The sequence below is a fragment of the Aspergillus ochraceoroseus genome, assembly GCF_002846915.1.
Source record: "Aspergillus ochraceoroseus IBT 24754 chromosome Unknown P175scaffold_1, whole genome shotgun sequence".
NCBI classification, from domain to species: Eukaryota; Fungi; Ascomycota; class Eurotiomycetes; order Eurotiales; family Aspergillaceae; genus Aspergillus; species Aspergillus ochraceoroseus.
The window spans coordinates 3,240,043-4,263,015 of record NW_024468476.1 but is presented as its reverse complement, the minus strand read 5'-3'; the positions used below and the strand labels follow the sequence as shown (position 1 = coordinate 4,263,015).

The window sequence follows — 1,022,973 nt, the reverse complement described above, 5'->3', positions numbered from 1 at the left end:
TGATCAACCCTAGGGTATGTCGAAATTCTACCAAGTCACGCTGGACACACTCCTCCGCCATATGGAGTTCAACACCAGCTTAACGTCAATGACCAACGACGCCGTCCGGCCTGTTCTCCTGGCCTCTCCGGGGTTCGTGGCTGCCGGGTTTCAAAAATACATCCAGTCTGTCGCGACAACCAGCACGCCAGGGCTGAAACGCCTTCTCCCTAGTCTTGTTGTCGTCCACTCCGCTTCAGGATACCTCCACTCACTCACCGAGGTCCTACAATCGCCCACAGTCAAGGCGATGCTCTCCGACACCAAGCACGCCCGTGAGACCAAGCTCATGGACGAGTTTGAGGAGCAGCTGCGTAAGGAAACCAACAGAGCCACCTATGGTCCCCGAGAGGTCGAGTCCGCGGTGGATCAAGGCGCAGTAGGCAGGGGCGGAGGCGTGTTGATCATTTCAAACCGGCTGTTCCGGTCTCAGGACGTGACGGAGCGCAAGCGTTGGGTATCCCTCGTGGACCGAGTGCGCGACGTCGAAGGAGGTGAAGTGCGGGTGCTCAGCTCTGAGCATGAAAGTGGGAGACGATTAGATGGGTTGGGGGGGATTGCGGCGCTGCTAACATTTCCTATTACGGAAGAGGACGATATGGATTCAGATAGTGGCCAATAATCGAGTCTGTTCTGGAGGAGATTCCAACAATTATCTCATTTGTGCATCCTAGAAACAGGACCTTTAGCGTATTGTCAACAAGTATTGAACCCTCTGGAGTGCATGTCATACCTCAGCTAAGTATTACCTCAGTATACCCTTCGATGCATGTGACGTAGCGAATAGAATTATTATGATTGAAACTTGCAATATATCATATAGATGGAATGTATAGTTAGGGTTGTTAGGCGCTATACGGAGTATGTAGTCCCGATGCGATACGATGGCTGGCCAGGCCTTTGGAGCCCACGTCAGGAATCCAAATTCGAGCAGAGCAGAGCAGAGCAGAGAGGGACTGCACTGAGTTGATTAGTGTCCATGGAATGAAGATAAGCAATGTTATATACGGAGACATACTTTGTTTCGTTAGTTTTATTTATTTATTTTTTTTTTTCAGCTAGGATACATACTCTGTACTCCGTAAATGTGAGTTGGAATCGAATCCTCGCATTGTACTTCAGAGCGCCGAAAAAGTCTCCGAGTTGAATCCTTCCTAACTCCACTATCTAGGACATAAGGATTGCATGCATGCTGTTCAGTCAGACAACGAGAATTGGGTCTGCCGCCATGCCAAGGCGAAAGGAGAGCAAAACCGCGCTACTCTGACGACTGCGGGTGAGATTGAGCTTGGTGGCTTCGAGGGCTGGCGGCTTGCGGTTTGGTTGGCCAGGTTAATTTGTCATTCTGGAGATGGGCTTTCTGGTGGATTTGGAGTCAAGCACTAAGAAAAGGTGTGGAGCTTCCTATAGATAGCTATTAGCTACTACTCTAGTAGAACCCAAGTGGTTCCCGGCTTATTCTTTGGTGGATTTCGATTTGGTACTCTGTACAGAGGAATAATAGGTCTTTTTGGAGATGAGAATGGTTCAATGAAGGGTATATATATGTACGGATATGTGAAGGTGGTAAAAAGAAAGATAGTCCCAATAAATGTAAAGCAGAGAGTCCTAACCGCGCATGCAAAATGAGGAAGTAAAAAAGAATCCACCAAAATTGTGAGTTAGTCGTAGACTTGGAGAGAAAGAAAAGGAAGAAGTTAGGGAAATAGAAAGATACGGAAATGTAAAGGTAGTCTATAAAAAGACAAAAGAAGACAACAAGGCTATCATGTTGTAGTGCTAGCTTTCTCTCGGGGTGCTTTCAAAAGTGTCCGTCCTTGGGTTGGTTGAGGCTCAATTAATCGAGATTTTATCGATCGTTCTCGGTCGCGTTGTGAATCGATATATCGCAGTTGCTCTTCGCATTGCTCCGGCGTGTAGGAGCCAGAGGCTCCGAATTCTTTCATCTGGTAACTTGTGAGTCAAAAAATCCTATCCGCGTGCGCAAGCTACTCACCTTCTGGGCTATCAGACTGTATTTTTCTTGCTCCCAGTAATGTCTAGCCCGCATGAGAACGCGAATCTGGAACACTTGATTGTCAGCATCTCTGGTCACAGGGCAGCTGTTCTCGAGGTCGTCACGGTACACATACTCACATCGTTCTCGTCCCACCGCGCTAGCCGCTCTTTGCGCCTGCGCAGCTGTCGCATCTGTAGACGAGCCTCTGTGGCGTCTTTGTTGAACTTCTCACGGAACATCTCTCGGATGACTTTCCATGCCAAGTTTTGCTCTCGAAGTCTTTCTACAAAGGCATCTTCTTCTTCGGCTTGCGGGTCCCTCCGGCCGCGCCCGGGAGCCCGGGGTCGCTGGTGGGGATGGGGGTCAGGATGGCCCTGCAGTCGTTCTTGTTCTAGTCGCTGGAGGCCGTCAGGGTGGGGGAGGATTGAAACTGGAGGATCTCGCAATACGAGCTGCTTGGATCCTCGCCGCTGCCGTTTCCTTGATGGCGGAGGGGACAGAGTATCTTCTCTCAACCCGTATCCGCTAGGTCCGCTCTCTAGGCCGACGTCCAGATTTCGCGAGAAGTAGGTTGGATACGGTGTCGAAATTCCAAGTCCATGGGGAGGGACAGGCTCGCGGATAGAGTAATGATACTCTTGTGAGTGGTGACTGAGCACAGGACTGGGTCGGGTATGCGCATATGGGTTTTCCGCCAGACTGGATGGGGTTAAGATCGCAGCAGCTTGGTATATTGGTGTTGTTTGGTATGGATGCGTCACCGGCCCATAAGGGGACTGTAAGTCCTCCCGGAATTATATTAGCGGCGTAGATCAAGCTTTTCTTTCAGGCGGTTCGGTTCTCAAAAACGTACACTTTGAGCCTCCATCCATTGAGATGGCATATGCGAAAAGTATTCTTCCAAGCCCTCGCCGGGGTTGGAACCACTCTGGCTGAAAGACATTGGTCTGGAGTATTCACACGAAGTTTGGATCGAAACACTTGGTGAAACAAGCAGCAGGGGACGGCCAATGTAGGGTCGGCGGTAAAGAGTAAAGAATCAACGAATAGATGAGAGGAAAGTATAGTATAAGTTCCCTTTAAACCCTTGATCCCAAGAACTTCTGTTTTTATTCTGTTTTGCAAAGGGAGAAGAGTTTTATTTAAATGTTAATAGAACACCGCGTCACGAAATGCAGTAAAGTTAGTGATGGAATGACTCTCTCGCAGAAGAGCCCTGTGGGTTCATATACTACCTAGGTAGAGTAGAGAGTATCAGGAGAACTCGGAATGCCTTGTAAGGCAGGGACAGAGAGTCAAGGAGCTTTTCTTACAACAGGCTCAGAGAGCACGAAAATATGTGATAGACTGGCGCTGACCATCACCGTGCCACACAAAAGCGCTCTTAACCAGAGGTGTAGAATTGAAGATGAGTCTGCATTTAAGCGCCCAGCTTATCCCAGGGGACGGGGTCCGTTTTCTAAAGGGAGGAAAGAGGGTCATCGTGCATCGTTGTTCTCCATCTCATGGGGAGGGAAGTAAAATCTAGCCCCCAACTCTTTGGGGGCTCAGATTTTGCCTTTTTTTTTTTTTTTTTTTTTTTTCCCAGGCCCACTACGGCTGCTCATGGTCAAGGCAGCACTGATCGTAGTTCCGGAGCTCTGGATCTCCAGGGGGTGGGAACTGTAAGAGAGAATCTCCAGAACGAAACAGATTCGCCTGGGTGTTTAGCGGCCCGCACGATCCTAAAATCAAAGATGGTCGTTTGATTAGCGCTTAGTTAACAAAAGAGGGCAGCTAGACAGTCTTACCCAAAGGCCCTCGGATCATGATGACTACCTCTGCGCCGGAAAGCCCTCTAAAAAAAAAATATTTCGTAGGGGGCTGCTATAAAGGTGGGAAAAAATATAAGCGGGGTGGATAACCATGAGGTTGACATTTGACAAGCTGCCCCCAAAAACCGCAGTCCTCAGTCGGGGGTTTTTGTTTCATCTATTAAGAGTTGCTGTGGTGCACTGTGCATGCAGACTATACCTCCTTAGACTAGCAATTCATGGAAGCTTCTGGAGATAATGCAGTACATAGGTGCCTCTGAGATTATTGCGGCTGCCAAGTGAGACCTGTGAATTCCTACTTGGAGTTGGTTTTGCTATCCACACACACTACCTAGGTAATCTCGAAGGGTATTATTGATATTCCCTTGTCCTTTTCTTAGCGGCTGGATAATTGTACAAAATTCGCGACTTGGATGGGTTCTCTGGGCTATATCATCATGGGTGTCGGCTTGTCCGATCGCTTGGAGAAGAACCCCTAATCTGCACTGCTATCTGGTGTTGAATGCCAGAGAGTTGATTGTGTAACTTGAGATATATGTTTGATATCTGATGCCTCTGCACTGCATTATATTAGTATTAAGCGCACTGGGCTGTTGTGTCTCTGGCTGGCGAGGACATGGGATGGATTGGACGGATGGACGGATGGACGGATGGACGGATAGTATGAATCTCATATCTTGATCCTGTACGGTTCTCAGAGAAAGGAAAGCAATACCAGTTAATTGCTCTGCATTACTGGAAGGTTGGGCTTAACTTTTATATAATGTAAAAACAAGAACAGAGTTGAAATAAGCTACGGAAAGTGGAAATTGGAAGCAGACATCAGCTTATGTTGTGTTGTTATTATAAGGACTATGTAGTTGGTAAAGCGTGTTTTGATTACATTTTGCTGCCCCGGGTTCGAAACTGGCCTTCAACAACCATTCTGGAATTTTATTATTTTATTTTTATAGATCTTGTTCCCTATCTTTACAGAGAAATACGATTAATTCTGATTCTTTCCTCACACTGACTAGCCCCACTATAACTATGAATATGGACCTATACCCAATTGACCATGGATATTGACGCTAAAGATCCGAACCTTTCTGTAAGCACGCTGACACTGAAATGACGGCTCGGCTCGCTGATAGAATCAGACCGGTTTTCACCCCAGCGGCGGCCATGTTCGGCGTCATTCTACGGAGTAGCTGTACTCTAAGTCTCTAAATCCCGTGTGGATCACGATGACCCCCTCCTAGGATGAACGTGGATTAGCGTTGAAGGGGGACGCAGGATCAAACCATACATAAAAGAATTAGACGCCCGGGGCTGGCCACAAGAGCGAGTGAGCGACATAGCGACATACCTAGCCGGTGGGCGGAGGTCCCATCGCTAAGTCGTGGACCCAGCGAGAAGCAAGAAAAGAGAGAGTCAAGACAGACGAGGGACCACTCTTGGTCCGGCTTCCCCACCCGAACTACTCCGTAGGTACTACTAGTAGTTACTAGTTACTAGGAATTTCATGCAGTCATTCTTGCGACGACTGGGGAAAACCCAGCAAGTAGGAACTTACTCGGAGATGGGTTATCGGTATCCTAGGACCTAAGGTTCCTTCTGGATGTCTCCAACAAAAGCCACGTGTCTCCGGAATCAATGGTCAGTTACGCGCCAGATAAGACCAAAGATGGAGTATGGAGTACCGACCTAAAGTCCAAGCAGCTGGTCTCCAATCGACGCAAGTTGAGCTGGGAAGGCATTCTCGGCGCTTAGCACGGAGCAGAAAAGAAAAGTGATCATGGGTGCTTTGCTTTGTCTGGTCTTTTGATAGGATAATTAATACCTCCGTAATATCTTCCCTCCTGTGGGCGAATGATATTCCACCAGGATTTCCACACTATTGGCCAATATTAATCGGTATTAATAGTAACCGTCATCACTATGGGGAGGGGGATCCGAAGCTAGGAGAGAAACGGCGTATAAGCTACATACCTAGACACTACTATACAGAGTATACTAAAAAAAAAAAAAAAATCTTCTCAGGCCTAACCAAGCCTTCTTGATTTCCGCCGTCCCGAACAAGTCTAAAAAAAAATGAACAAGGCGGTTTTCCAACAGGCTGTGTTAATCATACCATAAATGGCCCCCCTTGTCTCCTCTTTTCTTTCTCCGTTACATCCCATCATAGCTTCATTATCTTGTTCCTCTTGCCTCTATCTCCTGCAAAATGACCGTGGCTATGCCTTGGCACACCAATGGCCCAGAGCAGATTTGAAACTACCGGTTTCCTCTCCTCCATTGCTTCATGATTATCACTCAAATCGCTTTCAATTTCAATGGCTTATCTGATGTTAATAGCTTACCCAGTTTCGGATCATCTCACTTTGAATCATTAGCCGCTTAGTCGCAACATGCATTCAGTTTCATCCCACCAGGTCCGTCATCAAAGGGCCGAGTTAGGGACCCCCGAAAGTACTGCACAGGTCTTTCTCCGTTGTAACCTTGGTCACTAACTCACAACCCATCGCCTTCGAATTACATAAACCGATTACTAGAAATATACCCCCTCACATGATGCCTGGGTGGGCAGGAAATTGAGCACAGATTATAGATCTGCCGTGGCATTGCTTGTCATGGGAGTTTCGGTAACCGCATCAGATGGGATCAATCACGGCTGCATGGCAGAGCCGGCAATATTCGCGACCTAGGCGGTCATCTGTATGGCGACATGTTCTTTTTAATGCCGGTCATCTTCCGAAAACCCGACTGTGTCGTCGTCTGTTGTCTGATTTCCGGAACTATGTTGGTTCTCTAATGTGTCGTCGGCCGAAACAGAGATCCCTCTCGCACCCCAGCGGTTATTCCTCGGTTGGTGCTCACTACCCCCGTGCTCCTCGCCTTGATCTGCCTCGTGAAGTCTTTGCTCTTCATCGTCTTCGCTCTGCCGCCGCCGGACATTGAATACCTTGTTCACGAGCCAGCTATTACGGAAATCCTCAGAATCCACCACTCCTCCATTACGGAGTTTCACGCGCTGGCGTGAGTAGTAAACCCATGCGAAATCAATGTAAAACGCTGTTTGGATGACACCGAACACGATAGATATCCAATCCACATAGTGCTCGGGACGAACGGCCCGGACGATCCAATTTATAATGTAAAGTCCTCGATAAGATCCCAACATTAGAAGATAGTACGAATCGATAACCGTAGGAACGGTAGTTTGCCGCAGGAGCAACAACTGCGGTAGAACACAGACAGATTCGAGGATAATCGAAAACGACCACATAGTCTATAAACAGGGCAGTCATGTCGTCAATAAGCTGTTTACAACAAGTCGTGGTCCAGAGAGCGTCACTTACATCTTCAAACCAGCGATGATCATATCCTTCACCGAGTACTGGGATCACGATGGGAGCCAGGACTAATGAAACAGCAACGGAGCCCAGTGCCATTTTCCAGGCCCTCTCCCTTTCACGGGTTCGAGGGAAAACTTTCATCATCAGGAATATGATATAAAATGAGGAAAAAATATAAAAGAATTTGAAAATCAAGAGATACGGGTCTTTCCACCCGCCGGGTCGAAGTAAGTTAAGATAGCGCGTGACAAACACTAAAGCATATAGCATCTGGGTAAGAAGCGAAACTCCTATAAAGCAGTCAAGTCGATTAGCAGGTATATAATCCGGCAGAACGGGTATGGGAGATCAAGACCTTCAGCGCTCCGATTTCGATGAATGGACCATATCAGAACACACTTGGAGCCGAAATGGGCGAGGTCCGCAATAATGCGAGGGATGGTGAAACCTGAGGAACTCATAGTGTATAGCAGTATCTAGATATATTATGCTCGAAAAATTAAAAATGGCCGAAAGAGCCAGATTTAGGCCGTCACCATCAAACGGTCAGGCGGAGCTGCTGGACTACCCAGGTGACCAACAACTTCCTCAATGATATATCTCAAGCTCCACGATAAGTATGGTGAGGGGTTCGATAAGAAAGATAATTCCCGAATCAAGGTGCCAGTAGAAGAAGATAACAGCTATGTTTTCAGAATCCAAGGAAACAACCGAGATGTTTGAGGTGAGGTTGGCAAGAAACGTAGTTTAAATAGGCGGTGGTCCGATAAACGCGGAAGGAAGCTTGGACTCGGTAGGTAGCAAGGAGGACAAAGAATGGTCGTTCGGGGCTGTTGGTGGCGGTAAGATGTAACAGGAATTGAAGAATGAAGTTGACGAGGAGGGAAAATCTCGTATCTAGGTTGCTCCGTTAAAACACCTCCCAAAGGTGCCTGCTAATCCTAGAGAGGCTGGAGGTGACGATACTCGAGACCTGTCCAGGATGCGAAGCTCCGGCGGTGCAGGGGCCGCGTGTCGGTCACGTGGATATTGACGTCAAAGGCGGTCTGGTCTGTATTGTTTTCATGATGGATCAAAATCAACACAAGATCAAATAATTCATTTTCAAAGTCCGGAACGGATGGTCTGGGATCCTGAACCCATGGAATCAAACTCACCTACTGGGGGGAAAATGAATTCTGGCGTTCTATCTACAAACCTCAACATCCACTGGGGATTACCCGGGTTGTCGCAAGAGCTTTAAACCATTCCCTACGGACAGAGGATGCGTTGTCAACTCAGCTCATAAAAGCATCTGGTCAGAATAATGTGACCTACGTTTGCATGTTGACTCTTCATGGTTGAGTGGGTGCGGTAGGCGGCATGCGGAACGAGCGAGAAGTAATGAAATATCAACAACATTTTATTCTTCGATTGACAGGACAGGCCTCAGCGCAAGATGGGAGGAAATCGTCTAGGTCCGTAAACTTCAAGAGGATATACAGGATCTTTAAGAGAATCAGGCTAATACGCAAGTTATACAATAGGGTCAAAGAGAGGAAGACAGAGCAAAACGAGCTTGAGAATGAACATACATGGACTGGATTTGATATATACTCCGAGCTCCATACCCACCAAATAACTTGTTGGACTATATGGACCAAGTATACCCGACCAACCTGGATCCTAACCATATCAAATCCAATCTTAAAGAAAGGTGGGGAGATCATACATTTCAGATTTATTTTATTGACTCCACGGCCGGAAATAGTTACGTAGGTATCGAGTAAACAATTACCCCGCTCCCATTGACCCCGTCCTAAACATCTGCCCATAGATCGATTTATTTTATTTTCCTTCTTCTTCCTCTTCTTCTTTTCTTCTTTTCTTCTTCTCCTTCTTCTGTTTGAACGCCAAGGTCAACCAAAGACTCCAGATGGCACTGCTCATGTCAGGTTGTAAACCTTTACACGGTCACCAGGTTCTGCTTCCCTCTCGCCATCAGCTTCCAAGTTGCTTGCTACGCCATACTAAGGATTAAATAGTTCGGATTCTATTACTTCTGTTGATCTCTAAGCTAGCTATTTTAACTCAGGATTGGTACAGTAAGAGGGCCTGATAAAGGTGAAAGGCATGGGTTGCAAGATGGATATATCCCTTCCAACGTCTAGATCTCGAGAATCCATCCGCCGATGAAAACATGGGCAGAAGGAGAAACATCTAGATCCAATCAAGGGAGTTATCGTCCTGCCCTTTCCTTTTCCTTTGTTTCCAGCTTGTTAGTGTGCAGAAACAAGACAAGATGCTGCTGAGGAGATGAGGAAAAAGCAAGCGTCATTCGGAGTCGACGGGATTGGGTGATTGTGTGTTTTTCTACCTACCTTAGCCTTGAACTGTCAGTACTTTAGCAGAAGATTAACTAACTACTGTTCTTTCTGTTTGTTTCTTTTTTTCTTTCCTCGTCTCCTCTAGTAAAACCAGGGGACTTCCCATCCGGACACTCTATATACTACATCCACTCTCCATACATCATCGATCCTTTATAATATCATTTCCCTATGATAAATGTGTAAAAGTATCGATTCCTGAACTCGTGCATCTTTTTTTATTTATTGTCTTCTTATTTATTTTATCCCCCCCCCCCCCTTTTATTTCTCTCTTTAATCTTCGAATAAAAAAAGAAAACAAGAATACAACAACACGACTTCCCCTCACCTCACACAAAATAGTCAGTTTCTCACTCTCATCATGAACTTCAATCAGTAAGCCTTTCTTCACACTCTGTCTGTCTTGACCAGAACGTCTTATCATGGTTTCTCCAGTACTCCTCCGTACTATTCTCAGCCTCTGTATCCTAAGACGCTAGAAAGGTCTTCTTGTGACTGTGCCTAAACCTGTTTATACTTATTCTGCTACCTCCCCCCTTTCCCCTCCCTCTTATTCATACTACTCTCCTCCCCTCCTCTTCGCCCTTTTCTACTTCTTCCTCTTTCCCCTCCCGCTCCCCTAGAAAGAAATCCCCCTCTTCTTCCGTCAAATCTCTGCCTCAAGTCTATCACCTCCATCTATTTACATACCTCCCTGTAACACTTTCATCCCAACTACCCTTTTACTCTAGTCCTTTTCATCCCCCTCCTGCAGTCACTACTTGCACGCTGTGGGATGCGCCCGTGTCATTGCCACTTTTTGGTGTAACCAGAAGTGTGCCTCCCGAGATTTAACAGGCCAATCTACGCAGACCGTTCTTGAGTGGCAGATTTGCTAATCTCCTAAGCATGTGTATCTACAGATGAGTTGACGCAGCGTGATTGGGAAAATTGCGCATCGTCCACTATGTCGTAAGTTCCTCCTTGTTCTCCCCTAGTCCATAGAAATCCCCAGCGCTCCACATCTCTCGATGGGGGCAGATACTCAGAACATTTATATGTATATATAATATATATATAATATATATATATATATACACTCTGATTCACAATTACCCTCTCTATATTTCCACTAGCATGTGCTCTCTGGGTATTGTCTTGCAAAGTAACTTGCCTTCACTTGTTCCTTGTACGGTTACTATTTCAAAAGTGACTGAATCTTGTGTTTTCTTTCCCCTCTATATCGCCGATCCAACTTCACTCTCACCCTAGCAATCTCTATTCGTCCTGTTTCGGCCATCTCACTGATTCTATTTTTCTTCTCTTCGCTTCCTCCCATCGTCAGGTCCCCTCCAACTTCCAAACGAATCAAGACCTCTATCCCTACCAACGCACAATCTCATCTTCTACCTCAACAAGTCCACCACCCTTTCCAAAGAGTGCCACCATTCGAGGGCATTCCTATGCCCCCAACTCAGATCCCCCCAGCGAATCCGCGTAAACGCCGCTCTTCTCCTTCACAGGGCTCCACAATAACAATGGCAGCACCCTTGACAGCTAACCCTGGAGATCCTGCACATGATCACGGAGCTGCGGCCCCTGAGACCACCCCCAGAAAGAAAGGACGAACCAATACTCCCTGGACTGCAGAGGAGGAGCAGAGATTGAAGACGATGCGTGATGCTGGCCGCAGCTGGAGTGAAATTGCCAAGGTTTGTGAGGTCCTAGCCTCTTCCAGTCTCCTTCCTCTCAATTTACTAATGGTGTTACAGACATTCCCTACTCGAACTGAGGGCAGTGTTAAGAAGCATTGGTATAAGGTAGGATCTACCCCAGAATTGTTGTGAAGTGAGCAGTTTACTGATATCGAGGCTTAGGATATGCACTATGCTGAGTTCGCAGAGGATGAGGTGAGCTTATATCCTCAACCCTAAATTCCCCTCGTAGAGGGTACCTAATTTTTACCTAGTCCATTGCCCTCCGGGAGGCAATTAAGGAATATGAGGCGAACAAATGGAAGGTCATTGGACAGAAAGTGGGAAAGCCAGCCAAGGTACTTGATCAAACGCGGACTTCGGGAACTACTTCTAACCTGCAGCTGCAAGGCGTGCGAGCAATATGCGAAAGAACATTTTAAGGATCTCTAGATATTCGACGACATTGATGATGTAACGACCAGTGCACGTTTTATGCATCTTCCCGGGCCTGTAGTGTCCGTTCTCGTAACCCATTTTTCCAGCACAGTTTACGAAGTCTTAGGCGAAAGGTTACCGGAGTTCGTTTTGTTTCTTCTTTTTCTTTTACGGGCTGTCTTCTTGTATCTCTTTCTATCTGCCGATTGCATTTTTTTTCCCCTGTCATTCCTCTTCTTCGCCTTCTATATCTTGCAATCATAGGTTGCGGCTTGGGTATAGTAATAGGATTAATGACAAGACCCATTGGTAATAGGCCACTGCTAAGACTATTTTACCCCTAGTAGATACCTTTGTTCCAAAACAACAAGAAAATAACCAGGGAGCTCAGTTATTCCCTCCATGTAATGCATGATGATGGGCATCACTAATTGGGGCGGAACGAGAGTTCAACCGTCGAGCGGCAAGCTAAAAACCATCACAACCCCTCCAAATTTTCTATCATTCCCCACCATGCAGTGTAGGGACCTTGTAATTCCAAGGTCAACCCAACGCCAGCGTTCTGTTCTCAGGTGAAATCACAAAACCCAATCCCCCCCAATGCTGGCTCTTGTTGAGAAACATTGCTAACTTTGGCACCGCATTGACATTCACAGGTCGCAGTTCTTATCTTCTAGTGTACTGCACCTCCCCCACCGACTCTATATACAAGGGATGGCTGTCATGACAACGAGTAGCGTGGAGTTGTCTATCGATCAAGGTATCTAGGTAACCTGTCTGCATGGAGACCGGTGTTCGACAACGGGGTGTCACAGCCTGGCCGTCGTTGTCGTTCTGAGATTATACGGTTGAACTTGATCTGGATAATTCCAGCGAAAGAACTCATGCGCGCTTTTCTACTCTTTCCCCCATAAAACTAGTACATCAATGCTAATCAAACTATTTTAGCATGCCTTCAGAAAACATGACCTCTGCTCTAGGCACAGCACCGGAGAAGGAGGCCCGGGTTCGCTCGGAGGGCCTGATGCTTCATGAGCCGCAAAATGAGGAGGGAGATACAGTCCATCGCTCATTTATCTCTTCACGGCTAGCCGCATGCACCAGGAAGTTTGAAAAACAACTTGTTGATTTCAGTCTCGAGACTCGCGGCATCGAACGGGTTCAAGAGCACGAGCGAATGACGAGACTATCCTGGGTTTCGTATCTACAGATTTTCTTGCTGTGGGTGTCCATCAATCTAGCCGCCAATAATATTACACTGGGCATGCTGGGGCCTGCAGTGTACGGGCTTAGCTTCTTGGACTCGTCACTCTGTGCGGTTCTTGGAGCCCTCATCGGTTCCACCCCGGCCGCTTGGATGGCAACCTGGGGTCCTGCCTCTGGAATCCGGACTATGGTATGTGGTGTTCGTGTTAGGCGACCAGTGATAACTTCTTGTTCTAACAATTAATAGGCGTTTGGGCGTTATACGATGGGATGGTGGCCTAGCAAACTCATTGTTATCCTAAACCTCATCCAGATGATCGGCTACTGTTTGATCAACTGCGTGGTCTGTGGGCAGATCCTGTCTGCCGTGTCATCGAATGGAAGTATGTCGGTGGCTGTTGGTAGGTTATCTGAGTTCCGAACCATCAATTAATCACTAATTAAGCAACAGGTATCGTGATTATCGCTGTTATAAGCTGGATTGTGGCAACCTTTGGAATTCGCGTATTCCATTACTATGAACGGTAAATGCTCCCGTTAAGTCTACCGACGACAAGATGCTGATCAAAACTAGATTTGCTTTTCTTCCCCAGCTCATTGTCATGTGTATCCTCTTTGGGGTGTCTTCTTCAAAATTTGATCTGTCCACAGTATCTGTAGGGGATCCTCGCACTGTAGTCGGCAACCGGTACGTTTTACATTAGATTCCACTGTAAAAATACTTACATACTAACACGGCCTTCAGCCTATCATTTTTTTCCCTCTGCGTTAGTGCTGCAATCACTTATACCCCACTGGCAGCAGACTTCTTCGTTTACTACCCCGAGCGCACCTCTAAGCTTAAGCTCTTCTCCCTCTCTCTCCTGGGCCTAAATATCTCATTCACTTTCGCCTTCCTATGCGGCATTGGGCTCGCATCCGGAATCACCGCGCACCCCGAATATGCCGCCGCCTACCTCCGCGGCCAAGGTGCCTTAATTGTCGAGGGCTTTGGCCCTCTCCACACCTTTGGCAGCTTCTGCTCCGTTATCACCGCCCTAGGTTTAATCGCTAACGCCGTCGCACCAACTTACTCCGCCGGGGTTGACTTCCAAGTTCTCGGCCGTCACGCTGAAAAAGTACCCCGTGCGGTCTGGAACACCTTAGGTGTGGTGATCTACACTGTTTGCGCACTTGCAGGACGCAGCCACCTCGCCGAGATCTTCACCAATTTCCTTGCCCTAATGGGCTACTGGGTCGCGATCTGGGTAGGCATCATTCTCGAGGAACGATTCATCTTCCGTGCCCGTAGCGGTTATAACTGGGCTGCGTGGGACGATCCGTCCAAGCATCCTCTCGGGATTGCGGCGCTTGTAGCGTTCTTGGTTGGTTGGGCCGGTGCGATTCTCTGCATGGCTCAGGTTTGGTATATAGGGCCTCTTGCGAAGTTGGTCGGTGATTATGGAGCTGACGTACGTCTCTTTCCCCACACCTCTTTCCCTTGTTTTTATATTAGCCTGTGGACTCTCAAGACTAATTGAGTGATTAGATGGGTAACTATGTTGGGTTCTCATGGGCAGCGTTGATTTATCCACCTCTTCGGTACTTCGAACTCTCGCGCTTCGGTCGGTAACATCGGGTTGAAAGAGAGTCGTACATCTGGATTTGCGTCTTCTAGAGTCGGTACTTCTAAGCGGATGGGGGAAACAAAGGATCCTTCCGAAAGGGTCCAGGTATATACAGTGGCAAATTTTACCGGGACATAGGCTATGATATTGTAATCTCCTTGGTACAATGAGCGCCTTGCTACGGAACTATAGTACCGTATAATCACAAATAAATAGATAAATATATATATATATATATATACTGGGCAAAGTAAAAGAACCACTCCATTCATCTTCAGCTATTCTACAGAGACAATGCAAGGATTCAACAACAAAATACAACCATATGAAATGTAAGCAGAGCACGAATGGCAGAACAACTGTCACTGCCTGCCAACAAGCCAACGAAGGCCAGGCCAAGTTGGGTGAAAGAGTGTTTTGTTTTGAGGACAGATTTAGCCACCCCAGCTTTGCATTACACTTTTGATACTTTGTCTAGATTCCATTCCAGCCAACCAATCACACAGACACAGACAACCTGACTTTCTTTGCACAAGAAAAATGGACCCAAAAAAGGGGGTGAGAGAGGGAGCAACCATGCCATTACCGTCGTCATACTATTTGCATAGATGATTTACCGGTACCAGTACTCAGGCTTGACGTAGTCGGCGAAGGTCTTGGGCTCCTCGTGAGGGGGGTGGTGGTGGCCGTGGTCGTGGTCGTCTATAGAAGTCAGCTACATTCTGCACTCATCTAACCAGAGAACAGGGGGGAAGTCAAAGAGAGAGAGGGAGAGAGAGGAGGGGCCTTACGGGAGTGAGCATCCTCAACGGGACCAATGTAGTTCAGCTTGACGACGTTACCGCACTCGCTGCAGCGTTCGACAGGGCGCTCACGGGAGACCTAGTTGAGGAGGATTAGGATTTTCTAAATACAAACAGTAGACTTTTGGACATACAGTGAGCCAGATGACCTGGTGAGAGTCTGCAGGGTATCCGGTGCAACCAGCGTACTGCTCGTCACCAGCACCATTGACGATGATAGGGTTCTCGAGGGTTCCTAAAGATTGCAATGTTAATAAGCTCCGCCCTTTCATGCTTTCCTCGCAGGGAGAGAAATGCATACCCTTCCTAGAAGCATCCAGAGGTCTCATATCGAAGATATCAATGCCCTGCATCTTTCCGACAAGTTCAAGGCGCTCAAGACCGGTAGACTGCTCGAGATCGCTAGGGATGGTACCGGACTTGGCACCAGGGGCAAACAAGTCATCTTCGGTCTTGATTTCTATTTATCCGAATAAAAAAAAAATTAGCAACCAGTTTCCCAATATCACATTACGTCGGCCAGTTCCCGGATATAGAAGATAAGCACGAAACGACGGGAACCGCCAATCACGCCAAAGAGCTGCCAATTACAACCCCCTTTGCATCAATGTCCAGCACAGCTGGCAACACCCTCCAGAATATGCAGTAGGTGACGAGAAAAAGACGAGGCGGGGGAGTGTAGGTACCGACCTTCGAAGGGAATGATCTTGCCCTCCTGCTTGGGCTGCCACTTGGACTGGTTGGCTAGAAACACGCAGATACAATGTTAGCCCTTTGCTTCCAGACAATATCTGTATGTATTAATAGGAATCCATGGCCCAGCCATGCTCAATTGGGTCCGTAAAGGGAATGGCATGATCGCCATATATCCTAGTTGATGGTTTTGCTTTGGGGGGAACCATTCACGTACAGCGGACGATGGAGGAGGAGAATGGGCGGACGGCGATGGCCCTGGCAGGGGCGCGCCTCGCAAGGGCGATGGCTGTGCGTTGGAAGAACATTGTCCTGCGTAGATGGGTACAATGACAGCAGACAAAGGCGTGGAGGTCAGGCAGAGAGGGAGTTTCGAGGTTGAGGTGAGTTTGAAGCCGCTTCGGCCCGTGGTCTGACGCTGGAGCGGCCACCGCCTTAGTCATCCGTGACTTGTGATTGGCTGTAGAGCTATTACGGCCTCCCGGAAAGACCCGTTTGGCATATTGCCTGATTCGGGCAGCTACATAGGGCTTAGGGCTTCGAGGGGGGTTCCGGATATCAGGCCATGTCATGTGCACGTGTTCCAGGTCGATCATACCATACCATAACTATCGTTTGCGCAGTTTATGCTCTACCATTTTACTCCTAACTAGGGTAATCGCTGGATTTTACCCAGCGCCCTCGATGAGAGTACCAGCTCATGACAGTCAGCTTTTTCACGGGCTAATAGATATATCATACAATTACCTTACATCAGCCGTCCGGTCTAGAGCTATCACTAGTAAAGCACCCATGTTCTCCAAAATACCCCTTTGTACAACCTGCCAAGGAAAGTAGGTCAAAGGGGTTGAAAAAAAAATAAATAAATAAGAAGTGAACAAGAGGGAAGAAGAATGGTAAGAAGGGAATGGAAGAGGGGAAAGGAAAAGAAAAAGAGAAAATAGTAATGTGGGAAATGAGCAAAGTCCGTATCCATCCATGAAAATTCCGTAACTTCATCCATTACAACCAACTCCCTTTAGAGCTGAGTTGCCTTCTCTCGACAAGCTGCTGGTGTGAAGCCATTGCCAACTTTTCCCGCAATGATACGCCAGCGATCATTTTCGTATTCCTGCATAGCGCGTTGCAGCCGTTGCACCTATCCATTGGGTTAGTATAATTGAGCTTTGCCGGGGAAACTGGACGATTGAGTGCGCGTGTAGTATAACATAGAATCATATCTCTTACCATTTCGTCACTCCAAGCCACGTCCTTGGCTTTCAATTTGGTGCAGTAACGAACCTGCAAGGTACCACTCGTTCGACCAGGAAAAAAGTCGGCAATTTGCTTCCACGTTAAATTTTTATTTTCTTTCAATTCCACTAATAAAGCATCTTCCTCCGGGGTAAACTTTAGTTTGGGGCCCCGCGGACGAGGAGCCGGGTCAGGCATCCCCGGTTGGCCCACGACACTCGGGGGACCAGAGGGCAGAGGCGATGACTCGACATTCATGCCGTGACGTTCCGTTGCCCGAAGCGACGCATGAGGGGGGAGATGGTGGTGGTGGTGATGTTGGGGGAGGGCCATGGAATCGGCTGGTCCGAAACTGTGGCTTTGCATCGGATGATGCTGGGATGGCTCACCATGCACTCCAAAGAGTATTTCAGGGGAATGGGTCGGTTCAGAAGTTGCATCTGGTGGAAGGACTGGTAACTGCCTGATCCCATGATCTGTGTTACCACCCTCTGGCTCGGTTTCGGAATGCGGTCTCTTCTTGCCACGCTGAACAGATGATGAGAGGTCGAAGTTGGCAGTCGGGTACTGCACCGGAAGCTGGCGTGGGAGCATTTGAGTCTGGTTGAGGACAACAGTTTGCGAGATATCATGGACTGGTGGCTGGGGTGTCGCGGCCGGGAGTACGGTCGCATTTGCATGATGCTGCTCAAATGCCGTGCCGTGCGAATTTCCTTGAGCAAAAGGAGTGTCCGTGTGTTTCGGGTGTTGAATATGTGGTTGCTGTGAATGGTAGACGAGCGTGCCTTCATGTTCCTCAGGTTTGCAGCTAGCATGTTGAGAGTAATCAATGGCATAGTCTCGATACGGATCCGCCAGCGTCGCGGACATACATCGGTACTGATAGAGCGTAGAAGCCCTGGCAGGCTACCGAGCTACTATCGAGATGGGTTTGAACAAAATGTGACGAATATATGTCAATAGCGATGTTTCTTGAGGGAGCCTAAAACGAGGGAATATATATGACGCCGATATTCTCTGGGGGGTTGAATCTAAACGATGTTGCTGTCTCGTCGTGTCGTGTCGTGGTCAGAATGATGATCGATGGGCTGCGACCGCCATGTACTGGACCAAAACCTGAAGCACCCCGGACTCGTTTTTAGCCCAAATCAAGACGGCACTCACGACTCTACCTCAACGTTAGAAGAAAATTGAAAAAAAAAAAACCCCCCAGAAGAGGTACAATATCGCAATAAGGTAATTGGACCGATAATAAACGGGATCACGGATTCGAAATGATAAAGAACAAAAACGAGAGGCAGGAATTCATCTGAAGGCAACAACACACGCTCCAGTTACCCTAATATAAGGCGAGGGCGGGAGAAGAGATGTGTGGAGAAGATGAGGGAGGGAGAGGGAAAGAAGGAGAGGAGGAGGAAGAAGAGGAAGAAGAGGAAGAAGGGAGAAAACAAAGAGTCTGCGCAAACGTTAGGGATAGTTTGTACTTACCGGGGTTTGCGACGGACTTTTCAAGTTCCAAAAATACTCACAGTATTCTTCACAAGGTGAAGGATGCACCCACCCCAAATGGAGTCCGAATTAGCCAGATCGGAGCGGGAAGGGCTGGGTTCGCTTTCTTGATCCGCAAAAACCAGCAGATCGAATTATCCAAACGGCTTGCTACCCGTATTCCCCGTTGCTTGAGAAAAATGCAGAGTTGATGGGGAAAGGGACAGGCGAAAGGGGGGAAACAAGATGAAAAGGGAAAACGCAAAAGAGAAGAGGTCAAGCCAGGGTCAGGATATATTGTGCTGCATAGAGTCAAAGTCCCTCCGCCGGTTTAGACATGGGCCCGTCAACAGCCAAAGACTGGAGAGGAAAGGTTCTGGAAAGCGACAAAGTATTCAGGGTATGGGCGAGACTTGAAGGAGGTACATCGCCAGAACCAGTGAGTTGCAGGTGGATAAAGAAGGACAAATCGCCCATTTGACGGATCTGCGTTCTGGTCAAGCTTAGCTTGTAAAGAGGACCAGAGTAGACAACGGTCTAGGATGCCACCAAAAGTGGTGATTTCTCAGAATCACATCCAGCCTACCCTCCTCCGGTGGATAAACGCCGAGGCATGGCAGCCGTGGAATAAAAAAATAAAAATTAAAGGCTGCAGGTTGAAACGCTCAGCAGGAGAAAAGAGTATCAGAGGGCATCTCCCTGGGCCAGATTTTCTTTGACACAATTCGCGATCAACAGGAAAGCGGGGGAGATCCAGCCCAATTCATACGCAAGCCTAACATAATCTAAAGTTAACTTATTGGATACGAACGTGGATGAGCAGGCTGGTGGATTTCGGAGTAAGGGAATCAAACCTGCGGCTGGGCGTGCTTTAACTAGCTCAGGAATCTCACCCCTGTCAGGACAAGGGCCTGTCGTACGTCGTCACAACAACTCCACCAAGCAGAGATGCTAGGAGTGGCTAATCGGAAGTACTTGTCGGCGAAACATCCACGACGGGAGGGGGGGCAATTAGGACTACTAGCGGAGGGTGCAAGACTTAGTTGCTCTTTTGGGGGGGGAGGGGGAAAGCATCCATGTTGCGAGGCAAGTTCCAGCCTTGCCCCCTCTTACCTCAAGGAGTTTCGGGCGACGCATCGGTCCTGGGTTGGACGGGGGAACTCCAAAACCATGAGGAGGTCGTCGCAGAGGTGACTACCGACTCCCGAGTGCGTACCCAACTTATCGAGATGGTAGCTGAAGGGCTAGGGAACGCCGTTGTGTGGTTCCGTCAACGATATCGCGCATGGCACATCGTAATGGGAGAGTCCAACAACCACCCCCGGTCTTTTGCCCTATTTCGACAATCATAAATAATTTTTCCTACTTTTTTTTGTTTTTTTCTTTTTTTTTTTCCCCTGAAGACTTGACAGGGAAGCCATGCCATGCCACCCAACCACTTCGCTACTGTAAATTTTCCATTTGGGTAACTGGCCCTCTGCCTGAGCCTCGGTCAACGTTTAATCGCGCGATGCCTTGGGGTTTAAAAAAAAAAAAAATAGAATCCTCCTTGATGAGGCCGGGAAACGGTCAGAGCAACAGACAGCAGAGGTTAGCGCCCGAGTATGCAAAAGCAGCAGTTGTGGCAGGAAACGATAAGAAGATGGGTTGCTCGAGCACCGCCCTATCCTTCTTTTCTGACTAGTCAAAGACTGGGACGTACGGAGCACAGTAACCTAAAGTGTATCACCACCCTCATTTCCACCCAAGGGCGAGCAAGAGATGCAGGTGGACAACGAGAAGGAGGCTTATACGTACTCCGTAAGCCCAAGCCCAAGTTGGCCAAGTAGCGCCGACAATGAACATCAGGAGATCGTATCTCGAAGACAAGACAGGATAAACCTATATCGTTATTGAAGGTCTACTCCGTAGAGACTTTCGAAATGTAAACCATCACGGTATCTTGTAGAGATACAGTCCATGCAAGTAATCATCCACCTTTTCCCAAATTTACCCTTCATTCCTTTCCCTTTCTGTTGCACGCCCATTTTTTTTTCCCCCATCTCGCTTTTAAGTTTCGTTCCGAAGTTAAGTCGATAACAGTGAAGCAATGGTGAAACAATCACACCCCCACGTCATTATGGTTGGCTGAAAGAAGAAAATGAAGCAGGCCCGATCGTCAGGGATTCAGAGCAAGCCCTGCTCAAATTGGGTACTAGGAGAAGAACCCATCGGATAAGACCGGAAACAACGGCGGGTAAGTTGTTGCTCGAAAGAGTAAGTGAAGAACGAGGATGGGAAAGAAAAGAAGAGGAGAAGGAGGAGTGTAGATGAAATGAAGAGGGAGAAAAAGAGCCGCCGCTGTCGGGAGCCGTTAATAGTGAGGGAAAATTCCCCACTAAAAACTCGACGCAGCAGCGTTTGCCATTTGGTGTTGATTCTTGCCTCCTTCATCTTACCTAGGTAGCTTTTCATTTACGGGGCTGCGAAGAGCTCCTCCTCATATGAGGATCAGTATCCTACCCAATGGTTGGTCAATGGATGAATTAACTGACAATATCTAAAACTAGTAGTACTATACATACTCCGTACAGATAATACCTAATAACCATGTGTTTCCATCTTCATAGTAATGCAGCACGCAGCTACCAGGTACGACATCATTCCTGCGTCCATAATACAACTTTGGGAATATCGTCATCTTAAAACAAATGCTAGACAAAGATTTTTTGCAACATTACTGCTGATTAAAGGGGGAAGACAAAAAGAAGAAGAGAGGGGGAAAAAAAACATAAACAACCCAACGCCCGCAGCTGTTCTCGCTTAAGCAAAGTTATCAGATCGATCAACCCAGATATCTTCCAATTCTGCAAAGTTCTGGAAGTGCAGTGGGCGGTGTTGATCATCGTAGAACCGTAGAGGCGTGTCAATCTTGACATACACCGGCCGTTTCTCAACACTTCCATACGCGCTTCCCATGAAGCTGTAGTTCCACACACTGTCCTCGGGGACGAGGAAATATCCACGGATTTTGTCACTCAGGAGTAATTGGCATTTCTCACCCATGCTGGTCGAGAATCCTTGCGGCTGGTCAGAAGTAGTATCCCGGTTCTCAGCTCCCCACTTGTAACCCTGGGGCGTCAGTCCCCATGCGGCGAGAGAGACGGATCCTGGTGTAAAGGACACGGTCATGGTGACCGTCTTCTTATCCCACGATGGATGAGCATTCATCAAGCGGGAATGCTGAGTCACATCCATCGCCGTCATGTACGGCGGCTCATTTCCGGAGATAGTATGGATCACACCCAAGGGCTCGAGGTTGTTTAGGTAATCATGCTGTGGGAGCTGTTGTGGTAGTTGCACCTCGCGAGTATTACCGACCTGGGGGATCATTACAATGGTTCGAATCTCCTTCACCTGATCGTTATCCGGCGGTGAGCTTCCGTATAGGTATCCTGCCACTTGCACCCGAAGATCGGCAATCATGATGAATCGCTTGAGGATGTTCTTAGGCATAATGTACGTGTAACCCTCATCTCGAATATCGTCCGAAGAAATGTAGATATTGTTTGATCTCGTCCGGAGATTAGATGTCGCAATCGCCCGGGTACGCCATTCAGTCTTAGATGCGAACGACTGTTGTTCATACTGAGACGTGGTGGTGACAATAATATCTTCACCACGCACGTTTTGTGTCTTCGTTGTCACAGCTGTGAGTTGCTTCTGTTCCTCCTGCTGCTTTTCGATCTCCGCTGCCTGTTGTCGCTGGAGCGAAGGTGCACTAATTTCCATGCCCAGAATGATATCTCGAACCTCACTGCTAGTCAAACTCTGAACGTTGACATTGTTCTTCTTGCCATAATCATTTAGAATCAAATCACGTAACTGCACTTCAACCTTCATCCAATCTTCATCAGACAGCGAGGGCCAGATGTGATGTTCAAGGGTGATAACGCTCTTATCCGGACGGAGGATGATCTTGGCCTTGTCGATGTTAACGTGAAGAGCACGGAGTATCAAAATTAAACGGGAGAAGGCGGTGTAAGGCGAGATCGTCTTCAGCCATTCATCATAGAGGTTGAAAAGGACCATCTGGGGCTCTGTCGCACGGAGTATTATGTCGGCCAACTTCTCAACCTTCATAGCAGCCTGGAAGGGTAGCTGAAGTTCCGAAGCACGGATAGAAATGTTGGGAAAATCCAGAAGGTGAACTTCAAGAGGATCAAGCAGACCTTTACGGGTGACGATAAGTTGTTTGGGCTGTTCTTCGACTGGCAGGGATCGAATGAGCGCCGCTACTTCTTCCGCAGTTTTCCACTTAGCCAGCTGACCCAGACGCTTCTGGCCAGCCCAGACACTAGTATGGATGATCTTCAAAAACAGCTGTCCGGTTCTGGGGTTGAAGATGAAGATAGCGCCGTTGATGGGCTTGGTGGTCAAGTTACCCTCGAAGGTTTTGTGAATAGTGACACGGTAGACGTTTGTATCATCAATGAACAACTGGATCTGAGGGCTAAAGAGCTCCGAGTAGTTCTGTGAGTTGAGGAACTCCTGGTTGCTCTCAGAGGCGTAGAGCTGCAGACCCTTGCGGATACGTTCTCTCAATACATACAGAGCAGGGTTGGCCTTCATCACCTTCGCCATCGCTTGCTGAATCAAGGTCTTCAACCCAGGGAAGTACTGGCCGTACGCCGAGTAGAGGTTGTAAGCAAGGTCAATTCCAACCATCAGACCCGTTGCAGATGGATAGATACTCATGCTGTCCGTTGTGTAGTCCAGGTACTTAGCACGGACATATCGTTCAATGTCGTGAGAATCGTAATCACCGTATCGTAGCTGCACATCGAGCCAGAATTTGTTTGTCGTAGTGGGCTCATACACGTCCTTGGTATCGAATAAGAGAGAGGGCCGGGTCACATTCCACTTGTTATTAGAAAAGAGGAGAATATCCGCGCACGAGCTATTCATCTTGTATGATTTACGCGGGTGAATAGTCTCCTTCTGGACAGCCTCAATACCCAGCTGCTCAAGCTCCTGGTCGAAGACCTGACATAAATCCATGACAACAGACTCGTGAATCTTTTGCCACAAGTGAGCACGGAAGATCTGAATTAAAGAGATCTTCAAGGTGGGAATCTTTCCGTGCAAGAAGATACCAGTAAGATCCAATTGCACCTGGAAACCAACATAAACGTTCGCACGGTTGATTGTTGGCGACCACCACAAAGTGAATCGACGGTTAGGAATTTGGTTCAAACCAGACCTCTGGGCATTCGTGAGCTTCTTAAATTTCATAGAGTCTTCAAAACCACTGTTATGTAAAACAAGGTAATCGTGCCGTAGGTAAAGTTGATCTTTGTCGACTCTAAAACCGGCCCACTCCGTAGTCTCGTTTTCGAGGGAAATGTCTTTGATCGTAAACCTGTGAGCTTGGGGCGTCAACTGCTCAACGCCTTGTTCGGGCAAGTCAAAGCTAGGAGATCTGAATAGTCGATACCGACTCAGTTCTTCAGGACTGAGGGCAGCGAACTCTTCGGCAGTCATTTCCACGGTGTCATAGCTTTCTGATGGTTCTGATGCGCTCTTTTCCCGGTGAAGAACGAGTATATGGTTTGGCGTCACTACAAGATCCTCTTTGTCCGCGCCGATTTTAATGCGATAGAGACGGTCTTTGCCATTCACGATGTTGAAAGCGCGACGAGGACCGCCGTCAGGACCAAGAAGTAAATCTCCCTCTCGGACATCCTGGACCTCAATTTCGCTACCATCGTATAACAGCAGCCGTGTTCCCTTAGCAAGACATGCTCTTTCCCAGAATAGACCTTCCCATGATGGGAAAGCAGTTGCTTTAAACAGGGTATGTTCGAGAATAGTTTCAACACCACCAAGTGCCTGGATAACGTCCGTACGGTAAGCATTCAAGTTCCACAGCTTGCCATCATGTCGTTGGCTAGTCCACCAGAAGGGATTACTCTTCATGAGCTGGTACTGCTTGAACTCGGCACGAAGACGGAAACCTTTGTCGAAGCTGAGTGTACTACGATCCTTCTGGAAAAGTGTGTTGATACGAGGCAGACCCCGGTCCCAGCTGTCCTCCAAGTCCTCTAGGGTAAGACGACGATTTTGTTGCTGGGCCTCCTGGCGCTTCTGGGAATACTCCATCCACACTCGCTGGGAGTCGATGAATTCGGCTTCCCAGGGAATGATGTAACGGAAGATATTCGGAATCAGGGTCTCCTCATCGTGAGACATACCCGATCGGAAATGGGTGATTCCTGTGTCTGTTTGCTTCGACCACCGCTTATCGCTAGCAGGGATAAGGATATGTGAGCCGGAAATCATACCCAAACCACCTAGCTCCTTGGGGGTATAGAAGACAGCGGGGGGGAAACGAGACGGCATCTTGGAGTTCAATCCGATCTTGACTCGAGTCTGAATCTTGGTCTCACACTTCACGATGGTGTCCAAGAGATTGACAGTGGAAACAGCAGCTTCACGGTAGTATGTGAAGAGCGCAATCAGCGCAGTGTTCCACTTGTTGGCAATTTTGGTGAAAGTGGTCGAGCCAGACGACATGAGGATCTGTCGAATGCGGTTGTTGAACTTCTGGATATCCTCCTCGGTCACTTGCAGGAACGCATGGGCTGTTCGCTCCTTTGTTGAGTTGTCAACCAGAGACCAAACACTATCCTTCACTGAAAACTCTTCGTTCTGGTTGCGACTCTTGGGAAGAATCCGAACCTCAAATCCAGACATAGAGAACAAAAGGTTAGGGTTATCCTTGCTATAAACGCTGGAAAAGGTATCATCCCAGTCGATGGTGGTGATAGATCTAGGCAGACGATTCTTGAGATCCCAGAAAACGGCACGACCCAGATTGACATCATGACGCATCAAGCGCATGCGGCAGTCGCGAGGCCAGCATTTTTTATTCTTATAACCGATCACATTCTCGAAGTTGGGGTCCGGGTTTTCAGTTAAGAACCGCTGGATCAGGTCACGAGATTCGTCCGCATTGAACCGGAAGAAGACCCAAATCTTGTCAACGTAGCGAGTGTACAGACGGATAGGATGTCTAGTCTCGGTCGCACGGTCCCTGAACTGCAAAAAGTCATTCGGGCTTTGGGGAGGGCCAGCCATTTCACTGGCTCTCTGCAAACCAAGAAGCAACAAGTCGATCATCAAGCCATAGTACTGGAACACGAAGCCGGAGAACTGAAGACCTCGAATCAACCCATAACTATTTGTGTGGTTCATATCCTTGTAGCTAAGCTGCACGTTGTTCTTGGAGGTGATGTAGTCCGCCAAGTTGTGGTCCATGATCAAGCGGAGCAGTCGGTTCAACAATGTAAGATCAATCTTCTCGTAGACCTTAGAAAGCTCCGTTTCAATCATCACGTTCGTTTCGCCATCAGCTGTCTCCCACACGTTGGATAGGTTGTTAATACCTTGAGCCCACTTATAGGTCAAGAGAGGAGGGACTTCGGAATCAGATGGCTTGATCCAGGCGGGGAAGAGGTGGCGCTGCTCAGCCTGGTACCAAAGATATTGATCGAGGTAGGCATCGGTAATCTTTTCAATGGGCTCGACATCGTACACTGGGTTGATGTTGTTGTAGTTGTCGTTCATATCGATTCCAACCTCCTTGAATGCGCGTTGAGTCAGAAGGAAACGCTTGATTCTAGCGAGTGTCGTTCCGGGGGAGTCATATGCCTGCTCAATAAGAGCCAATTCTTCACGCTGGCTCTGGTTAAGTCTACCTTTGACAGAGTACGATTCACGCAGACGTTCCAAAGCGAGAATCAAAATCTTAGTGTCGTGCTTATAAGAAACACTAGGGAAGGGAATTGGTGAGAACTTGCGTGACTCAAGCCAGTGTACCATTGTGGTATAGATGGCCACAGCTTCTTCAGACGACACATACGGTCCGTCCTTCAGATAGTTGTGCTGACGCTCTTGCTCAGACTTAAGCCACAGACGAGTCAGACGACCAAGATTCTTCTTGGCCACGGTCTTGTCGACTGTGGCACCACGGCGAATTCTTTCACGATTGTAGTGTGCAACAGAAATCCACCAGTCCGCCTTGCTCTTGACATAGCGAAGAATGATGTTTTCAATAGGTGCAGGGAGACCAGGAACCTTCCAAGGAATATTGCTCTTCCAACATCTCCAGGCTTCCGACAAATGCTGGAGGACAGTGTTAACTTTGTTCTGTTTGATGCCTTCAGGCATCATATCCATCAAATCCGCCATAACGGAAGCACGCAGTTCCAGATCAAAATGAGATTCCACGCGCTGCTTAGTGACCGTCTTGGCAACTCCCTTGCTGTGGCGACCTTCAAACTGACGAGAGAGCAAGTTCCCAAGCCATCTCTCGAGGAGAGGAATGATACCGCGCATGAAGAATAACCAGACACGCCATGCTGGCGCCCAGAAACCACAACCAGGGCCTTTACCGACTGGTCCAGAGTTGAAGCGGTAGTAGATCAAATGTTTCAGATCTTTACAAGACCGAATCTGGTGCATCAATTTATACTTGTAGCGATACATACCGGTCAGCTGTCCGACATGGTTGAACGCATAGAGAATACCATCAGCAAGCTGGAAGGCATCGATGTTGCCCAGGCGATATTGAACTTGAGCGTCGACAATTAGTTTGGTGAGACGCAAAATTTCTCGCATAAGGTGGAAAGCATTTCCAAAACGGGACTTCTTTCGCTCTTTGGTCGTCAAGGTCTTAACCGGCTTCAGATTGAAGTTGTAATCCAAATGCAAGTAGGTCAAGTTCTTGCGATGGATCAGAAGATTCAGCATGTTGAAACCTTGACGGCACACTTGCAGACCAGCCTCAACCCAGTCGATAGTTGTCTGCTGGAAGAACTTTGTCGACTTCAACGTCTTCAGCAAATCTTGCTTATTCTGAGCCTTGGGCTTCTTCTTGTGCAACTCGTTGAGCACGTAAGTCTTAAGAAGCTTCTGGTAAGACACGCGCACTTTGACAGGCTGGCCTTGAGGGCAGTGTTCTAAGTACCATTGCTTCACCAGCGGCACATCCTGCGCACGGATCATCTTTCCAGAGCGCTTGTTGAACGGATGAGGAGCCCACCAAAGAGAGATAGCCGAAGCAGTATCCGGTGTGTAAAGTTCCTCATCATTGAAAAAAGGCTCCACGTCCCCAGGAAGTTCAAAGTCATCTTCATTGTTTCCATATCCGAAAACCTCATCCTCAAGGCTGACAGTGACATTCTTGGGGGCAACGGAGCGGGAAGAGATAGGGTTGATTGCGGGGTCGAAGTAGAAGGCGGGGAGGTTAGGATCGCTTGTTGGGACATATACAACTTGGGGGTGAGAGTACCAAGAAATCTTAACGCTTCTTGGGAGGGTATTGTACAAAAAGGGGAATGCAACTCGGTATTCGGTTCGGATAGGTGCGCGGAAAATGATGCGGTCAATAGCGTTGAACTCGCTGAAATCTTCATCGTTAGGATCGATATCTTTATACAAAGGCTCGAAGCGAGGACCGCCAGGAATGGCGACGTTTAGTGCTTTGGCGGTAAAGAAACTGTTCAGGTCGAACATGTGGAAATAGTTCTGGTCGACGACATCACTCAGCAGCTGGTGACTCAAGCGGTAGAGGGTTGCCATTTGCGGAAGCGTCAAGTTCCATTTCCTATAGCTTGGACCGTTCACATGTGATGTATCAAGAAGTGGTCGATGGTCGTAAAACCATTCATAGACCGGGGCGTCTTCAGACTCATCGAGCTCCATCTGAATGGGTTCCAAAGGTTCGACATCTTCGATATTCTCCGACCAGGAGAGGGGCGGCTCCTCGTCATCGAAGGGAGGAAATCGCATTCGCTTAAAGTGCCGTCGGTCGCTCTTCTCTCTTCGCATACACACCCACATCGTTGCCCACTGGGCGTGGAAAATGGGCTCAACAACCCTTGGAGTCTCATTGACCAAAGTCAAGCAACCGTTCACATGGTATAAGACTTTCACTTCCCTGGTAGACTCCCACGGCATGGGCATGTTCTCCAACAGCTTCAAAACCGCATGGGGCATGAACTTGAGAGCACCCAGATAGCTGCGTTTCTCGTTGCTGAACTTTTTCTGCGATACATCACCGATATCCCTGACAATCTTTCGCAGATGCTCTGGGGGCATGTCGACCTTCTGCGTCTCGACAAAACCACCCTTCCTCTTCTCTCCAAACCGATTCCGTTGCGTTCGCAGCCATTCAGTCTTCTTTTGCGCGAACTTTGCGACGGTCGGGTCAGCTGGGGGTTGGTATCCTGGCGGCGGAGGAGCCATGGGCAGCGAAGGCGGCGCCGACGCACCCCAACCGGGCGGTGGAGGAGGAGGCAGCGATGCCATTGTGCTGAGTATTGATGGAAGAAAACAGCAGTCTTCCCGAATGGACGTAGCTGGCTAGTCGCGTCAAAAAATCACGTCACGAAAAAAAAGATCCTGGCCGACAGCCAAGTCATCAGCCAGGGTATCAAGGTCAGAAAGAAAGAAAGAAAAAAAAGGTGAACAAATCGCGTCGGAGGATGAAACCAAGGTCCTGAAGAAAGAATAACCCAACTCCTGGACGATCCCCTTCTCGCGACGGATGATGGAAGACGGTCTTTCTCAGATCTCTGCTCCTTTGCTCACAAGTCAAGCTTGCAAAGAGGTGGCGGCTCTGTCCATATTGTACTAGTCCGTATTGAGGTTAGTGTGTTCTCGCCAAATTTGCGCTAGCGCGACCTCCCAGGGCTCCGAAAGAAACCCACACAAATCCAGACGACTGCCAGAATTCTTCGAGGTTTAACGACGACAACCGACGACGACGCCATCTTCTTGACCAACGCTACAGAGGTTCAAGGACAGTCACAATGGCGAACAACAGATTGCAATACGTGAGTCTACATCAATATTTTTTTTATCGTCAACATGATGAATATGAAATACTAACTTATTTTTTTTCTCTCTTTCCACAGCGCCGCCGGAACCCGTACGTGCTCAAAATTTCCTTCCCTTGTGCCTCCATCTTTCCGACAGTCGTTATCTGCCTCTACGATTCAGTGATGCTATATGCGACTTGTCTGGAATGAAATGCGCTCTTTTAATCAAAATCTACATGATCAGGATATTGATGGAATTTTGTGAACAGGTACAACACACGGTCCAACAAGGTCCGCATCGTCAAGACCCCCGGTGGTGAGCTGCGATACCTCCACATCAAGAAGCAGGGAACTGCTCCTAAGTGCGGTGACTGCGGCATCAAGCTCCCTGGCGTGAGTTTCCCGAGTTTTCCTCCTTTTCAGTTGTGAATGGTGGTGGTTGTGCGGACAGAACGACGAAGCGAGGGGACGAAGAAAAAAATTTTGCTATCCCGCTCAAAAGTGAACCAAATAACTGATGGGATTTTTTTTTTCCTTGCAGATTCCCGCTCTCCGCCCCCGGGAATACTCCCAGATCTCCCGCCCCAAGAAGAATGTCAGCCGTGCCTACGGTGGTTCCCGCTGCGCTGGCTGCGTCAAGGACCGCATCGTTCGTGCTTTCCTGATTGAGGAGCAGAAGATCGTCAAGAAGGTCCTCAAGGAGTCTCAGGAGAAGGCTGCTAAGCGCTAAATTAGGAGTTGGATATAAAGCTCGGTGTTTTGTGTTTAGTGGAAAACAAATATGGAAAAATAAAATTCGCTGGGTATGGTTCTCTTTACAGTGATCAGAACGGCTGGCGCGACGATGTCGTAGCTTTTCAATGAAATTCCTTCTTCATGACACTCGTGTTCTTTACGTTCCCACTTCGTCTTTTACCTATATCGAATATCCGGCCTCGTATGTGAGCAGGGCCTGGCGCTCGCAGCAGTTGCGACATTTTATAACAACCAGCAAGCAATCACGCATTGGAAACAATCAGATTAGGTAGACACACGATTGCAATCCACCACATGAAACCCATCTACCCACTTCCCAGATACCCTGCGTATCTTCTTCACCCCAGCTCCAACCTAAAATCCTCGTGAGGCAAAAAAAAAAAAAAAAAAAAAAAATACCATCCCCTCAGCCATGCCATGCCAAGAACCCACCGTGCTCCATACTTCATACCAGTCAGCACCCAAATATAGTCCTACCTATTCTCACCTACAAAAGTACAAAGAGGTAGCCAGAATATGCTAACACACGCCTTACCTAGCTGCTCTCGTAGCAGGCATATCGCCAAAAAAAAGTACCGAATATCGTAAATACGGAACGGAAAAATACAGCAAGCAAAAAAAAAAAAAAGGAAAGGAAAGAAAGATGCCACCGGTGACAAAAAAAAAATGAACAATCCAAGACACACCCACACACCAAGGCACATATACATAGATACAGATAGATAGCATTACGAATCAGATTTCCTCGTTTCTCATATGCGTGGTCAGGAAAGAACCCCCCCCCCCGGTACATACTCTGTAGAAAGATAATTAAAGCATCAGAATACGAGACAACAGTGTTGGTGATTAACTGGAAGGGAAAAAAAAGGAAAGGAAAGGAAAGGAAAGGAAAGGAAAAGGCTGTGCAGGGATAACTAAAGTAGCAAATGAAGGCTTCTTCTATTGTCCGAAACAGGTTCATCGTCAGCTAGAGCTCTCCAGATTATTATTTTCCCTCCCCGGGGGGGAAGGGGGGGGGAGGGAGGTTTCTTTGGCAAATTCAAAGACCGCCGCCACCTTATACATACAGTCCAAAGTCTGTATGCGGAGTATAGTAGTTAGTAGTACCTAGTATGGAGGTACGACTCGAGCAAGTTGGATCGGTCGGTATCAAGTGTCACGGCCAACTTTTCGGCAAAAAAGCTGATAAATTATAGTTATGCATACCATATGATGGTACAGCAGTAGGTGATGATGATCCTCCACGGTGTTCAACTCCGTTAGGAAGAGGAGGAGTCTCTACGCCGGATTTCCGGGATTCCGTGGTTTTATTTCATATTCCTTTTCATACTCCGTTCCTTGGTCTTACCTTGATACTCCTAGTGAATCCGGGGGTTCCCAGTTTCTAGTGTGGGTTGGTCTTAGAATTCTGCAGCTCCTTGAGGCGTAGTAGTAGAGACTAGAACACCCTACTATTATTATGCGTAAGAGGACATGGCATCTCTGTCAGTACTGTTAAGTAACTCTCCCCGCTTCAACAAAGTGTGCAGTCGAGGGCCTGAGAAAAAGGTGTCTAGGTAGAGGTTCGTCGTAAGGTATGGTTTTATGTACATGCTTATTTCTTTTGACGGGCATACCGTTATCCTTTTTCCCTTTACTCTTGTTATGTGCCCCAGATCCGGGACATTACCTAGTAACTACTAGTAGTACTGTCGCTTTTACTTACGCTGTCTGTATATAGCTCAATCGGGAAGGAGACTCGACTGGGCAGCCTGGAGGAAGTGCAATTCAAATAATCACATCCTAAATATTACACACGCGCACCCCATAAAGACGACTCAGGAACTCAATCCCTGACCCATGTAACACCTCTGAGATCCTTTCCCCGGCGTGACTCATTACATAGACATCGGACTGACTGTGTACGAGATCTGTAGGTAACCTATGAAGCGGTGAGAGTTTACCTATCTATCTATCTACATTTCCAGATTCTCGGTGGGAAGAACAAGACAAAGGTATATCATTCCTATATCTATTTGGAAAATGCAAGCCCCCAGGTGCGGAATCCACTTGCTCGTGCTATGGAACAAAATCTGATCTATCAGCGGGCAAGGAATCGTCTCAAATCATTATATAGATGCTACAGCGTTGGCCCAGACGCCCAACACAACCCCAGGGCAGGGTCAGGTAGGTAAGGATCCCAAGAGAAGAAAATCTACGGGGATGGCATCATCACCATTGTCACTCCTCAGCGATATATGCACGTCGAACCCGAGTCACATCGGCGATTTCAATGGAGTAAAAGGTGGCGTCCACCCCCCGAGGGCAACCCAAGGCAACCCTCCCGGTTGGACTGGCGATATCGTGGCGCTTTTCGTGGCCTAGCAACTTGAACTATAATGGAATAAAAGTATAGTTTTCAAGAATACGGTGCTTGGAGCAGTTGATCAGTTGGAGGAAATGCAAATATATATATATATATATATATATATTCAGATCTGAGTTACTGTTACCAGTTACTCTGTGAGGAGACCCGTTCACCATAAAACCCTATTTCAATGTGAATATCAATAAATATCATCTAATCATTCATAGATATATACATACATATATATATTTTTTCTCTATACATTTATCCTAATTAAATCTATTTGATATAAAAATGGGTATAAAGTTCTGTTCTTTTAGAGTTTTAATTATAGATTCTCTCCGGCCGTCTTTACAGTATGCAAAACGGCACGGCCCGTTTACTAGTACATAGTACGCTCGACGGGAAACATAGAGTTTACATCCGAAAAAGAAAAGGAAAAAAACGACCTACTACTAGTCCTAGTAATGACGAAGATAATCGCACTTCTGCTTTAGTTGCACTAGTAGATGAAGTGAGAAGCACGTTGTGGGAGTCTAATTGCGGCAGTGGCGAAGCCAAATGAACCACACCGACGAGGCTTCTTCAGCTTTGAATTACTACTTATGTAGTACTCCGTACTTTTCGTGTCTCCGGGTACATCTTACTCCAGGATCGTTAGCAGCATATTCTAAGTAACTAGTTACAGTACATGACTTAGTCAGAGTACGAGAGTCGCGAGTCACGAGCTGGAGGAGATACGAGGAAATTTACTCCGGACGGGTGACATGACATGGCATTGTTTTCGCTTCTTCCTTCCTTCTTGTCTTACTCGTTGAAACCGTGGACATGTCAGGCCATTTCCGGTTCTATCTCCGTGTGGGATATCCTTAGAAGGATGACCGAAATCATGGAGGTGAAGAAGTCGTACCTAGTGGCAGAGGTTGGACATGACATGACCGGCTGGCGCTCCTGCTGCCCGCTCCCTCCGTCGTCCCTCTACATCGGCATACGAGGATGACCCATCATTGGATATGCAAATACTTCCTGATAGGTCAGAAGTATTCCATCCGATTGCAGGAGCTAACCTAGGTAGCTAGCTGACGGCGTGAAGCGCGAAGAGGACAGCGATCAGCCCCTCCTGCAGGCTGCCATTGACGCACTACATCCCTCAGCAGCAGCGTTAGGGTTGCGGGGGGGGGGCCGTCGCCTTTTTTTCTTTTCTTTTTTTTTTGTTTTTTGTTTTTTTTGTTTTTTTTTTTGTTTTTTTTTTCCCTCCCTAAAAAGGACGAGAGAAGGACGACAGTGAAGAGGGGGGAGGGGGAAAGGAAGAAGCGAGGAAAGGAACTGGAGGAACAAATGGTATTCTACGGAGCTGAGTGATCCCTCTTTTCTTTGTTTTCTTTGTTTCTTCCTTGTCTCTGCTTATGGGTGATCATGATCATGTCTTAGCTTGAAGGCTTTGTTTGGGGCTCTAGTGAAACATCGATCCAGATAACTATGGCCATACCAAGTACATATTTCCAGATGTCCATATTCTATAAGCCTGAACAAAGAGGCCCTCCTGAATGTAGATGCTAGATAATGCTCATCAGCGAGCCATGCCTACTGAGGTAGGTATATACTGTACTATACATAGCAATTCAGCCTGTATACTATATTTGGCAGGAGAGACAGTCCCTAAGTGAAGAACCAACCACTAGCAGTCTTATTCCTAAACAGCTATCGACTAACTAGGTATATAGCATGAGGGTTGGAAATTCTTCGGCTTACTATTGTGCTTCAGTCAGCCAGGTCTACCTTGCCAACAGCCATCCAACCGTCAGAGAATTGATCTTTGATTTTATTTTTATACCTTAATTATTATCATCTCCACCACTTGTTTCTCCTTCGTCGTCTGCCCAATCCGTACGTTCATCGATCACGAGGATTACAACCACAGTTGTTTCCTCCACTACACCCTCTTGATAGAGATCCCTGAGGAAGAACATGATTGGAACTTTCTCAATTTCCTCCAGTCCTAAAGTGGCAGAGGGGGCTTATATTTCCCGACCTATCCGGCTCACGATAAGCAAAGCTCACTGGACGCCTTGACCACTCCCTGGCTGGGAGAGGAGAACCTGGCTCGTTCACGAGGATCAGATAGGTCTGCAAGTCTGCAACTGATAACCGGTGATGAGGGTGAGGATGATGTGCTCCTCCCCGTCCCCGTCGAAGAGGAAACGAAATCATAACATTCCCTAGTATAGCAACCAAAACAATCCGGTCCGGTTCGAACCTAGTAATCCTCTGTCTGTCTACTTGGGTCGTAGCCAATTACTGCCTGCATAACATGCAGGAATGTCTCTTCTTCCCCCTGCACCCTCAGAGCCAGTAGTTTCCTCCCTATGGCTCCCAACCAGGTCGAAATTGGTGGCCTTGACCAGGACAGAATTGTTCTGAGAAGCGAATGGGAGGTGGCGACGACGACATGGTCAACAAAAATCGAGTACCCAGTAGGTAATAGTTAAAAGTGAGAGAGTAAGGTATGTATGTCTGCGCTTTACTTTGGAGATGGCCTGGGCTAGTACCAGCAATGACGAGAAAAGGACGAATTTCTCCTCATCTGCTGTCATGGATGGCATGGGTGGTAAGGTATTCGATGAACTATCATTTTTTTGCTAGGGTTCTGGTTGACCCAAGTGGCCTATCATCGATATCAGGGCATCGTCTCCTACTTACCTACCTAATCTTATGGTGATAGTACGAAGTAGGTATTATAGCTAGGTATTAATTATCCTTTTCCATGTTTTTTTTTCTTCTTTCTTTTTTCCCTTTGTCCGGTTTATTTTCTTTTATCTTCGTTTCTTTCGTTTCTTCTTCTTCTTCTTCTTCTTCTTCTTCTTCTTCTTTCACCGGTCAAGCTACACTTATCGCGGAATGCTCTTCCAATCGAGAATATAGCGAGAATCGGGAAAAATGAATGATGACGGAAAAAAAAAAAAAGGAAAAAAAAAGGAAAAAAAAAAGAATATCGGGGAGAATAGAAAATTTATGAAAAGAAATAAAAATAAATCATTTCGGAAATACTATCCTTGTCCGCCGTCTTAAGCGTTTTTCTTTTCTTTTTCTTTGTCTTTCTATTTATTTATCTTAACCCTGGTAGGAAGGAGAGTAAGTAAGCAAGTAAGTAGGCTCTGAAGTAATAAATAATAATAGTTAATAATAGTTAATAAATTGATAATAATAATAATAATAATAATAATAATAATAATAATAAAGAACATATCAAATAATAGCAGTCCATCGTAGACACTACGTTAAATAGTAATCAGGGCTACTACCTGTACATACATACAAAGACCTACTTCCCCTAATTATTCCGTACAACGTACATTCATCATCACCGTGTTGCCATCTCCATTCAGAGCTTTCTTTTCGTACAAGGGTGCGGGTTGTTTTCTATGTGGGTGAGCGTAATTGTATGTTCTTATAGCCCTCACTGAAGATCTGTTGAGATCTCGGGACCTGGGAACAAACCATTGGGGAATGAGGACATCCCATCCCATCCCACGAACCCAGCGTCGAACGCGAGGCAGTCTGGCCCCGGCCCCGCCATGTCGAAGAAACTAGGGGGGTCAGCACAACCAACGACATGGTCCAAATCAAAGAGCTCAGCTGAGACGATTGGCCCTCCTGGAGCATGGTAGGTTGATGGAGTCGACGTCGTTGTCCCCGTGGGCGGGTGCAGGTACTGGCCGTAGACGTTCTTCTGGAAATGCCGCTGCGAAGGTATTATTCGTTGACGGTACCGCTCTCTTCGTAATTCATCTTGGCTCATGCTACCTCGAAATCTGGCCGTGATTTTCGTAGCTTTCCCTCCTTTCGCCCCGGACCGCTGACGTTGAGGGGCCGGCGGATCCGAAGCCATTGACTTTTTGTAATTCGCCTGCTTTCTGTACCGGGTTGTAGATTGGATGCCGTTATTTACGGCCTCATCTGTCAAGCGCCAGAAATTGACAGCCTTCTTGCCGGGCATGGATTCCTCTCGGATAGCTTCAAACCCCTGTCATTTTTTTTTTTTTTGGGTTTCAGCAATTTATTCATTCATTCATCCACTCATCATAATCATCATGGTTGGGTTCCAAAAAAAGAAACAGAATAAAACATTAACATGAAAATAAAATAATCCCAGGCTGAATCTCAAAGAGGAAATCGGACATACCGCATTCATTGACAGGTTGTGTCGAATACTGTTCTGCCAACCCTTTGAGTTCCCGTCCTTCCCCTTGGCCGTATTTTTCTCGAACCACCCGTAAATACCCTGAAGTGGTAATTTCTTCCCGGGTGCTGTTCGAAGAGCTTCGTAGATTAGCTGAGAGTACGGGGGATCTGCATTCGCATCGTCTGCTTCATCCAGGTTCGGCCCCGGGTCCTCACGGTCAACCTCTTGCTTGATTGAGGGATACAACCTGTCCAGTGATGATGAATGATATGGTGAACTTGTCAAAGTGGGTGATGAAGATGATGACAGCATATTGGTGGTGCTGGTGGTGGTGGTGGAGGGGGGGGGATAGCTACTAGCTGTGGAGGATTCTGAGTGCGGGGGTTGGTGAGATCCCAACAGGTGTGAAGACTTGTAGAATGACTGTGTCCTGAGGCTGGGTGCCTGAACCCATTCCGATGAAGATAAACCCTTGTAATCAGGTATGCGTCGTGATTCGGGCTTCAATTGTCTCGAGCAGGAATAGTTGGATGCCATCGAGGATGTTGACCAGTCAAACAGGGCGTGGTCGTGGGAGCCCACTGTACGGGGTAACCCGTTGGGAATATGTTCAAATGACGACTGAGATGGAATGAGTGCGTAATTGAGAGCTGGCTCCATAGACCATGATTGCTGGTAAGCCATGGTTTCCTCTGGACTTTTGGAACCGGAGTCTGTCCAGTTGACAGTAATGAGACCAGATTCACGGCAACGGGGGTTGGCAGAACAAATGCTATCAAGGATGGAAGAAGAAGAAGGCAGCTCTGTCACTTTGGAGCTGCAATGGCGAGGCAATAGATCTCGGTTGAAAGAGATCTGGTGCAGTGGGGAGCCCCGAGAAGGATTGAAACGATCCATACCGTGCTGCTACCTAGTAGGCCAGCATGGATTACTTGGTCAGAAAGGTTGAGGATTAGAAGGTGGAGCTCTCAGAGTGACATCCAGAAAGTTGACTTTGAAGTAGACGGAAAGAAATATAAGACCTCAGAAGGAGCCAGGTCAATGCATTCCTCAAGAATTGTCAGGCTGGTTCATCAGGCAAGAAAAAGACAAGGCTGTGTATGTATGTATGTATGTAGATGAAGTTATTGAGAGGGGTTAAGGGTAGCCACCAAGAAAAATAAATAAATAAATAAAAAGCAACGAAAGAAATGAGAAAAGAAAAGAAAAGAAAAATACAAATAAATGAAATTCAAATAGAGAGAGAGAGAGAGAGAGACGAACACAAAAAAGCAACAACAAGAAGTAGATGTAAGTACCTAGTACCTGCTTGAAGCCTCCTACGTGTGACCACTTATTAAAAGGACATATAGTATCGACAGGAATAGCTCAGCTCAAGCCATCCTATTAAACCATTGCCAACACAGCGTAGAACCAGTAGTCCCTTTTTTTTTTTTTTTCTCTTCTCCCTGCAAACAGCCTGGAACCCCATCATGCATCTCTTAGGCCCGACAAACAAGCATCAGGGACTTCAGGATAGAGAAGGATGATGGTTTCTTTTTCCGTCGCTAAGAATACTAGATATAGTGAAACAGACAGGGCAGTTCTTCATCATTTTGGGGATGTTCTGGTGGGCGCTGCTTCATTTACCTACATGCGAAAACACCTTTCTCCAGGCCGTGGAACCGCGACCCTATGTATGGGCCAATCACCTCTTGAGGCTTCTCGTAAGAGCTGGATCTTGTACTACAGATGGGTCTGCGATGGGTCTGCTTTGTAGTTTACAATGCCTAGCGGACCGGGATTGAGTCGGTAACTGGTGGATGACGGACGCCTGCAGAGGGTCCCTCCTGGCTTCCATAATACTGGCTAGAGCTGAGAGAGGGTCAGGGTGCAGAATGCTTCTGGAACTAACCTTCGGACATCCTCCTGGGGTCCATCAAAGCCCCTTTGAATGCATCCTGCAGATATGAGGGCTTTCCGTTTCCCCGACCAGCCGGAACTCCAGAAAGACATGCAGGCCGCGGGTGACACTAGAAAATGGTCTCCTCATTCACTTCCCATGAAGGGGAGAACAATAAGAATGGAACAAGGTTGGTGCAAATAGAATCCATATGGCAAGAAGGCGGCAGCTTTCCGTGCACGTGACTAGACGCCGAAGCGCCAAAAAAAAAAAAAGTACAGCAAGTTCTGAGATGAGGAGTCGAAATAGGAAGGGAAACGTCGGGGATAGAGAGAGAGTAAAAGAGACGGAAATAAGCATTCTATATTTGCTCAACGCACGTGTTGAACCCTATCCCACGAGCCCTGGCCTGGTTCACGAAGCCTCTACTAGCCCGGTACCCAATCCTTTGGGAGATGGGGAATGTTTAATATTTCTAACCCAATCGCAATTCAGCCTTCCTTTCTTGCTGCGGCAAAGAAACGAGGAAAGTGATCACCCGGAACACACAAAGGCTGTAGCTACCGGTGTATTCTAGAGCCTCTCCATATGCTTTATGCGGCTCAGAGTGGGTGGGCTGGTGCTTAGGGTGATGCATGCTCTGGGCCACAAATAAGATTTGTCTCGCTTTATTTGCGATAATAAACCTGACGTTGTTAGCCCCTGGGGGGTCATAGAAACAGATGCAATGGGGGATAGTAAACTTACTCGCTTGAATTGGAAATGTAGTTGCAAAATCCCCTGGTTTGGTTAGCTAGTTTGATTTGGCATTTGGAAAAGATATTAGTCTAAAAACATACCTTGTCGAAAGTGCTCTTGAAGCCCCTCTCCCTTTTCGCACTATAATCCCACTCTTTGTCGACAATTCGGAATGCAATGTCTTGATATGGTGGTCCGGCCATAAATCGAATAAGGCAGGTGTCTTCTTCTCCAGCCGCGACAAAGGACTGACCCCGGCGTCTTCCATGTTCGCGTTCAATACGATATGTTGGGGCCTTTGCTTTGTCGATGAGGTCCGGATAGAAAATATTGAATTTGTAGCCTTGAACAACCTTTGGTGGTGGGTTATCGTGATCATAATGGGTCTGGTTGTATTTGTTCCATTCATAGCCCATCTGAACACGGTTGAAATACCGGGGTTTGCGAGGTCGGTACTTATTCGCCCACTGAGGTTTTGCGCCTGTGCTGATAGATTCTTCGCCTGTAAAGATCTCTTCGTTCTCGCTCACCCCCTTTGCTAGTTCTCTCTCATAGAGAGCTTTGGTTGCTTGCGAGAAATCCTCATTGGGTATTGAGGAAAATCGGTTCGAGGCGCTGGCAATAGGAGCATTTGGAGTACGGCTCACCACGGCAGCCGACAGCTTCTCTGCTTGCCGTTGCCGTAGAGGAACAAATCCCATTTTCAAGATTTTCCTACGTTCGCGAGCCTGAATATATCGTCAGAATCAATCCTATAGTGATCACAAGGCTGAATGAACGCACCACCTGGTCGAGGAAAGCGTCCTCGTCTATTACTTCATACGCCTTGTCCTCTGGGCGAATTTGCAGCAAAGGGTCGGGATCGAGCCCGCGAAACTCTTCTTCATCGATGGATTCGGTGTGTGCTTTGTTGCCACATACAACTGGTGCCAACAGAGCTAGCTTGGACCGCACAGACTCAGCTTCTTCACATTGCTGCTCGCGAAGACCGCGAACACGCTCATCTATCACGGCCTGGAAAACTTTCTTCACCTTCGCGCGGGCCTTCCAGACAGTGAGGCTGCGCAAGAGTTCCTCCCAGTAATCTGTATCGATCGGTTCGTTGGAATCCAGCTTCTTCCTGACCTGTACCTCGAGGGTTTGAAGCTGTTCGTATGATTTCGGACTCAGAAGCTTGTTAATGTCTGCGGCAACGGAATTCAGGGCACGTCCTTCGGGGGCGGAAATCTTCTGACGATCTTTGCAAATGACTTTCATCGTCTGCATAAGTTAAGAGTCAGTCAGCATACCATTCCTTGAAGACATGAAGATCTGAAGCTCGCTCACCTTCCAGAAATCTCTATTCTGAGAGTTAGTTTCCAGGCCCAAGAAAGTATCGATATCCTTCTCTAGATCGAGCAGTTGTGACGGGGACAGTCCCTCGAAAATGCCGTCAGGATCGACTAGGTCAAGCTCTGAATCCGCAATCTCGTCATCAAGCGGGTTTCTCGTAGGATCAATCACGCGTAGCGTCACAGTAAGCCAGTCGATCGGTTTTGCGCGCCCTTCCTTCACTCTGATTTCCGCTTTCTTTTTGGCCTGCTTGAGAACGAAGATATCCTCCTGCGCCACCCACTCACGCACCTGCTCGTCCTCCTGGAGCTGGTTGAGGCGCATCTGATCTTTCATTCCCCGAGCGTGGGATGGCGCCGATCTGCCATTTCCATCTCGCTCTCGCCATCTGCTGTTGTCATATCGTTGGTCTCGTTCGTCAGACCGTCGGGCAAACTTCTGCGAATGACTAGACTGTGGCGATCGGGACCGGTATCGCTTATTCGCTGATCTGTCTGGAATTTGCGACGACATTCTGACTCTTTAATGAGCTGTTTCCTCAGGGGATGCTATAGTATTTCGCGAGACGAGGTTGAAAGGGTTCGCGGGTAAAGAGAGGTGATCTGGAGAAGCTAGGAGACGATCCGAAGACGGAATGTTATACGGTCGGCAAACCTTCCCCCGGGATCATCTGTCCACTGCTGCCTCCATCGATGATCTGCTGCCTTACAAGAACGTCATAGTTTTTGTTTACTTGTCTTCCAGGACAAAAGCATTTCCCATCATCCAACCTACAAGGGCGGCAGTAACAATGCCTGAGAAATGGCAGAGACTACATCTCTCGAACCAGTGCTCCTTGCCCACGCTTCTGTTCAGATATTCCCCGACCGCGAGCGGGTATGAGTTCTACTTGACGGACCTCACCTATATCTGGTCCGAGAGCCTAAATCGCCGGGCTATTCTAATAAGAGCCGAGGAAGATGACACTACCATTGATCCAAGCGAAGACCTAGATCAATTTAAAGTTCTTCTACAGAAGATAGGAGATGCTCTAAACAATGACCCAGAAAGCACTACAACGCTCGATCACAAGACACCAGGAAATGCCCTGGAGCTTAATATAACGTCTAAACTGCCAGCTCCGCTGAAGCCCCTTGAATGGACATTATCCCTATCAAGGGAGGCGCAAAATTTTACCACTACGCACCTGCTTCTTCCCTTTCTCAAGGCTGAGGCTGACCGGGAGTCGCGCCAACAAACCCTTATAGAAGAGCTCCATAAGAAAGACTGGGCGCTTGGAAAGCTTTTCGACAAGATTGAAGGTATGGGCATCGATCTGAGTACGATATTCCCAGGGACGTCAGGTCTACGTGGTGCGCGAAAGGGCACATTGCTCGAACAAGCTACAAAACTTATCAAAGGGGTTGCGCCGTTCGACGAACAAGCTTGGCTTGACAAAGCCAACAAATCATCACCTGATTCCGGCCTGGCTGCCAACATCGTAGAATGCATTGGGGGGTCTGGAAATCCCCGGCAGCTAGATAGGCTAGCGCTTCCAGCAGATGAATGGTGGAAAGATGTTGTCATTCCTGAGAGCGTTACACTGTCTTTTGCATCGAAGGACGACAAAGAGCCTACAGAGAGTAAGACACCTGTAGACGCCATGGAAACGGATTCCGATGCAGGGACAGAGACAGAGGACGATGAATTCGAGGTATGTGAAATGTCCCTATATATTGGCTTCGCCCTAAACATCTTTGCTCCAGCGACAAGAAACACCCCCAAGGCTAAAGAAGCCCATTGAAACCGCGAAGAAACCCCCTTCGCCAAGAAAACATGCAGCAACAGAAACAGAAACAGACGACGATAACGAAGAAAACGAGAAAGAGATACCCCCGCCAGCCATGCAGCCAAAGCCGCAACTGCCTGCAGCAAAGACAAAGGGCCTGGGGACAATCGGGGGCAAAAAGCAGTCCAAACGGAAACAAGACACACCATCACCACCACTACGAACACAAACACACCAGCAACATTCTAAGCCCGATGTAAATTTAGATGACGATGCAACAACAGCAACAAATTCAGGATCAGATGACGAGCCCCCCGTTCCACTAAACCCAGTAACAACAAAGAAAGAGCCTCCTCCCAAATCAGTATCCAAAGGTTCACGCGGATTAGGGGTAATCGGTGGAAAGAAGAAGGAGTCACGACCCGAACCCGAATCTGAATCTGAGCATGTTCCTGAAGAGCCTCCTAGAAGGTTATCTCCCTCTCCACCACCAGCTTCCTCCGAGACTAGCAAAAGGAAACCATTGGGAAAGCTAGGCGTTATCGGTGGTAAGCGAGCCAAACACAGTCCGGGGCCTAGCTCGTCTACACCTGTACCTCCATCGCCGAAGAAAGAGGAAGACGAGGAAGGAGGAGAGGAGATAAAGCATAACCCTATGCCAGTTAGATCACCAGCTCCTGTGGAACAGAAGTTAAAAATGAAGGAAGAAACAGAGGAGGAGAGGGCAAATAGGAAACGAGAAGAATTGAAGAGACAGCTAGAGGCGAAGAGTAAGACTCTCGTGAAGAAGAAGAGGAGGTTCTAAGTCAGTGATCATTAGTTTTTTTTTTTTTTTTTTTTTTTTTTTTTCTCCTAGCAAGGGTTTTATTTATTTGGAGTTTACTGTTGGATATATCATTCGGGACATTGGTCTACTTATTAACTATATCTTAACCTTACATTATCTTCAATATAAATACATTTATGATACATAATATTATCTTTAAGAGTGATGGCTATGGTGATGGTTGTTATGGTTTGTAAATCCACATAATACTTCATGACTGCCGGCTATATATATACCTTACAGAGCACCACAAGTGTGCTGATATATTATTAGCATGTAAAGTGTTTAAAAAAAGTATAAGAAAATGAGAAAGCAGATTTCTCACTCAAGAAAATAATCAAGTGTTAACTCCACTCCCACAACCAAAGCTAGTCCGTGCAGAACCTGGTCTAGATGGTTTGCCCTGCTCACTAGGTGTAACAAGACGCACTTTTTTAGGCGACGACATCATATTGGAGGAAGGCGCACTAGGTCCGCCACTTCCGACAGTAGTGGTAGTAGAGGCGCTTCCAATTGCAGGGCCAACACCTAGCATTCCTCGGACTTTTTCGACAGCCTTGCTCTCTCCCCTAGTCCAAGTGTCACGCTTAACGAAGCCCACACCCGCTTTTCGGCTAGCAGAATCACGCCGTTTCGACTCTTCGAAGAGGAGGTTGCGGTTGTGCTCACGACGAGGGCCAGGGCCACAGTCGTGCATACATCCTGGGGTTGCACAGCCGCCTTCGCTGACAGCAATGTCCTTCAGCCATGTGCTTATGCACGCGAGATGTCCACCGTGGCCACATCCCTGGCACCAGGACCATAAAGTAGACCCTTTTGGTCGACTAGGTTGAAAGGTTTCCGGGTGCATGCCTTCAATGTGCTGGAGTTCGGATGCGGGGATGGGTTCTGTTTTAATAGAGGAGCGAGACGAGGAGACGAGGAGGGAGGTATCCTCTGAATCTGAGTCGTTGGATTGGGTAGCTCGCAAAACGCAGTGCTCTGCAACCCATTCTGGTGGCGGCTGAAGACTCATACAAATGGTGCACGGGTCTTGTGGGGTATCGCATCGATAACAGCGAGTATTATCGTTCTTGGGGTTCTCATAAGGCCGTTTACATGTAAAGCAGAACACATTCATATAAGTGTCTGCCTGGGCATAATCGTAGACTGCCGGATAGGACGGAACGCAAAGAAGTCGAAGCTCAGCGGCTTCCATGTACATCGATTGGCGTAAAAGGTGTTCATTATATACTTGGAAGATGGCTTCGCTCTCCTCATTCGGAAAAATGTTCTCACAGTCTTCAAACAGGACATGTAGTTTCTGGAGAAGATGTGCAGAGGATTGTACGTCAACATGGGTACTAGTGTGATAATGTCGGATTGCCTCTTTAAGGAGCATTTCAGCGCTCCAAGGGTTATTACCCCTCTGGTCGGAAGGAATGGGAATCGAGACATTAACAAGTCCATCAGCAACTCCGGGTAATGCAGGGACTGATGAACCATTAGATGCCCCAGGCTGAAAAGTACTTTCTGGAGTCTCCTGGGTTTGAATCTTTAGTGGAGTAGACTCTTTCAATAAAGGCGGAGGACTGGATGGTCTATCAAGGTGACGGCGATTCATTTTGTTTATATTTTCGCCGAAGAGTTCATCGCTCTGGATTTCTTCTTCTGCTATAGAACCAGAGGTAAGAATCGAGTCACTCCGAGTGCGGATGAGGTTATCATTCCTGGCTGCAACAATGTCGTGATCACTTCCTTCCTCACCATCCTCCAGCGCATGGTATGGTTTGGCTGCAGACGAGAACGATGTTCCCACTGATTTAGAAGGATGCGAACTGGCTGTCGATGCAGAAAACATTGGGAAACTCTCAGACGATTCGTGGCGATGAAGTCCAGGTTTCGACTCCGCATGTGATTCCAGAGATAGAAGCTTTTTAGGAAAGTGCTTGTAATCTCGAATCGCTGCTCTTTTATCTTCCATCTTTTGGTCAAATTCATCAACCTCTGATGTTTCCTTTGTCAAACGAAGGCGGTTGCGGACATGCCAATCTGCCCTACCAGCAATCGCTAGCGGTGCCGATCTTTGTTCCTCTTCAATCTCGGGCGGATTCAAGTCGCAAGGTGGATCTGATGGTGGGCTATCAGACAACGCACGCGCCCCTTCTTCGCTCTCATTCGATTCTCGGTGCTGAAATTGATGGACGGGGCGGGGCCCAATATCCGACATTGAAGACCAGTCGTTTGAGGTCATAGTACCACGATTAGAACTTAGAAGCGATGGCGGGAGCGGTTGAATATCACCAAGGCTATTTAAAGATGTCATCTGAGAATTGGAGCTGCCGTAAGATTCGGTTGGAGAATCTGGTAGGGGTCGAGCAAGCGGCGTTGTCATATTTGATGCGCTCTCTGGATCTGCCAATGCATGTTTGGGCGCTTCACACTCCATAACTCCCTTGAAAAGGCGACTTTTCATTTTGTCGTGCCTCGTGTCTTCCAAATTTCGCAGTTTTTCGGTCACTGCGCCGTCTTCAGAAGGCTTCTTTCTGAGATTGCGAGTGGTTTTTTCCGGTGATTGACAGAGCTCCCTTGCTCGGAGTTGGAGCTCTTGGATGATGGCATACTTTACAATCCGCCATGTCTGGGCCAGTTTCAGTAAAGAGATATTTTCAGCACTCGCTGCGTTGTGGTTTAACGAATCCAATAACAGGCGTAGAGGATCCGCCTGCATGCCATTAAACCTTCCACGAAGGAGAGGAGAATAGTGACGAGCAAGGTATTGAAAGGTTTCCCGATCCATCGTAGTTCCAGCAATGCTTCCCACTATTCCCATTTGTTGCTGTTCAAGAGGTTTAATCTTGGACAAAACTTTATCAAGAGGTAGGATTGGGATGAGGTCCGTCGCTGCCGGGGGAGTACTCCCAAGGGATTTGGATGTTCGAACACTATTAGACTTACTACGTCGAGATCGCATGGAAGCAAATGAGGGTTCATCAATGATGTCCTCCCCGGGGCTTTGGCTGAAAGCCTCACCACTACTATTCTCTTCTCCAGAGTGTCCGACAAATTCTGTGGTGCCGAGACCTGGTATGCTTCTTCTTGGGCGCTTTTGGGCGAAAGCAATGACCTCACCACTGGGACTCCACGCCACAGAGCATGTTGGTCGTTGATTGATCACTAGGGGAGCATAGCGAATATCTGTTTGTGTAAAAACACCGCCATCACCCACTGTCCACAGTAGATCTTTCGAGTGCCAAAGTAAATCAGTGGCTGAGGTGTCATATCGATCAAACTCCCGAAATGGGATGTGAGGTCTCCGAAGATCCCACAAGTGGATTCGTGGATCTTCCTTGTCATAAGAAGTTACAACTTGGGATGACTGCCAATCACCCGATCCCTCTGACTCCCTAGCCCATGAGGGTGGACGCCAGCGAACGTTGAGAACGGCTTGAGGCGTTCGGAACTGGAATGCGGGTTTTTGCCTGCGCTCTGCCGAAGACGAAAAATCCCAGACTTTGACTTGCCTATCCGTGCCACCACTAACAATATGCTTCCCATCCGGATGCCAATCTACTGAAAAGCAAGGTCTATCATGGGCAGTTATCCGCATCAAAGGGGCACTAGTTTTGCGACAATCCCACAACTGGACAGCACCACTATCTGTAGCCGTTGCGAACATGACTCCATCACTTGGAGACCACCTAACATCACGGACAGCATCACTATTACCGTTGTACTGCTCCTTACTCCCACATATGGCAACACCATGGTCTGTAGGGGCTGCTCGCAAATCCCACATCCGGATGGTAGCATCCTGACTGCCGGATAGAAGCCATGCTGGATGGTGTGGATTGAAAGCCAACCGATGGACCTGGCGGCTGTGTCCCTGAAACCTACAAAACTCCAGGCCGGTCCGGTGCAGATCATAGACGACGATGCGGCCATTGGCCACCGCGGTGGCGATGATCTGGTCATAGAGTCCATGTGACCACTTCACATCCTTTACTGTCAGCTGGTCCTTGTGGCGGGCGGAGAGACCGCTGACGACATGGTGAGTTGAGGAGTAGCTAATGATCGCATTGCGCAAGTTGTATTCTTCGGAGGAATGGTCAGGTAGGACCCGGATGGTTTTCAGGATCTCTTTCCCTCCAATAACTGCGTGTGTTCGTTGCGGAGAGATATCTAGGGCAGAAATAGATATGCCGGTCTTATGGGTGACCGTTTGTGACGCACCAGGCCTATGGACAAGGTTAGAAGAAGGTCATCAAACCTTCGCAGTCGAAACGGAGGGAAAGGATCCAATTGGAATCAATCCATGTCCAGTAAATTCGCGTTCCAAAGTGGGAGGTCCTTTCGCACTCTCCTTCTCACCCATATCACACACTCCATATCACAGGGAGGAAGGAGGTGGGTATGAGGAACGGAGCGGGGCAGAGAGGGGAAGGGGAGGAGGAGCAGGAGGAGCGAGGGGAATGGGGGATTATACAAAGACCTGGACCTGGTAGAACGGACAGCAGCAGCAGACAAGTCTGTGCGAACCCCCGAAGTGTGTGGACTAGGAGGCCGAGACCCCGAGAGAAAGGGCTGGGCAAATCTTGCGAGAGCACTGGCCGCGCGGTTGGAATACTTATTGTGGCCCTGTTGCACTGGGGCAGGCGGAGGGGGAGGTGGCGGCGCTGGGGATGAGCTGCCGCGAGTGGGCAACCGGGAGAGGTCGGACATGATTCCAGTATCAAGGCCTCCGAGGTCAGTCCATTCAGACTCAACCTAACGCAGCCCGAGGCTCCATGCTGTCGATTCGATGAAGATGAGCTTCCCCGAATGGACGACAAACGGCAAGATGTAGTCGAGGTGGGGAAGGGAAGGCGACCTGTTGACTTGACTTGTGCGGAGTGTGCGGAACAGTGTAACCAGTTGGTTAAAGGGAGAGAGGGAGGGGATTAGTCAGTGGCAGGATAAAACCGGGTAGGCATGTAAGTGGGAAGGTACTAAACCACTACCTATAACCTAATGTAATGATGGTGTCTTAAGGTAGGGGAGGAATGGACGAGATAGAAGAAAGTGGCGATTATTGGAGCTCGACGGTGGAAACTGGAAAGTGAAATTCGACGCGCGTGATCGATATGTCCAATCCGGGTTAGCGCTGTTTGGTTAATACGGTCGTAATACCAACCGATCCCAATATTGTTGCCAGCCAGACCGCGTAATTTTACGGAGTACTAAGTTTTGGGTGATGTTTGTATTTTGGACCTGTCCAGCTGATATATCAGAATCATCGTGATTTCATTTTGGTTTCCCCTGAAGAATCCCGAGTCAATTTTGATTGATGGTCAAAGGCCCAGTGATGTGTACAAACAGACGGAGAATCTGGCTGGATGAATGCAGGACAAACACACCAGATGAGAGGGGTGGGAATCCGTCATGCATGCAGCAACCCTCATGAAGAAGACGTTGGCTAAAGGCGGTGTAGAATCGAGGGGTTTTTGATCGTTATTATCGAGGATGAATGTATTCAGAGATTGTAGGAGGTATACCTACGGAGTAGTAAGTGCTAACTGGCAATAGTTTTCCCTATAAGAGGACGAGTATTCTTATGGTTCAAGACAAGATGATGCCCTATATCTACGCAACCTACCGGAAATGTTTTACGTTATCTGGAGCCTCGGGACTTTAGGTGGGACAGCAAAATCACGCATCAGAATGGATAGTTAGTTAGTACCTGGTATTGTTCATGATTTTATATCAGAGAACCACTTTTATATAGATATTATCTACCCTCTCTAGCCTACATATTCCAGATCCACTTTTCCCGAAAATTTCAATGCATTTTAATTTTAACCAGGGCCTCCGTGTTCTTGACCAATGATCCTGAGCATTGACTCGGCCAAGGCTTCAAATTTAAATAGATATCTTGACTGTGTATAGCTTCATTAGGGTACACCAAGCGATCGCTTCAAAAGCCATATTTTTGAGTGCTTAACGGATCCACATCTTTTCAAGATGTAGTGTTTATAAGTATAGGTATCCAATTTGAAACAATGTTCAAAACCTTGACCCAGAAAACACAAGGGAATACCTAATAATACAATTCGCAAGACCCCTGGAACTTGGAAGAGAAGTGCCATCAGCCACCGACGCAGGTGCTAAAGATAGCCCTCTCCACTCTTATGTAGGACCGAGGAATCAAGATTCATTCAGCTGGGTAAACCAAATCTGCTAACTAACTGGCTTTACAGCCTCTACCACTGAGAATTGATATCTGATCCTTAGTTTCAGCTGGCCAGTCTGACTGAGTATGATCGATCGGCCCAATCCCTATCGAGTGCATCTTAATGTGCCTTATTATGAATGTCAAAAATTTATTTTCTTATTCCTTCGGGGGGTAAATCCGGGTTCTTTTACATCTGAAGATAGCTATATATATATATATATATATTTTTTTTTTTTTCAATCTCTGGTTGCGTGACCTATGAACATTCTCTACCCAAATACTATCTTAGGTAGGTCTTTGGTTGCAAACTACTTTACATTCCAGTATCGTCGTTCTCGGTACCTCCTATACTAAACACCACTACCAGTAGTACTACTCTATCTTTAATCCATGCTTGTTGCTTTCCTGTTCTGTACAGAGTATGCTAGATTCGGATCCGCCCTGTACGGATCATAATGGAGTCTTCAAAGTGAGAGAATAACCAGCTGAACCGACAGAATTCTCCAAATCATGGCGATAATTTTAACACTATCATCATCACCTTGAGGCTTGAGAACTCAAACCGTATTGAACCCCTGTTCCAATTGGGCACTAATCCCACCCTCTAATCCACTTAGCCCTAAAGAAGTGGCCATCTAGTTCGGGGATTACTTGGTCTAAGATCCTGGTGTGTGAACAAACGACAGTAGTAGATACTCACGCACATACTCCCAAAGGTTTGAGGGTTCAACTTTTATTTAATATATATATATACATATATATATTACGAAAACTCAAATAAGTTGAAGTAATTCTGTAATTTTTTAAAGGTTGGAGGACAAATGGAAAACCTCCGATGAATTACATGGGGAAAATTCATGACTGCTGCAAGGAAAGAATCGGAAAACAGGCACATAATATAATAAATTGTGAAAATGCGGCTTGTTTTCACCCTCTCTCTTTTTTTTTTCTTTTTTGTTTCTTCTCTGTAACAGTTCACTAGTTATTATTTAACTATTTCTCATACATCATTACTACTACTCTTATTATTATTATTACCAGCAAAGCTTTTTTAGTGCAAGACTGAGCTTTGGGTCAAACTAGTCCATACCTACATAGGTAGTTGTTCTGGACTGTTCTGACTCCCTTCACACCGTCATTCTTCCTCCACTCCATACTGCCGGGACTGGGCCTCGTTAGCATTTTAATTATTTGTATTTCTCCATCGATCATTTCCTCTCTCTCTCTCTCCTTCTCTTTCTCTTCCTCATACTCTCTCCTTCTCTCCTGCCTCTTTTCTTGTCCCTGTCATCTCCCCCCTTTCTAAGACCATTCTCATATTCATCGATTATCCTCCTCTTGGGTAGTCAATTTGCCTTGATTCTTTCTCCCTCTCCTTCGCTGTATAGCCCTGGCTGTTATTTTTGCGCGTGCCTTTCTTCTCTTGTATTTATTGCATTACTGCTTTCTTTTTTTGCTTCTTGCTTTTGCTCCAATTCTTTTTTATCCTTCTCTTCAGTCCTTTTTTTGGATCAGATATATCTATCCCGTCAACAATAACTAATCCAGACGCGACGAAGAACAAGAGAAAGAAGCAGGGAAAAAAAAAACCTGTGCGAAAGGACTGCTCTTGTTACCCGTCCTCTGTCGATCCATCCAACCCCCCCCCCCCCCCAAAAACAAAACCGGCCTTGATTTAAACCTCCAGATTCCTGGTTCCTCCTTACGTCCCAGTCGTTTCCGATTGATCGCCCTATTCCTCCTTGTTTCCTACCGCGCCCTCCCAGTGATACTCGCTCTGAGCTGGATAAGACGGTCGCTGGGTCATGGAAGTACACTGATTGATGGTCTTTGCATATAGTAGGACCTTGAGGGAGGACTGTTCATGATGGGCCGCCATCACGTAATTCGAGACTTGCTGGATTACCTCCGTATTGGTTATCCAATTCTCCTGCTTGTTGTGTTTGTATCTTCCTTTGTGGCCAATTCTATTTTGACCGCCAGAAATGTGAATAAGAACCCCCGTGCATCGCCAACCGGTCCCGGGGGCCGTCCGCTTCCCAAGCGATCGAGGAGCAGTGTGGTCGTGGTAAAAGCGCCCCAGCAGTTTTCTCGAAATACCAAGTCGTGCTTCAAATGGCTTTCCTTTGCGATCTTGGTCACCCTCGTGGTCGATGCTGCTACTAATGTGGCTCATGTGATAATCGCCAGATCGGATCAATGGTGGTGCGGTCAAGCTGTCGTGGTATGGCTGCTTCCCCCCTCCCCCCCCCCCCCCCCCAACCGCTGCGTGGAGCGTGTATGAAAGAAATTGATACAGTAGCTGATGCTTGTTAGATCTACGTTGTGGGATCTTTTTTCGACTACGCAATTATTCTGGTCTCTTTATTGGATACGGATCCATCCCCGACATTTGCCCAGTTCGTCCCATGGGCAATTGCAGTACCCTTGGAATTTACAATCCTGGGACTTTCCCTTTCCATCTACTCGCGCGCGCACCACGAAACAGTGGTGGGAGACCCTACCGGTGGCCGTCTGCAGCCTGGTATTACTCCGTGGGAGTCCGTAGGGGTGGTGTCCAATGCCATCCGAATTTTGATTCTGCTGGCGTTGGTCATGCTATACACCTGCAATTCGCTGAGGGCCAAGTCGGTGGCGCATAAAGCGGCTCGTAATCATATTGATGGTCCCACCGAAACTACCGGACTCCTTGGTTCGCACGCGGAGAACGGAAATGGCGAGGCCTACGGTTCGACTTATGCCGCTCAGGGGAATCCCCAGCAAAACTCGAAGCCCACCGACCCGTGGGTGCGCCCAACAACCGTGCCGTCCACCAGCTGGTGGGAATACCTTAGTGGCTACTCCTTATTCTTCCCGTATCTTTGGCCATCCAAGTCCCGCCGGTTACAATTGGTTGTGGTCATCTGCTTCCTGCTGATCATCCTCCAACGTGTGGTTAATGTGCTCGTGCCTTATCAAGTGGGCGTCATCACCAACATCTTGTCCAAACAAGATGACGAATTTCGCGTCCCATGGTTTGACATCTGTCTGTATATCTTCTATCGCTGGTTGCAGGGCAACCAGGGCCTGATTGGATCCTTACGTTCCAGTTTGTGGATTCCTGTCAGCCAGTATTCGTACATGGAACTTTCTACTGCCGCCTTTGAACACGTGCACAGTCTTAGCCTGGACTTCCATCTCGGTAAGAAAACTGGCGAGGTCCTCTCTGCTCTCAGCAAGGGTAGCTCTATCAATACCTTCCTGGAGCAGGTTACCTTCCAAGTCGTCCCGATGTTGATTGATCTTTGTGTCGCAATCGTTTATTTCCTTGTTGCCCTTGATGCCTACTACGCTCTGGTCGTCACTATTGTCACCTTCTGCTATCTGTATGTGACCGTGCGTATGGCCCAATGGAGAGCAGAAATCCGGAGACAGATGGTAAATTCATCACGACAAGAAGACGCGGTGAAGTAAGTTTATTTCTCGCCTTGGCCTAATATTTCGATGTGCTCATATGATATACAACCAGGAACGATTCGATGGTCTCTTACGAAACAGTCAAATACTTCAACGCAGAGGACTACGAGTTTGGAAGATATCGCGGAGCGGTTGCAGATTTCCAGTCAGCAGAGTATCACGTTCTCTTCTCTCTCAACCTCATGAACACATCGCAGAATACCGTGTTCATGCTTGGCCTGCTGATTGCCTGTTTTATCGCTGCCTACCAGGTCTCGCTGGGCCAACGGAATGTAGGTCAATTTGTTTTGCTTCTCACTTACATGGCCCAATTGCAGGGCCCTCTCAACTTCTTCGGAACATTCTATCGCTCAATTCAATCGGCCCTGATCAATTCAGAGCGGCTGCTAGAGCTGTTTAGAGAGCAGCCTACCGTTCTTGATAGGCCTAGCGCCCGGCCACTTTCCCTCTGCAAGGGAGACATCAAGTTCGAGAATGTTGAGTTCTCCTATGATACCCGGAAACCGGCGTTGAACGGGCTGACTTTTCACTGCGAGCCCGGAACCACAACCGCGCTGGTCGGTGAATCTGGTGGAGGAAAGTCGACGGTTTTCCGTCTCCTTTTCAGGTTCTACAATGCCGAGAGAGGTCGTATTCAGGTCGATGGACATGATGTGGAAAGCATCACAATCGATTCTCTTAGGAGACATATCGGCGTTGTACCTCAGGATACCGTGCTCTTCAATGAGACTCTGATGTACAACCTGAAGTACGCGAACCAGAACGCTACTGATGACGATGTGTACGAGGCGTGCCGGGCTGCGAGTATTCACGACAAAATCATGTCATTCCCAGACGGATACAACACCAAGGTTGGTGAGCGTGGCCTTCGGCTCAGTGGTGGAGAGAAGCAGCGTGTGGCAATTGCGCGGACCATCCTCAAGAATCCACGAATCATCCTTCTGGACGAAGCTACTGCCGCTCTCGACACAGAGACGGAGGAGCACATTCAAGGCGCCTTGGCTACTCTTTCCCGTGGCCGAACTATGCTTGTCATCGCGCATCGACTAAGCACCATCACAACCGCCGACCGTATCTTGGTCTTGAGCGAGGGTCGGGTGGCAGAAAGTGGTACCCATGACCAACTGCTTGCAATGAAGGGCCGATATGCAAGCATGTGGCGGAAACAGATTCGTGCTCAACGAGCAGCGGCAGAAGCTCAAGTGCTTCAGGATCGGGCACAGCGATTGCGCAGTGCATCTACTACCGCTGTTGGTGACGACAGCTCTAGCCAGTCCGATGAGGACCCCAACAGCAATGCCGGTGCAAATGCAACCCGACAGACACAATTACACCGTCACTAGGGTCGCAAGTAGCCAAGGTAATACCACTGATTTCATCGTATCCTCTTGACGATGAAAGACTTATATTAGAATGGTGGGCGGGGGCGCTGATCTCGTAGATTTGAGCGGAGCTTTGGATTTTGCCTTGCGTTTTCTATTCCCCTCCCGACTATGCCACATTTTTTTTTATTACCCTTTCAGGCTCAAACGGCGTTCGGAGTGACTTGCGACTTTGGATTGACCTCTGCAGCAGGAGGTATGGCGTGCAAAATTCACTAGACCTGTTACGCTTGGAAAAATGATCGCCAGAGCATGACACTCGTCCATAGCATAGTACTTAATATAAAGGAGAATTTTCATGTTGCCAATTTTGTAAGCTGCTCGAAGAAGTCTTTCCAACTTTCGTTCAGCTTCCGCGAAGGCCTTTTGAAGGTTCTGTGTCTCAGGCGCTGAGGCACCCCGTAGCATTATTATTGTAAGGCGTTTGATTGGTGGAAACACAAACGCCTAGTTTCTCAGGCAGACAGCTTCTGCAATAATAATTAACTTGAATTGTTTCTCCAGATTCGCAGTTTTGCGACATCAAATACCGAACCCCCCATTGAATCATTGCATCAATATACCGGCGCTGTTCGTCTTCTCTCTCAATCGAAGCTATCACGACGAATATAGAGGAATCTCTTACCACACAATACAACGATGCACCCGCCATCTCTCCAGCTCCTCCGAGCTCTTCGAACCTCCGTCTTCCCTAACACAGCCAGAGCAACCACCCAGCTCTGCGCAAGTCTCCATCGATCTCCATGCCCACCTTTCAAAATCTCCCCGCTCCCTCTCCGGCACAGCAGCAACAATGCTCACCGTCCCACTCGCATGATTCCCCGAGCACACCCTGCAAAGCCACGCAGCCATGACCGTGGCCCGCCATCAAAGGAAGACACCCAAACAGATTTCGCTGCGTTGAATGTCCTGGGGAACATCCCTGCACCTACGACAGCCGTCGATGCCTGTCTGGACTCCGGATTCCATTTGGATAACGGAGTCAAGATTACCGGCGGCGATGGGGTGCTGCTTGTGGGTGGGGAGGCGTTTGCGTGGAAGCCCTGGGCTGGGAAAGAAGGCGGGAGGGATACAATGGTGAATAAGAAGGGGCAATTTGAGGTGGATGAGCAGGTTTGGGGAATCTTGGGGCTCGTGTGGCCTCGTCCAGGTAAGCTCCCCCTTCTCTTTTTACTTTCTGTTTTCATGTTGTGGTTGTTTTACGATGGGATTGCTGATGTGATATATGGGGAGTTAGATATGCTGATTATTGGGATGGGAGCTTCGGTTTTTCCTCTTTCGCCGGAGACGAGAAGACAGATTAATTCTCTGGGCGTGAGGGTTGAGGTGTTGGATACTAGGAATGCTGCTGCGCAGTTCAACTTGCTTGCTACCGAACGAGGAGTCTCTGAGATTGCTGCTGCCATGATTCCCATTGGGTGGAAAGGGAGGTAACCTGGGTTCATCTGTACCTGGGTTCGAAGAGTGATGGTGACTATTGGGCGTTTGTTTCCGGCGTATGCTAATCGTTATGTCGCTTTGTATACTATAACCTCAATCTCAACTTGTGTAATTCTATAAAACTGGCCATTCCTTCGATATTCTGCTGAACCCGAGACTTGATCGACGGTCGGATCGGCGTCCTCTCCCGTGCCAAGCAAATAGTCAGCTGCCTCTCTCGATTTCAGCTCCCAGGCAGGGCAGGGTGACCTCCCCTAAATCTCTCACTATTCCCCCTACCCCATTATCGCTGTACACTCTCTGTCATGGCGCGAGAAGAGCCTCTTTTGGCTCCGCGCCCCTCCTCCGATCATTCTTCTATCCGGAATGCTGAAGAAGAAGATGCCCTCTTGACCGGTGAGCGGACCAACCGTACCCCGCAACGTCGGGGGTGGTCATTCTGGAAGGAGGTCGGTCTCTTCGCCTGGGCCCTAATAGCAACCGCCGCTGTGATCGTCCTCGCCGTTGTATATCAGCATGAATCAAATCAGGCTGGGGAAAACTCCTGGGGCCCCTCTGAGAAACCGACTGGAAAACGAAACCTGATCTTCATGGTGTCGGACGGCATGGGCCCAACCAGTCTCACCATGACCCGGGGCTTCAAGCAGCTAACTCAGGGACTTGCTGCCGATGACATCCTCGTGTTAGACAATCACATCATCGGAACATCCAGAACAAGGTCCAGCTCGAGCCTGGTGACGGACTCGGCGGCTGGAGCCACGGCCTTCTCGTGCGGGTTTAAGAGTTACAATGGTGCGATCTCTGTGCTTCCGGATCACTCTCCCTGTGGAACAGTGCTCGAGGCAGCTGCTTTGGCCGGTTACAAGACTGGTCTAGTTGTGACCACTCGTATCACCGATGCCACCCCAGCATGCTTTGCGTCGCACGTGAATCTCCGACAGTACGAGGATCGCATCGCAGAGCAAGAGATCGGTGAACACCCGCTGGGCCGCGTGGTGGATCTTATTCTCGGTGGTGGTCGGTGTCATTTCCTGCCCAACACAACGAGCGGAAGCTGTCGCGGGGACGACCGCGACCTGGTAGCTATCGCCAAGGAGAAGGGGTTCAGCTACATTGACGATCGGGCTGGGTTCAATGCTCTCAATAACGGAAAGGAAGCCCAGCTTCCCCTGTTGGGTCTGCTCGCGGAAAAGGATATTCCGTTTGAGATCGACCGTCGCACCCAGGATGACGTGTACCCTTCGCTAGAAGAGATGGCGCGCACCGCATTGAAGATTCTCAGTGAGGCCACGGCCGACAGCGATAAGGGATTTTTTCTCATGATCGAGGGATCTCGGATCGACCACGCGGGGCACGGAAATGACCCCGCTGCGCAGGTTCGCGAAGTTCTCGCCTACGACAAGGCGTTCGCGGCTGTGCTTGAGTTCCTCGAACAGGATTCCACGCCAGGTGTGCTGGTTGGCACCTCTGACCACGAGACTGGTGGTCTGGCAGCAGCCCGTCAGCTGTCCAGCAATTACCCGCAGTACCTCTGGCTTCCTGGTGTGCTTGCTAATGCCAGCCACTCTGCCGAGTATGCCGGCCGCAAGCTCAATGCCTATCTCTCTTCGGAACCAAGCGCGTCCGCTCAGCGACAGTTCGCGCGGGAGCTGCTTGAAACGGCGCTGGGCGTGACCGATGCTACCGAATCTGAGGTGGACGCTTTGATCGACCGTAAAGTCGCCGGAGGACCCGCGTACGTTTTTGCAGATATCATCAGCCGAAGAGCTCAGATCGGATGGTCGACCCACGGACACTCAAGTATTTTTTTTTTTTTTTTTTCTTTTTCTCCCCATCCTCTCTCCCACAAATTCCCAACCCTAAACTAACAATATCCAGGTGTCGACGTCAACATCTACGCATCCTCCGTCAAAGACGCCTGGCGTCTACAAGGCAACCACGAAAACACCGAAGTCGGGAACTTCCTCGCCGACTACCTGGGTCTCGACATCGAAGCCGTGACCAAGCGTCTCCAAGAGTCAGCGTACTGGTCTTTCACCGACAAGTCCTCTGTTGCCGCAGAGTCCCCGGAAAAGTTTAGCTGGCTCGGCGATCCGCTTGGCGAGGATGTCCGCACCGAGGGGCTTGACACATACCACGGCGAGTTCAAGAAGCGTTCTACTGTCCCGGGGGTTGAAGGGCAGGATTGTGGTTGTGGCAGAACTCATTAACCGGATCCTTTCTCTTCTTTTTTTTTTTTTTTTTTTTCATTTTCTTTTCTGTGAGTTGGAATTTTCACACTTGGGCCCGGTTCATTGGTGTTTTGGAGTTTAGATTGCACATGTTATTACATATAAAGTAACAATAACATATAGTTAACGCACGTATGAAGATAATTAGAATCAGATCAGATCAGATCAGATCCTTTCCAAATACTATCTACTTTCTAGAAATGAGACAGGGTAAATCATGTAGGTGGTTTAGTCCCACGGAATATAAGAAGATTATCTACAGTATATTCAGGGATACGGAGGGTTCCTTGCTCGTACAGAGTAAACCGGGAAGTGGTGGTATCTGTTTGATGCATAATATACGGAGGATATCTTATTGGGATGAACGAAACGAGGATAGCGTAGTAGTAGGAGTAAGTATAATGTAGCAATACATAACTATAGCATAGTACAGAGTAGTTTGCAGTGACTCTCTCTCTCTCTCTTTTTTTTTCTTTTCTTTTCTTCCTTGATTTGTGAGAAGAAGAAAAAAAGGTAAGCTAGTGCTTGATATCCAGTAGAAACACCATTAATACTGAGCCTAGAGACCAAGTCTCAAACAATGCGAACAAGCTACGTTTCTTCCTTTGACTGTATTGAATGTGCTGGTTAATTGGTACTCTGGAAATGCCACAGATGCAGGTGATCCCTAGATCTAAACTACCTAGGTAGTATACGGTACTATTGTAGATATGAACAATTCATTCAGAACATATGCACATACATACTCCATCCCAACAGGGTATTAAGAATGGCCTATACTAGCCAGATAGCAATACGATTCCAGCGCAACAATTGCGCAATCATAAAAAAAAACAACATGAGGCATCCAAATCAATAATAAAAAAAAAATCAATCAGTTTCGCTGGTACCTGAGGATACCAGGGCCTTGCCAGGTATAGAACATAAAAGTAAGATGATAGGCCGAAATCGTATATTTAAATGGTAGCCAGCATTATGTTTTTGTCAAGGGGGCCAAGAAGAAAATAAAAATAAAAATAAATCCAAAAAAAAAAAAAAAATATTCAAGAAAGGAGAAGAGGGGTTAGCTTCACAGAGTAATCAGAACAACAAGCGCAACCAACACTGCAAAGAAGGAGCCTTTAAGCACCCGCTCGTTCTGCGAGGGAGCGGCACCGGTCTTGTCGCTGGTCGAGGTGGTTCCCTGGCTGAAGGATCCGGAGCTGGTGGTGCTGCTGGTCGAGCTGCTGGTGGAAGAGCTGTTGCCAGGCTCATTGCCAGTGCCGCTGCCGTTGTTCTGGGGGACGGTCGCCTCGGTGGACGAAGCGGAGCTGGAAGACGAAGAGTTGGTGCTGCTCTTGCTGGCACCGAGATCCATGTCCAAACCAGTGGCCCCGAAAGAAGCGAGCACAGTCTTGTTGTTGGTGATCTCAATCGAGCTTTCCAAACCATCTTCGTTGATGTAGACGTAAGCCTTGGAGCCGTCGACAGTGGCGTCAGAAGGAGGGTCGTAGCAATCCACGGTCATCTCGCCAAAGGTGGTATAGTAGTAGCCCTTCTCCTTGATATCCTCGGAATCCCAGTCGATCTCACCCCCGGCCCATTCAATGGTTCCCTCGGCGTTGCTGGCTTGACCAGCGGGCCACAGAGACAGCTGCATTCTGGAGGGGGTCTGGGGGTACATGTAACGGTTAGCAGTCTCGTTCCAAGTCGAAGCCTTGGTCAGAGTGCGGACGACGGTGCCATCGACGGACCAGTTGATCGCATCAGGGGTCCAGTCGATTTCGTAGGTGTGCCAGTCATCGAAGGTGTCTTTGACCGTAGTCTTGCCGCCATTGGTGTCTAGAACTGTGAATACATGTTGGTTAAAGAAGAAGACCTCGGGGAGACTTACAGTTCAGGACACCCTGGAAGTAGAAGTTGGTCTGAACCTGGTTCAGATTAGCACCCACCCACTCGTAGTCAATCTCGTCCTTGGTATCGGAAAGCAGGATGAAAGACGAAACCACACCCTGACCACGGCTGCTCTTGGCCTTGGCAGTGATCTTGCCATACCAGACATAGTGGTTATAAGCAAACAGAGTGCCAACGCTGTTCTTGGGCATAGTCAGGAGGAGGTTTCCATCTTCGATCTTCGGGGAGCCGCTGTAGACCCAATCGTACTTGGAGGCATTTCCGAGGTAAACGTCGTTGGAGGCAGCGCTGTCGAGATTGGCCCAGGAGCTAAAGGTCTTGCTTTCACAAATGGGGGCAGGAGTGCAGGAATCGAGGGAGTAGGACATCAGGGGATCACATCCACCCAGGCAGTAGGCACCAGTACCACATTGTCCGTAAACTAGAGGGGAGCAAATTAGGCCAAAGGATAGAGAGAGAAGAAAAAAAAAAAAAAAAAAAACGAAGGGGGATAGAGAAGGAAAAGGGATTCTTTACGAGAGCAGCAAGGATACTTCTCCGGGCAGTGTTCATCGGCACTGCAAGAGGGTGGGGTGAATGCCAAAGCCGACTTGGCAGCGAGGCCGACCAGGAGAAAAGTCGGAACAAAACGCATCATCATGGTGATGAAACGTAGGAGGTTATGGCGAGATCGTGCACGACACAAGAATCATGTACAAGGGGATAGATACCAAGAAGAAGTGGACTGGAGAAAGACGGAGAAGGGTCAGTTAAATTGCAATTACAGTCGTGGTGGGCCAGGATCAATAAATTTGGGAACTGGTGGTGCCCCGGCGCTTGATCCACTCAGGGGATTTCCGTTCTCGAATCTGTTGGGTGCCTTGAGCCGGACCAGAAGGATAATTGACAGGTACCCGATCAGGGACCCGGAAAATTGGCCGCAAAGGGTTCACGAGAGAATAGAGACATACAGAGGGATCCCAATAGAAGTCGCAGCAATTAATGAAGGACAGCGGGCAAAAGGAGAAAGACCTTTTTAAATCCCCGCGGAGAGAGAGAGAGAGAGAGAGAGACAGAGAGAGAGAGAGAGAGTCGCGAAAACGAGTGTATAAACGAAAGACCGAAATAGGAAGAAAAAGAAAAAGAACGAGGCAGCAGAAAGGAGACGAGGGAGAATAAAAATAATAAATACCTTTTGCAGCGAGTCTGGAGACAAAGCAAAAGTCGGGGGAACTACTGGAATTGTCACGGTATTACAACCATTCTATTATATGAATGAAAATCCAGCGCACTATACCATCCGGACTTTTATCCCTACCTATATATAATCATTCTTCTACCTGATCTTCTACCTGATTTATATCTGGCTTGCTTGCTTTCCCTTCTCTATCCAAAGTATTCTTCTCCCAGGAAGAAAGAATCCAAATCCTCAGTGTACCAGAATGTGTCCTGTAATATATGATACCAAGCATTTCCACCACCCTGTAATTCACTTGGGAATCCATTTTTAATCCATTTCAATCCCGTTGGGAAATGAAATGATTGGATCGTCTTGTCAAGTGGTAATTTATTATAATTAGGAAAAGTAACCATGTCTTACTTCCTTCCGCCACTTTGTCTTACTCGGTAGATTGATCCCTCAAGAGTCGTTTCCTATCGTCTGACAGAAACCCTTTTATCAGAGTAGAACCGTAGAACGTAATTGAATAATAATAATAATAATAATAATAATAGATGAATCCACTCTCTAATGAACCTTAATAGAGAGCCAAGTACTCTCTATAATTATCCTATCTTCGACATGAGGCTACGTGCGGCTCTCGGATCTCTCCCTGACTAAATGCATTTGTTAACAGATAGTTAACTAGTTAACGAGTTACATATAACTATAGGTCTGTATATAAAGCAAGGAGCACCTACTCACCTCATTTCACTCAACTCCACCCTTTCCAAGGGAACAAGTAAATATCACTCCCCAATTCATACATATCCTAGGGGGCATGTTAATATAAGCTCTCCTCCCCCTTCTTCAGCAACTGCAGGGCGCGCTGTGTGTATACTCGGAGATTTAGGTTCTACCTGGCCGGGTTTAAAAGACAAGGCTTCACTGCTAGTTCATAATAAGTTATATTATGACAATCTCCCCTCTTGTTTTTTCTTTTATCCATTTATCCAAGGTGAGACCTGATTAATATAGTGAGTAGTGAAACAAACTTGGGGATGTAAAGTACTAGATTCTTGGTAATCTTTGTTCATCCCATCCCTTGCACTGAATTATCAGTATACACTCATACGGAGAATACAGAGTATAAACCAACCCTAAGAAGACTTGACTGGGCTTGATTATGGCCGCTAATATCTAGTACCGAGTATGTACTGTGGAACAACAGAGTAAAGTCACCCCCTCCTCATAAACAGCCTGATATTTCCATACATAAAGTACCACAACGCCGGCCCCAGAGTCGCTGCCTTGCCTGTTTCTCCACAGATGAATGGGATCCTGATCGTGATGATGTCACATTGGTCCACTTATGCTGTCTCCTCCACTCACACAGTCTCATTGCACCCCCTGGTCTGTTGCTTCTCTGTCTCATATCATATTCTTGATTTTTTTTTTTTTTTTGTTATTTTTTAGGTGTTCTTGGGGGGGGGGGGGTTGATCTTCTTTTCATCCTTGACTGTAAATAAATTGTACATATCCCTTCCAATGAATACTCACTAAAGAAGAGTGCAGTGTAGGGGATACCCCAGCGCCATCCGCAGACACACAAATTTCCACCCCTAGCGGATGGCTCTTCTAGCCAAGTGCTTGGCAATGTTAGGGCGGTTCGTCTCTTTGACTAAAACCAGCTCCTTTTCACATGGGTCCGAGGAGAAGGTCACCGAAACACCACTGTAGACGTTACGACCCTCCTTCCATCTGTTGAACACTTCCAAAACCTTGCGAGCAACAATCGTGCTCGTGAACACGGCCGTCGCTAGAATCCATGTCAATATCACAGCCAAAGAACGGCTGCAGGGAACTCACCGTTACCAGAATTAAACACCCAAAGAAAGTCAATGTTTCCAGGGCCTGCTAGAGCACGGATATCGTGCTTCCACTTCTCGGGAGACATGTTGTCCGCAAAAAGTCTCTTCCTCGCAAAGGAGAGGCGGCGACGCTCTCTAATCGGCTGGTTCATCCGACGATGGTCTTCATTCCAATCGACGATCTCGGCCAGTTCAACGTGATAACCACACCCAAAACGTCCAAAGCCAAGCAGAGCTTCCATCTCTTGGTTGGATTTCAAAAATGCAAGCGCGTGGGACGCATGCTGGAAAATAACACGAGTTCTTTCGTTGGTTTCAATACGGATGTCCTGTAAAGGCCCCTCGTGAATACGAGTAGTGACAAATTGAACAACATCCTTGGAAATTCTTCCGTAAATGCGGATGATTCCTGCCTTTTCCTCAGGGATCTCCGGCAAACCCGGTGAGGTAAGAGGCATTCCAGGCTCTGTGGCCGACTCACCGCCGTCATCATCGCTATTCTGGCTCTTCTTAGATGCAGAACAAGATGTCATTGACAATGGTGACATGAACTGGGTTGCCTCAGAAGGGGGAGGGGCCTGAAGGCCGGAGTAGGAACTGGCAACTTGGGCCCAGCTTCCAGGCGGCCTAGTTGATGCATTGGCTGCTGGAATACGCTGCAGTTCTCCACTCATGATATTGGCAGTCTCTCTTTTGTCTTTCTCGACCTCGTTCATGAGAGCCATGACTGCCTGCTTCTGGATCACGTCACGAGAAACTGCCTGGTGGGGAATGATATGCTGATCCTGATCGACCTGCTGCTCGCGCTTAGTCCTAGTTTCGATCTCAAGGGTAATAGATAACGGAGTGGGGGCTTTTACTATATCGTCAAAGACAAAGTGGCTTGGAGGAATTTGTTCAATACCCTCAGAAAAAGCCTCGACAATCATAATGCTCAATTTTCCAATTTCATTTGCAGCCTGGTGCTGGTCATGCTTCCGAAGCTGTAGTATTCTCAACGCCACGCTCTTTTTAGAAGTTTTCCAAATCCTTACATGCGAAGAGATACGATTGAGATGACCCAAGGCGTCAGCCATGGCAGCGTCCATGGTATAGGCCATTTCAGGAAGTCAGGAGTTGAATTCGCCTGTTCTTGTCTCGAAAGTTCAACGGGGTAGGCGAATCACTCCCGTAAGAGTAATTGCGAAAAACCCTGTGTGTTTGACATTGATTGTTGTTAAATGTGTCTTTAACTAGGGAGCTTATGTTATTAAAAGAACCTCTTACCTTCAAAACTTGCCTCTAAGAAGGCCTGCACCTCTGGGATTGGAGAGATTGTGAGTGACAAGTGAGTTGACAAAGAGGGCCCCAGTACCAGGCTGGAATGAAGATAGAAATGGAGGGTAAACACAGTAACTGGCTCGATCAGCTTACAAATGGGAAAGTTTGGTGGGTGGATTAGAAGTCTTGCTTTGTAGTCTGCCTGTGACAAAGTTCTTTCCAATGGTAGGCTGTTCGCTAGACTGAAAGTAGTTGAGATCTCTCTTGAGATACCTTATAGAAGGCGAATATAAGATATAGGTGGAGGATGAGGGGACACACAAGTAGAAGAGGGAGAGGGGTAAGCTATCAATTAAAGAAATGGGAGAGAGAAGGTGAAGCAAGAAAAGAGCAAAGGAAAGTAGACAACTGCCTTGTCTGTCACCTGAGAGGAGGATGTGTCTGCAAGTGAATCCCCCATTCACTATCATTGCGCACTTTTTCTCCCCCAAACTACTTTTGTCACTCTTTTCCAGAGTACTCATGGGAATGAATCTTAGGTTTCTTTACCTTGACTATACTACCGGATTAATCAAGACAGGCCTGCCTCTTCACCGTGGCAGTGTATTTCAAGGCCACCAGGATTATCTTTGCATTCGCATAGAAGCAATCATAGCTTGAGATCAGGCCTAATCACCTACCAAGCATTCTTAGAATCCGAAAAGCCGAGTTATTGCTATGATTGCTTGTTGTCTTGTTTCAAATAGCTTCTTGACCTTCAGTTTTGCAAAAAGGAGCATAGTACAAGAAACCACAGAAGCTCCTTCAGATTATGAATATAAAAAGTACATTAGGACATATCTTCGTCGATTATAAGTTGCCAGCCAGTCAAGCAGATAGCGGGGGAAACTTCCGAACAAAGCTGCAAGAAAAACCCTCGTTAGCCAAAATCCGCACCTAACAACATTAACTGGATCTTAACTTACTGCGCAGGACACTCATATCCCGAAGGATTCTTATGCAAATAGAGCTGGTGGTACTCCTCTGCATCCCACCACTGGCCTGCAGGCACAATCTTAGTCGAAACAGGCTGCTTATACCACTCCTTGCTGACCTTCTCCGTAACATCCTCGGCGATCTTGAGCTGTTCGTCGCCGTGGGTGAAGATTGCACTGCGGTACTGAGTACCTACATCCCCTCCCTGGCGGTTTTCGGTCGTGGGGTCATGCATGCAGTAGAAGAATTCCAGAAGCGAGCGGTAGCTCACGACAGCGGGGTCAAAAGTGATCTGAAGTGCTTCGGCGTCTGTTGATTTTTTTTTTTAAACAAAAACGGTAAGAAAAGGATTTTTTTAGTTATTAAAAGAAGCATTTAATCACTTCTTTTACATATTTCTATCGCATAAAAAAAAGATAGGTGTACGTACGACCTGTGTTTCCGGTGCAAACTGCGCGATATGAGGGAGATGTAGTCTCGCCTCCGCAGTAGCCAACTTTCGCGTCCAACAGACCCTTACCGTTGCCGAATTCTTTGCGGAAAAGGTGTTCAACGCCCCAGAAGCAACCCGCTGCAACGGTCGCGGTATTTGTGTTGCTTGCCATGTTTCGAGCTGAAGATTGTGGTGTCAAAGTGAGGGTGGGAGAACTGGTGGAGAAAGAACGGAAAAAGCGTGAGAAGAAAGTAGAGCCAATTGCAGGTGCGGCGAAAGCCATAAAAATGGTTGCTAATGTACGTTTTTGGTCAGGCAGGATACAGCAGAGTTATATATATAAGGAATGCATAGGTTTAAAACTAAAGCTGCAGGAAGTTCTGGCCAAAATTGCGTGTCGCGAATTTGTCAGGGAGCTTTCCGCGAAATAGTTACTTTCCTCCCAGCGGCGTCATCCATAGCACTGACATAAGCTCCCCGCTCAGCTACGAAATAACATTCTTGGCTACTCCATGAGTCCGTACAAGAAACAATTTACAAATATAAGAAACAGGAAAAGAGATCGCTGGGCGAATGATGAATTGGTTCAGCGAATGGCCCAATATTGGGTAAAAGGTCCGAGGCAGGTCTGTTATTGTACACGTCCCGAAAAAGAATATGTCCCATACAAAAAAGAAACACCACCCATTCAACACCATCGCAGTTGATTATATCACTAATAGAGAGAACAAAAAAAAAAAAATTCAAACTGTGTTTCGCTACCTGAATGCTGACCCAGAAGTTGAGTAGAGACTCTCCGACACTCTGGCAACCTTGGGAGCTGCCAAAGCACTGAGTCGGAGAGCATCGCGACTGGTAAGGCTGATGTCCCGCGGCCGAATGTCCCCTCCAAATGTCGTGCGTCTTTGGGTATTTTTCATAATAGGGACAGTTCGAGGACCTAATACCGCTGGCTTGTTCTCGAACTCTTTGTCACCCTTCATTCGCCTTGCGTGGGCCGTAAACATGGTGTTTTCCGTAGGGGAACCGCCATAAGAAGCAGATGATGGGCTCCGGCGACGGTGGGCACGAAGAGCGGTTGCAGAGGCTCCAGTTCCGAACGATCCCCCAGATATGCGTCTCATTGCTGTGTTTATCCTAAGTGCGTCGTCTCTAGTTGCCTTCCAACCTTCTTTAGACTCTGACGCGGGGCTGCTTGAGTAACTACCGCTGGAAGTCCGAATCGCAATTCTCGAAGGTCGCTCTGCAGAAACACGATTTAAGAAACTGCTGTTCTCAATGTCACGAAGGGGCGAACCTTCGCGGTCAGAGAAGGGAATAGAGGTAGTTGGAGGGGCAGGGATCGGAGAGCTGCCAAGCTTCTTAGATAAAAATCCCGCCTTGAACCGATTGTTCTTCGGGATGTTCAGTGGCTGGTCTGATGGTGTGGGTACTGGAGATGAACCACCCAAGGGACTAAAATTTCGACTAGGCACTGGGATGCCACGCGGAACCGGAGATACCCTAGGCATTGGGAGTTCACCGGGACTACCATGATAAGAGGCTGGTGTAGCTGCAGGCTTCTGTGGAGTCTTTTGGATCTCAGTCAAAGTACCTTCTTGCTCATCGTCCCTCCACCGAACACTTCGCTTAGGGGGCTTCGCTTGAGTTTTCTTCGGAGAGAAACTGACACTCTTCCTTCCCGTGCCCATCTTGCGACGACGGGGAGACGTTCTTGTGGGCGATGTGGGAGCAGTTGAATTCAGTGTGATTGGAGCATTCAGCACCTTCGCTGGCGGGATGATTGCCAGGCTCAGTCGCTTTTTCTGCTTAGTTGGGCTGGATTTGATAGGACTGAAAGGTTGCGGGAAGGGCAAGCTGCTATCTGGTTTGACGACGTTCGATGCCACTGTGCTGCATGAATCCAGCATCTTCGTGAGAATCCGCTTCCCTGTCTCAACAGCCTCATCCGGGCTCAGGTGCATGATATTCTCGATTGCAGACGCGGTTTCGAACTGGGCTTGCAGTAGGAGCTGTACTGTGGCAGCTTCTCCCGCCTTTTCATGATCCGCGACTGTTGAAAGAGCCTCCCTTTCTGTATTTGCCTTCAAGAGCTCTGCCTCGCGTTTAATATTGGTAAAGTCACTGTTGTCGCTGATTTGAAATTCTTGAAGCTGACGTATGGCATTCTCAACAGCAGTATTCATCGCCCGATCCCAGGTATTCTTGGCCAGACGCTGGTGGTAGTGGTGTCTGCTGCTTTCTAGCTCCAGCAAGATTCCTTGGGCTGTTTTGCGGATGGCTTGGAGATTTGCCAAAGGCACTTCATTCTCGGAGTTTGCGGAGACGCTGTCAAATGCAGCTATCCATGAAGACAAAATACCGATCCTGCGGCTAATCTGTCTCAGTTTGATCATGTTATTCGTTCTTTCTTGTCTCTCTGGTAGGGAATGGTCATAGGCGTTTCGGATACGAGCAAGTCCTTCCCGCACGGCGACGTCCTTCTTCTCCGATTGTTTCTTGAATTTAGCAAACGCAAGCTTCTCGGAATCCTTCTGTTGTGCTTTGAGTTCGTTAATTAAGGCCATTTGTTCGTCAATTTTCACCAGGAAGTCCTTGACGTGACGGTTGACATTGAACACATTCCGCGTAACTTTGGTCTGGATGTTTTTAGCCCGGTTGGCATAGCGCAAAGTGTTCTGGGTTTCGTCGAAATGCTGGCTTGATGGACTGACACAGACAATCATCACAGTCTTGCAATTTCCACCAAGCGCAAACTTTAGCAGACGTGTTAATTTGGAGTTTCGATAAGGAACGTGATTTCGCTTTCGTGGGTCACAGAGTGCATTTATACAGCTTCCGAGAGCGAGGAGAGACTTGTTGATGTTTGCGCCTTCCAGCAATCTCTCGCCTCGATTATTTGTAGCGCTGGCACGCTCGCTTCCCGCGAGGTCAATAATACTGAGTGTTGCCATTGTGTGTGGTTCGTTGATATCGGCGTTCCGCTCTTTCTGTGCAACGTTGATTTGAAGAACGGCATGCGATCGTGAAGAAGTTGCGTTTGCCTCGGTCGGAGACATTGTACGGCATTCATTGCCCCTCATAATCATGTCCATCACCTGCTGTACCGTTTGGGGATGATGGCTCGATAACCCAGTTACCGAGACCGATTTATTTGAATCTTCACGAAGACTCAGACCTCCCTTGGTGCCTCCTGGGACTAGAAGGTCGCGAATTGTTTCATTGTAAATTTCCAGATATGAAAGTGATAGCTCTGTTTGCTTTTCCCCAGATCTTTCTTCAATACGCTCAAAGAGCTCTTGCAAGGTGAGGAAGATTATACCGGGTTGTTGCGCTGTGCCAGTGATAGTGTGTGTCTTTCCACATCCAGTGGCGCCATAAGCAAAAACGGTGGCATTGTATCCGTCGAGGACGCTGTCGAGAAGGTTGCGGGTTGTGGCTTCATAGACTTCTCCTTGTGTGGCATTTTGGTCAAATATCTTATCGAAGGCGAAGGTCTGATCTTTCACCCGTTTGCCGTTGGGGATGACGCTCTTGGAGAATTTGTGGACTGGGTTATCTTCGGGGGGGTCGAATACTCTATTGAAATGATCATCAGTCAAGACACTCATATCCGAAGCATTTACCACTATACTCACAGGCACCGATCATCAATGACCTTGATGATGGAGCGAAGGCCCTTCTGATTCAACTTCGGGGTAGGTGCTCCCGCCAAAGAGCCATCACCCAGAAACAGCGGCCCATCTTCGCACTTAGTGAGCTGTGCTGCTTCTCGGATCGTAAATGGCCGCACTCTAACTGCAACGGTGATGGACGAATTGTCACTTGAGGCACCCATAATGTCGTGTTCTGTCGAAATATGTTATACTTGGCGTAGGAGGGTGGTAAAAACCAGGGACCCTACGCGCCCTGTACCGTTTGTCGTGTCGATGGGGAAGTACAGAAGAAGAGAGAGAGAGAAGAGATAAGAAGTAAGAGCTGTCCGATGAGGAATGTTGACGGTGGGCCTTTTTCTCCTGAAAACCCCAAAGACTCTCCCTGCTACGCTACAGCGAAGGAAGAGTGGAGGCGTCAAGCCACTCAATTACTTGTTGACATCTTAGCTGGTTATCGGCCCCTCGTTGCTCGAGCAACAAGATGATGCGTGCGGATAAAAAAGCTCAGGTCGTGGCTTTTAGTTTACCTCTAGTGAGGTTCCTTGAACTAACTAGGATATCCCGTATATGTACTTGGAAATAATTATCGACACGCATATTGCCCACGCTGACCTGTTTCATCGCAGAGGTCCTTGGGAACTGCGGGAATTGACACATGCCTCTCCTCTTCATTATCCCTAGAGCTCTATTAAGTTTCTTCCTTGTGGGCTTATTATTTGTTTCAGAAATCAATAGCGATGGGCAGACACGTTCTTGCTTTCTTGCTCCTTACCGAAACACGTTTTCGCCTGGAGACTTTTACCGCTGTGGGGGGGAAATGATGAATATCCCTTACGTTTATACTTGTACTAGGCAATACCACGCTTAAACGGTCGGGCATAGCAGATTGAAGTAGCTACAGGCTCGTAAGGTCAAGTAATTAGGATGTTAGAGCAATAATGGGCCCCACGTATCTGATCGTTTCTTAAGGCAAAAAAGTTCAATGGACGTCTAAGGTGTGCCATTGCTGAAAACATTCAAGTGAATATCAAAACGCCACCCGGTGAATCTCAAGCCGTACACCGAAGAGAATAAACAAGAAGAGCGTAAACATATAAAGGATCAGAGGTAGAATCCATCCGAGAGACCGCTCCTAGCGCAGCTCTATGGCTCCTCTTCGTCATCTTCGAGGCGGGGGAGAATGACATCCCAACCCGGATCCTCTAATTCAAGATCGACAGAGTCCTCAGCTCTCGGTTTCCGGAATCTGAATGCAATAGACTGTCCATTATTGATATCTGCTGCCTTTAAACTGAGTGTCGCAGCTTTGTTTGCCCCTCCTCGCTTGGGAGCTTCATCGTCATCCAGTTGCAAGGCCTCAAGACTTGTCCATCCTTTATCCAGATCGTTCTTGTCCACTGCAACACCTAACTCGATCTCAGAGGGGTCTGCAGGTACTGTATCCCCGTTAATATCTTCCAGGCCGCGGGCTTGAAGGGCTTTTAGGAGCGCCTGTTTAGTGTTGGGGATTGTCTCGGAGGGCAAGAGCATCAAAAGCACAGTAATTCTGTGCTTTCTGAACAAGAGCGTCCAACTGCAAGGATCTGTCTGTGCGTTCAATGTATAACGGTTAGAAATATTACAAATCTTATAAATCGTAAAATAATGTTTAAGAGAGGGTGAGCTTACCATGGTGTTGATGTGGCTATCCTGTGCGCTGGGTAAAGGCTCGGGCGGGCTCCTCGGAGCTTTTGGTGGAAATAGAGTCGTCGGGGACCGGAGAGCGGGCGCCGCCTCCTTGGTCAGCATCGTAGATTTCATGAAGGCGCTCCGGTTTCAAACCAATCTTCGTCAACAAACCCTCAAAACGCCCAATCGAACTATTTACCCCCCCTCCCCCCCGGAGGAGTCTGTTCATCTCATTGAGTCTGTTCATCTCATTAAACTACCGTCCTCAATTCTATTCCATATCCACTTCCTTGCCCAGCGGATCTTCACGCCTTCTTTCCACGATGGAAGTTGAACAGCCGTCGGGGATGCATGCCCCAGAATCAACCACTTTGCTGAAGATAATTCACTGGGACAGATTCTTCGAATCTGAAGCACCTCCTAGACTTGGAATGGAGGTACGCCGGCGACTACCGTATACCACTTTGGCTGCCTTTTCCGTTGGAATGGCTGTCGGGTCGTCGCACGGAAGCAAAACAGCTGCCTATCGCTTTCGCGCTGAGAATGCGCATCGGTTCCCCACGACATCGACCGGATGGTTCCAGTATCACAAAACGAAGAACTACGTGTCCATAGTTGGAGGTGTCAAGGAGGGTATGAAAATGGGGCTCAAGCTTGGTGCTGGTGCATTAGCATTTTGTCTCTTCGAGGAGACTGTGGATTATGCCCGCCACGACCGGAGAGACTTCTTATCCACTGTTACGGCGGGATTGTCTTTCTCTGGTATCTACAGCTTGCTAGGTTAGTTTATTTTGACCTCTCACGTGCCTGTAAGGAAGGAAAAGCTGATGTTGGTGTCCTTAGCTCGTCATGACGTATACACTGCCGCACGTACGACAAAACTGGGATTGAAACTCAGTCTTGTCTACGGACTAATGCAGGACGCCCTGGAGTCCTTAAAGGGTAACCGACCTGCTTATGTTGATTTTATTCTGGGTAATCGCCGGTCAAATACGGGTGGGGAGGTTTGAGAAGTACATAAAATAAATACGCGGCATACTCCCCTGTTACGGATGGATGGGGTTGGCCCACATTGAGACTCTCATTGTTCTAAGCTGGTCAAACTTAGCAGCACAGGATATCTTACAAGGCCCTGCGGCGCAGTCTATGTTTGACTCTCGGGGCTGGAAAAGTCGGTTTGAGTTCAACGTTATCCCTCCTTCCATGCGGATTACATCAGATTTTCCTCTTTCAGCCATTTATCTCGCAATCAGTGGCCCCCCAAGGTCTAACTCTTTTTGAGGGCTTAGAACAACTGCCAAATAGGAGCGGTTTACGAAACAAAGCTAGAGACAACTCGGAATTATTAATGGAACAGGGACTGGGGACCGTCAGGACGAGAAACCAAGAGTTGGGAAGATACGAGCCTGGATCACAGAAGTCGCCTTTTTCTTTCTTTATTCCCTTTGACAGAAGTGCCGAAGGAGCAAGATGTCAGGTGACTGCGCCGTGACCTCCACAATCAGCTGCATGAAGTGTATTCTGTATTAAAGGAAGCATGGAGAATAATAATGATAGGTACTAAATTTCCAGATAGTTCCTGGATGAGGTGTTAGAAATGGCAGGTGCTATGCTATGTTGGGAAATGAATACTCTGCTTTTTATGCAAGGTGGATGGCGTACCCGGCCCAGTAATACTTAAGAAAGCAAGGGTCCTTACCTAGGTACCTAGGTAAACTTGATTTAATAGGCATTATAGGATGATGAGAGTCTTGCTCTGGTACTTTCATAGACAGTTTTGGCATAGATCAATCAATCTACTGCTGAGCTAGATATACATGATATACATAGGCATCGTGCACAGTTTAGGTGTAACTAGCCCAGGTTATCATTAGTTATATATTCTAGTATTAGGAGAGCTCGGAGAGTATTTAGCTTCAAAAACATAGCATAATCCTGGTCATTATACCAGGTAGGTCTTGATTCCCTCGTCGATACTGCTTTATTCTATATGGTCTGATCATGCAGGTCTGGGAGCTTGATTGTCTAGTGGCCACCCTTTGATACCCACTAAAACAAGCATTTATCTATGCGGCGATTCCTTCTGATCTGGGTCTCATCATGGCTACACTAGATATAAATATGCCTAAATGGAGCGGTTGATAATATCCAGGGATACTACTATATACACGAGCATCCGCCCCGGGTAGCCGCACCCTGAACTTGGAGTTATCAGTCCTACCCGGTCTATTCGGTCCTTAATAACCTGAAAAAATAACCTCGTGTCTCAAAGGAGTAGAGGGTTTGCTCGCTCACTTAAAGCGGCAACGTCCACATGAGATGGTTATAGAAATAGGTGCTGAGTCGTAGTCTTTTTTTTATTTTTTTTTTGGGCACGTTAAAAAAATAGCGATCTATTTGCAGGAGGGAAAAGAATATCCAAAGATAGCCCGAAGATGGTGCAGCCCCGAAACAGTCCAATGCAGGAGAAAATGCGAAATGGACCATTCCTACCCTAGCAAGTTTCTATACATTTTTCTCTTCTAGCCCAATAGAAATAAAGAAGGCTTCAAGAACCCATTCTGTAACCTTTCCCGGGTGATCTTTTGTCTTCCACCTACTGATAATAATAGTTAATAAGAATAATAAGCCTAACTAATATACTGGTAATATCCACGGACTCCGTAGAGGAGGGTTGAGGTGGGAGTAAATCCGATGATGATCTCAGGTTCTTTCTTTCAGCTTCTCTTCGTTCGCTTCCCTTCCTGCTACTGGATTCTTACTCTCTCGAAGTGGGAATGGGAAGAGAAAGACAGAGAACAGAAAGAGTAACAAAGGCAAAAGCCAACTGGACAAGGTCTCCTAGATAATGAGCAATTGGGTAGGCTGTGCTTTCTTTCTTTGAACTGCTTCTAGAAGCTATCCAGAACAATCTATTTGCAGATGGTTGTTCCTGTTACACTGCCAGATCCCCCACCATCGTTGCTGATTTGAAAACCACCTCCATCCACTTGGGATGATAAATTCCAAACAGCTTTGTTTCTTCTATTTCTGCTTCTTCTTCTCCTTCTTCTTCTTTCTCTTTTTAGTGCCATCTTCGACTTCTCCTAAAAATAATAATATTACTTTTATTATTTTTTTTGTTTTATCCGATACGCCTACTCAGTCCTGCTGCTTCTTCTTCTTCGTCTTCTTCGTCTTCTTCTTCTTCTTCTTCTCCTACATCCAAAACCCTTTTCTCCCACTGTTTGAATTTCTCCCGTGTTAGACTTTTCCCAACCCTTCGTTAATTTATCTACATTCGTCATTGACTTCTGACCAGCAAGATAGTAAAAGGTGCGGGTTGATAAGGCGGACAACCCTTGGTTCTTCTTCTTCACAGCAGCTGGCTCGGAACTTGGAACCATAGTACAGCTACCACTAACTACTACTCTTTAGCACGAATAAGCAGCACTGCTGGTGGAGCTCGGCAGCATTAAATTAATTATTGCCATTTGACGTGGGTGATCCCCGCTTCCAGAATCCAAAGGCATTCCAGAATTCGCTTTTGGTCGCTCTCTTGCTCAGGTTCTTCCTTCTCTTACTAACCCCCAGCAATGCTCTTGTCCAGCCCGCGACCTAAATTACTTCGGATCTCCGGTTTCCCTCCCGTTCATTGCCTTTTCTCGGTCGCATAGCTCACCGGTTTCTACCGCTCCAAATGTTTGTTCGTTATTGACCCTCCCCCGCGCCGTGGAACTGGGGATGCTCCTCTGAAGCTCCCGTGATTTCATTCTCGTCGACGTCATCGGCCCATTGCTCCTTTGCCCACGAACTGTATGCTGCTGCTGCGGACTCTCTTTGAAAATTTCACCCTCCTGTGAGCTGTTTTCCCTCAGACGGGACCACAATTTGTTCATCATGCGGCGTCATGGCAGGGCTAGTGGAGGGACCAAGGCTGTCACACCTATTTCCGACACGGTCTCGCTGATCCATTCATTCGACTCATTGACGAATCCCAATCGCCCCGTCCGCCCATCGCCATTGACATCCTCCAATATCCAAGCTTTACCTTTAGACCTCGTCGACCGACTCCGCTCCTTCCCTCTGTTTCAGTCTACCCCCGAGTCATTCCTGGTCGATATCGGACAGCATTTACGCCCACAGCTGTGCGCCCCAAACGACTATATCTTGACAGAGGGCGATGAGGCAAAGGCAATATACTGGCTGGTTCGAGGCGTCGTGTCTGTAACTTCCCGAGATGGCGAGAGTATATATGCGGAGCTTGAGCCAGGGGCCTTTTTTGGCGAGATAGGTGTTCTGATGGATCGTCCCCGTACCGCAACCATCATTGCTCGCACCAGATGCTTGCTGGTTGTATTGACCAAAGAGGACTTCCGGAATATCCTCCCACGTTTTCCTGAAGTGGAACAAGCTATTCGAGATGAAGCCCAGGAAAGGCTGATGATTCTAGAGAAAAAGAAAAAGGAGACTTCAAGCCCTGCGACCGATCTTAATCTTACCAACGCACCCCGAAGAGGCTCAAAACGGTTGAGGGAGACTTTCTCCCGAGACCTCTCTATCACTGAACAGGATGGCACAAGCCTAAGGTTCGCCAGCAAGAAGCGCAAATCCCCAAGTCCTGGACTGGCTGATGGAACTTCAAGTGCCTTGGCTAATGGCCTGGTGAACGTCCGACTTCTACTTAAGGAGTTACCCCTGTTCGCTGGTCTCCCACCTGATATCCTTCACTTCCTAGGCCTCAATTCGCAACCGCGGTCATTCCCACCCTTTACCGATATTATAAAACAAGACTCCCAAGATCGGGAGATTTATTTCATCGTGCGTGGAGAAGTCGAAGTTCTAGTCGAGAGAGGTGACACCACAAGACACGGGCATTCTCTCCCAAATACCATCGAACATCCCGGCTTTGAAGTTAAGGCACGCCTTAAGCAAGGCCAATATTTTGGCGAGGTGGTTAGCCTTTCCCTAGCCCCTCGCCGTACCGCAACGGTACGCTCAATCAGCGCGGTCGAATGTCTCATGATTAGCGGCGATGTGCTCGCGGAGTTCTGGGATAAATGTCCCCAGGGTGTCCGTGAGCAAATAGAAAACACTGCCAAAGAACGACTCAAGTCAGCATCCGATGGCGATGTCGTAATGTCGGAGGCGGGAGATACTGAGGGGGCGGGTAACGACGACGGCTTTACGATCAGGGCTGCTCGCCGGAAATCTATGCCCATTGTGACGCTCACTGAGACAGAATTAGACGCTTCTCACAAGCCGAACGGCATTGATGACCACACAGTATTACGGCCATCAGATCCGGACCCTTTCCTCAATGTTGGTTTGGATAATGTCCGGCTTCGAAGTCGACGAGGGTCTGTTGCTCCGCCGACGCCCGATGAGGTCTCTCGAGATCAACAACGTCCGCCGTCTTCATCCGAATCTCGTTCTACCAGCTCATCATTTCTCACTCTGCCTGATGCTCCATGTACCCCGGTTGCGCTGAAGGCCCAACGTGAACCGAGCGACGATAACCACGGAATTTTTCCCGACGGCATACTCCTAAGAGTCTTTCGGCATCTAGAGCTACATCATCTACTTCGCCTCCGGGCCGTCTCCCTCCACTGGTCAGAGATTCTCAACAAGTCGACAAATTTAGTCCACTATTTGGATTTGAGCGCATATAATCGGTGCATCACCGACGATGTCCTAGTGAAGGTTATTTGCCCTTTCATCGGCAACCGACCACGTTATATTGATATTAGCAACTGCTTTCACATTACAGATGAGGGATTCAATAATCTCGTCATTACATGTGGCGCCAACGTTGTGGCATGGAAGATGAAAAGCGTTTGGGACGTGACTGCATCTGCGATCCTCGAAATGGCCAGTAAGGCAAATGGTCTGCAGGAGGTAGACCTGAGTAATTGTCGAAAAGTCGGAGATACTCTCCTTGCACGAATTATTGGATGGGTTACTCCTGGGCCATACAAGCCCCCAGAGGAATCTGGAAAGACTGGCAAGGGGGCTATTAAGCCCACCATGCAGACCCCAGCTGGAACAGTGTTCGGTTGCCCAGAACTGAAACGACTGACCCTTTCTTACTGTAAGCATGTGACTGACAGGTCGATGCATCATATTGCGTCTCATGCTGCCTCTCGCATTGAACAAATGGATCTCACGCGGTGCACCACAATCACAGATCAAGGGTTTCAGTTCTGGGGGAACGCTCAATTCACTAATTTACGGAAACTTTGTTTGGCGGACTGCACTTACCTGACTGATAATGCTATTGTATATCTAACCAACGCTGCAAAACAACTACAGGAATTGGATTTGGTACGGAGCTCCATTTACTATCCCCCCGCCTTTTTTTTTTTTTTTCCGTCTCTGAAATGAGGTCGCTGACCACTGGAATTGAATTTCATAGTCATTTTGTTGCGCCTTATCCGACACAGCAACGGAAGTCCTTGCCCTTCAATGTTCCCAGTTGACTTATCTGAACATGTCGTTCTGTGGTTCTGCCATATCCGACCCCTCTCTACGCAGCATTGGACTCCATCTTTTGCACCTCAAACGGCTTTCTGTCCGAGGCTGCGTTCGAGTGACTGGTGCTGGAGTTGAGGCTGTCGCAGACGGTTGTACCCAGCTGGAATCTTTTGACGTGAGTCAATGCAAGAACTTGGTTCCTTGGCTCGAATCTGGTGGGGTCATGAAGTATGAAGACAGGATTTCCTTCGACACCGTTGCCGCGAATGGAAAGCTCTATCGATAATATTCGGATATCCATCTCCGCCTATCTCCTAAGCTCTCGCTCGCATAGTTGGCATCTTTCTGGCAGAACATATTGCGCGAGTCGAAGGCGATTATACGTCACTATATTTTGCAATAATATTATTTAATACCTCATTCCTCTACGGCTTTCTGGCTTTCCTCCGCCTTTACTACGATTCCCATTGCATTTTCCTTCCACGTTCTTTTGGTCTGCCCCGCTGGTTCTAAAAGTCTCTTGGAGTTGTGGCCCTTGTGTCGGCAGGTCTTGGTGCTTCCGACTGACGACCAACATGGGTGGTGTTGCTGCATCATCTTACATCTCAAGCGCATTCGTCTCGCGGTGTTTTCCCCTGAGTCATTCTCACTTTTTCGCAGTTGGGGGGTTGCTATCTTTTTACGATTTCCATCTAGGTACAGGAATTCGGGCATGGAAGGAGTTTGACTCTGAAACAGAGCATTATGGCAGCATGATTGTTTAAGGGCTAGGCTTGATGATATTCACATAGCATGTTGGAGCTGATGATATTTTCTTGCCATTTTTCTGTATCTTAGATTTCTACGTTTCTCCTTCCTTTCTTTGGACATTTGAGGATTGGAGACCGGCTCTTAGTGGTTATTTGGATTTTCCTTGAATCAGGACTTAGAATTAAATGAAACACCAAATCTTTTTGGGAACCCTGCAGTTCTTTGTGGGAATTTGTACCTGGGCTTGATCTAGTTTGCCCTTCTTTTTCAGTCTTTGTTATCACTAGGTACGCTCCATTACCTCCTTCGTGTTGAAAGATTGAAGCAATAAAGAAAAGGTATGTCACCCCTCTTATCATTATGCAGATGTTAACACTGTTCTTAGTTCTTCCACCTCTGTAGTCTCCTACTACATAGCGCTTTTTCTCTAACAATCCTCTTTCAACTTTCACCTTTACATATCCTTGCCTGCGTTAAACAATGGCGTATAGCTGTACAAGGGCCTTGCCCCAGGTGCTATTACATTATACTACAGCACACCTTTGTCTTCTCAGTTCTCTTCATTTACACTACCTCAAGACAATCCTCAATGCATTATCACTCTTTGATGGCTCTTTGATCTCAATAAATTACAATGAGATTGGGCATAGAGATGAGAATCTCTACTGAAAAATTCCTCTATTTAAGAGATGGTGTTTCCCCAAGAAGTTCGGTCTTCATTCCAATACCATCCCACAATCTTCATTGCCTCTCCATTGCTTCTCTACAGAACCTAAAGCTCTTCCAAAGTCATTGAATGCTCTCACAGCCTACTCAGCTTCCCTCGATACTAAGCAACATTATATCAAGCAAACAACATCAGGCTTATTTTGTGAGTTGAACAATATGCCTAGACGTAACTACGATCAGTTCATGGAGGGACAGAACAATGGCAAGAGTAGTAGCAGCAGTTCTGCGCAAGACAATGCTGCTAACACTACTCAGCAGGCCACAGGAGGTTCTGCTCAAGAAAACACTGCTAACACTGCTCAGCAGGCCGCAGGCACCGCCTCCAAAGCTCCCACTGCATCCAAAGCTCCCAAAGCATCCAAAGCATCCAAAACTCCCACCGCAGCTAAAGCTGCAGACGACCAGCCCCCCGCCAAGAAGCGTCGTCCGCGTCGAAAAAAGACCGACCCTGAACCTGACTTCTCAGATGTTATCAGACAACAATACCGGGACACTAATGGCCGAACCCCCGTAGCTTGTGATCGATGTAAAGTGAGTGTTTCCCCCTCCCCCAGATTGTGCATTTGTTTTCATACTTACTTCTTTTCAGATCACAAAAACGACCTGCGACTCCGGGGGTACTGGATGCAGACCTTGCAACACCAAGGGCGTGCCATGCAGAACAACTGACCGTGTCACTTTGCAGACTTGGACTCGTGGAGATCCTTCTCCGCAGAGACTACGATCTGAAAACACCAGACTGACAACTGAAAATGCTAGACTCACGACAGAAAATCGCAATCTAACGCGGCAAGTCAATGAGCTCCAGAGCCAGATTGAAAGATACAGAAACATGTTCCCTACAATGCCGGCAGTAAGTGATCCCCCCCAAAACCAAACCTCCCTTTGACAAGAGTAATTTCAATACTAACCCTCTTCTAGACAACTAGCGCCTTCAACAACTCAAATGTAAGTGCTGCCCTAGCCCCCAGTGCTTTCCAGAATCCCTCTATAGGTGCAAACCCATATACAATGCCCCCACGCACTTTAGCAAGCCGGAGGAACTTCGTCGACATTAACAGCGCTCCCACGACCCTTCCTACCTGGGCACAACCCCCACTCCAAACGGCCCAAGGACAAATCACCGCTGGTCCCTCGAGCAACTCACTAAACACGAACGCCGCCGCCGCCGCCGCCGAACAGGGTTTTTCGCAAATGCCATGGCCACCAACGCCCTTGGGCCAGCCCAGCCTGAGAGAGCTGCGTAGAGCCGACCCTAACTACCAGCAACCCATGATCCAAGCTACCTGGCCACCTGCTCAACTTCCCCAGACCCAAGCTCAAACCCAAGCTCAGGTAGGTCCCGCACTCACTACCACCGCAGCCACCGCGCCGGCAGCCCCTTCCGCATACAGCATTCTTTTCGGCGACCCCTCCAATGCGTTTGCTAATAATTACGGTGATCCGCAAGCAACCCAGAGCCAAGATTACAGTAGTATCCCCATGAATGATCCAGTCCTGAACTCTGTTTTCGATCTGAGCCATATACCGGACCCACCCGCGGATCCCGGAAATGCTGGCCTGAACCTCAATGATCTGAACCCAGCGATCCTGGCAACTACGGGTGCTGCCAGTAATACCTATACGGCTGGGTTCTTACAGCCGAATCAAGGACAAGGTGGTGATGGCGATCCTAATGCTAATGCTAATGCTAATGCTGATGATGATGATGATACACACTTTGGAGATCTAGCGTGGCATACGTAAGTTGTCTTTTTCTCTTTCTCTTTCCCTCTCGCTCTTGTTCTCTTGTCTTTCTTTCTTTACTTGCTTGCTTGTTTGTTGTGCTTTCACTGCTTCCTCCTCCTTCCCTTCTTTTTTATTTTCTGCCTTGATTGGTTTTGGCTCAATTTTGAGAGATTTAGGTGATTATTCCGTATATTGTTTCGCAAAGAGTGCGCTATCTTAGGCCTTTAAAAGGTTGTGTATGTATTATTTAGAGGAAGCATATTTTGCTAACCTAGATGGGTTTTGGTAAGGAATCCATATAGAGAACTAGAAGGGTAATCTGCATTTCATACCATACATAGATTTCATTCATTCATATTCACACTAAATAGGGGTATCCCAACTTGCTATAGGGAGTAGTATGTACTCCAATATTCAAAGTAAAGTAAAGCAAAGTAAGAAACCCCCCCCTCCCCCCCAACTGAATCCGGGAACTCCAAGAAAACTCTCCTCTATCTAGGGTGCAAAGGAGGGGGGAGGGAAGAGAAAGGAAACCCATGTCAAGAATTCCTAACTTTGTTACAACAGCAAATTCCTCTATTTTCGCACCATTCGCGGACGAAGCTAGCGCTGACTTCCCTGTCCTCATTTACAAGACTGAAACCCTCCGTGTTCAACCACGTAGTAAAATCCTCAAGGAAAATAGGGTCGTACATGAGGATTTTTTCCTGCCAGCTTGGCTGTGGGCTGTGGTTCCGGGCTGAGCTTTGTCGGGGCTGTGCACGTACAGCTTTGGCGATTTGTTTGCCTAGGTCAGGGAGCGGATTCTCGTGGCAGTTTGTCGTATCGGATAGAAAGGAATTGGATCTCGATTGAGATGTAGGTCTAGTCGGGATAGGGCTTGAGGGTACTGCGGAGGTTGGTAGTTTTTGCCTTGCTTGGGGTTGGGGGAGAAGTTTACTTTGGACTCTGCTTGGTGATGGGATTAGTTCTTCTTCTGAGTCTTGGATTTCGTCCACATCAATGAAGGATCGTGTGGGTTGTTGGGATTTCTCCGTTTCGAGAGTGAAGTTGGCTATAGGGCCACTAAGATTGATTGTGGTGAGACACATATCTCCTCCCCCCTTCGCCGGCAGTGAGGTCTTCGGTTGAGCTTGTGTCCTTGCCTTCTTTTGAGGAGCTCTAGGCTTTCGGACCCTTTTCTCCGCCTTTTCCGATTCGATGAGCTTAGATGCCAGTTCTGGGCCAGCAGGCTGGGTTTCCTGCGTATCTCGGTCTTCTTCCTGGGTGCTTGGTCCATGTTTGGCTACCCAGCATTTCTCGAGAATCTCAATCATCTTCTTGCGATTCTTTATCGCTTTTAAGCCATAGCGACTCACTTCCTTTGCGAGTTCTGGATCAGTGAAGCCGCTGTAATGAGGTATCGAGGGCTTGGTTGCGGCCTTGCGTTTACTACCTGTCTGCTTGATAATTTTCGTAGATGATACGGGCAATTCCTTGTCGATGGCGGTAGATGCTGAAGCCGCAGGTGCCTTTGCTGGAGGTATGTCGACCTTCTTATTATTATCGTTCATGTCTCCACCTTCGTTCTCTGTCTCTTCATAATGATCATTCCTCGGGGCAATTATCTCGAGGGCTTCAGGTGTTTTAACCAAATCCAAAACTTCGGCCTCAACGAGCAATCCTTCCGCATCCCTCGAGGCAAAAGACCACAGATTTCTAGGTGTCGTGAACCGCGATACCGTAGTGGAGGAAGGTTGGCCGAATCTTGTACTCTGGTTTAAGCGTGAACCAGTTGCAGATATCAATTCCCCCTCCGACTCTTGAATTGCGGTCTGCGTCTGCACTAGTAAAGTAGGGGAATCTTCCCTCTCCAGCTGGCTGCAGGTCCCAAAAATCAGGTCCTGGTCATCTAAGGACCTAACCGCTGCCTCGGGAGAAAGTACAATAGTTCTTGGGACTTTGAATTCTGCGTTTTGATTTGCTTTCTTTTTAGTCTTTCCACTGCGCGACCCCCGGCCTGTCGTATTCTTCCCAGCGACAGAGGTGTCCTCCGTCGCTGACTCCAGGCTCTCCGTAGATTCATTGTGGTATGCCGCTGTTACTCGCGCTGTCAGCGTCGTCAGCTTCTTGGCTCGCTTCATTGGCTTTTTCTCCTGTTTTGAGACTGCCGAAGGGCGCGTGTTTTCTCCGCCAACTCCATTATAAGGGATAATCCGGGAGTCCACAAGCTGCTCAAGATTCACCATTAGTTATCATACGACAAGCGAAGGGGAAAGGTCATTCGGTACCTCTATTCGCCTGCGCTTTGTCGGGTTGCTTTCCTCAAAAGTCTGACGATTTTTCCAAGTGCTGGAATTCCCATTATACTCATACTCTGAAACTAAAATACTGAGAGTGCCGCTCCCTCTTTCTGTACCGTCTTCGTCATCTAATTCGGCTACCGATTTGGTAGTTTCCTTTACCGGGGTCCAGTCCAACCGTCTTTTCAGTGCCGTCTCCAGTTGTAGACCATCTTTCTCCCAGTCATGTTCAGGTTCCTTGCTTGGACTTCGTCCGCGCGCCGGTTTCGAGGTTGCTTGTTCGTCAACTGCTTTAGCATGCGACTCCTTTGATTTTACTGTCCCAGATTTTGCAACCTTCCCGGTTATGGTTTTGTTCGTAAGTTTCTCGCGCTGGGGTCCAGCGTTAGTGCGCTTCTTCCTCGTGGTGTTGGGCTTCGTCAACGCTTTTTCTTTGTTCCCCGAAACAGATTCGTCAAAGACACCTGTGACAGACTGCGGTGCATTCTTATGTTTTCGACCCCTCCTTTGTGGTTTGTCCTCCGCAGGTGCTCCATCTATAATTCTGGCAGTGGGTTCCTCCACAGTCGTGTCTTGCGCATTCGATCCCGGTTTATCGGGCCTGGTTTGTCCTGTCGCGGCGAAAAATCTGGAGCGTGATGAAAATTCGAATAATTCGGACGGCGAAAGAACCGGAGACGAAGACTGACAGCGCGCAGAAAGTCGGAATGATGTCTCTGAATGTTCCAACGGTACTGGGGTGTGAATCGGTATGCGTTCTGGCGACGAGGAGAGGATAATCACATCGGCTGTGGGCTTCATTGTGGTGCGAGATGAGCTGCGATAACAATCGCGGTGAATATGTTCTTGACTTTTAAGTAACTCATGGGCAATTCATGCTGTTGCTGTAGGCTGTAAACTAGTCAAGATTCAATCAGTGTACACAGTAGAAAGGTCTCAGGTGCCAGAAAGCCGATAAGAAGGGATCAACTGGGGATCGGCCTTGGCAGAGTTGCAAGATTTCCTTTTTGGGAAGTACACTTCGGTGGGCTAGGCAACCGCAGGTATTTAATACTAGAACTCGACAGCGCAAATCATGGGGGTTTTATAGCTGAAGTATTTCATCCATGCCATATTATTCTAATACTGGTGTTTCTATGAATACTATAACACTTCTTTGCGCCTATTTACAGACCAGGCTGCTGGGAAAAGTGCAATCCAGTATAACCCAGCCATCTCATGGCCTCCCACGCGATGTAAACAAACGCTTTCCATTTATACAGCGTGGGAAAGCAACTAGAGGTATCTCGCGAGAATCTCCGATTCCAGCGTGAGTGGTTAAGCTGCTGTCGGACCTGTCTTGGCGCGATATCATGAGGGTTGGTGCGCGCAGCGGCACACCATGGCAGAATGGACAAAATATCTGGAAATATCTGTCTATACTGAGGCTGCAATCATGCTGCACCCCTCAATGCAATGGCTCCTAAAACAGAAAGTTCGAGTTGTCTTTCCCCGTTATTATGAGCACCGTTGGGCTGGTTCGAAGGAGCAGAAGGCAACGAGCCGAGCTTGTACGCTTTCTTGATTTTCGTAACATCGGAGAGGCTAGATAGGGATTCGTCGGTAAATGGCAGAGGAGAGCCCTGAACATGTTCCCTGAGATGCGAACTAATAGACTCATATGTGATATCCGGCGTCACGGAAACTTTTACAATAAGCAAGCTCTTCGTGGTATCTGTGATACCAAATTTCCGAAAAGAATCGGCGATCTATCGCACGTTAGTCTGAAGTACGGCATGCCGTCAGTTGCATTTCAACACACATTATTTGTTGGACTGAGTGAGAAGACAATTTCTGAGTGGATATTGCGCGACTTGAGACGTTCATTCAGGTAGTCATTGACTGCTCGGAAAACGGCAGAGAGCGCATGTGCCCTGGAGAGAATCTACATTAAGATGGTGAGCAGGATCCTAGAATCCAGAGATAATAATGTTACAACCATACCATGCTGGCATCAATAAATGCATATTCAAAGTCAGCATTAGCTGATAGAAGCTGCTGTCGTAAATACGGAGCATTCTGCACGTCACGATACAGCGCAACATGGACAGGCATCGAAGAGGGGAGGTGGGGTAGCTGGATGGTTTCTAAGAGTGAGGAAGACATTTTTCCAGATGCCTCTAGTATATTTTAATCTCGATAGCAAAACCCAGTCACTCCGGTTTTAAGTGAATTAGGCTCCGTGAAGACCGACGATATTTTTGGATATCCAGATTTCGAGACGCTTTTCCAAACCCCCGCGATGACGGAGTTAACCAGCCTAGGGCCGAAGAATGCCTTAGTCATTCAGCCCGCACGTGATGACGCTTCTCGAACGTTCGGGTTCCCGTAGTCAGGAAAATGATATCACTGACTGAGTTCCTCTTAAATACTTCCGGACTCCCGGCAGCCATCGCATCACAGCTTCGTTCTTTGTTCATCGATTATCCTGATCTCAAGGCCGTAGCCATGGCGTTCTTCTTACGACGCCCATTTGCCGTACCGACGGCTTTGCGTCAAGTCCCCAAAACTGCGAATACTGCTCGGTTCATCCACAGCTCTCCTTTCAAGCCCGTTCAGCCGAAGCCTCTGAGCCCCGCCTCTTCTTCCATCTTCGCAAAGTCCAAACAGAGCTTTCAGAATGCCTTCCGTCGCACATATATGCAACAGACCTATGGCCAGTCGCAGAGCGGTGATTTGACCCAGAAACTCATCTATGGTGCGGCTATTGTCGGTGGAACTATTCTCGCAACAAACTTCATTTTCAACCGGGAAACAAGAGAAGATGGTGGAATGCCTCAATATGAGCGCAGCTATCTGAACGAAACATTCATGCACACTGGACTTGGAATCGGAATTATCGGCATTGCCGCTCGAGCTCTGCACATGAACGGATGGTCCTACCGTCTGATGGCTGCCAACCCTTGGCTTGTTGCTGGTCTGGGCTTGGTCGCGAGCATCGGAACAATGTACGGAACTCTCTATACCTCGCCTGATAAGTAAGTCAAATATGCCCTTTCCCTAAAAAAAAAATAATAGATGAACCGAGTCCTAACAGTTCTCTAGCTACGTTGTGAAGTATGGTCTCTGGACTGGTTTCAACATCACTCAGGCTGCCCTTTTGTCTCCCCTGATGTTCATGCACCCAGCCTTGCTCGCTCGTGCCGGTCTTTACACTATTGGATTGATGGGTTCGATTGCTTTCGTCGGTGCCACCGCTAAGCAGGAGAAATACCTATACCTAGGCGCTCCTCTGCTCGCTGGTGTGACCATTGTCGCTCTCTCCGGCTTTGCGCCACTCGTTCTCCCCTCCACCGCCACCCGCGCCCTGATGTGGTCTGAGAAGATATGGCTTTACGGCGGTCTTGCTGTCTTCGGTGGCTTCACCCTGTATGATGTCCAGAAGATTCTGTACCACGCCCGCATGGCCCAGAGAGGTCTGGTCCGCAAAGACGTTGTCAACGAAAGCATCAGCCTCGAGTTGGATTTCATCAACATCTTCATCCGTATGGTCCAGATTCTGGGTATGCGAAGCCAGAACCGGAAGTAAAGAAACTCTAATATCTCTCTGAATCTGATGGTTTTTGGTGAACCATTCAGACCGGATTGCCTTTCTCCGAACGGCATGACTCTGGCTGGATGATATCATTGCTTATTTGCGTGGTTATTGGGGCGGTTGTATAAATGTGGTATAAGACTGGTGTATGGGCTTCCTTTCCATCGTTCAATTTCATAGGTAGAGTGAAGACCTGTGAATTTCCTGTTGTGGTTATCTTTGCCGCTGCCGCCGCTGCCATCATCATCGCCGTCATCGATCCCATTCTCGTGGAATCTCAGTTCTCCAACTAGCGGCCGATTGGTGCTCTGTCCTTGATCTTCCGGTCTTCTGCGCCCCAGATATATGTGGAGCACATAATGCTACAAGCACGGCTTTTTACTGTTGTGGTGTTTCTTGTGGAAGATTACCAAGCTCCAAGGCTGATATAGGCTTCACCGAATTCATGCTGTGTATCTAGTACTTACTCTACTCTCTATAGATAATACCCTATAAGGTGTTTAGAATAACCAATTTATTGGTGAAACATAATATACCACTTTCAGATCCAACGCGCGAGCAGGAGGATCAGGCTACTCTATATTAATTTTTCAGAGTATGAATATAACTCCAGGATAGACGGGTTGCGTAGGGACAGTAAAGATTGAATCTATTGTTCTATTTCCATCTACTTCCAACCGTTTCCAAAAGTTGCCTAGCGCCATGTGACCCACAGTATTTAATTCGCCAATTCGTTCTTAGGATTTTCATGTATCTTAAGCAACCTTTTCCATATCAATAGAATCCATCATCTTCATTAAGAATTTGACTTGACGTTCATCGTTATGAGCCCTCCTGAGGTTCTAATTTTGCTTCATTAGACCTTTAAAAACTCTTACCTCTGCATCATCAAGATCCTGGCACGAAAGGGAGCCCCCATATGTATTTGTTACCGCCGAGTGGGCACGGAGCGGAGCAAAAGACCACATTTTTATCGTTTAGGAAGAGAGCAAGGGCTCCATCGAAAAACAACCATTCAAGAAGAGTTTATTGGCCACTTTGGACGCAGATAAACACCCAAAATGACAAGCAATCCCTCGAATCCAGCTGTTGATGAACTTTTGACAGTACGAGTGGATCGACATGATCAAGCTACGAATATCAAAGAAGGCACATACAACCTGGACTCAATCATGGTATTGCAAAACCAAGAAGATCTACACGTTTGGCTTGTGTTTGTCAGGACAACATTGCGGATCCATGGCATGGAAGATCTCCTGGATTATGAAATTCCAAGGCCATCACAAGATAATCCAAAATACAGCATATGGGAAACATGCTCACTAAAGGTAGCAAATTGGCTGCTTACATCGATTAGCAAGGAATATGCAAAAAAAAATGTGTTTGGATCCTGCCCCACAGGTTTATGCGGATGAATTCCTACAAAAATTACAAAGGACAGTCGATGGTAGGAGTTGCTACCGATACAAGTATTGGAGAGAGATCATTGAGATACGGCGTCATGATTATGCTACCGTGGAGCAATATGTGACTGCAGTTGTACAAAAGACAATCATCACAAACAGGCTAGATATGCCTCTCACACCTTACCAAGCACTTGCAATTCTACTACGAGGAATTGAAGATGAATATGAAAGCTTCGTGGATCTGACGTATCATCGTTTGCCTGAAAATGCTGCCAAAGACCTTACATGGTCACAATTCTTCAACATATGCGGTGAAGTAAAGCAGAAAGCTCGATATATGCCAGCATCAAAAGGAAAGAATAATAGGCGTTCACGAACCCCACGAAAGCATTCTCCACCACAAAACATAAACCATTGAAAAGCATGCCGAATACTAGTTGACGCAATCCAGAAGATCCGGAGTGGATTGTCCATTTTGTGAAGGAAGCAATCAAGACTGGAGATGTTGGACTACGAATGATTGGAGGCGAAAACAATGTCGCAGATGGTTTTACTCAGCCACTTCCAACAGCTAACTAAATTCGATGAATTCGTCAATAGACTACGTTTTGAAGAGTTGGATATGAAGAGGAAGGTCAAATTGAATAACTTGTGTGCTGCTATGATGTTCACCATATTATAAGATAATCTTCACGTACCGGTGGAGATTGCATGCTAGCCTTACTATTGAACTTGTTCCCAGCCTATTTTGGCGGCAATTTGGTATCGATTGTTAATAAAGACATACAGTACAAAAGTGCTGCGGCTTATAATAGGACATGCGCTCTTCCTCAACTAGATCTGCCATTGGGAGTAACTTTGCCTGGAGGGGAAGGGTTTGTAGGGACCTAATAGACTGAATAATTCTTCTAAGATACATGGCTATAAAGAGATGAGCAAGTTACTTGCTGCCTACCTACTCTGGCGTTGTTGTGTTGTTGTGTTGAAAGCAGGGGGCCAACAAGTAACTTGTCATATAATTTCTGTATGCCCTACCAACAAATCAGATTGGCGTATGTTGATGCCCGTTAACACTGAAAGGCAGATTAAGGTACTTATGGTGCAGGCTCAAATATTAAATCCTGACTGACTGCAATCAACTGTAAGCGTACGAATTACTGTCCTGCATTAAGTTGGCTTATTCACATTTGATAACTGAGTAGAAAAACAGAAAAGTAATGCCAAAAGTCTGGGAGACTAGATCACGAATGAAATCAAACAACACAGTAAAGACCAACCCAATACTAACCACGACTCCTGAAGATCGCCCCGAGGAACCCAGCCCTCAGAGGACGTTGGAGTCGGCGACGGCGAAGACTGATTACGGACGAAATCCAGATACGTGACCTTCGCCGTCCCATAGCCACAAAGCCCACTCCCATACATCAAATTCACAGGGTACAGGACCCTCGGCTCACCTTTGTCCATCTCCAACCTCAGCTCACCCATATCATTCACTGTGTACGTGCGGCACGTAAACACATCAATAACCACATAGGAGGGCTGGTACCCGTTCATCATGCGGATTGTGTATTCCCCGCTCTTGCTTCCCTGCGTAGAGAGAACCATTACGATCTGTCGTCCCTCGCGGCCCTTGCGGAATCCCATTTCGCTGGGTCCCCGGTAAACGGGGTAGGTCTGGGTGTCGATGTAGTTGGGGTCGATTTGGATGGCATGCTTGCGCAGCCGGTTTAGGGTTTTGATCACGTTGTACAAGGGCGCGTCGGTGTTGTAGTTGGATAACCAGAGGGCTTCGCGGTTTTCGGGGTCATGAGCACCAGAGAAATGTTGTTCTTGGCCTTGGTAGACCATTGGAATACCATCGAAGAGGATTGTGAATGTCAAGATGTTTTTGGCAAGCTATAGTTTGTTTTCCGGTTAGTTTTTTTTTTTTTTTTTTCATCCGTACTGTTAAGGGTGAGGATGACGTACGTTCATGTCGTCTTGCATACTAGCAAACCTAGCAACATCGTGGTTCTCGGAAAATGTTGTGAGAGCCGTTACATTGGGACATGAATGTTTCATGACCTCGACTTCGTCGGGAAGTGTGCTTGTGTTGCCCTTTGTGAAAGCGTCCAGGAGAGCGAAGTAAATTGGATAATTCGGGACACTGGTGAGCTCCTTCTGGTAGCTGCAGACGATGTCAATTGACTTTTCGTATACTTCGCCTGTAATGAAAGCATTTGCGGCCTCTTGGAACTTGGGTAAGAAATCCGGTGTGACATGCTTTGCGGCGTCGAGACGAAGGCCATCGATCGAGTATGTTGATATCATATCTTGAATCCACTTGTTGAGCACCGACTGGACTTGTTCATCTTCGGTTTTCAGATCTGGGAGCGCAACGATATTATCCCCCGTCCAGCACTGCTGTGCCTCCGGGTAGTTGTTGTAGTCGTTAATCTTGCAGTATGGGTGGTAGTACTGTGGTCCATTGAAAGGCTTGAAGGTGGTATAGTTAACATCCGTTGCTGGATTTCCGCCATGGGTGATGTAGGCCATATTGTTAATGACAGTGTCTACCATGAGATACATGCCTCTGTCATGAAGAGCTCGACTTAGATCTAGTAGATCCTGATGGGTCCCAAAATGAGGATTCAGAGAGTATAAATCCTCGGCCCAGTAGCCATGATAAGCCTCGCCGTACGAGACTCGACCATCAATGTTCTTGATGATGGGAGAGATCATAACCGCATCGAATCCCATACCCTGGATGTAGTCAAGACGGCTGATCATCCCTCTCCATGTTCCGCCACAATAAAGGCCTTGGGTCGTGTTGCAAGCCTGGGTTGTGGATCCATCTGTACGTGCGAATCGATCAGTCATGGTTTGATAAACTGATCTTAACTTCCAGGCTTGTGTATCTGCTGCAAACACTGGGGTGGATAGAATCACGGAGAAGCTGGCACAAAGCCATAGTAGCAGTTGACGTTGGAAGGACATTATTGTCTGAATACAAATGATAACCCGGCCGAGAGGATAGATACTTTAGACAAATGAATGAGGAATGAAGCGTTAGGAAATGAGTGTTGACTTTGGAAATTTATTGCAATCTCTGCTCTAAAGAATGAGACAACAAATATAAACGAAAGGCTAGGTCTATTTTCTCGAGACCCCGGAGTAGTGTTGGTGTTGAAGGAGGGAGAGAAAACACTCTCATTCAATATTGAAGATGAAAAGAGCGACAGCCTGCTGTTTCAAACGCAAAGCCCATGAATTAAACGAGAGTATTAGATGCGAAAAAAGAGTCAAATTCAACACATTATGATAGATGAAAGTATCTCATCAGTCTCACATGAAGAGATAGACTGGGGTATGAAAAGTGGACGAGGAAAGGTAGAAGAGAAGACATCCAAGTCTATAAGACCCTCGAAACAACCAAGACGTGCCTATGTAGGGATATGACAATCCCTTATTGCAAAATTTCCAGGGCCAAATACGGAGTACTCCGTAGGTATAAATGAAATGAAAAGCTGTAAGCTTAATTTAAGAATCCCTATTCATGCAGAGAGGTGGAACATATACATATCTACCTATGTATTCTAGTTAAGGTAAACACACTTAAATATCAGGGTTTAATCAACACCAAAACCTGCAAATGCATGTCACACCATTATCTAGAAATTATCTTCTGGAAATACAAAGATTGTTTGATCTCCATGTCCAAGAATTAACTACTGCTTACCTTTGAGCGCAGGGATGAGTGTGGATAGTACACACCCCTACCAGATGCAAGGCGGGGACCAGACTAAATACTCTAGTTCAAATAATAAACCCAATATCTTCAACTGCTTAAACCCAGCCCATGTCTAGTTGGTTTCATCCTGGGGAAATGGTAAAATGGTGGGCACCATATCCCTTGCATAGGGATGTCCTAGGCACTGTTCGATAGAACGTTGAGGCGAAGATGATGAAGCATGCTGTGGATAAACACTGTATCAGGTGGTAGTACTCCTAGAATAAAGTCAGGATAGTGAATAATTGCTGCAAATGGCATATAAATCATGCTTTTATGTATTCCGGAAGAGATGGCTGTTTTTGCCCCAAGTCGGACTCAGGACGATCTAGAAAGACAGCTGTAAACCGAATGATCCGATTCTAATTCAGCAAATTGAACATCTTTGACATTACTGCTTCATGGTCCTCTGTATTTAGATTCTGTGAATCAGCCTAAAGCTACCTGCAGACGCCATATCATAATATTGCGCAGGAATAGCTCCAGGATTCATAAAATTAGACCAAACCATTCATTCCCTATCCATGCCATCGCCTTTTCAATAGTACTATCAGGAGACAAATATATGACATGCGCTTCGCAAACTTTCATATGTTGAACCAAATTACGCCATTGCAAACCATCCCAATTGCTTTTGTCGAAATTAGTATAGACCGTACAACATGCACACATGCAAAGACTCACAAATTCCATCAGGGTGTAGCCCGAATAGATCACCCCTGCAGTAGTTTCTTTCCCTCCTCCACCTTCTTCTTCTTCTTGTTCTTCTTCTCGTCTGCCAGGAACTGAATCACCTTTTCTTCTCCGGGAGTCGACTCAGGAGACGAAGCCTCCTTGTCAGGTATCAGGATACCTTCGAAAGCTTTCCAGTCCAAGCCTGCAACACATGGCGTCTTCTTCAGATGAACCATATGGCACCAGTTATCTCCTGTGATTCTCTCAAAGGTCTTGAGAATGAGTGCCACCGTTTTCCAGCCTTTAATTCGATCTGCCGGCAGAAGCAGCTCCAGGTGTTGCTGGGCCCAATCGCACAAGTAAAGATCGTTGTACAGGCGGCTGTTAGGGGGATCTGGCGAAAATCCATGGTACTTTTCTTTCACCCTCATTTTGCTTCCCTTCACAGCACAGGCTGAGCTGCGCATCCGGAAAGAAAGAAGCAGGGAGTTGTCCGGGAGTCCTTCCAGGTTCACAAAACGCATGTTCTTCAACTCGATCATAAGGCAAATGGTGTAGGACGCGCCACGGTACTTGGCGTCTTCTGTTATCTCGCGCAGGATCATGGTGTTCCCTATCAGATCAAAAACAACATCGAGCTGTGAACCTGGCTGGTCCAGACGGCAGAACTGCTCGGGATTGGACCCACGAAGAACAAGTTCAATCTTCGGGAATGGTTTCTTTGGGCGTGGGTGACAGAGACATTCAGGGTCGTCACTGTCTCGGAGCCAGTTTTGTGAGAAATTGGAGATATAGGTCCACGGTTGCTCTGGACTCACCACAACATGTTGAGGTTCTTATACTCGAGCAACGCTCGGCGTGAATATTGTCCTGTGCAGTCACAGTTTACAATTGAAACTCACGAATTGAAGAAACAGAATATTTATCTGTGCGTTCTCCCAAATCTCCGTGTTTGTATTCTCTTAATATTGGGGTGGCTAGTCTCTTCCCATTCACTACCTGCGCACTTTATAGCGTCCTATCTGAGTGCATAAACACCTATGTCGGAAATCTCCCTCAAAAAGTTTTTAGTGCCAAAGGGCAATGCTTCCATACTCACCCATTAGCTATAAATGTATCTGGATATCAACTATGAAGCATGCCAGCATAGTAAGTCATGTAAACCGACTCTGTTAAGGGTTTATTCTCTTGTACTTGGTAGCTTGAGGACAAACTCTCTCTCTCTATGATGTATGTATGAACCTGGGATATCTTCATGTTGTTCAAACGCCCCTCTACTCACTAGTTTGCCCGCTATCAATGTCCTGGGTGTGAATAAAACGTAATATATAGATGATGATATTGTATTTGTGGATGACTATCCCACTTAGAAAGCACGGAATAGCTGTAGGGACTGAGAATGGTACCTTTAATGCAGTATAGCAACTCTTTCTCTACTCTATCTTGGGTAAAAATATAGTGGACGTTTCCAACGTTTTGTGCCTGGGTAGTCAAGACTTGCATTTAACCTGCCATACGTAGTGTCTTTGTCCCATATCAAATATTTAGAGGTTAACATGATTTGAAGACCCGAATTTCTATTCTTACCTTACCTATATTCAGACGCAACATGTTTTTGGACTACTGTTTGAGCTATCATCTAGCCCTAATGAACCCTGGTGTTCATAGTTGTACCTGGCTGTGGAAGGACAACAAATTTACCACCCCACAAAAAGCTTCCCAAAAATCAATAAAAATCGATAAAAAAAAATCAGTGAATATCATCCATGATAGTACTTGTACTTGATACTTTACCGCTCTCAATTCCTCCTTCTGTTGTCGTGTCTTCTACTAAGAAACTGAGGTTGATACCAGTCGCTTACATAAGCACACCACCGGCTGGAAGCTTTGGAGATCCATCAATTCCATCGCGACAGACATTGAAGTAGCTCGCTCCAATCCGCCTCGCTCGTTTCCCACACACATCGTTCTACTCGCCAGTCAACTCTCCCTTGACATTCTTTGTCAATCACCGCTATAATGTCCGCAGAAATGGAAGTCGATCCCCCAATCTCGCAAGAGCTGGGCCCTGAAGAGCAGACTGGCAATGGTAGCTTTGACCCACGAACACAGGCTGGGGCGGTTGCCGTGCGAAGTATCGAAGGTTGGATTGTGATCGTGACCAACATCCACGAGGAAGCCTCTGAGGAGGACGTGACGGATCTTTTCGCAGAGTATGGTGAGATCAAGAACTTCAGCTTGAACCTGGATCGCCGAACAGGTTATGTGAAGGTAGGCTACTTTTTTTTTTTTCAATTTCAACTTTTCGGGCGGGGATACGTGGACCATTAAACGAATATCTGTTGTTCTTTGAGCGCCGCATCGTACAGTTACTAACACTGTAATTTCAGGGATATGCATTGATCGAGTATTCCACCCTCCCCGAAGCCTCTGAAGCCATCAAAGCCTTGAACGGATCCAAATTGCTCGACCAGACAATCCAGGTCGACTACGCATTCGTTCGACCACCTCCTTCCAACAAAGGAAAAGCCGCAGGACAGAGAGGCGGCCGTGGTGCTGCTGGCAGAAACCGCAGCAGGAGCCGTGATCGGAGTCGCAGCCCTGGTGCTGACGGTGAACGGGATTAAGCTACATTCATGACTTGACGGATCTGCGTTCTCTATCCAATAGACGCCATTGTGATATTGGATTGAAATTTGTGTCATTTTGTTTTCATTTCTGTCTCTTCAGCGTTTCTGCCTTTCATATCTTGTCTTGTCCTCACATGATTTACATTTGGCAGTTGGGGACATGAAAATGTTGGTTGTGACTCGACACCTCTAGACCTGCTCGATGGGTACCATGCGAAGGATCGAAGCGCTTGCAGCCGGCAGTATCTCTGGTCATGATCTGTGCAAGGCGTCTACCCGATGTTTGTGCGGATGACAGTACGGGAGAATATTTGTCGGCGTCGTGATTAATGAACGGTGTGGTATGATCCTCTCCCCCATGTCATTCATTGCATTACCAGTCTTTTACTGATACAGGGAATAGAAAAGCACCGATGTCTGATTCTCCAGAGATCTGATGTTATCTTGAAAGGGGGGGGGGGAAATAGTCTGCTAGTTTAATAACCCCCCACATGATTTATGCACTACAATACAAAGAGTCGTGTGATGGGGAGCTATGGCTTTTTCTCTTGCTTCTTTTTCGTCTGAATTTACACCCCCTTGTAAGTATATATGTGACATATTTTGTAGAGCGAACCAGCGTGACTTACCCCAGAGGTTCCATTCCTCCGGGATGTCCCCGCGATTTCTCGGGCTCATAAGGCGCTGGGCCGTCTAGATAATATCTTGTCACACGGAGGTATCATAAGACATTGACAAACCATACAGAGTAGAGTCGAAGTCTTGGGGGTTTAACGTTCACCATTCACTCCCAGGAGTGATGCATGAAGCCGTGTGATGCCACCATGTATAATACATGACACTCCAAGGGAACAGTTGACCTACTTCCTTTCCATTATTATAAATTACTAGAAGTTGGGAAGATTAGGCCTCATATTCTCTAGCCTACATAGTATGTGGGGTCAGGTGCCAACTGCATAGAAAAGCCCAAGAGACCCTTTTAGGGACCAGGAACTTTATCCCCGCTCTTTCTCCCTAACTGTATGCATGGCGCGTCCAGGGAATGCACAAAATATGTGAGATTCCCGGGTTTCCTCCATTGGATGCAGGCCGCCCTTCTTTTTATTTTTTTTATTTTTTCCCTCCCTATCCTCCTATTCTTGGTCTTTTTTTTTCTCGTCTGAAATTCTTCAGGACGCTCAAACAAACAAACAAACGAAACCTTCTCCCCTTCGCTGACGACATCGGCCGGTTTCCCCCAACTCAACAACGACGAGTTGGGTCGGGGGGGTAAATAAATCCGCAATGCTCTTCACAATGGCAGCATTGTTGTTGGCTCCTTGGAGTGTCTTATTCGTGGTGGTTTTCCTGGTGTCTGGGACCAATGCGCGGGCGCTGGTACAAGACCCTTCCCCGCCATTTTCTCTAAATGCCCAGGTCTCTCGCAACAGCGAACAATGGCCTCTCCCGGCAAACCAATTCGTCGCACAGACATTCCGTGACTTGAGACGTGCCCTCGATGTGATGCAGGATGATTACTTTGAGTTATGGCAGGGGACCTGGCCGACTGGGATCGATTGGACTCGCGCTGTCCTGGGGACGCATGTGTCGGCCACGCTCTCTGCATTGACTGCAAGCGCGGACGACTCATTGCTCTCAAGTCTGTTAGAAGACGCCGTTGAGGGCGGCCAGGGCCAATGGGGGATAACTCAGAACTCGATGGCGCTGGAGAATCTTGTCAATCACTACTTTGCGCACGTCATGGCATTCTACTTTGGAGAGGACGCGTTTGCACTGAGAACTCAAGCTTACGATGACATGATGTGGGTCGTGTTGGGCTGGTTGGAGAATATCAAATTTCAGGTTCTGCATTCGGACCTGCACTATGAAAATCCGGGACGACCCTGGCATGGGACGCAGTTCCGATCGCCGGCTGCGCATCGGGTCCGCGTGTTCTATGACCTTGCGTCTCAGGGGTGGGATACGGCTCTCTGCACTGGTGGCATGATCTGGAGTCCTTACTTGACTCCTTACAAGAATGCGATTACCAATGAGCTCTTCGTATCGTCCAGTATTGCGATGTATCTCTACTATCCCGGCGATGGGATTGACTCACCATTTATGGCTAGCCGTGAGGGCGAGCAATCGGCTGACGATCTACCACATAGCGCTGACTACTTACATACGGCCATTGAGGCGTACAGATGGCTGAAGGACTCCAACATGACGGGGCTGTTTGGGATGTATGCAGACGGGTTTCACGTCCGGGGTTGGAAAAGCGACAAACAGCCTGGGACGCGTAAATGTGACATCTTGAATACGATGGTGTACACGTATAATCAGGGAGTCATTCTGAGCGGACTGCGAGGCCTCTGGCTGGCCACTGGGACGGAGCAGTATCTCGATGATGGTCACGAGCTTGTTCGTAATGTCATGAGGGCGACGGGATGGCCCAATGTCTACGATCAACGGTGGATGGGATTGGGTCGTGCTGGTATTCTCGAAGATTCCTGTGATTCTAAAGGCGACTGCTCCCAGGATGGACAAACGTTTAAAGGAATCTTCTTCCATCATTTCGCCGAGTTCTGCCGACCAATACACCCGCACGAGGAGCGGTTCCTCCGCACGCAAGCTTGGGCGCAAAATGGATGGAAGCGTTCTTTTGGGTGGCACCAAACAAGGTGTAGCCATTACTATCAGTGGATTGAGCACAATGCGAACGCTGCTCTTGCCACGCGAAATGACGACGGCAAGTTCGGGATGTGGTGGGGAAGAAAGTATCGGGTGTTTGATCGTTCGCTCTCCCACGAGAGCCCATTGCCCCATGGGGCAACAGACTACCGTAACTACCCCGATTCGACAGGGCCGGCCTGGTGGTGGAAGAAAGCCTCGGAGCTGGCGTCCACGATGCCAGATGCGGACATCGAACACGGCCAACCAGAATACAACGATCGCGGCCGAGGACGCACTGTAGAAACCCAGTCTGGTGGCGTCGCCGTCTTGCGAGCCCTGTACCAATGGAAGGCGACGATATCTTTGTCGGCGGGGAGGAGGAGCTTGAGGTAGAAATACCGTGCAAGCAGTAGATTTCATTGCATACTTCTATACCGGAGTACTCCCATGCATTATACACCGTTGGGGATAGGCAATGTATTCTTACAGAGTCCACTCAGCATTGTTATCAAGGTATATATAACTATATAGTATTTTTAGCAAATACAGCGTACACTGCAACCACACGATTTTCTTTATCCCGGGTCTAAATTAGACCATACTGTATATACTGTATACTGAAAACAAGGAAAAAGGGGAGAAAAGAAATACTACTACATCGAGTTCGCTCGGTTCAACCTTCCATTTGAGAATCCTTCCAGCATGCTCTTATTCAAGCTCAGACGAGGAAATAACTACCGTGTCAAATCGGATATCCAGACTCAGGGAGGGAGGGGCACTTCCCGCATCCTGATCATCTCCGACCCTTCGCGGGACGAAGCAGAGAGAGAGAGAGAGAGCCAGTCAGCCGTGCTCCACTGATGATCATATCAATCTTGACCGACTCTCTGACATAACACAGTCACTCATTTACTCTCTCACTTACGAGAGAGAGAGAGAGAGAGAGAGAGAGAGAGAAAAGACAGTGGAGTCGCTTCCCGCGTTCTGGGCGGGAGGGGGTTCTTTTTCTTGTCCAGTCCAGTCCTTATTGCATCTTCCAATAGTTTCGGGGGTTTTTCTCGAAGCTCGATGAAGTACTAGTTAATCAAGATGGAGATAACTAGTTAGGTGTAGCCTGTAGGTAACGGAGGACGGAGTGCTCCGTAGATTAGGGTATCTTCTTCTTATACTCCGTACCTCCCTCATGAGAATCATAATTTGAATTAGGTTTCTTCACCGACTTTAATTTCGATTTTTTTTTTTTTAAGGTTGGCCTTATTCTATCACTAGGGGTAGTCTTGGAATCTTAAAAAAAAAAAATCTTAGATATAGGCATTCTTTTATTGGTAGTAAGTTGTTACTTGGGTACTCCGTAGTCCGTACAGGATGATAATATAAGAAGCAACTCAACTCGGGTGGGGTTGAATAAATAAATACCTTTTCTTTCAGAGCTTCCTCAGTCTACTAGACTAGTGGGAGGAGCTTTGGGCTTAGTTAACTTTACTCCGTACAGGAGTAGTTTCTGTCTGTGATTCGGACATTGAGAGGATAAGTGAAATAAAATGGGATACTGGTAGATACCAGACTTTATATCTTCAAGTTCTCACGGGATCCTACGTAGGTCTCCCTAGGTAAGGTACCTAAGGAAGTATCAAGTGATCATATCATGGCCGTATCAATCCAACAATACCTAACCAATCGATCACCTTTCGATGACATGGGCGAGGACAATCACACCAATGGAGAATTGCAGATCGGCAGTTCTTTATCATCCAACAGGGATCGTTTACTAACTACTCCGTACTAGGTAGTAATTACTGCAAGCCCAATTAGCATTCAGAATAAAAATATACTTCTTTTCCAAAGGTACCGTGGGTGAGCAGAAAATGGATGATGGATCGGTGGAGCAAAGAGCCAGTCACGCGGCTGACCCTGTGGTACCCTTACTTACGTATAGTTAACAGCATGATCATCATCAATCAATAATCTGGTACAGAGGACTAGCTCATAATACAGGTATCGTACGGTAATCTGAATTTCCCATCATACTTGAAAAACGGCGAATTCTCGGGTCTGTTCCGGTTCAAAACTTCAAACAAAGCCTGAAATGATCCATGATCGAACCTCTCAGGTATCAATTGGGAGCCGAGGGGGTGGAGTTTTAATTTGATTCCTTTTATTGCTTTTTTATTTATTGCTTTTTCAAACCTGCTTTTTTAATGGATAAATTCAATTTTCACGAGTTTGACAACTGTCATGTTGAGCCAAGTAAAAGGGTTCAACCATGGATGATTGATGGGTTTAACTGGTTCATCTTCAGGCTATCTGGATGTTGAAATCTGTGTTTCAACACTAATGCGGGGGTTAAGGAACACTCCCTGTTCTCACTTTCTTACTTTCTCTCTCTCTCTCTCTCTCTCTCAAATGTTGGTTGTTTAATACAGGTTGGCTCACTATGATGTTTCTTAACGGGAGGGTGGGTATCTGCACACGTAGGTACAACTACCTAGGTAAGAGAGTGGACTCGTGAGAAGTATATTTTCCATCTTCAATTCTTACTGAGGCAGACATTGGCCTTGTTGTCATCTGTATTAGTGTTCTAGGATGGGGGGGCTCAATGTACATTTTGAATGCGACTGCACCTTACAGCAAAACCAACCATGATTCCTGGTCCCTAGCGGTGGAGAGGCGGAATGCTCGACTTGCATATTTACCTAAAAAAAAAAAAAAAAAAAAAAAAGTATAACAACCTATCAAGGAATTCAAAACCAGTGACGTAGATCTGAATCACATGAGGTGGAAGAAACATGGAAGATTCTTTTTCTTCGCGCTGCCGGAGGAAATTGGAACATTGCCAGCCTGCCGACCTGCAAGTTTGGTGTCCACTACCTTTGTAGCATAAGTTAGCAAGTCGGTGACAATACCCACTTAGGTTTACTAGGTATCCAGTTAATACTCCGACTCAGTCAGTATCAGCCCCAACAACACCAATCAGAAATCGCAACCATGATGTGCTCATGCTCATCCCGAGTATGAACTGGCCCACTGGAACCGCAAGGGACACACCACCAGACGGGGGAAACGAACTATGAGAAATTTCTCTTTTCTTCCCCGAAGCCCTTGACCCATCCTGGGCCTTTTCATTGATCGAGATTTGGTACCCGCTATTTTGGGTCGGCTTTTTGATAGCTGCTGGCGGACGCCCCCCCCCCCCAAGTCCAAGAAAAAACGGTGCATACGTACCCTGTGCCCGGTGGACATACCCGGTAGTAACCTCGATACAATGCATTATTATCTTCCCGTATCTGGTGTCTCAAGAGTAAGAAAGAATTGTAAAAATTGCCTTTTTGATTTCCAATGATAATTAATTTTTCACAAGGATCGGCAGCTTGCATATCTTTCTCAGTTTCACCGTCATGATCAGTCGACCTGTTGACGGCGTAGGAATGGATCGCCCAGAGCCGTTTGCTTTTCTAGTGGGGTTGTTGGTTAATTCTTAAACAGAAGAAGGTATTGATATTCTGAAGTGGAAAAGCTCTCTCTCCCTGGAGCCCTTTGAATATACCTAGGTAACCTACAGTACTCACCTCTTGCCGCTTTTTGCTCACGGAGTAAATATGGGCCCTGGGCCTTACATAATCATCGAAATTGTTTAGTTAACTAACTAGTTAACTATGGAGCCTGACTGGCTGACTGAGCATAACCCCAATAAAATGCAACAGGCTAGGCCCGTCCAATGCTGTCCGTCCTTGATCAATGCTCTTCTTGTCCAATCCACGATACTGTTTCTACATAGTTGTAAAAAACAATCCAGCCCTCTATTTTTGGTTCTACATATCTAGTATCGATGTCAGGTCTTTTGCTGAATCTGGATGGACCTCGGGACAGATTCAAGGGTACTATGAAACTACCATGTTCCCAAGGTTTTTGATTGAGTCATTGGTACTTTATTCGAGTAATGAGCGTATCTCTACAACATCCAAGCGTCAACCGGAAATGTGTAGAAAGGGACGCAGCAACACTTTCACATTGTTCTCAATCAACCATCCGCAGCCTTCTCTTTCTTGCTTTCAGAGACAGCCTTCTGTGGGTTTCATTCCCTACATCTACACTATGTCCACTGTTACCGGTCTCCGGCGTATAATTCGCCGCTTTCTCGAACACAAGATTGACGCCCAAGACTTGACAAGAATCCTGGAGGCTCCTACGAAGCTCCCGCTGCTCGCAGTGACCTCGTTGAGTCTGCCAGATATCCAGAAGATCCTTGGTCTCACCCTGGTTGTGGATGATGAGTTGGACTTTGTTCCGCCTATCCCCGTCCCGCAAGATCTCAGTATGTTAGCCCGATGGATCGTACAAAAGAAATCAGCTAACCTCAGCTAGAACTCTGGTTGGAAAAGTCGGACCGCGCTCATGGCGCCAGCCGCGCAAACGAAGCTAGTATCCGCTGCAAGCTCAACCTCCTCCTTGTCTGCGCTCACGATCTGGTATCGTCGTCTTTACACAACTCCGCGAGTCCCTTGAACATTCAGATGGAACGTACCTGGGCGTATAGCCCTGTGAAATGGAAGGGGAAGACATGGATGCTGTCGGGGCGTCCCGACTATGGCATTTGGTATGGAGAGGAGGAAGACATCGACTTGAACGTTGTGATCATGGAGGCCAAGAGACCGAACAGTGGTACCGAAGGGATTCCGCCGGCGCTGGCATATATGGGTAAGTACCTCACGATATCGTCGCATAACACACTCTTAGTCTGACCTGTCAAAAGGGTGCGTCCACAAGCAGCGCAAAGATCTTGGCAAGACAGACACCACCGTCTACGGCATCTCCACTGATGCTATGAATTTCACGTTCATGAAGCTCGACAATGAGTCTCGGGTAAGTGCACCTCAATCGTGTCAGTGACCCTGATTCTAATGTTTACCAGTGGTCGGTCAAACCAGTCTGTGTTGTTGGAAATGGGTTCGAACAAGTGCTTGGTCTGCTAGTCTACCTGGTGAAGAAAGCGGCCTCGATGTCACCCGCCGCCTCCCAACGCACGTCTCGCCGGACAGAACAAGGATCAGGGGAGTCTAACCTGATCTTCGACCATGACCCTGAGATGGATGTTGAGATGGATGTTGAGATAGATGAATGATTTCGTCGCCGGAATCGTCTTCTTCCTCTTCTTCGCTGGTCGTTCTTTCCTCGCCGTCTTCATATCCTCTGTTTTGCTGCGTCTTCTACACCTTGCTACCTAGGTAGTATTACTTGATCAAAATACAAGTCTATTTTTCTAAACCATGACCCAATTCATAGATAATGAGCCCTACATCCACACATTCTCTACTTCTTTGATATCCAAATCCGTAGCCCAAAATCCGAAAGGAGTTGGTAGATGACAGGGTATTATATAGGTCAGGTTTGGCGAGCATAAACAGTGTTGTGGGCCCAAGTGCTCCTTTGGGTATGGACTGAGCGTGGACTGAGTGCTCAATAGATGCCCCGGGTCTATCACATGATATTACTGAGTCAGTCTAACTCAGTGAGACTCATAAAAGCGGCGGCAGCTAAGATAGGAAAGCCCCACCCGGCAGACGTTACTGAGGTACGTATAGCTACAGGTACGTAGACAAATAATGTTTCCGGAATCATAAGGCACTACTACCTCAGCTTCAAGGTGCCAGCCTCAATGAGAATTAATTTATTTTCGAATCTGAACCCTCTCTCCCCCGTCCGACGTTAGCGGATACAGTCATCGAAAGGATTCCTCCGACAACTCTATCGACATTGCGTGACCTCATCCGCCCCCTGAGCATGAGACCTTTATTTCAGCCACCCCGTAGCGGAGTTGGACTCGTTTAACACCCCATATTTTCATCCAGCGCCTCGGTAAAGTGGCGATATTCAGGGAGGGGAAAAAAAAAAAAAAAAAAGAAAAGAAACGGCCGAGAGGCTAAAGAAAGTGTCATTTTACATTTTTTTTTTTCCTTCGTCAGCCTCTTTTTAGGGTAACTAGTTAGTTAGTTAGTCGTTGTTCCTGGTTAGTTTGTTGAATAGTGTCGATGGCGGACCATGGCAACAGGATCACAATGCAATACCGAGAGAGTCAAGAGGGGGAATTTATGGGTCGAAAAAAAACTCAGCACCCTCCCTTCTCAGGCTTCTCTTCACTGTCAGGAAGTAGAATCTGTCCTCGCAGCCTTTGATCATCATATCTGTCACAGTCTTAGCGGTAGACGATGAGGATCACCATCATCATGTTTTCTCCGAGAGCCAGTCCTCGTTGGCTGAGTTTGTTGCCCCCCTCCCCCCTTCCAGCGGCTATCTTTTGGTTCTTTACTAAAGATGAGCATCGTCGAACCAAGGGGCTTACAATCCTGGTACAAACAGAATGGCTAACCGAACTCCGAACTGGGTGGAAAACGAACCCCTAAAACATCCCCGCCCACCGCCCACCAACCAACCGCAGAGAGTTTTTTTTTTTTTTTTTTTTTTTTTGGGCGTTCTTCACCGGAATGATATACAGAGTAAGAGAGAAGAAGAACATGGAATCAGAAAGAGAGGAAATTATTCATATTCAATCTATGGCTCTCTCATACATATCTTTTTGGACTGGATGATATCCTGATCCTAGGCTCGGAGTCAGTTATTCCAATCCATTCTTTCGTACCTTACGGGTACAAGCAATACGGGCGATAATCCGTTCCAGTGGCGGCCACGAGTCTGTTGAACCACCTACTTTGTTTTACACTAACCCTTAAAAGTGCAATCAGATGTCCATCTGTTTGTACCTGTTATACCGAATTTTATATTACCCTCTTTCTGCCCAAAGTACCAGAATACTCCTTAGTGCTTGCTGTAGGTAGTTACCAGATTTGTTGCTGATTACGGAGTACCAGACTTAGCAGGAGGCAGGGTAATTTTACCATTGGAACCCAGAAAATAGTAGTATTGGAAACTCGGCGGTATTATTACGATTTATACCTATTTTTTATTCTATTTTTTTATCTATTCTTCTTCTTCTTATTAGTATTATTTATCCTTCATTTTTATTTTATTCATTTTTATTATTCTTTTTTCTCTCATGAATATGAATATTTTAACACTATTATTTCTTAAATTATTCTGATGTTCCACCCATTTCACAGTACAGAGTATCATACCTATTACACATTGTTTCGCCTGTGAAGATGACAATCATTATTACCAATAGTTAGTTAGTTTAGTTAGTTAGTTAGTTAGTAGTGGCCAGTGACCACTGCCTTCCCTTTACTAGCAGCAGTAATTGGTAACTGTTACGATTCCCACCGCTACCACTGCTTTTCTCCTCTCTCTCTCCCTCCCTCTCTCTCTCTCTCTCTCCCTCTCTCTCTTCTTTGCTTTCTCCCTCTTAGTTGAATCGACTAGGATTCGCCATTGTAAAGCCTCCCGAGATTCTTTTCAGATCCTTCTTCTCCTCCTCTTGTTCCTCCTCCTCGGATTTCTTTTCCTCCCTCTTGAATAATACACCTCCCGTTTTCGGACACTATCGAGCTTGTCCCTAACCCACCTCTCCCCATCTCTCACCACACCAGGTACCGAAAACAAAAAACGAACAGAGGAAAAAAAAGGAAATAAAAAGAAAAGAAGAAAAGAGGACCTTCAGCAAAAAGCAGAGAGCGCTCATTCACAGCGTCATCGTCTGCAAATTCATTCCTTTGAATTGCTTTGTTCCAAGCATCCTTCCTCTATCAGTCACTTTCCCCAAGTTCGCTTAAAACGAATTCCCCCCCCTCCAATTCCGTCTTTTTCTCGCAAGCTCCCCTTCCCCTGGATCGCTCCAGCGTTCTTCTTGTCTATTTCTACTTTTCTTTTCCATCATTTTCTTTTTTTTTTTCGTTGTTTCCCTTTTTATTTGCGATTCTTTTATTTCCACCTTGGCTTAATTTCCTCCTCCTCCTCTTCTTCTTACCCCTGCTCTCTCTTACCAAGCCAAGCGTTGATTCGAAACAACCTGAACGCCGTTCCTCAAGTCACACCCTTTGGAGCCCATCCCGACAGCTACCTCCAGCGAAAACGCAGAAGATTCTTCATCTGAAGTGTTCGCTAGAGGTAGTTCTCGACCAACTGTGATCGTTTTACCCGACTTTGCATGTGGGAAATAACATATCAACATCTGGACATTAGGGTTTTCAACTGCAGTCTCAACCAAAGAACCAGTTGAAACTGAACCAAAAACGGCCTCTCTCCGCAGTAATATGGCGTCAGCGTCAGACTTGCATGGTTCTTCTCCGGTTCCGACCTTGCCCCAACCAAACGACAACGGTCGCGCTCATATGTCCTCCCTTTCCTCATCCTCATCCATCTCCGACACAGAAACAGAACGAAGGGGGCGCTCTGAACGCCCTCGCATGGCCAGTCGGAAACCTAGTGCTTCCATCCTGGTACCCCGAGATCACCCTGAAATTGAAATCGAAGAAGAAGAATTCCCACCCGACGACGCGCGAGCCATGAGTCCCCGCCGTAATTCCGCGGATTTGGAGCGACTGGGCAAGGAGGCCAGACAGACCCTCCAAGAGTACGTTCAGTCCACGCATTTGGTTTATTTTATTACCAAAATCATTTTCATGCTAATCTCGTTCAATCGGTTTAGACAAGCCAAAGCCTTGCAATCGTCTCTTCAAGCCCTTGCAGAACGTATAGAAGCGGTCAAATCCGATCATGACAAACTCGAAAGCGAGAACAAATTCCTTCAGGACTACATTGGGGGCCTTACTCGAAACATGACCAAGGGCGAGTTGACAAGGTCCAGCACCAAAGTGAAAAAGTCGCAGAAATAGCGCGAACGCGAATGTTACTATTACTCCGACTGTTAAACCCGGGCGCAGTCGGTGTCATTTTCCATTTCGATGAAAACGAAAAACGTCAACTCACATTTACGGGACATAATTACGCAATGCTGTCTTGGTTTTGTTTCCGCAGTCTTTTTCCGAGTGGCAATTCACAGTGTCTCAATGGTACGGAACAACCCGCGACTAAAGGAAGTACATATTCAACCAGATACGAGACCTATTATGGGGAGGGAAATTAGTTCCTGGGTTGTTGTCTCGTGTTAGGGAATCCATAAATGATATTCATGACATCTACAACACGTTACCTACCTGAAGGGGAAATTGGCAAAAGTGACATTATTTGCGTTTTCTGACCAGGATCGGTTCGTGAAAAAATCTCCCGACGGCGGTTGATTCGACACAGCCATACGAGTGAAACTTACCCAACCAACATTTTCACGACCCCTCGCTTTGTTTTATTAACCTGTCACCTCTTTTCTCTCTCTCTCTCTCTCTCTCTCTCTCTTTTTTTTTTTTTTCCCTACGCCCACCATATACAACGATTGTGACATCATTGCCCACTGTGTTGGCCACCCTGGAGTCAAATCGCCGGCCTTGGCGCACCTGCGTGACGATGATGACCAATCTGAGACCGCCTTCGCGATAATATGACACCTTCGCTGAGAGGCGTCAAATCTTCGACTGTTCATATTGATCCTTATTTTCCCCACCCACCTCTGCACGCGCTCATAACCCGCATGCACCCGCACCCCATCCTTGTTTCTCATTCCTCCTTTTTCTCTCTTCCATTCTACTGGCGGCCTGGTGTATTTTTGTGGCATAGCACACTCGGCGTTAGGATGCTTTTTTATTTTCACTGGGACCATTTATGTTATTAGACTCGGTTTGATTGATATCGGACACCGCACTGGGGCGCATCTGTTCTAATGGTCTTGCAAGCAAGCAGCAAAAACACAAACCAAAAAGGCGGGAAAGCATTTTCACGGAGCAGCCAAATCTTCATACGGTTTTTTTTTTCTTTCATCATCATCATCATCATCATCATCGACATTCCCCATCCTGATTTCACACTTACCGTCACCATCATCGTGTACATTGGAATCGTCCTGGTCTGACGATTCGGGTTGACATTTGTTTGGGCTCTGAAGACATTTGCTTTACCATACCCAGAAGCGAGCGGCTGATTCATAGGCATGAAATGACATTAAACATTTGAATATTACATTTTCCCGTAAATCAGTTGAGGGATGGTATGGAAGGAATCCACGAATATTGGATCTTAGATTAGAACCTCGGAGCATCCACTCTCCCGGGTCAACGACGACCAACGCCATGAACGCCATAAACGCCATACAGATTACCTAATAGTAGCTGGGCCAACTTCCCCAGACTCCTTAGTATCTCGATTCCTATGGGGTGCAAGGGACAAGGTACAGTTAGATGTGTTTAAGCTTAGTCTGTCTTACCTTATAATAGTAATAGTAGTTAGTTAGTTGATAGTGACTTATGTGAGTCAGCGCAGCCACAGTTAACTATTAACTAACTAGTTAACTAGTTAACTATATAACTAGTAGTACTAGCTAGTATGTACGGAGTTGTTGGGTATTTAATCTAGTTCTACTAAGCCACTAAGTAGAGGAGGAGGAGGAGTGCAGTAGTGGTGCAGCAGCAGCAGGCCTGGCTTGGAGGGGTTTTTTTTTTTTTTTTTTTTTATATGTACCTCTCTGCCTGCCCTGCCACTGTATAGTATTTCCCACTGAGGGTAATATATTCAAGATATATATATATATATATATATATATATATATATATATTATATAAAGAGAGAGAGAGAGAGAGAAAGCAGTCTTATACGTTATCACATACTGTAGTATGGTTATCGAGTCATTGTAACTCCGTAACTAACTAACTAACTAACTAACTAGCATTAGTAGTAGTAGTAGTAGTAGTAGTAGTAGTAGTATTAGTTTAGGTAGGTACATACTGTAGTTAACTACGGAGCGCACCTAACTAACTAACTAACTAACTATTGCTGGATGACTGACTCGTGTTGAATTGCCTCCTCCCTACTACTACTACTACTACTACTACTACTACTACTACTACTACTAGTATAGACCACAGAGTCCCTAGGATAGGATAGGATAGAATCATGGATTGATTCTTCTTTCTTTCTTGCTTTCTTTCTTTCTTTCTACCCGTATAGGCCTCCGCAACCAACCAACCAACCACGTAACTCGGCCAGGAAGTAATAAGTAATAATATATAATGTACCTCTCATCTACTACGTAGGCAGGTATGGTGAGGGAAATAATAATAATACACTGTTCCAGGTATATGTATGTATGTATATGACATGACCTAAAGAAATAAGAAAAGAATATCCTTTAATATATTGATATTGATATTGTGGATGTGGATGTGATGTGAATATGGATGTTGATGTTGACGAAATTAACGAGGCCGGTTAGATGGCATGCCATCTCATGTCATCTCATGTTCAAGGATAAAACACTCATCCTCGAATACTCGGCAGGCAGTGCCTAGATAGCATAAATTAGAAAGAATACGGCGCGTCCAGTCATTCAGCTGACCTGGTTTTCGCCCCTCCTGCGAACTGGTCTCTAAAGTCGACCTTGCCATCGGAGTTATACAGACAAGTAGTGAGGCTGGGTCAAGGGCCTGCCTGTCCTACCGTGGATCACATACGCGTACAGCCCCAAAAAATAGACAGATATATATATATAAATACTTCTACTTGCTAAGTTTACAGGATCTGGTGTATGAATTTCAACTTTCTTTGAAGCCACTGCCGGACTTGAGATCTAAACTCGAGCTAAGACGACAATCAACGCCGTATGTGGCACAAAAGGTGGAAAGACCAAGACATATTCATGGCATTAGTCAAGGCTTTGCGGAGGGGGGAAATTGGACTGGGGTAGTGGTGATTTGGAATAAGAGAAAGGTATTCTTTGGGTGGAGGCAATAGGCAAAAAGTAAATTAAAAAGAAACCAACGAATATATGAAATCGACGAACCACAGATGCAGAGACTGGGATCACGACCGTGCTACTGCCGAACATGGTAGAGGACATGAGGAGAGAGGGTCTAAAAGAGCGCCGCTACGATCCCTTCCCGTGACAGCCCATGACAGGCACTTGGGATAGGATAAATCGTGCATCTCCTTCGTTCCTCGTCCCGTCATCGCCACTCCGCCTCGTTCACTCTTGAGCGCAGCTTGCGTTCCACATGTCTTCTGCAATCCATGCTTGGACGCGAGGCCTCAAATCTCTTCCTTTACTCGGCGGGCTTCTCGGCCTCAGCAGGGGCCTCCTCCTTCTTGTCAGCAGCAGGAGCAGGCTCGGCCTCGGCCTCAGACGAGGTCCAGAGTGTCTATTTTCAGGTAAGCCTATGCCTCTTTAAACCCGGGGTGAATCATGTGGGTTCTTACCAAGTTATCTCTGAGGAGCTGCATGATGAGGGTGGAGTCCTTGTAGCTCTCCTCGCTCAGGGTATCGAGTTCTGCGATCAAGTTAGACTTCTTGTTATCACCCTCCAACTTTTCGAGAAAGGCCTGACGCAAAACGTACCAGCAATGGCGTCATCGAAAGCCAGCTTGGCGAGGTGGCAGGCCTGGTCGGGGGAGTTGAGGATCTCATAGTAGAAGACAGAGAAGTTCAGGGCCAAGCCAAGACGGATGGGGTGGGTAGGAGCAAGGTCGGTTTGAGCGACTTCAGTAGCACTCTTGTAAGCCTCGAGGGAAGCATCGGCAGCAGACTTGCGGCGATCGCCAATAGCGAACTCGGCGAGATAACGGTGGTAATCACCCTTCCTGAAAGGAGGCAAAAAAAAAAAAAAAAAGGGGGGTCAAGTCAGAGCCATATTTCGGCGGGCGCATTTCTTCGCAACAATGGAAACAACGTACATCTTGTGGTAGAAGACCTTAGACTCGCCGCTCTGGGCAGAGGGGATCAGGTGCTTGTCGAGAACGTCCAGGATGTCATCACAGATCTTGGCGAGTTCGGCCTCGATCTTCTGGCGGTACTCCTTGATGAGCGTAACCTGGGACTCGTTGCCCTTGGACTCTTCTTTTTGCTCAATCGAGGTGACGATTCTCCAGGACGCACGGCGGGCACCAATGACGTTCTTGTAGGCGACAGACAGAAGATTCCGCTCTTCAACGGTGAGCTCTATATCGGCGGAGGCGACAACCTTCATGTTCTCGACCATCTCTAGAAGTGACCTGTCAATACCAAGGCTGCTGCAGAACGAGCCAGGAAAAGAAAGGATAACGAACCCTCGTAGCGCTCAGCCTGCTCGGCGAGCTTAGCCAAGTAAACAGCATCTTCGTGACCCATTGTGAGAATATCTAATCCAAAACAACCCCCCGCAAAAAAAAGCCAGGGACAATGTTAGCGACAGTCGGTTTCAAATGAGTTCAGAGGGTTGTCTCGTGTTTCTGTGCCGGATATGGGGCTTTCCACAACGTGGGCGATAAAAAAAAATCAAGGGAAAGGATTAAGGGATAGGAGGGGGAAAAAGAGGGCCTAGAATGGAAAACCAAGTGAGGGGCAAAAATGCGGCTATCACAGGGCAAAACAAAAAGTGAGGCTGTGAAGTCAAGTGGGTTGAGCAACACGAAAGCCAACGCCAGCCCAGACTCTGCCTTGTGGTGGGAAAAGGGAGGTGGGAGGGGACCCCAGTCACACGGATGACGATGGCCAGATAACCCCCAAATTGACTATAGACCCAGTAGTGTTTGGCCCCTCCCGGTCGGTAAAAAGAAGAAAACAGGGTGCACTGTCGAGCATCGCGGTTTCTGGAAACAGAGATTCGAGAAAGGTTGAACTGCCGGACCTCCGCTCAGCCAGCTGTGAACAGCATCCGTCGCGGTTGGGGGGGGGTGAGCACAGTCTAGACTGAGAAGTCGTTGGGGGAGAACAGCAACAGGGAGCAATTCGGCCACATCATAGTGATTTGGATCTAGTCCAAGGAACCCAACCTGACTAGATAAAATGCCCAAGAGGAAATACAGAAAAAGAAGAAAAAAGAAAAAGAAAAGAAAGAAAAACAAAAACCCAGCGATGGAGATGGTCCGTCTTGAAAAGAAGGGGGGGGAGGGGGGGGATAGCTGGGAAGGACGGAGAGGGAGGAGGGGAAGATGGTGGAAGGGGGCAGAAAGGAAACTCTGTGAACTTACCTGACGTGAAGGGAATAAAAACAAGGAAGATTTGATGATGGAAAGGGAAGGGAATGAAAAGGAGGAGGAAGAGGAGGATGGAGAAGAAGAAGAGGAAGAGGAAGTGGAAGAGGAAGAGGAAGAAGAATGGAAGATGGTTAACTCAAAAGGAGAGAGAGAGAGAGATGGGAGGGGAAAGACAGACAGCAAGCAATTTACACTCTTTCTTCTATTTCTCTGACGGCTTCTGCCCACCACTCCTTTATAGTTACTGGATGGAATCTTCCTTTCTTTTCTGCGGCTGGTTTCATTTCAGACTCCTTATTGACTGGTTTTATTTGTACGGATTTATCTATCTGTCTAGATTGATTCTCATCATGGCTTGTTTTGTGTGTGTGTGTGTGTTGTGTGTGGTTCGGTGGGCCTCTCCAGCGTCATCCCTATTTCTACTCCGCCAATCGTCCCATTTCCCCCATTTATTGAGGAGATGAGCCTCTCTTGACAGAAGAAAGGGATGGATATATCTATCTTCTATTGATTAATATTGGTTTTTCTTCTTTCTTTCTATTTTTATCACTTGAAATCTCCTTTTTGAACATCCGAATTTCCTCGTCCAGGGTAATCTTGAAACGGGGAAATCCAGATCCTCCAGACCGTATTTGTGGTGCACTACTCCGTAGACACCTTTTCTTTTGATCCTAATATCACACTAATATTATTATATATAGATAGAGAGAGATATATAGAGATAGGTAGAGAGAGAGAGATATATATAGCCTCATTATTGCTGGACAACTATCACATGACCTCCAGCATTTCTGGTGTCGTCATTCGCGGGTCTCGACCAGGAAGCCGCATCCGTAAGTCTTTTCTTCCAACGTGGGACGGGAAGTACCTGGTAATTGCTGGAAGTCGCTATAGTGACGCTTGTACCTCCAAGTCAGCCCATAAAATCCCCCAATCTCTGTACAGTCAGCATCATATTAAATCGTACTAGTAAATAACTACCTGGTCATATTCTCCTCTCTCTCTCTCTCTCTCTCTCTCTCTCTCCCTTCCATTCTTTCCGTTCCTTCCATCAACATCTTTTTAATCTATTCTCTATTCTCGCCCATTCCCTTCACAATGCTTCGTCAATCCGTTACTAGGCCTCTGGCCGCGACAAACCGTCTCCTCGCCACCCGCTCCTTCTCTGCCCTGGCTCCTAGAATGGGTGCTGGCGATACCGGTGCTCCCCGAGCTGGCGGTGCACAGCACAGGTACGTTTTCTTTGCTCCCTTTTTCAATCCCATCCATCATCTACCGACCCAGACATGATGTCATCCCACAGCTATATGCCAATATACCATCCCAAAATCCAAAGCTAATAATTCTTCTTCCCCAACCCAGCGACCAGTTCACCAAGCGCGAAGCCGCCCAAGAAAACCTCTACATCTACGAAAAGGAAAAGGAAAAGTAACTACCCCCACCTGAAAACGAACCCAAGCTCGCAAGGGCGTCGCTGTAACAGTGCAATTGAATCCAATGCTAATGGAGACCCGGCAGGCTCCTCGGGATCAAGAAGAAGATCCAAGAGCAGCGCCAACATCTGGATGAATTGGACAAGCACATGTGCGTACTACGTACCCCCCCGTGAATCCTCATTTCTTACCCTGGAGCCTGGAGCTTCTCGACTCGGACTTGCTGACCATGTTCTGCTGTGCTTGTTAGTGATGAGTTGACCAAGGCACAAGGTGGAGAGCAGAACTAGGAGATTCTCTTGTATGGCTTAGTTTAAGGCTGCTTCTTCTTCTCCCTTTAGCTTTGTTGTTGAAATGAATGTACTCTTGTCCATATTTTTTCTTTCTTTTTTTTTTTTCGTATCGCGTTCCCTACAGTACCTACCTAGGTTTCTTTGGTGTATCTTGGATGTATTATTGTATTCTACATAATTCAGGTTCTCGAATTACCCTCGTTTCCATTCCTTGCTCAATACCTAACCTAATATGCGAAGGATTTGATTATCATGAGATCAGAATCCCAACGGCAGTCCAGAATGCAAGAGGGGAGGAAAAAAAAAAAAAAAAAAAAAAAAACCAGTGGCGATCAAATCAAGTACAACAATACATATCATTCCGTGGCTGGTGGTAATGCGCAAACCCTCCCATATTATCCTATCGCTCTCTTAAGACGAAATGCACAGGACCGGTCCATTCATTTTTACTTCGTCCTTCCTTCCTAATTACCGGCGCCCCATATAAGATCGGTAAAAGTCATCCGCAGCGCTCCCATTACCCATCCCCGAGGTGCTGAACCCATGTCCAAAACGCGACGACAGGGTCCGTCCTGCTTTCTGCGCAGTGCTAACCTTGGTCTGGAGCTCCGTGGTGCCTTGATCGATGGCCTGGAGCTGGGAGAGATGCGAATTGAGGATACGCACGATTTGAGAGATCTAGGCAAAATTGGGTTAAGGGACGGTTTTTTTTTTTTTTCTTCTTCTTTACCAAGGGGGGGACTCACCGGCTCATCGGCCTTACTGGTCTTGCTTAATGTTGCCGAGGCACTATTAACTTCTTCAATCATGCTTGAGAGGTCTTTGCCCATGTCATCGAGGCGTTCGGAGAGCTTCTCGGCCAGTTTGTAGCTGTTTTGCAATTAGTATGTGGATGGACTTTGATCGATAGAAATATTATCTGTGAGCGGTGTTACGTACGTTCGTTCACGTTCCTGATCAGGCCCCTGTAGACTCTCGCCAGGTCCAACTTGCTTAGACATCATCTCATCAACCTCGCGTTCGTAGCGGTCCAGCCACGAGCTCAGCTCTTCCTGCTGGCCCTCAACGGACGCAAGCTGGCGTTCAATCTCTTGAGTGGCACGTTCGGCATCTACCGTGCTTCCATAGAGCTTCTGAACCTTAGTACCATTCTCGACTAGCATCCGATCCCATTCAGCCACCTTCTCGGCCTGTTCTCGGAATTCCTTCTGATATTTCGTCAGATCTGTGGCCCATCGCGTGATGATCTCATCCATGGTCTTGTTCTTCAGGCGTGACTGGGCTGGAGGGGTAGGACCAGCCGTGGACGCGCCGAGAGTCGCGCCGCCAGCCGCAGTAGGCGCTGCCGCTGGCGCAGTGCCTGCGGTCGCGGTAGGAGTCAAAGTCGCAGGTCCCGTTGTTGTGGCCAGGGAAGGCTTAGCTGCTGTGGTGGTCGTGGCACCCGTAGCTGTGCTGGGGGCTGGTGTAGCAGAAGATGTAGCCCCCGCAGGCTTGTTAAACAGTCCACCTGCAGCGGGTGCAGGCTGCGTGGTCGGGGTTTCCGCAGGCTTGGAAGCGCCGAGTCCTCCAAAGAGGCCTCCAGAAGGAGCAGCTGCGGCGGGTGTTGATGACGGGGTAGCGGACGATGTCGTTCCACCAAGTGTAGGGAAGAGGGACTTCTGAGGGGTGGCGGAGGATGCGGCAGGCGAAGCTAGGGTCTGAGCGGTTGTGGTACCTGTAAGGGATGGGAATGCAGGCTTCGTCGCGGTAGCAGCACCAGAACCTAGAGTGCCAAAAAGCGAAGACGGTTGTGCGCCAGCAGCCGGGGCATTCCCAAACAGGGCTTTTGTAGTGCTGGCTGCGGTTGTCGCCGGTGTCGTCGATTCAGCTGGTTTGCTGGCGCCAGCATCGCCAAATAAGCCGCTACCAAGAGCAGGAGTCGAAGATGGTGTTGTTCCGAAAGCTGGTGTCTTCTCTGTAGCCGCACCCGGTTTGAAAAAACCGCCGCCAGTGGGCGCCGCGGCTCCTCCAAAGAGCGAGGGTGTGGAAGTCGCCGTGGACGTAGCCGCAGGCTGGGTTGTAGTCGAAAGTGTAGCTGATCCGAAAATGCCGCCCGGCTTCTGTGCTTGCGCCGCTTGTCCAAAGAGTGACTGTCCTTGCGCCGGAGCACCTCCCTGTGGAGGAGGGCCAGCGGGGGTGGTTGATGGCTGGCTACCGAACAGAGTGGTTGTACCGGATTGCGCAGGAGTGGTTGTAGTGTTGCCAAAAAGAGTACCTGCAGGCTTTGCTGCGCTACCAAACAGCCCGCTGGTGGCAGTCTGGCCGGAGGCGGGAGCTTCTGTCGACTGTTTGGGGGTTTGCGATGCAGCACCAAACAGGGATGATGGCTGCGCAGTAGAAGGTCCGGTTTTGCTCTGGTCTCCAAAGCTAAACGAAGGAGTGCTGCTACCAGCGCCAAAAGGCGAAGGGCCCTGACCCGTTGCAGAGCTGGTTCCGAAAAGGGTAGGCGTAGTAGTGCCACTGCTTGTGGTTGCTCCTACGTTCCCAAAAAGACCACCACCACCATTCGATCCAGTATTCGAAGTAGCACCAGCAGATCCGAACATGTTATTACCAGATGCCCCAGAAGAGGCCGGAGCTTTAAAGTTGAACATATTTGATGTGCGTTAGAGGACGAAAGGACAGGAATTAATCGACGGGGCAACCCTGAGGAAGGTAAAAAAAAAAGAGGAGATAAATAGAAGCGTCAGTCTAATTCGGGTCGGACTGTGGAAGATAGGGCGGGAGAGAAAAGACGAGAGCAAAAGCCACTTACTGCGCCCAGAGACAGAAAATCTGTTAATGCTCTGGCAAACAATTGTGAAGCTCCAGGCGAAGAATCACTAAACAACCCCGAATAATCGTCGTGCCAGAGGAAGTTTGTCGCGGCCCAGCAACCAATAATCCACGCTAAAGGCGGAAACGCGCTTATCGCGGCAGGCGGATATAAACAGACACCTCAGGCATACAGAATGGCTCCCGACGCCGCCTCAGGCGCTCAGGCCCCCTCCCATCTCCAGGCTCTCGAATCCGTCACCAGACGATCTGGATCATTCCAGGCTTCGTCTCCTCCTGCACCAGTGTCTCTCCTTTTTTTTTCCCACTGCTCCCTCCGGCTCCTACACTCCGTTGGACGTACCCCACGTCTACATGAGTTTCCTCAAAGTTTAGAACCATATTTACCCCTGATGTCGGAACGCTCCTCTCCTCCGTCCAACTCATACTTGGAGCCACCGAGGAAGAGCGTGGAGCTCGAAGACCCTGGAGCTCCTGACTGTGGTAGGGCTCCCACAACCTCTTCATTCCTACGGTTCAAAAAAAATTTAAGAACTAATTTCCTATCAGTCTCTAATAGTGATGACGAACATTTTTCAGACGCTAGCGAGGGAAATTCGCGTTCGTGTTCCCGCCCAGTGTCTGGTCGTGCGTCTCCTGTCCCCCGGACTAGGGTGGAGAAAGTCGACGATACTCCTTCACACGGCGACGTACCAGGGACCTCTGCCTACGAGAAAAGAGAGCAGGATGCTGTACCGGATGAAATTGAGGTGATCCCCGAAGGATCACGCAGTCGAAGCACTTCTATCGCGGGGCAGCGCCGGTCGTTAGGTCCGGGGGGCTCGTCCATCCCCCGGACCATGATAGAGAAGGTTGATCCGGATGAGCCAAGTTACGGCGATGTCCCTGGGACAGAAGCATACGAAAATCGAAAAGCAGATGCGGTTCCTGATATTGTCACAAGGACTCCCGAGGCCGGGAGTCGAGCAGTATCTCCCAGCAGGTCTAGCGAGACCAATACCACCAATATTCCTGTGCCAGAAACGCTAGTCTCTCAAGTAGGCTCTGCACTAGAAGAGGAGACCACGCTGTCAGGGCCACATGCTCACCGGAGACGGCTGAGTGATGCTGCACCAGATGCAACAGAAATAATCACAGATGCTCACGGTAAGCATTTCTGGGTTTTTTTTTTCCCCTATTGGGCACGAAGCTTCAGGAACGATTGACCAATTCAGATCTCGCACCTTCTGTACCGAATAGCCCCACGAATTCAAGTCACGTTCAGCGAAAATCAACCCTAACAGAGGACGACTTCTCCCAACCAGCAGGCGGAGATGACTTTGATGACTTCGAGGAAGGGCAAGATGACGACTTTGGAGACTTTGATGATGGTTTTCAAGAGCCAGACGAGGACCTTTCCGAACAGGAACCCATCAATATACAACCCGCTCAGCCCACTACACCCCCTTCGGTTGTAAGTATCTGCAACTTGCGTTCAAATAAATTGGATATTGATGTTGTATATTTCTCTAGCCACCACTAATAGAATTCCACACCATTCAATCGCTCTCGGACCTGTACACTACCCTAGACGAACCCCTTGACAGACTCTTCCCTGCCTCCAAAGACGCACTATCCAACACACCCGAAATCGAACCCATCTCGAACTCCTCCGCCATTTTCAACACCGAACGCTCTCTCTCCCTCTGGTCTCAACTGGTCGCCCCACCCCCGCTCCAGCCCCAAAACTGGGTCAAGTCTCGAATTCGCCGTCTCTTCCTCGTATCCCTAGGGGTCCCCGTCGACCTCGATGAGATCCTCCCAGCGTCTAAACAAAAGAAATTAATCCTCCCTTCCATCAACTTGGGCGGCCCAGATTCCACTGCCGCAGGCCCACACTGCCGCACCCACAGCGAAGCCCTGAAGGACCCCCAAAGCGGACCAAACAGTCCGCGCACCTCCAGCACCACCGCGCGCCAACGAACATCCCGCCGCCGCGAACCCTCCGCCCCACCGGAACTCGACCTCACAGCCGTCCAACGACTCTGCGCAACCACAGACGCGGCCCTCGACGGCTTTTCGGTCTCGGAACTCAAATCTCACGTCAAAGAATTAGAGCAGGTCACGCTCCGGGCCAGCGCCGTCCTCGAGTTCTGGCTAAAACTGCGCGACGGACTAGTAAGCGAAAAGGAAGCCTTTGAAGGGGTGATCGAAAACCTGGTCAACCATGCTCGACGTGTAAGGAAATGAAATGATAAAATAATCCAGATCTAATAATAACGAAATTAATTTTTTTATTTTTTTTTTTACCCCTTTCTTCTTTCTTCTCGTCCTGCCTTGAGATTTCTGGGGCTTTGGCTTTGAAATTTATAAGGAATTAATTATACCTAATCACCCAGTCATAATCTATAACTACAGTACTACTCGTAGTAGTTAGTACTCTTCTTGAGTGTTTCTCTCATCTATATATTGTATTGTATTGTATTTTTTTTTTTTTCTTACTTGATTTGATATGAAGAGCTTAACTACCCTACCTAGCTAGGTACACTACCTACCTACTTACATACTAACTACCATGAATAGATTCTCACTAGATAACCAGGTAGATAATTTGAGTTTGAATATTTCACAGTGTATATTTTCTGTAGCTGTTGAAACAGGGTTTTAAGTTGTTCGATACACATACACTGGATAAGTTGGAGAATAGTCACCTTGAAACGCGTAGCGGCTGTGCCTGTCCGGCAAGAGCGTAAATGCTAAATGAAATGAAGAAATGAAACGAATAGGTAACAAAAAAAAAATGCAATTGGATGGGGGTATCTCATAGAACAAAACCAAAAGCGCCTTGCAAACCCGCAGAGGAAAAAAAAAAAAAAGAAAAAAGAAGAAAAAAGAAATTACGAAAAAATGATGATGAAGATGGAAAAGAAAAGAACACCCGGAACCTAGGTCATCGATGCTTAGTCCAGAACAATGAGTGGGTTTAACTTCTCGGGCAAATCAATGTTTAGTCGATAGGAGGGAGGAAGAGGAGGAGGAGAAAAGGGGCGGTCCAAAGCTGCTGACTTCCGTTTCGACAAAAGAGGGGTTTCTTGCGCGGAGGATGGGAGGTGGTCTGCGTCGTCGGTCTTCAGCTCCCAAGACCCATCGGCTTTGATCTGAACAGCGCGTGCATCGTCGCTTCGGTTCATGCGCTCCACCTCAGAACGCACCGCCGCCAGGAACCCATCCATAATGAGATTGTGAGGTCGGGCATCCCGGCGGCAGATGGGGCATCGCCAGTCGGTTTCTACGGAGCGATCGCCCGATTTGAGGGCGCGGGTCTGCAGAAAGGTCTCGTGGTCGAAACATTCCCGATGCTCGCAGTGACGACCCCGGACCGGTACGGTGAAGAGGCGGGCCGTAAATGGATCCACAAGCGAAACCACAAGATAATCACTGACGATTTTCAAATCATCGTCGTCATTATCAGGGGGCCGAGTAGTCAGTCGCCTGCGGATTTGCTCTCGTGACTCCGCGGCCGGCAACGATTGAACGAGATTCTTGGCCTGAGAAAGGGAAGAATAGGTGAGAACCTCGACGGCGGCGGCATACGTGAGCTCGTTCTCCTCAGTGGGGCTCCGAATGAGGTGGACAGTGACACGGTTGACACCTTCCTGAAGATGCTGGGTCAGGTCCAGTGGGAGATCCCGGCCGTTGTGGATTTTCCGGCGAGGAAACAATTCCACGTCATTAATAAACACGTATATCACAGTGGGCCATACAGTCTCCGCCACGCACCAAGAATGTCCATCCACTTTGATGGCTGTGGGGGGTATCTTAATACACCGAAAACGATATATCTGGTTACCTTCCATCACAGTTTGCAGCATACGCCTCCCGGTGCCTAGGCTTTCAAGAGCCGGAAACCGTCCGGTCTCTTCTTTGGACAGCGAAAATTGCCAACGGAATATCGTGAGGTTCGGGCCCAACGGCTGTGGAGGCACTTTGAAGGAATCCGGGTATAGAAGCGACTTCGTCTCCGTCACCCCCGTCGGAGTGTGTGCAAGGATGCGGCGCACTGGATTCCGCAGATGAGCCTGGTGAAGGGCGACCTCGTTAGGGATTGGATTGGGATTCGCTACGACAACAGCCCCCGCGGGTGGTAGCAGCGGCGTTGACTGATGCTGCGGGTGGTGGTGGTGGTGGGTGTTTGAAGGATGTAAGGAGTGAGAATGCTGACCCCCATGGGCCACCATGCCTTGCGCTGCCGGTGCCGCTCTGGCATGGCTCATTCCGTCCGGTTGGGGGGCCTGAGAAGGGTGTTGGACTTGCTGTAGCGCGGACATCTCGCGGCCGGCTGGGTACGACGAGGTGGCCGCAGTTGCCATCGGGGGTGCGACTGGACTTGTATTCGGTGGTAAAGACGGCGGGGGCCGGGACAGCAAGGGCGCAAACGGACGACTGACCGAGGTTGGCGGCATAGCCCTCAAAGGGGGTGCCTCCGAGGAGGATACCTGGGCCGGTGGAGGGGGAAGATTCGGAGAAGCCAACCCCGGATTTTGGTGGGGCAAGTTTCCAGCCTTCTTCTTCTGGGAGGCGATGCTGGCGAGATACTTGGAGACAATTGCCTTGTTTTCAAGTTGCATCTGGTGGTCAGAGATTTGCTGTCCATAACGACGCTGAACGTTGGCCTGGTTTTGGGCGAAAATTGGTTGTAGGCCGCCCTCCACGTTGGCTCCGGGAATTCGTCTCGAGAGAGAAAGAAAAATGGTCAACTGCAGGACCGGGGACCTGACATTCAAGTCACGGATCATATCATCCACCAGGGGGGGGTACCCGCGGGCGAGCACATTCTGTTCAAACCAGGACCATTTGTCGGCAAAGTCGGACAGCAAATTCCCTACTTGGTCGAGGGCGCGCTGGTACGCGGGGAGAAGGAGCATCATCGGGTGCAGGGAAGATGGAAAGTGAATCGACCACCTCAAGAAGTCTTTTGACAGGAGGGAGTTATCCACGAGAAGATGGCGAAGGGTCGCCAAGCCCTCCGTGTGCCTGGGGGTCATCACCAGTAACTTGCGGACCTGGGACGGGGCACAGGAATTGAGACAGTAGATCTGGTGCAGGAAGAGGTATGTGAGATCCCGTTCCATACAGGCTTTGGACAGGAGTTGAATTCGCGGGTAATCCAACGAGTCCGCGAAACGGGTGCCATTTCTGTGGGTTCCGATGTACTGGTTCAAGTTGCCCCTCGCTCGCATGAAGAAATCCTCGTCCATGGATTCCGGGGTCCATGGCGGACGGGCGACGGGTGCTGTTGGGGGCAATGGATGGGCCGGAGGGGGGGTTGGAGCCGGCCCGGAAGCAGGATGATGTGAGTGGGAAAGGGGTGGTGGACACACCCTTCCTGGTACCTGGTCCTGGGGGGTATTGCTTGGTGAGGCAATCGATGCGGGAACCACCGGATTATTCTGAGACGGACTGTCCTGCCTGACCGGAGAGGATGGGAATGTTACTGCAGAGGGGCTGGCACGAACAACTCCATTCCGCTCAGTGGCAGTGGCAGTGGACGGACTAGTGTAGATTCTTGGAGAAGGCTGTGATGATGTGCCTGACTGTTGGTGATTCTGCTGCTGCTGCTGCGGTGGTTCTGCAGCAACGACGGGGGAGGATGAATCGACAGAACGTGTAGAGAGAGGAACCATCGCAGCTGGACGATGAATTGGGAGATTAGCAGAAATTGCAGCAGGATTATTGAGGGGAAGATTCCTGTTCAACATCCACGACTTGCGTGCGCCGCCTAGAAAAATGTGGGCGGTGGAGTTGGAATTATGGAAGACGCGAGCGACCGGATTAACTTGATTAGTAGGAGAATCCGGGGGAGGATTAGGAGAGTGGAGAGTCATTCTGAATCCACCAGGATTGATTTTAATTCAATAACACAATACCAGGTATGAAGTTGGGATGGTTGATGAAGGGTGGATGTTTGGATATTGAGGAGGAGGAGGAGGAGGAGGAGGGGTTAGAAGTCGACAAGAAGAAGAGAAAAGAAGAAGAGAAAGAAGAGAAGAAGAAAGCAATAGAATAGATTTATTTACCGTCCTTTCTTAGAATTGATTCACAATTCCCTGACTAGTAAAGAGTCTACTCAAGAATGTCCCCGATGGAAGACGTTTTCAATCTATGAATCCAAAACCCTGACAGTTGGCAATGATGAAGTTTTCTCTGTTGGCTCCAATCACCTCCCCTTAGATTGATGACCCTTTTCAAGTCTTGAACTGGTTATATTCTTTCTCTTCCTTTCTCTTCTTCTTCTTCTCTTCTTCTCTCTTCTTTTCTGTTGACTCTGGAATCTGGAATAAGCTCCCGCAGTGACGAACCCTTTTTTTTGATCAGAAATCGTCTAGACCTCTTTAGCGCCTCATCATTCTATCATCATTCTTCTTATTCTTCTTCTTGTTCTCATTCTTCTTATTCTATTCTTCTTATTCTCTTCTTCTCATTCTCTTCTTCATAGAGGTTCAGTACAGTTCAGTACACTTTCTTCCTCCTTTAACCACTAATTCATCTCCTTTCTTCCTTTTCCCCTCCTGCTTTCTTTCTCTCTCTCTCTCTCTCTCTCTCTCTCTCTCTCTCTCTTCCACTTGAATCTGATTACATTCCTCTCTATCCTTCCCTTGGGGTCGCTGCAAGTCAGCATCATGGCTCTCTTACCCCCCACACCTCGTGGATTTCATCAAGGGGATGATCTTTTAGTTATTCGTAAGTTCAACCATTTTCCTGCTTATCCTCAAGTCGCAGGATCTCCCCACACACATACACCCTGAACCTCCACTCCCGTCATCCCCCCCCCCCCCCTCTTTTAAAAAAGGAAATGTCTCACTCCATCTTCCTGATTGAAAATCGTCATTATCTCTCCCTTGGACTGATTTGTTCATAAAATTAGATGACTTCCTCGCGCGCGGTCCTGACGAGCTCACCCTCAAACGCGGTCAAAAAATTCTCTTAGTCGAGTTGGATGATGGCTTTGGAGATGGATGGTATCTGGGCAAAGATCTGAATACCGGCGTTACCGGTCTCTTCCCAGGAGGTATGTGGTATCCAGGACCCAGTTATCACGATCAGTCCACTAATGGGATTTCTGCTGCCGCGCAGTCTACACCACAAAGGCGCCAAACATTCCCGTCCGACCGCCCATTGACGTCGGAGACTCGGACTCTCTCCTGTCGAATGGCGAAGCAGAAGAAGAAGAAGAAGAAGAAGACCCTCGTACGGAGAAGAAGTCATCAATGGACTTCAAGGATTCAGTGTCCGCGCCCAGGAGTGAAGATTCTACGCCCCATGCGTCGAGACACGCGAGCATGAGCGATCTTCGCGCCTCTCCCGACATCGAAGAACCGGGAGCCCCTCCGTTCTTTTCGCCAAAACAGCAGCAGCGATCTAGTTCATCCCCTTTACCGGGCGCCAAGATGGCAGTCGATATACAGCAGACCATCCGACAAACCCTTGATCCCCATATCAACGGTCAAGACAGTCCCGTCATGAATGAAACCCTCAGTGTGATCGATGAGCATATCACGGATCTCAGCACTCCACGCCACAGTGTCACCGCTCATGACCAAAAAACCATCGCAAATGATTCCGCTAGCGAATATAGCAGTCACCTGGATCACCGCATGTCTTACATTAACGGTCATGAAACCGATGAGGAGGAGGAGGAGGAGGAGGGGGGCAAGAGGAGCATGACGAGGAGGGCAACCCGCCTCCGGAGGAGGAGGAAGTCCGGAATTGGACTCCAGTAGAAACCGCGAAACACCTACGGCACGTGGGGGTCGAAGAAAAGCACTGCGAGATCTTCGAAGAGCAGGAAATTGCCGGAGACGTGCTTTTGGACATGAACCAGGATTTCATCTTCATGAAGGAGTTTGATTTTGGGGTGATGGGTCGGCGATTGAAAACCTGGCACAAGATCAAGGCCTTCCAGGAGGAGGTTAAAGGCCTGAAAGAGGAGCAACAACGTCCCCTCAGTCGTACCGGTCAAACCGGTCCCCTTCGGCCTCGAATGCCGAATCTCAGGGGATCGGTCAGTGGTGCCCAGCATCCGCGACTGATCAGCAGCAGCAGCAGCAGCATGCCGAGCAGCAACCTGCAGAGCAACCCTAATTCTCCCCTCACCCCGCAGACGCCACCCGGCCCCTTTATGGATCATTCCCGACGACCATCGGCGGCGTCAATCCGGGAGATCAATCACTCCAGGCGCCATTCATCGTTGGACACCACCAGTCGATATTCAATTGCGGGCGACGGCTCCCCTCACTTTGTTGTCCCGCATCACCACAAGAAGAGCTCGTTTGATCGGGGCTGGACCATGTCGCGTGGAGCACAACCGCGCGGACCTCCCCGTCCAGGCACCGCTCTCGGCGCGTCCACGGCGGGATCCTTCAGTCATCATCAACCTGTGCGGGGATTGGAGTCAGCCATGGCCCTAGCAGACGAGTTGGATCGCGGATATTTCTCCGGCCCCGAAGTGGACACGCGAACGCAGCGCCGTTTCCTCCCCATCCGAACATCAGGAAACAGCAGCGCCCACTCCCTGCACTCGAATATCACCGATGAACAGCAGCTTCGAGGTACCCCACGGCATTCACGGATGAGCAGTGCGGAATCCATTCCCGATGATGCGCCACCGAGTAATGCGCGGAATCCCGCAGCCACCTTCCCTCTTCCCGCAGCCAAGGGCCGGTTGCGCAGTCTGAGCACCCGAGTCACTGAGCGCCGTCCACAACAATCCTCCTCCCGCACCAAACCGGGATTTTTTGCTTCCTTGGTTCCGTTGGTGGGAAAATCGGACCCGGACGGCGCGACGCGCTCGACCCCGCAACCCCTGCAGCAGATCAAAAATGCTGCACCCAAGTTTCGACGTGCGGTTGGCCTTCGCGCCATGTCGGATGTGATTGGCAAGGGGAACGATCCCTCGCCGCCCGTCCCAGCATCCCCTGTGCACGAGGGAGACCGTACCTCCTCCATCCGCACTGGATCCACCACTCCCTCGACATCGAAGAGCTCCGAAAGACACAGCACCGATGGGTCCGGGAAGGCTGTCGAAGGCGGGGGGGGCATTTCCTTGCCTCGCGCGCGACCCTCCCTCAAGGCAGCGGTGAAGTCCAAGAAGGACACGAGTGCCTACACGCGCGGACTGGAGAAAAAGTCGCCTCAGGAACAGATGGCGGGATGCGAGTTCTCCGGATGGATGAAGAAACGGTCCTCCAACCTGATGACGACATGGAAGCCCCGCCTGTTTGTCTTGCGAGGGCGTCGGCTTTCCTACTACTATTCCGAAAACGACACTGAAGAACGCGGCCTGATTGACATCACAGCCCATCGGGTGCTCCGCGCGGACAACGATCCCATTGTTGCCCTCCATGCCACCATCACCGGCGCCACAGTTTCGCCGTCCTCACCTGTCGGCGGCGATTCGGTTTCCGACAAAGGCTCAACTTCGGAATCCCAACGGGGAGGTCGGACGAGTGGGGAGGGATCATCATCATCATCGTCGTCGTCATCATTTTTCTTCAAGCTGGTGCCGCCCAAGACGGGTACCTCTCGCACGGTGCAGTTCACCAAACCTGCGATCCACTATTTCCAGGTGGACGGTATCCAAGACGGCCGACGATGGATGGCCGCACTGATGAAGGCCACCATTGAGCGGGACATGGACCTGCCCGTCGAAACCACGAATAAACAGCGAACCATCAGTCTCAAGGAAGCCCAGCTGATGAACCAGCGGCCACCCACCCTCATGACCGAGGCTGACTCGGCAGCGGACCACTCCTCTGCCCAACCAGTCCCCACGGATGACGCTGAGGGACGGGGTTTAATGATCCAGGGTCTCAATATCGACCAAGTCGAGAGTCCTGTGGAGATAGGGGACACGAACAACCAGAACAACTCCCTTGGGTGAGCTTGCTTGACAGGGGCGCCCTCACCTTTGCTCCCGAACTCTCTCCCCAGATCGGGGTGATAGATATAACTTGCTTTGATCCGTTGCTTTTTTTTTCAGTACATTTGCTCGGCTTCCTTTTTTTTTTTTTTTTTTTCCTCTCTTTCTTCTGGCGTTGAATGTGATATACCCCTTGTTCGGAAAATTTTTCTTTTCTCTTCTTTCTCTTATATAATATTTTGTTCTATTTTTGGGCTATTTTTCGGACTACTTGGCTGGTCGGATGATGTAGAAATTGTTTCGGCTGTGATGAATTGAAGCGCGGAAATTGGTGTACGACCTTTTATTTTCTTTTCTTTTGTTTTGTTTTTTTTTTTTGCTACCACGAAATCCTAGAATATTTTTGGCTCATTCGGTTTACTTGTCCTACTCCGTTCTCGTAGATCTAGAATTAAGATGTAGAATCGAATCCAGCAGGAACCAACCATATCCAAAAGAGAGGGTGTTGATCGACAACACAAAATCTACCAAAACCACACCACCAGAAGTGCACAGACGCTGCCTTGAGCTTCAACATCCCAACACGCAACATGAAGGGATAAAGTGATCAATATTGCTATTCCCGATTTCCCCGTCCTCCTTTCTCCCCTGAGTTTGGTTCTCAATGTCCCTTCACCACCTCCTCTCCCGCGTCCTCCTCATCCTGGTTCCCCTCGCCATCACCAGCACCACCTACCTCTACCTCTACCCCGTTTTCAATGGCTGCGCGCATCCTCTCCCCGTAGACGACGCAGACCAGGGCTCGCAACGCAGCGCCTTTCTCAATGCCTTCCGCGAGCACTTCGACCCCGAGTCCGCCCAGGAACCAGCGACCGTCCGCCTCCTTGTTCTCGCCGACCCGCAGCTCGAAGGAGACACGTCTCTGCCCCTCCCGGAATATGAATTTGGATTCCGAGTCCGCAAACACTGGAACGACACGGTGGGCTCTCTAAGGAACGCCTCGTTCCCGCTACATCTTGACGTGGTGCGCAGGACCGCCTCCACGGCCCTGTCCGAGTTTCTCACGGGAGATATCCCACGGGCCCTGAGCGCGATCCGCAAACGGGTCGATCTCCTCGGCAACGACTTCTACCTGGCGCATATCTACCGAACCCTGCACTGGTGGACTCGTCCCACGCATGTCACCGTGCTGGGCGACCTCCTGGGCAGCCAGTGGGTGACGGACGAGGAGTTCGACCGCCGCGGCCAACGATACTGGGAGCGCGTCTTCCCCGGCGGAGAACGAATCAGCGATGAAACCACCGCAACTGGCGCCGTGGGCTACGATGCCGCGGCCAATTCCTGGAAAACCACCACCCCCGCGGACGATCTGGAGGAACTGCGCCGATTCAATTCCTCCTGGACGAATCGCATTATCAACGTCGTGGGCAACCACGATATTGGATATGCGGGGGATGCGAGCCACGCCCGCATCCAGCGCTTCGAGCGGGTCTTTGGTCGCGTGAACTGGGATGTTCGATTCAGGCATCCTCCGCCGGCGAATGCCAGTACTGCTGTCTATACGGGCGCAGTGCCTACCTTGCATGTGATCAATCTGAATAGCTTGACGCTTGACGGACCGCCGTTTGACCCGGACATCCAGGCCCAGAGTTACCAGTACATCAACGATGTTATTTCGCACCGTTCGTATCCCGTTGAGGATCGCATGAGCTTTACGCTCCTTTTGACGCATGTTCCGTTGTACAAACGGGATGGTGTCTGCACGGACGGTCCCTATTTTACCTTCTTTGAGGAGGAGACGGAGGAGACGGATGAGAAGGAGGAGGGAGAGGACAAGGACAGGGAGGAGAAGGAGGAAGAGGAAGAGGAAGAGGAAGAGGAGACTCCACAGTTCAAGGTCGGTGGGCTCCGCGAGCAGAACCATCTCAGTGAGCATGCAAGCTCGAATGGTATTCTCCAGGGCATTTACGGCATGAGTGGTGACGAACATGCCCCCGCAGGTGGATGGGGACGGAGGGGGCTCATCCTCACAGGCCACGACCATACCGGCTGCGATGTTGTCCACTACGTGGATCGAAGCAAAGAGAATGACACTGACGAGGAGGAGGAGGAGGAGGAGTCCTCCTCCTCCTCCTCCAAGGAAGAAAAGGAAAAAGAAAATACTCCCGGTTGGGTCTGGAACGCGCGACGCTACAACGCTGCCGCCTCGGAATCCCGCCAGCCCGCCTCCACGCCGTCGATCCGCGAGATCACCCTGCGCTCCATGATGGGCGAGTACGGGGGCAACGCCGGCCTGCTGTCGCTTTGGTTTGACTACGAAGCTGTGCAGTGGAAATACGCCATGTCCTTGTGTCCGGCGGGCGTGCAGCATATCTGGTGGGCGGTGCATATTGTGGATCTTGTGGCGGTCGTTGGTCTAGGAGTGTATATTGCTGCTTTGGGATTTGGACAGACTACTCCTCCAGCTACTGTTATCGGTGTTGAGAAGGAAAAGAAAACTCAGTAGAGTGGGAACTGAAAGGGGATCATATATTTACTCAGTTTCATGTACATATATATATATATATATATATATATATGTATAATAATAATAATACACTACCAGTTCGGTTGGGTTATATATACTGTATATACTCCGTATACTTGATATAGACCGTTTACCTATAATGGACGCACTCTACTTTACTCGCTACATACTCTGTAATCTAAACAGAGTGCTTTATACCTGTCCCAAGTACCTAGCGGAGTAAAAAAAAAAAAAAAAAAAAAAAAAAAAATAATATACCATCGATCAGAAAAAGAACTCCGATAAGTAAATTCTAAGCGAAAGGAAAAAAAAAAAAACCATCCTAGGTTCAAGGGTTTGAATAGTTAGAAGAATTTCGTTTTCATTTTGTTCATAGTTATGGGCCATGCACCACCCAAAGGAGTAGTCGTTTTTTTTTTTCTCTTTTAAATTCCCGCTGGTATTCCTTCTATATCCTTCCCATGCATCCAATCCTGAATTAACTTGTTTACATGACAACACCGGAGTTGGAGGCAATACGCTGTGTTGGAAGATTAGATGAGCACTTGAATATGTGAAAGGGGGGGGGGGGGGACATACAGGCCAAAGCTCAGCAGCCTCCTTTCCGACAGGACCGGTGATGGCAGAACCCTTCATCTCACCCTTGGCGTTGACGATCTATAAGGGAATAAATATGTTAGTTTCTTTCCGTCCACTAAAAAAAAAAAAAAAAAGAAAACTCTTTGGAAGAAGAGACAAGGAAACGTACAACACCGGCATTGTCCTCAAAGTAGAGGTAAATGCCATCGGGACGGCGCCAGGGCTTGCTCTGGCGGACAACAACGGCAGGCATGACCTTCTTTCGCAGCTCGGGCTTTCCCTTCTTCACGGTGGCCATGATCATGTCACCGACACCGGCGGCGGGAAGACGGTTCAGACGCGCACCGATGCCCTTGACCGAGATGATGTACAGGTTTCGGGCACCGGAGTTGTCGCAGCAGTTGAGCACGGCGCCGCTATTTATTCCATTAGCTTTGATCTCGCTCTTTTCGGAGAGTAATTGGTGTAAGAGAATCAATCGGGTCCGGGGTTCGAATCGAAATTTTTTGATAGATAGATGGGTTGAAAGGAAATAAAGAAAAACGTACCAAGGCAGACCGAGCGTCATCTTCAGCTTGTTGCCGGCAAGACCACCACGACTGTAAGGGGAAAAAAAAAAAGATCAATTAGCCATGTTTTCTTTTCCAAGTGTGCAGAGCCAGAAATCAGAAATCAGATATGTGCATGTCGTGTGTCCGTTTCCTGTCGAAAAAAAAAAAAAATCTCTGAGCGGATATCGTAAAGTCCTAGTTCCCTCCTCTTCTCTCTCTCTCTCTCTCTGTGTGTGTGCGTGTGCGTGTGTCTGTCTATCTTTCTCTCTCCTCCCATGCGAAACGAATCCTACTCCTTCGTTGCTCCAGACTCCAAACTGAATTCGAATCCGAGTTCGTCGTGTATGGTCGAGTCGAGAGCCGAATCGCATAGAGAAGAGGTATGTATATTGCCGATATCACATATTCGATTCCACAAACTTGCACTTCAACGCAATCCAATCTGGCTCTGAACATTCAACATGAAAGCAAAAAACTCACCCTCTCTTAGACATCTTGGCTGGGTATTAGCGTAAACGGTGTCGGATAACTGGGGATGGGCGACAAAAGGGAGGCGACGAGAAGGTCGAGACAAGAGGTTGCTTTCCACTTGGGGTTTCTCAGTGCTTCTCGCTTAGTGTGTGTCGTGGTGTAAAATCTTGGCGGTGGCGTTTCATTGGCTGAGGGTGGGTGGGTGACTGTGCCCTAAGGCTTAGCCATTCTAGGATTAGTCTATCTTTATGCAAGCTGTATTATTTGTCAGCAGTGCATATATAACTAACTAAGTTAGGCAGTTATGGAGGTTGATGTACAGGTAAATAGATTATCATATGCATGCTCAACATAATACAGAATCAAAAATAAATATAGTATATCATTCTCGTCCTTCCATCCAGGTTGAAAGCGAAAATACTATAGAAAAAGAATGAGACCCCTCCCTGCGAAAGCAATACGTCTGCCCAAACACCATTGCCAGCCCGTTGCGCCAGGAACCCGAGAAAAAAACACCGCTGCAGTCACTGCTCGGCCTATTCCTCGCTCTTCGCCGCTGTTTCCGGCTGGGGTTCCGTGCTTGGCTCGTTGGATGTCTCCGGTGCCTCCTGCTCCGTTTTTACCGTCGCTGCTTCTTCCGCTCGGGGCTCCTCAGCCAGCACTGTCTCCGTGGCGACAGGCTTCTCTGCCTCAATTGGCTCGGCCTTGCTTGCTGCCCCCTCGGATCCCTTTTGATCATCACTCTCCTTTGGCTCGGATGGAGCTTTGTCTTGGGGTGTGGCTTCCCTCATAGAATTGTCCGGCGCTGGCGTGCCTTCGGCCGGCGTCTTCCCTTCCTCTTTTGCTTCGTTCACAGCAGGCGCTTTCTCCTGCTCCGGCTCCGGTGCGATATCGCCTGCATCTTCCATGGTTGTGTCTTCATCTATCGGTTTGGGAGACTCCAAGCGCGAAGCGGGCGCAGACGTAGGGGCGGGTTCTTTCTCATCCACCGCCATATCTGTGGCCTCTCGAACAGATGGATCTTCAGCCTTGGAAGATGCCTCCACAGCAGACGGAGTTTGTTGGGCCTCGCTCTCGGGCTCGGGGGCTTCTGTCATCTTTGCATCGCCGCCAGTGTCCATTTCCTCATCGGGAATCGACGAAGCATCCTGTGGAGTGGCCATACCACTTTCAACCCCGGAATCACCCACATCCAGCCGATAGTTAGCCTGATTCCTTCGCTTCAGATGCGCCGGTTTGCGGTGGATCCCGTTGGCAGCATTCTCGTCTTCATCTTCGCTGTCGCTGAGTTCGCCCGTCTTCTCGATGTATTGGTCGAAACGCCGTTGTGTGAAGCGCTTATCCTTATTCTCGTCCTCATCTAGATCATCCAAGATGGCTTCTGCTTCGTCGTCCATTCCCTCCACCAGAGACTCGCGGGGAACATCTGTCATCTGCACAGATGGCGCAAAGGCTGTCCGCTTGAGATTCTCGACAACCTGTGCGCGAATCTTATCAAGATAGTCTTTTGTGTTGGCATTATCCATATTTGATGGGCGCACATTTAGTTCGTAATCCGGAGCAAAGTACTGTGCCCTGTTAGCGCAGGCCCCCCCAAAAAGAGCTCAGACAAGTGCTCACCTCGTAGTAATCGTTATAAGGAAGATCTGACCCGAGCGTCTCCCCGACAAGTATGCCGGTCTCGAATGCCCAGGTTCGTGCCACGTTACGCATGGTGTATCCACCTCCTCCAAGGATCAGGGTCGGTAGATTGAAGCTCTTGACAAAGTTGACGCAGTTCGCGTGACCGCGCATACTAAGATTAAAGCATCCTAGGCGATCGCCGGAGAGACTGTCACCGCCACACTGGAGAACAACAGCCTCTGGTCGATACCACTCCATCACGCTCCTGATGACTGGCTCAAAAATGCTCTTGTACGAAATGTCATCAATGCCATCCCGGAGCGGGAAGTTAACAGCATAATGTTTGCCCTGCCCAACACCGATATCACGCAGTTCTCCGGTTCCAGGGAAATACTCGCCATACTTATGGAACGAAACGGTCATTACACGGTCTGTGGTATAGAACGCTTCCTCCACACCATCACCGTGGTGAACATCAATGTCAATATAAAGAACCCTTTGCTTAAAGCGCAACAATTCGAGAATGCCTAGGACAATGTCTGACCGCACTTGTTAGTAGGGAATGAAAAAAAGAAAAAGGTTCATCGTGGGCGCTTTTACCATTTACATAACAGAAACCACTGGCTTCGCTCTTTTTCGCATGATGAAGACCCCCAGCCCAGTTGACGGCGATATCGCATTTGTTACGGTTGAGCCGGGCCGCACCCTCCATACTACCTCCAGCACTGATACCACAGAACTCGAAGAGACCATCAAAGACGGGACAGTCATCTCCGACATTGTACTTGCTCTGTTCCTTTGCAAAAGAGTCCATATTATCGGGCGTAACCTTGGAAAGAAAGTCGATATATTCGTCCGTGTGGAATTGTGTCATCTCGTACTTGGAGGCGGGCTTCGCGCGCTGCAAGGGTTGATAATTAGCACCTTACCTCATATCGGGTGACTCTGGTAATCAAAGAGAAGAAAACTCACGTAAATTTCCATCTTCTTGTAAAGACCATAGTTCATCACCAGACTGTGTGTCATCCTTATGCGATGAGGCTTCATTGGGTGTCCCGACACATAGGCATAGTTTCCCACATCCGAGTCGTAGAAGTAGGCGACTCTCTTGCCGCGATCTCCAGCCCCATTCACAATGGGGTCCAAAGGAGGCCCTGAAGCCATCTTGGAGGCTGTTATAAAGAACTGTGCAGAGGCAAGCCTCACTGAAACCGAGGAGTCGTAGGGTCTTTCAAGCGCGGCGTTTTCTCGGGGGAGGAGATTCGGACAGAGGTCGGAACTTAGAGGGCGACACACACAATATTAAATAAAAAGGAGCTGCAATTATACGAATAAAGAGAAGCCGTCAAACCCAAGAACTCGGGAGCCGAAACCAGACGGATTGTGGAATTGGAGTGGGAAACGTCCCTCATGGAGCGGAGAGGATGAGATTCTAGAGGAGGGAAAGCGAAGGGGAGCCGAGCGAAAGGCGGCAAAGAACGCCAGAGCTGCGTCCATAAAGCCTCACCGCCTTCGTCAGCCTCTCAGCCTACGAGAAGGAGAAGCTCAACTCGTCGTCGTCCATCCTGGGCATCGCTCGATTCGATTCCCTTCCTCCATCTTCGTCTTTTCCCTCCCTCGCCTCCTCCACTCATCTTCGATCTGTGTTTCTGGAAGTTTACCACTTCCTCTCCATCTTTATCTTTTCATACTCTTCTTTAGACGCTACTCAACCTTACGCACCGACCACTTGGAGCTTCCCTCTAGGAAGTAGTCCTTCGTCCTTCTATCCACACCTCCGTTACTCAGACATTATCATCAACTATGGATAGGCTTAATCGAATGCTCCAGGCCGCACAGGGCATGGGCATGGGGAGCGCCGCGCCTGGTGGTGTGAGTCCACCAAATCTTATCTGACATGCCCACATCCCTCCTTGCTATCATCACAAGCTATCGGACCCTCAGAAGCCCAGTGATGTTGAGCCTTTATGCCTGCGGGAACGCGATATTTCAACAACCGTTGCTAATAAATTGATGGCATAGGATACCCCTAACCTAATTGATAACTCCGAGACTGTACACATTTCATCCCTCGCACTCCTGAAGATGTTAAGGCATGGTCGGGCCGGTGTGCCTATGGAGGTTATGGGTCTGATGCTCGGAGAATTTGTTGACGAATATACGGTGCGGGTGGTCGATGTATTTGCGATGCCTCAGAGCGGTACCGGTGTTAGTGTCGAGGCCGTTGATCCCGTCTTCCAAACTAGAATGATGGACATGCTCCGCCAAACTGGACGGTAAGGTCCGACAAAGCGGTTATATTGAGAATTTACTGAGAATATTTTGCCGGCATACAGACCGGAAACGGTGGTCGGCTGGTACCACTCCCATCCAGGATTCGGATGCTGGCTCTCATCCGTCGATATCAACACTCAGCAGTCATTCGAACAGCTTACCCCCCGTGCTGTTGCTGTCGTCGTCGACCCAATCCAGTCCGTAAAAGGCAAGGTCGTCATCGATGCCTTCCGTCTTATCCAACCTCAGACCGTCGTCATGGGCCAAGAACCCCGACAAACTACCTCTAATTTGGGTCATTTGAACAAGCCCTCGATCCAATCCCTTATTCACGGCCTAAACAGACACTACTACAGCATTGCTATCAACTACCGCAAGACCGGACTTGAGGAGAATATGCTGATGAACCTGCACAAGCACGTTTGGACTGAGGCATTGCAGATGCAGGATTTCCACGAGGAAGGCCAGCATAACGTCGACCGCATGAAGCAGCTCGTTAGCCTTGCTGAAGGCTACGAGAAACGGGTGAAGGAGGAGACAGAGCTTACTAAGGAGCAGTTGAAGACAAGATACGTCGGAAAGGTCGATCCTAAGAAGCGTAAGTTTCCCCGATATTCTTTTTTTTTTTTTTTAACTTATTCTCCCTCCCTCATGGCCTGATCGCTAATTATATTTTTATAGACATCGAAGATATGAGCCAGCAGCTGATTGAAGACAACATCGTTGCTGTATCACGGCAGATGATTGACAAGGAAGCCTCTGTGGCACGACTCTCGAACGGAAAAGGCCCTCAAAACGGTACAGGCATGGATGTAGATGAAGAGCTATAGCCCGTTTGTGCATTAATACCACCTAAACAAGATCGCAACGAAATATCTTGACTCCTAGAATTGATGTTCAGAACGAGTTCAATACCCTTTTGTCATGCATGACCTTGAAGTCTGTAGTATCTCGAAGACCTTTCGGACGTAGTTTGGGGGGGGACATTTTATTCCCTTGGGCGGTGGTAAAAATAATGGATAAGAATTGTCAAATAAATTCTCCAAGTCTAGCAAATCATCTATTGTTATCTAACACATGTAAGGTCATGTCAATAACTCATGGACGCAAGATCACTTCACTTCTTCAACCACGGAAGAGCTTCTTCGGGTTGGAACATCAGTTACTTGAAGGGTTCGCATCGTACTCGTAAGTCCGTAAACGACATTCTCGGCAATCATATCTTCCGTATCGTAATCGGTCCATCCTCGCTGAGGCCCCCATACGATGGTTTTACCAGCTGCCCTTGCCTCTTGTAGTAGACGCTTCATCAGCGCTCCGGTTTTACTGACAGATGGGAACCCGTCAAATTCCACATAGGTTAGACTCGGTAGCCTCTCCAGAATCTGCTGCAACAGCCTCCCTGCAAAGCCGGAATAAAAGTCCTCGGAGATACGAAACCCTTCAAACACCGGGTGGGAAGGGTCACATTCAATAAACACCTTAAGCAGGCGGATACGTGTCATTTCCTCCAGACCTAGCCCACGATTGACTTTCCATGAGGAAGGAGGGGCCGTCCAGCTGGATCCCAGGATCAGCTCAATAGTGCCGATCGCAGAGCGATAGTTGGTTGGTATTGACCTGATTGTTGGCATCCGGGAATAGTCTTGGACGGGGAAGATGCGAAAGGCTTGTGTGGCGTAGAAGAAATCAGCGGCTTCATTATGCATTCGCCGCGAAACAAGAAAAAGAGCGATCCGATGGGCCAACGGGGAACGAAGTGGATTCTTTGACGAAGCGCCTACATTGCCGTTGGTCTGCAGTGGTCTATTCCGGCGAGGACTGAACAGAAGAAAGCCATAAACGCGCAGCCGGATCTCAGAGGGCAGATCGAAAAATCGGAATGGTTCGACTGGACCAAGGTCCTTCTCCTCTTCTTCCTCCCAGGTCTCATCTTCGTCCTCGATGCCCCGTCGCTTCCGCTGAACAGCCTTCGATGGTAAGCCCTCAAGATGGACTTTTTCCAAGGCGTCTATGAGGGTAGCCATGTTGTCACAAGAGGGGGAAATTGTGACCTAAGGAATATTTATACGTTCAATGAATGATACGAAAGAGGTAGATGCTGAAACCGTTGTATTTTCTTTTTTTTTTTTTTTCTTTTCTGGTTTATATCATGCCATTATTGCACTAGAACAGAGATCGAAAGATTATTAGGACAGTACGCTCTCTAAAGGGGTAGCAAGCACCAGCCCACCACTTATCATGGAGAGAAAGAGATTTATATCCCACCAACGGGGCTGCAACTGCACAGAATTTCTTCGCTGCGGCTCTTGGGTGTGGGATAGAAGACAAGCTTCATTGGTCTCCCCAGCTAATACAACCCGGCATGCATATAAGAAAAAAGGCCTGAAGGGTCAAATTTGTGGACTGGGTTGCAACTTTCAAAATTGGAGAAAAAAAGAGAAAAGAAGCAAGGAAGAAAATGGGCGAAGGCGGGAAGAATTTAAATGGATGGAAAGTGCGCACTGGGTTTCGTTCGGCCCACCGTACAACTTGTTCCGATGATGAATCGAACCTCAACTTTTTCCGCGTCGCTCGAGCCCGAAGCCGTCTGTGCTTGATAATCTTGCCTCGACGGCTACACACGCATTCCCCTGTATTTCCCCCTTCGTAGTGAACTCGCTATCTGGAGCGGAGTTCACTTTGGCTCAGCAAACGCCCATTTTATTGTGCGGAGCATGAGTGCACTGTTTCCCGATACCTCTCTCTGTCCTTGATCTTTTTACTTCACACATCACCATGCTTCGCCGTGCCGTCCTGCCTCTGACGAGGCCCAACATCCTCCTCTCCACCCCTCGTGTATCAACAGTTCCGGCCTCTCATGCGCGATGGTATGCGAAGACCACCAAGCCCAAGGCTCCTTACAAGCTTCCCGATTCTGTGAAGCCCTCTAAGCCTGAATCCACCAAGCCCGTCCAGCAAGAACAATATACGTCGGAGCAGGCGGAGTTCGAGACAAAAGCGGATCCCCAGGCAAATACAGGATCGCAAACTTCCGATGCAGTGAGTTGAAATGGATTTTGACATTTAGGACATGAGAAATGAGGTTTATCTAACTGGAATATACCCTAGCCGGAACCTACACAGCCAACTCCCGAACAGGAACTGCCCCAGAGACCTCTCCCCGATCTAACACAGGGAATTCCCTCTACCCTTGCTGCGGAATTGGAGGCTCGTTCAAAGAAGCGTGGCTCCACGACATTGAACCTGACGGAAGATCCATCTCGCTCCGAAGAATACGGCGATGATGGCCGTGGCGATATCCCCAAGGATGGCTATGTTTCGTCTCTCGATCGTAAACGCGCTCGTATGGCCAACCTGATGTACGCCCTTTTCTTGCTTGGAGGTGTTGGGGGAATGGCTTACCTCGGACGTAACTGGGATACGGAAGAGGAGGAAAAGCTTCATGCTAGTGTCCCGTCGGGTTGGGGGTTCGGGTTGTGGTACAACCGCGTTAAGGCTCGCATGGGCGACATCACCAGTTATTACAAGGACCCTGCCTTCCCCACGCTGCTTCCCGATGAAGATCCCAACCTTCGCCAGCCCTACACCCTGGTGCTTAGTCTGGAAGACTTGCTTGTGCATAGCGAGTGGAGCCGTGAGCACGGATGGCGTGTGGCTAAACGACCCGGTGTCGACTACTTCCTTCGCTACCTTAACCAGTACTACGAGCTCGTCCTCTTCACCAGCGTGCCCAGCATGATGGCCGACCAGGTTCTCCGCAAGCTGGACCCCTACCGTATTATCCGTTGGCCATTGTTCAGGGAAGCTACTAGATACAGGGATGGAGAATACGTCAAGGTGCGCCCCTTGTGGACATTTATTTCTTTTTCTTTCTTTTTTTTTTTGGAGATTCGCTAACTTTGAATGCTTAGGATCTTTCGTACCTCAACCGTGATCTGTCCAAGGTCATTCTGATTGATACCAAGGAGGAACATGCCCGTCTGCAACCCGAAAACGCAATCATTCTCGACAAATGGAACGGTGATTCCAAAGACAAGACTTTGGTTGCGCTGATCCCGTTCCTGGAGTACATGGCCGGTATGGGTGTGGAAGATGTGCGCCCCGTCCTGAAGTCATTTGAAGGCGGCTCTATCCCCGTTGAATTCGCCAAGCGTGAGAAAGCCATGCGCGAGCGTTTCGAAAAGGAACTCGAAGAGGAGCAGAAAAAGCGCCCCAGGAGGGGAATGGGTAACCTTGCTTCTGCTCTGGGCCTGAAGTCCGGCCGCTCTGTTGATGGCGAACAGACTGCTTCCCAGGGTCTGCAGGAGGGCAAGATGCTCTGGGATCAGATCCGTGAGCGTGGTCAGAAGAACTACGAGATGATCGAGAAGGAGATCCGTGAGAATGGCGAGAAATGGCTGGCCGAGATGGCTGCTGAAGAGGAGAAGCTCCGACAAGAGCAGATGGAGAGTATGAAGGGCTCTCTTACAGGTATGTTTGGAGCTAGCGGCAAGAGCCAGTAATCCTTTTTTTTTTTTTTTTCCCTTTTGAGTGGGAAGGATACTCGTCACTCCATTTATATTCGTATACTCTCTCTCTCTCTCTCTCTCTCTCTTGTTCCTAATGTGCGCCTTGAGATGCTTCTTTTTCTTTCCTTAACGACAAATGGGGATGTGTATTAAATAGAGGGCTTCCTTTTTTTTTTGGCTACCAAGCATCACGGGTGACTGTAAAATAGCATTTGATTAATCATTGACATTGTATAAATTGCACAGATATTTTAATTGGAATGTGTGTATGTGTGTGTGTGTGTGGCTTTTCTAGGCAATTTATGACTTTATTTGTTCTGTAACTAAGTATAAAGGAATAGAGAAGAAAAAATGAGACAAGTTCTTTTTTTCCCCCCCTTATCATTTCATGTTGAATTAATGAGCTAGGCATACACTTCATAAAAAAAAAAAAAGAAATTCTGGGGTATATATATATGGAAATATAGAAATGTTAAATGATATATTTCAAACCATGTAGATAGATAGATAGATAGATAGATAGATATATAATATATCTTTCCTCCTCCCTTTCCGCTTTCCGGCCCGAGGAGAGAGGACTGGCTTTGAAATGGAGACTCGCAACCCAGCTAATCTAGCTCAGATTCACATCCTGGAACACCGAAACGTCCCAGATACCTGTCATATCGAATGGGAAACCATCCATCGTTCCGAAAGTTCCCGAGATGGACATCATATCATCGACGATATCGTTGTTCGTCTGGGTTTCGGGGAGGGAGATAGCCGCTGGGTTGACCAGTCGGGTATCTGGTTGTCCGATTACTCCATCGAGAGTTGGGGTATCCAGGTTGGTGGCGCTGCCGGTGAGTCGGTTGAGAAGCCGTTCGCAGTGGTCGAGGCACATGTCGGCGACGTCCCAGTCGTATTCCTCTCGGACGCGACGGAGGATTGAGCGGAAGTTTTCGACGTTGGCGAGACAGGAGCGGGCGACTTCGTTGTCAGAGGTTTCGAACGCGCAGCGGACGAGGAGGGTTGCGGTTGAGGTGAGATGGAATGCGCTATCTGGAGGAGGCGTTAGTCTTTGAGTGAACTGGGTTGGGGGGATGAGAAGGATGTACAGGGTAACCAAAACTCTTTGAAGTTCTCCTTTCGTAGGGATGAGATGAATTGTACGATTTCCTCAGCGGATTTCCGGCATTCCGTTTGGAAGTATCGACGAGCTTCGGGGTTGTCTGTTTCTGCATTGTTGACGTCCTTTTAGGGGGAGAGGTTGGTTAGAATTGGAGAGATGTTGGGTAGATTGATTGAGATCGGAACATACATTCAGTTCGACTCTTCCGACCAGTAGTTTCACAGCTAGGAACGCGAGGTGGAGACTGCTGATGCCTGATATGCGATCTTCCGAGCTGTCCGTAGGTGTTCTTAACCAGTCGGGGAGGGAATCCTCCCAAATATCTAGGTCTGTCCGGATTTGTCTCGCCTTCTTGGTGGTTTCGCGAGGAAATCGTTGTTGTAGGCCGTAGACGAGAGGCAACAGCTCCCCCAGAATTTCAGTCAACCGGCAGAGCGCGATATGACAATGAGCGGCTCTGACTCGCTCGGGAGTGCGGGAGGCTTGTGATATTAGGACTTCCACTGTGGGAAGAGGGACGTCGTATTGATTTTTGGAAATCTGAGGAGGAACTCCATGTCCGAAACTCCCCCTTCATCAAAGGAAGTCAGAATCAATCAGGAAAAGGGAGTTAGTTAACCCGGGGGAATCTTACCAACGATCGTGTATCACAACGGCCCACCATAGTCGGATACGGTGGTTTTTCTCCAGGCGGGATAGTTTCCAGTGGCTTGGGTCCCGATTCAAACCAAGACAGTGGGCCAAGGAGACCATTCGGCCACAGCTAATGGCATTACCGGTCATGGAAAATATCGGTCGTCCGGTCAAGTCAATGAGAGCTGCACTGATTGTAGAGAGCCCGGGAGCGGAAAACTCTTCGTGAAGAGCGGCTACTGTAAGGTTGACGGCATATCTGACATCTGGCTTGGGATGGCAGGCGAGTTTCGGAGTGTGTTTCCAGTAGACCAAAGACATGGAGTAGACCTGGCACAAAAGGGATGCTGGTGGTTCGGTAGGCGAGTCCGAAATATAAGCCTCCCAAAAGCTCTCCCCGTCGAATATCGGGAATGCTGCATTGAATCGATCTATGAACCTGGAAATCCTCGAGATAATTAGCATCTAGCTAGGGGTACCTTGCGAGCTGGATTGCACGGGACAGCGTACAGCCTGACGAGATCGTCCTTGAAGGGTCCAAGTATTTGCTCCAGGATTTCCTTCTGGTTTTCTCCTGGTGGGATTCCCACACGCATACCCTGTCTTCGCCGGGATACTGTGGTGTAAAGGATGGGCTTCCTTGGGTCGCTTGAGTAGACATTATACGGATGGCTTCTTGGTACCACCGACTTATTGGGCTGCTCCGGGGGCATGAACTTCTCAATCACCTGGGCGTCATCGGCAACGACAGGTCCGACAATAAACACGGATTCATTATGAGGGTCCTCAACTCCATGGCGTCTGGGCTCACTTCCGCGGCTGTCTCCTGTTGAATCGGAGCGATGAAGATCGGACGTATCGTCGCGGTGACGGGAAGAATGTGATGGAGAACCAGCTTCCGAAGTACGCTTGCGTTTCTGACCTGCGTGGAAGCTTCCCTCGGAGTGCCATCCTTTCGACTCCGGGCCGTGAGGAATGGGCAGCTCAGGCGGATTTTCCTCCTGGTAATGGCAATCGGCCCCCTGAACTCGACACAAAAGACACGATTGACCAGGGATATCGACAGTACATCGGGACTTGCGTTTCCGGCACAAATCACAGGCGCGCACCTTGTGTGACCTGTAAGGTCTTGCCCCCGCATTCAACGCTGGAGACGCAGGCTTCTGGGTAGAACTAGCCTTGACAGCTGCAGGAGGCATGGTGAGCCCCAAGGATGCTATCGCAATTGTCCAACACAGTCTGCATGAGTATGAAGGTGTTTCTAATAAAGAGACCTGTGCGTTATGAACCCCGATCCCGAGGTATCGGGGAACGGCGAAAGACGGAGAGACAAGAACGAGATGTATGACGGGGATCTCTGAAGAGGATCTGCAAGGGCTAGAAGCAATTTTCTTTCTTGCTTTATCTCTCTCTCTTTTTTTTTTTTTTTTTAAACCTTCGGGCTAGAACCGAGACCTAAGCTTCTTAGACCCTGGGGTAGTTGTTCGATCGAGCGGCATGGAAGCAGCTAATTTCGGTACGGAGTTACTGATCAGAATGTCGCATTCATTCTTTTCGCTGGACGAGCAGGGGTTGCGATGAAGCTGGTGAGCTCGTTTCCTGATTAGGATTTCTGTTGGATTAGCTGTCACGAGCCAACATCCAGCGTGCTCGATCTCTATCGTTTGACAAGAGGTCGCAATTGCGTTTCCTTTCGGCTTTGGAATTCTTCGACTCTCTCTTATCGCAATTTCGCAAATTCGCAAAAAGGCGGCGGGTTTGCTGAGTCAGCATCCTGGCCAACCACGTGTGTTGCCGGTCACGTTCTATTTTTAAATGTTCCTTCATTACTCCGTCCGGAGTACTGTACATCCATCTTCCATCTTCCATCTTCCATCTTCCATCTTCCTCCCTCATTCATCATCATATTCCTGCCTTTCTTTTTCTTAGTCTCCCGTCTTTTCCCGGAATCGTGTCGTGTTTATCTTTAGCGAGTTTGGGATTCTGCGGGGATGCTGTTTGGTATCCTCTCATTGTGCTCCACTCAACAACCAGGCTTAGCTTGAGTCCTTGACAACCAATAACTCTCCCTCTCTCTTACGCGCTTGGACAAGGTCAATGTTACAGCACGGCACAGCCACCGACCCAAGTCACTAGCGACCATCTCCGTCTTTTACAACTGTGCTGGGTCCCTTCAAGATCTTTCTTTGGGTGTTTCTGTGGAGTGATGACGATGACGACGACGACGATGATGATCGTATGCGATTGATCTCGGACATGTATCTATTCAGTTCGATGTAGCTTGAATGAACATGGAGGAGGATGTGCGTCTTCCTTGTGGGGAGCGGCTCGAGCTTGTCCAGCCTGATCCGATCCAAACCCAACAACCCGAGCGAAACGGGCCAAAGAAGAAGCATCCAGCTACTCCTGTTAGACAGACCACGACAGCGACAGCGACAACTCCATTCGGCCGTTTGCCTCGGACAGTCATTGAGTAGTAAGTTATTTTTTTTTTTTTTGACGTCCTCGGAGAACCTACAGCTGCTGCGGTAGCTAGGATATTTGCTGTCAATTCGGGCCATTGCGTGTGCCATTCGTTCCCCAAAGCAAAAGGGCTGTTTTAACTGGACCTACAGCATTCTCTTTGTTGTTGATGCAAGTGCTTTTGCATCTCTGTCCCTCCTGAACCGAAAATGGCGGCGCATCTCCGACTCATCTTTGCTCTACTCCCACCACTTATCCCAATGTCCCTCCTTTTCCCTATCGCAAAAGGCTACCGCGGGTCCGGCACAGCCTGATGATCTGGCACTCCTTAAACATACATTCTTCTCGGAGATAAGGCGCAATGGGTTTGATGTCTTTCTTCGACCTCACAGAACTCTAATTAAACTCATGTCGACTTCCATGAGCTCATCAACCGCGTTTCCACACGGCGAAGCATTCCGTTTCTCCTTCTCGCAGAATGCTCAACTCATTCTTTGCATCAGCTCGTCTAGGATTGTTGTGCTCGATGTTGCCTCGGACCTAGTTTCTGTCAGACACGAGCTCAAGACTTGGAGGCGACCGTTACATGCGACCATTTTGGATGATGGATCACTCCTTGCGGTTGCCTCTTCCACCCACAGAGTTAATATATATAGCTTATCAAATGCACAAGCGAAGCTCGTCCAGAATCTGAAGTTAAACGATGTCCCCCGCGCTTTAACCCTCTCTCCTAACGGTGGGGTTCTAGCAATTGCGTATAATGATATGGTTGAGGTATACGCTATCGGAGAAGGATTACTCGCAACTGAGCGAAGGGCCGTACGTTGCGCTGGTGTCGATTCGATTTCGTTCTCCTCCGATGGCGTGATTCTGCTGGGTTCCTCTGCTAACTGTGAGACGGGCAGTTTGGTGACCATAACTATTCCGTTTTATAGCGCGCAGGAGACTGATTTCTCCGGCAAAGAGGTTCAAATCCAGATGTGGACAACTCAAATCCTTTTCCCCGACATCGTTCAGGGCTACAGTCATGCTTGTTTGCTACCATTACATGCGGAGGGCGAGGGGAATTGGATTCTTGGCTTTGACAACCAGATTGGAGCATTCAGGGCTGTTGGGATAAGTAATGCAAACTCTGGTACCGCATACTTTACGAGCCCAGTGTCCGAGGACGGGTTTTATGAACAAGCCCCCATGATGCCAGCAACCTCCGACTACCAGGGTGAACTCATTGCGCTGGGATTTCAGAACTCTGGGCTTTGGGTGTATGGGGTTCCCGATCGACTGGATATTGCTCCTGTGGTGAGCAACACCGGGGACATGCAGCCCCTATCAAATTCTAGTCGAAGTCAAGCAGCGACAATGTCGGCTTTGGGGACGACCCTTGATCGGCTACAGCGCGTGGTTACCCGACCAAAAATTCTCATTCAAGGCCACAAGATGACGGACATGCCAGGCATTACTGCGGCCCGCTGGGTACGGCAGAGCCATTCTAGGGCCAGTCAGCGGAGGTTGGCGGCCGTAGCTCCTGGAGGAGTGGACCCTTCCACCATTGGTGAGGAAGATGTTCCTGTTGACGGCGGCCGCGTCCTTCTTTTAGATTTTGCCCGATCAGCAAAGAACGGAGCCACAACAGAAATCAACATTGAGATTGGAGAGGCAGAGCCTATGAACCTCCCTGAACCAAGCTCTAGTTTAGACACGGAGGTTGAACTGGAAAGAAGGAGAACTCGAGTCATTCGAGGACGTTCTACCGGTGTGACGTCGAGAGGAACCAGGGACTCGTACCCAGCTGCCAGTTCCAGCGCCCATGCGCGTCCTCGTAGGAATAGCGCTTACTTTTCCGCCACTTCAAGTGAACCTGGGGAGGCTGATGTGTCTGCGTTTCCCGAAAGCCCCTACGATAACACTCAACCACGATCTCAAGATACCCTACGGCGTGCTGCTACCGCGGCTGCAGCTAATCGCAGGCGAGAAAGGCTGCGCGAGGAACCGCGCCGTGTATTTGATGGCCAGCCCCCTCCCACAATGTTTCAGATCCCCCATGAAAGTGACGCGGATAATTGGGTCCCGCCACCTCCTCCTTATTCTAGAGAAGCTGATGCGCCTCTCCCAGAGTATCTCAGAAGGACTTTGATCCCTCAAGCACAAGCTCGCAGAACCGGAAATGCCTCCGGGTCTGTCCGAAGATCACTCTCTACCCGTATAGAAAACATGATGGCAGACTCTTCATCTCGCTCTTCCATATACCGACTGAACACGGTCACCGGTCCAAGAATAGCCTCACGTATGGGACGCCATTTAGGAGATTCTCCTGAAAATTTTGATAACCCGCGACGGCAAACCAGCTTCCTCGAAAGGAGAGACAACTCCACCACTCGTCAGCCCCAAACTCTTAGTGATATAAGCGAGCCGACTGTGCCTCTACCACAACCCCAACCTCCTGTAACCCCTCCCCTTATGGTGCAAAATATCACCGATCTACCAGTTGAACCGAACCCAGCAGTCCTTATATCGCCTTCTGCTCAAACGGGGTCACCTCCAATCCAACATAGTCCCGAGTCTCCCGCTCGGGCCAGCCCTATGAATGCTCGAACTTCCAGCAATGACCATTTGGGAGGCTGGCAACACCATCTACCGTCGATTCCTACAGCTCCTCTCATTATGGGTAACTACCTCTTTTCTGTATCCTCACCTGACCTTCAGTCCGAAAATACCCAACTGGTAGTTCCAGAGGCAATGCGAATTCCCCCAATGCGCCATGACTATATCCGACCAATTGATCGCCCTTCACAATCTCATGATATTAGGCCACCTGTGGCAACAATGCCACCTCGCCATCGTCGTGCTTCCACTGATCCCACCCACTCTAGCTCGCAGTCTGTCACCACCGACCAGTGGCGGAGGCGGATTGAGGATTGGAATGAGAGGACTATCTATGAGAGGAATAAGCGGAGAAGTAAATGCATCATAATGTAGGGCATTTCCTCTCGGGTTGCATACGTCATTCTCTCTCTCTCTCTCTCTCTCTCTCTCTCGCTTCTTGAATCTTTTTATTACATATGACCTTGGAATATACTTTCCTCCTGTTGCATGTACCCCAATGGACATACCTGTTGGATAGCAATGATACCAAGCGCTTAGCGTCTACGGATACCCATTTGGCGATCCCTCATTGTTCGCCCTTACTGTTTGATCTCAATTTGGGAATAGATTTCATTATTACCAAAAAAATGAATAACATGCTAGCTATGACATGGAACTGTTGCGCATCCTCATAGGATAGAGTATTATCAGAAATATAAAACGAAAAAGAAAAACAAAACCAATCATATCTTGTTTCTCAACAAAGGGCAAAGAATGCATCAAATGGTGTCTGTCTCCTTCGGTTCTTTCAACCACCACCACCGCATCCTCCTCCGCCGCCGCCGCACCCTCCGCTGCTGCCGCCGCCACCACCACCACAACCACCACCGCCTCCTCCCCCTCCGCATCCCCCTCCTCCCCCGCAAGATCCACCGCCACCTGAGCATCCACCAGCAGAGCCTCCCCCACAAGCTCCTCCCCTCCCAGCACAGCCACCAGCCGCAACTTGTCCCCCACAGGTTCCCGTACAGCAGTTACCATGCGATCCAGGGGTGAGACTCATGCAGCTTGGATCCGCAGCGTAGCTATCCGGGTGCACGCCAGGGTCACAGGTATAAGGGCCGTAGTAAGGGACATAGACCGGATACCCCCACACCATCGGGTAAGAAACAAAGGGGTCCCCCGAGCTTCCGTGATCAGGTGTAGACTTGCTGTCCTTACGATTGCGTTTTTCCTGGCGGCGGCGCTCTCTCTCGTAGTCGCTGCGGAGCTTGAGGAACTTGACCTGGTTCGGATCGACGCCGTCGGCGGGCAATTCCCTTGTTCGGACGGCGCTGTGGGCGGAGATGTGAGGGTTTTTGTTTGGGTCGGAGGAGACATCTGGGCGGTCGTGGAGATCGGAAGCCGCGTTGCGGGCTTTAGGTGTGGACATGGAGAAGATGTGGCTGCTTCGGAGGTCGGAAGCCCGAATGGCCTCGCAGTACCAGCAGGTGCATTCGCTGTAGATTCCGCCACCGGTGTATTTGCGGTACATTTTGCTGGTCCATTCAAAGCCATCGGAGAGTTTGACCTCGCTGACTTTGTCGTCGTGGTCGATGAAGATGGCGCGTTTCCCGGCGTCCTTCTGGGTCCGGTAGGTTGAAAATGTGTAGTATCGTTTGGGGTCGAGTTGGTGGGTGTGCCAGGCTAGGTCGACGTCGAGGGTGGGGACAGCCATACGTGTCGGGTTGGAAGACATAATTTGGAAGAAGACAGAGTACTTGCGGATGAGGCGGAGCATGGTCTCTCTCAGAGCCGGGGAGCGGAGCCAGTTGATATTGTCCATTTTCTGGATGAACGTGCCCTGCCGGACGACAGCTCCGACTAGATCGAGAGCGAAAAAGGAACTATTGTCCCAGTAACGAGACATCATTCGGCGGAAGGCGATACGCTCTCCTTTGTAGAGAGACAGTTGGGAGGAGCCGCTGTTGGCCTCAGACATGATCTTTTTGTCCTTGAGTAAGGTGTCCAGGTAGTCGCGCAGATGCCCTACACTAGGGCACATCTTGAGCTTGGGCTTGGTGTATTCCAATAGATCATGGCTAGCAGCGCGAATGATTCGATTGGGAAAGTCTCCTTGCTTGTTTTTCCGCTGTGGTTGGTGCCATGATGTGGGGACGCCTCGTATGTCATAGAGCGTTCCTGGCATCGGAAATTTGGAATTATACAATTTTTTGGCATCATCACGAAACTTCTTAACTCTCAAAATCCCATGATCGACCTTGAAGTCGCATTTAGGGCAATTGGCAACGAAGTTCTTGTCTGTGAAGCCATTCCAACTCTCGAAGGCTTGGTCAAGCGGAAGCGTTAATTTCCCGTCCGTCCAAGGCACCGAAAGCCAACGGTTGCATCCCGGACACCTTAAGGGCTTTCGAGGAAAGTCCTGTAGGTTATCCCATTTGTGGCCTGTCTTCACTTCAAAATGCATTGTGGCTTTGCTTCCGGGCTCGTAATTCAAAGTTTGGTCATTAATAGAAGCGTTGATAGCTTCCCATGGGAATCCACCGGACCAGAACTGTATATTTCCCTGTCGTATACAATCTTCTAGGAAAGCTCTAGGATTGAGCATATGTGCATGCCATACCATCAACACATCTGAAATCCCAGCCAATTAGCAACCCGAGACTTGAGTGGGGGTGAGCTTTGACTTACCCAAGGGAGGTAAAGTATCATGATGTAAAAAAATAGGGTGAGCGTTGGAAGCTATTGTGCTGTACGCACTTGTTCGAAGAAAATCTACCGTGGGGCGTGGAGATGATTTCAAGCAGTCCTTCCACCAAACGGTATAACGCTCCACGGCCTTGGCTGTAAAGACAGCCCATCGTTTTTCCTTTACCAAAGCCCATGCCTCGTTGATTTTGGACCCAAATATTTGTGGATCGGGGTCCGAGATATTGAATTGGTTTGGAACACTCGTTATAGCATCGCGTAGATCGGAGAGTGCTGCTAGAAATTTAAGATGCGCAATGCACTCATCCTGAGTGACTGTCGTATACTCTGCAGGGCCCGTATTTTGGGTTAGATTTAAGGGAGGAATACACGGCAACTGAGCTGTCTCTGCGATGGTGTATTCTGGGGGGTTTTCCCCAGAGAGCTTTCGCTCTGTTTTGATATCTGTGTTATCTTTCGATAAACCCATGATTGCAATAACTGATCATGAATGCATAATACTCCGTATGCCCTCGGGTCGGCTTTGGCGGAGCTGGGGGTTTCCCGCTTCTTTATAATGTTACGGCGTGTACGAAGTACGAGGATAGAAATGACCTCATGGAGCAAGCGATCACCTCTTAAAAGCCAACGGATTGAAAACGAGGGCCGTAGGCAAATCAATTCTCAGCTTTCATCGTCAACCGGGCAAGACACTGGTGCCCGGAACGAGGGACCGTCCCTGATGAAGTTAGACCCTGTGCGCCGCGCCTTGCAAAACGCAGCCACTGGGGCATCGGCTCGTATTACTGTACCAAGCCCTGTTCCTGTGCTGCTAAGCTTCTGCTTGTCCAAATAATGTGGATAATAAGCCCGGCGCCTGCAAAGGTGGGGGTACGGAAAACACAGCCCCCGAGCTGCTCCCCAGCCCTCCAGTTTGCAACTTCTATCGCTGTCACACCACCGTCAGACAAGTCAGGGATGCAGAGGAACTGCCTAGCGATCTTCAGGCATGTTTCTCCTGTTGATGGAGTGTCAGGCGCGAATCCTGATCTTCAGCGATTTTCTAGAAGGCATGGAAGCTTTCCGGAATGACCGGGTATCGGACAAGGGCGACAGTGGATACAGCATGAGGACGACGCAGCACGATCTGCAGGAGCATATAATTGGGTAGTTGAAATTATAGCGATACAATGTTATATTCACAGTAGAAGAACTGGTGGGCTCGGGCTAGTAGAAGACCCGGAGTGACAGTATATTCCGGATTCCGGATTCCTAAAGCAGCGACCGAGATTCTTAAACCGGCGAGAGGACGGTTATCATCACGTGTTCCTCCCACGTGACGTGACTCGGCCAGAGCAGCTCCTTTGCGCCCCCGCCATCAGTTCCAGAGCATCTTATACATTCCAGTTGACGAGTCGGACACAAGGTTAAAACCCCATTCCGATACATATAGAGAAAGAGAACTCCCGAGTTGCAACCTGCAACGTCGCTTGGATCCCAAGTGCTGATTGAAGTCTCTGCTCATTGCGGCTAGTGAACGTGTGACTCGCCTCACCGGGTACATTTTTTTTCTTCTTTTTTTCTTCCCCTCATTCTCTCTTTCTCTTGTATAACTTCACCCTCCAGTTGGATTCTCGACAAAATTGAACAATCGCTTTTATCGGTACCAAGGTTATTCGGATCTTAATTGGTCCTATTTCGTATCTCCCATCCGACTCAGTCTGGCGCCTTTCTCAGGATCGTCCAGTGGCATCGGAGACGGGGGGTTGCAGGGAAAAGCCGTTCAACTAAGTCCGCGGAATAATGCTTCTGCTGCCACCAGTCCCGTAATGGGAGGTCTCGGTCGTCCATCCGTTTCACCGGCCATCGGGTCTGATGGCGTGGGACAAGCCAGGAAGCGCAATGTTGGAATGGCGGGGCTGGATAGTTCCCCCGGCAGTGTGGATGATGTGGAAGAGGTTGAGAGTCGCGAGGAGAAGAAAAGGCAGCCTGTGAAGCGGGCCTGCAATGAATGCCGACAGCAGAAAGTGAGTAGGCGCTTGCATCCTCGTGTCACTGGGCACGATGCTGTTGTACCTCGCTTGACTGAGACTGACTTGGGTTTTTACCCTTTGGCAGTTACGATGCGACGTGATCCAAGATCCATGGGCAGATTGCTCTCGATGTCGTCGCCTCAAACTTGATTGCAAAATCGAATCAAATTTCAAACGGATTGGGAAGCGGAGTCGGAACGCGGAAATGGAACGGGAGATCATTGAGTTGAGGAAACAGATCGCTACCGCACACGCTGGGGGCCCCCCACAACCCCCATCGGCGCTTTCTACGGCTCAAGCAACTCCCAAGCAGGAGAGCTCTTCCAGTCAGGTTAGCCCGGCCGGAGTTTACCAAACACCTTCCGCCATGTCTACAGATCAATATATGGGCTCCCATGAGGCGGTTGCCTCGTTGCTTGACCTGCGCTCTGGGTTTGATGGGTCAAACTATATAAGGAATGGGAACCAGCATTTCAAGCGGATTGAGGATGTGGCAGTGGTACCTGAGAGGGTCACAGAACTGTTTGATCTGTAAGTCTGCTGGCGATGGCATAGAAATCTGGAACGCCTTTTATGCTAATCGGGTCTAGGTTCTTCACATACTATCACCCGTTCCTCCCTTTTCTGGATCGGGGTCAGTCGCCAGAGGATTATTACAACGTATCTCCGTTGCTATTCTGGACTATCATTAGTGTTGGTGCTCGAAGATATCGAACCGATTCCAACCTTCTCAATTCCCTCTCCGGCCCTGTCTCGCGATTGGTATGGAGTACGCTGGCAGACATCCCCCAGAGCTATCATGTTGTCAAGGCTCTCTGTTTGCTCTGTAGCTGGCCATTTCCCACCAGCAGCACCTCCACGGACCCGACCTTTATGTTGTGTGGCATGATGCTACAGGTCGCCATGCAGCTCGGGCTGCACCGCCCATCACATTCCCAGGACTTTAGCAAGTTTAGGGTGGAACTTATTGAAGAAGAGCTTAAGGATAAGGTCAGAACATGGGCTATTTGTAATATAGTCGCGCAACGGTATATATGCCTTCCATTTCATTCCTGCCCTTGAGATTGTCGGCTGACGCGATTATGTTCCAGTGTTGCAACCGGATATGGGCAACCGTCCTCTACGATGTACGACTGGACACTATCATCTAATGAGTCTATGGACCCGAACTTCAAGCTTCCGGATAGCATCAGGCACCGGCTTGATATTGAAAAGTTCTGTGACAAAGTCACCAAAGCGCTTTACACCAACCGCCGAGACCCCGTTGGATTATGCAGTGACCAGGAACGGTCTACCTTGATCTCCATTCTTTCCCGCGACTTGGATGAACTTGAGAATCATCTTAAGCCGCATAATGACGGTACGTTTTGCAAATAACCACTCTATGTTTCGTAACTCACTCGGCGCAGGCATCACCGATTTGTATCTACGCGCATCTAATCTCCACCTTCATCTTTCCGCTTTCTTCGACGATCCAACTGCAAAAGACTATCGCGAGCGACTTCTTTCTCTGTACCTTGCCACGACCTCATTCCTAGAAGCTGCCATGAAACTGCAGACCGAGGTCGGATTGGTTCTGTCATACACCCCGTACTACATCTATCAGATGATGGTCGCCGGAGGTTGTACGCTCCTGAAGCTTTGTAAGAGCTTTTTTGCGGCGCATATCGATATGGACTATACCAAAGGCCTCTTTAATCGCACTATCTGGGCCATTAGGGGCGTATCTGTGATATCCAATGATCTTCCTGAACGGCTCGCCGAAGTCTTGGCCCAGATGTGGAGGCTGGGAGGCGCACCGTCTCCGCAGCCACCGGTTGATGGCGCTGAAATGGATGACTCACTGATGCTCAAGGTGCGATGTCGTATGAGCATGTCGCTCTTATTTGACTCGGTGTGGCGATGGCGAGAGGATGCCCGAACCAAGGGCCGTAACATTGAAGGTAAGTTCCCGCGGAACAAAAGAATGAAGCAGGTCAGTGACTGGTGATGAACAGCGTACCTTAAAAACCCAACCAACCCGGATTCCAACACAGACTCCTCTGCTTCATCGTCCGTGGGGCCGATGCGCACGTCCCCTGGCATCGCTGGTGGAGATCCTAGCCTGGCGCCGGCTCCCTTACTTGGGCAAGCAAATCTCGGTGTGCAATCGGGCAATGGAGTCGCAGGACTGCCGAGCGGATTCATGGAACCGAATTACGAAGTGTTTGACCCCTTGAACTGGCTCCTCGACGGACTGGTGGACCTGCCTTATTCATATTCTCTGTCCGGGATGGAGGCACCAGGGATCGCGTAAATCGTACTAGACCTTTCCTTTTTATTCTCATGTTTTCTTGGCGTCATATTAAGGTGATGATGTGATTTTTGTACCACTATACCAACGGGATGTATACGACCACCACTGGGTCGGATTAGGCGCCAGGCGCGTGTTGGCTGAACTTTTTGAATTCTGTAGTTATATAGTTATATGATTGACGAATCATTCCTGACATATCCTGAGCTAGTACAGTATATTAGCGAAAATATTATAATGAGAAACAGATAACCCATTATGGGTTTAACCGTTTTAACTATCTATCGGAGTATCGGAGTACTTACTACCTGAAGCTGAACAGGAGAATCCCCACACAAACCCAAAGTACCTAGGTAGGTACGTCCTCCCCTATCTAACGAACAAACCACTCACTCACTCACTCACTCCTAGAAAAGAAAAGAAAAGAAAAGAAAAGAAAAGAAAAATGCCATTCCAATCCACAAAACCCAAATCCCACCTCCTAATCCCACGTAAACGTCCTCTCTCGTCTCCCTCCCACGCCCCTATCACCACCACCACCACAGCCACAACCGCGCAACCTGTCCTCCGCTCCACAAGACAGATGCAGTCCGAACAACGCAGGGCATCTCCCGACCAAGATCGGAACACGCAACCACGGCGCATCGAGGTGGATTTCTCTGCGGCGCCGCAGCCCTTTCTGGATCCGGCGCTTTGGGAGCGGATGCGGAAGGGCGAGGCGGAGGCCGGGCGGAAAAGGGAGCGGGAGCGGGAGAAAGAGAAGGAGCAAGAGAAGGAATATGGTGGGTTGGCTGTGAAGAGGAGGATTGGAGGGGGGATTCGATAGTTGATTTTTTTTTTTTTGTCTGTCTTGTCTTACTGGGTAGGAGAATATTTGGTTGGAGGGTAATTAATTGGATTATTACAGCATTGTTCAAAAACCTGTTCAAGAGGAGATCACATATCAACTGGAAAAAAAAAAAAAAAAAAAGTTATATCAGGCAGGCCTTGTTAATATGATACATAGATTTCATCATCATGGTCATCATTATGGTCATCATTTCTTTTCTTGATGTGTTGCTGTTTCTCGTTCTCGTTTCCTTCGTAAAGTCGTTATAATAATAGAGTAGAACCCAGAGTTATAAAAAAAAAAAAAAAAAAAAACCAAATCGCAACGCGCAAATGCCATCAAACAAATATCGTGTCAACACATGTAGAATCTAAAATTTAAATCATTTCTCGGGATCATCATTGAATCGCCCTGCGCACTTGAGTGCTGCAGTTCACCAAGACAGCCTCGCCTATGCTTTGCTTGAGCTTTTCGCGTCGAGCTTCACGTTTTGCCTCCGCGCGTTGCTGCATAGAATTTCGCATGCGTCGCCGGAGAGATCGGAGCATGCCAGAGCGGACCCGTCGCCGCCACCACGATACTGCGGGGAACTGTCGCTGATGCAGAGAGGACTGGGAATACAGCGCTTCCGGGCTGAAGATCCGACTCTCCACCAGAGTGCTTCTGTTCGCATGACGGTAAAGCGTTGAGCCATCGGACCGCCGCGTTGCAGCTAAGTGAGGGGAAATGGGAGGCCCCTCAAACACAATCCGCTTATGAGGCATTCCCAACGAGTTGCTAATGACCTGATCGGACTGCTCAGTTTTCTGGGGCTGAGGACCCATTTCGTCCGCGGGAGATCCGCCTTCAGGAGTCTCAGGCCAGAATCGGCGCGGGCGCCAGAATGGCTGCAGTCGACCGTCGATGTCCTCTCCAGCCTTGGGGTTTTTCGCCGATGTCAGGGAAAGAGACCGCACAAAAGAGTTGAAGGACTCGGACCGAGGTCGAGCGATCCGTCCCCGTCGCTTAGACGAAGGTCTACTGGTAGCGCCATCAGTCGCGTCCGCTTTCAGAGCTAGATCCGTGTCTGGCTCATATTTCAGAGGAAGCAATATGGCAACAGGAGGAAGCGGTGGTGGTGGTCGGGGATTCCTCAATGGAGAGTCCACGTCACGCTCGCGTTGCTGTGCAGGATCGGGGGTGCGTGGTTGGGCTGGGTTGGGCTGATGATGGTCCATCAAATGCATCCTTCCTTGCAGGCTCGACTGGACTTGCGGGTCAACAAGTAGTAGAGATTCATTGTTGTGTGGAAAAATCGCCACTGTCCTAGCCTCATCAATCTCAAATGGCCCCGGCGATGACGAAGGGATGGAATACTGCGTGAACGGCCCCGACGGAGGGCGCAAATGGGTCATATCTTCCACGCCGATCAAAATCGATTGGGTTTTCGAATTTTCTGCAGCATCAAGCCTCTCTCGTCCACGCGGATTGGGAACCACAGCGGGTTGTGCGGGCTCGGGAGGTTGTTGACGTTTGGTCTCCATTTCGATGGCCAGGGTATGGCTTCGGAGACTTACAGAGGTCAGAGAGGTAGTCCCAGAATTATTCTGGCTTGTCGGAGCGGACAACGATGAGCTTCGCGGAGGAATATATGGTCGATCAAAGCTACGGCCGCGACGGTCTGCTGCTACCTGAGTCATGCTGGCAAGTGGGTCAGACAAGGTACGTTTTCTCTGACGTGGAAGATCCAGGGATCCGCGTCGGCTGTTCGGGAGCGTTGGCACATGTCGACTGGACAGACGGGAGCGGCGGGACTTGGCCGGAGCGGTGCTGGTCGAATTCGAGGTGGCCTTGAGCGACGAACGTCGCTGCGGAATTACCACCACAGGGACCACGTCCACGGCCGGCTGCGGAGCACCCAAAGTTGAGCTCCCAGAAATGGAGATGTCCGAGACGATGCTCCTGCGGTTGTTCTCGGTGATACGAGCAGCTTTGTGGATAAGGCGGTGGTGCTGCAGGTCTGAACGCGACGTAATAGATGTCCGTTCGGATCGTGTAATGGGTGAGCTCACGGAGCGCAAGGACAGTCTCTTTTCTGTATGTCGCAGAGCCCGCCTCGCTGGCCGTGGAGTAGTATCGATAATTATAGCCTCAACTGTCGAAGACGTGGTGGACACACCCGACAACCGTCGAATGTCCTCGGGCCCTGTTGGTCCCGGTCGATCATCGGGCCAGCCGATTTGCTTGCGAAATTGATCCATCGCTGAATTGTCTTGCGAATCCTGCACTTGGGTAACACGTTCTCGCAGACCCTTTCTTCCACGCGTAGGACCCTCATCATCAGGCGCACCAACATCACTTAGATCGCGAGACCGCTTAGACGCGTCGCGAATAGGTTGAATAACCCGGGGGCCTGGGCCGCAGCCGCTGGAAGCTACTTGTCTGCGGGCGATCGCGATAGGCGAATTTTCCTCGTGCCCTTGCGCATAATTTTCCGTTGAAACTTCCGAGCGGGAGCATATTCGGGGAAAATTAGGAGGCTGGGTTTTCCGGGGTGTGGTCTCCCCTGATCCGGTATCACTACGCTCCAGGCCGCCGTTCCTTGGGATAGATATCTGCGTCGTCGAGCACGATAGCGATGGTACGGAACGACGAGGTGTCTCTGTTTCTGCATCGGAAATCATTTCACAGGCTGTCTGGAACGATTCCGCCCGCGAGGACGACGAGATGTACCCAAAGTGATTCAACTCAGATCGACTCGAAGCTAGCCCTCGTGGGGGAGTAGTCTCCGGGGTCGGGGGATGTGAGGGCTTTGATGGCGTGAGCATCGCAACCACAGACGACGAGGAAGCAGCCGCTTTTTGCATTGCGGTCCCGGTCGGAGAATCGTCCTGAGCGACACCGGGAGGGGTTAAAGGAAGAACAAGCACGGTTGTAAATGAAAGACCGTCTGAAGAGGTGCCATTTTGGCCCAGGGGAGATATTTGAGCGACCTGCGCATCTGGAATGGAATTTGAGCGTCGAGGGAGCAACTTGTGGGACTTGAACAAAAGGTGATCTGGATGTTCTGGCGAGGCGGGAGACGTGCCAGCGACCTCGACCCCGGGCATTTTTTTTTTATCGAGGACGCCCGACCGCGCACCGGGAGCCTAAGCAGATGAAGCTGAGAGAGAATGCCAGCTGGGTTGATGCTGTCACAATAAAAATAATCACGAGGGTTTAATTGGGGTAAGGATCATGACACCTAAGTGGTTTCACATGAGATTGGTCCAGGATGCAAGTTGACGAAGGCAAAGAATGTGTAGTTAGTGTCTTTCTTTTTTTGTAATTCCCAAGAAAAAAAAAACCAAATTCCTTGGTTTCTTTCTTTCTTTCTTCTTCTTTTCAGGAGGGAGGGGAAATTAGGGTGTTTGGCACTGAATGGGGATTTCCAGGCGAGGCGCAAGGATGGACGACGTTGATAGGAGCAGAAGCCGTCGGTAAGGTGCATCTCACGACGCAGCAGAGACTCTTGATCCAGACCAAGGGGGCTGAAAATAGAGAAGAGGATCCAGAGAAGGTCACTGGAACGGGTTGGATCTAGAATTCCTGATGACTGAGATGAGATCCAAGATGAGGGAAGGGATCTGATCTGATGTACAGCTGAGTTCTCGACTTCTCTTGTCAGGATGAGGTATTTCGAGATGCGAGTCACGGGACCCGGACGTGATGATAATGCAAGTATTTTCCAGAAGTCCTCTTAAGTTCTTTGTCAACATTGAGATTGGATAATTCAGTAGAACGGGAGAGATACCTAGGTAGTTTACCAAGTACTTGGTAAATGCTACCATCCTACGGTTGAATAGAGGAGTTGAAGTCTTTAATTAACTAGTTATACAATTCTAGGTATCCTGAGCTGAGTCATCCTGACATCGATCAAGATGTCAACGTCATCCGTAAAAGATGACATAAAAGGAGAATTGATGATGAATTATAGAAAAGAAGAAAGAAAGACAGAAAAGAAAGGAAGGATAAAATGACGTTGATATTCCACTACCTAAGTAACTAGTTAGTAGTTAGTTATTATTGATAGATTCCTAAGCTGTAGTGATCAACTACTCCGGGTTATTCACTTATTAGGGATTCTTCTGCCCCTCATCCACTACTTTTAAAGTCTTCTCTCTGTCTTTCCCTGTCTTTCTCTGTCTTCTCCCTCTACAACTAATAAGTAGGGGAAAAAAGAAATCCGATTCCCTCTCTGACTCGACGAAGTCAGTCTCCAATTTCGTCATTTTCGGCTCTCTTAAGGGAGAGAAAAAGAAGGGAAATTTTATTCAACACTAAAAACGCCCTCCATTCATCCAGCTTCACGTCATTCCTCACTTTCCCAGCTGTCCAGCGCAAGCTTCTTCTTCTTCTTCTTCTTCTTCCTCCTTCCCTCTTGTCTCTTGACTCTCTTTCTCTCCTCTCTCTTTCTCCTACCATCATCATCATCTTCTTTCCATCCTTAATAATATACCTATCACCCTCCTCCTCTTCTTCTCCTTCTCCCTTCATTCCTTTCTTTCTCTCTCTTCCTCACTCCTCCTCCCTCACAATGAGTACAATTCAAAGTCTAAAGAATTTCATACGTCATGGCAAACAAGCCCGTTTAGTCACTCCTCATGCCGAGCCGACCACCAACATCTCGACCATCCATGCTGAGCAACAGCGTCAACCTCATGGTTCCTACCCTCCCGCCGCGGGAAATTTAGATGCCATTGACAGCAAAATGGGAAACGGCCACACTCAGCAGTCCCAGAAATCCCCCGATGTCCCCGTCAAGAGGGTCCGGGAGGCCGAAATCGAGCAGATTATCGCCGAAGAGAAAAGCACCCGGTCCAAATTGCCCAAATACCCAGGTCTGGAACGCTGGATCCTCGTCGAGAAGATGGGCGACGGTGCCTTTAGCAACGTTTACCGGGCCAAGGATACCACAGGCGAATTTGACCAGGTGGCTATCAAGGTCGTTCGAAAATATGAAATGAACAGCACACAGGTAGGATAATGACCTTTTTCTTCTTTTTTTTTTTTTTTTTTTCCTTCACTCTTTCTCTCTTCCTCCTCATCTACTACCCAAATACCCTCCATCCATCTTGGTCGTCCTCCCGCCGTTATTCTCCTGGCTCTCTCTCTCTCTCTCGCTCTCTCTATCGAGCCATTTCGCCAATGTTTTTGATCTAGTCCGACGCCCATCTGCATCCCGAGTTCAAAAGGAAACCAAAAGCTGCAGAGGTGCGCCATCTCTTTTTTAGGTCCCTTGTTCCATCCAGCCGCCAGTCTATCCCAGATCCTGTTTCGTCGCCTACAGATTCTCCTTTCTCTCTTTTTTTTTTTGTGTCCCTCAAAGAACTCCCTGGCTAGCTGATTGATCCACTGACCCGTTATGTAGCGAGCCAACATCCTGAAAGAAGTTCAGATCATGCGACAAATCGACCACCCCAACGTCGTCAAATTGATTAGCTTTTCCGAATCCCGTCAATACTACTACATCGTACTCGAACTCTGTCCTGGCGGTGAACTATTCCACCAAATCGTCCGATTGACATACTTTAGTGAAGAACTTAGTCGCCATGTCATTATTCAGGTCGCCAAGGCAATCGAATATCTACATGAAACTTCGGGTGTGGTCCATCGGTACGTCACTTCTGTGCTGCTTCTCTTATCGTTGGTGTTATCCCATTTCAATGCTAACCCATACTGGCTTTGGCTTAGCGATATCAAACCCGAGAATCTCCTTTTCTACCCTACCGAATTCATCCCCTCGAAAACCCCCAAACCGCGCCAGCCCGGCGACGAAGACAAAGTGGACGAAGGCGAATTTCTCCCTGGCAAAGGTGCCGGCGGCATTGGCATCATCAAAATCGCCGACTTTGGCCTTTCCAAGGTTATTTGGGATAGTCAGACCATGACCCCGTGCGGAACGGTTGGCTATACCGCCCCCGAAATCGTGAAAGATGAGAGATACTCCAAGAGCGTAGATATGTGGGCTTTGGGCTGCGTGCTCTATACTTTGCTCTGCGGCTTCCCTCCTTTCTACGACGAAAGTATCCAAGTCTTGACAGAAAAGGTTGCCCGCGGCCAGTACACCTTCCTGTCACCGTGGTGGGATGATATCTCCAAGTCCGCCCAGGATTTGATCTCTCATTTGCTGACCGTCGACCCCGAAAAACGATACACCATTAAGCAGTTCCTAGCGCATCCTTGGATCCGCGAGACCAACGAAGAAACACAGGCAGCCGCCGACGCTCCTCCTCTAGCAACTCCGCTAGCTTCGCGCCAACTCCGCAACCCTCAATTAGATGCCGTGGCAGCAGACTTGGCCCCTTACCCCCCTGCAAGTGCTCGCCTTTTCGACCAGCCCTCCGCCGGCTTGGACCGTCCCATGGATTTCCGGTCCCCGGGCGCGATCAACTTGCGCGAGGTGTTCGATGTTGGTTATGCCGTCCACCGGCAGGAAGAAGAGGGCAAGCGACTCAAGGCCGGGCGTGGATTCCGGGGCACCAACCCTGCCTCTGCATTCCAATCGGCACTCAATCCGCTCAATGAGGACTACGGCGATGAAGAAGAACAGATTACTTACCAGCCCATTAATGAGGCCGAGTACCCTCCCACCAAGATTCAAAAGTCTTCCCAGAACGCCGCCGAGATTGCAGCCATGGAAGCTAAAATGCGAAGTACAAATCTTGGAGTGACCAGCCATGCGGCTCAAGTGCGGCAAGCCCACCAGCCTCGTCAGCAACAGGGTTACGGGCAACACAGCGCCGCTGTTGCAGCGGCCGCGAAGCAGAGTATCGCCCGCGGCGCCCGACAACCCTTTGAACTCAGCCTCGATAACGCAACTCTGCTAGAAAGGCGCGGCAGACGGCATCAAGAGCAATCAACTGCCTAAAATTTGTTTTTTTTTTTATCTTCGGAAGTGAATCATTAGATGTTAACACTAGAATATGGGGGGAACCTGTGAAATCGACGCCAAAAATGACATCTTCTGGCGCCAGAAACGGCCTTTCCACCCATAACTTTAGAATCGCGAGCCGGTGCCTGGCGTCCGCCCTCTACCTCCCCCCTCATTCTGAACCGCCAAGCTGTGTTAGTCAATTTTCTGAGCTGACGTTGGCGCTCGACTTGCAACACTTGTTCCCACGTCTCCGGCTCAGGCGGATAAGCACCAATCCTGGACCGATCCCATGCTTTGCGAGGAAACCGAGTCAGATGGGAACATTTTCGCGGTCTTGGGTGGCTCCTCCAAACTTCACCCGAAGACGATAGGAATCGCCGTGGTTGAACGGGCGGAAGTGGGATTACCCTTGATGAATGAAAGCCTGTGGTTGGGGGAATGATACGGAAATAGATATTATATTTAATCAAATCAGGCTACGTGTGGACGGACTATCTTGTGCTGAAGATCAAAGCAATTTACATGAACTTTGAATTGTTTAACTGTGATAAGATGTCACCAAGAAAGTACTGTTCCGTTGTATCATAAATATTCGCCGTCGTATTCACCCTCGGGCCATTGTACTCGGCAGTTCATCATCAACTAACGGTTGAAGTTTTACAGACATCCGTCTACTTAAGGATCTTTTGTCAGGGAGATATTTTCACCAGAGACCATGAACTCGTGATCTCTGTATTTCTATATCTGGATGGACTTGTTGCACTTATCACCATGCAGTAAATCATGGGGGAGGGAAATATGTCAAATATATAGTTAATAACAGTAATAATACCTTGAGAAAGTGTATATATATATATATATATATATCCGAAAAAAAAAAAAAAAAAAAAAAAAAAAGAAGAGAGTTCCATCCCCCAAATAACTACAAAGTTTGCTTCCCCCTCGTCTCAATCGGAAGCAAACACATGGCAAGAAACGCCGCCAGGATCAAGCCGCCAGAGGCATAGATCGGGGCATCGGGGTTACCACCACCACCACCACCACTACTGTAGACCGCGACAATCGGCGCACACAGCCCCGCGATGCGATTCAAACACCCCGCGATCCCGGTGCCCGTGCCGCGGTTCGGGGCGGGGAAGACCTCCGGGGTATAAGCGTAGAGGACGCCGTACATGACGTTCTGGAAGAAGGCCTCGAGACAGGTGCAGAGCAGCTGGACGCGGGGGTCCGCCGGGGAGGCGGCCGTGAAGCCGAAGAGCAGCACGCCGGTGGCCAGGGTCGCGAGGGCCAGGGTGCCCTTGCGGCCGCCGAGGGGCCGGTTGAGGTCGACGGTGTAGCGGGCGAGCAGGGGGCCCGGGACGCCGACGGCCGCGGCGATGGCGTAGTTGCGGTACACGGTTGAGGCGGGCTGCTGCGGCGAGGTTGAGCCGCCGGCGTTCTTGAGGTACTGGGGGAGGAAGGCGTTGAAGAGGGGGTAGCCCATTCCGATGGTGGTCCAGCAGAACCAGAGGATCGTTGCTGTTGGGGGGGGGGGGGGGGGAAGAGGAGAGGAGAGGTTAGGCCTAGGCTGATACTACCCGGAAGGAACTAGATAGATAGATAGATAGATAACTTAAGTAGGTCAGGAAAGAGACAGACATACTGGTGAGAGCGAGCTTCTTGGTTGCGAAGAGAGGCCGCACGCGCTCCAGAGAGAACTTGGCGAGGTGTCTCGACACTCTTTCCGTGGCGTTCAGCGGTTGATGATGATGATGATGATCGTGGGATTCCTCGGGATACCCGCCGATTTCGTTCAGGATTTCCGCCGTGAGCCACGTCTGGGTCTTGTTCTTGCAGGCGATCCCGTAGACCGCGGCGATGGCTTCGTCCTGGCGTCCGCGGGAAAGCAGGAACTTGGGCGATTCGTACAGATGGAAGAGGAAGAATCGGCAGATGAACATGGCAAGGGTCAGCGCGCCGAGCGTGAGCACGAGATATCTCCAGCCCATGTTTTGTTCTCTCGTGCATGGTCCCTCGGATGATGCGCAGGTGTAGTTGGGGATGAAGGCCCATGCCAACAAACTCCACACAATGTTAGATTTCCAAGATCCACTGGAGGGAAAGGCGACAAGCTGTGGAGATGTCAAACTCACCTAGCAATCAGATTACCCACTGGCCACCATACAGAAAGCATGGTCAAGAGGCTTCCCGACGCAAAAGGCAGAAACTCGAGGAAGAGAGCTCCATCCACGGGGAGGTTTCCACCGACTCCAAGACCCAGACAGGCATACAATGCACAAGTACTGCAAATGTGTTGTTTAGCAAGTCAGGCTATATACGGAGCATATAAGTAGTAGGCCAAAGAAAAAAAAAAAAAAAAAAAGAAACGCACCCGATCCAATTAGGGCTACCGCCAGCGGCCAGGCCAAATACACCGCAGATGAATAGAGTCAAGTTGAACGCTGGACGACGGCCGATGATATCGGAAGCAATCCCCCAGAATGAGGCCCCGATGCAAAGGCCCAAGAACAAGGCACAGGTGGTGAAACGAACCTGGGAATCCGAGACCCCAAATTCGAGCGACAGTTGGGGCAATGTGAGCGCCACACCCTATGTATGCGAAATTAGTACTAGCATTAGCATACTCGACGCTCGGGAATCAGCTGAATCGTACCTGCAGCCATAGACTACGTGTTCCCTTCGGATTAGCCCACGATTTCAAAATGGAAGACAAATCCATCCACGGTTCAACAACATACTTGTCTGCTAACCAGCCGAATCCGCAGAGAGCAAACAGCTCCCACTGGTAACGGCCCATGCCGATATCCTGAATCGCTCTGTTGATCACCTTCGCTTTGCCTGATCTCCAATCAGCAGCTCTCTACCTATTTGGGATTAAATAGAATCTCAGCGTTTGCATCAGGGGAACCATGGCATACGGTCATAGGCACTATCGTGGCCAGAGGCAGCAATATCCGACTCCACCTCGACACGCAGAGTTTCTAGGGTTAGATGGCCATGTTGGCTGTTACCGCCAGTCTTCTCATCGGCGGGTACTCTCTTTTCTAGCGCGGGATGTAAGGGCGCCGGCACATTAGAGAGGGGCACGACGACTCCGGATAAATCTTGATGCTCATTTTTGTGGAAGGGGTTGATTCCGAACGGCATCCTGAGCTGCTCGGGCTGACTTCAGGGCAAATTCTAGGAGAGGTTGAGTGTGTCCAGGGCGAGATGGCGAGGATATGCGATGTTAAAGAATGCGGGGGGTGGGGGGGGGGGGGTTTCACAGAGGTAATTGGGATGGCATATATAGTAGAGGAAAGAAAAAAAAAAAAAACAAAAATTATAATACAGACTACTAGGTAGCACTACCACACCAGGATGCGTCGGATGAGTCCACTTTGTTCGACACTCCCTCATTTGAACAGTGAAGGTATTTGAGCGTGGGAGACGATGATGGACTCTTAGGGTTCGTTCAGTTCATTTCAGTTTGGGAATTTGATATGGGATATGAGCTTCGAAGTCCCTGTGCGTTCAACCCCCAAATCCAATCTGATAACTTTCTACTTCCAACTAGAATGGAAAATATGAAAAATATGAAAATACTCCAGAATGTTAATCCGTATTCTGAAGGGGTTCCAACGACAGACCCCAATGCGGGTCATTGCGGTCCAACGACCAGCCGGAAACGATTTCTGCGCACCAAAGATTCTTCCTTGATTGGTCTTGGGTTGCAATTCTTAAGACATCTAAACTTGGCAGAGAGAGAAACCAGAGAGAGAGAAACCAGAGAGAGATCAGGGATGATTCAACGAGTTCACAGAGGGCTATTCGGATATTGATCTGTGGAATCCTTGACCAGCACACTAAGAAATAAGATCCGAATAGTCCTAAGCCAGGATGAAAAGCAAAGAGCATTAAAAGAGTAACTATAGAATGTAATCTAATAAGATTCCTAACTTCAGACAGGAGAGAGGGGGGGGGGTTACTTTGAGCTTCCGCATCCGGTCTACAGCAGTTGCAAACTTATACGGTCGATCCAAATGATCGTTAGATAATACCTACTACTTAGTTTAATATGGGAGAAATAACACATTATTATCTTCCGTACTTGTAGTCTTTAAGATATTTGACCAGAAGGGTTGAATGAATGTACATATACTCCGTAGTCCAATGACCTTCCTGATCCCGTCTAGTGCCAGAGCTGCTCCCACTCCATCCTCACCGCACACAAGCAACTCAAGCGAACACAAATCGAATTTCTTCTAGTTAACTAACGGTCGATGAATTACCAATCAAATTCTCTCTACTAGGATCCTAGACCCGAGAACGCATCCCCTCGGAATCCAAGTCCAAAAGAACGTGGCGTCCTTGTTTCCCACTGAGCCTCTAAAGTCCGTGTTGTAGGTGCGATCCCATCTCCTCGTTCATCAATGCTTGAGGCGAGAAGGCGTGGGAGAGAGAGATCGATGTTTGTGGAGGAGGGAAACAAGGTCAACCGCGGTCCAGCGTTATACTAACATGCCTCCAAACCTCAGACCTCTTTCTGACGACGTCCCTCCCGGGAACAAAGAGCAACATGGATCAAAGAAGGCTCCTTCCCCGCTTGTCTCCGTCTGTACTACGCCCATTCCGTCACCAGAGGAGCAAAGCCAGAATAGGGTCGATGAGAAAAGCACCCTTGATGGTGCAGATCCTAACTGCGGGGTGGTTTATATCAACCCCGACTTGTCGCTAATACACGACCCCAGCCTACCACATGAGGCCCAACCACCACTTGAACAAAGTCTTTACCGACCTTCATCTGGAGAGCCTCCGTCCCATGACTCGGTTCACCGAGTCCCTGTCAGTCGTGTGACAACCGATGCCGACGGAAACACCTATCCCGAAGGAGGACTCGAAGCATGGCTCGTGGTACTAGGAAGCTTTATGGGGCTTTTCGCCTCGCTGGGCCTGATAAACACCATTGGCTCTTTTCAAGCATACCTCCAGACCAATCAATTAAAGAACTACAGCTCTGGAAGTATAGCATGGATCTTTGGGATATTCGCCTTCCTCACTTTCTTTGGTGGGGTCCAAATCGGTCCTGTTTTTGACGCCAAAGGACCTCGACTTCTGGTTCTTATGGGCTCCGCCTTGGTAATGGTTATGGTAATTACCCTGGGATTTTGCACCCAGTACTGGCACTTTATTCTTTCAATTGGCATCGCTGGAGGCCTCGGGACGTCCTTAATCTTCACCCCCGCCATATCCGCTGTTGGCCACTTTTTCAACGCAAGACGTGGAGTCGCAACCGGCGTGGCGGCCACAGGTGGCTCCATGGGAGGTATTGCTTTCCCGCTCATTCTGGAGACCTTGTTCCCGAGGCTTGGGTGGGCATGGGCAACTCGAGTGGTTGCGCTGGTCTGCTTGGTTTCTCTCATCATCTCCTGCTTGTTGATCAAGTCGCGTCTGCCGAAAAAGCCTGCCTCCAAGGAGAATGTACTTCCCGATTTTCGAATCTTCCGAGACCCTGGGTTCGCTTTGACTACGGCTGGTATTTTCTTCATTGAGTGGGGTCTATTTATCCCCGTTAGCTACATCTCAACCTATGCCCTAGCCCATGGCGCCTCCGAAAAGCTATCTTATCAAGTGTTAGCCTTTCTTAACGTGGGCTCGGTCCTAGGAAGAGCAATTGCGGGATTCATCGCAGACTACGTAGGTCGATTCAATGCCCTCATCGCGACAGTAGCCCTCTGTCTTGTCTGCAACACGTGCCTTTGGCTTCCAGCCGGTAGCAGCCTCCCTGTTATCATCGTATATTGTGTCTTATTCGGGTTTGCAAGCGGAAGCAACATCAGTCTCACCCCAGTTTGCATCTCCCAGCTCTGCAAAATCGAGAACTACGGGAGATATTATGCCACAGCATATACCATTGTAAGCTTTGGGTATGTTGAGAATCTTCCTTTGCTGTTTACTACCATGCCATTCATAGCTAACCTGTGTCACGTTGTAGCACATTGACCGGCATGCCGATTGCAGGCGACATCCTCTCCCGCTGCAATGGAAATTACTGGGGCCTCATTACCTTTACAATCTGCTGCTATGCTGTCGGTCTTGTCTGCGTGACCTCCGCAAAGCTGGTCCACGTTGGCTGGCGCCGACCCTGGGTTGTTTACTAAAGCAGCATGGTATCGACTTTTCTCTAAACCATTTGGAATTCGTCCTTGATTACCATAATCCGGGCCTCATTCCGACTGTTGGGAACCCCCTCGCCAAAAAGTCAGACCTTAATTTTACGCAAAAGCCCAACCATTGACGAACCCTAAAACTCTACAGTTATAATTTCGGGAGCATTTTCAACGTCCGGTTGCAGGTGAGCTGGAGTGGAGTCAGTGAATAACCCAGATATATCACTTGCTCAAGAACAAATTAGATTAATATTAATTCATTCTGGAAGCTTGCCCTACACTTGATCATGCCTTATTGTTGGCAGTTCAACATCAATGAAATGTATGCCAGGCTCGGAGACCCGTCCCGACCTCACGTCTCGGAACTGACTCGCAGTTCGTATATTCCAGCAATTTATCGTCACGATGATGATGCACAAAAGTAACAGTATCCCTTTTCCGACGGGTCCAGATCACGAACCCGAAATTCCTAGAAGATCTCTTCGATATCAAAGTTTTCGCTTCGAAACTTGCACCTTGATGACATATATAAGCCCTCACTCACTAAGGGGTACATATACCGTTCCCTCATCTCTATTTGGCATCCATGAATCATTTCCCCCTAACTGTCTGGATGCTTTCCATTAAGCCTGTTATCCTTGACAGAAGCAACCAACATACATGATGCTTCCCTTTCATAATCTCTTCGCCCTCATCGTTACCTTATGGGCGATTCTACGCCAAGCAGAGGCTATCCCTCAATATCCGCGAGGGCAGAAACCAACAGAGACCACCGTTTCCACACCAGAGATTCCCCCATCTAGTGTACCCCCAGCCGGACCACCAGAGTCGTCGCCGTCTCTCAGCCCACCTGGTGTCCCACCTGGTGTCCCTCCTGGTGTCACAACCGGCGTGCCTCCTGGTGTTACCCCCGGTGTCCCGACTGGCGTTCCCCCTGGTGTATCTCCTGGCGTTCCAACCCCTGGTGTCCCAACTGGCGTGCCTCCTGGTGTATCTCCTGGCATCCCGACTGGGGTTCCACCTGGCGTCCCAACCCCCGGTGTCCCAACTGGCGTGCCTCCTGGTGTATCTCCCGGTGTCCCGACTGGCACTCCCCCCCATGTCTCTCCTGGTGTCCCGACTGGCGTTCCACCTGGCGTCCCAACCCCCGGTGTCCCAACTGGCGTGCCTCCTGGTGTATCTCCCGGTGTCCCGACTGGCGTTCCACCTGGCGTCCCAACCCCCGGTGTCCCAACTGGCGTGCCTCCTGGTGTATCTCCCGGTGTCCCAACTGGCACTCCCCCCCATGTATCTCCCGGTGTCCCGACTGGCACTCCCCCCCATGTCTCTCCCGGTGTCCCAACTGGCGTGCCTCCTGGCGTATCTCCCGGTGTCCCGACTGGCACTCCCCCCCATGTCTCTCCTGGTGTCCCAACTGGCGTGCCTCCTGGTGTATCTCCCGGTGTCCCGACTGGCACTCCCCCCCATGTATCTCCCGGTGTCCCGACTGGCACTCCCCCCCATGTATCTCCCGGTGTCCCGACTGGCACTCCCCCCCATGTCTCTCCCGGTGTCCCAACTGGCGTGCCTCCTGGCGTATCTCCCGGTGTCCCGACTGGCACTCCCCCCCATGTCTCTCCCGGTGTCCCAACTGGCGTTCCACCTGGTGTCCCTCCCATTCATACCACGATTTGCCCCCCATGTCCCCCTGAGCAAACGATCACGAGTACCATTACTGTCACTATATGTCCTACGGTACCTGGTGGTGGCGGTGGTGCTCCTGGAGGGGGAATTCCTAGCGGCCCTGGCGGTACTCCTGGTGGAGGGGTTCCCGGAGGCGGAGGCCCAGCAGGACCAAGCGGACCAAGCGGTACTCCAGGTGTCCCTGGTGGTGGTGGACCCTCTGGACCTGGTGGAGGAGGTCCAGGCGGTGCAGGGGGCCCAGGTGGCGGAGGTGGTCCAGGCGGAGCTGGTGGTCAGCCTGGTGGTGGTCAGCCTGGTGCAGGCGGTCCAGGCGGTGCAGGCGGTCCAGGTGGCGGAGGTGGTCCAGGCGGAGCTGGTGGTCAGCCTGGTGCAGGAGGTCCAGGCGGTGCAGGGGGTCCAGGTGGCGGAGGTGGTCCAGGCGGAGCTGGTGGTCAGCCTGGTGGTGGTCAGCCTGGTGCAGGCGGTCCAGGCGGTGCAGGGGGTCCAGGTGGCGGAGGTGGTCCAGGCGGAGCTGGTGGTCAGCCCGGTGGTGGAGGACCAGGTATTCCACCCGGATGCCCATCTCCATCACAACCTGGCGGACCTGGACAACCCGGCGGACCTGGGCAGCCTGGTGGACCTGGACAACCTGGAGGAGGAGGAGCCGGTCCATGCATTCCCGGTGGAGGAGGAGCAGGTGGTGGAGGCCCAGGGGGTGGAGGAGGCGGCGGAGGCGGCGGTGGTGGTGGAGGGGGGGGAGGAGGAGGTGGTGGCATTCCACCCGGATGTCCCACAGTCCTATCACCACCAACAGGAGCGGGTGGAGCGCCAGGGCCAAGCCCAACACCTGGACGACCTGGCGGTGGTGGCGGAGGGGGACCAACACTATCACCACCAGCAACAACGCCCTCCCGCCCAACGCCTGGTACGACTACCCATCCTGTCCCACCACCCGCTTCACCTTCTACCCCCAGCTTCACGCGCACACACACCCGGCCCACAAAAACAGCAACCGAAACAGAAGCTGAAACACCGCAGCCAACCACCGAAGTCCCTCCAGGCGAAACGTCCCCTATCGTCACCCAAGGAAGTGAACCCCCTGGACCTGAGACAACAGAGCATCCCACGCCAATTGAACGTACTCATACTCATGAGCAAGGGAAGCGAGACGCTGGAGGGTTTTGGGGGTTCAATATTCCCATGAATACTGATAGGGTTTATCCTCCCCCTTCACCTATTGTTCGGGGATAAAAATCTGTCTATTTCCCCCCCCCTAACCCCTCTCTTCCCCACGATGTGGATTTCTTTGGTCTTGACATTGACATTGACCTTGGCCACCTTGATTTTTGCTATTCGCGAGCGGCCTTGAGAGGGGACATATAGTATATTCATGTCATGTCATGTCATTTTTTTTTTTTTTTTTTTTTTTGGTTGTTGAATTAATTTTTGTTGCCTTTTCCTGAGAAGGAGCAGGTGGAGATTGAAAGGAAGAAACAAAATGATTAAAGAGGAAGGAGAGGAGAGTGTCCGGAGACGTATTTTTTTTACTTATTATTATAAGGTAGTAGTAATCTATAGATTGGTTTTTGTTTTTATAAAGTGAAGTAATTTTAGTCACAACTTGAGAGAATATGAGATTCTGGATATCGGCCGTAATCGAGGAGATAATGAAAAGAGAGAGAGATCAGATGAAGATGGAAGAACAACCGACTTGACGTTTTCCAGACTCCAACCCAAAAGGGTCATCTGCTAATATGATTATGCGAAAGATTAAATACAATACAGATAGAAATCGAAAGAAGGGTGTTTGCGATCAAGTCTCAGCAATGACGAGCGTTATAATAAACGGAGAAAGGAAGTTTAGTTTGAATATAAAAGATAAAAAGATAAAAAGGGAAAAAATCAGGAGCAAATAGATGGATGGAACATATGCGAGAGACGTCGATCTGCAAGTGTCGGCAACTTTTTGTCCCGAAAGGATGCTTGCTCCTTTGGCTGTTGCTGAGATTTCGCCCTTCCCCTTCTCTTGATTTCATGCTGTAAGCTTATTCAAAGAAAGATTGCCCGCCAATGTTTCATGCGCCAAACACCTTACACCAGAAGTACCTGGCACAGCAAGTAACAGCCGAAATCACAAATATACTATGGAACAGATCACGATAGACTGTCGAAAATGATACCAGCGACAACATATGCAAAACAAAGAGTAATTGACCGAGAGTCGAGGCGGAGGGAGGTGAAGTGATGATGGAATGGTAGGGTGAGAGTTGATGAGGAAGTCTCCTTTCTGTAGGGGAAAAAAAAAAAAAAAAAAAAATTCAAGGTACGAAAAGGGCGTGAGAGGACAGTACAACGTGTCATAAAACCCAAAATGAGTTCCTTATGGGTGCGAAAATAGAAGGGGTATATAGGGCCTGGAAAGAAACAACTCGTCAAGTTCAAGAGAAAAAGGTGAAAAAAAGATGTCTTAAACCCATCATCTCACGAGCTATTAGACCGCAGCAAGGCCTACCGACAAAATTAGAACCAAGGAAACATTTTCCTCTCGAGGGGGTTATTATTATCTTACCCTCTCCATCGCAAGGTTCTCGCCTTTTTCGGTGCTTGGGCTTGACAGGTTCCCGCGGTGTATGGCGCTGGATGATGTGATGGATCGAGTTTCCATGTTCGGACGCTGTGCCTTGCCATCCGGTCCCGTGTGAACTGCGTGCATTTCCCCGCTACTCGAGATTCTAGACTCCTTGCTCTTCTCCAAAAGCGAACCGCCAAGAGTGGCACATTTCAGAATGGTTTGCATCATCTGGTTCTGCTTCAGAGGTTTCGATAGGTACTCGTCCATCTGGGCTTGTATACACTTCTCGCGGTCACCTAACATAGCATGGGCAGTGAGGGCAATAATTGGTGTTCGGCTCAGACCATTCTCTTTCTCATACTCTCGGATCTTACCAGTGGCTTCGAAACCACCCATCACCGGCATTTGTACATCCATGAGGATAACATCATAACGACGTTGCTTCACGGCTTCCACAGCTTCCAGCCCATTGCTCACAACAGAAACATTATGGTTATGCTTCTCCAGGATCTTCACGGCGAGTTTCTGGTTAACGTCGTTGTCCTCGGCGAGAAGGATGTCAAATGAGCGAGAATGATCCGTAGTGATTGGCGTAGAGCGGCCCTCAAGAGCCGGGAGCATTCCGTTGCCCAAATCAATCGGTTGACAGGGTGTCGTCATATAGGAACTGATTCCAAGGTCGAGTGCGGACTTTAAGCTAACACAGACCAATGGGCAGACCAGAACGATAGGAACATATTTAAAGTCATCAAAGGTTCGGAGTAATCGAGCGGTAGATACCGAGTCGACGATGATAACATCGTAGGCGTGGCCGGACTCCTTTCCGGAAGGGTCTTGGATTTCTGGTGGGGGGACATGGTCCTCATTCTCAACGACCAGCGGTTCCAGTTCAATCTCTTTGAGCATCTTCAAGACATTCTCTGCCTCACCAGCGTTCTCTCCCTTGTCAATGAAAAGAACACGGTGGTTCTTGTACGGCAGAAGCTGAGATGCAATGACATTCAAAGATTGGTCCGCAAGCTTCACCACACAAGTGAAGTGGAATGTGCTGCCATGGCCATACTCGGAAGTGACCCAGACATCACCACCCATCAAGTTCACAAGACGCTTCGAAATAGAAAGACCAAGGCCTGTACCACCGAATCTGCGCGTGGTTGATCCATCGGCTTGTTGGAAGGTGTCGAAAATCAAATCAAGCTTATCTTCCTCGATACCGATACCGGTATCGGATACGGAGAACTCAAAGGCGTATTCATTCGCAGCACATTGCTCACGGTCCGATTTACAGATCGTCAACTTGACCTCACCATGTTCGGTAAACTTGATGGCGTTGCCGACCAAGTTCAAGATAATCTGTCGCAGACGGAAGGGATCACCGATGACATAGTCGGGAACGGTATTGTCGACCTGGTATGTCAGGCTGAGGAATTTCTCGTTGGCCTTTACCGCTAATGTCTTGAGAGCATTGAAAACAGTGCCGCGCACCGTGAAGGGGATACTTTCGATGACCATTCGGTTGGCTTCAATCTTCGAAATATCCAGAATATCGTCAATGATCGTTAGCAGACTGTTCGCCAAGTTGTGCACGACGTTCAACATCTCTCGAGTATAAGGCTTGAGGTCATCGGTGTCCAAAGTCAACTGTGTCATGCCGATAATACCGTTCATAGGAGTTCGAATTTCGTGACTCATGTTGGCCAGGAACTCGGACTTGGTGCGGTTCGCCAACTCGGCGGCCTCCCTGGCAGCAGTGTTTCGCTGAATACTATCACGGAGGTTCGACACCATCTTATTGATCTTCCGCTTCAATTCGTCCATCTCACCGGAGGCGTTAACGGTGATGAGTTTCGTGAAATCACCATCAGTTGCCGCGTCTGTAATTTCACCAAAAGCGCGCACCTGCGATGTCAAGTTTTCTGCCATGGTATTGACGTCCTCCGTAATCTCCTTCCAAGTTCCAGCGATGCCTTCTACATTGGCCTGGCCACCCATCTTGCCATCGACGCCGACATCCCGTGCGACCTTCTTCAGTTCCGTTGCAAATTTAGCGAGTCGGTCCACCATGTGATTGATTGTGACCTTAAGGGTGAGAATCTCTCCCTGGGCATGCACTTCAATCTTCTTGCTCAAGTCACCCTTGGCAATAGCTTGGGTGACGTCCGAGATACTTCGGACTTGGGATGTCAAATTCTGGGCCATAGTGTTCACATTGTCGGTGAGATCCTTCCACTTTCCTTCCACGTTGTCTACCTTGGCTTGACCACCCAGAGTACCATCAGTTCCGACCTCTCTGGCGACCTTGCTGACTTCAAACGCGAAAGTATTCAGTCGGTCCACCATACCGTTGATGGTGCTCTTAAGATCCAAAATCTCACCCTGGACGTTCGCGGTGACTTTCTTGGTCAAATCGCCTTTAGCGACGGCGGTGGTAACGTCCGCAATTTCTCTGACTTGGGTGGTCAGGTTGTTAGCCATGCGGTTGACATTCTCGGTCAAATCCTTCCATGTGCCTTCCACATCATTCACAGTCGCTTGACCTCCGAGTACACCATCCGTACCGACTTCCTTGGCAATCTTTGTGACTTCCTGGGCGAATTGGCGGAGTTGGTCAACCATAGAATTGATGATATTCTTCAGTTCTGCGATTTCTCCTTTGCAGTTTGCCTGGACCTTCTGGGTCAGGTCACCCTTGGCGACGGCTTTGGTGACGGTCGCAATATCTCGCACTTGGGTTGTCAAATTATTCGCCATAGCGTTCACATTAACCGTAAGTTCATTCCACATGCCCTGGACACCTTCAATCTGAGCCTGACCCCCAAGAACACCCTCCGTACCGACATCACGCGCGACACGGGTGACCTCGGTTGCAAATGTACGAAGTTGGTCCACCATGGTATTGATAGTCTGCTGGAGCTCAAGAATTTCACCTTGGGCCCGACTCTCGATCTTTTGGCTAAGATCACCATGGGCGACCGCGGTAGTAACCGCCGCGATTTCACGCACTTGATCGGTCAGATTCTTGGCCATGATGTTGACGTTCTCCGTCAGTTCTTTCCAGATACCATGGACCCCTGTGATCTGGGCTTGGCCACCAAGAATACCTTCGGTTCCGACCTCACGAGCGACACGCGACACCTCGCTACCAAAAACCTGTAGTTGGTCCATCATGGTGTTGATTGTTCGCTTGAAAGTAGCGATTTCGGGGTCCATCTCCAAGGGATGGATTTGCACTTTCATGGACAAGTCTCCATTTGCGACCTGGGTGATAATGCCCCCGATTTCTCGTAAAGCCTTCTGGAACGCTTCGTTGGCTTGCTGGTGTTTGCGCAGCTCTCGTTCAAGGAGCACCACATCCTCATTCTCAACCTTTGTCAGGGCCCGTCGCGTTTGCTCTTCCTGTTGTTGTAACTCTTCACGGACCTGGGTTATGATATCCTTCTGAAAACTTATTTCCTCCGCCTGTTTCTGTACATGATTCCGTAGATAGCTGATATCTTCCTCGCGTACCAATCGTGTCCTTGATCCGGCATCCTCGTCATCGCTTTCCTCATCCTCACTATCGTCGATGTCGCGCTCTCCCGGTTTGGAAGCCTTGTTTCCGTGATGGGTTTTCCGGCCGGAGTTTTGTTGCTGCAAGGTGCAAGAAGAGTCAGAAGCGTTATCGGGTGACACACGAGAAAGACCAAAAGACGACAAAACATCATGTTCTCTCCCGTTGGAGGCGAGAGAGTACTCAGAAAACTGAACTGGGGTTCCGAGGGATGCTTTATTACTGACAGATTGGACTTCTAGCCGATGAACCCGACGGACCAAGGCTTCTAACTCATTTTCGAAGGCGACCTTGGCTACACTGGGCTCTCCGGGAAGTTTTCCGAGTTTCGCGTCGTAGCCATTTGCGGAGAAGTTGAAGTCGAAGGAGGGAGATCCGGATGAAGGGGCATCTCTCGCAAGACCTTGGAGGATGGCAGTAGCAGCCGCGAGGGTATCATCCGCGCAAGCCATTTTGCCCTGGACGATTTAATCAAAATCAGACATAAGCATGGATGGTCGTAAAATAATTCTGGTTTTTTTTTCCTTTCCCGGCCTAATTTATCTGGAAAGAAAAGGAGAGGGGAAATTAGGTAACCGACGAGAATCGATTCATGGAACCCGGGGTGTCACGCAGGAAGAGCAAGGCAAAAAATATGGGGGAGTGGATAAAAGAGCCTATTGAAAGTATCGGGTATAAAAGAATAGGATAGAAAGCAGAAATCAAGAAACCCGGGGAGGCAGTAATTGGAGATAGGAAAAGACGAGGAGAGAAGAGAGAAGAGGGTACGGAGGCCAGGGAACTAGGGGATGTTTTAAAAGGCGCGGGAAAGGAAAGAAAAGAAAAGAAAAGAAAAAAGATGGGGAAAGAGGAGAAGAAAAGTGAACTAACTTACTGACGGGAAGCCGTGTTACTGACACGAATGATCGAGTGAATTGGCTAGGACGACATGGGGCGAATCTTGGGGAAGAGAGAGAGATAGGCCAATGTGAGAAGGATGATGGGAGACGAGGCGGAGTAGCAGTTCAGTTCGGGAGAATCGATAGTCAAGGAACAAAATGCAGGAGATATATGAAGAAGTTGAGATTTGAGGCGGGGAGGAAAGGAAGGATGGAAATTTGCAAGGGGAAAAAAAAGAGTGAAAGGGGGGAGGAGGAGGAGGAGGAGGAGAGAATGGATCAGTCAGCGAGGCTCTCTCTCAGCTGCGAGACTCACTCACTCAATTCTAATACAGAAAGAGAAAGAGAGAGAGGGAGAGAGAGAGAGAGAAATATCTTCAGAGAAAGAGAAAAAAAAGGCGGATGGGGAGGGGTCGGAATGGATGATTGCTATTGGGTTTGAGGTGTTGGTGGATTTTAGCGGTAGGCACTCCGTAGTCCTTTGTTCAAACAAAGAAAGGCAAGGAAATTCTAAGGAATAAGGATGGTGATGTGTATAATATAATATATGTTGACACCACCTCTTTTTCAATTGAGTATGCTACTAACAGGGGAATGCTCTTAATTTCAAATAGGTAGGTCAGTAGTAGGTAGGTACAGTCCTACCTGCATACATATACATAGTATAGTACTTCAATGATAACCCGATTAACACGACCATCTCTGTCAATACAATTCTTATTATCTATTCTGGATGAGTTCTCCAGTATCCGTAAGACAGAAGAAAAGAAAAAGTGCGTGGCCATAAACGCACTTCTTCGGTTCATGAATTATGGAGTACATACCATTTCTGGTACCGAGGTAGGAGACCTAATTAAATTCATTCGAATCAATTCCTAATAGAAGAAACAGTGCCAAATACCTACAAGGCGAGGCGTCAGTCAGGGCCGTGCTGTCCCCCGCCCGTGCAGACGAGGCACGCAAGCAAATCAACTGAATCATCAGTCAAGATCACTTAACGGCCCTAGAGTATATCTTTGCTCCTAGCTACGTGTATCCACCATTTCTGGCGAAGAGAGCCAATAGTGAGCAGCGGATGCTTGGGATATACACCCAAGCTATTCCCCGGTACGGCCTGCGCCTCACAGGTAAAGACCAAGGCAGTTAGTTGATCATAGGTAAGGCGGATCGCTGAAATCAATCACAACCCATTTGTTCCATTTCGGCTACTAGGGAGGGGTCTATATTAACCTCCTCCTGGAAATTAGTTAGTTACTTGTTCGACTTGAGTAAGTTAGTTAATGCTTCAGGGAGTAAGTTCAGATTCAACTGGCCAGGATTCCGTCCGCTAGTCAAGATATAGCAATAGTCTTTATAACAGGTCAACGTATCAGCATCAGAGATAATCCAATCCTTCCTGGACAGCGGGAGTACAGCTCTGTGATTACTGGGGATTCGAAACCTATGAAGTTTCACACACACCTGGGAAAGCGAATTCTTCGAAATACGATGAGGATTCGCGTCATCGGCTGAAATTGCTCTTCTTCCCAGAGATCTTCTGCTGGCATGCTTAGCGTCCTGACCGCTGCAGATGATCCCCTTTCTCACTGGCCAAGACAGCCAAATGACCGGACCTGGGCCTTGCGGTGTTGACAGCCCAGGGTCTAAATTATCCAGTTTGTCCCTTGATAGCACGTTTTTTTTTTAACATTGAGTTTGATCAAGTACCCCCAAAAGGTCCATGTACGGGGTAAACAGGGCGGAAAGGTTCTGCGAGTAATTCAATTGCAGGCGATACCCATCTTGAAGAGGGAATTAGCCCGATGGTTTTTGGTCAGATGTACGGAGTAGAAAAAGTGTAGACAAGGAAGTAGTACATAACCCTCAAGCTACCCAGGTGGCGAACAAGCATAATTCGCAGGGCAGGCAGATCCGGCAATGCACAGTCGAAACAAAATGAGAAGTCAAATCGATATGGTTCTGATGCACCGAATATCACCAATAAACCATCAATCAATCTCCTTAGTATTGACCAGTGCAGGGGGGAAAACGAGCAACAGATGGCGGGGTAAGTCACGGGAGAGCGCCCTTGGCACATCTCGCCCCCCGTAATCACAAGAGGGCCCGAAAAGAGTCACAAATTGGAAAGTGGGCGGGATTGAGTCAATATCCGAGTTTCAAGTTGAGTTTCTCTTCCCCTCCCCCCCAACACCGTCTGCGCATTCCCTTCATCCCTCTCCCGTCAACGCACCGTGGTCGACCATTGCAACCATGGCGTCCGATATGACAAACCCTATTCTGGGCGCCCTGTCCGCCACCGATGGCCCGATTATCTCCAGCGAAGCCTTCCCCTCCATCCCCTCATTGAATATCAAAAGTGCGCTGGATCGTCTAGCCTCGAGGCAGATGGTTGAATATGAGACAATTGAAAAAGAGGTAGCTGCTCTGTCAAAGGAAGGAGAGGAAATTGCCAACAATGGTAGCCACGAAGCCAAGGTCTTTGAGGCAGTCCTCGCCGCCATGGACGGTCTGAAAATTGGAGATCTCCCCGGAATTGTTGGAAAGGAGAACGCCAAAATTGGTCAGGGTAATGCTTTTAAGCGAGGCTGGATTAAGAAGGATAAGGACATTCTACGTGTGACCACGGATACCATCGTCGACGAGACCAGGGCACAGCTGTTGAACATCCAGCAAACCCAGACCCTCTCCGATCAGAAGGCTCTGACGGACTTGAAGCGACGGAAGCTGGTCACTTTCCAAAAGGTCATCACTTTCAAGATCTCCAAGGGCCCCAAGTTTGCCAAAGAATTTGTCAAGGAGGAAACAGACTTGACTGTTGAAATGCTCCAGAATGGATCGTGGAAGAACACCCACTTTAAGCCCTACAACTTCAATGCGAAGGGTGCCTCTACTCCCTCCGGAGCCCTGCACCCCCTCAACAAGGTCCGACAGGAATTCCGAAACATCTTCTTCGAGATGGGTTTCGAGGAGATGCCGACCAACCGCTTCGTGGAAACCGGCTTCTGGAACTTTGACGCTCTTTACGTGCCTCAGCAACATCCCGCTCGTGACCTCCAAGATACCTTCTATATCTCAGATCCAGTGAAGGCTGATCCTCCGCGTGAGGACCCCGCGGAGGACCCTCATCGCCCCAAGAGCGTGTTCAAATCCTCTGCCCCCGAGAAGAAGCTCGACTACCAAGAATACTGGGACAACGTCCGGAAAGTCCACGAGGACGGCAAGTACGGCTCCATTGGTTACCGCTACCCATGGAGCGCAGATGAGGCGCTGCGCCTGGTCCTCCGCACACACACCACCTCGGTCTCGACGTACATTTTGCACAAGCTGGCAGCCAACCCCCGACCCGCCAGATATTTCAGTATCGATCGTGTCTTCCGTAACGAGGCTGTCGATGCCACTCACTTGGCTGAATTCCACCAGATCGAGGGTGTCATTGCCGACTTTGGCCTGACGCTTGGTGGTCTGATCGGTTTCATGGAAGTCTTCTTCGCTAAGATGGGCATTCACCAACTGCGCTTCAAGCCCGCTTACAACCCTTACACCGAGCCTAGTATGGAGATCTTCGGTTACCACGAGGGACTCGGCAAGTGGGTGGAAATCGGAAACAGTGGTATGTTCCGACCGGAGATGTTGGAGCCAATGGGGCTTCCTAAAGACATGAGGGTTTACGGATGGGGTCTCAGTCTTGAGCGCCCAACCATGATCAAGTAAGTGGTCCATTTTTTTTTCCCCCCCCCCAGGTTAACATCTCCCCGTCTAATCTTTTATCCCTGCTAGGTACGGAGTGAGCAATATTCGAGAACTCCTGGGCCACAAGGTCGACTTGAATTTCATCGAGACCAACCCCGCGGTAAGATTAGAGAAGGAGTAAACAAAAAAAAAAATTTTCTTTCTTTCTTTGTTAGAAGGGACCGATATGTAGCGCGTTGGCATTCCTATCATGGTTGAATAGAGTCGTGAAAAAAAAAATCATCATCATGATATACCCATACAATCAAATTATGAGATTATGCAGATCACAGATACAGTAGAATAAAAAGTTTTGCATTGCATTCCACACGGAGTACGGAGTACTGGGAGTGTCATATCCTATCTAATCTAAGAATCAGAATCAGAATCAGAAGGAAAATGTCCCACCCGGATCTGTGCCCCAGCGCAAATCTCTGCAACAGTGGCTCTTCAGCAGGCGGAGGAAACGATTAATCTTTCGGCAAATGGACAGTTAAAGATCCTACGAAGGTTACCTTCTCGCTCATGGAGAAGAGGAGCAGATGCATGTTCCTAAAACATTCAATCTGATCCTCGGGAGAGGAGGAGGCATTTCGAGCCGATTGACGGACGGACGGACTGACTGACTGACTACAACGAGGAGAATCCGAAAACAAGAGAAGAAACAAAGATCAAGAAAATATCAAGAGACAGAGAAATGCAGAAAAATGAAGAGTAAGGAAATGGATGGATTGATTGATTGATTGATTGATTGATGATCTGTAATATTCATTCAATTAAGAATTGTTTTTGGGTTTTGCTAAGATGAACTTCATATCAGGCGTAGTAGGATCAACATCTCATCCTGTTCATTACGGTTAGCTCTTGTCTATAGTGTTGTTTTAATGAACTCCATCCATCCCCATGGTAAAGAGAGAAGGAGAGAAGAAAAAAAGGTTATCTTACCAATCCAACCAAATCCAACCCAACCCAACCCCCTTCCTCCGGCCGGCTCAACTTAGAATCGTTCATCGGTGTCATAGCGATTTGCTTTTTTTTTTTTTTGTCTTTCCCTCTCTCTTGGTTTATTTCGTGTTTAAATTTGGAAAAAAAAAACAAAAACAAAAGGGGTTTCGGGTCGCAATTTAGCGCTGACGGCTGGCGGTCCACACGTTGCGGATGTATCCATCACGCTGGGTGAGACGGTTCAGGGAGTCATCGCTCTCGCCACGGGCACGGATGAAGCCGCACAGAGCGTAGGTCTGGTTCTCGCCGGTGTAGCGGCCGTTCTCGTCAACCTTGCCGATGGAGATCTGGACGGAGGCGTGGTCGTTGGCCTTGATGATGCGGTTGGTGGCGCTGCACTTGCGGGGGACGTAACTGGTAAGTGAGAAGAAGAGTTGATGTTAGTATTTTGTTCTTTTTTTTTTTTTTTTGTCCTGGTTTTGATTCATGTAATATCTTCTCTCCTTTCTGATGTCGGTAGCTTTTCCTGTAATGGGAAAGAACCGAATATCTCGGGCAAGAGAGAAGGGGTAGAAAAAATCGCGCGGTGAAAGTGAGAGAAAACGTTTCGAGGGTTCTTTCTATCTCTTCTTCTTCTTGTCGAGATATTCGGTCTCTTTTTCTTTTCTGTCCCCCAGGTCGACGGTTCTTCCTCCTCTTGTGTTTCTTTTTTCTTCCATTCCCCCAGGTAAAAAAATAATAAAAGTGAATACATACAGATCGACGATTTCTCCCTTCTCGTTCTCCATTTTGGCGGTTGTAGTTGTCTGAGGTCGACGACGAACGGTAAAGTATCGGAGGTGCGCTGGCGAGGTGAACTGGACGGGCGTGTCGACTTTTGGCTTTCGCGCTCATTGAATTCGGCTGCTGGGCGGGTTGTGTGGGTCATGTGATTTTTGTCGAGGGTTTGGTGGGTCAGTGTGGCGTGGCGGTGCAGTATATGTGGCAGGTGTGTCTGTGGCGCAGGTAGGTATGTATTGCCAAATCCAAGTCAGGCTTGGATGAAAAATGGCATTATGATAACTAACAGACTATATACAGATGGTAATTTAATTTAAAGGCGGCTTTTATTGCCAGGGAATATATCCTTCTTCCACCCCAGATTGAGGTCACGAGCGCTTCCATCCTTGAATCGTACCATGACGACTCGGTCAGATTCGCCCTTGCGCCCAGTTCCCTGGAGTTCAGGTCCGGGATGGTCAAGTTTGAGGACGGCTCGCCCGTCCTCTGTCATCTTCCCGACCTTTGGGGAGATGCACTTCTCCGTCCAAGGTGGGTTGCCGGAATACACAAAGTCTACGAGTTGTTTACGCCGTTGCTGCATTGTGTCTGGGGAAATGGAAGCCTGAGGCTCTTTGTCCAGAAATTGTGATACCAGGCTTAGCAGGAGAAACTGCGGTGGGAACAGGATGATCTCTCCTTGTCCAGCTTTACGGAGCCATTCAGACGCAGGTAGGAATAACGCTTCGGTGATTTCAACGCCTCCATCGCTTGTTGGAACTGGGATCTCCTCTCGTTCGCCGTCGGCAGGAATTTCATTCAAGATCGACTTTTCCGGCTCGAGAGGAAGCGGTAAAAAGTAGAGGTACATCTGCGTAGTGTAGCGTTTGGGAACATTCGTAGGGGTGATCCATCGTGTGAAGGGGACTAGACTATCTTGAATTTGCAAAATAATATGATTAGCTGGACGTAATCAAGCGCAAGGGAGATTATGGCGCCCAACCTGTGTCGGGTACAGCGCCGGGATTCTGTCTCCTCAGCCACTCCGCAAAAGTAATTTGCTGCTGGTGAATTTGTCGTCGACCTTTCTGGCGCTCTTCGTCCCGGACAGCAAGCATCTTTCCGGAGTTCTGATCTTTCGCGAGAAGGATGCCGCTTTCTTCAAACGTCTCTCGAATAGCGGCGTGGCGGTACCACAGGGCATCCTCATGTCTTTTCAGATCCCCAGGAGGAGGACACCTTCCATCCTGAAGTGAGAGGTTCCCTCCAGGGAACACATGCGCTGATGCGAACGATGTCGAGGTCTTGACGCGATGAAGAAGGAGAACCTCGTTCTTGGGCGATACCAGGATCACACTGAGTCGGGTTAGCCTCACCTTTATCGATCCCGTTGTGCATTTCCTATTTCCAACTAGGAACCCATGCGCCTGGTCTCTTCTAAACCGGAAAGCTCACCTTGAACTAGGCCTCGGCTCAGCTGGCGCCGACTTCTGCTTGGGTGACATATTCCGTGGCGTAGAGGTTGACTGGGGTTGTACTTGGGACGAGCTTGCTCGATTATTCCGATGAAAGGAAGAAGGCTGTCGTGTCATCGGAGAAGATAAAGTTCCAAAAGCTCGGGCAAGCTGCGGTTGGTATCCAAGGGGTTGGAGGATTAACCATGTGGAAGACACATGGGCAATTGGGATCATGACCTTCTTAGCAGATGCATCCGAAGCGCATCAAGGGGACCTTCTCTATTGTCGCGGAGCGGAGAGGTTACAAGTGAGTTAACCTTGGCCACCTGCGGGAACCTAGGCTCGGTCGGCTATGTCCATAACTATTAGGTACCCCGCGTGAATCAAGCGTTCGGGTTAGATCCGCCATGTGGAACCCAGGGATTATTTGAAGTTATACAGAGGAGGTTTAGGATGTAGAGGTACGCATAGTATATACTAGTTGTACCTCCTTTAATTATTACCAGGAACTACAACTGCAGTTATTACGCCTGAAGTCCCGGTATACATATTCCAGTGTGGTAGATCAGAATGACGTCTCTACCTATACACTGATAACCTCAACATTACCAGGTGGTTTCTTCATGGTGTCATGGCTTCTCTCAGACGAAAGACCATTTTATATAATTAGCTATACTGGATCCCTAGTCCTCAGGAACTCAATATGGGAATTCTTTTGAGGAAAGAACAGATGGTATTGCTGGATTTTGGGACCGTGAGAGACCACGAATAGTTACAGGTGCTGGTAGTTATAGCAGTATATACGCTTCTTTCCTGACTCTTGTATATCTGACTCTAGTCTATTCTGCATACTTACTGTATTGTATACCTGATGGGATTATTCTATGACTCATTTCAGGGTCGGAATTCTGTTCCTCAACACTGGATATAACCCTTTTTGTCGTAATATATCTCTACTTCTAGGAATGATGATGGCAGGAAATTTTGCCAATTGAATCATCTTGATGATTTTTACTAGGGAAAACTCGTAATGTCTTGCTCAGATTTCCTCAATTAACGAATTGTGTTGTCATCGCCGTGCCAGAACTTTCTCATCTCCAGGGTATACCTCTCCCCCTCTCTTCCTCCCTCTCTCTTCTCCTTCTTCCCTCCTCCACCTCTCTTCTTCTTCTCTCCATCGCGACCCATCTCCCACTTGTAGCTTGGCCATCTACATGGTGGGGCTGAGTAGATGTTTCCAAGGCTGTAAGTAGATCTGATTCATTCATCATTTTCGACTGCTTACCCTGATAATAGTGGCTACAGAGTCTATGAAAACTCACTTGGCTGATCAGAAGTTTTGGACTGCACCACCTTTGTTTCTAGGAAGTGACTTTGAGCTTCGTAGGTTTGCTTCGTGCTATTTCCCTTCCTGTCTCCTCGAGAATTCCTTCTAATCACTTCTTAGATCTCAAGATAACACCAGTTGGCTGGCTATATCAGTCTTTGCCATGCAGTCGACACCAGGCCTTGGTAGGGTGGCAGGGCGGGCCTGGGACCAATCCTTCTTCTCCTCTCCTCCTCTCCTCCTATCTTCTTTCCGGCTCATCCTGGAATCTGAGAGTTAGACTCGGGCCGGGCAAAGGTGGGGTGGTTGGGTCGGGCCTGGGTTACTCATTCTATCTCCTCTCCATCTATCTTCTATCAGGCTCATCCTGGTATCTGAGAGTTAGACTCAGGCCGGGCAAAGGTGGGGTGGTTGGGTCGGGCCTGGGTTACTCATTCTATCTCCTCTCCATCTATCCTCTCTCAGGCTCATCCTGTTATCTGGGCTATACCCAGGCCAGGCAAAGGTGGGGTGGTTGGGTCGGGCCTGGGTTACTCATTTCATATCCTCTTCATCTATCCTCTCTCAGGCTCATCCTGGTATCTGGGACTTAGACTCAGGCCGGGCAATGGTGGGGTGGTTGGGTCGGGCCTGGGTTACTCATTCTATCTCCTCTCCATCTATCTTCTCTCAGGCTCATCCTGTTATCTGGGCTATACCCAGGCCAGGCAAAGGTGGGGTGGTTGGGTCGGGCCTGGGTTAACATTATATCTAAAACATCGTCATCCTTTCTTAACATTCCCGGGCCTTGGTTGGGCGGCTGGGCGGGCCTGGGACAGCATTATACCTAGGTATCTACAACAACACAAACGCCATCTTTCTTAAAATCCCCGGGCCTTGGTTGGGTGGCTGGGTCGGGCCTGGGATATAGTCGAAGACCCTTAAGAAAAAAAGGTTAGTCACAGATACTCCTTCCTTCCTTCCCTTCCCTCCTTGGTACGGATAGCTACTAATATGTTGTTCATGAGTAACTTATCCAAGATCGACATGTCTATTATATCATCCAAGGCATGGAATCTGGGCTGGACTGGTGTTGGATCTGAGAGGATTGGGAAGCACACTCCTGTATATAGTCAAACCCACTTGCATCGTTGATCAATGCATCCATCCTTTCTCAAAATCACTTCTCATCGTAGTACACGACCATCAACATACATACCTCTCTCTCTCTCTCTCTCTCTCTCTCTACCTTGGTAGTCTTCCTACTCGTAACCGTCATAACTAAAGGGTCTCCCCCCAGCAAAGGATACCTACCTACCTAGTCATAGGACGGGATCTCGCAAGTACAAAAACAACAAGACCAATTCAATTACACAACCAGTAACTAACCAGCAGGAGAGACTTGAACCACGTAGGTAACGATAGAACACCAACTCTATATAACTACTTTACCTTACAGCCACCAGTCCCCTTTATTCTCATCATCGCCAACTCAAGGTCTCCCCGAAGCCCAGCACAAAGACAATTTACATAATTACCTCCCGAAATACGCCCCAAATCTGCACAGGATGCCATCTTCTTGATCCGTTAACGTACATTTTTTTTTTTCGATCATGGAAGAGACGCCAGAGACGAAGGGGTCCGTTTGAGGTTGATGTATGGGAGATTGGACAGGTAGTGTTGGAGAGTGCGATGTTGGAGAGAAGTGCTGGGTCTGCGAGGAAAGGAAGAGGCGAGACGGACTGGGTTGGTTGGTTGGTTGTGCGGGAGTAAGGTAGGTAGGGGTTATTGATTATATTATTTAGTAATTTATATTTACATCATTATAGTCATTTAATACAGATTATTATTATTACTTGGCGAGGCTCTTTCATGGGGTGTTTATATCATCATACATACATAGTAGATATGCCCTTGGAATATATATAGTCATGATAATACTTCAATAACTAGGTACATATCTACGTCGATGAACTTCAGTATTTGGGACGTGGTTTATTGGTATGAATTTTAAATACTGATAACATAAATCTAATAAAGTCTGCATGCCAAATCAACTCCTAATCCTCATGCCCGTACTTTTATTTTCATTGTAAAACATATCATCATGTGGCCAATCCCTGTTAATAAAGGGCGACGTGGGGGAAAAAAATCCACAAGAAACAAGAAAAAAAAATTATTATCTAACTACTAAGTTTTCACCACTTAGGAGTAGAGCTTCTTGTCGTAGCTATGCAGACCGTGAACGTTACCCTCAGCCTGAGCACTGGCACTTCTCATCTCAAAGCGAACAGATCCGTTGTTCACACCGTCGCGCAGAGCTTGAAGAGACTGCACACCAATGTCCTGCAGAGAGTGCTGGACACCGGCAACGAGGTAGGGAACGAACTTGGTGACGGAACCACGATCAAGGACAGAACCGGCAACACCCTGAGCAACAAGGACACGGTCCTTCTCAGAGAAGTAACGGGCAGTACCAGCGTTGCTGGCCTTGCTGTCCTTGCTGTCACCACCAGCCTTCTTGTCCTCCATGGCGGCGATACTGCCCATACCACGGTAAGCCTTGACAAGCTGACCCTCGCTGCTGACAAAGTATTCACCAGGGGACTCAGTGGTACCGGCCAGAAGACCGCCCATCATGACGGTAGAGGCTCCCATAGCGAGACCCTTGACAATGTGACCAATGTTCTGGACACCACCGTCGGCGATACAAGGAACACCGAAACGAGCGGCGAAAGAGGAGACACTGCGAACAGAAACAGCCTGGGGACGGCCAACAGCCATGACTTCCTGTGTAATACAGGCGCTACCGCTGCCCATGCCAATTCTCAGGCCATCGACACCAGCAGCAATCAAAGCAGCGGCTTGTTCCCGCGTCACGACGTTGCCACCGATGACATCAATTTCGGGGTAGGTCTTCTTGACGTACTTGATCATCTCGATCTGGTACATGCTGTTACCCTGACTGCTGTCAAGGATAACGATGTCGAGGCCAGCCTCGACAAGGAGCTTCAGTCTGGTCTTGTCCTCTTCGCGAGTACCGATGGCAGCAGCAGAGATCAGCTGCTTGGAAGAGGGGAGCTTAGAAGCCAAAGGATAGTGGAGGTTCTTCATCAAATCACTGCGGGAGAGCAGAGAGACGAGGTTTCCGTTCTCATCCACAATGGGCAGCTTTCCTTTCTTAGAGCTACGGAGGACATCGTTGGCCTCAGCCAAAGTTGTGCCAGCAGGAGCGGTGACGAGGTCAGTGGCCATAACGGCAGTGACGGGTTCGTCGAGGTTGGGATGGAACTGAATGTCGCGGGTGGTAATCATACCAACGAGCTTGGAGCGGAGGGTTCCGTTTTCTATGAACAAATGCCATGTTAGAATCGGTTTGTTCACGAAGGCCAACAAATCAATGTAGAATGGTCAAGAATCAGATTAAATCTGTTTCTCTACACTGCAACTTTCGTTGCTTCGGTGGAACGAAAGTTATTTGAGAAAAAAGATGGAGATCATCATAATAAAATGAAGCAGAAAATGACGAAAAATGGACAGAAAAAAAAAGACAAGTCAAACTTACCAGTAACTGGGAAACCACCGAATCCCCACTTGGCCTTCAGTTCCTTTGCCTCCCGAACGGTGGTAGTAGGAGATAGCACTACGGGTTCCAGAATGAAACCGTTCTCGTAGCGCTTAACCTTCCTGACCATCTCGGCCTGCTGCTCAGGGGAGCAGTTGTGGTGAATGACACCCAGACCACCGAGAAGAGCCATGTGGATGGCCATGTTGTGCTCGGTGACGGTGTCCATGGGAGAAGACAGGAGAGGAGCCTTCAATGTGACACGCTTGGTGACAGGTGTGTCGAGAGTAACATCCGAAGCAGGGAAGCCTTGCCATCAAGTTCAGTCATCGAACAAAAGACAAGAGTCAAGCACAATGGCTTACCAATATATCCGGGCAGGATGAGGAAGTCATTGTAGGTCAGTGCACCGTGCTTGTCAGAGTCAAGCAGGGTATCAACATCCAGACCATCTCTGGTGGTGTACTGTTTCAGCACCTCCAGAGCCTTCGTGTGATCCTGGAATTCGGCCGTCATGGCACGACCCAGAGCGTCACCGTTGGCAATTGGCATTGTGTAAAGGGGGTAGTCTACGACTTCTATCGTAACCCGTAGATATGATGGAGGAGAAATAAAAAAGAATCAACAGATCGACGATAGAAACGTTCTGTTGATGGAGAAAGTCTTCCTTTCCCAAAGAAAAGAAAGAAAAGAAAAAAAGAAAAAGAAGAAAATTTCGAAGCTGAGAAGAAAAAGGTTTGCTGCTGGGTGGTTACTATTCCGGAAAGGGAGTAGTCCAAAATTCACTGATAATATGATTGGCTGCTTAAACGAATGGATGAAGGCGGTGAGAAAGGAGGGGAAGTTGATGACCAATCATGTCTGCACCGGAAACGGTTAGTTCGTGATTGTACCTGGCCGGAAGAATTCCGAATCCTATGAAGTGAAGAATCCCTATTTCTCTACATAATATATGGGGTGCTAGGGTAGTTCAAATGTTTGATTCTAACCATCATGAGAAGTCTTGTCCTTGTCCTGGTTTTTGCTCTGCAGGCTGGAGCTTAATTTACTGCAGGTACTTCGCACGTGCGACCAGCATCCCAATTTCAGTACTATCCTTGGCTTAACACTACTATGTCTGTTGAAGTAGAGTCTACCCCGTCTAAACCCCAGGAACGAGAGAGAGAATTGAAATTTGGTTTGTAACCTGTACCATGGGGGAGAAACTTAGTATGTATGGTTACTTCCAGATCTAGTGTGCATTCGATATGGGGGATTGCAACACCATGACGATGGCGGAAAGAGACACTAATAGTAAAAGAATATTTGTAGCATAACCAGTACTCAGTGTACACTCTGATGAATTAGTGGAAGGTATCGAAAGACAGGGTGAAACTAACGGAAATATATATACATATTCACAGCTTAGTTGAATAGCTGTGAAAGGCACAGATTTTGTCAATATAGAAGCCATGGCTTTGCCTGAGCGAGGGATTTCTCCCATCCATGATCGTTGGTCCATACACCAATGCTCTCTACCTCGTCTCTACCAAGCTTGAGGCCGTTGTATAAATGCTATCCTTGTTAGCTATTGAAACCAGAAAAGGGGTCAATGCCATGTGCCGGAACTGGAGTAGCAACATACCGGAAATAACCCCTCCGTTGGTCGTGAACCACACACGTGGCCCTCGGGGGATTCCCATCGGATATCCTGGGCTACATTCTCATATGGTATCCTCAGTATATAAACAAGAGGCTCATCCTTGAAGAAAATTTTCAGAGTATTGGGAACCTGTAATGATGTGGAAAGGTGAACAAATCCCGACTGCTGGTCGATCTCACTGACCGGAAGGCGCTCGGGAAGAGGTTCCCGCACAGGTGATGTGGACGGGATAAGCTTGTAGAGATAGATGGGCTCACTATCAGCCATCTTGGAGATCTGAGCGAGAATTAAGGTCCAGATGGGTGATGAGAAAGAAGGAGGAAGAGAGAGAGAGAGGTTGGGAGGTGTGTGTTTGTAAGTTTAGTGAGAGCCTACGTAGGTACGGAGTACATAGACAGTTGCCAAGGCGGGATGATGTTTGTGGCCTGGTTCAGGTGCATTGGGATGGTACTCCGTGCTCCGTACTCCGTACTTACATATGGAGGAGACCCTAGTAAGTACCTAGTATTAGCTTCCAATAAACTATTCCCCATATAAGCATGGGAGGGGTTTTAGTTAAATAATAGCCAAGAATTATAGAGATTAACATTATCTATCTATCTCTGTACCCTGAAGAATGTCAGGCATCTCGATTGCGGCTGTGCCACCCGATCGAATCAATCCTGGGACGATCTCTTCAATCAACTACTTTCATGGCTTCATGCCATGGAATTATAACTACCTAGACCTAGCCATATTACTACAGGATACAGTGAAAAAAAAGCCGTTAGAGAAGGTACCCCATGCTTCTTCTCGTATCCCAAATCCGATAACTTCTTTCAGCCCAACCGATTAATTGTGGCTGGAGGATCGCCAAGAGCTGAGTGGCGCAGTCAGCTGATCAATCGAACTATACCTGATCTGGAGATTTGTTTTTCCTGCCTCCTGCTTTCCCATTTCCTGCCCCCCTCCTTCTTTCTTGCTTTGTCTCTCTTTCCCCGCTGCGCGCCATCAGCACCATCTTCTCCTGATTTTCTCTCTGTCTTTTATCGGGATACGGGGCCATTGAGGAATTAACCATTATCGTTTCTCTTTCTATTTTATCCCTTGTTTCTTTCCTTCTAGTTTCTTCGTTCATTTCCCCCCCCTCCAGGTAGTGTTCTAGATTCTCTGCGGGACGGAGACCACCCGTTTCTATACCAACCGATTACGCCCGCCGAGTTCTTCCCGTAACCATAGAGAGAGAAAGAGAGCAATGCAGCTGCTCCCTTGAATGCGCATTCCATCCCAACTAAAGTCTCCCTCTACCGAGTTGTGCCCGTGCACATCAATCCCTCTCTCCTTGTGGACTGCTTCGTTTCGTGAAGCAGGTATGCGGCCCGTTGAGGTCGATAGTTTCCTATATTTGTTGCTCTCTGCATTCCTGTCCTCGGGATCCTTCCAGTGATGTCAACTCATTCAGCGTCGTTCCGCCGCGTGCAGACCGATTTTCCGACCCAAACATCAAGTCCATTGCGCCATGGCTCAACGGCGTCAACAAACTCATCCATATACTCTGTTTCTTCGGGATCATTTGCTCCTAGCCGCACCAGCACAGTCTCCTCGAATGCTTCCATGACCTCCGTATCCGGGATCGGCCATAGGCGTGGCAAGAGCGAAGTAAACCCTCCAACTATCCACGAAAACATGACGAAAGGTGGCTCAGAGTGGTCCAACGCGGGCGCAACATATGAAAATATCCGTCGTTCGCTGCGACCGCTTCCTCAGGCTCCCAATGCCTCTTCTCCTACAACGGTCAAAAAGGTCGCGTTTCGCCACTCGAGAAGCCAAACAATCGACAATCCTCAGCATTGGAAAGAAAATCGACCGCGCACTCCTGAAGCACGCTATGCGCAGCATCAAGAAGTCGAGCCTCTAAGGGAGAAGCAGTCGCCTAACATTCACTCCCCTCCAACGCCCAGCTCGCCCCATCAGCGCTCCCCTCATACGCAGTCCGTTGTTAGGGCGCACCACTCTCATAGCTTGTCAAGTCCACAAGCGCCGGCATTAACAACGGCCCTCACAGCTCCAGACCTCGAAACATTCCAGAAATCTTCCACGGGACACCTTCGAACCCTGTCAAGATTCGCCAAGTCCGGAGGAACCGAAGAATTTAAGCTTGATAGTTACACACCATCCGTGGTAGGATTAAATGGGCGACGACGGCTCAAAAGATCTGATTCCGTAGCCGGAAATCAGGTTTTGAAAGCGCAGAAAAAGCCTGCATCGGCATGGGCGGCTGGCAACTGGATGGACAAGCAACGCCAGTTTTTGCAAGCCTACGAGTATCTTTGCCATATCGGAGAAGCCAAAGAGTGGATTGAAGAAGTTATTCAACAACAAATTCCACCCATCGTGCAGCTCGAAGAAGCCCTACGGGATGGAGTCACCCTAGGCGAGGTCGTCCAAGCAATGTACCCAAGCCGAACATTCCGAATCTTTCGACACCCAAAGCTCCAGTATCGACACTCAGATAACATCGCACTATTCTTTCGATTCTTGGACGAGGTGGAATTACCCGAGCTCTTCAGATTTGAGCTTATCGATCTGTATGAGAAGAAGAACATCCCCAAGGTCATCCACTGCATCCACGCCTTATCATGGTTGCTGTTTAAGAAAGGGCTCGTCGACTTCCGGATGGGTAACCTTGTTGGTCAGCTGGAGTTTGAGCATCACGAGCTTGAACAGACTCAAAAAGGTCTCGACAAGGCCGGAGTCAGTATGCCCAGTTTCAGCGGCATGGCTGCCAATTTTGGGGCAGAACCAGAACCAGAGCCCGAACCGGAACCTGAGTCTGAGGAAGATCGAATCCAGCGAGAATTACACGAGAATGAAACCTCCATCACGGATTTTCAATCTCAGATCAGAGGCGCCATACTACGACTGAAGCTAGGCAACCTCATGAACGATCTATGGGATTTTGAGCCGCTGTTGGTCGAACTTCAATCACGTCTACGAGGAGACTGGACTCGCCAAATTGTACAGTATCGTTTGGACATGCGTATGTTTGCTGTCAATCTGCAAGCCATCTGCCGGGGCTTTATTGTTCGCTCTCGTCAAAGGAATACCAAACAAGACCACAAAGCTCTTGAATATGACATTCTGCAGCTACAGAGCATTATAAGAGCCTCGAAAACAAGGTCCGAGGTCAACTATCTGCAGAGCCAGATGCAAAAACATGAATCTGGTATTAAGCAGATCCAAGCCGCTCTTCGAGGTGCACTCCAACGCAAAGCTGTCTATGATCTCTATGATGACAGCAAGGGCGCAGAAGACCAAATCCGATCTCTACAGGCTAGCATCCGTGGTGCTCTGCAGCGTGCCCGGCTATCAAAACAATACGAGGCAACGAGATCTGCTGAGAACAATGTGGAAGGTCTCCAAGCCATTATTCGAGGCGCGATGTTTCGCAATCGAATGAATGCCCAACATGATGAGATTGCCGAATCTGGAAACGACGCGCAGCTTGTGCAGGCAGCGATTCGTGGTATGTTGTTACGTCAAGCCATTGTACACCAGCAGGGGTTACTTGGCCAAGAGACTCCGGTAATTACTTTCATCCAGTCGTGTGCTCGGGCTATGGCGGTCAGGAGCTCCCAGTCTGCGCTGAAGGAATCTCTTGCTAAGGCAGAAAGTCGATTCATGACTATGCAATCTATGATTCGTGGTGCTGCCGTGAGAGACAGACTTGAACAAGTACGCAAGGAACTAGCGCAGCACGTCCCTTCATTCATCATGATTCAAAGCTTGGCCCGCGCTAAGGCTGTACGGTCATTTGTGCAGTCTCAAAGAGCAGCACTAGCCAATGAAAGCGAATCAATTCTTGAACTCCAGAGTAGAGCCCGAGCGGTTATTCTGAGAAGGAGGCTGGACGAAGACACAGCCGTCCTACGACAGCAAGAATCAGTTATCACAGATCTCCAGGCTCTCAGCCGCGCCGCTATTTTGAGAATCCACGTCGGTGGGATACTAGAAGACCTCGACGATTGCGATGATGAAATTTGTGAACTCCAAGGGCACATCAGAGCTATGCTCGTTCGAGTAGAGGTCGGCCAGACACTCGCTGAGCTTGCAGCTGAAGATGACATCGTCACCGAGCTTCAGGCTTTCATCAGAGGACACATGGTTAGAGCTAAGTTCGAGGAGAAGCGACGTTACTACAATGAGAACATGGAGAAGGTGATCAAAGCTCAGAGCTTCGTTCGCGGCAGAATCCAGGGTCAAGCTTATAAAAGCCTTACTACCGGCAAGAACCCTCCGGTTGGAACCGTGAAAGGATTTGTGCACCTTTTGAACGACAGCGAATTTGACTTCGATGAGGAAGTCGAGTTTGAACGGACAAGAAAATCGGTGGTCCAGCAGGTTCGGCAAAATGAACTCGCCGAACAATACATCAGTCAACTCGACATTAAGATTGCTCTTCTGGTGAAAAATAAGATCACGCTAGATGAAGTTATCAAGCACCAAAAACACTTTGGCGGCCATGTGGGAAATCTTCTGCCGAATACGGAGATATCGTCAAAAGATCCGTTCGACCTGAAGGCTTTAAATAAGACTTCCAGAAGAAAACTAGAGCACTATCAGGTTCTCTTTTTCCTCCTGCAGACGCAGTCACAATATCTCGCCAAGCTTTTCCGAAGGCTGCGCGAGGTGAACGCTCCAGAAAAAGAGTATGAGAGGATTCGACACTTGATGATGGGTCTCTTTGGCTATTCTCAGAAAAGGCGCGAGGAGTACTACCTCATTAAGCTTCTCGCTCGTTCTGCACGCGAAGAGATCGAGAGCTTCGATTCCCTGCACGAGTATCTACGTTGCAACTCGTTCTGGAATAAACTTTTCGCGTCCTACATTAAGTCTCCAAGGGATCGGAAGTTTATGCGCGACGTTCTCAATACGGTGGTGAAGGAGAACGTTATTGACAACCCGGAGCTTGACCTGGAGAGTGACCCTATCCAAATTTACCGCTCTGCTATCAACAATGAAGAGCTGCGCACTGGAAAGCGAAGCAGACGCCGACTAGATATCCCGAGAGAGGAAGCTATCCGTGATCCTGAGACCCGGGGGACTTTCATTCAAAATTTACAAGATCTCAGAGATATTGCTGACCAGTTTTTCTCTGCGATGGAAGAGCTTCTTTACCGCATGCCCTTTGGGATCCGCTTTATCGCTCAGCAGATGTACGAAAGTCTGCTTGCCCGATTTCCTGGGGAGGATCCCGGATTTATTCTCCAAACTGTGGGCCATTGGGTGTGGAAGAACTACTTCCAGCCTGCGATCATGGAACCCGAAAAGTACGGAGTAGTAGACAGGGGCTTGACCCAGGAACAAAAACGAAACCTGTCGGAGATTGCAAAAGTGATCGCTCAGGTAGCATCCGGGCGGCTGTTTGGCGCAGAAAATGTATATCTCCAACCCCTGAATACCTACATCGGAGAGTCTATTCAACGCCTGGGTCAGATTTGGGGCGAAAGTGAGTACTCATACCCAACTAAAGAGTTTTTTTTTTCACATACTAATCACACATGCGACAGTGATCTCTGTCCAGGATGCCGAAGCTCATTTTGACATCGATGAGTTCAATGATCTCTATGCCAAAACGAAGCCGACTCTATACATCAAGATGTCCGATATATTCTCTATTCACCAACTCGTTGCTTCAAACATCAACTTCATTTGCCCGAATCCAGATGATATTCTGAAGGAGGTCATTCGTGACCTGGGTAATGTCAAATCGAACGAGAACGAGCTGATGAGTGTTAATTCTTCCGAAATTAACCTCACTCTGAACCCCAAGCTTGCTCAAGTAGAAGGTAAGACGCGCCGGCAGCTCTAGTTGGACTTGAACTCTTACTAAAATGCACCATTAGATCCAGAAGCAAATGTCAAAGCTTTGTTCATGGAAACAAAGAGATGTGTCCTCTACATTATCCGCGTACAATCCGGTGCCAATTTGATGGAGATCATGGTTACGCCTCCCATGGAGGAAGACGAGGAAAAATGGATGTCCTTTGTGCGTGATGAATTGAGTACCAATAACACGCAACGAAGTGCATACTCCGAGGCCAATTCCTTAGTGGACATAGCATCCATGAGCTACTCAGAACTGAAGCGTACGGCACTGGAGAATATCCTGCAGCTCGAAAGAACTGGAAAGATTTCTCGCCACAATCACTACCAGGATCTCTTGAACGCTATCGCAATTGATATACGAACAAAGCACCGTCGCAGAATCCAGCGCCAGCGAGAACTAGAGAGTGCCCGGCAGACACTAGGACGCCTCAATGACCAAGCTGGATGGTTGGATCAGCAGCTCAAGACATACAATGACTACATTGAGCAAGCAATGATCACGTTACAAAACAAGAAGGGAAAGAAGAGGTTCCTGATGCCATTTACCAAGCAATGGGACCATCAACGCGAGCTCCAAAAATCCGGCAAAGTGTTCAAGTTTGGCTCGTACAAATACTCGGCGCGCAACCTGGCAGACAAAGGTGTACTAGTCTATTGGAAGGGGTACACAGAGCGCCAGTGGGATCGAGTCGACCTGACCATTTCGAGTAATGAAGTCGGAGTCTTCACCCTTGATGGAAGCAGTGGCCCGATGATGGTTCCCGGAGCCAACGCCCAGGTTCCATTAGATGACTTGCTACAAGCTCAGTTCAACAACATGCAGTTCCTCGACTTTTTCGAAGGAAGCCTACGAGTCAATGTCAACCTATTCCTGCATCTAATCATGAGGAAGTTCTACAATGAATGATTGACCGTCACTCGGTGTTCTGGTTTAGGGTTGGTGAGGTTTTCTACTCTTTTTGCTGCATAATGTTTCTTTCATATTTCCCTATTTCCCTATTTCTCTGATTTATTTATTATGATATCCCCCCATTTTCCTTCATGATATATCACGAAGCCAAAAGCACCCCTCCTACATGGTGGCCCAAGCAGCACATGCTCAGAGTCATCTCTAGCAAATTTCTCGCTCTTTGATTTTTCTATTTTATTTGGCTTCCTCTCTTTATTTCTTTCTGTTTCTTTTTCGCTTGTTTGTGTTAGCGACCAACCCTCCCTACTTGTGATTTCGTTTCTCTGCATGCTGGCCATATAGTTACTTTGTTACTTTGATATGATTACCCTACCCTTCTCCCTACCCACTTCAATTCGCCCTCGATTCCCCTTTTATTTCTTTGTGATGATTTAGATGAAACAATGTATGTATGCACGTGTACGTATTAATTAAGAATGGCATATTATAATGATAATGATGGACAAGAATAAGCTGTAACTCTTCATAAGTTCAGGGGGCCAGCCACGTGACGTCTTGGGGCCCAACGGCAATGCCAGCTGGAACACAAGGGCCTCATCTTGAACCTCCATCATTGTGGCTGCATCTCCCCTTCACCCTTCGTTCTTCTTTCCTTTGTATCATATATTCCTCCTTCCTGTTTATTTGATCGTGTGCCAGTTCCCCTGGTCCACATCCCATGCACCATGGATTTCGATTCTCTCAAGAACCAGGTTAGCAACCTGACCTTGTACGATCTCAAAGCGGGAGTGCGCAAGGTCCAAAATGGTACGCCATAGTTGTCACCTCTTCTTTCCACTCGCCTTTATTCGAGTGCTCTGGATGCGTAATGCGTCGTTTAAGCCGGCTTGTCGTTTGTTAATTGTTTATAGCTGTCATGAATTACACCGAAATGGAGGCCAAGGTTAGTTGTTGTTATCCCGTAGCTCCCGTTGCACCCACCCCGAACTCCAAATGCTTCGAGTACGGGATGGATAACTTTGGGACGTGGTTGTTGATGCGCAATAGGTCCGAGAAGCTACAAATAATGAGCCTTGGGGTGCCTCCACGACGCTGATGCAGGAAATCGCCACGGGAACGCACAGCTAGTCAGTAACCCCCCCTCCTCCTCTCCTCGCGCCGACCGTCTGTCGCAAAGGGTCACAAAATTGTTGCTGATGTGGTCTGGCCGGTGTTTGACAGTCAATTACTCAATGAGATTATGCCCATGATCTACAAACGATTTACGGATAAGACTGCGGAGGAATGGCGGCAGATTTACAAGGTAGGAGAATACCCGGAAGTGACGATAAGCAGAAGTATGTTGGATTTCCGTTGACCGGTATTGATTGCCAATTTTAGGCCCTACAACTGCTAGAATTTCTTGTTAAGAACGGGTCGGAACGTGTTGTCGACGATGCGAGATCTCATATGTCGCTTCTCCGGATGCTCCGCCAATTCCATTTCATCGATAACAACGGGAAGGACCAAGGGATCAATGTCAGAAACCGTGCCGCGGAGTTGGTCAAGCTTCTGGGCGATGTTGATATGATCCGCTCAGAGAGAAAGAAGGCCAAGACCAACCGTAACAAGTTCCGCGGATTTGAGGGTGGCTCGGGCATGAGCGGTGGCATGGGCAGCGGTGGCATAGGTGGCTCCGGAAGCCGATATGGAGGCTTTGGCAGTGAAAGCCTTTCTTTTGGCGGATACAGCGGAGGTGTTTACGGCGATGGTGGTGGATTTGGAGGCGACACTAGCGAGTTCCAGGATACCGCACGGCGCTCTAATCGGTTCGAAGAATACGACGAATATGATGAAGCGGACGCTGCTCCATCGCGACAGCACAAGTCCAGCCCTCCCCGTACCCAGCGCGAAACAAAGCAGCCGGAGCCCGCGAAAGCAGCTGCCCCTGATCTTGTTGACTTTCTCGATGACGATTACACCCCCTCGGCGCCTGCACCCGCCTCAACAACCTCCGTCGCTGCTGGCAAGCTACCTGTGGGCGGCAGCAATAGCTTGGACATGCTTCAGCCGGCTCCGGTTGACGATGACGACTTTGATGACTTCCAATCGGCCCCGCAGGCAGCACCGTCTAGCACATTCTCCATCCCTGCTCCTGCATCAACCGTCAGCACAACCTCAAGTACCCAGTTCGCAGCACCTCGTCCAGTGTCTGTGACACAAGGGTCGAACCTTAACGGCATTGTCGGGTTTACCTCGATGCCTCCTACCCCTACATCCAGCGGCGTTACATCCCCCACGCTTTCCTCGCAGGGTTCGCGGCCAGCAGCCCAGCCAAAGCCTACTGGATTCCAAGCAGCGACTCCCAACTACTTCACCTCAGTTTCGACAATGCCATCGCAGGCACTTTCTGGCGCTGCCGGCCACCGACCAGGCATGCCCTCGACTTCCTCTTTGTCATCCCCAACTGCAGCGGCTCCTTCCCTAGCCAGCAAGCCTGCGGCCTCCAAACCCTCTGGTGACGCTTTCGGATCGCTATGGTCGAGCGCCAGCGCCAGCGCCGGCATACAGAAAACCTCCACAAGCACCAACAAAGGACCCAACCTTGCTAGCATGGCCAAAGAGAAGGCAAGTGCAAGCATCTGGGGAACACCAGCCGCGTCCAACCAGTCATACCAACACCAACAGCAAGGGGCACAGACGGGTAGTTCCGGGCTGGACGATTTGCTGGGCTAGCCCCGGCCGTCTTATATTCTTTACATTTCCAATTTTTTCCTTTTTTTCGATTATCACCTTCTTGGGTAATGTTTTCTCCTGTTGTGTAAATCTGATTTCCCTGTGTGTCTACGTTTTGCTGTTTGCTGGAAAATAAAATTCCCTTGTTCATTTGCTGTTCCTACCAATACCTAATCGACGATCCCAGACTGAAGAAAACAAGCACCGAGACTTCCGAGTAACTACTGCCAACCCTGTCTCCACTGGATCTAGTCAAGTCCACGCCCATTCATGGGCAGGCTGGTCTTCTCCACTCCGGGCTTTCTTTCTCCTCCTATCTTCCGACTCTGGGACTGAGAACGAGACTCAACAGATATCCTCGGTCTCGAGTTGAGCCTCATATTCCCAACCTCCATCATGGTTATCTGAGCCCGTAGTCCGTCTAAATCGCCCCTTATATACGGGAAAGGGATCACATTCTGTAAATAAGCTCTAGGCAGAAAACACCGTCATCTTTTTTCCCCTCTTTACTCTGTTAGGATAAAAAAAAAAAAAAAACAATGACATCTTCACCTCTCTAGTCTCTGAACTAGTGTGTATATTAATATATAAAAATAAAAATAACACAAATAGCATCTACAAGGACAGTGATCCAGGAGATAGTAAATGTTTCCCGGATCTCATTATACATTTTTATTCTGAGCATGCATATATATATATATATATATAATATACACACATACACAACCAGAATCACATACGCAACCCACAGAATAGCAAGAAATAAGGAACAAGACAAGGGTATTATTATTATTATTATTATTATTATTATTATTATTATTACTAACAAGACAAGGCGCGGAGTGGAGTGATATGTCCCAGGGACTGCTGTGCTTTTCGTCTCCTCTTTTCTCGTCAAACTTGATATCCTTTTACTTTTTACTGTTCCTATGACGGCAGGCAGTGAAACGCTATATCATCATGTTATTAGGGAAGGGTGGTGTGTTGAGTTGCCTGGTCGTTGGCGATCTCGGAATTACCTGTTCTGTTGCTGGGATGGGGGTAGGGAAGATGAAGTCGATAGAGAAAGGAGAAAGATGGTTACAATGTATAATGGGGTTGTTTTTCTCTGTTACGAATAATTATATACTCCAATTGACTTGGATAGAATGCTTGGTATGCTTGGTATGCTTGATATTGATGATGACGCCGGCGCTGACGCTGAACTGTACTCAAGAAATAATAAAAAACAAAATATGTACAATCTCACACATCACTCTCGTAAGCGTTGGTTGTCGCAAGCTGGCGAGCTCCGAATATAATAATAATATGCTATAATCACAGTGTCCTCCCTCTTCCGTTTTCTGTCATGATAATTCTATCATCATGCATGCATGTATCTCAGCTATTGCAGTTCCAGCCCGGGAACTTTCGAAATGGCAAGGAAATGTTGCACATCGCGGTCTATGACCGCCCTGGTCAACCGTATTATTCGTCGTTTATATATCGTTTCTATATTTCATTCCACGACTTCGTTTCTTTGGTAGTCAAAGCGGATCCTGCGGACCAAATGCTATACTTTCTTTTCCGGAAGTGGCTCCTGCGATAGGAGAGTCGTGTCGGATTCCGGATGCTTGTGGTTACCTGTAGGTGTCGACGGGCTGTCCCCATTGATCGTTTCCTCTGCATACTCGGGGTCGGGATATGTGTTCTCCTCATCGTACTCGGCTTCAGACTCGCCGTTCAGCGAGGTTAGCCCTCCCTCGATATCACGAACCAGTCGCACGAATTCCTCCGGCACCAGTCCACTCTCTCCCGTTCGAGGATCCTCCGCCACCAACCACCCTTGACCGTGCCGATAGGAGACAAAAATCACCTGGCCCTCGGTCAGAGGCAGCTCATTTTCATGCTCCCGTGTGAAATCAAAAAGTGCAACCGCCTTCCCGTGCATCTCCTCGTCGGGACATCCCACGGCGAATTGGAAATCGCGCGAGTAGCGATGAGATCCAGAATAATCTTCTTCTGACTCGAAGCCGCGATCTGGGTCATATTCCTGACGATCATTATACGTGCCAGTGTGGGAGTATCGGCTTTCATTCACAGGATACGTGACAAGATCGCCTCCCGGTCCATCATCCATATCATCTTCATCGTCCACATAATATGTTTCACTGCCATCTGCATTCATTCCAACAAGCAGCCCCCTCTCATTATCACGGGCAAAGCTTATATGACCAGGATGGCTACCCACACCCGAGTTCCTGCTCCTTCGACCATTTAAGTCTGTGCCCGTCGATTTGTTCTTCCGATGGCGTGGTGCGGAGAAGACAGGACTATGTAAGTCCTCATCTTCGCTATATGGTGGCCCATCACCGAAAGACATCGCAGGCAGAGGCTGGTGCCCGTAGCTATGATCAGTGCTCCAAGGGCCCGCGGACCATTGGCCACGTGAACTATCCCATGGAGCAGGGGGGTCAGATAGCCGCCGTTGGTCGCTTACCGGACTCGATAACCCGGATACAGTAGGTGGCAGTGGGCCATAATGAAGCGGATGTGTAGGAGGATATGCGAAATCCCTCACCAAAGCATAGGGCAAGCTCGAATGGAAGATGGGGAAAACATGTGACCCGGGGCGCGACCGGTTCTGCGAAGCTAGGGAAATATTGGACAGTGTAGAAAGGCGATCCTTGGCATAGGAGGACGATCGCTGGCGACCTGGCCGTTTGGCCAGGGTGTCAGTGACGAGAGGAGGCAATACCGTAAGGTTTGGGGAGGTCGTTGTAGTCATAGTGGCAGCCATCGGGTTTGCTAGGAAAGGGAAAAGGAACGCAGCGCCGGCGATGATTGCGTGTCAAGGAAAGTAGATGAGGTAATATCCGTTAGAATGGTGGTCGCTGGGGTTATCTCTCAGAAGAACTCTACACCCTAGATTCGCATCGCGATCGCCCCGCCCACAACAAAATTAAAAATTATCCTGTAGATTGTACCAAGCACCTGGGTCCTGCAGGTCGCGCAGAACACCTCACCAACTAATCGAGCTCAAGTAAAAGGTTGAAGAAGTGGGAGTGCGTGGATAATCACGATTCAATTCAGCGAGGAGGGGCGAACTCCTTGCGTATAGGCACAAATCCTCCTTCGTATTTATTTGCAGCAGGCTGAACTCAAGAGAGCTCAAAATTTTTTCGGAGAGATTCGACAAATGTGAAATGATTCGAGATATCCAGAGAAACAAGACGAATTTTCAATGGATTGGCGTTTGCACACAAATCGCAAGATGGACGATCCCAGGTGCGGCTATGGATCGCAGAGCAGGATCGAGATATGGGGGGTTTGTCGTCAAAAGTGACGGATCGTCTTCGCAACAACAACAACGACGACAACAGTAGGGGAATTCCTCCGGGCGGGTAACTTGAGTGAGGTCAGACAGATCGGAGTGGCGAGGGCCAATAATTGATTAGTGGGTTTGCTCGCTACAACGAGGTGTTTCGAAGGGGTTTTCCTCCGCGGTTGAGTGCTTGAGTGTCAAGGATAAATCACGATACTAAATATAGCGCAGGGAAACGCCACTGTCAGCGACAATGATCACCAAGACAACAATCTGCACCCGAAGGGGAGAGGAGGACGAAGCAGGAAAAAAAAAAGGGAGATAGGGAAGGAAATGGAGGAGTGAGGGGATGGGCGTCTAATTGCACGCCAGAGGCTAGGAAGTTGTGTCCTGCGTCCATTGACACACCACCTGCAGAACGATCGGAGAAAGATGGAGAACAAGAGATCTGGAGGGTGGCAAAAGGTACCTTCCGCCCGGTAGAGAAGAGAGAGAGGACTTACTCGAGATTATCCCACTGTTGTCCTCTGTATGTCAAAGGGCCTTTCCTTGCACACAGCTTGGTCTCGACACTGAGGACGAACTGATGAAGCGTTTAGGAATCCACGAGTGACGAGGCGCAGTTGGGATTATTGTGGAGTTCGGCCTCCGCTGGGAGAGTTCGCTTGTTCCAATGGAATTGCTGCTGATATGTCCTGCAGGGACGTTGAATGCAGGGCTTCTTTGAAGAAAATGGGCGGGGGAGATGATAGGAAGATGAACAGACAAGCAATTCCCATAGGATTACCAGATCGGAAACAGAAGACAAAAGGGAAACGTCAAAACAAGGTCAGAAAGCGATCGATCTCAGATCTTTGACTCTTGCTTGACATCTCCGTCCGTTTTTGGCTTCTTGCCGTTTCTGGACCCTATGTTGCACGTGATATTATGCGCACGGAAATAGCGTGTTTCAACTGTCGGTGCCTGGGTGCCTTACCTTGTTCTTTACCTAGGACAGGGTCTTGAATCCTTGCCTACAGTAGATAGTTGACTATAAAGCCATAGATATAGATAGATAGATAGGAATGTCGATCAGCATCCTTGCGCCAGTATTTCAATTAGCTATGTTACAGTGCAGTTCAGTTTACCCCTTGGCCTTGATAGTTTCATGCTTTTGATTCGTTTTTTTTTTCTTCTTTTTGGCGTTACAGGGCATGTTATCACAAACGACATTGAATACAGATAGTTATTTAATCTCAACACAATGACTCGGAAAGGAGAGTGCTTGGTGTCAGCTAGGCCGGCCTGGCTATAACACATATACAGTAGCACATTTCCAGGAGACTGTACAAACGGTGCTATGTAAGGGAACTTTCTCTCTCTCTCTCTCAATGCAGAGAACTTGTGATAATGCTGAGATCATCTCAGACGCAACCAGTCGGATGGATGACCTTCACCGACGTAACAAATGAAGTAACTGTAACTGTTTCGCCAGACACGGGTGACTTGGACACAGGAGTTACAGGCAGAGCCGCAACTGAAGTACTTGACGGAGTACCAGATACAGGAGAAGGATCCTCCTCCTCGTCCTCCTCCTCTCCATGACCAAAAATCTCTGCAAACTGATCCGGGATCGAAGCACTGTTCAAAGACTGGGTTCCCATATACCCTTCCTTAACCCCAATACGGCCTTTCGGGCGATCAACCACATCCACATCCATACAGGTCGTATAGATTTCTTGTTTGCCGTTGGGGAGCGCAGGATCCGCCCCAGCCGCGGTTGGCCAGTCCCAAACCCAGTAGAGCGTATACGGTTTGCCGGAGGGCGCATCATATGGGATTGCAACGTCTGCTTGACACCACAAATCAGCCCCCATTAACTGGTCTGCAATGTGCGGATACTTGGCTTGTCGAGTCTCCGAAATACTACCAGTATTGATCTGGTAGCAACGGCCATCATCGAAGTTCCGTTTCGCTAAAAGCACGCCCCTCCTATCGCCACCGGTTCCATTCACATTCCACACCTTATGAACGTCTAGCATCTTCTCATCCTCTTTTGGTTCTGTCGTCCCGTAGACGTATATTGTTCCGCGATTTTGCGGTTTTCCTATCTGATTTTGAGGTAGGGTTACATGGCCGTTCTCCTGGAAGCGAAGAGCGATGGCGGCGCCTGCGCTCGCCTGTAATCTTGGGCTCCCTCTAGTCTGCACAGGGTTTTGCTGGCTACTCTTGCACAGATGATCCGACGGAAGTATTAAGCTAGAATTTTGTCTACCGTCCGGCGGTACCAAATAAGTCATGAGGACGTCGCTAAACCCGGGATCTGTTCGGAGAGCATTCCCACGTGCATAACCTGGAGATCCGACAAAGGTCCCATTCGGCGCAATGACCATTAGTTCTTCGACCCAGGAGTGAGCGTGGGCCGTCACGCAGAGAAGAGCCAAGAGAATCAATCTCAGCTCTATGTAGTGGGTGTCATGCATGGTCGCAGATTTGGGGTGGGCTTCTTCGTCTCTCTTTCCGCTGCAGAGATTTAGCGAGGTAGTGAGAATATTGGTCAAAGGAGTCGGACGAGAATAACACTGTTTTTGGGTCAGTGAATCAAGAAATGTTACCACAAAAAGGTTCTGCCATTCACGAACCTTTTATATGCCCATCCTCTCAGGCAGTCCAATCCTTTCTTGCTTAATATCTTCGAGGGAAAGGCAAAAGAACAAAGGAAACTGTGGGAAAACTGGAATAGTTGAAAACGGTGAAAATCAGGTACCTAGATAGGCTTTGAATAGATTGGTAGTTCACTTAAATCAGGCCTTATGTAGTTGAAACAAGGAATTCTTCGCCTGATCTTTTTCCTTTGTCTTCTCCTTTCCTGGGACACTGATGAATAAATAAAGAGGTCATGACTACCCCGGAGCCTAAAAGAATGAATAACTTGAAACACAATACCAGGCAAATCAATTCAAGAGGCAATGTGAAAAGAGACATTTTGATCCGCTTTCAAGGCGCCTCGTGGGACGTAGGTCAAAAAATATCCATCCGAGAAAGAGTAAGCCGGAGCCAATCAATAACAGGCCATGCATGCTTTCCCCAGACGTGAATTTGCGCTAAATTGTACGGAGTATGGGAGGGGCGACTGATTCCTGAGACAAGCTCCGTCAAGATGAAGCTCAAGTCAGTAGGATCTACAGAATGATAGGCTGTCGGAGGACAATTGATAGAAGCTTTGATATCCTAGGGCAGCTCCATTGGATCTCCATCGGCGCAACAGGTCTCAAAATAGGTAGCAATGGCGCTTATTAGTGTGGTCTCGGATGGAGATATTTTATAGGGGATTGACGACGCCATTGCCTCTGGAATTCCTGACAGCGTGCCAAGTTGGGGCTTGCATTCTAACCAGCGCTTCAATCCAATAAGGGTGCCTGGCGCAATTTATCGAAGCTTCGAAGTAGATTCAGGGACAAACGTACTGAAGCAACTTATGATTAAAGTAATTTTGAGTTGAAAATCAATCTGCATCGTGGTGAGGGCCTACTCGTAGTCACTCATAGCAAGTTAGCAGCTAAGCGCCCAGGGAAATAAAATCCCGCTGCAGGGCCAGGGCGCGAATAGAAACAAGTAATGGAACCGGTAGGAGACTTGTTTTGCTCTCTTGAGTTTTAGCCGTATGGGAGGACAAGGAATACTTAAGAACAAGAAGGGACCAAAAATCCTTTCTTGTTGTAGTGTAGAGTAGTAAGTAAGTAGTAGTATTTGGAGGATTTCTGCGGAAATTTCCAGGTTGCCAGATTCAGCCCGACCTGGTGCCGCTTTTTGGGCTGTGGGGTAAGTGCCCAGGTGCGTGTACAGAGTGTTCAGTGAGCAAATTTTGGGGTCATCGAGGAGTAATCAAGACTCAAGTTGCGCTGAGCCACGCACTACGTACTCAAGCTCAGTGCGTTTTCTTTTATTGGGAGTTTAACCTACAGAAACATGCCTTGTTCTGCCAGATGGTGTACCGTCTTAGCACAATTTGGCCTCGACCTTCGAGCAATTAAATGTCCTAGTTAGAGCTGTTACTTACTCCGTATACCGCACACACTCTTTTGGAGGAGGACCCCACAAGAAGCGATATCCGGTGGACAGTACGTGGTCAATTCTGGCTTCTGTAGGTCAGGATACAATCCAGGGCTCCAATTCCCTGGGTCTATTCCACTTTTTCTATTATTGAGCTACACAACGCTCGGAAATAATGTCTCCCTTCCTTCCTGCAACAATGCTTGCGTTGCCTGCATGGCATGGCATTTGTTATCGCAACCTCACCGCTATGTTGAAGACCCTGTGCTCATTTCTTTGGCAATTCACGATTTCTGTTCGCCCGGAAAACTAATATCTAGGGAAGAAGCAGTTCGAAGCGAGAAGAGAAGCCCGGACAGCCCTCTCCGATTTAGTACCTAGGTAGAGATGCAGATTGATTAGATGAAAAAAAAGTGGGTATTGTGTGATTATCTCTGGAGTGGCTCCCATCGTCCACTGTTCCACCAATAAACCCAAAAAGGAAAAACTTGGTGGTGTGGATATCAGGAAAACAATTATTATTATTATGCGATGCAGCGATGGGAAGGTGGGGTCTTGTCTTGGATAATGTACATCTCACGGGACAGACCATGATTTTTCCTTGCAGAGAATGATCTGCTTGTATTGATTTTGGTCAATTTGAGTAGGGCAGATACATATCTTCCAGAGTCAACTTCAGTGCAAGCACGGATTCCTTAATCAAGCTTAACATCTCATTCTGACTGCAGATTGTACGCTGTTGTACGGAGTACCTAATTGTCGGGATCCGTTATGGTCTATCGGTGTCCGTCATGGAAGGGTCGAGCCCGTTTTTATTGGATCCTTTTAGTCCACCAAGGCCCCGAGCAAGGACGACTCAACGGAGGAAGATGCAGAACTGACCAAGACTGTCAAGACATCCTCAAGATCAAAGCATCTTGGCTACCGGCAATTCTACTTAGCATATCTTGAGTTCCCTGTGGTCATCGTTGCCATTGGTGCAAGGGATTCCAGCTTAGTATATACCTATATATATACGCTGTGCAAGTTGGCGAAATTTGACCTGGTTCTTGGCGGAGTTGTGGTTTTTCATCGGCTATTACTTTCCCCTTAACGAGTCTAATAAAAGAATCAAGACAAACGAAGACGGCAACATTAATATCCCTAATACTTTTACGACTACCCAAGTATAGGTACATAAACTCGTCAGCAATCTACCGGGACCTTCGGGTAAGACTGATACTCCGTACAGCGGAGGGACAAAAAGCGAGAAAATCAAACTGATCCACATTATATTCTACCTAGTCAAAGACGGAAATGAAGTGTATTCCGGAGTAAACCTTACTGGATACTACAGTTGACATCTCGAGAGTTGTACTTCTAGCTCAAGTGGAACCGTAGAGCACTAGGTATGTGTGTACTCGGTAGGCCCTCACCCAAGCCAAGCCAAATATTCCTATTGTTCTGTTTCTGTTTGTTCTTTTTATTCTCCCAAATTCCCTCCCCTCCTCCTTCAATTTCCATCATTTCTTTCTCCCCCCCCCCTTTCCTTCTCTTCGGTAGAAAATCCAGTTTCTTGGAGTGGATTCCAGATCGTCCTTTGCCCCCCATCTCCCTTCAATAGTCAGGATCCTCTTCCTCCAGTAGACCAGCGTCTCATTGGCTCCCGTGACAAGCGACTGCAGCCATCCCCAAATGAGCAAGTCGCTACTTCTACCGATCCTTTGGTTGACCTCGAAAGAACTTGCGGCGGTCTCTTTTTAGGTGGTAAAATTCGTGGGCTTACTTAATAGTAAAAGTCCTCTCTGGTGGCACGAGCTCTTTCACTGGCCCAGTTTGTGTGCACATCTCAGGGGGCGGCGACGACCAGACTTGAGTCTCTGTCCGCAATTTCAAGAGGAAACGGCAGTCGATTTTGTTGGGAACTGGAGCTTTTCAGGTTTTCACCTTCTCCAGGTCCTTCACACTGCAGACCACGGGATCTTTTATCAATAAGGTAGGCAGGCTCTTTGCATTTTTTCCCCCCCTCCCCTTTTCTTTTTGGGGTTGTCTTTGCTTTTTGCCTCTGCCTCCTTATCCTACCCCGTTCTGTGGCTGGTGCGGGAAATACTAACCGCAAGTCCGCCAAAATTTCTAGGATCCTTCCCTTCATATCAAATCGACCTCAACGTCGTTTACTCTATGTTATTAACACCCGGAAGACGTGTGTCTAATAGTACTTCAATTGACTGTCCAACACGGCTTGCGTGAACAACGACAGCAATCGGAGGGGGATCTCGCTCGGTGATCCGTCCGCATCACCGTATTTCCCACCATCACCACCACCACACCGCCTCCTTTCTCCCTCCCCCCTACTTACAATGGCTTCAACATTGATTCCGCGGAAATTTCGAACCGCAGACGCGGATAAAGACGTACAGCCTTCGTGGTTAAAGCGTCAAGTCACCGGCTGTCTGCAATCCATCTCTAGCCGTGCCTGCCACCACCCAATTCACACAATCGTCGTGATCGCTCTTCTTGCGAGTACCACCTACGTCGGACTTCTCGAGGGAAGTTTGTTTGACTCGTTCAGGAACCCCAAAAATGTGGCTGGTCAGGTGGATGTGGATTCTCTACTTCTGGGAAGCAGGAGCCTCCGGTTGGGAGAGTCTACTTCCTGGAAGTGGCAGGTTGAGGACTCGTTGACCCAGGAGGACTACGAGGTAAGACATACTCCTAGGCGTGAAGGCTGCTGGTTCCAGCTCTAATTGTTTAATGGCTCTTAGTCTGCTCAGCATCTGGCCTTGACGACCTTTGTTTTCCCGGACTCGGTCTCTAAATCGGCTTCGACTGCCCCCATCGCAGACGCTGTTCCTGTCCCGGCCAATACCTCTGCGCAACGCGTTCCCACGACTCCAAACCTGTTCTCTCCCTTCTCCCATGATTCGTCTCTTGTTTTCTCCCTTCCTTTCGACCAGCTGTCTCAATTCCTCAGAGCAGTGCAGGAGATCCCGGACTCCTCAGTCGAACAAGATGAAGAGGAGCAGAAAATGTGGATTATGCGGGCTGCTCGCGGTCCGATCTATGGATCTAACGGAGCTGTCCGGCTTTGGCTCGCAGATGCATGGAGTTCATTTGTGGATCTTGTCAAGGTATATGTCTCGCGAACTTGCATGTCGCTCTCGATGCTAACCTCTTGATAGCACGCGGAAACGATCGACATTGTTATTATGACCCTGGGATACTTTTTGATGCATCTTAGCTTCGCGTCTCTTTTCTTCTCTATGCAGCGTCTGGGCTCAAAGTTCTGGCTGGCGACTACCGTGCTCTTCTCGGGCGCCTTTGCTTTCTTATTTGGTCTCCTGGTTACGACAAAGTTTGGCGTCCCCATCAACGTACTCCTTCTATCGGAAGGTCTTCCATTCCTTGTTGTTACAATCGGATTTGAAAAGCCAATTATCCTTACCAAGGCTGTCCTCAGTGCATCCGTGGATAAGAAGCGCCAGGGTGCCAGCCACGGTCCCGCTCCAGCAACCCCCCTATCCATTCAAGACTCCATTCAAACAGCGATTAAGGAACAAGGCTTCGAAATTATCAGGGATTACTGCATTGAAATCGCAATCCTCGTCGCAGGCGCTGCTTCTGGTGTCCAAGGTGGTCTGACCCAATTTTGCTTCCTCGCCGCATGGATCCTGTTCTTCGACTGCGTGTTGCTCTTCACCTTCTATACTACCATTCTTTGCATAAAGCTGGAGATTACTCGAATCAAGCGCCATGTGGCTCTTCGTAAGGCTCTTGAGGAGGATGGCATTACTCAGCGTGTAGCCGAAAAGGTAGCCTCGAGCAACGACTGGCCTGGTGCCTCGTCCGAGAACGACGTGGCCGAGAATACGAGCGTCTTTGGCCGCCAGATCAAGTCAAGCAACGTGCGCCGATTCAAGATTCTCATGGTTGGCGGTTTCGTCCTGGTTAACGTGGTAAACATGTCTACGATCCCGTTCCGCAACTCCACTAGCCTGTCCCCTATTTGTAATGTGTTTGCGCCTACACCAATCGATCCCTTCAAAGTCGCTGAGAATGGTCTGGATACCATCTACGTTTCCGCCAAGAGCCAGATGACCGAGACCATTGTGACAGTTGTTCCGCCCATCAAGTACAAGCTTGAGTACCCTTCGGTGCACTACGCTAAACTTGGTGAGGGCCAGTCTTTTGACATCGAATACACCGATCAGTTCCTGGATGCTGTTGGTGGGCGCGTGCTCGAGGGTGTTCTCAAGAGCATCGAAGACCCAGTTATTAGCAAGTGGATCATCGCCGTGTTGACCCTGAGTATCATCCTGAATGGCTATCTTTTCAATGCCGCAAGGTGGAGCATTAAGGAACCAGAGGCTACCCCTACCCCCAAGGAGATTGTTCCTGAACCCAAGGTTTACCCCAAGGTTGACTTGAATCCACCTGGCCCCAAGAGAAGCCAAGAGGAATGTGAAGCAATGCTCAAGGAAAAGCGAGCAGCTTATCTCTCGGATGAGGAGCTGATTGAGCTCTCTCTGCGCGGCAAAATTCCTGGATATGCTTTGGAAAAAACTCTGGAAAATGAGGAGCTCATGAGTCGTGTTGATGCGTTTACCCGAGCGGTCAAGATTCGCAGGGCAGTGGTCGCCAGGACCCCTGCAACCTCCATGGTTACAAGCTCCCTGGAAACATCAAAGCTTCCCTACAAGCACTACAACTACTCTCTTGTTCATGGCGCCTGTTGTGAGAATGTCATTGGCCATTTGCCATTGCCTCTTGGAGTTGCCGGTCCTCTGGTGATTGATGGACAAAGCTTTTTCATTCCTATGGCTACTACTGAAGGTGTCCTGGTCGCTAGCGCTAGTCGTGGTGCTAAGGCTGTCAATGCTGGTGGTGGTGCAGTGACTGTTTTGACCGGTGACGGTATGACTCGTGGTCCTTGCGTTGGATTCCCTACCCTTGCTCGTGCTGCCGAGGCCAAGGTTTGGCTTGATTCTGAAGAGGGCCGCAATATCATGACCACTGCATTCAACTCTACTAGTCGCTTTGCCCGCTTACAGCACATGAAAACGGCGCTTGCTGGCACTTATCTGTACATTCGCTTCAAGACGACTACCGGTGACGCTATGGGTATGAACATGATTTCGAAGGGTGTTGAGAAGGCTCTCCATATTATGGCGACTGAATGTGGATTCGATGACATGGCCACGATCTCTGTTTCAGGTAACTTCTGTACAGACAAGAAAGCTGCTGCTCTCAACTGGATTGATGGCCGTGGTAAGTCGGTGGTGGCGGAGGCGATCATCCCTGGAGATGTTGTTCGCAACGTGCTCAAGAGCAACGTGGATGCCTTGGTTGAGTTGAACACTAGCAAGAACTTGATTGGTAGTGCGATGGCGGGAAGCTTGGGTGGCTTCAATGCACATGCGTCCAATATTGTTACCGCCGTTTTTCTTGCGACTGGTCAGGATCCTGCCCAGAATGTCGAGAGCAGCAGCTGTATTACGACCATGAGAAAGTAAGTGACCCATTCCGATACGAACTATCGCTTGAATGAACCCGATCAGCTAACAAGCGATTACAGTGCCAATGGCGATCTCCAGATTGCTGTGTCTATGCCTTCCATTGAAGTTGGCACCATCGGTGGTGGCACAATCCTTGAAGCACAATCTGCCATGCTCGACCTTCTTGGTGTGCGTGGCTCTCACCCTACCAACCCCGGAGACAACGCTCGCCAACTCGCACGAATTGTTGCAGCTGCGGTGCTTGCAGGCGAGCTCAGTCTATGCTCTGCCCTTGCGGCTGGTCACCTTGTCCGCGCACATATGGCACACAACCGCAGCGCTGCTCCCACTCGGTCCGCAACGCCGGTGTCAGCGGCTGTTGGAGCTTCTCGGGGACTTAGCATGACCTCATCGAAGTAAACTTGAAAAGTTCACCCAACATTTTTGTCCGACTGAGCGGCGTATCTTATTATTTGTTTCCCCCTTTACATTTTACCTCATGATAGAACGCAGAGATATTTACCTTTTTTTTTTTTTTTTTTTTGTTTTTTTGATTCTTTGAGCGCCTTTCCGTCTCAACGATACCCTCAGGTTCACGGTGGCTGAGAACCGTCTGCAGCCTTCTGGCCCCCTCTGTTCCCTCACTCTATTCTCTTCACGTCTTCCCATTTGTGTGGTGCACTCATAGGCTTTTGATTAAAAATGGGCCCTTTGGTGATCAATCCTTCCGAGAATAGGGGTCACTGAATGTCTTTTTCTGGGGCGTGAATTCACTGGAGTCGGGGGCATTATAGAAACTACTGAAGCCACAGCAATTGCCAAAACGGGAAGCAGAAGATAGGATTGGAAGTGATGGAACTTGGAAATACATGGATAACAAAAAAGTGAGATATAAAAAAAAAAAAAATTCCCCAAGGCACCTTTGGAGATTCCAAGACATCCGAGCAGAGTTGTCCTTGGGGGAAAAAAAAAAAAAGGCAATGAGGAATGGTGGGTGCCCTGGAGACTTGTATATTGGAGAGATTCGCGGTTGATTGTGTCCGGGAGATATGGAGAGCTATTGTAATGGAATCATGAAGTGTTTTTTTATGACGATTTTAATTCGGTTCAGGGTGTCCTTTTTATGGGGTCTGTAGAAAAATAAGGATGCTTTAGGTACACTGCTGTATGCAGGACTACGAAGACGAATGAGATATAGAGAGTAGAAGCAGTGAGCAAGTACGAAGGAATATAATATAATATAATCATCCTCGTAAACAAGAAAAAAAAGGACAAAAAAAGGCTGCCTATTCATATACTCTGTAGATACTCCAGAGTCCAGCTGGCATCTCCAAAAAAAAAAAAAGAACTCCTGAAAGTAAAGTGGAGTCGGACTCAGTCCATTGGAAATTGAAAATTATATTAGTATATTATTATGTCCCCAGTTCAGGCGAGTCTGGCCACTTACTGACTTGACTATACTCTGTAGGTAGTGGGCGTTGCACATCATTTTCTTAGAGGATAGGAGTCGCAGTTCTTTTTATTCGATTTTTTAGTAGGTATCTCTCAATACAGAGAGAGACTGACTTAATAACCACTAACGAGAATCGGTTCCTGAAACTTGATATATATTATAAGAAAGAAGCACATTTTAAGAGTACTTGAGAGTCTTGCGGTAAGGGTTTGGTTTTTGTCCTGGTAATTGGGCCAAATCCATCAGTTCCCCCTTAACTTTAGTATGAACTGAACTACTCCTAGACAATTGATCCCTTTTCTTTGCTAGATAATAATAAATAATAATAATAACAAGAAGAATCAGAGTACAGTAGTTGAAATTTCTCTCTCTCTTGACAGTAAGTTGGCTCGTTCCGGGCCCTGTCACTTTGCCCCCAAACTAAACACCATCACTCCTCCCTCTTCTTCCTCTCTCTCTCTCTCTCTCTCTCTCTCTCTCTCTCTCTCTATCCCATAGTCCTCCACTCCTTTGGACTTCGGGTTGTCCTTGTCCTGGCTTTCTCTCCGCTTCTTAGGTCGGACTTTTATTTTCTTTCTTCCCTTCTTTTTCTATTTCGAGGGTTGCTTGATTCCCTTCTTCTTTTCTTTCTTTTACCTACTGGGTTGGTCTCGGTACTATTATCCTACCCTTCCTTACTCTCCTTACTCCTCCGTTACACTTCTCCCTTTCTCTTGCCTGGAATTGAAGACGGAGGGTTCATTGTATACCGTCCGACCCTTCCAGAGTTGATTTTGATTGCTGGTCGACCAACCCGCGCATTCCCGCTGTCTGCGATCGAACTCCACACTCTCCCTCCGTCGCTACCGAATCAACAACCCCGTCCTGGTCTGCCCATGACCTTTCGGATCGCAACCTCCCCCAGATCCTCGAATGCATACTAGCACCCAAACTTTCTAACAATCCGCTGTCGTTTCGCGTGGCTCCATGAATGCTCCGTCAGGGACCATGTCACCTGTCTCTATCGACGGCAGTGACTGGTCGGGAATAAATCAATACCAGAAGCCGGATGCGCCCTTCTCCCCGACATTTTCGAACCGCAGCAACCTGGCGACCCCTCCGACCTCCGGTGCGTCCGGTGCCCCCAACAGTACTGGACCGTCCGATACCTCCTCTGCCCCGTTAAGCGACTCTGGAAACCCGTCCCCACCTAGCTCGGTGGCCGCGCGGTCTAGCGATGGCACGCTGGGGGACCACCGCAGCAGGCGCCATCGCCAAGTAGAAGAGATTCTAGGACAGCATTATTCAGTCTTGAGGAGGTTCCTGAACGCCACATTTCGCGATGAGCGGAATCCCAAAAAATCAAGCAAGGCCCAGGACAAACTCCTGCGGTTGTCCGCGACCCAATTCCACGAGTTGAGTACCGATGTTTACGATGAACTGCTCCGCCGACAGCAGGCCATGCCAGCTCCCAATCGGCCACCTCGCCCCGACATCCCTCCCTTTCTTCCTCCCCGAGGGGATTTTCACGAAAAGCGCAATCAGGCCCGCCAGAAACTCGCGTCGCTTCAGCACCAACGTTTCAGAGATCTCGCCAATGATGTCTTTTGTGAGCTAGAGAGGCGATTCCCCCAGTTCCCCGAGAAGGAGTCTCGCCGCGCGAGTCCCGCACCCAGCCTTCGCGGACACCCGCCAAATGGGTACCCTCCTCCTAATGGCTATGGCCCTGGGGGCTACCCTCCTCCCCCGGGCAGTCATCGCTCACAATCGCGAGGTCCACCTCGAATGGGAAGAGGTTACCCATCTGGTGGCCCCCCAGGAAGTCCCATGGGTCCTTATTCTCCTCGCAATGTATCTGTAGGCGGTCCACCACCGGGCATGAATGGAGAAGGCCCCACCGCCAAATCCTTTCAGAGTAACACAATCGTCCCCAATAAGAGTACAATGGTGGAGGATGATGATGATGATGGTCCTGGCTTGGAAGATGATTATGATGCACGAAGCGATGCTTTTGCCTTGGATGCAGTTTTGCAGAGTCGACGCGGAACCGCAACAACGTTAGGTGACCACGAGAGGAAAACTTTGACAGAGGCGCATACACAAGTATCGACGCTGCAGGACAGGGTGAGCCAGCTGGAGGAGCTGCTCAAATCCAAGGATGATGAGATTGCCAAGTTCCAGGATGACCACCAAAAAGTGGACGAGCTCGAGGAGCTCTTAAAATCAAGGGAAGAGGAGATTTCGAGATATCAGGAAGAGCAGGACAGATCCCAGGCATGTGTACCCCTTGGATATTCTCTCCTCCTCAGTTGCTAACCGGTTGACCGTAGATAAGCGAGATTGAACGACAAGACTGGGAGGACATCAAGTTGGAGCTTGAAAGTAAAATATCCAAAGCAGATGATCTCAACGGCTCCCTGCAGCTGGAGCTCGAAAAGGTCCGGACAGAACACGACGCTGTACAAAGGGATCTTCGGAGCCAAATTGAAAACCCCTCTCGACAGAGCACTGGAGATATTGAACTGCAGGCTCAGTTCACCGACCTCCAACTCAAGCACAGAGGGCTGGAAGCTGAGCTCCGCGAGCAACAGCAGGTGACAGAAGAAGTTCGAAGAGAGGCAGCCGGTTTCTTGCTGGAGATGAGGGCGTTGTCGGAACAGAGTCACTCGAGATACGAAGACGAAGAACGGCTCTCTGGCGAAGTTCATCGACTGGAAGAAGAGCTCAAACTTTGGATGAGTCGATATGCCAAAGCAAAGACCCAGCTACGCCACCTGCGAGCATCCTCGGCTGGTATCTCAGAGTTGCGCCCCGATGGCAATACCCTCGCTAAAGAGAACGAGTTCTTGACGGATGATGGTCTCATCAAAGATGTTCATGTGACGAAGTTTCAGATTTCGATCGACGAGCTGCTTCGTGTTGCGCGGTTGGACGACCACCAAATTGTTATGCAGCAGATCAAGCCTGTTGTAATTGCCGTGCGCCATATTCTTCATGACGTTCAAATAGCTCAACATTCTGAAGAGCCATCTGCCTCATTTACCAGGGCTACCCGCAAAGTGTCTGCGACCGCAAACAACCTGATTACGGCGTCTAAAAACTTTGCCAGTTCAAGTGGCCTCTCCCCCCTATCTCTTTTGGATGCTGCTGCCTCACACCTGTCCACTGCTGTCATTGACCTCATTCGCCTTGTGAAAATCCGACCCACCCCCGCCGACGAATTGAATGATGATGATGATGATGATGATGGTGATGATGAGCAGCCGGCACAAATGAAATCACCCGATTACTTTAGCGTGGCCCCGAGCCAAAGCAGATTTAGTAATAACGGGTCTGTTTACAGCGCTATGAGTCCTCCCCCAGACGCAGAGCATATTACCAATGGTTTAGGCATGAACCATACCTATATGCAACCAGAAGACCATGAGCTTCAGGAGCTGAAGGTAAGCTACCCCCAGATGATTTGTTTATGTGTGCTGTAATGGTTAATTGTTCCGCCTGCAGCTTTACGTCGAGGACCAAGCAGATGGCCTAGTCCAATCAATCCAAGCTCTGGTTGCTAGTATCCGCTCAGAGGAAGGCATGACCACGATCCGCACCCATGTATCTGCCATTGCGTCCATCGTTACAAATGTCTCTTCCTCTACCGAACATTCCATCCACAAACCCGAGGCTGACCCAACACTTCGACAACGTGCTGGGGTCACCATTGAAACACTTGAATACCATAGGAGCCGTCTGGTCGGAACCGCAGCCGAGGGTGAAGGGGTTTCTGACCCTGAACAGATCCGGGCATTTACCAACCAGCTGCCACCTATTGCCTTTGAGATTGCGCGCGAGCTCAAGGAGCTTGTGCAGCGTTTAGAAGCCACAGATTATGATGATCCTGAGATGGACGACTTTCGATAAACGTGAATATACCACCAGGGTATAACCATCATAATTGATATGTCCTTTGTTAATCTCTTCGCCCACTTCCTTTTTTTTTTTTTTTTTTTTTTTTTTTTGCCTCTTCTTGTTTCCTTTCTTTTTTTTTTTTTTTTCCAGGCACACTGATTTGACTCGATGGTACCCTAACTGCTCAATCTTGCGTTTTTCGCCTTTTTGCAGTTATCATCATGCATGAACATGAGCACCTACGTGGAACGAAGTGTTGGATTTAGTGGAGCTTCATGACCTTTTTCCATTCGTTTTTATTCCCCTTCAGCTTCTTGACTTGTATTCTTCCTGGATTGTTCCACTCTCGCTACCCTCGGGAACTTCCTCTTTGATTAGCGTTTTCACTTTACCTTTTCCCTCCCTGGGATTCTTCTCTTCTTACCTTGTGCTATATTGACCCTGGGCTGGATAACGGTACCCTGTTTGAACCCATTTTCTTTCGCTTCTTTTTTGCATCTAGATTTACATACTTTATTCTTCCTTTTGGGGGAGATTTCTGCTTCCTGGGTTATGCTCGGAGGCACTTATTTCTTCTTCATGTATTTTTCTTCTTCTTTTTTTTTTTTTTAGATTTTTTTTTTTATTTTGCAAATATCACATCATATTGGTATATAGTTCTATATTCTATATGGTTATACGGAGTACTTTGTACTCCATCAGGAAATGTTGTGTATCCAAATCACGTGCGCCCCACGGATGGGAGCTACAAAAAGCAAGCGGAAACCCGAAGCCGGAAAAAGAACTTGAAAGGAAAGCAAGCTATAGGAACCAAACCAAAACATCTTCCCGCTACTTTCCTGCATCTTGGGTGTACTTTTATTTTGAACTGCCAGTACTTACCGTTCTTATATAATCATTTCATTCTGTACCATACTCGTTCTAGATTGCCTGGAAATTTTCTCTGCTCCTTGAAGCGATTATTCCAGCCATTCCCTGTGTTATCAAGTGTTGATCCATTTCCATCTCGTTTAATACAATTGTAAGTGAACCCCTTGTCAATGATTTCCACCGGATCCGTTTCTCTCTTTTATTTCCCTGTCTGTGGGTGGGATTGTGCTGCTCTCCCCCCTGTGAGCAAAGCTCCTGGATCCGATGAAAGAAACCTGCCTGTTTGGCGCACTGGGACTAACGTAGCCACGGGATCACCCAAAACAGACACCCTCGGCGGCCGAATTCCTCCGACGTTCTGCCCCTCCAGCAACAATGTTCTCCCGAAGCCTGAAGTCAACAATAACCCCACCTTGCTCGTCATTCTCTTCTCGTCCTCTCTTCTCTGTCGTTAATTGCAAACAATCCTCTTTCCTCTCTCTTCGTCCTTTCCACCAAACCGCCGCCGCCATGTCTTCCAAGGTCTTCTTCGACGTCCAGTACGCCCCCGTTGGCACCAGCGCCCGTAAGTTTCTTGTGCTTCCCACCGTTTTGAGCCGGGGTCCATGGCAAATGCCCATTTTACCCCCCTCCCTGCCTCCTGGAGAAGGCAACCGCCGACTGGAGATTATTGTCTTTTCTCAATTGCAACTGAATCATCACTAATTCGCCCTCTTTGCCCATGATAATAGCTAAGACTAGCCGTATCGTCTTCAACCTCTTCGATGATGTTGTCCCCAAGACTACTGAGAACTTCCGTCAGCTGTGCCTGAAGCCCCAGGGTGAGGGTTACAAGGGTTCCAGCTTCCACCGTATCATCCCCCAGTTCATGCTCCAGGGTGGTGACTTCACCCGTGGCAACGTGAGTTTCTACCGCGCAGCATGGCAGCTTTGCATGAGTCTAACCGTGGGATATTTTACCCTATAGGGCACTGGTGGCCGTTCCATCTACGGTGATAAGTTCCCCGATGAGAACTTCAAGCTCAAGCACACCGCCCCTGGTATCCTCTCCATGGCCAACGCTGGTCCTAACACGTATGTTGCATAGAATTCTCTCTCATTTGTTTGTCCCTTTTTTTTTTTTTTTTTTTTTTTTTTTGTTTTTTTTTTTTTTCTCTTTCTCCCCACTCTTGCGACGGTTATGCTAACCTTTAAATTTAGCAACGGCTCCCAGTTCTTCATCACCACCGTTGTGACCTCTTGGCTCGACGGCAAGCACGTCGTCTTCGGTGAGGTTGCCGATGCCGACTCTATGAAGGTTGTCAAGGAGATCGAGGCTGTTGGCAGCAGCTCTGGTGCTGTCCGCTCCAACGTCAAGCCTACCATCGTCGACTGCGGTGTTCTGTAAACAATGCAACGAGGCCAAGTTCGAAAAGTTTTTTTTGCCCGTATGGACCTCTTAGCGCTCGATGATAGGGATTGCGGCGACCTGTACCTGTCGTATGAATGATAAATACAGTGTAGCTCTTTTTCTTATCTGGTGTACTCTAGAGTGTTGATATAAGAAGCTGCATGTTGAAATTCCCACCCTTACGTAGACTCTGTAGCCTAACCATTGTTATAAGAAGAACCAAGAAGAAGAAGAAGAAGAAGAAGAAGAAGAAGAAGAAGAAGAAGAAGAAGAAAAAGCCGCCAGCCTGCCACGATACAAAGAACCCCGCTTTGGATGGTGGGGGGGTTTCGGTCTTTGTAGCCTGTGACATCCTGGTTCACGAGTCAGCCCTAATGCACCGTGGCTGGGTAAGTCGCAGGGCGAGTGTCCTGCATATGTACAGATTATTCTTTTCCTTTTCCTTTCTTTACGAAGAGCGCATTAAGCTGCGTAGGATTACTTTTTATCTGATGCCTGGGTATCCAGGTATCCAACTTGATAACGGAGAGGTTTCTCTAAATCCGGTGGTCGGTCTTGTACTATGTATGTAAAGTGTTGGTGTCTGCCCAGGATGTACACTAAGCAGGCGATAAACTTACTAACTAACTACTAACTATTATTATTAGTAGTAGTAGTAGTAGTAGTAGTAGTAGTAGTAGTTAGTAGTAGTTAGTAGTACTTAGTAAAGATTCGGTACGGAATGGGATTCAACTCCTAACACCTCCCTTATTCATAACCATTGCGGATAAACAAAACCTCGCTTCCATGCTTTTCTTTTAACCACTCGTAGATCAGGTAAATATAGAGGAGGAAAGGGGGAAAGATCCGCTCGCATCACCGGTGGGTTGACGATGATGAGCCCTTGATTACACCCTCTAGGATTTCCCGGATTTGTCTGCAGCCGTCAACTCCCACGGCTAGCATTGTTTCCACGTAGGTGTGGTGGACCTTGGAGTCCATGGTCAACATGGAAACCTTCATGTCTGCTGCGTTGTCGTTGTCGTTGTCGTCGTCGGCGGCATTCTCCCCGACAGGGATCGAGGTCGTTGTTCCAACGGTGAGGAAGGGGAGTTCCTGCTCCTCGGGGAGAGAGACGTCCAAGAGAGGGTCGAGGAAGTCGTTCTGCGGATCTCGTGGGGTCGAAGCACTCCCGCTCATTCCAGCTGTGCAGCCACACAGCAGACCGGGCATCGGAACGCCGGCGTCTACAAGGGCAAGCGTGCAGGCGTTGATCGCCGCCGCTAGGACAGACCCATCGGCCGATAACACGGAGACGTGGATGCTGATTGTGCTGTGCGGGTAGAGATATGTGTGCAGATGGGACTGGAAGGCAGCACGCAAGGTCGATGCGATGCGCCCGGATTGTCTAGCGGAACCCAGCTCAGTCAGTTAAAAAAAAAAAAAAAAAAAAAAAAAAAAAACCACACTGTTGGAATTCTATCCACTAGAGAAAAGCATTTTGGGCATACCTGTCACTGCCGCCCGCTCTTCTTTTGAGGTCAACACTAGCGAACCCGGCAATATTGACGTCGACTTCGACAACGGCCTCTGACGAGCCTGCAGCACCGCCTGTTGCATCGCTCCGGCGTCCCTCTGCAGGCCCGTGTACAGAGCACAGGAGAGCTGTGTTTCCCATTGCCAGGTAAGATGACCCGGAGCTGGCGGGGTTCGTCGAGATTTGGGCCTGGATCAAACGGAGTTCGTTCCATCGTCGGCCGTCGAGGCGGAGCTTCGTGAGAGGATATGTGGTAGAGGTATCGAGAGGCATTTTTTTGGTTCGCTTTGGTTTTCCCCGATTGTATGCGAATAATTAGGTAGTAGAGTGTAGTCGATCAATCAATGGGTAATTGGTGCTGAGTGATGGGATTCCTCTCCCCGCACGGTCGATGGGCGTTTTACACGCGATTCAGTTGAAAAAGATCCTTATAGGGAAAATATTGCGACTTCAATATCAGTACACTGGTCAAGCGCAGATAATAGTGGGGAGGAGTGGAATAAAAGTGAGGGTGAAGAGGGAGATGAAGACTTTCGGAGGTTCGACTTTTCGCCGACAAAATTTATCTCAGCAAGCTCTTTTGCCCAGTCGGGAAATCCGCCTCTTGACTTCATCGCGTCTCCGCATCGCATCGCATCGCATCTTCTGCTTTCTTCCCTCTTCATTGAATGATCATCTCATTCCAGCCTGGATATGGGCTCACGACAGGACTTGGATGCGGTAGACGCGATTACAATCGACTCTGATGATGACGATGACCTCGATTTTACGCGTCCGATAACCAAGTCGGTTTCTGCGCATCCGACGACTCCTACCACGACGCCGCATCGTACGTATTCTCCCCAACGTATTTTCCCCCGAGGGATTAACTAACCATGAGGCGTAACCCGGTTTCAGGCGATGCTGTTAAGTTTGAAAAGATCTCGCCTCCGATACGCTCCTCCACACCTCCACCAGATGTCGCTGTCAAACAACCCTCTCCGGATCAGAAAACCACGGGAGAAAGTAGCAGCGACGATGGGTCTATGAACGAAGGCGAAGCCGTGTATCAGGAATTTAAGAACCGAAAATCGCGCAAGCGCAAGCGAAGCTCAGTAAATGTGGGCAAGAATAATAAAGCGACCAAAGTGGCAACCCCAAACTCGATTGTCGGTCGAATCCCAAAGCAGGAATCAAAGGCTTCCCGCCCAAGACGATCTCGCGAGTATAGGGAAGATGTACAGTCCGAGGATGAGTTGATGGAATTCACGCTCCCCGACTATCTACAGAAACGTCGGCTTCTATTTGACCGTCGAGTCGAACAACTCACGCAGGCTGGTCTGAAGCTACCTCCGGACTACGACCAGGTCGACTTCTCCGATGATGAGCGGCTGGAGTTTTTGCAGGAAAAGCCGGCGTTCAAGGAGATTTCTCCTTGTAACGAGTACAAAGATATCTTACTTCCTTTCTCCTTGGGGTTGATCCCCGCTCCTGTCGCCCAATGGCTTCGCCAATACCAGGTGGATGGCGCTGCCTTTCTTCACGAGCTATTCGTCTACCAGAGGGGTGGGATTCTCGGAGATGATATGGGGTTAGGAAAGACCGTCCAGGTGATTGCCTTTCTTACTGCGGCATATGGGAAAACAGGAGACGAACGAGACGCAAAGAGGATGAGGAAAATGCGTAGGAATGAGCGGGAAAAGTGGTATCCTCGGACTCTCATCATTTGCCCTGGTACCCTCATCCAGAACTGGATGTCAGAGCTCTCCCGCTGGGGCTGGTGGCATATCGATACGTATCACGGGGATAACAAGGACCTTGCTCTACATGCCGCGAAATCTGGACGGGTGGAAATTCTGATCACCACATACAGCACCTACCTGCATAATAAGGATTCCGTGAACATGGTTGACTGGGATTGTGTCATTGCAGATGAGTGTCATGCAATCAAAGAACGAACTTCCGAGACTACCAAAGCGATGAACGATATCAACGCACTTTGCCGCATCGGCTTGACTGGGACGGCCCTTCAGAACAAGTACGAGGAATTATGGACGCTGTTAAACTGGACAAACCCTGGGAAACTCGGCCCAGTAACGACCTGGAAGAGGACCATCTCGGAACCGCTTAGGGTTGGTCAGTCTCACGATGCTACTATATATCAGCTACGAAGGGCTCGAATAACAGCCAAGAAATTGGTCGAAAATCTTCTTCCGCAATTCTTCCTTCGACGAATGAAAACCTTGATTGCCGACCAACTCCCGAAAAAGGTTGACCGGGTTGTTTTCTGTGCTCTGACCGAAACGCAGGCAGAAGCATACGAGAACTTTCTCAACAGTGACATCATAAGGTACATCAAAACATCCTCCGAAAGATGCGACTGTGGATCAGGGAAGAAGGCTGGCTGGTGCTGTCAACGAAAATTGCCTTCGGGGGCGCTTTGGCAGAGCTATGTATTTCCGGCTATTGCTGTGCTACAGAAACTCAGCAATCACCTCGCCATTCTGATCCCTCAGGGAGGAGACTCCTATGAGAAGCAGGAGAAGGACAAAGAAATGCTAGAGATTGCAGTCCCCGGACAATGGGAGAATCTCTACCGGACCAGGGACTCGATCGTCAACTACGCTAACCCCGAATTCTGTGGCAAGTGGAAAGTGCTACGCCGACTTCTTAAGTGGTGGCACTCAAACGGGGACAAAGTGTTGGTTTTCTCCCACAGCGTCCGGCTCTTGAAAATGCTGCAGATGCTCTTCCATTACACCAGCTATAACGTTAGCTATCTGGACGGGTCAATGAGCTACGAGGACCGCACCAAAGTCGTCGACGATTTCAACGCGGATCCGCGGCAGTTTGTCTTTCTCATCTCCACGCGGTCCGGTGGCGTTGGGTTGAACATCACTTCAGCGAACAAAGTCGTCATTGTCGACCCCAACTGGAACCCCTCGCATGATCTCCAGGCCCAGGACCGCGCCTACCGCATCGGCCAGTCGCGCGACGTTGAAGTGTTCCGACTGATCTCGGCCGGAACGATTGAAGAGATCGTGTATGCAAGGCAGATCTACAAGCAACAACAGGCCAACATCGGCTACAACGCCAGTTCCGAACGCAGATACTTCAAAGGCGTGCAGGAGAAGAAGGACCAAAAGGGCGAGATTTTCGGCCTCGCCAATATCTTCGAATACCAGAACAACAACATCGTCCTCCGCGACATCGTCAACAAGACCAACATCGCAGAAAGCAAAGCCGGCGTACAAGTTATAGGCATTGACCTCGACGCAGACGCAGACGCAGACACCCCGCTACCACCACTGGCCCCCACGCCAGACGCATCATCCAAAGTCAAGACGCAGGCCCCCAAAGACAACGACGAAGTAATGAGCCAACTCGCAGCCATGATCCGCGGCGACCAGGACGCCTCCGCCTCCGTCTCCAAAACCAGCGCCTCCCCGCCGGGAAAACACGACCCCATCCAAGCCATCCTCGCCGGCGCGGGCGTAGAATACTCCCACCTAAACAACGAGGTTGTCGGGTCCTCCAAAGTCGAAGAACATCTGAGTCGGCGCGCAGAGCTCGCCGGCGATAACATGGCAAACCATCAGGTTTTCGGAGGGTGCCCCCAGAGTGACCGACGCGGCACCGTCGCGTCGGCCTTTCTGCAGAGGAATGGGCGTGTCGTGAGGTTCAAGTACCATCCTCCGGGGGAGGTTATGAAACGCCAGTTTTGCAGTATGGCGCGGTGGTTTGGGTTTCCGAATGCGACTGAGTTTGCTCTTGTCGTGGAAAGCATGACGCAGGCGCAGAGACGGGCGTATCTTGAGAAATGGTATCAGGAAAGACGAAGGGTTTTGCTTGAGGGTTCCGATGAGGGTTCTGATGAGCAATCTGATGAGGGTTTGTCGGCATGAGTGAGCTGTTTCGTTATCATCGGACGATGATGGGCAATGTGCGATCGATCTGTACGATTATGGAAAGTGGTTTACGATTTACGATGGTTAATAGCGGTCATGTGTCATTCATTATCTTATTCCGGTCAGAATACGGGTCATCAATATTTCATTAATATGCTTATAATAATCGTAAACAATAAATCTACTGCTAAGTAAGCTGCCCCGCATCGTCGCAGACTGGGAAAAAAAGTCTACAACCAAGCCAAGGTCCATAGTGCCGGCAAGTTAGGCCATTTCTCTTGCCATGACGCCAGGATATCTGGAACCTTTTCATCGAAGCCCTTCCGAGCTTCGCCAGTCCCGTTCTCCCAGCCCTCCCCGCCCAGGGCCTTTTGCTCCTGGGTAGCAGCTTCATCGAGTCGCGTGGCTAAATCCAGAATAGCCTTTCCGCCGACCAGAGCCTCTTCATGGTTATCCTTGATATCGACGTTGAAGACATGTACGGGCCGATTCAGCGGCGAGCCTTTGTTCATGAGATCATCCACAACAGCATCCCAACATCGTTCTTCGCAGGTGATGATCACATCAACGACGCCGCCTTCGGTTCCTAACGCACCCTTGTCGCCCTTCGAAACATGGTCAAGCCGTGGCAAGCCCGGAACCCAATCTTGGAAGCGCTCGGGCCCCCATTTTACGTTTCGGTTGCGATCAAGCATGTTCAGGATACCGTTGTTGCGGTAGAGACGCTCGTCCTTGGCAAAGAGCTCGTCAAACATCTGTGAGTAGGATGTTGTGTTGAAATTATAGACATTAGGTTGTGTGATAGATGGCCCTGGGAGTCGGACTAGGGAGCCGGTTCCGAAGGAGATTACCGGGAAGGGAGAGGTGGCGGTAGATAGACGGAGGTGAGCCTCCATCGAGCGGTTCTGATTGGATGCACATACTGTGCAGAAGCGAAGCTTGTGAGAGTCTGTGCGCTCTGAAGAGTTTGCGCTGGCATTGGTTGCCGCGACTGTGGGAGTGGAAGTAGTGGTTGTCTCTAGAGGGGGAGGAGGGGGAGGTGGAGGATCTGGAGTCGCAGTGCCCGCACTGGATAACCGTGGATCATAGGCCATCTTGCCAAAGGAGGTGTGTGTGGGGGTTAAAGAGGGACAAATGGGGTGTAGGTGAGGGTGAAAGTGTTGGATGGTGGGTGGTAAAAAAAAAAAAACTCTGCCCGATTGATTCAGGAGGGCTAGAAGGTACGTTGTCTTGGTGGTCCCTGGGAAGACTACAGATTATTAGCATGAATACTCCAGTACAATTGAATGAGAAAAAAATTCAGCACAGATAGACTGGGTTGCAAAGGTTCAGATATAAAAGCGTATGTAATAAGGTTGTCCGCATCGTGAGCTAGGACAGCTCCAATAATAAAAGCTCATCATGCAATTGGGGCTAGGAGAGGGAAATAGGGTGGAAATGCCTACCTTGGAGAAGACTATCATTATAGAGAAGAGCAAATACTACGCGAGTTGGTCAAAGATGAAGGGCCGCAGCCCCGATGAGAGCGAATGAAGAAGAGGAAGTTGTGGAAGTTTAGCGGCGGTGGGAGTTTTGTGTCGTGATGGCTGAGTCAGCATCGTCAGCATCGAGTTCAAGCCATTCCCAATTGGGTCTACCGACGAGGTAGTTCGTTTCTCTCTTAGTACGGAGTTCAACTGTTCAACAAACTTCGAGTCTAAAGCAATCCCAGCAATACTAATGGTCTATCTGCCTGCTGGTGGTCAGTCGGACTGAGGAGGACAGATTCTTCCTTATCTTTGGAGACTGTTGCCTTTGGGAGCTCCTGAAGATGCCCGCGTTTCCTAACAGACCCTCATCTTTTTTTTCTTTCTCGTGCTGCCCTTGGATTAGCTATTCAAGATGAAGGCAGCTCTGATCGTCGTTGATATGCAGGAGGACTTCTGTCCGCCGGTTGGTTCATAACTTCATACAATTATTGCCCCTCTTCTCAAAAGTAAGACCTACTGATTCGCTGCTTCTCTGTCTGATGTAGAATGGGTCCCTCGCTGTAAAAGGAGCCCGGGATCTGACTCGCACGATAAACTCACTCCTAGCCCATCCTGGATTTGTAGTTCGCGTTGCGTCGCAGGACTACCATCCACCAGATCATATCTCCTTTGCACCAAACCATCCCGCGCCTAACAACCGCCCCTTTGAATGCAGTGTCGAGATGACCAATCCCGCTCCCGAAAAGGAGTCCGAGACGAAGCAGCAGATACTCTGGCCGGTACATTGTGTCCAGGAAACTCCGGGGGCCAATATTATTCCCGAAATCGACACGAGCAATATCGAGTTGATTATTAAGAAAGGCATGCATCCCGGCGTCGAGATGTACTCCGTATTTGCGGATGCGTTTGGCAACCAAGATCCTGCACTAGTGTCGCGGTCTGTTGATGCCAATCTCCGCTCGTTTCTAAATGACAGGGATGTCACAGATGTATTTGTTGTTGGAGTGGCGGGGGATGTTTGCGTTAAATTCACAGCGCTGGACGCTGCCAAAGCAGGATTTCAGAGCCATGTTATAGAGGATGCGACCGCGTGTGTTGTACCCGGACCCGGATGGGAGCAGACAAAGCAAGAGTTAACGACAGCTGGGGTATCAATTGTTCGGTCCGATGGTCCTGAAATTGCTGGTCTTGTTTGATTCGGCTTCATGGTTGATCTCTATATTATTATTATTATTTTTTTTTTGATTTTCCCTATCAAGATTTCCAGTTGTCCTGCGTCCGTGACTTTATAGTAGTAACATCACCTCCTTATATAAACCCCCAGATCAACATAGATCAACATACAGAGACAAGACCGGCTGCAGAATGTCTTGAAGATCGTCCCTTAATGTAGATAAGGTGGTCTACTAATGCAGGCGACGCCACATTGGCAATACATATACAAGCTGGTCAATAGTCAACTCCAGTCAGGTACATTGGAGCTCTCATACAAAAGCAACTCCTTCCCCCTACTCTCTCTCTCCCTCCCTCCCACCACTACATCTCGACAGAACAAATGTGAAAATTCCTCGCAATCTCTAGGATTTCCCCGTTAGTGTTTCCTTCCAGGAGATGACCGCAACTCCACCAGGCTATATTGGGACCCTTCTAGGATGCTCAAGCTCGCGGCAATCCCTTCTGGAATTGTCTGGGGTGGATCCCAGCAATGTGTCCCGCCCGTTGAAATGAAGGGTTAAAATGGTAGTAGTATTAATTGCCCTTTATGATGCCTCATCTGCTCGGCTCCCTGGATACAATAGTCATCTTTCAGTCCCCGGAGAGGCGTTGCTGCTTCCCCTTTCTTTTTCTTCTTGTTTTTCCAGGAGTATTGGTGCTTTCCTCTCCCCCCTTTCAGCTCCCTTACGCCTTCTCTCTCCGATCACTATACGAAGCACCTACATCGGATGCTTTAGGAGAAGTTCACTGACAATCATGGCCAACGCTGTCGCCACCCTCACTGCCGTTGATGAAAAGCTTGAGGCTCCTGGAGCTGTACCTATCTCTACCTTTTTTCAACCTGCGATGAGCCTCCCTTACTGGATGGTTAATGTGCATCCAACGAAGTGGACGATCGAGTGCCCTAGCTTTCTGCGAAACTTGTCCGCAAAGAATATCAGCATCCTCTCCACACCCGATGAACAGTATCAGAGACAAGGCTGGAAACTGGCGAAACAAATCGTTGGTAAGTGGTAGCGCCCTGGTCCACTCTTCTCACTCTTAGGCGCGGGATCCCGCTCATGGTGTCATAGAAAGCAACCAGATTGATCGATTCCAGCGGCTACCGAGTGACCTGAGGAAATACCTGGAGTATAAGGAACGAATCATCGCAGAGCATGGATCGGTGATGCGCTTTGTGGTCAGGGAAAGACTTCAATGGGGGGAGGGAAGACCTGAGGATTTAATGCCCAAAGGCAGACCGTTCGAGTTTAATGGTTTGTTATATATACCCTTGAACCCAATGGCGGCCTAGGTCGGAAGCAGACGGGGCTAATGGTGGAGTTGCACGGAAGCAGAAGACATCCGAATCCTATACAATGACTGGCCATATGGGCTAGCTAGCGGCATCGTTCACTTGGTGGTCTGGACAAAATTCGAACTGGAAGATGACCCGGCAACGGATGATTTGACGCCGCACGCGAGACAAGAGATTGATGAGTATGTGCAACGGACATTTTGTACGCGGATGCCACCGAACCAGGTACGTGCTGAACTAACGGGTCTCACCTAGGAGCCAAAGCATTTTCCCACTGACTTGACTGGCTACTAACTAGGTCATCTGGTTCAAGAACTGGAAGTCTCTCAAGTCGGTCCATGCCATCGAACACTTCCATGTCATGCTGCGTGACCCAGATCCGGCATTTATTCAGGAGATCACTGGCGGAGATGTTCCACTCATAGCACAAGTGGGTTGATATTCTTCCTGGCCCTATATTTTCAAGCATTATTGTTCTTTCTTCGGTTGCAGGCTTGGATTGGATTCTTTATACCCTTGGGGAAGCGGCGTCTTGTCTCATGTTCTATATCCTCTTTTGTAATAATTTCCCGCCCCTCTTTTCTCGAAGGATCATTGTCATGCCTTTTTTTGCTCCAATTCTCTACAGATTTTCTCGGATTCTCCTGTACACACACCCCACCCGCCAAGCTATGTGGCTCCTTTTGCCTGACGATGATCGGTGAACAACAAACTCCAAAATTATTAATTTATTTTTCCCTCTCTAGGGAAGAGTCAGAAGGAGAGAAGAAGAAAAGAGAAAAAAAAAAAAAAAAAGCCCTTAACCCTCATTTGTCTGTTAGCAGCAAATCCCTAAATAGTTGGCGGGGGATCGTCGAGTGAAACAAAAAAAAAGCGTATAAAAAGCTCGAACACTCCCCAAACAGCGAATAACTTCAGCTCCTCTACCTTTTTCTCTCTTTTTCTCTCTTTCTCTCTCTCTGTCTCTCTGTCTCTCTGTCTCTCCGTCTCTCTCTGTCTCTCTCTGTCTCTCTGTCTCTCTCTCCCTCCCTCTCTCTTTTCCTCCTTGATATTAAAACCAAAAAAGAATGGTGACTAGAATGAAATAAATTCCCTCCTCTAGAAGACTTTGCCAACGCGACTCTTTCTCAAGAACGAGATATAATTGTAGCCATGCCCATGATCTCAGTTTCGCATATCCGCCGCCGGTCGTCGCTCATGAGTGCAGTCAGTAAGTTGTTGCCGTCGTCATTGTCGCTCCCCACGTCATTTTCTTGCTGCCTTTCTTTCCCCTCTTTCTTTTCCTCCTCCAAACTTCTCCCCTTCACAACTTCTTCTCTTCTTCTTCTCCCTCCAGTTCATCAAGAATCTAATCAATTAAATTTCGCTTCTTCATCCTTCCTATATTTCTCATCTGTTACATCTGATTTTCCCGGCTTTCCCCCGTTTTATTTCCTTTCCCCCCTTCCCCCGCCATCATGTCCGCTGACTGGGGTTCCTTTTTCAATGCGTCAGGTAATCGTTCCTCTGTCGATGAATCCAAGCATGATTCCGGCAGCGGGGAAGATGAGATTGTCGAGCCCGACCAGGGTAATGGTATGTAGTTATGTACTGATTTCCCTTCTCTTTTACGCACCTTTTTACCGTGCAACATAGGATCGAATACATCTAGTACTAACCCCGGATCTGCTTCTCGATCACAGTTCTCACCCACATCATCTCCCAGCTCCGACCGGGAGCGGACCTTAGTCGGGTTGTCCTGCCCACTTTCATTCTCGAACCCCGATCCATGCTAGAGCGGATCACGAAGTATGTACCAAGCATTGTTTATCGATCTATGTGTAGTTTAATGCTCCTTGAATGTTCTTCTGCGATATCATAGCTAACAACGACCATCTTCCAGTTTCATGGCTCACCCAGAAACCCTACTCCCCATGTCCGAGGTCGATGATCCTCTCGAGCGCTTCGTATCCGTTGTCAAGTTCTACCTGAGCGGCTGGCATATCAAACCGCCGTACGTCTTAATTCCTTGCCTTTTCCCTGTCTCAAACTCACCGGGCGCATCCGCTGACGACCAGGCAATAGAGGAGTCAAGAAGCCGTTGAACCCTATCCTAGGAGAAACCTATACCTGCTCCTGGGAGTATCCGGACGGCACTCGTGGCTATTATATTTCCGAACAGACATCCCACCACCCTCCCAAGTCAAGCTATTTTTTCATGGCCCCCGAACACAATATCCGGATCGACGGTACGCTCAAGCCTCGGAGTAGGTTTCTCGGCAACTCCGCCGCCAGTATGATGGAAGGAATCGCGATTTTACGGTTCTTGAACCGTGGAGCGGACAAGGTCCGAGGAGAGCGATAGTAGGTGGGCTCGTGGATGACAGAAAGCACGTTTGCTAACAAAAGCAACTAGCATCCTGACACAGCCGAACATGTACGCTAGAGGTATTCTATTCGGAAAGATGAAGTATGAGCTCGGTGACCACAGCTTTGTGAGATGTCCCGAGCATAATCTCGTGGCCGATCTCGAATTCAAAACCAAGGGCTACTTTTCCGGCACTTACAATGCGATCGGTGGAACGATCAAGAACGAGAAGACTGGAGAGGTATACTACGAGCTGTCGGGTTTTTGGAATGGCGAAATGTATATCAAGAACGTCCATGTATGTTTCTTTGGTTTTGTTTTGCGCTGACTCTATATTTTCTCCCAAACCTGGCTAACTCGCGCAGTCCAACGAGAAAGAACTCCTCTTCAACGCTAAAAAATCCAAGCCAACCTTCCCTACAACCCGATCAATGGAACAGCAGGGCGAACGTGAGTCCCAGCGATTATGGAAGAACACAGTGAAAGCTATTATCGCCCGGGATCATGAGGCTGCCACGGATGAGAAGACCAAAATTGAAGACCGCCAACGAGACGAAGCAGCCAAACGGGCTCAGCAGGGAGTTGACTGGAAACCCCGGCTCTTCCGAGCGGTCCAAGGCGGGCCCGGTGGCTCGGAAGAGGGGGAGGAGGGCCTCGACTGGATCATCAATGCCCACGTGTAGGTTTCTTGCTTATATGGAAACCATTGCCAAGCTAAGCTAATTTTCTTGTGCTAGTGACCCTCATAATCCCGAGCTAGCCACTAAGCAGATTCTTGCTATTGCGCCGGTCCTGGAGGGACAGACATGGGATAACTTTGAAATCCCGGAACGTAAGGCCGCTACTCTGAACGGCACCGACACCGACACCAAGTCAACCACAACGGGAGCTCCAGAAGCCGTCGAGAGGAAGGACTCTCGAACATCGGATGTCGATGCGTACGTGGATGCATCGGATTCTCCTTTACCTTGAACAACAACATCCATGCCTTTACTTTACCCTCCCGCCGGACGCCACCCGCTATGATCCTAACCAGTTTTCCGGCCGATTCAATGCTGAACCTGGAATGGGTGGATCGCCGTGGGTCCTGACGTAATTGAGCTGCCCTATAGAACCGTCACCCACATACCCTGTTAAGAGCTGGCCGGAGGCGAGGTCGACTCGACTTCAACCTGCGGAGCTTTTGAGGTTTGGATTTCAACACCTAGTCTCTGCCAAACGTCATCAACTTGTACTGGATACCCGATTTGCATTTTTGTTTATGCAAATAATAAAATCAGGCGATTTAAAGTGAAAAAGAGATTCATATAACAAGACTAAAAAAAAAGTCCTATGACTTATAGGTACGTACGTGAGAGGGAGTAGAGCGGTACGGGCAATATATAATAATATTATACATTTGTTTTTTTATTCCCTTTTTTTTTTTTCTCCAACGGATATATGTATCTCACTGTCTCTGAAGGTTGTAATCATAAATCAAAGCCACTTTGATGTGTTCAGTGGTATTGTGATGGATAAAATGGATGTATTCAGGTTCCACTGTATCGACTCCTCTATCGCCTTTCAACATGAGAGAAAGTTTATTGGATGAAACCACCAAGAGAAGAAAAGAAAAAAAAAAGGTACTCAACCAAGCAACCAAGCAATCAAGCAAGCAACCAAGTAAACCCCCCCCCCTCGCCCGCCCTTAACGCCATTGGACCTATATTTCCCCACCAAACACCAAAAAAAAAAAAAAAAAAAAAAAACAAATATAAACATGGAAAAAAAAAAAAAATCAAGAATATAGTTCCCCGCGCTGACCACTGCCCTTCTCGGCATCACGTCGTCGAGAAGATTTCCCCATGGAACCACCACCTCCCTGGTCGTCGCGCTCCTCTTCCAAGCGAGCAATCTCCTCCTTGATCTCGTCCTCTGTATCCTCTCTCAGACCCAACAAATCCGGCGGAATCATGGACATCTGCACACTGGGGGCCGATTGGACATATCGGAGCTGCTCGCGGACGGTCTGGAGCACATGGGCCAAGTACGCGCGGGAGTTTTTATTTTCGAGCTTGCGCATCTCGGACAGCGGCGGGAAGAGGGAGAAATCGGGGCCAAAGTGGTTGCGGAAGGCGACGGATTGGGGGATCACGGGGTCGATGACGTCCTGGGCGTCGATGAGGATGGAGGTTTCGTGGGCCCAGGCGCGGGAGACGTTGCGCGGGGTGTAGCCGCCGCCGCCGACGACCAGGAGGGGCAGCTTGAAGGTTTTCACGAAGGCGACGCAGGCCCCGTGCGCGGAGACGTTGAGGTTGAAGCATCCGAGGCGGTCGCAGCCCAGGGAGTCGGCGCCGCATTGCAGCACGATGGCGGCGGGGCGGTACACTTCGACGCAGGTGCCGATGACCTCGTGGAAGAGCTGCACGTAAGAGTCGTCGTCGATGCCGTCGTGGAGGGGCACGTTGACGGCGTGGTGGGCGCCGGGGTTGAGCGGGTGCGTGGGGCCGGTGCTGTCGAGGGGCCCCGTGCCCGGGAAGAAGTTCTCCTTGTCGTATTTGTGGAAGGACACGGTGAGGACGCGGTCGGAGGACCAGAAGGCCTGCTCGACGCCGTCGCCGTGGTGGACGTCGATGTCGATGTACATGACGCGCGGGTGGAGGCGGAGGAGCTGCAGGATGGCCAGCACAATGTCGTTGACGTAGCAGAAGCCGCTGGCTTCGGCCTTTTTGGCGTGGTGCAGGCCGCCCGACCAGTTAATTGCGATGTCTGCTTGGTTGTTGCAGAGCTTGCGCGCGGCGTCGATCGACCCCCCCGCGTACAGGCAGCAGTACTGGTACAGGCCGTCGAAGATGGGACAGTCGTCGCCGAAGTTGAAGCGCGCGACTTTCTCGCCGAGCTCGGGTTTCTCCATATCGCCGGGGACGACTCGTTGGAGAAAGTCCAGGTAGTCGGACGTATGGAAGTCGGCGAGTTCCTCGGTCGTGGCTGCGCGCGCATGGTATAGGTCCATTGCGTGGTGCATGCCGTACGCGAGCACCAGTTGCTTGGTGAGGGTGAGTCGCCATGGTTTCATGGGGTGCGACTGGCCGAAGTGGTGGGGTTCTACTGCTGGGTTGGCGTGCCAGGACACTCGATACCCCGAGGGACGCGCGATGATGCCTTCATGTTGATGCTCGGCGGTTTTGCGGTCGACCGTGAGGGTTGGAGTCGGGTTGTACTCTTGAACAATGGCGGATCGGGGCATGAGAGAGGACGATTGGGGGGGATTTTGGGGGGAGAGGGGGGAGAGGGGGAAAGGGAGTCAGATTTGATTCTTTGGGAGAAGAAGGATCTTGTTGAAGAATTGAGGCGATCTCCAAAAACCCCCCGAGGCCCCGCGCTTATCTAATCAACCGATGTCGCCCTCGGTACGTGAAGGTAAAGAGTGAACGATTACATGTCAGTTCCTCAAGGCCGGGCTCTCTAAGTCTACTATAGTTACATTCATTCTAGACATAGAATTGTATTTTATTTGTAAATATAATTCCTCTGTAGTTCTCAAGTTAACAAAGAGACATGCTGGCCATGTGACTGATCAGTTAGGAAATCTTGATTCCATTCACGCCACATGTAATTAATACAGTACTCTTCTAAGTAGATTAACTCAGATCTTCTTTATGCAGGGGATTTCTCCTTGAGCCTGTATAGACTGATCACGACTAGTGGTTCAGTTATGGGCTCGAATCCATTGCCTCAGCTGGTATTTGCAGTTCTGTAACTGGACAGATGTAGCGGTGAGCTGGGGAAAATTATGCACACCACAGCAAACCTGGAACCCAAGGTAAGGCATAAAATGAGCTGTTGGACTTCATTTCACTTATCTTAAACCATGTAAAGGATCAGTATTTTGTTGTCCTGACGTGCAAGGGTTTTATGGTCGGAAGGTAACGGAGTGACATATTATTGCCTGATGTCAGGCAGCATTCCCATTCCAAGGTAAAGAGTCAAAAGACAATAAAAGTCCTGTTCATTATTGCTGCAGGAACCAGGTGGTAGTAGGTACTTCTGAAAGAAGTCCCTCAAACCCTTAATATATTATTATTATTAGCCCAGACCAGGGTTTTCGGTAATTACAGGTAACGCCCAGGGTCTAGAGTCCGGAACTGACTAGTGGGTGGGGTCTCGTGTCCGAGCTAAGAGCCAATCATAATTAGTATCAATTAGGGATCAGGAACATTCCCTGTCTATCCACCAATCAAATTTACCTGTTGCTGAACTGTCCCCTGATCGGCCCCCCCCCTTTTCATTTAATTGACTTTTGTTTCAGGATTTTCCAAAATTACCATACAGGACTAGTCCTACTAGCAACACTCGTTCTCTTCTCTTCTCACTTGGCTGACCTGCATAAAACTTGACTGGTGTTCCCCGTCTCTCATCTTTCGCTCCTCTTCCTCTTCCTCTTCCTCTTCCTCTTCTCCCCATCTCTTCCCCTCTCTGTCTTGCTGACGGTCACTGTCCTTTCCTTTCGTTTTCGGGTTTCGAGGGCATCGCTGGTGCTGCTACTCTGTCATTCATTATCGCTTACATTCCCTCGTTCTTTGTGTGACTCGTCTCTGCCTCTCAAAGGATCGCTTTCCTTTATACAGTATTCGAAGATAAAACCCTGCATCAACTCTTGATTTGAAAGTTCATCCTCATCATCCTCATCATGCAACTCAAGAATTCCGTGCTTTTGTTGACGGCCTTGACGGCTGGGTCTGCTGTTGCCCGTACTCACGGTCACCAGCGCCGCCATGCTGCTGCCCACGAGGCCCATGAGGCCAAGCGTGCCGTAGGCGATGTGGTCGTCGCCACCATCGACGGAAAGGCGGTTTCCTGGATCAACGAATACGCCGGCGCTGGTGCCGCGACTGCAACTGCAACTGCAACCGCTACCGCTGCCGCTGACAAGGCGGCTGCTGCTGCTGCTGTCGTCGCTGCGGAGACCACTGTCGCTTCTGCGGCCCACGCTACGGCCACTGCCACCTCCGTTGTGGTTTCATCCGCGGCAGGATCCTGCTCTGCCTGGGATGACACCTCTTCTGATGACGACTATAGTCGTGACGGGTTCGGCGAAAAGACCGTTGCCAACTTACTCGAGTACATCTGGTACAAGGGCAACGTCGGAAGCCCCTGGGGCAGCAACATCATCGAGGTCGCTGCGGACAAGGCTTGCCAGTATAAGCATGTTATCCGTATTGACGGTTCGGAGAAGGACCCCTGGACCCTCGTCTTCTGGAACAAGATGGGTCCCGATGGCAAGCTGACCGGCTGGTACGGCAACTCTGCTCTCAAACTCTCCCTCCAAGCTGGTGAGACCAAGTATGTCGCTTTCGATGACGACTCTCAGGGTGCTTGGGGTGCTGCCAAGGGTGACTCTCTGCCCACCGACCAGTACGGTGGTTACTCTTGCACCTGGGGTGAATTCGACTTTTCCAACCAGGGCAACAACAACTGGTCTGGCTGGGATGTCTCTGCTATCCAGGCTCAAGTCGCCAACCAGGAGGTCCAGGGCATGAAGATCTGCGACAACCTTGGCGGCCGCTGCTCCTCGATCACCAACCTGGCTACCAAGGTAGACAACGCCTACACCGCCGCTGAGGAGGGTGTTGATGGCATTGGTGGTTCTATTGGCCCTGGCCCTGTCCGTCTGGTTGTTGCCATTGACTACAGTGCATAAATTGTCTTTGGATTCTAGCGTTTGTTTTTCCACTCTCGTTCTCTCTGTCTTTTTTTTCGTCTTAAATTTGTGCGGTGGGTGTTGATCCAAAAAGTAAGCAAGGGACATGTCTAGCCCTTGCTAGCAGTTCCCCTTACCAGATGCAAAAGCTTTCTTTCTGCCTGTACATAGTATATACCACTACTGCATTCTAGTTGATATTATAACGTTGTTGTGTACATCCGAAGTGATTATATACTTGGACATTTTGTAATCCGTTTTCCTGGCATGACCCCAGCTGGACGTTTGTTTCAAGGGGTCGTCCATGGAGACCTACCTACTACCTCCACATGGGCAAGAATTCTTCTTACGTTATGCAGCTCTCACTCGAGTAGTTATGAAAAATACCCATTGGAGCACTAGGGCTAGAACTAGAACTAGTTATCTTTGGTCATATTATAAATTGCTTCCTCCTGACCCCGCCAGCTTAGTCTATATACAACCTGGTCAGGTCGAGCCCTGCAACTCAAATATAGTTAGTTATACACATGAATGCGAAATGATATCAGTACAGCGGATTAGTTGGGCTACGTTTTCATCGCAGTTAAGGAGCTGCATCCCACTGGTACATCAAGTTGGGAGTCCTCAAAAGCCAGTTGCAGATCTTGGTCATACTTCTTCTTATCAGACACTTTGTTCGCGACAAACTTGCCCACATCTTTCACCCAGTAAAAGGGCATAACCTCGCCTATCTCCTCCGAGCCATGCTCGGATAGCAAGGGTTGGATATGCTCAGAGAATATCCGAAAGAGACCCGTAGGACTGGAGAGAGCCAGTGTATACCAACCAGAAGGTGCCGTTCATCCAAGACTCCCTCCATGACTTCGGACAATCGTGGCATCCTTGCGTCAGCATCTACTGGGCCAATGCAGCCGGGTAGTTTCGACTCTTCGTTTGCCAGGATGGCCATCAATTCCCTGCGAAGCGGATTGTACTCCGTGGCGGTAATCTCGTCTACACCTTTATCTGTTAGCCAGTAAGGAGGTTCAACCATTTCAATTGGGCGAGAGCAAGCCCATTCCAAATCCACAAGACATGTGATATGCCAATTCTCATCGACGAAAATATTGCTTTGATGCAGATCGGTTAGTGTGAAAACAAACGGCCCCCGGCGAAAATCTCCGCGGAAAAACAACACGGCTGTCGCTCTCATTGCTGCTAGGGCGGACATCTGATAGGCGCAGTCCTGTAGATTGTTCACTGCGTTGGGTTGGTGCCGGAGACGGCTGTCATGAACTCTTAGCATATCTGCCACGTAAGAGTCAACAGTCGAATATGTGTAGCAACAGGGTATGTCGGTGGGTATTTTCTCGTTTTCCAGGTTCTCGATCTCGATTGAAAGCGGGCGATTGCTAAGACACAAGAATCCATCACTGTCTATGATGAATGAGCCGATTCGTGGCAGAGGTATTCGGCTGATTCTCAGCAAGATCCGCGAAAGGTCTCGAAAGAGGTTCTCCCGCAACTTTATATCATTCTGCTTCGCTGACCAGGCACGTCTGCTGCTGAGAAGGGAGAAGAAGCGTGTCTGCTTGTCATGGTAATCTAGTTGATGAAGAACATTAACCTCCCGCTCCTTCGCAAGAGAAAATGTGATTTCCTCATGAAGGAGACGGCGCGTTTTCGTCATTGCTCAGGATAATATGGAGTACTCTAGAAGAAACTGGTCTTGCTTCGCCATTCCTTGGAGCAACATTGGGACCCCCTGAAATGCTAGAGTGGGGAGCGGTGTTGTCTGGGCGCCAATCGGGCATTTTGACTGCCTGGAGGAGGATCTGGATTAGAAGAAGAGTGATTTCACGAAGCGATCGATCCATTCAAATATCAGGTACTACTCACTATTGAATAGTATTATGTTGACCAAACATTATGCTGTATCAGGAACGTAATAATCGTCTAGACACCTCTTTGGTCTATCGGTCAAGTTTGACATATTATTACCTTGATCTGGTTCTTGATCAATGATAGCCCCGATCATTGGGTTTTTTTTGCTTCGATAGGCCAAGTTTTTAAGGATTTGAGCAACTTGGGAGGCTGTTGATGGTCGTCCACGGGCGCCCCTTGCCAGAACTGTCCGATAAGTTCTCAGCTAGGCTCTGCATTTCCTCGCTCTTCGTCCTATCCCAGCCTTCATTGCTCCCGGCAGAGTTGACACAAGATTCCTCGAAATCAATGAACCTGACTCCGTCGTTGGTGATAAATATGTTGTCCCTGTTGATATCTCCATGGCGAGCTGGGATAATTCCCGTATTCCTCCCGGGGCCGTATGTTCGCGATTCCTCTGGAATGATATCCAGGTCCTTAACCGTAACATAGATAACCCTTCTGTTGCCTTTGTCGTCACGGCGTATTCTGTACAAGCAATCCTGAAGCCCCAGATCAAGGGACAGCAGCGTGTCTTTGGGTGCCATCGGGAGTGCTTGAACCGATTAGGCGTGGTTGCGCTCGGGTCTTATGTGAAGAAGTAAACAACAGAGTTGGAAGCTTGGGGTGGATTCCTAATCGATGGAGCTAAACCACAATAGTTAAGAGAGGCTTATGGCGGATGATGAAGACGCTTTCGTTCTTTGAGTGTAAAAGACCTCACCAAATCAATACGCAGGATCCTGGCTTCTGCAAGTGTACTTTCCTCACTTGCTTTTCCAAGCCATACGGGTGGTAGTACCGGTAGAAGTATCTTTGTGGATAACCTAATCTATCAATATGAGGTCCGCACCTGAATAGAGCAAACAGACAATGAAAGTAATATAATAATACAACTGTGAAATGAAACAAGTATCGCGGAGCTGGCATTACAACCCGAGGAAATCCCCCGCGGAAAGTGACTCGGGGAGCATTATCTCCGGTTCCTCTTCCTCCTCTTCCTCCTCGACCTCTTCCTCTTCAATCGCAAATACCCCAATGTGGGCCATGTACCCTAGCATCGCCACCAAGCCACCCGCCACAGCCGCGATTGAAAGGAAAGTGTCTTTCTTCTGGCCCCGGGCGTAGGCGGACAGTGCCTGGCTTTCGACCGCGGAGAGTCCCGAGTCCGATGACTCCGCGGCCTCGCGTAATCGGGTGCTTGTGCGGACATCCTTGAGGATCGGTGTTGCATCTGCCAGGGTATTGAGGAGTGTACTTCCAACCGCAGCTAGATTGGCTCGTTCGGGGGCCTGCCAAGGAAGTAAAGACGAGCTGCTGCTGCTGCTAGGACTAAAGGCATCAGACACTTCCACGATCCCGTAGAGCTCTCGCCGGATGCGGTCCGTATAACGTGACAGTCGCGGGGCTTTGCGTTCCATTGCATCGCGAAGCCACTGATAGGGTAGATCCGGAACTAGTGCTAGGCTGAGGTAGCCTACTGCAAGGCAGTCTAGGCTGGACGGCGCCCGACCCGAAAGTAGATACGCCTTATCGCCCAACAACTCCTCTAGCGGCTCAAACAGCTCAGCTGTGAGCGCCTCCAGGCGGAATTGGTTCTGCTGCGACGTCTTGCCTAAAAGACTAGAGACCGTCTCCCGGGGTTTCCGGATGAAGTTCTGCGGGATGTGCCCGGCCGCGACGGCAGCGGAATGCTCGCGTTTCTGGTGCTCCTGGATCTCTTGCAGGTCTAGCGATGAGAGGCCTAGAGACCCAGTCCGGGTTTTGGCGGCAGCGTGCAGTTTCGGAGGAAGGATCCATTGGTTTGGCCATTGGAGGATTGCGCCGTAGGCGGGGGAGGTGGTGTTGTAGTAGTTTCGGCTTGTAACATAAAGGGACAGGTCGACGAGGGATTGGGCACGAGATTCCACAAAGGAGGAGAAGCTATGTTGTATGTAGTTATTACCGGATCGTTAGTCGTGTGGTCTTCTCATTTCCCGCGCCGCTCAAAGAGCAAAAAAATCCGAGAGCGGCGCATCGAATCGAAATCAAGAATCACATACGCTATGCTATCGGCTCTGGATAGGCCGCTCAGGTCCCGATCTAAATCCCACGCCCCATTGGAGTACTGGCGCAGGTAATCCACGATGTTTCGAAACCGACTCACCCAGGTCGAGCCATTCCTCAGGGCGGGTAGCTCGTCTGCGGGGTAGATAGAAGAACAAAACAAGAACCGTTTCAGCCAGATTAAACCAAGTACGTATGTAGGGTAGAACTCAACATACGGGTAGGAGAGACGGTAGGATCACTGCTGGCGATTAACACCCACGTGTCCTTGGGGACAACTTGCGAAAAATAGGCAATGGTTGCGAGACATTGGGCCTCTATTGAAGGCAAAGAGAACCCCGGGCCCCAGACATGAAGTTCGAGGACCATTGTCTTTTCGTGGTGAAGGGGTAATTTCGGACTAGGTTTACCCCTTTCTGGTCACTAAGGGGAAAGCAGAAATCTCCAAACCAAAACCAAAACCAAAACACAAGATGACGCGAAAGAGAAGAGACCCGGAGCAAAGGGATCACGTGGATCATCCCCAGGAATGGTGATCCTCAGGCATCCAAGTCACTCGTGACCCACTTCCAACTTCTCGACTCCTCCGTGCTGAATCCAGCGATTAACCGAACCCTCCGACTAAGTCTCCAGGATCGCGCGTAGCGCGATCCCAGCAGCTCAACGAGCAGGTCGGCTTAACACGCACCTATTCAAATACTTCAATTTCAAAATATTCTAGTACTACCAAATTAAAGGATATTATTATAATTTATAAACCAAAATAAAGCCTATTATCTAGTTCTTCTTTCTAGATACTCACAACTATTTTATAATAATTCCCTATTTAATAGCATGATTAACAAGCTCCTTCATAACCTTTTTTTATTACTTCTAAAGCTATAATCTTTCCTTCTACTTATTATATTTCTTCTCAGATTGCTTTATTTTTTATATCTAGATACTTGATAATATGCCTCCTATCTATATTTAGGATCTAGAAGACCTTACTTGCTTACAGCAGGCACTATCTGCCTGAATATAGCTATCTAATTCCTGTGTAAGTACCTCTACTAGATATATTTGTATAATACTACCTTTAACTAGTAATTCTAAAGTATCATGAAAACTATGCCCTAGATCTCTAGTAAAAGATAACTAATTCTTATAGAATCTAAAGTATTAGACTATTTTTAGGGTGCTTCTAAAGAATCTAAAAGAATTATTACTTCCAGCTTCTTTAGGTATCTCTAGGTAATTAATAGGTAGTTTATTAAATACCTTATTAGGATTAAAAGGTACTATTCTAGTATATTAAAAGCTATATTATATCATGTACTTTTTAAAGATTTTTTAGTAAATTCTAGCAAGTACTACTAGAAATTTAACTTTTATAAATTTTCTACTACTTATATAGGTTGCATTTACAACCACTTTAGTATACTAATACTTATAGGCATGGAAGACACCTATATTAAGTGGTTAAAAAAGATGGCTTGAATATAGTAGTAATAAAAATAAAATAATATTATTTTGCTTATAAAATAATATAAATTTATAAATTATATAGGTGTAAGAGCATGCGATTCGGGCAACATGTCTAAACCATTGGACCAAAAGGTCACTATGATCAGACCTGATGTCTGATCTGCCCGAATCCCACCTTATATACCCTAGTAATCATTGCCTTGGCACCAGTGCACCTAGTGCACGCCGTGACAACTATCTCCTTCCTTGAGATAAGGCTTGACCGCAAGCCGACTAGCATATATTCAGTAGGGACCCCCAGCCCTAAGCCAGCTAGGCTAAGCTAAGGGCTGTGAGCAGGTAGGCGTGGTTCAAATCTGGTAGCGCAACCAGGTCTAGCGGGACTCAACCCAGCCCTAGCACCCATTCAGGTCTAGCGGGACTCAACCCAGCCCTAGCACCTATTCAGGTCTAGCGGGACTCAACCCAGCCCTAGCACCTATTCAGCCTAGTGGGACTCAACCCAGCCCTAGCACCCATTTTAGGTCTAGCGGGACTACCCAACCCTAGGACTTAATTATCATTGTCGCACAATGACACCAGCCGGATTCGAACCACAGCCATCTACCCATCAGGTCTGATCATACTTGTAAGAGCATGCGATTCGGGCAACATGTCTAAACCATTGGACCAAAAGGTCACTATGATCAGACCTGATGTCTGATCTGCCCGAATCCCACCTTATATACCCTAGTAATCATTGCCTTGGCACCAGTGCACCTAGTGCACGCCGTGACAATAGGATCTAAAGCTATTATAAATAAGTAGCCATTTTTTGTCTTTGGTATAGTACTTGGTAGAAGTATTAAAGATCTAAATTCATTAATAAGTAAGCTTATTAGTCATATATCTAGTCTTAAATACCCCTATATAATATCTCTTTTCTAGATACTCAAACTAACCTTTTAAGATTAATTTAGCACCTAGAATTACTAGTAATTCTGCAGTATATCTACTAGTATTAATAGCTTTTACTAAAGTCATATATTCCTAGTTAGTATTAATCCTAATATAGGCCCTTTTATATTATTAATCCCGTGTAATAATCTAATAATCCCTTCTAATACTAATTTAGAAGCTAGTTTTATCAAAATTCTATATATCTTTGCTTGTAATCCTATAGTTTTAAATAATCTAGTATAGTGACTAGAACCATGCCTAAATAGTAGCATGACTTTCTACTTTCTTCTAATCTACTTTAATAGCTTGTATATACTTTTGATTATAGGTAGGATTCTAATTTAGCTAGCATTTTAATTAACTTTTACTGACTTATAGTAGTTTGCCTGGTAGGCTACTATGGGCGGATTATAAAATAGAATTAGCACAATTTATAAGTATTATTGGTCGTGGGGGAACCCCTAATTTATCTAGAATATTAATATAGCGTCTAAAAGCAAGATCTTGAGCTGGGGATAGCTTTAAATTTATTAGTTATCTTATAGATTGACTTGCTTGTCCCTTGAAGCATATACTAAGATAATGTCTTGGAATATTAAAATCTTATATAATTTAGGAGATATTTGGTTTTTCTTAGTAATTTAAGGTATTAATAGCCTTCTAGATTTAGTCTTTAATTTCAAAATAATTATTCACCATGTTATGATTGAATAGTGACGTATTAAAGTATGGTATAGGATTATTTAAAGAAGTGCGTGTTGAGCCGACCTACTTGTTGAGCTGCTGGGATCGCGCTACGCGCGATCCCGGAGACTTAGTCGGAGGGTTCGGTTAATTGATGAAATATGAAATATGAAACCAATATTAATTGGAGAGGATAAAAATATCCATATCTTTTCTTTCCCTTCTTAGATCTGACGTCAGACTTCTTCCTCAAGTATATAGATTAGCTGCCCAGCGATGGCGTTATCAAACTGCTGCACCCCAGTCAAAGCGTAACTATCTTCTCCTCCGAGTAGTACACTAAGCCATACGGCGGGCCAGTGGTGTAATCCTGAGAATAGGGATAGTAGAGCCGCATTGCATCCCTATAGTCCACTGAAAGCTGCAAATAACTCGTCAGCAGTACTCCGTACCGGGGGCCACGCGGTGAGCGGTACGTATAGTGACTAGTCAACCACCTGGATGGCTGGTATGGGGGGATTTAGGCTTCCGATAAGAGACACATTAGCCCCCAATGATATGCACACGTTCCATGGCTCCGCGAGCGTTTTCCGTCCGTCCTTGCCCTGTGCTGTCCTTTCGTGTTTTTGTTTCCAGTCCACTTAGTTACCCCAGAGCAACGGGTACAGGGATCACCTCGGACCACCCAAGCCAGCACATGGCATAGCAAGATTACCTAAGGATCTTGTAGTTTACTCTTGCTGATGACGGACGAGGGAACAGTGAACAGTGCTCCGTGCGGAGTACTCTGAGACTCTCTCTCTCGCAACCTGAAAATTGAAATCTTTTTGTGAAACACAAACAAAAAGTAAAGAAAAAGGGACAATGAAAACAAGGTTACAAGTGGTTTTTATCCATGCGCAGTCAGTTGACCTGCAATCAGGATCCCATGGAGAACCTTATTTGGAGCTGAAATCAAGCCATGAGAGGGAAGTCCGGCCGAGGGGGGGGGATTCATTCATATTCATGACTCGGGGGGGCCTGAATACAACTTGGAGTCACCGCCACTATGCACTACTTTAGTCTTATAGCAGAAGTAAATAACTAGGTGGTATCATATTATTTTTTTTTTTATCGTCATGTTTATGTGATTATTCTTGACAATTATTTAATCCTTGTCGTCATCATCTTGATTCTATTCTTTTGAGATTGGCTAGTACGAGTTTCCGTCTGATACTAGCAGTACTCCGTAACTACAGTAGTAGGTACCTACTACTACTATAGTACTTGCGAGTATATCTTCACATCCTGTCATATAGCCAAGGAAAACGAGGTGGCATGTCATGTCATATACATGCAGGTAGATATCGTCAAATTACGTACATACCTAACATACATACATACCTGCATACAGCGCAAGTACTACAGTAGCGCTCCCCCAGCCGACGCACATGGGTTCTAAAAGGGAAACCATGAAAACTGAGCCGGGTAAATTGCAACGATTTGGTTTTTACCGGCCGAAAGGGGGAATGGTGGGAAAAAAAAAAAAAAAAAAAAAAACACTGACTGGGGCAAGTGAAGAGAAACAGACCCAGGTAGGTACGCAGTCATGAAATCATCATTATTAATCTAAAATCAAAAGAAAAAAAAAATAGGTAGAGGATGAGGATAAGCCTGTCCAGCCGGCGAATGGAGACAGACAGGCAAACCGGACCCTCCTCTCATAGGTAGCGTACCGAGGGATTCCATACAAAAAAAAAAGAAGAAAAAAAAAAAAAAAAGGTCACTGCCAGGCACTGCCCCGGAAGCCTAAGGATGAGAGAGGAGTCCACTAAGCAAGAAAGTACAGATATTACTTGGATACTATCAAACCAAAATCCTTGCTTTGTTTAATATTGAGTGAATTATGACTTGGCTCAAGTAAATCATTGTTGCGCCATCATCATCATCATCATCATCATCATGATATATCATGACCTTGGTAGTAAATTGAATGCCAAGTCTAGCATGCTTGTACGAATCATATTGTCTACAGTGGAGATAGTAATACAACAAAGAGATAATAGTGCATGTATGAAGTGATGATCTCATTATCAGTAGTATCAAAACAAATGCTGGAGAATGCGATATGCTGTCGGGTATATTAACTCTATTATACGCTTCAGATCATGCAGGAAAAGATAACAGATAATACAAGATTAATAAGAAAGAAAACAAAAAGAAAACAAAAGAATCCATGCCCAATAAGAATAATTAAAATAAGCTTCAGGGTGCTCATCAAAGAAAGGCAGACAAGATGTATTGATATTTCCAACTGCGAGGGGAAACGATCTATCATCTGTAACCCGCGGGTTGGCCAAATCATTGGGTGAAAAGAAAAGAAAAAAAAAAAAAGAATAATTATTATAATAATAATTAAAACAACCACATGCCGCTGAATAGTCTGCACGCGGCTGTGTCATGATGTTGTCATACCTCTTGCGGGGTGGGATGGTGACAACTGGAAGGCTGCTAGAAACAGCAACCAACCAATGAGTGGAGGGTTTCATGGTCTGATATGTTGGATAATTTGATACCTACGGTAGGTAGTATCATATTATCGTCCCCTGCTGCTGCCCACCACCAGCTAGATTGCGTGAACCGATAGAGAGGATTTCAAGTGTGTGTTGTTCTGGGGAGAAGTGAGACAAGACGCCAGCGCCTTGCTCTGTTGCCATCATTTTTGGGCGAGAATGACAAAACGAAAAGAGGAAAGGATCAAGCCGAAATAGTTTAGAAAAAAAAAAAATCCATATTAAAAGGTGTCCAGTCACCGCAAATGTCGTTGCTTGGGATTGAGCTGGTCTAGAGGTATCCGAGATGCACGAAGCGAAGTAGCCGATAGATGGCAAGTGTGGAATAAACTGGTATAGGTGTGAAAAGGGCCGTAGTAGTAGTATAGTGCCGAAAATGGGATCGTGATATCCGTTGAAGGAGGTGGGAGTGCCTCCTGTCTAATGGGCGACTCGAACCAGTTCACCTGGAGGTTATCCCGCGAGGACAACATCGCATCCGAAAAGGGTTGAGTTGAGTAGTTCGTCAATTTCATATCCGAGTCTTATCCTGACTTATTTTGGGAGAGGAGGCAGAGGGCCCTTGGGAGGAGGTCCTGGGCAGGGAGGGAATTGAGAAGAAGAACCACCGATGGAAGGCATGATGAAGGATGAGATAGATGTGGAGTTGTTGGTTATGGATAGAGAGTGATTGTTGTTGTTCCTTGGTGGAAGATGTACCCGAATGGATGGATGTCTTTGAGGACAGAAGGAAAGAAACTTCAAGGGACACGGCCAGCAAGTGCTTAATATATCGTGCTCTGATCCGAAATTATTAAAGAATAAAAAAAAAAAAATTATTCTTGAAAATAAAAAATAAAATAAAATAAAATAAATAAAATATTATATCTCCGAACGGGATAGTCCAGAAAATCCAAATTCCAAAAAGAAAAATAATACTAAAACAAAAATAATATGAAGGACATCCTTGCAGCCAACAACTACAATTATGACTGAACGGGAGATTACTTAGTTAAACTAAAGCTCCACAGCGAAATGAACGACGTCACTCAACCATTCCGAGTCAGGTCGGCCGCAATCGGAAATTCCAGGGAAATTTTCTAGAAGTTCTCATTTCCCGTCCGTCCATCCACTCGTTGCCTTATTTTAAGCGAGGGAGAGAAAGGGAAAGTGGTAAATCATAATGAGACACACGGTATATTTCATCTATTTTGCTTTATCGTTGGGACGAACGGGGGGAGTTAGAGGAGTTAGAGGGTGCTTTTTTTTTGTTTTTTTTTTTTGCCTCCCCCTTTAATGTGTCCCACTAGGGCCGGGGCTTACTACTGATCATTTCCTAAATCTTTCAGGTACGGTTGGAGTCCAAAACAAGGGCAGAATTCCAGGAACAGGAAGGAGAAAAGAAAAGAAAAAGAAAAGGGAGGAAAAGATTTCTGAGATCCACCTATTGTCTTCTTCTCTTTTTAGTTGATACGTGGTAGTTAAGGTGAAAATACAGACAGAGTATTGGATCTGTCAACCCCATTCTCTCGTAGACACAGAGTACTCAGTTAGTTAGTTAGTTAGTTACCTGGCTCTAAGGTATCTGACTCATCTGGAGCGTAATAACAAGGTCCCATATAATAGTACAGAGTATCACCGCCTAATTAAATCATTCTTGAGCCGAGAAATATGAGATAGGTATAATAATGGCCTGAGGGGCTATCATTGATCAAAGGCCAGATGAGTACAATTATGCACACACGTGCTTGGCTTGTACAGTAGATCCTGGGAGGGGTACGGAGTAACTTGGAATTCTAGCAATGCTAAGGAAGGACGAACTCAAAAGCCCACAGAAATCATACAGGGATTCTCTGAGGAAACCCAGACGATCCCTCTAGGGTACTACTGGTCTTGCTCAAATGGGATGGCGCAAACTTGAACTGTCTGAGCGTCTGATCCTTCTATGATTCATCAGTGCAAGAAGAGGAGATCTTAGCCCCAGCCAGAATGCCGGGTCGCTCCAAGCCACCACAAAGTTCAAACTCTCAGCTAAAGGCTTCAGGACAAGGCTCACCGTCCTAGGCAAGGTTGCTGATGTCTAAATCTTGACCATACCAGGACGATCCCTTATTCCTAGGGCGTTGGGGTTCTCCAGGCAGCTGAAAAGGCGAATTCCGTTCTTCCAGGCCCCGGTCAGGGGGTTGTGTCTCAACCAGAACAATCTGACAGATCGTTTCACCAGCAGGGGGAAAGGAAAAAAAGGTCACACAAAACCCCATTCCCCAACCAACTATTATCTTGGGGGATTTTTTTCCTACAATACTCCGTAAGTACCTTAGTACTTCCTCCTGGGGTGTTTCAGGGGCCTGTCCGATAAAAGAGATATCCCGCTCCCTTGCACGTAATCATACTATTCGGATTAATTTTACATGAGTATTCAGGCAACCAGGCCAAGATGTTATTCTCACCGGCTGGACCAGCCTCATATTGGAGGTGTGGATTTGTCCTCAGTACAGATTACGCAGGCTACAAAGTAGTCCCAGTCCCGTGAAAATAATAATGGTGAATAATACATTTAATGCTAACTAACTAACTACATGCTAGATGGTAAACTAACGGTCAACCCGTCAGTATCTCAACGTGGACCAAAGGAAGTTACACTTTCCTCAGTGCGTCTCTAGTTGACAAGGCTGGCTGGCCGATATCCGGTGACTCTCGGCTGCGAGTTCTTCATTCTTTCCGAAACTTGAGCTTACTCTGTATGGGTCAGTTCTGAGTCCCAAGCCCCAACAGCATCTGACCTCTGCAGTACTGAGTAACCATTCTCACGCGAGGTTTCATACATACTACTACCCCCAAGAAAAATACATGCCATTCCCACTTGCCTCACAATGATTGCTTTGCTACTACACTGCTCATGCTTAGGGACTATTTATGTAATGACTAACTGAATACCCGCTAGCCCCTCTAGGCCAACGACTCAGATCCCACAGCTTTTTCGTCCATGACGGACTTGGTGTATCTTCTCCGTACAGGATCCTCCACATGCGGCACGTATGGAGTAATAAAAAAAGATGGGGGATACACCTACTCCATTCATTGAGTAGTACCGTCTATTAAGATGTGCAGCACTGTCTCACCCAATCAATTTCAAGTCAGTAATCAAGCAGGCCACCCTGCCGTTGATAACCATCGAAAAACAGGACGTGGCCGATCTTCTGTACATGGAATGCGGCTGGAGAACGGAAAAGAAAAAGAGAGAGAGAGAGAGAGAGAAGGGGGGGGGATGACGATCCTGCACGTCACGAATTTGATCACTGCATCCACTCGCAGGTTGATCCACTGATACGCCTTTTTCAGGTATTCTCATTGGGTGATCTAACTCGTTCGCTCGCTTACCATCTCTCCTGGAATTCACGATGGTTTAACTATACTCCTATGTAGATAGGTACCTGCATCCTGCTGTCAGTCTTTTTTTTTTTCTTTTGGGGGGGGGGAGGGGGAGGGGGCGATTACGAAGTGCATGCAGCCATGTTCTAGTAGAATAATAATGATCATCACAATAAATGAACATACAACTGCAAGGCTTGAGCTTTGGAGCACTCTTAGCGTATCATTTTTTAAACCTAAACGGTCACATGAGATTTCGACGTGAAGTTCTTTCAAGTAAAAATCAACAGTAGTCTCGAGTGAGCGTAGCCTGGGCTTAATTTGGCGGCGTGGCGAGCAAAGCACATGGCATGAACCCAAGTGGAAGGAGGGGAGGAGTGGATTTGACGGTCCTAAAAAAAAAAAGGTTGAACGAAATGAGTGATCCACACACTTGGGGGAGTTCATTCCACGCCGTTGGTGGGATACCTACTTACAGAGGGTTCTCGAGAGTCGAGACTAACGACGGTGATTTTTGTTAGTTACGATGGGGCCCTCGAATCCTTCAAAGCGGTCAAGTCATCTGAGCACCGCTTTCCTAAATAGGGATCAAAGGCCTCTGGTGGGGAGCCGCGCTGCCTACCTAGTTAGTAACCAGCCTGCCAGCCTTTAGTTAACTATACTCCGTAAACTGCAAATCACCCAACGGCAGGTGCAATAGACATGCCAAACCCAACAAGCGTCCCCCAAGAAAGCTAGGTAAAGCGCTGAAAAGACATGGACTAGACTTGGGGAAAGAGAAAGAATAGGGATGTCTTGATGTGGAGAGAGATTCTGGATGGATTATGCTATCGCTGTATTTGCCTAGTTTGGCAATAGGCAAGCTGGCAGCTGAATAATAAGTAGTATATCTCTCCAGACTCTCCTAGGCTCTACTAGCTTCAGAGGTCCCACCCAGTCTACTAACAAAACCATCGGGAGTGTACCGCATCACCTAGATAAATCCTCCATTAGCTTGGCAGGATGCAGATTTCCCAAATTGAATTCCGCTAGGAATCAAGACAAAGAGGCGGGAAAAAAAAAAAAAAAAAAACTTTTGGTCATGGTAATTGGTAAATTGCACAATTAGTTAACTAACTACTCGTACGGTCATACCTAATCTTCTTAATCAGTCGGACGGTTTCGTGGGGGAAAGTTGGTAATTTGGGGCGATTAGTGAGTTTCCATCCTCCTACTTGGGCTGCCTGCATTGCCAGGAAGTTACTATAGTAGTTAGGTTAGACTAGTTAATATTAGGTAGGAAACAAGCTTGGGAATAATTCACGCCTTGTCTACGGAGTACTATGATAGGAAAACACAAGAGTAGAACAACAGATCGGAATACATCGCCCTCTCTGCGCCGTCACAAGGAGAATTTTATGATGATCATCCTACCGAGAAATCTCGAGGGAGATTCTCCGCTTGCAACTCAAGTCTCCAGAGAAGAATATGGGCCGTCTTCCAGAAACAAGTTCATCCATGGTTCACCGCTCCTTAGCCAGCGGACCCTTTCTCATGGGACTAACGGCTGATGAGCTTCCAAGTTCCATTCAACGTTGCCTCCTGCAGTCCTTCGGCAAGAGAGGCTTAGAGAGCCCCTCTTAGATCCAATTTCGGCCTACTCCCGGAGTTTGGCGGAGACGGACTGACTATTCACGCTTCATTGTTTAGTATTATTCATACTTAGTTGCGGGCTGTGTTCGCTTTTATTTAGCCGATCGTAGTGGAGCCTTTTTTTTTTTTTTTTTTCTTCTTCTTTGGAAGTTGTCGGCCTAATCCGTATACTAGGTGCTATACTAAGTAGTAGCCAGTTTCAGTGATGTCTCGTGATCCACACGCGCGCGCGCGCTTTCTTCTGTCCGGTTAGTGAGCTTGAAGATATTTTAAATTGGTTGATAGCCGCGCCAATAATAAACAAACACTAGCGAGAATCATTTCGGATCCTCGGGCTTTGCTTTGAACCTAACCTGACTCTGGACGGAGTTGGTAATCGTGAGCCGGCCACTCGCTGGGAGTGCCTGTACTACTAGCCTTGTGACTTGGAAGACGGCGGAATTGGCAATTGTAATGATAATCCAGTCATTGATATCTGGAGTGGATGTTGCCAGTGAAACCTGATCGGGATTCCTTATCAACGGCATCTGACGGATAATTATCATCAGCAATATTCCTTCTTACTCTGCTGATGTTCATCCGATGACCGGAGGGAACGATCTTTGTGGGAAAAGGAGCCAACACGGAAAAGTGAACCGTAAAATTAGATTAGGTTAAGGTTGCTCCCCATCCAAGAGTCTCTGACTCCGTAGAGTTAGACAACTAATCAATCCCCGGTGGCACAGAAACCATATATATTTCACGCTATGTTTCAGAACCTCAGGGGTCCCAGGTTAAAAGGTGTGGTGGTGGCTTTGCTGGGCGGGGAGGAGCTTGCCTTTTTGTCTGGAACCGGGAATTATTGAGCTTGAGTCAGGAGCCAGGACTCAGATTGCCGCGTGAAACTTGAAACGTTGCATGTACTCCGTACGGAGCTATGACTTGCATGGCAACATGCTCCGTAGTTTATGCAGCAACCCGGGGCTTAAAATTGATGTTTCAGGAGCTGCAGTATATGTAGTACAGGGTGATGATGATGGTGATAGTCGGCTTCAATTCAGCTTTCTATGTAATGTTCAGAGAATGCGAGATATAGAAGTTTGGTAGGTACTGGACGTAGATATGATTCCCAGTCAGGGACATAAGTTTCCTGTGGAGCCAATTCATGACACCCAAGGTAGCACACGCAAACCACACCAGACCGACTTCCAGGGGAATCCAAGTTCCAGTTACACTTGAGCCTATGTCCAGTGGTGCAGGGAACAGTTTCAGCCTACACTCGTTAACTCACTCCTTTCTTACGAAAGGTCATCATATGATTTCGGTGTGAAGCCAACTCTTCTGCAAGGGGGAGATTCGCAACAACCCCCGTGTAACTGTGACCGGGTGATGCTGTTTCCGGAACATACTGATGCTCTCACCGGAGCTCCCGCGAAGTAGCGAGTATATGGCTCTCGAATCCCGAGTCTTGCTCCCTGATGACTAGGATATTCTAGTGCCTCAGATACTAAATTCTGTAGAGTTGATTTCCACCATGCCAGAAACAAACCGCTGATAGCGACAGCGAGACAAGGTACTATGGTTGAATCACAGAAGAGTGCGACGACATTCGGCATGGAAAGCTCCGCTCCCAGATTATTGCACCTCCTATTCTTCATCCAGAGTCCCCTGAGCTTGAGTGGATATCCACTCTTCCATTAATACTTGACGCGTAGGTTCTGACGGGGCCGTCTTGGCGTTCTCTTTGCCCCCCGTTCGCGTGACAAGCAAGCACAGCATCCACCCATAGATGTTGAAGCCTTCGTAATTCGTCTTGAAACGCATCTTTTTATCATCCTCCTCTAATGATTGGCTGGGTGATTCGCCTTTCTTTCGTTTGGTGCGTTGGTTATCAAACGTATTGTCTTGGTGATTCGACGCTCTTGTGTCTTTGCCAAGTGCATTATCTTCTTCCTCAGCATCTGCGCCTGCTTGTGGAATCGCATCCATATGTATCTCCGACTCGCTATCACTCTCGATTAAGATCCCAGTGTCGGCATGTCTATCGGCTCCAGCGGTGGGTCTTGTCTGCGCTAATGTATTCTCAGCTGCCTCAAAGTTTTTGTGCTGTGTCAGAAGTGAATGACGAGTATGTGATTCACGAAGAAACAACGAGACCTCAAAGTCCTCTGCATGCGGTTAGCAAAACTAGTACCTAGCTACGTCAAGTCAAGTCGAAACGCACCTTCAGCCATCACATCCTTAACAGGTCTTCCCTTCTTCCGAGTAAACAGCCTCTCATTCTCCTCTCGCAGTTTAGGAAGCACCAAGGGTCGGATGGCGGCGAAGATGCGGGGGAGAACAGGGTCACGGGTGTCGAGTAGCCATCGCGTGTCTGAGGGGTTTTCCAGGTAAATCCTGCATTCCAGGACAGTATACTTGCTGATTCTCAGATACCGCCGGATCGGTGCCATGAGTACAGAGGTCAAACGGAGCTCGTGTTGTGATGTTTCCTCCGCAGGCCAGCAAGCATGATGTTGACCAAGGATGTGCATAATAATGACTCTCCGGGTTACATAATCCTGGGATAATATTTGTATAATTCTCACGTGATAAACCCCACCAAGCAGGAAAAACTCGACCAATCAAAGGCCATGAAAAAATAAAGTACGGTTCCCAAGGTCCTCAAAACTCCTCCTGCCTGACGTCGACACCTCAAAATTGTCCTCCAAGGTCCCCATCCCGCTGTCACCCCATCTGCCTACTGAAATCTCTAATCCTCGTCTCCGGCCACCATGGATTTGAAGTCATTGCTCTCTCTCTCCCCTCCGGTCCGTGTATCAGTTCGCCTTGCTTCTCCCCGCTGTCGTTATCGCAGTTCTTCTACATACAGACGCTAGTCGTCCCTTGCAATTCCTTCATTCAGCGGTCTTTTTTTTCCCCCTGGGCTAGTTACAGGCCCTCTGTGGTAATTGCGTTTTGTCATCCCACCACGGCAGGCCACAAAGGTCCTCAATCCGCCAGCATTAGATCCTCTTGTTTCCCTGTCTTCACAGCGCTTATAGGCCTGGCACTTTGCCAAGCTGATCGAGGGGACCCTGTGGACGCCCTTTAGCCCCCACTGCACCAAGACTGCGCGGGAGAAGTTATGGTATAAGAAGGGCGGGACAAGAAACACCAAGATTTCCAAGCGGACTGATATTCAAGATTATCAGGTTGGCCATTGCGGACCTCATTCTGTCTTCCACGTGGTTTTGATCCGACCTGCATTCCTACTCGACTTGCTCTGCAGTATTATTGGGTCGCTCCTTGCCTTGAGAAGTCTATTGGCCCTTGCTTGGCCTCTCTTTTGCCTATTCGGTCAATTCTATCGAAAGAGCTCCCTACTATTCAGTCGATCTTACCTCAACGCGTCTTAGTCCGTTTGAGTGGTCTATACGCCACTTTTACCGCATATCGGGCATCATGAATCCACTTCTTGCTCTTCTTCCTCGAGACGAGGATGGCAGTCAGCCTTCCTGTGATACAGGTAACGAATATGATGGCCGCATGGGACTGCGAATATCATCCATCTTCGTCATCCTGGTTGGCTCGACATTCGGTGCTTTGTTCCCCATTCTTGCTCGAAACTACCAAAACTCCAAGGTCCCGGGATGGGCGTTCTTTATCGCCAAGTATTTCGGCTCCGGTGTCATCATCGCCACAGCATTCATTCACTTGCTTGGTCCCGCCGAGGACGCTCTACGAAATGAGTGTTTAACTGGCCCAATCACCGATTATTCTTGGGCGGAAGGTATTATTCTTATGACCATTGTCGTCTTATTCTTTGTCGAGTTGATGGTCATGCGGTATGCTCGCTTCGGCGTGGGCCACGCCCATGATATGGAAGACCCTGCCTCTCATGAGGAGATCGAGAGGCGCAGTGTGGAACGAGTTGATACGAAAAGCCATTTTCCAGGTGAAGATCACCTTGGACATTCTCGGGAACATCATGACCCCGAGCTGGGTGAAAAGAACTCTTCCCTGGAGGAATACGTGTCCCAGTTGACCTCTGTCTTCATTCTGGAGTTTGGAATCATCTTCCACTCTGCCTTTATCGGCTTAACCCTGGCCGTATCTGGTTCGGAATTCACAACCCTATACATTGTTTTAGTTTTCCATCAAACTTTCGAAGGCCTAGGTCTAGGGTCCCGCCTGGCGCAGACTCCGTGGCCTCGCTCGAAAAAGTGGACGCCTTACATTTTGGGGCTGTCATACGGTGTGACGACCCCAATTGCAATTGCCGTCGGATTGGGTGTGCGCCAGACATACCCTCCCGAAGGTTTCACCACTCTGGTTGTCAACGGCGTTTTTGATTCGATTTCGGCTGGTATTCTTATCTACACAGCCCTTGTGGAGCTCATGGCCCACGAGTTTATGTTCAGCACCTCCATGCGCAAGGCTCCCATTAAGACGGTGCTTGCTGCGTTTGGTCTCTTGTGTCTGGGCGCCCTGTTAATGGCGCTCCTTGGTAAATGGGCCTGAGATGCTATAGTGAGGGGAAAATCTGTCGGGGTTTCTTTTTATTGTTCAGGATACATATATGAGTAAATATTTAGAACACAAAGCAGGATCCGGTAACATATTTTGGTAAATAGAGCTGGTCTTTTAACAATACACCAATCCTTCTGCTAAGATTTCATTAACTCTCTTTTATTTCCCTTTTTTTTTAATTCGTAAGCTGCATTTCAAGATCCTACCTTACTTCTGTACCTACTTTGAGTCATGCCATCTAGAGGACCATTTCTTCGTTGATATACAAGGGGTGAGAAGAGAGACCTCATGATTAGCCATAGTTATGCGTAATCTCTAGGCGAAGGCTCTTGCTGATCAGCCCATTTTGCCTCTCCATGCTGCATGCTGGTGTTCCTGGGAGCGAGGAGCAAAGGAAGCTAAAAAAAAATAGAGACAAGGAGGTCTAGTCTAGTCTATTGTATATATGGATTTTACCCCACTTATGAATGAACGACCTCTTGTACCAGAAAATCAAGCGTTATAGTTTAGTCGGTCGGTTGAAATGCCTAGGCACGCGGGGAATTCGGCCGGTTCCATATATATATATATATGATGTAACCTTCGGGGGAAGCCCCAGTCGAAGTGCTAGACACCTATACTACTTCTATAATTTTGATAAGTGCAAGCTCTGTGTCTAGATATCTTTAAAAATTCATAGTAGTCTCTCTGCCCAGCTTTCCTCCCTGATCTGGAACAAGCTAAAATCAGCAGGCCTACTCAACACTGCCTGTGTACCGAACCTCTCCCCCCTCAATTAGACTTGAGAACACTGCTGCTCAGCCAGACGGAAAGTGTAATCGTATCGGGATTTTCACTGAGCTTGAACAACGAGGCAGATCTGAAAGGATGGTTCTGCATGCTCGATCCAATGTCGAGCGTCATGCCTGAGTTCGGTGTCGCTTTCGGAATCCCCACCCTCAATGCGAACTGTAAAGTCCTCGCTGTTTAAGGGGCCCTAGCATCCATCTGACTGAGCAGCAGTGTCCTCAAGTCTAATTGAGGGGGGAGAGGTTCGGTACACAGGCAGTGTTGAGTAGGCCTGCTGATTTCAGCTTGTCACAGGTCAGGGAGAAAAGCTGGGCAGAGAGATTGCCGTGAATTCTTGAAAGCATCCAGACATGGAGCTTGCGCTTGTGTGCACTTGTCTAAATTATATAAGTAGTACGGTGCCGTTTCGGTGTTTCTCCAGGGTCAAAACCCCCCTCCAGTAGTCCCCTGTTGCTGCTGGACGGTATTAGTTTAACGACGACAGACAAGTCAGTGCGTGTCTGGTGCTTTGTGATGTTTTGTGCTGGAGTGAGTGGAGTGTGTCTTTAGTAATATTAAAGAACCACAGATATCCCGTCTGTTCCGATTCTGGCAACCAGCTCGCCTTCGATCTCCTTGAATTGTCCTGTCCGGTCACTAGAAGTGTTCGGTTGTCGGGAGAAACGAGGCGGCGTGCTAGTATTGTTGGATGTCAGCTTTGGCCGTTCAGCTGAAAAAGGGGTCCAGACAACCATTTCTACCTGATACAGTATTATTTTTGGTCCACACCCCCAGGAGTGAAAGACTGGTATTTCCGTCCTGAATTGGGATACTCGCTAGATAGCAGTAACGCGGATCAGTTTGAGGCATCAGGGTTGAAATATGATAAACGGTAGGAAGCATTCAATTTGATGCCAGAACTAATGAGATGGGTTGCTGAAGATACAGGAAGCTGATGGGCAAATTGACGAAATAAATAAATACTGTGGCCAACGTGTCGCTAAGCGTTTGCTTGGTGGTGGTGGAAGTGAATGGAATACATCCCAACACAATCCATTCATTACCTATTTATATCTAAATTGAATAGGTACCTTACATCTCTAGTAGGATAGTGCTTTTATAAATTTATTAGCAATTTGGAACCAAATAATAAGCATGAATAAATGCGATGTATGTAGTAGTCACCAAAGTTGGTGGATGGGTATCACATGTAGTATTTACCTTCTATGGGCATCATAACGGGTAGCATCTGTATATATATAGTACAATCAACCCTCCTATTCTATCCACGAAACAGGTGAAACAGGCAAAGTAAACAGAAAGACAAGACCTAGTCCATGGCATCAAGGCTATTCTCGCTTGTCTCTGAATCGTTCTCAGAAACAAGAATCCCCACAAGACACTCCCCGAGAATCGCATCCCAATTCACCCATGGGTGAATCTCCATAAACAGCTTACCCGAGTCCTTACCAGCGCCTCGGAGCAATTCACCTTTCCCGCCTGGGTGGAACGGAAGATACGGGGTGATGTTATAGACCTTGCCTTGGTATGAAGTCCAGGCATCGGTGCCCTTCCGCCCGTGCTGCGCCTTGAGCATCGAAGGCGTCACACGAATCAGGGTAGGGGGCAAATTCGCGCCGCGGAGCTTATTGTTGGGGTTGGAGGTAAGTGCCGCCCAGTCTAGAGGTGAGAAGCCAGGCTCGAGAATCGGTCTTTGCGACGATTTCTTGGATGGTTTTAGGACTGGGATAGGCGCGAGAGTGCTACCCGTGGGCCGGCTGTTCTGCGGTACTCTGAGGGATGCTGCTGCGGACGGGGGAGGGCTTAGAGTGCTATTACTGCTGGGTCTGCCACTTATTTGAGGAGGATATCGTCCGGCTGTTAGAGCTAAGGGCGCGGATTGTGGCTGCTTTGAGGTTGGTCGTAGTCGCGACGGAGGCGGGGGAGGGGGCATTAAGGAAGAGCCGCCCGTTGCGGGCGCCTGCGATGGTGACATCTGGCTGGTCTGGGTCATGGTGTCTGTTGGGGCGAGGATGATGGGTGGTGGGTGCATCGAACCGTTTGGCGTTTGGGGTAGATCTGCTGCTGGTTCTTTCACAGGAATTTTGTCGGTGGTGTTGTCAAGCTGGAGAGAGGGGACTTGAAGGGATGGTGCGTTCGATGCGGATGCCTTTGGGGTCGTTTGGGACTCCTCCACCCTTTGGTCTTCCTCGACCAAAACCTGTGAATCATTTATAATATCATTTTTTGTCTTTTTTTCTTCCGTGGTGCGAGTAGGGAGTTCTTTCCCGCTGGTTGATTCCGTTCGGGTTGGAGGGGTGGGTAAGCTGGGGAACCAGGAGGCCGGAGGATGTCGATAGAGCAGGAAACATGTGGTCGCAACAAGTGTGGCCACTCCGACCCAGCCCATAACGGCCAGAGAAAGATGACAAAATTGGATTTGGGGAGGGAGAGAGCGTATGTGGTTGTTCCTGTAGTTTGACTTTAAAAATAGGAAAAGGGTAGAAAATCCAGTTGGCCCGTGCATGTGACCATTCATCTCCATGTTCTAGATTTCTCCATAACTTATTATCATCATCTTGCACGTCCCTTGATCTTTTCATGGAGCAGTTCCAAGTCCTCCCATGTATTCAGTATTGGGGGTATCATCAGTACCGTAGTTTATATTGTCGAAGAATCATCACCTCAATATAAATGGATCCAAAATGATTGTCTACCCATGGCTTTGCTTGGAGCATAGTTTGTCTCCTTTCCAATGGGATCCCGTTCTTCTTCAGCAATAAGACCAATAAAATGTAATCCTGCAGACTCTATCTTCATATTCTTTCATCTACTCAACTCTTATGTCTCACTGTAGTCCATGATTTGCTTGCGATGTATGTCACCTGACTTCGCGACAAAAGCGTGTTCCAATATTTGGACGGGCGACGAATTTGACGTCTATCAACTACGCGTCCACCACATCCCAAACTCGCTCATGGATCCTCTAGATCTAATTCTAAATGGACTGAACTCCGCCCAGAGGGCTGCGGTAACTTCTCCTGCATCTATTTTACAAGTTCTCGCTCCCCCGGGATCTGGGAAGACGAAAACATTAACCTCACGCGTCGCCTATCTCCTCGCCCACCATGGATACCGCCCACAAGACGTCATCTGCTGCACCTTTACCATTAAAGCGAGTCGGGAGATGCGAGAGCGCCTGTCCAAATTAATAGGTGATCAAATCCAGTCGAAATTAATTTTGGGTACATTTCACTCGATCTGTCGTAGGTATTTAGTGGTGTATGGGCATTTGATCGGGCTGCGGAAGGGATTTGGAATCGCGGATTCGAGCGACAGTTTAGCTATTATTAGGGTACGGTTTCAAACATGGACGACATGTTCAGGATTCAGCTTGGCGTCGTGCTGTTTGTTGACAATCTGCAGAGAATTGTAAAGCGTCTACAGCTCGGGATTCAGCCAAACACCGCGAGGTCACGCATATCCCACCAAAAAGCCCAGGGAGTGTCTCCCGATGAGGCGGCGGCAAAATACAACAAGGAGAGCAAAGTCCTAGAGCACCGGGAGTTTGCCCAAGTATACCGGGAATACGAAAACGACCTGAAGGCCTCCAATTTACTCGACTACGATGACCTACTGTTACGATGTGCGGAGTTACTTCGGAAACATCCAGAGTGCGTCTCTAACGTACAGTCAGTTCTTGTCGACGAATTCCAGGATACGAATCACATACAGTATGAGTTGATGAATCTCCTCGCGTCCCAAAACAGGCGGATTACGGTCGTTGGGGATCCTGATCAGAGCATCTACGGGTTCCGTTCTGCGGAAGTCAAAAACCTGTCTCGAATGCAGCGACTGTATAGCAACACGGCAATTGTGCTCTTAGAGGATAACTACCGCTCATCGGGCTCTATTCTGAAGTCTGCTCAGGACGTCATTGAGCAAGATTCATCGAGACCGGCTAAAAAGCTGCAAGCAACTCACACCGTTGGAACGATGCCCGTGCTGCGCAAGCTGCCATCCGCCAATGCAGAAGCTCAGTGGATTGTACTTGAAATTAAGAGATGTATAGGGCTGACAGGAAAGCTGCTGAATTATTCCGATTTTGCAATATTACTCCGATCTGCCTCCCTGTCACGACAAATAGAATCCGAAATGGGGAAACAGGGCATCCCGTACAGAATGGTGGGAGGTTTGAGGTTTTTCGACAGAGTGGAAATCAAGGTCCTCCTAGACTATCTACGAGTCATTAGCCACCCAGGAAACACCGATGCCCTCCTGCGCATCATTAATATTCCGTCCAGGAAGATCGGTGAGGAAACTATCAAGTCGCTGCTAAGTAGTGCTGGGAAGGCCAACAAGCCGCTTTGGGAATTTATCAAGGATGTAGCCCAAGGCCGCAGGTCGACTGAGAAAACACTCGCCAAACCTACTGACCAAGGACTTTGCACCCTGGTCGGCCTGATTGAGTACTGTACAAAGAAGCTACGTGAGTGTACCGATCGCTCAGCGCCTCGGAAGCTCTTGGAAATCGTGATTAAAAAACTCTCCTTTCGGGAATATCTTACAGCGACTTATGGCACGAACGAAGAGAATCGATGGGCGAATGTCGAGGAGCTTCTGAGTCAAGCAGATGACACAGCTGCATCCGGGCCTGAAAATGGGCAAGATGAAAATCTCCCTGAGATCCAGGGCCTTGTCCAACAGCAAGGCCACCCTGGAGAAGAAGCTTTATCACATTTTCTGGCCAACGTGGCACTCTCTACCGAGGTCATCTCCCAAGAAGGTGCACAGGGTGAAGAGCAATCCCAGGAGAAAGTTACTATTTCCACCATCCATGCGGCAAAGGGCCTCGAATGGCCTGTGGTATTTGTGCCGGCGGTTTATGAAGGCATCATCCCTCACTCACGTGCAGAGGACTCAGACGAGGAACGACGGCTGCTATACGTAGCTATCACCCGAGCGCAGGCGCTGCTGTATATGAGTTATCCTCTTCGACAAGCCCTAAACGGCGAGGAAACCAGTGTCACGCCATTTCTCTCGCAGAAAATAATAGCCACGCGCCTTCGCATGGCTGGGCCTAGCCTGAGCGAGAAAATTGTCTACGGCATTGCGGATATCCTGGGACGACCTCGACCGTCAACTGCGGCAATAATCGAGGGACAGATGTCCCTTCCTTCCATATATGACGATCAGTGGACGGAGGACGGCTTGGAATCGCCGGATGCTGTTATTCGGTGGGATGGCTCTCGAGCCCTTGAGGGCGAGCCTTGTAGCAAACGACGGCGGTATGATCATGAGCAATATTCGACAACAACAACAACAACAGCTTTCTCATCCACGTCGTCGTCCACATTTACCATGAACGGATCTAAATACTTGGTGCCCACTACCATGTCTGGATTCTCGACCGCTCGCGAGTACATAGCGTCGAACTCGTACAAACAGGAAGAGGCATTGAAGTCAGAGACTGTGAGCAGACCGAAACCCACAGCAGGCGGCGCCCCAAGTACTCGCAAGCCCGATAACCGTCCGCAGAAACGCATCTCGAGCTTCTTCGGCGGCCAGCCTTCATCCCAGCCCCAGGAGAAGAGCGGCGAATCGAGACGAGGAGAAGGCGACCAACCACCCCGAAACCGATTATGCAGCACAGGACATGGCTTCCAGAGCGCGTCGTTGTCCAATGCAAGGCTGGCAGGCGCAATCCCCACGCAGTATTCTGGCCATCGGCCTCAAGCCCAACAGTTGCAGCCGGCGCGGCCAATTCTCGAACCTTCTGATCCGAATCGCTACCGGTGGTTGGCTGGGGCCTCAAAGCCCACGGAAAAAGAGATGTTGCGTGGCGATCAAGCGAGCAAAGAGATCATCATCAACAAGGGCGAGGATCAGAGGGGGTGGGGGGTAAGCGAGATTAATACTAGCTCTACAAGCACGGTCGGGACAGTCAGACCAGCGACCACGTATCACACTACTACAATGTCGCGGCTACAGTCGGGCGGACCGACGACGACGAGAAGGACGCTGGGGATTCGACGAAGTATGAATGGATGGGAAGAACGGATGAGGCGGGAAAACAAGTAAAGCCAGCAGCTAGCATTCGGGTGGCGGCCCAGAATCGAGATCTGGCCCCTACGGAGTACACTGGGAGAGGCCGCCTTCTAGGTCTGCCGTCTAACGTACTACTCCATCCGAAGCATAACAAGTTCTGTGAAGGATCAATGATCGTCGCCGGGGATTTGGAGGCCGCTTCAGAATAATAATGATCTCTCTATTTACCACTAACTAACCCATTAACTATAACTAGTTACTTATAACTAATCAACAACCTCAACGAATTCAATGACTAATCATGCAAGTCAGACCTAGTTACCGTCCAAAAAATAATCACCCTGTCTCTCAATTAGTATTTCCCAGTGCTAACTGGTTTTTGGGGGGGGGGGAAGGGGGGAACAAGGGAGAGCCCTTCATGAAACAGTAGATGCTTCTATAGAAGTCCATGTGGACTTGGCTGAGGGTCCAGACAAAACGCATAATTGAAACTCACTCATCACAGCGGTCTAAAAATATAGGTACTTTTTTGGGGGGGGGGGGGCAAGTTGATTTCAGAGTACAAGTAGATATTGACTACGGAGTACAATACGGAGGGAGTAAGTACCTGGGTCCTGGCCAGGTACCGGTACCTCCCTAAATCCAGGTACCTGCCTAGGTACTCCGTACAGTGTATGGAGCTCACTAGGGCATCCCCGTTGCGGTGAGCATGTCTGCCCCCCCTAAACAACCACTCATGAAGAAGCCTTGTTATCCGTACCTACCAGGTAAGTGGTACTCTCTAGTCTCTCTACCGCCCATCGTGGCAGGCACGGCTTTCAGGGTAGGATCTACGAGTGTAGTAGTGGCAGTCCTCCCTTCCAGACGGTTCTGTCAGTTGAAAAGCAGGAGAGTAGTACAAGTAGTACAGTACAGTACTCCGTAGCAGGGAGAGAGCATCCAACAAGCAAGCTGTTTTCCCGAGGTCTTCCGTCCCACAGAGGAAGAAATGAGGCGTTGTACGGAGTGAGTAGTTTAGTTGGCTCCTCTCTTTGCTTTTTTTTTTTTTTTTTTTTTGCCTTCTTAGTTGTTTCTCACCTGACCTGACCTGATATGGGAAATTATCAATCATGGCCTTGTCTTAGTTTATTGAAAATAATAATAATGCTAATAATATGATAATCATAATAATCAGACACAATGGATGGTGCCATTCATTTCCTCTGTTGGCAATACCTTAGCTTCTAAGGCAGCTAATAATCATACCTGGCACTAAAGTAGGCGGTGTATGCCTTAGAGAGTTGGCAGGACACGACACGTAGGCTTAGTCATCCGAAGCGAACTGCGCTAACTATCTCTGGACTAGTGCTGTATGACTGCCTGGGTTGGGTTTAGCTTTGTTTACAGCCCAGTACACGTACAGAGTAAATTAATTACCTCCAGCTTTTGTATGGAGATGTGGTTCTTTAAGAGAGGAGGTGGTGACTACCTAGGTAGTAGAATCGCCTGGCTGTGTGTAAAATACAAGAAGAGGCCTCTGTGGCCGCCTTACTCTTGGAAGCAGCTGAGATACCATCATCATACACCACCTATACGGAAGGGAAAAAGCCGCCTCGAGATCCGCCACCTTATTCCAGAGGAGCAAGTTACAGCCTCGAGAGATAAACACAACCGGGAAAGATAGATAGTCAGCCTCATCTTGCGTGTGCAGATATGGTACGAAGTATAGAAGCCTAGACGAGAGAGGTATCTAGGTAGAACAAGGCGAAATATATCCATGGATTTACAGACACTGACTGATCTAATCATCCAGCGATCAGTGATCCAGGATCAAGATAATCGTTTTGATAGCATTGGCCCTGGCAGCAGTAGTGGGAGATCAGGCTTGGAAGCGAGATGAATTGACTTTGTATTCTTCTTGTCTGGCAGAAATGAGAAGGACAGAAAGGGGATAATCATAATATTAAAATAGTTGATGACGTTGGTTAGAGTATCCGGAGTACATCCACCCATCTGGATCGATCTGTATGTAGAAGAGGAAAAGAATCCACAGTTAAGCCCTTCTTGGTTAACTAGAAAGAAACATGACTGATCTAAGTTCTTTTCTAGAGCTAATTTAGTTTCCTTCTCTCCATTCCCTCATCTGGATCCTTCGTTATTGGATTTGATTGAATTCCTTATACCTCGCTGGTTACTCTGTACAATACAAAAGCCTCTTCCCATCCTCACTGACTTTTCCAATTCCTCTCTAGCATCCTGTACTCTCCCATCATCACTCCAACAATTTAAATCCATCCCCTATCTTCTCATCTTATTATTATTATCATCATCATCATCATCATCGTTGAATTCCCTAGTTTCTAGACTGACTTCGCCACGATCTGTCCATCTCTATATATATAACTAGTGTATATATATATCAGGTCTCTTGACCCTTTCTACCTGAGTCTCATCATCAATTTCAACCCTCTTCAACATCTTCATAATTCAATTGTTCATTCAACATGCCTCTCAAAGCCAACGAGTCCAATTCCACTCTGTCCAGCAGTGGCAGTAGCGGTGACCAGGTGGTGGTGGTTGCCAACATGCGAGGTATGTCGCTACGTCTCTAGTCTAGATCTCTCTTGACGGTCTCCAAAACCATTGCTCACAGACAGCTGGCTGCATCTTTAGGGTCTAATCCTGTCCCACGCAAAACACAACCTCCGGTCGTCATCCATAACCAAGGCGGTCAAATCTACGATGAAACACGACCGTCTGATTGGGACAAACAGCGGTGGAAGTAGATTTCTCATCTTTTCACCACTGCCACCTTTTGACCTTGATATATCTTTCATTTTCTTCTTCTTCTTCTTCTTCTTCTTATTTTTATTATTGGTTCTTTTGATGGATGATATGGCACCCTATTGTTTCATGGTGTCAAGCGCTGCTGGCAGCTGCTGGAGTTACAGAACTTGTCGCCCTATCCGCGCGGCTTCATCCAAAAGTGAGGCGACCAGATCGGCGCCGGCATTTCCCCTTCATCATCACAGAGAGCAGTCTAACTGCGACTATCCTTCGCCTGTCTCTCATTCTCGACCGGTAGTCGACGGATCCTCTGCCAACATTAACTATTCCACTCCGGAAGTCCAGCGTCCTTGAAAGCCGGCCCCCCTGAATCACTGATGGCTACTGATGGTTGCCCCAGACTCGCTCTCCCAGCTCCTATCATCATTACTTGCCTTTCTCACCCTCCCTTGTACATTATTTATCATTTGACCACGGAACGGATTGCATTGCATTGTATTTTATCTATGGGCGGATTCTGTTTTTATTTCCCCACCCTTGTGTTTTCTCATGTTTTATTCTCTCTTTTTTTTTTTTTTTCCCCTTCTTTCTCCTTTCTCCTTAACACACGTGTTATTACATTCCTGCAACCCAGCTAGCAGGCGGCGAACTCTACCCTATCTTTCTCTTGGGCCATTCTCACAAAGACAAGTCCAGAAACGAGTCTATTCGACTGGTTCCAGCTTCCCAGAATAGTTCGAACCACCCTTGCTTATCGACCCCCGTTAATCTTCAGCACCCCGGGTCCTTTCCCCAACCTTGTATATTATACTTTTCCTTGTCCAGACTTTGCTTTTTCTGTCATTTCGCATAGCGTGGGTGGTTGCTTTTCTCGCCTGATCATATCGTTGTCATGTCACTCCTTCATTCGCCGACCTTGATCACTCAAGTCTTGAGCGTCAGACACAGAAAGAGGGAGGGAGATAAAGACAGTGCTCGGCACAGCTCTGCTGCTGCTGATCAAGTCATTATCTGTCACACATACCTTTTTGCCTTCTTTCCCGGCCCTTCCCTTGCCATTCCTAGTTGTTTGCCAACCTCTACCTAATCTGTCTCTCATCCTTAGCTGCATCACCCAATCGCTCTATCCCAGATCATATGACATAACACGACACCACACCAAACCGCAACACGAGTAGAGACTCGTCCGGTTACCATCACTCTCATGATTTCTCCTTTCTTTGTTTCTTTCTTTCTTGTTTAGATTTTATTTCTTTATTGTTCCACTAGTGCGGTTTGTCGAGATACTACCAAATCGGTTCCAGCCCACTTCATTTACTATCTGTACACTAGTGCGGAAAGGACGGAGGATACACATACATATCTTCTCACCTTTCAGGTTCCAATCTACGATTATTAAAATTCCATGTCGCTACTCTATACCTTAATAATAATAATAATTTGACTACGGAGTCATTAATCTCGACCTCCCAACGACTACAAAATACCCATATTATTACCTACCTAGGTAAGTACCTGAGTATTACATAAGCTCAACGAGTGTACTGGATCACGGGTTTGTCACGTGATGTATCCGAGGGCGACTCGTAAAAGCGGCGGCACCTAGGTAGCTAGGTACTACTCCGTACTACGTAAGTAAGTACCTAGTTAATTATCTCAAGTTCCCAATAAGCACTTATCCCATAATTATCCAGTCTCCATACTGAGTTAATACTTACTCTGTAGTCTGGACATAGTAACCAGTAAATAGTTCCTAACTAACTAACTAGTTAACTAACTAGTAACAAGTTAGTTAAGTAGTTAGTTAGTTAACTAGTCCACTACTAACTGAACTCCGTATCTACTGGAGTTGGTTGGGGTACACCGCAATACCCAAACCAAACCAATAACAGCAATAACCATTCCATTTTATGTTAAGAAATTCCAGCAGGGAATGAGAACAAGTGGCACTCGATAATTCATCCACTCAGGATACCTACCCCCTGGCCTACTTTTTCTAGATGTAAAGACATGCAGCCATACAAGAATTCAAGAAAAGAATCTACTTCATTTCTGTTCAATGGATCAATTGGGTCCATCGGTCCAACTATCTTCTCTCCAACCATGACTTAACGAATCCGTGTTTATGTCCTCCCCCCGGCGTCTCCCTTGTGGTCTCCCTTGGGTGCCTATGCTCTTCAATAACTATTTTTTTGGTGCTTGAGGATTTCCTTATTTTGCTGCTTTTTTTGGAGGGAACCTCCTTCCACCAACCAAGCGACAGTGCTCAATAAAAAAGCACACAAACGGGCCTTGCTTAGCCTCGCTTGTATTAAAACAAAACATGGAAGGTGATAAGGTGAAGCCACATTAATCTCTGTGTATGAGGATGTGTGGATGAGTTCAGAAAGAAAAGAATAAAAAAGGAAAAAGGGAGGAAAAAAAAAAAAACCACCAGGAGCTAAATACCTGCTTTTTTGTTTTCGTTTTTTGTTTCGCACAACAGCAGTGCGACAAAGTTGAGCGGATTTGCAACTCCAGGTGATTCAGAAATAGAATAACAGATGAACTTCAGGCAGTAAATGCAATTTGGACTCGAAAGGCTCGCGCTTGCAATGCTAGATATCAAGAATCAAATGGCAGGTTAAATGCAACTTGGTACACCCAAGATATGATGCGTGAAAACTTAAAGAGAGGGGTATGCAAATTTTCGCAAAAGACAAATAAGGAAAGATGAGAATGGAAAAAAAAAAGAACCAAGCTCTGCCAGTGAAGAAGGCTGGAGAAGGCTGGAGAACGACTCCGAGGTTCAATGATAAATAGTAAAACCAGATAGAGCAATTATGGCACAGTACGTATGTACGCATAGGAGAAAAGTACCATATGGTGGCATCGGGATATGTGTTGAGATCTTATTGACGAGAAGGACCTTTCAAATAGGAAAGGCCTTAATAACCAGTGCTAAAGCTCATTTGCGGTTGCAGGAATTGTTGCTGCGTGGCATATGTTGGGTCTTGCTGGTATGTATGGGAGCTCATGTACTGCACACTGGGTGAAGGGGTTGGTGAGGGGGAACAAGCATTAGGCACTGTTACCACCTTCACGTAACCTGAGTTACCAGCATTGGCAAATGCTTCGTTCTCAGGGGTGATTGGCGGCGTGATATATCCATGTGGCACGTTTGACGGATGAGGAGCCTTCTGCGGGGTAGCAAGCCCAATCTCACCTTCGTAGGGTTTAGAGTCTGTGTTGACAACATCAGAGGGTGGGCTCGGCGGAGTGTAGCTGGCGATTGATGCCTGACGCGCGAGGAACTGCTCAAGGATCTTGGAGACTCGCGAGTAATGTGTCGACGAATACTTTCTTGACAACACCTGCGAAGGCTGGTGAAGCTGTTGGGAGAGCCCAACAAGCGTCATCGAGTCGTACTGAGAAGCCCATTCGGTATGACGAGGTTGAGGGCGGTTCAAGATGCAGCGTGCCAAGGCGAGCGAGGCCCTAGCAAGGTCCGAAGACGGCTTGGACACGAATTCTCGGTGAAACAGGGAAATTTCCGCGATATATAACGCCAGGTGTTCCACCTCGGGGTCATAAGGGGTGTCTAGGACTGCCATCTGAACGAAACCGTCCACAGTGGGGTGTCCGATAGTCCATCCCAGAGTCTGCAGGACATGCCATTCCATTTGGATGAACATGTCATCATCATACAGGGAGCAACACATCGATTTGAGTTCCTTAATAGTGGGCACACGATCCTTCTTGTCGCCATATTTGGCGGCAATCAGCAGCGCAGCACACCCAACCAGTTGGTAGTGTCTCTTATAGACCACACGTTTGGAGCAGTATCGGTCAAGAAGATTGACGGTCAGGAACAAAGTCGCTGGGAGCAGCTGGAAGGCAGTGTGTGCTTCGATGAGGAAATCAAGGAGGTAAGGACGCATGAACCACTGGATTTCAGTTTGGATGTCAATCGATTCAACGTCAGGAAGGGTAGCAGCCTGTAGAACATCTGGTTTAGCATCGAAGCTATATTAGGGTAGGGTGACAACAAGGGAGACAAACATCCATCTCCAGCATGTGGGACAAAATGTCTTCGCGAAATTCATCACTTGCCACCTTAGACAGTTCATCTGCGATAGCATACTGACGTTCGCGAGCAACCAGCTTTGCATGTTCCTTAGGATCCATGTGGGGTGCAGGAAAGTCGTCGTATGTTTCCACGAAGAACGTGTCACAGGGTTGGTGGCTGGAGGTAGGACGCTTGTGGTATGCCATGGTGTCGAAATGATACCGATATCGATCTGAATATTAAAGGAGTGGACCTGAAAGCACCGTGTCTCTCAGGGTACGACGGAATTAAGAGAGTGACAGTCGTCAAATTAGTTTGAGATTAATGAATGGAATTAGTTGGGAATATTAAAGAATGCCCAGTAAGGAGACAATAATCTGGATACTGGAAGAAATGAGGCCGCACAACGGGGTGGGAGCCTTTGATGGCCAGAGCTAAAAGAGAGACCGTGTTAGTGAATGTATTAAAAAAAAATTAAAAAAGAATGAATGCAAAAGCCTTGAAATTGAAAGAGAGGTTAAAGAGTGAGGTGAAGATGGAAAGAAAGAAACGGAAAGCTCAAGATATAAAGGGGAACTCCTTAGGATTAAACAGTACTAACCCAGAGAAAAGGCCTTCGGGCAGAGGGCACAATGCAACCCTTACCGTGACGGCGTGTCTGGCATCTAGGCTTAGGTCAAGACACAGGAATGATCCGTCAATCTTGACACTGGACGATACCAGTCCAAAGGCAAACAACGACTAAACGTCTTTGCCCTAGGAACAGGTGTTTGTACGTGCGAGCCTATGTGTACTCCGGAATGTGGAACAGGAGTACAGGCACGAACCCTATGTAGGGGTAGGGATATTGTCAGGGGAGGGGGGATCAGAATGCAGCAATGTTCACAACGTACAGATTGCAACCCAGAGTCCTTTACTGAACGTCCTTGTACAAGAAGGGGGTGATTCGTAGGATATAGGAACGTTTAGATTATCGAAATCCACATCAAAGGAACGAGGCTGAATCAAGTTCAATGTGATATGAAGTCGGAGTAAGAACGGTTCCTAGAAAAGGGGAGAATCCCAGTGTCAGCCATCCAAGTCTCAATCCATCTATTCAAGATTTAATTTTCAGTTTGCCAGAATAAGCCGGCAATCGCAAGATTGTCAGCTTCTTTTGGTATGTGGTGCCATAGATCGTCCTTTCCCGAGTATGCACCAGAGAGTGTACATTCCCCATAGGATAGCCCCTTAGTCTGTGCAGATTGAGAGAAAACGAGCTCTGTGTTCCTTAAATGACAATGAATTATCCATGGGATAGAGTTCACACAGGAAGAGTACACAATGAGTGCTTCTTATCTGTAAATGCTCCTTCTTCCCCATTGATGATCTCAATTGTTCCACCCCCGAGCAACCTGCATTTTATCTCCTCCTTGACCCATGAATGATTCGAACGTTTTTTGCAATAATGACGAATTGGATTCATTGAAGGGCACCGGCTTGTTCGAGGTTTGAGTTGCAACGATCCGGGGTTCTTGACAGGAAATGGTATCTTCTCTTGTTCAACGGCCAGTCGACAGCACATTATACACCCCGACTAGGGAGCTCGCTTATTTTAAATTCGACATGATTCGAAGGTAAAGAGTGAGGCTATCCCGGAATAATGGCATCTCATGTTTCCGATTGACGTTTATAGTCATGGGTTGAACCCGAACGGCACCAAAAAGGAAGGGAAAAAAAAAAATTTCTCACCTCCGGAAAATTACAAGCAGAAGAAAATCATGTACACGAAAAACGTTGGCCAAGAGGAAAGAAATCAAGAAGACCCTTCTCGTTGCTCTTCTAACCGGCAGAAGCTGAATCAGGGGAATCTAACTGACGATGTCACGGGGAGGACTTCGGCTGTCAGGTAAAGGGGGAAGGTTCGCCGTTTGAGCTAACAAACGTCGAAAATGGGGAAACGTCGAAGCGGGGGCTGGCGGACACGGCTCGACTGAAGAGCTGGTGCAACGGGTTCAAGATGAGGTCGACTGAAGTAGGACAGCCGACTGTATCTCTACCTGGGGACCGGTCTCAGAATCTCTCAAAAAGAATTGGCAGGTGACGAAAAAGGGGGGGAGGAGAGGAAGGAGGGAAAAAAGGGGAGAGGCGGCGAAGATAGAAGAAGGAGAAGGAGGAGAGAAGAAAGAGGAGAAGTTGCTTCTCTCTCCAGACGGGTGTAGTAGAAGAAAAGGAAAAGAAGAAGAATAAGAAGAGAAGGGACGGAGGCCGGAGATACAAGAGTCTCGAGAGGCTCGCTGGAGGTTAGCTGCTTCGCCCGATCTGTATGGTAAAGTGTGACGCTTCTCCTGTATTTGAAGGCGTGGTAAGGAGTGGGTAAGTAATAACTATGTTATGGTATTGTGTAATGTGGCCGGGGGTTGGAACTTGGAAGTCGTCGTCTCTCTGGTTCCGTTGGGTTTCAGCTCATTCTCTAATCAATGCAAAAAATTATATGGGCATACATAAATTTAAAAGGTTAACCCCTAGAATTGTGTTTTGCAGAATTTGGTCTGGATGATTGTGAAACAGAGACGTGCATTTTATAATCTATAATCCATATCCTATTGCTATCGTGTCAAACGACTTAACTTGCTACCAGTATGGAGAGGTCAGGTGTTGCATGGTATTACTGGATCATACTGAAAGTTGAGACGGCTTTAAACAGAATACCTGTTACCAAGTTGATATCCAGCCAGCGAAAGTAAGAGTTGTAGGAGTACATAGTCATAGTGGACGCTCCCTCCCCTTTCCAGAACCTCGCATAGAGATGGAGAAGGGAGTAATCCAATTTCCTGTACACGGTCTGAGCCCAGATGAGAGTCGCTCTCGCCCTTACTGGAAAGGAAAGGTAAAGTCAATAATACCTCTGTGTATGTATGTAACTATGAACCGTACGGCTGTGGTACTGTAATACACAGAATTGATTCAGTTATGCGTAGCCATTACTAATAGAGCGGTACATTAATACAAATACTATACTATAGAGTATATTTATTTGAGAACGAAAGAAAAAATATGACTGACTATTTCAAGGTTGAAGACAAGATAAGATACCTTCTGGCGTTGTAATTATAGCTGGGAACCCCCTCTCTCTGCGCTCTGGAGTCTGTTCGCCGAAAATAAACGACTGGTCTCTGTTCCTCCTCCGTCTTGACTTCTTTCTCCTCCCTCCTAACCTCCCTAAACGCGGTCTTTTGGTGGGCGTCACAGTTGGGGGGGGGATCTCCCTTCTCACCAGCCAGTCTACACCAGCCATTTCTCTCCCTGATTCAAGTCAGGAACACCTCGGGTCCTTGGCGCATTGATTTTTATTTTCCATTTACACTCATGAGGCGTATTAATCTTGTACGTTGGAATGGATCGTTTGGCCCTAGCATGGCAGCCGCTCACTAACCCCGTGTAAGGCAAGTTAGCACAGGAATTGGTTTATTGGTACCCCGTCTGAATTACCAAATCCATCCATCTCTCGTACGCTCGTATCGTCATTAGGCAACCCCTCTTGTCGCCTGCTATACTTAGCTACTATACTCCCTTTCATGGTAGAATGAGAGTGCTTGAAGAATCTCCTCTACCATGGATCTGACATGCGCACATTTCACAGAATTCCTACAGAACTGACTTCATTTGCGATCAGGTAAGCCTTGGCACACCTTATGCTGGACAATCCGCATATCATAAAATCAAGTTCCTACTATTCGGTGCCCACCGACTAGTTTCTATCCACATTGCGGAGAACAAAGTAGCGTCCTTGGAACCTATTTTTCAGCTGCTGACTGCTTGTAATATTATTCATCGAGTGGTTCGCATTTACTCGGAAGATGTATCGTCGTACTGTATTGAGTGTATGTATATGTGTGTATTTAAACAATAGTAACTTGAGTATGTATCCAACAGTACTAGTAGTAGCTACTAGGTAGTTAACTACTAGATAACTATTATACATTAGGACGGTCGCGTCCCAGGCTCGTCTACTATCATCAGAGACTGCTGACTGGCCCAGTTTGAGATAATCATAACATAGCGCATTCCTTTCCCGACAATTCATTACCAGTCGTGATATCTTTGAGTTTGTACCGAAGTCTTCCATCGTCGGCTTGAGGCATTACTGATGGTTTCTTTGTCCCGAACCCCTGCTTGAATTGGCAACTATTGAATTACATATTATGGCAAGCTTAAGCATCGAGTCAGATATAAACCAGGCATAAAGTAATTGGCGGGCTCACATTAACCAAACTTGATATTCCTGGGCATATCATGGATTAGAACCTTGCAGTCTTGAAGGATAACTAACCTATTGCCGAATCTTATTCTTTCCAGCAAACCACCACCCCAAATATATTCCTTGCTGAAATTCATAGCCAACAGATAAGGTATCTGCAACCCCATATTATATGACATTGCTCTTGCATGCTAGTTCGTGAGGATGAGCTATCCTTTGATCACCTGCCTCCATCCAATTCCGAAGTGTATACGGAGTATCCCAAGCCACATGTTCCCCCTGGAGGCATGCATACGGCAATAAAGAGAGCCTAGGGTCCTTTGTATGGTGACCAATCATTTCCACCCGGGCTTGTGAGCCACAATTTTAGGCTCAGGTCTCTTTCGACGAGCTCAGAAAATGACCGTATTCCAGCGCCTTCGAATCCTACAGTTGCGCGATCCATACAGCTCAAACAGGAAGAGGCGAACCGAACCCGTAATGTAATGATTGCCCCCGACCAGAGACTGAAGTGATATCTCAATGCCCCCGGATCGGAAGTGGCTGGTGTGGCTGGGATCGCTACCTGTCAAGAGTTAACCTTCACGATTCAAGGCTCAATTCTTACCTAGACCACCTGGCCATTGAATCCAGATTCCGAATCCTATCCCTGTCCTGAGGTCCACGGCCTGTAAAATGTAAATAATCGTGGGCAGAGAAACTTGATCCTTACTTGGGCTGCGGGCTGATCGTTGCCTTACGGGGACCTCAGCCTTCTTTGTTCCGGGGAAGCTTTGGGATGTGCAGTCCTAGCTATCTACGACTAGGAGATAGAGGGGAGAATACGGACGCCACCATTGTATATCGTTCTACGGAGTACTGCGTAGGTCGTCGCAGGGTACCTCTCCCCGCAGTCATTCTCTACAATCTACACTCTGGCATGGCCAAATTATTCCGAATCGCATTCAAGTGCCAAAAGGGGGATAGGTTATTCGTCACTAGGCGATGACAAGTGCCTAGGTAAGTATGAGAGAGAGTACTGGTATCACGGATGGATGCGTTACAGTAGTACCTACTAGTAGGTATGCATAGTAAAGGGGACATAGGGGTGAAAAGGGGCAACCATTACTAGTATTAACCACCAAGAACCTTGAACAAGGATGTCCCCAACCCTCCAATCTTCCTAGCCGATCGCGGGTTAGTGATCTGTATTTGTGGAACACGTACTACATGATAATAGTCTGAGCCAGCTGCCAGCCTGCCAGGGGGGAAGAAAAAAGAAAAAAGAACAATATGCTAGCGAAGGCTAGCCGGGTTGGCTATCGCAACTTCGCAAGTCTTTTCTAAGATTGCGTTTGCTGCAGGGGTTGCTGAGTCTGGCTCGCTTATTTTAATTTAAGTGGTAACTACTTACCTACTCCGTATGGATCATTAAATAGCATTAGGTATTATTATATTGGATGATGTACAGAGTAGGTGCTAATTTTATCTCTACGCGCATCGGACATACATCTTCCGTACTTAGTACTACTATTACTATTCATTCATTCATCCACCAGAGTACATAACTCCTACTTAGTAATATATTATTTAGATTAGTTAGTTAGTTAACTAGGACTTGATATTTAGCCAGGGCTTAGAGGTGCATCCCTTACTAAGAAGTATGTTCCTGCATTCCATTTTAAATTGCAGCTATCCTTACACTATGCGTGTGTACCTCTTACCTACTTACTTCTCTGTACATACAATTGCTGCTTTGTGACTCTGGGAACCTATTTCAGAATTGCAGAGGTAGCCTCATAGCCCTGTCTACTAGCTGCAAGGTATATATGTATATATATGTAAGTGTTTCTAGAACAATTGTACCTAGGCTTCCCTTCTAGGCGCCGCCGCTTTAGTAACTATCTAGTACGGCCTCGCTCAGTGAGTATTAAGGCCACCCTTCCGAGTGCTCGCTGAGCGCTTACTAAACTACCACAGGATGTCTGCGCTTTCTTTATTTATATTTATGTAGTTGAACAAGCAGAATCTATTAAACAGCCAACATCGTCGTTGATTCGGATACTTTTGAAGATACGAGCAATTTATTGGTTATGAATACGCTGGGTTTGCCCTGACGATGCTCTTAAAGAGCCAAGTGTTATCAACCAGCATAGTAGCGGACAAGACAGGATAGAGGCAAGGAAAGGAGGCTTTAAGAGTCAGAGCGCAATTGCATATAAGCCTTACCTACCGTTCCTTGCCGCGATGCTTGCAGAGACAATCTCGAGGGTATTTTGATGTAGAGAAGCGTTGAGGTGTCAATATCTCATACAGGGGGATTAATGATTAAGTCGTTGCTTGCTAACTACTCCGTACTCGCCCGTTCCTCCGCCCGTGCTCAGTGACCAGACCAGCTCAGCGATCAGCTCAGGTCTACTCCGTGAGTCAAAAGCGAGGGTGAGCACTAGAACAGAAGGGGAAGGACTGATATGTCTAGAAATTTAATATGTATATATATGTGTGTAGATGTAAAGTCCCTTGATATGGATATGTAGTGTTCAAATGTTAATGTCAATATTAAGCTGGTTTCGCTGGACATACTCAATACTTGCTATTTACAGAGAAGAAGTGATTAATCAGTACAGTATGTAACTATGAAACGGTCGAGTCACTTAGGTAAGTAGTATTTGCTCTCTCTTCAAAATTGATAATTTTATAAACTGTAACATAGAGTAACTATACTCCGTACAGGTCTCCGAAATTACCTCGCCTCCCACACAGCCCACAGCGGATCCTGAAAAACCTGAAGTGTTCCCCGCTTAGCCGCCGACAAAGTCGGTATTATCTTTGCTTTGGTCAAGAGGGATAGTTCGTTATATTCCTTATTTACTGGTCCGTAGAACTGAAAATACTGTAATTATTACCGTGAACGGATGTATTTCTCCTGAAGATGGAAATTTGGTCTGGGCGGATCCGAAACCTACTCCGAGACGAGCCACCATAACGGCCGACGAAGCGAGGAAATACCAACTTTTCAACGTCAAATTTATACAAGATCGTACCATGAACGAAGAGTGGAAGCCGGAAGTACGGAGTCACCGGACTAGGGTTATTGCTTACCTACTAGGTACAATGTGCTCCGTAGTACGTAACATAGCCAAATGAATCGGGTGGACCGGTAGAAAGTCAAGAGAAAAAAAAAAAAAAAAAAAAAAAAAAAAAGGGAAGTTTTCTAGAAGGTTGGAAGAACTTTATTATGAGTTTCGATATATCCAAAATCTACGTGCAGCCAGATATTCTAGATTGGAGATCAGTTGGAGATATTCATTGGAGTTGTTGGGAAGTTCCTTGTATCTGTTCGAAGGCGATTGGATTCATCTTGTTATATGTACCTTCGTACTGTGGCTCTTCCAATACTGAAGTACTTATCTGTCCTTGTACTTGTACCGGTAACCCTATTCGTATTAATCTCGATGTTATTCCCGTTACTCACTAACTATACAGGGTCCACCATCTTAAAGTCAACAGAAATTTTCTAAGGTGGTGGACGAAGCATACTGTAAGTGCGTCCGGAGTAGGTGTCACGCTACTTGGGAACTCAAACACAAAACCTGTCTACATAGTAGGGTAGGGTACTCCGTATACCTTGCCCTCTTAGGCTGAAGTTATTCACCATGCCATAGTCCTTCATACGTAGATCACCATTACCTACTAATGTGAGGCAAGACTAGCGATTGATTGACAGGATCAACCAGCGAAGAGACTTTTAACGCATTTTTGTCGACTTTCAAGACTCAAGTTGCCTACTCGTCTTGGGCGCGTTGATTGAATCTGACCCTCTTTGAAAATTTTTTTTTTTAACGTCGTCTGGGTCTGCGGAGATGGATAAGTTTTTCTTTTCATTTGACAGCGCGTTGGGATGGGTCAATGGGGTCGAGTACTCCGTATACAAGTCTGCCAAAATCTGTGATGTGGCGGGAAATATAGAGTACGCCGTACGTATACTATACTATACTACTCTGTACGGACGTACAGTAGAGGTACTCCGTACTCCGTACTCTGTATAGTACTCTAGAATACTGTAGTACATGTACCAACTATACTGGATTAGGCTAAATAGGAAATAAAACGGGCCGACTGTAGTGTAAATAAAAGAGCTCCACCATGAGGTTGTACAGTACATACGGAGTACATACTACTAAAGTACCTGGAGTGGTTTCGAGTTGACCTCAAAGATCGTATAACTATGGGCTCGATTGATCGGAATTTGTAGTCGAACAGTGAACCACAAGACTACAAGTAGATAAATGAAAAGTCTCTAGGCAGGGCGGAATGATTGACTCGCATCCCACGTTTCGGACATTCTGGGCCCCGTTCTGGGATTTGAGCTCAGTAATAACTACAAGAATTGGGGTTTCATAGTTTACTTTATCCCATCTTCAAATGAATTACCAGAATTGAATGTGGAGGATTGCCTAATTTAACTTCATCTTGGCGTGAATCCGGGCAAAAAGCCCTGGACGCGCGTTGATTCGAGGATCGCGTTAAAGCCAATCGCGCTTATTCTGGGTTCTCTTTCTGAATGAGAGGAAATCCATTTGTTACTCTCTACTACTGCGTTTGGGATATTACTGAATGATGAATATCTGACCCCAGCAACACGGCACGGGACTGGAAAATTGGGGAATTGGAACTGAGGAGGAAGTTTATTGTATAAGCCACCTCCTGAACCATCTGTCGCACCAGACCTGTCTTTGTCTCTTCTAGCTCCTATCTTGAATCAAGAATCCTGGCCCAATTCTGGATTCTAAATCTGGAGTATATGCACGTCATTCCTCACCCCATGACGGAGTAAACCCCAAGAATCCCATCCTCATGGACTTGAATCTTCCGGGTCTCATTCTTGTAGTTGTGCCGTTGGACAAGGTTTTACCAACCACAAGCCTTCCAGCTATGGAAGTTTAAATATACCCAACACGAAGAGCATTCCGATCATCTTAGAGAAGCAGGAATTGAAAATCAGTTGCAGGACGCTCAATGGCCCGTAACCCAATGATTTCTTCCTCATAAATCATTGTAAAGGACTCGGCATGGATCGTATCTCCTACTACAAGGGTAGACACACCCCCGCACCAGGCCACCATCAAATCAGAATGCGGAATTGCCCGGTGGAAATCGTCGATTCAGCTGAGCTTGTCAGATCTATGATTTTCTTCGACAATAATACCGAACAAGGCGGCACGGAGTGACCAATCAATACCCTTCCAATCTCCTTGCAGTACTCCAGGTTTCTCCCGGGTTGTTATCCCCTTCAGCCTCCACGACTCTCGCGCCTTGAGCTTCGGCCCCCCACCCCAAAAAAGATGGATGGATGGCATCCTTTGTCCTCTCATCATCCACGCACCCTATTAGGTTTCTCGGGTTTCAAATTTGACATGCTTAGCTTGTGATGGCGATGCGCAATCCACGAAGCCCACCGAAGATCGGACTGACGTGGCAGCCTCTCTGGTCTCGAGAGAATGCCGCAGATATGCAGGTGTCTGGCATAACCTATTGTTTGATACGGGCGTTTCGTAGCGCAAATTCCCCACGTCGAATTCCCCTGTTTTGGTTGGATCCTGGCCATTCATTCTTCAGTTCTAGGTGGAGCCAGCCCTGCACACCACTAGGCTCCTCGATGGCGTTTGATGTCCCTGTGTATGAGTGTATGAGTGTGAGAGAGAGAGAGAGATAGAGCGTGTTCTTCGTACGTGTACAAGTCCGAGATAGGATTACAGCCCTGTTGTAGTTGCTTCTTCATGGACTCGTCCACTCATCCCTGACTATCTGGTACGATGCTTCCCCCCTCGTCCAGTGCGCTCTCCATCCCTGCTCCGCTCTTGTTTGCTGTCAAGCCTGAGGCTTATTATATTATTTGGAATTGTCCATTGTGCTGGTCCCTTGGTTGGTTCTCCGTGTTCGGCGGCGGCGTATCTTGTTCCACAGACAGCCACAAGACAAATCGAGATTCTCTGCTCTAATGCAAGTCATAGAGCCCCCTTCAAGGCCTGGCCTGGATTTTGGAATCTTCGTTCGCCAGGTTTGTACTCTGTAGGTACCTGGTACGTACTGTTGGACCTGGACTCGTGCGACACTTCATACTCCAGACTCATCCATGAGGGAAGACGAGCGAGAACAAGCAACTCTGGAGGAGAGACCAATGCTTGATGCAAACATAGTACACCAAACCCAGTGAATGGGTTTCTCGATCAGTCATTGAAAAAATCACTCGTGTTAAGGTCAAGTCGCTGGGCAACGGAAAGGGGATTGGATTGTGTTGGTGCTTCTGGACATATTATTGTATTGAAGATGATCCATAGACACACTCAAAAGAAAGTAAAACATCAATGACTCGACTCATTCAGATTATAATCAAACCGATCAATGCAGTTCTATCCACGTCCTGGTGTTCTTTTCAGGTTCTATTTCTTTTCACAGTGCCGGGGGCATGCTCTCACGTGACTGGCAGGGAACTCCGCTGCGCTAAAAATTGTATCAAAAAAAAAAAAAAAAAAAAGTAGAACAAAGTTCAAGACCAGCATTTGGCCTCAACAACACTTGATGATACAGACCTTTCTTTTTTTTTTTTCTAATTGTGACCGGAATGATCGTATAGCGGCGGGCTCTACCCTTTGAGCCAGAGTACGTGTTTTTTTTAAATATTTTTTTTTTTTTCAATACCATCTCTCCGCATTATCCTTTACTTTTGAAACTCCGCCTTGCATTCTTTTTTTTTTTTGGTCTAGAAATCAACCCCCTTTCATCGAAGATACCAGCATAGCCTTGTATAGGCTGATAATACTTATCGACAATGGATATCCACCGCTGCAGATTCGTCCCTTATAACCCTCAAGCGATCAATGCGCTCTCATTCTCCCATCCTCCCTCCGTCGGCCTCGGTGGAAAAGGTGTCCCCACGCTTCGCCTCGCCGTTGGTCGCGCAAACGGTGACATCGAAATATGGAACCCCATGCGCGGCGCATGGTTCCAGGAGACCGTGCTTCGCGGCGGGAAGGACCGCAGCATCGAGGGTCTCGTCTGGACGCTTGATCCTCCCGAGGATGGCCCCGACGGCGCCCAAAAGCTGCCGGGCCGACTGCGCCTGTTCAGTATTGGATACTCGAGTGCAGTGACGGAGTGGGATCTAGAGCAGGGCCGGCCAAAGCGTCACTCCAGCGGGAATTACGGGGAGATGTGGTGCCTGGCGGCTCAGCCGAGGTGGCAGGCTGCGCGGGCGAAGGATAACAAGCCGTTGCCGCCTGTGGAGGGGGAGTTCACGGGCCAGCATCTGGCGGCTGGGTGTGCGGATGGATCGATTGTGCTGTTGTCGACTGCGGACGATGATCTGAAGTTTCTGCGAGTGATGCGGCCGTCCGCGAAAAAGCCTAGGGTGTTGAGTGTTACCTTTCAGAATCGGAATACACTTGTTGCCGGATATGCCGATAGCTCGATCCGCGTGTTTGATATTCGCAATGGACAGTTGTTGAGAACGATTAGTTTGGGCAAGGGACCTTCGGGGGGCTCCAAGGAGTTGCTGGTTTGGTCGGTCAAGTGTCTTCCTGATGGGACTATTGTGTCCGGAGACTCGGCGGGTGAGGTGAGATTTTGGGATGCGAAGAACTACTCGCTCATTCAGCGGCTCCAGGGCCATCTGGCGGATACTCTGGATGTTGCTGTGAGTGCGGATGGAGAGACCGTTGTGAGTGGCGGCGCAGACCAGAGGACCGTGGTGTACAGGAAGAAGGCCGGAGAGAAGGGGGATAAGAGTAGCAGGTGGGCGGAGGTAACGCATCGCCGGTACCACACCCACGATGTGAAGACTTTCGCAGTCTATGAGACGAAGAATCTTAGTATCATTGTTTCTGGAGGTTTGTGGTTCTATCCCGTGCTGCGTCTTGAGTGGGTTTGATACTAACTGATGGCAATATAGGCCCCGATGCCAGCCCTGTCGTCCTACCCCTACGAGAGTTCGGAAAAGAGCACCACAGAAACCTCCCAAGCTTACCCCAGCTTCCCCCGGTAGTTTCCTCGCCTTCCTCTAGACTGGTCATGAGCTTCTGGGATCGGGAGGTTAGCATCTGGCGTCTGTCTCGTGGACCTACATCCTTACACGAGGCTCCCGACGGACAGAGGCACCGTTTGGTAGGAAAAGTAATGATTCAGGTAAGCGTAATCTGCTGGAAATTCTAGACTTAAAAAAAAAAAAAAAAAAAAAAAAAAAAAGGCAACCCTAACGAATATCTCTATAGGGCGAGGAAAACATTACGTCTGCATCACTCTCTAATGACGGAAAAATCCTCGTCATCGCTACAATCTCTAGCATCAAAGTCTTCTCCGTCAGACGACGCAAAGGCGACGAGCGAGGCACTCTCCGCATCCAAAAGCTAGACTGCCCAGACGAGATCTCCGATGATGGAGCCCGAATCGTAGCCGTCTCCCCAGATAGCCGATGGCTCTGCATCATCCGCCCAAATAGCGACATCACCTTAGCCAAGGTCAAGCCTGCTTCATCTCCACAAGAGAAGACCCAGATTCTGCCTCAGCTGGCGAATCTCAGTAGAGCCCCGCGCCACACTCGCTTTGAGAACATTTCCCACGGAACCTTGGGCAACTACGAACGCACAATCCGCTGCGCCGTTTTTTCGCATGGCAGCAAGATCCTCGCAACAGGCGATCTATCCGGGTGCATCGACACCTGGTCCCTCGAAGAAGTGGATAAAGCATCCTCCAGCAAAGCCCTCGCCAAGTCCACCCACAAAGCCGGCGCCTCCTCGGATGAGGACTCTGACTCTGATAATGACAATGACGACGAAGACTCCCCCATCGTTGACGGCCAACGCTGGCGCCCCGTCGCGGGCGAATCGCCTATCCCACGTCTCAAGTCCGGCCTTGCCCTACTCTCCTTCCGGCCTCCCCCCCCCACCAAATCCAAGCTCCTCACAAACGGCAACGACAACGTCACAATAATGAAAGAAGACGAAGACCGCCTCATGGCCCTCACAACAGAGCACCAACTCGTTGAGTTCGAAGCTCTCTCGGGCAAACTCTCCGAATGGTCCCGACGCAACCCCAAGGCCTACCTCCCCACGGACTTTAAGGGCGTCAAGGACCGCGCCATGGGCTGTCTCTGGGATCTTACAGACGAAACCAAAGAGCGACTCTGGCTTTACGGAACGTCGTGGCTCTGGATGTTCGACCTTAAGCAGGATTTCCCGTCCGCGGAGGAACTCAAGGAGATCGCCGAGGGCCATGAGGACTGGGACGGTCCAACGACCATGACCACGACCACGACGACAGACACACCAAGAAAGCCACAGCAAAAGAGGAAGCGCGGCGCCGAAACCGAAACCAACGACGATGGCGACCTCGTCCTCCACGAAGAGGAGGGGGCCAAACGCAAGAAGACAACCAGCAACAGCGGCGCAGGAGACAGAATCCCACTCGCGCAGTCGAATATCTTCTTTGACCAGAAAGCGAGACTGTTTGTCGGTCCGGACGCATCCCAGGGCGAATGGATTTCGCTAGAAAAGGAAAAAGAACCCCAGGGCGGCCCGCTACGTATCACCCACGACGATGAAACCGGATATGACGACGACGACGACGACGACGACGACGAGGACAACGAGGACAACGAGGCCTACGCTGCCGCTCATGACGTGCGCCTTGCCCGTCTCAGACGAGACCAAACCCATCTTACCCCCGAGAACGGCGGCCACAGTGCTGCAGCCACCAAACCCAGCAAGCGTCTCTCCCCGACGACCGGAACATCCGAAACACAACTTGCAGTAAACCCCACCGCCACCAGCACAACTCTCGGTACTAGCGCAGCTGCAGCAGCAGCAGCAGCGAAGAAACCCCAACCCGCGCGCCGATGGTGGTACACGTACAAATACCGCGGGATCCTCGGAATCGTGCCCCTGAGCTCCGACGCTGAGATTCTGGCTGCTGCTGCTGCTGCTGCTGATGACGACGATGACGACGACGACGCAGAAGACGAAGAAGACGGCGCGCGCAACGGGCTAGAAGTCGCTGTTGTGGAGAGACCGATGTGGGATGTGGATTTGCCGGATCGCTATGTGCGTGAGTACGATTGAGCAACTACTCGGCATTCTTTAAGGACTTGCTTACTTCTCACGGGTGGTTGGAATGATGGACATGGTATAGCTTGGTATGGGGAACTACCTAGAGACCCGATGAGAGTCTGCTTGGTTGGTTGGGTAGTTGGAGATTTGTGTGTGTTTTGTTATTAAAAGGGTTATTATGTTTCTTGCTTGTATAGAGAGAGAGACTTACTTCCTTCCTTAGGTAGTGATTTATTTGTTGATTTGTTGATTTCTTGATTGGCGAGCAGGATTGGTACTTTATTTAAAAGATTTAAATCAAAAGTTAAAAGGTTATTCAACTGCAACTCTCATTGATTGTTATTTATTGGAGAATATAAGTATATTTACTTGATTTAGATACATGCAAAGAATCAGTGAAAGCGATATAGTTGACAATGCAATCAGAACACCCTGTATGTTATCCCCAAAGTCAGACATCTAATTGGAGTAAGAAACAGAACCCCGCGCATTAATCCATGAAACATGATGAGTGGAAAAAGAAGGGTCAGAAATGACCCCATGTGTGCATACCTCCAGCCAGAACAAAACATCAAGACATATATCATTAAGCATCATCAGTCTCGTTCACCCAGGTATTGATAAATGAAAAGAAGACAAGAACGAAAAGACATCACATCACAACTACCATCATGCTCAATACCCCCCTTGCTTGCATAATTTGGGGTATATGCTCTTTTTTCGATCGTTCTCTCGTTAAATGCATATCTGTCTAAGAAAAGAAAGGTCGCTGGGTTCCAGGCCTCTATACCATAGGGGTAGGCAGTTTGCTGTTATGTTGACGCGGACGGGTTATCTCATGGCACGGATATTGGGAGACCCGGCGGATCTGCCATGTTCCGAATCCATGCTTGACAGCCGGGAATTGTATGAGCCAAAATGGCTTCTGGTTGGAGAATCCGCTTCGTTGCGCTGCAATCGAGGATTCCAAGGACTGCTATCCGTGGATGCACAAACTGACAGAGAGATGTGGCGCGGAAAGTATGCCGATATCCAGGCCGGTTAGTCCAATCAATTGAGTTCAACTGCACGGATGATGACATGGAACGTTGGTCGACAACTGCATGCCGAGGGTCCAGATTGCTGTGATGGTGACATATCGCGGATGCCGATTTCTTGGCACATGTAAACAATACGACATCTAATAACTTTGCGCCGAGACGATTGCGGGCTGCGGATGATTAGCCGGTTGAAAAGTTGAAGAGGAAAGAAAAAAGTAAATACGCTGGACGGGGAAATTGAAGGGAGAATAAGCACAAAGCTCTCGGCATTGTTACACGAGAAGCGGTGTTTCCCCCTTGGCGAATGGAGGAGATCAAGTGTGGAAAGACTTACAGGACTGTTGAGCATGCTGTTTCGCTCTTTCCGGCCCTTCTTAATGTGGTTCTTCAGTGCTGTAGAATCCAAAGGTTTCAACAACTCAAAACTACAAAGCAGTTCACCAGAAACCGACATAATCGCACCCCAGTTATCAAACTCGCCACAATACTATGAACAGTGGTTAGCGTAAGCGGTTCCCAACAAGAGATAATAGGCACAAGAAGAAAAAACACTCACGTTAGGGGCAGAAAACACCGTGACTAGAATTCGATCCTGGTAGAACTCATAACCGTCCTCGACGACCATGTGGGCACGGCAAACCAAGTCAAAGTCGTGCCGTTGGAGGAAGTTCATGATGACCTTCTTATTGAAGCAGTAGCTGACACCCCGCTCGTTGGGCTCCCAGTCTTCCTCCATATCGGCGGGATCACTCCAAAGCAGATCGTTCAGCAGTCCGTAGTCAGGGACGTCGGTGGGGCGAGCGATTCCACGAATATCATCCATATGTGAAAGGCTTGGAGAAAGCCCACCATGGACACAGAAGATTTTGCCCGCTACTATGGCAGCAATAGGAAGGCAGTTGAAGGTGTCCACGAATGTTTTCCAGATCTTAATGTTGCAGCGACGCTTACACTCATCATAGAACCCGTATACACGGGTGACGTTGGCACACTCATGATTGCCACGCAGGAGGAAGAAATTCTCCGGAAATTTCAGCTTATAGCAAAGAAGAAGGAGAATTGTCTCCAAACTCTGCTTTCCACGGTCCACGTAATCACCTAAAAAAAGATAGTTGGAGGCTGGGGGGAAGCCGCACATCTCAAACAATCTGATGAGGTCCGTATACTGGCCATGAACATCTCCGACAATCTTCACCGGGGCTGACAGCTCCAGCAGTGCGGGTTGGTTGAGAAATAATTCGCGAGCGGCGGTACAAATAGCCATGATCTCTGCGTTTTTCAAGCAGACAGCCTTGGTCACCTTGGTCGAGTAACCAGCATCGAGGAGACGTCCAATCATATCATCCAGATCGATGGTCTTGAGTGCACCCATGCCCATTCCTGGAGATCCTGACGTATCGGAGTTTAGCGGAGTCTTCATGATAAAATCCAAGATCGGGTTCATTTGGTCCTCTCGCTTAATCAGGATAGATTCCCCGGCTGTCTGTGGTGTGCCGGCTGGCGGTGCCACCCCGGTCGGAGGAGCATCCGACACGAGGTCGACCTCGCCACTCTGCTTCATAGCATTTACATCTTGGTGCCCTCGCTTCAAGCTACTCGACAAGGAGGGGGAAGGAGGGGGTTCGGGGACGTCCGTTGGGGGAGCAGAGTCATCAGCAGCGGGGGGGTTCAAATTGGTGGAATCGCGTCGACTTCCAACGGACTTGACAGAGCCTGCATCGGACCTATCGTCGGCCTGGGACAGAGCTGACGTCGACGCACGGGGACTGTCACTGCTGCGGATCTTCGATCGGATCGAACCGCGAAAGGATCGAATGGACTCCTTGGTGTCGGAGCGGGAGAAGGACGGATACGACTGCAGAGAATCCCCAGGGCCAGAATTGCCCTTGGAATGAGATTGACCCATTTCTGCAAGGAGAAATATCTGCCAAGATCCGACCGGAGGACGAGAGACAGGACAAAAGGTCAGGATAAGTCAACACCAAAACCCTGTTGAAATTTAGGAATGCTAGGGGCGTCTTGGCTGCAACCTAGGCCCGAGATATATAAAAGGACGATGGAAACCCGGTTCTCCAAGGGACAATGGAAGCGAATACAGTGTGAAGGTTACGGGAGACAACAGCGTGCGTGCGTGCGTGCGTGTGTGTCAAGGGGAGGGGAGATCGAAGGAGTAGTATCAGGTCGCAGGTTGGACAAGAGAATAAATGGAGACGGACGATGGCATCACAGCCCACGAGCCGCTAGAGAGAGCTAGGTGGTCGGAAGGGAAAGTTCCGATTCGCCGAGAAATGGGCTCCTGGGATAGGACGGGTTAGCAACTGCCAACGGGAGAGGTGTAGTGAGAGCAGAAAAACGAGGAGACAACGCTGAAGCTACGAGAGGACGAATGGAGGTAGAAGAGAGACTGAATGAGGGATTTGGGTGAAATTAGCTCCAAGCGTGGGGCGAGGGAGAAGAGGAAGCGAGGGGAGAGAGCAGCCCATGGAAAGAATGCGTCATTATTAGGGGAGGAAACCGGCAAGAGCAGGTAGAGAAGGAGAGAGAGAGGTGGGGCAGGGTAGACTGACTCACCTTACGGTTGAGGATGATCAGAGACAGAAATGAGACAGAGGAAGAGAAGGAGGAGGAAGAGCTCTAGCAGAGAAGAAGAAGTAGTGGTAGTAGTAGTGGTAGTGGTAGTGGTAGTGGTAGTGGTAGTCGTAGCAGCAGCAGCAGCAGCAGCAGCAGCAGCAGTAGTAGTGGTAGTCGAATGAGAGAATCGCCTCCAGGGCCTAAAATTCTCCCCCGCCTCAAAGAAAGCGTTCCAGAGTCCAGAGTCAAGACTCAAAAAAGTGGTTGTCGAATTATCGTTACTGGTCTCGATTCCTGCAAAGCCACGGATGGAGGCAGCATATCCGGATCATCCGTCGGGCCGAAAACAGGCATGAAAAAATGGATGATGCCTGGAGTGGTCGTTTTAAGTGGAGATCAAGAAGAAGAAGAATGGATATTTCTTAATTTAGACCAAGACAGAGACAGAGAGGAATCAAATTCAAGACGTATACCTAGAGCTACGGTAGGTATAGAAAAGGCATGCTTGCTTTCATTTTATACTTCTTCCTACCTCCACATGTCAACTACTAACGATGCTTCAACCTGCCTGAGCTTGCTTCTTATTAAAGCATCCGAGTGAAACTTCCCTCACAATGGTTGGCTGTTGGGTCGAATTGGGTCCAGTACCGGCTCAGCACAGACACTCATATCTTACTTTCCCCCTCCTCATCGGCCTAAGGAGAGGCTTGGCCTCGGTTCTGCCTGTCGTCTCATAGGCTCTTCTTCCCTCTTGTCAATCCACACATCTAAATTTGTAGAGCTCTGTGGGAAAATGCCAAAGTTTCATCACAAATCAGCAGTCATAATCAAAATATCATCATGGTCCAGCCTCTGCCGTACTCCGAAGATACCCGACGGCGCATACTGCTAAGCTCAAATCCCGCGCGTATAGTGGCTGAGCTCCCACAGAACCGAGATGGAAATTACCCATGGATATTTGCTTTTTTTCTTTCAGCTATCCTTTATTGGCTTGTTTCATGCGTCAGTTCGTTCTCCGTAACGACCACCCGAGTAGGAAATGATAGTAAACTGCCGGAGAGGTCGATTGGTCCACCGTGGGGACATTCCTCTCATTCGGGCTGGGTGACCCTGACCGCATCAAACTGCAGGAACGCCGCTGATCCAACTCCAAAGTCAAGTCAGTATAATCCAACTTATGGCTGATGCGGCCAAGAATCATCTGCTGTGCCAAGAGGAAGCACTCTTGTCTGATTCATCCTTCTCGTCCCCTACCACGTTCCCCTAAGGGAGCATTTGGTGTTACTTCTTGCGTCAGGATCTTGGCATCTCCCAGGAATAGCAGGCCCAAGACTCATTACTCAGGGCGAAAAGGACCTGCCTAGGCAAGCTTCACATTACTTTGCAGCGAACCACCTGCAGAGATCGTTCCGAGATACCGCTCTTGCACAATCAGTGCATACCTCCGAGAAGTTCTCATATCCATCAACCACGAACCCTCGCCACAATCCCCCACGTGAGCCTTGCATATGATATCCAAGAGACGACAACAACAATAAGAAAACAAAGTTAGGACCGAAAAAAGCAAATAAGATAGGAAGTGTAGAGTCGAGTTATCATTAGAGTTCACCACGCAAGTAAGACGTAAAAACCTTTTTTGGGGGAAAGAGAAAAAAAAAAAAAAAAAAAACCACCGCCACACTCATGAAGCCCGAATTGTCTCTCGCACGCGACTCTGTTGCGGGGGTTCCTCCAGCTCGATTCTCGTGATGTGTTGACCGGGTACCACCACAAGACCGATGAATCGACTCGTCATATCGACTCTCAGGTTTGGCGAATCCACAGAGCTCCTAGGTGCTGCATTCTGGGCTGCGTCTCGGATTGCAGAAGGGGTGGGATAGCGATACTCGTAGGTGTTGGCGAGAATGACATTTCGAGCCTAAAGATGACAGACGAATCAGCAACTGTAGATGTCGAGCCTCGTGCAGCTTGCTTTTTCATCTCCATGCAAGTGAATGACACAGTAGCTTTGAGATGGAGTCGACTTACCGCATCTGTGCACTTGAAGCTGCCTACGAAAATGCGAGTGTCTGTTGCATGGACCCGGAGCGTTTGACCGATCAACGACTCCAAGTATTGAACGGCTTGGTTTTCATCCATCGTATGTATATCTCCCAATCGGTGAATATATCAAATATGCGATGTCACTCGCAGGCTCTCTGGGGGGGGGGGGGTGAGATTGACGTCGAGAATCAGTGGGTTCAAGAGGACAGTTGCGGGCGGCTGAGAGCTGTTGCTGGACAATGACAAAGAAAAAAAAAAAAGGGAATTCTAAATCAGGTATGTAGCCTTTCCCCCCCCTTCTTTTCTGAAGCTGCTGGCGCGAATGCCGTTGGCTGTTGGGGTAGTGGTTCAAGCAAACCTGAATGATCCTGGCGCTCGAGCAGTGCTACAAATGTCGCTGGACGCCTGAGGCTTCAGGCTGCCGCTGATCTAAAAGCCGCCCCCGCAAATGGCGCCACTACCGATCGTGGTTGAGAGACAGATGGATATTGTCGCTTCTTAACATTTCGCGCCGAACTGGATTCTTACCTCCCGGCCGGGATTGTATTTATCTACTGTTAATCATATTCCATTCCAGTGGTGGCCCGATAATTTAGGCCTTGCAAGCGTCATCCCGTCCCGTCTTACAGTCTTGGTATATAAACATGGAAATCATTATGATATTCGGGTTACTATTGGGTATAGAACGCTAACTATACATGGGCATATCAAGAATCGTGGAGGGCCAATACCCCTTCAAGGGCAACTAGGCATGGGGGCTGCTGAGGTCCCAATATTATAAAAAGTGATAATGCGCGCATTCAGACACAAGGTTGCTTTGAACTCGAAAAAGAAACGACTGGAAACAAGGGGTGAGGGATCAGCAACACCGTGTACAGCGGTAGCGCGAACGATCGCCAGCGATCATGGGTAGCAGAAACCAGCCGAATGCATGGAAAAAGGAATGATTAGGAGCCGTGACCGGGGCGCCAGGGTATACTAAGGCTTAATCGAGATTACATCCACCCAAGGCCCCCTGTCCACTGTTTAGATTCCTGGACCGATTCGTCACTTCCAGAATCCATGTCCATGTCCATATCACCGTCGGCTTTCTGAAGAGCTAGCCCGATTGTGCTACCATCGCTGGGGGTGCTGGGGGAATTCGACCCGATGTTTCGTTGTGGTAGAAAACCGACAGGGATTTGTGAGGTATTGTTCGGAGGACAGGCGCGGGACGAGGGCTGGATAGGACGGAAGAATTGAAGCAATGTTTGTTGACGCGGGTCGACAGCCTCCTGCGCAGGTTCGGCTTCCATGTCCTCGTCCTGGTCTGCGGGAGGAGTGGGTGCATGCCGCTGTCGTTGCTGGGCTGTAAACAGCCAGCGAAGAGTATTTTCTAGTGGAGATGTAAGCCATTGTGCACCATAGCACGAACATTCCTCGGTATATTCTCACCATATACCATCTGGTCATCTGGACGATCGTTTCTCACTCGCTTGCGTGTCCGACAATGGAGATGCGTTGGGCTGTCGTCTATCATCATTGGCTGGGGCGTGAAGCCCTGGGATCGCTCTGGAGATGCCAGAGAGGGAGCTGAAGCCTTGCGTTTGAGTGACATGATTAATTGAGCCGAGTAACTGGAGACTAGTGGACTCAGGATTTGCGGAAAGAGAGATTTAGAGCACGCGACGTTGCGATAGAAAGAATTGAAGCTGCAGGGACGGCGAATAGTGATATGAGGATTTACTCAAAAGGGAATCTTTGACTAGAAAAATAGAGATGGGATGCCAGTAACGAACCTTGGAAGGCACAGGAGGCTGGTTGAAGAATGCATCGACACAGCGCGTTGAGATACGCGTGGTGCAAGTATGCGCTATTCCGCATTGGGGTAAATTGGTGGAGGCCAACGCCATAATCTGTGGCAGAGCCAGGTAGTTTTGTATACTGAGCGCATAGAATTAATATAAGATTGGATTTGGTAGATCAGTAGATTCCTAGATCAGTTATTTTGGCCGCTTATGGTTATGTGCGAGAGATATTGGAAAGGTGGTGCGGAGAGGAGCTCTATTCTATACCGAGAGTATACACTCGAAGTATATATGTAAAATACAAAGGTTGTGGGATGTGAAGTTCAACCCTTTCTCAGATGCGATAGGGTTAAAGACCAAAGGAAAATGACCCTAGAAGTCATTCTAGAAGATATACCGGAGATACCGCTGTCTCTTCAGCACAAGATGAGACGATGACGCTGTTCCGCTTTCCTTCCCCCACTTCTGTCCCCTCATTGTTCGACCATCCCACCTGTTCCTATCCAGCCTCTGAAAACAAGGAGCTGCTCATTACATTACTATCTAAACATCTCTATAAACTAACAAGTCTTACGAACATGAGTTCCAGAGTAGCCTCTCATTCTGGTTCGTGGTATTCCGATGACCGACGCACCCTCACCCGCGAGCTAGATCAATGGCTAGCTCAGGTCCCCGATACGATCGAGGGTTTGGGCTCCCTACCTGTTCCTGGTGCACGAGTTATTATTGCTCCGTATGTGTAGCGGTCTCGATCCTGCCAACTTCTATGCTGACTCTCCAAGACATGCGGGCTACAGCTACTCGGGGGCTTGTGCTGCCTATGCGTACAAAGCTTTGGATTTGTCCAAAGCGTGAGTTCTCATCCACCTTGCGTCTGAGAGTAATCGAATCTCAATATATTTGTCTGGGAATAGAAACCGTATTTTCGTCATCGGACCGTCGCATCATCGCTATTTCACAACTCTTGCTTTACCAGCACTGACTGGCTACTATACCCCGCTGTCTGATGACCCTCTTCCGCTCGATACGGAGCTTATCTCCAAGCTCCTGACCAGCACCGCAACCGCGCCCGATGGGTCATCCCTCGGTTTCGAGACTATGACCCGATCCACCGATGAAGACGAGCATAGTATTGAGCTCCATCTTCCCTATATTCACCGTCGTTTACAGCTTCAGCACCCCGATAAACCGACCGCCCAGTATCCCCCGCTGGTACCTATTATGGTAGGCAGCACCTCTACAATGACGGAGAGAGCATTTGGAACCCTCCTGGCTCCATATTTAGAAGACCCAACAAATGCATTTGTCATTAGCTCCGACTTCTGTCACTGGGGCCTGCGCTTTCGTTACACATATTATGTTCCCCAGGCCCCTCACCCTGGTCCCAGGTTGCCGTTATCTTCTACCGCCTTGCCTCAGCCTGGGGACGAACCTAGTGACATAGAGGCCAAGATGGAAGTGGCAGCTGCGGGCCAGTCTTTGCAGCGGCGTGATCGTATCGGTCGTGGACAGCCGGAGATCCACGAGAGTATCTCGACTTTTGACATTGCAACCATGGCGGCAATCACCACGGGGAGGGCAGCAAGCTTTGCCGATATCCTCGAGACAACGGGCAACACCGTTTGTGGCCGCCACCCCATTGGTGTAATCATGTCTGCTATCGAGCAGGCTACAAAACCGGACGGTGGACAGAACGGCAAATTCCACTTCATTAGGTATGAGCGGAGCTCGGATATTACCGATGTACACGATAGCTCGGTGAGCTATGTTTCTGCATTTGCGCTGCTGTAGTGTAGTCGCACGCCTTTCTCCGAGAATAATCCCCACCAGATGGATATTTTCAGTTTTGAGGCCAGATTGAGATAATGTGACGAAATTACTTTCCCTCATTCTGGTTTCCTATTGGAAGCGGGGATTTGCGGGCGTTTTAGCGAAAATGGTATAATTTATGGACTCTGTCCTGTTCTTCTCTTCTTAAATCGAAACAAGAGAATGAGTATCAAACCAAATAGAACTGTCCAAGGTTTGGGGGTCCCGTTGTTTCCCGATTTGTAGGTATGTATCTTGATTAATAGACTCTAACCGGCTGGTTTTGCAGTGGTGGATCAAAGGATTGAATGCCCCGTACCCAACTAAATAAATACCTTGGGAGTATATAAATTACCCCGCGTATCACACATCCTACCAAGAGGACCGGAAAGAAACGCCTTGGGTATGTTTAGGAGGCTGCTGGATATTTGCCTAGGATTGAATCCATTTACTCCGTATACCGGAGGGATTGTCTTTGTTTTCGTCTCTTCTGTTTCACTTCCTGAGGGGGTTTGAATCACACATAGTACACTAGGTACTCCCCACACTTTGTAAGTATAGCCGTCGATGTTGACATCTCTAGTGGCAGCCACCACGAATCTCATTTGCTTACCTCCTCTTTACTGCTGATATTATCCATCCCCATCTTCAAAAAAAAAAAAAACAAAGTCATCCTCACAGAGCATCGATATCGGTTCCTATCGGGGGATACCGGGATGGCCCATGTCTCCGACTTCGGCTATTGTCACTCTACAGACAATACCACCTAACGGAGTACGGAGTACAACCCATCAGATAAAGAGATAATGAATGTTGTTGCACAATGAGAGACTGGGCATGCACTAGCGTCTGCAAGGAAACAAGTCACTAGATATCGGTTTTTGTTACGGAGTATACATACCTAAGATACCAGAACCGAGTCCGTTTCCCCGGGATGCCCGAGATTGATCAGTGCTCGGTTGGATCTACAGGGAAAGGAAGTGGAGGTTATTTTTGGATCAGAATCAGATAAAGGAGGCTATATTTGGACCCTCCGGATCAATATATCTCCGAAACAGGGGGTCTGATCAGATAACAAACCCTATATAAAAAAGTACAGCAATGTATGAGATTGTGATATGCCTTTCCCCTCTTCTTTAAAAGAACCGTCAGAGTCAAGATCTATAGAATATGGAGATAGTAGTACAGGAGTAAAATACAAATATTACGGACTAAACCGGTTCCCAACTAGGTTGCGGAAGTGGCGCTGCGAAAGAACAAGTCGGAATTACCAGTCATCGGCCCCTTTTGGTATACTCTCACCGACTCTTCTGTTCTTCAGGATGAGCTGTTTTCCGTTATCTTTATCTTCTTCTTCTTCTTCTTCTTCTCCTCCTGTTCATCTTCCACCATCTCACCATCCTGAAGTCCTACCTGGAACATTTGTCCCCCCCCCCCGGAACCATGTGCTATGCAGAATAAAAGGTGTTATTCCCACGCGCTTACGATCGTATTCCCAACAAACAACCCTTGCATTCTGACCTGGTATTCTAGGTTGGTTCCATTCCCGTTTCGACAATATGATTTGCTAGGGAGGGTCTACCGTTCGATTGGCTTGCTACTCCGCGGTTGCGAACATCGGAATCTTTTCAGTCTCGAATCTATTAGCTCAAAAAGCATCCCGAATATCCCCATACCTGCTGCTTGCGATGGCGAGGATCAAACAGGGCGTGTTTTCCTGGGAGGACGTTTTGGCCCACCGGTACCAAAGTCAGTCCCTCCCACTCCCTCGTATCTGAGGGGATACGATACGATGCGATAGACTCCTAGATATGGCTCTGGCATCTCAAAGCAAGGGAAATTCCATTTCTAATCTGGAGAAGATAACAAGCCCGCAGCCTTGCCCCGCTCCCGGAGACAAAGCGCCAACTCCGCCGCTCGAAGCCAGACAACACAGAAACAACCCGATCCCCGACTGCTCAACTGGGATGACCAGCCGCGCAGCACGCTGCTCGCGAAGCTCTCTCCCGAGCTGCGGGTGATGATATGGGAGCTGGTCCTCGGGGGCATGCGCATCCACATTGTCCAGCGGACGGACAGACGCATGGGCCATGTGGTTTGCCCGCCGCCGCTCACCGAGCCCTGCGAGATCTGTCGCGGCGGTCTACCCCCGTCAGGCCGAGAGGGGGATTCGCATATATCCGGCGATCTTTTGGCGCTGTCCATGGCATGTAAACAGATGTGAGTTCAACCCCCCCCCCCCCCCCCCCCCCCCCCCCCAAACAACCCACTACTTCTTTGGAAAAACTAAAAACATTATTATTTTTTCTGCAACAGATATTCAGAATCCATTCATTTACTGTATACCCTGAATATCTTCGAGTTTAGCAACACCTGGTCCCTCACCTACTTCCGTCCCACCGTGCCCACGGATCTCTGGGACGCCATTCGAGAAGTTGAACTGAGCTGGGCGTTCCCGGGCCACTGGCTACCGAGTAAGGACCCTGTTAAGACGGTGTATTTCTCCGCGGGGAGGCAACAGTGGATCGAGACCTGCGGCGCCGTGACTCGCATGAAGGGGCTACAGTCGTTTACGCTGCACCTGAGCGGAAGCTGGTTCTGTGAGCCGGTGGAGAAGATCCCCGTGTTTCTCGAACCGCTGCGCGACCTCCATCTCCGACAGAGATGGCAGTTGAATCTCCCCAAGCAGCCTTACTATGTCAAGGAGATTCGAAACATCGACGGGGATCTGCGGAAGAGGGGCATTGAATGTTCGATTCGAGCGGTTTAGTGGGGGGGGGACTTGCAAGGAGTTAGTTATCGTGAGTATGTATATATATATGCAAGGGAATGTTTTTGATTACATTAGGATTCTTTCCGTATCAATTTACCATCCTAACCTGCTAGATTGATAAGAATCTCCGCAATGCAGTCTCAGCAGGACCAAATCCGAGATAGATTAAGTTAACGTCTATCTATGTATAAACTCAACAGTATATATAAAAAAAAAAAAATCCAGTATAATAGAACCAGAACCGCCAACTTCAAGAGATCATTCGTGACTCTGTACTTTGTACATCCAATAGTTATACACTGTACATCTGAATGAAAAATCATACAACATATATGTACTCCGTACTAACTACTGTAACTGGATGTTATATACTAGTAGGAAACTTCCAAGGCACCTGATTTATTACTCCAAGATAAAAACCAGTTACTAGAGAAGCGTACCTGATAGGCATCCGAGACATCTCGAGTTCAACTGCATATCGCAATTAAACTAAATCTCGGCGTCACTGGTGGGTTGCGTCTCGTATTCTGGACTTAGTTTTGATGTTACTCTTACGACGACTAGATAGTAACTAGCTGCTGCCGTGGATTTTGCCCGGTGGTGAGGAAATAGAGTAAATTATACAGTTATCATGCAGGAACTGACTATTGGACAATCAAGTCTTTACATAGAACCCCCATTCCGTAAGGATATCTTCAGGCTGAAAAAAGAAAAAGAAAAAGAAAAAGAATCAAAGGATGAGAAAGTAAAGGTCGTAGAAAGAATTATAAGGAAGAAAATATCAGTGAAAAGTCCTACCACAAGCGCCTCCCATCCTATGCCCGTTTCCTAACCATGAGAAGATGACCGAGTATATTGCCATGTTTGCAAAAAATCATATGTTGGGAAGCGTAAAATGCAAGCGGAGTATCAATATCCTGCTCACGTCAAGAAGAAAAGAAAAGAAAAGAAATGGAAAAAAAAAATAGAGATCGTCAAGTGCGATTGTCATCGCTCGTCTTCAAAACAACTCAACCCCAGTATTGAGGTCAACAGGAAGCGATCCGAACTTTCGAGTGGGGGAAATAGCTGGCATGTCATCAGCAATTTCTTGGTCCAATTCATTCGGAATCAATCCTCCTAATTGATACCTGCCGGTTGCAGGAATGTGAGTGACATGCGGTGTGGATCCTATAAAGCCGGGACGCGGTGGGGTTGCTTCGTACATCGTGCTCATCGGGTATTGTATCATACATCCCACAATGGTCCAGCCAGTTTATATTCTCGTATTGGTCGTAGGTTGTACCGGAGAAGTGTGGTAGACCTAATCTAATGGTGGTGGTGGAAGATCACCAGCTCGTTGGCCTCCCCGCTCAACGAAAGGTGATAAACATCGAGTTTGCCGGAGTACCGTTATCGATCGCCTCGAGACCCATCCGAGCCAGAATGGCCGGAGCTTCTTTGCCGGCTATTCACCCAGTCCACCGGGGCTTCTTGTCGTGACGCAGCCGTCTTCTGTTCGTCCGGTCGGCCAGACGTATGGTTTCGCGGAAGGAGGTTATTTAGCTCGGCGGCGAGGGCGCTGGCCGTGAACATGCGCAATTCCTTTTCTTCCCGTTCATCTTCCTTCAGCAGACGCTTCCCATCCAGTTTGGCTACGTTCTCGCGCCGCTTCTTTCGAATCTCCTGGATGACCCAAACCAGCACCTCCTCCGAAGCGCGCGTTCGTGGGAGTCCATGTTTGGCGGGACTGCGGACGTATCGTCGTGTAACATCGGTAGCACCATCGATCGAAAAGGCAATGCAATATGAAAGTTTTCGGCCCCATCCTGCGTTGGGGTTAGTTAGTTTAGTGTTCTTGGGTTTGGGAAGAGAATACGAACCTTCAGTGTAGAGACGAGGTTGATCCCATGCCTCCTCGCAGGCATCCACATGTACCCAGCGCTTTTGGTGTTCGGAATATACTTCTGTCCACACATGGTCCTCCGAGTTCCACACCCAGCGCACACGCGCACCGAGGGCTCTGCAAAACATACTGAAGCAGTTGGCCCATTCGCCAACGCGACCGCGTCGAGTCTGCAGCAACTGCCAGACATCCGAATACCGAGGAAACCTCTCGTAGGCGCCGCACGATGGTTCCGAGCACCTGTAGAGTTCGACCCGAGTAGCGCCGCGCGCAGTCTCATCGGGGGTAGGTGGTGTCATGTTCATGGCGATTGTGGGCATGGAGCATCGGGAGCAGGGAGGGTTGTTGACGAATTGGAAGAAAGACCGTTTAAACCACCTATATGGATCACGTATGGTCAGCTGGGGCTGCAATTGCTGTGACAGGGAAGGCATCCACTCACCGTAGCAAAGCCCGGATGACACAATCTTGATAGCCCCATTCGGGCCGTTTCTTCATGCTTTCGGCTTCGGCCTGCATGATCTGGCTTTCCTCCTCAGCCTCCGAGTACAGTCTATCGAGTGGAATCACGGAAAGGGCGTCGTCCAAGAGGCCGGGATTCTCATACTTGGTGGGCGTCACGGAGAGAACATGGAGGAGATTACGGAATTTGAGAGAATTTGGATCCTGTGGCGGGGCCGGAACTATAGGGAGGCCTCTGAGGGCGGGCGATGGGGAGTGCGGTTGTCGTTGGGGGGGTAATTGAGGAAGTGTGGTTGCAGTGGGCGGTGGTGGTGGTGGTGCTCGCGAGGGGTGTGGTGGGTGCGACCGCAGGGGCGGCGTAGACGGAGATTGTGACCGAGAATGAGAATGGGACTGTTCCTGAAGACGATCAAATCTCTTGGTGCGCATCAACTGTTCGAAAGCGTGAGTGAGTTCCGAAGCATCGAAGGCCTCCGACGTTGGCGCCCGTCGGCCGTGGTGCTGTCTCCCATCCGCCATGGTCGTAGGGGGTCACAGAGACCAACCGATGGCTATTTGGCGTGGAATCTCCAGATTGAGGGGATAATAGGATTGTATTTTCTTTTCTTTTCCTTTCTTTTGGTTTTGACGAACCTCCTCGTATCTCTTGCTAAGCGCCGGGAAAGCGAGTGGTGAAAGACGAATGAGTGTAGTGGTAGTGTAGTGTAGTTGGAGTTGAGGAAGTTCGTGGCCGGAGTTTGGGATCGGATAAGGCCAGCCAAGGCGGTCACCTCGCTTGTACCACACCGTCGATTACGGGTCGCGTTGGAACTCCTGGAAAGAAAAAGAGTGGAAGTCAAAATATGCGGAAGAATTGAATGAGAAACTGGTTGAGGAGAGAGATGTTGTGGAAGAAGGAGGAGGGACTGCCTGGGTACACTGGGGCGCAAAGAGGGGGGAAGAGAGAGAGAAGGAAGAGAAAGCAGAGGAAACGAGGAAAAGAGAGTCGGAAAAGATTGAATTAGTTAACTAGTTTAACTATGACTTAACTAATTAATTAACAACTATTCTTTCCTCCCAGCTGGCGTGGAAAAAGAAGAAGCGTCGTCAGCCTTGAATTTCCTCCCCCAATCACACCTCACAAGCCGCGTGTGTCCCGCCCCGAAATGGTCAACAGTACCGTGGCCAAGGCCTTTTTTACTGTACGCACTCGTCAAATATCTTCTGGATGCTATACTCTATACCGTTGGGAGGGGAGGGGGGTTGTCCAAGCTCTTCAAGTACGACTACCCTATGTCCCGACTAGAGGTGAGAATGCGAGTTAACCCTGCGCGACTCATTTCTCTCCACTTGACCAGGACGACGTGGCTACGGAATCGACTACGAAAGCTTGGTCAGTACTGATATTCGACTTTCTGCCTGGTTGGCGTAAGCCAGTCTTACGCGGCTCTCTGAGCAATCGACTAAAAAGGTCTCCATCCATCACTGAATCTGATGTTACGCAATTTCACTCTGCAGTATGTGCACACTTGGGGTGTCTTCCGTACCCTTAACTAAAGCAAAATCCAGTATAAAGAGGCGGAAGACATGCGACAGGATTCCACAAAATTGCCGCGAAGGGAAATAAATCTTGGGTTCGGAAGGAGGCCTGGTGGGTTTTTTTTTTCCAGCCCCAGTCTTTTCAATCAATGTTTTCTCATACGCCGGGGATGACGAATCACGGCTGATCCTCTGGAGCAATTGTCCTTATTGTCACCAGAGGAGAGCTGTTCCAAGACTATCCACGACGACAGCAAGCAATGTGGTTGACTGGTGGTGATCCTCTAGGACACGCTCGTCTTCAGGGTCTCGGTCCTGAATGATCAGAAATCCTTCCGTAAGACTTAATCCGGACACGCGGCACCTGTGCATCACTCTGACTCTTCTTCTATCTAGATAGATACAGAATAATAAACACGAGAAAAAAAGAACTCGAGGTGGCGGAGACGCGCAAGCGTCCGTCTTGGCAGCACAGAAGATCTGGCTAGAGCAGTCTGATTGATCCACTACACTATGCCGGATTTCAAGGGATTTCCCATCTGTCCAAGACTCCAGAGGGAGAGAACGCAACCCTGGCCTGCCTTTCGCTTTCCGCTTCATCTTCCTACTGGGCCAGACCGCGATCGGTGAGACAGGGTCCGGGAGACCTAGACTGAAGAAAGGGGGAAAGAGCTACTTTTACTGGACGCGAAGAACCGAGTGTTGCTCGGGATCTGCACACGAAACCGAGCGTTCCTCGATCGAGTGGGCTGGTATCTCAGACTTTATTCAGTTTGAGGGATGGATACGGAGTATAGTTAGTACATTTACAATTAACTGGTCATTTTGACCTCTGCCTCTGACAGAAGCTGGGGAGAGTGGTTTATTATTCTTCCGGGGAAAGACTAGATCGCTCCACGTCAGCCCACGCGCACCAGGACGGAGAAGAAGACTTGTTCCCCCAGCAAGTCGATACGTTGGAGAGAGCATGGATCATTGCCCAGTCCTTGAAAAGATGCAACTCAAATAACTGATCTAGTCCTGTTGCAATGCCCCGGTCGCGCTCTTTTCACTTTGGGCGGCAGCCGCTGCAAGACGAGCCACAGTTGCAGCTCCAGCCGTCCAGGGTGTCAGGCCCTGTGCCGTTCTGCAATCCAACGCGGGCCCATTTCAACTTTACACCACGAATTGCCGCACCTGAACGGGATCACGTCCCCGGCCGGATCGAGCGGCTCTGGCGCTCCCGGGATAATCGAAAGGGACGACATGCTTTGATGATTCACCAGCGACCGCCGGGTCCCGAAGGCCAAAAGCTCCCCGCGCCCACCGTCCATCCAGCCGCGATAGCCCAAGGAATCCGACGCATGTTCACGAGCTTCCCCTACTGGGATGTATCCTACCTGGTGGCGACGATCTTCACTTTTGGATCGGTGATCTGGGTCATCAACGCGTTTTTCGTTTGGCTGCCCCTGGTCGCGCCGGGGACGGAATTCCACAACGAGGGCCTCGTCGGCGGCGGCGTCACGGCCTTCATCGGAGCGACCATTTTCGAGGTCGGGAGTGTCCTTCTCATCCTCGAAGCCGTCAACGAGAACCAAACGGGCTGTTTCGGCTGGGCGGTCGAGACGGCGTCCAAGCAAGCACACACCTATACCGAGCAAGTGATCGTCCGCATCAAATCGGACATGGAGGCTTGTATCCACCCGCATGCCAACCATCGATCCTTTCTGGGCCACCAGGGGAAGTCGGTCTCGCCGGTTTCTGTGTCAGAGGTACAGCCCTCCCCCAGTGCGACACCGTCCATGGCGCCAGCTCAGAACCGCTCGTTCAAGTGGGTTCCAACGCGGACGGAGCTCCGACGGCATTATTTCCATGAACTTGGGTTTTATGCGTCCCTGGTGCAGCTCATCGGCGCCACGATCTTCTGGATCGCCGGGTTCACGGGCCTCCCTGGTATCATTAACCATATGGACCAGGCGGTGACGAATGGGGTCTACTGGGTTCCCCAGATCGTTGGCGGGATGTGCTTCGTTCTCAGCGGGCTGTTATTTACGCTGGAGACCCAGCGGAAATGGTACCTCCCTGCCTTTCATATCCTGGGCTGGCATATTGGGTTCTGGAATTTCCTTGGTGGCATTGGGTTCACCCTGTGCGGTGCACTAGGCCCAGCGACGGCCAACTCGGGCGTGCTGTATCAGGGTACGTTGGCCACGTTCTGGGGTTCGTGGGCTTTCCTTGTGGGATCTACTATTCAGTGGTATGAGAGTTTAGATAAACATCCCGTGGAGGAGACGACGTGAAGCTTTCTTTTTGTATGTAATGTTTATTAGAATTGGCGGATCCGAATGAGATGCATCAAATCTATTACTTTTTCTTCCTCTTAAAAGGTTGCATATGGGTTTGTCTTTCAAGAAAGTTCAGGATATAGCATCGTTGATATATGAAGCCATATTCTCCCACCATACGTAAGCAGTGGTTGAGTAAATCCTTCTAGATGCAGACCTGATGCAGGAACAGAACCGCGGAATGAATCGAGGACTGAGAGAGAAACACGTAGCAGAGAATGCCGAAAAGTCCTTTTCTGCTTCCATCTCGCTCGAAAAAAAGCGGTTGGTGGAGCGATCTCCATATAGCGTTTTTCCGGGGCGCGTTCCAATTCGACGCCAAAACGACACGAGCAAAAGCGAAACGAATAATCGATCAGTTAATATCGACATCACCACTTTGCTTGCTTTCCTTTCATTCTTCCTGACTCTATTCTTCTTCTTTCCCCGTCTAACCCTTTCGATCTTCCGCTTTTCCCCTTGTCTGCTTCTCTTCTCACCGTGGATTCTCTCTGCTTCTTCTCTTCTCCCCCCATCGATAATTCTTTGCTTCGACACAAAACAAACCACGACTTGCAACTCCTCTTCAACACAGCGATTCCCCCACGGCTCTATAATAACTCATCCTCACCCCCTAGTGTTGCTTATTTCCCTCCTTCCGCTCCAGACCTGCCTGGACCAAGTCAATCTCTGTTCTCCTTCCCACCCGTCGTCGGTCGGGGGCCTCCGAGCTCACCATGAAGGCTACCCCGTTGCTTATCGCGTGGCACAACGACAACGCCCCCGTGTATTCGGTCCATTTCGACCCCAATGGCAAAGGTCGCCTGGCTACCGCTGGGAAGTACGTCTCCTGATCCCTAACCATCCATTTGGCGTCGTGAGCTTCCATGGCTAACCCTTGGTTCTCTGCTGCTACAGTGATAACAACGTCCGAGTGCGTTCGCCGTCTCCCCTTCCCCCCCCCTCTCCCCTCTCGATGTCCCCCAATATATACCCATATCTCTCCTTTATCCTCCCGGCAGCTCTGACTCTCGAGGAATTACAGTTATGGAAAGTGGAGACGGTTGGTCAGGACCGAAAGGTGGCTTACTTGAGCACCTTGGTGAAACACACACAGGCCGTCAATGTTGTTCGTTTCAGCCCGAAAGGTATGGCATGGCATTCACAGGAGCCTAGGAAATCTTCTCTCTCTCTAACATTGTGTAGGTGAGATGCTGGCATCGGCTGGCGATGATGGCAATGTGTTGCTCTGGGTGCCTTCAGAACTACAGACACAACCTGGACTCGGTGACGATCGTTCGGACGACAAGGAAACTTGGCGCGTGAAGCATATGTGTCGCTCCTCTGGCGCTGAGGTATATGACCTCGCGTGGTCTCCGGATGGTGTCTTTATCATCACTGGAAGCATGGACAATATTGCTCGCATTTATAATGCACACACAGGTAGGCCGAATTTTCGACTGTATCCCTTGTGACTGGGATTTGATTTTTTTTTTTTTCTCTTTTCGTTTCTCTTCTTTTTTTTTATGGGAAAACATGCTGACCGCAAGCCATTCTTCTATACTAGGTCAAATGGTGCGCCAGATTGCAGAGCATTCGCACTACGTACAAGGCGTAGCCTGGGATCCTCTGAACGAATTTGTTGCGACACAATCATCCGATCGATCTGTTCACATTTACAACCTGAAGACAAAAGACGGCCAATTCACCCTGACATCGCATGGGAAATTTTTGAAGATGGATTTACCCGCGAAACGAATCGCCTCTAGTAGCCCGGCCCCTCCAGATCTCTCCATCCGATCCCAACCGGCGACGGGGAACTCGGTCGCTATCGCTTCTCCAATTCCTTCCACTCCAGGCACACCGATGGCCTCGAATTTGCCAATGGATCCACCTCCGGTATCGCATAGTCGCAGGTCTTCGTTTGGCTCCTCGCCGTCTATCCGTCGCTCCGCGTCACCAGCACCGTCATTGCCCTTGCCGGCAGTCAAACCATTGGAAGTGCCGTCTCCGGGAGTCTTGGGTGGATTGGGAGTGAGAAATGCCAACATCTACGCGAATGAGACTTTCACGTCCTTTTTCAGGCGTCTCACCTTTGCTCCGGACGGAAGCCTGCTTTTTACGCCCGCGGGCCAGTACAAGACATCGCATGTGTCTGCGACAGATCCGGGGAAAACCATCGATGAAGTGATTAACACTGTTTATGTTTACACTCGTGCTGGATTTAACAAGCCTCCCATTTCACATCTCCCCGGCCACAAGAAACCGTCAGTTGCTGTCCGATGCTCGCCTGTATTCTACACCCTGCGGCAGGCCCCCGAGCCTTCCCGGCACATCACTCTGGATACCTCGTCCGGAGAGGAATCGTTTGCATCGCTTCCTGACCCGGTGGTTAATACCACAAGTAATGGATCCGCTATGGAACCACCATCGTCCCATACCGCTGGCAACTCGAAGAACGATACAACTGCCAAGCCTGCTGAAGGAGATGTCTCTGCTAATCAGCCACTTGTCTCAGTCTTCTCACTGCCGTATCGATTCGTGTATGCAGTGGCTACCCAGGATGCTGTCCTGGTGTATGATTCTCAGCAGCAAGCTCCACTCTGTGTGGTCAGCAATTTACATTTTGCCACGTTTACTGATCTGACTTGGTAAAGCTGGATTCACTGTCTAATATCTCTTTTGTAGTTCGGGTTTGCTAACCGCACCTAGGTCAAACGATGGTCTCACTCTGATCATGAGCTCTTCTGACGGCTTCTGCTCCACGCTTTCCTTTTCCCCAGGCGAGCTGGGTCAGCCGTACACTGGTCCACTACCAGCAACGAACCAGACTGCAGCGGCGGCTGGGTCATTAGCAACCTCTGCTCCTGCACCTACCCCGGCGAAACCGAGTATAGCCGCCCCCGTCGCAAACACGGTCCATGCTCCGCCTGCGAGCCCTGCTCGGTCCAATTCGGTGTCTTCCATCACAACCCAGGGGGGGCCCTCGCAGCAGGCGGCCGGATCCGTGGTCAATAATCCCACACCAACGCTTGGCTCCGTGCCTCTGGTAACTGCCACTCATTCCGCCCAACCTCCCACTACCTTACCTCTCACCACACCGCCGCAGACGCCGATGTCAGCTGTTTCCCAGAGCGGGCCAAGCAACGCGAGCAATAGCGTTCTAGGCAAGAGGGGAAACGAGTCTGAGAAAGAGGACACCGGCTCCACCGAGCGGGCTCAGCAACCGAAGAAGAGAAGAGTAGCGCCTACTCTTATTTCGGCCGGAACGGGCCTGGAATCATCGAAAGAGGACCCTCCTAATACCGATGTTGGGGGCTAGATGTTGATTGCTTTGGTAGCTTAATTCGCATATTATTAATTTTCCTTCCCCCTCCCCGTCTTTTATGGGACGATACTACTTTTTGTCTAACGATTTATGTTCCCCTCTTTTCCGTCCTTCTGCAGCCTCTATACCTTGTGCTTTTATTCTCTGGGATTCATGCTCCCTTTTTGGTAGATTATGCAAATTTTGCTTGTCTTACGCCGGCGCATTGTAGTTTTTTCTTCCCTTTTTTCTCGTTAATTCATTAGCACGGTTGGTGGTGTACTTATCTGATATTGAACTTGTTTCCTTTCCTTCCGCCGGGCCGCGATTTGGACCCTCGTTATCCGTTGACTGGCGAGTCAAACGGTTCTATAGACCAGTGTTGGTTACGGATGTGCTCTTTGCCATATTTAGTTCAAGTCGACTAAGTAGACTTGTGCATAAGACAACAAACAAATGGCTTCGTAAGTCAGAGCTACGGAGTATACACATATACATATATATAAGTGATGTATGAACCATCTTAACTAGTAGAATCCGAGTATCCAAGATGTAATCTGATATTCCCCCCCTTCTCTCTCTGTATGTATGTATCAAACGCAATACCCTAAGACGAAAGTAAAGTAAAGTAAAGTAAAGTACAAATCACCAACACCCCATCGACACCCGAACCTGAACCTGCACAGCCAACTTGCGAATCGCCGCCGCAATCAAGGCCACGTCGCGCCGGTCCCGCGGCACGTCGTGCCCGCGGCCATGCAGCACCCAGGTCGCCAGCGCCGAATGGCACAGGCGATGCAGCGCCACCGAATACCGACACAGCGGGTCCTTGGCGCCGCCGACGCTCACCGTGGGGATATTGATGTACCCGTGGAGATCCTCGTCGACGACGGGGACGGGGTCGCTGGCGGGGTCGCTGCCGGGATCGGCCGCGTCCATGCGGAACGGGGGCAAGGCGTTGATGAAGACCGCACAGCGCACGGGCGGGTCGCTGTGCGGGTGCAGTTTCGCGTGGTGGATCAGGAACCCCGCGGCGAGGGTGCCACCGTGCGAGAAGCCCAGGAGGCCGTCGAAGGGCCCGTCCTCGGCGAGCACCCGGTACAGTCTGTCGTAGGCGTGGAGGAGGGATTCCGTGGCGGCTTCGGAGGGCGTCGAGAGGGGTTGCGGGAAGTGGTAGTAGCTGTAGTAGGGGCCTTCGTGGAAGCCTTCGATGCCGGGGCCGGGCACGGAGTCGACTTCGCCTTCGATTAGGTAGAATGTTGCGGTGTTGTCTTGGTGGAGGTCGGATATGAGGGCGCCTTTTGGGGTGCGTAGTTAGGGGGTTTGTAGCAGGGTGGAGGTTAGAGGTTAAATACGTACTGAGTTGGGATTGGAGGATCTGGAAGAGTCAGTTGGTCAGTTGTGCATGGATGATGTGGAAGAAGGACTCACGTTGATATTGGTTCCCCAGCCATGGAGACAGAGGAGTCTGAGAGGCATGGCGGCTAAAGGAGTAGAGATCTTTGATGCGATCGAGGATCTATTATGAGCGTGCGGATGTTGGCTTTATACTGATCGCATCAAGGTTGGAGGAGATTGATGCTCGACGGTAGATTTTAAATACCCCGTGTCCCCGGGAATTTTGAAGATGTAAATGGAGATTGAGATATGGTGTTAGCATGGCTCAATTGCATACCGCGGATTATTTGCGCTGCTGCAGAGTCCAATGGAATAAATGGTGTTACATCAATCGGCAACATTCCTGTCCGGAGTCCTGTCCAGTACGCCGAGTGCATGTCGTGGATTCATTATATATCGTCGGGGAATCATCTATGATACATTAATCGGTCGTCTAAAATTCCAGCTCTTCGACCTCCATGCCACAATCCACACATTTCTTGGTTCCGATTCCCGTCTCTGGATCCAGGAGAGACCTCCCCCATTGGTGAACATGCCTCCCCCCATTGCCCAGATCGTCCCCGAAGCTGCCCCCGGCGGCCCCCTGTCGATTCCGCCGATAGGCCTCCACCCGCGTCCGTTTTTTCAGGTCCTGTAGCTTGGTTTTGAACTTGGCCTCACGCCGTCGCTTCTTCTCATTCTCGCGGCTCTCGAACTCGGCGTCCAGCGCCGCCGCGGAGCCCCATTTCTTGGGAGAGAACGCGTACTCCTCGACCTGGTATCGTAGATAGAGCATCATGTTATTCCACGTCGATTTATGGGGATTTGGGCGTTCGAGATGCGGTAGGAGCTCTTCATCCCGAAGCTCGGCTAGGAGCATGTTAGCAAGCAACAGGCACAGGTTATGTAGTCACGCACGGTCTGTCAAGAGGTAGTCTTCCTTGGCTTCGGTTTTCGTGAGAAGACTGTATTTCTCCGGATACTTGTCCTTGCAGGGATTGCACACGCGACAGTGAAGGGTCTCTTCCCATTTCCAGTCGATCTCCAGGCTGCCGCATTCGCGACAGGTTTTCTGCTGGCTCTTCTCGTCCAGCACGCTGATGCTCGGCTCAAACGGGCCCGCGCGATCGCGACGAAGCGAAGTGAGTAACTTCTGCCGCTCCCATTCCGCCTGCGTCAGATTCGCGGGTTTCGGCTCCTTTTCATCGCGGACATGCAGCGCCTTATTAAACGGGTCGTCTTCTTGTGTCAAGAACCCTCCCTTCGTATCCGTCATCTTGCTGAAATCATATTCGACATATTTCGTAAAATTCCGCGCCGGTTTGATGGAATCCAGAGGCTGATCCGCCGAGGCATTATTGGCACGCCCGTCGCGAACGGTACCAGGCGTTTCGGATGCGGTTAAAGAGGAATATGACCGCTTGACTCCCTTTGCAGGCGTAGCAGCCGGTCTCGCAGCCCGCTCTGCCTCGCGCTGTTCTCGCAGGGCCTTGGCTTTCATCCGGTTGATTTCCTGCGCAAATCACTATCAACAGCAGTCGCGCTAGCCTTGAAGCTTTTCAATGAACCCTTACGATTTTCTTCAGTTGCTCCGGGGTAAGCTGGCTCTGGGGCTGTGCCCCAATCCCCGGAGCGCCGGCCGATGTAGGGGGCGTAGATGGCCGATCTGTTGCCATGCGTGATGTGATGTCTAGGTAGAATTGGGGAAATCTGGAGAAGGGCTCAGAGCCAGTTATCGATCTGTTGGATTTGGGGTTATCCAGTAGGTAGCTCAATAGTAGAATGATATAGCCGTCTACATATATAAAGGTTGATTCATTTCTATCGGTTCCGTCAGAGATGTAGATGCCTTGGATGCCTTGTGCTGAGTCAGTGTTTACTTAAGCAGAAGTTATCCTTATTTATTCGTTATTTCTTTCTCCAGATCTCAGGGTCTTGTCTTGGATAATAATCACCAGATGCAGGGCAGATGAAGCTGGCATCCAGGCTTTATCTCAGTATCAAATAGCCAGGGTTCGAAACGAACAAGCCCATCCCACAAGATGATTGTCAGGCGTTGGGCTTCTTAGATTCTTTGCGATGAGCTGGACCAGAGCAATCGAGACTATACATAACGGCCTGGACGGATACACCTACTACTCTCAAGAGTCTTCCCAGCAGCTTCAGACACTCACCAAGGCTCTGTCCGAATGTTTCCATCAGCTGGTTGAAGTTCACAATCAGCTACCGCTTCTCTTCGCTCAGATTACCGCAAGTTTTCATCCCGCTGACCTCTGGGATATGAACATCCATATCAACCCGAGTACAGGAGCAGCCATCACGGGCATAGTTGACTGGCTAAGCTCCATGAGCTTCATGGGAGAGGAAATTTAGAAGATTAGCTATAGAATTGGGGGTAAATGATAGCAGAGACTGGTAATGCTACTGTATGTATAACCATTTGCCACTTAAGCTGGAAGAAGCTCTGATAAAACTCCACGCTTCCATACTGTCTCTTATATATCCATTCACTAATTGCCTGGTAAAGGTGGACTCCGTCATTTCATACTGGGTTGGAAACCCTGCTACTGGGAATATGCAAGCCAGGTAGTCAGAAGTGCCCTGGAGTCTAGGTGTGATATCCCTCTTCTCTTCTTCTGTCCATGTTGAAATAAGGATGGGATACACAACGCCTGGCTGCATAGGGAGGATGCATATTATCTCTACCATGACGTAGAACATGATATCCTTCTAAACCCGGCATTTGTTCACTGGATTGGCTTGGTGCTGCAATATCGCTGCAGTGGCGTCCCACTTGGTACAGTTCAATTACCGCTTTCATTGAAAAGGCTTTTCTCTCCTATCTTGGACTTTCTGTTGAACATGTAGGTACCGGTAATAATCGAGGGGGGTTGAATGTATCATGATGCTGGATATGTCACAACGCTCCCACAGTGCAGCGGATATCTCCACGAAGCTCAGTGCCACCTAGCTGTCTATCGCGGCGGCTGCTGCGAATTCAGTTCATGGCGAAGAAAGGGAAGCTTCATATTTCCTGTCAACCAGTCAGATTTGCACGCCAGGTCTGCTATTGTTGTTATTGGGGGAGTACGAACCCCCCAACTATGGCCTTACCATCCCTTACAGCTCAATTATTGACTGTTCGGAGAATTCTACGCCACTTAACTGTCGACGCATGGTCTGTATTCAAGAAAATGACGCTGTAGCGCAGCGCGCTTGGTGCGGTGTCGGTTCATGGATGAGATAATACCTGCAGCATGTCGTTGCCCCAAGATGCATACTGCTCATATTTATACACCTGGAAAAGAAAAAGATGCCCCCGGGAAAGACTTGGGGGGGAGGAAGTTCTCCATATTCTCTCTGGCACCAGGCAAAATGACTTACCCGTGCGAGTGTTCGCCGACTCAAGAGCTGGTACTCTGTTTCGACGGGACAGGAAACACGTTTGTCCCCGATGGCTCGGAGAGTAATATCCTGAAGATCTTTGGCATGCTTGATCGCAACAAAGAAGACCGATGTAAGTAGTACCCGTGCAGCTGTCTCATGGCGATACTTGCGGTAACTCACATCAAGCCTTTTTAGATTGCTATTATCAACGTATGAGCCCGAAATTCATCCTTATGCTTTCGTTCCTTAATGAGACGTAAGGAATTGATTGGATTTGACTGACCAAAGAGAATCTTCCCAGCTGGTATTGGAACCGATATCACTCCGGGCGCCTTTGCCAACGTCGCGTTTCGCAATCTCCCCACAAACAAGATCCTAGACCAAGCCCTAGCAGCGTCGTTCGACCGACATGTGATCAAGGGATACCGGTTTTTAGCGCGGCGCTGGATCCCCGGCAGCCGGATCTACCTCTTCGGGTTCTCTCGCGGGGCCTACACGGCGCGGTTTCTGAACGAGATGCTGGACTTTGTCGGGCTCATCTCAGCAGATAACGAGGAAACGATCCCGTCCGTGTGGCGCGCATTTACGCGGTGGAAGTTTGCGCGTCCCGGCCCGGAACGAGAGGAAGCAAAGCGCTGTCTGGAACTGTGCCGGACCAGAATGTGCCGGCCGATTGGATACGTGCATTTCCTCGGTCTCTTCGACACCGTGAACAGCGTCGCCGAGTTCAACCGGTCGTACGACGGCTCGGAAAACGAAGACGACGGGACGATTCTACCGAACCCCCGCATCCTGCGGCACGCCGTCAGCATCGACGAACGCCGCATCAAATTCCAGCCCGTGATCTTTGAAAAGATGCGGCCGTCGCGGGGGCCCACCGCCCGGCCCGGACGCATAAGCACCTGGGCCGGCCGTGGAGACGAGATGATGACGGCCAATCTGGCCCTCAGGGGGCGATGCGGCGACGGGAGTGCTGCGGCCGAGCCGTCGCCCAACATGAACCCGAACTTCGAGGAGGTGTATTTCGCGGGCGACCACAGCGATGTCGGAGGGGGGTGGCCGCCCCTGAACGGAAACCGATACACCGCGAGCCAGATCCCCCTGATGTGGATGGTCGAGGAGGCCCAGCGGGCCGGGCTGACGTTTGACCCTAAGCAGCTGCGAGAGCTCGGGTGTTTCGAGCCCCAGGAGGAGTCGCTCCACGTAGGTGTTGTGCAGGCCGCGGAGCAGGCGCCCCTGCATGACTCCCTGCAGTATGAATCCGGGAACCTGGTGGAAACGCTCTTCTGGCGTGTGCTGGAGTGTCTGCCCTTCAAGCGACCCAAAGTGGCGCCGGATGGGGCAGTGCGCATGTCGCGATGGCATACCTGGGGAACGAGACGGCCACTGCCCCCCGGGGCTAAAATCCACGCGAGTGTCCTTCGTCGTCTGCGGAATGACCCGAAATACCGCCCGTATAACTTGGGACTAGGGAACCGGCCGAAAGAGATCGATGCATCCGACGAGGAGCGTGACATTGGCAAGTGGCAACATATCGAGCATGCGGGCTTCTGTGACTACTACGTGCGCATCAAGGATGAAAGCACAAGCACCCAAATGAGCAGCATGATTGACCAGGAGGAGAGCCATTGTTTGGATGTTCATTTATCAGTGTAGAGATGGAGGGATATGGGAGGATATCCCGGGGGTTCATTACGTTGTACAAGTTTCCTGTATTAAATTCACTGTATGCCATGTGCGAAATACATTATTGATATTGGTAGTATAGTTTAGGATAGAAGGTAGGGTATTATTTCTTTCGTTTGTTTACTTTTGGGTCTAAGTGGTGATATCGGAGGAAGGCAGTTGATTATCCTGGTAAGAGAGATAGAAGTGTGAGAGAATATATATATATATATATCATGTTAATTCTTGCACAACAAGACCCATCATCAAAGCTTCAACCAAGGTTCCCTGTGCAACCGCCCCCTTTCCTGGTCGTAGCACCAATAGTGCATTGGCACTTGCGAGACTTCCAACTCGTGAGCTTCGCTGGCCAACCCCTTCAATACCGGTGCTTGAAGCGTAAAGTCGACCATCTTTTCGTGACGCCGTCACTATGGCCCTGTGGTATTCGGTGCGCTGAGGGTCAACCGGAAATGGATGAGCCAAAGAGACTGCCACGAGAGGCAACCCGAAACTAGGGCTGAGTCCGAGCCCAAGTTGCTTCTGGCCAAGACCCATGAGCTTGTGCAGTGACGGCAGCACGAAGAGATTCAGTGTCACCAGGGCTGAGGCTGGGTTGCCCGGGAGAGAGAAGATCAATCGGGAATTTCGTTCCTGCTGTCCCTCCTGCGTGGAGGATGCGGATTTAAAGGGGATGGTGGCAAACGTTGTTGGCTTGCCTGGTTTCATGGAGACACGGCCGAAATGGATGGTTCCACCAAGGGATCGCTCGATAGTAGGTTTGAGTAGGTCAAGCTCCCCCATAGATACTCCACCCGTGGTGATAATCACATCCACACTAGTATTGGCTCTTCCTACCCCGCGAAGAGCGTCTCGGAGACTCTGCTCAAGCTCCCCTACGGGGGTGTCCCGAGCAATGCCCAAATCGACGGTTGGAAACCCCCAGGATTCCAAGCAGGACAAGAGAGACGGTCGGTTCGAATCCCGTATCTGGCCCCCCTGGAGAGTTTTTGGATCGTTATATTCAACAAGTTCATCTCCCGTGCTGAGGACTCCCACAGTCGGCTTCTTGAAGATTTTGACCGTCCTTGTCCCTGTTGCCGCGAGGAGACCAATCTCACCTCCAACAGAAGTTATTAGATCCCCTCGTTGAAGGATTCTGGACCCGAGCGCAACGTCACTACCCGGTTTGCGTACATTTTCATTTGGCCGGATATCCCCCGTCAAGATTTCTACAGTTGCTTCTTCTTTGCCATCGGGGGTTGAAGAGGCCAACAGTGTGTCCTCAACCATGACCACTGCATTTGAATTTGGAGGTAGAGGAGCTCCAGTGGTGATTCGCGCAATTGTGCCCGGCTCAAGTGGCGCCAGAGCCCCTTCTTCATTGGCATGGGTGATCGAAGCCACAGGGAAAACTCCTTTAGTACTCGGACCAGCTGTTGGAGATTCAGGTGCGATGACGGCATAGCCGTCGACAATACTAGCTAGGTAGGCCGGCACAGCCTCCGCGGCATGGACGTCTTCCGCAATGACGGATCCTACCAGCGCGGTAGTCACGGGGACCTCAACTATTTCTGGTTCTGGGGTCTGCGATGAAATTAGTTTTAGTGCTTCGTCCACAGAAATCATCGGATACGGCGATTCTCGATGTCGTCGATTGGCCCCTGCACTAGGGTCATTGGACCTTGGTATTTCAGACGGAGTGGTGTGAGGTCTCGGGACAACGTGGCCATGGCCACGGAAATGGTCGTGATGGTGATGGTGATGATGATGGCTCGACTGGGTTTCAGAGTTGGTATCTGAGGCCACACCTGCTTCAGCCTCCAGCTTCCTAACACCGCCGGCGTGAAGTGCTCTGGAGTCTGCCCCGGCTGCTTGAATACAGGCATGAGGCAAAAGCTTAATGACTGCCTCGAGGTTTTCTTTGGCACCTTTGGGAGACCCTGGCAACGTAATGACCAAGGATTTATTGCGGACACCAGCCACTGGTCTCGACATCATGGCGACTGAAGTGATTTAGTACATACAGCGAGAAGCCAAGCTAATCGGGGAGACCTACAAGGAGTGATCTTTAAAGAAGCGGCAATCATACCGTGCCTAAGCGCTACAGGTTAGAAATCTCAACATCAAAACGAGGAGCAAAGACAAATTCCACATACACAAGACCAGGGGCCTGGCGATGGAGCAAAGGTGACACTGCCTGTAGGCTCCATTACTACCCGAGAATAGGGTTGCTCAAGAGTGAAACCAACCTCCGGGGTATTGTCCTTTACAGCAAACCCAGTACCCCCACTGAGGAGGATAAGATTCACCGGGTCAGGTCCATCTGCCAACCCGCACACTGCCCGTTGGATTTGAAGCACATCATCGGGGACGATCTGGGTGACGGGTTGCTCCCAGTTATTGGGGCCCTCTGCTGAAAATACGTCCGTTAAGACTCCCCCTACTTTGTCCGACAAGGGAGCTACCGAAGCGGTATCCGAAACAACCACAATAGCTGCTTTTAAAGGCATTCCCGTCATTTCTTTCTGTATTTTGGTGTTTTTTTTCTTTTGGCAGATGCAGGCTGGATAGAGGAAGTCGTCACCGGGGCCTCGTTCTTCCGGCTCCCGGGCTCTCCCCCGCATTTCCTCTGGCATTTTTTTTCTTGAAAAAACTTCATTAATGTGCAGAATTAACGTGAGAAACTGGTAAATCGAGACCAATGATGCGAGTTCCGCATCCTCCAGATCACGGCCTGTTTCAATTCCTCAGAGCAGCTGTTCAGGTCCATCAACGCTTCGTTTCTGGCGCATTATCGCGTGCAGAGTCTCCCATCTACGTCATTGGGAACCCCTCCGCGGACCTCGACTCGATCGTTTCTGCGCTGGTCTACTCATATTTCGCAAATAATCGTGTCCCGTGTGACAACCCCCGGCCTCATGTACCGGTGATAAACCTCGAGAAGGTTCCTGCTGGCCCCGAACTCCGTCGGCTGCGTCCCGAATTTGCCAAAGCGTTATGGCTTTCTGGTTGTCCGGGGACAGGGCGAGATACTACAGAGAAGACGCTGGAGGTTGACGAGAATTCCCTTTTCCGAGACCATTTCCTTACTGTAGCCGACTTTGCCACACATCTGAAGCAGGAAGGAGTGAGTGGGGTGGAACACCGATTACACGCAGACTCGGTTCTTGTAGATTGGAATGCGTTGCCGATACGGTCGACGGACCGCCAACCAGGCCATGGATCGCTGGTCGGCCTGTCGATGGTGGAATTTAATGTACTCGGTTGTATCGATCATCACACGGATGAAAGGTTTCTTCCCACCATCGCCCCAACACAGCCTTATCTTGTGGAGCCAACAGGGTCATGTACTTCGCACGTGGTAAATATACTGGAGACAATGGGTCTTTGGGAAAGGCCCGAGAAGCAAGATTCCGATCCAAAGGGTGGAGAGCTCAGCAGCTCATTTGAAATTACCGACGAGCAAATGGCCAGGCTTGCGGTGGCCCCTATTTTAATCGACACCGCAAACCTTTCAGCGAAAGACAAGGTGACCGAATTTGACACCGCGGCTTATGATTTTCTCCTTCCGAAAACAAACCAGTCGCTGGCTCGTTCTTCTTGGGACCCTAATACGTTTTATATGCAAGTCAACGAATCAAAGCAGAACAGTCTCGAACTGCTGACTGTGGATGAGATCTTGGACCGGGATTATAAGGAATGGGCCGAAAAGACCTCCCAGCAAACCGATACACCCTCCCCTATACAGATCGGCATTTGTTCTATGGTCAAATCGATACCGTGGATTGTCCGAAAGGCAGGCGGCCCTAAGCCGTTTCTCCAGTCCTTGCAGACATTTGCGACCAATCGAAAACTAGACATCGTGGTCGTGATGACTGCGTTTAGCTCCGCAAAGGATGGCCAATTTTCTCGCGAGCTTCTTGTTTGCGCTTTGAACAATCAACATGCAGTTGATGCATTGCAGACTTTTCTCTCCGAGGCCGGCTCTCGGCTCGGTCTGGAGGAATGGTCTTCACTCGATGGAGATGATTTTGCCCAAGACATCAAGGATACATGGGTTAATTCTGCAGAAGATTCTCCGTGGATTCGGATCTGGACGCAGACAAATGTGGCCCAAAGTAGAAAACAAGTAGCGCCCTTGATTAGAGGAGCCGTTGCTTCACTTTGAATTTAGCAGCTAAAATACACCAACCAGATCCGCAAAACGAACGACTCCAGTCAACTGCGCTCTCGTTCTTCCCTCTTGTTCATTCCACAGGCACCACATAATTACGATCACAAAAGAGCACTGAGTTCTCAATTGGCAGCAATCTTTGATCCATTTGTAGACTCAAAGACTGTTTGACGGATAAAGCTGAAACTGTTATAAAGGACGCAAATGTTCAAAGGCAAAGAACTATTTTAGGACTCCAACAATGAACCATTATTTATATTCAGCTAAGGGTCCTTCCTTATTCTCGAGAGAACAATTGAAAGAATCAGCTCATCTAATGCTGCATCTCTTTGTTTAGGGCATGCCTCTGCGCTAGTGCTCTATCACATAAAGAAACCAAAATGTGAGGAGGTTTTCCCTCGAGGCCCATTTGATTCAATTGAGATGCATGTGTTATGCTGAATAGCTAGAGAATGAATAATATATGGGCTTAATTCCTTGCCCGATAGTAAATCTGGTGCAAATTCGTCTGAAACGCATCTTCACATTCTCATACCACAGTCGACAGCAAGATGCCAGACCCAATCTTTAATCTTCGACTACCATATCATATCCTCGATGATATCCTTACTCTGGTTGGAGACGACGGTCTCTGCGCCATGTGCGCTGCACGGCCCGATCTGATAGTAGACCTCTACCAGTACGGAGCTCAGAAAGGAATCTGGCTGGATCGCCCACCCATTCTGCGCACCGCCAGTTCGGTCGTTACTTATTACAATAATCACCCGAATCAACTGTCCATGGGGGAGTGGGGGACATGGAGTGTCCCGTATCCCGCCCATGACCAGCCAATTTGGCTGGCCGAACGCCTCATTGCGTATGATGCCATAGCAAGTCTTCAGATGCTCAGTAGAGCGGGTCTCTTTACGGTTAGATCCTATACGCATACTGGCTGGACAGCCCTTGGGTTTGCGCTTGCCCATCGAGCGGAGCGCGTGGCCAACTATTTCTTGAGCTTCTACTCGCCCCAGGAGCTGTTACACGACAGAGCCCGCATAGGACTCGGTGCGCCATCCTACTGGACTCTCGCGGTCGAAGGCAAAGAAGAGCTTCTTTCTTGTTTCGTCCAGATGTGGGCGTGTGTCTCGATCGCGTCAAACCCCACTCCAGCGTTGAGCCGCGACGACATATGCAACCTGTGCACGTATATTTCGGGAGGCCTGGCGCAGTCGCTGCTACAGCAGGGCCTTAATGTGGCTCTCATGCCTGCTGACCCCATGACCCGGGATATATCCTGGCACAGTGCGATGTCGAACCGGAATCTCGACTTCCTGGATTTTCTCTCCGTCCACGCACGCCACCTAATCAATGATCAGACGAGTGGCCAAAGCACACCACTCTACATGGCGTCGATGCTGGAGGAATCTCCAGAGATAACGGCGCGCCTCATCTCCTACGGGGCCGATATCACCGCCCCAACCCGGAGCGGAAAGTCCGTTCTGCACCACCTCGTCTACCAAAGAAGAACAAAAGGCAAATGCTTCCGCACGATCTTTCCACACCTCCGCAACCTAGACCTCGGCGCCGGCACGCCAGTCGGCACGCTCCTTCACCAAGCCATCCGGGGTGTGGAAACCGCCATTGCGCGAACGCCTCCAAATTCGACCATTGCGGAAAATAGCCGGCGTCGACAGCGTCTTTTGAACGCCGCGGCGCACGAATGCTCCCGTATTCGCAAAGGAAACCAGTGGGGCAAGCCAGACATTGCGCAGATCGATAGTCAGGGGCTGACGCCGCTCCAACTCGCCCAGAATCTCGGGTACCACCAGCTTACCTATACGCTGGAAACTCGCGCCCATGAAGCGCAATTGCCGTCACGGCGGCCGCATCATCGATATCACTTTCGTTAATGCTTGAATTCTCAGCGGCTGGAAAATAGTGGCTTTGATAGAGATTTATTACTACATACGGCTAGAGAGAGAGGGGATGAAGGAGTTGGGGGGTGTTCATATATATAGAAGTTGTACTTCAGCTGAGGATCGAATGCAAAGTTAATTCATTATATCCGGAGTATATACTTCAAGTCAAACGACTAGTATGAGTTATGGCCATTCATTTCTAGCTTGTAAAACAGCCGTCCTTGACAGTCTTTACTGGAGTTGACTCGATCCCACTTAACACATTCCGCTGATGTTCTTGCATACTCCATGATCATTCATTCCAAACTTTGGCATTCCAATAGCCATTCCAATAGCCATTCCAGACTTTGTGGAATACCTCGTTGGCAGTCTCATTTCGACCGCATCCCAAGCTTGAAGCGCCTCACATCGGATAACCTCTACCACAGTACTACAATCGTAACCGATTATACAGACAAAACTGTGCCAATCTGGCGAGCTACCGTTTCTTCTCCATAGTTAGGGCTACATCTGGATTTCCAGAGCCGATTTCAAGGCACCAGCAGTGTTTTCTCGATGGGATTCAGAGGAATTGGATATGCTGTGATTCGCTTCCGGCCCAGGATTTCCAGGTGGACCTTCTCCACCGAGATGGTAAATTAGATCAAACCTATCTCACAACTATTGAATTAAATCCAGGAATCGCGGCTTGTTCGGCAGAGCCGGGAGCGGGGACAATAAACTACGTATCCGTCCATGCCAGCTTCAAGCTTGTCTGTCGGTCTTTGCTGCCCTCCTTTGGAAATAATCCAGTACGCAGGACTGCTGGAAGCGTATAATAAGCCTTATTTGCCGCCGAATGGATTTGGCATATCAAGCTCGATAAACTATATCCCGAGAGAGTATTCAGACGAAGTGACTGCATTCCGGGTTGAAAAATGGCGGCGTTCCTTGCGGCAGCCCTAAACCCCTGCAACTACATGGGAGGAGTGAGCTTCGATCCCGATCGGAATATAGGAGACTTGTCAGGAAAGGTTCTCTTGGTGACAGGAGGTAACTATGATGATCTGATGCCCATGCACCAAAATGCCGACTGACGAAATGCTAACTAACATCCACAGGAAACGCCGGGCTGGGAAAGGAGTCCATCCTGCAGCTCGCAAAGCATAACCCTAAGAAGATCTTCCTCGCGGCACGGTCAAAGCCCAAGGCAGAGCGCGCCATCGAGTCGCTCAAAAGTGAATTGCAGAACGAAGTAGACATTACGTGGCTTCCTCTGGACTTGACGTCGATTCAATCCATCCAAGACGCCGCGCAGGAATTCTGTGCACAGTCATCGCGACTCGATATCCTCATGCTCAACGCGGGTGTAATGGCTCTCCCGCCAGGAGAGACAGAACTGGGCCATGAGATCCAGCTGGGAACAAACCATACCGGCCACTTTCTCCTGACACAACTCCTCCTTCCGACATTACTCCAGACTGCAGAGGAGCAGCCTCATTCAGACGTCCGCGTGGTCTCGCTCTCCTCGGTTGGCCACAACCTTGCACCACCCTTTGAGACCATCCTGGACCAAGAGAAATTGAAAAAGGTCAACACGAACACGCGATACGGAGCGTCAAAGGCAGCAAATATTCTCTTTGCCGCCGAGCTTGCGCGGCGGTATCCCTCGATCACCGCTGTGTCGGTCCACCCAGGGATCATTTTCACAGACCTTTACGCCTCGGCGAGTGAAAGCTCTGCGCTGGGAGCTTTGGCTTCCAAGGGCTTAAGTGTACTTGGAACGTCTGTCCCCGTGGGCGCGCACAACCAGTTGTGGGCTGCTGCCGGTGCAAAGAAAGAGGATCTGGTCAATGGCGGATATTATATCCCCGTGGGACATCTCAAGCCTCAGAATATATACGCGTTGAGTAAGGATTTCGGACGCCGTCTTTGGGAGTGGAGCGAAGCAGAGCTGCGCAAGGCTGGAGCTTTAGCCTAATATTTTTGTCTTCTCTGGCGTATGTTTGGAATAACTATTTAATCTACCATTTACTTGGCTTATCCTGTATGTGCGGTTGCTCCAATGCAGCCTTCTCATATAATTTACTCTGCAGCAGTAGTGGCCTAACGCTGAATCTGAAGATAAAATTAGGGATCGATATCTATTCGTCGCATCTAGAATAGAAGGCCAAATCATTCTAAAACGATCCATGTGTAGGAGCTGAAGGCGTTTATTATATGCGTGAATATTCCCCTCGTCATTTAAAGGCTGTCGAACCATACAAGTTAGGACTTTGACGCCTTGATTTTTTCCAAATTCTCAAGATGTCTCCGCGTACTCTCGAGCTCAAGCTCCATTTCTGTCCTTGACGCCACTCGATATTTCAGCTTTAGAATCGCTGCGGATATTACCAGCAGTCCGATCGAAACCAAGTACGCCCACTGTCCAACCTGCTGTGGGTTCTCCTGCGAAGCTCCATCGTGGTGAATGTACCATTCAATCCAGACAATGAACGCAATGACCGTAAAGGGACTGATGATGATACTGAATACGAGTCCAACAAGCATAGCAACCCCGGCTAGGAAACGAAGCCAAGCAGTCAGACACGTGGTTGTCAGAATGGGTCGAATGGGAGCTAGAATGCTGCATCTTTTCTTGATTTTTCTATCAGGCATCTCGGTATCCTGGGCATGATGTGGTTTAGATGCTGTAACCGCCAACGAAAAGTCTTCTTTCAGGCCTTGGTAAATCAGCTTTCTGTCCGTCCATATTGAGATGGGCTGCGCAGATCGGATTCGCGAGCGCAACGGCAGAAGTTTGAAGGCCAGCAAAAGGCAATTTAAGATGATGCAGAGGACAATCAAGCTATATATGTATCCTTTTGAGTAGACGACCTGGTCCCAAAAGCGGCTGTGATGGCTTGACTCGTCTTGGAGTTCACTGTCGCTTATAACTGAAGAACGCATGGAGGTTTGTTGCCGCAGGATCTGACTTGTATTGAAACACGGATTGAAGCAAAGGTCGCCTAATTGTTGGAACTTGGTGTCATTCGAGAAGATGCTCCATACACTTTCGTTCCATGTTGACGTTCTCCACGACTTCTGCCATCCATCGCTGGATGTTGTGTCGAATGGCGGCAGGTCGGGATAGCAAAACATATACTGGGTCGGCGTACGCTGCATAATTGGCCAATACACCAATGCGCAAATCGAACCGGCTAGCATTAGAAGATTCCACAGAGAGAAAAGGATCATTCGTGCCCGGTTATGGCTCAACATGCGAGACCAGCATTGCAGGGGCAGAAACACTAGATACCCAGTCACCACGACAGCGAGTATAGCATCCGCATCTAGCTCGAGGGCTGCCGGCTCAAGAACGATCGCGTCTGCATCCGTCACCAATTGCGGGAAATTTTGCAACAAAGTGCTCGTTTCATTCTTCGACGCTATCCAGGGAATGCTGACGACGCCTGGCGATGGACGACTGGCGGGATTCGACACCAGGATAAAGGCCTGGATGGCTGCTGTTCCTGCGTATGCCACCGCAGCCCCTAGGAAGACATCTACCAGCCACCCTGTCCATCTTGTGATGCAACTAGTGAGGAGCAAGGCGTAAAAGAGGTACCGTGGACAGGAATCATAAATGGTGCTTCGGGGGTAATAGCAGACGGCTTGCAGGGCGACAAACAAAGGGGTATCGCTGGCCATGATAAATTACAGCAGAAACTGAACCCTCTACCTCTCCAAAAGCGTACTTTCACCCCAAACTCTCTTCTCAAGGCCTTTCATTCTATACAAGACCTCAAAAGTGATTACTTCAAGACAATTGGCACTATCCCTTTTATAGGAAACATATTGTCCGGACTCGGCCTAGTGCGCTGATTAGTAAGATATATCTCGTGATTACCATATTAGGTATAGCGTGTATATGACCTCAGGAATGTTGACTGTATTCTTCGTCGATAGTTACTCATTGCGCATCTACATTACATTGAATAAACCAATCTTAATCTTCCTGGATATTATATCCTGCATCAAAAACAAACTATTCAATAGGTCGGGCTCCAGACACATCAGGTACCCCCTCCCCTTCGACCAGCTTGGCACCAACAATTTCATACACAGGGAGCTCTGCCAACCGCGAGATGACATGATGGAGAGTCGGGAGTTGCTCCCAATCGAGGGGGTCTATTTGGAAGCTTGCTTGGGTGGTGGTGAACATTCTTTGCGGCCGGGGCGTCGGAACAGCTTCGGAAAATGGGTCAAAGATCGGGTACTCCTCAGCCGGTATGTTTTTGTTCGCACGGCCAGACTTGGGGAGGTATTTGTATGCCAAAATTCCCTCGTCAGCCTCGCCGCTGATGCCACCAGTAGCCGAGGATGGGTCTACCTCAACTAGGTTCTCGAGAAGAAAGTTCCCCCACAGAGCTCCCTGCCAACCGGTGCGAATACGATAAGAAGTGGCGCGGCGGTAAACGTCCACAGATGTGTACAACTTCGGCATGCCGAGTTCTTCACGGCCAGAGACAATTGGATCTGTGAGGGATTCAAAAAGAATGGGCAGATATGAACCCTTCACAACACTGCCGTCCTTCTTGACATATTCCACCCCATGGATGTACAGCCCAATATGCTTGTACCCGGATCCACCAAGCCACTCCATTTTGTCGAGGGTGGTCTGCGAGAATGACGCGTAAGCAATCGTATCTGGGGAGCTAAAACGCCATCCCTGTCGATCTGGGGGGAACAGATTCTGGAGTAGAGTGCGAGAGGTTTTGAACTTGATAGAGGCGGTGGTGAACGTGGATTTACTTCCATCTCGAGGGACCCCTAAATGAGTCTGCCGGGGACCTGGCATGGGCCCAAAAGCAATGGGCATACGCCAGTAAGGCTTAGGGATGCGATTCCATGTCCACTCTCGTAGCTTTTGTGTTGAATTGTCCCATTCATCGTGGCCAAAGTTGTAGTTTGTGAAGCCATAAACTGTAATAAGATATAAGAATATATGGTTAGCATCAAGAAATCCTCCGGTCCTCCTCTCTCTCTCTCTCTCTCTCTCTCTCTAAAAAAAAAAAAGAAGAAAATAGATATACGAGCACTTACTATCTAGGGCCTCAGTTTCCTCAGACCGGTCTCGACCGGCTAGGCGAGAGAACTCCTGGATTCGACTAGCACGCTGGTGACGAATCTGGTCATACAGCTGCAGTCGCAGCGGCACTTCTTCCACCGGAGTTCCTAGAGGTAATACCACTGCTAAAGAGGCAGCATCCTCGATGGCAACTCCGGCTCCCTGGCCCTGGTGAGGCAGGAATGGGTGCGCTGCATCTCCCAGCAGTACTAGACGTTCATTATGCCACTGAGGAATTTCTTCCATATCCAGGAGCTTCCATACCCTGACACTGTTTGGATCTGCCTTGGAGAGAAGGTTAAGAACCGCTGGATCAAAAGCAGAGAAGATCTGAAGCATCTTTTCAAGGTTTCCGGATTGGCCCCAGGTCTCCTCTGCTTCATCCGCGGACTCTGCCTCGGGGTGGATCACCACAAAGTTCAGCACTGTATTGTTGGAAGTAGGGTACATCACGATGCGACGATCTGGACCGTACCAAATGCACAATTCTCCGGGATCCTGAACAAACCTGGCAGTTTCAGGGTCTTCCAGCGCAGCTTCTTTTGGCACCAGGAATCGAAATGCACTCTTCCCACAGCAAGATACCTTGACATTGCCTCCCGGTATCGCGCTCCTTGTGACCGAATGGACTCCATCTGCACCGATCACTAGATCCCCCTGGAAGTGTCTACCATCCTCCAGCGTGACACGTGCTTCAACAGGGTCTACAGACACCACTCTGCTGGCAGTGTGAAAGGGAATGGCATCTTTGTCGTCTCTTGGATTTGTCACAATGGCTTTCAGTTGGTTGTGGAGCTCGATTCGATGAGCAAGAAGCCATTGCTAACCCAGCAAAGAGGAGCCCGTAAGTTAGCACTCACTCGATTCGACTTGCCATATTTCTACTAGACCGGTTACTCACATGCTGCCACCTCTTGTTTGGCTCCGTGAGATCCAGACTCCTGTCCAGCTCTCCAGTGGCAGTGTATTCGGTTAACTTCCAACATGCACATTTATTTAGTATTCGACTCATTCAGACTGCGGCGGCCAGCCAGCTTCACTCACCCGTTCCATTTTGTTGGCACCAGACTCCTCCGCAAAGACTCCCAGGCGCTTTAGAATTCCATTTGAGTTTGGCGCAAGATGGAGTGCAGCACCCGTCTCTGTCGCCAGTCGGGACTGTTCAAAGATTTGTACGTCATGGCCCTGCTTGCGGAGCGCGATTGCTGCTGTCAAGCCCCCAATACCACCGCCAACGACGAGGATCTTCAGCGGTACGGCGGTATTGGTGGTACCGTTCACCACAAGTGTTCCGTTCAGAGCCGTCATGCTGCACATGTAAGCCAAAGGAAATGGGTCGTTATGGTTGCTCGGCCTACAACAGACATGGCCTTTCGCCCATAATAAATGGCGAGTAGGTTCAGCCATCAATAGACACCGCATCGGCTCCTGTGGGCCATTCCCATCGTTCCGAGCTCATTGCCCGATAGTATGCGGGGGTGCGGGTTAGGGTCAGGTACATATGTGTACTTCGGGACCACCTTTCCGGGGTGAGGAATCTCACTCCAGCTCATGCGGAGGTCTCAATGATAGCAGATCCCCCGAATGGCGGGAAGATACTGGGAGTAATTAAGAGGTTAATTCAGATACCAATAGGGCTTGTCTACAGATTGGTCAAAATATACACTGGTCACTTGCTGTTTAAATATGCATTGAATTCCCATAGAGAATAGAGTATACATACTGAACAGTGATCTAGACAGACAAGGAGAACGTATACCGGAAAATAATTCTCAACATGGGTCATTACTCAATATCAGTCTATCATCCGCGTCTTTGCAGATACTCTATACAATATCGTACCTAGTCTACAATTGTACAAGTTTGACAAAGACTAAGAGAAGAAATAGGTATTGCCTACTTATACCTTCATATAGCTAAACATATCATTATCCCCTCCATATGCAGACTGTCGCATGAGAGTACTAGTCACTATCATTTCCTAGACATTCTCCCGTTCATATGTCCCAATCCACTCGTATTTTTCGTTCAAATACTTTTGAGCTCGTAGATCCCCAGAGCGGGCATGTCCTTCAAAGTTTTCTGCGCGGGCTGCTCGCCCACACAGCCTACCCAATTCTCCGCTCGCTGTGTCATTTGTCACCTCCTGGTATGTCACAGTGCGAAGGAATTTCCCAACCCAGAGACCGCCAGTATAGCGTGCGGCTTTCTTAGTGGGCAGGACATGATTTGTGCCAATCACCTGTACAGCTTGTTAAAGATGGACTTGGATTGGGGCAACGCAAGAAGAGGGGAAGTATACCTTATCGCCATACGAAACGCAAGTCCTCTCTCCCAGGAACAAGGCCCCATACGCCGTCATTTTCTCCAGAGCCTCTCGGGGACGTTCGGTGAGGATCTGCACATGCTCACTTGCATACTCATCTGCCAGTTTCCATGCTTCGTCCAAGGAATCAACAAGGATGGCTTCGCCATATTGCGCCCATGAGGTTCCGGCCAGCTCTGCAGTTGGCAGGTTCTTCAGAAGTTCATCGATTACGTGAATTGACTGTCTGCCCACTCTCTCCGAGGTGGTGATGATCACAGCCGGGGAGTCAGGCCCATGTTCAGCTTGAGAGAGAATGTCAGTGGCGACGGTAAATGGGTCTGCAGTTTCATCTGCCACAATGAGGATTTCCGTCGGGCCGGCAAACAGATCGATTCCGATTTCTCCAAAGAGCTGTCTCTTCGCCTCTGCTACAAAGGCGTTCCCGGGGCCGGCAATGAAATCCACCCGGGGCATGGTTTCTGTACCGCATGCCATTGCTGCAATGGCCTGAACGCCACCCAGGAGGTAGATCTCATCGGCTCCCGCCAGGTGCATCGCAGCCACTGTTGCATTTGGCACTTGGCCTCTGATGGGAGGAGTGCAGCCAACCACATTAGGGACTCCGGCAACCTTGGCGGTTAGGATAGTCATATGTGCGGATGCCAGGAGAGGATATCTCCCGCCGGGAATGTACCTAGCAAGGAAAAAGGAATCGTCAGTGCTTCAGTCGTTTACTGGTTTATTTTGAAATGGAAAAGAAAAACTGTAACTTACGCTCCTACAGAATTAATAGGAAGTGATTTTTGGCCGAGAAACACTCCCTTCTCATGGTCAGCAGGGTTATATCGATAGTACAGGAACGAAACGCCTTACGGGTTGCATCTCGCATTCAAAGTCCATAATCGAATCCTTCTGAGCCTGGGCAAACTTCCGCACATTCTTCTGGACCTCTTTGATATCTTCGATTGTCTGCTTAGGGCACGCTGCGATGGCGGCATCGATATCTTCCCGGGACAGTCTGAACGAAGCTGGAGACCACTGATCGAACTTTTCGGAATACTTGCGAACTGCAGTATCCCCATTTGCTCGAATATCATCAATCACCCCGCGCACAATGGAGGCGACATCGATCTGGGGCGGACCGGACGAGTTGCCAGAGCTGTTGGGCTTGGTTTTGAGGTATTGTCTTGCCATGTTTGGTAGTCGTGAGGAAACCCGCTTGTGCTTCTCGTTCTCCTCAGTAAGTACCGTCAATTATGAGACATTATATACGTCTGATATACTCTACACGAGTGATATTCACATGGTTGGACTTCTATCGACGTCTTTCGGCTCCACCTCCACAATCTGTCCGAGCAAGAAATTCGGCCTCCAAGTCCGACCCGCTTCGTTGGGCGAAGTAAATGAACATTCTCAGCTCGCAATACGGGGTAGAATACATTCATAGGCTATGAAGAAATATCATGGTCGAGACTAACGGCGTGCTTTTGACCTTTTTTCTATGTTTGGCGCTTTAGATCAAGCTATCGTACGATGTCTCAAAGCTAGTTAGTTGCTCATGTTGCTATACTTCGGAATCTTACAGCATTGTTCGCATCAAAAAGAATAATACAGATTTCTAGATTGTTCAGAATAGTATCATTCGAGTACGCGGTCTAGCTTGTATAATAACATTCCCAACAACAAACGATCCCTGCACGGTTGCTTCGAGGCTCCCTTATTTAGATGGCTTCACATCATCCATCCCACCGCCGTAATCCTCTTCCAGCGCAACTCCATTGAACTGCAATGGCTGAGCCTCCTGAAGTACGTAGAGCATACGCGCCCAGGTCGTGGTACTTGGGTTCCTCCACGCGTGGTTGGTACCTCGTTGGATGCTAATGTCGCCGCGCTTGAGAAGTCGCGTCTCGCCCGAATCAAGAACCAGCTCCACCTCTCCTTCTAGAACAACGCCATAATCGAGACTGACGGTGCGATGCATGGGCGAAATCGAGCCCGGGTTCATATCCACAACCCGTAAAACGGTGCCGCCTGGGATTGCCACCCCGGGGAGGTCGCGAAGGTAGGCCTGGTAGGTGTTCACGTCTTTGCTGTTGGCCAAATCGACTGGAATTTCATTTGTAGCATATCCGAGTGAAAAGCGCGCGCCGTTGGCTAACTGCTGCCACGCAAGGGGTTCGGGGATTTTCTCTTGAAACGTTGTTCGTCCTTGTGAGTCGTGGTCTGTGATGAAGCGGTTGAGGGGGCGTAGGCCGTTGTCTTCCATTTTGTGTGAAATTGTACCCAAGAGCTTCGGAAATTGATAATGGAATCTGGATAGTTTTGTGATGATGGATGTGTGGCTGTCGTGCGTTGTTTATTTGTTTCTTCGTCGGCCGGTGTTCAGCGTCGATCAACATGCATATACGTGGAGCCGATATGGAGTGGAGTGTCGAACAGCAACCTTTGTATGTAGTAGGCACCCCCTTCCTCTGGCAGAGAAACCGTCGAACAAACTCCAAACTCCAAACCGACTCTCGCAATGGCTCCCGCAAAAGTTGCCTTGATCACGGGCGCCTCCAGGGGTGTAGGTGCCGCCATTGCTCGGGCTCTGGCCGCCAACGGCGGGATGCGTGTTGTGATCAACTATAGCTCTGACCCCGGACCAGCCCAGAAGCTGATTCAAGAATTGAAGATGTCAATAGCTCCGGATTCCCAGCAAGATAATGCCAGTCAGCAATTCGCGGCCATAAAGGCCAACCTGGCGGATCGGGGGGACATTCAGAGACTGGTGACGGAGACCATCCAATCCATGGGTCGATTGGATGTGGTAGTTTCCAATGTTGGATGGACACGAATGACCGATTTCATGAATCTCCAGGAGGCAGATTCCGATATGGACTGGGATAGATGCTTTGACATGAATGTCAAAAGCCATTTCCGTCTCTTTCAAGCCTGCAGGGAGCACCTCGAGCAAACCCAGGGCGCATTCATCGCTACTGCCAGCGTTGCAGGAGTCAAACCAAGCGGAAGTTCTCTGGTATGCCTTTGAACCGGGACTGCAACAGCTTCAAGGCTAACTTTTTCCTCGAACTTACAGCCATACGCCGTTACAAAAGCTGCGCTCATTCATCTTGTCAAGAGCCTGGCTATCATAGCCGCTCCTAAGATTAGAGTCAACTCTGTTTCACCAGGAGTTTTATTAACAGTAGGCAAATGAACAGATGTTATCCTTGGCTTATGGCAATCTCACTGACAATTTCTGAAGGATTGGGGCCGTCAATTTCCTGAAGAGAGACTCAAAGCAGTGCAAGAGAAGAATTTACTTAAGCGATTCGCAACCCCCGAGGTAAGTCGCTTGTTTCTTATTAATATTGGACAATGACTAAATATATTCACAGGACGTCGCCCAGCAGGTCAAAGTATTTGCCTTGTCAGAATCCATGACTGGAGTCAATGTGGTTCTCGACGCAGGGTTTTCTCTTTGATAGAATGTGTAGTTTCAATATAAATCCTGTAGATGCTAAATGGGCACACATCTTAGAACACAGGAACATAGTATCCGTAACACCCATCCGCACAGACGGAAAAATAGTGCGAATTACCTGGTATAGAGTATACTTTTCTAAAGAACATAGTTCTCTCCTCCAGACTCGGAATGCGGTCCACTACACCCGATCTCACCTCACACCAGTATACTCCTCCGTATTTATAGATGAGACCCATCTCAGTGAATAGCTAGAAAAAAAAAGAAAGTTATGCTTCTGTTTAGTCTGCCTCTCACAAATCCGATACGAAAGTACTTACAATGGGGGATTTCTGTGTCACCGACAGCCTGCCCGTAACAGTTCCACTAATCATCAATGGCGAGGAAGTAGTCACTACCGATTGCTTTGACATTGTGTCTCCCCTGACAGGCAAGAAGATTTGGTCTTGCTCCTCTGTTTCTCGCAAATATGCCGACGCCGCCGTGGAAGCTGCCTCACAGGCATATCCTATGTGGTCAGCGACGAAGCCCACATTCCGGAGGAACATCCTCCTCAAGGCCGCAGATATTTTAGAACACCGAGCCCACGAGTGTCAGGAATACATGTCGCAGGAAACAGGAGGCACTTTTCCATTTTTAGGAATCAATGTGGACACTTCCTGCGAGATTCTACGTGATCTTGCGGGACGCATAAGTGGCTCTCTCGCGGGCATCGTGCCCATATGCCAAGATGAGGGCACGCATGCCATGGTGTTAAGGGAGCCGTACGGCGTCGTTTTAGGAATTGCACCGTGGTATGCCGGGTTCAATGGCTCTCTGGGATGGCTTATCCCGGTGGAAAGGGACAAGTGCTAACAGTCATATTCCAAGGAACGCTCCCTATATACTCGGCATCCGTGCTATCGCGTATGCACTCGCTGCCGGAAACACTTGCATTCTAAAAGGAAGTGAAGTGTCGCCACGCTGTTTCTGGGCAATTGGGTCAATATTCAAAGAAGCTGGGTTACCCGATGGTTGTTTGAATGTGATCTACCACCGGCCAGAAGATGCTGCAGAAATCACCACTGCCCTTATCGAACATCCTGCAGTCAGCAAAATCAATTTCACTGGAAGCACCGCCGTCGGAAGTATTATTGCCTCCACGGCGGGAAAAAACCTCAAGCCCGTTCTACTAGAACTGGGCGGAAAGTCTAGTGCCATCGTCTGCAAGGATGCTGATCTCCAGAAAGCAGCACAGCAATGTGTGCGCGGGGCTTTTCTGCATGTATGTAGGCCTCCAGTGAGTTCCGGTGCTGGCAGAAGGCTAACAATCTACTTTATAGTCGGGACAAATTTGCATGTCTACGGAGCGCATACTGGTCCACAAAGATATTGCGGAACGATTTATAGATTTGATCAAGAAAGAAATCCAAGATACTCACGGACTAGGAGGCTCTACAGTGACTCTAGCTCAACCGGCCGGTGTCCAGAGGAATCAAAGTCTCCTTTCCGACGCGGCTTCCCAAGGCGCTACCTTACTCCCCAGTCCTTGTGATCAAGAAAAGTTATCCCGGTTCCAAATGTACCCTGCTGTTGCTGTCGGTGTCACTTCCCAAATGAACCTATATCACACCGAAAGCTTTGGGGCATCTGTTAGCTTGATCGTCGTTGAAAGTGACGAGCAGGCCATCTCGATTAGCAATGATACTGAATACGGCTTAAGCGGGGCCGTGTTTACGGAAGACCTAGCTAATGGTCTCTCCATCGCCAAGAGGATCAAGAGTGGTGCAGTCCATATCAACAGCATGACGGTGCATGATGAGGCCGGGCTGCCACATGGTGGTGTGAAGAAAAGCGGATGGGGAAGATTCAATGCCGCATTCGGGCTTGATGAATTTCTCCAGACCAAGACAATCACCTTTCAACAACGTTAAGTAGCTTAATCAAGCTTTCTTGGTGTCTGATATTCGTCCAAACTCAGAGTATTTCCACCTGACTGCATATAGCATCAAGTAAGCCTAGTGAAACTCACTATCTGTCGTACGATTTAGGACTGCAAGTTCCCTAATTGTAGCGGTATGTTCGTCTGAATGACCATCAAGGTGTAAATTAGTCCAACAGATAGTGCTATCTGAGCCCTGACCATAACAATATACGGTGCAGCGATATGATTCCTAAGCCCTAAGTTGCTGGGCAGAAAACACGAGGTTTGGAGAGCATCAAGTGAGATCCGTAACAGCCTCATTCTTCTATTCTAGCGGCACAGGACATATTGGATATGGCAACTATATCTACCTCTGACTTATTCTTCTACCGTGAAGCAAACTTTCCGGCTTAGCGGGATAAAACTCGGTTATTTACTCGATTGAGATCAGGCTAATCGATACGATTCTAATGATCTAGCTACTTCCCCACGCCTCGGTATGTTCCGCTTAGCCAAACGGCAGCAATATTTGCACGAATAGAAGCATTTCCGCTGAATTTAGCTAAATTCAGGCACTAGGGATGATGGAAGGGACGGTTAATCTATGTACGTAGCCTTATTCACTGGGGTTGCTTTTCGCATGACTATATCCCAAAGTCTCTCATATGGTGAGTATGAGTAGGGCTGCGAAAATGAGAGTCTACAACAGTACAAGCGGGTATATACAGATTTTCCCCAGACGTGCAACGTAAAATACAACTATATGCCTGATCCAAATAGCGAGTTCTCTCAGTGTAGGTATGGGAACGTCTTGAACAAATTTCATTCCTATTATAAAGCTGTTCTGTATATACAAGACCGAGTGACTCTCTGTTAACCGTTGGTTCTTGTACCATCTAGCACACACTACAAGGCTTGCCCCTGAGAGCATCAGCCACGGCGTAAAACGCTGGTTTTGCCTGCAGGGTATCATTAAATAATGTAGCACCACCCTGTCCTGCAAATGTATAAGGAACCCAAGAATACGCGTCATCAAAGTCCCAGACGACAATACCAATGCAACGGGGTCCTGAAGCCAGACAGCTTGAGACGCTGTTGTAATACAGTCGGTGATCACCTGATGCCTGGTCCTACCTGACGCCTGATTTTCCCTTACTAACTGTTTTTTTAATAATTTTTAATAACTTATATCTTAACTAATATAGGTTTAATTAAAGCCGTGATAGAAGTAATTAACTTATTAAAAATTAGTAATTTAATTAATTATACTAAGATTGTAAAAGAGTTTAGTATTAATTAGATAATACTATTAAGATACTACTATAGGATATAGCATCCTAAAGACTACTAATATAAGTAATAGTAAGTTCTTACTAACTAATATAAAAAAGAATTAATAAGCTATATTAATAAGCTTATTAAGTAAGGCCTCTTTATATCCTATAAGATACTTTAGAATTTTATAAAGGAAATTACTAGTAAGAAGTCTAGAAAATACTAGTTGTCATGGGGAGCAGGCGGGCAGTAGGTGTAGCTAACAGCAGGGTGTATATTCAGGCTATCTGCATACAGGTACAATAGGTAGGGATCAGGTCAAGATAAGGACATAGCTTGAAGAGCTATAACAGGATTAGGGGTAACATGGCTTAAATATAGGAGTAAAGGTAGATAATTAGGGCAGAATCTAACTAGATAGGTATATAGCTATACTATGATAGTATCCCCTCTCTTAGGCTAAGCTCTAGTAAAGCATTCCTAAAGTCCAGGCTTTCTAGGGTAGTAGTAATAATAAATAATAATATATTTAATAGTATTCTTTAGGTAGCTAGTAAGAACTTTAGTAATAGTAGGGTATCTAACCTATTTAATAATATATTTTAAATATAGGTAGCTATCTTAGCTATAATAATTTTAATAAAAGTTAACTACTTTCTTAACTTTCTATTCCTTAATACTATTAACTTTAATATATAGGGGTTTAATTTCTTCTTATCTAGATAGTAAATCTTTAGTAGTTAGGTATAATAATTTAATATAAAATACTAGATATATTTTTATATTCTTAGGCAGGTCTAGTTTATAAGTATAAGGACTAATAATCTTCCTAATAAAGAAGAAGTTTAGATTTTTCTAATCTAATTTCTTTTAAAGGTATAGAATTATAATATTCTTAATATTTAATTAGATTAATTAGTCCTTAATATAATATCTAGTAGGGTAGTATTTCTAGTTAGTATAGTATTTATAGCAGGCTTGAATAGTAATTATAATAGTATAGTAATATTCTTATATTTACTTTATAATTAGAGTAAATTAATAAATATTATAAGTTTATAAGTAGTAATTAGGTAAGATAGACTTAAATCTTATATAGGAGTTAAAATTATATAAAATAAAGAATAAGAAATATCTAGTAATTTTAAAATTAATATTATTAATAATAAATTTTACTATAAGTAATTATTTAATCTAATTATCTTATAAGTAATTAATATAAACTTATAAATATTATTCTAAAATAATATTTATATATTTAATTTACTTATTAATCTTAAGATAATAAGTAATAGATAGAAGTAATCTTATTTTTAAGATATAATTTAAATATATCTAGAATATTAATATAAACTAGAATCCTTAATTAAATATAATAAACTTAGGAAATCTATAAAATTTCTAAATATAATCTTAAAATAAGTAAGTAGCTTTCTTAATATTATAGGTACTATTATAGGAAATATAGTATTAAAACTTTATTAACTAATTAATTACTACTATAATAGTATTAAAGCCTAAACTTTAGGATAAATATATAATAAAATTAATAAATATATCTTTCTAGGAATTTTTAAATATAAATAAGAAATAGAATACTTTTTAATATCTATTTTAATAAGATATAGATTATTTATAAGTATAGTAATTATAAACTTATTATTTTATAAACTATAATATTCTAGGCTAGTAATATAATTATAATAATAATTTATAAATTTTTAATTTATTTTAATAGCTAGTAACTATACTCTTATAATATTTATATATTAGTTCTATCTTTAATTTTTTTATATTAGGGATATATAATTAATTATAGTAAAATAAGAGTTTAAAATAGTAAGTATACTTAAATAATATAATTAGTAAATAATAATTATAGCCCTTTTCTAGGCTTTCTAAAATATTATTAGGGGCTAGATCTTATTTATAATCCTTATTTAAGTACTTTCTTAGCTATTTAGAGAGCTAGATAGTCTCTTCTTCTTTAGGCTTAAGTAGCTAGAAGTATACTAACTTCCTTTTAGTAGTAGTTTAGAGCTAGATTAATTATAGTATTTACTAGTTCTATAACTTCTTTAAGTATTTAGGTAAGAAATTTACTAAATTTTCTCTTTTTAATATTATTTAACTCTAGTATAGCAAGTATTTATCCCCCTCTTTAGAGAGATCCTATAATCTTCTAATTAAATTATCTAATTTTACTCTATACTTACCCAGGTAATAATTAATTATAAAGTTAAAGTAAGACAGGAATTTAGATTATTAGGCTTATTATTAATTTAATATCTTAATTATTATAAAATACTCTAGATTTCTATAATTAATTATAATTTTAATTAAATACTAGTATTTTTCTAATTCTAGAATCTATTTTTCTAAATAATAAATAATTACTAGTAACTCCTTATTATATATTTTATAATTATACTTAATTAGAATTATTTTTTTTAAGTAAAATCTTACTAGGTATAGAATTCTATTATTATTATATTATAATAATACTCTAGTAGATATAAAGTCTAAAGTATTAATTTTTAAAATAACTAGTTAATTTTAATTAAAGAACCTTAGTATTAATTCCTTAATAAATTTTATTTTTAGTATTTTAAAAGTAGTCTAGTAAGTTAAAGTTTATAAAAATAGGGTTTCTTTCTTCTCTAAGATAGTAATAGGCATAAGAATCTATAAGAATTCTTTAATAAAGTATTAATAAAATCTAGTAAATTTTATAAAACTTTTAATATTAGTAATTATCTTAAGTAATTTTTAATTTATTATAATCTTAATTTTCTTAAGATTTATATAGATACTTTCTCTTCTAATAATAATATTTAAGAATTTAACTTCTAGCTAGTAGAATTTATACTTAGATATTTTTATATATAGGTTATTATTTTTTAGAATTTATAATATTTACTTTAAGTATTTAATATATTTTTTTCTTATATAGCTATAAATTAGAATATTATTTAAGAATATATTATAGAATATATTTATATATTATTATAGAATATTATTTATAAAATATTAGAAGATAGTTAGAGTACTAGTTAGGCTAAATAATATAATTAGGGACTTATATAGCTTAAAATAGGTTTAAAAAGTAATTAAATACTCTAATCCCTTCTTAATATAGATATTATTAAAGATAGCTACTAGATTAATCTTAGAGAAGTACTATATTCTTTATAGGTTATTTAAGATTTCTTTAATTAGGGGTAATAAGTAGTAATTCTTAATTAATATAATATTTAGTTCTTAATAATCTATATATAGGTAAAGGCCATCTCTAGGTTTATTAATAAATAAAATAGAAGAAGTAGTTAAAAATAAGCTAGAATATATAAAATCTTTCTTTAGATTCTCTTCTAGCTATTCCTTTAAAGTAATTAATTATATTTATAATATTAAATATAATTTATTAAATAAAAACTATTTTTCTTCTTAAATCTTAATATTATAATTATATAATTAGTATAATAATAACTTCTTTATTTCTTAGAAATTAAATATATCTTAAAAATCTTATAGTTTTAGAGGAAGTATAGGTAGTAATTTAGAACTAGTATCTCTATACTTTAGTTTTTTATTAACTTTATTTAATAAGATCTAGTATAGTTTCTATACTAGATAGTAGGTATATATAACTAGTACTCTTAGGAATATTTAGTATATTTCTATAAGTATAGAAGATTTTAACTTTAGTAATTCTTTTTATTAATTTAGTTATTTAAGTTAATTTTTCTAAAAAATATCTATTAGGGCCCTTACTCTTATAAGCTTAAAAGATATATTATAGTATTTATAGTAATATTAGTTATTAAATATAGTTATTTAATTAGAGAAATATATTTTTAAATTATATATAGTAAATTAGGCTAGTCCTAGAATAATTAAGTAGTAGGAGAGATAAATAATATAAAAAATAGATTTTTAATTATAATAATTATTTAATAATAAGTTAGCCTCTATATAATAAGTTATTATACCTTCTTCTACTTTCTTATTATAAAAGCTAGATAAGAATATTAGATAGAGAAGTAGAATAATCTTTAATTTATATATTTTTATTTATTAGTAATTTATAAAGCTAACTTCTTTAGCTCTAGAATTAATTATAGTATAAATTAGTATTTTTAGATTTTCTTAATATAATTATACTTACTATACTATTAGATTAGTACATATATAATAGAGATTAGGGGAGTTAGTTAATTTAGTAATAGTATAGGATAGATAGAGTAGTATATCTAGTAGTAAGGGCTTCTATATATATTCTAGTACTAGATAATAATTATAGCCAGGCAGACTTTATTTTTTAAATTAGATAGGGTATTAAGGGAGTATAGTTAGTTAGGTTTCTCTAGGATAGTAAGGTAGTTATTCCAAGCTATAATATAAGGAGTAGGTAATACTATAGTAAAGATTAGGCTAATATAATATACTAGTATATTTATCTATTCTTAAATTTATATAGAGTATTAGTTAGGTAAGAAATAATTTTTTATATAATATATTTTATTTCTATAGTAAAAGTATTTCTTATACTTATATTATCCTTCCCTAGGGGAGTATAGTATATAGCAAGTATAAAATAGATCTATAATATCTAAATCTCTTCTAGACACGGGGGGTATAACTAGGTAACTAGATAGAATAGAACTAGAGAGATTCCTTAGTACTACTAGACTAGAGTAGTAGGAATTAGATATTAGGCAAGAATAAGATACTTATAGCTAGTATTAGTAGTAGTAATTTTCTAGTAACTAGAAATAATTAGTATATTCTTAAAAGTCTTAAAATAGGGCAGGATTATAAAGTAATATATCTTAAAATTTAACTAAAATATTTTAAATTAAAAGAAATATTAAAAAGTTATTAAGTATTTTTTTTTCTAAAATAAAATAATAAAATTCTATAAAATAAGTATTAAAGTCTAAGTTCCTTTATTTCTAACTATAAAGATAGTTTTAAATATTTTAAACTTAATTAAGGTCTCTAAATATTATTTCTAGATAATTAAGTAAATTAGGATAATCTAAAAACTAGAAAATATTAAATCTTATTTTAAGTAAGATTAGTTTATAAGCCTTTCTAGTTAGATATCCTACTATATAAGTTAGTCAGGCTTTAGTAGCTAGGAAATAATCTAGATTAGTATTTATTTTATTATAAATCTATTATATAAAGTAGTAAAAATTAGAATAAGTACTATTAAATTCTTATAAATTAGGAAGTTTCTTACTAAGATAAATACTAGAAAGAAAATTAGTAGAAATAAATATAAGTACTCTTATTATATTAGTTATTATAATTTTAGTAAGGGAGGTATATTTAGTAAGAATAAGAGTAGTAGTAAAAGTAAGTATAGTAAAAATAATAATAACCTATAATATAGTAAATATATACTTAGACTTAATTAACTTTTATTAGATTATTTCTAATTTTTCCTTCTAATATAGTACTACTCCTTTCTTCTTAGCTAGCTTTAGGCTAGCTTTATTAGCTTAGTTTTAGAGGGCATGAATCTCCTTTTTTAGGAAATTAATATATCTATTATAGGACTTAAGGTAAATAATCTAGATAATAAGATTATTAGTAATATAGCTTATAAACTTCTTAATTAAGTCTGTAATTAAGAGTAGTTTAGGTTGTTTTAACATGCTAGTAGTAGCTATACCTAGGGTAGGAGCTATATAATATTACAGGGAGCAGGCAGGTAGTAAGTATAGCTAATAATAGGGTGTATATTCAGGCTATCTATATATAGGTATAATAGATAGGGGTTAGGTCAGGATAAGGATATAGCTTAAAGAGCTATAATAAGATTAGGGGCAATATAGCTTAAATATAGGAGTAGAGGCAGATAGTTAGGGCAGAATCTAACCAGATAGGTACACGGCTACACCATGACACTAGTCTAGGTATTTTATAAAGTATTACTAAGATAATTTTATTTTAATTTATATAATAACTATTAATACTATATAAAAATAAGCTAATTTTATATATAAATATACTCTATATTTTAAGTTATTAAGCTAGAAGATATAGTAATATAAGCTATAGCTAGAGAATATCTATAATATAGATAAAAAAGAATTTTTTATTAAAATATTAGTTAAAAATCTTAAGATCTTCTTAAAGTAGAAATATATAGCTAGAGAAGGGCTTAAGTAATACCTATAAAATAAAAATTATAAGTAAATAATTTTAATTATTTATATTTATATTAATAAAATCTTTCTTTTACTAGATTTTATTTACTAGACTTTTACTAGTAATATATAAGATTCCTAGCTTTAAGATTTTAATCCTAAACTTTATTCTTATTTCTTTATCTCCTCTATAAGTAATTAGACTAATAATAAGCTAGAATATACCTAGTTAATTAATATATTTAATTATAAGACTAAGAATAAAATATATAAATAATAAAGATTTCTTATTCTTAATAATTATAGATCTTACCTTACTATAAAATTTATTAATTATTATAATACTAATAAAATCCTATTAATAATATATTTACTTTATTTAACTTATTTACTATAATTACTTAATATTAGGATCTTTAGCCCTCTCTCTACTATTTATAGCAAGAATCTTAAGAATTTTCTATATAAATTAATAGGCCTTAATTATATTATTAAATAGGATTTCTTCTACTTCTTCTAGCTAGTCTAGAAATAAGTCTTATTAATAAAAAATATTCTTTTTTTATAGTAAATTATAGAGATATAGCTACTAAATCTAGAAATAATTCTAGTTTAATTTAATAAATAGAATAACTCTAGACCTTTTTTAAGTAATTTTTTATACTCTATCCTATAAATAGAGGACTAATAAAAGATTAAGAAGTTTTTAAATTAAGTTATTACTAATATATATAATAAAAATATTAAGAAATTAAGCTTAATAATATATTATCTCTCTATAAAGAATATTATCCTAAAATTATATTATTAAAGCCTTAAATCAGCCCTCTAGAATAAGAAAAAAAAATATTAATATAAAAAACTCTTATAATTTAAGCTTATAATTTCTAAAAATAGTAGTATAGTTTTTTACTCTTCTTAAAAAGTTTAGCAGGCTTATAATCTTTAAATATAGAAAAATAAAGTTATATAACTTACTAAGGTATTAAAGAAATAAGAGAAGGTCTATTAATAGCTTATTAAAGAGGAGAAATAATACTTGCTTAAAGAGTAAAAGAAAAATTAAGTATCTTAATAAGAATTATAGCTACTAGAGGTAGAGTAAAAATAATAATAAAAGGAGGATACTTACCTAGTAAAGGAAGTAGATTACTAGCTTTAAAATAATTTCTAGTAAGTAAAGAAGTCTCTAAAGAAGGTTTCTAAAACTTTATACTAGTAAAAATCTATAAAAACTAGGCTAATAATACCTATAGAAGTCCTAGAGGCCCCTTTAATAGTAAATTATTAAGGCTGTAAGATCTGGCTCCTATAGTATTTTTAGACTAATTAAAAACTATATATAGAGTCTTAATAATAACTATATTTATCCACTAAAAGATCACGCGATAATAATAATTATATATGGTTAAATTACTTCATATTTAATATTGCTGGTGGTGGTGAAATCGGGCGTCAGGTGGGACCGGGCGTCAGGTGATCACCGACTGTTGTTGAATTAAAGGGGTATCTCGTGATGTACTTAGTAAGCAAAGGGGGGGTTATTACCCTATATTAAGGCCTTAGGCAAGCACATAACCCCCCAACAGACACACACATCAATATATACAATCACCTACTTCCATTAAGCTACCCCTAAGATCATTATATATCCAATAATTAAGAGTCTCATTTTTGCTTAAAGCATGTAAATCTATACTAACAACCCCTATTAAAACCTACTAATTATTAAAATACTAACAACCCCTACTAAATCTATTAATTAGTAAAATACTAAGCGCAATGCCTCTAACTACTAATAATAAAGATAATATAGTAAGGCTTACTAAGCAAGAAGACTAGCTAATATAGTAATCCTTATTTAAAGTACAGGCGAGAGACAATAATCTATAGAAAATAATAAAAGGTAATAAGAGTTATCTATAATAACTTACTAAATTAATTAAGGATAATAAAAAAACTCTACTAGTAAATAGTACTAGGAGTTCTATAATATTATTATAAAATTTTAACTCTAAAGTAGTACTCTATAAAATAGAAATAGATAAGTATAATTATTAGATTATAAAATTTAGAAAACTAAAAAATTAGATCTAATATATTATTTCCCTAAAGGTCTATTACTTCTACTACAAGCCAATAGAAACCCTAGAAGAGTGGTACCTTAAATTAAAAGAATACATAGCAGTTAATTAAAGATAAATTTAAAATATAGCCTATAATACCTATATAAAGGTAATCCAACCCCTAAAAGGTAATCTAGTTAGTTAGTTAAATAACTAGGAATTTGCTATTTAATAAGTAATTAAAATAAACCTTAGAGTTATAATATTACTACTAGATTAGGTAGAAGACTTCCTAAATATAATATATTACCTAGCTCTATCCTAGACTACATCCTATTAATTAGATTATAAAAAGAAGATACTAGCAGGAATACTATTATTCTATACTATAGTAAATAACTTTTATAATACTATTAATGCATTCCTATAATAGCATAGTAAGACTAGTAGAGGGGCTTTTAGACTAACATTCATTATTAAAGATATAATAAATATAACTAGTAATAAAGAAATATCCCTACTACAAGATAAGGGAATAAAATATAAGTATAAATATAATAATATAGGAAGAATAGATTCTAAAAGGAGTATTTCTAAAAACTTATATTAGTTATATAATATATATTCTTAAAAGTATAAATAAACATGATACTTTTATCTATTCCTAGAAAAAGCGCCCAAGAACTTCAAGGAAAGGAATATAATAAAAAAGCTGGTTAATATATAACTTAAGATAAATAAGGCCCTAACTAAAAAGGTAGTAAAGGAGCAAGAATAAAATAAACAAGATCTAGAATAATTAGAAGGAAGAAGTAACTAAGGAGTAGATTAAATAAAAGGCAGGAATAAAGATAAAGTTAAAGCTTTATTTAATACCTAATTTAAAACTATACTATATTTATTATAGTACTCTATTATTCTTAACTTAGGATTATTAATTTATATATTTAATAATTTATATTAATTTAAGTAATATATAAAATTAATATAAAATAACTATATATAGGTAGGAGACTTAAAAATACCTATTATAGGATATAAAGATATTAGTATATAGATTATAACTTAAAGAGATAAAAATATAAAATATAGCTATATAATTCTTAAGAATATGGCTTACTATAAAGAAATAGTATATAATCTAGTATTATTTATATTACTAAACTAAATAAGTATCTATTTTAAGAATAATCCTAACTCTAACCTACTCTATATATCTAAAGGTGCAGTAGCAGCCTATCTTGATAAGAAATATAGCCAATTTATAATAGAATATAATAGCAAACTATATAATATAACAGGCCAGGCAATATTCTAAACTATTACTAGTATTAGAGATGTAAAATAATAGTATTTATATCTTGGATATCCAGGACTATAGGTATTAGATTACCTAGTCAAGAATACTAAGGAGGTAAGGATTAAAAGACCTATTATAGTAGAATATAATATTTATAGTATAGTAAAAATAAAGTAAAGAATTAACTAAAAAGATTATATTATTATAGAAGAACTAGATCTATAGTTAGTAATTAATTTTTATAACTTTAAAATAGGGATAGATAACTATTAAGCCTTACTATTAATTATAGATAGGTAGTTAGGTTTTATATAGGATTACTACCTCTTAGACTAATATATAGAGATAATTAAAAATACCTTACTTAACTTATTTACCTTTCTAGAGAGGTAATATAATATCAAACCCTAAGTAATTAAATTAGATAGCAAGATAAAGAGATAATTAAAAGACTTTATATAATCTAAAGGAGCAAGACTTGACTACTCTACTCTATATATACCAGCCTAAAATAGAGGCGCAGAGTACTTAGGGGGTATAATAAAAGAGAAGATATATATAATAAGACAGGGAGCAAAACTACTTATATTTCTATAACTTAAATATATCTATATAGTAGTATACCTATATAACTAAATACCTAAATATCAGGTAGAATAGAAAATATTAATTAATTAATTCTATACTTATATTACCCACTAAGATAGAGTAGTAGTAAAATATAAGAAACCTTAAGAAACTTATTTAAAAGTATATAATTATAAGGTATTTACAATAATTAAATTATAAGCAACTATAATAGTAAAGTATAGAAAGTAGTTTAACCTAAGAGTATTTATAAAATATATAGTAGGATATAAATCTATTAATATCTATTAAATATAGAACCTAAGGAAGGAAAGGAAGATTATCTATATAAGAAATATTATATTTAATAAGGAAGAATTCTTCTTAAGAAATAAAGATATATTTATTTAAATAATAAAGGATAACTTCCTGATAATTAAAATTAATAAATTTAAATAAATAATTAAGGATATTAAAGTTAAAACCTATATTCTAATCTAGGGAGTATTAAATATAAATTACTCTATAATAGGGAATATTTTAGAAGGCAATTTTAACTTGCTTGATTATCTAGTTTAAATATCAAGATTAGTACTTAAAGCCACGGATAAGGATAAGAATACTAATATAAATAAGTAAATAGCTTATCCAATACCACCAGGCAGTAGCCCAGAATAGTTAGCAGCAATATTGGCAGGTACTTACTAATATAAGATAGCTAAAATTAAAGAAGAAATTAAGCTAAATAAAAGCCACTAAATTACATAGAAATTAGTATTTATAGCAGGGAGATTAATATAACCAACCTAATAAGATAGAATACTAGCCTCTAAGGCAGAAATACAAAGATAGAATAGGTAACTAGAGAATCTAATTAGAACCTACCTAGATTAGTTATTAACCCTTCTAAAGATATACTACTAAGTTAAAAATTACTTACTATCTAAAGAATTTATAAAAGTAGAGTAAGACTACCTAGCTAGCTATAAAATAATAAAAATATAGGTAAAGGTAGATAAACCTAAGTATATAAAAGTACTAGAATATAAATAAATATATATATATAAAAGTAATTAAGATAGTAACCTAACTAAATATAAAGCATGCCTAGTAGTAAGAGAAGATTAATAAAAGGATTTAATAAAGAACCTATATATTATAATTCTAGTAATAAGATCCCTCTAAACCTTCCTGGTAATAGTGGCCTAATTTAATCTAGAATTAAAGTAATATAATATTATAAATATATTTATTAATATAGATAATAATAAGAAAATATATATAAAAATGCCTCTAAAATATTAAAAATTAGGCAAAATATTAAAGTTAAAGAAAGTACTATATAGACTTAAATAGTCCTCTTACCTATAGTAGATAACTCTCTAAAAGGTCCTAAAATTACTAGGATACAAACCTATCTTATATAAACTATATTATATTACTAAAGATAGAATCTTAATATTCTTTTATATAAATAATATTATATTTACTTATTACTAAAAATTATTAGTATAAATACAGGCTACTATATAAGAGCTTCAGGACTAGTTTAAGATAATGGGAGGAAATAACCTGTAATAGTTCCTAGAAATAGAGATTACCTAGGATAGAGAGAATAGGCTTATCTAGCTAGGTTAGTTAGTATATATTAATAAGATTACTAACCTAGTAGATAGAAAAAAAGATCTAGATACTACTCCTATATTAATAAAAATAGTACCCTAGAAAGATTAAGATAGAGTATCTTACCTATATACCTAATAATATTAATAGAAAGTAGAATCTATAATATATATAATAATCATGACTTAACTAGATATTATATTTATAGTATCCTAGCTATCCTAGTACCTTATAAACCCTAATAAAGAATATTATACCAAAGCAGATTAATACCTATAATATCTAAAAAGAATAAATAAACTTATCCTATAACTTAGAGGTTCAGACAACTACTTATTATATAGTAATACCTTATTTATAGATAATTAAGACTAGAGAAGCTTGCAAGGGTATATTATGAAGTTATTTAGAGATATAATAGGGTAGAAAGCTAGCAAGTAGGTAACTATAATAACTTCTATAACTAAAGTAGAATTATTAGTATTATTATATATAGTAAAGAAAGGAATCTTTACTAAATATCTACTAGATAAAATCTAGGTAGAGTTAGAGAATCTAATTATTAATATTTAATATAATAATATATAAACTATCTAACTAGTAAATAAAGAAATTAACTACTTAAATACAAGGCTATGCTATGTGGATATCCACAACTACTGGATTAGGTAGGAAGCCTAGAAAGGAAGGATAAAAGTATTATATTATCCTACCACTAAGATAATTACAGATAGGTTGACCAAGGTGCTACCCCACCAAAGCTTTAAGGCATTTATGAAGGATTTGGGGATAGTAAAGAGACTAAAGTTAATAGATAACCTACTACTAGATATAGTTTAAACCTATCCAGGATAAGGATAGCATCTTAAATTATATAGTTATAGATTCAAACTAGATAAAATCCTTTAAACCTGAGGGAGTATATTAAATTAAAGGGATATCTTGTAATATACTTAGTAAGTAAAGGGGGAGTTATTACCCTATATTAAGGCCTTAGGCAAGCACACAACCCCCCAACAGACACACACATCAATATATACGATCACCTGCTTCCATTGAGCTACCCCTAGGATCATCATATATCCGACAACTGTAGTCCAGAGCTTGCTGCTTTTGGCCCGCGGCACTATAAAACGGAGCCTTTGAAAACCGAATATCCAGCTCCGTTATCACGACGTCCAGGTTGGCTGCAATGTAGGCTTTCTGGGTAGCAGTTTGATCGGCTAACGAAGGAGTTTTCCCAACGATAAAGTGGGACTCGAGACCGATGCCGTCAATCCGGATGTGACGTTTGCGCAGCTCCTTGACAAGATTCCGGACGGCATTAGCTTTGGTCCCGGGGTTTTCGATGCCGTAATCATTGTAGTAGAGCTTGACGTCGCTTGCGTGAATCTCTTCAAGCGCCTCCTGGGCGTACTTGAATGCAAGGTAAAAATAATCCTCGCCAATTGTGTCGTACCAGATGCTGGAAGAAAATGTCCCATCGCTATTCAGGGCTTCGTTGACCACGTCCCAGGAATAACAGCGCTTGCCGAAGTGCTGGACAGTCTTGAAGATATGATTCTTCATAACGGGGATCAGCGTCTCCGCGGTCCAGTTCGTGGACGTGACGAAGGAAGACACTTGGCTGGCCCAGACGAGGTTGTGACAGCGAACGGCCTTCCCCGTACTTTTAGCTAGATTCATGAAGTAGTCGCCTTCAGTAAAATTGAAGTAATCCAGCCCCGGCTCTGTATACATGAACTAAACGTAAAAAGAATGAGTGTCGATGGTCAGGCATAAATCATCCTCCATGCATGAGACACACCTTCATGGCATTTGCGGGAGTTATTTCCCCGAACTGGGTTTGCAAAATATTCAAATATGCATCATTCGTTGTCTCCTCCGTCCCGGGAATATCAGCTGCAGTACCAAACCAGTGTTTACCCTGACGTTGCGCGAGAGCGTTAAGATTATGCTCTAGACCATGGTGGAAGGGCACCGCCAAACTAGATCCCACCAGCAGCCCGATGGGGGCAACAAAGAGTCGCATTCTGGGGAATGGTGTTCGGTAAATGTACTAGAAAGCAATCTAGTTGGATGGAGATCTTTTTGGTCTATTCGATGCTAGTTTAGACAGCGTAGATGCACAAGAGAATTCCAACATCATTCCAACAGGATAGAGGCTTCTACTTATGAGAGCTATTCTGCACTGTATTTTCTTCAATTCATGCACAATTACTGGTCTGGTCCGTGAGTGAACTTAAATTCTGATTATCCGGGGCAATTGCATGAAGGATTTCGTCGATATTTAGGCTAATGTCCCCATAGAGCTATGGGATAGCTGTGTATGATGATTTACGGCTGCTTCGAACAGATTAGGCCAATTTTTGCACCTAGGAAATAGGGGATCTTTTGGGTGGACTCAACATAGTCATTTTCGATGGACGTATTCTACATGTCTGACTTTACTACTAACCATTCCAACAGCAGTTCATGATTCCTACGCATCAGAGAAGACCAGCCAGCGAATGTTACTCCCCTTGGTGAGTATAAATCTCGGCCCAGGTGGAGAAGAAGAGAGGGCTTTTCCGGGGTTGTGCCCTCATCTCCCGAGGCTTATTTCCCCGCGTGAAATGCCCATGCATCACTCTTGAAAAGAGGTGGATAACTTCACTCCACGCTCGGATGCTATTCCCAGGACCGGGCAGATTACATGATTCCTGCGTTATGGTCACTCGCCATCCCCGCACTCCAAGTTCATCATCCGGAAGCCGGCCATCCAACCGCAACCTGTATCAGTGCGGGAAATGCTCGCAATCCTATACTCGTCTTGATCATCTTGCTCGTCACGTCCGATCCCGTAGGTCACCTTGGCCTTTTCACGACGCTGACCAGAAAATATTGCAAAGAACATCGCACTGACTGCCACCTTAAGACACTCAAGAGAAACCTTACCAATGTACTGTCTGTGAGAAACGATTCGGTAGAATGTAATCAACCCTGGAAGAGAATGTGGATTATGCAGAACCCAATCTCTTGTCCTCAGCTAGATAGTATGCTCACATATTGCGTGTAGTGACCTTCTTAGCCGGCACTCTGCCCTCCATAGTACAGACGGTGACCAGGCATCGAAGAGGCGTCGTCGAAACGGCAATAATCCGAATCCAGTTGTACGCGCTTCTCAGGCATGCAGTGCATGCGCTGAGCATCACCTTCGATGCGACGAACAAAAACCATGTGGACGATGTCGACGCAGGAAGATTCCTTGCATGCTTCCTATCAAACCTGGAGACACTTCCGATAATATGTCCACGAACTCGCCCCAGGAGCCCGGTTCAGCGGCCAGCAATCTTCTCCCCGAAGCTGATGCGAGTGTATGTCTAGATCTGAGCCAGGGTCTTGTGCCACTTGAGACACATCAGGCCTTCATCGACCCCCAACTAGCAGCTCAACCCTGGCCCCAGGAATCAGCAAATTCGGTCTTGGAAGATGTGAATGGCGATATGTCTTCCGTTCTCTCACAGGACTTTTCGAACTTCACTACCCAGAACAGCAGAAGAGACCTTTTCGCCGCTCCGCTCCCCGATATCGCGAGTGGCACAAGGACACCTAGGGGACTGATCACATTCGGGTTGGAAACAAACCTCGACTTAAGCATTGTCGACCTTCACTTCCTAGAGTCTTACAACAGCCGGATACCTTTTGAATTTGATGATCAAACCGCACCACTCTCGTTACCCGACTCTGCACAAGGGGATCAGGATGCAGAACCAAGCCGTGATACACGGGATACGAAGGAAGTTCGCTCAATACAGCGCGTGAAATGGCGGTTTGTGCCCGCTCCCCAGGATCATGGCTATCAGGAGCATGACAATCTTTTGCTACCTGCCCAGACGAATCTATCCTCAACGCCACAAAGTCTAGTCGAGGTCACCAGCAAGTCAACGACAGAATGTCTTGATCTATCATCTCGCGACAGGATCCTCAGCATTGTTCTCAGTCAAATTAAGCACCCTATCTCTGCGGCAGTCCACTCGTTTCCTTCTGCAGAATTCCTCGATAGTCTCATACGCTACTACTTGACTGTTCCGTTTTCTACGGCTGGCACATGGATTCATCGAGCAGGGTTTAGGCCCAAGAAAACATGCCCAGAGCTCCTTCTATCCATGGCGGCCGCTGGTGCCGTGCTAACGCCAGACGCCTCGCTCCGCAAGCTTGGGTTTGCTATGCAGGAGGTTGTCCGTCTTCAATTACCGGATGTATTTGAGGCAAATAACACCAAGATATACAACCTTGAGCTGCTGCAGGCTTATCTCATGTACCTGGAGGTTGGCCTATGGAGCGGGAATAACAGGAAAATTGAACTGTCAGAAGGTTTTCGACAACCATTGATCACGATGGTGCGCCGGAGAGGGATGTTCCACCACTCTGCCTATTGTGCGATCTTAGTCCAACCGGACGATACTGGTGACAAACTCTACGAGAAATGGCGGGCCTGGATAAGACAAGAGTCCTACAAGCGACTTGCATATCATCTTTTCCGCCTAGATGCAGAGTTATCCATGGCGCTTCTTACATGTCCCATAATTTCATACGCCGAGTTTTGCATTCCCCTCCCCGCCCCATCCCAGCTTTGGGCTGCAGACTCCGCTCCCAAGTGGAAGGAGCTGTACTGCGAGCTTTACGCCCCTGGCGCTACACGCATTCCGGCCCTGACGGAGTGCGTTGCTAATCTAGACCTGCTGGAGAGCAGCAGGCGGGTGGCCGATATTAGCCTCTCTTGCTCTGCTGTTGCCCACGCGTTATGGGGACTGGTGTGGGAATACCGTCAGCTAAGCAGCCTTCTCGGAACCCAGTCTCGATATTGGGACCCTGGTCTTCTGATGATGACCCGCTCCCAGCAGCTGACGAAGATGCTGGACTATCTTCGTATGGAATACAAGGACGAAAGCAATGTCAGTTTGAATTTCATCCTGATGCACATGCACATGTCTCTCGAAGAAATACAAACGCTTGCCACCTCGGAAGACCCTAACTGCGCATGTGAAGACCAACCAGCCCTTAGGGATTGGTGCAGAAGCAAGGAAGCCCGACTAGCCGTATGGCACGCAGGTCAAGTTGTTCGCGAGCTTGAACTACTTCCCCTGCAGAGTCTAAGGGACTTCGTGGCCATTGCCCTTTATCATGCCAGCTTAACGTTGTGGGCTTACGGCATTGTGTCGAGTCAGACTAAGACAAATGAGACCCCTCAAACCGACCTAGAGAGTATGCAGCCTTCACCAATACTACAAGTTCCGCGGAAAGTATGGCTTGATGGCGATGAAGCCATCGACGTGCAACGATATATTTCCTTTGATCGCGGCATCCCAGTTCTCCATGGGATTCTCCCCGAAGAACCTCCGGTTTCTCTCAGAAATTCGCGGGCAGTATTAGATCTGATGGTTCGTTTATTGGAACAGAATCACAATCCTGAATCCCAGACCCAGCCTCCCCCTCTGGCTGCCAACCTCATTCTTATCCTCGGCAAGCTACGTGATGTGAGCAAGTGACACTTTTCTGGAAGGGATGCAAAGTTGAACAAAACTTTCTATAGATACGAAGGGAGCGATACTGTTGTCCCTTTGAAGATGTTCATATTACTGTTGAAATTCAATATCTTTGATAATATCCCAAATATGGATCAAGAATCGTCTTTAATTGTGACAAGTTAGTGCAAAACACACCTAAGCTTCCCATCCCTAAGACAAGGTTACTCCAAGGTTTCATTCAGTTCAGACTAGGCCACCCTTTCGACATATTTCAATGTTTGTCCAGAATATGGTGTAATCTATCCAAAAAGAATCATGGTATTTGGAAGTTTGGGAACCTCAGGGTGTTTCCAGATTCAACTGTCCTGGTGCCTGACTCCTACCGAGACTCTAGAAACAGATTATACATGCTTTACTAACTCGGTCTGACTGTATTTCTGTCTTCACAACTGAAGCGGGTCTCAGAATTGTACATCATCTCATTATAGTTAGCAATAACGATGCCTGCTTAATACGAGATGAGGTGAGCGTGTCCCTGCTACCGCTAGTTTCCGCTAGCCCGCGGTGCCCAGTAGATCTTCCTAGATCCCAACGTCTTCTTTCGCTTGAGGGTAGATCTCAATGGTCAATTCTCAATATGGGAAACCTTGTTTCATTCTCTCCTTCGGCCAAAAGCTCCCATCTGAGATACATACATCATCGAGCATGCTAAATCCATGGAGTCGGTTGGTGTGGATTTTTCTACAATGTACGTACTTAGGGTTAGAATGGTTCTCAACGCAAGATCCTCCAACACTCCGCCACGACCTTGGCATCTCTAGACTTGAGATATCTCATGGAAATTGAGATTCATATAAATACTTGTTCAGGGTCTTACTACTCAGCATGGGATCTGCAATCGGTCAACTCACAAGTGCTTTGTGCCCTCATCACTCATGATGCGTCTATTCAGCTTGGGGCAGTCATGTCTGTTCTTAACCGCTGCTCTCTACTCTCCACATGGAGTGTCAGCTGCGGTTGTACCCCGAGATGCAAGGAGTGTTATGGTTAATGATTGGGAATCAGTATGCTGTCATCCCTTTAAACAGTTCCGGTTTTATTCTCTAGTTGACGTTAATTTAGATAACCCCGTCCCCCGACTTACAATGGATCCCCTGCTTCCAAAACTTTACATGTGCGCGGCTAGAGGTCCCTCTTGACTACGGAAATCCCACTCGAGGATCCACTGCCATTGCCTTTATGAAGCTTGCCGCGCAGAATGTTACAGAAAATACACGAAACATCGTCATTAACCCAGGTACGAGGGCATTGTCGCTCCACAAATACTATGCAAAACATCTAATAGTCCACGACTAGGTGGCCCGGGAGGCTCCGGTGTCGAGATTCTTCTGGCAAATAGCATACCTTTTGCAGAGGTCATCCAAGCCGAGCATAATGTTGTTGGCTTTGATCCCCGTGGCGTGGGGTTCAGCGGGCCAAATGTAGACTGCTGGCCTAGCCATCCTGAAGCTCGGGCTCAGTTCGAGAAGCTGTTCTATTCTGACACATCCTACGCCTCGTCCACGGCTTTAAGTCATCAGTTCTCTGCTGCGGACTTTTTTGGTGAAGCATGCACCGCTGCTGTAGGCGGGTCCAACGGCTCTGCTGCCTTTGTCAGCTCCCCGGCAGTCGCTCGAGACTTGCTTGCCTATACCAAGGCCGAGCAACGAGCCGCTGGGAAGCCAGAAAATGAAGCAAAGCTTTCTTACTATGGCATTAGTTACGGCACTGTGATAGGTACTACATTTGCGCACCTTTTCCCAGAAAACGTGGGCCCCATGATCCTGGATGGAGTACTTGATGTGGAAGATATTTATGAACTTGGTTGGAGACAGAACTTGTACGACTCTGACAAGGCGATCGACGCCTTTTACAAGTACTGCAACGAAGGCGGGCCCCAGAGCTGCGCGTTTTGGGGCCCAACGCCAGCCAGTATCCAGCATCGTCTTGAGAAACTGCTGGAAACCCTGAAGTACAACCCTATTCCCGTTCCTAGCTCGCCAACTTGCTCCATACCTCTGCTCGCAACTTACTCGGGCCTGAAAGAGCTTGCTCTCCAAGCAGTTTTCATCCCCCTGCAAGGATTTCCGGTCCTCGCCAACGTTTTCGCAAGCCTAGAGAAGGGCGACGCAAGCGTATATATGGCGGCTGTGACAAGCGGATTCCTCCCTTCTAATCCTTGCAACAATGGAACACAAGGGACTACCAAGGATATTAACACTTTGATCAAGTGTGTGGATGGGTATAACAGTCACAGTCTCCAGACTCTAGACCAATACCGGAGCTATGTCGACTCTTTGACTGCTGAGAGTAGATTCTTCGGTGAAGTCTGGCCTAACAATGCCAACGGCGTCACTTGCAGGTCTTTCCATGTTCAACCTCCTCAATCTGGAATTCTTTCCGGCAAGTGCTAGGTTTTTCTATTTTTCTTTTTTTTTTTTTTTTTTTTTCACTTCCGACATGTCTCTAACTATTAAACAGGCTCAATCCTTGACCGCAGAGACACTGCAACCCCAATTCTATTCGTCAGCAATGAGATTGATCCTGTCACTCCCAGAAGAGGGTAAGAATGAAGGATCTCCCATCCTTGAATCATCCGCTGACGGTATTAGTGCTTATAAAATGTCCTCTGTGTTCCGGGGCTCTGAGGTACTGATCCAGGCATCAGTCGGAGTGAGTACTCATCGTAAAACCATGGTACTAACAGTTTAAAGCTAACTAACTATCTTACCTATCTTCAAAGCACACTGCTATTGCCAGTGTATCTAAGTGTTTGATTCAGAGGGCCCAGGCATACTTCTCACACGGGCAGCTGCCGCCTCACAATACAGTCTGTCAGCCAGACGTTGTACCATTCCAGAGTGTCACTCGGAGCGCTAAGGTCTAACTATCATATTGTCCGGCCTGTCCCCAGCCTCACCAGGTCCATTGAGGTAGATACTATTATAGCATACATTGAGAAATATCTGACATGATAGTATTCTACAATGCTCCAGGCCGGGCCAGGCTAAGACATTCGTGTACAGTGTATAAATAACAAGTTAGACTAGTTAGGCCTTGGTAAACAGGCTTGATTCTACTTATGTTGCTGCTGATCAAATTTCGAGCATTATGAAGATGGTTAGCTGCATGGATATGGCCACTGTAAGTTTCATGATTTAGACAAATTTCTGCAACTCGCACTAATAGTAGGTACTGTATCTACGTGGCTGCACGCTTCTTTGTTCAATATTTTTCTGTTCTTGACGCCTTGAAAAATCAGCCACCTCCCGAGCGAAGGTCCAACATTTTGGAAATCTTCCGCAGAGAATTCATGATGAATATCTAAAATACCTAGGATGAAACCCTAAGGGACACAGACCATTAATACATTACATTAAAATGGGCAATTAAGATTTCCGTTTCCCTCACGCGCGAATGCATTGTATGACTTGCCATTATCACCGTATCAAGAATAGAGTAATTCGAAGCTACACCATAGTAATGCAAGTCTAGCTTCGCTTCACCTACTAGTAATATAAAGACCATACATGAAAGGATAATCTGGGTGAAACAAATAAATTCTGATTCCATAATGATATCAACATTAACCTAAAGCCTCTTATTCCGACATTCAGCTCTCCTGGCATGCATTAGGGCTTGACTCAATTGATAGGCATAATGAAATACCACCGTGAGCTTCGCCGGCGCCAGTTCATCCTGGAAGAAGTTATCATTCCTCCATCTAAATCCTTGAAGCTTGAAGAGTTGACCAGTTTGGGTCACTAAATCGAGGAAATCGAGGATAGGACAAAGGCTGTGGTCTGGCCGCCAAAATCGGCTTGGAAATCTACCCCGAAAGATCTACTCGCATGGCTTAGGAGGTACGGAGTAGAAGAGATAGGTTAATCCAAAATTCTTAGACCTACCGAGTATTTTTCTAGTTTCCAGGATTAGGTGACTATTTTAGGTCGCACGACTGATGTTTTGTACCTAAATCTGTCTACAGAGTAGGGATGTACTATTGTGGAGATACCAAGCTTCTTCAAGGCTGCATAATACTGTACATACGGAGTATACGGAGTATATCGCACAGGTTTTTGATACCGCATTAGCTGTACTCTAGCTTCTAGCAGTGGAGAACCCTATCCGGTGCATGCATGCATAATATATCAACCTAAATCTGATCCCTCGCTTCTCTTTATCTCAGATTCAGATGTGGCTACTACGCTACCCATGATTAAACTGCGTACAGGGACCAAGGGACAATATATATATATATCAAGTGGGCCTTAACACTACAACATTTCATTATTCTGGCCTCTCTATTTGTGAAATAGACCACGTCGATTATCAGCGCCAATGGTGTCTTGTATCTTGTATACTGGGGCTGCAGCTAAAGGGTCTGGTTGTATCTCTGCCACAAGATAGCCGCAGCGCCTACTAGCAAAGCACAGGCAGTCAGGTTGGGCAAAATAGACAAGCCCCCGTTGGAATGATGAGGGATTTCCGCCCTCTCCTCGATTTGGCTGGCATCTGTGGCAGGCAATGGAAGGTATTCCAACCAAGGCCCACCTCTCGAGAAACTTGCATACAGATTGGCCTTGATCCGATCACTAACCCATGGAACAACATAGCGGGATGCAAATCGCAGAATCCAGGTATCTTGGGCTTCATAGCGTGTGATTTGACCGGAAAGGCTAACGACGGTCTCTGCTCGGGGCTTCTGACTGGTATAGTACTGGTCGAAAACCGCGGTCAATTGTTCGAGTGATGGCATGGGGTGTTCTTTCAGCAAGGGTACGAGGCCGTTGGTGAAACGAGCGATACCCTCATAGCCCAGATTTCCGCCTAGTCCTGGGTTTATCGTGGCCTGCCAATGATGAGATCAGTCTGTCTGTTTTGGCGGGTTCGGGTAATGCTCACCTTATGGACCGCATCTCCCATCAAAAGAACCCGGTTATGACTCCATTGTTTAACGACACCTTCTTCCAGCGGTACCATTGCAGCTTTGACTCGGGCATCCCAAAGATCTTTCACGGTGTAACCGGGGCCTACGCCCGCGCTGCCATATTTGCGAATTTGGGCCTCTGCATCTTCATCCGTGAACCGCGGGCAATTGGGAGTTCTAGTCAGCTCCGTATTCTTGACGAAGAGGAACCAAAACACAAGCCCGTGCTCGCCGGTAGCGGCAACAGCAGAGTAGTCGTCGTAATATACGTTGTGAACCATCGCATCCGGTAGGAATTGGTTACTGGGGTTGTTCTCGGAGATGGCAAAGATGCAGTTATACTCGCTCGTAAAAGCTTTGTTCGGTGCGATATCAATAATCTACAGCCTTAGGGGAGGGGGAAACAACGTCAACGGGATAATTCAACAAACCTTCATTAATCTCTCTACCGAGAGACGGGTCAGTCACACTGATCTTGTCCGCCATCAGCTTCCTCACTTTGCTATGGATTCCGTCTGCACCGATCAGCATGTGGCCCTGGTGCTTTTTTCCATCTTGAGTAGTGATGAGGACCCCATTTGGAATGTCTTCGTATTCGACGATAGCAGTGCGCGCATGCAGTTTTGATTTGTCTTGAATATGGCTATGTAAAATCTCCAAGGCCTTGGATCGCTCCATGAAAATAATGGGACGCTGGAGACTAACTCACATCCTCGGGGCCAAGTTACCCGCATATTAGCATCTAGTCGTATTCCGCTTTGCATATGGAATATACAGGGAATGGAAGAAACTTCCTTGTTATATATACATATAGCACGTACCTACATTTTGTTGATCACCACCAGCACACGAGACTTCTCAAAACAACGACCGTTTTCATCATAATGGTGTCTATCCACCAGGGGCGCAACCACCTTTTGAATATCTTCCCATACCCCCAACTGCTCTAGAATCTTTATTGTATGCGGATGGAGTCCGATCGACGCACCTAGCTGCGGTGCGAAGTCTCCCTTTTCAAAAAGCTCGTAATCGATTCCCGCGCGCTCCAGGGCTATGGCTAGGCCAAGGCCGACAAGACTCCCACCGGCGATGAGGATCTTAAACTGATCCATGTCGTCGTCCCCAGATGACTGACTGCAGAGCCAGAGGTGACAAGCCGCAAAAAGCAATGCACAGGTGGGGGGGGGGGGGGGGGGAATTGCATATATACCCTAGTAAGCCACCCCCTTTCTTCCTGACATGCCCGAACGTCGGAATTATTATTTTAGTCCTCCCCTCACTAAGGAATAAGTTCGCGCAGACTGGTCCACAGAAGATAGGAAATTACTTCTTCCAGTTAGATGCGCCGGTAGGATGGCAGAAGTACGAGTCTTTCTGTCGAACTTAACGATGCCCGGTATTGACTAGTAGACTAGTACGCAGCCCCACGAATATATGCAGGTCTGATTCATCGACTCTGGTTACGATATCTCACACTAAATACGCGAATGATAGGCTGGCTGAGTAGCTAAAACAGGAAAAAAAGACGATACAAAATAGTGGGTTACAGTTGAGTGGATACTTAACGGTAATTCCGTCAGCAGGATTTCACTAGGGCTTATTCCCTATAGTGTGATATTTTCTAGTATGTGTGTATATCCTAAATCCCATCAATAATTAGTTCACTACTCTGGTACTTTATTATTCCTAATACTCCGTAGATAAAGGGGTTTTGGACCAACACTGTAACCCGTATCTAAAGGTCGACCTTTTTTTAAAATCAATCTGCAAAGTACTCCGTACAAATCTATCATAAACGCCGTCTTGATCTATAACATACCTAGAAGAGCCTGCTGAGTCCCTTTCCATTCCAGTAATACAACTTTAACAAGTTTCGGGTAGATCTGCTTGTGTTTAACACAGATCAGCTTAAACTTCTGGCCTGAGACTGGCAACCAGCATTAAGACTGTTCTCTTGACTCGCAAAAATGATACGTATCCGCTGAGGGCTCGAGCATTAACCTTAAGAGCAAGAGTAGACTAGTAACAAAGAGGAGAAACGCATTGACATGCAGCTAAGGGGGCTAACACACTCCTTTGTTCCAGGCAAATCATGAATATCCCGCAATCATAGATTCGATCCGGAAGTACGGAGTAAACGGTGGTGGTTTCCTCTCCTGCAGCCCCTAGTCAACTTTGTTTTAAACATGACAAGTTAGGCCTGGGGTTGGTCATGACGGTCATGACCATGACCGTCAAAATTTTGGTCATGACCGTCATGACGGTTTCCAGGTTGTCAGATCGTCGTTTTGCCTGCCTGATCGGGTTAGCGCTATAAGGCTAGTCCTAATTAGGAATAGTAGTATATATAGTAGTTATGTGTTAGTTATTGATTACCTAATCTTATTCCTAAGACTTTAGAAACTCCCTATTGGCTACTAATAGACCCACCCTAATCACGTGCGGTCAGGTCATGACCGTCTGAAAACACCTGGTCATGACCATGACTGACCATGACAGTAATTTTCTGTCATGACCACCAGGGCTATGACAAGTCGACCGTTGTGTCCGTGCATTTACTAATCCTAGTAAATCGAATTGAGATCGCTGTTTGACAGCCGAGTAAGCGGTGCTGGACAAATATGACAGGGCAAGAGGTTCAAATCTATAGAATCTTCGACTATTAAAGAACTTCATCCAGCCCGATGAAATTCCTAGCACTTCACGCTAGGTTGAAGATACTGTTATGGAGCGGAAGTTGTAATCTTTCTAATAACCATCATGCATATTCAAAAGCGAACGCATCACCTGGCAGCAGACGAGCAGTATCAGCAGTCGCTGACATATGGTCTGATCATTGGCACAGGACTGCTGTCTTTGATCGTTTGTGGCTTGAGGGTAAGGGTCCACCGCTATAGCAGTTGCTCGATATCAAAAGCCCTTGTCAAGTACTTCGCATCGGCTAACGTCTTTCGCAGCTTTACACAAGAGGCATTGTAGTCAAGGTCTTTGGATTGGATGACGCCGCGGTCTGCATTGCATTGGTATGTCCCACGTCGCGTCTTCAATTTTGATCAGAAACACTAACAGGTAGGCATTATAAAGGTCGTTACGCAGGCTTTCAACGGGTTGGGCATTGCTGTTGTCTACTATGGAGAGGGACAACACTTCGTAAACGTGTCTCCAGAGGACCGCGCAACTTGGCTCAGGGTAAGCTCAACAATGCCTCCTTGTGTCCGTCTTCTTTTCTAAAATATTTTACCACCATGTGCCCTATATAGCTTTACTATGTGGCAATGTGTCTGTATCTCTATGCCTCATTGTCGGTGAAAATCAGCTTGCTTTTATTCCTACGACGGATATTTATTAAAAGTTGGTTCTGCCCTCATCTCACATCCTTATTAGTTCACAGGCTAATAAAAATTGCTCGACATCAGCCTGGCTTCATACTCTCACTCTATGTTTAATGATCTTCCATGTTTTATTTTCTGTATCTGGCTCTTTCGTTCTGGCTTTTCAATGTGACCCTCCAAGGTAGTAACCCCTTGACCCCCAAGAACTATTCGTACATGCATCTAGTTAACTGGTGACATGACAGGGCTGCCTATGACTTGACCATAACGAATGGTAAATGCTACAGTCAATTCAAACTGTTCCAGATTGTACTATACCAAGCAGTACTTATCTTCGTGGGCGATTTAATCATATTGGTTGCACCAATGCCGATTCTATGCCGGCTAAACATGCCCATGAGGAAAATCGTTGCTTTGATGATAATTTTCGGATCCGGTATAATTGCCTGTATTGCTCCCATCGTGCGATTCAGTACGCTGGATTATTTGCGTAAAGGCACTACGGACCTGACCTGTACGAGTCCCTTTACCTACACTACAAGCTTTATTCCCCCATGCGTTAGGTATCCCAGGCTAACTGCCGTCCACAGATGAGTCGTCTTCATCCTTATACTGGATGACTATTGAGTTCAATCTCGCTCTGGTAGCTGGTTCCCTCTCGTCTCTTCGGCCGTTGCCCCTTTTCCGCCGGTTCGGATCCAGTGCACACTCGGGATACAAGGCTTCGACTGAAGATACACACGAGCTTCAGAAAGTGAAGGCGAACGGCGCCAAAGGCAGGAAAAAGCCGAGTTTAGGAATGGGGACTTCGATACTACAAGACACTTTCAATGACAGCCAAGAGCGTATTATCCATATGGCCAAGGTGAATACTCCCACGGAACAAAATTGATTTCCAATTATCGGGGCGCCACTATACTTTGTCCCCCTTCAAAAGCGACTCTTAAGACTTTTTTTTCCCCGTCGGTGGGATACAAGCTTTCCTGCCCTTGTTGCATCGGTAAATGCAGGGATCTTAATTACATTATCAGATATCGTCAATATCTTCATTGGTTCTGCATGACCAGGTAGAACATTTCAGTATATATATCACTAATAGGTACCATCTTTACCATAGCAGCTTGAGTATCCCGAACTCAACTTTTGCTAGCCACTGGCCAAATAGCTGGTAATTTATTGGAACCCTCCACCTGTTATCTACCAGATCCCTATCTGTACTTTCGAGGTAGGAAGGCTAGGCCACTCGTAACTCCTAATACATACTATGGACTCGAACACGGCATGAAGCCTTGGAATGCTCTGGCATGCAGTATTTTGGTTCAGCTTGTAACGATTGGGAATACTCCAGAGCTGTGAGGTATCTAGGGCAAGGTGTCAAATGGACCTAGTCCCAGTTAGGAAATAGTGAACGGAACATAGTAATTCCGACAATCGGTTGAGTCACGTTTCAAATCAGCCGGCCGGTCGGATTTACTCTTATTCCGATCCCTCATGGGCAAAAAAAAAAAAAAAAATCCTCCTTCAACTACGCACTTGTCAATCATATTCTTGTCCACTTGACAACCCCCAGCCCATCCACTTAAGGCCATACAGAGGCCGTGAACCTTTCTAGGCGAGCCTATTTGCAAAGGAACAATGGAGAACGCTTCTGAAAACGCAGGTAAGGCAATAATATCCCCTCTGGCTTCAGATTCTCTGTTACCTGACATAATTTACAACACACAGCTTGGCCAATGGCCGACGAGGCCCTTGCCCAGGAGATCTTGGATCTCTTGCAGCAGGGTACCCATTACCGGCAGGTGAAGAAAGGAGCAAACGAAGGTTAGTTGCCTTGATCGTCCCCTCTTACTACCTTTCCCAACTAACTCTTTTTCCAGCCACGAAGTCTGTGAACCGCGGCGTTTCCGAGCTCGTCGTCCTCGCCGGAGATACTACTCCCCTTGCAATCGTCATGCACCTCCCCCTCCTCTGCGAGGATAAGAACGTGCCGTACGTTTTCCTGCCCAGCAAGATTTCGATCGGTCGAGCATGCGGTGTGGGCCGTCCTATTATCGCGGCCAGCATCAACTCCAACGAGGCGAGCGACCTGGCTCCCCAGATTAGACGACTCAAGGAGAAGGTGGAGAGAGATGCCATCTAAGGACTTGCTTTCATAAATACAGGTTTTTGGTCCGTCCGGGAATGGTGAATTCTACGCCGACTTAGGGTCTTGGATACATGCCAAGTTACCTCCTCTTGCAGGATTATAGTTTTCTACCCGGCGGCTTTTGATTAAGTCGCTAGAAGCTCAATAAGAAACCCATTGCTCAAATATCTTCAGTCTCTAGTCGTTATGTTCCTTTATACCACGCGTGTGTCGTAGACGCGTATCCCAATTATAGTAGGCTTATAGCAGAGTAGGACTTGGGCGTCTCTGAGACTACGCAATCCGGTAATAGAACTAATGCGAACCGTTGAGTGCATGGGAGAGGTATTAAATCTCTCTCCTCTCTCTCTCTCCTCATCAACCAAGCCCAGAAGTCAGCAGCCCCGTGGATAGTTACGACGTCCAATATCAGTAAGAGAAACCCCCGGTGCAAAGGATAGAAAGAGCCGACTTACCATCATTGTGTAGGTATCGGGCTCTAAAGGATTCAACAGGGTTACTACTGCAACCAATTAGGGTTAATAAACTCATCTTTCAAATTCCGACAGTCTTGGAGGCTATAGCAGACGTAATCAAAACGGAACTAGAAAACTTCAGACTACCGGAGAATCCACAGTGCATACTATAGTTATTGGATTCCGGACAGTTAGTTATCGGGTGGTGGAGGGGTGAAGCTGGTCAGTGTAGTTTCTATACGCACCATGGCTGTTATTACGACAACCAGCTATCCCCCCTCCTTCTCCCAGAGACAATCATGCTGGTGATTCGGCATTTGCAAATGATTGACAGTAGCCATTGCAAGGATTTGGTGCATAACGGCTCCGAACCTTTTAAAAAGGAGTCGTCCACCTAGTTCCATGATACAATGCCGTTCAAAGTCGCTTGATTCTGTTTTTTTCTTCCTACTGAACCCCGCGTCAGGCTTCCTTTTGTTATCAATTGGAGGTATCCCACGACCATCTTCCTGATGGCAGAAATGCAGCGTCACGAGTCCGGTGATGGAGTCGGAGAATACTTCAATGGCGCACCTGGAACCGAGGTTCTATTTGACGACGCTCCCCAGCACGGAGCGGCTTCTGATCGACTTCATCAGTTAAGACATCGTACCAAGCGTGGTTCGCACATGCTGCTAGTACCGCAGCCTTCAGTTAATGACCCCAATGATCCTCTGCGCTGGCCAGCCTTGAAGAAGAACTTGGTTTTCTTCAATGGCTGTTGGTATGCTTTTATGGGTGCGATTACGGGTCCCATCATGGCAGCCGGTACGTACTTTTGTCCTTCTATCACTCAACCAATCTGTTTTTTAATGATCACATTAGGCATGGAACAGTTGTCTGTGACCTTTGGCAAATCCCTCCAGACATTGACATACGCGAATGGTGCTACTTTGATAAACCAAGGCGTGTGGAACTGTGTCTGGATGCCTTTTGCTGTGAAGTATGGTCGTCGTCCGATCTATATCTTCTCGAACTTGCTCATGGGCATTGCCTGTATCTGGCTAGCTATTGCCTCGAACAAGACTTATCTCGTTTTTATTGTTGGACGCGCTTTCCTGGGAGCTTTCCAAGCACCAATTGAGTCCCTCGTGCCTTCGACCGTGACTGATATGTTCTTCTTACATAACCGCGGCGAGTTGGTCGCGATCTATGGACTGGCCGTCCTCGGGGGCAACGAGCTGGGCCCGATGTTTTCGGGGTTGATTGTGCAGGCCCTGGGGATGGACTGGGCCTTCTGGATCGTAGCCATCTTTATTTTCACGAATTTGATCTGCATGTTTTTCTTCATGCCCGAAACCCGATACACCGGACCTCGCCCACAATCTTTCCTTGCCCCTTCAGCCAGTGAGTTCTCCAACTGCCAGAAGGAGCAGGCCTTGATCGAAGAGACCAGCACTGTCCCTAAGCGGAGCTTCGTGGAAGAGCTCAAGTTCTGGAGCCATGGAGACCCAGATGTGAACCTGCTTCATGTCTTTTTGCGGCCGTTTGTACTCTTAGCCTATCCTACAGTGGTTTGGTCTTGCTTCGTTTACGGGTTGGCGCTCAGCTGGAATGTGATCCTGGGTGCCACGGTTGCCCAGCTCTTTGCCCCTCCTCCATATGGTTTCAATTCCCGAAACCAGGGTCTTTTCTTCCTCTCCCCTTTCGTCGGCTCGCTCTTTGGAGTGTTTTTCTCCGGGCCCGGTGGGGACTGGATTGCAACGTTTTTCACCAAGCGAAACCATGGCATCCGAGAGCCCGAGATGCGTCTGCCCACCTGTCTCCTGGCGGCGTTTTTCACGTTCTTTGGAGCGCTTTGGTTCGCGCTCGCATACCAACACCAAATGCACTGGGTGATGCCTATTGTGGGTGCTGGTATCTTGTCGGTGGGGAGTCAAATGGGCACTACGTTGGGAATGAACTATGCCCTAGATTGCCACAAAGAGGTATGAAACCCCCGCCTCCCCCAATCTTGGCTCGTGTGACGGTCTCCAGTTTAATCGTATGAACCATGTTATAGCTCTCCATTGAGATTATGATTACCATTGCAGTCATGAAAAGCTGCATTGCGTGGATTTGGACATGGGTGATCAACGACTTCATCACCGCCAGTGGTGTGTTGAAGGTGTTCATGACGGTGGCCACCATCAATGTGGCCGTTTATCTGCTCTGCATTCCCTTTTATCTGAAGGGCAAGGAGATCAGAATCTGGCTGCACAATAGGAATTTCCTCCAGGCTGCAGGTCTCTCCTAAATTAAGTGGGAAAACTCTTGAGTCCAGTAGTTAGTCAACGTAATTCAGCGCTTTAACTAATTTATAATTTCACATCAAGAGTTGCCGGTGAGGTGGACTTGACGACGCGTGGTACTATTTCACCCTCATCTTATTATAATTATCTTTGCTCTATCTTTCTCCAGCCGTAGATACCTCATAAAAGGAGAGTAAATACCAGGGTCCCTAGTGATCCTTTCAAACCAGAGTACAGCCCACCAAAGCCTACCTTCTACCTGCGCTAATAGAGGAAGCATGTTCTTACATACTTGAAAGAATTTAGAATAATACTCCGAAGCCACTACTACTACTACTACTACTACTACTACTACTACTACTAACTATATCGGCCGATTTCAAGTAAGCCTTAATAGCGGCGGCTTATACCTGCTCTTAGCTAGTTTCAAGTAGAGGTCCAGAGCCCTACTTTCTGTCCCTGGAGGGAACAACCCAAGGGACGTTCCCTTCCCCCTTCCCCCAAAAACAAAGCTCGACGGGCTATCGTAATGCATGTCCCTTCTTGAGGTCCTATTATCGGCTATCGGCTATAAAAAGTTGCGGTCAAGATGATCGAAAGCAAGCTAAGTCGCAGATATCCCTGCTCAACTACACCAACCAGTATTCCGTAGACCTGAGAATCCACGTACACCAGTATATTCTTGCAAAGATCGACACGTTATGTTAATTGCCACGCACGTATCATTGAATGCCATCTGCACAACGGAATTTACCTACAGAGTATATTCGTTAGATTTCGGGGTTCCACGCGGGGACTGTGGTGTGGTAGTCTGGGGTCGCCGTGCACCAGTACTCCGTGCCTCCTCCAGTTGTTACTCGGCCCATTCATTATACGCAGAAAGGGCTGGCCAATTGGTTACTCGTATCGGATCGACTCGGAGAATTCTGTAGAGATTTGGGGAATCCAGAGCTGGATGAGTGCTGGATGACGCCCGACGACGCACCATCAGCGGTTTCATTCTTTGGTGACTTTTCGGGTCAACGGAATCACTATGTATAGAATAAATTTCTTTCTTCCTTCGGCTCTCCTGTAGACACGGAGAAAGGCTTTGCGTTATCTTGCAGCCTGTTTCAAGGACAGGCGCCTTTTGTCTTTTTTTTTTTGCTTCCAGGGGCCTACGTTTAGTTCTCATTTCCCCCCGCCCTGGCAACCCTGTTGGAAACCACACCACTGCTGCTGTACTTGGTAGTTAACGGGTTGGATCTACAGGATTGGCTCTTGATCAACTTGGAGCTTCTTGTTCCCAAGGTGGAGAGCCGTTGGTTCCAAGTCTACGTCAGGAACAACCACCAAAGTGTATAATTGCGTTCCAATATTGGCAGAGTTGGATGATATTACAGGAGAACCCCCCCCCCCCCCCCCTTTTTTTGGATGTGATTCCTTCAGTGTTTGATGGACTCTATAGGTTTCTGGGATTAGAATGCGTGCTGCTGCCCGTGGCAAAAGAGAATGAAGAAATCAACAACCCCTACACGCTGCAAGATCCTTCTGGGGTCCAAAGAAGGATCGCATCTCTAGTGCTGCTAAGCATATGAGGGCCATCCCATCAGCTCGTTTTCTCCTTCTTCTCTTTTCCTGTGCGATGGTTGTTGCATCTTGCCCCGTATCTGTGTTCCCATATCGTAAAGAGTCCACGCGGTAGGCTGCCCGCTGTGGATGCCCCCTTTTCGAGATGTCCAGCAACAGATCTGCCATGATCCTGGCGGTTTCCTGGACGGAGACATGCCTTGGGTTAGTATTCTTTACGCTCCGGTTTGTGAGCAACTGGAAAGTCGTGGCTCGGTTTCGATGGGATTTTGCAGTGGCCACCCTGACTGTGGTAAGTATCTTATGTCGCAGGTTGGAGGATCTTTTTCGTTCTGGTGTGTGCTGATTTTCACCGAGCAGATCACCGAGGTTGTCGGCCAGATTTTTCTTCAATTCTCCGTGGATTCGGGCATGGGCCATCATATGGCTGAGCTCTCGCACGCGCAACAAGTCAAGGCCCTGAAATGGTCGTGGGTTTTCCAACTGCTCGCCATCATGGCAAGCATGCTGGGCAAACTTGCAATCCTAGCCTTTCTGATCCAAATCCGCGGTCGGCATGAGACAAAGCCCTGGCTTTTAATCATTCTTGGGGTTCTCGGCGCCGCAATTAACATTGCAGTGCTCGGGACCATTCTAGGCCAGTGCACCCCGATGCAGAAACTATGGGATGACTCTCTCGAGGGAACCTGTGATCCTGGACGCAAGATTAACCAGAACTATTCTTTCTTCCAAGCCAGTGAGTGCGGCTCTTCTTTCCTTCATGCCATCTCTCCAAGGCCGGCGGCGGCGGGCCTGCTAACGATGCAGGCTTCAACACCTTCCTGGATGCCCTCTTAGCGGCCTATCCAATCCATCTGTTTTGGAAACTCCAGATGAAACCCCGAATCAAAATCGCCTTGTCTGTGCTCATGGGCTTAGGCTGGATGTGAGTGCGTACCTATACCGCGTCCTTCTTCTTCTTCTTCTTCTTCTTCTTCTTATGTAGCTTGTGCTGATAAGACCTTGGGTCCCGTCACAGAGCCGCAGTTTGCTCCGCCATCAAAACACACGAGCTCAAGGCGTTAACATTGACATCAGATATTACCTGTATGTTGATATAGCGAGATCGAAAGGATTTCCCGTTTCCCCGTGCTTTGCGAGCTAATCTTCTTCCCTCACCTCCTCAAGGGGCACAGCCGGATCTCCTGATCTGGGCTTCAACGGAAGCCTGGATCGTCATCGTCGTAGGCTGCGTGCCACCCATCCGACCTCTCATGGAAAGAGTCCTGCAACGTCTCGGGCTTTCCTCCAAGAAAACCTCAACCCCCATCTATCACCACGATTCAATCGCCCGAGTAGCCTATGGCACGAACCGATCGATGCCCCTGAACCACCCGCAATTCCAGTCCAATGCGTACTGTGGAAGCAAGACGTTTGGACTCGAGGACGAGCTGGGCTGGCAGGAGCTGGACAGTTTCAAGGATCCAACTGGGAGCAACAAGCAGATCGTCGGCGGATCCAAGGATGTGGTGGTTACCACGGATATTGTGACCAAGTTCGAGGATATCGAGAGTCATCGCGGGCCGTCGTCGAATGACAGCAATATCTCCAGCGAAGACCTCGTTTCCGGGGAGAGTCCTAACTCGCGGAATGTTTTCTGAGCATATATTCCTTCTCTTTAGTCTAATGGACTTTTCTCTCGTGTTTTAACTGTAGAAACAACTGACCAACAATAGAACAAGCTTTCGACGCCACAGCCTTATTTCAAGTTTACTTGTTCGCTAACTAGACTCAGCAGATCTGAATATCAAGAACTTACTCTTGGATATCAGAATTGGAGGGTCAAAGGTTGTATTTCAGGTTCAGACAGTTACGTTTCGATATTTCCTTCTTGCCTAGTTGGATCTCTCTCCTATATATCTCTTATATACTGTACTGCTAAAGCGGCAGGAAACTATCAAGAACGGAAGGAAGCTGCACATCAAATTATATTCACATCTATCTGCTTCTCATATTGTATGTATATACCAATCATAAGTCATTATAGGTTCAACGTCACCGTCATGCTGTTGCTATGAACTAACAGACAAGGTGGTAGTCCCTGCCATAAAACATCCAAGTCGCTCAAGTAAGACTGACTGTCAGATTCACTGTCAGCAGTACCCTCGAGTGGTGATGGGAGGGTTGTAAAAATCACTGCGGTATCCTTGCTATGTCTAGCCATCAACTCGTTCAATATGAGATGTTGCGCGCGACTAGGCAGGTCATTAAAAGATAGCGGGACAGAGGCCTGTTGGGGGTATCCGGACGCGCTTCCTCGTTCGAATGTTCCTGACGAGGAACGCCGCTTATAGATTGAATCTATCTTTCTTGATGACCGTGGAGGTGACGAAGTTGGAGCGAACATAATAGACGGCCCAGCACCCTCGTCAGTATTGACCCGAGGCTCGGGTATGGGGGAAGAACTGAATCGATTACATGACGCCGAGCGGGTCAAATCTGGACGCCTTGTACTGGGTTGAGATCTGGGAGATTCCGTTTCATCAGCGGCAAAGATGGTCGGAACATTATGCTCCGGGGTACCCCGTGGGAAGGCTCCTGGTACCGCATCTGATGCTGCATCATCTCTTTGATTGCCTTCCTTGCGAGGAGCTTTATGCGCGCTTGTATTTCCTTCCTCTTCGTCGCTCAGATAATTCTCAAAGTCGCTGTCATCGCTACTTTCACTTGCAGTGCTATCGTCTTCAACAAAAGCATCCAGTAAGCGGTGCGTTTGCATGCCCAAATTAACGCCCCCCAGGCTTCTGAAGCTAGAAATTGACCGCCGTCGTTTGGAAGACTGCATCAACCTTTTCAACCCGCCAGTCAACGATTTCTGTCGCCCTGGTCTCTGTTCTTCGCCAGATACATCGAGCGCAGGGGCCCCCTCCTGCCATTTTCCAGTCCAGCTGGGGATGCTAAGGTTCGAACTCTCGTCTGAATCCTTCCGAACTTGTTGGATATCCCGCCACCAATCTTCATGTTTCATGATTGCATGGATGTTTTCCCGGGTATCTTGAGTTTCCACAGAGAAATCACCGTTCACAAGGACACGGTAGGCTTTCAAGTCACCACAGGCAAGCCAGAACACCAAGACCTCGGCTTCAATTCGCAGCTTTTCAAGAAGAGCCTCTACTCGTTTTCTCTCGTCTTCAACATCTGTTTCGTACTCAACAAACACTGCTACCCTCAACTTGTACGCTTTCTTCCAAGACGGTACCGTATTTAGAATGCAGCCAAGCTGGAGAATCAGAGTGTAGGTGTCGAAATTCGTTGTCAAGACGTTCTTTTTAGTTTCGGTGTTCGCCCCAAGCTCCGCAGACATCTGGATAGGCCAAAGATCGATGTACTTCTTGGTTTTGTCCCCTTGTTCACCAGGGAGCTCCAAATACTCGAATCCCTTTGCAACGGCGACATTTATACGCAGCTTGAACAAGAGATCTTCCAATACCGTCACATATGTTTTACAGCTCACATCGGGCTGGTGCGGGTCAGGAAGAGACGGCTGCGAATGACGTCTATGATGGCCATGCAACGTCTCGGCCAGTGACTGTCCTTTGCGAAACTGATCAATGATCACTATGTTGGGTCTCATTCCTCCCAATCCAGAATTCAAGACGACATTGCGAACTCCCCATTCAACCGTGGGGGAGACTGCGATGTTGACGAAAGCTTTAACCTTTGAGTTCTCAACGAGCTTGGTCCACGCGATCTGTTCACGTCGCGCTTCAGGAACAGCAGTTGAAAAGTCATCAGTGACTAAAACGTGGCCAAGTACAAACAAGGCACCCTTTTTCAGGGAATTGCAAAAGGAAACCATCTTAAACTGACCATCCAGGTTGTTTACAAAAAGGAGAATCTGGGGTCTCCAGAACTTGACGTGTTCTTGCTTCAGACGGAGTAGATACTTACGCACTTGATGGTAAATCAAGCTTTGACTCACATCACCCCACGGCTTTGGGGGCGACGTGTAGTGGATCAACAGAAAAAGCATGATTAAAATTCCGAAGCAACCTGTGGCATAGACTCCGTCGACAAAGAACATACTAGCTCCACAGACCACAGCCCCCGCTGCAGCTGTTTGCCAGTTGAAATAGTGAAACGATGGTCGGAAATTAGGAGCAGATCCTATTTTTAAAAGAAAGCAAGCCAGATTCATCACCAAAAAGGTCATCAAATACGTCATGGTTACAAATGACGCGATTTGGTTGATATCGAAGAGCATTGTGAGCTGAGCGACAACAAATGTCACAATAATCGCGTGGATTGGCTCATCGTTTTTCTTTGTGCCTTGGCCAAATACACTCAGACCAGGAAGCAGGCTGTCCTTTGCAATCGCCTGAAGAAGTTTGGCAGAACCAATTACTCCCATTAACACCGAGAAAAAGGTTGTTGCAAATTCACCCAGAAGAATAACGACGCCTGAGAGATTCGCCTGCAAATCAATGAGACAACTTTGAACATATCAGCAAGGGGCGATCTATAACTTACAATTTGGACGATATTTGCGCTGTTGTACAATGATTCTCTTGTTATAGACGCCGCCATTGCAAATATCACGAGAGTGTAGGTCACGAATGTTAGGGCCAGGCCGTAAAGAGTTCCCTTTGGGATCGACTTGCTCGGGTTCCTTAAGTCGCCGGACATACTTGCCCCACTGATTTCGTATAAGCGTACCAATCATTCAGTTGCAGAGGGAATACGTACGCGAAGATGCCCCCAGTTGCGGGGAACAGAATACCAAAAAGGTCCTGAAAGTTCTCCCGTCCGGGCATTTGGCTTCCATCAGCTCCTTTTGTAAGCCTAGGTTTCAAATTCTCCAGGAAAGTTTTAAGGCGAACACCCGTGAAGTGGACGCCTAGATTAGGGATGCTAAATGGTTTCATGACGACAGCGGACAACGGTATACTTAAAGTTGCCACAAGGACAATCACAAGGAGCCCGTTACTTGCTCGAGAAAAAATGGAGCTGCCTGCCAAGCAGATTCCGGTACAAAGAACCAGGATAATGGTTCCCCAAAGGTACTGCCACCAAAAGCCTTCCTGAAGGAAGTTGGCCCAGGTGCCAGTCTCTGTCCCAAAATTTTGTTTGAAGCAGTCAACCAAACCCACCGCATTCATGCCCGTATTAAGCACATAACCGAGATAGAATACTATACCGATAGAGCCACCGAATTCGGGGCCTAGTGAACGAGATATCAGGTAGTAGGCCCCTCCGCCTTTAACTGTCCCGTTGGTTGCAATGGCAGACAGAGACATAGTAGTTACCAAATTGATGGTGTATGAAGCCGCGAGTAACCCTTGAGAAGATGGTTAGCAATCTTCACAGATATAATGGTAAAGATAGACTAAATTACCTATCATTCCTAGAAGGCCAGCCTGCCCAAGGATGAAACCGAACCGAAGGAACATGAGAATACTCAACACATTCAGACTCGTCGGGACAAAGACCCCAGAAAAGGTTCCAAGCTTATTCGAACTATCAGGCGCGCGGTATTTCTGGCCATTGCCCTCTTTACGGTCGACACTGGTATCCCAGAGAGGACCTGCTGGAAGGGAGAGGTGCCGCGAGATTCCTCCCCCCGGATGATCTTGCCCTCCATTGTATTCCGATCTATGCCACCAATGCGAAAGAGAGCCCAGAATACTCGAACGAGATGAATGACGGCTAGGTTCTGTTGCAGAATGAGCAGAGTCTAACGGTCCGTAGGACTGAGCTGATAGACCAGACCGCCAATTAAGTAGCCTAGTCGTTTCCACAGGGGACGCGCTCAAAGAATCATTTGGTGCCAATCTAGACTCATCTTCTTGTGGCGTACGAGTGGAGAAGTTAGGCCTCCTCCGAGACAACGACTCTGAGGCACCTTTGCCTCGCAGACTATTCATCGAATACACCTCCTATGCCTTTTATCAGATGGCCTATACCCCACGCTTTCACCCAAACAAGATGAGATATGCAGGGGGAACTCAATGGCATGAACCAAGGACAATGCCCCAGCAGAGTCTCAGAACCGCAATTGGAGGGTTGAATCAATAATTCTTTAGCAGCAGAAGTCAATACATAACTGTTGACTGCCAGCGACGACGCCAAAATCTCGCGCGAGAGGAAATTGAAGTCTGAGTCCGACTTGGTGCAGGGCGAGCAATGACCTCATGTGCTAAGACCAGGGCGGTGCAAACAGTGCAAACCCCACCGCCTTCGTCCCACGACTCCAGACGATATAACCTCACTCCTGTGATTATCACGACGTCCCCTCACTAGTTCTGGCATTACCGCTGACAGGGGATTGTCTTTAAAAAGTATTATAGTGTCAGTTGCGAGCAATTCGATTTTCTTTGGCCCTCCTAAGACGACTGGCAGTGTTCTCCTAAGTGTCCTGCCACAATTCGATAACAAATCTCCAACTGGGCAACGAGTTATTGAGTTGGATGAATTTATTCTTAGCCTCTCTGGAGATATAATCTACTTCTCAGCGATATGTCGTCTCCCAGAGAGTATGATAATGGAGAGGGGTCCGCATCCCAGAATTGTCGGCCATCTCCGATAACCACCTGCATCCAGCGTTCAGGGTCTCCAGCTCCAGACGCCTCCGTCAGACAAGCTTCGATCGCCCGGCTGGCGTCCCCAGTACCTTCGCTATCGAGCTCATTCCCATCTAGACAGATACCAATCCCAGCCGTGCAAGTTACAGACACTGTACAAGATCTTCGTCGAGTCGACAACCCTTCGTCTCTACCTGGTCCTGGGCAGTCAATGATTGCTTCTGCTCTTCAAGATACCCTTGGTCGATCTCCCCCACGGCTAGGAACTTCACCCAGACGTACTGCGTCTCCTGCTCTTCCCCAGAATATTCAGCCCAAGTCAAATTACGGTTCGTTTGATAACAAGCCTTGGAGAGAAGGGTCGGAATACTCTGCGGGTCCGTACGAAGACCCTGAGGTTGTAAAAAGACATTTGGTGCAGCCTTTTGAGGGTCGCGACACGCAATCCTCGGGGGATGTTGCGAGCGTTGCAGATGACGAATTTTCGAGCTTACAGCTTCAAGGGGGCGATATTACTAGACAAGTTTACCGATGGGCCGAGGATGCTGACGCAGGAGGTTCCGTGCGAAAACCTCTGCGAAGCAGGAGCTTTAGCCTCAACCGGCCGGTTCCAGAGGATGATACTATGAACATCAATACCATTCGTGTGCCTGGGGGCTTTCGGAGAGACTACTTGCGCCGAGCCGCCGGAAGCCCTCACCCAGGGGACGGCACAGGAGCACGTATACCGTTCGCTCAACCTCAACTTCCCACAACCAGCTTCTTAGAGTTCTTAACCCTTTATGGCCACTTCGCTGGCGAAGAGCTCGAGGAGGATGATGAAGTTCTTGGGCCCGACGAATACTTCTCTTCCGACACTTGGGATGAGGCGGAAGGCGCAGAACCAGGCGAAGAATCTGCCCTCCTTCGCCCAGGGACGCCGGGCAGAAGAAAACGCAAGCCTCGCGGAGGAACTGGAACCAACACCAGGACTGGCGCTGCCTTACTTCTTCTCAAATCATTTGTGGGGACTGGAGTTTTATTCCTACCAAGGGCGTTTTTAAATGGAGGCATGCTGTTCAGCAGTTTGGTACTCCTTGCAGTTTCATTACTCAGCTATTACTGCTTCATTCTCCTAGTGAATACGCGACTCAAAATCGACGGTTCATTCGGTGACATTGGTGGTGCGCTCTTCGGAAAGCATATGCGTCGGATTATTCTTGGATCGATTGTACTAAGCCAACTGGGTTTTGTGTCCGCTTATATCGTATTTACCGCCGAAAATCTGCAAGCTTTTGTCCTTGCTGTTAGCAAGTGCAAGTCTTTCATTGACATCAAGTTCATGGTCTTGATGCAACTCGTCATTTTCCTCCCGCTCTCGTTGATCCGAGACATTAGCAAACTCGGTTTCACTGCGCTCATTGCAGATTTATTCATCTTGCTTGGTCTTATATATCTCTTCTACTATGACATTTTTACGATATCCGCACAAGGTGGCATTGCGGATATTGTCTCATTCAACCCGTCTACGTGGACTCTGTTTATAGGAACTGCGATTTTCACCTATGAGGGAATTGGTCTCATCATTCCTATTCAGGAATCTATGAAACACCCCCAACAATTCGCCGGTGTCCTGGCTGGTGTAATGGTTATAATCACAATCGTCTTCCTCTCGGCCGGTGCTCTCAGTTACGCAGCGTATGGATCCGCAACAAAGACTGTTGTTATTCTCAACCTCCCGCAAGACAGCAAATTTGTCAACGCTGTCCAATTCCTTTACTCTTTGGCAATTCTTTTGAGTACGCCTCTTCAGCTTTTCCCCGCTATCCGTATCATGGAAAACGAACTATTTACCCGCAGTGGGAAGTATAACCCTCGCATCAAATGGCAAAAGAATTGCTTCCGGTTCTTCCTTGTCATGATCTGTGCATTCGTTGCATGGGGTGGGGCAGAAGACCTCGACAAGTTTGTCTCGCTTATTGGCAGCTTTGCCTGCGTTCCTCTAATCTACGTGTACCCGGTATGACTTCACTCCAGGATATCTCCCCCGTCACTCAGCCTAACTAACCCCTGTCTTATAGCCTCTGCTGCATTTTAAAGCCTGCGCGCGATCCAGACGACAGAAAATTGCAGACATAGGACTTGCCTGCTTTGGTCTTGTCTGCTGCATATATACTACCTCGTTGACACTCGATAACTGGATCAATGGCGACAATGTCAAGGCTCCAGGATACTGTGACTCATGATGTGTGTACGGCAACTTGTTACATTAGACTCTTCTTTGCCGTTGTTTGCCTTTTTTTTAGAGCCCCGGCGTAAAGAACGTGGCTCCAGCTCCTCAATACAATAGCCTGGGATACAAGAACTTAGATGAAACCCTTTTTCCCCGCTGACCTGTTTAATATACCACGACTTGTTTACAATGGACATGCTACTAGATAGCCCCGAGAATGAATACATATATATGTATCTATCTATCTATATATATATATATATACAAACACGCTTAACCTGATCCCTCAGGTGGGTGATTTATACTCTATCTCAGGACTACTCTGGCGTAATACGCGGAAACCCTCTAGGCCAGTCACTGTAGGACACAAGGTCATGGCTATGTTTAATAACAATCTAATGAATGAATTTACTTCCAGAGTGAGAAATATGTCATTTATAACATTGCACCACAATTACAACCAGCATTCCCCCCTCCCGATGCAAATGCTATCCAAGTACCCAGTGCATACGCAATGAGAGGCATGTTAAATGCCTCTGCAACTGATCACAATCACTTTACATTCTCTAGGTAGTGTCTAGTGGGAATATATAAAAACACGATGATCCACATCAAGGCCTCCCCGGGCCACAAAGTGAACCACACTAGGCGCCTGCCTCAGTAGCTTTTTTCCCCTCCTGCGCAGCCTGTTCGCCAAGTTGAGCTTCCCGGCCTCCCCAGCTGAAGAGAATTAAACCATGTTAGTAAGAGACTCCCTTTCACGAAAGGAAAAAAAAAAAAAACTGATATAAAAGCAAAATGTCCACATACTTCCAGTAGTTCAGATAACGGTATCCTTGGACACACTGAGCGGAAAAGTTAATGGCGTGGCAGGCGAAGAGGAGATAGTTCTTTGGGGTGACGGCGAGAGAGTAACGCATGAAAGTAGCAGAGTAGATCACAAGAGCACCGGTCATCTGGCCAGAGATACTATATTGCGTTGCGTCAGCGGGGTCAGCTCGATTGTTCCATGTATTTCGGGGGGGAACGACGAAAAGCTACCATTGCAACGGACGCAACAGCTTATCAAGCAATAAATGGAAGTGTAGAATAGGAGTGAATCAAACGTACATTTCCGGGTCTTTCTGCGTGTCCATCACAGCTGCAACGGGAATACCGAAGTTGGAGACGGGGCCCCAGAAATCTGGAGGCAAGGTTTGCTGTTAGTTGACATTTCTTCGCTACTCGTATTTTTTTTTTTGGTTCCAGATATCATCACAGTATCACGGCAGCATTCAAAACACTCCAAGTCGTCCCCTATGTATCAGAGTATTCCCTCCACGCGACATTCCGTCCACCCATGTCCAGACATCTTACTGGGGTTCGCCGATTTCGGTCGTGCATGGGGGAAAGGCAAAATCGAAAAGGCCGGGGCGCACTTACGTGTTGAGCAGACATAGTCCAGAACCTTGTTGGAACGGATCTTTGCATTAACTGCCTTGATTACAGCGGCCATCTTGCAGAAGTCTGGAGGGGGAAAAAACGGATTGCAAAGATGGTCAACGACAATAACAGGACGGAGAAGCACACACCGGCTGCGACATCATCACCGCCTGGCACAGTCATCTGTGCTGACGTGATGCACTTAAATCCCTCGGCACGGATTATCTATAACCCCTGGGTCATGTGACATCGGTAAGGGTCGGATTTACAGTTTATCCGATATTGTCAGTGGGAATTGTATTTACTGCTGGTATATCCACACAATGTGTGCACAAGGTACTCCGTATGCGTTGTGTGTTTCAGGGCAGGAAGCAATGGATCAGATCTAATTAATTCGGAGAAGATCTCTTGCTTCCCTTCAACCCTTCAACTCAGAGGGCGAATCGACAAGATTTGTTGATTACTGCTAAACTAGCATCTACATATTTCCTAACTGGGTATAGACACCGAATCTTGGGGGTCAACGTACTTTTCAACTTTTTTAAGTACGACATTCAGAATCCCCAAGCAACGTCGCCTACAGAAATATAAAATCTCCATCATACCTCTATCATGGCACCACGAATCACCTGTTGGGATGACATTGTGTCCGAGAAATGCGACCCAAAAACAGGACAATTCCAGTCCACACTTTCATCATCGCTATTGACAAGACTGAGACTTTATACTACAACCAGCTAGAGATCCCCAAAGCTAAGGTTACTTTTGACCTAGTTACTCGCGCTCTCAAGTGTGTCTCTGCTGATGAAATATTCCCAACATGGCTAGCTTCTGGGATAGAGCTCACGCAAGCTCCAGCAATACTTACTGCAAAGACCTATATCAAACGACTGACTCTAGATCTTTATGACATTTTCAACTTTCAGAGATGTTGCTAGCAGAGGCCTACTTAATAAAAATGTTGTTTACCACAGCCTTTAGATTGATGATGCTTGTGTGAGGGGACCACAGGAACTGCCTAATTATTTATTCTATATATTCATCATGGCTAAGTGAGTAGGTAGTGACTATGTACTATCTAGAGAGAGCTATATAAACTAGCTATTATTATATTTAGTGAGAGTAGACCTGGTTCCTGAGGGACAATCCCCTCTGTGAGTTCTCAAGTCCTGTCAGTTTTCTCGGTGCAACGTTCAAAGGAGGAAGGGAGGGCTTTGGAAGAATACTGACCATGCTGTATACTTTCGCATATATTAACCAGTACAATCTAAACCCACCCCTAGATTTCCCGTATCTTAGCCACACCACACGCAGTTCTTGGGCACACTATTCTTGGGGCAACAAATCGGGTTTCCACAGCGCTAATGCATATGCCATGTTAGAGAACCCAACATCGTTATTACATGTCCATGCACATAACCTGGCAAGTACTTGCGCAGTTTCTTGCCACATCCAGCATCGTCCCAGCAAACGACAGTGAACGCTGAGCTACAGTAAATTGATGCAGTGCTAGTCATACTTGAAGCATTGTTAACCACAATATAGATAGGGTCTTGGGATTGGATAACGATTTGTCTATTGTTTGGAGTGTAGGCTAAGATGGGGCTGGACAGGATTGATGTTCGATAATGACCTTTTTGACAGACAGGACTTCAACCACTGTTTAATCGAACCTAGGATTGTGCAGGTAACTCGAGCGGGAAACTCTTGGCACGGGGCCAGATGGAGTACACCGTGCGCGCGGATCTACAGTTTTGGGGGTCGGAACTCTTGGCAATTTCTGGCAAACACGAAGAAAGTAAGGAACCAATCATAAACCAGGCATATGCCAAGCTTGAGGTGCCCTCCGGTACCGGTATTCGCTATGATGTCCCCCATATACTCCATACACTCCATCATGGCACGCTACTATCATTAAGAGAGAAATAGCAAAAGGGGGGAATACAAATTTAGTGACGGGAAATAACAGGAATAAATAGCTTATTTTAATCGTCTACCTCAATAAATTTTTAGTAAATAACTCCTCATCGGCAGTGGATTTTCTTTAATCCGGGCTCTGGCGGTCGAAACTTTATGTCCAACAATGACCATTACATAGGTAAGATTTCAAAAAAAAAAGCGCGGAGACATCGAAATGTATTAGGATTCACTAGTAGGATAAAATGCTGGACAGATATCTAGCATTACTTCTGTCGATCCTCGGGTTTTGGGTGGACCGTTTTATCTCTCTGGGCATTCCTTGCATCCACTCACGCCGCAACGCCTTTGCCTGGTAAAAATTGTGTACCAGAATCCATCAACAGACGAATGGACCGGGACGAGTTGTTTTATTCCTTTTAAGCCTTATTTGTCCTTCGAATTAGGAATCCACCACGCTACAGTCATAGTCGTATTTGCAAGCCTTTCATGTTGCTCCGTATCATATCAACTCACCGTCCCCCAAATCCGGGTGGAGGATAACCTCGACCATGGGATGGAGGCTGGAAACCTGGAGGAGGTTGGAACCCGCCAGCTATGGTGAATATCAGTTAGTTAATGCTATCGCGACAAGGAACGGGACATGGGAAAAAAAAAAAAAAAAAAAAAAAAAAACTTACGAGGAGCGCCCTGAGGAGCAAATCCGGGGGGAGGGGCAAAGCCAGCTAAATCACTCATTAGGTTATGTCTCTCGTATATAAAGACAGGAGTTACTTACGAGGTCCTCCTGGAGGTCCACCACCGCGACCAGCAAAACCTGGTGGAGGAGCACCAGGGAAACCGCCTGGTGGGAAACCGGGGAAGCCACCTGGAGGAGGTGGTGGTCCTCCAACACCAGCCGCAGGTCCTCCTAGGCCGACCGGCAGACCACGTCCAGCGGGTTTGCTAATTCCAGGGCCAGCGGCGAGGGTTGCTGCGGCGGCTGCGACACCAGGGCCGCCCGTTCCAAGTCGCGCAGAGGGATCGGCAGGAGGAGGTCCATCGACGGAGCAGGAAACGACTTGAGTACCGCGCACAATTGTAAGACCCAGGGTTCGCTTTTCTTCCGATTCGACGAGGGGCGCATTGGAGGAACCAGCGGCGGATTTAGCTTTGCGCTTGACGCGGCGGAATTCTTCTGTATCGGCGAGGACGAGGTTCATATGCTAATAGACATTGTGGTATCAGTAATGTGCTAGGAAGGGCAACATCCGTCTGAATTGCAATTAACCATACCTTATCAAATGCAAGCATCTGACCCGTCATCTGTCGGCCGTCGTTCAGGGTAACTCTCATCCGGTAGTTGATCTGTTGATGTTAGATTTTCGCGAGGATAGCCAGGAGCCATATCATCCACAACTTACGAGGTTTTGCTATACAGACAATGGTAGTTAGCTATGCATTCAATTACAGAATGTTTGAAACTATGTTCTGCATAAAAGCCATGCAAGCTTCAGAAAAAGGGGAAAGATATTGGGCCGACTCACCATCTTGCCCTGCTTGTTGGCGGCCATTTTAGCTTAAGTGCGCACGAATGCGACTTGACTGTGGAACCAAAGAATGTGTATGTGCGTGAGAGAGTCAGGAGAAGGGCAATCCTCTTCCGTATCTTCACGTTTGTACCTGCACGCTCCGAGCGGAGAGTTCTTGCTAGATAAAGAGCTTGGGAGTCTCGAGCTTTCGAAGCGGCGGGTTCAGATCTGCGGGAGTCGTGACTTGGTGCACGTGACCATTAGGATAACCGCGCGGCTCTTCGATTAAGCGCCAACCGACTATGCCAAGACGCTAAGGGCTCTCGCTTCCCACATTTCACCCACACAGTCAATCAACCTGCACACAACTTTTCTCGATTCTTGAGATTCTCCCACCCAACGAGTCGACCAATCCACGCCAAAGTAGTCGCCATGGTATGTATCGAGTCTTCCATTGAATCGTTGCAGGATTCACCCAGGATATCTTTGATCTAACATTTTTCTCGCCATGCAGTCGGAAGGAAAGGACAAGAGCGCAAACCCCATGCGCGAGCTGCGCATCCAGAAGCTCGTGCTCAACATCAGTGTTGGTGAGTCTGGTGACAGACTTACTCGCGCTGCTAAGGTGCTCGAGCAGCTGAGCGGTCAGACTCCTGTCTACAGTAAGGACACCCGATTCTCGATCAGACACGGAGAAGCATGAGGCAATTATGGATTCTAGAGAGAATTGTGTGGCTGACGAGGTGGAAAATTTTTTGCACAACAGGCAAGGCCCGCTACACCGTCCGTACCTTCGGTATCCGTCGTAACGAGAAGATCTCCGTCCACGTTACCGTCCGTGGCCCCAAGGCTGAGGAGATTCTCGAGCGTGGCCTCAAGGTCAAGGAATACGAGTTGAGGAAGAGGAACTTCTCCGAGACCGGCAACTTCGGCTTCGGTATCAGCGAGCACATCGATCTGGGTATCAAGTACGACCCCGGTATTGGTATCTACGGCATGGACTTCTACTGCTGCATGTGAGTTGCTCCGGGTGATCCCACCATGGGATATGTGTTTTTTTTTTTGGGGAGGTGTCAGGACTGACGCAGGATTTTCATAGGACCCGCCCCGGTGAGCGCGTTGCTAAGCGTCGCCGCTGCAAGGCCCGCGTTGGTGCTCCCCACCGCATCAACCAGACCGAGACCGTCAAGTGGTTCAAGAACCGCTTCGACGGCATCGTCCGGTAAATTATTTCACTTTGGGGGGTCTTCTTGGAGGTGAACAACGGGGGGTTTGTGTTATGAATGATTAAAAAAGGCAGGCGTTTCTAAATGATTTTCGCTCTGCTCTTGGAATGTTTTCCAATTTTTTTTTCTACCACGGCATGAGGATGGGCGTGATAGATATCAAACAACAAATTTCAAAACGCATCCACTTTTCACAATGAAGGCTTCACAAGGAGTGATGATTTCCGCATAACCATTGATGAAAACGTACTGCATGATGCCTACCTATGCACCCTAGCGGGTGTCCATAGTTCTTTGCTCTCGTGGCCGTGAAACTCGGTTCCTTAACTGGAAGCCTGAGTTGGTTTCTATTCCTTGTCGAGGACAAGGAAGTCCCGTCTCCTACGCGGCTAGAAGCATGGGTACGCATCTTGTTCAAGTAGTCCGATCCGATTGTAACACACACTTCAGGATCGATCTTTTCGTAAGCGTGCTGCATAGAACGGCGTACAGGCACTCGTAGCTAAACCCGGTCTTACCCTGGCTACTGCCTAGCTAACGACGCAGCAACCGGAGGAGCATTGTGCTCTTTAAAAATGCACTGGTTTCGTTTCTTCGATTATGAGTACGCGATATAACATTTCAGCCCATTTTCCTCCGATTCCAACCCTCAAATCATCATGGTTCTTTTTCACATTCGAGAGCCATTCTCTGCCTCCTTTGCCATCAACATTGGCATATGCGTAATAACTATGCGTATAAAAGATATCAAAAAGTTCAACAAAAAAAAAAAAAGATTACAAGCAACCATAATTACAGCCCTTGATACAAAAGCAAGAGTTATTTACCACGAGTATAATCAGTCCACCACTTGGCAAGGAAGCCACCCTGCTGGGACTGCTCACTCCAGCTCTGGCGGCGTGCAGCAAGGTTGCCATCGTCGGTGTTCCTTTTCTGGCTATTAAGGCTTGCGAACAAAGAGGAAGTGCCTTGGCTGCTAGATTTTCTTCTTTCCGGGGCTATAGGAGTATTATTGTTACCAGTGGAGGTGGAAGACATGTCGGATGCTGCAGAAGCCTGTGCAGAGAGAAGAACAGTCAGCACTGAAGACTAACTAACCAACTAACGAACGAACGAGTATCCAACGAAACGGCGGAGCAGAAAATTCTGGTTTTAGGAACTAGATAGAATCTCTTCGGGACATACACGTCTCTCACTCGTCGCGTTTACATCAGAGGATGCGGCGGACGGTCGTCTGGCCATGTATGGCTGTGGAGGGCCACCCGTCACCCAGACATTGTGATGCTCATAACGATCGCCAAAAACACCATGCCAGTGACGAGGCGGAGATTTGTCTTTGTCCATTATTCCTTTTTGTGTGGCTGGTCAGAGTCTGTCATTCGACTGCTTGAAAGGGAAAGCATAACATCGTCGGTCATGACACCCGATCACAGGGAGGGAGGGAGGTATGAGAAGATCTCCCAGTGCATAGAATTCTGGACACCGAAGAAGGGAAGAATCCCATGACATCCGCTCCAGAAAAGCAATATAGAATCCAATGCAATCGAACTCGGGGCATGCAAAACCGACGGGGAGATGGAATTTGGGGCCCTGGAGGGTTCAATCACAAAACTCACCTTTGTTTGTAGAGTTGATCTGTCGATAACTTGGGTTCGATTCAAATTAGACGATGATGAAAAGAAACAATCCTCCCCCCGGGCATATTTTATAGGTGAGAGAGGGGTAAGCAGGTAGCACTTCCACCGTGACTCTAACCCTGGATGTGAGAACGCATCACTACCCGAGTTCTTCCAGCTGCCTCATAGGCAGTTTCAAACGAGCGCAACTCTGGGATGATCCAATAATTACCCATGGGTGGTTTGGAACCCCCAGTCGTCAAGCCCCGAATGGGAAACAGATCCCATGGGCCCCGGATCGATCACCAGTCCAGATCCAATCCAAGTCACAAGCTTGCTAGATTAATCAGCAGCAGCAGGAAAGTGAATGGGCCTCCAGTTCTGCTTCTGTCGGTTCATGATGTCGATATTTCCAATCAAATAGCGGCTGACGTCAAGCGTCTTGCCAGGGTGCGGGGGGAACTGCCCATAAAGAAACTTTGGAGAAGCCATGGGCGGATGGAAAGCTTTCCGGGCGGGACAGTCAGAGCACTCATTGAGTGGTCAAATTCAATTGCTGTTATAGAGATCAAGGTCAGCCCGACATTGAATAGTAGATGGACCTCAGGATGGGGATAATAACCCTATGTTCCCAACGATGGATGAAAAACCTGACCAAACCCCCCTTACCCGAGAAGTCAAACTCATTGGTAATAACCCTCGAAATTTCCCTTCAAAAGTGATTCTCAGCTTCAGAATACCAGAATATTAATAGTCAGCTATTGGGGGTTGTCATAGGTAAAGGCTCCCTCACTCGGAAAGCGAATCATAACGGCCGTACATAACTGAGACTGACTGATCCAAAACCGTTGAATTCAGCGTATAAAGCTTCTCATGTAGAGCAGTCCCTAGGTATTTGCATTTTCATTTGCATTGACGCACTCATTAAATGACTCTGAGCAGATACATGATAATCCTCGCATGGATGCATCGGATCCCAGATCTGAGCCCGACACGGGAGCGGAGTTCCCCCCACACATGGCTTGTTGAATCCCTTCATTTCGCTCACTTCCCAATGTCCCATCCCTCTCTTCCTTTTTACGCCTGTTCATTCGTCCAACTTGCCAGCCCTTGCAAGCTGTACCTCTTCCATCCCAACAGAGCCAGCTCTATCAGATTTGCCGCTTCCTTCCTCTTATCGTCTCTCGCTATCTGACACTCATACCGATCTACTCCGGTACTCCCTCGGAGGTTTTCGAGAAAGAACTCTCTGACCCAATTACATATATAATACAATACTACAAGTCACAGTCACGGTTGGTTTTGGTTTTTGGTTCTTCTAGAAAGTGTGTTCTCTCACTCTACTACTAGCATCTCAATTGAAATCAATCAATCATATTTATATACCCCCCCCCCCCCCCCCAACGCCTTCTCAACATGGAAATCATCCAAACACCATACCTAAAATCCCTCTCGCACAGAGGCTACATCCAAGGCGTCTCCCTTTCCTCCAAATCCACCAATACCTTACTATGCCACTTTTTCGGCGGGCTCCGCTATGCCCTTCCACCGCCGCAACGCTGGCGCAAAGCCCGTCCCCTGCCTCCATCGTATAGTTACGGCACGAAAGACCATCCGGGCTACTGTCCCGGCGCTGCGGGTGTCTGCCCCCAGCCTAATTTCATGGACCTCTCTGTCTCCGAGGGCTGGGATGAGGATTGCTTCCAGTGTAATGTTTGGGTTCCTGTGGGGGAGCCGCCAGATGATGGTATGTACGTGTCTGTATACCCAGAAAGGGTAGATTCAGTTGAATCTTCCTTGAGTTGTAGTTTCTCCGGTATCCCTATATATATATCCCTATATATATATATATATACACGGATATCTACGCAAAGCAGATAAGTGTCTGAATAGTATAAAGTGAAATGTTCTAACGTGGAATCTTTCTTCTTCGATAGGGTGGCCTGTACTTTTTTTCATTCGTACGTATACAGATATTGAGAGAGATATATATCTATCTATCCCATCCCTCTCTTTCTCCTTGACATGACGATGAGATGCTGCCGTCGAACAGCAGCCGAACAAAAAAAAAGAAAAGAAAGAAACGAACACTAAAATCATTATTTCCCATGTAGATGGTGGTTTCTTGCAGTTTGGCACACCGAATTTCTTCTCTGCTGCAGCACTGCTAGGCGAAACCGATTTCAATGCTATTGTGGTCATGCCCGCCTACCGTGTTGGCGTCTTTGGGTTCCTTTATTCCTCTGAGATCGAAACGGACGCGGCCTTGGTTGGCGAAACAGTTGGAAACCATGGTTTCTGGGACCAACGCATGGCTTTGGAATGGACCAAGGAAAATATTGGCCTTTTTGGTGGTAATGGGTCTCAAATCACCCTTTCTGGTTATTCTGCAGGTAGGTCTCATTCATTCATTCATTTGCTTTGAATAAGAGAGTGAACCATCCATCACATATATATATATATTAAAACACTACTAACTCCTATCCCCCCCTTACTCCAGGCGCATACTCTGTCTGCTACCAACTAGCCTATGACCTCCAACTCCCCGATACCCAAGCTCTCGTAAAACGAGCCTGCATCTGGTCCAACTCCCCCGCCGCCCAACCCAAATCACCCGCAGCCACCCAAGCACAATTCAACGAGCTGCTCTCCGCGCTCAAAATCCCCATCTCCCTCCCGGACGCTGAGAAACTCGCCCGTCTCCGCGCCATTCCAGCCTCAACCCTCCTTTCCGCGGCTACAAGCATCGAAATCAACCAGTTCCGCCCAACCTCGGATTCCGTCTTCGTTTCCCCGACGCTCTTCCAGTCCTTCGACAACGGCGAATTCGCCCGAAGGCTCATCGCCCGCAAAGTCCGCCTCATCCTAGGCGAATGTCGCGACGAACACTTCCTCTACGCTACCTGGTACCCGCCTCAGAATGATCTCGCCTCGCTCCGTCATCGGTTACTGGCTGATTACCCGCGACATGTCGTAGACCCGCTCGTCAAATGCTACTACTCGGACGGTAGGCTTCCGGGGAACTGCGAGAACTGGTCCCCGGATGCCTGGGGTCGCATCTATGCGGATATGCAGGTACATAAGATGCAGCGCGGCCTGGTCCAGTCGCTCGCTAGTCATGGCGCGGCGGATCTTCTGTACCGCTACCGGATCGAGTACCGGCTCAAGTGTGCGGATAAGTCTACCCCGCCTAGCTGGGGCGTGACCCATGCCACGGACCAGTATATCTGGTTCTGGGGAAATGGGGAGGTGGTTGAGCCGCATGAGAAGCCGATTATCAAGCGCGCCTTGATCGACCCGTTCATTCGGTTTGTTCACGGCGAGGAAGATCTTAACTGGGGGACGACCAACCATCGGGAGATCAGGACCTTGAAACCCGACGGCTCCGTTGAGATCTGGCACGACGGCCTCTGGGATGATGCAATGCACGTCTGGAAGACATTGCGCGAAGCAGCTGAGTTTGATGATGCGGGTGCATCCAGGCTTTGATGCGTGTCATCAAAACTGCTCCACCATGTCGTACTCCTCATCAGTATACTAGACTTCGGTACATAGTTCTTCGATCGTTGCAGCGTAGTTCTTAAATTCATCAATCATAACCAAAGAGAGAGAGAGAGTTTGCGTCAACGCTAATCAAAAAGTAGATGAGGAATATAATAATATTTAGGTTATTCATTTCATTGTGATATAACCCACCCGAAAACAAAAATTTTTCATAAGACTGTGCTTGAAGTACCAGTGAGAAAAGAAAAAAAAAATGTAAACAAAAGGTTGCATAAATCAACCAGTCAATCATAAAAGACACAGTAGAGTATAAATCTCGAATTAACACCAAGTCATCTAGATATTCATGCCGCCATGTACAGGTTCTCGTTCATCTTCCAAAATAGGGGGCAACGAATTCACTAGTAGTATGTGGCTTCCCTTTCATGTTTTTGTTGCTTTTGGTTTAGTTTTTTGGGGGGTATTTATTCTTTACTTCTGTGGCTCCTTTAAGCCTTGGCGATCCTGCAAATGAGATCCTGTCCATCGACGGAGTCACCCTCCTTAACTAGCAAGCCGGATACCTTGCCACTGTGTGGAGCGGAAATCACCATTTCCTATTAAATCATTAGCACATGACAACGCATGTGGAAGACAACATCGACTTACCATCTTCATAGCGCTCAGAACCGCAACAGGATCGCCCTTCTTGACTTCAGAGCCTTCGTGAACACGGATCTCAACAACGACGCCGCTCATGGGTGCGCCAACCTGGCTGCTATCGCCCAGCTCAGCCTTAGGGCGAGCCACATTGTCCACGGATGCCTTCTTGTCATCGACGCTGACCTGACGGACTTCTCCGTTCACTTCGTAAAAGACCTCACGCTGACCAGTCTGCTCAGAGAGAGGACCAATGGCGAGAAGCTTCAGGATAAGCACTTTACCCTTCTCCAGCTCGACATGGAATTCCTCGCCAATTTCAGGCCTAGCCAGGAAGTAACGGGTAGGGAGAACGGACAGGTCACCGTACTTCTGAACGAACTTCTTGTAGTCCTCGAACACCTTGGGATACATAGCATAGCTGGCCACATCGTACTCAGTGGCAGCTCCAAACTTCTCGCGAATCTGGTTCTTAATCTTGGCCAAATCCAAAGCCTCCAGGAAGAGGCCGGGACGCTTATCGAGCTTGCGGCGGTCCCGGAGAGCCCGAGAGCGGAGCGGCTCTGGGAATCCACCGTATGGCTGGCCCATAAGACCTTCAAGGAACTCCAAGACAGAAGCAGGGAAGTCCAACTCTGCCGCGCGGGCAACGACATCCTCAGAAGTCAGCTTGTTAGACACCATGAATTGGGCCAGGTCACCAACGACCTTGGAAGTCGGGGTAACCTTGACAATATCGCCCAGGAGATCGTTCGCAGCTTCGTAGGCCTTCTTAGTCTCAGCCCACTGCTGGCCCAGACCAAGCTGGCTGGCCTGGAAGATAAGGTTGGTCAATTGGCCACCGGGGATTTCGTGCTCATAGACCTCAGGGTCGGGGCCAGTAAGACCCGCCTCGAATGGAGAATACAGAAGACGCAGCTGAGCCCAGTAGCTATCAATTGCGCGCACCTGGGCACGGTCAAGACCAGCGTCCTGCTCAGTTCCCTCGAGGGAAGCAAGGATAGCACCAATACTGGGCTGCGAGGTCATACCCGACATGCTGTCAGTGGCGGCATCGACAGCATCTGCACCCGCCTGGGCGCAGGCAATCATAGATGCCACACCAGTTCCAGCAGAGTCGTGGGTGTGAACGTGGATGGGGAGGTCAGGATAACGCTGACGGATACCACCAATAAGTAGGCGAGCAGCCTGGGGCTTCAGCACACCGGCCATATCCTTGATACCAAGGACGTGGGGCTTTAATTGGACTATCTTGTCCACGAGAGCCAGGTAGTATTCTAGGTTGTACTTCTTATGGGGGTTCAGCATATCACCACTGTAGCAGACGGTAGCTTCGACAACACCTCCAGCGGCTTGGACTGCCTTGATGCCAACTTCGAGCTGGTCAATATCGTTGAGAGCGTCGAAGACACGGAAAATATCGACACCGCACTTCTTAGCCTGCCTACAGAAGTGGTAGATGGCATTGTCGGGCAGAGAGGAGTAAGCAACTCCGTTAGCGCCCCGAAGCAGCATTTGGAAGGGAATATTAGGAACGGCCTTGCGCATCTTGCGCAGACGATCCCAGGGATCTTCGAAGAGGAAGCGCATGGCGACGTCGAATGTGGCACCGCCCCAACACTCTAGACTGTAAGCGTTGGCGTAGGCATGGCTGGTCTCGTGCGCAATGTTGAGCAGATCGATGGTACGAACACGAGTTGCGAGCAACGACTGGTGAGCATCACGCCAGGTGGTGTCCATGATCAAGCAACCTTTGTTAGCCCGCACGGCCTTGGCAAAGGCCTCAGGGCCCTGCTGGTCTAGAATCTGCTTCCAGCCCTTGGTGCAAGGAACAGAAACATCCAGGGGCTTTCCTGCAGCATCAAGCAGAGTGGGCCTGATTACGGCGCCCTTCAGCTTGGGCTCACCAATCTGGCCCTTGATGCTGCTACCGTTGACGGCAACGTCACCGAGGTAAGCAAGTAGCTTCTGGGCACGGTTCTGGCTGCCAACCAGGGTGAAAAGTTCGGGGGTATCATCAATAAAAGTGGTCCAGCAGGTACCATCAACAAAGGTGGGGTGACTGAGCAGGGAAGTCAAGAAAGGAATATTGGTCTTCACACCGCGAATACGGAATTCGACGAGAGCACGCACAACCTTGCGGCGAGCAATCTCGTAGGTAGAACCACGGCAAGTACACTTGACAAGCATGGAATCATAGTGAGGAGTAATGATGGCACCGGCAAACCCGTTACCACCGTCCAAACGGACACCATTGCCACCAGCGGAACGGTACACCTCGATCTTACCGGTGTCGGGGGAGAACCCCTTGGAAGGGTCTTCAGTGGTGATACGACATTGAATAGCAAATCCGCGGGTGGTAATGCGGTCCTGGGTCAACCCCAGCTGCTCGAGGGTAGCACCAGCAGCGATCTGAATCTGAGCAGCAACGATATCGATGCCAGTAATTTCTTCCGTGATGGTATGTTCGACCTGGATACGAGGGTTGATCTCGATGAAGTAGTAGCGGTTCTGCTGGTCGACCAAAAACTCAGCGGTACCAGCGTTACGGTAGTTGACCGACTTGGCGAGCTTGACAGCATCAGCCAGGATGCGGTCACGGACGTCGGAGGGGAGGTCCTTGGCGGGGGCGATCTCGACGACCTTCTGGTGACGACGCTGGACGGAGCAGTCACGCTCGAACAGGTGGACCACGTTGCCATGATTATCACCAAGAAGCTGGACTTCAATGTGTTTGGGTTTGTCGAGGAAACGCTCGACGAAGACGGTACCGTTACCAAAGGCCGAACGAGCCTCCGAGGTAGCACGCTCAAAGGAGTCACGCAGGTCAGCCTGGTTGCGGACGACACGCATACCACGGCCACCACCACCAAAGGCAGCCTTGATGATAATGGGGAATCCATAAGTGTCTGTGAATTCCTTGACCTCCTCATAGCGTTCAACGGGACCCTCAGTACCGGGGACAACGGGCACACCGCAGCGGATAGCCAGGCGGCGGGCGGAGACCTTGTCACCGAGGCTGTCAATGGTGTCAGGAGTGGGTCCGACAAAGACCATTCCAGCCGCCTCAACCTTGCGGGCAAATTCGGCGTTCTCGGACAAGAAACCATAACCGGGGTGAATCAGGTGCACACCGTGCTCCTGGGCAATCTTAACGATCTCGTCGCTGGCCAGATAGGCGCCAACGGGGGTATATTGACCACGTTTACCGATCATGTAGGCCTCGTCAGCCTTTTGGCGGTGCATAGAAAGTCGATCCTCATAGGAGAAGATAGCAACGGTCTGGAGTGACAGCTCGTGCGCGGTACGGAAAATACGGATGGGAATCTCGCCACGGTTGGCGACGAGGATCTTCTGGAACTGAATAATGGCCGAATTGGCGCGCAGGCGATGGTGGACTGAGTCCCTGTGGTGGGCATGATGGTCATCGATGAACTCAGTTTCATCGATGGCGTTCTCGGGCTGGGTATAGGGAGCGGCCATGATGGGCAGAGTGGAGAAGAACTAGAAAGAGAGGAGAGGGAGGAAAGGGACAGCGATTGTGTGTCTCGTCGCTAATAAAAGCGGACGAAGAATGGAAGAGAGCAGGAGAGAAGGAGAAGAGAGGGGTGGAGAAAGGGAAGAGAAGACAATAAGGTTAGAAGAGGAAGGGGGGGGTAGGGAAGAGAGGAGAGAGATCGAAAGGGTCTGGAAGGGATCGGGGAACTACGCAGGGGGCAGTATTTAAGAGTTAGCTCCCACAGCTAATAGGATTCGGGGCAAACGCAAGCCAGAAACGCAGCAGGAGTGAGTCACGCACCTTGAGGACAGGAGCTTCCCGGTTTCGGAATGGGAGAGGGAGGAATCAAGCGCGGGGGAGAAAGGAAAGGCTGGGGTGATCAATTGGCCAATGGTGGGGGATAACGTAAAAGGGGGGAGGGGAGAGATGTTGAGGTTAAAGATATGGATGAAAGATGATGATAAATGATGGAAGATGAAGAAGGAAGAGAGAGAGAGAGAGAGAGGAGAGAGGATGAGAAGATAAAGATGTAAAGAAGAGGAAGAGGGGTGACGATGACGATATAGAGGGTCTAGACACCTGAAGAATCAGGCGTTATCTATGGCGTACAGAGTATATAACATGATAAAAATGGTAATAATCAGGTTGTTCCAAGTTCTTCTAAGTTCTTGATGATATTCCTAATTCCTTCTGATAATCCCATAATCGTCTCCTCTCTATAAAGCTTCACCGGTACACCGGGCAACAGAGCTGAGCCCGAGGAGGTGGTGGGATGGGCCCGTCAGTTCCCCATCCATCCATTAGGGAGCTTTTCCCTTAGTCTTGTTTCTTTGAAATTCCTCCTCATCCGTTAAGCCGGTTATTAGATACTTCTAACTTCTAACTTCTGCTAGGGTTCTATTTTTTTTTTTTTCTGCCCCTCCTTCCCCATCTCTTTGGATATTAGGACACCGGAGTATGTACATACACAATCACAAGACAATTTCTCCGCGGGAAAATCTCCCCTAGGCCGTAGTAAACTGAATTAGGTATTCTGTTATAACTATGGGAAGCCGTACAATAACCGATCTCTCCATTAATCCATCGGGTACTTCAGGTATTACTGGTACCTCGGGTTAATTCTTGCCAACCTGCCGTCTTTGCACGAACTGGTCTAGGTTTTAGTTACTTTGAGCGGTGTTGTTCTTATTATCCACCTAATCTACAACCCAGATCTACCGAATCTCCGTCGATATGCGACGGGACTAACGATCTATCTACCTGTGATGGTGTGACCTGTACTCTGTAGATTTTATCCTGAGAATCCCCCAGACTCATCAAACAATGAGCCAAGGAATCCCCGTACAACCATAGCTGCAGGGTCAGCCTATAGTATGGAGTAAGTATAATAATATATGCTGTAAGTATACAGATAGTTGATCTCCCCCAGACAAACCAGTCCCGTGACTCTCACCACTACTTTTTGTTTCTTTTTTTTCTGTACAACTTACAGTCGGTGATCACCTGACGCCTGGTCCCACCTGACGCCTGATTTCACCACCACTAGTAATATTAAATATGAAGCAATTCAACTACATATAATTATTATTATCGCATGATCTTTTGGTGGATAAATATAGTTATTATTAGGACTCTATATATAGTTTTTAATTGGTCTAAAAGTACTATGGGAGCTAGATCTCGCGGCCTTGATAATTTACTATTAGAGAGGCCTCTAGGACTTCTATAGGTATTATTAGCCTAGTTTCTATAGATTTTTACTAGTATAAAGCTTTAGAGACCTTCTTTAGAGACTTCTTTACCTGCTAGAAATTATTTTAAAGTTAGTAATCTACCTCCTTTACTAGATAAGTATCCTCTTTTTATTATTTCTTTTACTCTACCTCTAGTAGCTATAATTCTTACTAAAATACTTGATTTCTCTTTTACTTTTTAAGCAAGTATTATTTTTTCTTTTTAATAAATTATTAATAAACTTTCTCTTACTCCTTTAATATCTTAGTAAGTTATATAACTTTATTTTTCTATATTTAAAGATTACAAGCCTGCTAAACCTTTTAAGGAAAGTAAAAAACTATACTATTATTTTTAAGAGCTGCAAGCTTAAATTATAAGGATTTTCTATATTAATATTTCTTTTTCTTATTCTAGAAGGCTAATTTAAGGCCTTAATAATATAGTTTTAAAATAATATTCTCTATAAAGAAATAATATATTATTAAGCTTAACTTTTTAGTATTTTTATTATATATATTAGTAATAACTTAATTTAAAAGCTTCTTAATCTTCTACTAGTCTTCTACCTATAGAATAGAGTATAAGAAATTACTTAAGAAGAACCTAGAATTATTCTACTTATTAAATTAAATTAGAATTATTTCTAGATTTAGTAGCTATATTCCTATAATTTGCTATAAAGAAAGAATATTTTTTATTAATAAGGCCTATTCTTAGACTAGCTAGAAAAGATAAAAAAAATCCTATTTAATAATATAATTAAGACCTATTAATTTATATAGAAAGTCCTTAAGATTCTTGCTATAAGTAATAGAGAGAGGGCTAAAGATCTTAATATTAAGTAATTATAGTAAATAAGTTAAATAAGGTAGATATATTATTAATAGGATCTTATTAGTATTATAGTAATTAATAAACTTTATAATAAGGTAAGATTTATAACTATTAAGAATAAAAAGTCTTTATTACCTGCGTGCCTTATTCTTAATCTTATAGTTAAATATATTAGTTAACTAGGTATATTCTAGCTTATTATTAATCTAATTACTTATAAAAGAGGTAAAGAAGTAAGAATAAAGCTTAGGATTAAAGTCTTAAAGCTAGGAATCTTATATATTATTAGTAGAAGCCTAGTAAATAAGACCTAATAAAAAAGAGGTTCTATTAATATAAATATAAGTAATTAAAATTATCTACTTATAATTTTTATTTTATAAGTATTATTTAAGTCCTTCTCTAGCTATATATTTCTACTTTAAGAAGATCCTAAGATTTTTAATTAATATTTTAATAAGAAATCCTTTCTTATCTATATTATAGATATTCTCTAACTATAACTTATATTACTATATCTTCTAGCTTAATAACTTAAAATATAAAGTATATTTATATACAGAATTAGCTTATTTTTATATAGTATTAATAACTATTATATAGATTAAGATAAGATTATCTTAGTAATACTTTATAAAGTACCTAGGCTAGTATTTTCCAGGCTTCTTACTAGTAATTTTCTTTACAAAATTCTAAAGTATCTTATAGAATATAAAGAGGCCTTGCTTAGTAAGCTTATTAATATAGCTTATTAATTCTTTTTTATATTAATTAGTAAGAACTTGCTATTACTTATATTAGTAGTCTTTAGGGTACTATACCCTGTGGTAGTATCTTAATAATATTATCTAATTAATACCAAACTCTTTCACAATCTTAGTATAATTAATTAAATCACTAATCTTTAATAAGTTAATTACTTCTATCGCGGCTTCAATTAAACCCATATTAGTTAAGATATAAGTTATTGAAAATTATCAAAAAAACAGTTAGTGAGGGGAAATCAGGCATCAGGTGGGACCAGGCGTCAGGTGATCACCGACTGTAACTTACATATATACAACCCCTCATCAAGCAAACAAGTCATCAACATTAGCACACAGAGGTAAATTGCCAGGGGAAATATCTCCACAGTAAGAGATTAAAATTCACAAACAAAGAAAAGAAAAAAAAATCCTCTGGCTCCAAGACGGGACAAGAAATCTTCAACCCTGTCTAGGTTGCATCATTTATTTATTCTTTCGTTCTTTCTCACCGGGCTCGGCTGGACTAACTGCCTTATACGTACCTTAATACCTACTTACCTACTAGAGTAGTAAGAGGGATACATCCCAAATTCAATTCAAATTCAAATTTAGCTCAAGTACGTAGTTAAACAAGTACCTGCCGGTAGTAACTGTTCAATATGATATATCACCCTCTTTTGTACAGCTCAAGCCTGCCTTGCTTTCGTATACAAAGGTTGCACTGCATCTCATGATCTACTCTCACATGCTTCCATTCCGTGGATCCTCCTTGAGCCCAGACAGAATCTTCCCTATCTCCCACTGGTCCGGTTCTCTTCGCCAATCTACCAGCATTCTGCAGACTTACACCCCGAGTTTGCTTGGCATGCCGCAACCTTTTCAATCTCAATCAAATAATGCCATTAAATAAACCGCAAATCCGCGGGGCGGCAGATCACGGGACACGATCAGCGGATTTTAGAAACCTATGAAATACATCGGATGGAAGTGAAGGGGGGGGGGGAAGAAAAAAAGAAAAGACTAGGGTAAAGAAAGGAGAAAAGAAAAGTAATAAAAAAAGAAACATAATAGATGGATAAATGTCAAAAGCCAGGTGACCTCTCTCCCAACCCACTACTGCGACGGACCATCCATTGCTCATGCTATACATACACAGGTGACATTGCTTTAAAACAAAAGATGGGCATAACAAAACGTGAGTCTAGAAAGGACGGAACCCAGTCGCTTGAGGTGCGATGCCATTAGCCTGGCCATACATCGGGCTAGGCGCCGGCGCTGCCGGGCCCTGTGTCAGCATCAGCCGGGTGCCACCCAGGATTGGCGTATTATCCTCCTCCTTCTTCTGTGTGACTTCGCGGGCCTTGCGCTCCTCGTTGTCCTTCTTTAACATCTCAATGGCCCGGGTCTGTTCACACAGGAAGTTGATCATGAAAGGCATGGTGAAATCTTGCAAACCATGTCGCCAAGAGATCTCCAGGATGACATCAGGGCGAATCAGGTCGTAGCAAGCGTACAGCATGCCAACATAGCACTCTCGGCTGCCGATATCGACAAACTGTATTACAGTTAATAAGCATTCCACGTTGGACAGTTTAAGAAAGGGCGGGGTTGGCAATAGGTTTGCACCAAACTTACATAGCGAAGGAGCTCCTCCACAACTTCTGGTTTGCTAGATATAGCAGCTGTTTCGATAGCATCCTTGTACAACTTGTCTTGCTTAGAGAGCGCAATCGACTTAGCCCAGCGCTTGTTGTTGCGGTAGATGTTTGCAGCGATCTGACGGAAAAAGATAAGGTCGTGCTTCTCCAGGCGCTGTGCAAGTTCCACAGCGTCGAAGTTGTCGTAGTTATCTACAGAATCACGTAGAGTCTTGTAGTCTTCCTCCTCGATCAAAAGGTCATTGATCGCATCGTTGACCGCCCTCTTGTTTTGTGACTGGACATTCAAGAGGAAAGGCTTGATCAAGGGGATGTTATCCGACGTTTGGAAAATACGAACAACACGGTTAACATCGATGCGGGAGGTCAAAACCTGGAGCAAATCGGTGAGGAGCAGAGGCTGTTCTTGCAGATAGAAATTCAGCGCACGGTAGTAAATCTCCAAGTTGGCAACCTTAACAACGATATCCTTGAACGAATGGTGCTCCCAAGCATCGGCGGCACGTTCCATCATCGCGAGAGCAGCATTGTCCCACTCATCGTAGTGGCAGTACAAGAAAACAAGTTCAGGCCACAGAGTGGCCTCCTCGCAAGCTCGGATCATTTTAGGGATGTTAATACGAGACCAGAAGAGCTTGAGGTGTTCCATGACCCGGTCAGGGTGGTACTTCGAAAGAGCAATTCCCAATTCGGTAAACATGCCCATGTGAGCCCGCTCCAAACCGAGACCAGCCTCTAGAACTGCAATAAGCTCGTCAAAGTACCCGTTACGCTCGTACTGGCGGACAAGGTCCTGGAGTTCTTCGGCGTGGACAATGAGGTTGAGACCACAGATCTGAGCAAGACGGAATTCTTTCTTGTCAACGCAGGCCTGGTTGACCTGCTTCCAAACCTTAACGCTGTTTGCTTTGCGAGCACATTCGACCGCCGCCTGATAGTCTTCCAGGTGCACCAGAGTAGTTGCCAGTTTAGCCCAGTTGGAGATGCTGGTGTAAAAGATCTTTGCCGCTTGGTGGTAACCCTCTTCGTAAGCCTTATCACCAGAAGCTTCAATATCGGCAACGTTGGTCGACCGCAGGAAGTCCTCCAATTCCGCAAGCTGGTCCAGACGAGCGTAGCAGAAGGCAAGGCCAGTATCGATAGCTGGTTCCCTCAAGGTCTTACGCGCCATCATCAAATACTTGACGAGATCCTCATCCTTTCCAGCATGTGTTGCGGTTTCAATGACCTCGTTGTAATTGGATGGATCCCCAGCACGGATATATGAATCAATCGAATCAGATACACGAAGACCATCCAATTGAGCCTTAGCAACCTTGCTCCACACATCAGGCAACTCAATACGCTCAGCAAATTCCTGAGCACGGTCAATGCTAACAATGTTCTCAACCAGGACATTGACGGCGGCAATGTAGTTGTTCACTTTCTTGTAGATTTCAAAGGCCTCCTCGTAGAGACCGACTGAGATACACATCTCGGCAATCTCATCTGGGCTGAACTCATTAAGTTTATGGATATAATCCATAAGGCGTCCCTTGTCAGCCTTTGCAGCGGTAAGCATCAAGAGATTCTGCAGGCTACCGTTGTCACTGAAAGGTGAGGGCTCGAGGATGATCTTTTCCAGGAGCTCAATCAAGTCACCAGGGAGATCGGCTTCGAGGAAAGCCTTGACAGCAACAGACACCTTATCAGGTTCGGTCGATTCCGGAACGGCGGTTGCGATGACCTGATCCACGAGAGAGCGTCGGTGCATGTTATTTTCGCTCAAAACAAACGACCAGATTTCGGAATCTGCCCTTTCAACAAGGTAGCGACCCTGTGCCCGATACATTGCGTTTTCATTGGTGATATTGATGAGCTCCAGATCATTCTGCCCCTTCCGGTAGGCGATATAAGCGAGGTTGGGATCACGTTTCTCGCAGTACTTTCCGACAACCAGGGTATCATACAGATCGTTCTCCTTCAAGAACTTCTCAGGGTTGTTGTTGCTATCAATATAGATCTTTGCAAGAGCATTGTAAACAGCCTGCTGCTGGTTGCCAGCGGCAAGTGTTGCCTCGAGGAAAGGGAGGAGCAGCTTCAGCCTGTTGCGGCTCTCTACTTCCGATACCAATTCATCGATGGGAATCACAGACGGATCAACGGTAGAGAGAAGATTCTTGATAATGCTCTCGTCACAGTCAACGTCGAGTAATCCTCCAACAACAGCCGGGGTGCGCGAGGGGTTGACTCGTTGCACGTAGACCTCAATAGATTTGTATTGCTGGTTCTGGTAAAGGTATAGAACGAGGTCATGGATGAAGTTGAAGCGGTCACAGACGATGATAAGGGGCAATTGTTCAGTCAAGCGAGCCTCTTTCAGGAAGTTCTTGACCTTCTCGGGGTTGTAATAATTGCTCTCGCGACAGATCCTCTCAACCTCCGTAATTTGGCCCATGGTAGTAGCAGCTTCAATGTACTTGAAGTGAACCTCGGGGTCCTCACTCAGGTTAACAATGCTTCCAAGGTAATAGTAAAGGCCTTCGGCAGTACGGTACTTCTCTAGAAGGCTAATGAGGCGGCTGGGTCCCAAGAGATCAGAAAACTTGGTGCAAGTCTGGACAACAGCCTGCAGGTTCTGGCGAATGTTCGCCTCGAGCATCGTGTCCATGCAATCCAAGGTCTGCTCGACGGAGAGGCGGCCGAAGTATTCCATCAACCATTCTGCGCTTAGCTTGTCAGTCTGCACGATGTTTCGCTTGATAACAGCGGGATCGTCAGTATTCTCGAGAGCACGTTGAATGAGACCCGCATTCTCGCAAAGCTGAGAAACGCGAGGGCGATCATAGTGTGTGAAGATCTCGTTACCAAGGATAGCATCGGCAACTTGGGGGGCGTTGACCAAGTTCATCTCGAGCAGACGGGTCTGGAGATGACCATGCTCGGGCTTATTATCCTTCAGAGCATCCAACAAGAAAGATGTTGCCTGCTGAACCATGTTCTGGGACAAGAACACATCCACAACACGATCCAGGTCAATGAGAGCTCCGGATTCCTCATTGGCAAGCTGGGTGGCAAATTCGGCACCTTTCTCGGGGTTCACACGCACGACGTGCTGAAGAAGCTGGGTGTAATCTGGCTGGTATCCAACCTGCTTAGAGTATGCGAGAATCTTGTCGAATTGGCCCGTCTCCGCGAATCCAGCAATGACTTTGTGGGGGACATTAGCTTGGAGATAGATGCTCAGAGCCAGATTCATATCGTAGGGTCGAACAATATCTCCAAGCTCTTCAGAACCCTCCAGTTTATTCTCACGCATCCACTTCTCCAGCAGGTGCTTCCTGTTCTGTTGCAAGACAGGGCGAACAAGCTCAACACTCTCATATTTGTTCAAGCTTCCCTTATCCAAAAGCATGCCAAAGTACTGTAGGATAACAGACATCTGACCTGTCTGGGGGGCATTCTTGAAGCGGTTGATGGTCTCCGGTGTCCGAAGGAATCCACGTGGCGAATTTGCAGCAATCTTGGCGGCTTCCGAGTAGTTGCCTTGCGCGAGTAAATTGTCGAACTGCTGCTGGTACAGGTGATCAGCACCAGGGAGTCCAGCCTTCGAGGCCAGCTTCACGGCAAGGCCAGACATGGCGGGGTTTTCCATCAAGTACTGAATAATAGTATTCTCATCGACACTGACGCTCAGAACTTGACCTTTACGGTTGACACCGACGAGGCCGGCGGATTCGGTATCCGGAGCAGTGGTGAAGATTGTCTCGCTCGAAATCCGGTTCATGAAGATGCAGGTGCCGGTTTCAAGGTCATAAAGGTGAATGAAACCATACTTTGTGACCAGGTAAACAATGTCGTACTTTTGGGATACCTGCATTGCGACAGGGAAGTCGTTCACTGCTTCTTGAGGGAAATAAACCTCCACGGCCTTCTTCTGGAACCTGGGATTTGGTTCTTGGTGGTCAATTTCAGCAATCTGCAGCTTAGCACCAGTCTGCGTCCGCACAGCAAATGTGAAGAGCTTATGCTCCAAGGGCGAGCCCTCGACTCTAATGGAAGCAAAAGCGGCCGCATGACCTTCAATGAACTGCGATATCCCACGTTCCTTTGAGTATAACTGCATGGAACCTACTACTCGCCCTTGTTGTTGACTGATACCGACAACGACCATCCATTTCTCCTCATCGTTGACGCGGTAGTTGATTATTTGGCAACCCTAAAAGAAAATCCCCCGATTATTAGCTGACTGCATTCGCGCTATCGTATCGAAATGTTCTCGAGGTACGTACGCTAAGATTTGGAAGTCGGTCGAAGATCTTGAGCGGCTGAGACTGAGTTGGGTCGAAAACATCCCAGTGGTAAACAGATGTCTCTGTAACCATACCCAAACACTTGTCACTGAACCACTTCCAGTAAACGACATCCTCATTCATCACAGCAGACTTCAGCTTCTGCTTCGCAGACAGGTCAAAGATCTGAATTGTGCGGCCCTGGGCCTTGAGAGCGATGATGTTGCGGGTCCAGTGCATAATCGCACTATCCGCGTTGATGGGTCGCTTGATGACTTCATTGTTATTCTTGAGGTTGATGATTATGACTTGAGGCTTGTCCTCCTCATTGAGTTTTTGCCGAACGCAAACGAAGTGATCCGATTCTAGAGTCTGGATGACGTACAGTAGTTAGCAAACAGGGGGAAGGGTCGATTTGAAAAGGGGGGAACCCCCCCCCCTTAGGGATTACTTACACATGAGTTAAACCCAATAGATGCAGGCTATATAATATGGAACGTAAGTAAGTGTCTAACCAATGCACGAAAAGTTCAGGAGGCACCGCATCCACAACGCAAACGTGGAAGGGTACGGAGTAGGAGGGCGCAAGGACATACCGCAATCTCGGCATTCGTGAGCTGCAGGAAAGAGACCAGAGGTTAGTTTCTTGGTCATGCCTAGATACTGAGCGATTAGGGGGGAATGGTACATACATTAATGAGCTCCGTAAACTTGATAGGAAGGGGAGCCATATTTACAAGGGCCGCAAGACGACCTCATCCACCCCGAAAACGCCAAGCAAATCAATCGACTGATTAAGAAGGAAGGGGGTTCAGGAAAACAGGGAATCGAAGCTGAACGAAGAAGAAAGGAAAGGAGATAGAAGAAAAGGAAGAGAGGGAGTAAAGAATTAGGAATGGGAGACAGGAGGGAGAGTTGCTAGGTAGTAGGTAATATCACTGGGGAAGCGGAAGGTGACCTCAGGAGGCAGGCGCGGGAGTCGTTGCTGATGTGTCGCTTATGGTCCCGTCACGTGCACGTGGCCTGTGCCTGGGCTAGACTGGCCAAGGCCAAAGAGTCTCAGTCACCTTGGCGAGAGAGAAGGGATTTTACGATGAATTTCAAGTTATAGAGATGATCACTGATGGTGGTCAAGAGATTTCTGTCAACCTTACTGCATTGATCAGTCCAACAGAAACGCGAGGGGGGATGAGAGGCGAGAGGTGAGGTGAGCCCAAGAGCTATGGCAGCCAAGACAAAGCGAGAATTTCAGGTATGGGTAAAATGGTAAGTGCAGTCTGAATTCCCAAAGGTGGGATGAGATATCTTTCAGTAGGCTGTTCGATCACATTCAATCATCTGATGCTGTACTAGTAATACCAACTTGACCATCTCCTGAACCGCTTCTTTTTCCCAAAGGATGGAACCACGAACGCCCAAGAAGTGATGACAGAGCATGTCTTCATGTTTTTATCATTACTCTAAGCTCATCTTCGAGTCCCAAATGCACCCGGCAGGTAACGCATCTTTCCCTCCGCGAAGAACTCCTACACGGCCCAATTCTTCAGACAAGGTAATTCAGGTATCTTTCTACATGACTACCCATTACAGGCATTAATACGACTTCAATGCCCTAATGGGCAGTATTACATCTGCGTGGTAGCCTATTTACCTCAAGCCGTGGCATAGCCTTGCATGTCTACCGTCCCGTCTCTTCGGAAGGTCACGGAAACGACCCATGCACGTCATCGCAGGAGTTCTGGGGATTTAGAGTATGTGACAACACAGTATGAAAATCCCTCACTTGCTCGTCTCGAGCGTCAAACGCGCCAAACCAATGACCGAGTAACATCACGGTTCATTACAACAATTTTTTTTTTTTTTTAAAAAAAGGCCGTTGCAGGAAGCAAAACGGCAAGTCTTATTGTCAGTCGAACATATATACCTAAATACACGTCCATGTACTAAATGCACTTACACATCAATAACCCCCCTATTAGATTTCACGGAATATCCCATAATCAAAACACAGCTTACTCCAGTTTCATATATAAGTAGTAAACAGGCTGTTGGACTGGGGACAACCACCTAGGAGTTACAGAGTCTTTTATTTTCAATCATGACATGACGTCAACCCTTATGTTGATGACAAGTAAAGTAAAGTAAAGTAAAGTAAATACCAAGACGGTCTAGAACCCTACTTAATACGTAATAATCAACGATACATACAGATATACCCGTAAAACTCAATTAAATACCAGGGTTTAATAAAGGGGCTTGGTTACAGACAGTACAGTACAGTAACTAACAGTACTAATACTACTACTACTAGTAGTACTACCTAATAAGTTCCTCGTAACTTGGTACCCGCTGCGATTCAATTGAACCCAATCCAATACACATTGAATTGAATCATCATTTTTCTCCTACTCAAGCTTAGCTACCTACTAGTACCTATACATACGGAGTACAAGCACTCCGTACCTAGGAAAAAGTAGGTATGAAAAGGGCCAGAAATAATATACATAATAATATAAGATAAAAAAAACATCCCACACAGATTCAAGCTGTGAATGGATCATTCTCTCCCAAACTGACTAACTGACGGAGTGACTGAGAGTAAAAATATATCATGGGTATCGTTTTGGTTGCTCTATTAGGTGGAAATATGAGGGCACCCCCCCCCCCCCCCCACCGCGTTTTCATTGCCTTTTGATAGAGCATGTCACTCATGTTGTTCATTTTTCACTCTTTCCTTTTCTATTTGAGGTTGACGAAGTGGTATTCTACCGAGTAGGTTAGGTAGGAGTAGGGCTGTATTTTAATTAGATGTGGGGGTTTCCCTGGGTTAGAAAGAGAGAGAGAGTGTGTGTGTGAGTGAGTGAGTGAGTATATGTATAACTATACTGTAGATTTAGTGATAGCCACTCCTTGCATGTACATACATACAGACATACCCAATTCAACCCAAAGATATATATGGCCATATTAACCGTAAACTGACCTATAGATTTGCCAATAAGTAGTTATAAAAGTCTAAATATACAGATCTCAGCAAAATATACATGGAATTAACCATCTGCGACTACAGGATACTACTAGTTGTTGACAACAACCACCCGACAATAGTACCGGACAAGATGCCAGATCAACCAAAATACGTGATAATATACAAATCTACAGAACCATCATATCCTGCTGTCTCAATCAAGCAGCTTAACATAACCGGCAACCTACTCCTACATTCTGGCCCGCACGGGCAGGACCCTAGAAATCAGAAGAAGTGATCCACAAGCCACCACATACGTATTAGCAGCGGACATTAACAAAATACATATCATATCACATCATGGAATATCAACAAAATCCATTTTTGTCCTCATCAAGGTCTTGAGTATAAATAAAAAGTCGTCACAAACACACTACCAGTGTCATCAAAGCTACTGGAAAGCTTACTAGTACCTTTTTTTCTCTCTTTTTAATCAACTCCGTCATTCTAAAACAGACATGCTTAGTGGTGGAAGAGGCGGGTGCCTTGTTCGACAAACACCATGCCGAGCTTCTCTGCAGTCTCAAAGACAGGACCGTCGTTCTGGCTGCCACTGGGAGCAGCAATGTACTTGACACCGGAACGGGCTGCGCGGAACACGTTGTCGATGAAGGGGAACTGTCACGCTACTGTTAGTAATGAAGGGGAGATAAGACGACAGAGATAGGGATAAGGGAGCTTACGAAAGCATCAGAAGAGACGGCAACCTCGCTCAGCTTCTGGAGCCAGGATTCGCGTTCTTCCTGGGTGAAAGGAGCGGGAACTTCCTCAAAGACACGCTCGTATTCGGCCTTCTCAATATCGTTACGAGGGGTCTGACCAGAGCACAGGAGGTCAATAGCGTTGCTCTTATCAGCACGCTTGGTTCCAGCCTTCCACTTGATGCTCAGCACACGGTCGTGGAAGCGCATCCACCAGTTGTCGGTCTTGTCACCGGCCAGACGGGTACAGTGGATACGGCTCTGCTGTCCGGCACCAAGGCCAACAACCTGGCCGTTAAGGGCATAGCAGACGGAGTTCGACTGGGTGTACTTCAGAGCAATGGTAGCCACAGTGAGATCCCTGAGAGCGGAGTCGGGGAGTGTCTTCAGGTCCTTAGGGGTGACAATAGTGCTGAAGGTCTTTTGAGGGGAAATGACAACATCGTTGCGGTGCTGGCTAAGCTGAACACCGTAGAGGGTGCGGGTCTCTTCGGCCGGGGGGACGTAGGACTCGTCCATCTGAAGAACAAGGTATTTGCCACCCTTCTTCTTGGACAGGATCTCCAGAGCCTCGGGAGAATATCCGGGGGCGATGACACCATCGGACACCTCGCGAGAAATAATCTTGGCGGTGGGGACGTCAACAATGTCGCTAAGAGCGAGGATATCGCCAAAGCTAGACATGCGGTCGGCACCACGGGCACGAGCGTAAGCCTGGGCCAGGGCAGAGGATTCGATGTCAGCAATGTCATCGACCATGTATACCTTGCGCTCCTTGTCGTTCAGAGGGACACCGACGGCAGCACCGGCGGGAGAGACGTGCTTGAAACTGGCAGCGGCAGGGTATCCAAGAGCTTGCTTGAGTTCCTTAACCAGAGCCCAAGAGTTGAGGGCATCGAGAAGGTTAACATAGCCAGGAGCTCCATTCAGGGCCTTGAATGGAAGCTTGCCTTGGAGCATGTAGGCGGAAGCGGGCTTCTGGTGAGGGTTGGTACCGTAGCGCAGAGACAGGTATTGATCTCCGTTACCAGCATACTGCTTGCGGAAGAAACCAGAGATGGCAGTGTCATAGTCTGCAGTGTGTTCAAAGGCCTTCAGAGCATAGGATTTCCGGCTGGCATCGGTAATCTCACCGGCCTCAAGCTCCTTCAAGAACTCTGGGTAATCCCGGGGGTCGGACAGGATGGTAACACGGGAGTGGTTCTTCGCAGCGGCACGGAGCAGAGTCACACCACCGATATCGATCTCCTCGACAGCCTCTTCGATAGTGACGTTGACTTTGTTGACGGTCTCCTTGAAGGGGTACAGGTTACAGACGACGTAGTCGACCTTGGCGATGTTCTGATCGGCCAGATCCTTCTCGTCGGACTCGATATCACGGGCGAGAATACCACCGTGGACAGCGGGGTGGAGTGTCTTGACGCGACCACCAAGCATCTCGGGAGCGTGAGTAATGGCTGAAACATCTCTGGTCGTCCGTCAGTTTTATCGGACCATACATGGCCAATTAACCGTCCGCCAGCATTTGTATCAATGAGCACAAAACAAGAATGCTGAAAGGTTCCTCCACAGTTCATGACGAGAAAGAGATGGAAACGCACTCAACTGGGAACCCCGCCTCCCGGATCATCCTGGCGGTACCACCAGACGCAAGCAGACGGACATTCTGCTTGACAAGGCCCTTGGCCAAGTCAAGCAGTCCAGTCTTATCGTAGACGGAGAGGATTGCTATAGAAAGCAAGAAAAGAGAAGCAAGTTAGCCATAGACTACTTTCAATTTATCCAAGGGACGAGGGAGGAAGAGTATGATTCATAGTTAACTGTGGGGTTGAACCAAATTCATACTTGGCAGACAAGTCGGAAAAAGGATTCAAATTGCATATATACAAGATGAAATCTGGGGACGAGGAGAAGAGAATGGAAAGGCCTTACCTGATTTTTGTTGGGACATCCTGAGACACTGATGGTTGTTCTAAATCCGAGGAGGAAAAGAAGAGAAAGAGAGAGAGAGGTCAGGACCAGCGATGACGATGATTGAAGAAAAGACGGAAAAAAAAAAAAAAAAAAAAAAAACCCGCGATCGGGAAACTCAGGAGCTCCCCACCATACAACTTACCCCTCAATCACACGATTTACAAGGAAATTGTAGACGGAATCTAGACATACCTGGGGGAAAGAAGTGATAAAGAAGAAGGCCAATGACCAGCAGCAGCTTCCCAACCTTCAAAAAGAAGCTCTGCCGGCGTAGTTACCATAGAATGACCTACTTTTTTTTTTTTTCCCCTTAACACCAACTTCCATCGTCCTTCAGATTTCCCATCGCGGGGGCCGCCGCTTTCGGAGCCTTGGGCCACCAGGCATCACATACCTGACTAAGCATACAGAACCCGTGACTTTTAACCACGTGACAGGACGCACATGACACCGCACAGACCACCAGGTTTCTTCCTCAAAAACCCGTTCTGTGTGGTTTTTTCTTTCTCTTCTTCTTTTCTTCTTTTTTTCTTCTTCATGAACAACGCAAAATCAACATTCTTCAAAAAGCGTTCCTACGAGGGGTCTCTTTCCTACGGGAGAGTCAAGATGCCTATGAAGTACGGAAATCGTCTAACAGAATGGAGAAGGACTGCTCTGCAGAGTATCGATCTTGGGTGCAGTGTCTACCTGGCTTTCGGGCTCGGTGGGAGGGACTGCAATGATTGATTCTACAAACTTGCTCCTAGGTTATAGGAAGTTGTGGGATTGTACGTAGTGGATTGTAGTCTCTAGCCTTTTCTACGTCGATGTCCTACTCATTTTGAGTTCTACTGCGAAGAAAATATTTTCCCCAGGGAACCTGGGCGAAGAAGATTAACAACCGAAAAAAAAAGAGAGGAGTTATCCTCGAAAATTAGATTTAGGTCTCAAGTTAAAAAAAAAAAATTGCCAAGTCTGCTTCTTCGCTAAAATCACGACTTCAGGGGTTCTCGACCTCCAATGGCAAGCTGCCTGCCAATGTTTCCAAAGCATACACATGCACAAAAGAGGACACTGGCAACCCATATCCGTACCGCCAGGCTCTCTTGTGTGACCCCTGCTCCGAATGTAGATTCCAGTCCGGTGCCGTTGAGGAAAGGCATGGTGGAAGCCACAGGCTCTGTCGAGGGAGGGATCAAGTCGGGCTTAAGGCCTAGCAAGAGACCCATTCCTCCAACACCGAGAATGGTGGACAGGAGAAAGCCCGTCTTGGTGCGATCAATCAGATACCAAAGCACGGGATTGACGAGAGCCAGCGTAGCAGAGGCTTGAGTAGTGGATTCCCAGGGAGTTCGACGCTGGAGGCGCGGAATCGGTTAGTTTATTTATTTTTTTGGCGGCGCTGAGAAACTTGATCCAGGGTGAAAAAAAAAAATTACTTACCATGGCAAATGCGATTCCAACAAAGGCTCCAACACTGCGAACCACCGAGGCCCACGAAAGGTTAAGTTCCGTAGCGTCCTGCTCGGAACTCGGTCGCTTGTCTTCCTTCGCACTTTTGGCTGCCGCCTTTTCCAGGAAGGAGTCCAGCCACGGGAGCAAATTCCCTAGGGTGACTCCTATAATGCCCCAAAATCCCAGGTATTGCCATGATCCGTAAAAATGGGTGTATTCGAGCTTCACTGGCGTGATCCAGTGGTTTTCGTGCAAATGAATCGTGATAATACCGTAGATAACACCGAAGCCGAGTAGCAGGGCGCTCTTGAGCGCCTGAGGCAGAATCACGCCGCGGAATAATCCATGGCTGAGTCGGGTTCGAGTTCGACGAACTGCAGCGGACTCTGATCTAGTGGATGTGGGTTGCACCTTTCGACTCTCTGGGTTGGGGGTATGGGCCTCCGTTCCCCATGGACTGTATTCATCACGAGTGCTCTCGAAGGCTGTCGGAGAGTAAATCCCAAACAATGTTGGCGATGTCAAGTTCATAATGGACACATTCCGACTAATGCTGGCTGAGCCAGATTCTTTGGGATTCAGCGTATCGGAATTCGCTGGCTCCGGGGGGGTGGACGATTCGGACGAGTCGGTGAGGTTGAACACCCTTTGAGGGCGGGGACGAAGAATTGGAAGTTCGTCAGACATTATGGGCGTAAGATGCGACAAGGAACGCGGATTCTAACCGAGTGCTGCAGGGATGTAGTAGGTGAGAGAGGTGAGAGAGGTGAGAAAAGGGCAATGGTCACGCAATTATCACGCTAGGCCTCGGATGCTGCGCTCGGGGAACCAAGTTGATATTCGTCACTTTCGTTACCGTTTCAGGAAGCAAAAAGAATCGAAAAAAAAAAAAAAACACAAAAACAAAAGATACTACGCGGAATCACTGCGAGGAGAAAAGTGCAGCAAGAAATAGGGAGTCCGCTGGGTAAGACGAGGAGGAGGGGGAAGTAAAGAGATTATTGAGAGATAGAAGGCCGCTATCGACTACCTGGCAAAGAAGCAGAGAATAGTACCAAAATTAATAAATAATAAAAATAAAAGGAGGCTGGAGCGACAAGGATAGATATGTGGATTGCGAGGCCTCCGTGATTCTCACAGGCAGGAGGAGGAGGAGGAGGAGGAGGAGGAGGAGAATTATTAGTTAGTGGAGCACTGGCTGCAGGAGGAGCTGGGGAGGTGCAAGATTTGCAAAGTGGATCCTCCCGTTGGATGGAATGGGTGTAAAGATGACGCGACAAAGTATTGAGTTATGGTGAATCCAGCAGGATAACAAGCAGTGGGTAGTCAACGGAGGAGGATTGAAAAGAATTGCAATGCTATCAGTATACCTAGGTAGTTGGCTTGAGGTTTTGCACGAGCTAGCAGGAGAAGAAGTATGTATACTTACAGGGGAGGTATATTCTTGGTTCAGTCGATATCAAATGAAGAAGAAGATCACCAGTAGATTCAAGGAGAGAGTGAAACAGAAACCCCCAGAGAGAGAGAGAGAGAGAGAGAGAGAGGTCGAAGTTGATATTGTTGACTTGTTGATAAAATTGATTCTTGGTCATGTGAAGACACGCTTATTATTTCGCCCTCATCAGCAGTGGATCAACATTTCAAAAAGGTTCCTTCTACTCGACTTTTGTCTTTCCCGCATGTGATTCCCCCCTACCAGGACGTCATTCTGCTTCTGGCCAGCTTTAGCCATGGCTCCGGGCATATCTATGTGGTGGCAAGTCCTTGTCTCTGGGTATGGGCTCCCCTGCTTGTTTGCTGGTCCATGATCTCATCTGGGGCATCCTTTCCAAGGAGTGGGAGAGCAATAACGAGAAGCAGAATGCTAATACTGTCGTTGTGCTACATAAAAGTGGTTCCAATGGTAAACAAACCGATAAGAACAAAAGTAAAGTACAGAGTACCGTAGTAGTAGAACAGTTCTTGGAAGCTAGCAGGTGCTAGACCCAGGGCTAGTCACATACAGGCATAGAAGTCTGGAATCAATTACACAGGAAAACACACTTGGGGGGTTGATAATAAGACAAAATGAAGAAATAAAAGCCGCCAAAAGCTTCACATTATTACATCCGATCACAGTCAAGTATTAGACACCGTTTGAAATTCTCTAGGCCCTTGAGCCAGCAACCCCCACTCATGGTAGAGGTGTCGCTCATGGCTCTGCTTCTACCCCCTCGCCAGCAATCGACGAGGTCTCACTTGCAGCATAGCCGTTCCCACCGTCGAGGACGGAGGAGTTATCGTCACCATCGCCTTCAACGTCCACATCGATGTCACCGTCTCCTTCGTCGAGATCTTCGTCCTCTGCATCGTCATCATCATCATCGTTGTCATCAGAGGTCAGGGCGTCATCGTCGGCATCACCCCCCAAGAAACTGTCTTCGTAGCTTGGCGCGGAGCGAGAAACCTGAAGGATTGAGGGTCCCTCATCATCATCATCATCATCATCATCGCCACTACCTTCGCCGAGCAGCTCACGATCAATGTCATCAAGACCCTCTTCTCCATCGTCCTCGTCACCCAGGTGACTGGTTGGAGGTGCCGGGGATAATCCACCGTCTCGGGTTGGGGTTTCAAAGCCATCCTTGCTAGCGTTGGCGACGGACGTTGCGCCTTTGGCATCCCGCTGACTCCGGCTCCGACTGCTTTTAGAGCGTGAACCAGAAGATTTAGAAGCTGCGCCTGACGGGATAGCGCCTCCTGCTGCTGCTGCTGCGGCAGCAGCAGCAGCAGCAGCAGCTCGTGCAAGCTTGCGTTTGGCATTGCGCGCGGCCCGAGCTCTGCTGCGAGCGGAGGGCACGGGCTGCCCTTCGAGAGAACCGTCAAGCGCTAATCCCTCCTGCTTAGCTTTCTGTCGTTCTTCACGCTCCTTTTTGCGATCTCTCTTGGGGCCGTTTGCGTTGTCGTAGTCCCATCGGTCCAGACGCCGCGATGCTTTACGGATCACTGATAAGAAGTAGTTGGCACACTCGCCAAAATCTTCTTCCTCCTCAGGGTTTGGAACCAATCCCCCCTTTCCCCACGCCTTGTCCTCATCGTCTGTGTCGTACCCATCAGGAAGGTTTTGCAATAAGCGTCCATAGCGGGCGAACGGAATTTCGTTTTCTCTCTTCGCATGAAGAATCCTGTAAGCGTCGGTCTTCCGCTTGGCCAAGATGTATTCAATACGTTGTCGCCGGTTTCGCTCAACAGCAAGCTGATGTTGGGTGAGTGGCCGGGGGCGACGAGCCGAGCTTGGCTGACTTGGGGAGGCTTCGCTGATGAAGCGGTTCAAAATTGGATGACCCGAACCGGGGGGGGCTGGAGAGGCTGCATCGGGAGTATGCTCCGATTTTGTCTTTAGAATAAGACGTTGCTGACTCGCAGAACGAGAGAGAGAAGAAGAAGAAGGGTCCTGTAGCTTAGGTTTCTTAATGGTAGAACGGACGGAGCCGTCAGGATTTCGGAACTCGATGAGGTTTTCAGAGTCCGCAGCTGCTCTGAACGCCGTTCCCTTACCGGGAAATTGACGATAAAGAAGTTGGGTGCCTGGGGTACGTCTTATTAACTAAAGAACGCCCTTGAAGTAGGAAAGGAGATACTTACCAGGCTCGAGTTGCTTCAAGAACTCTACTTCCCAAGTGGGCACTGTAAAGTGAATAGAAGTTAGAGTAAGACTTCTGTGAGAGGGAGAAAAGAGGCATACTCTTCTTGGGGCGCTTTGGTGCTCGTGGTATAGGCTCCTCCTCTTCCAGAATTCCTATTTTCGGGTTAGTGAGATTGCGGCATAGGATTACATTAAGCCAGACTTACGTTTGCGCTCCAAGCGTTTCTCTTCTCCATATTCGATTTCAGATTGAGTATCAACGTTTTCCTCGTTGGCTTGCTCGTCAGTAAGCGTTTCAAACACTGGAACTTTGAGCGGTAGCCCCCCTGTTCCCTCGCCATCCAGGCCGGGGCCAAATGGGTTGTTGCGGGCGGCCTCTGCAGAGAAATCGCTCTCCAAATACCACCACATAAGCCAGAGGAAGGCCTTCGCTCGGCTCTGGCTGCTCAAGGTGGATTTCATTACCAGGTCAAAGAAATCCCGAGGAGGGAAGAAGTGGACCTCGGATACTTTGGGAGCGTATTGTGCGAGGACAAAGATGAGGTTCACCGGGTTGGTACGAGGGATATTTTCCCTTTTAATCTTCTCCAGGGTATTTGGCTGATCGACATCCTCCGATGCGCCCTTCAGGATAGACTTGAGACGAGGAGCGTCCTGTAGCTGCTTGTAGGCGTTTGGGTCTTGACGCGCCTGAAGGGAAGGGATGGAATGGTAGGTTCGGAGTTGGGCACGCATTTCGGGGAAAACTATGATAGGTGTGAATTAGAACAGCTCCTAGGAAATGTGAAGAGCAGGAGGAGCAGTGAGAAAAGGGCAGAGAACGTACAGTTCAGGGTTGTATTCATCCGACCAAAGTTAACCAAGAGACAAACCATGGCCATGCTGATAGCAGCTTGCTTATCGCTCTGCAGCTTGTCCTTGAGGATCTTACTCGTCTTGCTACTCCTAGCCATCGCATCGATATAGATATCCGCAAAATCCAAATTCTTCTCACCATCTGGCCAGCGGGTGAAGACGGGGGTCTTGTCCTCGAAGACCAGTTTCAGAAACTGGTACTGGATGTCTTTGCGCCACAGAGGAATACCGTCCTCCTTCTTGAGATGCCTGATTTTGTTGCCCGAATAGACGGATCCGATTGTGCCATTCGCCTGACGTCTCGTGCCGACGGTCATATTATGAGTTTGCTGCTCATCCTGCGTTTCAGATTGCGCAAACGAATCATCCACGGCGGCGGCGCTTTCGACGTCAGCCATCTTGATAAAATATGAGTCGAGAACCGGTCAATTCGTATTCGAATCAAGACGAATCAAGAATTGATTCAAATCCGATACTAGATTTCCAACGAGCAAGAGGTTCTTCAGCGATGTGCCCCGAAAGGGCGAAGCACACCTAGGTCCTTTGGTTCGAAGGCGTGAGGAAATCGGGGGGAGGGGAGGAGGCGGGAAGGAAGCTCTCGTGGTGAAAGAAGTGGCGCGGACGATAAATGAATGAGGAAGAGAATCACCACAGCGACTTAGGATGATGGGAAAAAAAGGCTGAAAAAGAAAGGAGAAAGGGACAGAGGTGGGCGGGATGAAGCGGAAGGAGAAGGGAAAAGAATGGACGAGAGAGAGGTTGTTGGGGGTTGCTGATTATCGAGGCAACCGACGCGATTCTTTTGGTTGCTCTTCCCGGCGGTGCTCTTTGGCAATCTCCTGGACCCAGATATATTATTATTATTATCTGCGGTATCTTATTTCACTCAGGAGTAAGATCCACTTATAAAAAGACTTAAGAGTAGTCAATTAACATGTTATCACTCTCCCAAGATTTGCCCAGGTTCCTCCTTACCTGTACGAGAGAACTCCTACTAAAACTACAGACCACGAAATACATCTTCAACCACCTTACTATATATCATCATATACACTTCGAATGAGCATCAAACTTTTTTGGTTAAATTGCGACTAGCTCCTTCTCTCGAGACCCCGGGTCTCCGTAAGCAGAACCGTCTTCGGCATATCCTTCTAACCTAAACCACTGCTGACATGAGACGAATGATGCCTGCGCACCAGCACAACCACAAAAAGCCGCCAGCAAAGCAGCTTCCCATCCTCCGCGGATCTGAGTAATGAACATAACAAAAGACATTCCGTTCAAGTGTCAGCCTCCACGGACCCTTGCGCAGAATTTTGTGGAACCAGCAGCTCAAGCCAACGCCAGATACAATGCAAAGAACCCCATCTCTATCATCCGTGTCATGATTTTGTGCACCATCGATTTCTAAACAGAGTGCAGAGAAACCAGTGCTCGCCGAAGAAGGCCTGAAGTCTTCTCAAAAGGAAAATAATAACAAGGAAAAAGGAACAGAAAAGACCTGGGTTCCATAGGGGTTGAATTTTTCTTCCGCCCGCCTTTTGCCATAGCAAAAAGAAAAAAAAAAAAGTAACCCCATTTGAAACCTGAAAAGAGGCAAAGAGCACGGGTCGAAGAAGGAGGTATGATTTCGGAGGAAAGAAGGGGAACATGCAGGAAGAGACGAAAAAAACTATGAGAAACGGAACACGCCTTCCCCCCGAGGATACCGAAAACCAAATGAAATCTATGTTGTGAGACACGGTCGATGCAGCTGCTGTAGCACCAAGCAGAGGAAAATCATAAAAAGCACTTCGCTTCACACGAAAAAGCTGGAAATCCCACTCGGTATGCGTCATTCATTATCTCCACATGGCCGCCTGAGAACAAAAAGGGTATCTGATGGAAGCGGTCGTAGGAGAAAATCAACGCAGTCTATGATGTTCATGCAATGCCGGCTCAAATCCTCGTAACCATAAGCAAGGGTATGATTGAGACAAGGAAAATGGTGAGCCTGGACCGCATCGAAAGCCATGTCTAAAACAAGGGAAAAATCGACGAAAATTGCAAAATGCGCAGCAAAAGAAAATGAGAAACACCCGCGTATTTGCTTCTCAAAACGGGAAAAGCGGGAGGAAAGGGGGGGAAAACAAGAGAGAAAACAAAAAAACTCTAATCAAGTCGTGGCAGTCATGACAAAGCCGGTGCTGAGAAGACCTAAAAAAAATGAGGGAGAGAGAGAAACAACTCAGGGCTTGTTCTGATCGTATCCCATAACCATTAAGCATGTGGCAAGAGAAAAAAAAAAGGAGCCAATCAGACCCGGCTGCTGCGTCAGGGACCACAACCTCTAATTTACCACCAGGAAGAAGGTCCGGTAGGGCCCGATGGGTTGCCATAGCTGCCACCACCAGCACCAGCAGCAGCGCTGCCGCCGCCGCTGCCGCCGCCGCTACCACCATAGCTACCACCACCATAGCCACTGCCACCGTAAGAAGGAGCTCCGCCATAGCTACCATAGTTGCTGGAAGGAGCACCACCGTAGCCGCTGCCACCGTAGGAAGGAGCGCCACCCATGGATCCACCACCGCCCATGCGGCGCATATCACGAGTAGCGTTGGTACCACGGCCACGGCCTCCACGGCCTCCACGGCCGCCGTATCCGCTACCTTCACGAGCAATGCTCTCCAGGAAAGAGGGAACTTCCTGGTGAGCCTCCTTCAGGAGATCAATCAGGTCACGGACTACACCACGGTTGCCACGGTTGAAGAAGGCGGTAGCAATACCGGTGTTACCAGCACGACCAGTACGACCAATACGGTGAACATAGTCATCAATATCAGTTGGCAGATCGTAGTTGATGACGTGGGTGACGTTGGGGATATCGAGACCACGAGCAGCAACGGCAGTAGCAACAAGGATTGGGCAGCGAGCGGAGCGGAACATCTCTAGTGCACGCTCACGCTCACGCTGGGTGCGGTCACCGTGAATGGCAGTAGCGGGGAAACGTTGGTTGATAAGGAAGTCAGACAGAGCATCGGCCATACGCTTAGTCTCAACGAAGATCAGGGTGAGACCGCTGGTGCCGTGGGTGTGAAGGATATCCAACAGGACAGAGCGCTTGTCGTGGTCCTCGACGTACTCAACCTTCTGTGTGATGTTCTCAGAAGTAGAACCAACACGACCAACGGACAGAAAGACGTAGTCCTTCAAGAAGTCGCGGGCCAGCATCTGGATGTCCCGAGGGAAGGTGGCGGAGAACATGAGAGTCTGACGGTCAGTGACAGAAGGCATGTCTTCACCCTCGACAATTCGACGAATCTGGGGTTCGAAACCCATGTCCAACATGCGATCAGCCTCGTCAAGAATGAGGTACTTGATGTTGACTAGGGAGATACGTCCACGCTCGATAAGATCAACGAGACGACCGGGGGTAGCAACAAGCAGGTCACAGCCACGCTCGATCTGGCGCAACTGAGAGCCAATATCAGCACCACCATAAACGACACAGGGCCGGACCCAAGAGCGGTACGCAAACTTTCGGGCTTCATCAAAGATCTGGGAAACAAGTTCGCGGGTAGGAGCCAAAATGAGGGAGGTTGGGTAGGCTTTGCGCTGGCGACCGTAACCGAATTGGCCAGCTGCTTGGGCAGGAGGAGCAGCAGGTCCGTTCTTGTAGGCCTGGGAGAGGATAGGGAAGAGGAAACCACCAGTCTTTCCGGAACCGGTCTGGGCGCAGGCCATCAAATCACGACCGTTCATAACAATGGGGATCGAATATTTCTGGACAGGAGTCGGGGTTTGGTAGCGGGCAAGCTTGATGTTCGACAAAAGGTGGTCGTCCAGGGGGGGGTTGGTGAATGCGTTGACAGGCTCGGGAACGTTGTGGCCAGAAGCCTCGACGGGGATGTCATCGTAGTTGGCGAAGTTGATACCAGTGCTCTGCTTGGTAGGATCGTTGGGAAGACCGAAGAGTTCACGCTCCAGGCGGGCGTTGGCGGGGCCAGGGATATGCTTGCCATCACGCCACTGTCCATCTCCAGAGCCTCGCGCAGAACCACCGCTGCCGCTGCCGCCACCACCACTGTAGGAGGCTCCGTGACCTGGGTTTCCGTAAGCATTTGGGTTAAAGGAGTGGCGACTGCCTTCATGGGGGCTCCAAGTATTGTTACCATTGGGACCGCGGGGACTGAAGTCAGGAGCGTTGGCGTTAGCCCAGTTACTATCATGGGGGCCTCCTCTGCAGGATCCAGGAAGTTTGTGAGTCACTGCACTTGATGTACAAGACAGCGATTCCGTAGGCAGTGACGCCGTAGAATCGAAGGGGAATCAACATACCTGGGACCACCCCATGAGCCTTGGGCTTGGGGAGGGGGAGGGGGAGCTGCGGCCTCAACAGGCGCAGCGGCGGGAGCACCACCCCGCTGGCGGAGGTGTGGAGGGATATAGGCAGAACGGCCAGTCACCGGGGCGTTGGAAGGGGCGGCAGGCGCATGTTGAGAGTCGTTGAGGGAAAGGCTTCCCATCTTCAATCCGTCGGCCATGTTTGCGGTATTTTACGAACTAGACAAGTCGCCACCAGTGAGCAATGGAGAGAAGAGGGATCAGAGCGCAGACAAAACGGATTAAACGTACGATGTAAGAGAGTCGAGAAAATAACAGGCTTTTTTTTAAACCGCTGTTGCGTTCAACAAGTAAAGAATGCTCAGGAATCTCTCAACCTTTTTGTACAGAGAGAAGAGATCAGAGAAATATGAGCGATGGAAAATCCCCGTGTACCTCTATTCAGAAGTAGAACACAAGGAGTTACAGTTGAAGAGTAGCACAGCAAGAGAAGGAAAACTTGAGGTTAATGAAAGAGACAAGGCGATCTCCCGATCTAACCCTCTATTAAGTTGCAAAAAAAAAAAAGAGGAGAAGAAGAAATGACAGAGAAAGACAGGGAATATGGAGATGAAGTATAGAAGGGGGAGGGGAATGACACAATTTCAATTATGAGATTGAGGAGGGAGAAGAAGAAGAAGAAGGAAGGTTTTAAGAGAAGATGATGAAGGAAGAGGAAGAAAAGAAGAGTGAGCGAGGAGAGGAAGGTTTGTGGGCGGAGAGGAGAGGCAAAGAAAGGCTTAGTTAATAATAAATACCTGATACTGGACGGTTACAGCCTGTATTATTGCCTATTCTGAGGGGGGTTTTATGATTATTCTCTTGGAACATAGATAGTGGTGGTGTTATATTATTATTATTATATATATCCATGATATATATTGTCTGAAGTACTATTCTACAATTATTATTGAGATTTATCTATTGGGGATTGAGGGTTTCTTCTTTTCATCTTGTCTGGTCAGTTGGCGAAACACCATCTTCTTGGTAACGAAAGTACTGGTAAGAAAAGAAGGAGAAGAAGAAGGGAAGGAAAAAAAAAAAAAAACCTAGAGTCCACCGCCTAAAAAAGAGCGGGCTGCCAATGAAAATGAACCAAAGCCAAAGAAAAAGGGCTCGCCAGTGGCGTTCAGTCTGTCTACCTATTCTCTGTGTGTTCTTTTGCTGTCAAGGTTTTCAAAGTTTTTCCTGGGCAGGTTTTCTTCTTCTTCTTTTTTGTTTTTTTTCCTTGAGAATTTCCATGTGTTTTCAGGATGTACGGGACTTGTGTAGTTCAGCCGCACTGTCTTTAAATGTACCTCATTCCGTCGTAGTAGGAAACCTACCACTGATGTAAATTGCATACTCTGATCTCATGAATCTAAAATATTTCCACTGATGTAGGCGACTATGTCTGTCATCGACATGGACTCAGACCACCAGTTTGGATAATACCTATTAAATACCTTATGTATGTGGATTGAGGGGTCTTTTGCCCCCACTCCGTCTACACCACCACTATACGGAGGAATTGTGGGTGACGACGGAAAGACCATGATTGTGCGTGGCCTTTGGTTCAGAAACTGTGGCCTTTCCGCCCCAGAGCACCATGTAGTCCTCTGGCAGGTCAAGAGTCAAGTTCCATACAACATCCTTTTTTTTTTTTGAGGAAACTGAGCCTCGACTCATGGACTCGAACCCACCCAGCATGGCGACCAACCAATAGGAAAATCATCATTTGATTCAGATTAGGCTCACTGTGGTATCGTCCATTCATTGCTGGTTCTTTCCAAGCTGCTTCCCGCCATTTCTTTTACCATCCCTCTACATGTTTTCCTCCTTAATTGCACATCATTCTTCTACACTTACTAGTCACGATTATGGTGCTCTCAACAATCCGCACCTGGCTCTGTGATATCATTTGGCCTTCCGCAACTAAGAGTGGTAAGCTTGAAGGAGTTCTCTCTGTTTTCTCTTGCTAAATGATTCCTTTAGAATATTGCAGAATCACAGCTCGGTAATCCGCAACCCCTTCAGACAAATGAAACGGGAGCTAGATCATCTCTCAATCCTCGACCTCCGCGAACAGACGGATAGAATCACAATGCTCAACCCCGATGGACAAAATAGAACCCGCGAATATGCCTGGACAAGCTCACAGTACTCAGCATTCTCTATATGGAATATATGAACAAAATTAATCGGCAAACCCTGGAGGATAAGATCCAAGTGTTTGAACGCCTGGGCAGCCATGAAGGGATTATTCCTTACTTTTAAATATCTCAGTATGGGATTGGACTAGCCCTTGCACAAGGAAATCTTGAGTCCTATCTGGAAACTTATCTAGAGCGCGATAACTCCCCGAAAATTAGCTGGATATCAAGTCTGATTAATACTTTTGCACATGTCCACTCTGGCAAGGTATTTATGGATGATATTGCTCTCGCAATATTTTAATCCTAGATGAGCAGCTTAAACTTGCAGATTTCAGGCAATCCATTTTATTACCACTCGATATCGATATTACTTCCGCAAACGAAAACAACTTGGATGTTCAGATTAAGATACTCTATCTTGGTTGGGCTCTCTACTCTATTGCATCCTTTTAGCCCCGAGAACCCTGACCTCTGTTGGCCTGAACCAGACTCATTTCCAAATGTTGACGATGTTATCTGTGGAGAAATAATTAGGAAGTGTTGGCGTGGCGATTATGCGAGTATGGAAAACGTGAAAGATGAGGTTCGCCATTAAGTCAGTGGGGCCTTCCTGAGGCCACGATTAGGTAGGGACATGGGCCTCTAGCCTATTCTCTTGCCGCCAGGCCTGGGCCACGGTGGGATTTTAGATACGTCAGCCACGATTGTCTCAGTGCCCCTTTAGCATTTCTTTCATATCTTCATAAGACGAAAGCTGGCGGTCATTTTTTGAGGACCCAAGCCGCATAGCTGCCTTTGGTGCGACTGGGACGGCGGTGCTGACGTAATCAAATCAAATCAAAGCATTTCCCCTTCAGGAACGACAAAGGCCGCGCGGGGATCACCTGACAGTGGGAGTCAGTTCCCAGGCCCAACAGCGCACTTCAGTGTTACTCAAAATCTCCATCGTCCAAGGGCTGCGACCGCGACAACCCCAAAGAACCTGACGCTGAAATGGATGACCGGATGGATCACAAAATGGACGAAGCGGAGGCAGACACTCAACCCCCTCCTCCCGACAGCACTCAAAGCGTTCCCCTCGAGAAAAGAATAGCTTTCGAGAAACCAAATCCCGTCCCTGATGCCAAACGAATCAAGACCTCAGCTACAACATGGAGGTTTGCTTTCCCAGAGAAGGTATACTAGGGCCCTGGAAACGCTGTGGAGTGTTCTAATTGCTCCGCAGCCTGCAGTTTTAGAAGAACGAAATGGGGAGATCGAATTTCGGGTTGTCAACAATGATGGTTCTCGCGACAGTACAGTTATCCTTACAGGTCTCAAATGCCTGTTTCAAAAACAACTGCCAAAGATGCCCAAAGATTACATAGCACGTCTCGTCTACGATCGTACCCATTTGTCTATCGCCATAGTGAAAATGCCTCTGGAGGTTATTGGAGGAATAACGTTTCGGGGATTTCGGGACCGCAAGTTTGCCGAAATTGTTTTTTGCGCGGTCTCATCTGACCAGCAGGTGAAGGGCTATGGAGCACATCTGATGGCCCATCTAAAGGATTATGTCAAAGCTACTTCGCCTGTCATGCATTTCCTAACTTACGCCGATAATTACGCCACGGGATATTTCCAAAAACAAGGTTTTACCAAAGATATTAGTCTTGACAAGTCTATCTGGATGGGGTATATCAAGGATTACGAAGGGGGTACACTTATGCAGTGCTCCATGGTCCCTCGAATACGGTATCTTGAAGTTGGCCGTATGCTCCTTAAGCAAAAGGCAAGTGTTCTAGCTAAAATGCGTGTCTTGAGCAACAACCACATTATCCATCCACCACCTCCGCAATGGGCCAACGGCGTAGTTACTCCTATCGATCCACTCTCTATCCCTGCTATTCGGGCAGCCGGCTGGTCCCCAGGCATGGATGCATTATCGCGAGAACCACGCCACGGACCTCATTTCAACGCACTTCGACGATTTCTCAACCAAATCCAAAACCACAAACAAGCATGGCCCTTCCTGCATCCAGTCGACAAAGACGAGGTTCCCGATTATTACAATGTCATTACATCACCAATGGACCTGTCGACTATAGAAGAAAAGTTGGAGCGTGATGATTATGCTGCACCAAAAGAACTTGTCCACGACGTTAGGTTGATTTTTAGTAATTGTCGGCAGTATAATGACGCAACGACTGTGTATGCCAAGTGTGCAGTCAAGCTGGAGAAGTACATGTGGAGTCTTATTAAAGAGATTCCAGAGTGGTATGAGTTACTCGAAGATGCATGATTGGTGCTAGTGTACCGTCCTATTTCAAGTTTGGTTTGTTTTGGATAACCTAGCGGGCGTTTTATATGGTTACAATTGGTGGATTTGGCGTGTTATGCAAAGGAAAGGAACTGGGCGACTGGAAGGGCAACATGGAGACTGAGAGAGCAGCAAGCAAGGAAGCTATATAGATAGCCCCACGCACCGCGATGTCAAGCAGCTGTATCTAGTAATTCGCTGTCACTGCAGTAGAACTATAGAGTACAACAAGTGCTAATTATATATCACTATACTGTATGCACACTACAACCAGAGGGCAAAGCCAAAGCCAACCTTGAAGTGTAACCAGGCAGACAAGATCTGGAGACCACCACCGGTAGCCCTGGAGCACCCGTCAAATCACCGCCTTGGAAAGAACGAACGACACTTTTCCTCAATGAATCATCATTCCTGACATTGATCTGCCATCTTGCCACCTACCTCTAAACTCACCAGGCGGGACACGGTAAATGCGACTTACTTTGCCACTGGGTATCATGGTATGGAGGGACTTACCCACCAGTGCTCTAAATTGCCAAATACCAATACTATACGCACGCTGTACTACTAGTAGTAGTACTTACTTCAGTGTGGAATTAAATCTCGTCTGGTTGTCAATTCATTGACTGCTTCCTGCAAGTCTCACCTTCAACGAACCAGATTATTTGATTTTGCTTATGACGTGTGTTCAGGATGTCAAGATGAATTCTGTTAATTTCTCGCTCTTTCTCGATTCATAGTTCAGACAATGCTCTTTTCTTCCTCCTCTTTGCGGAGCTTGTTCTTTTTGTAGCTCTTGGCCACGAACACAATCACGCCAACCACCACCACAAGAATTGCAAGCCGGGGCAAGAAAGATGATGAAGATCCGTAGGAGCTGATGGGAAAGGGTGCTGCTGCTACTGACGGTTCAGCCGGCTGAGACGGCTTAGAGGGCTCTTCGACAAGATCTTGGGGGGATCACCAACCATCAGCACATTAGGGCTTTCTTATGCAGCAAACACGGAGCGGGGAGCCCGCTCAGAGCTCCTCGTGGCTACCTTTGTTTTCAGCCTCCTCCTTGGGTTCGGCTTCCATCTCGAGCTCGCCGCTCTTTACGATCTTGACCGTCTTCGCGGGCTTATCGCCTGGACCCTTGGCGACGTTCTCAATCTTCTCGACAATCTCGTAGCCCTCGAGGACCTCACCAAAGACGACGTGACGGCCATCCAACCAGCTGTGTTCCCCCATTTAGTCAGCTATCTAAATAGAATCATGAAGATAAACGCTGGAGATGACTTACGAGGTGACAACGGTGGTGATGAAGAACTGGGAGCCGTTGGTATCCTTGCCGGCGTTGGCCATGCTCAGAAGACCCTTGCGAGTGTGCCTAAGCTTGAAGTTCTCGTCTTCGAACTTGGCGCCGTAGATCGACTTTCCGCCGGTACCTTATTCGAACGTAGTTAGGCCCGGGAACGCTACGGTTCTTCCCCATGCAGAATATATACTTACCATCGCCGCGGGTGAAGTCACCACCCTGGATCATGAAGTTCTTGATAACGCGGTGGAAGGTAGATCCCTCATAACCGAAGCCCTTCTCACCTGTAGCAAGGGCACTTAGGGACGAAACGTCAGTAAACATGGACTTAATCCAATCCAACCGAAACCATACCGGAAGTTCTCAGCAGTCTAGGGAGAAGATGATTAGTCGACGTCGACGGTAAACTATCACAATCCATGGGGGAAATCACCTTGGGAACGGTCTTGCCGTACAATCCCAGGACAATTCTGCCTAGGGGTTCATCACCATGCTCGATATCGAAGTAGACCTACCCAAGAGAGAGGGTACAATTAGTAGTTGACATTCAAAAAAGGAGATGGATTGCCCTGTTAAAAGCATTGAAAACAGGCATTGGCTACCTTGTTGGTAATCTTTGGGCCGCGGGTCTCAGAGGCCTGGACGAGAGCCAGGCCAATGGCTAGGACCACGAAAAAGGACAAGAAAATGCTTTTGAAGTTCGCCATTATTTCACAATGGTACCTCCGGGACTTTGGTGATGAAGATATGGGAACCGAGAGGTCGAATTGGAGGAGATAACATTCCGTCGCTCTCGACGTTATCGGGGAAGACGATGAGGGAGGCCAGCTTGCATCATGATGGAGCTATGCTAAGTTGGGAAAGGTGCTCTGTAATTTTCAAGACTATGCTCAAAGAATTACCTGAGACTCCCATGAAAATGCAACGGGGGAAATCAAAAAATCATCCAAAGATAGTGAAAATTACTCGCATATTACCGGGAAAACATTATTACGGGATAATTTCTTCTGACCTCAACTCGTCCCGACATCCGACAAGCAAAGCAAAAGAATCCCCAATATCCCCAGGCACCGTTAACCGCCAAAATGGTTTGTACCACTTCAATTCCTTTTAAAAAGTCTCTCAAACCCCCGCTAAAATAAAGGTACCTTCAGGTTTTCATCCTAGGTGTGAACTTCCCCGAGCGGAATCTCGTCAAGGCAAGTAGCAACCCGCAACGTCTCTCCCGTGCACTGCACGCTCTAGTCTAGACTAACATATTCCCCTAAAATTCAGAAATCCCTCGAATCCTTCTTCGGTGTCGGTTCTCAAGCGTCATCGCGCCTCCTCGCGCGTTTCTACATTCACCCGACATGCAAAGTTGGCGAGCTCGCAAACAAACAGGTTCTCGATCTGACGGCCGCCTTGTCTGATATGAAGATTGAGAATGATCTTCGGAGACAGTACCTCGACGATATCAAGCGACTAAAGGAGACGGGAACATACCGTGGGAGGCGCCATGCTCTAGGATTGCCTGTTCGGGGACAGCGGACGAGAAGCCAGGTAGGTTTCCTCCATCGATATTTTGGATGGCAATTCACTGCATCCTTCACCTATATTCACGGCGGGGGTTATTCTGATCCTTTTTTACACTCTAGATCCAAACTGCAGTCAAGCTTAACCGTATGGAGAGACGACTTTGAGTGTGAACTCCGAGTGCGGTGCTGCATCACCTTTGGCGGGGTTTGACGACTGGTTTATTCTGTGCGGGCATGGTATGGCGTTGTATTTCAATGTAATTTTATTGGAAAGTTTGATTCCCCTAGAAATTCGATGGAATGTACTATATGTGGACAAGAAACCATTAGATGTTCGGTAGCTTCTCCTTAGCTACTCCAAGTAGGAGGATCTACTTGATAATTGCTCGTAACGATTGCTCAGGCAAAACAAAAAAGAAACAAGTGATTTCAAATGACTATATCATAACGACTCATATAAAAAAAAAAAAAACATTCGTTGTAAAAGCTAGGATTTAAAACTTTTCACCGTACAATTAAGACGCCAAACCCATACATATATGCAATTAATCTAGGCAGAAGACAGTACTCCTTCTCCACGATTGATTTGAATCCGCTTATCTTCACCAGCGCTCACAATGCCAACCGATTGATCCCAGCATACGCTGAAGACCTTGACCCCTTCTCCACCAACACGCTTGCTATTCGCCTTGCCTTCTTCCTCAAGACTCTTCCTTGTAATGGAATACACGCTTTCGCCAACAACTCCGTCTTTGTCGGTTTTGGTGGCACGGATATCCCAAATTCGGCAGGTGCCGTCATGACTGCCGCTGATGAGCCCATAGGTGCTGTGAGGGTCACGCGCAAGTGTAACCACAGCGTTTGTGTGGCCCCGGAGAGTCATGGCGGAGATGGTTGCTGCTGATGCGCGGGGGTCTATCAAGGTGATATGACGGGCAGAAGTTCCGGTGGCAAGGAGATGGTGATCAGGAAGGTGCTCGAGCGAGAGAAGCGAATGCGACGTTGTGCGGGTATCGACGAGGGCAGCGGTCACAAGATCCCATGTCCGGAGCGAATGATCCCATGAGGCGGAATAACCCACAGTCGAATCCTTGGCATCGAAAATTGCGGCCGAAACAGGAGCAGTATGGGCGGACAGAAGGGCTAGCGGCCCGCGCTGCGAGACACTCACAGAGGTATTCAGCTTCCTCCTCTTGGATGTCCTCGAGACAGCGGACGGGAGGAGGCTTTCTGGGGCAGCTGGCGCATCTGATTTCTTCGTGGACCAGAATCCTACACTATGATCTGCAGAGGCCGACAAGATGCGGTTCGAAGGTGCATGCACGGCTAACGAGTTGACACCAGATTTGTGCCCGTAAAGTTCGAGTTGTGGGGAGATCTTCGCGGAGAATCCATCATCGCTCTCAGAATATTTCCATAGACGCACTGTCCGATCTAGGCCGGCCGATACGATTGAGGTTGGGGAAACAAACTTTGTCGCCTTGATGGAAGAGGTATGTCCTCCGTCGGCTGGAGATGGTGAAGTTGCGATTATCTGCGACGACATATTCCATACCCGAAGCAGGCCATCGTAGCTTCCAGAGAGAATTCGTTCTTGGCCTTGAGAAACAGTCTTGGAACTCCAGTTCGATGCCGGCGACGTTGCGGAAAGCACATCAACAGAGCTGACCCAGTCATCATGTTCAAATGAGGCGATGTGCAGAGGGGGGATCAAGGCTCGGACGTATTCAATTTCCAGTGTAGTCTCCGCAGATATACCGTTGGCCGTTAGATACTCATCGATCGAAGTTCGGAGGAATGCTCCATTGACCAGGAATTCAAACGGAACCGGTTTGTCATTGCCCAGGAGATTGTTCACCAGCGTCGAGAGAGCATATCGCCTCAAGCCTATGGTATTCAGGAATCAGAATGATGGCCAAGCTAAGCAGCTACTGCATATAATTGCTGGGATACAAACTCACCAGTAGGAACCAGAATAGGGCCCGTATTCTCAGGCAGCGCAACATCTTCCTGTTGACTTATGAGTTGCACACGAACTTGTCGCTGTGCGGACTGTGATGAGGAGTCCGCAGCGGGATTCTGGTCATTATTCATCTTGAGCCGTGAAATTAACGAAAGACTCGTATGAATAGCGGTGTCGAAGCCCGTATTATGCTCATCGACAGTTTACAAAAAAAAATCTCCGCTTGACGGGGAGGAAAAAAAATTACGGCGGGCGATGCGGCCACTCGCGCCAAGCGCGGAAGATTCCCCGCATAGGTTTCCAAAATGGACAACAACTTTTGCATAACAAGATTAAATGGATTTATTGCGCTTTAATTTATATACAAGTGACTACTGAGCACTTCGCTTTCAGCCTCTGGAGACTCTCCGAATGTCAGCAATGGCTTTTCGCCGATAGTCGGATTCAGCGAATAGGGCTTCAATCAGATCGACAACTTCATCCGCTGAGAACTCCAGAGATAGCTCCCCATCCACCCACAAAAACTTGATATCAGCGAGCGAACTTTCAAGGATGTTGACCAGATATTGGAATTTGAGCCAACCTCGCACATAAACTGCGGTCAGAGGAATAGACTCGGCATTATCCGAGTTCTCGGGCAGAAACAGATTCTCTAGGTTCGAGATGGAATTGCAGAACGAAACAAGTCTTTGAGACTGCGATTCGGAGATGTCGCCCAAGTCCTCAATGTCGATAATAAGCTTATTAATCACCGTCGAGACTAGTGACCCAATTGACTGGAGAAGTGCAGAATGGGATAATATCGGCTGCCACTCCTTAAAAACATACCGAACCCTTTCAACAGTTGCACTAACTGCGTTTTCGCATTCCCCAAGAAAAGGTTGTTCCGAGCATTGGCTAAAGCCCTGAGCTCCATCAAGCAGGTCGGTGACAATTGTTCGTTGAGTTTGCATCTCTTTACTATAAGCGAATTTGCCAAACTTCTCCAGAGCTTCAATATCCGTGTGAAGTCTGGGCAGTTGGTGTTCCTCTGCCACTTGATGTACCTGGCCTGCGAGATATAAGCTGTCATTGTACAAGTGCATCTGACCCGCCTTCGGTTTGAGACTATAGAACGATGGAGCAGTTGCTTTGAACATGGCCAGAATAAGCGTTGGAAGAGCGAGCAGGCCAGCCCCAGAGGAACCAACAAGGGGATGGGATTGCCTAAAAGATACATTAGAGGGTTGCATACCACGGTTGAAGGGGAACGTACGTAGGTTGAGATATAACCTCGGAGTCCAAGATCTGTCGCCGAATAATTTCGATGATACAATCGGGGACATCAGTGACAGTGTAAGTTTCCTTCAAGGTAACTTCTTTGGGGAGAGTTTTAGCGGTGTTGTCGCCATTAGCAGATTTGGTTGATGCCTTTGGCTGGGTGATTTCTACTGAAGGTTGATCATCCTCATCCTCTCCCCAACCCCAGGCATCCCCTACATCGTCATCCTCAGTACTCGTACTCGTCTCGGGTTTCGAATCCACTGCGTCGCTGGTGTCATCATCAAAGCCCCATGCACTAACATCCTCATCAACTGTATGGCCAGTTTCGCCTTCTTTGTCATCATCCCAGCCGGCATCCCAATCATCCGACGTTGAGTTCTCTAGCAGAACCTCGTCTGTTTCAGACACTTGCTTCTTTTCAACTCTCTCTACCTGGCGTGTGTTCCCCTTGCTGGCAGCAAGCGCTTTGCGAACCTGGTCCAAGGAGTCGACTCGTCGCCTTGTGAGCCACAGGCGAGGGGCTTGATTGACCCATGAGACAAGTTCTTCTTGCCCATGCCAATTGAACGCCTCGATGGTCTTCGAGAATTCAAGAACCTCGTTCAAGATACTTTCAAATTCCTGTAGGCCATCAAGCTCTGTAGGTATGGCGGACGACAGCCAATGAGATATGATTCTCGATGAGAGGGTAGGGATGAACGAGTCTGAAAATGAACTGAGAACGGCCGTTGGAAGGTGCTGGTGGAGGAAGCCAAGGACTTTGGCTACGCGGCCCAAAAGCTCCGAAACTGTAACTCGCGATGGCTCAGGGCCAACATGGACAGAACATTTGTCTATATTAATTTCGTGGCTGTAGCCATCCACATCAGGTAGCAATAGCGGATCTACAATCGCCAGGAACAAGCCCTTTTGAAATCTATTGTTCGCTGGAGTAAATTCATCGAGGAGGGTCAAAGCTGAAATAGTTTCTTCCAACGTATTCTCTGCTTAAATCTTAGCCGTGTTTTCTCACAATAAACCAAATTGAAAGGATTCTTACCAGAGACCACCAGTTTACCCTCGCTCTGGTCAACCAGTAATACTTCATCCCAGCGAACGTGAAGGAAGTCGATAATTTCTCGGCGCAAACCTGCTATGTTCTCCAGAAGTATCCCCATTACATTGGTGTTCCGGAAGGAGCTGTCTCGGTTTACAGCATGATCAACCGCTTCTAGAGTATCGATGGCAGCTATGATATTTCCCTCTTTATATAGGGTTCGACAGGTATCGAGCTGTTGACAGAGCCTTTGCACCTCCTCAAGTGTGCTTGTTACAGCCTGGTTGAAAACAATCTCCTTCTCGATCAACCCCGCTTTTGCAGTAGCATCTTCGATTTTCGATTGTAAAGGTCCGGTATTCTCATGCTGCTTAACAATCTCCCGCGCCGTAAGTCTCGATTTTTCGAGGTCTGCATGAAGCTGCTTTGCTTGGGATATCCACCCATCGGCATCAAAATCATTTTCCCGGCTCAGCGAGCTGATCTCCGCCTATTCAGTGCACGAAATTAGCACAAAAGTCCACCGGCTGTGCAAGGAAAGTCGGAGATGTTCTTACTTCCACTTGGTCCCTGGCTTTCGTAATGAGCTCCAATTCTTTTGCAAGCGCTGACTGCGGAAACTCGGCAGCTACAATCTGCTCTGAGTCCGGATATGTGCCTTCAGCCGCGAAGTCTAGAACGGCCTGGCATATCTCCTGGTCCGATGTTTGAGTCGACATGCTGCCTTGTGTCTTCCACCAAGGATTGGTAATCTTCTGAAAGTAGACCAGGAATCGTCCACAGTGTGTGGTCAGGGAAACGAATGCAAGCTACAAGCTGCACTCCTCAGAGGTCACTTCGCAGCTACTGGTACTAGCAAAGGAGATTGTATTGTTGACCAGCACCAACTTGGGGGGAAGCTATGCTGTCCTTACCATGTGACTCCGCATCCTGTTCACCGCCTTTGGTGGGCTGGGCCCGAATAAGCTTGGATTTTGTGCCTCACAAAGCAACCTTTAGGCCTGGTTGCAATTCGACACGAGAAATCGGAAACTAAAGCCTATGAAGGTTTCTCCTCAAGTGTCTAATTCTGTTGATCGGTTGGTATGGTGATATTCGTCTGTACCTGAACCCCAAATCTGCTCTACACGTCTTCAGCCCGAAGACAACATCCCCCTCAACGCACAACACGGTTCTTAAGTCGAGACGTATAACTCGTGTCAAACAGTGACCATCGCGTTGGCTCGTCTTGTCATACGAGGCCTGCCCTGGGCTACGCATATTCAATCTATGTGAGTTTGTGTTGCTGTCGGCTTTCTATAGGGGATGAAACGAACAAAATCTCCACCCCTCTGTTGAATGCATTCCTGTTAGTACTAGAGTTATGTTGAGGGCTCGCTGAGGTCAAATGGAATATACCTACTCGAGGCTTTTTTGTGTTTGCTTCATTTTAAGTCGTCTCAATTTTCTCTTTCTTTTCATCTCAGTCTACCACTTGTCCCTTCTTGTGTGTTCTGGGCAATAATACTAGCTTAGTTTGAACAGCGTTCATATGCATTCCAATGCGATTCCCAAAACGTAACTAACCGATCTTCGTCCAGATCTTTATTATCTAGACCCAATTCAACCTTCCAAATCAAGAGTTATTCCCGAAGACTCGCAGGGTCACTCGCGAAGATGCCATCCATCCCGAACAATCACTTTACACTGCTCCAGAAATTTAAACCAGACTACTCGCCAAGCGAGTTTGTCCAATATGAATCGCAGAGAACGGGAATGAGAGTTGTCGTTATTGACCAAAAGGGACCTAAGGTGACTGGGTATTTTGTTCTCGCTACTGAAATTCTCGATGACTCTGGGGCTCCTCATACATTAGAGCACTTGTGTTTCATGGGGTCGCGCAATTACAGGTACAAGGGATTCCTGGACAAGCTTGCCACGCGATTTTACTCGAATACCAATGCCTGGACAGCTACAGATCACACCGCATACACACTGGACACTGCGGGCTGGGAAGCCTTTTCACGGATGCTGCCTGTGTATCTGGAGCATGTAATTGCCCCAACGCTGACAGATGAAGGTTGCTATACTGAGGTGCATCATATTGATGGCAGCGGAAATGATGCTGGAGTTGTTTATTCTGAGATGCAGGGGGTTCAGAACAACGCAGCAGAACTCATTGACCTAACAGCCCGCCGGCTAACATACCCCGAGGGCGTAGGTTTCCGCTACGAAACTGGGGGTATGATGGAACAGCTGCGCGTTTTGACTGCCAAGAGGATAAGGGATTTCCACCGGGAAATGTACCAGCCTAAGAACTTATGTCTGATTATCACAGGCGAGGTAGACCATGACAACTTGCTAGAGACATTAGATCGGTTCGAAGACACCATTCTTGATGTCATTCCCAGCCCTACTGCGCCGTTTAAGCGGCCCTGGGTTGACTCAAAGCAGGCTCCGCAGTTGCCACAGTCTATTGTACAAGCGGTAGAATTCCCTGAGGAAGACGAATCCTTTGGAGAAATAGAGATACGTTTCCTGGGCCCGGATGGCACCGATCCCATTCAAAGTCAGTTTATCACATGTTCCTCCCCTTTGGATGAGTTAATACTTACTTCGCAATAGCTGGGGCTGTCAATGTTGTATTGCTTTACCTTGCTGGCTCGTCTGCATCTCTTCTGGATAACATCCTCGTGGAGAAGGAACAACTTGCCAGTGCCGTTTATTACGCTACGGATGATCGTCCTAGCCTTGAAATCCGTTTCACCTTAACTAGCGTGGAGACAGGAAATCTTGCACAGGTAGAGCAGCGATTTTTTGAGGTATTGAAGGATGCGATGGAGAAGGATCTCGATATGAAGTATTTGCGAGAGTGCATTGATCGACAAAGACGGACCTGGAAGTTCTCCACGGAGAGCTCTGCTTCTTCCTTTGCAGAGTATGTCATCTCGGATTTCCTTTTCGGAAAGAGAGATGGGTCGACTCTGTTAGATGTCGCAACTTTGACGGAGTACGATACCTTGGAGAAGTGGACACAGGAGGAATGGCGCTCTTTCATCAAAAAATGGATTTCCGATGCTCCTCATGTCACTATCCTTGGAACCCCTTCATTAAAATTGTCAGAGAGCCTGAAGAAGGAAGAAGAGGCTCGGGTTGCAGCACAGAAGAAGCGACTTGGCGAGGAGGGTTTAAAAAAGCTGGCTGACAAGCTCGAAAAAGCGAAGGCTGATAATGACAAGGAAATCCCCAAGGAGATGCTCGAGGATTTCAAGATTCCTGGTATTGAATCCATCCATTTTGTGGAAACAATGACTGCCAGATCTGGAGCTGCCTTGCGATTGGGACGGCAAAACAACAAAGCCCAGCAAATCGTGGATGCTGACGGGCCCGACATGCCCCTGTTCATTCATTTTGGGCACATTCCTAGCAGCTTCGTCCAAATCTCCCTCCTCATATCGGCACAATCTGTCCCTGTCCAACTCCGCCCTCTTCTGTCTATCTACACAGAGGCATTCTTCAACCTACCTGTCCAGCGCAACGGCCAGACCATCAATTTTGAGCAAGTCGTTGTTGAGTTGGAACGGGACACAGTCGGGTATTCCATGGAGACTGCCAGAAGCCTAGGAAACACGGAAATGTTACGCATCTCGTTCCAGGTTGAATTAGAAAAGTACAAAACCGCAATTGCCTGGCTGCAGGAACTTTCTTGGAACTCAGTTTTTGATGTTGAAAGGCTCCGAGCCATTACCAGCAGACTTCTCTCTGACGTTCCAGATGCTAAGCGTAACGGTGATGACATGCTTGCAGCAGTTCATGTCATGGTTCATTATGCAGCTGAATCCATTGTCCGTGCCCGAAGCACTCTAGTCAAAGCACGGTACCTCAAGCGCATCAAGCGACAGCTTGCAGAAGACCCAGAACAAGTTGTTGCACGCATGGAGGAGATTAGAAAGGCGCTTTTCAAGTTTGAGAATATCCGGATTCTGGTCGTCGCTGATCTTGAGAAACTGGCCTCTCCTGTCTCGAACTGGAAGCCATTCGTTGAGCGACTGGGCGCGGCTGAATCCCTCACGCCAATCACCGTGAGAAGGGCATTGCTCAGTGAGGCCGGTCAGAAACTGGGTGGGGAGGCATATGTGGTCCCCATGCCGACTATCGATTCATCCTTTGCCTACGCGACGGCTCGTGGTCTTGACTCGTACGACGACCCGAAGCTCCCCGCGTTACTGGTAGCGATCGCATACATGAATGCTGTTGAAGGGCCGCTCTGGGTTGCCGTTCGAGGAAAGGGTCTGGCATATGGCACCAACTTTGCCTATAATATTGATACGGGCTTTGTCAACTTTGATGTGTACCGCTCGCCCAATGCCCACAAGGCTTTTGAATCAAGCAGAGATATCGTCCAAGCCCACCTCTCCGGAGAGGCTGCCTTTGACCCAATGATGTTAGAGGGGGCTATCAGCAGCATTGTTGTCAGTTTCGCAAATGAACAGATAACCGTCGCTAGCGCAGCGCAGGGCAGCTTCATTCAACAGGTAGTTCGCGCCTTACCCAGTAACTACAAGGAGAGAATCCTCAAGCAAGTGCGCGACATTAGCGTTGAAGATATAAAGAAAGCACTGCGGGAGATCATCTTGCCCCTGTTTGCTCCTGATACCGCAAATATTGTCATTACTTGCGCCACTGTTCTTGAACAGGTATGTTCAATTCCTCCTCTAGCCACCAGGAAAATTTCGGATACTAACATTTTATTTAGACTATCAAAAAGGGTATGGAGGAATCCGGCTTTTCTCCTAAGGTGCAACCTCTTAAGGAATTCGAGGATGACTACGGGTTGAAGGTTGGTGATGGTGAAGAGGAAGAATCCGATGACGAAGATGACGATGAAGAATCTGGATCAGATGAGGATGATGATGAGGATGAGGATGATGATGAGGATGATGATGAGGATGATGATGATGATGATGATGATGACGACGAAGATGATGAGTGATGCTTTGTAAAAACCTAATGATTGCCAGGGGTGTTGGTGGGTTTGCTATAGAAGGAAGGAAAGTGTTAGTTCCCCGTGATATAACGGCATCATCTCAACTAGAGATATAGCTTCGACAACGCAAGTAGCTAGTTTCCGTAGTGCCTATAATACTTTACTTTACGACTTGTACATGTCTTCTTCGTGACGGTTGACCTGGGCGTTATTCATAGCGTTCAAACATATTCCACAACAGATGAGCAAATGAAAGCACCAAGATATATATATATATATATATCTAGCGGAACACAGACAGTCGAAGATATTTATATTTGGATATTTCTATGATACAAGCAGGACAAAACAGGCCCTGACCCTTTCCGCAAAGGCAATAATATCCAACTCTCAATATCACCATAACCGATTCAATTCCCCATCTCCCGCATGTGTAGACCAGGGAAGCTCCCGGTAACCAATGCCAGCAAATGATCCAGAGCAAGGCAAGACAAATACATAATACAACCCCAACAAAGAGACGATGAGAAACTTGAAGGGAGAAAAGAAACCCCCCCCCCCACAGATATTTACCAACTCAAAGACTTCCGCCCCTTGGCTTTACGTCGGAGCAGAATCTTTCGTCCTCCCTTCGACCTTAGCCGGGTCAGGAATCCGTGGCGCCGTTTCTGCACCCTCCGCGAAGGATTATAAGTTGTGCGTTTACCCGCGAGGGAACTGCTAGCAGAGAAAGATCTGGTTTGCTGGGCTGGACTGGGCGATGCGGAGAGTGTGCTCTGGATGTGGGATCGGATGGAGGAGAGGCTGCTTTGTAGGTGTGGTTGTGGGTGGATTGATGGGCGGGTCGCGAGGGAGAAGGATCGGAGTTGTGATGGGAGTGAGGAGAGAGGCGATACGGGGGCGATTAATTGTCTAGGAGACGTCAATGCTGGTCTTAAATATCCGATCAAATGACCAAGAGAGAAAAAGGAGGGGGGGGGGGGGGGGGATGAGTCCCTGTACCTGGTCGTCAAGGACGTAGCTGTCCTGAGAGCGGAGGGGATGGCCCGGCACCGCACGCAGAGCATTGTGTCGACGGGGAAAGATATAACGCAATGAATGAGGACAGGGTCTAATGAGTGGACCGGGTAGATTTCGATTGTGCTGGTGCGGTTTGGCTCGTCTCTCGTGGTGTTGTTGCCGTTGAAGTTGCTGGTAATGGGAACAAAATTCACGAACTCCGGCGCCGCAGCAGCGCACGTGCCACCAACATCCGAACTTTTTTTTTTTTTTTTTCTACTTACGAGAACGTCCCATCATTATTGAAAACCTCAAACAAAGTATACTCCATAATTCATTATTATTCAATTTGAAATTCCCCTCGGGATTGCTGATAGAAGACAAACTATTCTTTACTCAATCCCTAATTATATTCCTACTCTTCCAACCCACACTGCCGTATTCTGGGATACGCAATCGCCGCGTTGAAAACACCCACCGTCCAAACAAGCGCAAGAAATCAGACTGCATTAAAAGCACCAGAAGGGGGGGGGAAAAAAGAGGCAATCACACATCCATAATGTCCGCTCAAGATCCTAGCCCTCTCCCGCCAACAACTATCATCTCCTCCAAACCTATTTCACAATCCATTGCACACGATTTCCTCGCAGCCTACCTCGACCGCGCCACCACAGACCCCGCGCTCCAACCTAACGCCGGAATTAGCGAGCATGGCCCCGTCTCACGAACTACAGCTGCAGCGCCGAATCTCATCTTGCACAATCTGAAGCGTGTGCAGGCTGGTCTGGCAGGGGAGGTCCTAGGTCGGGATTTGGCACTCGCAAAGCTCAAGGAAGGCCTTGATGCCCAGCAGCAATCGAAGGATGCAACTGCGGGGGAGACTGGGCAAGATGGCTGGGAGGATGCGAAGCAGTTTGAACAAGGTGTGGATACGGAGGGCGTTGCTGGGTCTCAGGAGCTGATGGATGTGGACAAGGTTGATGCGGACGCTTCTGGGCGTGTGGATAAAGAGGAGAGGAAAAGGAAGAAAAAGGAGCGCAGACAGGCTGAGAAGAGAGCGAAGGCACAGGTCTCGGAAGAATGAACGGGGATTTGGCTCTTGAGGTGTTAATGTTATCGTTCAGGGGTCTTTTCTTTCTGGGATCTAGGAAACGAGAAAGCATACAGGCGCAAATGGTTGATGGGTTTATTTCATTACTCTTAATGATATCTCTTTTTTATCTTTTATTCTTGAACAAGTACAAGCTATTCAGTATCCAATGTGGACTTTTTGGTGGCTAACCATTTTCTATCCCTAGACCATCACACTCCTAATACTCAGGGGGTGTATTCGTGCATGGCACTAGTAAACCTCTCACAGCTCACGGTCAGCAGCTTTGACAGGTTTGTCACTGTCTTCCATCTTGAGGTTGGTGACCTTTCCGCCTTTCCAACCAAGTGCCTTAAGTCTCTCCGAAAGGATCGGGTGAGAGTAATGATAACTGGCGTACATCCAGTCCGCATCCATGGTGCTCAGGTTCTGAATCTGAAGTTTAAGAAGAGACTGCGAAAGCTCTTCAGAGTATCCAAGGTTCACGGCAAATGCATCTTATTCTTCGTTAGTATTCACCAAGGCTTAAAGCTATGCCAGAAAATGGGAACCTACCAGCTTCGAATTCAAATTTGCGGCTAAGAATGTTCATGAGAAGCTTAACAACAGCATCCATGGGGGCGAGGGCGTCCGAGAACAAGAGGAATCCAATCATGATGGGCTGCTCCGTGTGGAAACCAAAAGATTGATACAGAGACTTGTTGTTGACGAAAGCAGAGAAAAGGGCAAAGATGTAAAACATGTGGAACTGTGATTTGGGGTATTAGCGTACTGGCTTTGGATAAGTGAAGGAATCGGCAACCTACTTGAGCAATGCCAAACAGCTTGGTAGTGTGGCTAAGACTCCAATGGCCCAATTCATGGCTGAGAACAGCGACAACCTCCTCAGGCTCACTCTTTTCGATCAAAGTGTCATAGATAACAATGTGCTTTTTCCAGGGAAGACCGTAAAAGTATGCGTTGCTGTGTGCACTCCGCTTGCTACCATCAATCACGTGCAATTCTTGGAGTGGGAAGTTCAGCTTCTTTGCCAGGTTCTCAACGCCCGTCTTGATTTTTCCAGGCTCGAGAGGAGACAGCTTGTTAAACAAGGGCAGGATGACGATAGGATAGATAGTGATAGCAAAGATCTGGACGAAAATACCAAAGAGCCACAAGTAGTAAAAGAACGAGTTGCCAGTCTTCTGAACGATCTTCAGTACAGCACTGATTATTGGAGTGCCCAAAACGATACCAAGCATCTGTCCCTTAAGCATATCGCTGACCCATAATTTGACAGTCTGCTTGTTGAACCCAAACTTTTCCTCCAGGACGAAGGTGTTGTAGTATGAAACCGGTAGCGACAGGAGTGTGCTGATCAGATTAAAACCAAAGATGAACAGGAGTGTCTGCGAAATTTCGCCCTGAAAACTAGCCGGAAGATACCGTGCCAACAGAAAACCACTGAGTCCCCATAGCTTGGGCAGGACATCGCCGTAGATGAACGCGAGATTCTGAACCTGACCATATAGACCCGAAATGAAACCAAACTTGGCTTTTGCTCGACCGTATGCCTGGAATTACACGAAAAAAAAAACAAAGGTCGTAAGCCAATCCATTCGCCTTCTTGACACTAATAACGGACCACCAGGGGCATACCTGACTCTGATCATAGACCTTTTGGGACACCTCACCCTCCAGTACCTTGGGAGGGCTAGTTCGTTGCAAGACCTTGTATTGACGAATAGAGAGAAGACCTTCGAGGATAAACTGACCCAAGGAAAAACCGACAAGCACGTTCTTCCAAGGGAAGAGCGGGCGGTCGAGGAGACGCGCCAGTTGCTAGAAGCGCCACGGTAGTCAAGTCAGCGTCGATTTACTCCGTTGCACCACGAAACTCCTCTACATATGTGCAGAGCAGAAGGATTCCTCATTTCAGAAATACTTACATCAAGAATGTACATTGTAAAACCTGCAGCACAACGGACAGTGCAGGATATAAGTGGCTGTGATGTGGTCCGTTGTTCGCTGATAGACAAAGGAAAGGACAAGACAAGACAAGAAGAAGCTGCGACAGATGATGCCTGGAGCCTTAGTCACCCAACCATTTCCTGATCATCACAGGGTTACTGTGAGTGCATTGTGTCCAGTACCTAGGTACTCTGTACAGCCCTTTTTTAATATTACAGGTTTAAAAGTCCTTTTCTTGGTAATCTGCTTAGATTGTATCCTTTGAATTAGTTTATTAAAAATGATATGGGTCTTAGATTTTGTTCATTGCATTTCATAATTCCCCTGAATCATCTCTTCTAACCGTCCATAAAAGTTGAAAACAAGAATATGATAGATAGGCACAAGAAAGTTTTTTTCCCCCCTCCCCTAAACAGAACAGCGTCATAACACACGTCAAAGAATTGGCCGTCTCTACTTTATCTTTCCAAAACTGTCCACTATTCTCCCAATCCCACCCGCTGGAGACATGGCTTCATGTCTCGGAGCCTTCAACAGGACAGTCGGTGCAGGAGAACCCACGTTTTCTTGTCCTTTGAAGTTTTCAGCAGTTGGAATGGGCGACAGTTGGACCTTCCTGCATTCTCTACTCAGGGATTATGCCTGGCGTTCGCTTTTATTACCGTAACCCCTTTCTTCTTTTGAGTGCCAACCACCAGAATCCACTGTCAGAGACCGCTGCTCTCATCTCCCACAACCCCCTCCTGAGTTGGCTGACCTGAACTTGACACCAAGTATTCTTGGTTTAGTTGACAATGGGCTCAAGGGTGTTACCACTAGAGACGGCGGAATTAGAAAGGGTTCTAGGAACAAAGGGAGAGGGGGAAAACTTACGCGACAATGTTGGCCCAACCGATCAGACGCCAGTGCTTCTCGATTCTTCGACTGATGGCAATCTTCTCGCCAATCTCGGTACAGGCAGGGCTGGTCAAGCTGAGCTTGGCAACATCTGCCTTGACGCCCATGACCTTTGCTCCGGTAGCTGTAGAACCAATGTTGACCATGAGGACTTCATTCTTGGTCAGCTTGGCAACCTTCTCCTGCTTGCCATCGGCGGTCTTGACACCAAGAAGTCGGCGCAGCAGGAAGTAGTTCACCTCCAGCTCTGTGTAGATAGCGGGCAGACGTCCACGATGACCCAAGACGAAACCAACCAGACGATCAGCACGGCACAAAGTAGGGTCCACACGAGTTCCAACACCAATCAAGCCACCAGGAACAGCGAACTTCAAGTCATTATGTTCGGCGAAGAGCGACATGACTCGCGAGAAGATGGGGCGACATTGGATCTTGCCGTTCTCGTCCTTGGTGACGAGACCAGGTCGGATTTCGATCTCATCGTTCAGCTTCAGGACACCGGTTAGGATAGAACCACCCGCAACGCCACCCTTCAGTTCCTCAATCTCAGCACCTGGCTTGTTCACATCAAAGGATCGAATGACCATCATGTGAGGCGAGGCGGTGAAATCACGAACAGGAACAGGGATGTGCGAAACGAGATATTCATTCACAGCATCGATGTTGTACTTAAGCTGCGCGGAGATGGGGATAATAGGGGATCCATCAGCAACAGTACCACGGATAAATTTCAGGATTGACTGATAATGCTGCAAGGCTCCGTCTTCCCTCATCAAGTCAACCTTATTTTGGAGAATGATAATATGGCTGAGCTTCATAATTTCAATAGCCGCCAAGTGCTCGGAGGTCTGGGGCTGGGGGCAAGTTTCGTTTCCGGCGATCAGGAGAAGGGCAGCATCCATGACGGCGGCACCTGACAACATGGTACTCATGAGAATATCGTGACCGGGGCAATCAACAAACCTATCGAGGTAATGAACATTAGGATACGGACTTTCGTCTGCAAAAAAAAAGCTAGTGTTCAACATACGAAACGTGTCTCAGAAGTCGGTAGCGGCCGGCACATCCCTCTCGCTCACAGGGAGGGTCGATTTCTTTTTCACTCTTGAAGCTCTTGAAGCATGTTGGCCGAGGACAAGCGGGGTTGTCGCACTGATAGATTTTGGCATTGGCATAACCAAGCTTGATAGTAATGTTGCGCTCCAACTCGTTCTTGAACCTGACAGTCTGGACCTCTGAGATAGCCTTCACCACCGTTGACTTTCCGTGAGCGACGTGTCCAATCGTACCGATGTTAATGGTGGCCTGGCGGGCAATGATTTCGGGGGTCAGAGGGGTCAGTGTCGACAGGTCGAGGGTCTCTGGGTCTGGCTGCTCAGGGAGCTCTGGCCTCTTCGGCTGGGGGACTGGAGGCTCTGTCTTCTTCATGGCCGACTTGAGAGACTTTTCGTCGTCAAGAGGCTCTTGGTCTTCAATGTCATCGTGACCGTTGGCATCGAGGATGGGGGAGCCGGGCTGGGACTCCTCGTCGGAAAAATCGCCGTTTGAAGCCATAATTGCTATTAACAGCGGATTCGGGGAGAGAAGAGGGGTATTTGGGGAGAGGGGAAGGGGTGGAGGGTGGAGGGGATGTCGGTCGATGAAAATTGCTGTTTTTCAAACGACTGAGGCGCTACAATCCCTCAGGCTTTGGTCGGTGGGGTTCTGATTTTGTGCAGTGGAGAGCGAGCGGGCGGTGGGCAGCGGCAGGATTGGGACCCGGTGCAAATGTCCCTTAGGTACTTAGGGCCTGGTCACTTCTCGTTTCTAATTATTATTCGTGATGATACTTTTAAAAGTAATTTGAAAGTAAACTCCTTCTTCTACTTATGGTTGTTGGATATTGCCTCTTTTTTTTTTTCTTTTTTTTTTTAAATTGCAGCCCTTAACTATGTCTTGGGCCTATTTTTTCAGCCTGTCCTCCTCTCTTTATACCTGACTATGAGTCATCCTCAAAAACGGATGCTTCCAAGAATCATCATCAACATCATTGTAAGAATACTCGTCTTGATGTCCGTCATTTTTTTACACTCCTTGATAGTAATAAGGGTTGGGTATATAAGACTAGCATTTTACCAAGTAGTAACATCGAGAACATGATCACCTTCCCTACTCGTCACCATTTTCCTCGCTGCTCGATTCTTCCTCACTTTCCTCATCAAACGATTCAAAATCTTCAAGTGTAGAAGGGTCTTCTGCAGGACGCATCGCAAATGCTTTGAGACAGGTAATGCGATTGCCCGTGTCGTAAGAACCAAGCAGCTTTCCAACTTGAATATCCTTTGAGTCGCTGGATTGTTTTGCGGTCTCCCGTCCTAGGGCGGTACCATGTACCAGCCATACACGCACGACACCTTCGCTGTTTGCCGTGACCACAAGAAAATCATCCCTCTGGGATGCTGACTGTTCCTTCAGACTGATGATTTCGAAATCTTTTACTCTCCCGGGAAAGCCATGTGATCGGCCCCCGAATTGGGCGACCGCTTCAGCATGAGGAATAGAGGACTCATCACCATCTTCCGGTTGTCGTAGTTTTTTAGTCGAGTAGAATACAACCCTGCCATCCTCAGTTGAGACAGCAAGCAGTTCATTAGCATCCTCCGAGGATCCCAGTGGGACGTATTTCATTTGGTGAAGTTTGCTTCGAGGACTAGGGAATACCCTGCAAGTAGGGGTCGAGTCCTGCTTATAAGTTAGAGAAGGGACTTTAGGTAGACGCATAGGATGAGCACTTACGATCCCGAAAACAACGGCACCCCATTCAAACGCGACGGCGAATTCAGTTCCCTGAGAGTTCCACACAATCCTTCTTCCCTCGCCTGTATTCCACTTCCCTTCCTTAACGCTTTGTAGAATGTCCTTGGTGAAGTTCAAGACGCCAGCTTTTCTTCCCGTAACTAAATTCCAGAGTCGCATGCACTTTTCTCCTTTACCCACACTTAGCATCAGCTTCATACTTGGGTGTACAGCAAAGTCATTGACGCCGGATGGAGAGCCTCCAGGAGGTGCAGTATCACCGCTCGGCCTGCCTTGAACTTTCGGATGAGGAGCCTTTATGTTGGAAACAACAGTCCAGTCTCGAGTCTTCGTAACAGATATCGTATTGTCCTCCGCGGCAACTAGAAGTTTCGATCTGGAAGGAAAATGAATAGCGGTGATGGGAGCAGAATGGTGTAGCAAAGCTCCAAGCTCTCTGTTCCTAGGGTTTTCTAAAACCTTGTTCCCAGCAAGGGTAGGCACTGCTGGATAGTATTCATTCACGGTAGGAGGAGCAGCGGCCAAAGTATAGAGATTGACCCGTTCATCCGTACCTCCGCTCGCTAGGATGACTTTTGGAGGTTCTGTAAGCTCTGCTTTTGGCATTGGTGACAAAGCCAGAGATCTAATTGCGGATGAATGGGCCTCAAACAAGAATGTATCCACAAACTGCACTAGAGATGGACTACTGGAAGACTGCTTCGAGTCATCCACAGCCAAGCTGGACGAAGAAATGGACGCAGTGAAGCCATGCAACACTCGTTCATAAGATCCGGTGACGATTTGCAAGGTGATCGCAGGTCCGTCAGAAGATGACGATTCTTCCTTTGTTGAAGGTTTGGCAACCTTTGCTGGCTGCTTTGTAGGTTGCGACTCCTTCAGAGTCTCTTCTCTCTTGCGTTTTGCCATGGTTGAACCTTGATAATTCGAGGATATGAAGATTATTGATATTCCGCTGTTGACTTGAGGAGCATCAGAAAGCGGGCAACTTTTTTTTTCTGCCAGCCATTTCCGAGCGGACTAGGGCGGTGTGGTTCTTACTGCCTGGGGTGTCGAGATTTTTGAAAATTTTTCAGATCCATGACAACCATACCCTCTCTGCCTTATGGCCTCAGGCTTCCATTGATGTATCTTTGGTACGTGCTGCCCAGGGGGAAGAGAGGGAGGAGTTAGTACTCCGTATTATGGAAGATACTCTTAAGGTCACTAAATCCTTGGAAGAAATTAAAGAGATGGCCCTTATTGAGAGATCTGTATACAAAATGATAACGAAAATAATAATAATAATAATAATGCAAACCCTCCTTGTTTGTAGTCATCACAATCATACCTATGTAGTTCCCTTCATACCTACCTCCTCTCTCTCGCTGCTCCCGGCACCCTTCCAAAAAAACTCTCGAGCCAACCAAAAATCCCCCTTCTAGACTACCCGTTCAAAGGTCCTCATCACCACTAACACTCCCCCAAAAATCCCTTCACAGAGCAATTATCGTGTCGTATCTTTTGCTTCCCATAACACCACCACCACATCAGTTCCATCATTATCGAGCGATTTTTTCCTTCTGGATGACTTCGCTCAGTCGATTCCCCTTAATTTTAGCGCGTTAATCGGATGTTGTGTTCTTGAAATAGGCCCGATGCTCCGAGAAGAGCTTCTTCGGTCTAAAAAAGATGAGATCGCGTAAGTTTTAATTTATTCCCTGCGATTTATTCCATTCCTTTGAGTCTTGAAATATCGATTCATAACTTACTTGGAATTTTAGACGTTGTTTGTTGTCGCGGAAGCGCAAATTGAGCGAGCTCTACTTTGCGACCGTAGGCTACGCGGGCGCGACCGAGAGCCCGCTGGCTGACTCTCTCTATCAGGAGAAAGAACAGGCGTTTCTGGACGCCAACGACATTTCAAAGTGAGTTTTGATTGAACATGACCTACTTCAGCATTTCTAGATTTGTATTCCTTTCTCTCTTCATACTCTTCTATCATTGCCCTTGCTCCTCAGCCATATATCCCGCGATTGCGCATTTCTCACCATTTCTATAGAGGTCGCTACTTCAACGAAGCCACCCTTCCGTCTCTACCTAACTATGCAGCCATTCCATCGCGAGAGGTTAAAGAAGCGCCATCGGCGAGGTCTGTAGGGCCTCTTCCGGCTACTCACAATGCTATCCCAATCAGCCCGCCATCAGGAGGAGAAAATGCTACGCCGCAAGCTGATGAGGGCGTCGAAGCGAGAAATGTCACGGTCCCCCAAATTCTCGAAAAGAAACAGTTTCGACCCATAATTGAACAAACGCCCATCGAGCTTACACCTCAAGTCTTACCTACCTCCTTTCCCGAAGGATCGAAAGGATTCCATGTATCAACTTCCTCGGCCCCAGAAACACCTGCAAGAAGCCAATATTCTGAGAATGTTGCTATCTCCCCAAGTCAGGCAAAACTGTCTTCCGCAGTCCCGCCTCCGCGACTTGACGTCCCCCCCCCGAAAACTAAGCAAGATGCGCGCGCGTCCATTATCTCAGGGCGCCCTGCCCAACGAGGCGAGCAACCTCTATCGCCTGTCTCGTCCGCTGGCCTTCAGTCAAATAGCACGCCCCTTCCCATGACTGCGTCCCCTGCTACTAGCCCTGCAGAAGACATGATCAAACCTGCTGAGAAGCTTGCCGAGAATGACGCTACTGTCTCTAGACCCTCTAGCTTTGTTCCATCTACACCAGATGAACAACTTCGCTTTGAAGAGGCCCAGTCACTGCAACAGAATGCCCGCGTGGCGAACCAGATCAAAGATGGAGCTGCAACTACCTCTTCCACAATCCAGATCATTCGGGAAGACATTCCTTCAACTTCAGTTACGACAGACCTACAGAAGGATATTTTGGAATCAGCACCGAAAGGAGTGTCACCCGAGTCAAAGAAACTCACCCTGGTACCTGGAACCATCATAAGAGAGCCTCAAACGGATCAAGAGATTAATGTAGAGGAAGCCCCGCTACTTGTCCCACCAGTGAAGAAACCAAGTCCTCCGACTACTCAAGGCCCACCCCTCACGGAGAGGATGACGACTAGAGTGTCTTCCGGTGCAATTCGACACAAATCTGTGTCCGAGATACTAGGTGAAGCTCCGAAGCCAGCTTTGTCTCAGTCTGACAAGACTCATACGAGTACGAAACCTACAGAGATAGGACGAACTGCGACAGATACCTCGGCCGATTCTGCATCTAGGATGCGAATTAAGGATAGAAAGGCACGTGAGAAGGAAAGAAGCAAGCTTTCAACCGTGGTTTTCCCGAAGCAGCAACACCAGCAAGACAAAGAAAACCCTATGGATCTTGTTCGCCAACACTCTGGTGAACTTATTCGGTTGAACGAAGAACAGGACTATCTCTTTACGTTATTCCAGAATAAGGCATACGCCCCTCCTCGTGGCACGTCTCTGAGCACCCTGCTTGCTTCCGCGCACAAGACTTTGACTACCAAGAACCACCTCCTCGACTATCAAGAACAAATGGACTGCCGTATTCTCCGGCGAATCTATGACCTTCAAAATGCAAATAGATGGCCCTTGCGTCAGCTTAAGCGATCTGCCGAGCCACCCCGGCAAGGAGCGCACTGGGACATTCTTCTGGATCATATGAAGTGGATGCGCACTGATTTTCGAGAGGAACGCAAGTGGAAGCTTGCGGCGGCAAAAACCTGTGCGGATTGGTGTGCTGAATATGTCCATAGTGATCCCGATTACCAAGCATTGCTTCGTGTGCAGACAAAAATACCTCGTTGGAAGTCTCAAGAGAAGGATCAATCGCAGTCTAGCATGATGGCTTCTCCTCCAGATGAGACAGCAGATGAGGCCCTGGGGATTTCTCACCCCACACCAGATCTAGTCCCCTCGACAGAAGATGACTCTGTTAGTGAGGGTTTCAACGATGACCTAAGACATGATATGCGTGACACCATCGCACCGGCCGCAATTTTCTCCCTCGGATCTGATGAATTTACCTTTTCCTTGGATATGACCCCGGCAGCTCAGAAGCTTCTAGACGAATTACCGATCTACGCCCCCATCAAGATTTCGCCGAATACAAATCTCCCTACTTTTAAGGAATCCCCTGATGCATCATGGAAGACTGAGATCCTTCCGGTTTCAAAATATGCCCAAGGGAAGATAGTTTTTCATGACGATGAGCCTCCGAGAAAACGTAGCCGCTACGATTATTCACAATACAAATCCTACTCTGAGCATAACTATTTAGAGCTGCCCCCAGAACAGACCAATGTTGCGCTCTTCCAACCCGAGAATAGGCACATACGTGATCGCATCCATCCCGCCCAACCTTTCAGACCTCCAACCGAATATCCTATGCCTTCGCTTGGTTTCCTCGAATCAAGACAATCTTCTCAGTGGACGTACGCAGAGGACGAGGAGCTTCGTAGTCTCGTCGAAGAGTATTCCTACAACTGGTCGCTGATCTCAAGCTGCCTTACGCCCTCATCTCAATTCACCTCTGGCGCGGAAAGACGAACGCCTTGGGAGTGTTTTGAGCGTTGGGCAGGTATTGAAGGGTTACCTTCCGACATGTCAAAAACACCGTATTTCCGGGCTTATCACCAAAGGATTGATACTGCACAACGTAATGTGATGGCGCAACAAGCCGCAGCTCAACAGCAACAGCAGCAGCAACAGCAACAGGGCAACAACAACAATGGCAGCAGCAGCAGCAGCAATGGCCAACAAGCTGTACCGATCATTCGTCGAAGAGGAACGCAGCCTATTCGGGTTGATCGCAGAAGGTCTTCCAAGCATTTAGCACTACTCGATGCCATGAGGAAGCTGGCGAAGAAGCGCGAAACTATGATTCAAAAACAGCAACATGGTAGGAGTTTGAAACAGCCCAGCCTCATCTGAAGAAGCTAACCTTGCTTTCTGTTTCAGCTTCTCAACTAGCATCATTGAGGAAGGTTAACGAAGCCAACCAACCCAAACCTCCTATTTCGTCACCCGCGGAATTTAGTCGTCTCAAGCATGAGCGCGAACTGAAACTTCAAGAGAGGCAAGAACAGTACCGCCAACAGATGATGGCCCAACAAAGGGTAAGCTTGTCTCAGTACTTTACCCCTATGGCTATAACTAACTAGCTGGCAAGGCAAATATGGCGGCTCGCGCTGGCCAGCTTCCTAACCAACAGGCAATGATGAATGCTCCCAGCAGAACTCCTAACGGCATGCCCCACAACCCTGCCGCTCCTCCAATGGGTGGCAATCCCCCAAATGGCGTGCCTAATGGACTCCCCAATGGAATTCCAAACGGAATACCGAATGGGATGCCTCAAAACGTTGGAGTTCAACAAGGACGACCTCATGTTCAGGGTATGCAAGCTAGTGGTGGACCTGTCAATAGTCAGATGCCGCCTAATCCTATGGCGATAAAGATGGTGCCACAGTCTGGGATGCAACAGAACAGTGGTCCTCGACCCGGAATACCAGTGCAGGCGTCGCCAGATAATGCACGAGTGATCAGGGAGGCTAATCGCCTTCAAGAGCAACAACGGATTCTCCAATCCAGACAGCAGCAGCAGCATGCACAACAGCAACAGCAAGCACCACAGGCCCAGCAGCAGCAATTGCCCCCTCAGCAGGCTCAGTCCCAACCGGCCCAGCAACAATTCCATGCGCAGCCTCAGTTTGTCGCGCCTGGGTCCAATTCCCCCAACCTTAATATGCCCGCTGTCAATGGTACCCCGAACAATGCCGCAATGATGGCCGCACTGCAAGCGGGAGGCGGAATGCAGAGTCCATCCTTCCACAATGCTACACCGCAGGGCGTTTCTACTCCCTCACCCCGCATGACCCAACCAAACTTATTATCAGGTGGAGTGGTTCCGACGATTAGCAGCATTCAGAACCAAATCCAGCGTAGCAATCCCAATATGCCAATCGAACAGGTGAATAAGCTGGCGACGGACCGACTTCATCAGTATCAGCAACAGCGCATGTCCCAGGTCGCCATGAACGCTGCGGCGGGTAACCTAGGTAATCCCCATGCTAATTACCAGGTCGCGCATGACGGGAATTTCCAAGCACCTCAAACTGCCATGAATGGTGGTATAGGCATCCAGGTCCCGCAGACCCAAGGATATTCTCCGATGATGCGTGTTCCTCAACCCACTCCACAGAACCGTGTCCCTGTCACAAGCTCACCTGCCATGAATGGCGCTGTTCCTCAGCAAAGTCGAAGCGCAACCCCGCAGACCCAGCGCAGTGCCAGCGTCCAAAATGGCCCAGTGCCGGGTCCCAACAAGAGTCCTAATCCCCCACAAGCCCAACCCGCAGGCACCTAGGTGTTCTGGGTTGGCATAACTCTCTAGTATTTTCTTCTGTTTTTGCAGAGGATACCCTTGTTCTTCATTTGTACATATTGACCTTAGCACCTTTACTCCCGTTTTCATTCCCGAAATCCCCCCCTTGGCATACATGACTATGGTGTGTGTATTTCAACCCTTCACTAAGTCTTATACCTCGAATACCCTCGGCCCCTCGGCCACTCTTCTCAACGCCGTTACCCTTTCCATATTTGCGATCACAACCTTATTAATGTCGTGCCGTCACCGCACTCTCAGTTTTGACCCGAAATACTACGATGTATAGGCATCAACTAGTGTTTTATTTTCGGGACTTGCCTTGTTTTCCTCTTCTTTTTTTTTATGTAACACGTGTACCGATAGGGTAGGCGCAGAAGCTTAGGGATGTATCATGAAGGCTACTTGGAGTGAATCAAGTTTTAGGAACAGTTAATGACTACTAGTATCTTTTATATATGATTAGCCCGTTTTTCTTACAATGCATTCTGATTGTTCTCCTACCATGTCTTCAGGCGTTGTTAGTGTAACGGTTATCATCCTACCCTTCCAAGGTAGGGACCGGGGTTCGACTCCCCGACAACGCAATATCGGATCTTCTTTTTTCTTTCCTTTTTTTCCTCTTATTCCCCCTCTATACCACCATAACAGCATTATTTTAGTTCTAAGGCCAAGTACTCCATACGACGCACCGGAGTTGAGAAGACGATGATTTCTTTGGTATAAGCGCGCGCCTAATTTTCGCCACTCTCATTGCACCGGCTGAAAGCTATCGTCGTGCTCACGAAAGCAGCAAGCTACCATACCCACGCTATGCTAACTTTCCCCAAACTACTCTCGTTTCTGGGGCTCGTTTCTCCTCCCGTCTAGTTTTTCTTTTTCTCTATCGGCAGAACAACCTGGCAAAACAAGGGCCTTGTGGGAAAATCACCATGTCCTCTTCCACACCATCGCGAGACAGCAACAAAACTGCGGCAGGACTCTCCATGAAACCTGTTACATTATCGCGCGGAGGATCCTCAACACCAAACGGTCAAGCAAAGAAACCAACCTCTTTCAATTTTCAAAGCTCAGCTCGAGCAACTGAGGGCGTAAGCCAAACGCTCGCGCAACGACCTCACCGTCTTCACCACGACTCCGACGATGACGACGCCGACCAAGGTGGCGAGCCCGCGTTCGAATCCGTGACTGGATTCGACACACTCACGGGCAAAACGATCTCCGCTGATGGCACCTCCTCCGAGAAGAAACCATTGACGATTCCCGTGGCGAGCAATAATAACTGGAGGGATCGACCTGGTGTTAGGAAACCCAAGGGGAAGAACTTATTACCGCAGGAAGTGCAGGCGCTCCAGGAAGCGCAGAGGAAGGGCCAAGTACCCGGGAATGATAATGTCGAAACTACGGGTGCTAGTATGTCCTATGGACTGAGCTTTGCGCGGGAGTCGCAAGGTCCCGCAGCGCAAACGGGTCGAACGGATGAAGACGAACGGATGGAAGATGTCGTCGTGGCTACACCGCTTGAGGAACGAAAACCGCTTACGGAAGATGAGATTGCATTGCGGGCGCTCGTACGAGAGAGTCAGGGGGAAGTGGAAGCCAGGTCTGACCTTGTGATTGAGTCTAGGCAGGCTGGTAACGAGGACGGGCCTTTCGAGACATACGGCAACGAGACAAGGTCCTTTAGGGCAGATATTGCTGCGCGACCGGAACCCGCGACGCTGGACCAGTATAATGCGATCCCTGTGGAGGAGTTTGGTGCTGCGCTGCTTCGCGGGATGGGATGGAAGGAAGGTGAAGCTGTTGGCAAAGGGAGCTATGGCAGTTCGGATTCAAGTCGCGCAACTACACCGCGCATTCCCGCTCGTCGCCCGGGATTCCTGGGAATCGGGGCTAAAGATTCCAGTGGTAAGGGTGCCGAGGCGGAACTAGGAGCATGGGGTAAATCTGCCATGCGCAAAGGAGCCAGGAAAGCCGGGGAAGGAAAGGAAGGAAACACAGATGGAGTTTATATGCCGGTGTTGATGCGAAATACCAAGACAGGCGAGATGATCACGGAGGAGGAGCTCGCAACGCTAAAGAAGGATTCTAAACAACAACACGACGATGACGACTGGAAGGAACGACGGGATCGCAATCTTGAAAGGAATGGCCGTGATAGAGATCGTGACCGAGATCGCAATTATCGACGTCTCGAGAACGAAAAAGGTCGAGATGATGCCCGCAGCGAGAGTCGTAGGGTTCGCTCCTCCAGAAGGGATCGAAGTCGGTCGTCTGGTGATCGAGATTCCAGACAACGAAGATACAAAGATGAAGATGGTGACGGACGAGATGATCGGTACTATCGTGATAGAGACAGGGATCAAGACCGTGACCGTGACCGTCGCAGTGACCGCGATAGAGAAAGAGAAAGAGAGCGGGATCGCGATCGTGACCCTAAAAGGCATAAATACTACGACGATGACCGTTACAGCTCACGACATTCTTCATCCAATGGCTCTAGCAGACATCGGGATCGGGATAGAGACCATGACGGTGACCGGGACTCTCATCGACGGCGCAAATATGATGATTGACGAATATCGGGAGGTTGGCTTTGAATCCCAATATACCTAACTTACATTACGTGGGTAATTCACAACTTAGGTATACTAGCTCAAGATATCCTGTTTCACGTCATGGCCGTTAGATGATCTACTTGTGGTTGAGAACTCGACGCATATCATTCCATCTTAATGTACTCCGTACTGTACAAGCAACTTTGGCGTTCTTCGCTAGGAAAAGCGGAAATCGATGTTAAATAGCCTTTACCTGCCAAGATGGGTGATATGATTTAATAAGCTAGAGAAACAAAACTTTTTTTTACACCCTAATGTAAATGCAATAATATGTACTCCTCCAGACAAAACCAAAGGTATATATCATGTCACTCCGGAAAAACGTAAATGGTGTCTAGTCGTACATGTCCCCGTCTCCGCGCTGAGGCAGTTTAATCGAAACGGCTTCATGCTTCCAGCATGAGTACATCCTTTTCATGATCGGGCAATTCGTTAGAAAAGCTGTCAAGCGACTTTTGTGTGCCGGGTGCAGCCAGTCCACTGATACCAACACCACCGTCCATCTCTCCTAAAACCCATTCGACCAGATAACTCTCGTCTTCGAGCTCTTCAATACGGCGATAATGCCGCTCAGTATATGCAGATAGAGCTTGCAGGATGTCCTTCATGGCTGCTGCTGTGCGTCCATCACCGTTACGTTTGGCCATGCTTGCGGACGCGAGCTCGACGAATGTCGAGGCCGGATATGAACGGAACAAGGCAAACAAGATCCGCTGCGCAACTTTGGAGTTGCGTGCGTTTGTGTTCCAGTCTCGTAGTCGGAGGAGAAGAGTGCACAAGTTCTCAGGGTCGAGAGTTTGGAGGACCTTATCGATTGACGGATTTCCGGTCAGGCAGTTTGCGTGGTCTTCCTTATTGGAACTATCCGAGTTCGGGTCATCTGCGGCATCAATTGCAGCATTGAAGAGCGAAAGAAGTCGACCTGGGTGATTGAGCTGCAGTGCAAGTGTGATGGCTTCACGATAGGCTCCCGCTACAATGTAGTTCTGCAACTGCTGATCTTGTTCAATACGAACTGAGTTGGCGTTGACTGCTGCAGTGTAGGTTGCAGAAGTGGTGTCCGTCCAGAATGTAACCGTTGAGTCAGCAGATCCAGAGGCCAGCGCATATGGGGAGGAGGACGCGAGGGATGAGCCCTTGATGTCATCACGCGAGCCCGATGGTGTAGGGCTAGCTAATGCCCAAACTCGATCGGTGTGGTTATCGAGAGTAGTTTCTAGTTCTCCTGTATAGGGTGACCAAATTTTCACCAGTCCATCAGCAGCCGCAGAAGCCACAAGGGGTCGCAGCTGTACAAAGGGCTTGTCTACCGCCATCTCGTCCTCGTCCTCCTCGCCTGATTTATTCGACATATCTGGAGGAGGAAGCCAAAGCACTTTCAGCACGCTGTTAGTGTGTCCCTCGAAAGTCAGGAGACAGCTGTAATCGGATAAGCTCCAAAGCTTGACGGTCTTGTCTCCTGAACCTGTTACAATCATGCCCCTGTTGGTGCTGCTTTTAGCATCGGCGCTGAGGATGGGCGTGCCTTGAGGGGAAAAGCGAGCCGACCAAATGCCTCTCTTGTGCCCTCGCAGGACACCAACAACTGACCCGTCCTCAGTAGACCAGATCTTCACGGTTCGATCCTGCGAAGCAGATGCAAATAATGCAGATGATGGGCTAACATCCAGAGCGTTAATGTCCTTGTCATGAGCTTTGCGAGTGAAAATTGCCTTCGGGGTATGTGGGGTTTCTGCGTTCGTTGGCCCAAGCTTGCCTATGTTCCACCGTTTGACGGTACGGTCCTGGGAGCCAGTGATTATGAATTGTGGAGGGTGGCTCAACGGATCATTATACGCAGGGGTGTTTTGAGGAGGTGAATCCCTTGGGAAGCTGATGGCCCCCAGAGACTCTGCGTGACCCGTCAAGATTGCGAAGCATGTGTACGACGATGTTTTCGGGTCAAGACGCCAGAGGCGCGCCGTGTTATCTTTTGCACCTGTAGCCAGCCAATGACCAGACCAATCGACGTCAATGCAGATGATAATATCGTCATGACCATCAAGATGAGCAATATCCGCACCAAAATACTCCTGTTTCTGAGCCTCTGATGCTCCCACAGAAACCACCCGGATACTTTCGGTATTGGTAGCAAGAGCAAGCATAGATCGGTCAGGGCCGACATACGCAAGATCAATAATATCATCGTCGTTCCCCGATATGCGCCTCACAACGGGCAATGGATCAAGTGTGGACCCAGGTTGGAAATCGCATAGAGGCTCAAGTGAATGGAGCCTGAGAGTTTGGTCGGCATGCACTGTCATTGCAAAGGACATGCCCGCAAAATAGTGGATCGCAACCACCGCCTCAAATTCGGGGGCAGGCTCCTGCTCTGCTGTGACCTCCCCGCCTCTATTACAATCCCATACGCGCAACTTTCCATTTTCTCCTCCAACCAAACATAACCCACTATCAGCAACAAATGTAGCCGCCTCAGCACTCTCAAGAACAGGGATAACTCTTCGAGTCTTAAATGTTCGCATATCCCAAACGATAACAGTTTTGTCCCGGCCAGCGGAAATGAGTGCGTTTTCTTTTGGTGAGTATGACAGGTCGCGCACAACTGAAACATGCGAATCAAGGGACGCTATCGACTTTCTCTTGTTCAAATCCCACACTCTCACTTTGCCCTCTTCGCTGCCAGAGGCTAGTCGGAAAGAGCCGATAGAGTTGACTACGTCTAGATCTGCATCTGGCATATTCTCGTCATCAAACCCATCAGCATCTCCTGACTTTCCCTTGGACTTCTTCTTTTTTGAAGATGATTTGCTGTCACTCTCCTGCACTGGTGCTTGGAAGAAGCAGAGAGCTGAGATAACGCCTCCATGTCCATGGAAGCTATGTGTAATATAACCGCCCCGGATATCCCAGACCTTGATGGAGCCGTCCGCAGCACCGGTAGCTAAGAGAGTACTCGTTGGATCGGTTGTAGTTGTTACAACGGGTGCTGTGTGCGGTTTCAAGCTCCTGACCAGCTTCGTCTCAAGGGTGCGTGAAGTTTCATCATAGGGCGTCAAGGAGTATATCCGCATCGACATTGATCGCGAGCAAAGAATAACGTGCGTCGCTAATGGGGTGACTAGTAGTAAGTTAGTACATGGTTCAAAAAAGGTAAATACAAACAGCATGGGTGCAACAGACTGGCTAAGCTCGTAATGATTTCGCCATCCTACAGGCCTGGGGTTAGCATTGTGCGACAGATAAGAATGCGACGGAACCTCTACTCACTCCTTCAAGACTCGCAAGCTGATCGCCGGTTTCGAGGTCGACGATGAGGGCATCTTCGCCCACACAGGTCACCAGCAAACGGCCACTGGCATCTAATGCGGTACTTCCTCCGGTGTAAATGGGACGAAGCGTTCGAGACGCCTCAAAGGTCGTTTTGACAACCGCTTTGGACATGGCTGGTGGGAGTCTGGATAATGAGATGTACTGAAATTCAGCGCCCCATTATCTGTTCCCAGATATCTAGGCCTTAAAAACAATAATTGTAGTTGTCCGATCTCGTTCAGACCATAGTCCCTGCGAAACTTTTCGATCTTTTTTTGAGCGGAGTTTGTCCTGTTTGCTCTGTTTGCTAATGCGCCAAACATCGGATACAGAATTGTGGCACGTGCATTAGACGCCACAAACGCAGCACACGCCCCACGTGAAATGACGCTGAAGCAACTCGAAGCTTCATCCAGCAGCATCCCTTTTGGTCTCATATCGAAATTCTGGTCCTTTCCACAAGATGGGCCTGGGATTATACCCTGAATAATGGGGCGACGTGCGTATCTCAACCGGCTAGCTTTGGTAGGCTCTCTGATCTTTTTTCTTCCCCTTTGGATACGTTCAGCTGGTGTTCGCAGACCGTATATCGGTGGAGTTTTGGGTTATTTTCCGCTTGTTTTGTTCCAGAACATCTCTTTTTCAGTTCCTTTTGATAGCTCTGAGTTGAATATCCCGGAATTTATCCCCCAATTTTCCTGAGTTGCGTGGGATCAGTCCTACCCGCAACATAGTTCTATCTGTCTCTGGTACCCATAGATTACACGATGATCCTCTCGATTTATATACCGTCCACAATTCTATGACAGGGATTATATATTGACAATTTTGAAGGGCCGGTCGCCGTACGAGGCCCCGGAGCACACTTCTAGCTCCCTGGCTGATGCAACACCTCCAACAGTACGGAGGACGTCGGCTCTCCATGCCGATGGGTATGTCCAACACTATGATGAAAGGGGGCACCCGGTCAATACGGAATCAAAGAATTTCGGAAGGGAACTCAGAAGAGCGAAGAATGATATTCTCTCTACGATGGGAATTGTCGTTAGTGAAGATGGAAATCGCGGCCGTTCCGAACAAGAGAAGATCGATATGATAGTCGCCGAAAATGACTACGGGTTAGTTATGGTAACTCTCGATCAAATATCTGTTTTCCTAGGCTCGTGGTGGACTTCATCTCTTACAGGTCGTATACAGGTAAGCTATGTCAACTTAATCTTTGAAGAGATTGTTGGTGCTGAATGTGCTGGTGACTTCTAGACCTTCAAAAGTTATACACATATCCCTTTAATGAGTATAATAAACCAGGAATGTGCTTCCCTTGGAAGTCTAGGTTTTTATTTCGCTGGGGTTCCGGCATGGGCGGTGTCAATATGTCTCTTTATCTGTCGATATCATCCTCTAGAGCGCTTAATCGCCACTATACAGAACCACTTTCCAAACAACGACACCGGATCGAAGCTCGTGAGAGCATCATTCACCATCTTACACTCTGCGTAAGTAGTTTGAACTCCGGATGCGGTTTAATCCTGACGATTCTTTTAGTACTAGAGGCGTTCTGTTAGTCCTCGCTATGCAGACTTATATATACTCCCTACTCCAATCCCTCCATTTAATCCATCATACCTCCTTTCCAGGCATTGGGTTCCTCGTGCCATTTGGCGAGTTTGCTGCGATGCAGCTCCCACATTTTCCAGCGGATCTCTCGGTTCACTCTCTGAGCGCGTTTGTGCTGAATTTATTTAAAGCCCCCTCCCTTTTCTATATATATGTCTACCTACGGCCTCTCATCGAAATCCGCCTATATCGATTTATTCGCAGACGACTGCCGAAGCCCAGCCTTTCGGATGATCTTTCCATCAAGGTGGCTTTCGACAATGACCTCATTGACTGGATGGTTCCTACTTTGGGGCGCCGATCGGAGGAGGAGATGCGACGCAGCAACTTGTCTTTTATGGATGACTTGCTATATGAGTTGAGCACTTTTCAACAGTGGATGTCGTCTAAACTTAGCTTCAGACGCAAAAGGGCTACGCACGTCCCAAGACAGGCACCAGATATTTCTCGGGGACAAGAATGCCCGGAATCTTTGCCCGGGAATACTGAGCACATACACACTACACAATCATCTCAGCCGCCAATCAGATCCGCTACAGATTCGCATTTGCCGTTGCAAGAACAGCCTCACGATCGAGATATTATTGCGTCTAATTCAATGTCAAGTTCAGATGTCGATCCTGACGGGAGAAGGGCTATATCGGATGAAGAGAACCAAATTCCCTCACCCCCGGCCGAAACTGGGAATGGGGATATCGTGGACCTAACTCCATTAAGACGCGCCAGACACAACACTCCCACTGAGGACATATCTCCTCCACGGGAGCAAGAGGGTCGCCATGACGATGCTGGAATTGATGAAAGCACACGAGACTCACGCTCAGATACACTACTCTCCCAGTCGTCTTCCACATCTTCATCTCAATCATCACCTCAAGTTCGAGCCCAAGTTATTCAAAATTCAGATGTCATTGCCATGGAATTACAGTTAGAGAGCCACCATACCCAGGGCCAAGCGCAAGGAAATCATAGGCCTGGAAATGACTCCAATCGACCAGCCTTGAATGGAGAGCCAGCTGACCGTCGATCTATATCTGACTTTATTGACTCTTTGTTATCTAATCAGGGTCAAAATCTCGCTACTATACTAAACTCCGAAACTATGGATAGCGACGCTCTTTCCAACCTGACCACTGGTGCCTCTCCCGAGGTTGGAGATAACGCAACTCCGCTTGTACCTTTTGGTCGGCCAGATGACACAACGGGAGAGCAACTAGCTCTTGAATCCACAGTGGAGCCCCCTGTGTCAAGTTCAGTGAATATCTTGCCCGATGTAGTGGAAGAGCCATCTCATGATGATACAAATCTCCAGATATCTGACGTGCAGCCCAATATGGACAATGATCTTGAGTCGGATATTTTCCCACATATATCAGACCCCAGTGTTCGTCCCAGTACAGCGACAGGTGCTCCCGCTGCTTCTTCTCCAGCTCACCGAGTTACAATCCTCTCTGCCCTCCCAGTTGACTCTCTTGCGTCGCATCTCGCATCAATGATCACAACTGCTCTCTTTGTGCCTCTTGAATCCTTCTACCTGAGATCTCTTGCAGCATCCTATCTCTCATCCACTGGAGCATCCCCCGCCCTCAGATCTGATGTTTATGGCCTTGGAGTCTGGTGCGGTGCCGGCTCGCGGTCAGATGCCCTAGCCTACATGGGGAAAATGACCCTCATGATGGGAATGCAAGCCGCCATGAATGTTAGTGTTTGGGGAATCATATCGGGCACCGCCATCAGAATTGGAAGGAGATGGTGTGGCTGGGGATCACTGTAAAGTCTGAACAGAAAAGGACAGTATATTTTTCCTCCTTGGTGATCCAATTTGCAAAACAAGAAAGTCGAATGCTTCGTGAACTTGGTATTAACCAGTCAAGTTGGCAACGGACCAAAATCATCTTTTGTACATTAGTTTATAAATACCCTATCCTCATCTGATACTTTATGGAATTGCGTTTGCGGGCTAGAAATGAACCTTGTTGTTTAATGATATCATCATCGTGATCTTTAATTATACATATAGTGCTTCCACACATCTAGGTTTGGATGGCTCCGGTGGCTAAAGAAATATCCAACTTTAAGAACCCAGTGACATATCAGCAAGGACAAGTGCCTCACTTCACTTGGAAGCAGCCTTCCCCTTCCGGCTCGTCGTACCGGGAGTCCTTCGACGCTCCCATACCATTAGATACCCCTCTCGTGTGAACAAAGTTTCACTCTCTGCGCGTTTGACAAACAAATCCTGAATCTCCAACCACTCGGGACCTCGCTGTTCCCCAGCGTGCTCGTTTTGAAGACGATTGTTCTCAACCACCATAGCCTTGTCGTGAAGCTGAACGAGCCACGAGACCTTTTCGCTACCGGCTCCGGCGCCGCTGGAAGATGCTCCTGAAGCTGCGTTGACTCCTTTATCAGCGGCATCCTCATTTCCGCCGGGGACCGTGATGGCAGGGTCGAGGATGATATTTGCCACGAGATCATAAAGGATTGGTTCCCCAGGAGCCCAAATACCAGGGTTGGGCTCTACATAGGGCGACATATCCAGTGATCGGGGCGAGGGGAAGGTTACAATTGTCGGATTGCGCTCGGAGACAAAGCGGTTTTTGCTGAATCGTTTAATATGAAACATAAGGTAAGGAGGAAGAGGATGGAGAAGACGATGGCGGACTCGATGAGCGAGTTTTTCGGAGGCAGTAATTCCGTTGTACTTGTTGAGGAGGGTGGTTAGAGGAACCTGGGGGATAATCGATTCTCTGTTGGCAGACTGGAAGAGAGGGGTTGGTGGCAGGTCCAGTGTGAGAATAAGGAATGGGCTGGTTTGACTGTTTATGGTGCCTGATTCCGTAAAGACCAAACGGGCATTTTGGGTGTCTGAATGGGCAGTGATTGCCTGGCTTTCAATTCGCAAGTGTCCTTGAAAAGCGGCATGCACCACACTTGTTGGAGACTTGGATGGTTTTCGAGAGCCTCCAAGTGCAAGATGAAGGTTGTTTAGGAACCAGGATAAGAGCTCGACTGGGTCTGACTGCTGGGTAAGGGTGAAGCGCTTCGATGATCGAAGAGCGATTTCTTGGAGGAGTTCGTGTGGTGAGACGTGTGACCGGAAGGCTTTGGGATTCCAAAGCTTGCGAACGAGAGTTCCAAACCGGAGAACCAGCTGGGGTGTACCAGGCTGTGGAAACTCGTGGAGAAGGAAGTAGTTGCGAATAGGAAGGACATGGGCTAGGGACTGGACCACCACATTTAAATAGTCGTTGGCCTTGATGTTGTTCATTCCCACAAATCCTGCGGAAATATATGAGTTAGTATATGTCCTTTCAAAGTGATAGAGATTCAGGTGAGTAGGTCTTTACCTGGTCTGTAGCGGCTGCCTGAGAGATCGAAGGCGTCACCAACCTCTTTATCCAGCTTGGACACTTCATCCTTGGTATAGTATGGATCCACCACATATTTAATATCATCCAAGCTTTTATTCTTCACCTCATATCCTTCAGGAAGGACATATACCTTCTTGGTTCCCATATTGATGAAGACATGATGTCCTATCTCTAGAGCATGAAAGTAGGCATGCGATTTGGGGCCTCTACCCTGGAAGTACTTGCCACACACCAGACAAGCATAGACGTTGATGTTTGACAAGCTGATGGAACAGAGTTTTTCAAAGTCAAAGTCGAGAATTTTTCGATTGATAGTATCGAGGTAAAGGTCGCCGTATCCTTCCATTGGCGCACTTTGGCGTTTCGGGGCCACGATTGCAGGCTGGTCGTCGTCCAAATCGTCCACTTCATTCACATTATTGACCACTTCTGCCGCTTCCTCCAACTCTTCTTCCTCTTGGTCTGCAGCTGCCAGAATATCCTGTCCTTTGCGCTCATGTACTTCTCTCTCTTGTCCACTGGCTCGGCGCAAAGGTAAAGCTCCATGGCGTGGGTCATCTTCCGGCAGGCCGTCATCCTCGACACGGGCCTTTTTAGAGGCAGGCGACCCGATGGTGGCGTCCTCCGCTAGCGAAAATTCTGCTTGTCTTTTCGACATCATGGTTTATGAGGTGGATGAGAAGCTCGAAACGGGAAGAACTGGGGGCTCTTCGAAATCATTTCACGCGACGGAAGAGGAACATATGCAAACAAGGCAAACATACAGCTCCGACATCATCAAGCCACCCGCACTCGGGGATGAGAATTATCACTAGAATTACTACGATAAATGCTAGTAAGGGTCATTGATAAAGTCATCTCGTTTTAATGTCTACCTAGCAGCCATCCTAGCTGAGACTAAACCGGGATCAAATGCAACCAAATCCCAGGGCCCATAAAATCCGAAACGAACACGCATAAACATCAAAGCTTGGTATGATACAGCAACATTAGGCACTCTTGACGATTTTGTCATTATCGAATTCTACTTCGCTCACACCGTCTTTGGTCACTATCTTCACGAGCACCTGTAAATCGTCAGTCTTTCTGTAGTATCCAAGCGGTGAGAGCAGATCTGCAACATACCCCCTTATAGTCGATGGGTAGTCGACGCTTCAACTCGTCTGTACACATTTCTAGCAGCTTCATGCCTTGTTCGAGGGTAATATCAGGATGATGGTGCTTATCAAGCGTTGACAAGCAGTAGTATCTGTTTTCTCTTAGGCCAGGTTCCCGATACGGATCCGCAAATTCCAATGCACTTACTGGGCATAGCCATGGGCGGCATAGGGGACAGGGGCCAAAGAGGCAAGGTAGTCGATCCAAAAGAGGTGAGGCTTTTGAGTGATAGGATCCACTCCACCCAACAGCAGATTGACTGTATAGGGATTCCGGGAACGTAAGCTGCGTGCTAGCTCTCCTCGAACAAAGTTGGCCACGGCATTCGGTGCAAGCTCTGTATCATTTCGCATTGTGTATAGCTGGATATTTGCTTGGATATATTCGGCGAATTGAACTATTCACGAAAGAGAGATGTAAGCCATGCTGCACTAACACTCAGCCCATCCATAGCAACGGGGTTGTACCAGTGTCGCCCGCCTCTCCCGAGAAAGCCATGAGTGTGTGCTTGTTCAACTGTCGTGTCTTGTCATCTTCAGCTTTGAGAATAGTTGGACCCCTCATAGCAGCCTTCGAGGCAGCAAGAATGACAAAGTCCTTGCCCGTGATACCAAGTAGAACCTCCCTAGGAACGTGTCGGTCAGCGAACGGTAGTTACAAGTATTTGAGGGGGCGGGAACATACATGTTTAAGGATTAATATCAGAATTTCAGGATGATTGTCGGAGAATGCAATAGGGACGTGAGATAAAGTGAGAAGAGGAGAAATGGTAAAGAGAGGATGTCAGTAGGTTACTCAATCGATGGCCGCGCGGAGCTTTGACTGCCTGGAGCTGTTGCTTGGAGGGCCTCAGGCGGAGAGCTGCCCTGCTGAGTCAGCATTTAGGCATAACGTTGTTCCAGATACCGCCTGCACGGACCACCGGCAGAAAAAAAATGAAAATGAGCGGAAGAATAAAGCAAAATCGTCATTGTCAACCGATCCGATTGAAGAAAGCTCTTGCTGCTTGTACTTCAATTGACAGTCTACCCTTCTGATGTCGTCATTCTTTACATTACCCGCTTCCCAACGGAAGCGCAAGAGAGAAGACCGCTCCGGAGCCCCCGCCTCGAAGAAACGGGGCGTTGATGCGGCGGCAGATGGACGCGCGAAAGGTGGGAGGACAAGGGAACGGGATGAGTCTATCTCAGGGAGCGACGTAGATGAGGACGAAGGAAGTGTGGTATCAGCAGAGTCAGGCGAAGAGAGTGGTTCGGAGTCCGACGAAGGAGTGACGGCCGCAGAACGAAGGCTGAAGCTCGCGGAACGGTACCTGGACAATGTTCGAGATGAGGTGGAGGACTTTGGTTTCGACGCAGCCGAGATCGATCGAGATTTGATTGCAGAGAGGTTAAAAGAGGATGTGGTATGTGTGGGAAACTGATGCCTGACCGTATCCCAGAGCTGACCATGATTGCAGGATGAGTTCAAGGGACGAGTATATCGTCAAATCGCTTCCGAACTGGGCTTTTCGGCTGCTTCCCATGCATTCTTCCGGGCAGACACGCAGTCGACAACGTCAATTGCTGTTCACGCGCCGTATGTTTACACAGTATCTAAGGATAAGACCTTGATCAAGTGGGAATTAGCCACACCTAACCCAGCTCCCGCACCAACTTCAAACGGATCGAACGCTGGCTCGAAACGTCCTCCCCGACCACAGCGAAAAAAGCCAAAGCAGGTGCGCTTCGTGCGAGGCTTCCAGAAAGTTGCAGAAAGCAAAGAAGCACAAGGACATACTAAGAACATCTTGTCAGTGGCGGTCTCCCCATCTGGCAAGTTTGTGGCTACCGGAGGAGAGGATAATAAACTCATTATCTGGGATGCGGCAACCCTAACCCCTATGCAAACCTTCACACAACACCGTGACTCTGTCAGTGGGCTAGCATTTACCCGCCATATCTCAACTATGAGCTCGGGCGAGCAGCTGTTCTCTGGCTCTTTTGACCGCACGATCAAGACATGGTCTCTCAGCGCGGCCGGTCATGCCTATGTTGAGACATTGTTTGGACACCAAGATAACGTCTCATCCCTAGCTGCTATGACGATTGACCAGTGTATCAGTGTTGGGGCCCGTGACCGCACGGCCAGACTGTGGAAAGTCGTGGAGGAATCTCAGCTAATCTTCCGAGGCGGCTCGTCCAAAAACTCCTATCAAGAAAACAACATGGACTGTGTTGCACCTTTACCTCCTACTCATTTCGTCACGGGTTCAGATTCTGGGTCTATCTCTCTGTGGTCTATTCATAAGAAGAAGCCTTTGTACACTATCCCCGCTGCCCACGGTTTCGACCCCATTCCACCCCTCGAGGAACTCTCTCCCGAGGTTGATCGTAACACGGCAGCCTCCAATACTCGTCATCTCCGGCCCATGCCTCGCTGGATCACTGCTTTATCGACAGTTCCGGGCACTGATATTGTCCTCAGCGGAAGCTGGGATGGTTGGGTCCGGGCATGGAGAATCTCAGAAGACAAGAGGATGATTCACCCCCTGGGTGCCGTTGGGGCGGGCTCCCTTTCGCCGCACACTCCCGACACACCTTCCAAGCAGCTAGAGCAAAATCTCGCATTTGATACCCCTGGAAACCCCGACTCAATGGCGGTTGACGGCGCTGTTGACTCCAAGGAAGACACGGAGCCTCTGGTTAAGGGCGTCATCAATGATATCGCAGTATTTGAACGGCGACCTGACACCGTCAAGCCTGGACAAATTCCTTCAGACGCCACATCGAAACCATCCGAACCCGAAGCACGAGGCCTCTGTATTGTTGCAGCTGTGGGCAAGGAGCATCGATTTGGGCGCTGGAAATGTTTTGGAAACAACTACTATAAGGGACCTACATCGGAAGGCCGGAATGGTGCAGTGGTCTTTGAGGTCCCGTTTCTTTCTGATAAACATGGCCAAAGGGGGGAGGATGCCCTTTGATGACCGGATGTATCTAAACTATCCATAGATGTTTTCTGTATTCTATTCCCGGGCCTGTGTGGCCTTTCCTTTGCATATTATCGGAAAAGTTGGCATTAGGACGCTCCATTTAACTTCTCGTTTTCTACTATCTACCTTGGTTGCCCGTGCCCTGTAAAGGATATATATTTACAAAATAAGCGCTATTTTCCATCCCTCATTTTCCATCTCTGAGGCCAATCTGCGTGCAGAGTATATGCGCTGGAGTGAATCAGCAAGTATACAGATGTGTAAGACTTACCATGTATATTGGAAATAGGATTTACTGGGAGGTGCGAGATTTTTGTTAGTGGGTCACTAAGACTAGGTACATGAGGGAAATTTTAAAGCTGGTAATTGATGGAGAGTAATTCGTTTCCTTTATGTCTATGATAGCAGTTTGTAGCGAGAATTTAAACCCCCAAAACCCCCAAAATTGCGTCGAGGCCCAGAACCGATGCTAAGAAACACAGGTCTTTTAAGAAAGGAAGATCCGCTAAAAATCATTTCCCAGAAACCAGAAACACCGACAAGCATTAGGTCGTGATATAGAGGGTTGTTTTTGAGAGAAGTTGAATGCCAGGTTGGAGACTAGCGAACTCAAGTCCTGCGCTTTTTTGGATAAAGTGGACTGAAGCGCGAAAAAAAAAGGCCGTTTGCCTGCCCAAAGCTCAGTTATCGTCATTAATATCACAAACTATGGGCGTGTAATCGGTCTAGAGGGCTGATGACCGGCAATTCCCTCGGTCTCTTATCCTTCTCACTGGTCCAACTGGACTTCCGTCTGAATCATCTTCTACAGCGATGGCACGTAGCGCAGATGACCCTGCAGTAAGCGAATCGCGAGGGTTAGCTCCCACACGACGACTTGATAAACGTGAATTCGTGTTGATGGATGGAGGATTCCTGGCGGCAGTGCCGTTCACCTGAACGGGGGAACTTGATGTGATCTGATACGTAGGAATTCGTCGCCGGTTTCCGGCTATAGGTGGTCGAATTGGCTCCTCATCCTCATCATCGTCCTCGTCCTCATCCTCTGCACCCTCTTCATCCTCAAGCTCATCTTCCATGTCCTCGCTGTCGGGAACTGAACCAAACCCATATGCATGAGATTGAGATGTGCTGTAGCCGCTTGCTGAGTCGTCGAAAATTCCGTGCAAGTCTTCTCCGTTGTATTCAGCATGCCCAACGATTGTAGATCGATCAGAGTCCGAGTCATAGTCTTCTGACGGATCCTCGTCATCAATAAAAGAATCCATATCCTCATCCTCCTCATCCTCCTCTTCGTCGTCATCGTCATAATATTCTCCGCCTCGTATAGAGTCGCCCCACTCCGAGATGTTATGATGATAATGGCCATTTCCATGCGGATTGCCGAAGCCATTATGAAAAAACTGGAAGTGACGCCGAAGCTCCGGGGGGATAGCCTCGAATGGTACGCTATCGTGAAACTCGTTCCAGTCCAAGTCATCTACTTCGCCAAACCCATCTTCCACATCGTCAAAATCAATGTCATCAGTCATTTCCGAGTTCTCCTCTGACTCGGTCCAATCTGTGCCCGTTAGCGATTCGTCATCGTGGCGGTAACCACACCGCATGCAACCCGAGTCATCTTCCAACTCCCATGAACAGCGTGGACAGCGGACAACATTATCTTCGAGATCAATGATCGGCAGGGCAGGTGGAGGTCTGTGTTTGTTGAATATGCCCCGGAATAAGCCACCTTCTCGAGGGTTGGTATTCTTCTTGTCAGTTTCTAGCCTCTGCGCTTCTTCCAGTTGATGGGTTTTGTGCTGGTCTGTCGTTTCCCCCTTGTCCAGAAGTTCTGCGCGACTCGTAAATAATTGAACTACGGCTCGGACCTAAGGGGTACGACGCGAGATTTCGTTAGAACATCGAAGCACAACGTTGGGGATTAGAAAACTTACCAGATAGGCCGGTGCGGGCTGAGATTTCACTGGAGCTCGGCAATCAGGACAAGTTTTATTGGGCCTTCCTTCAGCGAACCATGAAGTCAAACACTAGCAACGCAACAGTCAGCACACGCTCATCCCAAAGCGCGAAGAGATGTTCAACTAACACCGTAGCAGAATGTATGCCCACAAGCAAGGGTAAAGGGCTCGTAGAGTGGTCGGATGCAAATACCGCATTGCAGGAGACCGCGGATCTCGTCAACATGGCCTTGGAGGGTTTGAAATAGCTGGTCATGAAAGTTTGTCGTCAGCGCAATTCTATCAAGGTACTCTTCAAAACAACTCACCCCCGACGCATCGCCTGGCGTGGCCGGCTTTGTTCCACTCAGATTGCTACAGTCCTGGCCTGACATAGCTCTCGGAGGGGTAGGTCTCGACATTTCGCGAAGATTGCTCGCACCGCGTTCGACTAGAAGGTGAAATGAGAGTGTGAGGATTATCCACAAGGGTTGTTGCAGAGGAGAGAAGAAAACTCGCTCCCGGAGGCAGCAAGGAGATGATTAATATAAGTCGCTTATTCAAGTGTAATATTGATCAAAGAAATAACGAGCATAACTGGGAGAGAGGGATTCACAGCCGTCTAGGATGGGAAACGAAGTGGATGATGATGGTGATGCGACTGTCTCGGGATGAAGAGTGATCGAGAAAGGTGTAAATGGGGCCCTCAGGGATCTCGGAGTAGTTCGAGGGTGTTTAAGAATCAAGAAAGAGCCCAAGAAGCGGCCATCCGATCCTATCAAAGAAACAGAAGCAGGAATGGCCATCCGAGAGCATGACTTTTTCTTTTCGGAATCAAAGCACGCGGAAACCAAACTGATCAAACAGTGAGTTGAATCCAGGGATTAAAAATCCTAAAAATCCCCCCCGGCGCCAATCCTGACCAAACGCCTCTCTCCTATTCTCATTTCCATCCCTCTCACAGACCTCAAATATTACTTCATTCACCTCTTCTTGACAGCAATTAATGGCTCATTCTGTAGACCTGGATCCAAATCTTCTGCAGGTCTTCCCTTTGGCTGGAAATACGATGCAACCTCTCATCCAACACTTGCCTAGCAGACTAATCATAGAGCCATGGAGTACTACATAGTCAATCCTATCACCAATCGAGACCAACAGTGAAAGTGAATTCCCAACCCTTTCTGCTCTCAACTCTCAATTTCAAGCTCCCTTGATATCCCAGAATTTGAGAAACGGACTAACACCAACAGAACGAACTCTGAATTGCAGGATTCTGTTGGCTGGATATGACTTGTCCAACTCCTCCAGCCCCAGATATAACCGCTGACCTGGGCGCTTCGGTCGTGGCGTTAGAAAAAGGTACTACTCCCTGCTTAAGAGCCAAGACAGCAGATGGCGCCAAGTGCAGTCCTGTGCATAGGCTCTATGGAGAATATCTCTTTCAGGGTCGACTAGGTTGGACGAAGAGTGACCCGCACTTCAATTATTCCCGCTCCTCTCTTCTGTTCACCCTTCTCTCCATTCAGTTCTACGAGAAGGAAGCTCAGGGCTTTCCGATACTGGGAGACTTTGATTTGATTTTCCTATCTTTCGCCAAATTGATGCCTTTCTCCTGATTTTCGAACACCTTGAAGGCAGGGCTCTGCATAAGGCCTGAACCGGGATTGCCCCTCGTCTGGGGTTTTCTACTTAGCTGCGCGGAGCCAGAGAATGGTGTTTAGACCTTCTTGAAGACTAGTTTTTGATTCAGCGGAAATAGATTCCCAATCCAACAATCTAACGCAAGTTCGCTACCAACAGATCAAAATAAATGCAGTAAACTTTCGATGGGCACTCTCCCAAAGCAACAAGAGATCAAAAAAAATTATTCCCTGAGCACACAGCCGCATAACCAGTCAAATTAATGGCCCAGCCGCAACTTTCGCAAACACGATGCCATGAGCACCAAATCTGACCCATTCTGAAATTACCCAAGATTTTCACTAGCCAGTGCAACCCGGACGTATGCATGGAGTAGACAACATCATCCCGGATCCGAGCTATGCAACAACGACAACCCGTCGTTTCTTGGACCTCTGCAATTTGAGGTCCTCGGAGATGAGGTGGCTATCATCTATAACTCCTTTGATCACTTTCTCATCCTCGACTATCTCCCTTTCCATGTGTTCCAGGAACTCAATTTGCTCACGAATAAATTGCTTGAGACGAAGGGTATCAAATGGCCTCCGCGCCCGTTGTTGGTCCCGCATCAGTTTGTTAGCATCTCGGAATCGGTCCTGAAGCATATCAAATCGGTACTCGGCGAATTGGAGGTACAATTCCCCCAAATCCGAAATCGGGCGGACGGTAGTGAGCACAGTATCATCCTTGATGAGTGAAGCACGTGGCCGGAACGAAGTCACCATACTAATTCTTTCGGTTGTTCCTAGCGCACGAAGTGCCTGGTGCTCGATATAACGCCCCTGGAGAATAACAGCAGATCCCTGGATGCTCTGTAAGCATGAGTCGGATCATAAAAGTAGTCGACACTCACCATTTGGGGTCCCCGAACTTTCACCACCTCGCCATTGCCTTTTCTCAAAGCCGTCTCACCTCCAATCATGCCCTTACAGTCCGAGAGCATCGTTACACACACGAATGGGTAGCTGTCCGTGTGCCAGTCAACAATCGGGTGATCATCTTCCCATGGGCAGCCTGATACTCCCTCGTCAGCTTCCCGATTCGCCTTTTCCATTACTGCCTTCAGAGCCTTGTTTTTTTCTTCTTCGGTGTGCATAGAGATATTGATATGACCAATTTCAAGGTCCATAGCAGGAACCAAATCAACACCTGCTATCTTGGAGATTATGGCAAGAGTCTCTGGGTTTTTCCAGGCGTCGTAGACAAACGGTGCGTACCTATTCCAAACTGTCAGCTCAATACCAAAAGATGAACACAGGCTAAACGCACTCTTCTGCGTATCCCCTGAGCTGGCACTGAGCAAGTTCACTTGAGTATTGATATTTGGCGAAGACCTTATCACTGAGGACTTCCTTTCTCATCTGCTGGATTGCCTCAGTTGAAAAGAGGGGGAAGGGCTCAGAGACACCTATCGGTGATACCCCACGACTTCCAGGATAGCCAAGCTCTTCCATGGTGTGCACTTTTGAAGGTGGGGTGTAAGCCAGGTGCTTCGATGGCTCAAAAGAGACCTTCTCTGATGCTGTGCTGGAGTTGGGTAGTTGCTCAAGACTGCCAGCAGCATCAAGGTGTGCCATCGTGTCGGAAATGGGGGTTACAGTAAGCGTTTCTACGGTCGCCATTGCCCTATGCTGATGTTAGATGGGTATCTCTCTTGTCCAGTATGTGAATCCAAAATTTCTTTAAGTGTCAATGTGGCAAATAACTAATATATTTATAATGAACCCAGGAATTCGGCAAACCAACTCACTTTTTGATGTCCCAGTATGGGTCTGATAAGTATTAGAGGGAGTTGGTATTTGGTAGAGAGATGGATAACCAAGGGATAAGTTATTTGGATGATAAGACAGGAAAGAGGATACGGGCAGAGGTATTTATGTTCGTCAAAATCCTATCTGAGTTGACAAGAATCGCAGTCATCTATTTTTTCCCTTACAGTCCCTCGATCAGGACGACGAATTCCTGCGGGCCTATGCATATTCTCCATATGCCTAGTTTCAATCCTACTTTGGCTCTGCTGACTTTCACTACAACAAGGCCACATCATCCTGTGCCAGGGCGGCCCGTGATGATATCTATGGAAACTGTTTCTCTGTTTGGTTTGGCATTTGAAAGCCCTGGTCCGCCTAGTGGCTCATTTTCTCACGATGATTCCTCGTCAATGCATTCTTGAATCTCCCTTGGATCCGCGAAACGCCGAGGGAATCCAGCGATGGACATAAACTAGTCAGGAAATTCGGACCAGATGAGACAACTCCTTCTTTCAGACTCGATCTGATGTGCATCACTATTCATCAACTAAGATGGGACGATAGCTGATTTGACAAAGCGTCTCCATCTTTTGATTGAGGATTGGGCAGCGCTCGAGCTCATCCGAAGAAGTGTGGAGGGCTAAAATAGTCCATGATGGGTATTTCGCTGCTGGTTTCCCCTCAGAAGCTGGTCGATGGACTTTTTGACTCGATTTGGGATGAGGGTCGGAAGCGGGACTTGTTCCTTCTGCTCGGCATGCTATCAAAGCCTGGGTGCGTCGAAAGCCCCCTCCTATTTTCAGGCGCCGTGTTGAACAGAAAATTTGCTCTCGGGCCAACGCAGAACGGCGCGACCGCACGGATTGTTCATGTTATGACTCCTGCCGTTTACCAGCCCTCGATAGCTAACCTCTGGGAATATTTGTGGTGCTCTCTCCATTGGAGCCCGTGCCTTTACCCCATAAATAGTCAAATCTGGTGCCGCCGACACAGTAACGTTGAGGTGTAATTTTATGCACGTTTTATCCAAGTGCTGGCCAATCTCAATGACACATCTTTTGATATGCTATGTATGTCCTTAGTTCTCTTTGAGTCTGAGGCTTCTTTCAGGTCTCCATCGACTCGCAACGCTACCTGACCCGCGCAAAGAACTCAATTCCAATACTGTTACAATATCCACAGAGTTCCACAACGGAGATACTATGAGCATCGCGATTGTTAACGGTAATTTCCCCCGCCTGGAAATTTGTGCCGTAGAGTTTGGGGAGAAGACCATGTGATGGAGGTTGCTTAGCGGTCTAGAAAGCCACCCGAACATCGCGTCCAGCCAGATATATTGGATTTGCTCCGGTTCTCAGTAAGTCGTAGTAGTGTCTATAATAGTATCATGGAGTGTGTCTAGCTCGATGGAACTTTGGATGTCATGTCCCCTATCCATGACTAAAGGAATGGTTCATTCGATGCCCATTCATATGACATGCTCACCCCACCTGCCTTAGGTATCCGTTGCCTCTGGACTGTTGGAGGAGGTGGTAGATGGCTGGGTTCTTTCCATTTCATTTCTCTATTGCTCGGACTTTTGCAGCACTACCTAAATCTGCAGGGCAACGCTGCTTCAAGTTTACAAGGTGGCCTTTTACCAGGCAAATTTAGTATATAGGTGAAACTGTGAAATTAACACTTGAATTACCGGGAGGCAGCTGGTGAGAATGACAGCACACCGCAAGAATAGTTTAATTCTGAGAAACTTCAATCAAAGGATCGGGCATGTTAACGGGGGAGAAAACAGTGTTTGTCACCTGGTGGATGGTCGAGAATCTATTAGACCTCCATCTACATCTCCATCTCCATCTCCATCTTCTTCTGCTTCCCCGTTATGTATGTATATATTGATCTCCGCGCCAAGACCTATGGCTTCCGGCTTTTCCTCGAACTTTTTACAAATCCCATCCATTCATCCAACAATAAACCGCTTTTTACCCATTCAGATTCGACCTCAACTTTAGCAGTTTTCTGCTGTAGTTGAATCGCGTGGTTTTGTTTGAAGCTATTTTTACCTGCAGTCACATCCTTCTACAGTGTTGTTCCCCCATGGCCTCCCAGCCAGACCAGCCATCTTCCTCCACTTCTTCTTCGGAGCTTGTCCCTTCCAATGCCTGGGAACGGGTGGAGAAGAAATTCAACCAGTGGGTTTATTTTTCTGTTCTATAATTTGCATTCAATGCCTTCCTTCCCCTCAGAGGAAGGGGACCTTGTTCATTTAGTGGCGTCACGAGTCGGTCTTAGGGATCGACTATTGATTGTCTAAACTCGGTGTCTAAACTGTGCCACTGGGTTTTAGACTACCTTCCCCTTCAGCTTTGGTCATCTCTGACTCGAAGTGTATTTCCTCCAGGCTGACCATGTGTGATCTGTTAGTAAATCCGCAAGCGAGTATTATGACCCTTGCCAAGACTATGCGGACCGAAGCTTGAAGTGCATGAAGCGCAATGGTTTCGACCGGGAGATGTGTCATGATTATTTCCAGTATGTGCCTATAGACTGTTCCACCCTTTCCTGGACTACCTCTCTCCAACGACCAGAGCTACAGTTGGCCTGGCCCAATGCGTCCCCGGGACTATTGCTCCCTTGGAGACGGGTCTTGAAATTTCTTGCCTCCGGCCTCACTTTGCTGACGAAAAACCCCAGGGCTTACCGTGACTGCAAAAAGCAATGGGTAAGTAACTTCCTCCTTAGCTGATCTCTTTCTCTACCATCTTCCAGATGACGTTCTACGTGCTTGGAACCGTCTTGTTGGCCCTTGTCCCTGATGAGCCTGCAGCCGCAGCTTTGTTTGTATATAGCTAACAAACTCGTAGTTGGCGCAGAAGAAACTTGGCTCCTCAGCGCCTAAAACCTCGTCATAGATAGCAGCAAACTAGCTCGTGTGACTTCGAAATTCTCTCAAAATGCTGATGTTACCTTATCAACCCCCCACACGACAGATCAATTTGCTATGCTTCGTCTCTGGCTCGTCTGCATCCAAAGTAGGTATCTCCATGGGGAGCAAATTTGGGCAAATCTTTTCGTTATCGACTCCGCCGATTTGACGAAAGTCATGACACAATCACGAGACTTGAATCATTGATAAGAAAGTGACTATCATCGTTGAGTTTCTGCTGGCGTCAGCAAACATATTCCTTTTTTTTTTGGCATTTTACCTTTATCCTCGCGATTCGGTTGGCTGCTGTGTACGATAAGCGCTTCTTGTTTTTCTTTAGTACTTCCAATCTCTTTTAGGATGTATTTTCCTGGATCCTTTTTCTCCGAATGCCTGGCAATGTGTAGTTGATATATTTTCTGGAACGCCGTGTTTATGTCTTGCTGATCCATGTACAACAGTATCCAGTCAACGGGAGTATGTACTCCTTTACGACGCTGAAAAGCTTCATATTCAGTTGGAGACTGTCCACTGTTCCCCTGATATTTATACATTCCGTCGATGCAATAATTGATAGTGAATAAATTGATATGGGTGACAAACACAAGAGCAAATGCTTGGTTAGAGTGTAACTAGTGAGTTCCATTACGTATGGAGTACATGTACCATAACCTATAGTATCAGATGAAGTTTAAACACCATATTTCCACTGCTTCTTTATATTTAAACCTGTAGATTCCCCTTCTAGGCATAAGTTGTTCGGTCCCTAGTGTTTAGTCCCAAGCAACTATGGACATCACCGCCTTCCACATACAATCCGCCCGCCCGAAAGTGAAGATAATCCGCGTGGGTTTTCAGGAACTTTCCCCCTCATCATCCACATTAACAAATCAACCCCGCACACCAGTGTGTGCTGTGCTTGACTGCGCAGCATACGTCTACTCCTTTAAAAATTTAGGGGCCTAGCTTCGTCCCGAACTTTTGCTTAGTCTGGGTTCTATATTTTTAGCATTAGACTCCCGAGCTCTCCGCAGCTTCGATTCTCCTTCGCCATGTCGACCAATGACGCCGTCTTCCAGCGCCGAAATAAGCAGATCGAGGATGCCATTGACGCCCAAAATCTGAAGCAGGCGCTGCAGCTGATCGAGAAGAGGATTAAGAAAGGAGAGGATACCCCGTTTTTAAAAGTATGCGATTGCCGTTGGTTCATAATTTCTAGGCTTGGTTCTGCTGGCTAAAGCTTTGGCTCTGTTGTTCCTTTTGGCTTTTTATGTGTGTTCATAACTAGATCTTATGTTTAGCTGCTGACGAAGATTGCACCGTTTTAAATAGGCATGGAAGGCTCATGTTCTTTACCGACATGCCGATGACGTCCACCGCCAGCGTGGTATCACGGAGACCCTCGCGCTATGTAAAGCTGAGCCGCCGGTGACCGACCTCGATGCTTTGGATATCCTGTACGAGACGCTGGAGCAGATAACCGGACAGGAAGAAACAAGGAGGAGTATCTGGGAAAGGGCTGCGAAGGCTAAGCCGCAAGTCCGCGATATCCAGACAAGGTGGTTTACATACGCCTTCGAGAGTGACGACTGGAAGTCAGCACAAAAGGTTCGTGCATTAGGAATAAGCAAGCCCTTATGTGGTCGCATACAGTCTCGTTGCTAATTCGGATGCTTTTGGATGGGTTTACAGGCTGCCATGTCCCTCCAGAACAACTTCCCCAAGACACGCAAGTACTATATCTGGGCTATTTTCCTCAGCTATCTCCTTGCGATCGATCCAGCGAGTTCTGAAATGGACCGTAAGCTATTTGGAACCTTGGCTTATCGTATGATTTCTAAAGCGGCAGACAATGTCCCATCTGACCCAGTATGCTTTCTTTCTTCTCCTTGTCTTCTTGTTTTTTTTTTTTTTTTCTTGGATGAAGATAATAACCTGTGATTTCGCGGTTATAGAAAGAATTGCTGAGCCCCCCCAGGGCTATTCAAACATCTGAGGAACTTATGCTTTTGGTTAAGATCTTCGAGTCCCAAGGACGACACGCTGAGGTCGCCAAAATCCTTGACAGTGATAACCTTGGGCTCAAATCCCAGATAGTCCAAAATGACTGGTCCTTTGTTGGCGTCAAGCTCGATGGCTTAGAAAAGGCGCAGATGTGGCCTGAAACCTTGTCCTATACCAAGGAACTGCTTGCTATTCCCTCCAATCCAGGTGAAAAAGCCGCCACCCCAGAGAGTGACGACTGGGCTGTTTGGAACGCGCTTGTTACTGCCACCCAGAAAATCAACACTCCGGAGTACGTCACATGCTTGAATCCAGCAAGACCGCTACATTTTATCTGACATTAATCATCTAGGACGACTGCGGAAACGCAAAAGTTCATAGCCGACTACATTAATGCCCTACCCAGATCGCGTAATGCACGACTAGCTCAACTCGACCTTACTCATTCAAACTTCCAGTCTGGAACAGTCGACTTAAACACATTATTATCTACATGCCAGGAGTACTTTAACCACAGCAAAAATAAGCTTTACTGTTTCAGCGACCTCATAAAATATTTACCTGGCTTAGACAAGCCTTCCTTGTCGAAGTTTATACAATATGCGTTCGATACTCAAGGACAGCCTGATGTATGTGACCAGCTCTCCAGAGGCCAGGACTACTAGCTAACCCACCGCTGCAGGAAAAGGGCCCATTCAGAGGTGTTGCGATGATTAATGCCCTTAAACTGGAATATTGCTTTCTCATGACCCTTGACGAAGCAAGTGTTTCAAGAGAGAAGGTAGAGGAATTTGTTTCACGCTGTCTGAGTGAATACCGTGCAGTCGATCGCCCCGAGCGAAGTTCTGCCCCCTCTACTATCGAAAGTCAGCCTAGTGACGACTTGTGTGTGCTCGCTGCTATGAGTTTAATCCGGTTCAGCCGTAAATGGGTGTCGAGTGAACTCGAGGTGATCCCGGATATTATGCTTATCCGCGCAGCAGCCATCCTCGAGCGTCTCCTCCTCGACTCTCCCCATAACTACCAAGCGTTGTTGCTCCTAGTGCGACTTTATCTCCGTTTAGGTGCAGGTTCGATCGCATTAAAGACCTTCAGCAAGCTTTCTGTCAAACAATTGCAGTTTGAGACCGTTGCTCACAACCTTTTTACCCGCCTGGCCACTGTCCATCCACATTCAGCACCGCCAATTGATGGCGCAGAATACAAGGACTTTAACCCTCAGTCCGCATTTGTACAGGCCTTGAATTTCTATCGAAATGCAGATGCGACTTCCACCAGACACCGCTCAAATGGCTTAGAGTATGGAAGCTATGTGAACACGGAAGGCACTATCGAACTTCAACGGCGACTGAAGCAAAGTATTTGTCGCCGAATGTGGGCTTTGGAAGTGAAGAGAGTCCAGCGACTAGCTGGGGGTGACCCTATGGGACGCTATGATCAGTTAGGTTCGTTTGCTCTTCAAATACTCATAACGTGCGCTAACATTACTGCCATATACAGCAAGAGACCCCTCGGCGTTGGTTGATCAGCGCTCATTCGATGCGTTCATGAATTGTGAAGCTCCTAATCAACCCACTTTCGAGGAGCTGATGCGTCTAGGTCCTCTCCCTCGGGTATGTTACCTTTACTTAACTCAAGATTATATCTGTGACTAATACACTCAGGAAAAATGGGTGAAATCTGCTCAAATGACCGATAAGCTCTTCGGACTCCTAAAAGACATGGCCGCTCAAAAGCCTAATCTCGTAGAACCGGAGATTCCCAGCCTTAAGGACATTGTGGGAACGAGCCCTGAATCTGACATGACTCCTTCGGAGGTCGAGGGTGCTAGAATTAATTTTCACCTTCTCAGGGTAGCCGTGTTTCTGAGTGGATCAAAATCTGTCACCTCTGACCAAGTTGATCAGAGTCTCAGTCAAGTGGAAGAATGGCTGGACTCTTCCTTGAAAGATCTCGCCCTGGGCGGAGCCGCTGTCTCGCCGATCATGTCGAGGACGGCCATCTTTTTACAACCGGAAACTCCTTACGCACCCACCTGGAGATTCTTCCATAATATTCTTAGCATCCTTGAGCCCGTCAAGGCACTCCTTTCTGTATGCTCTGTTGCGCTAAAGAAAGGTTCAAAGAATACCAAATTACCGAAGGACCGACTTGAAACTTTGATGGGCACCGGACGCAAGGCACACGAGGAAATCCGGGAAAACATCCGCACCCTTAAGACACATGTCTCTGAGCCAGGTAAGCTTGGCTCCTTGATTGACCTAGTTATCACCGGTGCTGGAACTGGTGAAGATGGTCCTCTGCTTCAAGGAGAGTTGGAGAAGACTCTTGATGCAGCTTCTCTAGAGCTCTTCTGTGGTGAGCTGATGGAAAGCTGGGAGGAGGGCCTGAGTGGGATCCAAACCATTAGGCTTTGATCTTACCCTCCTGTACCTGGATATAAACGATATATCTGCCAAGTACCTATGAGGAGACATTGTTTTAAAAAAAAAATAGAATAGAATCCAAAGCACATATGGACACAAGTAAGTAAGGATCGAAAAAGAATAAAATAAAATAAAAAGGCATGCATACAGTCGTGTTTCTTACCTGCAGCGGGGGGACATGGGGTCTCCAGTTCTAGAAAGGCCGCCATGGAAAAAGAGGAGGGAAGCAAGGGAGGCTTTTCTGGGGAAAGAATGTGTGCTTTCCCCAGTTACCTACCCCTACTCCATAGCATCCAAGGTTTTTTTTTCTATCTTCGGATTCTCCTCCTTCTATCGATTCTTATTCTCACCACTTGCGACCCCTGCACAATTCTCTTCATCAAACTATACACGCAGACTGAACCCAACTGCTAACATGCAGGAATAGGAAAAACACACGAGCGATGATGCACCGATGTCAGGGAACTGGGATGCAAGAGACAGCACTAGCATGCGGTCAGCCAAACACAACGAACTGTGTGCTGGTTCTCCCGGCCCCGAGTACGCACGTACTACGCACTGCAGCGACTGCACACTTGCCCATTTTCACGAGGCTGGGAGAGAGAGAAGAGAGAGAGGACAGAAGGCAGGAAGAATGTTGATCGGATTATGCAAGGGTGATCAATTCTCAACGGGACATATCGAGAGCGAGACAGTGGTTTGTCTCAACTCCCCGTCGGCTCTTTTTTCTTCACCTCCCCCTTGATTCCCTCGCCTGCCTCTCGCATTGTCAGCCCCCAAGTCTTCATCATCTCTGATCCTCTCGCTTGCCATCTGGCGTCCATGCTGTCTCTATCGGACGGAAATGATCATCGTGCGGTGCGCAGTACGGTTTATTAGCTATACGAAAGGGAGGGTTGCACTGCAGCCACCCGTGCTAGCGAACCATCTCTCGTCAAATACCTGAACATCGGGCAATCTATCCCTGCTCATAATCGTTCGTGAGGGTGATCATTATGCACCTTCAGAGGGTGGATTGTACCGTACATATGCTGACACTTGCCTCCTCCTATTGCGCCGGGGAATGCACAGCTTCCGGCATTCTACCAAAGATGTCCTTTACACTGCTCTCGACTCCAGTTCATTTCTGGTGGTTGTAAGATATCATTACGCACTTGGCTCACTTGGCCCGTATCTCTCGATGGGCCACCCCCCACACCAAGCCTTATTGTTATCATGATCGTTGCCATGATGAGCGCCCTAGGGCTTTCCCACGATACTGGCGGCCATGTTCTGGAATCTTATTATCCATATGATTATCGTGATTCCGCCCGACCCACAGATATCCTTACTCAGACAGTATGCCTCACCGTTAGTACTATCTGCATCAGCATGAGATTGTATACGAAGGTTCTAGTTTTGAGAACTGCGTCATGGGAAGACTGTATGTATCTTTCTGCGTTTTGTAAATACCACCATTATGATAGTGGTTGAATGTACTAAATCGGTTCATTTGCCAGTTATCTGTTTTCTAGCTTGGGTAAGGTGTTCCAGTTTCTTTATATAATGCATGGGACATGACACTAACAACCATTGTAGCTGGGATTGATAGGATATGCTGTGATTACTCTCGAAGCAGACCGGCACGGAAATGGAGTCCATCAGGCTACAGTAGCGCCATCTGATCTCCAAGTGTTTGCAAAAGTGAGATACTTCCCCAAGGCCAGAAAGATTTCATATGCTAACCCTAATTGGACAGTTGGCGAATGCCTCGCAAATTACCTATGCGCCTTTGATTTTCATCACCAAACTATCCATTTTCCTTCTCTACCTGCGCGTCTTCGCACCGTCACGCCAGGGTAAAACGTACTGGGCGATCCATCTGCTGATCTGGTTTAACCTTTTGTTCTACCTGGCGAACTTTTTCTTGAAGATATTTGAATGCATCCCACGGGCTAAAATCTGGGATAGGAAGATTCCAGGCCATTGTATCAACATCAACATTCCTATTTTGGTTACATCTATCATCAATGTCGTTTCGGACCTCCTGATGCTCTTCTTGCCGATTTTCTGCGTCTGGCGATTAAAGATGACAAAAAAGAAAAAGTTGGGGATCTCGGCAATTTTTGCAGCTGGAATCTTGTAAGGCTTCTCCTTCAAATGATGAGAAAGTAGGTGAGGATACTAATATAAGGATATTGCAGTGGCTGTCTATCTAGCATAATGCGTCTTGTCGTGAGTGTGAGGAACAGTTCTACCCAAGATAAAACACATGACTGGTATCCCGAGTTCCTATGGACGTAAGTTTAACCTCATACCGTTATCTTTTGACTCTTGTCTGATTAATCATCATCTTGTAGAGCCGCCGAAGTCACCTGCGGAATTCTCGCCAGCTGTCTGCCAGCAATACCAACCTTCTTCCGACACTTCTTTCATAAAGCCAAAACGCTATTCTCCGATATGAGCACGCGAGGCTCTAGCCAGCCTAGGAGCTGGGAAAAACCAAGAGAAATGTACAGTCTCTCACGCGGAGGCCGAAAACGAAAAGTGGGAGTAACCGATGATCTTATCCTCACGGAGCCGGTCAATGACTTTGGGCATGGCCCTGATGACGACCAAACCCAGATCTTCCGGGGACCAGCTTATACAAAGTCCGAAGCCAGGGTAGAGGGTAGCAGGAGCCCTATGGAAAGAGACCTTCATGAAGGGCCGAGGATGGAGGATGGCAACCACCAAGGGATATTGAAGATTGTCGAGGTCGATGTTGAATCTGGACCAGGACAGAGATCTTGATATTATTATTATAACTACCTTGTACACAGTATTAATAAAGTAGTAACGAATTACGATTGATTAAACACAATCCGCGGGGTGGGAAGTGCTGAATTTCAATGACTAGGTACTTAGGTACTGTTTTCAGTCCTATCCCATTCGATGGGAGCTCGAGAGTATGAGGCAAAACCGCTGTTATGCCTCAGGCGCCCTTAATGGGATGACTAACAGCCCTAAGCCCTACCCTCGCTACGCACGAAAGCGGCAGCCAACCAAAGCGGGCCGACCGCCAGCGCGAATCTATCCGCACCGACTGACGCCCTTCTCGACTTCGACAACTCCCAGCCAACAACCATCGTCGTCGCCAACCGCCTGTCCCTCCTCACAACCGTCGAGATGGCCCAAGAACGCTCCGGAATCGTGGTTGGTCTCAACAAGGGCCACGTACGTTTTAATCCTACCTTCCCCCCTTCACTGTGGTTTTGGTTTGGTGTTGCGTTTTGGAGATGCGATCTCGAACAATGAATTGAAGAGAATTTTTCCCCCGGTCTGGTTGCGTTGAATGGATTGTCAATATTGGTTTGAACGGTGTTTTACAATGCGAGACGAGAGACGAGATCGATACGACCAGGAGAAGAAGAAATTGATATTGAAAGAAGAAAAAATTGGAAGTCAATATTTTCGATAAGCACACGAGGAGACACAGAAAGTTTTGCAACTCGGGCACACACCACCGCAGGAAAGAAAGTTCAACGTCATACGAATCGCTCAAGAATAACGATAACCAGACGACAGAAAATATCAACCAGAGTCCATTCGACCCAACTGGCCGGGGAATTTTATTTTCTCAATTCAAGATCAAGCTTCATCTCCAAACAACCAATGCTAAATCAGAAAGAAACCATGTATATAAAGGTTGCGCTCAACCCAACTAACTGCTCCGTTTATTCTAGAAAACCACCCCCCTCCACACCCCCAAGACCCGGATCAGCCGTACCAAGGGCCAGTCCTCTCGCCGCACCGCTTTCGTCCGCGAGATCGCCCGCGAGGTCGTCGGTCTTGCTCCCTATGAGCGCCGCATTGTCGAACTCCTGAGAAATACTCAGGACAAGAGGGCTCGCAAGCTCGCCAAGAAGAGGGTATGTTTGGTTTTTTTTTTTTTTTTTTTTTTTTTTCTCTCTCTTGATACTGGGCGGATTGAAGGAACACCGGTTGTGGCCTCTGTTTGTCACATGGTTGGTTTGGTGATTTCTGGTCTGGATAAACGCGACATGATGATCTGGGAAGTCTTTTCTCTTCTCAACGCTATATCCATAACCCAGACAGACACCGCTTCCGCCATCGCAAACCGACTCTTGCACCTCTTCCCTATTAAACAAAACACCAGCTAATACAACTTTCATATAGCTCGGTACCTTCTCTCGCGGCAAGAAGAAGGTTGAGGACATGCAGCGGGTCATCGCCGAGGCTCGTCGTGTTGCTGCTCACTAAATTTAAAATAAAAATGTTACCGTTTCTCTATCTCTACAAGAAGATTTTGTTCCTTGTCCGAAATTAGCTTAGCCAAGAACGAGATGAACGAAAACGAATTTTAAAACAAAAGTGAGGGTGTACTACCTTTTTTTCCCCCTTTTTTTTTTTTCTTCTTCTTCTTCTAGGGCTTGGGATTCGCATGCATGCACACATACATACATACATACATACATACATACATGCCATGAATGATGGAATGAATGCTTTGTTTGTTTGATTTGACGCCTGGAAGGCGTTAAAGCAGCATAGCATTGCACTGCATTCTACTCTCCCCTCGATCCTTTTCTTTCCTGTCTCCAGAAAGGGCAGTGGCAGGTAGAGAGAAGGGTAGATAGGTAACTAGGCTATTATGGTATGACATGGATGGACAGCAACAAAGAGCATATAAAAGAGTTCAATCACACGCGAATGACGGAGTCTGATTTTAATACCACTGGGAAATTCGACTTGTTTTTTTTTTTTTTTTTTTTTTTTTCTTTCTGCTCGCGAAGCTACTTGCTCTGCTGCTTACTTCAAGTCGTTCTTGTAATATGGATGCCGTAGTCGTATTCGTATCCTTAGTCTGGGCCTTTTTCTTTTTCTCTTTACGTAGATATATATACTTTGTGGATGGTGTTTCTGCTGGTCTACGGAGTACTTATATATAATATATATATATAATATAGAGAGAGAGGGGGGACTTGCTAATTGCTAGGTGTTGTCATAGTTTCAAGCGGCATGACGAGAAGCAAATAGAATGATTACACTCTGAAGATGGGGTTAGGTGAGAAAACAGATTGAATTCATTATGTTGGACGTATCGGTTATACAAAAGCTCGCTATGAAGATTGTCCCTTTCCCTTTCCCTTTCCTCCCCCGGCCCAAAATGCAAATCATTTCTTTCCTGGGAGTTTCAACCATTTGGGTAATGTTTTGCGCGGGCCAGACTTGTCCCCATTTCCATCCTGCTGACTCGAGCTCCCTCTTACCTTTGAACTAGATACATCTTCAGATGTGTCCATCGCCTCTGGGGGTTGCTCAACCGTTAGTTCTTGGGCTTTGGTCTGGAGCTCCGGTTTCAGAATGCCAGTGCGGCTTTGTCGCGCGGCCGGTGAGGCACTCGCATCCCACGAGAAATTTACAAGAACTCTGCCCGTCATGTTGTGGTCTTTGATTAGGAGGCTTTGGCCTGAGTCGGAAATTAGGTGATTAACAGGAGCTGCTCTTTGAACCCTTGGACCGGGTCCGCTTGTAACTCCAGAGGTTAAATTGGTCAAAATGAATCTCTCTTTGGCATATGGGGCTGCCAGACAGCTCCGTACGAAATCATGGAGGGATTTCCCGGTATCTTGCTGGCCGAATCTAGAGACTATTTGGCTCTGGTCAGGAAGTCGAACCTTTACTTCCACCTCTTTTACCAAGGCGCGCCGTTCTTCTTCCGCTGCGGCAGCGGCGGCAATCTCAGCATCTGTGGGGAGGCGTGTATTTTTTGAGGCTGTTTGGAGCCGCCGCTGGTGTAACTGGGCGTGTTCGACTGAGGGGATGTAGTCGTTTTCGTTGTAGGCAATCTGTGCAGATTGGGGTGTGTCGTTGGATGGAGGCGCGTACACAGTCACCGGTCGAGATGAAGTTTCCCGTGTTTCAGGGGTTTCGGCGCGAGAATCAGGAGGTGTGACTGAAAGGGGCTGTTCTGTAGTGACTGGGGTGTCTACGCTGGCGTCAGGTGTAGGTACAGGTGGCTGGGAGCTTTGCTCGCTGGTCTCGCTATCTTGGTCTGCTTGTGTAGTGGACGCATTCAACGGTTCTACTGCTGGTGTAGTATCCTCGGACGATTTAAAGTGCTCGTGGATCTTCATCATTGCTTCCTCTAGTGGCTGATCTGTCTTGCGGAAGCTTAACCTCAGCAATACATTTCCACTATTGAGGCCCAACTGCGCCAGTGACTTCTCAAGATCTGTCAAGGTTGACAATTCCCGATTTAGAATTTGAACGACAGGGGTTTCGTAAAACAATCGTCCTGAATTCGCGTTGCCGTAAACAGCAACAGGTACCCCTCGGCCTGTAAGGTTTCGAATCGATGTACTTCCAGCAACTCCAGCTTCAAACTTGCGCAGGATCATCCATATACTCGTTGTACTCGGGAATTTATCCGTGACGCGGCCATTCACAGCCCCTCGTGCTTCAGATGGCGGAAGCTGTAGGGCTACATTCACAACGGAGGGTGATCGAGAAAGTTGAACTAGCTCCAACTTTGCGCCAGGTATGAGTCCGGAGAGACGAAACGCTAGGGATAGATCAAGCTGTTTGCTCTTGTACCTTGAGAACGGGGGTAGAGTAAGCAACTGGGCGTGTCAATATCTGGAGATAGCCTTACTTCAATCCGTGTTGACTGGCATCCACTCCTAGCTTGGCACATGCCTCCTGCAAGATATCTGTCAGATACTTGCCAGGGGTTGTTTTGATAGTCGCCCTTCGAGCCGTCGAGTCTAGAACTACGACGTGAGAGCTCATGGTAGAGATGCCCCGTATTGCGGGGTTGGTATTGCGGCGGGTGAAGAGATCGTGATGAGGCGGTTGCAAAAAGCGGGAAAATCGGTTAGCAAGGACAGTAGAGCCAAAACATAAAATTATAATATCAGAAATAAAGACGAAGAAAGAAGATGATCGAAAATCCTCGAAGAAGAACAGGTGGTGAGAAGGAAGGCGAGGAGAGCAGACGAGCAGGCAGCGGGCGTCGCGTCATCGGCAGAAAGCTCGGTGGCAGAACGAGCTGGCAACCAGAGAGAGCTTCATCCTCCATCCACGCCTACTCTCACAGCATCTCCCTTCTCTTCTCCATCCTCATTTCCACCTCCCACACCATCTCTTCTTTCTCTTTTCCTCCTTCATAGTTAGAAATATCCTCGACGGAATCTCTCTTTAATTTTCATTTTCTCAATTCTTGTTTGTTAATCATGGTATGTGCCCCTGTTACTGCCCATCTCTCATCCCAAGAATCTAGCTGACTGACCTCTTCAGGGTTCCCCATTCGACATCAGTAGGAATCCCTCCATCTTCCCCATCCCTCCGTGACCCTGCGTTCAATGTATTAACTTCCGGTACACAGATGGCGGTGCTTGTGTCGCCATGGTGGGCAAGGACTGCGTCGCAATCGCCTGTGATCTCCGACTCGGTATGCAGGCCCTGACCGTCTCAAACAACTTCCCCAAGATCTTCAACTACGCCCCCGGAACATACCTTGGCCTCACTGGTCTGGCTACGGATGTTTCAACTGTCTCAGATCTCTTCCGGTATAAAGTGAACATGTACCGCCTCCGCGAAGAACGACACATCGCACCCCAGACGCTCGCCAACCTGGTTAGCTCTTCACTTTACGAGAAACGATTTGGTCCTTTCTTCGTCAGCCCCGTTATTGCCGGCGTGAACAACACGACAGGGAAACCTTTCATTTGTGGATTCGACAGTATCGGGTGTATTGATTTCGCTAAGGACTTTATTGTGAGCGGAACTGCGAGCGAACAGTTGTTTGGTACCTGTGAGGGTCTGTGGGAGCCGGATCTAGTATGTTTTCTTTTCTTTTCCCCGTCTTTTATTGTGGATGCCATTTGTGTTGTTAGAATCGCTAACTGTTTCCTAGTCCCCCGAAGACCTCTTCGAAACCATCTCGCAGGCCCTCCTCAGTGCTGTCGATAGGGATGCCCTTTCCGGTTGGGGTGCCCAGGTGTACATCATAGAGAAAGACAAGGTTACCCAGCGGCTATTGAAGGGACGACAAGATTAGATGGCATGGCACTCTTCGGATCTTTTGGGTTTATACGTTGTTTTTCTTCTGTCCTAATGCGAACCTCATAACCACTGGAATTTACGAGCTGAAAGCAATTTATTCGTATTGTAGTAGTTGGTATCACTGCCCTCGTAAACGTTCAGGTTTGCCTTTCATATTTAGGAAATTCCCCTTCCTTAAATTGATACGAACAAAAACATAACTCTCCGGTAATCCACGCGTTACCTTGCAGTTACATCTTTTAGAATCCATCTTTCCCCAGTACCGCCTCGTAGGCTGGACCCCCCTTACTAAAGAACGACTTCACATCGTCTACCAGTAGATCAGGCACTTCCCAAGCCGCAAAATGACCGCCTCGTGGGTACTCAGTGGCTTGCACAACAGAGCCTAACATCTGGGTCCAAGATAAAGGATACTTCATCAATTCCTTCTTGAACTGGGCAACCCCAACCTTCACACCTGCAGGTGCGGGTTTTGATGTTGTCTCCCAAGTCGAGCCATCCTCGGAACTCTCATAGTAAATCCGTGTTGATGCCGCAGGACCCGCAGTGGAGAAGAGATAAATGCTCACCCAGGTAAGAATCTCATCATCAGTCCAGGGGTAGTCGTCCGCCCACTGGTGCAGCTTGTCGTAGATCCACGCCAACAGTGCCACAGGGCTATCCTGCAGTGCGTAGCCGATAGTCTGTGGGCGAGTAGACTGTTGAATTAGGTAACCGCTTCCCTTAGTGATGTATTGGAGGATAGTAGCGAGGTAGGCCTTTTTCTCAGAGGAGAATGGGACTGTGAGGAGGGATTGGAAAAACAGGACCGGGCTCTGCCAGGGACGTGGGAGACTCATCGGGAAGAAGTTGATATGGATAGCTTTAACCTGGTCAGGGTACTTTCTGGCCATTGTTCGGGCGATAAAAGCACCCCAATCGCCGCCTTGGATGGCTACTCCCATCCCCATCTCATGAGAGTTTAGTTCATGCTTCTTTTCTTTCTTCGAAGACGGAGGCACTGAACGCACCGTATTCTTTGTAACCTAATGCCATCATGACACCATGCATTGCCTCGGCATACTGATTCAGCCCGAACCCTCTCTACATAAATTAGCTTAAGTATCAGGGATAGAGGTCAGCAAGCTCGACCTTCTTAACAGCGGAAGAGAAGCCAAAATTGGGCAAGGATGGTGCTACAACATGAAATGCCGGTTTGTTGTTATCACCCACAGTTAGCAACGGGATTACCTTGGTAGCCTCGATGAAGCTCCCCGGCCCTAAAGTCGAATGGTAGGGTTAGTCTAGAAAGTCTCTGCATGGGGGGGGGGGGGGGGGAGGGCAATAATATTGGGTTAGGAAATTCCTACATCCATGAAGGAAGAGTAGGGGAATGGCTTCCACGGTAGAGCTGGTATGATGCAGGTAATGTATTTCCAGATCGTCAAAGCCAGATACCGAAACTGGGAGAGTAAATTGAGTAAAATTGTCGTTCAACTTCCTCTCCTGTTCGCGCCAGTCGAATCTGTCTCGCCAGTGAGCTGTCAGTCGCTTGATTTTATCCAAGGGGACACCCATCTGCCATTCGGCATTGTCGAGCTCATCCGGGAGAGTTGCAGCCTCCAGCTTTTGGCGGAGGCTCTCCAACTTAGCATCAGGAACAGCAATTCGAAATGGTTTGGGAGGCATTTTAATAGACAGCAAGATAGTTCTTGTCTTTGCGAACATGAATAAGAGAGAGTAAAAAGGGGCATTTATGAGGATGAGCAAACTGAGGGGTTGGTGAGTTTCACGTGAAGGCAGAAGCCAAGTGTATGGCTACACAATTTGTACACCAATAGCCAGGGGAGGGGTTTACTGTTGATGTTCAATATGGAATATTCATTGTTCTCATATTTCTCCTGTTTTTGGAGCTCTTCTGGGCTCCTCTGCTGTTCCAAGTCCCAAGACCGCTCTTTCTTCCCCGCTGCGAGGGAAGGATGGAAGAGGAGCCATTTTGGGTCAGTTTTGGGAAGTCCTAAACTTCACAATCAGGGAATTCCCGGGCCTAGATAAGCTTGAAGAGGATTTTCACAAAGTAAAGCCTTGATAAATATATTAATCTTGAGGAATGAAGAGGTTTGTGTATGTGGGTGGATTATTGTTGGTTGCTACAACTGTATATTGATTGAACTTGGCGAAGAGGAGATCCAGAGCAGCGAAACAAAAGTATAACTACATCTCAACCAAAAGGGTGGTAACTATTAAAAAATAACAACAACAATAACAACATCTAAAAAAACATATCCACAACTATTTATTATCCGAATAATTACGGACAGACTTCAGTGGGAACTGCCTCCAACTTCCGTCCCCTACAAGTCTCCCACGTCTAGACCTGGCCATCGGCCCTCATTGGCCCCATCAACATAAGCCGTCGATTTCTCTTCATTTCCCCCTCTTCCATCAACCTCAAGTTCTTCCCCTTCTACTTTCGAACGGCTTTGTCACCGCTGTTCATTTCTTCCTCGTTTTGTTTACTATTTTGGGTTCCCTGGGCGGTACGGGGTTTACTCATTTTCACTATCACTTTCCGGTCTTCTCCAGCTAGACCTCTCTCTCCTCTCCCCGGGTGGTTCGGTGCTGTTGGCGGAAATCCTTTTCAGCTCTTTCCAAGGATAGACCTGACAAGGTTGTCCTCTCACTCAGAAATTAAAAGAGGCAGCTGGAACTTTGCTTATCCATGGAAATATTATCGGTCGTTTGATACTGAAGAGGACGACCCAAGTTTGACTATTCTATCCATATCCCAAACTTCAAAACTGGGATATTCATTCCATATCCCTATTCTTACCGAAATTCAACCTGGGACCAATTTCTGGCTCAATCGAAGATAACTCTAGCTTAATCTGCGCTCGGAAACCTTCCGAGGACGTCTGCTCTAAAGAGCAGAGCGTCCCGACCCCGCGGTGCAGGATAGCCCGTCGACCAACCAATAGTGGTGTATGTTGTTCTTTCAAGCTCATTAGGATGTGAACTTATTTGCTAACTATCCTCGATATATCAATGTAGACCGAAAACCATGCGTTTTGCCCATATTAAAGACGCGGTCCGGAATTTGTTGATCTCTTACCAGTCCCTGTCAGTGACCTGGCGTCCTCCTATAACTTAAAAAAAACCTCGAATCTTCTCTCGAAGACTCTGCCGTTTATACGAATTCTCCCTCACGAATACGGCTCGCGAACGTTGGAAGCCATGTCCGACTCAATCGAGCCGGATTGGCCCAATTTGGCTTCCGGCGCCTCTCTTTCATTTCTGTCATACAAACCTCACTGCAACCCAATAAACCCTACCTTCCGAGATGGGGACTCAAAACCCAAGCGTCGGGGTATTGAGAGCCCTAAATATACCACAATCGAGCGGATCGCGAAGCTGAAGAAAGAATTACGAGTCTTGGACACTGAGTCATTCTGGAGCGAGCTTATGGAGCATACTGCCTCGCTATGTGATGCTCAGTATGCCTTCGTAGCGCGAAGGGCTCAGGATGATGAACAGGTCAAAGAATTTAGTGGACAGAAACAAATACTTTTTGGTACGGCATTGTATTACAACGATGGATTCAAAAATGTTGGATTGCAGAGAAACCGATATTTTGCCGGAGGAAATCCTTTATCCCACATGGATCTTGAGAAACCGTGCTTGATTCCGGAGAAATTGAGTAACTTCATTTCATTCGACAGAGACAAGCTCCCATTCGCTGCAGAGGGTTACCTGGCGATCCCACTCTTTGCGGGCGCCGAATGCCTGGCTTATTTTGGTCTGATGTGGTCGGAGTCTGGATTGCAGAAACGCAGCCTCTCATGGTCTTTCCTCGAGATGATACTATTTTCCTTGGAGGATTTAGTAGTCCAGCGAATCATCGAAGACAACATGGTTACTGGTATAAACCGACCAAATGAGGTTGCAAATGACCTCGCTACCAGTCAGGACGTGATTCATGATACGGCAACCGTCTCGCATGGTGGTACCGAGTTTTCTTCCCAACATCTGAAACCCTTCGCGCGCAGCTTATCTCACGAGCTTAGAACCCCAATGCAAGGCATTGTCGGAATGTTGGATGTTATGCATGCCACTGTCCGTGAAGCAATCCAAGGCAAGCCCTCGCCAAGAGCTGCGTTTGTCTTCCAGTCACTCAAGGAGAGTATTGAAATGGTTCAAGGTACATAACTCCCCCGCCGCGATCTAGGTATTATTTTTTTCCCCCATGCTAACAGACCCTTGTGATATAGATAGTGCAAGACGTGCCGTGGAAGCGGCGGATAACGTCGTCCATGCTTATGACCTCAATATGCAAGTTCCCAAGACACCGCAGTGCGAACAGGAGAATGAATTGTTTAGCGGCGCTGTCAAGTCTCCAGTAACTGCTTCAGACAGTCGACCGAACCTTTTTATCGAGGGGAGCAATATAACAGTTAATCCTTACAAACGCCGGCGGAGTAATCCTTCGGATTGGATGACTCCCAAACATAAAATCCCTCGAGTTTCTTCGGCAAAGGAGCTTTCCCCTCGCACCGAAGAAGTCAAGAATGCGATTCATGAGAGTGACAAAATATTTAACGACTCCACCCCTGCCCATCAAATCGAGGCGGTAATGGCTAATATGGTAAACCCTCGTCCTTCACTGGCTGTTCGGCGATCGGCACCGCATCTTTTGCTAGAAGGCATCAACATCAATATCAAAGGCCCTGCCCTGCGGTTCACGAAACTTCGTGATCTACTTCGATTAGTGATCAATGAATCGTTACATGTCGGTGGAAGACCCGACCTTGTGGTTAGCAAAGAGGCTGAGTTGGGCGAGACAATCGAGGTCCGCTCGCGCTCTTCCAATGGAGAAGTCTTCTCTAAAACGATCGACTGGTCGGTGGATCCTAGAGTTCCAGATACCCTTCTGGTGGATGACAGGGATTTGGCTAAACTGATATCCTGTGTCTTTCTGAATGCTGTCAAATTCACTAATAGTGGCACGATCACCGTCAAGGCTACACTCAGTACAAAAGCCAACGATATTTTGATTACCATCCAGGACACCGGGCCAGGTATTCCCCGAGCTTTCTTGCCCAATTTGTTCAAGCCTTTCACCCGAGAAGACACATCAACCACTCGGAGTAAAGATGGACTTGGTCTAGGACTCCTTGTGGCAAAGGGTTTGTCGAGGAAAATGGGTGGAGATCTCGCTTGCGTCCGTTCCTCAACTTCAGGTCCTAACCGTGGCTCTGAATTCGAGATTAGAGTTCCCATAAATCAGAACGAGTCTGCTCGTCAAAGCGCTTCCTCAGCAAAGTTGTTAACTCCTCCCCACATGAAGGACTCATCAAGGGCGAGTAGCGCAAGCCTTACCACTCCAGACCCTTCCATTCTATCTCCATCTCTACCACCTGCGCAGCCACCAGTCCAAGAACCATCTCCGGGCCTTACAGACGACACACTATCACGCGCCCCAACCCCTGTGCGCTCTATGCCTAATGCAAGGACCTTTAGAGGCTCTATCAACGGGGATGGTTATGATAGCAAACTTGGAGAAAAGTACCCTCTCACTTTCCTGGTAGCAGAAGACAATAAGATTAATCGACGGGTACTGGTCCATATGCTCAAAAGGCTTGGCTATCAGGAGGTTTATGAAGCCTGTAATGGAAAAGAGGCCGTACAGACAATGCAGGATATCCTCGAATCCCAGACTTCGGTAAATGCGACAAGCAACTCTCAGAAGTCCATTGATCCCCATAACGGCTCGGATGATTTCCTCATCCCTGCGCCACCCAGTCATCAGAAGAGGTTAAAACCTGTGGATGTTATCCTGATGGATCTCTGGATGCCAGAAATGGATGGGTACGAAGCTACGTCGAAAATTCTTCAACTGGTCGATGAATACCGGGATCAATTGCCGTCTAGTTCCCTACCCGTCCGTCAGGGTCAATCTTTACCATCCCATTCTGTCGAACCAAATGGAATTCGGCCCCAGCCACCTACTGTCCTTGCCGTCAGCGCGGACGTTACAGACGAGGCGCTGAGCCGTGCCGCAAAAGTTGGCATCAAGGGTTACATGACCAAACCATATAAACTCATGGATCTGGAGCGGCTTATCACGGGATTCTGCAGCGACACCGCGAGACATTTCAATGATTCTACGAATATATGACATCAAAATTTCTAAGGGTTGTTTTTTCTGAAAATGATTGAAACATCCTACTGCACCATTCTTGTTTCTCGTTCTATACCTCATGATCTTTGTTTAATTGCATTTTTTTTTTGGAATATATACCTGTTTGGCGTATGGGCCACAGGATATATAGACTAGACTTTAATTTATGCTCTGATGAATAGATATTCATCATTAATGAATATGGTTGCGATTTCGGTTATTACGTGTCTGGTCTGGTCTTTCTATCGAACGAAGCTTCCGTGTGCTTTTATTTGGAATTAATCTTATAACACATTCATTAGGTTTTATATCTCAGCCATCCTCCCGAGGCATTCTTGCGCTCCTCACAAGAATTGTCATCATACACGAGAGAATGTCCTACTACCGAAGTTTGCCAGCAAGTCCCAAATCGTAAAAAATTGTACAATACAGCCATAAAGTATGAAGACGAAAGGAAAAAAAAAATAACAAATCTCGTTTCATGAATAAATCGCTAGGCAGTAAGACATATTAGTAACCGAAATCGGGTAACCACGCTCCATCGTAAAGAATCACACAGTATACGCCGTACAGTTCAACAACGATTCCGGTTCTCATCTCCTTCATTTCTTACTCTAAGCCATCACCCCATGTATATAATGAATGCTCTTTATGTCAACTTCTGCTTGATGAAGAACGACCGGAGATGGGATAGCTGCCAAGCGCAGGTAACCGACAGAATAGCCAGCTGGATCAATGTCCAACGAACAACACGCGAGTTGGTAGCTTCGGACTGATCACGGAATTCGGCTTCGCGTTCCTACCAAATGGGGAAAAAAAAGTAAAGTGTTAGTAAATAACCTCTCAATCGAATGTAAAGCGGAAAAGAAGGCTGGACAATGTCACGTACTCGCTGGAAGACCTGCTCTCGTCGTATATCCTGTAACCGGCCATTGAGGTCCTTCACCCGTTGAACGATATCCTGCATTTTACCCTTATCTTCCGACTCGATTTTGCTGGTTTCGCCAATGGCCATGTCCAGCGTGACCTTGACAGCACCGGTGGAGGCATCAGACAGCCATCCACCAGTGGCGGCGTTGGTTTCGGGAGTAAGGCAGATTCTGTGGCTACCGGCATCGGCAGCAGAGAAGGTAAACCGGCCGGAATGGCTATCTCGCTTGGAGACAACTCGGTGGTTGTCGTCGAAGGTCTCGTCGACGGTAATGAGCATCTTCATGCTGGGGTCGACGGCGAATGTGCCGGATTGCTGGTCGATAACCTCGCTAGAGTAGGTTCCTACCGCGAGGGAAAGATTAGAGATATGAGAAAGAAAGCGAATTGAATCTGAGGGAACTAAAACGGACCAACAACCAGGGTGCCCTTGGGAAGCTCCTCAAAAAAGCATTTTGTTTGGCGTCCGTCCGTGTAGAAGTAGAGGGCGTTGGTGGGAATGGCTAGGCACAGAAAGGCGTACACAGCCAGGGCGGAGGAAATCCATGAGGACGACGACTTCGAAGGAGCCATGATGGCAGATCTATGAGGGGGGAAGCGATTAAATCTGCCTAGGTGAAGCGAGCAGAGAGGGAGATGAATCCGAGAGAGATAGACAATAGCCAGTTGTTATGGTGTCCAGATCTGGCCGCCCAGGAGAAAAAAGTCTTGGCGCGAATTCTCATTCCTCCGTCGCTGCAACTTTGGGTTCATCTTGGCTTCATCTTCATCTGCATCTTCTATCAACCTCAAGGCTGTCGCTCAGCCAAAGACTGTTTCATCGCTCGCTTTTAAATCCAAGTTATTACCCGTGAGATTAAAACTAGGGGCCTCCTCTAGGTTTCCCATCATGGCTGCCGCCGATGTTCGTGACATGCTGGATTTGCCCGCGGAGGGTCAACCACGACCTCACAAGAAGCAGAAAGTGGTCGAGAAGCGACCAGGTGTGTGTGCTACACTATCTCTGAATGTAAATTATAGAGTCTAATCGTTGACTTTCCTTGTTTCGCTTAGAGGGTATAACTCGTGAACTTTACGCCTTATTAGGAGAGAGAGCCCCCCCGATCGCGATCCATGAGAACCGATACAAGGGACGCCCTAAGTGGATGAGCAAAGTTCGCGTTCGACCTTGGTATGCGGCTTGCAAGCAACAGAGGCTACGGAGTACTGATTGTGTATATTAGGCAAATGGCCCCGTTTGTAAACAGCGCTCGGTCCGACGATCTCATTCTCCGCCACTGGCAACGACAACGCGAATCGACGATTACACCAGCACTGGAGGGCCCGGGGCCTGAAGGTGATCAGACCAAAGTTGAGGAAAGCGCCCCGCAACCTGCTGAGCAAGAGTACCCGTTTGTCAAGTACAACATCAAAGCCAAGGTTCCCAACCGATACTCTACCGAAGAATACAACCGCCATTTGCGGAGTGACGACTGGTCGCGCGAGGAGACAGACTATTTGATGGACTTGGTTGAGGAGTATGACCTCCGATGGGTGGTGATTGCGGACCGCTACGACTTCCAACCACAGCCCGTCGACAACACGGACACACCCTCTACTGCGCTGGTACCCAGTAAGCGATACAGAACCATGGAGCAGATGAAAGCCCGATACTACTTCGTCGCCGCTTCTATGCTTGCTCTTGAACACCCACCGTCTGAAATGTCCGAAGCCGAGTTCGACCTCCACGAGAAGATGATGAAGTTTGACCCCGACCGTGAGCGAGCACGCAAGGAACTTGCCGCTCTTCAGCTCAACCGTACCGCCGACGAAGTGCGCGAAGAATCGATTCTCCTCGAGGAGCTCAAACGTATCACTGCCAACGAGCAAGAATTTGTCGCCGAACGCAGAGAACTTTATTCGCGTCTCGAAGTCCCCGTCAGTGTCGGCAACACAACCAACTACCAAACCAGCCAGGGTTTATCTCACCTCCTACAGACCCTCCTCCAGGCGGATAAGAGCAAGAAACGCCGTTCCCTCCTCGGCCCTGAAGGAACCATCTCCACCTCCGCGGGACAAACTCCCGCCCCCAATGTCCCCAACAGCGCCCGCGACAGCAGAGCAGATACCCCGAACGCCCCGAGCAGTGCGACTGCGCCCCCAACCAAGAAGGCAGCAGCAGCAGCAGCAGCAGCCGCCGCCGCAGCAAACAAAGAAACCGCCCAACAAGCCATCCGAACCCTCACAGCCGCCGAAGAATCCCGATACGGTGTACAACACCACGACCGTCTCGCCCCAGGTGTGCAATTCCGCAGCGATCGCGCCCAGAAACTCACACAGGCCAAATCCCATGTACAAACTCAGAAGCTGGCCGCCGCACTCGCCGAGCTCGAAGTTCCTCTCCGCCTGGTCATGCCTACGGAGCGAGTCTGCAAGGATTTCGAAAAACTGATTCACTCTGTGAATTTGCTTCTGGATGCCCGCAAGGTCGCCGAAAAGGTAGAAAGCGAAATTCGGGTGCTGGAGGCTGCAAAGGAAGATAGAGAACGAAAGGTGAAAGAGTTCCGGGACAAGGACAAGCCTGAGGTCAAGTCTGAGCAAGATGACACCCCTCTCCCTCCTTCTGCTGGTGGTGCTGGCCAAGGAAATTCTTCTGCTCATGCTCAACAAGGCGAGGTGGGAGCAACAAAGGCATCTACCCCGGCGGGACCTGGGGGTGGTGCTTCGGCACAGGGAACACCAGTAAAAGATCAAGAGGGTGCTTCTCACAAGCGATCAGCTAGTGTACTTAGCAACGTCAGTGATAAGAGCACTAAGCGGCAGAGGAAATGATTGGGTCTTTGTATTTTATAGCGCTTACGATATTTCTAATATAGCTACCTTTGGTACGAATACATGAGATTGCCGCATTTATGGAAATTGGGGTTTGGTGCTATCAATAGGTGATATTCCGTACTCAACCCCGGTTGCCGTGACGGCTCCATCAACCTGCTAAGTATACCTAACCTAGCTGTGGAAGTGTTGCATATTGCATATGGCATATTCTTTTTGCGTTATCGAAATACATTGGGAGTCACTTGCTACAGCCGGACTCAAGGGGGTTTCTGCCACTCTATTCAGGGATTGGGTGTTCTTCCAGACACTCCTCGTACAAACTGTCCCACTCTTCTAGACTTCCTGAGCTCCCTCGCCTTGAGAGTTGGTCGCATGCCCTGTCCGTTCTATTCATGCTTTGGATAGAAATCCGTCTGGTTCGAATCCATTTGGAGCCCCGTCGACCAGAAATCCTACCTAGACGTGTCCTACCACCCGGACCTTTAAGTCTCAGCACTCGGGTTGCGGTTCGCTGAATCACGGGGAACTGTTCTGTAGATGTGGCGAGCTTTGCTAACGCACGCTGCTCCAGATCACGGGCTATCTCGGCCATCTTGCGTTTGTTTCTTGCTAACTTGTCCAGGAGCTGTGTCTCCATGCTCTGGCTGGACGAAACGCTGCTTACTGGGGGCACCGGCTGTCCGCTCAAGGCCTGATCTGGGCGAACCCAGGAACAAAACCTCCACGGGTTATCTGCATTAGCTTCATTGTTGACTTCTTCCTGGTTCTTCTTTGGTTTTGCAAGAATTCCCAATAAAGGAGAGGAGGCAGAACCACAGCTAGCTGTATCATTAACATTGTTGGTTTTGAGTGAGAAGCTTGGTCCAGCCCATCGGGGAAGATTCAACTTCTGGAGAGCAGCTGCTATATCAAACCTTGGATCACTCGCTTTAGATGGGGCTTTATTGTCGTTTCCCATCCACTCTGGCTTGTCCTTAGCGCAATCATGGGATTTTTCTTCGACCAAGCCAATGGGGGGTTCCCTGTTTGAGTGGTCACTATCAGGAGAGCCATGTTTGTCTTGACGTAGCTCCCGTCCGTCATCTGTACCATCTGCCGGTATAAGCGTATATCCATACCCAATACGGCGCCCTTCGGACATCCAGCCAATACTTATTCTGCGGGGAGAGACAGGGACTTGACCCGCATTATGAGCGGAGTCGTGCCCAGGAGAGGCGACTGACCGGTTGGACTCGAATTGCTCCTTAAATTTGCTCCTCAGGGCCTCAGGTCTATCATCAGTGCAGCTCTCCGTGGCTAGTAGCTGTTCTGCTTGGGGTGAGCCATTTAGTTCAGGAGGGGTTATACGGGGACGTCGTGATGCTAGATTCCCAGCAGAATCTTGACAATCATTATGGCTTCTTTGGCCATAATGGCCATGCCAGGGCGAAAGGCTATTTTTTGGCGAATAGGCTGAATTTGGATCAGGGATAGACTGCGATCCTAGCCTCTGCTCCGATACATCCCAGCTTGAAACGTTCGATATCGGGTTGCCGATTCCATGAAGCCGATTCTCATTCCATGTTCCCGCATGGCCTCTTGGTTGGTTCTCGTCAGGCAAGTGATGAGGGGGTAGCATGTGGGTAGAACATGAGGGCGAAACTAGTGCCCCTGGGGTATTCATCTCACTCAGGTGAATCGAATGCTCATCTGTAGATATCTCTCTTTGGGGCCGATGATGTCTTTTCCGAACAGAGAGCTGCTTCTGACAGCCAATCAACGAGTCTGCCGATGTACTGTACGCCTGTGATTGAGTACAGTTAAAACCAGAAGTGCCAGAGAATCTACTCTCGTGGCCCGAGCTGGTAAATTGAACCGTCGCTTCTTCAAATCCGCCTGTAGGTATTGGATGCCTTGCGAAAGGCGTATGAATATGCGGGCGATACATCTCCTGGGCTCTTTGCATCGGCCCTTTTAACGGCCTTTCCTGAGTCCATGCTCTGGTGACGCTAGGACAAGGACTAGCATATTTACCTTTAGGACTTCCGATGTCTCCAGTGTGGACAGGAGAGGGGTGGTCCTGGTATGGTTGTGGGGGTCGATACAAGTGGTCTTGAGAACGCCAGGATGATTGGGATTCTTTTCCATCTCCGTGATTCAATGGCTGCTCATTCGCCATGCCTCTATTATCTACCATCATGCCGAAGTTCTGCTCTGTTTGGGGTTCCATGCCCGGCTCCCGATGAAACTGGCGACGAGGAGACATGGGTGTCCCATTTCGAAACCTGCCTGATGGATGCTCCATGGGGTGGACTGGATGCTTTGGGGTAGCAATGTACTGGGCGTCACTGTCATATCCCCTTTCACTCATTAGGCTACCCCCTAAGTCATTGGAGGCCACCGGTCCGGAATTGAGAGCAGAGGACTTGGACACGAGCGCGAACAGCTTCGGCCCGCGTTCGGATTTCTTCGACCTTCTCTGCCATTCCCTGGTCTCTCTCGAGAAGCGCCTGCGAATTCTCCCGGATAGTCCAGAGGAGCTACTGTAGCACTCGAATCCAGTCCGCTCATCGAAAGACGAGGAAAAACCTGGTGGAGTTAGGCCCATCAAGTGCAGACTAGTAATGGGTGAAGGATGAGTATTTACCCTCTTGGAGTTCATGTGAAGGCGATGAAGACTCGATTTGGTCAAGTTGCAACTCCGGTGAGTCTGACGATCTCCGGGACCTTCTAAAGGGGGGACAGAAGAAGAAACCCATTGAGGTGGTGGCAGTGGAAGTGGAAGGAGGGCATGAATTTGAGAATAAAAGAGAGTGGTGGAAAGATGGTGTTATCAGGAAAGCCATGTTTGTAAATCGTTTTACTTTGGATCTAGATCATTTTATCTGTCAAGGGAAGGAGTGACTGAGATCAGTACAGCGGGAAGGCGGTACTTGACCCTGACAATGGAAGTAGATGAATGCGCCAATGTCTTATGGATGATGATTATATTTCTAGTTTGTTAGTAGTGGGTGGGTGGACTGGGTACGCCTAACTTCGTTGTAGGAACAATGTATGTTCACAAGAAGAGATATATTTCTGTATCTGAATTTGGATGGATTTCCTATTTGGGCCAAGATAGACCTATCTCAAGATGTGAACCCCTCTCTTTCTCTCTTTCACTCACCTACACCATTTCAAGATTTGAACATGAGAAAAAGGAATTCACTATTCTTGGATAAACTATATCAAGGACCGAAGTAGAAATACTCCGCTGTCTAGGGAAGGTTCCCGAGCAAATCTCACCTCAGAGTCTCAGACCCATCCATATAGAAACTCCGGACCGTCGGACTTGTACCAATAATTCGGAGTCTTACTCAGGACAAGAGAACGGAGTAGCTCCAGAAGGTTAGACTTTTATGGACTGTACACTGATCTACTCCTGGTAGTACTACTTACTACTAGTACTTACTAGTTCTAGTCGTGAAAGAAAAGTGTACGGAGTAGGTTAAATGAAGTCCGAAGTAACAGGTGGGTTTTGTTTTCCAAATGGCCGATCCCGGAGCAAGATTTGGTATCGCAGACTATGAAGTTATACCCCATACACTGTAATAATTCCAATAGAGACTCCTCCAAGAGCCATGGAAACCAGAAATAGTTTGGAGTTCCTCAATCACGCCATTTCTGGTGTATGTACAGTACATACATATCTGTCCAATATCAATTAATTTCTCTACAATCATCGGATTCTTTTTAATTCAATTTCTAGGAATTACTTTAGTATAGGACCCTCTAGTCAATAAAAGGAAGAAGAAGAACATTTCTACCTAATCTAAAAACTCTCTCTCTCTCTCTCTCACACACACACACACACATAATTGAGACCGAGTGAAGGGGAAATACCTGTACGGTACCAAGTACAGTATAAGTTACAATATTACTATACCAAACAATACGATTACCACTACATTTACCCCTCCATCAACTCGTCCACTGGGATTTCTGATTCGTTGATCCACACCGAGGGGTCAGTCACTCGAGTCCCTCTCTCTACCCCTAGGTAGTTCTCCCCTCCATCCTCCATCATTTATTATTTCGTCCTCTTCTTCTTTTCTCTGCTTCTCTTTCTCTCTTCTTTCTTCTCTCCATCCTCCTTTTCCCTCTTCTCAACGCAAGAGACTATCTCAATTGTCTCTTGTTCATCCTTTTTCTCTCTCTCTCTCATCTCTTCTCTATTCCTCTATACCCATCCCCCTTTAACTTCACACACATAACCGTAAGGATGGTTCAATCGTACGTGTCCAATTCCTCTGCTCTTCCTCTCATTATTGCCCTACTAACTTGGCCTTTTTTTACAGCGCCGTTCTGGGTTTCCCCCGTATGGGAAAGCTCCGTGATCTCAAGAAGGCCACTGAAGCTTACTGGAGTGACAAGATCTCCCGCGAGGAGCTTCTGAGCGAGGGAAAGAGACTCCGTTTGGAGCACTGGAAGATCCAGAAGGCTGCTGGTGTCGATATCATCCCCAGCAATGACTTTGCCTTCTACGATCATGTCCTCGACCACATTCAGATGTTCGGTGTATGTACATCGCCTTTTCCCCCCATAAGTCATTTGCCGTGGCTAATCCGTTTTGCCATACTTAGGTCGTCCCCGAGCGTTACACCAAGTACGGTCTCGACCCCCTTGATGAATACTTCGCCATGGGAAGAGGTCTCCAGAAGCCCGCCAAGGATGGCCAGGCTGCCATTGACGTTCCTGCCTTGGTAAGTTGCCCTTGATCTCCAGCTCGAGCCTCGCAACACCCTCTGACTTACAATCCACAGGAAATGGTCAAGTGGTTTGACTCCAACTACCACTACGTCAAGCCCACTCTGCAGGACAATCAGACCTTCAAGCTTACTGCCAACCCTAAGCCCATTGTTCAGTACCTCGAGGCTAAGGAGGCTGGCATCATCACCCGCCCCGTCATCCTGGGTCCCGTCTCCTTCTTGACCCTCGCCAAGGCTGACCGTGGTCAGTCCGTTGACCCCATCACCAAGATTGGCGAGCTCCTCCCCGTCTACGTTGAGCTCCTGACCAAGCTCAAGCAGGCTGGTGTTGAGGACGTTCAGATTGATGAACCTGTCCTCGTCTTTGACCTCCCCCCCAAGTCCAAGGCTGCTTTCAAGCCCGTCTACGAGAAGCTCGGCTCCCTTGGTGCTCAGGCTCCTCGTATTGTTCTCGCCACCTACTTCGGTGACATCGTCCACAACATTGATGTCCTCCCTGCTCTCCACAACCTCCATGGTATTCACGTTGATCTGGTGCGCAACCCTGAGCAACTCAACACTGTTGTCGCTGCTCTCGGTCCTAACCAGGTTCTGTCTGCTGGTGTTGTTGACGGCCGTAACATCTGGAAGACCAACTTCAAGACCGCTATTGCGAAGGTCGAACTGGCCATCCAGAGGCTCGGCAAGGAGCGTGTGATTGTCTCCACCTCCAGCTCTCTCCTCCACGTTCCTCACACTCTCGCCAGCGAGAAGAACCTCGACCCTGAGGTCCACGACTGGTTCAGCTTTGCCGTCGAGAAGACTAGCGAAGTTGTTCTGATTGCCAAGGCTGTCACTGAGGGTGCTGCTGCTGTCAACGAGCAGCTCGTCGCCAACGAAAACTCCATCAATGCTCGTACCTCGTCTAAGCGTACCAACGACCCTAAGGTCAAGGAGCGCCAGGCTGCTGTTACCGAAGACATGCACGTACGCAAATCTGTCTTCGAGGTCCGTATCAAGGAGCAGACCAAGTCTCTCAACCTCCCTCTCTTCCCTACCACCACCATCGGTTCCTTCCCCCAGACCAAGGAGATCCGTATCCAGCGTAACAAGTTCACCAAGGGTGAAATCACTGCTGAGGAATACGAGAAGTTCATCGAACAGGAAATCGCCTATGTCGTCAAGACCCAGGAGGATCTTGGCCTCGACGTCCTGGTTCACGGTGAGCCTGAGCGTAACGACATGGTCCAGTACTTCGGTGAACGTCTCACCGGTTACGTCTTCACCACCCACGCTTGGGTCCAGAGTTACGGATCTCGTTGCGTGCGTCCTCCCATCATTGTCGGTGACATCTCTCGTCCTGCTCCTATGACCGTCAAGGAGTCCAAGTACGCCGTCTCCATCTCTTCCAAGCCCATGAAGGGTATGCTTACTGGGCCCATCACCTGTCTGCGCTGGTCCTTCCCCCGTGATGATATCCCCCAGGAGGACCAAGCTCAACAGCTCGCTCTTGCCCTGCGTGACGAGGTTGTTGACCTTGAGGCTGCCGGTGTCAAGGTCATCCAGGTCGATGAGCCCGCTCTCCGTGAAGGCCTCCCTCTCCGTAAGGGCGCTGCGCGTGATGCCTACCTCAACTGGGCCGTGAAAGCTTTCTGTCTGTCCACCAGCGGTGTTGCCGACGGCACTCAGATCCACTCGCACTTCTGTTACTCTGAGTTCCAGGACTTCTTCCACGCCATTGCCGCTCTGGATGCCGATGTTCTGAGCATTGAGAACAGCAAGTCTGATGCCAAGCTGCTCAAGGTCTTTGAAGAGGAATACCCCCGCCACATTGGTCCCGGTGTCTATGACATCCACTCTCCTCGTGTTCCCAGTGAGCAGGAGATCAAGGACCGCATCGATGAGATGCTTAACTACCTGAAAGTTGGTCAGCTCTGGATCAACCCTGATTGCGGTCTGAAGACCCGCCAGTGGCCCGAGACCAAGGCTGCTCTGACCAACATGGTCAACGCTGCCAAGTTCTTCCGCCAGCGAGAGTCTGCTAAATAAACAACTGAAACATAACATTACCTTAATACAAACCCAAGGTGGGGGCGACATTGTCAACCTGTCGTCTCGATTCGGAAACGAGTTGTGAAAATTTCGTTTTTTTTGTGATGAGTTATGATGATGATACCAAAAGTTCAACATATGGGTTCGGGGTCACATTAGAGACATAATGGGGGTCAACGGAGTTCAACATTTGACGATTTCAACATCGGCGTTTAGCCAAGCATCGACATACAGTTCCGTGGGCGTGGGGTTCTGGTTTTTGCATTTCTTTTTTATGTTTTTGGGAAAAGAGCATGACGCGGGTGGTCGGTGGTGGGCTATTTTTGCCGATGTTCTGATATATTTCAACAACGTGGTGTAAAGCACATTCGAGGAATCAAACTGTATACCTCAACACTTTATTTTTCCTCCTCAGTCCTCGTATTCGTTCCAACGTAAGGAACAAGTGTAGAGATTATCAAGCGTATCATGCTATGCAAGCCAAAGTAAGCAGGTAATACAATCAAGCAAGGCATACATAGATACATATAGCTATATACTATACAACACCCCGGGTATTTATTTACATATAGAACATGATTTTATAACCCCAAGCTCCCCCCCCCCTCCCCCCCAAAAAAACAATCAAAGTAATTATATAACGACACGAGAACTAAAGAAGAATGTACAAACCGTTGACTTGATTTACATCCACTTACAAAACGGCACCACCGCGCCCCTTCCCCCAACTGCTTCCTCCCCAAACCTCTCAACATACCACTTCCTCCCCCAGCGGGCATGAGGCAACATATTCGTCACCGCATTCACTACAAACACAATCCCTGGGAGCGGAAGACCAGAAGAGGCCTGCGGACTTTGCTGCAGAACAGCCACGATGGGGCCAATCCACGGCGCAAGACGAAGGGGGGATCCCTGGTCGTGGCCTGGGCCTGGAGCTGAAGGTGCACTTGTGCCAATGAGAGGCAGGAGGCTTAGAGCGGGCAAGACGGCCGTGCCGACGAGTGTGAAGCCGGTCCATTCAAGCCACTCGAAGACATAGTGCGGGTAAAGGATTGATGTGAAGAGGCCGGTGGCGGGGGGGATGACGTAGATTTTGGAGTACTTGGTTGCGGATTTCTTCTCTTGTGTTTGTGGTAGGTTCGAAGAAGAAGAAGAAGAAGAAGAAGAAGAAGAAGAAGAAGGGGGAGGAGAGTCGGACCTTTTTGCGGCACGTTTCTTTGCTTCTTCGCGGCGGAGACGGAAGAGGGTTCGTTCGGAGTAGATGTTTCCTATCATCCCTGTGACGAAGAGAACAAAGCCGAGGACAGGAAGAAGCAAAGGGGTGGTGGGATCGGGGATCGGGTCCTCGGTGGCCTTTGACGTTCCCGAGTGCGAGGGCGTGCTCCGGTAAGTTGGGATAGTGGCGACATTATATCCAGCCAGCCAGCTGGCAATGCAAGAAGAATTGAGCCAATTAAATAGAACGGCGAAGATGACGACAAGAACGTGGATTGGGGACATGCTGGGCGCGGAGAAAGGCGAGATGATAGCGCGATTCACGTAATGGAGAATGTAAAGGACTGCGACAAGCTTGTTTTGTAGCGGTAGGGACTCGATGTGGAGTTTGGGGGGCAGCTTCCAGAGAATGTAGATGAGGTTGATGGGGCCCACGATTTCCATGGCAAACCACCCGATACGGCCGGGGATGTTCAGGGATGACTTTTGCAGGGAAGTTTTCCCTGCTGGGTGGAATGAGGTAAGCCATTGAATGATAGAGAACTGGAACTGCAGTGAGTTTTTGAGTGTATAGTAGAGAATCAGGTGCTTGTCGCTTACGAGGGGAAAGTATTGGAAGATGTTGATTAGAGTCACGTAGGTTTCGGGGGTAGGTAGCATAAGATCCTTTAGAGGAGGGACAGCCGCCATCGCGGAAGAAAAAGCAGAGCCCATTATGTTCCGACTAGTGTACCTGTCAAGCCGTTGGATTAGTAGCTCATTGATTCCGTAGTATCGTTGGCTAGCGTAAACAAAACGCTCTACTAAATCCTTGTCCTGACGTACCTTCTTATGTATACCGTACCTGTCGGTGTCTCGTCAAGTCAAAAGGACACAAGATATCAGTCCCAATTATTAGAGAAGAACCCCAAATTGGGACACAGTGCATTTCTATTCGACCAGATAAAGGAGAGCAATGGACCGGACAAGACAAATTTAACGAGGTGAAGGAAGAGAACACGATTGAAGGCGCTGGAGAAGAAGCGGAAATACGGTCCCATGATATCACGGGGCCACGTGACCAAGCCTGGAGGATATATTATAACTATACCTTGTACTCTGTTTTTAACAATGAGGAAAACCAAGCAAAGAAAGGGAATGCTACGTCAACAATTATCATGGGAGAAGATTCAGTATCCTAAGTGGATGTATCCATATCATCGACCGCCACCTGTCCCTGTCCCCCTCGCCGTTCTGCGATCTTCTGCCTCTTGAATTCCGTGATCTTGGCCTTGAGCTCCGTATCTACAAAATGGGTTAGTTTTAGCTCTTGTTTCTAATATCGAAGATAGAATGTGTTTTTTACCAGGTAGAACGTCCTCTATCTTGAGCGGAGCCCGGTTGAAAGGATCGTGCGGGTCGCTCAGAAGATGAGAGCGGATAGTGGAACGGTCAATAGACACCTTGGATGCAGGGAGAATAACAGGGTCTTGCATCAATGTATACATCAGAGGATCTAAACCCTCTGTCAGCAAATGTTCTTATCGTAAATAAAGAAAAAAGGGGCAAACCATACCTAGGAACTCATCCGGAATCTCACCCAGGTCCTCCTCCTCCTGCTCATCGGCTTCCTTGGCCTCCTTCACCTTGAATTGAAGCTGGTCCCATCGCTTAAGTTCCTCGGGCGATTTCAGAGACCATTTTCGCAGAATTTCAGCAGCCTTTTCAAAGTTCGCCGGCTTGTATGAGCGACCATCCCTCGCTACAGCGACAATAAAGTTCTGCTTTGCCATCAGGTTCAAATAAACATCGACGATCTCACTCAACAACGCCCGTGGGTTGAAGCCGTATTCCTGCAGATTCTCGACCCGCAGATTGGAACTCTTGGGCCCCACCATAGCATCCAAGTTGTAATCAAGCATGTCAGCCAGCCTCTGCACGATTTCTGGCATGGTAAAGGAGTCCGCAAGTGCCTCTGTGAAGAGCTTCAGCATGGAAACGGTTTCGTTCGTCAACTGCATGTAGGATTTGGCACTTCGTTGCGCGGAAGCAAGGTGCTCCTCCTTTTGTTGGCGGACAGTAGGATCCATGGTAGGCCCTTCGTTGCGTAGTTCCAGTTGTGTCTTGTAAATGGTCATGAAGTTACCAAAGGACTCGTCAAGCACAAAAGTCACATCGTTGAGGAGCAGGTTCACGAAGCGAACAAAGAAATCTAGGTTCTGTTTGGACTGGTGGTAGAGCTTCGTTCGGTACAGGGTATTAGGCCAGATACATTTGATAATCTGGAATATCTCGTATCGAATATTGAACTTGTCAAAAAATTGAGTGTGTGTTCCGGTGTGTTCGGCTTCGATGTAGAAGTTCATAAGGGCGTGTAATAAGTATTCATTAGCAAAAGGCATAGAGTTCAGAAGATCCACTAGGACACCATTCGCGCCACCAGGGCGAGGCCATGTCCCCCGGAACAAGATGGAAACAAGACCGGCTTTGAGATAGGGGTTTTTGATGTACTCTGAGCTCTCTAAAAAGGCGATGCAAAGCATGACCAGCTCATCGCCTTGGGTTGCAGTGATGATCTGAGGCATGCACCACATGATGAATTTGAAATTGCTCACAATGTCATCCACGAAGTACTCAGGTAGACACTGGAAGACTTCAGGCTGTTGCGCAGGAAGTGGCAGTTTGATCTCCTCCTTCGGGAAATTTTTGCCCGAAACTACCCTGAGGAGCCAGACAATCACATAACGCATAAATGTCATAGAGCGGTACTGCCATTGGTCATCAAATAACACACCCTGAAGACTGTACTTCAAGGCAAGGCCCATATCCAATTTGTCTTTGTATTTCTTGAGATGGGTCTCAAAAATTCTTAACTGCGCAGGATTGTTCACCCACTTATGGCGTTCTGCTTCAAACTTAGCCAGGGTAGTTTCCATGTGCTTCAGATCCTTTTCAAGGGTCTCCAAGTTGGATGTGAGAGACTCGCTTCCGTAATGATGAGCAGCAACTGTCAGGAAGAAAATCTCAGTGATAAAATTAGATGCACCATCTGCTTTCTTCGAGTAAAAGGCATCAGATGCGTGTTGGTCGGCATTGATCTTGGTTTCATCCTTGATATCCACACGAGGGTTTCGGTGTAGGTAGTCAATGTCAATCCTGTCAATCTATTTAAGCGTTAGCTTATGCAACCTTACTATTTTTCATCCCAAGAGACTTACCTTGGTAAAATTGGCATCCATGAAGGGCTCACAGAGTTGGTCCAAACAAGTGGTCAGATTGAACATAAACCCGTCAGACGACACAGTGCTGGGATCTACCTGCATTGCCCGACGCTTGTGGTTAATATTCAAAGCTGCCGCGAACCAGTCCAAGACCCTGTCTCTCGCGTCTTTCGAAGCTCGAATCATGTGGTTGATAATATCAAGGAGATCGGAGCTCAGCAACTGTTGCACCATGCGGATTGACCGCTGCGCATTGAGAATGTATGACTGATCTCTTGTCTTGGGACTTGAGAAATACGACATCATAGCGCTGGGTTGTAAGGGCGATAGGCGGAACCACGGTCCGAGAAGCGTGTCCACCTCGAACGAGACCGGGTTTCGAGACTCGTTAAAGAAGGATGACTCCGTAATGGCAGCCGCGAGGGCGGCATTATGAACGAGATTTCGCAGAGCCTGCAGTTGAGGTTTGAGGAACTGGTCATAGATAGATGAGGAGAGGCTGGCTTAAAACATACTGTCATATATGGCTTGTAATCGTCACTGATGCTCATGGAGGCAAGCTCTTGACTCAGCCCCTCTACTGCCGCAATAAAAGCCGGCTTAATAGTCTCGTCTTCCTCAAACCGCTTGACTGCTTCGCCCATGAATTCAATGTCCACTCCCTTCTCATCTTCCGGGTCTAAGAGAAGATAGGGCCTAATGGGGGATTGATCGGATGGTTCCAGCCTACGCGCAGCAGAATCAGTAATCCAATCCACCACACGCCTATTCTCTCATAATAAAGAGCAAATACGCACCCGAACATCTCCGGCATCGTCATGGCAAAAATACAGTAGCTCATGCACAGCCGACGAGCCTCACATATCACCTTGAACTTGGGGTCATCGTCACGAACGCGACGAAACCCTTTGTGCAGTCTTGTAATCCGCTTCCAACACGGTATTAAGTAGTCCAGCGGTTTCTGCTCCGGCTGATTCGACGCCGCTTCCAGAAGAGCCTGATCCAAAACCGACGTATCAATACGGAGATTCCGCTTCTGATCTTCAAGTTCCCCCCGTAACCCAGGAAGGAATGATAATCTCTGCCCATGGACATCCGTCTGTCGGTCTTCATTCAATGTCAGTTTAAACACGGCGCTTAATGTGCGATCCTCGAACGATTCGATAGTGTCTTCTGCTTTGGGGGGTGGTGGAGTGTTGGCGATGGGTGTGCTGGACCGTGGCCGGACTGGCACTGAACTTGTGGGGGTGATCTTGATCCGTTTCCCTTCTGATCCCGGTCGTTGTGCTGCACCCGGGGAGGACGAGCGAGAGGCAGGGGCGCTGCTCTTATTAGAATGTGGCTGTGATGCTTCCGATGCTTGGGACGGAGGAGTAGGTCGCGAAGACGCTGCGGACTGAGTTGGTGACTGTTCACCACTTGCGGATTGCACCGAAGGCGAGGGATTCCCCAGCTTTGCTAGGCGCTTATTGCGGATCTGTAGACAAAACAGTTACCCTCCCACTCCTCCACGCAGTCATATGAGGCCTAGAGCCAAAGACCAGAACCAACCTTATCCGCCTCGGAGAGGTTATCTGACATCTCTGATCAAAAGTGGGAGGTACGGGTGCCCGCACCAAGTGAGGAGCTTCTTATTTCGCAAGTGAATGGAGACAAGAGGATGGAGAGAGCCCCAAGAGAGAAACGATATACCAAAGCAAAGAATATCAGAGATCCCCCAAAAATTTTCAACGAAGGGAAGAGCTGGCCGGGGAAGCAGGCAGGCAGAGGGTCGCGAGTCATCAGGCGAGATTCTGCCATGGTCGCTGAGATTCGCCCGCATTGATTCTTACTAACTAAACTGCCGCCCGCAGTTTCATCAATCCCGGGGCTCAATTTATCCGTTGGCTTTTACATAGCTGATACTAGATTTCTTTACTTTGGTTTTATTTCTCTTTCATTCGTAGACAAAGCTGGATGCTCTTAAAAGAGGACATCAGAATATCATTGATTTGGGAGACATGTTCAGTCCATGCAACGCCGTCAAATACTATCACAGTCATTGATATCTAAACAACAAGCAGCGGCCGGAGAAGTAACACAGGCAAGAAAATTACATAGGAGGAAAGCAGTCGAATGACAAAGGAAGGGGGGGGGGAGAAGAAGAAGAAGAGATAATAAAAATGTGCATCATCTGGGCGTTAGTTTAAAATTTTCCCTTCAAGGAGTCTAATCGGCGACAACTCTTGAGCTCCAACTCTCTGGCCGCCTTCATCTTCTCTACATCTGGGAAAAACCAGCCCTGAGCATCTTGAATCATTCGGTCACGGGCGTCCTTTTCAGCCTCGCATTTGTATTGCAGTTTGGTAACATAGTCCACTTCTACTCGCTGATCTAGCTTGCGGAAACTCCGTGTATTGTAGTCGTCCACGTCTCTCGGGTTGACAAAGTAGTCTATATGGAGTTTGGGGGTTGTTCGCTGCATGGTGTGAGGAGGTACAGCGGCGTCAAATCGGTAGGTCGGGCCAGCCGGGGCGGGTGAGCCGGAGAAGAAGGATGAGAGCAGAGGGAGCAAGAATAGGAGAATAAGGGGCAATAATTGTTGAATCGTAGCCCGGATCGAGGGCTGCGGCTCAGATTGGGCATCTGTATCGTGCGGTCGTCTTCGGGGTCGAGAACCTCCAAACTGGTGAACCCGGAACCCAGGGCCGCCGTTCATGTTGAAAACAAACTGAGGACCGCCTAAAAGACAGTTGACTGTTAGTAACCCATCTCCCCAAGTCATACCATACTGTAGAACGTACCAAAAGGTCCAAATCCACCTCCCATCCCGCCAAACCCACCGTTGAAGAATTGATTAAACAATTCCTCCGGCGATACCTCCTCATTAAACATCGGTCCTCCACGGGGGAATCCACCACCACCAGCTGAAAACCCGCTGAACGGCGACGCGCCGGAGGGACCAGCACTCGGTTGGAACCTGCTATCGGGGTCTCCTCCGAACTTGTCATACTTGGATTTTTTATCCGGGTCCGAAAGGACCTGGAACGCACGCGAGACCACTACAATACAATTCGTTAGCACCCCCATGACCAATCAAGCAATCAAACCCAAATCCGCCGGCAAGGGAACCGGGCCAGGTAATGTCCAACTCACTCTTAAAAGCCTCATCCGCACCGTCGTACCCGTTCTTATCAGGATGTGTCAACAAACTCAGCTTGCGGTAAGCCTTCTTGATCTCGCCATCGGTCGCCGACGTCTCCAAACAAAGAATCTCATAAAACGCCGTCGTCGAGCATTTTCGTATCCTAATCACAGCCGCCTTCTGATCCGGTGTGTATTTCCGTTCCTGGTTTCCTTGATTATGCTCGCGAGATTTCGCTGAGCCTCCTCCGACGTCCGCCCCAGAAGCCGCGGCAGAGGGCATGGCGAAGGTGATTGTTTTAAGTTACCGAGCAGGACCTTCTAGGTAACCCTGTCGGGAGAAGTCTATCTCTAGAAGAGCGATGATATCCCTCCCTCTGCCAACTTTTCCTCTCTTTGTTTCCCCCGTTCTTTCAAGAGCTAATAGAAATGCTGGTGGTGGTGTGTACACTACCGTCGGGAAAGAGGAGGGGGCGAAAACCGGGGAGAATTCGACACTATCAAGCCAGAGGACGACGAAAGCTGTTTTTTTTTTTCCCACCTGGTAGGATTGCTCTTCAAGAAAGGCGGGTGGAGTGACCAGTGAGATCCACAGTGTTGAGATGACAAGGAGCTGAGCGAGATCTGGAGAAGAATGGATGGCGATTGATAAATAAACGTGGTGAGATTCTGGAGGTTCGTTCTTTGCGCTAAGGTTCGGATGAGTGAGGGACCTTAGTAAGTAGTTACATGCAACTAACTAAAAAAAAAATAACAGGTACTTACTTCACCTAACTACTGTCCCTTTCCAAGCTCTACTTCCTTATAATTATTTTAATTGATTATTCTTACTTCTACATTCATATCTATTGAACCAGTTCTAAGCTATCTCAACATGGGTGCAGAGTCGCCAATAGAACAAACCAAGCAGACGCTGGCCCAAAAAGCCAGAGCATGGGGAGGTGAGCACACATCCTACACAACACAATCCCTCTCTATCTATCTATCTATCTATCTATATATCTCCCTTTTAATTTAACATCCATACCTCCATATTATATTATTTATCTTACAAAACATCTACCTTACCTACCAGAGAACTCCTTCGCTCCCACCCTCCTCGCCACCCTCATCACCGCTCAACACATGCGCCCCTTCCAGCCCCTCCCGATGATATTTCCTCCAGTTCTCCTCTTCACAAGCTACGCAAGCCTGCAGGGTTTCAAAACCGATAGCGCCGGTATTAGTGCCGCGTGGTCCGGGCTGTATCTTCTCCTAGCGGGACGGCGGAAGCAGCCGTTCATGAAGAAATGGGGTGCGCGGGGAATTGTACGCGGGGCAACTATGGGTCTTTGTTTGGCTAATTTGGTGGGTGGTGGGCTTGCTTATACATTGGGGAAGATGGAGGAAGAAGAAGAGGACGATTAGATACGAGGACAGTTGTGCTTGATACCTAGGTACCTAAGGACGAGTACCTATGTATAACCTTTGTATGAGTATAGGATTGCGGTTTGATATGTGGACTGGCGAATGGATGATGGATGTATAGTAGGCGTTGATTGGAGTATGGTGTTGGGATATGTGTAAACAATACAATTGGTTTCTTATATATATGTATATGCACTCTGTACAACTACTTGGGATTTACGCGGCAATTGGTCGGTGCTGGGTTAAGAGAGCTCTTTACAAGGAGTCTACTTGGTATAAGATCATGGCATCGTAGAGAGTATAACAACCCAACTTCTCCGTACTGACGGGTTCGATTTCAGGTACGAGTAAAGGGGGGGGAGGAAACAATGAAAACGGCGATCTTTCGATTCTGGCTAACTCGCCTGATCCCACTATAAGACGACAAAGGTGGACCAGGGGGGTAGATAAAAGGAAGAAACAGGAATAAAAGCCCACGGCGAGGCTGAACACGAGTGACGATGGTATAGTTATGCTTCTTTGAGCGTCCGAGATCCATGGCTATGTAAGATATTAGTAAAGATTGACTACCGTCAAGAAATCATAGGTAATAATACCCTGGCTTGGATTTAACGCTTCGGTAATAAGAGTCTCTGTCATTGCTGTAAAAGGACTGGCTTTCAACAAGAGGAGTGAAGGCCATTAGGAAAGACCCAGCTGCCCTTTTATTTTCTCTCGAGGCCGGGTTCGGTCTTTCGTCTGGCACTAACGTCAGGCACGCAAAAAGAGCAATTGGATGAGAGACTACCAGTTCTGGGGAGTAGTGCATTGAACAGTAAACAGTTCTAATTTGGCACATATATCAGTAGCTGTGATATAAGAGTAAGTGCATGCATGACTGTGATATACACTTGACTAGCTTCTATAAGTCCCAAACTGTTATAGAACATATATTCAAGGCAGAATCTCCATGCTTGCAGGACCATCTCAGCTCGAGACGCATTAAATGGTTTGGTTCTGAGGATTCTAGGTGAGTAATAAGGGGACAGTTTGAACTCATGACTGCCATGGCCTAAAGATAGACGTCAGGAACATCATCTGGTGCACTGTGGAGGAGGCTGCCTTGTCACTGGTATAAAGCTTGACTGCCATAGCTATATCATCCCCCCCCCCCCCTTCTCTTACACCCCCATCGCCGATTTCTCCTCCAGTCTGTCCCATCTTCGACCATGTCTTACACATTCAACATCTCAAGCGAGATTGTCATCTTCCTATGGCCAGAGACAAAATGTTCCTCAAAGAAACCCTCAGAATGATGGTACGAGCGAGATCAGACCTTCTGAGGCCGAGAAATCAGAGGATGGAGGAAGTAAAACAGTCTTCCCAGACTAAAGAAACCCCCGTTAACCGCTGGATGGAAAGCCTCACCGAGCCTGTTAGCCCAAGCTGTTCTAGTAGCTCGCATACTTACCGCGAAAGCCCTGGAATTGACGGTAATTAGGGATCCAAATAGTTGACACAGCGAAACTCACATGTTGCAGACGACCCCGGCATCAAGACATACGTTTGTCCTCCTGCCGGTTTGACACCATAGAACTAGGGCTGGGATGCGGCCATGGGAGAAGATTGATGGCCTCCTCGGAGGACGACTTGCCTGAGTAAATATTCTGCTAGTGAACTGTAGATGTGTCCCTTTGTAGTACCAGCTAAGAATGGGGCGTTGTTTAATCCTGGCTCTATTAAGTAGTAGCATGTTTCCTGTGAATAAAGAATTCTGCTATAAACCCCTTAGATCAGTAGATAATGATTAAAATTATAGAGTATTAGCATGAATTGATCACCTAAAAATAAGGAAATTATATAGAAATAATTTAAAAATTACCATGCCTATAAATATCATCATGATATCAGTCTTTGGCAAGCTAGAGCTAGAAATTGATAAAGTATCTCTATAATAAATAAATAAATTTAGTAGCCCAGGCCCTTATTTTAAAAAGAGACTAGAATATATAAGAGTTTATTAAATAATCCTTTATTATAAGGGAAAAAAGAAAATAAATAGTATAGTACTTTACTTTCAAGATACTCTATAATCTTTTTAACTTGCTGTTTACTCATGGTAATTAACCTTAGATTCTATATCAGCATTCTGCCTAAGTAGCACCCTAATAATATCCTCATGCCCCTTCTTAACTGCCCATGATAGTGGTGTTCGTCTATAAGTATCCTTGGATTCCATATGAGCATTCTGCTCAAGCAGCAGTCTGATAACACTCTCATGCCCATTCCTAGCTGCCCATGATAGTGGTGTTTGTCCAAAAGTATCCTTGGATTCTATGTTAGTATACTGCTCAAGCAGCAGCCTGACAATATCTACATGTCCAAAATAGGATGATATCATGAGGCTGGTGAAGGTGTTAGGGGGGCCCCGGTCTTTACTCTCTCGATAAGTCTTGAACCACGCAGACCAGCTCCTTGATTTTGGATCACATATGCTTAACGCAGAAGAAATTAAGTCAGCACACATGCTAGAGCTAGCTTCAAGGTAATGGGCACCCCAATTTTTTGCCGAGTAATCCAAGAAAGTATACAAGTCGAGTAATTGATGATCTTCTCTCTTTGCATCGAGAAAAGATTCATTGTTAAGAATGTCAAGATACAACACGCAGACTTCCGCAAGAACTCTATGTGCGTCCTGGCTGCTGATGGAATGATACCAACGCGACTCTGAAGGAATTGTGGGTGGTGGGGCCGGCGTCTGTACAAGCAGGAATTCTCGAGCAGTTTCATGAAGAAAATAAACCTTATCATGATGGATTGACACGAATAATCCACACCAATTTCGGAGGCGGGACCTGAAGTCTTTATCTTCCTCTAGATCAAGGTCATGAAGAGACTTTGATTCCCTGTCAACATTTAATGCCACATTCATTTCAGAGACGGTCAATGGCCGGTTTGCTGCCAAAATCATGCTCAAGGCCTTCCGAACTCTGTGGTCTTGCTTTGACTTCTTAAGAATCTGCTCATATGCCTCATAGATATTTCTGGGTAGGGTCGCGATAGTGTCATCGATCCCTTTTGGTGTTTTTTTAAAATGTTCTCTCTCTAGGTAGTCGAAAACAAGGTATACCCAGAGATAGGTACGGTGCGAAATGTCGAGCAATTTCTTTCTTAAGTGATGTTTCACCTGGTCTGAGAGATCCTTCTCTCGCGCTAGCCGCTCGACCCGATCCTCGATAACAAGTTTGACTTCTTGACTAATCTGTGTCGACTCCTCTTCTCCTGGTATACGAACATAGGGGAATGATTCTAGTAGGCTCTGGAACTTTCCCATGATCTGTTCATATGGCCGGCTTGTGAAAAGGTACTTTAACCTGCTATAACCTGAGTGGCTGTTGCGGAATTGACTCTTTATCCTTGGTATCAGGCCTGAAATCTCAAACTCAGTACATTCATCCAGGGCATCGAGAACAATGGTTATAGGTCCGGCCTGTGGATCTCGTATTGCGTTTTCCAGAATAGTCCAGAGAGATATTGTCGAATTGATCATATCACGCCCGTTATTCTCGAATTCTGGCATAGCATATTCGATCAAGAGCGGCTTTCGGATGAAGAGTTGGTGGAGCAGAGCACAAAGTGCTTGGCGGACTGTATCCTGGTCTTGAGACTTGAAAAAGAAGTAGCAGATTGTTTCTGAACGTAGCAGGTTTTCATCAATCAGATATTTAGTCAGGACAGATTTTCCACAGCCTGGGTCCGCTGACACCAGCAACAGCCCAGAATCTTGTTCTAGCCACTGGTGGAAAGTCTCATGCTTTAAGAACCATTCACACGTGCCTGGAACTCGAGCTTGCACACGATCCTTGTACCACTCATATGTAGTGTCGTCGGCGCTGGAGGTGAGACGGAACAGACGAAGGCACTCTAATTGCCTGTCGAACAACCTCTGCTTGACTTCATTTTCCTGTAAATCAAGCTGTTTCTGTGAAATGTTTTTGTGCTCTTCCGCTACATCCTGGAGACCTATCATTATTGCATCGGTTATTATTAATATAGTGAATGGGTATTGGGCTGCCCAACTAACCAGAAAGAATGCCACCGATCCTCTTCTCAGCCTCGACCGTGTTCGGTATGATTTCACGCAACAAGTCTTTGGCGTAGGCAGCCGCCACCATAGCCGCATACCCCTGCCACTCATTACTCTTGTGAGAATCCGAGTAGTTATATATGCCTCGAATAACCAGACAGGGAAAATCGTTCACCAGCCCTGCGGCTACCGTTTCAAAACAAAGAACGTTTTTCTCTGCTGCTAGCCGATCTCGAATCAAAGCATCTTCCATCAGCTGGTTGGCAGAAGCAATCAGGCCGTAGTGTATGGTAGGGTTATCGTCATTCTCGGTTCGCTCGCGTCGCGATACTAAATCCAAGGGGTTTTTCGCGCAAATTCCACAGCCTCCTGCGTGATGAGTCACTTGAGATTTAAATAGCCTGTCGGTGCTTGACTGTGGTCGTTCGTATTTTTGTCGTAGCGTCGGGTGTTTGTTTATCAGTTCGTTGACAGTCTCCACAAGCCGATGTCCCTCGATCTCATACCGTGCCTGGATCTCTGTGATCGCAGTGCGCAGTACAGTAGGGGGCTGGTTGAGGAACCGTGTATGCACAAAGCCCTGGCCCTGGATGGACTTGCCAAAGTCGTATTGGAACACACCACTCGTACCACCGCAAGGCGCACTCACAACAATATCGCCCAGACGAATGTCATGCTGTTCACTAGGTACCCCGCCACCGGTCCCGACCATAAGGCCAATTCTGATGTTAGGGAAGCTGCGCAGCATGCTCGTTGCCACGCTGGCGGCAGAATCTGGTCCATATTCTCCATCTGGCAAAACGGCGATAACGACGTTGTGTTTCCCAATTTTGCCTAACGTGTAGTTGTTCGTATCATTTGGTGACAGGGAAGCTGGTTTTTCGTGTGTTTCATCTAGGGTTACTTTTGCGGCAACATATTCGGTGAGTATGGCACAAATCCAGCCTATGGTGTATCTCGCAGGGTCTGACATGCTCACTACCGAGCCAGGGGCAACTGTTTATTGCCTCCTTTGAAAACCGGTCTGCAAATGTATTTTCTATTGTCGTTGTCGGCTCTATAAGGGCTGCTCCAAGACATTTATTGAGCACAGGAACAGGCAGTCATTTCATGGAGAGCTTCACTTTGCCGCCGGGCTGAATGGGTACATACACAGCCCCTCTTTGCCAGCTTCTTAACATTGGCGACGTCGGGCATGATCGCGCTCAGACGTGGGCCTTGACAGGGCTGCAAACACAATCCCTGCGAGGTACTCCATCATGAAATGGCACCCGCCAATTAATGGGGGCCGTTCACAATCATTCCGTCTGATACTCCTCCCAGATGGCGCTTGCAAAAATTCAAGTGGTAGTCACTTTCTTTACGGCATTAAGCACACTCGTATAACTGCAGCGAGCTGAACCACAAGAAATTCCACGCCGAATCGTTGGGTTCTTTTCTGGCTGCGTGCCTACTCCGTACTATACGGAGTACTGTGTAGGTAACACAGGTTGACCACCATGATGAGGACGAATAGGATTACTTTCGTGCGTAATGAGAGCCCCAGATGGAAGGATCCAGCTACTACTGTAAAGATAGTAGATGAGAACGAATGAAAAACGATATTCTTATGCGGCTAGTGTTGAATAACTCTGCTAACTGTGATGGTTGTCCTAACTAAGAATAATAAGAGGAGGATAGGAAGGATATGGCCCTCTTACCGGAGCAGCCATTTACCCGAAGCGCCGTTCCAATCACCAGGAGGGGCCCACCACTCTCGGGCTCCGTTAGGTACCTTCCATAGGACCTCAGGTACCTGGATCTTTTTTAGCGCCCGTTGAAATAATAGAGTACAAGAATAAATATTATTGGTTTCTGATTAAAAGTAGGGCTGTTTCAAAACACAAGAGTTATTGTTACTCCCACAAATAAAGTTCTTTGCTCATTAGTTAAATGCACCCAATCTATTCATTCCCCGTCAAGTCCAGCTGGCGCTACTACGGAGTATGGTAATCTCTCTTGATTGGGATATTGCCGCTCTTCTGGACAGGATCTGGAATTGCTTGGAAAGGATTATTTGTGGTTATTTGGGTATATCTCGATCTTACCCACCTAATTTGAGTCTCTGTTGCATATGCCATAGAGTACGATATTTCATGGCCAACAGTCCAAGGCATGCGGTGCCTTGACATTCCAATTGACGTGATATACAGATAGAGATATGATCACCAGTCATGCAGGGAATCTCCTCCTTTACTCTACATAATTGCTAGGACCAAGAGTGGCGTAATCTGAAGTAGAGCCTTTAATTTGGAATAGCACAAGTGTGATGATCCATCTCAAACCGTATTCCTATACACAGGGCATTCAGTGCGTCAGTACTCCGTAATATTATAACCGAATGCCGCTTAATGATGGAAAGAGATCTATCTTATCCTCCATCTAAATGTCTCTTGTGATCGGTGACTATCATAGGATATTATTTTATCTTAGCTCTATGCTATTCTCTACAGGGACTTTTCAATAGTGAAGGAGAAAATGTGCATAGAATTGATATAGAATAGAAGAACATGACCCCTTAATATGTACAGTGAAATAATCGTGTCTAATCATAACAAATACTCTGTATCTTTTTCAACCCACCCTCACCTACATCGGCCATCCCCTAGCCGCCCAGTCTTCGTAGCGTTGAACGACCCAACATAAGCGTTAAAGTTATAGTAGTCGCAACTATCCTTGATCTCCAGCCCTCCCTCCCCTCCCATAATCTCCTTTCCACTCCGAGTAACAGAGAAAGACTGCTTACCAACTCCCATGGTGAAATTAGTCGTCACAATCCCAGCGGCCACATCAACCGAAACCGCGCTCTGAGAGCCGCTAGTCACTGTCAACACAGCCGGTTCGGTAAGCAGGGTTGTGACGAAGATACTGTCCGAGAGCATGTGGACCCCATTCGGCGGACCAACCGGGTCCTTGGAACAGGTCACACCCTTAGGAGTAGGTCTGTGCCAGTACACCATCTGATCTGATTCGACAACAGGAGTCTTTGCGCCTGACTTGTATGCGGCGATGTATGGCTTAGAGATAATACGCCAGCCGTCATGGGGGAATCCCTTTGCCCATTGCGATGAGCCGTCATCAGAGTGAGCGGTAGAGTAGGGACCAATATAGTGGGATTCGCCGTAGTCTGTTGATGGTGGTAAGCATTTGCGAATACTATTAACAATCCTTTTTTTTTTTTTTTGAAGTGGGGGTAGTGGGGGTAAACGCACCATTCCATGTTATAATCTCAATGAGATCTGGTTGCATAGATAGCATTTGCTCCCATCGGACGGTGATAAGGTCTTCGCAAATGAAAACCCAGTTTTTTGAGTCAAAGTGTGTTGAAAACCAAGGTGAAACAGCTGTAGTGTTTCAACTTAGCATCCTGTTCATTAAACAATAAAGAAAGAGATTTGGTGGCTGAAACCAACAACCAACTATAACAAAGAAAGCAGTAAAGGCGCTTAACTTACGCGCCATGTAAACCTTATCCCCAAGATTTTTCAGAAACCTCTCATCCCACACAGTTGTCATGGGCCCAGGGACAATACTGTTATCGCCGTCGGTGGGCCAGGCGTACCACGAGAAGGCTCCGTCAATGTCATTAGTGTTTTCAGCGCCGGCCCAGGAGGGATTCCGGATATTTGGCACCACGACAATCGAACGCTGTCTAGCACTTTTGACAGAAAGTTGGGTCGCAGTTTTGACAGGTTGCCATTTGAAGCTGTCTCCGATAAAAGTACTAACCAGAGCGGCGCCGTTGTACTGTAACTGCGCAGGATGGGAGCTATAGTTCTGCATGTACGCGGTAACTTGCGCGGTATTGTCATCGGACCAGTACGCAAAGTCGAAGGAGATGAACACTTTGAAGTCAACCTGAGAGGCCGCTTCGTATGCATTTGCTAACTGCTTGGGTGTATACGAGTCAATACTCGCACAGTTGAGTGCAAATGCATCGATGCCAATCTCTTTGGCCAGATTCATATCGCCTTTCCAATCTTCAACCGTATAGCTCTCTACAACACCCAGCTTCGGCCACGTTAGTCTAGTGTAATCAAACTAGGATGGAACATCTACCATAAAATGAGCTGCGACATATCTAGTCGAGTTTTTGCTCGAGTAAGGAGCAATGGCCCTGCTTTGGTGGTTACCGAGTGTTGGTAGTGTATAGGCTGGGAGTGCGCCAGCCAGGAGAAGGGCCGCCGCACAGCATCGAGTGAAGAAACCCATCGCTGTGAATATAACAAAAAGGTATTATATATCAATTGAAAGCCTAACCATGGACTTGAAACCAAACGTCGTGGGGATTGCCAGATCATTATATGCGAGAGCAGGCGCTTCGAGATCTATTCGGCTTAAATTATCGGCGCGTATACTACCTGACGGGGAAACCGGGGGTTTTTGCCCTGGTGGATCTACCGTGTTTCGTAGGTATCATGTTGATATTTCGGGGGCAAAGGTGGAGCTATAGTATACTCAATAAAATATCGTAGATAATACCTTATAGATTTAAATATTTGTGAAGTTGTGGTCATATCCTTTCAAAGAAAGCATAGCATGTCTAATTTTTTCAACCACGGTTCAGTTATAACTCAAATCTCTAGAATATGAAGTAATTTATCTATATACTTATGTACCTTAGATAGATAATCTAATAGTTACAAGAAGTTCAAGTCCAAGTATGTACTTATGTACCTAGTACTTGCGAACAATATACATAGTAGAGACCGGTTGCCACACCCGCGCCGATATCCTAACCTGGATCCAGGAGATCTTGGAGTCGTGATGATCCTATTATGAATGCTACCTACTATGGCGGGATATTTGTCTACTCAGGCCAGAATGGTTGCGTGACATACTATCTCAGTAAGTAGCTCCTGGTTTCATAACCCTTTATCCACTTAGGAAAGCCTTTCATTTTATTGTATACCTAACCTATGTTTGTTGTGTTTTCATGTTGATATTATTTCTTTGTTTTTGGAAGGACCACCATTTATCTGAGTTCGTTGAATAAGTTTGTGATTGATTCTTTACCTGGGAGGGTTGGTGTAGGTACCTACCTAGATTAGGTATGTTACCTGTAAATATATCACCATCAACAAGACAAAAGTTGAAGGTGGGAAAGTGATCTTGGATGTTGATGATAAGATATATATTGTCAATCAGCTATAATATTAAATTATACACAGAATTCCTCATGAAGGCGTCCCTTCCAGAGAGCTGTGACAAAGGATCAAAGTAGATTTCGGAGATTAGAGGAAAAGCAGGCACTAATTAAAAAATAAAGAAATGAAAACATAAAAGTTAAAAAATGATGAGAGGTCGTCAAACTATGACGGTAGAAAGTTGACCGAAATGGATTCAATTGGGTCTAACTAGGAAATAGAGAGAAGGAGAGATGCTTGGAAGAAGCATGGAGATCTAGAAGGAAACGGTGGCTTAAATACACTGGGTAGTCACGTGTCGCTATCTGCTTTATGGTGGTGCTGGTTGCATTCACTGAGTGCAGCACTCCAACAAAAAACAAGATAAATATAAAACTATTATAAAGTAATAAAATTCAGGTTACACAGTCTGATATATACCTAGTTAGTGCATTAGTTTTAGTATACGGAGTATAAAATCAAATAACTAACTATACCTTCCCTGATCTGATTACGGAGTAGCTCCTCCGCGTTGCCGCCCTGTTTTTTAATTTATAGTAATACCTGAGGTGCTTTTAGCACGCTCTATCTCTCCTTGAGCTTTCTCCCCAAGACCTTTTTTGCCTAATAAAGAACCTCCCGTATAAACCTGCAAAAGCCGGCCAGTAAAAAGAAAAATAACTAGCGAACAAATCCTGCTTCACTTTTCCGGCGCGAAACGAAAAAAAAAAAAGAAGGAAAGAAAGAAAAAAACCACTTTTTCTCCAAGGATGGCGTCTCTCGTGGACACGGAACAGGTCATACACCAGGCTCTGGAGCGATTCCGGACCCGGATGGCCGTGGCAAACCGCAAGTTCATGCAGGACCCCATCGATGAGATCGAAGCCCGGGGCCTGGCGACCGAACGCGCCAAATTCCGCAAGATGATGGACTACCGCCATTTCGACGACATGATCAATGAGAATGCGGCGCTGTCCGAGCATGGCGACGGTGCAGACGAAGCCCGCCGGGAGAATTAGATCCTCCGGTTGGTGGACATCCCTGCGGTGGCTGACACCTGCCTCCCGGTTGCCATGGACGGGGTGATCCCGCCGCGCCTGCGGACCGACACAGCCCGCGAGCTGTTCCTAGATACCCTCCAGCACGTCTTCCAGCGGCAGGCCGAGGCATGGGTGGCTGAGGACGGGCGGGAGGCGCCCGGGCGCACCAGAATCTGGAGAAAGACCTGGCGGGGGACGGGGTGATGGGGGATCTGGTTAATAAGTCGATGGTGAGTGTGGGTCTCCACGCTGAGGAACTGGAGGTGAAGGCCGGGGTGGTATAGTACCTATCTCTACTGCCAGCAGCGGGGGGATGCGAAGCTAAACACAGAACAGATTCCGGACGCCCCACGGATCCAGGACTGGGCGTGGCGGGTGGTATTTCTGGACCCCGAGCCGAACACCTGGGGCCCGCGAGTGCTGTACGGCCGCCGGCTGCGGTTCGACTCGATTCCGGAGTTTCTGGATTGGTACAGTAGCTGGCTCGACCATCTGGATGCCCGCGGCTTACGGAGTCTGCAGCGCCACGCGCGCAGATGCGACACCGACTGCGAGTCGGACTGTTGTATGCATGGCCAAGGACTTGAATCATTTCCTCTTCCTGGTGCGGTATTCCCGCAGGTTTAGCTACACTCGACGGTATTTGGTCAGGGAAGACTGAACTGGTGACATCAATTGATATGAGCGCAGCTGATGCAATCTTGGTAGAATAAAGACGGTATACGAGCATGTTTCCCCCCAATGAAAAGAAGCGGAAATTGGCGGGGCAAAGAAAGCTCGGGTGGGTGCTGCGGAACTGTTCTTATACCAACACCTTAGAAACGAGACTATCAAGATAGGCACTAGACTTCGATCGATTCAAGGCTATACAAATCAAGCTACAGTGCTCATTGAAGCCAGCAAACGGCCGATTCTCGGTTTTCAACAAGCAGAGGACAACGCAAATCACTATTGTTGGGTTCGGAGGGAGGTAGAGAGGAGAAAGATGCAAAAGAAGAGGGGGGGGTTTATACTCCGCTGGATTTCCTAATATGGAAGTAAGAACATCAACTTGAAGTGCACTACTAATGATATGTCTTCTTAGGCATATTCCTTTTAAAATCTATGTTTCTTTATTAATACATAACCTACTTTAGGTACGATGAATCCTGATCCTGTATAACGTTTAAAGACATATTTCTAATTTTCCATTGTGCATCTATAATAGATCCACTATGTCAAAAACCCCCTGTTTTCCCATAAGGTATATACATCGCCCGACACCGGGCATCATTAGTCACTAACCCTAGAGGGCATATAATAACAGAACAATTCAGATGCACCATCCAGTTCGGGAGTATCTCCGTCATAAATCTTGTTTTCCCTTGTCTCTCTGCCGGAAATAGTCGCTGAAATATGCAATACTTCCGGAAGCGATCGTGTGACCCCCACATTCCCCGGACTCAAGACCTCGTGGGGTTGCAGATGAAGACGCAAATATGCCTCTATTAACTGACCGGGGTAATAAGATGTAATGATCCTTAACTTTAGCCTGTGAAAGATTCAAGTTGGCCTTGTCGATCTCCAGGATCCGGGTCAGCTATATCCATCACGCGAATCTATCATACTACTCCCGCCTGTAGAACTTTATACAGAGCTTGTACCAGAGTACACTGGAGTAGAAAAAGAGAAAAATTTGCTCAATAAGAGTCGCTTGAGCGAGAGTCTTTACGATGACCCGACAATTGACTGTTTCTACTAACGATCTCTATCTATTTCACAAGTTTCTGAAGTTAGAATACCCCATTGGGACACAGTCCAAGTCGAATCAATTCTTTGGAGAACCATACTGAGGTACCACACTTTCAGCAAAAAGCATTGTAGAACAATATGCTATCTCTCCTTCTTTCCCTACTCGCTGTTGTCATTCCCGGGGCTGTACATGCACGCTCCATTGGCTTGCATACAAACCATATAGCACGTACGGATAACTCCAGCCGTCTTGTCTTTGCCCATTTCATGGTATGTATATTGGCTGTCTTGTTCCTATTATTGTCACTGACGCTCTTAGATCGGAGTCGTGAGCAATCGCGGTAGTGCCTCTGACTATGACGATGACATGAAACGTGCAAAATCTCTTGGAATTGATGCCTTTGCTTTGAACATCGGTGTGGATCCGTATACGGATGCACAGTTACAACTAGCCTACCAATCAGCTGCCAATAACGAGATGAAGGTGTTCATTTCCTTCGATTTCAACTGGTGGCATGCGGACTCACAGGCTGCTGAAATTGGACAGAAAATTAAGCAGTATGCCGCTCTGCCCGCCCAGCTTAAGGTCGATGGGAAAACCTTTGTTTCCTCGTTTGCTGGAGATCAGCTGGATGTGGCCACAATGCGGTCTTCGGCAGGAGAGGAGCTTTTCTTTGCCCCAAACTTTCATCCGGAGATGAAGACGGACTTTAGTAAGATTGACGGAGCGCTTAATTGGTAAGTAACTCGTTCTAGAGTTGTGTATTTATAGGAACTACTAAATATTATATTCGTTAGGATGGCTTGGCCGAACAATGGAAACAACAAGGCCCCTGATGCAACTGGAAATGTGACCGTCCAGGAAGGAGACCAGGCATACCTGAAAGCCCTAGGTGATAGCAACTACATTGCCCGTACGGACCCATACCCCTACTAGCTACCCGTGTATTGTTGTAGACCATGCTGATGGCTGCAGCCGTGTCTCCCTGGTTTTCGACGCACTTCGGCCCGGAGGTATCCTATAGCAAGAACTGGGTTTTCCCATCCGATATCCTCTGGTTCGAGCGATGGAACGAGATCCTACAGCTTAAACCTCGCTTCATTGAGGTTGTTAGCTGGAATGACTACGGCGAGTCTCACTACATCGGACCTTTACACTCACCCCATACCGATGACGGCTCTTCCAAGTGGGTCAATGATATGTAAGTATATCCTTTCCCAAATCATTTAAATTACTCGTAGGAAATACTAATAGATTAGGCCTCACGGAGGCTGGATGGACATGGCCAAACCCTTCATTTCTGCTTATCATGATGGCGCCGAGACTGTCGACAAATACATTACCAACAACGAGATCTACTACTGGTATCGACGCACCCCTCGTAACCTCAATTGTGATGCCACCGACACCACCATGCAGCCAGCCAACAACCAGTCTGGGAACTACTTCGAAGGCCGCCCTAACGGGTGGGAGACAATGACCGACTCCGTCTTCGTGGTGACGATGCTAACAAAGGCCGGCTCTCTTACCGTGACTTCAGGAAATCACTCGAAGACTTTCGACGCCGGGACTGGGGCAAATGTCTTCTCAGTTGACATGGGGCTTGGCAAGCAATCCTTTTCACTTACCCGGGCCAGCAAAACGGTACTAAGCGGCGACTCTCCCATGGATATTGCGGATGTTTGTCCTTGTGGCCTATACAATTTCAATGCGTATGTTGGAAGCTTGCCAAGTCAGGCACCTGACGCGCTGCAGTCAACTGGTCTGCAGGCGTTTATGCAGGGTCTGAAAGTGTCTACTTGTTTGCCTACTCCGACTCTTGGGGCTTCGACTCGGTCCGCTGTAGCACAAGCAATTCAGACTTCCTAAGGTGCTCGGTTATAGAGCATGACTTTCGAAGGATTGGTCAGCAATGTCGTATAGTTAGTTAGTTGGTTGGTTAACTAGTTATTGTTGAATATATGGGGAGAATGATGTTGCATGCTTTTTAACTACCCTACTTACCCTTGCCAAAGCTTCTTGGTTCCCCTCTCTAGTAGTGAATGCAAGTGTGAATTTATTATGTGAAATCACCTTTTACAATAAAACATTCCAAAGCTTATATATATTACTCTATCAGTTCTTTAGTTTGTATATTTTATTTTCATCACACAAGCCCAGAAATAAAAGACTGCCAGGTTAATGATATCACTTAGTCTGTTTACTAGATGCCTCTAATCACTGCCAAAAGCCTTGCAATCCTTGCCTGAGGCGCATAGAATTATGTCTGGAATTATTGGCAATCAGGAAGCGTGATGATCAGTTAACGTATTTATTCCAATATCTTCCTAAATCTTGCGAAGAGTTATAAGTTAAAAAGAGTGTCCGGTTCTTAATCTTCTCTAAATTTGCTTTATTCGGTCAGTATTTGGTCCAAGGCTAGGAACACTTGCGCCAACGAAGCAAGACCTTGTACCTAGGTAGGTTTGAAAGTATGCCAGTATAGGATATCATCCTTCTAACCCTGTATTTTCAAGTCCGTCCCCTCACCCATGCCCTAGCAGGTGTCTAAACCTGATATCAATTTAGCCGACATTCGCTCAAACCTCAATCACATGCTTGGAGACAAATGAAACCCGATCACCCTCAACAGGATCGAAACCCAAAATCCATAGAAATAAAACAATAACCTAGGCAGTAGCAGGTCAAAGAGAAACAGCAATAAAGGCAAATCAGATGTTTACAAAAAAGCATCACAATAGCATTGTGAAGCTAAGGTCCGAGTGGAGATGGTTCCTGGATGCCTGGATGCCTGAATGTGTGTTATATCACGTGATCTGTGTTAGTAATCCAAGGGGTAGACCAATCAGAGGGCGTGGGATTCATTCGCTTCCTGAGGCAGAGGGTGGACAGCGCCATACTCCGTACTCCGATGAGATAATTATAAGTCCGAATTATATTGTCCGATTTAGATAGGGTACAGGAGCAAAGTATCCGGACTGAGGATCAAAACAATCGCATGAGAAGTAAAATACCGATCATACCGGGAATTTGGAATGGAATGGGAACTGGGAACCTTCTGTCGGCTAAGGGCATGCAAGCGGATACAAAAGAAACTGTGGTCAAACAAATAAACCTTAGATATCAACGCCCGGGGGAAGGAGGGAGGTTGACGATAACTCGTTCTTCATTAATATATATAGATCTAAAAAAGGGATAGATTTGATCTCAATTTAGAATTACTTCTTGATTACTATTTGTTCCTCTCAAAGGGAAAAAGGTCGGAAAGAAAGAAAAACCGGGAGTTCTCCAAAAAAAAAAAAAAAAAAAAAAAGCCCTGGGGTTGGGTCGAGGCGCAGACCGACGGCCGCACCAACACTTTTTGGAGGCTGACTTTTCTAGCGTCATCACTAAAAATTATCCTCACGCATTAACCAAGTGACTTTCCCCTCTGTTCTTCACCGCGGAGCTTTCCTGCACTCCATCATTTTTCTCCTCCCCAATCCACACGAACGTCTTCCCTTGTCGGAAGCCTCTTCAGTTACTTTTATCTATCGACTTTTTGTCTGAGACGCGCACAAGTCCTTCCCTTGGCGCGTTTCCGGATTTCGATCAACCGCAATCATGGGTTCGTCTCAACCCCTCCCGACTCTGCCCACTTTCTATCGGAGGGCATCGAATCTTCTTTCCCTTCTTGTCGTCTGCTTGATTCTGATCGATGGATTTCTCTAGCGCCCGCAAAGCAAAAAGCCCAGAAGATGTCCATAGGGACCTTCTTGGCCGATGAGAGTACGTTCCTGGATCTTCCCCGCGCACCCGAATTATGGCTAAATGATATAGACTTCGGCTCCTGGGCTGATGAGATGGATGATATGCCCCTGCCTGGTAAGTGTTAGATCCCTTCTGATCGGTCTAGATGTCTGTGTTGCTAACCTGACTGCTCTGTAGCTGGTAAGTCGACTGCACCGCCTCCCACAGAGACTCATCGATGTGTGTGTGTTTTTTTTGTAACCTCGTTTTAACACCACACAGCCCCTGCTGCTTCCAGCTTCGGAGGTGAACGTCGTGCCGCTGCTCCCTCTACGTCTGGATTCGGTGGAAGCAATTTTAATGGTACAACTTTTGGCCCCCCTTTTGTGCGAATGTTCTTGGAGGATATATGCTGATTCCGATGGCGAGAAGACCGCGGCTTTGCCATGAGGGAGCCTCTGCCCCTTCCCACTCAGCCCCCCTATACTGCCCATGTCGGGAACTTGTCCTTTGATGCTGCTTCGGCCGATATCTCCGACCTCTTTGTTGACTGCGGCGTGACGAACGTTCGTATTGTGGAGGACAAGTTGACCAAGAGCCCCAAGGGTTTTGGATACGTTGAATTTGAGACTGTTGACGGTCTGAAGAAGGCTCTGGATCTCTCGGGAGCAACTCTTCAGGGAAGGGCTATCCGAGTCAGCATCGCTGAGCCTCGTAAGTGTCCAAGTCCTCACCAGATATTACCCAAAATCTAACCCCCACTACAGCCAAGGAACGTGATGTGAAGGAGTTTGACTGGACCCGCAAAGGCCCCCTCCCTGAAGCGCCTCAGCGCCGTGTGCCTGAGCGCTCTTCCTTCGGACGCAACCTCGATAATGTCTCTGACGCAGGCAGCGAACGCATGGGCGGCGGACGTCGCAGCAATTTCGAAAGTGACGGCAAGTTCCGCGATCTTTCCAACTGGGAACGTAAAGGCCCTCTTTCTCCACCACCTATGAGGGAAGGCGGCCGTCCTCGCAGCAACGAAGGTCCAGGCTTTAGAAGGAGCTCGCCTGCTTGGGGTGAGGGACGTTCCCAAGATGGATCCCGGCCCCCTCGTCGCGAATTCCAGGAGCGCACTCCCACTGCTGCCGACCTTGATAATCAATGGAGGGCCAGGATGAAGCCAGATCAAGCCGCTGCTCAGCCTGCCGCTAATGAACCTAGCGCCCCTTCATCTCCCGCCACACCTGCTGCTGTTCCTGTCGCCGCTCCTGCCACACGGCCCAGGTTGAATCTCCAGAAACGCACCGTGACGGAGAGCCCCGCCGCTGGTACCGAAACCAAGTCCAGCATCTTCGGTGGTGCAAAGCCCATCGACACTGCTGCTAGGGAGAAAGAGGTCGAGGAGCGACGTCAAATTACCCTGCGTCAAAAGAAGGAAGCCGATGACAAGGCAAAGGCTGAGAAAACAGAGAAGCAGCGAGTCACCAAGGACCAGACTAAGCCTGAGAAATCAGGATCCACCGCTGATCCCAATAGTCAAGACACTGCCGATACTCCTCAGGGTGGTAAAAACTTCGAGATCCTCCGGCGGGCCGGTGAGGAAGAGAATGATAACACTGCCAATCCAGATCAGGGTAAGGAGGCTGGTGACTCCGCCGCTACTGCCGATGCACCCCAGGAGGCCACCGCCAGCAAGACCAACGGCTCTTGGAGGGCTGCGCCTACATCCACCGAGAACGCTGCCGATGAAGAGGGCTGGAGCACTGTGGGATCAAGGCAGCGCAACAACCGCCGCGGTGGCCGCTCCTTCGCCTAGATTCATCGATACCCCTCTCGAACTCAGCCGTCACTCGACCGAGGCATCGCATCCATCTGCAAAGAGAACCTGCGTCCGAGATACCTTGCGCATCGTGCCTCCAAGGCAATCAGGACACTGATGTTAAACACGCCTCCACCTTCACTCTTTGCACAATGCTGGGATGTCTTTTGGTCATGTCGATAGCTACCTCTTTCCTCATTTCCCTTTTTTTTATCATACGGCTCTCTCTCTCTCTCCCTCTCCCCTCTTATTTCTACACCTCCCATTTCCCCTTTGGTTTATGCATGTCTTCTTTTCTCTCGCAGGCTAGATCTACGATTCACGTCTAGCTATTTGTATCGTTGTCGGGAACGTTGAAAAGTTTGTTTCCTTTTCTTTTCTTTTTGTGTTTCCCGAGCACTTTCTCCCCTAATAGGCGGATGACTTTTTATGCACCAATGACCCTTCTTTGCCGGTATGGAGGGGAAAGCTTCATGTTCATGTTCTCAATTCTCCCAGAATGATTAGCTTTCTTTCTTAATTGTCGGCAACTTCGGCTACTTTTTTGCTGTCCAATTATTGCCCTCGCATTATTTGTCTTGTTCGGGGGTCAGGGTGCGGCGTGTGGAGTCTCTTTTCATCTTCTTCTATCGGAACCATGTCCCTTCAAGTTATTGTTGACGAGACAGCCATGCGAATAGGATTACGACTCAACGCGATGCGTAAAGAGAATGAAAAGAAATGATATGTCAATTCAGCAAGGAAGCACCACTCGTACTACCTCACCAAGGAAGTCACCCATTTGTTTTATATCTTTGGTTCCATGCGATGTCAACGGCTGATATGTGCTACTGCGTGGTGGGTATTTACGGGGCCTCTTGTATGACCTTATTAGTGTATTTCGCTGTAATGCCAGCTTCTGTTGATTGCACTTCTCTCTCTGGTGTAGTGACCAAGCGATAGGATAAAAATGCAGTTCCAAGTAGTGCCCATGAACACCAAGTCACCCACTTGTAGAGAATATGCAAACTCAGTGTGACCCTATGTCTACACTTAGCATAATCGCAATACAGATCGCGCCGATTCACAATCTCATTGAGAAAAAGAATGCCCTCGTAACTGCTGATTTCCTGCACCCACACACATCCCGCAGATCCCCCCACCATGCGGTCTACTACTTACTAACTACCGAGTAAGAACTCACGAACCTCAGCACTACCACCTCCCTGCATGAGCTGAACATGTTTTAGCGAAGAGATGTATTTCTTTTTTCCCAGATCCATCATGGGAGGGGAATTTCTCTTTTGCACTACCCCGAGGGTCAGCATATTAACATCCTCTCTACCGTTAGTGCCAACCAAATAGATTTGCCATTTAACTCGCTTTCTATCTCTCTCCTCCCCCACCACACCTACAACCACCTAACTACGATTGCTATGGTAGGCACATCACAACCAAATGGGCCTAGTCACCAGCCTCAAAACTTTGACAAGACTCTGAATTGCCCCGCACCATGGTTGCTGGGTGTTCGTTCCTCCCGGGAGTTTGTTACCTGGGTGGTGGCCATTGCGGTTTTTACTGTGCGCGCTGTCATTCAAGTCAATTTTGGTTCTTGCTGACCCAGGTGGAATCACAGGACGTCTTTATATATGGCATGGTGGGGCTTGCTTCGTGCTTCTCGCGCGGGTATTGAAGAGAGTTGACTGTACTAGGTTGTCCCCATCCTGCCCCAAGTGCTAAAGACCAGAGTAGTGGTCCCAAACGACCAATGTATGCCCCATAACAGCTACTATCAGTATCCCACATCATGCTATGTACATGCTAAACAGTCGACAGTGCAGCAATGGATGTCAATCCTTCTCGCCGCATACGGCGGTGCCCTCTTAATTGGATCTCGTAAGTCCCATCCACAACCACGCGAACCTCAAGATTAACCGCACTAGCGATCTTCGGATATTTCGCGGATAGAACTTCCTCTCGGCAAGCTCCTTTCCTCTTTGGTCTGCTCGCTCTAGGTGGATCAACCGTGATGTTCTGGGTAGCTCGAACCTTAAGCTCGCTTGTTGTGGCGCGGGTTCTTCAGGGCCTTTCTGCAGCTGTGGTTTGGACCGTTGGTATGGCGCTTATTGTTGATACAGTGGGCCAGGACCAGGCTGGGAAAGCAATGGGATATGTCTCGATGGCGATGACGCTAGGAACTGTGTTCGGTCCGTTTCTGGGAGGTGTTCTGTAGGCTTTTTCCCCCTCTCCTCTCTCTTTGGAAACCTGATTTAAGGAAGGCTCTGATTAGATTTGTGTGGTATAGGTTATCCAAGACAGGGTATCACTCGGTATTCGTCGTGGCAATGGCTCTGATTGTGCTAGATATCATTCTTCGCCTGGTGATGGTTGAGCACAAGACCGCGTCCAAATGGGTACAGACCCCAACTGTAGAAGAGGAGGGGCTTTTGGGCAGAATGGAGGATCAAGAGCGGGCGTATGAGGCGGCAAGCACCAATACCAGCAAGCCTACTCCACATGAAGACACTGCTGAACCCTTATTCAGTAAGGGAAGCACGCGTATCCCGGGAATCATTCGTCTCCTCTGTTCCGGCAGGTTACTCGTTGTTCTGCAGGCCACTGTGGTCGAGGCTATAGCCTACTCCTCTTTTGACACAGTGCGTACCAATCCACGTCCACCTTCATGCAAAGACATTAACAGATCAGGTCCTACCTTTGTACGTTATGGATATCTTCCACTGGGGCCCCATGGGCATAGGGCTCTGCTTCCTACCGCTGTTCACACCGTCCTTTACATCCACATATATAGGTACGTCAGGAACACGATAACCTCCTTCTTCTTCTTCTAATCAAAACAAAAGGCGCAGCAGTCGACCACTACGGCGCCCGCCAAATCGCCTTTCTGGGTTTCCTCCTCGACATTCCCACTTTCCTCCTATTACAACTCGTAACCCAGAACACCACCCGCGACCAACTCACCTTGTTTATCCTCCTCTTCCTCGCAGGGCTAGCCTCAACTCTGAAGGTTGTCTCGCTCATGGTGGAAGTCAGTCGCATCGTCGAACAAAGGGAGAAAGAAATTCCTGGGATCTTTGGCAAACAGGGCGGCACAGCCCAAGCTTATGGGTTGTTCAATGTTGCTTGGTCGGGGGGGCAGGTGTTAGGGCCGTTGCTCGCTGGGTTTTTAGTTGACTGGGCCGGGTGGGGGACGATGGTGAGTGTATTTGCGGCGGGGAGTGGGGTGACGGCAGTGGTTTTGTGGGTTTCCGCCAGGGGATGAATTGAGTTGAGTTGTCTCACTTGGTTATGCCCGTCCTCTCGGATCCATGCGTGGAGACGGAGAAGTAAACGGGAACTGTTCGTCGATATATACTGGGTAGATCTACCAGGATACCTACCTAGTTCATAGATCATAGATAGACAGATAGACATTTCATTCTGTATCGCATCGATATACTCCGTAGGTACCAGGTTATACGGAGTGTGTAAAACACACCCCTAGCCCCAGGTAACCAAGGGATAGTTCTCCCGATCAGCAATGCAAGGAATCAGATCTTATCGTCTCGTGGATTGCGGCTGGGGTATGTCTGGTTGGTATCTAGGTAGTTTCCCTGGTGATTAGTAGGCTGTTGTCCTGGCTGTGCGAATCGAATGTATAGACTCCGCATACGAGGTTGGCGCGCAAGGTTTGCTGAAGGGGTGGGATGGCTGGAATTCGGAGATGGGTTGTTGTTATCCTTGTGGTTCAGTTGAGTCTACTACCTACCCTATACTTACCTAACCAGTTGTGAGTAGTCCCTCCATAGATAGATAGATAGATAGATAGGGTATTCAGGTTCTGGTCATATAGCTGTTGAACATCAAAGAAAGTGATTGGAAAGAGGCACTGGCGGTCGTTCAGGAAAGTAATAAGTGACCAGTCAGTCATCGCGGTCGAGCGAGTGAGAGAGACGATGTGGGGGATGATCTGATCTACACGTGTCGGTGGCATGGAGGAGTTACCAGTACGAACAGAAGATGATCCGATCATGTATCATATTCAGGGACGAATTTATTCTTGTTATTCTTGCAGGAATCACCAGGTAGAACATGTGAGGCTGAATAGGGGCAAGTATCCAAAGGGGATGGATGGGAGTGTCAACCACCTGAAGAAACATAATCTAGAGAAACCTAGGTGTTAGTATAGTCAGTCTTCTAGTAGATATACTTCTAGACAGTAAATTTTAATTAGTTTCTGGACAATTCAAGCCCGAAAGAAATAGGGAGTCGAACTTGGCCAAGGGAAGAAGATCCCAGCCTTTGATCTGCGGGAGCACAAGATCTCCTGAATAAATCCAAAGAATCTATTCTTAGTCGTACCTACTTTACTAGTAACTAAGTATTTATTTAACCGTAACCGCCCAAGAATAATTCATTCATTCCATTCAAGACCCTTTTTTTTGGTTTCTGTGACGCGGTCTAACATCCTTTCATTTCCACTCCCTCTCTTGTTTCTTTCTATCTCTCTGTCCTTCTCGCTTTCCTCCTCCTCTCCTCTCGCTTCAATCCTCCACACACTCTTAAAAGAGTGCGATTCTACCATATTTATGGTTTCCGAACAATGTCCACCACAACCACTACACTAGTCGGTCTAATACCGTCCATGTCAACAGCGACCGCCTTGATCCCAGGGAAGACCTGCCCAACCTGCGGCCAAGATGGATTCCTCTCGCAAGACCATTCTACAGAACCGTCCCGACGACGAGTGAAAGACCTAGAAGACCAGGTGCATTTCCTAAACGCCCAGGCCGTACAAATGGGTAAGACCCAACCCCCCTCCAGGTCTACCCCATACGTGAATCTAAAGATGATCGGGGGGGGAAAACAGCGGAGAAATTGGCCGAATACGAGGAGGAGGTACGACGTCTCCGTGCCCAAACCGCTTACACCCCGAGAAACGGCTCCTCCATTTCCTCCACCTTATCCGCCCGCACCAATCACGACGTGATACGACCGGGCTCACAGTCACACTCGTCGTCCCCGCCAGCTCAGCAACAAGGTCGATTGTCCTCTCTGGCATCTTTTCTTCCATATCGGAGACCAAGTACGGCATCTCATCAGTCCACACAGTCACAACAACTGCTACTATTACAACAGCAGCAGCAGCAGCGGACTCAGACTCAGACAGGTCCAATTACTTCCTCCCCACCCCAAGTCCACGCATACACGCAGTCAATCGGTACTAGGTCCTCCTGCGAAGATACACTCGAGTTACAAAATGCGTTGAACCGGGAACAAACTCTGCGCAAAGCCGCAGAGACGCAGTTATCGCAAGCTAGCACGGAGCTAGAAGAGCTCACGGTGCAGCTCTTCAGCCAGGCGAACGAGATGGTCGCACAGGAGCGCAAAGCACGAGCAAGGCTTGAGGAACGTGTCGCCGTGCTGGAACAACGAGACATCGAGAAGCGGAGTCGTCTTGAGCGATTGGAGAAGGCAATGGAGAGAGTTGAGCGCATCCGAGCTCTCGTGGGGTAGTTTTTCTTTTTCTTTTTTTTTTCTTGGCTCCTATACTTGGTTGGCTTTTCCTTCTCGGCCATTCGGGATTTGGTTTGTTTTATACCCGGACTTTGGATTGGCGCTTTTGCCATGGATATGGCTGGACGGCTTTGGATAGTTGTTCAACAACTACATGGGTTACGATTGCATGGATATGGATATGGATATGAACGGATATGGATACAAATATGGATATTTCTTTACTGGGTATGTCTGTGGGATCGGCAGAAGTCTAAATTATTTATAAATCACGCATACAAAAGCACATATCTACCTACAATGATGAACTCTACTGGGGTCACTCCAACTACCCTCTTTTTCTCTCACTAACAGTCACAATGAATAGCAAGCCAAACAAGACCAGACTTGCATCTCAAATAGAAACCATGTTAACTCATATTTATTGTACTCCATAACTCCTTTGATGCAGTTAACAATGGAAGGTCCACGCAGACGGTTGTGAGCTAATTTAAGTGAAGAACCCCACTTGGCCCCTCCAGACCCTTTGATCAGCCTAAATATGTATAAGGAATGACATACCTAATATATATATATAACTAGGTCAATTTCTGAAATTACACCATTTACCAACCATTTCTCTACCGCAACATCAAGATAAATTAAACGGATTAACTGACTATTTTCGAAATGTCTATCGGAGTCGCTATCATTGGAAGTGGTATGTAAAGTTGATCCCCTAACTCCTAACCTGGAATACTACTATTCCTACTACTACTAGTACCATACATCTCACTCCCAAAGCCTGAGGAAAGCCCGAGGAACTACCTGGATACGCACACTAATATTATATTTATATAGGTATCTTCGCTCGGGAGCAGCATCTCGTATGTTTTCACTCCTGATCACCCCTAATGCATATCTGCATACATACTAGGAGCTAACAATGTCATCCAGCCCGCTGTGCAAGAGGCGAGCGATCTTGAGCTGAAGGCCGTCTACTCGCGCTCCTTGAAGTCCGCGCAGGGGTTGGCGGGGGGTCTTTCCGGCGTAGAGCTTTACTCGGGGGATTCTGGTACTGGAAAGAGTTATGCGGATTTGCTTGCTCGGGAGGATATCGCAGCTGTGATTTTGGTGTGCGTACCCTACTGCGTACCCTACTGCTTACTTACTTTTGCTTCAATTGCTGTGATGCGTACATGGATGATCTCGTTAAGGAAGAAAGGAAGAAAGAAAGAAGATAAGCTAATGTGAAGCTTACATACAGTCTGCCCATTCCCGCTCAACCGGAATATATTAAGCAGGCTCTTGCAGCGGGAAAACACGTCCTGTCTGAGAAACCCATCGCCAAGGACCTCGTGACAGCGCAAGACCTGATGAGCTGGTACGCCGCGAATGTTGACCGGAGCAAGATCTTCTGGGGCGTGGCTGAGAACTTCCGGTACACGAACAAGTGGCTGCGGACAGCCACGGAGGTGCAGAAGCTCGGCGGGATCAAGACATTCCGTCTGACTGCACGCTTCAAGGTTCCTACCGACTCCAAGTATTACAGTACGTGCCTCCTGCGTCCTTTTGCATCTATTTAACAACCCCCGAGGAGAAGTGCAGGCTAAGAAGACTAGAAACCGAATGGCGCAAAACCCCAGAACACCAAGGTGGATTCGTCCTCGATGGCGGAGTCCACATGGCTGCCGGGCTACGACTGATTCTCGGTGCCGGGAATGCATTGAAGACGGTTTCTGCGCAGACTTGTCTCCAGCAGGAGCACCTGCCACCGCTGGATACAGTCGACGCCGTGCTCAAGACCGAGTCAGGAGCAACAGGTGTGCTGTCTTTGTCGTATGGCTCGGAGTTTAAAGACCTCTGCGTGGAATTTACTTGTGCAAAAGGGGTGGTGACCCTCGTTGACGACCGGCTGACGGTTAATGGGGAATCGTTCGATATTCCCTTTGAGGGTGTGGGAGTGAAGGAGGAGGTAGCAGCATTCGGGGCGTCGATTGTCAAGGGTGCACTGGACAAGGAGTTACATCCTGAGCAGGCCTTAGCGGATCTAGAAGTATTGGAGATGAGTTTCCAGAGCGGCGAGGGCGATGGAGAGAAAAAGGTGCTGTCATTGCAGAACTAGAATTAGAGTTACTCCGTAAATCAAAAGACGAATCCATCTCATGGGCATTTCATTTCGATCGTGATTGATTCACACCAGGTAGGCTGGCTGACGACGGGACGGGAGAGAAAGGTAATTTCCCCTTTTAGCTAGACTCACTCGACCCGATAAACATGACTAAGCAGGGCTTGAAATCACAGCCCTAGGTCACGCGATTTGTACCCCTCGCTTAGCAAAGGCACTAGCACTGATTTCCGACGGGCGGCCAACCTCAGCGCGAATTTTCGAGATCGATTTTCGACCCGTCCGACAACTCCCAGCGCCAACCGCGAGACGACGACAAGGTGTGTTCTCTTTCTACATGTTCTATCCGATATCTAAATCGAATTGCTGAAATACTAACTCATCCAGATGGTCCTCGCCAAGAAGCACGTCCCTATCGTTAAGAAGCGTATGTCACCATAACCACTACCTATCCTATCCTAACCTATCATATCCTGCCATGTTATGAACCATGAAGTCGGAAAGAGGAGGACATGTGGACAATAGAAAGGGGGAAAAATTCTTGAGCAGAAAATTTTACCGACACGAAGAAGAGAGATGAAACATGAACACAGACAGACATGATGGAACATACAGGATGATGATGCTGACTGAATCGATATAGGCACCAAGCGTTTCTTCCGCCACCAGTCCGACCGCTTCAAGTGCGTGCCGGAGTCATGGCGCAAGCCCAAGGGTATCGATAGTCGCGTCCGCAGACGCTTCAAGGGCAACATTCCCATGCCTTCGGTGCGTTTTCCCCTTATCGGATCGAGTCGAATCGAATCGCGATATACCCGAACACCAAGCAAAGAAGGAAATAAATGAGAGAGAGAAAAAAAAAGACAATACTAATAGACAGATAGATCGGTTACGGCAGCAACAAGAAGACCAAGCACATGATGCCCTCCGGCCACAAGGCTTTCCTCGTCCACAACCCCAAGGACGTCGAGCTTCTGCTCATGCATAACCGCACCTATGCTGCTGAGTACGTTTCCCCCTGGCAAATTGCAATCTGCACACCACCATATACCCAAAAAAAAAAGTGAACAAGGGAAAACTAATATAACCCACTACTTTAGGATCGCCCACGCCGTTTCCTCTCGCAAGCGTGTCGATATCATCGCCAAGGCCAAGGCTCTCGGTGTCAAGGTTACCAACCCCCGTGGCCGTGTTACTACTGAGGCTTAAATGGAATGAATAAAGAAGCAAAAAGAGAGACCCTTTAAATACGAAAAATGAAAACCCACTTTTTTTTCAGTTATTCCTAGGAAAGCACTCCAAGCAGTGATACAAGCCCTCTCTCTCTCTCTCATAATCAAAGCACTCTCACCACACACACAAACACACATACCCACACAAACACGAGAAACCTTGGGATGGATGGGTCGGAGGGAGCCAGGACGGGAACTCTTTAAAAACAACCACCGGGATTGATTGATCAAGCAATTGATTATACATACCTTTACCTTAAAACCTCTCATGGAATACCATACGGAATTTCAATGCGATAATGCTTGATGATTGTCGTTGTTTTTGCTGCGTACTGCTTTGTCGGGTCTGAATAACCCAATGTGTGCTGTGTGCTGGTGCTCGTATTAGATGTGAGATGTGAGAACTATCCCCGGTTTTTATGATTCTAGACTTCACGGGGAGTGGGGAAACTTTCGAGGATTACTTGCCCCAGTTCTTCCGATTTGGTAGAGGTAGTAGAAAGGATTGGATTGGATTGGTATATATATATATATATAATAATGTATGTATATGTATACTGATCTATCTATCATAGCTCGTAAATGTTTAGACAAACACCTAGTATGCCCATGCATGTATGCAAACACCAAATCTTTTAACCAAGCAGGGGAAATATTGACAACTTTTCATGTATGATGGTTTCATATTTGTAGGTGCTCTATACTCCGTTAGCAGCAGCAGCAGCAGCAGCAGCAGAAGCGCCTTGCTCCTGCGCTTGTCGTGCAGACGAAATATCAACCAGTCCCACCCCCTGCACCAGCGCAGGTACGCTATCCTCCCCGTCGATATCAGGAATCGTTCCGTGACCGATAACAATCTCCTCATCTTCAGGGACAGGTTCCCAATCCGGTGCTTCGCGCGGTCCATCCAGACCTGCTGGCGGAAGACCCCACGAAGGCATTTTACTGCGATACTTCCATGCACCATCGTGATCCGAGTAAGCCACGGCGTGGAGGAAGATTCCTAGCTCGTGCACCCCAGGGTCCGTGTAAAGCTCTGTCCCGCAGACATCGCAGATTTCGCCGGAGAGCTTCTCGCCCTTGCGCTTGTGGTAAGCTTCGACTGCGGCTTCGTGCTCACGCGACATGATGGCCTCGACGACGGACGAGTCAGTACCTGGTGGAACAAGGGGTGCCGTTGTGAGATGTGTCCGGTAGGTGACTGTTTCTGGGAGCTCGGTGCGGCCCATTTTCATTAGACGGTCGATAATCTCGTCGTCGTGCTCGGCGGTGGCTTCGTTCCTGCCGAGCTCGGGCCCGAATACGCGGCGGTTCGAATAGATCGGGTCGTTGCTAATCGGGTGGCCCAGGAACTGGAGGTGGACTCGGATTTGATGTGTTCGGCCAGTCAATGGCAGGCAGTGCACGATACTGTAGCCTTCTGATTCATTGAGGTATGACGGCGGAGGAGTGGCAGGGCGTGCGCCATCATCCTCTGCTCGGGTCTCCGCGACGGGGGGTGTCGGAGGGTAATAGGCCAGCCTGCGGAATTTGGTTTTGGCCTCCTTCCCTGTGGCACGTACTCGATTGAGACCGAGCTTGGGGCTAACGGACATAATGGGCTGGTCGCAGATAATGACTCCGTCCGGGAACTTGCCCTTCACACGCGCGACATATTCCTTCTGCAGAGCCCGGGCCTTAAGCTTCTCAGTCATCATGCTCGCGCCCTGGATTGTCTTGCCAATGAACATGACGCCGGAAGTCAAGCGGTCTAGACGATTGCATGGCCGTGGGGTGAATTGCTGGCCGTACTTGGAGCGCAGGATCTCGATGATTGAGTTAAAGTGGTATCGCCCAGTAGAGTGGACGGGGACTCCGGCCGGCTTGTCAATCACAAGCAAGTCATCATCCTCATGGATAATCCCGATCTCGTTGCCTGTGACAGGGGGTTCGTGCCGGTGAAGGGTATGCGAAATGACCTGGCCGTTCTTGACGATGGTGTTGGGGCCGGCTGGTTTACCATTGAGACACACTTTTCCGTCCTCGAGGGCTTTTATCTTTACACGTCCATGTTAGCCTCTTTTCTAACCTTGAACAATTATAACTCGAGAGAAAAAACCCCCCCCCAAAACAGGGGCCGCAACGTACATAGTACTCCGGTGGTCGGTCGCGAAACTCCGACGTGAAGATATCTACCAACTCCCTATCCCTCCATCGCTCCTTGCAGTAGGTATTGTAGGTGTAATGATAAGGGCGCACGCGCCGCAGCCCTCCCTCAAAATAATATGTCGCAGGCGGATCGCAAGGTGTGATGGCGACCTTGGGCGGTTCTTCGACTGGGTCGGGAGGAGGCACCTTGAACGCGGTGTCGACAGGGACGAGGGACATTATGGGGGCCCGAATCCTGCCTCGTCGCAGGAGGTATTCGGTGATTCGAAGAGAGGGCGCCAGAGGAACTCAATGGAAGAAAGTCTAAAGGGATCTGTTGAAAACGAAATGAGCGTGTGTGGTGTTTGTTGGTAGGAGGGAGGGAGGGGAAGAGGGGAAGATAAATTATTTTTACAAATTTGTTCCTGATCGCCGCCACATTAAGGAGGAAAAAAAAAAAAAAATTCAAATTTAGTCGGTATTCATTCAAGCTTGAACTATAAGCTATTATTATAACACGGCAAAATGGAGAACATAAAAAAAAAACATATTGTGAGTCTAATTCTTTATATTCATTTAGTCCTTAATCCCTTAAAGGTCTTCAGGCTGGAATTGGCGCATAATATCCAAACTTCTCTTCGGGATCATATTGCGCCTTCAACGCCTGCAGCCGATTAATTCTCCACGGCTCATACCCATACCAGCTCTCCGGTCCTTCATCCCCGGAAGCATAGTTGACATATGCATGTAATTCATCCGAATCTGTCCCCTCGAGAAGAATCTGTCGCAAGTTATCTCCAAACTCCTTTGCGCCGGCGTCAAGACCAGCAGATGGCGTATAAACGAGGACAGGAGAGAGCAGAAGGTTGTCCTGTCGATGAGGGAAGGCCGTTGAATATTCGGGAATGGCTTGCACGCCCTGGACTGAGTATTGTTCGACCAGAATCATAGAGTGATTGTATGGCGACGAGCCCGCGGTTCCTTCAGCGAATGCATCGAACATCGCGCGCTGGGCTTCGATGTTGTATTTCGGGAAACTGATCGGATACCGCACCTTTGAGGGGCCCCCGAATCGACAGCTCTGGGTGTCAAACCCTGTTTCAATCCATTTCGGAATATCCGTGAATAAGCCCGTGGCTTTGTCGGCAACTTGATAGCACAGCTCGCGGAAGGGGCGTAGGTATTCGTCTTCAATAGTCGGGACGCCTTCGCGAAGAAAGTTGACTTGAATGACAGGCTACGGAGAATGATCAGTAGGCTGCGGGTTAAGATGGCTAAAGGAAGGGAACAAGTACATTTTCCATATCCACCTCAGGATTGCGGCTAATCACTGTCCAAATCATAAATCCTGGCGGTTGAATTGCCGAGAGCTGATCAAAAAGAGCGAATAGATCCTCTAACTGGTCATGGGTGAAGATCAGATATTCCCACGCCCACATACCATCATATGGAACATCATAGATCTTCGACGTGATTGACGTGACGATTCCGAAATTGTGACCAGCGCCTTGCATGGCCCACCAGAGGTCACTTGTAGGACCGTCGGGCGACACCGTCAGAAGGCTTCCATCTGCTGTAACTAGACGCATTGAAACAAACTGGTCGGAGATGAGCCCATAGTTGCCTTGCAAGGAACCGTGGCCGCCACCCAGAGCGGGTCCAAGGTATCCAGTACAGTCGCAGACTCCGTGGACTGAGATCGCTCATGGTTAACTTGGCTACTACAAAAGATTGTTTTTTTCGGGACTCACCAGTCTGTTTGCCTATTTCCCAGAGTGCTTGGGTCACATTCCCTGATTTAATCCCTCCCCCGAATGTAGCTGATTGTCCATCTTCCGAGATGGTTACTGAGTCTAGCCTATGCAGCCAAATTTCAAGACCATGCTGTAGGGTTGACAAGGTTGAGATGGTCCCATGGCCACCATTCACTGCGAGGAAGGGTATGTCATTCTCATTAGCATATTGAACCTGCGAAGTGATTAGCTCCCTCCGAAGACCCGGTTTCGCAGTCAAGACGAACCGTGTTGACCACATCTTCTTCTACTGCTACCTCCACGACAACGGTGAAGTTGGGTGTACCATAAGGCGACCATCTCTGCGTCGCCGCGGCGAACTGAGGAGCATCCGGCAAGTAGATATTTGCATCTGGAGAAAGGTATGGCCCCAGGTTTGTGAGAATATCGCTTGGGGACTCGATACGGGCTTGAGTCCTCGCAATGAGCAAGGTGATCGCGGGGATCAAGCGCAGCGCCCAGCTGTCAAGAGGCGCCATTGTATTGACAGGTTAAAAAGCAGGGGGAAAAAAATATATATAAAATTAATGTCGAATTGGAGGTTCCTTTCCACCCTCATATATTTACTGGTCTCTGAGACATGGCATAAAAGAATGAATAGTGTTCCGGAAATAGTAAAAGCCTGATTGCGAGTTGGAATGACTGCATTCCATACAACCTGGTTTCGGATCCTGACACCAAATTCATATTGCCTGCGGCTATTGCTCTGGTTGTTTGCATATTGATTAGAAATGTGCTGAACAGATTGATTTAATAAAGATATAATAATGCAGAGTGGTGATTATTTGGAATCGAGATCACAGCCAGCCAAAATATAAGACAGCCGATTGTTACTAGGAAAGGAGTGTAGATTGCAGGTAGAGGTGAGATTGATATCTCAAGGTACTGACAATAATTTCCAATATAGTATTTCTATGATCTGGATCTGATAATCCGTGATAATCTAACTTTATAAATATACATATTATTAGATTGTACATGAACCTCGGCTCAACTGCTGATATCGGTCGCATCATTACTTAGCTATTCATCACTTCACCTCTCACTCTTTCAACCCACAGAAAACACACAACAAACCCTTACCAAGAAAGAAAAGAAACATACCAAGAGTAATATATATATGCCTCTCAAAGAAATCGCGCTCAAGAAGCGCCGCACCCGCAAAGACTACGTCTTCCATCAAGTCTACCGAACCCGATGGTAAGCTCCGCGTAACTCCACTAGAATAACTAACTAACTAGTAATAACCATAACTAAACCATCACAAAAGGCACGACAACGACATGTACGCGCATCTCAACAACACCGTCTACGCGCAACTCTTCGACTCAATCATTAACTCCTACCTGATCACCGACTGCGGGATGGACCCCTTCTCCCCAGCTCCAGCCCACGCCTCCCAGATCGCTGTCATTGCCAGCTCCTACTGCGATTACTTCGCTTCCGTCTCCTACCCGGATACCCTGGAGCTCGGCCTCCGGGTCACCAAGCTCGGGGGCTCCAGCGTCACGTACGAAGTCGGGGTATTCCGGGAAGGCGAAGACGACGTCAAGGTTGTGGGGGGGTATACGCATGTATGGTGTACGAGGGAGGACATGAAGCCCGCCAAGGGGGGGATGGAGAGGCGGGTTCGAGAGGCGTTGGAGAGGTTGATGGTTCAGGATGGTGCGAGGCTTTGAGATGGGTTTCGATTCAAGTTGGGGGTTTCCTACTCACGGTAAAGTAAAGGGGGGGGGTTGAAGTACTCCGTGTACTAGGTACGTATGTAGGGCTTGCTGTATCGTGTACTGGCTAGAATAGACAGGTCATTATTACTAGGTAGGACCTGGTAGGTAGTAGGTACCTGCTCGGACTTATTCTGTATAGTATGTGGGTATCATATTAGAATTATTGTAGGTATGGTGGAAATCACATTTAAGACCTCAAAGTACTCCTAGTACTAACGTAATATCAATCACAAAAAAACTTCTATCCTTTTCTATACCGAGCCCAGGCGCCTTTCCCACAAAAAAAATAGACCGAAATCGTCACGGTCAACAAACCTCGCAACATTAACAATCGAAAAAAAAAAAAAGAATACAAATTAACCAATCCGCTCAGCACACAGCTATTCGCAGGCATGATAACAGTTGCTTGTCGAAGGATATATAGAGAGATAGTTAATTCATCTTCTCCGGGACTATGCTGCACCGAGAAACATTCGAGCTGGGAGGGAAAATCACCCGGCGCATCGTGTTGGTCTCGGCATCGAGGTACCACTTCTGATACGGACCCGGAATGAACTTCCCTTTCGAATCCCATCCCGCAACATACGTGTCTCCGTCGTCAAGGAGGAAAAACATGAGCTCCTCGGGGCTGCCTCCGTCCTGGAGGGTGACCGTATGCAGGTGGCATCGTTCTTCCATTTCATGTTCGAACATGTATCGATGGAGGATACGGCAGTAAACGAGAGGGATGGGGACTTTCTCATCATGTTCGCTGCCATCCTTATAAATGAGATGCCATCCACGTCCAGGGATGTACTTGTAGATGCCTGGCACAGGGGATTGCCAGCGCTCCTCCTTGTGAATGGATCCCTGAATGCGCTCCCCGCGCTGGAACCAATACGTCGGGCAAAACGCATTTCGCATGCAGAGAAAGAGGTTGGGGGCCATGACGAATCAATAGAGTTGAAGGAGGGATCGATTGGAGCGAAGAAAACAGGAGGGTATTTCAAATCCGTAACAAGATAAAAACTAAGAACGCTCACTTTTTTTTTTTTTTAGGAGAAGGCAAAGACGAAAAGAGACGAGCAAGAAACTCGGACGGTGGGTTACAAGTCGACATCCATTGTGAACAAAGCAGGGCAAGAAGAAAAGGGTGAGGGTTGATCGCAGTCAAGAAATGTCAACACAGGGCTCCAGAACTTCACGGCCCAGTGGTAGTATTCGTATATTTATGAAGAAAGGGGGAAGAATGGAGTGTCGTGAGACTCTTGCGACTGTGGAATGATGCGGTGAGGCGAAGAGTATAAGGACGCCAACAGAAAAAAAGAAAGGCGACCAATCTGGCCAGACCCGGGCCGAGAAAAACGGAGAAGTTTCGAAAAATCGGACCTGAGAATTCGGTATGTAGCACAGATCCAATAATAAAGAAAATGCAAGAGCTTATTGCTCGTCAGGAGCGCATGGTGATACTCGAGCAGCTGACTGGAGGAAAGGGAGAGCAAGGAACATGACGAAAAAATCTTTCCAAGGATCATAAAAGAAGAAGAGGATGACCTTAAAAACAAGAAGAGGAAAGAAAAGTGGATGCAGGATGAAACCTGGAGGGGCGGTCTGATTTTTTTTTTTTCTCTATCCGAACACACACACAAGTATACATCTTCAACTTTCAAGTACAAAAAGATTAACGTTGAATTCCACGGGAAGCTGAAAATCAGTAGTAATTTGACCCACTGATCCACTCGGATATTTGATTCTTTCTCTTACGGATGTGTACAACGTAAATAAAGTACTACTACTACTACTACTACTATTGATCGACCGGAATTCTATCTCTCTAGTCCAGAGCTTTAAACCATGTGCTCATCATCCCGTACAGAATTGGCTAACCCAGTCTTCCGGAATCTCTTTCCTGCACTGATCGGGTCAGAACAGTTATACCTAGCCATTTCAAATTCATCCTCCTTCCCAGCTTTACTCTAGCGTGACCGCCAATCCTGCCCAGGCCGGTTTTTTATCGAATCTAAACAGAAAATGAGGTCGAAGGAGGATTCCGATCGCAATTTACCTCCCAGTCGTCGAGGTAACCAGTAACACAGTACCCTGGACGCGGCTAGTGGTGAGCTTTCTCTTTGTGTCATCAATTTCTGCTCTTGGTCCTCAGCTAACTAACTGATTCCAAATTGATAAGACGCTGCGTAACACCAATCCTGCACATGTGATGTGATTGACTTCCCTTTCCCTCGATTGATCTATGATGCATGCTTTTTTTCTTGAAAGGGGGGGGGGGGGGACCTCTGGAATTATACGGGATGCAATATGATTGCTATTTATTTTTCTGATCAAGGAAAGCAACTCTCTGCGTGTGACTCCTGTCTATAATTCACCTAATGATTATGTCGAGGGATCTCATAGCGCTGAGCGAGGCGCTGGTACTTGACCGCTTCACGCAACACCATGCCCTCGTTCAACTGGCTCGTTTCCTTCCTGAATAACTCTTGCCATGGCGTCTGACTGTCCGGAACACCATAGCCTCCCTTATCTTCCAACTCAGCTCTTCGCTGGCGCAGCTCCTCCTCAGATAGAAGGATATCAACGCGTCGCTTGTTTAGGTCGACACGGAGTCTGTCTCCGTTCCGGAGAAGAGCCAGATTACCTCCTGCTGCTGCCTCGGGGCTGGCGTTCAGGATCGATGGCGACCCGGAAGTACCCGACTGTCGTCCATCTCCAATACATGGCAGGGACTTGACCCCCTGTCGAAGAAGATGTCCCGGTGGATGCATATTCACCACCTCGGCCGCACCTGGATATCCTAGCGGACCCACCCCGCGCATCACCAAAATACTTCGGTCATCGATGGGAGTGGAGGGGTCCTCCAGCTGGTTATGGTAATCCTCCGGTCCATCGAAAACTACAACGGCCCCTTCGAAGGCGTTAGGATCCTCGGGATTCGCCAAGAACTTCTGTCTGAATGGTTCGGATATTACACAGGTTTTCATGATGGCTGACTGGAATAGGCTTCCTTGGAGGTGCACGAACCCTGCGTTTTTCATGAGGGGATCGTTATACGGTTTGATGATTTGCCGGTCCCACGTATGCTGGCCTTTGACGTTCTCGGCGACCGTGCGCCCGTTGCAAGTCAAGACGTCAGGATGCAGTTTTCCAGCATCGAGCAACTCTGCCATGATGGCCGGGAGCCCACCAGCCCGATAGTATTCCTCGCCCAGAAATTCCCCCGCAGGCTGCATATTAAGTAGAAGCGGGATGTGGAACCCAAGCCGATCCCAGTCATCCAACGAAACATCAACTCCCATGTGTTTCGCGATGGCATTGATGTGGATGGGGGCGTTTGTACTTCCGCCAATGGCTGTGTTGACGATGATAACGTTTTCAAAGGCCTCGCGGGTCATGATATCACTTGGCTTACGATCAGTTTCCACCATTTCGATAATGCGTAATCCTGTCTCATAAGCACACTGGGCCCGTTCGCGATAAGGAGCCGGGATGGCCGCTGACCCCGGCAAGGCCATTCCCAGTGCTTCTGCCAGTGCGTTCATCGTCGAAGCAGTTCCCATTGTATTACAATGTCCTACGGATGGCGCGCTGCGGCAAAATCGTCAGCACTTGCTTCTCAACTTCCAGTTCTTTGCTGCCAACATACCCTCTGGAGATGTAATCCACAAGCTGCTCCTGATTTATTTCCCCAGCCGCGTACATCTCTCTTCCCTTCCACACTACCATGCCAGACCCTGCTAGTTCATTTCTCAAATAGCCGTTAAGCATCGGTCCAACATTGAGGCAGATGGCGGGGATGTTCTTCACTCGAAGTTAGCCTATTTTTTATTTTTTTTTTTTTTTTTGAAGGCCACAAACAGGGTTTACTGACCACGGTGGCAGCAGCCATCAGACACGCCGGTGTCGTCTTATCGCATCCCGTCAAAAGTACAACTCCATCCAAAGGATAACCATGAAGGATCTCAACCAAGCCCAAATACGAAAGATTCCGGTCGATACATGCTGTTGGCCTTCGGCTGCTCTCCTGAATAGGGTGCGTAGGGAATTCAAAGGCAATTCCGCCCGCCGTCCTAATACCCTCACGTACACGCTTAATAAGCTCTAGATGGTAGCGGTTGCACGGTGCGATATCAGACCCAGTCTGGGCGATTCCGATGATGGGCTTTCCGGCCATGAGCTCCTCTCGAGTGACCCCATAGTTGAGATACCGCTCGATATATAGGGCTGTCATTGCCGGATTGGTTTCACAATTGAACCAGTTGGCCGACCGTAGTTTACGGCCCGACCGGGGAGCGACTGGGCTATTCTTCGCCGATGCCAATGCTCTCTCGAGCTCAATAGTGCGCTTCCGGAGCGCCAGTAACTCCTTTTCAAAGTCTTCTATGTCTCCTCCCCGGCTGCTACTCGCCTTGCAAGTGCAGCCTTCACATGCCTGTGGTGGGCAAGGCATAATTACCTGAACAAGGTTAGGGGGCAGAGCACGTGGAACTAACTAAATCGCTGTCAGCTGTGCTTATCAATCTTTTAGCTCTCTCCCCTTTTTTATTGCCTTTGTGCATATATTTCTAGTTATTCCAGGAGGTGAAAAATCCTTACCTTCTTATAGTAGCAAGAATATGGGGAACGGGCAAATATAAATGCCGTCCAAACCCGGGGAATGTCCGAAGCTGTGAAGGGCAGCCCACAAGTCCCAAGAAAATTCTTCCAATCGCCGAAATAACCGGGTAATTTAAATACCAGCAGCGAGAGAGGGGGAGAGAAACTTAATATGGATTTATCTGCAGCTCCAATTCCACTCTTTCGGATCAGGCACATATTGGTCCAGCCAAACGAGAGCCCTGAAGATACATGCATGGTATGACCCCCTCTCTTCCCCCAATGTGCGGTTCCCTACCCCACGCTATGACTCGGGTTCTGGAGAAAAGCATGGGGGCCGCATAGCAGAGGCCAATTGGGCCCTGTGAGTCATTAACTTCTCCGAGCGGCTTCATTTTGGAATTTTACTTGAAGTGTCTAGAAAACAAGGCGACAAGTCTGCTGAAAACCCAAGTAACAACTTTCCATGTTTATTCGTAAGAATCGATCGTAACGCCAACGATGCCAGAGAAGAGGAGTGGTGCCAGATGCATCGAAAAGTTCTATCATCTCGTAAAGAAATCCCTGAGAAAAGTACACTCAAGGGAAATGGTATCAAGTACAGAGAATCGTAAGAGCAGAAGAAAGAAAGAAAAAAAAAAGCCATAGAACCCCCCCCCGCATCACTGAGTCGTGCACTGCGCCGTCTCGCCCTCTTCCTCCTCATCTTCCCACGCAGATCCCCCTTGGGCATCCTGCGAACCAAAGTCATCCAGGTTGCCCTTGGGGTCATAGTCCACTTCGTCGACGGTGTCCGCATGAATGGGGGGGTCGGGCTTGGGCAACATCGCCTTCAGGTTTTCGAGAATCTCGGCGCTAGGTTGCCATTTCTCGTCTGGGAATCTGATGTTGACCGTAAGGTATAGGTCGCCACGGACATCGGCACGCTTGATTGGCATGCCTTCGCCAGACACCTTGAGAACCTGTCCCGGTGACAGGACCTGTCCTGGGGTCTTCGGATATTGAAGTTCAATTCCTCGACCGTCAAGATGCTTGATGACCACGCGATGCAAGCCTGTCAGAGCCTCCGCCAGCGTCACATCGATGGTCGCCAAAAGATCAGCGCCAGCCCGCTTGAACGTCGGGTGGTCCTCTTCGACTAGATGGAAGACGATATCGCCCGGCTCTTGACCAGGCACCTGATCCGCCTCGCCTTCCAGGACGATCTTGTCCCCTTCCCTAGACAAGAGTTTAGCGTGTGTTCCTTCCAGCACTTCTGCCCGGAAAATTGACCTACCTAGCTCCGCGGGGAATGTAAATTTCCAAAATCTTCTTTTCCTCCGTCGTCTTCTTGCCCTTGCACTTCTTGCACTTATCCTTGGGGCTGAAGAATTGACCATCACCATTGCAGGTAGAGCACACCACCGTCGAGGGAGTCAGGAACTGTCCCATGCGAGTAAGAACCTGCTTGAAACCTAAAAGACGATTCCTGTGAGTCTCAAATCCCCATTTGTGAGGCAGCTTGCCTGCGTACCTTGTCCATCGCATGTAGAGCATTTTTTCGCCGTCGCCCGTTCCTTGCCACCTTTACCTTGGCAAAGGCTGCAAATCACGTTCTTGGTGCTGGCAAACTTAACAGTCTTGCCCTTGTAGAGATCCTCGAGTTTGACTTCGTATTTCTGTTCCTCGTTTGGGCTCTTCCGTGGTCTCTGCGCATGCGGTCCGCCTGGCATCCCACCCATCCCGGGCATACCGCCCATCCCGCCCATCCCCCCAAACATCTGCGCAAGGATATCATCCAGATCCGGGCCTCCGCTCATTCCAGGCTCTCCCGACCCGTTGAAAGCCCCCATGCCATGTGTGTCATAGATCTGCCGTTTCTCTTCATCGTAAAGAATGTCGTAGGCTTCCTGGACGGCTTTGAATCGGATCTCTGCAGCTTCTCGCTCGCCCTCGGGGACCTTATCGGGATGGCTCGCGAGAGCAGCCTATAAATTTCACATGATTGTCAGTCCTGATCGGCCCGATGATCATAGGTTTAGAGACGGGGTTGTACTTTGCGATAGGCCTTTCGGATTTCATCTTTGGTTGCGCCTTGAGTGATTTCTAGCACCTCTATAAAGTTCCAATAATTTTATTAGCCTTCTAGATGGAAGTGAAAATAGTCCATGAATATATTATTTACCGTAGAGGTCAACTTCAACTTGAGACACTAGTTTGATCAAGTTAGTAAGTGGGCAGCTTTTGTCAGATTGCAGGAACATACTGTCGTCGCGGAGAACTGCGATCTATGGAATGCAGCGGAACAGAGTAACAAAGATATAATTAGCGGTCCAAACCCCCCAAAAAAAACCAAAAGATCGAAATTTATGATAGAGAATGTTGGAAGGTGTTGTTGTTGGATGGCGAAGAAAAGAAACCATAGATAGAAATCGATCGATGCCAAATCGCTGACCCGAAAATTCAGTCCGCCTTTTATTTTTATTTTTATTTTTTTTCTTTTTGGCTCCGACAATCAACGCCGCCTTCGACCTGCACCAACAACTGCTTGCCATCTCTCCCATCCCAGGGACGAAACGACAACTTATCCACGTTCCCGCGCAACTTGGCTCAAAGTTGAGCTTTGCCTTGTACCCATGAGGAGTCCACGTCCAGGTCTTCTGGCCCGCCGTTCGTGGACTTGCCTCCAGTGCCGACATGCCAGTTCATCATCCCCCGTTGCCTCGAACCTCCGCACCGGCGGTAACAAGAAGACCAATCTCCCCGAATTCCCAGCCAGAACCCGATTTGCGCCGTCGCCAACCGGATATCTACACTTGGGATCTTTACGGACGGCATTGTTCAATTACCTGCTGGCTAAGCGTACTGGCGGGCAGTTTCTCCTGCGAACCGAGGATACAGATCAGGTATGATTACATAGAGGCGGCTGCGTTTACAAATGAGCGCAGGACTGATGAAAGGGATATTTAGAAACGCACGATTCCAGGCGCAGAGCAGAGGTTATATGAAGATTTGCAATGGGCCGGGTTGCAATGGGATGAAGGTTAGAAGTGGATTACAGTTGAACACTGTTCCTCGCTAATGGAAGCTGGGCGATCATAGGTCCGGTTGTTGGGGGGCCGTACGGTCCGTACAGACAGGTAAGATTACAAATGCTTCATTTTTATATATATGTTCAAGCACTAAGAATCTTGACCAATAGTCCGAACGAACAGCTCTTTATCGCAGCCATGCCGACGACCTGATCCAAAACGGCCACGCGTATCGTTGTTTCTGCTCCGCGGACCGACTTGACGCTTTTGCAAGACATCGCAGTCAAGCTGGGCTTCCTCCGGGATATGACAGAAAATGCGCGGATATTTCCCCCGAAGAGTCCGCAGAAAAGGCAGCTAAGGGTGAGACACACGTGGTTCGATTGAAGGTGGAGGGATACCCCATGTTCGAGGATTTAGTGTATGGCAAGACAGGACAAAACCGCTCGCCCAATAAGTTGGATCTTATTGAGCGCGTGTATGATGATCCGATTCTGCTCAAATCCGACGGACACCCTACCTATCATCTGGCGAACGTTGTGGATGACCACTGCATGAAGATCACCCATGTTATCCGAGGCACGGTGAGTTCCTCAGGGAGCAAACAGGGCTCTGTAAATGTCTTGCTAACGAAATTATTTTCTTATTTGATTTTATTTAGGAATGGATGTCCTCAACCCCGCTGCATGTTGCGCTGTATAATGCGTTCAAATGGACACCCCCGCGATTCGGCCATGTACCTTTGCTGGTGGACAAGTCTGGACAGAAGCTGAGCAAGCGCAATGCAGATATCGACCTGACATTTTTTAAAGACAAGCAGGGCATATTCCCCGAGACATTGGTAAACTTCGCCGCTTTACTAGGATGGTCCCATACCCAGAAATCAGACGTTTTCGGTTTGGAGGAACTGGAGCAGATTGTATGTCCTCCCTCGGTAATGCGCCTCATGTTACCACCTAGATTGACATTTTGCGATTCTAGTTCAACCTCAAGATTACTCGCGGAAACACCGTGGTCGCATTTGAGAAACTCTGGTTCCTTCAAAAGGCCCATGCGCAGCGATTCGCCGCGAATGGTGGTCCTCAGTTCGATAAACTGACCTCCATGGTCTCCAAAGCTGTGCAGTCCACAACTCCCACAGAACAACTGTATGTGATGTAGACTGTTCCCCTAACAACTTTTTTATCTCTATCTAACCAGGTATAGGGCCAATATTCTACAATCCCGTTCCTTGAACGAATACGTTACGCCTCTACTCCAGGCAGATGCCAAGTCATTCACCAACGCGTCAGAGTTTGTCCAGCGCAACTTCACTTTCTTCACTACCAAGCTCGAACGCCCCGTATACACCCCTACAGCAGGCTCTACTATCGCGATGTCTACTCTCCACACAGCCGCCGCAGCCCTTTGCCTAGTTCCAGAGTCCCACTGGACCGTCGCTACTCACAAATCCAATATTTCGTACTACGACGGGGCAGGAGAAATCTCAACAACGCCCGGATCCGGCGAAGGCCAAGAAGAAAAGATTCGCATCGCCACCGAAAAGGCTTTCAAAAAGGAGCTATACCATTATCTCCGCTGGGCCCTCTCGGCAGGCGCACCTGGGCCGGGTATCCCCGAGACGATGCAGATCCTCGGCCGTGCAGAGAGTGTCCGTCGACTACAGGAGGCAATGCACCTAACCACCACAGATGCGGGGGCTCGCTCTCCAAATGCTGTTAGAAGGGCCAAGGCTCCGCGACGGTCAGATCCTAACCCGGATCTCTCCTGGATGGGGTCTCTTTCTCCGTCATCATAATGCAGTGTCTTTCTAGTCATTTGCTCCGTATATATCTATCTCTCTCTCTCTCTCTCTCTCTCTCTCTCTCTCTTCAGGCGACCTTCCTTGCTTTAGTTTACTTTCCACATGTATTATAAGAAACTTTCCGGAACCAGTCCATGTATTTCTATCAAGATCACAATGATGCTCAACTCCTATAGCCTATGCTAATCAAACTATGCATTCATTTCCATCGCTGCGACAGTCGCTGAAAAGCTAGTACTCATTATCCGGGGACTGACTGTGCATGCTTTCTCAGCCTCGGCCCAGGAAGTGATCTGAGAGATGAGTGGAAGTGAAAAAAAAAAAAAAAAAAAAAAAAAAAAAAACACCCTACGGACTATATTTTCCAGTCTCCCAGATATCAGGTATACCTTCTTTACCTATACTATACAATTCACTTTTACGAGATTGATATAATTATAGTGAAGAAGCCAAATCCATTCCTAAATATATCAGAAATATTCAACAAGACCGGTGTACGCTGCGCTGATATGAAGAACAAATGAAAGCCAAAGTAGGGGTTGCGGCTCGCGCAAATGCCCAAGGGAATAAACAGAGTAAGCAATGCACAAAAGAACCGGGATCTCAAAGACTAGCAGAGCAAAATTAAATCATAGGAAGAAGATAGAAAACATTATTCAAGCATACAAGCGAAAAAGCATTGTACAAGAAGACAATAAAACTTCCAAAGAGTTGTGGGTGGTATCGGGGGGTATAGCCTTAAAACTCTTTCATCTCTTTCAGTGGGCCCGCGGCTCTGATAGCAGGGTGTCCTAGTGATCAAGACCAAGGTATCGAAATGGTATCATCCAGAGTTTGAACATAGAAATTAATTTATTTTGGGGGTGGGGGGTTTGCGCAAGTCGAGTCGCTGATGGCTGGGGTAAACCGCAACAATTAACCATTATATCGGTGCAGGGCGTAGCAGTTGAGGGACGTTAAGGAGATCGGTCATGGAGTCATCAATATCAGATGGTCTCATAATCATGTCCTTGAAAAGGATCCGAATAGCGCCAAGCAAGCAGTAGAACAAAAGATATCAACTAAACGAGGGCGATAAGATGATCGGGGAATCTTTAATAAGGCTCCATATCGTCAGTCCAGTCGCCGTCACTTCCAGCTACTCGTACCAGATGCTCGTTCCGCATTGGAGTTGTCTCTTCCGGGCTAACGCTTCGGATACCTTTCGCCTTTTTCCCTGCTAGAGAGACAGGCTGTTGATGCTCCTCAGGGGCCAAACGCTTTCCATGCGCAGCACAAAGCTTGGCATAATACGCGTCACTCGCATCAGCTTCTGAATCTGAGCCGTCATCGAAAGTCTCCCAATTTTCTGAACCGGTGATGGCTGTGTCGACGGTGGAGGAATTAGACACTTGCCTAGGTGCTGGAGGCGGAGGAGCATGTTGCAAGTATGGGTTTGGCCGTGGAAACGCTCCTTGCAGTGACGAATTGAGAGACCCAGATGAAGTAGATGACTGGGAAGATTGAGAGAATCCAGCAGACCGCTGAGAAAATATGGAAGAGCTCAGGAACGAGCGCTGGTTACGATCATCATAAACATCCTCAGGGCTAACTGGTCGGACGAAAGAATTGGACATAGCACTAGCACAACGAGGAGGGTCAAACAGATAACTTCCTCGCTCATCCCTGTTTTCACCCCCAGTCAGGGCTCTCATCCTTGGTGGTGGAGCGCGAGATGAGGGCAATTTGCCATTCACGGTGCTGGATGAGTATGTCCCTGGACCACGACGATCAGCGGAGTTATTTCCATATGGCATATTTCCCAGTGGAACGCGTCCAGGGATCTTTGTTGGTGACCTTGCCCCAAGTCTGGAGGGTCCAATAGTGTTGTATTTGGGTGGATTTCCAGTTGGAGTTTTCGTGCTAGATCTGGGAGGAAGGGGACCGCGCATCACACTGGCAGGGCGAGATGGAGGCGCAATGTTCCGCTTGATGCTGCTTGGGGGTACTGATGGTGTCTTCGAACGTGCCGGGGGCTTTGCAACCACCTTGGTGAGTTCGTCAAGGTATCGTTCGCCATGAACAAGGAATGGTCGCCCGTATTCATCCTCCCAATTTTCCAACAATTTCCTCAAATCGGCTTCCACTTTGGGTAACTCCTTGGCAATCCTCTTCCTCATCTTCTCTTCTCTTAGCAGTTTTCCGGGGTCACGTCTCTCCCCCTTGTTTCCGCGGGCCATGAGACGAGATGCATCTTGGCTTGAGGCGGCCAGTGCCTCACGTTCGGCAAGGAGGCTCCTATGCCTGTCAATAAGCTGCAGGGTCGGTGCACGTTGTTCCTTTAGGGCATCGAGGCGCGCAATTTCTGCCTCGTGTGCTTCCAAGAGAGCATCACTATAAACATCAGAAAATGCGGGTGTGAAATCGAGCATCTCTTCTTCCGAAAAATAAAGGTTATCCCACAGCTCCTGCAGGCGGCAGCGTGCGTCCTCAACGAACAGATGCAAGTTCTGTCTCTTCAGTTCGTTGAGGCGAGTGAGCTCTTCTTCAAATTCATTGATAGTTCTCAACCCACAGCCACGGTTCGCTGCAAGGAATGCCTTCCTATCACACTCCTCAACGCCGAATCGTTCCCAGAGCCCTTCTACGGAGTTCTTGAGGTCCTTTAATTTGCGCTCGCGTCCTCTTTTCTCGTCAAGCAGTTTTTCCCGTCTTGCCAACAGGCTAGACAAGTCTGATTCGTGAAGTCCCAACTGCTCTGGGGATTCGCGATAGTGCTGAACAATGCTCGAATCTGTCTGGGCTTGAGGAGTTCCAAGTTCAGCCCAGAGCTTAATGATCTCCTCGCAGGTAGTTTGAACCACCTCAAGACGGCGGTGGTATTCTTCGTAAACTCTAGTGAATTCATTATCGAGTGCAGTTACATATGTCGGAGAGAGATCAAAACTAGGCGCTATCGACGCTCCAGGCGCTGTGGGAGGGAGTTCAATATGAACAAATGTTGGTTCCAGGTGCGACGAATATGATTCCAGAGCCTCAACAAGTTCTAGAAACTGTTAGCACGGTGTCCCCCCCCCCCCCCCCCTGACAAAACATACTCTTAACTTGCTCATATCGTTGGCGGTGCAATTTGCTGACCGCGCTGTGTTGCTCTCGAAGAAAGCTGAGACAGCGATTCAGTGGGTACGTGACGCGCAGGTCATTGTGATCGAGATTGTATTGTCCGTTCTCCTTTTCGTCTACCAGAGATTGTTCCATTTGTTGAATTGCGCTGATGAGCTTATGCGCCTCTTGTGTCATCTCATTTTTCTCGCTGAGGACGGGTTAGTAGTGCGGACTCATGCATACCCTGAGGCAACGAGGCTCAGGCGCATATCACTTACTCGTCGACCGTCTTCAAGTGGTTGTTCAGTGTTTCCGACAGCGCATTGAAAAGCTGCGCTCTTTAGTCAGTTCCCAACAAAATCAATATATCGCAAAGTGAAGGAAAACAACAAACCTCTGCCTCTCGCGAATCGCGTTCATGATTGGGGATTCCGATCTCATCGAAGATCCCATGGAGCTGGCTAACGATGTTGTTGACCTGGGTGGTCAGGTAGCTTGTGTCGACGGCCATTGCGACTTCAACCCCCAAGCTCGGGAAGGGAAAATCCGGTTCAGCGTATTTTTGTCTGCTGTCGAGACAAACAATCACAGGATCGGTAGTGTCAAAGTATGTGATCCGCTGTCAGTCATGGAAAGTGCAGCGGCGCTGCGCCGGAGAAGAAAGCAAACAGGCAGGCGGATTCCACGCGAGTCAACAAATCAACAAAGGAAAAAGAACTTCAGGGCTAGAGGACCCGCAGGGTTTATATGTACAACACCACCAATGCAAGTGAGTGGATGCAAGGGCGAGAGGACAAGGGGAGTGGAGGAATCAATAAAGGATGATTATTTCTTTTGGAGAGGGGGGAGAGGAAGAAGAAAGGAAAGCATCACATCATCATAATAATTGAGAGCGGTCGGTCCTTCCTTCCTCCCAAATCGGGATTCCCTATTGATTGATGACGGTTCCTCAGGCAACCGCTGACTAAGCAATGCCCCGCCCGGTTCTGCCCGTCTTATCCTCACCGCCCTCTGCCCTCTCTCCACATCGGCTTTATCGACGACGAACTTCATCACGAAGTATTGCAGTAGCAACTTAATTTCTTCCACTGTACTCTCACTTTTCATCCGGTTTTAGCCATTCTTTGCCCATATACCTTTCATCGCACGCCTTTTCTATCCCGCCTCCGAACGTGATTGATCTTTATATCTCCCACGCCTCCACCTACTTTCCGCCTGGGGAATCTTTCCCCGCCAAACCCAGTCATTCATGGAGACTGCTCGGCGATCCTGGGGTTCGTACACCAAAATTACCCTCATAGCTGGTCCTATGCTAACTCGAAATTCTTTCCTGCCATTCCAGAGCTTGAAAATGTTGTCACTCTCATCGATCCTCAACGAGATGCCCTCTACCAATATGATGACGAAACACACAAAGCCCTCAGTAATGCCCGGCCTTGGGCGAAAGACCCGCACTATTTCAAATCGATCCGAATCTCTGCAGTCGCTCTGCTAAAGATGGTCATGCATGCCCGTTCCGGAGGCTCGCTCGAAATTATGGGTCTGATGCAAGGCTACATTCTCCCGGAAACATTCGTCGTGACAGATGCTTTCCGTCTCCCCGTCGAGGGCACAGAAACTCGAGTCAATGCCCAGGAAGAAGCAAACGAATACATGGTCTCATATCTCCAAGCCTGCCGCGATGCCGGAAGGATGGAAAATGCGGTGGGATGGTATCACAGTCACCCGGGATACGGATGCTGGCTCTCCGGAATTGATGTCACGACACAGGATATGCAGCAGCTCGGCGGGCCGTTTGTTGCTGTGGTTATTGACCCTGAACGAACTATCTCTGCGGGAAAGGTTGATATCGGCGCATTTAGAACATTCCCCAAGGACTACACCCCCCCCAAGGAGGCGCAGGAGGAGGACGAGTATCAGACGGTCCCTCTCAACAAAGCAGAGGATTTCGGGGCCCACGCATCGCACTACTACTCCCTAGAAGTATCAACTTTCAAGAGTGCACTTGATACCGAGCTTCTATCGCTGCTGTGGAACAAGTATTGGGTGGCTACTCTCAGTCAGAGCCCACTGTTTACCACTCGTGATTATGGAAGCAAGCAAATGATGGATCTTAGCCAAAAGGTCCGCCGAGTGACTCGGAATATCGAGAACAGTAGCTCCCGTGGAGGCGGTCCCACTCAGGTCAAAGATCAACCACTGGAGAGGGTCGTAAAAGATGGACAACGGATCGTTTCGGAAGAAGTCAAGGGATTGCTGGCGGCGGAGGTAAAAATGCAACTCTTCCAGGGAATTGGAGATCAAACAAGCGCCGGAGCATAGATTTCTTCTCTATTCAAGCACTAAATAACAGAAATAGGTTTGGTGTATCTTCCTTTTTCACTCTTACGTAGCTGAACAGAATCTGGTCTTAAGTAACTATATCGTAATGTCTTCTAGCTGGGTTGCTTGAAATGGTTTTGATTCCTATATGATAGGCTAGCCAATGCTAGGTAGGTATATAGAAAAAGTATAAGACATAAGAAAAAGGATATATAGAAGAATTGAAATCATCAGAGTGAAATCTGCAAACACATAAATCGCTAGGTATCCTGTGTCGTAACACATCATTATCCAGCCATAACCGAGAAGGTGCTTCTCATCGAAACCCAATCAACGCCCCGTGAGGAATCAAGAGGCGAAGGGAAATTTTATACAAGAAAATGAAAAGGTCCAAGCCAGTACCCATTGCGTAATATGAGATGAAAATATTTTCAGGAAGAAAGATACGAAAAAAAAAAAAAAATAATAATTCACAAGGAAATTGTGAAGCCGTCGAGGTCGAGGGGAAAAAAACAAAGGAAATCGCTAGGATTGTCTTGGGAGGCGAGGGGAAGGGAAGCGAAATGACCGCGGGAGGGAAGGCCGCGGACAGTAAACAAATAATGTATAGTTCGGCTGACCAGGTCAAAGGAGGGACGGAGGTTTTTGGGTCAACAAAAGTAGCCAGGTGCAATGTCCCCCGGCGACGTCTGTCACAGATCAACAGATTGACTCGTGATCTGGGCCGGGGAAACGTGACAGGAATGAAAATCAGAATGCGCACTCTGCAGAGTGCAACATCGCATAATGCAAAGAGCAAGAAGGGGGAAGGATATGGTTGGTCTGGCCCACTCGGTGGGCGAACAAAGAAAGGTAGTGTTGTTGGCGTCAACCCAAGGTCCACATGATTTGATACGCCTTGGAAGTGTAATCCAACGGGGCCAATCGAATGATGTTGTGCGATTCATCGATTGTTCTTTCGAAGCCGCCGGATGCGCAAGGTTGCATTCCCTGGGAGTAAACGCCCAGCGTGGTGAGTCCAACGCCAATTTTGGGCGTGGGATGCCATTAGCGCATCTGATAGGCTATCTGTATCGAAACTCGACACGTCCTATCCCGTCGTTCGCGGCCGGGATGCCGTGTGTCACATGCAACCTGGCTTTTGGTGCTTTACAGGAATCCCGATTCAGAAAGCAGTCTACGCAGTTCAGAAAACGGTTTGTTAGTCTTCAAGTCATTCCGAACTCCAACAAAAAAACAAGTCAATGGTTCTCAAGAAGATAAGAAGTGGGTATCGCCAAGATCAATCAAGAATTGCAGCCAGCTTCCATCAGAGGAAAACCGGCTCAGGGGTATACACAGGGATGGGCCACAAGAGCGGGAGAATGAATTTTGGGGGGGGAAATCGTGGGGAAAAGGGGATTTAAAATTATCGTGATGATATTACCAGGGTTGCAAGAGTCAAAGCACTCTTATCCCTGCTGGTGGCATACCTCGCAATTTTTTCATCTTCCCTTTCTCTTGGCTCCACTTCTAAGCTTCGTTCATACATATCGTGCACATCACCAGTGCCCTGTAAATTAGTGAGGATATAGTCTTGTAATTCGGGAACCGGGGTAAGAAGGTAGGGTGAGTTCTGGTATTGTTGGATGTCACGAATGACCTCCGCGGTTTTTGCACGTTTGTTAAAATTGATCAGCTCCGACGGTGTGAGAGATGGGATACCATCTTCAATGAATGTCAAGTCCGTTAAATACACGCCTGCAAAGGGGAAAGGTTAGTTTCGGCATGATAAACTTCTCGAAGCTCACTAGAGTTTAACAAAAAAACAAACGCGTAGGGCGATGGGAACCATACCGAAGAATGGGATGCAGGGTGGATTAGCGAGATGAAGTGTTTCACGATACTCGCCAAAGTTCTTGGTGCTCGCCATGAGCTTGCGCATCTGTTCCAGAATAGCAGAAGTTCGTCCACTAACTTGAGACCATGTACGCGAAAGTCGGTGAATTGGTGCAGTTCCAAGTGCCGAGATAATGGAAGTCAGGGTAGAGTAATTGTTCAAAGAGCGGCATTTCTATCCCCAGGTTAGTTAGATTCAATATATATAGTGAGAGCTTACGAGAACACATACATCTGCGACATTGACAAAATGCTTGATGACTACCACTCGCTTGCGCACATCGGAGTGGTTGAGAATCATCTCAGCGACCCAGTTCGTGAGCTGGTTGGAGTGAAGAATCAGGGCCTTCACGTTAACGGCCGGTTCAGGCTCGTCAGGCCCGACCTTTTTCTGCCAGGTTTTGTTCAAGCACTCAGTTGGTCGAATTTTCGAGTAAAGACGAGATTCGATGATGGTGAGTTGACGGGCAAACTCCGTAGGATCAATGTCCAGGAACTTGATTTTCTTCATATTCTTCGGAATGATAGGAGCCGGGGCAGGGGTTGCTTGCGTAGGGACTAGTCGTTTGACGGTGGTGTCCTGGCCGCGAAGCCGCTGTTCAATGACAGTCAACAATTGAGTCGAACCTGGAGTCTTCGTGGTAGCAATTGAATCCTTGGTGAAATCATGGACGCGTCCGAGGAGCTGCATGTGGGCCTCATCGTTGGGTTCCATCCAGAAGTTCTCAAACCAACTCTTCAAGATATTCACCACGCGGAATCGAATAGGTTTCTGCTTCCTGTCAATCCACATCTGCATCTCATCTGCACTCAAGCTGAATGGAGGCTGAATATTGAACCGCTGTGTGATCATTTCAAAGAGCTCTGACGCAGTTGTAAACGAGCGGTATGTAAGAAGGAAAGTGTTGTTGAAAGAGGGATCGGGCTTGTCGTGACGAGTCAAGTGCTCCACCAACCCTGCCAGTGTACCGCACTTCAAGGTGGGGACGTCGCCTTTGGTGTCGTAGAACACTTCATCTCCATGGTCCATCTTCAAGAACCATGGCGTCTCTTCCGGTTCACGAGCCAAATCCCGAATAGGCTCTCGGGTGATGGCTGCCGGCGGAGCTTGTCCAAAGAATCTCTGGGCCTTGTCCATGTTACGCCGCACTTTCTCTGACGAGTTCTCCAGCGGGTGCGTAGACGGGATACCGATTGAATCCGCTACACGCGATTCAGTGCGGCCATGCAAGCCCTTGATTGCCTCGGTCTCAACCCCAACACGACTTTCGCTTCGGAGCGTCGCTGCCTCTGGAACCTGTTCAAGGAGAAGTGAGAGCGAGAATCCAATCTGAGACACATAATTTTCAAGTTGTCTAGCAACCGCTCGAACAGCGTTCAAGCGGTCATCGAGAGAGTCGCCGCGCAGTTCCGCCCACTCATCACCCAAGGGCGCGGAAATGGCTTGGCAGCTGAGAACAAAATCAGCAATCGCATCGTAGACTCGTTGCTTTTGCAAGCTAAAATCTACGAGTTGGGGATTTTGGAAGCTAGTTCCCAGGGGCGCAAGGTTGATGGATTCGATCGCCGAGCCCCATGGACGGAATTGTTCAATAACCTTGACAGCGGAGGCGGCTACAGACTCGCTAATCTCCTCATGCTCTGTAACGGTCACAATCTTCTTCTGGTTGAGGGTTAAGCGTTCCTCCAATCGACGAATGCTCCCAACAAAGGACCTTCGTAGAACATCGATATGTTCCAAAAGACTGGATTCAAGAGGGACCGACGGCTCAGTCCGCAGATCAGCTCCATCCTGGTCCAAAAACGACGTTGGACCAGACTCGTTGAGAGAGACACCATTATTCTGCCAAGAGCCACCCGAAGCGCTACCTGCCAAGAAGCCCGGAGTAATTCGACGAATATATTCACCGCGCTGGTGTCTTGCGACCTCAACATATCCGTACACACCGTGCATGACACCATCCGCTTCCTGTAGACACTTATTCACCGAATCGACACTCGGCCAATCCGCCGCAGCAATGTGTGATGAAAGAACCAGCTTCGAGAATTTAGACATCATATCGCGGAAATGAGGATATAATGCCTTGTTGGTCGAAATAATGGAAGGGTTTCCAGAATGGTTATCGGTAGTGTCTGAACCAGCAGCCAGGAGCATGCGCAGATGGTCTGATATGTCTTCAGCCTTCCTCACGTATTCCGAACGATCACCGCTCAACAGGGTCTGGCGATAAGCCTCCACAGCCTGGCTCATGTTATCCACGAGCAAAGGCCAGGTGATGGGGGGGGATGCGCCCTCATCAATAAAATGCTGTGAAAATCCCGAGGAGGTGGAAGGCCTGTGGAGAGGTTCTGCGATAGAAGGGTTGCTCCCTGCACCCACGGAGCCGTAAAGCTGCTTCTGTGGATTTCGCATGATCGGACTCTTCCCCTCATTGATAGAAGATTTGGTCGCAGACGGTGGGTGCAGAGAGTCCATAGATGTAGCGGGAGATACTCCGTCGATGAATGACTGACGCCTCCGGGACATCGAGTCATGAGAGGCAAGCATCAGAGACTCGCCTTCAGCTTCAGACGCCGAGCCATCGTAGTCATCCTCGTCTCGTTCAAACCCGCGAGCCATCATCTCCGGCGGGGGTCGAGTCTGGTCGGGAACAAAGACATGGTTCCGGTCGTAGGGACCGTTCTCGTTGACAGATGGGTTTTCGAAGGGCAGCTCCATAGTGCTATAACCAGTGAGCGTGTTGAAGTAGAACAAACGACCATCCGGGGTCGCTTGGGGGATCCAAAAGGCAGCTTCCTCCTGCTCCTTGGGAGCCTCCACGCCCTCGATTGGGAGGAGCGGTTGTGAATCCCGGGGGTTACCCGCAGAGTCAACATCGTCGTCGTGCTCCTCCTCGAGGTCTTCTCCCGCGCCCGAGTCTGCGCTGAAATCCCCTTCATCATGTGCATGCGCCACTTGCTCTTCCAATTCCCTCAAATCAGTAATCACATCACAGTAATTACTAGGGAACCAGCCCCGCACATTATTGTTGATGACACCATCCCACCACCCAGTTTCCAGCTGGTTAAGAACCTGGATGACATCCCCCCGTCGGAAACTCAAGCTCGTGTGATCGTCCGCATCATAGTCATACATAGCCCGGACAAACAGAGCGGGAGCGGGTTCTGGGCTGGGCGCTTTCATAGACGATTTATGCCGTATGGGCGACTGGTCAGCCATAATCTCTTGCTGCTGGATAGACAAACTATTTCCACGACTACGGCTTCTGGGAGCAGTAGCAGTCATAGCGGCAGCCATTTGCTTTTCAGTATACTCGTAGGTAGTCACGAAGGCCTTGGTCTTATTCATGGGTGCGAATCCGGGGTCGGCAGCCAATGGCTCTGCTATGCGGGTTTCGTACATTGGGGTACCACAACAATTGGCGGCGATATAAGGGGGGAAGAGGGAGTCGACAAGGGGTGAATGGGAACGACGGCCGGGTTGCTGCGTCCCTTGCGGCTGATGGCTGGACGAGCTCAACGAGAGGCGATGTTCATGACTAGACAGGCAGGTCACCGGGGGTATCCAGGGGAGAGAGATGTGGAAGACAGAGAGGATGCGAGCGAGCGAGCGAGCGAGAGGGGCGGTAAACGGAGAGGAGTCAAAAGTGGGTTGCAGAAGGAGCGGCGGATAAAGCACTAGGAGGACTAAGGGCGATTAGAGGTGGTGGCAAGAATACGGGCAGGCGACCAGCGATAAAAGAGCCTCGTCAGGTGTAAGAGAGAGAGAAGAATCAGGGGGGAAAGAAAGAGGGAAAAGAAAGAGGATGAATAGTAAGGAGGATCAGGAGGTTTATGGGTCCAACCAGTAGAGGTGGTGAGAGAATGGAGATGCAGCAAGCACTGCGAGAGTGAGAGTGAGAGTTGCGTGTGTGTGTGTGTGTGTGTGTGTGTGTGTGCGCAGATGATGGGAGGTGGGCAGGTTTGCGGGTATTGGATTGGTTCCGTATAATACCGTACCGTATGGGTCTGGTATGGTAATTCTGGCATCGGGTCTGGTTTTTCAGATGTTGACCTTTCTTTCAACTTCAGAACAATCTCTAACTAATATCTACGGAGTACATAGGTATCTGGCCCGATGTTGCTATTCTGAGGGAATTAGGGAAGGGTTGGAAATAGAGGACTAACCTTGCTGCTCTGAGGAGGACAATAATAGAGAGATACTTTACATATTACGGTCAACCCTAGGATATATAGTACTATAATATACTCCATACCTGCTCTCCAGAAGAGGCTTGATGGATCCATGAATAAGAATGCATTCCCCACCTTGTACTAAGGTGCTAAGTATTGTTACGGCATTTAATATTATTTCCAGGCGAATGATAATAATAAACGAAAAAAAGGGTAATAATGATCCTCAGTATGATTGTTTACAGCGGTCGATCACCAGTCAGGTTCTCCGTACACTGTCAAAAGGCTGTTAGAAGTCCAGTATCTGAGTCAACGGGTCTGGATTTTCCAGTGTGTCCACATCTGATTCCCACTCCGTTGTGGACATTCATTTACGGGTTTTAAAATGCTTGACAAGTATCTGTTCCCGGTATTAATTTATATTCTCGGCAATTTGAGGATCAAGCCGTTCACCATTACCCCTTGTCTTCAGTTCAGTTCGGAATTCCTTACAACTTCCATCCCCTTCCTATATCTTTGATCGAGTCTGGGCCCCTGACATGCGGAGGACGGAGCCATCCGCCTAGACTCAATTCCAGTCCAGTACCACACCGCGGAAGTGTCAGACTGGTGAGCGAGTCCGTGTGTCTGGGTCAGGGTGGGAACTCATTTTATCCACTCTCACTCTTGTTGTTTCTTTATGGAGGACTCGTCATTCAGAGGAGATTTTGGTTCCAATTGAGGAGCAAGCACTGTCTCGCAATACCTACATAGATCACCTCCTATTTCTTACACATCATCATCCTACGTAGGGAGGGGAGGGCTTCAATCCTAGCAAACCCCCGGAATAGCCAGGTCCCCACACATCCGGAGAACCGTTTCAATTCTCACCCTCCAGCATTTGATTCTGTACGAATCGTCAGTGAAACTACCCAATAACCATCCAAACTAATTAAAATCAACACCTCTGTGTATCGGGCATAGAATCTATTCTTCTAGCAACGGCCCGCTACGTACACCCCGAATTTGCATGCTCCACAACAAAAGCACAAAAGCATATCTTGTCAGAGTTTGGAGTGATCTCAAAACCCCAGATTCCAATCTCGTACAGTACTCCAACATACAATACCAGCCTCTTGCCCTCGTTGACCGTTCCTCGGTAGATCAGGGACTCAGACTCTCTCTCTCTCTCACCCCCGGGCTCTGTCCACCAACCTTCTTCTACATGCAACTCGGAACCTTGTCCGGGCAGAGATACTCAAGGCACTATTGGCTCCCTTCGATCCCTGCCAGGACACACCTTGCTAGGGTTTTTCGAACATTGCATTCCCCCGCTTATGCAATGGCCCAAGGAGAGCAGCCGGCACTCAAGTCCCGTAAACGGGGGCCTTGAACCCAAGCACTCCGCACCCAGGAGTGAAACCCCTGCTAGTACGAGCGAACCGTATCCATGGTTATCTAGTAGAGTAATATTTTACTGTAAACGATCTATCACCACGCGAAATGTCGTTTATGCCTTGGTGGCGTCTGATGTCAGTCGTATATGATCTCCTGCTTGGGGGTCTAAATCCTGCTTATATGACCAGGACACAGGCACAAAGCCATGTGGTTGACGGTTAGATATATCACATCCTGTACTTTGATGGACCTGGAGGTTTTTTTTTTTTTTTTATCTAATCTTATTTATATAGCTATTCTGGAAAGTATGATAGCAGAACCCTGAACTATTTTATATACACGGCTCTTTTTACGCGTACATACAAAGACTACGACAAAATGTCTGTCATATCTGGGCTCCCACTTAACTCACGTCCAGCCAAATACAGGACCCATAGACTGAATCACTATTCATGTTACATTGAAATCCACGTGAAGAAGACGATTACGTTCGAAACCAACCTGCGATCTGTTGACTCGGGGCCGTAAGGTCCTATTGACTATTTTATGATCTCAGAATAAGCATGTCAAACTAATACTTGTACAGAACTATACACGGAAATCAATAACAGATCCTGATTATGGAAGGTCAATTTCCGCTCGACCTCTGTTTAGTTGGTGCAATATTCAAGTTTCCAAAAAACCACTCCCCTCAATTGAAAAGGTTTCTATCGTCAACTACCTATAATTCTCCTATGGAATAGGGTAGGAGAAGGGACCACGTCCATGTTTTCAGCCTAGCTTTCCATTAAACCAGAATGTTTGATATGGCATACATAGTCCCCAAAGCCAACTGATAATTCTAGCCGTCACTTACACATTAACAAGCCAGTCATTCTTGACCATGTCACAGATTTATTGGTCCTGGATGTGTATTTGTCTACGCAAGAGACATGATCTGAAACCTTCTATATCACGATCAAATTTCTTCAGCAAAGTTCATATATCAAGAGCTATGAAGTTCGTTCCAGGTCCTCCTAGACTGGGAGGATAGTCATATGACACTTATTAGCAATATTCAGCCATGTCGAATCCCCTCCAGCCCATGCTTATGGCGTGAGAAATCGATTTGATCTGAGGTTGATAAACCGGTGCTATAGTCTTAGCCTGGGAGAATCCCTGGCTAAGAATCCCCCGGGGATTGTCAAGTTGATTGGGATGCAAGGTGAAGCTAATCCCAGTATTTCATGGTAAGATAACCATGCCATGCAGATTCGATTCCACGAGATGGTCGTAAGATCAGAGAAGACGCAATGGAATCATCCATACACACCACGGGACATAACCAACTCATTTCACTGAAGATCGAGCCCTTGTTTGTACCCTTGGGATTACAAAGGTAGGCCTTGGCTTGGCTGGCTTCGTTTCTTGGTTAAAGAGAAGTCTACCGGCGGAATATACATACCTGCGCCCCGGTGAGGCTGGACGTGAAACAACCCCTCGAGCGGTACAGCTCGAAACATCCTGAGTTTTCTATGACCCTTGATCCTGGGTAGGTAATGGCGAAGATTGCTCTGATTCTAGCTACGTTGAAACGCATCCGAGTGGTCCCAGCCCTGCAGGAGGTTGTGAGTTGCGAGTTGTGCAGCTTGGAAAGTAGGTCGTTGTATAGTCTCGCCATCAGCGACAAAGTCTATTAGTTGTAATGCTACGCCTGCAAGACATTGTAGATAGTGCTCTTTGTGCCTCCAGTATCATTCAACATCCGAGTCCCCCGTTTGGTTGATAGCGATATATACCATGTACATACACTGCAAGGACCCAAGTATTATAGATACCAGAGGAGAAAACAGGAACGGCTAAGGATCAGATTAGCTTCTCACCCACGGATAACACGCTTATCTCGGCCTACTGTCGAAATCACTATGTTCATTGGGACTGGGAGACTCGGCCGGGCGATAGCGACTCGCTCGCTTCCAGGAATGGAGTCTGAAGGGGGCGTCCGGACTGCCGCCGTTGCCGTTATCCAGGGACGGACGGGACTCGGAAATCAGACGTGAGTTAACTAACTTTGGGATCATTTTCACGGACCAGACGGAATGACAATTTTTGAGCGAGATCAAGATTCTCCATCCTTTTCCAAATCTAGAACATGTTCCACTTTAGCTATTCAAAAAAAAATAAAAATAAAAATAACATTTTCCCACTTCACTCAAGAGTCTTCCATTATAGTAGCTTCCTCCTTTCTACTCTGTATTCTGTACTCCGTAGCAATCGGACTAGCCTTTTGGGCCCTGTGATCCCCGATCATCTATTGCTGCTTGTCTCGTCGCGTCGTTTACTCCGTCGGACAGAGTACGAGACAGCCGGCGGTCCCGCCACTAAACCCAACACTACGGAGTACGTACGGAGTAGGCAAAAACCAGCCAGCTTCCATCAATCATTCCTCGACCAACCGCGGATGAGAACAAGAAAACTAGAAACTGCGTGGGCCCCCCTCCCCCTTTTCTCATCCTCGCCGGCTTTACTCTGTACGGAGTAAGTCTAGAATCCATCAACAAGGCGGGCTCCATTACGGAGTAGACTACTTCCCATGTTTCCCATCCTGGCTCTCTGGTCTTGGATCCCCCCGGCTCTCCCTTCCCAGCTTCCGGTTGCTAACGGTTGGTCTGAAGCGTTGCCGCGTGCCAGAGATATCCACCTATGAGGTTCCGCCAGCCTTCGAGAAACCTTCTGAACTCCATTGCTCCATTTTCTTGCATTTGCCTTGAAATTGAGCAAGTGCAGTAATTAAAAATGGGGTCGAGTATCAGGCCCGGTTGCCTTGAACTTTTTAGTGAACCGTAGAGCTGGATTGTGTGTGTGTGAGAGAGAGAGAGAGAGAGAGCAAGTGAGGCAGTGTCAGTTGGCTGTCTTGGTTTAATTTCGTTTGTTTCTGACTTTTCGTGTTGAGCGAGAGTCCAAGACCGGGAATGAGAATGAGAATGAGAATGAGATTGAGACTGAGATTAAGACTATCACGGCTTATCTTCTGGATTTCCTTTCTCGTCTAGGTCTGACTTACTATTCTGGAATTGGAAGGTCAAGAAGAAATCACGGCTATTATGGAGCCCCTAAGACTTCGTTCGGCTCTCGCGGACTGCTCCGCTGGGACTCCAATCCCAGACGCCGAAACTTCGGGTTCGTCGTTTGACTTCACGAGAACGAGATTAGTTAATAATAGGGAACATTATCAAGCATCAAGTAATAGTTATCCGTACTAGTGATAGTAATAGGACATGGTAATAATTGGCATGCTTATACCTTCTTCGGAAATTAGCCGTCCCTGTTGGTCTTTCAAGTTCAAACTTCAGACGACAAGCAAGAGTCCGGAGTACGGAGTTTCTGATTCCTGGAGTCCAGGTGTCAATAATAAATGGTTATCTCGGCAGGGGTTGTGAATGCGTGGAAGAAAAATTGATGGTGATGAAATGATATCTAGATCATATACACAGTAGGTAGGAAATATAGGGGAAAACGTGTTTTCATAGTGACTTTCATTGGTAGATCCTGGAATGCTCACGTGGATGTTTCGATTATATGGACATCGCCACATACAGAGTACCGAGTCTGTGTGTAATTTTACTTGGTATGTATGCCTGACACACAATTTACTATCCCGATCTCTTGATGTTCAATTCAAAAGCAGTGACAAGTGAGAAACCCCGTTCGGGTCAAATCCAGGCATATATGTGTATAACCGACATAAAGTAGATCATCAGTACTGATCGTTCATTGAGATGCGCCGTCGACCCCGGAAATGAACCATGGAACATACCTATGTAGTCCAGCCTCGGATCTGGTTCTGATCGCGGCGGGGGATTTCCATGGTTCGGTCTGGCTGAAATGAGGTCACAACTCTTTATCTATGACTATGAACTGTACAGGCTACAGAGACGACCATCTTCTGCTAGAAGGTTGCTTATATGCCCAATAGTCAATGCATGTACGGAGTAGAGCATATGAATATTCCAGCCCTAAGGCATCATTAGGTCAAGAACATATTTAGCGAGACCCACGCACAACCTCGAGCTTGAAAAAGCAACGTGCAGAAAAGCAAAAACTCAGAAGAAACAAAAGGACGATATGTCTGGTTTTTCGAGGGCGGTGTCATTTTACATATCTGATTGATGTGCGGTACGGAGGATAAATAGATATATCATCCAGAACAATATATGGCAGGCGGAAGTTATCCATGATACATCTATGATATAATCTACTCTGGTACTGCATCTGCATGGTGATTTCACATTTTTTTTTTTTTTTTGCAAATTGGATTAAAATTATCTACTCCAGCGGCCAGCTCCAGAACCTACGATTTGCTGGTTCTAGCCCTATAGATGGACCCGTTGCCCTATCAGACTAGACTTAGTTGTGTCTCTCTGTCCACGCAATCCGGAACGCAAATTTAAAAGGACCCATTGTATTTCGGAGTAGATAGATATATGTATCCATGATGTACTTGGGCTCAAGCCGAGACAGATGGTGAAGTATAATCCTACCCACTCTTTCAATCAAACGCAATTGAGACGGATACCCCAATATGCCAATATTTCTTGAAACTACCTTCAAGCTCGGCTCAGTATGGAGTGAATGCGGAGGACTTCGTACCCGGGAAAAGCCGGAAGCCCTTCTAAAGACCAAACCAACCCAATATCAGGTCCTCTGCTTCTCCATATCCTGAAAAAGCATCTCAGGACAACACCCCATAACTCCGTAAATATCGGTGGAACTATAGAATCTCAAATATACTAGTACATAGTAAGGAAGAAAGTGCCCCCCCCCCCCCCCTCCCCCTCCAATCTAACTGTCTGCCACGTACGAAGTACCTAGGTAGGTACCTATACATGATAAAAGCGGTGAAGAAACCCAAGGCCATGTGTTTTACATTTGGAGTCAAGATAGCCTAAAGGACACGGGATCCTTACTGAATTCATGTCTAGCTAGCGAACGAGTACTACCTACCTATCTCAGCTATCTAGGGCAGGCAGGTTATCTATCCTCACCGACTCCAGGTATCACCGCTTTTAGAATTAGGCCCCTACACCGGCCAGCTTCCAGACCGTCTCGACTCCCGAGTCCCGACTCGTCTATTTAATTTTTAATTTTTAATTTTTAATTTTTAATTTTTTTTTTTTTCCCACCAATTCCCAGTGGGGGCGCGCTTTCGCCTAGGTGGGCTAGTAGGTTGTCGGGACGATGGAATCAAAGCTAAGACAAGACAGACGGTTTGCTTGGGCGAAGAAAATACCGATGGTCACTAGTTTGAGACCAGGGCTCGGGGAAGATGTTCCTGAAATCCTGCAACGGTACCTGCTACCTACATGGTACATAGTACTCGCTCCCTAGCGGGACTTGGGTAGATTCTTTGGCGTTATATACTGTACCTGGACCTATGCGTTGCGGATTGAAATTGGAATTGAAAATAACGGATTCAATAACTCGTTAGTTGGTTAATTGTTAAATCATTAAATCATGTCTATCTACCTAACGTACGAGACGAGCTCGCCCAGCGATCGACTTTTGAAGATCGATTAGACTTACCTCGGTTTATTCCATTAATTTTTATTTATTTATTCATTTATTCATTTATTTATTTATTTTTTGACTGTGGAACGGAAAAGGGATGGAACGGGAAGCTACAGGGTAAAACTCTGGTAGATCTCAAATTCGCAAAGGAAACTTGGTTGGTACCTTTTCTCTAACTTGAGACAGAGGGGAGGAAGGGGATTTCCGGCCGTTGACCAAACTATCCGTATACTCCATACCTAGGTACCTATACTCACGATACTAGAGTATTGTTATAATAGTTAATGACTAAAGCAAGTCATCGTTTCTCTTGGAAATTCTTCTTCAATCACAGGAGCTTAAGTAATATCATGCGGAAAAAAAGATCCCGAACCGGAAGTGATCGATCACCACCTATGGATGGGCGGATCGGTATGCAGGACGGAGTACGGAGAACAGAGAGAGAGGGCCTTTAGCAAGGCACGGAGTATTTGGCGCTATTGTCCACTTCATTTGACCCCGTGCGCCGACCTACCGAAGTTATACATGGGCTGCATATTGATTTCAATAGTGGTCTATTCCCGCGGTCCCTTTGAACGAGTTCGTTCTCATTCGAGGTACTCCCGTAGAGGAAGATGTGAAACAGTCTCGACCTCCATCAGTCTCAGCTTCGACATACTCCTCCGGAGTACGTACGTACTCTGGTACACAACTTGGAGCTTGAAGCGCTGCTGGGTCGGACCGCTGCATGGCTTGGGAGTGGATCGACAGACAGGATCCCAATAGGGTTAATTCTACTCCGTATGGCGAGAAAAGAATGGAAGAGGTTGGACCTGTAGCGTGTGGACAAATGACCCTTGGTTCTTCCGCGGTCTCAAGCAGTTGACTGGCTGGCCACTTGTCCGCCGCTGATAGACATACATACTCCGAACCCAATCTCACCGCTCTCTCTCTTGCTTTCCTGGGTTGGGCAGTTCATGAGAGCGGTCAAGAACATCGCTGGAGCTAAAACAGGTAAGTTCGGGTCCTGCATCTGAAGAGTGGATGCAGGGTTGGGATCCGATGGAACTAGTAAAAGTACCCTTTGTTAATTTAAGTGGACCGAGATGGACTTGTGATGTGCATTTCAACAAAGGACAATATTACACAGTAGATCATGATAACAATATATTCCGCATGATATGTATACCAATATTTATTCCCTACAGAGACTTGCTTCGTACGCAAGAGTAGAGAAGTTCCATCATACAAGTACGGAGTAAAGATCTGTATTAATCCTCATTCACGTGTTCAGGTCATGTGTCTTGAACGTTCCCCCAGTAACTCCCGGTCCCTTTTACCTGGTCAAGGCCTATAAAAATTCACACAAAAAAGGATTAAAATCCCCCCCCCACCCCAGTGGACTGACTGATTCCTACCCCACCTGCCATTCCAGGACTACCCCATTATCCAAATCACCGTTGGTGAAATACTAAACCTGAAGGGTGATGGTCTTTTGGAGGAGAAGTGGGCTGATGCAAAGAGACGGAGAGAAAGAAACTAACTACTACTAGTTGGTAGGGATTGGTCGCTATCATCTGACCTAATTGAGACGTGCTTCGTCGCCTTTCATCCTAAGTGGGCCGGGATGAATGGACGCGGAACAAAGGGCGCGTCTCCGTACGAGGCTGGTAATTGTTAGGCGTGAGTGCTTACTCCTGCTGGCAGGCAGTCACACTGCTGACCTCATGTTGAAATAACCATCCCCCCCGTTAGTAGCTAGTCGCCTGGCAGGGATAATGGGTACTTTGCAGGAGAACAGGGAATTAAAATGGTAGGTTGAGCAACTTCACGAGTTGAATGCAGAATTGCCAAAAACAGCAACAGGGACAGGAAATAGTGTCTACCGGTGATGATGACGGTGAAGGACAGAAGAGAAGACCTGCATCGTGTCCCAAGTGGCCTAACGAGATAACCTTTTCTGGAAACACGGACTGCAGTCCATCCAGGCTCAACATGTCTGTACGGTGTACGGTGTACTGCCTAGGATGTGCGCTTCCAACAGACTCGGAGTACCCGAGTAAACCTCGGACCGAATACTGACAGAGAGAGAGAGAGGTTTTTTTTTTTTTTTTTTAATGTGTAACTGTATCAACGGAATATCCGTTTGACGGGAAATCCTTATCGGTGGCCAACACAACTTGACAGCCTCAAAAAAGATCCATGCTAGAGAGAAGACCCTCTTGTTCTGGTTATTGCGGTGATTACGGAGTACTGCGCTGTGCAGCTGACTGGAGTTGGGCGGCCAAGACGAAGAAAAGTAAGCAAACGGCGACTCTGACCACCTTTTCATGACCTATTTTTATACATCTACAGCAGAAGAAACCACACTCCGTAACTCACAGTAGGGGGCTATCTGCAATGATCGATTAGGTACAGAAAATCGGTCACCTACGATACCCGAGAGAGTGGGTAAGGATCTGTCAATGATTTGAGGGATCACATCGCCAGTTGGGATTATTCTCCTATTTGCTTCGTGGTGGCGGGTGGCTTGCCTGCCAGCATTCTTGATATCTAAGAGTAGAAGGGGAACTGTGTCCTTTTGGTATCCCAGGAGATCCCAAAAGAAAATAAATGGAGTAGTTAGTTACTATGTAGAGTGATGACGAATTGAATCCTCTGTACGGAGTAATGAACCTTTAATCAAGGTCTGGAACAATGGTCGCTTTTGATGTGATCATGAGGGAAGACTGGGCGGGCTCGGGTATTCCCTAGATAGAGTAGTGATGGGACCTACGAAGCTACTCTACACCCAAAGGCTATGTCTACATATGACAGTGAAAGAAGAGGGGCTGACAAGTAAGATTCGAGGGGACCCAGAAAAAACAGAGGGGTTCTGCTTTCGAGGGGTAAATCGAACCAAGGAACAACAGCAACAGCTGATGATGAAAAAGTAGGTGGCGGGTTTGGAGGGGGAGGAGGGGTTGTTTTGACAATAATATTATTGCCCCCCCCCTTTCCTCATGAACTGCCCACTAGATACATACATAACAAGGGGGGGAAAGGGGGAAATGAAGATCGATGAAGGATGTGGATGTGCGAACACAAAAATGATAGGGAGGAATCGAAAGAATCGGAATGAGACAGGGCAAGAAAGTTCGTGGGCGAAATAATCGGATTCGGGAGCTTCTTAGTGTGTGTGTGAAAAAGAATCCGTGGTGGAAATGAAAGGAGCGATTACACGAATCATGTTGGATGGTCATCTCCGTGGCATTTAAATTTTAATCCTTGTTGGAGGGGCAAGGGGGGGCTGACGAGGGGCGATAATTATTATCACCATTAATCTTTCTAGCGAGTGCGTGGCTTATCCCTTTCATGTCCTGTGTGTGTGTGTGTGTGTACTTTGGAATTATTAATATTAATATGAATATTATTAGGGGCTACTACTAGTCTAATCTTTGAATGTGCCTTGCAATAGATCAATATCAATAGACTGATTGTAAGCAAGTTTGAATCTTCTCTGGATAGCCCCGCAGCCGACCATGGACCATTTTATGGTTCTGCGCTGTCAGATAGTAAACAGATCAAAGGTTCAAAGTTCGATGTAGCTGTTGGCAAGAATATAGGTCTTTGGGAAGGTTACTTTGGAATGCAATGTTATGATTCTTCTTGAGGTTATACTACTCTTCTCTGTGCTTGAATGGAGTCACATACCATACCGGACCGAGACAGCCTCATACCAACTCATCATACAGCACCCCACAGTGAATATCAATGAATGGGAAATCCAGATTCACTGTTGATTTGTACAAGGGTACTTGGATATTTAGTTCTTGTAGTAGTAACCACTGTGTTCCCAATCCCCAGAACAATGAAGTATGCGACAGAAGACTAACTCCAGCGAGGGGCTCGATTACAAGACAGGGATAAGATAGCAGAGGTCGGATAATGGACATAATCCGGAAAGTGGGTTCAGATTCATCAAACCCTAGCATCCATCACCTTAAGAAAAGATTCGATCTTAATCAAGATACAGAGTAGAGACAAAGAATTACCCAACCTAAACAGGTACATTTTTCAAGGATGAAGAATTTGTTCATATAATTATCATGATATTTTTCTTTTCTTTTCTTTTCTTTTTTTTTATTTCTTCTCTAATTTTAGCATAGTTCAAATAATGATGTTGCACTCCATGTTGTGTGCTGCAGTGGGGATATGTAATGAATAATAGTAGATAGCTAGTGAGAATTCTCCCTCACATTGTGAAGGAAGGAAGTACAGGGAAGTAACAGAAAGAAATTATGATTATTCGAGAGCCTACCAAGAGGTAATAGTCAATTCTCTCCGAATCGATATGTTAATGTATCTCTCCCCGGCTGAACCGGGTTGATGGGTTAAAGGTTTCTATCCAGTCCATGTGGGCTAAAGTGGGCTTTTTAATTATTATTATAATTCTTTTCTTTTCTTTCTTTTCTTTTTTGCGAACTTGGTTTGTTTTTGTAGTCCAGTTGTGTAGTACTTGGTATTTTATGAACCTGGGAGGACAACCCCTCTAACTTAATATAGTTTAGGTCAATCATGTAGTTAGTCAGAAATGACGGGGGACGCGCTCATTGGAGACGTGATGATAACAGGGAAAAGTGCGTGGATACTATGGGGATTTCATCTGTTCGCCTGTTTCCCCTCCGTGATTCCCGTCTACAGCCCCTCTTTTTTTTTTTTTTTTTTTTTTTTTTTTTTTCCTCCCTCCCACGTTAAAGCTGCCACAACACTGGACACGACCGCCTCACTATCGCGACCCAGCGATCATCCCCCCTCCCCGATTTCTCTCTTGTGTGTCCACGTCCTACCAATTTCTCACTCACTCTCGGCCCCCCCTCGCTCCCTTTCCTTTTGACCAGAAACTGTCCGGTCTCCCACTCCCACTATTCGCGCGAACCAACTTTCTCCTCATCCATTTCTATCTTTCCCCCCTCTTCTTTTTCTTCTCTTCTCCTCCTCTCTTTCTTTTTCTTCTCTCTCTCCCACCTCCCCCTTCCTCCTTCATCCTCTCTTCTCTTCAACACTTTCCTCTTTTCTTTCCTCTCTCCTTCAACAGTCCTTTAGAGTTGTTTGTCCTGCTTGATCGCCTTTTTCTCTGCTCTCTTCTCCCGGCCGCTCCTGGAGCCACCACCACTTTTGTTTGCTTCCCCTCGTCCGCCTGTGGCTGGACCCTCACTTTTACAATAATCCCACCTCCACAATAGTACCACGCCCAAGGAATGATCAGACATCAACTCGATTTCTTGTCGTCTACCCGTCTTCAGAACTGGTGTGAAGCCACAAACCGGACGATACCACACTCCTCCGCGCCGTCGCTGTCGTGCTGAGAAGAATCGGTTGGCCCGACTTGAGCTGCACCCCTCTTGAGCAATGGCCCCTGCCGCTTCCAATACGGCGAATGCCTCGCCCGCCAAAAAGACCTCCGCCCCCGAAAAGAAATACAAGTGCCAGTTTTGCAATCGCGCCTTCAGCAGAAGTGAGCACCGGAGTAGACACGAGCGATCGCGTAAGTGCTTGTCCCACGGTTTCCCTCCGGTTGGGTAGATGGAATTGGCGGATTTCCTTCCATCTCATCACCATTCGCTACCCCCTTGTTGATAGCTACAGTTTATACAGTGTACTAAATCCACCCGTCTACAGACACAAAAGAACGCCCCTTCAAGTGCCTAAAATGCAGAAGTACATTTGTGCGCCGAGACCTTCTCCTTCGACATGACCGAACTGTTCACGCCAAAGATGGCGGGGTACCACTAGTTTCAGAAGGTCGTCGTCGCGGGGGTGCAGGTGTTCGCAAGGCCGCCTCTCCTGCTCCCGCTAAGCCTTCAATCACCATCGATCCTGCTACGCTGGAGCAAATAGAAGCAAGCAGTGACGGTATGGTCGACATTCAAGCGGCAGCAATGCTGATGACAGATTTCCAACATAAGGCTGCCGCGGCCGCCACTGGTCAGATCACTGACTGCGCAGAGTCGGATCGCTCATTTTCCCCTGGTCGTGGTCCCCTCCTCGAACCCTCTGTGTCTTATCTCTCGGGTAATGCGACGTTGCCTCAGATGCCTTGGGATTCACTAGTTTCACCTGCAGATTCAAAGCATCACATAATGTCTCCCTTTACATCTCAGGACGCTAGCTCGGTGGACCGACATGTGAACGATTCGCTCGCGCCTTCGCTCCACTCCTTGGTCAACTCGCTGCCAGTCTCAGGCAACTCCACTCCCAATGCGTTGTCCCCGTATCCCTCAATGACGGGGCCTGTTAGTCCCGTCAATTATCGCAGATCTCCCGGCCCCAGCCAAGCTCTGACGCTACCCAAGGCCCCTCAGGTTGCTGGCGAGATGGAGCGCAACATCATCGCCGAACGTATTCGGAATGCGGACGGCCTGGGTGCGCTTCTGGACTCATTCCAACTTCCGTCGACTGCTGCTCTCAACAAGTATCTGTCGACTTATTTCAACTTGTACCATCACCATCTTCCTTTCTTGCATCAGGAGTCTTTCAAGCCCGCTTCTACATCGTCGCCACTCTTGCTTGCAGTTCTCTCCATCGGTGCTCTGTACACGTTTGAACGTCAGCATGCATTCATGCTTCACGTTGGATCGAAGATGCTGGTCAATCAGTTCCTCCAGCACAAGGACAACTTTGATTCAAGAAAGTGCCCTCTTTGGGCCATGCAAAGCACTCTCCTGAATATGATCTTCGAGAGCTGGAGTGGCGATCCAAAAGGTCTTGAATGGACCTGCTCTATCAAGAGTCTTCTTGCCAATGTAGGTTCCTCCCCTTTTGATTTTCCCCGCGATCCCCATTTACTCACATTCCATAGATGGTCGCTGGAAATCGTTATCAGTTGAAACTTCGCACTGAAGCTCGCGAGGGTGCTCCAACCAGAGAGGAATGGATCGAGGATGAGTCGTGTCGTCGGACCTATTATGCTGTGTACATATTCTTTGGCATGCTCACCTTGACTTTCAACCACACCCCAGCAATGAGTTTTGATGAATTTGACAACTTGGAGCTCCCCTCCTCTGAATCGTTGTGGAACCTTGACACTTGTGATGACGAGGCATGGCGTAGGAGTTTGGCTGCTTCCAACTCCATGACGGTCCGCGAAGCCCACGACTGCCTCTTCCAGGGTGAGCAAACACGCTACAGTGCGTTCGCCACGCGTGTCTTGATCAATGCCTTGTTTTTGCAAGTCTGGAACCACAAGCGGAGCTTCGAAGCTCTTCAAGACGTAGTCACTGAGTACAAGCTCCGCTTGGCCTTGGAGACATGGGAGAACTCGCTCGAAGTTTGCGAACCTGAGACCATCGTGGTACCCGTCAGCACCCCCCAGAACGGCCATCCCCTGATCTTCAACTCGATGGCTGTGTATCGCAACACTCGTGCACGCCTAGAGGTTGACCTGAAGTCTATTCAAGAAGCCCTACGTTACCACTCGTCCTATGAGGTTGCTGCTGCTATGACGGTTGCTCGCGAAAAGGTCAAGCGCTCCCAGGAGATGAACAAGGTTATTCAATCATGCTTCGAATGCATTGAGATCGCAGCCATTCGAGGAATTAATTGGGTTGCCAAGACCTCCGCCACAAACTGGAGCGTCGAGCACCCGCTCTGTGGTCTGGATTTGATGGTGATTCTCAGCCTCTGGCTCTACCGCCTGGAACATGACGAGGAGCCGGCCACTGAGGCGGAGATGGCCATTTACAATAAGGTTCGGAATTTGTTCGACGACGATGCCGTCGACTCGTGTGGTAAACTCAGTTCCACCGTCGCTCGTGTATGGGGTAATATCCTAGACGGTGTGGTGGTTTGGGGGTAAGTCTGATCGGTCTTTTAATTCCAGGATAGTGGCTAACTTTTGCAGAATTACCAAGCTCATGGGCGAGTCGTTCAAACTTCATTCCCAGGCCCTAGTTGGCTATGAGGACTCTCTGCGAGTCGCCAAGGACCAACCTATCCATGCAGTCCCCACGAAAACACTGGCCAGTGTAGGCACAGCTTACTAACTTGTCAGCATGTTTCGTGCGCAAACTACGTTGGGCTCTTTCGATGAGTCTTTTCCTTCTTTCGCCTTAGGATCGAAAGTAGATCCTTGTCCAGGCCCTTCTTTGACCAACTTTTTTTGCCCCCTAAATCTTTTCTTTCATTACTTGGGTATCTGGCTTTCTGCTTTTGGGGTCATTGCAATTTCGGAATTCGGGGGTCGGGAATGGTTAAGCAAGAGGTTGGCGGCGAAATGTGTTTTCCAGTACGGACTGATACGATCTTAAGGGCCGCATAACGCTTCTTGCTGGTGATTCCCGACTTTTATTACTGTTTATGTCTGTTTGTCATTTTGCTCTCATGGTTTATTGCAAGAGCTCACAGGAGTCCGGTGTGATTATTTGCATGTTTTTATGGGCCGTTCCTCCCGGTAACATCTCGACACCCGGCTGGTCCTGTGTGTTCTTCCCTCATGCACTTCTTGGAGTTTTTTTTTTTTTTTTTTTTTTCCCGTGTTTCTTTGTGCTTTCCCCCCCCCCCTTGCCCCCCTTTTTTCATACGCCTGCAACATACTTAATATTTCTAGTACCATTTTTACTTGTGCGCACCAGCGTGTTTTGGTCAATTTGCCAGTCAAGTTTTTACTTCGACTACTTTGATACCTTTGTTTATATACCTTTGGTCTTCTATTTTCCTTCTCTTCTTCAAGCCACTCGTTCAAAACACTTTTCTCATACTTTTTTTACTTCTTCTACTTTAGTCTTTTTTGGATCATTGATTTAATGTATGCGAGTTAGAATCGTTCTGATCTTGTTATGTGTCTATGCCGTCCCCGCCTGTTTATGCTTTGTTTTCTCCTGTTTTCTCTTCTCTCCTCTCACACACAGCTTGTTTGTTTGCATGTTTGTTTTGTTTGCATGTTACCTGCCTTGCACTGTTTAAAGATTTCGATTTGATGTTTTTTTTTTTTTATCTTTCGTGTTTAAATGTTTTTTTTTTCTATTGAGTTACATGATTTGCGTTGTAGTACCCTGTACTATAAGTAATTTGAGCACAAAAAAAATGCAAGTTGGTTGGCGGGGATCCTTTTGAACTATCGTAAAAGGTGTAGTAGTAGTCATGTCATGTCATGTCATGTAAGCATTCGATTTTATATTTTATCATCTCAATAATATAAAGTTGTACAGTAAAAGACATAGTAAACAATCAAGTACACACAGGAGTAACAAAGCCAATCGTCCATTTCAAAGACCCCGCAATAATCACAAAGAATCCCAATGCAACAGCCACGCTCAGAACGCCATAGATATACGCATGTCTCCGATGACTTAGCCCATTCAATTCCGCCACCCATGTACTCACCGTTGTGGCCGTACCGCAGAACCCATCCATCACGCCCTGGAGAACCTGGCAGCTCGTGAGGATGGAAGGCGCCGCAAGGGAAGCAGGTCCCCAGGACGCACCGATCCCGTGCACATGCTGCAGATCATAACACATCGCGAGGACCATTGTGCCGAAGATATTCACTGTAAAGGTCCCCAGCGGGAACACTGGGATCCGGGCGTTCAAGGCAAGAGAGAGATAGAAGCGGAGGAGGCAGCCAAGGGGTGCGAAAACGAGGGCGAAGATTGCGCGACCCCGCCAGGTTTCTGGGCCTGGGTCGTGGCGATCTGGAGGCCAGATTGCGAGGAAGACTGCGCCCAGCCAGCAGCCCCAGCTGAGGAGGACGATGAGCGGGTCGAGGAAGCGGCGGGTGAAACGAAAGGGGAACGAAGGGGTGAAGCGGTCGAGGGCGAGAGCCAGGTGAGCGCCGACTATTAGGGCGCCCATGCTGAGGGATACCTCGATAAGGATGACGGCCACCAGAGCCATAAAGCTGTAGCCGCCATTACGGTGGGAAATTGTGGAGGACGACGGGTTGGGAAGGTCGTTGGCCAGGGCCAGGAAGATGTCGCGGATGAAGGAGGAGAAGGACGTGAAGGAGCCGCAGAAACCGGTTGTGAGGCCGATGTACAGTGGGATGGTCTTCTTGACGGATTTGTGGCGTTTGGATTCTTCGTACGCTTCGTCGGGAGTAGAGGTGCCAGAGTAGTTATTATTGTCTCGGTCGTCGGGTTTCTTGCTGGGTTCACCCCATTCTTCGCGGAAGAGGTTCTTGTCTTCGAGGAAGAAGCCCATCAGGAGTGATCCGCCGACATTGGCCCATAGAACACCCGTAACCATGGGCGCGCCGGGGTAGAAGGTGAGGGCTTGGAGACCGATGCGCGCCAGGGTGCCGAAAAAGGAGAAGAAGACGAGGTAGGACAGGGTGTAGAGGTAGGTGACGCGCGGCGACAGCGGCTGGGCGACCGGCTCATCGCGCTCTGGATTCGGCTCTACTGGGCCATCCGCGGGCTTTTCAGTCGTTGGAGGGAGAGGGTATCCTGAAGACGACCATTCCTCGCGCTGGGCAGGGTCCTCCTCGGTAGCAGGAGGCGGCGCTCTGGTCTCGGACAAGCAGTTATCCGGGGGGGAGTCGGACGGACGATCGAAGTGACTCTCGCTTCGAGGCGAAACGTCGGAAGACATTGCGACAGATATCAAGGAACTTCAATCACATCCCAAGGATGCGTTACGTTTTTTTTTTTTTTTCTCCTCCATGGAGATATGGAGACGAGCCAGGAAGAATGAAGAATGCTTCGTGCACTAGTCTCAGTGCTAGCCGTCGGTAGTTCGATTTGCGGGTGGGTCACAAATTGGCGATGACTTCATATTTATTATGGCCCTAAGTGGAAGAGCATATCAGGGAGATAAGATGAGGGGAATATAGCAGCGAAGAAGAGAGGTTCCTTCGACCGATTAGGAAAGGATGAAGCTGAAAAGAGGAGAAGAAATGCAGGAGAAATACTTGTCATCAGTAGGGCAGAGAGCAGGTGACTGTCGTGTACATTCTTGTTTACCCCTCATTATTATCTTCTTCTTCTTCTTCTTCTTCTTCTTCTTCTTCTTCTTCTTCTTGAATCACTGCACCCTTGACCATCATATTCTTTTCCTAGCTATCACATATATAACTTCCCCAGCATGGCAATCCCTTCAAATGTCCACATCTCTTCCCATCCCCTTCTGCAGGCAAAACTCTCGCAGCTTCGCTCTTCCTCAACCTCCACCCGAGAAACCCGCAACCTCGTGCATGAGATTGCAACCATTCTGGGGGTAGAAGCCTTCGCATCGGGCTGGAAAGCCGCAGGTACCGGGAAAACAGTAGGTATGCTCATCAAATTAAGTCCAAGTCAACCCTCACGGTCGTAATTATAGGATACCACGCCTCTCGGTGAATCGTACGAAACCAAGAACATTGACCCAGCCAATCTTGCATTGGTGCCTATTCTCCGATCGGGCCTGGGCATGACTGACGGTGTGTGTTCTGTGCTCCCCTCTCTTTCGTTTCAAACAGCTCTGATCTATCTTTATCGGACCCAGCTATGAATGACCTCCTCCCTTCCCCTGTCCCCATCTACCACCTAGGCATCTTCCGCGAAAGGTTCTCCCTCCAACCTGTAGAATACTACAATAACCTCCCCTCCCCAACGGCCAACAACCCCGCTGCTTCTGTCGCCGTACTCCTCGATCCTGTCATCGCGACAGGCGCCACAGCCGAAGCCGCCATCCATACACTCCGAGAGTGGGGCGTGCAGCGTGTGGTGATGCTCAGTGTCCTGGGTTCCGAGTCCGGTGTGCAGCGCGCGGCGTCCTCCTGGGCAGACGGCGTAGAGCTATGGATCGGCGGAGTTGATGCGCAGTGCAACGAGCATGGCATGATTGTACCTGGGTTAGGCGATATCGGGGATCGCTTGTTCGTTGCGATTGGAAAGTGAATCAATATTTATTTCCATGCATCATCCATCTAAGCCTATACATCTTATATTCGATAGAGAATGAGTATATTCCTTGATTAGTTCACGATATTTGCCGGGGGGGGGGGGGGGGGGGTATGATACCTGCATGTCTCCTAAGTAGTAACCTAAATAGGAGAGAGAGAGAGAGAGAGAGAGAGAGAGAAGAGATCGATTTGACTACGATCTCACTCTATCTCTTAGCCGGCTAGCAGCACCGTTTGTCCCTGTGTGGGATGAATGCGAGTTCACCGCCGAAGCAGACGAGGGCGAATGTGTGCTCTTTAACCGGTACGCTTCTGCGCCGGCCATGAATAATATCTCGTGATCGAGGATTGTCTCATGGAGACCTCCACGACCATGATGCACTCCCTGCGCGACCAGTTGCTCTCGACGCAGCCTATCACGTTCTTCGCCCCGTTGTTGGACAACTATATCATGATCATGATCAGCATACGAAACAGTTCTCTCTCTCTCCGACCAATTCAATAGAATGTGCTGTAGAGTGTAGCCCAGCTTACCCCGCCATAAAAGAGCATAAACCGCGATAATCACCAGCGAGGGCACAAGAAAAGCAAAAAGAATCCCGAGTTCACGAGCGACCGGCACATTTTCCACAAACGGCGGGATGTTGTCGGAGTTGGCCATGTTCTTTTCAGAGGTGTTATATCCAGGGAGACTATAATTTTTAAGGGGGAGGGAGAATGGAGATCAAGTTATCCGTAAGCTGGCAAGGCTGAGCGAGCGAGCGAGCGAGCGGGCGGGGGAGAGAGAGAGAGAGAGAACGCTTTTTATTGAAGTTGTCGAGGTCGAGTCTTTGTTCGCTGTGCTTGAAAGAGCGGAACGGATGGTTATTATTAGATTCGGTCTGGAGAGTTCCGTACCAAGACTGACTGGACTGTTAAAACCTAGGTTAGGGACTGGCTGGATCTTGGTGCCTATCCTGGGGTTGCTTTTTTGTGATTCTTTGCTGCTGTACGGAGTATATAGAAGTATTCCCCATATCCATTGTCAGCCACAATGCAACTGCCGTAGATACAGCACATGCACGTTCAAGCTTGAACGTGCCTGTTTTCTCCCCACTTTAGAACTTACCGTAGGCAGGTACTCATTGCAGCGTTCCCCAGCCAGGGCAAGATTCGCCCCACGTAAATAGTAAGTAAATGCCCTGTTTTTATGACAGGCTAAAGGCAAAAAAAAAAAAAGATGATGATGATCAAGTAATGCCTTTGTTTGGCCTTTGCCAATATGGCTGGAATATATCATGTACACGTATAAAAGCGTCAGCAACCTAGTCTATACATGGTTGGGGTATGAATGCAAGCATCAATAATAAACAGCGCAGGGGAAGCTCTGCAAGAAGAGAAAAGCAAAAAGACACCATCGCGAAATCTTCCCAGTATTAGCGTAGTCCTCCAGAGATGGTAACCCATAAATGGTAAATGGTAAATGGTAGATGCGTGTTTGTATGCAATACGCTCGAGAGAAAACAACAAACAATAGCAAGGCAACCAACCAGAGTTGCTCAAGCAGCAAGAAGCAAAAGCAAAAGCAAAAAAAAAAAAAAAAAAAAAAACTCCAGATGCAATTAGAACGGGGATGGCAAAGCAGCGACGACCGGCGAATCGTTCAGGAGTGTAGATGTAGAAGGTTATAAAAAAAAAAAAAACGTATACAGGCGTAGAATATTGTCGGTGAAAGATGTTGTTACCCCAGCATTACTGCTGCCAGGGTGGTGCAGGTCAACCCGATTGCCATCCCAATCCAAGGTGTTTGTCCCAGTGTGCCTTCACTTCGAGCGCGGAGTGATTTGGTCAACCCCGTGGACGACCTGAGTGATCGGAGGGAGAGCTTCGTTCTGCTCAGAAGAGGGATAGGTATCGTCTCGGGTTTCAACGTGACCCCATCGACTACTGGCAAATGGATCATCTGCGCTTCTGACGGTATCCGAGGCGATTCATCTTGTGGACGTATCGGGACGGCGGGAAGAGGGACAGGGGGAGTATTATTCGGTAGAGATGGACTGGGAGCAACCGCTGGCGCTTTTTCCGACTCGACGGCCAGAACTACCGTAGGAGCAAGACAAAGGAGGAGCTTTGAAGGTTTCATTTTGTCGATGCTGTTGTTGCGGCACGGCAAACTCAGGGTTGGATCAGGGGGAGCTTCGCAACTTTTTCGCAATTTCGCAATGTCGTAATTATTATTCGCTGTAGACGACATACACCGTAGGATTATATAAGAAGCGCAATAAATTCTATACAGGGCGGGTAAGGGTGTGAGTGAGCCGCGCGGCGAACTCGTCAGGAGATGCAGCGGAAATTCCAGCGACGAACAAGAAATAATTCCGAACAGCACATTAAACGAAGCAGGTAGAAAGGGGAGCGTCGAGGGTAGGATCGAAGTTGGAAAAGGAGGAAAAGGAAAAGGGAGAGGGAGAGGGAAAAGGGAAATGAAACGCCTGAGGCGAAGCACGGATATCCAGCCAGAAAAGAAGCAAAACTAGTGGAAATTGGATGTTTTTTTTTGTTTTTGAAAACAGGGCAAAACAACCTTTAGCAAAGGGGGGTAGAGCCAAAAAGTGGAGAACAGGAGGAGACGGGCCAGACGCTGACAGGCCTGACCAGGGAATCCCAGCACAATAACTGCGACTTGATTGGCTCTGGGCTGCCGTATCTAGCACGGGCATGCACTAGTCCAGTCTAGCGCAGCCGATCGCCGTCTCGTGCAACCCTTCAGAAGCTTGTCAGGGATTCGTCATGGATCCACTCGGACCCACTCGACCTTGCCTTTTGGGTAATTGGAACTAGTCATGTCCACCACTCACAGCGAATGATTTCTTACAGAGCCCCACCTGTGGTAATTACGCAGGTAATGTTATTTCAGCAGTTAAAATTGTGCTCTACGGACTTAAATCACACCACTTCAGTTGGATGAGATGAAATGAAATGACACTCAAAAGGGTTCTATCTACCCTACTCTGTGTAGTTTCATAAGATCTCTCTCTCTATATACTAGTATTACCTATCCGGTCGAACCTGGAATATTCATAACACATCATAGCATCTGCTCCCAGTCGGGAGTCACAGTAAACTTGCCGCTCAGCTGTCCCATCGCCCACACCTTATGTTCGTCATCCAACACCTCGGTCTCTGTGGCGTTGGGCGGGGTTGACACAATGAGCGCTTCCTGCAGGAAGTCAACGGCCGTCGCGCGATCGAGTTCGAAGCAAATGCCGCCCCAGTTCATCGTCACTCGGCCCGAAGCGTGCACGTTCAGTTTGCCAACCCGTCCTGCCTGAAGCTGCCAGTCTGCCGCGGTGACGACCTGGGATGTCTTGTTTGTTGTTGCGGACTCGTCGGGTCCGTCCAGGACTTCAACCCCGTCTTCGCGCTTGAGAGCGGGGGGTTCTTGCGGGTTGTCTGAGGGGGCTACTGGCGCAGGAACTTCGGTAACCTCGTCGTCGGCTTGTCCTTCAGCGTCGGTGGGGATGATTAGATTCGGTGTAATAGGTGGGAATTGCATCAGGAATAGCTGTCCTGATAATTTATCCTTATCGGAGTCCTCCTCCTCCTCCTCCTCTTCCTTCTTCTCGCCCTCTTCCGTTTTGTGCGTCTCCTGGCCATCAGCGGTAGTCGTCTCGGGTCCTTCCTCGGTTTCCTTCTTTTCCCTGGTCTTTGTAGTGGGAGGCTCCTTGGTGAACAGATCCTTGATCAGTTCCAGGTCCTCCGCATGTCGATCGTATTCTTCGATATCTTCCTTGGTCCGTAGCAGGCTCTTCGGGTCCTTCACCACAGCAGGCACAGACGGCTCTCTAGACCCCAGCTTCCGTCGCACCTTGACCTTCTGCGCGGGCAGAAGGCCATCATCTGTAGTCACGGCTTCATCCGCATGGGGAACATCCGCCATGGCCTGGTCGCTCTCATCCATAGGCTCCTGCTTAACGCGGGAATCCGTCTGCGTAGGCGTCGACGTCGTATTATTCTCCTCATCATCGTCCTGCACAAATAACGCCCCGTCATCGTCACCCTTGGCCTTCGCCTGGGCTTTCGCTTGCTCCCGCAATTCAGCCGACTTGCTCGTACTCGACTCCATATTCACACTGACCACGCGCTCCTCATGCTCGTGTCTCTCCACGCGAATCGGCCGGAGCCCTTTCTCCCTCTGCCCTCCGGAAGACCCCTTGATCGCCATCTTCCCCTTCTTCTTCTTCTTCTTCATCTTCACAGCCACCTCATCATCATCATCATCATCATCATCGTCGTCGTCGTCATCATCATCCGCATCACTCTCCAAATTGATCCGATCAATACTAACCCGAATCTCCCCATCACTATCATCCGACGAAAGAGACCCACCCCCTCCCCCCCCAACAGCAGACCGACTCCTCCTCGACATCGACGTCGCCCGGGAATCCCCCGCAAACCGCCCAACCCCCCCACGACCCCCTCTCTTCCCAGCCATGCCCATGCCACTCCCCAACGGCCCCGCCGCACCCATCATCATCCCACCTCCCCGCCCGCCGCCACGCGCATTGAATCCCGCCCGTCCGCGGCCCCCCACAAGGCTCGCCTTCCCACGCTGGATCGCCGCCGCCTCCGCCAACCGCTCCTTCAACCGCTCAGCCTCCAGCTTCTCGATCGCCTCGCGCTCTTCTTTGCTCCGGCGGCCCACGGCCCGCGGCTTATATTTCAGTGTGGGCTTCGCCGGCTCGCCTGGGCCTGCTCCAGGTCCCGCTCCAATACTTCCCGACGGCGCTCGCTTCTTCAGCGATTGTAGTCGTTGCACTGGTCGTCTTGTGCCTGGAGGTGCGGGACTAGCCGAGGTAGAGGCCGGAGGAGGGTTCGCGCTAGAGGATTCGGCGCCGCTGGCATTGTTTCTTGTTGTCGAGGATGCACCACCCCCTCTTCGGGGGCCGGCTTTGGGGGGCATAATTTCTTCTTCTTCTTCTTCTTCTTCTTCTTCTTCTTCTTGGTATGTTCGGTTTCGACTTCGATTTCGGTTTCGACTTTGATGCAGGGTAGTTGGGTCCGGTGTACTGTAGTGTAGTGTAGGGTAGGTTTGCTGGCGGTGATTTCTTTTTTAAAATAACAAAAAAATATGAATAGATCAAATAAAAGACTCCATCTAAAGAGGTTGGTTGGATACTGTTGGGTGATGGTCATATGTCTTGGCGGGTAAAAAAAAATTGAAGTCGAAGCGCGCGTCTAAGGCGGAAATGCGGGGCAGTTGGATTACACGCTAGGCCTAGTTGGGAATAAAATGGGGTTTCCTCATTGGTTCGTTATCTTAGAGTATTCTTACCTAAGTACTTCTGTAGAGTGTAGACAAGGCTGAGGCAATGTATGTATGTATCACGGATGTATGTATGCAGTACAATCTGTTTGGGTGTTTCATCATATAATAGAACTACACCGGGATGTGTTGTCTATGTATGTTGGCTTTATTTTATTCCACGATAACAGCCATAAGATGTTTGGTAGTAAGAGTCAAAACAAATATATATTCCTACTGAACCACTACCCTTAAACTAAACCCATCCCCGACAAATAAGGAAACGTCAATTAAAGCAAAATCAGGAAGAAGGAAATAAATCAAATCCACACGGTATGAGAAATGAATGGAGGGGACACCAACGCGTGTCGACACCGGTAAATCACAACACAAACGCCAAAAATCAACACAATACAATAAGTCAATCAACCCGCTCAGTTCAATCGCTAGACTATCCATGACAAACAACAACAAGCAAGGTAGAATGCAGAGCGCAGTAAGATGGGATGCCGATTGGAGGAAGGAGTGTGGAGAGCGCTGGGCTCGCAAAGCGGAATAGGTTGAGAAAGAGAGAGAGGAAGAGCCGTAATCAAGAACTCACGATCAGGGAGAGGAAAGGAAGGTAAAAAAACAACAACAACAACAGCAGAAAAAGTGCTGAAGCATCTTCAGAGCCTTCTTCATTATTCGTACCCGAGCCAAGGGCGCAATTGCCTTGGGAATTGGAAGTTATAGTGGCGAATATCGATGGTAAAGGGTGTGGTGGTTTCAAGAAAAGGTGCCCAAATGTATGCCTTCCCTGTATAACAAGCATCTGGCATCCAGAAAAGCTTGATGAAGATTTTTGATGGTCTATGATAGGAGTAATCAGCATATTAAAATGCAGAAACCTAAATCTTTTTTTTTTGTCCTTTTTTTCATTTTTTCTTCTTATTTATTCTCTTATTTTTGTACTTCGATCCGGCGAGCAGGAAGAAAGAGAAAATATTATAAATGGTATGGCGGCTGAATAAAAACCAGAGAGAGGCGAAACCATTTAACGCTTGCGCTTCTTGTTCTTGTCCAATGTCGAGGCGGTCATGGGAATGGAAGGCAGACTCGAGTGTGATTCAGATCCAACAGGAACAGCCTCGAGGGTCTTCTTAACGGGAACTCCCATATGGCGACCATAGCGGCCTTTCCGGCCATTCCCTTCGTCTTCGCTGATGCAGCCTTCAATGCCAATACCGGCATCTTTGCATCGTCCGCAGGGGCGCTGTCGGTCACAGCCCTTCTTGCTCTTACGACAGCGTTGGCAGCGCGGTTTAGTCGATAAGTCCTCCTCGTCCGCAGCGAGTGGGTGCTGGGTATTGACCGAAGAGGTGGAGGTCTTTCTGGTAGGAGCGGGGCTCACCATCTGAGGTGGCACCACTGCCTTTGGAACGACAGCAGTTGCTGTCGGCTTGACCTTCCGCGCAACGGCATTGGATGGATTCTTACTTGTACTTTTGTTCTGGCGTGAGGGCGCGGGCTTCGAACTGCGTACCTTGGTAGAGGTTGCACCCGTAGCGCGAGTCTTGGCCTTTTTGGGCTTTGGCGCAGATTCATGGATGGAATCGTCATCAACCTCGTTCTTGACCATACCATCATCGAAGTCTTCTTGATGGTATTCATGATCAAGGCTGTCGCAGCTTGCATCGGAGCTGTCAAAACTTGGGAGAATGTCATCCAGCCGCTTGTGAGTGCGCTTGGTGGTGCCTGGAGGGAGCATAGGGCTCGAATCCAGTCTATGTCTAGGACGAGCAGGGAGGTCATCGTCATCCTCACTGAAGCCTTCCCCGTCGCTAGTTGCGCCAGTTGAAGATGCCGCATCGGCAGCACCACTGAAAGCATCGTCAAGAGTAGAGGCTGACGTACGGCCATGAGAGAAATTCGATGCATCGCCAAGACGAATCAATTGCATCGCAACATCTTCATCTGAAATACAGCTTGCAATGGTAGGGTCTGGAGTGGGAAGAATCCCTGGCGCACCGTTTCGACCAACTGAGTTCGAAAACGGTCCAGATGATTGGACTGTGGTCCGGTCGCGAAGGCGATGCCCATGCTCTGGAACCATTGGTGTAGTATATATGCCATTTCTAGTGGGATTAACGCCATATGTATGTTCGCTATGCCCATAGCTTTGAGGGGAGGGTAAGGGTTGTTGGTAAGCATTATATGGGCGGTGCATGGGTCGAGCGAAAGGTGAGCCGGCTCCTTCCTGACCAATGGAGCGACGTTGCGGGGAGATAGAGGAAGTCGAGGTAGTTAGAGGGACCTGAGGTGGGACGAACAAAGGTAGTTCCTGTAGAGGTAAAAGAAAAGGCGAGGGTTAGCAGATTGTTCTAGCGATTAAGAAAAAGCTCAACTCACCGAGCTTTCAAACTTGGGTCGCTTGCGGCGACCGTCTTGAAGAATATTATCCATGCTGATATCCGAGCTAGCGAATTGCTCACTTCGAGACTTTTTCGCCCCCGAGACAGAGCCATAGCCACCATCGCTGTCGCTGTAGACAGCTGTGGCATCGTCGTGGAGACTGCCATGGGTGCTTGAAGCCCTACTCTTGAAGCCTGAGCGAGACAGCGGTTTGTGCTGCGAAGCGCTGCGCCGACTTCTGCCAGACGGGGAAGTACTGCGCTTTCTAGCGACCCGGGACGCTGGTCGAGAGGGTGGTTGACCGTGCTCTGAGGGTTGGGGAGCTTGCATTGTAGGTGGCATCTGAAATGGCTCGCCAAGACTTGGGCGCTTGCGATTTTCTACTGGGATGGGACCATAATATCGATCTCCATAACCCTCCGCGTATGCTTGTACGGGAATAACCCGCACATAGACTGTCATATTGTTTCTTAGATTCTCATATCTGGCAATGAGGGTGGTACCATTATCATCCTCAAAACTGACGCCGCTGGCAGCGCCATCGTAGATCCCATAAAAATTCTTGACCGTCGTCACGATGGAATCGGTGGTATCGTGAGGATAGATCTGGACTCGCATGGGGATGCGAGCCCGGACCTTGGAGTTTTCATCGAGCAACAGCTCGAAAGCGACGTTTTTGGGGGTTGGATTTTTGGTTGGGGAGGGCTCCTGGGGCGGATGGTGGTCGGTGTAGGTGGGCGACCCCCCAGGAGAGACAAGCTGTTCATACTGGACAGCCTGCATGGTGATGACGGTCCAGGAGGCAGTGCTACCACACTGTTGCTACATGGATTTATAGGATCAACGGAGTGTTCGGACTGGGCGAAAGGACAAACGGCTGAGACGAAGAGAGGGTGGGGAGGGTGGAAGGCAGAGGGAGAACGGGAGCAGCAGGGTATGGGCAAATTCCATCCAAACCTACCGCAACAGAGAGACCAGAGAGGTTCGGTTGATAGATGGATCACCCGCGATTGTTTTAATAAAACGATTGATAACCGAAGGTGGTGGATGGGATGAGGGTAATCCAAGTCGCAAGAGCCGAGAGCGACTGGACCGGAAGAGGGAAAAATGGGCAACCGACGAGAGAACTAAGGAAAAAGATGCCACAAGGGTCAGTACATTTCATTTTCTCAAGGGTCAATGCAAAAGAAGGTTCATCAAGGAAGGAGATCGGACAGGATTTGAGATGTCGACTCCTCACTCGTTGGATCCAGATGGGTTGCAGAAGTTGCAAAGAGTTGAGGGGGGGAAAAGAGGAAACGATCCGAATCACTCGGAAGAAGATGGGGAGCATGAGGGACACACCTTTCACAGATCAAAATTCTTCCCCCCGAGTCGCACACACTTTCTAGATGAAGAAAGAGAACAAGAAGGCGAGTGATGATAGTGGAGGAGATTGTGGTGGTGGAGGACAGACGGAGGTGAGTCGATTCTACGAAGCGCTTGTTGGGCTATGTCAGCGGTGGCATCAATCCGAAGCGAGTCAGGGGACTAGAGGGGTTCGCCAACGGCCGGGGATAAGGGGAGGAAGGAAATAGAGGATGAAAAGTAGAGACGAACCAGGTAGCGATGGAGATAGGAAGGTAAAGAGACGACAGAAATAGAACGGACGGGGTGAGTTTGGCGAAGAAGACTGGCGGGTGGTGCTGGGTAGAGATTGAGGGAAGCAGAAGAAGAATGAAGAACGGGTTTCACCTTCAAGCGAGAGCGTCACTGGGGGTTCGGTGGCCCTCATTGCGTGCGCCAGCAACAACCCACCACCTTTTCAACTCTCCTTCTATCGGAATTGATTCTTCAATTTTATTCTCTACGATATTTTAAACCCTTTGCGCCGAGTTCCTCGATGTCGCAAATTAGAATCGCATTTGCTGAGGATACCTCTTGTATACCGAACCCCCCCTCCCCCAAAGAGAAAACTACACACTCAGCATAAACAAAATCTAGAAAAGTCCCTCGAATATAAATCGCAAATTATCAATCTTCCAGGCAAACAACACTTGGATTATTTTTAGCAGGATGATGCTGAGTTATCATGGTGTGCGAGATGCTTCAGGCGCAAAGCGACGACAGCTTCCTGACCAACTAGGTAGGTAGTTAGTTTTGTCCCTTCTAGTACACGCTCTGCTTTTTTTTATTTTTTTTTTAACTTCTCTTTTCCCCTGATTATTATTTGAAGAGTGAGAACCTTCATTTTGCTTGTGGGCTTCCAAGTTCAATTCCTCTCTGCACGCACTCCGGTCGAATCATAGGAACCACCACCAGATAACCACGACTGGACAACTGGGGAGGGGCGTGTCAAGCCTGGCCACGTCGAATGACACTCCAGATCACATCTTGGCCAACGATTGAGAAGAATTCCAAGGTTCATTTCCAGCATGATCATTCCCACTGGTACTAGGTTTGAAAAATGCCCGAAAAAGCCAAAGTCGCACCCTCACGCCAGACGGGGACACAAGGCGATGGACTACTTTGGCGAAGGGGAATTTCTCTACACCTTGGAGACTTCCTTGACTAAACTACACTTCCAAAACCCGATACGCAACGGAAATAAGGAGGGTTCTTCCTTCGCAGCCGAGAAATTCCATCATTTGGAGATCCAGTGGTTGATACTCCGTACTTGGGGTTAGAAGGATGGGTAAGATTACTCTGGCGCAAAGGTGTATCAATGATTTGCACCTAAACCCAAGCCGTCTCTCTCTAGCGAAATCATCATCATCATCATCATCATCATTAGTTAGTTATATATCTCACATTATAAAGATTGTACAGGACAAGGAACAGGAATGGCAGGGAATGATAGTCATAATATTGTATGATTAAATTGGACATTGTTATTTTTCTTTTCCTAAATTATAAGACAAGATGAATTGTCGAGCCACCAGCTAAGCGGGTGACAACACCCAATTGCTGCCTCGTTTCATGATCTGCGCCTGTCCAGACTCGTCGTTGTTTACCCCTCTCTGTCTCTCTCCGCCTAGGGTCATGGTGAGTAAGGATTCCCCTTCAATCGTCGGGCAGAAGAGTAGTAGGGACTCTGGCTAGTGTGAGGGAGCTTCTCCTCGATTCTATGCGCGGGCGTTGTAGAATCTGGTTCCTTTATTACTCACGGTGACACTCCCATTGCCTCGTTCCTGGGCCTCAAAGGTCCTCGCTGGGAAGGGAATGCGAAATGGAAATGAGGAGGCATGGCTCTTCCGTAGAATTACGACACCGGTTCACTATTTATTTGGGGAATTCTATTTCTAAAGGTGGAATCGATCAAACTAATCTTGCGGTGTCTTTTATGTGTGTGCGCGCGCGCAAAAACCACTTGAAGAAGGGGGGGGGGGGGAAAGATAAACAGTCGGCGCAGACGATGCCGTTAACCGGGTGGGGGAAATTGGAGAAGTGCATATATTTTCCCAGTGATCCCGATCAGGGTATATATGAATCTACTCCGTACTCCGTATGTATCATATGTAATGGACCGAGGCGATGGTTGTGCTGTTGGGACAAAGGGCAAGAGAGCGAAAAAGAAAAGCGAAGCTAAAAGAGAACAACACGCTCTGGCTTTTTCTTTCGCCGGTTTTCCTTTCAGTTCCTTTCGGAATGAGGCGGGGCTTTTCCTAACACAGTCATGAGCATCTCCAGGATGACTTACTATTTATGATTCTGGGTGTACACCGAAACTTTGCCTCTAGCTCCTAGTTCGTCCAGCCCCAAATGTCGCATGCGACACCTCCGGCTGATGGAAGAAGCAAAAGTGGGCAAAAAGGTATGCCCACACAATGAATTAACCCTCTTCCTCTCCGACTTGCAAACCGTGCGGGCTGGTCTGCCCCAACACTTATGCTCCGATGGCGAACAAGAGGGAGGTTCTTTTCCTCAGGTGGCCCGTCATCTGAAATTGAGACAAAAGCTACCGATCCCGCCGCTTCATGATAGGTACCGCCGGATCCGCGTCCCACACTCTTTCGGGGAGGGGGGATGCTGTGGCTCTGCTCTTTTGGCGACACTGGCAATGGTACGGGTGTAAACGGGAGCAAGAGAACGAACGGGGCCACAGCCTAGGATTTGAGATACCATGGAAAAACGAAGATGCGAGTCGACAAGGAACGAATATAAGATACTGCGTCCATGCTCAACCCGAATAATTGCCATCACTTTTCGAGTCTGGGAACTGGACCAGTCAGTTCTTGTTTTGCGCGCAAGGGTTCTTCTGTGAATGGTCCTTGGTTTTTTTTTTTTTTTTTTTTTATTTCCCTGGGCCTAAAATCGCTGCTGATCATCGGCTATAGCCGCGAAATTAAGTCTTTGCATACAGCGACTAAGGTCTGCAAATTGGATGCCGTTTGACTTACTCCCAGGCGGTCGAATGATTCGAGTCCACAGCGGGACAATTCGAATTATTGCGGGAAATCGAGATCACGTGTCTTCGCGTTGGATGGCGAGTGGCCCCGTGTTCCCCCTCGCGTCCAGGTCGAGCGAGGAGCTTTTCATATTGCCGCACAATTGCAGCAGCAAGTGCTAAAGGAAATGAGGCACTTATGGTCGCAAAGTTCATAGCAATAACCTGCGCATGAATTTCTGAGTTTCTGTCTGGATTCGTTGAGGTTTTTTGGTTGTTCATCGAATTGCGAGACTGCTGGGAAGACGCGTAGCATGATGTCATATACAGGATGCAAACAAATCAGACAATATTGATGACCTAAGCAGCCTCTTACATTACCGTAAATGGATTAGCGTTGAAGTTGTTGACAGTAACCGGAAAGGGAAGCAGCCGCTTTGAGCAATGCGGTTCCCTAGGCACTCCCCCCGGCGCTGCTGTTGCTCTCTCCCTTTGTTTCCCAGCGGCTTTTTTTTTTCTTTTTTGTTCTTTCTACCTCATTGTCACCCCTGGACTTTATGGGCATGTTATTTCCACTTTTCCAGTAAGATTCACCTCATTTCGCGTCTGGTGGAGTGAGCGTTTCCTGGGAACTTTTGGTTGTCTGGTACTCTGCGCTTGGACTTGGCGCGGTTTTTATTGTTTGTTTGGGGTCAGTTTTAGTATCAGCTAATAAGCTAAGTTTCTCTACAACTAACTCCTCTCAGACAGGGCCTCAAGAAGTAAACAACCACCTGGCTGTACCCAAACCTCATCACCTACAGTCTGTGGAAACTGCAAAAGTGTTTTCTTGATACACAATGGATGCAAAGGTATGTTTTTCATCCCCTTTTCTTGCGCTCCCTGTCAACCTCGGCCTCGACGGCCACATGGTCGCTAGGTAGAACGTTGGACGCGCAAAACTGGATTCATTCTACATATGAACCTTGTGGAGTCACCAACTGATTTAGAAATTGTACTGACTGTTCACTGCCAAAAAATAGCCGCATCGCATTCGTGTCCGTGGGGACGAAAATGCGCCCTTCCCGCTCACCACAACGAACAAAACGATTCAACAGCGAAACAAGTCCACCACGGCGCTCTCCTCCATGTATCAGAATGGTGCTGCCAAGAATGGGCCTCGCAGAGCTGCCTTTGGGGATGTTAGCAATACCATGAATCATGGAAACCGCGAAGACGCCTCTCACGCGGCCAAAAAGTCGCTCAAGACCGTGGAGAAACCTTCCTTAATTGTGGAGAGAAAGCCCACTGTACTGTCACAGCCAGCCCAGCGCCCTGTATCGATGTCCGGATTGAAGGGTCTGCTCAACAATGTGACAAACACTAGGTCTCTGGAGACTTCTGGAAAGCAAGTCGCAGGACAGCAGAGTGCCAACTCCAGCAAAACCATCAACAAGCGTGCGACAGTTTTCAAAGATAACCTCGAGCCGTTGAAAGAAACCAGCGAATACACATCCAAGGAGTCTATTATTGAATTAAAGGAAGGCAACACCGCAAAATATCAGCAGCACAGCTCCGCAGAGAATCTGCCTCGTGACGACGTGAAGGACTTTCCCTCCGAGGAAGTTTCCAAGTGTCTCTCAGGAAAATTGGAGGAAGTCTCTTCCATCAAGTCTGAAACTGAAGAAGGGGAGAAGGAGGTCTCGAAGCTTCAGGGTGATGACTGCAAAGTGCAGAACGTTAAGGAGTGTATCCACAAACCTGTCACGGTGGAATCTCACGAGCCTGACCTGGAATCCAAGCCCCGCAAGTCTGCAACTGCTTTTCGTGCAGCACATGATTACCTGCCCTCTCAGTCCGAGCCTGAAGAATACTGGGACGATGAAGAGGAAGAAAACGAGGAGGACGATGGTTATATCACAGCTCGCTCCTATCGTTCTCGAGGTGAAAATACCACTGGAGGCGCCACTACACTACTCTTCCCGAAGTACAACCCGCAAGTGAGACGGGAGTTAGCTCTTGCGAAACAAGTCGTTGAGGCAACTCGCACAGTGGAAGATATCGAAGATGATTACTGTGACACAAGCATGGTTGCTGAGTACAGTGAGGAGATCTTTGAATACCTGAGAGAACAAGAGGTTAGTACCTTTTATATCTAGACGATTTCTTTTGAATGGCGCTGACAGTGTAGTCTAGATCAAAATGCTCCCAAATGCGCACTACATGGACAACCAAGCTGAAATCCAATGGTCCATGCGGTCTGTCCTCATGGATTGGCTTGTGCAGGTACACCATCGCTTCTCACTGCTCCCAGAGACTCTTTTCCTTTGCGTCAACTACATCGACCGTTTCCTCTCTTGCAAGATCGTCTCTCTGGGTAAGCTGCAGCTTGTGGGTGCAACTGCAATCTTCATTGCAGCCAAGTATGAAGAGATCAACTGTCCCTCAGTCCAAGAGATTGTCTACATGGTGGATGGCGGTTATACCGTTGACGAAATCCTCAAAGCCGAGCGGTTCATGCTGAGCATGCTGCAGTTTGAGCTAGGATGGCCTGGCCCCATGAGCTTCTTGCGCAGGATCAGCAAGGCAGATGATTACGATCTTGAGACCAGGACCCTTGCCAAGTATTTCTTGGAGGTTACTATTATGGATGAGCGATTTGTTGGTAGCCCAGCCAGTTTCCTTGCTGCGGGTGCGCATTGTCTAGCGAGAATGATGCTGAGGAAGGGGAATTGGGTAAGCCTACATGACCTCCTCTCTCCGGAAGTAAATCACTGATATCTTTGCAGAGTGCTGCCCACGTTCATTATGCCGAATACACCTATTCCCAGCTTTACCCACTTGTCTCTCTCATGTTGGAATGCTGTGAGATGCCCCGCAAACACCATGCAGCAATCTACGACAAGTACACAGATAAACGATTCAAGCTCGCGTCTCTTTTTGTGGAGGCTGAAATGAGGAAAGCCTTTTGCCTGCCAGAGCCTACTAGGGAGACTTCACTTCTCGACCACAAGCTGCCCCTCGAAGTTGTCCACCATTGACACACGAGCATAATCAGCCATAGCTGTGCTTTTTTTTTTCCCACCTACTCGCCATTCCTTCCCTTGTTTTATTTAATTTCCTTTGTGTTGAACCTAGTGTTACCACGCTCACGCCATGCAGCCCTGTGATTTCTTTTGTTATCATTTTCAACACGGGATAATATTCGAGGAGTGTCGGCTATTTTGATAAAATGGTCCGCTTCTATTCTATTATACATCTGGGATATGCGATGCATGTTTTAGGTGTCACGACCCTTTTTTTTTACACTCTGAGAACATCCCTAAAAAAGGGCCAGCGATGGGGCAAGTGCGTGATATGACCGCAACTTTCTACGAATTTTACCGGGAGTTTATTTTGCTCTATTTTCACCTACGCCCTTGACGACCGGCAAACCTTCGTCTTTTATGACACTTAACGTATTTGGGACTTAGACAGGGGATGGCCATAACGGACGATTAGGTACTGCGCGGCGGAGTCTTCTTTTTCTTTTGCATCTTTTAATGGGCTGGGACATGCAGTCAAGCCAGGACTGGAGGAGTTAATTGGCGACTTTAATATTCTCTTTTTCTTCTTTTGTGTTTGCCTGTCCGTCTACACTGGCTGTGACGACGTCTGACTCTACACGAAGGTTCTGTTTTTATGAGGCTTCATGACTAGTGAGCCAGGACGCGGGCCTCAACATTACCCTTTATTCCCTTTGTTTATTTTGGGGTACTGTTTTATCTCTTTCTCTTCGAAACATTCATCTCTTATGGCTTATCGCACCGGCATTATGGCGCTACATTAATGATATTGGATCTAGTCTACCCATTGATTCTCTACAACCATAGTCGTAGGGTAAATCTCCACTGGGTCTTATTCTTCATGATAGACATATAGCTACCCGATTCACGTAAAGGGCCCTTTCTATCATTGTGGTGTATACGCCAATATCTATATATCTACCCGAAAGATAGATTAAAAGCAAATCTAGAATACCTAGGGCATATCAGATCATTCAGTTCCCAAAACATAGCCAACTTTTATGATCCAACCCCGAGCAGTCTGAAAACAAGAAGCAAAACTCGCTCACTGATCTAGCCCATTATACTCTATTAACTTTTTCACAACATCAATCACCAGATCCGAGATACGGCTCTTCTGGCCCCCGGATCTGTTTCCAGACAGGGAGGAAGTAGAATCAAGAAAAGCAGCCGGGTTATCGATTCTGCTCGCGATGATTTCATCGACCATCATGCGCAGTCGAGAAACTAGGACACCGATTCGGGCCCAGCCGCGGAGACGCAGCCAGCCATCAACGATGAGGCCTCGGCCTGTAGTGTCGAGGTCGATTGAGCCGCAGAAGAGGAGGAGCGAGTATGCGTTGAATGCTGGATTTATAGGACAATTTTTTTTTTTTTTTTTTTTTGTTTTCGTTAGCTTTGGTTTACTCTATCTCATTATAATTGAATTGAGAAAAAAAAGGGGCCGGGGGGGGGGGGGGATCACGTACGGGTTAAATCTCGGACGAATACTTTGGATGTTTCCATTTTGGTAAAGTAGCTCAGGTAGGCAGCTGCGCCGGGGTAGGACTGTGCGGAGAAAAGGAGCGATGAAGGGTGAATGAAGACACGGCCATTCTCTTGGTTGAAGTATTTGATTGTGCGCGCATCCGGGTCGACTTCTACGGTTCCTGTGACGGAGCTGGCAAATTTCTTGTCTGGGAAGGCGATGCGTGCGATCTGGGGCTGGAAGGCGCCGGCGACAAGAGCGCGGAGGAGGCTGCGGTTTCCGGCATTCTGATTCCAGCGGCTGTCGTTGGAGCTGGGGTTAGAGTCCGAGTAGGTGACTGGGAGGATAGCGGCGTCTTTGAGGGACGTAAGAAATTGGGCGCGGTTGGAGGAGATGTCTCGGAGAGTTTGGTGGGAGAGGAAGTTGGTTGTGCACCAAGATTGCGTGGACCAGTAGCCCTGGGCCTTCACGCGGTCGGACCATTGCTGATACGCGGCGAAGTCTGTTAGGAGGTCGCCATCGCCTTTGGAGAACGAGGCTCTTGCTGCATTCGCTTCGTCTCGTTTATCGCGGGGGGAAACGAAGGGGCTTTTGACGGTCAGGATGGCTGCGATTGTGATACAAGCGTCGATGCAGCCAAAGATGGAGCCGTAGACCATGAGTTTAGCGCATCTTAGATCGGCGGGGATCATAGAGAGGTATCGTCCGAGGGCAGTGAGCCTGTCGTGGTCTAGGGCTCCGACTCGATGGAGGAAGTTTAGGGCTCCTTCGACCGCGATACTTTCGGGTGGTGTGATTGTGTTTGCGAGGAACATGGCGACGTCGTTGATTCCCTGCATGGCGCGTACGGAGAGACATAATTGTTCCAGCGGAACACGGCGAATCTCGGGGTCTGGTCTCTGCGGCATACTCGACTCTGCTTTACGGGTGTAGAGTTTGTAACATACACCAGCCCTAACACGACCAGCTCGACCTCGTCGTTGTTTGCAAGCTGCCTGAGATGCCCACACCTCTTGCAAGCGAACCATATTGTCTTTGGGGTCGTAGCTGGTTTCCTTGACACGACCAGTATCAATGACTGCTACGACGTCCTCGATTGTGATAGATGTTTCAGCAACATTGGTTGCCGCGATGACTTTTCTCTTTCCTTTCGGGGGACTTAGAAACACGCGCCGCTGCTCGGCTGGTAGAAGGGAGGCATGTAGTGGTAGAGGATGGGCATTGGGGATCTTTCTGACGGCAGCCAGACATCTTTCAATTTCTAGGGTTCCGGGCAAGAAGATCAAAATGCCTCCCGGCTGATCTTGCAGCCGAGCGTCGATGTATCGGACCGTGGCCGCAATCAGCTCATAGTTGATTCCCATTCCCATTGTACGAAGAACTTTTCCGAGAGATTCCTCTGCAGCAAATGAAGGGGCTGCATCATCTTCATAACCTCTTTCAGCTAACTCTGGCGAGAATCCAGTTTCGCGGATAACATCATCCAGGTAATAATCATCGACGGGGAAGGTACGGCCTGGAATATTGACCAAGCCTACAGACTGAGGACCACCAAAATATTTGGTGAAGATGTCTGCGTCAAGGGTTGCACTCATCAGAATCACTTTGAGGTCTTTGCGAGTGCGAAGTATGTCTCTTAAAAGAGCTAGGAGGAAGTCAGTGTCAAGACTCCGTTCGTGGACTTCATCCACTACAACGTGTGTGACATCTGCGAGGGAGCTGGCAATATTTCCGGAGCCGCTGCCGGATTGAATTCGACGAAGTAATACACCGGTTGTAACAAAGGTGATCCTCGTGGTGCCAGATTTAACCTTAGATTCGCCTCGGATGATATATCCAACCTCATCTCCAACAGATGAGCATCGTTCATCACTAACTCGGTCCGCTAAGCCTAGTGCAGAGATCCTCCGGGGTTGGGTACAAACGATATTAGCAGCACCACCGAGGCCACGCTTGATCATATCGTCAAGCAAGAACTGGACTGACTGGGTACTCTTGCCGCTACCTGTTTCTCCTGAGATAATGGTGACTTGGTGGGCATTCACCGCACGGATAATTGCATCCTGCGTATTCCATGCTGGCAGCGACTCCCGTTGTTGAAGCATCCCCTGTTGAGCTTTGGTTGACTGCTTCTTCTCCCAAGCTTCCTTGATTGAAATGCTCTGGGGCGAATCGGGTGTCCAGGCGACCTCCTTAGTCTTTTTAACTCGTTGACGGACAGGAAGTTCCGATGTAGGCTCGGCAGGCGAATGAGGTGCTGCGATTGAGGCGATATCTCGCAGTCTCCCAGGGTTTTCAATGATCTCGGGGAGATGAGTCTCGAACCAGTCTATTAAATTGTAAACCATCGGTTCTCCGAGGAAATTTCCCTCCGCATATTGCACGGCCTGTCGAATAGCACTAAGCCGTATGTACGCTGGAATACCTTTGGCTTGGATTGAAATCACCGGAACGGACGATGGATAGTGTCCTGAAGGTCTTTGAAATCGGAAGCATAATGAATCAGCGATATCGACTGATTCACTTATAATTTCGCAGACCTTGGATGATTTTGATGAATATCGTTCCCCAAAGATAGCCTCCAAAGTTTCCTGTTCCTCAGCCCAGGAGTCTTCAGCATCCAAGAAGAGTGTGTCATTAGAGGAGCTCCCATGCACAAGAGTGCTCTGCAGAAACGCTGCTGCTGCAAATTCATCGCCATGGTTGCTATCTAGGGTTCTTGCGCAAAGATCCGCCGGATATCCAACAGATGCGAGCCGTTTGATCTTGGCTTCCCTTGCAAGGTCATCGGTTGCCAGCGTCACGCCCGCTGAATATCTTTCTGGTAAACACCAAGGTGGCAGATCGTCCTCTGGAACATATATAAGGAGCCACTCAAGGACCTCTTCCCGGTCTTTGCAGGCAGTGCTTGCCTCTTCAACGTGACTCCGTCGGAAGCCCAACTTTGTAAACTCCTCGCTGATGGCTTTACGCTCAGATTCGAGAATCTTCACGTTGTAAGGATTCCATATGGTATGTTCTTGCAACAGTCCCTCAATCTCACGGCGAACCTTGCCTCCTAGATCAACTTTGGGTGCATGCGACCAAATGTTGTTCCCTTTATTCTTACCACTCGGTCCCAGGCTTAAATTCACCCCATTGTCGGCGGTCTTTGCCTTGGCTGCCTCCCGCTCCCTTTGTTTCTTATCTAGCTCCGCAGCTGCAATTTCTCGCTCCTTCTTGGCCAGGAATGGATCCGCCTCGTACATCCAAGTATCCCCCCTTTTGATGTCTTCCGCTTTTATCTTTTCAAAGTCCTCCTTCCAGAGCTTCTTGTAGGTGGGCGGAAGCATCATGTGCATGTTTGTCTTGTTGCACACGCGAAACAAGGTGTATGTTGCAGCAAAATGTCGAGCCTCCAATGCTGTAGATTGCGCAGCTAGTTTCTTGTGCGCTGACGGAAATTTCATGGGAGGAAGGGTGGTTATTTCCCGAGTTTTAGGGTCGGTACGTCTGAGGATAACCGATGCTATAAACCCATCTGGAATCTTGTCCTATATTGAGCAGGATCGTCAGTACGAGTAGATTATGCCGACGAAGCAGCTGTTGCCCTGGGCCGTATTGGCCTCTAATTCCCCGCAACTCACCATCGTGTATTCCGGCCTCTCCCACTTCTGCTTCTGACAGTGCTCTGACATTAGATTGACAGGTAGTTTCCCCGTCCACGATGCGCCACCAATAACCTGCTTGACTGTAGGCTTTTTCTGCTCCTCCGCTGGCGGGGCTTTCTTTGCAGTCTCGCTCGCCTTTTCGGCGGCGGCCTTCGCCTGTTTTGTGCCAGGCTTTGGGACGCCTCCACGGGCGTCAGACTTTTTCTTAGGGCCCATTGTAAGGCGACAATATTCTCAGATCAGACGCCCGTGGAGTAGCCAACTCAAATTGTGCTGAGAGGCTAGGTATGGTGTTGTAGGATTGCGGGCAACTTGCCCTGCACTGAAATTTGGTTCCCTCCCCGTCTTAGGCCGCTTTTTGCCAGACCCGCGGGGAACCACACACGGCACCGTTCTGTTGATGAGGAGCTGGATTGCTTCATGAAACCCAACCACGATGAGAAATACGAAATTTGTCCATCTCTTCTTGTGTCTTGAAACCTATATTATCCTGTGGTGAAATAAAAAAAAAATATGGAAAGCAATACGGGCACGCAAGCCCAGAAAGAACCTGCGAAGAGAGATGCTTGTCTGTAGTGACCAACCACTATCCATACATAACTACCTACTACATCCCCTGCCGCTTCAAATCCCGTATTCAATTCAATATTTAATATATCCAGCCGATACCAACCCTAATTTATACTTACCTAGCTAACGGACCCTCCTAGTCACAGAGCTCCTCTCCCCCAAACCCAAGCAAGCGAAGCACGCGAGCAGCAACCCCTCAACCACAGCCACCCAGACGAAGAACACATTCGGGTTTCGAGACGCCCTGGGCGCATATATCACGAAACCGGAATCCTACCCGTCCAATGTAGTCGTATCCTACACCGATGACTTCGTGGTCATCCATGACCTATTCCCCAAGTCTACACTGCACCTTCTCCTCCTCCCGCGCGACCCCGTGAAAAGCCGTCTGCATCCCATTGAAGCCCTCGAGGACGCGGAGTTCCTCAAAAGGGTCAAACAGGAAGTGAACCGGCTCCGGACGCTAGCTGCAGGCGAACTGCGACGGAAATACGGCAAGTATTCGGCGCAGGACAAGGAGCGACAAGAAGCGATGAATACCGATCCGCCGCCGGAGACGTTGCCCGAGGGCAGAAACTGGGAGCAGGATATCATGTGTGGGATACATGCGCACCCGTCAATGAACCACTTGCATGTCCATGTTATCTCGGTGGACCGGTACAGTGATCGTCTGAAGCACAGGAAGCATTACAATAGTTTTTCTACGCCGTTTTTTATCGATATTAATGATTTTCCTCTGGCGCAGGATGACCCGCGGAGACACCCCGATCGACAAGGCTATTTGCGGAGGGACTTTATATGTTGGCGCTGCGGTCAGGATTTCAAGAACCATTTCACTGAGCTGAAAAAGCATCTTGAGCAGGAATTTGACGAGTGGAAGCGGCTGTGAGGCTTCTAGTTTTTCATTATTCTTTACATCCCAATGACGTAAATGTAAATTGTGATTGGATTTGTACAGAATATCAGGGTTTAATTTCATGTGTTCGTATTCGGGCTTCCGATGAAGCGACTGTTTGTACCCCAAACGCGGCTATCAAAAAAAAAAAAAAAGGGGGGAAGAAAAGTGAAGCTCTGACGAGCTACAATTATAAGTTCGATATTCATAAATATACATGTAGTGAATCCAAGGCAGCAATAACTTTTGGCCGATCACATTCTCAGCGATCTTTCCATCTAAGCTTGCTAGCCTTCATACCAGACTCATCGAGAGGATCGCACCCAATCTCTGCGAGATCGTTGGCGAACCCTATGGGAGATCCTCTCGCAAGCCGATACCCGGCGATATAACTGCATCGACCGGCTTAAGTACGGCTCTTGGAGCGCGTGGTGCCCTTGACCTTCCTTGCCTCAGGGCGCTGAATGTGGTGAGCGGGGATCCACTCGGCGTTGTAGGTGGTGGCGGAAGAGACAGCAGGGCTTTCAACAGCGGGTTCAGGCTTCTTCGCCGCACTCGAGGCCTTCTTTGAGAATTCGGCAGGCTTTCCAGACTTGCGCTTCTGGGGGAAATAAGGCGCGATCCAAACAGTGTAGAAGAAGTAGACAACACCAGTAAAGCAGGCTAGTAGGAAGAAGTACAAGAAGATGCTAATCGAATGAAGTTAGTTGTGGTTATAATGGAAGGGCGGAAGAAGATATTCTCACATCTGGGGATCAAAGATGCTGGTCTCGGGTTCCACCACGCTCACGGTTCCATTGTAGGCATAGACGGTGAAAAATCGGCCCTCCTCGTCAGAAATAACAGTGGCGAGAGACAGTCTCAGATCCTGGGGGTGCATTTCAGTGGCGAAGCTGTAGCTCAGACTCTCCTTCTCGCCAGCGGGGATTTCCACGCTGTAGCGAGTCGCAGTCAAGTTGCGGACCAGCTGGCTCTGCTCCTCATCCAGGGTCGACAGAGTGCCACCAATGAAGTTCACGGTCACAGCAGATTCTTCATTGTTGACAAAGGTCACCAACGCCTGAGTAGGGTGTCCGTTGACAAGCTTTACACCGAAGATCTCAGACGCAGGGAACTCAGCGTGGGCTGTAACAGCCAGCTTGGGGACTTCGAAAGATTCATCGACCTTATCCGCGGTATCCTAAGTTGCAATAATTTCATGTTAGTGATCTAATTGGTCATCAATTGAGAGACTGGCAAGGTGGGCAAACGTACAGCGGCAAGAGAGCTGCCGATCAGGGCCTGAACCGAGAGTAAAGCCAGAGAGAGAAAAGCAAAGCGAGCCATTGCGACGGAGGCAAGAACCGGGAGGGAAGAGAAAGAAAAACCCCCCAAAAAAAGAATGAGGAAGAAGAAGAGAAAGGAAGAGGGAGGGGGAGATAGAAAGAGAGAGAAGAAGACAGATGATGGAAGAGAGAGAGAGGGAGAGTCAATTTCTCCACGTAGGCGTTTACTGTCGTTGGTCGTTGGTCGTGATTTCCCCAGGCAGGGAAGCTGACTCAGCTGGAGGCTGCGGTTCCTTCCGGTATTTTATTATTTAATAAAAAAGCAAATCTCCAGCTGAAAAAAAGAGAATGAGGAAAAGAAACTTGGAAACAATAAACAATAAACAATAAAGGCTGTGGTTGATATCACGCGCAGCCAGTGAATGCCTATAATACACTACCGGACGGTGGTGATTCTCTTGCTTCCTCCTTCATTTCCCACCTTCATTCGTGTCACCATTCACCATTCATAGAAGAGTTCATAAGCGCCGTTCGCGCTCTCTAATTTGCACTTCCTCCCATCCTCATCCCATATTTTCTCCTCTGATTTTGGTTTTCCCTTCCAAATAGCCTTTCCTGTACCATTGAATACGCCCGGGTTGGCTAGCCATCATGACAGCTCGAGCCTATTTTGAACGCTATACGCAACTGACCTCGATAGAACAGAAGAAGGATGATTTAATTGAGGTAGCTTCTCAGCGTGACCTTCGCCTGACCCTCCAACTCTGCTTCTGTTGACATTCATTCCCTCTACTAGGAACTCATCCAACGAGTGACTGAGCTTGAAGGTGCATATCAACAAGAACAGCTGGATCATGAACGCGCAAAGCGCTTCAATCGTGATATACAACTTCATGAGATTGAATTAATGGAACAGATATCCAGGACTAAAGCTATTATGGTGAATAACACCAAAATTATTTTGTGCCCTCCTATTCAACAATTGCTGACGGTATCTTTCTTGTCATCTAGAACCGTGAACCCTTCGTAATCGTACTTTTAGACGGAGACGGGATAATCTTCCAGGAGGAGTTCCTGCAGCTAGGCGAACGGGGTGGGCAGAAAGCAGCAAAGGCCCTATATTCTGCTATCGAGGCCTATATCGCAGCCAGTTTTTCAAGTATTGTTTCACCAAAGATAATGGCCAAGATGTTTGTCAACATGAAGGCATTATGTGAGAGCTGTGTTCGTGGTGGAATCACCACAGACCCATCCGTGCTGGACGAATTTGCCCGAGGCTTCAATGGGAGGTTTCCATTGTTCGACCTCGTGGATGTTGGAGTTGGAAAGGATGCGGCGCATGATAAGATTAAGGGTATGCAATGCAATCTCGTGTCTCGCATCCTGCAGGATTTGAATTTCCTCCCTTGCCCTTGTGTCGAGTTGTACTGTACGCTAACCCAACGTTGATTCTCCCACAGAGTCCTTTCACCTTTATCTGTACAACTGCCATTGCCACCAAATATTCATGGGATGCTCGGACGAGCCTGCATATACTCAAATTTTGGAGGATACATTAACGGATATGAAGCTTTTAGGGCGCGTGTCATTGATTGAAGGAATTCCGTTCGGAAGAACCCTGGACTCTCTGAAAACACACTATAGGTCTACGAAGTTTCCTGAACTGTTTCGAGATTCCAAAATCATGCCGGTCTGGGCTCCGTGGAAGGCTGCAGTCGCGACGAACCCTCGTTCCCTGCTCACCCCGTCGCCGACTCCTCTTGTAACACCGCTTTCGCGAACCTCAAGCAACACCACGGCAACAAGTATTAGCATTCCCATATCGTCGGGGTCTGCCAATCCCTCGAGCCCTGATGAGTTCCAAGTGGTGCGTTCCAAGTCCAACTTAACCTCGCGGTCAAAAACCGTGGAGCGGAATAAGTACGGCCAACGTGTAGACCGACTTGATTTTAAAACCATTCCTCGAGAGGAAGTGAGTCGCATGAAGAAACTGAAGCTTTGCAATTTTCACTTCTTACAAGGCGAATGCCCCAACGAGAACTGTCATCACGACCATTCGCGCAAGCTAACTAAGAATGAATATTTAATCTTAACCGCCATCGCGCGAATGACGCCATGCCGTTATGGGTTGGAATGCAACGATGCAGAGTGTATGTATGGACATCGATGTCCCCAAAGCGAACCAGGGAAAAAAGAATGTTATTGGGGCCAGAGCTGTCGGTTTGATACCGCAGCACACGGCGTTGACACCAATATCGTCAAAGTGACCAAAGTTTAATCATTTCCCCGCCTTTTACTTTTATAATAATCTCGCCATAAGAACATCCCTAATCCGTTTTTTTCTGTCTTCGCTTCCGGGCTCATAACCCTTTGGCGCTATGGGTTTTAGGAAAAGCAGCTGCATCAATCCTGTCCTTTCCCCCTGTTATTAGACAGGGCGGCCGAGAATCGCTTCAGGGTTTGGCAATTCTAGCTCGGGCTGTACGTTTCTTTCTCTAGTACATTATTCCCCTGCCTTCTTTGCATTTAGGTTAAAAAAGATATGTATCCATTGTTGAATTATGACAAGAAAATAAAGGTCATGATGCACCTATTCAATTATACTTCAATTGGGTGACTTTAACCATCATGAATGACAGTCATGAACATCCCAAACTTTCTCTCCCATCCAAAACAGTCCCTGTCGCCGCAGGGAAGGGGGTCGTTGTCGTTATCTGTAACGGGGTGATGACACCTAACCCCGTATTCCTTGATACAGCAGGTGAATGGCAAAGACGAAACAGAGCCGGAATCTAGCGGACAGCCAGTGGGGTCTTCGATGGCTTTAGTTTTCCGCTCCTGTAGATTGCCCCAAAGAAGAAAAAGTTTCTCTTTCAAGGCAGCTAGCTTGCTCGGATGCGCACGTAAACTATCGAATCAAGCCAAAAAAAAAAAAAAATTAGTGGATATCTTCCACGGCTTGGAACTTTGGAAGTAAGCCACAGGGGATATACTTACTTAGCCGCATCCATTTTGAGGAGATACACCGCATCGGAATCAGAAACCAAAAGTTTCACCCGTTCCTTGCGCTGCCCCGGCGGTGGTGGGGGGACGCTTTCCACCAGAAGACAAAACCGCCACTCCCACTTTGTGAAGGGGTGCTGCTGGGAGCTCCCAGGTGCAGGGGGATTGTGGTGAATTGGAACCGCGAAATCTTCGAGATTCGGGGGGAAGAAATCAACCACATGGACCGTGCTTCTGTAGCAAAGGTTCTGGAAGGGCAGACGGTATTCAATTCCGTCGGGGGACTTGTTGTTGTGGGATGGGTTGTTCACGATGACCTCGAGGGGCCGGATGGTAACACCTGCTTGGTATGATTGGACTATTGCAACGTTAGAAATAGAAAATTGCGGAATCATCGTGGCTGGGAAGAGTAGGATGTTCGTACCGTTTGGGTTTGTGGGGTTGCGAGTGGTTTGCTCGAGTGATTGCTGGCCGTGTTCCTTCTTGGGCGGTGGCTTGGTTCGTTGTTTCTTGCTGCTGAGTTTCTTGGATGGTGGTTCGGGATCTTTGGTTGGTTTTCGTTTGGCATGGTTCGTTTTCCAATACTCTTCCTTTCGAGAGAGGAGTTGTTGAACCCGGACATCGTTCTTGGTATCTATGCGGAAGGCGTGCACGGCGCGGGGATTTTCTTTGTCGGTATGGAGAATCCCTTCGAGAAGCCCATCAATGCGGCTCCCCCTGATTCGGACATTCTTCAGGCGGATAAGGTCGTGTCTATCGAAGTTTCCTCGGACAAATGAGGCATGAGGTTCCCAGAGAGTGATCTGAATGGTCATTTGGCCGGATGGACCGTCCCAATTTTTCTTCGACCGTGGGATATAGTTGTAGGGATCACCATCGCGTCCGTGCTCGGTAGCTTTATCGTCACCATCAGATTCGTAGCGGAATAGCTTGTCATTGGCCGTGTAGTCGGTGAGATACAGCGTAGCCTTTTCGAAATCTCCAGAGTGGAGCTTGACTATTTCCCCGACAAGGTCCACGAACTGTCTTTCCTGGATGTCCTTGAGGAGTGCAAACTTTCTCTGCGAAGGCCCGGAAAACGTAGACGGAGCGAGTACAGCTCCAGACGAAGAGGCAGTGCGAAATGTAGTCGGACTAGCCTCGAGCAAAGAAAATGCGTAGGTCTTTTCCGCATACGACGGGTCAAAAGGAACCGGGCCAGAAAGAGCAGAGTACTGAGACGTGGGGTCTCTATCTGGACGAAAAACAGCCCAGGGAATATTTCGATCCTGAGCAGCAACGCCCATCAGCCGCCCATTAACCACCCTGACCTGCAGCCCAAAAAAAACAGTCAGTATCAGACCTCGAGGAATCTCACAGACACGCGTTTGGGGGTTGGGGGTTGGGGGTTTCAACCATACCGCAAGATCTCGCAGCAAGATTACATCGCCTTCTCGAACTGGAGGCAAGAGGCTCTCGGTTTCTTTGAAATATTTGATCTTCAGACCGTCCCATGTATGCCCATTGTTCAGGTTGGTGTCTTTAATGGTGAATGTGATGCAAAGAGAGGTGCCTTGGCTCTTAAACGCGCCACCCCACACATCCACGACGACGCCGATTACATTGACAGGGCCATATTTGGTGGCAAGAGCGGTGGAAATATTAACGAATTTTGCGGGTAACACGGGCATCTTTGAGAAAGACGACGCGTAGAATGGGCTATTGCATTTTTCTTGGACACGAAAGTAAGGTTATATATGGAAGAGAGTCTGAGCTCAAGCTCTACATAACCAAGACAGACAAATCGAGAAACGCGACTGAGCTACAGGATATCGGTTGAATCGAGGTGTCTACTTTGACAATAATGTGTCGGGTGGGAGTATACCTAGGTATATGTAGAAAAAGCGTTCGTCGTCGCTAAAGTCGGCTGCGCGTAAGTGGCGCTTAGCCGATGGCACCAAACCCAATGCAGTGAATAGCAGTCCCGTGACTGGCCGCAATCCCACCTGCAATGTATCTGCCGTCAACACTGGTCGACTTTTTTCCCCTCCTTCAACTTACTTTTCCTTCTGCTTCCAGGCGCTCCCTTTCTCCCCCCGCGAAAGGAAAAAAATAATAAAAAAAAAGTCCTCCCTTATTTGCACGGTATCTTTTCCATTATTCTTTTTTTCCTCACCTGGGCCTTACTACTCCTCGACTTCTTATACTCTGCTCCCTCTAATCGCTTCTTCTACCCTCCCTCCCCTCCCGCCTTCGTCGTCTCCGTCCCTCCCACCGCGCCCCACCTTTATTTTCTCTATTTTCTCTTTATTTTTTTTCTGGCTTAATTAAGTAAACCCGTTGTCGTGGACTTTCCCTCTTCCCAGCAACCATGGCCGAACGTTATATCCCAGAGCATCGTCGTACACAGTACAAGGCCAGAAACCAGTTTCGGCCTGACGAGCTTCGTCGTCGTCGTGAAGAACAGCAGGTCGAAATTCGAAAGCAGAAGAGAGAGGAGAACTTGGCCAAGAGGCGAGGTATCCAAACCCGGGATGGCGGTATTGGTGTAGGAGGTGGTATGGCTGCTGCCACTGAGAGCGATGATGAAGCCAGTGCCATCGAAAGTGAGGTATGTGTTAGCTCCTTTGATGTTGGCTTTGTTTTTGTTTTGAAATTTTTTTTTCTTTTTTCTTTTTTCTGCCCCCCTCCCCCTCTCCAGCAATCCTGGGTCATGTTCGTGTCTCGCGAATAAATCTTCCTCTCTGCTCCACCTGGGGCTCCGTTGTCTTCACCTCATGAGCTTCTTTCCAATCTGTGTTTCACCGCCCGATTGTTGTTCGGGGGATTTAGGCCGTTACATGGCGGGGGATACTCACTCGCACACGACCAATCGTTGTCTGAGATATGCTGGATCCGCACTATTTATGCACCTAGATTCGAAATGGCTAACATCTTGTTCTCTTATTAGCTTAATGTCGAGCTACCCGAGATGGTCAAGGGTGTTTTCTCCGACCAGATTGAATCTCAGATCCAAGCCACAACCAAATTCAGGAAGCTGCTTTCTAAGGAGCGTAACCCTCCCATCGAGCGTGTCATCGAGACCGGTGTTGTCAGCCGTTTCGTAGAGTTCCTCCGGTCTCCTCATACCCTGGTCCAGTTTGAGGCTGCCTGGGCCTTGACCAACATTGCCTCCGGATCTGCCCAGCAGACCCAAGTTGTCATCGAAGCTGGTGCTGTGCCCATCTTCGTGGAACTTCTGAGCAGCCCCGAACCCGATGTGCGGGAGCAGGCCGTGTGGGCACTGGGTAACATTGCCGGTGATAGCCCCCAGTGCCGCGACTTTGTGCTCAATGCTGGTGCTCTTCGTCCCCTGTTGACCTTGATCAACGATGGCCGCAAGATCAGCATGCTCCGCAATGCCACCTGGACTCTCAGCAACTTCTGCCGTGGCAAGACCCCTCAGCCCGATTGGAATACGGTACGTCACCATGTTAGATCTTATCCGGTTAGGATGCCATTTGATTCTAATCTTCTCACTACAGATCGCACCCGCTCTCCCCGTTCTCGCCAAGCTCATCTACATGCTAGACGATGAGGTCCTTATTGATGCTTGCTGGGCTATTTCATACCTGTCTGATGGCACCAATGAGAAGATTCAGGCTGTCATTGAGGCTGGCATTCCTCGCCGTCTGGTCGAGCTGCTCATGCACGCCTCCACCTCCGTGCAGACCCCCGCTCTTCGCTCGGTCGGAAACATTGTGACCGGCGACGATGTTCAAACACAGGTGATCATTAACTGCGGCGCTCTGCCCGCCCTTCTCTCCCTGCTGAGCTCCACCAAGGATGGTATCCGTAAGGAAGCCTGCTGGACCATTTCCAACATTACCGCTGGCAACTCCACCCAGATTCAGTCCGTGGTCGACGCTGGAATTATTCCCCCTCTGATTCACCTGCTTGCCAACGGTGACTTCAAGACCCGAAAGGAAGCTTGCTGGGCCATCTCCAATGCTACCTCTGGTGGTCTGCAGAAGCCCGACCAGATCCGTTACCTCGTGACCCAGGGATGCATCAAGCCCCTCTGCGACCTGCTCGCATGCCCTGACAACAAGATTATCCAGGTCGCTCTTGATGGTCTTGAGAACATCTTGAAGGTCGGTGAGATGGACAAGGAGGCTGCTCAGTCTGGTGAGGCTCGTGTCAACCGCTATGCCCTATTCATTGAAGAGGCCGGTGGTATGGAGAAGATCCACGACTGCCAGAACAACGCCAACGAGGAGATCTACATGAAGGCATACAACATTATCGAGAAGTACTTCTCGGATGAAGATGAGGCTGGTGGTGATATTGACGAGCTTGCCCCTCAACAAACACAGACTGGCTTCACTCTGGGCACAAATCAACAGCAGCCCGGTGGATTCACATTCGCTAGTGCCAACGGTGGTGACTCCATGGATATGTAAAGAAGAAAAAAAAAATATATCATCAAATAAAAGAAGAAAAATCTGGGATACCACAATTCTTCGCACCTTCTTCCCAATCTGGGGAAGTCATCATGTGCTTCAATTCAACTTCATGCTAGAACGTTGGTGTGTCAATCTGCAAATCGCCGCATCAACAAATCCCTATCATTTCGTCCTCTTGGAGTGGTATTCAATTAGATACCCGGATTGGCCATGGCTCCCCAGGGAAACCGGAGTGGTGTTAGGTCTTGGGCATCGATTTCCGGGATATACCATACCAGCTTGATTGGGCCTGCTCTCGCCTTTTGCCATTTCAAACGTTCTACTTGTTTCTACCCCCTTTCGCCTTGACCTCCTTACTTTCCCGGTTTGTTCATTCACGATAAACAAGATTCACCGTCATGTAACCCCCTTTGATGTCATGCAGATTTCCTTTTTTTTTTCTCCCCCTTTCCCCCCTCTCGTAGCATTCTTCATACACAGGCGTATTATTGTCTATTATATTTAACTCGGGGGTTTTTTTCCTTTCCTTTTCCTCCTGTCTACCTTAACTCCTCTCTAAATATTTCCCTTCCTCTCTCTATAGGCGTGGTATGCTCCAAATGAGCTAGGGTTCTAGCTATCCCATCCTTATCCAGAAAGACAAGCAAAGACAAGCACGTACGAGGACCAAGTAGCGAGCGGTTCCAGCGATCGATGACTATGGGCTACCATCTTGGTTGTATGTAGATAGCCTCCATTTCTCCCCAAATGCTCGATATCGCCCAACAATCACACCAGTTACGTTACGTTCCGTACAGGTACATACAGTCCGAAATCAGTAGCGAGTTCCGGTTAGGTAAACTTGACAGTTCGTGAACCTTGTCGGGGAGGGAAATAGTCAAGCTCCACTCTGGAGTCGATGATGATGATGATGATGATAATGGGATATTTCTTGCCCGTTTAGTAGGTATACCGGAAAAGTATAGGTTGGTTGATTCCCCCATTCCATTCCTTTCCTTTCCTTTCCTTTCCCTTCCCTCCCGTAATCATTTATATAAAGGATATGTATGCATGGTATCTACTCTGTGCGCCATATCTTAGTAACTCTGCAATGAGAGAGAGAGAGAGAGAGAGAGAGAGAGAGAGAAGATCTCGTCTTCATCAAAGACAGATCAAACCGGTGGAATTGGTGTTTATATACAAGGAATAATAAGATAAGGTAAGGTGGAGGAAGTTAAAGGGAACAACATAGGGTAGGTACACAATTGACTCTAGACACGACACGACGACTTCAACTTGGGGAAGAAAAAAAAAAAAAAAAAAGAGAATAAGACCATATTTGAAAAAAAAAAAAAAAAAGAAAACAGAGAAGAAGAAGAAGAAGAAGAAAGTGAAAGAGATATATGATGGTGAGGTAGATCTCAGAAAAAGGTGATTGGGTAGATTCGTCAGCGTAGTAGAATTTGGATTTCAAGAGGGGCACAGTACAACAATCTTGATGAGAGAGAGGTATTAGATGAGGTGATCTGGGTAGCTAGAGGTAAGAGGTAGAGCGGAGTCGAGTAGAGGAGAAGGAGATGAGAAATTTAAGATGCGGCGAGAAGATGGAAGGGAATAAATGGATCAATCAAGTCGTCATGGAAATGAATTTGCAGCCAAACGCCGTATCCGCCGTTTTGGAACAAAAGAGAAAGATTTTTCCTTTAAAAAAAAAACCTAAGAGACTGAAAAGAGAGAGAGAGAGAGAGAGAGAGAGAGAGAGAGAGAGGGCAAACTATTAAATCAATCAATTAATCGATCAGTCGCCCATTATTTCATCCTCGTCTGGTTCAGGTGTCGCCGGGTTCTCGTTCTCGTTCTCATTGTCCTCGTCTTGGTCGATATTGTCTTCCTCAAGTTCCTCGTCGTTATCCTCAACTGGAGAATCATCCGCATCACTCTCTTCATCCACTCTTTCGGTCGACTTATGTTCCCCGGCCCGCTTCGCGGCACCAGCTGCGGGTTTGTCTGGGCCCGAAGCAGCGTGCTTGCTCTTGGATTGAGCAGCGCGTGGGGCAGCACGCTTGGGGGCACGGTCTTCAAGGAAGACTAGGACCTCGCGGTAATTAGGACCGTACTGGGATTTCTGTTTGAGGAGCTTCTTCTTCAAATGGCCACTCTTTGACCCAGAAGCATCAAGAATGCGGCCTATGATCGCCAGAACGATCTTGCCCGTCAATTCGCACAGCCTTTGCTCGGCGACGATCTTGGACCGCAAACGTTCACTAGCTAGGGCTTGCTTCTCCAGACCGAATTCCTCCTCCTCATCCATTGGCTCCCTTTCCAGTTCCGAGTCGGAAGCGGGAGCATCGTCCTCTGCTGGCTCAAACGCCATCCCTGACTTTTTGGCATATGTCCGTAGTGCGTTTCCGTGGATCTTCGTTATGAGGTCTTGGACATCGGAGCCGATCTCGTGCACCAGACTCTGGGTTTGGAGGATCATGTCTTCTTCATCGTTGCCCACGTTTAGCCCAGCATGACGGATTGTACCGAATAAAGTCTGTAGATCCAACAGAGTTGTAGTCGCAGAGAAACGGACCTCGTCCAAGCCCGATCGTGCTTCCATAATATCAACAAGAGTGTCGACGAATGTCTCGCGGCTCTTTGTTAGAGCCTCGAAGTATGCTGTGCTGAACTTGGCCTTCCCCGCCTCCAAAGCCGCTCTCAAGTTCTGTACTTTCCACATGAAGTAAAACAGAAGAATCCGAATGCTGCCAATGACAACTTCGATTTCAGCTCTCGCCTCCTCGTCATCATCTTCGGCTCCCATTGTTTCACCACGAAGGCCTCTTTGTACCAGGTGTAGGAGAATGTTGAATGGGGCCTCCGCCTGGTCCGTGCTTCTGCCTCTCGACCGACTCGAAGGTGCCGTCTCTAGGATGTGTGTGCAATCTGTTACGCCTGAAAGATTGGAAATCCTTGTTACGGTATTGATAAGCTCATTCAAAACCGGTAGCGATATCGGGCTATCACTCAGGACTTCCTTTCGATGGGATAATCTATGGAGAGTATCCATCACATCGTCCCAGAGCTCTTGGATCTTGCCCTCTAATGCTTCACGCATATCGTCAGAGCTCTTGGCGTGAAGGAAGGCAACACTAGCTTCTGCTAGGACGTCTTGATCAGAATGCGTTAGGAACTGCTTGTTGATATCGTTCAACAAGGACGTGTAGGCCGCAGCATCCTTTTGTAGATCCTGAATCTTATCAAGATCAACGAGATGTTCGAGACGCAAAACTGCAGAGGCAGCTTCCGGTGTAGATCCGAATTTGTTCAGGAGCTGGGGAATTATTTGAGCTAGACCATGGGCGATCTCCTCCTGGAGTTCGGGGATCCTATCAGTCAAGGCCTTGACTCTGCGACCTCGTTTGTCGACGTCGGATTTGGCAACTTCGAGTATACGCAATTTAACGGCGCAGCAAAGAACTTCCAAAAGGATAACTTCCTGGCCCTCTTCCATTTTATACAGTTTCTTAACCGCCCCCGAATTGTCGCCATCCCTTTGTTCACTGGGAATCTGGGAATGATCATAGAGCAGGTAGCCAGCCAAAGACTGCCAGCTCTCCAGCTCCTCAAAGTGGGGGGAAATAGCTTCAGTCGCAAGCACGAATCGGGAGTCCATGGAGATACCGGAAAGGGTGTCTCGTGGTGTCAGGCTAGGCTGATCGGGGGTTTCACTTGGGACATCATAGGCCTGAAGGATATCCACGAGGCACTTGAATTTAATCCAGGACCGTTTAGGCGATTCAAACTCGTCCTCGTCCTCATCCTCATCACCAAACATTTCATTAACTTCATCCGCCACTTCCTCAACATTCGAGTCGAATACATCATGGACATTCGCCACAAAGAAGTGACCAGCTGCTTTCCGGACTCGCGCATCGGAATCAAAGATGAGTTTACCAACTGTATCAATATCGGCGGGCTCCATCAGTCCGGCTTCACGGATGAGGTCTAGCAGTTCAATCGCTAGAATACGAACTCCAACATCAGCGTCATGAGCAGCGATTTCCACAAACCGATGGCGGAATCGTTCGGTGAATGTCCGTGCACCAGCAATGTTATCTTTATTGCTGTACACACTGATCAGCTGGCGCAGTGCAATAGAGCGTGTGTGAACATCACTGTCGGAGGTGATCCAGCCGCAATACCGAAGGAACTGGCCCTCGAAGAAGTATTCCTTGTAGGTGCGCATCCACCGTCCCAAAGCTGCGACACTTTCCGCACGGATCTTGGGTTCAACATCGCGATAGCGGTTGACAAAGAAAATGTTCACGCCATCCTTGAGATGGTCATCGATTGTTTCGAGCTTATTTTCGCCTTCTTGAATGGCGGATTTGATTGCCTCAACCCTTCCTTTATTGACTGTTTTCTTCTTCTTTTCAGTCTCGAGTTGCTTGCGGGAGGACGAAACAGATGTTATTACTTCGCGAGCAATATCGCAGAGAGCACCCATATTCGTAAGAGCGATGACGGTTGCGGTATGCCTGAAGGGTCGGCAGTGACAAGATGAAAGCGAAGATAGCCAAGAATGGAGATTTTCGTACATGATTTTCTCGTCGTATAGCGCGGAAGAATGGTGGAAAGTCTGCATGAGTGCTGTATAAAAGTTTTCGAGGATAAGCTGGAAGGATCTGTACTTTCTCGATTTTGAAACCAGAGGGTATTCAGTGATGCCCTGGTCATGGTACTGATTTTCCAAGTCCCTGACACGAGGTGCAATGTGATCGGGGTCCTCAATATCTTGATCCGTCACTTCCACGTCGGCTCCCGAGCACCTAAGAACTAAATTAATCATATCGCGCATCGCAATGACGGGTTCCTGATGATATTTGGTGAGCCAGTCCGCAGCAACTGTCTCGGGATTACGGCCTTTCCCAAAGACCTCAGCTACACCGCAAAACCCAGTCAGTTGATATGCGAAGAAAGGAAAGATTGAACCTACCATATAGACCAGTTTCGCCAGCCGCCAAGCTAGGTCGAACTTTCGGTTTTCTAGGACGTGACGCCGGTTTTGCTCCATTCGCAGCCGGTCGCAGAGCCAGCTGGCTCCCAATTCCATTGCCTGCAACTTTGGGTTTCTTCGCAGATCTCGACCCCTGGGATTTAGCCTTGGACTTCGTCCCCGCAGCGCCTCTCTTCGCCGCCGCTTTGCGTGCAGCACGCTTCTTTTCTCGAAGTTCTTCCTCGTCGGGATCCTGGTCGTCGATATCCTCGCTCTCGGTTTCCGACGCGTCTTCTTCGTCCTCTCGTTCCTCGTCATTCTCTTCTTCACCCGTAGCTGCACGTTTTCGTTTGGCTCCGCCTGCAGTCGCACCATTGGGAGCGCTATAGCTCTGGGAATATAAGTCGGGTTTTCGCGTCACTCGACCAGACTTCCTCCTATCTCCCGGTGAGGGCGAGGCCGACGGGGATACGTCCTGGCTGGGCCCCGGTTCGGGGGTTGAGGGGCGCGACTCAATCTCCATGGTCTGTTTGTTTCAAGGGCCTGGGTCTCTTAAAACACTTTGGTAGGAAGGAGATGGGAGTCAGCGAGTTGAACAGATAAATATATCATTTTCTAGCCAATGTCTCTTTCCAGCGCATTGATAAACGGGACGAAGGGAGAAGCGTACTCGAACGTGGGGTTGTTTTTGCGGACTTGACGGGGTCGGAAAGACGCGGTGATAAGTTAGTTCGTTGGGTTATTGATTGACCCGAGCACTGCCCTTTTTTGCGCGGCGCGTTTTGTGTAGTCGATCTGGTCCTAACAATCACGCAGAACGATCCAAGAAGATGGGGAGAGAAAGAAAAAAAGATACCACGCCTCAAGGGTATGACGGATGAGGAGGGGAAGGGAAGGCAAGAAAGGAGGGGGAAAAGGGGGGGAGGAAGACAGAGAGATGATGGTAACTCACTGGTTGAATCCCAAAGTTATTCATTGCAATGAACTCGGACGCGCTTTGGTGCCTGGCGATGACGGGCGGAGATAGGTTGGTGCCTGAGGCTCTTGTGGTCAGCTGACTGTATTGTCCGCGTGATGCGTATTGTATTGTAACGGCGGTCATTTTCATAGATGACTCATCGCTGCATTCGGGAGTTTGTGATTTTATGCAGGTCAAACCAGGTGATTTGATAAACCCTAGCCCTAGAATCGTAACTGTGATAGATCTTGTTGCGGCCAGTCTAGCTTGTCTAAGCGCTGGATTGGATCGTCAATACCTCACGATCGTAGGTAGCTGTTTGATCTAGTGGTGATGGAAGGCCCGCTTCAATGAGTGCTTTGACATGCATCGTGTGCTGGTGCACCGCTGCCCGTTGACCAAAGAGAAACCAAGCAGTAGATAATAGACAGAGTCACGGTGAACGACCTCCCGCCTCAAAATATAAGGCCGTTTAGTAACGCCATTCGAATACGGAGTACAGATGTCAATCTCCATGCCATTGAAAAGGCTCGAATATCATGCAGTTCAAGCCGTGATTCGTTTCTTCTCTTATCTACTATCTTCGGTCCCATTCCCCGCAACCATAACATCATCATCAACAACAACAACAACAACAACATTATAAACATTGACATCACCAACAAGAATATATCTAAAAAAAAAAAAAAAAAAACAAAAAAAAAAAACAAATGCCTATCAAATCCCCCTTCGAGTCCTCCATTGCCAAACCCGGCCAGGGCAAAGTCGTTCTATCTCTCCTCCCACCCGCAAACCCCACCCTTACAACCCTCACGTACAAGTACCCATTGAAGCTCCTCGCGCGCACCCCCAGGTTCACTCCGCAATCACCATCCTCGCAACCTGTCCATCTCTACCTCCTCACCTACGGCGGCGGTCTCCTTCCCGGCGACCACATCGAAGTCTCAATCACGCTCGAGCCACGCACAAGACTCGTGGTCACAACCCCGCAAGGCAGCACCAAGATCTTCAAAACCGACGCGGACACCCTCGCCCCGACAGCAGCATCCCCCCCCGCAGCCAAAAGCCGCCAATCCGTCGACGTCCGCATCGGCAAAGAAGCCGCCCTCTGCTACCTGCCCGATCCCGCCGTCCCCTACAAGGGAAGCCGCTACGAGCAAACCCAACGATTCACAGTCGAGAGCTCCGCAAAGGACCCCACGCGGCGCAGCAGCCTCTGCCTGCTCGACTGGGTCACGCAGGGCCGCACAGCACGAGGCGAAGCCTGGGACTTTCAAACCTGGAAGGGCAAGAACGAGATCTGGTGCCTGGACGAGAAGAAACCAGGTACAGGTCTTGATCAAAGGGGGCCCCCCCCCCTCCTCCTTCTGCTCCGGGACTCACTGATCCTCGACGCCGAAAATCACCAAAACAACCCCTGGGACCCCGCCGCCACGTTACCCCCAAACCCCCAAGCAAAGCCACCAGCACCACCACCAGCAGCAGCTTCCAGGAATCTTATCCGCGAGCGTACCAGTCCCCATGGCGTCATAGGAACCCTCATCCTCTACGGGCCCGTCTTTGAATCCCTCGCCGCCTTCATCGTGGACCGGTTCTCCGCGTTACCGCGCATCGGAGCCCGGAATTGGGCTTCCTCGGCCGCCCCCGTGGCTGTCGAGGCAGCACCGCCCAACTTCGACGCACAGGTAACCTTCACTGCGGCGCGAGTGCGCGCTGGATGTGTGCTTGTGAAATTTGGAGCGGCGGATTTTGAAACGGCCAAGGACTGGCTGGGCGGGATTTTAAGGGCGGAGGGAACGGTGGTGAGGGAGTTTGGAGAAGAGGCTTTGTTTTGTTTATAGCTCTTTCTCTTTTCTTCCTTTACTTTTCTGTGGAAGATGAACCCCCCCCCAATGGAAAAAGGAAAGAAGGAAAGGAAAGAAATCTATATTGCATATCGACACGAGTTACGAAACAATCGAGATACCCCGAATTCATATCTTCTGAATCAATTCTATAGTTCTACCTACTACCTACTCCTAGGACATTTATCTATCATAAAACATGACGATGAAAATAAGGATATCAACATACAACGTCCAAACTGGAGTTCTACTCATTCCCAGCCATACCAATAATTTCCAATTCCAAACATTGTAACAGAGAGCAAAAAAAGAAAAAGAAAAAAAAAAAAAAAAAAAAAAAAAAACCTGGGGTATGTATCCAAAAACCAACCCAAACTCCAAACACCGTGCTTCGCAAAATTGGAGGCTCATACAAAAGCAACAATGCTATAACAGGTAGCATATAAACGGCTGCCCTGCAGCTGTTCTAGTCTAGACATGTAGTTGACAGTTAGGTCACGCACCGAGTATTCGTATCGGCATGTATGTATGTAGATTCAAATCAATCCTTGTATCTGTGTTTGAGAACGCGAGGACGTTTCGTCGGACGGAAAATGAGGTGACTATGTCCACCAGTCGGAAATTCTGGGGACCCATTCTTTGCGAGTTGCGCTCTGGAGATCGTCCACATTGAGCATATCGACTCCTTCGCGGACGAGGATCTCCCAGATGTGATTCCGCAGGCTGCGCGGCCAGTTAGGAGTTCCCCAGTAGCGAACCTTGAGGCCGCGGCGGTGGGCACCGGCAATCTGAGCTCGGATGAGACTCATTTGGCTTTCTGAAAGACGGAACATCCAAGGAAAGCCGATCGACTTTTTAAAAGAGACCGACGCGTAGTAGCTGTTGGTCATGTTGAATGTGGTCGATTCGAGATCTCCAGGAGATAGGCCTGATAAGCCCTGACCAGCGTTGTCGCCCCGTTCCTCATGAGCGGCGTCGGCATCCCTGTTGTCGGTCTCATCGGCCATGAGATCCAGAGGCGCATCGAAGAAGATGTCGCGGTAGGTATTGTTGGCGGTCACGAGGTTGAATGGGGCGTTTCCAGTCCCCACGACGGTGATGGGGCCGTTGACAATCCCGGTACCGTCAAAATAAGTGAGGTAACCACGCTCACGGAATGGGGCTAACTGTGCATACACATATTCCCAGGTCTCCTCCCCGTCCGTTTTGAAATCGATGAGGAGAATGAGACTCTGCGAGGGGTCGGTGTCAAAGACGCCGTTGGGGGGATGGTCAAGGGTAGGATGAAAAGGGGTGATTGGGTTCTGGCGAGCAAGGATTTCCATCAGGGGATCAATATACAAGCTCTTTAGCGTTCGAGACGGGGTGAGCGAGGAAGTGGTATGGCCGACGTAGAGTTCGTTGTCGAAGAGCCATACGTCAGCCTCGACTCCCACACAGCCTGCCTGGAGGGCCGAATAGAGGGGTATGCGGCGCCAATAGTCGTTGTGTGAATGGCAACCGACCGCAAAAATATCCCGGGAGACGTCCGTGGGCCAACGGTTTGTGTTCGGAGACGTAGCACTCGGGTTCTGCCGCCAGCGATCGGTTGCACGATCGATTTCGTCCGGAAAGAACGAAATGACAACGCCGCAAGCCAGAGAAATGAACTGAACAATGCCTCTAGAAATTTTGAATGAGCGACAGGGGGAAAAAAAAGGCTTTTGGGACCGGTTAAGAAGATTGGGACGTACAGCATAGTGAAGAAGCCCACCACCAGATACATCAAACAACAGGATCGATTCGCTTTCCTAAACCATCGAGGACGAAAAACCTTCGAATGCGTTCCACGAAACGAGAGGAAAGGATGAGCGTCAGCGGGTTTGCCAGTTGAAGCGATCAAGGGAGAGACGGCTGCCAATCCTCGAGCCCAGAGAGAATGCGGTGGTCTCTTCCGGGACGCGGGACGAGCATCTTCGATATCCGAGTCACCAGCAGCAGGGTCATACACCTCAAAACGAGCATCTGCTTTGTGCTCGAGTTGTTTTTTGGACTCCTCATCCTCCATATCACGGTAATGCTCCATGGAGGAGGACACAGAGGAGGACTGGGAATAGGTGCCGAGGGGATTATTGGGTATAGAAGGCGGCATAGCTAGCTCCTGTAGTAGCTGGAGGTAAGAATAATATGTACGATACTATTGGGAGACAGCCATGAAGAGAGGTAATAGTTAGGAAGAAAGAGAGCGAGAGAGAGAGAGAGAGAGAAGAGGGAAAAAGACAAGATAGAATGAGGTTCCTTCTTTCCCTCTTCCTCTTCGCCCCTCTATTTGAGTTCTACGCCGTACTCCATAATTAATCAATGAACCACTTTAGAATCTCCCAAGTTGCCCATGTGCGGTAGTGGAAGCAGCCATTGGTTCCCCGGGTAAACTGAGTCTAGATCTTCTTCTAGGTAGTAATACCTACGAATTATCTGTTCTGTGAGTGGAACCGAAAAGCTTGTCTAGGAGTGAATTTCCCTGCCGTGTTTCATCCTGGGGATTTCATTCTCGAGTCATTTCTCCAGTTATGGTGTTACCTAGAATTGGAATCCACTTTGTCCCTTCAAAAGGAGAACCTAGACAGAAAGAGAAATCCTGTGCGACAAGCTAAGCTTCAGACTCCAGAGTACTCCGGTTTACTATCTATAGCTAGCCAATTCGAGTAACTTGGCACATGAAGGGAAAATGAGCACCAACGTCAAGTACATATGAAGGACGGAGACTCTGCATGGGACGCCTGATGGTGCTAGTTGCCTAACAAGGTAACACAATTCCAAGTCAATTAAATTGAATCACAACTAAATAACATATCATCAACCAGGCAACTCGAGCACTTTTTCCGTAGATAAAAGTTGTTCCGGCATAATACCCAAAGAGGAAGGCGGTATATCTACTTGATAAGATAGTGTACGCCAAGCCAAGCAAAAAAAATTCCAGATTATTTTCATCCCATCCCAAACCTGTCTGTCTCTATAGGTAGAAGTAGAAACGGAGCACCCTCACAATGCCTCACAAACACAAACGCAGGCAGAATGACCCCAAGTAAGCCCTCCTCTAGATTCTATTCCTTAAAAAGAAAGAAAGAAAACACCTAACCACAACAGCGCCTTCAACCTCCCACCAACTCTAATCGCAAAACCTCTCCCCGTGCGAGACGCATCCAAACCAGGAAAACACAACCCGAAATCCCAATCCCAATCCCAATCCAAATCCCAGTCCCAGCCTCAGTCTCAAAATGCAAAACAGAAGCAATCAAATCTCGCCTCGCGCCGGAAATCCGCCCTGGACGACGACGACACCCCGCGCGCATTCCGCCGACTGATGCAGTTCCAATCAAAGCCGAAGCCCAATCCGCAAGAGAACAAAACCAGCGACGAAGAGAAAGACGAAAACAACAAGAAGAAGAAGAAGAATAATAATAAGAAGCGCAAGCGAGATGAACCGGACTCGAGATCTCCATCTACAGCTACGCAACACAAACCCCCCACCAACCAGGAAACATCCACAGCAACACCCACAGCAACAGCAGCAGCAGCAGCAGCAGCAGCAGAACCAGCACTGAAAATCCTCCCCGGCGAAAAGCTCTCCGACTTCGCAGCTCGCGTGGATCGCGAAATGCCCATCTCCGGCATGAAACGCTCCAATAAACCGGCGGCCGCGGATATGCCCCAGATCCGAGAAACGAAGCAAACGAAGCACGAGAAGCATCTGCGGCGGCTGCAGCGCCAGTGGCGCGAAGATGACGTGAAGATCCGGGAGAAGGAGGCGGCCGAGCGGGAAGAGAGGGAAACAGAGATGGAGGAGCAGTTGCAGCTGTGGAAGGAGTGGGAGGTGGAGGCGGGCAAGGGGAAGGCGAAGAAGAAAGGCTCTGGGGTGGGTGCAGGGAAGAGGAAGAGAAAAATGGCTGGTGGGGACGGTGCTGAGTATGATGATGGTCCGGATCCGTGGGCGCAGCTGAAAAAGAAGAGGGCCGCCGTGAATCCGTTTGATGTCGCGCAGGCGCCGCCGCAGTTGAAGAAGCCAAGGGAGATTTTCAAGGTGCGTGGGGGCGCCAAGGTTGATGTTGCGAATGTGCCTGCGGCTGTGGGAAGTTTGAGGCGGAGAGAAGAGCTTGCCAATGAGCGAAGGAATATCGTGGAGGAGTATAGACGATTGATGGCGGAGAAGAGGCAATAAACGGTCTTTTAAACAAAAAGTATTGTTGATGTAAATATGGGTGTGTGGATAGAAAGTATAACTTTTTTTAGCCTTCAGTATCTATATAAAAAAAATCCAGGCTATGACGATGTCTGTTTTCTTTTTATGTACAAAGTATGAACCCAACCAAGCAACACCAACACCATCATCATCAATAAGAAGAAAAGAGGAAAAGAAGAAAAGAATCAAACCCCCTGCGTGTGGATTTTTCCGTTTATTCCTGCTGCAAAGACTTGACATACTCTGCAGCCTTGGCCTTGATATCCTCAACCATCTTCTCATTACCGCCATCAGCAGCCGCAAGTTTCTCCTCAAAGCCAAGCCACTTCTTGAAGAAGAAGCGAGCCTGTTTAGGTCGGAGTTTCTTGCCCTCCTCAATGATAATACCACTGCCCTTCTTGGCGTCACGGATGCCGAGGATCCGCTCGAACAAACGTCGAACTTGCTCCGCATCGCCATTCTTCATTTCCAGATCCAAAAGGATGTTCCACAGGTCGATCCGCTTAGGGAACGAAGACAGGAGGCCCTCAAACACCGTACGACCACGTTCCACATCTCCATTGGCAGAGCGGAACTCGAGCTGTCCGAATTTGGACGTGGTCTCGACATGGGTATGAGACGGGAGAGACTGGAGAGCACGAGGGAGCAGAGAACGACCACGATCCGGCGCAGCCATGGTGTCAAATAAGAAGCTGGCATAGTTAATGAAGAACTTGGGCGACTGGAAGACCTTCTTCTTGAGAGCTGTCTGGAAGAGTTCATCCGCTTTCTGTAACCCAAATAGTTAGTCCTCTGATTTACTCGGGCAGGCTAAGAGAAGAGTAACTTACATCGTTCTTTCCAGACTGGATGTAGATGCTGGTCAGACGCTCGTAGATCTCCTGCGTGTCGTTATACTGGCAAGCGCGCTTGAAAACTTCCTCCAAGGTGTCATCATCGCCGTAAGTGTTTTCCAAGTTGAGCAAAGCAACCCAGATGTTCAATTTCTCCGTGTCCTGTCCAATCGTAATGGTGCGAATTGCACGTTCGGCAATTTCTCTTGCCTTTTCAACTTCCCCTAGCTCAAGCTGGAATGCCATATATTGAAGCCAGAGAAGTGAGGAATCAGGTTCGCCGAGCAGAAGTCGTTCATAGTCTGCTACCGATTGTGGTCCATGAGCATCCAACTCGCCGGTTCGGTCAACTTGAATTTCCGCTTTGCGATGCTTCTTCTTCTTCTTTTGTGGTCCCTCATCTTCGTTATCAGAATCAGACCGCATCGCCGCATCTTCTTCGTCCTGAGCGTTGCCGTTCCAATCAAATCCAACCGCACCTAGGCCACCTTTACGAGCAGCTGGAGCGTCTTCCATGCCGTTATCATCATCCGAATCGCTTTCGCTTTCTTCATCCAGATCAACCCCACCCATGGAAACGTCGCTATCGTCATCCTCGTCCTCGTCCTCATCCTCTTCCTCATCATCACTTCCCTCCAAATCAACGCCACCAAGGCCATCCAGGCTGATGCCTTCAGACTCATCGTCCTCGTCGCCGCTGCTTTCATCCTCAAGATCCTCGTCCTTGAAGTAAGATGCCTTCAACCCAAAGGAGATTTTTCCTTGTTCGAGGTCGACCTTGAGAACCTTTGCCTTGACAACGTCACCCTCCTCATACAAACTTCTAGCGTCCTCCACCCGCTTGTCTGCCATTTCAGTGCGATGGCAAAGGCCGCTAACGTTTGCAGATCCGTCGACAACAAGGAAGGCACCGAACTGCTCAACCTTACGGACTTTAGCAGTAACCGTTTGGCCAACCTTTAGGTCACGAATGGTAAGAAGAGCCTTGAAGTTTGGATCCAAAGCTGATTCCTTCAGGCTCATCTGTAGTCGGTTGTGCTCCGGGTCAACCACAGTAACTCGGCCCTTGACTAGTTGGTCGACCTGGAAAGCATCCTTCCATTCTTTGAGGTACGAGTCTGAGAGATCGGTAACACGAACATAAGCAGTGACGCCATGGCCAAGGCTCACAAAGAGGCCGTTGTCTGCAACTCGACGGATAAATCCGCGGACAACACTGTTGACTTTGAGTTGGCCGATCGAGGTGATTTCCGGATCTTGAATGGGGAGGGATGAGCTCATAACTTTGGACGGTCGTAGGGAGAGAGAAACCCTCTTGTTGGCCTTGTCCACATTAATGACACATGCTCGAACCACTTCGTTCTTCCTGAAAGCGGTGGGGTTTGCCTTCGAGTAGTCGTCCGCCAAGTCGATCAAGTCGATAGCTGCAACGAGGGCTTCATTAAGTTGCACAATGACTTGCCTCTCAGTAACTTTGGTGACCCTTGCAGGCAAGATCATACCAACGGACAGGTCCTCAAACGACAGCTTATCGGATTTTTGCTTAGCGGAGAGATCAATACGTCCATTCTCGGCATCAACCGCCGTAACATGAACCTTTAAAGCACACCCAACAGGGAAATGTTTCTGCACATTAGCCAGAAGAGACAAATCGTCAGATGCGTCCATGAACCGGAGCCTTCCGCGGATATTGGGAGTCAGGTTGACGTAGAAGTAGTCATCCACGAGATTGTTAATAAAACCAATCCAAGAAGAGCCAACTTGCACTTGCTCAATATTGGGTAGAATAAGATTTTCAGCCTTCAAGAAGCTTGGTTTCATGGAAAGCTCATACACTTGGAACTTTCCGCTGCGGTGGCTGATGGGAAGATACTTGTAACTCCGCGCATCATGCATACCAAGAACTCTTGCAGATACAATCTGATTTGGTTCCAAAGATCTCAGCGGCTCTTTTCGGTCTTTGATGTCCTCCCATTTGTCGAAAACTTCAGAGATATCTACCCGACCTTGCACATTGTCGGCAAGTTGGATGTTGACCTGTGTCCTTTTGACAGAAGCAATTCTGCACTTCACAACTCTCCCAAATGTGATGTCGGACTTGGACCTAAGACTTTCATCAACGGGATTGATGAGAATTTCGTTGGGATCCTCAGGGTCTTTAGCAGCCTTCTTTTTCTTCTCCTTCTTGGGACCGGAACCGGTGGCTTCTTCAGGATCCATGCTTAATATGAACCTCTGGAAGTCGGTGTCGACAGAGTGGACAGTTGCAGAGACAACTTGGAATTTTGTGAAACCAAAGTCCTGTTTACTCGCGTTTTCCGTGCCAACAAGTCGCTTAGGAACCAGTCCAGTGAGTCCACCCAAGAATTGCACAAAAAGTCCAGTTTGAGTAAGGTTTCTAACGAAACCGGTAACCTCAGCACCTTCTTGAACGTCCTCAAAATTCTGTGGGACTTTCCCTTCTTTGGCAGCTTTCTTGAGACTTGCGCGGCCTGTTAGATGGATGAGTCGATGGGCCCGATGAATGTCAATAACCAAAAGTTCGTTGAGCTTCTGCCCAACACGAATTTTCGAGAGGGTTGAGGCCTGCTTGGAAGCGGATCCATCGGCGATTTGGCCCAGGCTCAACCGGGCAACGAGCCCACCAAATTCATCCAGCTTCAGAAGGATGTAATCGCTCGATTTCTCAAAGACAGTACCGGAGACTAGCAGACCAGGGCGAACGTCGGCGAACGCTGTCTTGTAACTTTCAACGATAGTTGATGGATCCTTGCAAGACACAGATAGCCTGTCAAGGGAAGCGTCAACGTCTAGCGCATGCACATTTACAACCTGGCCGAGTCTGAAGTGCTGCGAAGGGTCCTTGATGTAAGCTTCGCTCATTTCCGAAACAGGAAGCCAGCCTCGAATAGTGCCGTAAAATTGAACCACAGCACCATGATTCTTAATACTGATAATGGTTCCGGGGGACTGCGATCCTGGTGTGATTTCTTTGTAATCTTTCCAGATAGCTGATTCACTGTTCAGCAGACTCTTCTTCAGGGTGAGGCGGATCTGACGCTTCTCCAGGTTAACCGACAGAATTCTGACCGAGACCGACATTCCCTGGCGGAATTTCTTCTCGGGAAACTGAAGAGGTGTGTCTGCAAAATGCATGGGCGGGACGAGACCAGTGATGCCATCAGCCAAGGAAACGATCAGTCCATCTACCCCGGATTCACCGATCAAGAGCTTCTCAATGGTTCCCTTAACCACCGCACCAATGGTTATATCCTCAAGACGAAGAAAGGGCTGGTCGATAACTTTCCTTTCAAAGGACAAAAGATAGAGACTGTCAATTGAGCTATATCCGACCACCCTAGCCTCATGAGTGGAGCCTTCTTTGAATGGTCCATGATCGGCGGCAATACTTTCCACTTGTCCATCTGCCAGTCTTGAAACGTGAACAAATCCCGTATGCTTTGTCGATCCGATCTGTACATAAACACCGAGACCGGGGTCAACTTTGATAACCTTAGCTTCGGGCACGATTGCGGATATAGAGGGTGCATCGTCGGATGAATTAGGACCGTGAGCTTCAGAGGTGAACTTTAGAACATGGTCAAGCAGGGAAAAGCCGACTTTGTAAGGTTCAGAACCGGGGAAGGTGCAGAGAAGACGAGCCTTGATTTTAGCGCCATTCTGGAACTTTTTCGTCAGGTCATCTTTTCCGGAGTTACCACCAGAGTGTAACAGATCCACAGTGGTGTCTAGCATTCCCATTATTTTTCCAACCATGCCATTTGAGGTTACATCGGTTAGGAGGATCTCTGCTGCAGTACCGGGAAGGAAAGAGTTGACGGTAGGAGCACTGCTGAGGAAATGTGACTTCTTGATTGATCCAGAGGACTGAAGGTCGGCAGATAGCTTGATAACACTGCCGCTAGTATTTTGGCCAGTGACCATGCACAAGAAGACGGATCCTTCTTTGATAGTAGAGAGGTCGGTTCGAGGGTCGATTTCTTTTGACGACATGAAGCCCTTCACATCAGAACCCTCAATGCCCAGGTCCATGATCAAACCATGATCTTCAACGCTAACCACCGCTGCCTGAACAGCGGTGTTGGTCACAAGATCCGATTTCTGTAGACTGGAGTTTGCTTGTCTTGGGTCAATTGTGAGTTCGATGCGTTTCTTAGTTTTCGAGGTGGCGTTGTTTGATTTATCCCCAGCTGATACAACGTATGCGCGCAAATATTGGCCAATATAGAAATAATCTTCCAGGTCGAAATCTTCGTCATCTTCATCCCCGTCTTTCTTGAGCATCTCCTCGACCTTTTGTTCGAAAATTCTTGACACAGAAGTCAAAGGAACGTAGCCGACGAGGTTGTTGGGGAGGGAGATGCCAATGTCGTGAGCACTGATGCTTGAAACCTGTCCAAGAACCATGGTCCCAGGTGCCAATCGCTATCTCTGTCAGCATATGTATTCACATAGTGAGAATAATATCAACAGGAATATAGATGTACCTTGAAACTAAGACCCTCAATTCGGACACCTTTATCCTGTGCATCCTGCTTCGCATTCTTCTTACCCTTCTTGCGCTTCTGGGTCTTCTTTGTAGCACCGGCGCCGGTTTCCTCTACGTCGTCCATGTCTGTGTCATCTTCAAAAGCTTCGTCGTCAAAACCCCGCGAAGCCTTCTTAGCTCCGCCCTTTTGTTCGAAGAGGACATCTTTGGTGGCCTTAATTTGAATTTGTTTCCGTTCCAGCGGCGTTAGAACACTACCTCCACCACGAGGGAAGGAAGGCTCATCATCACGCAAAACCGTGAGCTCAGAGGCTTTAGGCGCAGAATCGGCGGTCGCAGTCTTGCCCTCCTTCTTGCGCTCATCGGCTCCCACCCGTACACGCTTCTGAGGGTTACGGGCTGATGCCTCTTCGGTGGCATTGCCCTTGCGCTTGATGGGGGCCATTTCAGCTTCGAATGAAAGCGTGCGGAGCTCAGACGTTGCGTGACTGAGCTGCTGCAAAGCTCTCGGTTCGACACCAAAAATGTCTTGACATGAGAAAAAAAAGATAAAATTTCTGGCTGAAAAATCCCGATCTACAAACTGACCGCCTGCCGAATCCAACTGTTAATGGTGACTGCTCACCGCCTGCCGTTATGGGTCACTCGCGTCACGAAAAAGGCACGTCGACACGAGACTCGCCTGTTCTGTGGCCCTTTTTTTCCGCGACGTGAATATTGCTGGACGAGGATTCTTTGGCCCCCCTCTCTTTCAGCTCCACTATGCCTCGGATTTCTCCAGCCTGATCGATCTCGCACACACTTTCGCTTATGTAGAATGTCTTTGTATGTTTGTTTTGCCTAGGGGACACAATGACTCGCTGTCATGATCTTCCTGAAGTACCTCGATCCGAACCTGTCTTTCCTCTGTCGCCTGGAGAGATCCCTTCCTCTCCACCGTCTATAGCCTCTGATGCTGGAATACGCCACAAGCCCAAGAAGCCTCCTCCAGTCACTCCACGCTCCTTCAGAAGATTCTTTACTCCCCGTTCGCTGCTGGATAGTGGGAGCCATGCAAATGCAGTCAGGACCAGTCGTCAGGCTCTCAGAGCCCTCAGCTCTCCGGCAGTCAACCGCTTGGGGCCGGCTTTTACAAGGACAATGAAGGCTGTGATGAGTAGGCCAGAGCCGGCAGATCTTATGCGGACGCCGAGCAGGAAACGCAAGCTCTCCATGTCATCTGTTCCGTCCCCTCTTCAATCGTCACCGCTGCGGAAGGTACGAGTCAGGTACCAGGTTGAAGAGGATGAGGAGGTGGATATTCTGGTGAGAGATATTGATGTTGGTGTTGAGCCACAAGGGGAAGAAGAGAAACCCGTGCCTCCCTCCAAAATTCCCGTCAAAGTTTCCCCTGTTCAACGCTCCAAAGCGCTGCAGACGTCGGGGGGGTTCTTTATGCGCAGTGTTTCGGGGTCCCGAGCAAATCGGGTGACCATGCGGTCCAATTATGGTGCCGGTTTGTAGCCATATCCTTGAATGTTCCAAACCCTGTGCTCACTATTTTCTCAGGCTGGCAGGATTTGACTTCGTCCTTTTACTCCGGACCAGTTGACAGTCATGCTTGCACGAGCTCGACGGGTGATCGTCATGCCCTTCCATTCTGTACGGCCTCGTGTAATAGTAAGCCTCCCTTACCTTTGTCTGTTACACCAGTCTCCTAACAATTCAACAGCCAATACTCTTGTTGCCGTTGGGGATGAAGAAGGAGGCATTCGACTACTGGAATCTGCAAAAGACGACAAAATTGGCTTCTCGAAAGCATATCTCTCATTTCGTCCCCATACAAATGCGATTATGGACCTAGATTTCTCTTCTGATGATATGCTTCTGGCAACAGCATCAGGGGACCAAACCGCCATGGTTATTGATATGGCGACACAGAGACCGGTGTATTGCTTGGCCAACCACGTATCTTCCTTGAAACAGGTCAAATTTCAGCCAGCAGCCAATAACAAAGTCCTAGCAACCTGCAGTCGTGACGGCAATGTCAATATCTGGGATCTAAGGTGTAAAGGCTTCGAAAAACCTTCTTTGCAGGTCCAGTGCTCTCTCGAGTCAGAAAATGAGCCTGTAAACCCTGCTTTTACCTCCAAGATGACATATCCGCAAGTTTTGAATACCGTTCATGGCGCTCATGCCTGGATGCCACAAACCATAGGCCCTGAGAAGTCGGAGCCCCAAATGCCTCGCTCTGATATCACCGTGACTTCCCTGACATTTCTACCTCCTGGCCGAGAAAATCTTTTTGTCACAGCATCCGAAGCCAATTCTTGCCTGCGGCTCTGGGACTTGCGTACTGCCCATAGCAATCGTAGGGGCCGGCCTGCTCTTCCTCTCTCCACTACACGCGAACCAGATAGTCATGTTAAGTACCGCCGGTTTGGAGTCACGTCCATGACGATGGGTGGAGATGGGTCAAGATTATACTCCTTGTGCCGGGATGGCACTGTGTATGCATACTCGACTTCGCACCTGGTTTTAGGACATGCTCCCGAGCTTTCGTTGAACAACACCCGCCCACGGCGCTCTGGAGGGTCCGACAAAGAAGGCCTTGGGCCTCTGTACGGCTTTCGTCATCCACGCTTAAGAGTTGCTTCATTCTACGTCAAACTTGCCGTCCGAAAGGCCTTCGATGATAAACCAGAAATGTTAGCTGTTGGAAGCGGCGAGCCCTGCCCTATTTTATTCCCCACAGACGAAAGATTCCTTCACTCCTCTACCCAGCAACAAACTGTTGGAGTAGATGCAGCTCCCAGGACTCCATACTCCACTCGGTACGGCCTCCGCCGCACCAACTCTGGGATCGGTTTGTCAGGACGCCTGGAAGATACAATTCAGATATATGATACCGGAACATCATTAGATGAAGGCCACAAGAAGGAAGTGTCGGCAGTGACATGGACTGTAAACGGAGAGCTCATTACCGTCAGCGACGATTACAGTGCCAGATGCTGGCGTGAAGGACCTGAAGCACGAGAACTGCGAGCAGGCGGAGAGGCCGAGGGTCGCAGATGGAAGTGCGGCTGGGCTAGCACTAAAGACTCTTATGAAGATGAAGACGAATGATCATAAACCCCATACCACGGCTATTGCTTTTGCTGTTATTTAATTTTTTTTTTTTTTTGGGTTGCATGCTGTGCTTTTCATGCCGCTTGTTCCCCATGTTTCTTGCACGCATTTCATGGCGTTGATGGCATGCATACCTTGCTTCCATTTAGCGGGAGTTTGATTACTTTTAGTTAGAAGGGTTATGGCACGTGTACCAGGTAATATTCTAGCAGCCAACGTTTGCATAGACAAGCGAAATTATACATAATTGGTTATATTTCTACATAGTAGTCTCCAAGCATACGTAGGGATCCATCTCCAACCACAAATGGACTACTGTACATAGACAGGTTCCCGGGGTGGTCTAAACTCTGCAGTATGTCTTTCTAATACAGGTAGGTTTTATAGATAACTCAGTATACAGACATAGAGAAACTTTGTACTATAAAGTCTTATTATACTTTTTCTTCGTCTAAAACTCCGTACAGGAAGAGAAAGATGCATCATGCAAAGAGTTAGAATAGAATACCTTAGTGGCCGTGACCATCATCCTCCTTGCGCTCGGGGTCTAGCTTGATCATGGTATCAATACGCATGATAGCAATGCAAGCCTCAACAGCACTCTTCAGCTGCTTAATCTTGCCCATGCTGGGCTCCAAAACGCCAGCCTTGAGGCAGTCGTGGACACGTCCCTTTGAAAGGTCAAGACCGTAATTGCGGTATTCCTTCTTCTTGGCGATGGCCTTCTCCTTCTCATTAGCCTCGCCCTCCTGGACGCGCTGGGAGACAGCGTGGCGTTTACGGAGCTGGGCAACAAGATCGGAGGAGTCTTTGGCGGCGTTCACGGCGAGGGTCTTGGGGACGATGAGAAGCGATTGAGCGAATTCACCGATAGCGAGTTGCTCACGGGAGCCCTGCAGGTTGAGGAATGAGGGTCAGTAGAGAAACAAAAGGTAGAGTAGTAGATGTTGGTACATACCACCGTGACGGCAAATTCCTCGAGGTAAATATGAAGGGCTGTCTCAACGGCGCCACCACCGGGAACAATGCTACCACTCTCCAAGGTTCGCTTGACGGCGCACAGGGAATCATGAACCGAACGCTCCATCTCATCTAAGCTGAAGTCGTTGGGTCCTCGCAGAATGATAGAAGCCGAGGTGTGGACCTTGGTTCCCCTCACGAGGATACACTCGTCATCGGATATCCGCTCCTGCACAACCTCATCTGCTTGTCCCAAGTAGGAGGTTTCAAACTTCTCATCTCCGTTGAGATCTGAGAGTGTGCTCACGAGTGTGGCTCCGGTGGCCTTGGCAATGCGTCTCAGGTCCTCCTTCTTGCAGCGGCGAACAGCCATTGCACCCTTCTCAACAAAGAGCTTGAGAACCATGTCGTCAATACCTTTGGTGGTAAGGACAACATTAGCACCAGACTTGAGGATCTTCTCGACACGTTCGATAACGATGCCAGACTCTCTCTGACGGATCTTCTCCAACTGATCAGGGTCGTCAACAGTAATCTGGACGCCAAGCTTCATCCTCTCCTTCTGCAGGTTCATATCTAAACAGGCGATCCTCGCATCGGTTATGCGGGTCTTCATGGCTTGAGAAGCAACAGTACAGTTAAGAGCATAACCATTAACTAGTACTGACTCTGTACCACTCTTTCCGTGAGCCTTCAGCAGATTCACTGCTTTGACGGGATACTTGACCTCATTTTTCTGGTTTGTGGTCTTCACCAGCAACATGGCATTGACAACCATATTAGCAAAGAAATCAGCGTCCGCGCCAATGATCTTGCTGGACATAGATGTCTTTGCAATGTTAAGTAAGCTGTCCTTTCCTAGACTCTCAACCTTTGTGGCGATGTTCTCGTTCATATACTTGACAGCCTCTCGGAGTGCTAGTCTGTATCCGTTGATAATGGTCGTGGGGTGAATGCGATTCTTCATCAGCTCGTTCGCTCGGCGTAGGAGTTCTGCAGCTATCAAAACAACGGATGTAGTACCATCTCCAACCTATACACAATCAGCATCCATATCCCCACCACTCTAGGGGTTTAAGGGGTTGGTGGGATGTACCTCCCGATCCTGTTGTTGGGCGAGATCAACGAGGATCTTTCCGGCAGGATGTTCGATATCGAGAAGACTCAAAATAGTCGCTCCATCATTGGTAACCGTCACATCCTAAAATCTATCAGAATCTGTCGAAACGGCGCGGGGTCCGAACCAAACGTACACCAATATCGTCCACCATCATCTTATCCAGGCCAGAGGGGCCGAACGAGCTCTTGACAACATTTGCAATCGCCTGGGTCGCAAGGACTAGATACACAATCAGGACAGGGACCGAATATAATGAGAAAAAAGGGGGAATATTTGGGTTAACATACCATTCTGGTCCCGCACGTCAGCGCCGGTGATTTTCTGCCCACCCAAGACTGTGCGAGGTGAATTAGTCCCAACTTCTGGAGAGCGGGGAGAGGCAAAATCTTGACACCAGGGGCACAAAAAACTCACAGAGAGTATCCGCGTTACGCGGCGCCTCGAAAATTCCTGCCATTTCGCAAGCCAGACAGTAGAAATGCTGCTTGTCCGAGTATCAAAGCTCCAACAGCTGCTTTTCTGCGTCGTTTGTAAAGGAAGCTCGTCGTGTTTGCGCTAAAAGTTCTGCCGCATCCGGGCGGTGAAGTTTTCTAGATTCATCCCACTTTGACTCAGACAAAGCCCCCAATTCGCTTTCCAATTCACGACTTCTGGCGATTTCCTTTGCCTTCTTTCAGAATATCGCTCCGGTAGTCCCTTCTGGTCTCCATTAGGTCTTCTGCAAAATGGCCAGCCAAGTCCCTGCCGACACCACCGGTGCCTCTCAAACCCTGCCTGATCGCACCCAAACCCCCGCCAGCGGGGATGCCCCTCAGGGAGAGGTCTCGAAGAATGCCGCAAAGAAGGCTGCTAAGCAAGCCGAGATGGCCGCAAAGAAGGCTGAGAAGGCTGCTAAGGCCGGACAGGCCGGACAGGCTGGAAAGGGACAGAAGGCCGGCGCCAAGGGAGCCAAGGCGAACCCCGACAAGGCCTTGATTGGAATCGATGTCTCCAAGGAGGAGGATTTCCCAGGATGGTACCAGCAGGTCCTCACAAAGGGTGATATGCTCGACTACTATGATGTTTCCGGATGCTACATTCTCAAGGTGGGCGATGATTTCTGTGTGTAGATGATGTCGAGCTTTTGTACTGATATGCGCCAGCCTGCTTCCTATTCTATCTGGGAGGAGATCCAGCAATGGTTCAACGAGCGCATCAAGAAGATGGGCGTCAAGAACTGCTCTTTCCCTCTGTTTGTTTCCGAGGATGTTCTTCAGAGGGAAAAGGACCACATTGAAGGCTTTGCTGCTGAAGTTGCTTGGGTTACCCATGCGTAAGACTTTTCTTTCCTCTTTGCCATTCAATTGGCGTTCCAATTACTGATGCTCCTTTTCTTTTGGTTTACAGAGGCTCGACCCCTCTTGAGAAGAAGATTGCCATCCGCCCTACATCAGAGACCGTCATGTACCCTTACTATGCCAAGTGGATCCGAAGCCACCGCGACCTGCCCCTCAAACTCAACCAGTGGAATTCTGTCGTTCGATGGGAATTCAAGCACCCCCAGCCTTTCCTCCGAACCCGAGAATTCCTTTGGCAGGAAGGTCATACTGCTCACTTGACCGAGCAGGAGGCTCGCGAGGAGGTTCTCCAGATTCTTGACCTCTATGCGCTTATCTACGAGGAGCTCTTGGCTGTCCCCGTTGTGAAGGGTCAGAAGACCGAGAAGGAGAAGTTTGCTGGTGGTTTGTATACTACCACTGTTGAAGGTTATATCCCCGCTACTGGCCGTGGTATCCAGGGTGGTACATCTCACGGTCTCGGTCAGAACTTCAGTAAGATGTTCGGCATTACCGTCGAGGATCCTTCGGCGAAGGGCGACGAGAAGAAGCCCCATCTCCACGTTTGGCAGAACTCTTGGGGTTTGTCGACCCGTACTCTAGGTGTCATGGTTATGATCCACAGTGACAACAACGGTCTGGTTATCCCTCCCCGTGTCGCTGAGATTCAGACCATTGTTATCCCCGTTGGTATCACCGCCAAGACCACTGCTGAAGACCGTGACAAGCTCTACGCTGAAATTGACGCCCTTGTCTCTACTCTCACCGCTGCTGGTGTGCGTGCTGACAGCGACAAGCGTGACGGATACTCCCCTGGCTGGAAGTTCAACGACTGGGAACTTCGCGGTGTTCCTCTGCGCATTGAATTCGGCCCTGGCGAGTCTGCTGGCAACTTTGTCACTGTTGCTCGTCGCGATATCCCAGGCAAGGAGGGCAAATCCACTATCCCTATCCCCGAGCTGTCGACCGCAGTTCCCACTCTCCTCGATACCATCCACAAGGATATGTTCAAGCGCGCAGACGACCAGTACCGCTCCCACCGCAAGCTCATCACCAGCTGGGATGACTTCACCCCTGCCCTTAACGACAAGAACATCTGTATCATCCCTCACTGCCTGACAGAGGAGTGTGAGGACCAAATCAAGGAGATGAGCGCCCGCAAAGCTGAGGAGGACTCGAATGAGCCCCAGGACTCCCGCGCCCCCAGCATGGGCGCCAAATCCCTTTGCATTCCCTTCGACCAGCCAGAAGGCATCAAGCCCGGCGAGACCAAGTGCACCAACCCCAAGTGTACTCGATTTGCCGAGAAATGGTGCATGTTCGGACGTAAGTCACTCCCTCACCTCCCTTTTATGCCGAGTTTCCAGATATCACCAACTAACCACTATGTTTTTTTCACCCTATCTCTAGGCTCTTACTAAAACGCATTTTCATCATCTAACACTAAGAGCTATTTCACTCACTTCAGGAATAGCATTGCTTATCATCTCCACATTGATACGGCTTCCATGACTCTTATGACCTGGTTTTTCTCCTAATTGTTACCACTTACGATCTAAGCACGTAGTGTTAAACACCACCGATAACATAACAAGTAAAACAAACCCACCAAAATACGGAATATTAACCCCCCCCCCCCCGCCCCCCCAAAAAAACACGAGTAGTGACAGCGCCTGGGGTGTTAGTGATTATTTGGGTTATGTTTCTTCTTTTCCAGTCAGTCAGTACTTTGGCGGCCGGGGGGGGGGGGTGGTTGATGGATGAATGAATGGGCATGGAGTCATATATTTAAGGAAGCCTTTGCGAAGAGTTAGAATTTATATTTATTCTGATGTTGTTGTAGCTAGGTATGCGTGAATTCAGTCATTGTAGGGAATATCAAGGGGTTTTTGATCTTCTATATCCATATCATATATTCTAGACTATTTGTCTGTGTTGGGTTGTGATGTGCTACTATAACTATACCAACCTACTGACCTACTGACCTACTGACCTACACACATATATATATATCAATACTTACAACCTAATTAAGCAGCAGGCAAAGTACTAGAATATTTAAGCCTGTGTGTTTATATATTTTCGTATAGATAGATTCATAGTTACAGTTATATTTATATTTATAGTATGTTAACCTTATTCTAGTAAGAAATGACGCCGATGCGCCAAAACCATCGGGAATATTTTTGTGTTGGAAAAGAAAATCAGAGACAGACAGACAGACAGACACAGAAAGAGAAACGAATGAGCGCAAGACAGAGACCGAAGAAAGAGAGCTCCTGGGCAAGGAAAGATGCTAGATGCCAAAGTAGAGGTACTTAGATGAGAAAGAGACTGAAGTGATACTAGGTGTTGATGAGGTATATGTAGATGGATGATATGACATGTAGGAAATGCAAGGACGCAGGGATGGAATGATAAGACGAGACATGGGTTGTCATGGCTCATGGAATAGCGTCGTTGCCTTGTGATCGAAGTTCGAGAGAAACGAGCAGGGAGAGAGGAGAAGGAGAGATTTTCGAGAAATGGGAATGAGAAAAACAAATTCAGTACGACTGCACGGAGAGCCCACTGTTTCTATTTTTTGTAGAAGCGCTACCGTTCCTGGTCAAGGTACTGCGCCAACTGACGCTGCGGTTGGATTTCCGCGGCCAATTCATCAACCGGTAAGCGTTTCGAGGTGTCGTATTCTCTGCAGCCACATATGTAACATTGTTCTCGTCGACACCATGGATCTGGACCTGAGGGATGGTTCCAACACTCGGAAGATGGATGATTTCATCATCACTATCGTCAGCAGATAAGCTAGCTCGGCTTTCACGGTCTGAACCGGATGTCTGGGCCCGCATGTAAAGAATGGATGGCGTGGTGCTGAGGCCGCTAGCACAACAGGGTTGGGGTGTGGATTTCTCGGTCTGCAAAAGTAGATCCATGTAGGTGACTGGTTCTTCACCGGTGAGCTGGTTGGGTTCCGTTGTGTCGAAGAAGCCTGGGGTTGGGTGTGGCGCGTCGGTGTGTCTGCGTCGACTGGGGGTTTGTCGGGAGACGTGGGAGGGGACGCTGGTGGAGATGCTTTTACGGAGTTCCGAGTCTCTCATGTGCCTCTTCAGGGAGCCCTTTCGGATCAATCTGGACAGCTGCCCATCTTTGAGTGAGGTTGATGATGAGGGCTTAAGAGCTGGTGCACTCTTGTCAAATGAGTCCTGGGAAGGAGATGGAGTAAATGCTGGGCCGGCTTCAGGCACAGGCACACGTTGAAATGCCTCGTGGGAGTTGATTTCGCGGATAATTGCGTCTTGGAGAGTCTCGAATGTTGGGTGTGGTGATATGGTTTGTGTAGACATGTACGCCCTGCGGAACATATCCATGATCTCTGCTACCTTCTGGTTGGTCATGGGCAGTAGCGAGAGCGCGGGGGATGTTGGTGTTGCAATTTGCAGAGGGCTGTTCATAACCTCCGCAATACTGGAGGTTTGGTTCCCTTCCAAGTTGCTCGGGGTTGGCGGTTGGATGGCACGGTGGGCAATGTTGTGGGGTCTTCCTAGAGCAGCTAATTCCGTGTTGATGGAGAGATCACGGACATTTTTCTTCAAGCCCGATGATCTTGGGCGAAATCCCGGACTTTTTTGCTCTTTGGGCGTCTTTGGTAAACGCGGGCTGGGAGTTGAGCCCGCTGGGGAGTCTTGTCGTGGGTTCTCGTTCAGCTTTCGCGGCTGATAACCCATGGTCATGGGTAATGTTGGACTGTCTGGGAGAGGCGTGTTGCTCCAAGAATCCCCTTGCTTGTATGCTGGGGGTACACCTAGATGCCTCCCGGTATACGGGATCTCCGAGTCGTTTGAGCTAGAGGCCCTTGTCTCTCCCTGGGGGGTCTGTATGGGACGTAAAGAGTCCGGCGAGGTTGAACGCAGGATCTGACTTTCTTTCGTTTTCGAGCGTGGGCGCCCTTTCACACCACCATTTTGACAACTCGGCTGGTAGGAGCGGTGCGATTTGGATCGGGTCAGTGAGCGGCTCCTCCTTCGATTCCGCGCGATATTTCTATCCGCAACGTCCTCCTGGTACAGAGGTGAAATACTGCGCGAGTAGAGATTCTTGCTTCGTGGTTGTCGTCCGCGCAGAAACGGCGCCATATTTCGCTCCGCAACATCCTCATTGTATGGTGCAGTGGGTGATACCAGGCCAGATGACACAATCTGATGCTTCTGGAATGTGAGCAAAGCATCCAGCAGGTCGATATGTCGCGCATTTCTATTTGCAAGACGGATTGAGGCACGAGAGAGCGGAATGTGTGTAGGCGGGGGCATGGATCGGGCCTGCAATTGCTCATGCATCGCTTCAAATTGTTTTTCGATGTTCTGAAAATGCCCATTTCCATCCAGCAGCTGTGCATTCTTCGAGCTCAGACCCAATCCCGATGCTTGGGTGCGTTGTGATGGGCTCCTACTCGGGATGTCTGCATCCCTGGAGCCCGGGGTTGGTGAAGCTCTCTCCGCATGGAAGAACCGTTTGAGAACCACCATTCTCGGCGAATTGCTGCAGTGAACCAGCAAACTTTGGGACCAAAGGGAGTTAGGCACTCACGACGTCCTGCATAGGAGTCCTAGTAAAACCAAACGAGTCTTGAAGAAGAATCCGGGAGTTGAGGCCGGTTAAATGAACGAAGTGGCAGAGGGGTTGCGTCAACGCATGGAATAAAACCGATAATATATTATAGAGAAGAGAATCAAACAGCGTAGGAGATCACTTAAAGAGAGAAACAGCAACCGGAATCAAGGATTGCAAGTCATGGATGGCATCTTGCTCTGACATGGAAGGAGTATACCAGGTAGGTACGATTTCAGATGGACAAAAGAGTGGGAAAAGAGTGGGAAAAATCGGGTCTACAAGGGAAAGAGAAGAGAAAGAGAAGAATAAGAAAAAAGAAACGGTAAAAGAAGCAGTAAAAGAAAAAAAAAAAGGTCAAAGACTCCTAGTGCTAAGCTACTAAACTGGGACGATGTCCCGATGCCATTCAAGTTTGCAGATCGCATGTCTAGAGCTGTTGTCTTGAGCAAGGTATCACAGGCTAATGGTTAATTCCATGGTAATTACCCCGGCCTAAGCTCCATTTCATGTGCTTTATTTGCTAATACAGTGTACACTCCTATTACTGGGACTGTGATGGATCATGGCCCTGGTATGAATGGAGTCATCTTAGAGGTACAGAGTAGATAGTGTAGTGGACTCTTAACATCCTTGAATTCTCGAGAAAAGGAGACAATTTCTTCTCTTCTTTTTCTTTTATTCTTTCTTTTTTTCTGTTCTATCTGATTCTATCTATTTTCCCTTGCAAATTTGGGACAATCTGCTTCACTACCTATAAGATCGTTAGCTGTCAACAACCAAAAAAAAAAAAAAAAAAAAAAAAAAATACTGACCTAACAGCCCAGTGAGAGAAAATCGTAACCGATGGAGCCAGAAACTCCATCCTCAGCCTTCAGGTAATAATACTTAATAATAGTTAGTGGAGATGGCGGGGACTTTTTTTTTATTGGTATATCAAAGGGGATCATCCAGCCGCCTCTCCCACGAAGGAAAGACATGCGAGACGCACTGTTCTGTCCACGATAGACATATAGTATTTATAATTGATAGGTTGACACGAGAAATGCTCTGGACCTCAGTAGCTACCTTTCCCTGTTACCAAAATATTCTTATCCGGGCATGTTTCCATAGAAAGTGAAGTATAGTAAGTATACTCCGTGCCAGCCGAACCCTTTTGGAGATATGCAGATTGCAGAGAGACTGGGCCCAGATCGAGTATACCAAGCTGAAACGCCGATTAAGATAGTACGAATCTGGATCGGAATCATAAGAACATGAACCTAGGGTAACAGGAAGTCAGGAACTGTTGTACGGAGCAATTCCCTACAGTCTACCAAACCCTAATACGAGTACGTTCGGGATTTTTAAGAGTATGACACAGACAAGACAGATTCCTTGTCGGAATTTTCTCTCATCACCCCTGAACCTGTCAAAAAACTACTCGAGTCAGACTCAATAAATAGTCTGGACGGAAAAAGACCCATCGGAGGATACGCCGTTGCACTAAGTATTCTTATGCATAACTGACAGCAAAAAGACAAAATCCTAGTGAAACCATTTTTGCCCTCTGGTGGTGAGCTCCAATTTACCAACTTGCTAACTTTAGTCCACGACTCCACGATGCTAGTTAGTGATAACTATGATCTCAACACCGAGCAATCCGAAGAAAAAGAGGGTCATTAACATCCGATGTTATAGGCCTGTTGTCTTCCACACTAATACGATCGGGCATGTCCCGCAACGATCCCAATCACCGCACAAACAGCGAATGGGCCAGATGGCGTCCACTAACCACGTACCTCTCTCTCACTAGCTACGTAACTACCCAACAAATCTGACTGCATCATTAGATAGTTACTTACAAGATTCGGAATTAGCACGAACTGACGAGGAACGTGTTCGCGCGGCAAATCGACGAGTCAAATCCCCAATCCTGTGCCTGCAGGGGACCTACACGTTGCAAGGGAACATGTATCTCTTGCGGAATCTGGAGGGATCTCTTCCAGCGCTTATATCTACCTTCCTATTTGTCGCCAGCCCGAAATTACATTGAATGCGTCGGTTTTATTGCTGGTTAAGCCCGGACTGCTTGCCCGAGATAGGGATAGTCCGTGTGATTCATCTCTTTCCTGGCAGATAACTATCACAATTGGAAAGGAGATGTTATTGATCTCTGCTGGACGAGAATTAAAATCATGACTACCTAGGTACCTACTTTGGAGGTAAACCTGGAGCGCTGAGATACTCCAATTTACAAATATTTGCAATCCTCTGTACCTACTACAAGCACGGAGTAGTGAGATATGTACTCCGTAGAGGGGAAGACAAAGAAAGGAGTACTCTGTAGCAGGGATTATTTACACCCCATTATTAGGAGTAGAGTAACTTAGTAGATAGTTCCTGCATCTGGATTTTACTCACATGCATTTTTCAATTCTCTTCAGATTCCGAGAGCTCAAGCAATCCCCATTACGGAGTATACCTATCTATCATCAACAGTATCAGTTCACCAACTACCCTTGTCCTCATAAGTCGCAATACACTGGTATTCTCCGGACAACACTCACTAACTATGGATCACTAGGGAAATCAGAGACAAACCCCAATCTCATCCATCTCAACCCGGGTCCCTCTCCAAGGCTTCAATAAATCAATCCCCTTAATCACAACACCAGGCACATGATGGATGCATCCCCTTTCCTGCCGCTCCATTCCCTAGTGTTCTTGCTTGGCCGCCACCTTCTCCTGCTTACCCACCACCTTCCTCTTGGCCACACGGTTTTTCTTCTTCTGCGCGGACGACGGAGACGCAGGAGATGCGTCAGGCTGCTCCTCTGCGGACGCGGGCGCGGCATTCTCAGCGGACTTGACATTCAAATTCACTTTGCCATCGACGATGCTGCTCTCGAGGCTTTTCTTCAGGCGGGAATAACGCATCCGAACCGCGGGGATATTGAGGCCGGTAGCGGCGCCGACAGCAGCAAAATCAATCTGTTGGGTAGGGTTAACTCACAGTCTAGTCTAGTCTAAGTCTAAGTCTTGGAAAGACGCTTATTGGCAAGGGTGGTGACGTTGACATACCTTGTTCAGGTCTGAGTTCTGTATGCACAGGTGCAGGAACAGGAGGCTTGGGTCTGGCTGGGTGGTTGCTGGCATTTTGCAGGTTTGGATGGAAGAGGGGGGGGGGGGGGGGGATTGGATGTCTGAGGATGAGAGTTTGAGGACGAGACTATGAGATAGAGAGAGGTGTATAGAGGGAGAGAAGGGTTTAAGAAGGAAGAGAGAAGAGCCAAGTGACTACTCATCTAGCTAGGGAATAGGAGAAGAGCCTGATCTTGTGTTATTCTCTTCTATCTCTACCTATGCTTTGTTTCCAGGGCGATTGTATCACTACCTAGGCAGGTCTTAAAAAAAAAGGTAGACCTTTTTCATTGAATGTTACTCCTTATTCCCGATTCATGTTGAGTGTTATAAGGGCTCAATTCCTTTGAATGTACACTTTCTGTCTCACTTCCTCTGTAGTTTCAAATCTGAACCCTTTTCCTCCTTTAATCCCATTATCAGAAACATCCAGACAGACAGAGAGCAGAGAGACAGTCTTGAGGACCTTTCAGGGAGTAAGGTGAACATGCTGTATCCTACAAGAAGCCAAACCAGATAGCTACATAATACCAAAGGCACTGTTTCACGTCTTAATGTGAAGGTTTAGATGAAGTCTCAAGGATATGTAAACTAAAAGTATTGACCCGATTATGCAGAATTTTCAGCCATTAACAAGCCAGCAAACCGCTCGGCGGACTCTCTGACAGCTTCAGCGAGAACGGTATGTGCTCCCCGAGCTGCAGCCACGGCACCATCTATCAGCGCCTCATGCGCGAGGTTTTTGTCGTCGCCCCCCACAGACGCTTTTGAAGTATCCCCTTTGAGCCAGATCTCAGTGATTTCATCGCGAGCAGGCATATAAGCAACGACACAAGCAGACAGAATAGACCGATGTTCCGCGGGATCCGTATCCAGCACCAGTTTCGGGGCGGCCGCTTCTCCATCAGCAGATTCATCGCACACCACCGCTGCTACTCCTCCTGCCACAAGATCCAGGCAGTCAATCCGTGCATCCACGATAGCTGCGGATGCAGCAGTAATACATCCTGCTAGGACATTCATCATGCCCCAGGGCGCATCATGAGAGTCGGGAGCGTCTCCCCACCAGCGATCGTCTTCTGCTTCCAGGATGGTAATGGTGATGTCGAGTCCACTCTTTGGCCATCTCTCTGCAACGATCACGCCCCTGAGAGCGGTCTCTAAATGCACGCCTAGGTCCCGTTCGCTAGCATCGCGGATATGTCCTTTCCGCTTCCTGGCAGCAAATGGCGCATACTTGACGTGTGTTGTCAGGACGAGGTTGGGGGAGAATGTGGCAGATCGTGGGAGAGGTTTGGGCCCATGAACGGTACATGCGAGCTTCAAGGCTGAGGATGGAGGAATCAAGGATTTAGGCGATGCCCGCGCAGCAGAAAGAGAAGCTGATGGTTCGAATTCTAGGTAAGAAGATCCCGAGGCTGAAGGGATTAACCCGGTTTTGAGGTCTAGATAGGACGGATATAAGCCTCGACTCTGAGAATATCATAAAGAAATATGGGCCCTTACATATCTTCCGCAGCTCATTTGGCTGTCTTTGACGCTGGGGTCGCTCTGATGTGGTGACGGAGGTGGACTTGATAGAGGAAGCAAAGACCGGAGGCCGCGTGCCGCTGGGCGGCCCATTGATTCTTCTTCTGTCAGTCATTACACATGTCTTGACATAGCCTGACGAGTTCTTGACCGACCGCAAGCGATCTAATAAAAACAAGCAAGGCAAAGAGCCGAATATGTGAAGACCTCAACTCGAGGCTGCTGTCGTTGTCCAGAATTGGAATCTACAATTTTGAGGGATGTTTGCATTGTTTGTCTACTAGCGTGGTCTCCACCCGTTAGGTTTTTCTTTCCTCACTTTCAATTTCTTTTTCTCTTCTCTTCTCTTCTCTTTCTTCCCACACAAACAGCTGCCACACCTCGCCTATTCTCATTGATGAACAACAGGCTGGTTTTCTTTTCCAGCTTCTGCAGCAGAATTATTGTAACTTACCTACTTCCTGGCACTAATATTATCTTGTGAGTCTCTCATTCTTGCCCCCTTCACCCACGCATTCATATGAGGAAACCGATCCAAAATCTTAGTTCTGGCGACAAACAAATGGGCCATTGAACAACATGCATCACCATCTGATGATCATCTTTCACATTTATCAAGTCATTGCAATATATGCTATTGAATGGTCTTGCTAACATTGTCACAGGTAGCTCAAACAATATAGGCAGGTACGTCCATGGCGTACGAATTTCAAGGTATGGTGATTTTTTATTGAATTTTCCCCCTTTCCATCAAGCTTCTATGATGAGACAAATTTTTTCAGTTCTGCTTCTGCAAACATCTTGAAGAAAAACAAATACCTTACCAAAAACTCCTGATTAACCTGGAGCTCCTCTATCTGTCACTTGTTTACTCTGAAGTCCAACTAGTACTGACAGCTTCTAAGATTATAGGTTTTGTAAACTATTATCCTTTTATTCCTGTCCCACAACTCAAAAAGTACAAGGTACGGATTCATCCCCTTCACACACACAAAAACACCCACTACCTTTATGATGACAACAAGTCAATCCATTCAATGATTCTCTCACGAGAAACATCCCTTCGGGCCTGCATCTGCTAGTAAAATAGTGCCACAGGGGTATAGTGATCTATTTTCCCGCCTCCCTGATACTGGACCTTTTTCACTCTCCCCCTTCCTCGGAAGGGGGAAGATGCGAAACTGGGAGGATGGTTGTGGAGTGTTGGGGAGTAGGCTACATTGCTGTATCTTCCTGCATTGTTCGAACTGGCTTTGTTTGCTGTGCTTGACTTGTGTCAGTTACTTTTCTGGAACTCGTCGTCCGTCCTGGATGGCAGGTTCTGGGATCGAGGCTGGCAGGGGATGGGATGAATTTACCGGCTTGGCTGATCTACTTCGCTTTAATGATCCCGATTTGACTCTTGATTGCTCGAGTGATCAGTAACAAGTTGCTAATGGATCATTGGATTTCTAGGCTTTCCTCGCGCATTGAGTTTAGATTATTAGCATGGATATAGATCTTGATAATGAAACCCCCTTTTTTGAACAGCACCTTTACAATAGTAGCTATTCATCTCAGAGTAATAATAAAATTGTATTTTCATATACTAAATTGTATGTACTTTTGAAGTTATAAAGGCCTACTTTAACCACCATACCCCCTACTCCAGTCCGGGTATCTTCCAAATGAAGCAATTCATTTCAAATCTTTCCATTTCATCCACACCACATAACAGGCATTCGCATCTAGACCCGGGCATAAACCTAGACCGGTCTGGTAAATCAGCCATGAGTTATTTTTTTTTCCCCCTCGTCTGTTCTTTCTCCTTTCAGTTATAGTGATAGGCAGAAAACAAGAAACACCGCTCGTTAGATCATCTCATGGAAAAGTTGTATTTCTTTCTTTCCATCGTTAGTCTTCTTTCCCATCTGTTGGTGTAGATGCACCGTTTCTGGACATGCTGTAGGGAGCCTATTCGAGATGATTGTTAGCCCTATGTATGAGAAGGAAAGAACAAAGGAGATATAGATGGATGGAGGGTACGCACCAGGACTCTCTTTGCGTTGCAGATTCGCCAGGCGAGGTTGTGGACGTTGCCGTCGGATCGAACGACCTCGGTGGCGAATTCAACACCAAACCTGTTATGATCGATTAGTGACAGGTCAAGGGAATTGATGGGGGAGGGGGGACTAAGAACGCACATTTGGTGCACAGCAAATACGACTCGCTTTGCATATTTGCTATCGCGATCAACTAGGCTGCCAAATTGCTCTTCCACTGTCTCTGGTGCGATTTCCGGGTCACGATCGAAACAGTTCTGGACAACAGGTAACAGACTCATTTCAACTGCAGTCTGGGATATTTCCAAGCGATCATCCTCCTCTTCAAATCGAGGAATCTTGACCTCAAAGGGTCGTGAGATAGCCATGACATTGTGCTTGCCATTGTGGTGATAACGGAATTCGAACACGCCTTGAGTCCAGAAGAGCTTGTCTCCGGAAAAGACAATCTCACCGGTAGCGATTTCATGCTTATCCCCATCCTCGCCGTTGGAAGTAGAGACGACCACATCGCTTGTAATGATGCCCTTTTCACATGTGAGATTATCGTAAAAGCCCTCGTTTACGGCGACCCATCTTCCTTGGGAAGAGACGCGTGTGACCTCTCGAGATGTGTTGTCGATCACCCTATAGAGCCCAATCCAATCTTTCTTGTGGTGGTTGAGGGGAGCGGTCCACTTGACCTTTACTGGTGATCCATACTGGAACACCAGATTTTTCACTTCACCACGTCTATCAAGGGGTGTGCGGGCATTGGCGCCTTCTCTACTGAGATCACACTCCTCCAGAGGTAACGAGTCAGTGCCTTCGATCGACAAAGAATAGTCTCGTGAATCATATCCAGCTAGGTCTGCGTCAATGCGAGAAATGGTCACACGAGCTGGATACTTCTGGAAGAGTGCGGTCGTATCCTGAACGAAGGTATTTACGCCAGCGGCAAGTTTTGGACGTGCAGAGTCAATGATTTCTTCGATGAATTCATATGAATCATCAAACATCTTGTCGACACTTCCGTGAAGTTGCTTGAGGGATGGAGGTAAGGATCGCTTCAAGCTCTTCACCAGTCCTGCATCCTGGCGCAGGCCCCGGCCGTACAGCTTTTGCATATGAGGTCGTTCGACAAATTGAATGAATCCCAGGCTGAGGATGTGGCTCATGAAGGCAAGGAAAGCGATTACACCACTAGTAGTGATAAGAACCGCACCCCAGACGCCTGCCAGACCGAGCACCCGCTCAGGGTTATTCAAAAAGCGATAGATGCCATTGTACGTCAGTTTGGGCGATTCATCGAAGAAGAAATCTCCGTAGAACCAACCAAACTCACCCAGCGACTCATAGATACTCACAGACGTCCAGATCTGCAGGCTAATGAGGCCCGCACCTAGGACATGGCGAAGTAGCACGAGGCCATAACCCCAGTCTAAGGGCAGGGTATACATCTTCCAGACGGCGGCGATGAAACTTGAGTAACACATAATCATGCTTAAGTGATACGTGCCTTTCCATTGGCTCCATGCCTCATGGGGCGTTTCGCCATACTTGACAAAATGGCGGGTCCATGCCTTACAATTGGACTGACGATTCAGCAGGTAGCCGATACCCACTGAGTACCAGAGTCTCCAGAGTGCGGCATTAACCACGAAGAAAAACTGGTACCAGGGTGTTGAAGGCGTCAGGATAGTTAAAGAGAACATAAGGAACTGGACAAGCATGGAAGAAGTGTCCGTGGTCCGATACAAGTCTAAATTGTTGAGTCCTAACAGATTGTGGACGGAAGGGGGCGGGCTGCTGAATTTTGGCGCGTGGGGCAATTGATCATCGACTGGAGATGGCGCATTTGGAGACTCCAGAGACTGCGATGCTGTAGACACCGAGTCTTGATCCGCGGTACGTTTGCGAGGGGGTGGGTTGTACGTTTTGTCAATGTGTGGGTTCTCAACCAACACAAGGAAGGCGAATTGAGCTGCATGGGCGATAATGGAGATGAATAGCACTTTATAGCTTGCGGCCATCAGTGAAATACCGTAATAACCGGCATACCCGACCGAATACATAGGGTGAGGAGCCATCTCAAAGACACCGTCAAAGGTCAACTCCTGGTCGATGAGGTAGAAGAAATCCCCCCAGTACCAAGCATAGTCCTTGACGACCCGGTGCGCATCTAATTTGACCCAAAGATTAAACAAAACCAACGCAATACCGGACGTCCAGCGCAGAATAGTCATCAAGACGCTTTCGTTAGCAGGGTGGTGGCTACAGGCTATCGCAAAGAGACAGTACGACGTAAAGTCGCACATCAAGATCAAGTCCACCAGGCGTCTAAAAACGAGCCAGGTGTTATACTCAATTGGGGCTTTCTCGAAGGAATAGTCGTCGGGGATCTTGGCTTCTAGCTCCCACTTGATCCAGTTGTACAGTTGAGGGTGTGGGTTTTTCCCGGTAGCGGGATTCACGAAAATCTTGTACTTCTCAGCCCAACGGACAAGCGTCTTGTGGTGAGATTGGTTGTGGAGTAGCCATCCAATCCCCGCATTGTAACCTGTCCGCCAAAAGAGGTAAATAACTGCAAAAACGGGGGCCTTGGCTCCTGCAGGGAGCTTCCATAGTAGGAGAATGTGAGCAGCCAGAATGGCCAAGACAATAATGTCCGATAGATTCTTCGGCTCTGATGGTGACAAGAGCTGAGAGACCATGTCGTGGGTTTGCGGCACCGTGAATACTATTCAATGGGAGAACAACCGGGTCAGGCATCACATCACGAAGCAACGGTTTAGCAGCTTCCAACAGGGTATAAAGCGAGGAATGAGACGACATCTGAAGTCTTCTGAGGTAAGGAGTGAAATACATACCTGTACCGTCTGGGGTTCGACCAAAGGTCTTGCCCACTTGGTCCTTTCCAGTTGATTCCGCAGTAGCTGCGAGAGCCCCAGGACTGACGTTTAGGTCAGACTGAGAGGAGATATTCCTCTCCCGAAGCCCATCATCGTCTGGATGATGGGAGCCTGTTGAAAGGCCGCGATCCATAATATAAGGGGGGGGGGGGTTGTCTTTTTTTTGGGGGGGTTTGTTTGTTTAGTCTTCGAAATGAAGCGAGAAAGAAAAGAAATTCTGGATGAAGGGGAAAAAATACATGTGACGACGACCCAAAAACGGAAGCTAAGAATGGGTCTTGTGATTGGCCTGGACACACCTGAGGCACCAACCAGCCCACATTGAGACTCCTCCAGGAAAATGTTGGGATTATTATCTAGACTAGGTAGATAGTTAGTGAGCGATATTGTATCAAATATAATATCTTAGACCATTGTATTATTATCAATTACTTATAGTTCTTTGTTATTATTGTTTTCCTCATGCAAAATCCTGCCAATCGGGATGGTGCAAAATAATTGCCGCATACAGAGTACATTATATTATTCCCTTCCTCCATTCTGGCTAGATAACAAGGGAAGAATGGCATAGAAGGAAGGAGAATTCCTGCTCCGAAGTCTCCCATACTAATCTAATGCTCCTCAACAAGAATCTAGCGAGAGCTTGGCAATGTGGAAAGAGTATTCAAAATTTGTAATACATGGGCATAGTCAACATTCCTGGTCTTCAGCAATCTGTATAGATGTACTGGGCAGGTAACACGCTGCATCTGCATGAGGCTGCGACTTGAATTCGTCTGTTTGACTGATTATGCATTAATACTCTGTATAGTTACTCCGTATGGATAATTATTGTTCTAATCAGCTGTTAAAGTTCTTACCTTGCATTAACTCTTCCATCAACCATAATCCTGGTTTCCCTTTCCCCTCTCTCGACGCTTACCGGCTGTGCAAGATCAATCCTGGGTTTATGTATCCCGTCTATAGCTGGGATCAGCTCCTCAAATCAGTTGTGATGAATGGTGCTCGTGAAATTGATCTTCCACTAAGACCTACAATAATAGAAATGGGCATTCTTGAAGTAGGTTAAGAACACTGAGTGATTTTAATCTCCATAGGGTAAACACTAGTCCACACTATATACAGCAGTAATATGTATATGTATACCCTATTATTGAAATATTTCCCTTATTGGAACATCTTCTGATGTTTTCTTTTTTGGAGTATCTGCTATGTACTTCTCTATAGTCAACCAGGAACAGCTTCTAGGGTCATATATCAAATATATTCACATTAATATTCACAAGATCTGGGACTCTCAATTTCAATCTCCCACCTCAGTATACATATTTATAACCGGTGATGGAATCAGGAACAAGTTTAACACTACCTCCAAAGATCTAATATTCAATATAATACTTTGTATACTTTTTTTCTCCCTTTTCTACAGTTGGTAAGATTTGTTGCCTCCGACACCGCAATGTCCCCGCGCCAATCGCCAAAGTACTGTTTGTCATTTCCGGCCCATGGATGATTATCAAGCATCACCTCCACAAACCCCTCGCCACCTTTATTCTCATCTTTATTAGCAGGTTGAATTTCAGACCGTTTATGAACTTTCTTGCTGATCTATAAATTATAATTTATCTGAACCTCAGCAGAGATTAACTTCAGCCTGGCGCATCTTCCTTCGATCTGACCGAAACCCCGCCCAAGCACCTACGAACCACCACCGTTATGGCGCCTTCTCTGGAGGAGCCCACAACGGCTGACTTTGAGGCGCCATCAAAGATGGCTCCCAATCTCGTTGCTCCTGAACCAGGTATGGCATGAAAAAAAAAAAAAAAAAAAAAAAAAAAAAAAAACTTCGATCGATCCCCCTTGGCCCGTCACTAACCCTCCTCCGCAGAGCACTGTCCCGGTCCTGAATCCGAACAAGCAGGCAAAGGCGATGCCTGCGCAGGATGTCCCAACCAAGCGATTTGCGCCTCTGCCCCCAAAGGCCCCGATCCCGATATCCCGATCATCACCGAGCGACTGGCACAAATCCGGCATAAGATCCTAGTACTGTCTGGAAAAGGAGGAGTGGGCAAATCAACCTTCTCCTCCCTCCTTGCGCACGGGTTTGCGTCGAACCCGGCCTCGACTGTTGGCATTATGGACACGGATATCTGTGGACCTAGTATTCCGAAGATGATGGGCGTGGAGTCGGAGACCATCCACATTAGCAATGCCGGGTGGAGTCCGGTTTGGGTGTCGGATAACTTGGGTGTGATGAGCGTGCAGTTCATGCTCCCCAATCGAGACGATGCCGTGATCTGGAGAGGCCCCAAAAAGAATGGGCTTATCAAGCAATTTTTGAAGGATGTCGACTGGGGCGAGATGGACTACTTGATCGTCGACACGCCGCCGGGCACCTCGGATGAGCACTTGTCGGTGAATTCGCTGCTGAAGGAGTCTGGGGTCGATGGAGCAGTAGTGGTCACGACGCCTCAGGAGGTGTCGCTGCTTGATGTGCGGAAGGAGATTGACTTTTGTCGCAAGGCGGGTATTCGAATCCTCGGATTGGTCGAGAACATGTCTGGTTTCGTCTGTCCCAGCTGTACCCATGAATCGAAGATCTTCCGGGCCACCACGGGTGGTGGTAAGCGGCTGGCGAAAAAGATGGGCATCCGTTTCCTCGGATCCGTTCCTCTTGACCCGCGCGTTGGGATGGCGTGCGACTACGGGGAGAGTTTCGTGGACAATTTCCCCGACAGCCCAGCGTCGCTGGCAATCAAGCAGGTGGTGCGAGCTGTTGGTGAGATGGTCGGGGAGGCTCCAGACGAGGTGTTACCCGACGATGCAGAATGAATGATTTTTGATTTGCATTCCATGGAGTTGATTGGCGCATTAGCATATATATTCTTGATAGATACCAGACTTTAGATCGGGGTTGAATAGGTTATACGACATACGTGCGATGATTTTGCATTGGACATTGCTGATGATACTACATAAGTGAGTAGTTGGATCCTAGTCTATTTCTAATTGGGATAGTCCAAGTAACCTAGTAAGAAGAAGAAGAAGAAGAAGAAGAAGAAGAAAACTCTCTTCAAATTTGAAAGAATATAATCAGTTTGGGTTGTGGAATTACTGGAGGAGAGACAACAGTTTCAAGTCAACCGCCACCAAACTACTAGGACCTAGGTAAATAAGACGTTTCATGTTCAACCTATCGTGGGCTGTCATCAAGTCAACATCCCAGGGGCTTTCTAGGCGCCAAGTGAAGTTATGCGCCTAATGGAGAGATCTCACTGATCCATCGTGTCAGGCATATGAGATGGAGATGGCTGCAGTTCATGGCGTCCCCCTGGAACAGCCTATGACAGCAATGCATTCGCACGCTTTTTTCCTTTTTGACACTTTGCACTCCTGAATCCCCACTCAACCTAGTCTTGACAAGAGATGTTCTTCCTGCTCTGTGGTATTTATCCTGGGTTAATGCCGCAGGGCCCGGCTCCGGGATGTTCTGATAACTTTCACTTCATTTCTTCCTAGGTGCGACAATCACTCGGACTTCCTTTTCCTTTTCGTTCTTGTCATATTCACAGGAGTCCAGGTCTGGACTTGGCTCTAGTACATTCTCTTCCTTTTTTTTTTTTTTTCTTTTCTTTTCTTTTCTTTCTAGCCACTAGGTGGTGTTCAGCCTGGAGCAGATCCTGTTCACTCTTTGCATTTACAACCCCTGAACCCAACAACGCACTTAATTTCCAAAATGAAGGTCCTCCAGTCCATCCTTGTTGCCATGTGTTTCGGCCCTGCGGCTCTCTCTGCCCCGACATCTCCACCCCAGATCAAGGGTAGATCCTTCAAGATTGAAAAAGTCCGTCGTGCAGAGACTCTCTCCGGTCCCAGTGCCTTGCGCAGAGCGTATGTCAAGTACGGCATTGTTCCGACAAACCTGGGCATTGACCTGTCGGATTTCGAGCCGATTGTGAAAACCGCCGTTGCGAATACCACCAACGATGTCGCCGAACCAGAACAGACTGGTGGTGTTAGTGCCACCTCGGTGGAAGGAGACGCTGCATTTGTTTCTCCCATGACGATTGGTGGACAGCAACTGACCGTCACCTTTGATACGGGCTCATCGGATCTGTACGTTCCATTCCCTGGTGCTCAATATTCCCAAACACCCAACTGACCTGCATAGATGGGTAATGAATTCCCAACTCCCCGCGGAATACACCCAAGGCCGCACGGTCTTTAACTCATCCAAGTCCAGCACCTTCAAGAAGCTCGAGGGCTACACCTTCAACATCACCTACGGCGACGACTCCTACGCGTACGGCGGCGTTGGAACCGACACCGTCGACGTTGGCGGCGTCACAGTGACAGGACAAGCCATCGGCGTCCCAACGACCGTGGCCTCCTCGTTCGCGCAAGACACTTACACCAATGGACTGGTCGGCCTCGGCTTCACCTCCCTCAACACCGTGCAGCCACAACAACAGCCGTCGTTCTTCGCGAAGATCGCCGGCGTCCTCGACGAGCCCGTGCTGGGTTCCTCCCTGAAAAGCGACGGGGTCGGCGAGTTCGAGTTTGGAATCATCGACCGGTCCAAGTACAAGGGCGACATGGTGAACGCGAGCGTCGACTCCTCGAGCGGGTTCTGGCAGTTTGAGTCGGCGTATTACCGCGTTGGCGATGGCGATCTTACCAAGAACACCCAGGCTACTGCTACGATCGCGGACACAGGGACGTCCCTGATGCTGCTGGACCAGCACATTGTGGACGCCTACTATAGCCAAGTCAAGGGGGCCGTATTCGTCACCAGCGCCAGCGGCTACATCTACCCTTGCAGCGCGGAGCTGCCGAACTTTTCGATTGCCGTAGGGCCGGCCCATCTAGCGACTGTTCCGGGGAAAATGATTGATTTTGCACAGGTTGGGACGAACACGACAACTGGAGAGAAAGGTAACCCCTATCTCTCTCTCTCTCTCTCTCTCTCTATATATATATTTTGGATACTAACTCCATTGAATAGTCTGCTACGGAGGCATTCAGTCCAACCAAGGAATCTCCATGCAAATCCTGGGCGACACATTCCTGAAAGCGTTCTATGTCGTGTTTGATCTGCGCGGACCGTCGATTGGAGTTGCGGCTCCTGTTTGACAGCAGGGTTCCTTTCTTTCTTTACACTCCGGTAGCAATGGTAAATCTGAGAAGCAGTTTATTAGGTAGATATATTACACATTAGCGACTCTCGAAGCATTCAAGATAGATTACAATAGAGATTCTCAGTACTCTCCCAGTACTATCGGTAGTATAATACGGTATATGCCCTGCAGCAGCCCCTACTCGTATATTCCCACTCTGGTTAGGACGTCAGTTGTCACCAAACAAAGAAGCGCGCGATGCCCATCCAACGTACTACCCTCAGGGGACACAAAACTGTCTTCGCCCCATGCGGATCTCCAGCCGAAGAACGTCATGGTTGAGCAGAAGGGGAGATATCGGATAACACTAATAGACTGGGATCTGGGACTATTGCAATTCGACGGTCTACTTACTGCCAGGGGAAACCCGAGTGGCTTGAACTTGGTCCCGGATATCTTCGATGAGTACACGTCAATGTTTTACTAAGACATGCGTAATTATCAATGCGCAACTGCAGAGAGACTTGGGACACAAAGCCTTGCCCACCTCTTTGATGAACACCCGTATACTCTCCAATACAAACAAGGAGGGCACACACACAATATCAAGCACCTGGATGCAAAATGAAAGGAAGCAATCTGGTAAGAAATATATGATAAGTCAAAGAATAAGCTTTATTTGTATATAAATTTATTATTGTAATATGTTTATTGGGGGTGCTAGTTGTTTGAATTAAGCAATACAAGCAAGCAGCATATTGCTCGCAGGGTTTCTATCGGTATTAAATAATCTAACCCTCCCATACACACACACACACACACACACACACATATATATATATATATACACAAAAAGAAAACATAAAAAACATACATAAACATCAAAACTCATTCGAAATGACTGAAATCTCAACCTGCTTCGTAATCCCCCTCTCATCCTCCCCACCGGGCGACCCCGTCCTAGCCGAACTAATGCTTGTCTCATGTCCACCACCACCACCACCAGCAGCACCAGCCCGATGGCCGTAAACCCCGTCATCCAGGATCCGCTCAATGCTCCCCGTTTCCGCATTCATGGAGCGATCGAACCTGCTTCCCTTTCCGTTCGTGGAGAGGGCCGTGTCGGTGCGTCCGTGGCCACCCCCGCCTGTGCGGCGGGTGCGCGAGCCGCCAAAGGGCCCCGTGAGTTCGTAGGAGCGCGAGATGCCGCCGCTGGAGAACTTGCGCACGGACGAGATCACCAGGGGCCGGATGCAGGGGATGGACGAGGTGATGATGATGATTACGTTTTCGGTGTAGCCCCATCGGATGAGTTCGATGCCGGTTGAGGAGCCCAGGTTTGTGACGCTGGGGATGTCGTTGAGTTTGGTGGTTTTGATGATGGAGGCGACCATTGCGCTATAATTTGATTAGTTTTTTTTTTTTTTTTTTTCTTTCTTTTCTTTTCTTTTTTCCGGTCCAGAGGGACGTACACTATGCCTAGACTCAGAAGGACGATTAAACTGATTTTTATACGGAAGAGCAGGTTGAGGTTCCAGACTACTAGAGTGGGGAAGACTGCGAGGAAGAAATCGACGGCGCAGTTGAGACCTGTGTTTGTTAGTTTATCTATCTATATAGATAGATAGATAGATAGAAGGAATGCAGAAGGTAAAACGTACTACCAGTAAAATAGGCAAACTTTACCACATCTTCAATATTACCGCATGTGGTCTTGATAGTAGGATTCCAGAGAATGCGAACATCCCGACAAATACTCAACGGAAGCACGGCGGACGTTATATTGGCCGCAAACTGGAGACCCATCAACGCCCACAGTATGATCCGATAGATCTTGTTCGACCCCAGAATCACAAGCAGGTAAAGGATGAAAGAGCAGCGAGCGAGCGTTGTGCTGATAGTCACCAGTGGTACCTGGATCGCGATACTTTTCAGGACCATCTTCTGGTTGTCAAAGGCCTGGGTCATGAGGTCAGAGCCGAAGCCATAGTTGACGGCGATTGTGAGGAAGACGCTTGCGACGATGGTCAGGATCTGGGGAGCGAGTCAGTCCCGGAATAGAATCAATTGATGGGAACACCTGGGGAGGATGCAGGTACATACAGATGCGACTACCATTAAAACATCATCCACACGGAATTGATGGATCTTGATTTTAGCTATAACCCTGAGAGCGACGATCACTATGACCACCGCTACAGCGGCCCATATCCCCTTCTCCAGAGCCGGGCCAGCATGCGAGGTGGTCTGTGTCATGCCTGCACTGCCCGGAGACTAAGCTCACAATGCACAAGACTATAAGAGAGAGAGAGAGAGAGAGAGAGAGAGAGTGTGTGTGTGTGTGTGTGTAAGAACGAGAGAAAGAGAACAAGCGAAAGAGAGACAGAAAGAGAGGGAAAAAAAAAAAAAAAAAGAAGAAGCTCAGGGAGATATCCAGACCGAGTCATGAAGGCTTATATTGTTCTTATTAACTAATAACTATCTACTGTACCGTACCTGAGAAAAGTTTAACAGTGTCGTCGAATTTTTGCATTCGGGAGCGCTTCTTTTTACCAAAGACCTGGTAGTTATACGGAGTACAGCGAATAGTTACCAGTTGACAGGCTCTGTTTCTTCCAAGGATTTCCCCCGAAATTGACTCAACTCTAATAGATTAAGAACCCTCTCCTTTCCTCCCAAGATCTCGCCCACGGTCCATGGTTTCGGCAGTTGGCTGGTGGTCTGCACCAAATTCGCCTTCTTCGGAGATCAATCCAGAACCCCCTATATACGGGGGATGCTTTATTGGCCCAGGTGGAATGTGGACCTTGACCGGATCTCTTTAAGCGCGCCCCCCCCCGGATACGACGGGATGGATATCCTTTCCACGAGGACCATGGATGCCAGTGACTACTATTTATGTGGCGTGATTTTCGTCAATTGGGGGATTCATATGTCTGTGCCCTAACTTAGGGTATACCGAGTAGACGACTCCATACTCCGTACATGACTCTGTAGGATCCTCTCCAGGCAGAACTAGACTAAAATGCACTATTGACCTGCTAAGGATACGCAGACAGCATGAATTGCTTGAGCCTTGAGATCAGAACGTCCCACCCTAGACATACTTGGGAAATTCCTCCGGATGCGACTCCTGGATCCATCAGTTCCATCAGGATTTTACAGCCACCCCTTTCAATAGTGCTGATGATGAAAAGAAAACCGCGGCATTTCTCTGTCCTCGCTCAGAGCTCTCTTAAATAGTATAAATGTGAACCGCAAACCCATGATCGACACTGTCATTTTATACTTTTCTATCCACTTCCCTTGATCTTCACCCCTAGAATTATTATGAGGACTTCCTGGACACTGGCAGCGGTGGCTGCTCTGGCCTCTAATGCGGTCGCCTCCTCGTCCCAGTGCTATTGTATGCCTGGGGACAGCTGCTGGCCTTCGGACTCGACATGGTCGTCCCTCAACAGTACCGTCGGTGGCCGTTTGATCAAGACCGTACCCATCGGGTCCCCTTGCCATGATCCGAACTATGATGAGGCTGCCTGCGCAGCTTTGCAGGCCGACTGGACCCTTCCGCAGACTCAGTAAGTGGATGAAAAAGCAGGTCCCTACAGGGACGTGACTGACAAAACCCCTAGTGAGGCTTCCTCCTCTTCGGTGATGCAGACCTTCTTTGCCAACCAGAGCTGCGACCCGTTCACGGCAGAGTCCCAGCCGTGTCTCTTGGGAAACTATGCCCGCTACTCCGTCAATGTTTCTTCGAGCGACGACGTGATTGCGGCCATTCACTTTGCCAAATCCAACAACATTCGCTTTGTTATCCACAACACTGGCCATGAGTATGTGTCCCCCCATCTCTTGTCTAATCCACCGTCTTCAATTTGATAAGATGTGTGAAATCCTGACGTTCTGGACAGTTACCTGGGCCGCTCGACGGGGGCTGGATCTCTCTCGGTGTGGACTCACCACTACAACAACATTGAATATCTCGACTACTCCGACTCCTACTATCAAGGCCCGGCCTTCCAGATGGACGCCGGTGTGCTCGGATACCAGATCCTCGAGGCCGCATCCGCCAAGGGACTGGTTGTTGTCGCTGGCGAATGTCCCACCGTCGGTTTCACGGGTGGCTACATCCAGGGTGGCGGTCACTCTGCCCTGAGCACGGCGTTCGGATTGGCCGCTGACCAAACCCTGGAGTTTGAAGTCGTCACGGCGGCGGGCGAGGTCGTTACTGCCTCCCGCACCAATAATACCGATCTGTTCTGGGCCCTGAGCGGCGGTGGTGCCGGGAACTTTGGGGTGGTCATGTCCGTCACAGTCAAGGCGCACGCGGACGCCACCATCGCCGGCGCGCTTCTGGAGTTCGCCAACACCGACTCCGACATCTTCTACGAAGCCGTCTCCCAGTTCCATGCTCTGCTCCCTGCTATGATCGACGCCGGCGCCTCCGTCATCTACGAGATGACCTCGCAGGTCTTCGCCATCAACCCGGTCACGGCCTACAACATGACCTCCGACGATGTCAAGACCATCCTCAACCCCTTCGAAACCGCGCTGACCAAGCTCAACATCACGTACGTCGTCTCGTATACCCAGTACGACTCCTACAAAGACCACTACAACAAGTACATGGGCCCTCTCCCCTACGGCAACCTCGCCGTCTCGTCCTACCAGTACGGCGGCCGCCTGATCCCGCGGGACCTGCTCGAGACCAGCCCCGCCGAGATGGGTACGGTGCTCCGGAATCTGACAGAGAACGGCGTGATTGCCGTCGGGGTCGGTCTCGACGTCAGCAACCCCGGTGACGTGTCCAACGCTGTGTTCCCCGCGTGGCGCTCCGCCGCCGTGACCATGCAGATTGGCACCACCTGGAACGAGACCGCCCCCTGGGATGAGATGGTTGCCGACCAGTGGCGCATCACCAATGAGTTCGTGCCGCAGCTCGAGGCCATCACCCCCGGCAGCGGCTGCTACCAGAACGAGGGCAACTTCCGCCAGCCGAACTGGCGCGAGACCTTCTTCGGCACCAACTTCCTGCCCCTGCTGGCCGTCAAGGCTCACTGGGACCCGGAGTTCTTCTTCTATGCGCTCAAGGGCGTTGGCAGTGACTTTTGGACGGTGAATGAAGATGGGCGCATGTGTAAGACTTGGAGCTGGTTCTAAAGGCTTTTCGGCGGCGGCGCATGACGTATGAATATAGATTGCTTTAAAATGTCGTATAATAGATGACCCATAGATTTACACTTTATATCGAACCATTTACCTGTTCTGTTCTACCATTTCCGTTGCCATTTCAGTTTCGACAATGTAATTAATTTAAAAAAAAAAAAAAAAAAAAAAAAAAAGAGGGCTTCCCAAATAGAGAACGTAGACAGACACAACCAAAAGAGCCATACAGGAGAGGGAGCTCACGGCGAGGAGAACCCAAACCCGGAAAATGTGTTGTTGGTTCACGGTGCTGTTAACTACCATTTGCTTTCATCTGCAGCAGCGGACCCGGCGGCGCTTCCAGTCCTGCTCTTCATCCTTCATGATACCAAGAAGCCGATTCACCTGCATTAGCAGCCTTTACCTGTCTTAGCTGTGTCCTCGAGGATTCGGTTTTGCTCCTGTCGCTCCGTCTTCTGCCTCTGGGCTGCTGGTCCAAGGACTGGTGGTGCGCCACGGCATTCCGGATCTGCTTTGGATCCCAGCATCCTTCGGAGCTTCCCTCTGTCGTGGAAACAGAATTCCAGCTCGTCGTTCCAGGCTTGATAGGAGTCGATGGGACTCGATGTAGGAGGTGGCTGCTTGTTCTGGCATCGCGGGGACTGGTTGGAACCAGAGGGGTGGATTTCATCCGTGTTCCAAAGTTCTTGGAATCCATTCAGGTTTTATACTGTTATGTTTTTGTGTCGTAGTGAGGTCATGTTAGAGAGAGAGAGAGAGAGAGAGAGAGAAAATCCCGATGTTGTCCTACTCTGACAATAGTGAGATTGTCAGAGATCGGAGAATAACTGTTCGGTCGGGGATCGTATGGTTTTAACACTACCAACCCCCAGTCAGATTGTGAGACATGATTTCAGATTCCTGCAGACCTCGTATATATTGAGTCCCACTTGGTGGCTGCAGATTGATTTGTTTTCCTCGCTTTGTTCTGGTTGCTTTGTCGCTATTTTCGTCTGTACTGGGTGTCTATACAATCTTACCAGTTACTACTCTACCTAGGTACATAACGGTGTACTCCGTATACAGGAATAAGTGAGGAGTACGTTATTTCCCTAGAATTATATTTTAAGACAACCTGTTCAGATCCCTATCTCTTTGGATCCTTTCTCTTCTTGCCTTTTAGTGTTAGTTGAATTGATCTTCTCCTCCCCCACTCAGAGTTTTTTTTTCTTTCTAAAACACCATTGAATCATTGATTCTCGACTCGTGAAACTAATCTGCCCTTCCTTGGGACTAAGATCTTGCTGTCGATCTTCTCCTATATCTAAATATATATATATATCTATATATCTATATATATATATTCTCTTTTCCCATTCTTTTCCATTTCAGATCTCCCCCCCTACTTCCCACTGGGTAGGGGAGATTATTGAACCTCCATACTAGCTGCCTGCTTACCCTTATAAAAAGCCTGCTCGCGTAGTTGAATGGTACCGTATCCCTCGTTTTAATCTTTCTTCTACTTCTTATTATCCAAGCGAGTCTACAATCACCGTCACTTCTATGGGCACTCCGCTGGTGGGCACTGCAATCATCACAGGGGGAAACGGGTCCCTAGGATCGGAGATAGCTGTTGCCATTGCAAAGACCCAGCCCTTCGTCCACCTCTTGCTCCTGGCCCGCGATATCAGGTCGGAGAGCGTGCAGAATGTCCGAGAGCGCATCCGATTGATCGGGCCCCGGTCCATCGAGGTCGCTAGGGTAGACCTCGCCAGTTTCAACTCTGTCGCGAGCTTCGCCGAGAATACCGTGGAGAGAGTGCATAGCAAAGACATCCCTCCCGTGACGCTGTTGATCAACTGTGCGGCGATGTCCTCGTATGTCACCGACCAGGTAACCCGGGATGGCCACGATCCCGTCTACCAGACCAACTGCATCGCCCCGTTCCTGTTGACGGTCAGCTTGCTCGAGGCCTTCCGAGCCGGAGACGGCACCCCGAACGGCGGCGCGAGAGTGATTAACATCGGCTGTTCCTCTATCTCAAAGGGATCCCTGGGCTATTTTGAGGACGAAGACCAAGCCTCCCACGTGGGACGATCGGGGACGCCTCTCAGTGCAAAGGACGCCCTCGCCCGCGTCGGGAGCAGCAAATTGATCATGAGCGCGGCCATGTATGCCTTGCGACGGAGTCTGGTCTTGGTGAGTTCGGTCGGGTTCTTTCCCCGGCTCCCCTACAGGCGCCACGCTGACTTGTCGCTGAAATATAGACGGGTAACATTTCTCTCAATATATACACTCTAGACCCGGGAGGGATGGTTGGAGAGAGCCACTTGGTTGCCGACGTCCCACTCTCCATTCGAATGGCACATCAAACCAAGTCTGGACTTCGGCCGTTCCTGCGCGTGTTTTCCAAGAGCGCTATCAACAAGGTTAGTGTTCCAGCGAAAGTGATCGCGAAAGTCGCATTCCAGAGCGACACGGTGGAGAACTGGGGTAGAGAACGCTATTATATCTTGGACAGCGAGTACGAGGCCGGATCCGTCATCCCAGCCCTTCGAGACCCGCCGCAGATGGAAGCATTGCTCAACAAATTGATGCGCCAGGTGGAGGTGGGAGTCAAGGGGATGGGGTCGCCGGAGTCGAGAATCTCGCGGGTAACTCACTAAAAGATGCTATCCTTTTCATTCTGTATATACTATCATAAAGAACGGAGAAGAGAAATCCTGGAAAAAGCGTTACATTGGCTGCAAACGGGCTGTGGTGGTTCTCACGGGCCGCATTAGGGAGGTGACGATGCGATCGAGGTACCTATGGTCCTATGCTATGGTAGGGGGATCCCAAGGTTGGTCAATGTGAAACCGACGTAATTAAGCGATGCTACATGGAGGGACAGAAAAAAAAAAAAAAGAGAGATCTTTCCACCTCTACCTGAATTCTTTTTTTTTAATGGGAGTGTGTCTCTTTTAAACCTGGTTTAGGGAGCTAAATTAAAGCTGACGGACGGGATTACGTTGCCTGGTCTTCCGTCCCCCTTCGTTTGCGATCGACGTTTTGCTTATAAGAATTTCGCAGACGACAACGACACGACACAACAACCGTTGACACACTACGCGCACTGGGGACCTCAGCGGTTCGTCTGTGTCTTGGGGGCTGGGTTTCCCGTCTACACATGCTGGATTTTCTATGAAGATGAATAGGCATCACCACGCCTTTGCGAATGGGTATTCTGCCTACCCTCGAGGCGGCCAGGGCGGCACTTTTTCCATCTCCCCTCATCGGTAAGTGGTTCTCGTGCTATATATACACACACTGAAATTCCGGTGTTCGTGGGCGCTGATTTGCAACTCTGGTAAGCTTCCAACCGCGCCCGCAACCAGCATTGCGACGACGAAGACAGCTTTTTCAACGGCTCTGTTTCATAGCGGGTGTCTCGCTCTTCGTGCTGCTCCTCATATTTCCCTCGTGGCGAGCTTCGATTCTCCCCGTGCTATCGCTTGGCCTCCTTTCCTCCTCCCCAGAGGACTTGCACATTCAAACCGTCCGATACTATGATCTCGTGAAAATGCAGGGGACAGCCAGCGGCTGGGAGAATGGAGAACGAGTGTTGATGTGCACCCCGCTCCGGGACGCCGCCTCCCATCTCCCCATGTTCTTTTCCCATCTTCGAAACCTCACATATCCACACCATCTGATTGATTTGGCTTTCCTGGTCTCGGATTCCAAAGACGGCACTATGGAAATGCTCTCGCAAATGCTGGAGGAGCTACAACATGACCCGGATCGCGATATGTCGTTTGGAGAAATCTCTGTCATACAGAAGGATTTTGGTCAGAAAGTCAACCAGGACGTGGAGAGTAGACATGGATTTGCGGCCCAGGCAGGACGCAGGAAGTTGATGGCCCAGGCCCGGAACTGGCTCCTCAGCGCTACGCTCCGACCCACGCATAGCTGGGTCTACTGGAGAGACGCGGATGTTTTGACTGCGCCATCGACGATTATCGAAGATCTTATGAGACATGACCGGGATGTCATTGTGCCAAGTGAGTGTTCCCCTCTAGGACATGGTCTTTTTGTTCTTACGGCCCCCTAACCATTTCCCAGATGTATGGCGCCCGCTTCCCGACTGGCTGGGGGGAGAGCAACCATATGATTTGAACTCCTGGCAAGAGTCAGAAACAGCTCTAGCGCTGGCTGATACTTTAGACGAGGACGCCGTTATTGTGGAGGGTTATGCAGAATACGCCACCTGGCGGCCTCACCTCGCCTACCTCCGTGACCCATACGGGGATCCCGACATGGAGATGGAACTGGATGGGGTAGGAGGGGTCAGTATTCTTGCAAAGGCCAAGGTCTTCCGGTCCGGTGTACATTTCCCAGCCTTTAGCTTCGAAAAGCACGCTGAGACCGAGGCGTTCGGCAAGGTAGCTCTCTACCCCCCCCCTCCTCTTCCCGACTGAGAACAACTACTAACTTTTTTGACATGACTAGATGGCCAGACGTATGGGGTTTTCGGTCATTGGCCTCCCCCATTACACCATTTGGCATCTTTACGAGCCCAGCGTCGATGATCTCAGGCATATGGAAGAAATGGAACAAGAACGAAAGCAACGCGAGGAAGAAGAAAGAGTACAATCCGAGCGCGCAGAACGCAACAAGGCCATGTTCCAGGACCCGAAGATCGAATCGGAAATCGACAACGCCTTTGTGCGCGACTCGATGGAGGAAGCAGCCAGAGAGCAACCAGCAAGACAGGTTTCGACGCCTCAAGATCCCGAAGACAGCTCTGCTGCTGCGGGGGAGCCAGCAACAGCAAAAGGCAAGGCGGACGACGTGCACGAACAACAAGGGAACCTTGCAAAAACCGACGAAGCAGCGAAGTCAAGCTAAATAAAAGGGGCGTTCAATCCCATCACCAAGGTCCTCGATGCTTCTGGTGTAGTAGTTTTTTTTTTTTTTTTTTTTGTTTTGTTTCAAAACTCCCTGCTCTATGCTGGCCATTGGGCGATTCCTCTCCTGTTGAGGCTTTCTGTACATGTATTTGACACTTGGGATTTGTCTTGACGTTGACTTGGCCGACTTGCTTTACACTGGATGATTTCCAGTTACTCTAGGAACACGTTGTTTATGTTTAATGTACTGATAGAAAGAATTTCTCTGACTTTTTTTGGTTCCCCTTGACTTCTAATCTGAGCCCGTAAACCTACCTAGGTAGTAGATACAGGCACTTGTTCAGCGTATGCACCTACTAATTAAGTAGTGGTCCGTGCCCAGCCCCACGAACCGAGTTGGCCCCAAATCGCGCTCAACGCGTCCACGACACATCCACCTCTTCCAGCATTCTTGCACAAACCCTCAAAAATCACCTACAGCAGGTAGTTTTGTTCTCTTCCTCTGTATACCTGGGAAGCGAACCAACCAACCACCTACAAAAAAAAATGTCCACGCAATCCGCCTCCAGTATCCCCTTCACATACCGGTTTCCGCAACAGGCATTCAAGCTGCTGGAGCTCCCGCCAGAACTAGCAGATCTGCTTTCTTCACAGGATGCCCCGATGTAGGTTTTCTTTGTCTCTTCTCTCTGCATCTAGGTGTACCTAGGTGTATAGCCAGAAAAAGAACACAGAAACAGAACTGACCCCTCAAAAAGACTAGAGCTCAAATCACCATCTCCATCCAATACTGCCAACGACACTACAGAAACAGACACAGACACAAATACCCCCGCATACTTGAATCTCTGCACACCTACCCAGACCTACCGCGTGCGCCAAGTCCAATCTTCGAATTCCCTACATCTTCTCACACCCGGTCGTGGCGCAATCCAGAAACGGGATTCACGTATTGTGGGCGAACAAGCGGCAGAGACCAACAACAATGGTGAAGAAGAAGAAGATGATGACGATGACGATGACGATGACGATGACGACAACACATTCAACCACACAGACCCAGTGACATCGATTGCGAAATGCGGATCAACCTTGGAACTAGATACCCCCGTCGCAGGCTTTTCCGCCGCGCCGTTTCTGAAGCGGCGCATGAGGGTATATAGCCGAGAGAACATCGATACCGGGAGCCGCACAACAACCCTGCCCGAGGACCTCGACCCCTCGGCGCGAAGGGACGCCATCGAGCGCGTTTTCGACGATATCCCTGTGTCCAGGAGACAGTGCGAAGCGGGCTGGGTGGATGCTTGTGCGTTTCTCCTGGGCGCGCCGTCGGTCACGGGGTGGGTGCCCTCGGCGCAGGTGAAGCTTGCGGTGTGGAAGCGGTTGCTTGAGGGGTCGGTGCTTCATGGGATAGACCTGGGGAAGCAGTTTCTGGTGCGGGATCTGTGGAGGTCTGTGCTTGATGAGGATGGTGGCGACGAGCCGTTTCCGCGGCCGCTGTTTGAGGCTGTTGTGCGGAGGGTTTGTGAGTCTGGAGGTCAGAAAGGGAACGCGTTCGAGTCGGAGATGAAGTGTGAGTTGTTTTTGATTCCTTATTTAAAGAGAGAGAGAGAGAAAAAAGGGGGAGGGGGATTGAGATGCTGATATTCCGGTCTAGGGGCGAGTATCGATAAATCCATTTGTGTACAGTGGGTTGGGGAGACGGGTTTAGAGGCTGAGGCGCCTACTGCTGGCTCTGCTGTTGACCAGACTGCCTACTTGAATGCCTGGAAGGACCATCTCCCTGAGACTTGGAGAGGGGATGTTTCATTATCGAAATTACCTGTAAGTGACGACTACCCTTTTTCTCCGTGCCATTGGACTATTGCTTACGCCGAATAGGAAAACTACTACTTGCACCCGGAGCCAAAGACCATTTGCTTTGCTACTGAAACAGATCGACAGAAAGTCAAAAAGAACCTCCCAACCGATACTAGTGCTGCTGTTGCCGCTAAGAAATCAAGAAACTGGCATGAGTTGTTTAAAAACCAAAAACGACAGAAACGATAAGCCATTGAGTCGCCTGCTGGATCGTTCGCGGCTCTATTTCCAGCCCGAGTGAGGCAAAAAAGCTCGTCCCCTCAACACCACGCGTACTTCTCATTCCAGAACCATTCGACATGCTCGGAGACTTCGTCGGCCCCGTTCCATCTCAGACACGCAATGCTGCTTTTTTCGCGATGCACTATCTCAGCAGCAGGGTCTAGCAGAGCAACGGCCTTTTCAAGAAGAGCAGTTGGATTCCAGAATGTGACATTGGCCATATTCCACGCGTGCGCTTCTAGTTGGGCGCGTCTCAGGATTGCAGCCATTGCCTTGACGAGTTTCTCGGACTCTTCGCTGGACACTGGCTCGTCGTACACCCACCGGAGGATATATAGGGTGTTATCTTGAGGAGTTTCGCCGAACGTCCTGTTCCACGCACAGAACACTCCGGTTTCGCTATCGCCAGCGCCCTTGATTATGGGGGGTTCTCGGTTCGGGTAGAGATTGCGATAACAAAACTCCTCCCTTGCCCAGTGCCATACGAAATGGTCAAAGTCAGGAGCAATTGCTACTTTGGGCCCAGGGGAGCTCTGCGAAGCCAACCGCAAGATCTCACGCTCTTTTTGGACGACATGCCCGTTGCATAGGTGCCGTTGGACATCGGCCGCTTGTAATATCTTGATCTCTGGCAGAGCAGCACCAGGGATTTTGGAGGCATATTCATCTTTAGAAATTGGAGGAAGCTCAAAGTGTGAAGAAGGATAGGGTTTCCAGCCAAACTGAGCATAGAATCTCTTCCCAATGTCAGAAAACAAAATACTAAACAATGAGCTTTCGCTGCGCTCAGTCGCCACCTGCCACGTATCGATCGTCCTGCTCAATTCCTCCAACATCCGCTTTGCGTACCCTTTCCCTCTAAAGTCGGGTCGACAGTAAACACTTCCGACTCCGTGCGCTGAAACATCCTCTAACTTACCGCCACGCGCTACAATCGCCTTTTTCTTGTATGTCTCGCAAGAGCCGAGGATTGTCCTCTCGTCTTCCGGCTCCCGGCGGTCAACCAACACCCAGCAAGTTACGGCGTCCTTGGTTAGTCGCTGCTGGAGTAAAGTGTCCTCACGAGTAATGTACGTGTCAAGATCCAATGGGCCTTTCCACTCAGTGCTGTTTAGCTTAATTGACGCAATCCGCTCCTTGGGCGTTGCCTGGACCAAGACCAGCTCGGGGGAGTCCCCCTCCAGAAGGTTCGTGTGGCCGTAAGAAGAGAGGTTGGCAGCAATCATCTTTTGTCCTTCTTCTGCACCTCAAAGCAATCAGTTTCCTTCACCGTTCGTATCCGATCGAGTGGGTGGCTTGGCTGTCATGAGGGTATATATTAGCTTTCAACTTGTTGTGAGTCAATAGGGGCAAGATAACAACGTTGCACCCAGGCCAAGATAGGTCGAAAAGTGTGAGGATGGTGTACAACCCGACGGATTTGAATCTGGGCGACTATGACCAGGCCATTTCTGGATACAGAATCTTGAATGAGAGGCTGGACGCAAGGGATTATAACTATCCCGTCTTGATCGCGTACCATCGGTGTAGTTTCCATTTGTCACGGCCGATGGCAAGCGATGGCAAGCGGTCACCATGGGAGAGAGGATGTACCCTAGGGTAGGTACCTGCTTCTCTTGGCCAATTATACAAGCTAGAATGACGTCGGCGGATTCAGTATTCAGTAGTATGTAGGCGGGGTACGGCGGAGTATTGAAACCGTGTTTGGTATGGTGTATTTAAAATACTGGTATTACTGCAATTACTTCCTTACAGTAAACTGACTGTGAAGAAAAAGCTTCAAATGCCGAGAACACCACAAACTTATTCTGATTGAATGTTATTTATACTAATAGAATATTCCATAGTATACTCTTCCTGAACTCTGGCATTGCTGACCTGATGCATCCCAGGGATCTCTGGCACGGATCACCTGGCTGTTGAATGAGTGAAGTAATTTAGTCAACCAATCAACACCGTGGGCATCTGCATCTCCCCAACAGGCATCTTTTTTTTTTTTCACGTGGGGATAGCTGACAACAGGATGGCGTTGGGTGTCTTTATTCCTGTTTCTGGGCATCAACCTGCCATCCCATCATCTGGTCTATCTTGATTCCTGGAGTTCAAGCCTCAAGTTTCCTTCTTTCTTGGCACTACAAGCATCGTCTTGGTTTTATATGATGGGGATTGATGTCGCATGGTAGCCCCCTAACCAATGGTTGATTGAACCAGAAGGCCAATTCTGTTTCTTGCCATAGAAACACATTATATGACATTCTACAAAGTATTGGATCTTTCTGACCAGAACATTCTCATTGTTACAATCGCGCTTGATGAGCAGTGCTCCTTTTCCCGGTCCTGAACTTTGTTCCTGACTTCCCCCCACGTCGGATCTGCCCTCCGTTGGTTTCTCTGGACGTGGGCCTCACTCATTCCCATCCTCTGTTCTCATCTGCAAGTTGTATTGGCGCTTTGGTTTCACTCACCTTGACATCGTCCACTTCCTGCTTCTGCACTTTGCACGTTGTGTTGATACCATCCTGCCTCTCTGCAGACAGTCAACAAATCCATAATGGATTCCCCCATTACCGTATCTTCCTACGATTCGGATACCCCTAGTGATTACTACCACCTGCAGCATCCAGAATTCCCCTGGCGAATCAATGCACAGCTTGATGGTTCGGCTCCCAACTTGAATATTGCAACAACCCCTCACAGGCCCTCAAAAAGAAGAAGGCTGCATGATTTAAATGACACCAACCTGAATCCAGCTTCAATTGACTCGTCTGCATCTTTAGGTCCTAATTCGACGTCAAGCCCCCCGAGGTTGCCAACGCAGATTGAACATTCAGCGCAGAATCACATTGCCTCTGGTTCGGATACTAGTGGGATATTACTGAGCCAAATCCTGGAGATATTCCCTGATATCAGGCTCAGTCACGTTAAGGAACTAATTACCCGCCATCAAAACACTTTGTCCAGGCACAGCGAACACGCAATTGTTCATCCTCAAGGTTCTCAAATGCAATGGATCAAAGATGCGGTACTCGAGGAGATTCTTCAACAGCAGTCATATCCAAAGCAAGAAAAACCCAAGAGGCAAAAGGAAGATGATGGCGACGAATATGAGAAATGGGCAAATGATACATCGCATCTAGAGAATGCTGCGTATTCTCAACAAGCGTAAGAGGTTTTTTTTTTTTTTTTTTTAGAAAAAAAAAAAGATAAACAAAAATTCTCCAGACTAATCAGGCATAAGGACGGCAATGTTGGCCAAAGAGTTTCCCTCCATTCCTATGCATCATATTCGAAAGGTTATCGGTGAAAAGAAACACCTTTATGTTTCCTACCTAGCCCTCTTTGCTGAGGATAACAATCTCGACCGGTCACAGGGGCCTTTTGAAAGGCTGAAGAAGAAGAGACCTTCTACGAATGGTAAACGCAAGCGCTCGGCCTCTGTTGAAGAGGGATTCGTTCCGGATGAGCTAGCATGGGAGATGAATGCTGCGAAAAGAAAAGGCGAAAAGATGGCCGGTGAGTATCACCCATATATTTAAGGGTACTTCGAACGTAGCGGGTTAATTTCTAAACAGCTGCTTTACAAATGGAAAAGGACAAAGAGATAGCAGAAAAGCTCAACGAAGAAGAACACATTCAAACTGGCAATCTTATAGAGTGTCAGTGCTGTTACATTGAGGCCCCAGCAAATAGATGCCTCCCTTGTGACGGAGATACTATCCACTTCTTCTGCTTCACCTGTCTTCGCAAATCAGCAGAGACCCAAATTGGCCTTATGAAGTACACGTTACAATGCTTCGATGTCAGTGGTTGCCAGGCTAAATTCTCGCGCTACCAGCTCACTGAAGCGCTGGGGCCGTCAATCATGGAAAGGCTTGATTCTCTCCAACAACAAGATGAAATCCGCAAAGCCTGTCTGGAGGGCCTTGTAGACTGCCCGTTTTGTTCTTTCAAGGCAGTATGCCCTCCGGTAGAAGAAGATCGAGAATTCCGCTGCACCAATCCTACATGCGAGGTTGTTAGTTGCCGCTTGTGTAAGGAACGAAGTCATGTGCCTTTGACATGCGAGGAATCCAGAAAGGAAAAAGGTATTTCAGGACGTCACGAGGTCGAAGAAGCCATGAGCAAGGCCATGATCCGCAACTGCCCCAAATGCCAGTTGAACATCGTCAAGGAATATGGGTGCAACAAGATGGTATGCCCCAGGTGCCATACGGCGATGTGCTATCTTTGCAAGAAAGACATCTCCACTGAGATGTACAACCATTTTGGACAAGGCCCTAATATCTGCCCTCGGGATGATCCGACGTGGGACCGCGAGCAAAAGGAGGTCCAGCAGGCCGAGAGGGCAGCCATTGATAAGGTCCTGGCAGCGAATCCTGAGATGACAGAGGCCGAACTTCGAATCCAGCATCCAAAGGACAAGGCCAGTAAATATGCCTACCAAGCTCCGTATGTGCTCCCAGGGCAGGTGATACACCAACCCATACCAAGAGCAGCCTTGGCGCAAGAACAACTTCAGCTCCCGCCCCATGACTACCTGCAAAACCATTACGCCCAAGCGGCGGGGATACGGCCAGCAGTACCCCAGGACCGGAATCCGAATCCAACCCCCCAGGGAGTGAATATTCACGGGTACGGTGGCGTCACGCCGATGACAACCCAGTTGAATGCTGCCCCGGCGGCTATCCACTATAATGATATTAATATTAATACGAATCCCCCTGCACCTGCACCTGCACCAAACCATCCACCCAGAAATTTTGTTGGCGCTGATCCTGATCTGTTGCTAAGGGACCCATTCACATTGGCCCCGCTTCCAGTGGCAGCGCAGGGCAATCAAGTCCACTATGCGCCGGGGATGTTGCCACCAGGCGGACAACTCCCATTCTAAGGTTTCTTTTTCTTCTTTTCCTTCTTCTTTTCCTTCTTCTTCTTCTTCTTCTTCTTCCTCTGCTCAAAATTGAGGAATGCATCATTTTGGTGCGTACTCCGGTAGGCAGACCTGTCATCTTTTTTTTTTTTTTTTTTTTTTTTTTTTGTTTAAGCTGTATTTGTCGTCGTCGCCGCCTTATACCCCAACCAAAGTCGGTATTGATCCATGATTCAGACAGGAAGGCTCGATCGATCCCTCTACAAAGTCGCGCAACTCGAGTTGCATTTCCTCCACCTCATCTTTTCCTAATTCCTTTAATCAATCACCCTTTTTTGCTTGTTTGGGCTTTTCTGGGCTCTTGTTCCGTTCCTAGTTTCCTTCTCACGTCAGAGACATCAGAGTAGATAGTGATCTACTACTACTGCTACCACCACCTAGGCAGTAACTACTAACTAAGGTAGTGATAGTGATAGTGATACAATCTCAATCCCATTTCGGTTTCACATTACATGACGTAGTCCTATATCCGTCCATCATACTATCGACGTATCAACAATTTAATTAGCTAGCAACCAATCTCCTGTAGTGAGCAGTTCATAGACGATAAACCTACAAACTTTTACAACATGACCTACTAGTACGTAACAATATATAGATGGATGGATATAGTTAGTATATTGGATAGATAGCGTGGAACATCACGGAATAAATAAATGGGTGTGAGATGCAGAGGCTTGCTTTGCCCTTTTTTTTTTTTTTTTTTTTTTTTTTTTTTTTTTTTTTGATACACGCTGTCCGAGTATGATACGGAGAGAGAGAGAGAGAGAGAAAATAAAAATAAATAGGTAGATACATAAATGAAATAAAGTCATGACTAGTCGGGAATCCGGAAAGTAAATAGATTAAATATTGGTGGTCTGAAAAGAGAACTAGGCAGCATATTAACATAGCTTGATTAATTAGCAAATAATCTGATAGGAGGAGGGTATGGTGAATGGCATCAGGACTAGGTATTTCTGTGCTCTATTTGCATAGGCAGAGATCGTAAAACCATCATATCATGCATATTCATGGCATCTTCAGTTTCATCCAGCGTATCTCCAGGTCTTGGCAATTTCGTCCTCATATTGCACTGTATCTCATCAGTATATTGCGGGGCTTGTACCCCAACTCCAACTCCTCCACCAACTTGGAATAGAAACAACAGAAAAGAACCAAAAGAGAACGCCAGTCAATTACTAAGAATGAAATATTGCTAGGATTGAATTGCTAGGCCATTTGGTGGGAAATTTCACAAGAATAGAGAAGACAATAGGAAATGGTATAAATCACGAGGGGAAAGTTACAGAAAGATAGGAGGGGGAAAAAGATTGGACAAGGAAAACAAATGTAGTCAGGGAAAAGAAAAAGGCGCACCGTAATGAAAAGGATATGATAAGGTGGAATGCAGACAAGGGAAAAAGAAAAAAGGAAGGAAAGATATGAACAAAATCTCTATAATGCCATGCGAGTCCCAAAAAATCGTCCGCTCCCCCATTTTATATATTTGCGCCACTCATTCGGACGACAATACCAAGTGTCTTCATCATATATGTTCGATCATTGGTCACGCTAAAACAAGAATGAAAGAATTGAAAAGGAAAACGAAGCACTAACCATGCTTCAAGAACATGATAAAAAAAAAATGGGAATTAGGCAAATCGAAGGCCTAAGTTTATGGTGGATATTCTGAATCCACAGGCTCATTAAACTTCTGTCGTGCCTCTTCCACCCATAGTTCCAAGCGAAGTTCACCGGCTTCTACACGCCGCACAGGGACGGTTTTGGCACGACCGTTCGACACCCTTGGTGGCGGCTGGTGCGGCTCGCCGTTTCGCAGTTTGGAGACTGAATAAGGCGCAGAACAGGAGCGAAGATGAACCTTTCCGGGTTCTGCTACAATCCACGTCTGTTCTTCTGTGGTTGTACCAGCAGGTGGTAAAGCATCCTCCCGGACTTCAATGCAGACGGTAAAGCTAAATTCATCGTCCCGCGGCAATGGGGTCAAGCGGGCACAAGCAGATGCGAGTCTTGCAAGACAGGCGCGGAATTGCGCCTCAAGGTCGACGGTTTGAGGCGCGGGCCCCCGTTCTGGCAAGGGGCCACCTGCCTTGGATGGTTCTTGACATCTGTCTTCAAAGGTGGTGTTGACCTCTCCGGCGGGAACCCGAGGGAAACCAGACAGGTCAAAAGCATACCGTTCGAGGGGTTGATTTGTGCGGAGAGAAGAAATGATAATACTGACAGCAGTAATTGTGCCTTTCAAGATCTCCGTCCCGACCGCAATTGAGGCGTCATTGATGTAGTCACACACCTTGGGATGACGGGATTGTCGGACAGGGTAATTATAAGCTCGGACAGGGAGGAAAGTAGCCCTGGGATAGACCGATCGGAGGAAGAGAATCTGGTGTATCGAAACTGTAAGGAAATTGGTAAAGGAGGCGGCCAACGCGGACTGATTGGTGGGCGTTGACTTGGGAGTAGTGACCGGGGCAGAAAATGTTGTCATGGCTGTTGTCGTAGTGGTGCTTTCACTGAGCATTGCTGTTAGAGGCTCTAGTATCGTCGTGTCCACAGGAAAGATGGTGATGATGATGTTGGGATCTCGGAGAATCTGAGTGCTGTTCCACCCTGAGGCTACTCATCGCTCTGCCTTTTTATGTTGGGATAAAGTCAACACGAGATAGTTTCGATAGACATGGATGCTCCCTTCTTGTTATGGGGGTTGAAAAGTAGCCAAAAAAGTGAGATTTAAAGAGAGAGAGAGAGAGAGAGAGAAGAGGGATGTATGGCGGTACAACGGAGAAGAGAACAGAGCAGGAACGGTCAGGAACCAGAAGCAAATGACGTGTGGTCAGAGTATGTCGAGACAAGACGGGCAGTATGAGGGGGGTAACAGGGGAGATGTATTTTTAAGATGACAGGAGAGACACGAGACAGGAAAGTTTCAGGTTGTTGAGATAGAGAAGGAGGAGGGAGTTGGTTGGAGGAGAGAAGAGGGAGAGAGGGAGAAGAAGAGGAGGAAGAGGGGTGGATTCATAACAGGATTGGGGCTGGGGAGGAAAACCAGAAAAGCATAAATTAAATAACTAAGAACGAGGAAGAAAAATGAAGGAGTTCGAGTTTACATACGTTGGGTGGATAGGGTGAAACACAAGGTGAAGCTCAGAGCATATGGATGCACTGATGAGATCGAGATGGGCTGTAATAAGAAGAAGAAGAAGAATAAAAAGAATATGAATAAGAATCAGATAAACGAGAATGAATAGTAGGATCGTAAATAGTAGGTAAGTAAGGAATTAAAGAGAGGCGTGGTGATGATGATGATGATGACGACGATGATGCTGTTCAGAATTCCCCTTCTCGTACTTATAATGTTGCTGTATCTTCTTGGGCTCCCCTCTCCCTCGGAACTTTTCTTTTCTGGAACCCTTTTTTTTTTTCGGGATCAGGGGAGAGGGACTAGAAAAAGGGTTGAAAACAAGGAAGACAAAAAGCAAGTAGAGGGTTGAGTGAGAGACAGAGAGAGGTGGGTAGGAGCTAGTTTGGGCACTGGAGATTGTTTGGAAGGGCCGAGTTAACCGGGGGGAATCCTTACTTAAAAAAAGAAAAAAAGAGAGAGAGAGAGAGGGAAGAAGAAGAAGAAGATTAATTAAAGACCAGAAAAGAAGCAAAAGAAGAAGAAGAAGAAGAAGAATTGAGTTGGGCTTCTCCAGTAGGGCGACGCGACGACTGGTTTCCACCTTCACTGACAACAGACCCGTCACGTGGGTCTCTGCCCATGCAGTAATACAGACGGGATTTTCTATACTTCTTTTTCTCTCAATCCTCTAATTTTTGCTTTCTTGATATAGTTACAGAATACGGATGAATAGTCATCTATTCAGTGGACAAAATAAAGTGAAACATAATCCCAAACCCTCCATGTCGCAGAAGTTGGGAATCGTGGAATTGTATTGACTTTCAGCTAATTTAGAGGTTAAGACGGAGCACACATGTATCTTTCCGCCCGGTATCCACTTCCTACAAAAACCAGATTGGTCAAATTTGCAGAATAATTAAAAGGATACTCTGAACGAACCTAAGTACGGAGTCCTACGGTACGGTACGTACGACCCGCAATTGAAAAATACCATCATTTTCAATGTGGGGATTTACCGCCCTTTCCCTCACCGCCTCCCACTGCCCCTCCTTTCGACGGACGCGATATTTCGCGGCTTCAATTAATTTGACGAGATCATCAGAGGTCAGGGACAACATCGAGCCAGATTGATCTCCTGCATTCTGCTAGCGATTTGGCCGCACTTTGTAATTTATCTTTCATATATCCTCCCTCACATACACACTCTCTCTCTCCTTCTCTCTCTCTTACACATACACATACATACACACACTCCTCACGATGGAGCAAGAGCTCCTTACCTTGCTCGCTGACACCCAGTCGCCGGTCGCCGATACAAGAAAGGCCGCCGAGCTGCACCTCCTGCAACTCTATCCAAACGAAAACTTCCCCCTCTCACTCGCTGCTATCGCTTCCCACGATTCCGTCCCTACAAATCTACGGCAGTCTGCCCTCTCAGTCCTTCGGACCTTCATTACCGCCGGCTGGTCTCCGAATCTGGAAGATTTCAAGGGCCAAATTCTGATCAATGATGTGAACAAGGCTCAGATTCGAGGCGTGCTTCTCGACTTGGCCACGACTACAGAAATTCCTGAACGCAAGGTCAAAGCTGCTGCCAGTTATGCCGTCAGCAAGATTGCGAGTGCTGATTTCCCTGAACAATGGCCTGAGCTTCTACCTGCACTGCTTCGGATCATCAATGATGCAAATAGCACACCCGCTGCCCTTCATGGTGCATTGAAGGTGCTGCTGGATCTGGTGGATACAGGATTCAATGAAGAACAATTTTTCAATGTTGCCCGCGACCTCGTTACCACTCTCTTCAGCGTGGCGACAAATGAGTCTAGGAAGCCTGTGCTAAGGGCATTGGCTGTTGCAGTCTTCCGCTCGTGTCTCGATACCCTGGAAATGGTGCTCGAGCAACACAAGGCTGTTGTGAAACAGTTCATGGATGAGGTTCTAGGTGGCTGGTCGCCTTTCTTCATCTCCGTTCTGAAAGCTCCTTTGCCACAACCTCCAAATGAACAGGAGGAATCTAAGGAAAGCGAAGTTCCATCTCAATGGAGAGGCGTCATTGCACTGAAGCTACAAGTTGTGAAGGTATTCTCTCTTCTTTCTCAATTTTTTTTTTTTTTTTTTTTTGGCATTTGCACTAATATTTGGATTCGAGACCCTGATGAAAATTCGCATGGTTTTCCCTGGACTGGTGGTCCCTCAAAGCCCGGCTTATTTCTCTACTATCTGGACAGAGCTGTCTAATATTCAAGGCTCGTATTACGAATTTTACATCAACGATGAGAGACAAGGACGCCTAGTGGATGTGGATGGACTTCCATACACGCTGGATCTTTTGGTGTTGGAGGAGTTGGATCTCATCCAAACGCTCTTGAAGGCACCACCGGTCAAGGCAGAGCTTCAACAACAGTTGCAGAATACTGGTCAATCCGCGACTACGGAAAGCTGGCTCCCGGAAATCCTCAAGCTGGCTAGTTCATATGCCCAAATCACGACGGAGGAGGAAGGCCTGTGGGATATCGATGTCAACCTCTTCCTTTCTGAAGAGACCTCTGTCACCGCCAACTACACTCCCCGCACCTGTAGCGGAGATCTTGTGATCAGGCTGGGCGAATGGCTGAAGGACGTTACCACTCAAACCCTTCTGGTGCTCCTAAATAATGTTTTCTCTGATTCAGCTGCCACGTGAGAATCTCCCCTCTGGCAGAGCCTGAAAAACGAAACTAACTCTCGATAGATGGAAATCTCGCGAGTCGTCCCTCTTCATCCTTAACTCGCTTCTCCGCGACTTGCACGAAGTTTCTCAGAATATCTCTCTAGAACTCGCCAGTGGATTCTGTAAGTTTATCCAGTTTTCCATTCAACAAGAGGAAGAATTTCTGCGGGCTCGTGGCTATCTTGTAGCAGGTATTCTTGCACAGGTCGCGGGTGAAGGATTCCAGGCGACTGCTGCGTCTTACTTGGAGGCCACCCTAAAGGCAATCTCCGAAGACTCGTCAGAAGTCGTCAAGGTGTCTTGCATCCGGGCCCTCCAGGACCTCATGCCTTCACTTTCCGCAAACAACACTGTCCCTGTTCAAATTCCCATCATCACCGCCATTTCAGATTTTGTTTCCGCACACGATCTTCGCGAGTCGTCTGACAGCGACGACCTGAAAGTAACTCTCGCAGAAACGCTTCGTGATACGATCATGGTCAACCCTGGCGTAGTCCTCTCTTCAGTAGCTATCGACGTGTTGTTCAACATCGCCAGCAACGGAGCTACAAACTACCAACTGATCATGATTGTGACAGAGGCATTTGAGGACATTGTGGAAAACATTTCGCAGCAAGGTCCGGACTCATTTGTTCGCCTATGCGAAAAAGTTCTACCATCTCTCACCGGGGCAATCGATGTTGGAAACCTAACCCAAGAGAATGCGCTCACGAACTTTGCTGCAGACCTCCTGCGGGCTCTTGCGGAGCGGGCCCTTGAGCCTTTGCCTGCAGGTTTTGTCGAGACCGTCATGCCAAAATTAAACCGACTTCTTCTCGATTCGTCCGATGGAGAGTTGATTCGGCCCGCCACGGAAGCTGTCCGGCACATTCTCTCACATGATTTTAATCAGTTCATTGCTTGGCGTGACCCACAGAGCGGCAAGGAAGCCACCGAAGTGGTTTTGGTGATAATCGATCGGCTCCTCGGCCCATCCGTGGATGACAACGCAGCAACAGAGGTTGGACAGCTCGCAGCGGAACTGGTCGAGCGTGCAGGATCGGAAAGACTCGGACCGTATCTTCCCCAACTGCTTCAGGCTGTCGCCCGCCGTCTTGCCACGGCAGAAAAGGCCCAGTTCATCCAAAGCTTGATCCTTGTGTTCGCTCGACTGACACTGATCAGCGCCCGTGAGGTTGTTGACTTCCTGGCGCAGGTGGATATTGGTGGACAGAGCGGGCTCCCGATTGTGATGAGCAAGTGGCTTGAGAACTCGGTCAACTTTGCTGGATATGACGAAATTAAACAGAATATCATAGCCCTGGCCACCTTGTACAATCTTGAGGATCCCCGACTCTCTCAGGTGCAAGTCAAGGGCGACCTCATTGTTCAGGATACCGGCCGCATCAAGACGCGGTCGCAGGCTCGTAACAATCCTGATCGGTACACGACCGTCAGTGCGCCCTTGAAGATCATCAAGGTCCTTGTGGAGGAGCTAGCTGCGGCGTCTGGAAGCAAGGAAATCGATGCTGCCACAGCGGCTGCGCTGGAGGAAGAAAGCAGCGATGACGACGAGTGGGAGGATGTTCCAAGCAATGTTCTTGATTTGGGTCTGGGTGTCACCAAACAGGAACTGATGACATTTGGCGAGGGGGGGACCGAGGGCGTGTTTGGGGTGCGCAAGCGGGACGACGAGGCGCAAGGCTTTTTGTTGGACTTTTTCCGCAATGCCTCTACCAAAGCCGAGTTCCAGCAGCTCTTTGCTGCCTTGACTCTTTCTGAACAGGAGAAGCTTCGCACTTTGGGCTAGCAACGAGACGATGTGACCATTTTGACAGTCGATTTCTGGCGAATAATGCGTAATCATAGACTATCAAATCCAAGATGTGGTTAATCTTGTTATGTTAAAAAAGGGGGGTAAACCGAGGTAGAAGAAACTGACTGTACTTTGATTTAGTTTATAAAAATCGGTACATAGGAAATACTACCTAGGTACCTACTACGGAGTACTTAGGAGTGCTTTCTAGTGCAAGAATACGAGGGACCAGTATCAAGGTACTTTGGGATCCAAGTTCCAACCAGACGGGACAGAATGCACACGTTAGGTTAGGTAGTTACCAAGAAGAAGGGAAGGATAGTTAATAAAATTGGCCTAAAGAAGATTATCAACTACTCTTTTAATCAAACGTACAACCAAATCTAACATATCCAAACTCCCTCTGAATCTTCCCCGGATTCCCTTAGTTATTGACAAGCTTTGCGGAAGAATTAGTCACCTGTTTCCTACTTGTCAACTATTTCCTGGATGGATGATTTTCTCTTTCTTTTCCTCTCCTCCCGTCCTTTCCCCCCCCTGCTTCTTCTAGCTAGATCCTACTATCTAGAGCTTTCGTCTAGAGTATGCCGCTGCCAAGTTTAAATGAGCCTATTCAGATCGATGTAGGACTTCTCTCTTTTGTATTTGTCTATTTTCTCGCTTCTCTTCATCCCCCGCTCACCTGCTAAAACCTAAGCGAATTGACAATCTATAGACTAGCGACGAAGACTCCGTCTATGACTCTGAATCCATAGCTGACTCCAATCTCACTTTCGCTTCCTCGGTACGGGACTACTACTATGAAAATGGTCGTCGCTACCACGCCTACCGGTACGGCCAATATCCCATGCCCAACGATGAGGAAGAACAAGACCGCCTAACCCTCACACACCACCTCTTCAAGCTCCTCATAGGAGGTGATCTCTTTCGGGCTCCGGTAGCCCAACAAAATCCGCCCAAGCGTATCCTCGATATTGGCACCGGAACCGGTATCTGGGCCCTTGAGGTCGCCGAGGACTTCCCCGACGCCGAGATTATCGGCACCGATCTGAGCCCGATTCAACCAAGCTGGGCGCCGCCCAATTGCTCCTTTATTATCGATGATACAGAGAGTGATTGGACGTTTACCAACAACGAAGCGTTCGATTACATCCATTCCAGGTGCATGGCCGGTGGGATTGCTGACTGGGAGCGTTATGTGCGCCAGGCTTATGATCATCTCAACCCTGGTGGTTGGGTTGAATTTCAAGAGCATGAAGCGTGGATAAACTCCGACGACGGCACGCATGAACACGCACATATGCTCCGGGATTTGCAGGAAAAGCTAGATGAGGCAAGTTCCAAATTTGGAAAGAAGATGAACATTGCTTCATCGCTGTCTGGGTGGCTAGAGGGGGCTGGATTTACCAACGTTACGGCTGATGTTTATAAGGTAGGCCTCTCATATCCTACTTCTCCTTTCTTTTTTTTTTTCTCTTTGTTTCTCCCTCTTTTGTCTGCGTTGAGTATTTGCTCACAATACCAGTGTCCAATGGGCACATGGCCAAAAAGCCCACGACTAAAAGAGATCGGACGCGTGGGTAAAATGACACTATTCGAGGCGATTGAACCATACTCCCTGGCTCTTTTTACCCGAGTCCTCGGGTGGACTTACGAAGAAGCGCAAGAATACGTCGCCAAAGTGCACCATGAAGTGCTCCATGGCTCCTTTCACGTTTATGTGCTGTTCCATTATACCTATGGACAACGACCCTTGAACGACTAATGATAGTACGAATGCATGATTCTGATGACGGTTTATAAATACCTCATCTAATGTTTTTTTTTTTTTTTGATTCTTTGCCCCTCGCTAGATTTTATCCTTGGGTTAAATTTGGGATCTTTGGGCGGGTTCTTGATGATGGTTACCTGTATATGCACACTATACTACTATCAAGCTATGTATACCAGTACAGGATATGATTACCCTTGAAGCGAATAGCCAACTCCCTCCCCCGTTCCCATCGCCACCAAATTCGCCCGCATTCTCTCCGGCCGCTCCCCAATGCCGAACTTGGCATCCTCCCGCTGCACCCACGCCCCAACCCCATGCTGCAACACGGCCGTTGCCCGTACTTTCTTGTCCTTGTTGTTCTCCGGAGCACTACCCCCCCGCTCATTCAACCCAACACTCCCATGCAAGGTCAACCTCGACTCCTCCCCTCCCTGGAGCTTCGCCTTGTACACCCCCCGATGCAAAATATTACTATCATAGAACACGGCATCCCCAGGCTGTAACTCCACCACCAACTGCCCCGGTAACTCAGCCGCATAGCGATCTGCGTTTCTTTCTTCCTCGGTGCGCACTCGGCGATGCGATCCAGGAACCACCACCAGCGAACTATCAGGACATAAAGCGAGGTTGTATTGCGCATGGAACTGTTTACCCTGGGGGCTTTTGGCCTCCAGTAACGCCTTTTCTTCCTCCGCAGACACCATGTCGGGGATATCATCCCGATGCCACCGAAGCTCGAAATCCTTGGTCTCGGGCGCAACCAGTAAATTGAACAGTTCCATGACTAGGGGTTCTTCTTCTTCTTCTTCTTCTTCTTCTTCCTCTTTTTTCCCACCTTTAGTCGTCGTAGAAGAACAAGAAGAAGAGACTCCCAATAACCCCTCCACTACCCCCAACACCCTCTCGGAAAAATAAAACCGGGCGAATTCCTCCCGCCCCGGCATCTCGGGGTGCAGGAGATGCTGCACACCCCAGATGCCGCCCTCCGAGGCCGGCGGTGGAGTCTTGGGCCAGGGTGGGAACTGTTTTGGCACGGTGCGGAAGTGAGCCCAGGAGCCGGAGCGGGTGAGAGTGGTGGCGTTGTTTGCGGCTTCGCGCAAACGAGTGATTTCGGGGGAGGTGAGAAGGGAAGGGATTACGACGAAGCCATTTTCTTGGAGGGTGGTTAGGTGGGTATTTTGGGTCATTTTTTTTCTTTCTTCTTCTTCAGAGGTAGGTTGGGTTGGGTTGGGTTGGGTTAGAACTGGAGATGGAGAGAATGAGGGTAGGGCGATGGTGGGGGTTATCTTATTTATTATTATATATATCTGCCTGTCTGGCTGGTGAGTGATGTACTGTACCTAAATATAAGAATCCATAGGTGCTAAATTCCACAACTACCTAGGTATGTAGTATGTACTCCTATTTTTATCTCTCAAATAATAATGGATATATCAGATTAGTACCCTAGCTACCCCGCGCAATCTACGCAGTACTACTACTCAAGTACTTTGGTAAATTCATCCGCTGGCAAAGCCTACGGGTACCGGAGTAATGATGATCCGTAATTAGCGGGGTTGTCAAAACATTAATACAAACAACAGGGAAAAGTGCAAATTACAGTCTTGTAAATTAATTACACCCCGCCGCTTCAACAGAATACCTACCCAAGTTGAAATAAGAAGTACACAGAGCAGCAGCTCTTTACTGAGTTCCCCTAATTTAGATCTGAAATAAATTGATTATAGAGTAGTTTTATTTGTCGGTGTGATTTAAGGGTTCAGTCGCTAGTGACACCCAATACACTAAAATCTTTAGGGGTCTCTAGCTATGGTGGGGAAGTCATCTTCATCTCGTATCGCCTCGGATCATCGTCCACGGGTGCCTTTGTTGTAACCTGGGTCAGAACTCAGGAGTCCCAGCTTCAACAATAGCAAATTTACCCCGCCATCACTTCCAAGCCTTCTTCTTCTCCCTCTCCCTCTCCCTCCCTCCTCCCCCCCTCCCAATCGGAAGATCACTACTCAGCCATCTGCATGCACCTTTAATTCTTCTACTATATCTCCCTCATTTTTCGCGTATCTCCTCGATAGTCTCGTGCGTTCTCACTGACTGTCAGTTCCTGGATCATGGCTCCTCGAATGAGTCTGGGTCTGAGTACCCTGCTCGCTTTGGGTCTTATACTTCTGTTGCTCCCTTGTCAGGTTCATGCCTTTGGCGCTGGCAGTACGTCTCTCTCGTTTTACTCCGTAAGAGAAACAGCTCCTAACGCCTGCAGATATCGCCTCCATCTCGAAGGTTGAAGGCCAAAATTGGCGCCATGGAGATATCGAAGATATGCTTAAGACAATTGCATTCATCAAAGGTCACAAGTGGACTTCGAATATGGTCAAACGTGTCTACTTCGGGAACTGGCTACGGGATTAGTAGGCTTTGGTATCGTGATGTTTTGAGACAACGCCGCTAATTTGCGAACAACCAGCTCCCAGGCTATGGATGTCGGTACTCTGAAAAGCCTCCCCGCTGATACTATCCGTATTCTTGTCTGGATTCTCTCGTTCCTCTCGTTTGGGTATGCAACGGCTGAGTTTGAGGTAACGGCCGATAGACTTGGGGTCTACCGTCCTGAGGAACACATCGAGTGAGTCTCTTCCCTCTACTTGGGCATATCTGTCGCTAAATTCGCTTTCCATCAGTAATCCTAAAGATTACGCTGATAACCAAGATGCCCGTCAGTACGATGCCCGACTACGACCCCCAATCCGTCAGATAGAGCTAGACATCGACTCGAAAACTGGCATGAAAAATTACATCGCAAATGAGAACGGAGACTGGGCGACAAGTTCAGCTTACATCAAGTTCAGTTTGGCACGCAGCATCCACTATGGAAGAACATACACTCACGGTGGAAACCGTCAAGGGAGCGAAGAGGATCTGTGCGAGGCGCTTCGATGCTTAGGACAAGGGCTGCATACGCTGGAGGACTTCGCAGCGCACACAAATTACTGTGAACTTGCTCTTCGCGAGATGGGATTCCGTAATGTCTTCCCTCACACCGGCACCCAAACCCAGATCAACCTCCACGGCCATCAGGTGTTCCCGCTTGTAACGGGAACTTTTGGCATGGTGGACTTTTTCCACTCCGTTCTTGGAGAGGCAACGGACCACTTCACTCAGTCTGAGATTAACGAGATGGACACTGCGCTTGGAGATGCTCAGTCGAGTTCGTCAGCCAACTCACTCAGCTCCTTGACCGGGTTGCTGGGCAAAGTACCAGGATGTGGGGACCTGGTTGCGGAGGCCGAAGCTCTGAAGCGTCAGTCTGAAGCTCAACAGTCTGCAAATAATCATAGTGGCGGTCATACTGGATATGTCGCCCGCGAAGTGACTCGTGCGTTTAACGAGGATTCAGAACGCAGTCGAGGCGATGATGGGCACCAGAGCAGAGCCAGCGCAACTCCCAGCAATAGCGAGGGCAAGCCTGCATCAGGCCTCCCAGGATTGCCAGGTTTCGACGCCTCCAAAACCATCGCTCAAATCTACCCCATTCTCGAATTCCGAGATAAAGTCGTCAAGAAGCTGTCCGCGATCATTGAGAAGATCCCTGGTCTAGAGGCTCTAGTCGAGAGAATCACCGAAACCTTGACTGTCTTCATCATGTCCCTGCTCGCTCCATTCATTCGACCGATCATCAATGCTGCCTCGAAATCTTTACAGTCAGGCTCCGCTGGTGTGATCGAATCCTCTGGAAAACACCAGTTTGAACCCTGGACCAACCCTCAATGCACTGACCCTACCCACTCCATGCTGTCCAAAGACCACTTCTCCAACCTTCTCAACGAGCCGGCTGGTTACGTTGCTTCCGCTATTCTCAAATACGTCGCACCTCGCGTCCTCCACGCCTGGCAGGACATCAATATCCCCGAGCAACAGGTGCTCGACGACTGTCTCCAGGTGTTCCATCACCCTGCCCTCCGAAATATGAACAACGAAGCCCACCGCACCATGTTCGAAGCTGTTCAATCCTGGGTCCATCGTATGCCAGACCGCGGCGCCAAACTTAACGATATCCTCAGTGCGGAGGGCGTCAAGTCTGGTAAGAACAACGGAGGACAAGTCGGCCATTCGCATGCACAGCCACATACCGGGGTCGCTGCCCTTGGAGGCACTGCGCACGGCCAAAATTCGGGTCACGGCTCTCAGTCTCATAGCTCCTCTTACTCTCAGCAGCAACACCAAAGCTCCGGCTCCCAACTCCCGTGGGAAAAGCTCTCCGGCCACCTCAGCAGTCTTCCCATCCCTGGAATCTCAAATTTGGGGAAACTTAATAGCGCATTCTCTAGTTTCGGGCTCGGTGGATCGTCAAGAGAGGAAACCACTTCTTCCTCTTCTGCGTCTGAATATCAGGCACCACCGCCGCAGCCCCAGGCATCGCCGTACCACGAGTCTCATTCTCAACACCAAACGCACTCCCATTCGCATTCTCATACACACACATCCACACCTCACCACCAATCAACTGGCAACTACAACGACCAATACAGCACCCACAATACCTATTACGCTGGTGGTGGTAGCCACGGAGGCCATCCGGCTCCACCTCCACAAGAAGGATCCAGATATAACCAGAACCAGTTCCAGTCGGAATCACAGTACGGTTACCCTCCTCCCTCTTCGCAAGGGTACGGACATTCTCATGGCCCAGGAGGGTATCAGTATTAAGAGTGAGGATGATTGAGTTTAGCGCTTTTTCACACTTTTTTTTTGTTTATTTGTAATACAACACAATCCTCTCTATATTTTGTGAAAAGTATGTGTGTTTTTTTAAATCATGATATGATGTACCACCACGTCTGTCTGTACTCAAGGGTGGTGGCAGCGTAGATGAGGGAAGCAGTTGATACCCGGGTTAGGTAGTGGTAGTAGCAATGGAGGAAGAAGTAGATTCATTGTTTTCTTTCCGTTGCTTTCTTTCTTTCTTTCTTTCTTTCTTTCTTTCTTTCTTTCTTTCTTTCTGCAAAACCAACCATACAGACTGCGAGGAGACTTTACATAGTTAGTTATAGCTACTAGCCTCAGTCGGGATCAGAGCACTTACAATCTGTATGAATATTATATATTCTCGTACTAGTATTATTGAATCAGTCAATAAGGGGCAAATAGGAAATAAGGAGGTGTATACATACATGTATATATACACACATACATGATCATTTATTATAGGGAACAAGTACCGTAACTAGAACAGCCAGTGCTCGCATTAAAAAAAAAAAAAAAAAAAAAAAAAAAAAATCATTATTATGTATTCTGCCCCTAAAAAAGGAGAAATCAGAGCTTCGTTCCTTCTCGTCCTGTATCGCTTAATCTGCGCGGACGGAAAAGACCAGGCCCGTTACTTGGCCCTGGAGTCGAAGAGCCTAGCTGGCCTCTACTGCTGGGAGCAGTGGCGGCGGCGGCTCTGGTATCGTTACTGTGGTTTGTGTTGGAGGCTCGTTGGCCCTGGTGTAATCGGGGGTTCATCAGCCATTGAACCTGCATGCGAATACTACTGACGGCGGCATTGGTGTGGGCCATGTCTTCCTTGATGCGCAGGCATTCGTTCATGATTGCCATGCTGGCGCGGGCGTCGAGGTCTGTGATGGCGTGGGACAGCTGGGCGACTTCTTCGCGGAGAGACTCGTGCAGGGAGAGAAGATAGGTTGTGGCGTTGGCGAAGGAGTTGGAGGAGCCGTCTATTTGAGCTTGGTCATTATTGCTGGATATGCCTGGGGTGGTGGAGTTGGAGTTAGAGGACGGGTCGGTGGAGGTAATATCAGGGTTGTGGGAGGAAAGGGCATGTGAGGATTCAATGAGGGTGGAGCGGATGTTGGCCAGGCCGTCCTCGAAGATCTCGTTACGCTGTTGCAGGTGGCGCATAGTCAATTCGAGAGAATCGAGTCGGGAGTTTTGCGCCTCGAAGTAAGGACCGATGGTTATTAGCGGGCAGCTTTGTTCGTGTGTTCCGAGCTCTGCTCGTTTCATCTTCACGGGACAGCCATATTTAGATGCGGCGCAGGGGTGGATGGCCTCTGGGCAGGCATCGATGTGTTCTCTGAGGGCTTTTCGGAAGACCGTCACTTGGCAGTCGGGGCAGGTTGTTTTCAAACTAGGGCATAGTTCTTTGACGTGCTCCTGGAGGAGGGGATGCTTGTTAATAGCGAGAAAATCAGTTAGATTTGCAGGTACCCACCTCATATTCCTGCTCCATAATATCCTCATCGCAGCGCAGGCACTTGTGAAGCCCATGCAGGCATTTGCGTTCCGGACTGAGGTCCTTCCTGCGGGTCGTCATGTCGCATGAAGTAACCGGGCAATCCATCGGTTTATAACCACAGTACTTGTCTGCATGCGACTGGATATGCCCTCTCGGGACAATTTCCTTGCATCCTTCACTTGCATATGGACATCGTGTCGGAATCTCATCGCACATGTTGATTAACAAACGCGGCACGTTGAGGTAGACATCTCGAGTGGGGGTGCGACAGGTGGGACAGGTGAACTCGTCTCGGCCAGAAATGAAGCTGCGGATAGCGGTATTCAAGCACATTTGGCAAAAGACATGGTCGCATTCTAAGCGCACGGGTCGGATGAAAGGACAGTGGCAGATTGGACACATAAGATGGTCGTCATAGTCGCCGACATATTCCAACGCACGCAGGTCAATTAACTCGTCCTGCTCGAGAGCCTCCATGGCGAGGAACTGGTCGAGCTTCATTCTGGAACAGAGGGTGGCGTACTGCCGGCACAAATGGCCCGGTTATATCGTAAGACTGCAAGACGAGTAGGGGTTCTATCAACGAAGGAACTGCCGCGAGAAAGGAGAGGTGCGTTCTTCGAAGGGATCGTCGTCCGTCGAGAATGGTGGGGATGGAAGATGAAACAATAATCGCGGGCAACAACCCATGAGGGGTTACACGATGGCTGGAATCGAGGGATGCAATGCGTCAATTGGGCAGATCAGAATTCAGGGCGATATATGAGGAAAGTCAAGGGTGAGAGGTGGTTGTTTGGGGGGGAATCGTTTCTGGTGGTCGGGTAGATGGAAAAGACGCGAACATGGCGGGGAGTTTGGAGTTGCGCAGAGCAGCGTCATGACCATGAATGGTTGATATTTTGTTTTAAAAAATAAAGAATAACATTATTGTAAACATTGAATTTCACTGTATCTACTCCGTACTCTATAATAAATTAGTTGATACCCAACCGTATATGGGGTTGGTTTCTACCTAGAACAGGTCCCCGACAGACGCCTCTCTATCCTTCATAAATCATGAATCAGACCCAAAATTAAATCGAAATCAACTTATCTCCAGAATATATCAACCTCGAGAAAGAGTGCGTCTCTAGTTCTAAGGATTATGTCAGTTTCCTAGCGCTGATTTCCTCCCCTCCGCAGTTTCCATCCAGGCCTCCTCCTTCAGCCGCTCAAACCTCCCCATTTCGAACATTCTCCGACCAGCACCCCTATCCATCTCCCACACTCTCGCAGTCTTCCAGTCTCACAATGCCAAATCCTTCGCAACTCTTTCTCCTGGCCGATCACATCAAGCTTTCCCTTTTAGAGCGACAACGAGCGATCTCACTGGATCTAGAACCCAACAGCCAAGATGGGGAAATCTCCCGCTCCCTTGAGTCCCTCCGCGAAGGCATCGAGAGCGTGAAAACAAACGTTACGCAGCTAGAAGAATCAAACGACGAGGGGGCCACCGATCTCAAAGACCAGCTCGGCCACCTGCTGTCGCAGTATCGAGACCTTTCGGCCCAGTTTCAAGGCAGCGCCCCGGGCGACAGCGACGATGACCCAGCCCGCACCCCAACTCCACAATTTCCGAACGTCAAGAACTCGTCCCCCGACCTAAAGCAGCCTGTTCCGCAGCATCCGCCGTCGAAATCAGTTCGGTTCATGGATTCCGCGGCCGCCGCGGCAGAGGCCCAAGAAGATGACGACGAGGAGGATCGCAACCGGCGCAATCTGTTCCAGCCCTACCGCGACTCTCCGTCGCCGCCTGGGGTTGATACATCCGATATGTCGAACGAGCAGGTCTACGATCACCATGAACGTGTTATGCGCGAGCAGGACGAACAGCTTGATCGGTTAGGGGAGTCGATCGGACGGCAGCACCAGCTGAGTATTCAGATTGGGGATGAGCTCGACGGCCACGTCGCGCTGCTGGATGGCATGGATGGGGACGTGGACAGACATCAGGGCCGGCTGGACCAGGCAAAGCAGCGATTAAACAAGATCCGAAGAAGCGCTGGCGACAACTGGAGCCTGATGACGATCATCGGATTGATTATCATCCTGGTCATCCTGATCGTCATTTTAAAATGAGTTTGTGTCAGCGTCGTTCCTGTTTCATTATTTGTCATGCTTCGATATCTACTTCCGGGTGGGAAATACTGCTAAGGCGCTCTCGATGGTTTTCACTTCTTTCTTTCTCTAGGCGGGCGTCGCCATTTCCGCTTGACCGGACACTCCCTTGAATGCGATTGGAATAGGCGTTGGGATGGACTTGAACCTTGTATAGTCACTTATATCTGCTTTAATCATACAATCCTATACACTATTATAGAAGACGTTTCTCTCCCCCGCTGTGGAAGTCAACACCATAATACTACCTCTTTTTTCCAGCCTCATTCTTCATTCGATTCTGCACGTCAATGAAATCCTTATTGTCTTCCACCTCCCCTCGATCCGCTTTCACCTATACCCAATCAGCACATCCCTGTCACCGTCACGCATCCCATTGCCATCCACATCTATCTATACCGGACATACCAAGAAAGGGAGGGGGAAGACTAGACTCACCGAAGCCTCACTATTACTAGCCAGATCCGGGCTCCATTCCGCCGTCCCCTCCTCCTTGGATTTCTTCACCTGCTTGTTTTTCTCTCGTTCATAGACTTGGTCGAGGTCGTCGCGGCCTGGGCATTAATCAGTGTGAATACAGAGCGAACTACAAAAGCAGGCCACACACACACGCACCGTGGTCTGATTCTTTGAGAGTGGCTTGAGCGGTAGATGAGTGGAATGGTGCTGTTGGTGTAATTTTGTCTCTATATGGATAGTTATAGTTATAGTTATAGTTATATGGATATGATGTTGGTTGAAAGGCAAGAAGACGTGTTAGGCTGATGCGGCGGGTGGGAATTAGGAGGGACATTGTTGTTGTTTTCTGTCTCCTTGTGGATTACTGTAAAGCTCGAGATGTGTTAGCTCTCTCTCTCTCTCTCTCTCTCTCTCTTGGTGGTTCTCATGCTCTTGTCTTGTGGGTTGGTTGTACTCACGTACTCCGTACAAGGTCAAGGTCAAGGTCAAGTTTAGTATACTTGCTTATATTCTGGGTTCAGAACATGCAGCTCATCAGCTATTTATCAAGAACGCAATAGACCTGCGTCATTGCTGCTGTAATCCAACCAAACCAAACCCTGGACGATGTGGGTTGAGGTTGAAGACCAAAGTGTTGAATGTCATTGGTGACGTCATGCCAATGAATGATGCATCGCCCCGGTTTTCTCAGGCTCTCGTTCTGATTTTTTGAATTTTTACATTGTACAGTGGCTTTTTAACTACAGAGTACTTAGCTGTGTTTCCAATTTAGGAGGGTCAGTCAACATGTTTTGAGGAGTGTTATAGTACAGTGCTCCGTACATAGATAGGAGACCTATCTATATCTTTTGTAGGGGAAAGAAGGTGGACTTCACCAGATCAGGTGGGATTGTATTAGTAGTTCTGACTCTCCCATCTTTACAGGACTTTGTATAGTACGTTTGTACCTTGGTCTGCCAGTCGATCGTAAGCACAAGCCACTTGCAGGACCAACATGGCAACGACGTGGTTTCATGTTGCGAGATAACAAGTACCCTGACGGGATTGGGTCAAATCTAAAGAGACAACCCTAATCAAAGTTTTACATCTATGCTTATAAGCGCACTGAAGAACAAATGAGATTGGATTTAATAGTGACAGTAACGAAAGGAAGCTGGTAATAATAGTAACTCATACACCATATCACTCTCCGGAAGTCCCAGAAGTCAAAGTAACAAATCCAACCGAATCAACGTGGAAGCAAAGGAGAATCAAAGTCGAATCAAATCATCGTCGGCCAACGACGCAGCAGTAGTAAAACAACATTTTTAACTGTAACGTGGTCTACAACCCGTACAATCGCGGGTGACCCCATATATTGAACTCCGCATCCAATCCAGGGATTCACAGCCCGTTGACCTAAAGCAAGAAGGATTGCGTTGTCACCACAACCCACATATACACGAATGAAAAGAAAAAGAAAAAGAAAAAAATAGAAGAAAAAAAGGCCAGAGCCAATACATGCGAGATATAAAAAAAAGAAAAATCACAGCAAACCTTGCAAACAAGTTCAACAGAGCCCAACCAATGCAGACGTATATCGTTTCCGCCTTTCTAGATCCCTAAAAAGCATCAAGTAAAATCCATCCCACCCAAATATTGCAACCAGGAAAACCCCAAAGAAACATGGCAATTCGCTAAGCTGATCTGGCAAAGCCGCCAAAGTACTCCAAGAAACAACTCCGTGCCGTAAATGAGCGCCCAAATGGCAAATCGCCGCGCTTTCTATACATCACTGTGGCCAAAAACCCCAAGGCCAGATATAGGTATTTTTGTTTTTCCCTAACCGAAAGATAAGAAAACAAGGTATCGCTGGAGATATCGAATGCGGAAATCGAATCGCAGGCGCCGTCGCTCGCAGAAAGTCGAAAAAGCATGTCTAGAAAGTGATGAAGTCGTGATCGGAGGAGAGGGTATATACAGGGGAAGAAAAAAGACAAATGTAACCTTTTGTGTTCCGCGTGCTCGTGAAGCAGAAAAGGGGAAATTTGGGTTTGATCGTGAAAAAAAAAGGGAGGGGGGAGCCGTATCGAAAAATTAGAAAACAAACAGTAAAATATTATAACCCGCGGTTAGGGAGACCGATGATGCAGAAGCCGAACGAAATTGAATAACGCGTCATGGGCGGACGGTGCTGCCTCTCGCCAGTGGTTGGCGACTCGGCAGATTATGGCTTTCACCATCGGCGCTGAGAATTCTGTATCGAGCCCGGGGAGATCGAGGTAGGGGGGCTGGCCATGGTCATTCCAGTATTAGGGTTGATAATAGGGATGCCCTTGCGGGTGCGAGCAGCGGACGGCTGTTGAAAGTTCATTTGAGCGAGATTACCAGTAACCCCTGAATGAATAAAAGAATTCGAGGAAGCGGGGGACAAAGAAATCGAAGGCGTGACCTGCTGGACGGGCTGGATCTGATGCTGGATGGGAGAGATATCAGGCGAACCACTGGAAAGAGACGAACGGTCCGAAGAAGCCGAGTGGATTGAGTGAAGCTGGAAGAGGGGATATGATGGTCAACAAGGGGGTTCTGTGGGATGAAGGGTAGATTACTACCCGAAGGGGGGCCACCCGAATCTAGCGGAGGGAGGGTTTGGACCCCAAATGGTGAAAACATACATCGTCCTCGGTGAGAAGACCAGGGCAGAACTCCAGGTCGTCGTCCAGATCGAAGGATCGTCCAGCCTCAAATCTTGCACGGAAGGCTGTCACAGCGGGAGCCTCTGCGAGCTCTCGCATGCTTTTTACGCCTCGAAACTGGCGCTGAGCATTCTGAGCCGCCATCTTGGGGCCCCTACGAGAACGGCCTCCATGGTGGTTGTTCGAGGTTGTCAAGTGCGCGCCATGGTGGGGGGTCTGGTGGTGCTGCTGGTGCTGTCCGTAGAAATATGTTGACATCTTGGCGTATGCGTGTAAAAACGACGAACCAGGAACAGAAACGTTAGATCGTTGAGCGAGTCAATATATACAGTGTGGATGTGCAAGCAAGGACCAGCAGGCGAGGGACTCTTTTTTTTTAGAGGCGAACGACTTTTGGATGAAAGGAAACGAGAAGCAAGAATGGTCCCGAGGAAGGTGGAATGCAACTTTCGCAAAGAATTTGATATTAAATCCGAGGGGATCAAAAGAAGAAAATAAGACGTAGGTAGTAATAGCAGTAGATGAGAAAAAAAGACGAAGGAAAAGTGAATGTTGGAAGGTTGGGTTGAATTTGCGCTTAGTGGTTGTGTGGGATGGGGAATTATCGATGGATGGCGGGACATGAGAGAAGAAAAAGAGGGAGGGAAGCGGTGGCGCCAGTTGAGGGAAGGCAAAAGAGGAGAGGGGAAGTTGTTGGTATTGAATTTGTTGGTACATTCTGCTGGGGCTGAGTCTGCGAGTGGAGCCACCGCAAGGGCTCGCCTGCTGTAAATTACGGTAACCAGATTTATCAGCGCTAATTTTGGTACGGTAAATGTTGCAACGCACTTGTTCCACACGCTTCCACGCCAATTGCAGAGCTAACCAGGGCTAACCAGGTCACACACCAGTGGCGAGTTGGATAAATACCGCTAATGAAATTTCGAGTAAACGGGTGGATCTTCACCAATGAAAATATCCCGAACCGACAGTGGGCGGCTACTCAGTGGAGCGAAATGACGTCTATCAAAACCAGACTAGGCCGCTTTGGGTCGAGGCCTACTCCCCCTACAGAAACACACCAGTGACACTGACACCACTCTCCTCCACGAACAAAGCCTGGCCGTGATCAAAGTTCATTATCAGCTTAGCCGCTTAAGGCTGTCTGTCGTATCACTCCATCGGAGTCCTGAAGGAAGGATGCATTTCTGCTGGGCTGCATATAGCATCCCCCTGATGATTGGATGGATTACTGGGAATGAAAGAAGAGGGGAAGTGGGTCTGGTGTTGTTTTCACTTTTCAGTGAGATGCTGTGACTGTGTGCCTCCAGAGCTGGCAGAGTCGTGGCATGTACGGAGTACTAATATTACTACCTAGGTTCGAACTATTTCTTTCCTGTTGCTTCTCCTATAAATCATTCATCATAATTATGGCCATGGGAAATAATTAATAATTATCAATAATTAACTATACCAGGTTTTCTTGTAATCTCGAAAAGGAAACTTGAAGAAGTTGCCCAGGTCAGATTGTGGCACCGACTTGACTTCCGAAGACAGGCATGCGCTGGCAAACTGAAAGTCATGCGGGTAATGATTTGCACCTCCATTTTGGTACCTTTCCTTGAATGGTGCAATTTTACATAGTACATCTCACGGGTCCATATCCCGACTTCCAGATCGGGTTGCACCTGTATTACTGGTATTAAGTATTTGGCCCGTTTGAAGAGTTTTCATCTGCAATCTAAAGTTTTCTCCGCAATGATTGACTTGTTCACTATTGACTATAATAAGGGCACAAGCCACAATTTGTTATGTACTGTTTTAGTGGCTAAATAATAGATGACTCCATGATGCCATTCTCAGGAGTAACTAACTAATCTCCATACATTCTCTTTGGGCTGTCGAGTATGGATTTTGTTGTTCTACCCCTTCAAGGGAGTGTACTACTACCTCACAGCACTAGACATCTCGATCATTCCAATCGTAGCCTTCTCCAAACCATTTACATAATGCTCGTACTCTACTCTCGATTAAAGCTCTGTAATATTTATCATGGTATTCTTTCGTATTCCGAAATAATATTCATGGCTAGTCCTTCCCTCGACATGTTTGACGACATCAGGGGTATTTGGCACCTACTCTGTAGCAGTAATAGGAGCACTATGCAACATCCAGCCACTGGATTTGTATCTGTTAGTTAACTAGTTAGTTAGTTACTGAATGCATGTTGTGAGGAAGCAGTCGGTCGCTGCAGCCAATAAGAGTTGTAACTTAGATAGCAGCGGCTACTGCAACACTTAGCATGTACAAATAAAGGGTCTAGGTCTCTGGGAGTATACAAAAATAATGGAGTCAGGGGGTTCCGTACGTTGCCGGCAGTTTCATGCTAAAGACCCTCCTGAATACTGTTGGGCTGCAAACGAAGATCGGTCTTCCCCATGAAAGTACTCTGTAGTATGGAGGACTCTCTGTACTACATACTGGAAGGTGAAACTCTTGCGTGTTTTATTTACGGTTTGCTTCTTTATTGTAATATAATTACGGAGTATCTTAATTATTATCCAAAGATATGGAAGGACACACTCTCGAGGTTCAATTTGGCAAACTCCATTACACGGGCTGTCTTATCATAATTAAGCGTTACTCCGTTACTCCGTATATCCAGCCTCGCTACGAGATTCAGCCTTGATTTCCAAGTTCTTTTGCTGGAGTAAGCCTTTGATCGGTTGTCTTTTCCTCTAGGTAAACTGGTACATAAACTTTACTTTGTGCCGACATTCGGAGTAAGCGGGAGCACGTACCATTTCGCTCAGCAAGGGATAGGAGAGGACACATAGGAGGTAGTCTACGGATACTCCGTATGGGATCGATCTGGATTCTGAACATGGAACCTACCAGTCTGGACAGACAGATAGATCCAATTCAATGTCGTCATTGACTCTAGGCCAGCGGAGTTTTGTTTCTCACGGTTACTCCGGTGGCAGTGCCGGTATAGCGGTATGCTCCCCAGATTTGAGCACGATAACGCTGGGAATAATAGCACTGGAATCTAACCCATCACGCAGCCCCCGCTAATAGAACGCATACTATTTCCCAGTTTATCGATAGCGAAAATACATGCATGATTGGACCTTTCCATTCTTCGAGATTCCGGGCTTCCAGTGTTCGTGGTCGATAACTACCTAGCTAAGGTACGGAGTACACCAGAGTTAAACCCCTTGGATACCTCAAGCACCGGAATTTTCCAGTCACTGCCCTTGTTATGATTTCATCATCTACGGATAGATGGTCTTTGACATCCACCCCAAAAATGATCCGAGGAAGTTTCGTAGTTCTTGTCCTAGCTAGGTTTTGCATTCCACGAGACAAGACAAGCCCCCCCCCCCCCAATCAAATATTATCGTCGAGATGACTGTCTAAGACAAATTATGGTACAAATACCTCCTCTCCCTCCTGAAAATAATAACAAACACCAACGTTGAAGCCGCGAGCGTTCTTAAGCTCTCGGGATCCTGATTCAAGTGGAGGCAAGGGGGCAGCTACCCAACCTCCTCCTCCTCGCTGTTCTGTCGAAGATCTGGAGAACGGATATGATTTCCTCTAGGTAGGGACTCTTGTATGGAGGCGTATTTGCTTTTTGTTTCGGGGAATATGCACTTTTTTTTTCGATTTACTAGTGCCTACGGAGCTAAACTAGGCAAAGCATGCATGTAGATGGGTTTGGGATTGTAGGATGTAAGTACTCTGTCTGTACTCTGTAGGTATGTAGTAAATGTTGAGTTGCTCGCTACGCGATTTTTACATCTCGTCTACCGACTTGCTCAGGGTAGAGCTTGTCGTTGTATGCTTTATGCATGGGTAAAGGGGGAGGGATATGTGTGTTATATATATATAGCTGAGAGAGAAAATGTTGAGGTATTTTCATTATGAACCCAAATATATATATATATATATATATACATACATAGAAAATCACTCAAGCACAAAGATCTTTCGGTTTAGTTTGATGTATGCTATAATATATACTCTAATACCACACCATACGTGATAGATAAATGTTGAATGTCATGATTCCCTAATACAAGCGAAAATTGGACATGGTTTAATCCAACCAAACCTAAACGCCGGCGCCATTTGATGAATGAGAGGGCAAAAAAAAATTATTTTTCCAAGGTCTTCCCCCTGATCATTCTGGTTAGTAGCTCTTTACAGTGCTTCTCACTGTATTGTTCCCACACTTCGTAGAGAGACACCAGCTCCTGTGTACATTCAATAACCGCTCTGATGTCAACCTCACTTTCAGCAAGCCAGGCAACGAGCTTCTGAATTCTAGGCGGAGGTCCAGCTCCATTCTTATCGCCCAAAGCTGCGAGGATATTCATGCCACCGTCTCGCATTGCCGCCGCTATAGGAGCTGCAGTTCCATGGAAGGCGGTTTGGCTACTCGGTTTGAAAACAACAGCCACAATAATTGCCATAACCGCAATAACATGGGGCGGGTACAATAATGGCAAGTCGGTTAGATAGTGGTCGTTAATCACAGACCACGCAAGAGCCACCTCATCTGATGTAAGGGATAATTCTGGTTGGAGGTCCGAGAGTGTTCGGTATGGGTGGTGCACGATAAGTTGTGAGTTCATCTCGGAGATCAGTGAAAACTCGCATTCGCCGAGCTTCGAGACATCCGGAGCGATAAACTCTGCCCATTTGTTTAGTGGCGAGTAATGAACAGCGGGGTTTTGGAAGGGGTTGTACCTGGCCAAAGGCCGCGAGCTTCACCAACAACAAATCGGATATGTTGCGGGCACTCTTCCATTTTGCAAGCGAGATAGAATGCGGTGGTAGTGACAAGGTATGGGTTTGTGTGCCTGATTTCGTTCTTGGTATAGTATCTCTTGATATAGACTTGGGCTGTGGCGAGGGCTTGTTGTCTGGTTGACATCCTCTTGCCCAGCTTTATGAGCTCTACCTGGTATTAGCTTCTGCTTTGTTTCACAGCCAAACTTTGTATCTTACGCTGACTGAAGTAGATGTTGAGTAGTCTTTGGTCTGGCAAAGGAAATTGGGAATGTGCGTTTTTATCCTTCTCTTTGAAGCTCTCCCGAAGCTCCGTCAGTCGCTCCCGAGTAAACAGCCAATGTCGCCGTTGGGTTGATGCCCAGTAGTTAGCAGCCATTTTGGCTGATTATACAAGCGGAGAGATCTTCCAGTTTCCAGCAAGCCCGGGATGGCCTCTTCGTCATGACGCTGAGCTGCGGGGCGGGGGACGGGGGACGCTCGAGCTAAACACACCCACGAAATGTGCAATTTCCCAATGTATATCAGGAGAATACAGACAATTATTTCAGTGAAATAGAGGGATTCACTTGAACCCTGTTGGTTCTATGACAGACAAGATGCAAAGTAGACCGCGATCTTCGGAGCAGAGCGATATTCCAGAAATGGAATAGTAGGGCTGAGGTCCCGTGAACCCGGGCCGGGACTTTTCTTTCTTCCGGGTCATTTCGCGGCAAGGAAGCAAATCATTGCGGCTGGATTTCTCATGGATATTATCGGGCCTCAAGTTAGTCTGCGATAGTATATGCTATACAACTGCTATCCTTATACGTCAACCCTGCGGATTCGATGCCCAAGTTATTCCTACAGTCTACGCTCCCCTAATGCAACGGGGATATATCCAAACCGGACCCCTGTGACCCCTCCTTGAAAAGAATGACGGGTATCCGGGAATAATTTTACGAGTTACCGAAACATGGCCGTCGGCGAGTCGAAGGATGAACGGGACCGAAGAGTTGCTAAACTCTGGATGCGTCTGGGTGCCAACAAGGAGGATCACTTGGATTTCAATGGGCTAAAGAAGGGCCTGAAAAAGATTGATCATCGTGAGTTTTTCTTTCGTGACTTGATCCTGTGCATTTATTTTCTTGCACCTGACTATCCCGGCGGATCGCGGCTCTGACGTTTTTCTCCCATCCCCTCCAGCACTCAAAAATGCAGACAGTATGCTGCGGAACATTTTACAGGCTGTCGATACCAATGGCGATGGGTTCATAGATTACTCTGGTAAGACCACACACACGTCTTGTATCTTGACAAGTCCTCGAAATTCGAGAAACTGGCACCCAACCTAACAAGTATCCTCCAGAATTTCGGGCCTTCATCGACCGTACCGAGCTTGAGCTCTCGCAGCTTTTTCAGAGTATTGACCACAACCACAACGGAGAGATCGATAAGAATGAGCTCAAGACCGCGTTCGCAAGCTCTGGCGTCACGGTATCGAACGCCAAGCTTGACGAATTCTTCGCGGATGTAGACACGAATAAGGATGGAGTCATTTCTTATCCCGAGTGGAGGTATAAATCCTATGACGGATCAAATGAAGGTTTTCACGAATGACTAACGTCATGCAGAGACTTCCTTCTCTTTCTACCCGCCTACGCATCCTACGACCTGCACGCTGTCCTCTCATACTACACGGCAACCGGAAATCTAAACCCGGAAGGAGATGTCCACATCAACGATCTGCAGGGTTTAGGTATAGACCCTTCGTTTCTTAGACATTATATTTTGACCATCAAAAGTTTTTTGTACAATATTTTCCCAGCACACATTTTGACGACATTTATCCCATCAGCCTATGCGGAAGCTGCGCTATCACGGTCCCAGTCTGCGTTTGAGAGTGATCCCATCTCCTTTGATGGTGACTTGGAATTGGAGTGGCTTCCCATACCCAGGACTGTCGCCATGTGGATGTCCTTTCGATATTATGAACAGAAGTTGACCGAAAATACTCCTCAATTAGGTTATTTTCTTGCTGGTGGCATGGCAGGTGCCGTGTCCAGGACAGCCACAGCACCGTTTGATCGTCTCAAAGTCTATCTTATTGCGCAGACCGGATCGAAATCGCCGGCTGTCCGAACTGCGAAAGATGGAGCTCCGTTGAAAGCTGCAGGCAAGGCATCGAAAACCCTCCGTGATGCGGTTAAGGAGCTATGGCGGGCAGGGGGTATCCGGAGCTTGTTTGCAGGTATGTCAAGGAGCTTCCCACTGCGCTAATGTACACTGACAGGGGGAAGGCAATGGGTTGAATGTAGTAAAGGTTATGCCCGAGTCGGCAATTAAATTCGGGGCCTATGAGGTTAGACTATCTCTGCAGGGTGAACGTGATTACAAGTGCTGACGACCTGTAGTCTGCAAAACGTGCTTTTGCTCGTCTCGAAGGACACAATGATCCGAAACACCTTAAGCCGACATCGCAATTTCTGTCCGGAGGATTTGGTGGAATGGTTGCACAGTATGTCACTTGCTTTGGCTTAGTTGTGGATGCACTACTAACGAGATGGCAGATGCTTCGTCTACCCCCTTGACACTTTGAAGTTGTAAGTAACACATACGCACCTGACTGCAATGGCTCTGAATCTCACATATTACTAGCCGAATGCAATGCGAAGTTGTAGAAGGCGGCCTGAAAGGTAACCAGCTCATTGTGGCAACCGCACGAAAGGTGTGGAACAAAAATGGCCTGTTCGGATTTTTCCGCGGGTTACCTCTTGGTTTAATTGGAATGTTCCCTTATGCCGCCATTGACCTAACCACATTTGAATACTTAAAACGTGCCCTGCTTGCCCGAAAGGCTCGGTTGCACAACTGTCACGAGGACGATGCTCCTCTCAGCAACTTCACTACAGGTGCCATTGGCGCCATTAGCGGAGGTTTTAGTGCCTCTATTGTCTATCCATTGAATGTCCTCCGAACCCGATTACAGGCCCAAGGCACTGTCCTTCACCCTATCACATACGATAGCATTGGCGATGTTGCCCGGAAGACGATCCAAACTGAAGGTTTCCGTGGATTTTACAAGGGTCTAACGCCTAATCTTCTCAAAGTTGCGCCTGCCGTATCCATCAGCTACGTTGTCTACGAAAATTCAAAGCGAATGCTTGGGCTGAAATAAAGACGTGCAGCTGTGCACGCCTCACTTCCAATCATTTACAAGCTCATGCCACTTGGCTCTTTTTACCTTCTTGCTGGCTATTTACAAGCGTTTACTGAGATACCCTTAAATCCAGTTGCCTTACGCACGACGCCATGATCCCTTAAGGATGGAAGTTGAGGAGGTTTCTTCTTTCCGTTCGTTGAAACCACAGCGGACGAATGCAGCTTCTTTCCCGCCACCCTTACCATCCTAATCATTCTCTTACCCGCCCATACAATTGCTTTGTTTCCTTGAGTTAGACCTGTTTGTTTCTGGCATTTCGAGATTATCATCTCCTCCAATAGCCAATTGTTTTGGGTTGGATTGCCACAACAGACCCCCACACTCGCATGGCAAGGCGTCGTGCGGTAAAGCATATAATGGAGTTTTTGTTACCTTTTTTTTTTTTTTTTTTTCTTTCTCCTTTTTTTAAAATTTATTTTTCTCATATCCAGCTTCGTATGAATTCGGAATTGCCGGATGTTTGAAGAGGACCCCATTTTTTGCCCTTTTAGCTTATTTGTATTTAGGGATGGACTGGCTGCTTGTGTTAAGGACAAGGAATAGAAATATATAGTGTATAGAGGAAAACGGAGGGTATTTGTGGAATAAACATCATTCACAATCATAAGAGGTTTCAATTTCGTGTGCTAACACTAGCTCCGTGATTACTATATATATATATATAAATGACGAGCCACAGACAGACAGACTGGCTCTTATACTAAGGCTTGATTGCAGCCACAGCCCGAACTTCCTCATCCTTGGGAAGAATATCCGGCAACGGCCCAACAGGAGTAATGCTAAACTGGTTAATCTGCGTATGACTCTTTGTGTAATGCTTCTTGATGTGCTCGAATTGCGTCGTCTCCCGGAACGCCGGAACATCCCAGTAAAGCTTCCTCAACCACCGATGGATAGCCGGATACCCCGAGCGGATATCTCGAATGTTACACTTGAAATGCTGCACATACACCGGGTCAAAGCGGACAATTGTTGTGAAGAGCCGGATGTCAGCCTCCGTGACGGAGGACCCGAAGTAGTAGGGCCCAGGAGCGGTGGCGAGATGTGTCTCGATCTTATCGAGCGAGGAGAAGAGCGTTGCCACGGCACGCTCGTAGGCCTCCTGGGTGGTTCCGAAGCCGGCCTTGTAGACGCCGTTGTTGACGTCGTTGTAGGTCCATTCGTTGGTGGATTCGATGGTAGCCTGTAGGGTGGGAGGGAAGGGGTCGATGGCTTTGTAGGTTTCGGGGAGGAGGTCGTCGAATTCATGGTAGAACATGCGGATAATTTCAGAGCTCTAAAGTAAAGGGGGGGGGGGGGGGGGGGGGGATTGTGGTTAGTTGTTTTGGGACGAGCGGAAAAGAGGAATAGGAGGGGGTAAGGAAGTATACCTCGTTGCTCACGATGCGGTTAGTTTTCTTATCGTAGAGCACGGGGACGGTAAATCTGCCAGCATATTCGGGCTCATTGGAGAAGTAGATGTCGCGGAGATGGGTAAAGGAAGGATGTAATGGGTCCGGAGTGGTATTATCTCCAGGAATTTTCTCATCTGAGGTTGCGAAGCGCCAGCCTACAACAGCATACGTTAGTGGGGTCTCTTCTTCACCATTGTATCGGAAATAAAAGGGAATGCTTAGCTACCCTTATCGGCTAGATGCCAATGCACGGAGGTGTAGGAAATGAAATCCTCCAGGCCCTTCAACTTGAGGGTGATCAAAGTCCGGTGGGCTGCACAGCATTAGCTAGGTTATTTTTGGCACCACTCTTTCGCATAGAAGCCAGCAACTCACCCCAAGGACAAGCGTAGGAGACATAGAGATGATAACGGCCCTTTTCAGGAGGGAACTCGGCTCCAGGCTCTCTGGAGATCCAGTTCCGGAAAGACGAAACCTGACGTTTGAATTCACCCGACTTATCAGTCGGGTTTACCCAGTCCGTGATCTTGTTGGCGTTGCCTGTCTAAAATTTAGACCAATGGTTAGCAAAGGACTCATCGATGTGTAGGTAAGATGTGAGTGAGGGGTAGCTTACAGCCATCTTACGAGTCGTGGAGATCGGCGCAGAGATGAAGGCGAATCTGGAAATGCTTGTACTACCAAGTCTCGATAGAATTCTGGGAGTAAGAATATGATGTACAGCCCTATGAGGTCTAAGCACAGCAGGAAACATGAACACGACAGAGCTGGAAGGCAATAAGGGGGGGGCTCAATTATATGCGGGGAGCCTTTGGAATGACGTTGATTGCTTAATCATTACGAAGGCGTCACTAAGGCGCTGACAAAGCGGTTGCTCATCATGACCGGCAGATTACTATTATTATTTTCATACTATCCAACACAAGGTAAGGTAACTGCACCAAAAACAGACTTTGGAACGGCAGTTGGCATTCGAGTCTCTTCTAAGGTATATGACGGAAAGTGTATAGGGTGTATGGTGGGTGGTAGATCGACTAGCATGAGCTTTTACGGCATGAATGGATTTCCCTTATTCCTCGCTGTAAACCCATTTTACTTCCTCAATTTCACCATCACATATGGAATCTCAACATCCTCCTCCGTCTGATCCTCTGCGGTCACTTCGAAAATAATGTTCTTCTGGTGTTCGGGGACGGGCTTCTTGCTGATATGCTCCACGAGCTTGCTCATCCTGTTACAGCCAAACATTAGCATCTTCTTTGTCGCCTTTTTTTTTTTTTTTTTTTTTTTTTTTAATAGAAGGAACTTACCGCATAGGAAGACGGTCCTTGACTTTAGATGGGCCGTAAAAGCTGGCGTACAGCAGACTGACTCCAGAGCTGACCATGGAAATCTCCAAGCCCTGGTCTGAGAAATACTTGAGGAAGTCTTGCAGAGGAATATCTTCCACCTCAAAGCGGTCCCAGATCTGGTCGATAGTCACCTCACCTTGCTTGCCCATGTACTTGCCTTTCGGGCTTGCAATAGGCTCACTGAAACCAAAGAATGGGAGGGCGAGGTTTGCGAAACCATTCTTGTATTGTTCAATGTCGTCTTTGCCATCGATGATCTTGTATAACTCCAAGGCTACTAGACCGGTAACAAGCGCTGTAGTGGTAGCGATGGCAGGAATAATCTTTCCGGCGATGAACTTGGTCTTATGGCGATCAGCCTGAGGAATATCGTAGTTGTCAGCACGGAGGTTGCTAGCCGCGGTAATAAAATCAATGTGGTAGTTGGTATCATCATCCTTCTCGAATTCCACAGGGTTCAGGCGGAATCCTGCAAGAGACTTGGGAGATGGAAGAGAGTCAACGAGGCGCCGAATCTCATCCTTATTGTCCAGAGAGGAACCGGAGGGCTGAGCGTTCGGGTCGGGTTCATTTTCATCGGCTTGAATCTTGATACCGGACCTGGGAGTGAATTCGGGGATGATCATGTTATCCACAACCTTCCTATAGTACTCTTTGTCGGCGCCAGGGTTCTTGATTCCATAATTGAAGCCATGAAGATTTGCGGCGGCAATAACGAATCCGAGATGGGTGAGGTTAGAGCTGTCAAACTTCAAGGGAGTTGGAGCACGCTTAGGTCCTGACCAGAAAGGCTGACCGGAAGATGTAGTGGAGTCTCGTGGGAAGTTATAGAGAAGCTGCTGGATGGCATTGTTGTACTGAGCTTCAAATTGATGACGTGCCCACACAATACAATCGTCGAACGTCAATGGCTTTTCAGTCACTAGGAAGTCGCGTAGGTTCTCCAGAGTCTGTTTTTCATTACCAGCCTGCTTGAGGGTCTGTTCAATGTAATTACGCTGGGACAGGTACATGTTGACGGACTCGGGAGGCCCAACGAAGTAAGTTTGGAAGAGGTCTCTGGCCCAAGCGATAGTATGCTCGATCCGGTTGGGGAAACTCTTGAGAGTACACATGGGGAAAGATTTCTCTGGTGGGTCCTGAGAGCTGGAGTAGGACTCAGTGATGCGTGGAAGGATCACTTGAGTATTGCCCTTTGTTCCGAGGGTACCGCTCTCTAGCAGTGGCTTTCTGAAGAAAACACAGCGGCGATCGACGTAAGTTCTAGCCTCCACATTATCAAGAGCATTGGTGATTCCATCAAGACGTTCCCAGAACTCTTCGTTGAAGACATCTTCGGTATCGGGCCCAACACGGTCCTTGAGTGTGACAATCTTGCCCTCCAACTCAGGGTTCATTGCAACAACTGCAGCGGAAGCGCATTCACTCTTGAGTTTGCCAACGTCTTTGCTGCGGAACAGAAATTGTCGGTTAAGATTGCTCTTCTCAATTTGATCCATGTCAGTAACATAAATCTTTCCTTTGGGGCCAGTTCCGAGACCGATCATAGCCCAGTTCTTTAGCGTCTCACACCCAATAGCTCCTGCGCCAACAAGGAACTGCGTGACATCGGCAATCTTATCCTGGAACTCTTTGCCAAAAACAGCAATCTGACCGTCGTAGCGGGTACCTAGGGGCTTGCAGGTCTCCTCGGAGCGGGCGGTAGAGGTCGGGAGAGACTCCAAAGAGTCGAAGTAGAGCCATTGCTGTACGGGACTGAACTTTCCGGAAACTGCCTTGAGAACTTCTTGTGCCACAACACCGCCGAAGAACGCAGCCAAGGGGTTGAGATCACCGCGAGCCTGATAGCTCAGCTCTTTGATAAGCTTTTCATCAAGTTCGACCTTCTCCTCTTGGCTGGAGGCAAGGTCATTGGAGACCTTCAGCACTTCCTGTGCATCACTCTCATTATGGGGACGAGGTAGTTGGCCGTCATGGGTTTCCGCAAACTTGTGAAGGGCTTGGATGCCGATGTGGAGCTGCTGTGGTCGGTCAAATTTGGCGAAATCCGAAACCATAAGCTCCGGCTTTTTGATTTGCTCAGAGAGTGGCTGGAAATCAACAAATTTCGGCATCTTGACCTGAGTGAAGATACCACCACCCTTGTATGAGCCAAGGCCGGACACATCTCCAATGGAGAACGTGTATGGACCCTTGACGGTGACTTTCTTTGGATCGCTGTCATTTAGGCCTTCCATGCCCTTGATCTCGGTGAATGTCACAAAGTCTCCATCCTCCAAGCCGTGGCGGGTTTCGTCAAGCGCTGAGACTAGACCATCTTCGTCGATGTCGGCGATGATTCCACTGACAGGTTCCTCACCTGTGGCATCTCCAATCGTGAAATTCTTGCCAAAGTCGTTGAAAAGGTATCCAAAGAGGCCAAAGGTGTCTGTGATGGTGAGGTAAATGCCATTCTGGTGACAGAAGTCTGCGATTGCTAGCTGCTCTTTTAGGGGGGTGAGCGTAAGCACGATTGCTTGGTAACGTTTTAGTTGCTCCAAGTCATCCACAAGACTTGTGCCCTCATGGACCGTGACCGGGACATATGAGTTCAGCTCAGCGACCTTTGGAGCTGTAACTTCGGCACGGGGCTTGCCAACATCTTGTGGTTGAAGGAAGAACTGAGACGAGAGATCGGAGATAGCGACGGGAGCAGGATCGTACAACGTGAGGGACTTTACACCGGCGAGAGCAATGTTTTTGGCTGTATCTGTTATTATCAAAATTTACAGAGCATGCGTCCGTCCAACATACCGATTTCAACACCCAAGCCTTTCAAACCGACGACGAGGACGTTCGAGGAGCCCATACGCTTCATGGCTTCGTGGCCGAGAACATACCTAAAGCGAACAAATAAATACCTGGAATGTTTTGATATGGAAAGCTGGGCTCTGATAGAAGGCACCTACAGCTGTCGGCTGTACAGAGACTCGTCGATCTCGCCATGCTTGATCATTTCGACGGTCTCTTGTGTTGGAGTATCGACCTGCATTTTGGAATCCTAAAGTCCATTAATATAGGGAGAAAGTATAGGTCTTCGGACACCAAGCGTACCGTCATGGTCTTCTTCTCCGGTCTAGCTTCGGTGTTGGCAGACGCTCTTCGCTTTCCCAGCTTCGCAGCGTCACGAACGGGGATATCCGAGGAGGGAATGGTGAAGGTGTAAAGATGAAAGTCTTGCTTAAAAGGCAAGACTTCCTATCAATAGTGACTCGTGTCCACAACTCCAAGTGCAGGCCCAGAGGGGGGAGAAGCGGTAAGGTTCCGGCGATCGGATAGAGCTCTCAGCGACAGAGGAGCTCAAAGCGGGGGGAAATGTAGGTAGAAATTCACGTTAGATTTCTCAAGAGCTGTGGAATAAATAGAAGTAAAAACAAAGATAGCAACAGGGAGATGGGGATGGGAGAATGTAGGATGAAGGATAGGACGTTATTAATCACAACGAACGATCTAACTATTGAATTGAATTCTGCTGCGGCTTTTAGAAATCGGCGACGTAAGAGGGGATAAGTTATTGCCTCAGGTTATCTTTGACGCCTGAGCTGGAGGGGTTTGGACCAATCGCGGGAGACATCCTGCTGAGTCATCATATATACCTTCCGGACCGCGGCCTCAGGTCAACTCTTCCTTAGGAGCTTATTATACCGTCCTCAAACCAGTATCAATGGACAAGCCTTTAACCTGTCATTATTGTTTTTCTATTTGCCTGGCGGCTCGACATACCGGATCAACTCAAATCAATTGTTCTCGCAGGTCCTCACAGGTCCTCGCTTTTCCAGGTTACATAATTGTTAATCCATAAAGGAAATGGGAACAACGCCTCCTCCAAATAGGTATTGACTCCTGGTATGATGATATAGACCCTGTTCATCTATTTATGCAAATATTAGGAACTATATCCTGAATTGCTGTATCTAAAGTATTTGCGTGATGATTATAATCTATTAGAGCAACACAACAGATAATGAAAACCAGGTTCGCTAGGTGTTTGGTATCATTGCTATGTAATGAACAAGTGCTTGCTCTGCTGTAGTAAAGTCCCCCCTTCCAGCACCCCAAAATAACATCTCCTCCAAAGGTTTGAGATACATCAGGAAATCGCTGTTCCCTATACCGCGCTTCAATCTCGCAATCAGCCTGATGTTGCCGCTGAATTCGCGCTCGAATAATAGTGTGGTCACTAGACCGCACAATTTCCTCAGGCTCGACCGGGTAAAGCTCATGATATGGAATCACACCAGTAACAAGTTCATATAATGTAGAGTCCAGAGCAAAGAGATCCGACATAACTGTGTTTGGCATATCATAATCCCTTGGCAGGCAATGAGATGCCTTCTCATAGCCTAAAGCCGGGTGTCCAGGGTACTGCGAAGAGTTGAAATCACCCAGGCGGACATTCAAGTCACTATCGATGAAAAATTGTCGTAATGCCAAATCCGAGTGGATAATATCATGGCTATGAATGAAAGTAACTGCTTCAATAATTTGTTGAAACCATCTGGATTGCAGGTCGGGGGCAATCGCGTTTGTCTGGCGGTAATCGGCTAAATCCCCCAGAGGATAATATTGAACATCCACATAATCTTGTCTCCTGAGGGATATGCATTGAGCAATTCGGGGATGGTTGCCTAGAATTGCGTAAATATCGGCTTCACGAACTATTGGCCGGATATGTTCCTCGCTGCCACTACGAGGAGCCTTCCTAATTATCTTTTTATCCACGAGATAGACTTCTGCAAATATGCCAATGCTCAAAAGCGTTTGGTTGTCAGACTGCTCAATAAAGGGGCGATGCTTCACGGTTATGATTTTGTGCGAATTACTAGTAGGAGGTACGTCAGTGATCGGTTTGGCATTATCCAGCTGTAGAGGTATGTTATTGAGCAACCATTTCCATGATCGGAAGATGGCACGACTAAAACTTGCAATGTGGAATACATATCAAGTCACAGGCATGGGCAAATTTCCCGAGGGTTGGAGCTGTAACGTTCGCGAGCTCTTAAAGAAAGGCAAGGACCGGTGGGAAGAGTTCTCGAGCTATTTGACACGTAATGCTGGTGCCTAGACCACCGAAGAATTGGGAATCTGAAAAAAGGACCAGAGTCTTCTGGGGTATTGGATGATGAAGCCTGATCTCGTTAACTAACCCCTATTGCTCTGTCACGTGACTAACGGATCATTAGCTTATCCGTGCCGGAATATAATTGATCTGCTCTGGTGAGAATCCTCAGGTGCATTATTATATTATATTAGCACGGGTAAGATAGAGGGAGTAGGTCTTATCTAATTTAACATAATTAAGTTAGTTAACTTGTTAGTTTCTTGACTGAGCGCACGCTGACAAATATAAAATTCATCGTATTTAGTTAACTAACTAGTTCGCGCGTTGAAGCAGATCCTAGCGGGATCCAAAGTTTGACACCTGATCAATGCCTGAGGCACGAGAGTTGTTTAGCCGAAGACTCTTGGATAGTTAATGAGTGACCATGGGATCATTATTGAGGTGTCTATCATGTCGATGCAGATATGTCTACTGACCGTGGCTTCTAATATTGCTCTTGATGTAATCCCAATCCAACTTTTCTGTGTCTCATCAACTTCCTACCTTGTATTTAAGTTCACACCAGCTTCTTCGTGACGCGACCCGTTAGTTTGCTGTACCGAAAAGCAGCTCCCCATGACACCTAATATCATTCAACCAGCTGTTTTTCATGTGTCGATTCGAGCTTCTTGGAAGCGGACTTTTGTACTGGCGACGTCAAAAGTCAAGACAGAACAGAGACCTGCCTTATAGGCTGGTGTGAGTACTACTGCCACGGCTGATGGTGCAACACTTCATGGACTGACCCTCCCAAGCAAACTCCAACCAGGATGCTCCACGAGATCCTCCTCTCCCTCTCGGGGCAGCAATCGTCTCTCTTCAGCTTCCAAACCGAAGAAGATGCCGTCTCTGAAGAATCCTTTCCGCTTCTTTCACCCCCAGAAAAAGCCCTCCTCTCCTCCCTCTCCCGTTTGAGTCGTCTACATGCGGAACTCCGATCTCATACAACTGTGATTTCCTCGTCGCATCCTTCTGTTATATGTCGGGCTGTCTCAACAGCCATTCATGGTCATCATCTCGGAGCGTTTCAAAAGAAAATCCTAGAGGTTGAGAAGGGAATCCTGGTTGAAGATAGCGGATATGTAGGAGGTTACGGCATTGTCCCGTTAGCGACCATTGTGGGGGAATTTTCCCCTTGGACACGGCGATTAGAATGGCTTTGGGACGTTATTCGATTTATACAGCCCGTAAACAAGAAGGGAGGCTCCCAAAGCTGTACAGGTGCACGATTGATTGACCATCTTCGGGGAGAGACACAGACAGGGTATGTTGACCTCGAAGAAATAGCGTTACACTTGGTTAGTGCGGCCGAAACAGCATGGATGAGGCAGTTATCTACATGGCTTTTATACGGGAACCTACCTATTCTGGGCAAGGATGATTTCTTCATTCAAAAGGACAACACTAGTGAGACCGATCGCACTTCTTCTGCTACCGAATTCGTCATTCATACAGACTTGCTCCCTCAATTCGTTTTACCCCACTCAGCATCATCGATCTTATTCATCGGAAAGACTTTAAATCTCATTAGAGCGAAACGCGGCCCTTCTGCTGAAAATACCTCTTATGGGCTCTTGACCTCTCCGGTCACACTTCATGGCGAACATATCAACTACCTTGCGTCTTTAAAATCGCCTATATCAGTCTCAAGGCTGTCCAACGCTATCGATTCGATTCGATTGTCTTTATCTCAAAGCACACTCTCTAAATTACTTCCTCTGCCTAAGATTCTCGAGACTCTCTCACTTTTGCATGACTTTTTACTCTTGCGACGCGGTGAATTTGCCACCGCACTCGTGTCGCATGCTGATGCCCGCCTACGGGAAAGGCAGCAGAGATCTGAGGCTATGGCTTCTAGAAACATAGTATCCGGCGGCCTGGATGGCCTTGCTATCAAGGAAGGTGATGTGGCGGCTACTCTCACGAACACCTGGGCTGAGCTTTACTCCTTACAAAATGAAGAAGATCCTGCAGATGACGAGCTCGACCTTGCAAGAGACCTTCTTCGACTATCGACCAATACAAAGGGCTATGGCCAAATTCCAGCGTCACAGTCCGACGGAGCCGGAGCCGGAGCCGAGTTAATGGCGGAGACTTCGGATGTGCCTTTCGACGACCTTCTGTTTCCAGCTCCAACATCCCTTTTGGTGCAAGCCCGACCTCCTCTTGATCTGTTCCTCTCTACTTCAGATATTTCGGTTTATTCAAAAGTCCACTCCTATTTGTTAGGTATCCGGCGGGCTCAAATTCGCTTGGGTGACCTTTGGAAACACACACCGATTCGCAGATGTTATCCTTCCCCTTGGGGCCCTCCCCGGAGCAACGGCGCCTTTGGGCAGAGCAGGCTTCGAATGGGGAGACAAAGGGACAATGCTAGAATCTCTCAGATGCGGCCGATTTGGGCAACAAGTAGCGCGTCCCTTTTCGTAGTGTCAGAGATCGGGAGTTTTTTCCAAGGAGAAGTTGTCAATGAATCGTGGCAACATTTCCGTGAGTGGATTGAAGCAGGCACGGTAGTAGACACCGCGTCCCTTTCAGGTTCTCGACCGGGAACTGCAGCGTCAGGGAAAGGAAAGCCTCTTGACAATTCAGCCGTGTCTGGCGATAAACCCTACGAATATGGGATCGATAGCCCCAGCCGGAGACGGCATGACCCCGAGACTTTAACAACCGCCCACCGACAGTACCTCTTCGCTTTGGTCCAGTCACTATTCCTAACGGACCCGCCGTTCACCCGCGCCTTGCGGGACTTACTTAGCAAAGTCGATCATTTTATTGCTTTCGTGATTCGTTTGGAAGCCATCCAACGTAACATGGACCTGGAAACCGACGAAGGGGTGGTAGATGCGTTGGTCGACTACGCGAGTGAAGAGAGAGAGGTATGGCAGGCGCTGCGAAGTGCCCGAGAGGATGTCGAAGCAGGAATCAAGGAAGTTGTGGCCCGATTGCGGGACATCGATGACAGCCGAGCCGAAGAGGGACGAAAGATGTTCGACCTGGCGAAGAACAATGCGCACAGAAACTGGTCGCTTGCCCAAGCAAATGGCAGCCCGTACGTGCCACGCAAGGCCGCAGGAGTCGATAGACTACTGATGAAACTGGACTTTGGCACTGCAACTGGTAATTGATTGATCAGGGTTTTATGAGATAGATCGGAGTATGGTATGGTATTTATGTATACGGAGCCTAGCGATGATGAGTTACGGCGTTTAACCAATGATGACGACGAAGTATTTTACTATACAACGAGGGTTACGGAGACTTCAAAATGCTAATAAGTATCTTTTTCTTGCTTTGGTTAAACTCCGTACCGTAGAATAATCGGCATGTTCTCAGACCGCTGGCCTATGCCCACGCAGTAAACTGCAATCAATACTCTTGAGGTATACTGTACCTGGAGGGATAAGCCCTAGCTTGGAGTGGTAATACTAGCATAACATACTGAATTTTCCTTAAGTGTAGAGGACACCACCACTTGGGATTCCCCATACTCGGGAATCCCGTTCTCTGGTGGACCGGTGGACCATTCTTCCACTCGATCATGATGCATTTCAGGATCAAGTGGTGGATCCGTAGCTGTCTCTCTCAGAAATCTCACGATAGTTGCTCCATCGTCCTCACTCAACATGCTTCCCTCCCGCGCTCTTGACTCCCAGATCCCACTATCTGTGGTTATTACTCCCCGCCTCCCTCCCTTGTGGCAAGCTTCGGTGTTGCGCGTGCATGGCACTGCTCGCTGTACCGTGGATAGTGGTCGTCAATACAGCTGGTCTGGGTTAGAAAAACTCTAGATCAGACGGTGGTTCCATCAAGGGAATCACGCGGACCTTGTTGCTTTTCTTGTTTTTCCAATTACAGTCTTTGTTTTCTGGAGGTTTTATGGGGAATTCTGAGCTATGTGATGGAGGACTGCTGGTACCTATAAACCCTGATTCTCCTCCAGGAAACAATGTGAGCAGTTGGACTTAGATGAGCATCTCTTCGAGTATCATAAAGTTATTTCTTTCTCATCTTTCTTTCCTATCTTGATCTCGTCTCTCTCTCTCTCTCTCTCCCTCTCTCCCTCTCTCCCTGTCTCCTCTCTCCTCGCCCTAACTGTACATATACATATACATATCTCTACCCACCATGCGCAGCGCGCTGTCTCGGTCGCCTTTGATACGGCCTTCGCTATGTCTAGCACGATCATCCTACACCAAATCTCCATATGCAGTGCTTCAACCAGTTCCGAAGCTCAGCTACTCCTCCAATATCACCCCCACCAACCCCCCCCATGACTCCAACCACATTCAGTCTCGCCTACCGGAGCTAAAAGAAACCATCCGCCCACCCCATCGCTTCCGGGAATTCGACCTGGAAGACCGGGTCTTCGTAGTCACAGGCGGAGCACGCGGACTGGGTCTCGCCATGGCCGAAGCCCTAATGGAAGCCGGTGCCAAAGGTTCCCCCCCCCTTTTTTTTTTTTTCTCTCTCTCTCCAAATGTTATTATATCCTTCATTACGCAACAGAAACCCCCCTAACAGATAGGGTACGTAGTATACTGCGTGGACCGCCTGGAAACCCCACACGCCGACTTCCTAGCCGCAAAGGAACACTCCGAAACCAACTACGGCGGCAGCAGCCTGCACTACCACCGGGTGGACGTGCGCAACGAACAAGAGGTAAATGCGCTGTTCGGGCTCATCGCGGCGCAAAACGCGCGCCTGGACGGGCTCATCGCAGCGGCCGGGATCAACCATCTGCAGAGCGCGCTGGAACACTCGCAGACGGCGCTGAAGGAGGTCATGGAGATCAACTTCACGGGCGTCTTCAACGCGGCGACGGCGGCCGCGCGCCAGATGTTCCAGTACCAGGCGAAGGGCTCGATTCTTCTCGTGGCCAGCATGTCCGGGGTGGTGGCCAACAAGGGCATGACGAGCCCCGTGTACAACTCGAGCAAGGCGGCGGTGATCCAGCTGGCGAGGTCGTTGGCGATGGAGTGGGGGCGGCATGGCATTCGAGTGAATAGTCTGTGTCCGGGGCATATCCTGACGCCTATGGTGGAGCAGGTGTTTGCGCAGAATCCCGCGGTGAGGGCGACCTGGGAGGCCGAGAATATGTTGGGGAGGTTGGCGACGCCGCAGGAGTTCCGGGGAGCTGCGTTGTTTGCGTTGAGTGATGCGAGTAGCTTTATGACGGGGAGTACGATGTTGATTGATGGTGGGCATACGGCGTGGTGATCTCCTGACTGGTCTGGACCCAGGATTTGGTATTGTTTTATTCTACTGTCTGGTGGGGGCTATATATATATACATAATAATATAATGCACCGTGGACATATATGTTGATTTTCGTCTTCAATGAAGGCTGAGTGGCTGCAGTTAGATAGTAGGAATCCGCAGCGGTATACACCAAAATGCCATCTATATGATATACGTAAATCGTTCCACATTCGCTTCCAGACCCCCCCCGCCCATAAGGACCTCGCGCTCTCCGCCGGTCTCGTCATCATTGCTTTGCCCATTCGCGCGCTGCAGTATAACCCTCAGCACGAACGCCAGAATGGCGACAAGACCCATGAAAAAGGCACAGACTGCCATCCCCCGCACATACCAGGGTCCATCCGCCTTGGGGTAAAGTCTTGTTCCCAGAAGTGGACCGCATTGTCCGATGATGTTGAGAATAGCCACGCTGGCGCCTTTGCCTTCCTTGGCCACGCGGTTGTCCATGCTCCACGTGATGATTAGAGTGATGGCGGAGAAGAACCCGGAGACCGCGGGGTAGACGCAGAGATAGCGGATGAAGACGTGCAGGCTGGCTGGCATGTACCCGTGGAAATGGCCGGTAAGGGCGATTGCGAGATATGCCGTCGATGAGACAACGGCATGCGCGATGAGATAGGGGCTTCGGGATCTGCTGCGATCAGACAGGTATGCGGTGACTAGCACCACGACAAATGCGACGAGATACGGCGGTGCACTAAGAGCCTGTGAGTTGAGGGATGAGTAACCCATGCTAGGGAGTCTTCGGTTAGCTTTCGTTGTTCGACGAGGGCAAATTCCTGGTGGATTAATTACTCTTGGAGAATGGTTGGTAGGAACACTGGCATAGAACTGAACGCCACATTGCAGCTGAAAAACATGACCTTCATGAGCTGTCAGCGAGATATTCTTGCAGGAGGTTAGAGGCACCCACGGCTGTAATATAAGATTTGGGATCACTGAGAGTCTTCGCAACTTCGCCCCAGTTGAATCGTCTACGATGGCCAAGATGTTCGAATCTGCCGTCTCCCATTCGCAGCTGGGCCACCATTCTTTGTCGAGGCTCAAGGAATTGTGCAGTGCCGGGCGAGTCTGGAATTAAAAACCACGCGAAAATGGCGACAATCACGCTGGGAAACCCCTCCACGAGGAATAGAGTGCGCCACGGCGCAATCGGCCCATCGCTGCTGCATTTCACAATCAACCAGGCTAGGCTACTTGCAAACGACGAAGCTAACGGTGCGGCGGAAACGAAAAGCCCGTTTCTAAATGCAAGCTCTTCACGCTTGTAAAACAACGATAGATAAAACGGAACGCCCGGCCCAAAGGCGGCTTCGGTTATTCCAAGTGCTGCGCGCAGGAACACCATGGTTCCGAAGGAAGTCGAGAGGGATTGAAATGATGCCACGAGGCCCCATCCACATACGCAAAGCGAAATGTATATATGCGCGGGCACAATTCGGTATAGCAGAGTCATCCACTCGAAAAGAATATAGGTGATATAAAAGGCCGTGAGGAGCCACTCATACTGAGACGACGAGAGATTCAAGTCCTCCACAAGGCCCGCGATTTTGGCATTTCCAATATCTGATACCGTCGTTAATAAGTTCGTCTGCAAAATGGAGTAGAGTAAGGAGAAGAGCCCACTGAGATTGACAGCCAGCTAACGCACATACTAGAGCGGTCTAAGAAAGAAAGCAAGTAGAGAAGAGCTAGGAACGGAACAAGCCTGCGATCAAACTTCTTGACAACCTGTTGCTCTTCCACTTCCGTGTACTGGGGCAACCTCGGTCGATTGAACTTGGGCCGGGCCTCATCATCATAGTTGTACTCTTCATCAGCCTCATCATTGTCGGAAAACTGATCTTGCGAGGTGCCGAAATCAGTCTGCACTTTCAAAGGCGCAGCTGGCCGGCGGCTGGAGCGTTCTTCAGATCTGTCAGAACTTGGGGTGTATAGGACATTCGAGTTTGATGATGATCCGCTGCTGCCAACAGACGCGGCCTCAGCCGGGGAGGGCCGTAGGGGGGCCATTTCACGGGCAAGCTGGGACACTACGCTCTTTAGAGATCCATATCTAGTGTTTCACACGGATAACCAGACAAAATTGATTCCCCAGGGGATGAGATTGAAGAATTTATGTTAGAACCTGAAGAATTGAAGCAATAAAATACACCTATGTGCAGCGAGGAGGCACGTGGGTCATTCGGGAGAGTGGGTGTGACGCTGCCTCGTGATTGTTCGCGTCTTCGGAGCCAATCGAAAGCTTTCGTGGGTTATTTAATCCCTCAGTCGATCATCACCACCTCCTCCTCCTCGTCCGGGATAAGGAAACAAAACGAACACGCAAGATGAGAAAACGAGGATAGACAAGAAGGGAGACAGTATGAACGCCAGGCCAGAAGACCGAAGATCCGATCAGCGACCAATCTCAGCGAGTACCATGATTCCGAGGGCGATACGAGTCGAGAAAACGGCGAGGTCGTTTATAACCAGTATAACCACGTCTTCTGTGATCGTCATCAAAATGTCGCTTGCGACCACCTAGAAGCTGGGCCGTTCTGTCTCTTGCCATGGCAAACACGTTCTCTAGATCGGGAACACAGCTGTGGCCCGACATCCCGTTTACATGAAGATACCGGAGCGCATTTTCAGCTGTATCTCGAAGAAACCGAACCGACCTGAGACTTTCGACGCCGTCCCTCTCCTTTGCGCTGAAGTAGTCATCCTTTGCCCGATGGTAGACCTCCAAGATTCTTTCCGCTCTCTCTACACGTTCGTCAGGCTGGTGCCCATCTCTCTCCTGCCCCGCTGTGGAAGTAGTATCGGCGCCGTGAGCGTGAAAATTAGCATGGAAGCGATTGTATTCATCTTTTGCGTCACCGTAAACAATAGACTCTCGATCTGGCTCTCGACCTGACTCTCGCTGGGGCTGTTCGTCGGTGGCAGCTGCTTCGGCGGGAGTATTGGCAGTTCGACCAGCTGGGCGGGCGAAGAACACACTTTATGTGAGAATAAGTATACTCTCCATGAGATAGAACAGACTGACCTTCATCCAAAACTTTCTGTAGCTCAATATGATTGGAAACCATATCCTTCCCATCTGAAGCCGCTCCTATTGGCACAATCCCGAGGAATTCAGTCAAGTAGAGCTCGAGCGCCCCGACGTTCATCGGTTCCTCTCCATACTTAGAAAGTATCAACAAAGCTTTATCATAAATAGTAACCTGGTTGGCTTCAAATTCCTGCGAGCGACATTTCACTAGAAGCACCTGGCGGCGAAGAGCACCAACTAGAAGCGAGTAGCTCATAGAGTTGTTGAGGATGTCTTGCATAACCGGGCTGGGATAGCTGACCATCTGGTATTGGCGGACAAGCTCGTCGACCCTTCTCGAGGGCGACATGTCTAGTGTTAGAAAGCTTACGATGCCGTTCGAATTAAGGACCCTCTTTTGCTGTTGGTGAGAAGGCGCAAAGACGGAAGCGATTCGAGCGCTAAGGACTCAAGCTTGATATTCAGCACCACATGGGGATGGTGGGGATTCTTGTTTATTCTGAGAAGTCGTGGCAACCCATAGAGAGTGAATGGGGGCTCTTGAATTGCAGTGAATGATCAACTCTGGTCCCCAGATCTAGCGATGGCCTGTAGGCTGAGCAGATTTGCGGTAAACTCGCGGTATATTCTTCTGGAACCCACATAGAGCAGACAGTACAAATGGGGTTATACACTCTAGAATCCAAATTTATAGGTTATGTGTTACAAGGACAATAGATACAGGAAAGGCAAAAGGCAAATGGGAAAGACAAACCCCCCCCCCCCCCCCCCCCAATGTGTGAGGAAAGCAGAACTATGATGAATTATGTATGTCTGTCACTTTTAACCCAAGAGCATTATATCAACGCAGCTGCTTCCTGTTTCATGAAAATTCCGAGAATAAAAGTACAGTCTTCCTAGGTATTAGCATTATTGAAGGGCTGAAAGAATCAACTCGCTAAACAGATTATCAGATAAACATGGTCTTCACTAACGGATCAATTTCTCTGCTTCCAGAGCCTTTCGATCTCTTGGACAAGCACCGACACTTTACTGGCATTCCCTTCCTTAGCGCAATCCTTCCAAACCCCATCATCCCGGACGCACCACACAGCATCATCTAGACGAACGGTGCAGCTGGTTTGAATGCCAAGCTCCGCGCTATGAAGAGCACTATTCCGAAGAAGCGCAACACCGCTGCGGGGCTCGTCGTCAGCGGAGCTGAAAAAGCCATCATCCTCCGCACTGGCACATTCATTCAAGGCCTCGAAATCAATACCGTGTTCCAAGGCACATTGCTCCACCAACGACCTATCGGGAATCTCTGTGTAGTCAGTGATAAGGCAGGTCGCAAAGCCAAGAGATCGGATGACAGGGGTTCGAGAACCAGAGCTTTGTGCAGTTTGGCTCTTGGGCGGGAAGGGGAGATTTGCAGCGCAGAGCATGAGCATATCGCCGATACACTCGGCGGGCCCATGCTTACACTCTACATCCGACGATTTATTGGACACACTGCTGGAAGTGTGAGTTCTCTGCAACGGATGGCAAGCCAAGGTCAAGTTAGATTTCTGCTCACCTTGCGATGAACGACAGCTGGAAATCAACCTTGTCGCTGATCTGCTCCATCGCCGGCACGACAAGTTGCCGGATGCAGTCTCGTGCGTCTGGACATTTGCTCATAATATGAGCCTCAAAAGGCACGCGTTGGTTGATAGTTTGGTCTGAGACGCCATCAAGGGGTACCTCCGCGGCATTTGGGGGCGGTATTTCATGTACAGATTTTCCATGTCGATGGCACCCATGAAAATTCAAGCTGGAAACGGGGACGGGGATCCATCGGAGAGCCAGCAAAACGAGTGAGATGACACCCAACCCAGCAGCGATCTTGGTGAGGACCCGGTCGCGTCGCGGGGTCTTGGGGCGGGTATTTGCGGCTATCCGATCATCACAGTATAGTGAATCCACACGGAATGGAGTTTCCTGTTTCTCCATGATTTGTTCGGGGCGAAATCGTTTGTTGGCAGGGGTGGAATATACGGCGAGGATAAGAAAGGGAAGCGATCTAAGTCAGGTACGAGGTCTGGATGTGGGGGTCACTTGTGTGGTCGTCGGATGTGACTCCAGAGAAGGGAAAATCCAAGACAAAGCAACACAAAACAGACGATACCACTCCAACTGAATCTTCCTCATTAACTACCTAACCCAGTAGACGAGGTAGCCTGAGAAGAAAAAAAAAATCTCTCCTGCTGAAACGAATTCGCTGTCAGGTCACCAGATTTCCTTACCCAAAGTGAAAACATGCTATTTTGCTGGCCCGTCGCTGGTGGGAGCGGGCCTATCAAAACCTGCATCAACGTTGCAGTGTCGCACCTCTCTGGCTGATGGGAGATGATCTTAGCCCGGAGCAAGGACCACGGCATATTCCAGCTACGTCCAACAAGAATGAATCAACGGCCTTCCTTATGCACACTGCGGCACAGACCCTAAGATAGGGTGGAGCAAACGATACTCCTTGGCTACAGTAGGAAAGATTTAGCTATCTAATTTCCAGCCTCATTGCTTATGAAATGCGGTGGTTAACTAAGCAGATGGTTTTCGACTAACTAGTTAGTTATAATCGATCTAAATTGGGAATAAGCGGGCTAAGCTCCATGTCCATCCAACAAGGTACATAGCTTCCGGGAGATTGGATAGCTAAGAGACGAAGGGACAGGTTTGCCTGGTCCGAAATTTGAAAGAGCCAGGTCAGCGGTGAGCTCAAAGAAGAAAATATTGACGGCGTTGGGATTCCCTACACATGAACTACCTCTTCTGAAACGCTGGGACACGTCCTGGACACGCTACTGCACTGTACACTATCCGGCGACCCAACAGAGTTACAATCAGTTGCCATTGGGCTCGCACGGGAGACTCTCAGTGGAGGCTTGGATGCCCTGGACTTGGAGTACAATACTTGTTGTGCCGGAGGCATGGAGGGCGTCTGATGCGGGCTAAATTCGGAGAGACGGGAGGGACACGCCACTACTATCGCGGCAGACCAAAAAGGAAATCTGCTTGTTGCTATGCCGCCTCTCCGAGTCCTCTAAAAACAGATGACTCCGACTTCGGAACCGGCGCCTATGACGAAGCCCAGAGCACCCCAAGAGCCCAAAGTACCCTGAGGACCAAAGATTCCTTAATCTTCCGAAACCCTGCTGTGGATTGCGTGTCTGGTCTGTTCCGAGGTCCACCGGTTCTGACATCACAGGAACCGTTCCGAATCCTTATGCGAGCCTCGCATACCTGGTAGATGGTCATTGCGAGATCCGACCAAACAGACGGAACATCTGCAGGGTCAGTTGACAAGTTTGTGGCTGGAGAACTTCAGGCCGAAAGGTGATGACTATATTTTGCCAGCCCGGAACGGCGGATTTCCTGATCTCAAGTACGGCAGCCGACTTCGTATTGACCAGGGCGATATCTAGTATTATTACAGGTGCATGTTGCATCCCACCATTACGGACTTGCCCATCGATCAACGAATCAGGGGGTTGGGTCTATTTTCTCGGTTTGGAGCGACCATCTTGGAAATGAATAGGCCTTGACTCGATATAGAGATGGAAGCGCTTTGTATATATTATAGTACGTACCACTGTACCAGAGAGGAATCCGCCCCACCAGCTAACAACCACATGGCTAAATAGTACTATAGGTATTAAACGAGGTTATTATTCATTATCCTCATCGTCGGATGGAAAAGAGTTCCAACTAACTGGACTAGCTGCAGTATGATACGAAAAAACCCCCTTATTCCTATTTGCCCCTGTGAGTTCCTGAGCCTCTCTCTCTATCCTGATACTTCCCCCCCAAAGACTGGAAGAAGCCAAGATTGGAGACGAGGTGGAGTCTCTTCGAACGAGATGATGTTGACGACCCGGAGAGAAAGGGGGGAACTCCGGGATAGGTTGGTAAATCCCAGAGGAAATGCTGCTAAAAATGACATGCGACAGTTGAATAGTAACTTACTAGTACATCAAAGAACGAGAGCAGAATTCCAATACATAGGGGACGGATAGTAATAATACCCAACTATCATATACATACTCCGACCGGGCAGCGTCACATCGTCTGGCTGATGGTCGCATTCATTCATCCTTTGTTTTTGATTTTAAATCCATTTTTTTCTTTCTCTTCATTTTTCCTTCTATTTCTATTTCTTGAATTTTATTTCCCTCATTTTCATTCCCATTTCTTTTCCCTCGTCTGGACACCCGAATGGTGGGGATTATTAACCTTTGCTTTCCCTTCAGAAGTCACTCTCGAAGTAAGTAATAATAATGTATTCTTGTGGTTATCATACTTAATTGCTTCCAGGTCAGCTTTTAATCTCGAGTACCCTAGGGTATTATCTGCTTGTGTCCCTTGTGAGAGGTCTCTCTTTCCTTCCCATCTCAACTGCCCAGGTGGACTTCCCTACGGTACGCATCCAGGCTCCCTGCATGGTGATTGTCATCGTGGTGCCATCCTTCCCCATTCCCACACTGCAGCTACGCGTCAGTGCATTGCCTTTCATTGCAACATTAAGTCTGACCATCGGCCTCCGCTGTATAGATTTATTGTCTCCTCGAGGACTCGTTCCCGCTCCCCCGACTCGTTCCCCCTTTCCCATCTTTTCGTATGCATATATATCGTCTTCCGTATCTCCTCCCTCACAGAATCTCCCGCGCAAATACACCCATTACCTAGAGACTATCGACAGCTGTACTCGATATTCGTGAAGATAGTTAACTAGTTACCAACACCTGCCGCTGAGTCACACGGACCACACTCCTCCACCAAGCTGCATCCTGGTCGCTATCTCCGCACCCCACACCTCTCTTGTTCAACTCCCGAGCACCATGATGGCTCCGGTCGGTCCAGTGCAGATGGGGTTACGCAGGGACGAAGACCACGAAAATATCCACGATGACCCAATTGACGAAGATGAGGAGCAGGACGAGGAGATTTCCGAAATGGATCCCTCCTTAAGGGCATACCTGGAGCACCAACGGATGGTGGATGGATTTTTGGCCCCGATATTCCTGGACGAAGCTGTGCTGTACAAACTAGCCCGTCGATTTTCAGACGTGTACCGGGCCCTGGCTTTGCATTCAGATCAACAATTCTTACCAACCCCGGTTTCCAAACTCCCCAGTGGCATGGAGACCGGTAGATATTTAGCTATCGATGTCGGTGGCAGCAATCTGCGGGTTGCCTTTATTGAGCTACTAGGGGATACTGCGGATCCGGACATATCCTCTACAAACGTGTCAGAGCGACCACTTCGCAAAGCGCAAACGCAGCGAGTGAAACGCACACTCGAAAGGGCGTGGCCCATTCAAGAACACCTGAAGATGGACAAGGCTGAGGATCTGTTTGCCTGGATTGGGGACTGTATCGCAGAGGTAGTGGCCGAAAGTCTGAGCTCGGACACTACGAAAGGTACAATCCCAGAGGAGCTTGAAATGGGAATTACTTTCAGTTTTCCAATAATGTGAGTTCCCGCCGTCCTTTCGCTCTGGATTCTTGGGACTTGGGGTAGGTACCTTGGGATGTGGCTCTAGCAGCTAACAGGCCGCAGGCAAGAATCTCTGTCAGAAGCTACCCTTATGCCAATGGGTAAAGGATTCGCCATCACGTCAGATCTCAACCTGCGAAAGATGTTGCTAAGCGGATACGAAAAGCATACCAGACGTCCTGACGATGAAAGCGAGCCCTCGTGCAAGCGCCGGAAGCTTTTTGCTCTACCTAAGCTCAAGATTGCCGCTATTACAAACGATGCTGTTGCGACGCTTGCTTCGCTTGCCTACGCCGTGAAATCGCTGCCCAATAGCCGTGTTGCCATGGGTATCATTGTTGGCACTGGTTGCAATGCTACAATCCCCATGAAGCTTAGCGCTCTACATGAAGCAAAGGTGAAACATGTAAAGTTGAGCAACCCGGGCACTTCCGAAATCATCGTGAACACAGAGTGGACAATTTCCGGGGCCGCGCCACCTCTCAAAGAGCTAGACATTATCACCAAGTGGGACGCTCAGCTAGACGCCGCCTGTGCACAGCCTGGCTTCCAACCGTTTGAGTACATGACTGGAGGTAGATACATTGGTGAACTCATCAGACTCATTCTTTTCGACTACATAGTGAATGTTGCTGGTGTACCTCCCGCTGAGTTACCCGCCAATGTCACCCGAGAATATGCTCTGACAACGTCCTATGTTTCGGACAACGTTGCTCGTGCTCGTGCAGATGAGGAACTGGCAACTAAACTAAATCAATCGTTAGCTCCGCCCGAAAGTAGTATGTGGCGGTGGGATGCTACCTCTGCAGGCGTCTTCCGGAAAATCGCCAGGTGTGTACAACGGCGATCTGCCGGCTTGATAGCTGCGGCCGTTGTTGGACTTCTGGCATGCGCTGGCGAAATTGAGTTGAAATTGGATAGCCACGAGGGATCGCCAATCCACTCATCTGCCGCCTCACCGGAACCCAACGGCGTTAGCTTGTTCCCTCAGTTGAATGATGGCGCCTTTTTCAACTCAAACGGAGTGAATGGAGGACGAGGACCGATCGTGCCTGTTATTTCTCCTTCGCCCACTCCCGCAGATTGGCAATCTGGCCCCGAGGAGCTCGTCGTCGCCTGCACTGGTGGGATTATCCAGTATTATCCCAATTTCAAAGAGATGTGCCAGCAGTTCATTGACCGACTTATCATGCGAACCGGGCCGCAAAAGAGCGGAAAGTCGGTCTTCCTGCGCGAGGCGTCAGACGGCGGTGTCATTGGCGCTGGTGTCCTAGCAGGGATGGTTGGCAACCACTAGTTCTCTTTCGACCTCCCCTTCATCATCCACCTTTTTGACGCGAAATGATTTTGATTTAGCGAGATGTTCCTGTGTAAATGCGCCACGATTTATTGGAGTTTATGATTGCCCATCTTCTAAGGAATAGAGAGGGCCTCTTTTTAAGGCGTTTTGGAGAGGCTCTCCACCTGCCGACAGCTTTCTTCAAAAACCTTTTCTTCTTTTTCTTTTTTTTTTTTTCTTATTACCTCGGTGGCTCTTATATATAGGTGGCATTATCCAATTTTGGTAAATAAATAGTAAATCCATTTCAGTATTTCACCCTTGAATCTTCAAGCGGCTTAACTGCCTTGTTATACATACTTATCTAGGCGTGGAGGTTCCTGCGAGTACAATATGCTATGATACGGGCGCAGGCCATTCCATCTCGTTCTGTAGATAAAACACAGAATTTAGTCTTTGATAATGCCCTGGAGGTCCAGCAGGTAGTTTTACTGGATATGTTGAAAGCAAGGTATTCACAATTGACTTGTCCTTGCTAGCTGAAAGAGCTGTCTCGGTACTACTGGTTGCATGTACAATAATAGCCTTATAGCTTGCTTGTGTAGATAATAGGAGAGTGATGTTGTTATATAGTCGAATATCGAGATATGGCATTCTTGGGCGTTCACATACTAGTCTTTCAACCAACCTCTGCTATCAAAAAGCAATAGGTAATAGAGCAGAGCTTAAAAGGCCCTGATCGACTCTATTTCGCACTGGATATCTTATCCAATCAGAAATGGATGCTCCATTAATTCGCGCGCCGTCTTTCGCTTCTCCGGGTCCCAGGTCAGCATACAGCTTATAAATGACATAAAAGCATCCTTGTCATTACCGGGCAAGCAAGGGAATGATTGATCGATTGACCGGCTTGGAATCAAGTTCTGATAAAGAAACCCGCCTGGTATCGGTTAAAAAGAATGGATGACATTTTGAATTCCAAATTTCCACGACGTACCTTCTCCGTTGAAAAATGGCCCGCCGTAGAATTCACGCAGGGTTCTGCATGGGTTACCGGCTTCGTTGGTAATACTCTCAGGCCATTGGTATAGTAAAAGCATCGGATCTTGCGAGAAAGTCCTTTGGAGGAGGACCAAGAAGTCCAATCATTTCCGCGATATGTGATCTTGCTGAATACCGGCCTTGTGTATCATGTGTGTGTGTGTGTGTGTGTGTGGCAAAATAGCTCAGTGCTCTCAATTATATTCCAAGTCTTCATCCAAATAAGCCAGATCCATGTTCAGGAAATGCGTCAGACTCACCAGAACACCGAGATTCCATAGGTCTGCACTGAAACCCCACAACGTGCCCAAGAATGACCTCCGGGGCACGATACTGGTCTGGTTGAATGGGATGAAGACCTATCCTTTTAGCATGTCCCTCCCCCCTATCAAGTCTGACTGCTGATCCAAAATCAGTAATTTTTGGATACATATTCTTCAACCCCCTCCAGTCTAGCGCGCCGAAATCATTTTGGTAACGGTAAACAGCCCGGCCGGTAGATGAATTGGTCTTATATTGCATGGGCAAGTGGTTTTGGATAAAGGTAGGCAGAATATTTTTCATTTTCGAATGTCATCAGGATATTGTCAAGTTTCAGGTCTAGTATAAAAGTCAATATGTCCCACTAAACCACTAGTGAAAACTCCGGGGATGGACAAATACTAACCTGTATGTACAATTCTACACTCTGTACGAAGATAGTCAAGACCAGCCAAAAGAAATAAGATGTAAGCTTTGGCAAGGGGAAGGGGAAGCTTTCGATCAGTAAACCGCTTCTGAAGGATCCAGAGAGGTTCCCGCATCGGTTCATATATCATACACATATGGTCATGATGGTCATGATATGAGTGAGTTTCAGAACATTCAAGAATTAGAAAGGTACCTCGTGATATCTTATGCAATCCAGACTGTCGACTGTGCCCCCCAGCCAATCTCCTGGTGTATTATCATTTGATGCGTTAAAAACGGATGGTTGATGTCAAGTATGCTATCAATCAGAAGTAGGATAGAAAAGAGTAGAATCTAACTAATATCGGAAGGAGGAAATGATTCATAGCCTAACCACTATAGGCAGGTACTAACTGTGCCTTTAAGTTGTCTGACTAATATCTGACCTCCAAAAGAGGACTAGTGGCAACGCGATCTGTATCACGTGCCGGGATTGACGATCTCCACATCTATCACCGGCTCCCGACTCTTGCATCCTTAACCACCTGCTCCATCTGTCATTTGGCCATAGCCACAGCCGAAATGAGCGCCCAGGCATATTACGAGCTTTATCGTGGGAGCAGGTAACTATTGTCTTCAGTGGCAGTGGAAATGATACCGGTTACTAACAAGTTTTTGTCACACTTAGTCTCGGCTTGTCCCTGACCGATACTCTCGATGATTTGATCAATGAAGGCCGCATCGAGCCACAGCTCGCCATGAAGATCCTTTCAACGTTTGACAAGGTCATCACAGAAGTGCTCGCAGATAAAGTTCGCACTCGGCTTACTTTCAAGGTATATTTGCCCAGTTCTCTCGAAAATGTGGGGGGTCGGAGGAGTGATGGTCGGACCTTCAATAAATGGATGGGTAGATGGATGCTAGGCTGGACTGGTGGCATGGTTCATTCATGGATAAGAAAGAAAATGCTAATCTTGGCTTGTCCTTTTTTTTTTTTTTTTTTTTGCTATAGGGTCACCTCGATACATACCGTTTCTGCGATGAAGTGTGGACTTTCCTCATCAAGGATGTGACTTTCAAGCTTGATAACCAGACAACTGTGAGTGCGGATCGGGTGAAGATTGTCAGCTGCAACAGCAAGCGGCCTGGGGAAGCATAGAGTGCGTTTAATGATCGGAACAATCATGGGCGTTTTCGTTTCTTTCCTTTTACCTTCGTTCATTTTGGCCTGGCTTATTGCGGACACTTTCATGTCGGGTTTGTTGGCGAATCAAGGCGTTTGGGGACATCTTCATGGCATTATTTTGTGTTGTACCATATCCATTCTTTTGCAAGAGACAGACTGAGACAGATACCCCCAAATAAATAACTAGATCTGAATCCATTGTGAATGACTTGGTTGCGAGAATAGCAGCTTCTTTTTAACTATGCTGTCACACAACCTGACTCAGATATCCGAGGGTTGGTAGCCGCTATGTAAAAGCGGAGCGCGGAGCCTAAACTTACAAAGTCTAGATCGCGCGACCTGCGCGGCCATTTCGCGTTGCTTCTCCTCACCACCAATCTATCATGAACACATACACCCCCTTAGTATTTTTATCTCTCCAACAATATCAGCTACTATAATGCCGCGAACACTACCATGGCTTACCCCGGTCCAAAATCGCGACCGACCAAGAAATATCAAGAATGAGAGCAGCCCACAGAGAAGCTCCCGGGTGAAGACCGAGACACCAAGCAGGGTTTCAACGCCGTCCACGAAACGTGATTTTTTACGATCTTGTACGTGTATCATATGAACTCGAACTGACTTATGGCCAAGTTCTGACTGATGGCTTCGTTTTTTTTTTTTTTTTTTTTTCTTTTGCGACCCTATGGTAATAGCTCCAAGCCCACCGTCATCTCCTATTCATCAGTGTCCGGAAGAGGAGTATGTCTGCTTTCGTTCCTTTTCTCTCTTACGCAATCCATCGATTACCCTGATGCTGATCAGAGGATATAATCCATGTAGGTTTTTGATTGAAGGACTCGGCAATGACGATTTATATATTATGGTTGAAGACGAATTTTACACCGTCGCGCAAAGCTTCACCCGCCACCTACACTACGCGGAATACGTTCGTCGCAAGAAGGAGGCGAAGGTACAGAATGCCGGTGCTCTTGAGGATATTGTGCTGCGCCCCACAGATGGAGTATCGTCGATGAGCGAAGGACTTAAAAGGAAATACCAGGCGGAGGAGATCTCCGCCAGACAGAAAGCCGGAATAGAGCAAATTGAAAGGGAGAAGCGGGCGCTGGACGAGTCTGGGCTGGACGGTGTTGATGACAAGGATGCGGAAGAAGAGCAGCATGAATCCTGGGCGGGAACTTCCTTGTATGATCTTATGTTCAGCCCGCGGAAGGCCAGGTTGCTTGTTGGGATGCGAGGAGTTAAGTCGTCGACCAGGGCCGCGGCCGGGTTTGCAAAGGCGGGAGGTGGTAGAAGCAGTTCGCCTTTGGAAAGGGAGAAGAGAGAGGAAGCGTTGCCGGAAGAAACGACTACGGATGATGAGGATGATGACCTGGACGGTGGTGGAAATGTGTCTCCTACGGTGGTGTATCGGAGAAATGGACGCCCTTCTACGAACTCTAACACCTCGAGCTCTTCCGCCGGTGCGTTGATATCGCGCTCAGTGGAGAATCGAGAGAAGAAACTACGACCTACGAATACTGAACGCGCAGGTCTGAACCCCGTGAAATCAGAAAGGAGAATCATATTTGATGACTTTGACGAGCTTCCGGAGCTGCGCAAGTCAAATATCCAGCTTCAGAGTCAACAATTTACCCCGCAACCCAAAACAAAGCGAAAGCACTCGAAGGATAATAATACAGGGGCGAAGAAGTCGCGATTAAATGAAGTTCCGACGTTTTTGATTTGAACCATGGGCGTGAATTAGTCTGGTATGGGCATCGGGCGATGAGGCTGCTATGAAGCCTCTCTTTTGTTGCCCAATTCACTATTAAAACGGCTTCCTTCATGGTCGATAAGTGGTCGAGACATCTTGACACTCAGCCTTCGAACGTGACTCTTGAGCTTATCCCGGGTTGAGGGTTCTTGTTCGATTGTCTTGATGATCGTGTCTTTCTCTAGCGCTGTACGACTGTGCAAGGTCAATGCGCTGCAGTCGAGCAGTCAGAATTGAAATTCAAACATAACCTGGAACGGGGGGTACAAACTCGTCATCAACGAAAAATGATGGCATCTCCTCCTTTCGGAAATCGGTTGGTGGCCCCTACACCCCTTTGCATTAGCCCTGAATTGTGTCATCGAATCCAAGGATATCACTTACAATCTCCAAAACCCGGTGCTTGTTGCGTCGGAATGGACTTTTGACGAGACGAACTATTTGCCGGAAACAATCCATGCCGTGAAAATCACTCGGGGGATGATCGTTGATCGTATGTTTGTATTGATGTCAATGTATCAAATGACGGTTGGTTTGCGGGATGATCGGCCGCTATATACAAACAGGACCGATGCAGCCGAACGCGGAACAAGAGCGAGTGAATGCTATGCAAAGATGGTCTATGGAAAGAATGGATAGGATATCAAAGGAGGGACCGTGAAATGAACGCCAAAAAGAACTGAAAACCGAACTAAACGAAAGACGAGCTGTTCTGCCACATTGAGACAGTGCAATTCGAGCGAAAAGGAGAGGACGTTTGCAAATGTTGAGGACACGAATAGTTATATACGGGATAAGCTCTTTCAAGGCTAGAAAGGCTAGAAAGGATGGAACTTCGATTCATTGGTTTCCCACAGGCTCCAGCCAGATCGACAATTTTTGTGGCACCGTGCCTAACATGGGAGTTATGTGCTGGCTCCTAGGAACCTGGCATTTGGCGACACATTCCTTTGGCAATTCTTTATGCACTTAGGACCCATATTTTCTCTTGCAATTGGGCGACTCGGAAGTCCTTGTCACGGAAACGAGAGAAAAAAAAAAGAAAAAAAAAAAGAATAATAATAGGAACGAGGCCATAATAATAGACACGTTCCCTTTGTCCATTCAAACTTCACGACGATTAGAATGTTACACAGCAAGCGAAGTGTTGCGCAGGACTTTGCTCTAGCAACCTACCCTTACATATTATTACGGAGGCTACGCATTGTCATTTGAATCTGGGCCTATGATGGTGCGCACTGTCATTTTATTCCCCCAAGGCGCCGAGTAGAAATCTCGCCGATGCATGGGTGTGTTGGCTACTTGTGTGCTGACTTGAATGCGTCTGGTCTGGCCCACAGGGACATGCGATGGTTTCTTCGCTTCCGACTCCCTGAGTGTTTTGTCTCTGAAGGGATGCTCTCCGTTAGCTGATAGCGATGGGGTTTGTTCTACCTCGCTCGGGCAGATCGCCCTAGTGTCTCCGGGATGCGACAGCTCATATCGGCCTGCCTCGTTCTTCAGGTCTTGGTGGAGACGGCCCGTAGATCGGCTGTTCTGGCTAGTAGTCTGTAGACTTTTAATCTCGATGAAAACAATCCAGACACTAACATGAGGACCTGGTCTCAGTATAACTATTCACATCACATCAAATTATAATTTCTTTTCTCTTTTTTCTCTCTTTTTTCTCTCTTTTTTCTCTCTTTTTTCTCTCTTTTCTCTCTTTTTTCTCTCTCTTTTTTTTTTTTTTTTTTTTTTTGGTAATGGTACGGAGTAATCCGAATTGGAAACGTATCCGGTAGCAAAGAATTCCACTCCGGACGTAGTAGGTTTGCTTTTCCCCATTCTTCATACCCATGTTGCGAGGACTCCAGTTACCCAGGATGATCCTTGATTGGGTACGATCCCAGCCAGGTAAATTCCTCCTGTAGCCCTGCCCAAGGGCAATGCTGATAGGGTCCTTGTTTCGCTTTTCCGCGCTCACGCGCAGACCCACGTAGTATTCGAGACATGCCATAGCATGTGAGTCGAGTGCGGAAATTCCTTCGCATTCGCGGCGCGGCGGTTGACGTACTCGGTAACTTGGACTCTTCGGCTGTTCCCTTGCTGCGACACCCTCACATGAGCTCACGTTAATGCCTGCTGCAGCGTCTATTTATGTGAGACATTTTTTTTAAAAAAAAAAAAAAATGACGGGGGTTGACTTATTGACAGCCTCAGACGTAGCAAGTCATGGCAAATATTTTAACCTCTGGGGATTTTCAGCAAATCGGAATCGTTGTTAAAGGATTGCGAGGAGGAACAGTTGCGAAGAGGTACGGAGTTTAGTATCCGGAAATATGCTGCCCCGCTCCGGGATCTCGTGGTGTTGATGGATGATACGCCGTACATCGATGGACAACAGAGCGACCGGTCCAGATTCGGTCCCGCAATCAAAGCAAAGAGATATTATCTTTTTAAGACATCCCAATTCCCCTGGAGGGAAACACGCATGGTTATTTGCAACCACTCCAATGGTTGAGGCACCATCCTTGACGAGAACCAAGTCACGGTTTGAGAGCCTACCCGTGGAAATCATCCAGGAGATATTCCTGCGTTGTCTGGAGATTAACCTGCCCCGGGCTTCTATTGATATTGCGAGAGCGCTTTCCAATCCGGCTATTTATACATGGCTTATCCGGGTCGCGTTCAGCAGCACCGATAAGGAATATGAAAAGCCCTTCCGGAGCCTGGCATTCTTACCTTCGCAGATTGATACTGAGAGTCTCGGCATTGCGCAAAGAAGGCATCTTCGAAGTCTCATCCTAAGATGTCGATGGTGTACTTTACCCCTGATGCGCCAATGCCAAAAGGAGTTCATTGGATACGTTCTCCGCTCTGCGGCACAGCAATTCGTCTTCTCATGCGAGGACATCGATCTGCTCAGAAATATTGAGAGTCGATTTGGAGATCTCGCCCGCTACGATAGAGCGCAGGATGGTGGCCATCGGGGGAAAGGCGATATAATCATCCGGCCAAGGCTCCGGCAACCCCCCAGCCCGAGATATCGAATATCAGTGTGGCTTAATCTCGGTGCGGTCCAGATATGCGAAAATAAAGCGGTTGACCCAAAGGGCGGCTACCTAGAACTTCCTTTCTGCGAGGGGTCGGAGATACCTGATAAGCTCCTCAGTGCCCCGTGGACTGAAGCGAAACTCGAGTTTCTGGAATTACTTTCAACCAAGGCGATCATTGACATAGATTCTTCCTATTCTCGAGCCACTCGCGCTCTCCGCCAGGTGATCCGCGATCGCGACTTTGCTACCTTTGAGCGGTTGCTCGGTTTACGTGTCCGGGTTCGGTTCTACCGATTTACGATTCCCTGGCCGGTGCTCCGCGTGCATTTCCAGGCGGCGTTAAAGCATGCGGACGAGAGTGACGACCCGTTCATTCGCTTGCTCGTCGAGAAGCGCTGGGATCGCATTCCTGAAAACGACTGGAAGCTCAAGGATAAGCTATTGATGAAAGTTGGAATGAATCTCGGACGCGCTTCATATCGACCGTGTTAAAAGCTACGGGTACAAAATCCGCAACTCTCGCTGCTGCAGATTTAGCCTATTTCCTGGTCTCTGTGAGGCTGCTAGTATAGCCATTATTATAACCGGGGGATTCCTTCTCCGCTAGGGATCTGGACTTTCGACGCGGTCTAAGACCACCATCAATCCCCGGCAGCATAGGCTTATCTGGAGATCTGCGAGTCGAAACAGACTGTGAGGATGATAAGCTGACTTGAGATAGGCCCAAGTCCCACCTGTTGACTCATGAGTCCTATTTCATCTAAACCACCTCTAGTTGGAGAAAAAAAAAAAAAAAAAACCAAACATACCCGCGCTTTCTAACCTTGCACAGTTGGGTACGGAGTACACTTCATGCAATGTATGTACGTATGTATGTTTTATCTTGTCTGGCTTAGACGTAACTCAATTATCCTAGAGAGAACTAGAGTCAACTAATCGTATCTTTATCCATGAAGTATCTAGTTACCCTGCCCCCACAGATCGATATTACTTAGTTTTGATTCCCTAGTATGTTTTGCTGATTATGTGCTGGGCTGCGCTGGGTGGTGATAGGCAAAATATGTTAACGATTGGAGGGCGTTTCAACTAGGGGCACTCGACTCAATGATGTATGTATGTATGTATGTATGCATGCATCGTGCCACGCGTTCGAGCCTCTAAAGATAATGACAATGGCGAGGAAATAACCTGGTTGCCATCTTATGTTATGCTTTAGGTGTTGGGCAGTATACGCGAGTGTTTCTTGTCCCGACTTGAACAGAGAAAGAAATGAAAGCAGAAAGAATATACATAGTCGACTAACTAACTATGTAGAAGAAGGCCCAGTAACAGAATGGGTTGGTGGGTTGGTGGGCGACTAAAGTCTCTGTGCTTTTGCCTGTTATTGTGAGTTTTTTTTTTTTCTTTTTTCCCCACAAGTCTATGTGCGGCGAGTTGAACTGAGAACTGCAGGATACAGTTCTTGTTGATGCTATAGCAAGCGGATTGATCTTCTTGCTGTTTCTGGGCGAGGTCTGAGCACTATCACTGGAATTGCATGAGCCTGCCTTGCCCTAACCTACTACGAAGTACAGTACACGAACGACATAGAACAAACAACAGGTCAGGTCGTCTTTGGTATAATCGTCTGGATAGTTTGATTGTGCGCTATTAATGTACGGTTGCCAGGATATTTTCTCCACAGAAAGGGTGGGCTACGTTGTCCCTGAGAGTCCCTCTAATAGTTTCATTGCTTCGTATGCTGCAGTCCATCGGACGCTCTTCAGGTAGCGCGCAACCTCAATGGAGAGTCCATGCGTACAACATTTCGTCAACGTCCGACGAACATTCGTTGGCGCTACAGATGCCATTAACGAGACAAGGTGATTCATTAACGCCTGAGACTGACCCTGGGGTATGTCCCTTCCAGGAGGATGGTTGCAGGCCGAAGGCTCGAGCCCTTCCCCCCCAAAGCGGTGGAAAGACCAGCACGTCAAGGTACCGATAACTAAACACCAAGGGTAATGGAATAAGCCGTTCACATCCCAGTGTTTCAGGTAAAGAAGGCCCTCCCGGAACATCTGCGCGGCATGCCAGGCTGCGTGGTCAGCCGCGCTGGAATGCTCCGTGATCCACAGGCGTACCCAACGCATGCTCTCTTCCCGATCTGGGGGATTAACGATGTGTCCAAAAATTGCCTTTGCACCTGCGGCAGCTTGGAGGTGACGAATTTTGCAATTGATCACAATATGCGCGGTGTGATAAAGCGCAAGAAGGGCAATGCTTTCCTTTTGGTAGTTGGCTTGAGTCCGTTCTTCGTCTCCACCGGCAGCGACGGTGGCTGCCATAGTTTGCACAGAGGCCATGCTGTAGGCGTCGTACTTGGCTTTCCATGTTTCGAGGGCATGTGTCATTTGTCGACGCCATGGGGTCCATGAGACTTCACCCTTTTCTAGGTCGCCCAGGTAGATGGATCGGTTGTCAAAGTGGACCATGTCGTTGCACATGGACATAAGTCCGTGGAGTACGAGGGTTAGTGAGAGGCCATCAAGTGGCTCGCATTGTAGATTGTCTCCGTCTTCAACTAGTTGCTTGACCGTGTCGTTGAAATTAGGAGGTTCCTTACGGGCCTGCGAGAGTTTGCTCCATTCTTCTTCGGTTCGGGCTTCCCAGAGCTCCTTCGAACAGGGAAGCTGCACTTGGATGGTTTGAGTGGACATGCTGGGCATGAAAGAGTAGCAGGATACGTTCTGTGTGTCCCACATGAAGAAAAACAATATTAGTCTGTTACATATAAGCATGGTTGTTGGCCCGAGGTTTTGGGAAACTACCTTTTGTACTGCTCTGCATACGAAAAGGTCCTCCATCGCCTGTGGGGATTGAAGAGATGATGTGGAAGCATTACTCTTCCTCGAACATGGTACCTGGACACTCGACGAATAGCCTTCTTAAGTCAGTACGGATGTTTGGACCTCGGAGACCAGAGAAACGTACACTAAACAGCAGCGTGTGGATCAACATGGCATTTTCGCGCTGATAGGGACCTGCCCTATACATGCCATAGCACTCCAGAATGAGAAAGGCTTGCAGTGTCGACAAATCAGGAAGCGGGATGCTCATCAAACCACTGAGTATATACGGAACGATTGCATCGTAGAGGCATACAGAAAGTTGATGGGACACCTTGTTTTTGTATGTGGCGCCGAGGACAATCATGGACAGGAGAAATATAGGCTCTGCGCTGCTAGCTTCTAGGGTAGCAACGTGTACCATGGGGTAGGATGTGTTGAAGTAACGTAGAAATAGGTCTAGGAATTCTTGCATATTCTGGAGTGAGAGTTCAGGGGCTTTCTCGCCCACAAGAGAACCATCGGGGAATACTGGTCTGATCTCTGACAACAGATCGAGAATTTCATCTCGTTTTGTGGATGAAAGTTGTAGCTCACTAGGCTCAGATGACGGATGATTTTGGGGCTGGGAAGAACCAGTTGGTTCCCCTTCTATTGTTTCCTGAACTACATCGTGGATTGGAGCTTCTAATCGCCGTCTCATTTCATTAGAACTGAGTGGTAAAACCTAGAAATGAGTCGTTAGTTTTAAAATCACTCGAACGCTTCATAAAGACCATTGATGTATGCGTACTGTTGAGGCGTTAAGCTGAGGTATGAAATTCACACTGCGCTTCCCTCTAGCGGATAACTGAATATCCGAATCTTCTATTGTGGGAGCGATACGATAGGGCTGTATTTCAGCCCAATTAAGACCCCGAGGTGAGCACCGAAGGGGTAGCGATGGTTGCGTTTCCTGGGTGTCATTCTCGTAAGAGTCTACGCCATCAACGCTTTGAGATCCCGCTGAGTTGACCGGACTAAGTTCTGGGGATAAACGATTTATACCCATGACATCGAAGTGCACAGAATCAAAGGTTGTATCATAATACATATTCCCGAATTCAGCGAAATTTGCTGACGGGCTCATCACGGCAGCCATCTCGGATACATCGAGCATCGGTACCGCAATCTCAGACGAATTGCTAGATGCGCCAAGTTCGACAGGGAGTCCCGGCCTCCCGACGTCGGGTGCTGCATTTTTGTTAACTGCGGCTTGATGTTGCTGGAGCAGGTGGTTTGTCGATGTCTGGTAAGCACCTTTTCGAGACACAGGCAGAGTGTCCTCCACGGTACCGGGACTTTCAGGTGAAATAAGAGCATCTGGAACTGGCGTGGCTCCATGAAACGTCTTCCTACGAGTTTGAAGGATCCCAAGGCCTGTACCTCCTGCCAGCCTATCCTTGACCGAATGACGGGCCTTATGGCGTTCTGGGTGGCGACGAACAAATCAGAAGCGGGACCAGATTAACCTTGCAGCTAGCTCACCTAAAAGATCTAATCGTTTAAATGGGGCATTGCATCTGCTGCAGACCCATTGAGTCTCAGAGTGGTTCAGTGAGTGCCGTTGCAAGTGGGACAGACGTGTGAAGGCTTTCCCACAGCCAGGAACGGTGCAATGATGGCGTCTTGGTCTAAAAGTTGGGTTGGAATTCTTTCGACTCCGTTTTTCTGCGGCCATTTTGCAGTGGGGATTGCTTGGAATGGGGGTTGGGCATTGTAGGAGGAACAGTTGCTGTTTCGTGGGGGCAGGCCAGCGGATAGTTAATGAGGGGATGGAGATGGAGCAGAATGTTCGGGCCGTCGAGCGGAGTCATTTCAGGGCCATCCATCTATAGTATCAGACGGCGGCCAGCACCCTAGCGCCAGTAGCTTGGTCAGCGTTGATAAGGGCAATAAGCTCCCTGGGGTAAGCCAGCTTGATGAATGCTTTTGCAGCATCATATCAGTAGTTATCTTAGCTCCGTGCGGTCATTCCCCAGCTGTCCCACCTACTCTGTGAACCCATCCCCACGTAACTGCCAGTGTTCTGTACATATGAAAAAGACAAGTTAGCGAATTTGAGCAGTTCCATCAGATTTCCACTGTACTTGCAATATTGATAGAATCACCGTGATAGCTAGCCAATGGAGGCACATTCAGCAGAAGTTATTGTGATAGGAACGGGTGAGATTCTCAATCGATGCCATCTTTGCGCAGATGGATGTCAAAGCGAGTGAGGAGGAAGACTGATCGAGATGATCCAAAATAGGTGTTGGGGGGTTGGCAGCTGCCAAGACATACCTCGAACTCTCGCCTGATACAGACCTGTTGTTGATCGAGAAGCGACCAACACTGGGTGGAGTATGGGCTGAAGAGAATTGCTATGAGGGTCTGAAGACCAACAATCTGAAAGGCACATATGAGTTTACCGATTTCCCCATGGACGCCAAGTATGGAGTGAAAGATAACGCGCATATCCCAGGCTTTGTGCTACACCAATACTTCAATGACTTTGCCGACCACTTCGACCTGCGTCGGCGCATTCACTTCAATACCCGAGTTTTTGAGGCTGAAAAGCTCGAGACTGGCTGGAAGTTAAACGCAGATACCAGTGATGGACGATCTATAGTGTACTCTTGCGACAAGCTTATTGTCTGCAGCGGATTGGCATCCAACCCGAATCCGATTACGATGCGCGGCCAGGATGAATTCGGAAAGCCCGTCTTGAACCATTGTCAGCTTCGTGAGCAAGCCGCAAAGATTGCAGAAGATCCCAATGCAGAGTCCGTAACCGTGGTGGGGGCTTCTAAGACTGGATACGACGCTGTGCATCTGATGGCCTCGCATGGCAAGAAGGTTGAATGGATTATCCGAGAGTCTGGAGGAGGTGGTGTTTGGATGACTTTGCCTTGGGTTAATCTGGGATTGGGTGAAACTAAGCTAGAAGATCTGGCTACTTGTCGCTTCTTCACTTGGTTTAGTCCCTGTATATGGGGGGATTTTGATGGATACACTTGGATCCGGAAGATGCTTCACAGAACCAGGGTAGGCAGATACCTGGTACATTCATTTTGGGAGAAGATGCGCATGGATGTGATTGCAACCAACGGATATCGCAAAGAAGAGCCTTTGAAGCACCTGGAGCCACAAGAAAGGTACGAGTTTATCCATCGAAGAAGATATAGATCCTGGGACTGACTCTGGCAAAGTCTCTTCTGGTCAGCCCGTGTTGGCATTCTAAACTATCCAAGCGATATCCATGAATACCTCCGTTCCGGGCAAGTTACGATCACTAAGAAAGATATCTCTCACCTGTCCAGCCAGGGAAAGGTGAACTTTCCAGACGGCACCAGTCTGAAAACCGACGCCCTGATTGCAATCACCGGATGGAAGCTAGCTCCAACCATCAAATATAAGCCCGAGGGCATCGACTCTAGCCTAGGTATACCTAGCAGCACCCTATCATCGGACGACGAGGCATTTTGGGGAAAGTTAGACGGTCAGGCCGACAAAGAAATCTTGAACAAATTCCCCTACCTTCGCAACCAACCAGGCCAAAAGATTCCGTATACCCAGAGCGTTAGCCCATTCCGCCTTTACCGTGGTATTGCGCCTCCAGGGCTGACAGAAAAGTCGGACCATTCACTGGCCTATGTCAAAATGGTCCACAGCACCTCTAATATTATCCTTGCAGAGACCCAAGCTCTATGGGTTTACGCTTACTTGAACGGCAAACTCGACATCAACCGCGAGGATGTGTACCATCAGACTGCACTATCAAGTAGGTTTGGCAAGCATCGCTACCCGTGCGGGTTCTCATCTTGGTGGCCAGAATTTGTGTATGACGCCATTCCATATGCCGATATGCTGTTGAGTGACGTGGGCGTGAAGAGCAGGCGGAAGCCTACCATGAGGCAGGAGATGTTCGAGGGATACACGATCCATGATTATAAGGGGATCAACCAGGAATGGAAGAAGGCGCAGGAGATGAAGGGGAAGAATTGATGGGAGTCAACATACTTATTTTTTTTTTTGTTTATTCAGGTGTGTTTCGTTTGTTAACTGTTGGATTTTAAGCAAGCAGCCAGTCAATTTTATGAGTATCTATTATCTGTCCCTACAACCCATATCCGATATAAGATGCCATCCCCATTTTACACCGGAACCCAAAGTTCTAAGGGGGTCTGAAATAAGTGACATAGAGTTGAAAATATCTTAGAATTTATTTAATTTCTATAGACTGTATACCACGCTACTCCGTACAGATACTAATTATACTTCTAGATACTTTCATGGTTGCGATATCAGGGATATACAAAATATGCATTTTATATGATTTTCATCATTATGCAAGGATTTCTAACCTAGGTAACAGAACGGGCACTCCTTATAATTATTTTTTTTTTTGCAAAAGTCTCAATTCATTTATAAATCATTTATATAAAAATACAAGCTAGCTTTCATACCTCGCGAATACCTCCTTCAAACAACTGGTTCGAAGGAACCGAGTTCTTATCTCGCATCTTGGCCACGGTCTCAACGCCCGCTGTAGGAAGACGAACTTCAAATCTCTTCCCCGAAGCTGGCTGTCTCTTATCTGGGAGTGCATACGGAAAGGGGACATATTCTGGCATCAATCCGAGCTGTACAAAGACAGTCGCCTGGTCCCATGCAATGTGTTCATGGTACAGACGATCTCCTCGGACGTTTACAACGGCGGTGAATGGGATTTCGAGCTTACAGCCTGTAGGTGGGATACCAGGAATCCTGCATTTTCCCCAGTTAGACTTGATGACATAGAGAAGGGGATACAGAAAGAATTCAAGAGGGACATTTACAGCCAGTCTATTTCCGAGGTATGAGTGAGAGTCATGATGAACTCGTCCACGACTCGGTCAATCCCGATTGTTCGACTGATGAGCTCTAGATTTGTGTCTTGTGGATTGCTGAAAATGAAATGGTCGCGGTAGAAATTACTTAGGCGGTCTCTCCCTATACCACCTGTGATCTGGAGTATTGTTAAGAAGATATCTTAAAGGAGAAGTGGGGGGGAACATACCGTGGGAATATGGTTCACATAAGGCTCTTGCACCATGGTGCTCATTGTGTGCTCTACAGATCGGTTCTCGAACTCAAAGTAAGTGTGCTCTTCCCAGATGGCCTCTAGATCAAAATATGGTCCATTCATATGTTTCTTTAGAAAGGTTAAGTTTCGTGTGTGCGAGACAGCCTCAGTAGCGTAGTGGAACTCTGATGAATCGGGAAAAGCAAACGTCCCTGTCTTCATGCTTGGATAAGCGTACTCCATTAGGGCCTCTGTCCTTTGGAGCTTAGTGGACGATGGGCCAGCAATATGGCGCACGGTCGGAATGGAAGTCGGCGCCAGAGATGCAATATCGGAGACGGCAGTGTATAGAGCCGCAGCAGTAATCTTAGTGTCCAAGTCGGAAGCAACCTTGTTCCATAGCTTCAAACTGTATGCTATATGGAGATGACATGAGCAATATGAATGCCGAAGCACAGAGAGAGCACATACAGACTAAACCCACCGAGCCTTTCGGGGTACATTTCTCATGTTTCGACAGTTCTTCAAGAGCCCGGTTGATCAAGCCTGCTGTTTCAACAGCCGACTCGCGAATTTCGATGACGGCGTATCCCTCCTCAGCCCACTTCACTGCAGGAGCAGGAACCCCATCATTAATTGAGATAGCAGATAGACTAGAGTCAGGCACCAGAACAATCATTCCAGGACCGTTACCTTTCCTCGAGAGGGGAGGAAGTATTGAAATCCCCGTCTCTAGCTCAGTAACCGACGGCACCGGTAGTGGCTGGAGAGGAATATCAATGGACGAGCTCATGGTGACAACTAAAGTAGAATTTTCTGTTTGATCTAGATTATTTGCAAAGTCAAAGAGGCCACCGAGATATATAAGATAAAACCACGAAAAGAGCGGCGGGGTAGCTATCAAATGTAAGAGAATGAATACTTTGATTCTTGTACGCCAACTCTAGGGTGGGACACTCTCCAATCCTCTCTCCAATCCTCTCCGTCTGTTGGTTGCGGCCCGCGCACTCCATGTACCCTGAACGAGGCGTCGTCAAACCACACTTATTACTGGGTAATAATCACGCCCGATATCATTTGTGTATCATTGTTCCGGCCTGCAGAGTGGAAATGCTGCCTATCACCGAAGCTTGTCTTTCGTGTCTGGAATGGAATTGCGGATATAACATCGCGGATGGATAGGATAAGGGATATCTCGTCACAAAAAAAAAGGATCGAACCAATTGGGAATCAATCAACCGAAACTTCATCTTAGCCATGTTGGAAGTCTCTTAATGTCGCTATTATCGGTCAGGACAAGGGCGTTGCAGCTTATCCAGTAAGACAGACTCATACCAAGCAATTGAAGATGCTTCTTAGGCGGTGAGTGCTGGTTTATCATACAATAATTTTGGAAGAATGACCGCGATGAAGAAACATGCATCACCAACTCTGGGCTCTGCTCTTTTTCATCTAGAGCCTCGTTTCTCTTGCTCCTCCCGTTCTTTCTCCGTTATAATTCTACACCGATGGTGTCTCCTCGACGCAATTGCCCTCTATAAACGCATCTGGATGTTAGCCGAACCGGACCTTTCGCATCGCAGCCCATGACTCGACACCACCAACTGCTATATAGTCTCTGAAAATACCCTTGACGGACACACGTGGAAGCGATGGCACACTCTAAACGGAATACCTCCCTTCCACACTTCACCTCCTACGAGCGCGGTCTCCTGCGAGCTTCCTGGGGCACCCAGCGTGGCGTCATCGGCCGCGACTCCTTCCTACCTTTCGGGTCCTGTCGGCTCTGTCTACACCCTGCGCGCTCCCCAACCGTTGCCTGTGCTGCGAACGGGGACCTCTTCTGCCGAGAATGCGTGATAAACGATCTGCTTGCGCAGCGACAGGAGATCAAACGACTCGAGCGCGAACGGGACGACGCGAAGAAGCGACTCGCAGAAGACGAGGAGCGGACACTGGAGGAAGCACGGACGCGGGAATTATATGAGTTCGAACTTGTCAGCATGGGGTTGGAGGCGGCAAAGAAGCAGGGGAATTCGGGCGGAAGTGAGAATCAGAAAAAGAGGAAAGCAGAAACGGAGGAGGCCCTGGCGGCGTTTAAGGCGAGGGAGGTCGATGTTGGAGGCGGCAAGCGGAAGAAGGTGTTTGAACTAGATGAGAAGGAAATGGCACAGGTAGCCCGGAAGGAACAAGAGCGGCTGAAGCAGGAGCTTAAAAAGGAAAAGGTATTTTGTTTCTTTCTTTCTTTCTCCCTCTCTCTCTCTCTCGCGTGATAATCCGATTGGAGAGAATTCGATGATACTGACATGATTAAACTTGTTATTGCAGTCGGAATCGAGCAAATCAGCTTTACCATCATTCTGGGTACCGTCGTTAACACCAGGAACGGATCCAAATGAAATCGCAGCGAATAAAGCTGTCAAGCTGACTCCGATTTGCCCCGGGTCTACAGAATCCAAGCAACATAGCTACTCGCTCAAGTCGCTGGTCGACGTGCATTTTACCGAAGAACCGGGGGCTGAGGGGTCTGTGGCTAGGGTGTGTCCGAGCTGCAAGAAGACTCTCTCGAACACATTTAAGGTGATACGTATGTGGATTTCCTCTCCGTATTTCCAATGCTAGTGACTCATTTTTTGCTGTTGCATCTAGTTACTAAACCGTGCGGTCATGTCATCTGCAAACCATGTGTAGATAAGTTCATGACGCCTCATGATGCTCCGGATCCACATGCTACAAAAGAGGAGCAAGAGCAAACTGCTGCTCTCCACGGGCGGATTCTATGCTACGTTTGTGAAACAGATCTTACCCGGCGTGAATCTACAGGAGATGGAGAAGCAGACGCGGGTGCTAAAAAGAAGAAGAAAAAGAAGGATAAGGAGCAAGGTATTCAACCTGGCATGGTGGAGATCAGCTCCGAGGGTACAGGATTTGCGGGGCGCGGAGGGAATATTGCGACGAAGTCGGGTGTTGCATTTCAATGCTGATAACTTTCGCATGTTTTGCATATATCATGAGTCTACACCAGGGAGATTATTATGGGGTATTATGATACGATGTATGCATTGGAGGAAACCGAATAATCTATAGAACAACAGGTCTTGAGACCAATTGCGCCCCGATACAGGAGCCCAATCCCAGATAGTAAAACACCCTATATCACAAGATAAAAACAAAGAGAGAGGTGAAGTAAATGTACAAAGGGAAAAAAGATAAAAAAAAAAAAATCCCGCAAAGTCCCGGGATTATGAGCGCTTAGAAGCGTTGTTGAACTCCCGAACAACAATATCGCACTTGATCTCCTGGCACAGGCGCTTCCTCCGGGCAGGTTCCAACTTGGACGCAAACTCCAGACCAGACGCCCTCTCAACAGCCTCAAGAGGAACCTCAAACTCCGTCAAACGCTTATCGTTAGGGATGCGCGCGTTGGGCAAGACGAAGGCACCGAGTGCAACCTTTCCAGAAGGCGCACCGGGTCCTTCCTCCGCATAGATGACCTTATAGAAATGGGTGGGGACAGCCACATTCGGTGGGTTGCCGATAACCTCGTATGAAACGCGCCATTTACCATCCTGGTCTCGGTGCGGAAGGTAGAGGGGACCGGTCACAATGCGGACAGAGGGATACTTTTTGGCAAGATTCCGGCAGAAATCCTCAAAGTGGGCCCAGTAGTCCCGGTTGAAGCCCTCGCCGACCTGGGGACACATATTTGTAAGTGCGAACGTTCCGTCCATGGCTTCCTGCGACCATTTGGCGTCGGCGGCGGGCACTTGGTGGCCGCGATCGTAGCCGGAGCGGAAATAATCCGCCAATTTGGCTCGGAAGATGGCCGGGATGGCAGTGTCCTCGAAGAAGGTGCTGTGCTTGCGGTCTGCCTCCTTCATGGAGAGAGATTGAGGCGTGATATGTTCTGCGACCCAGGCGGGATTGCGGGTGCGGCGATCGTAGGCGCCGGTTAGGGGGAGGGAGGATATGGTGTCCGCGACGGGGCCGGGGAAGCCATATTGGTAGATTCCAGAGGGGTCAACAGGGGAGGAGGAGGAGGAAGATGCAGCCTTCGAGGCTAGGGAGGGTGGAGAGGGCTGAGGAGGAGGAGTTTTGAGGGTGCTGGACGGCGGCGCAGCAGCGGTGGCCTTTTGTTGTGGTTGTTGCGCCGGTTGAGGACTTGGTCTGGAAGAATAGAAGAGAGCTGTTATACCAGCACCTGTAGCAGCACTGGCTGCCGCAATGACAGCAACGGTAGCCTTGGACATGATCTTCTTTGCCGCGGCTGCTGATTGTCGGGGGATCGGAGATGGAGAAACGCTTCCTTTTTGGTCTGTTGACGATGTTTTTTTTTTGGTTTGTTTTCTTGCAGTTCCTCACCGCCTCCTGTTTGGAAGAAGATATCAACACCCTTGGAACCTACAGGTAAAGCACCTTTAGGAAACACAAGAATTTGAAATAATCTGTGATATCTCTTGGATATAGGAATGTTTATAACCGAACGCATTTTATATCCCCGATCTCATGCTTAGCTGAACCCTGTTGGTCACATTGACCGGTCCTTCGCCATTCTCTGCACGGAGCCGACTGACATGCAGACCTCTATGTATTCGAGACTCACATCAGCACCAAGATCTCTTAGGAGGTGGATAATATTTCGGTGAGCTGAGTGGAATTCTCGCCTCGAATCCGAGAACAAGCCCTAGCGATAATGTTTTCTTTGCAGAGAAAATTCCATGAGAAGTGGATTGTTGATTGCTTATGATTAGATCCAACGGCCGCTGCTGCTAGCTTGAGCGTGTTCGAAGCTATTATCCGAGGACCTAACCTAATGCTAGCGTCTATAAATAGAATAAAGAAGCCGAGTCAAAGAGAGAGAATGGATTGTATTTAAACAATGACGCGAAAAAGATTGAGGTGGTTATATATGCCTATGCAGGGGTTCCTAGTTGGTACTGAATCTTTAGAATTGGATTTGCTCATCATAGTTTATATTATTTCATGAAGCGAAAGATAGCATGATAAGCGGTTCTGCGATTGCAGGGGTATAAATGTGTCTAGTATTGAAGATGCGAGCCTGTCAATCGCCGGCAGATGCTCGTGATCCGGAGCCTTTTGCTAGGGACTTGGTGTTGCCTGTTGCTTGAGGCACAGCTTAGAATGTAGATCCGGTCCTCCGTTCTTCTGTGGAAGAACGTCGATACCGTGGGAAGACGCTGATGTCTTCTCTATTTGATAAGCTAGTTGCATGCTGGGTCCAAGTGTTCTGGAGCAGCAGATGGGCCGCCGGAAAACTGCACCCTAGCCAAAGGAGAGCACGAGTTCGTAACCCGAGACGTAGCCGGAAGTACAATTGGTGATTAGATTTGTCGTTGGTTGCTGATTCACATTTATTCACGTTTGGTAAAATGTCCTTGGATCCAGCAACGATACATCTTTAGCTTCATCTGGCGATTGACTACCAGCCGACGATCAATTGCAAGTCTGACAACGTCGAAAGCCCCATCGTCTTTAGCGGTGGCCTGGGCAGCATCTGACCCAGCGGCTGCTTCTAAAGTCGAAGGTTCTTGGAGACCCTTCTCCGGAGTCCAGCGACCCCACATCTCCTCCAGCTGGTCCCTGTCAAAAAAGTAGACACGAGTTCCGTCTCCTCGAGCGTAGAAATTCTCATCCAGATAACGGTTTTTCTTGAAGCGGACTTGCGCCAGATCTCCCCGGCCATAGTCACGGAAGAGGACGCGGCCACCTGGCTTGAGAACTCGGTAGATATTGTGGAGAGCTCTGTCCCATTCCTGAGGAGAAAGAGCAGAGAAGATAAAAATGAGGATAACAACATCAACGGATCCCTCGGTGAGACCGGGGGGTAGAGAGTCATTCTCTTCGCTTGGAATCGCACTGACATCCCAAACATCTGCAGTCATGAAGTTTGTATCGTAATACTCACTTTCACGCATGACCTTGACTGCTTCTTTTGAGAAGTCACATGCGTGAACCATAAGCTCTTCATTCTCGTTGTTCCTGATCAGTGGAAACGCAGTATTTCCGGCACCCGCGCCAACCTCAAGCACAACTTTCTTGCCAGCATCCTTCTGTGTTACTTCTGCGAGAATAGGGAACTCCTGACGCAGCCACTTGCGGTCCTTAAAGAAATTTGCTGTGTTATTCTTGTAGAACACATTCCACCACTTGACTGGGTCGGCGTTGAAGCGCAGCTTGTCGAAATCCGAGGCGGGGCATTCACGCTGCTTGGCGTACTGGACTTCCGCAAAGGCTTTATACTCGTCATCCGGCTCGACGTGATCCCAGGCATTGAATTCAAAGACGTTGTCGCCCTCTTCTAGAAAGCGAGATCCGAATTGGAAGGGATCTGTTCTCTTGAGATTGTTGGCGGGGTCATGCGAACGATGCGGGGGAAGTTGTGGGGGAGTTGCTGCCCCAACAGTACTGACAACATCTATGGGAGCGGAAATGATTGGAGTGGCAGACATGATGATGAGCCCCTTGAAACGAGAGAGGGGTAATCTTAAAAAGAGCGATGTTGGCTAGATCAAGAAGCAAAGCAAAAAAACGTGTTGAGATGAAAAAAATCCACGACGGCAAATCAGGCAGAAAACCACCAAATCAAACTCGAAAAAATTAAAAAAAAAAAAAATTCATGATTCAGGGCGCCAGGCATTAATACACACCGCCCGTAACAATACGGTAAAGCCGGCAGCCAATTAGAACCGGCAATAACGGAGATGCCTAAGGAACCCAGAGATCTCACCTGAATAGCGGCTTGTTCACAGCCGCAATCATGGGCCCTTTCTTGCTGACGGGGATCCATCTTAAATCTGGGTTATTCTTCGTATCCCCTCCCTCCTCTCCTTCTATTCTTTGGATCTGTCTTTCTTTCCCTTCCCTCTCTTCTGTCTCGCACCCCAATCTGGTCTCTCCATGCTGGAGGACCTTGCGGTGATATCATGCTTCTCTGATAGACCTTTTTTAGAATCACAGCCAGGCTTGCATCTCACTTTTATCTGCGTGAACCATACTTCTGCGTAGTGGTTTCTTCCATAGCGGCAGGCATCCAGATTCCCGTCTATCCACCGCAGACTATATCCGTCATCATTGAAAACCTAGCGCTATTATTGACTGTCAGAATTCAGAAAGACAGCAAGCATGTCATCATGCCTCTCTGGTCTGTTGAGCTGCTGCCTACCAACTAGTTGCTCGCCCAAATCCACAACGGCAGCAAAGCAGTCTCCATCAGTCCCTCACGAGGACACCAATGGCCACACCAGCTCGCCATCCAGGCCCAATATGAACCAGCTGGATGACGGTTACACCCAAGTTGTCCCGCTCCCCAGATACACTGCGCGACCTATGAGCATCCGGGAGAAGACGCTGGAAGCGCATATGCGCGATCATCCTATCTCATCAGACCAGTTGCGTTCGTCAATGATCGCAGACGAGAAACAGCGTCTGGCGTGGGAAGAAAGCGCATCCCCAGATTATTCCCGGGAAGAGGTCACGTCGGACGTGTCATCCGCTATTTCGTTTCCTAGCAGCTACGGAAACACCTCTACAGCGACAAGGGAGACTCCCCCCCCTCCGTACTCTCCACCTCCCTGGTCTCCTGCGCCGTCCAGGTCCATGTCTATATCTTCAGCGTATAGACCTCTTCCCATCTCTACCATTACACCGCCACCACCTGTCTTCCAGCGTCCAGAGGGTACGTCGAGTGACCGCCATACTCCACCTAGACGCAGCATCGATGGGCAGCTTTCACGGCCGCGAAGGTTTTCGTGGGAGAGCCGCTAAAATTCTCTGCATTTACAAGGACATCGTCAACCTTCAACAGGCTTTTTTTTCGTAACTCATATGCATAATTACGTGCATTCATGCGGTCCCCTCATACATACGCACATACGGTGTTAATATATTCCCTATCTTCTTATGATTTACCTGATATTACGGCCTGGCTTAATGGGAATGAGTCTGCGAATGGACGGCTGGCGTTATTGGGTTTCTTATTCTTTGGTTATGATTTTTTTTTTTCTATATTTAATACTGCATCTACTCTAATGGCACCACACACCACATTAGGTAGTGAGAGAATATCTGAATGAATCAATCTGAAATTCAGCATTCCTGTTCAGGTGTGTCCAGTACACGCATTTCACATGAGAGAGAGAAACGGACAAGCCAAAAATGAGTCACTGATTAATTCTTCCTCAATCTGCTAGAAAGGACACCTATGCATGAACTCTTTGCATGAGTCTAAGAAAGTTTGAATTTCTATTAGGTTATATAGAGACGTCTATATATATAGAAACTATCTAGATACGAGCACTAGTTATCCTCCGTACACGATGCCGTATCTTGCGTCCTCGTAACCTCAACCGGAGGCAGTTATAATAACGAAATCCCAATCCCAATACCAACTCCCGAGGACCAGGTCCGCCCGTGTTGAATAAGGTAGAATACGTTGCGGCAATGAATTTCGATCGGATACAGTTATGGTAAAGAAAACCCGGGCCCATAGTGTTGACACATTTATAGGTTCTCGAATGTAAGGCCCAGAGCCGTGCTAGTTTGTCCTTGTCTTGTTTGAGCAGAGTATATCCGGGAGAGTCGATTTCCAGTGGCAAGTTTCCCTCATCACAAACAGCGCACCCCAGGACCGACGCTGCCAGTGTCAAAGATCTCGATCAAACCTGCCCCGATTGCTTCTTCCACAATCCAACGAAAACTCATCCCATAAAGCTCCTTCCATTTCTTGGTTTTGCCGGGAAGAAGGCCCGAGTACTCGCCACGAGCCCTTTTGGCTGCGCTGAAGCTTTTATTCGACTCGATAGTACCGTCCCAGCGGTCACGAAGCAGATAAAGAGGGGCTTCACCGTACTTCGACTTGTTTAGTAAAACGAGAAGATGATCTCTACCTGCTCCAAGAAGCTTGAGGTACGGCCCGGTGTTTGGAAGAGACAGAAACAAGGTTCCGGCTTGAAATCGGGAATGAGAAGCGGGATCGATATCGTTCTGTTGGGAGGAAGAACCAGATCGGCTAGCTGGGACCACAGGGGAGGCTGTGGGAGGCAGATTTGGTAGAGAGGGTACACTCGAGGAGCCCTTAGCTAGAGTGGATGACGAAACTACAAATCCTGCACGGACTAAAGCGATATATTCTGGTGGAGAAAAGGCCGTTCCAGGCAAGGCTGATGTGTTCCTTATGCGACTAAGTACACCAAGAAACTTCTCTGCGTATTGTTAGTGAACAAATTGGTGCAGTAAGTTCATAGACACAAGGAAAAGCCGACCTTTTAATTGCGAATCCAATGCGCTGTCTCTTACAAGTTTTTCCCACTCCTCAGTTAAGACTAAGCAGTCACCAAGCCCAGCGGCATCGTTTCCCCGACCTGGAACAATGAGACGACGAATCCGGCCACTAAAAACTAACGCCATGATTTCCCGTTCAACTTTTGTAGGTGCATCAATCAATGTATGCACATGCGCCACGGAGACAAGTGGAGGTAACGATCGGCGGAAATTCAGTACTTGAGCGATCTGTGTGCTATTGAGCCCTGCTCGTGCTGGCAATTCCTCGAACATGTTTCCCCGGATATGCTGCAGAGCCGCTACGACATTATCTACGGGAGCTGACTCGCAGATGTGCCTTGATACTCCCAAATCTGGCAGTGGGTCTAGGTCATCGCCGGCATCATCGGATTTGACACCACCAGGTGATCGAACGGTCGCTTTCCTTCGAGCATGGCTGGAGAAAGGAGACGCATGAGGTCGTGACTGAGAAAGTTGTTTGCGCTTTTTAATACCAGAGACAGGGGCGGACGTAATTCTCAAGGGCATGACAGAAGAGAGGGATAGAGAAGATGAAGATCGGAGGCTTAAAATGGCGAAAAGCAAAGAGAGATAAGGCGGCGGCTGTATCACCACGTGATGGAGTCTAGCCACACTTGGCATGTGACCAGTGGCGGAGCTTACTGTGGCTGGTGAATATAGAAAACCATGACGTCATATCTATATCCCTAACAAACACCAACACAATAGTTGATACTTTTAACTTCATTCATTTATTCACGAGGAAAGTTTGTTTTCCAAGGGGCGAGAGATTGACAACAAGCTGTGTCACTTCTCTGGACGTGATCAGTCAAAAGATTCCCCTCGAATCAGGCTGTTTGGAAGAACAGGCCAAGAGATCGTCGCTGTGTGCTTTTACTATATTGCATGCGATGGTTGCATTTTGACAAAAGCACCACAGTTATCATTCGCTCCCAACATTCCCTGTGATCAAGTTGAGTTTATATTCGCTAACTTTGCCATTCTGAAACTTGTCATATAGGGATCGTCCTCGTAACTGATGACACCCCGGATCAAGTTCAGAACGCCTGCCCGGGACAGAAATATACAACAATCCAGCCTGACTATAAATAGTCTACATGGTTTGCTGGCTAGGCTTGTTGTCAGCTCTCGCATCACTGTTGATTAAAATAGTGAGACGACGTCCTCACTTGTGAGGATTCATTATTGTCAATTTCCCCACAAAGATACTCGTATACTCTCCTCTCCCCTCTACCCCCTCACAAAATCACAATGAGTTCCTCTACCGGTTTCTTCTTATCCTTCCTGACCTTATCTGCGACATCAGCTATTGCATCCCATCCGTATCGGTACTATCTCAAATCGAACAATGGGTATTACCTGTCGTCTTCGATGACATATAACGGGCACATCAACTACGTCCTCTTGGCCGGCGAATCGCTCGCTCAACCTCTAAATCTTTATACCGGAGACGGGTCAATTACAGTCGAGACCAGTAATGTCATTGGCGCAAGCTCCCAGGCACCTTTGCTTCTCTCAGACAATGCTGGAATCTCTGAAACATACAAGCAAGTGATTCTTGGTGAACAAAAATCAGGCACCTATACCAAGGACTTTTCATTTGCCGATGACGGCGGGTTGGGCCTCAAAAAGGACGGTTTCCATGGATTTGTTGCGTGCACGGCATCGAAGGACGTCAAACAGCTATATTGGGCGACGGTAGATGGGGATGTCCCTGTGTGTTGTGAGAAGGTTTCGTTTACGAGGCAGTGGTATTTGAACAAGACAGCATGATTGTAACAATGCCGAAGATCGGCTATGATCATCGTGGTGCCGCTCTGAGGCGTCCATGATTCCGCGTGCATTTTCCAGGGCTGTATATTATTTGAGACGTCTGTGGTACTTTTCTCGATGAATGGAGTAAACTATGACTTGATGCATTATAAAAGGGTCACCTACTGCACACCCCGCTTTCACTCGAATCCTACATAGGGCTCCTTGGCATTAGTACTAGCCTGTGATCCTGTTTCATTTAGGGATTATTAGAAGCTGATACCTAGGTGTGTTTGTGGATGGCCAGACGGACCGAAAGATCAGCAATACTAGAGCACGCAACACCAGGGTTGAGATACATCTACAGGACCAGGGGCTAGTATTCAGTTTACTTCTCGCCATGATTAATTCTCGGTAATTATTCCCACTGCGAGATGTTCTATGATCGGGTATGTTGTCGCCGGGGTCTTTTATTTGATATGCTATACAGCTGGAAACCACCACACAGTGATTCTTGCGCTGAGATGTTTTAGTTGCTAAGCTCCCATGAAAGAAAGAGAAGAAGTCTCTGTAAAGTCTTAGCGGGATATACAGTAAAATTGGACTAGGCCGGTTCCTGTTGTACGGCATTCACATCAGCATCATATCAGAGCAGAAGCGTGATGGCTCCCGTGCAAAAAAAGATGCAAAATTTGTATCTGTCCAGGGAAGCAACAATACCAAAACGCGTCGAGATATATTCAAAAACGCATGTAATATCGATTGCTACCAAGTAACTATCAGATTTTGGGAAATTGAGGAATAATTACATACACCTAACTAAACCGCATCACGAAACTTCACAGCTTCCGCCTTGAAAGAATCGAACGTGCCAAGCAGAGACCTCTTATCGGCTTCGCTCAATAAGACAAGTCCGTCAATGGGTGGCTTCCCCAATGGCGTAGTCCAGGCCCTGTCGCCGGCGTCGGACCAAAAGGCCATCATCTCTCCCAAGAGATCTCCATACCCGGGCCAGATACTGCGGTAGCTGTCGAGAGAAACCGGAACCACTTCTGTTGATTGCTTTTCCTTTGCTAGTCCTGTCGCAGCACCCCAAATCGAGAGATGTTCCGCGAGCGTGTGGGACTCCACTCGAGCCAGAACATACGAGCCTCCTTCCCTCGGGGGGTTCTTGATGATCCCTCGGATAAAGATTCCGGTGTTCACTGCTGCGTCTCCGAGTGATGCAATCTGGGTGTCTGCAGTAGCGGGGAGCAGTTGGATATATTTTTGCGTGGTTTTCTACAGGGAGATGTTAGCAAAGGTTATACGCGGACTCGGGTAGGTCTTGTGAACTCACCACATGAATCGGGATGTAAACGGGATAGAACATGTTCGAAGAAAAGAACCCCAGGTAGAAGAATACCGTCTTGGCCAAGAACCTTTCGTCTTTTCGAATGTAATTGTCCACCGTGGACTTGACGTCGAAGAACGGGACATGGAATCTCCCCCCAGACACGGTGCCGCAGTTGGGTAAAGTGCTCCAGACGTACTGCTCTAAGGTCGGAATCTGCTTAGCAGCCTCGACCAGATTGATGGCCTGTCTGTATTCGATCTTTTTCGCCTCTTCCACGCCAGACTTCATAAAAGGTTCGAAGAAATCGGTGACGGCGTATACCACGTGTGCTCCCTTGAAGGCGGCAACGAGGCTGGCTTCGTCGTTTAGGTCCGCAATTCCGACTTCCACGCCTTGAGCTGCAAGGGTCTTTGCCCTGTCACTGTTGGGGTTGCGAGTGATCCCTCGAATTCTGTAGCCTGGTTCGTTGAGAAAGGCGTTGACGACTGAGCCGCCTTGGGTGCCGGTGGCTCCAACGACCACGATCAGCTTCGACATGCTGTATAGAATCTGGGAGTCTGGATATTGTATCACTAGAGGATGAATGAATTAAGTGGCCGGGGATATGTAACTTATTCTCACTACTAAAATGTGTTCTTTGTGATAGTATGGCTCGGTGCGTGCTTTGGTATGTAACTGTGACGCCTGTGGCACCTCTCTATTCCGACCTGGGTTCATGACTATGAAAAAGGATATTTGGAATGGAACTCGAGCATCTGTGCCATCTCCTCGATCTAGACTTCCGTGTACAAGATGTGGCATGACATTACTAAGAGACGCCATCCACTTGGATGGCGGAATCCAAAACTGCTTGTACTCTCAAAAGACTTATTAGACTTAGAGTTTCTATTTGAGTAGAACCAAAGATTTCTAGATCTCACGACAAGTCCTGGTCCGGATCTATAGGATTGAAATCAACCACAAAACAGAATCAAACGAGTCCCTATCCACGGAAGAAAGTAGAAAGCTCGTTTAACAGTTTCAATGTCTCTTCTCGGCAGGATTTCACAATGACGCCTGCGTCTTTAACATCATGAATCAGCCCGATTCCGGTGCCAGCGTACATCCCGAGTCGGCCTTGCGCGCCTCCACTGTCCCCCGTTTTCGCAGCGTCGTCATGTAGCTTCTTCAGTTGCTCGAATGGTACGCCCTCGTGAAAATCACGAAAGCTTTGATTGATAATGGCTCGGGGGCTCCAGTCCTCCGGCCAAGTTGTGATCCCGCGTAGATGGTTGTACAGCTGTGTGCGCGTGGTGCTTTTCCCCGCCTCACTTGCAGACAGGATTGTCTGCTGGTACCCTTTGGCGGCATTAGCCTCCGTGGACGCAAGAAATCGAGTCCCCATCGCAACACCCGAAGCTCCCAGAGAGAGCGCAGATAATATCCCCCGTGCGTCAACAATCCCCCCGGCTGCAAGCAAGGGGATGTGCCGCTGTTCTTGTTGGGCCATAAGATCCGCTATCTCAGGTAGTAAAGTCGTAATTCCGAGTCCATCTTTTGCCCGCCCATGACCACCTGCATCAGAGCCCTGGACAACAATTGCATTTGGCCGCTGAGAGCTCCCCAGGGCCTCGCGAGCCTCCGTGACCGTGCCGACTTGGATCCAAACATCCGTCTCGGGCGAGGCCTGGCGCACGGCATGAGACCACTCGTCGAGCTCACGCTGGCCCTGTCGCGGTGCAAACAACCACACAACACACGGTTTATGGGCCTCCACAACAGCCTTTGCTACCACCAGGTCGTCGGCCCACACCTGGAAGCCGATCCCCACCGGCAGCTGGTGATCATCCGGGCGCAAGCCGAACAATGCTGACCCGGGCTCCGTTCGTACCTTGGCAACCAACTGCTCTGCTTCCTTCAGGGCACTGGGCCATTCGCTCATGGTGCTTCGAGGCCCGATGAACCCCAAGCCTCCTGCACTGGAGACGGCGACGGCAAGCCTGGGCCCCCCGAGCGCACGCATGGGCGCACCGACAATGAATGGTGCCCGGGTCCAGGGAAAACGGGCGACAAGACTATCGATCATCTTCAAAGAAATATTCATTTTTTTTTTTACTTGCAAGGAAATGGATTCACCATGCAGACTTCCCTTGGCCGAGAGGGTAGAAGTTGTGTTCGGGTGATGATGGTGATGATGATGTGATGTTTTAATCTTTGCCTCGGGTGTCAGATGTTGCGGTTACTGCGGTCCGCATACTCCGTCACTCCGAGAGATCAGACAATCAAACAAAAGAAGTACGGAGTACCCTTAGTCGTAGGTACGTGATACCAATGTAGTTCTAGGATGCGATGTGGGGAAATGAAGGGGGTAGCTTTGGTTGCGCTCGGTTCCTTGGGATAGCATATAAGCAGTCAGTTACGTCTAGTTAACTAGTTCCATTCATATTTTCCGCAATATAGTAACTATACTAATTGAATTTCGAATTCAAAGCAATATGGATAATTTAAAGGCCCAAACCCCTTTTAACGGTTGAAGTTTATATGTTCCTTGGGATACGTGTGTGATTTGTACAATAGGAAATCCTCATGTCACCTTGTGTAGGACTGTAATGAGTCAACAGGGCATAATAATATAATGCCAGGTGGAAATATCCATATCAATCTTACTCTATCTCGTGAAATGATGACCTCCTCGTCCTATTGCTTTGAGCTTTAAAACACCATTTCCCAATGCTAGTTAAGTTCTCAGCACTTTTCCATATAAGTCGAGTTCATTCTTGTCATGATAGAAAGCCCAAAGGGACAGCTGGAATAGCTCCCTCTCCTCAAGTTCCATTAATATCCTGAGCATTGCACCCGCCATCAAAGCCTTGATTTGATATACCCTAAGGGTCCACTTAAAGCCAGCATCACTGCCCCAGAGCCCTGTATGATGCCATTTACAATACCAAGTCCTGCAGCACCTCCAGCACCAGCACTTTGCAAGGCTGCAAATGCGCTACCGGCAGCAACATTTCCAATAGAGGCCTGGGCTGCGGCGCCAATGGAGCCTAGCATTGACAAACGGTCAAATCGATAGCAGTTATATGTGAATTATGCTAACTTACCAGCCTGAACTCCAGGCGCAGTGAACCCAGCGCTCGCAAGGAGAGGCGCAGAGACTATTCCTGGGACAACGATGAGTACAGCGCCAGTAACACCAGCTAGAGCATATGCTGCTAGACCTGGGTTGTGGCGACTCGACTCCACTCCACTACCTGGTTCCAATGTTGGTGAGATTCACGTAGATGCAGTTCGGGGACGGAGCACAAACATTCGCTGCATGGATCTTGACGTCCTTGGAGATTTCAACGGCCTTTTGAGCGACTACCGGGGCATAGGTTGCTATTATCTTATTGCCCTTGGCCACACCATCTGCAAACGCTTTACCGCCGACTGCTCCCAGGGTCGAAACGGATTGCGGGAGCTTGGACGACGAACCGACAGAGAGGAAGGACATTCCGAGTACAAGGAGGGCTGAGTTCAGGATTCGCAATTTTGTGCAAAAGAGACCGTGTTCAGGAAGGAAATGAGTATCTTGAAACAGTTGACGAGGAAGATGATCAATCTGAGTTTCAATTTCCATTAATTGAGCCTTGCGAGGGGACCGTCAGGTGACTTTGACTACGCCGCATATATCTACTCGAGATATCCATAGCCTTGTAGGTGATTGGGGAATTCGGAGAGACTGGTCCTTAAGAGGTGTAATCTGACTGCATAGATGATCGCATTGGAGTTAAGAACGCTGCCTTTTGCCCTTTCCAATTGCCCGTGTTTGGCTCATTTGGCGTATTAGGGTTCTATCCTGGGGAGAGATGGAAAGTCTCGGCCACAAAGAAGAAAAAAAAAAAAAAAAAAGAAGAGGAAATCTATAGTACAGTACAGTTAAGAGCCCTGCATGACGTGTATTAATCCCTTTCATCTGCATGTTGGTGATCCTGGGATCGTGTCATTAAAGTCACCTTTTGTATCGACCGATTCATCGGAGAAAAGACTGATCTTCGTATCTTCGAACTTTCGAGCAGAGAACTTGCCCTCGAATAGCGCGTCCATTTCGGCATACGTACGTCCTCGAGGCTCGGGAACCCGGAAATAAGCCCACAGGAAGCATAATAGTGAGAGCCCACCCCAGAAGAAACCGGCTCTACCGCGCCAATTCCATGCGTCGACATTCAGCATGTAAGGGATAATCACCCCGCTCAAGATACTGCAAAAGTTGAAGAGGTTACGGGCCAGGACGACAGTCTTGATACGCAGCCGGGTAGTTGGGAGTTCGCATACAAGCGAGTAGCAGACCGGTCCGACGCTCGAATCGTAGAAGAACGTATACACAAGGAGCATAGATCCCGTTGCCCAGGAAGTGTATGTAGATTCTGGAGCGATGGATATGAAGCCAACAACCAGAAGCAAGACACACAGAATGCCCAAACCGCCGACATAAAGCCTGCGGCGGCCCAGGTAAGACATGAGCACCCACGACAAGACGGTGCCGACAAATCCAATCCCATATTGAGCCACGGTCATATTGAACGACTGCGATACCGGCAGTCCAGCACGTTGATAAAAGATGGTGGAATAGGCCATCAACCCAGACCCGCAAAGTTTTTGGGCGGCCCAGATCAAACATGAGATTTCAGTTCGGCGTAAATCCAGCCCCCGAAAGCAGTCCAAGTAGGAAGTTCCTGCTGTAATCTTCTTTTCCAGTTCATTTGTGTGAACCATCATCGCAACCGTTTCGATTGAATTAAAATCCGAATTGCCTTTACACGTCAATCGATTGAGGGAGTGGACCGCTTCGTCGATTCTGCCCTTCCGAACGAGCCACCACGGGCTCTCCGGGGCCATCAGGACGGCAACAAAGATAGGAATGGGCCAGATCCATTGAACTGCAAATGGGATCCGGTACGCCCATTCATCTACCCTGTTGGAAAGACCTTTCAATACACCGGAGGCGATCAGCTGGCCAATCACCCAGCAGAGATTCACAAATGTCGTCAGATAGGCGCGAAGGGCTACAGGGCATACTTCGCATGCATATGTAACACTAAGAGTCTGGTATACTCCGAGAGGGATTCCCATTAAGATCTCACCAACGAGAAGCGTCTCGACGTTCTGAGCAAAAAAGGTAATAAAGACGAAAGCCACATTTGCAACCAGGGAACCCAACATTGTCAGTCGATATCCAAAGCGTTCCGAGATGATTCCGTTCGCGAAGAGGCCAAGGATTTGTCCGCAGCTCATGGCATTAGAGAGTCCAGCTTGCCAGGACGCAGATAGTTCACGAGAGCCACCTGACGTTAAATGCCCGAATTTGTTGGTGAACGCAGGAAACCCATAAAAGAAGCCCATGAGTGCAACGTCATATCCTTCCATGATGATGGCTGATGAAATGAGCACCGACCACGCAACCGCCTTTGGGTACAGCTTTAGACCTTCCCAGAAGGTCATGCAGTGTTCTTTCTCGGTAGCAACTTTGGCGTAATGGACTGTGTCTGCGTTTAAGAGTATTTCCATGCCGTCACCCCCTTCAACATGGCTACCGTTGGTTTTTGAACACATGCTAATGAATGAGTCTCTTGGTGAAGCTCAATGTAAGCATTGAGAGACAACCCGAAGAAAAGAAGTAAACCCGGGAACAACTGTGGTTCGTATCAAAAGCCACGGTACTGAACTAACTCACACAACGTAACAATTCATGTCGTTTTTCATATAAAATAGCCAGCTCGGTGGGCTCTATGCGTACTCGACTCGACTCTGTGGAAAGCCTCTCAGACCATAAGCTAGAAATCTATTGCTCTTGCTCTGTCTGGCGGAATCTCGATGTCTTGAGCTGGAGATGGCTTTGGCGGCGCACACAACATATAGTTTTAATCAATGAAAAGGAACCCAACAAAAAATCCGTACTTTATAGAAAGAAGAGAATTAAACCGGATTTGCCACATCCCGCGTGATAGAAACAAGAATCTAGTGCGTCTGAAACCCCCCTTTAATCCGTCTGTAGAGGGATTTTCGGGGAGCCTTTTTTCTGGGCATCTGGAAGACCCACGGTGGCCCCGGGGTTCTTCCTTGGGTCGGCAGTGGAGACTAACTACCGCCTGTAACTATTCAATTGGCCAGGCCAGAGAGCATCTTCCATAATTCAAAGACAAATATCTGGGGTGTGTCAAGAGGAGTCTGTGGCGACAACAATCCAGATGGGCCAACAAAGACCCGCCGAGCCCTAATCCAATCAAAAATGTTGAATGGCTGACTTGATTCTTGTTCTGCTAGGCTTAACCCAAGACTCATACGATTGAAAAAAAGGGGCCTTGAAAAGCATCTTAGTTGAGACAATGTGCTTACTATGTCTTTGCCTTCTATTGACATGTGGAAATCGCTAGAAACATGCCCTGTGGTGGGTACGATGCTGCTCCTGAATTTGACAAACTCCAGCCAGTAGAGCACCTGTAGGCTAACTGCTAATCGCTCATCGCCTGAAACCCCCATTAAAAGTCTTGTCTCATACCCCATCAAGGCCGAAGGAACTTGAGGAGAGCGGTAATTCGTCTAATTTGACCGATTTGGAATATATCGGGAGGATGTGCTGGTCTCTCATATTTTACAACGCCCTGAGTAGTTGTCTCACACCTCGAAGAACAACCTAAGAATAGCTTGGTCTATTGAACACAGGACACAGGAAATGCAAAATTATTACCATTGCCAAATTGAATAAAAGAGTATATGCGTTCCTGCAAATCCTTGCGAACCACGATAGTATACCAAAAAAGGGAAAGCTTCATCGATCGCGCTTAATAAACGAAATTGGTGCCTGAGGCTCAACTTCACCCACCATCAGATTCACTCTACTCCGTACTGCGTCTCCTCGACCCATAACCACTTCGACTCTGGCACCACACCATCACCGCCGTCCTCAGCCTCTTATCTATAAACGGGGTTCCGCTTTACGTATATAGATACCCTCTGGCGGAAGTGGCATCCTGAGCCCTGCTCTGGAATGCTACCGATATGCCTGTTAGCCCGCCCCCCCGTTCGAGGGCAGGATTAATTGGGCCTCTGCGATCAACAAGGGGATGTAAAACTTGCAAGTACGTTCCTGTTCTTTTCTTCTTCAATGCTAGGATGCAGTATTAAACGCTTTCTAGAATTCGAAAAGTCAAGTGCGGAGAAGAAAAGCCAAGCTGCATCCGATGCACTAGCACAGGTCGCAAGTGCGAGTACCAAGGCACATTTTCTGGCACATTTTCCTCTGCATCTTCTATGAGCTCAATTCTCGATACGCCGCTTTCATCATCACCAAACACGGTCTGGCGGGAACGTCGAGCTTTTGCGTACTATTTTCAACACGCCGCGCCTTTCGTTGGCGGTCAACTGGATCTTGATTTCTGGAAAACCATTGTCCCACAGGTGTGCCGCACTGAGCCTGCCGTGTGGGATGCCATCATTGCTATCAGTGCCCTGTTTGAGAGTCCGGAGCCCTATCCGAATCTCGACTGTTTGCACCCCGGGAAACCTCGCGCTTTGAATCAAAACCATCGAGACGCATTGAACTGGTATTCGCGATCCGTGTCCGGTGTGCGTCAGCGAATCGAGCGCGGCAGCGTAGATACATTTGTCGGACTCATTAGCTGTGTATTATTTATATGCATTGAAGCCCTCCAGGGGCATGTGGAGGAGGCCTTGCGGCTTTACGGGCAAGGTGGGAATCTTGTTCTCGCTTTGCGTGCCCAGATAGCGTGCGGCGCCGTGACAGCAACCAATGCGGCTTTGTTAGAGGATACCATAGTCCCTATCTTTGCCCGTCTTGGATCGATTGCCCGGGCGGTCGTCAGCAATCTACTGAGGAGTTTGATAGAGGACACGGAACCCACAGCGTTGCAAGAATTTCATTCACTCAAGTCCGCCCGAGAAACTATCATTCTTCTAACCGCGGAAATCCATTCTTTCCAGACAACTTGCGCACAACATCATCTGAAGTTTCACGCATCTCATTTAACACCAGAATTAATCAACCGCCAAACAATCCTGTCCGCCAAGTTGGGCGCGTGGCGCACTGCCTTTACTAGCCTAATGGTATCTTTACACCCAAGCGACACTGTATCACCAAACCAGATCGGCACCGTCGCCCTTATCATCGCGCACTACGAGATGCTATCGATAATGATTGCTGTCTGCGTATCGTCAGTACAGATGATCACCGATGCGTATCTACCTAATTTTGAAACCATAGTTGAACAGTCTGGCATCGCCCTGGATGCCCTAGCGCGGTCAGACGGTACCCAAGCACCGTACACCTTTGACATCACCGTGGTTCTTCCTCTTTTTTTCACTTGCCTTAGGTGCCGCGAGCCCGGAATTCGACGCAGGGCACTGGCGCTACTAGAACGAGCACCCCAGGTGCAGGGGTTTTACAAGTCTATCAGCGCGGTCCTGTTCGTCAGACAAATCATGGCGCTAGAAGAACAATTCGCAGCTCAACTAAGAAACAATTCTACGATGTTGGGACCCACGAATGTAAACTGCGGATATCAAAGGCCTACTCAGGCCCATGGTGATGAGATTTCCGGATGCGACTCCCATAGCTCCATCACTAGTCTGGGATCTGAATCCGCTGCAAGCCCATATTCTATTGTCGCAGAAACGGGAGCTATGACAGCAACCCGATTACTGATTCCAGAGGAGGCCCGTATTGGGCCAGTCAACGTCTTTTGGGCACGGGACGGTTTCCCCCCGGAAACAGCGCCAGAAGACATCGCGAAATGGAACCAGAACCCTGATCAACGCTTTCTCCATTTTACTCGGAACCAGTACGATGTAGCCAGTAATACCTGGCACATGGTCCCTGAAATTATCCCTGCCAAAGTTAGCTTCTAAGCATAAATGGCTTCGATGTGCACCGAAAGAATCATTGCTCGAATGCAAGAATTGCAATAGCAGTACGATTCGGCAAAGCAAGCTTGCTGGCTAAACAGTAGATGCAGAGATAATTAATGGGAAATATTTATTAACTGGGAGCAAGAAGAGATGGCCAGCTGCGTGACCTGGTAAGCCTTTGCAAGGTACTACTACTCTTCATTGCAACCAAGTGCTAATAATTATCTATCCTATTATTTATGAAGGGAATCTCCTCCTTTCCTGTCTACCGCTGATCTACTGTCTCATTTAAAACACGTTAGCTGCAGTGGTGAAGACTTTGACCATGACAAGAAGATATAGGCTATAGAATTTATATAAGTGTTTTGTATTATATTTGACCCTATACCTACAAGTAGATATTAGATATTTATACAAATAAAATTAACCATTTCATAATTTTTACACAAACTGATTAAATATCAGAACAAATTCACCCCCTCTCTTAGTGGCTAAATTGGACATCTCTGGGTCTAGGCCTAGATATATGACATATACACAAAGACGCAAAGAACGGGCTTCTACGTCGTTTAATCTGTAATAGCAAAATCTACTTGGACAATGCTTTACATGTACCAAAGTAACCATATTCCAGACTCCTATTTTAAAACTACCCCTCGTTAATATGGATTTTATACCTACCCTTCAATTGGATCGGCTACAGGAGCAACTCCTCCCTATAGAAACTAATACTAGATCATGGAGCATAACTTAACTGTCTGTATTAACCAATGTTTTCTAACTCTCTGAAACAAGTTGGTACCTAGGTAGAAAATACAAATATTGTAGTGTAAAGCTTGTACCTTAGGGCTAACTAATAGACTCCCAGTAGATGCAAGAGGATGTAAGATGCTGTTGGCCGTCATTCTCAAGCGTAAAGAGCCTTGCTGACCTTTAGGAGACCAAAAACAAGCATATCTGCCTAATTCTTATGCTTACGGCCGTGCCAAAGCCTACAAACGACGAGGTGCCTATCCCCTCTGCTCGTTGGCAGCGCCGCTCACTCTAAAGGCCTGAAGTACTACTAGGCAGGCACCTTACCACCGCGTCCAAGCATATTACCAAATATATGACAGGGAAGAGGGGGGCATGACAACTGATAAAATATATATATATATGCCACGAAAATGACCAAGAATAGTAACTATAGAAATTCAAAATTTGAGGATAGTGCCCCTTCACAGTAACACAGAATACAGGTGGCATACCTTGCTGAATGGAAAGTGTCCGGCTGAAGCATGGAAGCACTGCTATCTGCAAGGCTGCTGTGCCACTTATTTCTAACTAAATATTCCTATCCACTAGATTTCTCGCACTGCTGTAGATGTATATGGTATCGTGTCTATCCACCCAAGCATGATGTAGGATTGGTTGCACGAGGCTGGCAAGCAGGCTGCGTACTTTCTAACTGCCAATTAACTATCCCCATTTGTACCAAGACCAGTCTGGTTCCGGTTGGCTGCTTGCACTGAGGTGTTGCTATTATTTATCTCTTTCATACTGAGTCAGGGAGATTATGTACCATCCATGGTGGTGTAATAGAGGGGAACATGATTCTATAAGATGCCGGCATCTAAAACTCCTGAACGCTAGGCAGAACCACGTGATATTTAAACCTAAACAGGCAATATTTGGCTCCCAGCAACACATCATATTGACTATATCTGACCAAAATATTCAACCCGTGAATCAGCCTTGCCAGGTATCATGCCCAGCGTGTCTGCAACATCAGAGGCTATTTAACACCACTAAGGACTGCCCTGTACTTTTTCCTTTGGAATGTGCTAACATATTTCTATGACTACTCTAACATCTTCCAGCATTACTTCTTTGATTCTGTCTAGCAGCACAATTGAACAGCACACGGTCCAGCTATCTTACTTCCAGAATGGCATCCAGCAAGTGAGTGGAGGCTCTTGACCCCGCTCATTGAATCAATGTACTAACGAAAAAAAAAAAACAAAAAATAGAATATGCTTCCAGTTTGCGAATAAGGGGAGATGTGATTTCAAGAACTGCAAATACGAGCCTTGTGCCAGCCAGCCACGAAGTCAAGGCCAAGGGAGAAGTACAAAGCCGGGGAAAGATCATTCTACTACCAGAAGCCGCAGTGATTTGGATCTGTGGACAAATAAAGCATACCAGGGCCGGACTGGACGATCCTTGGGCCGGGAACTGGGGCTGTTTTTCCAACAGGGCAGACAGCTCATCGAAACTACCGACGGTGCTCTCCAAGAAGTTATCCAAAGCTTGTCCTCCGAAGGGGGCCTGAGGAGAATTCAGGAGCTGATCCAAAGAGATTACGTCGAACTTTCAGACCCTAGGAAGCGTGATCTGTTCAAGAACAGCGTTCTCCCCTTTCTTGAGCTCGTTACCCATCGCGACGTCCTCGCCTCGCTGGTTGTGGAAAATAACGTGGTCACAATCTACAACTGTATCTGGGGCCCCGTGGGCCGCAGAGGAGAACCTTTCCTTCACTTTCTTGCAGACTCTGTGCAACAGTATACACAATCCGACGCCGAAGTCGCTTGTTGGTACCTTGAAATATGTCTCCAACTTTTCGTCCAGGTGATTGAACTCAACTCCACCGCATTTGTCCACGAGCCCTTGAAACCAATTGCGGTGAGATTCGAGGGCTTCTTTTTGGAGCTTCAAGCTCTGGAGATAAAGGGGCAGCTTGAAGCCTCCAGAGTCTACCTCGGAAAGCTGCAACGACGTCTTGACATTGCAACATCTCTGCCAGCTTTACCTCCAGCGACAAAGCCTGCGTTAATAAACGGAGTTCCAGCAGCGTTTCATACGGAAAAGCGCCCTCCTGGTGGCCGCCACGATAACGACCATGCGGGGATTTGTCAGATCCAGATTATGCCTACATACGGGGAGATCTTGTGTTCACAATCGGAGTATCTCCCTGTAAAAGACCCAGCCCAGTGGCATATTGGCGGTTTGGCTGGACTGATCGATCGGAATTTCCGTCTACTGCGCGAGGACACAATTGGTCAACTTAGGGATGTCATACATACCGAGTTGAAATCTGGTGGTCGTAAGGGCTCACAAAAAAGCCAGCTAAGGGCCAACGTGTATCAAAGAGTCCAGGTGCGGGCGCTCGCCTTCGACCGATTTTCCGGGCTTCAGTTCTTAGTTCAGTTTGAACAGCCTTCAAATATCAAGAGCATGAAAAAGCTCCAGAAGAAGGAATGGTGGGAATTATCAAAGAGGCTTCAATCAAGTGCTCTTGTTTGTTTAACTGATCCGCAGGGCTATGCCATATTCTGCACCGTATCAGATATCCGTGATAGATCAAAACGAAAGCCCAATTCAGATACAAAGCCAAGGGAGAAACCGACCGGATCACTTTGGGAGGATTCAAGTCTAGCTTCGGTTTGCCTAGAGTTGGTGGAACCGACTGAACAGAACCGACAATATATTCTCAATTGTCAGTCAGGAAAGAGTGCTCAATCCATTTCGCTCGTGGAATTTCCGGGGGTGCTTCTGCCGTCTTTCCAGTCCACCTTACTCGCACTCCAGAAAATGCAGAAAGCTTCTGATCTTCCCATGTCTGAATTCATCGTTCCCCTAGGTGCAGGCTCCTCTGGTGGCGTGGCTGATGTGCCTCCCCCCGCGTACACATTAGCGCCAGGGTTCAGTTTCGACCTACGTTGTGTCATGGATCATGGTTCAAGCCTGGAAATCAAAGCGTCCCAACCTGTCGATATAGAAATGTTACAGAGGCACTCAAGCTTGGATAATGCCCAAGCACTTGCGCTTGTTCGCGCCCTGCAGAGGCGGGTAGCATTGATTCAAGGGCCTCCAGGCACAGGGAAAAGTTATACCGGTGTAGCCCTGATCAGAGTCCTGCTTGCGAACAAAAGGAAATTGAAAAAAGCAGGCCTGGGCCCGATTATTTGCGTTTGCTATACCAATCATGCGCTCGACCAGCTTTTGGAGGATCTGCTTGAAAACAACATCACATCTCAAATCATTCGAATCGGATCCCAATCAAAATCAGAAGTCTTGCAGCCCTTGAATCTCCGGACAGTGAATCGACAGGTGGACAGAACCAAAGTAGAAAGAAGCGAACAATACCGGCTGGGAAGAAAATTGGACGAAATTGAAGACAACTTCAACTCCCTCAAACTGAACACCCAATGTTCCGACAGGGAGCTGGAGAAATATTTACAAGAATACCATCGATATCACTACCAACTCCTTTTTGGCACAGACGAAGACGGCTACATAAAGCAGGGTAATGCCCAATCGATTATCCAGTCATGGCTAAAAATGGGACAAAAAACCGGGGATATGCCACGTAGCCACGATACGCTGGTACAGGTGCCTGTTTACGACATGACACACACGGAACGCAGAATACTCTACAACCATTGGATTGACGAGAGAAGGAAAGAACTTCACATGGAGGCATTGTCTCTGTTAGACTCACATCAGCAAACCAAATCATCCTTTGACTGTGTCAGCGAGGAGCTCTCTCTGCGATGTCTGCGCAGTGCAGATGTCATCGGAGTAACGACAACGGGCTTAGCCCGTAATCTGAATATGCTGCGTTGCCTCCAGTCCAAAGTGGTGATATGTGAAGAAGCGGGCGAGGTGCTCGAGCCTCATTTGCTCACATCACTACTGCCATCTACGGAACATTTGATCCTGATCGGTGACCATCAACAACTACGCCCCCAAATCCAAAACTATTCAACCCTCTCACGGGAGAGTCAACAGGGCCAGCAATACTCCTTGGACCTTTCTTTGTTCGAAAGACTTGTTGAGCCAGAGCACAGTACCGGTATGCGGATTCCATTTTGCACCCTCGAAACGCAACGGCGCATGCATCCGTCAATTTCCCAGCTCGTTCGAGACACCTTATATCCCCGATTACAAGATGACCCATCGGTATTGGCATACCCAGAGGTAAGTGGAATGAGGAAAAGGCTGTTTTGGCTAGACCATCGACAGCTTGAAGGAGGCACATCTAAGGATGATGCAATGGCAACATCTCACTGGAATGATTACGAGATCGAAATGACCATCGGTCTCGTCAGTCACCTTGTCAAACAGGGAACCTATCAGGCTGGTGATGTCGCTATTCTTACCCCGTATCTGGGGCAATTGCATCGCATGCGACGTCAACTAAGCCAGTCTTTCACTATTACCCTTGGCGAGAGAGACCAGGATGATCTTGAGAAAGCCGGGTTTACTGAGGAAAACGTCGCTGCAACAAGACCACAAGTGACAAAGTCTACCCTCCTTCAATCTTTGCGAGTTGCAACGGTGGACAATTTTCAAGGCGAAGAAGCTAAAGTAGTTGTGATCTCGCTCGTTAGAAGCAATAGCCAAAACCGCTGTGGCTTCCTCCGCACTGAAAATCGGATCAATGTCCTGCTATCGCGGGCTATGCATGGTATGTATATTATTGGAAATTCGGAGACTGCACGAAAAGGAGTCGAAATGTGGAGAAAGGTTGTCAATATTTTGGAAAAGGATGGCAATTTTGGTCCTACCTTGGATCTCAGATGTCCGCGCCACCCCGACACCGCTATTGCGGTATCTAAGCCCGGGGACTTCGAGCTCTTCTCGCCGGAGGGAGGTTGCAGCCTTATGTGTGGCAAGCGGCTTCAGTGCGGTCATCCATGCAAGCAGAAATGCCATTCAGACCTACTCCACGGAGCAGTTCACTGTCTTGAACCCTGCCCTCGACCACAAAAGGGATGTTCACACCCATGTCCTAAGCCTTGTGGAGATCGATGCCCTATCAAGTGTACAGCCACCGTGATTGATCCTAATCGAGTTCTTGCTTGCGGGCATTCTAGTCCCAGTCTTCCTTGCTGGCAGGCGCAAGATCTCAGCACCGTGAAATGCATGGTACTTGTGGAAAAGGATGTGACTCTCTGCAACCATAGGGTCACAGTTCCCTGTCACATTGATGTTCAAAGCGTGAATTATATGTGCCAGAGCCTTTGTCGGAAGGTTTTGACCTGCGGCCATACTTGCAAGCGGCAATGTCTGGCCTGCATAACACGCACTTCGGAAACCGTCGTCAACGTTGACCATGGCAGCTGTGGACAGAAGTGTGGTCGTAAATATAACACATGCGCGCACGCCTGTGTTGATAAGTGTCATGGTGATAACCCTTGTCCGCCCTGTCAGTCTGCCTGCGATGTGCAGTGTGGCCACTCCAAATGCTCTCAGAAGTGCTCCGACCCATGCCCTCCATGCGCAGTGCCTGAATGCCTCTCTGCTTGTGCCCACAGTGCATGTTCCATGCCGTGTGCTGCTCCATGTGATCATGTACCGTGTTCCCTACGTTGCACAAAGACTTTGGTCTGTGGACACCAATGCCCATCTATTTGCGGAGAGCTTTGCCCAGACCAGAGATTTTGTCAAGCTTGTGGGGAGGATGAGATCAAGGAAACTCCGGTTGATTTCATCCTAGGCCAGTCTTACGGAGAGATTGATCTAAATGACAACCCATGCATATTTCCGCCATGTGGGCACTTTTTGACGATGGAAAGTATGGACGCGCAGATGGACATCAAAAAGCATTACATCACGGATGAGCAAGAGCGACCTGTCGCCATCGCGGCCTCCTCGGAGCCGTTTTCGATCACTGATATTCGAAGCTGCGCTACTTGCCGAGGGTCCTTGAGAAGTATCTCACGGTACGGAAGACTTGTGAGGCGTGCTTTGCTAGACGAGTCTACGAAAAAGTTCATCTTGTATCTGAACCGACAGTACATACCATTGGCTCAGGAGTTAACGAAGCTTGTAGCTCATATCCATGGGCTTGAAACATCTACAGTGCTGAAGATATTTGGGGATGGTGTCACCGTCACAGTTGAAGGGCCTCCGGATCACCAGGTGAAGCTGATGAACAACTATGTCAAAACAGGGGACCCAAGACGGTGGAGAGATCTGCTGCGTTTGAGACAGCAATTGGTTGAATATCGCAACAAGGTGAAGATAGAAGAACAACCATTTAGCCAAGTCCGCAATATGGTGGAGGATGCCCGAAGACGGAAACAGCAAGTAAGATCGGATTTCGACTTCGACGAGAGCGTGCTTCAAACCAAGGGCCTCACTCAAGCAACCGCCCTTCTTCTGCGACTGGATAACTCGCTTCTCGCGGACTTTCTTTCTCTGCGGTCTCGCGAGGACTCTCGAGTTTGCAATAGCCAACTGTTCGTGAATCTTGAGGTCAACAGGAAACAGGCTCGCAACCTTATCCAAATGGCGGCCGCTGCACAAAGCGTGCTACCCCAGGTCGAGGGATACTTATTCCTCGCTCAACTGTACGCCTTGGAGCAAAGACGAAGCCAGGATGCGACTCAATCAGAGACTCTATTGACAGAAGGCAACAAAGCCCTACAAGCCGCTAAAGATCTTGTGGCACTCCATCCTCAGCAAACCCGCGGTATCCAAGAAGAGATTCAAGGTACGGAAAAGATGCTGCGTGGATCAACCTTCTACACTCCTGTCAGCAACGAGGAGCGTATGGCGGTGGTAGCGGCCATGGCACGTGAATTTCGGGGCACTGGACACTGGTATTATTGCGTCAACGGCCACCCTTTTACCATTGGCGAATGTGGAGGTGCTATGCAGCTATCCACATGCCCTGAGTGTGGCTCACCTGTTGGGGGTCAAAGCCATCGGACAACGGATGGAGTAACCCGAGCGACTGATCTAGAGGAGGGACTGAGGTCTTTGAACATTTGAAATTGAGATAATCGAGGAATAGTCTGTCAATATCGGATTTACCAGCTCAACTGTCTTGGTGAATACCGGCCGAGTCTAGGGAAACACTCGCATGCCAACAGACGGAAACCACAACCGTTACCACTAGACACCCCAGTCAGTCCATCTCATCACGTAATGTTAAAAGTATAACCTTACAATTGAGTTATACTCTGAGAGCGGAACAAGTAGAATTCCCTGTAGGTAGAGTTTGTAGGTCTAGACCCGAGGATCAGATAACCCAAAGCTTGGTGGTGTGACACGGCGGCTGACGCAACCAGCCCTAATTCCACACAGTATGTACAGAGAAGAGTACGTACTCTATACAACCGGCAAAGCAGAATACCAACCCTATACTTGCATATAACCCAAAACGTACGCATCAGATGTCTAAATTTAAATATACCTGGGCAGAATACAGGTCCTCACCAAAAGATGAGCAGCGAACCCTTGGTCCGTAATTTCCAGCAGCTCAGCCGTCGCGACGGTCCCTTAGTGGGAGGGGAGGGACTCCTCCCTGGGCAAACAACATCCGAGAGACGGTGGCAGGCAGCTCTCCTGGCGATTCTCGCTTCCCAGTTTACAGAATACTCCGACGGGTTCTCTGTCGGCTCCTAGGCCTTGACCGTGACTCAAGAGGAGCTTGCGGGCCTGTTTTAACGAACAGATGGTTTCGCAGGTCATCTCTTGCGTGTCGGAAGGCCCGGTGCAAGGTTAGGTTAGGTAGGTGTGTGTAGGTCGGAATCTCCAATTGTAATTACTCCATTAAATTATTTTACCCCATCCCATGCCTTAATGAAAAAAAAAATACTACAGACTAATCCATTACACCTCCTTGACGCGATCGAGTGTGCCCTTCAGAGCAGTGGCCGACTCGGCTATATGGGCCTTCTCGTCGGCGCTCAAAGGCATCTGGATCGTCTGCACGATGCCTCGTCTTCCCAGAACAACAGGCAGGCTGAAGCAACAGCCATATTCCTGCTGGAAGTGGCTAACCGGGCGGACGTTGTGCTTGTCCAGCAGGATGGAAGAGCAGATGCTGCAGACAATGGACCCAATTCCCAAGGGCATAGCACCCTTCGCTTTAATAATGCTCTGGGATCGATGCTTGCATTCATTCACGATTTCACTGCGATTATAAGCGGTAGCTGGGAGCGCCTGGTCAAGGGGCACGCCAGCCACGGTTGCAGTGGACCATGCAGGAACCTGCTGCTCGCCGTGAATGCCAACTGCGTAGAGATCAATTGAGGTGGCAGCGATCTACACAACGATACATTAGCGAGCGCTGTACCTATTACTGGGCCGCATCCCATCTTGTAAGAAAGAAAGAAAGAAAAGAAAAGAAAGAAAGAAAGAATGTACGCACCCCCGTTTTGTCCGCCAACAATCCTCGAAGACGCACAGAGTCGAGGAAAGTCCCGGACCCCAAGACCTGACTAGACGGAAGGCCGGAGAGCTCTCGCGCAAGAGATGTGAGCAAATCCACAGGGTTCGCCACAACAAGCAGGATCGCATCGGACCTGAACGGCTTCATCGTATTGACTATGGTGCGTAGAATCGCCACATTGCGGTACGTATATTCGAGACTCGTCTGGCCTAACTGGTGGTATAAGCGTGCTTGCACGGGTGTAACTTGGCCGCCGCGATACGCACCGATACAATACTTGGACCCTGCGGTGATGACTACCACATCGCATTCGGCGGCCTCGCGATACGTTGCTGCGCGCACCCGGGTGCCTCTGTTGCCGCTGTACGTGACATCAGAGAGGTCGCGAACTTGAGCGTCTCTCAGTTCCGATTTGACATCGACGAGGAGCAGCTCATTGGCGACGGAACCGAGGATGAGAGCATATGCAGCAGCGGCGCCAACTTGACCAACGCCGATGATCGCAATGCGCGAGATTGGCTTCGTTCCGGCAGAGCTCATTTTTGGTAGATGAATGACTCGATAGATTGTTTATATATGTTGGCAGCAGCAATCAATTGAATTGGCTTTTTTGAGGTTTCTTGAGACGATGATGGCGGCTCTATATTATACCTAGGTACCACTTGATGTAATATCTGGTGGCGTCCGTCAAGTTCCGGCCGAATGGAAGGAATCGTGATACTGGACCTGGTCAGTGGTCTGGATTTGTTTTTGATGGTGGAGTGACCATTTTCAACCTCACCCGTTGATAACCCTAAACGGGGTCAGTCAGTCATACACCGAGTTAAACGTCACCTTGATGACATGCTCGAGATCCTTCAAACAAGTCGGCAAAGAATGACACTGAGTCACTGCAACATTCTTCTTACAAACCCCAGTGTTCTTATGTCCGGCTCCTGGTGGTAATTACCCCTTATCCAGTTTCCCCGAGTGGGCTTCTCCGAGCTTGTCGGCCCTAAGTACTTGATTCAGCTATGTACCTGACGAACATCTCCGACAACCCGAGTCTGTTGAGAGTTGGGCGGATTTAGAAACGCCTCAGTACATTCCAGCCATAGGAAAAGAGAGATGCGGGAAATAATCCTGCCAACAAGTCGGCGTTTTGCTCGAGTAGGTAGCTTCGTCCGACGAATTCGTATATATATATAACAGGAGAATCCGGCTGTGATTCAGGCTTCAATCATCTAGATTTTTCTCCATCTTTTTTGTCTCATACATTAGTTAACTATTTCTTCTGACTTACTAAATCATGTCTCAGCACCAACCTCATCCTCGTCCTGGAGGCTCTGTATGTAACCCATTCCCCCGACTTTACGAAACTTACACGGCTAACGTTCGCTCACAGCGCGAGGATGACCGGGAGCTGAAGCTCCTCCATTTCATCTACGGCCAACCGAACCGAGATGAAATCCAAGGCAACCCCCAAAAAGTGCTCGACCTCATGGACGAATTCGGCAAGACATACCACTTCATGAACGTCGGTCCCGAGAAGGGCAAGTTCGTGACAGACATCATTGAAGAGCGCAAGCCCGGCACCATGATCGAACTCGGCTGCTACATGGGGTACTCTGCGATTCTCTTCGGCGACGCGGTGCGCCGGAACGGGGGTAAGCGCTACTACAGTCTCGAGCTCAACCCGGAATACGCAGCCATCGCCAACATGCTGGTGGATCTAGCGGGGCTGCGCGATTTCGTGCGCATCATCGTTGGTCGGAGCGATGTCTCGCTGCATAAGCTGTTCACCGGCCGGGAGGTGACGCAGGTGGAAGTTCTCTTCATCGACCACTACAAGCCTGCGTATACCACGGACCTGAAGTTGTGCGAACAGTTGGGAATGATTGTGCCGAACGTGTCCGTTTTGGCGGCGGATAATGTGATTTATCCGGGGAACCCGCCTTATCTGGAGTATGTGCGTAGCTCGGTGGAGGAGAAGCGCAAGGCAGCCGAACGAGGCCCGACCAAGTCCTATGATACCAGTGGGTTCCAACGACGCACGGTGCAGTCCTTCATGCTGGAGGATGACATCCCGAGTTTTGAGATTCTCGGTAACCCGAACCTGGTTTATGAGAGTGTTCTCCGGCAACCAGAGGGATGTCGGGTAAGTTTCTCTCTCCCGCTTCTGGTTAAATAAAGATGCTAATTTCGTAAAGGATGCGGTCGAGGTGACTCGGTGTGTGGGGATCCGAGAGTAAGTTATGGAGGGGCTGCTGGATAAGTAGACCATGCACGATAGTTACCTAGAGGATGGGCAATAAGCAATGTGATCAGTTATTAAGGACCACGAATATGATCCGGATGAATTCTACCTCATCAAATCAGAATTTGCAGTGGGTATACACCGTAGATGGTTGGAATTCGCTCATCGGAAATCAATCTGCTTTTGGTTTTGCCCCGCCAAAGCCTGAGGTTTCCATCGCCAGGACCTTCCCCCACACCAGCCAGATTTCTACAAGACGACGATGATGCTAGACTAGGGAATTTTCTGGGCTAGTTCTGGCTGATCTTTTTCATCTATATATATATCTCTCTCTCTCTCTCTATTGACCCAATTTCCGACTGCTGTATTCTCGCAAGTTCCTTCATTTTCTAGTTCTTACCCCTCATCGAAATACTTACCCCGCCACAATTACCACCATGGCCTCCAAGACCTTCAACGTCGGAGTCGTAGGCTACGGCTTCAGTGCAAAGATCTTCCATATCCCATTCGTGCAAGAAGTCCCTCAATTGAACCTCTATGCCGTTGTTCAGCGAACTCCCAAGCCTGATGATGACGCCGAAAAGGACCACCCTGGCATCAAGTCCTACCGAACCACTGAAGACATGGTCAAGGATGCAGGCGTCGATTTGGTTATCATTACCACCGCGCCGGAGTCGCACTATTCTTTGTCCAAGCTGGCTTTGGAGAATGGAAAGCACGGTTAGTTATCCGAGGATTCCATGTTTGACGCTTTTGCGTCGTCTAGTTCCGCTACTAATCGCGCCCCCGACCGGCTCCTAGTGGTCTGCGAGAAACCCTTCACTCCCACCTCCAAGGAAGCCGATGAACTCGTTGCGCTTGCCCAGAAAAACAACAAACTGCTCGCGGTGTACCAGAGTATGTTCCTCCTTCCACCCTGTCTTCTAGGATATATACTGATCAAGAACCCCACTTAGACCGTCGATGGGATGCCGACTTCGTGACCCTCTCGAAACTAGTGAAGAACGGATCTCTCGGCCGTGTCGTAGAATTCGAAACACACTTCGACCGCCATCGTCCCGAAGAGCCTGCTCCTGAGGTCTCGAAGTGGAAGAACAAGGTCCTCCCCGGAGGAGGCGCCATCTTTGACCTCGGATCCCATCTCCTGGACCAGGCTGTGCATTTGCTGGGCAAGCCTGACCGGGTCACTGGTTTCGTTGGCTCCCAGCGAGAAGTCAACACCTCTGGATACGAGGATTCCTTTACCGTGCTGCTACACTATAACGCGGGCGTGCTGGTTACTGCTAAGGCGGGTGTCGTCAGTCCTGAAGCAGAGCAGTTGCGATTCTGGGTCCGGGGAGACAAGGGAAGCTTCAAGAAGGTATTTATTTGGCCCGGTTCAATAATCTTGTCGCATAGTTACTCATGCTGCAACCAGTTCCATCTCGATGTCCAAGAGGACCAACTCAAAGAAGGTCTGCGGCCTAGTGACAGTGGGTATGGCAGAGAACCCAGTGAACATTATGGTATGCCTTGTACTCCGGAGACTTTCGCGTGTTACTGCTGATCATATCTCTCCTTGATAGGCTTCCTAACCACCGTCCAAAATGACACGCCCGTTAAAGAAGTTGTGCCCACTGTGGAACCACCCACATACACCGAATTTTACAGGAAGATGGCCCGAGCTCTTGCCGGCGAAGGTGACGTGCCTGTCAGTGGAGCAGAGGCGGCCAAGGTGATCCGACTGATTGAGTTGGTTCAAGAGAGTTCCAAACTTGGAAAGACCCTGGATGTCTAAATATACCGATCGAAGAGAACTTAATTGCACATACATGATGCAGCACTTGTTACAATGCTGGGAAGCTCAGTCCTTCACGCCGTAGTATATATCCACCATAGAATCTTAAATAAGTAGTTAGTTACTGAGAGAACCCGGGGTTCAGTTCTACTTCTTTGCAAAAGACAGCGGGAAAGCGCAAAAATACCTGGCGATGACGTCATAGGCGTAAATTACGTATAGCCGTACCAAATTACCTCTCGTAGGTCCCAACCCTAAGCTGCATGCGGAATTTCCATTAGCCAACGTAAACCTATGAGTGGAAGAAGAGCAACAAAACGCGGGTTCTCAATGTTCTCCCAGCATAAAAACCACAGAAAGATACACTGGAATACCGTATGTTCTTCTTTGCACTGCTCTCCGCGGAGATACAATTGCTGCGGTTGTTGCCATGCCCAGAGTGCCGCTTCTGCAGTCCATTCTCTGCGGTTTCTTCTTACTCCCGGATTTCACGCCGGACCGTGAGTCAGAAGCAAAATGATCGCTGTTACGAGATGTTGGAGGTTTTTCAGGGGCAGATGTCTTGACTAGACCTGATAATCACCGTCTCCCTGCTAAACTGCGCTGAATCATACTCACATGAGCAAATGTAAGCCTTCCGCAAGAACCCTTTTTTTTTATCGTCAACTGCTGACCTCGTTTTCAGACTCAACCCACATGACAACAGCTCGATTCGGTATTTAGCATCGATTGGGAGCATCCGCCTCGATAGACGATTCCCGGTCTTGAATCCCAAGTCGTTAGTAAGGAGCAACAACAACTCATGGCCACCGTGGCATGCTGGAACAAACTTCACAACCTCCAGCCATGCGTCAACACATCGACTTCTCTCGATGGCATTTGGACATCGATGCCTACCTAAATCCATTCATCCCGGCTCCTCCATGGCGCAGGCTGCCTCGACCAGTCTCTCACTTCCTTGGATATAGAGGAGACCAGCATCCAAGACCTCTCGGAAACCTAGTCATTGCCTTCTGGTCTACCCTTGGGGTCTTCTGCGGCGTGCTCTTAATTGCAGAGGTCTCCCTGCAGGTCCCTGCATTCCAGAACCACCATGCCCCAATCATTGTGGGCAGTTTTGTACGTACTCGGCTCCGCTCCTTGGATCTTCCCACGGCTACCTCTACTAACAGTGTCGTGTGATCCCATAGGGCGCCGCGGCCGTTCTCGAATTCTGCGCTATCGAATCATCCCTCGCGCAGCCCCGAAACGCCATTCTCAGCCAGTTCATTGCTAGCGTAATCGGCGTCTCCATTGCCAAGCTCTTCGCGTTGAACCCGCACGCTCACTCCATGCCTGAACTTGGAGGCGCGCTGGCTTGTGCCATCACTACCGCCATCATGCTACTCACCAACACTGTGCACCCGCCTGCGGGAGCTACGGCGCTTCTAGCCGTGACGGAGGCATATGCGGTGGGCTGGTGGTTGATTCCCATTATGTTACTTGGGTGTGTGCTGATGTTGGCGGTGGCGTTGCTGATCAACAATATTCAGCGCCGTTTTCCTCTGTACTGGTGGACGCCGCAGACACTTTCGGAACCACAACCGACGGAGGATCCTGAGCGCGGGGAGAAAGAGGAGGAGAGCTCAGTGAGTGCGTCTGATCTTGGGATTGCGGATGAGCCGATGCGAATTATTATCCAGAAAGGGCAAGTGCTGGTACCGGATGAGTTTTGGCTGTCTGTGGAAGAGAGGGAGCTCCTCGAGCAAATTCGTGACCGGATTCAGTAGCATTTGTTTGGAATCCAGGGTGTATATAGCATTGAAGTAGCAGTACTGTTCCCGAAGATCAAATATATCACGTGCTATTCAATGCCCGATCAGGCAAGGCCCCGCCACACCCGTGACCGCGGTCAGTGACGTGTTTCAGCCAATGAGATCAACGTTTGCCGCCCCACCACGTGAAGGGATTTTTACGGCTTTGATTTGCTTCGTTTCTCCTTCTCGCATCTCCATCTCGACTCTCGAGACCCCATCCATCATCATCATCAGCATCATCATCTTCTTGATCGGTCGCTATCAGACCCTTCATCCCATTGACACTCAGTTTGAAACCTTTCTGACCTTTTTCATTCATCCCTGGACCTAGAACAGGTTGTTCTCTCAATTCCTTGACCCCGCCCTATCGATAAGGGTTTTTTTTTTCTTTTTTTTTTTTTTTTCCAACGACCATTCCAACTTTCTCCCCCCACCCAAGCAAAAAGAAGGCTCTCGTTTCGCCCCCGCTATTTTTATTTTCTGATCCACCTTTCTCTCGTCGAGTTCATTTTTTCCCACCTACAACTCGCCTTCACGACACACGCTTCATCTCCCCTTGATTTTCGACACCTTTGATACCCCCTCCCTTAGTCTACGTTCACACTCAAAATGGTGTCCGCTTCTAAAGCTGCTCGCATGGCCAAGCGTGCCGCCGATGGCGATAAGAAGAAGCTCGGCAAGTCCAAGAAGGATGCCGTCGCCGAGGACTCCCCCGCTGTCGATTCCGATGGCACTGCTACTCCTGCTGAGGACCAGCCGGCCACCACCGACGCCAAGATGAAGGAGGTCGAGAAGCTCACAGCACAGATGGATAAGCACGGTCTGTCAGATCGTGTCACCACCGGTGTGCTCTCCTCCATGGCCTCTTCTCGCGATGTCAAGATCACCTCCACTTCCCTGGTGTTCCACGGCAAAGTCCTTATCACCGACTCTACACTTGAACTGAACTTCGGTCGTCGTTACGGTCTCCTGGGTGAGAACGGCTGCGGAAAGTCTACCCTGCTCAAGTCTATCTATCAACGCGAATTCCCTATCCCCGAACATATCGATATCTATCTTCTTAACGAAGGTGCCCCTCCCAGCGAGCTTGGTGCCCTCGAGTGGGTTGTCACTGAGGCACAGAACCAGCTGGACCGCATGGAGAAGCAGGCTGAAGAGATTCTGGAAAAGGATGGTCCTGAGAGTCCCATCCTTGAGGATTTGTACGACGTGAGTTTTTCTATATCACAAATCGCTGCTCTGGTTGTTGGCTAATTTTTATTCGCATAGCGTATGGATAAAATGGACCCCTCTACTTTCCACACTCGTGCTTCTCTCATTCTCACCGGTCTCGGTTTCAACAAGAAGACTATTGACAAGAAAACCAAGGACATGTCCGGTGGTTGGCGTATGCGTGTGGCTCTTGCCAAAGCTCTTTTCGTCAAGCCTTCTCTGCTCCTCCTGGACGACCCTACTGCTCACTTGGACCTGGAGGCGTGCGTGTGGCTTGAAGAGTACCTGAAGAAGTGGGAACGCACCCTGGTTCTGGTCTCCCACTCTCAGGATTTCTTGAACGGTGTCTGTACCACCATGATCGACATGCGCATGAAGCAGCTTCTGTACTACGGTGGTAACTACGACTCCTACCACAAGACCCGCGCTGAACAGGAAACCAACCAGATGAAGGCCTACAACAAGCAGCAGGAAGAAATTGCCCACATCAAGAAGTTTATTGCTTCCGCTGGTACTTACGCCAACTTGGTGCGTCAGGCCAAGTCCCGTCAAAAGATTCTGGACAAGATGGAGGCCGATGGTTTCATCCAGCCCGTTATCCCCGACAGAGTCTTCAGCTTCCGCTTTGCCGATGTGGAGAAGCTACCTCCTCCGGTTCTGTCCTTCGATGACGTTTCCTTCTCCTACTCTGGAAACTGGGAGGACACCCTCTACGAGCACCTGGACCTTGGTGTCGACATGGACTCCCGAACCGCCCTCGTCGGTCCCAACGGTGTTGGCAAGTCCACTCTGCTGCGTCTCATGACCGGAAAGCTCTCTCCCATTGGTGGTCGTATCAGCCGTCACACCCACTTGAAGCTCGGCGTGTACAGTCAGCACTCCGCTGAGCAGCTCGATCTTACTAAGTCTTCCCTGGAGTTTGTCCGTGATAAGTTCCCCGAGAAGAGTCAGGATTACCAGTACTGGCGTCAACAGCTCGGCCGTTACGGTCTATCTGGTGAATCCCAAACCGCCCTTATGGGTACCCTGTCGGAAGGTCAGAAGTCCCGTATCGTCTTCGCCCTGCTCGCTATTGAGAGCCCCAACATGATTCTCCTCGACGAACCGACCAACGGTTTGGATATCCCTACCATTGACAGTTTGGCCGATGCCATCAACGCCTTCAGTGGTGGTGTTGTCGTCGTCTCCCACGACTTCCGTCTCCTGGACAAGATTGCCAAGGACATCATGGTGTGCGAGCACAAGACCATCAGCCGTTGGAATGGCAGCATTGGTGAATACAAGGACCACCTGCGCAAGAAGATGCTTTCCGCGGGTGCTGTCTAAACCCCTTCGTATGGAGATAAAAACAAAAGGGAATCGGTAGAAATCATTTCTTCTTTCTACTTATGACTGGGCATGCTAGAGATGAAGATGACGATGCAAATAAAAAAAAAAAAAAACAACTGGAAGAGGAAAAAGGTTTGACAGGACTCGGGAGTGATGAACCGTCCCGGGTGATCCATATTCAGGGGAAATGACTAGCCTGCCTTACCGCGCGGCGTTGTCCCCTTGTGCTTTCTCGCTTCTGGAGATATTATTTGCTTTTTATTCCTTACTGGGTGCTTTTAGATGGCATGTTTCATACCTCATCCCCCACTAGACTTGAGCGTTGGAGGGTTGAATTTGATCCGGATATGTTTTTTTTTTTTTTTTTTTTTTTCCTTTGCTGTTACATGATTGATGTCTTCTGTTATAGATCTTGGATATGGAGGACTCCATCCAGTCCGTCAGTGGGGTTTGTGGTTTGTTCGATGAATGAAAAACTGAATTTTCAGATGCAATTCTATTAAAGACTTGTAAGCTTTATATACATGCAGGGGACAAATATGAAGTCTCTATATAAATAACATTAACCCCAGAGAGAGATTAATGCCTTCTGCATAATATACATACATACATACGTATATATTACTACTAGTACCAAGGTAGTAGTAGTATACCAGACAGACAGTACTCAATCTCTCCTCCAAAAGACAGCAATATAATGAATATAATAGACCTTAAAGTAACCCTTTGATACATGTATCTATATCTACATATAACCACTAGTTAGGTCGCAGCAGCAGCAGCAGCAGCAGTTATAACAGGAGGATGAAGTCCAGTTACTACCTGATCATGTACTGCATTGTATGAAAGGGGGGGAACATTTTGGAAAAATACTTGATGAATATCCCATCCTTCCTTGTTCCCCCCCCCCCCCCCCCCCCGGCCTGGTGTTCTACAGAAATAACAGTATCATGCCTGAATAACTACTTGTAGTCTAGCAGATCAGTTGGTTTTGTATTGAGTTGGTACATATATATATTGCGAACGTCACTATACGTACTTAAAGCTGACTTGTTTTCTGGAGTCTTCAGTATGGGTAAGGATAATTAATTAGGTATGTATCTGGAAAGTCAGAGCTTGATCTATAATGTGCTGCTTGGTTAGGGGATTGGTTTGTTTGTTTTGATATAAAGTAAGACGGAAATTGGGATGGTCATGTCTTTTTTGATCGGTTGCTTGCTGGGAGAAATTCGAAAGTATGTATTATTTAGCTTGAATTAGAGATTATTCCAAAGGCTGCGGTTCTTTTGTCCGCTGCATGACCAATTCCCCCCCAAAGATATCCTGTGCCTCTCTGCTCTTCTGCTCCCGCTCTAGTTTCCGTTTTTTAGCTATTCGCTCCATTTCGCTTTCTGGTGTCGCTGGATCACTTGGAGCTGTGGCGGCGGCGGCGGGGATGCGCTTGTGGCCCGCCAGGTTCACCTTTTCCGGGTTCTGGCAATGATACAGCTTCTTGCCAATGCGTCGCATCACTTTCTTTTGATCTGGGTCCGAGGCTAGTGGTGTATAGGATTGGAGGAGGTTGGAGCACTTCGTTAGAGTAGTGTAGAGTTTTGTTCGAAGCTCGCAGAGTGGGTTCCCGGGCTGTGAGTTAGGGGCGCCAAGTTTGGAGTCGAGATAGAACTCAGCTAGAGGGCTGTCGGCGATCATAAGAGCTGAGAGCCAGATTTGAGAAGGGGTGTAGAGAAAGTAGGCGTCTGTCATCTGGGCGGCAGATTTGAGGATTTCGCGGGTGGTATGGTGAGCTCGGGCGAGGCGGTCTGATACAGAAGATGATGGAGGCGCATTTGGAGAAGATTGGAGAGAGTGTAGAGCCCGGTGAAGGTCCTCTGGTGTTTGCTGTGGGAAATGAGGTGCGGGTTGGCCCTGTCCCTGCGCGATGGCTTGTAGTTCCATTATGCCCCCCTCCAGGCCGCGGAAGGGGTGGCGGACATCAAAGGTGAACCGGAGACTTTGCATGACAAGAAACTCTGGGGTGATGATATCTTCTGCTGTCGTGTCACCGGGAACTCCGTCTGCGAATTGCCGGAGAGACATGCAGAAGTTGTCGGTCTTGTTCGCCAAAAAGAGAGCACAGGGCATGATAGTTTTAGGATGATATGTCATGGGAGAGTTGGTAAGATAGAATCGACGGAGGTATTGTATCGCGGTGGCCTAGGTGATATGAAGCAAGAGTTCAGCGATTGCCTACTGCCTGGATGGGCCTGGACTGGAGAGCCTTTGATCATCACGCGACGAACATACCCTTACTATCGTTGGAAGTGGAGGCTTATAACTCTCTCCGAGCTGGATAATCTGCTCACAGAAATACCGCACCAAGTCCTGCTCCTCCTCTGGTGTCAGACATTCAATGTCCCTTTCTTCACCAGCTCTGCTATCTGCATCACTTCCATTCGGATTTGCGGTTGGGGTTCCTGCCGCTGAAGAGTTGGCCGATTGTCGTGCCTCACGCGCCCTCCGTAGCGCAACTCGCACACGGTCACTGGCGATGGTGTTTGTATTTTGCCTTAGTGATTGCAATGATTCCTCCGTGAAAGACCACAGTTTGAACTGCGACGAGGTGCGATAGAAATCGTCTTCGATCATGTTGAAGGGGCCAAGAACCGATAGCTGCAAACTGTCGTGTGCGGTCAAAAAATATGGATTTATAAAAAAGCCCGAAGCCCGAGAGGTAAGTAAGAGGAGATGCGCTCGTTATACGAGTGCGTATATGTCTCATTTGCCCATAACGAGGTTGAGAGTAATCGTGGGGAAGTCGGCAGGGTTTGGAGGTCGAACTTGAAGCTGGTTGACGTGACGGTCCACGTGCTTATCGATATGTACCGTTTCCAGCTCAATTTAATCGTTTACTTGGACACCACCACAATCAGCACGACGGCTCAGGACTACTCTAACTGAAGTCTTCCTTATTCATTACTTCTACGAGAATCCACCAAGCTGTGTACAGTCCCTTCGATTTTCAACACAAATTTCATATTCGTTCGACCTGCGGCGAGAGATGAGATCAATGTAAAGAGACCAAAGCATCAAAACAAAATGAGCCAAAAGGAAAGAGAAAGATTGCTTCACATGCTCGAAAATCAGTGATATACTAAAAGTCGGTCGTGACCCATTAGTCTGGATGATATAACGCCCCAAAGCCCAGCAACAGGGCAAGCTAAGAAACCAACGCATTCGCCAGGCACCATGCTCGTCATCAAGTCCACCCAATCAGCATGCCTTATAATAAACAAACCAACCAATTGTAGCCCAAGAGAATCACGATTCCCCGAGGAGTCGTGCAGTAACATCACCCATATAGGCCTCCTCCAGCTCATAGTCCTGGCCGTCATTTCGGTCAATCCCATAGTACTTGAAGGCGGCTACGACTCGGTCGACGTCGAACCCCATGCTGCAGAACCTATCAATAAGCTCTTTATTGTAACCATCGTACCTAGCAAAAGGAATAAGTTTGCTTCCCGTCCGTCTTCGCCAAGCTTCAACAAGGTACTTACTTAGACAAGTCCTCCTTCTCTCGGTCTTCCTTCTCTTTGATCTCTAGCTGTCGAAGAGATTCATCCGTCGCGCCGCCACTGCCTTCTCCAGCCGGTCGCCGAGGAGCTCCTGCATATACTGTCGCCCACTCTCGAGCAACACGCTCAAATTCCTTCGGTTTTCGGAGAAGCATGTTGGCAACCTCCGCATCTTGTGGGTCCTTGGGCTCCGGAGTGCTGAGCAATGACTGCAGCGACAGGAGGGCCGCCTTGATGGTCAGGATGGGAGACCACGCAGTGGATAGAGTGTCCAGACAAATAGCACCCTAAAATGTCTATACTTAATGATGGTCCCTTCGTCTGGGCCAGGGGCTCTAGGGACTAACCGTCTGGCTGCTGACATTTGGATGCCAGACCTTGGTTTCAAACTTCATCACGGGCGGTCGAAACGGATATTCGGGAGGGATTTTGATATCGACCTTGTATATTCCACCCTCATAGGGAGTACCTGGAGGCCCTGGGAATGTACCTCGAAGATGCGTGATATCATCATCATCCCCTACAGGTTCAGCCGTGATGTGGGAGTGGGGATCTGCGCAGATATCTGCAATCTCCTTCGCGATGCGTCGAGCACGGTTCGAAGCCATGGGTATCGAGAACGAACGATTTTACAATCAATCAGGAGTCAAGGAGCGATTGGGGTTCGAAGGGGGAGCTTTGCAAACAATAGGCAGGAACCAGTGAGGAAGGTCGTGAAGCTACTGGCCCATAAGACGCTGTTATTAATGTTGAAAGCACGCCAAGCTTCGGGAAACCCGGGGGGAGGAGTTCCTTATGGAAGTGGTAGAGAAGTGTGATGTGGGTAATAGGAGGAGAAGGATGATATACCTGGGACTGAGGAGGGAGATTAAAAAGGACGGTGCTAGAAGAGCCTCAAGCTAGGTTGGAGGGGAACCTGAGGGGTTGACTAGGCGGCAGAGAGAAGTAGCTCCTAGCTTGTCGGTTATATCGAGGTGTAGCTACTTGGGTAGAAACGATGATGAGAATCGAGGAGGAGAGAGAGAGGGTGATGTGGAAGATGGATGACTCCCGAAGCTTTCTGTTCCTATTATTCCGGCAAGACAAGACGAAACAGCATCGCTTTTATTTTGATGGCCGATGGCCGATGGCTATTATTACTCCATAGGTACTCCATATTCCGTCCAGAGGGCCAACCAACATCCAACAACCAACTTATACTGCGCCCAAAGCCAAGGACACATGCCTAATTACAAGACGGAGTACTGTCTGTCCTCTTTTGAATCCCGATGGATTCCTCTATTATGTATCCGTAGATTCCAAACATCGCCAGATTATGAGATGAGATTATGAGATTATGAGGCGGCGGTCCCGTGCCATGAGATTAGTCAGAGAAGGCGGTCTGGAATCCAGAAAAGAGGAAGATGATCTGCCAGCCAAAAGAAGTACACCGCTTTCCCAACACAAACACACGTAGTCAGCGCCAAGACCAGCAGATGGAAGGCGACCACACCAGCTCCCAAAGCTCCCATCTTGCCTCGAGCTCTCTCGCTGTCTCTCCTTGTCCCATCTCTCATCCGCATCTCCATCTTCAACACTAATTTCATTCTAATTTGTCCATAATCTTATTTTGTTTCAGTCGAAACTCTGCCTGTGTTGAGTCTTATCTTTTCCCAACCTCACCTCACACGCTCGGACTATGGTTAGTGCTCGCTCTGTTATCTTCTCTTACTCTGCGTCTCCTGTCTGACAAATCGATAAAAAAACAGGGTAACCAGCAGTCCAACATTGGCGGAGGCGGCGGAGGAGATGGCCGGGATGACAAGGACAAGAAGGTGGGGATTTAACTGTCCTTCCAGATGATTCACCAGCCCTGGTCTCACAGTTTCTATTACAGAAGGATAAGCCCAGATATGAACCACCCCCTCCTCCAACCACCCGTATCGGTCGCAAGAAGCGCAAGGCCGCCGGTCCCAGCACTGCATCCAAACTGCCCGACATTTTTCCAACATCACGATGTAAACTACGGTATTTGCGAATGCAGCGAGTCCACGACCACCTGTTGCTAGAGGAGGAGTACGTCGAGAATATGGAGCGTCTGCGGAAGGCCAAGGCACAGGCTAGCCAAGACAATATTAGCAGGGGTGATTTTGATATCATGGACAGGAATGCGGATGAGCGTAGCCGGGTTGATGATATGAGAGGCAGTCCTATGGGAGTCGGTAACTTGGAGGAGTTGATCGATGACGACCATGCGATTGTCTCGAGTGCTACTGGCCCAGAGTACTATGTCTCAATCATGTCGTTCGTCGACAAGGACCTTCTCGAGCCCGGTGCGAGTATTCTTCTGCACCACAAGTCGGTCTCGGTGGTTGGTGTGCTGACAGAAGAATCGGATCCTCTTGTCTCGGTCATGAAGCTCGACAAGGCGCCCACTGAGTCCTATGCGGATATTGGTGGTCTGGAATCTCAGATCCAAGAGGTCCGAGAATCTGTTGAGCTGCCGCTGCTGCATCCCGAACTGTACGAGGAAATGGGAATTAAACCGCCCAAGGGTGTCATCCTCTACGGTGCCCCAGGAACCGGAAAAACACTGCTCGCCAAGGCTGTTGCCAATCAGACCAGCGCAACGTTCTTGCGTATTGTGGGAAGTGAACTCATCCAGAAATATCTCGGAGATGGTCCCCGGTTGGTGCGACAGATTTTCCAGGTGGCCGCGGAACATGCACCCTCCATCGTCTTCATCGATGAAATTGATGCCATTGGTACCAAGCGTTATGATTCCACTTCTGGCGGTGAACGAGAAATTCAGCGAACTATGCTAGAACTTCTCAACCAGCTGGATGGATTCGATGACCGTGGAGATGTGAAGGTTATCATGGCCACAAACAAGATTGAAACCCTGGACCCTGCCTTGATCCGTCCTGGACGTATCGATCGAAAGATTCTCTTCGAGAATCCGGACCGTGAGTTGCCTCTTCGCCAACGTCGAACTACAACCTCTTGCTAACAATTCTTAGAAAACACCAAGAAGAAGATTTTCACCCTGCATACTTCAAAGATGTCTCTCGGCGATGACGTCGATCTGGACGAGTTTATCAACCAGAAGGATGATCTCTCCGGTGCGGATATCCGCGCCATTTGCACAGAAGCTGGATTGATGGCTCTCAGAGAACGCCGGATGAGGGTCCAGATGGATGATTTCCGCGCGGCTCGTGAGCGGATCATGAAGACGAAGCAGGATGGTGGCCCGGTGGAAGGACTGTACTTGTAGATGCGCATACAGGTGTTGGTGTTGTACTTATGACCACTATGGCACAAGTCATGGCACCATTGGGCGTAGAGATTTAAAGTGGTGTATTCTAATCCCGATGAGGTCATACTATTTAGCCATTGACTACGTTTATTTCCCATCGTCTGAACTCGTGTTATCTATCCATAGATATATCCTCGTTGTAGTAACGATAGTTTAAATGCATTCCAGGACGGAGTAACGGTCTGTTACAGTAGTTGCTGTACTTGTATGTCGGGGGTTGACGCCCCGGAGCGGCAAACATTGCAAACTTGCAAAACTCGTCAAACATAGCTCTAAACCTTCCTTGATCTAGAGCCAGTTGAACTGAGCTCGAGCAACTTGAGGAGAAGAGACAACGAAACGGAGACGGCTCACCATGGACGGTTTCGACGAGGAGGCTTTCAAAAAATTCTTCCCATCGGGGTTTGGGAAGCAAGAGAAGAAAACCGACGTCAACGCCCAAATCGACCTCACCAAACGCAATGCGAAAGCCGATGATGACAACAATGAGAAAGCACCGTTGACCAGCGATCCTAGCGCGGCCGCGAAAATAGAAGATGAGAATGAGGAGCCGAGTCAAGAAAAGGAAAGCGACGACAGTCATGCAGACTCAGACAGCGACGGCGATTCAGATGATTCAGATGATGAGGACGAGTTCCCTGTGTCGCATGAGCTTAGTATGAAAACACATGAGCGCGCGGTCACGACGATTACTGTTGATCCATCGGGATCCAGATTGATCACTGGCTCTACAGACTGTACGATAAAACTGCATGATTTTGCATCCATGACTCCGTCGACAGTGCGCTCGTTTAAATCGGTTGACCCCTCCGCTAAAAAGCAGTCTGCGGCCCAGGAAGCGCACGCGGTACACTATGCGGCCTTTAACCCCCTCTCTCCCGGCTACGTTTTGGTTGTCTCTGCGACGCCCCAACCGCGGATTCTCAATCGCGATGGCGATACAATTACGGAGTTTGTGAAGGGTGATATGTACCTGAGGGATCTCCATCACACTAAGGGCCATATATCAGAGGTGACGAGCGGCGCATGGAGCCCAACAGATCTCAACCTGTGTGCTACTGCTGGGACTGATAGCACGGTTCGTATATGGGACGCTAATGTCGGGCGATCGCAAAAGGAGGTCATTATGCACAAGTCAAAAGCTGCTGGATCCGCTGGTCGGAGTAAAATGACTGCCCTTGCCTGGGGTTCCCCGAAACAAGGCGGCCCCAATGTCCTTGTAGGTGCTGCCCTTGATGGCAGCCTACTGATGTGGAGCGGAAATGGCCCGTATACAAGACCTAGTGCTGAAGTTAGAGATGCACATGCGCGGAATACTTGGACGAGTGGAATTGACATCAGCTCCGATGGAAGACTGGTCATCACCAAGGGAGGAGACGACACTATCAAATTATGGGACACAAGGAAGTTTAAGCAACCGATCACAACAGTTGTGCATCCTTCTAGCTCCTCTCGATTCCCTTCGTCGAATATCATTTTCTCGCCGACATCGGCTAATGTGGTCACCGGCTCTGAGACCGGTCACTTGCACATCCTGAATCCCGCTACTTTGAAGCCTGAGCTGGTCACACCAGTCACTCCTGGATCTCCATTGATTACCGTGTTGTGGCATGAGAAACTGAACCAAATTCTGACTGGATCTGCCAATGCTGAAACTCATATTCTCTATAACCCGAACATGTCGACCAAGGGCGCTGCACTGGTCATGTCAAAGGCTCCAAAGCGCCGTCACATTGACGATGATCCAACCCTCACAATGAATCTAGCCCAGGGAATTTCGGGAGACTCGGTCGTTATCGGATCGAACGGCGTTCCCCATTACAGCTCGGCTACCTGGTCCGCACGACACCCAACCATTGGCTTAACAGCTTCGGGTCGTCCAAGGGACCCGCGACGGCCTCACATGCCCGCGCAGACACCCTTTGCGAAATCTCAACCGGACGAGAAACATATTCGAGAGAATATTCCGCTCAGCTCTATGCGCGATGAAGATCCGCGAGAAGCACTCTTGAAGTATGCTGAAAAGGCTGAAAAGGACCCGATATTTACAAAAGCTTGGCAGGAAACACAGCCTAAGACCATATATAGGGATCTTAGTGACGATGATGAGCCCGAGCCGGATAGGAAAAAGGCAAGGCGGTGATCAAGAAAACTTGGAGCCACAAGGTATCTAGCTAGCTATCATTTTGTAATATACATAACTATATGTCAAGGAACTGCCGCTAGACCGGACGCGGCTTTTAATGAATTTTTGACAACATAAACTCTGGTATTTGTGCTCGGTGACAATGCGCAGGGTGAGGGTGGGGGAGAAGGTGTAAAAGGATCCTCCGGATCGACCAGAGAGCCCAATGAAGATACAGCTAGCACATGGCTCTTCAATAGTCTCGGGTTGCTCCTCCTTCCTCGCTTTGCTTAGATCTCGCACCGGAATACAATGGTCGTGTTCAGTCCCTAGCCTGTCCTTGTCGTCGACTCGTCCTCCTCTTCTAACGCCGCGCTGCACGTGCGACCGCCTATCTTTCTGTCTCCAACTTCGACTTCGCCTCCTCGACTTTCATCTATCATCGTTTATCTCCTCTCCGTTCCTCCCTTTCCTCGCCCGGTAACCCGCGGGATCTTGGGTCACCTTCTGATTTAATCTACCAAGTCCCTCCTTTTGATCTTTTTCCTTGTCGGAGCTATTTTTTTTTTTTTTTTTTTTTGTACAGAGCACATCCCCAGTTCGGGTGCCAGTAAGCTTAGGGGCACAGGATGCGGTTCTTCTCATCAGCATGATCAACCCTCCTCCAAATCGCTGACTCTTTGAATATTTGGAAGGATTAGAGATCATTCGTATCGCCTGTGAACCTCTTGGTGGCATTCCCTTGATTTGATACCATCCTCTGTACTACTACTACTGTGGCTGTGGACTTGGTGCTGCTGACTGATTCATTGCCTCATCGTTTTGCTCGTTTGATTTGATATTTATCCAAATGGATCTTACACACCAGATCCCTTTAGCAGCCGGACTGCTCACAGTGCTTGCTTCATCTGTCACTCCCACGCCGACTGTCCTCTCAACCGCCAGTCCTTCCTGGTCTCACGCCCTCCCCACTCTAACACCATCCCCCGGAAACGATAATGGCGACGAACGAGGTCCTTACGCGTGGTCCTCTCTGATTGGTATCGTCACCGCCCTCATAGGAAATGTGCTGATCTCGCTGGCCCTCAATATCCAACGTTATGCTCATATTCAGATCGGTAAGGAATGGGAACATGAAAAGTTACGCAAGGAATTAGATTGGAAGCGCGCACAACACGGCCAGGCGGCTACAGTCCCTTACGGAGCCGTTGACGATATCGACCAACCCCAAGCGACAGGACGTCATAGTGCAGATGGAGACGAATCAACCGGCCGATCTGGACGGAACTTTTATCTGCAGGATGAGAACACAAACCAAGAGGACCAGTTGAATGATTCGGTGCTGTCAGACCAGACTGTGAGGCCTGAAAACGAGTTGCGCCATGGAAACCGCAAGTCGTATCTTCGATCTCCATACTGGTGGGCTGGGATAGTACTCATGACTATTGGTGAGATTGGAAATTTCATGGCATATGGGTTTGCCCCTGCGTCGATTGTTTCTCCCTTGGGTGTGGCTGCTTTGATTTCGAATTGTGTCATTGCACCTTGTTTGCTGAAAGAAAAGTTTCGGACTCGGGATTTTTGGGGCGTTGTCATCGCTATTACTGGAGCCGTGGTGGTTGTGCTGAGTGCCAAGTCATCAGAAGAGAAGATTGGACCACATGATATCTGGGTAATGATTACGCGCTGGGAATTTGAGCTTTACCTAGGCCTTACTGCTACCCTGATTGTGGTTCTGATGTGGGCAAGTGGCAAATACGGGTCACGGACTATTCTCATTGACGTTGGGTTGGTTGGACTGTTCGGTATGTTGTTATTAACGAGCCAACTTATCGCGTGATTGCTAATTGTTGCCTAGGTGGGTACACTGCTCTCTCGACGAAAGGCGTTTCGTCCCTGCTGTCAGGCACTTGGTGGCATGTGATCACCTTTCCTATTACATATCTTTTGATCTTTGTCCTTGTTTTCAGTGCCTTGATGCAAATTCGATATATCAACCGAGCTCTCCAACGGTTTGACTCCACTCAAGTTATTCCAACACAGTTCGTTTTATTCACGCTGTCTGTCATCACCGGCAGTGCTGTTCTATACAGAGATTTCCGATCCTTTACCCCTAGCCGCGCGACAAAGTTCGTGGGAGGCTGCCTCTTGACTTTTCTGGGAGTGTACTTCATCACTAGTGGACGGGTTCGCGCTGATGACGAGTCCTCCTACTCTGCCGAGGATGAGGAAGAAGCTATTGGCCTCTTATCTGGAGAAAGGTACCAGGATAGTGTTGACCTTTCGCCTCCTCCTCCTCGTCATTCCCGGGTGAATAACCGAGTGCGGCCAAGATCACCGGAGCTCTCCAACGGTGGGCTTCAGTCCCCATCTGGGTCTCTCCTCAGTCGGGATATTGAAGATGTTGATGAAAATCAAGCCACACCACGAGTAGCATTATCTGCCGCATCTGCCTCCCCTGTTGGCTCTTTCGCTGCCGAATCGCTTTCCGAACCATCTCCTGGCTCTTATTCATCCTCTAGAGCACAATCACTTCTGAGGAACCCGTGGGCTGAGTCTCTAGAAGAGACCCCGAAAACCACCCAGTCCATTGACCCTATTAAACGGCCTGTCACACCTCCAGGACAAGGACTCAAAGCAGCCAGCTCATCTATGTTGCTTCGATTCCCTCCAGCTCCGGGTGCGGACGAGGCTAGTGCATTAATTCCGACGGGGACGGAGAGTACAGCCGCGCATCTTCCGCACCACACTGTGCCCCAGACCCCACCAAGGAGGGCACGAAATTCCATTTCCTCACGCTTTTCCCCAGGCCCTTTACTCCCTACTCTTTCAGCAGGGTTCAGTGCCGTTATCGCCGAGTCGCTTCTTCGTGGTGAAGTGAGTCCAGCCAAGGAGCGGAGGACTCCACGGCGGCCCGGCCGGAAGAAGCTTCTGAGTACCACAGTGATAGAGAATATCCCTCGTAATCCAGAAGGCCAAGGGGATAGCCATGGGCTGAACGCCAACCCTTGGAATAGGGACGATTCTCGGCTCTCCCTGGCCGCTGCTCGACTCAACTCAACTGGTGATCTGGCCACTGCGCCTGTGAGCACCGGGGAATTGACACCTAGCGTTGCGCCCGAGGACATACGTCGAAATCACTCCGATGGTATTACCACAGTCTCGCGACTCCGCAGCCTAAGTGACTCGTGGAGCAGGGGCTTCTCGTGGCTGGGCGGCGCTCTGCACAGGCAGAACGCTAGCCAGAAGGCACCTGAGAATGTACCCACAGATGAGCATCGTGCCAGTGTGCAAGTGGATAGGGATGATCACAGGGGGCTGTAAAGTTTGGGCGGTGTTTTGAGGCAACGAGTGTGAGTTGCCCCAGTACATATCATTTTCTCTGTCACTTTGTCTAAATAATGTAATTCCTGGTGGACATTAGCTGTATACTTTATACCATTGCGGACAGCATCTTGAACATACATAGCTGTTATACTTTAGAATCACACATGCGCCTTCTTGTCTGTCTGTCGGTAGAAATCGCAAGTTCTCCTGCATCCACATATTTTTTTTTTGTGTGACAACATATAGATGATGCTTGTATTTGATGCATGGAAGTCACCCGGTCCTCGCAGCTGCTGCTATGCAGAGCCCACTTCAATAGGTGGAAATGGCATCCCTGGATAGCATCATGCAGCCCAACTGCCCAGTGTACAGTAACATTTCACTAACTGTACTAGAGAGAGGATCACTACGCGATTCGCAGCTTGGATGCTAGGAATTATTTCTACAGAGTACGTGGGATTATTCTTGAAACCGACGACCCCTCTCATTTCCCCTCTTCCTGTTGCATACCGTTGCATTTAGCCGTCCATCTTTTCTTTTCTCTCTCTCTCTCCCCACAGCGGGCATCTCGGCTCAATTTCATTCATCAATATGCTGTCAGACTTACCCTTCTCGGTATCATCCTGACCCGGAATCATCTCCGAGATACCTGCATAATCCCATCTAGACTTGGATGCTCCAGTTGTCTCTCGCTGGGCAAACGGACGATGTGAGTGCTCTCTCCACCCGAATTGCCAGTTCTGATTTGCCTTATTTTTCCTAATTCCCTTGCTTTTCTTTTCTGACTGCATTAGATTCCTAGACTAGCCCAGTCTGCAGAATCGTGGAATGATTTCCAGTTTCTTATGTACAATCATGGTTGGGAAATAAAAGAAATAAAATGGCTCGGGGGGCCCGGAATTCGGACGGACTTGACTCCATACTTCGCAGAGGATCGCTTCTTTCACGCGGGGACGAGAAGAGACGAGACGAGAAGCGGGAGTAAATAGTGTCCAGACTCTCAAAGACTGTAGTTATGTTGTCTAATCGTTTCTCCCGGGGGCTGGTGTTGCTCTGCGCGGGCTTAACGGCTGCACGGGGTGCATCGCCCGTTTACAAGGACCCCAATGCGTCTATTGAGGATCGCATTTCGGATCTTTTGGGCCGGATGACCGTCGAGGATAAGATGGCTCAATTGATACAAGGTGCGTTGAAACCCCATCTACTAGGATCGTGATTGAGCTGCTAGGTAAGGTTAATTCCAAACGAGAGACTGACTGCTGATCAACTAGGTGATGTCACTAATTGGATGAATGCGGACACGGGAGATTTCAATTACACCGGCCTGGTGGAAAATATGAAGATGAAGGCAGGCATGTTTTACGGTATGGGTGGGTTCTTTGACTAGAAGTATAGCGGCAGTATTGTTGATCGCGCGTTTCAGTCGGATATCCTGTTCCTTGGGACTGGATCGCTACCAATGTCAAGAAAGCTCAGGACTATCTCATTCAAAACACGACTCTCGGTATTCCAGCGCTTGTACAAACTGAAGGTACCGGTGCTTCTCTCAGCCGTTGGGTTGTATAAGCTAATCGTGTGTTTGTCTTAGGGATCCACGGTTTCCTCATAGCCAATGCAACGATCTTCAATTCCCCTATTGCATATGCGTGTTCGTTCAATAGGGATGTGCGTTGACCCAGCCTTTATTATCTTGACCCTTACCAGGAACTTGCGGATAGAGTCTAACATATACTGCAGTTGGTGAACAAGATGGGAAAAATCATCGCCCAGGAAGCTCTTACTCTTGGAGTGAACCAACTCTTCGGCCCGGTTGTTGACTTGGCGCGCGAGTTGCGATATGGCCGCGTAAGAATCCATTACTATACAAGAGAAAAGGCACAGAGATCAGGGCTGACTGCGATGCAGGTTGAGGAGACATTCGGCGAAGACCCGTACCTGGCTGGAGAGATCGGGTATGAATATACCACCGGACTGCAGAGCCTCAATGTCTCCTCTACCGTGAAGCATTTCATTGGATTCAGTGAACCCGAGCAGGGCATCAATACCGGTCCTGTTAAGGGCGGCGAGCGATACCTGCGGACTACGTGGGTAATAATATCGCAGAAGTGAGGGCTGCTGCTAACTGTGACAACAGCTATTTCCCATCTTTCAAGCGGGCAATCGTGGATGCTGGTGCTTGGAGCATCATGAGCGCATATCATTCGTAAGTGGTCCTTATATCGAGCAGAGAAATCAAAAACTTACTGGCTTCATCGCAGGTATGATGGAATTCCCGCCGTAGCAGACTACCATACCCTCACAGAGATCCTTCGTGATGAATGGGGCTATGAGTTCTACGTGATTAGCGATGCGGGTGCCACCGACCGTCTTTGCACTGCCTTCCACCTCTGCGGGAGCTCACCTATTGATATGGAATCAGTCACGCTTCAGACTCTTCCCGCTGGTAACGACGTCGAGATGGGTGGTGGTTCATTGTAAGCTTCACTATCAACCAAAACATATGGTATAATAGCTAATGCACCGACAGCAATTTCCAGAAGATCCCCGAGCTTGTCGAGTCCGGAAAGCTTGATATTGCGGCCGTTAACACGGCCGTCTCCAGAGTTCTCCGCGCCAAGTTCACCATGGGCCTCTTTGAGAACCCATACCCTGGCGCCCCTCATAAAGAGTGGGAAAAGCTCATTCACAGCAAGGAGGCTGTTGACCTGGCCAGGAAACTGGACAAGGAGTCTATTGTTTTGCTAGAGAACCACAACAATGTGCTTCCCTTGAAGAAGACTGGCGATATCGCAGTCATTGGGCCGATGGCTCATGGCTTCATGAACGTAAGTGTTTTCCAACATGGTTAAACCGCCAATGCTAACTTAACAACAGTACGGTGACTATGTGGTCTACCGAAGCCAGTACCGCGGCGTCACTCCTCTAGACGGCATCAAAGCCGCCGTGGGCGAGAAAGCCCGCGTCCACTACGCTCAAGGCTGCGAAAGGTGGAGCAACGACCAGTCAGGGTTCCCTGAAGCCATCGAAGCAGCTAAGAACTCCGATGTTGCTATTGTCGTCGTAGGCACTTGGAGTCGAGACCAACGCGAGCTGTGGATGGGACTTAACGCAACGTATGCTCGTCGTCTCTCTCTCTCTGCCAATTAACCAACTAACGAACAAATTACCGAACAACAGAACAGGCGAACACGTCGACACAAACGACCTCTCCCTAGTCGGCGCGCAAGGCGACCTCGTCAAAGCCATCGCAGCCACGGGCGTGCCCACGATTGTCGTGCTCTCCAGCGGAAAACCCATCTCCGACAGCTGGCTTGCCAACGGCACCACCGCCCTAATCCAGCAATTCTACCCCTCTGAACAAGGCGGCAACGCCCTCGCGGACGTCCTCTTCGGCGACTACAACCCCTCCGGCAAACTCTCCGTCTCATTCCCCCGCTACGTCGGCGACCTCCCCGTCTACTACGACTACCTGAACTCCGGCCGCTCCATTGGCGATTCCGGCTACGAAACAGCAAACGGCACCCTCGTCTTCGGACACCAGTATGTCCTTGGCAACCCGGCCCCCTGGTACCCCTTTGGATACGGAAAGAGTTACTCCGAGTTTGAGTACGGCGGTGTCTCCCTGGACAAGAGCCATGTGTCCGCGAGCGATACCGTGACGGTGAGGGTGGCGGTGACGAATACGCATGCGACACTGGAAGGGACCGAGGTGGTGCAGGTGTATGTGGTGGATGAGATTTCGACCGTGGATGTGCCGAATCGGATGCTGCGGGGGTTCGAAAAGGTGGTTATTCCGCCGGGGAACACAGAGACCGTCCAGGTGCAGGTGAGGGTGCAGGAGTTGGGGCTGTGGAATACGCGCATGAAGTATGTGGTGGAGCCGGGGGCGTTCCAGGTGCTGGTGGGCAGTAGTTCGGCTGATATTCGTGGGAATGCCACCTTTTATGTTCAGTGACTACTTATGTACTCCTTAGGATCTACTAGGTAGGTGCTAGGGGTTGGGGTAGGTTTTTGCTAACCCATACATATGAAAGGATTAGTTGAGGTGGACTATATAAGGCATCCATGCATCACGACATGCTTGGGGCTCGTGTGAGGATTAATTCATTATATATCAAATCAATATCAATCAGAATCTGCAGGATAATACAATACATGTGCGTGTGTGTGTAAATAAAGGCTATAACGCTTTTTTTTTTTGCTTTTGTAGTAAGATATTCAACATAAACCCATCTTAGGCGTCGCCAGCTTTCAAACGTCCGGTTCATTGGATGTGGTGTCCTCTGTGTCTGCCCCGGGATGATTCGTATGAACCGCCGCAGCCGCAGCAGCACCTCCATTGCGCACGCTGCCTTCTCCACCAGATTTACTCTCGCGTCTTGTTTTGGCGCCTTCTTTCAGCTTCTCCCACCGTTCTCGGTATCGACCAAGCACATTTCGGAGCTTTTCATTCTCCCGGCCGACTTTGTCAAGTTCCCTTTCGCCAAGGCGGACCAGCTCCTCGAGCTCTTTGATCCGTTGGTCCTGTTCGATGGACAGACCCGAGAGCACTGGCGCAAGTGGAGAAACGGCGGGTGGAAACAAATGCGGACCAGGGTCTGCGGAGGGCGCGTTCTGGTGGTGCATGGCTCTCAGTGATTGTTGCAGCGCCATCGACGACGACTGTGCATTGACTTCCCACATGTGCAGCCGTTTTGAGAGGGTATCGGATAGGTGTCTGAGGGCTTGGTTCTCCATCTGGAGCTCTTCCATTGTTTTGGGCGATTGGATGCCAGTGAGCTTGTCCCCACCGCGACCTATTTTGCCTTTGCTCGCGGTGAGACTTTGGAGCATCTCTGGGGAGGATGGAGTCTCCCGGGCGTCGACAAAGTCCTCGTCACCGTCATCAAGGCTGTTTCGACGGGCTTCCTTCTCTGCTCGGGTGAGGATGCCTGCGTACGAGACAGTCCCGCCTGTGGTGGGCACGATGTAGAATGATTCCGCGGCACCGCCGGTTCCCATTCCACCAGATCCGCCCGTGGAGTCTCGGATTGCCCGGAGAGCGGCCCGCGAGAAGATTCTGTCGATATCGGGCTCGGCAGAGGACATGGAGCGATCGGAAACAGCAGAATACCGGTCGACTTTCGTATCCGCAGATGACTTGCGAGTTGTGGCGCCCGCTTGGGGGCCATCGGATCCAAGAGGGAGCCCTGCAAATGCCAACGGAGCAGATATCCGGGAAATAAGCCCCTCGAAAGTCGAATAGAACCGTTGGAAGCCCTCATCAGCGGCAGGTTCTCCGCGCGGTTGATGTGCGGTCTCGCCTGGGTTCGCGGGCACGAACTGCTGGGAGGTGATGTCAGTGGGGCTTTCAGCTGGGAGAGACCAGGACTGTTTCTGGGCAGATGCACGGTTTCCACGCTCTCTTTCTCCCGGAGTTTGGGTTCCCCGGAGTCTAGCCTCAGTTGTCCTGATTCTCCCGGGGCTGTCTGTCATCCGCGCCCCCGCCTGCTGCGAGGAGAGCGTAGGCGATGCGGGAGACGCGCGGCGTGGCTGGGCAGGAATCCCTCGTGCGGAAGCGAGATTACTCGCTATCGAGGATGTTTCTCTGGTGGGCAAGCGTGGATTTCCCGATAGCTTCGGAGGCTGTTGCTGGGTATCTGATATCGGCGAGAATGCCTTTGATGCTCCTGATTCCGTGGGTAGTCCTTGAGCGGCCACCGCAGCAGCAGTGGCCGGCGTGACTGAAGTAGAAGGAGGGTGTTCATGTTGAAAGCGGAGAATCTGAGCAAGCTTCTTGTGATGGTGCTCGAGTAGCTGAAGTGTACGCAAGGCCTGCAAGGAAAAGACACCTTAACACCAGGCAAGAAGGCAAGGAAACAGCCACTAAACGACCAAAAAAAACATACCTCACGATCCGTACTACTTTCAGCAATCGTTGCAAATTCTCCTGCGGCCAGGTCATGCTCCTCACTCGCTGCGACTGGATTGGACTTGCGGGTTTCTAGAACGGCATTGCGAGCGTGTGTATGGGCCTGGGTGGTGAAGTTGTCAGTGAATTTATTATTATTATTATTTCTTTTTTTTTTTTTTTTTTTTTTTTTTCAATCCAGGGGGTCTTCCATCGAGCCCAAGGCATACCAAAGTCAGGGGAGCAGCCTCCATGGCTACAGAGTTGAACGAGGTGGATGAAGCTATCCGATTGCGAGGGGTTGCAAGTGACGCCATTCGCTGTGGTGGAAGAAGACCTGGGGGATGTGACGGTAACATTACACGAAGCCCCTAATCCGGCGGTGGAAAAGGACCTAACCAGCGACAAACACAATACCAAAACGGTCACAGCTGGTGTTGGTGCCTGGGACTGGGCCAAATTCCCAGGTGTCTATATGGAACGATGGGATTTATTTATTTATAGAGCAATTTCTACATAATCGGATCGATAAGTATGCTAGAATTAGAATCTCCAAAGAAATAGACATATTCTAGAACCCCCGTTCGTTGCACAGCCAAAAAAAGAAGGGTGGCAGCCCCACTGGAATGGCGCCGCTCCTTCGTATTCGTAGGGGAATCTCTCGATTCTGTATGATGGGAAAAGTTATGGGGTAACTGGAACCTGTTTCCAACTTCATCTCCTCATCCCCTCCCCCTTCGACCATCTCCTCGTTCTTATCTAGAGGCTTTCTCTCGTTTTCTTCCTGTTTCATATTGTAGGAGACATGCTGGCTGTGCGCACAGCTGTCTTTCTCTTTCCCTTCCCCAGGTCAGCTTCGCATTCCATCTCATATTGTTAGCTCCCGCCAAAGACGTCTGCCTATTTGACCTACCGTTCGATCATCTCGCAATCCGACAAACGAGAGAAGAATCTCGCATGTTGCAAAGCGCCACCGTTTGAACATCCGAATAATCGAGCACTACCTCTTTCTCCTTCCTCCTTTCCTATTCCGCCCATCATGGACCGTCAGACCCGGTCGGAGCTTTCTGAGGCTTCCTTCCCATCTGACATGCAGCAGTCCCTCAGCAAATTGAGTCGCGTGAAGACTACCCCTGTAGATATGGAACCGATGGGGAGCTCGGGTCGAAGCAATGGTCCCTTGTCGATCGATTCCACCTCCGATAGACCTAGGTCGCAAGCTGGTGACACCGACTCCACTAAGGCAGGCTCCAGTGGATTGTCGAAGTTGCTTGCTTCTAAACGCAGGCGGAAGGCGCAGAAGGAGACGGATGAGCTAACAGCCAGGTTTGAGTCGGATAACCGAGACAACACTCTCTCCAGGCCACCGACTGGGGGGTCCACTATCTCGTTGTCGCCGGGAGACAACAATAGTCCACCCGACGACGAGGCAATCAACCTTTTAACTGACGATTCTGAACCGGACAGGTAAGAGTTTCCGCTCGTTCGTCTCGAACTAAACCCCGGAATTTTTCTAACATTCGATTTCACAGAACCCCTCCCCTCACGTCGCACGATTCTCACTCTGGCTTCTACACATCCTCATCGCCCTTGATCAAAGCGATGTCGGTAGATGCGGACGACCCCGACGGAGCCCAAGACGATGCACATTCTGCCATCAGCGGTACAACTGGCGCGCCATCCGAGTCCAATCCTGATACAGAAATCCCACGCCCATCGAGTCAACCAGTATCCACCTTGAGTATACCTACAGATCGGAATGGGAAGAAGAGAACCGTCTCCAGAAGCCAGCGCTTTAAAAATGCCTTCAGCTCGGACAAAAAGAATGCCAACCGGGACCGGGCCTCCTCGACATCTGGCGAGAGCTGGAAAAGCACCAGTCGAAGGAGTAGCCTGTCGTCGTCGAAAAAGGCTCCGAATATTACCACCGCACCTCCACCACCGGTTCCCAATATACCCAAGCCGATTCGTACAGACCTGACGGAGGATAAGTCTCGATATTCGCCTGAAGCTCCTCGCGTCCAAACCCCCCCGCACACCGCCGTCCCAGCCCCGCAAGCCATAGTCACCCCACCAACTCCTCAAACTGAACGTCGCATGATTTTCGGCTCTCCAGATGTTACGCAGTCGCCGGAGTCCCTGGAGTCCAAAGACTTGCTTCCTGGCATCGTTGTAAGCCCTTCTGGAAACATGATATCTCATCGTCGCGTCCGCTCTGCTTCTGCCGCAAATCATAAACCAAGCAAGCTGTCTAACTCCATTGCTGCGAGTCCGACTATCGACGAAGCGAAGTCTGCGAAAACACCGTCTGGTACCTCACAGAGTGGCTTCTTTTCCTCCGTCTTTTCTGCAGCGCAGAGCGCAGCATCCACCCTCACCAACAGTCTCAATGCGCCCAAAATTCGTAGCCCTGCCATAGCCGAAACCAAAGAATCAGAAAACCTACCATCCCAGGGTGAGCCCGACGGTTTTGAAACCGCAGCTCCAAGCCAACCAGAAGAAAAGAAACCGTTGGCAGTGGACACTTTGGGTTCCGGAGACTTGAACTTTAGCCATCTTGATATTGCTCTCCCACCGGGTGGGTCCGTGTCGACGCCAGATGGAGTCGTCATCACGAAGCCTGATATGCCAACGGAGAAACGCAGAAGCCCTACTGTCACTCAGCGAGATGAAGAGGCTGCAAGACTCGAGGATAGACGTGCTGCACATGCAGTCACAATGGCATATGAAAAACCGGCTGATATTCCAGTGAGCCCACCTACTGATGACCCCCTTGAAGCACAACCCGGCTTGCCTCTTGCAAGAGAGCCTACTGGTGCGCAGACCCCTCCTGGTGGCAGCGTTCTGGATGGAGAATTTTCAACGAGGCCGTATCGAAGCGGTAGCGTACGAAGTCGGCTGGCCCGACGACGCCACCGAGGTTCTTCTGGGGCCACCACTTCAACAATTGGCGCAATTGGCGCAAGTGCTATCGCTTTAGGTGCTCCAGGTGCTAACGCTAGCATGCCACGACTGACGGGATTCGCCGTGGCCAGCAAAAAGCGCAATAGGGACTTTCATCAGCTATTCCGCAGTGTCCCTGAAGATGATTATCTGATTGAGGATTACAGTTGCGCCCTTCAACGAGAGATCATCCTCGCGGGACGAATCTACATCTCTGAAGGTCATATTTGCTTCTCAAGTAATATCTTAGGTTGGGTCACCACCCTCGTCATCAGTTTCGATGAGATCGTAGCGGTTGAGAAAGAATCAACCGCAATGGTTTTTCCAAATGCGATAGCTATTCAGACTTTGCATGCTCGCCACACTTTCAGGTCTCTCCTCAGTCGCGAGTCGACTTACGACTTGATGGTCAACATCTGGAAGATCAATCACCCCGCCCTCGAGAGCTCTGTGAATGGTACCAGGGTCGCCGATGGCACCGGTGACAAAACCGAGAAAGCTGAGGAGAGCGATGATGAGAGCGAGGAGGAAGAGGACGAGATATACGACGAGGATGAGGAGGAAGATAACGCCGACAGCTTTTTCGACGCTGCACTCGAGAGTGCTCGTGCAAGTGACTTGTCACTGCCCACTAAAGGCCTCCCTCGAGTGGGCTCCGGGCCCATTTCAACAACCCCAGCTCCATCCGGCGCCAACGGTAGTTCCAAAGGCGGCAAGAGTGGTAATTCGGATGGTGACTTCCCGGGCCCAGCAACTCACTCGCCAACTGAGTATACTGAGTCTGGTGCCCAGTATGACAGAGTGGTTAAAGACGAGATAATTCCCGCGCCTCTTGGTAAAGTCTATTCTTGCGTGTTTGGGCCAGCCTCGTCAACGTTCATGCCGAAATTTCTCGTCGACAACCAGAAGTCCGGTGAACTCGATTTCGATGCCGAAAAGACAGGTCTCACAAACGATAATCGAACCAGAAAATATTCGTATATCAAACCCCTGCCTGGCTCCATTGGTCCCCGGCAGACTAAGTGCATCAGCACAGAGCAGTTGGATTTCTTTGATCTAGAGAAGGCGGTCCTCGTGACGCTCAGTACTCAAACTCCCGATGTGCCAAGTGGCAATGTTTTCTGTACCAAGACAAAGTATCTTTTCACATGGGCGGCGAACAATCAGACGCGCTTTCTGATGACATGTACAATCGAGTGGTCGGGAAAGAGTTGGCTGAAAGGTAAACCTTCCAAATGCATTCTCACCTCTTAATTGTAGGGGAACTGACCAGAAGTAGGTCCTATCGAGAAAGGTGCTATGGACGGTCAAACAACGTTTGGAAACGATCTAATTACAGCTATCAAGCTCGCGGTCGCCCCGCGCGGTCGTGCATCCGGTGCCAAAAGCGGCACTAAAGGCAAAGGACGCCGCAAGAAGGGCGAGCTTGTTACCGAAGAGACCTCGGCCACCGTTTCACAGGCAGTTAATGATGCTAGCGCACAGAAGGCTGAATCTTGGGGTGTATTTGGACCACTTCGTCCATTTCTCGGTCCAATATCCAGCATCTTCAACCCTTTGTGGAATGGGAACACAGCCCTTCTGGTTATTGTCGTTCTACTCTTTATGCTCATCTTCCGTGGGCCTTCCAGTCCGCCTGCGATGTCGTATGATATCTCATACCCTGCTTATACCTTGCCTCAGCGTCTAGCAGCTTACGAAGAGATGTGGCGCAGAGAGGAAAGTGAGTTGTGGAACTGGCTAGAAGATAGGGTAGGGCTTGATGGTCTATCTTACCCAGCTGTGCACAAAGCATCCGAGCCCCGAATGCCACAGAAGAGTGGTCGAAGGCCTCAAAGTGAGCGGGATCTGAGAGACACGCTAAGCGAGGAGAACATGTCCGATCGTGAGATGAACCAAGCGATACGAACCACCCGGGAAAGATTAGATGCTCTGGAGAAGATATTGAACAAGCGCAATGTTAAACCTCCCACAGAGACAGAGACTCTTCGCGAGGAACTATAAACGTTTCTCCCAAAAACATAACTCCCGGCATCCTCCCAATGCGGAGAGATCCCACCGTCCCCTCAAATGGGCAACACACATTTACCGAGCCTATATGTCATTCCTTTTTTTTTTTTTTTTTTTTCATTTCTTGATTTCTCCCCAGCGGACCACAGTCGCGCAAGCGCCCTTCCACAACTGTCCAATCCTTTTGTCTTGTTTTTGCCACATTTTCGATAAACATATTGTGCTGCTTTTTCTACGCCTTCTGAGTTTTGTCCAAATCTTTCCCCTCTTCAAAATTCACAAGATCGGATCAGGTTTCTTTTTTTTTTTTTTTTTTTTTGTACAGTGAGCGCCAACAGCCTGCCTATTTGTTTATAAATACCACCACCATTTCCTTGTATATTCAAACACTTCAGACACTTCCAGATTCAAAAACAAACAATGCACCATGTTATGGCAGCATCTTCTGTTCTCTATTTTTCTTTCTTTTCTTTTTTTTTTTTTTTTCCGGCTGAATCTACCTACCAGCCAGCTATCTTGGATGGAGCAACAACCATAGTAATACAAAGTCAAATCTTTCGGCCTCGGCTGTTTAAAATAGGTACTTACTACAGTACATGATCCAGTAGGGAACTGACGACAGCATTCCAAGAATAGAATTAACAAATGAATATCCAAGTAAATTAATAATGGATTGTTTAAAGAAGGCTGTGGACTGGTTTAGAGGATTGTATATGTATAACTATAACTATATCTATGCACATGCAAGAGATGTTCTATATAGTGAATATCAAGGAAAAAATCCAGACGCTAATACATTGAAAAAAAAAAAAAAAAAAATGCAAGAGAAGACACAGGCAAGATCGGGCCGAGGTATCATTGGCATTAATATCCCTTTCTTTATATTATGATGTAACGGAATTAGAGCATCTAGGAGCCATAGTCGGGAAAAAAAAAAAAAAAAAAAATCATTTAAGAACGTCTATTATATCAAGTGCCATCGTCCTGCACATGTGGGAAGGTAGATGTGGAATCAGACTGTGATCCACGTAGCCTCTCGTCTTCCTGCTTCTTCTTCTTCTTCTTCTTTTTCTTTTCTATCTTCTTCATCGCTTCCTTGGTCAATTTTTGTCGGAACATTCGCTCGACCACATCCTTCTTGCGAGTCCTTCGATCGCCGAGAGTGATCAGAACGCCTCCCGATATATTGCAGGTGATTGAAAAGCAGAGGATAACGGTAGTCAAAGCGAACGGACGAACATGGTAGCTGATGGCCCAGGTGCAGGTACCGAGGGCAATCTGAAACAAGGAATGGCAGTCGAGTAGAACGACAATGGCAACAAGCATACGCAATGGAAAGGCACGATGCGTCACGGTTTCGTGCGGCTTGTAAAAAGTATGCGACTTGGCAAGCTTGGTTTGATGATGCATGAGTTTTTGCTGCTGGAGAGGGTTCAGTACACTGAATTCCGGCTCATCCTCTTTGGAGATATCCCCAGCTTCGGGATCGGCATCCACCTCACTTCGCAAGGGAAGGTCGTTCTTGTCTTTTAAATCCGGGAGACGGCGCTTCCGGCGTATCTTCCATGTTAAAAAGGTGTAATGGGCGACGAATATCATGTGATATGTGTCGACTGCGCGGAACGGGGCCAGCCCGTCACCCATGATTGCAAAAAGAGCCACCAAAACGTTGTCAATCACGTTGATCACGTATAATTGCCGACCTCCGATGTTGATCCAGCCTGTATGTACCTGGTTAGTCTGGGGATATATTGTCCCAATGGACAGAGAGACCATACCAATGAGGAAAAGTACCCAAGCAAGCCCAAAAAGTGTAATCAAGGTTGCATATAGGGTCACAAGAAATCCAAGAGCTATCGAACCAAGTATTAGTAGTTGCAAACCCCTCCGGGGAAAAAAAAAACAAATGGTGACATACGTTTTGACACATATTTACCAAACCCTTTCATTGCCCGTTTGAACTTCGAACGACGAGAGTGCAGCATGTGCCTCACATGGTCATTCAGCTGCTCGATATCTTGCTGAGACCAACCATCAAGAGTGATTCCTTCTGGAAGCACGGCGAACCGAGTTTCTCCTTCTTCCAGTACAGACGAGATGCTAGTAAGCGGACGCTCCAGAGCTGGGCGAGGTTCAGGGACTTTTAGTTCGTCACCTTCGCCTTCATCTGTCGTAGTTGTTTCCTCGCGAGAATCAAGTTCCGGGGGAGGTGAGAGGGTGTACGTCTGACTGCGATTGAGAAAGGACCCCAGGTTTGGGATGAATAAGGAATTCTGGACATTAGTTAGGGTTGAGAGAGCAGATACTTCGGGGTCTATAAACATTTTTTTTATTAGTCTCTGATTGATGGTCGGGAAATAATTTGCGTGATTCGTTGATACGGCTGGAGCCACTTACCAATAACATCGAGAACATCAACGATATGAGGGTCATATTCCTGGCCATCCATACCAGGGACAGGCGAAGTGCCGGTAACGGTTATCGCTCGATTTCTCGATAATCGGCTCAGGGCTGCCACACTCGTCCTACGTAAAATGTTCCGATTATCTCTCGGTTGCACCGGAGATGGCGCTGGCCTGAACTGCTCCGAAAATGGCCGGCGGGAACCCCCCGGGTTTTGACCAGGAGACTCCTCCATCAAGGTATGCATTGGCTCTCCAGACTGGATTTGGGTCAGTGCGACTGGGACAGGCGCAGACCAACGTCCCGGTCGGGGTTCGGAATTGCTTCGGCGACGGTTCCCTTCCCACGCCTCATCGTCTTCTTTCGCCGGTGGGAGGGTGGTTGCGACATAGGAAGTACGGAAAACATCTGGATTGAGATTATTTGTGCTTTGGTTAGTTGCAATTTGCCGTCGTTGGGTTTGTGCGGTATACTGGTCAAAGGAAGGTGGACGTTGGAGTCGAATTGTAGGCCGGCGCGACGAGCGCAAGGATGAGGAGCGCTGTCGGGGATGTGATGACGTCGTATCTTGGGCGGGAGGGACGAGAAAGGACGGCCGCTGGGGCTGAGGAAGGTCGTCCTGAGAGCGGCCAGCCGGCTCTATAGGATCCATTGGGATTTGAGGTGATTGAGAGCCGGTGGTTGGGGAAAGGAGACGGGCGACTCGGGCATAGAGAGCAGCGAGGAAGTGGAAAAAGATAGAGATCGGGAGGGAAAGTCAAAGGCTGTTAATAATTGAGGAATAATTATCCCTAATCAAGTCGCACCCTTGACTAAGCCCGCCAAGCAAGTGGCGACTCTTGTTTTAAGAACCCAAGATTGAATGCGATCATAAAGCAGAAAATGGAGGGTGACTGGCGGAGAGAAGAGAAGAAAGAAAGCTGCAGATAAAGGGTCTTGTTTGATAGATGGGGGGGCAGAGTAAGAAAGAAGAAACCCTGGCGCCTAACTTGTTCGTGCTTGTTGTTTGTGGGTATGTTTCCCCGGACAAAAGAAATCCAGATGATCCAGTATGGAGGACGGCGAGAAGAGAAGATTCCATAACAACAGCAGCAGTCAAGCACCCTTCACTACAACTCATCACTTGTAGAGTCTGCATGATCAGGTACATGGACCTACATTCAAATCCTATCCCAAGGAAATGATGCTCTGCCAAAAATCCCATCGGCTGAGCTGTGCTCCCGCTCCAGGATCGCCCCCGGGAGTGTGTGTAATCATTTCTTCCGGAAATATCATCAATTCCATCCCTCTTCCACATCCTCAGTCGGAATCATGTAGTAAAATGAAGCATTTTTTGGAAAAAACAGGAGAAATTCGAAGTGCTGTGCTTGTGAGATGTTCTTTCCGGCAGGAGCAACATCTTGACTGAGCGCTAGTAGTAAATATCCTCTGCGACTCTAAATATTAGAATGCTAGTTAAGAAAGGAGGAGAAAGTGAGGTTTCATACTGTAGACAAATATTTATAAAATGGGAAGGGTTCATCGACTGTAAGAAGATTCCATGATGAGTGGTCGAAGGACAGGAGAAAGAGTCCAAATGAAAGAATCCGAGTCAAGACATCTCACGTGCATATATTATACTCCCTCATGGTAAGATCTCCTACATCTCCCACCAAGATGAGAAGAAAGCACTTGAAGCCTTCACATACACGACAGAGTTTATGGGCCACCATTCTTCGTCCTCTCTCGGATCCTGGTTTCAAATAGCATCAAGTGTACAAAGACAACCTTGGGAACTTCCGGAGGTACTCTCGTGTGTTATATCTCCAGGGCTATAAAAATGGAGAACATAACAACGTAGAATGCGTTCTTTACTACTACGACTACTAAAATCAAGGCTGACTAGAGATAGACTGGTTAGAATATGCTTAGTTGTAGTATGCAGATCAGGGTTTGGCGAGATGCATGGGATCTGCATGATCAGATTGAGGGTAAGAGAGTCCAAACCAGGACCATTGATTGATTCCTGGTTGAGGATGCTATTATATATTATAAATAATATACTCATATAGATATTTCTTCTTCTTCTTCTCTGTATTAACAACAACAACGATCAACAATGGTCGTGGCCCTGCTTAGTCATCCCCGCCATTTTCTCGCTCCTTCTCCTTTCTCACAGCGTCAACTTTCCCTTCCTTCCTCTTTCAAGGCAAATCGTCATCTCGTTCAACTCAGATTTCCCTGTCAATTCTCTTTCGTATCTAGGGCACCAAGCTACCCTTTTCCTCTCTCCCTCCCTTCCTCCCCCCCTCTTCAAGTCTTTCCCATCCCAGGTCAACCTCCTACCCAGGATCTACCTCAAGATTACAGGCAGCCTCCAGCTCTCCTGAGTCCTTCACACACCACACAAACCCGGTCAGCTTCATTGCGATTTCTCCGTCCAACCCCCCTTCAAATCTCGACCTTTTGTGTCCTCAGCCATCAAGATGTCTTCTGCCGTCGACAACACCACTACCGACAACCTGGCCTCTACCACTCCTGCCACCGAGGCCCCTAACGGCACTGCCCCCGCTGCCAGCTCAACTGATGCTGCTGCTGCCAGTGCCGATGAAGGACGTCGGTTGTACATTGGGAACCTCGCATATGCGACCACTGAGGGGGAGCTCAAGGAGTTCTTCACGAACTACAAGATGTGAGTACTGCCCTCGCTTACTCTGCCAACCTGCTTGGTTGCTCAAGCTCGTGCTGTTTGTTGGGTTCCGCCCGCATGATGCCGCGTTGCAAGTTGCTCCTGAGCTTTATCACTACCAACCCCCAAAACATCTGTCATCCCTTTAATTTTTAATTTTTTTTTTCTTTTTTTTTTTTTTCTTTTTTGACTATTTATTTATTTTTTATCTTCCCCTTTTATATGCTGTACTGCGTTAAGAGGATCACTAGCTTGGCCTGATTCTGACTCATCATCCTTCTAGTGAGAGCGTCTCCATCCCTGTGAACCCTCGCACTAGCCGTCCCGTTGGCTATGCTTTCGTGGACCTTGCCACCGCAATTGAGGCTACTGCCGCTATTGAAGAGCTTTCTGGAAAGGAGATTCTCCAACGCAAGGTCTCTGTCCAGCTCGCCCGCAAGCCTGAGCCTGCCGAAGCCAAGGCCGAGGGGGCTACAAGTGGCGGTGAAGGCGCTAGCGGCAATGAGGGCCGCAAGCGAGCAGGTGGACGTGCTCGTGGCCGCGGTCGTGGTCGCGGCCGTGTAGGTCGTGGTACACGCGGAGGCCGCTCGGTATGTTCTCGCGGGTCTATTATTTTGATTCTCGTTTTGTTTTTGCCTCCTCGCTAATCTTGGTCGTTGTGCTAGACCCAGGCTCAACCCACCCAAGCTGCTGAGCCTACTGCCGCTGCTGAAGAGACGACTGCTCTGACTGAGGTCACCAATCAAAACGACGTCGTTCCTACCACCGAGGCCGGCAAGGCGGCTGGCAAGCCCCGTGCTCGTCCCCAGAAGCAGCGTGGCCCCCCCGAGGATGGCATTCCTTCCAAGACCAAGGTCATGGTCGCCAACCTGCCATACGATCTGAGTGAGGAGAAGGTTAGTACCGCGAAGACCCTAATTCTACAACCTCAGACCGCTGATCCCCACCTAGCTCAAGGAAATCTTTACCGACTACCAGCCCGTTTCCGCCAAGATTGCCCTGCGCCCTATCCCTCGCTTCATGATTAAGAAGCTCCAGGCCCGCAACGAGCCCCGCAAGGGCCGTGGCTTTGGTTTCGTTACCCTTGGCTCCGAGCAGCTCCAGGAGAAGGCTGTGCAGGAAATGAACGGAAAGGAGATTGAAGGTCGTGAGATTGCTGTCAAAGTGGCCATTGACAGCCCCGGCAAGGAAGACGATGCCCTTGTTGGTGAGGAGTCCAAGGAGGGTGTCGAGGCTCCTGCTCAAGAGAACACTGCTCCCACCACTGACTAAATAATGACAATGTCAACCCCATCCTGAACAAGTACAGTCCCGACAGGACGTAAGCTACAGAAATTTTGCTTGACAATGTCGCAATCGGAAAACTGTCTTGAGGATGGACTATCTCCACGGTAGGCGTCGCCCGGATGTGTTACTATGAGATAAAAAACAACCCCTCCCCCCCCCCCTTTAAAACAGAAAAAAAAACCGCCAAAAAAATTTATGAATACTATTCCTGTCCGGCCTGGTCCTAGGGGATAAGATAACGCGAGGATGAAGCATTCTTTTACTTTGTTTTATATACGGATTGCCAGACGGAGTTCGTATTTGAGAGGAAGGAAAAACGGTGTAATGAGGGTGGAGTGATGGACACGTTGACCTTTTAACGAATCTTGCCTTTCTGCTATACTGTATCTTAGCTACTATTTAGCTTACGATTAGCCGCAAGGCTGGCCTTGTCGCCGAGTTGATTGTTTGGATTGTAGTGTATCGTAGCCAGTACAAGTACAGACAAGTACAGACAAGTACAGACAAGTATACCCAAATACACATAAGTATGCACAAGCAGAGAAAAGTACACACAAGTACACACAAGTACAGGAAAAAACAAAAAAAAAGGGACAACTCCGCAATATTCAATCAAAGTAGAGCCAGGGGACAAAACATGTGGTGGAACTACTAGTAAAAAGCACGCACACTATCTTGGCTGCGACAACCCCCCCCATTCCCTGTCTCAACCAACCTCGTCTTCGTCTTTTCTCTCTCTTCACCCTTCTCACTCATCTCACATTTGCCGGGATTTCACCCCTCTCTCCATTTGGAACTGCATGAATCTTCTCCTGAAGGGGGAATTCCATTTCCAGAACTTACCCGGGCACAGACTCCGCACTCTGTGGGCTTGAGGGGTGGAGGACAACTGTCGCCGGTTCTCTACCTTCTCTCTTACAATCCCTCTCCAGATTATCCCCTCAGTAACTCCTGTTCGTCATGTCTCGCCTATGGGAGGTAGACCCGGAGACGAAGGCCAAGGTATATCACCGCTTTTCTTGCCTTCTGGGCGGAATCATCACCCCCTACCTTACCTTACCTACCCCCCCCCCCAGGTCTACGTGGCTAACATTATATGCTCTGTCTCCTCCTGCCAATATAGCTCCTTCAATACTCCAAAGTAAATGGAAATGACCGATGTTGCGATTGCGGCGCTCCATCCCCTCAATGGGTATGTACTATCATCCATCTTATTCTCTCGGTTCACTCTGTTTTCCCCCTCTACCGCACACCACCCCCAAAATGAACCTCAGGACAACTAACTAAAAGCTACCTCTAATAATCATCCAGGCCTCCCCTAAGTTTGGAACCTTCATCTGCCTAAACTGCGCCGGCACCCACCGCGGCCTGGGCGTCCACATCTCCTTCGTCCGTTCGATAACCATGGACGCCTTCAAAAACTCCGAAACACACCGGATGGAACTTGGAGGCAACGACCCCTGGAAGGAATTCTTCGACTCCCACCCCATTACACAATCTGAGGGCCGCACGTTCGAGGACTCAACGATCAAGGAGCGCTACGAGGGAGAGGTTGGCGAGGAATGGAAGGAGAGACTTTCTGCGAAGGTCGAGGGGAGGGAATACGTACCGGGGCACCAGCAATCCACGAGGCAGAAGAAGCCGGCTGTTGAGCTCGGGCTAGCGAGGAGTGGTTCGCGGTCGAGTACACCGGGTATGGGCGCTGGTTTTCAGGGTGGACGGGGATCTCCCGCTGCGGCTGCTAGTTTGCAAGAAGGACCTGGCGGTGTTGAGGGCGCAGGCGGAAGAAAAGTCCGAAATGAGGCGTACTTTGCGAAATTGGGATCCGAGAATTCGACGCGCTCGGAGAGTCTGCCGCCCTCGCAGGGAGGTAAGTTTACCGGATTTGGTGGTGGGCTGCCACCGTCTATGGCGACGGGGAGGTCAGCGCAGCAATCATCAGGGAACGGAGCTATCCCTGGTTTCGATGATTTTCAGAAAGATCCAATGGCGGCGTTGACGAAAGGGTTTGGGTGGTTCACGACGGCTGTAGGAAAGGGCGCGAAGACCATGAATGAATCTTATATCCAGCCTACCGCCAAGTCGGTACGTCTTCTTCTTCTTCTTCCTTCTCTCCCTCCTTACACCCATCAAACCCAAGAGGACCAGAACTGACCCAATGCAATGTGAACAGATAGCGGAATCTGACTTCGCAGCCCAAGCCCGTGTCCACGCCAGCCAGCTCGGTCAAAATATCCAAGTCGGCGCGCGTGGCGCCGCAGACTCCTTCCAGCGTTTCGTTGAGGGACCCGAAAACTCCGGTGCGGGTCGAGGGTCCCGCAATGTAGAACCCGAGCATAAGGATTTCTGGGACGATTTCTCGACCATCGGGTCTCAGGAGAACCAGAGGATGAATGCCCCGAGGTCTGGAGCTATTGGGACAGCGGCGATGAAACCTAGTCCTACTGGTACGGCTGCGACCACGACCACAGGGGTATCTGGGAGTGACGGGACGCCTCCGCCTGCGTCGAAGAAGAGTCAGGAAGATGGCGGGGGGTGGGATGATAATTGGTAGGGTATATACATAGGCGAGGGTGGTCCAGTTAGGGTTGGGGGATAGTCAATACGGTCGGTCCTTGTCTTGTAGTCAGACTCTGTCACTGTCACTGTCATAGTGCGAGACTGATTCTTGGACTGCTAGGAATATATCAATGGTCCAGTCTTGTTCATCTAATCGATGAATGATTGCATACATGTTGGGGAAGCTTTTTATTTTCTTCAGATATATAATTAATTTTATTTATATTTTCCTTGTAAGGTACCAACAAGTGAGACGTTGATGCAGAAAATATATATATATATATACATCGTCTATCCGATACACATATCATCTAGATATCCTATCAAATCCAACCATACCCCCATATTATATATCCTTTATATCATTTTTATAACTAGTTAGTTCAGTTAGTTAACTAGTTATTATATCTTACATAGCACAGTATGGTACAGTAAACCAACTCAAGGCACCGAAGAGAAAGCAAGCTAGCTACACTACTACGTCCCGAATCGAATCTAATACCCACCCCTCAACTCGGCCAGCACGCTCTTCTGTCTCGGCGCACTCATCTTCTCAAACCGATCCACACTCATCACAAACGTGCCCCGACCCGCACTCAGACTCCGCAGGTGCTTCAAGTACCCGACCATCTCCTTGAGCGGGACCTTGGCGGTGATTGTGCGCGGACGGTGCGCGGAGTCGGGAAGCGAGGCATCCACGGTGGATGGGGACTGGAAGGGATCTGGGGGCGCGTAGACTTTGGTTGGGTCGATTGCGGGGAGGTCTTCTAGCGGGTGGGGAGAGGAAGAGGAAGAGGAAGAGGAAGAGGAGGAAGTGAGGTCTGTGGTGGGGAGGGGCAGGTCTTCATCTAGAGAGAGGATATGGCCGCCGCGCGAGGAGGAGATGTCGTGGACGACGGCGCCGAGGCTGGCTTCGTCGACGCTGATGACGACGTGCATCACTGGTTCCATGAGGCAGGTTCCGTTTGCGGTGGGGCAGGAGAGGAGATCGCGGAGGGCGGTGGAGGTTGCGAGGCGTGCGGCGGCGGAGAGCGCGGAGGGCGTGGTGTCGCTGCCGAAGATGTGGGCGGCTGGGTCGATGGTCAGAGTGACCCGGGTGCTGTGCATAGGGAAGGTGAATTGCGGGCCGCGCGCGAGGGCTGCGAGACATCCGTTTTGGAGGGCTGTGCGGAGGAGGTCGACGTCGAGGCCTGGAGGAAGGAGGGGGCTTTCTTCAAGGCCGCGTTTGTTGGTTTCTACTTGTAATTCGGGGGCGAGGATGACAATTTGGTTGCCGTGTGAGAGTTTGAAGGACAGGGCGGCGGCATTGTCGACTGGAGGAGGCGAGGTGTCCGGGTCGAAGACTTCCACGGTTGCCGTGCAGCCAGCCTTGCCTTTGCGGCCGGCGATTTCTTTGTCGAAGATCTTGGTAACGGGTCCCGATGAGCCAAGTGGGCATTCGCGATATCCGATCTCGATGCGTCCCATGGAGGCTTTGGCTTTGAGGTCGTGGATGAGGCGGTCTCGGGCGATTTCAAGGTGAAGTTCTCCCATTCCACTGAGCAATGTCTGTCCGGAGTCCTCGTCAACGCTCACATGGAGGCTCGGGTCTTCCCTAAGGAGAAGCCCTAATGCCTCTTGCATTTTCTTCTCCTCACTGAGGCTGTGTGGCTCCACACTGGCAAAGAAAACCGGAGGAGGGACGTTGATAGGCCGTAGCTGGAGCGTGTTAAGAGGCTCTGGAGGCGTTGGCCGGTTACCGGAGCATGCTACCAGTGTATCTCCAGTTCGGGTGTGTTTCAGGCCAACCACAACTCCGATCTGGCCTTCGGGAATAGAATCCACTTCCACCGCATCGTTGGCATACATTTTGAGCAGCCGAGGGGCGCGCTCAGAGACGTTTAGGTTGGTATTGAACAAGAGGCTGTTTCGATCCAGGGATCCGGAGTACACCCGAACGTATACCAGAACTCCTCTTTTGGCATCGTTGACGACTTTGAAGGCAAGGGCACAGCCATGGAGCTGTTCAATCGCTTTGCGACTATCGGCTACCACCGCGGACTTTTTCTTTTGCTTGCCCTTGGGTGTCGACTTTTCCTTCTGTTCCACAAGTAGATCGCCAGAGAGGAGGCGACGAAGACTTCCTCTGACACCCCCAATGCTCACCTCGGGATCAGGGGTCTCGGGAGGGCTTGGTAGGAGGTTGACGACACCGTCGAGCAATGGCTGAACGCCGATGTTGCGGAAGCTAGCCCCAGCAAAGACAGGTATGATTTTCCTTCCTACTCCCTCCAATAAACACCGACGTACGCTCTCCAATATGTCATTGGGAGACACCAAAAGGTGGTCCTCTTCACACTCGAGGAACTTTTCCACCATGGTCTCGTCATGCTCACTTAATAGCTCTACCAAGGCTACCCGCGCTCGTCGAAGCTCTTGTGCAAGGTGACCTTCAGCCTCGTCTAACTGGTGAAGGGAAAAGCTTTTCAAGGATTTGCCATCCCCATCTTCCCACCGAAGGCCCTGGAGATTTATAGCGTCTGCAACGCCGAGGAACCGTCCGTTTCCTCCCTCAAACCATGGAATTTGGCACACTGCGGGCCATCCGCCAAGCCGCGAGGCAACTTCTCGCACCGTCCGTCCAAAAGCCGCACCGTCTCTGTCCAATTTGTTCACATAAACAATCCTAGGGATATTGTACGTGCTTGCTTGGCGCCAAACCTGCTCTGTTTGAGCTTCCACTCCGGCGACACCGTCTAAGATACACACCGCACCGTCTAAGATGCGCAAAGATCTGAGGACTTCAAATGTGAAGTCCGCATGACCAGGAGTATCAATCAAGTTGATCAGATGTCGCGATGCAGATTTAGGTGACGCTTGTTCAGCCTGAGCAACGTTACTTTCCCCGGGTGGCCAGTAAAATGTAATAGCAGCGGACTGGATGGTGATTCCCCTAGCTCGCTCCGCAGGAAGAAAGTCCGTAACAGTCGAGCCCTCATCTACATCCCCTAACCGTCTCGTAAACCCGCTATAATAGAGCATACGCTCAGTGGTGGTCGTTTTCCCCGCATCGATATGTGCGATAATTCCGATGTTGCGAGTTCGATCGAGGTTCTCCTGCAACCGCGCCGCGCACGTCGAGAATCGGGGTAGCTTGGGTAAACAAGTTCGCTCGGAACGGGAGGCCGGATATAGAGCAAATTTCGAGCAACCGAGAGCGGAATGGCTGGATTGTAGAGCACTGGGCCGGTGGGTGCGGGCGCCGCGCAAGAACAGAGCTGAGACCATCTCGACTCGAGAAGACTATGTGCAGGTGAAAGCTAATTGTCGCACAACCATACCGCCTCTGCCAGACCCCGTATGGAAGAGACAGCAGCTTCAATGCGATGTTTCGTGAATCAGAGGGGCTGCAATCCGCAAGAACCAAAAGTGAGGTTCTCAAGACGCCAGGCCAGGGCTCCGGATGCCGGGCGGAGAGCTCTGGATGCCTGGGCAATCAGGCACCCCACAGGCAGCAACGACGTAACCTTCGGCTGTCTGGGAATCTCCACCGTCTTGCTTTCTCCCCCCCTCTCTATCTCCCTCGCGATCACCTACTCCATCCCTTTCTGCAGCCTCGAAGAATTGATTTCGGAGGGCCTACTTGTAAGTGGAATTGAACCTCCTTCACGGGCTGCTGCCAAAGTTTCGATGCTGATGATTACCCCTCGCATTCCCCTGCAGACGTGGCCCCAGCGGAGGCTTACATAGTAACCTTGTATCCTGCCCATTGCGCACACAGCACACCTCTTACAACGGAGATGGACTACTCCAGCCTATCGCAAGACCCCGAACATCCAGCGGGGACCTCCCCTTGGGCTTCGCCTCGAACTACTGAAGCAACCTACCCTTCCTCGAGTACCAGCGACATCCCATCTTCTCCGCTACCCCCGCAACCCCAGTCTCCCTACGATGGCGATGGGGATTCGCAGCCAACTGAGGCGCATTCCTCGAGAGCATCTGGTGAGGCTGAAGTCGGTGGCCCAAGTTTGTCGGAGCAAGTCCAGAATACACATATAGGTGAACCCAGCTATCCTGGGGAACAAGCTCTCCCGGCGGGCCACCCCCGATCCCAGCTCCCTGCGCGGTACCAAACTGGGGCCCGACAGAATGCCAAGCAGCCGGCTCCAGTGTACAAGATCCAAGCAAAGATTACTGCATTGGAAAGAACAGGCAAAAAGGATCCCATTCTTCGCTTTGATGTTCATGTGAGCGTACCTGTTTTTGTCCTTTTCGATTTCTCAATCGCTGACTGTAAGAACTAGACCAATATTCCTAAATTTAGGACTACCCAGTATCGCGATGTTAGGCGGACTCATTCGGAGTTTGTCAAGCTCGCGGATCATCTCATGTCGGCTAACCCCGAGGCCCTTGTCCCTGCTGTGCCCCCCCCCTTGACACCAGCCGGAGCCGGCACCGAAGAGGATGAATTTAGGGTGAAGGCGTCGATGCAGCGATGGTTGAATTGCATCCTAAGCAATGACGTGTTGATCCTGGACGATGAGATAACCCTCTTCGTCGAGAGCGATTTTGGCTATAGCCCCGTTGTGAGGATGAAGCAACCTGCGACGGGAGTCCGAAGGAAGGTTTTGAAGCAGTTCGCACCACCTCCTGATGACACCCCTGAGCTGCAAAATGCACGCCCTGTTGTCAAAATGTTTTATCTCGGAACAATGGATGCGAGCCACAAGGTTGACCGTGTGGTTAAGGCGCGACGAGGTATGTTTCCAGTCTATTTCTTTTTCAACAACCACATTCTAAACCAGCGAAACTTTCAGGTGTTGGCCTCGCAGAGTCCGACTTTGGTGTGAAGTTGGGACAGATGCATGTTCAAGAGACGCATCCAGGGTTAGCAAACGCCTATCGGAAACTTGGAAAAGTTATACAGAATGTGGGGGATTATCATGCAGTCCAGGCCACTGCCGAGGCCACCACCCTCGGAGACCCACTCAGCTACCACTCATCGGACGCCTTTATTGTGAAGGAGACTCTCACCAACCGTCACATTCTTCTTCGAGATCTACTCCAGGCCCAGCAGGTTACTCGTAGCAAGCGAGCCGCCGCCGACCGACTGAAAGTTAGCAGCTCTGTCCGTTCGGATAAGGTAGATGAGGCCATCAATGCTTTGGACGAGGCACAGAGCCACGAAGACTATCTCACAAAGAAGACACAGAGAGTTACCTCTAACCTTCTCATGGAAAAGCGCCGGTGGTTTGAACGGACTTCCAGCGACCTCTGGACGAGCCTACGTGAATATACCTTGCGTCAGATTGAATCTGAGCGAAGGACTCTCGCCACGCTGGAGAGCGTGCGACCGGATATCCGCTCGATCGATGCCTCTGGAGGACTGAGCCGATTGGGTCGTGAAGCCCACCCAACTGTACGCCGCCCAAATCTTGGATCGAGCCAGGGACCTAAAGGAGACGCGTGGAGCGGAATACCTCGTCGTAGCGACAGTATTGGTCGCAGCATGAGTGGTAGCTTCGTTGCACCTACGCCTGAGGAGGAAGAGGAAGTGAATGGACAAGGAGCCAAGGGACGTTTACGCTCGCCCAGTGGCGTCGGTTCGATTGCCGAAGAGGACGATGAGGACCGACTTGACGCCCGAAATGCCGCAAGCCGGCTCGCCACCAGCACTTTCTAGGTATTTTCCCATTGTTATCATCTCTCGTTTGCTTGATTTGTAAATTATGGGCATGCTTTCTCTAAGAGATTCCCCTACGACGATGAATTTCCCAATGGAGTCTTTTGCAGCTCTCCACCAGAAGCAGGTCTCTTTGGCCCACGAAATTATTGCCCCCTTAACCCCGATATCGCTCTTATGATGCGACAAGTTACCTATGCTTCTGTTGACTTTCCAGCGAAATGTTCTACGACTCTGTATTTTTGTTCTGCTTCCTTGTGTGCGTGGTCATATGACATGATTTACTAGAGTACTGGACTCTCGGGCTGCACGTCCTTCGCATCGAGAGGAAATTGATCCTGTGGATTTAATATCAAAATACCCATTTAGCTCTGAAAAGTGCTTTACATGCTTCTTCTTTTCCTTTTCTTTTTGGACCAGAGTACCAACTCAATGTGAATATTCGCGTATCACCAGGCCTGTACCTTTCTTCTCCAGCTTCCTCTCCAGCTTCTTGGACAGGGAAGGAAATCTTTGCGTTGAACTACATTGTTCAGGGTCCTGCTTTGATTCACGTTCTAGGGCTATTATTAATTATAAGCTATAGTTAGTTAGTTAATATGGTTAAATCCAATTCCACACACAATCAATCGTAACTTGGTTAGGTGTTGTCCGTATGTCTCTTCCTACCAAAAGAAATGACCTGCTATGTCAAATTCCCTAAGCTGAAGTAAAAAGCACTTTCCGGTATATATTGGCCTTTACTCTACGGCTTCAATTTCCGTATGTTACAAACAGGAAGAAGTGTCTACCCCGCTCTTCATTTCCGCGTCAGTTTGGCCACTCATTGATTTCAAAGCATCCAATGATGAGGTAAGAATCCCCGAGCTCCCATACTTATACTGTGGAAGATTCTCGTGGTGAAATGCGGGCAGTTCCCGGGTATATACTCCAGCAGCCGCCACTTGGTTACCTTGACTTCCTTCTACTATTTGAGAAAGCAAAGCAACACATCCGAAATGGCGCCCCCAAAGGTCTTACTGTAGGTTATTTATCCCCCCCCAAAGATAGATGTGGCACTCATTATTTCCCAGCACCGGAGCTACAGGATACATTGGTGGAGATGTGTTTTACGCCGTGACCCAGGCACATCCTGACTGGCAAATTTCGGTCCTGGTCCGTAATAAGGAAAAAGGAGCTCAGATTGCGAGTAAATACCCGAAAGTGAGAGTTGTATACGGAGATTTGGACTCAGCCGGCATCATTGAGGAGGAAGTGAAGAATGCGGATATTGTTTACCGTGAGTAACCCCCGCCGTTTTATAGGTGATTTTGATCTGAAGGGGTGGAGTGATTGACTGAGTGGATTTAAGACTGCGCCGACTGTGACCATGTCGCGTCTGCTGCTGCGATTGCCAAGGGTGCTGCCCACCACACGCCAGGGAATCCTCTGTGGATCATTCACACCTCTGGGACTGGTATCTTGACTGTAGAGGACTTTCGTACAAACACCTGGGGCTTGGAACGAGTCAAGCAGTATGATGACTGGGATGGCGTCGATGAGCTTATGAATCTCCCCGACGACTCGCTGCATCGCAATGTGGACAAGATCATCATCGGAGCCGGACAACGGCCACCAAACTGCGTGAAGACGGCAGTCGTGTGTCCGCCTACAATCTACGGTCCTGGCCGAGGACCCGGAAACCAGAAAAGCCTGCAAGCGTACTGGCTGGCAGCTGCTGTTTTGAAGAGAAAAAAGGGGATTTTAATCGGTCCAGGTAAAAACATCTGGCACCAGGTTCATGTTCAGGACTTGACCGACCTCTACCTTCGCTTGGGAGACGCAGCTGTAGCTGGTGGCGGTAAGGCCACTTGGAACGAGAAAGGCTATTATCTAGCAGAGAACGGGCCTTTCGTCTGGGGGGATATCCAGCGGGCAGTGGCTCAAACGGCATACGAGAAGAAGTTGATTCCCTCTCCTGTCGTGGAGGAGTTGAGCGATGCGCAGGTGTTGGAGATCAACCAGTTTGGGTTGTATGCTTGGGGGAGTAGCTCAAGGGGCTTCTCTTACCGGGGCAAGAACCTCTTGGGATGGAGTCCGAATAAACCGAGCTTGATAGAGTTGATTCCGTCTATCGTTGATCTTGAGGCGAAGGATTTGGGACTGGCATGATGATGAATGAATAGTGATGAAAAAACCCCAAATTAGTAGCGGAATAATAGCTACTCTCTAGGTAACTAGTTAAGCCGAACAAATGAAGTTATTCATTGTCAAGTACTACATAAACGAGACAAGCGCGATAAACGGGGTAAGCGCCGCCTTGGTCTGGGTAGTCACGATTATTACGTCCGGGGCCCAACTAGCGAATTCTCGACTTTTCCCCAGGTGTCGCGTTTCCTCCAACCTTGGACTCGCATGATATTTTCCATTGCAGATTGTGCTTCCCCATCTCGAGTTCGTTCGAATTTTCATCATGTCCTCCCGTTTATCCTCGTTTTTAAACCTCCATGAAGCTAATGCGATCTGCAACGTCTAGGATCGCCCCATGAATTGCGACCTGTCGGGAACATATCGGTTCTCTGCCTGAGCGTTCGAGCTTAGACGGAAGCTGTCATGGCTCCAGGAGCCGGAGGAAAGAGGAAGAAAGCTGAAAGGCCGTGGTCTGCTGACTCTGGAAACGACGGCCCACGTCCTTCACCTCACCGACCGGGCAACCTCAACATGGCGCAACAAAACCATGGCTCGCATTCACCGCAATCTCGCGATAACTCCGACGCGCGCGGTAGGCTACGAAGACAGCCAAGTCGAGGTGGAAGGCATAGTAATGCTGGTCGGCGGCCGAGCAACGACAGTCAAAATTTTCCGGGTGGTCGGGTGGATGCGGCCATGTCTCCTCCCAGCACGCCCGCCGCGAGAGATGGATCGGATCAGGTCCAGATGAATGGCATAGCATCGATGACACCCCAACTACAGCCGACACAATCACAGTCACAAGGGCCATCGCAAGCCAAACACCAACCTACTCCGACCCCCCAGTCGCGCATGTCCCCGACAGTCCCAGTACATGTCCCACCAGCCGGACCGCCACCGTCCTATCACTATAAGTATGTTTCTAGTGATATGATTGACGATTGGAAAGCTACAGGGAAACAGAGACTTGTGGCGGAAGGCATGCAGGCTAGGGATGGTCAGGATATGATAGTACTGGCCTCAATATACCAAGAACTCATTCGATGTGGGCTGGATGGACGGCTCCCACCAGAGGAAGCTGGCTCAACAGTGAAGGAGATTATTGGAGAGGAGGTTTCTGCAGAGTATATTCACATGGAAGGCCAGGACCAACCCTCTGCTCCTCTTGACACTCGCTCCCTGTTCTTGGATACTCTATCGATCGTGACCGACTCCGACACTTCAAATTTCGCCCTGAGACCGTTAGTGTTTTCTACGGGGATTAACCCCACTCTCATGCGCCTTCAGCTTGAAACTCCTCTTCTTCAATCCCTTGGTCTTGTTCGCGACACGTTCGCTCGAATGGGTATTCGTAAACAGACCAATCTTCTTTATCGCCAGTCAAACTACAACCTGCTACGTGAGGAATCTGAAGGTTACTCGAAGTTGCTCACAGAATTATTTGCCACAAGTAACAATGAACCACCATCCAGCGAGGTTGTGGAGGATACATTTGAGAGGGTCAAAGCGATGATCGGTGCTTTTGATATGGATGTTGGCCGTGTTTTGGACGTCACTCTCGATGTTTTTGCTGCTGTTCTGGTCAAACAGTATCGATTTTTCGTGAAACTTTTGCGGGCCAGCTCTTGGTGGCCGAAGGAGCATATTCTGCACACCATAGTGGGAGGTCCTTGCGACTCAGGGCTTCCTAATTGGGCCTTGCCAGGATCTTCTGGGTGGGTAACAACTGATGAAGAGCGCGCAGACGCTCTGCATGCGAATGCACAACGTGATCGAGACTTTTGGGATCGAATCAGGCAAATTGGTATTCGGGGTTTCTTTGAGATTGGTCGTCAACCGGTCTCGGCGAAGGAGCTGAATCAGTTGTTCCCTGAAACCAACAGTCTGTCCGGCGAGGAGGCTGATACTCGCAAATGGATCGAGGAGACGGGTACATTGCCCCCCAAGGGAAGTCAGGTCGCCGCGCAACTTCTGGGATTCAAACTCCGTTTCTATTCTTCACAGGCTCGCTCCAAGTCCGACATTCTACCGTATAATCTCATCTACTTGGCCGCATTATTGATCAAAGTTGGCTTTATTTCTCTCCGCGATTTATACCCTCACCTCTGGCGGCCCGACGATTCGATGGATGCGCTGAAAGAGGAGAAGTTGAAAGAAAAGGCAGAACGGGAGAGAGCCGCACGTCCTGGTGGAGGCGTTAATGCTCTCATGATGGCTGGTGCTCTTTCAGATGATACATTACCTATTCCTCGTATTCGCGAATCAGAAGCACGTTCCCTGACACCAGGGAAAGATCAAGAGGCAGACAAATCTGCGGCGGCGAAACCCGAGGAAAACGAGCTGCCAGAACCGTCAGACCAGAAAGTCCTTCTCTTAAAGAGTCTGCTCGCTATTGGCGCACTACCAGAATCCCTCTTCATTCTGAGCAAATTCCCATGGCTCATGGATAACTATCCCGAACTTCCCGAATACATCCACCGCATCCTGCATCATTGTCTAAGTAAGATCTATGCTTCTCTACGCCCGTTGCCGCCAGTGGAGGCACTCCGAGAGCAAAAGCAAATCCCGAGCCATGACCAAGCTGGAGTACCAAAGGGTCATATCCGCCTAGCGCAAGCGCCGCCCAGGCGAGTGTTACGATGGGCACAGCTGGACAAAGAAGATACAAATGACGGCACAGATTACCGATTTTATTGGGATGACTGGGCCGACAATATTCCCATATGCCAGTCGGTTGATGATGTCTTCGCGCTTTGCTCTTCGTTCCTGAACCTTTCTGGACACAAGATTGGACAGGATCCGAGTCTTCTTACTAAACTTGCCAGAATTGGGAAGGATAGCCTCGTTAAGGATGATTCCCCTGAAAATAAGGCGCGCTGGCAGGATCTTTGCAAGCGCCTTTTGGTTCCTGCCATTAGTCTTACCAAGGCAAACCCCGGTGTGGTCAATGAAATATTTGATCTTATAAGCTTCTTTCCAAGGGAGACCAGATACAACATGTACGCGGAGTGGTATTTCGGCCAAACATCTCGTCTTCCTGATATAAAGTCTGCTTTCGATCAAGCGCGGGCGGAAACGAAGGATGTTCTGAAGAGATTGAGCAAGACCAACATACGCCCAATGGCTCGAGCATTGGCGAAGATCGCATACGCAAACCCCGGAATTGTCATCAATGTCGCGATCAGTCAGATCGAATCATACGAGAATCTAATCGAGGTCGTTGTGGAGTGCGCGCGTTATTTCACCTATCTTGGTTACGATATCTTGACTTGGTCCTTAATCAACTCTCTCGGGCAAAAGGGGAGAAGCCGAGTCCAGGAAGGTGGATTACTGACAAGCCGATGGCTTAACGCCCTGGCAACCTTTGCTGGGAGAACTTTCAAACGGTACTCAGTGATGGATCCCGCTCCCCTTTTACAATACGTCGTCGAGCAGCTTCGACAAAACAACTCTACCGATCTTATTGTTCTGGAACAGATGATCAGCTCCATGGCGGGCATTATCACCGACACCAATTTTAATGACGCCCAAATACAAGCAATGGCGGGAGGTGATATCTTACAATCCCAAACCATCCTCCAGCTTTTGGATAAACGACACGAATCAAAGACAACTTCAAAACGGCTTATCAAATCTCTCACAGTTTCGAGGCTTGCCGGGCAATTGCTCATTGCCATTGCGCAAGAGCGCCTAACCTGTATCTTCAAAGAATCTGAAGCGTCGTCCGAGCTGAAGCTACTAGGAAACATATTCGACGAGATACATCGTATTTTAGCTCAGTATTTGGACCTCCTTCGCAGCAACTTGTCAGTTGATGAGTTCGACTCGTTTGTTCCCGACCTTGCATCTCTTATTCGTGACTTTGGTATTCAACCTGAAGTTGCCTTCTGGATCCGACGGCCAAGTGTTGCCCAGAGACTAAGTGATCTTGACAAGAGCTCCCAGGATATTGTGAGCGCAGCGAAAGTGAAAGAAATTGACGAAGTCCCTGCCCTCAAAGCGGAGGTGGAAAAGATAGAAACAAATGATGGGGAAGTTGAACCGTTGGCGGCCAGCCAAATGGACATCGACCAGGAGGAACCTGATAAGCTAGTTGACGCTGGTGCACAGGCTCTGGAACAAAAGCTAACTGGTCCGGCACTGAGTGACTCGCCGCCCTTGAACCCGGTCATGCAAGACCTCCAAGACCAGGTCAAGTCAGTCCTTCCCTCAGAAACTTGGGGAGCCGTGGGTCTGCCCTTCTACGTCGCCTTTTGGCAACTTTCTCTCTACGACGTGCATATACCCCAGAAATCTTATGAAGACGAAATTGACCGCTTAAAGAAGAAAGTCATTGCTATCGGTAATGACCGATCAGACATTAGTGTTGCGGGAACTCAACGAAAGGAGAGGGAAAAGAAGCAGATCACACAGCTTCAAGACCGGATTCTAGATGAGAACAAAGCTCACTTGAAGTCTTATGGTCAGACAAGAGCGAGGTTGCAAAAGGAGAAGGACCGATGGTTTGTCGGTATGCGAGGCAAGCACGACTCCTTGCACATCGCGCTGCTAGAACAGTGTTTCCTCCCTCGTCTGCTTCTGTCTCCCATTGATGCATTTTACTGCTTCAAGATGCTAAAATTTCTTCATACAACCGGAGCACCCAATTTCCGCACTGTGGGCCTGTTAGATCAGCTCTTCCGCGAGCACAGGCTTACCGCTTTGATTTTCCAATCAACATCGAGGGAAGCCGACAACCTTGGCCGCTTATTAAATGAGGTTCTTCGTGATCTAAGTCGTTGGCATGCTGACAAGAACGTCTACGAAAAAGAAGCCTTTGGAAACAAGAAGGACCTTCCCGGGTTTGCCATGACTGTCGACCCGGAAGGTAAGCCTACAACTTTCCTTGAGTACGAAGATTTTCGCCGCCTGCTTTACAAGTGGCATCGTCTTTTGTCCTCTGCGCTCAAGATTTGCTTGAATGGGGGTGAATATATGCATATCCGAAATGCTATCAGTGTACTCAAGGCGATTGTACAACACTTCCCGGCCGTCAATTGGATTGGTCGTGACATGCTTACCAGTGTGAACAATCTAAGTCAAAATGATGAGCGAGATGATGTGAAAATTCCCGCGGCCTCTTTGATCGGTGATCTCAACCGCCGTGAGAAGAAATGGATGCTCCCGCAGGCTTTCATGATTACCAGCCAGCCAGCTTCAGGCAAAGGCAACCAAAATGACAAAACTGGCGCAAAGACATCTATCTCACGACCACAATCGGCTACCCCGACCCAATTAAATGCTACTGTACCGGAGTTTAAGCCCATGGGCGCCCCTGGGTAAGTCCATACCGCAAATTGGGAATTTTTCAAATTTTACGATTTGAGGTTCTAATTGCGTACTTATAGGTCGAAAGGTGCTGTGCAATCGGAGACGACTTCAAAACAGGAAGTGGAAGACGGGGAAATTGAGGACGCAAAGATGGCCGATGCTCTAGCGAAGGATACCGATGATAACCAGCAGAATGCACAGAATCCCGCTGAACATGACGCGCAACAGACCGATAAACCTACCAACAAAACTTCAGCCGACGAAGGACGGCCAGCAAATAGTCAAGATCCGACAACTGGGGAAGCTTCTACTGACAAGTTGGCTGCCGAAAACCGTACTGGAGAAGATGTTCCATCTCAGTCCCGGCCCTCCCCTTCTCCTGCTGGGCCTCAGGCCACACCGAAAGCTCCAGACTCCAGAAGGGCAGCAAATACGCCAAAGCAGTTTGACCAGGCAAGAGCACCTGGTGGTGCCCGGGCTTCTCGTTCTCAACCCCATTCAGCCAGTACTTCTCACCTAGATGATAGAAGGTTACCCCCGCGGCCTGACCTTTTGGATGAAAGACGAGACCGTCACTCGGAATACCCTCGGGGTGGCCGGTTTAACAGTGAGCATGACTTTGGCCGGTCATTTGACCAGCCTATTGGAGATGGGAGAAATTTTGGACGATTGGATAGGGACTATCCTCTAAGACCACCAGCAGATGAGCCATTCCGTGGCCCTTCCTATCGAGACTGGCCTGATCGATCTGGCCGCCTTCGAGTTCCTGATATCCGCGAGAACCTTCCCACTAGGCCTGCTGGCCCGCAGACGCATCCCGACCGTGCTGATCTGATTCACGATATATCTGATCGACCGGGGGATGGTTTCCGTCGTGGGGAATCGCAACGTCAAGAGAGGGATGACCGACGAACTCTACCAACCCGAGGAGCATCTCCCCAAAGGATCGAACTCCCCAATCGTCCCGAGCGATTCCCCTCTGATGACCGTCGATCTGGCAATTTTAACCCGCAACCCGCGCGGGGTGAAGATTTGCCAACCGGGCCACGCAGCGACCGACTTCCACGAACTTCTATGGAAGCACCGGAGCCCCGTGAGCCAATTCCTGATATTCCTTCCGGCCCTAGAAGCAGGAATCCATCTGGCCGAGGTGGACGAAACCAGCCTGCTCATGCTCCAGCAGGATCCTCTGGCAGTGGACCAGCACTACCCGAACGTGCGCCACCCACAGGCCCCGGGCGTCAAGGGTTGCGAAATGACCAACCTACTTCTGCAACTCCTCCATCTCCAAGATCCGACAAACTAGAAGCAAGTGGCATCCACCCGGATCGCCTCAAAGCGTTACAGCAACCATCTTTGGACAATAGCTTTGGTTCTGGAATGCGCTCCCATCCTCCACCGCCCCCCGCCGCTGTCGTTCCTCCGTCAGGACCTCGTGGAGCCGGGCCACCAACTGGACCGTCTCCTGCCTCCCGCGCGCCTCCCCCCGGGCCAGGATTCAGTGGGGAGCGTGGGCGCAGCGATAAGCGATTTGCCGGAATTAATAACATGCTCCAACAGTCCGGCGGCCCTGCAGACCGAGGCCCTGGTCCGTCAGTCAGGGGCCGTGGGGCGGCTCGACAGGCTGCGGGTGCCCGTGGCTCCTCCCCTCAGTCGTCACGACCCCAAACATCGGGCGGCCAGGAAGATGGGTCTCGTTCGGGCTTGTCGGCCCCAAGCAGGCCTGATCTTCTCGCGAGCCGTACATCTGGCAATGCCGAAGAAGATGGTCCTCCCCGCAGTCGACTGAACCCCAACGCCCGAAATGAAACTGTAGATGACTCCGGGTCTGATAGCCGGCGATCTATGCGTTACTCATCTGGCGCGAGTTTTTCACACGATCGGGACCGCGAGCATGAAAGGGAACGGGACCGTGATCGCCGTGGAGATGAGGACGATGGCACACGAAGCAGCGGTCGACGAGAGAATGGTCGAGATCGAAACCGTGAGCGGAGCCGTAGAAGCGATGCGGCTACGGGGACTAGTCGGGAAGAACGGTACGAATCCCGCGAAGCATCACGCCGAGGGGTTAGTTCTCGTGATGATAATCGCCGGCGTCGTGACAGAGATGATGCCTCCGAGGTCAATCAGGAGCATGAAGGACGCCTGCGCCCTCCTTCGTCACACTCACATGGAGCGCAGCCTCCTCCACCGCCGCCCCCGCCGCCCCCTCCTGCTGGTTCTGAAGACGATCGACGATGGAGCGGTAGCGGACGGGAAGGACGCGACCGCGAACGTGACAGGAACCGTGATCGACCGCGCGAGCGCAATTACCATCGTGAGGGTGGTAGTGGAGGCGCACCTCATCGCAAACGAGGACGGCCTGGAGGCGATGAAGGCGGACCTAGTGAAGGAAGCAACCGTGGGGGGTCGCGGATGGGGGGTGAGAGCAAGCGCCCTCGTCGGGGAGCTTAATACGACGCAATGGTTTCTCTGTTCCTCTGTTTAGGTTTTCATCGCTTGATTTCTGGTTGATATCATCTGCGCATTGTTGGGCCGGGATTACATTTTTTTTCCTGTTTTTATACTATGGCTCTCTCTCCTACCTTTCTAGGCTTTCCTGCCTTCAGCAAACCTAGGTGTATTTTTTTTTGTTCCATTTTCTCTTATCCATCCTTCCATTTGTTCTATTTCCATAATTTCTTTCTCCCCTTTCTAATTGGTTTACTGGGAAAACGGCCGATGGGATCGCGAGACTACTTACTATGTCTGCTCGAGAAGCATCAAGCATGGGACAACAATATACAACTTCCAATGGAGATTTCCCCTGCTTTCTATAGACGGATTGATTGATGGTTAATTTGGCAGACAGGTAGGCTAAGTTTGATATATGATGATGCCGTAGTTGGCCTCAGGATGTAAGAAGTCACCTGGTCTGGTCTGGTCTACTTTTTCTGGATCTTTTCACTTTCTTCCTCTTTCCGTCCTTCCCCGACTCCTAATCCATCCTTCTCCAGCTTCACATCAACTTTTTCCTCACATCTTGCCTCTTCTAATGACATTATCTGTCCTCCTATCAACAACTCTCGCCCAACTTTCCATTGTACAGGCGATTCGGTCCGACACTCCGCGGCTCCCCCACCAGTGCCGCCAAACCTGCCGGTTGGTTGATCTTCGGACCTTCCTCCGTGCCCATTTTAGTTGGCTGCTCAGGATAGGCCTTGATTTGACGTTTCCCCCATCCTTCCTCGTCCCTCGTGTTCTTGGGGCAACTAACCTAGTCATGCACCGCTTATTATCCATCACCACCATCACCGCTCTCCGTTTCAAGCCCCTCCGAAATGGCGCGCGTTTCCAGCCGCATGTTCCTCTTCCTCTGGTGGAAGAACTTCGGCGTTCGGGCCCACGATTCTTGCATTGTTTGAACTGCTTGTGGCGTTTTAGTCATTGATTCCCAGACGGGGAGATGCGGGACACCCCTTCCAAGCGCCTGTTGTTGGATCTACTCTCACTGATAACTCGGTACCTTTGATTGTCATCCCCCCAACTGGTGGATACCGCAGTATATCTATAGCTCCGACTCCCACGGCGGTGGTCGCTTTTGCCTAAAGTTCTTGCCTCATCCTTTATTGCGTCAGCTTGTGCTTGCCCGGTGGTTACTTTACCTTTATCTATCGCCGTTGATTCTCTTCTAGATCGCGCCCAATCTTGTTTTTTTCCCTTTCTCATTTATTTTCTTTCTTCTTCTGTACCTAGGTAGGTCGGAGGAAGTCCGGCTCACCCACCGCACGTCTTTCACAATGCCCAAGCTAGACGTGGAAAAGACCATTGAGGAACTTACGATCGGGGAGAAGATAGCTCTCACTTCTGGTAAGAATGCCTGAATAGCTAACTACCGGTCCTGGGATTTCCTCATCTGTTTGAGCTTGGAACTCATCTTGTACTCCCGGTTTTTAGGAATTGACTTCTGGCATACGGCTTCCGTTCCCCGCCTCAATGTTCCCTCTCTGCGCATGTCCGACGGCCCCAATGGTGTCCGTGGAACCCGCTTCTTTAATGGCGTGCCTGCGGCGTGCTTCCCTTGTGCCACAGCTCTGGGAGCTACTTGGGACGCGGAGCTTCTGTACAGTGTTGGTCAGTTGATGGGAGAGGAAGCAATCGCTAAAGGTGCCCATGTCATCCTGGGCCCTACTATCAACACACAACGATCCCCATTAGGCGGTCGAGGATTCGAGTCCTTTGCCGAAGATGGTGTTCTCTCTGGTATCTTGGCAGGTAACTGCTCCAAGGGTATTCAGGAAAAGGGAGTAGCAGCCTGTCTCAAACACTTTGTGTGTAACGACCAGGAGCACGAGCGTTTGGCTGTCGATTCCATCATCACGGATCGTGCATTGCGCGAAATATACCTTATGCCCTTCCATTTAGCGATGCGCATCTGCAAGACAGCTTGCGTTATGACAGCATACAACAAAGTTAATGGTACACACGTGAGTGAGAATAAGAAAATCATCACAGATATTCTCCGCAAAGAGTGGGGATGGGATGGTCTTGTGATGAGTGATTGGTAAGTATTTAAAATAACCGTCTTGAATCGCTCTGTGGGTAAAGTATACTGAGCTGGTTCCCTAGGTTTGGTGTCTATAGCACCTCGGAGGCAATCAATGCTGGTCTCGATATAGAGATGCCAGGAAAGACACGCTGGCGCGGCGATGCCCTGGCACATGCCATATCATCAAATAAAGTTCCAGAATTTGTTATGGATGAGCGTGTTCGTAACATCCTGAACCTCATTAATTATGTTGAGCCACTGGGTATCCCCGAGGGTGCAGAGGAGAAAGTTTTAAACCGCCCCGAGGACAAAGCTCTGCTGCGTCGAGCTGCTGCAGAGTCCATTGTACTCATGAAGAATGAAGATAACATTCTCCCCCTTAGCAAGGAAAAGTCCATTGTTGTTATTGGACCCAATACCAAAATTGCCGCCTACTGCGGTGGTGGCTCTGCATCGCTTGATGCGTACTATACTGTGACCCCCTTTGACGGCGTGTCTGCAAAGAGCCAGGGCGAAGTAAAATTCAGCCAAGGTGTATACTCCCACAAGGATCTTCCTCAGCTTGGTCCTCATATGAAGACCGAGGATGGCAAGACTGGTTTCATGTTCCGTGTTTATGATGAGCCCGCATCCAGCCCTAACAGAGAGCTGCTTCACGAGCTGCATCTTGTATCTTCTCTCGGCTTCTTGATGGACTACAGACACCCCAAAATCAAGTCCTTTACCTACTATATTGATATGGAAGGTTTCTTCGCTCCCGAACAGGATGGCATCTACGACTTTGGCGTTACTGTGGTCGGAACCGGTAAGCTCCTCGTTGATGGCGAACTCGTGGTCGACAATTCCAAGAACCAGCGCCCAGGCTCTGCCTTCTTTGGCACCGGAACCGTGGAAGAGCGGGGATCCAAGGAACTCAAAGCGGGACAAACATATAAGGTGGTCCTACAATTCGGTAGTGCGCCTACTTCAGATCTCGATACCCGCGGAGTGGTGGTCTTTGGCCCCGGAGGCTTCCGTTTTGGCGCTGCCCGCCGTACAACCCAAGAGGAGCTGATTTCCAAGGCAGTCGAGGCGGCTACCAATGCGGATCAGGTTGTTGTGTTTGCCGGTCTTACTAGCGAATGGGAGACTGAGGGGCACGACCGAGACCACATGGACCTGCCCCCAGGCAGTGATGAGATGATCTCTCGCGTTCTTGACGCCAACCCGAATAGTGTTGTCGTGATCCAAAGTGGTACCCCGGTGACTATGCCATGGGTGAGTAAGTCCAAGGTGCTCCTCCAGGCCTGGTTCGGTGGAAACGAGTGCGGCAATGGTATTGCTGATGTACTCTACGGCGACGTCAATCCCTCCGGCAAACTCCCCCTCAGCTTCCCCGTCCGTCTTCAAGACAATCCAGCCTACCTCAACTTCCGCTCAGAGGGCGGTCGTGTTCTCTATGGTGAAGATATCTATGTCGGGTACCGCTACTATGAAAAGGTCGACCTTGCACCTCTCTTCCCATTCGGCTACGGGTTGTCCTACACTTCCTTCTCTCGCTCCGACCTCATCCTCAATACTACTCCCGAACAGCCTAAGATCGGTGATGGCGAACCAATCACCGCCACCGTGACAGTCACAAACACCGGTAAGGTTGCTGGTGCAGAGACCGTCCAGCTCTGGGTCATCCCGCCATCTACCAATGTCAACCGACCTGTCCGAGAACTCAAGGGCTTCGCAAAGGTCACACTTGAACCGGGTGAGCAGAAGACTGTTGATATCGTTGTTGAAAAGAAACTAGCTACAAGTTGGTGGGATGAGAAGCGCGAGATGTGGGCCTCCGAGAAAGGCAGATATGAGGTTCTCATTACGGGCACTGGGGAGGAAACTCTCAAGTCTTCATTTACTGTTGAAAAGACCCGGTTCTGGATAGGCCTGTAGATACATTTTTTTTTTCTTTTTCTTGAGCTGGCTTTCCACAAGTAAATGAAGGGTATGAAGATGAGAAATACATCCAATAATCTTATGAGGACACCCCGCTGAGAAGGCTACAATGAGTGGATTTTATATATTGCAAGCTGGGAGGGAAATAAACTTGACAATAACAGTAAGATGCCTCTTCGATATTCATCTGCATACCTAAGGAGATTGAAATATGTACTACTGCTGCTGCCAATACCAGCAACGCCACGAGATCTATGCCCTAACTCAACCAACATTCCACCGACTACCTACTCCGTAGCTACCCTGATATTCCCACCTACCCTTTAACGTAGAATCTGCTGGTGCTGTAGAACCGCAGCAAAAAAAAAAAAAAAAAAGAAAAAAAAAAGGAATACCGAGCACCGTTTATTTAACCTTGCAAATCAACTCCCGTCAGTTTTAATCTCAAAGAACCCAGAGAATCTGGAGAATATCTGCCAAGAGATCGGCGGAGTATACTAATGCATACCCCAGACTAGAACGGGGAGTGCAGGGAGGGCGGGAAGTGGAGTGAGTATGTAATATGTACGTATAGTAGATAGCTGACGTTGACATTGCGTCTTGAGGAAGGTCGAGTGTGAGTGTTCTTTCCAGCTAGCAGGGTGCGTTTTCTTTGAATCGATTATATCCTGAGAGCGAGGTTGATGGACCATTCTTCTCATTTCTACCGTGTCCCCTTCCTAGACACTTGAAGCTGGCTTGGGCGGGGGAAATTTTTATGTGGAAAGAAAACAAAAATGATGCTGAATTTGATTTGTGCCGGAGAGGGAATGGGATCTACTCTCCGGCGCAGGGAGGAGTGTTTCGTTCAGAGAAGAAAAAGCTAGCTAGCTTTTTGAAGACGGATTGTTGAGCAGCAGTCGTAGTGGTGATGGTTTGCTGAAATTGAACTTTTTGGTTGAAAGGTGCAGTTTTGTTGCTTGTTTTGGCGGGCCAAGAGGATTTGAGTCGAAAAGCGCTGGATCGGGGTCGAGAGTTAGTACCGTTCTGGTCTTTGGCGTTCTCGCATTGCGAGGGCAGGGGATGACGGATGGGATTGGATTTGATGAGACCTGTTTCCATCTTGGCCATCACTGCTTGTTGGAGATCTTCCAGGCGTTGAGTTTCTTCTTCAGCTGTGAGAATGTGCGTGCGTCCACGACTGTCGATGATTATGCTTGGTGGATTGATACTTTGCTCGAGGCCGGAGGCACCAAGACCGATGAGGTTGGATTCCTGGATTGACGATTCAGTGGGTTGGTCTCGTAATGTGGACTGGCGTTTTGACTTGGGGTCTTTGGTGATTCCCAAGCTGGGTGATGCATTGTTTAGTGCTTGGGGAGAGGAGAAAAGAGGAGCCCCGTCTTCGTCGGTAGAAGTGTCAGCGTCCAAGAATACTTCAATGTCTTCGGATACACTATCATCTTCAGGAGATGCTTCTGATTTCAACGAGCTGCTGAGAAAAGCTTTTGTATCATAGTTTTCTTGTTGCACACACCCCATGACATTCCCGCCTGTCATTGACAGCATCGCATTCTGTTTAGGACTTGATACGGCCGGCGACGTCCATGACCGGCCGGGAGAATAACTGGTGTTTGTGCTCGAGCAAGATGTGCCTGTTCGACTGTTGCTGAACACTGACCCGGTTCTGTTGTCCTCGGATTCTGACGGTTCCCCAGATCGGGAATGAAGCGCTCTCATAGTCTGGATACTTGGCTGCTGGGTTAGAACAACACCCGAGTCGTATTTACCTTTTCGGGCAGCCACCTCGGGTCCAACTTTCGGAGCCAAGTACTTTGACTCAAGCTGGGCTTTTATTCGCAAGTCTTCGACTGATCCTCTGGGGCTCATAGCCGTAGTTGGTCGATGCCTGTGAGGCGATGGTACACCCTGTTCGATTCTGTATACCAGTAGGGAACAAGCATATCTGATATTAGATTCTAGTTCCGGAGAGATCTCCTGACGCTCAATGAGAGGCGATGAAGGCCGGAATAGAACAGGTGTGTCCACAAAGTCATAATAACGAGTAGGCTCTTCATTTAATGTAGCAAATGTGGGTTTCTATGGACCTGTTAGTTGCTGCTCATACACAATAGATATTCGAGCATACCTGTAAACCAAGTCGAAAAGACAAGGATGCGCGCTTCTTGAGAGTAGTGCCTGTTTTTGTGAACAGGTCCATAGTATGCACAGGCTGAGAAAATCAACCAAAATAAAGTCAAGGTAGATAGATACTTCGAGCTGTTGAGTAGTTGGAACCGCGATATATGAGGTATGGTACTGCCAGCATGCACAGAGCAGGCACAAATACAAACACTGCTGGTGGGCAACCAGTCCCAAACAACCACAGGGGAGTAAAAGAAGATGAGCTATGTCAACTATTGGCCCCGGGCAAGAAATTAGAATATTTGGCTTTTACTAATGAGAGAAGTTGTCCAGAGCGATGGATGGACTGGAATGCGGGGGGGGGGGAGCTGAGATCTGAGATATGCGTCGCAACTGGAAGGAAAGGAAAGAAGAAGGTGCTTCAGCAAGCAAGAAATTCGGTGGAAGTGATGATCTCACACAAGAAAGACTAACCCAAGGAAAAGCTCAGGAATCAAGTAGTAAACCCAGCTGCCAGATCTGTATTTGGAAGAGCTCCATTCGGGAGGAGGAGAGAAGGCGACTGATACAGCAGCAGGGTCAAGAACAAACAGAGTGGACGGAGCAAAAGGAGGGGATTATTAAATTGAAGATTGATGGATTCACAAAGCAAAAGGACCAGCCCTGGCCAAATGAAGTAAGAATAATGAGGATAAAGAGGATAAAGAGGAGGTGGGGGGGAAAGAGAAAGAGAAGTTACCTGAAGAGAGATGTGTAGGGAAATCCCCCCAAAAGAACAACCAAGTTTCCAGTCACACAGCGTCACAGGAAAAGTGGAACCATTTTCACATCTTCTACCTACTCAGAAACCACCAGCCAGCATGTTTTGGAATAAAGAATCGCTTTACTCTTGCAGTGGACTATTGTCCCCGACGCTGCACAAGGGAGGTTGCCCATTTGCCATGTCTGAGAAACAAGTTTGGAACACTGACACTAGGCCAGGAGGCTGGAACCGGATCGACATGAGTGGAAGAGATACAATACTCCGTACAGTTAGGAGGGGATCACACAGGGCCAAGAGGTCGCAGTGCATTAGACTCGTGTTGGAAGCTGCCCGATCTGATGCCTTCTGCTGGTTCTTCAATGCAAAGCCATGACATGATGACTAGGGGACACATTGGCTGCCTTTGCACGATGGACAGACAGCACAGAACATATACTTCAAGTCCAGAAGCCACTGTCAGCCAGATAGCCAGCCGCCGTTTCAGCACTCCGAGTCTATCTATCTTCTTCGCCTGTCGAACAGTTCTAGCAAGGGGGGTGCCCAAGCTCCCAAGGGATAAATCAAGGGGTGGACGAGACTGACAGATCCAGCAGCTGGAATGGATCCATCACTTATGATTAGCTATCGGCAAGAAAATGGGACGTAAAACCTCGTCAAGTACCGGGGTTTGATAGGTACGGAATACTGCCTGAGCCAAGAAGAGGCTTGCTTTCTTGTCCCCTCCGCCGATGATGATTGTCCATTCTTTGACCCATATGGAATGGAGTCATGTCTCTGATTCAATGTGATATCTCAGAATCGGAATTATCACCATGGCTTGAGCCTCCTACCTAGACAGTCACGCATCGCTGATGTCTCTCTGCCCATAGACCAACCCTACGTACGAACAACGATGACAGCGATAGCAAGTCATCCCAATGCTTGGAGAATTATATTTGGGACTGTTATTTACTTACGCTAGCTTCATCTCGGCCGGTATACGAAAGGTTTCCGAAGATGCTTAGGCTCAAATATCATCACGACATTAGCTTCTTTGGTTCCTGTCGGTATCAGGAATCAAGTCAAACTATCTTGTTCCTGTATTGGGAGGGGTCCGTTGGGCTGCTATCGAGGCTGGGATTTTGTAGAAAGATTATCTTAAAAACTACTCAGTAATCCAGTTTGTGGATCTATTTCTTTTTCGGCTCTATGTATTCCGGGGAATACTATTTGCTTGATTGGCTTAAAAGAGGGATGAAGATTCAAAAGGACAAGGTCGCCGTCTATTCAGTGAGAATACAAAAAATTACTCATGTAAGAAGAAACGTAAAATAGTATGTGGCCGTATTCGGTCTAATGTAGTGTGAAGTAAATTATTCCTGGGCGGAATTCATTGCCCATCACCCTCACGAGATCTGCAACCGCAAGATACCGTGTGGTATAGGGCTTGTATGATGGGGAGCAGTTGGATGCTTCTTTACAGTCTGACCTGGGGTTTTTTTTTGGTTACGAGAGAGGCAGTTGGATGCTCATCTCCCTGACTGGTTAGAAAAAAAAATAAAACAAAAGATTGCACCGCTACTCCCTCAAGGTCTGGCGATGGTTGAGGTCGCCGACGTGTTCTCTCTGGGCCGAGAGAAGGCATAGGGACCCCTACCCTCGGCAGAGCGTCAACTAATGGTGAAGGCAGCATGTCCTTGCGCCAACAAGATCCGGGATACTTGTTTGTCCTTACCAGGCGGTGATGTCTTCGACTTCCGCTTCGCCAAAGGTGCTGCTCTTTGTCAGTTTACCAACACCATCGACGGTAGCACTGTCCGCAGGAGTCTTGGACATGATGTCCGGCAAGACCTCCCGGAAGAACTCCAGGATATAGCGGTTGACTTGTTCAAATTGAAGCAAGAAGGCATCGTGACCTTCGGGACTCTCGATGCGCTTGAGCCTGGAGTCGGGAATGCCTTCCGCGATTTCCTGCTGCTCCTCGAAAGTGAAAAGCCCATCGCTCTCAATTCCCAAGACTAGTGCCGGTTGCTGGATTTGAGACAGAGCTTCCCGGACCGCATTCTCTGGCGATGTACCACTGGCCCTGTGTCGAGAGACATCATGCGTATCAAGTTTCCGGGTAATGGCGATGTAGCAGTTGGCGTCGAAGCGTTTCACGAACTTCTCTCCCTGGTATCGAAGATAGGATTGTGCAGAGAAATAAGTGGGGGGCCGCTTCTGCGTGTTGCCATTGGTGGGACTGACAGCTGTGCTAAAGGTTTTAGTCCCAGAAAATTGCGGATCCATGTACTGAATTTCGTTCTTTTCGGGCGCAGGAGAGTTGCGTCCGCTCGGGCTCCAATTGCCCTTGTGACCATCGTTGTGGATGGCCCAGTGTTCATTCGGAGGAGTTGGTAGTCTCTCTGTGCCGTTAATATTTAGCCGTTTGGAGGGGTCCGGGACGTTCCGCCCGAAGCGGGACTCAAATGAGTTGCGGCTCCGGTAGGTCAGAAGAGCTGACATGCGCGCTGCCCCTAGGCCAGTAGCGGGGGGGTCATCAAACGAGTAGTAACCGTTTTCGTACTTCGGGTCGCTATAGATGCTCTGACGCTGTGCCTCTCCCCAGCTAATACACCACGCAGAATGGCGGGCCGACGTTGCGATGGGAACAATAGCTCGGACATACTGTTTTCCGAAATATGCGTATTCGAGAGTAAGCATACCACCCATGGAGCCACCGACGACGGCAGCAATCTGTTTGACGCCGAGATCGTCCAAAACAATCTTGTGGATCCTGGTTTAAATTAGCAGGGCGCATGACCATAATGGGTAGAGCAAAGTCCTTACTTGATATCGTCACGGACAGTGGTAAGCGGAAACTCGGGACCATAGAGGCCCTGTTCCGGGTCACCATTTTTGTACGTCACGGCACTGGCACTGCCATAGGGGCTACCTAGGCTATTCAGACAGACCACGAAGAATCGCGATATATCGAAGGCTTGTCCAGGGCCACCAAGGAGGGGACCCCACCAATCTGCCACATCTGCACTACCACTGAGAGCGTGGCAGATCACCAGGGCATTGTCGCCATCCGGGGAGAGTTTGCCGCGGGTAGTGTAAGCCACCGGGACATTATAAAGGGTGACACCGGACTCCAAGGTGAAAGAGGGGATAATAGCAATCGACTGATCCGTAATAAGGGACGCAAATGGGTTTTCAGGTAGTGAATCGACTCTCTCTACGGGATTTAGTAGCTGTTCACCTCATATCAGGGTAGTGAGTTAGGTGTGGGGGAAACTGACGGAGTCGCCCCAGAGTACTGGGGGATTCTGTGGCCATTGCGCCACTACCTATTTTGAGGAAAGAGAGGAAAGAGAGGGGGAAATAGCACACAGAGTGCAAAGGGATTGGAGAGGAATTGGAGTGTGAGAAAAGAGATGAATAGAAAGAATGAAGAAAATGGCTATGCTCGCATCATCAAGGAAATTAAATATAGAGGGGTAAAAGAGGGAGTCATTATAGACTGAACACAAGGATTTTTCAATTTACAAGCGGGTGACTGCTGAAGAACCAATCAGATGGCTTGAAAATTCCCCTGCCGGAGCGCTCCGGATGTGTTATTTTTTCCGTGCCGAATCAGGTATCGCCTGAGGCACCAGCCTCTCTGATAGTATACCTGAGGCGCCAAAGTGTATACAGGGTATAGTGGATATGCAGTTATATTGATTGAAGTCTTCGTGATATGATCTATCTAGTCCTTGGACAGGCTTATTTAGTGGTGTACGAGCCGTCTTTCTTAATAAATAGTATTATAATAATAACAACGTTTACTATTATATTACTAGGTAGGTACTTACTACTGTTGCTCGCAGGATTGGACAAAGTAGTTGACAGCCTTGCTGCAGGAACACGTGCCGTCTGATGAACTCAACTCTCCTCATACAATGCAAGAATCCAGTTCATCCATTCATCAGTTCATCAGTCCATTTGCAACTTCCTATCCAAGCCCCTCTACTTCATTCTATCCAAGTAGCCGTCTGTGTATACGCAGGTGCAACGGGATCTGTTTTCATACAAAGCCATGGTTCAAACATCTATCGACCGATATCTCATATTACCCCATCGCACACAGAAGCCACCCCGAAACGGGCCCGGGATCCTGGACCTACCCTATGAGATTCGAAAGAAAATCTATTTTCTCGCTGGGATTGCACGATCATCCCCTATCAGCCTAAATACGCCGCCGACGGAAGAGGAGCTCAACCAAAGTGTCGAGGATGCGTCAGTGTCGCACCGTGGTGATATAGAGTCATGGAAGGGCGAGCCGCTTCCGATACAGTTACTTCTTGCTTGTCGAGATATCTCCCAGGAGGTGAGCTCGCTTTTATACAGTCAGAATCGATTCTGTGTCATCCGAACTGCACCCGGTGGACTTTCGGGCCTTGAGAAACTTCATCCAAATGCCATTGCGCGCTTGCAATTTTTGCGGGTTATTTTGAACGATATGTTTCGATGTAAGACCCCCCACCTGCAGATCAAATCACTATCTCACGAGAGTAGATCCAAACAAATTGCTTTGCGGTAGCACGATGCAGACGCGTGGCCACAATATATTTATCACAGAGTGGAAACGCTTTTGTCGCTGTCTTGCTCGATCCATTCCTGAATTCCGTCTCCGGCTATCTGTTGTCTGCGATGTGGACAACTATGATCTTGCCGCAGCTGTCATCCAGCCACTAAAAGACCTCCCAGTCTTAGCTGGATTCTCAATTCGAATGTACCCCGAATTTGAGAATGACTATCATAAAAAGCTACTCCCTCTTGTGTGCAATCTATCCAAGGAAATGACCAGTCGCCCGATATCATCGATGCCAGTCAGCAAGGTCATCTGGTTCGAGATGCCATGGGAGATCCGACAACGGATTTTGGAATTCACGGACCTGGTAGCACCCTACGATCTTGTCTGGGTGCCCAAATATGGCTTTAACCCCAGCTATGAGATATCGTACCCTAACCACTGCTTTGTATGTGATAGTGTACAGAATAAACGCTTTGGGTTCTTACAACGAAGTGGTGTTTTCTCATTCGAGTGTTCATGCTGGAAATTTCCCTTGCCTCTATTTCTTACAAACCGGCAGATGCACGAGGATGCCACGCGGATCTTTTACTCCTCCAACCATTTCAAGGTGGCATCGCACTCTGTTCTTCTCTGCCGGCAATATTGGTATGACCTGGAAACACCAAATGCCGTTCATCAATTAGTGCCATTTGTCGACTCTGTTCCAAACCATGCCTTAAAATACATCAGGTCGATACAGTTCCTTTTAGATCCCATTAGTGGGTACGAGCAATGGGACGATACGGTGAACCGCCTTCAGCAATTTGGAAACAGTTCTCTACTCTCTCTCACGCTCGATCTTTCTGACAGCGAGTATCTACGCACCCACTTTGATGGGCACATTACACAGGCCATAATTAACAAGGAATGGCAAAGTTATAAACGGCTTATTCAACCTATTATTAATCTTGCAAGGGACGGTCTTAAGAACTTCTTTCTATATTCTGCATGGCCGGTGCAAAAGGTGGGCTTGCTACCCCTGCGGGATGCCTGGGAAAGGAAGCTTGAGTGTATGGTCATGGGGAAGGACTATGACAGCCGGAAATGTGGGAAATATGCGGCACCTGGTCGGTGGTACGAGACGGACTCGAAGTTTACTGAGAGTACAAGTGAATAGTATTGAAGTCCATTGCCACCACATTCAGACTGAAGGCACACAGGGTACCGGAGTACATACTGTAAGAGATCCTTCCAAACGTTCTGGCTGTGTACACACTTCTCCGGCTAAGCAGGCAAGAGACGCAATAACAGCGTGGGAAACTTAGGGCTGATACCATGGACAAAGTTTTAAAAATTCTCCTGGGCCATGGAAGAATTGCGTGAAGTTTTACTAGAACATATCCGTTATAAGGATACCGGGCTAGCGAGCAGCGCGCGATGCAACAACAAAGCCCCAACATCGGGAGGATGTTCTTATAACTTTTACCTCTTGCCTGTCCGAATCAAGCAATATCTTGTCCTCCGAACTTGCTTAGCTAACGGTTATGAATTTCCTTATCAAATAATGATAATGATGATGATAGCGCGATTCTTCCCATAAACAGTCTAACTTCTTCAATCAGCTCAAGTATATCTCTCCCACCATCTGGCCCATTGAGGACTTTTTTTGAATCCTCTCCTGTGTTGACTTAAAAGCCGAGGTAAGTTAAGCTCTTCAAAGCGTTTTCCTTCAGGATCATATCTGCAAGTCCCTTTGCTGCGAGAAAGTACTATTAATATCATTCTCTTGGTATCTAACTATGCAGAAGGTCAGATACCTGTCCCCTTAACATTACCCGTCCTGACAAAATACAAGCATGGTAGGAACGGAACGGGGCTCTTCTTCTATCTGGAATAGTAAGATGGGAACAATAGTAAAGTATTTATAGAATACCGGGAACGCAGTCCCAAAATATAAGTATTGGTAGTTAATACAATCTGCATGAATAGAGCGAATAGAGCCCCGAGATATCTTGTCTTGATAATATGTACGCCATCTCCCAAGGTAATAAAAGTAACAGAAGTCTTAATCTATATATCAACTGTGCTGGATCCAGTCCACAATCTTTTTTTTTTTAAAAAAAAAAACCTAAAATCAACTTATATATACAGCCAGAGAGTTCCTGTAGTGTAGGAGATACAGTCTCGGTGTCCTTTATACTAGATACCTATGTAAATTCAAGTTAGCACGCATATCCTATTTCAAATCGGGAAGATAAGACAGCTATAAAGACTGTAAGTTACCCTTTCTGCATTCTTGGTGTGCAATCATTTAAGTAAACGTTCTTGTTTTCTGTGATTCCTTTTCAGGGCTTCGATATGCCCAAGCTTGAACGAATCTGTCTTGCCTCGAGTGTAGTGATAGTAGGGTAAGGCTTATTAGGAGTAGTTTGGATCTCTTCCAGCTGGTCGAGGTCTGTACGCCAGAAGATCGCGAGTCATATAGAAGGATTACAATTCTAGTCCCGAGGGTTGCTTTGGTTATATATCGAAGGAATCGGTGGACTGATTGGAGTCCGAGGTGTATTTATAGATAGCGGAATACAGGAGGGAAAATCGAGGCGATGCACGGAGTCCTCTTTATCAGAGTCATATTGGTCGTGTTTCTAGACTCGATTTATCTTAGACAACTAACATTCTAGATACAACGAACAGATCCGAGTAGCAGAAAATATCAGGGCGATTTTTCTAGACCCCAAGATTTACCACAGTGGGGGGTCTGGACAAGGTCAGCGGCAAACCCCAGTGTTTCCGTCAGTACTCGCCGGAATTCCTCAACTTGCAGCAAGGCATCAATATGTTCTAAGGATACTCTGACAAGAGGGTCTCGAAGTCCTTTATCCCCAAAGCTTGTGGCCGAGTATGCATTCGCAATAGCATGATGGAAGTCATCCATTGCCCAGCACAACTCGATTGCGTTTTCAAACTTGCATCTCGCCTGGTCCTTGAGTTTTGGAACATCATATTTGTCTCCAACCTGGTATACCTGGATGTGAAACAACATGGGAGAAAGATGGCCGCCACCGGTTCCGTCGTAAGTAAATCCGTACATAAAATGGATCATTGCTTCTATGGCTCTCGGATCATCTTTCTTCGAGTCGTACAATGCCTTCTGTTGTTTCCTAGGAGGTCCAGATTAGACGCAGCTCCTCCTATGGCCAGAAAACCCTAGGTACTTACTTTCCAATTACGTGAAAACAGACGAGAGAAGTACCCGGATTGCCCGCAGATTACCAACCTATGCACCTTGAGTTCTTGATCCTTTGTAACTATAGTGAGGTCTGCGAAGGCGGAAGAGTGAAAGAACCTAGCAATGATGATTAACACAAGCACTGTTGCTAGCAAGTTATTGTACAAACTTTTGGATACTTGTACTGAGATCTCCGAGGCTTTCAGCATCCTCTGCAATTTCTGGCTTGACTGTCGTTACTTCAGACGGGGAACTCTCCATTTCTGACATTTCGGATGTTTTCAGATGGGAAAGATACAGACTTTTTGGGTCGTATTGGTCTTAGTTATTGATGGATGTCAAGTTAATAGCGAAAGAGATTCGATTTGGGATGAAAAGCAATGGAAAGGATTGCTTAAGATGCTTGAAGTTGTAGAATGAAGGGACGAAATAAATACTATGGCGCACGTGTCACTACGCAGCGTTTGCAGGGTGATGGGTGGAAGTGAATGGAATGGTGATCCAGTATAGGTAGAGGTCCAGAAGGGTCCAACATCCCAACAGTTATTCTGTGTAGTTTTCAGACAGCAAATATGCAGAAACCGATGCCAACTTTGGGCCTGGAAGTAAAAGGAGATGATGGTAGTCAGTTCCGATGCATACGTCAATGCGGAGTAAAGTCCAGAAATGACCAGCCGATCCAATTACTATAAGCTATATACGACGAGATAGGATTAGAAGATACCTAGCTACCTAGGTAATATCTCAAAAAAGATCAGAGCTCTTGGCATTAGGGTTTGGAGATACATCAATATATAATTCAAATTGACAAACCAGTTATGGGTATACAGAGCACGCTGTTTAAGGAAATATAAAATAGCGCATGATAAGAATCAACAGGTGCGATAGAGACAGCCTGTTTGCTTGTCCCTCTCATAGCCCCTTCATCAACCACGCGTCATACAAGAGCTCCTAGGTGATGGGTCTGTAACTTCAGCTTCTTCAAATCGTGAAAGATAGCTTGTCTCTGGTCTGGGAAGTAGCAAGTTCTTTAAGTGGAGATCTGCAATACTTAGCCTAAGGCGATAAGTAGCTGCCGGATACCAGGCTTCATATCATCAAGTGTCATTAATTACTCCGTACCCTATTTTGGCAAGCGTCTGATACCGATCATTGAGTATCCCACCCTGTTTGACTGGATAGTATTTCTCGGGCTGGTATGTAGGCAATGTTTCTTCCTCAATCTCGATGGACTGATCAAGCAATTTGAATCCAGAAGTAGGAAACACTCTTGGCCTGCAGGTCCACTGTGATGATGACATGGTTCGATGCGGCACAAATGTGGTTCTCAAGTACGGTAGGGAGGGGGTGGAAACGTAGTCAAGTCCCTGCGAGCAACAGGGATACAAATACTCCAAGCTTTTCGCGTGGCTCGCTGCATTGTGATGTTGGGCAAGGAGATAATTTAAAGGATGGATCAAGAGGGAGAGATGAATGGCGCTGATTTGAATACTTCGTACTCCATAAGCCATAAATTGGCCTTCTGAAAGAGGATTAGCGCCGTCAGTCCTTCCGCTCCCGCAAACAGAAAAAAAAAAAGGGCAATTCGGGAGCTTCCCCGACCGCAGGAGAGCATCGCGTCGCATCCTCCCAGACGGCGAGTTCTACAGCTACAAACGATGAGAACCCCTGGGTAGTCTTATGCAATCTATCATATGCTCTACGCGATCCGAATTTCCGACCCTTTTGAGCCCCTCCCGTCACCATGACCGATTATTCGAAATGGAAGGTTACCGATCTGAAGGCGGAGCTGAAGCGACGTGGGATTCCCCAGACTGGTTTAAGGGTTAAACAACAAATCGTCAACAAGCTTCTCGAAGAAGACGCTAATGGACAGGGAGGCGATGCAAATGAAGCTTCTCCTGCGGTCGAAACCCCTCCGCAGGAGGACTCGCAAGCTGGGGAACCGGAAGAACCTGCAATGGCGCCAGACGCGAATGCTGAACAGAAATCACAAGTGACCGCTCCTTCTACTGACGAAACCCAACCGGAGCCGGAGATTGCTGAAGAAAACCCCGTCGAAGATACAGTTCCGGAACCTGCACAAGCCGACGTTGCAACCAAGCCAACTGCCCAGAGAGAGGAACCTAGCAAGGAAACAAGCGAGGGGGATGAAAAAGAACCTGCTGTAGAGGCTACAGACAAACAACCAGAGGCTGAAGATACCGCCAAACCAGTGGAGCAGGCTCCTGGTGATGTGGGCAAAGAGGGATCTACAGCCATCGCAGAGGAAGAAGTACAGGCGCCCGAGCCTGTCGAAAAAGCCTCCCCATCAGGGCCTCAGGTGGCAGAAGTCAGCACCGGGTTATCCACCCCTCTTCCTACAGATGAAATCATTGAGGATCGTCGAAAAAGGAAACGTCGCAGTCAAAGCCCCGCGCCTAACCCAGAGGAACTCGCAAAGAAAAGGGCCAGGGCAGCGGAGGAAATAACCTTGGCAGAAGACAAAAAATTACCCGGTATTGATGAAACACCCAGCCAGGAAGGTCCCGTGCCTATATCGAAAGAGATTCATGAAGAGCACCCTCAAGAGACAATTTGCACTACGAAGGAAGATGAACCCCAGATCAAGAAGAGTGCACCTCCAAAGCACGATGTCCGCTTTAAAGGTCTTTTTGCTCCCGCGGAGCATGAGAAGGCACGGCCTGCATCACCACGTCCGGATGTTGAAATGGAAGATGTAGCAGTTGAACCCGCCCTGCATGCGGCGACTGCTGCATTATACATTGACGGCCTGATGCGCCCCCTACAACCTGCAACACTCAAAAATCATCTGATCGCCATCGCATCTGCCCCAGGCTCCCCCCCTAATCCGGACGCGATTTTAGATTTCTATCTAGATCCCATCAAGACCCATTGCTTTGCCAGCTTTGCCAACGTTGCCACTGCCTCGCGCGCCCGCGCCTCTCTCCATGGTACAGTCTGGCCAAATGAACGGAATCGCAAGAGTCTCTTTGTGGATTTCATACCCGAGGACAAGGTATCTGGATGGATCCAGAGAGAGGAGGACTCCCGGGGACGCAGTGGCCCTCCTCCGCGCTGGGAGGTCAAATACGATCAAACTGATAACGGAGTTCACGCAGTGCTTGAAGAGGTGGGGCTAAAAGATGCAGGAACCCACCTCACACGCGCCCCAGAGCCGAAAGACTTTGCGCGTCCTCCTCCCCGCGGTCCCCGCGCGGAAATGAGCGGCGGCAGGGACCGACGGCCCAGCGGCCCGTCCACAACAAATCATGGCTCCCAACCCGGGCAAGGATTCAAGCCCTTGGACGAGCTCTTCAAGTCCACCGCCGCAAAGCCCAAACTCTACTATCTTCCCGTTCCTCGAGATCTGGCCGATCGGCGCCTGGACCGATTTGATGACCTGTTGCGGAAGGGGTCATATCCCCGACGGGGAGGAGACAAAACCCGACGTATTACATTCGAAGACGGGGATTTCTTCGTTGATGTTGGGCCCGAATTCGGTGGTCGAGGCCGGGGAGGACGTGGTGGGCGAGGCGGTCGTGGCCGTGGGGCAGGAATGGCTGATTCCAGGAGAGATAGTCGGAAGGACTCTCATACTAACGTCTAAAATCTATGCTATACATGTCGTGGGGTTTTTTATATCTGCTTTGCTACTCATGCAGAGTTGTCTTTTTTTTTTTTTTTTTGGTGCTACATTAACGCCAATCAGGGATTGTACTTTACTTAGGCTCATGGAATAGGGTCCAAAAGTGTCTAGGCCCATATATTTATGACTTATTTTGAACTATCATAGTCATCATCCATAATCAGGTGGTTGAGAATCGAAAACACACAAATACCTATCTCTATGAGGTATCTGCATCCATCATCTAGTTAAGTATAACCCCCACCGAGCAAAAAACAGGCGCCAAGGCCATTCATTGCCCTTCTTGTTGTAGTAAATGAGTGGGATTAGTGTGTAAAAGGAATATCCGGAGGATAGGTACGAGGGCCTATTTTTACTAGTAGATATGAGGGTTTTCCTTGCTTTCATTATCCTAATCAGTCGCTCTGAAAAGCTGTCTGAGAGACCCCAGATGAGTCATTATTTAGTAAGCTCATTTCCCAAACATTGTTCATCATCATTGCAGTGCATGCCGTCTGCGCAATGCTAAAACAGTGTCCCTTTCTCTTGTCAGACAGAGGCTTTTCCAAGAAGTCAACATGAAACGAACTGCGGACCGTACTTTCTCGGCACATGAGTTTGAGAAGCAAGCCAAGTTAGCTCCCGATCCAACTCCTTACGCTCGGTTTCCATTAAAGGAGGAGTATCTAGCACAGCTCAATATGGCAGCAGGGCTGAATACAGCGTCTCCACATTCTATATCATCTCTGTCACGATCCCGATCCTCTAGCCTACAAAAGCTGAGCGAGTCCATCTACCGTACACGAACACTTTTCCGTGCAGGGATCTATATTGATGTGAACGCACCTGAAGAAGTACAAGACTATAACCCTATTCTCATTGAAGAACCCCCGCCCTGATATATCAGTAGGTATTTCAGATCGCGCACTTGCAGATGCATTACAATCTTGTCAGGTTAGAGATGCAAAAGATCTGTTGAATGACCTTGAGGAGACTCTTGATATCATCAGTGATCCTGGGGCGACACCACTCAATTTACGCTTCCCGTTCTTCCTTGTCGAAGCAAAATCCGGTGCAACAGGTGGTAATCTTTATCAAGCACAAAACCGGGCAGCCGTGGCTGGTGCGTCAGCCATAGAAATCTTAAAGGCCCTTTATAAGGCGTGTGAGGGGCCGCTACCAAACACAGCGACTCCAAGCGTTACAAGCACTACTTGCCAGCTGCTTACCTTTTCCGCAACCACGGAAGGACCTGCCTGTGAGCTCTGGGCTCATTTTTGGAATGAGGTTGATGGCAGCTATTGCATGACCAATATCGACATGTGGCGGACCACATGTAAAACTAGAGCATTGGATTTGGTCTCTAAAATCTCTAGTATACTGAACTGGGGCTCATCGACATTTCACGCTACGATAGTTGAAAAGCTGATTTTCTTCAGTCCCAAAGATAGCCCCTCAGCTTTGTAGCCACATTTATCTTGATGGGCATCAATCTGTATCATGGCATTCTTTACACACATACTTCTATTCTCGATCACCTCCAGGTTTCCGCGTGGCCCATCCAGAAAACCCACAGCGGGAGCCGCTTGTGGGCATTGGTGTCATTGGAACCATGGTTGTCCCCACCAGTCCAGGCAGAAGAATATCCAAAATTCAAGAAGTTAAATCACTAGCCAAGAAAAAAGACATGTAAATCAGCTTGCTCCAGACAGAGCCGCTGCATTACCCGGAGCCCGGAAGTTGGATATCGGTTGCGTCTTTAACTGGAGTAATGCTTTCTTATCAAATAGTATTTTCACAAGAGGTTAATTAGGTAGTCTGGGACTGGCTGCTATATTTCCTCATAGCGGCGCCAATAGAGGAGTTGTCCTAACCTGAATTCCAGCGGAAGAAATTAACGCGCCCGGTTTCACTATAAGACAGTTGCAGGAGAAACCTACTGGCCTGAAACCAGTCCACTCTGTCCGTGGAATAATAATTAGAAGGGGTGCGCCTAGATGACTATGTGTATTATTGTATGTATAGCCAGCGACGATAAAATCAGGGAACAATCTTTAGTCGATCCCAATGTCAGACACGATATCTTGCTGCGCCACAATGCATGCGGTAGGTAAGTGGGCATGAGGATGTTCTCTTTATGGATTGCAATTCGCAGCGTAATCTGGAATCAACAAATGAGCACACTGCAGCCTTGACGCCTTTTTTTCCCGGGATATCCGACAGATGCATGATGATGCTATACTACTCTACATCATATGAAGTTGCTTTGGAATCTCCAGGTAAATCAACAGGAAATTCCATTTTCACTTAGATCCTCTTAGGCTGGAGCAGTAAGCAAATGGACCGACCGTTCTCCAGGCTTGTCTGAAGCTTGGCTGTCTTGTCTTTGTGGCTCTTTTATGGTTGCTTTTATTGGTTGTCAGGAGTGATATCTGCTGTCTCCGAAGGGTGTTCATTGTACATAAATATAGGACCTAGGTACTAGTGGTTAGGTGAGCGCCAGATCAAGTCAGCATTTCGTTCACAGGGCAGCTTATTACTTCTCATTCTCATCCTCCTACTCTGTACTTCTGTCACTCCTCCCTGGCGAATCTCGATTGTACGAACAAGCAACAACGTGTAACTTTTCAAGAACGTGGTGGTTCCAGGGGGTTCAGGCAATCGATCGGCCGCCACTCCGCCAAGGCCATACATAGTGGATAAGATACAGGGAGACTTCGTTTCCCGTCATCCATCTCCTTCCAAGAATCCCGCACTTTTCCTCCCCTGTCTTCAGCTTCAGGGCTTCATCCAGTGCCACAATGGGCTGGCCCGTGTGTAATTTGACGGAAGAAAATGAGACCAGTATGCTCTTTGTCCCCGGATCTTTTTTGTTTTGTTTTTTTTCCAAAGACGGGACTTGACGCTGTTCCCTGTGATCGCTAACTAACCGCTCCCTTACCTCGCAATAGTCCATGAGATCGACTTGTGGGATGGCGGTCTGACCTTTCACGAGCTCTCCCTCATCATCATCGGTGGTTTCGCAGTACTTGCGGTGTTGATTTCGTTTTGTCTGATTATGCTCCATGCCACACATTACAGCAAACCCGTAGAGCAGCGCCAGTAAGTTGAATCACCTTCGTCGTAACCGGCCTGCCGGCATGCCCCCTTTGCTAACGGTGGCGCTCGTGTTACTGTCGCAGTATTATTCGCATCCTGCTTATGATCCCCATCTATTCCCTCGTCGCTTGGTTGAGTACCTTCTACTACAAAAATGCCGTCTACTACTCCGTTCTCGGCGACTGCTACGAAGCGTTCACGATCTCTGCGTTCTTTGCCTTACTGTGTCACTACATCGCTCCGGACCTACACAGCCAAAAGGAATACTTCCGTGGAATCCAGCCGAAGAACTGGGTCTGGCCTATCCCTTGGCTTCAGAAATGTACTGGGGGTCAAAATGGCATTTGGAGGGTTCCGCGGAGTGGTTTGACTTGGTTTAATGTACGGACCCCACGATGCGCATTGCCACGCTTGTTTGTATCATTGGGTGCTAACTACTTGACATAGGTGATTTGGGTTGGCGTTTTTCAGTACTGCCTTCTACGTGTCCTTATGACTATTCTTGCCGTTGTTACACAAAAATTCGAAGTGTACTGTGAAGAATCACTTAGTCCCGCATTTGCCCATGTTTGGGTAAGATTGACTGCAAATTATCTTCAGGGAGCTACACTAACTTTTTTTCTTCTTCTTCTTTTTTTTTTTTTTTTTTTTTGGAAATAGGTCCTAGCGATTGAGTGTGTTGCGGTCACAATCGCAATGTACTGTCTCGTTCAATTTTACGTCCAGATCCATAGTGACATCCGCGAGTACTCGCCTTTCCTGAAAATCGCCTCTATCAAGCTGGTCATTTTCCTTTCATTCTGGCAGACGGTAAGATCAGACCCGTTTTGTGTCTACCGGTCTTGGACCATGCATACTGATCCCCTTCTTAGAGTCTGATCTCCTTCTTATTCTCTTCTAACGTCATCAAATCCTCGGAAAAAATAGCAACTCCTGATCTAAAAGTCGGACTTGCAAATTTAATCATCAGTGTTGAAATGGCCTTTTTCTCTATTTTGCATATCTGGGCGTTCCCGTGGAAGCCATACTCGATTGGGTTCCAATCAGATGAAGTGACCGACTTATACGGGGCCGGGAAACGTTCCTATCATGGTGGTCGGTGGGGCATGGGCGCTCTTCTCGACGCCCTCAACCCTATTGACCTCCTCAGGGCCGTGGGCCGCAGCATGCGCTGGCTGTTTGTCGGCCGGAAGAAGCGGACACTGGACCCGAGTTATCAACATTCAGCTGAAACAATCGGACTGAATCCGACGCAAGGCGCAACCCAGGCCAACCCGACTAGCTACGAGGGAGCAGGCGCCCTAATAGCCGGTAGTACCTCGAGTCGTTACGGCCGTGCTCCAGACGAGGAGGGGGAGGTGCTACTTTCCCATGCTCAACCAACCCCATCAAGTGGTGACCTGGGGCTAGCTCCCCCGCCCTACGAAGAGGAGCAAAATCGTTTCTATAACCCCAACCTCCGAGTCAATGATTCCTTGGGTGAATCAGGATTCCATTCTCGACCTTACTCTCCTATGGAAGAAGCACACCGTGTCCCGTCGAGGACCCCATCCGATTCCGACCAAGATTATTACCATGTTCCTGGGAACGCACCTGGCCAGTATCCTAGTCAACATAGCCGTTTCCCTTCGTCGGGAGAGTTACAAGTGCAGCCACCTATCCCTGTACCTGATTCCTACGACCCATCATCACACTACCGAAATGACTCTCAGCATGCGCGAAGGTAGACCGTGATGAAGTGTAATGATTGTCTTGTCTTTTTGAATTGTTTACCTAATGATTTTCCTTTTTTCCCCCTTTTTTTTCTTCTTTTCTTCCACCTTGCGTCCTTGCCTTCATTCATACCAAGTGTTTTGTTTTTCTTATCCTGGTATGATCTGAAATGGCTGTTGAGATTATACCCTTCTAGTCTTGGGCGTCCTTTTTTTTTTTTTTTTTTTTCTTCTTCTTCTCCTTTTTTCTCTCAATCATGATGACGGAATATGCTGAGCTTGTATATTTAAGCCACCTTCAAGTATATATGATGATTTATTTAGATTTTATGGATGTATTCTTACGAGGTTCATTAATTTCTTTATTCGTCGATTAGCCGTCATCTTTATTACGGGACCACGACGTTCATTATGAGATTCAGGGTGCCAATCATGAGGATCGAATCCATTCTCCAGTCGTTGAGAAAAACCTAATTCAGCCAGTCATCCCATCCCGAGCCATGATGTCATCTTCATATCGGCTCTGCATGGACATTTGAGCCTTTCGAGACACAGCGTTACGTCTCACGCTGTTCACAATGGCTGTACGTTTACCCACTTCCCGCATACCCTTGATGCTCTGGCTAAGCTGTCCAAGCAAAGCTACCAGGTGCACGTCATTGCTCTGAGCGAGGGTCTCTACCGAGAAGGCACTTTGTTCGTGGGGTGTGAGGAGTGAAAGGTTAGAAAGAAGGGAATTAATATCTCGGAGAATCGGGTGACACAAATATGTATCGGGGTTGGCTTGGGTATCTCGGCATTCAGGAGATATGCTGGAAACATATGACTTGATTAGGGAGATTCGGGATTCCAGGGTTCGGATGGCGTTCAGGCGTGTATTTAAACTAGCAATCACTGTAGTAAACAAGTTAGCGGTGACTCAAAAAAAAAAAAAAAAGGGGGGGGGGGGGGGGGGGGGTATTTATTCAGGACGTAAAACTTACTTTCTTCCTCCTCTGGCGAAAGTAAAACTGTGCTAGCTGACTGGTCTTTGCTGTCAGCCTCAGTCTTCTGAGTATCCTTCTGTAGCAAAGCACCGGTGCCTGTAGTTGATGTCTCGACAGCAGCTGCATTCCTGGCTGTTCGAGCGACGGTATCGATGCCAATCATCTCCGCCTCGCCCGTCTCAACTGTATAAGGCAACTCTCGGAAGCGAATATTCAACGACTGTTCCTCGCCATCTACCTGCATGGCCTTCCCACTTTCGGTAACGCTCTCTCCCTCGTAAACGCTCTCATACACAGTCAAGGGTAGTTTCCCCCCATTCTTCGATGCCCCCTGTACCTGTGAAGGATGGAACGCGAGGAATACGGCGGATTCATTGTGATTCTGGAGGATCTGGCGGTGGATGGGGAGGTGGGATGCAGTAGGGCCGGAGGGAGGAGCCGTTGACCACCATCCGATGAGGTCTAAAGTTGGCGCTTTATGGACATCCTTGACTGGTCCCGGTTAGGATCTGGGGATGCTGATTGATGATGGTTTTCCATCTATACGCGACCGCTTACATTGCTTTACTCGTTCAACGAACCAGTCGTTCGGGAGTTGCGCTTCGCCGCTGGGGCTTTCCACCACGATACACTCGAATGCGTATTCTACCGTTATCTCGCGCCCGTTTTGTTGGCCTAGTAACGCCCCGATAATTGGACCTTGTTGAGACCGTGCCGCATGCCGGGTGATGTGGTCGGAGATAGTGAGCAGGGTAAGCGGGTGCAGCTGGATGTGGAGGCCCGAATCGGATGACTTCTGGGAGAGAAGAGAGTCCTGCTGGTCAGACATGATCAAAAAAGAAACCCTCTCCAAATATTCTCGAAGGGGGGGGGGGGGAATTCTGGCTTCGTTTAGCCGGAGAATTGTCAGTGTAGTAGGTAGTGATCTATCTCCCCAGACATCGAGAGGGCGGAGCTGTGGTGCGTGTTTGTTTCGTTTGCATCCGCCACAGGAGCTTCCCCGCCAACGACCCCGACGATTCTCACGATCTTCCTCAACTGATCGTTGGACATAGGTAGACGTGGCGGTGAATGTCATCTAAGAACCCGTTGCTCATCTATTTGCAAAAGTTGCTCTCAGTTCCGTGGTCAGGATGGCAGTTCCGTCGACATATAATGAAGTGAGAGTTCATCTACGAGAAGTTCAGGACGATCCCACCATCCAGCTCGACGAGACCCTCCTAGACAAGCTGAAATTAGAGCTTACAGAAAGTACAGACCGTCAAGTCCCGGCAGCGCTTTTAACGCAGGTGTCGCAACTCTTGCCTGTTCTCCAAGAAGACCCTACTCCTGTCACTACACTCTGTATCAAAGCTGCCGCCTACTTTAGCTTCGCCGAACTCCGCTCGGTCAACCCCCCCATTGATTTCATAGCTGGCGTCCGTGCTCCATCACCACCCGTCAATCTCCTAGCCCTCACCCTGCTAAGCAAAGCCGGTCATAGGCCCAGCGATGCTGCCATCGTTGCTGGAGATCCCGAACTGGTTAAATCGTTGGTAGAACTTTGGCTCTCCACGTCCTCAACCGCCGTCGCCCAAGCAGCTTTCGATGCGCTCTGGGCACTCTTAGAGGTTGACCTAGCTAATAATCTGGAAAATGGAGGGCATCCAGAAGACTCTTCCGGTGGACAGGGCCTCATGTGGAGAAGAGTCTTCACCGATAGGGACGTTTACGGGCGTCTATTCTCGTTCTGCTCGCTCACTGACGATGGACCCGGAAGCCTGCCGAAACGAGAAAAGACGGTTTCTCAGGGAAGGCTAATGGGTTTCCTTGTAAAAGCAGGCCAGCTGCGCTGGGACCTGATCTCAAGCTCTCAGATCGCGGACGTGGAAGCTAGACATAAGAGCCAAAGTCTTCTGCATTTTGCGGCCTGTGAAATGGTCGATAAGAACGATGTGCTGATGCATATGACGCAGTTGAATTTCTTCCGCGATCTCCTTGGAATCGAAGCCCCTAATTTGATGTCCCACACCACTATGCAGTCAACTTCCACATTTTCCTCGCCAGCTCTTGATTTTCTCATTTCACACCAGTTGCATAGTACTCTGTTGGGATACTATGTGGATGAATCGAAGTTAGATCCCATAGACCTCAATTATCTCTGCGGCCCTATCATGGCCTATGTGGCCCAATATGCGCAGCTCTATCCGAACCATTTCTTACAAATTCCTCCTGCGCTGTTGGATCGCATTGTTTCCCGCGTCGATGCATCCTTGATGATTTCCTCTTCGCAATGGGCTCATGGCCCCATTCCAAGTGGGCAACTCAATGTCCTTGCCTGCCTCCCGCGTGTATTGCTGGTAGAGGCCAATAGAAAAGGCACAAATCCAGTGATGGCGTTGCCAACAAACCCACCAATCCAAGAAGTCTTTGATGCGCTAGCAAAGATTTTCCACGGTCCTCCTAAAGTAAAGCTTGCCGACTCAATGGAGTTGAACGCATCCGGCCAAACCGCAACTGATTGGCATAAAGAAGCCGCGGCGGCCCGTGTGCTCTACTTCGCCTATTTAAATCATCGCCCATCGCTCTGGGCAGATACTATCGCCGCAGCTGATGTTTTGGCAATGAAGAACCTCTCTTTGGCTTCGATTTCTTTCATGCAGGCCGTTGTCACCGCCAACTGGCACCCTCTGTCAGAGGAGGTCACTTCGTCCGTTCCTGGTACCGCTAGATACCAACTTCCATCCGAGGAACAACTCGGCCGTTTGTCTCCAGCTACCGAAGGAATGCTGCCTTCGTCAGGTGCATGGGTTGCTCTTACCCCCCCAGCTTTGACCACCCTATTACCTTATTTATTTAAGCCACCACGGTCCTACTCCGATTTCGTCGCGGGAGGGGCTGCGGACCCCCAGAATGCTGTGTGGAAAGTGGCGACCGCCAAGTACGAGGTCTTGGTTGCCTTGTACAAATCCATTCAAAAGATAGAGGAAGAGTTTTCAGGGTTTGGGGACATCGTGCGTACACTGGAGAAGCGCGTAAAAGACGGCCCATCGGGTCCTGGGCCTCAGACAGTGGCACAGGTCGAGACCGTGGGTATGTGAAGAGTCACGAAGTTACAACACTTTATGCCTAATGATATATTAATTAAAACTTCTTCTCCATAAGTATGCATGCAAACTAGCTGCTAGTTTCACCAGATCTATACATCAACTCCTTTCCAGCAGGCGGTCAGAGGGCAGAACTCTAAAACCCTAAATTTCCAAATTTGTCAGCATCCCCGCTCAAAGGCGGTGAGTCTAAGCTCCGCTCGGGACTTTTTTTTTTTTTTTTCTATGCGGCGAAAGTAATCACATCGCATCTCCATCAGTTCTCCTCCGCCGAGGTTTAACACATGCAGCGGTAATTTCCACTACGACCCTCACGATGTCGCGGTTCGGAGCCAAGAAAGGCCGGAAACTCCCCGGGGCAGAGTTCACCTGGGATACCACAGACCCAAGCGGAGAGCCAGACACGGCTCCTACTCCCCTTTTCCCGGTATGTTGGAAGAACAACAACCCACGGTCCTTGAAAAACCATGATATATAATCCCAACCACCCCCCCCCCCCCCGAGATTAATCAGTTGCTTATGGATATCCCCGCTAGAAATATGCTATCCCGCACGCAAGACCGCTGAGCGCCCGCGAACAAATCCAGGTTGATTTGTATCGCACTCTCCGGGAACGGTTCCACGATGGTCCATACTACTCGATTCTGGGGTCCTCGCCTGGTCCGAATGGATTCGTTAGCGCGCGTGCGAGCTTTGATCCGTTTAACGGGATGCCGTCTTATTCGGGGAAATACCAGAAGAAGAAGAGGCTAGTGCCGAAGGTGCAGGGGCGGCCTTATGGTATGGAAATTCTCTCTTTTTTTTTTTTTTTTTTTTTTTTTTTTAATTATTTAGCCCCCCCCCTCCCCCCTCCCTTCTTCCCATCCGTCGCGTCTCCACTGTGGAAGGGAAATGTGCGCTTATAACTGATTTGTGACTCTTTCAGTGATGAAATTCTTCCCCCGTGATCTTTGGACGACCATTCAGCCGAATTTCAAACCGGATGCGGTCTTAGATGGCTACGTGCTCCAGGGGGCGGCTAGTGGGATCAAGCGAGGGTTCGAGGACGATGAAGAAGAAGATGAAGAGGCCAAGCGGAGGAGACAAGGCGAAGAAGAGGAGGGTGAGGGGGCGGAGAACGAAGAGGTAGAAGGGAATATCCTTGACGCAGACGAAGATCAAGAGGAAGAAATTGTGGATGATGACTTCGAGGACGATGAGGACGAAATGGGTGGAGATTATAACGCCGAGCAATACTTCGATGGGGGCGATGACGAGTACGGCGATGATGGGTTTGGAGATGGAGGTGGTGGCGGTGGTGATGAGGATACATATTAAGGCGCATTTCTACAGATACCCGTGTTGTTTTGATTGGATTGGTGATTATCTATGAGCGGTTCATTAGCATCTACATTAAGAAGCGAAATTCATTTCAATGATCGATTCGGTCAGTGGGGTTTTTGGGGGGTTATGCGTCGATGCAGATTGATTCAATCCCATACAAACTAGTATTAGAATGCATAACAGGATAAGTATAGTGTATAGCGCATCTATTCGCGTATATAACATTGGGATGTACCTAGGTAGATGCTCTCAAAATGAAGCCAAAATGTACTGGTCCGATCTGCGGATGACATCACCCGGTCCGCGGAGCATTCCGATCCACAAATTTGAGTCAACATTTGGCGGGCAACAGTTAGGAGTCGCACCAACTTCGCCTATTAGTGATCAAGTGCATTGGACAGGATGAGTGAGAGTCAACCGACACCAGGATCAGAGAAACGCTCTGCTCTTGTCCTTTACGGCTCCGAAACTGGGAATGCCCAAGAAGTAGCCGAGGAAATAGGTGCTTTGGCGGAGCGCCTTCACTTCGCGACTCATGTCTCAGCACTAAACCATGTCAAGGCAGTTCGTTACCTTTCTCTGCTATCGTGTTTTTCTGGCTAATTCATGACTCCCAGGACTCGTTGCAATCGCACACGGTAGTGGTCTTTGTGGTTTCAACCACCGGGCAGGGAGATCTCCCCGCCAATGCGAGGACGTTTTGGAGATCATTGCTGTTGAAGAAACTCCCGCCGACCTTTTTGAGTGGGGTTAGGTTTACATGGTTTGGACTTGGTGATAGTTCGTATCCCAAGTACGTTTATTCCAGTCCGCATATGGAGTTGATTCATTCTGACTTTGGAAGATTCAATTGGGCCGCTCGCAAATTGTACAAGCGGCTGCTGCAACTCGGCGCAGACGAGATATACCCCGGTGGAGAAGCCGATCAGCAGCATCCAGAAGGGTCCGTGTGTCCCCCTGCCTTGTTTGAACTATCACCCTTGTTCACTGCATGCTGACTATCGCCATAGGCTTGAAGGTACATTCATCCCTTGGCTCACGGATTTGCGAAAGCACTTGCTGGAGAAGTATCCTCTCCCTCGGGGACAGGATCCGATACCGGACGATGTTCAACTTCCACCAAAATGGGGTTTGCAGCTGCAAAGCCAGGACGCATTTCCGGATTCTGAACCACCTACCCCTAAGAACACGGAAGATCCGAAAATATCTACAGATATTCCGGATTCGTACCGACTGGATTATGACCAGCGGCCGATCCACGATGGCCTCACGGCAACCCTTATCCAAAACAAGCGTGTTACACCAGCATCGCACTGGCAGGATGTACGGCATTTTATCTTCACTGTACCTGATGCAGTCTCCTATGCCCCCGGGGACGTGATATGCATCACTCCGAAAAATACACCAGAGGATGCCCAGAGCCTCATTGAGATGCTGGGGTGGGAGGAACAAGCTGATCAACTAGTTTCTCTCGTCCCAAGCGACAACGCACGACCCATTGAGGACCTACCAGCTCCGCCTATTCACGGTCTTGAATCTCATCCAAAACTCACCCTCCGCGAGCTTGTTATCAACTATTTGGATATCCGAGCGATCCCCCGCAGGGCTTTTCTTTCGTCACTAGCCCACTACACCGGCTACGAAATGCACAAGGAACGACTGTTGGAATTCACCAACCCCGAGTTCATCCAGGAATTCTGGGACTACACCACACGACCCAGACGTAGTATCCTAGAAGTTCTGCATGAATTCGACACGGTCAAAATCCCATGGCAGCATGCAACATCAGTCTTTCCGATCTTCCGAGGAAGACAATTCAGCATCGCCAGCGGCGGAGAACTAAAACGGACCCCGGAAGGAGGAGCGCGGTTTGAGCTCCTAATTGCGATTGTCAAGTATCGAACTGTCATTAAAAAAATCAGAGAAGGGGTTTGCACCAAGTATATCTCAACGCTCCGTCCAGGAAGCACAATGAAGGTCCAGCTGCAACGAGGCGGGCTGAATTCCTCCGTTGGCCAACTGGTTGGCCCGACGATGCTGATCGGCCCCGGTACAGGTGTTGCACCATTACGGTCGATGCTCTGGGAGAAGGCCGCGATCGTTAAATCATACCAGGAGGAGAACCCGGGCGTCGACCCTCCAATTGAGCCGACGCTTCTTCTTTATGGCGGTCGCAACCGGGCCGCGGATTTCTTCTTTGACGCGGAGTGGCAGCAATTGAGCTCTCTCGTGAAACTCAAGGTGCTGACTGCATTTTCACGCGACCAAGAACGAAAGGTTTACGTCCAGGATGTTATCCGAGAGAATTTCAGCTTGGTTTTCAAGCTGCTCCATGACAAGGGCGGCGCTGTCTATGTTTGCGGCTCCTCGGGACGAATGCCCCAGGCTGTTCGCGAGGCCTTAATCGAGTCATTCCAGTTTGGCGGGGACGTCGATACACAGCGATTCAGCCGACGGGAAGCAGAAGAGTATTTGGTAGGGATGGAAAAAACCGGACGATACAAGCAGGAAACTTGGTAGAGCAGCAGGCACAACAAGATGCGGTATTCTTTCTGTATATAGATAGGGTTCATAGACACCAGGAATTTCGACGTACGGAGTCTCCAGCTCCGGGATGTATCGACCCTGCAAAAGTAAACCTCGGTTGCAGGCGGGTGAATTGAATCTGAAGGCGAATGTGGTTGGACAACTCGGCCCGCATTGTTGCAGCTCTCCGCTTACAAGTCAATGGATCGTTTTTCTGCCCCCCGGTTCGGTTATCATCTTCTTTCCCCTACTGCTTTTGACTCCCCTCCCCCCGCAACCTGGCATTCAATCGTTGAATCAACCTCGGAGTGAGAAGAAGAAGTGCATATATACCTCCCAGAATGGCCAGCGGATTGCGAATTCTCGTCCCCGTCAAGCGGGTGATCGACTATGCGGTAAGTCCTAGCTTTTTGTTGCTCCGTCTTCGGCGAAGAGTCACGATGGAGGTTTTCTATATTATCTTGGATCTTTACCAGCGGCATACATCACGGACCCAGCCACTAATTGCCGCAGATCAAACCTCGCATCAACAAAACCCAGACCGGCGTCGAGACCGTCGGCGTGAAGCACTCTCTCAACCCCTTCGATGAGCTCTCCATCGAGGAAGCCGTTCGTCTCCGTGAACGCAAGGGTCCCCTGCAGGTCGAAAACATTCTCGCCCTCTCCGCCGGTGGCGCGAAATGCGTGGATACCCTCCGCACCGCCATGGCCATGGGCGCCGACCGCGCCTTCCACGTGGACGTTCCCGACAGCAGTGACGGCGGCCTGGAGTCTTTGACTGTGGCGAAGATGCTGCAGAACGTGGTCAAATCGGAGAACATCAACCTGGTGCTGCTCGGGAAGCAGGCCATCGACGGTGATCAGGGCCAGACGGGTCAGATGCTGGCTGGTCTGCTGGGCTGGCCGCAGGCAACACAGGCCAGTAAGGTCGAGGTCAAGGATGATCAGGGTACAATTGAGGTGACTCATGAGGTTGATGGTGGTGTTGAGACCCTCCGGGCCAAGCTGCCCATGGTTATTACCACGGACCTACGGCTGAATGAGCCTCGGTATGCCAGTCTGCCCAACATCATGAAGGCGAAGAAGAAGCCGCTAGAGAAGAAGACGCTGGCGGATCTTGGGGTAGATGATAAGAAGCGTTTGAAGACTCTGAAGGTTACTGGTACGTGTTTCCGCTCTCTCTCTCTCTAATCCTTCCTTGGGGTTGGCAATGCGCAATCATCGATTCTAACTGTCTGTAATAGAACCCCCAGCCCGACAGGGTGGTGGCAAGGTTGAGGATGTGGACGGGTTGATCTCGAAGCTCAAGGAACTTGGCGCTCTGTGATTTTAAAATGCGGTGATTATTTATGTTTCGCTAGACCATTGGCCCTGTTACTGAACTATGATTCCACTGATACAGCCATGGTGTATTCTACTATTCTTTGAATGAATGCTTCCATTAACCTTGTACCTCCTAATAGCACCAGGACCTAGTAGGAAGTTTAGAGAACAAGTTGTATAGTTGTTTTTATATCGTGATATACAACCTCTATGATGCTACTGTTATATATATTTATAGGACATGTTTCACATCTTATTACATCATTGTTGGCCATAGTTTTTGATCAACAACTTTCTGTCATGGAGCTACCGCTGTTGATCTACAGATACGCCGCACCAGCTGGATCTCTAGCAGTGATACATCTTCCCTTGGGTTTTGTCCCCCAGCGAAGTACCTACATTTGGCTGCTGGGATATTCGCCTTACTGTGCCACGTGACCATGTTTACCAGCCATCCTCCTTGATTTTTTTTCTTCGTACAACTATTGATAGTTATCACCTTCTCTATCGGCTTACAGCAAGCAACTCTGTAATGAACACTATAAGGTCCATTCCTCGTTTGTCCGCCTTGCGGCGCAAGAAACCATTTCCCATGCCTTCTCCGGGGCCACCTTTACCACCTGGCATACTCGTGGATGAAGAGATCTCGCCAGTATACAATCCCAAGTACTTCTACCCAGCGAAGCCGGGAGAGGTCCTCGCTGATCGTTACCAAACCCTGGTCAAAGTTGGCTGGGGCGTGTCTTCGACAGTCTGGCTCGCGCGTGATTTGCAAGGGTAGCCTTATAATAATTTCTGTTCAATTCGAAACTCTCTGTCTCTAACAAATATCCAGGTATACCGAAGAGCCAGAGAGCGTCGTGGCACTTAAAATCACCAATACCTACCATGCGAGTTCCGCTGGTCATGAGCGCGAGATTGAAAAGCACATTTCCACGGCAGACCCATCGCATCGCGGTCACTCACTTATCCGACCGTTACTCGACTCGTTTGAAGTAAAAGGCCCAGAAGGTTCTCATTCGTGTCTGGTGTATCCGCCTATGAGGGAGCCGTTGTCAATGTATCAGCGGCGCTTTGACAGTAGAAAGATGCCACTGCCCATTGTTAAAACATACATTCGGGCTCTTCTTACGGGGCTTGATTATCTGCACAAAGAATGCAGGGTAGTTCATACGGGTAAGTTCATCTTCGGCCTTGCGTCCCGTCGGCGATACTGAGCCCAGGTGGCTGGCTGCCTAGATCTTAAGCTGGAAAACATCATGGTCTCGTTCGAGGACCCAGCCGTGCTGGCTGATTTCATGGATTTCCAGCTTGAAACCCCGATGGCTTTCAAGATTGATTCGACGGGACGACCAGTGTACCAGTCTCGTCACGACTTCGGGCCACTCAAAAGCCTGAGAAGTATCCCACAGCTGGTCGACTTTGGCTTGGCAACCAGGCTCGAGGAAGACGACGACTGGGGCGTGTGGCCTATTCAGCCCGGCCACTATCGCGCGCCGGAGGTGATACTGGGTAATGGATGGCAAATGCCGGCGGATATTTGGAACCTTGGTGTTCTGGTGCGTCCCGTTTTTTGCAAGGTTGTTGGTTGCATCCACTAATGCCCGACCAGTTGTGGGATATGATCGAAGGCAAAGAGCTCTTTCGGCAGATCCACGATCAACACAGTCGTTACGATGCGAAACTACACATCGCCGAAATGATAGCCTTGCTTGGCCCACCCCCTCCAGAGATCATACAAAGGTATCACTACATGCGAGAGTACTCGTGGCCGGAACCTGTCAGACGCGAAGACGGCAGAGTATGCAAGACCGTGGAGGAGTACTTCTATGGGCCATTCTTTGACGATACTGGTATTTATCACTGGGGGTCCCTATCTCGAGCGAATGCTTCACAGACTCACGAATTCATCCTAGGTCGCTTTCTCTACGAAGACCTGATCCCCGACCGGAAACTAGGCGACACCGTTTCCTTCCTGGAGGGAGCGGAGCGGGAAGCGTTTCTGGATCTCGCCCAGCAAATGCTGGTCTGGCATCCCGATGTGAGAAAAACGGCCGGCGAACTGGCGAGACATGCTTTTCTTCAACCCAGGCAAAAAGGCGCCTGATTTTCTGCACGCGGTTGCTCTCGCCGTGCAGCAGTTAATCTCAACTTGACGACTCAGGATCTGGAGGAAGACATATCTAGTATGACGGAATCCGTACCGATCGAGTAAGAATCCATTGAATCCAGCGCAGGACAGACAGACCTCAACCCTCGTGTGAAGAAATCGGGACAAAAACTCAGAACTCAGAAAACAACAAATAAACAAAAAAACCTGTAAAGTGCCCGTCACATATGATATGTACAGTGTATGTATGTACAACGACTCCTCCGAGATCCTACCGAGGCAGTCGTACTAGCAGTTAGTCCGTCACGGAGTATACAGACATGCGCGGACGGAAAGGAGTGATTGGGTACCATAATAAATGTCTCCTGGAGGCAGTTCACTGTGGATATAAATTCTTGTAACTAGGGTACTAGATAGTATATCCTACCTAGGGACGAGTGAAGTTGGATCAGACTATCGAGAGACTACTGCAGCGGACGTATCTTCCCCTAGGCGACAGATGGCTGGGCTGAGAATCGCCATCCATTGGAGCTGTCATATTCTGGGTCGATACATGAATGCATGAGAAAAGGAGAATGTAGGGGATGGGAAAATTTATTATTATTATTATTATTATTATAATTATTATAATTTTTAAGAATTGAATCTTAGGAAGACTTGGATCCGTATGGAGTACTCTGATGACAAGGTACCATTCTGGGTTTAAACACAATAGATTGTTCATTATAATTCTGTAAATATCAAGAGAATAAGAGAGAATAGAAGAGAATAAATCCAAAAGAAAGAAAGAAAGAAGGAAAGAAGGAAAGAAATGTGTGTATCACTGGAATATACCAGAGTACAGGTAATCATCCCCATCACATCTTCTTCTTCATCTTCATCTTCATCTCTTCCTCCTCCATCATACTTTATTCTTCCAAGTCTCTACTACGATCTCAGCAGAATCAACTTCCCCATCTTCCGGACCAGCCACAGCGCCACTTCCAGCGCTTTCCAACCATGCGTTTCCGATCCAGCCGTGCTGGCATCAGTCCCTGACGATGATGTCGCTTCCTTGCTATATTATGACGCCCTTTTCCTCCTCTCGACTCATCCTTTCTTCCTCTTTCTTCCCTCCTTCTCTCTTTCTTGAATCCGATCCCCTTCCCTCCTGTAGGGGTATCTACCTACTGACATACATCCTGTGGACTATACTAGAGTGTATCCCTTGCTCGATTCAACAAAATCCTCATCATTCATCATCCGCTGGAATCTAACTCTTTCTTGCATCGAATCCTGACCTAATTCTCTCGGAAGCATAGCCTTTCGTTAGTCTTCACTAGGTGAGCAAGCCCATGGTTTCTCCATCCGCGGTTCCCCTCTCCTGGTATCCCACTGGATCCTTCGATTGCCACCCATCTGACTGGCTGGTCTCGAACACGGATAGCACGGCGAAAAGTTCACAAGGCTGATTGATCATGACCCAGTGCAGCCAGTATTTCTCAGCGCGACTTTTATTTCGCCCCCGCCAGCTGATTTCAAATACACAGTACATCGCTTTTTACGCCCTTTCTCCTCGTGGATAGCGTGCATTTTTGAAGCACACACATTCCGCGGCCTGTGTCAGCAACGACATCATAGCTGGCCGCTTTCCGTCTCTCATACATTCCCGGGTCGCATTAAGAAATATTGAGGCGACATATGCTTGCTGTTCCCGTCACTTTTGCGTGGCTTGTGATCTACCATATACTGCTATAGTCCCTCAAAAGGGAAAAGAAAAAAAAAAAAAAAAATTCATCGAGTCCTTGAGACTTATACTTCTACTCATCTTCTCTTTATCCCTTCCAACCAAGCGTGGCCCATTCGAACCGCAAAAAATGGCGCCCTCGCTCTGGGAAAGGACAAAGGGAACCTCTAAGAAGGGGTTCGATAAAGCATGGCACACTCTCGACAAGCTGGGCGATCCCGTCAACCGTTTGTCCAATCGTGTCGGTGCTGAAGCGTTTTGGCCCATGTCCCTCGATAAAGAAAGTGATAAAGCAGCTCGAATTCTACGAAGCTTCTGCAAGGATGGCTTCTACGCCAATAACGACGCCGAATCCGATCGACAAAGCACAGACAGTGCCGTGAATAAGGAACCCGGCAAAATCGACCGCCCCAGAGGCAAACAGCGCGTCCTGAAAAAGATCCCGTCCAAAGTCGTCAAGGAAGCCAAGGGATTGGCCATATTCACCACCATGCGCACCGGTCTCTGGATCAGTGGATCGGGTGGAAGTGGCGTGCTGCTGGCCCGGATTCCAGAGACCGGGGAATGGAGTCCACCTTCCGGTATCATGCTGCATACCGCCGGTATTGGGTTCCTTGCCGGCGTTGATATCTACGACTGCGTCGTGGTGATCAATACCTACGAGGCTTTGGAGGCGTTCAAGAAGGTCCGATGTACACTAGGGGGAGAGGTCAGCGCCGCTGCCGGTCCCGTTGGAATGGGAGGTGTGCTTGACTCCGAAGTCCACAAGCGACAAGCTCCGATCTGGACCTACATGAAGAGTCGTGGTCTGTATGCCGGCGTCCAGGTGGATGGAACCATCATCATCGAACGCACGGATGAAAATGAGCGGTTCTATGGGGAGCGCATATCCGTAACAGACATCTTAGCCGGTAAAGCCAGGAGACCTCCCCCTTCAATTGCAACTCTGCTCCAGACGGTCAAGGCGGCCCAGGGTGACCTGAATGTGGATGAGAGTCTGCTTCCTCCTCCCGGTGAAACTCCCGGAGACTTGGAGCTGCAGGCCAATGCGTCCTTTGGCATACCCGACCCCGAGGACCCCGATCCGTTCGGAGTGAAGGCGTTGGAGGCGGAAGGCCTGTTTATCCGCGAGGCGGGGACTAAAATCAGGCCAAGTCAAGAAGCGTTCGAGTTTAGACCAAACCCAGGGAGTCCTGTCTACGCAACTTTCCGCCGTAGTCTTGACAGTTCGCCGCGTAACAGCTGGCGCACCAGTGTCCAGAGTTACGCCAGTGTGGACCGCGGCACTCAGACAGCCGATGGGCCCTTGACTGCTCCCACATCGATTAGCCGTGCGTCTTCACGGAGTAATCGAGACCCCGCGGACCGCCTAGAACCATCCCCATGGGAGGACGAGGAGAACCGCTGGGATACCGTCATCCCGGAACATGATGAATCCCCCTTCCGCAGCCCTGACCAGGGTATTATTGATCCAGATTTGATCAACGACGACGATCTGGAAGTTCACGAGGTCAGCAGCGCAAGAGTTTCCAGACGCGACAGCGTCACCAATTCCTCTTCCCCTGTCTCCGTTGAGGCCCCCAATTTGCCACTGGAAGGCAGGCGCCCGTCTCCCACCTTCACTCGGGCTCGTCTCGTCACCATTCCAAAACGGCAACCTCCTTCACTTCCACCACGCAATCCTCAACGAGCGTCAAATTCGCCATCGAGGCCCGTGTCTCCCAGTACCTCGCCTACCCCATACGATACTCCTTCTTTCACCCCGGGCTCCACACATGGTGCTCTGGATGGGTTCGCAGAGCTGCCTCTTAACCCTCAGAACGACCCCGCTGAGACCTCATCGGATGAAGCAGGCGAATTCAACGAGGTGTCTCTCGAAAAGGATGAATTCCACTCCGTGTCGAGTGTGCGGGCATCGGATGCGGCATCAGAAACCGAGGTCAGCACTCAAGATGATGGGTCTAGCGCGAGTCTCGAACAGCCCAAAACCAACGACACTACCCACACTGAGAAAGCGAGTCATCCGGAGACTGAATCGACGGAGCCTATCAAAAGTGAGAGCCAGGCAGTAGTGACGGTCAACTAAGCCGTTGATTTCTCACACACTCTCCCCATTTTATCTTGATTTACCCTTTTTCTTTCTTTCTTTCTTTTCTTTTTTTTTTTTTTTTTTTTGTGCATATACAACCCTGAGGACATATCTTTCTGTCTCCTGTATTTCTTGGTTCTACCTCCGTGTTGGTCAGCGTCAAGATATCCGTGCTGTTTTGTTTTGATTTGTAGCGTTTTGGGCGTTGGTGCTTGGAGAATATCCTGCATGGGAATACCTGGGCGTCTCGGTTCTTTTCGATTCCACTCGATGATGATTAGGGCTGCGAGCCGAACTGTACGAGGAATAAAGATAGGTATCTGATGTGTGATCTCCTATTTAGATGTATCTTGCTCATGACTGGGTAATTCCGACTAACTATAAATATATTTCACTCTGAATATCTCCTTCCACGCCAAAATGATGGCCAATATATATACTCTTGAACCCTAGCCATGAAGATCTGAGTGGAACTGATCAGTTACAAGTCAACACGATCGCAATATTACATTGACTATTGCTGTCTCCGGCCAATCCATGGCTCTTCCCCTCTTACGTGATGCATCCGATGCTGAGGATTCGGGTAAATAAGAATATGCACTATTCCCTTCCCTCCACCTCCACGGTTGCATCCTTTTTTCTTTTTTCTCTCACTTTCTTCCCCTCCTTCGGATTTATGGCCGGAGGGCTACTTGCACCATCAATGCCTTCGTTTTTATCGCTTGTGGGCGTCACCGCCAGTTTGGTCGGTGCTGTCACCGGGCAGTACTTCCCACCTACTCCAGAGGGAGTCAAAGTGATCGAGTCGAAGAGCCAGAAAGGGGTCACGATTTCCTACAAACAGGTACAGCAGCTGAGTCTAGAATGATTTTCCATTCGAACCCTCTCGGATAGTTATAACATGATGCATCTCTTCAAGAGGGCTCCGTTCTAACGAGTTGCCCTATCCAATGAAATAGCCTGGGATCTGTGAAACGACACCGGGCGTGAAATCATACTCCGGCTATGTCCATCTGCCCCCCGGCACCCTCCGGGATCTGGGACTGGCCCAGCAGTATCCGATCAACACCTTTTTCTGGTTTTTCGAATCGCGGAATGACCCCGTGAATGCCCCGCTGTCGATCTGGATGAACGGCGGGCCCGGCAGCTCGTCCATGATCGGTCTCCTGCAGGAGAATGGACCATGTCGGGTCGCTGCGGACTCCAACTCGACGCAGCCGAATCCTTGGTCGTGGAATAACTACGTCAACATGCTTTATATCGACCAGCCGAATCAGGTCGGGTTCAGCTACGATCTCCCCACCAATGGAACCTATGACCAGGTCTCTGGGGTGCGTAACGTCTCCGGATGGACGACGACGACGACGACGACGACGACGACGACCGTCCCGGAGCAGAACAACACTTTCTACGTCGGTACGTTCCCCAGTCTGAACCGGTCCAGCTCCGCCAATACCACGGCGAACGCGGCCCGCGCTCTGTGGCACTTTGCCCAGACCTGGTTTACGGAGTTCCCCGAGTATAAGCCGCTGAACGACCGGGTCAGCATCTGGACCGAGTCTTATGGTGGGCGCTATGGCCCGGCTTTCACTGCGCTCTTCCAGGAGCAGAACGAGAAGATTGCCAATGGCTCGCTGACTGGGCCCGGGGAAGCCCATTATATCCACCTGGACACACTGGGCATTATCAACGGATGCGTTGACTTGCTCGTTCAGGGCGAGTCGTATCCCCAGATGGCCTATAACAATACCTATGGGATCCCCGCTATCAACCAAACGGTGTATGACGCGGCGATGGAGGCGTGGAGTAAGCCGGGTGGCTGTAAGGACTTGATTACACGGTGCCGCCAGCTCGCCTTGGAGGGGGACCCCCAGATGTATGGGAACAACGCCACGGTCAACCGCGCGTGCCAGGTCGCCAACGACTACTGCAGTAACAACGTGGAGGGCCCTTATATCTTGCACGCCGGCCGGGGCTACTACGATATCTCACATTTCGACCCCGATCCTTTCCCCCCGCCCTACTTCCTCGGTTACCTGAGCCAGCACTGGGTCCAGGGGGCCTTGGGGGTTCCGGTCAACTTCACGGAATCTACTGACAGTGTTTACGACGGCTTCTCCAGCACGGGCGACTACCCACGGGCGGATGTGCACGGGTACCTGGAGGACTTGGCGTATGTTCTCGACTCCGGTATCAAGGTGGCCTTGGTGTACGGCGATCGAGACTACGCTTGCCCATGGAACGGCGGCGAACAGGTGAGTTTGCAGGTGAACTACCGTGATGCAGCCCAGTTCCGCGCGGCGGGCTATGCATCCGTGCAGACCAACTCCTCCTACGTCGGCGGGCTGGTGCGTCAGTACGGGAATTTCTCGTTCACCCGGGTGTTCGAAGCCGGCCACGAGGTACCAGCGTACCAACCGCAGACGGCGTATGAGATTTTCCACCGTGCCCTTTTCAACCGGGACATTGCCACTGGCCGGGTGTCCACGATTCAGCATCGCACGTATTCCAGCAAGGGTCCATCCTCGACCTGGAACATCACGAACTTGGTCCCGGACAGTCCGGACCCCACTTGCTACATTCTCTCTCTTCGTTCCTCCTGTACCGATGAGCAGACTCAGAGCGTGGTTAATGGAACCGCAACGATCAAGGATTACATTGTGGTCGACGGCGATACCTCGGGTCCCAAGATAGAAATAGAATTAGTTTAACCATCTCGAACCATGTTGAGTAAAAGAGGAGATCCTCTGTAGGCGTAGTGCAAAAAAACCCACACTTGGCCTCAGCTTACCGAGAGTTCCACCGGGACTATCCGCTTCAGGCAAGCGATCAGAGGAGGGGAGGTCCTGTTGACTGTTCAGAAATGGTTGACGATGTTGTATTGTCTATGACGGCGTCACTCTTGGAATGCTTTCAATATGCTTTGAATGGGGAATGTAAGAAACCCGATCTCCATCCCGGAGCGAAGAAAGAGAAAGAGAAGCTTCTCGAACCTTCTGGAGTTGCGGTCAACAGTCAGTCAGTCACACACACGTCAGTCACAGTTGGCCATCATCTTCTTTCTGCATATTCCACTCTGAACCTGAACCTGACTGACCCTTTAAGAACCATTATGTCGTCTTGATTGTTCAGTGTCCGCAGTTGTCTGATTTGAGTCCCGTTGTCTGTCCTTATCATTTTCGTGCCGCCGTCCGGTCGAATCTTCTACGTCATTCGAGCTGCTCCTACTCTCTTCCCCCCTTCACCCACCACTGCCTCCTCCTCTCAGTCCTGCATTTATATTCTACTTGGATTCCGCCAATTAGGACTCTGTTGATATCCATATTTTGTTTTCTTTTTCTTCTTTCTCCACCATTCCCGCCAAAATGGTCGCAGAGACAAAGCTATACGATGCCCTGGGGATCAAGCCGGATGCCTCGCAGGATGACATCAAGAAGGCATACCGCAAGTCGGCGTTGAAGTATCACCCAGACAAGAACAAGAACGACCCAAACGCCGCCGAGAAATTCAAAGGTAGGCATCCCCCGGCTCTACCGGGTCGGCCCATGCTAATTTCTTTCTTCCGTAGATGTGTCCCAAGCATACGAAGTCCTCTCAGACCCTGAGAAACGTAAAGTCTATGATCAGTTCGGCCTCGAATATCTCCTCCGTGGTGGCCCCCCGCCCCCGTCTGCGGGCGGTCCCGGCGCCGGCGCCGGCGCCTCGCCCTTCGAAGGTGGCATGCCCGGCGGCTTTGGCGGCATGCCCGCGGGAGGCGGCGGGACACGCACCTTCCATTTCTCGACTGGGCCTGGCGGCGCCGGTGGGTTCCAGTTCAGCTCTGCGGACGATATTTTCCGGAACTTCGCCAAGTCGAGTGGCGCCGGCGGCGGCCTGGACGAAGCCGATATCTTCTCGATGCTGGGCGGCGGGTTGGGCGGTGGTTTGGGAGGCGCTGCTGGGCCTAGGTTCCGCACCAGTCGCGGACCAGGCGGGTTCCAGCAGTCTCCGCGGGCTCCGACGCCAGAGCCGACGATTATGGAGAAGCAGCTGCCACTCACGCTGGAGGAGCTTATGCGGGGTACGACGAAGAAAGTTACCGTGAAGAGCAAGGCGTTTGATGCGAGCGGCAAACGGACCGTTCAGGATGTTACGTTGGAAGCGACTATTAAGCCTGGTCTGCGGACTGGATCCAAGTTTAAATACCGCGGCGTCGGTGATCAGGAGGAAGGCGGGCGACAGGATGTGCATCTCATTGTGACAGAGGTAAGATCCCCCCCCCCCCCCCCCTCTCTCTCTCTTCTTTCTGCATTGGTGGCATCGCACAGCGTACTGACGATTCTATACAGAAAGAACACCCCAACTTCAAACGACAAGGCGACCATCTCATCACAACAGTGGAACTCAGTCTCAAAGAAGCTCTGACCGGCTGGGAGCGGATCGTGCGTACCATCGACGGCAAATCGATCCGTGTCTCCAAGCCTGGTCCAACATCCCCGGGATACGAAGAGCGATTCCCGGGACTTGGAATGACCATCTCGAAGAAGCCCAGTGAGCGGGGCGATCTTATCGTCCGTGTCAATGTCAGATTCCCTGCGACGCTGTCTGCTTCTCAGAAAGAGACTCTGAAGAGCGTGCTCCCGTAACTTTTTTTCTTCTTCTTTCTTTCATTGGGAATTCATCCTAGCATTTTTGGCGTTGGGCGCGAGCACGGTTGATTCGCGAATTGTTTATGATGAGATGATTCTGCATACTTTCTCCATACTTAACTAGCATGTTTAGTTCTGATGAATAAACCCTATTTTACTTAATTATGATTTCATTTAATATCTCAAATGACTTAATATATGTATGTTTTTGTAACAGCTCATAGATATTAATCTACCCAGTGTGTATGTATATATATATATATAGTAACTTGGGCTTATCTTATCGGCTACTCAAAGATGCAAGAAACCTCCTTTCTCGCTCGCTCGCTCGCTCTCTCTCTCTCTCTCTCTCTCTTAAACTCTTCAAACTCCCATTCCTTTCTCTTTCTCTCTCTTTCTCTCTCTTTCTTTCCCTTTCCTTTCCTCCAGTAAAGAAAGTAGAAAGAATGCGCCAAAGAATAACCTTCATCCAACACCCCGACGCCCCCTTCACATTCAACCAAGCAATCCTCTCCCCGGACTCCCTCTCAATCCACGACATCGACGGAGCCCGCGAAGAACGCGTGACCTTTCGTGTGGATGAGCTGCCCGAAGAGGTGTGTATCCTGGTTTCCTTACCTGGTGGGCTGTTTGTTGAACAGTGGAGAACAGAACAGAGCAGAGCAGAGCAGAACCATACCCAATAACAAACCGATGATGAGATGGGATGATTGATACTGATAATTGTTTATGGATCTAGCTCCGTCAAGTCCTTGGACAATCCCATCGGATTCATCTTCGCTGGGCTACGCAGAGACAATATCATGCTCTAGCTCCGTTTTCGAGTCGGGTTTCGGCTGGGTTGCATGTGTTTTTTTCCCCGGTGCGTGTAGGAGAAGGAGAAGTGACGAAGCGGGGGTCGTGAGTATTTTTGTTCTAGTTGTGTGGGGGCAACGGAGAAGAGAGCTAATGTATGTGCTCAGGGAATCGGGATTGTGTACATTGCTTAAGAAAGCCTTCGATCCCAGGTTAAAGTGTGAGAATGCCGAGGTTTGTCTTTCTTTCTTTCTTGGTTTTGCCTGGTTACGCTGACGAACATGAGGAAGAAATCCTTCATTCTCTCCACTCGCTCTGCTGCTTCCACGGCTGCCTACCAGTTCTACGAATCCCTGCCCTCCCTCGATACCCTCGTTACGTACCTACAGCAGGAAATTTGCGCCCGGGATGATCTGGCGTGTTCTCGCCATGCGGCGTTGCTTTTATCGGCGGATTCGGTCGATCTTAACTATGATAGCATATCGCATGCCTTGACGATGTCCGGGCTTTGGTCGCGTGCGCCGGAAGGGGCCCCAGGTTGGACTGAGACGATTCGGAAACATGCGGCGGGCACGGATAAAGTGGAAGTTGGGCTTCTGGGTGCTGAACAGGCAACGGACCCGGAGGAGATCAAGATGGGTGGATTATTGGCGGTTGTTGGGGAGGATACGGAGTTGAGTATGTTTTCAAGAATATATACATATACATACATATACAGGAAAGAAAACAAAGGGGAAAAAAAAAAAAAAAAAAAGGAAGATTGCTGACTTGACTTTCGTATAGAGCCGACCCTTTTCTCGTTCCCTTCTCGCCATCACCCCCTTCCGGCGGACGCAACTTACTCCGTGTCCTTCGCCCCCCCCACCGGATTACATCCAACAATGACCATTTCGATGCCCCGCGCGGCGATCAAGAAACCTCCCGGTCCGCCTGATGCGACATGCGCACTTCACACATACCTCACCCTGCCCTCGTCGATCTTCGGCGACAAGTACCAGCTTTCCACGACAGACCCTTTGTTCCTCGAATCACATAACCTTGTCGCGCTTCGTTCCGTCGCGGGGCAGACAGATCTCGAAGCACCAGATTGGTCCATATCCCAATGGGGCTCCAACTGGCTGCTGGAGCTGGCTACTCCGTCCCCGTCAGATCAAAGTAGCGAAGCGTGGAACGTAACTGTCCCCCTGCATCTGCGATACCTCCCTCCCTCGGAATCGGGGTATCGATCCACGTCGGTGCCGTGGCCCGTAGTCTTCTGGGCGTGCACCGCCGAAGACGGCACCAAGATGGCAATGAACCCGTTTGACCGAGTAAATCTGGGCTGGGAGAGCCTGTTTGGTCCGCGCACGATGTTCTACCAGCTGCATCCATCGCAGCATCGCCAGCACCACCGTCTTGTAGAGGAAGTGGAGGTCCCTGTTCTGCGGCTGGGACATGCAGGATTCTTCCAAAGCCAGGTCATCGAGACGGGCACCGTGATTGTAATAGTGCTCGGGTTCCTGTGGGTATTATGGAAGCTCGGCCGTGTAGCGTGGTCCACGGGAATCACTCCCGCGAGAGGACGACGAAGCGATAAGCAGGGTAAAGATGAATGAACGGGGACCCAGCCACTCCAACTTCTGCATACCGTCCTCTCTGCCCAAGCGTTGGGAGAAATTCGTCTCCAATACCAATCATCTCATAGCACAGATCATCATGACCCATCCATATCGAAATCCCGTAGACTAGGAATATCCAGCAAGATATCGCTGAGCCACGTAAACCCGGGATAATCCGAAAGCGTATGGTCCGACTGCAGGGCGGGCTCTGTGACCGGCGGCTCTGCGACCGGCGCTGCCACTGCCACTGCCACCGGCAGCTGCGGAAGTCCAGGAGAGCGGCCCAACTGCAGCACGTCGCGGAGGGAGCGCATATCTTCTTCCTTGCGGCGGTGGTGCACGAGCACCATCAGGTAAGCGGTGGTGTAGGCCTCGCGCATGACCTCGGTGTCATAGGCGGCGGCGACCTGGTGCAGGGTGCGCATGGCATCGCGGAGCATGCCCAGGGAGGCGCGGGTATCGATTGCGAGCAGCGTGCAGACGACCTGGAACGGCACGTTGGCGGTCTGGTGCCAGGGGCTGTTGATGGCGACGAGGTCGGCGGCGGCCCGGAGGCCCCTGCGCGAGAGAGCGAGCACGCGATCCAGGAGGTCCGCTGGGATGAGCGAGTTGAAGGCCCGCAGGCGGCGGTAGATGCAGAGCATGAGGTTGCATTGCACCAGGATGAGGTGCGGCTGGACGTACCCGATATCCAGCACGGAGGTCAGGGCGGCTTCGAGGTTGGATGTGTGCTGGGCTTCGGTGGGGTCGAGGCTCTCCGATATAGGGAGGAGGTTGTAAATGTCGGTGGTGGTGGTGGTGGTGGTGGGGATTGGATGCGGGGCTGGAGGGAGAGAAGAGGAGGAGGAGGAGGAGGAAGAAGAAGAAGAAGAAGAGGATGATGGTGAGGAGGTGGTTGTGGTTGCGCCTTGGAGTACGACGCGGGACCGCCCGAGTTCGAAGGAGATCCATACGTTCAGGTGGCGCGCCATGCCGAAGAGACGGCGCCGCGTTTCTGGGGTGCCTGGTTCCGTGGCCCGGTCGAGCGCGATATGCGAAGACGGTTCCTGGTGCAGGCCGGTGGATTCGATGAGGTGCATGAGCGTGCAGCTGGCCATCCACGCTGCGTGTGCGGTGGTGGTCATGCGTAGGTAGGCGACGCGCAGCACCCACCCCGTTACAGTGTCCAGCGGGGAGGCTGGGTCGGCTTGCAGGCTCTGTTCGAGGATGGAGCGAGCCGACTCGACCAGGTGCAGTTCTGCGGGGATGGCGTGGCGCCGGGAGAAGAGGTATCCGAAGGCTGCGACGCCGCAGAGCACCGCGTCGTAGGGTCCGTATGCCAGTGCGGACTCGGCTGCTGGCGGTAGCCATCGCCGGCCCACTTGGCGGAGGAGAGTGTCGCGGTCGATGAAGGGGTAGCATGGATCAACTTTCTCGAAGAAGACCCCGGCCAGGGACCGCATTTCGTCCTGGGAGATGATCTCCACGACGGGCCTGGGCTTGACGGTGGCTAGAGACTGCGTCCATTCGGGGGTCGGATACCGGGCCCCAACATTCCAGCCGAACAGATGGAGTTTCGAGGTGCCGGCGAGCTCGTTCTTGGGGTTCAGTCGTCGCGCGAATGCGGCGCCGGAATTCGCCTCCAGCGCCTTGACGAGTAGTGCGGCCAGCGACGACGCTGAAGTCGCCTGGTCGGGTCGTTTGGCGGCAATCTCGGTTGGGAGCGCACCCGAGCTGAGCAGAGGGCCCGACTGCGATTGAAAATGCCGGATGTCTTTCTTCTTGCGCGAGAGCAGGTCATAGTGGCAGTCTGAGCCGAATTGCGCGCATGTCGTGCATGGCTGGTCACCTGAGCACTTACGCTTGCGGGACTGGCAGGAGGTGCAGGCCACTCGGGACCGCTTTCTCCCCTGATCAGCCATGGTTTTCCCATACAATACGAGATGAATATGAAATTGGGGGGGGGGGAGGGGGGGAGGAAGTAGTTGACTTGTGAAATTGTCTTGAGTTTGAATTGTTAACTGAGCATCTCGCATCACATGACTTGTCTATGCCAAATTTAGCAGGCCGACACCAACCGAGCCTCATTTTACTGGGAAGAAAGTGTTGCAAGTTATGTCTTTGATACTACATAGTAGGAAAGAATGCAAGAGTCAAATTAAGGTAAGATCGAACCCTAACACTGATCAGGATCTAACGGTCAAGACAGGTCAATCTTGATACTTGCGACCATCTGGATAGCCTAGATATTTTTCCAGTTCCTTCAAATCCGGCATGCCTGCTGGGCCAGGCATGTACTGCAGATTCTCCCGGTTTGACGTGGCATTCCACCATAACTCGTTCTTGTGCAGTGCCTCGGTGATCCGGCCCTGGTCTACAAAGGTTCGAATTTCGACCATCTGTCCGTGATGCCATCGGGTTACCCAGACATTGACGACCTCAAATGCATCCCCTAACCGATTAGCATCAAACATGGCCCCCCCCCCCCAGAAGTACACGCTGTTAGGGTTGAAAGATCCTACCTGAGTTCATCAGTCCCTTAAACAGCACTTCCTGGACCGACCACTTGCTATTACAACCCCCATGAATAGCCTGTGGATGCACCTCAAACCGCTCTGCATGTTCGGAAAAGCACATGGCCACCCGACGCAGCGCATTGACATAGAAATGCATGAGGTCGTGATAATGTCCCGCAATCGGATGGTGGCCCATGACATGAAAGTCCACGTCCTTGTGGATGTAAGTGAACAGCTTGGTCATGTCCTTTTCCAGCACTTTAAAGGTATCGTAGATGTACATCTGCGTAACATATTCACAGTCCGTCGACGGGTTGTCGAACTTGAACCCTTCCCGGTCTGGATCCGGAATGGGATTGAGAATTCCGTCGCCGCTGCATCGGCCATCTGGATCAACTATGCCGGATCCATCACACCCCGGTCCATCTAGGGGGGTTTGGGATTGGAGGGTAGGTTGGTAGGCTGTGAGGCGAGGTACAATGGCGGCGCTGAGGGAGATGATGGATATGATGCAGGCTATGATAGCTCCCACGTAGTATTTTGGGACGACCATTGATAATGGAGATAGAGGATCAACCCCTTGGTCTGTATCGTTGCATCCGATGAAAGGGGCATTTGAACGGTATATATACCACAGGTTCGGGACATATCACAGAATGCACCGATCGTAGTAGATGTGTAACTATTTTCCAATTCTTCAAAAAGAGCCGAATGAAACAAGCCGATTGCAGCCGTATAGAGCTCTCTATCCTCTACCTCTACCTTATAGGGACTGATATGAGGCTAAATAGATCTCTCTATAGCTCAAAGATAAGAAAATAAAGTGGAATAATTAAGCGGATTATCGCCTCCGAAATCCGGCGCCGCTGATTGGTCCATTCGCCATCAGTCGGTGTAAGCCCCGGCACGTGCTCTCCGACCGGCCCGACTTTCGCTCCAGGCAAAATTTCTCTCTCTCTTAAAGCGTTTTTCTTTCTTTCTTCTTCCATTTGACTCATTTCTTCCCATCCCACACACAATCCACCATCAATCCATTCCCTACATGCCTTTCTAAATTACCCCCCCATTTCCCCATCCATTTCAATTCCTATATCAGTTTAAGAACTGGTACTCATAAGTCGCGTTCATGCGTTTGGCACCCTCTGTCTTCACTTCTCAGGTATGTCATCACGTCCCATTCCAGCCAATCGTCCTAATCAATTCGTCACAGGATTACATCTCGGATCACCTCTGGAAAGCCTCTGGAAATTACTGAACCTACCTGTCGCCCACCCTGCTCAATTCCTGCTATACTCTTGAACGAAATCTCTACTCAAAATGATGTTCACCCGACTGATGAAGGTGATGCCCACCAGGGCTCCCGCCTGGTCCTCCCCCATGAGCTCTTCCATCCAAGCTCGCTTCATGGCTACTGTTCGCTCCCACAAACCCGCTGAACGGGCTACTTTCACGATCCGAGATGGTCCTATCTTCCACGGAAAGTCCTTCGGAGCTCGTACCAACATCTCGGGAGAGGCGGTCTTTACCACCTCTCTGGTTGGATACCCCGAGTCACTGACTGATCCTTCCTACCGTGGTCAGATTCTGGTGTTCACCCAGCCTCTGATCGGTAACTACGGCGTTCCCTCTGCGGAGCGGGATCAGCACGGTCTGCTCAAGTACTTTGAGTCCCCCAACCTCCAGGCCGCTGGTGTGGTGGTGGCGGATGTGGCTGAACAGTACAGCCACTGGACCGCAGTCGAGAGCCTGGGCGAGTGGTGCGCTCGTGAGGGCGTTCCAGCTATCTCCGGTGTCGATACTCGTGCCATTGTCACCTATCTCCGTGAGCAGGGTTCTTCCCTGGCTCGTATCACCGTCGGTGAGGAATATGATGCGGATCAGGATGAGGCCTTTATCGACCCTGAGCAGATCCACCTGGTTCGCCAGGTGAGCACCAAGGCTCCCTTCCACGTGAGCGCAGCCGATCCTCAGTGCCACGTCGCTGTCCTCGACTGCGGTGTCAAGGAGAACATTCTGCGCAGCCTCGTGAGCCGTGGTGCCAGTGTCACGGTGTTCCCCTTCGACTACCCCATCCACAAGGTGGCCCACCACTTTGACGGTGTCTTCATCTCCAACGGCCCTGGCGACCCAACCCACTGCCAGGACACCACCTACCACCTCCGTCGTCTGATGGAGACCTCTCAGGTCCCCATCTTCGGTATCTGCCTGGGCCACCAGCTCCTGGCCTTGGCTACTGGTGCTCGTACCATCAAGCTCAAGTACGGTAACCGTGCTCACAACATTCCGGCTCTGGACTTGACCACTGGCCGCTGCCACATCACCAGCCAGAACCACGGATATGCGGTGGACACATCCACTCTGCCCTCGGACTGGAAGCCCTACTTTGTGAACTTGAACGACTCCAGCAACGAGGGTATGATCCACAAGTCTCGCCCCATCTTCAGCACCCAGTTCCACCCCGAGGCCAAGGGCGGTCCTCTTGACTCCTCTTACCTCTTCGACATCTACCTTGACAGCGTTCGCAAGTACAAGGCCAGCCAGGCAGCTTTCCACCCTACCCGTGATAGCCTGCCCAGCCCTCTGCTTGTTGATCTGCTGCCTAAGGAGCGTGTTGACGTGCACCCCACCACTGGTATGCAGAATATGCAGGCTACTGCTGCCGCTGCCGCTGCTGCCTGAGTGAACGTACGGGAACTGATATATATATGGAGTCTGGGTGGAATATTAATTTGGCTATGGGGTTTGTTTGGGTCTTGTTTATAGTTCGGTCAAAATATTTTTCATTGAATATATCTTTTTTGATGCAAAAAGTGCATTTCTGTATCGAAACATGTCATCATACGCTTGGTAGTCGCCAGAGCTAGTAAAAATCATTCGAGGAGGCAATTTCAACGCTGAAAGACCCTAGGACGCGTGTAGGCTTCAATATCATAACTATCTACCGGGATCTATTTTTTTCTATTTTGCAATAATCGAAACCACATCCTCATCGGAAACGACATGAGCCAATCCCACACGCTGCGGGATATGCCTCGCACTCGCACCCCACACCAACGCATACTTGAACGTCTCCTTCAGCGTGCGATGGACCTGATCACAGACATCTTCAATCGTAGAGTTGCTTCGCACAATCAGAGCCTCGGAGAAATCAGGTTCCACTCCTTTCCTACTAGGTGTCAGTAGACTCATCCCCCCTACCCTTGCCAAAAAAAAAAAAAAAAAAAAACCGGTTGGAAAATGAGCAGTAGCTATATGTATGGATGTAGATGTATGTGCAAGGGGCAGACGTACCGTTTCGTATATATCCGGATCAATCGTAGTTCCTTCCAAATGCGGTCCACGACTTCTTTGACAGCGAGGTCGAGTTCGCAGCTCATGACGGCTGTGTGCGGCTCGCGGGCGAGTTGGTCTAGGAATTCGACGCTGACGCTGTCGATTTTGTTGTATACGTAGAGACTGTTTTCTTAGCGAAGGGAGCTCCCCCCGGGGGGGGGGGGGGGTAGCGGGGACTTACCAGGGGATGTATTTTCTGTGGTCTTTCATGATGACGTCGATGAAATCGTCGATTGTAGCTGGGGTTGGTGCGGTGTTAGTTTTCTTGGTCTGGATGGTGTTCCTGGGGACTTTTTGGTACCGTATTCGTCTCGGACGAGGACTTCGCAGTTGAGCATTTTGTAGTCTCGGAGGACATTATAGATCATCTTTTCGTCTAGGTATTTGGGGGGTGTTTGGAAGGTGATTTTCATGCCGCCTGCTTTTTTGGCTTTGAGGTAGATGTTTCTTTTTTTTTTTTTTTTTTTTTTTTGTTTAGTCGTCTGTATAAGGAAGGATGTGGGGATGTCATTTGACATACGGAGGCTCCTTGTTCAGTCGGATGCCAACAGCATCCAATTCCGCCTCTAGTAGGGCTCGTTGCTCTGCCTTTTTCGTGGCGTCAAGGACCATTAGAATTAAGTCGCTTGTCTGGCAATCTCGTTAGATCTTACTCACTCTCGTATCACGATTTCGGGGAAGAGGACAAACCTTCGCAGCGGAAATAACCTGTCGACCTCGTCCCTTGCCCTCAGCGGCACCTTCAATGATACCCGGGAGATCGAGAACCTGGATTTCAGCGCCTCCGTACTCCAGCACACCGGGAATAGCAGTCAGTGTAGTGAAAGAATACGCTGCAGCTTCACTCTTCGTTTTAGTGATCTTGCTCAGAAAGGTTGATTTACCCACAGAGGGGAAACCAACGAGTGCTACACGGGCATCGCCGCTCTTGCTGACGTCGAAACCTACACCAGCGCCGCCAGAGCCACCGGTGGGTTCCAGCAATTGGGCTCTTAACCGGGCCAGCTTTCTGTCTGGATATCAGCGGGGCTTTTTCTCTACCATATATGAAGGAAAGGAGGGCCAGGAAAAGAAGCGTACCCCTTGAGAAGACCAAGATGGTACTCTGATTCAGGTTAGAACCATTCTACAGTATGTAATTGTTACAGGGGTTGCCCGCACCTGTGGCCTTGTTCTCTGTAGTCCCGTTAGTGAGTTGCGGGGTATGAGATACCAGAGGGCGGAAAGACAACTTACTCTGCGTCCTGCGCATCTCATCTTCGATTCTGTAGTGGTGATAACCGCGTAAGATTGCGTTGAACCATGCGTCACGGAGTGGCTCAGTACATACTCTTTGATTTTATCTGTGATATTCACCATCTTGACGGTGGGAGAGCCCCGCGGACTCTGATATCAAGCTCAATATGCTCGGATAGCCTGCTTCGGAAGACGGTGGGGATGATGATTTACACCCAGGATCGAAAAGAATCCAAAGCACAAGCCGCCTCGTGTAATGAATCGGAATTGACCCTCGCGAGATAAATATGCCACCGTTCTGTAGGGAATCAAATGGAGCATCAAATTCGTCGCGATGCCAAGCCCACCCTGGAGGCTTATGTAATCATACCTATTTGGTCGGATTTATAGGTTTATCCGGGGGGGGGGGGGGGGTCGACTATATATAGTTAACTATAGCTATCGGGATAGTTGGATGAGCTCTCAGCTCCTCTATTTCAGTCTTTCAGACAATCTGCTGACATTATAAATATGAACATGAAATCGTAGGCGCCTCTCAGGCTTCTTCTTTGGCCTTGAACTCAGCAATTTCCCCCTCGTCCAGGTGGGTAATAACCTCGATCACATCGGCATGCCCGTCGGCACTGCTAGTATTTGCATAAAACAATAAAGCCTTAAAGTATTCCTCCGGTTCGTTCACCCTGTATGACAGAGCATCTTCCTTGATAACATCGAGCACCGTCATACCATTTGACCCGCCCACGATCCCGTTTTCTACATCGCCAGAGATATGGTAGCGTGCCCATACCGCGTCCCCAAATCGAGTGTCACGTATAGCATCGACATACATGCTCGCCCACGGCTCTAGGAACTGGGTGCCCGGGCGGGGGTTGAGAACTAGCTGGATGGGAAACTCTAGGAATAGCTGCTCAACTGGCCTGGTTTCCGACATGTTTAGGCTCATGGCTTTGATCTCACGTTTGTTAGTCGGAGGCTTTGACCACAGGGAGTCTTGAAAATTCCGGCAAGATCATTCATACCTGATCTTTAGTTGAAGAATGTACAAATCAAATGTCCGAGAGGTGAGTGGAGAGAGAGGTGTTTGGTAGATAGAAGTCTGGGAAGTCAAGGCAAGGTCAAAAGGCCTATTAAATCAGCGTTCGTTTAGAGACCTTAGTTAGTACTAGTTGGTTCGTTAGTTAATTCTTCCTTCCACAGAGACATCACATCACATCCGCTTACATACTCTAGACTCCTGCTTCCTGACAAACTGGGAGCCTCGTCAAGGCCTCCAGGCTGTGTTACTGTTGACTGGTGCCTGGGATTGTGTGCTGCAGCTTCGAAGTCTCTGTGACTTACTACACTCAGGTGGAATATCGGCGGGGCTTTGGTCAACAACACAGTGACATTTTTATATCAGAACTAACCAGAACTCGATTTTGACTCCTGTACTCCGTACCTAAGTATGACAGTCACTGCAATGTGGGGGCCATCGTACGCGTGTCCTACTCCAACTTTTCCACCCAAAATTGAAGCTAATCAAGGTATCCTGGTATAGGAATAATATTATGCTGACTTAAGAGGCTAAATTGAGGTCTAAGATGGCTGCTGTGACTATTCAGAACAAGCAAGCAATATCTTCCATCGCTCTGATACTAACCTTTAGTTACATAAATCGTCTCGAGCCGGTGGAAAGCCAGCTATAGTATTGGGGGCCAGCTCAGCTTCATAGAGACGCGCCTCGTCACCACCAGTTTGGAGCTAACAGAGATTTGGGGGCCTTGTGGTCACTCTGTTTCTATAAATCGGCCAATTCAGGCCAATTCATATCACTCGACGGAGTACAGAAACATCTTGTTCTTCTTCTTCTTCTTCTTCTTCTTTATAAACGTCTTCATAATGCGTTTGCTCTCCCTTCTAGCTGCTGCTGCCTTCACGCAACAAGTGCTTGCTACAAATTCGACTCTTCCCGAGCAACTTTTCTTGGATCTGCGTATACAAGATGTCTTCGATAACACCACCGGAATGAATCATGTCGAACCCTGGGCCACGAAATATATTGAGTCGCTTCGGGCCCAAAGGTACGGTGACGCGATTTGGGCACGATACCATATCAGTGGGGATGTGGAAGATGGTATCGTCGATGGCTCAAGTAATATGACTGTGCTCGAAGTGATCGCGGACGATGCTCGCGAGTACAGAGTGAACGAGCCAGAGCTTTACACCGAAGCCCTATCTTTCTATACTCAAACCAGCAGCGAGGATTCCCACGCTACCGATGTACTGGCTCTCCTGCAGCGTATTGGCGAGGAGGATGTCACTGAGCTTGAGAAACGCAAGACATACGGAATCAGCTGCAGCAAAGACTGGCTCGCCTACGAGTATAGTTGTGCTAATCTTCTCAGTCTCATGTCTGAGAGCAAAACGTATATCGGTAACACGCGGTCGGTCTACAGTTACGGCAACTGTCGTCTCCGGGTTGGGCCGTACAAGGGCACTTCGACCGATTTGACAGAGTGGACGGCCCATGCGGTGGCTAAGCTTATTCTCGAAGAGTGCGAGTATGTACCGGCATGTTGTGACTACAAGGTTGTCTCTGGTTACTCGCCGAAGAATTCAGGGCATCGCAAGGTTTGTCTGAGCCGTAAGAACTCGGGCTGCTCTTAGACTGTGTGGGGTGCCCGCTGGGTGTTAATCCAGTCTTGAATCAGGCATCAGATATTTTGATGTTGATGCTGGTTGCTCGAAGGAAAAGAAAACGGCCTTGGATAGTGCGTGGATTGAAACTCAAAGGAATCTTAGAAACCATGTATAATAAGGTGTTGAAGAATAAATTGAAACAAAAGGTTCAATAGGTGAAAAGAAAGTCCTTTATACTACCTAGTACTCCGTAGTCAAGGACCAAACCTTAAGAGGAATAATACCTCGAGGTTTTGGTAAGTGTTTATCCTCCTCTTCTGAGCCGCGGTCTGAAGATGCGGCAGAACCAAAAAAATGTTATCACCACCGGATAAACCCATAAATCCGACCGATCTCAACATCCCATCAGGCCTGGAAATCCTCCAGACATCCGCCTTCTTACTCTCACACAACTCTCTCTCTCTCTCGCCATGGCTGAAACGGCAGAACTCGAAACTCCCCCAGCGGCTGCAGTGCTGCCCACAGACACCGTCGACCAGAGCGAAACAGAGCAGGAACTGGTTGCCACGGACGACAATGCTCTCACTCAAGCAACAGAGACCGCCGTGACGGTCATCGAGACCGATGGGAACGGGGCGCAAAAGAAAACTAAAAAGATTATTCGACGAAAACGACGACCAGCCAGACCGCAGGTCGACCCTGCGACGGTTAAATCCGAGCCGCCCCCCCAGACAGGAACAGTCTTCAACATCTGGTATAACAAGTGGTCTGGCGGTGATCGCGAGGACAAGTATCTGTCGAAACATGCGGCGCCGTCGCGGTGCAATGTCGCCAAAGATAGCGGATACACACGCGCGGATAAAGTGCCTGGATCATACTTTTGTTTGTTTTTTGCTCGTGGGGTGCGTATTATCTCCTCTCCCCTCCTCTCTCTTTCTATTTTCGGGTTCATATATATATATATATATATATATTTTCAGAAGGGCAGTTCATGGCTAGCTAACACGGGTTCTTGTGGTTACGGATAGGTCTGTCCTAAGGGCCACGAATGCGAATACCTCCACCGACTGCCTACGCTCCACGACCTCTTCAACCCCAACGTAGACTGCTTCGGGCGCGACAAGTTCAACGATTACCGGGACGACATGGGTGGCGTGGGTTCATTCATGCGCCAGAATCGCACCCTCTACGTTGGTCGCATCCACGCCACAGACGACATCGAGGAAGTCGTATCCCGCCATTTCGCCGAATGGGGCCAGGTTGACCGAATCCGTGTCTTAACTTCGCGGGGTGTCGCGTTCGTCACATACACGAACGAAGCCAACGCGCAATTCGCCAAGGAAGCCATGGCTCACCAGAGTCTAGACCATAGTGAAATTTTGAATGTGCGCTGGGCGACTGTGGATCCAAACCCCTTAGCCCAGAAGCGAGAGGCGAGGAGGTTGGAAGAGCAGGCAGCGGAGGCTGTAAGGAGAGCGTTGCCGGCTGATTTCGTGGCGGAGCTGGAGGGAAGAGACCCCGAGGCGCGGAAGAGGAAGAAGATCGAGGGGAGCTTCGGGTTACAGGGGTATGAGCCTCCAGATGAGGTATGGTATACTCGGACAAAGGAGTTGGAGGATGCAGGGGCCGCGGGCCAAATTGAGGGGTCGGGTCAATCACTTATGATTGAGCCTGCGGCTGCTGATAGCGAGGCTGAAACTGGTGGCGGGATCTTTTCGAGCTCCGCTGTTGCGGCCTTGAGGGGGCTATCGGGTGGGAATGTGACGACAAAACAGGCACCAAAAGCTTCTGGTCCCTTAGTGGCGTATGGAAGCGATGACGAAAGCGATTAATTTACGGGGTTGCATTATTACATTCAGTTATATGTATAATATCAGAGATACCTTTCTTGGCTTCTTATATTCTCTCTTCCCCAGCTGCAACGGAGTCGAGGGCCCTGGGTATAATAATAATACGTAGAAACGCTGAGGGGAGATGCTAGCAAAATAGCCACCCCTGACATGGCCCAAAAGAAATACATCACATCACACATGCCACGTACCACATAAATAATCATATCCGTCTATCATTATTCTTCTTACCGTTCATTTCCGCTCCCAAGATCATAATAGAGACATGATCCGGTGCGGAAGTTATAAATAAAGGCGTTGCTAAAGTTTTCCGTGCCATCCGCTCGACTTTCGTTTGCAAGATCTGAAAGCAGTTCGTGCACTTGCCCTAGGTATTTCCGTTCTGTAAGGGGTGCATTCTGTATCACTGCACGCCAGCTATCAGGGTCTGATAGACGGGTATCCCTTATAGCTTCGAGTAAATCGTCACGAGTATCAATGGCGGCAATTGGGCCATCTAATGCCTTTTCAACCACCTCTCGAGATCGCAGCAGTGCTGGGCCGAGGTTAGCGATAGGGCATTTTGGGGGTTGAGGTCGAGAGGAAACATACCTGACTCGACGATATTTCTCCTGTTTGTCTTTTTACTCCGGTGTTGAGGAACCACTATCCGCACGTCGTTCGCCCGCTCGTTCAGGTTTGTGCTTGGCTCTGGCTGGATGGCGAAACGGGGATTTCGTACATCTGTTGTGCCTTCACGTAGATTGCGAGCTCGAATTTCATTTCGAAGCCACGGTATGAGTTCGGAGGTTCGTATGTCAAGCTCTTCCTTCGGAACTAAACATCTGACTTTGAAGCCTCGATCTTTGCTATCCTGCTTCGCAATGACAATCCAACTGTGGTTATGGTCTTTGTACTTCGCAATAAGCTCTTCCAGCGAGGATGCATCCACGGCTAACTCGGCGCTGATATCATTACACCAAAGATCTTGGACTATCTTGACCCCCATTTCGCGTAGGACCGTTGCGTCGAAGCTCGCAACAAGTACATCACACTGGAAATTTCTTAGTAAAAGCACATCGCAGTCAATCACGGGTGAGCTTACCCTCCGCGTCTTCCAAAAAGTCCCCACCTCGAGTTCAGCATGCTTAAAAGATGGTCTGGTAGGGGCTTTGAGATAGTCGATCATAACCGTGCTGAGCCTGTCCCAACTTAAATTAAACCCCACGGCGTGAGTTTGGGAGCGGCTCGACATGACACTGGGGAGAAACTCTTGAACGAGAGAGTCATAACGACCACCAGCTGCAAATACATCACGTCGCTTACCGTCAACGATGCACTGAAAGAGGATACTACCCTTGAAAAATTTATCGTTCAGACTCCCGAGAGGATTGATGTAGACCTTCCGTTTCACTTCGAATCCTTGTAGATATGCTACCAGCGAGTTGATCCGGGCAAAGATCGGGGCGAGTCTCTCTGCAAACTCAGTGCCTTCCATTATCGCACGCAGTCGTTTATGAGTCTGCTTTGGCGTATCTAAACCGGGTTAATTACGGAACAGTGCAGAAAATGGATTCAGAGGCATACCCTTGAAATCAAACCTGGCAAGGTCATCCAACGAAGTTGAGGCAACACCGATTGCGGGGGAACGAAGCTCACTTCTAATTTTCTGCATAGACCATTTCCCAACATTTAACCTACTGATTACCTCTTTAACTAGAGGAATCTGGCAAGGAGTAATGCGACAGAAGTCCATCACGAGTCGGAGGAGGTCCGAGTGGTTTACAAGGAAACACATAGGGCTTGACCTTAGTGGCGGAAATTGATCAAGAATTTCGTCAAGAACCTTGATAACCTCTGCTTCCTTAAGTGCTAGATCTAGGGTATTGTGCGACACGATGTCAAAATCAACCTCTTGATGAGTCCGAGGCTCACCGCCGTGAGATGCTTCCCTATAGACAGTTCCAAAAGTGAAGGTCTTTTCTAGCGAAGAGTCCTGACGAGGGATAGCACGAGCATTGGGCAGCGTTAGATCAAATGGTAACTGGAGTAGGTTACCAGAAGCATCAAGAAGCCTAACAGCACCACTATTGTAATGCTGCGACTTGGGAAATAGTATTTGCCTCGGAGTCTCCACTGCTCCGTGTCTGCGGAAAATCGAGGTAAGCTTCTCTTTGACTAGACCATGCACTAAGAGTTCGTTTGCCGCCGGCCCTATTCGCGAGTCCATGTCCCATGCAATGTCTTCGAACTTCTTCGGAGACTGGGAAAATATTGCGGATAGAATCTTCTTATAATCGGGGGAGCTAGGATCGGACAACAAATGCATGATTGCCCGCCTGAAGGTTTCTTCCTCAACTTGAAGTGGAATCTGTCCGCTGTGGAGTAGTTCTGACGCAGACGGCCGTTCAGCTGGGGTGTGGCTTAGTAGCGACTCAATAATCTTGCCCTGAACTAGCTTATCAGAATATTGAAACGGGGGAGGAAGTCTGTGGTGCTTCTCTCTGATTTCCCTCAGAGTGTGATCGCGTTCCATACTGGTGGGCAGAGGGTGGCACATTTCGAAGAATATTACTCCGAGAGAATACATCTGTACGATTTGCGAATGAGTAATTGTCTTTCGAGTTCAAACGGACGGTAGGCATGCTGCCATAGGGTATTAACTTACATCTACCTTCTCGTTATAGTGCCCCGCAAATCCGGATTTCATCTCAGGGGCCACATAATAGGTGGTACCGAGGCTGCGAGTTAAATTTCCCTCGAAATCTGCGGCTGCGGAAGATCGGACGGCCGTAGTGAACTGGCCACTGGTTGCCAGACCGAAATCCCCGATCCTTGGGTTATTCGCGGCATCAATGAAGATGTTATCGGGCTTTAGATCACGGTGTATAATTCCATGACCATGGATGTGGGCTAATCCGTCGAGTATCTGGCGGAACAAGCGCCAGGATCTATCAGTATCGTCATACAATCCATTCCTTGTGAGATCGCGAAGTGTCTTCCAAATGTTAGTGGAAGTCCCCCCCCCCCTTTTTTTTTTTTTTTTTTTTGAGAAATCGAGATAACAGACAAACTTACATGTCTCTCACAGTATTCCATTTGTATGTAAAGCGTAGTGAGCACTGGTTTACCTTGCGATCCTGACCTCATTCGACTAAGCTCCTTGCCTGTTTCACTTTCCGTGCCAAATGTTTCTGGCGTCTCTCCCTTTTCCCTAGTCGACACTGTTCCGTTCTCTTCATCGCTATCATAGCCAAACTCGATTTTAGGGTAGCCACTAGAGCTAATAAAGTCGAGACCGGGTGTGCTGTAGCCAAACGGGGCTGAGTGTGTATCAGTGAGAGAATCTCCGTCGGTGAAGGAGACGGCTTCCTCGTCTCCATGATCATAATCTTCCTCGAGCCAGGCGGTATAATAGCGCACCACATACGGATGATTGAGTCGCGATAAAAGCATGATTTCTGACAGAGTATCCTTTAATGCAGTAGCAGATTTATGGGAAATCTTCTTGATTGCATAAAAGCGGCCATCTAATTTATTCCGCGCTTTCACGACTTCTCCAAAACCACCTTTGCCCAGGCGTCCCGCCTCATCAAAATCCTGGACATACCGTGAAAACATGGGGAACCCTCCGTTTATGGAGTCGAGGCGGGGCCGTCTTGGTAGTGAGATGGAATTTGACGCACTTGTACGCACGATTAATGGGGTATCAATACGGAAAAACTCAGAGGGCTGCAGCTGAAAAGCCGTTGGCCTTCGTTTTGGGTTGGGCCGGAAAAATTCCTGGAGCAGATCTTGTAGGGAGGGGGCCAGGCCTAGGGTTCCCATCAATGCATTAGCTGACGTGTAACGCTGCAACACATCCTTTCCAAAGCCCATTTGAAGAAAGATGATCCCTAGGTCCCAAACATCCGTCTTCATAGTTGATGGTGCACCATCCTGTGTTAACTCCGGCGGCAACCAAAACGGGGATTTAGAGGTTGTCAGGGGTCGTTTACTTCTAGCGGAATCTGGAAGAGCCTCTTCGATGCTCGATTGCAGCTTGACAATTGTTCCGCCTCTGGGATTTTGGAATAATAGGACCCGCCCACAGTGGATATTTCCGTGCACGAAGCCGCTACGGTGATAAAACTCCAGAGCCTCCAGGAGTTGAATTGTCCAGCCACGAAGCATTTCTACCGGGACCGTGCCGACCATATCCAGGAATTCAGAAAGTGACCCTTTGTTCGCGTATTCGACTAGCGCAAACACTTTCCATGTGTCGTACGGGTGCAGAGGCCTATGGATCTTGAATCCAATAAAATCGACGAGATTCGGGTGTCGTAATTTCTTCAGGCCCTCCAACTTATCCTCGCTGGAGCGCATTTGTTCACGAAACGCTAATAGGTCAACGCCCCTTTCATCAATCGAAAGCTCCTTCAAGACTAAGACGGGGGCGCATGGCCGATTTTCCGGAACCACGGGTCGCACCATGAAGGTATCCGCTCCTTGAGCGCTTTTCAAAAGAGTCTTTCCGTAGACCGATCGAAACACCAGTGGGCCCTCATCGGCCTCGGTCATGACCAAAGGAGGATCGAAAGAGATTGCACCGGGAAAGTTCAATTCAGCCTCATGGTCGCCCGTCGTATCCATTCCAGATGCCCTGCTCTTCCTGTGTGATAATCTCGCCTTTGTCCGCTCTCTGATTTTGTCCTGGAGTAGTTGTTGAAGCTCTCGTTCCTCCTTTGCTGTGGCTGCTTCTCGTTTGCGCTGTTCTTCCTCTCTTTCTCTTTCTGCTCTCTGATTTGCTTCCGCTTCTTGTACCATGCGTTCCTCCTCTAAGCTGGGAAGATCGTTATCCTGGGCTCGGGCCTCCGCCACATCTTCCAGCACATCCTGGATCGACACTGCTAGCTCGTAAATCATCTCTGAGCCGAGAAGCGTCTTGGGTTTGTTTCGTATAATGTCCTGGATCCTCGATCGAGCTCCGGGGCGAAGGTCGTCTAAGTTTTCTAGTGACATGTTCGGAAAGGTTTTGGGGTACGTTGTTGGGAGCTCCACGAGCAAGTCGAGGCGGACATCGGGATTGGAGGAAGCTCGCAAATGAAGCTTGAAGGAAACTTCAGTCGATTGCTGATTGATTCAGTCAAGGTTCCCGAAACGATAGAAAACTGCATAGATAAGAAATAGCCTACCTGCCAGGCAGAACGCCGGTGCTGCACCTCCTCGAAGTCATCGCCATAGATCGAGCGCAGGGCCTCGACCTCATTCTGGTGGATTTCCTGATAATTCGTCGGGGCAGCTACCGGCGATGCGAACGGTATATGCTCTTGAGAGGCCAGTTTCTTTTTCTTGTCCGCCCGGGGAGAGGCGTTCTTCTGAGCATTGCTGGTCTTCTTGTGATGGTGAGGCATAGCGGGGCGTTGGGCGGTGAGGTCGGAGAGGTCGAAAAGTGCTCCCGGTAGAGTTTGTGGTCTGTTTGCCACGAGAAGCTGTGACAAAGATGCAGCCGAAGCTGCAGCCCTCTATATCTCGAAAACAGACATGTCTCAAACTAGGGGATAAGCTGGGAGGAATTAACGACGACGGTCCGTTGGGTGTGTTGGCAGATGGAGTGGAAGACCAATTAGGCACACGAAGAAAGAGAGCGAGCGAGAGAGCGGAGAAAAAGAGCAGCAGGTAGCTTCGCCCCGTCGTTTTTCCGCCCACCGCCTGCATCTTGTTTTACATAGCGCTGGAGCTGAGAGTAAACAAAGTAAGCACATTTCTTCCACGTCAATCCGCTGCTGCATCCCTTCCGCCGTTATTTTAAAAATCTCACTGGGTTGCCAATGGTGCCGCTTGTGTGAGGCATATGTCGGTTTCCCTGAAATTTCATCAACTTTGTCCCTGCAGATATCATGTTGGGATGGGTGCAGAACGACCCGGTCGCAGGTGCGTGTCTCTACTAATTGTTTCCGCCCGCAGCGCCCGCCCCTCTAGTCCCCTAAATCTCGTCCAATAATACAGGCTATCTTTTCTAATCAAGGGAATCGCATGCTGATATCTTTATCCCTTGTTTGTTTCTTTAGATGACTCCAAGATTTTAGAGCCACCGGAGACTCCCGCCCCTGTTTTCGCCCTTCGCGCGTTCCAGAGTGCCTTGTTTGGAACGCCCAAGGCTGATGACGAGGACAATACCACGGTCCAGCTGAAGCCAAAACAGAAACTTGAGAATCACGAGCAGAATCCGTCGACCTCAAGAGAAGCGCCCGCGGAGCCAAAGGGTGATGTTGCCCAGGCTACAAAAGCGGATATCGATCTCGCGGTGAATGCGATGGCGTCTCCGACTAAAAGCATCCTCATGACGCCAGGGACCGTGTCAAACCGCCGGAAGACAGTTTCTTTTGGGGAAAGCGTTATCGACAACGAGCGCAAGCGAGACGATCCGTCGAGCAAGATTGTCAGGACTCCCGCAAACCCGTCAACCAGTGCTAGCAGCCAGTGGATATCCAGTTCTTCAGATAAGCCGCGAAGCAAGCTTACACAAACGTTAATGGACTCACGTGAAAAGCCTAGCAGGAGTTCTGAACAATTTTTACAGAAATCTAGCGAGGCGCGTACATCAGAGACCCCATCTCGATCCCAACCCTTGACGGAAAATGATGATAACGAGGACACTATTAATATGAACGAGCCGAGATCCCAATCTGGCAAATACTGGAAAGAAGAATTTGATAACTATAGGATGAGGACGACGCTGGAGATCAAAAGACTGATCCAGTACCGCTCCGCGGCTAAAACATATGCCAGGAAAAAAGACGAAGAGGCCTCACGTTTAACTGCGAAATTGAAGGAGGAGGAACTGAAAGTTGCTGAAATGGAACGTCATGTCACCCAACTTGCCTCTACTATGGTTGCGGAAAGCACTCGCGCAGACAAGGAGCAATTGGTCCAGGATCTCACCAGGCAAACAGCATTGGCCTTACAGTACAAACATAAGGTTGGCCTACTACGCAAGATCCTAGAGCAGCATGGCGTTGTTGGCAGCGATGTAGAAGATATTGCTGGACCGTCCGACGTTAGTACCTCTTCAAAGGAAGCCTCTCAGGCATTGCGCAAAACCCAGCAGGCTCTGGCCCAAGCGAATGCTCGGATCGAAGAGATGAAACAACAGCAGTCAGAATTCGATAAACTGAAAGACCTTGCTCTCAGCTCGGAACAGAAAGCTTCCGAACTCAAGAAGGAAAATACGATGCTCAAGCACACGTTAGCACGCGTCAAGCAGGAGATGTCCAAGTACGAGGGTCGGCGCAAAGAAAAGGAAGCGAAGTTGAGGCAGAGGGAGGCTAAACTCGAAGCCCGGATTCAGGAGTGCCGAGATCGCTTAAAATCTACTTCCCAGCAGTATCGCGAACAGGAGGAAGAACTCAAGGAATCCTTCAACGAAGAGCGTCGTCAAATGCAGGAGCAAATTGACCTTCTGAGGCTGACGGTCAAAGCGATTGAGAGTGCACCCGAGACGCGGGCGCGAATGCGCCAGTCAGACCGCCATAATGGTTACACCGGGGTCCAGGTTCCCGATCCGCGACAGATCAGCCCCCAAAGAAGAGCCTACGATGAGACCGAGGAGACTGAGGAGCCCCCCAGCCCGAGCCCTCGTGCGAAGGATCGTCGTGCCAATGGCACGAGAAATGACCTAGTCGACCTGGATTTGTTAAAGGCGATGAAAGAAGTGGGGATCGACACCAGTGACGAGAAGTTCAGTAACATGCTCAATATTTCTCCTGTCAAAACCCTAGCTGCTCAGTATCGAGACGAGACGGACGTTCTTCCTCCTTCCTCGCCTCCTCCGATTCCAACCGTCGAGACAGGTACCTGGTCGGGTACGAATCTCCGACGAAGTACTGACCACCGTCTCGCGTATTTAACCAGCAATGGAATCGTGGGGTCACTCCCTAGTCGCCGTCTCCGCCTAGATGATAGCCATCAGATCCGCCCAGACCGTTTACGAACCCGCCGCTCGCCTACGAAGTACAGTCTCGATGCCCTATCTGCTCTTCCTGACGGGTACCTTCTTGATCGTGCAAAAAGACGGCAACCTGCCGCCACCTCACAACGGGATTCCTTGCCATTAGAGCGACAACTCGCCGCTCAGGCAAGACTCCATCGAAAGGATGAGACACGAAAAGGTCGAGAAGGCAAGGAGAACATTCGAACATCGTTGAAGCACTGAGTGTTTGCTATTATTTTCCTTGTTAAATTGTATTATTTGTGGGGTAGAAGTTGGGCCAGGTTTTGTCTTTTTTGGGGGGGGGTGGAGAGAACAGATCTGGTATTCTTGTTCTTCGGGTGTTTTGGTGAATTTGATAATCCCTCTCTCGATCTGTTTTGGGTGCTAATATCTGGAGATCATACCCTCAGTTAACCTTTTTCTTACTCCAGTCTTTACATTTACATAATCGGACATGGTTTTTTTCAGCGCCATATACTCGTTTTTCCCCTGAGACATCATCGATACCGTGGCCAGTACGGTTCGGTGAGCGAGGTCTTGCATCACTCGAGCACAACCAAAGATTAAAAACGGACAAGAACACCATCATGTAAATAATGCGGAGCAGCTACCAACTACCTAATAGGCCGAAAGAGCCGTTTATCTATGAAATATAACCACTGGTTGTTTCTGGAGGTATCCCTTCTCCGCCGAACTGAAATGGTCTATAATCAAGGCCGCGCTTCAAACACCTGGTATAAGAACACTGCCCCCAAGCCAACACTACTCAGCACATTGGTCATCCCAAAGGTGTCCACGAAGCTGTACGGGACAGTCAGCACAGGCTGTTGCCGAAGGTACGGATAGATCCACCACGGGGTGACAATGGTCAAAAAGCCGAGCACCCATGCAACCGCCACTGCTTTCTCCAGGTAAGGAAGCACCGAATAGGATTTCTTCATGGCCGACGGACTCAGGGTGCCGATCATGCGGCCTTTGCCGCTATTCCAGATATGCTGGATGAAATCCTCAATGATATATCCCACGACAAAGGACAGGTAGAAGAGACAGCAGCCCCCATCTCCATCAAAGATATTTGATTTCCAATTTGCAGCCAGATGAACTGCCCCTGAAAGGGCAAAGACAATGGCATTGTTCAAATATCGACCAAAGAGTGACTGTTTGGGGATTCTCAGCCATTCTCGAGTGATCAAGTTGGAATAAGATGTCAAGGACCATCTAGGGAATTGATGCCAGAACTTCCTGCTCTTTGTTTAGAAAGCAACCCCCTTTTTATCAAGAAGCTGGAGTATTGCATTACACTCACCCCCAGAAGTTGCGCAGCTTATATGCCGATGTAATGCTTCCGAACATGGGTGGCCACTCGGACATGGATGTCATGCCAGTTGCCGTCAGCAGCGCGGAACCAAACCGATGCCCTATATCAAGAGCAACCTTGAGCGTCGGCCAGAAAACAAGGGTGGCTAGAAATCGCAATCGCCACTGCGCGGCTGTTCCGTCTGTCCAGGAGATCCATTCTTCACCGGCGCCGTAATACCGGGAGCGCCGTTCATCCGAGAGTCTTCTCAGAAGGGAGAGTCCCAGATCCGCAACAAGATACTCCCAAAATCCAATCGTGACTTGCCGGAGGATAAATTCGTATTTCGGGTTCGACTTTCCTCGGAAGTAGCGAGGGAGCTCAGGAATGTTTTTGGTCTGGTGGACGGTTCCAATCCCCCTCAGATTGAAAGCATAGTAGAACACGGCGGATTTCAACCGCGACCAGAGGCTATGGGTAGCATCGGTCTTTAGGTCTACTCCTATCAGCACGAGAAGATTCAAGTGGTGAAGATAGTTCCCTAGCGAACGGCCTTCACTCGACACTTGGAAGGGAGTGCTGGCGCTGGTCGAAGACCCCCATAGTTGCAGGTATAAGATTGCGGTGAAAACGGGAATACATGCAAGTCGAACGATGGACCCCTTTTTAGTCGTTACAAGGATGAGAATACAGACCACGGTGCGGATATCTTCCCAGTTTCCATTGCTGATGTTATCCAAAGCGAACAACATACTGTGGTCCTTGGGGGTTACCGTCAGTTTCACGCCTTGGTTAGGAGCGAACTGATGGAAGTTAATATTGCATCTTTATTATTGATTTTGTTATGCTGTGTTACGTGGATCCCCAAGGGGTTTTCTGAGTTGGAGAAGTTCTTACATGCATATATATACATTCTTTCGGCAAGTTAGGGCTTACTTGGTGAGCTGCAACTCTTGCTCTCTGCATCCGTCACCTCCTGCACATCCCTTGCATGCCTTGAAGTTAGTTTCATATACTCGGAATGTTAGCAAGGACGATATACTTGATCGGGTTGCATAAGACAGGCCTCCTTTTACAGATGCCGTCTCGAGCATAGATACGCTCTAGATACACTCACCGCTAGTTGAAGGTTATGAAATGCTTGGATTAAGAGAGACAGGGAGAGAGTGGGTGCGGGTGACAAGTAATATCCTAGCATCATGCTATATTCCCCTGTAAGATGCATTTATAGACATCACTGTAAGGAATGCTTCTTTAGTCTTTTAGGGCATAAGTATCTTACTATTCTGAAGTCATTACACCGTTAGTTTCTACAGAGCCTGGTGTGCTGTCTCTAGCAAAGAATCAACAGCAACACTCCCTTGCATAATGATTGATACAGCTCTACCGATGATGCTATGTTTAGCAGTACAAATTACTCATTAAATGGGGAAGGCCTGTCTTGCTGTCCTCGACACCGTTCGTATAGTCATCGCACTAAATTACTAGGGCTTGGTGACGAAGAAAAGAAACTAGGTGCTTTCACAAAACCAAAAAAAAAAAAAACATACGTAAGGCGTGTATTATCATGACTATTCCAAAGAAGGTGATCGCAGTGATTGGGGCTACAGGTAATCCAAATGACATTGAACATGGCATCAATAAAGCTACCAATGTTGCTGACAATGAACAGGTAGCCAGGGAGGATCAGTGGCCCGATCTCTGGCAGCCAACAGAGATTTTGAAGTGCTATGCATCACACGGGATAGCTCCTCCACGAAAGCAAAATCCCTCCAAGCACTGGGGGTTAAAGTGGTTCAAGCAAATACCGAGAACCTGCCCGACTTGCAATCGGCTCTGAGCGGCTGCTGGGGGGCCTATGTTAACTATACCGTCTTGGTATGCCGGCTCCATTCCTTATATTTTGCATATCAGGCTAAGTCAGGGTAAACAGCAAACGGACTATGCGTCCATCGAGAAAGTCGGCAAGACTATCTTAGCGGCCGCAGAGGCTGCCGGGGTAAAACATATGGTCTTCAGCTCCGATCCAAACACGGCGCTACTCACGAGTGGGCAGACTTCGATTGAAGCCATGGATGGTACGGGGACCCTTTGGCACCTCTGAAAATGAACAGGCGGCTAAAACGGAGAGACAGTCAAGGCTAGGGTAGAGCGATGGGCCACGACAAACTTGAAGTTTGAAACGTTTACGCCTGTTATGGCTGGGTGGTATCTGGAGAATTTCCAGTCCCCAGAACTCGCCCAGTTCAACGGCGGGTTCCCTCAGAAAGCAGATAGTGATGGATACCTGACCTGCAGATTTCCGTTCTGGGGCGGACGTGAAGATGTTCCTTGGATTAGCGTAAGTGATGACTATGGAGATCTAGTCCATGGTGTATTCCTGAACCCACTCCGGTGGAATCTTCGTGTGATTCAAGCTGTTGGGGACCCAATGTCTTTTGGCGAATTGGTCCAGACGTTCTCCAAAGGTATGTACAGACAATGATGCCCAAACCCTGACGATCCTCGCGTGGACTTCAAGCTCATGGATTATCCCTCTAATGACCAGTAACGGGAAAACTCGCACGCTTTATTCCCTATCTCTCTCCTTCGGAATTGGACGGCGGTCTCGAGGGGGGAGAAGCGAACATGTTCACATATTGCCAGCTCAGGGAGGGCGAATATTACCCTAACGGACCAACCGAGAACAGAACCGCTGCCCTTTTGAAGAAAGCTGCGTTCAAGGCCAAGGGGAATACCGGCCGGGAGACTTTGATGACAGTCCAGGAGTGGTTCGAACGGGAATATACCAAGTGAATTGAGTGTGGTATGGGAGAAATCTGAAAAGAATTTACTTTCCCTTGGGGTTTTGTATTGAGCCGTCGCTGTCTTGCGTATGATAAAGGGCCTTCAAAGGGACATAATCCTGCCAAATACCGGATTGTTATAGATAAAGAGATTCCTTTCATCTAGTACTTTTGTAACTCAAAGTCCTTGCTGTATTCAACAACGGTGTGCTACCCGGATGGTAGTAGACATGATCGATATAATCCACAACCGGCTCAGCAGCATTAAAAGGACAAAGTCGAGCCTAGTTTGCAACTTCTTACACGGTAAAGGATGGAATGCTATGGGACTATCTCTGGCCAAGTGCACAATGTAGGCAACATACTACTGAGAATGATTCATTATCTCGGAATTTCCACGACAAGCACAAATGCAACTTCTAGAAGAAATAGAGTCCGGTCAATTTGGATACGTCGGCCACAGCAGGCTCACAGTATTGTTAATTTGGGAGGTCTGACCCAGGATCTTCCTTTCAAAGCTACACGGATTCAATACGTCCAATCTCGTGTCGCTTGCGTGCCCTTGATAAACTCCCCTGGGGACTGCAAGTCGACCCATCCCAGAAATTGACCTACAATAGACATCCCAAACGAGTTTTGCGTCTCTTCAGGGAACGATAGCATCGTTTCCTTGGGGATAGCAAGGTATTGGTTCTCTTCCTAAACCGAGGACTTAGTTTCTTATTCCACAATCACTACCCGAAGAAGGGGGGAAGGCATATATCTCACCTGACGAATATACCCATGCGTCCTTGAGACCGCATATAGAACCCGTGGCTTATCTGTTGTGTTGGCGGACGCTCCATGATACAAGGAATTCAACATGATCATTGCATCACCGCGTTCCAACTCTGCGTAGTGAATATTCGCAGTTGTCTCGTCGGCAGGTGGCGGTTGAGTCGACGCCTGTAGATGAGACCCGGGGATGAATCGAGTGGCCCCGTTCTCTTTGGTTGCCTTTGTACTAGCAACGAAGCAAACAATACCACGATCTCTTCCGGGTTGATATTCAGAAGCCTTGATAGCGGGAACGTCGTTGAAAAATAGCCCGTCATCACGGTGTAGAGGCTGGTTTTCGGTCCCGGGCATAGCCACTAGGGTTGAGTTGGACGAGACTTGGGATTTCGACACAAACTCCCGACACTTTTGGCCAAACCAGCTTTTACACCGGCCGGAGAGTATCCTATCGCAAACATCTACTAAGAGCGGATGCATTACGAGTGCCTCCATAAACGTGCGGGAGTCGCGGACTGTATTGGCCATAACATTAAGCTTGTGAGTCGGGTACTCGTTGCAGAAGCGATTGAGCGATGGTTCGATATCTTTTTGCACAGTCTCGATCACATCCTGGGACACAAAATTGCGAATAATAACCACTCCATTCTGGATAAGGGATTGCACCACTTGGTCAGATGTAGTGGACTTGTGCTGGAAGATGTCGAATGCGGGTAGGGAACCCATGATAATTGAATCGTATAATGGATGATGGAGGCTCAAGCAGTCCCCGTCAGTTTGCACCGTGCTCGACTCTAGATGAAAAGGAAGACTATCTAGAGGAAATGGGGGGGGGGAATTATTTGTTTTCTCTTCTGAAACTGTTTCCATCATTGACCCTTCTTTATATTGAATGGCGGCGACACCAGGGTTAAATCCTATCCTTACTTAAAAAGTAAGAAGCTACTTTGTAGAACCACTTGCAGAAATGCCAATTGACTCTGAACTCAAAAGATCTGACCCTCTTTATGCACAAGGCGACACTCCGAAGAGGAAGGATCATGCTTGGGAGAGGTCAAATGAAGCATTCTAGGGTGTCTTGTCTCCCTTGATTGAGTTCCCCTTTTGTGCAACACGAAAGGCTCCTACGCGGGTTACGGTATAGATAAGGGAATGCGTTGTTTCCAGCGGCAGAACGTCTCAATGCATGCACTCAGAGTGCATCTATCTCGAAGCAATCGCAGGGAGATCCCTACTCAATAATCTGTCTCCGAAGCCTGCACATATTGTTCTAGTCACCGCCATGATCCAGGTATACTAAGTAGGGTGCAACTTCGTCAAGGGGCTATGACTTGATTGTAGAGAATTGTATGGAATGGCATCGTATCTTTGGTACTAATGTTATGGGTCAGAGCTGAATCATCTGCTGCAAGTAACTAGGGCGTGTACTTATTGAATTTACTACAGACGTGGCGTGGCTCTGTCCGTAGAGAGAAGAGATTCGTTTTACTTAGCCCGCACCTCTCCAAGCAGTGTCCTTGAAGCACGTCGTGGACTACCTCTAGAATGACTCTTTTCTTGGGGCTCACCATTCAAGCCTCCATGGAAAATATCACCAGGTGTACTTTCAAGCGCCAAATTTGCTTATACACATCACACCAGCCCACATTCAAATTACTGAATACAGATTGGGCTTCTCGAGGATAAACACTTCAGAGATAGTTAGGTATATGGCTTGAAACCCTTACGATCCACGCGTTACAACAGGTTAAACAGGTTAATTTGGATGCTTCTAATTAACCCTAATCCAAAGAGAGACATTGCTGTTATACCTCCAGTACCAGCACCTGTTCTTAACTATAGCTGAATAGTGTGAAGAACAGTGATTTATGATACTTAGTATCAGTCAAATAACCAATAAGAATTTCTACTGCGGATTCGGTTTGTCCAACAAATAGGAGTCAGGACCCCAGCGTCCCCCGTTTTTAGACGGAACTCGTCGATATGGCGACTACTCGTCTGTGCTGCCATCAGACCATAGATAATCTTCAGATGAATGATAGTATACGCTCAGATATACACCAGTCTTCTCACTGTAGGCAAAGGAGATCCAAGAAGTGAGTCTAGCCGTCGTGTCTAGGCTTTGTTTAGGGCTGCTCAGAGTCAGTAAATGCAGGTTTACAGGCACAGCTGGAGTGGTGCTTGACTTACAAGTAATCTCGAACAACTTGTTCATAGTCCTCCCCATATTTCGACAGACCAATTTTCACTAGAAACTGGGCAAGGCCCTGGACTACATCCTTGTCCTTCTCCCCATGGATCGGGAAGTAGAACTTGGTCAATGGCGCGGGCTCGCCTACTTTCATCTCGTAGTTCCATACCATCGGAGTTGGGGTCGAGTCCTTCCCGTCATCGAACCCGCCTGTGAAGGCACGATGGCCCTCGGACAGCTTGGTCAGCTCCCATAACTCCCGAAGGTATTCGAGTCCCTTTTGCACCGTCGGCGAGGTGCTCCGCCCACCCAGGGTCCAGATTTCCTCAATTTTAGACAGGACCACATCGTTATGGGAGCTGTATAGCTTGAGTCGTGACTGGGCTGGATCTCCACAGTCGAACGACCAGAAGGCAAACTGACTATATCCGTTCGTCTCTTCCAGGTAGTCGTTCACCATATCAAACGAGTCAAAGTGACCAATGCGGTTCTCGAGGGGCTTGATGGACTCGGAAATGACAGTTCCAAATCCCGAACCTTGGGCGTGGCATTTCAGCGCGGGGAACGTATACCCCTTCACGGAGATCGTATTGGGTTTCAGATCGAACCCGAAAGCAGCCTGCGAGGTCAGGTCGCTTCCTTCCATCTTTTTCTGGGCCATGACCTCTCTCTCTGCGGCACTGAGAGTGTGCATTGTGAGAAAATGCTGAAACAAATCGTCATCAAACCCCGGAAGGTCCAGCTGCTTCAGCCGATCAAGCAAAGTGGAAATGGGGATCTGATTGTAGGGGTCGGATGGAGTGCCGGATGCCATTGCAACAGGCTCAAAACCGATTCGGACCACGGGGTCAACCTCCCCTCGCTGCTGGTAGTTCACGCTGAACTCAACGGGGAGGCCGCTTCGCGTGATCGCACTGCGAAAGCTCAGTGGATACGGGCCCAAAAGTGGGATCAGCACTTGGCCGTAGAAGGTGAGGGCTTCGAATTGTCGCGAGACACTGTAATTCGCCGAGGCAAGCACTTTGCCTAGGAGTGCCCCGGTCTTCTCCCACCAGTTCTTTTGGTGTTCATCTGGGAATACATAGTATCGAGTCAGGATATCAAAGGGAGTCTGGGCCGCTGTTTCTGACGAAACTTTGCTTTTGGCTATGACACATTGAGAGTCGTTGACATTGGTGACCGTCATGATTGTGATATTGAATAGGCAAAAAGGAATTGGCAGAGAATACGAGCAGTGATGTTGCAAAAGCGAAGTGTCCTGCTGGTATCTTAGACTTGATCTTTTAGAGAGTACGCTTCGTTAGCGAAAGGTGGATTTCCAGAGACTGTCGGAGAAAGGAGGATTCCTTCAATTACAATCCACCCAACACTTGCGTATGGCACACCGGTTACCATCTGACATGTCAGGATATAGCTGTAATCCCTTGCTGTAATGGTATCTCGTGCAGACAGCCCGGAATATGTCTGACGTGTATCCGAGCACCCTAAACTCACCGGTCCATTCTACAGTTCACTATTGCACTTTGTGTGTTTGAAGCAAGGTTGACTGCTTGACGCAAGGATCCTCCTCTACCTGCCTTCCCTTTGGGCGTCAGGTTACGGGCATGGCCAGCGGTCAAGCGATTTCTATAAGCTATTGCCCGAAGTTGGCGATGCTAAATTCAATCACTTCTCCGTATAAATCTGCCTGCGTTCATCGAATGTCCTTGATTACCACCAGCAATTTACGGAATACTTATACTAAAATAAAATGACTGTGACGAAGAAGCTCATCACCGTTTTTGGTGGCACAGGGAACCAAGGTACCTCGGTGGTTCGCTCGCTTCTGGCACACAAAGATCAATTATTCCAAGTGCGAGTGATCACCCGGGACCCGGAATCGAGTAAAGCTCAGGAACTTGCAAAGCTTGGTGCAGAGATCGTGCTGGCAGAAGGAAGTGATCGAAGCCAAACTACCGCCGCGTTCAAAGGAAGCTGGGGAGCCTTTATCAACAGCAATTCAGATGGCCCTGTGAGGATTTGCCCATGAAGTAATCCATTCCCAGTGCGATGCTGACGTACAGGAATGCTGCAGAATGACGAGGATAGCATCGAAAAACCCACTCCTTATGACCTTGATGTTGCCGTACTGGATGCTGCTGAAGCAGCAGGCGTTCAGCATATCGTGTACAGTTCGGCGGCCAGCCCTCACCGGGCAACCAAGGGTCGTATTAATCTGACAGGGTTTGATTGTAAGTTCGGATGGAGACACTACACCAAGTCAGAATACTTTATATTTTTACGCAAGGCTAACCTCACCGGTGCGCAGACAAAACCTATGCCGAGGAATATGCGCGGAGCGAAAAGAGTTTCACAACCTTTACTGCCGTCCTCCCCGCCTCTTTTATGGAGTGCTGGACGCAAGAGTGCTTCTGTCAAATATGGGGTGGGTTCCCTTGGTATCGAAATGGCCAAAAGGAAGTAGTCCTGGCCGTTCCTCCCTACGGTGGTGACGGACGGATGCCCTGGATAAGTGTTCAGGATGACCTCGGGGATATCGTTCATGGTATATTTCTCAACCCGCAGCGGTACGACCAGAAACAGGTCCAAGCCATCAGCCAGCTTATCAAACTGGAGGATATGGCGAAGGAACTTACTAAAGGTGAGTTACTCCTACGTACTATCCCATGGCCCTCTTCGAAGGGTTACCCGCATGTAGTCCATGAGTCTTACAAAGAACATGTAGCCACCGGTACACCCGTGCGATATCAGCAGCTTGCCTCGTGGAGGGATGTCCCCCATGATGGAAGCCATCTACGTGAAGAGGCCCGCTTGATGTTTTTCTTTATGAACTTCTGTGGTGGGAAATGGTTCGCGGAACATGCTAGCGATGACACTGCGGCGCGTGAGTGCAAGCAGGCGGCTGTAGAGGCCCGGGGATGCTCGACTGGGAATCTCACCACCTTCAAAGAATGGTTTACGCGTGAGTCGGCAAACCATGTCTAGATAGTCCACAATTGAAAGATAGCGCTGAAGCTGTTTTGGCTATACCTGCTGGCTTCCTTGTAGCTCTCGTATGGCTCCCTTAGGATCGAAGATTAGACATTCTTAAAGTGTGATCCTTTAAATGGTAGAAGCTTGAAAGTTAATGTAAAATAATATTGGATATTAGGCCGTTCCTTATCGTTAGAGAATCCGAAGAGTATGCCGGTTTATGAGACATACGTATTGCTGGGAGGAGGGTCAAAATATATTTCTTTTCTGTATCAAAATCGTCTGCTAGAGGATATTACAGCTACCATGCTGGCAGTACTCAGCCATCCACAAAACTCTAGGACCTATGGACTTGGGATTATTTCTTATGCAGCTAGGTATAGGCCCTGGGCTTCGAAGCTGTTCAAATATTTGCAAGGTATTTGTGATATGATATGATTACTTTGTCTCCCGAAGGGCGAGATACCTCAAGCGAGAAACATACCACCATTAGACTCCAGTACCGTCCCAGATACATATTGATCTTTCATGAGGTAGAGATAAGCTTGAGCAATATTCTCTGGCGTGCCCGCACTGGCAACTAGTGACTTCTCCTTGGCCATCTTTATGGCAATGTCGTACGCATCTCCTAGGATGTCCTTGACTACATCGGTCATAATGGCACCGGGTGACACGACGTTTACCCGTAATGGCTGGAGATCAATTGCGAGTCCTTTCGCCATGGATTCCACCGCACCGCAATATCCCGAGATGACCGTCCAGCCGGGATCTGGTTTGTGGGCATGGGCGCCACTCGTGAGCGTCAAGGAGTTAGCTGCACTCAAGTCCATGAACCGAGGCAGGTGTTTGGCGAACATCAAGGGTGCCATGTATCGGATTGTTCCCGTCCTCTCCACCTTCTCAACTGTGAATTCCATCAGAGACGGCGGTTGTGTCATATCGGCAGCTGTGATCACAATGTGGTTGATTTTGGACGTCTCCGCTGCAAATGCAAGGATCTTTTGCGCGTTATCCTCGAGATTTGACGAATCTGCAAGATCACACGCAATCCCTCGGACCCGGCCACCTGCCGTCTCAGAAGGATAAGATTTCTCAAGCCGAGACACTGCGTCCTTGAGCTTGATCGGGTTGGAACCGACGACGGTAACCACAGCGTGATGTTCTAAAGCGGCCTCTGCTATACTGTATCCGATGCCGGAGGTGCCTCCAACAATAAGAATCCGTTTATCACGCAGCTGGCCCGTGTATTTAGCAGTGACAGGTGCCATTGTTCTTGAGTTGCAAGTAAATATCGAGTAAAGAAGCAAAGTTTGTAATGGGGATTCGATGGGAAGGGTTATAGATGTGATTAAACCAGGCTCTATTGACCAAATCTGTCTGTGAATGAGATGTGGACTGTCATTCACTCGTCGTAATTTAACAGATGATGAAAGGTCGGTCTCCGTAGGTCTATAAAACTACACCGCAACTTCGTTATCTCAATAATTTCTTGACCGCGTTCTGATCCCACGAAACGGTTCTATAATAAGCGAGTGATGTAAGGATTGTATAGGGATGCGAGGTGGCATTAGTCTGCATCATCTCCGCACCATGTTATTGAGAGCCAGTAGTAGCCCATTAATCTACCAACGATGCACGGAGTAAGGGGTACGAATTGACTATTCCGGTCTTTACTCATCGTCATCCCATACTCCGCTCATGATCAAATACGAATTAAGTGTGCTGTGGCACCTTGATATTACCATTCTGACACATCTGCATACGGCATAGGGCCCCCCCCCCCCCCCCCCCTTCTCCCTGCGGCATATCATAACACGTCTAAGTGATTTACTAGGAGCATATTTCAGATGCAATATCATACGTGTATTCCGTGGGTACGATGAACATGGCAGCTCGAACTAAAACTGCAAAGGGGACGTGTCTTGAAGCCCCGCGTACTACATCTTGGAATCCCCGCCTGCGGTTCCTTTTTGTCCTTCCTCGTCGATAATTCTAAACAATCCATCCGAAGGAATATTAGTCGCGGTATATTCGGTCTCATTGAGAACTGCATTGGCGGCCTTTCCAAATTCCTGGTAGGTATCTCTTTCGCAATCGTGTGAGAATATCCAGAATGGGCGTGCTACCATCGTGGGCACATCTTCCTTGGATTCGGCCTTCCAGTTGGCTTTCTGCAGGCTTGCTAGCATTTTCAATCCACCGTCTTGGATTAAGCTGACCCTGTCGTACCTGTTTACCTCGTCAGCTACCATGGGTAGGAATAGAAGATTAGGTTGCGAACCTCAGCTTCTGCATGACGCGAAGCCCAAGTGGGATCCGTTGTTTGCCCGCAAGCTCGAGGCAGATTGCGACTACCGCACCATCTTCAATGGCCTGATTTGCTCCTTGCCCGGTTGTTGGTAAGAAGGGATGCGCGGCATCGCCAATGAGGATCATACGGCCTTTTTCCGAAACCCATCGTGTCAGTGGATCCGCAGCCATAACCAAATGATCGAAGCATTTTCCCTGGGGAGTCTTTTCGATAATTGCCGCGAGCTTATCTTTTGCTGGCCAATGCTCAATGTATTTAAGCGCGTTTGTAACATCAGATGGCTGGAGCCAGGGCTCGGAGACGTCGTCATGGAAGCTCTGCAGGGGGGGGGGGTTGTTAGTAGCTGTTCCGTCTAATGGGCCGTGATGAGGATGCTCAGACCTTATGCATACATCCCCAGTATACATCCTTTCCGTGCCTTCCAGTTCCCATGAGCATGGTGATGTCCTTTCCGATAAAGTGATTCAGTTGATCATGGTTTTCCGTGTTGCGTAGTAGCCACTCTGCCTCAGCACACCCCCTGAGCACTTCAGAAGGATATCCGCATCTGTAGATCGCGCTCCCTGTCTTCCTGAGAATCGCATGAGCTCCGCTGATGATAGGCCTTGCATTGCTATGGATTCCATCGCTCGCGATGACACAATCTGCGGTTATTCGTTCCCCGGCCGCTATAACGCCGGCTTGCTGCTCATCCTCCCAGTACTCCGTCACTGGAAGCCCAAATCGGAGGTCGATCCCCAGGCGTCTGCCATAGTCGTACAACGCGCGCACAGTGTCGGATCGATTGATCACCCATCCTTCGCCGGGCCTGTATCCATCCATCTCCTTCTGATCCTTTACTTCTCCTGCTTCATCATATACAGTAATGAGGTCTATGTCGCATCGAATGGAATCAAGAGACTTAGCAACAGATCCATTGTCCCATTTATGGATGACCACCGAGCCATTCCGGCCTATGCTCAGGATATCCCCTAATACGTACGTTAGATCTAGGATAGAGTGAGAACCAATTGGTTTGCGGAAGATATTGCTCACCAAGATGGGTTGGTTGGGCTGCCTTCTCAAGGCCGATGACTGTGTGACCCTTGCGATGACATTCAATGGCAGCCGTGAGTCCAGCCAGCCCTAAGCCAACGATAATGACCTGGATTCCGCTTGAATGGGGCTTCGCAACGCCATCTGCTCCCAGTCCAATGTGGGTCATTCTGGATGATTGTAGAGAGAAGGGTGATTCAAACACAGCTTCTTTCACTAAATAAATGCGCGCCTTTCTAGATTCGGACCGGTGTGCGATTATATATATGTGTAGCACCTCATGAGTAGCGTCTCTTTTAGTTTATCATAAAATCCATATCTCTGGACTTTTAGAGTCCGTTAATAAATCCACTCAATCGCCACCTGGTCCAGATGTGACTACTATAACTTCCCGTTCACCGAGTTATATCAGCAAGGAGCTTGGTATGTGCATGGGCAGCTTGTATGTTCCCACCAAGGTGGCGTCGCCACTGTGATACATGGAGAACAGATGCATGCTTGAAGTAATCCTTCCTATTGCCCTATGTCCCGTGTGTTAGTACAGTAGCGCCGTGGATACACAGAATCGCGACAGTTTTGGCACCCTTGCTTCAACGACGCTTCTCCGAGAGTTTGCTAAGGCATTTCACCCCGAGTTTCTGGCACTTGTTATAAAATAGACACATATAGCTTTCTACTTTCCATTTTGGTTCCGGAATACCTTGTAAGTCCATATTTGACGTGGGTTTCTTTCTCCCACCATCTAGTTATATCACGAGCCCCCGAGGAATAGGAAAATGACCATTAACCGCCGAGTTATGACTGTCGTTGGGGCCACAGGTAAGAATCTGGACTTCGGACTGCCATACTCTATCTCGAGCACTGCTCATATCTCCATCAAACAGGTAAACAGGGGGGATCCGTGGCCCGATCACTTCTACAAAACGCAGACTTTGAGGTTCGATGTCTCACACGGGATGCTGGGTCGTCAAAAGCTGAGGCACTCCGATCCTTGGGAGCAGAAGTTGTCCAAGTTGATGGGTTCAATGAGGCTGAAACGCAAAAGGCCATTGCAGGCAGCTGGGGTATTTTCATCAACAATGGCTACACCAACTCGGTGTGTCTTTCGCCTCCTCCTCCCTACTGAAGTCGTCGTTAGCTGGTCCGGATGAGTACTGACTGCCCACTTCCTCAACCAAGCCCACTGTCCGAGATGGCCGATACGACCTGGACTTTGGAAACTGCATACTTCGCAGTGCAGCAGCAGCAGGGATCCAACATGTAGTGTTTAGCTCCCAGCCCTCCGCGGAGAGTCTCACGAATGGAGCCATTCGCACCCCAATCTTAGACGGTACATCCAATTTTGATCTTGAAAACTAGGAACTAGCCATTGTTGACAGCAGCCTCACAGTCAAAGCCTACGGGGATTCATGGGGGCGGGCAAATCCAGCATTCACGACCTTTACCCCCATCATGTCATCCTGGTATCTGGAGGATTTCCTGATGCCCTCATTCTACCAGGGATTTGGTGGATTCCCTTTCGAGGAGGATTCCGACGGCTACCTAACATTTCGGACTCCGCTTATTGGCGGACGAGAAGAGGTGCCTTGGATCTGTGTCGACGAAGACTTTGGCGATCTAGTGCATGGGATCTTCCTCAATCCGCTGCGATGGAATCGTCGCACAGTGCAGGCAGTGGGGGACATTGTCTCCTTTGAGGACATTGTGAACACGTTTATTCGAGGTAACCGACCCACTGCGCCTTGTTCATTTTTATTCCTCCATCGCTGACTTCCTCCTGTGGCAGTGACTGAGAAAAAGGCGCGGTTTATCGGGTACGAAGACCCAGCGCAATTTCCGGCCTTTGACAAGCCAGAACTGAAGGAGTCAAGCGATGTCTTCGCATTTTACCAACTGAGACACGGAGAAATCTTTGGAAACGGTATTACTGAATGTCGGACGGCACTGGAGCTGAAGCAGGCAGCCTTCAAGGCAAAAGGAAGCAAGGGACGTAAGAGACTGACAACTTGCGCGGAATGGTTTACAGAACTATACAACAGCCCGACAGGAAAGCCATGCACGCTGGATGCATGTAGCATGGATACCAACTGATTGTATGGTAAAAGCATGCTTAATAATGATAGATAGATTCATAAGGGTACTATGCAATTGTAGGTTTTGTTTTGGGATAAACATACAAGCCAGAGTTTGAACCGAACCCTGAAAGGCACTTAGCGGCATGCCCACGATCGAGACGCTTTGGTGTGAGCACCTTTCCACGAAGTGCAGTTGTTATCCATTCTGAGGGATAAGTCATATTATGCAATGTACTTGAGTTGTAGCTGAATATACGAGTACGCTCTGACTCGATCCTAGAAGTGAGATACAATGCAAGGCAGAGAAACCACATCACTGACGGCTAGTTGGAATGCCAACTGCTCAATCTCAAATATGGTATCACATATGCAAGTGGTCATAAACTCTAGTCTACTGACCTCAGGAAAAGCCAGAGGAATTATGTGGTTTGTACGGAGTACGATACATACATACCTAGAGGTAGGCAGGAATCCGCATTCGCCACGGAAAGTACCTCTAACTATAGATAGAGAACAAGCTTGTGCCAGTAAGGTTAGGAGTATACGGAGTCCATAGATTCTACACAGATTTGACATCCAGTCTATAGCAATTCCTTGGTCTTTTTCTGTTTTATGACCGGTCTCGACTACTCCGTTCCTCCGTACGCATTACAGCTGTTCTTCTCCCTTGCAGATCAACTTCATGCATTTACGAAAGTGGCATATCTCAACGCAGGGGATGTGTAAGTTAGAATTGCCCGCAATCGGCAACCTATGACAGCAGAATGGCTGAGTTAATGACCACGGAGATGATCTGGCCAAAGCATAGGGGTGTTGGAAATGCTCCCACACCTGGGACGGCGAGAATACAGTTATTCTCTCTCTCTTTTTTTTTTTTTTTTTTTTTACTTGCGCTTTCATGCCCTGAAGTCTTGTCTCTTTCTTCAGTAATTTTTCTACTTAGCATCTGACTAGAAGGGTGGGATTCGAAAGTCGAGATATCATGTTGTCGTTATGGGCTCCCTCGAGTAACAGTCTGCTTGTTCATGCTTTCTGCCTGCTTGTAATTTCCCAAGTCCTTGTGCGATGGTACAAATATTACTGCTCTTGGGTAGGCAGAGACCTATACTCCAGATGATTGTGTGGTTAATATTTTGCAGGTCAAGGTCCCTGTAGTGGGAGCCAGAGGGTTGATAGCATCACGAAAGGAAGGACTTGCCTGGCTTTACAACGGCCCTAAGATTCTTCAGGAAGGCTATGAGAAGGTACCAATATATCATTGCGAAGGAGAAACGCCTAATTGCTAAATGATTCCATTCCAGCACGGGGATTTTGCGTTCCAATTTCGGACTCCTCATCGATGGGAGGTCTGCCTCTGCGACAACGCGATGATTAAAGAGTACCAGGATTTAAATGATGATTACATGTCGCTCAATGCATTCAATGAGGGTGTTGGGTCCAATTTCCTGCTCCAAGCGTATTCACTAAAGCCTCTCTGACGCGTTGCTTTTGCTTGATCAGATCTTCGAAACAAAGTATACAGTTCCGGGTTTCGCGGATTCCCTTCACCATATTCCAGTTCCAGTCCTATCCAAGGCATTAGTCTGGTCTCGAGCTAGGAGTACCGCCAACAACTCCTACTTTGAAGAACTTGTGTCCGAGTTGGACTTTGCCCTGGCCTTCGAAATGCGCACGACGACAGGAGGCAAGATACATTTTGAGGTAGTATGGATTGAGGCTGACGTTTGGTAGACTGGCAGAAGCTGAACTGTCTCACCATCGGACTGCGTCTCATGCTTCGGCTCATCTCAAAGGTGCTTGTTGGCGATCCATTGTGCAGAGACCCAGCGGCCATAGACTTGTTTACGAGGTATGGATCGGCTGTGCCCGTCAGCGGTGGAAAAATTGCGTGGTTGCCCGAGATACTGAAGCCGTATGCCATGTCCCTTCCGTAGTCAAATGCTATCGATCGTGTCTGAGCCTCGTTTAGGGTTTTTGGTCCATATTTTGCTGCGTCTCGCATGCAAGTCCAGTTGACCGGCCTTATAACGGACCAAATCCAACGGACAGATAAAAAAGCAGACCAACCCCGCGTATGTTTTCTGGCCACACTATTGGAGCCTTCCAGCGAGGTATCTGCGTTAGCCACACTGACTGACATCTTTCCAGACTATTGGGGAGTGGATGTGGATGTGGGTGCAACAGGATGCCCCAGGGGAGTACAACGAGGTACACGTCGCACAGCTGCTCATTGCAGCGATTTTTGGCTCTGTTCACTCTGCAGGAATGGTATGCTTCATGGATTGTCAGTTTAGGTACTCTGCTCATGAATACATAGGTGCTTGCGACATGCCTTTACGAACTCACAATTCGCCCGGAATATATCAAGCCGCTGCGGGAGGAAGTGGAAGGGGTATTGCGAGAGCATGACCAGATGGGGAAAGAAGCAATCGAATCTATGACCATGTTGGATAGCTTCATTAAAGAGTGTCAGCGGTACCGGCCACTCACTCCAGGTGAGAATTTCCAGCCCGTAGATATCATGATCCCCTCGGACGTTTTTGACTCTGACATCGCACGGCGCAGCCTCGTTGCATCGCGTGGCCATACGGGATTACACCTTTAAGAATGGCCTTACTATACCAAAGGGAACATATGTACTGACTCCAAACACGCCTGTTCTACGGGATTCGAGATACTATGATAACCCGCACGAGTTCCAGGGATTTCGGTTCCATGAGCTGGGCAAGGCCACCGGACGTCCGGACTCGTATAAGATTGCTGGACAAAGCCCTAAGTCTCGACAATTCGGTGACGGAAGACACTCCTGGTAAGTGCACCAGTGATGTTAATTGATGTGTCCTGTCTCTAAATTAATACCTCATCCCCAGTCCTGGGAAGCAATTGGCCGCCGACATGCTTCGATTGATTATGGCCCATTTCCTCCTCAATTTTGATATCGAGTCCACTAAACCCGATCCCGCATGTGATTATCCCAGCTTCGATTCACGTTGGATGTCTGTGAAGGGCCGTGATGTGAAGTAGGAGCAAAACGACCCAATCAAGACTGTTGGGTTCGCAGTTTGATTCTGCTGCTCAGGTAATACACGAACTTGGAATACACATACGTCGTCTTCTGGCCTTGCTTGGATTGCTTCTAGGGCGTTTAGAGTAGAAGTCTTATCAAATTCAAAGGGTCACAGCTTCGAATCCATGGTCCTGTTGTAGAAGTACATTCAATCCCAGAACTTCCCAATGGACCACACACTGCATTCATTTGGATGAGCGATGGAGGCAGAACATAGATATGGGAATTTGATATCACCTTTCAGCTACTGAATTTAGCTAGAGCTGGTACGTAGCTGGTGACTAGGTTGACGTGTTCGGAGTGAATCTGATAAGTATAGGTTGAATGACAGATGCTCACACCACTCACCCGTACCGAGAATTCAATAATACAGAAATCCTACTTGCATCATGCAGTTACGTTAACCGGAGTCCAGTCCTTGCCGATGGGCATGCTAGGGGGCGGAATGCTGCTTCAAGAAACTCTTACTCAATACCAGGACATCGTTTTGCGCCGTCTGTTGCTACCTGTGGTTATAAATAGGATCAAAAGAATCATCGACCCTGGAGATCGGTTTCTTCCTCAATATCCCAACCTCTGGTCTCCGGTTCCAACCCTTTCTACGCCATGGGCTCCATCACTCCTCTTCCGGATATCGATTTCTACTCTTCCCCCTACCTCGCCGAGCATTATGATCTGCTGAGCGCGAATGAAACTGCGTTCTACACGGACATCGCATTTTTCGAGAAGCAACTGCACCAAATTCGAGAACTCAAACGGGCCAGAGGGGAAAATCCCGACCGTGTGGTGGTGCTCGATGTCGGCACAGGCACCGGACGCGCCTTACACAGTCTAGCCGAACTAGCCCACAAGAGTCAGATTGACCTCTCCCCGGCTGTGTTCATTGGCTTTGATATCTCCCAAGACATGGTCGATAGGGCGGCCCAGACTCGCGATATGCCCTACGTGGGCAATGTGGCCTGGCGATGCGCCGCAGCCGGTGACCTGGACAAGGTGGTTGCCGATTGTGGAATCGAGAACCAGGTTGATCTGTTGCTCTTCGCCGATGGGGGGTTCCTCCATCTGCATGACCACTCCATGGCCGGCCAGTTCCTGGATTGCTTGAGCAAAGCTCTGCGGCCGGACATTGGTCGAGCATGCATATCAATCACCAACGCTGATACGGTAAAAAGTGGCAAAGACATGAACTACTATGACCACAGCGGCGCCCCCCGAGAGTACAAGAGCATAAATTATCCGGGCCTGGTGTATCAGAATTCGTTCCTCAGCCACAAGGAAGATGGTGCATTGCAGACATCCACATTTCAACTGAAGGTTTTCCGGGAGACGGGCGATGGTCAGCGTCAGCTAATAGAGTCCCGCAGAACCACGCTGAAGGGGCGAGCATGGAATGAGGAAGAGGTAAGTCAGCTTGTGGAAGCATCATCCGGCATCAAGGTAGTGGAAATTGGCCGTCCGGATCATCTACAAATGTTCTTCGTCCTGCAGAAGGAGGAGTGTTAAGAGAGAGACTATTTGTTACTACACTGGAAGAGAACGAGGTAGAAAGTGAATGGCTGTGTTGTGATAGCGTTGCGTACCGAATTGATTCTCCTAATGAACTAACTACATGTCAAATTAATTACCAGGGCGTTGTTGACTGGGTTGTACGCATGGACAAGGGCGGCTTGACTTATGATTTGAATAGTAAGATGTATGCTAAAGTATATGTATATTTTGAGCCTCACTATCCCCCAGCACAACTCAGCGAAGGGACACCCGAACAGGATCTTAAGCCCCCTTTTCGTAAATGCTATTCATCAAAGTATCTGGATCTTTCTCTGTCGTTCTCCATTCTTGCTCCAGGATATCCGCCCGTTCGACACCCCGAAGCTTAAAGACCGCTTTGAAGGGGGTCGGGGGACTCAATAACCCTTGCACCATGTCAAGGGGATCAGGCTTAATCTCTTCTCCATTCACATTGGGTGGTAAGATATCAAACAGCCATAGCATCCGGCATATGGCAAGCTTGATGGCTCCTTTACCCACGTGCCGACCAGGACATGCTCGACGAGCAAAGCCAAACACGGCCAGTGGGAGATCTGGGTTCTCGAGCCACCTTTCCGGACGAAATTCCATAGGATTGTGGAAGACTTCGGGGTCCAAATCCATTCCCCAGTGGTTGAAGATGACCATGGACCCCTTGGGGATCCGATAACCCCCAAACTCATCATCGGCGGTGGTCTTGTGCGCAAAGCCCCCCGGAGCAATTGATCGCCATCGAAGAGTCTCTTCCAAAATCGCCATGGTATAGGGGAGATGTACTAGATCTTCGCCTGCAGGCATCTGGTTTGATCTGTTGGTGGCATTCATCCGCTGGTCAATTTCTTGCTGGGCTTTCTTCATAACGTCCGGGAACGTCAACATGGCGAGCACAAAGATCTCCATCACTCCTGTCATGGGCTCTGCACCGGCATCGAATATGAATCCGATGATGTGGATAAACTCCTCTGTGTCTATATCTGCAGTTACGCTGCGATCGAAGGCGCCGCGCAGCCAGTTCCAGGACTGGGATTTCTGTCCCTCCGTCCAACAGTCGCGATAGAGTGCAGTTGCCTTTTCATAAATCTCATCGCCTAGTGCCTTCCAGGGCGCCAGGGGACGTGGCAGCCGGTTCAGTATGGGGAAGAGCTGGACTAGGCTGACCATGGGGGTAGCACTCATCTGGGCGATACTCTCGGAGGCCTCAACAATGACTCGGAGCATTTTGCCATCGACTGTCTCGATGCGCTTACTGTAGGTCAGCGTAGCTGTGAGGCTGTAGGAGAACCGAAGGAAGACGTCACGGATGTCGTGGTCCCCGTGAAGGAAATCCAGAAGGAGCTGTTTGCTTTCCAGATCGTAGAGTGGCGCATATCGCTCCGCCCACACCGGCTTGAGAAACTTGGTCTGAATCCGACTGTGCAGACGCCATTGCTTGGTGTATGGCAGGAGTGCTGTGTTCAGACCGCGGAACACGCACTCGCCCATAAACACCAGTGGAGGTCGAGAACTGTAGACCTCGCTCTTCTTCGCTAGGATTTCGTGTGCCACTTGGTGAGTCCCGAGGCATATCACGGTCTGAAGGCCTAGCTTGAAGCTGATAATGGGGCCGTACGTAGCGTTCCATTCCTGGTATTTCCGCCATGGATTCTCGGATGGAATCTGGTAAATATTGCCAATCAGCGGCAGTGGCTTGGGCCCTGGAGGCAGAGGTAACTTTCGCCTGTCATCGAGGAACTTGTAGACAATCCCGAGGAGAATAGCAATCGTAATGAACATAAATAACATCCTCAATGCAGTAGGTAGGCACACCTACGTGACAAACTATGGGTGAATCCTCTATACGGGCACTGGGCTCATAGAAACCAGATCCAAAGCTCTCAGATATACTAGTTGGGTAGGGGATCATGTCAGAATATCCCATGTCGGTGTAAAAGATCTGACAGAGAACTTGTTCATCGCCCGCATACCATTGCTCTCCTTGCATACATGGCAATGCATGCCCCCCCCCCCCCCCCCCCCAAATACATACGTGGCCCTGCAAAGCAACAGAAAATCCAGCTGGACTTTACAGCAAGGGATGGGACTGGTTCAAGGGATCGAAAGCCATGCAGCGAAGCAACCTTTCTGGCTATTGAGTATTATAGCCCGTAGTATAGCAGTTTATGAAACACTCAAGTCGCTGTCAAATCTCAGTGCAAGCACGCTAGCGTAACGAAAAAGAATACTTCACTTCTTAGCTGGAATGGTACCACAAGTTACCATGGAAGCTCTGGGTGGGTTCATTTCGCCTACCTTCGTTACTTTGCTCTTGGGTATCTTCATTGCTCCTGGAATATGGACGGCGATCCAGCGACTCTATTTTCATCCCCTCCGGCACATCCCTGGTCCTAGGCTGGCCGCTATTAGTGATTGGTATGGATACTGGTACAACGTGTTTGGTAATGGATCCTATATAAAGTCGTTTCCTGATCTTCACCGAGAATCCAGTAGGTCTGCCGTTGGTGGCATGTCCTTTCAGTCGTGGGGACGTATACTAAATATGTACACATAGAGTCGGCTGTCATCCGGATTGGTCCCAACCATATTCATGTGAGCGATCTGGACTTTTACCACATGTAAGATTCTTTTCTTTCTTCTTATGCCATTGTAATTTGCAGGCATTGCGGGTTGCCAATCGATGGACTGAATCGGTTTGGACAGAGTCTTTGGTACCGGAAGCAAATACCAGAAGGATATCACCTTCTACCGTGATCTTATGGACGCCCCTGGGGCGTTTCTTAGTATTACGGACCCCTACGACTTTCGCCAGTACCGGCATCACTTCAGTTCCCTCTTCTCAGCGCGCGCTGTAACTGCTCTCCTTCCCACAATGATGGTAGAACTTGAGAAAGTCTCACGGATCCTCCTCGCGGCTAAGGAGGAAGGTAAACCTGTTGACCTTCAGCATATTTACCGGTCGGTAACTGTACGCAATAGCCTTGGGGGACTAAAGATACTGGGTACCCTGAAGTGAAGCTAACATGAGAAAGGGAGATATTGCCTGTGAAGCCATGTTGGCTCGCTCACCCGAGTTCCTAAGCGAAGGAGAGAGAGGCCATCCACTACTGGGGATGCTTGATGTCCCAGCAGGAATTACATGGCTATGTGAGTCTGATACTTTTTCGTCATTTTATGCTTGGTTGCTAACCGGGGACAAGCTATGGCTTTGCCTCAAATTAGCACCATTTTAAGCGCCATTCCAATTGTCGGGAAAAGGGTCACTGATGAGCTATGCAAGTTTAGTACGGTGCGTGGTACCTTTGTTTCCGGGGTAAATTCATACACTAAACTATACCACTATCTTGTAGCTGTGTGGTGGCTGGTCGCAAGAAGCGCAGACGCAGAAGATGAAGGGCATTACGCCGGACAGGAGAGGGTATTTTGACCTGATCTTAGACATGGATCACTGCGATCGCGTGAAGCATATACCGAACCCACTTAAGGACCCATTTGACCTGTTAATCGCGGGGGTTGGCACGACAAGCCATGTTCTATCTTGCGCCAGTTTCTATATTCTGAATGACCCGAATGTTCTCCGCAGGTTGCGCGAGGAACTGGACGCAGAGAACCCTTTCGCAAACAAAACACCCGATATCAATCACATCCGGGCCTTACCCTACTTGGTGAGTGAGCCGAGTATTCCACAATGATGGTTAATCAGAGACTGTGTACTGATTTTGTTGTTCCCGAGCCAGACTGCGGTGGTGCGAGAAAGTCTTCGCATGGCTCATCCAACACCTGGACTAATCCCCAGAGTAGTGCCACCTGGCGGCGCCCAAATAGGATCAGTTTCTGTGCCTGGAGGAGTGCGTCAATGAATCATTCATCCCTTGGATAGCGTCAACTGATGCCATCACAGGTCACGATCTCAATGGCGAATGCCATGGTGGAGATGAACGAGGTGTTGTTCCCAGAGCCTCATCGCTTCAACCCAGATCGGTGGATGAAATCAGAGAAAGATGTCGAGAAATGGGTAGTGGCCTTTAGCAAAGGGCCTCGCAAGTGCCCCGGAATGAAGTAAGTTACCAAATCACTCGGCCCTAGACGATTAATATAAAAGGGTCTAACGCGTTGTTTTGCCCAACTACACAGCATTGCTTACATGCAATTATACTGCTGTATCGCATACATCTTCTCTCAGTTTGACCTCGAACTATTTCAGACCAATTCTGCAAGTATGGCTTGGGCCGATAATCTTTCGGGTCAGAATAAAGAGCATGTAAAGGTGATGGTGAAGGCGCTTCACTAAACGCCATTTCAGTGCGGAATCAAGAGGGAGATGCATGAAAGAGAAGGGAACCGGGGCATTATACCTGGGTAGCTATGAATGAAATATATCAGTAGGTCTCTTTGCACATGGACGTTACTATCACACGTCGTCGAATTTGCAGTCTAGACATACTCTGTTGAGTAGATCCTCTCTTCCAGAAGGCATAAAAGAGTAGAAGTATCTCGATGGATGAGCATGGATAAACGGCCCTATACGGTTTCGGACGTAGAGATATATAATAGATATGGTAAATATGTTCAAATTGATATTATAACGGCTTGCCGTGTTTAGACACCCATATAGCAAGAATTGCACATGTAATGCTTCCGACTAAGACCCAGCCAGTGCCTCAATCTAGTAAGGTAGTTTAAATCAACTTAAACAATGGTATAAGGAGTTCGTCTCTTCTATAGTAACTTGCAAAGCATCCCAAAAAAAGAAAAATCCAATGAAAATTCAATGAAAATACCAGGCCTCAAAATCCCGAAACCACCGTGATGAATGTATAGTGCGGAAAGGTTCACGTTCTGGCGAGTATAGAATCGGAATTCAAATGGAGAAACAGTAGTAATGCAAGCCCGGTTGCTTGCTTCTTTATCATATGAAATGGATCACGCCGTGCTCTTCAACTGAAGGCCAGTCCGTTGAAAGGCAAAGTCATGCGTCCTCTGTGGATGATCTACTTGGTTTTGGGTCGTCTCCCAGAAGCCCATGGAGGTTAAGTACTGCGCATTCCGCAGGACTGTCATCCAAAGAATGCTCTGTGCCGATCCCCTTGCGGAATCGGGTTTTGTACGGTCTCCAAGGACAGACCCAATGCAGCCAGAAGTGGCCTGGAAGAAATCAATGACAGGCCACAGAGGATGCTGGCGTCCAACGGTCTGAATCTGATTTTGGATTCGAGACACCCACTGGGTACCGTCCATGGGAACCAAAGCCTGGGATGTGGCCTTGATAATGGCTCTCCAGAAATCCTTCACATGCAGTCCGTCCTCGATGGCGGTCACCTTAATCCCGTGCCCTAACTCTGGTGTGTGAATTGTTTCATGTACGACCACCGTGGCGACCCAGTCCACTGGCGCTATGTAAACCCACGAGTCCTCTTCCTCGGTATTGAAGCCGTTGACATTGACGGCGGCCGAGACAGTGCGCCATATAACGTCGTTTACGTTGGCGACTCCATCGGAAGCAGCACCCATCATCAATCCAGGCCGGACGATTGCAAATGAGACATTTGACCGCCGAGACATCTGCTCATATCGTTGAATTAGAAGCTCGGAAACCAGCTTGGTCTGACTGTATCCAACATCCGCAGATACGGCCTCGCGTACGTCGCCCACCTCAGGAATACCATCCTCTCCTGGCCGGAGCGCTGACACATAGGTAAAGGAAATTGGGTGTTTAGTGGTTGAGAGCGCCTTGAGGAGTTGAAGTGTACTCCCGACGTTGCTGGCCTGAAGGGCGTCGTAGTCATAGACCCAGTGCACCAACGCTCCGTTGTGGATGATGGCATCAAAGTGCTCGGAGGGGCAGCAGCTACTTTGTCCACAAAGAACCGCCCACCGCTCGGGCGAGAGGCCTAGATTTGGACGCGAAAGATCACCCAGCCATACATGCACAACACGTTGATGTTCCTCACGCCACCACTGGGCTAGGCGTGCAGAGCGGATGATCCGAGCCATCGCTTGGACAACGCTGCTGCCACGCACAAGGACCGTGACCGACTCGACGTCAGGATTGGCTACAAGCTGCTGGAGAATGCGAGACCCCAGGAACCCGGTCCCCCCCGTGAGGAAAACGCGACGAGGGCGATATTGGGGCTGCGTTGCTATTGAGTCCCTGCAAAGCGTGGCTGGTGGCGGCCCGCCCTCGAAGAGGTCTATGGAAGCCAGCAATTGCTGGTAATGTTTCCACCATGGGGCTGATTCGTGATCTGGCTGGGCACACACGATGCCGTTTTCTCGGGCAGAGATCATCTCTGCAATCTTGCGGACTGTTAATGTACTCTGGAATAGCACGGTGGCTGGGATCTTCAATTGGTACTCGCGCGCAATCAGTCGCGCAAACGACACCATATCAATCGAGTCCAGTCCGAGATGTGCTGGGGATACATTATGGCCGACAATCCAATCATTCTCGGGTCGGCTCTCACCAGTTGATACCGGATTAGTCGTGTTATCGTGGGGAGACTGCAGATTCTTGTGCATCATGTTCGCCAAAGATTGAGAGAGACTCCTGGCAACATCTTCGTCAGGGTTCAGTACCTCTTCGACGCTGTTCGCGCCCAATCGGGCGAGGCCAAAGAGATCCTGAACAGCCATGGCTGCTGCCGCGCGCTGGAGAGCCGAACGGTTGACCTTGCCGGATGCCAACATTGGCACCTGAGATATCTGAAGGAACAGCGACGGCACCATGACTGAGGGCAACCCTTGCTGCAGAACGTCACGCGCTTTTATTGCTGCCTGGATGAATCCGGGAGACTGCATGCAGAACGTATGCTCGGTGTTTGATTTTCCATTGTCAGTGGGAAGATGGATCATGGCCACGAGCACTGGGTGTGCTTGATCACCCTGGGGACGAATAACGGCCGGAATAGCAATGCAGCCAGTGCCAAACAATCGGCGCAGGTGATGTTCGAGCAAATGGAGATCCAACCGTTGGCCGCGCAACTTGACTTGTTGACTCTTGCGACCCAAGAACGTACACGTCCCGTCTTCATTGTAGTAGCCAAGATCTCCCGTTTTGTATAGCCTGTGGTGCCGAGCAAAACTCATAGAGGCAACCCAATCCGCGGTTTCTAGGAACACATCCTGGGACTTTTCGGGGTCATGCAGGTACCCACGGCCGACTATCGGGCCCTGGATTACGATTTCACCAATTGTCCCGACGGGAACCAGCGTGTGATGGTCATCCTGGTGTACAAGCCATAGTCTTGCGCCCATTCCGGGGCCAATATTACGGACGTCTATGTGGCCCGCACTGACAGGTTGTGCGGAGGCGCCGGTGCAGCACTCGGTTGGCCCATACCCGCAAAGGAGCTGCACGCGAGATGCCCAGTGCTCTCCTTGTCCTGGCAGCATCGACTCGCCCACCGCAACCAGGGTACGCAGACTAGGAAGATCCTCCTCCCCTTCGATCAGCCGTAGCATGGATGGAGTAGTCACCAGCCATGTGGCTTGGAACCGGCGCACCGCTCGGGCAATCTCGTTGTAACTTTCTTCATCGGAGGGAATACAAACACAGCCTCCCATACAGAGAGTCGTGAGAATCTCCACGGGAAATGAGTCGAATGCATAGGACGAGAGATGGAGGACTCGAGAGTGGGCGGTAATATGGAGGCTTCGATGCTGTGCCACTATAGCAGAGGCGTACTGCCCGTGCTCGATAATGACTCCTTTAGGCTCGCCGGTTGAGCCCGAGGTAAATACATAATACGCGGTATCTTGACTCGTCACGGGCTTTGCTTGACATTGAGAGCTGCCAGTTCCGTTCGGTAGTAGGAATTGGGGATCCTCAATATGAGGCCCGACAACATACACCGTGGGGACTAAGCTCCGAGCTTGCGCTACAGTGGTCTCGAAAGCCACAATCTGAGTTGCGTTCACCTTCCTGCACACCCGCTGATGATGTTCCACTGGTTGATTCCGTTCCAACATCACGAACGGTCGACCTGTTTTCATGGCTCCCAGCATACTCACCGGGACCCATCGGGAGCGCGGCAGGAGGATCGCTATCGTGCCGTTCTCGGACTGGCATTGTGACATCAACCCAGCAGCTACGGCGCTGGAGAGCTGGTCGAGTTGAGAGTATGTTAGGTCTCCATCCCATGCGGCAATACCGATCTTGTGCGGTCGGTCTGTTGCAGACTGACTGAAAAGGTCATGAATGCAGCAGTCACGCTGCTCTGGTACATCCGCGTGCACCCACGCAGACAGCTGTGACTGATCACCCGGGCATAGGAGATTAATATCGCTGATTTGAAGATCTTCTTGCGCCAGCTCATTCAGAATATGATCCAGTTGCTCCAATATGCGTGATCCCTGGCTGGACGAGACAACCTTCTCGTCCACGAGAAGCTCCAGCTTCCACCTGTCAGGTTTAGGGTGGCAGATTAGGGTAATCGCATACCCAGGGAAACCATGCATTGCACCTAGCCGGGGCTCAACTTGGCCCGAGACTAGGCTGTCCAAAATCTCCTCATCCGGCTGAACGACAAGTAGACTGCGGAATTGGCATGCGGCTGCAGCATCCGGCCCGGCCCGTGCGATGTTCTGCAACCCGTACTGTTCATAAGGTATCGTGCGACTCACGGAGTCCTCGATCAGGCGGGTTGCTTCCCTCACGGTCATATCACGTTGAATCTTGGTGCGTACAGGAACTGTGCAAATTGTAGGACCCGCCACAGCCTCGATGCCAGGCAGATCGCCGCGCCGACCGTCAATTACACTCCCAAACACAACATCGTCTGTGCCGCCGTATAAAGATAGCAGCAGAGCCCAAGCTAGCCGCAGTTGAGTTGTGGGACTGGCGGGGGGAGACTTGGTCGCCGTTATCACAGGGGCTGCGAGCGAACGACACAGAGAGGTCGTGGCCATAGGATAGTAGTCAGGGCTCGGGTATTCTGGAAAAGTAATCGGCTGCACATCTGCCATCTCACGACGCCAGAAATCCGACATGGCCATGGAATCATATTGTTGGAGTGTACGTTCAACGAACCGAGAGAATGCGAGGGGCTGCATCCCCGGCGAACCCTCGTAGGTCTGTTCAACGAGCCGGAGGAGCAGAGAAAGAGTCCATCCGTCGTAGATGGCATGGTGGAGGGTGATAGCCAACATAACGGGCTCGCTCGCAATCCGGCTCAAGCGAATTAGCGGAGTGCCAAAGCCCATCTCGCTTTTACCGTCTATCTCCATGAACTCATCAACCGTTGTATACTCAGCCCAGATGGATGGCTGGCGCACAACAACCTGCAGAAACTGACTATTGCTGCTCTGAATGATCCGCGTCCGAAGAACCTGGAGCTGGTCGATAACGGCAGTCCAAGCAGCGGCCAGTCGGTCTAAATCCACGGCTTCGGGCAAATGGAAAATAAATCGGTCGACATACGCGTTCGAGGCCCCCCTGGAGCCAAGGGAGAGGAGACCTTCCTGCAGGGGCGTACACGGATATAGATCCTCAATGTCCTTTGTCGACATCTGGCATTGCTCGGCTGCCTCTTCACGCAAGAGGGATATGTCTGCAGCCGGATGGAGAAGCGAAAATGGTTCTAATACTTTGGACGTAGTTTGCGCAATGTTCCTCACCGTCTGCGCCAGCTCCCTTAGGGACCATTTGCCGGTAAGAATGTCGTCCATTCGAAGCGTTTGGCCGCTCTGCGCCACGCTGCGGGCGATCTGGATAGCATGAACCGAGTCTCCGCCTAATTGGCGAAACGAGGCGTCCATATCGATGGTCGAGGCTTCGACCCCGAGAACCCGAGCTACAGTCGCCAGAAGAATGTGTTCTCCTTCGGTCAATGGATGTTCCTTTTCTGCTGCTTCACAATCGATTGGTGATGCGAATCCTGAAGTAGTCGGAGTAGAAGTTGGGGACTTGTTGTTAAGCCATGCCATGAGCGTACTATGGTTCATACCGGCCACAGAAGCGCGGAGGCGTTTTTTGTCCACCTTACCGGTGGCACTGAGCGGTATGCGAGTTAATGGGATGATGAAGCTAGGCACCATGAACCGTGGCAGGGACTTTAAGAGTTCATGACGCAGCCGCGTGGCTTCAGCAATGCAAGCCGCTGGATCTCGCATTTCCTCAGGAACTGTCGCCAGGTCCTCCACCCAATCTGCCCCGGCTGGCGTCTCGATGAAGGCCAGTAAAACAGAATCGGTGCGACTATTTCGCCCTTTTATGACTACAGCATCCACTGCGGCCTGTTGGTCTGGTATTAGAGTGCGGATGGCAACCTCGACCGCGTCCAAATCAACACGCTGCCCATTAATCTTAACCACGGTATCTTTTCGGGAGACATATCGAACGGTGCCATCGGGATTATATTGCACTAAATCCCCCGTCTTGTAAAGTCGTCCCTGCACTTCCTGCTTGAACTGGGAGCGCCACTTGGGAGGATCAATGAACACCTCTGCCGTGCGAACCGGATCATTCAGGTACCCTTGAGCCACAATATCGCCCTCTACCACGACCTCGCCCACTGTTCCGACGGCAGCTAGCTGGTTCAGATTCTCAGGGCGCACGATCCACAGCCTACTACCAGCGCCACAGCCAAATGTGCCCGGGATCCAAGTGTCCGGCACGATCTCGCACGCAGCAGATCCAGTGCATTCGGCTGGGCCCCAGTAGTCGAACAGGCGCGCGTGGCCTTGCCACTGGTGGACTAAATCCTCCGTAACATTTTCGCCTCCCAGGACAATGTTCTCCAGGCCAGGGAGGTCCCCGGGGTGGTAGCTGCGCAAGGTGGTAGGAGTAAAGAATACCCAGGTGGCACGGTGATCTCGAATGAAGGCAGGAAGATCCCACAGCCGTTGGGACTCGGACGGGACGCACAAGCACCCCCCAAGGGCCAGCGCAAACCAGGTCTCAATAGTACTCATATCAAACGCGTAAGAGGAATACTGCAATATGCGAGAGCCTGGCTTCACATTGCATATCAACCCATGATAGTGGGCACATGTCGAAATGGATTCATGGGTGAGAAGCGCTCCTTTCGGTTTCCCAGTGCTGCCGGATGTGAAGATCACGAATGCCAGATCTTGGGGCTCGGATTGCACCAATTCTTTGACCTGTCGATCGTTCGTGCTCGAGGATTCCTGCTCCAAGATCTCCTGGACGGCCCACACAGCTTGGTCCATCCCCTTCAACCTTCCGGTTTGGGTAGAAGATGACAAAACGTGGCTGGTGCCCGTTTGGGCAATAATGCCTTGGATATAAGAGTCTGGATGGCTGGTGCATAAGCCCACGCAAGCGCCCCCGGCTTTCAGAACCCCCAATACGCTGACAACCATCCATTTGGACTTTTCAAATAGCAGAGGGACAATGGTTCCTTTGCGCAACCCACTATCCAGGAGTTTCCCAGCTAGTCGTTCAGAGAGTCCGTCGAGTTCGCCGTAGCTCAACTCGCCATCCCAGGCAGAAACTGCGGGGGCATCAGGTTGTATTTGGGCCTGGGCAGCAAATAGATGGTGGAAACAGGATGATATTGGTGCAAAGGATCCAGCATTCCACTGCGCAATGGTTGTTCGATCGAGGGTTGAGAGTATTGCTAGCTCTTTGATCTTGCGATTGATGGGTTGGGAGGTGATTTCCCGAGCAATATGGGCAAACTGATGCGTCACCCGACTTGCTAAGGCCATGGAACCTAGGGCTGTTGAATAGCGAACTCTACAGAAGAGTCGGCTCCCCGATGCCCCTTGCTCCACAACGACGCGGAGCACTTCGTCTTCCGCAAGGAAATCTTCCGGGAGCACGCGAGTCTCTGTGCCATGCACTTGAATTCCATTCACACCATGGTGCTCGCAGGGCATGACCATTGATACCCGCTGTATGGGCGCTGGATTCTGATCAACAGCATTTTCAGCCGCCCCGGATGTCTCCACGACATCGGGAGGCTGATTTGTGTCAACCTTGGTATGTTCTTCCAGGACACTATCCAGCATAGTCTCGATGCTGCAATCCGGATCCGTGTGGATTCTTCTGCTACGCCATGCTTTCATTCCGGCCAACGGCTCACGTATTTGGGTATCAAGGGTGACAGTCGTGGATACGGCATACTGGGCCATCAGAATGGCCCAGCTTACGGAAAGGATCGATTGCCATGGGGTCGAGTGTCTGTCCCTGCAGATGGGGATGGAAACGGATTCGTTTGTCGTCAATGTCTCGTGGTCTCGACAGTTGTTGTTGCGGGTAAAGAACGGGCTGGGAGAGGAAGTAACAAGCCATGATTGCTCAAGATTATCTCTTGACTTGATCTTGACTTTCTCCATCGTCCTATTCGATGTAGGATGAATGGGAAATGTCAAAAGACTGAAGGAGAGGAAATGGGTATGAAAAAAGGTCTAATGCACAGAGAATTCAGTATTCAGAGGCCGGAAAGTCGCACTATTCTATATTACATGGACTTTGATAGGATCATTCCACTATCAACCCCGATCTTTTGTTTCCAGGTACGTTGAGCAGAGCAAGGAGCTTGACCGGTTCGCCTTACTAGTGACAGAATGGCATGCCACTGCGCTTGACCAGCGCAGCCAGGTCCTTGGGAATGCGATCTCCATGCCTCTATTCGCCTCTTGCATCGAGTCAAGAAACCAGCTAAGCCTGGTCATCTTTGTCCATCTGCGCGATGGAAGATTTCCTGACCAGCTTTACACCACCTACCTTGCATTGTCTCATACAATAATATGCATGCACGCATGCATCGGTCAACCTACTCCCTCACTTACGGGCTTTGCAGCATGCTAGGAACAATTGCAGCAGCACGGGGCAACTACTAAGTGACGTGTAAGTCTGCGTTAATGCATGATTGGATACAGGCATGTCAATTATATCTCCTTCCAGGCGCTGATGTGTCGAGCTACACAGAATTTGCATCTTCTACGGGGTAATAGTGGAACGAAGGCTGTACAGCATTCCAGCTTGTTTTCTTTTCTTTTCCTTTTTTTTTTGTTAATTTTAGCTTTGACTCCTTGCTGTCGGTCAAATTGTGCTTCACCGATTACTGGTCGAGAACCCAACCCGGGCCTGTCCCCGAGTCCTGCTTAGCAGTTTTGTTGGTTTTTTTTTTTTGAATGGAGTTACTCCAGGTGAATCTGCCTCCATTCGCAGAGGCTTCCGTTTTCAAGACATTGATCATATTCTTTGCGTTGATTGTTTTCGCGTCGTAACTTGTCCCGTAGTAACATCAAGGATGTTCTTCCGGTTGGCGACGCTCGTTCTTGTCTCAGCATATGTGCTGAGACTATCTTCGATCTTCTCCACTGACGTCCAGTGCCGCTGTCGCCCTCAAGATCGATGTTGGCCGTCGTGGGAGAGCTGGCAAGATTTGAATCAGACGATTCAAGGTAACCTCATTGCCTTGCGTCCAGCCGGCCATGTTTGTTTCGGCGACAGTCACTCTGCTGAGGCCTGCGAAGAATATATCAAAAATTCCCACAATGGCACTTGGAGAGTATTGAATCCAGGTGTGCAATTCCTGACATAGGACGAAATGGATCGTCCGGATACAATGCTAATGCTGCGTTGCGTGTCTTTGGTCCATTATAGCATCCCTGCAACTTATGAACTGGGAGTACTCGCGCGAAGGCAAAGAGAGTTGCCATGTAGGTAAAGAGGGCCACCCTGCTCAGTGTGCCCAAGGTCGAGTCGCCCTCTACTCGGCCTCTGTTCAAACTGTTCCACAAGTACAGGAAGTGGTGAGATTCGCCGCCGCCCATCGGCTGCGCCTTACCGTCCGCAATACCGGCCATGACCTTGCGGGTCGTTCAACCTCTCCGGGGTCCCTACAGATCCATACAGCGGGACTGAAAGGAATTCAAGCCATCGACTCGTTTCGACCCGCAGTTCCATGGGGTCAAGAGGTAGATTCTTATGGTCCCGCTGTCACGGTCGGAGCAGGGGTCCTCACGGGCGAACTGTATGCGGACGCCTCTAAGGAGGGTTATACCGTGGTGGGAGGGAGTTGCAGTACAGTAGGTATTTCGGGTGGCTGGATGCAAGGTGGAGGGTACGGAATTCTCAGTCCGTCCAAAGGGCTGGGGGTTGACAATGTGCTGGAATTCAGCATGATCACCGCCGAGGTGAGTAAATGATGAATGATCTTGATAAGGAGACATCTAACCCAAGTCCGTAATGTGCAAGGGGGCCTACATTGTCGCAAATGAACACCACAACCAAGATCTCTTCTGGGCCGTTCGAGGTGGAGGAGGAGGAACATTCGGCATCGTAACCAGCGTCACCTTCCGCAGGTTCCCCGATATGCCTGCCACCGTGACGAAACTGACTGCGGTCGATCCGCGCGGGCCTGGGACGGCTTTCTGGAAGGCAGTCGAAGCGCATCTTCGCACACTGCCAGCGCTGATCCACCAAGGAATTTCCGTCCAAACATACGTGATGCCTATCTTTCCTCCTGGGGGAGCATTGTTGAGCGTGGAAATCTACGCCGTCAATCAGACCGATCCGCAGAGAAACCCCGCCATCCAGGAATTCCAGGACCAGTTAGAGGACCTAGGGCTGCAGGTACAATCATCGGACGAACACTTCGATCGAATCTCCACATACCTCGCCATCCCCAAAGGGTTGGACCAGGCTGGTGTCGTGCTCACAGCCTCCCGTTTCGTGTCACAACCCTTCATGGCCTCGGCTTCTGGCCCTGCCAACATGATTCGCACACTATCGCAGCTGCAATACGGACCCGGAGATGTGCTCAGCTTCGACGGAATGGCAGGGGGCCAAGTTACCGCGAATCCAACCCAAATCAACAGTAGTGCAGTCCACCCCGATTGGCGCTCGACCCTGTTTTCCCTGAATCTGGGGCGCACCCTGCCTGAGCAGCCCGACTGGAAGGTGTACCAAAAGGTTGAAAACGAGTTGAAACATACTCAGCTTCCACTACTTGAATCGATTGAGGGCGGCCAACGGGGCGGATACCTGGGGGTTCCATTCCCTTATGAACAGCACCCTTCCCGGACTTTCTGGGGATCCAACTATGAGGGCTTACTAGAGGTGAAACGCCGGTGGGACCCCCAGGACCTTTTCCTCACCCGAATCGGAGTGGGCAGTGAGCGGTGGGATGACGAGGGGTTGTGCCGTATTGATACTCCACATGCGGCCGTGAAATCTGCCATGGAGCACGCAGCGTCATGGATATACACTATTATCAATGGAGATCCATCCGCATGAGATAACCTGGTGGTCAGGGGCTACGAATCACCGCTTGTTCTTGTCTCTATTGAGGTGTATATAGAGTGTAAACTATAGCATGCTCACCAGAGAAATGATTTATTCAAAGGCATATAAATCCTCACGCTCATGCTCCTGTTAAGAAATATTTAGGCAGCCACTTACTTTACTTTCTTTTCTTTTTTTTTTTTGGCCGGAGCATAAAAACATAGCTAGCTTGGTCCAATACAGTGTGAGTGAGCCATATTGAGCCCTAACTGCGCTACTTACATTTAAATAAGCCCTGCTGTAAATTTCCTCAATGTGAATGAAACATATCATATTCAGCATCAGCTTCTGCTTTTAAAATAGTAGTAACGTATTATACAGAGATGCATACTGCAGTCCCGTATAATTGCAGATATACCGCTACCCAGAGTAAGGCTGTGTAACCGAACACGACCTGCCCTATACATATACGTCAATTTATGCATGGAGTAGCTTACAGCTAGCCTGCGGTCTATAAAGCACATCACTGTCGAACTGTATTCACATGCACTGGCTCCATTGTTCCTTGGACTGGCAGTTTTCATACAGTAACAACCTCCTCTGATCCTTAACCCACCAACTAGCGGTGGACAGAAGAAGACAAGGGAGATAGTCCATCAGCCTAGCATATGAGCCGTCATTAAGTGCGTTCTAGAGACGACCACGATACAGTAGCGTTTCGTATCGTCAGTTTACGTATTTCGAGCAGGCTTGATCATCGTTACTACTAAATATGCGCTGTCTCGTAGACCGACGGTGCCCAAAAATTCACGACATCAATTTGTATTGCACCCACTTGGCTGACTAGCAACGAGAAATAGTAATGTCTAATAAGACGTAATAAGATGCGTAGCTTTTGCTGCGAGGCAGGCAGGCGCTAATTACAGCTAATCTCAAGCCTTTCTCCCGGTTGGTTGTGTCACAAGCCAAGTTCGTTCTTTGCGAGCGGATATGGAGGTTTCCACAGATGACAATGATGAAGAAGGAAGAGCATGATGATAATCAAAGAGCACCCTTTGCCTCCAGGTATTCCTTACCGTAGCCGGAAACAAGGGCGTCCGAAGCCTTGGGGTTGACAAGGCGTAGAGGATCTTTCTTATCCACCCAGCCACAGAACGGCTTGGACACCGTGTATCCAATAAACTGCTGCAGCCAAAGCGGGAACTTCTTGACCTCCTCCAAGCTATACGTGAGAAAGTGATTCTCTTCTGCGCGCAGGTTGCTTCTGGACACATGGGTCGAGATCAGAACCCGTCTCTGATCGGTGGTGGTATTGGCACTGCTCGCATGGACCACGCTGCCCAGCATCATGAAGCAGTCGCCGGGATTAAGTTCGGCGTAGCGGAGTCTGGGGTCCTGGCCGACGGGATAGGGCTCCTTGTAATCCCACAGGTGGCTACCGGGGATAAAACGCGTCGTTCCGTTGTCTCGCGTGGCTGGAGTAAGAGCCGCAAACATGGAGCAGACAGCATCTCGGCCCAGAACGTACTCGCTTGCGGCTCCGTTCCAGTGCTGGTGGATTTGGTCGTCTCGGTGTAGAAGCTGGTCTGGCGAGTCCGGGTTCAAGTAAAAGCAGACGGTGGAGTTGAGTTGGGGAGGACTTTCAAATGTCATCTGAACACCTTCTTGGACCTAGATGTCGTGCAGAGCGGGCGGTTTAATATCCTGTGCAACACTGGAGGAGAGAGGTTTAAGTCTTTAATATCTTACCCAGCAGCGATAACGGGCGGTTATAAAATAGTTGTGGACCTTTTGGAAGAGATAATTTCCCACCACTTTATGGGCATACGTCTCCGATTTCGTCAGGAGCCCGGTCATTTGGCAGCCATTCGCATTGTACGCTAAACGCGAGGAACAGGGTGGTCAATCTCGTGCCAGACAGCAGTATAGGAGGAAGTACGCCCTCGTCCCCAGGCGGCTTACAGTCAAACTGAGTGGTCTTTGCCACATATGGCTCTAGGTCTTCAAGAATCTGTGAAACGATTTCCGGACTGAATATATTCCTGACGATACATACACCGGCATCCGATATAGCTTCGATAATTTGATCCACGAGGGCGTCCTGTCCACACTGTGATCGGGCGTCAACCTCGGGGAGCTCAGTCGGCGGGCTTTTCTTGGTGGGCGCTGGAACGGCCTCTGTCTTGGTAAAAGTCATTGTGGGCTATTGATAACGGGCTTGATCTTTCTTTTTTTTTTTTGTCAATCAACACTATCGTCTAAGGAGTCGTGGGGAGGTGTTCCAGTCCGGATGTCCAACAGGTTGGTTTAAGTAAATTCGCGGGCTTCGTATGAGATTCACTCCATCTGAATCGTTCTAGACCTTGGGCCAGGTTTCCCTCGGTTTCCCTTGTAGCACTGCATGGCGTGGTACGCAGGCTGCTGTCTACAGTCCTGTGCCTATCTATCATATCACCCGGCTAATAACCTGGGAGCTCCGAACAGCACATGAGGATGCCACCTCGCCTGACTGGGAGCAAGGAGGGGTCGAGAATTGTGCAAGAATAGCCCCCTTGAGTTGGCCACAGCACAGAGGGAGGCAGATATACTGTTTTGGGGTTGGCTGGTGCTTTGTTTCTTGAAATCACTTTCTCGGATACCAAGTAAGGCGTGAAAGTAAAGCACTCATTGATGCATCAAATATGACGACCCGAGGGCAGATGGACACAAGGACTTCTCCCTTGCATGTATACACGTACCTGCTAGGTTGATCCACCCTAGGGACAGGTCCAAGCAGCAGCTTTCTGTACCTAGGCCCGTTGGCAATTTTGAATTCTGGCGGCGGTTGCAGGCTGAACGGGAAATAGTGATTCTCGCGGCTGCTATCGTTGTAATCTTTACCGACCTTTGAACCGGGAGGTGCATAGCGCGAGTATACCCCTGGTGCACTTCATTGCTTCAGTTTTCTCTCGAGAGTGGCCCATTGGCACTGTTACCAAAAGTGTAGGAATCGACTATCTGGGTATAACATCAGGGCACAGGAATTACCTCCACAAGCGAGATCCTACAGGAATTCCATAATATTATAGCACACAACTGGTGGTTGTCTGTGAGCCTAACCGGCGGGTTCTTGACATTTATGTATCTTTTCTACCACTGATTCTCCAGTACTACACGCAGGACCTCTTTTTGTTCGAAAAATTCCTTGACAGTGGTCAGACTCTCCCGGCCCTTTCCCCCTTTGGCCTTGAATGCGGCGGTTTTCAGGTACTGTGCCGTGCTCACTTCATTCGGTGCGTTTCCAAAGTACTCGCCGTCACGAAGTTGGGAGTATACAAACAGCTCTCGGATCCCCTCCCAGCCGTGGGTTGGCATATCAGAAACGAGCATGTAAGGCTGGAATCGGGCCTTTTGACCGGTGCCTAGAAAATCAATAGTTGATTAGTGACCGTGCTGTTATATAACTATGATCGGAGATCGAAGAGCCCTCCCTACCTTTGGTAAATGCACTGACAATACCTTCCCATGACAAGAGATCTCCAGTGCACTGGATGACACGCTGGTTCCATCGCTGTGGGTTGAGAAAGATGCCGTGCACAATATCTCCAAAGTCGTTCTCGACATGCAGCCATGGGAGAGTTTCATCTCCACCGGACAGTGGCATCCGACATGTTAGAACACCGTCCTCATCCTTCTTGAAGGGGAACCCGCCAAAGAACATGCCAAAGTCGGGATTGCAAAAGTTATCCATATACCACGAAATCATGACCGGAGTAAAAGTTTCAAAGGATGGATTTGCACGGCCCCAACACTCGATTCGCGCCTTGACTATGCGGCGATTAGATCCCGTGGGAAAATGGAGGAGAGGGACAAGAAAACGAATATCAGTGCCAGATGGAGATTCCTCTTACCGTCGAGGTGTTTTGCAAGACATGTTCCACTTGTCAGGCGTTCCGAATGAGGCGCAGAGCTGTAGACGACATGTTTAACGCCAGCTGCGGCTGCACTTGCGAGCATACCGATTCCTTGTTGAGTTCCGACATCAAGAGTCGTCTCCTGACTAGAATATCAGATAACTCCTGACAATCTTCACCCCGATGGGCAGACGAGCGAGCTGAGCTACCTCTGTCAAAACGTTCATAAACAGACCCCAACTCCCACTCAAGGCCTGCTCCAATACTGCGGTGTTCGTAGTATCGGCCTGCACGACGGATGCCCCTAACAGTGCCAGCTCCTTTGCCTGTGGAGATGACTTGTTGCGAGTAATACATCTGACCTCAAACTGGGGATTCTGGATCAGGGACCGAACCACTGAGCCTCCCTGCGCGCCTGGTAGGAAATTAGCCAACCGAATCATACATCAGGGGAGTGAACTCTGTGAAGCACTTGCCAGTGGCACCAATGACACTAATGACTTTGTTGTGGATAGCCATGTTGGGTACAACGAACTTTGTTCGTGGCAAGAAGACGAAGCGAAAGGATAATTTCCTTTAGTTGGTATATAAATTCAGGTATATTATTGATCGAAGCTATTTCCTTATACTCTCCGCCACGAGTAAGCACCCTCCCGGCCTGTAGTATTTGGCGGTGCGGTTTCACATGAATATGGTGTCAAGTCATAAATGCAAGGATAGGGCCAAGTGCACGATAACCCTTACATCCAAGCATGTACAAGAGAGGCGGGGGGGGGGGGGGGGGGAAGGTATGTCATAGTTTATGCGGGATCGTCCTCAATATTTACGTCCAGTTGTCTTTGCAACATCTGCATGGCCTGCTTTCGCATACACGTATCAACCCACCAATTCCCCAGTGGATCTTTTCCGACAATGACTGCTCCCGTAAACCGTAAGGGCTTATCACCGCGGACATGAACATTTTGAACGATGCAAGTTGGGCTGCAGGCAGGTGAAAGGTCACCGTCTCTTTCCATACGTGCTGCAGAGAAGTCGATGTTGAAGAACTTTCCCTTATGCCAGTTCGAAAAGGTAAACAGCTCCATTGTTGGATCTCCAATAAGAGGGAAATGGCCATCCCTCTTCATCAAGGAGGCATGAGCTTCAATCTGCTCTCTCTCTCGCTGCACGGTGAGACACTGGCGAAGTCGCCATGCGAGTGCACTGAGTTTCATTGTACAGGCTTCTCCCGCAGGAAGCAAGGTATAACACGGTAACCCGGCATTGCCAATGTATATGCCGTCACGGGCTGGAAGGTAAAGCGACCGTACGCCCATGATGTTTAGCAACGCCAGTAGACGATCGGGCGCCGTTCCGTGGGCTTCAGCGGCCATCCTTGTCCACCAGGCGACCAAGACATCACCTTCGCTAATAAATGGATCCTTCCCGTCGGGCAGATCGTCGCCTAGCTCCTGCATGAGGTCCGTCCTCATCTGGGTCAAGAACTCTCCAGGGACGCAGAGAAGGCGTTTTTCATAGTCAGGGTACCAGAACTGGTCCCACAGGTCCCGAACAACAAAAACCACAGTTCCCCATGTTGACAGGATGTCTTTGAAAAGGACAAACTGGTCCGGGTTTCCTGTTTCACCTACACGCTCTAGCGGGTCCTCGCGAAACCCTGCGAACTCCGGGACCACCTCTGCCGTCTTGCCGCGCATGGTTGCAGCCCACGCCTGGAGAATTGCAGCCGTTCCAGTAGCGTCTGTGAGTGTGCAGGGATAGGTCATGGTGAGGAGCGTGGCATTCTCGAATGTCACCGTGTGGATGGCCAGCTGGGGTATGTCTGCGCCTAGCCAGTCGTCTATTGTCCTGGGAGAGCCTGGATATGTGACGAATGGGAGTAAGTCCATCGTAGACTCTGGTAAAATGCTTGGTTTACGTGTTCCCTGCGGCAAATGGCGGAACACTGGGTGATTTTGAAGTTTCGTATCATGCTTGGTGCTGGTGAAGAGAACACCAGGTCTCTCCTCGCTGAAACCACTGGGGATATGGTATTCAAGCTGGCCCGAGTCCTGCTGCTTGTAGATTGTCTATATGAATAGCTGTCGCGGCTGCTTAGGGGGGAAGGGTTAACCAACGTTTTTTCGAAGCCGCGCTCCCAATTTCCTCCAGCCTCCAGTCTGCAGTAGCCTTTGAAAGGCATCTTCAAGCACTTGTTGGTCCAACACTGCATCAAACTGGAATGTCAGGACCTGGGAGTACACCTGGTTGTGATCGCCGATATCCCAGCTGTGTAATGGGATGACCGTCTCGGCCTCGGTCTTGGGGGGAACTTGCTTCGTTCTTGAAAACCAGTTCCACATCGTGGTAGTGTTGATTTGAATTGGCTACGGAGAGCGATACTGATCACTCTCAAGGTCTCAAGTCAGGGTATATATGTACCTATCTATTCCTCCAGTATAGTGTTCACCATAGCAACACGGGCTCGAGAGATGCCGGATGTATTGCTTGTAACTTCCCGCTTTATTAGAGTAGCCTACACCCTGATTCTCTGTGAATCAATGCCCGGACTACTACGTCTGACTGAACCAAGTATAAAGATCCAGGTGGGAAATGCCAACAAGCTGCAAGGGTTGCTGGTGCACGACTCTAGGGCCGTTACGGTACATACAAATAGGCGATAGTTGCAATAACTCGACGCTACATTGCGGACACCCCCTATCTTCGCGAGACGTGTTGATAGATGCATGCTTTTTTGGTGCAAGGGAACGTATCTCAGTGGAAACTGGCAGTCCTTGCAATTCAGTCTGTCTCTGTCACTGCCTATTTACCTCTGCATATGTACATCCCAGGACATGTATAATGCCCCCTTGCTTGTCCAATATCAAGCAAAGTAATCCATGCATGAGCTATAATCTCACCTTACCCACTATGCATGATTAGTATTATTATTATTTGGCAGTTTATTTTTATCATTGACAAGAAGTACCGGGCCCATTCGAGTACCGTACCCGAGAGAGTATGTTTAAAAAACAAAAAAAAAAAAAAAAAAAAACAAAAAAAGGCGTCCGATTTCTTCATCTTCACTGGTAAAAAGCGTCAGCCATGTTACTGGATTACTTTCGTATTCTCCGTCCAACGGACCTGGCTCCTCTAGTTGGAATCCTGCTCAGTACTCTCGTGTTATACCTCGCGTTTCCTATCACTCGCCGGGCAAAGCTTCCCTTGATCAACGGCAAAAGACCAGGCGAAATTTGGGCCACTGATGCGATAAATCGGTTCCTCTCGGATTCTGAGAGTCTCCTGAAAGAGGGATTCGAGAAGGTAAAAAGCCCTCGCCCATTGTCTTGCAGCTATTAACCTCAATCTAGTCGGAAAATGGGTTCTATCTGGGAACAGACAATGGGACAATGCTTATATTACCGATGAGATATGCGACGTCTATCCGGGATACGACCGGCTTGAGTTTCTCCTTGTTTGCCAGAGATGTAAGACCCTTCTGCCTGGAGAAGCAGCATCAATCAATCAATCAATCAATCAATCAATCAATCAACTCGCAATTAACACGATGCTTAGTTATTCCATTGGCATATCGGCGGGCTGGAAGCCTTTCAACCCAACCATGTGGTGCATGAAACGGTCAACAAGAAGCTCACACGTAAACTTGGTATGCAGAACGAGCTTGCGCCTTTGAGCTGTTGGAACATTTCTCTCTGACCGGGCTAAATTGCAGAAAGCTTGGTCGATCCGTTGTCGGCGGTTACGGCAGCAACCCTTCGAGAGCACTGGGCAGATTGTTCCGGTAGGACTAAAGATATCTTGCTTGCATTATTATTGTTTCATCCAAGGGGGTTGAAGAAGAGTGACTGGCTAACCGAGCCAACCCCCCAGACTGGTCCAAGATTACCCTTTCCGATAGCATCCTTGCAATCTTCACCAAGGTGTCGTCCCGGGTCTTCCTGGGCGAGGACCTGTACCAAACCCCCGAATGGATCCAACTGCTGCAGGATTACATGGTCGACTCGTACGTGGCTGTTGGGTCCTTGCGTCGCTGGCCAGTTCCCTTCCGTCCGCTCGTGGCAAACTTTCTGCCTTCGGTGCACAAGGCCAGGAAGCTCATCCAAGGCGCGCGCGACATCATCAACCCCGTGGTCGAGGAGCGGCGAGCCGCCCCGGAGACGACGACTGAGACATGCGGGCTGGACTGGATCGACGAAACTGCTTCGGCCCTCGGGGTGCCGTACGACCCTGCCGTGGCGCAGCTGGGTCTGTCCCTGGGCTCGGTCAACACCGGGGCCGACATGGTGACCCAGCTGCTGTTCGACATCTGCGGGCAAGAGAAGTTGGTCCGGGACCTGCGCCAGGAGATCATCGCCGTGCTGCGGCACGAGGAGGAAGAAGTTGCCGCCGCGATGAGCGAAGACAGCGGGTCTCGAAAGACCTCGCGCAAGGCGCTCCTGTACAAGCTAAAGCTCCTCGACAGCGTGATGAAGGAAAGCCAGCGGCTCAAGCCTTTAGCCTCCGGTAAGAATGCGGAATTTTTTTTTTTTTTGTTTTTTTTTTCCCCAGCTAACTGTCGCGACCAAAGTCATGGTAACCAGAACGGCGCAGCGTGAAGTCACGCTGCCAGAGGGGATTGTCCTTCCCAGGGGCTCCTATGTCGGCATTTCCAACTATGAAATGCGTAGGGCCGGTTCGCCCATGGGGGCCGAGTTCGATGGCTATCGGTATTATAACCTGAGAGAGTCCACTGGCGACGAAACATGGACGCAGTTTGTGTCGACGGGCCCGAAGGTCATGGGCTTCGGGTACGGACAGTACGCCTGCCCAGGCCGATTCTTTGCATCCGATCAAATTAAAATCTTCATGTGCCATCTGTTGCTCAAGTTTGATTTTAAACTGCCTCCGGGTGAAGGCCGGCCGCCCGTCTACACATCTGGCTTTAGCTTGATTGCCAACCCAACGGCGCAGATTCTCATTCGCAAGCGAGAAGCAGAGGTAGATCTGGATGCTATCCTCGGACTGTGAGAATCGATTTTTTTTTTTTTTTTTTTCTTTTTTTCTGGCTCGATAGCAATGCGAAAAGGGGGTGTGTGTGGTATGCAGACAGAATCGGGGCGGTGGTTTAATTGCATGCGTCACTATAGCCCTGTATAGGTCATTATATTGGCCTGCATTTGAGTTATCCTTTTATGTCGCTATACTTCCCCAATTATTCAGGAATTCTTTAGAGAATCTACGCTGCAGTTCCATATCCTACCTAGGCAGCTGCCGATGACTGTGCGAGGTTTCGCAATGCGTTTGAATCAGCGCAACTTTTCCCTCCAGTCAACTATAGCCACGGCGAGTAGAATGGTACAAGTAATGCAATAGCTACAATACACGGAACACTTAGAACTATAGTTGGAGATCCAAGAGCCGAGCAGCGCATGCCACTGCCGGCCGAACCAAGTTGAAGCCTCGTCTACCTGCGAAATTACAAAGGGTTCCTATGCAGGATCAATGGAAGAATGGTAATAGACGCTGAAATAGACGCCCGTTTTCTCCGAGTACGCAAGCGAGACGTACTGCACCAGGGTTGTCGTCTCCGCGACATTAGCATGGGGACTGGAGAGGCCCTTCGATTAGCAATGGACGTCCCAATTCAGGTGGGTGGGATGGGAAATATAACATACAAGTATTGCTGAACCGTTGGGATAAAGGTCTCAGCCAAGTTATTCCACCCCAGGTATTTGTAGAACGTCACAATGGCCTCCAGGTTTTCCATATCATTTTGGCCGTGCAGGATAAAATACCATTTAGGGTTGGGTACCACCGTGCCTCCGGGGGCCAGCTCGTAGTTCCAGATGCCAACGGCCATTTTATCCTAGGGAGATAACGTCAATAAAACCTCGTGTGCCTGTTCGTCGGATGTGGTGTCCTACGGTATCTTGAGTCAGCAGCTGCCAGAGCTCCTTTGCAAAGCCCAGACCTCGCTGGATCGTGCGGTCGTGGGCGAATTTCCCACCCAGCGTCCAGATATCTTCCATCTTGGCCCAGGTAATGTCCTGAATGGTGTTGTACACCTTCAGGCGGGATTTGGATGGCGCAGTAAAGTCAAACCCAATGAAGGAGTAGTGGTTGTACATCCCAGCGCCTTCCAGGTATTCATGCACACTGTTCAATGCTTGGGAGCAGTTCATAACATCTCCGCCGCTCTGGATGGCATGGTCGAGTAGCTCTCGGAACGACTTTCCTGTCGTATATCCCCTGAGCGCAGGGTAGATATAGCATTTAACGGTTACCTCTCCTCCTTTCAGATCCAAGCCAAACGAGACCAGATTTTTAAATCGCGAGATGGGCAGCTCGGCGATATTGACGGCGGCAGCTTCCTCGGAGCTCAACGTCAACGTGTTGACAAAGTGGGTGAAAAGACGAGTATCAAAGTCCTTGAGATGCAACTGAGACATAACATCCATCGCCTTGGACACCGTGTCTATGTTCAGCGGATCCATCGATGTGCCCGAAACATCGCTGACAGGCTCCCACCCAATCCGACAGGCGGGGGGGCTATTGTCCGAGTAGTTGATGCTGAACTCGACAGGCACCCCACAGTATGTGATAAATGAGTCCCATTGATTCGGGTAAGGGCCTAAGAACGGGACGACGAAAGTTTTATAGAGACTCATGTAAAGATATTGCTGTTGCAGGTCATACTGGGCAGATTGGAACACTCGAGCGAGAAGGGGTGCGGTTCTCTGCCACCACTCCTGCTCGTGCCCATTCTTAAACCAAAAGTATCTCTTGGGGTTGAAAGCATCGACGGCATGGTCTATTTTCTGGGACGATTCTGCAGTCGTGGGAGTGGAAGCAGGGACCGTCATTGTGATGTTTGTGGTGTGGTCCTTCGAACAGCCAGAAAGAAAACGTCCCTGGACGATATAGAAGTATAGAGAAGTACGAGTAGAAAACTAACTATATCTGTTTTACCTAGCGAAATACTTAGCTTAGCACCTTCATGGATCTTGTGTCTAATCCAGGAATACCCTAGCTATTGGGGAAATGGCCCAAAGGGATAAGTGGAAATGGTTCTTGCGGTGAAAACATTGGATGCAGATGGCTGCAGCAGCTGACGTTGACGATGAGTAGGTTTGTGTTCAATAGTTTCAATGCACCTATATGCCTCATAGGACGAATATATGTGTGCTGTCATGCATGTCTCTTATATCGAGAGCATACCTACACACACATATATCCAAAGTAAGGGGGGGGGGGGCGGGGGATACAGCATACTTGACGTATCTCTCCCCTATAGGTGTCAGTCTCCTACATTCTTCAGTAAGCACCAATCTGCATCTATTAGCTTCCAGTATTCAGCTGATTGTTGAATACTCTCTCACCGTTCCGGCATCAATGTGTCCCCTGTGAGTTGTGAGCAGTACAGAGCTAAATTAATTGGAACTACCCCTTTCGTTCGATACGTCGATGCTCTTAGGGCTTCAAATCACAATATGCGAGCACTATGCCCAGTGGCTCTGCAGACGAGCGCTGTGCAAGCATCGCATGGGATTTGGAGGGTTAGAAGCAATGGTATTAATGCTTAGGTTTGCATAAACGAGATAGATAAAAATCTGCCGCAGTGCCCGTACACAGTCCATGTTTCTCGTCAGACGTAAATCCTATTCGCCTGTTGAATTACAGCTGTATGAATCTCCTTTATTATGCGACTTCATCCCTGGATTCTTGCTGGTAAGACGCTCAGGTCAGCTTGACCGTATATTTAATCAATGTCGCTAGTAATGGGCTGGCTGGTCATGGAGACTCTTTCACATCGAAAATAGAGCACGGAGGGGTCTTAAAACTCATCATGGCTGTCGACGCAGTTCCAGCGGCCCCGACTCCCGCAGACCAGCAACGCATAACAGCACTCCCTGAGCTCAATGCTCAGTTGTATGAGAATGCAGAAGCCCTCGCTGGTGATGTAATAGAGAGCTTAAAGCAGGCTGGGACGTGTGTGGTGCGCCAGGTGTTCCCTCGCGAAGTGGTTAGCAATATTGAAGATGAACTTCGACCTTATTTTCAAGAGCACGGGAAAATCAAGAGTGAGTATCGACTTTCGTGGATGCCGGCACCGCTAATTCTAGCCAGCTATGGCAAAGGAAACGTCGATAACTACAGGCCTAGCAAGCAAGTCGGAAACATTCGCTCTTCGGGTCCTGGGGAATGCAATGTGGCACAACGTGATGGAGTATTTTCTGATCTCCAGGACCGGACCCTACTGGGTAGGTTATGATCATAGACGAAGCAGAAGGCAGATGGGGATTTCCTGTGTACAAATACTAAAACCCTTTTCCCGAATATCAGAACGGCTCCACGCCATTTTATTGCGACAGCAAGCCCCAGCTTGATAGCACGCTATGTTTCCGCGTTGGGCCAGGTGCCAAAGTCCAGGGCCTGCACAAGGATGACATGAGCCATCATAATTGGCAGAAACAAGCTCAAGAGTATGAACAAGGGCGAGATGCATCGTGTGTTTTCTTTGTCGCACTGACCAAGACCACGCATGCGAACGGCGCGACTCGCGTTATCCCGGGCAGCCATCTGTGGGATCATAGTGTTCCACCCCCTGAGGAGAGCAGAGTCCCTCCAGCTCCTCAGTTGGAGCCCGGTGATTGTCTTCTCACCCTGGGAACCACTTACCATGGTGCTGGTGGCAACACGACGGCTGATGAGTACCGACTGGTTGCCTGCGCGTCAGCAACACGGTCCTGGCTCCGTCAAGAGGAGAACCAATATCTCTCGCACGATCCGAAGAAGATCAAGAATCTTCCTGTCTGGATTCAAAGATTCATCGGATTTACTTGTGGGGAGCCTTATATGGGCTGGGTGGACTTGGCTGATCCTCTTCATGCGTTCATTCCTGAAGCGGAAGAGTTCCATGATATCAATCGTTGAGATTATTATAGACCACGGTCGTGATATGAATGAATGATCTCTTCCCTATCTACTTCATCTGTTAATCAGAAGAGGGCCGGTGTTTCAACGACGAAATGCAGGGCTGCTTACTCCCATAATGTGTACTCATTTTGGCAACCAGATCAGGGTCAGATTCAATCAGTCAATTCTACTCTCGCAGAGCCAGGGCATAATAACAGAGACTGACGCAGTAGCCTTTCACGAAACATCCGTATCCGATGATAGTAAGAAAGCCCATTGGTATCAGCCTGGGTTCTGTATACATAAAACATGACATACACTTCTTGACAGGCTTAACAAATATTTCCAATCTCCCTCTACATTTACGCGAGGAAGATCTTCCACCCTTCATCTCAACTCCCCACCGGCCTATGGCCCGAACATTCCTCACACTCCTGACAGCGCGGACAATACGAGCAAGAATTGAAAAATTGCAAGATTTAAGCTGTCGAGGACTCGGTATTTTCTTCGATAATAATAGCACTTGCATATGCTGTACTCGTGAATTATAACCTGAGTAAACTGGCTGTCTTCTTTTCTGGTCAGTCTGTGGTGCAGTGCTTCCTCTTTGCTATGCATGAGTTTAGCTATTCAAGGGCTTTAGACCTGTAGAATTAGAAGTACGTGGAAAAATAGAAGTGAACAAACTTATAAACGAACTCATGATATCTGTCTGTCAAAGGTTGTGATTCAAAAAATTAAAAAAAAAAAAAAAAAAAAAAACCCAAGTCGCCCAAAGATGCTTTGACCATCCATCTCTATCGTTGTCTATTATCTGATATAGCCAGGCATATGCCCATCGCGCACAAAGTTCGAATATCTCAAGCCTTTCCGTCACAGAACGAAATAACAGCCCATTTGCCAGTCCAAGCCCATTCACGCGACGTCGATCCACCACCCCCAGGGAGTTGGCGAAGCTTCTCGTCCTCTCCTGGTGCGAGGCCCACCACAGTATCTGCTTTGCACGTACGGAAAGACATTACACGGATACCTGAATTGGGACCTAGAGTGCCGATTGCGGTAGTAAATGGTGTTGTAGGGTCCCAGTCCGCCTGCAAAGTATATATTAGAATACCATTCTTCTCATAACTCCCAAGGAATCAATTCTTCGCAGGATCAAGAGAGAGAGAGAGAGAGAGAGAGAGACTCACGTCGCTAACCAGCTTTCGGTAGTTGAGGTCACCCTTGAATAGAACGAGCTCTGCATCCTTAAGATCTTCAAATAGATCAGGGGCAACGTGAGGCATGCGCCAGTATGAGCCACCGGCGGTCCAGAAGGGATGGGGCCGGATAACCAGCTTGCCCTCCGCGTGGAATCGGCTCCATTGCTCGAAAAGGAACTTCACCTCGGAGACTTCCTGGTCCAAAAGAGGAGTGTATTCCCTTCCAGACTCATCAGCGGCGGTGTAGAAGGACTGCGGGTCGGCAAGAGCTTGGATGAGGTCTACGAAATCACGAGGAATGACATCCGAGACGAACCAGGGAATGAGCTTGGGGCGAAGAACCACTGTGGTGGCGATACCCGCGGACAAAAGGTATCCTGCGAGAATGAGATCCACAAATAGCTCAAATCCGGCGTTGTCAAGCACGATGTCTACTCGGCGCTCGGCCTTCTTTTCCTTTTGTGCCTTGCGGAGAACGTCAAAGGCCGCGTCCATATCGTTGACGAGGATGTTCTTCTCCGCTGCCTTGCGAGCCTGGGACCCCTGAAGCTTCTGGATATCCTCGTAGGTAATAGAAGTCAACAGAGACAAGTCCGTAGCATTTCCCCACAGACAAATCTCACACATCTCCGCGAAGAGAAGCCGCTCCGCATCCTCGTTCAACTCCCCCTTCTCCGCCTCCAGAGCCAACTCCTTGTACCTTGCGGCCAATTCCAGCACAGCCGGACGAGACGATTTAAAGGTAGACATCTTCTGGCGGGAAAACACATCGTAGCCCTTCCAGTACTTCGACATGGCAAACAAGGTGCTTATACGTCTGTCTATTCCCGGACATGTCAGCACCAGGATTCGCACCCATTCCCATCTGAAACACGGCTCGACGCACATAGATAACACTCTGAGAAAAGCCAGGGGACATGGTGCCACTTGGGGTTCCCTCGCTGCTCTAATTCCTGATTGTATTCGGCGATTCCAGGCTCCCCGTCATCGACAAGGGGACTAAAAGACAACCAATCAGTCGGGTTCCAGATCCAAAACGAGCCCAATAGGCCAACAAAGAACAATGACTGACGTCAATTGCCTATCATGCTGAATCTCGTATTTCAGCGCGGCTAGTTTCTCGATGATTGACTTTCCTTCCTTGCGCTTCTCCTCGTCGGTGACATCGGCAACAGTGCGGTGCAGGTCATCAATGGCGCCAGTCTAGCTCGTAAGCCGAATTAGTGCTTTTAATTAGGTCCAAGCAAGGCATACGCACGACAATGACGGGCCAACGGTCGTTCACCGATTTGTAGGCAAAGCTCGACTTATCGGAGGTCAGGTATTGCGCTGGGGGAGAAAGGCGGGGCGGTTAGTCCGAGGCTTGAATTAAAAACAGAAACCAAAAAAAAGAAAAGAAAAAAATCAGTAGCAAAAGGACGACACCTACGAGTTTTCGGATCGAATTCCATCTTGATAGGATAGAGGATGGTGAGGAAGTAAAAGGGAAGAAGAAGATAGTAAGAGAGAGAGAGAGGGGAAGTCAAGAAGTATCGCGGGGTTGCGAAAGTTGGCGGGGAAAAAACAACTCAGCGGGTAACTAACTACAGTACTACATGTTGCTCGCAGCAAATCCGATTTCGAATACTAGGCTCGTGATATCCAGATTTAAAATTAACAACAGAGAAACTTCTTTTCCAAGTTCAAGCATGCGAAAAGTCTTGCGCATCAGCTTCAAAACACAATAGACCCCAAAATATGGGGAAAGCTGGGCTCGAGACCCAGGTAGATTGTTTCGCTATGCCAAAAAAAAAAAAAAAAAAAAAAAAAAAAAAAGAAAAAGAAATGTGAAATCATAAGTAATAGATACAGTACATTCGTATCCCAAAAGATCCGCCCAACAAAGGGACTGATAAAACTGTGGTTGCGAAATCCTGATCGTCTCAACTGTCATCCACGAACGCCATGCCATCCATACCCATCGCGCAAAAGCAGACGGAAGGATTTCACATCATAGACATGAGGGAATTCTGGGCATAAGCCTGGGAAAGAATTTAGCAATCGATTGCAAACCCGCCAGGTTCATTGGGATTCTTACCATTGGTTTAATGTCGGGATGAGGCACTGCCTCAAAGACCTGGTATTGCAGCTTGAGCTCGGGTCCAATGTTGATGAAAGCACCCTTGTTCTCCGTTGCATCGCAGTACCTGGGAGCCGAGAACACGGTAATGCACCGTCCATCATGCTCGACCTCATAGCCCCCCATGCGCACCTCGTGCGAGCGGATAATTGCCTCCAATCCGTTATTCTCGCAGAAGCGTTTGGTGACATCTGGACCGAATTGAATACCCACGCCCCGCTTGCTAGGTCCACGACCGGGTTGCGTCTGAGGATCCGTCCAGAGCATCTCCATCATCAATCCTGCCTGCCCGGGTTGTCGCTGGTTGTGGCGGTTCAACTTTCGAATATCATCCAGCGACGTCTTGTCGTCAGAGAACAGACCACCATGCAGAACAAGATACTTGCTGCCAATCAAGGTAGCCAGTGGTAAGGCGGAGAACGACTCGGAGAAGACCTTGAACATTGTTTCGTTGTACTTGGCCTTGCACTCCCCCTCGAATCCGTAAACCTTGTTCATGTCATCCGTTTCGTGATTTCCCCGGTTCAGGAAGAGGCCGTTCGGCCGCAGCCACTTGTACGCGTAGAGAAGCAGCGCGATTTCAGTAGACCACGAGCCACGATCCACAAAGTCACCGTTAAAGAGGTAAGCGTGTTTCTCCGTCGGGAAGCCGTTCAGTCGGAAGATTTCCAGCAGATCGAAGAATTGTCCTTGTCGTGCCATTAGCTCAGGCCCGGGTCGGGTAAATGTGAAGACAGGGGAAACGCCTACCATGAGTATCACCACAAACAGTCAACCGAGTACCCTGATCCACTCCAATCTCCACCATCGTTGGCTCTGCATAGACCAGATCCTTGACGGCCTTGACAATCTGGAAGGCGTATTTCCGGTGAATCTTCTTGCCGTTCTTGAATCGTTCAATCATATCGTCGATAAACTCCTGGGTCATCTCATTCTCCAGTCGCACGCCATCGTAAGCGGCATCGACGGGAATCGCATCGATATCCAAACTTTCGAACGCAGATGGGGGTTCCGAAACCTCAATGGCCTTCTCAAACTCCAGCCGTCTTACTAGCTTTTCGCATTCGGCCAACTTGAGCTTCGCATCACGGTTGGCGGGTTCGCGCTTCACGACGGCCTTGAAATCCTTAACGGCTTCGCGGTAGTGGAGGATCGCGGAGTTTGCGAGGGCTCGCCTCCAGTATGCCTAGATCGGCGTTAGATTGCACACGCTGCTCCTGCTGCCACCCCTCCAGTGAAGCCGACAAACCTTGATGTAGCCCGGATCAAGTTCTAGCGCTTTCGTAGCATCCGCGATCGCAAAGCCATATGCCTCGAGTTTGATGTGTGCCTGTATTTACCAAGGTATTATTAGCTCATTGGGCTCCTCCCCGACTCCTCCAATGCAGGTCGACGTACCTGAGCGCGGTTGCTGAAGAAAGAAGGCTCCTGGTCGTATTTCTCAATTGCCTTTGTGTAGAAATCAATAGCCGTGGGCCATTCATGCTGGGCGAATGCTTTATTCCCCTGCACCTTCAGCGCGTTGGCTGCCTCGAGATCCGGGGATGCCATGGTGGAGGGGCTTTGGGTAGGAGGGCACGAGAGCGAAGAGGGGAGGACGACTCGAGAGAAGCAGCTAGAATCAGAATGAAAGACCGGGAGAAAGAGATGTATAAAAAGAGTAGTTGTTCGGGTGTTAAGCAGTAGTTGGTTCTTCAAGTCAAGATATTAAATTAATTCTTGGTTTCTCTGGACAATTCCTCCAGTCTTGGCATTTTGCCGCCAACGGGGGGTTCGAGAAAAGCATCGAAAGAAGCAGAACCTCACCACTCCCGCATCTCTCAGCGAACGATTGTTTTCTGCAACCTCCACTTGCTACTTGCTTTTCAGTTTACGCGGATTCACAATTGTCCTCTACGCGCCTCCATCCATGTCCTTTTACGTCGCCCCCAGCCAGCAGCGCACCCTGCGCGCCTGCATGGTCTGCTCCCTGGTTCAGCTGCACAACGTGAGTTGGATTCCTCTGGAAACCCACTGGACTGGTATCTGAGTTAGCAAGATCTATCTCCTAACCCGCTTCCCATCTCTTTTTTTCCACTCCAGAAATTCATGCGCGAAGGCTGCCCGAACTGCGACAACGTGCTCGGACTGCGCGGGAACAACGACAACATCCAAGAGTGCACATCCCAGGTGTTTGAGGGTCTGATTACCATCCGGGATCCCGTCACAAGCTGGGTGGCTCGCTGGCAGCGATTAGACAGCTATGTGGCGGGGACATATGCTGTGAAGGTGACAGGATCGGTGAGTTGACCTGGGAAAAAGAATCTTCGATTCAACTCTACCAGACACACTAGGCTAATTGAATTGAATGTTGTTTTCACATGCAGCTGCCCGACGAAGTGATCTCAAACCTAGAAGATGCTGGGATCAAATACATCCCGTATGTCGCCTGTGCTTGTCTGTCCGTACTCTCGATACTTCCGCATGCTAACTTCGACGATGATATACAGGAGAGATGGCAGTACGGTTGAAGAGGAGGGTTGAGTGACGAGGCTACTACTACTACTACTATTTCATCGTGTCTTTCGAAACCAGCGTCCGTTGTTCTCTTTTAGAGTTTTTTTTTCTTTTTCTTTCTCTCTTTCCCCGAGGATAGTACAAGGGATATCCCTCTCTATCTCTGCTGTTTGCACAAAACTGGGAGTTATGGTTTTATTGGTTTGTTCAGTTATCGGGTTGAATACATGTAGGGTTGCCATCGGACTTTTTTTTTTTTTTTTTCTTTCTCGTCTCTACGGAGTACAGCTTTTTTTCATCAACTCTTAATGATTTCTCCATACACTTCTCTACAAAATACGGCCAATTGCGAATGTATAAATATATAATCATTTGCTTTTTCATAGCGTGGTCTGGCCACGTTAGAACTATCAAATCTCGAACGTAAAGACATCTATGTCATTTCAGACATGCAAAGGAATCATAACAACCCATCGCCCAAATTACCGATCATAACGCCACAAAAGTTGAAAACAAAAAAAAAAAAAAAAAGGTTAATGTATAAATAGCACGGGATGCAACCGCTCGCCGCGCCTTACAGGTCCTTGATGAGCTTCTCAACTCTCTCCAGGAGAAGATCGGCTGGAACAAGTTAGTCAGGGAACCTCCAGATCAACATGGTGAACGAGAATAACATACCGTGGTGCTTCTGGAAGATCAGCATGGGCCTGAGGCGAATCGCGCTCGCACCGCTGCCACCAATGTTGATACCAACGGACTTGGCCTTCGCCAGCATCTCATCGCGCTTGGGAGTATCCCAGGCAATGAAGGTACCCTGGTTCTTACCACGGAGGTTCTGCACGTGCTCAGGGTACTGCTGAGCCAGGCGCTCAAGGCCAGCGTAGAGGTAGTCACCGGTAGCGGCCGTGTTCTCGACCAGGGACAGACGCTCAATCTCTTCGATGATGCCGCGGAAGATGAGAGCGCGAGCTGGGTCACCCATCCAGGTGTTGAACTGGCGGTAGGGCTTGTTGGGGAGCAGAGCGGGGTTACCGAAGTAGTAGCCGGCGGTCTGGGCCTTCTTGGAGAAGGTGACCATGTCGGGAGGAGTCTCGAGGTTCCAGTGGTCGTGGGCCCAGAACTTACCGGTAGCACCAACACCAGTCTGCACCTCATCGACGATGAAGAGGACGTTGTTGCGCTTGGTGATCTCACGGAGGCCCTGGAAGAAGGCAGGGGAAGCGTGGTTGTCACCACCCTCGGACTGGATGGGCTCCACGATCACCGCAGCGACGGGGTTGTGCCACTCCTTGATGAGGCGCTCGGCCTCCTGGAGGCAGCGCTGCTCCTCCAGGGCGTTTTCCTGAACGTGCTCCTCAAGAGGATACTTCAGGGAGGGGAAGGGGGCCTGAGGCCAGTCGAAGGCGGGAATATCGAGCTTGTGGATGGGCTTGCTGCGAGTGGTGGACAAGCTACCGAAGAGACGGCCGTGGAAGCCACCCTTGAAGGACATGATGGACAGATCGGGGGAGCCAGGAGCCTTGTTCACCATGGTGGACTGGAGCTCCTCCTCGGAGAATTCCTTCTCGGGACCACCACGCTGCTGCTGGCGGTAGTACATGAAAGCGGCCTTGTAGGCGATCTCGTTGGCATCGGAACCGGCCATCGCAGTGAAGACCTGGTTCATACCCTTAGGAGCGACCTTCAGGATACCGGTCTTCAGGATACGAGCCCAGTCGGCGGAGGGGAAGTTGCCAAGGGCAGGTCTGTTGATCAAGGCAGCGACCATCTCAGGGGAGGCGGCCACCTTTTGAAGGTGGGCGTTGTTGTAACCAACGGGAATGGAGGCAATTTGAGCATAGCTGTGTTCGGGGTCGTATGTGTGAGTACGTTGTCAAGTGGTTGGGGATATGGGAAGAGTCAGTCACTACTTACACATCAAGGAGCTTGTTTCCGTCAAGATCGGCGATGCTAGTCGTCGTTAGTCGCATTGAGACACCAGTGCGGGAAACACGCACGGAGAGAACTTACTAGTTTCCAATGGAGTTGGAGTAGTCGCAGAGCATGTTCAAGTTGCGGACATCAAAGGCCTCCTTGAGCTCAGCGGTAGCAGCCTGGTTCTTGGGGCCAGGGATGGCGGTCGACAGCTGGGGAGCGGAAGGCTCATTGGGGAAAAAAGGTTTCTCTGCCGCACGAAGCTGGGAGGTGGTGGTGAGAGTACGGACAGCAGGAAGACGAGCAGAAGCCCGGAGCTTGAAGCTAGAACGGAAGACAGCAGCCATCGTGACGATGAAATTCGAGACGAGTGTGAGAGAAGACGGGTGGGGGGGGTTCCCCAGAGAGATAAGGTGGCAGCGGAGATTCCGGATAAGAGAAGCTAGGAAGAGCTAATTGCACAGACGTCAAGGAGAGAGGAGATTAGAGAGTATGAATACAATTGAACCAACTCAAACCGAGGAAGGGAATGTTATCTTATATATGGAGGACGAACTGTTGGAGCTCGAGATCAGCTTTCTTCGGTCGGCGTTTTGCACCAATCAGCAGCCACAGCGCCACCGTGTCGGCGGGGAGCCTGGATGCCGGAATTCCCAGTCCACCGGCTTCTTTTTTGCTACTGTACTGTAGTCACACAAAAAGCTGGCTAATTCTTATTGATAACAATTTCATATCATCAGGCTAACTAACGATTAAGATTCGGACCAATGGAGCGCAGTAAGTACTCCGACCAAGGTAGTCGAGATTACAATCTGGAACGGGCGCTGCGCCTTTCCATTTACCTGCAATAGGAATCCAAAAACCGTTAGTACCAAGGTATATCAACGCCTATAGAATTATTCACAGGCAAGGGCTGAACAAACCGTTTTCATCCCAAAACTGGAGACTCCGTTCGCTCCGAGCGAGCAATTCAGGAGGAGCACCTCCTAAGACTGCTTGCATCTCAGCAAGATGGCATCCATCGTTCAAGTTACCTTCGGGATCCCGGGCTCTAAAAAGGTGTCGAGGCTCAAACAGATTCCAAATCTCCACCATTATCAGCTTCACAATGGGTCTGAGCGCCAATACGATTGCATGGGCTGTCTTACCACCATCCCAACTCATGTCTAAGATGACCTCAGGTGTCCGTATGGAGGAAATCTAGAGCAGCAAGAATATTCCGGATGGTAGTTCTCACCATGGCGCTGCTCATGACCCTATCTGGCAGCAGCCGGGTGAATGCACCAGACAAGTATGCACCCTCTCTGTATTTGGGCTCCGGGCCTGAAAGATTTCAATCAACGGTCGCAGGCATGCCTGGCCCGCGTGGTTGGACTGGATAGTTCTTAAATGGTTGTAGATTTCGATCTCTCGGGTTGCTATTGTTGACGCTGTGTAAACCTTTAAAGCTATCTGGCCTGTTAGGTTGAGTACGCAAAATCAGGGGGGCATAACCACACAGTCGCGCTAGATCCATATCCCAACTTGCCGACTACTTGATATCGGTGGTTGAAGATCTCACCAATACGGACTGGATAGAATTTTTCAGGTCTGTAGGTTGGAATTGACTCTTCTTCGATAGGTAAGGAAGGGTCGACATTATCCCACCCGGAAGTAGGGAAGACACGCTTGCTGAATCGTGGAGATGAAAAACTGGAGACTGCGTTCTGATTAAACGAGAATCATGAGGTACGGGATAATGGGGTTTTCTTTAGGATGTTGAATAGTCGCGTTTTCTCCATGGTGTGTTGCTGGGTGACAAGGAATTACGACTTGTTTCGTCTCTTGACGCCAAACCGAATGCTTTAAGGCACATCCCAGGCAGCCAATCAACCATCCGTTGCATTGACAGAAATATACAATGGCAACCAGGCAACCAACAACTACTCCAAAGTCTACAGAGTATACAATATTGTATGTTGGAGTGCTGCACTCAGTGAATGCAACCAGCACCACCATAAAGCAGCATTACCATAAAGAAGAAGATAGCGACACGTGACTACTCTATATATTTAAGGTTACTATTTTCTTCTAGATCTCCATATTTCTTCCAAGCATCTCTCTATTTCCTAGTTAGATTAATTAAATCTATTTTGGTTAACTTTCTACCATCATAGTTTAATGACCTCTCATCAGGTTATAAGCCCTCCTTGAGGTTCTATTTTATGCTTTATAGACCTCCAAAACTCTTATTATATCCCTGTACTAGAGATCTGCTCCCTAATTAGATAGAGATCCTGGTAGAAATATTACCTACTATTATTATGTTACACCACCTAGGTAATAGTATATGGAAAATTTCTATAATTTAACTAAAATAGTAACTAAACCTACTGTCACGGTGCGAAGCCATAGTACCTATCTAGTTAGATTCTGCCTTGACTGTCCACCCTTATTCCTGTATTTAAGCCATATTGTCCTTGATCCTGTTATAGCTCTTTAAGCTACGTCCTGTCTATTACCTGATACCTATTATTCTGCTGTTCTATCTAGTTAGCTCCTAGTTAATAAATATCTAAATCTAACTCTACCCCCTGACATTATATAGCTCCTCTCTACTAGAAGTTAATTACTGCTATCATGCCTGCCTTACTACTTATACTGCCTGAAGGCATGGAAACCCTCCTATATAATGCTCCTAATAAATTAAGATAGTATATTACTAAGATATACTAGTTCTCTACTATTATTATAGAAAAACTCTATAAATTATCTACTCTATACTCTACTATTACTAACCTTCTTGACCATATTTAATAGAAAGATAATATAATTAAGTACTAGAAGATACAAGCTAAAGAAACCTAATAGAAGCTATTTAAAGTACTTACTTAGAATAGCATGCCTTCTTAATTACTATCTCCTTCTAAAAGAGATACTAATATTACTGCCCCCCTTACTACTACTATTACTCTTACTATATCTATTCCTACTACTCAAACTTCTAAATAACTTCCTAACCTTAATAAGTTTAATAGCTAATAAAGTAACTTAAGACACTTTACTTCTTAAATTTACTAGAAAATAATTATAAATCTTAACTATTTCCTAACCCTAAATAGTAGAATAGCTTATATAACTAGTCACCTTAAAGGAACCTTATATACTTAAATCTTGCTATATATCTAAGATAGAATCTATAAATTAAGTAATTATACTAAGATTTTAGAAATCCTGGAGAAAGCTTTTAAAGATCTAAATTTAGAAGCTAATACTTATACTAACCTATTCTATCTCTAATAAATCTATTATAAGTTTAGTATCTTTTTTACTAAATTCTAATACCTTGCATTAGAAAGGAATATAAATAAAGATATCTTGCTTATAATTTTAAAATAGGCTATTAGCTAAGAACTTTAAGAGATATTAATATACTCTAAGGCCCTATTATAATACTATAACTTTGCTAATTACCTGTAAAATCTAGAAAATTACTACTACTATTATATAAGTACTGTCCTACCCTTATCTATAAAAAATTCCTAGCCTTCCTAACCTATCTTAAAGCTAACTCCTGCTACCTAAATTCCTATAATTCCTATTAATCCTATTATTGCTGCTACTCCTACTAAAGACCTAATAGACCTGTCTGTCACCCATCACCTTAATTATCAAACCCAACACCTGTATTACCGCTGCGGCAGCATTAACTACCTAGTAGGCAGCTGCCTGTACCCTGACCAAAGACTAACTAGCCATACCTCTATATCTACTACCAAACTAGACCTGTACCCCCTATTAACCAGAACCCTGCCTGCCAAACACCCTATATCCCCTAAATTAGAAAATAGAGTGTCCCTAACCTAAGCTATGATTAGGAATACCCCTAGCACTCCCTCTACCTATTAAAGGCTGCGATAGCTAGAATAATAGTAGAGGAGGAAAGTTACTAATCTAAACTAATAATCCTACCTATTAACCTAGAAACCCTTAATAAGATTTTACTAACCTTTACTATAATTAACTCTAGAGCTAAGAATAAATATTTTATAGATTATAATTAGGCTATGGATAACTAACTAGAAATACTACTATTAAGGAACCCTATCCTACTAAGGGGATTTAATAGTACTCTAGTAAAGTCTAGTAATATTATTTATTTTATTTATTTAATCTAAAGAATTTATAATTATATTAAAAAGGATACTACTTTTCTTATAACTTAACTTATATACTTTCCTATTATCCTTAGCTTACCTTAATTAAAGACCTATAACCCCTAGATTAAATTTACTAATTATACTATTCTATTTAAAAGCCCCTATTATAGGAAGTATTATAATATACCTCTAAAGCCTATAAAGATTTTAGTATTATATAATATACTACTAAAAGCTTCTCCCTAATACCTTAACTCCTACCCTAAACCTCTAAAGAACTAAGATATTACTAGAGTCTTAATTACTACCTATACCATATATGCCTATTATAAATACTAGATATTTGCTACTACTATTACTAATATTAAAGCTACTCTAAACCCTATTACTATTACTAAATCTAAGCTATAAGAGTAACTACCCCCTGAGTTTACTAAATTCTATAATATATTCTTACTAAAGGAGGCCAAGCACCTGCCACCCTACTAACCTAATAATCATAAGATTAAACTACTACCTAGAAAAATCCTACCTTTTAAGAACCTGTATAGCATGTCCTGAGATAAACTAAAAGTTCTAAAGGAATAGATTAAAGAGAACCTAAGAAAAGGTTTTATTTACCCTAGTTTCTTCCCTATTATATCCCCTATCCTATTTATAAAGAAACCTAAAGAAGGCCTATAATTTTATGTGGACTACCAAGCCCTAAATATAATTATTATAAAAGATTATTACCTGCTATTATTAATAAAAGAGATACTAAATAACCTAAAAGGGATAAGATATTTCTTAAAAATTAATATTATCTCTACTTTTAATAATCTATAGATTAAGAAAGGACAAGAATACCTTATTACCTTCTAAACTTAGTTAGGCCTATTTAAATCCTTAATAATACTATTCAGGCTTACTAAAGCCCTAGTATTATTTTAGAGATTTATTAATAAAGCCCTGTATAATTATCTAGATATTTTTTATACTATATATCTAGATAATATTCTAATTTATAGCTAAACTTGTATTAAATATACCTGTTATATCTAATAAGTATTAAAATACTTATAAGTAGTAGAACTTTATACTAAATTTAGTAAATATAAATTCTTTATGTGTAAGATAAAGTTCCTAGGACTAATTATAGGTAAAGATAGCTTCTAAATAGACCCTGATAAAGTAAAAATAATTACTAAATAAGAAATACTAACCTATCTAACTAATATTCAAGCCTTTATTAGCTTTAGGAACTTTTACTACTAATTTATTTATAATTTTTTAAAAATTATTAGACTATTAGTTAACCTAATTAAGAAGGATATTAACTTTAACTAGATATCTACTTACTAAGAAGTATTTAAATAACTAAAAGCTGCTTTTATAAATACTCTAATACTAAAATCTTTTAACTAGTTAAAAGATATAATTCTAGAAACTAATACCTTTAATTATATATCTACTAGAGTACTATTATAATATAATAATAAAGATATATTATATCTTATTATATTTTTCTCTAAGAAATATTCTATAATAGAATATAATTATAAGATTTATAATAAAGAATTATTAGCTATTATTTATTACTTTAAAGAATAGTACCTTAAATTAGAAGGGATTTTATTACTTATAAAGGTTATTATAGACTACTAGAATTTAAAGTATTTTATATTAATTAAGCTACTAAATTATTAATAAGCCTGCTAGTCTAAATTTCTATTAAGATTTAACTTCCAAATATATTACTACTCCAGGAAGTTAGGTACTAAGCCTAATATATTAACTAGGAAATTAAAGGACCTGCCTAAGAAGGGGAATAAATAATTTTTTTATTAGAGCTAGACTATCCTAAAATCTAAAAACCTACTACTTAAGACTACTACTAATCTAAGACTAAATACTAATAGCTAATACTAAGTATACTTTACTAAATAATCTACTACTAATAAATTAATCTCCCTGCTATTAATACTATAACTATTATTTGATAGAGCTTATCTATAAGATAAGAAGCTCTAGTCTATTCTAAATACCCTAAAGGATAGTCTACTAAGACACCCTAATATTATACTAGTTAATTATAGATGTGTCAGTCTATATCTAAGATACTAAGACTAACTTTACATGCCTAACTATAATAAGATAAAAGCTAAAATACTAAGACTCTATTATAAAAATCCTGCTACTAGATATCCTAGAAGGACTAAGATATATAAACTAATATTATATAAATACTTCTAGCCTGGAATTTATAAGTATATTAACTAATAGATCTAGAATTATTACCTCTACTACTAAATTACCCCTTCTTAAGAAGTAAAGCAAGGAGTATTAAGGTCTCTACTAATTCCTGAATATATCTAGTAAGATATAAGTATAGACTTTATTATATATTTACTACTAAGTAATAGCTATAATACTATCCTAATTATAATTAACTATTTAATAAAGATAAAGCACTTCCTCCCCTGTACTAGGATAATTAATACTAAAGGAATAGCTAATCTATTCCTTAAATATATCTAGAAGCTCTATAGTATTCCTAAAATAATTATATTAAATTATAGAGTCTAGTTTATTATTACTTTCTAGAAATATTTAATATCCTACCTAAAGATCTATAACCTACTATCTACTACTTATTACCCTGAGACTAATAGCTAAACTAAACATGCTAATACTATCTTAGAATAATACTTGCAAGTATATATATTATACCTATAAAATAATTAGTTTAAATAGCTACTAATAACTAAGTTTACTACCAACTCTATCTACTCTAAGTCTATAGGAGTATTACTATTTATGGCTAATTATAGATTCTACCTAATATTAGAGTTTAAACCAAGCTACCTTACTATCTACCCTACTAAGAAAGATACTAAGAAGTTTACTAATATTATATATAAGATTTATAAGTTTATCCATACTAAGATCTTATTTACTCAAGCCTGTTATAAAGTATAAGTTAACTACTAAAGATAACCTGCACGTTACTATATTATAGGGCAAGAAGTCTAGCTAGATACCTATAATATCTAAATACTCCGCCCGCAGAAGAAGTTAGACTAGAAGAACTTTAGGCTATACTATATTAAGAAGATTATTAGCCTGCATGCTTATAAATTTAAATTACCTAAAAGTATAAGAATCTATTCTATATTTAATATATCTTTGCTCTACCCTACTACTAATAATTCTCTATCTAGTTAATACCCTAATCTGCTACTACCTGTTAAAGTAAAAAGATTAGAAGAATAGGAAATTAAGGAAGTCCTTAATTCTTGATAGGTTTATTAAGGCTATAGTAAACCTAAGCTATGATATATTATTAAGTAGATTAGATATAATAAGCTAATTAAAGAACCTGCTAAGTATCTAGAGAATGCCTGCTAACTAGTAAATAATTATTACCTCTATTATCCTGAGAAACCCTGGCTAATTCCTCCCTAGTCTTAATAGAGCTCGACCCTAAGGAGGGGGGTACTATCATGGTGTGAAGTTATAGTATCTATCTAGTTAGATTCTACCTTAACTGTCCGCCCTTATTCCTGTATTTAAGCCATATTATCCTTGATCCTGTTATAGCTCTTCGAGCTATGTCCTGTCTATTACCTGATACCTACTATTCTGCTGTTCTGTCTGGTTAGCTCCTAGTCAATGAATATCTGAATCCGACTCTGCCCCCTGACACCTACCCCTAGTAGATATCCTAATATCCTAGACTTACTATACCTACTTTTAATAGCTACTACCCTATTTATTAATAGCTAAAATTAAATAACAAAGCTGAAAAATAGCATATTTAACTTAAGCCTAATAATGGTATTAGAAAATAATTTAAAATTTAAAATTTAGGCTTTATTTATATAAATAGAGTTAAGGCTTTATAAGATAGATAAGCTTCTTAAAAGTAATATTTCTAGACTATAATTTAATAATCTTAAATATAAATTATAAAAACTTTTTTTATAAATAGTAACTAGTTAGATATTATATTTAATAAGTAAAAAACTAGTAGAAGAATTATTAATAAATACTATCCTATATATCTTTATAAATAATTTTATATAAAAGTTATAAAAAATAATTATTAATAATAATTAAAAATATATATATTAGATATAAAAAAAAGTTATTAAAATTAAATATAAAAATTATATAATTATTAATAAGTTTATATTAAACTTTATTTAGAAAATAAATATTTTTAATAAATTAAAAATAATTATTATATTTTATTAAATAATTATTATAATACTTTAGAAGCTTAAAAGAAATAATATAAATTTTATAAATTTAATCTTAAATAATTTAGATAATAATTCTATTAAAATAATTATATAAAAGTATTTTTATACTATATATAATATAGTAAAGAATAAGATTTAGGAGAATTTATTATCTAATATTATATCTAATACTATAATACTAGTTATAAATATACTAAATTCTTAACTAATAATAAATAATAGAAGGAAATAATAATAATAATAGAAATATATATTATTATAAAATATAATAATTACTAGCTATATTAATTATTAGTTAAAGTAATCTAAGAAACCTAGAATACTATACCTATTTTATAAGAAGGAAAAATATAATATTAAGAATTACTTATATTTAGTAATTAATAAGTAGAAGAAAGGATAAAGACTAATTTTAATATTTTAGTACTTTAAGCTATATAAGTTAAAGAATAAGAATAATTTAACCTAAAATTAAGCTATTACTTTAATTATATAAGCTAATACTATTCTAGATACTAATAATTTCATGCTATCTAGAGTTAATATATTAATAACTTTAATATTAACTACTTTTAGAAATAGGTAACTATATAATTCTAGAATAAGCTATATAGTATATAATAATTATAATTTCTTTAATAATTTAATTAAAGACCTAAATAACTTTAAGAATTATAATTTTATTATCTCTAATAACAAGGTAGTATATCCCTAAGATTATAAAAAAGTAATAATTTAATTTAAATTAGATAATAGTACTTTAATATTATATTAAATAGAATATCTTTAGAATCTAAATATACTATATAACCTAATACTAGTAGAAAGAATAAAGGTAGAATTAAGAATCTATTTTAACTTAAAAAATTAATATATTTATAAGATAGTAATAAATAAGGTAATTAAATATATTATGTCATGGGGAGCAGGCGGGCAGTAGGTGTAGCTAACAGCAGGGTATATATTCAGGCTATCTGCGTACAGGTATAACAGGTAAGGGTCAGGTTAGGACAAGGATATAGCTTAAAGAGCTATAATAGGATTAGGGGTAATATAGCTTAAATATAGGAGTAGAAATAGATAATTAAGATAAAATCTAACTAGATAAGTATATAATTATACTATAATAGTATTCTCTCTCTTAAGCTAAGCTCTAGTAAAGTATTTCTAGGGTCTAGGCTTTCTAAAGTAATAGTAATAATAAGTAATAATATATTTAATAATATTTTTTAAATAGCTAGTAAGAACTTTAGTAATAATAGGGTATTTAACCTATTTAATAATATATTTTAAATATAGATAGCTATTTTAGCTATAATAATTTTAATAAAAGTTAATTATTTCTTTAATTTTCTATTTCTTAATATTATTAACTTTAATATATAGAGGTTTAATTTTCTCTTATTTAAATAGTAGATCTTTAATAATTAAGTATAATAATTTAATATAAAATACTAGATATATTTTTATACTCTTAAATAGATTTAATTTATAAATATAAGAATTAATAATCTTTTTAATAAAAAAAGAGCCTAGATTTTTTTAATCTAATTTTTTTTAAGAATATAGGATTATAATATTCTTAATATTTAATTAAATTAATTAGCCTTTAATATAATATCTAATAAAGTAATATTTCTAATTAATATAATATTTATAGCAGGCTTAAATAATAATTATAATAATATAATAATATTCTTATATTTACTTTATAATTAAAGTAAATTAATAAGTATTATAAGTTTATAAGTAATAATTAAATAGGATAAGCTTAAATCTTATATAAAAGTTAAAATTATATAAAATAAAAAATAAGAAATATCTAGTAATCTTAAAATTAATATTATTAATAATAAATTTTATTATAAGTAACTATTTAGTCTAATTATTTTATAAATAATTAATATAGACTTATAAATATTATTCTAAAATAATATTTATATATTTAATTTACTTATTAATTTTAAAATAGTAAGTAATAAATAGGAAAAATCTTATCTTTAAAATATAGTTTAAGTATATTTAGAATATTAATATAAATTAGGATCTTTAATTAAATATAATAAACTTAGAGAATCTATAAAATCTCTAAATATAATCTTAGAATAAATAAATAGCTCTCTTAATATTATAGGTATTATTATAAAAAATATAGTATTAAAACTTTATTAATTAGTTAATTATTACTATAATAATATTAAAGCCTAAGTTATAAAATAAATATATAATAAAATTAATAAATATATCTTTCTAGGAATCCTTAAATATAAGTAAGAAATAAAATATTTCTTAATATTTATTTTAATAAAGTATAAATTATTTATAAATATAATAATTATAAATCTATTACTTTATAAATTATAATATTTTAGACTAGTAATATAATTATAATAATAATTTATAAATTTTTAATTTACTTTAATAACTAGTAATTATACTTTTATAATACTTATATATTAGTTCTACTTTTAATTCTTTTATATTAAGGATATATAGTTAATTATAATAAAATAAGAGTCTAGAATAATAAATATATTTAGATAATATAATTAGTAAATAGTAATTATAGCCCTTTTTTAAACTTTCTAGAATATTATTAGGAGCTAGATCTTATTTATAACCCCTATTTAGGCACTCTTTTAACTATTTAAGGAGCTAGATAGTCTCTTTTTCTTTAAGCTTAGATAGCTAGAAATATACTAACTTCTTTCTAGTAATAATTTAGAGCTAGATTAATTATAATATTTACTAGCTCTATAACTTTTCTAAATATTTAAGTAGGAAGCTTGCTAAATTTTCTCTTTTTAGTATTATTTAACTCTAATATAGTAAGTATTTATCCCTTTTCTTAAGGAGATCTTATAATCTCCTAATTAAATTATTTAGTTTTACCCTATACTTACCTAGATAATAATTAATTATAAAGTTAAAATAAGATAAGAATTTAGATTATTAGGCTTATTATTAATTTAATATTTTAATTATTATAAAATACTTTAAATTTCTATAATTAATTATAATCTTAATTAAATACTAGTATTCTTTTAATTCTAGAATCTATTTTTCTAGATAATAAATAATTACTAGTAACTTTTTATTATATATCTTATAATTATACTTAATTAAAGTTATTTTTTTTAAATAAAATCCTACTAGGTATAGAATTTTATTATTATTATATTATAATAATACTCTAGTAAATATAAAATTTAAGATATTAATTTCTAAAATAATTAATTAATCTTAATTAAAAAATCTTAATATTAATTTCTTAATAAATTTTACTTTTAATATTTTAAAAGTAGTCTAGTAAATTAAAGTTTATAAAAATAAGGTTTCTTTCTTCTCTAAGATAGTAACAGGCACAAGAATCTATAAAAATCCTTTAATAAAGTATTAATAGAACCTAGTAAATCTTATAAAACTCTTAATATTAGTAATTATTTTAAGTAATTTCTAATCTATTATAATCTTAATCTTCTTAGGATTTATATAGATATCTTCTCTTCTAATAATAATATCTAGAAACTTAACTTCTAGTTAATAAAATTTATACTTAAATATTTTTATATATAGATTATTATTTCTTAAGATTTATAATATTTACTTTAGATATTTAGTATATTTTTTTTTTATATAGCTATAAATTAAGATATTATTTAGAAATATATTATAAAATATATTTATATATTATTATAAAATATTATTTATAAAATATTAAAAAATAGCTAGGATACTAGTCAGGCTAAATAATATAATTAGGGACTTATATAATTTAAAATAGATTTAAAAAGTAATTAAGTATTTTAATCTCTTTTTAATATAGATATTATTAAAGATAGCTACTAGATTAATCTTAGAAAAGTATTATATTTCTTATAGATTATTTAAGATTTCTTTAATTAGGAATAATAAATAATAATCCTTAACTAATATAATATTTAGTCCTTAATAATCTATATATAGGTAGAGGCTACCTCTAGATTTATTAATAAATAAAATAGAAAAAATAGTTAGAAATAAATTAAAATATATAAAATCTTTCTTTAAATTTTCTTCTAATTGTCAGGGGGCAGAGTCGGATTCAGATATTCATTGACTAGGAGCTAACCAGACAGAACAGCAGAACAGTAGGTGTCAGGTAATAGACAGGACGTAGCTCGAAGAGCTATAACAGGATCAAGGACAATGTGGCTTAAATACAGGAATAAGGGCGGACAGTCAAGGCAGAATCTAACTAGATAGGTACTACAGCTTTGCACCATGACAGTACCCCCCTCCTTAGGGTCGAGCTCCGTTGAGACTAGGGAGGAATCGGCCGGGGTTTCTCAGGATAATGGAGGTGGTAATTATTTACTAGTTAGCAGGCATTCTCCAGATACTCAGCAGGCTCTTCAGTTGGCTTGTTATATCCAATCCACTTGACAGTGTATCGCAGCTTAGGTTCGCCACAGCCTTGACGAACCCATCAGGAATCAAGGACTTCCTTGACTTCCCATTCTTCTAATCCTTCTACTTTAACGGGTGGTGGCAGATCAGGGTGTTGACCAGGCAGAGGGTCATCAGCAGCAGGGTGGAGTAGAGACATGTTAAACACAGGATGGATTCTCATGCTTTCAGGCAGTTCAAGTTTATAAGTATGCAGGCTAACAATCTTCTTAACATAGTACAGCCCAAAGTTCTTCCAGTCTAACTTCTTCTACGGGCAGAGTGTTTAGATATTACAGGTATCTAGCTAGACTTCTTGCCCCACGGCATAGCAACATGCAGGTTGTCTTTGGTGGTTGGCTTGTACTTCGTAACAGGCTTAAGTAGACAGGATCTTAGTATAGATGAACTTATGAATCTTGTGCATGGTATTAGTGAACTTCTCAGCATCTTTCTTAGCAGGGTAGACAGCAGGGCGGCTTGGTTCGAACCCTAATATCGGGTGGAATCTATAGTTAGCCATGAATGGTAATACTCCTGTAGACTCAGAGTAGACAGAGTTGGCAGCAAACTCGGCCATTAGTAGCCATTCAGACCAATCATCTTGCAGGTATGACATGTATGCTTGCAAGTATTGTCCTAAGATAGCATTAGCATGTTCAGTTTGGCTGTCAGTCTCAGGGTGATAAGCAGTGGACAGCAGGTTACAGATCTTCAGGCGGGATGTCAGGTATTTCCAGAAGGCAGTGACAAACTAGACTCTACAATCCAACATGATTATTTTAGGGATACCATGGAGCTTCCAGATATGCTTGAGGAATAGGTCAGCTACCCCTTTAGTGTTAATTGTCCCAGCGCAGGGGAGGAAGTGCTTCATCTTTGTCAGATGGTTGACTACAACCAGGATAGCATCACAGCCATTACTTAGTGGTAAGTGCGTGATAAAGTCCATGCTTATATCTTGCCAGGCATGTTCAGGAATTGGCAGAGGCCTTAGTACTCCTTGCTTTGCTTCTCAGGAAGAGGTGATTCAGCAGCAGAGGTGACAGTTCCGGACCCATTGGTCAACATACTCATAGATCCCGGGCCAGAAGTATTCATGTGATATCAGTTTGTATGTCTTAGTCCTTCCAGGATGTCCAGCAGCAGGATTTTCATGATAGAGTCTTAGTATTTCAGCTTTTGTCTTATTGCAGTTAGGCACGTAAAGTCAGTCTCAGTATCTCAGGTATGGACCAATGCATCCACAGTCAGCCAGTGTGATATTAGGGTGTCTTGGTAGACCATCCTTCAGGGTATTCAGAATAGACTAGAGCTTCTTGTCTCGTGGATAAGCTCTATCAAATAGTGGTTGCAGTATTGGTGGCAGGGAGATCAGTTCATCAGTGGCAGGTTGTTCAGCAAAGTGTACTTGGCATTAGCTGTTAGTATTTAGTCTCAAATTAGCAGTAGTCTCAGGCAGCAGGTTTTCAGATTTCAGGATAGTCTAGCTCTAGTGAAGGAGTCATTCATCCCCCTCCTTAGGCAGGTCCTCTGACCTCCTGGTCAGTGCATCAGGCTTAGCACCTAACTTCCCGGGGTGGTAATATATTTAGAAGTTAAATCTTGACAGAAATTCAGACTAGCGGGCTTGTCAACAGTTTAGCAGCTTAGTCAATATAAAATACTCTAGGTTCCAGTGGTCTGTAATAACCTTCACGGGTGATGGAGTCCTTTCCAGTTCGGGGTGCCATTCTTCAAAGTAGTAAATAATAGCCAACAGTTCTTTATCATAAATCTTGTAATTACATTCTGTCGTAGAATGTTTCTTAGAGAAAAATATAACAGGGTACAATATGCCTTTATTATCATGTTATGATAGTACTCCAGCAGACATATAATCAGAGGCATCAGTTTCCAGAATTATATCTTTTAACTAGTCAAAAGGTTTCAGTATTGGGGCATTCACAAAAGCAGCTTTTAGTTGTTTAAATGCTTCTTGGCAGGCAGGTGTCTAGTTAAAGTTAACATCCTTCTTAGTCAGGTTAACTAACAGTCCAATAATTTTCAAAAAGTCACAGATAAATCAGCGGTAAAAGTTCCCAAAGCCGATAAAGGCTTGAACATCAGTCAGACAGGTCAGTATTTCCCACTTGATGATTGTTTTTACTTTATCAGGGTCTATTTGGAAGCCATCTCCACCCACAATCAGTCCTAGGAACTTTGTCTCGCGCATGAAGAATTTGTATTTGCTAAATTTAGCATAAAGTCCTATTGCTCGTAGGCATTCCAATACTTGTTAGATGTGATAGGTATGTTCAGTACAGGTTTAGCTGTAAATCAGAATATTATCCAGATATGTAGTATAGAAGATATCCAGATAATCATGCAGGGCTTTATTAATAAATCTCTGGAACAATGCTGGGGCTCCAGTAAGCCTGAATGGTATTACCAAGGATTTAAACAGGCCTAACCAAGTTCAGAAGGCAGTAAGGTATTCTTGTCCTTTCTTAATCTGCAGATTATTAAAAGCAGAGATAATATCAATTTTTGAGAAATACCTCATCCCTTTCAGGTTATTTAGTATCTCTTTTGTTAGTGGTAGCAGGTAACGATTTTTTACAGTAATTGTGTTCAGGGCTCAGTAGTCCATGCAGAATTGCAGGCCTCCTCCGGGTTTCTTCACAAACAGGACAGGGGACGCAGCAGGAGAGGAACTAGGGCGAATAAAACCTTTCCTCAGGTTCTCTTTAATCCATTCCTTCAGAACTTTCAGTTTGTCTTGGGACATGCCATACAGGCTCCTAAAAGGCGGGGTTTTTCCAGGTAGCAGTTTGATCTCATGATCATTAGGTTGGTGGGGTGGCAGGCGCTCGGCCTCCTTTGGTGAGAACACATCATAGAACTCAGTAAACTCAGGGGGTAGTTGCTCTCGCAGCTCAGATTCAGTGACAGTAACAGGGTTCAGAGCGGCTTCAATATCAGCAACAGTGGCAGCAAACATCCAGTATCTATGGCGGGCATATGCGGCATAGGCAGCAACTAAGACTCTAGCAATATCTCAGTTCTTCAGAGGTTCAGGGCGGGGGTCAAGGCATCAGGGAGAAGCTTTTGGCAGTATATTATATAATACTGAAATCTTCATAGGCTTCAGAGGCATATTGCAGTGTTTCCTATAATAAGGGCTTTCAAACAGAACAGTATGATTAGCAAATCCAATCCAGGGGTCATGGGTCTTTAACCAAGGCAAGCCAAGAATAACAGGAAAGTGTGCAAGTTAGGTTACAAGGAAAGTAGTGTTCTTTTCAGCATGGTCATGGATTCTTTGGGTTAAATAAATAAAATGAGTGATATTGCCAGACTCTACTAGAGTACCATCAAATCTCCTTAGCAGGATGGGGTTCTTTAACAATAGCATCTCTAGTTAGTTATCCATGGCCCAATCGCGGTCTATGAAATATTTACCCTTGGCTCTAGAGTCAATTATAGCAAAGGTTGGCAGAGTCTTATCAGGGGTCTCTAGGTTAACAGGCAGGATTATCAGTTCAGATCAGCAACTTTCCTCCTCTACTGTCATTCCAGCTATCGCAGCCTTTAACAGGTAGAGGGAGTGCCAGGGGTGTCCCTGATCATGGCTTAGGTCAGGGACACTCTGTTTTCCAATTCAGGGGACGCGGGGCGTTTAGCAGGCAGGGTTCTGGTCAATAGGGGGTACGGGTCCAGTTTGGCAGCAGATATAGAGGTACAGCTGGTTAGTCTTCAGTCAGGGTGCGGGCAGCTGCCTACTAGGTGGTCAGCGCTGCTGCAGCGGTAACACAGGTGTTGGGTTCGATGATCGAGGCGACGGGCGACAGACAGGTCCATCGGGTCTTCAGCGGGAGCAGCAGCAACAATGGGATTAACAGGGACCACAGGAATTTGGGCAGCAGGAGTTGGCTTTAAGATAGGTCAGGGAGGCTGGGAATTCTTTATAGATGGGGGTAGGGCAGTACTTGTGTAATGGTGGCGGCAGTTTTCTAGATTTTGCAGGTGATTAGTAAAGTCATGGTATTGTGATGGGGCCTCAGAGTGTATTAACATCTCTTGAAGTTCTTGACTAATAGCCTGTTCTAGAATTATAGGTAAGATATCTTTATTTATGTTCCCTTCTAATGCAAGGTGTTGGAATTCAGCAAAAAAGACACTAAACTTGCAATGGGTTTGTCAGAGGCAGAACAGGTTGGCACGAGCATTAGCTTCTAGATTTGGGTCTCTAAAAACTTTCTCCAGGATTTCTAAAATCTTAGTATAATCACTTAGTTCATAGATTCTATCTTGGATATATAGCAAGATTTGGGTGTATGGGGTTCCTTCAAGGTGACTGGTCACATAAGCCATTCTGCTATTTGGGGTTGGGAAATGGTCAAGGTTCATGGTCATCTTCTGGTGGATTTGAGAAGTGAAGTGTCTTAGGTCACTTTGTTGGCCATTAAACTTATCAGGGTCAGGAAGTCATTCAGAGGTTTGAGCAGTGGGAACAGATGCAGTAAGAGCAGTAGTAGTGGTAAGGGGGGCAGTAACATTGGCATCTCTTTTGGAAGGAGATAGTGATTAAGAAGACATGCTATTCTAAGTAAGTACTTTAAATAGCTCCTATTGGGTTTCTTTAGCTTGTATCTTCTGGTACTCAATCACACCATCTTTCTGTTGAATATGGTCGAGAAGGTTGGTAATAGTAGAGTGCAGGGTAGATAATTCATGGAGTTCTTCCACAGCAGCAGTAGAGAACTGGTACATCTTGGTAATGTACTGTCTTAATTCATCAGGGGCATTATGCAGGAGGGTTTCCATGCTTTCAGGCGGCATGGGCAGCAAGGCAGGCATGACAGCAGCAATTAACTCCCAGTAGAGAGGAGCTACGTAATGTCAGGGGGCAGAGTCAGATTCAGATATTCATTAACTAGGAGCTAACCAGACAGAACAGCAGAACAGTAGGTATCAGGTAATAGACAGGACATAGCTCGAAGAGCTACAACAGGATCAAGGACAATGTGGCTTAAATACAGGAATAAGGGTGGACAGTCAAGGCAGAATCTAACTAGATAGGTACTACGGCTTCGCACCGTGACACTAATTATTTTTTTAAAATAATTAATTATACTTATAATATTAAGTATAATTTATTAAATAGGGGCTATTTTTTTTCTTAAATCTTAATATTATAATTATATAATTAATATAGTAGTAGCTTCTTTACTTCTTAAGAATTAAATATATCTTAAAAATCTTATAATTCTAGAAAAAGTATAAGTAGTAATTTAAGACTAGTATCTTTATATTTTAGTTTTTTATTAACTTTATTTAACAAGGTCTAGTATAATTTCTATACTAGATAGTAGGTATATATAGCTAGTACTCTTAAGAATATTTAGTATATTTCTATAAATATAAGAGATTTTAATTCTAGTAATTCTTCTTATTAATTTAATTACTTAGGTTAATTCTTCTAGGAGATATTTATTAGGGCCCTTATTCTAGTAAGTTTAAGAAATATATTATAGTATTTATAGTAATATTAGCTATTAAATATAATTATTTAGTTAAAGAAATATATCTTTAGGTTATATATAATAAGCTAGGCTAGTTCTAGGATAATTAAATAATAGGAGAGATAAGTAATATAAAAGATAGATTTCTAGTTATAATAATTATTTAATAATAGATTAGCCTTTATATAATAAGTTATTATACTCTCTTCTACCTTCTTATTATAAAAGCTAGATAGGAATATTAGATAAAGAAGTAGAATAGTCTTTAATCTATATATTTTTACTTATTAATAATTTATAAAACTAACTTCTTTAACTCTAGAATTAGTTATAATATAAATTAGTATTTTTAGATTTTCTTAATATAATTATACCTACTATATTATTAGATTAGCGTGTATATAATAGGGATTAGAGAAGTTAATTAATTTAATAATAATATAAGATAGGTAAAATAATATATCTAGTAATAAGGGCTTCTATATATATTCTAGTACTAGATAATAATTATAACTAGGTAGATTCTATTTTCTAAGTTAGGTAGAGTATTAGAAAAGTATAATTAGTTAGGTTCCTCTAAAATAATAAGATAGTTATTCTAAGTTATAGTATAGGAAGCAGGTAATACTATAATAAAGATTAAACTAGAATAATATACTAGTATATTTATCTACTCTTAGATTTATATAAAATATTAATTAAGTAAGAAATAATTCTTTATATAATATATTCTATCTCTATAGTAAAAATATTTTTTATACTTATATTATTCTTCCCTAGAGGAGTATAATATATAGTAGGTATAAAATAAATCTATAATATCTAAATTTCTTCTAAGTATAGAAGGTATGACTAGATAATTAAGTAAGATAAAATTAGGAAGATTCCTTAGTATTACTAGGCTAGAATAATAAGAACTAGATATTAAGTAAAAATAAGATATTTATAGCTAATATTAATAGTAATAGTTTTTTAATAATTAAAAGTAGTTAATATATTTTTAAAAATCTTAAAATAAGGCAGGATTATAAAGTAATATATTTTAAAATTTAATTAAAATATTTTAAATTAAAAAAAATATTAGAAAGTTATTAAATATTTCTTCTTCTAAAATAAGATAATAAAACTCTATAAAGTAAGTATTAAAGTCTAAATTTCTCTATTTCTAACTATAGAGGTAGTTTTAAGTATTTTAAATTTAATTAGAGTCTCTAAATACTATTTCTAGATAATTAAGTAAGTTAGGATAATCTAGGAACTAAAGAATATTAAATCTTATCTTAAGTAAGATTAATTTATAAGCTTTTTTAGTTAAATATCTTATTATATAAATTAGTTAGGCTTTAGTAGCTAGAAAATAATCTAGATTAATATTTATTTTACTATAAATCTATTATATAAAGTAATAAAAATTAGAATAAGTACTATTAAACTTTTATAAATTAAGAAATTTCTTATTAAGATAGGTACTAGAGAAAGGGCTAGTAAAAATAGGTATAAGTATTCTTATTATATTAATTACTATAACTTTAATAAGGAGAGTATATTTAATAGGGGTAAGAATAATAATAAGAATAAGTATAGTAAAGATAATAATAACTTATAGTATAATAAATATATATTTAAATTTAATTAATTTTTATTAAATTATTTCTAATTTTTCTTTCTAATATAATATTATTCCCTCTTTCTTAGCTAGCTCTAGACTAGCTTTATTAACTTAATTTTAGAGGGTATAAATCTTCTTCTTTAGAAAATTAATATATTTATTATAGGACTTAAGATAAATAATCTAGATAATAAGATTATTAGTAATATAGCTTATAAACTTCTTAATTAAGTCTATAATTAAGAGTAGTTCAGGTTATTTTAATATACTAGTAATAATTATACCTAGAGTAGGAGCTATATAATATTATAGGAAGTAGATAAGTAATAAGTATAACTAATAATAAGGTATATATTTAGGCTATTTATATATAAGTATAATAGATAGGGGTTAGGTTAGGATAAGAATATAGCTTGAAAAGCTATAATAGGATTAGGGGCAATATAGCTTAAATATAGGAGTAGAGGTAGATAATTAGGATAGAATCTAACCAGATAGGTACATGGCTACGCCGTGACATATTATCTTAGATAATAATATTCTATTTTTAGTTCTAAATAAGATAGTAGTTATGCCTACTATACTAATAAACTTATTATATTAATAATTAGGTTATCTATCTATTAAATAATTAAAGTATAATAAGGTAATATTTTATAATAAAAGTAATAATTTAATTATTAATAACTTACCTACTACTAATTAAAATACTGAGCCATACTACAAAGCATGTTAATTATTAAAATTAAAGAAAAAGATATCCTGAAAACTATAACCATATATAATAAAACTATTATAATTTATATATATAGATCTCCAAGAAATTAAACTAATTAGAAGAGATAGTATTAGATATATCTTACTAGTTTTAAATAATTATTCTAGATACCTTTTTATATAATATTTAAAGGTAAAAAGTAAATTTTTAAAGGTATTAAAGGAAATATATAATAATTAGCTAAATATAACTAGTATCTATATTAGAAGGGTCAGATTTAACTCTACTCCTAAATTTAATAAGTATACTAGGTAGAGCAAGGATTTTAGTACTATATGTGAACCAATACCACTATAAACCCCCAAGGAAAACAGCACTATTAAATAGTTTAGTAGCTATATAATCTAGACTACCTACATAATATATATATAAGTAAAAATAGAACTAACTATATAACTATATAGTATAGATATAGCAGTCTATATTTTAAATAGATTAGTTAGGAAAGATAATAATAAAGGAAAGCTACTTATATAACTTTTTTATAAAGAATTAAATATCCTAATTAAAGATATTAATCTATAATATATTTATATATAAAAATATAAGGTATTTATAAATATTCTATATAAGGATAGGATTAAAAGTATAAAAATATTACCTAGAGTAAAAATTAATTAACTAGTTAAATATAATAGAGATTATATCTATAAGGTATGGTATCTAGATATAGGGAAGATAATTTGGTTAAGAGATATAATATTTAATAAAGGTAATATTAATAAAATAAATAGAATATAACTATAACTTCCTAATAAACTAAAACCAAATAATAATAGTCTATCTAGAGCAATTATATCTATTAATACTAAAAAGGGAAGAATAATCTATAATAATATATCTTAAAATAATATTATTCCCCAAACCTTACTATCAGTAAACAACAATGAGGTTATTACAGGAAGAATTCAAATATTAATACCTAATCTAGCCCTACCTGAACCAAGTCTACCCAACCCAGAGGCAGGTATCGAACTCATCATACCCGAGCGGCTACCTGCCTCTGGGGCTGCCCCTAGGGCTATCTCCAAAACTACCAAGCTTATCATACCAGAGTGGACACCTACCTCCAGGGCTGTTTCTAAAACTATTATTAAGTAAAACAATCAAGTAATTAGCAAGGATATAAAGGAGATAGTAAGACCTAGTATAGAGGAATAATCTAAGTAGGATAGATATAAAGAGATAATTAACTATTTTACTATAAATAATCTATATACTAGTTAACCTATTTTTAAAAGGATACTAGTATTATAACTAATATAAAGATTTCTAGAGTTATTTATCTAATATAAGAAGGACTTACTAGTTTTAGAACCTTCTAAAGATAATTATGTTCTAATAACTCTAGATATACTAAAAAGGAAGTATTTAAAAATTAGAAAGTAGATTAAATTTAATATTAGAAATATAGAAATAATTAATCTAGTAAAGGTATAGAATCCTACTAGTAATAATACTAGTAGTAATATTATTACTCTATAGAGATCTTTAAGATTTATAAAGGGTTAATACTAAAGTATTTATTTTAAAGATGAGCAGGTAAAGTAACTATAGGAAGAGAAAATAAAATAAGAATAATAATTTTAATTCTAGTTTATATTATCTCTAAAAATACTTCTAGAAATACCTTATTTATTAGGATCCTATCTAAAGCTAGAAGAATTACCTAATATAATTACTATAATATTACTAGATTCTAGTAGTTTTATACTAGAGATCAAGTCTATAAAGATTTATAAAATTAGAATCTTATAAATCTATATTTAAGTAATAAAATTATTATAAAAGGATTACTAAATATAAGTAATATAAAGTTAAATTAGTAAGTTTAAAGTTATTTAGACTTATAAATTTATACTATTACTAAAAGATATAAAGATCTTACTAGGAAAATAGATATATAACTTAAAATTAAATATAGATAATAATATATTATAATTTTATATAAAATAGATTATATATAGAAATTTCTAAAAATTAAGTATAGACTTTAATTAAGTCTACTCTCTAGTAGTAATAGATACTTTAGTAAAGCTATTTTTAAATATATGTCATAGCATAGCTGTATACTTATCTGGTTAGATTCTGCCCTAACTATTCACCTCTACTCCTATATTTAAGCCATATTACCCCTAATCTTATTATAGCTCTTTAAGCTATATCCTTATTCTAACCTAATCCTTACCTATTATATCTATATATAGATAGCCTAAATATATACCCTATTATTAGCTATATCTATTACCTGCCTGCTCCCTATAATATTATATAGCTCTTACCCTAGGTATAGCTATTACTAGTATATTAAAATAATTTAAACTACCCCTAATTATAAACTTAATTAAGAAGTTTATAAATTATATTATTAATAATCTTATTATTTAGATTATTTATCTTAGGTCTTATAATAAATATACTAATTTCTTAAAAAAGGAGATTTATACTCTTTAAAATTAAATTAATAAAGCTAGCCTAGAGCTAGCTAAGAAGGAGGGAATAATACTATACTAGAAAGAAAAACTAGAAATAATTTAATAAAAGTTAATTAAATTTAAGTATATATTTATTATATTATAGATTATTATTATTTTTATTATACTTATTTTTATTACTACTCCTACTTTTATTAAATATACTTCTCTTACTAAAATTATAATAGCTAATATAATAAGAATATCTATACTTATTTTTACTAGCCCTCTTTCTAGTACTTATCTTAATAAGAAATTTCTTAATTTATAAAAATTTAATAATATTTATTCTAATTTTTACTACTTTATATAATAAATTTATAATAAAATAGATACTAATCTAGACTATTTTTTAACTATTAAAGCTTAACTAACCTATATAGTAGAATATCTAACTAGAAAGGCTTATAAATTAATCCTGCTTAAAATAAGACTTAATATTCTCTAGTTCTTAGACTATTCTAATTTATTTAACTATCTAGAAATAATATTTAGAGACCCTAACTAAATTTAAAATACTTAGAACTACCTTTATAATTAGAAATAAAGAAATTTAGACTTTAGTACTTATTTTATAAAGTTCTATTATCTTATTTTAGAAAAAAAAATATTTAATAACTCTTTAATATTTTTTTTAATCTAAAATATTTTAATTAAATTTTAAAATATATTATTTTATAATCCTATCTTATTTTAAGATTTCTAAGAATATACTAATTATTTCTAATTACTAGAAAATTATTATTATTAATACTAGCTATAAGTATTTTATTCTTATCTAATATCTAGTTCTTATTACTCTAGTTTAGTAATATTAAGGAATCTCCTTAATTCTATCTTATTTAATTACCTAGTTATACCCTCCATGTCTAGAAAAAATTTAGATATTATAGACTTATTTTATACCTGCTATATATTATATTCTCCTAGGAAAAGATAATATAAATATAAAAAATATTTTTATTATAAAAATAAAGTATATTATATAAAGAATTACTTCTTACCTAACTAATATCCTATATAAATCTAAAAGTAGATAAATATACTAGTATATTATTCTAGCCTAATTCTTATTATAATATTACCTGCTTCCTATATTATAGCTTAGAATAACTATCTTACTACCCTAGAAAAATTTAATTAATTATACTCTTCTAATACTTTACCTAACTTAAAAAATAGAGTCTACCTAGCTATAATTACTATCTAGTACTAGAATATATATAAAAGCCCTTATTATTAGATATATTACTTTATTTATTCTATATTATTACTAAATTAATTAACTCTCCTAATCCTTATTATATATATATTAATTTAATAATATAGTAGGTATAACTATATTAAGAAAATCTAAAAATACTAATTTATATTATAACTAATTCTAGAGTTAAAGAAGTTAGCTTTATAAATTACTAATAAATAAAAATATATAAATTAAAGACTATTCTATTTTCTTATTTAATATTTCTATCTAGCTTCTATAGTAAGAAAATAGAAAAAGATATAATAACTTATTATATAGAGGCTAACTTATTATTAAATAATTATTATAACTAGAAATCTATCTTTTATATTATCTATCTTTTCTACTACCTAATTATCCTAGGACTAGCCTAGCTTATTATATATAATTTAAAGATATATTTCTCTAATTAAATAACTATATTTAATAGTTAATATTATTATAAATACTATAATATATCTCTTAAGTCTATAAGAATAAGGGCCTTAATAGATATTCTCTAGAAAGATTAATTTAAGTAATTAAATTAATAAGAAAAATTACTAGAGTTAAAATCTTTTATACTTATAAAAATATATTAAATATTCTTAAAAGTACTAGCTATATATACCTATTATTTAGTATAGAAACTATACTAGATCTTATTAGATAAAGTTAATAAAGAACTAAAATATAGAGATATTAGTCTTAAATTACTACCTATATTTTCCCTAGAACTACAAGATTTTTAAGATATATTTAATCCCTAAGAAGTAGAGAAGCTACTATTATACTAATTATATAATTATAATATTAAGATTTAAGAAGAAAAATAGCCCTTATTTAGTAAATTATACTTAATATTACAAGTATAATTAATTATTTTAAAGGAATAGCTAAAAAAGAATTTAAAGAAAGATTTTATATATTTTAATTTATTTCTAGCTATCTTTCTTATCTTATTTATTAATAAACCTAGAGGTAGCCTCTACCTATATATAGATTATTAAGGACTAAATATTATATTAGTTAAGAATTATTATTTATTATCCTTAATTAAAGAAATCTTAAATAATCTATAGGAAATATAGTATTTCTTTAAAATTAATCTAGTAGCTACCTTTAATAATATCTATATTAAGAAGGGGTTAGAGTATCTAACTACTTTTTAAACCTATTTTAGGCTATATAAATCCTTAATTATACTATTTAGCTTAACTAGTATTCTAATTATTTTTTAATATTTTATAAATAATATCCTATAATAATATATAAATATATTTTATAATATATTTCTAGATAATATTCTAATCTATAACTATATAAGAAAAGAATATACTAAATATTTAAGATAAATATTATAAATTCTAAAAAATAATAACTTATATATAAAGATATTTAAGTATAAATTTTACTAGCTAGAAATTAAGTTCCTAAATATTATTATTAGAAGAGAAGGTATTTATATAGATTTTAAGAAGATTAAGATTATAGTAGATTAGAAGCTACTTAAGATAGTTACTAATATTAAGAGTTTTATAGGATTTACTAGATTCTACTAATACTTTATTAAAGGATTCTTATAGATTCTTATGCCTATTACTATTTTAGAGAAGAAAGGAATCCTATTCTTATAGATTTTAATTTACTAGATTACTTTTAAAATACTAAAAGTAGAATTTATTAAGAAATTAATATTAAGATTCTTTAATTAAGGTTAACTAGTTATTTTAAAAATTAATACCTTAAATTTTATATCTACTAGAGTATTATTATAATATAATAATAATAGAATTCTATATCTAGTAAAATTCTACTTAAAAAAAATAATTTTAATTAAGTATAACTATAAAATATATAATAAGAAGCTACTAGTAATTATTTATTATTTAGAAGAATAGACTCTAGAACTAGAAGAATATTAATATTTAATTAAGATTATAATTAACTATAAAAATCTAGAATATTTTATAATAATTAAGATACTAAACTAATAATAAGCTTAATAATCTAAATTCTTATTTTACTTTAATTTTATAATTAATTATTACCTAGGCAAGTATAGGGTAAAATTAGATAACTTAATTAGAAGGTTATAAAATCTTCTTAAGGAGGGGAATAAATACTTACTATATTAGAGTTAAATAATATTAAAAAAAGAAAATTTAGTAAGCTTTTTATTTAAATACTTAGAGGAGTTACAGAACTAATAAATATTATAATTAATCTAGTTTTAAGCTACTACTAGAAGGAAGTTAGTATACTTCTAGCTATCTAAACTTAAAGAAGAAAAGACTATCTAGCTTCCTAAATAGTTAAGAAAGTACCTAAATAGGGATTATAAATAAAATCTAGCCCTTAATAATATTCTAGAAAGTTTAAAAAAAAGCTATAATTATTATTTATTAATTATATTATTTAAGTATATTTATTATTTTAGATTCTTATTTTACTATAATTAATTATATATTCCTAATATAAAAAAATTAAAGATAAAACTAATATATAAATATTATAAGAGTATAATTACTAGCTATTAAAGTAAATTAAAGACTTATAAATTATTATTATAATTATATTATTAGTCTAGAATATTATAATTTATAAAATAATAGATTTATAATTATTATATTTATAAATAATTTATATCTTATTAAGATAGATATTAAGGAGTACTTTATTTCTTACTTATATCTAAAGATTCTTAAAAAAATATATTTATTAATTTTATTATATATTTATTCTAAAATTTAGGCTTTAATATTATTATAATAATAATTAACTAGTTAATAAAGTTTTAATACTATATTTTTTATAATAATATTTATAATACTAAAGAAGTTACTTACTTATTTTAAAACTATATTTAGAGATTTTATAAATTTTCTAAATTTATTATATTTAATTAAGGACCCTAATTTATATTAATATTTTAAATATACCTAAATTATATCCTAAAGATAAGATTATTTTTATTTATTATTTATTATCTTAAAACTAATAGATAAATTAAATATATAAATATTATTTTAGAATAATATCTATAAATCTATATTAATTACTTATAAAATAATTAGACTAAATAGCTATTTATAATAGAATTTATTACTAATAATATTAATTTTAAAATTATTAGATATTTCTTATTCTTTACTTTATATAATTTTAATCTCTATATAAGATTTAAGCTTATTCTATTTAATTATTATCTATAAACTTATAATACTTACTAATTTATTTTAATTATAAAATAAATATAAGAATATTACTATATTATTATAGTTATTATTTAAGCTTACTATAAATACTATATTAATTAGAAATATTATTTTACTAGATATTATATTAAGGGCTAATTAATTTAATTAAATACTAAGAATATTATAATCTTATATTCTTAAAAAAAATTAAACTAAAAAAATCTAGATTTCTTCTTTATTAAGAGAATTATTAGCTCTTATATTTATAAACTAGACCTATTTAAGAATATAAAAATATATCTAATATTTTATATTAAATTATTATACCTAATTATTAAAAACTTACTATCTAGATAAGAGGAAACTAAACCCCTATATATTAAAATTAATAATATTAAGAAATAAGAGATTAAGAAAGTAATTAACTCTTACTAAAATTACTATAACTAAAATAATTATCTATATTTAAAATATATTATTAAGTAGATTAAATACTCTATTATTACTAAAATTCCTACTAGCTACTTAAAGAATATTACTAAATATATTATTATTTATTATTACTGCTACCCTAGAAAGTCTAGATCTTAAAAATACTTTACTAGAGCTTAGTCTAAAAGAGGGAATACTATTATAGTATAGTTATATACTTATCTAGTTAAATTCTATCTTAATTATCTACCTTTACTCCTATATTTAAGCTATATTACCCCTAATCCTGTTATAGCTCTTTAAGCTATGTCCTTATCCTAACCTAACCCCTACCTATTATACCTGTATGCAGATAGCCTGAATATACACCCTACTGTTAGCTACACCTACTGCCTGCCTGCTCCCCGTGACAATATAGTTACTTATTTTAATTTAAAATAAGTATAATTTAATATAGTAACTACCTATCTTAATATAATAATTAAGGATTAAAAGATTTATATATACTAATTAACTAGTTTTAATAAATAAGATAATATAGTATATTTACTACTCCAAGCCTTATATAAATTATAATAATTAGTATTTTTTTAATATAAGGAATTCCATAATATTCTAGTAAAAATTAGTATAAAAGTAATTAATAAAGACTTATACTTCTATTATAATCTAGATTAGTAGCTAATACTTATTATTTATATTAATAATATAATAGTTACTAGCCCTAATAAAGTAAATATTTAATAATTTATAGATAAGCTAGAAAAATATTTTAAATTAAAGTAATTAAGTAAATCTATATAGTTCTTGAAATATAATATTTATAGACTACTTAGTAATCTAATATTAATATCTTAATATATATATATTTAAAAGATACTCTATAAATAGAATTTCTATAATCTTTAACTATATTATATACTAATAATTCTAGAATAGAAATTAACTAGAGAGATACTAGATACTAGTAATATTATTCTAGATACTATATATACCTCTACAGGTAAAGATAATATTACCTATTATTAAAAGCTAACTAGATTTTTAAATTAGATTATTATTTAGACCTAACTAGATATTTAATATATAATAATATAACTACTATAAAGAAATTATAATTTTAATAAGTTAGATTATAATATAATTAAATAAGTTTTTTAATATTTAAAAAAAATCTTAGACTATATAATAATTTTAGGCTATTTAAATAATTTATTATATATATATATTAATACCTCTTATATAGATTATAAAGATAAGAAATTAATAAAAAGCTTTATATTTTTTATATTTAGAGTACTAATTATATAGAGATTAGTAAAGTAATTATTAGTTACTTTAAGTTTAATTATTACTAAATTTATTATATAAGATATAGTAATAAAGCTAGTTATATAATTATAAAAGCTATATATAGCTATTAGACTAGAAAAGTTTATAAAAGATATTATATCTTTATATACTAATTCTATAAATACTATTACTTTAGTAAAAAAGCTAAATTATATATCTATATTCTACTAGATAGATATTTACTACTTCTTTATTAAAGAGGTAATTAAAAATAGTAGAATTTAGTTATAAATAGTTAGTAGAGAGGATAATATTACTAACAGGCTAATTAAGGTATTACTAACTATAAAATTTAATAAATTTATTAAGAGGTTAGGTTTTAGCAGGTTAGAGATAGACTCTAAATAGCTTCATGAAATAGATGTGTTGCTAAGGGGGGTATGTTAGAGTGCTATACTTAATGAATGCAACCAGCACCACCATAAAGTAGCATCACCATAAAGAAGAAGATAGTGACACGTGACTACTTTATGTATTTAAGGCCACTGTTTTCTTCTAGATCTCCATGTTTCTTCCAAGCATCTCTCTATTTCCTAGTTAGACTAATTGAATCCATTTCGGTCAACTTTCTACCGTCATAGTTTGACGACCTCTCATCATTGTATATAGTCCCGCTTATTCCAGACACAATAAGCAGGTATCGTAAGGTAAGACCAAGAAGACTAGTGTACACTGATCTGATCTGCATCATCATTGGAACTGCAGAGTAACTGTTAACTGTCAACTAACTAGTTAGTGGTAACTGGTAAGTCAGTACTCCGTAAGTATCAAGTCAGCAGATAATTAAGGTAGTCACCGAGCATCACCGAACTCAACCTTGGAAGATCATGTCATGCCAAAAAGGGTAAACCTCGGTACTTTTTCACCAAATCATGCGAAGTGAATCATCTAGAAGGGAGATTGGGGAGATTGTCCGCGAGTCTACAAATGCCGTATATGCTCCCATTGTCGGATCCGGTTGTCCCTGGGCAATCTTCTCCTTCCCCCCCCCCCTGAGGTTGCTTTGATTGTACGGAGTACTCCATACACAGTGTGAGGATTGTTAACTTACTCTGGTAGCACTACTTGTCTTGTCTTGAACTTAGCCTGGAAGAAGTTCCGTCCCCTCGGATTCAGACTAATCCTGGGGAAGAGGAGGAGTAGGGATAAGAATCAACGGCATACCCCGGAGTCCCCTACAAATGGACTCCAAATCGACGTCGACCCCAGAAGATAAAATTAAAGCCCGACTGGTAAATTAAATCAATCCCCGGGGCGGAGAAAAACCCGGGGTAGAGTGATTGGCTGCTTAGTGGAGTAGATCTGGTAGATCCTGCTAGATACAATACTGAGTATTCTGTAAGTAGTAGTAGACTAGTAGTAGTAATTATGCATCAAGGCGAATTTATGAGAACTATCTATCCGTCTGAACGCCTTGCTTACGGATTCAAAGCGGTTGATCGGTAGTGATCGCTACAGGCCCGTCTGGCATGTGAAACCACGATCTGGTTGAGAAAAAAAAAATCTCCAGATGGATGCATGAAGTGAGACGGCGGTGACATGAATTGATGTATTCTAGTATCTACATACATGCAGGATGCCCGCATCACTGCCCCATGAATAGTTACACATACAAATGAAATGCGCCTGGCCCATAAACGAGAGGAACGAAAGAGATAGGTCAATGCATCCGGATACATTACACCATCACCCTGGCTCGTTTTCGCGAACCAGGGGCCCCTTGATCTCGCTCGTGAGCGACGTCACGGACCAATCGCCTGTTGAGTATCTGTACGGGATACTCATGTCGCTGTTGTGACGGGACAAATGGGTTCGTCGCGGGGTGTATTGAGGCGGATTCCTGCAGATATCGTACACATTCCCCACTGGTTGGGTGGACGTCCTGATCTCAGTGTATGTATTCATCTCGATAGTGCGGAACACCTCGAGACGGTCCATGGGCAAATCCTCGTAGAGACCGTAGTGGCGCGACCGGACTCGGGATGGCTTCGAGATCGTTATCGACGACCGGAGTTGTTTCATGGAGCGAGTGCGCCGGCCTGTCGAGCTATCATTCTGGTAACTGGGCCCGAGAAGGCGGGGCAAAAAGAACGCAATTAGAGGTCGCAATGCAGGGGCCGAGGCGCAGATCTAAAACCGTCAGTCAGGACACACGCAGGGCTGAAAATGAGTAAAAAAAAAAAAATTGGCAGGTCCTACCAAGCCGATATTAATTTCCACCGTGGCGGCGAGAAGAATCGGCCACCCAACCCAGGTCGTATCGTAGGATGCAATCATGCTTTTCCACACGTACACGGTTCGAACAGAGCCGGCGACGTCGACCACCAGGCCTAACGCAAAGATCGACATCGTCGCGATCCGTTGTCGGGTCGGGAGTTTCAGGTTCCAAATCAAGGGCATGGGTATGAGAGTGACGACAAAGTCGGTAAAGATGTTGATAACGCTGGCGGAAAACACAATCGCCCCGTCATCAAGACACGAGTAAGGGGACGAGGGCATCAGATCCCAGTATGCATGAATAGGACTATCTGGATTAGTTGTTACAACGATCAAGGATCAGAAACGACGGCACAACTTACTGACACTGGAAGAGGCTGAGACCCATGAAGAGGACGCTGGATACTGCCACAGCGTTCATGGCTGCAATCAAAGCAAGATTGTATGCCTGGTAAAGGCCCTTGCCTCCTGCCCCCAAAATACGCTTGCAGAACCACAGAAACGAGAGCTTGGTCAACGATGCCGACAAGGAGAAGAGGATTTGGAACGTGAGGTTGAGTTTGGAGACCGTGGGGAGCCATTCTAAGGGTACATCCCACATATGTCGGTCCCATCCGTAGTAGAATGAGGCCACTGAGATAACAGCGGCCATGGCAATGCCAAACAGCTAACCCTAGGGTTAGAACGCTGGAAGGCCAGGCAGAGAAGATGGCGGCAAGACGTACCAAGCCCAAGATAATCAACAGATCATCCATACCAGCCGTACACGTTATTTTCACCCGGGTGAAGATACGCAGGCCAGTCACAATAGTGGCCAAAGCTGAGCAGACAATGCTAACGATGAGTACTGAATGTCCGCGAGTAATAGGGTTTATGTAGTTCGGTTCGGGCCATGATGCCAGCACCTCCGCTGGAGGTAACTGCATGTCTGCGATTGAAGGATCGAAGTGTAACCAGGAAAGTCTATGCTGAACGATAGTAGAGAAAGGAATGGGCGGGGGAATTTGGCTTGACGTTATTGGTCTCGACGGAATCCAAGTATAACTGTCAGTAACCCAGAATGAGATATGATCACACTGGCCATCTCAGTACGCCGCGAGGAAGAAAGAAAGAGATGGTCTCTGGGTTACCGCCAAAGATGACGAGCTCGAGGGTCCAAACCAGCGCAGTCAAGGGTGTAGTAGGGAAGAAAGATATCTTATACCTCCTCCTCCTCCTCCTCCTCCTCCCCCAGCACGCGGAGACAGGGCAGGGAACGGGGAGAATCCAATAGCGCACTAGTGTGAGCACCAAGGATTGATTTCATGCATTCATTATTATTGTTTATTATTATTCTGTATTTTTCGACCTTGGAATATCCGCCGTTTGGGGTGACTATCACTACCTGTAAGTTCGTCCAGACTGTCTCAGCTGGCGAAAAGGTATCCAATGACAATAATTCTGCTCAGAAATACCTTGGGATAGCAGACGCCATGGTAAAAGCAGTAATCTTCCAGCCACTCCTAATGTTTTGCATTCGGTATTCTATGGTGATAGGCAGATCCGGCGAACTATCGTTCACCAATTTCTCCACCGCGCATGTGGAAATACCGAGTGGTCAATCCGGAGAAGGACATCATTCATGGGAATCTCGGGCGAGAATTCGGCACTTCTACAGAGTGCAGTACACAGATCCCCTGGCTCAAAGTCAATAAGCTAATTTTTAGTTGCATTACCGAGGGTTTCTGATTTGATCGAGCTTCATACACAGGGGAGGGTTTGTGTAGGATTCAGCGACTCTCTAACACCCTGAATTATGGGCCCTGTCAGCTCAACGGGATCACTTCGAATTCGGATCTTAGTGCGTGTCGGAACTGACTTTCGACCAGAGAGAGACACAAGATATAACACTGTAGCAGTCTCTATCCCCCTTTTAGAGAGGGAAACTCGGCTTCAACGGCTCTGGTCAGGTATTTCCCTGCATTATCGCCTCCTTTTGAATCACTTGAATCACTTGAACAAATCCCCAATCGTTTGGGACAAAATAAGGGAGAGACTCCTGTAAAACCCAGATCTGGGGAGAGAACATCCGAGGTCTACGGCAGAAGCAGCCCATCAACTTGGCCTTCCTTCGATTCGGTTCCAAGTTCTCAAGTCCACTAACTGGGAGGGCTTTTCCTGATTCATGCAAATAAGGTAGAGTTTGAGGCACTACTAAACCTAGGTATAATGAGCCTTACCTAGAAGATATCCGGATGAAAAAGGTTCCTTCATAACGAACATTGAACAACAGCGAATTGTCCTCGAAACCGGCGGATGAGCTACACCTTGTACAGTACATGAACCGGAAATATTCGTAGAATTGCAAGCCTGGAAGTGACATCTGAATTCGTCCCTGGGGTTCTTGAATCAGTTTATTCTCCTGGCAATCGTCTTGACATCCTTGCGCCAGACATCACATACTGTGCGTTGTCCGTTAAACTAACGTACTTCATAAACAGTCTTCTACTCCCACTACCAGATACTGCGGCATACAGTTCCTGGGTGAAGAATTTTTTCATCCGAGATCTCTTCTACATCCATCTAATTGTCTGCTCTGCGAGCTGTTATTGTCATCTCATGGCATTGGTTACACAGCGGGTGCCAGTTCGAGCCAGGCATTCGTTGATATGGTTTAACCAAGTGAACAGTTTCGAAACGGCTCGCCAATCGAAAAAAGCTCCTAACCTTCCTATATTTGGAAAACCGTGATCTCGAATGGTACAGGTCTAAGGAATTTCCGGCTTTCTTCCTATTAGCTCTATGTGAGCATGCTATCCCTCCAGCAGCTCGGCAATATACCGGACTGCTTCCTGACTCTGACATCGATCGGGGAGAGATAAATCAAGATTATTTGTTATAACCAGGCCTGTTACATGTGGTTTCTTTGCCCTATTGGCTCGTCGATTCCTTCGTGAGTACGGAGTATAGGCGGAATTCGTGCCGGAGATCGGTATATGGACAAAGGGAAGCATATCATGATTCTCTAGACAGTCATCAAGCAATTTCTCCCACCTCCTGGATTTTTAATGCGGACTTCTTACCGGTATTGAAATGGCTATTTTTAAAGGTATTGCTTGGCTAAATATGTAGAAGATTTTGTTCATCAGAGGATATCTTTCTTCATACACTGTACTTAGTCTGTTTCTCAATAGCAGTGACCATTACAATACCTGCTTTATGGCCACAACTAACCCCCGCCTACGTACAGAATAAAAATGATTGGAAAACCATTCCTATATTGAATACGGGAGACCCGTCTCCAGGGGTCATGGTCGGTCGAGCAGTCGTTGAAAAGTGTACTTCTCGCACAGGGTATTCGTTATGCGAATCGGCGCTGTCACTTCTAACCCCATATCAGTGACCTCAGAGAACAGCGCTGCCGAGCTATACAAAGAGTATAAGAAATACAAGGTTCCGCTTAGCATGACTGTTTCCCCAACATGAGATCTTCGCAGCTCATGAATATGTATGTATAGAAGCCGGTCTCATCTGCTTTTACATCCCTGGTAATCCACTTGCCGCTGCACTTATACATATCCATATGCAGTGTAAATTAGGCGTTTTTGTTCAGTGAATAACATTGAAACAATATATTCTCCCAAATACCTTCACCTGGTATTCCTTGGATGTTAAAATGCAGGGCCATTGCAGTTTGGTCTTGAAGACACGCCCTGTTATAAGCCGCCGTAGAGAGCTGGGTAGAAGAAGTCCTCGAGTAAAAGAAGTGATCTCTCAGCAAGCATCTCCTTTCTTTGCCTCTAGAATATGCATGGTCCATATGTCATCCAGGTATCTTGCAGTAGGCCTAACGTGCAGGACGCGGACACCTAAAAAATCACGTATTACTCGGCGTGTCTCTTTTATGAACACCAGGAAAATATTTATAAAAAGCATGGGGCTAAACAACGTGCTTTTAATGGTGATTCTGCAATGTAGGAGCGAACGATAGAGATGTATTTTGATACTAGGAGCAAATGACAGAGGCATGGCTACCTTTCTTTGGTCCTATATATATATACAGGAGTTGAGATAAGAACAGTATAAAATAATCTCCGGCAACGCATGCCTTGGTGATTTTCACAGCATCCAGGTGCTTAAGATCTATTGATAGCTTGAATTGTGTAATGATCCTATCAAAGCTGGACTACAATGTGAAGGTCACTCCTTGAAAAAAAATTGAAATGTAGATATATAGAAGGTATATTGTGTTAAACGATCAGTACATAATCACCCAATGCACAAGGCTTGACAGGAGGCTGTGACGGAATTTTAGTGTACCGGACTCCGAGACAAGAGTTTCTAAATTTGTTCAATCGCCCTTCTAGGTCGAAGTTCCGCTGCAATGGTGGCCGTTAGTATGGACTAGTGGGAATTAGACCTGCGATGAAGGTACTCGTACGGAGTATTCATCTCGACATCGTATGCGGCTCCAGGTACTCCGTATCCCGTCGAGCATTGCAGGCCAGCTGTCGCATACATAGGTAACTGCATCATGGGGTGGAATTGCCTCCTGGAAGTTGAAACTGACATGGCATATTATACCTGACTCCGCCAGTTGACTGGAGTCGGAGTCTAGCCAATAGGTGCGAAAGGAAGAAAAGCCCCAGGAAAATAAGAAGAAGCAGTCGGAAGAGTTCAATATTTTATGCTGGGGTTTTGTGCTTTATATGCGCTTACCCCTGGACTGAACTCCTATGTATAGTGCCCAATGAACTTCGTTGGATGGAGACATGCGGTGAAACACAAAAGACCAACCAACTGTCATCCCTGGTGTCATCATCTTTGCGCCCAGGCAATTTTCCACATCCAATAATAAGATTATCTTTCAGTAGGAAGTGTACTCCATGGGGAGTCAGGCGGGTTGCGGCCGCAGATCAAGTAAAGTATCCTTGGGCCTCAACTTCAATCGCGAGAGACCGCGCACTGTGCCGAATTTTACCTCTGTATCCACCTGGTTATCTGTAGTTTTTCCTCCGGATAGAATGGGAGCATCCCACCCGAAGAAAAGATATCTATCTCCTTTCACAAAGAGACATCGTCATTTAGAATTCGCAGGGGTAAGTTGTTTCACACATAACGTCTGCCATGCCGGAAAAAAATTTCAATTCATGCAGCCCGAAGGCCTGGACGGCAGAGTCTGCATGATATTAGCCAATGACTGGAGGTCAAATGGAACGGATATTCCCGTCTGACGTCTACTCACACTGTGGGATTCTGAAACGGTGAAACAGGGGTCTGGATCGGCCTGGCCTAAATCACATCGTCCAACCCATCTTTTTGTCTCTTTTCATTCCGTGGGAGTCGTGCTGGATGGGATTTGCTGAGGTGGGAGGAGGGGTTTTGCAGTTGGCTCGGGGATGGCTTCAATGTCCCCAGTTCTTGGAATGATTTGGCATGAATTCGAGGGGCCTTGGTAGAAAACGCCTCTGAAGTTCTGAATACAAACTGTTTTTGTTCTCTTGGATTCTAAAATTGGTACCCAAATCCGATGCTGGTGAGTGAGCATTGACTTGGCCCGTGTAGTGTATATTAAGAGATATCCACCACCACTACGTCGACTTTCGATCCACCTTCTTCTCCTCTCTTTTGTCTCTTTTCTTCCCTTCTTTTCGTCCCCGTTTTCTCCTCATTTCACCTTTCACTTCTCGCATTCGTTTTCTACTCGTTGCTCTGGGAATTGACCTGAATTCTTTCGTTCAAATTCAGCTTTGTTCTTTGTTCTTACTTCGAGGGCGCTCTTTGGCTAGACTGTCCGATTTCGTTCTTTTCCCTTTCAAGTCTCAAAAACTCCGTACTTTAATCAACTATGGAGGCACACATTGCTCCTCCTGCCGACGCAGGCGTAGCTCATGGTCACGCTGCAGAGACCATAGCTCCGGTCCCAGCGGACGTGCGCCACAACCATCACCACGACCAACATGCTGCCCCTACGCCTCATCGCGACGAGAAGAGCTGGAGCCAGGAGCGTCTGACCCCACGACCAACCTTTTTGGAAAACCTCGCCAGCTCGCGAAATTCCCAGTTTATGCTCGATCGACACAACTCGGGGGAACTGGACCGTTACTTTGTATGTCTCGGAATGGCTTTGGGAGAGCGGGTGGAACTATACTAACGCGCTGTGAATGACTAGCATGGACCGAGAGATATGGATAAACACTCCAAATGGCCCATCATGCTTCGAATGCATGGTAGCATCATGCCCAAGTTGATCCTTCCCCTTGCCTTTGTCGCAGCTTGGTCGACTTTGATCACATGTATCTCGCGCTTCGTCCACAACCGTAAGTAATAGACCAGGCTAACAGGGGGATTTGATGTGTGCTGATTTCCTGCTTCTCTTCCCAAGTGAGCGTGAACAATATTCTCCTCACGGTTTTGGGTTTTGTTGTTGGTCTGTCGCTTTCATTTCGCAGCTCCACCGCTTATGAAAGGTACGATGACGTCTATCGACTTGATTTTACATGTATGCGCCTAACATGGATAGATGGGCGGATGGCCGTAAATACTGGTCGACACTGATTCAAGTTTCCCGAAATCTCTCTCGCACCATCTGGATCAACACCTCTGAACGGAACGGAGAGGAGGGAAAGCAAGACCTTTTGAAGAAGCTGTATGTCATCGCCCAGCGAAAGCCGCATAATCGATGTTTCCATTTTTCTGACAGGGTCTAGGACTGCCATCAACTTGATTCTTGCTTTTGCCGTTGCCCTGAAACATAAGCTACGATTTGAGCCCGATGTCGGATACGAAGACTTGGCTGGTCTAGTTGGATATCTAGACACCTTCGCCAAGGAGGCACACGACCGCGAGAGGCTCCTGCCCAAGAGAAAGTCCTTCTGGAAGTCCACGGGTGAATACCTGGGCGTCTCATTTGCCGAATCCAACCCGAGAAAGCTCGTCAAGCGCTCCAAGAAGCCTTTGGGCCATCTTCCTCTGGAAATTCTCAACTATATCTCCGCATATATCGACTCTTGCATTGCCAACCAGACCCTTGGATGCAGTCTCCATCAGAGCCAAGCCAGTATGTCTACTCCTCCTGGATGTAGTAGCCTAGCCGTTCCACTAACAGAACCTCCTCACCAGTCGCTGCCATCTGCCAACTGAACGAGGTTGCAACCGGCTGCGAGCGTATCCTCGACACTCCTCTTCCGGCCGCCTACAGCATCTCAATTGCCCAGATTGCGTGGATCTACGTCCTTGTTCTTCCGTTCCAGCTTTACAACTCCCTCGAATGGATCACCATCCCCGGTTCAATTGGTAATAGCCCCCTGACCCCCCTCTCTCATCTCATAAATTCCAATCAACCTCCATTCTTACAATCTTCACAGTGGCCGCCTACATCATCCTCGGCCTGGCAACCATCGGCAGCGAAATCGAGAACCCCTTCGGCCAGGACGTCAACGATCTCCCCCTGGATACATACTGTCGACAGATCGCCCTAGAGCTTGACATCATCACGGGCATGCCCCCACCCAATATCGACGACTTCATGAACCGCGAAGACAACCTCGTCCTCTACCCGCTCAGCATGTGCAGCCATCAGGTCTGGAAGGAGCGCAGCGTCGCGGAAATCCGCGAGGCTCTCAAGGCAAAGGTCGTGGCCAACTGTTCGCCGTCGGTATCCAATGCCCCGACTATGTTTGAGGAGCTTAGCGCGCGGATGAAGCAGAGTGTTTAAAAACCGAGAAACGAATTCCGGCGAGATATATCCGTGAAGGTAAAAAAAAAAAAAAAAACAACAACAACAGAAAAAAAAAACAAAAAACAAATAAACAGACAAACAGACAAACCAAAAAAAAGACCATTCGTTAGTTCTGTCTGCGTCTTCTGCATGGGAATTGGGCGGCGTCTCTATATCAGCGTTTGAGATTTGATTGTTTTTGTTGGTGGTCTCTTGCTATATTTTTTTTCTTTTTTTTTTTTTTTTTGCTCATCAGGAGTCTCTATTGAGCAGCACCAACACCACTCATTACTACTATCTTTGTTTCAATATCTTGGCTTTGTGAGGATAAAAACTAGCTTATATACAAGAAAGTATATCTAGTCTAGAATATTAGATATACATTTCACAAATAAGATTGAGGCCTGGTAAGATCTGCTCTTTCTGAATCAAGTCGGGCTGAAATGCCTTCTGTGTAAGTCACCCAAATGGTGATTGACTAATGAGGCTATCTGTTATCGAGTCCATGTTGGTTCGTGTTCACTAGAGGTCGCTGGTGGGTGACCGACGGACCAGCTTTTCTGTCCGGAAATGCAGACAGTGCTTCACATGGCCATCACGCAAACGATTATAGCATTCGCTGCGTAATAAACACGGATAGCGCAGAGCAACCGCATACCCTCTAGAGTCGCAGTGCGTATTGATGGTGATGATGATGAAAAACGCGTGTGGAAATTGTTCATCTCCACAAGCACAACCCCCCTCCCCCCAAATTATGGCGCGAATAGCCCAATCCCAGATCCGTGAACGAGAGCTCCTAGGAAATTCCCCTTCGCGCACACTCTCCACGCCACGCTCCCCACGGTATCCGACCCAGTGTTTCCGCCAATCCAGGAGCTGACTGCGGCAACGACGGCCGGGGCATCTTGCCGGGGGATGCGAATCCAGATGAATTTATCGGTTGGTTCGGAGTGGGATGTCTCGGGCGAGACTTTGAGGATGTCGATTGCGATTGATGTTCCCGAGAGGCCGAGGAATTGGTGGAGCGCTGCAGTTAGGTAGGTCCGGGCAGTGAGGGGGTCAATGGGTTGGCATTGAACGGCGGTGGATGTGCCTGGTTGATGGATTCTGAAATTTTTTTTTCATGATGTTAGTAGGGGTTGTTTAGTAATTTGAATGGGTGCATTTTTTTTTTTTTTCGCTGTCTTACAGTTGAAGTTTGAGATAGGTCCATGGAGGATTGCGCGCGGTGAAGTTAATGGTGTTGAAAGAGTCCTCTGTCGCTTTTCGTTTCGTGGAGGCCATTTCTACAATTATGCTGGGCAATCGGACGACGAATCCTGATATTAATATAGATGTCTGGTGGTTTGTAGTTGATCGGGGTTTCAAGGAGGTCGTGCGTCAAAGATGAGGGGGGAGTTGCAGGGAGAGAAAAGTGAGGAAATCTCTGTGATGTCAGGCAAGGTTCTTTCTGTGTTGACTCCCGGCAGCCAGATGGAGGCAACCAAGAGCATCATAGACACCAGAGAACATCATTTTTGCTGTGAAGCGCCTTCTAGCTGTCCGCGAATTCGAGTCAGAAACTCATCTCGACTCTCATCTCCAATGTCGATATCCTTGATACGGAGGATTTTGTCGCGAGATCGCAGTCCCTTTTCGACGCGGATATCGGTCTTGGGGAATTTCAGCACCTAAACTTGTTATCATTTCGGTCATATTTATCAAGACTCCAAATAATAATCATAATAGAAATACAGAAATAGCTATAGGAGACAGAATGACCCATAATGCAGGAAAAGTAAGGCATACCTCTGAAAAAACACGCACTGTAGCGGCATTGGCCTTTCCTCTCTCTGCAGGACTAGAAACACACACTCCCACTTTCTCTGCTCCAACGAGGGAAATGCCTTCGCGTCTTCCAGCGGTATTGGGCTGTACTCTGCAGGAGATATATAGAGTGTTTAGTCTTGGATGGGCCATCCCTAGAGGTGCGTTCGCTAAGCTTGATTTTGGGATAGGTTGCCCAATTAAACGAAACAGTGGATGTACCGACATAGCGAACGCAGGCCTTAGAATCGATATCTTCAGTAGTTGAATCCGTAAATAAAGAGCTGACAGGAAGCTGGTATATGTGGAGGATCAAGTTGTTGATGCGATCAGGAAGAGTGGAAGAATTGAGGTCTCTTGGCTGCCATTGGCTGATTTCTGAACATCTTCAAGTCAACCACCAGTCTATCCCTCTGCTGTATTAAATCCTTATAAAGACTAAATAAATTAATAGATGTATATACAATAATATCTTCATATGCTTTGCTATTTCTTTTCTTTCTTTTAGAGAACTTACAAAGGTAATTATCATAGTAGGATTTCTCTCACCACGCAAAAATCACATCTATACCGGGGCACATCGTCGCATATCAACCAGCCATCTAGAACGCGACATCAGCGTCACAGTAACCAGATAGTTCTGTAGTAGATTGATTAGTCGGCGGAATAAGTGTTACCATGATCCTAAACACAAAACAAAGACTCTTTCAAAGGCTTCTCTTTTTTACACCCTTTATCTTGCCCTGATATTGACGGATTTCACCTTTCCAGATTCAGCCTCTTTCTGCTTCTCTCCACACGGTAAGAATTATATCTAAGAAAAGAAAAGAAAAGAAGAATAATACCTCTTTTGAATATTGAGAATCTGATGTGAAGAGACTTCTGAAAGTTGACAAGACTAACCCCTCATACAGATCAACTTCCAGTCGCAGAGATGGAACCCTCACGTCCTCTAGACGGGAGCCAGGAACAACCCAATCCTGAAATCGAACATCCTGTGGAAAGTAGTCCCCCTGAGCCAGTGGACCGCACTCAAACAGCCGGAGTCAAGAGACCTAGAGAGCATGAGGAGGACGAGGAGGTCGAAGAAGTCCCCCGGCCTCGTGCTCCTAATACCCCGGCTGTCGGAGCTCAGCAGGGGGATCCAACTAGAGAGGAGGTACGTACTATTGAAGGCTGAGTTTGCTGTAGATATCTTCGAATATTGGCTCACATACCTCACTGCAGTCTGGTGCATCTAGGCATCCTGCACGACCCCGGCCGACTCGGTTCACCAAGATAGTGACAATGCCTAATGGCACAAACTTCCTTATGTATACCCCTACTCACGACGAGGATATTACCATTGTCAGCGGCGTTCAAGCAACTTGGAGCATTCATAACTTACCTGACATTTTGTATTTCATCCGTCCCCAACCCGAACATGCTATATCGGCTGTCCCTAGGCACAAGGCAGATTGCTTGATATTTGGCAACGTCGTGAATCACTACGATGTTCTGCCTGTTCAGATCTCATCCCTGGTCGAAGGATGGCGGGTGGAAGCCTGGATGCGTCTGGACGGCCGTATCACGGCAGAGGATATCATTGACCGCGTTATTCCGAAATACAGATCGCAGATTGCACCAGGTGGGATTGAGCTGCGTCGTAGTGAGTTTCGAGAGCTTTTTTATACGACAAGCTGGGGGTGGGGAGATACCTATAAACGGGTGACCCAGGCCATGAAAGCGAAAGGTTTGAATCCAAAGACAAATAGCACCAGAGGATTAACCCCGGGCCTGGTCAGCCCCGAAATGGGAATTTTAAGCTCTCGTATTCCTGTTCCTGAATATGTTGGATCGCAAGTTCGTCCGATTGCCTTTCTTGGACGCCAGGTTTTCCAACACGCACCTCAGGTTTGGTCCCATATTCCTTTAGCACAGCCAACTCTGGCCCCGTTGGGTAACTACATGCTGCCTTTTGTTCGTGCTGTCACTGGAAGCATGCCTTATCCTCCTTATCCTCCTTCTCCTCGCCCTCATCCTCCTGCTCATCCTCCTGCTCGTCCTCATCCCACTGCTATTCATCCTCACCCTCCTGCTATGCATCCTCATCCTTCTGCTCATCCTCAGCTTCCCGCTAGTCATCCTCATCATCCTGCTTATCCTCATCCTCCCGCTATTCATCCTCGTCCTCCTGCTCGTCCTTCTGCTCGTCCTCATCCTGTTCATCCCTTTTCACGTCGAGCAGTCGTGCCAGATAATACTGAAAGGTAATAGCCCTATCTTTCAGCCCGATATAAAGCTAACAGTTTATTCATAGGGATGAGAACAATCTCACTCGTGATGAGAGAAATGCACAGGCTCCTACTGAATACCCACCGCTTCCTCCAGTCGATCAAAACGAGTTGGCCTACCACGGCGGTCCTCCAGCCAGAAGATTCCAAGACGACCCCGACGACAACGGGAGAACTATGGCCTTAGAGGACTACCTTACCAGACACCGTCTCACATTCCATCAGTATATCCATATTCGCTATGAGAGTCGTGTGGAATTTACTATGGCACTGGAGCCAGCAACACAGGATCCATGGGCCACTCTCGATGGACAGAGAGACTAACTAGCCTAAGCGGTTATGGATTGGCCAGAATATCTCTGTCGATGGAATATCTGGTATTTTGCAGATAGGGTGAGCTGTCTGGGGTTTGTAATTTACTGTTGTCTCTGGGGCTTTTGTGTACGGGCGCTTTTGCGACGATTCAGCGATGGATGTGCATACGGAGGGGATCGGGTTGGAAGGGACACAGAAATGTATGAGTATTTTCTTTACATAGGCACAGCCTGTAGGTAACTGAAATGAAATGCAATGATTCTAGCTATGTCAATATCTTGCAAGCTACCTGTATCATTTACTATGCCAGTTATGAGATGACACTTTACATGAAGTTCCTCGGTCTACAAGGAATACTAACACAACACCCATGGTAGACACCAGATTGTACTCCAGAAGAAACAAATATTAGTATGGGAGAAATCCCACTACTAATATTCAGGTGCCAATGGCCTTCTGTCATATATTGTGTTTCATTGTCAAAAGCATAACAATCAACCCTGAAACACCACCACCTAAAAGAGTCACCAGTATGTGACCTTCTATATCTATTGTCATAACAGAATCTTCATTGTCACTAACTGAATGAATAAGAGACTCTTATTCTAAACATAGATACCACGCAAGCATTATTGAGAAGGTAGGAGTGGCTGGGCTAGAGTAACAGCAGGAGGCAACTTATAAAACAGGATACGGCCTTTTTCTTTTCAGGATTGACTCTAGAAATATTCTCACTTCTTCTCCCTGGTGGCTGGTGTCTCCTATTCCGGCCCTGAGCTCGTCCAGAAGCTCAAGTGCCAACCCCATGGAGAGCACATAGAACCTCGTGCTAGACGACCAAAGGTGTTGGACATATAGCTGATATGGGATTCATTTTGAAGGTCGAAGTCCCCTTTACCTCGGGGTAATCTTAGGGAATACAATATTACAGGTCGTAACGTCTGTAGGCCTTGATAAGTGCGGGATCGATGCAACTCCGGGCCGGCAGCGCGAGATGAGTGAATATCGATATCTTCCTCGACCAGCTGCCCTCAATTAGAATCTACCTCGCCCGATTAGGAGTTCTATACCAACCTCCCTAATTGTTCAGCGGCCAGAAGAGAAGAACAATAGGTTTTCTTCTTGGACTTTCAATATGGAGGTTTTTCTGTGGTCTTCTTCTCCTTTCCTTGGGAGAACCCTCGTCGCTTCAGTCATTCTCGCAACGTTACTGGACCCTTTTCTCACAGAATTTCCCGATATTTTCCGCTGACATCAGCGTTCAAGAGACCTATTACTTGATTCTCAAAGAAGAAAAAAAGATTTGATTTTAGGTACAGTGGCTGATCTACGAGTGCTCTGTTCATTTCGTGATGGTGGACCTTATTGGCTAGGGCTAACGGACTTTATATAGTAAACCATAACAATGTCCGCCACTACGAAGGAGACCCCGGAGGTTATTAAGCCTCAGAATGATTCTAAGAACCGGATCTCGAAGAAGAAAGCAAACAAGAAAGGTGAGCTCCACCCCCCCTTGTCATTCGCCCCAGTACTAACAATCCGCAGCGAGATGTGTCCCTCGACAGGATAGCCCTAACGTTAGGGACCCTCGCAACCGCACCCTCCTCCACCCCGAACAAGCACACTGGTCCTGGACACATCTCCCTGATATTCTGTATCAGTTCAAGCCTGAAGGCAAAGTGAGCCGCAATACGGAGCCGCCGCGAATGACATACCCAATTCACGGGAGATACTTGAGGGAGTTGTCTGTCCTCCCAGATAACATCTCATCAGCGGTGGAAGAGTACCAAGTCGAGGCGTGGATGCGTCTTGATCGCCGTATCCACCTCAAGGATATCACAGACCGCATGCATCCTGACTTCCGAGTGAACCAAAATGCCCTGCAGCAGCGAGGCGTGCGGTTCCGGCAGGCATTCAACATGATTGCCTGGGACTCGGGAAACAAGCGTAGCCGCGAGCTCGAGGCGCAGGTCCTGAAAAAGATGGAAGAACAGGGTCTCGATCTCAGTGCCAACAGCACTCGTGGTCTGACACCCGGCTTAATCAACCCTAATCTTGGGGAGGAGGGAGGCCGCATCCCCAACCCCCCAGGCTACTCCGATGAAAAACGCAAAGAACGTGCGAAGCGCGCAAAGAAGGTCCAAGCCGGTCCGTCGCGCGCACTAGATACCATTCTCAAACCCGAGTGTCTTGTCGACGAGTCCATGATTATGGAAAGTTTCGTGCCCTACGATGAGTCCCTCGAGCATCCCGATGCCGCCCTGCCTGTCATTCGAGGGGAGATCCCCGACGACCAACTCCCTTCCACCGTGAACATGCAAGACCTGGATCTATCTCTGGGATTCACTCTCCCCACACCGCAGCCTAAGCGCGAGAGGACCCCGATGCGCCCTCGCCCAGCTTATAGAGGCTGCGACCTTTCGATTTTCAACCCATCTTCCACTGTTTCTCCCTGGGGCTTTTGCAATGCGCAATGCTACCCGTTCATTCGGGAAAATCCCAAAGAAACGCTCCAGGAGATTCACCCGACGCTTGGTCTCCCTGACAAGCCGCAGTCTCCAACTCTAGGACTATTCCCACCCGTTGAAGTGATTTGTTTAAACACGGCCGAGGAAAGCGTTCGAGCAAACGTGTTTGACGCAATGCTAGCAGAGTACTATGCTGGTGCGCGGCATCTCGTGGACATGCCATACATGTAGCCTTTTTTTTTTTTTTTTTTTTTTTTTTTTAATCTTTCTATAATCTTTACAGCTACGATGGAAAGTCACCGTCGCCATCGAACTACAACCAACCAACCAACCCTCAGCTAGGGCTTGGTTTCAGTTTTCTTCTCTTCTCTTTCAGCGTTAATGTTCATAATCATATACCCGTGATACTGATTCCAGTTACTGTTTCTGTTTCTTTTCCTGTCTCTTTTCTTTTTCTTCCCTCTCTTTCTCTTTCAGCGTTCATGATCACATGCCTGCGGCTCGGGTTCCGGTTCCTGTATCCTGTACATTATGTTTCGATCGAATGGGTTGCAGCGGGAAGTTAGCTTAGCTTGGGTTGTCATGTCATTTAGGAGTTGTTGGCGTTGTTTCTATGTTGAATGCGAGGCATGCATGCATGGCATGGCTGGGGTGTGTTTCTGCACTGATGTATTAATAGGATTAAATTGCACTGATTGAAGAACTGGACATGATAAGTACTAGTAGTATTTTGAGGTTTCGTCGTGTGGTGGTGTGTTGGTAGCGTTGTTGTTGTCCCTGGATGCACATGTAGTTAGTTGAGTTCAAGATATATAACGCTAAATGGTACTGGCATCTTGGCACAACTTAATCTGAACGACAATGAACGCACTAGAATGGAGACTATGTTTTAGAATTATATACGGATGCAGTGTAAGCTTTTGGAAGGAACATCTGGTTATCGTCTCATAGTTAGTGCTTAAAATAGAACGACGCTATCTAAACTGGAAAATCCTGTCGCAACACCTCCCTCATTGACATCCTTTGCCTTGGTCCGCATCAGCCATCCGCCTTGCTCATTACGCAGAATCTCTCCCCCAGCCTGGTCCCACAGGATTGTACCGTAGATACCTAGCTCCCCGATTACGGCTCCGCTGAGGACTTCCCCATCGCTCCGGAGGGCTATGTTCTTCGCAGCCGCTGGTGGGGTGATCAGCTCCATAAGGATCCAGCGCTTCCATTCGTTTTCGGGGATCGATCGTAGGAAATCGGGGATCGCGGATTTGTAGATGTTATTACCACCGCCCTCTCGTTGGGGCTTGAGAACGTGGTTTTCTGCCGTCTCCGGGTTAAGAGCGAGTTCTCTGCCTTGCCCGCCCTCAGACAGGTCATACTGCGGAGCAAAGGTGTTTCGGAGCTTTGCGATGATGGCAGGATCGGTATCGGCGAGAAAGCTGCTCAAATGGTCGGGTCCAGTTGTGCTCGCGAGTACTTGCTGTACAATTTTGGACCCGGAGAGTTGGTTCAGAACAGTGGGGCACTTGATTGCGGCAGACCGTTCCAGCTGAGTTCGGGCCTCCCAATCGCGTTCGGATTTGTAGTCAGTGGGCGTGTAAAAGCATCGTAGATATACGGTTGTAACTTCGAACTCTGTGCCCTCTGGAGCGTGAGGTGGGCGGTAGATAAGAGGACGGGACGGGTTTGAGCTGGGAATCGTAGTGTGATCTAGAACTTCCGAGCTGAGGAGACGGAAAACCGGGATTTTGTGGACCTTTGCGAGTTGCCTGGAGAGCGCCAGTTGGTCGAATACGTTCCTTTCGTTTTCTTGGACTATGAACAAAATGCACCTAGGAAGAGCAGGGGTCGACCTGGATAACCCATAAGCTGTGTGTGCCGCAGCCAATCCAGCGGACAAGCTCTCCACGGCCGTATTCTTTGGAGGTTGGTTGGACTCAAGTAGGGGGTGAGGCGGATAGGCAATGGGATGGCCTGGTGGGGAGTTCAGAAGCTCGGTATGTAAGGATGCCACGAGCGACGATAAGCCGCCGAAAGAGGAAGAAATGGTGTTGAACTCAACCTGATGCAGTTGCGGGACGGCCGAGTCCGAAGGAATATGAGGCATGTAATCGGATCGGAAGAGACCAAGAGAAAGAGTCTGGACATAACCCTCCTTCTTAACAGCGAGGTGAACCTTCCACAGGTTCGAAATAAAGTCATCCACGTCAATAAGACTAGTTAACTGCCAGTTTAGCCCTCGTCCTTGTGAAAAGTGTATAGAGTATACCTTGGCCAGTACGGATGTATCAAAGCCAAATAGCAAGAATATGGATTAGGAATGAGCCTTACTCTTCCATGATTTTGCCAATCCATTCCTCATTACACGTAATCGCTGCATACAGCTTATTGTACACCGTTTGCAGTGCCTCGGCCTCTTCAAAGCAGCTTCTCGGGAAAGGGCTAGGAAACAAAGTCACCGGGGCATTTGTCGCAAGCACTCCATGAGGATTTACATCTTTGGAAACAAATGTAGGTGCAGGCCTGACCATCAGTCCATTCTGAGTAGTCCAATCTTTGATCGTCCTCACCAGGAACTCCCTCTGTGCGGGGTTCAAGGCGGGGGGGTAGTTTTCGTAAACAGCATTCGACATTGCGGATCGGATCAATTTCTATCGACCAGGGTCTATTGGTTCATGTCAGGGATTTCGAGTGTTCGATAGCAAAAAGAAAGCCCTGTGAAAGTGTCGACAGAGCACTTTAAAGTCTCGATTCCAGCAATGTCTTATGAGGGGCATCGGCTTTTTGGTAATTAATAATCCATCTTCTTATCAATCGGGCACACAATCAGATCTACCGCTTTCCATACCGCTTTTTATTTATCTCGGGCAGAATCCATAAAATCCAGGGGAACGGTAATACAAATACACTAGCTGTATCTTGCAATTCAATACAGCAGAAATAGGGGTAAGGAATCTAACTTATTTAGGAAAATACAAACAATTCATTTGGGTGACAAAGCAGGTGCTGACTAATAGCTATAAAATCGTCGAAGTTATCAGGCGGAAGCAAATCCTAACCATATCCAACCTTTCTGGAGGCTGCTTAAAACAAAACCCCTCCCCCCAAAAAGAAAAAAAATCTAACAGTCTTCGTTATTTTTATTTCTTAGGGCTATGATCCAATCTGAATGGTCAAATCACTGATGGGCTACACCGGGATCGCCCTTATCTCTAGGTAGATTTCACGCCTCACGAGATGCAGCCCAATATTGGAGACCCTCTCGACTGGACAGTGGACGAGGTGGTAAGCTTTTTGTGCCATAATCCCCAGACGCCATGGTCGCAGTCAAATTCACGCGTTCCTCGACCAGACCCTGTCTCCTTTGAGGCTTCACTTCGGGAGAACCTCATTAACGGGGAGGTGCTTTTGCAAGATGTGGACAAAAATGCATTGCGAGATGACCTAGGTTTGAAAGCCCTTGGTCACCGCAGCTGCATTATGATGGCTATACGGTTCCTTCAACAGCGATCATTGAAGTTTCAGCATTCCATTTCTCACTCTTCGCGCTCAGGACAGACGGCTTCTCCAAGGATACAATCCCCTTCTCCAATGTCTTCCTTTGCTCAGGATGCACTACCCAATAGTTCTAAGACAATAACGCCAGCAGCTACTCCAGCAACCCCGCCATTTGGTAAAACCTCTGGTGTCGGGGTCCCTGCTAGCACCCCTGGTTTAAATGCCAGTGTTGTGGAGAATATCAATGGGGAACCAAGCGTGCTTCAAGGAGACTTGCCCACCTTGCACCAGAGGGAGCTCTCTCAAAACGCAGTTCCTTCGCCCATCCGCCCCAAGGAACACGTTATCGTCGATGCAAATGGCAGGAAAAGGCGAAGACTGAATCTCAATACTCCTGTGGAGACCCAGGGTCAAGACTTGATACCGGCGCCACCCAATGATAGATTCCAAGCCCAAGACTGGTATATGGGGCCAGAAGCACTTACTCTGTCTCAACTATCTTGTTTTCCTGACGTTGCCGGAGATAATGAATCTTTTACACTACTCTCCCCTAAAATTCCAAATGCCCAGCGTTCTTTTGTGAATAAATTCATGAGCCATTTCTGGAGACAATCACCTATTAAGCTTCCTTCAAGGGAAGGAAGTTCGCAATGGGCTGTGTTTCCCTACAAATCATCCTTGGTAAACCCAAACGATTCCAACTGTTTTACTTTGTCTACCACCAAGGACGGGATAAAAAAAGGGAGCAGAGAAAAGCTTAATGAGTGGCCACAATTAAAGAACCTGCGAAGTTTTGATGACAAAAGTCACTCACCGAACGAACCTCTCAACCCATCTGATCCCTTTTCGTACCTGCTTCAAAAGTATCCAGTTCAAGAAGACCTTGAAGACGTTCATCCACTGTATGGAGACTCTGGGTCCGAAGGCGAATTTGATGAAGAAACCTGGCGGGAGATAGAGGATGAGCGTACTGGACTACAGCTTACGAAACACTCCAAGCTCAGACCCATGGAAATTGATTCCATCATGCAGGACTGTATCTCAGAATATGAGCATAAGTGGCAGCAAATCAGTCAACCTAGGGAGGAATACAAAGCACAAAAGCTTTGGATTACTGCTAGAAACGCTAATCGTACGAATCAAGAACTCAAAGCTGTCACAAAGGACATTGGACTTCTAGAGACTCGGTTACGGAAACTACAGGAGGCAATCCGTAAAAGTGAATTTCTCACAGGCGCAGAATTGCGCACCCAGTGCCAAAGCCTCGAGTACACAGTCTGCAACATTCAGAAGCAAAAGTGGCGTGCATCAGTGTTAGAACAGGAAAGTTGTCCTCCAAAAGTTCCCGCCCCCCCAAGGCCTTCATATTATAGAGAACAGCCAAAGAAAGAAGAGGACTCGCTCGAGTCCGAGTCCGACATTGTCTCTAATAGCTCTCTGGGAGACTTCATTGATGACACACAAATACCTCATACTCTTTTGTCACAAAGTCCTTCGGAGAACCCTTCTTCGTCAGATGGTGACGATGACGTGATCAGTGTCTCTGGTATCAGACGAATAGCAAGGCCACTTAGGAAGGGAAGATTTCTTGCAGCCAGATCTTCCTCTTCTTCTCCTGTTCGTGAATTGTCAAGCGTAATCGATCTTACGATGGAATCGCCAGAGCCAGATGAGCTAACAATAGAGACACCACCCCTTAACCCAGTACAACTGAGTACTCCTCACAGCTCTAGCCGCATTATATCAAAGAGAAGCCGTTCCATTTCCCCCGCGCCTAGCCTTGGGCCGTCAGCAAACGAGGTTCTTGTAGAGAGCCAGATTAGATCAACATCTGTCTTGCCAGATATTGATGATACAGATGGTATCTTATCGCTCGAATGGGATTTGCTTGAAAAATACCAGGATCGCACTATATTATTGGCAAAATTAATTGCAAGTCTTCCTGATAAAGAGAGGCGAAGTCTTAGGAAAAGCATCTGTGGAACTCCCATGGCGGATTTACGCAGGCAAACGAAGCGGGCGCTAGACGCTTTGCTCAACGGAGAGGACAATATTCCAGAATTTGGTCATGATGCGAGCCAGCTGGCCATGCGAACAGCCTCCCTCTATATCTCCTGGGTGAATTGTGTCCGTCTTGGACAAGGGGGGATTAAGAAGAGGTACGTCGAAAAAACTCGGAAAGAAAAGCGCTTCAAGCAGTTCTATGCAGAGTTACGCAAACGACTAGAGCATTCCAAAACCCCACAATCAGAGACCGTGTCTAAAGGCTCACTACACGATTCGGGTCCTGAAAACACACCCCATAAAAAACGAAAAAGGGAGGTTAAGGAGAACCAGGCTGTGAAAATGACACAGGAGGGTGCACAGCGTCGAGTTGCACTCCAAGATGAGCAAAGAAGGAAACTTGAGAAGAAACTGGAAAGCATGGGCGTGAGGAATGATAACCCCAATCACCAACCAGTCAGCTTCAAAGATCCTGTCATCTACTTGGATTCCCATATTGGCCTGCGAGTGAAACCTCACCAGCTAAATGGGATCCAATTTATGTGGCGAGAGTTGGTAGAGGACAAGAGCCAACAGGGGTGCCTCTTAGCACACACTATGGGATTGGGGAAAACAATGCAGGTGTAAGTCAAAACCAACAACAGGCCTTTCCAAGGCCCACTCAATTTTGTATTGATCTATTGAGAGACCTGGTTACTAACTTTCTGAAGTATATCTTTCCTTAGTACAATAGCGGCTGCTGCCGCTTCTGATGACCCTAAAGTTAAACAGCAAGTTCCGGAAACTTTCCGTCGGCCTCAAACCCTTATCCTTTGCCCATCATCGTTGATTGAGAACTGGAACGATGAATTTCTCATGTGGGCTCCGACAAACTCAGGACTTGGGCGTGTGAGGCGAATTTGTGCTAATAATCCTCTAACCTCCAGGCTGGATCAGGTGTCCAGTTGGTACAAAGAGGGTGGAGTTCTTCTTATTAGCTATGACATATTTCGAGCTTGGATCTTCAACAAGGAAACGTCTAGGAGGCCAAAACCGCTTTCTGAGACTGAGCACAAGAATGTCCAAAAGTGGTTACTGGAAGGCCCTAGTATCATTATTGCTGACGAGGCCCACAAGATGAAGAACCCATCGTCAGCAGTTACTGGCGCAGCAATGCAATTTCGCTCAAAGAGCCGTGTTGCATTAACTGGTTCTCCTCTGGCCAATAATCTTACTGAGTATTACACCATGGTCAATTGGATTGCACAGGGCTATCTAGGAACTCCCACTGAGTTCAAGGCGCATTATATAGAGCCTATTGAGGAAGGCCTCTATGCTGACAGTACCTATGGTGAAAGGAGAAAATCTCTTATGAGGCTCCAGATTCTCAAGGAAATCCTCGAACCGAAAATTAATCGCGCCGATATCAGCGTCTTAGAGGGGAGTTTGCCACCTAAAGTCGAGTTTGTCATTACTGTACCCTTGTCCAAATTACAGAAAGCTGCATATAACTCCTACGTGCAGTTTGTTCTACAGGGAAGAGAAGATGAAGTTGGAAATGCCAGAATCTTGTCGTGGTTGGCTATTCTTGGGCTCTGCTGTAACCATCCATCGTGTTTCAGGGAGAAATTACGCAGCCGTGTCGGCAAGCCCACAAGGAAGCTGGATGATAGTGACCCAGCTCCGGGGGACGAACCAATCACCCAAGCCGGTCTGCCGGATATATCCAGACTTCTATCTGAGCAAGAGCTAATTTATCGTGATATTCACGACATGATGGCCGTGGAACTTTCACCTCGGGCTGAAATCCTGAACATGATAATCGATGAGTCCATAAAAGCCGGTGATAAGGTACTGGTTTTCTCTCAGAGTTTGCCGACCCTCGATTACATCGAACATCTCTTGATAGCTTCCAACCGTGGGTATTCTCGCCTAGATGGACACACTCCAATCTCTACGCGACAACAGGCAACCAAAAATTTCAATTCCGGAGATGAAGAGCAAGTTTATCTGATCTCAACCCAAGCCGGAGGGTTGGGGCTGAATATCCCGGGTGCCAATCGGGTTATCATTTTCGATTTTTCCTTTAACCCGGTCTGGGAAGAACAGGCCGTCGGACGTGCGTACCGTCTCGGGCAACAGAAGCCGGTATTCGTATACCGCTTCGTCGCTGGCGGGACATTCGAGGAGATCATTCACCAAAAGGCAGTCTTCAAGACCCAGCTTGCAGTCCGCGTTGTCGACAAGAAAAATCCCATTCGGTTCGCTTCCAAAAAGCTGGGCGATTATCTTTTCCCCGCAAAGCCCGTGAAGCAGGAAGATGTCTCCAGCTTCATGGAGAAAGATCCGTTTGTCCTGGATAAAATCCTCCTTGTTGATGCGAATAGAGAAGAAAGACTGATTCGCAGAATCACCCTCACCCAGACCTTCCATAAGGATGACAACGACAAGCTTACCGAGGAGGAGAAGAGAGATGTCCAGAAAGAACTCGACGACGAGCGCCTCAAACGCACAGACCCAGTAGCCTACACTGCAAAACTGAGGGAAAGACAGAAACAAGAACAAGTTTATACGCCGACGCCCCAGTTCTCGACCCAAACTTTCCAGCAAATGCATCATCCAGCATTCCCACCCAGCGCGCAGAATACCGGTCCACGCGCTTTCGCACCCGATACTAGTATCTTGCAAGTCGCAGTCCCTGGCCACAGCCCGGTGATCCCTAGTCCCCCCTTGGCTGCTGTACCGAGGCCTCAGTTCCATGCGTCACCGGTCTCTAAACACGCTCAGCCACAGCAACTGCCCGATCCACAGGCTCCCGCAACCCAACCTATTCAACAGCTTGCCAATAATACCCCGGTCTCCACCACCAAAGACACCACCCCGCGTACCCCGGCTCCGCAGAAGCACACCCCCTCGAAGCCAACACAGGGGGAACCTGGCGGCGGCTGCAAATCTCAGTGATTTCAGGCGCCAGTGACAAATAGCGATGATTGCCCCCTTCTGTTCGTTCTTCGTTTTATCGGTGCAAAGGCATTCTAAGGATATTATTCAACTTGGTGCTGGACACCTGATTGGAGTTTAGATCCTTTTCCATTGGCCTCTCTTTGATTGTTGCGGAAAATTCCCCGGTTATTAACTATCGCTATCCTTTCCTTGGTGAGCTTGGGGTTCTGGAAGCATGCTGGATTTTGATGTATTCACGAAGAGGAGACGGCGACGATCATGATACACTACTGTAATGTCTAGAGTAAATATCCATGGTTTGTTCAAGTTTTATGAAACTTATTGTCCAATTAAACGTTCCCTTTATATAAGCCCCCGAAAATAATATTGTAAAAAAGAAATGGAAACGCTCACGGCTGAGGTCCGTTCAAGCGCCTGAAGTAGATAATCAGAGAAAGAAAAGAGATTGCAACCCTGTTAAAATCCACTAACCCCCCCCCCCCCTGTTTCGAATATACATTGAAATAAAACTTGACTGTTGGCCAACAAGGAGTATGGGATAACAATAGAAAATGGAAAAAAAAAAGAAAAGAAAAGAAAAGAGAAGAGAAGAAGAAGGAATGTCAAGTGAGGAGCGTCTCAAGATCAACCATGCGCGTTGCCCTGTCATTAGCCTTCTTGGTAGCCTTTTCCCGAAAAGCTGCCAGCATCAATTTTCGTTTCTGTTCTTGGATGGCTAGGACACGGTCCTCGATGCTGTCTTCCATGACAAGACGCCAGACAGTCGTCTCACGCTTCTGGCCTAAGCGATAGACGCGGTCTACGGCCTGGTCTTCGATAGCGGGGGCCCACCAGCTGTCGGCGAGGATGGCTTGGTTAGCCGCTACGAGATTGAGTCCAACACTGCATACACTCAAACTGGCCAGTAGGACTGTGCAGTCGGGGTCTGTAGAGAAGCGGTGGGTTGAGTTGTCGCGACTCACGGCGTTCATTTTCCCGTCGATACGGGCGAACTGGATGCCGCAGCGAAGTAGGTGCGGCTCGAGGAGGTTCAGAAAGGATGTCCACTGGCTGAAGACGACGGTTTTAGTGCCTTGGGCCTGTCCCTTCGCGGTCAGGATCTTGATGAGTGCTTCAATCTTGCTGCTTGGGCAATCAGAGTCCACATCAACAGTATCTGTGCTTTCGCCCATCTCTGCAGCTGGTGTGACTAGATATGTATTGTCCTTGATTTCTGCGCGACACATCGGGCATTTATGTTGTCTTTCGATAACCTGTTCGATGCAGCTCCTATCAAATGAGTGGGCGCAGGCAGTGATAACCGGCTGTTCCAATGTGTCAAGGCAGATAGGGCATGTTTCTTGGCTTTCGATTCGAATTTGGAGGATGTCTTGGAGAGACTTGACGTTCTCAGGCGTAAGTGGCACTACCTTATTCTTCTCTAGGAGATCTGCAAGCTTGTCGATGCGGTTCTTGCAAAGAGCCCAGTGGTTGCAGACTTGCCGCAGGCGAAGAATTACCTCGAGGAGGTGAGAATAGGTAGTGCTTGCTTTACCGTCCTTGTCTTGACTCTTGAAGTCTAGAAGCATTCCCTTAGCCTCAGTCCTGCAAGTTACGTTAGCATCATGGATATCATCATCAAGGGGGATTTGGACGCATACTGGAACATCTCGTACTTCTTCTGCTCATGAGGATGGAATTTCACGCGCAAAACTCTGGATGTCAGCGGGGGCAGACGTAAATTCACAAACTTCATATCCTTCCTGCGGCGCAGACAGATCGTACTCATCAACGCCTGGAGTAGGAGACGTGCATCCGCTTCATCGGACATGAGTGGTCGAATCAAAACGCTGTTGAACACGGCCATATCCTCAAGACCACCGCTGAGCTTCAGGAAGCGAACTTGAGAGTAGAGGTCTTTCAGCGTATTAATGATAGGTGTTCCAGTCAAGGTCCAACGCGAGTCAGCACGTAGGCTAGAAGCCGCCAGAGCACCTTTCGAGCGTGGATTGCGAATTGTATGGCCTTCATCGAGAACCACACGGCGCCACTGGAGCGAGAAAAGTCCTTTTCCAGGAGTTGATTTGGCATTCGGCTGATATTCAAGAGCAAGAGCGCCATAGCTCGTAATCACCACATCATATTGATCTAATTGTTTTGCCTCCTTCTTACCAGTGCCATGATAAATCAAAACGCGTGGAGTGTGGTCAGGATTTGTGTGATCCCTAATTTGGGTTTTCCAGTTGGTCATGACACCAACGGGGGACACAATCAGAGTAGTCCTGGAAGATTTTGGTGTTTTGGGATTTGAGTTTGCTAAGATCAAAGCAATAATCTGGATTGTTTTACCCAAACCCATATCGTCGGCCAGAATGCCACCGCTCCCCAGAGGCGGTTCCGAAGAAGTGGAGAAATTTGTAGCAATGTTTGTGTACCGGTTGCCTTGTCTTTTCCAGAGTTGCACAATATCGTTGGAGCCAGGATCAGGCATGCGAGCGTCCTCTTTGCTCATCATCCATGCCAATCCTTGGCGTTGATATGGTAAGAGTGTGGTAGACAAGTAGGGCGGATTATCCGCCATGGGCATATTCTCCAAGTCTGATTCTTTCATACCAAAGCTCTCCGCCACCTGGCCGATTTCGCGTGGATTGAAGGTGCTACTCTGGCCAATAAGTTCTTCCAGGCTCTCTCCTTCACCAAGCCCTTCTTCGTCAAAGGAGAGGTTAGTGTATCCCAATCTATTCGCAGTCGCCTCCCACTCCTCTCCTGTCCCACGTCCTATCGCACGAGCTCTTTTGGCAGCATCCTTCAAAGCCTTCTCGCGCTCTTTCTGTTGCTTGCGCTCATAACGCTCCGTTTCTCTCAGACTTGTGAGCGGTAACCTGTCCTGTACCATCTGGCTTTTCAATGCCTCTCTTCTGGCAGGATCCCGTGGGCCATACAATTTCAAGACAACGGGGCAGTCGAAAGAGCCCTTAACTCCGGTTAAAATGCCTTCAACAAGCAGCAGGCTTTGGTCCTACATGTATATATATAAAACATTAAGCTTTGAAACAACATCAAACAATGCTGGATATTTTGCTTTTTGAGGGGGGGAAGAAAAAAAGGGGGGGAGACTAACCATGTACTTGGCTAATTTAGCAGCGACCTGGCGAGGGATATGACCAACCTGCACACCCATAACATTATCAACACGGATTGCATTGGTATCATACTGGTTGTGTGGCTCTCGCTTCAAAAGAACACGTTCACCGATGGTTGCATGTCCTGCGTAGTAACGAACGCCTACAATCTTGGTCTGCAAGTCCCCATAGTGCAAACGGGCGACATCCTCAGAATCATCAACCTCCTGACTTCCTTGGATCAGAGCCTGAGCATCGTCTTCATCTTCTACAACATAGACTTGCGATGCTTGGCTGAGAGGCACAAAGGTTGTATCCTGCCCGAACCGCTGTCCGGAGATACAAGGAACCTTTGACCTCGAGTCTTCACCATCACTGACAGTGAGATCAATTTGATCGATGTTTCTCTTCCTCGACGGGGCACCCATGCTACCGACTAGGTATAGATGTCTGCAATGGATACCTTCAATCCCGAAGCTTTGATGACGGGCGAGAGAAGAGAAGAGAGAGGCTCAATCTCCCCCATGCGAAGAAACGAAGAATAGCGAGCTAATAGTTTACTAGTAAACGGGGCTATTACTAATCTGGACTAGGGGATAACACGTTCAAACACGTCTCCACGTGATCCACACGATGCTGCCTAAATAGGAATGGCGGCCGCTTTCATAGTTTACCGCTAAGACCCAAAGAGGTTTCAAAATTACGTTTCATACCCAAAGGGGATATAATTCCATATTTCCACAATTCAATTTTTGTTCCAATGAGCCACGTGCCACATGGAGATTTTGTCCGCACGTTCTTTTGTACGGAGTAATGATAGATTGGACTAGTCTTTGAAGGATTCGCGAGTGTTCACCCGGTCAATATCATACGGGTTTGCATCGTACACAGTTTGAGTTGTAATGACCTCGGAGTGGTGCGACTTATGGGACACAACAGAGCGTGCACGGCCATATCCATCCCGGCCAGGTGTGCGACTTCCAGCATCGGGACCAACATGCTCATCCTCAAATTCGTCGCGCATAGGAAGGTTCACCTTGCTTTCACTGTCCGACTCTGGCCCCCGCGAATCTCTGACAGCCTCCTCTATGAGATGTTTCATGAAGGCATCTGATTTGGCCGAGTATTTGCACCGCGTACGTATTGTTGCCCCATACTTGTAAAACAAAAATGGGAAGGGGACACATGCAAGCGCCAAAAATGCCGGAACACTTGATGCCCAGTGAATCCCCAGGTCTTGGTACATGTAGGTTGTAAAGAGCGGGAACACCGCTCCGAAGAGGGAACGGAGAACAGAATTGGCAGCAAGCACGGAGGCGGCAAAAATAGTGTAGGCATCGATCAGATAGTTCATCAGGCTCAGGAAAACCAAGACCATGCCAAACCCAAACGGGGCGCCAGCCGCGACACTAGCCATCCAATGTATGGAAGGCGAGTTGCTCCAAGCGAACCAAAAGAGGCCGACTGGGATTGCAATTGACGCAACCAAGCATGGAGGCAAGCGAGCTTCTGGGGGAGCAAATCCACCGTGAGCCTTTTGCGTGTCGATATACCTTTTGTTGTCGAAGAGGGTGTAAATAATAGCAAGCATCATCCCGACCATCATTCCCAGGAATGCCAGCCCTGAAACCCCTTGGTTCCAGCCCCTCAACTCTTGGTACACAATAGGAAATGCAGCAAACATCATATAGAGGGTACCGTAGACGATCGCCATGTAAATTGATAGTAAAAGAACGATAGGTTCCCGAAAGAGAAGGAGCCAGGGGCGGGATAGCGCCATTTTCAGTGCACTATAGAGTGACTTTTTTCCTTGTTCTACCTCAACCTTACTTCGGTAGACTTTCCCCGTGATCTTGGATAACGTCTTTGCCCTCTTCTGAAGGAGGACGGGGCCGTAGGTCTCTGGTACCAACACCGTGCCTATGATCCAAAGAGCCCCAGAGAAGATTGCGAGAACGCCCATCACCCATCGCCATCCGACATTCATGCCCACGAAACCGCCAACCACAGGCCCGATAACAGGGCCCAGGAAGGGAGCACATGCAAACACACTCATTGCGATGCCGCGTTGGCTGGCGGGAAATAAGTCTGCGATAACTCCGCCAGCGTTGGTGAGAGGAGAAGAGCCAAAGGTGCCTGATAAGAAGCGAAAAATAACTAGGGACTGGATGTTCTTAGACACTGCCGCAGCGGCATTGAACACCGTCAATGCTAAATAGCTGATAACAAACAGCCTCTGCCGTCCCCAAAGTTCGCTCATGGGTGCCCAGAACAAAGGACCTATGGCAAATCCCAACACATACATGGACACACCCAAGATGGCGACCTCGGCGCTGACCTGGAAATCTTCAATAATCTGATCGATGCCCCCAGTATAGGCAGAGGAAACTAAGGACACCGCCAAAGTAGCAAACGCCATCCCCATGGTGTAGATCCATTTCATTATCACCGGTGTGGTCATCGGGTTGCGTGGATCGTTGGGAATCCAAGTGACAAGATAAGGGTCATCTTCAGTCCCCGATCCAGCAAATGTATGATTTAGAATCTCATCCGTGACAACGCCTTGGTCAATTAGAAGGCGCCAATGCGAAATCCTGGTAGGCCCGACGGGCTCTCCCAGGTCCCTTGTATTATCACGAATCATCCTCAAGATATTTTCAAGGAAATGCGAAGTCCCCCTAATTCCAGATAATATAAATCAAGAATGAAGTGGCGTGGGAAATGATACGGGAGGCGAGAGCGAAATGTATGTGTCGCCCATATAAGATACTTTAAAGATATACCCAAGATACCAAGAGAGGGCGAAAAAAAACCGGGGGGTTCTAATTCGGCATTTCCGAGACAATGTGTGCGTCTCGAGGGGCAAGCCCAGAGTAATAGGTGCGAAGAAAATGCGAGGCTGATTTCTAGAGAACACTAAGCCAGGGGGGTTATAAGGCACAAGAGGCCCGTTAACACTGTGATGTTCCAACGTGGGCAAGTAAACGACGGTGTCATATTTTCGGGCGTTAGCCATTATTATGCCAAAATCCGCTGCTCAAACGATGAATGGAATATGGCGTGAGACAAGTGCCTAATCGCAGAAGAGGGGAGTATGTATCATCATCATTATGTATTATGCAGCGGCATCTCTCACAAGCTTTCATAGCATAATTTCTCTAGTTTCAAGGGATTGAAGCCAGCACTCAACAGTAACCTGGCAAATAGCAGACTAATCTTGCTCATCAAAAGGCATGATTCTAGCCGATGAGTCCGATGTCCTCGACACTTGAGATGGCGGATGAGATCCCGAATAAGTCAATCCTGTATGTAGTAGAGCTGGCTTTGAGGCTCACTCCCACTTGACGAGTTGCAACTTCGAGAGACCCTGCGGGGGGGTTCCACCCTCTCCATTCCTAGGTTTCTGTTGCGGGGATCCCGAGATCATGTCATGTTTGCGCTAGGGACTGGACGGTCAATGATATTCTATTCTCGGGAGAATGTTTGGTAAATTAGTCCTGGCTGGAGAGAGGTGATATTGTCCGAAGGCGCCTGGTAACCAACACCACCCCTGGACGCAAACCAAGTAGTTTAAGAATCTCTCATAGGGTTTCTCAAGATGATGAGATTGGTAGACATGTCAGAGAAGTAGTTAGCTTGTATCCATGCCTTTCTGCCCACCTAAACCGCTACAGTCGGTGATCACCTGACGCCCGGTCCCACCTGACGCCCGATTTCACCACCACCAGCAATATTAAATATGAAGCAATTTAACCATATATAATTATTATTATCACGTGATCTTTTAGTAAATAAATATAGTTATTATTAGGACTTTATATATAGTTTTTAATTAGTCTAAAAGTACTATAGGAGCCAGATCTTGCAGCCTTAATAATTTATTATTAGAGGGGCCTCTAGGACTTCTATAAGTATTATTAGCCTGATTTTTATAGATTTTTACTAGCATGAAACTTTAGAGATCTTCTTTAGAAACTTCTTTACTTACTAAAAATTATTTTAAAGCTAGTAATTTACCTCCTTTACTAGATAAGTATCTTTCTTTTATTATTTCTTTTACTCTATCTCTAGTAGCTATAATTTTTATTAGGATACTTAATTTTTTTTTTATTTTTTAAGTAAGTATTATTTTTTTTTTTTAATAAATTATTAATAAATCTTTTCTTACTTCTTTAATACCTTAGTAAGTTATATAATTTTATTTTTTTATATTTAAAGATTACAAGCCTATTAAATCTTTTAAGAAGAGTAAAAAATTATACTATTATTTTTAGAAATTATAAGCTTAAATTATAAAGATTTCTTATATTAATATTTTTTTTTCTTATTCTAGAGAACTAATTCAAGGCCTTAATAATATAATTTTAGGATAATATTCTTTATAAAAAGATAATATATTATTAAACTTAATTTCTTAATATTTTTATTATATATATTAGTAATAACTTAATTTAAAAGTTTCTTAATCTTCTACTAGTTCTCTACCTATAGAATAGAGTATAAAAAATTACTTAAGAAGGGCCTAAAGTTATTCTACTTATTAAATTAAACTAGAATTATTTCTAGATTTAGTAGCTATATTCCTATAGTTTGTTATAAAAAAAGAATATTTTTTATTAATAAGGCCTGTTCCTAGACTAGCTAGAAAAGATAAAAAAAGTCTTATTTAATAATATAATTAAGGTGTCACGGCGCGAAGCCATAGTACCTATCTAGTTAGATTCTGCCTTGACTGTCCACCCTTATCCCTGTATTTAAGCTATATTATCCTTGATCTTGTTATAGCTCTTCAAGCTATATCCTATCTATTACTTAATACCTACTATTCTACTATTCTATCTAGTTAGTTCCTAGTTAATAAATATCTAAATCTAATTTTATTCCCTAATATTATATAGCTCCCCTTTATTAAGAGTTAATTACTACTATTATACCTACCTTATTATCTATACTACCTAAAAATATAAAAACCCTCCTATATAATACCCCTAATAAATTAAGATAATATATTATTAAGATATATTAATTTTTTATTACTATTATAGAAAAACTTTATAAATTATCTATTTTATACTTTATTATTATTAATCTTTTTAATTATATTTAATAGAAAGATAGTATAATTAAGTACTAAAAGATATAAGCTAAAAAAACTTAATAAGAATTATTTAAAATACTTACTTAAAATAGTATACCTTCTTAATTATTATCTTTTTTTAAAAGAAATACTAATATTACTATTTTTTTTATTATTATTATTACTCTTACCATACCTGTTTTTATTATCTAAATCTTTAAATAACTTCCTGACCCTAATAAGTTTAATAGCTAATAAAGTAACTTAAGATACTTTACTTCTTAAATTTATTAAAAAATAATTATAAATCTTGACTATTTTTTAATCCTAAATAGTAGAATAATTTATATAACTAGTTATCTTGAAAAAATCTTATATACCTAAATCTTACTATATATTTAAGATAGAATCTATAAACTAAATAATTATACTAAAATTGTCACGGCGCGAAGCTGTAGTACCTATCTAGTTAGATTCTGCCTTGACTATCCACCCTTATCCCTGTATTTAAGCTATGTTGTTCTTGATCCTATTATAGCTCTTTAAGCTACATCCTGTCTATTACCTAATACCTACTATTCTGCTATTCTATCTAGTTAGCTCCTAATTAATAAATATCTAAATCTGATTCTACCCCCTAATATTATATAGCTCCTCTTTATTAGGAGTTAATTACTACTATTATACCTACCTTACTACCTATACTACCTAAAAATATAAAAACTCTCTTATATAATACCCCTGATAAATTAAGATAATATATTACTAAGATATACTAGTTCTCTACTATTACTATAAAAGAACTCTATAAATTATCTATTTTATATTTTATTATTACTAATCTTCTTAACTATATTTAATAGAAAAATAGTATAATTAAGTACTAGAAGATATAAGTTAAAGAAATTTAATAAAAGTTATTTAAAGTACTTACTTAAAATAATATACTTTTTTAATTACTATCTCTTTCTAAAAGAGATATTAATATTATTACTCTTTTTATTATTATTATTACTTTTATCATGCCTATTTTTATTACTCAAATCTTTAAATAACTTCTTAACCCTAATAAGTTTAATAACTAATAAAGTAACTTAAGATACTTTACTTCTTAAATTTATTAGAAAATAATTATAAATCTTAATTATTTTTTAATTTTAAATAGTAGAATAACTTATATAATTAATTACTTTAAAAAAATTTTATATATCTAAATCTTACTATATATTTAAGATAGAATTTATAAATTAAGTAATTATATTAAGATTTTAGAAATCTTAAAGAAAACTTTTAAAAATCTAAATTTAGAAACTAATATTTATACTAACTTATTTTATTTTTAATAAATTTATTATAAATTTAATATTTTTTTTACTAAATTTTAATATCTTATATTAGAAGAAAATATAAATAAAGATATCTTACTTATAATTCTAGAATAGGCTATTAACTAAGAATTTTAAGAAATATTAATATATTTTAAGGCTTTATTATAATATTATAACTTTATTAATTATCTATAAAATTTAGAAAATTACTACTATTATTATATAAATATTACCCTATCTCTATTTATAAAGAATTTCTAGCCTTTCTAATCTATTTTAAAGCTAATTCCTATTATCTAAATTCTTATAATTCTTATTAATCCTGTTATTATTACTACTCCTATTAAAAATCTAATAGACCTATCTATTACTTATTACCTTAATTATTAAATCTAATACCTGTATTACTACTATAGTAATATTAACTACCTAGTAGGTAGCTACCTATACCTTAATTAAAGATTAATTAGCTATACTTTTATATTTATTATTAAATTAAATCTATATTCCTTATTAACTAGAATCCTACCTACTAAATATCCTATATCTTCTAAATTAGAAAATAGAGTATTCTTAACCTAAGTTATAATTAAAGATACTTCTAGTACTCCTTTTACCTATTAAAGGCTATAATAGCTAGAATAATAGTAAAGGAGGAAAATTACTAATCTAAATTAATAATCTTACTTATTAATCTAGAAACTTTTAATAAGACTCTACTAATTTTTATAATAATTAATTCTAGAGTTAAGAGTAAATATTTTATAGATTATAATTAGATTATAAATAATTAACTAGAGATATTATTATTAAGGAATCTTATTTTATTAAGGAAATTTAATAATATTCTAGTAAAGTCTAGCTATATTACTTATTTTATTTATTTAATTTAAAAAATTTATAACTATATTAAAAAAAATATTATTTTTCTTATAATTTAATTTATATACTTTCCTATTATTCTTAATTTATTTTAGTTAAAAATTTATAATCTCTAGATTAGATTTACTAATTATATTATTTTATTTAAAAATTCTTATTATAAGAAGTATTATAATATACTTTTAAAATTTATAAAGATTTTAATATTATATAATATATTATTAAAAGCTTCTTTCTAATATCTTAACTCCTATCTTAAATTTTTAAAGAATTAAGATATTATTAGAGTCTTAATTACTACCTATACTATATATGCTTACTATAGATACTAGATATTTACTATTACTATTACTAATATTAAAGCTACTTTAAATTCTATTATTATTATTAAATCTAAGCTATAAGAGTAACTACTCTCTAAATTTACTAAATTTTATAATATATTCTTACTAAAGAAGGCTAAGTACCTACTACCTTACTAACTTAATAATTATAAGATTAAAATATTATCTAGAAAAATCTTACTTTTTAGGAGCCTGTATAGCATATCTTAAGATAAATTAAAAGTTTTAAAGAAATAGATTAAAAAGAATCTAAAAAAAGATTTTATTTATTTTAATTTTTTTCTTACTATATTTCTTATCTTATTTATAAAAAAACTTAGAAGAGGCTTATAATTTTATATAAATTATTAAGTTTTAAATATAATTATTATAAAAGATTATTACTTACTATTACTAATAAAAGAGATATTAAATAATTTAAAAAAAATAAGATATTTCTTAAAAATTAATATTATTTTTACTTTTAATAATCTATAAATTAAAAAAGAATAAGAATATCTTACTATCTTTTAAATTTAGTTAGGCCTATTTAAATCTTTAATAATATTATTTAAGTTTACTAGAGTCCTAGTATTATTCTAGAGATTTATTAATAAAGTCCTATATAATTATCTAGATATCTTTTATATTATATATCTAAATAATATTTTAATTTATAGCTAAATCTATACTAAATATATTTATTATATTTAATAAGTATTAGAATACCTATAAATAGTAAGATTTTATACTAAATTTAGTAAATATAAATTTTTTATATACAAGATAAAGTTCCTAGAATTAATTATAGATAGAAATAATTTTTAAATAAACTTTAATAAAGTAAAAATAATTATTAAATAAGAAATATTAACTTATCTAACTAATATTTAAATTTTTATTAATTTTAGGAACTTTTACTACTAATTTATTTATAATTTTTTAAAAATTATTAGACTATTAGTTAACTTAATTAAGAAGAATATTAACTTTAACTAGATATTTATTTATTAAGAAGTATTTAAATAATTAAAAGCTACTTTTATAAATATCCTAATATTAAAATTTTTTAACTAGTTAAAAAATATAATTCTAGAAATTAATATCTCTAATTATATATTTACTAAAGTATTATTATAATATAATAATAAAAATATATTATATTTTATTATATTTTTCTTTAAGAAATATTTTATAATAAAATATAATTATAAGATTTATAATAAAGAATTATTAATTATTATTTATTACTTTAAAGAATAGTATCCTAAATTAGAAGAAACTTTATTACTTATAAAAATTATTATAAATTACTAGAATCTAGAGTATTTTATATTAATTAAGCTACTAAATTATTAATAAGCCTGCTAGTTTAAATTTCTATTAAAATTTAATTTCTAAATATATTATTACTTTAGGAAGTTAGGTATTAAGCCTAATATACTAACTAGAAGATTAGAAAACCTGCCTAAGGAGGGGAATAAATAATTTTTTTACTAGAACTAGATTATCCTAAAATTTAAAAATCTACTGCCTAAGATTACTACTAATTTAAGACTAAATATTAATAGCTAATACTAAGTATACTTTACTAAATAACCTGCTACTAATAAACTAATCTCCCTGTTACTAATACTATAATTACTATTTAATAGAGCTTATCTACAAGATAAGAAGCTCTAGTCTATTCTGAATACCCTGAAGGATGGTCTACCGAGACACCCTAATATTACACTAGCTGACTGTGGACGCGCTGGTCCATACCTGAGATACTGAGACCGACTTTACGTGCCTAACTGCGATGAGACAAAAGCCAAAATACTAAGGCCTCTGCCAATTCCTGAATGTGCCTGGCAAGATATAAGCATGGACTTTATCACGCACTTACTACTAAGCAATGGCTGTGATGCTATCCTGGTCGTAATTGACTATTTAATGAAGATGAAGTACTTCCTTCCCTGTGCTAGGATAATTAATATTAAAGGAGTAGCTAATCTATATCTTAAGTATATCTAGAAGCTCTATAGTATTCCTAAAATAATTATATTAGATTATAGAGTCTAATTTATTACTACCTTTTAGAAATACCTAATATCCTGCCTAAAGATCTATAATCTATTATTTATTACTTATTACCTTAAGATTAATAGCTAAATTAAATATATTAATACTATTCTAGAATAATATTTATAAGTATATATATTATACCTATAAAATAATTAATTTAAATAACTACTAATAATTAAGTTTACTACTAACTTTATCTACTTTAAGTTTATAAGAGTATTATTATTTATAGCTAATTATAGATTTTATTTAATATTAAGATTTAAATTAAGTTACCTTACTATCTACCCTATTAAAAAAGATATTAAGAAATTTACTAATATTATATATAAGATTTATAAGTTTATCTATATTAAGATTTTATTTACTTAAGCCTGTTATAAAGTATAAGTTAATTACTAAAGATAATCTATATATTATTATATTATAGGGTAAGAAGTCTAGCTAGATATTTATAATATTTAAATACTCTACCTATAAAAAAAATTAGACTAGAAAAACTTTAAATTATACTATATTAAAAGGATTATTAGCCTATATATTTATAAATTTAAATTATCTAAAAATATAAAAATTTATCTTATATTTAATATATTTTTACTCTATCCTATTATTAATAACCTTCTATCTAATTAATATCTTAATCTACTACTACTTATTAAAGTAAAAGAATTAGAAGAATAGAAAGTTAAGAAAGTTCTTAATTTCTAATAAATTTATTAAGATTATAGTAAATTTAAGTTATAATATATTATTAAGTAAATTAAATATAATAAACTAATTAAAGAGCCTGCTAAATATCTAGAGAATGCCTGCTAACTAGTAAATAATTATTATTTTTATTATTTTAAGAAACCCTAGCTAATTCCTCTCTAGTCTTAATAGAGCTTAATTCTAAGGGGGGAGGTACTATTATAGTATAAAATTATAATACTTATCTAGTTAGATTCTGCCTTGACTATCTACCCTTATCCCTATATTTAAGCTATATTATCCTTAATCCTGTTATAGCTCTTCAAGCTATGTCCTATCTATTACCTAATACCTACTATTCTACTATTCTATCTGGTTAGCTCCTAGTCAATGAATATCTGAATCTGACTCTACCCCCTGACAAAAATTTTAAAAATTTTAGAGAAAGTTTTTAAAGATCTAAATTTAAAAATTAATACTTATATTAATTTATTCTATCTCTAATAAATTTATTATAAGTTTAGTATCTTTTTTACTAAATTTTAATATCTTATATTAAAAGAAAATATAAATAAAGATATCTTACTTATAATTTTAGAATAGGTTATTAGTTAAGAACTTTAAGAAATATTAATATATTTTAAGATTTTATTATAATACTATAATTTTACTAATTACTTATAAAATCTAGAAAATTATTATTATTATTATATAAGTACTATCTTATTTCTATTTATAAAGAATTCCTAGCCTTTCTAATTTATCTTAAAACTAATTCTTACTACCTAAATTCTTATAATCTTTATTAATCCTATTATTACTACTATTTCTATTAAAGATTTAATAGACTTATCTATTACTTATTACCTTAATTATTAAACCTAATGCCTGTATTACTACTATAGTAGTACTAACTACCTAGTAGGTAGCTACCTGCACCCTAACTAAAGACTAACTAGCTATATCTTTATATTTACTACTAAACTAGACTTATACCTCCTATTAACTAGAATCCTACCTACTAAATACCTTGTATCTCCTAAATTAGAAAATAGAGTATCCTTAATCTAAGCTATAATTAAGAATATCTTTAGTACTCTCTCTACCTATTAAAGGTTATAATAGCTAGAATAATAGTAGAGAAAAAAAATTACTAATCTAAATTAATAATCTTATTTATTAATCTAGAAACTCTTAATAAGATTTTATTAATTTTTATAATAATTAATTCTAGAGTTAAGAGTAAATATTTTATAGATTATAATTAAGCTATAAATAATTAATTAAAAATACTATTATTAAAGAATCTTATCTTATTAAAGAGATTTAATAATATTCTAGTAAAATCTAATTATATTACTTATTTTATTTATTTAATCTAAAAAATTTATAATTATATTAAAAAAAATATTATTTTTCTTATAATCTAACTTATATACTTTTCTATTATTTTTAGCTTATCTTAATTAAAGACTTATAATCCCTAAATTAGATTTATTAATTATACTATTCTATTTAAAAGCTTTTATTATAAAAAGTACTATAATATATTTCTAAAACTTATAAAGATTTTAATATTATATAATATATTATTAAAAGCTTTTTCTTAATATCTTAACTTCTACCTTAAATTTCTAAAGAATTAAGATATTACTAGAGTTTTAATTACTACCTATATTATATATACCCGCTATAAATACTAGATATTTATTACTATTATTACTAATATTAAAGCTACTTTAAATCCTATTATTATTATTAAATCTAAATTATAAGAATAATTACCCCTTAAGTTTATTAAGTTTTATAATATATTCTTACTAAAGGAGGTTAAGTACCTACTATCTTATTAATCTAATAATTATAAGATTAAATTACTACCTAGAAAAACTCTATCTTTTAAGAGCTTATATAGTATATCTTAAAATAAATTAAAAATTCTAAAGAAATAGATTAAAAAAAACTTAAAAAAAGATTTTATTTACTTTAATTTTTTTTCTATTATATTCCTTATTTTATTTATAAAAAAACCTAGAGAAGGCCTATAATTTTATATAAATTATTAAGCTCTAAATATAATTATTATAAAAGATTATTATTTATTATTACTAATAAAAAAGATATTAAATAACTTAAAAAAAATAAAATATTTCTTAAAAATTAATATTTGTCACGGTGTGAAGCTGTAGTACCTATCTAGTTAGATTCTGCCTTGACTGTCCGCCCTTATTCCTGTATTTAAGCCACATTGTCCTTGATCCTGTTGTAGCTCTTCGAGCTACGTCCTGTCTATTACCTGACACCTACTGTTCTGCTGTTCTGTCTGGTTAGCTCCTAGTCAATGAATATCTGAATCCGACTCTGCCCCCTGACATTACATAGCTCCTCTCTACTGGGAGTTAATTGCTGCTGTCATGCCTGCCTCGCTGCCCGTGCCGCCCGAAAGCATGGAAACCCTCCTGCATAATGCCCCCGATGAATTAAGACAGTATGTCACCGAGATGTACCAGTTCTCTACTGCTGCTGTGGAAGAACTCCATAAATTATCTACCCTACACTCTACTATTACCAACCTTCTTGACCATATTCAACAGAAAGATGGTGTGATTGAGTACCAGAAGATACAAGCCAAAGAAACCTAATAGGAGCTATTTAAAGTACTTGCTCAGAATAGCATGCCTTCTCAATCACCATCTCCTTCCAAAAGAGATGCTGATGTTACTGCCCCCCCTACTGCCGCTACTGCTCTTACCGCGTCTGTTCCCACTGCTTAAACCTCTGAACGACTTCCCGACCCTGATAAGTTTAATAACCAACAAAGTGACCTAAGACGCTTCACTTCTCAAATCTGCCAGAAGATGACCATGAACCTTGACTGTTTCCCAACCCTGAATAGCAGAATGGCTTACATGACTAGTCACCTTGAAGGAACCTTATACGCCCAAATCTTGCCATATATCTAAGATAGAATCTGTGAACTAAGTGATTATACTAAGATTTTGGAAATCCTGGAGAAAGCTTTTGGAGACCTGAATCTAGAAGCTAATGCTTGTGCCAACCTGTTCCACCTCTGATAAACCCATCGCGAGTTTAGTGTCTTTTTTGCTGAATTCTAATACCTTGCATTAGAAGGGAACATGAATAAAGATATCTTGCCTATAATTCTGGAACAGGCTATTAGCTAAGAACTTTAAGAGATGTTAATACACTCTGAGACCCTATTATAATACTATGACTTTGCCGATCACCTATAAAATCTAGAAAACCGCCGCCACCATTACACGAGTACTGCCCCGCCCCCGTCTACAAAGAATTCCCAGCCTCCCCAACCTATCTTAAAGCCAACTCCCGCTGCCCAAATTCCTATAGTCCCTATTAATCCCGTTGTTGCTGCTGCTCCTGCTGAAGACCTGATGGACCTATCTGTCGCCCGTCGCCTCAATCGTCAAACCCAACGCCTGTGTTACCGCTGCGGCGGCGCTAACTACCTAGTAGGCAGCTGCCCGCACCCTGACCAAAGACCAACCAGCCGTACCTCTATATCTGCTGCCAAACTGGACCCGTATCCCCTATTAACCGGAACCCTGCCTGCCGAACGCCCCGCATCCCCCGAATCGGAAAACAGAGTGTCCCTGACCTAAGCCATGATCAGGGACACCCCCAGCACTCCCTCTACCTGTCAAAGGCTGCAATAGCTGGAATAATGGTAGAGGAGGAAAGTTGCCGATCTGAACTAATAATCCTGCCTGTTAACCTGGAGACCCCTGATAAGACTCTGCTGACCTTCACTATGATTAACTCTAGAGCCAAGGGTAAACATTTCATAGACCGCGATTGGGCTATGGATAACTAACTAGAGATGCTACTATTAAAGAACCCTATCCTGCTAAGGGGATTTGATGGTACTCTAGTAGAGTTTGGTGATATCACTCATTTTGTTTATTTAACTTAAAGAATCCATGACTATGCCAAAAAGGATGCTACTTTCCTTGTAACCCAACTTGCACACTTTCCTGTTATCCTTAGCTTGCCTTAGTTAAAGACCCATGACCCCTGGATTGGATTTGCCAATCATACTATTCTGTTTGAAAGCCCCTATTATAGGAAATACTATAATATATTTCTGAAGCCTATGAAGATTTCAGTATTATATAATATACTGCTGAAAGCTTCTCCCCAATGCCTTGACTCCTGCCCTGAACCTCTGAAGAACCAAGATATTGCTAGAGTCTCGGTTGCTGCCTGTGCCACATATGCCTGCCGTGGATACCAGATGTTTGCTGCCACTGTCGCTGATATTGAAGCCGCTCTGAACCCTGTTACTGTCACTGAATCTGAGCTGCGAGAGCAACTACCCCCTGAGTTTACTGAGTTCTATGATGTGTTCTTACTGAAGGAGGCCGAGCGCCTGCCACCCCACCAATCTAATGATCATGAGATCAAACTGCTACCTGGAAAAACCCTACCTTTTGGGAGCCTGTATGGCATGTCCCGAGACAAACTGAAAGTTCTGAAGGAATGGATTAAAGAGAACCTAAGGAAAGGTTTTATTTGCCCTAGTTCCTCCCCTGCTGTGTCCCCTATCCTATTTGTGAAGAAACCCGGAGGAGGCCTGTGATTCTGCGTGGACTATCAAGTCCTGAACACAATCACTGTGAAAGATCATTACCTGCTACCACTAACAAAAGAGACACTGAATAACCTAAAAGGGATGAGGTATTTCTCAAAAATTGATATTATCTTTACTTTTAATAATCTGCAGATTAAGAAAGGACAAGAATACCTCACTGCCTTCTGAACTTGGTTAGGCCTGTTTAAATCCTTAGTAATGCCGTTCGGGCTTACTGGAGCCCCAGCATCATTCCAGAGATTTATTAACAAAGCCCTGCATGATTATCTGGATGTCTTCTGTACTGCATATCTGGATGATATTCTGATTTACAGCCAAACCTGTACTAAACATACCTGTCACATCCAACAAGTATTAGAACACCTACAAGCAGTAGGACTTTATGCCAAATTTAGCAAATACAAATTCTTCATGCGCGAGATAAAGTTCCTAGAACTGATTATGGGTGGAGATAGCTTCTAAATAGACCCTGACAAAGTAAAAATAATCACCAAGTAGGAAATACCAACCTGTCTGACTGATGTTCAAGCCTTTATCAGCTTTAGGAACTTTTACCACCGATTTATCCATGACTTTTCGAAAATTATTGGACTGTTAGTTAACCTGACTAAGAAAGATGTTAACTTTAACTAGATACCTGCCTGCCAAGAAGCATTTGAACAACTAAAAGCTACTTTTGTGAATGCCCTAATACTGAAACCTTTTGACTGGTTGAAAGATATAATTCTGGAAACTGATGCCTCTAATTATGTGTCTGCTGGAGTACTATCATAACATGATAATAAAGGCATGTTGCACCCTGTTGCATTTTTCTCTAAGAAATATTCTATGATGGAATGTAATTACAAGATTTATGATAAAGAACTGTTGGCCATTATTTGCTGCTTTGAAGAATGGCACCCCGAACTGGAAGGGACTCTGTCGCCCGTGAAGGTTATTACAGACCACTGGAACCTGGAGTATTTTATGTCAACTAAGCTGCTAAACTGTTGACAAGCCCACTGGTCTAAATTTCTGTTAAGATTTAACTTCCAAATATATTACCGCCCCGGGAAGTTGGGTGCTAAGCCTGATGCACTGACCAGGAGGTCAGAGGACCTGCCTAAGAAGGGGAATAAATAACTCCTTTACCAGAGCCAGACTGTCCTGAAATCCGAAAACCTGCTGCCTGAGACTACTACTAATCTGAGACTAAATGCTAACAGCCAACGCCAAGTACACTTTGCTGAACAACCTGCCACTAATGAACTGATCTCCCTGCCGCCAACACTGCAACCACTATTTGATAGAGCTTATCCACAAGACAAGAAGCTCCAGTCTATTCTGAACACCCTGAAGGATGGTCTACCAAGACACCCTAATATCACACTGGCTGACTGTGGACGCGTCAGTCCATACCTAAGATACCGAGACCGACTTTACATGCCTAACTGCAATGAGACAAAAGCTGAAATACTAAGACTCTGTCATGAAAATCCTGCTGCTGGACATCCTGGAAGGACTAAGACATACAAACTGATATCATGCAAATACTTCTGGCCCGGGATCTATAAGTATGTTGACTGATGGGTCTGGAACTGTCACCTCTGCCACCAAATCACCCCTTCCCAAGAAGCAAAGCAAGGAGTACTAAGGCCTCTGCCAATTCCAGAACATGCCTGGCAAGATATAAGCATGGACTTTATCACGCACTTACCGCTAAGCAATGGCTGTGATGCTATCCTGGTCATAATCAACCATCTGACGAAGATGAAGCACTTCCTCCCCTGCGCCAGGATGATTAATGCTGAAGGGGTAGCTGACCTATTCCTTAAGTATATCTGGAAGCTCCATGGTATCCCCAAAATAATCATGTCAGATTATGGAGTCCAGTTTGTCGCTGCCTTCTGGAAATGCCTGACATCCCACCTGAAGATCTGTAACCTGCTGTCCACTGCTTATCACCCTGAGACCAACGGCCAAACTGAACGTGCCAATGCCATCTTAGGACAATACTTGCGAGCATACACGTCATACCTGCAAGATAATTAGTCCAAATGGCTACCAATGGCCAAGTTTGCTGCCAACTCTGTCTACTCCAAGTCTATGGGAGTATCACCATTCATGGCTAACTACAGATTCCACCTGATATTAGGGTTCGAACCAAGCCGCCCTGCTGTCCGCCCTGCTGAGAAAGATGCTGAGAAGTTCGCCGATACCATATATAAGATTCACGAGTTCATCTGCACTGAGATCCTGTCCACTCAAGCCTGTTACAAAGTACAAGCCAACCACCAAAGACAACCTGCACGTCGCTACGCCATGGGGCAAGAAATCTGGCTAGATGCCTGTAATATCCGAACACTCCGCCCGCAGAAGAAGTTAGACTGGAAGAACTTCAGGCCATACCATATTAAGAAGATTGTTAGCCCGCATGCTTATAAACTCAAACTGCCTGAAAGTATAAGAATCTATCCTGTGTTTAACATGTCTCTGCTCCGCCCTGCTACTGATGACCCTCTGCCTGGTCAACACCCTGATCCGCCACCGCCTGTTGAAGTAGAAGGATTAGAAGAATGGGAAGTTAAGGAAGTCCTTGATTCCTGATGGGTTTGTCAAGGCCATGGCAAACCTAAGCTGTGATATACCATCAAGTGGATTAGATATGACAAGCTAACTAAAGAGCCTGCTGAGTATCTGGAGAATGCCTGCCAACTAGTGAATAATTACCACCTCTATTATCCTGAGAAACCCCGGCCGATTCCTCCCTAGTCTCAACAGAGCTCGACCCTAAGGAGGGGGGTACTGTCATGGTGCAAAGCCGTAGTACCTATCTAGTTAGATTCTGCCTTGACTGTCCGCCCTTATTCCTGTATTTAAGCCATGTTGTCCTTGATCCTGTTGTAGCTCTTCGAGCTACGTCCTGTCTATTACCTGACACCTACTGTTCTGCTGTTCTGTCTGGTTAGCTCCTAGTCAATGAATATCTGAATCCGACTCTGCCCCCTGACAATATTATTTCTACTTTTAATAATCTATAGATTAAGAAAAGATAAGAATATCTTATTACTTTTTAAATTTAATTAGGTCTATTTAAATTCTTAATAATATTATTTAAACTTACTAGAGCCCTAGTATTATTCTAGAGATTTATTAATAAAGCCTTATATAATTATCTAGATATCTTTTATACTATATATTTAGATAATATTCTAATTTATAGCTAAATTTATACTAAATATACTTATTATATCTAATAAGTATTAGAATACTTATAAATAGTAAAACTTTATACTAAATTTAGTAAATATAAATTTTTTATATATAAGATAAAGTTTCTAGAACTAATTATAGATAAAGATAGCTTTTAAATAAATTTTAATAAAATAAAAATAATTATTAAGTAAGAAATACTAATCTATCTAATTAATATTTAAGCCTTTATTAACTTTAGAAACTTTTATTACTAATTTATTTATAACTTTTTAAAAATTATTAAACTATTAGTTAACTTAATTAAAAAAAATATTAATTTTAACTAGATATTTATTTATTAAGAAATATTTAAATAATTAAAAATTATTTTTATAAATACTTTAATATTAAAATCTTTTAATTAATTAAAAAATATAATTCTAGAAATTAATACCTTTAATTATATATTTACTAGAGTATTATTATAATATAATAATAAAGATATATTATATTTTATTATATTTTTTTCTAAGAAATATTTTATAATAAAATATAATTATAAGATTTATAATAAAGAATTATTAATTATTATTTATTATTTTAAAGAATAATATCTTAAATTAGAAAAAACTTTATTACTTATAAAAATTATTATAGATTACTAGAATCTAGAATATTTTATATTAATTAAGTTATTAAATTATTAATAAGCTTATTAATCTAAATTTTTATTAAGATTTAATTTCTAAATATATTATTATTCTAGAAAATTAGGTACTAAATTTAATATATTAATTAGGAGATTAGAGAATTTACTTAAAAAAGGGAATAAATAATTCTTTTACTAGAGCTAGATTATCCTAAAATCTAAAAACCTGCTACCTAAGATTACTACTAATTTAAAATTAAATATTAATAACTAATATTAAGTATACTTTACTAAATAACCTGCTACTAATAAACTAATCTTTCTATTACTAATATTATAACTACTATTTAATAGAGTTTATCTATAAGATAAGAAGCTCTAGTTTATTTTAAATATTTTAAAAAATAGTTTATTAAGATATCTTAATATTATACTAGCTAATTATAGATATGCTAGTTTATATTTAAGATATTAAGACTAATTTTATATACTTAATTATAATAAGATAAAAATTAAAATATTAAGATTTTATTATAAAAATCCTATTATTAGATATTCTAGAAAAACTAAAATATATAAATTAATATTATATAAATACTTCTAGTCTAGAATTTATAAATATATTAATTAATAAATTTAAAATTATTACCTTTACTATTAAATTACTCTTTTCTAAGAAATAAAATAAGAAGTATTAAGGCTTTTATTAATTTTTAAATATATTTAATAAGATATAAGTATAGATTTTATTATATATTTATTATTAAATAATAATTATAATATTATTTTAGTTATAATTAATTATTTAATAAAGATAAAGTACTTCCTTTCTTATATTAGAATAATTAATATTAAAGGGGTAATTAATCTATATTTTAAATATATCTAGAAACTTTATAGTATTCCTAAAATAATTATATTAGATTATAGAATTTAATTTATTATTATTTTTTAAAAATACTTAATATCTTATCTAAAGATTTATAATCTATTATCTATTACTTATTATTTTAAGATTAATAATTAAACTAAATATATTAATACTATTCTAGAATAATACTTATAAATATATATATTATACCTATAAGATAATTAGTCTAAATAATTATTAATAACTAAGTTTATTACTAACTCTATCTATTCTAAGTTTATAAGAGTATTATTATTTATAGCTAATTATAGATTCTACTTAATATTAGGATTTAAATTAAGCTATTCTATTATTTATCTTATTAAAAAAAATATTAAGAAATTTATTAATATTATATATAAAATTTATAAATTTATCTATATTAAGATCTTATTTACTTAAGCTTATTATAAAATATAAATTAATTATTAAAAATAATCTATATATTACTATATTATAGAATAAGAAGTCTAGTTAAATATTTATAATATTTAAATATTCTATTTATAAAAGAAATTAGACTAGAAGAATTTTAGACTATATTATATTAAAAGAATTATTAATTTATATATTTATAAATTTAAATTATCTAAAAATATAAGAATCTATTTTATATTTAATATATTTTTATTCTATTCTATTATTAATAATTCTCTATCTAGTTAATACCTTAATCTACTACTACCTATTAAAGTAAAAGAATTAAAAGAATAGGAAGTTAAGGAAGTTCTTAATTTCTAATAAATTTATTAAGGCTATAATAAACTTAAGCTATAATATATTATTAAATAGATTAAATATAATAAATTAACTAAAAAGCTTACTAAATATTTAGAAAATACTTACTAACTAGTAAATAATTATTATTTTTATTATTCTAAGAAATCCTAGCTAATTCCTCCCTAGTCTTAATAAAGCTTAACCCTAAAAGGAGGGGTACTATTATAGTATGAAATTATAGTACCTATCTAGTTAGATTCTACCTTAATTATCTACTCTTATCCCTATATTTAAGCCATATTATTCTTAATCCTATTATAGCTCTTTAAGCTATGTCCTATCTATTACCTAATATCTACTATTCTGCTATTCTGTCTGGTTAGCTCCTAGTCAATGAATATCTAAATCTAACTCTGCCCCCTGACATAAGGCCTATTAATTTATATAAAAAGTTCTTGAGATTCTTATTATAAGTAATAGAGAGAAGGCTAAAGATCCTAATATTAAGTAGCTATAATAAATAAATTAAATAAGGTAGATATATTATTAATAAAATCTTATTAATATTATAGTAATTAATAAATTTTATAGTAAGATAAGATCTATAATTATTAAGGATAAGAAGCCTTTATTACTTACATGCTTTATTCTTAATCTTATAATTAAATATATTAGTTAACTAGATATATTCTAGCTTATTATTAGTCTAATTACTTATAGAGGAGATAAAGAAGTAAGAATAAAGTTTAGAATTAAAATTTTAAAGTTAGGAATTTTATATATTACTAGTAAAAGCTTAATAAATAAAATCTAGTAAGAAAGAGATTTTATTAATATAAATATAAGTAATTAAAATTATTTACTTATAATTTCTATCTTATAGATATTACTTAAGTCTTCCTCTAGCTATATATTTCTACTTTAAGAAAATCTTAAGATCTTTAACTAGTATTTTAATAAGAAATCCTTTCTTATTTATATTATAAATATCCTTTAACTATAACTTATATTATTATATTTTCTAGCTTAATAATTTAAAATATAGAGTATATTTATATATAGAATTAATTTATTTTTATATAATATTAATAGCTATTATATAGATTAAGATAAGATTATCTTAATAATACTTTATAAAGTATTTAGGCTAGTATTTTTTAGACTTCTTACTAGTAATTTCCTTTATAAAATTCTAAAGTATCTTATAAGATATAAAGAGACCTTATTTAGTAAATTTATTAATATAATTTATTAATTCTTTTTTATATTAGTTAGTAAGAACTTATTATTACTTATATTAGTAGTCTTTAGGGTGCTATACCCTATAATAGTATCTTAATAATATTATTTAATTAATACTAAACTCTTTTGCAATCTTAATATAATTAATTAAATTACTAATCTTTAATAAGTTAATTACTTCTATTATAGCTTTAATTAAATCTATATTAGTTAAGATATAAGTTATTAAAAATTATTAAAAAAACAGTTAGTAAGGGGAAATCAGGCATCAGGTGGGACTGGGCGTCAGGTGATCACCGACTGTACCTGCTTTAGGTGCGCCACACATTCTTCGCGATTACACATTCTTTGCAATTTTTGATATTTTAACTTATTTTTATTATTATTACAATATAATATGCCTAAATCTCTAGATTTTAATAAATCTTGCTTGCTTGAAGCTATTGCTATAGTTTAAAAGTAAAAAAAACCAAATATTGTAAAGATTATATAAGAATTTAATATACCTAACTCTATACTCTAAACATGCCTCAAAAAACTAAAGATACTAGTAACACTAATAATAATAAATAAGAACCTTCTATAGCTATATTAGGAGAAGGCCTTAATTAACTAGATTATATAAATATAGAAATAGAATATCCTACTAACTCCTGTAGTTATTATAGCATGGGTAAATTAGATACTTGCTCGTGTAGGATTAGATAAGTAAGTTAGTAAGATATAGCTATATTAATTTAAATTATATGTACTAGCAGATCTAGGACTTGCTCTAATAAAGTAGAAAACTAAGAAATTAAGGTAGATATAAGTAGAGAATGCTAGCTTACTTTAATACTAGTATAACCTTTTAAAATTACTTCTTTGCAGGGTCCTGGCTTGCCTTATCTATAATTTTAATAAATATGGTTTCTAACTAGGCAAAGATCATGATAGGAAGGTTTTTAGGGGTCTTAAATATCCTAATCTTATAGAAAGTAAATAAGGTAAAAATATTACTATAGTTAAATATATTACTATAGATAGTTAGATAATAGACCTATTTTTTATTTTTAAAGTAATAGGTAACTATATAAAGGTCTAGTATTATAATATAAAATAATTACTACCTAAAATAATAATAGTAATATCCTTAAATAATTAGATAACTAATAAGCTTGTGCTTGCCTAGTTATATTAATTTAATATTAAAATAAAGTATCCTAATTATACTAAGTAAGGCAAGAAATAATATCTAATATTTAATAGCTATAGCTTATACCTTATACTTGAATTTCTATAATATTATAAGAAAAATAATATTATTTCTTTTAGTTTTATAGCTTATTTAATATATCTTTACTAACCTTTTAATAGAAAACCTTTTCTTGCTTATAAGATTAATTTTTACCTTAAGAATAATAAGCTATTTTAATAGGGAGGTAAGTTATATAGGAAGGCAGAGTTCTTGAAGATTATCTAGCTAATCCGCAACCAGACCTTTTACCAGCAAATTATTCAAGATGCCTTTAAAGAATATGATATCTAGCCAGTTAATGGCACTAAAATTATTAAAAAACTAGCAAATTAGATAAATATTAAATAATATATGAAAGTCCCCCTCAAACACCCGTGGTATGACCTGTACACCATGCTGAGTTCTACGCGCGCTTCGGAAGAACTATGGCCCGCAGGGCCATCTTTTCCGTGCTGTAGAACCTGGGGATGTTGCTTAACCTGTTAGCTATAGAGATTCCTATATTATCTACTTTTATAAGTTATTACTATGCTAATACCTACTTCAATGCCTACTTGAATGCCTACTTGAATGCCTACTTGAATGCCTACTTGAATGCCTGCTAATACCTGCTTTAATACCTGCTTTAATGCCTGCTAATACCTCCTTTAATATCTACTTTAATACCTATTTTAATTCTAACTTCCATACTTACATTAATATAGTAGCTATCATACTAATATGCAAGCTGCCGAGTATAGTAAGGATTTAAGGCTAGTTAAATAATATATAAAAGTCCCCCTTAAATACCTATTGTCAGGGGGCAGAGTTGGATTCAGATATTCATTGACTAGGAGCTAACCAGACAGAACAGTAGAATAGTAGGTATTAGGTAATAGACAGGACATAGCTCAAAGAGCTATAATAGGATTAAGGATAATATGACTTAAATATAGGAATAAGGGTAGATAATTAAGGTAGAATTTAACTAGATAGATATTATAGCTTCATACTATAATAGTACCTCCCTTCTTAAGATTAAGCTCTATTAAAACTAGAGAGGAATTAGCTAGGATTTCTTAAGATAATAGAGGTAGTAATTATTTATTAATTAGTAAGTATTTTTTAGATATTTAATAAGCTCTTTAATTAACTTATTATATCTAATCTATTTAATAATATATTATAGTTTAAGTTTATTATAGCCTTAATAAACTTATTAAGAATTAAGAACTTTCTTAACTTCTTATTCTTTTAATCTTTCTATTTTAATAAATAATAATAGATTAAAATATTAATTAAATAGAGAATTATTAGTAATAAGATAGAATAAAGATATATTAAATATAAGATAGATTCTTATATTTTTAAATAATTTAAATTTATAAGTATATAGACTAATAATTTTTTTAATATAATATAATTTAAAATTTTTCTAGTCTAATTTTTTCTATAAATAAAGTATTTAAATATTATAAATATCTAGTTAGATTTCTTATTCTATAGTATAATAATATATAAGTTATCTTTAATAATTAATTTATATTTTATAACAGGCTTAAATAAATAAAATTTTAATATAAATAAATTTATAAATCTTATATATAATATTAGTAAACTTCTTAATATTTTTTTTAATAAGATAGATAGTAAAGTAACTTAATTTAAATCTTAATATTAGATAAAATCTATAGTTAGCTATAAATAATAATATTCTT

At 47.5% G+C, this 1,022,973-nt stretch overlaps 358 protein-coding genes and 1 non-coding gene across 359 annotated transcripts in view; 183 read left to right on the top strand and 176 right to left on the bottom strand.

Annotated features, from left to right (window-relative positions):
- The window catches only part of P175DRAFT_0471975 (putative translation factor pelota), a gene marked incomplete at its 5' end in the record, with an annotated part of 1,382 nt that extends 685 nt beyond the window's left edge, over positions 1-697 (top strand). The window contains one exon of the mRNA XM_040895112.1: positions 14-697. Within this exon, the coding sequence (XP_040756491.1) occupies positions 14-661 (648 nt within the window). The 3' untranslated portion in view covers positions 662-697. The remainder of the gene's footprint in view (positions 1-13) is intronic.
- Positions 698-1,486: 789 nt separating this feature from the next.
- Positions 1,487-3,262, bottom strand: P175DRAFT_062663 (uncharacterized protein). The gene is made up of 4 exons (XM_040901060.1): positions 2,892-3,262; positions 2,176-2,814; positions 2,036-2,101; positions 1,487-1,985 (listed from the first exon to the last, which is right to left on the bottom strand). The coding sequence occupies exons 1-4, from the start codon at positions 2,979-2,981 to the stop codon at positions 1,806-1,808; spliced, it is 975 nt and encodes a 324-aa protein (XP_040756490.1). The 5' UTR covers positions 2,982-3,262; the 3' UTR covers positions 1,487-1,805.
- A 3,306-nt stretch (positions 3,263-6,568) lies between these two features.
- On the bottom strand, positions 6,569-7,651 carry P175DRAFT_0426454 (ER lumen protein-retaining receptor; the record flags this gene model as incomplete). Its single annotated transcript, XM_040893169.1, has 3 exons — positions 6,569-7,123; positions 7,194-7,480; positions 7,546-7,651. The coding sequence occupies 3 exons, from the start codon at positions 7,649-7,651 to the stop codon at positions 6,569-6,571; spliced, it is 948 nt and encodes a 315-aa protein (XP_040756489.1).
- A 2,811-nt stretch (positions 7,652-10,462) lies between these two features.
- Positions 10,463-11,983, top strand: P175DRAFT_0471967 (SANT/Myb-like DNA-binding domain-containing protein). Its single transcript, XM_040895111.1, has 6 exons — positions 10,463-10,507; positions 10,881-11,247; positions 11,308-11,355; positions 11,413-11,445; positions 11,505-11,588; positions 11,641-11,983. Exons 1-6 carry the CDS (start codon positions 10,503-10,505, stop codon positions 11,680-11,682), a joined length of 579 nt encoding a protein of 192 aa, XP_040756488.1. The 5' UTR covers positions 10,463-10,502; the 3' UTR covers positions 11,683-11,983.
- Positions 11,984-12,691: 708 nt separating this feature from the next.
- P175DRAFT_0428128 (purine-cytosine permease family protein) lies at positions 12,692-14,485 on the top strand (the record flags this gene model as incomplete). The annotated part of the gene is made up of 6 exons (XM_040893288.1): positions 12,692-13,063; positions 13,121-13,274; positions 13,325-13,397; positions 13,448-13,561; positions 13,619-14,324; positions 14,402-14,485. 6 exons carry the CDS (start codon positions 12,692-12,694, stop codon positions 14,483-14,485), a joined length of 1,503 nt encoding a protein of 500 aa, XP_040756487.1.
- A 608-nt stretch (positions 14,486-15,093) lies between these two features.
- cox5b (cytochrome c oxidase subunit IV) lies at positions 15,094-16,284 on the bottom strand (the record flags this gene model as incomplete). Its single annotated transcript, XM_040893403.1, has 6 exons — positions 15,094-15,182; positions 15,272-15,362; positions 15,418-15,518; positions 15,585-15,743; positions 15,974-16,027; positions 16,194-16,284. 6 exons carry the CDS (start codon positions 16,282-16,284, stop codon positions 15,094-15,096), a joined length of 585 nt encoding a protein of 194 aa, XP_040756486.1.
- A 298-nt stretch (positions 16,285-16,582) lies between these two features.
- P175DRAFT_061677 (uncharacterized protein) lies at positions 16,583-17,092 on the bottom strand. Its single transcript, XM_040901057.1, has 2 exons — positions 16,724-17,092; positions 16,583-16,673 (listed from the first exon to the last, which is right to left on the bottom strand). Exon 1 carries the CDS (start codon positions 16,973-16,975, stop codon positions 16,730-16,732), a length of 246 nt encoding a protein of 81 aa, XP_040756485.1. The 5' UTR covers positions 16,976-17,092; the 3' UTR covers positions 16,583-16,673; positions 16,724-16,729.
- On the bottom strand, positions 16,784-18,486 carry P175DRAFT_062495 (SANT/Myb-like DNA-binding domain-containing protein). The gene is made up of 2 exons (XM_040901059.1): positions 17,204-18,486; positions 16,784-17,114 (listed from the first exon to the last, which is right to left on the bottom strand). Exons 1-2 carry the CDS (start codon positions 18,077-18,079, stop codon positions 16,995-16,997), a joined length of 996 nt encoding a protein of 331 aa, XP_040756484.1. The 5' UTR covers positions 18,080-18,486; the 3' UTR covers positions 16,784-16,994.
- Positions 18,487-18,576: 90 nt separating this feature from the next.
- Positions 18,577-18,909, top strand: P175DRAFT_0528620 (uncharacterized protein; the record flags this gene model as incomplete). The annotated part of the gene is made up of 1 exon (XM_040899633.1): positions 18,577-18,909. One exon carries the CDS (start codon positions 18,577-18,579, stop codon positions 18,907-18,909), a length of 333 nt encoding a protein of 110 aa, XP_040756483.1.
- A 2,590-nt stretch (positions 18,910-21,499) lies between these two features.
- Positions 21,500-29,050, bottom strand: prp8 (U4/U6-U5 snRNP complex subunit PRP8; the record flags this gene model as incomplete). Its single annotated transcript, XM_040895779.1, has 1 exon — positions 21,500-29,050. The coding sequence occupies one exon, from the start codon at positions 29,048-29,050 to the stop codon at positions 21,500-21,502; it is 7,551 nt and encodes a 2,516-aa protein (XP_040756482.1).
- A 439-nt stretch (positions 29,051-29,489) lies between these two features.
- On the top strand, positions 29,490-30,622 carry P175DRAFT_0513893 (60S ribosomal protein eL34). Its single transcript, XM_040898776.1, has 4 exons — positions 29,490-29,577; positions 29,659-29,672; positions 29,832-29,955; positions 30,104-30,622. Exons 1-4 carry the CDS (start codon positions 29,554-29,556, stop codon positions 30,290-30,292), a joined length of 351 nt encoding a protein of 116 aa, XP_040756481.1. The 5' UTR covers positions 29,490-29,553; the 3' UTR covers positions 30,293-30,622.
- Positions 30,623-32,538: 1,916 nt separating this feature from the next.
- P175DRAFT_0554338 (uncharacterized protein) lies at positions 32,539-37,745 on the bottom strand (the record flags this gene model as incomplete). Its single annotated transcript, XM_040900552.1, has 4 exons — positions 32,539-32,691; positions 36,019-36,085; positions 36,127-36,689; positions 36,849-37,745. 4 exons carry the CDS (start codon positions 37,743-37,745, stop codon positions 32,539-32,541), a joined length of 1,680 nt encoding a protein of 559 aa, XP_040756480.1.
- A 1,653-nt stretch (positions 37,746-39,398) lies between these two features.
- Positions 39,399-41,313, bottom strand: P175DRAFT_0506608 (splicing factor cactin; the record flags this gene model as incomplete). The annotated part of the gene is made up of 5 exons (XM_040898211.1): positions 39,399-39,416; positions 39,478-39,510; positions 39,570-40,196; positions 40,252-40,728; positions 40,795-41,313. 5 exons carry the CDS (start codon positions 41,311-41,313, stop codon positions 39,399-39,401), a joined length of 1,674 nt encoding a protein of 557 aa, XP_040756479.1.
- A 230-nt stretch (positions 41,314-41,543) lies between these two features.
- Positions 41,544-43,373, top strand: P175DRAFT_0520901 (uncharacterized protein; the record flags this gene model as incomplete). Its single annotated transcript, XM_040899169.1, has 2 exons — positions 41,544-42,493; positions 42,546-43,373. Exons 1-2 carry the CDS (start codon positions 41,591-41,593, stop codon positions 43,371-43,373), a joined length of 1,731 nt encoding a protein of 576 aa, XP_040756478.1. The 5' UTR covers positions 41,544-41,590.
- Positions 43,374-43,556: 183 nt separating this feature from the next.
- On the bottom strand, positions 43,557-47,611 carry P175DRAFT_0451412 (WD repeat protein). Its single transcript, XM_040894490.1, has 2 exons — positions 43,720-47,611; positions 43,557-43,652 (listed from the first exon to the last, which is right to left on the bottom strand). The coding sequence occupies exon 1, from the start codon at positions 47,170-47,172 to the stop codon at positions 43,732-43,734; it is 3,441 nt and encodes a 1,146-aa protein (XP_040756477.1). The 5' UTR covers positions 47,173-47,611; the 3' UTR covers positions 43,557-43,652; positions 43,720-43,731.
- Positions 47,612-51,223: 3,612 nt separating this feature from the next.
- Positions 51,224-54,729, top strand: hmt1 (putative vacuolar ABC heavy metal transporter (Hmt1)). The gene is made up of 3 exons (XM_040896450.1): positions 51,224-51,808; positions 51,901-53,033; positions 53,093-54,729. The coding sequence occupies exons 1-3, from the start codon at positions 51,449-51,451 to the stop codon at positions 54,381-54,383; spliced, it is 2,784 nt and encodes a 927-aa protein (XP_040756476.1). The 5' UTR covers positions 51,224-51,448; the 3' UTR covers positions 54,384-54,729.
- A 209-nt stretch (positions 54,730-54,938) lies between these two features.
- Positions 54,939-58,106, top strand: P175DRAFT_0513886 (uncharacterized protein). Its single transcript, XM_040898775.1, has 6 exons — positions 54,939-55,556; positions 55,722-55,852; positions 55,888-55,892; positions 56,178-57,532; positions 57,557-57,662; positions 57,741-58,106. Exons 1-6 carry the CDS (start codon positions 55,062-55,064, stop codon positions 58,070-58,072), a joined length of 2,424 nt encoding a protein of 807 aa, XP_040756475.1. The 5' UTR covers positions 54,939-55,061; the 3' UTR covers positions 58,073-58,106.
- Positions 58,107-59,162: 1,056 nt separating this feature from the next.
- On the bottom strand, positions 59,163-60,623 carry utr2 (putative cell wall glucanase (Utr2); the record flags this gene model as incomplete). The annotated part of the gene is made up of 3 exons (XM_040893148.1): positions 59,163-59,914; positions 59,967-60,407; positions 60,503-60,623. The coding sequence occupies 3 exons, from the start codon at positions 60,621-60,623 to the stop codon at positions 59,163-59,165; spliced, it is 1,314 nt and encodes a 437-aa protein (XP_040756474.1).
- A 2,036-nt stretch (positions 60,624-62,659) lies between these two features.
- P175DRAFT_0554329 (uncharacterized protein) lies at positions 62,660-64,286 on the bottom strand. The gene is made up of 3 exons (XM_040900551.1): positions 64,030-64,286; positions 62,994-63,978; positions 62,660-62,943 (listed from the first exon to the last, which is right to left on the bottom strand). Exons 1-3 carry the CDS (start codon positions 64,093-64,095, stop codon positions 62,747-62,749), a joined length of 1,248 nt encoding a protein of 415 aa, XP_040756473.1. The 5' UTR covers positions 64,096-64,286; the 3' UTR covers positions 62,660-62,746.
- Positions 64,287-65,122: 836 nt separating this feature from the next.
- P175DRAFT_0528605 (peptide-methionine-S-sulfoxide reductase) lies at positions 65,123-65,946 on the bottom strand (the record flags this gene model as incomplete). Its single annotated transcript, XM_040899632.1, has 3 exons — positions 65,123-65,156; positions 65,221-65,539; positions 65,661-65,946. 3 exons carry the CDS (start codon positions 65,944-65,946, stop codon positions 65,123-65,125), a joined length of 639 nt encoding a protein of 212 aa, XP_040756472.1.
- Positions 65,947-66,102: 156 nt separating this feature from the next.
- On the bottom strand, positions 66,103-69,696 carry P175DRAFT_0471926 (kinesin family protein). Its single transcript, XM_040895110.1, has 2 exons — positions 69,302-69,696; positions 66,103-69,242 (listed from the first exon to the last, which is right to left on the bottom strand). Exons 1-2 carry the CDS (start codon positions 69,499-69,501, stop codon positions 66,422-66,424), a joined length of 3,021 nt encoding a protein of 1,006 aa, XP_040756471.1. The 5' UTR covers positions 69,502-69,696; the 3' UTR covers positions 66,103-66,421.
- A 456-nt stretch (positions 69,697-70,152) lies between these two features.
- P175DRAFT_0451387 (uncharacterized protein) lies at positions 70,153-71,037 on the bottom strand. Its single transcript, XM_040894489.1, has 2 exons — positions 70,988-71,037; positions 70,153-70,906 (listed from the first exon to the last, which is right to left on the bottom strand). The coding sequence occupies exons 1-2, from the start codon at positions 70,988-70,990 to the stop codon at positions 70,463-70,465; spliced, it is 447 nt and encodes a 148-aa protein (XP_040756470.1). The 5' UTR covers positions 70,991-71,037; the 3' UTR covers positions 70,153-70,462.
- Positions 71,038-71,310: 273 nt separating this feature from the next.
- On the top strand, positions 71,311-71,997 carry P175DRAFT_0430126 (uncharacterized protein; the record flags this gene model as incomplete). The annotated part of the gene is made up of 2 exons (XM_040893412.1): positions 71,311-71,767; positions 71,831-71,997. 2 exons carry the CDS (start codon positions 71,311-71,313, stop codon positions 71,995-71,997), a joined length of 624 nt encoding a protein of 207 aa, XP_040756469.1.
- Positions 71,998-74,866: 2,869 nt separating this feature from the next.
- P175DRAFT_0528601 (cyclic nucleotide-binding domain protein) lies at positions 74,867-77,726 on the top strand (the record flags this gene model as incomplete). The annotated part of the gene is made up of 2 exons (XM_040899631.1): positions 74,867-77,290; positions 77,382-77,726. The coding sequence occupies 2 exons, from the start codon at positions 74,867-74,869 to the stop codon at positions 77,724-77,726; spliced, it is 2,769 nt and encodes a 922-aa protein (XP_040756468.1).
- Positions 77,727-78,768: 1,042 nt separating this feature from the next.
- P175DRAFT_061164 (putative C6 finger domain protein) lies at positions 78,769-80,178 on the top strand. The gene is made up of 5 exons (XM_040901056.1): positions 78,769-79,061; positions 79,223-79,450; positions 79,509-79,772; positions 79,841-79,867; positions 79,950-80,178. Exons 1-5 carry the CDS (start codon positions 78,987-78,989, stop codon positions 80,067-80,069), a joined length of 714 nt encoding a protein of 237 aa, XP_040756467.1. The 5' UTR covers positions 78,769-78,986; the 3' UTR covers positions 80,070-80,178.
- Positions 80,179-81,017: 839 nt separating this feature from the next.
- Positions 81,018-83,867, bottom strand: slx4. The gene is made up of 2 exons (XM_040895109.1): positions 82,918-83,867; positions 81,018-82,857 (listed from the first exon to the last, which is right to left on the bottom strand). Exons 1-2 carry the CDS (start codon positions 83,728-83,730, stop codon positions 81,187-81,189), a joined length of 2,484 nt encoding a protein of 827 aa, XP_040756466.1. The 5' UTR covers positions 83,731-83,867; the 3' UTR covers positions 81,018-81,186.
- A 141-nt stretch (positions 83,868-84,008) lies between these two features.
- P175DRAFT_0498179 (EKC/KEOPS complex subunit CGI121/TPRKB) lies at positions 84,009-85,163 on the bottom strand. Its single transcript, XM_040896449.1, has 3 exons — positions 84,913-85,163; positions 84,731-84,853; positions 84,009-84,677 (listed from the first exon to the last, which is right to left on the bottom strand). Exons 1-3 carry the CDS (start codon positions 85,072-85,074, stop codon positions 84,363-84,365), a joined length of 600 nt encoding a protein of 199 aa, XP_040756465.1. The 5' UTR covers positions 85,075-85,163; the 3' UTR covers positions 84,009-84,362.
- Positions 85,164-85,416: 253 nt separating this feature from the next.
- On the top strand, positions 85,417-86,497 carry P175DRAFT_0429354 (Bax Inhibitor family protein; the record flags this gene model as incomplete). The annotated part of the gene is made up of 2 exons (XM_040893355.1): positions 85,417-85,946; positions 86,014-86,497. The coding sequence occupies 2 exons, from the start codon at positions 85,417-85,419 to the stop codon at positions 86,495-86,497; spliced, it is 1,014 nt and encodes a 337-aa protein (XP_040756464.1).
- Positions 86,498-87,564: 1,067 nt separating this feature from the next.
- On the top strand, positions 87,565-88,810 carry P175DRAFT_0520886 (uncharacterized protein; the record flags this gene model as incomplete). Its single annotated transcript, XM_040899168.1, has 2 exons — positions 87,565-87,831; positions 87,905-88,810. The coding sequence occupies 2 exons, from the start codon at positions 87,565-87,567 to the stop codon at positions 88,325-88,327; spliced, it is 690 nt and encodes a 229-aa protein (XP_040756463.1). The 3' UTR covers positions 88,328-88,810.
- Positions 88,811-89,044: 234 nt separating this feature from the next.
- Positions 89,045-90,888, bottom strand: P175DRAFT_0528594 (alpha-amylase; the record flags this gene model as incomplete). The annotated part of the gene is made up of 3 exons (XM_040899630.1): positions 89,045-89,066; positions 89,198-89,808; positions 89,881-90,888. The coding sequence occupies 3 exons, from the start codon at positions 90,886-90,888 to the stop codon at positions 89,045-89,047; spliced, it is 1,641 nt and encodes a 546-aa protein (XP_040756462.1).
- Positions 90,889-92,394: 1,506 nt separating this feature from the next.
- P175DRAFT_0490137 (uncharacterized protein) lies at positions 92,395-93,182 on the bottom strand (the record flags this gene model as incomplete). Its single annotated transcript, XM_040895778.1, has 2 exons — positions 92,395-93,112; positions 93,175-93,182. 2 exons carry the CDS (start codon positions 93,180-93,182, stop codon positions 92,395-92,397), a joined length of 726 nt encoding a protein of 241 aa, XP_040756461.1.
- A 1,104-nt stretch (positions 93,183-94,286) lies between these two features.
- Positions 94,287-95,407, top strand: P175DRAFT_0471904 (RBM8 family RNA-binding protein). Its single transcript, XM_040895108.1, has 2 exons — positions 94,287-94,627; positions 94,747-95,407. Exons 1-2 carry the CDS (start codon positions 94,376-94,378, stop codon positions 94,981-94,983), a joined length of 489 nt encoding a protein of 162 aa, XP_040756460.1. The 5' UTR covers positions 94,287-94,375; the 3' UTR covers positions 94,984-95,407.
- Positions 95,408-96,315: 908 nt separating this feature from the next.
- P175DRAFT_0423563 (putative glycosyl hydrolase) lies at positions 96,316-98,007 on the top strand (the record flags this gene model as incomplete). The annotated part of the gene is made up of 1 exon (XM_040893115.1): positions 96,316-98,007. A coding segment is annotated over one exon (1,692 nt), but the record flags the coding sequence as incomplete, so codon positions are not given.
- Positions 98,008-101,832: 3,825 nt separating this feature from the next.
- Positions 101,833-102,694, top strand: P175DRAFT_0409036 (uncharacterized protein; the record flags this gene model as incomplete). Its single annotated transcript, XM_040893042.1, has 4 exons — positions 101,833-101,950; positions 102,001-102,333; positions 102,428-102,498; positions 102,548-102,694. Coding segments are annotated over 4 exons (669 nt in total), but the record flags the coding sequence as incomplete, so codon positions are not given.
- A 3,145-nt stretch (positions 102,695-105,839) lies between these two features.
- P175DRAFT_0506591 (short coiled-coil protein) lies at positions 105,840-106,421 on the top strand (the record flags this gene model as incomplete). The annotated part of the gene is made up of 2 exons (XM_040898210.1): positions 105,840-106,159; positions 106,235-106,421. The coding sequence occupies 2 exons, from the start codon at positions 105,840-105,842 to the stop codon at positions 106,419-106,421; spliced, it is 507 nt and encodes a 168-aa protein (XP_040756457.1).
- On the top strand, positions 106,388-106,794 carry P175DRAFT_060932 (uncharacterized protein). The gene has a single exon (XM_040901055.1). It carries the CDS (start codon positions 106,491-106,493, stop codon positions 106,695-106,697), a length of 207 nt encoding a protein of 68 aa, XP_040756456.1. The 5' UTR covers positions 106,388-106,490; the 3' UTR covers positions 106,698-106,794.
- Positions 106,795-109,730: 2,936 nt separating this feature from the next.
- On the bottom strand, positions 109,731-110,791 carry artA (14-3-3 adaptor artA; the record flags this gene model as incomplete). The annotated part of the gene is made up of 5 exons (XM_040893361.1): positions 109,731-109,826; positions 109,885-109,955; positions 110,024-110,265; positions 110,359-110,665; positions 110,731-110,791. The coding sequence occupies 5 exons, from the start codon at positions 110,789-110,791 to the stop codon at positions 109,731-109,733; spliced, it is 777 nt and encodes a 258-aa protein (XP_040756455.1).
- Positions 110,792-112,737: 1,946 nt separating this feature from the next.
- Positions 112,738-113,362, top strand: P175DRAFT_0528587 (uncharacterized protein; the record flags this gene model as incomplete). Its single annotated transcript, XM_040899629.1, has 4 exons — positions 112,738-112,871; positions 113,002-113,067; positions 113,158-113,223; positions 113,323-113,362. The coding sequence occupies 4 exons, from the start codon at positions 112,738-112,740 to the stop codon at positions 113,360-113,362; spliced, it is 306 nt and encodes a 101-aa protein (XP_040756454.1).
- Positions 113,363-113,787: 425 nt separating this feature from the next.
- Positions 113,788-116,231, bottom strand: P175DRAFT_060675 (putative nucleoporin Nsp1). Its single transcript, XM_040901054.1, has 4 exons — positions 116,160-116,231; positions 114,305-116,050; positions 114,112-114,235; positions 113,788-114,043 (listed from the first exon to the last, which is right to left on the bottom strand). Exons 2-4 carry the CDS (start codon positions 115,996-115,998, stop codon positions 113,834-113,836), a joined length of 2,028 nt encoding a protein of 675 aa, XP_040756453.1. The 5' UTR covers positions 115,999-116,050; positions 116,160-116,231; the 3' UTR covers positions 113,788-113,833.
- A 340-nt stretch (positions 116,232-116,571) lies between these two features.
- On the top strand, positions 116,572-118,408 carry P175DRAFT_0506588 (DUF5102 domain-containing protein; the record flags this gene model as incomplete). The annotated part of the gene is made up of 4 exons (XM_040898209.1): positions 116,572-116,659; positions 116,729-117,325; positions 117,394-117,632; positions 117,692-118,408. The coding sequence occupies 4 exons, from the start codon at positions 116,572-116,574 to the stop codon at positions 118,406-118,408; spliced, it is 1,641 nt and encodes a 546-aa protein (XP_040756452.1).
- Positions 118,409-118,773: 365 nt separating this feature from the next.
- P175DRAFT_0498170 (MIZ zinc finger domain protein) lies at positions 118,774-122,492 on the bottom strand. The gene has a single exon (XM_040896448.1). It carries the CDS (start codon positions 122,041-122,043, stop codon positions 119,119-119,121), a length of 2,925 nt encoding a protein of 974 aa, XP_040756451.1. The 5' UTR covers positions 122,044-122,492; the 3' UTR covers positions 118,774-119,118.
- Positions 122,493-123,236: 744 nt separating this feature from the next.
- On the top strand, positions 123,237-126,234 carry P175DRAFT_0498169 (putative polarized growth protein (Boi2)). The gene is made up of 4 exons (XM_040896447.1): positions 123,237-123,829; positions 123,850-125,861; positions 125,883-125,981; positions 126,003-126,234. Exons 1-4 carry the CDS (start codon positions 123,427-123,429, stop codon positions 126,096-126,098), a joined length of 2,610 nt encoding a protein of 869 aa, XP_040756450.1. The 5' UTR covers positions 123,237-123,426; the 3' UTR covers positions 126,099-126,234.
- A 387-nt stretch (positions 126,235-126,621) lies between these two features.
- Positions 126,622-128,643, top strand: P175DRAFT_0498168 (uncharacterized protein). The gene has a single exon (XM_040896446.1). The coding sequence runs from the start codon at positions 126,742-126,744 to the stop codon at positions 128,581-128,583; it is 1,842 nt and encodes a 613-aa protein (XP_040756449.1). The 5' UTR covers positions 126,622-126,741; the 3' UTR covers positions 128,584-128,643.
- Positions 128,644-129,009: 366 nt separating this feature from the next.
- Positions 129,010-130,276, bottom strand: P175DRAFT_0498166 (60S ribosomal protein uL14). The gene is made up of 5 exons (XM_040896445.1): positions 130,215-130,276; positions 129,732-129,782; positions 129,353-129,599; positions 129,184-129,261; positions 129,010-129,124 (listed from the first exon to the last, which is right to left on the bottom strand). Exons 1-5 carry the CDS (start codon positions 130,226-130,228, stop codon positions 129,092-129,094), a joined length of 423 nt encoding a protein of 140 aa, XP_040756448.1. The 5' UTR covers positions 130,229-130,276; the 3' UTR covers positions 129,010-129,091.
- Positions 130,277-130,411: 135 nt separating this feature from the next.
- rpdA (histone deacetylase RPD3) lies at positions 130,412-133,247 on the bottom strand. The gene is made up of 4 exons (XM_040894488.1): positions 132,801-133,247; positions 132,429-132,729; positions 131,826-132,367; positions 130,412-131,773 (listed from the first exon to the last, which is right to left on the bottom strand). Exons 1-4 carry the CDS (start codon positions 132,990-132,992, stop codon positions 130,742-130,744), a joined length of 2,067 nt encoding a protein of 688 aa, XP_040756447.1. The 5' UTR covers positions 132,993-133,247; the 3' UTR covers positions 130,412-130,741.
- A 153-nt stretch (positions 133,248-133,400) lies between these two features.
- On the top strand, positions 133,401-135,168 carry P175DRAFT_0498164 (proteasome regulatory particle lid subunit RPN11). Its single transcript, XM_040896444.1, has 4 exons — positions 133,401-133,700; positions 133,851-134,104; positions 134,165-134,700; positions 134,784-135,168. Exons 1-4 carry the CDS (start codon positions 133,632-133,634, stop codon positions 134,930-134,932), a joined length of 1,008 nt encoding a protein of 335 aa, XP_040756446.1. The 5' UTR covers positions 133,401-133,631; the 3' UTR covers positions 134,933-135,168.
- A 46-nt stretch (positions 135,169-135,214) lies between these two features.
- Positions 135,215-136,388, bottom strand: P175DRAFT_0554303 (uncharacterized protein; the record flags this gene model as incomplete). The annotated part of the gene is made up of 1 exon (XM_040900550.1): positions 135,215-136,388. Exon 1 carries the CDS (start codon positions 136,127-136,129, stop codon positions 135,215-135,217), a length of 915 nt encoding a protein of 304 aa, XP_040756445.1. The 5' UTR covers positions 136,130-136,388.
- A 299-nt stretch (positions 136,389-136,687) lies between these two features.
- On the top strand, positions 136,688-138,965 carry P175DRAFT_0498161 (protein translocase subunit TIM50). The gene is made up of 3 exons (XM_040896443.1): positions 136,688-137,144; positions 137,214-137,942; positions 138,017-138,965. The coding sequence occupies exons 1-3, from the start codon at positions 136,881-136,883 to the stop codon at positions 138,605-138,607; spliced, it is 1,584 nt and encodes a 527-aa protein (XP_040756444.1). The 5' UTR covers positions 136,688-136,880; the 3' UTR covers positions 138,608-138,965.
- A 261-nt stretch (positions 138,966-139,226) lies between these two features.
- P175DRAFT_0471863 (putative C6 transcription factor) lies at positions 139,227-141,556 on the bottom strand (the record flags this gene model as incomplete). The annotated part of the gene is given in 5 exon segments (XM_040895107.1): positions 139,227-139,654; positions 139,711-139,846; positions 139,914-140,295; positions 140,359-140,822; positions 140,837-141,556. 5 exon segments carry the CDS (start codon positions 141,554-141,556, stop codon positions 139,227-139,229), a joined length of 2,130 nt encoding a protein of 709 aa, XP_040756443.1.
- Positions 141,557-142,648: 1,092 nt separating this feature from the next.
- P175DRAFT_0426610 (F-box domain protein) lies at positions 142,649-145,796 on the top strand (the record flags this gene model as incomplete). Its single annotated transcript, XM_040893185.1, has 3 exons — positions 142,649-142,833; positions 142,973-145,371; positions 145,438-145,796. 3 exons carry the CDS (start codon positions 142,649-142,651, stop codon positions 145,794-145,796), a joined length of 2,943 nt encoding a protein of 980 aa, XP_040756442.1.
- A 415-nt stretch (positions 145,797-146,211) lies between these two features.
- On the bottom strand, positions 146,212-148,581 carry P175DRAFT_0528573 (uncharacterized protein; the record flags this gene model as incomplete). The annotated part of the gene is made up of 2 exons (XM_040899628.1): positions 146,212-148,037; positions 148,095-148,581. The coding sequence occupies 2 exons, from the start codon at positions 148,579-148,581 to the stop codon at positions 146,212-146,214; spliced, it is 2,313 nt and encodes a 770-aa protein (XP_040756441.1).
- Positions 148,582-149,920: 1,339 nt separating this feature from the next.
- On the top strand, positions 149,921-152,420 carry P175DRAFT_0427111 (putative C6 transcription factor (Leu3); the record flags this gene model as incomplete). The annotated part of the gene is given in 7 exon segments (XM_040893216.1): positions 149,921-150,118; positions 150,210-150,655; positions 150,715-151,152; positions 151,216-151,484; positions 151,534-152,071; positions 152,100-152,110; positions 152,122-152,420. The coding sequence occupies 7 exon segments, from the start codon at positions 149,921-149,923 to the stop codon at positions 152,418-152,420; spliced, it is 2,199 nt and encodes a 732-aa protein (XP_040756440.1).
- A 311-nt stretch (positions 152,421-152,731) lies between these two features.
- Positions 152,732-153,276, top strand: P175DRAFT_0498158 (uncharacterized protein). Its single transcript, XM_040896442.1, has one exon. It carries the CDS (start codon positions 152,863-152,865, stop codon positions 153,241-153,243), a length of 381 nt encoding a protein of 126 aa, XP_040756439.1. The 5' UTR covers positions 152,732-152,862; the 3' UTR covers positions 153,244-153,276.
- Positions 153,277-153,644: 368 nt separating this feature from the next.
- P175DRAFT_0427999 (uncharacterized protein) lies at positions 153,645-156,335 on the bottom strand (the record flags this gene model as incomplete). The annotated part of the gene is made up of 2 exons (XM_040893283.1): positions 153,645-155,652; positions 155,857-156,335. The coding sequence occupies 2 exons, from the start codon at positions 156,333-156,335 to the stop codon at positions 153,645-153,647; spliced, it is 2,487 nt and encodes an 828-aa protein (XP_040756438.1).
- Positions 156,336-157,801: 1,466 nt separating this feature from the next.
- On the top strand, positions 157,802-160,135 carry P175DRAFT_0506576 (serine/threonine-protein kinase; the record flags this gene model as incomplete). Its single annotated transcript, XM_040898208.1, has 4 exons — positions 157,802-158,242; positions 158,428-158,478; positions 158,636-158,880; positions 158,959-160,135. 4 exons carry the CDS (start codon positions 157,802-157,804, stop codon positions 160,133-160,135), a joined length of 1,914 nt encoding a protein of 637 aa, XP_040756437.1.
- An 86-nt stretch (positions 160,136-160,221) lies between these two features.
- P175DRAFT_0528568 (uncharacterized protein) lies at positions 160,222-160,583 on the top strand (the record flags this gene model as incomplete). The annotated part of the gene is made up of 2 exons (XM_040899627.1): positions 160,222-160,332; positions 160,401-160,583. The coding sequence occupies 2 exons, from the start codon at positions 160,222-160,224 to the stop codon at positions 160,581-160,583; spliced, it is 294 nt and encodes a 97-aa protein (XP_040756436.1).
- A 435-nt stretch (positions 160,584-161,018) lies between these two features.
- On the bottom strand, positions 161,019-163,288 carry P175DRAFT_0451310 (putative sugar transporter; the record flags this gene model as incomplete). Its single annotated transcript, XM_040894487.1, has 7 exons — positions 161,019-161,659; positions 161,784-162,202; positions 162,274-162,423; positions 162,513-162,730; positions 162,795-162,807; positions 162,880-162,979; positions 163,060-163,288. 7 exons carry the CDS (start codon positions 163,286-163,288, stop codon positions 161,064-161,066), a joined length of 1,725 nt encoding a protein of 574 aa, XP_040756435.1. The 3' UTR covers positions 161,019-161,063.
- Positions 163,289-164,641: 1,353 nt separating this feature from the next.
- On the top strand, positions 164,642-166,281 carry P175DRAFT_0430266 (MCT family MFS transporter; the record flags this gene model as incomplete). The annotated part of the gene is made up of 2 exons (XM_040893419.1): positions 164,642-166,047; positions 166,116-166,281. 2 exons carry the CDS (start codon positions 164,642-164,644, stop codon positions 166,279-166,281), a joined length of 1,572 nt encoding a protein of 523 aa, XP_040756434.1.
- Positions 166,282-166,953: 672 nt separating this feature from the next.
- On the top strand, positions 166,954-169,203 carry P175DRAFT_0490112 (putative extracellular threonine rich protein; the record flags this gene model as incomplete). The annotated part of the gene is made up of 1 exon (XM_040895777.1): positions 166,954-169,203. One exon carries the CDS (start codon positions 166,954-166,956, stop codon positions 169,201-169,203), a length of 2,250 nt encoding a protein of 749 aa, XP_040756433.1.
- A 1,230-nt stretch (positions 169,204-170,433) lies between these two features.
- On the bottom strand, positions 170,434-174,526 carry tcsC (putative two-component osmosensing histidine kinase (Bos1); the record flags this gene model as incomplete). Its single annotated transcript, XM_040893173.1, has 2 exons — positions 170,434-170,460; positions 170,522-174,526. The coding sequence occupies 2 exons, from the start codon at positions 174,524-174,526 to the stop codon at positions 170,434-170,436; spliced, it is 4,032 nt and encodes a 1,343-aa protein (XP_040756432.1).
- A 2,576-nt stretch (positions 174,527-177,102) lies between these two features.
- P175DRAFT_0498149 (phenylalanine--tRNA ligase subunit alpha) lies at positions 177,103-179,007 on the top strand. The gene is made up of 2 exons (XM_040896441.1): positions 177,103-178,659; positions 178,730-179,007. Exons 1-2 carry the CDS (start codon positions 177,203-177,205, stop codon positions 178,821-178,823), a joined length of 1,551 nt encoding a protein of 516 aa, XP_040756431.1. The 5' UTR covers positions 177,103-177,202; the 3' UTR covers positions 178,824-179,007.
- Positions 179,008-179,805: 798 nt separating this feature from the next.
- P175DRAFT_0506571 (uncharacterized protein) lies at positions 179,806-181,890 on the bottom strand (the record flags this gene model as incomplete). The annotated part of the gene is made up of 4 exons (XM_040898207.1): positions 179,806-180,040; positions 180,763-181,321; positions 181,389-181,741; positions 181,841-181,890. The coding sequence occupies 4 exons, from the start codon at positions 181,888-181,890 to the stop codon at positions 179,806-179,808; spliced, it is 1,197 nt and encodes a 398-aa protein (XP_040756430.1).
- Positions 181,891-182,819: 929 nt separating this feature from the next.
- Positions 182,820-183,935, top strand: P175DRAFT_059301 (uncharacterized protein). The gene is made up of 3 exons (XM_040901053.1): positions 182,820-183,087; positions 183,139-183,225; positions 183,290-183,935. Exons 1-3 carry the CDS (start codon positions 183,057-183,059, stop codon positions 183,760-183,762), a joined length of 591 nt encoding a protein of 196 aa, XP_040756429.1. The 5' UTR covers positions 182,820-183,056; the 3' UTR covers positions 183,763-183,935.
- Positions 183,936-185,141: 1,206 nt separating this feature from the next.
- Positions 185,142-187,204, bottom strand: P175DRAFT_0498145 (putative IMP dehydrogenase). The gene is made up of 2 exons (XM_040896440.1): positions 186,714-187,204; positions 185,142-186,495 (listed from the first exon to the last, which is right to left on the bottom strand). The coding sequence occupies exons 1-2, from the start codon at positions 186,940-186,942 to the stop codon at positions 185,354-185,356; spliced, it is 1,371 nt and encodes a 456-aa protein (XP_040756428.1). The 5' UTR covers positions 186,943-187,204; the 3' UTR covers positions 185,142-185,353.
- A 486-nt stretch (positions 187,205-187,690) lies between these two features.
- Positions 187,691-188,853, bottom strand: P175DRAFT_0498144 (DUF952 domain-containing protein). Its single transcript, XM_040896439.1, has 3 exons — positions 188,338-188,853; positions 188,093-188,267; positions 187,691-188,048 (listed from the first exon to the last, which is right to left on the bottom strand). Exons 1-2 carry the CDS (start codon positions 188,620-188,622, stop codon positions 188,151-188,153), a joined length of 402 nt encoding a protein of 133 aa, XP_040756427.1. The 5' UTR covers positions 188,623-188,853; the 3' UTR covers positions 187,691-188,048; positions 188,093-188,150.
- Positions 188,854-189,341: 488 nt separating this feature from the next.
- P175DRAFT_0451285 (putative Ras GTPase activating protein) lies at positions 189,342-195,622 on the top strand. The gene is made up of 3 exons (XM_040894486.1): positions 189,342-193,843; positions 193,905-194,183; positions 194,241-195,622. Exons 1-3 carry the CDS (start codon positions 189,781-189,783, stop codon positions 195,128-195,130), a joined length of 5,232 nt encoding a protein of 1,743 aa, XP_040756426.1. The 5' UTR covers positions 189,342-189,780; the 3' UTR covers positions 195,131-195,622.
- A 642-nt stretch (positions 195,623-196,264) lies between these two features.
- P175DRAFT_059203 (uncharacterized protein) lies at positions 196,265-198,084 on the top strand. The gene is made up of 2 exons (XM_040901052.1): positions 196,265-196,436; positions 196,514-198,084. The coding sequence occupies exons 1-2, from the start codon at positions 196,374-196,376 to the stop codon at positions 197,846-197,848; spliced, it is 1,398 nt and encodes a 465-aa protein (XP_040756425.1). The 5' UTR covers positions 196,265-196,373; the 3' UTR covers positions 197,849-198,084.
- Positions 198,085-198,100: 16 nt separating this feature from the next.
- On the bottom strand, positions 198,101-200,627 carry P175DRAFT_0506566 (adaptor protein NBP2; the record flags this gene model as incomplete). Its single annotated transcript, XM_040898206.1, has 2 exons — positions 198,101-198,161; positions 199,519-200,627. The coding sequence occupies 2 exons, from the start codon at positions 200,625-200,627 to the stop codon at positions 198,101-198,103; spliced, it is 1,170 nt and encodes a 389-aa protein (XP_040756424.1).
- Positions 200,628-202,282: 1,655 nt separating this feature from the next.
- P175DRAFT_059146 (uncharacterized protein) lies at positions 202,283-203,808 on the bottom strand. Its single transcript, XM_040901051.1, has 2 exons — positions 203,774-203,808; positions 202,283-203,713 (listed from the first exon to the last, which is right to left on the bottom strand). Exon 2 carries the CDS (start codon positions 203,612-203,614, stop codon positions 202,556-202,558), a length of 1,059 nt encoding a protein of 352 aa, XP_040756423.1. The 5' UTR covers positions 203,615-203,713; positions 203,774-203,808; the 3' UTR covers positions 202,283-202,555.
- Positions 203,809-207,083: 3,275 nt separating this feature from the next.
- On the top strand, positions 207,084-211,171 carry hmg1 (HMG-CoA reductase). Its single transcript, XM_040898774.1, has 4 exons — positions 207,084-207,865; positions 207,929-208,294; positions 208,346-210,672; positions 210,739-211,171. Exons 1-4 carry the CDS (start codon positions 207,524-207,526, stop codon positions 211,076-211,078), a joined length of 3,375 nt encoding a protein of 1,124 aa, XP_040756422.1. The 5' UTR covers positions 207,084-207,523; the 3' UTR covers positions 211,079-211,171.
- Positions 211,172-212,605: 1,434 nt separating this feature from the next.
- Positions 212,606-216,060, top strand: P175DRAFT_0498134 (putative cell polarity protein). Its single transcript, XM_040896438.1, has 3 exons — positions 212,606-214,364; positions 214,421-215,533; positions 215,595-216,060. Exons 1-3 carry the CDS (start codon positions 213,099-213,101, stop codon positions 215,997-215,999), a joined length of 2,784 nt encoding a protein of 927 aa, XP_040756421.1. The 5' UTR covers positions 212,606-213,098; the 3' UTR covers positions 216,000-216,060.
- Positions 216,061-216,969: 909 nt separating this feature from the next.
- cyp4 (peptidyl-prolyl cis-trans isomerase) lies at positions 216,970-218,326 on the top strand. Its single transcript, XM_040901050.1, has 5 exons — positions 216,970-217,008; positions 217,185-217,422; positions 217,589-217,758; positions 217,825-217,931; positions 218,058-218,326. Exons 2-5 carry the CDS (start codon positions 217,233-217,235, stop codon positions 218,242-218,244), a joined length of 654 nt encoding a protein of 217 aa, XP_040756420.1. The 5' UTR covers positions 216,970-217,008; positions 217,185-217,232; the 3' UTR covers positions 218,245-218,326.
- A 475-nt stretch (positions 218,327-218,801) lies between these two features.
- P175DRAFT_0451266 (exosome non-catalytic core subunit SKI6) lies at positions 218,802-220,279 on the bottom strand. Its single transcript, XM_040894485.1, has 2 exons — positions 219,738-220,279; positions 218,802-219,634 (listed from the first exon to the last, which is right to left on the bottom strand). Exons 1-2 carry the CDS (start codon positions 220,034-220,036, stop codon positions 219,103-219,105), a joined length of 831 nt encoding a protein of 276 aa, XP_040756419.1. The 5' UTR covers positions 220,037-220,279; the 3' UTR covers positions 218,802-219,102.
- A 119-nt stretch (positions 220,280-220,398) lies between these two features.
- Positions 220,399-223,784, top strand: P175DRAFT_0471798 (putative DNA excision repair protein (Rad26L)). The gene is made up of 2 exons (XM_040895106.1): positions 220,399-220,592; positions 220,661-223,784. Exons 1-2 carry the CDS (start codon positions 220,457-220,459, stop codon positions 223,645-223,647), a joined length of 3,123 nt encoding a protein of 1,040 aa, XP_040756418.1. The 5' UTR covers positions 220,399-220,456; the 3' UTR covers positions 223,648-223,784.
- ssuA (RNA polymerase II subunit A C-terminal domain phosphatase) lies at positions 223,772-225,164 on the bottom strand. Its single transcript, XM_040896437.1, has 2 exons — positions 225,096-225,164; positions 223,772-224,899 (listed from the first exon to the last, which is right to left on the bottom strand). Exon 2 carries the CDS (start codon positions 224,742-224,744, stop codon positions 223,881-223,883), a length of 864 nt encoding a protein of 287 aa, XP_040756417.1. The 5' UTR covers positions 224,745-224,899; positions 225,096-225,164; the 3' UTR covers positions 223,772-223,880.
- A 367-nt stretch (positions 225,165-225,531) lies between these two features.
- P175DRAFT_0528549 (uncharacterized protein) lies at positions 225,532-226,315 on the top strand (the record flags this gene model as incomplete). The annotated part of the gene is made up of 2 exons (XM_040899626.1): positions 225,532-225,582; positions 225,665-226,315. The coding sequence occupies 2 exons, from the start codon at positions 225,532-225,534 to the stop codon at positions 226,313-226,315; spliced, it is 702 nt and encodes a 233-aa protein (XP_040756416.1).
- Positions 226,316-227,090: 775 nt separating this feature from the next.
- P175DRAFT_0429491 (GIG1 family protein) lies at positions 227,091-228,070 on the top strand (the record flags this gene model as incomplete). The annotated part of the gene is made up of 4 exons (XM_040893367.1): positions 227,091-227,340; positions 227,408-227,590; positions 227,669-227,856; positions 227,930-228,070. The coding sequence occupies 4 exons, from the start codon at positions 227,091-227,093 to the stop codon at positions 228,068-228,070; spliced, it is 762 nt and encodes a 253-aa protein (XP_040756415.1).
- A 357-nt stretch (positions 228,071-228,427) lies between these two features.
- On the top strand, positions 228,428-231,375 carry P175DRAFT_0498124 (OSBP family protein). The gene is made up of 8 exons (XM_040896436.1): positions 228,428-228,841; positions 229,126-229,206; positions 229,314-229,419; positions 229,514-229,624; positions 229,696-229,974; positions 230,027-230,276; positions 230,344-230,657; positions 230,716-231,375. Exons 1-8 carry the CDS (start codon positions 228,784-228,786, stop codon positions 230,948-230,950), a joined length of 1,434 nt encoding a protein of 477 aa, XP_040756414.1. The 5' UTR covers positions 228,428-228,783; the 3' UTR covers positions 230,951-231,375.
- Positions 231,376-231,741: 366 nt separating this feature from the next.
- On the bottom strand, positions 231,742-233,251 carry hosA (histone deacetylase HOS2). Its single transcript, XM_040896435.1, has one exon. The coding sequence runs from the start codon at positions 233,202-233,204 to the stop codon at positions 231,756-231,758; it is 1,449 nt and encodes a 482-aa protein (XP_040756413.1). The 5' UTR covers positions 233,205-233,251; the 3' UTR covers positions 231,742-231,755.
- A 1,396-nt stretch (positions 233,252-234,647) lies between these two features.
- Positions 234,648-235,658, top strand: aspf4 (allergen Asp F4; the record flags this gene model as incomplete). Its single annotated transcript, XM_040893298.1, has 1 exon — positions 234,648-235,658. One exon carries the CDS (start codon positions 234,648-234,650, stop codon positions 235,656-235,658), a length of 1,011 nt encoding a protein of 336 aa, XP_040756412.1.
- Positions 235,659-236,224: 566 nt separating this feature from the next.
- Positions 236,225-237,327, bottom strand: P175DRAFT_0528544 (uncharacterized protein; the record flags this gene model as incomplete). The annotated part of the gene is made up of 2 exons (XM_040899625.1): positions 236,225-236,459; positions 236,528-237,327. The coding sequence occupies 2 exons, from the start codon at positions 237,325-237,327 to the stop codon at positions 236,225-236,227; spliced, it is 1,035 nt and encodes a 344-aa protein (XP_040756411.1).
- Positions 237,328-237,535: 208 nt separating this feature from the next.
- On the bottom strand, positions 237,536-238,141 carry P175DRAFT_0498121 (uncharacterized protein). The gene has a single exon (XM_040896434.1). The coding sequence runs from the start codon at positions 238,106-238,108 to the stop codon at positions 237,707-237,709; it is 402 nt and encodes a 133-aa protein (XP_040756410.1). The 5' UTR covers positions 238,109-238,141; the 3' UTR covers positions 237,536-237,706.
- A 40-nt stretch (positions 238,142-238,181) lies between these two features.
- On the bottom strand, positions 238,182-239,975 carry P175DRAFT_0471777 (uncharacterized protein; the record flags this gene model as incomplete). The annotated part of the gene is made up of 3 exons (XM_040895105.1): positions 238,182-239,483; positions 239,603-239,741; positions 239,825-239,975. The coding sequence occupies 3 exons, from the start codon at positions 239,973-239,975 to the stop codon at positions 238,490-238,492; spliced, it is 1,284 nt and encodes a 427-aa protein (XP_040756409.1). The 3' UTR covers positions 238,182-238,489.
- An 11,882-nt stretch (positions 239,976-251,857) lies between these two features.
- On the bottom strand, positions 251,858-252,663 carry P175DRAFT_0430538 (uncharacterized protein; the record flags this gene model as incomplete). Its single annotated transcript, XM_040893429.1, has 2 exons — positions 251,858-252,378; positions 252,435-252,663. 2 exons carry the CDS (start codon positions 252,661-252,663, stop codon positions 251,858-251,860), a joined length of 750 nt encoding a protein of 249 aa, XP_040756408.1.
- Positions 252,664-253,654: 991 nt separating this feature from the next.
- On the top strand, positions 253,655-254,713 carry zrfB (low-affinity Zn(2+) transporter ZRT2; the record flags this gene model as incomplete). The annotated part of the gene is made up of 1 exon (XM_040893290.1): positions 253,655-254,713. One exon carries the CDS (start codon positions 253,655-253,657, stop codon positions 254,711-254,713), a length of 1,059 nt encoding a protein of 352 aa, XP_040756407.1.
- A 1,930-nt stretch (positions 254,714-256,643) lies between these two features.
- P175DRAFT_0498115 (uncharacterized protein) lies at positions 256,644-257,961 on the bottom strand. The gene has a single exon (XM_040896433.1). It carries the CDS (start codon positions 257,898-257,900, stop codon positions 256,821-256,823), a length of 1,080 nt encoding a protein of 359 aa, XP_040756406.1. The 5' UTR covers positions 257,901-257,961; the 3' UTR covers positions 256,644-256,820.
- Positions 257,962-264,021: 6,060 nt separating this feature from the next.
- Positions 264,022-264,303, top strand: P175DRAFT_0427161 (uncharacterized protein; the record flags this gene model as incomplete). The annotated part of the gene is made up of 2 exons (XM_040893219.1): positions 264,022-264,109; positions 264,191-264,303. The coding sequence occupies 2 exons, from the start codon at positions 264,022-264,024 to the stop codon at positions 264,301-264,303; spliced, it is 201 nt and encodes a 66-aa protein (XP_040756405.1).
- A 2,928-nt stretch (positions 264,304-267,231) lies between these two features.
- Positions 267,232-268,558, bottom strand: P175DRAFT_0430005 (G1/S-specific cyclin; the record flags this gene model as incomplete). Its single annotated transcript, XM_040893398.1, has 2 exons — positions 267,232-268,281; positions 268,346-268,558. The coding sequence occupies 2 exons, from the start codon at positions 268,556-268,558 to the stop codon at positions 267,232-267,234; spliced, it is 1,263 nt and encodes a 420-aa protein (XP_040756404.1).
- Positions 268,559-278,002: 9,444 nt separating this feature from the next.
- P175DRAFT_0528532 (uncharacterized protein) lies at positions 278,003-278,788 on the top strand (the record flags this gene model as incomplete). The annotated part of the gene is made up of 4 exons (XM_040899624.1): positions 278,003-278,266; positions 278,323-278,382; positions 278,539-278,632; positions 278,700-278,788. 4 exons carry the CDS (start codon positions 278,003-278,005, stop codon positions 278,786-278,788), a joined length of 507 nt encoding a protein of 168 aa, XP_040756403.1.
- A 573-nt stretch (positions 278,789-279,361) lies between these two features.
- On the top strand, positions 279,362-283,006 carry ura7 (small subunit rRNA maturation protein UTP4). The gene is made up of 3 exons (XM_040899167.1): positions 279,362-280,460; positions 280,523-280,755; positions 280,842-283,006. The coding sequence occupies exons 1-3, from the start codon at positions 279,404-279,406 to the stop codon at positions 282,684-282,686; spliced, it is 3,135 nt and encodes a 1,044-aa protein (XP_040756402.1). The 5' UTR covers positions 279,362-279,403; the 3' UTR covers positions 282,687-283,006.
- A 718-nt stretch (positions 283,007-283,724) lies between these two features.
- phzA (putative serine/threonine protein phosphatase) lies at positions 283,725-285,620 on the bottom strand (the record flags this gene model as incomplete). The annotated part of the gene is made up of 2 exons (XM_040893316.1): positions 283,725-284,201; positions 284,271-285,620. 2 exons carry the CDS (start codon positions 285,618-285,620, stop codon positions 283,725-283,727), a joined length of 1,827 nt encoding a protein of 608 aa, XP_040756401.1.
- A 666-nt stretch (positions 285,621-286,286) lies between these two features.
- P175DRAFT_0528529 (uncharacterized protein) lies at positions 286,287-286,639 on the bottom strand (the record flags this gene model as incomplete). Its single annotated transcript, XM_040899623.1, has 2 exons — positions 286,287-286,502; positions 286,568-286,639. 2 exons carry the CDS (start codon positions 286,637-286,639, stop codon positions 286,287-286,289), a joined length of 288 nt encoding a protein of 95 aa, XP_040756400.1.
- Positions 286,640-287,923: 1,284 nt separating this feature from the next.
- Positions 287,924-288,506, bottom strand: P175DRAFT_0498104 (LSM domain-containing protein). Its single transcript, XM_040896432.1, has 2 exons — positions 288,314-288,506; positions 287,924-288,203 (listed from the first exon to the last, which is right to left on the bottom strand). Exons 1-2 carry the CDS (start codon positions 288,422-288,424, stop codon positions 287,967-287,969), a joined length of 348 nt encoding a protein of 115 aa, XP_040756399.1. The 5' UTR covers positions 288,425-288,506; the 3' UTR covers positions 287,924-287,966.
- A 493-nt stretch (positions 288,507-288,999) lies between these two features.
- P175DRAFT_0471749 (uncharacterized protein) lies at positions 289,000-290,286 on the bottom strand. Its single transcript, XM_040895104.1, has 2 exons — positions 289,763-290,286; positions 289,000-289,703 (listed from the first exon to the last, which is right to left on the bottom strand). The coding sequence occupies exons 1-2, from the start codon at positions 289,923-289,925 to the stop codon at positions 289,324-289,326; spliced, it is 543 nt and encodes a 180-aa protein (XP_040756398.1). The 5' UTR covers positions 289,926-290,286; the 3' UTR covers positions 289,000-289,323.
- Positions 290,287-290,693: 407 nt separating this feature from the next.
- Positions 290,694-291,906, top strand: P175DRAFT_0429236 (protein MEMO1; the record flags this gene model as incomplete). The annotated part of the gene is made up of 3 exons (XM_040893348.1): positions 290,694-290,848; positions 290,898-290,966; positions 291,030-291,906. The coding sequence occupies 3 exons, from the start codon at positions 290,694-290,696 to the stop codon at positions 291,904-291,906; spliced, it is 1,101 nt and encodes a 366-aa protein (XP_040756397.1).
- Positions 291,907-293,300: 1,394 nt separating this feature from the next.
- On the top strand, positions 293,301-294,921 carry P175DRAFT_0498099 (uncharacterized protein). Its single transcript, XM_040896431.1, has 4 exons — positions 293,301-293,388; positions 293,458-293,673; positions 293,787-294,144; positions 294,241-294,921. Exons 2-4 carry the CDS (start codon positions 293,613-293,615, stop codon positions 294,692-294,694), a joined length of 873 nt encoding a protein of 290 aa, XP_040756396.1. The 5' UTR covers positions 293,301-293,388; positions 293,458-293,612; the 3' UTR covers positions 294,695-294,921.
- A 1,168-nt stretch (positions 294,922-296,089) lies between these two features.
- Positions 296,090-297,563, bottom strand: png1 (peptide-N4-(N-acetyl-beta-glucosaminyl)asparagine amidase; the record flags this gene model as incomplete). The annotated part of the gene is made up of 3 exons (XM_040893317.1): positions 296,090-296,505; positions 296,560-296,960; positions 297,025-297,563. The coding sequence occupies 3 exons, from the start codon at positions 297,561-297,563 to the stop codon at positions 296,090-296,092; spliced, it is 1,356 nt and encodes a 451-aa protein (XP_040756395.1).
- Positions 297,564-298,189: 626 nt separating this feature from the next.
- Positions 298,190-300,841, top strand: P175DRAFT_0554252 (uncharacterized protein; the record flags this gene model as incomplete). The annotated part of the gene is made up of 4 exons (XM_040900549.1): positions 298,190-298,225; positions 298,382-298,540; positions 299,408-299,517; positions 299,581-300,841. 4 exons carry the CDS (start codon positions 298,190-298,192, stop codon positions 300,839-300,841), a joined length of 1,566 nt encoding a protein of 521 aa, XP_040756394.1.
- A 59-nt stretch (positions 300,842-300,900) lies between these two features.
- On the bottom strand, positions 300,901-301,430 carry P175DRAFT_058084 (uncharacterized protein). The gene has a single exon (XM_040901049.1). It carries the CDS (start codon positions 301,256-301,258, stop codon positions 300,959-300,961), a length of 300 nt encoding a protein of 99 aa, XP_040756393.1. The 5' UTR covers positions 301,259-301,430; the 3' UTR covers positions 300,901-300,958.
- A 172-nt stretch (positions 301,431-301,602) lies between these two features.
- P175DRAFT_0429965 (putative chromatin assembly factor 1 subunit B) lies at positions 301,603-304,187 on the top strand (the record flags this gene model as incomplete). The annotated part of the gene is made up of 6 exons (XM_040893396.1): positions 301,603-301,706; positions 301,784-301,799; positions 301,911-302,013; positions 302,072-302,308; positions 302,433-303,516; positions 303,578-304,187. 6 exons carry the CDS (start codon positions 301,603-301,605, stop codon positions 304,185-304,187), a joined length of 2,154 nt encoding a protein of 717 aa, XP_040756392.1.
- A 630-nt stretch (positions 304,188-304,817) lies between these two features.
- Positions 304,818-305,651, bottom strand: P175DRAFT_0528521 (putative DUF341 family oxidoreductase; the record flags this gene model as incomplete). Its single annotated transcript, XM_040899622.1, has 3 exons — positions 304,818-305,470; positions 305,532-305,550; positions 305,604-305,651. 3 exons carry the CDS (start codon positions 305,649-305,651, stop codon positions 304,818-304,820), a joined length of 720 nt encoding a protein of 239 aa, XP_040756391.1.
- Positions 305,652-306,003: 352 nt separating this feature from the next.
- Positions 306,004-307,225, bottom strand: rad14 (DNA repair protein RAD14; the record flags this gene model as incomplete). The annotated part of the gene is made up of 3 exons (XM_040898204.1): positions 306,004-306,419; positions 306,468-307,062; positions 307,124-307,225. The coding sequence occupies 3 exons, from the start codon at positions 307,223-307,225 to the stop codon at positions 306,004-306,006; spliced, it is 1,113 nt and encodes a 370-aa protein (XP_040756390.1).
- Positions 307,226-307,628: 403 nt separating this feature from the next.
- On the top strand, positions 307,629-308,520 carry P175DRAFT_0528519 (uncharacterized protein; the record flags this gene model as incomplete). Its single annotated transcript, XM_040899621.1, has 4 exons — positions 307,629-307,877; positions 308,077-308,135; positions 308,234-308,413; positions 308,484-308,520. The coding sequence occupies 4 exons, from the start codon at positions 307,629-307,631 to the stop codon at positions 308,518-308,520; spliced, it is 525 nt and encodes a 174-aa protein (XP_040756389.1).
- Positions 308,521-308,924: 404 nt separating this feature from the next.
- On the top strand, positions 308,925-310,592 carry P175DRAFT_0528518 (T6SS phospholipase effector Tle1-like catalytic domain-containing protein; the record flags this gene model as incomplete). Its single annotated transcript, XM_040899620.1, has 3 exons — positions 308,925-309,066; positions 309,132-309,192; positions 309,227-310,592. 3 exons carry the CDS (start codon positions 308,925-308,927, stop codon positions 310,590-310,592), a joined length of 1,569 nt encoding a protein of 522 aa, XP_040756388.1.
- P175DRAFT_0471724 (bifunctional molybdopterin adenylyltransferase MobB/molybdopterin molybdotransferase MoeA family protein) lies at positions 310,556-313,124 on the bottom strand (the record flags this gene model as incomplete). Its single annotated transcript, XM_040895103.1, has 4 exons — positions 310,556-312,607; positions 312,661-312,698; positions 312,761-312,801; positions 312,854-313,124. Coding segments are annotated over 4 exons (2,122 nt in total), but the record flags the coding sequence as incomplete, so codon positions are not given.
- Positions 313,125-313,275: 151 nt separating this feature from the next.
- On the top strand, positions 313,276-315,241 carry P175DRAFT_0513817 (putative exopolyphosphatase). Its single transcript, XM_040898773.1, has one exon. The coding sequence runs from the start codon at positions 313,306-313,308 to the stop codon at positions 314,770-314,772; it is 1,467 nt and encodes a 488-aa protein (XP_040756386.1). The 5' UTR covers positions 313,276-313,305; the 3' UTR covers positions 314,773-315,241.
- An 88-nt stretch (positions 315,242-315,329) lies between these two features.
- On the top strand, positions 315,330-316,794 carry P175DRAFT_0520819 (ankyrin repeat protein; the record flags this gene model as incomplete). Its single annotated transcript, XM_040899166.1, has 1 exon — positions 315,330-316,794. One exon carries the CDS (start codon positions 315,330-315,332, stop codon positions 316,665-316,667), a length of 1,338 nt encoding a protein of 445 aa, XP_040756385.1. The 3' UTR covers positions 316,668-316,794.
- A 724-nt stretch (positions 316,795-317,518) lies between these two features.
- Positions 317,519-318,630, top strand: P175DRAFT_0451182 (uncharacterized protein; the record flags this gene model as incomplete). The annotated part of the gene is made up of 2 exons (XM_040894484.1): positions 317,519-317,708; positions 317,777-318,630. Coding segments are annotated over exons 1-2 (969 nt in total), but the record flags the coding sequence as incomplete, so codon positions are not given.
- A 135-nt stretch (positions 318,631-318,765) lies between these two features.
- Positions 318,766-320,345, bottom strand: P175DRAFT_0471717 (uncharacterized protein; the record flags this gene model as incomplete). The annotated part of the gene is made up of 1 exon (XM_040895102.1): positions 318,766-320,345. The coding sequence occupies one exon, from the start codon at positions 320,343-320,345 to the stop codon at positions 318,924-318,926; it is 1,422 nt and encodes a 473-aa protein (XP_040756383.1). The 3' UTR covers positions 318,766-318,923.
- A 273-nt stretch (positions 320,346-320,618) lies between these two features.
- Positions 320,619-323,142, bottom strand: P175DRAFT_0554241 (putative salicylate hydroxylase). The gene is made up of 4 exons (XM_040900548.1): positions 322,810-323,142; positions 322,667-322,741; positions 321,741-322,587; positions 320,619-321,620 (listed from the first exon to the last, which is right to left on the bottom strand). Exons 1-4 carry the CDS (start codon positions 323,080-323,082, stop codon positions 320,683-320,685), a joined length of 2,133 nt encoding a protein of 710 aa, XP_040756382.1. The 5' UTR covers positions 323,083-323,142; the 3' UTR covers positions 320,619-320,682.
- Positions 323,143-323,746: 604 nt separating this feature from the next.
- On the bottom strand, positions 323,747-325,267 carry P175DRAFT_0427301 (histidinol dehydrogenase family protein; the record flags this gene model as incomplete). Its single annotated transcript, XM_040893230.1, has 4 exons — positions 323,747-324,007; positions 324,068-324,767; positions 324,848-324,897; positions 324,935-325,267. The coding sequence occupies 4 exons, from the start codon at positions 325,265-325,267 to the stop codon at positions 323,747-323,749; spliced, it is 1,344 nt and encodes a 447-aa protein (XP_040756381.1).
- Positions 325,268-325,727: 460 nt separating this feature from the next.
- P175DRAFT_0539169 (cupin domain-containing protein) lies at positions 325,728-326,348 on the bottom strand. The gene has a single exon (XM_040900334.1). The coding sequence runs from the start codon at positions 326,337-326,339 to the stop codon at positions 325,791-325,793; it is 549 nt and encodes a 182-aa protein (XP_040756380.1). The 5' UTR covers positions 326,340-326,348; the 3' UTR covers positions 325,728-325,790.
- Positions 326,349-326,594: 246 nt separating this feature from the next.
- Positions 326,595-327,540, top strand: P175DRAFT_0426321 (SDR family NAD(P)-dependent oxidoreductase; the record flags this gene model as incomplete). Its single annotated transcript, XM_040893157.1, has 4 exons — positions 326,595-327,092; positions 327,153-327,260; positions 327,321-327,401; positions 327,454-327,540. 4 exons carry the CDS (start codon positions 326,595-326,597, stop codon positions 327,538-327,540), a joined length of 774 nt encoding a protein of 257 aa, XP_040756379.1.
- Positions 327,541-327,860: 320 nt separating this feature from the next.
- Positions 327,861-329,452, top strand: P175DRAFT_0429916 (aldehyde dehydrogenase; the record flags this gene model as incomplete). Its single annotated transcript, XM_040893390.1, has 3 exons — positions 327,861-328,333; positions 328,410-328,803; positions 328,862-329,452. The coding sequence occupies 3 exons, from the start codon at positions 327,861-327,863 to the stop codon at positions 329,450-329,452; spliced, it is 1,458 nt and encodes a 485-aa protein (XP_040756378.1).
- A 14,011-nt stretch (positions 329,453-343,463) lies between these two features.
- On the bottom strand, positions 343,464-344,466 carry P175DRAFT_0506547 (uncharacterized protein; the record flags this gene model as incomplete). Its single annotated transcript, XM_040898205.1, has 2 exons — positions 343,464-344,177; positions 344,242-344,466. The coding sequence occupies 2 exons, from the start codon at positions 344,464-344,466 to the stop codon at positions 343,464-343,466; spliced, it is 939 nt and encodes a 312-aa protein (XP_040756377.1).
- Positions 344,467-345,143: 677 nt separating this feature from the next.
- P175DRAFT_0554240 (C6 transcription factor RegA) lies at positions 345,144-347,965 on the top strand (the record flags this gene model as incomplete). Its single annotated transcript, XM_040900547.1, has 3 exons — positions 345,144-345,276; positions 345,352-345,406; positions 345,493-347,965. The coding sequence occupies 3 exons, from the start codon at positions 345,144-345,146 to the stop codon at positions 347,963-347,965; spliced, it is 2,661 nt and encodes an 886-aa protein (XP_040756376.1).
- Positions 347,966-348,882: 917 nt separating this feature from the next.
- On the top strand, positions 348,883-350,870 carry P175DRAFT_0528505 (uncharacterized protein; the record flags this gene model as incomplete). Its single annotated transcript, XM_040899619.1, has 6 exons — positions 348,883-349,008; positions 349,067-349,241; positions 349,301-350,390; positions 350,484-350,546; positions 350,596-350,656; positions 350,727-350,870. 6 exons carry the CDS (start codon positions 348,883-348,885, stop codon positions 350,868-350,870), a joined length of 1,659 nt encoding a protein of 552 aa, XP_040756375.1.
- Positions 350,871-352,055: 1,185 nt separating this feature from the next.
- P175DRAFT_0498084 (uncharacterized protein) lies at positions 352,056-353,867 on the bottom strand. Its single transcript, XM_040896430.1, has 4 exons — positions 353,739-353,867; positions 353,345-353,622; positions 352,889-353,268; positions 352,056-352,835 (listed from the first exon to the last, which is right to left on the bottom strand). The coding sequence occupies exons 2-4, from the start codon at positions 353,589-353,591 to the stop codon at positions 352,359-352,361; spliced, it is 1,104 nt and encodes a 367-aa protein (XP_040756374.1). The 5' UTR covers positions 353,592-353,622; positions 353,739-353,867; the 3' UTR covers positions 352,056-352,358.
- Positions 353,868-355,511: 1,644 nt separating this feature from the next.
- P175DRAFT_0498082 (uncharacterized protein) lies at positions 355,512-357,323 on the top strand. Its single transcript, XM_040896429.1, has 7 exons — positions 355,512-355,790; positions 355,871-355,936; positions 355,998-356,102; positions 356,174-356,264; positions 356,330-356,426; positions 356,491-356,759; positions 356,836-357,323. The coding sequence occupies exons 1-7, from the start codon at positions 355,674-355,676 to the stop codon at positions 357,135-357,137; spliced, it is 1,047 nt and encodes a 348-aa protein (XP_040756373.1). The 5' UTR covers positions 355,512-355,673; the 3' UTR covers positions 357,138-357,323.
- A 533-nt stretch (positions 357,324-357,856) lies between these two features.
- P175DRAFT_0471697 (uncharacterized protein) lies at positions 357,857-358,557 on the top strand. Its single transcript, XM_040895101.1, has 3 exons — positions 357,857-357,905; positions 357,971-358,066; positions 358,123-358,557. The coding sequence occupies exons 1-3, from the start codon at positions 357,881-357,883 to the stop codon at positions 358,383-358,385; spliced, it is 384 nt and encodes a 127-aa protein (XP_040756372.1). The 5' UTR covers positions 357,857-357,880; the 3' UTR covers positions 358,386-358,557.
- An 801-nt stretch (positions 358,558-359,358) lies between these two features.
- P175DRAFT_0429288 (putative MFS transporter) lies at positions 359,359-360,819 on the top strand (the record flags this gene model as incomplete). The annotated part of the gene is made up of 2 exons (XM_040893350.1): positions 359,359-359,653; positions 359,711-360,819. 2 exons carry the CDS (start codon positions 359,359-359,361, stop codon positions 360,817-360,819), a joined length of 1,404 nt encoding a protein of 467 aa, XP_040756371.1.
- A 2,011-nt stretch (positions 360,820-362,830) lies between these two features.
- Positions 362,831-364,325, top strand: P175DRAFT_0428129 (uncharacterized protein; the record flags this gene model as incomplete). Its single annotated transcript, XM_040893289.1, has 5 exons — positions 362,831-362,977; positions 363,046-363,421; positions 363,493-363,610; positions 363,744-363,745; positions 363,853-364,325. 5 exons carry the CDS (start codon positions 362,831-362,833, stop codon positions 364,323-364,325), a joined length of 1,116 nt encoding a protein of 371 aa, XP_040756370.1.
- Positions 364,326-364,633: 308 nt separating this feature from the next.
- On the bottom strand, positions 364,634-368,800 carry P175DRAFT_0471691 (putative cation chloride cotransporter). Its single transcript, XM_040895100.1, has 4 exons — positions 368,060-368,800; positions 367,411-368,002; positions 367,195-367,360; positions 364,634-367,138 (listed from the first exon to the last, which is right to left on the bottom strand). The coding sequence occupies exons 1-4, from the start codon at positions 368,586-368,588 to the stop codon at positions 364,706-364,708; spliced, it is 3,720 nt and encodes a 1,239-aa protein (XP_040756369.1). The 5' UTR covers positions 368,589-368,800; the 3' UTR covers positions 364,634-364,705.
- A 153-nt stretch (positions 368,801-368,953) lies between these two features.
- Positions 368,954-371,673, top strand: P175DRAFT_0451152 (putative amino acid transporter). Its single transcript, XM_040894483.1, has 2 exons — positions 368,954-371,244; positions 371,306-371,673. The coding sequence occupies exons 1-2, from the start codon at positions 369,181-369,183 to the stop codon at positions 371,468-371,470; spliced, it is 2,229 nt and encodes a 742-aa protein (XP_040756368.1). The 5' UTR covers positions 368,954-369,180; the 3' UTR covers positions 371,471-371,673.
- Positions 371,674-372,101: 428 nt separating this feature from the next.
- Positions 372,102-372,959, bottom strand: P175DRAFT_0520807 (pyruvate transporter MPC1; the record flags this gene model as incomplete). The annotated part of the gene is made up of 4 exons (XM_040899165.1): positions 372,880-372,959; positions 372,568-372,640; positions 372,268-372,426; positions 372,102-372,177 (listed from the first exon to the last, which is right to left on the bottom strand). Exons 1-4 carry the CDS (start codon positions 372,950-372,952, stop codon positions 372,102-372,104), a joined length of 381 nt encoding a protein of 126 aa, XP_040756367.1. The 5' UTR covers positions 372,953-372,959.
- A 445-nt stretch (positions 372,960-373,404) lies between these two features.
- P175DRAFT_0498078 (uncharacterized protein) lies at positions 373,405-373,874 on the top strand. The gene has a single exon (XM_040896428.1). It carries the CDS (start codon positions 373,536-373,538, stop codon positions 373,815-373,817), a length of 282 nt encoding a protein of 93 aa, XP_040756366.1. The 5' UTR covers positions 373,405-373,535; the 3' UTR covers positions 373,818-373,874.
- A 1,124-nt stretch (positions 373,875-374,998) lies between these two features.
- On the bottom strand, positions 374,999-376,498 carry P175DRAFT_0451146 (small nuclear ribonucleoprotein-associated protein). The gene is made up of 6 exons (XM_040894482.1): positions 376,323-376,498; positions 376,200-376,208; positions 376,072-376,143; positions 375,575-376,001; positions 375,477-375,521; positions 374,999-375,391 (listed from the first exon to the last, which is right to left on the bottom strand). Exons 1-6 carry the CDS (start codon positions 376,347-376,349, stop codon positions 375,309-375,311), a joined length of 663 nt encoding a protein of 220 aa, XP_040756365.1. The 5' UTR covers positions 376,350-376,498; the 3' UTR covers positions 374,999-375,308.
- Positions 376,499-376,815: 317 nt separating this feature from the next.
- On the top strand, positions 376,816-377,533 carry P175DRAFT_0428654 (60S ribosomal uL5 domain-containing protein; the record flags this gene model as incomplete). Its single annotated transcript, XM_040893315.1, has 3 exons — positions 376,816-376,969; positions 377,029-377,323; positions 377,407-377,533. The coding sequence occupies 3 exons, from the start codon at positions 376,816-376,818 to the stop codon at positions 377,531-377,533; spliced, it is 576 nt and encodes a 191-aa protein (XP_040756364.1).
- A 648-nt stretch (positions 377,534-378,181) lies between these two features.
- On the bottom strand, positions 378,182-379,263 carry P175DRAFT_057675 (uncharacterized protein). Its single transcript, XM_040901048.1, has 3 exons — positions 379,150-379,263; positions 378,719-378,882; positions 378,182-378,589 (listed from the first exon to the last, which is right to left on the bottom strand). The coding sequence occupies exons 2-3, from the start codon at positions 378,875-378,877 to the stop codon at positions 378,353-378,355; spliced, it is 396 nt and encodes a 131-aa protein (XP_040756363.1). The 5' UTR covers positions 378,878-378,882; positions 379,150-379,263; the 3' UTR covers positions 378,182-378,352.
- A 1,290-nt stretch (positions 379,264-380,553) lies between these two features.
- P175DRAFT_0498072 (putative carboxylesterase) lies at positions 380,554-382,803 on the top strand. The gene is made up of 4 exons (XM_040896427.1): positions 380,554-380,896; positions 381,087-381,110; positions 381,264-381,542; positions 381,650-382,803. Exons 1-4 carry the CDS (start codon positions 380,566-380,568, stop codon positions 382,636-382,638), a joined length of 1,623 nt encoding a protein of 540 aa, XP_040756362.1. The 5' UTR covers positions 380,554-380,565; the 3' UTR covers positions 382,639-382,803.
- Positions 382,804-383,141: 338 nt separating this feature from the next.
- Positions 383,142-386,775, bottom strand: P175DRAFT_0427626 (pyruvate carboxylase; the record flags this gene model as incomplete). The annotated part of the gene is made up of 2 exons (XM_040893256.1): positions 383,142-383,249; positions 383,302-386,775. 2 exons carry the CDS (start codon positions 386,773-386,775, stop codon positions 383,142-383,144), a joined length of 3,582 nt encoding a protein of 1,193 aa, XP_040756361.1.
- A 4,868-nt stretch (positions 386,776-391,643) lies between these two features.
- Positions 391,644-396,382, bottom strand: P175DRAFT_057542 (clathrin heavy chain). Its single transcript, XM_040901047.1, has 2 exons — positions 396,038-396,382; positions 391,644-395,964 (listed from the first exon to the last, which is right to left on the bottom strand). The coding sequence occupies exons 1-2, from the start codon at positions 396,275-396,277 to the stop codon at positions 391,675-391,677; spliced, it is 4,530 nt and encodes a 1,509-aa protein (XP_040756360.1). The 5' UTR covers positions 396,278-396,382; the 3' UTR covers positions 391,644-391,674.
- A 3,015-nt stretch (positions 396,383-399,397) lies between these two features.
- On the bottom strand, positions 399,398-401,790 carry P175DRAFT_0498065 (phosphoribosylaminoimidazolecarboxamide formyltransferase/IMP cyclohydrolase). Its single transcript, XM_040896426.1, has 4 exons — positions 401,699-401,790; positions 401,368-401,494; positions 399,749-401,234; positions 399,398-399,683 (listed from the first exon to the last, which is right to left on the bottom strand). The coding sequence occupies exons 1-4, from the start codon at positions 401,715-401,717 to the stop codon at positions 399,528-399,530; spliced, it is 1,788 nt and encodes a 595-aa protein (XP_040756359.1). The 5' UTR covers positions 401,718-401,790; the 3' UTR covers positions 399,398-399,527.
- Positions 401,791-402,714: 924 nt separating this feature from the next.
- Positions 402,715-403,864, bottom strand: P175DRAFT_0429176 (INSIG family protein; the record flags this gene model as incomplete). The annotated part of the gene is made up of 2 exons (XM_040893345.1): positions 402,715-403,080; positions 403,166-403,864. 2 exons carry the CDS (start codon positions 403,862-403,864, stop codon positions 402,715-402,717), a joined length of 1,065 nt encoding a protein of 354 aa, XP_040756358.1.
- Positions 403,865-405,368: 1,504 nt separating this feature from the next.
- Positions 405,369-408,055, bottom strand: P175DRAFT_0528485 (putative INO80 chromatin remodeling complex (Ies1); the record flags this gene model as incomplete). Its single annotated transcript, XM_040899618.1, has 5 exons — positions 405,369-406,744; positions 406,802-406,843; positions 406,902-406,955; positions 407,009-407,548; positions 407,629-408,055. 5 exons carry the CDS (start codon positions 408,053-408,055, stop codon positions 405,369-405,371), a joined length of 2,439 nt encoding a protein of 812 aa, XP_040756357.1.
- Positions 408,056-409,991: 1,936 nt separating this feature from the next.
- Positions 409,992-412,180, bottom strand: P175DRAFT_0528483 (DEAD/DEAH box helicase; the record flags this gene model as incomplete). Its single annotated transcript, XM_040899617.1, has 2 exons — positions 409,992-411,876; positions 411,975-412,180. The coding sequence occupies 2 exons, from the start codon at positions 412,178-412,180 to the stop codon at positions 409,992-409,994; spliced, it is 2,091 nt and encodes a 696-aa protein (XP_040756356.1).
- Positions 412,181-414,185: 2,005 nt separating this feature from the next.
- On the top strand, positions 414,186-414,749 carry P175DRAFT_0506505 (uncharacterized protein; the record flags this gene model as incomplete). The annotated part of the gene is made up of 4 exons (XM_040898203.1): positions 414,186-414,227; positions 414,285-414,419; positions 414,470-414,575; positions 414,643-414,749. 4 exons carry the CDS (start codon positions 414,186-414,188, stop codon positions 414,747-414,749), a joined length of 390 nt encoding a protein of 129 aa, XP_040756355.1.
- Positions 414,750-415,147: 398 nt separating this feature from the next.
- On the top strand, positions 415,148-416,435 carry P175DRAFT_0506504 (bromodomain-containing protein; the record flags this gene model as incomplete). Its single annotated transcript, XM_040898202.1, has 3 exons — positions 415,148-415,330; positions 415,380-416,001; positions 416,176-416,435. 3 exons carry the CDS (start codon positions 415,148-415,150, stop codon positions 416,433-416,435), a joined length of 1,065 nt encoding a protein of 354 aa, XP_040756354.1.
- Positions 416,436-417,213: 778 nt separating this feature from the next.
- P175DRAFT_0498062 (peptidylprolyl isomerase) lies at positions 417,214-418,650 on the bottom strand. Its single transcript, XM_040896425.1, has 7 exons — positions 418,353-418,650; positions 418,184-418,261; positions 418,105-418,121; positions 417,945-418,048; positions 417,736-417,880; positions 417,422-417,669; positions 417,214-417,352 (listed from the first exon to the last, which is right to left on the bottom strand). Exons 1-6 carry the CDS (start codon positions 418,455-418,457, stop codon positions 417,474-417,476), a joined length of 645 nt encoding a protein of 214 aa, XP_040756353.1. The 5' UTR covers positions 418,458-418,650; the 3' UTR covers positions 417,214-417,352; positions 417,422-417,473.
- P175DRAFT_0554217 (mitochondrial 37S ribosomal uS13m domain-containing protein) lies at positions 418,490-419,688 on the top strand (the record flags this gene model as incomplete). Its single annotated transcript, XM_040900546.1, has 4 exons — positions 418,490-418,838; positions 418,918-418,943; positions 419,026-419,292; positions 419,388-419,688. The coding sequence occupies 4 exons, from the start codon at positions 418,490-418,492 to the stop codon at positions 419,430-419,432; spliced, it is 687 nt and encodes a 228-aa protein (XP_040756352.1). The 3' UTR covers positions 419,433-419,688.
- Positions 419,689-419,725: 37 nt separating this feature from the next.
- Positions 419,726-421,432, bottom strand: P175DRAFT_0471647 (WD repeat WDR12/YTM1 family ribosome biogenesis protein). The gene is made up of 2 exons (XM_040895099.1): positions 421,229-421,432; positions 419,726-421,154 (listed from the first exon to the last, which is right to left on the bottom strand). Exons 1-2 carry the CDS (start codon positions 421,359-421,361, stop codon positions 419,818-419,820), a joined length of 1,470 nt encoding a protein of 489 aa, XP_040756351.1. The 5' UTR covers positions 421,362-421,432; the 3' UTR covers positions 419,726-419,817.
- Positions 421,433-421,551: 119 nt separating this feature from the next.
- On the bottom strand, positions 421,552-424,400 carry P175DRAFT_0554215 (uncharacterized protein). Its single transcript, XM_040900545.1, has 4 exons — positions 424,087-424,400; positions 423,533-424,019; positions 422,486-423,476; positions 421,552-422,436 (listed from the first exon to the last, which is right to left on the bottom strand). Exons 1-4 carry the CDS (start codon positions 424,246-424,248, stop codon positions 421,620-421,622), a joined length of 2,457 nt encoding a protein of 818 aa, XP_040756350.1. The 5' UTR covers positions 424,249-424,400; the 3' UTR covers positions 421,552-421,619.
- A 587-nt stretch (positions 424,401-424,987) lies between these two features.
- P175DRAFT_057075 (putative zinc metalloprotease) lies at positions 424,988-428,581 on the top strand. Its single transcript, XM_040901046.1, has 3 exons — positions 424,988-426,077; positions 426,134-428,205; positions 428,265-428,581. The coding sequence occupies exons 1-3, from the start codon at positions 425,186-425,188 to the stop codon at positions 428,499-428,501; spliced, it is 3,201 nt and encodes a 1,066-aa protein (XP_040756349.1). The 5' UTR covers positions 424,988-425,185; the 3' UTR covers positions 428,502-428,581.
- Positions 428,582-428,951: 370 nt separating this feature from the next.
- Positions 428,952-429,648, bottom strand: P175DRAFT_0471638 (mitochondrial 54S ribosomal protein bL34m). Its single transcript, XM_040895098.1, has 2 exons — positions 429,498-429,648; positions 428,952-429,407 (listed from the first exon to the last, which is right to left on the bottom strand). Exons 1-2 carry the CDS (start codon positions 429,560-429,562, stop codon positions 429,065-429,067), a joined length of 408 nt encoding a protein of 135 aa, XP_040756348.1. The 5' UTR covers positions 429,563-429,648; the 3' UTR covers positions 428,952-429,064.
- Positions 429,649-429,803: 155 nt separating this feature from the next.
- P175DRAFT_0498058 (uncharacterized protein) lies at positions 429,804-430,733 on the top strand. The gene has a single exon (XM_040896424.1). It carries the CDS (start codon positions 430,054-430,056, stop codon positions 430,576-430,578), a length of 525 nt encoding a protein of 174 aa, XP_040756347.1. The 5' UTR covers positions 429,804-430,053; the 3' UTR covers positions 430,579-430,733.
- A 115-nt stretch (positions 430,734-430,848) lies between these two features.
- Positions 430,849-432,527, bottom strand: P175DRAFT_0528473 (zinc metalloprotease; the record flags this gene model as incomplete). Its single annotated transcript, XM_040899616.1, has 5 exons — positions 430,849-431,081; positions 431,140-431,332; positions 431,391-432,137; positions 432,223-432,405; positions 432,513-432,527. 5 exons carry the CDS (start codon positions 432,525-432,527, stop codon positions 430,849-430,851), a joined length of 1,371 nt encoding a protein of 456 aa, XP_040756346.1.
- A 298-nt stretch (positions 432,528-432,825) lies between these two features.
- On the bottom strand, positions 432,826-435,096 carry P175DRAFT_0498055 (translation initiation factor eIF2 subunit gamma). The gene is made up of 3 exons (XM_040896423.1): positions 434,462-435,096; positions 433,408-434,394; positions 432,826-433,349 (listed from the first exon to the last, which is right to left on the bottom strand). Exons 1-3 carry the CDS (start codon positions 434,983-434,985, stop codon positions 433,319-433,321), a joined length of 1,542 nt encoding a protein of 513 aa, XP_040756345.1. The 5' UTR covers positions 434,986-435,096; the 3' UTR covers positions 432,826-433,318.
- A 275-nt stretch (positions 435,097-435,371) lies between these two features.
- On the bottom strand, positions 435,372-437,185 carry P175DRAFT_0513789 (putative 60S ribosome biogenesis protein Mak11). Its single transcript, XM_040898772.1, has 2 exons — positions 436,207-437,185; positions 435,372-436,152 (listed from the first exon to the last, which is right to left on the bottom strand). The coding sequence occupies exons 1-2, from the start codon at positions 437,134-437,136 to the stop codon at positions 435,580-435,582; spliced, it is 1,503 nt and encodes a 500-aa protein (XP_040756344.1). The 5' UTR covers positions 437,137-437,185; the 3' UTR covers positions 435,372-435,579.
- Positions 437,186-437,659: 474 nt separating this feature from the next.
- eaf1 (MYB and HSA domain protein) lies at positions 437,660-442,989 on the top strand. Its single transcript, XM_040900544.1, has 5 exons — positions 437,660-437,908; positions 437,991-438,134; positions 438,269-441,096; positions 441,156-441,313; positions 441,367-442,989. Exons 1-5 carry the CDS (start codon positions 437,865-437,867, stop codon positions 442,558-442,560), a joined length of 4,368 nt encoding a protein of 1,455 aa, XP_040756343.1. The 5' UTR covers positions 437,660-437,864; the 3' UTR covers positions 442,561-442,989.
- Positions 442,990-443,093: 104 nt separating this feature from the next.
- P175DRAFT_0t15 lies at positions 443,094-443,165 on the top strand. Its single transcript has one exon. It is a non-coding gene; the product is annotated as a tRNA-Gly (tRNA).
- Positions 443,166-443,224: 59 nt separating this feature from the next.
- On the top strand, positions 443,225-445,449 carry spp2 (spliceosome ATPase-activating subunit SPP2). Its single transcript, XM_040894480.1, has one exon. It carries the CDS (start codon positions 443,511-443,513, stop codon positions 445,152-445,154), a length of 1,644 nt encoding a protein of 547 aa, XP_040756342.1. The 5' UTR covers positions 443,225-443,510; the 3' UTR covers positions 445,155-445,449.
- On the bottom strand, positions 445,369-448,734 carry P175DRAFT_057004 (U3 snoRNA-associated protein UTP13). Its single transcript, XM_040901045.1, has 2 exons — positions 448,464-448,734; positions 445,369-448,404 (listed from the first exon to the last, which is right to left on the bottom strand). Exon 2 carries the CDS (start codon positions 448,361-448,363, stop codon positions 445,583-445,585), a length of 2,781 nt encoding a protein of 926 aa, XP_040756341.1. The 5' UTR covers positions 448,364-448,404; positions 448,464-448,734; the 3' UTR covers positions 445,369-445,582.
- A 202-nt stretch (positions 448,735-448,936) lies between these two features.
- On the top strand, positions 448,937-449,329 carry P175DRAFT_0498052 (uncharacterized protein). The gene has a single exon (XM_040896422.1). The coding sequence runs from the start codon at positions 448,995-448,997 to the stop codon at positions 449,205-449,207; it is 213 nt and encodes a 70-aa protein (XP_040756340.1). The 5' UTR covers positions 448,937-448,994; the 3' UTR covers positions 449,208-449,329.
- Positions 449,330-449,537: 208 nt separating this feature from the next.
- P175DRAFT_0425922 (uncharacterized protein) lies at positions 449,538-451,896 on the top strand (the record flags this gene model as incomplete). Its single annotated transcript, XM_040893136.1, has 3 exons — positions 449,538-449,702; positions 449,766-450,001; positions 450,051-451,896. The coding sequence occupies 3 exons, from the start codon at positions 449,538-449,540 to the stop codon at positions 451,894-451,896; spliced, it is 2,247 nt and encodes a 748-aa protein (XP_040756339.1).
- Positions 451,889-454,165, bottom strand: P175DRAFT_0554204 (ubiquitin carboxyl-terminal hydrolase family protein). The gene is made up of 2 exons (XM_040900543.1): positions 453,473-454,165; positions 451,889-453,404 (listed from the first exon to the last, which is right to left on the bottom strand). The coding sequence occupies exons 1-2, from the start codon at positions 454,155-454,157 to the stop codon at positions 452,239-452,241; spliced, it is 1,851 nt and encodes a 616-aa protein (XP_040756338.1). The 5' UTR covers positions 454,158-454,165; the 3' UTR covers positions 451,889-452,238.
- A 172-nt stretch (positions 454,166-454,337) lies between these two features.
- Positions 454,338-455,233, bottom strand: pre1 (proteasome core particle subunit beta 4). Its single transcript, XM_040896421.1, has 4 exons — positions 455,122-455,233; positions 454,802-455,051; positions 454,622-454,745; positions 454,338-454,563 (listed from the first exon to the last, which is right to left on the bottom strand). Exons 1-4 carry the CDS (start codon positions 455,216-455,218, stop codon positions 454,486-454,488), a joined length of 549 nt encoding a protein of 182 aa, XP_040756337.1. The 5' UTR covers positions 455,219-455,233; the 3' UTR covers positions 454,338-454,485.
- A 406-nt stretch (positions 455,234-455,639) lies between these two features.
- P175DRAFT_0451071 (ribosomal RNA-processing protein RRP9) lies at positions 455,640-457,703 on the top strand. Its single transcript, XM_040894479.1, has 2 exons — positions 455,640-456,059; positions 456,114-457,703. The coding sequence occupies exons 1-2, from the start codon at positions 455,691-455,693 to the stop codon at positions 457,617-457,619; spliced, it is 1,875 nt and encodes a 624-aa protein (XP_040756336.1). The 5' UTR covers positions 455,640-455,690; the 3' UTR covers positions 457,620-457,703.
- A 223-nt stretch (positions 457,704-457,926) lies between these two features.
- On the bottom strand, positions 457,927-460,450 carry P175DRAFT_0498048 (uncharacterized protein). Its single transcript, XM_040896420.1, has 4 exons — positions 459,898-460,450; positions 459,718-459,837; positions 459,566-459,658; positions 457,927-459,499 (listed from the first exon to the last, which is right to left on the bottom strand). The coding sequence occupies exons 1-4, from the start codon at positions 459,988-459,990 to the stop codon at positions 458,354-458,356; spliced, it is 1,452 nt and encodes a 483-aa protein (XP_040756335.1). The 5' UTR covers positions 459,991-460,450; the 3' UTR covers positions 457,927-458,353.
- Positions 460,451-461,306: 856 nt separating this feature from the next.
- Positions 461,307-462,873, bottom strand: P175DRAFT_0539085 (uncharacterized protein; the record flags this gene model as incomplete). The annotated part of the gene is made up of 3 exons (XM_040900333.1): positions 461,307-462,054; positions 462,105-462,468; positions 462,521-462,873. 3 exons carry the CDS (start codon positions 462,871-462,873, stop codon positions 461,611-461,613), a joined length of 1,161 nt encoding a protein of 386 aa, XP_040756334.1. The 3' UTR covers positions 461,307-461,610.
- A 2,169-nt stretch (positions 462,874-465,042) lies between these two features.
- On the top strand, positions 465,043-465,987 carry P175DRAFT_056832 (coiled-coil-helix-coiled-coil-helix domain-containing protein). The gene is made up of 4 exons (XM_040901044.1): positions 465,043-465,188; positions 465,421-465,528; positions 465,691-465,718; positions 465,870-465,987. Exons 1-4 carry the CDS (start codon positions 465,094-465,096, stop codon positions 465,906-465,908), a joined length of 270 nt encoding a protein of 89 aa, XP_040756333.1. The 5' UTR covers positions 465,043-465,093; the 3' UTR covers positions 465,909-465,987.
- An 823-nt stretch (positions 465,988-466,810) lies between these two features.
- Positions 466,811-470,494, top strand: P175DRAFT_0471602 (MDM20/NAA25 family protein). Its single transcript, XM_040895097.1, has 8 exons — positions 466,811-467,109; positions 467,255-467,530; positions 467,615-467,791; positions 467,878-468,218; positions 468,279-468,555; positions 468,609-469,371; positions 469,427-469,539; positions 469,591-470,494. The coding sequence occupies exons 1-8, from the start codon at positions 466,975-466,977 to the stop codon at positions 470,341-470,343; spliced, it is 2,835 nt and encodes a 944-aa protein (XP_040756332.1). The 5' UTR covers positions 466,811-466,974; the 3' UTR covers positions 470,344-470,494.
- Positions 470,495-471,579: 1,085 nt separating this feature from the next.
- P175DRAFT_0506487 (uncharacterized protein) lies at positions 471,580-474,594 on the top strand (the record flags this gene model as incomplete). The annotated part of the gene is made up of 8 exons (XM_040898201.1): positions 471,580-471,690; positions 471,931-472,035; positions 472,091-472,473; positions 472,536-472,631; positions 472,692-473,094; positions 473,449-473,547; positions 474,057-474,242; positions 474,511-474,594. 8 exons carry the CDS (start codon positions 471,580-471,582, stop codon positions 474,592-474,594), a joined length of 1,467 nt encoding a protein of 488 aa, XP_040756331.1.
- Positions 474,595-475,401: 807 nt separating this feature from the next.
- P175DRAFT_0554194 (putative UBX domain protein) lies at positions 475,402-477,343 on the bottom strand. Its single transcript, XM_040900542.1, has 2 exons — positions 476,990-477,343; positions 475,402-476,931 (listed from the first exon to the last, which is right to left on the bottom strand). The coding sequence occupies exons 1-2, from the start codon at positions 477,124-477,126 to the stop codon at positions 475,509-475,511; spliced, it is 1,560 nt and encodes a 519-aa protein (XP_040756330.1). The 5' UTR covers positions 477,127-477,343; the 3' UTR covers positions 475,402-475,508.
- A 116-nt stretch (positions 477,344-477,459) lies between these two features.
- Positions 477,460-478,414, top strand: pup3 (proteasome core particle subunit beta 3). The gene is made up of 4 exons (XM_040896419.1): positions 477,460-477,572; positions 477,634-477,652; positions 477,722-478,176; positions 478,253-478,414. Exons 1-4 carry the CDS (start codon positions 477,570-477,572, stop codon positions 478,394-478,396), a joined length of 621 nt encoding a protein of 206 aa, XP_040756329.1. The 5' UTR covers positions 477,460-477,569; the 3' UTR covers positions 478,397-478,414.
- A 226-nt stretch (positions 478,415-478,640) lies between these two features.
- P175DRAFT_0490018 (epoxide hydrolase) lies at positions 478,641-480,069 on the bottom strand (the record flags this gene model as incomplete). Its single annotated transcript, XM_040895776.1, has 4 exons — positions 478,641-479,380; positions 479,412-479,484; positions 479,533-479,660; positions 479,751-480,069. The coding sequence occupies 4 exons, from the start codon at positions 480,067-480,069 to the stop codon at positions 478,641-478,643; spliced, it is 1,260 nt and encodes a 419-aa protein (XP_040756328.1).
- A 1,545-nt stretch (positions 480,070-481,614) lies between these two features.
- On the top strand, positions 481,615-484,555 carry P175DRAFT_0520774 (uncharacterized protein; the record flags this gene model as incomplete). Its single annotated transcript, XM_040899164.1, has 2 exons — positions 481,615-482,578; positions 482,649-484,555. The coding sequence occupies 2 exons, from the start codon at positions 481,615-481,617 to the stop codon at positions 484,553-484,555; spliced, it is 2,871 nt and encodes a 956-aa protein (XP_040756327.1).
- A 299-nt stretch (positions 484,556-484,854) lies between these two features.
- On the bottom strand, positions 484,855-486,145 carry P175DRAFT_0451050 (emp24/gp25L/p24 family protein). Its single transcript, XM_040894478.1, has 3 exons — positions 485,902-486,145; positions 485,448-485,833; positions 484,855-485,357 (listed from the first exon to the last, which is right to left on the bottom strand). Exons 1-3 carry the CDS (start codon positions 486,059-486,061, stop codon positions 485,208-485,210), a joined length of 696 nt encoding a protein of 231 aa, XP_040756326.1. The 5' UTR covers positions 486,062-486,145; the 3' UTR covers positions 484,855-485,207.
- A 232-nt stretch (positions 486,146-486,377) lies between these two features.
- Positions 486,378-488,299, top strand: P175DRAFT_0430532 (SANT/Myb-like DNA-binding domain-containing protein; the record flags this gene model as incomplete). The annotated part of the gene is made up of 3 exons (XM_040893428.1): positions 486,378-486,497; positions 486,544-486,659; positions 486,712-488,299. 3 exons carry the CDS (start codon positions 486,378-486,380, stop codon positions 488,297-488,299), a joined length of 1,824 nt encoding a protein of 607 aa, XP_040756325.1.
- Positions 488,300-488,579: 280 nt separating this feature from the next.
- On the bottom strand, positions 488,580-490,229 carry P175DRAFT_0427445 (uncharacterized protein; the record flags this gene model as incomplete). The annotated part of the gene is made up of 1 exon (XM_040893241.1): positions 488,580-490,229. One exon carries the CDS (start codon positions 490,227-490,229, stop codon positions 488,580-488,582), a length of 1,650 nt encoding a protein of 549 aa, XP_040756324.1.
- A 2,285-nt stretch (positions 490,230-492,514) lies between these two features.
- P175DRAFT_0471578 (5-methyltetrahydropteroyltriglutamate--homocysteine S-methyltransferase) lies at positions 492,515-495,161 on the top strand. The gene is made up of 4 exons (XM_040895096.1): positions 492,515-492,553; positions 492,619-492,838; positions 492,904-493,023; positions 493,084-495,161. The coding sequence occupies exons 1-4, from the start codon at positions 492,543-492,545 to the stop codon at positions 495,055-495,057; spliced, it is 2,325 nt and encodes a 774-aa protein (XP_040756323.1). The 5' UTR covers positions 492,515-492,542; the 3' UTR covers positions 495,058-495,161.
- P175DRAFT_0498035 (uncharacterized protein) lies at positions 495,114-495,649 on the top strand. Its single transcript, XM_040896418.1, has one exon. The coding sequence runs from the start codon at positions 495,227-495,229 to the stop codon at positions 495,419-495,421; it is 195 nt and encodes a 64-aa protein (XP_040756322.1). The 5' UTR covers positions 495,114-495,226; the 3' UTR covers positions 495,422-495,649.
- Positions 495,650-495,744: 95 nt separating this feature from the next.
- Positions 495,745-496,989, bottom strand: P175DRAFT_0429936 (3-oxo-5-alpha-steroid 4-dehydrogenase family protein; the record flags this gene model as incomplete). Its single annotated transcript, XM_040893392.1, has 2 exons — positions 495,745-496,818; positions 496,876-496,989. 2 exons carry the CDS (start codon positions 496,987-496,989, stop codon positions 495,745-495,747), a joined length of 1,188 nt encoding a protein of 395 aa, XP_040756321.1.
- A 159-nt stretch (positions 496,990-497,148) lies between these two features.
- Positions 497,149-501,161, bottom strand: P175DRAFT_0498033 (ubiquitin-ubiquitin ligase UFD2). The gene is made up of 6 exons (XM_040896417.1): positions 501,027-501,161; positions 500,273-500,952; positions 499,991-500,201; positions 499,473-499,928; positions 497,831-499,418; positions 497,149-497,770 (listed from the first exon to the last, which is right to left on the bottom strand). The coding sequence occupies exons 1-6, from the start codon at positions 501,054-501,056 to the stop codon at positions 497,472-497,474; spliced, it is 3,264 nt and encodes a 1,087-aa protein (XP_040756320.1). The 5' UTR covers positions 501,057-501,161; the 3' UTR covers positions 497,149-497,471.
- On the bottom strand, positions 501,027-501,265 carry P175DRAFT_0498032 (uncharacterized protein). Its single transcript, XM_040896416.1, has one exon. The coding sequence runs from the start codon at positions 501,255-501,257 to the stop codon at positions 501,063-501,065; it is 195 nt and encodes a 64-aa protein (XP_040756319.1). The 5' UTR covers positions 501,258-501,265; the 3' UTR covers positions 501,027-501,062.
- A 131-nt stretch (positions 501,266-501,396) lies between these two features.
- Positions 501,397-503,230, bottom strand: P175DRAFT_0513771 (J domain-containing protein). The gene is made up of 3 exons (XM_040898771.1): positions 502,611-503,230; positions 502,259-502,516; positions 501,397-502,196 (listed from the first exon to the last, which is right to left on the bottom strand). Exons 1-3 carry the CDS (start codon positions 502,879-502,881, stop codon positions 501,661-501,663), a joined length of 1,065 nt encoding a protein of 354 aa, XP_040756318.1. The 5' UTR covers positions 502,882-503,230; the 3' UTR covers positions 501,397-501,660.
- Positions 503,231-503,361: 131 nt separating this feature from the next.
- Positions 503,362-504,118, top strand: P175DRAFT_0498030 (uncharacterized protein). The gene is made up of 2 exons (XM_040896415.1): positions 503,362-503,539; positions 503,674-504,118. Exons 1-2 carry the CDS (start codon positions 503,473-503,475, stop codon positions 504,003-504,005), a joined length of 399 nt encoding a protein of 132 aa, XP_040756317.1. The 5' UTR covers positions 503,362-503,472; the 3' UTR covers positions 504,006-504,118.
- A 1,976-nt stretch (positions 504,119-506,094) lies between these two features.
- P175DRAFT_0425972 (uncharacterized protein) lies at positions 506,095-509,044 on the bottom strand (the record flags this gene model as incomplete). Its single annotated transcript, XM_040893138.1, has 2 exons — positions 506,095-508,007; positions 508,069-509,044. The coding sequence occupies 2 exons, from the start codon at positions 509,042-509,044 to the stop codon at positions 506,095-506,097; spliced, it is 2,889 nt and encodes a 962-aa protein (XP_040756316.1).
- Positions 509,045-510,393: 1,349 nt separating this feature from the next.
- P175DRAFT_0498027 (glycoside hydrolase family 71 protein) lies at positions 510,394-512,388 on the bottom strand. The gene is made up of 4 exons (XM_040896414.1): positions 512,170-512,388; positions 511,566-512,121; positions 511,323-511,454; positions 510,394-511,237 (listed from the first exon to the last, which is right to left on the bottom strand). Exons 1-4 carry the CDS (start codon positions 512,320-512,322, stop codon positions 510,696-510,698), a joined length of 1,383 nt encoding a protein of 460 aa, XP_040756315.1. The 5' UTR covers positions 512,323-512,388; the 3' UTR covers positions 510,394-510,695.
- Positions 512,389-514,006: 1,618 nt separating this feature from the next.
- P175DRAFT_0528440 (uncharacterized protein) lies at positions 514,007-514,480 on the top strand (the record flags this gene model as incomplete). The annotated part of the gene is made up of 2 exons (XM_040899615.1): positions 514,007-514,226; positions 514,350-514,480. The coding sequence occupies 2 exons, from the start codon at positions 514,007-514,009 to the stop codon at positions 514,478-514,480; spliced, it is 351 nt and encodes a 116-aa protein (XP_040756314.1).
- Positions 514,481-514,546: 66 nt separating this feature from the next.
- On the top strand, positions 514,547-514,903 carry P175DRAFT_0427512 (uncharacterized protein; the record flags this gene model as incomplete). The annotated part of the gene is made up of 1 exon (XM_040893245.1): positions 514,547-514,903. A coding segment is annotated over one exon (357 nt), but the record flags the coding sequence as incomplete, so codon positions are not given.
- A 1,317-nt stretch (positions 514,904-516,220) lies between these two features.
- On the top strand, positions 516,221-518,005 carry P175DRAFT_0451023 (glycoside hydrolase family 71 protein). The gene is made up of 5 exons (XM_040894477.1): positions 516,221-516,277; positions 516,327-516,745; positions 516,806-516,921; positions 516,984-517,209; positions 517,268-518,005. The coding sequence occupies exons 1-5, from the start codon at positions 516,275-516,277 to the stop codon at positions 517,875-517,877; spliced, it is 1,374 nt and encodes a 457-aa protein (XP_040756312.1). The 5' UTR covers positions 516,221-516,274; the 3' UTR covers positions 517,878-518,005.
- A 1,606-nt stretch (positions 518,006-519,611) lies between these two features.
- On the top strand, positions 519,612-521,538 carry P175DRAFT_0506473 (translation initiation factor 4B; the record flags this gene model as incomplete). The annotated part of the gene is made up of 6 exons (XM_040898200.1): positions 519,612-519,615; positions 519,720-519,776; positions 519,828-519,872; positions 520,020-520,100; positions 520,170-520,451; positions 520,505-521,538. The coding sequence occupies 6 exons, from the start codon at positions 519,612-519,614 to the stop codon at positions 521,536-521,538; spliced, it is 1,503 nt and encodes a 500-aa protein (XP_040756311.1).
- A 1,203-nt stretch (positions 521,539-522,741) lies between these two features.
- P175DRAFT_0520762 (MFS transporter) lies at positions 522,742-524,975 on the top strand. Its single transcript, XM_040899163.1, has 8 exons — positions 522,742-523,100; positions 523,157-523,177; positions 523,233-523,290; positions 523,357-523,416; positions 523,464-523,749; positions 523,826-524,177; positions 524,227-524,329; positions 524,382-524,975. Exons 1-8 carry the CDS (start codon positions 522,957-522,959, stop codon positions 524,798-524,800), a joined length of 1,443 nt encoding a protein of 480 aa, XP_040756310.1. The 5' UTR covers positions 522,742-522,956; the 3' UTR covers positions 524,801-524,975.
- A 1,145-nt stretch (positions 524,976-526,120) lies between these two features.
- P175DRAFT_0490003 (uncharacterized protein) lies at positions 526,121-527,034 on the top strand (the record flags this gene model as incomplete). Its single annotated transcript, XM_040895775.1, has 2 exons — positions 526,121-526,319; positions 526,388-527,034. The coding sequence occupies 2 exons, from the start codon at positions 526,121-526,123 to the stop codon at positions 527,032-527,034; spliced, it is 846 nt and encodes a 281-aa protein (XP_040756309.1).
- A 669-nt stretch (positions 527,035-527,703) lies between these two features.
- P175DRAFT_0528433 (uncharacterized protein) lies at positions 527,704-530,350 on the top strand (the record flags this gene model as incomplete). Its single annotated transcript, XM_040899614.1, has 10 exons — positions 527,704-527,734; positions 527,875-527,900; positions 527,971-528,149; positions 528,281-528,564; positions 528,636-529,117; positions 529,393-529,461; positions 529,529-529,568; positions 529,785-529,909; positions 530,026-530,147; positions 530,242-530,350. 10 exons carry the CDS (start codon positions 527,704-527,706, stop codon positions 530,348-530,350), a joined length of 1,467 nt encoding a protein of 488 aa, XP_040756308.1.
- Positions 530,351-530,882: 532 nt separating this feature from the next.
- P175DRAFT_0471541 (uncharacterized protein) lies at positions 530,883-534,772 on the bottom strand (the record flags this gene model as incomplete). Its single annotated transcript, XM_040895095.1, has 7 exons — positions 530,883-532,409; positions 532,501-532,808; positions 533,048-533,058; positions 533,133-533,737; positions 533,796-534,079; positions 534,252-534,468; positions 534,521-534,772. 7 exons carry the CDS (start codon positions 534,770-534,772, stop codon positions 531,072-531,074), a joined length of 3,015 nt encoding a protein of 1,004 aa, XP_040756307.1. The 3' UTR covers positions 530,883-531,071.
- Positions 534,773-535,323: 551 nt separating this feature from the next.
- On the top strand, positions 535,324-536,212 carry P175DRAFT_0471536 (acyl-CoA thioesterase). Its single transcript, XM_040895094.1, has 2 exons — positions 535,324-535,493; positions 535,564-536,212. Exons 1-2 carry the CDS (start codon positions 535,414-535,416, stop codon positions 535,970-535,972), a joined length of 489 nt encoding a protein of 162 aa, XP_040756306.1. The 5' UTR covers positions 535,324-535,413; the 3' UTR covers positions 535,973-536,212.
- Positions 536,213-536,452: 240 nt separating this feature from the next.
- Positions 536,453-536,947, bottom strand: P175DRAFT_0528429 (uncharacterized protein; the record flags this gene model as incomplete). Its single annotated transcript, XM_040899613.1, has 1 exon — positions 536,453-536,947. The coding sequence occupies one exon, from the start codon at positions 536,945-536,947 to the stop codon at positions 536,453-536,455; it is 495 nt and encodes a 164-aa protein (XP_040756305.1).
- A 1,326-nt stretch (positions 536,948-538,273) lies between these two features.
- Positions 538,274-540,730, bottom strand: P175DRAFT_0498012 (IlvD/Edd family dehydratase). The gene is made up of 3 exons (XM_040896413.1): positions 539,883-540,730; positions 539,658-539,812; positions 538,274-539,599 (listed from the first exon to the last, which is right to left on the bottom strand). Exons 1-3 carry the CDS (start codon positions 540,459-540,461, stop codon positions 538,384-538,386), a joined length of 1,950 nt encoding a protein of 649 aa, XP_040756304.1. The 5' UTR covers positions 540,462-540,730; the 3' UTR covers positions 538,274-538,383.
- A 405-nt stretch (positions 540,731-541,135) lies between these two features.
- P175DRAFT_056010 (putative DnaJ domain protein (Mas5)) lies at positions 541,136-543,049 on the bottom strand. The gene is made up of 6 exons (XM_040900960.1): positions 542,853-543,049; positions 542,772-542,798; positions 542,643-542,701; positions 542,121-542,574; positions 541,884-542,061; positions 541,136-541,825 (listed from the first exon to the last, which is right to left on the bottom strand). Coding segments are annotated over exons 1-6 (1,275 nt in total). The 5' UTR covers positions 542,854-543,049; the 3' UTR covers positions 541,136-541,269.
- Positions 543,050-543,106: 57 nt separating this feature from the next.
- P175DRAFT_0554167 (glutamate--tRNA ligase MSE1) lies at positions 543,107-545,750 on the top strand. Its single transcript, XM_040900541.1, has 7 exons — positions 543,107-543,492; positions 543,557-543,629; positions 543,689-543,726; positions 543,789-544,202; positions 544,280-544,537; positions 544,600-544,766; positions 544,825-545,750. Exons 1-7 carry the CDS (start codon positions 543,223-543,225, stop codon positions 545,414-545,416), a joined length of 1,812 nt encoding a protein of 603 aa, XP_040756302.1. The 5' UTR covers positions 543,107-543,222; the 3' UTR covers positions 545,417-545,750.
- Positions 545,751-546,516: 766 nt separating this feature from the next.
- P175DRAFT_0528425 (putative microtubule associated protein (Ase1)) lies at positions 546,517-549,017 on the bottom strand (the record flags this gene model as incomplete). Its single annotated transcript, XM_040899612.1, has 4 exons — positions 546,517-548,447; positions 548,500-548,714; positions 548,785-548,837; positions 548,901-549,017. The coding sequence occupies 4 exons, from the start codon at positions 549,015-549,017 to the stop codon at positions 546,517-546,519; spliced, it is 2,316 nt and encodes a 771-aa protein (XP_040756301.1).
- Positions 549,018-549,636: 619 nt separating this feature from the next.
- On the top strand, positions 549,637-551,124 carry P175DRAFT_0554165 (Mov34/MPN/PAD-1 family protein). The gene is made up of 2 exons (XM_040900540.1): positions 549,637-549,780; positions 549,849-551,124. Exons 1-2 carry the CDS (start codon positions 549,756-549,758, stop codon positions 550,826-550,828), a joined length of 1,005 nt encoding a protein of 334 aa, XP_040756300.1. The 5' UTR covers positions 549,637-549,755; the 3' UTR covers positions 550,829-551,124.
- Positions 551,125-551,391: 267 nt separating this feature from the next.
- On the top strand, positions 551,392-552,091 carry P175DRAFT_0528423 (uncharacterized protein; the record flags this gene model as incomplete). The annotated part of the gene is made up of 2 exons (XM_040899611.1): positions 551,392-551,644; positions 551,706-552,091. The coding sequence occupies 2 exons, from the start codon at positions 551,392-551,394 to the stop codon at positions 552,089-552,091; spliced, it is 639 nt and encodes a 212-aa protein (XP_040756299.1).
- Positions 552,092-552,236: 145 nt separating this feature from the next.
- Positions 552,237-556,109, bottom strand: P175DRAFT_0489992 (putative cell division control protein Cdc25; the record flags this gene model as incomplete). The annotated part of the gene is made up of 3 exons (XM_040895774.1): positions 552,237-552,568; positions 552,665-552,881; positions 552,939-556,109. 3 exons carry the CDS (start codon positions 556,107-556,109, stop codon positions 552,237-552,239), a joined length of 3,720 nt encoding a protein of 1,239 aa, XP_040756298.1.
- Positions 556,110-560,828: 4,719 nt separating this feature from the next.
- On the top strand, positions 560,829-561,428 carry P175DRAFT_0528421 (uncharacterized protein; the record flags this gene model as incomplete). Its single annotated transcript, XM_040899610.1, has 2 exons — positions 560,829-560,898; positions 561,193-561,428. The coding sequence occupies 2 exons, from the start codon at positions 560,829-560,831 to the stop codon at positions 561,426-561,428; spliced, it is 306 nt and encodes a 101-aa protein (XP_040756297.1).
- A 7,745-nt stretch (positions 561,429-569,173) lies between these two features.
- Positions 569,174-571,806, top strand: P175DRAFT_0426622 (C2H2-type zinc finger protein; the record flags this gene model as incomplete). The annotated part of the gene is made up of 4 exons (XM_040893187.1): positions 569,174-569,309; positions 569,444-570,567; positions 570,624-571,615; positions 571,665-571,806. 4 exons carry the CDS (start codon positions 569,174-569,176, stop codon positions 571,804-571,806), a joined length of 2,394 nt encoding a protein of 797 aa, XP_040756296.1.
- A 1,108-nt stretch (positions 571,807-572,914) lies between these two features.
- Positions 572,915-574,497, bottom strand: P175DRAFT_0498003 (CrcB family protein). The gene has a single exon (XM_040896412.1). The coding sequence runs from the start codon at positions 574,349-574,351 to the stop codon at positions 572,990-572,992; it is 1,362 nt and encodes a 453-aa protein (XP_040756295.1). The 5' UTR covers positions 574,352-574,497; the 3' UTR covers positions 572,915-572,989.
- A 100-nt stretch (positions 574,498-574,597) lies between these two features.
- P175DRAFT_055341 (uracil phosphoribosyltransferase) lies at positions 574,598-575,765 on the top strand. The gene is made up of 4 exons (XM_040900487.1): positions 574,598-575,023; positions 575,078-575,177; positions 575,234-575,703; positions 575,761-575,765. The coding sequence occupies exons 1-3, from the start codon at positions 574,844-574,846 to the stop codon at positions 575,635-575,637; spliced, it is 684 nt and encodes a 227-aa protein (XP_040756294.1). The 5' UTR covers positions 574,598-574,843; the 3' UTR covers positions 575,638-575,703; positions 575,761-575,765.
- Positions 575,766-575,835: 70 nt separating this feature from the next.
- Positions 575,836-576,303, bottom strand: P175DRAFT_0528416 (uncharacterized protein; the record flags this gene model as incomplete). Its single annotated transcript, XM_040899609.1, has 2 exons — positions 575,836-576,086; positions 576,177-576,303. 2 exons carry the CDS (start codon positions 576,301-576,303, stop codon positions 575,836-575,838), a joined length of 378 nt encoding a protein of 125 aa, XP_040756293.1.
- Positions 576,304-577,208: 905 nt separating this feature from the next.
- On the bottom strand, positions 577,209-578,165 carry P175DRAFT_0554156 (uncharacterized protein). The gene has a single exon (XM_040900539.1). The coding sequence runs from the start codon at positions 577,873-577,875 to the stop codon at positions 577,363-577,365; it is 513 nt and encodes a 170-aa protein (XP_040756292.1). The 5' UTR covers positions 577,876-578,165; the 3' UTR covers positions 577,209-577,362.
- Positions 578,166-578,575: 410 nt separating this feature from the next.
- On the bottom strand, positions 578,576-580,888 carry P175DRAFT_0498000 (putative DNA-directed RNA polymerase III RPC4). Its single transcript, XM_040896411.1, has one exon. It carries the CDS (start codon positions 580,582-580,584, stop codon positions 578,710-578,712), a length of 1,875 nt encoding a protein of 624 aa, XP_040756291.1. The 5' UTR covers positions 580,585-580,888; the 3' UTR covers positions 578,576-578,709.
- Positions 580,889-581,755: 867 nt separating this feature from the next.
- P175DRAFT_0497999 (putative C6 finger domain protein) lies at positions 581,756-584,586 on the bottom strand. The gene is made up of 2 exons (XM_040896410.1): positions 583,318-584,586; positions 581,756-583,249 (listed from the first exon to the last, which is right to left on the bottom strand). Exons 1-2 carry the CDS (start codon positions 584,101-584,103, stop codon positions 581,963-581,965), a joined length of 2,073 nt encoding a protein of 690 aa, XP_040756290.1. The 5' UTR covers positions 584,104-584,586; the 3' UTR covers positions 581,756-581,962.
- A 2,688-nt stretch (positions 584,587-587,274) lies between these two features.
- P175DRAFT_0554153 (uncharacterized protein) lies at positions 587,275-588,058 on the bottom strand (the record flags this gene model as incomplete). The annotated part of the gene is made up of 2 exons (XM_040900538.1): positions 587,700-588,058; positions 587,275-587,518 (listed from the first exon to the last, which is right to left on the bottom strand). The coding sequence occupies exons 1-2, from the start codon at positions 588,008-588,010 to the stop codon at positions 587,275-587,277; spliced, it is 555 nt and encodes a 184-aa protein (XP_040756289.1). The 5' UTR covers positions 588,011-588,058.
- Positions 588,059-588,087: 29 nt separating this feature from the next.
- P175DRAFT_055081 (uncharacterized protein) lies at positions 588,088-588,442 on the top strand. The gene is made up of 2 exons (XM_040900438.1): positions 588,088-588,377; positions 588,433-588,442. The coding sequence occupies exon 1, from the start codon at positions 588,131-588,133 to the stop codon at positions 588,302-588,304; it is 174 nt and encodes a 57-aa protein (XP_040756288.1). The 5' UTR covers positions 588,088-588,130; the 3' UTR covers positions 588,305-588,377; positions 588,433-588,442.
- Positions 588,443-588,525: 83 nt separating this feature from the next.
- P175DRAFT_0506455 (cyclin family protein) lies at positions 588,526-590,706 on the top strand (the record flags this gene model as incomplete). Its single annotated transcript, XM_040898199.1, has 4 exons — positions 588,526-588,537; positions 588,709-589,803; positions 589,862-590,401; positions 590,455-590,706. 4 exons carry the CDS (start codon positions 588,526-588,528, stop codon positions 590,704-590,706), a joined length of 1,899 nt encoding a protein of 632 aa, XP_040756287.1.
- A 652-nt stretch (positions 590,707-591,358) lies between these two features.
- Positions 591,359-596,222, bottom strand: P175DRAFT_055030 (RNA helicase). The gene is made up of 3 exons (XM_040900437.1): positions 595,825-596,222; positions 592,200-595,731; positions 591,359-592,077 (listed from the first exon to the last, which is right to left on the bottom strand). Exons 1-3 carry the CDS (start codon positions 596,062-596,064, stop codon positions 591,776-591,778), a joined length of 4,074 nt encoding a protein of 1,357 aa, XP_040756286.1. The 5' UTR covers positions 596,065-596,222; the 3' UTR covers positions 591,359-591,775.
- Positions 596,223-596,361: 139 nt separating this feature from the next.
- On the top strand, positions 596,362-597,499 carry P175DRAFT_0513747 (DNA 5'-adenosine monophosphate hydrolase; the record flags this gene model as incomplete). Its single annotated transcript, XM_040898770.1, has 2 exons — positions 596,362-596,416; positions 596,559-597,499. 2 exons carry the CDS (start codon positions 596,362-596,364, stop codon positions 597,305-597,307), a joined length of 804 nt encoding a protein of 267 aa, XP_040756285.1. The 3' UTR covers positions 597,308-597,499.
- A 164-nt stretch (positions 597,500-597,663) lies between these two features.
- P175DRAFT_0497990 (putative translocon-associated protein, alpha subunit) lies at positions 597,664-598,673 on the bottom strand. Its single transcript, XM_040896409.1, has 3 exons — positions 598,568-598,673; positions 598,060-598,493; positions 597,664-598,002 (listed from the first exon to the last, which is right to left on the bottom strand). Exons 1-3 carry the CDS (start codon positions 598,637-598,639, stop codon positions 597,720-597,722), a joined length of 789 nt encoding a protein of 262 aa, XP_040756284.1. The 5' UTR covers positions 598,640-598,673; the 3' UTR covers positions 597,664-597,719.
- Positions 598,674-598,930: 257 nt separating this feature from the next.
- P175DRAFT_0471488 (CCCH zinc finger protein) lies at positions 598,931-601,221 on the top strand. The gene is made up of 4 exons (XM_040895093.1): positions 598,931-599,304; positions 599,375-599,518; positions 599,590-599,932; positions 600,039-601,221. Exons 1-4 carry the CDS (start codon positions 599,230-599,232, stop codon positions 600,854-600,856), a joined length of 1,380 nt encoding a protein of 459 aa, XP_040756283.1. The 5' UTR covers positions 598,931-599,229; the 3' UTR covers positions 600,857-601,221.
- Positions 601,027-603,348, bottom strand: P175DRAFT_055008 (telomere-binding alpha subunit central domain protein). Its single transcript, XM_040900433.1, has 4 exons — positions 602,982-603,348; positions 602,006-602,891; positions 601,576-601,939; positions 601,027-601,486 (listed from the first exon to the last, which is right to left on the bottom strand). Exons 1-4 carry the CDS (start codon positions 603,249-603,251, stop codon positions 601,198-601,200), a joined length of 1,809 nt encoding a protein of 602 aa, XP_040756282.1. The 5' UTR covers positions 603,252-603,348; the 3' UTR covers positions 601,027-601,197.
- A 583-nt stretch (positions 603,349-603,931) lies between these two features.
- Positions 603,932-606,002, top strand: P175DRAFT_0428885 (karyopherin alpha; the record flags this gene model as incomplete). The annotated part of the gene is made up of 3 exons (XM_040893328.1): positions 603,932-604,171; positions 604,511-605,020; positions 605,085-606,002. The coding sequence occupies 3 exons, from the start codon at positions 603,932-603,934 to the stop codon at positions 606,000-606,002; spliced, it is 1,668 nt and encodes a 555-aa protein (XP_040756281.1).
- Positions 606,003-607,313: 1,311 nt separating this feature from the next.
- P175DRAFT_0497988 (cohesin subunit IRR1) lies at positions 607,314-611,974 on the bottom strand. Its single transcript, XM_040896408.1, has 2 exons — positions 610,969-611,974; positions 607,314-610,913 (listed from the first exon to the last, which is right to left on the bottom strand). Exons 1-2 carry the CDS (start codon positions 611,489-611,491, stop codon positions 607,783-607,785), a joined length of 3,654 nt encoding a protein of 1,217 aa, XP_040756280.1. The 5' UTR covers positions 611,492-611,974; the 3' UTR covers positions 607,314-607,782.
- A 662-nt stretch (positions 611,975-612,636) lies between these two features.
- Positions 612,637-614,081, top strand: P175DRAFT_0450944 (urease accessory protein UreD; the record flags this gene model as incomplete). The annotated part of the gene is made up of 1 exon (XM_040894476.1): positions 612,637-614,081. One exon carries the CDS (start codon positions 612,637-612,639, stop codon positions 613,765-613,767), a length of 1,131 nt encoding a protein of 376 aa, XP_040756279.1. The 3' UTR covers positions 613,768-614,081.
- Positions 614,082-614,372: 291 nt separating this feature from the next.
- On the bottom strand, positions 614,373-615,817 carry P175DRAFT_0426403 (uncharacterized protein; the record flags this gene model as incomplete). The annotated part of the gene is made up of 2 exons (XM_040893166.1): positions 614,373-615,432; positions 615,504-615,817. The coding sequence occupies 2 exons, from the start codon at positions 615,815-615,817 to the stop codon at positions 614,373-614,375; spliced, it is 1,374 nt and encodes a 457-aa protein (XP_040756278.1).
- A 930-nt stretch (positions 615,818-616,747) lies between these two features.
- Positions 616,748-618,069, top strand: P175DRAFT_0471474 (uncharacterized protein). The gene is made up of 2 exons (XM_040895092.1): positions 616,748-616,834; positions 616,897-618,069. Exons 1-2 carry the CDS (start codon positions 616,797-616,799, stop codon positions 617,966-617,968), a joined length of 1,110 nt encoding a protein of 369 aa, XP_040756277.1. The 5' UTR covers positions 616,748-616,796; the 3' UTR covers positions 617,969-618,069.
- P175DRAFT_0471469 (putative rRNA biogenesis protein RRP5) lies at positions 618,011-623,849 on the bottom strand. Its single transcript, XM_040895091.1, has 3 exons — positions 623,331-623,849; positions 618,820-623,268; positions 618,011-618,758 (listed from the first exon to the last, which is right to left on the bottom strand). Exons 1-3 carry the CDS (start codon positions 623,775-623,777, stop codon positions 618,204-618,206), a joined length of 5,451 nt encoding a protein of 1,816 aa, XP_040756276.1. The 5' UTR covers positions 623,778-623,849; the 3' UTR covers positions 618,011-618,203.
- A 198-nt stretch (positions 623,850-624,047) lies between these two features.
- On the top strand, positions 624,048-626,580 carry P175DRAFT_0450933 (uncharacterized protein). Its single transcript, XM_040894475.1, has 3 exons — positions 624,048-624,827; positions 624,881-624,991; positions 625,044-626,580. Exons 1-3 carry the CDS (start codon positions 624,185-624,187, stop codon positions 626,435-626,437), a joined length of 2,148 nt encoding a protein of 715 aa, XP_040756275.1. The 5' UTR covers positions 624,048-624,184; the 3' UTR covers positions 626,438-626,580.
- Positions 626,581-626,695: 115 nt separating this feature from the next.
- On the bottom strand, positions 626,696-629,033 carry P175DRAFT_0554138 (chaperonin-containing T-complex alpha subunit TCP1). Its single transcript, XM_040900537.1, has 6 exons — positions 628,935-629,033; positions 628,808-628,855; positions 628,654-628,739; positions 628,497-628,601; positions 627,399-628,433; positions 626,696-627,333 (listed from the first exon to the last, which is right to left on the bottom strand). The coding sequence occupies exons 1-6, from the start codon at positions 628,975-628,977 to the stop codon at positions 626,950-626,952; spliced, it is 1,701 nt and encodes a 566-aa protein (XP_040756274.1). The 5' UTR covers positions 628,978-629,033; the 3' UTR covers positions 626,696-626,949.
- A 116-nt stretch (positions 629,034-629,149) lies between these two features.
- On the top strand, positions 629,150-631,476 carry P175DRAFT_0450929 (proline--tRNA ligase). The gene is made up of 4 exons (XM_040894474.1): positions 629,150-629,605; positions 629,663-629,832; positions 629,907-631,162; positions 631,247-631,476. Exons 1-4 carry the CDS (start codon positions 629,246-629,248, stop codon positions 631,255-631,257), a joined length of 1,797 nt encoding a protein of 598 aa, XP_040756273.1. The 5' UTR covers positions 629,150-629,245; the 3' UTR covers positions 631,258-631,476.
- A 494-nt stretch (positions 631,477-631,970) lies between these two features.
- P175DRAFT_0554136 (uncharacterized protein) lies at positions 631,971-634,779 on the bottom strand. Its single transcript, XM_040900536.1, has one exon. It carries the CDS (start codon positions 634,357-634,359, stop codon positions 632,383-632,385), a length of 1,977 nt encoding a protein of 658 aa, XP_040756272.1. The 5' UTR covers positions 634,360-634,779; the 3' UTR covers positions 631,971-632,382.
- A 2,359-nt stretch (positions 634,780-637,138) lies between these two features.
- On the bottom strand, positions 637,139-637,579 carry P175DRAFT_0528393 (uncharacterized protein; the record flags this gene model as incomplete). The annotated part of the gene is made up of 2 exons (XM_040899608.1): positions 637,139-637,414; positions 637,505-637,579. 2 exons carry the CDS (start codon positions 637,577-637,579, stop codon positions 637,139-637,141), a joined length of 351 nt encoding a protein of 116 aa, XP_040756271.1.
- Positions 637,580-638,173: 594 nt separating this feature from the next.
- On the bottom strand, positions 638,174-639,209 carry P175DRAFT_0427280 (3' exoribonuclease family protein; the record flags this gene model as incomplete). The annotated part of the gene is made up of 2 exons (XM_040893228.1): positions 638,174-639,009; positions 639,071-639,209. The coding sequence occupies 2 exons, from the start codon at positions 639,207-639,209 to the stop codon at positions 638,174-638,176; spliced, it is 975 nt and encodes a 324-aa protein (XP_040756270.1).
- A 1,531-nt stretch (positions 639,210-640,740) lies between these two features.
- P175DRAFT_0497980 (phosphatidylethanolamine N-methyltransferase) lies at positions 640,741-644,069 on the bottom strand. Its single transcript, XM_040896407.1, has 3 exons — positions 641,278-644,069; positions 641,124-641,214; positions 640,741-641,047 (listed from the first exon to the last, which is right to left on the bottom strand). The coding sequence occupies exons 1-3, from the start codon at positions 643,827-643,829 to the stop codon at positions 640,988-640,990; spliced, it is 2,703 nt and encodes a 900-aa protein (XP_040756269.1). The 5' UTR covers positions 643,830-644,069; the 3' UTR covers positions 640,741-640,987.
- Positions 644,070-645,743: 1,674 nt separating this feature from the next.
- Positions 645,744-646,859, top strand: nbp35 (Fe-S cluster-binding ATPase; the record flags this gene model as incomplete). Its single annotated transcript, XM_040895773.1, has 2 exons — positions 645,744-645,828; positions 645,916-646,859. 2 exons carry the CDS (start codon positions 645,744-645,746, stop codon positions 646,857-646,859), a joined length of 1,029 nt encoding a protein of 342 aa, XP_040756268.1.
- Positions 646,860-647,763: 904 nt separating this feature from the next.
- P175DRAFT_0428508 (pepsin-like aspartic protease) lies at positions 647,764-649,160 on the top strand (the record flags this gene model as incomplete). Its single annotated transcript, XM_040893303.1, has 3 exons — positions 647,764-648,143; positions 648,199-648,962; positions 649,033-649,160. The coding sequence occupies 3 exons, from the start codon at positions 647,764-647,766 to the stop codon at positions 649,158-649,160; spliced, it is 1,272 nt and encodes a 423-aa protein (XP_040756267.1).
- Positions 649,161-649,907: 747 nt separating this feature from the next.
- On the bottom strand, positions 649,908-651,556 carry P175DRAFT_0471444 (uncharacterized protein). Its single transcript, XM_040895090.1, has 4 exons — positions 651,248-651,556; positions 650,806-651,178; positions 650,617-650,734; positions 649,908-650,542 (listed from the first exon to the last, which is right to left on the bottom strand). The coding sequence occupies exons 1-4, from the start codon at positions 651,398-651,400 to the stop codon at positions 650,026-650,028; spliced, it is 1,161 nt and encodes a 386-aa protein (XP_040756266.1). The 5' UTR covers positions 651,401-651,556; the 3' UTR covers positions 649,908-650,025.
- A 469-nt stretch (positions 651,557-652,025) lies between these two features.
- P175DRAFT_0450907 (putative isoamyl alcohol oxidase) lies at positions 652,026-654,397 on the top strand. Its single transcript, XM_040894473.1, has 3 exons — positions 652,026-652,722; positions 652,777-652,977; positions 653,056-654,397. The coding sequence occupies exons 1-3, from the start codon at positions 652,475-652,477 to the stop codon at positions 654,302-654,304; spliced, it is 1,698 nt and encodes a 565-aa protein (XP_040756265.1). The 5' UTR covers positions 652,026-652,474; the 3' UTR covers positions 654,305-654,397.
- A 1,455-nt stretch (positions 654,398-655,852) lies between these two features.
- P175DRAFT_0506434 (uncharacterized protein) lies at positions 655,853-659,176 on the top strand (the record flags this gene model as incomplete). Its single annotated transcript, XM_040898198.1, has 5 exons — positions 655,853-656,488; positions 656,557-656,898; positions 657,687-658,329; positions 658,391-658,710; positions 658,778-659,176. 5 exons carry the CDS (start codon positions 655,853-655,855, stop codon positions 659,174-659,176), a joined length of 2,340 nt encoding a protein of 779 aa, XP_040756264.1.
- A 548-nt stretch (positions 659,177-659,724) lies between these two features.
- P175DRAFT_0427496 (putative sister chromatid cohesion protein Dcc1) lies at positions 659,725-661,227 on the top strand (the record flags this gene model as incomplete). The annotated part of the gene is made up of 5 exons (XM_040893243.1): positions 659,725-659,843; positions 659,937-660,166; positions 660,236-660,751; positions 660,836-661,002; positions 661,060-661,227. The coding sequence occupies 5 exons, from the start codon at positions 659,725-659,727 to the stop codon at positions 661,225-661,227; spliced, it is 1,200 nt and encodes a 399-aa protein (XP_040756263.1).
- On the bottom strand, positions 661,169-662,773 carry P175DRAFT_0497972 (uncharacterized protein). Its single transcript, XM_040896406.1, has one exon. It carries the CDS (start codon positions 662,484-662,486, stop codon positions 661,299-661,301), a length of 1,188 nt encoding a protein of 395 aa, XP_040756262.1. The 5' UTR covers positions 662,487-662,773; the 3' UTR covers positions 661,169-661,298.
- A 1,038-nt stretch (positions 662,774-663,811) lies between these two features.
- Positions 663,812-666,151, top strand: P175DRAFT_0427635 (E3 ubiquitin-protein ligase RNF216; the record flags this gene model as incomplete). The annotated part of the gene is made up of 3 exons (XM_040893258.1): positions 663,812-664,422; positions 664,499-664,773; positions 664,833-666,151. 3 exons carry the CDS (start codon positions 663,812-663,814, stop codon positions 666,149-666,151), a joined length of 2,205 nt encoding a protein of 734 aa, XP_040756261.1.
- Positions 666,152-667,847: 1,696 nt separating this feature from the next.
- Positions 667,848-668,681, bottom strand: P175DRAFT_0429612 (putative mitotic spindle checkpoint protein (Mad2B); the record flags this gene model as incomplete). Its single annotated transcript, XM_040893375.1, has 1 exon — positions 667,848-668,681. One exon carries the CDS (start codon positions 668,679-668,681, stop codon positions 667,848-667,850), a length of 834 nt encoding a protein of 277 aa, XP_040756260.1.
- A 1,737-nt stretch (positions 668,682-670,418) lies between these two features.
- Positions 670,419-674,190, top strand: P175DRAFT_0497968 (putative importin beta-5 subunit). The gene is made up of 3 exons (XM_040896405.1): positions 670,419-671,393; positions 671,464-671,993; positions 672,046-674,190. Exons 1-3 carry the CDS (start codon positions 670,575-670,577, stop codon positions 673,811-673,813), a joined length of 3,117 nt encoding a protein of 1,038 aa, XP_040756259.1. The 5' UTR covers positions 670,419-670,574; the 3' UTR covers positions 673,814-674,190.
- A 161-nt stretch (positions 674,191-674,351) lies between these two features.
- P175DRAFT_0497966 (class I SAM-dependent methyltransferase) lies at positions 674,352-675,786 on the top strand. The gene is made up of 3 exons (XM_040896404.1): positions 674,352-674,442; positions 674,535-675,251; positions 675,345-675,786. The coding sequence occupies exons 1-3, from the start codon at positions 674,404-674,406 to the stop codon at positions 675,582-675,584; spliced, it is 996 nt and encodes a 331-aa protein (XP_040756258.1). The 5' UTR covers positions 674,352-674,403; the 3' UTR covers positions 675,585-675,786.
- On the bottom strand, positions 675,577-676,787 carry P175DRAFT_0471416 (phytanoyl-CoA dioxygenase family protein). Its single transcript, XM_040895089.1, has one exon. It carries the CDS (start codon positions 676,778-676,780, stop codon positions 675,782-675,784), a length of 999 nt encoding a protein of 332 aa, XP_040756257.1. The 5' UTR covers positions 676,781-676,787; the 3' UTR covers positions 675,577-675,781.
- A 745-nt stretch (positions 676,788-677,532) lies between these two features.
- Positions 677,533-680,778, top strand: P175DRAFT_0513723 (Het-C domain-containing protein). Its single transcript, XM_040898769.1, has 4 exons — positions 677,533-677,798; positions 677,827-677,998; positions 678,055-678,213; positions 678,269-680,778. The coding sequence occupies exons 1-4, from the start codon at positions 677,702-677,704 to the stop codon at positions 680,292-680,294; spliced, it is 2,454 nt and encodes an 817-aa protein (XP_040756256.1). The 5' UTR covers positions 677,533-677,701; the 3' UTR covers positions 680,295-680,778.
- Positions 680,779-680,900: 122 nt separating this feature from the next.
- P175DRAFT_0520711 (putative TRAF-like signal transducer) lies at positions 680,901-682,672 on the bottom strand (the record flags this gene model as incomplete). Its single annotated transcript, XM_040899162.1, has 2 exons — positions 681,802-682,672; positions 680,901-681,758 (listed from the first exon to the last, which is right to left on the bottom strand). The coding sequence occupies exons 1-2, from the start codon at positions 682,324-682,326 to the stop codon at positions 680,901-680,903; spliced, it is 1,383 nt and encodes a 460-aa protein (XP_040756255.1). The 5' UTR covers positions 682,327-682,672.
- P175DRAFT_0528374 (syntaxin family protein) lies at positions 682,551-683,943 on the top strand (the record flags this gene model as incomplete). Its single annotated transcript, XM_040899607.1, has 2 exons — positions 682,551-682,603; positions 682,959-683,943. 2 exons carry the CDS (start codon positions 682,551-682,553, stop codon positions 683,941-683,943), a joined length of 1,038 nt encoding a protein of 345 aa, XP_040756254.1.
- A 169-nt stretch (positions 683,944-684,112) lies between these two features.
- Positions 684,113-684,787, bottom strand: P175DRAFT_0497961 (uncharacterized protein). Its single transcript, XM_040896403.1, has 3 exons — positions 684,598-684,787; positions 684,421-684,536; positions 684,113-684,316 (listed from the first exon to the last, which is right to left on the bottom strand). The coding sequence occupies exons 1-3, from the start codon at positions 684,773-684,775 to the stop codon at positions 684,227-684,229; spliced, it is 384 nt and encodes a 127-aa protein (XP_040756253.1). The 5' UTR covers positions 684,776-684,787; the 3' UTR covers positions 684,113-684,226.
- Positions 684,788-686,831: 2,044 nt separating this feature from the next.
- On the bottom strand, positions 686,832-687,697 carry P175DRAFT_0497959 (uncharacterized protein). Its single transcript, XM_040896402.1, has one exon. It carries the CDS (start codon positions 687,372-687,374, stop codon positions 687,054-687,056), a length of 321 nt encoding a protein of 106 aa, XP_040756252.1. The 5' UTR covers positions 687,375-687,697; the 3' UTR covers positions 686,832-687,053.
- A 215-nt stretch (positions 687,698-687,912) lies between these two features.
- P175DRAFT_0528371 (uncharacterized protein) lies at positions 687,913-688,235 on the bottom strand (the record flags this gene model as incomplete). The annotated part of the gene is made up of 2 exons (XM_040899606.1): positions 687,913-688,094; positions 688,178-688,235. 2 exons carry the CDS (start codon positions 688,233-688,235, stop codon positions 687,913-687,915), a joined length of 240 nt encoding a protein of 79 aa, XP_040756251.1.
- Positions 688,236-691,060: 2,825 nt separating this feature from the next.
- On the bottom strand, positions 691,061-692,499 carry ssn8 (cyclin-dependent protein serine/threonine kinase regulator SSN8). The gene is made up of 3 exons (XM_040896401.1): positions 692,112-692,499; positions 691,851-692,060; positions 691,061-691,794 (listed from the first exon to the last, which is right to left on the bottom strand). The coding sequence occupies exons 1-3, from the start codon at positions 692,269-692,271 to the stop codon at positions 691,256-691,258; spliced, it is 909 nt and encodes a 302-aa protein (XP_040756250.1). The 5' UTR covers positions 692,272-692,499; the 3' UTR covers positions 691,061-691,255.
- A 126-nt stretch (positions 692,500-692,625) lies between these two features.
- On the top strand, positions 692,626-695,486 carry P175DRAFT_0513719 (calcium-binding mitochondrial carrier protein). The gene is made up of 8 exons (XM_040898768.1): positions 692,626-692,977; positions 693,078-693,158; positions 693,241-693,448; positions 693,506-694,122; positions 694,172-694,233; positions 694,286-694,389; positions 694,442-694,474; positions 694,530-695,486. The coding sequence occupies exons 1-8, from the start codon at positions 692,848-692,850 to the stop codon at positions 695,047-695,049; spliced, it is 1,755 nt and encodes a 584-aa protein (XP_040756249.1). The 5' UTR covers positions 692,626-692,847; the 3' UTR covers positions 695,050-695,486.
- A 201-nt stretch (positions 695,487-695,687) lies between these two features.
- Positions 695,688-701,347, bottom strand: P175DRAFT_0471397 (uncharacterized protein). Its single transcript, XM_040895088.1, has 11 exons — positions 700,934-701,347; positions 700,789-700,880; positions 700,634-700,719; positions 697,799-700,583; positions 697,585-697,719; positions 697,430-697,522; positions 697,105-697,255; positions 696,864-697,032; positions 696,715-696,801; positions 696,465-696,643; positions 695,688-696,370 (listed from the first exon to the last, which is right to left on the bottom strand). The coding sequence occupies exons 1-11, from the start codon at positions 700,937-700,939 to the stop codon at positions 695,795-695,797; spliced, it is 4,359 nt and encodes a 1,452-aa protein (XP_040756248.1). The 5' UTR covers positions 700,940-701,347; the 3' UTR covers positions 695,688-695,794.
- Positions 701,348-701,746: 399 nt separating this feature from the next.
- Positions 701,747-702,652, bottom strand: P175DRAFT_0429319 (uncharacterized protein; the record flags this gene model as incomplete). Its single annotated transcript, XM_040893353.1, has 1 exon — positions 701,747-702,652. A coding segment is annotated over one exon (906 nt), but the record flags the coding sequence as incomplete, so codon positions are not given.
- A 938-nt stretch (positions 702,653-703,590) lies between these two features.
- On the top strand, positions 703,591-706,273 carry P175DRAFT_0471391 (putative gamma-tubulin complex component GCP4; the record flags this gene model as incomplete). The annotated part of the gene is made up of 2 exons (XM_040895087.1): positions 703,591-703,679; positions 703,750-706,273. The coding sequence occupies 2 exons, from the start codon at positions 703,591-703,593 to the stop codon at positions 706,106-706,108; spliced, it is 2,448 nt and encodes an 815-aa protein (XP_040756246.1). The 3' UTR covers positions 706,109-706,273.
- A 381-nt stretch (positions 706,274-706,654) lies between these two features.
- Positions 706,655-708,253, top strand: P175DRAFT_0471388 (putative short chain dehydrogenase/oxidoreductase). Its single transcript, XM_040895086.1, has 2 exons — positions 706,655-707,421; positions 707,518-708,253. The coding sequence occupies exons 1-2, from the start codon at positions 707,109-707,111 to the stop codon at positions 708,198-708,200; spliced, it is 996 nt and encodes a 331-aa protein (XP_040756245.1). The 5' UTR covers positions 706,655-707,108; the 3' UTR covers positions 708,201-708,253.
- A 130-nt stretch (positions 708,254-708,383) lies between these two features.
- On the bottom strand, positions 708,384-711,625 carry P175DRAFT_0427501 (putative MFS transporter; the record flags this gene model as incomplete). The annotated part of the gene is made up of 6 exons (XM_040893244.1): positions 708,384-708,975; positions 709,038-709,105; positions 709,156-709,808; positions 709,898-710,113; positions 710,664-711,203; positions 711,271-711,625. The coding sequence occupies 6 exons, from the start codon at positions 711,623-711,625 to the stop codon at positions 708,384-708,386; spliced, it is 2,424 nt and encodes an 807-aa protein (XP_040756244.1).
- A 628-nt stretch (positions 711,626-712,253) lies between these two features.
- P175DRAFT_0506416 (GILT family protein) lies at positions 712,254-713,247 on the bottom strand (the record flags this gene model as incomplete). The annotated part of the gene is made up of 3 exons (XM_040898197.1): positions 712,254-712,767; positions 712,832-713,189; positions 713,223-713,247. 3 exons carry the CDS (start codon positions 713,245-713,247, stop codon positions 712,254-712,256), a joined length of 897 nt encoding a protein of 298 aa, XP_040756243.1.
- Positions 713,248-714,956: 1,709 nt separating this feature from the next.
- Positions 714,957-716,207, top strand: P175DRAFT_053188 (uncharacterized protein). Its single transcript, XM_040899915.1, has one exon. The coding sequence runs from the start codon at positions 715,370-715,372 to the stop codon at positions 716,024-716,026; it is 657 nt and encodes a 218-aa protein (XP_040756242.1). The 5' UTR covers positions 714,957-715,369; the 3' UTR covers positions 716,027-716,207.
- P175DRAFT_053059 (hexokinase family protein) lies at positions 715,727-718,411 on the top strand. Its single transcript, XM_040899797.1, has 3 exons — positions 715,727-715,736; positions 715,846-716,767; positions 716,855-718,411. Exons 2-3 carry the CDS (start codon positions 716,133-716,135, stop codon positions 718,086-718,088), a joined length of 1,869 nt encoding a protein of 622 aa, XP_040756241.1. The 5' UTR covers positions 715,727-715,736; positions 715,846-716,132; the 3' UTR covers positions 718,089-718,411.
- A 423-nt stretch (positions 718,412-718,834) lies between these two features.
- On the bottom strand, positions 718,835-719,170 carry P175DRAFT_0528359 (uncharacterized protein; the record flags this gene model as incomplete). The annotated part of the gene is made up of 2 exons (XM_040899605.1): positions 718,835-719,010; positions 719,068-719,170. 2 exons carry the CDS (start codon positions 719,168-719,170, stop codon positions 718,835-718,837), a joined length of 279 nt encoding a protein of 92 aa, XP_040756240.1.
- A 135-nt stretch (positions 719,171-719,305) lies between these two features.
- Positions 719,306-719,675, bottom strand: P175DRAFT_0528358 (uncharacterized protein; the record flags this gene model as incomplete). The annotated part of the gene is made up of 2 exons (XM_040899604.1): positions 719,306-719,449; positions 719,511-719,675. 2 exons carry the CDS (start codon positions 719,673-719,675, stop codon positions 719,306-719,308), a joined length of 309 nt encoding a protein of 102 aa, XP_040756239.1.
- Positions 719,676-720,362: 687 nt separating this feature from the next.
- Positions 720,363-721,158, top strand: P175DRAFT_0450840 (transcription initiation factor IIA subunit gamma; the record flags this gene model as incomplete). The annotated part of the gene is made up of 3 exons (XM_040894472.1): positions 720,363-720,403; positions 720,469-720,616; positions 720,793-721,158. 3 exons carry the CDS (start codon positions 720,363-720,365, stop codon positions 720,937-720,939), a joined length of 336 nt encoding a protein of 111 aa, XP_040756238.1. The 3' UTR covers positions 720,940-721,158.
- Positions 721,159-721,405: 247 nt separating this feature from the next.
- On the top strand, positions 721,406-722,698 carry P175DRAFT_0489936 (uncharacterized protein; the record flags this gene model as incomplete). The annotated part of the gene is made up of 3 exons (XM_040895772.1): positions 721,406-721,562; positions 721,665-721,710; positions 721,792-722,698. The coding sequence occupies 3 exons, from the start codon at positions 721,406-721,408 to the stop codon at positions 722,696-722,698; spliced, it is 1,110 nt and encodes a 369-aa protein (XP_040756237.1).
- Positions 722,699-722,745: 47 nt separating this feature from the next.
- On the bottom strand, positions 722,746-723,184 carry P175DRAFT_0528354 (uncharacterized protein; the record flags this gene model as incomplete). The annotated part of the gene is made up of 3 exons (XM_040899603.1): positions 722,746-722,938; positions 722,997-723,052; positions 723,110-723,184. 3 exons carry the CDS (start codon positions 723,182-723,184, stop codon positions 722,746-722,748), a joined length of 324 nt encoding a protein of 107 aa, XP_040756236.1.
- Positions 723,185-723,922: 738 nt separating this feature from the next.
- Positions 723,923-724,721, bottom strand: P175DRAFT_0489935 (uncharacterized protein; the record flags this gene model as incomplete). Its single annotated transcript, XM_040895771.1, has 2 exons — positions 723,923-724,323; positions 724,559-724,721. The coding sequence occupies 2 exons, from the start codon at positions 724,719-724,721 to the stop codon at positions 723,923-723,925; spliced, it is 564 nt and encodes a 187-aa protein (XP_040756235.1).
- Positions 724,722-725,217: 496 nt separating this feature from the next.
- P175DRAFT_0506413 (uncharacterized protein) lies at positions 725,218-726,252 on the top strand (the record flags this gene model as incomplete). Its single annotated transcript, XM_040898196.1, has 1 exon — positions 725,218-726,252. One exon carries the CDS (start codon positions 725,218-725,220, stop codon positions 726,250-726,252), a length of 1,035 nt encoding a protein of 344 aa, XP_040756234.1.
- Positions 726,253-727,454: 1,202 nt separating this feature from the next.
- P175DRAFT_0528351 (uncharacterized protein) lies at positions 727,455-730,308 on the bottom strand (the record flags this gene model as incomplete). Its single annotated transcript, XM_040899602.1, has 5 exons — positions 727,455-728,523; positions 728,592-728,683; positions 728,734-729,315; positions 729,382-730,058; positions 730,116-730,308. 5 exons carry the CDS (start codon positions 730,306-730,308, stop codon positions 727,455-727,457), a joined length of 2,613 nt encoding a protein of 870 aa, XP_040756233.1.
- A 339-nt stretch (positions 730,309-730,647) lies between these two features.
- On the top strand, positions 730,648-732,614 carry P175DRAFT_0471367 (uncharacterized protein; the record flags this gene model as incomplete). The annotated part of the gene is made up of 3 exons (XM_040895085.1): positions 730,648-730,793; positions 730,879-731,764; positions 731,819-732,614. The coding sequence occupies exons 1-3, from the start codon at positions 730,754-730,756 to the stop codon at positions 732,612-732,614; spliced, it is 1,722 nt and encodes a 573-aa protein (XP_040756232.1). The 5' UTR covers positions 730,648-730,753.
- Positions 732,615-733,017: 403 nt separating this feature from the next.
- P175DRAFT_0471364 (uncharacterized protein) lies at positions 733,018-734,966 on the bottom strand. Its single transcript, XM_040895084.1, has 4 exons — positions 734,146-734,966; positions 733,669-734,090; positions 733,448-733,617; positions 733,018-733,376 (listed from the first exon to the last, which is right to left on the bottom strand). Exons 1-4 carry the CDS (start codon positions 734,465-734,467, stop codon positions 733,070-733,072), a joined length of 1,221 nt encoding a protein of 406 aa, XP_040756231.1. The 5' UTR covers positions 734,468-734,966; the 3' UTR covers positions 733,018-733,069.
- A 360-nt stretch (positions 734,967-735,326) lies between these two features.
- P175DRAFT_0428878 (putative RING finger domain protein) lies at positions 735,327-736,658 on the top strand (the record flags this gene model as incomplete). Its single annotated transcript, XM_040893327.1, has 3 exons — positions 735,327-735,899; positions 736,003-736,261; positions 736,324-736,658. 3 exons carry the CDS (start codon positions 735,327-735,329, stop codon positions 736,656-736,658), a joined length of 1,167 nt encoding a protein of 388 aa, XP_040756230.1.
- Positions 736,659-736,916: 258 nt separating this feature from the next.
- P175DRAFT_0427913 (DNA/RNA non-specific endonuclease) lies at positions 736,917-737,924 on the bottom strand (the record flags this gene model as incomplete). The annotated part of the gene is made up of 1 exon (XM_040893275.1): positions 736,917-737,924. One exon carries the CDS (start codon positions 737,922-737,924, stop codon positions 736,917-736,919), a length of 1,008 nt encoding a protein of 335 aa, XP_040756229.1.
- Positions 737,925-739,046: 1,122 nt separating this feature from the next.
- Positions 739,047-740,144, bottom strand: P175DRAFT_0489927 (tRNA(Thr) (cytosine(32)-N(3))-methyltransferase; the record flags this gene model as incomplete). Its single annotated transcript, XM_040895770.1, has 1 exon — positions 739,047-740,144. The coding sequence occupies one exon, from the start codon at positions 740,142-740,144 to the stop codon at positions 739,047-739,049; it is 1,098 nt and encodes a 365-aa protein (XP_040756228.1).
- Positions 740,145-740,482: 338 nt separating this feature from the next.
- On the top strand, positions 740,483-741,695 carry P175DRAFT_0497944 (uncharacterized protein). Its single transcript, XM_040896400.1, has one exon. It carries the CDS (start codon positions 740,818-740,820, stop codon positions 741,457-741,459), a length of 642 nt encoding a protein of 213 aa, XP_040756227.1. The 5' UTR covers positions 740,483-740,817; the 3' UTR covers positions 741,460-741,695.
- Positions 741,696-741,910: 215 nt separating this feature from the next.
- Positions 741,911-743,525, bottom strand: P175DRAFT_0513703 (Stk19 family serine/threonine-protein kinase). The gene is made up of 2 exons (XM_040898767.1): positions 742,956-743,525; positions 741,911-742,895 (listed from the first exon to the last, which is right to left on the bottom strand). Exons 1-2 carry the CDS (start codon positions 743,500-743,502, stop codon positions 742,300-742,302), a joined length of 1,143 nt encoding a protein of 380 aa, XP_040756226.1. The 5' UTR covers positions 743,503-743,525; the 3' UTR covers positions 741,911-742,299.
- Positions 743,526-744,264: 739 nt separating this feature from the next.
- On the top strand, positions 744,265-744,753 carry P175DRAFT_0406007 (uncharacterized protein; the record flags this gene model as incomplete). Its single annotated transcript, XM_040893026.1, has 1 exon — positions 744,265-744,753. A coding segment is annotated over one exon (489 nt), but the record flags the coding sequence as incomplete, so codon positions are not given.
- Positions 744,754-745,566: 813 nt separating this feature from the next.
- Positions 745,567-746,620, bottom strand: P175DRAFT_0428862 (NmrA/HSCARG family protein; the record flags this gene model as incomplete). Its single annotated transcript, XM_040893323.1, has 2 exons — positions 745,567-746,028; positions 746,087-746,620. 2 exons carry the CDS (start codon positions 746,618-746,620, stop codon positions 745,567-745,569), a joined length of 996 nt encoding a protein of 331 aa, XP_040756224.1.
- Positions 746,621-747,065: 445 nt separating this feature from the next.
- On the bottom strand, positions 747,066-748,148 carry P175DRAFT_0506404 (nitronate monooxygenase; the record flags this gene model as incomplete). Its single annotated transcript, XM_040898195.1, has 1 exon — positions 747,066-748,148. One exon carries the CDS (start codon positions 748,146-748,148, stop codon positions 747,066-747,068), a length of 1,083 nt encoding a protein of 360 aa, XP_040756223.1.
- A 482-nt stretch (positions 748,149-748,630) lies between these two features.
- P175DRAFT_0554088 (uncharacterized protein) lies at positions 748,631-749,687 on the bottom strand (the record flags this gene model as incomplete). The annotated part of the gene is made up of 3 exons (XM_040900535.1): positions 748,631-749,112; positions 749,170-749,319; positions 749,372-749,687. 3 exons carry the CDS (start codon positions 749,685-749,687, stop codon positions 748,925-748,927), a joined length of 654 nt encoding a protein of 217 aa, XP_040756222.1. The 3' UTR covers positions 748,631-748,924.
- Positions 749,688-749,963: 276 nt separating this feature from the next.
- On the bottom strand, positions 749,964-751,921 carry P175DRAFT_0471342 (MFS maltose permease MalP). The gene has a single exon (XM_040895083.1). It carries the CDS (start codon positions 751,658-751,660, stop codon positions 750,020-750,022), a length of 1,641 nt encoding a protein of 546 aa, XP_040756221.1. The 5' UTR covers positions 751,661-751,921; the 3' UTR covers positions 749,964-750,019.
- Positions 751,922-752,977: 1,056 nt separating this feature from the next.
- On the top strand, positions 752,978-755,312 carry P175DRAFT_0554086 (uncharacterized protein). The gene is made up of 2 exons (XM_040900534.1): positions 752,978-753,186; positions 753,244-755,312. Exons 1-2 carry the CDS (start codon positions 753,107-753,109, stop codon positions 754,970-754,972), a joined length of 1,809 nt encoding a protein of 602 aa, XP_040756220.1. The 5' UTR covers positions 752,978-753,106; the 3' UTR covers positions 754,973-755,312.
- A 1,513-nt stretch (positions 755,313-756,825) lies between these two features.
- On the top strand, positions 756,826-762,962 carry P175DRAFT_0450803 (uncharacterized protein). The gene is made up of 2 exons (XM_040894471.1): positions 756,826-756,913; positions 756,982-762,962. Exons 1-2 carry the CDS (start codon positions 756,900-756,902, stop codon positions 762,731-762,733), a joined length of 5,766 nt encoding a protein of 1,921 aa, XP_040756219.1. The 5' UTR covers positions 756,826-756,899; the 3' UTR covers positions 762,734-762,962.
- An 84-nt stretch (positions 762,963-763,046) lies between these two features.
- On the top strand, positions 763,047-763,466 carry P175DRAFT_0497936 (uncharacterized protein). The gene has a single exon (XM_040896399.1). The coding sequence runs from the start codon at positions 763,187-763,189 to the stop codon at positions 763,367-763,369; it is 183 nt and encodes a 60-aa protein (XP_040756218.1). The 5' UTR covers positions 763,047-763,186; the 3' UTR covers positions 763,370-763,466.
- Positions 763,467-763,488: 22 nt separating this feature from the next.
- P175DRAFT_0497933 (lactate/malate dehydrogenase family protein) lies at positions 763,489-765,035 on the bottom strand. The gene is made up of 3 exons (XM_040896398.1): positions 764,405-765,035; positions 764,118-764,347; positions 763,489-764,011 (listed from the first exon to the last, which is right to left on the bottom strand). Exons 1-3 carry the CDS (start codon positions 764,676-764,678, stop codon positions 763,577-763,579), a joined length of 939 nt encoding a protein of 312 aa, XP_040756217.1. The 5' UTR covers positions 764,679-765,035; the 3' UTR covers positions 763,489-763,576.
- P175DRAFT_0513695 (O-methyltransferase) lies at positions 765,019-766,475 on the top strand. The gene is made up of 3 exons (XM_040898766.1): positions 765,019-765,465; positions 765,523-766,275; positions 766,328-766,475. Exons 1-3 carry the CDS (start codon positions 765,427-765,429, stop codon positions 766,367-766,369), a joined length of 834 nt encoding a protein of 277 aa, XP_040756216.1. The 5' UTR covers positions 765,019-765,426; the 3' UTR covers positions 766,370-766,475.
- Positions 766,476-766,633: 158 nt separating this feature from the next.
- Positions 766,634-768,072, top strand: P175DRAFT_0497929 (putative NAD binding Rossmann fold oxidoreductase). The gene is made up of 4 exons (XM_040896397.1): positions 766,634-767,094; positions 767,176-767,271; positions 767,331-767,734; positions 767,792-768,072. The coding sequence occupies exons 1-4, from the start codon at positions 766,812-766,814 to the stop codon at positions 767,918-767,920; spliced, it is 912 nt and encodes a 303-aa protein (XP_040756215.1). The 5' UTR covers positions 766,634-766,811; the 3' UTR covers positions 767,921-768,072.
- Positions 768,073-768,550: 478 nt separating this feature from the next.
- P175DRAFT_0471324 (HPP family protein) lies at positions 768,551-769,920 on the top strand (the record flags this gene model as incomplete). Its single annotated transcript, XM_040895082.1, has 3 exons — positions 768,551-768,779; positions 768,837-769,270; positions 769,342-769,920. The coding sequence occupies exons 2-3, from the start codon at positions 768,968-768,970 to the stop codon at positions 769,918-769,920; spliced, it is 882 nt and encodes a 293-aa protein (XP_040756214.1). The 5' UTR covers positions 768,551-768,779; positions 768,837-768,967.
- A 172-nt stretch (positions 769,921-770,092) lies between these two features.
- Positions 770,093-772,859, top strand: P175DRAFT_0554080 (ATP-binding cassette family ATPase ARB1). Its single transcript, XM_040900533.1, has 2 exons — positions 770,093-771,156; positions 771,217-772,859. Exons 1-2 carry the CDS (start codon positions 770,557-770,559, stop codon positions 772,483-772,485), a joined length of 1,869 nt encoding a protein of 622 aa, XP_040756213.1. The 5' UTR covers positions 770,093-770,556; the 3' UTR covers positions 772,486-772,859.
- Positions 772,860-773,486: 627 nt separating this feature from the next.
- On the bottom strand, positions 773,487-775,282 carry P175DRAFT_0450782 (TFIIH complex kinase subunit CCL1). Its single transcript, XM_040894470.1, has 2 exons — positions 774,772-775,282; positions 773,487-774,681 (listed from the first exon to the last, which is right to left on the bottom strand). The coding sequence occupies exons 1-2, from the start codon at positions 775,111-775,113 to the stop codon at positions 773,752-773,754; spliced, it is 1,272 nt and encodes a 423-aa protein (XP_040756212.1). The 5' UTR covers positions 775,114-775,282; the 3' UTR covers positions 773,487-773,751.
- A 74-nt stretch (positions 775,283-775,356) lies between these two features.
- On the bottom strand, positions 775,357-777,026 carry P175DRAFT_0497926 (E2 ubiquitin-conjugating protein UBC1). Its single transcript, XM_040896396.1, has 4 exons — positions 776,889-777,026; positions 776,387-776,758; positions 776,022-776,326; positions 775,357-775,960 (listed from the first exon to the last, which is right to left on the bottom strand). The coding sequence occupies exons 2-4, from the start codon at positions 776,645-776,647 to the stop codon at positions 775,786-775,788; spliced, it is 741 nt and encodes a 246-aa protein (XP_040756211.1). The 5' UTR covers positions 776,648-776,758; positions 776,889-777,026; the 3' UTR covers positions 775,357-775,785.
- Positions 777,027-777,531: 505 nt separating this feature from the next.
- Positions 777,532-779,292, top strand: P175DRAFT_0471313 (proteasome regulatory particle base subunit RPT2; the record flags this gene model as incomplete). The annotated part of the gene is made up of 4 exons (XM_040895081.1): positions 777,532-777,720; positions 777,788-777,853; positions 777,916-778,984; positions 779,039-779,292. Exons 1-4 carry the CDS (start codon positions 777,718-777,720, stop codon positions 779,290-779,292), a joined length of 1,392 nt encoding a protein of 463 aa, XP_040756210.1. The 5' UTR covers positions 777,532-777,717.
- A 378-nt stretch (positions 779,293-779,670) lies between these two features.
- On the top strand, positions 779,671-781,710 carry P175DRAFT_0497925 (WD40 repeat domain-containing protein). The gene has a single exon (XM_040896395.1). The coding sequence runs from the start codon at positions 779,690-779,692 to the stop codon at positions 781,475-781,477; it is 1,788 nt and encodes a 595-aa protein (XP_040756209.1). The 5' UTR covers positions 779,671-779,689; the 3' UTR covers positions 781,478-781,710.
- A 599-nt stretch (positions 781,711-782,309) lies between these two features.
- P175DRAFT_0430223 (DUF803 domain membrane protein) lies at positions 782,310-784,783 on the top strand (the record flags this gene model as incomplete). The annotated part of the gene is made up of 2 exons (XM_040893417.1): positions 782,310-783,264; positions 783,318-784,783. The coding sequence occupies 2 exons, from the start codon at positions 782,310-782,312 to the stop codon at positions 784,781-784,783; spliced, it is 2,421 nt and encodes an 806-aa protein (XP_040756208.1).
- Positions 784,784-785,801: 1,018 nt separating this feature from the next.
- Positions 785,802-788,741, top strand: P175DRAFT_0489907 (putative beta-glucosidase; the record flags this gene model as incomplete). The annotated part of the gene is made up of 10 exons (XM_040895769.1): positions 785,802-785,970; positions 786,058-786,156; positions 786,210-786,317; positions 786,375-786,451; positions 786,524-786,870; positions 786,921-786,989; positions 787,045-787,260; positions 787,314-787,611; positions 787,661-787,899; positions 787,964-788,741. 10 exons carry the CDS (start codon positions 785,802-785,804, stop codon positions 788,739-788,741), a joined length of 2,400 nt encoding a protein of 799 aa, XP_040756207.1.
- A 110-nt stretch (positions 788,742-788,851) lies between these two features.
- Positions 788,852-790,960, bottom strand: P175DRAFT_0450768 (uncharacterized protein). The gene is made up of 3 exons (XM_040894469.1): positions 790,907-790,960; positions 790,675-790,800; positions 788,852-790,600 (listed from the first exon to the last, which is right to left on the bottom strand). Exons 1-3 carry the CDS (start codon positions 790,928-790,930, stop codon positions 789,038-789,040), a joined length of 1,713 nt encoding a protein of 570 aa, XP_040756206.1. The 5' UTR covers positions 790,931-790,960; the 3' UTR covers positions 788,852-789,037.
- Positions 790,961-792,272: 1,312 nt separating this feature from the next.
- On the top strand, positions 792,273-795,747 carry P175DRAFT_0497918 (GRAM and VASt domain-containing protein). Its single transcript, XM_040896394.1, has 2 exons — positions 792,273-794,841; positions 794,899-795,747. The coding sequence occupies exons 1-2, from the start codon at positions 792,279-792,281 to the stop codon at positions 795,621-795,623; spliced, it is 3,288 nt and encodes a 1,095-aa protein (XP_040756205.1). The 5' UTR covers positions 792,273-792,278; the 3' UTR covers positions 795,624-795,747.
- Positions 795,748-796,598: 851 nt separating this feature from the next.
- P175DRAFT_0528323 (DUF2985 domain-containing protein) lies at positions 796,599-798,684 on the bottom strand (the record flags this gene model as incomplete). Its single annotated transcript, XM_040899601.1, has 4 exons — positions 796,599-797,350; positions 797,408-797,482; positions 797,548-797,943; positions 798,027-798,684. The coding sequence occupies 4 exons, from the start codon at positions 798,682-798,684 to the stop codon at positions 796,599-796,601; spliced, it is 1,881 nt and encodes a 626-aa protein (XP_040756204.1).
- A 1,525-nt stretch (positions 798,685-800,209) lies between these two features.
- Positions 800,210-802,426, top strand: P175DRAFT_0471296 (uncharacterized protein). Its single transcript, XM_040895080.1, has 4 exons — positions 800,210-800,703; positions 800,984-801,290; positions 801,366-801,596; positions 801,652-802,426. The coding sequence occupies exons 1-4, from the start codon at positions 800,498-800,500 to the stop codon at positions 801,970-801,972; spliced, it is 1,065 nt and encodes a 354-aa protein (XP_040756203.1). The 5' UTR covers positions 800,210-800,497; the 3' UTR covers positions 801,973-802,426.
- Positions 802,427-802,747: 321 nt separating this feature from the next.
- On the top strand, positions 802,748-804,815 carry P175DRAFT_0497914 (GTPase-activating protein GCS1). The gene is made up of 4 exons (XM_040896393.1): positions 802,748-802,989; positions 803,111-803,179; positions 803,299-804,072; positions 804,161-804,815. Exons 1-4 carry the CDS (start codon positions 802,948-802,950, stop codon positions 804,539-804,541), a joined length of 1,266 nt encoding a protein of 421 aa, XP_040756202.1. The 5' UTR covers positions 802,748-802,947; the 3' UTR covers positions 804,542-804,815.
- A 226-nt stretch (positions 804,816-805,041) lies between these two features.
- On the bottom strand, positions 805,042-807,813 carry P175DRAFT_0506383 (mitochondrial elongation factor MEF2; the record flags this gene model as incomplete). The annotated part of the gene is made up of 2 exons (XM_040898194.1): positions 805,042-806,592; positions 806,692-807,813. The coding sequence occupies 2 exons, from the start codon at positions 807,811-807,813 to the stop codon at positions 805,042-805,044; spliced, it is 2,673 nt and encodes an 890-aa protein (XP_040756201.1).
- Positions 807,814-808,325: 512 nt separating this feature from the next.
- On the top strand, positions 808,326-810,208 carry P175DRAFT_0427442 (retromer subunit VPS17; the record flags this gene model as incomplete). Its single annotated transcript, XM_040893240.1, has 3 exons — positions 808,326-808,772; positions 808,830-809,283; positions 809,343-810,208. 3 exons carry the CDS (start codon positions 808,326-808,328, stop codon positions 810,206-810,208), a joined length of 1,767 nt encoding a protein of 588 aa, XP_040756200.1.
- A 918-nt stretch (positions 810,209-811,126) lies between these two features.
- P175DRAFT_0497912 (putative nucleoside-diphosphate-sugar epimerase) lies at positions 811,127-812,361 on the top strand (the record flags this gene model as incomplete). The annotated part of the gene is made up of 3 exons (XM_040896392.1): positions 811,127-811,229; positions 811,282-811,487; positions 811,560-812,361. Exons 1-3 carry the CDS (start codon positions 811,207-811,209, stop codon positions 812,357-812,359), a joined length of 1,029 nt encoding a protein of 342 aa, XP_040756199.1. The 5' UTR covers positions 811,127-811,206.
- Positions 812,362-812,800: 439 nt separating this feature from the next.
- P175DRAFT_0427766 (putative THO complex component (Rlr1)) lies at positions 812,801-820,141 on the top strand (the record flags this gene model as incomplete). Its single annotated transcript, XM_040893265.1, has 2 exons — positions 812,801-817,695; positions 817,765-820,141. 2 exons carry the CDS (start codon positions 812,801-812,803, stop codon positions 820,139-820,141), a joined length of 7,272 nt encoding a protein of 2,423 aa, XP_040756198.1.
- A 580-nt stretch (positions 820,142-820,721) lies between these two features.
- On the top strand, positions 820,722-821,275 carry P175DRAFT_0528316 (uncharacterized protein; the record flags this gene model as incomplete). Its single annotated transcript, XM_040899600.1, has 2 exons — positions 820,722-821,045; positions 821,111-821,275. 2 exons carry the CDS (start codon positions 820,722-820,724, stop codon positions 821,273-821,275), a joined length of 489 nt encoding a protein of 162 aa, XP_040756197.1.
- A 17-nt stretch (positions 821,276-821,292) lies between these two features.
- On the top strand, positions 821,293-824,221 carry P175DRAFT_050921 (beta-glucosidase H). Its single transcript, XM_040898409.1, has 3 exons — positions 821,293-821,536; positions 821,624-822,230; positions 822,296-824,221. The coding sequence occupies exons 1-3, from the start codon at positions 821,467-821,469 to the stop codon at positions 824,133-824,135; spliced, it is 2,517 nt and encodes an 838-aa protein (XP_040756196.1). The 5' UTR covers positions 821,293-821,466; the 3' UTR covers positions 824,136-824,221.
- A 631-nt stretch (positions 824,222-824,852) lies between these two features.
- On the bottom strand, positions 824,853-826,338 carry P175DRAFT_0538920 (uncharacterized protein; the record flags this gene model as incomplete). The annotated part of the gene is made up of 2 exons (XM_040900332.1): positions 824,853-826,217; positions 826,267-826,338. The coding sequence occupies 2 exons, from the start codon at positions 826,336-826,338 to the stop codon at positions 824,955-824,957; spliced, it is 1,335 nt and encodes a 444-aa protein (XP_040756195.1). The 3' UTR covers positions 824,853-824,954.
- Positions 826,339-828,735: 2,397 nt separating this feature from the next.
- On the bottom strand, positions 828,736-830,325 carry met2 (homoserine O-acetyltransferase; the record flags this gene model as incomplete). The annotated part of the gene is made up of 3 exons (XM_040895768.1): positions 828,736-829,780; positions 829,834-830,224; positions 830,289-830,325. 3 exons carry the CDS (start codon positions 830,323-830,325, stop codon positions 828,736-828,738), a joined length of 1,473 nt encoding a protein of 490 aa, XP_040756194.1.
- Positions 830,326-830,717: 392 nt separating this feature from the next.
- On the top strand, positions 830,718-832,816 carry P175DRAFT_050882 (uncharacterized protein). The gene is made up of 3 exons (XM_040898382.1): positions 830,718-830,831; positions 830,892-831,500; positions 831,547-832,816. Exons 2-3 carry the CDS (start codon positions 831,068-831,070, stop codon positions 832,719-832,721), a joined length of 1,608 nt encoding a protein of 535 aa, XP_040756193.1. The 5' UTR covers positions 830,718-830,831; positions 830,892-831,067; the 3' UTR covers positions 832,722-832,816.
- Positions 832,817-834,257: 1,441 nt separating this feature from the next.
- Positions 834,258-835,043, bottom strand: P175DRAFT_0528311 (uncharacterized protein; the record flags this gene model as incomplete). Its single annotated transcript, XM_040899599.1, has 3 exons — positions 834,258-834,695; positions 834,764-834,890; positions 834,943-835,043. 3 exons carry the CDS (start codon positions 835,041-835,043, stop codon positions 834,258-834,260), a joined length of 666 nt encoding a protein of 221 aa, XP_040756192.1.
- Positions 835,044-836,410: 1,367 nt separating this feature from the next.
- Positions 836,411-838,403, top strand: P175DRAFT_0497908 (SAP domain protein). Its single transcript, XM_040896391.1, has one exon. The coding sequence runs from the start codon at positions 836,518-836,520 to the stop codon at positions 838,381-838,383; it is 1,866 nt and encodes a 621-aa protein (XP_040756191.1). The 5' UTR covers positions 836,411-836,517; the 3' UTR covers positions 838,384-838,403.
- Positions 838,404-839,265: 862 nt separating this feature from the next.
- P175DRAFT_0428618 (uncharacterized protein) lies at positions 839,266-839,868 on the top strand (the record flags this gene model as incomplete). The annotated part of the gene is made up of 1 exon (XM_040893312.1): positions 839,266-839,868. A coding segment is annotated over one exon (603 nt), but the record flags the coding sequence as incomplete, so codon positions are not given.
- A 1,334-nt stretch (positions 839,869-841,202) lies between these two features.
- P175DRAFT_0506376 (OSTA/TMEM184 family protein) lies at positions 841,203-843,227 on the top strand (the record flags this gene model as incomplete). The annotated part of the gene is made up of 6 exons (XM_040898193.1): positions 841,203-841,245; positions 841,353-841,503; positions 841,584-841,881; positions 841,948-842,073; positions 842,161-842,310; positions 842,373-843,227. 6 exons carry the CDS (start codon positions 841,203-841,205, stop codon positions 843,225-843,227), a joined length of 1,623 nt encoding a protein of 540 aa, XP_040756189.1.
- Positions 843,228-843,461: 234 nt separating this feature from the next.
- P175DRAFT_0497904 (COP9 signalosome complex subunit 6) lies at positions 843,462-845,084 on the bottom strand. The gene is made up of 3 exons (XM_040896390.1): positions 844,757-845,084; positions 844,196-844,690; positions 843,462-844,106 (listed from the first exon to the last, which is right to left on the bottom strand). Exons 1-3 carry the CDS (start codon positions 845,025-845,027, stop codon positions 843,688-843,690), a joined length of 1,185 nt encoding a protein of 394 aa, XP_040756188.1. The 5' UTR covers positions 845,028-845,084; the 3' UTR covers positions 843,462-843,687.
- Positions 845,085-845,331: 247 nt separating this feature from the next.
- P175DRAFT_0528306 (RPC7 family DNA-directed RNA polymerase III subunit) lies at positions 845,332-848,601 on the top strand (the record flags this gene model as incomplete). Its single annotated transcript, XM_040899598.1, has 4 exons — positions 845,332-847,270; positions 847,575-847,711; positions 847,821-848,064; positions 848,210-848,601. 4 exons carry the CDS (start codon positions 845,332-845,334, stop codon positions 848,599-848,601), a joined length of 2,712 nt encoding a protein of 903 aa, XP_040756187.1.
- Positions 848,602-849,009: 408 nt separating this feature from the next.
- On the top strand, positions 849,010-851,127 carry tah18 (NAPDH-dependent diflavin reductase; the record flags this gene model as incomplete). Its single annotated transcript, XM_040893150.1, has 4 exons — positions 849,010-849,171; positions 849,225-849,400; positions 849,452-849,550; positions 849,618-851,127. 4 exons carry the CDS (start codon positions 849,010-849,012, stop codon positions 851,125-851,127), a joined length of 1,947 nt encoding a protein of 648 aa, XP_040756186.1.
- Positions 851,128-851,405: 278 nt separating this feature from the next.
- P175DRAFT_0497899 (electron transfer flavoprotein subunit beta/FixA family protein) lies at positions 851,406-852,807 on the top strand. Its single transcript, XM_040896389.1, has 3 exons — positions 851,406-851,528; positions 851,647-852,295; positions 852,378-852,807. The coding sequence occupies exons 1-3, from the start codon at positions 851,475-851,477 to the stop codon at positions 852,458-852,460; spliced, it is 786 nt and encodes a 261-aa protein (XP_040756185.1). The 5' UTR covers positions 851,406-851,474; the 3' UTR covers positions 852,461-852,807.
- A 181-nt stretch (positions 852,808-852,988) lies between these two features.
- On the top strand, positions 852,989-854,563 carry P175DRAFT_0506370 (putative protein kinase; the record flags this gene model as incomplete). The annotated part of the gene is made up of 5 exons (XM_040898192.1): positions 852,989-853,233; positions 853,292-853,632; positions 853,696-854,015; positions 854,069-854,309; positions 854,373-854,563. 5 exons carry the CDS (start codon positions 852,989-852,991, stop codon positions 854,561-854,563), a joined length of 1,338 nt encoding a protein of 445 aa, XP_040756184.1.
- Positions 854,564-856,093: 1,530 nt separating this feature from the next.
- P175DRAFT_0497897 (uncharacterized protein) lies at positions 856,094-858,467 on the top strand. Its single transcript, XM_040896388.1, has one exon. It carries the CDS (start codon positions 856,423-856,425, stop codon positions 858,376-858,378), a length of 1,956 nt encoding a protein of 651 aa, XP_040756183.1. The 5' UTR covers positions 856,094-856,422; the 3' UTR covers positions 858,379-858,467.
- Positions 858,468-859,379: 912 nt separating this feature from the next.
- On the top strand, positions 859,380-861,804 carry cp1 (putative carboxypeptidase S1). Its single transcript, XM_040896337.1, has 2 exons — positions 859,380-861,071; positions 861,173-861,804. Exons 1-2 carry the CDS (start codon positions 859,509-859,511, stop codon positions 861,503-861,505), a joined length of 1,896 nt encoding a protein of 631 aa, XP_040756182.1. The 5' UTR covers positions 859,380-859,508; the 3' UTR covers positions 861,506-861,804.
- On the top strand, positions 861,714-863,146 carry P175DRAFT_0497895 (putative DnaJ domain protein Psi). Its single transcript, XM_040896387.1, has 3 exons — positions 861,714-861,894; positions 861,950-862,626; positions 862,710-863,146. The coding sequence occupies exons 1-3, from the start codon at positions 861,747-861,749 to the stop codon at positions 863,004-863,006; spliced, it is 1,122 nt and encodes a 373-aa protein (XP_040756181.1). The 5' UTR covers positions 861,714-861,746; the 3' UTR covers positions 863,007-863,146.
- A 309-nt stretch (positions 863,147-863,455) lies between these two features.
- Positions 863,456-865,399, top strand: P175DRAFT_0429428 (uncharacterized protein; the record flags this gene model as incomplete). The annotated part of the gene is made up of 5 exons (XM_040893363.1): positions 863,456-863,605; positions 863,749-863,906; positions 863,972-864,038; positions 864,095-864,482; positions 864,588-865,399. 5 exons carry the CDS (start codon positions 863,456-863,458, stop codon positions 865,397-865,399), a joined length of 1,575 nt encoding a protein of 524 aa, XP_040756180.1.
- A 98-nt stretch (positions 865,400-865,497) lies between these two features.
- On the bottom strand, positions 865,498-867,303 carry P175DRAFT_0426664 (putative C6 transcription factor; the record flags this gene model as incomplete). Its single annotated transcript, XM_040893190.1, has 1 exon — positions 865,498-867,303. One exon carries the CDS (start codon positions 867,301-867,303, stop codon positions 865,498-865,500), a length of 1,806 nt encoding a protein of 601 aa, XP_040756179.1.
- A 288-nt stretch (positions 867,304-867,591) lies between these two features.
- P175DRAFT_0554049 (uncharacterized protein) lies at positions 867,592-868,650 on the bottom strand (the record flags this gene model as incomplete). The annotated part of the gene is made up of 2 exons (XM_040900532.1): positions 867,904-868,650; positions 867,592-867,833 (listed from the first exon to the last, which is right to left on the bottom strand). The coding sequence occupies exons 1-2, from the start codon at positions 868,448-868,450 to the stop codon at positions 867,592-867,594; spliced, it is 789 nt and encodes a 262-aa protein (XP_040756178.1). The 5' UTR covers positions 868,451-868,650.
- Positions 868,651-868,937: 287 nt separating this feature from the next.
- On the top strand, positions 868,938-870,833 carry cpa1 (carbamoyl-phosphate synthase (glutamine-hydrolyzing) CPA1). Its single transcript, XM_040896386.1, has one exon. It carries the CDS (start codon positions 869,215-869,217, stop codon positions 870,574-870,576), a length of 1,362 nt encoding a protein of 453 aa, XP_040756177.1. The 5' UTR covers positions 868,938-869,214; the 3' UTR covers positions 870,577-870,833.
- A 22-nt stretch (positions 870,834-870,855) lies between these two features.
- P175DRAFT_0471231 (putative GTP binding protein (Gtp1)) lies at positions 870,856-872,864 on the bottom strand (the record flags this gene model as incomplete). The annotated part of the gene is made up of 10 exons (XM_040895079.1): positions 872,561-872,864; positions 872,467-872,495; positions 872,392-872,406; positions 872,311-872,335; positions 871,921-872,239; positions 871,751-871,860; positions 871,532-871,677; positions 871,412-871,469; positions 871,189-871,353; positions 870,856-871,066 (listed from the first exon to the last, which is right to left on the bottom strand). The coding sequence occupies exons 1-10, from the start codon at positions 872,587-872,589 to the stop codon at positions 870,856-870,858; spliced, it is 1,107 nt and encodes a 368-aa protein (XP_040756176.1). The 5' UTR covers positions 872,590-872,864.
- An 84-nt stretch (positions 872,865-872,948) lies between these two features.
- P175DRAFT_0497886 (uncharacterized protein) lies at positions 872,949-873,835 on the bottom strand. The gene is made up of 3 exons (XM_040896385.1): positions 873,692-873,835; positions 873,486-873,628; positions 872,949-873,411 (listed from the first exon to the last, which is right to left on the bottom strand). The coding sequence occupies exon 3, from the start codon at positions 873,395-873,397 to the stop codon at positions 873,002-873,004; it is 396 nt and encodes a 131-aa protein (XP_040756175.1). The 5' UTR covers positions 873,398-873,411; positions 873,486-873,628; positions 873,692-873,835; the 3' UTR covers positions 872,949-873,001.
- A 170-nt stretch (positions 873,836-874,005) lies between these two features.
- P175DRAFT_0497885 (uncharacterized protein) lies at positions 874,006-875,301 on the top strand. Its single transcript, XM_040896384.1, has one exon. It carries the CDS (start codon positions 874,345-874,347, stop codon positions 875,110-875,112), a length of 768 nt encoding a protein of 255 aa, XP_040756174.1. The 5' UTR covers positions 874,006-874,344; the 3' UTR covers positions 875,113-875,301.
- Positions 875,302-875,421: 120 nt separating this feature from the next.
- cwc2 (active spliceosome conformation promoter CWC2) lies at positions 875,422-877,066 on the top strand. The gene is made up of 2 exons (XM_040898765.1): positions 875,422-875,987; positions 876,114-877,066. The coding sequence occupies exons 1-2, from the start codon at positions 875,556-875,558 to the stop codon at positions 876,915-876,917; spliced, it is 1,236 nt and encodes a 411-aa protein (XP_040756173.1). The 5' UTR covers positions 875,422-875,555; the 3' UTR covers positions 876,918-877,066.
- A 96-nt stretch (positions 877,067-877,162) lies between these two features.
- Positions 877,163-882,307, bottom strand: cpcC (putative protein kinase (Gcn2); the record flags this gene model as incomplete). Its single annotated transcript, XM_040895078.1, has 7 exons — positions 877,163-877,470; positions 877,527-877,968; positions 878,020-878,450; positions 878,502-879,504; positions 879,583-879,912; positions 879,993-882,026; positions 882,089-882,307. 7 exons carry the CDS (start codon positions 882,305-882,307, stop codon positions 877,163-877,165), a joined length of 4,767 nt encoding a protein of 1,588 aa, XP_040756172.1.
- A 486-nt stretch (positions 882,308-882,793) lies between these two features.
- P175DRAFT_0489872 (uncharacterized protein) lies at positions 882,794-885,108 on the top strand (the record flags this gene model as incomplete). Its single annotated transcript, XM_040895767.1, has 2 exons — positions 882,794-882,827; positions 882,965-885,108. The coding sequence occupies 2 exons, from the start codon at positions 882,794-882,796 to the stop codon at positions 885,106-885,108; spliced, it is 2,178 nt and encodes a 725-aa protein (XP_040756171.1).
- Positions 885,109-885,893: 785 nt separating this feature from the next.
- P175DRAFT_0497881 (uncharacterized protein) lies at positions 885,894-887,412 on the bottom strand. The gene has a single exon (XM_040896383.1). The coding sequence runs from the start codon at positions 886,933-886,935 to the stop codon at positions 886,189-886,191; it is 747 nt and encodes a 248-aa protein (XP_040756170.1). The 5' UTR covers positions 886,936-887,412; the 3' UTR covers positions 885,894-886,188.
- Positions 887,413-887,750: 338 nt separating this feature from the next.
- P175DRAFT_0538879 (NmrA/HSCARG family protein) lies at positions 887,751-889,098 on the top strand (the record flags this gene model as incomplete). The annotated part of the gene is made up of 5 exons (XM_040900331.1): positions 887,751-887,793; positions 887,856-888,061; positions 888,141-888,261; positions 888,319-888,651; positions 888,732-889,098. 5 exons carry the CDS (start codon positions 887,751-887,753, stop codon positions 888,977-888,979), a joined length of 951 nt encoding a protein of 316 aa, XP_040756169.1. The 3' UTR covers positions 888,980-889,098.
- Positions 889,099-889,497: 399 nt separating this feature from the next.
- Positions 889,498-890,469, bottom strand: P175DRAFT_0506353 (phytanoyl-CoA dioxygenase family protein; the record flags this gene model as incomplete). Its single annotated transcript, XM_040898190.1, has 2 exons — positions 889,498-889,668; positions 889,738-890,469. The coding sequence occupies 2 exons, from the start codon at positions 890,467-890,469 to the stop codon at positions 889,498-889,500; spliced, it is 903 nt and encodes a 300-aa protein (XP_040756168.1).
- A 1,264-nt stretch (positions 890,470-891,733) lies between these two features.
- On the bottom strand, positions 891,734-893,120 carry P175DRAFT_0528284 (uncharacterized protein; the record flags this gene model as incomplete). Its single annotated transcript, XM_040899597.1, has 2 exons — positions 891,734-891,875; positions 891,934-893,120. The coding sequence occupies 2 exons, from the start codon at positions 893,118-893,120 to the stop codon at positions 891,734-891,736; spliced, it is 1,329 nt and encodes a 442-aa protein (XP_040756167.1).
- Positions 893,121-893,684: 564 nt separating this feature from the next.
- P175DRAFT_0528283 (NmrA/HSCARG family protein) lies at positions 893,685-894,919 on the top strand (the record flags this gene model as incomplete). Its single annotated transcript, XM_040899596.1, has 4 exons — positions 893,685-893,945; positions 894,009-894,165; positions 894,243-894,575; positions 894,633-894,919. 4 exons carry the CDS (start codon positions 893,685-893,687, stop codon positions 894,917-894,919), a joined length of 1,038 nt encoding a protein of 345 aa, XP_040756166.1.
- Positions 894,920-895,374: 455 nt separating this feature from the next.
- On the bottom strand, positions 895,375-896,175 carry P175DRAFT_0428599 (uncharacterized protein; the record flags this gene model as incomplete). The annotated part of the gene is made up of 1 exon (XM_040893310.1): positions 895,375-896,175. The coding sequence occupies one exon, from the start codon at positions 896,173-896,175 to the stop codon at positions 895,375-895,377; it is 801 nt and encodes a 266-aa protein (XP_040756165.1).
- Positions 896,176-896,752: 577 nt separating this feature from the next.
- fqzB (FAD-dependent monooxygenase fmqB) lies at positions 896,753-898,422 on the bottom strand (the record flags this gene model as incomplete). Its single annotated transcript, XM_040898764.1, has 4 exons — positions 896,753-897,136; positions 897,189-897,535; positions 897,600-898,189; positions 898,254-898,422. The coding sequence occupies 4 exons, from the start codon at positions 898,420-898,422 to the stop codon at positions 896,845-896,847; spliced, it is 1,398 nt and encodes a 465-aa protein (XP_040756164.1). The 3' UTR covers positions 896,753-896,844.
- Positions 898,423-899,029: 607 nt separating this feature from the next.
- Positions 899,030-900,344, top strand: P175DRAFT_0506349 (NmrA/HSCARG family protein; the record flags this gene model as incomplete). Its single annotated transcript, XM_040898189.1, has 5 exons — positions 899,030-899,072; positions 899,138-899,349; positions 899,433-899,583; positions 899,644-899,976; positions 900,040-900,344. 5 exons carry the CDS (start codon positions 899,030-899,032, stop codon positions 900,342-900,344), a joined length of 1,044 nt encoding a protein of 347 aa, XP_040756163.1.
- A 966-nt stretch (positions 900,345-901,310) lies between these two features.
- P175DRAFT_0430314 (cytochrome P450) lies at positions 901,311-903,352 on the top strand (the record flags this gene model as incomplete). The annotated part of the gene is made up of 10 exons (XM_040893420.1): positions 901,311-901,418; positions 901,468-901,572; positions 901,630-901,758; positions 901,829-902,029; positions 902,071-902,249; positions 902,298-902,400; positions 902,477-902,596; positions 902,646-902,823; positions 902,894-903,137; positions 903,199-903,352. The coding sequence occupies 10 exons, from the start codon at positions 901,311-901,313 to the stop codon at positions 903,350-903,352; spliced, it is 1,521 nt and encodes a 506-aa protein (XP_040756162.1).
- A 649-nt stretch (positions 903,353-904,001) lies between these two features.
- On the top strand, positions 904,002-904,898 carry P175DRAFT_0489862 (class I SAM-dependent methyltransferase; the record flags this gene model as incomplete). The annotated part of the gene is made up of 1 exon (XM_040895766.1): positions 904,002-904,898. The coding sequence occupies one exon, from the start codon at positions 904,002-904,004 to the stop codon at positions 904,896-904,898; it is 897 nt and encodes a 298-aa protein (XP_040756161.1).
- Positions 904,899-905,165: 267 nt separating this feature from the next.
- On the bottom strand, positions 905,166-906,903 carry P175DRAFT_0506365 (cytochrome P450; the record flags this gene model as incomplete). Its single annotated transcript, XM_040898191.1, has 2 exons — positions 905,166-906,639; positions 906,887-906,903. The coding sequence occupies 2 exons, from the start codon at positions 906,901-906,903 to the stop codon at positions 905,166-905,168; spliced, it is 1,491 nt and encodes a 496-aa protein (XP_040756160.1).
- A 276-nt stretch (positions 906,904-907,179) lies between these two features.
- Positions 907,180-909,207, top strand: P175DRAFT_0528276 (cytochrome P450; the record flags this gene model as incomplete). Its single annotated transcript, XM_040899595.1, has 9 exons — positions 907,180-907,405; positions 907,471-907,534; positions 907,620-907,884; positions 907,949-908,063; positions 908,117-908,205; positions 908,267-908,581; positions 908,654-908,764; positions 908,818-908,975; positions 909,051-909,207. 9 exons carry the CDS (start codon positions 907,180-907,182, stop codon positions 909,205-909,207), a joined length of 1,500 nt encoding a protein of 499 aa, XP_040756159.1.
- Positions 909,208-909,505: 298 nt separating this feature from the next.
- P175DRAFT_0471215 (uncharacterized protein) lies at positions 909,506-916,586 on the bottom strand (the record flags this gene model as incomplete). Its single annotated transcript, XM_040895077.1, has 2 exons — positions 909,506-914,791; positions 914,849-916,586. The coding sequence occupies 2 exons, from the start codon at positions 916,584-916,586 to the stop codon at positions 909,840-909,842; spliced, it is 6,690 nt and encodes a 2,229-aa protein (XP_040756158.1). The 3' UTR covers positions 909,506-909,839.
- Positions 916,587-918,136: 1,550 nt separating this feature from the next.
- P175DRAFT_0471211 (uncharacterized protein) lies at positions 918,137-920,278 on the top strand (the record flags this gene model as incomplete). The annotated part of the gene is made up of 3 exons (XM_040895076.1): positions 918,137-918,410; positions 918,493-919,025; positions 919,087-920,278. 3 exons carry the CDS (start codon positions 918,137-918,139, stop codon positions 920,125-920,127), a joined length of 1,848 nt encoding a protein of 615 aa, XP_040756157.1. The 3' UTR covers positions 920,128-920,278.
- Positions 920,279-921,156: 878 nt separating this feature from the next.
- Positions 921,157-921,768, bottom strand: P175DRAFT_0489857 (phytanoyl-CoA dioxygenase family protein; the record flags this gene model as incomplete). Its single annotated transcript, XM_040895765.1, has 1 exon — positions 921,157-921,768. The coding sequence occupies one exon, from the start codon at positions 921,766-921,768 to the stop codon at positions 921,157-921,159; it is 612 nt and encodes a 203-aa protein (XP_040756156.1).
- A 1,476-nt stretch (positions 921,769-923,244) lies between these two features.
- Positions 923,245-924,527, bottom strand: P175DRAFT_0489855 (NmrA/HSCARG family protein; the record flags this gene model as incomplete). Its single annotated transcript, XM_040895764.1, has 5 exons — positions 923,245-923,516; positions 923,590-923,922; positions 924,006-924,150; positions 924,188-924,415; positions 924,444-924,527. The coding sequence occupies 5 exons, from the start codon at positions 924,525-924,527 to the stop codon at positions 923,245-923,247; spliced, it is 1,062 nt and encodes a 353-aa protein (XP_040756155.1).
- A 281-nt stretch (positions 924,528-924,808) lies between these two features.
- On the bottom strand, positions 924,809-926,350 carry P175DRAFT_0506344 (uncharacterized protein; the record flags this gene model as incomplete). Its single annotated transcript, XM_040898188.1, has 2 exons — positions 924,809-926,059; positions 926,126-926,350. 2 exons carry the CDS (start codon positions 926,348-926,350, stop codon positions 924,809-924,811), a joined length of 1,476 nt encoding a protein of 491 aa, XP_040756154.1.
- A 742-nt stretch (positions 926,351-927,092) lies between these two features.
- Positions 927,093-929,029, top strand: P175DRAFT_0450671 (cytochrome P450; the record flags this gene model as incomplete). The annotated part of the gene is made up of 7 exons (XM_040894468.1): positions 927,093-927,311; positions 927,359-927,475; positions 927,564-927,654; positions 927,721-927,789; positions 927,879-928,387; positions 928,427-928,511; positions 928,576-929,029. The coding sequence occupies 7 exons, from the start codon at positions 927,093-927,095 to the stop codon at positions 929,013-929,015; spliced, it is 1,530 nt and encodes a 509-aa protein (XP_040756153.1). The 3' UTR covers positions 929,016-929,029.
- Positions 929,030-929,476: 447 nt separating this feature from the next.
- On the bottom strand, positions 929,477-930,850 carry P175DRAFT_0528269 (uncharacterized protein; the record flags this gene model as incomplete). Its single annotated transcript, XM_040899594.1, has 3 exons — positions 929,477-929,594; positions 929,663-929,853; positions 929,912-930,850. 3 exons carry the CDS (start codon positions 930,848-930,850, stop codon positions 929,477-929,479), a joined length of 1,248 nt encoding a protein of 415 aa, XP_040756152.1.
- Positions 930,851-932,116: 1,266 nt separating this feature from the next.
- On the top strand, positions 932,117-932,921 carry P175DRAFT_0428652 (uncharacterized protein; the record flags this gene model as incomplete). Its single annotated transcript, XM_040893314.1, has 2 exons — positions 932,117-932,248; positions 932,331-932,921. 2 exons carry the CDS (start codon positions 932,117-932,119, stop codon positions 932,919-932,921), a joined length of 723 nt encoding a protein of 240 aa, XP_040756151.1.
- A 744-nt stretch (positions 932,922-933,665) lies between these two features.
- On the bottom strand, positions 933,666-935,611 carry P175DRAFT_0471203 (damage-control phosphatase ARMT1 family protein). Its single transcript, XM_040895075.1, has 6 exons — positions 935,535-935,611; positions 935,364-935,434; positions 935,178-935,308; positions 934,992-935,104; positions 934,094-934,926; positions 933,666-933,994 (listed from the first exon to the last, which is right to left on the bottom strand). Exons 1-6 carry the CDS (start codon positions 935,554-935,556, stop codon positions 933,764-933,766), a joined length of 1,401 nt encoding a protein of 466 aa, XP_040756150.1. The 5' UTR covers positions 935,557-935,611; the 3' UTR covers positions 933,666-933,763.
- A 483-nt stretch (positions 935,612-936,094) lies between these two features.
- ppt1 (protein serine/threonine phosphatase PPT1) lies at positions 936,095-937,641 on the bottom strand (the record flags this gene model as incomplete). The annotated part of the gene is made up of 3 exons (XM_040896382.1): positions 937,623-937,641; positions 936,975-937,554; positions 936,095-936,913 (listed from the first exon to the last, which is right to left on the bottom strand). The coding sequence occupies exons 2-3, from the start codon at positions 937,150-937,152 to the stop codon at positions 936,096-936,098; spliced, it is 996 nt and encodes a 331-aa protein (XP_040756149.1). The 5' UTR covers positions 937,153-937,554; positions 937,623-937,641.
- Positions 937,642-938,133: 492 nt separating this feature from the next.
- On the top strand, positions 938,134-938,747 carry spt4 (transcription elongation factor SPT4; the record flags this gene model as incomplete). Its single annotated transcript, XM_040893126.1, has 4 exons — positions 938,134-938,211; positions 938,307-938,504; positions 938,591-938,643; positions 938,714-938,747. The coding sequence occupies 4 exons, from the start codon at positions 938,134-938,136 to the stop codon at positions 938,745-938,747; spliced, it is 363 nt and encodes a 120-aa protein (XP_040756148.1).
- Positions 938,748-939,294: 547 nt separating this feature from the next.
- On the bottom strand, positions 939,295-940,981 carry gatA (4-aminobutyrate transaminase gatA; the record flags this gene model as incomplete). Its single annotated transcript, XM_040893134.1, has 4 exons — positions 939,295-939,341; positions 939,399-940,561; positions 940,635-940,670; positions 940,731-940,981. 4 exons carry the CDS (start codon positions 940,979-940,981, stop codon positions 939,295-939,297), a joined length of 1,497 nt encoding a protein of 498 aa, XP_040756147.1.
- Positions 940,982-941,171: 190 nt separating this feature from the next.
- On the bottom strand, positions 941,172-941,798 carry P175DRAFT_0528264 (uncharacterized protein; the record flags this gene model as incomplete). Its single annotated transcript, XM_040899593.1, has 3 exons — positions 941,172-941,318; positions 941,385-941,476; positions 941,558-941,798. The coding sequence occupies 3 exons, from the start codon at positions 941,796-941,798 to the stop codon at positions 941,172-941,174; spliced, it is 480 nt and encodes a 159-aa protein (XP_040756146.1).
- A 16,110-nt stretch (positions 941,799-957,908) lies between these two features.
- P175DRAFT_0497871 (uncharacterized protein) lies at positions 957,909-958,374 on the bottom strand. The gene has a single exon (XM_040896381.1). It carries the CDS (start codon positions 958,288-958,290, stop codon positions 958,060-958,062), a length of 231 nt encoding a protein of 76 aa, XP_040756145.1. The 5' UTR covers positions 958,291-958,374; the 3' UTR covers positions 957,909-958,059.
- A 12,769-nt stretch (positions 958,375-971,143) lies between these two features.
- On the bottom strand, positions 971,144-973,169 carry P175DRAFT_0506338 (uncharacterized protein; the record flags this gene model as incomplete). The annotated part of the gene is made up of 6 exons (XM_040898187.1): positions 971,144-971,201; positions 971,350-971,379; positions 971,801-972,156; positions 972,226-972,550; positions 972,606-972,910; positions 972,969-973,169. 6 exons carry the CDS (start codon positions 973,167-973,169, stop codon positions 971,144-971,146), a joined length of 1,275 nt encoding a protein of 424 aa, XP_040756144.1.
- Positions 973,170-977,847: 4,678 nt separating this feature from the next.
- On the top strand, positions 977,848-980,137 carry P175DRAFT_0520628 (UPF0187 domain membrane protein). The gene is made up of 7 exons (XM_040899161.1): positions 977,848-978,331; positions 978,395-978,542; positions 978,608-978,692; positions 978,746-978,871; positions 978,933-979,282; positions 979,345-979,518; positions 979,590-980,137. The coding sequence occupies exons 1-7, from the start codon at positions 978,071-978,073 to the stop codon at positions 979,937-979,939; spliced, it is 1,494 nt and encodes a 497-aa protein (XP_040756143.1). The 5' UTR covers positions 977,848-978,070; the 3' UTR covers positions 979,940-980,137.
- A 557-nt stretch (positions 980,138-980,694) lies between these two features.
- Positions 980,695-981,226, bottom strand: P175DRAFT_0506336 (uncharacterized protein; the record flags this gene model as incomplete). The annotated part of the gene is made up of 2 exons (XM_040898186.1): positions 980,695-981,049; positions 981,132-981,226. The coding sequence occupies 2 exons, from the start codon at positions 981,224-981,226 to the stop codon at positions 980,695-980,697; spliced, it is 450 nt and encodes a 149-aa protein (XP_040756142.1).
- On the bottom strand, positions 981,035-982,079 carry P175DRAFT_049088 (DUF167 domain-containing protein). The gene is made up of 3 exons (XM_040895812.1): positions 981,731-982,079; positions 981,132-981,612; positions 981,035-981,049 (listed from the first exon to the last, which is right to left on the bottom strand). Exons 1-2 carry the CDS (start codon positions 981,974-981,976, stop codon positions 981,454-981,456), a joined length of 405 nt encoding a protein of 134 aa, XP_040756141.1. The 5' UTR covers positions 981,977-982,079; the 3' UTR covers positions 981,035-981,049; positions 981,132-981,453.
- Positions 982,080-982,426: 347 nt separating this feature from the next.
- Positions 982,427-983,363, top strand: P175DRAFT_0497867 (uncharacterized protein). Its single transcript, XM_040896380.1, has 4 exons — positions 982,427-982,532; positions 982,594-982,914; positions 982,966-983,069; positions 983,136-983,363. The coding sequence occupies exons 2-3, from the start codon at positions 982,683-982,685 to the stop codon at positions 983,028-983,030; spliced, it is 297 nt and encodes a 98-aa protein (XP_040756140.1). The 5' UTR covers positions 982,427-982,532; positions 982,594-982,682; the 3' UTR covers positions 983,031-983,069; positions 983,136-983,363.
- Positions 983,060-984,474, top strand: P175DRAFT_0471184 (uncharacterized protein; the record flags this gene model as incomplete). Its single annotated transcript, XM_040895074.1, has 2 exons — positions 983,060-983,927; positions 984,119-984,474. 2 exons carry the CDS (start codon positions 983,060-983,062, stop codon positions 984,343-984,345), a joined length of 1,095 nt encoding a protein of 364 aa, XP_040756139.1. The 3' UTR covers positions 984,346-984,474.
- A 1,267-nt stretch (positions 984,475-985,741) lies between these two features.
- P175DRAFT_0528253 (uncharacterized protein) lies at positions 985,742-987,035 on the top strand (the record flags this gene model as incomplete). The annotated part of the gene is made up of 2 exons (XM_040899592.1): positions 985,742-985,832; positions 985,882-987,035. 2 exons carry the CDS (start codon positions 985,742-985,744, stop codon positions 987,033-987,035), a joined length of 1,245 nt encoding a protein of 414 aa, XP_040756138.1.
- A 696-nt stretch (positions 987,036-987,731) lies between these two features.
- Positions 987,732-989,563, bottom strand: P175DRAFT_0471182 (glutathione synthase). The gene is made up of 2 exons (XM_040895073.1): positions 989,130-989,563; positions 987,732-989,014 (listed from the first exon to the last, which is right to left on the bottom strand). The coding sequence occupies exons 1-2, from the start codon at positions 989,429-989,431 to the stop codon at positions 987,763-987,765; spliced, it is 1,554 nt and encodes a 517-aa protein (XP_040756137.1). The 5' UTR covers positions 989,432-989,563; the 3' UTR covers positions 987,732-987,762.
- A 313-nt stretch (positions 989,564-989,876) lies between these two features.
- Positions 989,877-995,582, top strand: P175DRAFT_0520624 (putative SNF2 family helicase/ATPase). Its single transcript, XM_040899160.1, has 2 exons — positions 989,877-992,923; positions 993,011-995,582. The coding sequence occupies exons 1-2, from the start codon at positions 990,036-990,038 to the stop codon at positions 995,238-995,240; spliced, it is 5,118 nt and encodes a 1,705-aa protein (XP_040756136.1). The 5' UTR covers positions 989,877-990,035; the 3' UTR covers positions 995,241-995,582.
- A 142-nt stretch (positions 995,583-995,724) lies between these two features.
- On the bottom strand, positions 995,725-998,821 carry P175DRAFT_0554025 (DEAD/DEAH box helicase). The gene is made up of 3 exons (XM_040900531.1): positions 998,344-998,821; positions 996,884-998,241; positions 995,725-996,827 (listed from the first exon to the last, which is right to left on the bottom strand). Exons 1-3 carry the CDS (start codon positions 998,770-998,772, stop codon positions 995,846-995,848), a joined length of 2,769 nt encoding a protein of 922 aa, XP_040756135.1. The 5' UTR covers positions 998,773-998,821; the 3' UTR covers positions 995,725-995,845.
- A 349-nt stretch (positions 998,822-999,170) lies between these two features.
- P175DRAFT_0506332 (MFS transporter) lies at positions 999,171-1,000,988 on the bottom strand (the record flags this gene model as incomplete). The annotated part of the gene is made up of 1 exon (XM_040898185.1): positions 999,171-1,000,988. One exon carries the CDS (start codon positions 1,000,986-1,000,988, stop codon positions 999,171-999,173), a length of 1,818 nt encoding a protein of 605 aa, XP_040756134.1.
- Positions 1,000,989-1,022,973: the final 21,985 nt, after the last annotated feature.

Bases quoted from the DNA above. Each gene is read 5' to 3' on its own strand.
- P175DRAFT_062663 (XM_040901060.1), bottom strand. From the start codon at position 2,981: ATGTCTTTCAGCCAGAGTGGTTCCAACCCCGGCGAGGGCTTGGAAGAA. The intron at 2,815-2,891 runs GTACGTTTTTGA...GAGGACTTACAG, and splicing joins AATGGATGGAGGCTCAAAGT to TCCCCTTATGGGCCGGTGAC. The intron at 1,986-2,035 runs GTGAGTAGCTTG...ACAAGTTACCAG, and splicing joins ACAGTCTGATAGCCCAGAAG to ATGAAAGAATTCGGAGCCTC.
- P175DRAFT_0471967 (XM_040895111.1), top strand. The intron at 11,356-11,412 runs GTAGGATCTACC...ATCGAGGCTTAG, and splicing joins TTAAGAAGCATTGGTATAAG to GATATGCACTATGCTGAGTT. The intron at 11,589-11,640 runs GTACTTGATCAA...TGCAGCTGCAAG, and splicing joins AAGTGGGAAAGCCAGCCAAG to GCGTGCGAGCAATATGCGAA.
- P175DRAFT_061677 (XM_040901057.1), bottom strand. From the start codon at position 16,975: ATGAAGTTACGGAATTTTCATGGATGGATACGGACTTTGCTCATTTCC.
- P175DRAFT_062495 (XM_040901059.1), bottom strand. From the start codon at position 18,079: ATGTCCGCGACGCTGGCGGATCCGTATCGAGACTATGCCATTGATTAC. The intron at 17,115-17,203 runs GTAAGAGATATG...CCCAATGGATAG, and splicing joins TGGCTTGGAGTGACGAAATG to GTGCAACGGCTGCAACGCGC.
- P175DRAFT_0513893 (XM_040898776.1), top strand. From the start codon at position 29,554: ATGGCGAACAACAGATTGCAATAC. The intron at 29,956-30,103 runs GTGAGTTTCCCG...TTTTCCTTGCAG, and splicing joins GCGGCATCAAGCTCCCTGGC to ATTCCCGCTCTCCGCCCCCG.
- P175DRAFT_0451412 (XM_040894490.1), bottom strand. From the start codon at position 47,172: ATGTGGGATTTGCGAGCAGCCCCTACAGACCATGGTGTTGCCATATGT.
- hmt1 (XM_040896450.1), top strand. From the start codon at position 51,449: ATGATGGGCCGCCATCACGTAATTCGAGACTTGCTGGATTACCTCCGT. The intron at 51,809-51,900 runs GTATGGCTGCTT...GATGCTTGTTAG, and splicing joins GGTGCGGTCAAGCTGTCGTG to ATCTACGTTGTGGGATCTTT. The intron at 53,034-53,092 runs GTAAGTTTATTT...ATATACAACCAG, and splicing joins CGACAAGAAGACGCGGTGAA to GAACGATTCGATGGTCTCTT.
- P175DRAFT_0513886 (XM_040898775.1), top strand. From the start codon at position 55,062: ATGCACCCGCCATCTCTCCAGCTCCTCCGAGCTCTTCGAACCTCCGTC. The intron at 55,557-55,721 runs GTGTGGCCTCGT...ACGAGAAGACAG, and splicing joins TTTGGGGAATCTTGGGGCTC to ATTAATTCTCTGGGCGTGAG. The intron at 57,533-57,556 runs GTGACCGATGCT...ACCGAATCTGAG, and splicing joins TGCTTGAAACGGCGCTGGGC to GTGGACGCTTTGATCGACCG.
- P175DRAFT_0554329 (XM_040900551.1), bottom strand. From the start codon at position 64,095: ATGGCCTATACCATGGACGCTGCCATGGCTGACGCCTTGGGTCATCTC. The intron at 63,979-64,029 runs GTAAGGATTTGG...AGAATACTACAG, and splicing joins TCAATCGTATCTCTTCGCAT to CTTCGGAAGCATGACCAGCA. The intron at 62,944-62,993 runs GTGAGTTCCCTG...CATGGATTCTAG, and splicing joins GGTGTTTAATTCTGGTAACG to CGACGGCCGTGTTCACGAGC.
- P175DRAFT_0471926 (XM_040895110.1), bottom strand. From the start codon at position 69,501: ATGGGTGCCTCAAGTGACAATTCGTCCATCACCGTTGCAGTTAGAGTG. The intron at 69,243-69,301 runs GTGAGTATAGTG...TCATTTCAATAG, and splicing joins GTCATTGATGATCGGTGCCT to AGTATTCGACCCCCCCGAAG.
- P175DRAFT_061164 (XM_040901056.1), top strand. From the start codon at position 78,987: ATGCTCTCACAGCCTACTCAGCTTCCCTCGATACTAAGCAACATTATA. The intron at 79,773-79,840 runs GTAAGTGATCCC...ACCCTCTTCTAG, and splicing joins TGTTCCCTACAATGCCGGCA to ACAACTAGCGCCTTCAACAA. The intron at 79,868-79,949 runs GTAAGTGCTGCC...CACGCACTTTAG, and splicing joins GCGCCTTCAACAACTCAAAT to CAAGCCGGAGGAACTTCGTC.
- slx4 (XM_040895109.1), bottom strand. From the start codon at position 83,730: ATGAAGCCCACAGCCGATGTGATTATCCTCTCCTCGTCGCCAGAACGC. The intron at 82,858-82,917 runs GTACCGAATGAC...AATCTTGAGCAG, and splicing joins CAAAGCGCAGGCGAATAGAG to CTTGTGGACTCCCGGATTAT.
- P175DRAFT_0498179 (XM_040896449.1), bottom strand. From the start codon at position 85,074: ATGTCTTCCTCACTCTTAGAAACCATCCAGCTACCCCACCTCCCCTCT. The intron at 84,854-84,912 runs GTATGGTTGTAA...ATCTTAATGTAG, and splicing joins CATTTATTGATGCCAGCATG to ATTCTCTCCAGGGCACATGC. The intron at 84,678-84,730 runs GTGTGTTGAAAT...AACGTGCGATAG, and splicing joins CACTCAGTCCAACAAATAAT to ATCGCCGATTCTTTTCGGAA.
- P175DRAFT_0471904 (XM_040895108.1), top strand. From the start codon at position 94,376: ATGTCCGCAGAAATGGAAGTCGATCCCCCAATCTCGCAAGAGCTGGGC. The intron at 94,628-94,746 runs GTAGGCTACTTT...CTGTAATTTCAG, and splicing joins GCCGAACAGGTTATGTGAAG to GGATATGCATTGATCGAGTA.
- P175DRAFT_060932 (XM_040901055.1), top strand. From the start codon at position 106,491: ATGAAAACGAAAAACGTCAACTCACATTTACGGGACATAATTACGCAA.
- P175DRAFT_060675 (XM_040901054.1), bottom strand. From the start codon at position 115,998: ATGTTCAACTTTAAAGCTCCGGCCTCTTCTGGGGCATCTGGTAATAAC. The intron at 114,236-114,304 runs GTACGTAACACC...ATTGCAAAACAG, and splicing joins GATCAGGAACGTGAACGAAC to CTACAAACTGGCCGAGAAGC. The intron at 114,044-114,111 runs GTGAGTCCCCCC...AATTTTGCCTAG, and splicing joins CCAGTAAGGCCGATGAGCCG to ATCTCTCAAATCGTGCGTAT.
- P175DRAFT_0498170 (XM_040896448.1), bottom strand. From the start codon at position 122,043: ATGACTCTCCACTCTCCTAATCCTCCCCCGGATTCTCCTACTAATCAA.
- P175DRAFT_0498169 (XM_040896447.1), top strand. From the start codon at position 123,427: ATGGACTTCAAGGATTCAGTGTCCGCGCCCAGGAGTGAAGATTCTACG.
- P175DRAFT_0498168 (XM_040896446.1), top strand. From the start codon at position 126,742: ATGTCCCTTCACCACCTCCTCTCCCGCGTCCTCCTCATCCTGGTTCCC.
- P175DRAFT_0498166 (XM_040896445.1), bottom strand. The intron at 129,600-129,731 runs GTACGTTTTTCT...TGGAATAAATAG, and splicing joins ATGACGCTCGGTCTGCCTTG to CGGCGCCGTGCTCAACTGCT. The intron at 129,262-129,352 runs GTACGTTTCCTT...ATTCCCTTATAG, and splicing joins TTGAGGACAATGCCGGTGTT to ATCGTCAACGCCAAGGGTGA.
- rpdA (XM_040894488.1), bottom strand. From the start codon at position 132,992: ATGGCTTCAGGGCCTCCTTTGGACCCCATTGTGAATGGGGCTGGAGAT. The intron at 132,730-132,800 runs GTGAGTTTTCTT...CAACCCTTGCAG, and splicing joins ACAAGAAGATGGAAATTTAC to CGCGCGAAGCCCGCCTCCAA. The intron at 132,368-132,428 runs GTAAAAGCGCCC...AAGTGCGGTCAG, and splicing joins TGGTTTCTGTTATGTAAATG to ACATTGTCCTAGGCATTCTC.
- P175DRAFT_0498164 (XM_040896444.1), top strand. From the start codon at position 133,632: ATGGATAGGCTTAATCGAATGCTCCAGGCCGCACAGGGCATGGGCATG. The intron at 134,105-134,164 runs GTAAGGTCCGAC...GCCGGCATACAG, and splicing joins ATGCTCCGCCAAACTGGACG to ACCGGAAACGGTGGTCGGCT. The intron at 134,701-134,783 runs GTAAGTTTCCCC...ATATTTTTATAG, and splicing joins AAAGGTCGATCCTAAGAAGC to ACATCGAAGATATGAGCCAG.
- P175DRAFT_0498161 (XM_040896443.1), top strand. From the start codon at position 136,881: ATGCTTCGCCGTGCCGTCCTGCCTCTGACGAGGCCCAACATCCTCCTC. The intron at 137,145-137,213 runs GTGAGTTGAAAT...AATATACCCTAG, and splicing joins GATCGCAAACTTCCGATGCA to CCGGAACCTACACAGCCAAC. The intron at 137,943-138,016 runs GTGCGCCCCTTG...TTGAATGCTTAG, and splicing joins GGGATGGAGAATACGTCAAG to GATCTTTCGTACCTCAACCG.
- P175DRAFT_0498158 (XM_040896442.1), top strand. From the start codon at position 152,863: ATGCCATTCCAATCCACAAAACCCAAATCCCACCTCCTAATCCCACGT.
- P175DRAFT_0498149 (XM_040896441.1), top strand. From the start codon at position 177,203: ATGGCGTCCGATATGACAAACCCTATTCTGGGCGCCCTGTCCGCCACC. The intron at 178,660-178,729 runs GTAAGTGGTCCA...TATCCCTGCTAG, and splicing joins GAGCGCCCAACCATGATCAA to GTACGGAGTGAGCAATATTC.
- P175DRAFT_059301 (XM_040901053.1), top strand. From the start codon at position 183,057: ATGGTGGGGCTGAGTAGATGTTTCCAAGGCT. The intron at 183,088-183,138 runs GTAAGTAGATCT...CCCTGATAATAG, and splicing joins GAGTAGATGTTTCCAAGGCT to TGGCTACAGAGTCTATGAAA. The intron at 183,226-183,289 runs GTAGGTTTGCTT...ATCACTTCTTAG, and splicing joins AGGAAGTGACTTTGAGCTTC to ATCTCAAGATAACACCAGTT.
- P175DRAFT_0498145 (XM_040896440.1), bottom strand. From the start codon at position 186,942: ATGGACACCGTCACCGAGCACAACATGGCCATCCACATGGCTCTTCTC. The intron at 186,496-186,713 runs GTAAGTTTGACT...ATTTGTTCATAG, and splicing joins CGGTGGTTTCCCAGTTACTG to AAAACGGAACCCTCCGCTCC.
- P175DRAFT_0498144 (XM_040896439.1), bottom strand. From the start codon at position 188,622: ATGGCTGATAGTGAGCCCATCTATCTCTACAAGCTTATCCCGTCCACA. The intron at 188,268-188,337 runs GTATGTTGCTAC...TAACAAGGATAG, and splicing joins CAACGGAGGGGTTATTTCCG to CATTTATACAACGGCCTCAA.
- P175DRAFT_0451285 (XM_040894486.1), top strand. From the start codon at position 189,781: ATGTCAACTCATTCAGCGTCGTTCCGCCGCGTGCAGACCGATTTTCCG. The intron at 193,844-193,904 runs GTGAGTACTCAT...CACATGCGACAG, and splicing joins GGGTCAGATTTGGGGCGAAA to TGATCTCTGTCCAGGATGCC. The intron at 194,184-194,240 runs GTAAGACGCGCC...ATGCACCATTAG, and splicing joins CAAGCTTGCTCAAGTAGAAG to ATCCAGAAGCAAATGTCAAA.
- P175DRAFT_059203 (XM_040901052.1), top strand. From the start codon at position 196,374: ATGCCCATGATCTACAAACGATTTACGGATAAGACTGCGGAGGAATGG. The intron at 196,437-196,513 runs GTAGGAGAATAC...TGCCAATTTTAG, and splicing joins AATGGCGGCAGATTTACAAG to GCCCTACAACTGCTAGAATT.
- P175DRAFT_059146 (XM_040901051.1), bottom strand. From the start codon at position 203,614: ATGCATGACACCCACTACATAGAGCTGAGATTGATTCTCTTGGCTCTT.
- hmg1 (XM_040898774.1), top strand. From the start codon at position 207,524: ATGGCTTCAACATTGATTCCGCGGAAATTTCGAACCGCAGACGCGGAT. The intron at 208,295-208,345 runs GTATATGTCTCG...ACCTCTTGATAG, and splicing joins CATTTGTGGATCTTGTCAAG to CACGCGGAAACGATCGACAT. The intron at 210,673-210,738 runs GTAAGTGACCCA...AAGCGATTACAG, and splicing joins TGTATTACGACCATGAGAAA to TGCCAATGGCGATCTCCAGA.
- P175DRAFT_0498134 (XM_040896438.1), top strand. From the start codon at position 213,099: ATGTCACCTGTCTCTATCGACGGCAGTGACTGGTCGGGAATAAATCAA. The intron at 214,365-214,420 runs GCATGTGTACCC...GGTTGACCGTAG, and splicing joins AAGAGCAGGACAGATCCCAG to ATAAGCGAGATTGAACGACA. The intron at 215,534-215,594 runs GTAAGCTACCCC...TTCCGCCTGCAG, and splicing joins ATGAGCTTCAGGAGCTGAAG to CTTTACGTCGAGGACCAAGC.
- cyp4 (XM_040901050.1), top strand. From the start codon at position 217,233: ATGTTCTCCCGAAGCCTGAAGTCAACAATAACCCCACCTTGCTCGTCA. The intron at 217,759-217,824 runs GTGAGTTTCTAC...TTTACCCTATAG, and splicing joins GTGACTTCACCCGTGGCAAC to GGCACTGGTGGCCGTTCCAT. The intron at 217,932-218,057 runs GTATGTTGCATA...CTTTAAATTTAG, and splicing joins GCCAACGCTGGTCCTAACAC to CAACGGCTCCCAGTTCTTCA.
- P175DRAFT_0451266 (XM_040894485.1), bottom strand. From the start codon at position 220,036: ATGCCTCTCGATACCTCTACCACATATCCTCTCACGAAGCTCCGCCTC. The intron at 219,635-219,737 runs GTATGCCCAAAA...GGGTTCCGCTAG, and splicing joins AGAGCGGGCGGCAGTGACAG to ACAATCCGGGCGCATCGCAT.
- P175DRAFT_0471798 (XM_040895106.1), top strand. From the start codon at position 220,457: ATGGGCTCACGACAGGACTTGGATGCGGTAGACGCGATTACAATCGAC. The intron at 220,593-220,660 runs GTACGTATTCTC...ACCCGGTTTCAG, and splicing joins TCCTACCACGACGCCGCATC to GCGATGCTGTTAAGTTTGAA.
- ssuA (XM_040896437.1), bottom strand. From the start codon at position 224,744: ATGGCCTATGATCCACGGTTATCCAGTGCGGGCACTGCGACTCCAGAT.
- P175DRAFT_0498124 (XM_040896436.1), top strand. From the start codon at position 228,784: ATGCCCATGATCTCAGTTTCGCATATCCGCCGCCGGTCGTCGCTCATG. The intron at 229,420-229,513 runs GTATGTACCAAG...ACCATCTTCCAG, and splicing joins ATGCTAGAGCGGATCACGAA to TTTCATGGCTCACCCAGAAA. The intron at 230,277-230,343 runs GTATGTTTCTTT...TAACTCGCGCAG, and splicing joins TGTATATCAAGAACGTCCAT to TCCAACGAGAAAGAACTCCT.
- hosA (XM_040896435.1), bottom strand. From the start codon at position 233,204: ATGCCCCGATCCGCCATTGTTCAAGAGTACAACCCGACTCCAACCCTC.
- P175DRAFT_0498121 (XM_040896434.1), bottom strand. From the start codon at position 238,108: ATGGCACCCAAAGACACGCTGCTGTCCCTTGATCTGGGGCTTCAGGAT.
- P175DRAFT_0498115 (XM_040896433.1), bottom strand. From the start codon at position 257,900: ATGGGCTGGGTCGGAGTGGCCACACTTGTTGCGACCACATGTTTCCTG.
- ura7 (XM_040899167.1), top strand. From the start codon at position 279,404: ATGGATATCCACCGCTGCAGATTCGTCCCTTATAACCCTCAAGCGATC. The intron at 280,461-280,522 runs GTTTGTGGTTCT...ATGGCAATATAG, and splicing joins TAGTATCATTGTTTCTGGAG to GCCCCGATGCCAGCCCTGTC. The intron at 280,756-280,841 runs GTAAGCGTAATC...ATATCTCTATAG, and splicing joins TAGGAAAAGTAATGATTCAG to GGCGAGGAAAACATTACGTC.
- P175DRAFT_0498104 (XM_040896432.1), bottom strand. From the start codon at position 288,424: ATGGATGAAAACCAAGCCGTTCAATACTTGGAGTCGTTGATCGGTCAA. The intron at 288,204-288,313 runs GTAAGTCGACTC...TGTCATCTTTAG, and splicing joins GCTTCAAGTGCACAGATGCG to GCTCGAAATGTCATTCTCGC.
- P175DRAFT_0471749 (XM_040895104.1), bottom strand. From the start codon at position 289,925: ATGTCACTCAAACGCAAGGCTTCAGCTCCCTCTCTGGCATCTCCAGAG. The intron at 289,704-289,762 runs GTGAGAATATAC...CATCTCCACTAG, and splicing joins AGATGACCAGATGGTATATG to AAAATACTCTTCGCTGGCTG.
- P175DRAFT_0498099 (XM_040896431.1), top strand. From the start codon at position 293,613: ATGGCGAGGATCAAACAGGGCGTGTTTTCCTGGGAGGACGTTTTGGCC. The intron at 293,674-293,786 runs GTCAGTCCCTCC...AATCTGGAGAAG, and splicing joins TTTGGCCCACCGGTACCAAA to ATAACAAGCCCGCAGCCTTG. The intron at 294,145-294,240 runs GTGAGTTCAACC...TTTCTGCAACAG, and splicing joins TCCATGGCATGTAAACAGAT to ATATTCAGAATCCATTCATT.
- P175DRAFT_058084 (XM_040901049.1), bottom strand. From the start codon at position 301,258: ATGTCGATATTAACTGATCGATTATTCGTTTCGCTTTTGCTCGTGTCG.
- P175DRAFT_0513817 (XM_040898773.1), top strand. From the start codon at position 313,306: ATGATGCGAGTTCCGCATCCTCCAGATCACGGCCTGTTTCAATTCCTC.
- P175DRAFT_0554241 (XM_040900548.1), bottom strand. From the start codon at position 323,082: ATGTGCAGCATGACGGCTCTGAACGGAACACTTGTGGTGAACGGTACC. The intron at 322,742-322,809 runs GTGAGTGAAGCT...GCATGTTGGAAG, and splicing joins GTGCCAACAAAATGGAACGG to TTAACCGAATACACTGCCAC. The intron at 321,621-321,740 runs GTAAGTGCTCGT...ATCTTATTACAG, and splicing joins GGAAACTGAGGCCCTAGATA to TTTATGGCTTCACAAACTAC.
- P175DRAFT_0539169 (XM_040900334.1), bottom strand. From the start codon at position 326,339: ATGGAAGACAACGGCCTACGCCCCCTCAACCGCTTCATCACAGACCAC.
- P175DRAFT_0498084 (XM_040896430.1), bottom strand. From the start codon at position 353,591: ATGGAGCGATCCAAGGCCTTGGAGATTTTACATAGCCATATTCAAGAC. The intron at 353,269-353,344 runs GTTTGTTGAATT...CACCGAACAAAG, and splicing joins CGGTAGAGAGATTAATGAAG to CTTTTACGAGCGAGTATAAC. The intron at 352,836-352,888 runs GTGAGCATTACC...CATCATTGGCAG, and splicing joins TGGGAGATGCGGTCCATAAG to GCCACGATAAACCCAGGACT.
- P175DRAFT_0498082 (XM_040896429.1), top strand. From the start codon at position 355,674: ATGCATATTCAAAAGCGAACGCATCACCTGGCAGCAGACGAGCAGTAT. The intron at 355,937-355,997 runs GTATGTCCCACG...GGCATTATAAAG, and splicing joins CCGCGGTCTGCATTGCATTG to GTCGTTACGCAGGCTTTCAA. The intron at 356,760-356,835 runs GTACGAGTCCCT...TGCCGTCCACAG, and splicing joins AGGCACTACGGACCTGACCT to ATGAGTCGTCTTCATCCTTA.
- P175DRAFT_0471697 (XM_040895101.1), top strand. From the start codon at position 357,881: ATGGAGAACGCTTCTGAAAACGCAG. The intron at 357,906-357,970 runs GTAAGGCAATAA...TACAACACACAG, and splicing joins GAACGCTTCTGAAAACGCAG to CTTGGCCAATGGCCGACGAG. The intron at 358,067-358,122 runs GTTAGTTGCCTT...CTCTTTTTCCAG, and splicing joins GAAGAAAGGAGCAAACGAAG to CCACGAAGTCTGTGAACCGC.
- P175DRAFT_0471691 (XM_040895100.1), bottom strand. From the start codon at position 368,588: ATGAATAGTCTGCGAGGCAAAGGTGCCTCAGAGTCGTTGTCTCGGAGG. The intron at 368,003-368,059 runs GTAATTTAGTCT...CATCTTCTCAAG, and splicing joins TGGCCTTCTAGGAATGATAG to GGTTACTCGCGGCTTCATAC. The intron at 367,361-367,410 runs GTACGTATTCCC...ATACGAAATCAG, and splicing joins GCAACTGGGGGCATCTTCGC to TGGGGCAAGTATGTCCGGCG.
- P175DRAFT_0451152 (XM_040894483.1), top strand. From the start codon at position 369,181: ATGTCGTCTCCCAGAGAGTATGATAATGGAGAGGGGTCCGCATCCCAG. The intron at 371,245-371,305 runs GTATGACTTCAC...CCTGTCTTATAG, and splicing joins CTCTAATCTACGTGTACCCG to CCTCTGCTGCATTTTAAAGC.
- P175DRAFT_0498078 (XM_040896428.1), top strand. From the start codon at position 373,536: ATGCGACCCAAAAACAGGACAATTCCAGTCCACACTTTCATCATCGCT.
- P175DRAFT_0451146 (XM_040894482.1), bottom strand. From the start codon at position 376,349: ATGGCCGCCAACAAGCAGGGCAAGATG. The intron at 375,522-375,574 runs GTAAGTAACTCC...TGAGTGATTTAG, and splicing joins TGGACCTCCAGGAGGACCTC to CTGGCTTTGCCCCTCCCCCC. The intron at 375,392-375,476 runs GTAAGTTTTTTT...TATTCACCATAG, and splicing joins TGCTCCTCAGGGCGCTCCTC to CTGGCGGGTTCCAACCTCCT.
- P175DRAFT_057675 (XM_040901048.1), bottom strand. From the start codon at position 378,877: ATGGACAAAGACAAATCTCCGCCTCGTCACTGGCATGGTGTTTTTGGC. The intron at 378,590-378,718 runs GTATGTCCCGAA...CTCTCTGCACAG, and splicing joins ACGCGACGAGTGAGAGACGT to GCTTCTGCAGCATCCGACAT.
- P175DRAFT_0498072 (XM_040896427.1), top strand. From the start codon at position 380,566: ATGGAAATCATCCAAACACCATACCTAAAATCCCTCTCGCACAGAGGC. The intron at 381,111-381,263 runs GTACGTATACAG...TTTCCCATGTAG, and splicing joins GCCTGTACTTTTTTTCATTC to ATGGTGGTTTCTTGCAGTTT. The intron at 381,543-381,649 runs GTAGGTCTCATT...CCCTTACTCCAG, and splicing joins CCTTTCTGGTTATTCTGCAG to GCGCATACTCTGTCTGCTAC.
- P175DRAFT_057542 (XM_040901047.1), bottom strand. From the start codon at position 396,277: ATGCACTGGACCCGCAACATCATCGCTCTCAAGGCCCAGGGCCGCACA. The intron at 395,965-396,037 runs GTACGTACCTCG...ATTTTCTTTTAG, and splicing joins ACCGACTTCCAAATCTTAGC to GGTTGCCAAATAATCAACTA.
- P175DRAFT_0498065 (XM_040896426.1), bottom strand. The intron at 401,235-401,367 runs GTGCGTTTCCAT...ACGGACGACCAG, and splicing joins GAGGCGGGGTTCCCAGTTGA to AGATGTTTCAGCCATTACTC. The intron at 399,684-399,748 runs GTAAGCTCCCTT...GTAGCGTGACAG, and splicing joins CCGTCTCTTCTGATGCTTTC to TTCCCCTTCATCGACAACGT.
- P175DRAFT_0498062 (XM_040896425.1), bottom strand. From the start codon at position 418,457: ATGGCGAACTTCAAAAGCATTTTCTTGTCCTTTTTCGTGGTCCTAGCC. The intron at 418,262-418,352 runs GTAGCCAATGCC...TCTCTTGGGTAG, and splicing joins GCCCAAAGATTACCAACAAG to GTCTACTTCGATATCGAGCA. The intron at 417,670-417,735 runs GTAAGTCATCTC...GGGGGAACACAG, and splicing joins ATCACCACCGTTGTCACCTC to CTGGTTGGATGGCCGTCACG.
- P175DRAFT_0471647 (XM_040895099.1), bottom strand. From the start codon at position 421,361: ATGAATAATGACCAGAATCCCGCTGCGGACTCCTCATCACAGTCCGCA. The intron at 421,155-421,228 runs GTGAGTTTGTAT...TGAATACCATAG, and splicing joins CCCTATTCTGGTTCCTACTG to GCTTGAGGCGATATGCTCTC.
- P175DRAFT_0554215 (XM_040900545.1), bottom strand. From the start codon at position 424,248: ATGTCGACTCAAACATCGGACCAGGAGATATGCCAGGCCGTTCTAGAC. The intron at 424,020-424,086 runs GTAAGAACATCT...TGCACTGAATAG, and splicing joins AAGCCAGGGACCAAGTGGAA to GCGGAGATCAGCTCGCTGAG. The intron at 422,437-422,485 runs GTACGTTCCCCT...TGTATCTTTTAG, and splicing joins GAGGTTATATCTCAACCTAC to GCAATCCCATCCCCTTGTTG.
- P175DRAFT_057075 (XM_040901046.1), top strand. From the start codon at position 425,186: ATGCCATCCATCCCGAACAATCACTTTACACTGCTCCAGAAATTTAAA. The intron at 426,078-426,133 runs GTCAGTTTATCA...ACTTCGCAATAG, and splicing joins TGGCACCGATCCCATTCAAA to CTGGGGCTGTCAATGTTGTA. The intron at 428,206-428,264 runs GTATGTTCAATT...CATTTTATTTAG, and splicing joins GCGCCACTGTTCTTGAACAG to ACTATCAAAAAGGGTATGGA.
- P175DRAFT_0471638 (XM_040895098.1), bottom strand. From the start codon at position 429,562: ATGCTCTGCGTGCGGTGCCGGGCCATCCCCTCCGCTCTCAGGACAGCT. The intron at 429,408-429,497 runs GTACAGGGACTC...GACGTCTCCTAG, and splicing joins GCTACGTCCTTGACGACCAG to ACAATTAATCGCCCCCGTAT.
- P175DRAFT_0498058 (XM_040896424.1), top strand. From the start codon at position 430,054: ATGTCCGCTCAAGATCCTAGCCCTCTCCCGCCAACAACTATCATCTCC.
- P175DRAFT_0498055 (XM_040896423.1), bottom strand. From the start codon at position 434,985: ATGGCTTCAAACGGCGATTTTTCCGACGAGGAGTCCCAGCCCGGCTCC. The intron at 434,395-434,461 runs GTATGTTGAACA...TTACCTCGATAG, and splicing joins CGACTTCTGAGACACGTTTC to GTTTGTTGATTGCCCCGGTC. The intron at 433,350-433,407 runs GTAAGTTTTCCC...CGCCGTCTCTAG, and splicing joins GGTTGGGCCAACATTGTCGC to TGGTAACACCCTTGAGCCCA.
- P175DRAFT_0513789 (XM_040898772.1), bottom strand. From the start codon at position 437,136: ATGGCAAAACGCAAGAGAGAAGAGACTCTGAAGGAGTCGCAACCTACA. The intron at 436,153-436,206 runs GTAAGTGCTCAT...ACTTATAAGCAG, and splicing joins GTGCCGTTGTTTTCGGGATC to GACTCGACCCCTACTTGCAG.
- eaf1 (XM_040900544.1), top strand. From the start codon at position 437,865: ATGCTCCGAGAAGAGCTTCTTCGGTCTAAAAAAGATGAGATCGC. The intron at 437,909-437,990 runs GTAAGTTTTAAT...TTGGAATTTTAG, and splicing joins TCTAAAAAAGATGAGATCGC to ACGTTGTTTGTTGTCGCGGA. The intron at 441,314-441,366 runs GTAAGCTTGTCT...CTAGCTGGCAAG, and splicing joins AGATGATGGCCCAACAAAGG to GCAAATATGGCGGCTCGCGC.
- spp2 (XM_040894480.1), top strand. From the start codon at position 443,511: ATGTCCTCTTCCACACCATCGCGAGACAGCAACAAAACTGCGGCAGGA.
- P175DRAFT_057004 (XM_040901045.1), bottom strand. From the start codon at position 448,363: ATGCTGTTTGTATTTACCTTTTTTGAACCATGTACTAACTTACTACTA.
- P175DRAFT_0498052 (XM_040896422.1), top strand. From the start codon at position 448,995: ATGGGGCGACGTGCGTATCTCAACCGGCTAGCTTTGGTAGGCTCTCTG.
- P175DRAFT_0554204 (XM_040900543.1), bottom strand. From the start codon at position 454,157: ATGATGTCGAAAAGACAAGCAGAATTTTCGCTAGCGGAGGACGCCACC. The intron at 453,405-453,472 runs GTAAAGACCTAC...ATATTTCCGCAG, and splicing joins AGGCAGCCGCTACAGACCAG to GATTTGTGGGAATGAACAAC.
- pre1 (XM_040896421.1), bottom strand. From the start codon at position 455,218: ATGAGGGGTCCAACTATTCTCAAAGCTGAAGATGACAAGACACGACAG. The intron at 454,746-454,801 runs GTAAGTGCATTG...AAGAGAAAACAG, and splicing joins GCCGCCCATGGCTATGCCCA to ATACTACTGCTTGTCAACGC. The intron at 454,564-454,621 runs GTATGTTGCAGA...GACGATTTACAG, and splicing joins TACCCATCGACTATAAGGGG to GTGCTCGTGAAGATAGTGAC.
- P175DRAFT_0451071 (XM_040894479.1), top strand. From the start codon at position 455,691: ATGTCGTCATTCTTTACATTACCCGCTTCCCAACGGAAGCGCAAGAGA. The intron at 456,060-456,113 runs GTATGTGTGGGA...CCATGATTGCAG, and splicing joins AGAGGTTAAAAGAGGATGTG to GATGAGTTCAAGGGACGAGT.
- P175DRAFT_0498048 (XM_040896420.1), bottom strand. From the start codon at position 459,990: ATGTCGAGACCTACCCCTCCGAGAGCTATGTCAGGCCAGGACTGTAGC. The intron at 459,659-459,717 runs GTTAGTTGAACA...TTGCGTTGCTAG, and splicing joins GGCATACATTCTGCTACGGT to TGTTTGACTTCATGGTTCGC. The intron at 459,500-459,565 runs GTAAGTTTTCTA...CGTACCCCTTAG, and splicing joins AGCCCGCACCGGCCTATCTG to GTCCGAGCCGTAGTTCAATT.
- P175DRAFT_056832 (XM_040901044.1), top strand. From the start codon at position 465,094: ATGGCCTCCCAGCCAGACCAGCCATCTTCCTCCACTTCTTCTTCGGAG. The intron at 465,189-465,420 runs GTGGGTTTATTT...GTGATCTGTTAG, and splicing joins GTGGAGAAGAAATTCAACCA to TAAATCCGCAAGCGAGTATT. The intron at 465,719-465,869 runs GTAAGTAACTTC...TAGTTGGCGCAG, and splicing joins GTGACTGCAAAAAGCAATGG to AAGAAACTTGGCTCCTCAGC.
- P175DRAFT_0471602 (XM_040895097.1), top strand. From the start codon at position 466,975: ATGTCGACCAATGACGCCGTCTTCCAGCGCCGAAATAAGCAGATCGAG. The intron at 467,531-467,614 runs GTTCGTGCATTA...ATGGGTTTACAG, and splicing joins ACTGGAAGTCAGCACAAAAG to GCTGCCATGTCCCTCCAGAA. The intron at 469,372-469,426 runs GTTCGTTTGCTC...TGCCATATACAG, and splicing joins GGGACGCTATGATCAGTTAG to CAAGAGACCCCTCGGCGTTG.
- P175DRAFT_0554194 (XM_040900542.1), bottom strand. From the start codon at position 477,126: ATGAGCTCTCACGTCGTAGTTCTAGACTCGACGGCTCGAAGGGCGACT. The intron at 476,932-476,989 runs GTAAGGCTATCT...CCCGTTCTCAAG, and splicing joins GCCAGTCAACACGGATTGAA to GTACAAGAGCAAACAGCTTG.
- pup3 (XM_040896419.1), top strand. The intron at 478,177-478,252 runs GTATGTTTTCTT...ACTGTTTCCTAG, and splicing joins GTCTGTGGGAGCCGGATCTA to TCCCCCGAAGACCTCTTCGA.
- P175DRAFT_0451050 (XM_040894478.1), bottom strand. From the start codon at position 486,061: ATGGCTCCTTCGAAGTCGTCGTCCTCATGGATTTCCTCCGCCCTGGCT. The intron at 485,834-485,901 runs GTCCGTTTTAGT...CCCTCGCGGTAG, and splicing joins CAAGGGCACCCTGGTTGTTG to GAACCTACTCTAGCGAGGTT. The intron at 485,358-485,447 runs GTACGTGACATT...CCCATTTGGTAG, and splicing joins GAGAGCAGGTCTTCCAGCGA to GAACGCGAAGCCGAATTCCG.
- P175DRAFT_0471578 (XM_040895096.1), top strand. The intron at 492,839-492,903 runs GTATGTACATCG...TGCCATACTTAG, and splicing joins ACCACATTCAGATGTTCGGT to GTCGTCCCCGAGCGTTACAC. The intron at 493,024-493,083 runs GTAAGTTGCCCT...TACAATCCACAG, and splicing joins CCATTGACGTTCCTGCCTTG to GAAATGGTCAAGTGGTTTGA.
- P175DRAFT_0498035 (XM_040896418.1), top strand. From the start codon at position 495,227: ATGGGGGTCAACGGAGTTCAACATTTGACGATTTCAACATCGGCGTTT.
- P175DRAFT_0498033 (XM_040896417.1), bottom strand. From the start codon at position 501,056: ATGTCAGATAACCTCTCCGAGGCGGATAAG. The intron at 500,202-500,272 runs GTGCGTATTTGC...TGCTGCGCGTAG, and splicing joins ACGATGCCGGAGATGTTCGG to GCTGGAACCATCCGATCAAT. The intron at 499,929-499,990 runs GTATGTTTTAAG...CCTCAACTGCAG, and splicing joins ATTACAAGCCATATATGACA to GCTCTGCGAAATCTCGTTCA.
- P175DRAFT_0498032 (XM_040896416.1), bottom strand. From the start codon at position 501,257: ATGACTCGCGACCCTCTGCCTGCCTGCTTCCCCGGCCAGCTCTTCCCT.
- P175DRAFT_0513771 (XM_040898771.1), bottom strand. From the start codon at position 502,881: ATGCCCTCTGCCGCGGCTTCTGGGGCGGACGTCGGAGGAGGCTCAGCG. The intron at 502,517-502,610 runs GTGAGTTGGACA...ATTGTATTGTAG, and splicing joins TGCGGATGAGGCTTTTAAGA to TGGTCTCGCGTGCGTTCCAG. The intron at 502,197-502,258 runs GTACGTTCTACA...ACTGTCTTTTAG, and splicing joins AGGTGGATTTGGACCTTTTG to GCGGTCCTCAGTTTGTTTTC.
- P175DRAFT_0498030 (XM_040896415.1), top strand. From the start codon at position 503,473: ATGGGTGCAGAGTCGCCAATAGAACAAACCAAGCAGACGCTGGCCCAA. The intron at 503,540-503,673 runs GTGAGCACACAT...CTTACCTACCAG, and splicing joins AAAAGCCAGAGCATGGGGAG to AGAACTCCTTCGCTCCCACC.
- P175DRAFT_0498027 (XM_040896414.1), bottom strand. From the start codon at position 512,322: ATGGGTTTCTTCACTCGATGCTGTGCGGCGGCCCTTCTCCTGGCTGGC. The intron at 512,122-512,169 runs GTAGATGTTCCA...ACGTGGCCGAAG, and splicing joins ATGTCGCAGCTCATTTTATG to CTGGGTGTTGTAGAGAGCTA. The intron at 511,455-511,565 runs GTAAGTTAAGCG...GAAACACTACAG, and splicing joins GGATAAGGTTTACATGGCGC to CTGTTTCACCTTGGTTTTCA.
- P175DRAFT_0451023 (XM_040894477.1), top strand. The intron at 516,746-516,805 runs GTAAGTAACTCG...TATATTCGTTAG, and splicing joins ATTGACGGAGCGCTTAATTG to GATGGCTTGGCCGAACAATG. The intron at 516,922-516,983 runs GTACGGACCCAT...TGATGGCTGCAG, and splicing joins TGATAGCAACTACATTGCCC to CCGTGTCTCCCTGGTTTTCG.
- P175DRAFT_0520762 (XM_040899163.1), top strand. From the start codon at position 522,957: ATGGTAGGCACATCACAACCAAATGGGCCTAGTCACCAGCCTCAAAAC. The intron at 523,178-523,232 runs GTGGGGCTTGCT...TGACTGTACTAG, and splicing joins ACGTCTTTATATATGGCATG to GTTGTCCCCATCCTGCCCCA. The intron at 524,178-524,226 runs GTGCGTACCAAT...TTAACAGATCAG, and splicing joins CCTACTCCTCTTTTGACACA to GTCCTACCTTTGTACGTTAT.
- P175DRAFT_0471536 (XM_040895094.1), top strand. From the start codon at position 535,414: ATGCCTCTCAAAGAAATCGCGCTCAAGAAGCGCCGCACCCGCAAAGAC. The intron at 535,494-535,563 runs GTAAGCTCCGCG...CCATCACAAAAG, and splicing joins CAAGTCTACCGAACCCGATG to GCACGACAACGACATGTACG.
- P175DRAFT_0498012 (XM_040896413.1), bottom strand. From the start codon at position 540,461: ATGCCTTGCCCACCACAGGCATGTGAAGGCTGCACTTGCAAGGCGAGT. The intron at 539,813-539,882 runs GTCAGTAAACCC...CTTCGAGTGAAG, and splicing joins TGATGGCTGCTGCCACCGTG to AACATCCCCGCCATCTGCCT. The intron at 539,600-539,657 runs GTATGTTGGCAG...ATTTTGCCGCAG, and splicing joins GTGGATTACATCTCCAGAGG to CGCGCCATCCGTAGGACATT.
- P175DRAFT_056010 (XM_040900960.1), bottom strand. The intron at 542,575-542,642 runs GTACAACCCCGT...TGAAATTTATAG, and splicing joins TCCGAAAGGCCTATCGCAAA to GCTGCTCTCGCGAGCCATCC. The intron at 541,826-541,883 runs GTAGGTCAATTT...ACTCTTGTCTAG, and splicing joins TACATTCCCCGCGGAGCTAG to GGAAGGGGACAAGATCGTCC.
- P175DRAFT_0554167 (XM_040900541.1), top strand. From the start codon at position 543,223: ATGAGGAGTCCACGTCCAGGTCTTCTGGCCCGCCGTTCGTGGACTTGC. The intron at 543,630-543,688 runs GTTAGAAGTGGA...GGGCGATCATAG, and splicing joins CGGGTTGCAATGGGATGAAG to GTCCGGTTGTTGGGGGGCCG. The intron at 543,727-543,788 runs GTAAGATTACAA...CTTGACCAATAG, and splicing joins CGTACGGTCCGTACAGACAG to TCCGAACGAACAGCTCTTTA.
- P175DRAFT_0554165 (XM_040900540.1), top strand. From the start codon at position 549,756: ATGGAGACTGCTCGGCGATCCTGGG. The intron at 549,781-549,848 runs GTTCGTACACCA...CTGCCATTCCAG, and splicing joins GACTGCTCGGCGATCCTGGG to AGCTTGAAAATGTTGTCACT.
- P175DRAFT_0498003 (XM_040896412.1), bottom strand. From the start codon at position 574,351: ATGTCTTCCGACGTTTCGCCTCGAAGCGAGAGTCACTTCGATCGTCCG.
- P175DRAFT_055341 (XM_040900487.1), top strand. From the start codon at position 574,844: ATGGCAATCCCTTCAAATGTCCACATCTCTTCCCATCCCCTTCTGCAG. The intron at 575,024-575,077 runs GTAGGTATGCTC...TCGTAATTATAG, and splicing joins CCGCAGGTACCGGGAAAACA to GATACCACGCCTCTCGGTGA. The intron at 575,178-575,233 runs GTGTGTGTTCTG...ATCTATCTTTAT, and splicing joins GGGCCTGGGCATGACTGACG to CGGACCCAGCTATGAATGAC.
- P175DRAFT_0554156 (XM_040900539.1), bottom strand. From the start codon at position 577,875: ATGTCGTCTACAGCGAATAATAATTACGACATTGCGAAATTGCGAAAA.
- P175DRAFT_0498000 (XM_040896411.1), bottom strand. From the start codon at position 580,584: ATGCCCCCCAAAGCCGGCCCCCGAAGAGGGGGTGGTGCATCCTCGACA.
- P175DRAFT_0497999 (XM_040896410.1), bottom strand. From the start codon at position 584,103: ATGCAGGCTGTCCAGTATGAACAGCTTGTCTCTCCTGGGGGGTCGCCC. The intron at 583,250-583,317 runs GTGAGTTGAGCT...TTACCTCTACAG, and splicing joins GACCCAAGTTTGAAAGCTCG to GAACTACCTTTGTTCGTCCC.
- P175DRAFT_055081 (XM_040900438.1), top strand. From the start codon at position 588,131: ATGCGGTTCCCTAGGCACTCCCCCCGGCGCTGCTGTTGCTCTCTCCCT.
- P175DRAFT_055030 (XM_040900437.1), bottom strand. From the start codon at position 596,064: ATGGGCCCTAAGAAAAAGTCTGACGCCCGTGGAGGCGTCCCAAAGCCT. The intron at 595,732-595,824 runs GTGAGTTGCGGG...TGCTCAATATAG, and splicing joins AGAGGCCGGAATACACGATG to GACAAGATTCCAGATGGGTT. The intron at 592,078-592,199 runs GTACGTGATCCC...CTATAAATCCAG, and splicing joins ATTCGTCCGAGATTTAACCC to CATTCAACGCATACTCGCTC.
- P175DRAFT_0497990 (XM_040896409.1), bottom strand. From the start codon at position 598,639: ATGGCTCGCTTTGCTTTTCTCTCTCTGGCTTTACTCTCGGTTCAGGCC. The intron at 598,494-598,567 runs GTACGTTTGCCC...ATTGCAACTTAG, and splicing joins TCGGCAGCTCTCTTGCCGCT to GATACCGCGGATAAGGTCGA. The intron at 598,003-598,059 runs GTGAGAATATCT...TCATTCGATTAG, and splicing joins AGCATCTTTGATCCCCAGAT to CATCTTCTTGTACTTCTTCC.
- P175DRAFT_0471488 (XM_040895093.1), top strand. From the start codon at position 599,230: ATGACAGCTCGAGCCTATTTTGAACGCTATACGCAACTGACCTCGATA. The intron at 599,305-599,374 runs GTAGCTTCTCAG...TCCCTCTACTAG, and splicing joins AGAAGGATGATTTAATTGAG to GAACTCATCCAACGAGTGAC. The intron at 599,933-600,038 runs GTATGCAATGCA...ATTCTCCCACAG, and splicing joins GGCGCATGATAAGATTAAGG to AGTCCTTTCACCTTTATCTG.
- P175DRAFT_055008 (XM_040900433.1), bottom strand. From the start codon at position 603,251: ATGCCCGTGTTACCCGCAAAATTCGTTAATATTTCCACCGCTCTTGCC. The intron at 602,892-602,981 runs GTATGGTTGAAA...TTTGGGCTGCAG, and splicing joins TCTTGCTGCGAGATCTTGCG to GTCAGGGTGGTTAATGGGCG. The intron at 601,487-601,575 runs GTAAGTATATCC...TTGATTCGATAG, and splicing joins CTCAAAATGGATGCGGCTAA to TTTACGTGCGCATCCGAGCA.
- P175DRAFT_0497988 (XM_040896408.1), bottom strand. From the start codon at position 611,491: ATGGAGATTGAGTCGCGCCCCTCAACCCCCGAACCGGGGCCCAGCCAG. The intron at 610,914-610,968 runs GTAGGTTCAATC...TTTGCGGTGTAG, and splicing joins TGGCGAAACTGGTCTATATG to CTGAGGTCTTTGGGAAAGGC.
- P175DRAFT_0471474 (XM_040895092.1), top strand. From the start codon at position 616,797: ATGCCTCACAAACACAAACGCAGGCAGAATGACCCCAA. The intron at 616,835-616,896 runs GTAAGCCCTCCT...TAACCACAACAG, and splicing joins CGCAGGCAGAATGACCCCAA to CGCCTTCAACCTCCCACCAA.
- P175DRAFT_0471469 (XM_040895091.1), bottom strand. From the start codon at position 623,777: ATGGCCCCCATCAAGCGCAAGGGCAATGCCACCGAAGAGGCATCAGCC. The intron at 623,269-623,330 runs GTACATCTATAT...TGACAGAGATAG, and splicing joins TTGAGGGTCTTAGTTTCAAG to CGATTGGCACCTGGGACCAT. The intron at 618,759-618,819 runs GTAAGTTACTCT...TTTGGGTTACAG, and splicing joins TCCAGTCTGGAAAGAACGAT to AAAGCGGATGAACTCTTCCA.
- P175DRAFT_0450933 (XM_040894475.1), top strand. From the start codon at position 624,185: ATGACTCGCTGTCATGATCTTCCTGAAGTACCTCGATCCGAACCTGTC. The intron at 624,828-624,880 runs GTTTGTAGCCAT...CTATTTTCTCAG, and splicing joins GCGGTCCAATTATGGTGCCG to GCTGGCAGGATTTGACTTCG. The intron at 624,992-625,043 runs GTAAGCCTCCCT...ACAATTCAACAG, and splicing joins CTGTACGGCCTCGTGTAATA to CCAATACTCTTGTTGCCGTT.
- P175DRAFT_0554138 (XM_040900537.1), bottom strand. From the start codon at position 628,977: ATGGCAGGAATTTTCGAGGCGCCGCGTAACGCGGATACTCTCT. The intron at 628,856-628,934 runs GTGAGTTTTTTG...CACCTCGCACAG, and splicing joins GCGTAACGCGGATACTCTCT to TCTTGGGTGGGCAGAAAATC. The intron at 627,334-627,398 runs GTATGTACCAAC...CTCAACCTGCAG, and splicing joins AGGAATTTGCCGTCACGGTG to GGCTCCCGTGAGCAACTCGC.
- P175DRAFT_0450929 (XM_040894474.1), top strand. From the start codon at position 629,246: ATGGCCAGCCAAGTCCCTGCCGACACCACCGGTGCCTCTCAAACCCTG. The intron at 629,606-629,662 runs GTGGGCGATGAT...GATATGCGCCAG, and splicing joins CCGGATGCTACATTCTCAAG to CCTGCTTCCTATTCTATCTG. The intron at 629,833-629,906 runs GTAAGACTTTTC...TTTGGTTTACAG, and splicing joins GTTGCTTGGGTTACCCATGC to AGGCTCGACCCCTCTTGAGA.
- P175DRAFT_0554136 (XM_040900536.1), bottom strand. From the start codon at position 634,359: ATGGTGGTTCTCAAACGGTTCTTCCATGCGGAGAGAGCTTCACCAACC.
- P175DRAFT_0497980 (XM_040896407.1), bottom strand. From the start codon at position 643,829: ATGGTCTCTCAGCTCTTGTCACCATCAGAGCCGAAGAATCTATCGGAC. The intron at 641,215-641,277 runs GTGCGTTCTTAG...CGATCATAACAG, and splicing joins GTATTTGCTGTGCACCAAAT to GTTTGGTGTTGAATTCGCCA. The intron at 641,048-641,123 runs GTGCGTACCCTC...CATCTCGAATAG, and splicing joins GCAACGCAAAGAGAGTCCTG to GCTCCCTACAGCATGTCCAG.
- P175DRAFT_0471444 (XM_040895090.1), bottom strand. From the start codon at position 651,400: ATGACACAGACCACCTCGCATGCTGGCCCGGCTCTGGAGAAGGGGATA. The intron at 651,179-651,247 runs GTATGTACCTGC...CTCGCTCCCCAG, and splicing joins TTTTAATGGTAGTCGCATCT to ATCCTGACCATCGTCGCAAG. The intron at 650,735-650,805 runs GTACGTTTTACC...TAACAAACACAG, and splicing joins GTTTGCCTATTTTACTGGTA to GTCTCAACTGCGCCGTCGAT.
- P175DRAFT_0450907 (XM_040894473.1), top strand. From the start codon at position 652,475: ATGAGGACTTCCTGGACACTGGCAGCGGTGGCTGCTCTGGCCTCTAAT. The intron at 652,723-652,776 runs GTAAGTGGATGA...CAAAACCCCTAG, and splicing joins TGGACCCTTCCGCAGACTCA to TGAGGCTTCCTCCTCTTCGG. The intron at 652,978-653,055 runs GTATGTGTCCCC...CGTTCTGGACAG, and splicing joins ATCCACAACACTGGCCATGA to TTACCTGGGCCGCTCGACGG.
- P175DRAFT_0497972 (XM_040896406.1), bottom strand. From the start codon at position 662,486: ATGATTGCTGCCAACCTCTCTTCTTACGGCCACACGAACCTTCTGGAG.
- P175DRAFT_0497968 (XM_040896405.1), top strand. From the start codon at position 670,575: ATGGAGCAAGAGCTCCTTACCTTGCTCGCTGACACCCAGTCGCCGGTC. The intron at 671,394-671,463 runs GTATTCTCTCTT...TTTGGATTCGAG, and splicing joins TGAAGCTACAAGTTGTGAAG to ACCCTGATGAAAATTCGCAT. The intron at 671,994-672,045 runs GTGAGAATCTCC...AACTCTCGATAG, and splicing joins TTCTCTGATTCAGCTGCCAC to ATGGAAATCTCGCGAGTCGT.
- P175DRAFT_0497966 (XM_040896404.1), top strand. From the start codon at position 674,404: ATGCCGCTGCCAAGTTTAAATGAGCCTATTCAGATCGAT. The intron at 674,443-674,534 runs GTAGGACTTCTC...GACAATCTATAG, and splicing joins ATGAGCCTATTCAGATCGAT to ACTAGCGACGAAGACTCCGT. The intron at 675,252-675,344 runs GTAGGCCTCTCA...TCACAATACCAG, and splicing joins TTACGGCTGATGTTTATAAG to TGTCCAATGGGCACATGGCC.
- P175DRAFT_0471416 (XM_040895089.1), bottom strand. From the start codon at position 676,780: ATGACCCAAAATACCCACCTAACCACCCTCCAAGAAAATGGCTTCGTC.
- P175DRAFT_0513723 (XM_040898769.1), top strand. From the start codon at position 677,702: ATGGCTCCTCGAATGAGTCTGGGTCTGAGTACCCTGCTCGCTTTGGGT. The intron at 677,799-677,826 runs GTACGTCTCTCT...TTACTCCGTAAG, and splicing joins TCATGCCTTTGGCGCTGGCA to AGAAACAGCTCCTAACGCCT. The intron at 678,214-678,268 runs GTGAGTCTCTTC...GCTTTCCATCAG, and splicing joins CGTCCTGAGGAACACATCGA to TAATCCTAAAGATTACGCTG.
- P175DRAFT_0497961 (XM_040896403.1), bottom strand. From the start codon at position 684,775: ATGTCCCTCCTAATTCCCACCCGCCGCATCAGCCTAACACGTCTTCTT. The intron at 684,537-684,597 runs GTGCGTGTGTGT...ATTAATGCCCAG, and splicing joins TCTCAAAGAATCAGACCACG to GCCGCGACGACCTCGACCAA. The intron at 684,317-684,420 runs GTGAGTCTAGTC...GATTGGGTATAG, and splicing joins CTAGTAATAGTGAGGCTTCG to GTGAAAGCGGATCGAGGGGA.
- P175DRAFT_0497959 (XM_040896402.1), bottom strand. From the start codon at position 687,374: ATGTCAACATATTTCTACGGACAGCACCAGCAGCACCACCAGACCCCC.
- ssn8 (XM_040896401.1), bottom strand. From the start codon at position 692,271: ATGGCTGCTAACTACTGGGCATCAACCCAACGGCGACATTGGCTGTTT. The intron at 692,061-692,111 runs GTAAGATACAAA...AATACCAGGTAG, and splicing joins CAACATCTACTTCAGTCAGC to AGCTCATAAAGCTGGGCAAG. The intron at 691,795-691,850 runs GTACAACCCCTT...ACAAATGGGCAG, and splicing joins AGCTCGCGGCCTTTGGCCAG to AGTTTATCGCTCCGGATGTC.
- P175DRAFT_0513719 (XM_040898768.1), top strand. From the start codon at position 692,848: ATGGCCGTCGGCGAGTCGAAGGATGAACGGGACCGAAGAGTTGCTAAA. The intron at 694,123-694,171 runs GTATGTCAAGGA...GACAGGGGGAAG, and splicing joins TATCCGGAGCTTGTTTGCAG to GCAATGGGTTGAATGTAGTA. The intron at 694,234-694,285 runs GTTAGACTATCT...GACGACCTGTAG, and splicing joins TTAAATTCGGGGCCTATGAG to TCTGCAAAACGTGCTTTTGC.
- P175DRAFT_0471397 (XM_040895088.1), bottom strand. The intron at 700,720-700,788 runs GTAGGTGCCTTC...TGTTCGCTTTAG, and splicing joins TCTCTGTACAGCCGACAGCT to GTATGTTCTCGGCCACGAAG. The intron at 697,720-697,798 runs GTAAGTTCCTTC...TGGCTGTAACAG, and splicing joins AAGGACCGTCTTCCTATGCG to GATGAGCAAGCTCGTGGAGC.
- P175DRAFT_0471388 (XM_040895086.1), top strand. From the start codon at position 707,109: ATGCGCAGCGCGCTGTCTCGGTCGCCTTTGATACGGCCTTCGCTATGT. The intron at 707,422-707,517 runs GTTCCCCCCCCC...TAGGGTACGTAG, and splicing joins AATGGAAGCCGGTGCCAAAG to TATACTGCGTGGACCGCCTG.
- P175DRAFT_053188 (XM_040899915.1), top strand. From the start codon at position 715,370: ATGGTCGCATTCATTCATCCTTTGTTTTTGATTTTAAATCCATTTTTT.
- P175DRAFT_053059 (XM_040899797.1), top strand. From the start codon at position 716,133: ATGATGGCTCCGGTCGGTCCAGTGCAGATGGGGTTACGCAGGGACGAA. The intron at 716,768-716,854 runs GTGAGTTCCCGC...AACAGGCCGCAG, and splicing joins ACTTTCAGTTTTCCAATAAT to GCAAGAATCTCTGTCAGAAG.
- P175DRAFT_0471364 (XM_040895084.1), bottom strand. From the start codon at position 734,467: ATGAGCTCGTCCATTGATATTCCTCTCCAGCCACTACCGGTGCCGTCG. The intron at 733,618-733,668 runs GTATGTTCCCCC...ACAATACTCCAG, and splicing joins ATGTGAACCATATTCCCACG to ATCACAGGTGGTATAGGGAG. The intron at 733,377-733,447 runs GTAAATGTCCCT...GGGAAAATGCAG, and splicing joins ACCTCGGAAATAGACTGGCT to GATTCCTGGTATCCCACCTA.
- P175DRAFT_0497944 (XM_040896400.1), top strand. From the start codon at position 740,818: ATGTCATCATGCCTCTCTGGTCTGTTGAGCTGCTGCCTACCAACTAGT.
- P175DRAFT_0513703 (XM_040898767.1), bottom strand. From the start codon at position 743,502: ATGCCCTTGAGAATTACGTCCGCCCCTGTCTCTGGTATTAAAAAGCGC. The intron at 742,896-742,955 runs GTCGGCTTTTCC...AACAATACGCAG, and splicing joins ATTGGATTCGCAATTAAAAG to AGAAGTTTCTTGGTGTACTT.
- P175DRAFT_0471342 (XM_040895083.1), bottom strand. From the start codon at position 751,660: ATGTGTTCAAAAACCAACGGTAGCCATGTTGAAGGGGGTGACGGCATG.
- P175DRAFT_0554086 (XM_040900534.1), top strand. From the start codon at position 753,107: ATGCCTGTTAGCCCGCCCCCCCGTTCGAGGGCAGGATTAATTGGGCCT. The intron at 753,187-753,243 runs GTACGTTCCTGT...AACGCTTTCTAG, and splicing joins AGGGGATGTAAAACTTGCAA to AATTCGAAAAGTCAAGTGCG.
- P175DRAFT_0497936 (XM_040896399.1), top strand. From the start codon at position 763,187: ATGAGCAGCGAACCCTTGGTCCGTAATTTCCAGCAGCTCAGCCGTCGC.
- P175DRAFT_0497933 (XM_040896398.1), bottom strand. From the start codon at position 764,678: ATGAGCTCTGCCGGAACGAAGCCAATCTCGCGCATTGCGATCATCGGC. The intron at 764,348-764,404 runs GTGCGTATCGCG...ACCACCAGTTAG, and splicing joins AGGGTCCAAGTATTGTATCG to GCCAGACGAGTCTCGAATAT. The intron at 764,012-764,117 runs GTGCGTACATTC...ATCGTTGTGTAG, and splicing joins TGTTGGCGGACAAAACGGGG to ATCGCTGCCACCTCAATTGA.
- P175DRAFT_0513695 (XM_040898766.1), top strand. From the start codon at position 765,427: ATGTCTCAGCACCAACCTCATCCTCGTCCTGGAGGCTCT. The intron at 765,466-765,522 runs GTATGTAACCCA...GTTCGCTCACAG, and splicing joins ATCCTCGTCCTGGAGGCTCT to CGCGAGGATGACCGGGAGCT. The intron at 766,276-766,327 runs GTAAGTTTCTCT...AATTTCGTAAAG, and splicing joins GGCAACCAGAGGGATGTCGG to GATGCGGTCGAGGTGACTCG.
- P175DRAFT_0497929 (XM_040896397.1), top strand. From the start codon at position 766,812: ATGGCCTCCAAGACCTTCAACGTCGGAGTCGTAGGCTACGGCTTCAGT. The intron at 767,095-767,175 runs GTTAGTTATCCG...ACCGGCTCCTAG, and splicing joins TTTGGAGAATGGAAAGCACG to TGGTCTGCGAGAAACCCTTC. The intron at 767,272-767,330 runs GTATGTTCCTCC...AACCCCACTTAG, and splicing joins ACTGCTCGCGGTGTACCAGA to ACCGTCGATGGGATGCCGAC.
- P175DRAFT_0554080 (XM_040900533.1), top strand. From the start codon at position 770,557: ATGGTGTCCGCTTCTAAAGCTGCTCGCATGGCCAAGCGTGCCGCCGAT. The intron at 771,157-771,216 runs GTGAGTTTTTCT...TTATTCGCATAG, and splicing joins TCCTTGAGGATTTGTACGAC to CGTATGGATAAAATGGACCC.
- P175DRAFT_0450782 (XM_040894470.1), bottom strand. From the start codon at position 775,113: ATGATCGAAGACGATTTCTATCGCACCTCGTCGCAGTTCAAACTGTGG. The intron at 774,682-774,771 runs GTATGTTCGTCG...CATATCACCTAG, and splicing joins CACTTCCAACGATAGTAAGG to GCCACCGCGATACAATACCT.
- P175DRAFT_0497926 (XM_040896396.1), bottom strand. From the start codon at position 776,647: ATGGCTTCGAACCGTGCTCGACGCATCGCGAAGGAGATTGCAGATATC. The intron at 776,327-776,386 runs GTTAGTCCCTAG...TAGACATTTTAG, and splicing joins CAAATGTCAGCAGCCAGACG to GGTGCTATTTGTCTGGACAC. The intron at 775,961-776,021 runs GTAAGTACCTTG...TCCTTTTGCTAG, and splicing joins GAGAAGGAGGACTTGTCTAA to GTACGATGGTTACAATAAAG.
- P175DRAFT_0497925 (XM_040896395.1), top strand. From the start codon at position 779,690: ATGGACGGTTTCGACGAGGAGGCTTTCAAAAAATTCTTCCCATCGGGG.
- P175DRAFT_0450768 (XM_040894469.1), bottom strand. From the start codon at position 790,930: ATGGAGGCTGCTCCCCTGACTTTG. The intron at 790,801-790,906 runs GTATGCCTTGGG...TTCACCACCCAG, and splicing joins AGGCTGCTCCCCTGACTTTG to GCCCATACACACGCTCGCAA. The intron at 790,601-790,674 runs GTATGTTTTTTT...TTTTCCTTGCAG, and splicing joins AAAGTAGTACGGATCGTGAG to GCCTTGCGTACACTTCAGCT.
- P175DRAFT_0497918 (XM_040896394.1), top strand. From the start codon at position 792,279: ATGTCGGTAGATGCGGACGACCCCGACGGAGCCCAAGACGATGCACAT. The intron at 794,842-794,898 runs GTAAACCTTCCA...GACCAGAAGTAG, and splicing joins GGGAAAGAGTTGGCTGAAAG to GTCCTATCGAGAAAGGTGCT.
- P175DRAFT_0471296 (XM_040895080.1), top strand. From the start codon at position 800,498: ATGTCTTCTGCCGTCGACAACACCACTACCGACAACCTGGCCTCTACC. The intron at 800,704-800,983 runs GTGAGTACTGCC...TCATCCTTCTAG, and splicing joins TTCTTCACGAACTACAAGAT to TGAGAGCGTCTCCATCCCTG. The intron at 801,597-801,651 runs GTTAGTACCGCG...ATCCCCACCTAG, and splicing joins ACGATCTGAGTGAGGAGAAG to CTCAAGGAAATCTTTACCGA.
- P175DRAFT_0497914 (XM_040896393.1), top strand. From the start codon at position 802,948: ATGTCTCGCCTATGGGAGGTAGACCCGGAGACGAAGGCCAAG. The intron at 802,990-803,110 runs GTATATCACCGC...CTGCCAATATAG, and splicing joins ACCCGGAGACGAAGGCCAAG to CTCCTTCAATACTCCAAAGT. The intron at 804,073-804,160 runs GTACGTCTTCTT...CAATGTGAACAG, and splicing joins TCCAGCCTACCGCCAAGTCG to ATAGCGGAATCTGACTTCGC.
- P175DRAFT_050921 (XM_040898409.1), top strand. From the start codon at position 821,467: ATGCCCAAGCTAGACGTGGAAAAGACCATTGAGGAACTTACGATCGGG. The intron at 821,537-821,623 runs GTAAGAATGCCT...CCCGGTTTTTAG, and splicing joins GAAGATAGCTCTCACTTCTG to GAATTGACTTCTGGCATACG. The intron at 822,231-822,295 runs GTAAGTATTTAA...CTGGTTCCCTAG, and splicing joins GGTCTTGTGATGAGTGATTG to GTTTGGTGTCTATAGCACCT.
- P175DRAFT_050882 (XM_040898382.1), top strand. From the start codon at position 831,068: ATGGTTCAAACATCTATCGACCGATATCTCATATTACCCCATCGCACA. The intron at 831,501-831,546 runs GTAAGACCCCCC...TCACGAGAGTAG, and splicing joins TTTGAACGATATGTTTCGAT to ATCCAAACAAATTGCTTTGC.
- P175DRAFT_0497908 (XM_040896391.1), top strand. From the start codon at position 836,518: ATGACCGATTATTCGAAATGGAAGGTTACCGATCTGAAGGCGGAGCTG.
- P175DRAFT_0497904 (XM_040896390.1), bottom strand. From the start codon at position 845,027: ATGTCTGACCAGCAGGACTCTCTTCTCTCCCAGAAGTCATCCGATTCG. The intron at 844,691-844,756 runs GTAAGCGGTCGC...AACCGGGACCAG, and splicing joins CGTTGAACGAGTAAAGCAAT to TCAAGGATGTCCATAAAGCG. The intron at 844,107-844,195 runs GTAAGTTTTACG...TGTTTACTACAG, and splicing joins TTCGCCAGAGGAGGAAGAAA to TGATTGCTAGTTTAAATACA.
- P175DRAFT_0497899 (XM_040896389.1), top strand. From the start codon at position 851,475: ATGGCCAGCGGATTGCGAATTCTCGTCCCCGTCAAGCGGGTGATCGAC. The intron at 851,529-851,646 runs GTAAGTCCTAGC...TAATTGCCGCAG, and splicing joins AGCGGGTGATCGACTATGCG to ATCAAACCTCGCATCAACAA. The intron at 852,296-852,377 runs GTACGTGTTTCC...TGTCTGTAATAG, and splicing joins GAAGACTCTGAAGGTTACTG to AACCCCCAGCCCGACAGGGT.
- P175DRAFT_0497897 (XM_040896388.1), top strand. From the start codon at position 856,423: ATGGCGCCCTCGCTCTGGGAAAGGACAAAGGGAACCTCTAAGAAGGGG.
- cp1 (XM_040896337.1), top strand. From the start codon at position 859,509: ATGAACGGCGGGCCCGGCAGCTCGTCCATGATCGGTCTCCTGCAGGAG. The intron at 861,072-861,172 runs ATAGAAATAGAA...GCCTCAGCTTAC, and splicing joins GCGATACCTCGGGTCCCAAG to CGAGAGTTCCACCGGGACTA.
- P175DRAFT_0497895 (XM_040896387.1), top strand. From the start codon at position 861,747: ATGGTCGCAGAGACAAAGCTATACGATGCCCTGGGGATCAAGCCGGAT. The intron at 861,895-861,949 runs GTAGGCATCCCC...TTTCTTCCGTAG, and splicing joins CGCCGCCGAGAAATTCAAAG to ATGTGTCCCAAGCATACGAA. The intron at 862,627-862,709 runs GTAAGATCCCCC...GATTCTATACAG, and splicing joins TGCATCTCATTGTGACAGAG to AAAGAACACCCCAACTTCAA.
- cpa1 (XM_040896386.1), top strand. From the start codon at position 869,215: ATGATGTTCACCCGACTGATGAAGGTGATGCCCACCAGGGCTCCCGCC.
- P175DRAFT_0497886 (XM_040896385.1), bottom strand. From the start codon at position 873,397: ATGTCGGAAACCAGGCCAGTTGAGCAGCTATTCCTAGAGTTTCCCATC.
- P175DRAFT_0497885 (XM_040896384.1), top strand. From the start codon at position 874,345: ATGCGTTTGCTCTCCCTTCTAGCTGCTGCTGCCTTCACGCAACAAGTG.
- cwc2 (XM_040898765.1), top strand. From the start codon at position 875,556: ATGGCTGAAACGGCAGAACTCGAAACTCCCCCAGCGGCTGCAGTGCTG. The intron at 875,988-876,113 runs GTGCGTATTATC...GGTTACGGATAG, and splicing joins GTTTGTTTTTTGCTCGTGGG to GTCTGTCCTAAGGGCCACGA.
- P175DRAFT_0497881 (XM_040896383.1), bottom strand. From the start codon at position 886,935: ATGTTGTTCGCTTTGGATAACATCAGCAATGGAAACTGGGAAGATATC.
- P175DRAFT_0471203 (XM_040895075.1), bottom strand. From the start codon at position 935,556: ATGGAATTCGATCCGAAAACTC. The intron at 935,105-935,177 runs GTCAGTCATTGT...GTTGTCTTTTAG, and splicing joins CAGCATGATAGGCAATTGAC to TCCCCTTGTCGATGACGGGG. The intron at 934,927-934,991 runs GTGCGTCGAGCC...GTCCGGGAATAG, and splicing joins TTTCTCAGAGTGTTATCTAT to ACAGACGTATAAGCACCTTG.
- P175DRAFT_0497871 (XM_040896381.1), bottom strand. From the start codon at position 958,290: ATGCCTGCCTTGCTGCCCATGCCGCCTGAAAGCATGGAAACCCTCCTG.
- P175DRAFT_0520628 (XM_040899161.1), top strand. From the start codon at position 978,071: ATGGAGGCACACATTGCTCCTCCTGCCGACGCAGGCGTAGCTCATGGT. The intron at 978,872-978,932 runs GTATGTCATCGC...GACAGGGTCTAG, and splicing joins CAAGACCTTTTGAAGAAGCT to GACTGCCATCAACTTGATTC. The intron at 979,519-979,589 runs GTAATAGCCCCC...CAATCTTCACAG, and splicing joins CACCATCCCCGGTTCAATTG to TGGCCGCCTACATCATCCTC.
- P175DRAFT_049088 (XM_040895812.1), bottom strand. From the start codon at position 981,976: ATGTCGGTACATCCACTGTTTCGTTTAATTGGGCAACCTATCCCAAAA. The intron at 981,613-981,730 runs GTATGCCTTACT...TAACAAGTTTAG, and splicing joins CAGTGCGTGTTTTTTCAGAG to GTGCTGAAATTCCCCAAGAC.
- P175DRAFT_0497867 (XM_040896380.1), top strand. From the start codon at position 982,683: ATGGAACCCTCACGTCCTCTAGACGGGAGCCAGGAACAACCCAATCCT. The intron at 982,915-982,965 runs CTATTGAAGGCT...TGGCTCACATAC, and splicing joins AACTAGAGAGGAGGTACGTA to CTCACTGCAGTCTGGTGCAT.
- P175DRAFT_0471182 (XM_040895073.1), bottom strand. From the start codon at position 989,431: ATGTCGAATGCTGTTTACGAAAACTACCCCCCCGCCTTGAACCCCGCA. The intron at 989,015-989,129 runs GTAAGGCTCATT...GCAGTTAACTAG, and splicing joins ATTGGCAAAATCATGGAAGA to TCTTATTGACGTGGATGACT.
- P175DRAFT_0520624 (XM_040899160.1), top strand. From the start codon at position 990,036: ATGCAGCCCAATATTGGAGACCCTCTCGACTGGACAGTGGACGAGGTG. The intron at 992,924-993,010 runs GTAAGTCAAAAC...AACTTTCTGAAG, and splicing joins TTGGGGAAAACAATGCAGGT to TATATCTTTCCTTAGTACAA.
- P175DRAFT_0554025 (XM_040900531.1), bottom strand. From the start codon at position 998,772: ATGGGTGCCCCGTCGAGGAAGAGAAACATCGATCAAATTGATCTCACT. The intron at 998,242-998,343 runs GTTAGTCTCCCC...ATATACATGTAG, and splicing joins CTAAATTAGCCAAGTACATG to GACCAAAGCCTGCTGCTTGT. The intron at 996,828-996,883 runs GTATGCGTCCAA...CGTAACTTGCAG, and splicing joins AAGAAGTACGAGATGTTCCA to GACTGAGGCTAAGGGAATGC.